The sequence below is a fragment of the Rattus norvegicus genome, chromosome 10 (assembly GCF_021556685.1).
Source record: "Rattus norvegicus strain SHRSP/BbbUtx chromosome 10, alternate assembly SHRSP_T2T, whole genome shotgun sequence".
NCBI lineage: Eukaryota > Metazoa > Chordata > Mammalia > Rodentia > Muridae > Rattus > Rattus norvegicus.
The window spans coordinates 56172125-57185000 of record NC_141543.1 but is presented as its reverse complement, the minus strand read 5'-3'; the positions used below and the strand labels follow the sequence as shown (position 1 = coordinate 57185000).

General features: G+C 42.5%; 4 protein-coding genes, 3 long non-coding RNA genes and 4 pseudogenes across 23 annotated transcripts; 4 read left to right on the top strand and 7 right to left on the bottom strand.

Annotated features, from left to right (window-relative positions):
• Positions 1-22719: 22719 nt before the first annotated feature.
• Positions 22720-23387, bottom strand: Rps2-ps29 (ribosomal protein S2, pseudogene 29; annotated as a pseudogene).
• Positions 23388-51545: 28158 nt separating this feature from the next.
• Positions 51546-52406, bottom strand: LOC148002919 (glyceraldehyde-3-phosphate dehydrogenase pseudogene; annotated as a pseudogene).
• An 8188-nt stretch (positions 52407-60594) lies between these two features.
• On the bottom strand, positions 60595-94536 carry LOC134480810 (uncharacterized). The gene is made up of 2 exons (XR_015631732.1): positions 94334-94536; positions 60595-60848 (listed from the first exon to the last, which is right to left on the bottom strand). It is a non-coding gene; the product is annotated as an uncharacterized LOC134480810 (long non-coding RNA).
• Positions 93295-388723, top strand: Shisa6 (shisa family member 6). Of its 3 annotated transcripts, NM_001415765.1 has the most exon segments (6): positions 93317-94698; positions 116639-116799; positions 229556-229651; positions 375917-375973; positions 380206-380358; positions 382387-388723. In NM_001415765.1, coding segments are annotated over 6 exon segments (1662 nt in total). In that variant the 5' UTR covers positions 93317-94054; the 3' UTR covers positions 382938-388723.
• Positions 277037-422056, bottom strand: LOC120095122 (uncharacterized). Of its 2 annotated transcripts, XR_015631731.1 has the most exons (4): positions 421466-422056; positions 343271-343364; positions 286778-286913; positions 277037-280380 (listed from the first exon to the last, which is right to left on the bottom strand). It is a non-coding gene; the product is annotated as an uncharacterized LOC120095122 (long non-coding RNA). The 2 variants fall into 2 exon arrangements; XR_015631730.1 differs by lacking the exon at positions 343271-343364 and having other exon boundaries at positions 421466-422000.
• Positions 398862-398927, bottom strand: LOC148002918 (U7 small nuclear RNA; annotated as a pseudogene).
• On the top strand, positions 421535-774554 carry Dnah9 (dynein, axonemal, heavy chain 9). The gene is given in 69 exon segments (NM_001427097.1): positions 421535-421992; positions 431134-431330; positions 434370-434528; positions 435834-435964; positions 444865-445076; positions 446827-447060; positions 458971-459138; positions 462034-462150; positions 465894-466044; positions 467340-467454; positions 470919-470987; positions 473087-473213; positions 473817-474072; positions 475132-475373; positions 480053-480188; positions 497171-497367; positions 497458-497882; positions 508376-508598; positions 509633-509799; positions 530953-531823; positions 535216-535346; positions 535999-536125; positions 539195-539347; positions 540493-540618; positions 542701-542940; positions 543552-543712; positions 555635-555791; positions 563335-563439; positions 572532-572689; positions 576777-576915; positions 580446-580733; positions 584158-584368; positions 588883-589010; positions 591257-591365; positions 592697-592844; positions 600434-600608; positions 605961-606134; positions 606579-606786; positions 619111-619276; positions 621728-621830; positions 622283-622522; positions 631214-631375; positions 637027-637223; positions 646086-646248; positions 650164-650287; positions 659839-659981; positions 660380-660541; positions 660698-660931; positions 672541-672801; positions 692261-692686; positions 701752-701871; positions 705556-705744; positions 708967-709202; positions 712664-712786; positions 714258-714462; positions 717010-717174; positions 725661-725801; positions 730136-730306; positions 731623-731745; positions 738060-738253; positions 741293-741441; positions 750887-751014; positions 755097-755324; positions 758880-759071; positions 759978-760169; positions 761816-761986; positions 766156-766338; positions 771318-771707; positions 774100-774554. Coding segments are annotated over 69 exon segments (13455 nt in total). The 5' UTR covers positions 421535-421581; the 3' UTR covers positions 774328-774554.
• A 1999-nt stretch (positions 774555-776553) lies between these two features.
• Zfp18 (zinc finger protein 18) lies at positions 776554-798844 on the bottom strand. Of its 6 annotated transcripts, none has more exons than XM_087571834.1 (7): positions 798801-798844; positions 791181-791668; positions 789940-790147; positions 789476-789567; positions 783774-783858; positions 782879-782992; positions 776554-777806 (listed from the first exon to the last, which is right to left on the bottom strand). In XM_087571834.1, the coding sequence occupies exons 2-7, from the start codon at positions 791565-791567 to the stop codon at positions 777022-777024; spliced, it is 1671 nt and encodes a 556-aa protein (XP_087427960.1). In that variant the 5' UTR covers positions 791568-791668; positions 798801-798844; the 3' UTR covers positions 776554-777021.
• Positions 798845-802898: 4054 nt separating this feature from the next.
• Positions 802899-808861, top strand: LOC148002917 (uncharacterized). The gene is made up of 3 exons (XR_015631243.1): positions 802899-803557; positions 804728-804912; positions 807853-808861. It is a non-coding gene; the product is annotated as an uncharacterized LOC148002917 (long non-coding RNA).
• A 15485-nt stretch (positions 808862-824346) lies between these two features.
• Positions 824347-928644, top strand: Map2k4 (mitogen activated protein kinase kinase 4). 9 transcript variants are annotated; one of them, XM_087570395.1, is made up of 13 exons: positions 824390-824508; positions 835126-835158; positions 855201-855303; positions 870092-870235; positions 878137-878311; positions 894200-894319; positions 901772-901891; positions 903909-903960; positions 906314-906441; positions 920746-920823; positions 923440-923588; positions 925191-925236; positions 926168-928644. In XM_087570395.1, exons 5-13 carry the CDS (start codon positions 878273-878275, stop codon positions 926279-926281), a joined length of 846 nt encoding a protein of 281 aa, XP_087426521.1. In that variant the 5' UTR covers positions 824390-824508; positions 835126-835158; positions 855201-855303; positions 870092-870235; positions 878137-878272; the 3' UTR covers positions 926282-928644. The 9 variants fall into 9 exon arrangements, with proteins under 9 accessions (NP_001025194.1, XP_087426521.1, XP_087426520.1 ...); XM_087570394.1 differs by lacking the exon at positions 835126-835158; XM_087570392.1 differs by lacking the exon at positions 870092-870235.
• Positions 860300-861516, bottom strand: LOC134480643 (THAP domain-containing protein 5-like; annotated as a pseudogene).
• Positions 928645-1012876: the final 84232 nt, after the last annotated feature.

The following is a 1012876-nucleotide window of genomic DNA, read 5'->3' as shown; positions in this document are numbered from 1 at the left end:
CAGCCACAGCACCTTACTATCAGGTTCTGAAGAGCAACCAACATATCCTTGGCATTGTTCTGTGTTGAGGAAACAGACTTTCGGCTCATATGATGTTTTTAACTTTAGATTTATGCATTGCACCCTCTTAATATAATCTCCATATTTTATAGTTTTCTTCTGATCACTTCTGCTGCATCTTTGCCTCTACTTTTCTCTTAATCTCCTTAGATATTTTTGTGTCGTGACATAGATTTTAGAATAGGACACACACATTTGTTTACAGTTTGACCTAATCTGAAATTCTGTCTTTTCCTAAGGAAGCAGGGTGTGTTTGCTTTACTAACAGGAACATTACATCTGATCTTTTTTCTGTTATCTTTTTGTACTTTTCTATCTTTTATAGTTTATTTGCTTTTGGACGTTTGATAAAAGCATTTAGCATATTGAGCATTTAGCATCTTTTTAGTCTTACTGATTTTTATCACTAATTTTCTTTTAAAATGCCTTTTAGAAACAATTTCTTGAAATATATGTCCTTAATTATGAGAACCAGAACCGAAACACAAATCCAATTTACACATTTAAAACAAAGTACAGCTTGTGCTGTCTGCCTCCTTTCTGTGTCTTTCTCTTCTGTTAGGGTCTACATGCACTTTCTTTTCACAACTTATGTTTTATATATTTTTACTAATTCTTTGAGACTTTTGTACATTGTAATTAGATCATAGTCACCTTTTCTCCAGTTCATCTCAGATCCTCCAATTTCATACCCAACCAACTTTGTGTCCTGATTTTATTTTTTGAATGTTATTTAATCTTTTTTTCAAAGTCCAGATTTTATCTCCCTTCCAGTCCACCCTCTGACTGTTCCTCATCCCACACCTCTCCCCGCCCTGTTTCCACAAGGATATCTCCACCCCACACCCCCACCTCCCATCCTACCAAACCTCCCCACTCCCTAGGGCCTCCAGTCTCTTGAGGGTTAGGTACATTTTTGTGGTTTGCCCTGGAGTTATCTGTATTTTGATCCTAACTCCGCTGCCTCAAGGACTGCTACCTACTTAGGACTCAGGTGACTTCACTAGAACCTCTCCCCATTGAATTTGTAAAATACAGGTGAGGGGCAGGTACAGGATAGAAGAAGACCTGTCATTGGATGAGAGGAAGGATCGGTGGGAGAGAAGTTTGAAGGAAGAGGAAGAGATTGGAACAGAAAGGAGAAGAGAGGAGGGAGAGGGAGAGAAGCCATGGTAGGTGATGTTAAGATTCCGCTCTGTGTATTTACAGGTTGTTATTAATGTTCTTAAGGGATGGACTTTGTATGTTTAGGTCGGCAATTATATCTTATCAATTGGATCTAAGGTTATTGTGTTGTATGTTCTTTCAAGACAAGATTTAAGTGTAATGGAGTGTGGAGCAGCTGGTCTGGGCCGCCATGAAATTGGAATGTGTGCTTCTGGCAAGATATCCAGCAGATATCTTGGGGCACTGCGGTGCCAGACCAAGTGGGGATAAAAGACAACCATACTTTTTTTTATTTTTTATATTTTTACAACAACAGTACATCTTCTCTGACTGAGTCCAGTCCTGGCAGTATATGTGTTGAGGGGCTTATATCAAAACTCCATTCAGTCTAGCTCGTACTATGTATATACTTAGGTGTGTGGCCATCAGTGCAATTTATTAGACCTGTCAGAGTTCACACTCTTAAATAGAACCAACCCTTCTGATGGTTATCAATTACCAACAGTTCCTTAGCTAGGGGGTGGGCCTTCATGACCACACCGTGCTCCATGCTGGGGAGTCCTGTTTGTTTTGAGCTTGTATGTGTCTTATGTCTTTAATGCAAATCTCTATGTATCTCACAACGTACTTTTTGAGATTTTCCACCTTATCAACTTATTTATTCACTCCTATATTTGTTTTCAGTGGGGATTGTCACCTGGATCTTCCCACAAATACCAAAATATAAAATACTGTAATATTCTCACAAACCTACGTATATACTCCTGCATGCTTAAAATTCTGTCTAGATTACTCATGGCCCATAACAAAGTAGAGTTGCTATATACAAGATTCAGGTGGTATTTAGAGAATCATGACAAAAAACAAAAGGTCTGTCCACATTCAATGCAAACACGATTTTTCTTCAAGTATTTTTATCATGCAGTTGATTGATTTTACAGATACTGAATCTGTGGCTATGAGGCCAGTGACTGTACTTCTGTCCACATAACCAAGCCTGCTCCATGTCTGTCCTAGATGGCAGGATGGTATTGCTCAGTGAATTCTAGAGAGAACCACTGTCCTGCTTTCTGGGCATCTGAAGCCAGTCAGAGGAAGCTCTGTGGTCCCAGAAGGACACGGGCAGGAAAATGAATGCCCAGGGGATGTGCAATGGGTAAAGTACAGGAGACACAACAACCTGTATTTAATTTCTAAGGAAGATGCCCTAGTGGTGGTGATTGGTAAGGATTGTGTTGACTGTTCTCTCCAAAACTGGGACACCATCATAGAGAAGAATGTATAAAGTCAGAGTAAGAAGAAATACAAACAAATCAGTGTTACAGGAGCTTGGCTCCTGGTATGAAAACAAGAGAGGCAGAAGAGTGAGGTGGGCCATTCCATGAGGTTCAGAATGACCCTGAAAGTCACACTGAAGAAAGCTCCTGCTGGTGATTCATAAGAAGGATGTGAATGGCAGAGGGTGAGGGTCAAGGCTGAGGATGGAAATGCAGCAAGCTCTGAATACTACTTAGGACATTTACAATAAAAATGATGATTGAAGTGAAGAACCACCAAGAAGGAAAGAAGCAGAGGGTGCCTCTGGATTGTTTCTTTGGCTAGACAGGGGAGCCTCTTCATGATCCACTCCAAACCCGTCCACTGTGTTTCTTGCTTAAAATCAAATTCCACTAGAGACGATACCTCAAAGAAATAGCTCTGAGGTCACTGGCCACAGATTGGATTTGGTTTGGGGATACAGTCCACTGTCAGAGAACATGAGATAGTAGAGGTAATTTCAAACCCTTGTAAGTGATGTCTATCAGGTAACCCCCATTTTTCCCACCTCAGAGTCTCACCTGACCCCTATAAAGTCTTTCATTTTTTTAAGTGGAAATCATTTGTAACAGGTGCTATGTCCACTGTGAGTATGGACTGAGTGGTCAGCAGGCAGGTAGAACCGATCTTCTTAATGAGGTTTAGTTGTCTCACTGAACCCATGCACCATTCTTATCATCATCCCATGGAGCTTGGCGATTCTATTTCTCTTCATTCTTTATTTCTCATTGCATTTAACTTGCGGAAGTTTTCAGTAACATTTCTTCAAGTTCATTCATTCGTTTCTCCTCTTCTAAGTTCCTAATGACTGTTATTATGCTATTCTGGTTTTACTTTAGATTTTCCTGGAGTTTTCATCTCTTTGAAGACCCATCTGTTCTTTCATGCTGTCTGCTTATTCATTGGAGCCCTTAGCATGTTAATCACAGTGGTTTTAAATCCCCAGTCTAAGTTCAGTGTGTCTGCCATATTTGATTCTGAGGCTTGCCCTTTTTCTTGAAATGCTGTTTTTGTTTTTCAGTAAGTCTTGAATTTTCTTTTTCCAACTGAAGTACTAGGAATTAAACTCAGGACCTCATACAGACTAGGCAAGCGTCCTACCCCGAGCTATGTCTCTAGGCCCTTAATCTTGTCATTTTTATTGTAAGCCAGGCAGGGTGTACTGTGTGAGAATCAGGACGTACTGATTCTCACTGCTTTGCCCCAGTAAAGACTGCTCACTGCATCTCCCTATTTGTCTCTTCACCTGTGAGACAACAACTTTCTGATGATCTGAGAAGAGTTGTTGGTTTTTAGTTTGGTCAGCTGTTCCTCCTGATGTGGGTGGGAGAGATGACTTCAAAGCTCCTTCCACACTGCACTAAAAAGCTAAATAAGACCTTCATTTGTGGTTTCATTCCCAGGAGTTTATACACTTTCTTTGGGTTTTTTAGAACTTTAGAATGAAAGCTTTTAACCAAGCTTTTCTATTGCTTACAATCACAAGTAAGAACTTGACTCTTGCTCTGAAGGTGTTCAATGAGAACCACATCTGTTCTTACAGACCTGTAGAAGTTATAGGAGCCTCCCTCCTGTTTTAAAAATAAAGATGCCTAAATTCAGGAAGGTAAAGTCACTTTCTCATCATCACAGACCCAGAGTCCAAGTGCAAGACTCCTGAGTCAGTTCAGTATTTCCCCCAAGGTCTTTGGGTGTCCCTGGTCTATGCTCCCCAGGACAATGAGGTTATCCGACCTTCATTTATAGATCCAATGGTCTCCACAGCAAATACTTTGGAAGAAGAATGGACAGAGCCTCCTAGGGAGCCGTGATGCTGGGAGGAAATGCTAGTGTGATTTGGAGCCGGGAAGAAGCATTCTGGCAGCAGTAGGATATATTGCCTCAGAAAAGCAGGAGTTAGAGGCTACAGGAATATGGGTCACCTTTCTTACTCCCTGGAGTTAATTCAGCACCCTGTCTGATTCACTATTGTCTGCATACTGATGCCCTCTAGTGGTATGAAGAAAGTTTTCCCCCACTCCAACCCCCACTTCTACAAGAAACTTCCAAGATGGAGTTCCCAGGAAGGAAGTGGGAAAATTGTCCACCCCCTCCATCCTACCCTCTGGCTCAGAGTCTTCTCTGGCCTGGTCTTTTTTTTTCCTGCAGACACACCCTTTAACTTCTTTTTATTCAGTAATCCAAAGACATTTCAAACAACAAGTGCAGCAAAGCTTTGCCCATATGGAGAAACATATGCACCTAGGCCTGAGCACGGGAAGAGAGCACCGTGCAACTATTCCGCACACTGAGATGTGCACACACAATTACATACGTTTCTGAGGGAAGAAGGTTTTAGAGACCCCAAGGGGTGTGTTAATAAAATTTGAAACCCACTTTTGATAACTACTATACAAAAGTACAAATATAAAAGGTGGTACAGAGCCTTGGAAGGGCTTTCCCGACAGCTTCAACGTGAATAATCTTCCCACATAGCCATCTGCTTGTGCGCACACAGGGAAGAGACGTTGAAGCTGGAGATGACTTTAATTCTTAATATTCCTCCTGGAATTCTGTACCCAATGGGAATGAAGTCACCTTGGAAAGTCACACACTTAACTCCTATAATGTTCTTGCTGCTCAGAATATGTGGGCTTGATTCTTGGAATTGGCTTCAGGTCCTATAGAATTTTCCTTGAAATACCATTCGTAGTAGCAACTTTCATCTTTTATCAGGTAGGTGCAGAGTTCTTTTTTTTTTTTTTTTTTTTTAAGAACCAGTGAATGCTGATAAGTTCTGCAATACGTGGTCAGGCTGTTCTGTGCTATTTTTTGGTCCAGAATAAAGAATCATTTTTAAAGCCACCAAACTTTCTTATACTTTCTTTTGTAGCTTCTCTATTGTTCTGTGAAGAAGTTTCCTTGAAAAGAAACACCAAAAGATTTTTATCAATGAAAAAGATCATTTGCATTTAATACGTGTGCAGGGCCATAGACAGGGCTTTTCCAGCGGCCCTCAACCTGCAGGTTAACGTCCCTTTGGGGTTTAATATCAGAAATTCTCCATACCAAATGTTTATATTACTATTCATAGTAGTGGCAAAAATACAGTTATGAAGTAGCAATGACATTATAATTTTATGGTTGGAATCACCACAACACGAGGAAATGTGTTAAAGGGTTGCAGCATTATGAAGGTTGAGAATCACTGTACTTTATAGTCCTCCAAGAAGAACAATGGTTGGTGTTCCATTGCTGAGCTCTAAGATCTGAGCATATGGAGGCCAGGCTGACTACTCAAGAGTATATACACTCAAATATACCAGAGACATCAGGAAGAATTCCTTCCTAGCAAAGCTACCTTAGGTGACCAGCCTTTCCTCAGACACCCCAAGATTTCCAAAACAATTAAAGATTACAAGAAAGTCTGAGACGTTTCCACCAAACCTTCTCCTCCTCTCTCCTCTATTCAAGGTCAAACCTATTTCATGGTCCGATGTTTCTCCTAGCTTGTCTGGCTCCTTCATTGTTGTTGTTGCTATTGTTATTTTTCCCAGGTATTTCTCCCAAAAGTTCCTATGCCTTTAGTCCCATCTTGGTTTTCACCTCTTGAAGAATCTGGTTCAGCTTTCCATCATGGACACTTTCACAAATGTTATAGTTTTTGCTTGTTCCGCTAATCATGTAAGTGTACTAGAGTCAGACTCTGTTTCTCTACTTCTCCTTGTTGATATTTCTAGGCCTCAGTCCTTGTGCTTCATTTCTGTGGAACAGAAAAATACTGGGTGCTTCTTCCTTGAAAACACTAGGAACTATCTCTCTACCAACATTGAAAACTGAGCCCAGTTTGCAGACACCGGAGCCATTTTGAACCTGATTTGAGTTCGTCAGGCATTTAAGTGAGGCCCTTTCCATATTCAATGAGAGCAGAAGAGAACAGTCAGAATCTGAGTCAAAGTCTGAGAAGCCTGAGAAGCAATCTGACTACCTTTGGAAGGTGGACACTGTGGTAATTAAATATTGCTAATCATTAAAGACCAGAACTAGAACTAGTAATGATCCACCTCACTCTCAACCACTTTAGCAAAAAGCATCATGCTGCCTGGCTCCCACAGCAGATGCTCAGGTTTCTGAAATCACAGTGCCTGCCAATGGCAAACTCGGTTCTTAATGAAAACCTTCTTTGTCTCCTGTCTTATGGATTTCTCCCCGCAACTCTGTGGCATGAGAAGTAAGAGATGGGGGAAGAAGACCATGTTGTGGCTTCTCTCATTCTTACAAGGACACAAATGCATCATAGGTGCCCCACCCCCATTGGCTCATCTAACTCTAATTCTCTCCCAAGAGGTGTCACCTCCTCATAACATCTTGCTGGGAGTTTGGCCACACAGATGGACTTGTAGGGATCCTCTGTCAGTGATTGCTACTTATATCCACAGTGAAGGAGAAAAGTCCTCACTCTATACTGTGACAAAATATCTCAAAGAAACAAGAAAGCAGGGCACCAGTTGATACAATAGGGAGCATGACAGAACAGAACAGCTCAGTGAGCAGCCAGAGAGGAGATAGCACAAGGCATGGCGTCCTGGATGATGACATCAGTGTTCTATTTGCTCCAAATAGGCTAGAAGTCCCAGGGCCTCTTAATGATCTATTTAGATTCTCAATTCATCAATTGATGATGATGATGATGATGGTGGTGGTGGTGGTGGTGGTGGTGGTGGTGGTGGTGGTGGTAGTGGCTGCAAAACCTGGTTTCCTTTCTTCCCCACTCTTGGGAGGACAACTTTGAGACTAATTGTTTGTTACTAAATGTCTAGGCCATAGGCTTTGGCTCATTCCTTGACTAGTTGGTAACTTGTTTAACTCACTAAAACTATTCTATGTCTACTACTTGGTTAGTTACCTCTCCTTCAGTACTGGCCTGCTTCTTCCCTCAAGTCATCCTCAGCATCTCCTTCAGGGTCTTGGTCAAATTTCTCCCTGCATCTCCTTTTATTCTCTCATTATTTCCCAGAATCCTCTCTCTTCCTTCCAATGTCCCACCTCCTATTTCCTGCCTCAGTTCATTGGCTATAGGGTTTTTTTTTTGTTTTGTTTTGTTTGTTTGGTTGGTTTTTTTTTTTTTTCATTAACAGGTATTGCTTATGAGAGATCCTCTCTACAAAGGTTAAACCAACCATTGGGTCAAAGCCCTCACTGTCTCCTCACAGGTCAACTAGTGGTGTATGCTAGGAACTGACAATGGAGACTAAACATTGCAAACACCCGCCTTCTCGCTTGAGGGAATCACTGGCTTCGGTGTCATTTCCCTTCCTTCAGCGTATGATCAGGATGACACTCAGCAAAGCTAGCACTACCTACCTACTCCCCACACACTGCTATAACATAAAAGAGAGAGAGGAGGTGGCATTTTAGAGGAATGTCATGTTCACAAAAAGCACATCTCTTTTCTCCTCAGTGTGAAGGGAGGGAGCCATTAAGAGATTTAACTCTAGCATGAACAGTGTCTGATTATCAGGAAACTACATCAGTTCATTGGGCCTCTCCCTGTCAACAGGATCCCAAGGCAAGATGGGATGGACAGATAGCCTTCACGGGTCCTAAAGTACTGTATCATGAATCCAGAGTAATTTACAGTGGGGTCACCCCTGTTAAAAACACTAGTAAATATCCACTGTTAAATAACTGGCATACTAGCCAGCCATAGTAGTGCATGCCTTTAATCCCAGAACTTGAAAGGCAGAGGCAGGTGAAGCCCTCTGAGTTTGAGGCTTGCCTGGTCTACATAGTGTGTTCCAGGACAGCCAGAGCTACATAGAGAGGACCTGTCTCAAAGAGAGAGAGAGAGAGAGAGAGAGAGAGAGAGAGAGAGAGAGAGAGAACACAGTCTGGAAACATAATACACAGAAAGAATCATACCTTTTAGCTACTCAGTATTATAGGAGAGATGAAAACGGACAGAAATTAATGAGACACATGCTGTTTCCCTCCCTCCATTGAGCCCCAATATAAGCATGGTATTCACCACCTCTGTATTCCAAACTAGTAGCCCCAAACCTGTCCTTCATATTAGGATAGAGAGAGCTTCCATAAAAGAAGAGGAACTTTACACTTGATCTTAGTCAAAAGGCCGAGAAGTGCTAGAAGAGAAAGTTAGGCATCTAAAATAAACAACGGAGGCCAAGAAGAGACAGGTGGTAGAGCTCATTCTTAGGTTCAGGTAGACCGCAAGGCTGGGGAAGAAAGACCATAGTTGTAGGAACTGTGTGAGTTGGCTAGACACCTGCCTCTTCCTGAGATTCCAGACAATGACTTTGGATTTGAATCTCCTGTGGTTCACACAGAACTTAGAGGAGTGTCTGTCTAGTGAGTGTATGTGCTGGATGAAGCTCTAGTCTACTGGTAGAAGGGATGGCAGAAGGCCCTTTTAAAGTCCTGGGTCACATTAAGCTTCTGGAGCATTCCTGAACTGTTTGTGGAGAACATTGCTAACACTATCCATTTCTGTCATCAACAAGGGAAAAGAAAGACGCTCCCAAGAAGATATCTAGGTAATCCAATAAACGCTATGATAAATTCACTTTTCTGGAGGCACTTGTGACTCTGGCTGGTTTTCTGATCCTGCACTGCATACTTAAGCTCATCCCTCAGCAGGCCTCTGCTCTGAAGAGTCAACTCTGGGTACACACATATCTCTCTGTTTTACTTGAGGCACAGTCTCACCTGAATGCTTTACTCCATAAGATTGTTCACTCCTTGAGTCTGTCTTCCATTCCAGGCATAGCTGTTGGACATAGTTGGTACTGCTTCAGGCAGAGATGAAGAAGCCATTTGACAGTGCTGGCTTTATGATCAAGGGAGATCAGAATAAAGGTCAACTTCATTTGAGCATGTCATATAACCCAATGTTTGTTCTTGTTCTGAAATTGGGAAACAACTGTGGCCAGGACCAAGCCTTCCTGGTCTTTCCCATCAGCCTTTGGAAGTCAATCTTTTCATTATTTCTGTTCTGTGGATCCACAGTTTCTAGAATACCACTTTTCCTTAGGAGTTCAAATCAGAATGGTCCTAGACAGAAAACTGGCTATAAAAGTCAGTCAAGTTGGTTTTTCCAAAACATTCTTTTGAAGTATAGTTCATATATCATATATAACTCAAAATGTGCAGTTTGATGGTTTTTGTATACTCAGAAATAGGTGTGAGTATTAAAATAGTGCATCTTTAAAGATTTTCATCGGAATGGACTCAGTGAGTCTTTTGTATATGGCTACTAAAATTGAAATAATATTTTTTAAATTTTATTGACATCATGGTATGCATCGTATGCACCTCTTTTGAATTATGCCAAAATATAACACGGTTGAAAATTTAGCATAGGACTGTATCTAAGGGAAAGAGGCTAAGACAGATCAAAAAAGTAAGAATGAGCGTAGAGTCCTGGAGTTCACCTAGCGATCATGAAGAAACTATAGGTAGCTGTGGGTAGCTGACAAAGTAATAGCAGAAACTCGAAAAACAAGATGGCTTTGTGTTTCTGTTCTAGTGACTTTTGTCTTTTAAATCACCTATGCATAGTTTTTTTTATGCAAAACCATTCCAAAGGAACCGATTATGCCTCTCCTTTCATTTGATTCCCCACCCCCACCCCCATATGCCGTTACTCACTCTCCCACTTTTAGACGAGATTTGTTAAGACTGCGTCCATGATCTCCACCCTCACATTATTCTCTCCACCTCGAGTGTTGATCCTCCCTCTGTGGCTCCAGCCTCTCAATTTAAAATCTTACATTACTAGGAAAACAAAACTATCCTTTCCCTTCTGACTCCAGGGAAGAGAACAGCCCTTGGCTAAGAATTTAATCTAGCGCTTTCAAGAAGTAATTACAAAGCCTCTGTTAGGCCTTTGTGTAGTCCTGAGAGCAGTTCTTAAGAGGCATAAAGCTGGAAAATGGGCCCATTTCTTATTTCCAACAGACCCTAGGGGTCTTCCTCAGAAAGGGTGAGGGCTCTTGAACTGTTCAAAGATACATTATATGAAGTGTTAATTACACACAGATGGGAGGCACTGAAAACTATGGGCACATTAAGGAAATACTCCTCTTCTATTTTTATGGGTGTAGAATGTAATATCTCTGATAATTAATATTAGTCCTTGGGAGGGGTGTGTGTGTGTTCATAACGAATCTCCTGGCTCTCCAGCAAGTAATCAATACACTACTAGGATTGTATACAACACCTTGCAGAGTGGAGACTTGCAAGGGAGGTGATGAAGAGCATCCTCCTAAACCCCAGAGGCTTAGTGAGACATGAGAGCTAACCTTACCACTGCCCTCCGTGGGATATTCTCATAAATAACAGGGTGGAGGGGTTGCAGGAAGGGAGGTGCTGATTGCACTGAGATCAGTCTCTGTAGGAAAGACAGCAAGGCCTTCTTTAATGAGTTGAAGGGTATAGGAGGGAGGGTATAAGGAATGGCTTTTTGATAAGGAATGAATTTGAAGTCAGGAGAGGACTGGGGACTATCCTAGAGCCTGGAGGGCATTTCCCATAAGCTCTATGTTGTATATGCTTTCCCTGGGGCTGCAGCAAAGGCATTTCAGTTACAGAGTTTTAAGTGTCTGCTCTTTTAGTACAGTGGCTGACTACAGTCTCACAGAAGCATTAAGCTGAAAACACAGAAAAACAGATGAAGGGATAACTAAGAAGATGGCTGACTGGATGATAGGGAAGTGTGGTGGTTTTAGATCGAAAATGTCTCCCACAGTCTTTAGAGATCAAATGCTTGGTTCCCAGTTAGTGGTGCTGTTTGGGAGATGCTGGGAGGAATGGTCTGTTTGGAGGAAGTGTGTCAACTTTCAGTTTAAATACCCAACCATTCACCATTCCCAATTCACATGCTGTTTCCTGCTTGTTGTTCAAGCTGTGAGCTCTCAGCCTACTGCTCCAGCCACCATGCTTGCTGCCGTGCTTCCCATCGTGCCAGACTGCTCTGTTAAGAATGCTATCTCTGGAACGATAATGTGAAATAAACTCTTTTTCTCTAAGTTGCTTTGGTCATGGTGTTTTATCACAGGAACAGAAAAGTAGCCAATACAGGAGACAAGCAGAAGGCAGGCAGTGCTAAAATAGATGTAGAGTTAGGTAAATGACAGACAGATAGACAGGCAGATGACAAAGAGACAGGTGGATAGAAACAGAGGTAGCCAGGAAGACCAAAAGGACTGACAAGAATATGTATAATGAAGAAACTTGGTTCTGCCCAATTTGCCTTTCTGTGGGTGTCCATGCAGAAGAAGAAAAGCATCCCGAATAGAAATTTCCTCTCAGGAGAATGGTCAGAGGCCAGAGCTGGAGCTGTGGGAAGGAGAGTGGTGGTGGTAGAGTCCTGGGAGGTGTGTGAACTACACCTTCCTCGTCCTGCACATGTGAGAATAAAGTGACCTTTTTAAAGGGAAAGAGGCTGGTGTGTGGGTTACTCTGCTCAATCCCTGAGGCCATTTTCTCAAATGTCACATGCTTTACTAAGTTTTACAGGAGCTTGTTCACACTAGAAAGAACCTCCACCCCCATACCTCGGAAAGTCCAGAGCCCTTAATTTAGGGCTCCCTTAGGAAACTTAGCAACTTTTGTTTAAGATGAGTTATTTTGCACAGATACTGTTGATGCCTCTACTTCCCTCCACCCCATCCCTGTCCACTTCCACTCCCCCTCATCCTGCCTTCTTCCAAGAGGATGCTGAGCAGCGAGCATAGTCCCAGCAGACTCCAGACCCCTGGGCTTCAGCTGGTTTTGGCCCACAAAACAGTTTTACAGAGGAAAGAAATAGGTTAGGTTGCTCAATCCTTTAGTTTCCTCCAAGAGGTAACAAAAGGTCACAGAATTCGGGTCACTGACACTGAGCTCTTATCTCCTTCTCAATCCCAGAATCCACCTTGTGCCTTAATCCTGCAGGTTCTGCTGCTAACCCAGAGCAGCACAGTAACCCTTGAGCTTCTCCTACCTTGGTTCCTAGGCATGTTTTGCTTCTCATACACAAAATGTTCCCTGTCGAGGCTTGGTCTGGCACTCCCTTACAATACTGTAAGTAAACACAATCTAGAAACACACAGATGCTTGGTTTAGGCTTGCTTCTGACCCAGGACTAAATTAGATGCTTACATATGACAGCTTTACAAGCTTCGTTCAAGCAACAGTGTGCCAATCTTCCTGCACCCAAAGAGATTTTCAACCTTGACACTGTTGGCACTTGGGGACCTTTGCACAACGGCCATCCTTGCAGCTTGTTTAACAGCATACCTGACTTCTGTTTTTCAAGTACCCACTAGCAGTTCAAGTCTGATGTGATAACTGACAGTGTTTGAAAACATATCCACAGATATACCCTGGGGAGCAAAACATAAACTGGTTGAGAACCACTGCCCTAGGCACCCACTTTCTGGCCATTTTAGCAGTCACATCACTTGAAACATTATTATTATTTCATAGTAACAGTCTACAGTCTACATCTATGCCTACATCTATGCCTACATACAGGCAAACAGTGGAAAGCACATAAAACAATCCATCAACATGGCAGACTAGAAGTTGCACAGCCTAATATTTACTAATGCATGTTTACATATAAAAATATCTGAAGAAGGCTTTTATGGCTAAGGAATCAAGGACATCATCTCTTATTTTCTTGCATAAAATATTTGCTATCAAGTTAAAAAGCTCATTTGAAAATTGGAAATATCATTAAATACGATTTCTGTGACCTTTACTGTTTTTCCTGTGCTCAGATCTTTAAAAGAGTGTGGGTGCAAATGAGTTACTAGTGCTAAACACAGCATAGGGTAGAAGGTGACCAGAAGACAGGAGTCTTTTCACACTACCATGATGGGAACACAGTGTTCAGAGAAAAGTCCTTAGATACCTAGGCATTCTTCACAGGCACACAGGAGTACACCAAGGCATTTCTTATTTTGCTGCCCTCCAAGAGACCTATGAATGCTAAAAACCTTGAAAGTCTCTCTGTTTGCTTTCTTCTTCTCTCTTCTGTATCCATTTGTTCCTCCCCCACTTGTTCTCTCTGCCACCAGAGACACAGATTAACACTGCTGAGGAACTCCAAACCCAAAAGCCACGAGTCCCAGCACATGGCAGCACCCTGGCTGGAGCTCAACCTTTTATTAACCAACATGACAATGCCACCTTTTTCAAGTTTTCCTGAGCATGTGTCTTCTTTTCTTCATTCCTTGATTGTCCCCTAGAAGTCAATCTCTGAAGCTGTACAAGTCCTGGCAGTTCATGAGTGTTAGGGAAATTACAGGATTTCCACTGAATGTTCTCTAAATGCCCATAGGGTCTCTGAGAGGTGAAGGTCACCAATGCTGTGATATTGTGAAGTGGTAGCTCCTTTTGGATGCAAGGTTTAGTGGAAGGTCATCAGGCCATTCATTGTCCTTAAAGGGAATTTCAGGTCTGTGGTTCTTCTTGCCCAGCCCCACCCCCTTTTGTAACATGGACTGAGGGCTTTTCCTCAGCTTCACACTCCTCCCACGATGTCATTGCCTTGTTGTTGGTCTTGAAGTGAAGGGCCCAATTGACCATGGACTGAAGGCTTTGAAACTGATAGTCAAAATAAATTTTTTCTATAAGTTACTTTATCTCGGTCACTGTTTTTTATGGTGACAACAAGCTGACTGCCACAATTTTGGTGCATAGAATTTTGCTCAACCACTGTCGATTCCATCTCAAAGTTTCAATTGGCAGTTTAAAGGAAGAGTGTCAACGAGAACAGGCTTGGAATACTAAGAAAACTCAATATATAATACCAGAAAAGAAGAGATTTGTAAAAGAAGGATATGATAATAAGAGGATGAACCTTGAGACAATTCTTGATCCTGGGGTACTCCAAGGGGTTAAGTGCAAGAATTATGGTGAGTTTTTACATTGTTCCCAGAGTCTATGACAGAAGATGTATTGCTTTTAAAAGGACAATGACATAAAGTCAATCACAACAATAACAAGCAATTGAAATAGAATTGCCATCAATCAGACAAATACATCTGTGACTTTGGTCTAAACTGAATTAAGAGACTGATTGTTCAATGGATTACAGTTGAATTACAACGGAGTTCTCCCTATACCATGAAGCAAAATATGGTGAGACAAGTGGTACCTTGCTAGTTGGAGAAGGTTGTGGCTAACTGAAGTCTGCATTTTGCCATCCACTTCTAGTTAATATCCTACAGTTCAGACAAGACAGGCAAGGATGCTGCTTTATAGCCTTCTTTGCACATCCTGTGATGTGAACTTCATCTTTCCTCTTTACACTGACCACCTGGGTACCTTTTGCTAGTGTCTTCCCTCCATTTAAGCTGTCCTGAAGCTCTGTGATGGTCAGGGATGGTCTCTGCTCTTTGAATCTTTGCCTTCTCCTTAGACTTTATTGTTTTGTTATTTAAATTTTAAGTTATTTTATGTGTATGCATGTTTTGACTGCATATATGTATGCACATGAATGTATTCATGTATAACATAAGTATGTCTGGTGCCCTAGAATGTCAGAGAGGGTATCTTGGCTTCTAGAATTAAAGTTAAGGATGGTTGTGAATCACTAGCTGGATGCTGGGAACTGAATGCAGGTCCCTGCAAGAGTGACAAGTGCTCTTAACTACTAAGTCATCACTCCAGTAAGTTCTGTAATTTTATTTTATTTGAGACAGAATTTCACCTTATAGCCTCAGTTGACTACAAAGTTACTGTGAAGCCCAGGCTGAGCTGTAACTGACTGTGATCCTTCTGCTTCCTGAATTCTATGATTATATGCAAGGAGGTTTTGACCTCCTTGGAACCTTAAACTCATACAGTATAGAGCTGTTTCAACAGAACATAATTGTACTAAAATTATTTGACAGTTCATAGTGAATGGGGAAAACCCCATCCTGGTGCTCTGGTATCTGAAGCCTTACTATTCCTAGAACGAGTTTCTTCACAGGTCTGGGCAAGCCCTAAAGATAGTAGATGGGGCATCTTCAAACTGACTTCCACAAATAACATACTTATACTCCAAGCACCTACGCTTTCAAGTGCTTGCCCACCTAGCTACTATCCAACTTCTCTATTTATTCAAATGTCATATCATATATGGAATATTAGACAAGGGACAGCTTCTATGTCCTAGAGTCTACAAAACTAATTGTTTTGTTCAAGTTAATCAGTTATATGCTTCTTACCTGATGTTGCCATTCCCCTCCATGCAAACCACAATGCAAGCACCTACTCTTAAACTATTCTCCTGACATCCTCTCAAAGCATGGCCCCGTGTGATGAACCCTGCCTCCTATTTCTATGGACTATACATAAAAAACCTGTTTTTCTTTCAAAGCAGTTATTTCAATGTCTACATATCTCCCCATACTTGATTGGAACAAATTTTGGGTATGCGTTTAACCACATCTAATCAGAGACCCTCTCTAGTTGATGGTGTGTTTCATTTGTAGTTCTATGAAGCTCTGGAAGTGAACTCAGAATTCCATTGGTCTCAGACAAATATGAGTTGAGAGCTGATGGTGATCAAAACTAGGGATGCTCTGCTTTGTGGTACCAGCAAAGAAGTACCATGAAGAGAAGAGAAGAGAATGTTAGCGTGGTTTACTTGACAGTGATTGTGATACAGTATTTCCCAGCTTCTACCCTTGGGGAAAAGTCTCTGAATTCAAGAAACCTGAGGCCATAAAGAGGAGAAGCATGCATGAGGTAAGCATGAGTCTTGCAGAGAGTCAAGCATCCTGACTGTGGTACTGTGCTGGTTAATTCTTTTGTCAGCTTGACATATGTAGAGTGTTCTGGGGAGAAGAAACCGGAATTGAGAAAAGCACCTTCATTAGATTGGCCTGCAGGCAATTCTGTGTTACATTTTCTAATCAATGAGTAATGTGGGAGGGCTTAGTCCACCCCAGAACAGGTGGTCCTAGAGTGTATTGAAAAGCAAAGTAAGCAAGCCATGGTAAGAAAGCCAGTAAGCAATGCTCCTCCATTGCTTCAGTTCCTGCCTTGTCCTTCCTCTGTGATGGAGTTGAGAGTTCAGAGACGAAACAAACCTTTCCTCCCCAAGTTGGTCTTATCACAGCAACAAAGGAAGCAAAAGCAGTCTAAGGCAGGTACTTGAGTGTGTCTTAGCATAAATTGCTTGAAATCATCTTGTCTTGTTCCACATTCTGCTGCTGATATCACAATGCTCTCAACTGAGTAAGCCACAAAGCAAAGAGGTTCATTGGGATTCTTGGTTCTGGCCGAGGCCAAGGCTGCCTTTGGTGATGGCCCCGCTGGTAGAGAGATGAGAGGCAAGGAGTCTGCATGTGTGTCTGATGGTCTCTCTCCTCTTCGAGTAAAGCCACCAGATTCATCTGTGGGAATCACAGCTTGCTAATTGTATGAACCACTGTTGGATTGAAGATCCCATCCAACTAATGCTTCACAGTGGAGATCAAATTCCAACATCAATCATAGAGAAATCAAACCAGATTCAAATGACAGAGTGGTCCAGGAGATAGAACAACCTTCTTGAAAGGCAATATGACAGAAGGCAAGCTGTTCACCACATTGGAAATAAAAAAGGACTGAATGTACAAACAGGAGTAATTTGGGATAACTATCAAGGTGTTTTGAAGCTCAAATAGAAACAGTTAGGGATGTAAACACATGCTCCTGTGCTCTGTGTCCAAGCAGAGGTCTGAGAGGCCATCCTTGCAAACAGGCTGAGAATCAATGCAGGGGGCCAGTGAAAGAATGAGGCTGCTGCTTTGGTGCCCTGCAGCTGGAGCTGAGCTAGGAAATAGCCTTCAGGGCAAAGTAGCAGGGTTCTGCAAGAAAATCCATCCCAGCATCTTCAGCTGTAGTGGGCAAGGGCCAAACTGCCACACTGCCACAGACACACATGAGAAGCTCAGGGAAGAAGAACTTAAGAGGGGCTATCCATAAACACTCTGGGGAGCCCAGCATGAAGAGTGAGACTGGGGGAAATTACAGAAACCAGGAGAAAGTCAAAGCCAGCCACATGGGGTATCCAGTTCACCTTAATGCACCTTCATTTTAAACCACAGATTGATTTATTGAGAAAGTCTGGATGATATTCCATTCAAGCTTGGCTCAGATACCTTACCCAGGGAAGCTCTGACAACCTAAATGCTGATCTCTTGAATTTCCATACCCTTCTGCCCCTCCACACACCTTTCCAAGGTTGTTTTCTAGAAGAAAAATGAGAGTGTCTTGCAACCCACTGGGGCCAATAATTCATTTGGAAACAAGTGGCTTATCTCTTTGATCTGGATGGCAGCTAGGTTCTTCTGTATGAACTGCTCCCACACTGGGGACCCTGCTGGGTACCATTGACTTGCTGCTAGTCAGGAACCAAGGGATGTTAAGAGAGGGAGGGAGGCACTCCATACCTGTGCTGGCAGAGGTTTAAGCCTGTTAAAGGAGATATGAATACATTTTAGTTAGCAGCTGGGAATGCAGTCTCTCATGAGTAGGTGGCTTTGGGAAAAGTGTCATGGAGTACACATGCTGGACAAGAGGTGTGGCTACTGCCACTGAAACCTGAGAAGGGGGGGTGATAATCCTCCAGTGCCCCCACACCCTTCCTACTCTGAGTCTAAAAGCCCCTTTTCTGTCACCTTAGATAGAACAGACTTGAAAGGCTGCTGGTATTTTGCCTAAACCAAGAGCTGGGTATCTTGCTTTAACTATGCCTGTCTGGCACATTCAGTCAAAACAGCCCTGATTTCTGAGTTAATAACTCTGTCTGAGCAGCTATTCAACGACTCAAGAACAGAAACCAGCCCACAAATAAGCCACACCCACACTGTGGGAGGTACTCTTCTACCTCCTGACTTTTGGTGCTTTAAAAAGTTATCACTGGGCCACTTAGTGGTATAAACCATTTTTCCATTTTCATAGTTTTTCCTATTATGACTTTAGGGAATGTGCAGTATTCTGTGAGTTCATTTTCTGTATACCTACAGAATGTGCCTTAAAGAAAACAATGTGTTCTTCAAAGTACATCTTTAGTTCTGTATTTTTAACAAACTTAATGAGAGTGTTCTAGGACTCAGAAAAATTTCCCTCCCTGAACATGGGAGCATCCTGCTTCCACTGGCCTAATTCTTGGCATGGGCTCCCTTGGGTTTCCTAACACTTCTATGTATGGAGTCCTACATGTCTTTCTAAACACTGATCTCCTGCAAAGCAAAACTAAGTAGTTTAAACTCTGCATTTCTTACACTCCAGAGAATACCTGACATGTATGGTTCTCGTTTAAAAAAATGTAAGATTTTACAACTATGAAAAGGATGCTAGTAGCTTCAGAGGTCTTCATTATAAGTGTTTGGGGTTTTAAAAATATGACACACTAAAATATAACACTTCTTCAAAGTTGGATGTTTCAAACAAAAGGACATTCTCCTGCACCCACCTCCAATCTGACTCTCTCCCCTTTTCCTCCCTTCTAAGGCAGGAAAGGGAGCTTCCTTTGAAGTTCCCCAGCCTCCCTGAAGTTCCTGCTCTCTGGAGGACTGACTTGTAGGAAGAACAACTAAGAGTTCATGGCATACGAAGAGAAGAGGTAAATATCCAAAGACCCAAAGACAGGGCATCAACTTGGAAAAGCCATTATTTTTGAGCATGGAGTACTAGGTATGCAGGTCTCTGAGTTTCAGGCCAGCCGAGTCTATGTAGCAAGGCCAGACAGACCTGCGTAGTGAGAACTTGTCTAAACAATCAACAAACGAACAAAACATAAGACAGAAAGAAAGAAAGAAAGAAAGAAAGAAAGAGAGAGAGAGAGAGAGAGAGAAAGAAAGAAAGAAAGAAAGAAAGAAAGAACAAAAGAAGAAAAGAATCATAATTCTTCCAAAGTTGCTTACATTCCCACTTCACTTCTTCCAATGAAAAGGGAACTCGTACTTTCATGCTCTGACCTTTCCTTGCATCTTTTGTACATAACTTTCATGTGTTTGCATATTCATAGAATTATGCACTTTTTTTCTGATATCCAACTGCCAGGTGCTTCATAGATGCAAATGGTCAGACCATCGGCAAGATGCAAAGAGAAGGTTCTTCCTGCCTTACCTACAAGCTGTGACAGTACCATGTCAGGTAGGTTCGGCAGAGATGCTTATTAAGATGAAGTTCCTGAGAAATAAACAATCTGCATCTTAGAGGGAAGACCCCACTGAATGAACCATCACAATTGTACGTCTCTATCCTGCTCCTGGTCCTCAGCGCTCGGGTGTCTAAAGTGTGGTGTGCAAATACCATGAGGCAGAGCTGGTTGTGGCAGCTAGTAGCCAGCAGTTTCCTCAGAGCTCTGTCAACCCCACTGGAGTCTGTCCTTTTTAACCTTGGTTGGGGCAGAGCAGAGTGAAGCATGAACTGAGGCACTGAGATAGCCACCAGGAGATACCTGGAGCATTAGCTGTTGTTCTCACAACTGTGACAAGACAACTTAACGAATACAACTCAAGAAAGAAGAGTTTATTTTGGTTTCATTGTGGTGGGAAGGCATAGCCACCGGAACATGAGGCCTGCAGTCAGGAAGCAGAGAGCAAACAGGTAGTGAGGTCCAATTATTAAAATACCTCAAGGCCCACCCTTCAGGATGCCCTTCCTGCAGAGTCCACTTCTAAATGGCATAACAACTTTCCCAAACAGCACTGTCAACTGAGGAGCAAGATTTCAAATACACTAGCCTCTGGGGCGTGTATATCCAAACCATGTCACCTGGGTTGTGAGGGAAAAGAAGAGAGGGGACATGACTTCTGTCTTGAATGTATTAATCTCCATCAGGCCCATGTCAGCCATCAGTCATCAGTAAATGCCACTGCTTGCCTGTACTGAGCCTGGCAGCCAGAAGCATGTGGGCAAATGGGTTTCTGGAGCACGTTCGGGAGTGGGAAATGAATGGGTCTCATTGCTTGAATTGAAATCACCTGAATGAGCAAAAGCTGGGTTAGAGATGTTGCCTAAGGCCGCACATCATCTTTTCTTGTAGCAGGAAATGGATAGAAATGGAGGTTGAATAATGCCTTCTTTCTTCATGTTTTATATATGAACCCATCATTTCTCTTAATGGAAAGACTTTGAAACCGCAGAGCCTGTAGACTTGGAGAGACGGCAATATTACCTAACAAATCTGAAACTCAGTTGCCTTGCAATGAGCTAGCCAAGACAGGGATGTCACCCTCTCCACAAGGGGGGAGTTTGCAAATGATCTCAACTAGCCCCAGAGTCTCCTGGTGCCAGCTCGCTGGCTTTTCCTATTACCTCCTTGCATGTTTGGCCCAGCTAAGGTTAGATTACATTTCCAGATTCATATTGTTTATTTGCTACTTGCAAAAATCACTCAATGTTTGCTCTGTAAAACAGGAATAAGGAAGAGGTGAGGCCCTTACCTGGTGCACAGCCCCATGGCTGGCCCTTAGGCTTTGCATGGGTCTCAGTGCTGAGCTGTGAGGTGATAGGAGAACAGGTAATGTGGGAAGCTGTGCTGAACTTTGCCCTTGAATGCTCACGCATCACAAGCAATGTTTGCTGGAGCTCACCTAAACCCAGGACAGACAATTCTCCCATCTGACCCCAACATAGAAATCTCTCAAGCACAGGAAAAAATGAGATGGTGGGCAATCAAGGTAAATGTCAGTACTTTAAATTCCCAACAATTAAAAGGCTCCAGGGAGGGTCCTTCAGACAATCCTGTGTACATGTTCTTCACTTAGATTTGATTAAAATGGTTCATACATGAAATGGGACTTAAGTGGGAAAGAGTTTAAGTTTCACCACTATTCCCACCCTCAGTTTTCTCATTCATAGAACCTTAGATATCATCAACTTCATCCAGATATGATGTACCCTAAACAAAATAACTGAATTGCTTGGCACAAGGTCTAAATTATCAGTAATTAGAAACTGGCATTAAACTAATGTTAACATGTAGAAAGAAAAATAATATATGCAAACCTGTAGTTCTAAAGAATAGCCTCAACTCTGCACAGTCTTTTCAACTAGCTTCCTTACCAAGAATGGCATAGCATCCCAGAGCTGTGATCCATGTATACATGTAGACCCTGTCTATTTCCACCAAGATACGAACAGAGGCTGGAGGGATGGCTCAGCAGTTAAGAGCACTTGCTGTTCTTTCGGAAGACTCAAGTTTAGTTGCCAGTGCCCATGTTGAGAAGCTTACAAATGCCTGTAACTCGTGTTTATCTTCTGGACTCCTTCAGCACTAGGATGCATGTATACATGTGCTACACAGACAGACAGACATACACATAAATACATGGTAAAAGAAATACTTTAAAATTATGGATAATATCATAGACAGAAAAGAATTAGGGTTAGAAAGACAAAGCTCCATTGATTAAATACTTGATTTTAGTATCAAAGTCTTATGCTCACTAATATTTATAATAATAATAATAATAATAATAATAATAATAATAATAATAATAACAGCAACAATAAAAAAACAAATCTTACTGATTCAAGGCCATTCATTTACTGCTGTTTGAAACTTATTTTCTTTTTCTTTTTTTTTTTTTTTTGGTTCTTTTTTTTTTGGAGCTGGGGACCGAACCCAGGGCCTTGCGCTTCCTAGGCAAGCGCTCTACCACTGAGCTAAATCCACAGCCCAACTTATTTTCATTTAGATGAATTCTCCATTCATTTTAGAGAGTCTCCTCATCCTTTGCCATCCTTCTAGGTAGGAAAAAAATCACAAGTTTATGAGATAAACATGGGCGGAGGCACTGTGCTGGGTAGGTTTTGGTCAACTGGACACAAACTGGGATCATCTGGGAAGAGGAAACCTCAGTTGAGAAGATCCCTCCCTCAGGGTGGTCTGTAGACAAGCTTGTAGGACATTTCTTAAAATTAATGATTAATGTTGGAGTGTCAACTGTTGTGGGTGGGGCCACCCATGGGCAGGTGGTCCTAGGTTCTATAAGAAAGCAAACTGAGCGAGCCATGTGGGAAAAGTCAGAAAGCAGCATTCCTTCATGGCTTCCGCATCAGTTCCTGCCTCCAATTCCTGCTCCGACTTCCCTTCATGGTGGATTGTAAGCTGTAAAATGAAACAAACCCTTTTCTCTTCAAATCACTTTTTTAAAAAACAGGCTTAATTAATTTATTTTTCTTGTATAAAAACCCTCATGTGGTAGCCAGAGCTGGAGCCTGGGTCCTCTGAACAGAGACTCTGGTGTGGGTTTTCACAAGATGGTCAGTGAATTCCTGATAAGGTGACTTGGTAAACACAGTCTCTTTCCAGAGGTCAGGGGTCAGGTAGCTGTAGGTCTTGGAGATGGCATCAAAGGTGGCCTTGGCAAAGTTGCCCAGGGTGCCCTGGCTGAAGTGTAGCAGTCATCTATACCGGCCATCATTAGTAGCTTCTTGGGTACTGGAGCAGAAACAATGCCAGTGCCTCCGGGGGCAGAGATGAGAAATACCAGCACAGAGCCACAGTGGCCAGTCACCTTGCATGGCACAGTGTGGTGCTTGCCAATCTTGTTCCCGCAGTAGCCTCTCTGCATGGGGACGATGGAAAGCTTGGCCAGGATGATGGCCCCTAGGATGGCAGTGGCAACCTTCTTGGAACACTTAACACCAAGACAAACGTGGCTATTATAGTCCCCAATAGCAACAAAAGCCATAAACCTGATCCACTGGCCAGCCCGAGTCTGCTTCTGCTCTGGCATGATTTTCAGAACCTCATCCTTTAGAGATGCAACCAGGAAAAAGTCAGTAATCTCAGACTCCTTAATAGGCAGGGAGAACAGGTAGATCTCCAAGCACTTGATCTTCATGTCCTTAACCAGGCGGCCCAGCTTGGTGACAGGGTTCCACTCCTTGTCTTCAGCTTTACCTTCACAAGCCCCGAGGCCTCAACCATGACCATGGCCTGGTCCATAACTGTGGCCCCTAAGACTGTTGCGGAATCCTCCACAGAAGCCGCTGTGGCCTCCCTCCTGGTCCTCTGGACCCTCCCGCTATACTGGAGTCATCCGCCTTTTGGTGTTTTCCTGAAGAAGGAGGCAGGGACAAGGAGGAGGGGAATGGGAAAGGGAGAGGGGAAGGAGGAGGGGGAGGAAAAGATGTTCAAGTCACTTTTGATCTAGGGGATTAATTCAACAATAGAAAGTGGATCTGTGTGGGTGTGTCCCTACCTACCTGTCATGAGCAGAGACAGCTGTTGGGGTGACTGATGTAAGGTGTGGCTGGTGTCCTCAAGCCTGGACATCTGCTCCTGATGTGTATGATTTCCAAGGTCACGCCCATGACTTGTCATCACCCACCTCTCTCCCAATACTTCCAACGCATACATGCAGTTCCACGGTTTGAAAGCTTTGACAATGTATCTCTCCAAACATAATGCTCTCCCCTTTCTACAGAACAAGATTTAGCCCTTCTTCAACATTCCTCTATGTAATCTCCTGTCTGCAAAATAAAATTCAACCTCTTCCTTCTTGATATTCTAAACAAGCTTCCTGAAGCTCAAAATATTTATTTTACCTTTGTCCTTCTGCATGCCTGTTTGTTAAGAATCAAGGTTATGGTCTCTGCTACGGAGTTAGCACAAAGAGATTAAATCCAAACCTTAAGTCTTTTTACCTCAGCTCCTTTTTCACTTTATGCTCTCGTAGTCTACAGGTGGTGGGTATGAATATTCTTCCTTAATATAAGGAGAAAGATAGACTCTTAAACCAGATTCAGTGACATCTAACTTGCTCCTTCACACATTTTCTGCCAGCAGCCCAGAGACACTTTAGGTAATTGTCCCCTAGTCCCCATGTGTACTATGGTTCTCTTCCTCAACAAGCCAGATTCAAGGCAAGATCTACAATGTCCACAAAAGGAGAGAGGGATGTCAGCTCTCCTTGTTTCTAAACTTCAGAGAGTGGAGTGGGCATAGTAATGGGAGCATAATGCCCCCTCTCCCCAAATCTCCCCAAATGGAAAGGCCTTTCTGCTATACTTGCCTAATAACATTATTTCTGGATTTCTGGTGAGGGCTGGGGACAGACTCAGCCAGAGGGGTGGCTCAGGACCACGATTGTGTTCTCATGAACACATTTCTTTATCCAACTTCCCTTGGTTTATTTTTTAAGATTTGATTTTTACTATCTTTAATCATGTGTAGGTGTGTTGTCTGTATGTGGGTGTGTGCACAGGAGTGAATGCAGGTACCAAAGGAGGCCAGAGGCATTGGATCACCTGGAGCTGGAGTCTGACCTTGGATCTGGGAATTGAGCCAGGGTCCTTTGAAAAAGCATCAAGTGCTCTTAACTACTGAGCCATATTTCTAGTTCCTCAACTTCTCTTGTTGAATGCAAAAGTCCGTTGAAGACATGGGGCCATATTAGTCAACTCTATTATCCTCCTGCAATTCCAAATGACTCCTAAGATTAGACAAACACATTTTCCCAAGTCCCTGAGGCAGCCACAGACGAGTCCTTGTGCCATCTTGTACCTTCCATCTCTTGACTTTGCCTTCCCCAGGGCCTGACAAGAAGCTCACCCTCAAAAACTGGAAAAGCAAAATAGCTCTTTCTTTGGGTCTTAGGAATTATTTTTGAAACACAGGTTCAAAAGGGGGGAAAGTAGGAGTTTCTAGGAGACTTTGCAGATTAAAAGGGATGGGGAAGTGTTGTAGAGGGTGGCAAGTATGGATAAATAAAATAGAAAGTTACATAAAGCAAAAGTCTGATAACCTTCCATTGTACATTGTAAGCATGGGGCATGGTGGAATTGTCAGGATTCCCAGTCCTATAATTCCAGATGCCAGCTGTTCTATGGGTGGAAGTGACCAAGCTTTAGGCAGCAGCTAGAAGTGTGCAGAAGTCTTTCCCACTTGCTAGCCTCCTGATTCTTTAGATATATATCCCAATGTTTTTTCCCGTGTAACATTTCTATCATGTTCACTAGGCTAGAGAGCTCTCCACTGAGAACCCCTAACCTTTTGCCATCTATCTTCAGTAATAGCATCTTCTGGAAGCTGGGACACAGAGTCATCAAATTCAGTTTGGAGAATCTAAGGAGGAGTACATTGCAAGTCTATGGTAGAGTCGCACATTGAAGAAAGGGATCCCAAGTTCGGATTCAGTGTTCTTTTCAGCAGGTCAGCTATAGCCAACAGATCACAGCCAGCTCCTCAGTGTCCCAGGGCTAACAACAATAAAGACAAAAGCCATCTGCTAGACCCTCCCCTGGAGGCTCCTGCTGCAGTTGCCTTTACAGACTTACAGCAAGGCATCCATGGTTGTGCTGGGAGAAATTACCAGAGTTTGGAAACATCAGCTCAGATAAAATTAGATTTGACCTGAGAGATTGTTCCAAACACCAACTCATCCGCCTTTAATGTTCTGAATCCTATCAAATAAAGCATTGTTGTCTCTTCTCAGCTTTAAAGCCAGTGTCTTCATCAGAGAAATAGACCCGTTTTTTTTGTTAAGTTCCTTAAAGCTCTCTCCCCGACAGGTGTTGTAATGGGCTGGCAGATGTGGCTTGTGTTGATTTGATCAAATGCCACAGCACGTGACTAGTGGGGAAGGGAGTTATCATTTGTAGAGTTACTGCCCAGAGCCATAGAATATTGGCCAGGGAAGTATCTACCCTTTTTGTCCATGAAGAAACTGAGGGCCAAAACTGAGGGCACCTGTCCACAGGCATGAGGATCAAACTCCAGTCTTCTTTCACAATGGCTTCTGATGTTTGAGGAAAAGAGAGATGGTTAAGTGAAATAGACAGAATATGACCCCTAAAACTTTGGCTTCAGGATCTAATGATTTATGCCAAGGAAGGGAGACAGAGTCAGAGGACAGGGAAGCAAAAGCAAATGGGAAAATGAAGTCCTTGAGGGGAAATAGGACACAATCATATTCTTCACTACTTCATCTACAGCATCAGCTCTGTCTTTGATGCCCAGTGGATGCTTAGTCACTACGTGAAGAAGAGGAATCGAAGGTGGAGAGAGGAACAGAATAAGTGGGCTGAAGACAATCTCATTCTGGAGTCTATGTGTTTTGTACTTACAATCTTGGGTTCAAGTTAGGAAGTTTTCCCTCCAGTGAATGATTTGTTTCTTCCTTTGTTTTGGAATTTGGAATTTGTTCTTTTTGTTTTCTGAGGGCTGCTGTTTCTCTGGGTTGTTTTGTTTCATGCAATTTAGAGATTGAGGTTGCTGAAAGTCAAACATCTGGATAAGTAAAACACTGTGAATTTTCTTTTTGAGTAATCTTCCCAAGTTCATATAAGAATAGCTACAGCCAAAACAAAGAAAAAAAAAAGTCCTAAGTCTATCAAAACACAAAGTTCTGTTCCACTTGTTTGTCTTGGTGCCCTCCCATTTTCCCGGGTACTTTCTGGCTTACATTTTGCTTCAAGTGCAATCTAGTTTCTCTATGTATTATTCTTGTTTGCTGTTCTTTTGACTTGTAGATCTGACTACCGGTCTGAGACTGATAATGGTCACCCATCCATCCACCCATCTATCTATCCATCCATCTACCATTCAAAGGATAGGTGCCTCTTCTGTGGAACACACTTTGCATTATCTGCAGTGAGCGAAGCTCACCCCCTGGCTTTACACTCACAGGTAATATGAAGAGGTATTAGAAATATGATCAAGATTTCCAGAGGTGACAGATCAGGAGTCAGGCTTTACATCTAGGAGGTTAAGGCCTAATCAGAAGGAATAAATCCTGGATTCTCAGCATAGCTTCACATGGGGTTACCAAAAAGGCAAAAAAAAAAAACCCCAAAAAACCCACAGATATTTACAGTCTCACTCATAATAACAACAAAGTTATGGTTAGGGAATAGCAACAAAATAACTTTATGGTTGGGGTCACCACAACCTGAGGAATTGTATTAAAGGTATTAGGAAGGTTGAGAACCTTAAACCAGTGGTGGTTTAAGGTCACCACGATCTAAGTCCTCTCTGTTCACTCCACTCTCTTCTTATCATCTTTACCCCTTCCTCCCATTAGCGTCAACTATGAACTTGACACAGAGTTATCTGAAGCAGTCTCAACTGGGAGATTGTCAGGGTCAGATTAGCCTGTGAGCGTGTTTGTGGGGTGGGCATTTTCTTGATTTCTGATTGATATGGGAAGGCCCAGTCATCTACTACAAATGATGCTGTCTAGGCAGGTGGGCCTGCGTTGTATAAGAAAGGTACTGAACATGACCCTGGAAGCGAGACAACAAGCAGCTGTCCTCTCTGGTGTCTGCTTCAAGTCCCTGCCTTATACTCCTGCTAAGGCTTCCTTAGATGGTGGACTGTAACCGCTAGGCTGAAAAACCCTTTTCCTGCCCAGGTTGCTTTTGGTCAGAGTGGTTCATCACAACCAAAGAAAGCAAACTAGCACACCCCTGGTATGCAAGTGAAGGGCATTCCCCTACACAGAATCCTTTAGATCATTTCTGTTGTAAGACACTTGTCCTTACTTTTTCCTCTGAGTAAAACGTTCCCTTTCTAGCTCTTCAGCTGAGTCCCATAATCTAAGACTAGTCTCCTACTCTGCTGTAGAAAAATTTAATTGCCACCTAGGGTTCCGCCCTGCCTTTGACCATTTAGCTCCAGGATAACACACACACACACACACACACACACACACACACACACACACACACACACACACACACAGCTTTTACAATTGCAATAAACCTTAATCAGCACAAGAGTTAGGCAGACATCCATCCTCTATGCTATTATGTCTATTTCCCAGTCAATAATCTCCTGGTATAATTTGCCATGTTTCATCTGGGCTGCTCTTAACTCCTATTAACCAACCCACATGGCCATTATTTTATGACTCACCTAACCCATGGTGGATTCCTCCTCCATTCACCTTCTTCTCCTCCCCATTGTGCTCTCCTCCAACCCCAAGCCCGGGAACCCTAAACTCTGCCTATGTCTCTTCTGCCCAACTATTGGCTGTTGGCATCTTTATTTACCAATCAGAAATAACTTGGGAGCAAGGTCACATAGTGTCATTTGTTTCTACATGTGGACTGTCTCTTGTATGGGGCAACCAGGTATTTGGGTGCCTGGACCTAGCATTATAATACATAGCAACAGACCAAGCCATGCTCTTGGAATCCTCATTTTGAAAACCAGGACACAGTCTATGGCCATTCAATGACTTGCCCAAGGCCATACAACCAGCAAGAGAAGGGTGCTAAGACTTGAGCTAAGGCAGTTTGTGCCAACAGATCTGGCTCATATCCCCACCCTACAGTGCCAATCTCATGGTCAGAACCAATGTTACAAGGTTTCCATGTTACAAACTTTATATCAGAGTATGTGCTTTCTCTATGCCTCTTCTGCTCACAACTATATCCTCAACACTGAACAGAGCCTGGCATACAGTGGGCACCTGGAAAATACTTCCAAATGAATGAATGGGGGGAATGTTGGAAGAGAGAAAGTATATGTGAAGAAAGGTTAGAGGTAGTTACTTCCAGATCAAAAAAAAATGTATCACAGCTTACCTTAGGGTGACCTCTGAGAGCAAAGCTACCTATATTCTTTTGCATAAGTGGTGACAGAATCATTAGAAATACCAGACAAATAGGAGCAGATACAGTGGTCAGTGGTGAAGTATTAGAAAAAACAAGGCTTTGGGGGATGGAGAGTCAGAACAGGCCTTAAATTACAATGCAGAAATGAGTGTAGTTCCTATCCTGACATGTAATTGGCACACTTAGAGGTCCTTTCCAAAGAGTATCCATGGTGCAACAGGAGGAAAATAACTCCCTGAAAGGTCCCCCTGGTGCCAATAACCTAGGAGTCCTCTCCAGCTGACCAAGTCTAGATGACATAGCAGATGGTGTTAATGAATCTGAAATGACTCAAGCTATTTCTTTAGCCTGCAGATTGCCAATTCCTCCCTGTTGGTAACAGGTCACTGATCTCTACAACATCAAGTTACAGGGTGTGTGGTGGCCTATAAGCACATCATTTCGTTGAATTCCCAAGATGGTGGTGCTTTGAAGGCAATGATTTTCACTGATGGCTGGGACTTGCTGAGATGGCCCAGGCATGCTGTGTTCTTCAAAAGGAAGCTGGAACTCAACATTGAGATTCTGACCCATGGTGCAGTCTTCTCACTGCTCACCCTCTGGCTTTCTAGTCTCTGAGAAGAAGCCCCGTAACATAAGAATTGAACGTTGTAATTTTCTATCCAAACATGTCCTCAGAACTTTGGTTGAATTAGTGATGATAATTCAGGTGTAGAAAGTTATAATGTGACTTAACTCCTCCAAATGGTGGCTAAATTTACTAACTACTTTCTCTGTGCTAGAGACTTTTCTAAGGGTTTGTTGGTGTTCTAGCTTGCTTTCTATTGCTTTGATAAAGGCTGACCAGAAGCCTCTTGATAAAAGAAGGATTTATTTAACCTACATCCTGATCACAGTCTATCATTTTGGGACACCAAGGCAGGAACTCAAACAGGGGAGAAACCTTGGAAGCAGAAACTGAAGCAAAGGCTATGGAGGAACACTGGTTAACTGGTTTACTCTCTATGACTTGTTCTTTGATTTTCTTATACAACATAGAACCATCTCCCTCGGGATGACACTGCCCACAGTGGGCTGGGCCTTTCTATATCTATCAGTAACCAACCAACCAACCAAAAACCCAAAATAAATAAAAACAAACCAATAAACAAAGTTTTTAATAAGCAAAGAGCAAACAAAATACTCCACAGACTTGCCTACAACAATCTGATGGACACATTTTGCCAACTGATCTTCTTCTTCCCTTTGATGCTAGCTTATGTTGAATTGAATAAAAAGCAAACCAAGATAGCAGATATCATCTCACTGAATTTTAGAACAACTCTGAGCAGTGGAAACTTTAAGAGTGTTGCACAAATGAGAGACAGAGACATAAGGAAGGTGACAGCTTATTGGAAGTCCTTCAAGCAGTGAGTTGTATCATCTACATTTGTCCGAAGGTTTTCCTAGTAACTGCATGATTTGACTGTATTAAAATGTACATGACTTCCAGCTTATCAGCACACCATAATCTAGGAAATAAAAGGTACCATAGTGACTAGACTATGGAGAATTCCTAAAGTTTGGGTTTTTCCCTTAGAGAATTGCCTACGTTTTCCCTTCCCAATGCCTATGTTTGGCTTTCAAGACCAAAACCAAAGATATGGACACAGCTGTTCTTTATCCCTTCATAGAGTCGACTTAGGAACTCAGTGTCTGATACAGGATCCATACTGAGGACCAACCCAGTGACCGCATTGGCAAGCATTGCTGAATTTCAGATGAACTCCTTTAAGTTCAGCCGATATGGACCATAATGAAGGCATCTATACAGATGACTGATATGAAAAATGTATAGCAAAGTTTGGAGCAACTTTCTTTCTCATCTAACTATGGGCGAAACAAGCTGGCCCAATTTAGTCTTACTTAAACTATGACATAGGGCATTGCTTCTATATCACAAGTATTTCTATATTAGTCTATAGGACAAATATCAACTATTTACTTCTTATAGAGCTTCCTAGAGCCCTGGATATTCCAGGAGGCAATCGAGGAGGGCTGTGCACAGTGCAAAATACAATTGGATATGGCTCTTAGTCAACAGGTAGGATTCTGGAACCTGCCTGTGGGAGTTCTTTGGGGATGGCAAAGAGTCAGAATTTTGTCTGTTCCCTTGGTTAGAAGAAAAATGTTTTCAGGTCACACAACTGGGATCCATTGGGGCACAGGGCTCTTGAGGTAAAGTAGGCTTCTATCCATGTGGGTTCTTGCCCAGTATCTTTACTAGGTTTGTGAATAAATAAAACTATTTTTATACTCTTCTAAGATTATTGTTCATTGTTCCTAGATTTATAAGTCCCTAAATTTAGAGAATTTGTCTCTGTGGTTTAGTTTCTTCATTAATGATACCGTTTCAAGATATAGGATCCACATGGGTGATTGGTTAGGGTGCAAAGACCTTCTTAGGGTGTTTCCCCTCCTGATTAAATCACATAGCCACAGGTTGCTGACCACAGGAATGAAGACTGTCTCATAGGGTGAAGTGTGGACACGGAGAGCACATGTGCTGCTGGTCCTCAGGTTGGGTCTTGATGCAGAAGAGAGAAGAGCTTAAGTTAAGCAAGTTTCATTTCTTTTTCCGAGCATGTGTGTTAGCAGGCATTCCTCCTCTTTCTCCAGATGGAGAACTGGGAACATGGACAGCTGCAGGCATCCCTCTACATTCTTCATCTAATATGATAGAGTGGGAATTCACTCCTCCCTGGAAACATAACAAGTGGGCAATTTGTGTCACCAGAATGGTAATGGGCATGTCATGGAGACTATGACTCCAGAAAGTAGTGATTCATGTCAGTAGAATGTGTGAAGAGGGCGGAATGGGGGGATTACTCACAAAGTACCCATGCTTCCCACTCTTCAAAATTCTCCTATCCAAAATAAAAGAAAACTTTACAAACACACACACACACACACACACACACACACACACACACCACACACACACACACACACCACATACACACACACACATACACACACACCATACCACACACACACACACACACCCACACACCACACACACACCATACCACACACACACACACACACACACCACATACACACACCACACCACACACACCATACCACACACACACACACACACACACACACACCACATACACACACCACACCACACACCATACCACACACACACACACCACACCACACACACACACACACACACCACACCACACACCACACACCACACACACACCACACACCACAGACACACACCACATACACACACCACACCACACACACCATACCACACACACATATACACACACACACCACACCACACACACACACCACACCACACACCACACACCACACACACACCACACACCACACACACACACCACAGCACACACACACACACCACATACACACACCACACCACACACACCATACCACACACACACACACACCACATACACACACCACACCACACACACCATACCACACACACACACACACACACACACCACACACACACACACGAAGCTTAACTAGACAGTAACATATTCTGTGTCTCTTTTCATAACTTTAAAGACTTCTCTGGAATCTACCACTAAAAAAAAATGTAGATGTGCTCCCTCTGTGAATTTTAATGGCCTGAGGTCTCCTGACCAATTAATTAATCAATGATTTATGGAAATAATCAGAATACACCTATCCATCCAATAGTTTTCACTGTCATTATAAACTCAATGTAATATTATGCCCAGGTCTTTGTCTGTGCTAGAGCCCAGATAAAAGCCATTTGGGAACAAAGACTAGGATTTGAAGAACAAGGAATTAAAAGCAGAAAAGATGTGCTCATCGTTCTAACATGGAAACCTTAATGACCAAAATCAAAGATACAGACATATCTTCTACTTTATCCCTGAGTAGATAAATGTGACCCCACCCCTGATGCGACATTCTATTAAATTGACTAGATTTATTGAATGCCTACCATGAACCACATATTAAATCCAATGCATTATCTAATCCAATTAGAGAGGAGTCAGTCCTTTGAATGAAGCTGCAGAGGTTATTAATGTCTTCAAGGTTAAGATGCAGGTAAGTTGAGCCACCAAAGTCAAGTCTATTTCATTCTTAGAGTCAAGTTTACTGCCATTTGTTTGTACTCTAAAAGCACAATGCTCCCTCTTCACAGAACAAAGTTTCACACTCATTGGCCATGGAGGCTAGTCTTTCACCCTTGAAGACTTCGAATCCAGTACAATGACTCCCACCATCTTCCCCCAACCCCCGATGCCCAATCATTTTTTTACTAGACAACAATATATTCTCCAACTTTACTTTTAATCACCTCATAGACTAGATTTAAACAACACAGGTTTTGTTTCCTCAAGAGGAAGTTTCACAGAAGCAGTCACATACACCCGTGAGGCACTGTTATCGGATACTGCTATGGTTTGGATGTTTTACCTTGAAACTCACACTGAAATCTGACTGACATTATGTAGTGTAGAAGGTGGGGTCTTGAGAAGGTGATTCAGTCATGAAGAGAAAGTTGTTCTGGGGGTGCTGTATCACCTCTCTCACAGCTGCCGCCCTCAGTTACAGCAAGCACAGGCTGTTGTGATGGAAAGCTGCCTCTTTCTTGCATGGTACTGAACCCTTCTAAATTGCACCACACCTTGAACAGGACAAAGTCCCCATTAGCAGCACGACACAGGACTAAACATTCACTAGCACATGAGCTAAACAAGTACCTGCTCTGTGGTATTTTGTTATATTGACAGCAACTGGAATAAGAAGATCACTGAAAAAACTCACTCCTGGTCCAGACATAGCAGTTGGGCCTCTGATTTATTATTATTTTTTAAATGGTATTAGATGCATTAAAGCTGATTAATACTATGCTGGGGTGTTCTCAGAGTCTCCAGAAAACTCTTGATATATACAAAAGGCCTCTAGGTTATTGTATCTTCTGTTTGTTTCTGTTTTTACTTTTGTTTTTGGAAGGTGTTCACTTTAAATCATACTCATTAGCTAATGCTGATATTAATCAGCTTGGCTAAATGCAGAGTCAGACAATAACATCCTGAAAGGTGTTCTGTTGAAATGTATCTGCCCCTTAGTCTGTCAGGGCTTGTAGGCAGAACACAAATTTGACTTGAAAAGAAAAGATGTGGAGACCATGCGATGAAACAGAAAGAAAAGAATAAGAAGGTAAAGGAAAGATTTATGGGTGACCCTGATACTCCAAGAATTTCGTACAAGAATCACAAGGTCTCTGCTAGTAGAGACCAGACCGTAAATATAAAATATTTCCAGTTAATAATTTATTGACGAACATAACATAGTGCTTACCATGTGCCAGGTGATCTCCTGAAATTTATTATATATATTGATTCAGTAAACCAACCTGACAATCACATGAATTAGGAACTATGATTATTCCATTAAAAAAGAAAAGAAAAGGAAGAAAAAGGAAAGCAAAAGGAAGGAAAGGGGGGAGAGAGGAAGAAAGGAAAGGGGGAGGGGAAGGGCTGAACAGAAAATGAAAGCAAGTTTAGACAAGTAATCTAAGACCATTGGTACTCTATGGCATAGCTGGGATTTGAACCCAATCAGCAAGGCCAGAAATGATGTAACTCCTAACAGTTTGCTCTTAAAGCCATTTTCTAATTCTTCTGAGATGTCATTGCTCTCCAGGGATGATTAAATCGGTGCCTGGGTCCTGTGTCTATCTTAACACATGCTGCAGCCATGGAATTGGTCAGCCCATGCTAATGGTAGTAATACATCCACTTACTTTCTTGTTTTAACTGTCATCCAATGCTCTGGATCCATCGCAAATCCTGGAAGTCACAGTTGGTGCTTCATTGTGACACTGACCATGACTATTGATGTGACAGAGTAGACAGGTGAGTGAAGGCTGAAAGATCTTGGTGCACCTACCAAAGATAAAGTTCTGGAAGGGTGTCTTAATTTCTTTTCTTGGTTTCTGTGATAAAATACTCTGACCACAGCAACTTAATGGAGAGAGCATTTATTTTACCTCATCATGCTTCACTGGGGAATTCAAAGCCCTGGGAACTTGAAGCAGCTAGCCATATTGTACCTGTGGTAAAGAATTGTAAACAATGGAGGATCCGTCTTCAGTTTACCTTCTCTGCTATTATAAAACCTAGGATCCCATGTCCAGGGAATGGTTCAACCACAGTGGGCAGGTATTCGCAACTCAATTAAACGCCAATCAAGATAATCCCCAGCTCCCCAAGCAGGGCCAGAGGCCCATCCCCCCAGTGATGTTAGATTCTGTCAAGTTGGCCATCGGCATTGGTCATGTTCACTTTCCCATCTAAAAAAAACGGATGTCTTCACCTCCTTCTCTGTGGTTCCAAGGTTGTGAGGTTCATTTGGAGAACAAACATGAACTCTTTATCAACGGGAAACTGATGGGTAGGAGAGCGTCTGGACAAAACTCAACTTCTAGAGCAAAATTGTTGAGCCAATATTTTATAAACTTGAAAGGTAGTGGCAAAAATCTGTTCAAATTCCTGCTTATCTGTTTCTACGGTCACTGCTCACATGAAATGGATGAAAACAAACAGCTACAGAGTATCTGGGGCCCTCATAGACGTGTCATGGCATGAGACAGTGGTGTCACCTTGAAACACGATATGGCTTTACTATGGGTGAATAGGTGTGTATGTTATAACACAGGTATTCTACTTGTGAGTGTGTGTCTGCATACCAAAAATATGTAGTAGACTGCTCATTGTAGGCCATAAACTGAAAATTTCCCAAACATTCAGCAGTCATGAATGGGTAAATAAATATGGTATAATCATATCTGACATACTATACAGCAGTATACACACTGTGACTGAACACCACAATCAAGATGACTCTCACAAGACGAATGTTGAGTTGAAGAAGTCATACCACATACATATAATACTCGATATACAGGTTTACCTTTATAAAGATTCTGAAAAAGCAAAATTTATTGTGCCAGCTAGTTTTATGTCAACACAAGCTATAGTCACCAGAGAGAGGGGGGCCCTCGTTTGAGAAAATGCCTCCATAAAATCAAACAAATCTGTAGGGTATTTTCTTAATAGTGATTAATGGGAGGGGGTGCAGCCCATTATGGGTGGGGCCATCCATGGGTAGGCGATCCTGGGTTCCATAAGAAAGCAGTCTGAGCAAGCCATGAGGAGAAAACCCGGTAAGTGGCACCTCTCCATTGCCTCTGCCTCATATCTTGCCTCCAGGTTCCAGCCCTGCTTGGCTTCCTACCTGCCCTGATTTCCTTCAGTGATGAACTATGGTGTGGAAGTATAAGGCAAATACACCTTTTCCTCCCCTGCTTTTCTTCATGGTATTTTAACACAGAAATCCTAACCCTAAATATGTCAAAAATTGGTGCTGGCATAGTAGGGTAATGCTATCACAGACCTGACCATGTTTTGGGGAGGATTATAGAATGACTTTTGGCACTTGGTGTTAGAAAAGCCACCAAATATTGAGAGCTCAGTGGGCTATTCTCTAAGGGCTTGGAAAATAAAAATGTTAAGAGATAACGGAAGCCTGGCTTGTGAAGTTTCAGAGAAAAGTAAACATTCTTCCAGGTGTTTTGTGTGAAAATATGTGGTATGGTCACCTGGAGTTGAAGAATTGGCTGTGATAAACAAGATACTAGAACCACTAAAGTTAAGCCTTTGCTTTGATGGGATAATTGATGCTGGGTAGCTGGAGCTGAGAAATTTGCGGTGATTAAGAAGAGACCGGCATCACGGAGGTGAAATCTTCTGGCAAGTGTTTCCTCAGAGTCAGCACAAAGAAGCTATGTTCCAGAGGCAGCTAAGGTTGTATCTTATGGGAACCCTAACTTGGTAATGTGTAAGAGTCACCCTGGTGCTACTGTTCTGTTTTTGTTTTTTGTTTGCTGGCTTGTTTTGTTGTTTTTGTATTTTTTGTTTTTAAAGGCACGAAGGGGTCATGGAAAAGAGCTGAGGCTTGACACTGTGAGAAGTCAGGAGAGACCATTGGTGAAGGTGCAACTGGAGTACCAGTGGAAGTCCCGATGAAAGGTTCATCGAGAAAGATGAGGCTCTGCACTGTGTAAAGATCCCAGAAGACACTATTGGTAAATGTGTAGTCGAGTTGCAGCAGAAGACCCCAGCACTTTGGGTGTGGCAGCACCACGAGACAGCTGCCAAGAACAGCGCCTTCATGGAATGGAGCTGCCCTGAGTCTAGAAAGTAAACTACTTGTGTTCTAGGGGAAGCAAGAGATGCATCCTAAGCAAATCGTTTGGAGGAGGCCAGGAGATCATGAGTGAATCTCAGACTTTATTGAGTTATTCATATGGCTGAAGCTTGGTTTTGCTTTGACCTGATTGTGACTGTGCTCTGGTTCTGCTCTCTTGAAGAGAAAGTTTTTAATTTATTTTTGATTCTATAGGAGTCCACAGTTGAGATACTGAATTTAAAAAAAAAATAAGGTTTTAAAAGAGACTTTGGATTTTTAAATGACTGAGTTTAAAAGTGTCTGAGTTTGTAAAGACTGTGAGACTTTTAAAGTTTATAAATTGTTTTATATTGTGATATTTATACTGATGTGGTCTTAGGGATGAATAACAAAGTAAAGGTTGTGGCTTAACAGTGATGTGCTTGTGTGTCAAATTGACAAGGGGTCAGTTGTGCTGGCTAGTTTTATGTCAACTTGACACAAGCTATAGTCATCAGAGAGGAGGGAACCTTAACTGAGAAAATGCTTCCACAAGATGTGGCTTATGAAAGTCTGTAGGACATTTTTTTTAGTGATTGGTGTGGGAGAGTCTACCCTACTGATGTAGGTAGTAGGGTTGGTGGTCTTGGGTTCTATAAAAAAGGAGGATGGGCAAGACATGAGGGAAAAGCCATGTGAACTCCTCTGTGAACTTTGCATCAGCTCCTGCCTCCAGGTTCCTGCCCTGCTTGAGTTCCTCTGCTGACTGCCTTCAGTTATGGACTAAGATGTAGAAGTGTGAGCCCAATAAACCCTTTTCTTCCCAACTTTTGGTTATGATGTTTCATCATAGCATAGGATCCCCAACTAGGACAATTATTCCATAATGTCATAAATCTCATGAAAGTTGATAAAAATATAGGCATCTGGGGTCAGGTAATATTCTGATTCTTAAGCTGAGAGCTGTTGACAGGACCATATGCAGTTTGCCAAAATTGTTAGGGGATGTGCAGCTTCCTGAATCTGTTTCATGCCGTAATTAAGTCTGCGCACTTGCATGCACACAGAGACACATATACACGCTTCAGCCTTTGCCTCTCAAAGAAATAATTAGGCTCCCTTTAGTAGCTCCCGAGAAATCCAAGTTCCCCACAGGAATGCCTATTAAAATTGCAAGATTTTAAAAAGATGCAAACGTACAGCACTCCAAGTTCAGCAGTCAAATCCGGTGTCTAGCACTGGAGGGAACTTTATGTGCCTCTCAAGACTGCTGCTCCAGGATTGCAAAAAATCTAAGCAGACTGCCTGTGCAATGCTACAGGCAAGTTTGCCTTTTAAAATATGTGAAAGGTTCCTCATCTTTTCCCAGAACAATGGGACAAAACTAGAGATCAGACTCAAGTCTTTGCACATGCTAAGATCATGGTTGACCACTGAGGCATTCAACAGCACCCCCATGCCCTTTGCACAGTTTTTACAATTAAAGTTATGCCAACTAGGATGATATTGCTCTACTGAAAAGGATTTTAAAAAAGTATGACCCCATTGCTTAAGACATCACATATTTGGCATAAAGGGTTGGTAAGAATCTGTTTGGATCCAAGCTGGAAACCTGAGGACCAGCTCTCATAGTTTCAGAAGGAGCCATACAAACTGCTCATGGAGAAAAGCAATTAATAATGTCATTCATCCACGATGACAACAAGCCACAATGACAAGATATTCTGGAAGCTGCAATGGTGGTACTTACATCCTGGGGTAGCCAACAGGCACCTAACAGTATTTTTGGCCCAATTAATAGAAGGGAATTCGTGCTTGGCACCCTAAATTTTACCAAGTACCTATGGCTGGGGAGGCCCTGGACTCTAAAGGAGAAACTTCTCTAGCAAATCTCCTAAACCAGTAAAATCTGTAACTGAATTTTAAACATTATATTCACAGGTAATTTAAGCTCAACTCCCTCACCAAAGAAGCTTCTGTTTGAGCAGACAGATCAATACAGAAATCCAAAATCTGTCAAACTGCAGAGATCAAATGACCACGGGGTGCCCATTCCCAATTAATACATTTACAACACAAACCCTTAAGGCTCAGGGAACATCAAAAAGGAGATGGTGAAAAGATTGTATGAACCAGAGGACCAGGATGCCTGCTATGATATAATGTCTTCTAAAAATAGCATTGAGGGAGGGAGTAGTCAGTCTGGGAGGAGTGGGGGTATATATGTCTAAGATATGTTCTAAAAAATTCTCGAAGAATTAACAATATTGTATATATAAATAGATGTAGGAACCTCAAAGTCTGCCCTGAAGTGGGAATGGAGGGTCTGTGGTTACACAGGGGCAGACTGGCAGGGACCTCTCCCCTTCTCCCACCCTTGATCTCTCCCCAACAATGAAAGCATTTCAGTTAGTGTTGGTGCTAAATTAAGAATCCATTTTTTATGTAGGTTCAGGAGGATATTTTAGCCACAGCAGCAGTCAGTCTAGCTCTGTGGGTCTTTTTCTATGACGTTTTGTTCATTCTTAGAAATATATTTCCTTGGCTGGAGAGATGGCTCAGCTGTTAAGAGCACTGGTTGCTCTTCCAGAGATTCTGAGTTCAATTCCCAGCAGCCACATGGTGGCTCACAACCATCTGTAATGGGATCTGATGCCCTCCTCTGGTGTGTCTGAAGACAGCAACAGGATACTCACATACATAAATAAAAATCTTAAAACATATATGTATTTCCACAGTGTATGTTTCCTCACATTATGTTATCCACCTCACAGTTCTTGTCAAGCTTGTTGATCATTGCAAATGCTATCTGGTATTACTGTCTGTGCCATTTTTTAGGAACGGTTCAAATTATTTATGTGTTTGGCATGCAACCACAGGAGAATTTCTAATCAAATGTCTATGTTTTTGTTTTAAGAAAAATTTCCAAAAGCAATATGCGATGATTTTCATTGTCAAAGGTCTTGAGTGAAAATGTTCTGTTTACTTAAAACGTATACTAAAGTTTTACACAGTGTGAAGTGCCCTATAAGAAAGAAAATTTTAAAAAATGAAAAAAAGCAAGGTATAGCCTTCCTACAAAAAGGAGAGAATTGTAACAAGGATAAATAGGATAACTGAAAATGGTGATAAATGTACAAAGGATTGGACAGCTTTATCGTTTGTGAAATAAATGCAAATTAAAATAAGATTCTTAGGCTGATATTTTAATATAATGTTTTATTAATTTTTAAGAATTTCATACACACGGTGTATTTTAATCATATTTACTTCCATCCATTTTTTGATCCGAAATCTTCTACTTTATTTACCCCAAAGAATCCAAACCAGGATCTCGAGGTCATAGCTGCACCCCTCTCTGATTACTGCTGTGCTGTTTACAATGTCCAAGATGTGGAAACAATATGAACGTCTGCCCAAAGATGCATGGGCAAAGAAAACATCTAATATACATATAGATGGATGGATGGATTATCCAACATTTTACAGGAGGGAGGAAACAATTGAGTTTGTGGTAACATAGATGGCCCTTGAAGAAATTAAGCTGAATAAAATGAGTCACACAAAGGAAACTATGGACCTGATACTCTGATATAAGGTAGCTAAAGCAGACTAACCCGGAAGTAGTTCAATGGACTACCGCTTATTTGGTATATGCAAATCTCTGTGTTCAGCCTCTAGCACTGCACCCGCACATCCGTGCATATGTGTGAGTGTATGTGTGTAGATAGATAGATAGATAGATAGATAGATAGATAGATAGATAGACAGATAGACAGATAGACAGATGACAGAAAGATGGGCAGAGATAGAGACAGAGATGTAAATAGATAGATAGATAGACAGATAGATGACAGAAAGATGGGCAGAGATAGAGACAGAGATGTAGATAGATAGATAGATAGATAGATAGATAGATAGATAGATAGATAGATAGATAGAGTTTTCATACTTACAGTAGCTGATAATAGAAGTGTGGCTGCCAGTGAATAGAAGTGGATGCTGTAACTTAATGAGTTAATATTATACAAAATTAAAAGTTCAGAGATCTGCTTCACATTATCGTTTCTGTTATTAAAATGCAAATATTGTGCACTTCTCACAATAAATACTCTTGCTGGCCCAAAGGGGAAAAAAATCAAAGGGTCACAGGAAACTTTTCAAAGCGATACATATGCTTATTATGTTTGTTGCGGTGATGGTCTCATAGTTCTACACATGTATCAGAGCTCATCAAATTCCAGGCCTTACACATACGTGATTATCTGCACACAGAGTACACATGTCTAAATAAAGCTACAAAACTCTTGAGAAATGAACAGATGGAAGAGAGACATCTGGAGTATAATCTCTCAGAAGTCAGGAGAAATGTTTCCATGTAGGATATATTTATGAATATATTTAATCTCAATGAATATATTTAATCTCAAGAATATTAAAGACATGGATATTACCCAAACAGTCACTCTCATACATTGTTGGTGAGAACAGGGCCAGAACGTCCCATTTAGTCAGCGACAAATTTTTCATCTTTTTTTTTTTTTTTTCGGAGCTGGGGACCGAACCCAGGGCCTTGCGCTTGCTAGAATTTTTCATCTTTAAAATGTCCATTTTTCTCTACACGTTCATTTATAAGCTTCCGATGCTGTAGCCCCTACGGAGTGTGAAAGTGTGAGAAGACACAGATAAGAGGATATTCCTTGCAGGTTTGCTCATACGGAAAAATGGAAAAGAATGTAAACATGAGTCAACTGGAAATTTAAGAATAAATAATAGTACTGCCACATCAACTCGTTCAACGTGAAAATAAGGTAGGGAAAGAAAATGCGTAGTGTAATCTAATTCTGCAAGACAAACAAACATTTGTCTAGGCTTAAACAGTGAAACAATCGTACAGGAAACCCTTATTTGGGGACAGTGTGGTGACAGAGAATGCCACTTTCTGCTTTACGTATTTTTGCCCAGTCTGAATTTTTACAATATGTTTCGAAAGCTGTTGGACCAGAGAAAGACAATAAAGGGTTTTTAAATAATTTAGACTATGCTCCAAATGCTAGCGATGTTATGCCTGATGGCTGGGAATTTAAATGATTTTAAATATTTTTTTTGTGCCTTTTGTACTTTAAAAGTTATCTACCACGAATATCGTCTCCTTTTCAAGTCGAAAAGTAGGTGAATTTTTAAATAATTATATGTAATTTAAAATGTAACATATGGTCAAAATCATGTGAAAAAAAATAAAACGTGCACAGCATAAAGTCTCAAAAGACTTACAAGTAAAAGCTAATGGTAATTAAATGGGTGGCGGGATTAGAGGAGAGTTTTCCTTCCTCTCCTCATTTGCAATCAACAGCTGAGTGATTTGAAGATCAATGGTTGGAATGACAGTAGATTCGTCATTATTATAATTGATGTGCTCATTAGCACCTAAGCTCTCTCCCCTGGTTTCTTTCATACTTGCTATTTCCATGCAACAATGTTAATTATGGTGATAAAGTACTGGAGTGAATGGCTAGAAGCAGAGCCAAGGGTACCATGGAGACAGCCTGACAGAACAGCCTTGGGTCCATTGTGTCCTACCTCCTACCTTAACACAAGTAGGTTTCTGAGCCATATGCAATTATTGGTGCCTTTGCTGAAGATGACCCAGGAAACATGTAACAGCTTCCTATGAATAAGTTGGCCCACAATTCAACAAGTAGCCAGATAGGTGGCATTTCTCTTTCCTTTTGTAAACAAAAATGGGCAAATATTGTGAGCCAGTACTTTCTAAAACAAAACCCTAGTGTCAAAGGTTATATTCGGAAGGAAGTGGATGAAGTAAACAGTGAGGAGAGCTAGCAGCCTAAAGTCCCCATACCATGAAGCACCTTGTCTTTCTGAATCTCTCACCTGAAAGGTCATTGCCACCGCGCTGGTGCCAACCACCGACTTTCATAAGTGGTCCAAGCATAAATAAAAACATTTATATTTCCTCACAGAACAGGGTGTTTTTTTAAATTCTCCATTTTAAGCTATATCATGATCACAAAAACAAGATCAAACTCCGAAAAGATGCAACCAAAAGGTAAGTGTGCTTAAATCCAAAATGCTGTCTTGCACGTTTGTAGTTAATTTTTTTTTTTTTTAGATCCTTCAAAAGAAGAGATACAAATTTGGGGCATGCAGTTGATATTTCCTGTATATGTGGAAACCCTTCTTTGTCTGAGGAGCGTTTTCTTCTAAGGGATGTTGGAGTGTCGCTTTTTAGTTAAGATGTTCTGTCATCTACTGTAAGCATAATTGTATGCTGATTTCCCATCCTCTGCTTCCATCATCTGCTATTTCTCTAACTAGAATTACCTCCCTTTTTCTTCTGTCCTTTTAAAAACAGCTCCAATTTGTCCATATGTCACTTGTATGTTTTTCTTTTCCTTTTAGGGTCAGATCTCATCTTCAACTGTCTCTAAAATGTTAGTTTTTCATCATCCTTCTGTCTGCACTTACGACACACCCCCGTCTTTTCATTTAGAACTTTCTCCTCATATGTATATATTTTATTACACAGCAGAAAGTAATGCCTTCCATGCTCTAATGAGAAGTCCAAAATAACTTCCTAATGCTTTGTCCTTGAGATTGAAGTACAGTGCCCGTTTATATACAAGTTCTTGTTTGTTTTGAGGAAAAGAGCTGGGTACAGAAAGTGATATCGGGACATTTTAAAGCATAGGTTACTTTCTTTGCAAATAATTTCTGGCTGCTTCCCATCCTACAGGATCTCAGTATTTCCCATAAAGGTGTGATAGAGGAATATTTTATGAATTATGAATAAGAATAGTGAGGGGAAAATAGGCATCTATGGCCCAATCTATTTCAGAAACGGGGGTCACAGAACTTTGAAAAAGTCTGTTTACTGTGTCAATACTCAGACGCTCAGGTACTCTGAGTTCGCTGTGGGTTTCTAAGAACTGGTTGGGCCTATCAGGCAGTCATCCCCAGACTTCACTGTCAGCGCTAAACACTTTCCTGGACTCGCTTGTCAAATATTTCCTGGAAGACACTGTGAGAAACAGTGTTCTAATTTTCATACAGATCTCTTTCTTACTCACCCTCTCTCTGCCCATACACGTAAGTGAGAGGCTTAGCGTGGCAAACCAGTCACAGCACATTAACTCCATAGGACTATGCAGAAAACCGTGGAGTGTATGTAACAGGGATGCACGTAAGCCAGGAGTATCAGTGGTGCCTCTATCATCCACAGCAAAGAGAGGGAAAGATACATTCGGTAGCAGAAAGATGTTCAGACTGTTTCAGAAACTCTCCACATCCTTCATTCCGTGTACATACAGTCTAGAAAAAAATGAGTTTTAATATCTGAGCAAGTTCTATCATGTCAGAGCAGCCTTGGTCTGACATAGTCCCTAGTTTCTTGCAAACTTCAGAGAGTGAGACAAGGAGGGACGAAGAGGCTCACTGATTCCAGCACATGTAGAAGCAGGGAAGTTAAGCCTCGGTGATAAAGCAGCTGCAGACGGAGTACCCAGGGAGGCTGCACTAAATCTGGAACCCGGATCTCCCATGCTCTCCATGCTAGACCAGGATACCTAGCAAATGATTATAAAAATATCTAGATTAAAGGATGTCTCAGCCTAGGCCTGGAGAGATGGCTCAGTGGTTAAGATCACTGGCTGCTCTTCCAAAGGACCTGGATTACATTCCCAGCACCCACATGGCAGCTCTCAGCTGTCTCTCACTCCAGATCCATGGACTGCACTGCTCTCTTCTGGCCTCTAGTAGCAGGGACATACAGGCAGGCAAAGCGTCTATAGACATAAAATGAAGATAAACAAATCAGTTTTAAAAGACTGTCTCAGTCTGTTCTCTGTGGCCCACAAGTTAAAGCCAGACACTAGGCAAGTTGTACGAGAGAACAACTTGTTTGTTCTGGCGCAAGTTTTTTACGTAAGTTAAAGCCTACCTGTGGCATAATCCTACAGCAGCATCAGCAGCAGGTCAGGGCATTGCAGTGCAAAAGACAGAGGGAGTACCCTTGTGTAAGAGACAAACTCTTGAGAAGATCTATGACCCCATTGATCTTAAAGAGATTTACCCATTTCTGTGGGCTGAGTCTTAATCACCTTTTAAAGATCCTTCCCCTTAAAACCTCAGGATGGGATATTAATTGTCAAAATGCTTTTTGCAGAGAACAAAGCAAAGCCTCAAGCAAGAATACTTTATTATACATATTTTATCATTCTAAAAGAATTGCAAAAAAAAAAAAAAAGCTTTCTAGCCTCCCCATTTGGTCAGGTAAAAAGCAAAGTGCTAATTTATTCATTCTTTCATTTACCGAGCATCTGCTAAGTAACAGTCACTCTATGGGGGCAGGAAGTTTAGTGGAAAAATTGGTATTATCCTTATGCTATCAAAATAATCACATAAATAAATATTACTGGGTTGATTTTAGCAAAGTGTATAAGTATTAGACCCATATAGACACACAAAAAAAAAAAAAAGCTGACACAGAGCAACTAAACAGAACAAATAGTGATCTACGATCCAAAGAATTAAAAGACCTTAAGAAAAAAAAACAAGATTATTTTTGTGAGTATCCCCATTTGTTTTCTGTTGTTGTGATAAAATACTGACCAAAAACAACTCAAGGAAAAAAATATTTATTGGCTTATGGGTTAGAGGCCGTTATCAAGGGGAGCCAAAGCAGGAAGTCAGGGTAGGAATTGAAGCAGAGGCTATGGAAGAATGCTGCCTGCTGACTTGCTCCCCATTGGTTGTTCAGCCTGCCTTCTTATAAACCCAGGACCACCTGCCCGGGATGGTACAGCCCTCAATGGATTGACCTCTCCCACATCAATTAAATAAGAAAATGCCCCACAGACAGGCCAATCTGGTGGCAGTAACTCCTCAATAGAGATTCCTCTTCCCAGGTATTTCTAGGTTTGCGTCAGGTTGACAAAGATTAAGACAGTCACCAAGGAATGCCACTTGTCAGAGAAGTGATAATAGAAACGATACTATCAACACTTGTCATGTCTTGAAAGGGGCTGTAGGGTGTACGCAGCTCTACAGTATATAAGATTGGTTTTGAAATAATTCCTTACATGGAAAACCCAAATGAAGCTCTTACCAGCTTAGTCATGCAGTTATTACTGTAGAAACAAAGAAGCATATAGAGAAACCTGAGTTGAATTTTACCTCTCAGATAGTAGGCAGGCATGTGGGAGACCTCTTTTCCCCGTGGTTTGTTTGATGTTTATAGGAGACATTTTAGATCCTGGAAGATAACTCAGAACTAGAGAAGCCATTGCTGAGCAGGGCACAAAGTGAAGCCCATAATGTTAATCCCAAAGACTCAAGGAGGAAGACTGTCAACTCCAGCCATCATGGCTACGTGAACTAAAGCAAGCAATTCATTAACGCAGCTTTTTTATTCATGCACATGGGCTGCCTCCCCCTAAAGCAGGGTTCAAGAGGTCAGCTTTGGACCTGAGGAAGACGATTTTTATAGCTCTTGGGTAGGGGATTTTCAAGTAGGTGGGCAAAATAAGTAAGGTTACAGGAGAAGAACATAAGTATAACAGGTTAGTCCTAAGGATTTCGTGAAACAAAGACATGACTGCAAGATGGTCATAAGGTAGTCATAACAATAGGTACTCATAACAACAGGCACTCATAACAATAGGTAGTAATAATACCCCTTTGAAATAAAAGTAGGAATACAAGGTGGTTATAACTCTTTGAAACAAAGACATGCTGTTTCTGGGACAGGCAGTACAGAACCATTTGTCGTTAAGGTTACACGTGGGGCGTGTTTTAGAAACAGAAGTTTAATCATAAACAGGAATGAACCTAGTTTGTCTTTACTATAAGATTACTTTTAAGCCTGAGATGGGGCAGGCTGGTTCGCCAGTGCCAAGTTGAGTGAAGGTCTTATATCCTCTGCCATTTCTGTGCACCTTTCAGAAAGGCCAGTGTGTACTTCCCAGATTCTACCAAAGAGTGAAATAAAGAGTTAAGCACATGGTTCTGGCACCATCACCCACCTTGCTCTCAGAGCCAGGCTGTGTGGACCATTAACATTGGTATTCTTCATCCTGTGTGGTCTGAGAAGAGTAGCGGCTACTTCTCTTGAAGCTGGAGTGTGGCTTTGGAAAGAGACCAGAAAGCATTTTCCACACCATGTGGAGTCTTAGTTCTCTTTCGTTTAAATCCCGCCCTCTTGAAAATTAAAAGAGATCACAAGTTTTGTGTCTGACATATCAGTAAGAGCACGAGAAACACCATCCCCTTCCCATCTTCTGCTTTTTCAAGCTGTCTTTTCTCTAACTCACGTCGCATCATAATTCACCTGGGTCTGAGTTACATCATGGACCAGGCAAGGCATAGGGTAGGAGGTGATGACTTGAAGTTCAATTTAGCTCAAGCTTCTCAGGAGTCCCTCATCAAGCCTCTCAGGAGTCCATCATCATAATAGATGCCCCACTGGGAGAGGAAGCAGCAGAAGCTGGAACTTCAGTCACTGTGGTCTGTAGGGGTGAATTCCAGAAGGTTCCCCAGCAACAACCTATGCAAAACAAGGCGGGGGGAGGGGTTAGAAAAGGGCTGGCATTGCAAGTGTACATGCCTGCCAACAATTCCACACAGTTGCGGTTGGTGGGGAGCATGCGGAGTGGGGGGTGGGGGGGTGGCGACTCTGCTGGAAACTAGCATTTCATTTGCAGCTTCATTTGCAGTAGAAAAGTTGCCATGTGTAATAATGTCAGCCACTGACAGTTGGGAATCAGTGGTTCCTGCAGCGAGCCACCACCACACAAGTAATTTTCACTTTGCAAGTCAGAATGACCCTGGGAGCTAGGTGCTAGAGGGGGAGGGAGTGTGAGTGTCTGTTGGGGCAGGTTTGGGCAGAGTGTCCACGGGGCTTCTGATGGCTGTTTCTAGCCCATAGTTTTTGCCACTTGCACAGCTCTTCACACCATAAACACATTGCCTTTGTGGTTTGAGGAGCTCTCAGGAGCCTCTCCATCTCCCCTGGAGGCAGAAAGAGGAGGGAGAATGGCAGAGGGATTGAAAAATAGCAAGCAGAAGAAACAGCTGTAGAAAGCAACAAATAGAACCTCAGGTGACCCCAGGAGTGGTGGTATTGGTATTCTCCGGAAGCCGGATAGCAACCACAGCTGTCACTGCTCTCTGGATGCAGACTGTGCAAGTGGATGAAGGAAGACTTCCTTTTGCTTCTCTAACTCTCTAGGCTTAGTTGCTCTAACCCTGGAAAATGTGAGAGGAAATGGGATAGGAGAAGGTGGGCAGTGGGTGTGTGTGGGCATTTGAACCAGTGGATGGGGCAAAAAGAATGGAGAGGGAAGGGTTCTCCAACAACAAAGAAAACAACCACACAGCTCTGTGGAGGAATCGCAGAGAGCTAAGTTCTCTAAAGTAATCATGATTACCGTCATTATCATAAACAAGCGAAATGGTAATTAACTTTGTAAAGGGCAGCATCCTGTGGATGGCTCAGAGATGCCCCACCCACTTTTTGCTCCGGAACCCACGATGACATCCCCACCCCAGCCCCGTGAGTGAGTGCACAGCTTCTTAACTCCAGAGACCCTTGCTTTCAGCGCTGGGGAAGAAAGGGGAAGTGCTCAAGTAAAGGGGCCTAAGAACCCAGAAAGTTGGACTCAGTATGGAACAATTCAGGGGATCTGAGGCTCCACTTCAGGGTAGGTTCTAAGCAATCACTCACCCTACTCTGAGGTATCTACTCTCATCACTTTGCTCAGTTTGAGGTTTCCAGTGACTTCCTTAAGCTGGAAGGCTATGAATGGACTTAAAGTTTCCCTGTTTATGGAAGGCTTTTCCTGCTTCCCCACTCTATTAGATCACCCACCAGGGATGCTGCTGAATTTGCCATTAGCTCACCTGATTCCTTGGGACCCTTGAGTTTTTGACACATTGCTACTCTCAGCATCAACCTGGCCTCTTTCCCTCCCAGTTCTGCTCTGCCAGGATTGCTGGGTCTGAATTTCTAATTTAGAGAATTTAGCACTCTGTGAGGAACATCTTCCGCAGACCCAACAATCTCTTAACCGTTTCCCATGGAGTTCACAGGAGGCCCAGAACACACTGCACAGGAAATGCCAGGCCATCCTCGCCTAAAGACCCGTCTGCTTTATTTAGAGTATGTTACAGATTCTGGAACGTTGGTGCTGGGGTTGTGTAACCCACTGAAGGACAATTGCTGCAAAGAAGACAGATTTCAACCTTTGCAAAGAATTGACAAGCTTAAAAAAATAATTCAAGCCGTGTGATTTTTTTTTTAAACCGAGGCCTGCAAGTCATACGGGTTGCTTGTAAAAACAAAAATTGATAAAAATATTGTAAGAAAATCCAAATTCAGAATAAGCTAATCGTAGTGATTTAGATGAACAGAATCATATCAGCATGTGGCATCAAGATGTTGACTAAGAGCAAGGTTGATGCAAATCAGAGAACAATGAAAAAGAAAAACCAGCAACAACTCAGAAGCCCAGAGGAGAAACTAGGTTGTTCCCTCTTGCAAGAACTATCAACTCTGGGGAATTTTAAAGCAGTTCTCTGGTTATAGGTAGGATGCCAATCCCTCGCCCCCCCCAAGAAAGTCTATAAACTCAGAAGAGACAGTAAATTTATTAGTTAGCACTCAGAGAATGCTATCAATTTCCTTAGGTAGAAACTGAAAACAATTACATTTATAGAGGACCTAAATTTTGGTGGCTGGGTTTTTATTTTGTTTTCATTCTGTATAATTGTCTCATCATATTTTAAAATATAAATATAGCAATTTTATCACCATACACTGTCATGCCTTGGCATTTGTTCTCTACATTTTCCTTTCTTTTAAAAATTTTTAAAAAGATATATTTACAATGAATGGGTTTTGCTTGCATACAGGTGTGTGAGTTTGTTGCCCACAGAAGTCAGAAGAGTACCTTGGATCTCGAATCCCCTGGAACTGGAGTTACAGAGGGTTCTGGGCTAACATGTGGGTGCTGGGACCTGAACCTGGGTCCTCTGCAAGAATAGCCAGTGCTCTTAACTGCTGAGCCATCTCTCCACCCACCCACTCATATCCCCAGCCTTCCTTTCTTACAAAGAACACAGTAACACATTGCCTTGTTCAGAATTGATCCCTGGCTGCAAGATGTTAAGCAGGCACTGAATTGGTTCTCATACAAGGGGGTCATGCACATCAGCATTGGAAGCATCCAGAATGTTTGCCGAAAGCATTGACTCCCAGGAACCCAGGAAAGGTCTCCTTTTCTTAGATGGAATTCCCAGGAACCAGAGCTAAGATCAGATTTGGAACAGAACTCAGTGGTAACTATTTTCTAAAGCTATATGAAAAATTTCCCACTCCAAACCATCTTCTGTTGGTGATCTTTGTGGTTGTGCTGTTGGGAACTAGACTGTAATCCCAACTTCTCCAATCTGCCTACAGACATGGCTGTTTGCATCAACAGAGCATTACAGACGTGGCATCATGTGGCTTCTGAAGCTCAGAAGAGCAATGCTTTCCACTTTGTTCTCAATAGTCCTGAGCCTCCATAAGTTTACCCATGATAAAACCAATGACCCACTGAGCAGTGTCTGAGATTTTTTTTAGTCTTGGCCAAAGGAATAGGAAAAGCAGGAGATTCGCAAACACTAACAGTAAAATATATATTCAAAATAAATAGGAAGAAATAATGGGCTCATAAAAGAGAAAATGCTCACCTTTTTACTGAGAATGGGCAAAGAATTCTGCCCTAATCCTGAACTTTTTTCATGGTTCTTTCAAACCATGGGAACCAACAACAGGCACAGTGATTGGAGGGTATGTCATTTAGAATGAACGTAAAACTATAAAGAAGTTAAAGGTTGTCTGGTGGTCACTGTAGCAGACATCTTAGATACAACCAGCTCCAGTACACCCTTCGAGAAATATCTGGCCTCAGGCAGCCTGTCCTCCAAGTTGAATGAGGTATGGTAGGAATCCAGCTAGACCACATAGGTAGTATATAGGTAAGATAATAGAAGAGCTCTCTAGCATTCTAGTGGATACTTCCAACCTTCCAGTCATTCCAGATACTTAAGTAAGGTGGTCCCAGATGATTCTACCCAAAAAGACAGGCCCTCCCAAACATTGCAAAGATTAAAAAAATTGACATTTAGGTTGAAATGGCATTGTGGTTAGCCTTAATCATTTACTTGATTAACATGCAGGAGACCACTTGGTCCTCAATGTAGCCCAAAATGTCCATTAGTGAGTCCTCAGATGCCTGGTTCACCACTTTCTTGATATCATCATACTTGGCAGCTTTCTCTAGGTGGCATGTCAGATCCATGACCAACACGTTGGGAATAAGAACATTGAAGGCCATGCCAGTGAGCATCCCATTCACCTCTGGGGTGACCTTGCCCACAGCCTTGGCAGCACCAGTGGATGAAGGGATGGGGCAACCCCATGGCCGTCACACCACAGCTTTCCAAAAGGTGCCATCCATAGTCTTCTGAGTGGAAGTGATGGGATGGCCTGAGGTTGGAAGTCCTACCATGATGGCAAAGTTGTCATGGATGAGCTTGGTCAGAGGGACTAAATAGTTGGTGGTGCAGGAAACAATGCTGACAATCTTGAGTGAGTTGTCATACTTCTTGTGGTTCACACATGGTTCATACATAGGGGGGCACTGGCAGAAGGGGCAGAGGTGCTAACATTTTTTGGCCCTACCCTTCAAGTAGGCCCCAATCTTCCCCATGGTGGTAAAGATAGCACTAAGCTCCACAACATACTCCACACCAGCATCATCACCCCATCTGATGTTAGCAGGATCTCGCTCCTGGAAGATGGTGATGGGCATCCCATCGATGACAAACTTCCCATTCTCAGCCTTGACTGTGTCATTAAACTTACCATGAGTAGAGTCATGCTGGAACATGTAGACTACGTAGTTCAGGTCAGTAAAGGGGTCATTAATGATAATAATCTCCATTTTATTAGATGAGGCAGCAGCCATGGTAACCAGACACTCAATACAGCCAAATCTGTTCACTCTGACCTTCACCATCAAGTGTAAGGGAAAAGGCTGGCATTGTATGAGAAGATGCGGCTGCCTGTGCAACACGGGAGCACAGAGACTAAAGCAGTGTTTTCAACAGTCCTAATGTTGTGACCCTTTAATATAGTTCCTCATGCTGTGATGGCCCTTGTCCATGAAAATTACTTTTGTTGCTATTTCATAACTGAGATTTTTACTACTGTTAAGAATCATAACATAAACATCTGATATGCAAAATATCTGATATGAATTGGTACCCTTGTGAAAGGGTCATTCGACTCCCAACGGGGTCTCCAGCCAAAGGTTGAGAACCACTGCTCCAAGTATTTAAAGATATGGCAAATACCAAGAAGCATCTCAGTGTCCTAGAATATATATTCTAAGGGTGGCAGGGCAAGCCGTGTCTGGGGTGAGAGGTGGGGGTATATCAAATATTATATTACGTTACATTAATAGTGAACATAGGGTAGCACTAAACACTGTGAAGACAAGAGAACAAAGTCTTGCAACAAGGAGGCTCTGCTGTAGGTTAGGTGGTCAGTGAAAGCCTCTTATGGGAAGTGCTTGAGTGCAGCTCAGTGTTTGCTTTGCTGTGGCTTCCTTAACAGGGGGCAGGCAGCAATGTGTTAACTCATAATCCTGGGGACTTGCTGGCTACCAGTCTAGGTTGGAGGCAGGAGCCTGGGGGAGGTGTCTTCCTGACCTTTGCCTTCCTCACTTGGAACTCTTCCTATACGAGGACCTAGATCTTCAATTCTCCTTTTCATATAGGACATTTCCTTGAATACTTCAATTATGATCCTATATTGGGGCAAACCTACATTCTAGGTTGTGGGGTTAAGACTCCTGCATGTGGATTTTGATGAGAAAGGACACAAATTTAATTCTTAATTAGCTCTAGAAGATAAATGTCCAGTGATATAACAATGGCAGACTATAAACATAGCAGAGGTAGGCATTAAGTGCATTAGGCAGCCAAGAAGAGATCAGTGGTCCATGATTGTCAGATTGGAGTATTAGCTTCGTAACCACCGTGAACATTACATCAGCTTTACTCTGGGGCAGGAGTTGGAGGAGTCCAGCTGTCACACGCAATCAGTACTGAACCCTGTCAGTCCTGACTCCATCTCGCTCCCAGACTCATTCTCCTCTGCATCCACCCTGGCACAACTCTAGCCAGGCATTTATATCGCTGTACATTATTACAGTTGTTTTATTGATTTTTATGCTTTTTGACTCTCTGGTCTTCTTTATACATTCATCCTCTGATCCCATGGACTTGTTTTCCAAGCTTAAAATCTGATCTGGTCCAGCCCATCCTAAAAGTTCTCCATTATCTTGCCAATGTCGTAACGTGTAAAATAGAATCCTTCATGACCTGTAGGTTTATCAACCCAGTGGAACTACAGACAGTTTTTTCGGACTCTCGCCCATCATTCTCCAGACTCACTGGGGCCTGTTTTTGTTTATGATTTCATACCATCTTTTTCTCTTTATAGATACTCTGTCATTCAAAGAGGCAACTCAAATAGGAACACATTTCACTAAACAAACAAAATTGCCATCCTTCCCCACTGTCTGCAGAATACCTCCTCCTGTGCCTGGGCAAAATAAACTATCTCCTGTCACTGTTCCCTTAGCACTTTGTTCAACATTTATTACCCTAGATAACATTTATTTGTTTGCTTATCAGTCATTTGTCTCCCTCGATCAACCATGAGGTCTCCAAGGCTCTTGTATAGCAGGCATTCAATAGATGTCTATCAGACCCAATTGACTGGATACAGTAATACAAATAAAGGCTTGAATCATGGTCCTTAGGTCACCCTCCATACAATCACTACCCTCTGGTCACAGACACCACTGGAATAGCATGAGCATTCATGGAAAGCCCCAGTGAGTCTCTTTATTACCATCAATATGCCTAGGCACAAATTCAAGTCTCAATACTGTCACAAATTAGGATGCTTGTGTTCAGATCATCTTAGTCTTTCTATGCCTTTCCTTTTCATGTATAAAATGAAATATTTGATCTGGGTAGACTTTAATTTTTTTAACTTGGCATTAGACTCATCTTTTGCAGTGAAGTCACAATTTATATAAGAGCATGTGTGTCTCTTCTTGTTATACAGTCTTAAGGGGTATAGGTTTAGGGATGCTGTTAAGATCCTCTTCTTTCTCTTCCCCCATTCCTGAATTATAACCCTAGACACTGCTATTACCTTCAGATTTTAGACCTGAGCATCAGAAGGAAGCGTGTAAGTGTGAAGACTAGAACTGTCTCCTATTTCACTCATGAGCTCTTGGCTTGTGGTAAATTGAAGCTGCTTCTCTGAAGATCCCCCACTTAGGAAGCATTGCTGAACTTCTCTCCTAGCCTCCTGGACTCTCTTCCATTAATTTCCTTCAGTCCTCATTAGCATGTTTCTCCTGCAGACTTGGAAGCCTGGAGCAGTTCTTGCAGCTAATTTAACACCTGCAGGTTTTGAGAGTTGGTGGAGAAAATGCATCAATAAAATACACTCTTGCTTGCTTTCTCGGAGATTTTAAATGCAAACTCTTTAAAGGTTAGACTTTTGTTGTGATTTCTAGTTGTGTTTTCACATCAAGTCAGATGGTAATTAATGCTCTTGTCTTTTCAGATGTGGAGAGATGAAAAGCAAGTCAGAATGAAATCGGTTTTGCTATATGAATGGCCATCTTCAAGAAGTAACCTCATGTTTCAGATGCAGGCTTGGGTTTTTCTTTTCCACAGAGTGACAGACTGCCTTAGAAGTCACCTGCAAAGCCAAGGGACAAATGTAAGTAGGGCCCAGTGTATGGGTGGAACTAAGTCCTTCGATTTGGGCATTGGGAGCATAGATGGAAGCTGGCAAACTGTCTGCTTCAGTGAAGGGCACAGGTGTAGAATGACACCAAGAAAGCACGGACCAGAAAATCACAAGAGGCTTAAAGAACAGGTTCTGCTCGGTGTGCATTGGGATATGTCCAGATAAGCTGGTCCTACGCTGAAGAGATCTTAAATATCCTAAGTAGAAAACTCAGTGCGTACATCTTCCCTTCCAAGCATCCCAGCCTGACAGTATGAGCACATGACTGCTTTGAAGTTGTGGTTGCTGCCGCCTCAGTCCAATATTATAAGGGGTTTATTCTCCAATAAAACAAACTATTAGCAAAACCCAAGAGAGGGTTTGCTTCCAAGAATGTCTGAGAGAGAGATTTTGAGTTCCTGCTGGAAGGACAGATGGGTGTGCCACTCTGAGGCTGTTTACTTGGGAGACCAAAGGCTACTCTAGTGGTACCGTTAGAGCAAGGTACCATGGGATAATTCTCAGAAACATTCTGACCCAGTTGTTGGGGGGGGGGTGTGCATTTGACAGGCAGCCCTTCCTTGGAGACTTCTAAAGGCACAGCCCTTAGCCCTTGATCAGTGAAAGGTGTCAGGCAGAGACTAGGGGAGCATCAGTCTAGCCCCACCCCAGAGTAAGAAGAATTTAGTGATACTCAGACTACTTTGTGGAGGATTATGGGAGATAGAAAAATAACAAAAGTAGAGATGTGCTCGTACCTCAGCCAGGTGCATACACTAATAACCAGGAGCAGTTGGGGGACACAGAGACAGTTGGTCCCAAGGCAGACAAGGTAAGATTTCAGGGGAGCTGTTACAAGCACTTTAGGAAGAAAGCCTAGTTAGGCAAGGGTACTTATCCCAGGTAAATGATTCAGGAGGTACATTGTAGTGAAAAACTGAGAAAGGAGATTTAATCAATGTGGCCACCCTTGGAAGTACATATAAAAGGGCTCAGGAAACCCCAAGTTTATCTTCAGTGGGAACCTGGATTTAAAAGAACTAGCCAGGGGTAGAGGTATGTATAGTTAATCAGTTTTGATCAAGGTGTCATCTGGTTGGTCAGTCCCGTGGTACTTATTCTGCAAGGTGGTTTGAAGAAATCTATATACCTTGAGGGGGCAGGGAGTATAGGGAAGAGCAGTGGAGGAGGGGAACAAATGAGGACAAAATAAAATGAGGTCATGACCTCATTCAACCCTGTAAGAGAAGACAAAAAAGCAGACTCTTCCAGTAGAAAGCCATGAACCCTCAAAGCTGACTAGGGTAGATAGAGAATTTAAAATTGGATGTCTGATTAAAACCTGGATGCTGCCTTCATTTTTGAACCAAGAGCAAAGAGAAAGTCAAACAATTTATCTTTCCAGGTTGTAACTATAAGAATGTGAAGATAGGACAGAATATGGCTGAAGTGGTGAGAGTTCTGAGCACTTCTTTCAGGAAGTCATGATATCACCAGGATGTAAGGAACACATGTGACTGTCAGTAAACATACACAGAAGGCACACTCAAGCTTATTAACAATTCTCTGTAGCCTAACTTTGATTTCTCAGCAGCATATATGAAGCACATATTAAGCCAGACCCTGGTAGTACATACCTTTAATCTTTCTCAGGAGGCAGGGGCAGGCAGGTCTCTGAGCTTGAGACCAGCCTGGTCTACAGAGTGAGTTTCAGGGCACCAAGAACTACACAGGGAAACCCTGTTGCAAAAGATGAGGAAAAAAATCAGACTGAATTTCTAAGGGAGAAACACAGGGAATGTCATTGTTTATCTGATTCCTTTTACATATTTCTTTTGCAGCTTGCCCATTTGTGATACTTTTTGTGATAGTTATTCCTCTTTCCATTTCTAGTTTGAAAACTGTCTTATAAAAACACTTCATGTTCTATATAGTCTTTGTCATACATGATACAAGTACATGATACAAGTTGTTTTTTTTTTTTAAATCTGGTTTGCTACTTTACTTCTCAGCCTTATTTTTGTGACTATAAGTTTCTAAAAGTTTGGGTCCTCTCACTTGTCAATCTTTTCTCTATAATTCCTAAGCTCATTATTTTTTAAAGCCTTCTGTGTCGCGTCTACTTCTAATCCTCATCTGTCCTGACCGTGTACTGCCCTTGCCAACCTTCCTCCCTTTTTCAACCTTTCTTGTTCTTTGTTTTATTTGAGGACTTTGGTAAACAGGCTCTTCTTATATAAGAAATAAAAAGACATACCTGTTGGATTCTTGTTTGTCCATGAAGTTCTTTGCTGTTCTTGGCCTTAATCTTTGTTGATAGCTTGGCTGGGTATAGAATCCATACTAATTCCTTCTTGGAAGTCTGAGCATATTATTACTTTTCTACCTGGAACCCAGAGATCCTGACCAGAAATGGCTGTCTGCTTGTCTTTCCATGAGTTATTTCCTCTTTGCACCTCCAGAAGCTTTGAGGACATTCATTTTATCCTGTAGTTTTTCTACTTTATTCTCAGTATCACTCTTTCTTAGGCATCTACTCTGAGCTCCAGGGATTTGTTGTTATGCTTTATTTCTCCAGCCATTTACATTTTTTTGATTCATCTGCTTCTTCCAGAAAGTCTTCTAAGATTATTCTTTGGTCTCAGAGATTTGCCACAAGTCTCCTCATGTTTCCCTTGTACATTTCACTTTCCCTTTTGCTCCAAGTTCTGAGAGTCTTGAGTTCTCTAGTTTGCTTCTCAGTCTTATAAAAATCCTTATTCCGTAGAGACTTAACTTCAAAATTCCTTCTTACTAAACTTTTTGTCAGGTTTAAAATAGTCTATGATTTATGCCTTTTCAAAAGGCATTAATCCTAATTTGTTGTTACAATATTTTTTGAGCCAATCAGCAGAAATATTTTAAAGTAGTTCTAACCTTCTTCCTACAGATTATATCTTTTCTTCTGAGATTTTGAGTTTCCACTGATCATTCAATTTTTTCTTTCTGATACTTTACATTTTTTATACTTTCAATTTTGGTTAGCAAGTGCTTCTTTTAATTTAATGACATAGATAGATAGCTGATGTTAATTTTCTCAGCTGTTGTCCATGCTTCTCTTAAAAAGAAATACTAAAAAGAGATCACAGTCAGCAGACATGATAATGATAGTCTGCCTTGGAATATTTGAGGACCAGGAACAAAGAAAAGGTTAAGGATTCCCATAATTTCTGGTGCCAAGATTGTTTGGGGGAGAAGAGCTCCCGTGAACATCACCTTTATTATTTATCTTGCTTTCCTCAATTTCTTTAGAAATGTTCTCAGTATAGATCAGTTTATCATAACCATTTGTTGGCTTTTCTCACTGAAGAGCAGCATTTGTTGCCTCTTTCCTGAGTCAGGGAGGTTCTGTAAGCACTCTGGCTCAGAATACAATTGAAGTAATTCTATCAGTTCTGGCCTGACTCTCCCTGTCTCTTTACTATATGGGGAATCTCTTTGGCATGTAAGACATCCAAGTATCTGGAGACCATCATGCTATAAAGAAGCCCAGGAAGCCACAGGGTGCTGTGCAGAGCTGAAAGATGATCAGACTACATATTTCCTACATATGTGAATGACTTGCTCCCAGGACCATGGATGAGGAAGCCTTCGACTAACCCCATCGGCTTCATCTCATCTCTCTGCATGTATCTGATAGAGAAAATCATTAAGCTGAGCTCAGTCAGTCCACAGAAAGGTAAGAGTTGATAATAAACCATTGTCATAGGCATAACCTTTTAGAGTGATAATTTTCAAAGCAATAATTACTCATTACATATTTTCCATTGCATTAGAAAGACAATTTTCATCATGAAGTCTTTTCACGCTACCTTGTCCAGGATAAAATAGCATCATCAACTCTCTTGACCTTTGGTAGGGATAAAACACAGTCCTATAAAAGGCTTAAAGATGAATGCTAAGTCTGTTCTTCCATTTAAAAGTCTTAATTTGACCTTCCTTTCATCTTTTAAAGGCCTAGAGTCTTGGCTCTGGTACTCTGACTGTTACACATTCTACTTCATCTTTGACCATTAGATAAAATCAGACATCCTCCATGAAATTCTCAAAATTTAAGAGTACCTATCCACCTCTTATGAGCTTGTGCATGTACCTATGACTATGTGAGTATGTACATACATTTATGTGTTGTGTGTGTGTGTGTGTGTATATGTGTGTGTGTGTGTGTGTGTGTGAGAGAGAGAGAGAGAGAGAGAGAGAGAGAGAGAGAGAGAGAGAGAGAGAGAGAGAAAGAGAGATATTTCCAGGTAATCCTGGGGAAAAATTGAAGAGAAAGTGTATACTCAGCTCAGACTGCCATTTAGAATCCGAAGCCTATTAAATTCTAAAGCAAAACACAGTGGTAAAATTGTGCATTTTATTTTATTTTTATCTTCATTTTACATAATGTTAGGAGCACTGAGCATGCAAAGATGGTCTCTCATCTACTAATATTTTATAAAAATAATTACTTAGAGTAATTCATTAAAAAAAGTACTGCAATGAAAATCTCTAAAAGACAGTGCTACATTTTCTAATAGAGTTAAATCTGGCCCTGTTTCTCACAGACTTGAGTAGCAGAGGAGACAATGTCAGTTAGTGGGAGGGAATTATGACATATAGTTTTGCCATTAACATGAAAAGTTCTACAGCTAAGTCTTCCATGCTCTATGAACCTGAAGAGTTTTTGTTACACACTGTAGGCCCTTTGAGTGAAAGAAGAAAATACCAGTATATTAGCTGTCTTTTTGCTTGAATATATTGAAGACAAGAGATATGCCTTTGGAATGTGAAAGGAACTGGGCAAGGACCCCTACCAGGCTCTAGACTCAGTTCAAAGGCCCCAGCTAGGAGAAAGAGGTGTCAGCAAATGACCTGATGTGACTTCTGGGAGCCATGAGACTTTCATTAGCTCTGGCTGCTTGTCACGCTTGTCAGAGTTCCCTCACAGATGCAAATAACTCTGATTTAGAGTGTAGGGGCTTAATTGGTTCTCTTTCTATTTTTAATGCACCAATGCTCTGGTCTCTAAAGTTCTGGCTAATGTTTAAGGGAAGGGCATTCAGACCAAGTAGAAAAAATAATCAAGACTGACAATGTAAAAGCAAGAGGTCAGACGGTTTTGACAGGACCAGACATATTTCAGTTCCTGAGAGGGTCAAAATGTTGGTCTCTCTTAAAACTGATGTGTATTAGTTGATCTAATAATTCCGAAGAATACTTGGCCATACTGATAGTTAGGCAGTCAAGGAAGGCCAGGCCATAGGCACTGGTGACCCAGTGCTCACTTTAGGATAATTGAATTTTGGCCTGAGCCTTAGACATTCCATGCAGAAAAGACAAAGTCACATAATTCACGCACACACATCTAGTTTTTTAATGGCCCTGGATCTTTATTGTTGTTTTTGCTAATATTTAGATGAGCTTCTTTGATGTTTTCTTCTCCAGCAGGTCAATGAGTTATTCCTTCCAACTCACATACATTCCTTCCTGGGTTCCTGGTAAGTACTCCATTCTCTGGACTTGTATTTTCAGTGACATCTCAGTGGCCATGTTGGGCTGGCACTGGCATAAACATTCTTTGGGCCTGCCTCTTACTCTTTCCATGTACTCTCCTGACATTCTGAAGAAAAGAACGGCAAAACAGGAGTCAGAGATGACTTAAGAAGGAACAGATACAGCCACATCCCCACTTCCCCCAAAATCAATAGAGCTAGGGAGAACACTGTTGTTAAAACCTTTTAAGACTCCTGTTTAGATAGACTCACCATGATTTCCCTCCAACCTTTCTTTTAGAGCAGATATTTTCAAACTTGAATAGATTCATGAAATCACCTTGGGAAATCAATTAAAAAAATCAGATGAGAAGTTCTGATTCATGGTTCCAGAGAAAGGGCTGGAAATGGCATTTCTAATAAGGACACCCCACCCACCCACACACTAGCAAATGTTGATGTAGGTGGAATACTGACTCCATGCTGAGAAATGATAGGAACACATTAAATAGAGTAAGCCTTGCACAGCATGGAAAACTGGATGCATTTATTTAATATGAGGAAGGTCTTCCAAAGGAAATGCTGTGCACCTATTCTTTTATAGAGGTCAGGAGCAAGGACCTTCCCATCAAAGGGGAATGAAGGTGGATACTGAGAAGTTCAAATGTACTCATCATTGACAGTTCCAGGTAGACTCCACATGAGGAGAGTCTAGAGAATAGATGGGTATGCTCAAGAATAATTCTTGAGAGGCTGACGGGATGGGTAAAGGTACCTGCCACCCAACCTGATGACTGAGTATAATTCCAGGGACCCTCATGTTTAAAGAGAACAGATTACTGCAAATTATCCTCAGATATTCACCTACATACCATTGCCCTGAACACATGCATCCATGTACACACACACATGTGCATGTACACACACAAGAACACACAATAAATAAATGTAATCAGACATGTAAAGGAAACACCTTTTAGTCCTTGGGACAAACAATCCAATAAAAGACACCCAAGGGTCAGGAAGAAAGACAATTACCTCAAAAGAAAAGTTTATAGAGGACACTTAGTTCAGCCATCAAATGTATTCTTAGGAGAAACATTCCAGGAAATGAACATGAGAAAGAATCAGTCGAGATGTGTTATGTCAAGATGGTTTTATCTTAACTTCTAAGTCTGATCAATGGGTACTGCTCCCGGGGGGGCAATTTGTTAAGAAAGACTGTCAAGTCATTTCCAAGCTTAGTAGAAGATTAAGCAAATGTTGATTGATTAGCTTTCATTGCTCTGGACGAGCAGAAGGACAATCAGGTACGACCTTCCTTACAATCTCTGTTTATAATATCCCCCAAATTTCATCATAGCAGGAAGAATCAATCCTCTCTCCCTCTCCCTCTCCCCCCTCTCTATCTCTCTCTCTCTCTCTCTCCCTCTCTCTCTCTCTCTCTTTCTCCATTCCTCTGACTTTTTTTTTTCAATTCTGCACAAGGGAGTTGGCATGTGAACAATTATAAACCCATTGAGATTGTGTTTTCATTGTTAAAGATGCCAGCCGTGCTAAGAAACTTTCAAGTGCTTATCTGGTAGACATCTAGACCCTCTGTCCTCATCCACTGTCCATCACCACACTCTTCCAGCCTGGCCTTCCATCCTCCTTCATTCTTTCAGTTCTATGAAGAAAGACATGTAAGCTGGTCACTTTGAGTGACCTTTCAAGTCCTAAATTACTAGGTATTGCCCCCTCTTACCCCCAGTAATTTCCTGGTTTCAAAACATAAAAATGAGCTGTATTTCATGAGTGGGTGGTTGAGTATGCTTTCCTTCAAAGAGTACTCCTTTAAGGTACCTATTTGGAAGAAAATAAAGTACGTATAATTGAGAGGCTAATTGCCAATCAATCAAATCTCTTCATTTGAGGGAGTATCTGTCAGCACTTTACAGACCTAATTTGAGTTAAGGCACATATGTGAAAGAAATATAAATATGATATACAATATTTAAAAAGAAATATAGACTCAATGTCTTCAATAATTCGATTTTTTCCTTCTCTTCGGTTCTGAGTCACCTTCTTCAACTGCAGTCAATATATGTTTTAGTTAGCGAGCGTTACTATTGCTTTGAGGAAACAACATGACCAAAGCAAAGCCACTTGAAGGAGGAAAGAGTTTATTCAGCTTTTGTTTCCACATCACAGTTCAAGATGGGAGGAAGTCAGGACTGAACTCAAGCAGGGAGCTGATGCAGAGCCCTTGAAAGAGTGCGGATTACTCCTCATGGCTTGCTCAGCCTGTTTATAGAATCCAGGACCACCCACCCAGGGACAGCGCCACCTATAATGGTTGGGGTCCTGTGATGTCAATCACTAATTAAGAAAATGTCCTACACATTTGCATACAACCTGGTTTTTTATTTTTTATTTATTTTTATTTTTTTTTAACTTGAGTATTTCTTATTTACATTTCGAGTGTTATTCCCTTTCCCGGTTTACGGGCCAACATCCCCCAATCCCTCCCCCTCCCCTTCCTTATGGGTGTTCCCCTCCCCATCCTCCCTCCATTGCCGCCCTCCCCACAACAATCACGTTCAGTCTTAGCAGGACCCAGGTCTTCCCCTTACACTGATGATCTTACTAGGATATTCAATGCTACCTATGAGGTCAGAGTCCAGGGACAGTCCATGTATAGTCTTTAGGTAGTGGCTTAGTCCCTGGAAGCTCTGGTTGCTTGGCATTATTGTTCATATGGGGTCTCGAGCCCCTTCAAGCTCTTCCAGTTCTTTCTCTGATTCCTTCAACGGGGGTCCTGTTCTCAGTTCAGTGGTTTGCTGCTGGCATTCGCCTCTGTATTTGTTGTATTCTTGTTGTGTCTCTCAGGAGAGATCTACATCCGGCTCCTGTCTGCCTGCACTTCTTTGCTTCATCCGTCTTGTCTAATTGGGTGGCTGTATATGTATGGGCCACATGTGGGGCAGGCTCTGAATGGGTGTTCCTTCTGTGTCTGTTTTAATCTTTGCCTCTCTATTCCCTGCCAAGGGTATTCTTGTTCCCCTTTTAAAGAAGGAGTGAAGCATTCACATTTTGATCATCCGTCTTGAGTTTCGTTTGTTCTAGGCATCTAGGGTAATTCAAGCATTTGGGCTAATAGCCACTTATCAATGAGTGCATACCATATGTGTTTCTCTGTGATTGGGTTACCTCACTCAGGATGATATTTTCCAGTTCCTACGAATTTCTACGAATTGCCTACGAATTTCATAAAGTCAATGTTTTTGATAGCTGAGTAATATTCCATTGTGTAGATGTACCACATTTTCTGTATCCATTCCTCTGTTGAAGGGCATCTGGGTTCTTTCCAGCTTCTGGCTATTATAAATAAGGCTGCTATGAACATAGTGGAGCACGTGTCTTTTTTATATGTTGGGGCATCTTTTGGGTATATGCCCAAGAGAGGTATAGCTGGATCCTCAGGCAGTTCAATGTCCAATTTTCTGAGGAACCTCCAGACTGATTTCCAGAATGGTTGTACCAGTCTGCAATCCCACCAACAATGGAGGAGTGTTCCTCTTTCTCCACATCCTCGCCAGCATTTGCTGTCACCTGAGTTTTTGATCTTAGCCATTCTCACTGGTGTGAGGTGAAATCTCAGGGTTGTTTTGATTTGCATTTCCCTTATGACTAAAGCTGTTGAACATTTCTTTAGGGGTTTCTCAGCCATTCGGCATTCCTCAGCTGTGAATTCTTTGTTTAGCTCTGAACCCCATTTTTAATAGGGTTATTTGTCTCCCTGCGATCTAACTTCTTGAGTTCTTTGTATATTTTGGATATAAGCCCTCTATCTGTTGTAGGATTGGTAAAGATCTTTTCCCAATCTGTTGGTTGCCGTTGGGGATTTAGCTCAGCGGTAGAGCACTTGCCTAGCAAGCGCAAGCCCCTGGGTTCGGTCCCCAGCTCCGGAAAAAAAGAGAGAGAGAGAGAGAGAGAGAGAGAGAGAGAGAGAGAGAGAGAGAGAGAGAGAGAAAAGAGTATTAGCTGCTCTCCCAGAGGACCTGAGCTCAATTCCCAGCAACCTCCTGGTGGTTCTGCCCATCTATAATAAACTCTGATGACCGCTGCTGGACATACAACCTGGTCTTATTGAGGCACTTTCTCATTTGAGGTTCCCTCGTCTCTGATGACATTGGCTTGTGTCAAGTTGATATAAAAGTAGCCAGTACTACATCTGATTGCTTTCTTGTTCCCACCCCCATCCCCTTCCCAGAATATTTTTTCTTTTCCTAACAATTCCTAGTCTTTCAGGCTGTCCTGGAAATGCCGACTCCAACCGTTTTAACAAGTTGTGCATTTCTGCTGCTTGGCTCCTTCAGCCTTATTCAGTCCAGTAATATTGACACTTTGAACTTTTGCTGGGAACAAATATGGCCTGTGTCTGTTCCTTGCTAGAACCATCTAAGCCCTTGAAACTTCTGCAAGGCATACTGGAATGAAGACGCAGACATAGGAAAGACAACTATTTTTGATGAACTGCTTAATAGAGAAAAAAGAAAAGAAATCCACAGCCAAGACCACTTGAGGAGTTTTCAGGCAAGTGAGTACATTTCTCTATTGTTAAATCCAGTCTAAATCACTTTCTTCTTCCTCTGGGCCATATAAGCTGATGCACCTAGTCTAATCTAATCTGAGTGGGGAGGACCCACTGCATTAGCACTGCATTGTTTTGCATGGGTCAACTTCTCCTTGCCCAGTTTTCTCTCTTTCTTTTTTTAAAGATTTATTTTATAATATTTATGTGAGTACACTGTCACTGTCTTCAGTCACATCAGAAGAGGGCATCGGATCCTATTACAGATGGTTGTGAGCCACCATGTGGTTGCTGGGAATTGAACTCAGGACCTCTGGAAGAGCAGTCAGTGCTCTTAACCGCTAAGCCATCTCTCCAGCCCCTCTGTTTTCTCTTAAGTGAGACTTGAGAAAGCAGGGGAGTAGACACCTGAGAATGACTGCTGGCAATCTTCATCTTGATCCTGAAGAATCACCTGCATCTTCTGAATCAATATCATTTATATAATGCGAACAGGAAAGGAATGTGTGGGTATGTGTGTGTGTGTGTGTGTATGAGAGAGAGAGAGAGATAGAGAGACAGAGACAGAGACAGACAGACAGACAGACATGTGGTTGTAGATGGAGATGCTTCTGTACTGTTGGGAGGAATTAATCATGCAAAACAGTGAGATATGCGGAGACAAGCATTAATTTGTCATCCTGGAAGCTGAGCTTCCTAAACCTTAGTTTGCAGTAAATCGAATCATTGTCAAATATATTAAGCAAATAAGCTAAAACTCTAGTATGATTTGCATATTCAATCCTGCTGCCAGTGCACATGCTTTCCGTAGAACTTCCCCGCCACGGTTTGAATCCATGTTAGCATAGCTGCTCGAAGAAGAGCAGGATAAAATGGTGCCACTGAGTTTTACACATGGGAAGGGGTTGCAGAGAGGAGTCCACCCATTACAGATGGTTTATTTCTGAGAGTGAAAATAGATGCGGTAACCTTCCATGTAATATAACCTTAGGAACTCCATTTGCAGTCAGAGGAGAAAACATAGCAGGCTCTACAATGACTGTGCAGGAAGGAGGCCCTTCAAAGGGCAAGAGGCTTCAGGGTCTTGGAGCAAATAAAATCTTCTGTGAGAGGATGGATGGGGTAGGCAGCAGTAAGAACTAGTTGGCAATCTCCCTTGCTCACCTTAGTGATGTCATTACTTAGACGTCGTGCTCAAGGCTCAGATGCAGGGCAGAGGTTTGGCTGTATCTTGGCAGCATCTGATGCAGCCAGAGGAACTACAAAGTCACCAGCTGAGCTAGGCTTGCCTTACAGAGAGGATGAAGCAACCCTTGAGATTTAGAAGCACTTTTTCTTGGAATTGTCCCAAGCTGCTTGAACACTCTATTGGTAAGTTAAAAAACAAAACAAACAAACAAAAAATAAAAACAAAAAAACAAGAGGTGTCTCATAAATGCATTTAGTGAAATCATGTCATATAGGAGTAACTTCGGAATTAAAAATGAAATATAAGCCAGGGCATAAACATGTCCTTTGGGTTTTCTTATCAACATAGTTCTGAGGGCAGGTGCCACCACCAGACACTGGGGGACTGAGTCACTTTCTACTTGTCCCCATGCACTTCCCTAATGATCACCTCATCCCCACAGCCTGTCAATGCAGTGGCAATGGCTCAAGTTGCTTTCAATCTTGAGGATACAGAGTGGGTTTCTCTTAAAGTTGAGTGTTTCTCCTTTTAAAAATGTCACTTTTTAATTTACTTTTTATTTGGTGATGTTGAAGATCAGAGCCAGGGCCTTGTGCACCCTGACACTGAACTTACACCCTCAGCCTAGTCACTTGACTCTTAGTGTACCATTAAGATGCAGAGCTTACCATCTGAATATCAGGATATCATGCATGGAGAGAAAAATGATCTCCCTGGCACCTTCGACTCTCATCACAAAAGTTCTTTCCAAAATCACCCAAGTGATTTTTTTATATTTCGTAAAAATTGAATTAATATTTGTGTGGTGTGTGTGTGTGTGTGAGTGTGTGTGTGTGTGTGTGTGTGTGAGTTTGCACACACCAAGGTGTAAGATCAGAGGCAAGTTTGAGAAATCAGTTTTCTCCTTTCAACTTCATGAGTCTTTTATAACTATCAGGCCTGCACTGTCAGACAATAATTGCCTTTACCTCCTGAGCCATTTCTTTAAAATATATTTACTATTGTTGTGTGTGTGTGTGTGTGTGTGTGTGTGTGTGTGTGTGTGTGTTTTCTCTCCTTCCACCTTGACATGGGTTTCAGGGAATTGAACTCAGGTCACTAGGTTTGTCAAGCAAGTGCCTATACCGGTTGAGCCATCTCAGTGGCCCCGTTTTCCCTGCATTTTAAGCACTATAGGCAGGGGAAAGGATATGTATGTCTCCATCATCCTCCACATAATGGCAGATGGTGCATGCTATACTAACCTTGGCCCTTTACATCCCTATCCATGCAGATAAGTTCATATCCACTTCTAAAAAGCTTTCTTATGCTTTCACTGTATTGTTCCTTCAATGATTCTTCAAAGGATCTGCATACACATGGTTGGTCTTCCTGCTCCATCCAGTGCCTCCATAAATAACCTCATCCATGCGCCACCTTGCATGCGTATGACTTTACATGAAGGCTACATTGGCAGGAATGGAGCTGCTGAGTCGATGGGAAGTGTATGCTTGCGATTCTGAGAGATGTCTGGCTGTTCTCCACATGAAGTTAAGCCCTTTGAATTCTATCCATCAGTCTAGGAGACTCCCTCTCCCCCTGCACAGCCACTAGGGTGGGGCTGCCAAAGCTCTTTTGAGTATTGCCAGTTTGAGTGCTTACAGAAATGTTATGGTCATAGGGGAGATATCTTAGTGTCAGAAAACTTGCCCAGCATGCAAATGGGCCTGAGTTCTATCCCCAGCACTGAATAGAGGAAAAAAAGGGGAAGGGAAGGGGACGATGGGGGTAGGAAGGGAACGGGAAGAAAGGGATAAAGTTTATGATGGTCTGATTTTAGTTTCCACTTAAAACTGAAATCTATATCTGAACATGTGGGGTTTAAGTCATCTTGTCATTTTCAATGAACGGCCTTTCATCTGTCTGTCCTGAATGTGAGGCAGGAGCTCCCCAGGTATCAGAAAAGATAACACATCATCTGAGAGAGAACCACAGTTATTTTGTCGACTTGCTGCTTGTCTTTGACCTTACTCTGTGGGCCATCCATCCCTCCCATTCAGAACTTGTATTGCTAATTTTCTTTACCCAAATCCTCACTTTCTTCTAGGAAATTTGGTTCTCGTACTTATGGAAATGTAATTCTGAATCCTTTCTACTCCACTTTTCTCAAATGCTAACAACAGCGCCACTAACAGAAAATTCACATTGATGTCCTCTGTCAACACCTGTCAGATTCCATTAGCTTTGAGCAAGCACTTGCTATGTATCCTGAGTTCTGGGTATGGTGAGGTGTGGGTCTGTGTATGTTGAATCACCACCAGGGTCCGTTTTACTGTCCTCTAACAACAACAGGCACTTTCTCCCTACATTCCTTTCAGCCCCCAAACCCTGGCAACCATGAGTCTCTTCTCTATCCCTATCCCTTTGGTATCTCAAGAACCATCATGTAAATAGAAAATAGTGCTATGGGTTGGGAGAGTGAACCTCAAAGGTCCACTTGTAAAACTGGTCCGCAGGGTAGACGCATTAGGAGGTAATCTGGGCCTTTAAGAATTGTACCTAGTTGGAGTTCCTTATGTTTTGGGGGGTATGCCTTCAAAGGGAACCACTTGACTCACCCCCCTCCCTATTCCTTTTCTCCATCTATCTCCCTGTCTCCTTTTTTTTCTCCGCTTCTCTTTCTTCCTTCTAGCGTCTAGTGTGATCCCTCACTCCACGGGGAGCTCCCCCTTTAGGTTGCCCAAACTTGTAAGGGTGCTCATTTGCCCAAACTTGTAGTCAAAGCTTCCAACAGTAAGTTCAAGAAACCTTTCTTCTGTAGGTGAATGGTCTCAGGTACTTTGTTGTAATAAGGTGAGGCTGACAGATACATGAAGCATGTAATGTTTGGGGTTTGGCTTTCTTTCTCACTGTTATGTGACGCAGATATGTTGCCTTTTAGCTGTCCATTATTGAAAGACTTTTTCTTTTCCTAATTTTGGGTTTTTTAGCAAGTGAAGCATGCTCACGTTCGAATGCATAGTCCTGCCCTTATTTCTCGGGGATGCAAGTCTAAGAGTGCAGGTGCTGACTCATGAGGTCACCGCATCTACTTTTCTAAGAAACTGACACATGGCTGTACCTTTTACATCCCCCATTGACAGCACAGGAGTGACTCCAGGTCTGTGTCCTCTCAATGGCACTCAGGGATGTCACTGTTTTTCATTTCAGCAGTTCTGATAGGAGTCGGCCAATTTCTCATTGCCATTTCAGGTCTCCCTTCCCTTATGACTAATGCTCACCGCTCCACGCATCTTCATAAGCCCATGTTTCATCTCTGTAGTTCCTTTAGCGAGATAGGCTTTTGTTCATAGTGTTCGTCCTGCTCCTGCCTCTCCTTTGCCTTCTTTGTGTTTGTTTGTTTTAAATATTCACTCTAGACTTTTCTTTATATATTCAAATAATAGCCTTTGGTTAGACCTGTAGTTTTGAAATATAATCTTCTAGCCTGTAGCTTTTTGTTCTAGTTTCTTAACAGCTGTTTGTAGAGGACAGAAGTTAAGTTTTATGAGGTCCAACTGATCTATCTAAGCTTTACTTGGTTCGGGGAAGGGGGGACAAGGGACATAGTATACATACTGTTTAAGTGTGTCAGTGGCAAACACGTTTTCTGAATGATCCATGGAAAAAGTGGCTATACAAATAGAACACTGGACTGTAATATTTTTAATCACCTCACAGACTAAAGACAGTTAAAACTTGTACTAGAAGGGTGATTTAGTTAAACACAGTGAAGTATTCATCTGATAGGGGTTTGGTTCATAGATCTTTCTGTTCCCCCCAGAGTGAACATATTTCTTTGTGTGCATTTAGGCAATGGGACGTAATCTGGAATCAGATAGGTCATGGAACTCTTTTATTGCTTAAGTGACAAGTAGAAGATTTCCCTAGCTCCCACCCTTTTTAAAACAATTTCCTTTGAACCCACATACCACTTTGAACATCTTTTTATGTAGTACTCAAAATCATGCATTATAAATTATTTATATTTACGGGTAAAGTGTGTGTGTGTGTGTGTGTGTGTGTATGTGTGTGTGTGTGTGTGTGTGTGTGTGTGTGTGTGTGAAATATGTGCATACTTGTGTATGCCAAAGGAGACCAAAGAGGGCATCAGGTCCCCTGGAACTGGAATTATTGGCGGTGGTTTCGAGCTACCTGATGTGGGTCTTCTGTGAGAAGAGCACGTACCCTTAGACCTCTTACCCATGGAGCTATCTACCCAGCCACACATTAAAGGTCTTATGATGTGTTGTGGCAAACATGGACTTTTGGAACTTTAACTTTTTCAAAACCTACTTTTAATGATGGCTCTTGAATGCTTTAACCTCCCCTTAAGCCCACCACCCACCAGAGGTAGTAGAAAAGAAAGGACAGGGAAGTGTACCTATTTAGAAAGGTTCTTTAGAGTAACTCCCAACTGTGTTGTCTAGAAATTGGCAGTTCAGTTCACAGGTCAATAGCAGCAGCTTGATCCACTTGCGAACACTTCAGGAACACACGGGCAGTCCAGCTCACTAGAGTCAGGATAGCAAACAGGAATCAGCAGTGACGGCATTACCCATCAGAGACAGCCAAGCCTCAGCCTCAGCCTCAGCCTCAGCCTCAGCCTCAGCCTCAGCCTCAGCCTCAGCCTCAGCCTCAGCCTCAGCCTCAGCCTCAGCCTCAGCCTCAGCATGAGTCAGGAGGGACCAGGAGAAATTCTCAGCTGTGCCTTTCTCAGAGAAGCAAAGATCAGTGAAGACAGGAGACTCACAAGCATTGCACAGCTAGCTCTGTAAGCAAGCCTAGCTCACAGCTTAGCCTCCATCTCTGACCATTGTGTCCTATGCATACCCTTCAAGCATCAGGTGTCCTCCACGGGTCTTGTGTCAGCTGACAACACTCCGTGAATCAGCCTGAGTTCACAGAAGCAGCAAGAAACTACACTAGCCCACCAGAAGTTTTATGGTGCATTTTCCTCTATGGAGTCCTCACAAATGCAGCTCAACTAGGCAATGTAAGGTGGACTAATATATGTATATTCTTAGCAAAGAATCCATTACGTGTCTTTTCACATGCTTGCTTTAGCAGAACATCCTTTCACCTGTGTCTGCTTCCGCTAAACGCTTCTTCATAAGTCTGCCTTAGTCTTTCACCTGTGTCCACTTGAAGACCACACTCCTTTGCCTGTTTGCCCCAGCAAAACTCCCTCCAATGCAACTAACTTTCCAAAGAACCCTTAAGTGTCCACTACAGACCTTCAGGGCAGTTTGGTGCGTGCCTCAACTCAGCAGGCTAGAAAAGAGCTGTATTTTGAGATCCATGCATGTTTTTGTCACTTGTAATTTTAAAAGTCAGTTGGTGAAAAAAGCAGCATGTGGACCCTGGATGGTCTTGCACCCTTCATGCTGTCTAGAGACCTCAGTGGAGCCCTGAACCTGCCTGCTTGTCTCCTGAGCCAGGGCTCAGTGTTTAAGGTCCAACACTGATCCTTTTGTTTCTAGACTAATCTGAGCTGGCTCTTGCCTTGGGGGAGAAGTCCTTGCTTCTCCATGCCTGGGATCTGAGAAGATTGTACAGGAGGCAGCTTCTCAGAACACACTACTCCCCTCTCACTCCAGTGGTTATTAAGTTTGCTCTTGCTGAAACGTTTGGCAAATCCTGGAAGACAGGCAGGCAGACGGTGGCCTTTGCAAACCATCTCAAACTCCTTTCCTGGCTACCACCAGTGATAGCTCTATAGGAATCTTGTCAGGAAACACACAGGATTCTTATTCTTTCCTGCACCCAGAATGACAAAGGAAGAGTAGATTCGAGGGCCTGGTATTTTACAGAGCTACTCTGCACAGTTGGAAAATCCAGTACACAGAAAAGCAGTTGTCAAAAAGCCAGCCAGGAGAAGGCCCAGGGAGTGTGGTGCTCTTAGAGAAAGGGCCAAGAATGTCAGTAGCTCTTCTAGAAGGAGGGTATGAGAGGAAGTATAACTTCCACTATTTCAACATGGTGGCATCAGATGGAAATCCATGGGTTCTTTGGCCCTATTTCTGTGATAAAACGGAAAAATCCAAGCAGGAGTTGAGTTGTCTGATGAGATACTAATTCATTCTCTCTCTCTCTCTCTCTCTCTCTCTCTCTCTCTCTCTCTCTCTCTCTCTCCTTTCCTTTCCTTTCCTTCCTCCCTCTCCCCCTTCCTTTCCCTTTTCTCTCCAAGGGAATCAGACATACTCTTATTTTTAAGCCAAAACTGAGATACTCACAGGACCAGTATGATGACATGATTAACCGAATCACATGGCAACTGACGTTTTACCACAGAGTCTTCATTGTCTAGAGCCACTCCATCATTTCTTCAGAGCAAAATTAGAGGTAGCTGAGGGAAAGGTAGAACGGTGGCTTTGCCCAAGGAAATTTAAAATCTAGTCCACCTTTCCATGGTTTCTGTAACTTTTAGTCTCTCAGAGATAGCTGCCTTGTTTTGCAAGTTTCTCCCCTTGTCTTGAATTAGTAGAGGCTCAGGGTGCCCAAGACCAAGTTCTTAGCACCATGGGGATTTATTTGCCTGAGAGAGACAAAGGGCAAGGAATAAGAGACAAATTCAGGAGAGAGAGGAAGAGGGAGAAGGGGAAGAAAACAAGGGAGAGGGGGGAAAGGGTATTTGTCCTGAGGCGATTTAAAAAATATTGCCTGTGGATAAAGCAGAAACAGATGTAGCCCACAGGCAAATGGAGGCTTGTAAAGGTAAATTGGGAAATCCCATGTTAATTGGATGAGCCAAAAAGGGATTCAATGCTTTGAGTACTTTGCTGGACTTCAATGCTTTGATAGCTGGACCTTGGTAGTCAGTCTCAGGAGGAGGACGTGGCTAAATAAGGGAATGGACTTTGATGTAGTCTAATGCTTTATATTTGTTTTATTTTGGTTTAAGCAAGGGAGAGGGAATGAAAGAGAAGGCCTGTCAGAGCCCAACCTGCCACTTGGGCTGGTTAGAGTACCTTCAGTGGGTATCTATGTAGCTTGAGGTACTGTCCTGTCACTGGATTCATGACTAGTGTTTGATGCCGATTCCTGTGGTTACAACTCTGTCCCTCTCCTCCTTGGTTCAGGACTTAGAGTCGATCTCTACCAGCTCAGCTTCCTCTCTGTCTTGGTTAGTGCTGCTCCCATGCTCAACCCTTCCACCTCCCTGTGTCTGCTATGTGGTCACTGAATCTTCCTCACAGTAGGTCTCAGGAGACTAAATCATTTTCATACAACAAAGATCCAAGAGCAGCTCAGAGGAGCAAGCCAGACTTGGACCCAGCCAAAGCCTCTGGTGCTTAACTGCATGGATGCCTCCTGCTGTAAGTTGTTGTGACCTGTATATTATAAAGTATAGATATAGAAAGTAGATATAAATATAAATATATTAGTAGATATAGATATAAATATATCTACTTTCTATTATCTATTTATCATTTGCTTATCTATCATCTATTTATTGATCTATCATCTATCTGTACCTATCATTTATCATCTATTTATCTGTTTGTATCTATTGCTATCATTTATATATCATCTATCATCCCTCTATCTCCCTATCTCTCTATCTCTCTATCTATCTATCTATCTATCATTGTGTATAATACTTGTAGTTAGATACTACAAAAGTACTTTAAAATGGGTACCAGGCCCAAAGACCATCCCAGCATACAAACCCAGTGAAGCCTCAGAATTGACTTGAATTGCTTGTTTTGTCAGCAAGTAAAACTCAACTTTTCCTTAAATGTGAGCATAGAAGAAAATACAACCCAAGTGCATCCAATGAAAAGTAGCTAATCACCTGGTTCACAACTAAAAAACTTCTACTTGCCTTTCCTTTATTTCTATTCTCAGAAAGCATTTGTTTGAAGCTTTGTCATGATGTCCTCTAATTTATAATTGCTTCCCTCCCTCCCTTCCTTCCTTCCTTCCTTCCTTCCTTCCTTCCTTCCTTCCTTCTTTCATTTTACATCCTAATCACAGCCCCCCTCCTGCTAGTCACCCCCTTACATGGCTATTTCATTCCTTCCCCTCCCCTTCACTTCTGAGAAGGGGGAGATTGCTTCTGGGTACCAACCCACCTTGGCACCCAAAGTCACTGTAGGGCTGGGCACATTCTTTCCCTCTGAGGCTGGAGAAGGCCGCACAGTTAGGGAAACAGAATCCACAGGAAAGCAACAGATTCAGGGTAAGCCCCAGCTCCAGTTGGGGACCTACATGAAGACCAAGCGTCACATCTGAGATATATATATATATATATATATATATATATATATATATATATATATATATATATATGGATAGGTCCAGCCCTTGTATGTTTTTTGGTTGATGGTTCAGTCTCAGGGAGGTCCTAAGGGTCCAGGTTAGTTGACTCTGTTGGTCTTCTTCTGGAGTCCCTATCTCCTCTGGGTTCCTCAATCCTTCCCCAAATCTTTCATATGACTGCAGGTAATGGTGGCACACACTGGTGGGATTTGCTGAAGGAGGCAAAGGCAGGAGAATCATGAGTTCGGAGGCCAGCTGGCATACACAATCGCTTCTTATTTGGATGTCCTAAAGTTTTATTACATGTCTGTCAACCTTTTAAAGAACAAGGGCAAATAGGGCCGGCTGTACGTCTAATTGTCTTTCCTCCTCTTCTCCATACCCCTTTGCTCTGCCTTCAACCCTGGTATATTCTGTTGGAAAAAAAAAAAAGGAGACCAACTTTAACTTCTGCCTTTTCCATCCAGACTTTTGTACTGGGAGCTCTCAGTGCTTGTCTGTTGCTGGGGATGTATGAACGGGGAACTGGAGAATGAGACAATAGCTGCTTCCCCATAGTGCCTGGCTCTATGCTGTGTTGTACACAGGGTGCTGGATTTTGAAGGTCAGAAGTTCCTCTTCACTTCCTTTCCAAAGCAGACTTTATGCATCTGCTCCTTATCAAAGCAGCCGCTTCTCTTCCCCAGGGACTAATGCTGAGGGAGGGGAAGGGCATGCACATAGAACAAACAAGAAAAACACGCGAAAGCTTTTCAAAAAATATCTTGCTTCTGTTTTCCACAAGAGGAAGAACTCCCTCTGGCAAACACATAAACACGACCTCTCCCCAACCTACCCTGTCCTTCAGGAATCTTTGGGACCAACAGAGAAAACCTTGAAGAGGGTTGCCCAGAAAAAGCTTTCTGCCTTTTAGAAGGGACAACAGTAGCTTTTGGGTTGTGGTGTCACAAAAGGTGCAACAGGCTATCCATGGTAGCAAGCGCTGTCCGGAAGGAAATGCCCCTCCAGGGGAAAGGCATCTTTGACCCTTGATCTGTTCAGCTGCCAGTCAGTCCGTGTGTTTGGTTTGCTCTGGGGAATCTCTCCTGGGTTGAGAACTAGACTATTTGCTACCCACTGCCTGGATCTTTCTCCTCAATTTTGCATCTTATCCTAACAGCATCCTTGGGTGATCTTTGTATCCTTGCTCATTTCTAGGTCTGGGTTCCTTGACCAGGTCCAGACTGGATTAATTAGCAAGGACTTTTGTACACCTTGCCCACCTCAGGATTTCTCTAGAGCTTTGATGATTTCATTTTTAACACAAGCCATCTCCTCTCATCCACATTCTGAACACTGTCTGGAATGTTATCACAAACTCTGGCTACGTGACAGAAGCATGTGAGAGGGAGAAGGATGAAGCGAGGCAGTGACTGTCAGCTGTACTCTTTTGAATTAGTGCTGAAGTCAAGCATCTATTTTTTTAATGTACCTTTTCCCCCCCAGGGAAGATATACACAAAACTCTAAACAGTATTCGCCTCAGGGTTTGGGAAGAAAAGTGGCCTAGATGCATTGTGGGAGAAAGTAGGGGTACAGTGAGCCTGTTAAAGGGAACTTTGGCCTCATCTATGGTATTTTATTATTAAAATATAAGAATGTATTTATATATTGCTTATGGAATTAGGAGGTGGTAAATAAGTACACAGGTCTAGAACAAAAGGTAGAGTTTGTTGGTGTTGTTTTTGTCTTGTCATGACAAGATCTTTCTATATAGCCTAGGCTGGTCATGAACATCGTTTTGAAATCACTAGCTAGCTTACATTTGCCTTGGATTTGCTAGCTTTGAACTCGTAATCTCCCTGCTTCTGTCCCCCAGTTGCTGAGAATACAGGCATGCACTATTACACCTGGCTCTAAAAGATAATTTTTTTAAAAGTCCATAAATCCAGAGTCTACATATATAGAATATAAGGTAACACAGAACTGCCAATCTGCAGTACACCAATAATGCATGTCTTTCTGTTTCTGGAATGTTCTGTCCCTTGATGCATTGGCCATGTTAACCCTGGGTGCTGACAAATATTTGGTGAATGGCTGACTTTCTTAGAGAGAGCAGAGAATCAATTCTCCAAACAGAGAGGAGGTGTAGCCAAAAATACTGAGCTGAGATACCAACAAGGGAGGGGGCATGTCCTTTCATGTCTGTCTGTCTGGAAACGAGCACCAGGGTCTTGGGCACGGAGCACTCATCAGCTTACTGTCATCTCCGTGCTCCCTGTAATCTGGCACTGTGTGTAGTTTCAGGGAACCCATCAGCAGAGCATCTTCTTCAAAGGCTCCCAGAATGATAGAAAATAAGAATCAGTGCCTGTCACACAGGAAACGTGTTCTCACAGCAGTTGGAACTCCAACTAGACTTCCACGCTGCGCTCTGACATTCTGCATGCGTATTGTGAACTGCCCCAGAGTGTACCCAGATTGGGAGTGGAGGCGATCACCCCCTCCCCTTAAACTGCTGTTCTCTCCATTTGTTTCCTCAGATGCCAACATGGTTCTTGTTGCATTAATGTGTCTGGGAAAGCGAGAAAATGGGAGCGGCATTAATTAAAAAAATATGTCACTTGAGATAGTTTGAGCTAACTTCTCCTAATAGTCACTCTACGGTTATTTTTAAAAATTTACTCTTGGCAGTTGTTGGTGCAGAGAGGGGAAAATATCAATGTTAGTGGAAGCAGAGAAATAAGAGATGTGAAAAGAAGGAGGTCCCAGTGCAATGAAGTTTGCCCATCATCCACACATCTGTGAGGCCATCTTTAAAGGTACTCCAAGGATTACTAAAAAGGCAGGAGAAAATAACTGTGATCCTAACATGACATGGAAGGACAGGGAGGTTGTGGTAAACTCAATTAAGAGAAATAATGGTGTTCTCCAACCAAGAGAATTAGGAGGGCTTTGAGAAAGGCCAAGTCCAGGGCTAGTATGAGAAACACACAGAGAGCCTGGAGGGCTCTGTGGATCTAGGGAGGAAGGAAGTGCTCAGAAAGCAATCAAGACAGGAATTTGAAAACCTAGACGCATGTGTCCAATTGATACACAAGCCACCTAATGAAGTATTCAATGGACAAAGCTGCAAGAATTTGAGGAAGAAAACAAATCATGAACATTAACATAAAGTGTAAATAAATATAAATGGCTAACCACGATGGAGAAAACTGTCAAAAAATAATGTCTGGCTAGCACTGGTGAAGATCAGCACCATCATTAATAGCATGTGTCTGTAGGATATCACATTCGTAGTCTTCTTCTCTGAAATTCTTAGTTATGAGAAAAACTCTCAGACAAATCCAAATTCCAGGATCTTTTATAAAAATACCCTACTGGTGGTCTTCAAACTTTGAAGATTTCTCTTCATGCTAGGCACTAGAGCAGTGGTTCTCCATCAAATGACCCTTCCGCCGAGATCACATATCAGATATCCTGCTTATCAGATGTCTATAATTCATGACTGTAGCAAAATTATAATTACAAAGTAGCAATGAAATAATTTTATGGTTGGGGTCACCACCAAATGGGTTACAGCATTCGGAAGGTGGAAAATCACTGCTCTAGAGGAACCTAAGCTACAAGAGCTAAACGAAGCGCAGAAATCTGGGTGTGATTTTGAAGTGGAAAAGGGACACTGGAGAGCATCTGAGACTCCAGGATGAAGTAGTGGATGTGCTGGTGTTGGTTCGTGCGTCTCTGAACAACTACCACAGAGCGGAACTGGAACGAGGTTACAAAGAAGAAGACTGTCCATGATGGTCATCAGAGCCACCCCCACAGCCAACCTTTTCAGGATGACGGTCACAGCATTTAAAATGCCATGCTTCCTAACACTTGTAGTTTCAGATGGTCTCCTTTAGAAGTAAGAGCAGTATTTTCAGCTATCTTATTCATTTGTACAGCCTTAGCAACAGAGTAGGGAAACTGAGCAAAGGAAGCAAATTTGGGGATGGATCCACGAAGTTGATGTTTGCATTATACAAACTTAAATTCCCAAAACAACAATAACAACAACCAAAAAGCCCACCTTTTATATGCACCCAGAGAAAAGAAAAAGGGTTTTGCCTTTCCTTGACTTTCTATAAGAATGAAGTTTCCCTTGTAACTGATAAAGTTATATTTTCACTCAGTCACACATACCTTTAAGAGGATGTCCTAATAAATTCAGTTCTTAGCAGCTGGAAGCCGCCTTCGTTTCACTTGCTGTTGCTCCCTTATTCCTCTGTTGACCCCCTTGCTTCCTAATCAAAATCACAGTTTCAAAATTAAGTAAAGAAGGGGTTTTGTTTTCTTAAACCGACCTAATGGGCGAGCGGATGGATCCAAAGCCTGCTTCCCAGAGCTGCCACCTCTCTATTTGTTGTGTTAACCAATTAAAAGGTGTTACTCTCTTGGTAATAAAGTGTGGCCTGTTCCCTGAGTTTATTGTTTCGCTTGCTAGCTGGGATCATTTGGGTCTTAATTTCTGGCATCCTTTTGGGGGTTTGGGAGAGTGGATTCTGTTTGGGTCACAACCATTATCAGTTGAAGTGAAGCTGTTGAACTATTCATTTCTTTACTTAGGAGTCTGCTGTTAGTAGGGCTGGTAATAAAGTCAACAACATACAAGGATAATTGTGGGAACCTCATAGAACAGTTGTTCTCCATAGGGGCAACTGTTTCCACAAGGAATGAGTCCTTGGTGATGTTGACGTGCCAGATGAGAGTTGGGTGTTCAGAAAGGAACAGAGTAGCAAGGCTTTATAATTGCATTTGTCTAAATATCTGGATAATTAATTTAATAAAGTGAGTAAATGCCATGTTGCTTCCATTCCCCTCTCTACTTGAACACAAAGCTAATGAGAAATTGGGCAAGATTTTAATGTCATGGAGGATGTGTACTGTGTTTCTAAAACTGCTTGTCCCTTGCTGCCAGAACTGGTTCGGTTTGACTTTTGACCCTGCCCTTCTGCTTTGATGGGACTGAGAGATTTGACAGAATGAAAAAAAGCTAAGACTGTTACTGGCCTTTTGATTTTCCAAAATGATTTCACATTTAGGTTACCATTCGAATGCACAAATCAGGGCTTGCCACACAAGTCGGTATCCCTCTCTATTGGTTAAGATTTGTTTTACCACAAAGTTTTAGGCTATCTTAGTAGGGAAAGCTTGATGGATTGAGTGCTGTGGGACATGTGGCAGACAAAAAAGCAGAGAGTTTAGGCTGCAAAAAGTGATTATCAGGGTTGGGGATTTAGCTCAGTGGTAGAGCGCTTGCCTAGCAAGCGCAAGGCCCTGGGTTCAGTCCCCAGCTCCAAAAAAAATAGAAAAAAAAAAAAAAGAAGTGATTATCACCTTCAAGGCCCATCCCTAATGATGTACTTCTAGTAGGCCACTCCCTGTACACTCTGCAACCTTTTAAAGCAACATCACCACTTGGCAACCAAGTCTTCAAACACATGAGCCTGTGGGTAACAATTCATATTCAAACTATAGCAATCTCTCTATTTACAGCAAAGAAAACTGAGCTACAGGTTATCACAGAGCAGTCACAAAGCTAGTAAACAGTAGCTTTGAAGAATGCAAATCTGATTCTATCTTTTAAGAGCTTGCCCTGTGTGTGTGTGTGTGTGTGTGTGTGTGTGTGTGTGTGTGTGTATAAATATATGTCAGCAGGAATCAGCTGGACAGATCCACACTCAGCTAGCGCCCATGGACAGGAAGTAGAGTGTTGAATGCCTGCTGCTTACCATAGTGAATGGATCTTCTCATCTCAACTAAGGCAATCCACATAACCCCTATGGATATGTCAAAAGGCCCCACTCCCAGATGATTCTAGATTGCCAGTTTGACAACACTAGCCACCATAGTATATTATATGTGCACATATATTTTTGATAAGGTTTTGAATTCATTTGTTGGGTTGATGAAAGAGCTCCTAAACACAGACACTTGTACAATGAAGTCTTGCTGCTTTATCACCAGCCCTAGGTTAAGAAGTGCTGTCCGAGATTCTGAAATGGGACACTGAAACCATAGAGATAAGAATTAAGACCAAGTTCTTTATTCCTTTGCCAAATTTTCTTTCTTGGAAGTTGGATCTATTTTGTATATTCTGAAACTAATTGTCTTAAAAATATTCAGGTGGGATATATGCGAAAATGGAAATACATAAATAGGAAAAAAAACCTTTGAGAAGCTATCAAGAAATTGGGATGAAGCAGATAAAGACAAAAAACAACAGTCAACTAGGTGCTTTTAATCACGGAGCTATGCAAGCACCATATCATGTCTACTTATGGTATTCACTCGGGGTGGGTGGGAGACCTTCAGACAGGTTTGGGGTAGAAATGATTTAGAACAGTGGCTCTTAACCTATGGGTATTGACCCCTTTGGCAAACCTCCATCTCCAAAAAATTCATGCCATGATTCATAACAGCAGAAAAATTATAGTTATGAAGTAGCAATGAAAATAATTTTATGGTTAGGAATCACCACAACATGAGGGACTATATTAAAGGGTCACAGAATTAGGAAGGTTGAGGACCACTGGTTGAGGACCAGGTTCTATTGACACTTAGATTGCTCCAGCACCATGGCTATACATCCAGGTTCTGCCAGAAGCAGAGAATCTATGGCTTGCAATTAGTATCTTCTGTGCCGCGAGTTTGCAAGGCATTTCATAGCCAGGTTCATCGTCGCTGTAACTTGACCCAGTGACAATGTCTTGCCCTGCCTTGTCAGTTTTTGTGGATGTCCTTATTCCCAGCTGCTAGATGGACATTGAATCATTTTTCCTGCTCTGAGTTCTTCCTGTCTGCAGAGTTTAATTCACTGCCCTGCCTTGACCTCTTTCTTTGGTGTAAACTGTCTGGGCTGACTGCCTGGTTCCAAATGAGTCTTCTGTTTCTTTTTCCACATGTGCTTTCACTGACGTCTGCCCACTTTAAGTGGCTCTAGCACAGGTCTGGTGTTACATGTCTCAGGATAATCCCAGGCTCAGTTTCTCATTTCAATCTATGAGTCTCCACAACCCTGTAGCTGTCTCAGTCACCACACCAATAGGTTTACAACCTTCTTCTTCCCTTGGTATTTTAGTGAGTAGGGGAGTCCTCCTGGTAGACTTATGGTAGGTAGAGGATTTATAGGAAGTTCATCTACTGTTCCCAAGACTTGTCTGCGGGTGCTAGAGCTGTAACAGGGACTGGAGAATGAGCTGGAATGAGAAATGGGCTTGTTCTTGTAAAAATAAGTTAGGCGTCTAGATTCTCAAAAGTTTGTTTTTAAAGGTCCCAGGTCATCTATTAATTCCCTTACCGAGAATCTTTGAGCTATCCCTCTTTTAATTGATACCTGGCTCTAACAAAACCTGCCTCAACACAGTTATGCTGTTCTGCCGTATCTTGATCGGGGTCTCCAATGTCAGACAAGACATCTGTCCTCTGAAATAATTCCAGGATCCAATTAGCAATTTTGAAATCCGATGCTAGGTAACAATCACAAAATTGGCCCTTTTCAGCTGAGTGACCTCAGTGCTTTTAATGATGGTACTTGCCTATTGAGTAATTCACCCTTTCCTGGCACTGACCCAGCAGATGGTCTGGCGAGCTGGTGTCTACTTCCTGACAGAGAATCGGGAACTGCTGCTTATTCATTTGACTATATTAATGGCAAGTTTGTACCTAGTCAATAGGATTAGATCAGTGGGTGAGATGTAATTTTTTTAAGCTTATTTTTTTTCTATTTAAAGGACATTAAAGAACTTTTAAAAATAGATCGTATGCACTTTTTCTACTAAAAATAATACTTTGTGTGGCATGTTTCACAGTTGTCAGAAATGGAGCTCAAGGTGAGCTGGATGACATAAAATGAACATTCTAGAATGGGACATGATTGATAGGAATCTTGGGCCAAGAAAATACCTCATCTATGTATAATGCACTTGTAAGAGGACTCTTCTTATTTTATGAGGAAATATATTTTGAATTATTAATTCATTGTGGTTTTGAATAAAGTGTCAGTAAATTCCAACCAAAGGGCAAGTGTGACAGTGAGGTCCAGAATCTATGCAGGCATATATGGGGGTGGTGACATGGACTCTTTTTCTATCTTCATTTGGCATATTCTTTGTTATCACCCTTCTCTGGGAGAGCTAATCCCAGTGTGTATCTCCTGAGCTGAACAGCAGTGTTTGGTACACGTTGTTGGTGTCCCTTGCAGGATTACCCCTTCATTTCATAAATGTTTCCATTTCTGACAATAAGGCTGCATAGTTAGAAGAGACTTCTGAAATCATGTCAACATAAAATAATAAAGCCATGCTTGAACTATTCTGACTGCCATCTCTCACTGAGCTGTTAGGCAAATAGGATTAACTCTGTGTGCTAATTCCAACTAGAGTTAATGCCTGCTGGCTATTTGGAGCTCTGTATGTTGTCAGGTTTTCTGAGACTATAACTGGTCTCAGCAGGAAGGGTTTCTATAATTGATTAGTGATGTCTGCTGTGGGCGCAGGAGGGGGAAGTTATAGTATGGAACGGGGATGAACTGAAATATTAAGTAGAAAAATCATACTCCACAGACCCAGATAAATGTGTGTTGCAAACAGTTCTTTACAAACTCACCCAGAAAATACATAACTCACATGGCCTGTCTTATGACCCAAAACATATGTGCAGATAAAAGACTCATTTATATTTATATGTATGTGTGTGCATGTTAAAAGAAAACATAAAACTTGTATTTGTTGGATGCTATAATCACATCTTACTCTCAAGATCTATATCAACTCTAACCAGCAGGACTTTGAGTACTTTAGTACCCATTGCACTAAACATAAAGAATATGACACTGGATGCTTCTGGATTGTACCAACAAAAATGCAGCCCCTTAGGGGGACCATCCTTCTGCAAGCTGCTAGAATATTGAGAGAATCAGTGACCCATGTATTAGATCACTCAGTTATGTGTCTAGGGCATCCAATGAGGTGGTTTGAATCTTCAAAGGCATCTTTCTCATTCTGTAGTTGCTGACCTAATGGAGAGAGTCCTGTTCTTTAGAGCTACTGGGCATTCATTTAGGAGGAAAAGACATTCCTAATCTGCTCTCAGAGAAGCTCGATCTTCTTCCTCCAAGCCTCTGGCATATAATAGAATGAAGGAGGCAGCTTTCATGAAAGTGTGTACCAGATTGCAGATCAAAAAGTATAAAATATTTTGTGTATTTTTCAGGGTCTACACAGTGCATAGCAGTGAGTGGTCAGATGGTTACCTAATGGCTGAATAAACGATAAAATGAATGAATAATGAACCCAAAGATTTGTTAATCCTTGCCAGACTAACCATAAGGGTAATTTGAGATCATCCTTGCTTTTCCATTGTCTAGTTTAGACCAAAAGTAAACCAGAAGTGAAATTCCTAAGAGTGCTTATCTTATTCTACAATATCACAGCTTTATTTATAAGCATGTATCCTGACCAATTCCTGTTGCTGCATTTGTTAGGTGAATAAATCAGGGTCTACTTATTCAGAATCTCCCACCTGAGTGGGTGTGTGTGTGTGTCTTGAACAGGTCATGAAAAGGGTAACCATTCTTAAATTAACCTAAGTTGGTATCTGGGTTTCATTGAAAGAAAGAAAGAAAGAAAGAGAGAGAGAGACGGAGGGAGGGAGGGAGGGAGGGAGGGAAGGAGGAAGGAAGGAAGGAAGGAAAGAAGGAAGGAAGGAAGAAAGAAAGAAAGAAAGGAAGGAAGGAAGGAAGGAAGAAAGAGAGAGAAAGAAAGAAGAAAAAGAAGGGATTTTGAGACAGGTATGCAAGTGGAAAGAACATCATATGAACGAGAAGCCAGCCAGCAACAGGCTTGGCCAAGGACAAAGGCCGGGATGAAGCTTACCCTCTTTGTTCTCAGAAGCTGCCAACCTCTTGAACCATGAACACATTCTAGTTATTTAAATCTCTCAATTTGTGGTACTCTGTAATTCAGCCTAGGAAAACATTGAAGTATCTGACAAAAATCTGTTGGGACATAAATTACCTCTAAGCCATATCTGTTTTTAACCTGAACTCTTGGATTTAACTTAGCTGGCAATTGTGACATGACAGCACACCATAACACTGAATGGCTTAAGACACCTGGCATTCCTGGGATCTATCACTTTCGTTTGGGGCTCAGCTGGTTGGTTGTTCTGGTTTCACATTGGCTCAGTGCAGGGGTATATTCCTTTGGGATCTTGGTTGGTAATTAAATGTTCAAGCTGTTTTCTGGAATTCCAGGATATCTTTTTCATGGGATCTCTTGTCATTTGGTACTCTAGGTAACTGAATTTCTTACAGAATAGCTAGATTCCAAAATTGCAGAAGTAAATATCACCAGGCCTCTCCAGGGGGAGATGCAGAGCCAGCACAATGTCTCTTCTACCATATTCTCTTAGGCAAAGCAAATCATGACATCAGCTCCAGATTCAAAAGAAAATATATAGACTTTCTTCTTCTTCTTCTTCTTCTTCTTCTTCTTCTTCTTCTTCTTCTTCTTCTTCTTCTTCTTCTTCTTCTTCTTCTTCTTCTTCTTCTCCTCCTCCTCCTCCTCCTCCTCCTCCTCCTCCTCCTCCTCCTCCTTCTCCTCCTCCTCCTCCTTCTCCTCCTCCTCCTCCTCCTTCCTCTTCCTCCTCCTTCTCCTTCTCCTCCTCCTCCTCCTTCCTCTTCCTCCTCCTTCTCCTTCTCCTCCTCCTCCTCCTCCTCCTTCCTCTTCCTCCTCCTTCTCCTTCTCCTCCTCCTCCTCCTTCCTCTTCCTCCTCCTTCTCCTTCTCCTTCCTCATCCTCCTCCTTCCTCTTCCTCCTCCTCCTCTTCCTCTTCTTCTTCCTCTCCTCCTCCTCCTTTTCTTTTTTCTTCCTCCTCCTCCTCCTTCTTCCTCCTCCTCTTCTTCCACTTCCTTCTACTTTTCTTTGGAGAAATGGGATGGAATGTGTTTTCTTCTCTCTCACCTTCTCAAAGCTGCTTTCCTTATACCCATCAATGACTCCATCTGTAGCACAGAAAACATAACAGCTGCTTAGGCTGCCCCATTCAAAGTCTGTAGTATACATAAGACTTAGGGTGGCTTCTGGCTTCTCCAGTGCTCTCAGCTACACAATGAAACAAATGTCCACATTGAGGTTCTCAATGTTCTTCCCCTATATTGACTCAGTTAGATACACATTTGGTTATTTGTTGCTGGATTTCAGTTGTCTGTGAGCATAGTGTTGATGCCAATATGCCACCAGCATACCTCAGTCTGTGCTTTGTCATGCTTGGTAGAAGAGGACAGCTGATGGTCCCTAACCACTGTGCCGTGCTGGTAATTATCTGGATCTCCAAATCTTGTGTCTCTAGAGTGTTCTATTAGAATGAATACTATGCTCCTGATACTTTTCAAAACTACAGTTGAGACTGATGTGTTCCTTGGACACTGTGTCTAGTCAACTCAAATTATTCTCCAGAACAGTTAACATGCCCAGACTTTGTTATATATGTCACAGTTAGGGTTTTATTGCTGTGAAGATACACTATGATCATGGTAACTCTTATGAAGGAAAACATTTAACTGTGGATGACTTAACGCTTCCGAGGTTTGATCCGTTATCACTTTTAGGAAGCATGGTAGTGTGCAGGCAGTCATGGTGCAGGAGAAGGAGCTGAGAATTCTACATCCAGATCAGCAGGCATCAGGAAGTAAATGTAACACTAGACCTGGCTTGAACACTTGAGACCTTAAGCCCTCCCCATTGTGGTGCACTTCTTCCAACAAAGCCATACCTACTCCAACAAGACCATACCTCCAAATAGTGCCATTCCCTATGAGCCTAAGGGGGCCATTTTTATTCAAATGGCCAGAAAATGCTCATGCTGACTTTCCCACCAATACTAAACTTACCTGTAAACTTCCCCTAGTTGCTCCTAGTGAACTACAGTTCCTCAACCGAAATCTACCTGTATCTCCTCACGACATCAGGTATGAAAGGACCCTCACTATGCCTAGCACCCACATATTGACACCACCTGCTCCTTTCTTTCTCAGCTATAGTGCTCACTTGCTGTAAACAGAGCAGAGGGTATGTCTACACACTCAGAGGACAGCTATGCTCTACCTTCCAGCTTGAACTCAGACTGATGAACTGTGAGATTGATTGTATTATCTCAGACCCTTTGGGTTAAAAAAAAAAATCTCAGGGAATAAAACTGGAATGCATTTTCTAAGATAACATAAAAGTACAAGGTGATCAAGCTGGTTAGATAGGTAATTGTAGTGGCACTTGCCACCAAGCCTGATGACCTGAGTGTGATTTCCCTGACTCACATGGTGAAAACCCAACTCCCCAAAGCTGTCCGTTGGCCTCCACGGATAAGTGCATGCACGCACGGGCAAATGGGCATGCGCACTACCCCCCACAGACACACACCTAAATAAATGCAAATTTAAAAGTATATCTGTAGACAGACTTCAGATGATGCTATACTCAAGACTCAAATAGTGCTAACGGGACCATGTTTCTCTGTATCTCTTGGCTCAGTCTAGTTCCAGGCCAGCACCATTTTGGACTTCCTGTGAGGACCTCAGTAGCCACAGACCATTTCAGGGGGAAAGAGTGAGCCTTGTCACTTATCTCACTGGGTGAGGTTTTGTCACCACCTCACTCTGAATATCCAGGCTGATTAATGTGTGCTTTGCTTCTGTGTGGGACATACAGGCCCCTATGCAGATCCCTTGGAAGGATAGTCAAGGGAAGCAAACCTTTACAGTAAAGACGGGGGACAATACTACCCTGAAACATTACGCTGCACAAGAAGTTCCTCAAATGCACACAATTCTGGAGTAATGGGCTTGAATTTTTCAAGTGAGCTAAAGTGTATAGGCTGCATTTCACATGAATGCAAAAATGTCATCTTCATATGAGGACCACTCTAAACTACATGCTTGCTGTGAGCCAATAGATTGATTTGCCCACCAGCAACAGTAACACAAGACAATGTACTCTAATTTTCTGATTTATATTTAAAATCAGAACTAGTGGCCTTAGGATGTAGTTTCTAACTTGTCACTCTAAAGGACAGAGCAAAAGCCATGAGACTGCTAACAAGAATGGTGCTGGGAGAAATGGGGGACTCAGACACATTCATTCAATGTGTATTTCTGAATGCCTGTGGGACGAGATCAGAACTTTCTGAAGTTGATGTTTGGCATGCAGGCTTTTCTAAAAGAGCAACACCAATGAGAACAAAGAAGGAAGCAGGACTGTGAGATAGACCCCAATAAAACCTTGGTTCCAGGTTGCTCTGGGACTTTATACAAAATGAACTTACCATAGTTTTTGTTTGAGACTGAAATGCCTTTGCCTCAGTATCTCCACTGTGATTAGCCACTACATGTGACCTTCTTGGGGGAAGCTTGTGTGCTCCCAGAGGAGTTGACTTCTGAAACTGAGGAAGAACCCAGAGGATCTGACAGCTAGCTGAAAGGAAGTCTTTCAGTGTCTTTCATAGATGACTGGCTGTCAGTCATGGTTGTAGGCGTCTAGAATACAGTAATCTACAAAGCTGAATCCAAAGCCAGTATTATAGCTGAAAGGAGAGAGCAGAGTTGTCTGAAGTCTATCAGTGATAAATGCTGTGATGGAAAACATCCCACAAGGATGTGCAAACCCAAGACAGTGAAAGAGGTTCTGGGTATGGGCACTGCACCCTTTCTATTTGTCATACTTAAACAGAGCCTTCAGGGTGGAAGAAAGAATCCCAGGCTTGCCTTCAAGAAGGGAATCTGGGCAAAGAGCACATCTAGTACAAAGGCTCTTAGGGAGAAGAAGAGTGCCAGTGTGGTTGGAAGGAAGACGTCAAGAAACACGAGAAGGAAAAGGGTTTAGGACAGTTAAGGACCAGGTCATACTAGGCTTAAGAGCAAAGTTCATGTGTAGAGGCCATGGTTTATAATGGGTATAGTGAGTATAGTCAGAAAAGACAATAGATAAATCTTCTTGGACATAATCCCTAGGCTATGCTCAGCTCCTCTTTATAAAGGTAAAACAGAAGCCAACAGAACTGATAGGTCAGTACAAAGTTTCATAGCTAATCCAAAACCCTAGAGAAATCAGAATAAAAGAACTGTTAGGAACTATATTGGATACACTTAATAGAAAATCCACATTCAAAAAGGTTTAGTGAGAGAGAGAGACAGAGAGAGACAGAGAGACAGAGACAGAAACACACACACAGAGGGGGGGAGAGAGAGAGAGAGAGAGAGAGAGAGAGAGAGAGAGAGAGAGATGAGAGAGAGAGAGAATGAGAGAGAGAGAGAGAGAGAGAGAGAGAGAGAGAGAGAGAGAGAGAGAAAACATGGAGCAGAAGTGAAAGGACTCTGGATAAGTCCAAGAGTAGCTACACCACTCCGTCCATCATCCTTGGAACACCAGTCAGGATGAATTAAGATATACAAAGTTAACAGACTTTAGTTCTAGAGGCTTTTTAAAAAACAGAAATGCGTGGGCATGCCTTTAATCCCAGCACTTGGGAGGCAGAGACAGTGGATCTCCATAAGTTCAAGGCCAGCCTGGTCTACAGAGTAGACAGCCAGGGCTACACAGAGAAACCTTGTCTTGGGAGTTAGGGGGAAGAAAAATGAAAAAAAAAAAAAAAACAAAAACCTAAAGTACCTATTTTATCTTTCAGTTATCTTTGCTTAGATCAGCTAAGAACCTTAGGTATCCAAACCACTGTCATAACAGAAGATTGCTGATCTCTTTGCGTCAGAAGGAAACAAGAACTGTGCAATGTGGTGCTACTGTAATTAGATGCTCTGCTTTAGAGACACCACACATAATTTCTAGTCACAACTCACCGAACGAACACTACTTGTCTATTTATCTTCCTGTCTTAGGGTCTCTATTGCTAAGAAAAAAAAGTCACTGTATCTAGAAGCAACTTGGCACAGGAAGGGTTTATTTTATCTTACACACCAGAGTCCATCATCAAAGGAAGTCAGGGCAGAAACTGATGCAGAGTCTATAGAGAAGTGCTGTTCACTGTTTCGCTCCCCACATCTTGCTTAGTCTGCTTTGTCATATACCAGGACTATTCTGCTCAAGGGTGGCACCACCCAGAATGGGCTGGTCCTTCCGCATCAATCACTAAATTAAGAAAATGTTCCACAGGCTTGCCTGTAGGCCCATCTTATCAAAGCATTTTGCTCCCTTGTGGTTCTCTCTAGATGTGGCTTGTGTTAACATAAAAAAACAAAGCAAGACACCAGCCTTTTACAGGAGGACCACCGTTGCAATCCCACTGTATGCTTGAAGGGCAGAGTAGAGACATCTGGTTAGCAGTACCAGTGACTATCAAGCTAAAACATCACCCCCACCTCATACCCTGCCGTCCAGAGCAAGTATGCTCAGAACAGGTGAATTATCACTACTTTTACCAGCAAGAAAATCCACCCAAACAACCCCCACCAGAATACCTTTGTTTACACAAGCTAGAACTAAATCATAGAACCATTCCTAACCAATCCTTGTTAGAAGGAACGGGTTAGTAAAGCTGGCTCAGACCAATTGGAACACACCTTCTAGAAATAAGGATTGGGACACTTTCCCCATAGCCTTAGGGCTCAGGAAAGTTGGTATGGGTTTGGGGAAAGATTCTTCTTCTCTGGAGCATTTAAATGGGTCAGATCCACAAATAAAGGACATTTCGGTACTGTCAAAGATCTGATGTTGAAATAAAAAGGAAAAATGGGATGGGGTTAGGGGGAAAGCACAGTGGAGGGTAAGTCACATGATCAACCCTAAAGAAGGAACAGGCAGCATATCAATAAAATCAATAAAAATCGAGTGCATTACAAAAGGATTGGAATAAATAACTTTGAACATGTCAGCCAACCTAAACACTATTTTTGTAAGATTTTTAAAATATTTTTTTTGTTTTTTATTGGATACTTTTTATTTACATTTCAAATGTTATTCCCTTTCCCTGTTTCCCATCCATAAGCACCCTATTCCATACCCCTCCTCTTCTTCTATAAGGGTGTTCCCCCTTCCTAACAACCCCCAATTTCCTCCTCCCAGCCCTGACATTCCCCTACACCGGGGGGTCCAGCCTTGTCAGGACCAAGGACTTCTCCTCGCATTTGTGCCCATCAAGGCCATCCTCTGCTACATATGCAGCTGAAGCCATGGGTCAGTCCATGTGTAGTCTCTACCGAAACACTATTTCTGTGACTCTGATGTCACTGTCAGTGAGCCCAGGGATTCACTGCATACTTGTCCCTGTGAAACCTAGTCAGTTTTCCTTTACCTGTGCCATTGATGAAATCTCCCTACAGTCCTGCATGAGAACGACTTACTCTTCTACCTCGGAGAGTGGCCAGATGCACAAATGGGGTCTCTGCATTAATGAAGGAGATGGAAAACACTAGAGGCCAGGAAGAGACTGGCTCAGAAACCACACACAGTACTCACATTCAAAGGTGGGGCATTGTTTTCTTCAAATATACTTTCCTGAGTACCAAGTATGTGGGACTATTTTTTTCCCCTGAGTCTTCTGTTCTTGCCCTGGGAAGTTGGGCAGACCTCTCAAAGGCACTACTGTCTGACCACTGTGAACTGTCCCGAGCCTGCTCTGGATGACGTAAGAATATCATCGTCGCTGTAGGCATCACCTCTCACATGTCTGGGCCACAGCTTCATTACTGTGCACCTGGGTTACAGCTTCCAAACTGCTTCCCCCATGTCCAGTTCAGTCAGTGTTCCGTCTTCCAATAGACTTGAAGGGGCCACGAACCTATAAATCTGAGGGCATCTTCTATTAGAACCAACCAATATTTTCCCAGCAGTTGTCAAATACATACAAATTCTTTGGCAGGACCTACAGTGCCTCCTGGCTGCCCTTATTCAGAAGCCCCTCTAAGGCTTTCACCATTGTGTTTGCTTAGCCCATCCGCTCTGTTTCTCCCAGTTTCCTGGTCTCTGCTGGAAACAATCTTACATCTTGCTTGCTTTTTCTAACTCCTAACCATTCCTCATCAGGCATTTCACTAGCACCCTGAGAACTGTATTAGACCCTCACTGCTCCCCTCCTGGGCTATGCTAGAAGCCTGTATCCTGCTCTCAGAATAGGCTGTGCCCATCTCTGTCATGGACACGAACATGCCGTGCAGAAATCATTTGACCGTCTCCTCTGTAAACGATCTCCTGAGAGAAGGGCTGTTTGTTATTCTTTATATACTTTATCTTAGCACTTCCCAGTGTGCTTGGCAGTACCTGCACTAAAATGATCGTTAACAGAGCCACTAAGAGACGGCACTGAGGAAATAGGAAGTGCCAAGGAAGAGGAAGAAGGAAGAAGGGGTTGAGAATGAGTAGCACGTAGAGAGTTTCTAGACCAGTCTGCCAGTCTTCTCATGTCAGGTAAAAATGTCCCTCCGTGCCTTGGACTCTGGGTTTCAGCTCCAATTCAGTCCATCCATTTAACACCAGTTTTCCTGAATGCTGAGCGTTTGTTCGAGTCACACCCTGAGCGGGACTGAGTGGACGACCTCAGGGAAATTTCTCTGTTGCTATCATTCCAACAGCCTGCCTCTGTCTCCCACCAAAGTTCTCAGGACTCCTGGCTGTCGGTTGCTGTCTTCTCAGTTCTCCCACCTTCTCCAAGAACACTCACCAAACGAAGACTCTGACTCCCTCTTGGGGTGGACACATAGCTTAGGAAGTCAGACTCTTGGGTTTCCTTTCAGCCAACCTGGTCTCAGGGAATGCTTACTTCACTCTGGTCACAAGGGAACGCCTCTCCTGTCTCCCCTTAGCGGTAACGACAGAAGTATAGGGTTTCCCCAAAAGGAATCTTTAAAATCTAGGTAGTTTTGTTTTTATTTATTTATTTTTAAACTCTAGTCTTAACGCTAGAAAAAAAAAGTTGGAGAAAGAGGCAATTCGCCAGGGCTGGAGTTATGTCATTCCTTCACCAGTGACGGAGGAGAAAGGAGTCTTAAGTTCATAGCACTAGGTGGCTCAATAGCCACTTGACCTCTGGCCTCAGTGTAGGAACCTGTAGCAATGGGCTTGACCTCTTATCTTGGCTGTGAACATCACCACTAGGGAGAGGCAGAGGCTTGCAGAAACCCCAACTTGCTTTCTGGCAGTGCAAAGACCAGACTGAACTAAAAGCGGGAGGTAAGGTGGAGGGGGCTGGGTAAGGGAGGGTTGGAAATACTTGACTGAAGGGCTGGAAGGACAATGCCAGACGACGTTTGACCCTGCCGCTAGCCAGCTCCAGAGGGCTCACTCTGGCCTTGCTCCGGGGTGTGGATAGCGGGGGTGAGCTCCCTCTTTGCCATCTTAGTCGCTTAACTGGTGTCCCGGCTTTGGTGACGCGAAGCTTCGAGGGGGAGTTGGGGGTGGGGGAGGCAAAGAGGAGTCCTGCCGTTCCCCAACCGGGCGCCCAGGCGTGGAAACGTGGGCGGCGGCGAGCGGCTGGCCTCCCTCCCCGCCCTCCCCGCGCGGCGCTCCCGCGTGTGCGGCTGTGTGAGTGCGTGTGTCTCCCTCTCCCTATCGCACACGCTCCGGCACTAGTGCAGGCGGTTCCCGGCTCTGCTCACTCGCTCCGGCCGCTGCGCTCCCGCCTAGCCGCTGCCGCCGCCGCTGCAGTCGCAGCCCGGCATGGTGAGTGACTGAGGTGCAGCCGCGGAGCACCCGGGCTGCCCTTCCGACCCCAGCCTCAGCCGGCAGCACCGCCCCCGGGCCAGGCGGCGGGGTGGCTTCCCCAGGGGCTCTACGTGCGCCCTCGGGCCACCGTCCCAGCCGGGACTCACTCCTCGAGGGCTGAGCGCTCCTTCTCCGCTCGGCTGCCGGCTGCTCCCCGTACCCCGTGACCGCTGCCCCGTCTCGTCCCGCAGGACCTGCCCGGACGGGACCACACCGCCGCCGCCGCCGCCTCCGCCTCCCGGAGCCGCGCTTCGGGGCCGGCCTGAGCCGAGTCGCGCGGGGCCGCCGCTGCCGCGGGCGGGGGATGGGGCTGCCCGCCTGGCGCGCGGAGCCCGCAGGGGGAGCGCGGAGCCGGCGCGCAGCCTGAAAGCCCCGCGCAGCCCGCGCCCGGCCGCTCTGTGCGCTCCCACTGCCGCCTGCGCCTCGATGGCGCCATCTCCCCGCCGCTGACTGGTCCGCCTCGCCCTCCCAGCCCGCGCGGCGGCCCTCGGAGCCCGGCCAGCCTCCCGGGCAGCGGCCTGCAGCCCGCGTCCGCCCGCGCCCTCCCGCCCGGCCCCGCCATGGCGCTGCGCCGCCTCCTGCTGTCGCCTCTGCTGCTGTCGCTGCTGCTGTCGCTCGCGTCCCTGCACCTGCCGCCCGGCGCAGACGCCGCCCGTGGCCGCTCCGCTAACCGGACCCTGAGCGCGGGAGCCGTCGGAGGTCGGCGAGCGGGGAGCGCCCTGGCCCGAGGCGACCGCGAGCTCAACAGCACCGCCCGTGGGTCCGGCGTCTCGGAGGCGGGCAGCCGGCGGGGACAGTCCGCAGCGGCGGCGGCGGCGGCCAGCGCGACTGTTACTTACGAGACGTGCTGGGGCTACTACGACGTGAGCGGCCAGTACGACAAGGAGTTCGAGTGCAACAACAGCGAGAGCGGCTACCTGTACTGCTGCGGCACCTGCTACTATCGCTTCTGCTGCAAGAAGCGCCACGAGAAGCTGGACCAGCGCCAGTGCACCAACTACCAAAGCCCGGTATGGGTGCAGACGCCCAGCACCAAGGTAGTGTCGCCGGGGCCCGAGAACAAGTACGACCCAGAGAAGGACAAGACCAACTTTACCGTCTACATCACTTGCGGGGTGATAGCCTTCGTCATCGTGGCGGGTGTCTTCGCCAAGGTCTCCTATGACAAGGCCCACCGCCCTCCGCGAGAGATGAACATCCACAGGTGAGGGGCGCTACTGGGTGCCTGCCTCGGGTCCTCAGGCCTCGCCCATCTCTTAACATAGCCCCTGGCCCTGTCCTCTCTTGCATACTTCTCCCCCTTCTAAGTCACTTCTACCGTTGCTTCCTTTAGGAGCAATAGGCTCTCCCGCATTCCCTGGGAAGCAGCTAGGTAGCTTTCGTGGTTAGAGGGATTTGCAACACAAAGTACCCATCAACGGAGTTTCAGATCTTCAAGGATAGGAATTTCACAAATTTCCCAATCCCTAGGCTCTGCTTTCCGTGGTGCTCAGACACTTTACTATGGGCTGTACGGTCCTTATTTTGTTGTTGCTGTTGTTTTTGTATTTTTTTTTAAACTGGAGTGTCGCTTTAATATACAGAACAGAGCAGTGTGAGCACCTCACCGAAAAGAAGAGCAAGCGTGTGAGGGGGGATGATCCCAGGTGTTAAGTGCAGGAGGCTATGGAAAGGGTGGTCACCTCTGCTGGGGAGAAGGTTCCCCATTGCGTGTTGACAGAGCACAGAGGGTAAGTCTTCCAGTGGGGTGTTTGTCTTTCCTGATGAGGCTGGAGGACTTCTCCCAGGACAGACCTCATCTAGGCTATCTTTTACTGCACGCATGGTAAAGACAGTGAGGACTGTCCCCTTCCAAAATGTGTAACAGGAGCTGAAAACCTGACAGTCCATCGCTCCACTCTGATTTCCTTCCACCCATGTCTCTGGCTCCCAGGGAGATCATTGGAAAGTCAAAGCCAAAGGGATAACAGGAGCCCAGCCTCTCCTTTAGGAACTGCACAGGCAGAGGATGCGGAGTCAGCTGTGCTTCCAGCGTCCCCGTGAAGATGAATGGTTGGATGTGGCTCCAATGAAAGCCCTGCCCCAGGAAACACTTCCATTTCTGGGACAGAGTGGGCACTGCCCTAGTTCCCAGGCACAGCCCCCAGTCCACTGCTTGTGAGGTGACCCACCAAGCCCGGCCTGATCCGTCCACTTTTACCTCGTGTCTGCACAGTGCTCATTATTCCCATGGCTTGAAAACCTCCCGTCACTGCTCTGAACATTAATCACCCCTACCTTGCTAAAAAGAGGAAGGAAGGCAGAAATTTCTAGGCATGCTGAAAGAGCTGAATCTGCCTGCCCCTCCCCCTGATCTAGTAGGTGTTGGGAGAAGATGTCAAGGACTAGACTTGGGTGCACTCTGGAGGGAGCATCCCTTCTTAACCCCTCATTACCTGACCTTGTTGTCATAGTCCTCCTTTAGATACTCCCGGCATGGGCTTACTCAACATCCCTTTGGCCTGGAACTAGGCTTGCGACATTGCTATGTAGAAGATGGGCACGGCGAACAAAATACCACCGTGGCAAGACACTACTTCCTATGAGTTTGTTTGGTCTGGCAATGAATTCTCTCTTGGCTTAGCTGGCAAAGCAAAGCCTGGCTCAGGGGTAGGTGCCTTTCTGAAGCAGATGTGTGCCACTGTTCCTCATCTGTCACCTCTGACTCAGGACTCAGGGACTCATCTCTTCCCTCCTGTCTTGTTTCAGCAAACCCATGCTGACTCTTACCACTTTCTAGTTGATCCTCACAAGCATCTCGGGGTTTCTCTCTGCCTTCTCCACTCCCCCCCCCTTGCACTCTCCCTCCTCCGCCCTGCCTCATTCAGTTTGTTCATCTCCGCTTCTGTTGGTAAAGTTGTGGCCTCAGAGATTAAAGTCAGATTACAGCCCCATGAAAACTGATATCGCCATGTGGTTCTGGAGAAGTCACTTGTTCTTAATGTTCCTTTCTTCTTCTCCACCTATTCCTTCTGTCCCACATTGGGGGAGGGGGCAGTTACTGGGGATGGGAGAAGGAGAGAGTGAACCTTGGGAAAAGAGCTGACTGAATTTCATGCCTCGGACCATTATGTAAATATGCAATGTTTCTCCCTCAAATTCACCTCCTGATTTCATTCAGTTCACAGCACCTCTCCAGCAGCTGCAGCCTCGCCTGATGGGTGCTTCCGAGACCATCATTCTGGTACTGGGTGGATAGGGGACAATGCTTATCAGTGTTTGTCAGCAGGTGGGGATTGGGGGTAGGAGGTCAGTGGTCATTAAGGACACTCAGGAGTGACCTTGAGCAGGTTAGGGGACTTCTTTTTCAGTTCTGGCAAGATAGCATATGTCCTGGACCTCTTCCTTCCAAGTGTGTCAGGGTGAGTGTCCACATTGCTCTCCCATGCTTCTCTGGACAGGAGTGGGAGGGGCTCATCTTCCTCTGCTTATACCTCAGAAGCCATTGCTTGCCACACCTGGGTGGGGATGAGCAGTTGTGTCGTCTGTGTTGTTAGAGAGGCAAGGTAGGGGGAAGGGACGGTGCTGTAGGAGATATGGATTCCCAGTAATGAGTTTTCCTTGGGAAAGTGGCGGGGGTGGGGCAAGAATGTTCACAGTTAGAGGTCAAGTAGGGAGATAGGAAGTGCTTCAATTCCCTGCCTTTTGAAGTAGTGCAGCCTCGATGTGCCCTTACAGAAAGGGAGAGCAGAGCTGTTGTGTGTGAGCTTCCCTGAAGATAGGCAGACTTGCCCTTCCTGCTCTGGGGCAAGTGGACCTGAGTGTGAGGGAGTTTCAGTGAGGAAGGCCTCACTGCAAAGGGATACTGTGGGAGTTTGAGAAAAGATGGAAGAGGGATAGGCCATCTGCTCTGCCGTAGTGCTCAAGGCTGGGTAGCCCTCTGCTTGCCATACGCATTTGCATTCCTCGTGGGTCTTGCACCTCTCCCTCCCTTGCAGGGAAGAGCAGAGTTTGCTTTTTCTAGAAGTGATTAGCCCTCACTAGCATGATTCCGAGTGGGAGGTCAGTGTCCAGAGGGGAGATAGCCAGCTCTCTGGAGATTCTGACAGGCAGGCCTGTGGGAATGATGTGGACACACCCATATCCAGCTGCTGGGGCTCTGGGGAGGAGAAAGCGATGTTAGATCTGGATCAGGGTGTCTCACTTTCCAGGCTGGAACCCCAGGGCTATTAGAAGCTATATCCTTTTCTCATCCCTGCTTTAGAACTTCCTGGGTTAAGGCTGGAATCACAGGCATCTCCTGATAGTCATGTTTCCTGAATGCCCCGAAGGTTGTTACCTGGGACTATTTGCCCGGAGAATCATGGCTTTGTCCTCCAGGAGTATGGGCCTCTGCCCAGCATCCAGCCTAGGAGGCTGGCCCCTTTTGACATTCTATTCTGCCCTTCAGTTGTCTCACATCCAACACATCCCAACCTATTCTTCCTCCTCACCATGAGCTGATTCATTAATGTCTTGGAGATGGGAAATCACTCTAAGGAGGAACCATGTGACTCCTTTTTAAAGTGGCTAATTAACAGATGGGTTAGGATGGTGTTAAGATGCTGTAGACACAGTTGGTGAAGTCAGAGGTGCGTGTACAGGGCTGGGGATATGATGGGAGGTGGGCAGGGAAGATGGGAGGCTGTCAGAGAAGCAGAGCCTGGGTATATGCCATCAGGAGAAGAGGAGGGTATTCGGAGTTAACTCATCTGAAGCGTCCGTCTCCGAATTAACGTTCTGATTTCTACAGTAGGTCAGGGGAGACTTTGCTTTGCCTTGTCTCTGTCTGGAAGTCAATTACCAGCCAGGAGAGCTCCACTTTCCCTTGCACACCATCACTGCTGTAACAGGACCACTCCAGAGCTGAGCAAGTGAAGAACCTTTCTGAATACCAGGAGACAAACTGTCAAACCCTCTCCAATCCTCCAGTTTTTGAAGTGAGCTTTCCATAATGAATTGATCTGAACACAGCCAGCTTTTTTTTTTTTTTTTTTAAACTCCAAATACAGAAGGTTGGAGGGAAAGGGGAAAAAAAAATCTTGCTTTGGGCTGAAGTCCTTTACCCTTTTCACGTCTCTTTTTCCCTGTGAGTTAAAAAAAAAAAAAAAAAAAAAAAAGAGTGCACAGTGCTTACAGAAGTTTTATGAAGGAAGGTTAGGGCCAGGACCCTAGGAAGGCAGAAAGAGGATAACAAAACTAAGAAAGAGAGAAAGAGATTGGACAAAAGGTTGATGGTTATCTCGGAAGGGACAGAGCCGCACTACGGACCCTCCCACAGGCGTGGTTTCGTTATGGTTCTTGGATATATGTGGATACACTGCAAATGAGTCTGCTCACCTTCAAGAGGGCAAGAAATGGTTCGAAGTTCAAAGCACACGCCCTTGACACTCAGGCTAACAGACTTTATTCTTGCTTTTAGCAGCAGGACCATGCAAATGCTCCTCGACTCTCCCGAGACCTTGAGGACACTCTAGGGTCAGGTCACTCGCAGTCTTCGAGTTTCTTTTCTACCCTGTCCACAGGCTCAGGAGACTTGCACGTCTGCCCCACCCTGTCCTGTCTTGGAGTACATTCATTTCAAGGAATCTGCTGCTAAGAGACTGAGGGCTTTCCCTTAGTTCTAGTCTCCTAAAGCACCTGTAGAAGACAAAATGTAATTCATTGTTTTCAGCTGACTTGAAGGAGCAATTGCATTGACTGGGGTGTTGGTTTAGATCAGTTGTGCAGAAAGCCACAGTTAAGACATCTGAAATGTGCAGTGATTAAATGAGGTCAGCTATCACAGACAGACAGACATTCCTACATATCTGGAATAAAAAAGGTAGTGATACCTAAAAGAACTTCCCCTATCTAGTTCCACTGGCTGATTTTTCAAAGGCCTGGAAGGATATGCTTTAGGTCTTAATTTTTATAGCCTGGGAGAGCCTCTACCTACTGCATGTAGGAGTTAGCTTTCTGCTCCTGGCCGTCACAGTCGCCAGCTTCCTTCTTCCCTAGGTCCATCACGTCACCTCAGCTTTCTAAATAGCCTGCGTCTGAGATCGTCAGACTCAAGTGCACTTTGCCTTACAGACTTATCATGTTCTTTGGCAACATATGCTTTGTGAAATCACAAAGTCATGGTTTGCCGTTATGGCTGCGTAAGATGTCTCCGGCGGAGAGGGACTCACGATGGGATACACAGAGACCTAGGCTACCTTCATCGCAAACACACCTTCGGTGGTGATTCTCTTCCTCTTTAGTTTAAAAGACTCAAGTTCATGATTTTTCCCTGAGTTACATTCATGACTTCCTATTTGTACTGATCTCACTGGCAGACATTTAGAGGGGGAAGAAGGCTGGGTGTGGAGAGTTTACCAGCAAATCCTAACAGAATTCAAGGCCCGTGACCACGAGCCTCTAGTAGGCTTATTGTAAAAGCAATCAAGGCAGATTGTTAACTCTATTTTTTATGTTCTTTTTTTTTTCCTACAAGTGAAAGCAAAGTCTTAGGAAAAGGCAGACTAACATTCTATTATTTTTCCATCAGGTTCAGAATCATGAGCTTATTCCTACAAGCAATCTCACTCTGTAATTTTATAAGTGAGCTACTTGAAATCAACAGAGCATAGGTCACAGTGACACGTGTCCCAGCTGCTAGTTGAGTTAACCTTCGCTCAAAGCCCTGGTGTCTAGACCCTAGGCCCAGGCTTGGCCTCCTCCTCTTCATCAAGCATTGTTTTATGCCTGGTTCTTAGTCATCAGCAAATAACTTTAGATAGCTGGAGATGTGAGTGAGTGACAGTTTTTTTTTTCCCACTTCCCTGTCCTGGCTCTTGAGTCTTGCAGGCCTCTGTGTTTCCATCCACCAACCGGATTTCTTTCGATTGTCCCTGGTCGGTCTTTTTATATAGTTTCTCCGCGTTCTTTTCTAAAGGGCAATAACCTGATTTAAGCATAATCCTTTAATAAGAGGTGAGTAATGCAGACTGTTGAAGAAGGAAAATACAGCATAGGCCAAAGGAGGGTGGACGAGGGCAGGGAAACACTGAATAACAGTGTGGGTAGAAGTCTGAAATTAAAAATGTGGCTCTGGGTGTTTCTGCTCTCATCTGGAGGTGGGGAAAGTTGTTGAGACTTATCATGTCAGTGACTTATCATGTCAGTGAAGATCTTCGGGGCGCGCACGTGTGTATGTGTGTGTGTGTGTGTGTGTGTGTGTGTGTGTGTGTCTGTCTGTCTGTCTGTCTGTCTGTCTGTCTGTCTCTTTGCCGGCCTGCCTGCTTGTCTGTCCAGAATTGGCCTCCAGGTATATGTAAGATCACCCTTTGAGACACAAGATCACAGTTCTCTGTTCTGGATCAAGAAACCATCAGCCGGGGGTTCGGGGGTGGGGTAGGGTGGGGTGGTGGAGAAACCATCAGCCAATGGAGCTGGAAGTTTGGGCCCATCATTATATGAGATGAATCTCTATGACATGATGCCTGAGGGCTTTACATTAGAAAAGTCAGATCCTCCCTTTGGAAGAACTGGTGTGTCTGTGTATATTGAATTCTCTTTCTAAGTGGTCTCCTTGAGAGGCCATGTGCTGATTCTTCTTCTGCAAATGGTTCCCTAGCACTTCTCTTGGAAATACTTTGAGACTCTACGTCCGGTCACATTGGCTTTCTGTAACCACAACTTATTTTCACCCTCCCAGGGAGATCTGGTTTATTTAAGCAGTAACAAGTCATGGATCAGGTTGGTGAATGGACAAGATGATGGGAAACTACAGTGCCTTCACTAACGAGAGCCGCTAGGAGTAGCATTTCTACTATCTTAAAAGGTAGGAAGGACCAGAGGAGGACAGAGCCCCTTACCTGCCATGACCGTGCAGACAGGGCTGCTTCTCAGGGAACAAGATTAGTACCTCTTAGGCTAGACCAGTTTCAAGTGACAGCAGTGTACTTGCTGGGCAAGCTGTGGGATAGTTGGGAAGGAAGACAAAGGAAAGGAGTTGAATATGCATCAAACATTTCAGATAACTGCTCAAAAAGAGTGGAAAAAAAGAATGTCCCACATTTCTGCATAAAATAGTAGACAGATCGCTCAATTTAGCTTCCTGCTTTGATACTGAGGGTAAAGGGACCCAGTTTCTTTGGGATGCATGCAGGGAGGAAACCTGGGATCAGAGCCCTGTTCACTGCCCTGTGCTCTCTGTCACAGGGCCACCGCCTCTGCAATTCTGTATTCAGATGGGGTTACCACTTGGGTCGGACTGCATAGAAATTTGCAGATCCATGGAGATGAGACTGCCGCAGCATTTCTAGAAGATTCATAACAACCATTCTTCATGGCTGCCTTCTTCCCATGCCCCCCAAATAGATATTTATGGGATAGGGTTGTTGGGGCCAGAGAGTGGGCTGACTGAACCAAGAGCAAGTGGCAGGGAGACACCCACTGCGGTCTATGAAGTTGGGGACAGTCATGACTGTGCTGTCGCAGATAAGTACTTTCCCCCACTCTCCGTCACCCACTCTCCGTCAGTGGTTGGGGGAGTGGGGGCCTAGGCATATAGATCAGTCCCATGGCTCCTCCAATATGCGGCAGCCTCTTTTAAACACCTTTGAGGGAGTCCGTTCGACTATAAACTTGGGTAGTGGGTGTCAAAAGGTAGGAGTTTTTCCTGCAAGCAATTTCCACTCTTATCATCTGTGAAACTCAGGAAAGCTGTGAGGCCCTGAGGTTTCAGTTGGATGAGGTCTCAAGCGATAGTGCCTGAAAACTTACTATGCACCAGGAGTCCTGATCTGGATCTGCCAAGCCAAGTCTTACTGTAACCCTGCCCTCAACCCCCAGAGTATAGAGCCCTATTTTACAGATGAGGAAGCCTACTCAGAGAAGCATGACTTGCCCAAGGCCAGGCTACCAGTATGTCACTTATCTCTGTCTTCCTTTAGGGTCCAGAAAAATCAGTCTTCCCCCTTCCTAAGAGAATGAGAGATAGCCCCAAATGCATAAGAAAGCCCCTCCACCTGCCTCTGGGCCGACATGTCACCATAAAGGACAATAGGGCCAGTGACCTCTTATCCAGGGCTAGTAACACCCCTGCTTAGACTGCATGTGAGGTACAAAGGTGCCCAGTACGGTGAGAGGGTCTTGTTTCAAGGGTGGATACTGTTGGCTTAGATCGTGAAAACATACAAAGATGTGTAAGAATCGAGAAGAAACCTTGAAGTTCATTGAGGGAAAAACAAAAGGAACCCAACCCCTTGTGTAGTTCAGAAAGAAGCCCTGGGCAATTGTGCATGAATCATAGGCTCGGAGAGAGATGAGAGGAGCTAGGAAGTGGAGGAAAGATTCGGTCTAGGGAGAGGATGAACCTCAGGGCACCCCCAGTTTTAATTACGGAGGACTGCAGCTTGCTAACCGGTCCATTTATCATAGTCCCTCTCCACCCCACTTCCCCATTTATAACACCCGATGCTGCACATACAAAAGAGCTGCAGCCAATTCTCTCACGCCCATTCGAGTTATATCCTCTCTCACTTCTGTCCCACTAACTGTGCAAACTCCAGACTTGCTGCTTCTACAGGACCAGGTCATAGGCCCTGAGAAGGCACAGGAAGAGGGAGGAATCCTGACACATCCTAACGGCCACAGTGGGGTGTGGCCTTCATTCAGCTCTTATGTCTAAGTGTCAGCGTGGGGCCTACATCCTTGGTCTGCAGTACCTCAGCAGGGATACGGGAGCCAAGTCTCTAAACATGGAAGTTGTTACAGTAGCCTCCGGAAACCTAGCTCTGCACAGCTCTGGTTTGGTCCTCTTGCTTCCTTCCAGCCTTTTGCCTTCCCAGGATCCTCCTTGCCTAAAGTCACTGTTGCTGTCTCCAGTGCCGAAGCACTAGCAAGGCTTTGGGTGGCTAGAACCTTGGCCCTGTTCCCTAAAGGTGGTAGAAGAGTCTTTGCCTCCTGTCGGCCTTCTCAAGCATGCTTGCTATCCCTTGGGCTTCTGGCATTTGGTTTCATGTCCTGTTCCTATTAGCTTCTGCATCAAAGTCTCATTAATCAGGACACCTGTCTTCTGGACATGTTTATTGTTCTCCAAGCCATATGTCCTCTTCTGGGAAATGTGGGTTCCACCCTTTTCCCTCTTCCTGCACTCCAGGGAACTTGAACCCTGGGATGGGCTATTAATTAGGTACAATCTGAGAAAGCCTTATATAACTCTTCCGTTCCCTCCTTCCCTACATTCCGAGGCTTAAGCCCTCTGCTGGGTTCAGTAGATGGGTTCCGGGGAGAGAGAAGCAACAGTTGTTGGGAAGTGTGTGTTTGTTTTTCCAGTTCTGGAGTCAGGGTCAGATTTCAGCAGGAGAGTTGCGAGCTCACACTGACTGCTCTTTTGGAGGGTGAATGAGGTTCACATCAAGCCGCCTCCATGGAGTGATTGGCAGGAGACTAGTCTAAATGTGGATGCTGTTTCAGAACAGGAGGAAGACTACGGAGCATTGTCCTCCTGTTCTGGTCCTAGTTGGCTGTCTCTGACTTATTACCATGTCAAGAAAGCTGCCTGGAGTGCCCTGGGAGGAACAGCCCACAGGTTTCAGGAGCCAGTAGAGGTCATTTCTGGTTAGATGACCCACAGCCAGGACACATGCAGTGAGTATCTCTTCTCTGGAACCTGGAGCATTTGCAAAGAGGACTATCAGGTCTTTAAGCCAAGAATCTGCTGCGTTTCTGTCTTCTTTTTGAAGTCACAACAGTAAAATGTATCTTCTTGTGACTTTCCATGTCTCTTCTGCTATCATCACTTTTTCATTTCTCCCTCTCTAGACTCCTGGTCACTTCTGTCTTGTCTTTCTAACCCCTACTTTCTCCAGCTCTTCTTCCTAAATCCATCCAGCTGTGGCTTCATTAAATAGCATCGATTCAGATGCCACTAATTCAAAATTTATCCAAATTGGACTAGGACAAAGTTGTTTTTACCTCTCTCGTCTGATAGAAAGCCTCGATGAGCAGATTAATAGCTCAGATAAGATTGCAAAGTCTGTGCGGGGCACGTGCACTACAGAGAAGGACAGATTGTCTGAGCCAGCCAGGTAGACAGTTGGCATGTTAAGGACCAATTGTTCATAGCTATTCAATAAAGTAACTTCTAATGATCGATTTTATTTTATTGTTTTTAAATTTTATTTAAAATACCACAATGGCTCAAGGAACAGTAAGAATGTTATTTCCTGGCTTAGGCCCATTTTCAGCTATTCTGGAAGCAGAAGCAGGATGACCACAAGTTCAAGGGCTACCTGGGCTGTAGAGTGAGTTTGAGCAATTTAGTGAGACCCTATCTCAAACTAAAAAGTCGAGGACAGCAGCTGGGAATAAAGTACTTGCCTGGGATGCATTGTCCCAGGTGAAATCCTAGTATTGTGCCCAGGTGTATGCATGCACATACAGTTTTATCCTGAATGTGTTTGGTAATTTCATTCCTGTATCACCTCCCCAAATTGCTACCGAATGAGTGTTGCTCGACTCCCTTCAAAACACCATTTGAACTCCCTCCAGGGACTCACTCAGATTCTCTCTCTAGTTTCTTTTATCATTTCATTTTCTCCTGTTCTTAGAGTCCACAGCATTTTCAGCTTTGAGAAATAGTGTTTGTTTACGCTGTCGTAGCTGTAGGACCCTGTGAGGAAAAACGTACCAGCAGCCAACTTCAGACAGTGGACCCTACTTATGGGAGACAGAGGCTCTTTGTTCCCTTTGAGGGTCTTGCTCAGTGGCCTGGGGTGTGTAAATCATTGTCCTAACACCACTGTTTGGAGGAGGCAGCTTCACACCTCCTGTAGGAAATGACCTGAAAGCATTCAGCAGGTTTCCTTGCCTCTTCTGGATAAGGCACTTTGACATCCTTCCCTTCATCTGCATATATATACATATTCTCCAGGGACAGATAACAGAGCTCTTTCTCTTACTTTGGGGGTTGTCATTCATTCTTTCCTGCCTTGGAACATTTTCTGAATGTCAAGATAGGGAGCTGCTTCCACCACTCCATCTCTCTGATCTTGGTGAGTCCTTTCGTCCCTCTGGTCTATTAACAGGATGTAGGATAAGGGAGAATACACTGTAATGGTATGGACTTCTAGGGCTCATTCTGACCCCAGAACACCTGGGAACGTCAGGCTGACAGGTGACATCTCAGTTAAAAGAGCAGCATCCCTGGGGATGGAGGAGAATGTACTTTTCCTTATACATCCCTGTATTCTTATCCTGTAGTCCTTGTTGAAGGACAAAAATATCCTTTGCAAAAGGCCTCATAATAATGCTTGGTTTTAGCATGTTTATCTTGCAGATACTCTTGTCAGAAAGGGACTCAGAATGCCTTTTAGGTCTCTTCTCTCTGGACATTACCTCCTCTCCTCTTGGGGTGTAAGTGTTCGTTTATTCACTGATTCTGCAGACAGTCTGGTCTACTCTTAGAATGCATTTTTAGTTGACGTTCATGGGGAACCCAAACTGAATCTTCCCCTTCACAAGACTGCAAAGCATCTCATAGGCAGCAGTCACCCCATCATCTCCTCAGTATCCATCATTTGAATCAATATCCATATCTGTGAGTCTTCCCATGGGACCTGGTTTTAAGTCCCTCTAGTTCTGCAGAGACCATTTATCTACCACAACAACCGCACATCTTCCAAACTCAGCTTAAAGATCCAAAGGGTTCTTTAGGGAAGAAAAAAGAAGCTCAAGGAAGTAACTCTTCTTGGTTGCAAGTTCCATTAATAGGGCTGGTCGAGAAGTGTCAGCTTCATTTGGTTAAACTGGAAGAGTGCCCAGCATAATGTAAGCTACTGAGTGACCAACTGAGTAACATTCACATGAATATTATTTACTGGAGCGTGAAAATGATAATGTGTATACTTTTTTTAAAGAAGGAAAAGATGGATAGATAAATACAAAAAGGAAGAAAAAAGAGAGAAGCAAGAGAAACTGAATACTTTATAGAAAATACTTGCTTAGTCAAGTTGATAGGTTTGTCTTCTGAAGAAATCCAAGGATTTGCGCCTGTGGTGGGTCCTCTGGCTCTCTATGGGCCTTTATCCTGATGCTTCCTTGTATGACAGACAGTACACGATCTGATCCGTAATGGCCTAGTGCAGAAGAACGCACACTGTCTTTGCACCTACCTCTCCAGGTCCAAGTACAGGGTTCAGAAACACCTGCTGTGCGAGCATGTAGGCTTCTTGTCATTAGGCCGGGGTGGGATATGTGGTCTGTGGGTGATCCCTTCCAAGATGACCGTGCCACAGCAAGACCACGTGATTGGAGAGTGTTCTAGTCAGCTTTGTTGGATCATTCTCCATGCCTTCTCTCTTCCACCTGGGCTATGCTTGTGTTTCTCTAGGCTGAGCCCACTTAAGATTTAGTCAAATATTTATTTAGCTTCCTTGGCACCAGACTCCATTGTAAGTCTTTCACTAATATTAACTAATTTAATAATCTTCATGATAATCTTAAGAGGTAGATGATACTAATTTTTGCCCTATTACTTGGACTTAATTTTTAAATGAGGAAACAGACCCATGGGAGTATAAGTAGCTGTCTGATGATCATTAGTGTATGAACTGGCCACTATTCCAAAGTAGGCTCCCTGTTTAGAATCCCAGTATTTAGCCACCAGGCTCTGTTGTCTGTGTTTTGCTCACCTAGAGACCGAGGTCTTTTAGCAGAAGCAATAAGGAAAACAAAACAAAACAGAACAGAACCTCAAAACCAATAGAAAAACTGAATGTACAATAAGTTCGTACGCCACATGCAGATGCTTTTATAAACTCACCTGTCATGTGATGGGTTTGTGGTTATACCAACACATCTTTGTAACAGTTCTCCCCCTATCCCCAGGCCCCAGACCTCCACTTTCAGGTAGCCAGTAACAACACTTGACACACTCAAATCTGATTCATTCTCAGATCATCCAAAGATTGCTGGAAAGTCTGTTCGGTCTTGATGCTTCTGTATTTCTTAGACATAGATAAATTTGCATTATGGTTTCTGAGTTCCGGAAGAAATACATGGAGATGATGCTGGGAATGGGTTTGCAGACACTGCAGACCCCTGGCTGGTCACCTGTTAAGAGCCTTACATCGGGCAGCAGTAACTGGCCCTACTTACTTGAAAAACATAACAAGCAGGCCGCCCTTTCCTTGCAGAGATGTTTACTGGCCGTGATGAATTCCAATTGTGCCGGGGACAACTCAGACCTGCAGAACAGCTCAAGGCAGATGCATAGACATTGTTAACCAACAAATGAGATCCCGCATCCATTCTATGCCTCTGTGTGAGAAGAGCGGTCTTGTGCACACACAAAGCCAGCAGCTGTGTTTTCAAGTGGACTGTGCGAGAACTGGGAATAGGGAGAAATAAATTAAGCCATTCTCCTTGGTCCGAGGTTATTAAAAATATGTTCATTTCAGTTGTCCTGACTGTAGATTTTGGAGGATAAAAAAACTCTGACTGCCCAGAAGAGAATGTCAAAGGAGAGGTCAAAGAGGACACCAGCTTGTCCTTAAGTTTAGTGCCAGGAAGAGCTCAGTTATCTGGAACTCAAATAACTGGAATCCTTTACCTGGATTAGAGCATCTATCTATACATTACTTCTAGGAAAATGGAAAAGAAGCTATGAGAGATTTTCAGAAAAAATGAAAGTCAAATTCCATACTCTGTCTTGCAGTTTTGTCAATGAGTTCCCTTTCCTGAACGATACACTTTGCTTTCTCTGTGAGAAGGACCAACATGATGAGTGATGGCCCCTCTCATCAAGAACCCTAATTCGTCATAACAACAGAAGAGAATTAATTGTATTCTTTTACAGGGGCAAGGATGTCTTGAGAAAATACTTCAGAAATCAGGAGCATTCTGAGTTGTCCTCAGGACTGAGAACATTAGCTTCAGTAGTTTCTTTGCTGACTAGTCTACTTCAGCCTTTTACAAACCTCCACTGCAATCTCAGTTTCTTCCCGTTCTCTCCCCAAAGGAGAAGGGCACGGCTGGGATCTGCCTGTCCATCTAGCCTTGCTCTTGGTGTGGAACAATTTACTAGACTGCAGCTGAGCATATTTTCTTCTTTATGGGGCTTAAGCATTTATGTGACTCACCCAGAAATGTAGCTGCTACTAAATGCCATGTGTATTATTTCCAGGGACCCCACAATGGGGTGTTAATAGAAAAAAAGACTTATAAGATGAGATAGGGGGTCCCAGGTTTCCACGTCATCAAAAATCTAAAGTTTCATTTTGTGTTCTGTTGGCACAGTTGTTTTTAAACTTGGAAATTCATGAAAGCCAGGGGACCAGAACTTGGCAAAGCAGTACTTAGCTTCCCATTCTGGCATCCAGCAGAGCAGCGATCTAATGAGGTATAGTGGCACCTGGATAGGATTTCATTTGACCGAAAGGTTAGCTGCTAAAATCTGTGATGTTTCATCGTGGACGGTGTTAATGACTCACAGTGACAAGTAGACCCGAGCAGATAAGAGGTCCACTAAGGATTGAATACTCTGAAAAGCTTTATTGTTCATAGACCATGGAAGGGTCAGAAGCGGCTAAAACTGTGTTCGGGAGACTGGAAGGAAGGATGGATAGATCAGTGAGTGAACAGGATTAATGAATGTGTGGGTGAGTGAGTGAATGAATGAACAGGTGGGGAGATAGGTGGATGAATGCCCTGGGTGGTTAGGTAGATGGGTGGAGCATAGATGAATAGCTGGGCACATAGAAGAATGGTTGGGTGCATGAATGAGAGGATGGACCAATGGTTAGACAGGTAGGTAGAATGGATGAATGGGTTGGAAAGTGAATGGATGGATATAGATGAATGAATAAGTGAGGTAGGTAAAAATTGAAGCTAGTGAGTATCTGGTCTTGACCCAGTCATTAGTAATTGCATCCACATGCTTACCTATCACCTGCCATTTGCTAACTAGAAGGCCATAGCGTAAAAGTAATTTTATTCACCTGATGTGAATTGTCACCTCAGAGGCTTACTGCCTCAGTCAAGTAACCTAGGCCTAGTCCTGGAGACTTCTAGCCTCTATACCATCTAATCTAGGCCTAGAATGTTTTCAGCCTATGAGATTTACAGCTGAATAAGCTCACCCTTTCTTGTTCCTTCTGATCTCTGGCTGGCTGGTTCAACTCAGCTGTTCTGGCACAAACTCCTCTCCAAGCTGATTGATTCAATCTGGCCTCTCTCTCAGCCTCTGACTGAATTACTCTGCTTGGCCTCAAATGAACTCTGGCAATCTGGTCTAATCTTCTGGCTCCTTCTCATTCCCTGTCTCATTCGGTCTTGACCTGTGTCTAGCTTGTTCTCTCTTTAACCTCTCTCTGTAAAACTCTCCTGGTAAAACTGCCTCCTCCTTCTCTCTGCCCCTGCTCTTTATAAATGTCTGGGTAAAATTGTCTCCTCCCTTCTTTCTGCATTGCCCTTCAAGTGGCTTCCCCTTCCTCTCTCTTCTCATGAGAGTTGGGTGTATCCTATTCTGTCCAATCTTTCTCTGATTTGTCACTTTGTCTGCCACTCAATTAGATAGCACTTTCAACCCCTGGTGCTTCTTTCTACAAACTAGCTTAACCTTCATTGTTCAGGATTAAAGGTGTGTACTAAGGATGTGTCTGTATCACAGTCAGAGGGATTAAAGGTGTGTGACAAGGTATGAGCCACATTACAACTAGAAACAGGATTTTTTTCTCCAGTAAACAACACAGTCTCAGGGTTTACAGTGTGATGTAAAATCCTGCAACGTAACGGTGGCTCCTGATTATCAATTTAAAAGGCCTAGAGTCATCTGGAATGGGGAACCTTAGTTGAAAAAAAAATGTCTTCATCTGATTGACTTGTAGGCAAGCTTGTGGGAGCACTTTCTTGTCTCATGGTTGATGGAGAGAGCCCAGACCACTCTGGATAGTGTTACCTATGGGCAGGTGGGTCCTAGGTTGTATAAGACAAGCTGAGCAAGTTATAGGGAGCAAGCCAGTAAGCAGCATCCTTCCGTGGACTCTGCTTCTATTCCTGTCTCCAAATTCTTGCCTTTATTTCCCTCAATGATGGACTGTGATTGGAAAACATAAGCTAATAAACCCTTTTCTTCCCAAGTTGCTTTTGAGCCTTAGCATTTATCACAGAAAACAAAAACAATAACAGCATAAAAACAAAACAAACAACAACAACCACACACACACACACACACACACACATACACACACACACACACACACACACAAACTTGGACCCAGGCCCATCTGGCGAGAGCAGAAAAAAATCATTAAAGAGGAGAGTGAGAATACATGTAAGAGGTTGTCTCTGGGTAACAGAAGATGCCCAGGCTCAACTCAGAAGCACACATTGAATTTTTGTTCCATTTATTAGAGTACTGAGCTAAGTCTTAGTCTTAAATCAATAGTAAAATTTAGAGTACTATAGATGTAAATATCACAGTGCTAGAAGCAAAGGCAGGAGGGTACACTCAGGTCTAAGTGCTGTTCAAAGGTAAGGTGGCATTTCCACCCTCCTGATGACTAAAGCAATGCCTTGGACTGAAGAGAGCCCATGTTTCCTGGCCTGAGTAATCAGAATTGGATTGTTTCCAATTAATTGACCCTCTCCCATGAAGCATGCACAGTAGGAAACTGTAGGAGAGGAGGGAACAGTGAAATCAGCAAGAAAATGTATTTTTAAGGAAAGAGTTCCTGGCCTTGATATGTTAGTGCAGTCAGCATGACGGACAGGGAAAGAGGGTCGGGGTGAAGGTGTTCTGCAAGTTTCCAGATGAAGTACATTTGTCCTCACCTGTGATGGGCACCAGGTTCCTGGTGGGGTGGAGCCCTGCCCTTGCTCTCTCACATGGTCAGCTGTCTGTCTTTCCCTCTGGGTTTCCTTCTTTCTAAGCTCCAGTCTCTGAATATATTTTTTGGAATAGCTTTCTATCCACATTTCCTTGAGACTATTGACAACATTACTCAAGATTTTAAGCAAATAAATAAACCGGTCTTGACCCAAATCACTCATTTGCTAATTGTTTCTGCATGCCCAGATATCACCTGGCATTTGCCAAATTAGCAGGCCCAGCTGGAGAGAACAGGAAGCTCTGAATTGCTCTCTCTCTCTCTCTCTCTCTCTCTCTCTCTCTCTCTCTCTCTCTCTCTCTCGTGTGTGTGTGTGTGTGTGTGTGTGTGTGTGTGTGTGTGTGTGTCTGTCTGTCTGTCTGTCTGTCTGTCTCCTCCTGCCCTGGCTTCTGGTCTGAATCTCTCCTTCTTCCCTCCCCTCCCCTCTCCTCTCTTCCCCTCCTGTTCCCTCTCATATCCCACTTTCCTCCTGTTCTAACTCCTAACTCTAACTCTTTCCCCAACTGGTTACTTTTTCCTTGCTTTGCCGCGCCTTGCTCCCCCAGACCCTGACAGTTGCTGCCCATTCTTTCAAAGCTTCTTCAATTATTCCTGAGGGACAAAGTTTCTTTCCTGTGGTTAGAAAGTAGCTCAGTCCTTAACCCATTTCCTCTGGCAAATCCAAATTAATTAGGTGAGACCAGGATCACACATTTCAGAATTAGAATAATATTTATCAAACGCCCTGGAGAGTTGAGCGATTGAAGGTGGAGAGGAAGCAGAGCAAAGAGGTCACTGAACTGAGGGAATGGGCACGAAGAAGAGCTGGCAGATGTACCCTCAGACCTCTTGAATGTGGTAGTGGATGGGGAGCTCTGTGGGAAAGGCTGGATTCTGGAGAATGTTAAAGACCTGGTAGAGACTGGAAGCCTATGGCTGGTTACCATTCCATCATGGAAATAGCATACATTCAGGAGGTCATATGCTATTATATGGGAGGTTTGAGAAACACATATTCCAGACAACCCACCTTTCCCACTTGGCTGGGATCCTAGCTCAATCCAGTCCATTGGGCCACAGAAGATCACTCTGAACCAGTTTCCTGTAATCACATGGCCTAGGCACTGGAGGCCACAGCTCAGCAATATCCCAGTTATAACTCATTGTCAAGTTTTAGCCAGATTTCACTTACTCAGATTCCCTGGGCCTGCTGCTTTTTAAGAAGGTGGACATTTAAGCAAGTCTTCTTGGGGGATGAGTTCCTGGAGCTGCCGGTCCTGGGAGATAGACAATGAGGTCAAAACACTTAGGAAATCCCACTTACACTGTCTCTATAGACAAAAGTATGACACCAGACAGAGTTTTTTTATTCCTTTTTCTGTTACATCCAGGCAAGTACCACGTCTTGAGGGACCACGGAGACTCCAATAGAGAGAACACTCACTTTAAGGTCCCTTAGACACTCTGTGTCCCCAGAACCTGCTGGAATTGTCTTGATTAGATGTTTGTGGAGTTAGCACCTAGTTTACACAGTGCAGAGCAGATTTCCCAGGGGTTCCTCACCTCACCACTGTTGATACTTGATAACTCTGTTATGATGGGTGGCCTGTCCTGCCTACTGTAGGATGTTGGGCCCTATCCCTGAGTTCCACACACCAGATGCCAATAGAAACTCTCTCCTTACTTGTCATGACAACTAAAATGTCTCCAAATATGGCCAGTTGTCCCAAGTTAGAAAGGAGGGGACAAAACCGCCTCCACTTAGGAGTAGAGTAAGTCCTCCTGATCAAAGGGTTTAGCCATGTGAATCCATTCTTCATGGACATCAGAGAAGTAGGGTGGAGTCTTGATGTTTTCCCCAGTATTAGCTTTAAGGAGATGACATTTCCCTAGTGAATTGTTCATCTTCATATTTCTATAAGTACAAGTTTGTAGTTTTTTATTCTGTCTTGTGCAGCTGTCCGAATTATTTAAACGTTGTGTTTTATTATCATCCCCTAAGAGAAAGTCTACACCTATATTGGCTCTCTTTCCCCATGGGTTTACTCAACCTGGTGCTTTATATAGACCTAGGCTTTGTGGATGTCTCCTTTCACTCTGGGTGGTGTGTCTCAAGGCTCTCCCATGCTGTGGTGTCTATCACTACCCCTTTCCTTTTTATGACCAATTAATACTCTACTGTGTGGGTGCAAAACATTTTGTTTATCCATTCATTAACCAATGAGCATTTGGCTTACTCCTACCCCTTGGCCAGTTTTTCATGGCGCCTTTAACCTTCTTCACACACAAGTTCTAAGCTGATCTATCTTCATTTCTCCTAAAAGTAGGCTGGGCCACGTATTTGCTGTGTTCTTAGCATTTTGAGGAACTGTTAAACTGTTTACCAAAGGAGCTGCCCTATTTTACATCCCCAATAGCTAAGTGTGGAGAAGCCACATTTGTATCCTTGTTGGCCCTTGGCATGAACTTCCTGCTTGGTTTTGACTTCTGCAGACATATGCAAGGGTACCACAATGTGATTTTGATGGGCAGTTTCCTCAAGGGATTAATAGTGCTGACACTTTGAAGACATTGCCTGTTTGAATCTTGTATTCATTTTAAACTAAAGGTGTTTTATTGAAAGTTTGGATTCTTTCTGTAGTTTTTTTTAAAGACCTATTTTGTGTGTGTAAGTGTTTTGCTCAAATGTAGGTGTGGGAACCTTGTGTGTGCCTGGTGTCAGCAGAGGTCAGAAGGACATCCGTTGGATCCCTGAAACCGGGGCTATGGGTGATCATAAGTCACCACCTGCATGCTAGGAACTGAACTTGAGTTCTGTACAAGAGCTACAAGTGCTCCTAACTCCTGAGCCATCCCTCCAGCCGCCTCTCTGATGTTTTTACAAGCATTTTCTCCCAATGTGTGGATTGTATCAGCTACTGTGAAGGCTTCCTCTGGGCTAGTGATGGTTTTAATATCTCCACTTGTTCGTACGTCGCTATGTCTCTTAGACTTTTGAGTGTCATGTGTAAGAAATCATCTCCAGATTAAGAAGCCACAATGACTTACATTTACATTTTAGGACTTTATAGTGCTTGGATTAATGTTTATGTGTAGAATCCCTTTGAACTGATTTGTATGTATAGTGTGAGATTAAGATCTAGCAGGGAAAACTAGTAACTCCTAGCCATTTTTAAAAAAATGTTCTTTCTCTACTAATATTTGAAAAAATTTAAAAAGTTTAAAGATTGTATTTTTAATTTGTATGTATGCATGTGTGTGTGCGCATGTGTGTATGTGTGTGTGTGTGTGTGACTGCATGAATTTATATGCACCATATATGTGCTCAAGGAGACCAGAAGAGGGTGTTGGAATCGCTTGGAATTGGAGTTTCAGACAGCCGTGAGCCACCCAACCTGGTTTCTGGGAACCGACCCTGGGTCTGGAAGAGCAGTGTGCTCTCTCCTAACCGCCGAGTCTTCTTTTCAGCACTAATGTGTGGCTTTCCTCTTTCTTTCTTTTTAAGTTTTTAGACTATAAATGTAGAAGTTTGTGCTTGCGTTTTCAACTATATTCCTTTGGTCCATATGTCTATCATAATTTGCAATTCAGTCTTTTAAAGCATGAAAAGATGATAGGAAGATGTCTCTAATAATCATAAGGGTGAAGATATAAAGATACCAAACTGGATGTGGGATTGAAAAGGATGCATGAAAGAATTCAGTTTTAGAATCAGGAAAGATCTTAAAGCTTGTCTGGTGCTCCACTGACAGGGAAAATTATTAAATTTCTGTGTCAAAGATTAAGATCTGTTGAAAGTCTGTGGCTGGTCATTGGCAGATCTGAGAGACCATCTTTTTTTTTTTTTTTTTTTTTTAACATTTTCTTCCTTCTTCTCAGGCCCTGAATGATGGCTCTCCAGACTGGCCCTGAACCCTAGGCTAGCTGAGTTTCCTTCACGGGATACTTGGCTTCTGTTTGGCCCTCACTGCCAGTTCAGCAGAGCGAGTGTGCTGGGTGGCAAGTGTCTGTTCTTTCTTTGACAGGCTGAGAGCACAGAAGGCCAGCTAGGGAAAGCACTTGAACATGTGAAGTTGCTGTGTATGTGCCACTAAATGATAAGATTGCCAACCTGAAGCTCTTCAAGATGGGTTCACTGTGTCACAGGCAGCACAGCAGGAGGGAGCCATTCGCTTAGATACATCAAAGGGGCTGTGGTTGTCACTTCTGAGGGGGATGGAGCTCTGGAAATGGGGATAAGGAAAGCCTTGGGAAGGGCTGAGATAGCTCAGATTGAAGGTTAGTGCCTTAGGGAGACTCTGAGAAGACAGAAGGGTTTTTGCCCCCTTCATGCAAAACTTGAGGCATAGAGCTTTAGCAGGAACAGGCATGACAGTGACAAGGAGTGCTCTCTGCAGTGGCTTGCCATGGTCTTCTGCTGCTCCCTTTGATCATTCCCCAATGTCCCTCTTTCCCAGGGCCAGTGGGTATCTCACGTCACATATAATGAGGGATTCCTGTCTAAGACCTGGTGGCAGAGAGACTTGCTTTAATTTGTGAGTCCCCAGAGGACAGAAGCAGGCACCTTTCCACTTGTCCCTGGAGCGACTGATGCCTGCATCAAGTAGTCCGCACTACATGCATGTTTGGAAGTGGAAGCTTGGTGTGAGTTAATCAAGCCAGAGCTCTTGTCCCCGAGTCTCCGTTCTTGCAGTTTCACAGTGTCCCTTCCCATTTGTACATGCCTCATCCTCTAAAGTGTGTTTACCCTCATTGTCTGCCCCCATCCCTGCATCCTGTTCCTTATCTTTTAAAAGTCTGTCCTGCCTGTCTTGGCACTTAAGACAAGACGGGCTGTAGGCTGCATGCTGCCCTTCTGCAAGTCAATAACTTCTAACACATGCTCCATGACATATATTTTGGGGTACAGAGGTTGGGCCACTTGATTAATAGTAACCTTTTGATAAGTGTCAGCTTTTTCCTGTAGGGCCATTGAGACTCTGAGGGTGCTGTTGTGGCATATATGGGTATCAGGAAAACTAGTATTTTGAAAGAGCTTATTGTTTACAGGTATGGAATGAATTACAGAATAAGATGCTATGCTCACACCCTTTCAGGGTCAAGCCAACTTCTCCCGCTATGCTCACCTCCCAGGCCAGCAAAAGGTGAAACTGTCTTTCGAGTGCTCATGATTGTACCTCTGACTCCTTCCATACGGTTTCCAAACTGAGTGCCTATGACTGTCAGCTTGTCACATTGTGGTTGTGTGCACCTCAGTGAGGCTCACTGTGTCCTTTCCTTGTCTAGGGCTCTGGCTGACATCCTAAGACAACAGGGACCAATCCCCATAGCACACTGTGAAAGAGAAACCATCTCGGCCATCGATACCTCTCCCAAAGAGAACACGCCGGTCCGATCAACCTCCAAAAACCACTACACCCCTGTGCGCACAGCCAAGCAGACTCCAGGTAAGTGAGAGTTGCTCATCTCTAAGTTGTATCGATGCCGAGGAGAGGTTGTAGTGGTGCTGCTGAGAGATTCTAGTGACGTTTCTGCTGTGTCTGGGCAGGTTGTGGAGCGTGCTGCAGTGGCGGACAGACAGGGCAGGTTTGTGTAAGTGTTTGGGGACTATCTTTCTGGGAAGGTTTGGTATGAGAGAGACTAGCTCTGGGACAGACAAGGACTGATGGCCCATCTCTGATTTTTATAGTGGCTGGGGTAATTCTCTAATGTGAAATAGAGCTTGCAGCTGCCATGGCTTACACATGTGACAGGAAGGTCTGGCCCTGTCCAGGATGCCAGATGTGTAAGAATAAGGGCTGCATTTGGATACAGAAGCTGTTCAGCTGTTGGAACCCAGAAAGACAGGAATGGTACCTTCATTTTAGGATGACCATTTCCTGTGAGATATAGAGTCCTTGGATTTAGGATGAAGTATCCTATGTAAGTAGGGAACTGGAGGATATAAAAGTCTATAGACCCTCAAACCCCTTATATAATTATATATGGATGGAATGGTGGTGATCCTCCTGTTTAAGCGGTTTCCAGATTCCTAATACAATATCCACACTATGAAACTTGCTTGCTCTGCCAAAGGCTTTAGCAAATAATGAGGAGAAAAAGTGTGTAGTTGTTCAGTAACTACAATTTGGGCTAATAGCTTTGATTCACGGTGGGTTGAATCCCATTGGGTTGATTGGTGTGGCTGGTGGGACCCTGCAATTGCATGTGTATCTGCAGATGATACACAGGGGCGCTGAGCTGCCTTTTGCTAATTTGTTTCCCCATCATGATAACCCTGTAAAGGCAACTGGGTGGGCTTTACTTTACTTTTCTGATGAATTAGTTTAGGAAACTCAGTAACTTGGACAAGATGAATAAGGCATACTAATAAGAAAGGAAAACCTGTAAATGCTAGTTATATATCAGGATATTGATCTAAATATTATTCAGAGGTTTTATAGGTATATTATTATTTATTCTTTGTAGCAATCTTGAAAATATTTATCTCCTACTTTATATGAGGTATGTAAAGGTTAACGTTTCCTAAGGTCACATGGTGAGTAAGAAAGCATCAGGATTCAAACTAAGACAAACTGATTGCAAACATCAGGATAAAAAGAAGAAAAAAATTCTATCCTTCCCCAGTTAGGTTCAGCACTGTAAACTGTCTGAATGGACAGCCCACTTACCAATATGCTTGGAAGGTTATATAACCCTGTGAGAATTATCAGCTAGCTTAGTCCTGATCTCACTCCCAGACACACAATTTCTGCTTTGGATCTGGACTCTTCACATCTGTTACCCTAACATCTGCCACTTTATCCAGGTCTGAACTAAGCCTGCAATAAGGGTGTAAAGTCACCAGGTGGCAGTAGCTGTGCCTGAGTCCTAATTGTAGCTGAGATCAAATCTATCCCATTTATGCTTTAATTCTCCTGAATCTATCAAGTTGTTCTTGCCTTTAATATAATAGTCTTAAATCTTTTGAGCGTCTGATAAAAGCTAAAGGTATTCTCTGAATACGTATGCCTATGAATACAGACACATATACACCTAGCCAATAGTTTGTAGAGGATCAAAGGGTTCCACAGGCCCCTCCAAAGTTAGGTGTCCCTGCTACACATGTAAAGATGAGTGAATTTTCTGGACAGAAGACTCCTCCAGGGCATTTTTCAATGGAGTACACTAGATCCTTAACATGGGAGCAGTAGAGGGAATCTTGGTAGAAGCATCTGGAACAGCGGCCACCTACCGGGTTATGTACACATTAGAATCACCTAGAAACATGTTAAAAGTGCTGGTGTCCAAGAGCCATAGAGTAGGCAGGATCTCTACAGATGAGGCAGTCATTAGTGTTTCAGAATCCTCCACAAGGTGGTTCTGACATGTAACTAGAGCGAAGAGTCACTCGGCCAGTTGGAGCCTGTCCCTGTTAGGAGCAAAGACACTAAATGCCCAAATGGCCCAACTTGGCTACATGTTGGAATCCTGTAGGAAGCCATAAAAATTAAGGACAGCTAAGCCCCATTCTCAGATATCACGACTTAATTGATTGTGGATGGAGGATGTGCTGTGAACATAGGGAAGTGTTCCCTAATGCAAAGTTTGAAAACAGTTGGCTCCAGGGATTGTCTATTGAAAACTGTTCCTAACTTTAATGTTCTTGCTAGCTATGAGTATTTTTATTTATCTGAAGATTTATCATTTGAAGCCGGTCTTCTCCAAGAATTGTGCTTGTGACTGGAATTTCTGGCCACCCAGGCATCAAAGTGCCCCCGAGTGCTAGTTCTCACCTTTCCGTTCAATTTTCACTGTCTTCATTTACAGACGGATTCAATGAACGGTGTTGATTTGTCCTCAAATACCCTCTACTGTTTTTTATATACTTTCTTCTGGTGAGTTGAGAGGGAAAGGCACTGCTTACATGACTCAGTTATGTTTCAAGAATCCCTCCTCGTATTTCTCAAATTACAACTCTCCACTTAGCGTTTTGGGACGAGAATGCCTGGGAAGTATTCTCAGTAGCGGAGCTGAAATGTACAAGCGATTTCACAAGCTTCATCTTCTATAGCTTGTATCTAACAGGATGCTCTTCCAAATAGCGGCTGTCCTTTGCCACACAATGTTGCAATTTGCACAGCCGTTTAAACAGAACTTTTGGGCACACGTTCAAAGTGGAAATTTACTGTGATGTTCCCGCTCGTTAGATCAACCACCCACCAATTGTAGTAGAGTAGCTGAGGTCCTAGGGGGATATTAAGGAGGCAGGCATCAGAGAATGGAGTGGTTCTATCATTCAACATGCTGTCCTGGAACCAGTTGCCTGGCATCAGCTAGGAATTCATGAAACCTGTGGGGCCTTCAGTACCCCAGAATCTTACCTGCAGAACAAGGCTCTGTATGTTGGTGAAAAAGCTTAGCAATTTGAGTTTGAGAAGCAAGGAGAAGCGTGGGTATGCTTGGAGTACCTTTGAGTACTGTTTGTGATCCACACCCTTCTGACTTTCTTGTAAGCGACTGTGGCTACTAGCTTCTACTGCTAAGTGGTTCCTGCAGTTCAAGGTTGAGGATTCAGACAGACTCTGACTACAGAAAACACTCAGTATCAGCCATGAACACAGTACAGAAGCATATGCATAGTTCCTGGGAGGCAGATCGAATGGATGAGGGAATGAGGTGTTCTGAGGACAGGTGGAGTCTGGCATGATCAGGGTTTGGAAAGTTGAACAGTCATGCTCCTTTGGTATGAGGACTGGAGTGGTGGTCCTTCAGTGATAATAGAACATGATAATCCATGCAGCATAAGTACTGTGCATTGAGCACTTGTTATGTACTGGGTACTCTGCTCAGTACTTTGTGTGCAACAGAATGGATCCTGTAATGTTCTTGCGCTATTGAAACCTCTAATCTCTGAGTCTTTCACTTCTACTTTTCTAAGAAACATCTTCCCAACCTCAGAGGGAGCCATACTTGAGCCTTGAAGATCAGGGAAGCCTATTTTGTCCCCCCTACTCCTCAAGTCTAACTGCTTGTGAACCCTTATTGTTCAACTGGTGGGCCACGGACAAGCAGCAACTCTCTAATGAGAGCTGGTTTGAATTCCTAGTTGTAGCTATACCATGGATCCATAAGGGTTCTTGAAAATATAACGCTTGGTTCCCATCATGAAGATTCTTATTTATTTCCTCTGAAGCAGAACCCAAGTATTAATATAATAATTTTCAAAATTTTCTACACCATTCATATGGTCAAAATTGAGAACCAAGTTCCAGAGGGAGACATCCAAATAGGGAGAATATCCTTTTCTCCCTATTTGGTGTGGAGTTCAAGGTCAAGACAAAGCCCCAGGGTAGGAGCTGGCTGGTCAGTTAGTGGGCTGGTTGAAAAGTTCTCTACTGGTGGCTGTGGCTGGGGGATATAGAGGATTCAGACCCTTGGAAGAGAGAGGGCAGGTTACTGTGCATCTGAGAGGAGGATTGTGGAGAGAAAGAGGCACAAACAAAACCACCAGAATTAACAGAAAGACCCAGACAGGACTGTACCACACTTGGTGTTCCAGATCTCCAGAGGTCAGGGCCTAGAGGCTTGATATTCATAGAAGGAACCCGGGAAGACCGAATGTGTTCACTTGGCTTGGGCTTCTCATAAAGAGCTTATATCTGGGGATAAGTGTGAGGTGTCCTCTCTGGCAATAGACTACCTGTGAAATTCCAGAATTTTGCTCTCCACCTTTGAGGATCCAGTGAGGCATCAGCTCGAGGCAGTAAATATTCCCGCTGTCTCCTCTGCTGTACACTGTGAAGGAGCACTTAGTCACCTGCTTACTGTTATAACCACAGCCTTCAAAGGCCAACTAAAGTCAACAACAGGATATGATGGTTGGTGTCTAAGGGACTGAGATTAAAGACTCAGTAGTGACAGGGGAGTGATTTGCCAAAGTTTGTCCCACCATCCTTGGGGGCCTGATATGAGTTCCGTCTGCCTTCTGCTTCTCTCTATGGCTTCTACTTATGCTAACTTCCTTGACAGCTTTCTTGTTTTGTTTGTTTGTTTGTGTGTGTGTGTGTGTGTGTGTGTGTGTGTGTGTGTGTGTGTGTGTGAGAGAGAGAGAGAGAGAGAGAGAGACAGAGAGAGAGACAGAGAGAGACAGAGACAGAGAGAGACACAGAGACACTGAAAGACACAGAGAGAGACAGAGAGAAAGTGACAGAAAGAGGCAGAGAGAGGGAATATATATATATAATATAATATATATATATAGAGAGAGAGACAGAGAGAGACAGAGAGAGACACACAGAGAGAGACAGAAAGAGGCAGAGAGAAGGAATATATATATATATATGTATATATATATATATATATAGAGAGAGAGAGAGACAGAGACAGAGACAGGGAGACAGAGACAGGGAGACAGAGAGACAGAGACAGAGAAAGACAGAGAGAGATGAGAAATTTTGGTTAGATTTTTGTTGTTTGCTTAAGTTTGTTTTATTGAGATCATCTCTCAGTATCTTGGAGCTTACCGGGTAGGTTAGGCTGTCTATCCAGCAAGCCCCATGGATCTGGCTATTCACCTCCATGCCCAGTGTTGTTTGTTTGTTTGCTCGTTTGTTTGATTTTGTTTTCCATGAGTGCTGAGATGGAACTTAGGTCCTCACACTTGCACTGACTTCCCTATCCCCACAGCTCTTGTTCTATATATTCTGACCTCAAGGTATTGCCCCTCTCTGTGACATGACTCTGAATGTCCTAGCAGCAGACATTTGGGAGGTGACATCAGTGTTCACACGGGCCTGAGTGGACCCCTCACCTGTTCACATTACCTGATCTGCTGTCTCCTGAGAACCTGCCCCAGCTAAGATCACTTATGTGCCCATTTGTTTCCATTCTCCATTAGAATGTAAGTTACACTCTGTATAGGCAAAGACTTTATCTCTTTATCACTGCTCTGGGCTCCTCAAACTAGGCAAGCGCTCACAGTCCTCTCCTCCTCTCTGGGCTGATACAGCTATAGGCTGGGAGCTTTGCACCTTTGGCTTGGCTCAGAGAACCTGTAACCCAGGCCGCCCACCTACTCTGCTCACCATCTCCCCCCCCGGGAGGTGTCCCAAAGTCTCTTGTCTGGGACAAGCTTGGGACTGACTATGAAGTTAGAAAGATGTGCTCTGCCCTTGAACTCAGGGGAACATCTGGGTACGCTCTACCTCTTATCTGGGTGAGAGGTAGGCTCTTCTTTTTATATCAGTCATCTGAAGGAGCAAGAATGTTTTGTTCTGAGTTGGCAGCCTCAGACATGTTGGGGTGGCTGAGGTTGGTTATCCTAACCTGGTCCTGGCCAGAGAGAAAATGGAAGCCCACAGGGGTCACCTGGGTGGGAGGCAACACCAGTATCAATGTGAATACCAATGTCCAGGATATTAGGATAGCTTTTGGTGTGAAGGGAATGCTACCTTAAGTGTGCTGGCCAGGGTGTTGGTCCCAGCAGACATAGCTGGTGAGCATTACATATTGACGTTGATTTTTTTAAACCTCTTTTTATTTTTCAATTATTAAAGTGTTTGAAGGCAAGTGTAGCTTAGTGATTCACATTTCATTCCATTAAAAAGATCTGATACAAAGGTCCTCAGTACCTAGCCTCCACCTGAGTTCAAGTATTGGCAGTGTATAGATTTATAACTAGTGCCGTTTGTAGATTAGTGGAGTCCTGTGTCCACTCCACCACAGGGCGTGGGCTATTCCAGGAGGCTGGACGTGGAAAATTTGTGCTTACCCCATCTCCCTGCCACTGGGCAGATGTTGGGCTGTGGGAAGCCACTGGGCACTGCTCCAGGGCTGTGTCTGAGAGCAGGACACAGCCAAAGCTGGCTTGGGGATCCCTAGGCCTGCAAGGAAGCCGGGGCCATCGGGTTCTCAGGCTCTTGGGCATCCAGGTGCCACTGGGATGCCATGGAAGAGCTCCTGGCTTTCTTTTACAGACATCTCTGTGTCTCAGTTTCCTGGTCTGTAAAGTAAGACAGTAGAATACACTCTCTACATGTGTCCTGAGGCTTGAGTGCTTTACTGACTTCTAGCACATCCCTTAATCACCAGGCCTGCCCCAGAGCCCAGCATCCATGAGCTGTGTACTGACTGTTCAGGAACTAAGTAGGAGACCAAAACCTCTACTTTCTGTCTGAAAATCTACTAGGTCCCCAGGCACAGGGTCAGGTAAACTGGGAGTCCCAGGATGGTGTTGAAGAACAGGCACATCAGTGCCTATGGAAACCTGATGTGTTCCTCTTCTCCTGGCCATGAGTTGCAAGGTACTGCTGTAAACATTCACAATCCTGCCTGGCTCGGAAAGCTTGAGGACTTTTTAAAGCACCCCCGCTGGCTGACTTATTTTAATCTTGAAAGGACTCTATGAGCCAAACACTACCATGCCAACTTCATAGGGGAAGAAACGGAGGCTTGGGATAGTAGAATCTTTTACTTGTCTGTGATCACGTAGACAAGAGGGGCTGTACTGTCCTATATAAACCGAGACACACTGGCCCTAGAATACAAGCTCTAATGAGTTAGAGGGGCACTGGGGCCCATTCCAGTAGTGGGAAACTTGTCTTGTGGCTGAGAATCTTTACTGATTCTGGTGGCCCCATGCATGGGCCTGAGGCTGCGTGGAGGACATCCAAGGGGGCTACTGTTTGCTCAGCATAGAGTGATGTTCTCAGTGATCCCTAAAGCAACTCCGTGAAGGCCTTGAGCAGGTAGAGTAGCAGCCTAGGCAGTTGGTGACCCTGGAGCCCTATCTGTGTGCAGGTGCTATGCTGACACATTTATGTGAATGCTATCTTCCTGGGAGATGAACCTCAGGAGCATAAAGGGATAGGACTTCCCATCCACAGGGTCCAGGATCTAGGTAGGACATAACTCCTGTCTGAACAGTAATGTCTGGAACTCACTCTCCCCATTCACACTTCCTTATGATCCTGGCAGCTCAGACAGAACTAAAATCCCCATCATAGTCCTTCGTGCTGAGTGGCAAGTAGATTCATTCCTACTTTGTAATTCCATGTTGCCCAAAAGCTGTCTTTGTATGGCAATACCAGGGAGGGAACATTGTTCTAGTTTATTTCTCTGCTGTGATAAGCACCATGACCAAAAGCAACTTGCGAAGAAAAAGCTTTACTTGGCTTATAGATTATAGTCTGTCAGGGCAGAAACTCAAGCAAGAAACATGGAGGCAGGAACTGAAGCAGAGGCCATGGAAAAGTGCTGCTTACTGGCTTGATTCTCCTTGCTTGCACACTGTTCTTATACGATGCAGGCCACCCTGCCCAGAGGTGACAAAACCACAGTAGGCAGGATCTTTGTGCTTTGATCAGTAAACAAGAAAATGTCTCACAGACATGCGCACAAGCCAATTTGATGGAGGCGATTCCTCTATTTAGATTCCTGTCTCCCAAGTGTATTAAGTTGACAGCTAAGATTAGTTACCACAAATAGCCTTACTCAGTACAAAGTGGCTTTGGAACATTGATGCCCAGGAGCTATCCAGACCAGCCATGCCCATTTCGTCTTCTTTTCCAGGAATGTCACCCTGTTTGGCTGCTGCACAGAGTTGGCTACTTGGATAGGAGTTACCTGAATGCTAGACCCCTGATCTTTCCACCAAAGAGTATGCTGAGTGGAGGCAGGCAAAATATGGTCTCATTCTGTGTCCCTGAGAAAGAAGATGCTCCCTGAGATGTCCAGCAATGACTCTTGAAGCAGGGGGATTTAAATATGCTCCAGATGTCCCCCAAATGAAGTGTGGGTCAAAGGGCATGCCTAAGCACCAAGGACAGGGTTAGAATTCTAGGTCCCTCCATGAGTTGGCTAAATGAAGGAACCAACAGAATGTGATGTAGTGGTGAGAGTTTGGAACTCAGGTAAGGAAGTGAGGTGTAGAGGGCACAGGAAGGATGGTAACTACTGGGGCTCTGAGGCTCTCAGTCTGTGTATATTGCTATAACAGAATACCAGAGACTGAATAACTTACCACGAAAAGAAGCTCCGTTAGCTCCATGTTCTGGAGATTGGGAGGTTCAAGAGAGCAGTGTAAACATCTTTATAGTCTGGTAAGTTCTTGTTGCCTCCTCAACTCATGGCAGAAAACCAAGGATGAGTGGATGTGTGTGGAAAAGAGGAAAGAACTGCCGTGAGATCTAGCCCAGTCCCACAAATAAGTCATTCAGACATTTAGACCTAGACACCTCCCACTGGACTTCCCCTTCCAAATAGCCACCCCAAGGAGGTAGAGGTCTAAGATCTAAACTTGGGATGCATGCTTACAACTTCACAGTGGTCAGTGTTCTTGAGCAGGGAGAGCCCAGCCTCTAGCCTGGTGGCCTTTAGAAGTCTTTCTCTGCGAGGCCTATCACATGCAGAGTAAGGATATTTGGAGGTGATGGAGTTAGCCACCTGTATCCAGGCAGGAGCCATTCATGGTGTGTGGAACGCACATTAACTGTCATGAGCATGAGAAGATATGAATCACATTTTAGCTCATAAACTTACATTTAAGACCTTATCTAAACCACATATGTCATCAGCCGTACTGGTACCCCATCAGAATCACAAGCCATTAGCTCCAAGCACTCTGAGGAAGGATAGGCATCATCACCACCAGCAATACCATCATCAGCTCCATTAGGAGCAAAAGCAGCAGAAGGATTGAATGGGCAGGAAGATGCAGGAGGAATCACTGGGTGATGCTGAGCTAAGGACAAATCCTAGAAGGGAGGGATGCTTATGGGTCTAAAGTCCTGGCAAAGAAGCAGTTGTCATTTTCTGTCAACAGACAGTGTTTGAAGAATTAGGACAAAGGCCAGGAAGGAACTGGAACTTTGTGTACTTTTGGAGAAAGCTGCACCGGTCATGGTTTGTCGTGACACACGACAGTGGGAGCAAGGGAGGTTGTACCCTCCAAAGAGACTAAGGGGAACCTTATGATGACCTATGGTGACAGGCTTCTAGAGGAAGTGACCTAAGGACTGCATCTTCATTAGCTGTATATTGACAGAGAAAGGAGAGGGAGGACCTTGAGGGACATTAATACCTTTGTTCATTCTGAGGCAACTTGGGTGCCTTTCTGGGTGTTGGGTGGGCATGAACAAAAGTCCCAAGTCCCTGGCATTTACCCTAAACTAAACTCACAAACATGTAGCCTAAAGCAAAATCATGACAAGTATTTTGAAGAGTAATTGGGTTGGAGGCAGTAGAGAGTGATGGGAAAGGCAGAAAGAGCCTTGTCTGTGGGAGAGAAGCTAAAGAATGAACCCAAATGAAGGAAACACCTGTGACTGTTGCAGAAAGTAGGCGGAGACACAACGTTGCCAGTAAAGATCAGGGATGGAGGTCAGAGAGGTAGGGCTTGTGCATCACAACAGAATCTTGGGACTCCCTCTGGATACAATGGGATTCCATTGTAGGGTCCCCAGAAGAGGAGTGCTGGCATCTTGACAATGGATCCTAGAGGGTCAGAAGTGGCAAAAAGGGGATGGATTGGCTGGAAAGGTGTGTCATCTGGGTGATGGGAGAGAAGTGGAGAGTTGGACTAGGCTGTTCATAGAGGAAGGAATGATAAGAACAGTCTCCTGGCTTACTTGCTTTTTTTTAAAACTTACTATTCTGAACAATTTCCAACCAATGGGGAATTTGTCAGAATGATACAATGGCTAGCAATATCATCTTAGCAGTTCTGAATACTCTGTTTCTCTTCTCAGTCTTCTACTCTATCATAGTTTTTATTGCCGTCATCTTCACCACCACCAGCAGCAACTGTTTCTGTCATCATCACCAACAGCATCTCTAGCAACATCATTGTTGCCATGGTTGCCATTATCATTACAGCCATTGGTTCCTATCACCACCCTTATCACTGAACCATGTGAGCATCAGTGACCTGGATCATGGCTCTTCCTTCCTAAACTGCCTTACCATGCAACGATCTCAGTTCAAGATGGTTCTCTTGTGTAACCATAATAGGATGGCCAGATTTATAAAACTGGCCACTGCTCTCAATGGCCAATACTGATAAAAAGTTTGAGTTTGATTTTATGCTAGAAATGACAGTATTGGCTAAAGGTTACATGAGGGCCACTGGGAAAGATAGGGGATAAAGATGGCTGAACTCTTTTGGACCAAATCAAGTAGTTAATTGGATTAGTCAGATCTGTGGAAGGACTTTAAGTGAATAGCTGAGAGGTCTTTCCCTAAAGAGCCATACGTGAGCGGGTGAGCAAAGTTAGTCCTCTAATTCTCTAAAAGCCATTGCTGGAACTACCAGAAAGTCTTCTATATTTCTTCTGTATTTACTATGTGTAAATACAGAATGTCCTCCTTCTGGGATCTAGACCTGACTGCATCCACCTGCATCTCTTTTACTCGTCCTACAAAACAGACCCAGAATCACTCATTCAATTCTAAGTGCTTTGTGCATAGGACCAGGCCTAAGTTGCTCACTCTATTTCCAGGGTGCAATACAGTCTGCACAGGTCTTGGCACTCAGTAGGCCTTAGCTAACTATTTATTGATTTAATAAAGGGCAGAGTAAATTGCCCATATTTAGTACATTAGTTTGCTGCACCAATGATTACAATGTGTCCTTGGCAATGATGGAACACCTAAAATAATAGTTGATCATACAACAAAGAAGCTCGCCTCTCTCTGCTTTAGAGGGAATCAATCTAGGGATGGAATTTTTTTTACAATGTAGAGGATCAGTCTCATTCTATCTGGTCACTCTGGTGTCCTAAGCATGTGGTTTTGTGGCATGGCCCAAGACGGCTGTCCAAACTCGTGTCATTATGTGTGTCTTCCAGGCATCAGGTAGAAATGAAAAACAATATGGCGCCCCTTCCTTCTCCGTTATCTTGACAGTTCTAGATGAGTACTCTAGCCTTACTCATTGTTCCCGTTCCTTTTCTTATTTGTTTTTAAATTCTGAAACAGACTCCCAAAAAAGTTGACCAAGTTAGTCTTTTAAAAAATAATTCATATAATATTATGTGCATTGGTATTTTTGTCTGCATTCATGTCTGTGTGAGGGTGTCAGATCTCAGACAGTCCTAAGGTGCCTTGTGGGTACAGGGAATCGAACCCTGATTTTCCAGGAGAGCAGCTAGTGCTCTCAACCACTGAACTATCTCTGCAGCCCCAACCAAATTAGTTTTAAACTCACCCTGTAGCCCAGGATTTACAGGTCAGGATTTGTATCTTCCTGCATCAGCCTATCATGTAGCTGGGCTAACAGGTTTACATCATCAGGCTTGCTTAGTGCTTTATTTATTCTTTGCATTTAAAGAAAATCAATATTTTTTTAATTAAAATAGTCACATCACTTCCCTTCCTTCCCTATAGACCCACCAAGCTCCCCTCTTCCAGCTTTTCCCATGTTCTATTTCCTTATGGATCAGACCAGATCCTTGCTTAAAGCTGTCCACCACTCCTTTTGTCACTTTAATCAATGGTCTTTAAATGATGCATAGAAGTTAAAGAGGGGGCACCTTGTATAGGGAAAAATATCTCTTGGGAGCCAATTAATAGTCTGTGTCACAGGTGTTCAGGAGGGGACCACATGGCCTTTCATACCAGAAAGTATGGTGTAAAAAGTCACCAGGTAGGATGAACATTTGTGGCTACCTCTGTTACCTACGGTCCTCTCAGATGACTATATCCTTGAAAGGACTTTGATGCTAGGCCTGGCCAGGCCCAGCCACTGGTCACTGCTAAGGTAAACACAACAGCTAGATATCTTGCTCTTTAATTGTACATGGTGACATGGACCCCACTGAGAGGTGCTCTCCAGGGATGCCAGAATTCCAGAGGATACTTGTCAGGAGAGTCCCTACCCTCATATCCCTCCAATCAGAGGCTGCTATTTTCATCCTCGAGTCTGTTAGGAGGTCTGGGGTCTCCAGCCATAGTTGCAGAGCTCTCAGCCCCTTGGTGCTGAATGGTGAGAAGGCAGCCCAGTTAGACTCAGAAGGAGGGAAGGCAGCCCAGTTAGACTCAGAAGCATTCAGGAAGCCACATATTCTGCATAAAATATGTGGAGGTTTGAGCAGAACTATCTAGAGCAATGTTCTTTCTCAGCCTGTGGGTCAAGACCCCTTAGTGGGGAGTTGAATGACTCTTTCGCAGGGATGACCTAAGACCATGGGAAACACAGATATTTACATTATGATTCATAACCATAATAAAATTACAGTTATGATGTAACAATAAAAAGGTTACATTTTAATTTAATGGTTGGGTATGGGTGGGTCACCACAATATGAGGAATTAATTGTATTAAAGGATTGCTGCTTTAGGAAAGTTTAGAACCACAGTTCTAGAAGGTATGTGGGTGTGGGCCTTTGCCTCAGCTTTACTCCCTACAGAGGGGAGGGGGAGGAGCCCACGCTGGGGGGGGGAACCCACACCTGCAGGCTGAGACCCCATTCCAGCCCCTTATCTCTTCCATCTGCTCAGGACTCCAAGCTTTGCCTTCCTCTTTGTGTGCACGGAGCTCAGGGACTTATCCCAGCAGCTTAGATCCAGGATGAACTAGATAAGCCTGCGCTTTAATAAACGTGCTATTTCTTTCCCTTAAGAATTAGATAAAAGGAAATGGGGCCTTAGCGGAGGCTGGCAGGGTGGTAAGACCAAACTCGTGGCTGAGGTAGGCAGGAGATGCCACCTGCCAATGGCTTGGGGAGGGGACCCTTTGTAGAGGTACAGCATGACTCTTTTCTGGCAATGAAGCACTCTCCTATTTTCTACAGAGAGAAACCCAAACCAGCAGATCTTGCTACTCGGTGGATTCCCCTGGCCTAAGAGAGCCATTTGAATTCTTGCCTTGAATGTTGTCCCTTCACCTTGAGCCCTTGCCTACAATCATGTGGGAAGGTCCCAAGGAGAACGCCAAGGTATAGTCTCATAGGGCCTGTGGCTGTCAAAGGAGAAGACTTTGGCACTAGGCAGAGAGGGTTTTGAGGATCCGGCCCCATTGGTTTCTCTCTGCGTGAGAACCCCAGCATTGACTTGCTGGAAACTGGTGGATGTGGCCCATAAACACTGACTGACTCTGCCTTTGCCTCATCATTATGGAGTCTAGATGGGTAATGAACTGTACATGGAGGGAGGCTCTCCCTCTATGAGTGTGGGGCAGGAAGCTGGGGAACATTCTAGGGTGATGGTTCTGGGAAGTCAGTAATGGTGTTACCTCTGTTTCCAGCCAAGGGCAAAATGTAGAAAGGTTAGTTTCTTTTCAAGGTCAAGGTCAAACCATTTGTCTTGGCAGTGTCTTCAGCTTGTCAGACAGGTTCCCTTCACTCCCCTGGCTGGGCCCTGCTTTCAAACTCCCTGTTATTATTTTTATTATTATTTTTTCACAGATCTAAGGTCAGTGTGACCAAGAACTGCAAAGAGGATAGGAGGAAGGGATTGTAGAGAGGGTGGTGACCTGCATTCTCATTTGCTCTCTTTAGCAGACTCTGGCTCTCTGGGTAAATACCCTGGCTTCCTTGCTTTTCCTATGAGTTTCGGCGGTTGGAGGAGTAGCAAGGGTTGGCTAGCCTCCCCTTACCTGTGGGTCTGAGTGAGCCAGAGAGACTGGGTGGGCCTTCTCTAAGCAGGAGAGAGAATTTCTTTTGCATGTACACCCTTACAGAGGACCCCAAGAATGTATAAGCCTCCATGGCATTTCTGCTTCTGCCATTATCATGAAAAGATTTGCTGAAGCACTTTTTAATTTATTCTCAGTGGCCTCTGGGTATTGGATTTGCTAAGAGTAAAATTTACTCCATGTAGATTAAGATTTATGGATCCAAGATCAACTATTATATTTATTGGTTGTTCTGCAGATTCTAAAAAAATATACAGTGTAAATGAATGGGACAGATGACAGGCTTCTTGGTCAGAAAGAATTTACAGTCTCAGTCGAGCCACGTTTGTGCTGATGCTGTAGGTGACTGTGCCTGTAGATGTGTCCCATTTCTACCATTAAACACTCACGTTTTTGGAGGATGAGGCTGCAGAAGCTTCCTGAGACCGAGTGCATAATGTGGGAGGTGGGCACAAACAAGAGTCATGCATCCCACAGATCAGAGTTCTAACATGTGAATCCATTTGAACAGCGAGCATGCTGTGAGTTCATTTATTCTCCAAGGCTTTGTGGAGGGCCTTCTGCATAGCAGGCACTGGGCCAAGGGCCTGGAATGGTCCAAATTGGCAGCCGAAGAGGTGTTGGATATTGACAGTGACCTTGAAGGGTAGATAAGACTTAGATGTCATAGAGCTTTGGAGACATTGGCCAAGATGGGACTGGAGTGAATCGAGAAAAACCACCAGGATAGAAACATAAGGCTTCATATGGGAGTGCATAAATCTGCCCTTCAGTATCGTTGTGCTTAGTGGGGTGGGAGGAGAGAAAGATGACAGAGGAGAGAATTGGAAACAGGCTATCGAGGCCTTTGAATGCCAGGGCTCAGAGGGAGTATCAGAATGGATACAGTTTTTCATCCACGTTTACACTCCCCTTCTACAAACAACTGGCCATTCACATTTCTAGCCGTTGCTAGTACATAAACCATGATTAATAACCTCATAACCCGCAAACTTGCAAACTCCCCTTACTCATTCTATATTCCGTTAGCATTTCATAGAGTCCTTGGGATTCCATTCACAGAAATCATGTCGACTGTAACCAGGCCTTTCATACCCAGGAGCAAGGAGCCTCTCATTGCTTTTTCCTGCCTTATTGCACTGGCGAGGGCTGAGTGTACGATGTTGGACCAAAGTGGTGACAGTTTTGTTTCCGGTCCTACCAGGGAACCCAACATTCATTTAGCGATTGTTGCTTAGTTCTGTGTTTTTATCACGATGAGGAAGTTTCCTTTTATTGCTAGTTTGGGCAGGGATTTGGACAGTAATTGATGTTGGGTTCAGTCAAAGTTCTTTTTCTTTCTCCCAGTATGCACAGAGATAGCACATGACCTTCCCTTACAGTCACGTAGCAGAGTGAATATGTTGACGAGTTTTAAATATAAAACTGTTCTTGGATTCCTGGGGCAGACTTTTCTTGGTCATAATGTTTCGTTGGATGTGTTACTAGATTGGCTTTGTTAAAATGTTGAGTGCTGTTTACAACTGTGCTCTTCAGCATCCTGGCATTCGTTTTTCTTGTCATCCTTTATGTTTTTGGAGTAACGCTGACCTTCTGCTATGTGTGCAGTGTTCCCTCCCCTTTTCTGTATTGCACACTCCTTGTAGAACTGGACAGTGAATCCACATAAGCCTGGAGATATTTAAATAGAACGATTTTTACCTGCACATTAATTTCTTTGATAGGCATACAGCTATTTAGGTTTGCAGAACAAATTTAAATGAGTAAGCATGACTCAAAGAAAAACACTTGAACCCTCTGGCCCTGAGCACCCTCAGAGCGTCCTTCATTCGGAGTTGGCTGCCTGGCTTCAGCTTGCTGAACTGGTGCATGTACAGTCAAACCATCAAACTAATCTTCAGAATTTTCACTTAGTAACTGAAGAGAGATTTTGTTTCTCAGAGTTACTGACAAGGGACCCCACAAAAGGCAGACTGATACTTGCTGTCCTTTTAGACAATGTATGCTGTAGAATTTAGTATGCGTGTAGCACATACATATTTCCATGTAGCATTTAGCACAAATGATCGTGCAAGTCTATGTTCCCCAGATCCATCTATGGAGGAAGAAGATACGGTTTATGTTTAATCGCTCACCCTGATTTCAGAACTCTACATGATTTTCTGGCCATCATGCAGCCAGCAGATAATAAACCCAAGACTTGAACCTGAATCTTCGGACTCAGGATTCATTTCTCTCATTCCTTGTCTGTCTAGTTCCAGTCATAGCTCAGCCACTGAGCTGTCTGCTGCAGAACTTACCAGTGAATCTGTAGCCTCATGCTGGATGAAAGACTGTCCATGTTAATCCTTCCATTCTGAATTAGGTAAACAGAGCTAGTCACACTGAAGTGGTGTCGGCTCTAGTACAATGTGTGAAGCTCTAGCACTGGACTCCGTGAACCCAGGTATGGCTTCAGAATGCATAGATGCTGGAAGAGTACAGTTTCTGAGCCCTGGAAGACCAGCCAAGGTGGGCATAATCAAAATAAGAAATTAGCCACATTTCAGTAACACCAGAACCCCAGGGGCTGCCAATCCTAAGTGTGTCTCTTCTTTCTCCTCTGATGTCTGATGTCATTATGGAAGCATAGTGGAAAACAGTCCACAACAGAGCTGGGGTTCGGTGTATGCTGTTTGGTACATTCATTTCTTTGATAGCCATACAGCTATTTGAGTCATAACACATTACAAAGAAGAATGCTTGCCTACAAAGCCCTTGAACACGTTGCTAAACCCTTTGACCCAGAGCACCGAGAGTGTAGATCACACAGAGTCAAGGTGCCTGGATGCTTCTGTGTGATTTCAAGTCCCTTTTAAATTCTCCTACATTTTACTTGCTCAATCACTAATATATTTTTGTGTTTTGCAGAAAAGCACTAGATTGAAGCCATGGCACCCTACACTTGCAGAGCCCCTCCCCTGTGCACATTCCCACTGGCCTGTAAACACCGAGTGAAAGAATTTATATTACTTGGGGTCATGTTCAACTTGAAGTAACAGACGACTGACCAGTTAGTGGTTAGCAAATGAAGACTGCTTTGTTTGCGAACCAGTTCTAAAGGTCAGGCCATTTCTGGAATGGATCCGCTGCTCAGAAGTGGCTGCTGAGAACTATACTTCTCCCTCTCCTCTTCCATCATCCTTACTGATGGGCCTCCCTCCTTATGCTTGCTACTTTATGACCTCAAGATAGCTGCCCTACCTCCTGGCTTTCTAGCTACTTTCCAGGGAACCAGTGAAAGGCAGCGCGTCTGACCCTTATTTAGCAGGACATATTGCTACCCCCAAATAATTGTTACTTGTTTAAAAGGAACAAGATAAATTGACCCATGTCTGGACAATGAACAGTGCTTGCCAAAGCTTTGGGGTGTCATTTTGTCTCTGCCCTGAGTTTATATCAGACTTTCTCTATGAAAAGGAGCTTCTGGTTATATGATCACATTAACACAACTCCCTATAATAAAATAATCAGGAGGCCTTTTGGACAATTCACTGTTTACCTTGACTCTGGTAGTGACTTAGGTCCCCCAAGCACTTATGCTTGCATTGGCACGATCCTATTTAAACTCAATCCAGTCTCTGGATCAGGTGGCAAGACTTCCATCCTGCAAGGGAGAAATTTGGTGATGGCTTCAGCACAGGTCCTCTGCATGGAAGGTCTGCCACACTCTCTATCTCTTCTTTCCATGGCTCATGGGTTCTTGGTTATTGTCTGGACAATGTACACAGTGTTGGTCCTGAGACAAATGCATGGTCAAGGAGACCTAAGTGTTTTGGTCTCTTAACTAAGCCTCTCCTATAGGTTGGCTGCTGTCCAGCTCACTTTCCATACCATTCATCTTGGTACCTACTACTTTGTTAGCACAGGATATGCCTTTCACTCATGGGAAGTCAACATGGGACTATTCATGGAATCTCATCTTCAACTGATCCACTAGCTCAAATATACAATCTACCTGCAGAGACTCCCAAGTTCTGCAGTCTCTGCTGGCTTTGGTTTGATCTGAAGAACTTCAGATGCATTGTTAGAAGTCTGAGCTGGAATTAGACTCTCATATCCCATTTGGTGTGTCTGACAGACAGGGACCGATTCTTCATCTTCAGTCTTAGAGGTGTTGTTGCGTTGCATTCTCTTCCTTCCCTTCATCCAGTTGCAAATAACACATCTGGGGCATAGATTCCCACCCCCTCCATTCTCTGCAGGGAGCAATCCCTTCTGTGCTGCTGGGAAAGCTTGCTTCTTAAAGAGGTTGGTGAAGGATGTCATTTATAGGTTTGGAATAATGACACTCTTGTAAAGAATACATCCTACTGATTCTCAGAGGCAAAGTGATCCAGTTTAATACAATAGATGCTAATGAGAGCTTCATTTGTATAAGGTGCTGATGGGATGGGTCTTTCTCTCTCACTGTTCCCTGATGAGTATGTGTGGCACCTGTGCAGAATACAGGGTCCCATGGGGTTTGTGTTCTGTGTTAAAAAACCAAAACAAAGAAAACAAACAAAAAATGGCCCAAGTACTGCTCAGGGGACTACAAGTGACCCTGTGACACTTTATAGAAATGAGTGGCTGTACAATGAGTGTCTTGGGAAAAAAGGCCATCCTTAAGTGTAAGTGTATAGTTCACACAGACAGATGGAGGTGAGGCCCCACCTAGAAGATGTTTTAACTGGGACACTTGCCACTAAAACAGGAATAAGGGTAGCCTGTGAGAAATATTTGGGGGTCCTGTGGCCACCCACACCCAAATGTTTCAGTTCCCATCCATCCTGTATCATATCTACCAGACACTATCTTGTTGGGGTGAATGTTGGTGAATACATACAGGTCCACTGGGAGAAGGGCACACAGTCCTGCACACAGTTTCCTTAGCTCTGCTCCTAGTCTTTGGTTTTGATGTTCTCTGCTCTAGTAATTGCCTCATCCCATTGCTACCTGTGAAGTCCCTGTCATAACCCAAGTCTGAAAGGGTCTCTTCCTCAGCGCACACCACCCACTCCTGCCTTCTACAGCTTTGCCTGGTGCCTCTAGGCTGGCTCCCATTCCTCCTGCCCTTTAGTGAAGTTGAGCATCTGGATGCTGTTGAAACACAGCCAAGGAATATCATGGCTTGTCACTGGGAGGGAAGAGTGCTAGAAGGAAGGGGAGGCTTTACTCTTTTGGCTTACGATTTAGTTCAGCTTCCCTGCCAGACAACCACAGCCTGGTCACAAGTCCTCTATGGACCATGCATTTTGACATCTACTCATTGGACCAGAGAGTTGATAAGAAACTCAAAATCCATATACTACTTTTGCTCACTAACATGCTCGGGAAGCTCACAGATGCAGGCCTCTGAATGCAGCCCGGGAAGAAGAGCACAGGAGGGAGATTCTTAGTGCTGTGGGGATAATAGAAGAGGGGAGCGAGTGTCCTGTGTGCCTACCACAGGGGTTCAGGCTTAGGCTGAAGAAGGAGGGGTGTGTCCCTCCTTCTCTGCTCCTGTTGGAAATGACTCTATGGGAACCTCTTTCCTCTACAGAAAACAGTGAAAATACAGCGAAGGCTTCCTCCCCCAAACCCCCACTGATAATTGCACTCAAAATTGCCGGCTGACATTTGGCCTTTATTTGCACACATATCTGAAATTTAGAATGGAATTGAGCTTTCAATGGTCTTTCCAAACTTGCCGTCTTTTGTTTAATGGATCGGAGCTATCTCTACACCTCAGGGAACGCCAGGAAAGCACTTTGATTGGCAACTCCCTTCCTTGATAGACAATTTCAGCCATCACTAAAAATGATGGAGTATGTGTGCCTAATGAACAAACTCCTGGGTTCCATCACTCAGGGGCTACAGGTTGTCAGCTCGAGCTCATCCTGCCACCCAGTCATCATGCACTACAGTCTGTGGCCACGTACACACAACACTGGGACTCAGTGTTCGCAAGCAAGCACTGTGTGGCTGGCTCATCACTGACTTCTCAGGGCCCTGTCTCTACAAGAGACTCTGAAAAAAGCCCATTCATGATGCTGTAATCTCAGTGGCAAGCTACCAGCATCCCCCTAATCTGACCTTATACCCATCTCTGACTGCCAGTCATAAGACTGGCCCAGGACTCAATGTATATCCAAGTCTGGCTTTGACCTCATGACAATCCTCCGGACTCAGCCTCTTGAGAACTGGAATTGCAGTCGGGGGCCTCCACACCTAGCTGAGATCTCCTCTGTTGCTTCTTGTCTTTCTCTCCCTGTTGGAGCATGATTTATTCACTAGTTCCTTGACAGAAACTCATACTCTGTTAACCACTATTACAAACAGTTCTACAGTAAATGATGTCTACAAAAATTTGTGAATAGCTGTCTAATTATGATCTCAGAATAAGCTCAAAGAGTGTCAAGGCTGACTCAGAGCCATGCCAGTGTTCAAAGACTCTTAATCTAACCCCCGAGTCTCTCTTCCCCTGGTTACACTCCTGCAGTTTGCAAATGCTAGGCCGATGCCCAATTATTCTTGCCACTTTATTTTTATTCTTCTCTGTAAGCTTTAGAATCCGTTTGTCAAAATAAATTTGCAACAGGGATAGATTTTATTTGTTAGTGTGTGTTTGTGTGATAGGTTAATTTTAACGGCATTTTATATTATAAAACCAAGAATTGCTATCTACACAGAGATATTTTAACGTATCAGTAAATATGTTTTACTCAAACTTTCCTTTTTTTCTGGTAAAATGCTGGATCTTTTGTATAGTTTTCTATGATGGTGAAAGATGTTATTGTCCCCTCTTTCTTTAGTCTCTGCCACAACTAGCTCTTCAGTGCCGATATTAAATGATTAGCTTTGGGTTGGTGACATGGCTCAGTGGGTAAAGGCATTTGTCTCAAATCTAGACAATCTGAATTCCCCAGGATCCATGCAGTTGGGGGTGGTGAAGAAAAGCAACTCCTGCCAGTTGTCCTCTGACCCCCCACATCAACACCGTGAGACACTTTTCTTAGTGTTTCCAGTGCTGTAATGAAGTGCCATGACAGAAAGGAAGTGGGGAAGGAAGGAGTTATCACTCTTTCATATCGCTGTTCAGCATGGGAGGAAGTCAGGACAGGAGCTCAAACAGGGCAGAAACCTGGAGTCAGGAGCTGATGCAGAGGCCATAGAGGGGTGCTGCTTACTGGCTTGTTCAGCCTGCTTCTCCTCTCTCTCTCTCTCTCTCTCTCTCTCTCCCTCTCTCTCTCTCTCTCTCTCTCTCTCCCACTTCCCCCCTCTCTCGCTTTTATTACTTGTTTGTTTTTTCATCCTGCTTTCTTATAGAACCCATGACCCACAGCCCAGAGGTGACATTACCCACAATGGGCTGGGCCCTTCCACATTAATCACTAATGAAGAAAATGTCCTACAGGCTTTTCTACAGCTTGATCTTATGAAGGCATTTTTTAAAATTGAGGTTCCCTTCCCTCTGATGAATCTCACTGTGTCAAGTTGGCATAAAACTAGCTAACACAACATGTGTAGGCAAACACACAAATAAATGATTAGATAGATAGATAGATAGATAGATAGATAGATAGATAGATAGATAGAGAAACTTTTCTAAGATTAGTTTTCAGGGCTGAGGGACAGTGCAGTGGTAGTGACCTCAGCAGGAGCAGCACCAAAAAGCAACATTTTTCCTGTATGATTCTGTCATTGTCAAACTTTTTGAAAGACGTGAAATGTGGTGTGTTCTCCTATTAATTTTTTTTGATTTTTAAAGTCTATAATCTATATTCCTGTTGGTTGGTACCAATGCTAACATAATGCTTTTGAGTGTCTTTACTGTTATTCATTTTTTTTTTTTGGTTCAGTTTCAGCAGCTAGTTCTCCTAGAGAAAGCAAAGTGATGGTGAGGGCATCTGTCAGCACTTGTGTGGAAACTGGTTTATTTTTCCTTCAAAGACACTGTTGGTTTGTGCCTCATCTTAGTCTTTAGCAAATGGTATCAAATGGTTAGCCTAGGGTCTTCCACAGGGTAAACATGCCAACTATATGTTTGCTATCTTTTCATCATGATATAAACTCACCATCAGATATATTTATGAATTAAAAATGAATGTTAAATTTGGCTACTGACTTTCATAGGAGGGTCCATTTAGTGACCTCTTAGTATTATAAATTAATACTAACAAATGCTTCATTCTTGGGATATATTTTTACTTATGCGTATGTATGTATGTGTGTATGTGTATTTATGCCTTTGTGTCCCATATGTGTGAGTGCCCTCTGAGGCCAGAAGAAGGTGTTGGGATCCCTGGAGCTGGAGTTACAGGCAGTTCTAAGCCACCCAACCTGGCTACTAGGAACAAAACTCAGGTCTCTGGAAAGAGCAGCAAGCACTCCTAATTGCTGAACCATCTCCCTAACCCTCTTGTCTTGGAATGGAAAGCGAGTTTGCCCAAAGTTTGTCATTTTAAAATAATGCCGGCTGCCATTTTGTAGTGTTTAGTAGAGTCGGGGCATCTGTCTTCATGAATTTAGCTGGCGTCTGTCAGTGTCTCCTTAGACTGCAGATTTGGTTATGCCAATTGGCAGAGTGAGTTAAAACTGCCACCATTAGCTCTCTCCTTACCTCTCTTCCTCCCCACCTCCATCAATTCTTTCCTATGTTACCCGCTCCTTCTTACCTCATTTCTGTCTTGCAACCCAATACTCTTCTTCTGGAAAACATTTACTTTTAAAAGATTTATTTATTTTCTTTACGTATGAGTGTTTTGCCTCCATATACATCTGATCACCACATGCACTCCTACGGCCTGCAGAGATCAGAGGAGGCCATCTGATTCCTTGAATTGGAGTTATAGAGGGCTGTGAGGTACCATATAGGTGCTGGGAACTGAATCTGGATCTATAAAAAAACAAGAATGATTCTTTTTTTTTTTTTTTTTTTTTTTTTTTTTTACTGCTGAGCCATCTCTCCTGCCACGGTCTGGAAAAATTTAAAGGCTTAATTACTCCTATGATATTCCATTAAGTAAGAATCCTATTAAATTTGAACTCACAGATAAATGTGTATTCATAGACATTTCTTGACAGGGTTTTAATGTCTTCCGTGGTCATTGTAACTTTTAGACTTTTTTTTCTTAATTTGAATTAATTCTGGCAATTTATACTTTCAAAGAAAATCACCCTGATCCACTCAGCGTCCTGGCCTCGAGATGCAGGCAGCTTCCTACCATTTAAAACAGCTCTCTGGCTCATCAGGGACCAGTTCCTCTTTTGTATCACTGAACACTATGCTCCCGAACCCTTCTGACTGCAGTTGCCAGAGATTTAATTAGTCGTTTCATAGAATGTATTAGAATTGGATTCTAATTCTTTTAATTTTATCGTTGCTGGTTGCTGCCTAATTATAAGAGAGGTTAACACTGCGAATTAGTTGAGAAAAGCAGCTATAATTGAATATAAAGGTTTTTATATACACTATTTCTGTTACCAGAGTGTCCCCAGTATCTGTGGTTGCTGTTCTGAGTTATACTCTTACCCAAAGATCTGGAGAAATGGCTTTAGTGAGGAGTGGTGCTTTCCTGAAACCTGAGGACCTGAACTCAGTGCCTTGAATCCATATGGTAAAAGGCAAATGACTTCCACAAATTGTCCTTTGACTTTGCCATGGCATATACACCACACAGACATCACACCCCCACCTCCACCCACCCACACCCACACATATGCACTCACTTACTCATGTACATAAATGTGTGGGCACACAGATACACATGCTCAGGTGCATGCACAGTAACTAAAATGCCTGAATGTTTTTTCCTTAAATGGTGGGGGATTTGTTCATATTTTGTTATTAATGTATAATTTCAGTGCATTTTAGATATAGCATTCCTAGCATGTTATGCCCAACTATGGGCAATTTCAAGTTTTGTGTGTATATATGGAATAGGATATGGTCTACTTTATATGGAAATTTAAAAGAACATTACACATGACTAATGTAAACCAAATAAATGCAAATAATTAATTATGTTATTAACTATTCTGTCCTTTTTTGGTTCATTTGATCAAAGTTGAAAGAGGGGCCAATGTTTTCATTGTAATTATGTTTTTCTTTTTCTGGTATGCACATAACTAATTATTGCAGCATGCATCATTAAATATTGTAAATTCTGTGTATGTTAACATGTGCTAGGATAAGTTCCTTGGGCTGACTTCAAATTCTCTGTGTAGCCCAGGCTGTCTCCTAACTTGTAGTCCTTCTATCTCAGGCTTCCAAGTACTGGGATTATATAATCCTGGCTCAATTTATAAAATTATGGGAGTTCATATCACAATGGCTGTTCAAAACCTTCCCTCTCATTCCCTCTCTGTGTATGTGTGTGATGCGTGTGTGTACACAGGTATTATAAACACTTACAGACACACGTGAGTATTGTTACCCTGACCTTGCTTGTCTTCAGATTCCTCATGCACTTTCACTCATTCCTCTTGCTTCGTCTTCCCATACCCTGCAGTTTTAGGTCCATCTCTTGGCTGCAATGTAGAGAAACATTCCTTTTTGTGTCCCTAGGGAGACACACTTAAGGCTCTGACATATTCTCATGTATATTTATTTGATAGCTGTTGTACTTAGTTCACATATTTTATTTTTTCACTTTTGATTAAGGAAAAAATCTCTCCCTACTGTTTTCCTTCAACTCTTTTGCTATTTTTGCCTCTTTTATTCTCCAGTGGTTTGGAAGATAGCCAGTTTATTTTTATTCTGTTGGTAACTCCCCCTCTCCTTTTCCCATGTCTTGTCTTTTTTCAGCTTTATTTAGAATAACCTGGGGGGAGGGGCATTGTTTATTCCTCTATCTAGAAGCTGTTTGTCAAGGGACTCCCCCCAGTCCTATATTACAGGTGCAAAGAGATGGACAGTCAACAAGCAAGGTAGCAGTCAGAATTCCGCAGGAGAATGTGCTAGAAAGTCATGGTGCACGGGAATGTCTTTATTGAGTCTATTTAAGATGCTATGACAAAATGCCCAGTCTAGGGGCTTAAGACACAGAAATTGATTTCCTTTTTCCTCCGAGGCCTTTCCTTAGCTCTCAGTTTGCTAATGGTCAGTCTGTCTGTCTTGTGTGTGTGTGTGTGTGTGTGTGTGTGTGTGTGTGTGTATCTGTTTGTCTCTCTTTTTCTCTCTGACTCCCACATATTCTAGTAGTATTGTTTCAGTAATATGTGTTAAAGTTGTTCTTACTTAAAACAGTGATTCATTAAAATATATTAATTGTAACTTTTAATTTTAATTAAACTTTTTTGTCTTGGTTTTTCAGGGCAAAATTTCTCTGTGTAACAGCCCTGGCTGTCCTGGAACTCATTCTGTAGACCAGCCTGTCCTTAAACTCACAGAGATCTGCCTGCCTCTCTCTCCCAAGTGTGCCACCAAAATTAAAAAAAAATTAAAAATTTAAATATTTTTAAACTCTTGTTTTGAAGTTTGCAGCACGATGTTATAGATATATAGGGATGGTAAGTGATTAGTTATGATGTTATAGATGTATAGGGATGGTAAGTGATTATTTACGATGTTATAGATGTGTAGGGATGGTAAGTGCTTACTTATGATATAGATGTACAGGGATGTTAAGTGGTTACCTATAATGTTAGAGATGTACAGGGATGGTAAACAATTACAAACTGAAACAGATGAGCATATCAGTCATCTCACTTGTGAAGAATGACTGAAATCTTATTTAACAAAGTCTTGGGTTTCCTCTCTGTCACTGTCTGTATGAGCCACCTTCTCTATGTGTCCCCACATGTCCTCTCTGTCACTATCTGCATGAGCCACCTTCTCTGTGTGTCCCCACATGACCCTCTCCATCACAGCCTTTGTGATCCATTTCTCCATGTATCCCTCCATGCTCTTCTCCCTGTGGCTGTACATGTGTGTACTAACCCTTTCTTTATATAGGACATCAGTCAAATTGGTGTAGGGACAACCAAAAATACACGGTTTAAATAAAATAATAATTGCAAATCCCAAGCGCTAACAATATAATGTTTTGAGGCATCTAACATTGAGGAATGGCTGAAGCAAGCTACTTGATATAAGCATTGCTTTACATACTTCTTTTTGTAGCGAGGGGACTTAAAATCTACTCTTGGCAACATTCAAGTACACAGTGCATGATTAATAGCTACAGTGACCAAGTTGCACAATAGATCTCTTGACTTTATTCTTCCTGTCAAATTAAGTCTGTATCCTGGAACTAATGTCCCACAACCCTCCATCACTCTAGTGACCTCATCTGAACTGAGTCACTTCTTTAGAATCTTAGCTGCAGTTATGGTTGCATTCTAGGGCACAGAATTCCACATACTAATTTTGGGGAGACACACTGCAGCCTGCAGCAGCTTCAAGAAGCAACTTTATGCTGAGGTGTGGGTAAGGTAGCCATGAGGAAACAGAGGAAAAAGACTATAGAGAGGGATTAGGCAGAGAACCATCCCTAGCATGGGAAGGGACAGGGTGAGTCTAAGGAGCTGTAACTTAGCCACTTGGGTTTGGGGGCACAGAGAGTGAGAGAGAGGTTTGTTTAGTTTGGCTTGGTGTTTTAGTCGGTCAGAAGCTGTGATCAATGACTAGGCTGAGTTCGGAAAGGAAGGACTACTTCATCTACCACCTGGGCCTTTGGGTAAAGCTGCAGCCCTGGATCAGGGGAATACACAAAGGTTCTTCCTCTGCCTGTGCTCCTTGTTGCCAACCTGACATCTTGAACAAACGCATGCCTGGAAGTCTGAAAGACCACTGTTGGTTTCTTTCACATCATTCCCAAGGAGGATGATATATCTAGTTCACAGCTGGATTTTCTTACCATTGACAGCCAACAAAAGAAATTCACACGTTTTTCTCAACCACAGCCGTGGGGTCTAAATGAATGTGTAGTCATTCTTTCTACTAATGTATATTGAGTGTCTATAAAGTCTTAGGCACACCCAGATTTAGCAATGCAGCTGAGGACAAGATTCTAAGGCTAGTGTTAGAGAGAGTCAGGTAGTAAATAGCAAATATGCTTCCATTCCGGTGTAGAATTCAAACACAAGATTCATTGTAAGCCTTTTTCTTTTCATTTTGTTTCTTTTCTTACTTTTCTTTCTTTTTTTTTTTGAAACAGGTTCTCACTTTGTAGCTCTGGCTTCTTTGGAACTTACTATATAGATAGATCTGTCTGGCCTCAATCTCACAGAGACCTACCCACCTTTGCCTCCTGAGTACTAGGATTAAAGGTGTGTGTCAACATGAGTAGCTTAAAGACAAAAAAATGGTATCAATGATGAGAAATTGATATAAATGAATAAGTGGCATAACACATGATTTGAGGCAATTCTGGCAAACCACCTCAAAGGGGAGAAGAGGAGATATGTTAGTCAGGATTCTCTAGAGTCACAGAACTTCTGACACAGATCTCTCTCTCTCTCTCTCTCTCTCTCTCTCTCTCTCTCTCTCTCTCTCTCTCTCTCTCTCTCCCCTCGTCCCTTACCCGCCAACACACACACACACACACACACACACACACACACACACACACACACACACACACACGAGTGACTAACAGGCTGCAGTCCAGCTAATCTAACAGTGGCTGGCTGTGAACAAAAATTCCAAGAATCTCATAGTTCGACAGTCCCAAAAGGCTGGATGTCTCAGCTGTTCTTCTGTACATGCTGGAATCCTGAAGAGGTAAGCTCGGTGCCAGCAAAGGAATGGATGTTCTAGCAAGGTGAGGGCAAACAGGCAAAGAGCAAAAGTTTCCTTCTTCTATGTCCTTACATAGACTTCTGGCAGAAGGTATGGCCCATATAAATGTGTTTCTTATTGCCTCCAGATCCAAATTGAAGGCCTGTATCTTCTAGCCTTCAGATCCAGATCAAAGGCAACTGCCTCAGATCTAGATCAAAAGTGTATGTCTTCCTATCTCAAAAGTTAGAACTAGAAGCAGATTTATGCCACTTTAAACCAAGCAGAAAACTTCTAATAGGTATGCTCTCCATTTCTGGATATTAGTTCATTCCAGTTATAGTCAAATTGACAACCAAGAACAGCCATCACAGGAGGTTAAGTAGTTCATGAAGAACAGAGAGAATAGTGGTTTAGTCCATGCTGTAGACAGAGATATACAGAGAATGGTTGGTGTATTCAATGATTTTGAGGTGAAATAAAGGAATGACCACTCTCATCACCACTGGGCTTAGTTTGTTTATGCACTCCGTGTGGAAATAGAGAAAAAAAAGTAATAGTGACAGATCACAGTATGAGACCATTAAAACAACTTAATGAACCCAAAGATTAGTTAGCAGCCAACAGCACAAAACTGGAGGCTAGAAATTAACATTTTGCCCAGGCTATGTTGGAAGTATCCACAAGCACCTGGGATTAATATCTCAAGTGCTGAGGAACAGCCGGGCTGATGGATAAAGATGGGGGCTATCTGCCGCTAACAATGGAAGTGAAAGAGTTGTATCTCCTGGGAAGGGAATGTTGAATCAGCAAGAAGTGAACCCAAAACTTGCCTACTGATAACTTGCAGTTTGAGACTGGTTAAAAGAGAAGGAAGTTGACCAGGAGGAAAGAATAAGAAAACACAGGGGTTGCATTGCTCCAGAAGCCAGGAAGAAAGTATATTTGGAGGAGGGGGAATAACTTGTCCTATCCACGGCTGTGGAGATGCTATGCCAGCTTAGAACAGAAAGACACCCCCAAGGACTGTAACATGAGAGTCTCCCAAAACCTTGGAAAAGAAGTCTCTATGGTGCTTTGCCAATTTTGGTGGGATAAAGAGGTGGAGCTGGGGAAGCAGAAATGTCACTGAATATACAGGTGACATTTGGGAATTCTTGCTTGGAAAGGAAATGAAGAAAGGTGCTGGAGGGGACATGCAGTTAAGAATGCATCCTCTTTCAGTGAGATCTCAGATATGTGTCTGCCGTTGAGTTCTATCCAAAAGATAGTATGACACCAACTACAGAGAAAGAACACATAGAGGAGTTGCATCCAAGAAAAGTTGAGCCAATTACTGTGTATATGAGTTTGCAGTTGCTTAAGGGAGACCTTCATCGGTGGTAGCTCAGATAACACAGAAAATTAGTTATTTCCTTTCTAAAAATGGGTAAATGGTTTCTAGAGTTGGGATGCTGCTCTTCCTCTTTTCCTCCTCCCCTTCTTCCTCCTCCTCCTTTATAAGGCTGTTCACAGACTCGCTCCTCCATACAGCTTGTTTCCATCAGCTCCACAATCCTTGTACTGAGGCTCAGATTAAGCTATCACTGGATCCACATTCCAGGGTTCATGGTGAAAGCAGGGCACTAAAGGACCCAGCTGTGTTCTTTAAGCTGTGACCTGGAGGTCTCAGGTGTCACTTCTCTTCAGGTCTAGGGAGTCAGAACTTGCTCGCCTGGTCATGCCTAGCTGCAGAATGGAGCAGGATTTGTAGTACTTCACCCCTACTGTTCTTGTGACTGGCTGAACATTAGGTTTCTCTCAGTGTAGAAGAGTAGTCATTGGTCTTCAATCCTGATCAAAGTTGAGCCCTCTTCAGCAGCTTCTGACAGCCAGAAAGAATGAATCCCCAGGTAGGGTAGGGAGAGATTGGCCTTCAGCAAAAGAACAATTTAATCCTTTGTGCTACCAAGAAGAAAGTAGATGTTGATGCTGGAGGGTTTCTGGGTCTGGCGGTGAGAAGACAAGAATATTCCCAGCCCATGGGTGGCTTCTGTTTTCTATTGTATTGAAGGTGAGGTCATCAGATAGGAGCTCAGATACCTGAAAATTCTAAGTGAACTGAGCAGAGTAACTGCTTGCACTCACGAGTGTTTATTCTGCACCAATCTTGACTGCAAAATCTTTGTGCCCACTCATTTACACGGCCATTCAAAGAAGAAAAGAGAGTGCTGAAACTCAGAGAGATCTGAGTATTTGATTTTTACTCCATAAATGCTGAACCCCAACTGAGGCTTGAGCTTGACTGGCTCCATCCCAGGACCCTTTCCCTTACTCTGTGTATCAACTGCTACTATTCTGAGACCAGAGAAATGAGGCTGTTCGAGCAGCATGTTTCCCACTTGACATGGCTAGAAATTATGGTGACACGAATGAGTTCAACTGTTGGGGATTTAGCTCAGTGGTAGAGCGCTTGCCTATGAAGCGCAAGGCCCTGGGTTCGGTCCCCAGCTCCAAAAAAAAGAACCAAAAAAAAAAAAAACAAACAAACAAAAAAACCAAAACGAATGAGTTCAATTGCCTAGTTGTTCCCATCAAAGTTCAAGTTCAGCTGCTGAGTGTAGGAGCAGAGAAAGAGGCATATAGGTTTAATCAGTGTGATCTACATCCATGTGGCAAATGCATATTTAGGTAGGAGCTGGAGACTCTGGGAAATACCAACATTAGCATGACAGATTTCAGAACCCAAGAAGGATGTGGTACTGGGTAGGAGGACAAGAAAGAGCCTAGGAATATCACAGTAAGCAAACAAAGATGTGAACCTGCTAGGCAGTGATACCGTGGTGACATTCAAAGGGAGAGTTTGGAGAATTTTATAGATTCTGGTAATCCAAGACCCAAGATGGGAGTCTGGAGTTGGATGTATGGGAGAAGGCCCAGGAAGACCCAAGGACTCTGATAAATGGCTCCCACAGGCAAACCATGTGCCAGGTCTATTTGCAGCATCTGATCAACCAGACAAAGCTCATTTCTGGGTTGAGGGGATGCGTGTGGTAGAACTTCGATTCTGCACCTATGTTCTTGGATATGTTGACTTGTCCAGGAGTAGTAAAAAATTGATGTCAACCAAAAAAGGTTTACTTGGCTTCTGAATTCCTCTTTTTTTCTGTGACTTGTGGCAGCTAAATTTTCTGAAACTCCCATGGATTCTTCCTTAAATAAGATGGCTACATCAGTGGTAGCAAATGAGGAGTGACCAAAGTTCCTCCTGGTGTCACTGTGCCCTCTAACACATTATAGTCTCTGTCTGGACTTTAATGTTCTCCCCTATAAAATAAAGTGATTGGATTGGTATAATCATAGCTAATATTTATTGAGAATCACTCTGTGCCAGATGGTGTTCTAGGTGATTTACATATATTATATTACATTTAATTGTCCCGACAGCTCCATCTGAGGTAGATATCATTATTTCTGTTTTTCTCGATGAAAGAACATAGACACAGAGAATAAGCAGCATGCCACATTCATTTCCTATTGCTGCTGTGACAAATTACTACAGACTTAAACAGCACAAATTTATTCCCAGTGATTAAAACGACACAGATTCATTCTCTTATAACTCCGAAGTCCAAAATAAGTTTCACAGGGCTAGCATCAGGAGCTTGTCATAGCTGGTCCTTTCTAGAATCTGTAGGTGAGAGAATCCTTTTCAATTAGTGTCTGGAGGTTGCCTGTCCTCCTTGGCTTATGGCCTCTTCCTCCATCTTCAGAGAGCCTCCATCAGGCCTCTGTTGCTACCCTTCACTTATCACCTTCTCTGTATTTTACAACTGGCTTACTACCCTCCACTGGCAAGGATTCTAAGATCCATCAGGCCATGCACATCACCTCAAAAGTTTTTACTTGGTTTTATCTACAGAATTCCTCTTTCTGTAACAGGACATAGTCACAGGCTTAGAAATTAGAATATAAATATGTTTAGGATGCATTATTTTGTCTCTTACACATATCAGAAGCACATGCTTTTAAACAGTACAGACCTAAGCCCTGGGTATTCCCAAACTGCATTGACTCAGGAAGGAGATATATGTGGAATGAAAACTTCCTCTCTTTCTGCTGCTGTCAATGGAGCATCAGCAACTGGCCAAGTAGAGCCCTTGTGTCTCTTGGAGTACAAATGAAGCTTTTGAATCCTTGGCAATATCTTTATCGGTTCAATCAGTTGATCTGAATGAGCACACACAACCTCCCTTCCTGTTCCATTTTGACTCCTAAGATTTCACTTGGATATGACACTCAAGACTTACACCAAGAGGTTCCAGTGACCTCTTATTGGCCTTAATGGGTTCTGTTTAGGGGAAATGATGATGTTCTTTGTAATGTGGTAACTAGAAGTCCATCATGCATCTGATCCTGAGTTCCTGTGAGGTTTGTGGATCTTTTCAGAGTTTAGGCAGTAGGAAAAGGATGTGGGACAACCAACAGCTGGAGGACAAAGCTCTGCCTTCCCTCCCCCTCTGCTCTGGTCTCAAGAACATACTGTGATTACTGAGTCCTGTGTATAGTGGGGGAGAGAGAAAACTCACAGCATGTTCATACAGAATGAACACAAGCAGCCTTCAACAGCAGACAAGGAAACACTTCTAATGGGGTCCTTGGAAGTCTCAAAGCCAAAGGAAGTCTTCAGTAGGGCCACCTGGCATTCCATCCCTTGTTTCATCTTGGCCTTACCCTATCGGAGTGTCAGAAACTCCCTGGAATCCTTCATCAGACCCTTCCACTCATCCACGACCCTCACTGGCACTCATTCCTGCAGTGGAATGCTATTGCTGGGTAAGGAGAGGTGGATTTTCAGCTGACAGACAGGCTGTTGGTCCCTTGGGCTTCACTGCATTCTCTAGGTCCCCTAGCCACACATTCTCCAGGGCATGCCAGGAGGGTCAAAATTCCATTGCAGCCAGAGGGCATGGAATGTTGACCTTTACTAGTGTCTGATTTTTCTATTTCCTTGCCCCCCTCCCCATCCCCACGCTCAACTAAGGCCTAATGAGCAGATCTAAATGATGACAGAAGTTTGGGTCAATATGCCCCTTAAAGAACCTCTTTGCAGAGGTGCTGAACAAAGAGCTGTGTGGGACTTAAGGAACACAGGATCCATGACAGCAGGCACGAAAGACTTTTGTCCTTCAGTTGTTCTCATTGCCACTGTCTTCCCTGCCTTGTATAGCCAGAGGCAGTGTCAGGGCACCATTCCACACTTGGTGCATTTCCACGGAGCTTCCTCCAAGCAGGATGAGTCCTTGAGGAAACATGAGTGAATGTCACACAGGTAGAAAAAAAAGGTATTATAAGTATGGCAGTCACAAGGGAAGATTCCCCTGTGAGGGTTTATGACAAGCTATAAGGTTCTTGTTTGCATATAGTTTTAGGCTTGTGGCTGGAATTTTCTGAAAGAATGAAAATGTTTTACAGGTTTTCTTTTCTGACAGCAAAACTGGAGGTGTGTGTGTGTGTGTGTGTGTGTGTGTGTGTGTGTGTGTGTGTAGAGAGAGAGAGAGAGAGAGAGAGAGAGAGAGAGAAGCCCATAGAATGCTATGCTAGAAGGAATCCCCCACATTTATCAAGTACAAAGTCCTCATTGTACAGATGAGGAATTTGCCCAACATTCAGCTGTCTGGAAGTAGGAGACCAATGGGAAGAGTCTAATCCTGTGCATGCAGATATTTTTTCTGATCATTCTCTCCGTGACCACCTATGTGTCTGGTTCTCTGTATTAAAGTTTCTAAAATCCACAATTCCTGGCAAGGCATATTGGGGAGGAGGGAGAGAGGACAGAGAAAAGCAGGGAGAATGACTGGGAGGAGAACCAGGAAACTGTATGGGGGGAAGTAGCTGGAGAGCTTTAGCTAGCAGCCCCTAGAACATCTGGACTGGTCCAAGCAAGCTGTTGCTTCCAGCACGAATAGCTCCACTTCTGGAGAGAAGACAGCTCCTAACTTGGCAGTTCTACACATAGGGTCATCGCTCTCAATAGCACCAATAGCAGCAGCAGCGGCAGCAATACCCAGGGACTGTGGGTTGCTATAGAGACGATGTGGGCCTGGCGAGTGATACGGAGATTGATCCAGGTAGAGTGGGGAGGGGTGTGTGAAGTTTGAGGCTTCTTGATGGAAACCTAGGGAAGTTCTCCTAGGTCGTGTGGGATAGTGACGGTCACCTCTCATGTGCACGTGAGAGTGGTTCCTTGTGTGTCTGAGGGCCTCCTGAGAAAGAAGATGAAGTGACTGGGGTGGGGGATAATTTCCCACTTTCATGCATTACTGGGATCTCTGTGCCTGTGGGAGCATGTGTGTTTGTGTGTATGTGTGTGTGCGTGTGTGTGAGTATGTGTGTGTATGTGTGTGTGTGTGCGTGTGTGTGAGTATGTGTGTGTATGTGTATGTGTGTGTATATGTGTGTATGTGTGTGTATGTGTGAGTATGTGTGTGTGTGTGTGTATGTGTATGTGTGTGTCAGTGTAGGAACTGAGTATAAGACTGTGGCTGTGTGTGTAATTCACAATGTAGTGGGAATTGAGATTCTTTGTGATTACTTGGCTGTAAATGTATGTGAGTGCATATGCACAATTGTGTGGCTTTTCTGAGTGATTTTGAGCTTGGTTGTGTGTGAGGTTTTTTTTTTTTTTGGTAATTATGGATGTGACTATGTGTGTTTGGTCTGTTTATATATGTGGCGTGTGTGTGTGTGTGTGTGTGTGTGTGTGTGTGTGTGTGTGTGTGTGTGTGTGTGTGATTTTGGGTATGTAACAGTCTGAGTGTGTGTGTAGTTGTGTATGGATGCCCATGAGAATGTGATTTGTGTGGTGTTTGAACTCATCTTACTCCATCAAAAGGTAATCAGAAACCTCCTCTCGCTGAGAGTACACAGGAGAGAGCTACCCTGAGCCTGAGCCAGAGAACCTTCCAAGATACAGAGAGCTGTCAGATCTAGTTTTCTCCAGCAGTATTTATTTTGTGAGCCCTTTCACCTGAGGAAGTTTTAATGCAACCCTGTTATATAGGTATACTAACTAGCTGTATAAACCAAACATTTACTGACAATAAACCATCAACTTATTTTAAAACAATTCTTTGAAATACACATAGTTTTATTTATGCAAGATGATAGCAAATTTGCATACTAATGAGATGTATGTGCTTGTTTGGTCTAGCACAATATAATCATAAGATGCACTAATTTGATACATGTTGAGGAACGAGAGAGAAAAATATTAAAAGTTGTTGTTTTCTATAATTAAACCATTATGTTTCTCTAAGAGCAAAAACTTTGTATGCACAGTTAAAACCCTGCAACTCATAGCAGATAATAGTCTTGAGTCTAAGCTGCTGCGAGTGGTGCTCGTTGACATTGTGCGGTGTGAGAGTACAGGAGGTGCGAAGTGTACATTTAATGTCTTGAGAACCAAAGTCGCTGCTATGTCATGTGCTCTGTCAGGGGCAGGCATGGCTGTACACAATTCCTACAGGTTCGTTATGCACTGTGCTTTGAGTTAATTTTAATCGTTGCACATTCAGAAGCCTTTAACTATTTCCAAATGTTTTTGTGACTCCCTACACTTGGTTTTGAGACCACAGATTGTATTATGACCAATGTTTAAGAATCTCTGGTCTGGGAAAGGTTGGAGGGAAGAGAGGGTAGGAGGAAAATGTAATTTTACTATAATCTCTCTCTCATATATATTCATTATGTAGATATAGTCATAGGCATTATATACATCATATGCACATATGTATACATCATATACATATGCATGTGCACATGCACACACACATACATATACACATACATATACATGTTCTTCTCTAGAGCCCCAGCTGTCCCCATGCTTCTTTCTCCTTAAATATCTACAGCACTGATGAAAGTGGAAACAAAGCTACATGACAATCTCCTCATTTTATGAACTGGAGTAGGATTGTGTAGGGTTGGGCACTTAATACTAGTATGGGAGTGGGGCCAGGGATAGGCTGTTCTTCTTGGCCCATATTGTGCAGTTGTATCCTTGTACACTGAAGTGGCTTAAGGAGTATGGTGGTTTGAATGGAATGCCCTTGTCTCAATAGACTCATGTTGGGATACGTGGTCTCCAGTTGATGGAACAGTTTGAAAAGTATTAGGAGGTGTGGTCTTGCTGCCACTGAGACAAGCTTTGGCTTTTCAAAAGACTCAAGTCATTCCCTATGCTCTGTTAGCCTCCCACTTGCTGATCAAGATGTAGGCCCCCAACTGTTCTTCTACCATATCTTTGCTTCACTCCCATGGGATACTCTCTAACCATAAGCCCAATTGAACATTTTATTTTTGACTTGTCTTGGTTGTGGTGTTTTATCACAGCAATAGAAAAGTAGGTAAGACAGGAACACTGGGCAGAATGTCCATGGACGGCCATCTTTCAGTTGCACTACAGATAGGCTCCCAGAAGGGCAGGGAGATGTTAAATATGAAGAAGCAAATCAATTAATACCTTAGACTCTGTACTTGTGGAGAGAAGAATGGAAATAAGACGGTGGTATCATAGGTCCCCTGCAGATAGGAACACTTTCCTTGAGGCCCCTGGCAAGTTTGCATTTTTCCTGGGTCCCTGATTGAGTAACGGAAATGAACAGAGTAGTAGAGCCCAAGGGTGCAAGGAACTAACCAAGAACTCCAGAAAGATGAGTGGCACCATGAAGCGATGGAACAAGGCAGAGGCTTGATGAAGAGAAAGATTGAGCTGGTAATCAAAAATCTCATGGTAAGTGATGTCCTGGGTTGAAGACCCACCTTTTCCTGGGAACCTGGATTCCAGCACCTACAATCAAGAGAAGGGCTGTTGTTGTCCTTAGCTTGAGCTTGAGTTTGCAGATCCCGTGTGGCAGAAAGGAATAGTTTAATTGCTAAGATCCTATAGAGGATCCCCAGAAAGAAGCAGAGGGCACGGGGTGCGGAGGAAGTGGGAAGAACAGTGTTCAGCAGCATTTTGAGCTCCTCAGGAAAGAAGTGGTTGGTGGCAAGCTGTTGTCAGGAGAGGAGATGATGGAGGGTCAATGCTGAAAGGTAAGACCATCAGGGCAGCTACTGAGGAAAGAGTAAGGAGACAAAAATCCAAAGTAATTCTTGAGATCTATTCCTTGTCCTGATAAAACTGACCATGTAGGGGTGGTTCTGAGAACATGGTACAATCAAGTCCCATACCCCTTGGCTGTAGCCAAGTGAAACTTCTCCCTACGAAACTTCTGTGTGAGTGGTTGGAGAAAGAAGACCCAAGGCAGCTAATAAGGATGGTCTGCTAGTGGGCTTCCTCTGACCTCTGCCTCTACAGACAGTTGTGTTCAGATTTTCTTTGCTTCAGAGTCATTTATCAGTGATCGGCTTTAAGGTCACTTTGACCTGTGGTGTTGGGGATTTGGAGCATATCCATATATAGCCCATCTCACCCCTGGCTGAGCAAAGCATAGCCTGTAGCATATCTTCTCATGAGTTGTTTAACGTCCTTTGTGCCTCAGTATCCTCATTTGGAAAGCAGGGCTTCCAAGATCAACCTCATTGGGAGTATATTGTTTGTATTGAATAAGCAAGAGCCTTTATAAAGCACTTAGAATATTGCTTGTGTTTGGTAAAATTAGCTATCTCTGGACCTTTGTGCAATTCTACTGATTATGAATTGATAATCATATTTTACAGAAATCAAGATTCAGTGAGTTTAAATACATTTTGAAGAGCCATTAACAACACATGAGGAGGAGGAGGAGAAGGAAGAGGAGGAGGAAAAAGAGGAGAAGGAGGAAAAAGAGGAGGAGGAGGAAAAAGAGGAGGAGGAACAATGTTAATAGACATTAAATATGGCTTCTGCTTGAGAGCCCTGAGATGAGGAGGAAAACACAAGGCCATGCTGCAAAGTTTAGGTCCTTTCCAATTAACAGTTGTCTGGGTCCTCAAGGCCCCTTGAATGACTCATTGAAGTGTTCTAAGGGAGAGATCCAACATGAAATCCAGGAATTGAAGGGAACAGCCTTACATTCCCTCCCTCCTTCACTCCCTCCCTCATTCCCTCCCTCCCTCCTTCCCTCCTTCCCTTCCTTCTTTCCTCCCTTCATCTCTGCAATTCCCCAAGCCTGTAGCTTTATCAGGAGAGTCAGAGCTAAGCTACAACCACCTATGAATCCCCATGGAATGAAAGAGCTTAGTGGAGGCTTCCAATCTCACAGCCTTTGCCCTGAGCATGCATGGTTGCTCTTATTTCTCTCATTTTCAAATGGACAAATTTCAAGGACAACTAGGAAATGATGAAAGTGTGTTTAACCATGATAGAATAAAGAAAGCATCGTTAGTGGACACCTAGCAGTGGTTACCCTCCAATTGCCTCTTCCCTATCTAATCCTATACATCCTATAACATGCAACAATGAAAGAGAAAGAAAATCCACAAGAATGGTTACAGAAAAGTAGAGTGGTAAGCACTTGCCCACTCGCTCTGCTGGATGAGAATCTTGATTCAACAACAAAAGAGACCTTGCTCCTGGTTCCCAGGGAGGGTCATTGTCTATCACCACTATGTTACATGACCCTTTTTGTCTCCTGTACCACCCTTGTCCCCTTTGACTATGCTTGGATAGACATTGGTGGGCGCACCACCATGGAGGGAAAACTTCCTTCTGCTTTCTTCTTGTACACAATCAAACCACTATTCTTAACATGGCTGTTTGAAGCATTAAATAGTCGCAGACATTTCCAGAACTGACTCAGTCTTTCTTAGGCATCCTGATGTACAGTTTTGGCTCTGTTTGATTTCCTGCTATTATGGGGCTATGGTGGTCATACTCATGATTTCCTTGATGTACTTCTCAAACTTAGTTTTACCTTTTGCTTCTTTAGCTCTGTACCTGTCCCCTTTGTCTTAGTGGTGGCTATCTTTAAGACTATTTAAAACCTTAGTGTATAAAGCCTTCAGTTAATCTTGGACACAAAGATGTATGGTTTTATTTCACTGAAACCACTGGCAAGATTTGAGGAAATATTTGAAGAAAACATTTCTACTCTTTGCTGCTCAAGACACAGCAGCTGACAGCCATTCCAACTCTGTGCTTAAAGTGTAAAATTTTATTCTCATTTTGTATCTGTTTACAGAGTTCCATGGGAGTAACACTCTTCTTTGGTATCACACAGGGGATAATCTGCACTAATACAGAGGTGGTCAATGTAGAGACCCCAGCAAGACAACTGCTGCCAACAGAACTAGTGTCAAATAGACCAGTGACCTTATGCAGTGCTATATGTTGAAGACCATGTTCTTTCCCAGTTGTTTCTTTGCCTTTATTAAGTAGTTGCTGTTATCTGCATGGTCCAGATCTATTCTGGCACCAGCTTTCCACATAAAATAAAAAGGAATGTGAGAGAGAGGAGGCAGTCAACCATCAGGTTCAACCTAGAAGTGGCACTGGGGGCTCTCACATTCTGTTAGTGAGGTAACGAACACATGATCACATGTAAGAGAAAGGGAGATGTGTATGGCTCTTGGGCATCAGAAAGTGGTTCTATCGCCTTGGACATGCGTCAGCCATCTCCATCATCCATGCCATGGGCTGTAAGTCCGTAGAGTCATGAAGTCTATCCTAACTCAAGAACACAAAGGATTCAGATTTGCCATATAACTTCACATAATGGCACATGCTGTGTAGAAAAAGTGTTAAGGGCTTTTCAATAACCCTAATTATTGTTTAAATAAGTTTAGAGAATTCCTAGAAAACCGTTTGCTTCACAGATAAGAATGCTTAAGCAATGTTTAGTGTCAATAAGCAAATGAAGGCATTGAGAAGAGGCTGATTTTTCTGGTGCCTTCAAGTAATATAGTGGAGCTTGATGTCTCAGCTGCCATTCTGATTAGTGTGACTTGGAGTAGGGTAACGAAATGGGTACCAGAGACTAGAGGCCCACATCACGAAGGTAATTGTGATCAAACAGGCATAGAAGGACCCTATAAACTCCTCATCCAGCCTCTACTTTTATACATGGAAAATCTGAGGTCCTAAGTTTCCACCAGGCGTCTTGCCTCTACATGCTTTCTACCTGGGTGATGGCTCTGTTATAGGAGGCAGATGCTTGTGTAAAAGCGCAGTGAGAGATATCTACAAAACTTCTTCACAGATCCCTGAACATTCAATGACCTGCCTATGGCTGGACATCCCTTCCACCCTCAAGAGTATGAATGAATGGAGCAGATCTGTCTGTTCCTGGTACAAGTGCTGTGTTATGCCTTCTGCATCCAAGAGGACCTGGAGTATTTTCTTAATCTCTTCTACTGAGAGCCAGATATCTGAGGCTTCCCTGGGTAGTGTCCAGAACGTACTGACCACCCCCAGATACTGAACTCCACCGCACTCACTAAGCCTCTCATTGCATCACCTGATCCAAAAGGCAATCAGGTTTGTCCAGTGTGATTTGTTCTTTAATAAAGAAACTCAGTGATCTCATAGCTGATCTTTGCCCAGGGCTCAGGCTGCAGCCAGTACTGGAGTTCTGTTTGATAAGTATCCACAAGGGACTCTCTCCTGCCTTGGTGGCAATGAAGCAGGCAACAGCTGTAAAGATAATACTTTGTTATGTGAACTAGAGACCAGACAGCCTTTCGGAGTGAACCTGCAGACACAGAGCAAGTGCATCTGTAAGCATGTAGGGCACCCATTGTTTAGTTTTCTGAGAATCAGCATGGCTGCTGGAACTTGGGTACATCTCCCAGACATTCTGGAAATGGATGTGTGTGTGCTGCTTGCGGTTTGGCAGAACTTGCTTTCATCCTGTGGGAAGAATAAGATGCTTCCCAGGTCTAATCACAATTGCTTTCTGCAGTAACTGCATTGATTAGACTGTGTGTGTGTGTGTGTGTGTGTGTGTGTGTGTTGGGACTGTATCCATCCTACCAGGGACTCTTCTCATAAGCGATCTGACTGCTGAGTTTTTCCTTTAGGACCCAAGCAAATGCCTGAGCAGTGATGGGACTAAGTGAGCAATCCTTGGTTGGTCTCCCTTTCTGTGTGTTTGTGTCTGTGTCTGTGTCTGTGTCTGTGTCTGTGTCTGTGTCTGTGTCTGTGTCTGTGTCTGTGTCTGTGTCTGTGTCTGTGTCTGTGTCTGTGTCTGTGTCTGTGTCGTCTGTGTCGTCTGTGTCGTCTGTGTCGTCTGTGTCGTCTGTGTCGTCTGTGTCGTCTGTGTCGTCTGTGTCTGTGTCTGTGTCTGTGTCTGTGTCTGTGTGTGTTTGTCTCTCTCTCTCTCTCTCTCTCTGTTGTTTTTGTTTGGGCTTTGAGTTTCTGATATTTTCATTTTGTTTTAAACTTTTGATATTACATTTTCCCCCTCTTGTGAGTGATAACTGCATTGTGTTAAGTGGCCATACTCTAACGCATCATCAATAATTTACAGAGTGGTTTGTCAATAACTTCGGCTCTTTATTAAATCAAGTGTGTTGATATTCCCCACACAGGCATGGCTTTGCCCCAGCATCCTGTGAAATCTCACTTAGCACATTGTACAAATAGTGCCTCTCTTAGAGTTCTTCCTGCTTAGAGTTTCTCAGGAATAATCTTTTCGGTTTGTTTCCCTTTGGTTTTTATTCCCCAAATCTGGGGTAGAAATAGAGGATTCATTTATTCACACATTCATTTATTCGTTCTATTTTTAGCCTTCTTTTTCTCCATTAATTAATTAATTAGTTAACTTTACATCCAGACCAGAGCCCTCCCTCATCCTGCCCCTCCCCTCACACAGTCTGTTCCCTTGTTCCTCTTCCCTTTTCCTCTGAAAGGGTGGACACCGCTCTGGTTATCCCCCTACTCTGGCATATCAAGTCTCTGCAGGGTTCGGTGTATCCTCTCCCTCTGGGGATAGACAAAGCTGCCTAGTTAGGGGAATGGGATCCACAGGCAGATTTAGGAACAGACCCTGCTCCAGTTGTTGGGGGATCTGGACGAAGACCAAGCTGCATATGTGCTACATATGTGTGGTGCAGGGGCAGTCTAGGTCCAGCCTATGTATGCTCTTTGGTTGGTGGTTCAGTCTCTGAGAGTCCCTGAGGGTCCATGTTAGTTGTCTTTGTTGGTCTTCCTGTGGAGTTCCTATCCTCTTCTAATTCCTTCTCCCAACTCTTCCATAAGAGTTCCTGCGCTCTGTCCAGTGTTTGGTTGTGGGTCTCTGCATCTATTTCAGTCAGCTGCTGGGCGTCTCAGAGAGGACAGTTATGCTAGTCTCACGTAAAGGGGGTAAAACAAGTCACAGGAGGCAGATAGAGGGAAAGGGAGATGGGAGAGTTCAGATTCAGATGTGGGGGAAGGGATAAAAGAGAGGGCCAGAGGGCCCGGAGAATGAATGGGTGGGTGTGGGTGGGGAGCATCAAAGACCTGGGATCCTGGAGGCTCTGAGAAGTCTATAGGGGTGACTTTGGCTGAGACTCCTAGCAGTGAGGATATCGAACCTGAAGTGGCCACTTCCTATAGCCAGGCAGAATCCCCAGTGGAAGCCAACATAGCCACAAAACTTTAGACTCAAAATTTGTCTTGTCTGTAAGAAATACAGGGACAAAGATGGAGCACAGTCTGAGGGAATGGCCAGCCACTGACTTGAGACCCATCCCATGAGCAAGCACCAATCCCTGACACCATTAATAATACTCTGTTGTGCTTACAGACAGAAGCCTAGCTTTGTTCATTCTGCTAAGCATTCTAAACCATTTCTCTAGTCTACACGTTCTAGAATCTCTCTTACAGTTTACAGGAAGAAGGACATAGGTTGGGGGCATAAGTTCCCTGTCTTTCAGTCTAACCAGAGAGTGACACACAGGACTCTGATTTTCTGTAGGCAAGGTCATATGCTAAAGTCATATGGTGAGGTCAAATATAAGGGTAAGAAAAGTGAGGGTGTGTAGGGTGTGTGGTTCAAGAATCAGGTTGTAGCTGTGCCATGGAAAATGGAGAGGCTGCAACAGGCAGTGCACATGACATATGCCATGGTCGCCAAGTTTGTATGAAGCCTACTAAATAAGGCAAATGTCCAGATTCGCAATACAACTTCAATCATCACACTGTGTCAGGCACCGTTTTAGAATGGAGACCCCAAGAACCCATGTCCTACTTGTGGTACTGCTGTCATCTCAAGGAAATTGACAGCAAATAACCTGATCCAAAGTCTCAGAGGCGGGCAAAGGGATATGGGATAACCACACTTGCCCCTTAAAGGAAGTGGTGCAGAACATCAAAGATAGAGAAGACAAGGCCCTAAGACTGGGCTGAAATCGGGTTGTTTGGGGGACATCGGGAGCCTTAAATAGCTGGGATAGAACATGGGTCAAGAGAAGAAAGGAAGTGCTGGGACCTTGGCAGGGAGAAGGGTGTTACACATAGGCCAGCTCTGTGCTTCACCTAGTGATTGTGGGAAGTATGAGGAGCAGAAGAGACAAGTCCTGTTTCTGCTGGGGAAAGATCTCGCCTGGATGCTGTGTAGAGAGGAATCCTTGAAGTGTTTCCCTAAGAAAATTGCTCTTTTATCCTTGATTTCCTTGACTTTTACTTGCTAAAATTCTGAGTTATGAGCGTTGTTAATATATTACCATGTATTTTTTTAATGATGAAATTGTGTAAAGCTATGAATTTTCTCTTTATTACAGCTTTTGCCACTTGTTCCTGCCTTTGCTTTATATTATGCTCATTGTTGTGATTCTCAATTCTCAAATAGTCTGTAATTACAATTTGATTATCTCCTCAATCCCAAAGTTATTTCAGATCACACTCTTTTGGAAACACCATCTGCTGTTGTTTTGGAAATGCACACCATTTATTTATAGATCAATTAAAAAGCAAAGTCTACCCACCTCCTTTGCATCTCTGTGTCAGTCCTTGGGATAATGGGTCCAAATAGACCTCATGCAAACACATATGAAACATTATAAAAGCAGTTGTTTCTGCTAATACAATGTTATAGACACTTTTCTGATTCCTTTACTTACTCAGCAGTAAGCTACGGCTGATTCACCAGACCTGTCTCTTTCTTAAATGGGTCCTTCCTTACATGGGATACATTTACTAAATTATTTCCCTAGTAATGAGCATCTAGATTGCCTGCAGTTTTTTTAATTTATATTTTTTTTCTTGGGCAATACATTTTGCAGGCTATCAGACCAAAATTACACACATTTTGCTTTTGTAGACACAGATATGATTTAAACTGGGTGTCTAACCAGTACCGTCAGCCATCTATCTATCCTGTGTCTGTTTCCATGGTGCAAATATTGCCTCCATGGGGGGATTTCAGGCTACCAACTGCTCTAAAAAAGTCTTCAATAATTAACTACATACCCTTGTAAACTGGTACCAATCAATTTAAACTGATTCCATTGCACCCCTGGGAAAAACCATATTGCTTTCAAATGATTGAATTGATACATACCCTCCGTGTAAGTCAGGGCGAATCTTTCTATTGCTCCAGTAGTCCTGAATATTAAGATTCTGTTTTCCCATATGGAATATTAAAGTTGTATTTCAGTCTTATTTAGTTTCATTTTTTCATGTGTTTACTGTCACTTATACTTCTGTGAACAGCCTAATATTACCCCTACTCCTTATTTCTTTAAACATTTTATTTTAGCACTTTCTACATATCAGACATTCCTTTAGCTGCTAAGGCTGCCAAAATGAACCACACAGGTCCTAGTCCCAGCCCTTGAAAGCATATATTCTGAGGAATAAAATGACCAGAAGCAAGTAGCCAGGAAGTTACAGTTATTAAAAATTTGAAACAAGCTATCTGAGAACTAATCTAAGAAATCTAAGGGGCCCTCCTTTGCATAGTCTCTCTGGGACTTGCAGACGGTGGAGGAAAGGGGTATGCGTGCAGAGGCTGGATGGAGGATTGCTACATCCTCTCAGGCTTTCCAAACAGCAGCATGCAAAGGTTCTGAGAGTTCTAGGAGATCCAGAAAGACCAGCAAGGCACAGCGTAGTTCTTATAAAGGAGTGCTGGGCGAGAGAAGGGAGAGAGAATTAGGTCTGGCAAGACCCTGTGAGGCTGAACTTCTAATCTACACATCTTGTCGTGTATTAATGTTAAGTGGAGAATTGAATCCTGTTAGAAATAAAATCAGAAACATCCCTCCTTCTGTTTGGGGGAAGACAAATGATGGAGAGTTGAGAGGAGGGAGGGAGGGAGAGAGGAGGGAGAGGGGGAATTGAGATAGATAGAGAGTGTGTGTGTGTGTGTGTGTGTGTGTGTGTGTGTGAGAGAGAGAGAGAGAGAGAGAGAGAGAGAGAGATCGTGGGCAGTGTAGTCTGTGTTGCTGTAGTCCTAGGGAACAATCCCAGAGCCCTGTTAGAGCTGGGTGGTGGCATCTGGGGACTGAAAAAGCAACTATTTTTCTTTTTGTGTGTGTAAATGACTTGGCAGGTAGGTATGTAGACTTACTGCTAGTTACTATGCTGTTATGTATGTTTCAAGTATTTCCCACCAGTGATTATACCAGATCTCATTATTCAAGTACTAAAATTTTAAATTCTCTTAGGCCAGTGATATGGCTCAGCTAGTAAAGGCACTTGCTGACAGACTTGACAGCTTGAGTTCAATACTGAAATTGTCATCCTCACGTTGTTCTCTGACTTTCATTGTACACTGTGGTAAGACTGTACAGTGGGTGTACACACACGCACATGCACACACACACACACTCATATACGTAAAAAAATTAAGCAAAGCTAGATCTTTTTCCCTTACTGGTACTGCCTTTCCACATTGTAATTAGGAAGATCTCTCTCTTTTGTAAATTTATATACAAATGTGATTTTATTATTTCTTTCCTCCAATATTTAGATGAGTGGATAATTAAATTTTAAAACGAATCTTAAAATTACTTTGGTCTATAAATAAGGGAGACTAAATTTATATATGTAATTTACTATGTACCTTTATATTTTAACATGGTATTTTTAGACTGGAGCTCTAAATACATTTTTGGGTCTGGAAATGTAAATCTTTCATGCTCCTCTTTTATACAAATATGCATTCTTGTGAATATTCATGTGTATTCACTTTGCTATATGACTTATAGAGTCGGCTTGTCAGAAAACCCTCCCTCCCACTTCCACAGTGGTTGTGTGAAACCTTCGTCTTTGCTCGGGGAGAGCTGACGTGTCAGATGTCTCGGGTTTCCCCATCCACCGCTTGGGCAAAGTTCCCATAGTTTTATCTAATACTTCTCACAAGTTTATCATCACTTTTCTTATTAAACAACTGGAGTTACTTTTCATTGGATTTTGCCAGTGTGTGAAAAAAAAAAGGTATCGATCCTTGTATGTTTTACTTCTATCTGTTCTCCTTATTGAATTTTACTCGTAGTTTTAATCATGTTGACGGCCTTGAATTTTATGACTGTCCTATCGTCCGCAATGATGACAGATTTATGGCATCTATTTCGATATTGCTTAATCTTGCTTTTTAAAAACTCAATATATTTATTGCAAGCTCCATAAGAAAATGGTGGGTAACAGGTGCTTATAGAAATATCTTTTAGGATTTATCAGTAAGATAACAATTTCAAATTATCCAAAGGTGGGATTTTATGGGATTTTTTTGAAGGTTACTAAAAATTACCTCTTAAATGTCTTTTACAATGATTTTTTTTAATACTTACTGTTACAATGACATTTATCTTCTTTTTAAACAATGAGTATTATGTAACCTGTTTTGATTTTCTTCTGTTGAACCTCACCTCCACCCTAGAACAAATTCACCTTTGCCTTGATGCTTCATTCTCATATTGCACTGGGAATTTGTTTGCTTGGATTTCATTTAAATCTTTGCATGAAGATTTATAAATAAGATCGCTTTGGACCTTCCCTTTCTCCTAACAACCCTCCTGTGTTTGGTCATGAGAAGCTGAACAGAGAAATCTGATACTTCTCTTTTATTTGTTGAAAGGCATTTGATCATTCAAACTCAAAGAATGTCAGAACTCCACCCCCAACACTTCCTTTAATGCTGTGGAGAGGTTTCTGTATCAAAGAAGTCCCACATTTTCTTAAAATTTGACCAAATTCAGGCCTGAAATGATCTGAGCTTCGCTGACTGTAAGAGAAATAGTTCTGTGTCTGTTCTTAAACTTGGTTGTTACATATACTGGAATTTTTATTATATCTTGTGCCAGCTTAAGCAAAAATTAATGTTTCAAACTTGGTGGCATAATGATGAACATGGTATTTTAGAAACACCACCAGGGCGATTTTACCATCCCTCCTGCTATTGCTTCATTGTTGCTCTTGGTGCTGTCAAGAGTTTTCCTCATTTAGCTAAGATCATCCTTCTGGCCTCTTGTCTGTTGGACTTTTCAGTAATAATGGGCTTGACCTCACAACCTGCTCTGTCTTGTCATATTTGGTAGATTTCTTCTATGTGCATTAGTTAATTCCATCCATCTGTTTATTTAGAATTATTTGGTTTTATTCATTTTTACTTACTTAAAAATGAATTTAAGGGTATCATTTCTCCTCTAAGCAAGGTTGGTCATGCCTTCCTAATTTCAAAATATAGTATCTTCCAAACAACGTGTAATTTCAGCATGAGTATCTGTTTTACACTTGATGATTCAAGAGTTCTTATGTTAACAACTGAAAATCTTCCAGATGGCCATTATTTTGGCCATTGTTCCTTTACAAATATTTACTTTTGATGTGAGGTTGATGTCTTTTAAAGATTTTTCACCTTGAGAGATTTACTGAGCTCTTTGTGTGGCTAAGTGATTAATCCATCTAAATGTTTTATGAATGCTTAAAAATGCTTTTTATGCTGGTATTTGTAGGCTTTGTTGTGTAAACCATATACATCCTATGTAAGCTTGTGCTTAATGTCTTAAACAGCCCAGGGAATCAGTGTTGTTACATTATAATTGTAGTATTGTCTAGCTTGCTTCTATTTCTTCAAATGGTTCTGTTTCCCCATTGTATTTTGTTACTGTTTAAAAATAATCAAGGTTACTATTACTTTTCTCCAGTGGTTCTAACAAAATAATATTATCTTTTTATCCCCTTTCATAGTTGTGTTGCTTTGCCTAATTCCCTAACATTGCCAGTATTGACTTCTTATTGATAATAAAAAAATAGTTTTGTTTAATATTTTCTGTTTACAGAGTATATTATAATAGACAATATTTATTGTGTATGTCTAAAGATACACATATAGTCTAATATGGAATATTGGTATTTAGGACCAATAATACCCTTGATTGTGGTTTCATGAGATTATGTCACTTAGTGACATCATAGCTGTTTTATTTTGTATAAGAGTACACTCTGGTGTTTGCATAGCACAAAATCACCTGAAGAAACATTTCTCAGAATATATGCCTATCATTAAGTGGTGGTAGTTATGGGTGACATGTGTATATATGGTTAGCTGTTATTGTTTTTACTTCTTAAGAAGACTGGATGGTGGGTAAAGAGATCTGGGACCCAACTTTACTTTCCAGCAACCACTCTGGGTGGCTCAAAGCCACCTGTGCTTTTGGCTCCTGGAACTCCAACATCTCTAGTCTCTGCGGGACCTGAACTCACCTGTATATACCCACACAGAGGCAAATACACACAGACTTTAAAAATAACAAAAAGCAAATCTTTTAAAAAAGGATTTATTTATGTATTTTATGTATGTGAATACACTATCATTATCTTCAGACACACCACAAGAGGGCATCAGATCCCATAACAGATGGTTGTGAGCCACCATGTGGTTGCTGGGAATTGAACTCAGGTCCTCTGGAAGAGCAGCCGGTGCTCTTAACCACTGAACCATCTCTCTAGCCCACAAAAAGCAAATCTATAAAGAGAATAGTTGCAAAAGAATCAGATATGTTTCACAGCTATGGTGAGCTTTTTTACTTTATTTCCCACTGATATCTTTGCCACTATTCCCTTCAGTCATCCCTCCTTCTCTGTCTTTCTTTCTTCCTCTCTTCTCTCTTCTCTCTCTCTCTCTCTCTCTCTCTCTCTCTCTCTCTCTCTCTCTGTGTGTGTGTGTGTGTGTGTGTGTGTGTGTGTGTGTGTGTGTGTGTGTTTGGGGGGATTAAGACATCCTTCTTGAACATAACAATATAATTATCAAACTAAAAATATTTCTCTTATATTAAAATTAGATTCAGATTACATTACCATCACACTGAACTTCAATATTTTGAAGTCATTTTCTCTGACACCCATTTGTGTATTTAAGTATAATACCCATTTCTTTTCATAAATGAATTTATTGTTTTGATCTGTGAAAACTAAAAGAATTTGATTTGATTTGATTTTTTTTTTGCCAAAATCTTTCTTTATTGTCTCTGAAGCTCAGGCTGGCTTTGAACTCCTACTTTTCTTAACCAGTTCTTCCTAATTAGCCAGTATTCCAGGCCTGTGCCACCAAAACTGGCCTATCCTCTTGAAATTCTTTCTTTCTTCAGTATTTCTTGTTTTAGTTATTTTAAATTTAAATTCATTTTTTAAGAATTTTATACATGTGTACTGTGTTTGCACCATTTCTACCCTCCCCCTCCCTTTGTAACTTCTCCCAAGTTCACTAACTCCTTCCCAAATTTATGATCTCTTCTTTATTATTATTGTTTAACATGTTTAGCACACGCATACACACACACACATACATGCACTTAGACACACATCAGTACACATATACATACCTGCATGTACCCACACAGAGGCACACACACATGCAGACACACACACACACACACACACACACTCACTTAGTCACACATAAGCACACATATACATACCTGCATGTACCCACACAGAGGCACACACACATGCAGACACACATACACACATACATGCACTTAGATACACATAAACACACATATACATACCTGCATGTACCCACACAGAGGCACACACACATGCAGACACACATACATGCACTTAGACACACATAAACACACATATACATACCTGCATGTACCCACACAGAGGCACACACACATGTAGACACACACACACTCACTTAGACACACATAAGCACACATATACATACCTGCATGTACCCACACAGAGGCACACACACACACACACACACACACACACACACAACCCATTGAACCTATTTAGTGTTGCTCATGTAGAACTGGCCGTTTGGGATTGGATAACCGTTATGGGTGTCCATCCTCAGAAAAGATTGATTCTTCCTCTCTGAGCAGCCATTAGTGACCTGCTCATCTAGGAGTGGGCCCTGTTGACGTTGTGCAGGTCTTGTTCAGAATACCACACTGTTAAGATCTCACAGGCGATGCTTCCTGCAATGTAGAAGACACTGTCTCCAGCAGATATCCTGGTCCTCTGGGCCTTATAATCTTACCACACCCCCTTCGATGATGTTCTCTGAGCCTTAGAGGTAGGCATGGCGTATTAGATTAATCCATTAGGTTTGAATGTCCCATGGTCAGTCAATCTTTGCGTTTTGACCAGTTGTGGATTACTAAAATTGTCTCAGTCTGTCCCCAAAAGAGACCGCTTTGATGGAAAGTAAGAGCTATCCTTATCTGTATTTAAAAATCTTAAATCTGTATTTTAAGTTATTCCTAAAAGAAGAATTTAAAGTGAATCTAGAACTTATGCCATTTAGAACAGCAGCTGACATAGGTTATCCTCTAGAGTCCATGACCTCACCAAGCCCAGGTGGGTTGCCTATGCTTGCAGGGCCAGGCATGATTTCCTTCCTACTGAGAAGGCCCTAAGTACAACTAGATGGCTGTTGGTCAGCATCAAGGTGTAAGTGCTTTTGTTGCAGGATGGGGGATATCTTGCCATGTTGGCTGTTCTTGTGATTCCTAGGTTTTACAGCTGGCTAGGACTATTGCTTGCTTTTCTCCATTAGCAGCTGGCATAGCACCTTCTGGATCTGGAACTATGAGACCTAGTTCTAAAGGAAGAGGCTTCCAGGGCAGTTCCTAGGTTCATGGTGGGTGGCTTCAGCAATAGGGGTTCACCCGTTGCTGGGCGACATCTAAAGGAAAGGGCAATTGCCTCTATTTCTTAGATAATTTTCTCTCAAGCTGCCTTCAATGCTCTTTACATCGCTACCATGATTCTAACCTGTCATTCTGCTTAAAGATTGCTAACCTGTGCTCAGCCTTGTCTCCTATGCTCTTTGGCACTTCACGGGGTTTGTGTTTTCATGATGTGTTATTTCCTAAGAACCATGTTTCTTTTTAGTGAGAAGATAGTCTTATTTTCCAGGTATAACATTCTCAGATACCGCTGAAGGAACTAATTTTATTTTGAAGCTGTTTTCTGCTTCTTGAGTTAATTCTCTTTTGGGGTTCTTCAGTTGATTCTGTCTGGTACTTCTTTTCCATGGCGCTGGGTTTCCTCGAAGAGTTGAAAATTAGGGATTACCTCCTTCTGGAGTGAATGCTCTCATCATCTGAATAAGGCACTACGGGCCTACCCCCTTTTTACACACTGGAGGGAAATGAATGGCATGATGGCTTTATGATTATTCAAATTATTCTGTTTCTCTATGCATGAGATGTAAGGATTATTCAAAATATGTTCACTGATTCATCAAACGGTTTAGCTGACATTCACTGAGATTATACTAGAATTGTTAGGCATTGGAGACTAAAATAGGAGTGGTCTGGGTTGTCTCATGTCAATCCTATTAAATGGATTGTGGGGATGGAAGTGAGGAGGTAGGTTACAAGCTGTACAGCCATCATGCTAATTAAATACTGAAAATGTAGAGAGCAAAGTTTTGAGTCCCTGGAGGTATTGCCAAGTGGTAGTGTGCTCACAGGTACCCATGAGATCCTGGCTTTTATCTCTGGCACTGAATGAAAGCACAGTAGTATGAGAGAGAGAGAGAGAGAGAGAGAGAGAGAGAGAGAGAGAGAGAGAGAGAGAGAGACAGAGAGAGAGAGAGACAGAGAGGAGAGAGAGACAGAGAGAGACAGAGAGGAGAGAGAGACAGAGAGAGAGAAAAGAGAGAGAGACAGAGAGAGACAGAGAGAGAGACGGAGAGAGAGACAGAGAGGGAGAGACAGAGAGAGAAGAGGGAGAGACAGAGAGAGACAGAGAGGGAGAGACAGAGAGAGACAGAGAGAGAAGAGAGAGAGACAGAGAGAGACAGTGAGAGAGACAGAGAGGGAGAGAGAGAGAGGGAGAGACAGAGAGACAGAGAGGAGAGAGAAGAGAGAGACAGAGAGAGAGACAGAGAGGGAGAGACAGAGAGAGACAGAGAGAGAGAAGAGAGAGACAGAGAGGAGAGAGACAAAGGGGAGAGAGAGACAAAGAGAAGAGAGAGACAGAGAGAGAGAAGAGAGAGACAGAGAGGAGAGAGAGACAGAGAGAGAGGAGAGAGAAAGAGAGAGAGAAGAGAGAGGAGAGAGAGACAGAGAGAGAAGAGAGAGACAGAGAGGAGAGAGAGACAGAGAGAGAGGAGAGAGAAAGAGAGAGAGAAGAGAGAGGAGAGAGAGACAGAGAGAGAAGAGAGAGAGACAGAGAGGGAAAGACAGAGAGAGAGACAGAGAGAGAAGAGAGAGGAGAGAGAGACAGAGATAGATAGAGAGAGGAGAGAGAGACAGAGAGAGACACAGAGAGAGAAGAGAGAGAGACAGAGAAGAGAGAGACAGAGAGAGAGAAGAGAGAGAGAAGAGAGAGAGACAGAGAAAGAGAAGAGAGAGACAGAGAGAGAAGAGAGAGAGGAGAGAGAGACACACAGAGAGAGACAGAGAGAGAAGAGAGAGACAGAGAGGAGAGGGAGAAAGAGAGGAGAGAGAGACAGAGAGAGAAGAGAGAGAGATAGAGAGAGAGAAAAGAAGGGAGGGAGGGAGAGAGAGAGGAAGGAGAGAGAGGAGGGAGAGAGACAGAGAGAGAAAAGAGAGAGACAGAGAGAGACAGAGAGAGACAGAGAGAGACAGAGAGAGACAGAGAGAGACAGAGAGAGAGACAGAGAGAGAGACAGAGAGAGAGACGGTGGGAGAGAGAGAGAGAGAGAGAGAGAGAGAGAGAGAGAGAGAGAGAGAGAGAGAGAGATTGATTTCCTCTCGTGTTCTGGGATAAAGGTTGTACTTGCTTCCTTTCTACACTCATGAACTTGCATCCTGACAGAGAAAGAATTAACATGGGCTGGATTTATGTCGCTCATCTAGACACGTTGAAGAAAGCAGTCCCAACTGGTAGCTGTGTTTTAACTCTCTTTGGGATGCTTCACAGATACCCTTGATGCTTAACAATTAAGTGACAGGCATTCTGCTTTCAGGAAAATAATGGGCCTTAGTCTTCTAGTCCTTGATTCTCTAGTGATTCTGTGTGAGGGCGGGGTGGTGTAGGGCAGAGACGAGACAGATCTCCCGTTGATACTGCAGGAGCAAATTGAGATATATTTTCTCCTCAAAACGTGAGCCCTGGAGTGATATATTAGCTGACATTTCTGTCATTTTTTGTCATCTTTTCTCCCATGTCACAAGGTGGCTGCCATAGAGCCACGTGTCTCATTTATATTCGAAGCAGGACAGTGAAGATAAGGGATGATTTTGAATTTCTGTTTAAGTCTTTATTTATTAAGAAAGCTAAGCAGTCTAAGACCATTTCTATTTATGTGTTATTTCCTGGGTTTAGATAATGTGGCCACCTCTATGAAGGAGGGTAGGGAAAGGAATAGCTGGCATTTCCAGCTTCTTTAGAGAACTCAGGCAAATGAGAGAAAATAAGTTTTATATTTGTAATTAGTTTCAGTCAAGGATTTGAGGTTTGGCATGGTGGCTCCATTTGTCCCTTTTCATCTCAGCCTTTTACATTGCATTTAAAGAACATCTATTACAAATGTGAGAGTACGTCTTGCTTTAATAGATAGCATGGCAAGTTCTGGCTTGTAATCGCAGTGTTTACACAACATATTTAATGTGATTACGCCTGACCCTCGATATCTCTGGGTCTCACATTTGAGGGCTCAGGAAACCACTAATTAAATATATTATTTTTAAATTGCACTCCCCCAGAAAATGTACATATGGGTTCTTTGGCCCTAAGTAATACAGAATTATGACTTAAAGAAAACTATTCTATCCGTACTTGGTATTATAAGTAATTATAAGATGTAGAGATACATATAGAGTATGTGCAAACAATGGTGTTCTACGTCACAGAAGAGATTTGAGTACCTGTAGACTTTGGGATCAGTGAGTCATCCAAACCAGATTCCACTGGATACTGCAAGGTGAATGCACATGGAGAGCTGACTGCAAATTTCCTGCTTGGGGCTGGAGACATGCCCTGCTATTTAGTATGCTCTGAAGACTGTTCCTGTAGAGGACCTAAGTTGAGTTCCCAGCACAGAAGTCAAGTGACAAAAACTGTAATTCCCCCACCAGGGGACCCAGTGCCAAGAGGCCTCCATGGACACTGCATTCAGATGCTCGTGTACGTGCAAATGCGTACACACACTTTGTGTTCGGTCTGCTTCCTCTGTCTTCTCCCTTTGTCCGTCCACATTATCCAATGATGATTTTGTTATTGTTCTGTTCTTTCCCTGGATTTTCTTTCCTGTGGTGTATTTTTAGATATGCCCTTTTCCCCCAGTAATTTTGTGACCACTCTAGGAATTATTGTGTCTTTAACTTCCCAGGAGCCCTCATCACCACACATTCATATCCTATGCTTTGCGTACAATGTGAGTTTTACCCCATCTGAATCACTCTATTTTTTGCTTATTGCTAATGCACATTTTATATTCATGGGTATTCCACGCACCACATTCTTATATGTTTTTCCTCCAGAGTGCATTGAAGAATATTTACTTTATCCTTTCTTCCTGTTTAACCTGCTTGAGAGTTTTGATCTTTTTATATATGTGGTTAATGTTTAAAAAACATCGTTTGGGGAAATTTAGCCAGTAATTTGTTCAGATAGAATTATTTTTGGCATTATTCCCTCTTCTTCTCCTCCATTCCAGTGATACATATCTTACAGGCCCCGGGACATTTAAAAATAGATGTTTTTTCTGTTTTCTTTTTTTCTTTTTAGATTGGATAATTGTTCCCAAGCTCACCAACCCCTTCAGACATCTTTGAATTTCCTTCATTTTCAGTATTGTTCTTTTTTACCTATAGGATCCCATTCAACTCTGGTTTTAGGACACCCCCTTTTTTTCTGTTCGCATTTCCTATCTTTCACTTATTAATAACATTTTTTCCATATGACGCTTGAAGATATTTGAAAGCATTGTTCCAAGATCCTTGTTTATAATTCTATTAGCTACATGGTATTTCTCCTTGGCTGTGAGTCACCTGTCCCTGCTGCTGCTTCTGTTTATTAGCTGGTTGATTTGTTTGAGCCCGGGACCTTACTCTATAGCATCAAGCTGGCCTCAAACTCTGTGCGGCCTGAGCAGCTTTCAAATACTCTATCCCTCGTGCCTCACCCTTCTGAATTTCTGCTGCTTCTGGTGTCCAGTTATTTTTCACTCGTGTGCTAGACAATATGGGTGACATGTAGTTGAAGGGTTGGGTGTGTAATGTTCTTTGGATGCCGTCCACATTTGTATGGCAAACAGTTTTATAACTAGCAGGGTAGCAGGGTAGCCGATTCGTGGATGATTGGGTGATTATTTAGTCTTTGTAAGTAGAGTTTCAGCTTGTAGATGGTGCCTTAGGGATAGAGCACCTCACTCTTTCACTGTGAACTCCTTAGCTCTGATTGTCCAACCAGGGCTGTAGCTACCAGTTGATGAGAGGGTTTTGAACTCTGTTAAGCACACCGCCTCCAAGCACCTCTGCTCTGCTCGGCTTCACACCTGTACTCTGCTCACATACATCGCTGTGTATTTTACCAAGCTGTAGAGCCACCCCCTGTCAGCCATAAGGACCCTTTATACCGCTTTCTCTATTTTATGAAACTGCTTCAATAACTATGGTGCTGGCTGGGTTCCATTCGGGTGATTATGAACCATGTCTTGTGCTTTTTTCCTCCATAACTCAAACCTGAAAGCTCTTCTATTCTGTCTGGTTTCACGCGTGTTCATAGCTGAAAGGACACTCTACTAGTAGCTCTTCTGTGATGGCTCTCATGTTTGCATTCTGAGGCCTTATTCTGGGTTTTAAATTTATGTCTATCTATCTGCCTGTCTTTCTTTTAAAAGGATGGATGGGTGTTTGGCCTGCATGTGTGAATGTGTACCATGTGTGTTCCTGTTATGCAGAAGGCTAGAAGAGGTTATTAGATTCCTTAGAACTAGATGGTTCTGAAAGAGCACATGACTATTGGGACTTGACCTCAGGTCCTCAGGAAAAACAGCATACACTTTTAACCAGTGAGCTATCTCTCCAGTTCTGTTTTAAAATGTCAATTATCTGTGTATATGTATATGTGTATGTGTATGTGTATGTGTATGTGTATGTGTATGTGTATGTGTATGTGTATGTGTATGTGTATATGTATGCCTTTACATGACACTTAAACTTGTGGTTCTTTTCCTGAAGCTTCCTTATGTCTTCTGAAATTTCTCATGTCTTTACCTATTCTGCACAACCTATCCTGAAGTTTCTTCAACATATTTTAAAGTTCCCTATATGTGAGTCCAAAATCCAAGTCACATCTGCATTTGCTTCTTTTCAATATGTGCCATGTTTTCCATTTCTTTACGTTTGTGGTCATCATTTACTGTGTAGAGATTATGGGTCATGTGTTTACATTTGGAAGCACTCCATGCCTTTTGTTAGCATTTGCTTAGATGACTGATGGGTTATGACCTCTTAAGTGCTTGGTTTCGCTCCCTTTGGATGGACATGTCTCTTTGCAGTTTGGCCTTAACTATCAGGGATATTTAAATAGTCCTTGGTTCTGCGATGTGGTCTGCTTCTAAGGCGTGGTGTTCTGGAGCTATGGTTAGTATTTAAGCTGCACATTAAGTTTACCTAACCTGGGGCTCGAGGTTGTAGCAGCTGACGTCTCTTCTGGGCTCTTTCACTTTGTAGCTCTGGCTTTTCCTTCCCGCTCTCTGAAGTCAATGGATAATTGGCAGGGGTGTAAGTATAGATTTTGAGGCTTTCACCTCACATGATCCCCTCATTTCTGGAAATTTCTTTTCTTTTTCAACCCTTCTAAAAGCAGCAGTCTCCGTCATCTGATTCAAGAATGATACTTTGGCACCTAGCTTGAATTCTAAATGTTCCCGTCCATGTGCATGGTGCGACTCGTCGGAACGTGTTGTAGGATTTGTCCGTTGAGCTACATCATATAAATTCACATCTAATCAGACATGGATCTCTTCACTCAAGGGCTGGACCCTTCCAGTTTCTGCCTGCTTTTGATTTTTCCTTATACTGTTTTCAAGTAACTCGGCTTATATTTTACTATTCTTGCCCAGAAGTTATAATTACTTCCAGGTAGTTAGCTCAGTGGAAATCCTTATCGGGACTAAAGACACAGACATGTCATTCTTCTATAAAAACACTAGAATTGAAAACTTAGTTTTATTAATTAAAATTCAATATATTCTTTTCCGAAGAATACCCGATGTGTTTGGTTCACTATAAATGCATTTGCCTTATTTATAAATGCAGTGATTCAAGTGCAGAATTGCAGGTTTCTTTTTGAGTTTGTTCATCAAGTAACTTACAGAAAGACGCATGGAGTCTGCTGGAGTCACTATTAGAGTCCTAGTGCAGCTCTCAAAATGCATGCATTGGAAAAGTAATTCCCAGTGTAAGAGTGTTGAGAGGCAGGAGATGTTATAGGGGTGGGGGCTCCACCTTTGAAAGTAGCTTTAGCTGAACCGTTGTCATTGGGGCCTGTAGGAATAGGCTTGTTTTCTTCTGCTAAGAACTGAGTTTCTCTCTTGGCCTGTGCTTTCTACCATATGCAAACTATGGAGGCTATACCAGATGCCAGGTCTGTGGACTTGAATTTCTCAGCCTCTATAACTGGGGCAGAATAAGTTTTTTTTCCTCCCATATGAATTTCACATACTCAAGTCTTCTACACAAAGAATGCTAAGACAGGAACTTAGCAAAAATGTTGAGTTATGTCTATTCTTACAGAGTAAATCTGGCTTACATGTCTATGGGATTCTTGTTTTAGAAGTTAGTTTTGAAGTTTTTTTTTTTTTTTGGAGGGGGAGAGACATTTTTTAAAACATCATTTATTTGAAAAAAAATCCATGCAATATACGTTAATCACATTCTTTTCCCTCCCCTAACTTTTCCCAAATCCTCCCACTTCCCTACTTTGTGTTCTTTTTCTCAAAAACGAAGAAAAACAATAACAATGAAAATGGTCACACTAAAAAGGAAAATCATTAAGACAGTAAATATTAAAACAGAACTCATGCAAACACACAAAAAACCATGGAGTCCATATTGCGTTGGCCAACTACTCTGGGCAAAGGGCCTATCCTGATGTATAGTTAATATTCCCAGTTATACTCCACTGGAGAAAAATGATTTTCTTTTTTCATTAAATATCCATTATAAATAGCTTCTTTAGCTGTGGGACTTTATATCCAATTTTTCTTCTGTAAGTTGGGGATTTTGTCTGGCTTGAACCTGTCTAGGTCACATCTGATCGTTCTATCTCCTTTTCTGAATAGTTTCCTAAGTCTTGGGAGGAGAGGTTTAATAAATACATCTCACTTAGAACAGAGTGCTCCAATGTGTCTTACTCTCTGCACATTGTCTGATTGCGGACCTCCATTCTAATAACCAGGCACCGCAAGAAGATGCTTCGCGGATGAGGGTTAGTGATGAGCTCATCTATGGGTATAGCAATACGTCATTAGGGTTTATTATATTGCCAGGTTCCTTTAGCAGAATAATAGCAAGTTCTCCCTTACTTACTGGAGTAGGGGTCCATAACCTATCTAGTATCAGATCCTTACCACTTTAGCAGTGTCACGCATAGGTGCCATCTCGTAGAGTGGACCTTAAACCCATCTTAAAGGTGGTTGTTTACTCTCATAGCACCTTTGCTGCTATCACATCAACATAACCTGTGGGTAGATTTTTGTCCTAGGCCATAGAGTTTGTAGCTGGGTGATATTGGTTACCTTTCTCCTCCAATGGTGTAATAGTACCTTCTAGAACTTTGGACACTAATCGTTGGGGATGAAGCCTCTAGTTTAGACACCAGCTTTATTTCTCCAAGTTGGATGACATAAGTAAGTTGTGTCTTCAATAATATGGTCTTACCTTCATGTCATGAAGAGTAACCAGTAGTCTTAGCAAAAGCCTACGATATTTTGGGTAGGGAGTCTATGTGATCTCTGTGGCCAGTGACTCAGAGTGTCGTAACCTAGTCCTAGTGCTGAAGGTTTTATTTGGTGGCATAAGATGTCTAGATGGGATATTGTCTCCCCTGGTATTCGGCGACTCTATTTACATTTCTCTTATGTATGTATACAATGTGGGAAGCTCCTTCTGTAGTAGGTTGCCATATGGTTTTTTAAAGGTCCTTTAGTGTTAGTTGTCTGCCCCTCCCATATCCCCTCCCTTATCCTGCCTTCCCATTCTCTTCCCTCATTTAATCCTTCTACTCTACTTTTCCTCTTTATTTTTCTGTAACACTGTACTCTATTTCCCTTCCTTAAAATGTCCCTCCCTCTCCACTGGTTCCTTAGCAGTTACCTAATCTGTGTGGCTATTTGTATCAAAACTGAGATGTCTAAAGCTTAAAAGCTAGTATTCACATAAAAGAAAAAAAATGAAATATTTGTCTTTCGGGGCCTAGGTTACCTCACTCTGGATGACTAATTTAACTCTATCCACTAACCTACAAATTTCATTTTTCTTGACAACTGAGTAATACTCTACTGAATAAATCCACAATAGTTTCATTATTTAACCATCATTTGGTGGGTATCTAGACTGTTTGTGATTTCTGGCCGTTATGAACAAAGCAGCAGTAAACAGGGAGGAACAAACATTTCTGAAGTAGGAGTCAGAGTCTTTTGAGTGTATGCATGGGATTGGCAGCGCCGGATCCTGTATTAGATCAGTTTTCATCCTTTTTAGGAACCTCCACCCTGATTTCCATAGGGACTGCCGTGGTTTGCACTCCCACCAGTAATGAATACGTGTTGCCCTTCCCTACAGCCCTGCTCACACGTGCTGTCATTTATTTTATCACTCTGACTGGGCTAAGATGAAATCTCAAAGTAGTTTTAATTTGCATTTCCCTGATGACTAAGGGTGTTGCACATTTTTTAAAAAAGAGTCCCTCAGCCACTGTGCTCCATCTTTTGAGAACTCTCTGTTTAGTTCTCTGCCCCATTTTTAAAAATGGGTTGTTTCCTTGATGTTCAAGGTGTTTTGTTGTTGTTTCATGGGTTTGCATTTTTTGCTTATTTGTTTTATTTTTTAGTTCTTTAGATAGTCCGGATACTAACCCTCTGTGAAGTTATTGGCAGAGATTTTCCCCCCAGTCTGTAGCTGCTACTTTACTCTGTAACTGATCCTGTCCTTTGGTGAAAACAGAAGTTTTCAATTTCTTCTACATGTAGCCATCCAGTGTGACCAGCACCAGCTATCTTTACTTCAGTGTGTATTTTGGGCTTCTTTGAAAAAAAAAAAGAAGAAATAAACAAACAAATAAACTAACATGTGTTCATTGGTGTGTGCATTTGTGTCTGGGTCTATCTAGTCTGTTGATCAATATGTCTGTTCTTATGCCAATACCATACTGTTTTCATTACTATGTCTCTGTAGTATGACTTGAAATCTGGGATGGTGATACCTCCAACAGTTCTTTTAATATTTAGGATTGTTTTAGCTATTCTGGAATTTTTTTTTGTTTCCATACAAAATTCAAAATCGAACCTCTCAATTTCCCTGGAGAATTGTTGAGATTTTGATGGGATGGTGATGAATCTGAAGATTGATTTTGGTATGATGGCCATTTTCACAATATTGGTCCTACTGATCCATACACGTGGGAGATCTTTCCATCTTCCGGTGTCTTCTTTAATTTTCATAAAGTTTTCATTACATAAATCTTATACTTATTTGGTTAGAGTTACTCCAATATATTTTATTGTGTGAGTTTTTGTTTTCCCTTTGAGATACTGTGGAAAGTATTGTTTCTCTGATTTCTTTTTCAGTCGTTTGGTCATCTGTATATAGGAATGCTGCTAATTTTTGTGTGTTGATTTTGTATCTTGCTACTTGGCTGAAGGTGTCTATCAGCTTCACACCTTTCCCAATGTAGTATTTTACGTAGAAACTCACATCATTTGCAAGTACACGTATGTTAACCACTTTCTATTTGTATCCCCTTGATGTCTGTAGTTGTTTTATTGCTCTAGCCAAGACTCAAGTGCTGCGTTGAATAAACATGGAGAAAGCGGACAAGTTGTCTTACTGCTGATTTTAGTGGGAATGCTTTGAGTTCTCCTTTGGATGGTGTTGTCTGTGGGTTCCTGTGTATTGCCTTTATTATGTTGACCTATGCCCCTGTGTGTGGGACATTCTTAAGGTTTGAGGAAAGGGAGAGAGAGTTGGGTCAAGGGTTGACAGCAGCAAGTCACCCATATCATGAGCTGTGGAAAGTGTTTTCAGATCAGGTGCATTAGCTTTCCTTACCTGATGCCTACAGGTACAAGCATTTTATAAATCATTATTCAAAGACGCAACAGAACATGGAATTCCTTGATCTGTCAATGAGAACAGGGTGAATTCTTCAAAACTCACACCGTTCTAGTTCTAATTTTGCCCAAATTTGAGTCGCGTATCTTAAAATAATTCCCAAACCACAAAATAATGAGAGACGGCTCTCATCAGGCCCAGCTACCTTTGTGTTAGAAAAGGGAGCCTGAGACAGAGAGAAAGTATTACGAAGGAACATAGTGCCGGGCCAGGCTAAGGGGACGTTCTGAACTTGGAAGATTTGTGTTCCTATTCCAGGTCTCTTGAGGCTGAGCTTACCAAGCATTCCTTCCTGTGTGTTCTTCTTCTTTTTTAAAAGACATTTTTTTTGCCCCAGTGAGAACCTAATTCCTGATCTACTATCCCAACTGTCACTGAGCTTCATTAAAAAAAAGAAAAACAACAACTCAACTGTTGTTTAGTTTACATATCTGACAAAGAATCCACTTTTTGCTTATATTTTCTTTCACTTTTATCTCTCCCTTCCTCCTTTCTTTTCTTCCCTCCCTCCCTCCCTCTCTCTTTCTTTCCTTCCTTCCTTCCTTCCTCCCTCCCTCCCTCTCTCTCTCTCCCTTTCTTTCTTTCTTTCTTTCTTTCTTTCTTTCTCTCTCTCTCTCTCTCTCTCTCTCTCTTTCTTTCTTTCTTTCTTTCTTTCTTTCTTTCTTTCTTTCTTTCTTTCTTTCTTTCTTTCTTACAGAGCCCTATTCTATAGCCCAGGATGGCTGCAAACTTACAGTATTTCTCGTGCTTAAGTTTTCAGAATATAGGGCTTACATGAGTGAGTACCACCAAACCTGAACTTTCCTATACATTTGCTTCACCCTTAAGTCTGCATCCCAGTTCACACAAACTGTCAAGTTTGAGAAGGAGGGCTATTCCAAATAAGATGACGGAGGGAGTCCTGACACCTGTCTTCCCACTGGTACAAGCACCTCTATTTCTAGGCAGTAACAACGCAAGAACACCCACAGTTCTAAATTTCTGGCCCAAACTCTCTTGGGAATCTTTCCCACCCATCTGCAGCTCTTCTCAGCTTTGGTGTGGGTTTTCGTCCTATCTGAGATTCATGTAAGTGTGTCAGACTGGCACCTGTAGGCTGTCAGAGATGATGCCCATACACAAGGGAAGACTTGTTTCCTGTCGGCGACACCTTTCTTTTCCCCTGTAACATAATACCCTTAGGGAGAATTATCTGTGAATTTGGCATGAAAGGAAAAATAAGAAACTCATTTTTTTTGTCCACCTGGCAGATCATTCTTGAATTTCTCCTGGTTGCTGTGCCAAGCAAGACAAGTTGTTGGTCAGGGGCTCTGCCCTAGAGCTCGCAGTGAATGAAATGGCCAAGCTTCCTGATGATGAGATTGTCTTGTCTTAGAAATCTGTCGTGTTCTTGGTTGATTGGTGAGGAGTGTGTGTTGGGGGACACACCTGTGCACTTGCCTAGGGACTAGAGCATAGTGCTTGTGTCAGCTTATACTTTACTCTTCCGTACCATCGTCTCGCATTGTACCTGGGATTTTTTTCTGTGAACACCTGAGAGACCAAGTTGGAGAACCCAGAACTAAATTCTAGAGATCAGCAATGTATGCACTCTAGGCTGACTTCAGAAGCTCAAATGATTATGTCAAGTCACTGCCAACCTCCATTATGGTTGTACATCAACAGCTCAGATGAAAGGATAAGGAAATCTCAAGGGAGGCGATGGAAGCCGCCCTAATGGATATGACCGGTTTGTAGCACAGCTGTCTGCAGTCTCTAGTACCTTCTCCACAATGGTAACTTTCCTCAGCGTCTTTATCCTGCCCTCTTGGTCCTCACAGTCAAGCAAACTGACTGGACCCCGAATTCCTAGTATAATGTGTGTCTCTAACTTTTTATGCAAAGGCCAAACGTCCCTAGAAATAGAAACATGTCCTCATTCTCACATACCGTCCCGGCATGCCAGCCTACCCTTGATCCAGGCTAGGAACCCCCCAAAGGGAAATGAGAGACTTGGGGGGCAAACCAAGGCCTAAATGTGGAGCAGCATAGCTGGGCTCAGTGCTTTCGTTCCTTGGGCTGAAGGGGCAGCAGGGGACTGGCAGGTGGAACTGCAGGCCAAGCTGCAGAAACAGAACAGTGCCAATACTTTTCTAGGACTGTATCTCATAAACTGGGACATCCACAATATTTCCTAAGCAAACTAGGTTACCCTCCCCGCTGCTGCAGCTACCCGAGGGCATTGGGCAGCTGGGTGACCCAGAAATGGTCATCTTCTTGTCCGGCTCCATCTGGAATTCCAGCCCCCAATTCCCTGGTACTGACAGCTCTAGGTGGAAGGGAGCTTGACAACATCAAATGGAATCAAGTCCATTCTTATTTCAGGAAGCTTATCCCAAACAATAAAGAGGGAGAGGCATAGGCTGTCCTTTACAAAAAAAGGCAGAATTAGGAAGCAAAATAGCAATAAATCTTCCCCCATCTACTTTGTTTTATAGTCCAAAGAAACATAGTGATTGTAGAAAAGTGTGCCATGTTGAAAAAAAAAAAGCCTTGAAATCAAGAGACATCGATTTGGGTCACTAAACTTGGAGAAATTACTTCCTCTCTGGGCCTCATTCTCAGTGGGACAATGAATGGATTGGCTTAGATGGTTTCTGAGTCTCTTTTGTGCTCTGAATGCCTAGCTTTATACATGATGTCTAGTTAACATTGCTAAAAACAGTAAGAAGCACAGCCACTTATCTTAGGATGCTCTTTCTCAGTCCTATACCTGAGTGCCTGCCTGGCAACCTTGTGTTTTCAAGATCCTACCAAGTAGTATTGAGCGTCTCAGACAAGGACAGAAAAGGCAGCTGAGTTCCCCTTTCCCTCTTAGAGCCATGTCCTCTCATGAGGTCATTCCTACTTCTGTATATTTGAGTCCTAGTAGTAGGACTCATTTGTGTGAAGGGTAATGTTGTGCTTTCTAAACTCCTAGTGAATTAGACAAGAAGGCAGGGTCTGCAGTCACCGAATATTATGGTTAATCACCACCAGAACTATTTTGACGTTGTTGTTGGTGGGACTAAGCTTACTTACTTGAGACTGATCGGGTGATTCCTCTAGTTTGTCTATGGCTACAGTGTGGTTCAGTAGAGAAAGGTGCCCAGAGTACATTTCAGCTAGTGCCTATCGGGCATGAGGAACTCCGGGCATTCAAATTTCTGTGTGAAGTCATTGAGCAGCACCCTGCCCACCTTGGAGGCTTGCCCTGATTACTTTCTTCAAGGGCCACCCTTTCATCTCCTAGCATTCCATAAGGAGCTTGAAGAAGAGGCAAACTGTCTTTGTCATATCTGTAGCCCTTATGTCTCCAGCAAGGCAAGACCCTGAGGAAATAATCTAGGGCAATGGTGTGCCTGTGCGCATGTGCATGTCTTGTTTCAAAACAAGGTCTCGTTATGTAGCTCAGGCTGACCTGGAACTTTTGATTCCCAAGTCTCGACCTCCTGAATGCTGGGATTACAAATATGAACTACCATAGTTTGGCTGGCAATGAGATTCTGAAATAGCAAATCAGAGGTACAAAAGACATCTTGCCGTAAGAGCTTCTACTTTATTTCTTATCCCCAAATGTTAAACTTATTAGAGTCAGTTCCCAATTGTGTCCTGGCCACAGAACTCTGTGGACATTTTAGCTTTCTGGATGGAAATAAGAGGTGGACTGGTGTTGAAATGCACTTAAAACCTCTATGGAGGCCATGTGACAGGGAACTATGTCCCCGTATATGGTTTTGGAGGCAGATTTGTTAGCCTTTCCACTATTGGGATGGTATACCAGATATTAGTAATTAAATTATTTAGGCTTATTTATTTTATGTGTATGAGTATCTTACCTGTATGAATGTCTGTACACTGTGTGTATGTCTAGGGCCCACAGAAGTCAAAAGAGCACTTAAGTTCTCCTGGAGTTACAGACAGGTGTGAGCAGTCATGTGGACACTAGGAATTGAACCAGAGTCCTCGGCAAGGGCAGCCATTATTCTTACCCATCAAGCTTTGTCTCTATTTCTGACACAAACAGTTCAAAAGGAGATGTTTTAACTCACAGTTTCAAAGGTTTTAGCCATGGGAAGCAGAACATCATGGCAGGTGTATAGATAGCAAAAGCTACCTGTTTCCTTGTGGTCAGAACGTAAAGACAAAAAGAGGACCTGGGACCATCTTCTAGAGAAGCCCCCTCACCCTGTGACCTACTTCCAGCTAGGTCTCACCTCTCAAACTTTCTTATACCTTCCCAAGTCCCACCATCATTTGACTGGTATAAAACTTTTCAACACATAAGACTGTGGTGAACAGTTTACATTGACCTATAGACTAGATGAATCTAACAGCTGAATGATTGAAACATAGACTATAAGGCAAAGACCAGAATAAGACCTGCCTTTCTTTTACATCCATCCATGACAAGGGGAATTAGTCCCACGGCATGTGCCGGGAACACACACTGACCTGAAACAGATGGACTGTATCATGAATTAGTGCAGTGTGAAGAGTAGTTCTCTCAGGGATGAGTTTCTGCTCAACACTGACCAGTGGTTCACCTTAAGAGATGGTTGGTTTTTCCATCAGAAGAATGAATGTGGGACCACAAATACAGTTCATGCTCTAACTAGATTCTTTTCTTTCATCTTTTGGAGAGAAGGCATCACTTTGTAGCCCAGGATGGTATCAACCTCACAGTCCTTCTGCCTCTGCCTCCCGAATACCTACCTACATGCAGCAATTTGTCTAGATATGGCTCTTGAAAAGAGTGCGAATGTTTCAGTTTACTGTTTTAGTGAAATCTTTGTCAGTTTGGGGCACTGATTAATCCAATATTGGTCTAGTGACAGGGAAAAAGTGGTATAACCTGGGACAAATATGTCTTTAAGAGGAAGAGGAGCATTAAGAGAGGGAGAAGAGAGGGAGAGAAGGTAGTTGAGATTGAGTATGATCAAAATTTCTTTTTTATTCTATAAGCACCACATGTACATGAAATTTTAATAGGTTTGAAAAATCTATATAGACCCTATTAAGAATAAACTCACTCTTTTGTTGGTGTGACATAACTTATTCCTCTGTCAATTGCTAATTACACAACCTCAGGCTGGTCTTCTAGCCCCTTCTGATTTAGTTTCTTGTTTCCAAGTGAAGCTAATGAACTGTGGTAAGGGCTAATGACCAACAAAGGATGGGAAGCATGTTGGTGGGGCATGGTGTCCTGCACCTGCGCCACATTCATGCAGGCTCTCCCACATCTGTGATCTCGCAGAACCATGCTAAGGAACCATTTCTCCTGTGAGGAAGTGGGAAACTCATAGCTCTGAGGCTGCCCTCGAAAGGATCATCCAGAACCCAGATAGCAGCATGGTCCCAGTCTTGACCAATACACAGATATGTCTTGAGAAGTTAGAAAGGTACTATATCAGAAGTCCTTAGGAGGCACCTGGAATTTATTAAGCACTAGGGAGAGAGAGAGAGAGAGAGAGAGAGAGAGAGAGAGAGAGAGAGAGAGAGAATGAATATCATGAAACAGGTGATAAGAATCCTTTGATAAAAACTTCAATAAAAATCATTAATGGTAAAACGACCGAGTTTCTCTCAGAGTTTGTTTTTGAAGAAGAAACAATGTGCAGATGAAAAATCAGCATGGGGAGAAGAGGGAGAGAAATATGTGGTGGACAAGGAGAAATGTCCAGAAGCGGTGAGCAGGAAGGAGAGGGAGACTGACTCTCCATAGAGCCCTCATGGAAGAGGGGAGAGTTTTCCACTGTCCTGTCCAGTGTTCCCGGCAAAGTGAATGCAACGGCTTCCTTCTTGCTCGGTTGTGTTTCTGCTAAGAATAGTGATTATAATGAGAATTTAGAACAATGCTTAATAAAGAGCCAGAAAGTTAGCTGTACAGAGGATAGCTGTTGTAGGACAGAGAAAACCAACCCAAGTCATTTGGAAGACAACAACGTATTTACCTATTGTAGAGAACGTGTCCAGACACTGTTGGATCAGGGTGCTCAATGATCAAGGCTCAAAGCTTTGCAACCATCTACACCCTGCATAAACCATGTGGTATCTGAGGCTTCCAGGATGTTTCTCTCTGGCTCTAGCTCTGTCTCTCTGGTCCTTTCCCTTCAACTACATCTCTGGTCTAGCCACCAGAGGTATGTGGCTCCATCCGGTACCGCCCATCTTAGATTTTCTTGCTCAGTAGGTCCAAGGAAAAGTAACCCTTTTGTTGTATTACCAACAAGTATTCTGGGATAGTGGCTGATCTGGCCAAGAACTACACCATCTTCAGGAGATGGAGTAGTCTTATTGGTCAGACTGCAGTCCTCCAGTTGTCACTCAAGAACTCCAGAGTAGAGGAAACACCCCTTCTGAACCATGTACAATAAGCAGTATTGCTGTGAATTGGGTCTGACATGATCCCCTAAAATTAAGACTCAGGGTTGGGGATGGGGAAGCTTCATCCCTTCACCTGGGCTATATTAGATGCCAGTGGAGATGGGCAGGGCTGGCATCTACTAATGTGCAGGCAGTAGCCAAGGTAGCTCATTGGGACTATCTTTTGCCTTTCTAAGAGTGATGCTTTCGAGGTAAGGGGGAAGACTTGAGGTGGGAAAGATAAGGAAAGAGATAAAATTAGAGGTGCTCTTAAAGAAAGCCTATATAGCAGTCTTAGAGGATTCGTGATCAAAATCACCAGGCACAGATCACCTTTCCTGCTTCTCTTAATGAAGGAAGCGCTTCATTATATGCAGAAACACAGAGAGGAGAACCCCACATCCTTAAGCGGACACGCTGGCATAAACTTGTCATCCTGGAAGTGTGTAAAGGGATGTAGAGACCAGAGGATTGCTGTGAATTCAAGGCCAGCCTGGACCATAGGAATAAGACCTGGTCTCAAAAGAACTGGAGAAAAAGGTCCCAGGTGTGTAACTTGGAAGAAGTGTCAGCATAAACACACGAAGATAAACCCCAGAAAGTAGCCTGTCATTGAAGATAACTGACAGTTGTTACATATTGAGTATCGATGTTAGGCTGTGTGATGGGGCCGGGATGTGGTCTGCACTTTTGACGACTCTCAGGTCGGAGCACAAAACCTCCATGCAGATGACAGGATTGCCATCCCAAGGTAAGTCTAGTTTTGGAAGACAGCACATGGAATTCCTATGCAGCCCAGAGATGTGTGAAATTGGGAAGGGAGGAGATGTTTTGCTAACAGACCTAACTGGCAGTCTCTGAGGTGTGTGGCAAAAGCCCCACCATCAAATCCCCTGTGATCACCACCCCTCAGTCAGCTGCACTGACCACTCCATGACCGTGGAATGACTGTCTGTCCCATAGCATCTGCAGGAAGCCTAGCAGGCTGAGACTGTCTAGTTCCTTATTATCCATCATTATCAGGCTGACTCTAATTGAACATAAGCTATTCCCTTGCATAGCTTCTTCTCTTGAAAACCGCAGGCCAAAAGAGGACAGAACCAGTCACATCTCCCCCTTTGCACTGCCTGCTGTCGACTGGGCCTTGCAAAATGCTGCATGTAAGTTATCTCAGGTGAATTTCACCACGGAATTTGCAAGACCAATTAAGTAGGATTTACAATGACATTTAAAGTAAGAAAGGCAGAGCCTGCTTTCTTTGTTCTTGAAAAGTGGGTCTATGGGTGATTTCCTCTTCGCAGCTTTCTATCTATTCCTACCTTTAATGACTATGCACTTTATTACTTTTTTAAATAAAAAGAAACAATGCACAGTTAAAATAGAAAAGATGGCAGGCATTAAGCTGTACACGGATCACAGCGCTCACATTCACTCAGTACTTGCCCCTTCTCCTCTGCTCAGTGTTACACAATTCATAGGCACACACTCCATTTGCTCTGGGGTTCTCTTTCCATCTCTCTGTCTCTGTCTCAATCCCCCACCCCTACCCACAGCTCGCTTCCTTTTTTCTATCTCTCCCCACTCAGCTGTGTCTCTCACACAAACACCCAGGCATGCTGTCGTCCCTCAGCCCCTTCCTGACCTAGCTCCATACCTAAATGCACGTCTCAGTGGTGGCCACTTCCCTGACTCTGGATCTTTCATTCACAGACACACTCACTTGTCAGTCAGACCTCAGTCTCTTCCTTTCTTCTCCCAGTCTCTGGATTCCCATCCATCTTCTTAGCTTCCCTCCTGCCCACCCCTTCCGCCTCCTCCTGCTTTTCCCTTGCAAAGCACACACTCCCGCTGATGAGTTGTGCACACTTACAACCACAGGAGTTATGGATTCAATTATCTAAACTCTGCTGCCCTCCCCCCAGGTTGCTTGAAAAGTGAGGACAAGTGAGCCTCCTAATTAAAACGTTACCCGTCTCATTGGAGCAAACAGACAGAAGCATGAGGCTGGGAAACAAAATGGAAAGACAAGAACTCATCTACCTTCCCTTAGCTGGATGAGTCATCCTTGGGCTCTCTCTGCTTTTACACCAGCTCTCTGCCACTCTGGGCATAGCATAGACTGGGGACAATTTGCTTTTTGTCTATCCCTCCGGGTAAAATGATAAATTCTTTGTCTGGACACTTTGGAATAAGCATGGACTGAATCAGGGCTTGGCAGCAATCCATGGACTCCCAAAACTTTTGAAAAAGCTCTTTGTTAGTTGTCAGCTGTAAAATAAACACATCCCTGGCACCTCCTACCTCCCATGATGCAGAGTGGATGTGAGCCATATTTGATTTGCCGCCCTCACTTTTGGTTGAGTTTGCTTGCTTTGTTTGCTGAGACAGATGCAGCTCCCTGAGAACTGGCTGGCAGTAAGCTCCTCCCAGTTGATAAGGCTAAGCAGGAGTGGGTAGGCTAGACACACACAGAGCTATAAAATACCCCCACATTACCAGATCAGTTACCAGCTCACTCCTAATGCTTTGGAAAAACAATGAATAAGTTACTGGACGGACTCGAGGGAGCTGCCTACCACATGCTATGCCATGGGTAGCCTTTTCAACCTCTGGCTCCAAACTCATAGGAAGTGTCAGTGCTATTGTCCTTGATTTGTAGAAGCCTCACACCAGTGGAGCTGTACATGCCCAGAAGAACTAATAGGAACAGAGAATCCTCACTGGTCAGTAGGATCAGTCTGTAGACATCTTTGGCTTACTTCCTGGTGTACCACATTTTTGCTATGTGATGAATACATATCAGAAAGTCTCCCTTGCAGGGTGTTCGAGGACAGGGACTGGTTTTGCAATATAAGGGATGTTTATGTTTCAGTCTTTGATGCTCAGGATGTGAGGATGAATGGGTTCTTCTAGACCCTGTAGAGAGCAGACCCATGAAAGCCAAGGGGTTGGAGAGTAAGGCACAATAAAAAGTACATATTTGGTCTTTGTTCTTGGTTCAAGACATAGAGATCCTAAAACTTTTCATTTCGTGACTGACAGGAATGAAGAATGTTCTACTATTGAGTCTCTGTCCTTGCTTCCTGATCCAGAATTAACTCCTTCAGAATTTCCTGGTGGTGAGGGTATTCTTCTTCTGGTGAAGTAACGGTTAGTGAGCTGTTAGACAACTCTAGCAGGAGGATAGACCTCAGGAAGGTCAAGCCTGAGTTGAACCTTAGAACTTTCAGTTACCCCCCCCTCCAGAAATAGAATGAGAACTGAGTCGATAAGACAATCTGTCCTCACACATGACAATACTTCTTTAAACCCTTGTACTGTGGGGCTTAGAGAGCTTCTGGTTGGGAACACACAGAAGTGTTGGGGAGAGGGACCCACAGCCCAGCCCTCACCTTGTCCAGCATATCTCTCCATCTAGTTGTTCCTGAGGACTGTCCTTTATAACAAACTGGCACATTTAGTAAAAAGCATTCCTGAATTCAGTAAGCCATTCTAGAAAATCACTGAGGCTGCACAGGGGCCCTTTGGGAGCACCCCATTTATAGTAAAGTCAAAATTAGAGGAACCTGAAACTTGAAACTGGAGTCTCAAAAAGGGAGCTATCCTATGGGATTGGGGTTTTAAGCTGTGAGGTTTGCCCTAACTACAGTCCATTAATATTAGAACTGAATTGGATTGTTAAAAATCCACTTGGTGCCTGGAGAGTCGAAAAATCGTTAATATTCTCTCTCTCTCTCTCTCTCTCTCTCTCTCTCACACACACACACACACACACACATACACACACACACACACACACACCACAGAGAAAGTGAGAGACTGTGGGATTGAGAATAGATAGACAAGCTTCTGTTCTGGGCAGGAAAGGGTGTCCCTGCAGGTCTAGGAGAGGAGCATGTGTGCGTGCTTGTGCCATAGGGATACAGGGATCCCTTCCTAGAAGTCCAACCCTCAGATTTTACAGCATCATTTCTGTCCCAGTGCTCAGAGCAGATGATGATGAAATACTGGCCTTTCCATGGCGGTCTACTGGATCCTTAAACACTCTATGCACGTTGACAGGTGGCACTTTAATATCTCCTCTTAGGCTGCAGGGGAGAGCTTTCCTTCAGCAACTCAGAAACAATGATGGTTTTATAACTCAGAGACATAAGTATAAATGTATGGCTTTCTTCCCTATTGCAAAAACCTATGTACCTTTGACCTTGGAGGTTGGCTTTGGTTCTGGGATCCAACAGTTTGGCCCAACTCTCTGCTTGAACACGTGCTGTATTGCACATCTTTATTCAGATATTCAGTGCTCCCTCTGAGGACCAGCTATATAATGTCTCTGACCAATGGATGCTGGTGAATAAGCAAGCTAGAGAGGAACTGAATGGATAGGGTCCTCCCTGTGATTGCATAGAGCACTTAGAGCAGGGGAGCCTGGAGCCTGAATGCTGTTGTGATCCCTGGGGCTGCCAGGACTTTGAGGTAGAAAGAGAGGGACAAAGTACTAATGTTTAATACACTGTACGAAGTACAATAGATATTTTGATTCTCTTGTCATGGGATCTTGTGGCAAGGACTTTGATTCTCAATGAACTACCTTCTAAGGCAGTGGTTGTCAACCTATGGGTCACGAGCATTCATGGATCTCAGAACTCCTGCATGTTAGATATTTACATTATAATTCATAACAGTAGGAAAATTACAGCTATGAAATAGGAAAGGAATATTTATGGTTGGGTTTCACCACAACATGAGGAACTGTATTAAATGGTTGCAGCATTAGGAAGGTTGAGAATCATTGTTCTAAAGAAAGAGCATGGAATATTTCCTGCAAGTTATCAGGTGCCCAGAATTTCAACAAGCAGAAAAGAGAATGGAACAGGGTTGGCCCTTTCTCTGATGACACCACACATTGCTGAGGAACTTGTGTATGTCATACTAACTCTAAATTCACCCTTCCTGATTTGTACGATAAAGGAGGGGTTACAATATGTTGGCTTGGAAGTTCAAGTGGACACCTACAAAACTGTGAAGGGTCAGCTAATCCCACAGATATTTTATGGCTCTAACCTTACAAATGCTTGTTTTTCTAAACAATCTTTCTGTGAATGTGGGATAGAGAGGGAAGCTGAGAGCAAAACCAGGAACAGAAAGGGCCATTCTAGAAGGAGAGGGTGAAGAGAGGACAGGAGCCATCAAATTTAATGCTAATGTCCCAGCACAGCCTTGAATGGACCCTTCCCCAGAAACTTCTTTATTAGACTCATAGAACATGTCCTTTACTTCCCCATTTGATGCCCAGGGTAGTCCACATTCATTCTGAACCCAAGATGTAGTTCTTCAACCTCATCTGCCTGGCACTTGCAAAGGCTGACAAAGAAGATTTGGGGTGAATGGAGGGAGAAGCCACAATCCCCCCTCCTCCCCTCCAGCCACAAACACAGCCGTCCCCTGACCATCTCCAAGGAACATCATGCAATTAAAGGGCTGACAGTTGCCATCTGTCCTGTCCTTTCCCGGTCGCCCAGGGCACAAGGATTCAGAGCTGGCACATTGTGATACTCAACATTGCTCATGTCACCTCCGATTTTTTCCAGAAAGTCATTAAGCAGACCTGTGTGTGAGCTGCTTCAGTGTCTTTAAAGCCCTCCAGGGCAGGCAGCACAGAGGTGGTGAGAACACACACCAGGATTCCTCAAGTTCAAGGTAGTTGCAGGCAGTACTAATGGAGACGAGAGACCATAAAGTCATACAAGGATGAACAGAAGAGGACTTAAGCCTCAAACAGACTTGTTTTCTTTCCCTTTTTGTTCCTTTGATTTAAGATGGACCCTCACATTCTCGCTAGGACCTCACAACTACAAAGATGTTGGACATGCCTTAGTTTAGATTTTCTCAAATAGTGGGGCTGGGGCAAGAGCTTGGTTATAGGTAGTTTATTTTGGAATGCATCTGAGGAGCAGAAGTGAAGGAGTAAAATGTTTGACAGAATAGCAGGAAAAGCCCATCAAAGGCTATGTGTTTGGACTGTGAATTGCATCAAGAATCCAGCCATTCTTGGGACTCTTGGCAGCATACTGTAGTACGAGCCTTGGGATTATGCCACAGCAGCTGCAAATAGCTACCTGTCCCCACCGTTCTGGAGGATCAATTGCCTCTACTTCTGGCTTGTACCTTGGTTGAGCACTGGCATGTGACACACTGGGTATGGGAGACTTGCAACTTGCATAGAGCTGTGCATTGCAACTTTGGTGAGATCAGACTCAGGGCAGTTGTGCTGGGATGGGCCTTTTCCATCGGGTAGCACTAGCCAGGGTTTGATCTAGGCCCAAAGAAGCAGGGGTCTCTTTCCTTTGAGAATCACTTATAAATTATCTCGGGATAGTTCTGGAATCTCTATAGATCATTAGGTCTTTAGTGCTGAGGTAAAAGCCAAATGAAACAGGATGGAACTACAATTCCAGCACTGAGCCAGGGCTTGCTGAGCAAGCAGGCAGGCTAACCAAAACTTCAAGGTCCGGGTTCAGTAAGTGTCTTAGGCACTGTTCTATTGCTGTGAAGATACACCATGAGTAAGGCAACTCTTAGAAAAGAAAGCTTTAATTGGGGTCCTTGCTTACATTTTCAGTCTAATACCATCAAAGCAGAGAACATGTTTGCATGCTGGCATAGTGCTGAAGAAGTAGCTGAGAACTATATGAGCTGTATCTGGGTATGCAAGGAGAGGGGGGGGTGCACTGACTGATACTAAGCCTGAAATGGGGTTTTGAAACCTCAAAGCCCAAGTCCAGTGACACACTTTCTCCAATAAGGCCATACCTACTCCAACAAAGCCACATCTATATGATCCTATGGGCTACACTCTTATTCAAACCATCACACTAAGAGATCTTGTCTCAAAAAATAATGTGAGGGTTGGGGATTTAGCTCAGTGGTAGAGCGCTTGCCTAGGAAGCGCAAGGCCCTGGGTTCGGTCCCCAGCTCCGAAAAAAAGAACCAAAAAAAAAAATAATGTGGAGAGTGATAAATGAAGATACCAGATGTGAACATCTGGTCATCACATATATGTACACAAAGATGCACATATACTCTTGCACATGTATGTATGTACACAAAGATGCACATATACTCTCGCACATGTACACACGCACACACACACACACACACACACACACACACACACACACACACACACACACACACACACACTATGGAATCCAGGAATGTATGTGAATAGTTTGCAATGTTGCTTACAATATTGAAAAAACTAGTGATAATTTAAATATATAGTGATAGAGGATTATTAAACTCTAAGGCCACCTAATTGCCCCTAGCTTATTAAAGATGCTGTCACTGATGTGTATCTGTTGGCCTGAAGATATGTTTATAATATGCTAAGTGAATAAATAAATTAAAAATCAGTGAGAATTTTATGGTTGAGATTTTTTACTGGAATTATTTTGATATGAGTGAAAAGCTCAAGAACAATAAATCTCCAAATGTTTAAGTGGGAAGATTGAGTGTTTGACCCACCAACACTGCTTTTTTTCAGCTTGTGATGTCTGGTGTTTTATACCACGGCCATGTTCCCTTTGTGTGCGCATAGAAGTGATTAGTCCTTTCCTTCTCCTTCTCCTATCTCTCACAGCAGAATAGCATTGCAAACGATGAGTGTACAAGGAGAAGTGAGGAGAGCCAAAGAGCTCTGCCACTAGCACATGAGGAAACGTGAAAATATTTTCATTTTGGATATTTGGTAACCAGAGACAGACAGACAGACAGACAGGCAGGCAGGCAGGCAGGCAGGCATGCAGACAAGTAGATTGAGATGGAGAGATAGTTATTTGAAATAGAAATAGAAAGATAAAGATAGAAATAAAAAGATAAAGAGGAATAGGAGAGAGGGGGAGAGGGAGAGAAGGAGGAAGGGAGTGAGGGAGGGCACAACCTGAGCATGTGGATATAGGATCCAGACTGACATGCTTTTGAGGGTCCAGGAAGTAGAAAAGAACACCTAACCTGCAGCTGAGACAGAAGCAAGACAAGCTAGGAAAGTCAGAGGCATTCAGAGGTTAATACTAAAGAAGGGCCCTGGATAACCCAGGAGAAAAACAGAGGGACAAACAGTTAAAGGCTAATTGCTGTTCTAATTGTGGCAACCTAATTAAGGTGTGATGACCTTGGGTACCTGAGCTTCGCCTTCCTATAAGTGTTTCCTCAACCATTTTAAAAGCAGAGAGCTCATGGATTTTCTAGGTTCAGCAGCACACAGCCTAGATAGGATCTTGGAAGCCAGGAGGTATTGAAAATCTGCTCATGGCTAGCATCACCTCTCTGTCTCCCCAGTTATAGGGCAGTTTAAGCCTCTAGCTCTAAAGACATTGGCCAAGGAGCAACTGCTAGTAGAAAACTCAGCCTAGAGCCTATAGTTAACAGCAGTGTGAGCATGACACTGTGAACCTGGGTACAATGTGGGTGTTATTTGCAGAACCAAGAGTCTATTGGTTTTATTGCTGCATAACAGACTATCCCAAGAGTCAGTGAATTAAATAACACCTTATGATGTCCTGTAGTCCTAGGGATGACTAGATTTCTTTTGGCATTGCACAGCCAGTTCCTGTGGCTGATTTAGCTGGACCAACTGGGACCTGAAGTCATCTATATCCCAGAGGGCTAGGTTTCTCTCTCTTGCACTTTCTGACTGTCAGTTGTCTAGGCTCTGATTCTTATGTGTTCCAAGAGGTCCATAGGCAGATACCTGTGCCAGCCTAGCCCCAGATATGGGCCTACTTTCCTTCTGTTTTCTAATGCTTAGCAAAAACAAGTTGCAGGGCCAGAACCAAGGGGACAGAAAGACAGCTTGACCTTCTGAAGGAGTGGCTACATGTACACTGAGTAATATGAGGGTTATTGGGAATCACCTGCAGACTTCTTAGTCCAGGAGCCTACTAGGTTGGTGTCTCCAGGATAATTTCTCTGCTAAAGAAATGATACTCTGTTGTATAAAATGCCTCCTAATGAGGCTATGATTGTGGGTGGTGTTCTTGGGGCTATGAACTATAATCATGGGCACCATAGAGTGGCTCTGGAAGGTGAGCCTAAGCAGCATTATGTCCCAGCCAGTCCCTATAAGGGTGAGAGCTATCAAACAGGGCAGGTTAAGTCTACGAAGGGCAGGACTGTACTGATCTCTCCTTCAGAGCTCTGCGACTCAGCTCCATTTGCAGAGGCAATGCTCAGCAGCCAAGGAGCTGTCTGGAGACCTCTTTGAAGGCCCTTCATGGATTAGCAATTGGTGGATCATGACAGCTATCCTACTGTGCCCTCCAAGGAAAACTTCATGAGGCAGCTTTCTGGCTAAGGCACACATCTTCCTAGTATTAGCAACAAGGGTGGGGCACTTCCAGTGAGCTCAGTGATAGTTGTAGCTTAGGCCCAGGATCCCTCCACTACTCACCATAGTGATCCTGCAGTAGTAGCAGTAGCAATGATAGTAACAGTGGCAGCCTTTCCTCACTGATTTGCTCTTCTAGGCAGTCCTTCAAAGTCACTGTTGTCACTGCAAAGTCATTATACACATGAGGGCTATGGAGGCATGTTAATTCAAAAATGTCTTCAGGGAGACGCAAAGCAGAGTATTTATCCTTAAGTACTTACCCATGTTCCTTTGATCAAAGGTGGCTAAAGCTCGTTGCCCCAGATTTTCTTGCATTGTAGAATGGTAGAGCCAATTTCAACAACACAGCAGAGTAACCCCAAGGGGCAGAAAGCATAGAGAAAAGAGCTACTGAGGCCAACTGCTAGATGCCCGCCAGTTGTCACTGTAACAACTGCCAAGGCAAAAAGGAAGGGCAGAGAATGTGAAATGGGCATCAGCCATGAACGACTGGTATGCGGGAATGACACTATCTTTTTTATTCCCTTTGCCTTTCTGTCTAGGGCCTCATCCAAGTAACTGGGAGATTCTGGTGTATTAGACTAGAGCTCAAACTTGAACTTGTTTCAGAACTCCCTTGATGGTCTATCAATACCTAAATTAGGAAGCATCATTCCATACTTTCAGATTCTTTAAGTCTTAGTGGACCTGAGAAGTCCCCAGATAATGTTCCCAGACTGAGTCTGGAGATATCAGATAGAATCAGTGAGTGTTGCCATGTACCTCAAACTCAGCAGTGTTTTGAGGTGAGGTCTTCCTTTTATCTTCATATAATGGGGTTCATCTGGGTAATAACCAAGCCAGACCTAGATGCCACTGATTGGTGGTGTGATGGTTTGAATGAAAATGCCCCCCATAGGTTCATACATTTGAATATTTGGTCTTCAGTTGGTGGAACGAACTGATGGGCTTTGAGCTTTCAAAAGCTTGTACCATTCCCTGTTAGTTCTCTCTCTCTCTCTCTCTCTCTCTCTCTCTCTCTCTCTCTCTCTCTCTCCTCTCTCTCTCTCTCTGCCTCATGCTTATGAATCAGATGTAAGCTCTCAGTTACTGCTCAGCACTATGCCTGCCTGCCTGCCTGCTGCCATGCTTCCTGATATGTCATAGACTCAGCCTCTTAAACTATAAGCCTCATATAAGGTCTTTCTTCTATAAGTTTCCTTGGTCATGGGGTTTACAAAGCAATACAAAAATAACCAAGTCATAGTTAGTACCAGGGCGTGGGCTATTGTTGTGGCAGGCCATGGTATTCTTTGGAGGAATGTGGGAGACTTTGGAACACTCCATTGGGAAAGTGGTTAGACAAGTGGAGCTAAATGGGCTGTTCTAGTAGAAGCTTGGAAAACAGTAGTGACAAGAATTATGTGGACTGTGAAGACCCAGCTTAGGAGGTTTCAAAGGTGGACAAATTTAGCAACTGGGCTAGAGACCATTCTTGTGATATTTTGGCAAAGAATGTGTCTTCTTTTTCCCTTTGTCCTAAGAACCTAAGAATCTGAAGTTAAATTGAAAAGTGTTGGACTAATTTTGTTGTCAGAAATTTCAAGACAGCCTAGTATTGACTCTGTCAGTTAGTTACTAGTAAACACTCTTATGCAGATCTACGTTCAGTAAGAGTGAGTGAGGCAAAAGAGAAGAACTCAATGTACAATTACATTTGAAGAGTAAAAGATCACCAAGAAATTTAATGTTGGTGCCAAGGTTTGTAGTGAAAGAGATAAGGAAAGGCTTGATGTGAAAGGAAATACAGGAATTGGTGATTGGGGGTTGGGGCAGCAGGGCACACAGAAGTAATCCTGCAACTCCAGAAAGGAAAGGAATTTTCTGGTCCTAAAAAGCAACAACAAATCAAATCTTATGCAAATGTAACTCAAGGAAGGGGCCAAGCTCCATCCCAAGTAGGCAGCTGAACTTGACACTATTTGACACTTGATTCTGGCTTTAGTTTCAGAGACTACAATGTAAAGGGGCTATGGAATCTTCTTCTGCAGGTAAGAAAGCTACAGAGGCCAGGTGTGTGACAGGGCAGTCTGTGATTGGATGCCCTGAAAGGCCATTATATGAAGTTGTAAAAGTGAAGCCTAGATTAGAGACCCCAGGATATTAGAGGTGCCAGAGCCATGAGATGCTGACAGGGATTGCTGTAAACAGTGAGTGGAAATAGCAAGAGAGAGAGAGAGAGAGAGAGAGAGAGAGAGAGAGAGAGAGAGAGAGAGAGAGAGGAGAGGGAGAGAAAGGAGAGAGGAGAGAGAGAGAGCGAGAGAGAGAGAGAGAGAGAGAGGGAGAGAAAGGAGAGAGGAGAGAGAGAGAGCGAGAGAGAGAGAGAGAGAGAGAGAGAGAGAGAGAGAGAGAGAGAGACTGTAGTCAGCAAGAAGGAAGGAAGGATAGAACCATTTTACACCTTAAAACCTCAGACATGGAGCTACAGGATGTGAAGTTTGCCCTACTGGGCTTCCACCTTACTTTGGTCCAGGACTGCTGCTGTATATCCCATTCCTCCATTTTGGAATGGTCATGTGTATTCTGTGCTACTGTATGTTGGAAGTATGTAATGAATTTATTGATTTTGAATTTACAGGGAGTAATAGTTAAGAAATTCCAATGAATCTCAGAAGAGATTTTGAACTTTTAAATAGTTAAGAGACTGAAAGACTATGGGAACATTTAAAGTTGGAATAAATGCATTGTGCATTATGATATGGCTTCAAGCCTGTGGGGGGCAAGAAATAGAATGTGATCAATTGAATGAGAATGGCCTCCATAATGTCATATATTTGGATGATTGCCTCCCAGTTGGTGGAGCTATTTGGAAAGGAAGTGCTGCCCTCCTTGGAGCCGGTGGGCCACTAATGGGCGTTTTGGCGTTTTTTTTTTTTTTTTTTTTCGGAGCTGAGGACCGAACCCAGGGCCTTGCACTTGCTAGGCAAGCACTCTACCACTGAGCTAAATCCCCAACCCCCGTTTTGGCGTTTTAAAAACTCATGTTCTCTCTCTCTCTCTCTCTCTCTCTCTCTCTCTCTCTTTCCTCTCCCCCATCCATGTTTGTAGATCAGATATAAGCTTTCAGCTACTGTTGAAGAACTCTAATATCCTAAAACCGTTACTCCAGAATCATTTCTTTCTTCTATAAGTTGCCTTGGTCATGGTGTCTTATCACGGCAATAGAAAAGTAACTATGGCAAGCGAGGATATCACTAGGGTGTACTAGATTAAAATAATAATGAGCGGTGGCTGCATAGATGAATTCTACTCCAACATGATACCCTTTAAAGCTGAAACTGGTTCCACCCTGCTTCTGGTTCTGTAGCAATGGTCAGACTCCCCAGATGTTTTAAGGGCTAGGTAGACAAGTATGGGATCTGAAACAGAATACTAGTTAGTAGGAAAGGATTGTTTGCTTGGTGACAAAATCTTTTTGTATAATTCACTGGTCATTTGCATACGTTTGGATTATTTTTCCTTTTAGATCCCCTTGGGTAATGCAGAGTGAGTGTTTATGAGCCCACCGCATGACAGGAATGTGTCTTGTTCTCCACAAACCAGTGGACACAGGGAGGGTGGACAGTGGAAACTCATCTGAAGACAGAGGTTGGAGCTAGAACTAGAATTAGTCTTGTCTTATGAGGGAAAAAATGAAGACCTATAGAAAAGAGATTTCAACATTAGCAGGGAGGAAGGATTAAAAACCAAACCTGAGTGATAAGACAGGGGCAGGCCGGAGGTGACAGTGAGAAGGACCAAGGAAACAGAGAAAGTGTGGGGACGTCAGTAGGTGAGCAACTGAGATGTATGTCTCCCTGGCTTGGAACAGTCTTCCTTCAGGTTTTCATGTGGTAAAGCTATTTGGTGACTTTATAGAGAGCACTCTGCAGTATACTTTACATATCATATTTATCAGAGAATCAAATGTGTACCAGAACCTAGGATATGTAGTTCACGCTCCTTGTCTTACCTTAGGAAGTAGCTCTCTGTTTCCATCCCACACGTGAGAAATCACAAGCATAGCAATGGCAATTAACTTGGCCAAGATCAAACCAAATTTCATCTGCAAAGTTGGGATGCAAGCCCAGTCTAACCCTAAAGAGAAAGAAGTAGGTGAACAGCTGATGAAGGCAAGGCATCCTGAGACAGGAACATGAAGAGTCTAGAACATTCCAGAACACAGAAATTGGCATTAGAAGAGAAAGTTAAGCCCAAGAATAAGACTGGTTACTCTTCCCGTAGGAACCCTGACTCGATGCCATTGGAGAATACCAGTGCTCCCTTTGCCCTGAGGCTCTTGGGATTGCCCCTCCATTGTCTCCTCCACTCCTCTTCCATGGACCAACTTGACCTAGAAATAAAGATCCACGAGAACACAGAAGCCAAAACTCAGAGCTGGGCTGACAGTAAACAGGTTTTTTTGTTTTGTTTTGTTTTGTTTTCAGAATGACAGAGCTAATTGGTGATCCATAACAGAATGTGAAAGTCTCCTTTGTTTACAGAATATAGTAGCTCGGTGAGGCATAATGGCACCATCAGAAATGTGTCCTCCTGAATTAATGAGGCCCCTCTCCTCCACATGTTGATAGCGCATATGGAGACACAGCATTTAATTGGGCCCTGTTGCTTTGAAATTTGTGACGGTCTGGTCAGGAGCTAGGCAGAAGCAGATCATTGCTTTTATTTGTAGGACTGAAAAAGAATTTGTACACTATTTGCTTATGTAAACAAAGATAAGTGGTTCTGTCGCCTCAAAAACATAATGTCTCAAGAGAACATATGGCCACATACCTGTGAACACGAGCATCCTCACTACAAATAATATTTCGATTCTTTATTTGAATCTCATGTGGCCCCAGTTGACCTTACACTCTTGATCCTTCAGCTTCTAGGGCTGATATTACATGCATGTGGCTTCTATGCCTGGCCCATGTTTTGACTCTTACTAAAGCAGGATTCAGTGACTTGGTGGACAGTTGTTGGTAAGTTAAAATGGTATTCAGTACTCTCTGTGTTTCAAGTAATTACTTAACACAGAAATTTAAGTGGTATATAATCATAACTTCTTTAAAAATAACCCATGATCTCCGATGAGTCTCTTCATTCTCGATCTGAACTGATGAATCAAGTTTTCTTCTTTTTATTCAGCGGGTCCTCGTCTGTGTCTGACTTCTTTCTTTTTTCCTTTTCTTTCTTTTTCAAGAGAAAAACAACTTCTATTGAGCCTGTATTTAGCAGTCTACTCAATTTGTATATTTTAATGTGCAAGATCCTAAGTAGTAAAATGGAATATATATTTCATGTTTGTATCAAGATTGCTCATTTCCAATCCACATAATTATCCGATGAACAACTTATTCTTCACACTGAGGCAGAGTTGAACAAATAGAAGCAAATATCAGCACTGGAACTGGGGAACTTAGCTTTCGTTTTTCTCTTCCCACGCACACAGCTCTGATTTCACTAATGCAAAAGAGCATAGGTGTAACTCCTACAGCACGGAGGTTTCATAACGAAGAGGCCTCTGACCAGGGTATAATACACGCTAATGGCTCTGTGTGGCACAAAAACCCCAGGCTTAGGTTTATGTCACACAATCAGATAGATACATCCATCTCTGTCTTACAAAGAGGTATAAAACCTTGGCCAGCAGTAACATTTAAGTAGAGCTGCTGGCCTGTCGGTTTGCCACTCCACCTCTCTATCATATATCATCAATGGAAGAGTGCACGACTTGATCACCTGTTGGCATCATATTATTGTGTTCATATCGCAGCTTTCCCTCTGGGTCAGAAGGGAGCTGTCTGTCAGCTGGTGACTCATGCCCAGAGCTTTTTAGGTTAACACCTCTTGACTCTGTGATTTCTGTTTGTTTTGAAGTAAATGCACCAACGTGGGACTCTTGGTGTGTGTGTGTGTGTGTGTGTGTGTGTGTGTGTGTGTGTGTGTGTGTGTGTGGTATGTGTATGTGTGTTCCTGCATGGTTGGTTTAAATAAAGTCCTTTGAGTAAGATTTGGTTGCTCCCAGCACCCACAGTAGGAGTAACAGTAGCAGTTATTTCTTATGTGGATTTTATGGCTGAACATTTGGAAGGAAAATTATAAATGCCAGTGACTCAGCCTCTAGCCAGGCAGCCTAGGACGACGCTTAAGTCTTGTTCTAAGGGCAAGGGCTTTGTTTACAAAGATCCAGTGCTTTCCAAATGTCTGCAGTATCCTCCCTGTCAGTCAGCATCAACTGTCTCCTTAGTCTGATAACTGACAGGAAGGAAGGTTAATCGGAGAGTGGCTTGGGACGTAACTCAGTGGTGGAGTGTTCAGCCAGACAAGTAAGAGGCCTTGCATTCAGATTTGAAAACTCAAATCAATGGATTTGAGTCGGGCAGAAGTTCAGTATACAGAGAGTCCGTCAATATGAGCCTGCATTTAAGATCCCTGCACCAGGCCCTATGTTAACAGATACTAATGGACAGTTGTACAAACCTGAGACAGAGAAGGGTATAAAGATGCCTTGCCCTTATCTAACCATTGCCTTTACCATCCCTTCTGCTTTCCAATATGATGGATACCTTACCAGTTTTTCTTTCTTTTCATTTTTCAATGCCAAATGGAAATCTCCATAGATCTCTGGTTATCACATGTCCAGAAAGAAGTGCTAGGGTTGTGAATGCTATTCAGTGGCAGGATGCTTGCCTATCATGCACAGGGCGCTGGGTTTAATCCCCAGCCCCTCTGGTCCTATCTGTCTTTCTGTCTCTGTCTTTCTCCTTCTCTCTCATGCAGCGAATAACATGATACAACTCATGTCACTCATAAGGGAACAGGAAAAAGGGGTGGGATGCAGAATGGCAACAGAAACATGGAGCTGGTGCCTTTTCTTTGACAGCAGTGGGTGAGACAAGATCAGGAGTTGAACAGTGTGGTTCATGTGAATAAGACCATCTATTTCTGCAAATGCCAGTGTGTATGGAAATACAAAAACAGAATTTACCACCCTTCAGAGAGTTGGTAGTAGTTTGGAGAGGAGAGATGATGACAATTGCTGGGCATATAGCTCAGTGGTTTCCTGTGTTCTCAGCATGTGTGTGTTGCCCTATTCAAGTCCTAGTATCACAGGAAGGAAAAGAATTGCATGGGAGGAGAAAATAGCTATGGGTGGCACAGTTCTGACACACCCCAGCGCACCCTGATCTTTCCCACCCTGATCTTTCCGGCACTAGGAGCACCAACTCTTTCAGGAAGCTCAGTCCCCTTGAACAGACTTCTTTTGTCATTAGTGATCTGGTGCCTTATCTACTCATTCTTCACAGCTCAGGGACTCTCACCCAGCAGCTGCATGCACTCTTGATGTCCACTGCAAAAAGGCTCTCTCCAATGCCAGAAGCTCAGATTGTAACAGTCAACCAGGGAACAAAATGTCCACGCCCCATTCCTCAGCTTTTGAGCACCAATGACCACATAGTTAACAAACTGTTTTTTTTTCTGATGTATTTGTCGTCTCATATTTGATGTTGTTGACCTTGTTCCTCCTGTTGACATTCTCCTTGATCCCCCAGCAGGAACGCCCTGAGCATCCTGTCTATTTTATCCTGATCTCCTAGCAGATCCCAGCTTCCCGGGGTTCTTTTTCATTGTCCGACTTCTGAAATCTTATTTTTCTTGAGGTTTTTTTTTTTTTTCTTCAGCATTTACCCTCTCCCTCTTCCTTCCCCTTTTTTCCCACCTATAGCTTTCTCTCCTGACTTCACACCTCTCACTTTTGACCTCTAAGGAAATCTTTTGTAAATCTACTTCCTTAGCTAGAAAGATGATTCAGTGGTTCAGAAAACTGTTTTCCCTTTCAGGGGACCAGAATCGGGGATATGGAGGCTGGGAGTTGGGGTTTTTCAATTCCCAGTAACCACATAACAACCATTTGTACATGAAGTTCCAGGGAGATGTGACACCCTTTTCTGACTTCAACAGACACAGCGCCAATTCAAAGATATACACATAGGCCAAACAGCCATGCATGTTAAATGAAAATTAAATAATCTTAAAAAATTCTGCTTTCCCACTTCTGATTTTCTACTTCCCTTTACTCCCTCCAGTCTGACTGTTTGATGGACAGAATGCACCTAGACCAATAACCTACCTAGGACTTTAGTGTATCTGCCACCTCAAACACAGAACTCTGACTTACCTCTTCCGTCTTCTCCCACTTAATACCCTAATTAGAGGTTCAAAATACCATGAACTATCACGAATCCCTTGTTCTACACAGTTCATCAATAGAACCTTGTTGTGTGACCATAAGGCAAGCCTGTTTGTTTCCCTTCTTCCACTTGACATTATTGTTTTCATTCTGTGAATGTACATTGCGCAACTGCTATGCATTTGGATCTCTGCCAGGGTGCAGAGGCACAGCAAAGAAAAGTCACGTTTCTTGTCCTTATGAATCACAGAGTCTAAAAGAAAGAGAGACTCGTAGACAACTGTAATGGACTTTGATCAGAGTTGTAATGGAGATGCTTAAGAAATGACAGAAACAGCAGAATTCCATTTGTGGGAAGACTGGGGAGAAGGTTAAGGCTGGAGATGAAGCTTGAATGACAAGAAGGGTTTTACTGAATAAGCACTTGGGCGACTGGGTCTACCAGGAAAACGTATATAGCGATACGCAGAGACGTCCAAGAAAGATGATTTCGGAGAACATGACATAATTTGATATTTAGAATCCAAAGTCAGATATGTCAGGAGAAAAAGGCAGGGCATTTAATGTTATGTTAAGGAGTTCACCATCTACCCTTCAGTCAGCAAGAAACCATTAAGGGATTTGGAGTTAGAGAGTGACATGACCTCATTTATGTACCAGAAAGATTGCTTTGATCGTCTACAGTTATTGAGTGGAGAGAATAATAGAACAAAAGCTGAAAAATAGCAAGCAGGGGATTTGAATCGTCCTGTAAAAGAAGATTGACAATGGACTTAGGAAGGGATGGGGCTAAGCTATGAGATGGGCGAATCAGCAAGACTTAGTGAGATAAAACTATAGTTTATCAACAGATGAATGGATAGAGGAAACAGATGCGGTATGTATATAGACTGGAATACTATTTATCTCTACAAAACAGATGTATACCTTTCACTGGTGACCACATGGATGAACGAATAGCATTATTTGTGGTGCAATAAGCCAATAATTCAATGACAATACCATGTGATCTGTCTGGTTTGTGGAGTCTAACAAGTTGATCTCTAAGAAGCATAGAGTAGGTTTGTGATTATCAAAGGGAGGGAAGCATGGATGATGGAAAGGTTAGACAACTGGTACAAAATTTTATAGTTCAGAGAAACACTTTCTGGCATTCTGTCGCATAGAAGTGTGACTGTAGTATTAAACTGTACACTTCAAGACAGCTAGATGAGAAGAAGGCAGTCTCCTTCCAGCTCTGGGAAGACTGACAGGTCTGACTATGGTCCCAGGGAATGTTGCCACCCCATGGTGGACACCGAGGGCACCTTGGTAAATGGGACAAAATGAGGGATGCTTTGAGGAATAGAAAAAACATAATTTTCCTGTTTGTAATTTAGATTTTAATGTTGTTCTGAAATGGAACCCATCATCCCTGCCTTCTGGGATTACATACTGGAAGAAGACATCTGTTTACAGAGTTGTTCTGGGCATGCTGTAGAAACTCATGTTTAAATAATTTTGTTTGAACTATGAGGAAGAGAAGCATGGAGATGGAGCCCAGTAAACTCTTCGCTTTCTTTCTATCGGGTCCCTCTGCCTCAGTATTCCTGGAGTTTTGAACGGAATAATCTTTTGTTTTGTAGAGGGCTGACTGATCAGCCAGATGTTGGTCAATCACTCTAACTTCTATTTTAGGACATAATACACCTCCACCCTCCCCAGTTGCAATGAGACAAAATGCTTCCAGATGTTGACAGATGTCCCTTGTGAGTGCAAAATCACTACTAGTATAGAATCACCACCTTCTACTAATGCTTCTCAAATCCTAGTGAACAGAAAAATCACCAGAGACCCTTACCCTCATGCAGATTCTGGGACAAAGGTGTGTTTCCAACAAAGACCTATAATCTTCAGGCCGTTGGAGCCCACTTGGAAGAACACTGAAACATCCTGGACTAGTGTTGGAGTGATAGGAGAGGTTACCAGGGCCTCTTCTCTTGTTAACAAGAATGCCCACCAAGCAGAGACCCACCCACCTCCTGTCCCTTTCTCCACACTGTCAATTGGGGGGTTTTGTAGAGCAGATGGGAATAAATTAATGAGGCACATTTGAGCTGTGCTGGCATTGCCTTCGAGGTCACATGGAAAGCCTCAGGCATCAAGAGACTGGAGAGGCCTGGAGGAGCTCACACATCAGCTCAGGCAGCTGTGTCTGTGTCCACTGGGTGTAGTTCAGAGGGTACAACCGCTAATGGGACCAGATGGTCTGAGCCTTGTTTGCGAGCATGGGTCTACACCCCCCACCATACTCACACAGTGATTTCCCCATGTGTTCTCTCTCCGGAAACAGAATGGGCATTTTTAAATGAAACGGGACTGGAAGCTTGCTTCCTCTGTTTGCATGCCACGGAGCTCTCATGATGTGAATATGTTCAATCATCTAACTGGCTTCAAAAGTCTTATTAGCCAGCTTTCCAAGAAGCAAGCAATGTCATGATGTGGACCAGAATGGAAAAGAGAAGATGCCTCTCTGCTCCCACTTACTAAAGTGGGATGGTGGGTAGCTATCATTCCTAAGGATAAACCAATTCTTCCTGATGATTTCTTGACTTCAAACTTTGCTCTGCGCACAGTAGGTGAAACTTATTATGAAACCTCCCTTCAAGAAAGCCAACTGAGTATCATATTCCAGACCTGCACTCAGGCCCTAAGAGAAAGCAGACTCCATGGCCTCTGCCAACTCTGCCTACCCTCAGCCCCTGGGTAGCACAGAAGTATTCTAGCTCACCACCCTGAGAACTGTCTTCACCAAGTTGGAACTCCAAGCTATGAAGCCAGGGCCTGATTTCCTTTTACTACTTTTATTTGGGCATGTTGAAAATGAAGCCTATTGTGTCCCCCACACCATGCACTCCCCAAGTTGGGGGTGGTGAGGAACTCTAAACTGTGGGCCCTAGATATCCCTGTATCTCTTTAGGACTAGTGATGAAGGCTTCGTGGCAGCCTTTTCACCAGCTCAGCCTTTCAGTTCTGTAGGTACCTGAGGCACTGAAATTACAGTGGCAATAGGTAACAGTTCTTGCCACACCTTGAAGACTGTTCCTGCCTGTGTTGCTGACTGCTGTCAGTGGTGAGCATATGTCCAAGCTTCTTCCTTGCAGCCTGCTTTATGACTTCCTTACGGGTTCTCCCTGTAGTGCATGTGTAATACTCCACTGTTCTATCACACCTAATCTGTTCTTTATCTAGAAGAATCACTTCAGGATAAAGGGCAGGGAGGGCAAAATAATAGAATACATGAAACTTGGGGCTCAATTCTAAGTTACACAGTGTGTGTGTGTGTGTGTGTGTGTGTGTGTGTGGTGTGTGCGTGTGTGTGTGTGTTCATGCACACTGGCGCACACACATGCCAACACATGCACACACACACACACCGCACACACACACACACACACCCCACACAGCACACATACACATACACACACACACAACACAGACACACACACAACACAGACACACACACAACACAGACACACACAGGACAGGTATTACTCTAATACCTTGTGGTTAGAAACTATTACTATTTCCCAATGCTTTATGAAGCAAGGTATTGCATTACTAGAGTGCAATTGGAACTAGCCTCATGGAGAGATATAACTGCCCCCCCCCAAAAAAAACAAAACAAAAAAACCCCAAAAGTACAAACTTTTTTTTCTTTCATCATCCCACTAACTCTTGCTAGCATTGACATTTGGCTGAAAATGGAGGCCAAGACCTATGATCCCGAGACAGCTCCCTAGGGCCCAGAGCAGAGACAGGAAGCTGATAGGAGGTCTTTGGGACTGGTCAGTCAGAGACATAGGCGCAGGGATCAGCATATGTCCTTTTTCATCTTCAAGATGATCTGCATGTGACTGGCAAATGCTCCATGGCTCTTGCACTCAGTGTAAGAGAGATATGCTGACTATACCATGTTGCCCAAGGAGGAACATGGCAGCAGAGAGCAGCGGAGTAAGCACCACACCAGCTGTTATTAACAGACAGACAAGATAGGAACATCGATGACATGTGTGTACATTAACTGGCGTGAAGATTATCTGTATATGGAGAAATTTTTCTATAGACCTAAGACCCCCAGATGAACCATACGATATGCTGTTCCCATGTGCTGTAGGGTTGGACTAATGAGCAGACTCACAGCAATCTCCTATCTTCCTTGTTGATATACAACCCTTCCCACCCCAGTTGGGTACTTAGAGCCTCAAACACCAGTCTAGACAGTCTGAATTACAGATAGCATGCAAACTACCCATGCAGACTGCCTTCAGCTAGTCTCCTTGGGACTCTCCGAGATGGTCGGTCTCACTTGCATGAAGCCAGCTCCCAGAGCTGCCATTCAGCAGATGCAAACATCCTACACAATTACTCTCTTCCCAGTTGCAGCAAAGCAGCTTCCCCTAGCCACATCACTGGAACATCTTATTTAAAGTTCACACCGAGTAGATGAGAGTGTTAATGGCTTAGTCTCTCCTAAATGAACAAGAGAACCGGGAGGCCTTTTTTCGATGGCTGATTGCTGCAGACTTGGTGTCTATCTGGCTTCCGAGGGTCCTGGCGCTGAATCTCGGTGGATAATCCTTAATGAACTGTCAACAGTACAACATTACTTGTCCATTCAGGACACCAGCTCCCACTCCCAGAACCCAGGTCCCGTGGTGCCCCTTTCACATTATTCAATGAAGTCCCCGCTAGGTGAGTTGGAGTCTGATGCTATCTAAATGCAATAAGAGGACCTCTGTGGTAGCAAAAGAATGGTTTTCTTGGCTTTCCCAGACAAAGGGAACTGGGACAGAGAGCAAGTCCCCAAGCCTCATACACACATCATTATGCTTTCTGTGCCAAGAGATGACTGCAGAAAGCCAGCAGGGAGGCAAGACACATTAGCTATCCTACGGTGGTAAGAGGAGGCCTTGCTCTGGGTGGCTCTTATACAAGCCACAGCTTCATTTTGCTCAGTGGTTGATTACCCTTTCCCATCAAAATGCACCCTCTTTCCAAAATGGAGTGATTTTTCAATGTAGAAGAAATATCTGTCTGTTGAGAAACACCTGGAAATTGTATTCCATGTAGCAAATCTCTTGAGAGTGACTGTTATACCTTCCTCCCGGTCTATGTGCATATCTCCCTGTATTTTCAAAGATGTAATCACATTATATATTCACTGTAAACATTTTGTTTACCTAATGGTACTTCCTGAGGCTTTCTCCTAGCATTAAAATATTCTAGAAACTCTCCCAGCAAATGACTGTGTGGCATCCACCCTTTGAATATAGCTTAATTTATTCAGCCATCCTCTTGTTGATCAAATTGAAGTTGGTGTACTTTTTCCATTATTATAAATAAGGCTGTGATGACAATCACTGCACACAAATCGCTGTTAGGTCTGTAATTATTTCCCTTGGATAGAAGGGAATTCCCTTGCTAGAGTGGAATTACTGAGTCAAAGGGCGTGCACGTTTTAACACTGTTAACACTCTAATAGCTCATCGGTCTATCGCCTTAGAGAGATACTGTTCGACTTATCTTCCTTCCTGTCCACATAGCAAATGTTCCCCAAGGACACTCAGCTCTTATTTGTAGGAACTTTTAAATATATTAAACACATTTGCTTTTAAATGTACAAGTTTGAGGAAGTGCTTGTAGCATAAAATTTACCATCTCGACCATCATTAGATAAACATTGTTCAGTAATATCTATTCTAATTGTTATAGGACAGATCTCCAGGATATTTTTTAATCTTGAAAAACTATAACCTTGTACCCATTAAACAATGACATTCTCCCCTCCCCCCATTTTCCCCAGTCCCTGGCTACCACTATTAGACTTTATAACTCTACACATTACACTTCTCTGAATAGCTATGTGGAATCAATATAGTTTCTGTTGATTTGTTTGTTTGTTTTTTAGCTTATTTCACTTACCATAATGTCCTCAACTTTCATCTGTGTTGTATGTGAGGAGATTTTTGTCCTTTATAATATTTTACTGTACATGCCTACCACATCTTACTTATTCACTCATCCATGAATGGATACCTTGGCTAGTCCACTCTTTGGCCGTTACAATGTGAACAATGCTATGAACATGGGCTCATGTTTGTGGTGACTTTTTACATAATCTTCTAAAATGATTTCTATAAAATGCAACCTATTATATTTTTTAATTTCTTCCTCATTTGATCTCAGAGTAGGCATCTCTTACCAAAGATTAGGGAGATATTCAAATATTTTCTACTGTTTCTCTTCTATCTCTCTTTTCATACTAAAGTCTGGACGGTACAGAACTAATGGATGGTTTAACTAATATCATATATTGTACTCTTGTACACTGGTAAAAAAGACATATCAATTCAAAATTCCTCAGATAAAGGAAGCGTATTCAGTAACATGAGGCTGAGGCACCAGCAGGAACCCCCACACCACCACCACGTTCCTCTCTGGTCCAAGGCCTTTGGCCTTCACACGATCTGGTGAGTTTCATATGGCTTTGAAGTATCTTAAGAGAGACCCTGGAGTTATATGTCATTTTACATGCACAATACTTAATCTCTTAGTTTCAAATCTTGAGGGAAAAATAAGATGAGGTTTAACATAATTCAAGGCTTGTTTGCCCTTGTGTCTGTTTGATTTTTATGGCCCCATCAGTCAGCTGTAATCCATTATCTTTCTTTATCTTTGGCTTCAGTGTTATCTTTCCTCTGTCTTCATTCCTTCAGCTTATTAACATCTTTTTCCTGGCTTTTCTGTTTTGTTCCATTTATGTATTCTTACATCCATGCCATTCTGCTTTTAATAATATAGGCTCCTTGGTGCAATACGTTCCCTTTTGAATGACTTACTTCCTTTGGACATTCAGGTTTTTGTTGTTTTGTTTTGCTTTTTTATATCAACTTAAACGACTATCATTTTCTGTGTGAGAGTAGTCGATGAGAATGTTTGTCCACAACGGGTGTCACATCCCTTGGGACTGGAATTCCAGGTAGTTGTGAGCCTCCATTTGGGTGCTGCTATTGCACACTGGTTCTCCGGCTGAACAGTCTCCAGCTTCTTTCAACATCAACTTTTGATGGAGTCTTTTTTTTGTAATCCTACATATGTTATTTTTAAAAGAATTGTTTTGAAACTAGTGAATCATTAGTTTGAAGGGAAATTACAACATATAAGATTTCTTTCTACTTATTTTTTGCATAAAAAGTCAATTAAAAGTTTTCTATTTTAAAATTATTTTATATGTTTGAATGTTTTGCCTGCATGTCTGTCTGTATGCATGCATGTATGTATGTCCACTACATGCATGCCTGATACATGAGGAGGAGAGAAGAGGGCATCTGAGTCCCTGAAGATTTGAAGTTAGGGATGGTTGTGAGCCACACTGATGGTGCCAGGAATCAAACTTGACAACAAGTGAGGTAAACTTCTGAGCTGTCTCTCCAACGCCTGATATTTTCTTTATAAAAATTAGCATGGGCTCTGAACACTTGATTCTCTATGTCATTGAACAAAGGATGTACAAAATTAATCTTCACTCAGCATTTTTGCTGAGCAAGTGAATTAAGGAATGTTTGATTTAGTTTGTACCTCTGAATCCAGGCTCTACAGTGCTGGGGCCTCGAACCCATAGCCCCATGCATGAGAAGCACACGCTTCACCACTGAACTCTACCCCTAGCATAATGGCCGTGCAACCCAAAGGGGCGTAGAGAACTGAGATAATTATGTGGGTGGCTTAGGGGGAGGCATTTGCCTGCTGCAGATAAAGCAACAGTGCCATGACTCAGCCTCAGATAGACCGTGAACAAGCAAACTGAAATTGTTAATTAATTAACTCAGTGCACAGCTGATGATTGCCCTGTGCAGGGTCTTAGGCTACATGCAGGGTGGCTGAAAGGGTGAGATGCATTCCTTCTTGTACATCCAGAGGGTGAGACCCAAAGAACCAGGAAGCAGGGTCCCAGCATTGCCAGGAAGAAGACTACGTGTGCGCTGCAGGTATTCACAGAGACGATCTCTCGCAGTCTTTAGATTTGGGGATGTTTCTCTCTCTCCCCTCTAACAGGAACAGACTGTTGGCCATATGCCTTAGCTCCCTGGGGGTTGCCAGCAGTTGCTCCAGCCCAGGCTTTGGTGTACTTTCACATTCTGTAATCTTCCTGCTTTGCACTGTTGAGCTTAAGTCTTGGGCTCACATTCTTCTTCCTGGGCCCATTTTTTTTTTTTTTTTGGAACCTGACCTCTGTCTGCTTCCCGCCTTGTGACTTCACTAATCCCACTTTCCTGCAATATAGTACATCTTTATTTCTCCTGACAGTCTGAAAAGCCACAGGCTTTGGAGTAAAGTAAGCTTTGCTCAAATCCCCAAGACTTACCTTGCTCACTATGTGGTTTTTGACAAATGATCTAAACCAAGAAGGACTTTACTTCCTTCTGTGCCACATGGGGGTAATTAATGCATGCGATTTGAGGTGGTTTCAGCATTTCAATTAAGTGAGATTTTATATGATGCTCATAGTCAAGTGCTACAGACAGAGTGATTACCATTTCTTAATAAGAGGTCCTTCCCTGTGGATCAGAGGTCTCCTAAACCCAGAGACTTATTACATATCATCTGGTTTCAGCCCGACTTTATCCTTCACTGAGAACACTTTTTACTTAAGTATTTGAAGGAGTTCTGAGCCTTAAATTCTTGTCACCCGTTGCACTGAGTTTCTTGGGAGAATAAATGTCTTCAAGCCAGCTGCTGAGATGAATACTCTCTGTTTCCTGGCTTGTATGGTCCACACTTTCTTGGAGTTTCTCTCTCATGTCTCACCCGCGTGTCATCACAGCTACTATGGCTTTATTAGAGACAAAGCTGGCGCTTTGGCTCAGGGCCCCATTATTCTGACATTTTTCCTGCATGGAGTCTCTTCTGCTTCTGCCTCTGCCTCTCTGCCTCTCTGCCTCTCTGCCTCTCTGCCTCTCTGCCTCTCTGCCTCTCTGCCTCTCTGCCTCTCTGCCTCTCTGCCTCTCTGCCTCTCTGCCTCTCTGCCTCTCTGCCTCTCTGCCTCTCTGCCTCTCTGCCTCTCTGCCTCTCTGCCTCTCTGCCTCTCTGCCTCTCTGCCTCTCTGCCTCTCTGCCTCTCTCTCTGCCTCTCTCTCTGCCTCTCTCTCTGCCTCTCTGCCTCTCTCTCTGCCTCTCTCTCTGCCTCTCTGCCTCTCTCTCTGCCTCTCTCTCTGCCTCTCTGCCTCTCTCTCTGCCTCTCTCTCTGCCTCTCTCTCTGCCTCTCTCTCTGCCTCTCTCTCTGCCTCTCTCTCTGCCTCTCTCTCTGCCTCTCTCTGCCTCTTTCTCTGCCTCTCTCTCTCTCTCTCTCTCTCTCTCTCTCTCTCTCTGCCTCTCTCTCTCTGCCTCTCTCTCTCTCTGCCTCTCTGCATCTCTGCCTCTGGCTGGCATCACTGTGAGTTTTCTTTCTTAAGAAGGAGGCTTCCTGAGCTGTTCATTATCAGGGAATCAGCTCTCAATGGTCACACCCTAAATCCCTGAGCCGAATGGCGAATGTGGACCCTCTGAGCAAGATAAAGGCAGCAGGCTGATCTATCCTCACCTACTTTCCTCTGAACATTATGTTTTATAATTCACTCTTTTCTGTCCTGACCCCGCCCCCTTCTAATTAGGAGGTAAAATAGGTTGGTTCTTAGAGCCTTTGTAGTTTTGATGGCCTGTGGTTTATAAACCTAACTAAATATAGACATTTAGGGAGCTAGAATACCAAAAATATTATAGTTCTCTTCACTTAAATCAAGTTTAAGAAGCTACAGAAATATAGAAACATATTTTAACGTAAAGTATTAAACCTAAGTATTGAATATAATATTTACCTATACCTGTCACATCTCTGTCTGTCCATGCATCTTCCTCTTACTGAGCCACTAGAAAAAAATTACAGGACGTTTCTATCACAAGATTCCTTCATAGCCATTTATATTCTACATGTAAGATAAGCACTATTCTGACTTCTGTCATCATCAAATAGCCTTGTCTTTCTTTTGGGCTTGTTTCAAAAGAGCTTGCTTTAGCCACTACATGAATGGGATCTTAGAATATGTATTCTTTCACATTTGGATTTTCAGCTTCAAAGTCATTTATGTTATGGTGTCTGCTAATAGTGTGTCCTGTGCAGAACTGTATCTTGCAGACATGCTAGAATGTATTCATTCAATCTGTATTTGTTGAGAACTCTAATATTTCCGTTTTCACTGTTTTAAATAAAGCTGTAATAAATAATCTTGTACTTGACTGAACATATACTCATGTTTCTTGGGTAAATACCTTGGTGTGGAATTGTTGGGATCTAGAGCAGGCATATTTTATCTACAACACTTTGCAAAAGGTTTATCATTTCATATTCACACTAGCAGTGTGCTAAGACCCCCCATTTGCTCTATATCTCAACAATCATTGGTATTCTCTATGGGTCATAGTATTTCACTGTGGTTAAGAGCATTGCAGAAGAGGGGACAGGAAAAGGGTAAAAGCCAGAGGCAGTGGAAGACTATATGGAAACATCTCTGGTCATAGGAGAGCTGCTGCATGTATGAACCTGTTACAGCATTCACAAGACCTGTGTAAACCCAAGGCAGACCAAATCCTAGCCAGGAGAGGGAGTTGGGTACAAAGTCCTATCTCAAGCCTGAATAGATTTGTAATAGCTTCTGGGAAATGGAGGGTCAGTTTTCTCTAATGGTAAGACAGATACTCTCCAGTGAAAGGTTATACATCCAAGAATATTTGGTGCAACACACATTGATCCTAGAGAGTTTAAAAGGGGGCATCACAACCTTGGCTAGATAAGGAAATAACTCAGTAAGAACTAGCGATGATGGATATGTTTGAAGTAATTTGGGAGAGAGGGTGTATGTTAGCTTCAGGTAGAGGGAATTGCAGATGCAAAAGACTGTGAGACGGATCTGAGCAAGGCATGCTGGGAGAGCAGATCTTCTGATACTCCTGCACTGAGGAATGAAGAAGTTGGCCTAAGTCAGGGAAGCCAGTAGGGCAGTAGCATAGAGCGAATAGTATTTTACTGTTATGAATATGCAGCCCTGGAAGATTTTAAGAGGCATAGCATGATCTGCCGCCCTTATTTAGGTGACTTTGCATGTGTGACATCGTGAACAGATGCCAGTGAGTTCAGCTGAAGTAACAGGCTTGGTTCAACTTCTGCAGGTCAGATGATCATTGCTTGTGTCGTTAGCTGGTAGCTGGCTGATGAGATAGAAGAGAATGCCTCTGAGATGAATTTACAGGCAGCTGTGGAAGTATTTGCTAACTTCAGGGGACGGGGATCAGAGATAGAGATGACAAGGATCTTGATTGGGGTGATCCTTATGAGGCAGGCTTTGGGAGAAGCTCTTTGGAGACTGTTGAAATGATGAAGCTTTCTTTCCACGACCATGGATTGTTTTGTGTTCCTGTATCAAAATGCCTGCAGTTGGATAATTTATAAAGAACTTTTCTCTTTGTGGTTCTTGAGGTTGGGAATCTGGGACTCAAGATCGCAGAGCTGTGTCTAGTAAGAGCCTTTGTAGTGTGTCATCATGACTGAGGGCTCCCAATGGGGAGAGAAGGACCGTCATCTTACCCTTGTTATCTGCTGAAGGTCCCGCTCTGTATATCAATGTATGGATTTACAGATTAAATTTCCAATGCTTGAACCTTTGGGGACATATTCGAGACTCAGCAGCTCTGAGAAGAGTATGCTGAAATCCCAGCCCCCATGCCTGTGAGTCTGATCTTACTTGTAAACAGGACTTCCGTTGATGTAATTACAGAGGTTCTTAATCCAGTCCCACAAAGGCTTATGCTAACAAGTGGAGAGGTGAAAGGAGGGATTTATAAGCACAAAGAGAACTTCAGGGTAGATAAAGTTACTATCAGGATGGCTTTGGTCAAATTTCACTGTGAAGGCTGGCAAAGAAATGAAGCACTGGCTGGGGAGGGGGCCATGGGAGTTGCATTTAAGGTGGTGAGCTGAGGGATGAGTTCCACTGTGGATGAGTTTATTGAGGAGAGAAATCGATGCTTTGAGGATGAGGGGATGAGCTGAAGATGAAAGGAAGTGGATGCAACAGAGACAGGGATAGTGCACTTACCAAAATGCAGGAAAGACAGAGAGGAGATGATAAATGTAAGTACCCTGTAAATGAGAGCCCCTTCCTTGCACCTCAGCCTTCTCTAAGGAGGAGAAGGCAAGGTCAGAGGCTGAAGGATACAGAAAGCAGAAAATGTTGGAGATCTCAGGTGTTACTGTTGCTGTGAGGAAACAGCCTGCCCAAAGAGAACTTGGGGAGGAGAGGGTTTATTTGGCTTACACTTCCACATTCCTGTTTACCATCTATGGAAGTCAGGACAGGTACTCAAACTGGACCTGAACCTGGAGGCAGGACCTGATGCAGAGGCCACGGGGTGTGGGGCAGGGCAGGGCAGGATTGCTGCTTCCGAGCTTGTTCTACATGACTTACTCATCCTGCTTTCTTGTAGAACCCAGGGCTTTCCACCCAGAGCCTCCCACCCAGGGTTGACTTTACCAACAGTGATCCTTATGACATCTTTCACTAATTAAGAAAATGCTCCACAGCCTTCCTTACAGCCCAATCTTACAGAGCAATTTTTTTTCTAAATTTTCTCAAGTCAAAGAGGGGTCTCCCTCCTCTCCAGTGACTCTAGCTTGTGTCAAGTTGACATAAAAGTAGTCAGCACACCATGTTATACTCCATAAAAACTCTGGGAACTGTACTATGTTGTGGTGGTGGGCCTGGACTTGTGGTCCTTACCTCTAGAAAATGCCAAAAAGACACAGAGTTGATTGAAAAATACAGGCCTTCATAGATCTAGGCACACCCTTTATATATACATGCTTTTTTGTGTATCTATTCATTAAATTCTTTCAGTCATCTAATGAGGAAGACTCTACTATTTTTCTCTTTGTTTTAAATGTATGACTGATGAATGAACTAGAAATTTTAAGTAATCTGTCTCAAAATAGACAGCTAATAAGAAATGGAGCTGAAATTTTAATCCAGATGGTCAATGTAACCTTCCAATCCCCACCCCTACTCCCACACCTGAGATAGGACCATGCTACTGACAGTCCCTAGCACTAGGTATCATTTCTCCCTGACAGACTCATTCACTTAGATTTGAATGGCAATGACAATCACTTATTGAGTTAACATGTCTAGTTAGGGTTTTAAACACTTTATATGAGTTAATTAATTTAGTTACCACAAAGTATGATTAAAGGTATGATTAAGTTGTATAACTCATATCCTTTTACAGATCATAACCATAACTGGCCCAAAGTCCCATGGCTCCTCAGTGCAGCTGATAGGGCTCTGTTGCTGGTGTTTCTGCTGGGCAATTGTGATGGGATGATGTAGGAAGGGGTGGCTATCAGCATAACCACTGCCATTCCAATGGACAGGGAAAGAAAGGTACTGGGAATCTAATGGTCCATAAGTTAAATTAGTTTCTCCCAGGAGAGTCAAGAAAAGCTGTAGTTTGTAAGTTGTTCTCTCTGATTTCTGCTCAGACATCAGAATAGTCTCTGCTAAATATTTCAGAAGAGGTAGAGTACTTCAAATAGAAGTGGATCAGAGAGGGGCCTCTTGAATTGAACTCCAAGCCTCTCATATGGCCCACGTTTCCAAGAACTAGAACCAGTAGATGATGCCAAGTTAAATGTCCCACACTTATGCCATGCAAATCAAGCAATGTCAAACTCTGGTTGCTTCTGAGCAATGCTCCATCCCCAGAATGGTGGTTGAATCCACACAGCATCTCATGACCAAGGTGAAGAACTCAAGACCACATGGCCCCAGGGCAGATAGGTGTGAGACACGACATTTCCTTTTAGATGAGATATGAACCAGAATTCAGCATTTTCCTAGTCTCTTTTTTTTCCCCAAATAATCTCCACATGCATTTTAGTGAGTTCCTTAAACCAGGGAGGGACAAAGACATTACCAGTATAAGCTAGAAGCGGGAGTTCCCTGGATCATTGCAGAAGCTTGAATCCAAAGGATCTTCTTGTGTTTCTCCTGAAGCATTTCGAAATGTTGTCAACATCTTCTTGTGGTAGTAGGGACAATAATTATCTTTACTGAGTAAGTGTTCTGTGTATTATGTGCGTGTGTTAATACTTACCTTATGAGGCAGGCACACTCCCATTCACCAAGGAGAATAGCTGAGGCTTGAGAAGCATTAGTGCTTTGCCCAGAGCCACTGATCTGGTGTCAAAGCCATACTGATTTATTGGAAGCCTGTGTTCTTATCCTCTCTGGAGTTAGTTGGCACCTCAAGCTTAGCTTCCCTGGGACCATGGTAAATGGCAATAGCCCTCAGTCTAAAGAGTCAGGGCATGGATACGAGCCTCTGTCCTAAATCATTGTATAGCCATTCTGACTTCGATGATTAACTTCTCCAAGACTATTTCTTCATCTTCAAAATGGGAAAAACCAATAAGATTTTTCCTGTAGATAATCAGAGGTGCTGTCTGCCTTAGCACCGTGACGCATGGTCTGAATTGAACAAAGTGGTAGCAGTTTCTCAGGATTCCCCTCACTAAGCCCATTAATTTGGTAGCACTTGCAGGAAGCACAGTAGTTTTGTAGAAACAGATGAAAACGGGTCTTAGTCTGCCAGAGACTAAGAAAGTACACACCAGCAAGTGATAACAAGAGGGGCCTCTTCAATTCACTCAGGTCTTAGGGCTCAGAGGTCTACCCTAACCTCCATGACCTTGCAAGACATTTGGAGCAGTGAGAGAACGAACTGTTGTCCCTGCAGAGAGCTCCTGCATCTTCCACATCCTCTGCTGGTCCTCTTCAGGACTGCTCTTGGCCAGAGTCCCGCTTAAGACAATGAGGCAGCTCTGAGATTCTGATTGGAGTCAAAGACGGGGATTTGGTTTGGCTGGGCTATCTTCCAAGGGGATTGCAGCCAACATAACTGAAGAGAAAATAAATGGTGCACTGGGGTCCTCTGGAGTAGAAATAAGCTTTAGTGTCATTTCCTCCTTCGTCAGGCAGGCTGTATGCACTTAGAGACTTTGGGAAGAGCGGTGGCCTGGGAAGGCAGAGGCCAGCAGTCATATCTCCATGACTTTGGGCTGCTGACCCCCTCCCAACTTCATTTTCTTCATCTATCAATACAGAACCTAAAAAGGGTGACCTCAGACACACCTCTAGTTATAGTTCAGCTTCCTCTGATTCTGCCTTCAAGGCAGGAACTAGATAAAGGGTTTACACCACATCCAGTTTCTGAAGGTTGATATTACCATTTCCAAAGGGCACTCTCACCCTTCTCCTTGGCAAATAGTTAGGAAACACATGAGGTATGACTTGGAAAGTTTTATCTTCATAGCAAATAATCTTCTATTTTTTTATTTTCTTTTCTCCCCACTCCCTGGTGCTAAAGATTGAACACAGGGCCTTGCATATACTGGAGGACTCTATGTCTCCAATGACACAGTGTTAGCAAATTGTCTGTGCTGACCTCGAACTTGCTTCCTCTTGCCCTAACAAGTTGAATAATTGAGATTGTGCTACTACACTTAGCTAAACTGTGTAATACATTAACTCACCCCCAAACACACAATTATCCCCCAAGAATATATAATATTTAAGATATGCTGGTAACATCTCTTGTTACAGTGAATAAAGTTGACTTAGAATTTTCCCTCAACCATGCTCTTTCTTTTTCTTTTGCCACAGCTTTGAGGTGTGGATAGAAAAAAATATGTCTGTTTTTGTTTATTTGGATTTTGTTTCCAAAATCAAACACCTAAACCAATAAAACTGAATAAAACATTTATTTGAACTAAAAGTGTGTGTGTTCCATTCTGGAGGATGCTTCCTTGTTGGGTGGTTATCAAGCAGGGTTTTAGTATCTCGGTCTCTACCCCCACCTTATTTGATCTCTTCATTCTTCTATATCTAATGGCATCCTCCCAAGACTGCACTGTAGAAAGAAGAGTTTCATTCTGATGTGGTTGGATCCAAGGCTTTCTGTGACCTTGAGAATGCTCCCTGCTTACTGCTCTTGGCTTACATACTTCTTCTGTCCATGAACAAGTCCTGCAGTCTAGGGTTGTTCATTCAGAGTCCTCACAGCTGTGGCTACTCGCCTTCATGGAGGTGTGGCAACTAATTTCTGGTCCTGGTCCTTCTTGTCTTCCAAGGTTACATACAGCCTAGGCAGAAGGAAGACCTCAGGAGGTTGTTCACAGTAGAGAGGTCTCATCATGAGCCCTGGAGTACAAGGTCACCATAGGCTTGTGTGAGCAAGTACCTGAGTCCTCAGATGAAATAAATAGGGCATTTCTAGTAGCTACTTGTTACAGTTTTAAGGTGAATAGAGCAGTCATCCTTCAATTTCCTTTGTTAGAATCGGCATGGAAAATCACCTAGTTTGTTTGGCAGGAAGAACCTAGGGATGCTTTGCCTCCTAGTTCTCAGCTCTTCCCTTATAGAGCTAGGCTGAGGTTCATGGGAAATGGAAGGAACTCCAGGGGGTCCACTAGGGGAATGAGGCCTCAGTCTGGATGCAAAAGCTGGGGCTCTCCATCACTTTCTGACTGGGCCTCTTTCTGGTCCAAGTTCAGTTTAAAATTCATGCAGAGTGAGAATCCCTCAGGAGTTCCCTGCATGGGAAAGAGGGAAGAGTGGGCTTAACACAAGAGCATAAGGAAGGATTATTATTAGCCTGGAGCACCCTAGGAAGCCCTTGAAATACCTTTCTGCATTAAATCCTCACCACCTTTCTGTGAGGTGGCTGTCAGGTTGTCATTTACACAAGGAAAAGTGACTGGCTTCCCTGGCCACCTTCTGTTTATAAAATGCCCTGTATTGGGTTTATTTATTTATTTATTCTTATTGTTACAGAAGAGAGGAAAACACTGAGCCTAACCCCTCTTCCCAGTTCTCAGATGCTCTATAAATATTTTGAAAAGTAAGGAGATCACATGGTTAAAATTTCAAACAGTAAGTTAGTACAAAATCAAAGTTAAACATCGCCCAAGCCCTCTCCCGAGGGAATGAACGTTGTAAGCAAGTTTATTACTAGAAATACATGTTGCTTGCATAAAACATCATACTTGCAATGGGCCTGCAAGATATCCTTTTTGTATAACTTCTAATCATTCTTTCTATAAAAGCGATCATACTGAGACATTGTTTTGTGCCTCACTGTATAGTCTTCCTCTATCTCTTTTTCCTCCTCCCTTTTTCCTTTCTTCTCCTCCTCTTCCTCATTTTCCCAGGCCTTGGAAATTATCACATTCAGCATACACTGCTCTGCCTCAATCTTTTGCATGGTTGCTCCTTGCTGGTTAAAGAAAAAAATTGCAATCAAAACTGCACTGTCTACTCTGGTTCATATCTTGTGGAAAAATTGGAAAGCACGTAGGGGAAATTTCCCAGTAGTCAAATGGCAAGCCACTTAGGTACTGTTCCACAAAGTAATGGGGGTATTGCCACCATGTTATTGGGTATCATGGAATTCTTAGAGTTTTGTGAAATTGATTCGTTTTTTTAAAGACATACTGTAAGGGGCACGCACATCTTTTATCCCAGGACTGGGGAGGCAGAAGCAGGCAGATCTCTGTGTGTTTGAGAGCAGATTGGTCTACATAATCAGTTCCAGGACAGCCAGGACTATGTAGAGAGAACTGGAATAAAAACAAAACAACAAAATCAAAACCAACCAACCAACCAACCAAAAAATGCATATCATATTTTCATTTACATTTTCTTAATTAAGAGTTAAGTTTAGTTATAATTTTATGTATCCACTGGCTTTCTCAGGTAGAGTGGAGCCAGCTGCAAGTGGGAGCAATTGTCTGTTTCCAGTTGATGTACACTTTTTTGCAGTTGGTGTGTCAGTGACATGATTCAACTGTGTGTTAGCCAGGGGGCAGCCCTTTATCCTGTGCAATGAAGTCTCCCACTGGAATTTTATATGTCCTCCCTCTGTTGTCTGGGACATAGTTTTGCACAGAGGAGTTTCAAGTTGTGTGTGTGTGTGTGTGTGTGTGTGTGTGTGTGTGTGTGTGTGTCTGGCCCTCAGTGTCCTTCGAGCTGTCTCTCAGCTGCTCAGAGCCCCCACTCCATGTGAGCTCTAAGCGCATGCTCTGCATTGCAAGCAGGCTCCAAAGCTGGAGAGCTCTAGCTCTGTCCCTGTGGCGGCTCTCTGGTTTATTCCACCCTCACTTTTCTCACTGTTCGCAAACCACCTTCACTATGGCAGCTCCAGGAGCCTTTAGCCCCACTGCTGAACATAAGGATAATTCTGCAACTGTTTAAAACTGTGCAGTCTGCTTTACCAACCTTTCCTTGGGGAATGTTAGGGTTCCGAGGCTGATTGAAGATTATAAACACATGCAGCCAGGATTTCAGAAATCCTGTGGCTTGCCTCTTCTTGGCACATTAGTCCCAGCAGGTGCTTATGGGTAATTTTAAAACTAGAGACTCTTTGTTGTCTTTGTTCTTGAAAACATTGATGATGTTTGAAATTCCTGAGGAAGAAGAGTTCAGTCAACCCAAACAAATCTATTAATCATCAAACTACCTATTCATAGCAATACCTGTCTCTCCATGTCCCCTTTATCTATTATATATCTAACCATTCATCTATCTAGTACTTTAATTTTATTACATCTATCAGCAAATAAATAAATTATTTAGAGGTTGTCAGGTCTAAAAGAAACTACTTAGGACAAATGGCTATCCATGGTGCCTATTAGTATACCACAGCGCATCTGACTTCCAGGCTCTCATGGCATAGCACGTACCTATTACACAGTCCTTCTGACTTTTCTCAGCTCTTCTCACCCCATTCCCTACCCTAAACTTCTCTAGCTCATGGGCTTTCCTCTCCCAGCTTCTCATTTCCATATAACCCTAGCATTTTGTTATGTACTCTCTTTTATCTTTCGTTCTTGGTCCCCCCCCCCATCTCTTGTCCCGCTCTCTTTATCCCCCGCCCCCCGCCATTTTTCTATGACCCAGTCTGCTGGCCATATTTAGTGTACTACTTTCGCTCTCTGCTCTGGACTCTTCCTGATGTCTCTGGCTGTACTCTTCCTCATATCTACAATAAAACCCTTCTCCACAAGCATATGTCTGAGCTCTTATGTCCTCTGCTTATATATTGATGAGAGGTAAGTCAGCAGTAGAGCACTTAGCATGTACAAGGTCTTACGTTCCATTGCCAGCACTGAAACTAAAGAAACAAACTAAATCAACCAACAACAACAGCAACACACACACACACACACACACACACACACACACACACACACACCAGAACTCTAGCTGCACATCGTAGTATAACCTTCAATTATGGCACTGGGGAGGTTGAGGCAAAAAGATCATGACTTTAAGCCATCCTGGAATACATAGCGAGACTGAATTTTAAACAAATGAACAAATAAATAGACAAAACAGAATTATTTGTTAGTCTAACACACCTCCAGCTTTCCAGTATAAGAAACAGAGCACAGGATCAGTTCCCAATAGCTTTTCTCAATTATGTTTATGTCCTCACTACAGAAGTAACTGTTACCTTGAAACATGTATTTAAATTTTTGCTGAATGTCTTTATATTTGTGTAACATTATGCATGGCAGTGTCCTCAAACACTATCAAATATTATATTGCATATTTCAAACCTCCTTCTCTATCATGCCACCCCATTTTGCTCCAGTTTGCTTTGTGTACTCAGCATTAGGGCTCAGACCCTTCATGTTGATATTTGGAGTGTCAGTGTGCTTCCTCTCCTTACATTTCATTTTGTGCTGCTGCAGAATTATATTCGATGACTGCACCATGGTTCCTCACCTCTTTTCCAGAAAAGATTGCAGAAGATTGTAGAGCCCCTGTCCCTCTTGATTACAAATGGTGCTGCATTGAACTTGCTTATGCATTAGCTCCTCATGAACTCTCAAGGATTGGATTGCGGTGGATAGCTACAAAGTCACTGGGTCTGACTTCTATGGTAGCTATACTCAAAGCTGTCAGCCACTCACTGCCATGGGGCTTTTCAAGGCAGCTTTAGCAATTGCCCTTCCACCAGGATTCTAGTCAGAAGTCTTGGGCATTTACAAGTGTGCCAGTCTACTGGCTGTGAAATTCTGCTTCATTACGGTTTTAATTTGACTTTCCCTGATTGCTTCTGAGACTGAGCACCATTTTATGTGTATTGGCCCATTGGGTTTTCTCCTCTATAAGTTGCCTATTTGTTTTTTGTTTTGTTTTAACTCTTTGGCTTGCTTTTCCTTTTGATTGCTTTGAAGATACTGATGGTCTCTTGATATTATTATCTATGTGTTTTCTAGCCTGCAATATATAGTTTTAGGATAGTTTTTGATGTATCATGATTAAAAGCTTTTCAATAGTTTCTTCTCTGGTCTAAAATTCTATATTCATTGTCCTATATTCTCTTTTAACAATTTTTAGGGTTGATGTGATATATTTAGGTTCTTAGTGCTCTTTGAATTGATTTTTCTGTTTCTTTATGTATGCATTTAACTATGGCGGTATATTTTCCCCACTGTCCTATTTAACAAAACCCCTGGATGTTTTTAACTAATTTTACTATTCTCTTTTCCTTTCATTATTTCCAGTGAATTTTGAAGTAGGCAAAAGGAAGTAAAACATTTTTATTCTAAAGTATTAATGAATTCTTTAAAAGGCCTAACACTAACATTCTGGGGGTTGCGTAATATAGATTTTGTGTATTAACATATTTAACCTTCTCAAAGGGAATGGGTAACATTATTATGTCTGTATGGCTTGGCTGGGTTTGAAATGGCGTGTCAATTGAATTCTAGGTTTAAGTGTGCCTCTGCCAGGATGTTTGTTTGTCCCAAGAACAAAGGAGTGGGTCCTGACACTTTTTAAAAACAAAACCTTTATGTCTGAGTTTCTGTGTGCATGTGATTACATGGAGGGCAGAGGATAGTATTGGATGCCCTAGAGATGAATGTGCAGGTGATTATGAGTGCTGGGACCCAAAACACTGGTCCTCTGTGGATGTCCTTAAACCACTGAGCCATCTTTTCAGCCTCCCCAACATTATTAAGAGCGTGGTTTCAGTTCCTATAGATTTCCTGTTTTATGTGTTTAGATTGATCTTTTTTTCTTTAATTTTAAGTAGGATTTGTCTTCGTTAGGGTTCCCATTGCTGTGAAGAGACACCATGAGCAAGGCATCTCTTGTAAAGGCAAACATTTCATTATGGCTGGCTTACAGGTTCAGAACTTCAGTCCATTATGATCATGGCAAGAAGCAGGTCAAAATGCAGTCAGCCATGGTGCTGGAAGAGCTGAGAGTTCTACATCTTCACTGAAAGGAAGCCAGGAGCAAATTGTTTCCAGGCCGCTAGGAGGAGGGTCCCAAGGCCCACCCCCACAGTGACACAGTTCCTCTAACAAAGGCCACACCTACTCCAACAAGGTTACACCTCCCAATAGTACCACGCCCTGGGCCAATCATTTTCAAACCCATAGCACCTTCTATCTGGCTATATTTAGATGTTGATCCCTTCTAACAAATTGTTTGAAGACTTGATTCTTTCTCTGGATCTAAAGACTGACATCTTCTATCTGCTCAGGAAAACAACAATTAACTTTTATTTATTGCTTCTGAACTGTCCCTTCTGTCCCTCCTCAGGGAGTCTTACTTGAAATGGCTTTCGACTCCTAGAGTGTCTGCCTGTCCTACAACTGTTATCTCTTTGTCTTTCTCCCGTCATGTGCAGCATGCATCTCTCCTTGAACACAACATCACCAGTTTTCCTCCCCATGCAGTCTGTTGTCCAGGAATGTAGCAGGCCCCCATTCTTGCTTGGTTTGTTTCTGTCTCATGGCTCCTGAAGTAACTTCACAGATTCTGTTGCGTACTATAGAAATCGCCATTTGGATACAATCTCATTTCCCCATCCTTTTTCTTGCAGCAACTCTCCTTTATAGGAAGAGGTCTTTCTAACCTTTTCTTTTCAGAACCAGGAGCACACAGCCCAATTTCAGGAGCCCAGTCTTGACCTCTCTGCTTTAGAAACTTCCTATCTGGGAACAGTTTCCCCTTTGTACTATCTCAGACTTGTGGCTCTCAAAGAGATTTGGGAAGGGCATGGGATTCTGACAGGCAGTCAAGACAGCCTGGTTAGAAACCAAGACAAAACCAAACTTTAGCGTTTTGTAAAAAGCTGTCAGTAGTTCCAATGAGGGCATGATGGTAGCACCTGGGGAATAGATGTCATCTCAATGGTCTTCCACCCAGGCGTATTCAGCAGGTTGTGACATGCATGCTCTAAAGCCTGAAGCCACCGTACTCCTGCTTATAGAGGGTATGTTTCTCTGTCCTGTGGCTTGTAGACTCTTGAGCTTCTTTGTCAACATATTTCACACAACCCTTGTTTACTTCTACCTACAGCCCTGGTACATTCATGGTTGCTTTTCTGTAATTCCAGTTTCCATAAAGAGAACCTGTTCTCCCTTGTCCTCTGGCTCTGGTGGCTGACAGACAGGGAGATTGATGGCAGTTTCTACTGGATGGAGAATAGAATGGTTCTTTGAGTGACATACTGTGGAATTGGAGGTACCTGCTCATGTCCTTCACATCAGTCCATCAACTCAGTGCATCATCATCAGGAAACAGAAGAGATACTGACTCCTTTCTTCTGATTGACCACTGGCACGGGACTTCTCTTTTTATCAGTCCATCTTCCCTTGTTTGTACAGAGGTTTTTTATATCACTCTGGACTTGTTTCTGGGTACAGCTGAAGACTGATCCTTTACTAGTTCCAACAAAACGTGGCCTTTGAGGCTTGCATCTCATCTGTTTCCCCTGGTGTTTGGATGTTGTTGCTGTTGCTGTGACCAGACGCCTGCCGGAAACAACTTCAAAGGCAAAGTGTTTGATCTAGCTAAGAGTCTAGAGGACTCAGTCCATGGTGGGTAAGGCATGACAGAGTGGATCTGTGTCAGGAAGGAGAGGGCACTGAAGCTCTGCCTGCTTTCTCTATGTCTCGTATTTCCAAATGCTCAGCCTATGGTATGGTCAGGGTGAGGCTTTCCTATAAGTCAGTTCTCTGTGGATGCATCCTCATGCTCCTCTCAAGCATGCCTCATTAATCTTTAGGGTTAGTCTACATACGGTCTGGTTGATAGTGAGGATTAATTATAACAGTCAAGAACTTATTAGAAATACAATTTTCAGGACTAACTACCCACCTAGAAGATTCTGGAGGTCAGTGACCTTTGTGTCATCCTGGGTAGTTGGGTGCTCACTCAAGTTTGAGTACCACTGAGCAAACCAAAGTTGAGGTGGTCACTGTGCTTTCCATATCAACCACATAAGCTAATTCCAGAAAAACACCTTTAGAGATACCTTTGAAGATCACATAGGAGTTGGGGTGGTGTATACCTTTATTTCCAACACTTGGTAGGTCAATATGTGAGTCTAGGGACTTTGAGGTCAAACTAGACTCCACCGTGTGACCCTGTTTTAAGACAAAGAAGGAATCTGTAGGATTGGTTTCCACATAGCTTTTCAATTTAATTAACTTAAAATTATGCAAACTGATTGACCCCAGAATTTTTCCAACCTCTACTATGCTCCTGGTCCTGCTTCATTAGCTATCAACACCATTTATTCTTTTTTTTTCTTATGCAGAGTCAATTTCCATGAGTTTGGATGTTGCCACCCAGAATTTTCCTCCTAGGGTTTCTACTATTTACCTTGGGCTCAGTCTTGGAGAAGAGTAAGAGCTGCTCTTCTCAGCTGAGGGTTGCATAGACATTTTGGACTTGGAAGGCTGCAGACCTGGGTGGGATTGAAGAGGCACTGTTGCCCAGTTCTAGTTTTTATGAGGTGTTGAAATAGCCATGTACCAGTCAGATGGCTAATACAAATACAGACATAGGTGTCTCCCAGTTTTGACCTCTTAGTCTCAGTCTTTTCACCAATAAAATTGGAGGTGATATTAAAACAATAAACATAATAAATGATTTGCAAGCAGTATTGATTAAAAGGTAAAGAAAGTAATATATCCAAAAAATGTGCATAAACTATAAAATACTAAAAAGTATCATCTATTGTTATGTCAAAAGTCATGCTTGCAGAGAGTCTCCATCCCTCTGCCTGTCCTTCAGTAGAGTGATCCAGAATCTTCAGTTCTCTTTCAGACAGGCAGAGCCCCAGAGCACTAGAGTAATGCTTAGTCCTGAGGGACCTTGTTCTTCTGACAGGTAAGAATGATTTGTAAACAGTACAGGCTCTGTTTTATGTTCCATCTTCCTTAGTATTGATTTGTTTATCAAAATTTTTATTTATAAGGGCACAAAATAAAGCAGCCCAAATTCTGCAGGATGCATCACAGGTTCTGAATTAATGAGGTCCAAATTTATGAGGGCTCTGGATTGTTTCCTCCTTTCTATGATGGAGTAAGGGAACAATTGTGCTTGTTATGGAAGAGAGGGTCCTGGTGTGCCTTTGGTTGGTAGCATGTACCTTTTACATGCCTCCCCTCTCCTCTTGGGAAGGATGATTTGTCCAGCTGCCAGCAGCTGTCACATAGCTTGAGATTTGAGCAGAAGCCTTCAGTTCAGCGCTGACAGAGCCATAAAGGTATGAATCCTTACTACACTTCTCCAACAAGAAAGTCTCCTATAAAAAGCTGAAGAGTGGATGATCTACTGCTTTTCAGAGTCATGGGACCAGTGGCAGGGTTCTCATGACATTGTTATCCTGGAACCAGGGACCCTGATAGAATTGCAAGCTCTTGATTTTTGTCTCGTGTCTGCTAAATCCATCTATTTAAAATGTTTCCAGTATTCTGATCTATGCTCAGGATTGGGAACTGGGCTAAGAAGGAAGGAACAGGAAACAGGCTTCACTTTCCAGAGGAAGATTTCTAGAGCCTGAATATAAATAGCACCTGCAGGGGCCCCAGAAAATGGTCAGTGACCTTCCCTGTTCACATAAGTCATTGAGTTTGGGTTGTTTCTCTACTTGTCCTCGGGCAGGCAATGGGCGTTAGCACTAGCTATTCACTAGAAACCAAGGAGCTTCTTTAAAATATGTCTGATTCACCGGCCTCAGAGTCAGAATGTCTGAAGTTTGTCTGGGCTTCTGAACTTTTCAGAGTTCCAAGTTACCATGTGTTGAAGCCTCCAGTACATGTTTGCTAAGAGAAAACAATTTTGTTTTGTTGGCATGAGATATAATTTTTCTAGATATTTATTTTGTATTTATATTAGAAATTTTTGCATTAACTATAGAAATAAGTTACAAAATAATAGCTAAAAAGAGAAATAATTAGCTCTTAGATGACAAGGTACTTGTGTATTTTCCTTCAATCACTTTTCTCTGTGTCTTTTTTTTAATGCACCGGCTGCATATGGTTCTTATTATATTTAATATCTCATTTTCAAAAACTTTTTTACTGTATATATTACAAGTTCAGTTTGTAAAGCACAGTGTGGTGATCTGAATGCTTAGAGACTTTCCTTCACATCTGTATGTGTACTGAGGGTGTTTCTTGATGGAGTTAATTCTTCACAGTATTTACAAGCCCGTGTTTCAAGCACACCTATTTGAATGTCACAAGTATAATATTAGCTTTTTTCTCTCTAAATTTCTTCTTTCATGGTCCTTAACCTGCCCTTGTCTTTTTCTTACCTCAGTGCACATGAAGAGGTCCGTACCTTGCCAGTTAGAGGATAGAGTTTTATTGCATGAAGTCAGGAAAGGAAAACAGAAAGATGTTGCCAGTGTTTTATAGCCACCATTCCACCTGCCAGCTCAGCTGTTGCTGTGTTTCTTTTAACTTGCTGGTCTGTGGTCCCATGAGTTGTGTATGATTAATGGATACACACGTGCACACACACACACACACACACACACACACACACACACAGAGAGAGGGGGAGGGAAAGGGAGAGAAAGAGGGAGGAGGGAGGAGGGAGGGGCTACCATTAGGCCCATTCCTTCTTGCTTTAGAAGAGAAGAAAAACAAAGGTGAAAAGCAAAAAAGAAAACCATCTAGTAACCGTAGACAAGAATTCGGGCAATACAGAAAAGTAACACTCATGCGCCAGTCTCTCCAAAGTAGCTGTGTATCCTCTGTTTTTAAAACGCTTTTTGAAGACTTTATTTACTATTTTTGTGTGTCTAGGTATTTTGCTTACATGTTTTGTCAGTACACCAGATACATGCAGAGGGCACAGAAGCCAGGAGAGGGTGTTGGACCCTCAGAATTACAGATGTTTGTGAGGTCTGTGGATGTAGATGGGTGGCCTTAATCACAGAACCATCTTTCCAGTCTACATCTGTGCATCCTATCTCAACCTTTTCATGTCTTTTTATAATGTAGTTACCTGAAATTTTATAGCTCTGTTATTGTATTTAATATATCACGTCCTCGACACTTGTCAACTTTAGGAAAGGATGGTGGGACAAGGTTAGGGGCCCTCACTTCGCTTGGTTCTCTGTCTGACTTGTTCTTCAGGATGGCAAAACTGCAGTATGCAAGTAGTTATGATTTTACATCTGGGATTTCAATCTCTTCTTGGACTTCAAAGACATGGTGTGGTCATTGCTGGTGATGCGGGTTGGTGTCCGTGAGCAATGATAACAACCCCAGAGCACAGGTCAAACAGCTCACACTCTATTGTGCCCTGTTGCCAAATTCCAATGTTCAGCAATCATTTTCAACTTTAGATGCTTCAAGTTGATCAGCATGTGACTCTAGTATAAATTGAGGAACATTGTAGTGTACTTAGTGGTCATTCTGAAATGCCGCAGTCAAACTATGTGTTGTCCTTTCTTCTACTTTTAATGAAACATTAGTCTCTGTCACATAGTTATATACATATATATATAATATATTGTATATAATATATATAAGCTGTGTATAACATATGTGTATATATGTCTCTGTATATGTAGCAATATATTCTCAGTAATATATGTGTATATATTATATTTATTATAATATATGTAATATTTTCCTTGAGCTTGTGGCTTACTGCTGGTTTGAACATAATCACACCATCATTGTTGGGCAAGATGGAGCTGTGATTGTCTTCTGTGTTGCTGTCATGAATGTGTCAGGTAATTCTGACCATCTTCTTGCAGGGCATTATGGGAAGGATGCTTACCGAAGTGGAGGACCAGATCTCCATAACTTCATCTCATCTGGATTTGTCACATTAGGAAGAGGACACACGAAGGGTACAGTGGAAACCATTTTTTACTAAAATACAGAGGTTGCCTAGGGAACCCAAATCTGAAATGTGAAGATGGTGTAGAGTCCTGAGGCTTACCCAGGAATAAGTGGGGTAGCTCCATGGCAGCATGCCCTGGGCACAGAGATGACCAGGTGGTCACATTTATGACTTTAGAGGGCAAAAGACCTCTAAGACACATCCATCCTGCTCTGTACATGATGGGGACACAAATGTTGGTGGCTCCCTGTGGGAAGGGACCACAGGCAGCATGGTGGGAAATGCGACCACTGGATGCAGTACTTGTAAAGTGTGTGTTTGCCTCTGGGCTGTTATTCCCTTCCCTTTCAAAAGTCCTATCTTATACTCAATGTCAATGTTCTGTATTGTGAGTTTCTAAGCCAGCGTGCTATGTGGACAGTTTTGGCTTCCTCGGTGTGTCTCTGTAAAACTCTGTGATGTGGGCACGAAGGGAGAGGTTATTCAGACCTTCAAGCTGCAAGATGAAAGCTAAGCTAGTGTTTCTGCCAAGCTGCTTTACGACCTAGCTGACAGCTTGCAGAGCATCTGCGCAGGGGTATGGAATCCTCCACGATTCTGTCTTTTGTTTAAATAGTCCTACTAGTGTTGTGAGCATTCTGTCACTGGATCCCCGACTCCTTTGATTACCTTCCCAACACCTGTGTGCTGTTATAGACCAAATGTGAACCCTGTTGTTGGGATGTTCCATTTCTGTCTTCCTCTGAAATATTTGTCTGTTTCAAGTGTGAGTGAACAAGGACTTCACATTTTCTTACCTTCTGTGCCCCTACTTTTTAAATTCCCTGTGACGTGTGTTTATCCTATAGAGAAAATGATAACTGTATCTGTGTATGTATTTTCTGTTGTCTATTTGTGTCTAAATAAAGTTTATTGAGGATACAGGTGGCACTTGTGGCTATTAAGAGTTGTAGCTGTTGCAGAACGGGGGGATGGGCTACACAGTTAAACACAATCAAACTACCCCAGAGACACTTGTACCAACTCAAACCTGGAGTTACCAGCCCCTACATCTCCACTTAGTGGTAATTACTGATTGCCATGAAACAGAGGCTTTAAAACTCAACATTTTAAAGCAAAACAAACACTTAATATCTCCCCTGGTTTTCGTGGGTTGAGGATTTGGAAGCTACTGAATTTGGAGGATCTCTTGTGAGTTTTAAGTCACCATGTTATGCAAGGCAGGATCATCTAAAGTATTGACTGGTGTTGGCAGATATAATTCCAACATGTCATACTTCCATGGTACTATATTGACAGGAGGCCTCCGTCCCTCCCCATAACACTCTCTCTGTGAGCTTCTTGAGTGATTTCATGTGTTGACTGAACATCCCTGGAGTGGTTGATTCACAGAAGAAAAAGACATAAGCCACAGTGTCTTTTATGACCAGATGTATTGATTATACACAGCATGATTTTCACAATATCTTGTAAATGTGAGTTCTTTTCAGAATAGGAGATGGCTATCCAGAGACAAGAATTATCTGGGAGGTCAGGACATGGGGCACCATTTGGGAAGCTGACTTTTTATTACATATACCTCATGGAGTGGAGTTACTAATTTGTTTTTCAAACAGAATCTAACACCTTGCCAAGACTTCTCAACTGTATAGGTTCCCACTCTTATCCCAGCCCCTTGAAGGTGGTTCAAACCATAACACCAAGCAGTGAACTCTTTGTATTGAACAGAAAGCAAATAGGAGGTAAAATACAAGGTGTCCTTGTGTTGCTCCGTTTGCACCGTGGAAACAAAGTCAGGTCTTGACAACATGTAAGAGAATGGCATCAGAGGAGGGTCCAGAGATATCTGTGGGAGTAAGGGAGTTACTCTCACCAGGGATGAGTAATGAACAGAGAACCACACCCTCGGCAGGGAAAAGCTTGCAGTAGAAGTGCTCTTGTGTAGTAGAAATAGGAAGGAAGTGTTTATGGTCCTATGTAGCAGCAGAGCTACAAGGCAGTGGAAGGTGCTGGGATTGTTCCAAGCTTACCTGGGGGATGGAAACATGATGAGAATATCAGAGCTTCTGCTCAGTAAACATCTTCCTAGACCCCCATGAGGGGTCCCTGAATCAAGAATTTTCTCTAAATGATACTTGCCAGAGAAGACTCTGGATGTGATCAACCTTGACGTCTAGTAAAAGACATCATGAGGTCTGAGGCAGGAAACATAAGAAGGGAGCAAGTTTTGAGGACAGTGCTGAGGTTTTCAAGCTGTAAAGCCCACAGCCCTTATGCTAAGTTAATAATCTCAACAACAAAGGAAGTTGCAATGTGTCTCTCCAGCACTTGCAGCCCCAGAGATGAGAAAGATCTGTGGTAGGACTGTGGATATTCTAAAGATTGCACAAATAACACCCGATTTATCTCTGACACCCTGAGAAGGGAAGAAGCCAGGATTTGGTCTTAAAATTAATAAAATGCATAGATTTTAGCCAACAGTGATTCTGGGCAAATGGCCTAAAAATAATAAGAGTACAGAAGAAAACATTGTCAATGAGACAAGAAAAAGACATTATACTACAGGAGGGACATTTGGGGCAGCAGCATGGTGGGAAACACTGGCCCTGGAACCAGCATCTGCATTTGTTCTAGGAGGGGAGAAAACAGAAGTATGAAGTTTTCTACCTGTATCTATCCATGGCTTTGGGTGATAACCAGGGCCAAGGGACTAATGTGCTATTCAAAGGCTGGAAGAAGGAGAGATGCTAAGTCTGCTTTCAGAGACCCACTTCCACACTTCAGTACTACATCAACCGAGAACACTCCGCTAAGCACAGTCTTCTTTGTCTGGGCTCAATGCTGTCTTCCTGTAGACCTTCACCAGGCTTTGACACATCACTCTAGACAATGCTGACATCTCCCACCTGTACATTGGTCAAATGCTGTAGTAGTTCTGTTTTCTGTAAAGATTGAAATCAGGTATTTTCATCTAGAAATAAGAGGTGTGCATGCATGGGCCTCTATGGAATCATAGGCATGTGCCATGTACACATTGGAATCTAGGCATGAGCCCTCACATCATCAATAGATTGTAGCAGGAGACTCTGTAGCTCTTTGACTGAAAGAATCCAGCTTAGATACTTTCACAGTTTCAGGAGCCAGGGGAGTGAGTGGGTTGAACTGTACTAAGGTATTTGCAGGCTGGACTCCAGATAAAGCACAGAGCTCAGAAGGCGTCCCAGTCACCATGGCAACAGTGAAGCAGGATGAACAGCAAGAAAGAAAGAAGGTTCAACCAGCTTGCCTGAAAATGGCCTGTATGCAGCTGATACTACATAGGATCATTCTGTAATGTAGTTTTCTGTGAGGGAGGAGTGTATGGGCACATGGATACAGAGTAGGAAAACTCTTGGGCTCAAAACCAAAGGCATCATGACCCTCTATCACCACTTGCTTTCTGATCTGTAACATGGGACAACTTTCATGTATGGCCCATGCCTTTTCACTGTTAAGTAATGACTGAATTCTAAGAATCAGCCATTGGCTGGGAGTGTTCAGAGTTTTTCAAGGGTATTTCACATAATCCTAGACAACAAACAGGGTATTCCCTGAATCCAGTGTTTAGGAAAATACATGCCAACCACATGGTGCTGTTATAATTGAGTCAATTTCACATAATATCTGGCTGTTAAAATTGATGTGTTTCAGTCAAAAGTGCACCTGAACTCATGGAGAATGCTGCCTTCACGTAGTGAATACATCTCTTGACATAACTGCTTTTCAGATAAAACCAAAAGATAACAGACAAATAAAACCCACCACAAGACCTTTGAGAGTATTGGTTGGATTCTTCCTTTGTAAGCTTGCCCATTTTGCTCAACAGTGGCTAATCTACAAAGCTCTCCATAGGCCTGTTAACAAGAACACCTCCTACCCTTTAGAAAACTGAAAGGATGCTGCCAGTCATCTGGCCCTGAACTCTGTATTTAGAGTGGTGCCAGCTGTAATTCAACCATGGAGGCGATGTGAGGATCATAGTTTCCTATATACATTTCCCGAGTCACTCAAAGTCCATGTGTGGATTAACACAACCCTGTTGACCTTCATGGCATCTACTTGAGGAAAACAGGCTACTTTGCATTGAAGACATCAGATTCATGCTGGCCAAGAAAATAGCTATCATCTCTCCTTGGCTCAAGTCATTCTGAGAACTGATTGGGTTGAAACGACACACTGACTGATATCTTAGTGCGGCATCTGAACTGAACTCTATCACTCACTGTCTTGATTAATGGTGTCCTTGAAACTTAAACTACATTCTGAGTCTTGGGACACACATGCCCCTGGGTAATATTTACATGTAGATTTCCCATTATTGGCCAGGCTTGTAAAATAGTCTCTCAGAAATAAGGGGTAGTGGAGGGAATCAGGATGTACTGCAAAGGCTCTCTGCTTTAGGAAATGTCACTTCTTCCCTCTAAATATGAATACTTGTTTTAAAAGCAGAAGAACTTGGATACTATTAGATCTCTCATGATCTCCAGTAGTGAGACATGAGTGAAGGCTGTGGTAACTTTGGAGTGATGAGATCATTCCTTATTCTACAATATCTATCTTTCCAACTTTTCCCGTGACAGGAAGGAGTCTTGCACAAAGCCTGTTATACCTTAGAATACAGGGCTGTCCTCAAGGTCTCTTTGGGAGAGATGAGAGCACCAGGTTCTTCAAATTTTTTTCTGGAGGCTCGCTCTTCCAACCAGCCAGGATTTCTTGCTACTACTATGTTTGTGCTCTCTCGGCTTCTAGAATAGCTTTGTGGCTACTAGTCTATCTGCCTAGCACTGACGTTGGCGCTGACTGGTCATCCAAGTTGGGAATCTCCCTTGCCATGAGCCAGTCTTGGCATCTGCCTCCCTTGTCCTCTGCCATGTCACAACAGCCAAGCAATCAGACTACATCCAAGTCACTGTGGTCTGTGGCCAGGAGAGAATTTCCTTTCTATGAAGAGTTGTCTGAATTTCATGGGTGGCCTAGAAGTGGGACACATGCTCCCAGAGCCCCACTATATGAACCATAGCCATGTTAACCTAGAGTTTGTCCTCTACAAACACTAATAGCTTTGAGAAATAAATAGTCTCCAGGCCTCTAGGCTATGTCATATTTCCCTCTAAATACTGATATAAACTTCATTAGATGATCAGTATTTTTTAAAAAATGGCAGAAAGAAGAGTGTCACTAGAGGAACACATGCTTAAAGCTTGTCTCCACACCTCCTGTGTAGCCTGGACTTCTGTAACATCTATAGGTAAGATAACATCACAATGCCACCCACTTTTCAAGGCTGATAGGAAGACTGAAGGAGAAACACATGCACCAGCATACTAAGGACTCAAGTAAGGCCAGCACTTCCTATGCTCCCCCGCCTCGGGGTGCTATAGAGTAACACAAGGGCATGTACCAGGGCATCTCTGGAGCTAGTAAGACGGGCAGATTCACAGACTCCAGCACAAACTGACAGGGAAACATCATTTTAAGAAGATTGCAGATCATTCACACACACATGAAGATTTAAGGAACATCAGCACAAAGCAATTTCCCTTTTAAAATCTTGAGTAAATTCTCCTGCGGGATCTGAAGGTCACATCCATTTCTGAGATTTGTCGGTCATACCAATCACATCAGAAGCCAGATTTCCTAGCTGGGAAGGAAGACAATTGAAAAATGAGGAGTACTTGAGCTGGGAGGGGGAATACAGAATTATTTCTTAGTATTATAACACCTTATCCTAGATAGGGAGTGAAATATGGCAACCGAGGCACGGGCAGTTGCCTATTGTATTTATATTCATCTGTACGTTGAGTAAGATGAGCAGAAACACTGTCAGCACTTGAGAAATTGGATCATATAATTTCTAGCAAGTAAGGAGAAAGTTCCGTTCAGTAGATCCCAAAGAGAACAGAGGAGGTTAAAGAAAGGAAACATGACGTCTGCCTAAAATGTCCTAAGTGGTCTTCTGTAGGACACTGGAGCTGAGATGGTCTCTGTAAGGCAGGATAGAAGGGGAAGCTAATAGTTGGATGGAACATATATTTCCGGTATATGAGCTACCGATGTGGAAATGGCAGTAAGGTGAGAGTTTAGACATTGTTAGGGGCATCACAGGAAAGTGGCCAGAGCATAGGGCACCTGAGGAGACACCTCCAGGGAAGACCTAAGAATGGGAGGTAGAAAGGTAGGCTGGAGGCAATGTCTCAAATCATCCCAGGCACAACTTAACAGGTTGAGTTAAAAAATTCTACTGGGAGTTGGAAAGAAGAGAGATGGGGTGACATGGGAGGATGATGGGTGGACAGTAAGGAACTTTTGAATAGGATTCTTGTATGCTGTTGTATGGCAAAGTGACTCTGAGTAACAGTATTGTGCTGCCCCCTTTATTGGACTGAAGGAAGGGAATTTGAATATTTGATGGTACAAATATGATAACCACACTGTGACCATTGTACCTCATTAACATGTGTCACTGTGTGTGTGTATACACATATATACATAACCTATTTAGTTTAAAATATTCTAGATACCTATTGATACCTAGATTCCTATTAATCCTTCTTCCTTTTTATTCTTAAACAAAATAATGAAACAATGCAATCACTCAATTAAAGGGGCCTCTTTGTCAGGTGACTCCTCCCTGGGCAAATATGAACATAACAGTGACACGCCAGTCCCTTGGCCTCTGCTCTTTCCTAGAGAGTGTTCTCATTTGCATAAATTTATCCTGCAGCAGCCTGGGCTGCAGAGAGCTAGAGGGAGCTGAAGAAGCTCATGGACCAGTGGTCTATAGAGACTAGCTACAGCCTCTGTTAAAAATGTTTCATTATGCCGGGCCTCAGTTTCCTCTAACTAACTAGAGATGCATGAGACCCTTGTCCTTTGATATTTTAAAATCATTTTGATTGGGCACCCACTGAGCATAACGATGCAGCATCCAGTGAAACAGGCAGCTTTACCTCAGAGGTGACCTAGGTGACAGAACACAGAGTACTCAGAGTGATCTGTTTGCCAGCTCTGAAAAGCAGTGACGAGAAGCCCTTATCTCTGGAAGCACAATGGCAGGTAAGGGTGGTGCCCCTCGGGGTTAACAGCGGAAGTTCATACCTCAACCCCGAAGGTCCTTCTGCCAACTGTTCTTAAACGTGCAGTCTGGCTTCATAGGGCCCTGAGCTTATGAAGTATTCAGCCCTGGATCGGATGAATGTTAGCACTTGTGTTCTCCATTGCTGCCCAGTGAATCATTTGTTCTCTTGCCCTGGGGGAGTAATTCTGGGGAAGCATAATGCTTTTCTGCTTTTTTCACTAAGAGCAATTGAACACAGATGCCTGGAATTCATTCAATGTTAACTTGCAGGGCCGAGGCACAGGAGCCAGCTATACACAGACTGGGGGAGGAGGGCAGATCCTACAGAGGCTTATGAGCCTGCTGATGAAGAGAAGTGTCCCAGTGTGAGCAAAGATTGGGAAGCGGAACATGTGAGCTACTGGTCCAGAATTAAGTGGAGCTTTAGACTGTCCGGCTCTAAGGAGCAAGGCCCAAGTGGTTAGAGCTAAGGGTCTTTGGCAGCCTTGAGTAGGACCAGATGATGGCAGCTGGTCAAAGGGGCAGACCCTGCTGTTCACTTTGTGAGTTGACTAACCCTGGGGGGGGCGGCTGCAGTTTTTACTCCTCAGCCCAGTTTCTGTTGTTTGCTTCATCCCCATCTTCAGGAGACCGCATTTAAGAGATCATCACATTTGTCAAGGGACTGGGAAAGCCAAAGGCTGTAACTATTCAATGCTTTTTTGGAATTCTGGTGTCCCCGTCCCACTAGCAACTTGATCATTCAAGCAAAGCCCTGGATACTGCTCATGATACTTGTCACCTCTGTCTCCTTGATGGCCAGTTCGGAGTCCGTCCCTATTCTTTCCCTTCTCTTGTTCCTACACATGTTGTCCCCTCTTAGCCAGAATTATAGTCAGCACTTCTCTTGCTTCCTGTCCTGACAACTTGCAAAATCTCTTTTAAAGCATTTTAAAGCACTCTTCCATATTCTATGCTGTTCTATGGAACCAGAATGATCTTACTTTACCCCAATTTAATGTGACTTTACCTACCTCATCTACTTAGCCTGAAGCTCACATCTGTTGTGAATGTTGATTTTATAGACTCTCAATGGCTCTTTATTGGAAACTTGGAACTGGATTCATTCATCATAAAAGTACTGACTGAGTTAAAATTCCTTAATTATCAATATATACACCCTCTTCCTCTCTTTTCATTTTTATTGGTTGACATGACCCCAAAACAAAACCTCAAGGCCACGCACTGCCTAATTTGCTGTTTAAGGTTCCTTATTGGTAAATCAGGCAAACATTGACTTCCTTTATAGGCATCCTTCCCCAGGGACGTAATAGTCTTACTGGACTAGGAGATCACTACTCAGAATTCTACTTGAAGTTTCTTTTCTTAACCTTTTTTCCTAATTCATTCTGCACTGCTAGGTAATTTATCAATAATAAATGTTTATTTTGCTCACATTCTTGAGGGTAGGAAGTCTGAAATTGAGAGAGACCATCAGCAAGTAAATTCTTGCACTAAAGACACCACCATCATAATGACATTAATCCTCCCTTGAGGATAGAACCTTGATATCTGCACTTGTAAATTTAATTCACAATATTTCTATCCTCAGTGGCTGCAATAATCCATCTCGGGTGGAGTCAGAAGGTTGGTTCAGTGGCTAAAAGCATTTGCTACTCTTCTACTGGCATTGGGTGTGGTTCCCACAAGCACATGGTGGCTTACAGTTTTCCTTAACTTCAGTTCCAAAGGCTCTAACACCCTCGTCTGGCCTCTGTGGGCACCAGACATACACACTGTGTACATACAGTACATTCATGCAGACATTCACATGTACTAAAAAAATTAACAAGAACAACAACAACGAAACCAAACCAAAACACCCCGCCATTGTTTATATAGCCAGTAGCAGGTTTATTTTTAATGTTGCTATTTAGATAGTTTCCAACACACAAGAAAATAACAAAAAATAGCTCAAGCAATTTAATACTCTCATTCAATTTTCCAAAGTTTAACATTTGATCCCATTTGCTTCATTTTTCTTTTGCCTTTTCTATCTCTGCGTCCTTATGTGCAAGAGCACCCATGAAAACATAGAGAGATGCATCACATATGTTTTCCTAAGTATATGCAAAATTTTCCTGCATTATCAAAAATGAATTGCAGGTATAATGGCCACTTAGTCCCAAATACTCAAGTGAATATCCCATAAAACTAACTCTTCCTTTCATAACCACAGTGTAATTATCAAAGTCAGAAAATTGACAGAGAGAGGAAGCCTAGCTAGCTTTTATACAAATATGTCACAATAAGCAACTGTTTTTCCTAAACCAAACCTGCAAGTTATTAGGTTTATTTCAAAATATCTGACTGCATTTGTTGCTATTTGCAAATTGGGCTCTTGCACTATTTGTCCTCTGTAGCCCAGTTACATTTGTGTGGATGAAGACAATTGATTCCGTTCGCTGTACATTCTGTCTCTCTGGTGATTTCTCTTATTGTGAGAGTTACGTTTATCATTGACATTCTCGGTAGTGTATCATATCATATGCAGACCGAAGCAACTTCTGTACCTTATCTCTAATTAATCTCACTTGTCTGCTAGCATAAGCTTAATGCCTCCAACAGAGTGTCGGGTGATAGCAGTTCAGAGGGGCACTCCTGCTCTAGGTCTAGTCAGTGGGAATGCCCCTAGACTATTCCTAAATCACTCTCCTTAGCAATGAGATAGATAGGTAGAATAGGGCATAGCTAGAGAGGACAGACAGTTAGGTAAGCAAATATATAGTTGTAGAGAGACTCACATTAATTTTCATTAAAGAAGTGTTCGTTCACTCCTATGAGACTTGTAAACATATTTATCCAAGGTGAGCATTGAATTCACTTCTTCAAAGATTTATTTTTCCATTTTATGTATATGAGGGCACTGTCACTGTTTTCAGACACACCAGAAGAGGGCATAGTATGCCATTACAGATGGTTCTGAGCCACCACATGGTTGCTGGGAAGTGAACTCAGGATCTCTGAAAGAGCAGTCAGTGCTCTTAACTGCAGAGCTCTCTCTCCAGCCCTGAACATTGAATTCTTGTGAAAGATTTATATCTACACTTTCTTCCTTTCTATTAACATTGTACATACAGCAGTTGGTTTACTAACACTGGATCCATTCATGATTATATACATATATATGAGTATATGGTTTTACACACACACACACACACACACACACACACACACACACACAAATTCTGTGATATTACTTTTCCTCTATAGTCTTAAACTCATGCTTTATAGACTTGGCATGTGAAGGAAAGTTCATCCAGTAGTAAGATTCTAGGATCATACTTCTGATTTTTGGAAGCATTGCTCCTTGCCATTGAATTGCTTTGTATATATATATTTGAAAGTCTGATAGCAGCTTAAGTCTTTTTCTTTAAGCCTTGACATTTTCTGTTCTGCTTCGGTTCTTGTGGTTTGGGTTATTGTTTTGTTTTAAGCCTGTTAGTTTTACTTGCATATCATCCTTCCTAGGCCAGACATCCAAAGTCCCACTCTCTGAGCCCTGACCCCTTTAGGAGATTCCCATGAAGCCTTTTAGCAGTGAATTATCATTAGGCATAGAAAGAGAGAATGCTACCTGCATTTTCTGACTCACCTCAAAAGGGACTCATACTCCTTCCCTCAGAGCATAGCTATATTAAGTGAAAGTTCATTGACAGTCCCCTCTAGCTTCTCCGGATGAAATCATGATATCATTTTGCACGATTCTGTTGGTGTGCATTTCTTACGTCATCCTTGTTGCATGTATTCCCCTCCAAAGTATCCTTGAGCTCCTTCACGTTGGTCTAGTCCCTCCACAGAAGCATGCAGAACATATTTCTAATTTAATTGAATAGCTGCCTGCCTGACAGTCCTACCAGCCATCACTTTGCTCTCCACTTCCCCACAGCCCATTGCAAATGAATCTTCCTTTATTGCCGTCTTTTTGTATGTGTGACTTCTGCTTCGAATCCTAGCAGAGCTCCCAGTTCACTACCTAGGATTATCAGTTTCTCCAACTTCCCAGTAGTTCTGACTGTCCTTTTTATCGGCTCAAGCCTTCCATGGGTGCCTTGCCACTCACTGAGCACAAAAATTCCTTCTGCATCCATAAAATCAGACATGGTTTTTCCCTATATTTTCAATGATTTTTAATCCTCCATGTGTTTTACTGTTCAACACAAATCTCAGCTTTATTTTTTACCCCATGCATTTCAGCCTCTAAAGGGTTTCCCACATCTGCAGCCTGGAGCAGTTGTTACACTGGCATACCAGTCTTTAAAGCATTTGTTGACGTATAATGTTATTTAACTGTCTGTGTGTATTCATATGTCATGTGTTTTTGGTGGGACTCTGATCCCTTTGATTAAACCAGACTTAGGGCAATAGTATAGAGCAAAGAAACCAGGTCTTACCTGGGGGCCTCTTTATCTAATACATATTTCTAAGGCTGACTCTGGCCTTGTCTCAGTTGGATAAATGTTTTAACTCTGTTAATAGCTTTCAGCACATTTAATGGAAAGTTCAGAGTAAGTCACCTTGCACCCAAAATTACGTGATGGAGCTCTATAGTTATCAAGCAGCCTGTGGTGAGATACAGCAGTAGAAAGAATTAGCAAAGCCTAGCAAAGGTCTTCCTCCCCCTCCCCAACACACACAACGTTTACATTTGGGTAATCCTTTGAAGCCATTTTGTTTCATGTGGTGCCTCAGAAATGTAGACCATTGGGGGCTGCAGCATCATGTAGCTGCCTGGAGCAAGCATCCTCTTTGTTGAACAGTAGAGGAAGAAGAAACCTGCATACTGCTTCTTGAAAACATCTACCCTGAACTGTCATCTCAGATCAGCTTTCATCAGTAGCCATAGGTCAGACATTGTGCAGAGCACTGAGCAGGAGGTAGAATGCAGCCTGTCAAGAAACTGCAATGTTGTCACTCTTCCAGGAGGAGAGGACCATAATCTCCAATGGTGATGCCTGGAATTTGAATGTTCAGATTGCTCTCTCTTGTACACAAAATATACTCTCTCCCACCAAACACTCAATGCCAATGTCATGGTATAGAGTTTAGAATCTCTGATCACAGAGTGATACATGGCAGTCTCTATATCTGGTCTACAAGGTCTCCTCTTCGTGCCCCTACAACTCTATAAATATGAGAAACAAAAGGCATGCTCACTCTGAATGCACATACTACTGCACACAAATTACAGAAGAAATGGGAAAAAACCAAATGCTTACTGATCACTGGTCATTAGAAATTTTGAAATCGCTATGATCAGAAATTGTTAGTATCTGGCAATCTGGATGGAGTAGTTTCCTTGATTGAGTCTTTCTCAGGGATAGGGCTTCCTTGCCTATTGGGTGCCATGGTGCCTGTCTCTACAAGTGTTCTCTGGAAAGGCTTTTTGTTTTCCCTACTTCACTCAGTTAGATGTGAAATGGCTAAAACCCCATGGCTTCCTCAGCTTCCCCTAGAGAATTATAGGTCCTAGCTTGCTTGGTATCCTTAAGAGTCTGAGAGCCTCTGTTCCTTTGTTCCACCAACTGTTCAGTTACAAAGTTTCTCTCCTTTTTGATTCCAGCATATTTCACATGCTAGAAAATATGCACATATCTAGTCCTCAGAACTCCTACAACTTCATTTCCCACTTCCTGGGAAGTGTCCTAAGCCTGTTGACCTTAAGCCCTTTGTACTAAGTCGCTTTACCCAATGAAAATGCCAATCATGTTAGTTGGTGTAGCTATGGAAGAGCGGCATAGGAAAGGATTCTTCAGTGTTTCCATTTTTCATGATGTCCATCTCAATGCTATTGACTATACCAAGTCATATGGGTCTGACACACATCAAGCAAGCAAAGTAAAGTATGCACATGCTCATTGGGATGGAAAGAAGACACAGAAACAGCATGGTCACTGAATACTACAGGGCAATTCAGTTTCAAGAGGACACTTGAACTTCCAATTGTGAGGAACAATCCAAAAGGTTGCAGCAAAACAGCAAGCAATGGTGTTGACTAGAAGGTTAATAGGAGGTGTGGCTTCTCCCTTCAGGCCAAGGATAGATAAACAGCCAGTCATTGCACACTCTAGAAAGATCCTGGTCCTCTTCAACCTCCCTGATTTTGATACCTTGAAACAACTCCCAAATAAGGAATATTGAGTGAGAATTAATTCCTGTGAGTTTTGGTCATCCACACTGGATAGTCCTTGCAAAAACACTTCTTGTAATGTCTGTGTTGATGTAGTAAGAGGGGTCTCTAAGGCCACAGGAAACAGTAGTGTTGAATGTCACACATTCATTAGTGAGACCCACTCTTGTGAGCACAGTTCATTAAAAATAATTCAATGAGCTGGGCAGAACTTGTTTCCAAGGTGACCTAAGGCTTGATGGTTGGAAGTGCAAAAGCCATCAGGGAGCATGCTGGAGTCTGAGCAGGACTTTGGACTCCATGACTTCACAAGAATGCAATCAGTGAGAGGCAAAGCACTCAGATTGTGACTGGAATCTCACTGTTACATTGGTTCCTTTCTTTCTGGGTTTTGAAATGGTCACATCTAGAGCATGAGTAAAACGCTTGGCCTTGTTGTTGATAAGATTCGTCTGTGAGACAAAAGTCCAAGGCTCTGTAACCTACCCACAAAGGGCCTGGAAACCCTCCAGATGAGTGGGGCTGGCCCGATTGTAAAGCCTGCTGCATGAGTGGGAGTGGATATGGGTGGGGTGGGCATGAGTGCGAGTGGGCATTGGGTGACTGAGACAGGTGCTCATGCTCAGCCTGTCTCTTCTTCCTTTTGATTAATTGGTTTCTCCTTTGTTTTATGGAACTTGACAGTGGTGGTTGTGGATTTTCGTGGTTGACTACCCCCGGAGTACCTAATTACAGAGGAGATTTTTTAAAAGCAACAATGAAAACGTTTTCTAAATATGTTCTCAGTCCTCTCCCTCCCTCAGTAATTGGAGGCAGACAAAAAGAAGAGTTGGATGGTATTCCCAGGGACCTCCTGTCAATCAACCCTAGAGTCCCAGGCAGGTCCCTCTGGGGCCACTCTGGAACACAGAGGCTGGAAGACACAGGGAATGGAAAGTAGGGGAGGGTAGGACCTCAACCTCCCAGGCCATACTCCAGGTACAGAGAGCTCTCCACACTGCTTTTTCACTTCTGAACACAGGGCCTAAGGTATTAGCCAAGAACCACATAGAAAATTATATACCTTGATTAAAGAGGTAGTTTTTCTGTAAAAAGAAAAAACCTGAAAATATCACGTATCTTCTAGGGCGTTGAAAGCTGGTCTCTGTAGTAGCTCTGGAACTAGGTGAGGCCGAGACCTGCACTGTTGCCCCTTTGAATGAAAGGATCCATTGCAATGGCAGTCACATGCTTTTCCTTATCCATTCATCTGTTGCATACATTTGACCCTGCGAGAGGCTTGCAAGGTCTGTTAGTGAGAATCTTTGGGATGGAGAAAGACATTATGGATGAGGGTGACCCAAGGAGGAAGCCAGTGCTGGGATTGCCATCTGTGTATCCCAGCACCAAGGTGCCCCAGCAATTTAAAGGAAGACCACACACTTTCTGGCTGTGGCTAACTGCCATGGCTATTCGTCTTTGGCTGTCTTCCCCATTTGCCCTCTCACTCTTCACAAAGCCCTGGAACCTTCCACCAATTGTGGGCCAGATGGGAAGGTCAGTGGGATGGATGAATCATGGAGATCCTTCAGCTGGCTAGACATTTTTGTAAGCATGGAGAGATGCCAAACACACACCCTCTCCCTCCCTCCTCCCCATACATGAAACACAAAGACATTTAAACTGTTTGACTGTTGCATTTTGTTTTCTCGGACTAGAAGACCACATTGGCATTGTGAGTCATTTTACAGGTATGACTCATGTCCCAGTGAAATTTCTATTACTGTACCAAATGCGTGAGACCAGTTAACTTATTAAGCAAAGAGGTCTATCCTAGCCCACAGTTCCAAAGGCTAGGAAATCCATGTGGTGCTAGTGTCTGCTGGCATTTAGTAAGGCCCCTTTTGCTAGAACCTGATGTCACGATGGTTATCACAAGGTGAAATAGAGAAAATAAGCCCGAAAGAGGAGATGGGGAGAGAAAGAGAGAGGTTACATTTAGAACCATTTTCTGGCATGACTCAATAATCCTGTGGTGATCTATGAGCGCAAAACCCACATGGCACAGTCACCTCCCCAAAGTCCCAACTTTTAAATGCCAGCCTAAGACTTTGAGGTTATGACTCCAACAAGGTGGTATTGGGGGGAGAGGGTGATGTTCAGACCTTTCATGACCTGCACCTTGGCCTCTCCTCTTCTTCCAGGGCATGCATAGATTTGCAATAAAAGTTCTTCTCTATGTAGAGTTTTCTTGACATGAGGGGGACCCTCTGCCTTTTCCCAGCCACACTTACTTTGCAATAGAAAAGACAGCAGCAGTTAGTTAGCCCAGAGGATCATGGGACTCTCAAGTGCTGGGATTACAAGCATGCACCACCACAGTAGCTAGGAGAATGGAATATGATTACAAATGTATATCAGACTCATTAGCACTTTGGAGGATATGTACGTTAAAGGCCCTGCCCAATATTGCCTGGATCATAATCTGCAGTGCCAACTGGGAATCCATCTTTAATAAGCTCCCTCTGCGATTCTGATGCAGAACTGTGCTCTTGTCAAATGGTTGCGTGCATCTGAATCAGCTGAAGATGTTAAAATACAGATTCTGGTGGCTAAAGTGCTTACTGAGCAAGTGTGAGTATCCAAGTTTGGGTCCCCAGCACACAAATAAATCAGTCCCAATGGCATGTGCACGTGTAAGCCCAGCACTGGAGCGTGGTGACAGTTAGGTCTAGAAGCTTGCTTTCCAGCCAGCCTAGATGAAGTAGTGAGTTCTAGGTTCAGTGAGAGACTCCAGTTTCAAAAGAACAGTGAGAAGCAATTGAGGCAGACATTCAGTACTGACCTCTGACCTCTCTCTGTGCATGCCAGCTAGGGTAAAGACTCCTACACAGCATACACACACACACACACACACACACACACACACACACACACACACACACACACACACACACACACACCAGGCAGATTCTGAACCAAAAGGAGAGACATGGCATTTCTACTCAGCTTCTGGTCCACAAACAAATAATTGGTAGCAAAGGTATAGTTTAGATCATCTGAGGAGGTTTGAAAATTCTCTGCTCTGGGGTTGCAACCCCAATCAACTACACCACAGTTCTGGAGGTGCAGCTCAGACGTGAGTCCGATGGAAAGCTCCCCAGATGATACCATTGTTCAGCCCACGGAAAGAGCCATTGATCTAGGAGCTATTTTTCACCAGGCTGAGTCTGGGACCATTGCTCAGCTCCCATCCCCTCCATAGCCCTCCCACCTACTCTCCAAAGCCTGGCTTCCAGGAAGCTGGGCACAGCATACATTTTCCAGGCAGGTAGGCAGTGCACATTATTGTTCCAGAAGAGCTCGTTGAAACCTGTTTCCGTAGATAACCAATAGCGGTATCAGCAGTCTGTACTTCCACTCCGCTCCCTTTGCACAGAAAATTAATTCTCAATTGTTGGTTTCTTGGCTTCTCTTCTCTCCTGGGGCAATCTACATAGTATATTTGTACCATCGCATAGTCAGGAATACATAGCCACACTGCACGCATGAAGTGAGCCTTCCACTTGCACAGGCCCTTCATCTTTCCTATCGTTTTATACTTCTCAGTCTTTCAAGAACCCCGAGGAAGGGATTTTTTTTTTTTGCCTCACTGCAGCTTCCAATTTCCTCAGTGCTATCCAATGTCTCTGAACTTATTATACACAGCGTAATTTGGAATGCCCTCATGTATGTTGTGGCCAGACTGGCTCTTACTTGCCTTTTGGCTTATCCTCTCTCAACTCTCTTCTCAGGCCAAGAGAGAAAATACAATTATAGGCCACGCCTGTGCATTCTAAGGGAATGTCTTCACTGGTCCTTAATGCACTGTGCAGTGCTGATTGATTTTCTATTCTGCCTTTCCCACTTTCCTGTGAGCTCCTCTCCCATAGGAGTGAATGCCTCATCCACTTCTCAGTCTGCATCCTGATGCTTCAGTCTGAGCTCAGCCTAGACGCTCAAAAAACACTCACTGAAGCCATTAACTGTCCTTCTCCTTATATTCCCCTTCTCTGTGACTTCTGTTAGGTAGTATACATGCATACAGAAAACGACCTGTTTTGAGCACAGTTCATTTAGTGCAGACTGGCACATTCGCTTAAACTAGTCCATACCTACAAAGGGATGATTGGGATTCCCAGTCCCTCCAAAAGCCTGCCAATCACTTTGTGTGTAAATAGGCACTGGTGACTGGTTCTAATCAAAGTCATTAGCATGGTTATAGAATGATCATGCTGCCATATGTAGATCATTGTGGCAGAAGTCTCAATGTTGGACATTAGCCAATTTAAATAACATTAGCATAAGGGATTTGCGTAGAACTAGAGAAAAAGTACAGCACAGTATTTGGTCATAAGTAGTAATGGCAGTCACCTAGCATGTGCAGCAATCAGTCTCTAAGTCCTTTACATATATCAACTCATCTACTCGACAGTACAGTCCATAGAGGTAAGAACTGTTAGTATCTGATTCTCATAGGTGAGGAAGTCAAGGCACAGAGCTGGAACTTACTTAAGATAACAGCTAGTCAGTAATGATGTCACTACTGAGACCAAGGAACCAGCCCTTCAGGTTTATGGTCTATACCTAACTGCTATACTATACTGGAAACTAGGTTTCGCCAAAGAAACATTAACCACATTTCTCAATAGGACTTTTCATATTCCTTGCAGCCAATGTATTAATAAAATAGTTCACGTGTTAACAGATAACAGACCAAACTTGATCCTTGGATATAGGATGGCATTTCAGCATTCTCCTTCTTGTTGTAACAGCAAACATCAAATGCCAAGTATGTCCACATCCATTTCCTTTTTTTTTTTATTAACTTGAGTATTTCTTATATACATTTCGAGTGTTATTCCCTTTCCCGGTTTCCGGGCAAACATCCCCCTCCCCCCTCCCCTTCCTATGGGGGTTCCCCTCCCAACCCTCCCCCCATTGCCGCCCTCCCCCCAACAGTCTAGTTCACTGGGGGTTCAGTCTTAGCAGGACCCAAGGCTTCCCCTTCCACTGGTGCTCTTACTAGGATATTCATTGCTACCTATGAGGTCAGAGTCCAGGGTCAGTCCATGTATAGTCTTTGGGTAGTGGCTTAGTCCCTGGAAGCTCTGGTTGCTTGGCATTGTTGTACATATGGGGTCTCGAGCCCCTTCAAGCTCTTCCAGTTCTTTCTCTGATTCCTTCAACGGGGGTCCTATTCTCAGTTCAGTGGTTTGCTGCTGGCATTCGCCTCTGTATTTGCTGTATTCTGGCTGTGTCTCTCAGGAGCGATCTACATCCGGCTCCTGTCGGTCTGCACTTCTTTGCTTCATCCATCTTGTCTAATTGGGTGGCTGTATATGTATGGGCCACATGTGGGGCAGGCTCTGAATGGGTGTTCCTTCAGTCTCTGCTTTAATCTTTGCCTCTCTCTTCCCTGCCAAGGGTATTCTTGTTCCCCTTTTAAAGAAGGAGTGAAGCATTCACATTTTGATCATCCGTCTTGAGTTTCATTTGTTCTAGGCATCTAGGGTAATTCAAGCATTTGGGCTAATAGCCACTTATCAATGAGTGCATACCATGTATGTCTTTCTGTGATTGGGTTAGCTCACTCAGGATGATATTTTCCAGTTCCAACCATTTGCCTACGAATTTCATAAAGTCATTGTTTTTGATAGCTGAGTAATATTCCATTGTGTAGATGTACCACATTTTCTGTATCCATTCCTCTGTTGAAGGGCATCTGGGTTCTTTCCAGCTTCTGGCTATTATAAATAAGGCTGCGATGAACATAGTGGAGCACATGTCTTTTTTATATGTTGGGGCATCTTTTGGGTATATGCCCAAGAGAGGTATAGCTGGATCCTCAGGCAGTTCAATGTCCAATTTTCTGAGGAACCTCCAGACTGATTTCCAGAATGGTTGTACCAGTCTGCAATCCCACCAACAATGGAGGAGTGTTCCTCTTTCTCCGCATCCTCGCCAGCATTTGCCGTCACCTGAGTTTTTGATCTTAGCCATTCTCACTGGTGTGAGGTGAAATCTCAGGGTTGTTTTGATTTGCATTTCCCTTATGACTAAAGATGTTGAACATTTCTTTAGGTGTTTCTCAGCCATTCGGCATTCCTCAGCTGTGAATTGTTTGTTTAGCTCTGAACCCCATTTTTTAATAGGGTTATTTGTCTCCCTGCGGTCTAACTTCTTCCTTTTTCAGTCCCTATGTTACATGGGAAACCACTAAAACTTAGTTTAAAAAATAATGTTGGAGCTGGAGAGATGGCTCAGTGGGTAAGGACACCTACTCTGTGGCCATTAGGGCATGGATTCAAATCCTCAGCACCCACATAAAAAATGGGTCTGACTGCACACGCCTGCAGCCCCAGCATTGATGATGGCGGGTGGGGAGATAGAGGAAGGCCAAAAGCTTTATCTTATTTGTTTATTTATTTATTTATTTATTTAATAGCTAGATTAGCTTCCATTTCACTAAGGGACCCTGACCTTAAGGCAATACGGCAAAGAGCAACACCCACCAGTCCTGTTCTGTCCTCTATATGCATGCAGCAGGTATGTACATATGTACACTTACATATCATGCACAGAATTTTGGTCCCAGCACCCCTGTAGCAAGCATGGTACAGTACCACACATTCCCCCAACTCAGTGCTGTGGAGGCCAGAGACGGGACTGCTGACCCTTCCTAGTCTAGCCTAGTTCAAAAAAAATAAAAGAAACATGAGCCTCAGTTTCAGGGAGTGATGTTGCCTTACAGGACCGAAGCGAGAAGGATAAAGGAAAAAAGCCAGTGCCCACCTCTGACCTCAGTGCACAAAAGTATGGCTCTCTGCATGGGCACATATACAACTACCACATGCACACACACAACCCCCCTGGTACACAGGCTCTCATAAATACATATACACATACACACATTTAAAATTTTAAAAGAAATGTAGCCAGTACTTTTTTGTTCAACGTTCTTTCTTTTTTTTCTTGAAAACATACTCTTTTCTCAAACATTATATCCTTATTGTAGTTTCCCTTCTCTCTACTTCCCCTAAGCTCCTCCCTCCTTCCTCCCAAGCTCAAGTTCCTCCCTACTTCCCCCAAGTTCCTCCCTGTTTTCCCTTGCCTCTGGATCTACTCCCTTTTCTGTCTCAAATTAGAAAAGAACAGGCTTCTAAGAGATAACGATGAAGCACGACAAAATAAAATATGGTATGATAAAGCAAAAATCAAGATAAAGTTGGACATGACAACCTAACTGGAGGAAAAGAGTCCCCAGGACATGCACGAGAATCAAAGATCCACTGGTACTCACACTGAGAAGTCCCATTAAAAAACACTAAGACAAAGCTACAATACAGTGGCAGAGGCCCTATGCTTGCTGCTTCAGTCTCTGTGTGACCTCATATGCTCCTAGCTTAGATGACTTAGAGGACCCCTCTCGCTCTTATATTCTTCTGCCTCTCCCCCTTCTGAAGGGTTCCCTGAACTCTGAAGGGAGGGGTTTGATAGAGACATCACATTAGACTCACATTCTGTGACGTTTGTCTGACTGTGCATATTTGTATTTGCTCCCATCTGCTGCCAGAGGAAGCTTCTCTGATGACTGGACAAGGCACTGACCTATGAGTATAGCGGAATATCAATGGGAGTCATTTTATTGTAAAAAACAAATATTTTCCAGATCAGTAGTTTCTGGCTTTACCCTAAGTCTTTGGGCTATTTAGTCTCTGGTCCTTTGTTATCCTAACAGTGTGAGGTTTGGATTCTGTCTCATAGAGTGAGCTTTAAGTCAAATCAGATATTAGTTGACAAGACTTGTCCGTCCATTACCCTAGCATATTTTGTAATCAGGAAACATTGTGGGCCCAAGGTTTTGTGGATGGATGGTACTTAGGTTCCTCTTTTGGTAGGCTCCAGAGTACCTTCCTGCACCAAAGACACTGGAGCACAGGGGTGTGACCTCTATGAGGGGACGAGCCTGACTTCTCCATGGTCAGTGAGTTGTGTGGCTATCGTGCTTGGCACTCGGTCAACACTATCAGTGTGCAGCCCATTGTCTCAGCAACAGCCTGAATTGTTTAGGGATTTCCATGTGACCCCCTTGGCCAACAATTCAATTGAATGTAATGAAGACTGGCTATTGCAAGCCTCATTTGATGAGGAGAGATGGACAGTTGAGACTCCATATCTTCCATTACTAGGAGGCCTCAGTAAGATCATCTTCATATAATTTAGAAAGTTTCCACTGTACTAGGGTTCCATACTATCACTAAAATGCCTCTCAGTTCTAGTGCTTTCCCCACATTCTCTCTCTCTACCCCATCTTTCTTTCCCCTACCCACCTTGATCTTGTGATCACCTTGGTCTTGTCTCTAGCTGCCCCCCAAACTATTTCTCCTGCCCCCCAAACTATTATTCCTTCCCAGGAATACCTATTTATCCTTCCATCAACCCTTCTTCTATATTTAACCTCTCTGGGCTTGTGGATTGTAACTTATTTATCATTTACTTAACAGCTAATATCCACCTATAAGTAAATATATACATATTTCTCTTTCTGGGTCTAGGTTACCTCACTCAGGATGGTTTTTTTTTTCTAGTTTTTTTTCATTCACTCTTTTTAAACAGCTGAGTAATAATCCATTGTTTGGTGGTACCACAGTTTCTTTATCTATTCTTTTGTTGAGGGACCTTTAAGTTCTTTCCAGTTTCTGGCTATTATGAACACACCCACAATGAACAGAATTAAGCAAGTGACTTTGTGGTAAGATAGAGCATCCTTTGGGTGTATGCCCAAGAGTGGTATAGATGAATCTTGAAGTAGATATATTCCAAACTTTCTGAGGAACTGCCATATTGATTTCCAGCATGGGCATGTAAGTTTGCACTCCCACCAGGAATGGAGGAGTGTTCCCCTTCTTCCCCATTCTTGTCAGCATGACCTGCCATTTGTGTTCCTGATCTTGGCCATTCTGACAGATGTAAGATAGAATCTTGAGGTAGTTTTGATCTCAATTTCACTGATAGCGAAGGGTGTTGAACACTTGTTTAAATATTTTTCAGCCATCTGAGTTTCCTCTATTGAGAAATCTGTTTAATCTGTACCTCATTTTAAATTGATTACTTGATTTTTGGTATCTATTTTCTTGAATTCTTTACATACGTTGGATATTAGTCCTCTGTTGGATGTGAAGTTGGTAAAAATCTTTTCTCATTCTGTAGGCCACCACTTTGTCTGAATGATGGTACCTTTGCCTTAAAGAAGCTTTTCAGTTTCATGAGGTCCCATTTATTAATTGTTGATCTTAGCGCCTGAGCCATCAGTGTTCTGTTCAAAATTATTCTCTTGTGCCAATCAGTTCAAGGATATCCCTACTGACTCTTTTATCTGGTTCAGTGTATCTGATTTTATGTTGAGAACTTGAACTTGAATTTTGTGTCGGGTAATAAGTATGGATACATTTGCATTCTTCTATATGCAGACATCCAGCTTTATTAGCACTCTTTGTTGAAGATGCTGTCTTGTTTTTTCCAATGTGTATTCTGGCTTTTTTTTTTAATCAAAAATCATATGTCCCTATAAGTGTGGATTAATGTCTGGGTCTTCAATTTGATTCTATGAATCAAACATGTTTTTATGCCCAAAAAGGCTGTTTTTATTATTGTAGCTCTATAGTACAACTAGAAATCAGGAATGGTAAGAATTCCAGCAGTTCTCTTATTGTTCAGGATTTTTTTTAAGTATCCTGTGTTTTTTTATTTTTCATATGAAGTTGAGAATTTTCCTTTCAAGGTCTTGAAAGAATTATGTTTGAATTTTGGTGGCAATTGCATTAAATCTGTAGATTGCTTTTGGTAGGATGGTCATTTTTCCCATGCTAATTTTACAGACCCATGAACATGGGGGAATCTTTTGACTTTCTAATGTCTTCTTGCATTTTAAATTCAAAGACAAAGTGTTTAATCATGTAACTCTTTCACTTGCTTGGTTAGAATTATACCTAGATATTTTATGTTATATTAGGCTACTCTTGAAGGTGCTGTTTTTGTATTTCTTTCTTAATCCATTGTCATTTGTATATAGAAGGGCTACTGATTTTTGTGAGTTAATTTTGTATCCAGCAACTTCGTTGAAAGTGTCTATCGGCTATAGGAGTTCCCCAGTGAAAATTTTAGGGTCATTTATGTATATTATCATATCATCTCCAAACATCGATACTTTTTCTTCCTTTCCAATTTGTACTCCCTTTGATTTCCTTTAGTTGTCTAATTGCTCTAGCTAAGACTTCAAGTACTATATTGGATAGATATTGAGAGAGTGGACAACCCTGTCATGTTCCTGATTTTAGTGGAATTGCTTTGAGTTTCTCTCCATTTAACTTGATGTTGTAGTCAGCACTTGTAAGATGGTATTTCTGTAAGTGTGTCCCACACCAGCAGCACAGAATATCTTAGAAACTTGTGGGAAGTGCAAATTCTCAGGCTGGATTTACTGACTCAGAAACTCTGGGGTGGGGGGGAGGTGGAGGTCAGCCACACAATTTCTAATTCATCACCTAAGAATCTGATGCATGCTGAAATTTGAGATGCCAAGACTTAAAGAATTAAGATATTTGGTCAAAGCCTGGTAATAATGCTTGCCATATAACTGGAGTCACATGGGAGGAGTTGACAGTGCAAGCATAGGGACACAGAGGGTTTGCTGTTAGAGTGTGGTGTCTTCAAATTGTATGTTAGCTTTGCTACCTAGAAATGTAATCCTATACCAAGCATAAAGTTTCAGCTAAATGGCAAGTATCTAAATGGAAACTGTTGAGAAATGGAAGCCTTTGGCTCATTACTGACCCAAAAAGTTAATTCTGTGGTATTCAAAGTGTTATATGCCCATTGATGAAGGTAGGGGTAGTTGATGTGGCTAGAGTTGGATTATCATTTCAGGGGTTTCCTACTTGGGACAGCTCAGCTGTCTTCCTTGCTCACAGCTGCCTTACTGAAGTGCTGTTGTTAAACCTGGGAGAACCCTGAAAGCTAATTCATCCAACTAAGTGTAATCAGTCAGGATGAGAAGACACCCTGGGAGGCTGTGAAGACTGGGGCTCTGGTCAAATGTGAATTTTATTGGCTCTGACTGGGGCAACTGAAGAGACCTAGAGAGCCTGTGGAACCCACACAGTGGGATATTGAAAATTGGCTACGGAGATCAAAATACAGGAAAACTGAAGTGAATCTTTTGTTCCGAGCATGAAAGTGTATCCGTTCAGAAATAATTAATTTGATAAAATTACTCATTAGATCCATGCACCGTTGTGTCATTGCAGTTCCCGTGTCTGAAATAACTTGGCTCCTCTCTTTGATGGAGCCTGTGCGCAGTTTAGAAGTTCCATACCTAACTAGGTCAGACGGTACCTCACTTCACTTGCCTTTCTGATATTTTTTCTGGGGAGAACAGCGGTTGTAATTATCCTCTCAAAGGAGAAGTTAGATGTGGGTTCACATGAGTAAGAATAAAATAGAAGGTCACTAAATGTTGGGGGATGCTGAGTGCCAGGGTATCTGGGGGCCTCTGCGTGGTTCTTTCTGTAAGATGATAGGTTGAATTTGGTGGAGGAACTGTTTTGCAGATCCCTGTCCAATCACATACACATAAAAATACAGAGGTTCAGAATTCTAGAAACACCCCTCAGCTTGTGTATCACTGTTAACTTCACCCAGATGGACATCAGCATAATTTAGCAAGCGGATACCCACTCTCTTTAGCTAGTTTCTTCTCCTTGATCCAAGGGTACTGAGACGAAAGGTCTCTAGGGAGCTGGAAGCAAAGGAACGAATAGCCAGACTCATTGTTTCACTGAGCCCTTCTTATAAAAGTAGGGCACAGTAATAAACTGACCTCTAATAACCATGCCAAGTGATGATTTGGAATTATGGTCCGTGAACACTCACCAGTTGTTTCATTAGGTAGGTCCAGGATTTTCCAACTATCCATTCTTCCAGGATAGATCTGTGAATAGTTTAGGAGTTCATGGGGGGTCAAAGGATGGCTCCTGGACCTTGCCACAAAGTGTCAATTATGAACAGATTAGAAATTCTCAGATAAACTAAATGACAAAAAGATAGGGATTGGTTTACCTAATCTGTGCTGTTACAAGTAATCTGGGTTGATTTTGATATATGAGCCTGATCTTAGAATTATCCATCTAAGACATGGTAAAGATCCTAAAACAATGACAGGTACCAGATTCACCCCAACAAGTCTCTCCTACTCTCTTTTTCTACAATTCCCTGCCTTCCATATCTTTTAAAACACTGATGGACTTTGCTGCTTTTGTTTCTTGAGTTTTCAAAATCACCTTTACTTTACTGATGATAACAGAGGCTCCCCACGCCTGGCAGAAGAGCCCTATCATCTTGCAATGACATCACCTGCATCGTCACTATAATCTTGCCAAGTATCAAGGATTGCCTCAGAGTTCTATTCACTGTACATATACCCTACAGGTGAGTTCAAATGGTCTCTAAGATCCCCAGAATTCGGTGACTTAAGAAAAGGCAAGCTCCAAGACAGTGTCTGGCCCTTCCATTTTCTCTAATTAATGAATGCCTACCAAGCCTACCAAGCTATGCTTAGCTTTCGGCAAGGGAACATTATTTTGCTTCAGCTTCCTTTTCCCTTAAGGATATTTGAAGAAGATAAGAAAAAGAGTGTGTGTCTGCGGCTGCTGCTTATTAACAGCAAGTCGTTGTGTAAGAAATGAGCTTTGAAGATCTTCAGAGCTGAGCTTAAGTATCATTTCCACTTCATCAGTTCTGAGGCCCTGGGAAAAATGATTTTAAGTCTCCAAACTTTAATTTTTCCATCTTTAATAAGGAACAAATAATAAGACATAGGGCTGTAATGAAAGTTATATGACCTGTGAGAGCGAAGTGTCTAGTTCAATGATTAACATGTAGGTGTTAAAGTAACAGCTGAATTCTTGTTGCAGCGAATAGGCTGGTCTGGGCTCCTTGAGAATCGATGTAGAGAAGCCACAAGATCAAGGTGGAATTTGTCCTTCAAAGACCACAGTTATTTCACAGTACGAGATACAAAATATGATTTCCTCATTAAAATGAACCAAGGTTTGGTTTAATCTTTCTGGTAGTTTTTAGTTTTTGAGATAAGGCATGATTGATTTTAAAGAAAGCTGAGACTTCTAATTCTGCTAATTTGTTTTTTGCCTTGATCTCTATATATTTCTTCCATAATCATCATTCTGGGCCGTAGGTATTGTTTGTGTTCCCTTTGGCACACTTCAGAAGCAGTCCTGAAACACTAGACAGCAGGATTGTGGCCAGTGTGTCAGTTCAGTAAGTAGGCAGATGACAGCTTAGGGAAAGTCACTTCCCAGCAAGTAGAGAAAGGATTACATTGTAGAGAGGAGCCACCTACTAGAAGTATCATAAATGGGACAATGGCAAACAAATAGAGGTCAATTAGTCCTTATCTTCTTTCCAATGATGGGACAAACCGTAGTGTATGATTCATAGCCACCTGGTTCTCCACATGCAAAAGCCCGAAGATAGGCACTTGGTGCATTTTTAAACAGCCAAATAAAAGAAACAATAAGAATGGAGGAGAAATGAGAAAACTGGGAGGGTAATTCAGAAAGGGGAGATAAATACAGAAGGTAGGGGAGAGTAAAATAATAATAAGGATGCCTGAAAAAGTCATAATCAGATTATTAACTACCTCCCTAAAATAACTATAATATGTATAAGCCTATATATTTTTTTAAATGAAAATTTCCTCCCTAGGTTGACAGTGTTTCCCCAAGAGCAATAGACTATCTAACAAAACCCCCAACACCAGGCATTGAGTGGCTATCTTTTGCATTCTTTGTCAGGGTTGTACAAGATACTCTCAAAATATTATAGGCTATTGCTATTGCCTTTGTTTGCTCCTATCCCCAGAAGTGGAAGGTAATATATATATATTGCCTATTAGTGAGTACAAGCATGCACTTCAGACACAGGGCCCAGAGGTCCTTGAGCTGGAATTTACCTGAATGCCTCCTTCCTAAAGCCTAGCTTTCCTGGTGTCAGAGGCTCCATGAAAGATTCCAGAGGAAGGAAGCAACAAACTGCTTAGTTATAATTCTTACAAATTACATCAGCCACCAGCAAGGCACCATAACCCTAGGGTGAAGTAGTGGTACGCATACCTTGGAAGTAAGCAATAACTTTCTAATTGGACCTCGTCCTCATTCAACACAAAGGAAATTATGCCTCGTACTGGAAACATATCCAACTACCCAGGGCTAGTGAGGTCATGGAGCTTAGAGGTGAACTGGATACCACCGTTTCACTAAAAACAGCACAATCCCTAATAGCAATCTATATACATTTATCATTATCCTCACAGACAAGCATAGTCCTCAACCCTCAACAAGAAAATGTCTCTTCACAATAGGTGAAGAACATGACAGAAAACTAAAACTGGATCCAATGTAGAGTCCCAGCTGATATCTACAACACAACTCCTGCTCCTAAGGCTGGGCAAGCATTATGAAAGTGAGGAGAGTAGCATTGTAAGTCTCAAAGAAATGGGAATTTTGTTGTCAGAATTTGTCTTTTAGAATGTCAGAGAAACTCCACTTATGAAATCTTATTAATATGGATGTCCAAAACAAGACCAGGACAAAGACAACACCAATAAAACATGCTAATGTGGAGTGGGGTAAAGGGGAACTCTCATGAGGCCTCCATTCTAGACAAAGAGTTACAGGCAACTAAGGAATGCTGACAGCATGAAAAATAGTCTTCCTTAGAATGAGCACACCAATTGGTTGTCCAATACCAAATAGCCCAGAAAACATTTGTATTGATATATTTAAGAATATGTATGTACACATGTTAAGTACACACACATACGCATATGTATATATATTCATGCATACAGTCTATGTCACAATTAAAGAAAAAGAATTTGAATGAGAGTAAGGAGGCATACATATATATTACACATATATAGAGATAGATTATATATAATTACATTATAATCTCAAAATTAAAAGAATTATTTTTAAGAGGACATAATGAATGAATACAGTCATTCTGATCCCCATTCAGACCATCATCTCCTTCCAGTGTTTTATTCTGTACCAGCCATTGCCAGTCATGGCAGTCCAGTGACTTGTCCAGCAATTCCCCTGAGCTATAAGTCACAGACAATCTCCACACAGCTACCAAGATTTTAATTGGCTCATAAACCAAAAAAGCCAGTGCTGGTCTTTTAGAGTTGCTTGATGGCCAGAAAGCTTTGGGTCTGACATGGTTCAACCTTCAGTGCTAAGATCTAGTTACCGAGACAGGAAGGGCAAGAACAGAGCAGGCAATGCCAGCAGATACCTACATCAATGGGTGTGTTGCATCTCTACTTGTACTTAACAGACAATCCCAAACTTGGCATGATGTAACTGCTATTGACTTTACTGACATGGAGGTGACCAGACAACATGCCATGACTGTGTGTCTATACTTGGTGGTTCCAAGTCAGCAGGGTGGGGCAGGTCCTATGAATGGGAACTTGAGCCACAGGCTTCCCTGGACCCCACCTCAGAAGCATTTCCAGGGGATAGTAGAATCGCCAAAACTCTTTGGCCTCAGAATCTTGTGGTATCACTTAATCCCATTTTTGTTGACCTAACCAAGCCACGAAGTTAGTTCAGCTTCCAAAAGTCTCTGCTCTGAGACAGGAGTTGCTGAAAGTCATACCTCATAGAGAGAGATGTACACACAGAGAGAGCTGGAGAAGGGCCATCAATCTACAACACTGGAAAGAGAAACTTCTTTCCATGTCCATACATCCTCCCTCCCTTCTTCCCTCCTTTCTGTCTGTCTTTCCTTCCACGCTGTCTTATCTTTTTTTTTTTTTTGGTTCTTTTTTTCGGAGCTGGGGACCGAACCCAGGGCCTTGTGCTTCCAAGGCAAGCGCTCTACCGCTGAGCTAAATCCCCAACCCGGTGTCTTATCTTTTCCTTCCTCTTTTTCTACATCTCCTTCCCTCTCTCCTCTACTTTCTCTTTCCCTTTATTATCCTCTTTTCCTTTCTTCCTGTAAGTTCCATGAAACCCTAAAATAAAGAATAATTTGAGAAGGCAGCGGGGCAGGCCTTTGGGGTGAAATGCATTGCAATATCTACCATAATCCTCATCCCTCACTGGTAACTTGGCTAAGAAAGTTCTTAGACCAGCCTCCCTATTCTGTAAGTCTGCTGCTTGTGAACTGTAAGTTAGAACCACAGTCCAGACTGCTTCCCTTCATAGGTCAATCACTGAAAGCCACTCTTTGTGACTCAGGCAGCCCTCAGAAAGGCACTGGGTTCCTGTTGAGGCATTGAAGGTGTTTAAGTGATACAGAAAATATGCTTCTTTTCTACCTTTGCCCCTCCCTTTCATTGAAATGTCAGTCACCGGGAACTCTTACAAAGCACTCCTGAGCACAGAATGGCTGCTTGGCTTCCCTGGCATTAGCACAGCTCTCCTCAGAAGCACATCTATGACAAGGTACAGAAAGAGGCCTTTAGACATCGGTGTGTAATAATAGCCCTCCACAAGGAAAAGCATAAATGGCGCATAGGTAAATACCAGTCTGTGTGCAGAAATGTGCTGGCTATCTTGGCATTCTGGTGGCTGTATATATTTAAGGATAAAGAAGGTACTTATTCACAGAAGGATAAAAATGATAAACTGCTGATCTGAAATTTATAAAACTAATAGCATTTCTTAGGTACTTTCAAGCCCAGCAATGTGATGAGTATTTTCATATGACCTCATTTCACAGAATCTAATAAAGAAAGAGTATTCCCATTTTGGATACGAGGGAAACTGAGTCACAGATAGGAAGGTATTGACACCTGGAATGTCAGGATTCAAGTCATCTCTGGGTTTTCCAACCCTGACTCCACCAGAATTCACCACATCCTTTTAAGTTGTAATCCATGTGCAAAATTAATTGTGAATAAACAGAAAATAATTAATGTGTCATAGACATCAGCAGACGATCTTAACTGGGCTGCTGTCCCTGTTTGAGAGCCAAGACAATTGGAACACAGATTAATCTGCAGTTATTCACAGACTCCAATAGCCATGGCTTTCCTTAATGAAGTTGAATGTATTACTCAAGCCAGATGATTACTGATAGTTTTAAAAAGTTGTAAACATGATCTTTATTAATGATGTTGTTCATTAGCTCTGTCATTTATGTATTACTATATTAAATTCCATTAACTAGCCTGGAATTCGTTGTGAGCTTTGCTATTTCTGATCATTGTTTACTCTTTTTGGTTTTGGGCCACAAGTTTTGGTGTCACCTGGAAGATTAGAATTTCTCAAGATTCTCCTTAGGAGAGCTGATGATTAGTTTCCATTGTCAATTTGATTGAGTTTGAGTTGCTGAAGTGATTGGTTCAGATAGCTTCTGGGTGTGTCTTTGAGGTTGTTTCCAGGGAGAATTGGAAGATTTGGGCATGATAAATTATTTACTCCAAGGATGGATTCAAACTGGAGATGGATGACTGGGGAATGTGTGTTGCAACTGTGCAAAGTAGGGCCTGGTGGGGCATCCCTGGACTCTTGCCTTGCTCCCACACCTCATTAATGTCCCACCATGCTCCTTATTGGCCATGACATAAACTGCTCCCTGTGCCTTCCCCACCACGATGATCTGAAACCAAGAGAAAATGAGTTGTTTCTCCCTTAAGTCGTTTCTGTCAGATATTTGGACAGGGACTTGGAAACTGACTACCACAGGAGACTGGCAACCTCTGTTAAATGGGGATTGCAGTCATCTTGAACATCTGTAACAAAATACTGTGGATTATGAGGCTTAGACAGAAGACAGCATATCTAATAGTTCTGGAAGCTGGAAGTCCAAGACACTGTGCCAGCAGATCCAATATCTAGTGAAGTCAGCTTTCTGGTTTATAGATAGATGCTCTTTCTTAACTTATTTGCATTATCTGTAAATGGGAGAAAAGAAGGGTAAGAGGAGGGGAGGGGAGGCAGGGAAGGGGGAGAAAAGAACAAAAGAAAATAAAAAAGGGGAGAGGAGAGAAAAGAGAGAAGGGTGAAGGAGGGAGGAGAAAAGGGGCAGAGGAAAGAAGAGAGGGAGGAGAGATGCAGAGAGCAGAGCCTCTCTCTCAGATTTCTTGTTAAAATCCAATCACATTCATATGAACTTTACACTTGTGAGTTAATTACCTCCACAAAAATTCATCTCCAAATGCCATCATGCTGTTGACCTTGTCTTTAACTTGTTAATTTGAGAGGTGAGGATGTGAAAATTCTATAACTTTATATATACTCACACACACACACACACACACACACACACATACACACATGCATGAACACACACAGGAACACACACACACACACACATACACACACACACTCACACACACTTCCAAGGTTCTGACCAGCCTTGCTCTAAACAAAAAACAATGAATACAATTGGGACCTACATGTTATGTATATAGGGATATGCATAGTATGTATATATAATGTATATATGCTTATATACATATACATACATGTATATAGGGATATACATTGTGTGTGTGTGTGTGTGTGTGTGTGTGTGTGTGTGTGTGTGTGGAACACAATGGTTCTCATGGTCAAAAAACTCATAGTATATAGGCCCCAACTGTAGCCATTGTGTTTGTTTAGGCAAGGATGGTCAGAGCCTTGGAAGCATACAGTTTGTGCTGTGTATTTCCTGAATGTGGTAGTTCGCATTGTTGGCTACACTCACTCACTAGTGAGATGGACCACACTGTTCAGTTGCTGCTCAGTTTGGTGTCACTGTTGTTCTTTGGGCTTCATAAATGTCCACAGAAATGTATGGGCTGCTAATTTCCCTCATGAATGCAATCATGTTTAATGTCGAGCAAAATTATCTTCTTCACAGCATGTTCCATTTTGAATGAAAATTGTTTACATTTTAGTGATTTTTTTTTACTTCCTGTTTTGGCTTAGCTAAAAATTAATAAAAACAGGACTTACATGTTGGCTTTCCAATGTGAAAGATTATTCACCATCTTCTTTGTGTAGATTACAAAAACATAATGTATACCCAGATATATTGGAGCATTACTCTGTATTTCTGGTACCAGATTGAGCATGTAATAAAACCGAGCTGGAGGGAATCACATATGGAGTGTTTCCATGTGGAAGCCATGTCTATGTCTGACTTAAGTCTTTTATGACCCTTTAAAGAAAATGTTTGTGTTTCCAATTTAAATATAAAACCAAATATAAAACCCATATACTAGAAAAAGCAAACTATTTAAGTCTACACAAGTAATAAATCAGCGGAAATGGGATTTGAACTCCAAATAGTTTGACTCTAGAATCCATGCTCTACCTACTGTGAATAAATCAACCAAAGGATGCTGAGAGCGAAGCTGTGGGAAACTTGCCGTTTGAAAACAAATTTGATTGATTAACTACTGCTAACAGCAGCATGGCGTCTATGGCTGTCTGTGACTTAGAGGTGATTCACTTGCCAAGCATGTACAAGGTCCTGGCTTCCATTCTCAAATGAGTAAACAACAATGATGTTTATAATTATAATAACCATTTTATTACTTTCTTGAGACAGAAAATTCTAAAATGGGGTTCAGCCCATTTCTGCTAAACCAGAGATGGTGATTAAGAAACCAAGCAGGAGTGAGGAATGTGGCTCAGTTAGCTGGGTGCTTGTCGAGCATTCACAAAACCTTGAGTTCAATCCCCAGCTCTGAAAAAAACATAACAAAACAAAAACAAACAAACAAACAAACAAACAAAAAACAGACAAAGAGATGGCACATGCCTCCGATCCCAGTATTCAGAAGGTGGAGACAAGAGAATCATGAATTCAAGGTCATTTTTAGCAATGTGGTAAGATTGAGGCCAGCCCAGGCTGCAGGAGACTCTGGGAAAGGGAAGCAGGAGAAAAACTCCCTGGTATTTGAGAAGGCAGGATACCTCTGAGGAGGTGGAGTCTCACCCTCTGGGCATGTTCTGCTCTTTCCCCCAAGCTTTAAGAATCCAGCATAATTCAAGTATGGAAAGGTTAAGATCAATGACTAATCTCTGTGTTCATCTGAGAAGGGGGACAGACACAAGATACAGGCACAGATGTCAGTTTTTCATACAGTTCCTCATAGTGTGTGCCCACGAGAGAGGACAGTGCTCCCCAGCAAAGCAGCCTCTGTGTTTGTAGCAGTGCTGGACTGGAGCCTGGGGGCATGTTCATGGTAGCCTAGCTCTTGACATGTGTTGGAGCCCTATTTGAATCTGTTCTTCCTGGGTCATGTAAGAAAACTTGCTTGTTCATAATAAATATATGCCTTGGTGCTGCTGGGTGACCAGCTGAACATTCTAAACTGAATTAAATGGGAATTGCAGAACCATCCTGGGGTGGTGTCAAGTTACAGTTGAAATGCTGGCACAGATGTAGACTGCATGACACTTGGGAGACAGAGCCTTTTGATGGCTTTGCAAGTCAGTCTTCTGAATTAAGTCACTGTGGATATTGTTGTCAGGGAGGGAAGGCAGCTTCTGAGGGCCTGGGCCTCAGGGAAGCAAAGCAACTAGCATTTAATTCAGAATGTAAGACTCCATCCAAATAAATCCAGCCTACATTATTGTGAGAGAAGAAATCGGAGACTATGCTTTGTCTAGTTGAGGGGAGAGGTGACAAGAATGGAGAAAATCACATTCAGTGTCTTGTGAGCTGGCACATATTGAGAGTGTGCCATTGTGCCCCTTTCTAAACATCAAGCTTCTCAACAGGCAAAAGCCTTCCACACTGGGGAAACAAGAAAAGCATGTCTAGAGTCTTATGATAAAGGGTGACACCTAAGTCACAGTTCTTGACCCTGTTCATTGAGTTCTGAAGTCTGTGACCAGCTTGACTGAGTAAGTGATGCACCTCTCCCTGGCTGGAACTCTGCCTTGGTAAAGGATCATATGTAGACAAGGTTTTATCATGGTGATCCTTTCACTAGATTTGAAGGTTTTCCTCTATAACATCTCGCCCTTTTTCTTTGCCCCTATCCTTTCTTTTCTAGCCTGCCTTCCTTCTGTATCACATTAGCTTTATTTCTGGTGCTACTAATTAATGGCTGTGAGAAGCACCTCAGAATAAGAAGATATGTACCTGAGACTCAGAGTAGGGAAAGTGAGGCAAAATTTCAGTTTGGCAGGAGCTAGACATCTGCTTGGACAAGGAACAAAATCTACAGGGTGCCGATTTCTCACAAAACAGCGTCTGTTATGTTCCTGGTCAGTTTTCTCAGACTCTTTTGTTTCTCTTTGGCTAAATGAAGAATTCAAGTGTCTAGTATTATCCTCTCCCCAAATTCTTCATCCTATTGGTCAGAGGAGTATATATCCTGGAACTAAAGATTCTCTCTCTCCCTCTCCCTCTCCCTCTCCCTCTCCCTCTTCCTCTCCCTCTCCCTCTCCTCCTCCCCCTCTCCCTTACCCTCTCCTCCTCCTCCCCTCCCCCTCTCCTCTTTGTATCTATTTATCTTCCTTTATTTATTTATTCATACATACATACATACATACAAACATGCATACATACATACCTGGGATCAGTCACATAGCAGACTAACTTCAACCCTAGGATGAACTGAGAACTTCTAAGCAAGCAGGCACTATCTGGCAGCTAAGGAAGACAGGTGTGGTAGGTCCTGCTCTGCTGCTGTGCTCCAAAGACACCACATATTAAAATGGAGCATAATGATTTATTTTCCTCCACCACCATATTGATAGTGATGAGACGTTTGGCCCATATATAAGAGGAAGTGATTGACTGCTCTAGCTGCCTCACTTCACAAACTGTAGAGTGCTATCTAAATATAAGTTTGTGTACCTTTCTAAACCTGAATCCTCACGTCGGTATTGACATGAACATGCCCCTGATTGAAGCTATTAATCATTTTGCTTAATGAAAGGGATGATAGGAAATGAAATACCTCCTGATGACCCCATCCATCTATCCCCGCTATCACACTCTGGAATACATAATGGATTTCTTCTTCTCACCCTTGGCTGCTTGTATAGTCCACGGAGATCTGTTCTTTCTTACTGCATTTTACCTGCTCAGCAGTTGCTACTAATTCCTCTCTGCTGTTTCCCCATTCCCCTGCATGCCTGCCTTTCTTCCGTACCAAGAGTTGAGAGGCTGCCAAGAATGTTAAAGGATATGATTACATCACAGGGCTCAACAAGGGCAGAGGGCAGGCGAGATGGGAACTGAAGAAAGAGCATTGAGAGGGTGTGGAGGGTGTTGAGATAATCAGAGAGTCTCCAGTACCACCATTAGTTCACATACTATGTGATGTTTAAATCATGGCTACTGTTTCAGTAGGTGCTATAACTTGAATAGATCATTAGAGTTTAAAGGCAGGACTGAAGACTTTTGTGTATGTGTGTGTGTGGCTCTCAAAAACCCTGAGCAAAGATTTCTTGAATTCTTTTAATATGGCTCATAAATGTTTTATGTCTATACTTCTATGCTACATGTAGAAATAAGCATCAAACCAAGCAGCATATAGATTTAATTAAAGAAATCTTTTGGAAGAAGAGGGTATAGAAAATGGAATGACACTGGTCTAGACTTAAGATCGCTTCTACCTGCTTACCCAGTGACCTGGAATCGTAATTCCAGCACTTAGTTCTCTTCAATTCAAAGTCATGATCTCAATTTGAACCCAGACATTGTAGTAATTGGTGACAGAGAAAACACAAGCTCTGGCCCCAATCCAGTCTGAATGTGCCACTCTGAGATGGTTGTGCATTACTGTCTACTCATTTGTTCTCATCTGGGAAGCATATTTAATAAGGTATTCCCATCTTGGGAGTGTATATTCAGAGGACAGTGAGACTATGTGTATGAAATGTCCTTGCACACAGCAATTTATGGGGTTTTAATGGAAATTGTAGACCTTTTGCTAGTGGGATTTGATGTTAAAAACTATAGAAACCAACTCTGAAGCAGAAAAATACCAATACCAGAGGTCTCAGAGAAAGGCTGAATATTCGAGATATGGCTACCATAGAATCCACCCGACCCACTCTTAGGTATATATTCAAAGAAATGCTAGCAATATATCAAAAGGATAGCTGCATACTCATATTTACTGCCTCACTAGTCACAGTGGTTGGCATATAAAACCACAGATGCCTAAAACAGATGAGTAAAGGAAATGTGATTTGTGTACACAATGAAATATTACTCAGCCATAAAGAAGGATAGAAACAGGGAGACGAGAAACTGTATTTTATCAGTACTTGCTGACATATCACACTGAATCTAATGAATACATTGTAATAAAAGCTATGCAGGAAGCGATATACCACACACTACTCGAGTTTGTAGTTGGGCATTGCTATTGCCATCACTTCCGGTCACATCACCAATCCTCAAAGTAGGTTGACCAAACAATTTCTAAGTAGCCATGCCATGTAACATCATCTGCTTTATGTTGAAGTCCTGGGTGAGATCAGTCAGTTCGCTAAGATTAGATCATCTGACTAAATTCAGGTTGCCAGGACAACCAGGTTGTATCATATCTGATCCTCCCAGTAGGAGGCAAAAGTCTTCAACCTTTCTTAGGATTCCTTCCCACCTAGGAAGGGCAGGTAGAGAACCTCTCCAGGACTATGTGGGTTAATTGAGTTTCTTGGGGCTCCAATTTATTACTATCAAGTCTGAGTCCCATTTCAATCCAAGTCTCTAGGCCCTTATCATCCCTTTGTGTGTCTTCATCTGAGGGTGCTCAGTCTTTTAAATGCTGCCTCTACTCCATCCATCAGCGTGGGCACATTCTTATGGCTCTCCTGGTCTGAGGCTTTAAGAGGCTGTGTATCCATGTAACATTTTTTCTGGTGATAAAGCACCATGTGGAGAACATTGTTTTCACAATGAAATTTTAGAGAGCTTTAAATTTAAAATGAAGATTACTATCAGGCACATCCTGCAGATTCAGCAGAGAGGCATTGCTGGGAAAGGTAATTTGTTCAGCAGAAAGGAAAGCGGAAATAACAGCACGGAGGTGGGGAGGGTGGGTTCTGGGCCCCAGCAATGGCCTCTGTTAAAGTTTATTATGCAGGCCGAACAGTAGGTCATATGGTTCAAGGACTTTAAGACTATAACAGGAATGTGGGCGCTGGCTAGCTCTTGTGCTGTGTGCCATTTCCATTTACCATTGCCACTTTGCTTGCACTTGGCACCAAGACACAATGTGACCACAAGGAAGAAACATAGAGGGTTGGGGGTCTTTTCTGGGCTATTAGCAGTGTTGCATGATTTGATAATAGAGGACTGGGGAGATGTGTTTGTGTTGAAACCTGAGAACATGAGTTCAGATCTCCAGAACCCATGTTTTGGGAAGCAGAGACAGGTGGATTCCCTGGAGGAGAGTAGTTTCTGGCTATAGTATAGCCCAAATGCTGGACAACAGGTTTTAGACCTAAAGACCAGGGAGTCTGCTGACAATAACTTACAGAGTTTTAAGTTTCTCCCCTCCCCTCCCTTCCCTTGTTCCTTCCCACTTTCCTCCCACTTCCCTCTCCTTCCCCAGCTTCCTCTTCATCATTAAAAATAAAAGTAGTTGACATTTATTTCTTTTGCTAAGTTAGCACTACAAATCATTTTTTTTAATTCTGAGAATTTTAAATCCTCTTAACCTTGGATAAAAGCACCATATTAGTTGCAGAACACCTTGTCTTTCAGACTTGAGTCTTCTGGTCTGTGCTCACTGTACCATCCCAGGCCCACACTGCCTACAGCACCCACCTTCTCAGCGCTGTGTGAGGAAAATGTCTCCAGAACAGTTTCAAGTTTTTCTCAGTTCCAAGCAAAAGGGCATGAGACTCTAGCAAACAGCACTGAGGATCAAAATGTGTCTCTTTCCTTGGAGCACCTGTGCAAAACATGTATTCCTGTTCCAGAGATGTCACTCATACATAAGCCACACTCTAGCACCTGGAGTTACAAGAATAAAACAAAAGATTTCTTGCTAGTGAAATGAATTGTGAGGAACAGTATCATAATATAGTTCTAGCCTCTGATACTGACACACAGCCTGGTATAGCACCTGTTATTACAGGACATACAGTTTAAGGAGCAAACATATCCTGAGGGTTTGTAGTCTAATTTTATATTTCTAGAGAGGTATAGGGAACCATGAAATGAAAATATATAATAAAATCCATCATAAAATTGATTCTCCAACAGTTACACTCCTAGGATGCACAGCAGACGTAAATCAGACAAAATGTATTAAAAGGAGAAGCCACAGGGTTCCTACCTTCAGTGAGAACATCTGTCAAAGGTGGGCCAAGCACATCTCAGTGGCAGCTAGACCTCTGTAAGTTGAAGAGTGTGAAGAAAGAATGTAGACAGTATATTGAGAATTATTGAAAAATACAACTAGAGGCATTTAAGCCAATAGAGAGATTAGAAACTTATTAAGCACAGAAAAGACAACCATGGGGGAGGCACAGAAAACAGCTTCCCAACATGGAAAAAGTAGCAAACAAAAACTTAGTGAGCAGACAAATTAATAGTTTAAACATCCCTGAAACAAGAATTCGTGAGTTGGAAAGCATGTAGAGGACAGGAGAGAGCAGAGGGGATGTCACATAAAGCTAAAAGCAGTAACCTAAAAAGTGTGCACTTTGTAGGCTACTGGTGTCCGACAGCATCCCCAGGAAGAAATGGTATAAGAACAGGGAGAAACAGTGCTGCATAGGTCATGCTATCCTCAGCACTGATGAATCTACAGATTCAAGAAATGTGATAACTCCTGAGGTGGGTATGAATTACGCAGATATCCAAATACTCCAAACAATCAAAAACCTTCAGAATAAAATAAACAAACAAACAAAAAACCAAAACAAGACAAAAGAAAAACCTACACACTTTTATTTTAAAGCAGATAGAAACCAATGACAAGGGCCTTGCTGGGAAAGAATTTGAACTCGAAGTTGGTTTCTCAACACGCACAGTACGGCTGGATGACGCCATGCTGAGTCAGTAAGAAAGCCATCATTGAAGGAATCAGAGAAAGAACTGGAAGAGCTTGAAGGGGCTCGAGACCCCAAAAGTACAACAATGTCAAGCAACCAGAGCTTCCAGGGACTAAGCCACTACCTAAAGACTATACATGGACTGACCCTGGACTCTGACCCCATAGGTAGCAATGAATATCCTAGTAAGAGCACCAGTGGAAGGGGAAGCCCTGGGTCCTGCTAAGACTGAACCCCCAGTGAACTAGACTATGGGGGGAGGGCGGCAATGGGGGGAGGGTTGGGAGGGGAACACCCATAAGGAAAGGGAGGGGGAGGGGGATGTTTGCCCGGAAACCGGGAAAGGGAATAACACTTGAAATGTATATAAGAAATACTCAAGTTAATAAAAAAAGAAAGAAAGCCATCATACTAGCATCTGTAGCTAGCTAAACTATCACCCAGTCTCAACGAATCCCAAGACACCACGCTGAGTGAGAAAAGCAAGCTCCAAACAGGCTATGCCCAGTGCTAATGATGGAAAACCGTGAAGTTCAACACTAAAGCACATACTATTCAAGTACTCACTGTACAGGCACTAGGAAGAAAGGCACAACCACACTGAAAGATGTATTTAACAATGTGCTTCTGTTTAGAATGTGAATCAGGTGAAAAGTGAGAGAAAGGCTGTTAGTCAGGATACAGGTGCGACCTCTAGGACTGCCTTTTGCTTTTTAATTGAAAAGAAAGATCCAGGGGAAATGTCAAAAATATTTGCATTTTTTAACATAAATGAAGGTATACAGCATCCTTGATTTTTATGCATCCTTCGAATACTTTAAAAGAAAACTATCAAAGAAGTTAATCTACACTAAATAGAAAGAATGAAAGAAAGAATATGGATGGAGGTTGCTCAGCATGGTGGGTACTCAAGAGTGATTGGAAAAAAGACTGAAGGACTCTCACCTTCTTGGAAAAGGAGAGTCTATTCCAGCCTGGATGATATGAGCAGACAAAAGATGTCCAGTGTAGACTATGTCTGTACCTTTGACCCTAGCAACTATGTGAACACGTGTACCAGCTGCCTACCTAGACTCTCAGCTCCTCATTTTTTAGTTAGTGGGACCAGAGCCAATCAGAAAGAATCTCCTTTGCACTGTTCTTCAGTTCCCTTGAGTTTTTAGATGCCTACATATCTGGCCATAAAAGAATCTTCCCACAAACGTTGTAGATTACTTTGCTTCAGGTGTCAGAAAAATTCCTTCAGACCATCTTAATTGAGGTGATATCCTTCTCCCTTTTGCAATATAAAATCTCCTGAACTGAGTCCAGCTTTAAGCTTCATGGGCTTTAGGGTTCTGAAACACTATTCTGCACTCCAGGTACCTTCATTCTTGATCCCTGTGCTGTGCGTCCAGGCATGCTGGCTTTCTTCTTGATCATGTGATAAGCCTGGTGGTGTTGGCGCTCCAGTCCTTAAATCCTCTCAAGTTTTCTACAGCAATAAGAAAAGCAAAATCCCTTTCAATCAAGTCTCAGCAAAACACTTACTGTCTCTCATTAAGGTGAGAAAGTACTCAGGCCACCATTGAGCCACTCACTCTAGATAGGGCCAGGTAAGGCACTGATCAGCATGTATTTTGGCCATGCTCCCAGTGAGCATGCATCAGTCAGCATTCTGTCACCACAACTTAAAAATGGAAGGGTTTATTTTGGTTCATAATTTTGGAAGTTTTAATCCAAGATTGGCTAGTTCTAATCTTTAGGCATCATGACAGGTTGGATGCTAGAGGTAAACCGTTAACATCACAGGCTACAGAGTTAAAGAAAATGAGTACTGGATGCATAGTCCTCTTTAGGGATCACACCCATGATCTAAGGACCTCCCTTCCACATGCTACACTTCCCAGCAACACCACCCCAGAGCCCAGGCTTTTGATACATGGGCCTTTGGGTATTAGAGCAGAGCACAGCTTTGTCTCAGCCATGTCTACAATGAGTAGAAAAGCATTTTCCACCCAGAGGAAAACTGGGATGTAGATGTCAGTGAGGGGATGAGTTGATGGTAGATAACAAATACCCACCACTCTACAAAACTATAGGAATGAAGGCCCAGCAGGGACAGCCTATGAATTTTATTTTCATTTTTACAGAATGAAAGAAGTATTCAAGGTGATGGAAAGACCTTAGTAGTGAGATGCATTCTAAGCACAGAAAGGACGCAAGCAACAGTGCACATACGTTAGCTTAAGTTCTAGCACTACAACCAGGCAGAGAGCTGTTTATCTTGAACGATGCTGTTGAAACATCAGTCAAGTTCAGTTCTAGTGGGAATAAAAGATGCAATCATGGGAAGGAAGTGTGGGCCGTATTGTTCTTTCCAAAGACTGAAAACAGAGTATTGTATTTAAGGTAGGGTTACAGAGATTTGCGGATTGTGAAGCACAAGTCTTGCTGGCACAGAGGAGACCTAGAGAGACGGTGCTGCATAAGGCAAGCCTCAACTCCGCCGACGGCACCTCAGCCAGAAATAGAACATGAGATTCTGTAAGTCATTTATCTTCACAGAACTGCAAGAGAAAATTACATTTATTTCTGAACCATTCTCAAAACACAATAAATCTAAATAAATGTTGTAATACATTTAAAATAACATAGATGTTTACATAATAGTGAGCAGTAAATATTTGCCAGATAGGATTCCCAGAGAGGTAGATAATTATGCAATTGGGGAGCAGCACTCTAAGGGGGACAAGAAGCATTAGGAAACCATTTTCCTACCTCTTACACTAATCCAGCCCCGATAGATCTTCTACCTCACCTTATTTGCTCCAGCTTCCCTCATCAACCCTTCTGTCCCCCAAAGAAAAAAAGTTACATGCTACTTCCTCTCAACCATTGCACAGGCTGAAAAGATATAGCCCGAACAACCTAGCGTTACCCATTAATGTAAATTGTGAATGCACTGGAGTCCTGCAGATAATGCAAAAGTTTCTTAAAGTTATTATCTGGCTGCCTTTTAATTAGAGACACCCAGCAGACCCTCTTTCTCATGTCTTTCCCTTCCCATTTCTGTTTCCTTCAGCCTACAACATTATTGCACCGGCTCTCATTGTAAGTCCTTCCCCTAGCCCCCAGGGCTGCTTTAATAAGTCCTGTTCTACCACAGACCCTAGTTGTTCATGGATAAAAGTCTCCAGTTAATAATCTCATCAATGCTCTTAAGATACTTGCTGTGTGGCTTTGCTTTTTATGGGTTGTGTACATGTCATAAGGTTTTGGTGCTAATTACCTACATTTAAAGAATTAGGAATTAGTTCTTCCCACCAGAACTGAGTAGCATATAAGAGCCAGTGGGAGATGAAAATGACAGAAACCCCAAATCTATTCATAAATGAAGAAAATAAGACCTTCCTACAGCAAGGGTTTATAGATGAAGGCAAGAGCTGAATTTATGACCATCTATGGTTCTGGCTATCCATGGTTTATTAATTCATATTGAGTTCCTTTGATGAGACCAGAACAGCATCAAGATGTATGGATGTTTGCAATACACTGCCTGTTGGGTGAGGCTTGAGTCTTTAATTAACAATGCCCCATTATCAGCCAAAGGCTATGCTGTAGGCTGCAAAGGCAAGCAAAGGCTTGCACCTGGTGGGCTCATTTAGCCTTTCCGCAGCCCAAGTTATTCCATAATAACACAGAAGAAAGTGTCAGTCTAGATAACGTCCCCCTGAAATCCCTTTATGAATGGAACTACATCAACCTCCAGAATCTATGATTTTTTTTTATAACCATACCAAACTGTCTTTCAATAAAAGAACTTCAGTAAGGATTGGAAAAAAAGATGTACTCAGTCTCTTAACAAAGCAGAGGCAGAGGAAATCAGCGGTCAAGAAAGGCACATGTGTGTTCTCAGATGGCTCACTCTAGCATGTTGAGACAGGAGTTGTCTTATCATAAAAGAAGGACTTAGTGGGTACTGTGTGGTGACATCATAATTGATTCTGGAAGAAAAGTAGTAAGCTCCTTCCATCTTGACTTCTATACCTGGGACGAGGCTTGGGACCTAGCTGTTTCCATCAGCTATCTATTGCTGCTTAACAAGGTAACCCAAGATTGGTGGTATGAAACTGTTAATTTGGATTCTGTGAGTTGGAAATTAGGCATAGAGTTGTGTGGGTTTGGCTCATGGTTTCCCGTCATCTGAAGACTGGAGGAAGGGTCTATTACCATAGTCTCTGTGATGGTATTTTACATTTCAATGCAGGCTTTAGAGAAGGGGCTCTCAGTTCCTCTGAAGCTACTCTCTTGTTATTTTTGGTTGTGAGCCTAGCCTTTAACGGCTGAGCCATCTCTCCAGCCCGAAGCTACTCTCTATATGCTGACTTCAGCTTCTTACAACATGGGCCTCTGCAACATGTCAGCATGTCTACAGAGTAGTCTAGAGGCAAGGCAAGAAAGGGTCATTAGCAAAAAGATGGAAATCCCAATGGTTTACAAAATAAATTGGAAGTGAAACTCCATCACTAGCTGTAGCCAACAGTCAAAAGGTGGAAAGCCCCCAACCATATTAATATTAGGGAGTAGAAATCCTGGTAACTATTTGTGGGGCTTCATTCTAAAATATCCAAAGCCTGTCTGTTCAATTGAACTTTGCCCATCAAACTACAAATATCCCTTGTGGGATTTGGAAAATAAAGCCCGGTGAACTCATTATCTGCATTTAACCTTCAGGTTGAAACTAACTAGCATAATAATTAACCTGCAAACCATGTGCTTACACATTCCTGTAATCGTAGTACTTGAGAGCCAGAGGCAGAAAATTTAATGTGAATTACAGCCAGTCCCAGTATATATTGAGTTCCAGGTCAACTTCAGCTACACTGAGAGAACCTGACTCAAAATATAAATCAACATATTTACCTGCAGTAAGATATTTAGTAGGAAAAAGGAGAACTAAATTTTGGGAACTCTGTTTTATGCACCTAATTCTATGGATGTCCTAGGAAGCTGTGAGGTTCTTATTTCCCAAATGAAAAACTTAAAGGTCATAGACTCAAATACTTTGCTCATAATAACATGCATATCTAAGGAGGAGAGAGTCCTCAAACAAAAGCTTAGAGTTTTCTGCCTCTAAAACCCCATTTTCTCTACTTGTCTTGGTCATTAGTGCTATTTGTTACATTTCCCCAGTCCTTTCTGCTAGACCATGGGAAGATTGCCTGTCCTGGTCTTCATGTGATGGGTGGAACCTTCAGAATAACTGCAATCCTTTTATTATGAACATAAATAGCCTCACACCCGAACCTAAGCATTACGTTGAAAGACCATTCTAAAGCTCTTGGCATGGCAGTGACAGAAGTTAAATATCTGAGTGACGATGGAGAGCTGACCCACCCACGTGCAGCAGGCATGTAGAGTGAACAGGAAACTACCATTGGGGGTCACTAGGGTTTTTGAGCTGCCAGATGTTTGCTACTTCAGCATAGTCCAAGTCATTCTCCTTGGTGTATCACTGAACAGTAATTGAAGAAGCTTGGATCAAGGAGATGTGTTGGCCACATTAATCAATTTCATATATATTATGGCAGACTGGGAGAAGAACATCTAAGTGTGTGCAGACTGATCAACTCTTATTTCTACACACACCTGCAAGAATAATAAAAACATAGAGACTACCAGCATCAGTTAGAGGTCACGCTACTTCACTCTCAATTCCCCTTGCCCTAGAATAGCAAAGAACAGGGAGAGCAGACATGATATTCCTTCTTGGACCTCTCAGACACACACAGTGCAGCATGGGTTTCTGAGCTGGGTTAAGTGGAAAAGCATGTTTCATCTGCTCTTCTCAGCTGTTACTAAGGAAACTCTGTGCCTAGTAGAGCATTTGCTAAGCTGGTCTTCCTATGGATCTGGAGCCTGGATCATATAAGGCTTGGGTGTTAGGACTGGGCAATATGGAGAGGAACTAGAATGTGGCTTGCTGTGCAAGTTAGAGGTAGCTTCTCCCACCTCCTTCCCTTGACAAGCTGGATTCCAGTATCCTTTCTCATCAGTTCAATGGTTGGTTCCCACTAGTATCTCTTCTACACCGTTAAAGACTCTCGTTGTTCCCGATGGAGACAATTCCCTTGATAGACAAGGGCACCTTCCACACAGGGAGTAGTAGAGGGACTGTGAGTCAGTGTTCGCGCCTCTCCTTCATGCCTCTTTCCCGCATTGTACAGTGCTGTGGTTGAATCAGAATTAACACAATGATTGCAATGCATCAACCAGGAATCCACATTTTCCTCTGCATATTCAGGTCTTCCCTTGTTCCAAAGACAACATCCCCTTCCAGAGGGGATGACATCATGGATACTTCAACTCCTAATGGTGCTTCTTTGGTCTCGATTCCAAGTCTATCTTCTGATCCATTATTTCTTCAAACTATCACACATAAATTTATTTAACCTTAAAGAAAATCCTACAAGAGAGGATGATTTCACTCCAGAGTTATTTGGACCCTGTTCCTCTTCATGTGACAGAACCTTCCTGGACCCTAAATTGCTCAGTTTACAGACACTAGAGAATGCTATAACACCACATCCCAAAGTATGCTAGATATTCTAAGTCTAAAATGAAGAGGGCAACTTTTCCTCACTTAGCCTCACCTGTGTTTTGGGCTTCCACCTACAAGAACCTTTGAAGAGCTGGTTCTGTTGCTAAGTAAAGTTGAAGTCTCATTGACTTGTCCAAACACTCCCATTTTGCAGATGTAACAAACTGAAGTCACATGTCTTGCCTGTTGCAGAATGACTTTCAGGTACAATAGAAGCCTATACAGATAATGGACTGGTAAGAGGGAATAAAAAGATCCAAACTTACACTGAATGCTTATAGAGCACGATGCTGTTAACTTACAAGGTTGTTGAAGTGAGGCCATAAAAGCTTGAAGGTATCAATGGACAAATGATTATTTAGAAGGAGCTAAAAGGATAACAATGAATGGAATTCTGGCTCAGCATTTATACTTAGGATTCTGATGTTCACCAGGAGGAATATTGCCTTTGGAGTACATAGGAGTCCTCTGAGATGGTAATAACAGAGCAGTAGGCTCTCAAGACATTCTTCTAGTCCTAAATTCTGAACTATTGAACCAATGATTATGCTAAACCAGAAACCCTGAAAGTCACAAGAATAAAGAATAAGGCTGAATGAGGCTCAGGGTTGGACTCTGAATCCTAGAATCAGTGAATCTGACATACACATCACGTATGGACAGTTGTGGAGAAAAATTGATCTTTTATAGAATTTTCCCTTCTACATAATGGAAACATAGCCTGCCTAATGGAAGTAAAGAGGAATTTACTGCAAAGGCATTCAGCAACTTGTGTAAATAAGAAAATTCAGCCCAAATTCGTATGTACCCATGAATGGATGGAAAAGAAAACACATTTTCTCCATAGAATACAACACCATCCAGCCAAAAAAAGGAAGGCAGCCTTGTCCCACAGGTTACCATGAGTAGAACTGGAACAGACACATGGTGTGAAACCAAAGGGGTTACAGTGTCCAGAAGAGGCACAGTGAGAGAGCCCAAGAAAGACTAGTTGTTGAGGGATATAGAGCCACAGAAGTGGAGAAGCAATTGATATTTGGTGTGGTGCCGTTTTGAGGGGCTTCAAATGTTCTGAATTAATTATAGTGCCAAGTATATGGCTCTGTGAATCTACTGAAAACCATTTATACTTCAAATTTGGCAATGGTATGATATGTGATTACATGTGGGTGTACACACACACACACACACACACACACACACACACACACTACTATAATCAGAAAGAGAATGGAAAAGAAAATAAAACCTCGAAGTACTGGCACTGAGAACTCTTTGCCTTAGAGAGCCCTTCTCAAAGTGTTTCCTTCATGGATTAAGTGACCTTCAGCTTCTTTTGTCTATATTTTCAGACTCCAAGTTGCCAAGCCGGGGATGGCCATACTGTGACGTTTCTTGAGCACGTTGCTCATGGGAGAGTATACCAAATAATAAAGAATTTGTTGATCATAAGGAAATCAAGATGTTATTACCAAAGAGGAGAAGCTGGTGTTATGGGCCAAAGTCAGCGCTTAGCCCCCATCTTCCATACATTCTTCCATAAATACAAACAGTTCCTTGGGGGGGATTATTTTTCTCTAATAACTTGAGTCCAGACATCCACAGACTCAGCATTGCCTTCCTAGTCCCCTCACAAGCCAACACGCCTTTACCATAGCAATGATGTCTAACACCAGTGTAAGTGGGCTAGCCTGAACTCACTAACCCTTTGACCTTGCCCCAAATTCTCTTTACAAGTCTCTTCTTAGGTTGACATCCCCTTGCCTCGGAACATAAGCACGAGAACTAGCTAGTCTTAAACTCATTTTCAGCTTTTTTCAGCTGTTCCTCATGTCACCACTAGGTTTTCTTCCGTGTACCATAGAAACTAAAATAAATTGGTCATTTTTGTACTGTTAGCTCTGTAGCATTTTCTCTCATGTTTTAAATCTCTTCAAATCCAATAAAACAATCCAGTCTCTGCTTATGTAGTAAATTTGAATCTGAAAGACAAAGAAAGTGCTCAAGGAAAAGGAGAAAGGCTACTCTTTCTATTCTGATATTTTCCACAGATTTTAGAAATAGACACACAATTAAAGTTCGTTGAAAGAGGCAACTGTTATGGACAGTGTGTCCCCAAATCCATATGTTGAAGCCCACACTTACAGAGTGATCATACATGGAAAAGAGCCATGATGGCAAGGCCTGCATGATGGCATTAATGCCTGATAAGAGATGTCCAGTATTCTCCATCTCCTCTCCTCCCTTTTCTTCCTCCTGCACTCCTTCTTTTCCCCCTCCCTTTACATACATATATACAGAAGAAGTTATACGAGTACATGACAAGACTATAGTGACAACACAGTCCATGAGATGCCTCAAAATGAAACCTACCTTGAGATATTTTTGTCATGAACCTTGGTAATGATTAGAAATAAATTTCTTGTATTCAAACAGCCCAATCTATAGTATTTTGTTTTAATAACCCAAGCAGATGAATATAGCCACTAACCAGAAACTTTACCCCTGTATCCACATGGTTTTCTATAAACTGCCTGAGTGTCCTACATTCTCATATAATTCATGGATAATTATTTGTCAATCCCTGCACAGCAATCTCCACCATCAGGTATCATTCACTTTTAGCAGTATATGGATGCATACATGGCTCTACTTAACAACTTAATGTCTGATTATACTGCCAGACTCTCAGCTCTGTGATGATAGGGGCTCTGTCCATCCTGAGTTCATCTGACTCTTGGGAATTCATCACAGCAGATGCTGAGAAATAGCTGTTGAATGTATTGGTGTGTGAATGTATCCCAAAGAGAAATAAGTGACGAGTGATTTCTTTGTTTGACTATTTAGCAAATCTTCTGTTTTGAACTTCAGAAGAGCAAAAATGAATGATTATTTATATTATTGTCAACTCCTAACTAGAACCAAAAGATCAGGCTGGTGGATCATTCACCTCTTGTGTATGACCCAGGGGTTTCTCAATAGTATCCGTTTTTGTTCCACCGAGAGCTGAATGTATTGGAGGGACCTGATTCTTGGTGCAGTGACAGTATACAAAGAAACTTATGATGGAGGACAGGAAGATGAGAGGGAGAAAGAGGAAAATGATTGGAGAGAGCTACACTGTCAAGGTCATTGCCTGAGGCTTGATTAAGCTTCAGTGTCTGTGAAGTACACAGAACTGTGTGCTCAAAGGGTAGAAAGCTGAACATGGGCTATGAGTTCCAGCTACTACTGGACAAAGACTTCTCTTTCCACTTCAAAGAGGAAAGAAACACTATTTATTGCTGGAAGGGGTCACAACTCAAAGAATTATTCTTATGACTGCATACAAGGAGATGGGATGCCACCATGGTGAACATCACCTGAGAAATTGTACTCTATTTTCAGCCTTTTCACCTTGGGTGCAGATGATTAGATAATGTTTCTGTACTTTGTGGGGAACCCTACACATGAAGGGATGGAATTCTGCATGAGTTACTTAGCAATCAGAGAGGAAAACTTCTCCACGTACAGCTAGAATATAACTCACATTTAGAGACGCGGGGCATAGGTGATATGGTGGGGGCATTGAAAGGTTGAGCCTTTCCAAGGGAGTGGGTATGTGCAACTGAACAGCCTCACATCTCTAGAACACAGAGCTAGGAAGAGAGCAGGGGAAGATGAAAGAAGGAAGCAGGCAAACTTCTGAGAGCTGATCTCACCTGCAGAGGGGACACTGAGTTCTATGCCTTCCTACCCCTTCCCCCAAATCACTCAAAGAGAAGCAAGTATGTCCATTGTATACAAAATCACCCTTGCCATAGGTGCCAAGACCATGTGGGGGACCAAGGGGATCCAGGTGAATTACTGACACTGTCTGACTTCACGTGAGTGTACACTTGAGAATGGACAGCAACTATCTGTGAAGCACTCAGCTACACCCTGACCCAGCCATGCTACCCAGACTGAAACTAAGGCAGTGTTTGCTAGTCATCTCTTTCCAAACACAGAAGGGAAGGCACTAGTATTTATTGGTGGAGAGTCATACCTGTTATTAGTAGAAACTTAAAACAAATGACTCCTTTAAAAATTGAGTAGACTTAGAGCCAAGTTGATTTCTTGATCTACAACTTACTAAATTGTGATACTGTCATTCAGTAAGTCCAGCTAATCCTAAATATTATCTTCTGCCTCATTACCTATGTCTTGTATTCCTAGCTATGAGTTAGGTTCCAGCTCATATTGCTTGACACGAGTCATTTATAGCATGCTTAAAATTTCATTTTACTATTTAATAACCTTTAATTATGCAGGTAGGAAATTACCATTCACTTAGTATAACTTAAGGAAAATCAGCTTTTCTCTCCACCTCCATTTTCTGTTCCTCTTCCATAATCTAACACAGCTCCTGGAAACATTTGGATGCAAATCTATCTCTGATGGCTTCTTATTGGTCAAAAGTTTGTACATATTTTGGGGTGAAGAACTTTAATGTTCTTGGTGACAGTATTTTCTTCTATACCATTTATTGAAAAAAAAAAACAGGAGTCATACTCTATTATAATCTGCAACGTAATGGAGTAGTGATAGTCTCCAGTTGGACTTTGGTCAAGGCAAGGGCAAAGTATCCCAGTTGAGAGCATCTCAATTAAACAGGAGGCAGCCAAGGTCTTCAGTATGCTGGTATGATGAATTCATTCCATTTTCATGTAGAAACTGCTAGGTGCTGATCACTGATGCCCTGGGTTCCCAGACACAAAGATTGATCACAGTGGCAACTTCTTTACAGAAGATCTCACTCCTCCAGTGGCTGTGAGAAAGCACAAAGCAATGCGTGAATAGAATCGGTGAGAGTCAGATGCAAATGTTTGTGACTGGTTTGCAGTAAACTCCACTCAACAACTATTGACCCATTGGCTCCTGTGGTTTTATTGGAGAGGAGAGATAATACGAAAAGTTCCAATTTGAACAAGGAAACATGCCAGTTCTCCATTGATCACTGCCTACACTCTTCTCCTCACTTGCCTGTGTTTATCTTTCAACCCTAGACTTACTTCAGATGAATGAAGAAGCCAACTTAGGTGACAGAGGATGTGGATTGTTCGTTAGGTTCTAAATACCTATAGCACTAAATCTTGTTATATCGCTTGACTGTGAATTTGGACAAGCTGTAATTTCTCTAAGCATCCTGATGCTCATTTACATTGATTGTAAGATTGTGGACGTCGTAGGGCAAATTTCTGCAATATAGTACAAGTTACCAAAAGGATAGAGGGTATTTTTTTCTTCTGTCATTTCTAGAGCTGCCACTGGTGCCATCGCTGGCCTACTTCCATTATCTGAGATAGCTCACCACTGCTGCTCCAAAGAATCCCAATCATGTTCTTCCTACAGCTCTCTTGGGAGACATGAGAGGAGGCATGGCGATATGGGGAAATGGGACGTTAAATAGGAGAAAGGAATGGAGGGGAAGCTTGTTGAAGTGGAGGGGACAGCTGTGGAATAGGAAAAGAGGCAAACTGAAGAAGGAAAACAAAAGCTGAGTCCCTTGTTGCCATTGGCCCCATAAAGCAACATCCTTGATGAGCGAAGGAGCATCTCTTCTCCAAAAGTCCACTTCTAAGTCCATCTCAGTCCCTGTGCTAGAAGGAAGCCTGGCTATAGGCAGTGATTTGGACAAAGTTGCCTTCCCAAGAATGACGAAGCTCACATACAAAGTGCAGGAGGGAAAACAAGTTTTCAAACTACTCTGAAAGAGAAGGGTTGAAAAGGTTGTAGGGGTAGAAGAATGAGAATGCTCCTATTTAAGGAACCAGATGTTCTAGGAATTGTGGTCCTGGTGAATCATTAAGTATATGGCATAGTTAGACTCTTTGGTATTGGGAAGGTGTGAAGTGGCTTGCGATGGCACAGTCAAAGCCAGTGGCTTCCACCAGCAGTGCGTGGCTGAAATTGTCATTATCCTGCATCCTGGAGCAGAAAGTCAGGGAAGCTCCCAGGCTGGTTTGTCAGAGATGCTGCTTCAAGTTTTCAGTCATTCTTGGTTTAAGCATCCATAATCAATAGAAGGAAGACCCAAATTACCCAACATTTTGCTGGTCTATTGAGAATCCCCAAGTGTTGTAAGTCTTCGCTGTGCACACAGTGAGTAATGGAAAAGGCTAGTCATAAATCTGAGATTCAAACTCCAAATGGACTGAGATTCGCCATGCCTCTCATGGTATTAGGTACTTTCAGCCACATTCGCTTGCAGTAAATCTTACACTCTGCCACTTTCACACTTACTTCCTGTGCATGGTCCATGCACTGTGATGAATAGCTCTGACCTGCCACTAAGGAGTCAGTGAGTGCAAACTTCCAGGGGAATCTTCTGCTGGCAGAGCTCAACACGGAGACATCCTAGCCTTTAATACTGAGGGAATGCTGTAGACCTTATATGCCTATCTAGTACAGTGCCCTGAACAACTCCTTAAAGGCAAGTCATAGACAGAGGCAGGAATTAGGAAACAGAATACAGTTCCTTCTTTCTCCTATCACCTCCTCCCCCTTTCTAGCTATGTAGAACCTTCTCCATCACTGTTGTCTTCATAGACCTGGTATCATACTCCTGAGATAGATGGCCAACCTTTTGACATGTAATACATTGTATCTTCTTACTATAATACCCATGTTGTAGCTACTGGACAGCCTCAAACTCAAGGCCACATGAATGCTAAGTGAAAACAGCAAATCATCTTGGGACCAGCATGAACACGATCCATTTGGTTCTGCACACTAATAGAGCCTCCCCAATTATTGACCCATTTTTTGCATGTTTTCAAAATCAATCAGTCAATCAAATCAATCAATCAACCCTACTTGCCCTTCTTGTCACTCTATCAGAGTCCTGATTTTGAGAACAAGCAGAGGAAACATTTTGTTCTGAAAATTAGACCTTTGCTTCCAGTTCCAGCTTGGCCCTCACTAGCTTTGTGACATTGAGTACTCTTCCATAACTATACAAAAGCCACTTCACATCAGGTATGTAATCCAAATAGAGAGATTCCTCATGACTGTATAAAACATGGGATCAACAGTCATTGGCTTCCTCACCTGAAAATGACATTAATGGTGGTCCCTGGCTTAGAGGGCAGCCACAGGGATTAACCAAAGTCGCATGTTTGAAACACTTAATGCAGTGGCAAAGGCTCATTATGGTTGCCTTGCACAATCTATACAAATACATTCAGTGATAACAGTTTTCTTGGGATAGCATCCTTCTGCCACTACCCTTGAGAATGATGGGAAGGAACCTGAGAACATGAGGCTGCACTATGCACAGTGTGGTTCAGGTTTGTCATTGAGCCTTTTAGTCTAATGGTATCTCACCCATCTTTATAATGGAGCTACTGTTGATTAACACGTTCTTAGAACCAAGAAGAGGCATGAGGCGAATTTCTGTCCATCTTGGTACTTTTTACAACAAAAAGTCAGCCAAGAACTCCACATCATTTAAGACTAAGTAGAAGGGCCATTGATAGAGAGGTTGCTCCCCTCTCTCCCACACAGTCTGGAGTATTTGAATGGAAGCTGCATTTGACAGTTTTGACACGTGCATTTGACCTAGCCTAAGAAGCCTTGGCTCCTGGATTCTTGAAAGACATCCTTGGGATTTGAGGAATTTCTTTTCTCTTGCTGCTGCCAAGACTTCAAAAATAAGCTGACCATCTTGGTCTAGAGCATATGGCTCAGAATCATATGCCTAGACTCTGTCTTCATTGCCGTCACCTTTTCCTATGCTTGTCTCTTGTCCCCACCTCTAAAGCAGGCAGCCTGATGTTCCTCCAAAACACAGCAGTGATGCCATGATTTTCAGTATTCCTATTAGTTAGCTGTGTCTACTGAATAACTTAAAGTTCTAAATATTTGCAGAATAAATGCCAAGTGCCCGAATGTACACAAATATGCTATTCACTTCCCAGTCAGAGCTGAGCATAGAGTCACTTTTCCTTTATACAAAGGACTTGACATATCCTATCTTCAATGACAAGCATGAAATAAAGTCAAAGAAAATCGAAAATCAAGATTAAGAAAGGGAGAAGAAAATTAAAGTTTTTGTCTGTGTGCCACATGATTTATGCAGACAGCTTCAAGGTGGCTTTGCCTGAATTATGGAAAAACTCTTGATGAGAGGGGAGGTTTCCAGAGCAAGTCAGAGTAAGGACAACAACAGCTCATTCACTGGGGCTCAGGAGGATACATTGTATTGATTTGGGTGCTCTGATCCACACAGTACAAAAGAAATCACAATGTAAAAAATCTAAACTTCATTCCTATATTGCCACAGGAGAGGCTTCTATCTAAAGTCACAGATCTAGATGGACCTGGTTCTCAAACAGCCATGCCCATTCACTTATACCACAGAGAGAATGATTGACTTTTTAAAAAATGATGTGCTAACTTACTCTACTCTTTTAAAATCAACTTTATTGCTTCCTGCCTATAACACACACACACACACACACACACACACACACACACACACACACACACACACACACTTACTTGCTATGTAGCTGTGTAGATCAGGCTGACCTCAAACTTGATGTAATTCTCCTGTCTCAGCCTTTGAGTGTTGGGATTAGTGTGCACCACCACATTTAACTTATATGCAAAATGTAAAGAGTGTTGTATAATTCTCCCAGGAAATAGGAGGTTAGAAAGTAATTAGCAGATTACCTAAGAATCAGTAGAGGGAGGAGAGACATAACGTTGTGCTTCCTAGGAACCATGGTATGATAGTAAGTTACAGACAGCTCTTTACTAGAAAGAGAAAAGCTCATCAGTTCCATAAGGAGGCCATGTTTTTCTCAATGTTAAATTCTAAAAGAAGCCCATTTGATAATGTGGAACCGTAATGTAGAAGGTAGTAATGAACTTATACAATGTGTAGGTTCAGAGAGGGGTCTTTAATATGACCTTTTAAGGATGTACTTGGGAACGAAGTCAGATATGGCACTAATGCACAACTCAGTAATATTTAAGAAAGGATATATGCACAGACCTTAGTCCATTTGGATTTCTATAAAAATGGATACTTCAAAACACTGCGGTTATATCATCCATGGTTCTTGAGACTAAAAGCCCATGATGATGGTGCTAGTATGGTGGTATACTGGAGAGAGCTCTATAACATTTTGTAGAGTGCCAACTTTTCCTTGTATCTTCCCATGACCGAATGAGTCTTGAGTTTCAGTCCTATCTGTGGGGTCTAGGAATCATAATAACCTAATAACCCTGAAAGGCTACGTTTTTCCAATACTATAACCCTGGGATGAGGATTTCAACATATGGAGCCTGGTGATGAGGAAACAAATATTCTCTCGATAGCCACATAGCACTGTCATTCCTAAAAGAGGAGATCTGACCACAGTGTGTACACTCCATACATATATCCTTGCAAACTAACTCACCGTAATTAAATATTAATATGCTTTCACATAAAAACTCTGCTTGAGCTAATCAAATATATCAAATGCTGATTATGCAATAGTTTTTGTGCATGGTTTTCCCTAGGCAGTGAGACATTTACCCTTTATAAACTCAGATCATATTTGGCGAACAATGACTGACCCCTACTTTGTTCCAGGCCCTATTGCTAAGTACCAGTGATATAAAGATGTAAGAAACTCTGTCCTTGGCCATAAAACTAGGGATAGTGAAGACAGTAAATAAGCAAAGAGTTCCCAATAGCTAACCTTGTTCCTGAGGGGCTACACAAGTAGATATGCAATCTAGACCATTTGTGTTGGGAAAACAGTATATTAAATAAATCTTGAAATGTAAATAGTTGTTCAAAACCAGGAAAACCAAGTAAGAAAGAATACTGTATCTAGAAAGAGCATGAGTCCAATCAGTACTTGCATAAGTATGTCTCTTGACAGCCATGGTGATCATCACATGAATCTACATGTGAACAAAATGCAGAAATCTCAACACACATTATACATATGTGTCTACACACTGGACAAAACAACATGGCTTCAGGGAACTATGGTCATAGGTCACATGATTGATTATTCACTTAACTATGGACCACATACAAAAGAATAGCCTGACCATGCTACAAGGAAGCTGAAGACTTTCTGTGACCTAGTGACATTGTAGTTGCCCTGACACATTGTCACACCTTGCTGGCATATATGTGGCAATCCGGTTAAGTAACATTTCTGTACCGCTGGTCTTATGAAAGTACAGCACATACAACTATGCGCAGGGCATAATATATGATGACCATACATGGCCATGCTACTGTGTCTACCATACTTGCTGTCCCTGCCTATAAAAAATAGCTTAATATGAGAGAGCATGCAGCGCCCCACAATTGTCTATATCTGCTGTTTATTGTCCACTTGACTGCATCAGGAGGCCATTTTGAGTGACTGACATACACTGCCTAGGTATGTGCAAATCCACTCTGTAGTTGCTGATGGTCATACCTCTCTCATTCTTTTACCATCGTGTAGATCTTAGGAAATACTGTCTACATTGCCTTTTGTCTTGTGAACTTGTTGTACAAGTCATGAGCCATGAACTGTTCTCCTGCCAATGGAGATACCCCCACCTACACTCTATTGCCATTTCTCAGAACTCAAGTGGCACATGACTTTACAACACACAGTGCCAGCTGTCTGTCCTTGCTACCTGTGGCCATCTTTGTTAATGTCTTTGTGTTACTTACTTTCACTTGTGTGTCTGCATGATGTCTTTGGCCTTTAGAACCCAGCATCCCTAACCCACTTCCCCAGGTCTCCTGCCCAGAAAGGCTGATGTCTTTCCAAACTCCCTTGAAAAGGAACAGCTACAGACAGTTTAGAAGGAAACCTACATGTCCACAGAGGTGTGGAGTGCGGTAGTTTGCTGATGTGCTAGCCTGGGTCTTCAATTGTTGTTTTCATCTCCCACGTCTGCGCTCAGCCTCCAGCTTTTCCTCATCCATTTAGCATCACATAGATCCCAGGAAATGTGTTTTCTCTTGCCTTTGGTTTCATGAACTTGTACAAGTTATGAGCCACAAATTGTCTTTTCTGAAAAGGAAAATTCTATGCTTGCATTCCTCTTACACTAATGGGGAAGAAACCAGTAAAATAGAACTTTTAGAATCTCTTGTTTCTTTCAGTCCATTACCCCCAAAGACTGTGCAGTCATACGCCTCAACTTTGGCTTACCTGAATGTCCTCCCTCTGTGGTCAGCTCCTTTGTTATTTCCCAGTTCCTTCGGAATCTCTCTTCATGTTAATCAAAAGTCATCTCATTTCTTCTGAAGGAAATAGGCTTTGCCTCTCCTTGGTTATGATGAGCTATCTGTGGATGTAAATAAAGCCATAGGCATGTGTGACATAACTAATACACATTTGGGCATAGAGAATGCTACTGAAGTGGCATTTAGAACCAGAGTAGCCTGTTCCCATCTGCATTCTGAGTCCGCAAGCAAGAAGAAGAGGTGGGTCTGAATTAGAGACAGCATCGTAAGAAATCTAGGACTGGACTAATGCACCCAATGTGGGCCTATTGTCTGCTTCCCAAAATACCCTGGGGAAAGTGGTGCAATCTGTGGGGATAATGAGCAGTTGAATATTTTAACTTAACTGCTGCTGACCTCTGAGAAGATACCCCACAGCTTCCCGGAACGGGCTGAATCAAATCTGGGAACGCAGCCACCTCCCTCGGGTTAACACAAATCTCTTAATGCCAGATTCATTAACAGCTCACCCCACTCCAGCCTCTGCAGGCTTTCTTTTCTCTCCAGCTAAACCTTTTCATGGAATAGGTAGGCATTTCATATTTCTCTGTATATAATGTCCTAGTCAATGATGGTGCTGTAGAATAGGAAGGCCACCTAGTTAGTCATACAGCAAGCTCTCCCAAGTTTTACCATCCCCTCAATGAGTGTTTGCATTCTGAACACAGACCTTAGTGACAGACCTGTTGCTGCCAATGGAAATATCTCCACATGTGTGTGGAACTGCATGATGGGAAGATGGAGGGCTGGCCAGAGGAAGGCCAACTATGCTACCTCGATAGTATGTAGAGCAGAGGTATAGGATGAAGGAATAGCCCCGCCATGATGTTCCTTCTCATTAACTTCATTAGCTTTCTAATCCAGCCTTGAGCTCTCAGTTGAGGCATGATGTTAGAACCCGGAATGGGACTACCATAGCCTTCTCTATGATAGGAACAGAGGAGGAGAGGTAGAAATAACCTATGAGAGAGTCATCAGGGAGCCCTGGACCTCATGGACTTTACTCATTTCTCATGGTGCTCTGAGGTCTGCCTAATGGTTCTGTGGACCAAATAGAGGATACCAAAGACTTACATTATTTCAAGCCAGCCTAGGGCATGCAGAGCTGCTCGAGGTTTACTCAGCATTGATAGTGCCTCTTGCTTTCTGATGAGATCCTTTTCTCTGGCTGTACTGTCTATGTCCCAGGTGATTTGATGATTTGGGAGAGTGGTATGTAAATTTTTCTTTAAAATCTGTCTCTCCCCCCCCTCTCTCTCCCCCTTTCCATGTTCCCCCCACCTCCCATGTGCACTCATCGCATCCTTGGAAAGAGAAAGAAGTTACAGGAAAATAATAGAATTCAAGGTTTACTGTCTGCTTTTTGACTGACATTTTTAGGATTTGTTTAGTTAGTATAACTCCTTACAATAGGCATTAGCATTTTCAAGTACGGAGAGGGAAACACCAGAAAAAACGTAAATAAAATTTCTAAACTTTGTTTAGCTAATAAGTGGTCATATTGAATTGAAATTCCCATTAGACAGCAGCATCTTCAAGATGGATGTGATGTTTAGCTTGAATTGTCAACTTCACACAACTTAGAGTCACCTGAGAAGAGTCTCTAGGAGGGATTGTCTAGATCAGGTTGGCCTGTGGGTATGTCTGCTGGGGACTGTCCTGATTTCATCGGTTGACATGGGAAGATCCAGCCCTCTGTGGAGAGGATCAGTCCTGAGTTTGGGTGCTAGACTATGTAATAGTGGCAGATGCAAGCTGAGCACTGGAAACCATACACACTCCTTTTCTCTCTGATCTGACGCTAGAGGGATTTAGCTGCTTCAGTTCCTTGCTGTCTTCACTTCCGAAACAGGGCGACTGTAACCTGGACCTATGAATTGAAACGGACCCTTTCTCCTGTAAGCTACTTTTATTGGGGGTATTTTGCAACAGCAACAGGAAGCAACACTAGGGCACAGGAGAATAAAGTTAACAAAGTTCACCAAAGTCCTCCCTGACCATGGTCTGTGATGATCAGCAAGGCAGAAAGTTAGGCTAACACTTCTTGGAGGGTCAGCTTAAAACTTCTTTAGAGATTAGGCTGGAGAGGGTAGGAGGGAGGGAACAGGCTCTCAAAGCAGCATGAGTAACCACAGCAACCACCTTCAGTATCCCATTGCTACAAAGGCTCACAAGACACAAAGAACCTCTTAGAGGAACAGCTTCATTGTGGAATAAAGACACGTGGGGCAAGAGCAAGAGAATGATAGGTGCTGAAAGTGCCTGTGCACCCAGGAGATGGAGGAACTGGTGAGCTTTTTTCTCCAATGTTCATTCTTCTTGTAGAGCCACCTGAACTCATATATTCTCTTCTGCAAACTGGCCTTAAGTCCTGCCATTATGTGTGGTTCTGCATGAGGAACCATTGCCATCTCTGTAGGGGAGTATTCCCCACGCCTCTGGCCCTGCCTGCCTAGTCAAAAGCATTGATAATTCACTGGCAGGACACCCTTGATGAGAAACCATGGTGCATGTACCATTTCTGTATCTTGAAATGTCTCCAGTTTATGTCCAAAGTGCTTCAATCCAGAAAGGCCCAGGTCTTCCAGATGAGGAGGTCATAAGATCTGGTATCTTCCAGCTACTTCAATGGCCTTAAGTGTTGAAGCTATCTCTGTATCCCTAGCCCCCATTGAAACCAGCTGTAGCCCAGGAGTATAATTATTATTGCCCAACCATGTCAGAATCCTGCTCCACAAAGCAAACCTCTGCTGTGTGGTTAGCCAACTACGCTAAAGATGAGACCTTGTCATGTGAGATGTTTATGGCCATGGGAATATGAGGAGCGGTGAGAAGATATACCATTTCAGAGCTACAGTAAAGACAGTATGAGACTAGCCTGTGGGGACTGCTTACTCCTAGAGTGACTACTTGCTTTTAAACTAGAATGGGCACCTTAAAAGCTTAGCTTCCTAGAAGTTATCAGAGGCAAGGATGAGTTAATGGGTGACTATTATAACCCAGGTGATATGGCCTTGGGTTAATAAACAAATGTGGAAGTGGAGAAGTCCAACTACTGAGAGGATCCTAAAGAGGATCAGAATTTCAAGGCTTCTGTGTGAGTTCAAGGTCATTCTAGGCAATTTAGGGACTTTCTCTCAAAATAAAAGTAATCAGAGGCTGGAGATAAAACTCCAGAGTGATTTGCCTAGGATGTGAAAGGCCCTAGGTTCTGTCCTCAATATGGCAAAATAAATTTTAAAAGGAAAAATCTGTGAGGCCACTGTCACTGTGGGAGACACTCTCTCTGGTGCTGTGAGCTCTGCTGCAGAGATGATCAGACCAAGGTTCAGGAAAGACCATCAGTGAAGAAGACTGCCAAAAATCTGTTCCAGATCCTTTAAATTCTAAGAAACTATGACTTCTTATCAAGGATGTCCTGCAAATAGAGTACCAATGCTTTTGTCCAGGGAGGCAGGACCACAGGAGTCAGAATTACCCTACTTGCAGAGATAGCCAATGACTTCTCGTGCACAATCATGCATGGAGGGAAGAGCTAAGTTCAGTTTAAGGAGTGAAGATGGTTAGCCAAGATGGCTCCACAAGAGGAATGAGTCCAGAGACAGCAGCTTCCCCTCTTCTGCATCTTTTAGGTGTCCAGTTTTCTTTGTAGGATTCCTGTTTGTTCTTCTTACACCTTCACAAGCATATCCTCATAGCTGTATTCCATGTATCTTAACAAATGCCCTCCCCACCACACACAGGCATGTACTGCATCTGTAAGACCAGATCCTTTCCCGGTCCTGATGGTGGTGATGGTTTGTACAGAGGAGAATCCAGCTTGTGACTCAAGCCCAAGCTTTGTCACCAAGTAAAAGAAGTAAGAGTGACCCAGTAGATCATTATGTTCTGTACCATAGATATAGGTGGGATAGAAAACCCAACCAGCAACTCAGATCCATGCTCATGAGCCAGAGAATCTGGCATGGAGTCATAGCTTTGTGGCATTTCATTCAGAAAATATTTGGAACTAGCCACATGTCATGTCTTGAGCTAGACAGATGCTGCCCCATAATGAAGTCACACACAGATTTTTTTTTAAATGGGAGAGAAGGGCTCACAATGTTGCCTTGCCTGACAAGGTCTAACTGGACTTCAGCCTACAGCCTTCCAGCCTCATGTACTAAATGATTACATTACAATGGTTACGACCATGTCCTGCTCTCACATGCAGCTTTTGAGCCCTTCAGATGTTGCTATTTCATACGGATTTGTGCTGTAACAGTAAAATATAAAGAAGATTTTGAAGACTTTAGTATAAAACAAATGGGGGGAAGTATCAATTGGGAAAACATTAATTGCACATCTGTGTGGATCACAGACTGAGATCTTAGTACTTTGGCTATATGCAATTAATATTATTAAATCAAACTTTACCTGGTTTATAGATTCCTATGAGAATGTTTAGCATTGTGCATGTGACTTGTGCTGTATTTTTGTTTGGGAACTGAGTGAGACACTTGATTTTCTTTTTCCTTTTTACAGAGCAAATTCTTATTGAATAACTACTAACCTGCAGTGGACATGCCTTACCTCCTAGAGTTTACATGAGATCATTCCTATTATCTCACAGATAACTTCATCCTACAAATTACAAAATAACAAGGGGAAGAGGCAGGATGTCATGATGCGGGAGACATTCTGAGAAGTCAGACCAGAGACAAAAACCTCCAATGGCTGAATGATTGCTTCTGCTCTGTCTCTGGGACAATCCATTGGGTGATGGCCTCTGCAGCTTTCTTTACATTGATAGGTTTTTAATCCCATGCGGGATTAACCAATGAAAACAGAAATCACTACTTATAATTTAGCATCTTCCTTTCCAACCTCTTGCTTCATGCATACATGGTCCATGAGTACGTAGCCTTTCCTGTGAGTCAGAGGAGGGTTAAGTTTGTGCCTGGTGTTTGCCTGTGGTACTACCTTTCAGGAAGCTACAGTTAAGCCAACAGAGGCCTGAGACGCTCACCAGAAAGAGGTGATTCAGACAAAGCTGTGGAACCAGCATCTTCCTCTCCCTCCTCTCCTTCCCTCCTCCCCTCCTCCCCTCCTCCCCTCCTCCCCTCCTCTCACCTTCCATCTACCTACCCTTTCTCCCCCTTTCTCACTTTATTTCCCCTTCTCTTTCTCCCATTTTATTCCTCCTCTCCTTTCATTTTTCTTCCTTATCCATTTTCTTCTACACCTCCATCTGGTTCCAGGTCCCCGGCAACAGCTTGCAGCTTTCCCCTGAACTAAGAGCATGCATGTTGAGACACCTACATTCACTTCCTGTGAGTCCTTCCTCTCCTCTTGAAATGACTCAGCCATCTATCCTAACAATTTTGGACAAAGCCCAGGGATACAAAAAGTAGTCCCCAAACCTGGTGATACTCTCCTAAAGATACCAGTCATGACCAGTATCCAGACAACAGAGATAGATGACAAAGGTCATTTTGCTGGGCTGACTCCAATTTAATAATGTTTTATATTTCTACATTCAAATTTGCATATACTGAAATTGGCTTCTTTTGTGGAAATGTCACTGGAAAATTACCCAAGGAGTGAGAGGGAATGGGCTCCCATAGCATGACAGAATATGAAAACCACAAGGGCAGCGTACCGAGGGAAGGAAGCCAGTCCCAATGGGCTACATTCTTACAATGCTCATTTTCAAAAAAGGTCAGACTGTAGGAACCAGAGCAGATCAATGGCTACTAATGATGAAGGGTTAGAGAGTACCATAACATGCATATTGATTTACCCACTAGGGGACATTTGTGCTACACGCTTTTCTGGGCACATAAGCTTACCTCTCTCCTGTATGAGTGCAGAGTGGGATTTCTGGATCATACAGTGTTTGCATTTAATTTTATAAGTTAAGTCAGTAATTTACATGGGCTGATATAAACTTAATAAGCCTGACTAGTTTTCAGAATGTTTGCTATTCCATATTTAAGGTCAAATTTAGACCACATCTACCACCTTCAATAGATCTAAAATTCCTTCGTGAGCCAACTTCCAAACAATAGCTGAAGCAGCCAATCTCCTCTAGTGTCATAGCCTCTATCTTCTAGAAGTGAATCATAGCATCTCTTACTTGGGTTCCCACCAAAGCTTCATCTCCCCCAGAGAGCTGCTGCTTACCCCCTACAACCACAACCATTCTCTCCAAGTCAGCTGCACGGGCTCCTTCCAGACACTCACCCAATGGTTTGACTCCTCATTGCAATTGACCTTCAGAACACTTAACAGGCTGGCCCATGCTACATCCCCATTTTTCTCACATTTTGCCCATGTCCTTTCTCTTCTGTAAGTTCTCAAAATGTTTCCAAGGCCCCAATTTGCAGCTATCCAAATTGGTTGTTGCTATAGTCATCTGCCCACTCATTTGTCATTTATCTCTTCACAACTAAAAGAGGAGACCACTTGGAATCAGGGATTCATCTTGCCAACCCCAAGTACCTGAAAGAGAGACCTCAAGCATCAGAGTCTTGATTCTAAAATATTGAGTGGATAAATGGATTGGTATGAAAGAACTGTTACTACCCATTCAAAGCTAAAGGGAGTTCATGGAAATTCTACTGGGAGAATGACACCTACCTCACAGGTGAAGGTCAAATGAGTTAAGATATGTCAGACACTTATCCCAAGGTCTGGTACCCAGTAATGATATGAGGTGGACTTTAAACACATAATAACATAAGCCAGGCATTATGACTGCTCTCTGTGGTCCCATTTATTTGAGAGACTGATGCAGCAGAATCAATTGGTCCCATGGTTAAGGAACAAACAAGGAATTAGAGCAAGACCCTATCCTGATGATGATGATGACGATGATGATGATGGTGATGGTGATGATGATGATGGTGGTGGTGGTGGTGGTGGTGGTGGTGCTGCTGCTGCTGCTGCTGCTGCTGCTGGTGGTGGTTGTGGTAATGGTGGTAGTAGTACTGGTAGTGGTGGTGGTGGTGCTGGTGGTGCTGGTGATGGTGGTGGTGGTGCTGGTGCTGGTGATGGTGGTGGTGGTTGTGGTGATGGTGGTGGTGGTAGTGATATTAGATTCATGAGAAAAGAGATTTCAATCTTCTTAGGAAAATGCACCCCCTTTGGTCCTCTAAAAATATTTGCGCCTTTGTATGGACTAAGACACCAACCCAAATGCAAGCACCACAACCAAACAACATTCTCCTGGGGAGAGGCTCTTCACAGTCTTTTCCAGGCTACCAAAGGTGTGCTGGCTCTCACTGCACCAAAGCTTCTCTCTCCTCGGCATCCCTGTAGTTTGCATTCTGCTTTAGAAGGGTACCCCACAGCACAGTGCACTGTGAGCCTGCACGGACTGCACTGCTTCCAGATCCTTCTAGGCACCAAGCATCTCAAGGTAAGGACCACCATATCCTCTCACTCTCCCCAAGCCACATCGCTGTTAGAAGTCAGCCATTTTCTTCCAGTGAGCCTTTAAAAGGACTGAGGTTTGACAATGGAGTCGAATACACAGAAAATCCACATTGTCCCAAAGCGACTTCTTGTCACTCATCTCCCTCTAAGTGCCTCTGCCTCTCTTAATCTCTTACTCTTGAAGATGTAATTTGACATGATCAGAAAATCCCTTTGTGAATCAAAACCTACATTTTTCCTTTTATACATACATATGAGGGTACCACTGTACATGAAGCACTTATTAAATGAAAGCATTAAAAAAATAGCTAAGAGAGACAGAGACAGAGACAGAGACAGAGGGGTTCTCAGGAAGGCAGGAAGATGCACCAACAATACTATAGATCCCCACTATACATTTCTCATTTTTCTTCCCATTGACCAGATCTTAGGCTGACCCACGTAACCAGATAAGGGGTCCCTTTTTGACCGTAGGGCTTCAGCCACCCAAGAGTCTCCCTCTTCCTAATTCCTCCAAAGGCACCGAATGAGCTCTCAGCTCTGATTTCATGAACAGTTTTCTTCACAGACAGAACATCAGTAAGAGCTATGCTTCCGGGCTGCTAAACTGAGCAGAGTTACTGAATTCCAACCAGGATTCTGTCACTGGAATACACAGGCCTTGTCCCTTCTCCAGCTCCGTGCATGCACATCCATAAAACAATGACTTTGGACAGGACAGTTTGTTTTCCTCACATTTTATTTTGTAGTTGTAAGGCCTTGTCCTCAACTGAAACTGTCCTCCGAAGCTAGTGAGTGCAGCAAACGACCTTGAAGCTGTGCTATAAGATGCGGGACTTTGAATGCTCAGCCTTCTCATGTACTTTTGCACACAGTGAGGAGCAGCCAAAGTCCTTGACTGTCCTTAGCCTCCTGTCTAGCACTTTGTACCCATGATTTCATAAGAACTAGCCACACAGGGACATATCCCCTAGAGACTGGAAAGTTGTGCAAAAACACAATTTTAAGACCCTCTGCCCTACTGTGTGCTTGGATGCTTCTCACATTTTTGTAAGGGTGTGGGGGAGCTCTTTGCCTTTGTTGGCTGTCACTCACTCTGTTCCCTTTATTTAAACTCCTAGGTCTCTCCCTCCACCTACAATCCCATCCACATCTCCACAGTGGCATATGTTCCCTTGATACTGGGAGATTCTGAAAAGAAGTCAGACCCTTTTGTCAGTTTCAGCTCTCTCAAAAGCCTATCTGCAAATCTGCGCCTCATTGAATATTCATGTTGACCAGCTGAATATTCATGTTGTCCAAAAAGCTCCATAGGGCCCTGTCTGCTTTCCTCTCTACAGGCAGTCTTTCTAATGCATACAGCCTTTGCTCCCTTGGTAGGGATGTGGCTCCTGTCCCTGCTCTTGCTACACACCCCGCCCCCATCCTAGTCATTCACTCTCTGCTTTTCACTTTCATTCCTTTCATGTTTCTCCCAGTCTTCCAGTCCTCAGTCCCTCCTGCCTTAGAATTCCACCTCTGCTGCTAGCCCCCATAGACTACAGGCTCAAGGCAGGTGGAAGTCTTCCTTTCATAATAGAAGCTTCCATGAACTTCCTGAGGTTAGTGTCTACCTACAGCAATGGTACTGGACTTCCTGACAGTAGATGAAATAGTAACACATGACAAATATAATGTTATTGATGAGTTTTGTACACCGTAAGAATTGTAGTAAATATTATATGTCTTGACTTTCTTTTTTCTTTTATGTTTTTCTCCATTAATTTGTTTATTTACCCACTTGACATTTGCATGGAAGCCACTCCTCTCCTCCCAGCTGTGACTCTTACGTCCCCTCTTCTCTGAGAAGGCAGAGACACCCCCACCCTGGTTCCAACCCACCCTAGCACATCAACTCACTGCAAGACTGGGTGATTCCTCTCCCACTGAGGCCAGACACAATCCACAGGCTGGCAAGAGATTCAGGAACAGCTCCCACTCCAGTTGTTGGGGAGACCAAGCTGTACATCTGCTACATATTTGTGTGGGTGGGTGGGGCTAGGTCTAAGTTCTTAGTCATCAGGAAAATGCAAATCAAAATGATAGAGATTCCACCCTACACCCATCAGAATGGCTAAGATAAGAAAAAACTCAACTGACAGCACTTGCTGGTGAGGATGTAGAGCAAGGGGAACACTCCTCCATTGCTGGTGGGAATGCAAACTGGTACAACCACTCTGGAAATCAATCTGATGGTCTCTCAGAAAATTGGGAATGGTTCCACCTGAAGACCCAGCAATACTATTCCTGGGCATATACCTAAAAGATGCTTCACCATACCACAAGGACATGTGCTCCACTATGTTCATAGCAGCGTTATTCATAATAGTCAGAAACTAGAAAACAACCCAGATGTTCCCTCAACAGAAGAATGGGAAAAGAAAACATGGTTCATTTACACAATAGAATACTACTCAACTATTAAAGGATATCATGAAATTTGCAGGCAGATGGATGGATCTAGAAAGTATCATCCTGAGTGAGGTAACCCAGACCCAAAAGGACATGCATGGTATGTACTCACTTATAAGTGTGTATTAGACACAAAATACAGGATACACACACTACGACCTACAGACTTAAAGAAGCCAAATAATGGGGTCAAAGCTAAGATGCTTTAAGTTCCCATAAAAGGGGAAATGAAAGTTATCAGAGGTGGGTGGGTGGAGGGAACTGGGCGCCTTATCTTTCTTAAGCTAAGTAAGTCTCTGTCTCCTAAGTCACAGCCGCATTTCCTCTGCCTCTGTTCTCTTATTGCCTGCTCCCTTTAGTCAGTTGTTTTGGTGCATGAAGGTAGACATGTCTTTAAAGATAGCAGTGATTCACTTTTGCCTTTGTCCCACTCTCTCATCCTCTGGATTTACAGCCACGGAATAGGAAGTTAAATGTGCCAAGGAGTGAGCACTGATGGAGCCCAAGGTAACCAAAGAACAGTGATTTCTATGGTTACCCCGTGGTGTATACCTGAGCATGTATAGTGTATGATGTACAGTGTATAATGAGGATGGGATGTGTTCCCATCAGCAACACAGATCTCTATGAGGAACGACAAGGCCGGGCAGCAGAAAGAATCAATTCTCTCAGAGGACACAGAGCCCTGCTACAGACAGCCCTGAAGGCCAGGATAAAGGCTTCCCTCCAACTCACAAGTTCAACCACCTAAACCTCACACCTCCCTTTGTAATACACAAAACCACTTGTGTGTCCTGGTCCTCACTCAGAGAACTGGCCAAGGTTACAGTGTCTCCCAGGAACAAAATGGTACCACACTGATATCGGGTGTATGCGGGCTCTATGTGGCTCTGCCACTGACTCTTCGTGAGCCTGGTGTCCAAAGAAGCATAACTCTCTTTGTCCCTGTCATTATATAGTTGTGAAAATGCTAAGGAATCATTGTTTTTCTAAGTGCTGTGAATACAGATTCATTTCGATTGTCTCAATCCTCCACGATGCTTCTCCTCAGTTTCCTACTCGGAATTGATCCTCCATCCTTCCTACCTAGACTGTCTTCTGAGTAATCTCATGTACCCCTGCTAGAGTATTGATGGAGTCTTCACTGCATAGTAATTAGTTAATCCAAGCATCGTTGCTTACTTGTCTGACTCCATCTCTGGGCCAGGTAGGCACAGTGCTCGGCACCACACAGGTACCACTAAGAGCTTAATAAATGAATCAATCCCTTCTTCTTGCTGTCAAGACTCAGGCTGCAGGCCTATTTTACAAGCTGATCCATATCTACAGATGGACCAGAGATGTTGTTAAGTTCTACACTCCTAGGAGACAGTGCCCAGTTCTGCTGGCTGGTAACATAAGTGGGAAACAAGAAAAATTATTGAGAGTTTGTATGTGAAACAAAACCGAGCTCCTTCCCTCCATCATCTCCAACATGCAGGCACAAGAGCGTATCCCAACAATGGGATGGAGTCTTGGAAACAATTGCTTCTTGTCTCTGAAATTGCTTCTCTGTCTTCTGGGCAAGCCCCTGAAATGGCTGCAGAGTCCCAGCTGTTTAATAACTTGCCCACTGATAGGAGCGATTGCTCATCAAACTCCAGGACCAGAATGCATTCAAGAGGGACCGTCAACAGCCTCGGCTGCAGAGAGGTCTCAGACAAATGGTTGCCGAGTGGATTGGCCAACGTTAAGCAACAAACATGATTAAAGGCCAGAAAATGGGACCTGTGAGGAAAAGATGAAGCCATCTGTTTGATTTATCGTGGAAGCAAACAAATGGCAGTGTGGAAGGCTGTGGAAATTTCCTACAAGAAAGATAGCAGTGCCTGGCTCAAAGAGCCAGGATGAGAGGAGAAGGGCATGAACTGCCACACCAGGGACCTGGGATAGATGTAGGAAGGAAGAACTTTGCACTGTCTGGCAACAGCTCAGCCAAGCACCAGCTCAGTCTCCCAGAATCAGCTTTGTGAAAATGACAGACTTGAGACTGGAGAAACCCAACAATCTTTGTACCTAGAAGCTGAGAAAGAAGGAAAACCATGAGCTTGTGCACATCTCTGTTCAGAGTAGATCCAGAGCTCCCAATAGTGTGCTAGATGGTGAGGAAAGAGGACAGGGCAATGAGACCCCCAGAGGCTTGGTTTGGCAAAAACAGCTTTTTTTCTTTAGCAGAAAACCATAAATAACTAGCTGTAACAATGGTAACAAGTATGCATATAATAGAGTGAGATGTCTTAGGATAGAATTTATTGTTTAATTTATACGTATTACCTGGTAGTCTAAATTATTAGTGGCTGCCTACCAGTTTCTGTTTTCATCCAATCAAGATTATAAGTCTACTTAAAATAACTGACTTTGTTAAAATTTACCCTATTTATAATAAATATAAATGTCGTTCAAATAGCAAACACTTGTTTTTAAATGTCCCTTGAGATTTGTTATAATCAGCTATCTTAAGACAGATATATAGACAACTGGGGTGTTTTAGTTAGGGTTTCATTGCTGTAAATAGACACCATGACCAAGGCCATTCTTATAAAGAAAAACATTTACCTGGGGCTGTCTTACAGTTTAGTCCATTATCATCATGGCAGGAAACAGGGTAGCATACAGGCAGACATGGGGCAAGAGGAGCCCATAATTCTACATTTTGATCTGCAGGCAGCAGGAGATGGTGTGTCACAATGGGCATAGCTTGAACATAGGAGAACTCAAAACCCATCCACAATGTCATACTGCCTCCAATAAGACCACATCTACTCCAAGAAGGCCATGCTTCCTAATAGTGCCACTCCCCATGGGCCAAGAATTAAAACACATGAGTCTATGGGGGCCATGCCTATTTAAACCACCACATGGAGCGAAGGAAGAAGTTTGTGTGCTCCTAAGTTCCTAGAAGGCGGCCACATGCCATACAAGGCCACATTGGAGAAAACCAGGGAGAGGCAAGTAGCAAAAGGAGGAAAAATGACCAGATCCTTGTGGTTGTTTCCATGAGAAAGGTAAAGAAAGCACACAAGTTTAGGGTGGGCCAGAACAGATCATTTCAAAGGGGCTCTGGAGCATAGGGGTTTTCTTGAGCATTATGTACCTGGTCTTGGGGAGATTAAGGCAGAAAAAGTGTGGTCTGAAGTCTTAGAGTCCAATAGAAGAGGAGAGTGGGAAATGAGAAAATGCAGTGGTGGGTGCTGAATGGTCGATAATTGGCGAATGCATAACCAGACAAAGCCATACACATGGTCAGTGAAAGAACAGCTGGCCAAGTTGAAAGAAAGCTACTTTAAAAAACGGATGAAGTGACAGGAGAGATGGGAGGTCACCCCTGCCTCACTCCATTTTATCTTTTTTGCCCTCTGGGGCTAAGCAGGAGTCTAAGTTTGCATCCATGGAATATGCAGTAAGTTGTATGTATGTGACTATTTTGTGTGTACCAAAGTAACCACTTCTCCCAAGGATGGTCAGGAAGCTTCAGTGTATCCTAAGACCACAGATTCTTTTTTTTTTTTATTAACTTGAGTATTTCTTATTTACATTTCGAGTGTTATTCCCTTTCCCGGTTTCCGGGCCAACATCCCCTTAACCCCTCCCCCTCCCCCTCTTTATGGGTGTTCCCCTCCCCATCCTCCCCCCATTGCCACACTTCCCCCAACAATCACGTTCACTGGGGGTTCAGTCTTAGCAGGACCCAGGGCTTCCCCTTCCACTGGTGATCTTACTAGGATATTCACTGCTACCTATGAGGTCAGAGTCCAGGGTCAGTCCATGTATATAGTCTTTAGGTAGTGGCTTAGTCCCTGGAAGCTCTGGTTGCTTGGCATTGTTGTTCATATAAGACCACAGATTCTTATCTCTACCTTACTGCTTTCCGAGTATGTAGTCTCTGGGAATGGGACAGAGCACTCTCCACTGGCTACAGGATATAGTTTTATGTGGCTTGCCTGTGGTGATGCCACCAGCCAATTCTACTTCATGCCCATTGCTCACATAAGGCCATCCTAAATGATAAGTTTGCTTCTCTGGCTGACAGCGTCTGTCAACTACAACACCATGGATAATTTTAAGAGGCAGCTCATTCAGGTTTGTGGAACACCTGCTAGGCATGGTGCTAAATGCTACGGATATAACAAAGAGCATGAGAAAGATGGGTCGTGCCCTTGTTTAGTAATGGGAGATGGAAAGTGCATAAATAAAATAATGAGATTAGTTGATTACACATTGTGCTAAGTGCAGTGATAGCAATAAACAAGGATGTGTGGAGGAGAATAATAAGGGGCATTATTGAGAAAGATCAAGTCTAGCTTCTCTAAAGAGAAGAAAACAGAGATCCAGAAGCCGAGAGGAAGCCAGCTTGTGACAAGGCACATACAGAAGAAGAATGAAGGCTCCAAGGAGAGAAGAGCATGGCTTCTTCTAGGAACTGAACTCCGAGAAATGTCAAGGAATTTGCATCTATTCCAGGGGTAGTGGGAGGCTTTAATACAGGGGCATGACCTGATTCACTTAAGGGTTTTAAGAGATCGTTTTGGCAGTTCTACAGAGATTGAGTCTCAGGGAGGCAAGAAGAGAGGAGTTGCCTAGGATGCTGCTGCAGTGGAATAATCCAGAGAAACTGTGTGTCTTGTGCAGCACATCCATTCAAGGTGTACTTTGGGAGTGATGAAGCTGTGACTTGAGAAAGATCATGAAGGAAGAGGAGGGTGGGGAGTGGGGGAAGGGCAAAGCTAACCTCTAGGCTTCTGGCTTTGGATAGTGGTCAGTTGGTGCCATTTTTGAAATGAAGAATAGGCATGTGTGAGAGTAAATTAATATTTTGCTATTGTCAGTATAATCACCATAATTATTATTGTATTAGTTGTTCTTCTTGATGAAACAGCTGACAGACAGAAGGGAGGAAATATTTGGCCAATGATTTGAGGCGCAGCCATCGAAGCAGGGAAGGCAGGGCTGAGCAGCTTTCTGGTGGTGGGAGGCCATGGTGGAATATGTCACACATCCGTCAGACCAGGAAGAAGGGAGCGATAGACACAAAGCAGAGGCGATATAATCTTCAAGACTAATGGTAGTGACAGACTTCCTACAGTTATGTACCATGTTCTACAGGTTCCGTGGCATCCCCAAATAGTCCACCAGGGCTTTAAATATGGGCCTGTGGGAGACATTTCATATAAACCATAAGACTGCCACACATGGGGATCCATCCCACATGCAGTCACCAAACCCGGTCACTGTTGGGGATGCCAAGAGGTACATGCTGACAGAAGCCTGTCTCCTGAGAGGCTCTGCCAGAATCTGACAAATACAGAGGTGAATGTTCCCAGCTGACCACTGGACTGAGAACCGGGTCCCCAATGGAGGAGGTAGAGAAAGGACTGAGGTAGCTGAGGGGGTTTGCAACCCCATAGGAAGAACAACAATATCAACCAATTAGACATCCCAGAGCTCCCAGGGACTAAACCACCAACCAAAGAATACAGATGGAGTGACCCATGATTCCAGCTGCATATGTAGCAGAGGATGGGCCTTGTCAGGCATCAGTGGGAGGAGAGGCCCTTGGTCCTGTGAAGGCTTGATGCTTCAGTGTAGGGGAATGCCAGGGCAGGGAGGCAGGATGGAGTGGTCGGGTGGGTAGGGGAGCACCCTCATGGAGGCAGAGGGTAGAGGGATTGGATGGGGGAGTTCAGGAGGGAAAAATGGGAAACGGGATAACATTTGAAACGTAAGTCAAGAAAATATCCAATAAAAGAAAAGAAAAAAGAAAACAAGTAAACAATAAGACTAAATATCATTTTAATTTTACTTGCATTTCTCTGACGGTTTGTGAGGGTCAGCATTTCTTTCATGTTTATTGAGCTTTTCATTTCACCTTTTGAGAACTATCTGTTCATTTCATTGACCCATTTACTTATTGGATTGTTTGATTTCTTGTTATTTCCTAATTTTTTTAGTTATCTGTATATTCTGTCTACACACACACACATAAACACAAACACACTCCCTCCATTAGATGTATAATTAGTAACGATTTCTTCTCTTCTGTAGACTTTTTTTTTTGCCATTTTTATTGGATACTTTTTATTTACATTTCAAATGTCATCCCCTTTCCCCAACCTAACCACCCACCGCCTCCTTCCTCCCCACTCTGACATTCCCCTACACTGGAGGTCCAGGCTTGGCAGGACCAAGGGTTTCTACTCCCTGCTCCCATCGGGGCCCACCAACATCATCCCCTGCTGCATGTGCAGCTGGAGACAGGGGTCTGTCCATGTGTACTCTTTGGATGGTTGTTTAGTCCCTGGGAGCTCTGGTTGGTTGGTATTGTTGTTCTTATGGGGTTGCAAACCCCTTCAGCTCCTTCAATCCTTTCTCGAACTCCTCCAATGGGGACCCTGTTCTCAATTCAATGATTGGCTTCTAGCATTCACCTCTGTATTTGTCATGCTCTGGCAGAGCCTCTCAGGAGACAGCTAATTTTACTCAGTAAACTTTTTGAACTCACTGTAATTGTGAACACTATAAAATTTACTGTATGTCTACTCCTCACCCAAAGAATAACATACTTCACGAGTTCTGGATGCTGAAAGAAGAATCCATTTTTTTCATCTTCCTGGCGATTCTAGAGTCTGGTCACCATAGAAAGGTAAAGGTGGTGGGTGACCTGCACCTCCATCTGCTGCTAGATTTCCTTTCCCTGCAGGCACTCCTTGCTCACTTCTGTGCTCTGCTTTTTGAAGAAAGGGGACAGGAAGAAGGCTCGGAGTCCACAGTGGAGATAGAACCTACTACACCAAGCAAATACAATAAAATTAAAAAAATAAAATGCCCAGAGAGTTATTGACAAAGGGAACCCCCCTTTCTAAACCCAGACCCATGCTATTGATTGAAATAATTGAAAATAGTTAAAAATAATTACAATTTTTTTATCTTTGGAATTTCCTCTTTTGTTTTTAGTTGCTCTATATTACCCACCAAAAAGTTAAACCAACACCTTAACATCTGACTATCTGAGCCTCGTGTGTCCCCGATTCTGCTCCAGCATCCTGGTCCTCTTGCCCTCAACATGCTACATTCCTTCTGGCTTCCCAGTTTGCTCTGTCTTCTCCGCCTTCATGTCCCCAGTCATACAATGCATTCAGAGCTTAGCGTAAAAGCCACCACTCCAGGAAGCTATAACGATAGTGCCTCTCTCTTACATTCTTTCAGCATTCATTATGCATCTCATATTCAGCGTGCATTGTTACTGTTCTAATATAGATGGCTTCTGCCCTTCATTAGATTATCAAGTCCTAGAGGACAAGGGCCAGACCACATAAGGCATTTTTAACAATCCAGTGTACTCTGCACATAATAAGCACTTAATTAATGAATGTTTTATAAAACCACTGCAATAACTTAGGAACATGACTTGTGGCTCCACGGTTCACCTAGAGTTTATTCCATAAGCATCTGGTTGTTGGGTTGTCTTCACTGAGTAGTAGAGCAGTGAGGAGGTGAGCCTCATGAAATGCATCGCTCAGTCCGTAGAGCCTCCAGTAAGGCTGACACAGCCCAAATTAAGGGAAGTAATAACTATGGTCCTCCGTTAAAGGGACAGAAGCAGCCTCTGCGGGGGGTGGGTCAGGAAGTTGGTATGTTAGAGGAAATTGTATATATTAGCTCTGGAAGGAGAAGGCAGGAGATGAGGTCCTTCTTCTTGAAGCTGGAGTCATGCTTTGCTCTCATCCTTCTACCTGATTTCTCTTTTCCTGTCCTCTTTCACTGACTGCTCCTGCTTCAGTTTTCACTGTCTGGTCACTGCAGAGCCTTCTCTGCAGAGATTTTGTGCTAGGTGACAGATAAAGGCCCTCTCTCAAGCGTATTTCACGCTGGACCTCATGGTAAGTCAGTCCGACGAGCACAATATTCTGCTCAGTTGAATCTGTCTCCAGATCTGTTCCCAGTGTGGTTGCCTGGGCTATCTGACAAGTTCTAGAAGAGCTCTGCTAGAATAGTGTTTGTGAATGGCCACGCTCATTTCGTTGCTCTAAATACAACTCTGTTGATGGCAGAAACATTCCTGCCACCTCCAATCTGAAGCCAGTCCTTAAGAATTCAAGATGGTTGAGCAGAGCCTCCTCCAGTGTAGTCGTAGGCAGGGGACCATAGGGAAATGTGCAGTAATATCCTATTCTGCTTTTGCAAAGCCTTTGTTTACAAGGTTTTTAGGGGGCATCTAGTTGTCAACACATAAAGCTCCTGGTAGTGTGTTCACAATAGTGTTGTCATGTGTGCACGTGTGTGTGTGCACACGTGCATGCACACACACACACACACACACACACACAAATAATGAATACAAGCACCATGAAGACACAATAGGGCATTGGGAGGTAAAATTGAGCATTGTGATGACATAGTGGAGCATTGTGATGTTACAGTACAATGTGAGGTCACGAGAGAACACTTTGATGTCATGGTAAAATAGTAATACCACAATGCAGAACTGTGAAGGTAAAATTGGGCATTCTGATGTCACAGCAGAGGAGAATGGTGCTCAGCATTTTGATGTCACAATGTAGCTGTGATGGCACATTATAATAGCACTATTTGATACTGTTGCATAAAATGTGATGATGCAATGAAGCATTGTGGTAGCAAAATTGAGCATTGCGGTGTCACAATAGAGCATTTCATGTCACAATGGAGTTATGATGTCACAACCGAGGTGCGTTGGCAGATTGAAGATTATTGTGCAAAACAGAGCTGTGTGCATGTACTTTGGAGCACTGTGATGAGACCACAATGCTCTACTATGACATCACAATGCCTCGGTCCTTTTAATGGGTCTCCATTATACAGACTAAGGTAAAGGAAAAGAAGTCACATTGAACTACCTACTTTCATAAGTCAAGTGTCTGTATCTACAACAAAACACCCAAGGGAAACAATCTGACAGGAAGGGAGGTTTATTTTGGGCATGGCTGAGAGTTTTCAGTCCACAGTAGGCTGGCTCTAGTGTGGGGTAAGGGGACAGCACTGTAGCTAACAATGGAGAATGTGCAGTAGAAGATGCTGCTTATATGACTACTGAAAAGACAGAGAGAAAAAGGGAGAAGGAGTAAAGGGAACAGGAGTGAAGAGACGGAGACAGAAAGGCAGACAAAGACAGACAGAGGCAGAGGGTGCCCACTTTTATAATTAAGCCCCTCCTCCAAAGCCACTATGTTTTCAGTCCATTCCTTGATAAGGTAAGATCCAGCAGTCAGTTCCTGACAACATGCACAGGGGCAGCTGGTGAGAGCTGAGCATCCTAGCAGGTTTTAGATCTAAATGTTAACACTATTGCTAGTCATTCCTGAACCCAGGTATGGTGGTAGTGAGAACCACCGCATACCTCTACTGACAAACCTATAAGCTTTGCCATTGCCCTTCCTTCTCTAACCACCTGAGGTTCGCAAGGTTCTCTGTAAAAGATGTATCAATTTCCTAGTGAGACACTAACAAAAAGTGTACACTTGGAAATGTAGATCATAAATTAGCTATGCCATAGCACTAGAGTCAGAAGACTCTCAAGACATGTCTCATGGGTCTCTAAGGGTGGCAGAAGGGCTATGTGCTCCTTGAACAAACTTGTTCCCTATTTTCTGGAGGGAGGTTTATTGCATTGTTTGACTTATGACCACATCACTCTACTGTCTGCTTCTGTCTGTCTCATAAAGACCTAATGTTTATGTCAGCCCACCCAGATGGCCCAGGGTGATTTTTCCTGTCTGACGGTTCTTAACCACAACCTCACATCCCCATTGCCTAAGCTGGCAAATGAATGCACTTCAAAGGCATCCTTAGGGGGAGAGGTATCATCAGTTTTCTGCCCCTCTTGACCCATTCCCAGGTCACAGCAAAGCTAGCTGCTCCATGTGACTTCCTGTCACTGATTTTTGTACTTTGGTCAGGTGATCTCTCTCTCTCTCTCTCTCTCTCTCTCTCTCTCTCTCTCTCTCTCTCTCTCTCTTCCAGCCCAGATGCCATCTACCCTTCTTCCTGCCTAACCTCCAAAGATATACTTACATATGATGTCATAAGCATTTACTCTGAAACGTTGGGATTAAAAGACTAGAATGAAAGCAGATAGTCAGAAAACGTTCCAAAAATTCTTTCAGCCACTGTGTGCTCTAGAAGTGAATTGGCCATTGCCTCTGTAAAGGCTGTTTCTCTCTGTGCCCCCGGCAGGGGCTGGCACTTGCTTCTTTCTGCTTACCGTGACCTTTCATGCAGATTAGATCGTATATCCACTACCATGGATTAAAGAGTAATTTCCATGTCCTGAATGTCATTTAGTAATGCCATCTCTCTGGGGCTCCATCTCAGATTCCATAAAGGAATATAAGAAGCCATGAAAATGGAACTGTGCCCTCACTGTTTATAGCCAATGGTTTAGGGGAATGCTAGAAACATTTATTTATTCGTAATCTGTACAGAGTTGGCTCATATGAGTTTGAGGATTTATTTTTATCCTGAATATTCATTAATTCAATTAATATATAATTAGCATCTACTATGTCTGTGTACTGCCCTTAGCCTCAGGGTTTTATAATGGTGCATTATTTGGTTTTCAGTTACCACAACAAACACATCATATAGTCAACATACAGGCAGTAAGGGTGCTTGGGTCCGCGGAGGTCTGAGTTCATGGTTGGTGGTTCCCCTTGCTTTGGGCCTGTAGTGGAGGATCTTGGCAGGAGTTTGCACAGAACACAGTTACTTCCTTCATGACTAGGAGGCAGATGACAAGAAGAGAGCAGCACCCTCACACTCTCTCGCCTCCAAAGGCACATCTCAAGTGATCCAAATACCTCCCCCCAAGACAGACCTCTTAAAGATTCTGCCTTCCTCCCATGACACCAAGTCGGACTCAGCCTTTATCTAACACATGAGCCTTTGGGAGAATTTCATATTTAAACTATAATAAAGGGTGAACACACGTGGATGCTCACATGTTTAGAATGTTCATGTTTAATATTAAGGATAAATCACCTTCATTTTATACATTCTAAGACCACTTGTAATTTGTTATCTTGTCTATGGGAAGGCAACGTCTGTGGACACATCAGTATGACATATTAGAACTTGCAGACTTACCATTTCCTCCAGTTATTCCTTACAAGGAAAAGGAAGCCATATAGGGTAAGTTAGCGCCTGCATACAAGAAGGGTGGCTAGAAGATGGTGAGACAAATGATCCCCTTACTCCCACCCACTGTGATATCCAAATAAGATGCATTTCTGCACCTCTGAGCTTCCTGACCCGATCTCATCAAGAGTTCAAAGAGAGGCTTCCCAGTCCCTCAGAACTGCTTTGCCCCTCCCCAAGTGAGGATATGTAGTGGATTAAGGACTCTCTTCATGTGATATAAGGGGAAAGCCATCTTCCTGCTGCTGGGCTTAGTGCTGTCGAGCGTATCTAACATAAGTGTCTGGATGCAGGTTTGCTCAGGCTAAGCCTCCACTCAGACTGCGGAGAATCAAGTGTTCGCTTTTCCCTGTGGGCCTTCAGGGATATGCAGCAAACATCCTTGTTCCTGTTAGATACAGCTCCTAAAACCTTTTAAAGCCGTCAAAATCTCCTTGATATTAGTGGTTGGTTTATTCTTTTCCCCTGGAAGCTTATAAAAGCATAAAAATGTTAATGCTAGAAGGGACCTCCGAGAACAGATGCAGTATTTAATTTATATTCTTAATTTTCCTAATTCAACAACTTCAGGGAGATGAGTTTATTCGCTCTGCTTCCCTCTGCTCCCTGATTGGTTCTATCCATTGCCCCTTTGCCTTGCCTTCTTCCTGTCCCCTCTTCCTGCCATCTTACTCCTGGGCTAGCTTCCCACTGGATTTCACTATGTATCCTGTAGCCTTTGCGCCAATAGATTCACTGACCTGACCTTAAGCTAGGGTACAGTCAGAGCTTCTGCCTGCTTGAGGTTTCTTAGCTGGGTCACAGGAGACAGGCTGTGCATGACAAGGCCCAGATTTTTAAGTTAGGACAGAATTTGCTGAGGGCAACCTCCAAGCACCAGCCCACATGCTAGGGCTTGTGTAAAAGTGGGTTACTGTGCCTGATCCTATTGGACAGAGAGAATGGAGGAAGCCTAGAGGCTGCTTTCTATCTTGATATTGATCTTAGGAGAAAGGGAGCCTTGCTTCTTTGGGGTTATTTCTGGGTTTTCACAGGACAGGGCCTGGATCAAGCAGGCTGTACTAAGCCTGATGCTCATGAGAGAGAAGCCAGAAGTGCATTGTTATTTTGAAGAAAGGATAACGTGATTCTACCAGCTAATCGCCGATTCTCACCATGAAACTGCTATCCAGACACATGCCAAAGATTGGATGTGGCATACCTGGTGCCAACCATGAAAGACCTAACTTTCCTAATCTTCCTGAAGTCAGAACCCATGTGATTAGGCAGCCATGCTACCTAGCACCGAGCCATTTTGGATTTTCAAACACAGAGTGCATTTGATGTGGGGAGTCAAACATTCTCCCAATCAGGTGCTGAGGCTGGAACTGCTCATCTACCCCAACTTGTTTCTGTCTGTCTAGCTTTTCAGTCATATTTGAGCAGGGGAGACTTATGAAAGAATCCTCACTAACTACTTCACCCTGATCTGGGAGCTACAGTTTCTACCATTTCTTTGGGACCCAGTACCTTTCTAAGCAGGGGAGGTAGCCTATGGAGTAAGCAGAATTAGCTCATGGTAATAGCAAAAGAATGGCATCAGAAGTTGCCCACATCCTATTTCCCAAACTTACTAACACGGTCCTTCACATGCCAAAGGAAACAACACTGGAAGATGATCATGGGTCACTTGTCCAAATTTACATCCATTGGGGAGTGAGCATGAGTTAGGGAGAGGAGATGGGAATGCTGTACTGCTGACTACGGTAAACAAGGAAGGGGCCAAGAGCCAAGAATGCAGAAAGGCTCTAGTAAGGGGGGATTGCCCCTGGAGCTTCCATGGAGAACCCAACCTGAAATACCTTGATTTCTCCTATGGGCTTCTGCCTTCCGGTATTACCAGGTAAAAGCTTATGGTGTATTAAGACATTGTATTTATGCTAATTTGCCATAGCAGCAGCAGAAAACAGGTTTCTGCACCCTTCACCAAATGGATGAAGGCAGATAAAGAGCTGAGATCCCTGTCATTACCTGGCTTATGTGGATGGCACAGAGGGCAACTTCACAGTTTCCTTTGTGGCCCCATCTTCTAAGCACAGATCTTCTCTTGCTTCCTCCTTCTCTCCTTCTCCAACATGCTTCGATCTTAGACTATAGAGATAGGAGGCAGCAAAATTCTCTTATTCTGTCTCCTACTTGGCCTCAGCCACTGCCTTTCAACTCTACATTTCTTCATCATTAGGCATGGAATTTGTCATCTCCCAGCAAACTTTGTGCACTGAACCATTTCCCTTCCTCATGTCAAATTTAAAAACAAAGCTGCTAAGAAGGTAACTGGGGTTAAATACGGCCATTGTGATGGGGTCCTCAGTCTGGAGTGCTAGGGAACTTATAAGGACTGAAGGAACCACAGGGGTCTATATGAGCACACAGTCCATCACGACAGAACAGGTACTGCCTGCAAGCCACAGAGGAAGATCTCTGAGAAACCAAGCCTAATGGTGCCTGGATCCTGGACCTCAAGCATGTAGAATGGGAAGATATGTATTCCTCGCCATTGTTGAGGACACTCTGTCTGTGATAGTCTGTCTGTTCAGACAGTGAGACTGGGCAAGCAAACGCACTCATCCTGGTTCCGACTCAGAGTGAAACCTCCACTGCCCTTGGCTCTGGTCACACAGTTGGGCCAATTTGGAGCACTGCTGCCATTTTCCACTCTGAGCCTCCCTATTTCAAATGACCGATTATGCACACACAGTGAGAAGGAGGTCAGGAGCTTCTCCAGGGAACATTCCTTATAGTACCAGTCCCCGGAGACACATTTGCAAGACTGCTGATGCTCTTCAGCTTGTTCTGGCTGGGGATGAGCATCCCTCTGAAGGGGACGCCAAGGTCATGCAGGGCCTATCAGTCTTAATTCTCTCCCCTATAAGGATGGTGACACACTCCTGAGAAGCAGCCAGGAGCCAGGCTTCCAGACAGTGGGCATCACATCCCCAAGTTCCTCCAGCAGCAGGAATAAAAGGACAAGGACAGGAAGATGTACAGGAGACAGTAATTTAGTGCACAAAGCACTGGGGTCATCGTAACTCAGGGCAGAGAGAGCATCCCACTTCTAAACAAGTGCGTGAGGTTCTATCTCATTACTCCCTTGTGGCAGGAAGCAATGGCGTTTGAGAAAAGAGTGAGCCTCATTTCAGGGACTTTACAAAGGATGTGCAATTCCTAAGAGCCAACGGTGGTGTTAAGTTGTTGTAGGCACTGGGAGAGGTAAGGGGCAGGCGGTATTGGAACCCAGGCAAAGTGAGAAGGGAGCATACAAGAGTGAGTGTGCCTATGGATATCGGCTGGAGGTACATAGCCCAGTCGACTTCTATCCAACCTTCAGACTCCTACTGGTTGTCTCCAGTGAGCCAGCTCACTTGCTGATGAAATGTCAAGGAGCTTGGTAGAGTGGAGATGGTGGGTACCAGTCTGGAGAGCTGGTGGAAGGTAAACACACTGGCCTCCCTTTTCATTTTCTGATGCCCCAGGCTCCTTCCTGTCCATCACCTGCTGAGAGGAAATCAAATGCCACCCACTGAGAGGAAGCCTTTTCTGTACTCTCCAAAGTAATGGTACTTGCCCTTTCGGGTGTCTTTTGAAGGATACAGAAGAGTCTGTAATCTATAACGCAAAGATGGTCCTTGAGAGCTACTGGAGGGGAAGGCAGAATACAGAGATGTGGTGTAACTAGCACTGTGCCTGACCCACACTCTGTCTGTACAATAGGAATGTAGACAGATTGCCCATTAACTTCTTCCAGCCTCACCCACTCCCTCTATCAGCATCTCCTACAAAACGGTGCATTTATTACAGATGCTACAATGCCATTGATATGCCATTACCATTGACTATGCAGTTTGCATTAGGGTTCAGTCTTGACAATCTACATTCATTCTGTGGTTTTGACATAGTCTAAAAACAGAATATTTTCATTGGGCTAAAACCCGTATTTCTCCCGTTCATCTGTCTACCTCAAGCCTTCAGTGATCACTGATGTTTTCTACTGACTCCATGATCTTGTAACTTCTGGAGAGCTGAACTGGAAATTGTGTATCACCAGCCTCTTCAGAGGTTACTTCACTTAGCACTATATAATATTCCCATGCATCTTTTCCTGGTTAACAGTTCACTTCTTTTTAGTCCTGGGTATTGTTTTACTGTCTGGATGATCTTAGTTCATGTAAACATTCACCAAATGAAGCGCTTCAAACTTTGGGTAATTATGAGTATTTGTCAGATTGAGTTTTTAGCCTCTTTGGGAAATATGAAAATTTGTAATTGTCGGATCATATAGTAAGTGTGTCTTCGGTTTGGAAAGAAGTCAGCAGGCTGTCCTTCAAAGTGAGTGTACCGTGTTATGTGCACACCAGTGATGTGAAAGGTCCTTTGTTTCATGTTTTCCTCAGTAGCCAAGCTGTCAGTGCTTTAGATTGTGACCATTCTACAACCTGTATCATGGCATCTCATGGTTTGAGTTTGTATTTCCCTGAGCATATCTGTCTGTGAGCTAATTTCCAACTGCATCTCTGTGATGAAGTGTTAATATCTTTTTCCCATTTAAAATATTTATTTTTTAATCTTTTAATTTTATTTATTTTCTATGAATAGAATGTATGCTTGTCCCCATGTGTGTTTGTGTGTGTGGGGGGGGGGGGCGGTCAGTGTGTATGTACTGTATGTTTGGTGTCCAGAGAGCCATAAGTTGTCAGGACCCATTGAACTGGAGTTCAGAAAGATTGTAAGCCACCATGTAAGTTCTGAGAATGGAACCCAGTTCCTCTGTAAGAGCAGCCACCATCTTAGCTACCATGGCATCTCCTGGCCTCCTTGCTCATTTTCACAATCAGCTCCTTTGTGCAGGTTTGAGTCTTTTTTTTTTTATTTTTGTTTGTTTGTTTGTTTTGTCCTAACTGTTGAGTGTTAAGACCTATGTGTATATTCTGACTAACAGTCCTTCATACAATGTTTTCTGAGTACATGCTCCTACATCTATATCTTATCATTATGGGTATATGAAAATATCTTTTGCACAGAATTTTTGATATTAATGAGGGCTATCCTACCAATTTGTTTTGTTTTGTTTTGATTGATCACACCAAAAGGTGCTATACCTAAAGTGTCTTTGTCATCCGTGGTCATCTAGATTTTCTTCTATATTATCCAGTAGAAGTTGGATAGTTGTGAGTTTTTTCAGTTAGATCCATTAATTTATTCTGAGTTAAGTTTGTGAAGAGTGAAAGTCTATCTAGACTCATGTGGTAATCCGTGTGGATGTTTATAGTGGGACTTTCTGTGAACTCGTTAGCATTGTAGTGTGGCAGAGGCTTCTAGTATAGTTTAAAGTTTAGGCCTTTTGCTGAGATAGCCTTCTGCTACCTTATCTAACTTAGTCTGACCATCTTGCCTACAACTCACCACGTGGCTAGCTCCATACCTTTCCCTGCTCTGCTGTTCAATCCATATCTCTTCCCCTCCACTCCAGAATTCTCTCTGAATCCCTCCTGCTTTCCTCCCCTGTATCATTCTCTCTGCTAAGTCCAGCCCCCTCCTTCCTGCCCAGATATCAGCTGTCAGCTCTTTGGTACAACCAGTCAGTAGTGAGACAATCTCTGATACAATTCGAGATTGCCTTAGGCAGGTGAAGAAGGATGAATATTTAGAAAATAGAAAACCAGGTAAAGGGCTATAAAAGTGACAATAGCAAAATCCTGCTAACATTTAACTCTCTGCAGGTACAGAATTAACAATTGAAAATACAGAGACACGCCTTCACAGAGTGTGAAAAAGGTTATCCTAAGACTTTCCAGCTGCACCTGCTGAAGTCTGCCAGGACTCCTTTGTGCTGCTCAGCTACTCTGTCAAAGTTCAGTTAACTCTGTCTGTGTAGACTGCCTTCCATGATCCCTGTTTTCTCCCATGGGACTGCTAATCTGTTCTTTCACCAATGCTGCAGTGCCTTGATTGCTACAGCTTCATGTTTAGTCCGGAAGTGGGGGCAGTATCAGCTCTATCTTTTATCTTCTGCAGTAATGTGTTCACTCTTCTGGGTTTTCGGCTTCTCAATAAACTTCGTAATAAACTCAAGAAACATAAACTTCAGACTCAGTTGATCAATTTCTGTAGTATAATGTGATGTGAGATTGGATTGCACTTGTAGATCAAGTTGGTAAAAAGCTAACATTGTTCACAATATTGAATCTTTCTGCCAATGAAATCAGAATATTCTACCACTTGGTTCTTTTTACTTCTTTCATAAGATTGACAGATTTTCTCATATAAATGCTGTTTGAATTATTCTATTTAAAATTTGGAGTCCTGATTCAAGTTATCTCATACTTTTATTTATTTACTTTTTAGTTTGAACTTTGTGTGTTTATTGCCATTGAATGGAAAAGTCATAATCATTTTATGCATGTGCATAAATATATGTGCATGTGGAGGACTGCATGTGTGTGCAGGTATGTTGTCCAAACATTACATTGTGTATTCCATGTATTTCTGTTTTTTTTTTTTCTAAATTATTTATTGAGGCAGAACCCAGAGCTCACCAATTCTGGCCAGCATAGTGAGCCAGCTTACCCTCGAATTCTCCATCTCTTGCTCGCAAAGTTTGGAGTTATGAGCAAGCTATCATTTCAGTCCTGCATTTACGTGGATGCTGGAGCTCTAAACCCTGGTCCTCATGCCTGCCTGGCTCACATTCACTAGGCCATCTCCCCAGATCATGATAGCCTTACATATATCAATCCTGCATCTTATGACCTTGTTTTAACCACTTAGTACTTCCAAGAGTGTTTTTGATGATTCTTGTTGATTCTGTATAAAAATAATCATGCCATTTGCAGACAACGAAGTTTTTATTTCTTCCTTCACAAGCAATATGCTCTCTGCCTCTTTTCCTTGTCTTATTGTATCAGTTCATCCTTTCAATGTTGAAAAGCAGCAATGAGTCAGGATACGTTTGTCTTGATCCTGACCTTAGTGGGAAAGCTTCAAGCTTCAGTTATTAATAATTTTTAAGGTGTGGGGGTTTTATGTAAATATTGTTTATTGAGTCAAAGAAGTTCTCATTTGGTTTGCTGAGAGGATACTTTAAAATCATGAATCCTGGGGGTTGAATTTTTCTCAAATACTTTTTCTGCATCTATTGTTTTAGTCCTCTGACTTTTTTTGGTCCCCCAATGAAACGATGGCTACTTGAATGGATTCTTGAATGCTGAAAAGTCCTGAATACCTGGAACAAACCCCACCTGGTCATAGAATATAATAAGGTCTTGTGTGTTACTGGATTTGATTCAATATTTTGAGGAGTTTTGTGTATAAATAATGTTAAGCAAGATATTTGTAGATTTCTTTTCCTTAAAACTGTTTTTTATCAGCACACAAAAAGATTAGGCTGTATAATGACATTTCAAGCAGAATTTGCTTTGTTGTTTCTTCTTCCCAGGGCTTCTCTCCAAAGCCCTTCAGCCATGGGTCCTCCCATCCATGAAGCTTCCTTTCTGCTTTCACATTACACATGCCATGGTACTATAGGTGCAGATCTGAGTTTAGACGCACTCACTACAATTAACAGGTTCTTACGTTTCCAAACAATAAATTATACACAGACCCATGGACAGTTGCATAAAGGGGAGAGTGCCTTAAGAAAGAAAGACAAGTGTAGGAGTGGACCAGTGAGTTGGAAGACGCACCCATCCTAAAGTGCTGGACCACAAGTCCTTATAGGTCATGTACACAGCACCTTCCTCAATACAGCACCTGCCTTCTCACCTGCTTGCATGTTGAGGTTTTTCTCACATAAACTGCGTTACATACAAGTAAACCAGGTGGTAAAGGTTTTCTAATCAATCATGTGGGCTTCTTTCATATGTTAATCTTGATACTGGTCTCTCTGTAACCCTACTCTCTTGCTACACTTTCACCCACCCACCTATTTCCCATCACCTCTTTTTTTTCTTTTATTGGATATTTTCTTTATTTACATTTCAAATGTTATCTCCTTTCCTGGTTTTCCCTCCAGCAACCCCCTATCCTCCCCCCCACCCCACGCTTCTATGAGGGTGCTCCCCCACCCACTCACCCACTCCCTCCCTCCCTGCCTTGATATTCCCCTACACTGGAGCATCCATCCAGCCTTCACAAGACCAAGGGCCTCTCCTCCCATCGATGCCTTCCTGTCACCTCTTATTCCCCTCTCATAATCTTGTACTTACTTTCAAAACTCCTGCCCACTCTCTCACCTCTTAGTTTGCATATGTGCAAATATTAAAAGACAGAATCCACACACAAGAGAAAACATGGAATTGTTGTATTTCATTTTCCTGTAAATTTCATATGATACAGCTGAGTAAAATTTCATTGTATATTTATGCCACGTTTTCATTATCCATTCGTCTGTTGATGGACACCTAGGCTGGTTCCATTTCCTGGCTATTGTGAGTAGAGTGGCAGTAAACATGAGTGTGCATGTGTCTCTGTGGTAGGAAAGAGTCTTTTGGACGTGTCCAGGAGTTACCACTCCTTCTATCATTGGGTCATTTGATAATTCTATTTTAAATATCTGAAGAATTTCCATATTAATTTCTGTAATGACTGGACCAATTTACACTCCTACCAGCAGCAAAGGAAATAGATTCTTCATACACAGATTGAACAGCATTTGCTGTCCTATCTGACTGTTTATTTTCCTTCATCATAGCTTTTCTGGCTAAAGTGATAAAGAATCACAAAGTAAGTTTAATTTGCATTTTCCTGATTGCTAAAAATCATGAACATTAAGATATATTATTGGCCTTTTGTGTTTCTCTTTAAATTTGTGTGTGTGTGTGTGTGTGTGTGTTTGTGTGTGTGTTTAATCTTAGCAGTTCTTTACCTTTTATACATAGTAATCCCCTGTAGGCTGGCTGCTCATTCTTCTGATAATTTCCCTTGATGTACAGAAGTTATTTTATTTCACGTAGTTCTATTTATTGATTCTTGGGTTGATGTCCTGTGCTACTGGGAGATATTGGTAGTTTTCTTACAATATTTTCTTCTGGGTTTAAAGTATTTGTTTAACATTGAGCTAGGAAATCTTCCTTCTGCTTCTACCCTCTGAAAGAAAATTGAGAGAATTGTTACCATTTTTTCCATAAATGCTGGCTATAATTCACCCAGAGATCCATCTGGGCCTGGTGGTCTGTTTTGGAATTGTATTCACTATTTTTTTAATTGATTGAAAATTTCACACATGTGTATAATGTGTTTGGATCACATCCATGCACCCATTCTTTCAATTTCTCTCCTACCTTTGCTACCACTAGTCCCTCCCTCCTAATTTTATATTTTCTCTCTCCTTCTCTCCTTTGCTCCCTCCCTCTCTCACCCTCTCCTTTCCCTTCCCTTCCCTCCCCTCCTCCTCCTTCTCTGTCCCCCTCCCAATAGGTTTTATTACTGCTAGTAGTATGTCCATGGGTATAGGGTCATCTGTTGGAGCATAGGTGCCCCCTCAGTACTGCATTCCAGAAAAAAAAATACAGGGAGAGGATCCCAACAGCTATCAAATTCGAATAGCACTGAAGCTAGGGGTGAGATTGTCCAACCATTTCCTCTCTATGCTGGGATTTTACCCAGCTTAATCTTGTGCAGGTCTTGTGTATGCTGTCACAACCACCGTAAGTTCATGTGTATAACTGCTCGGTTGTGTCTAGACACACTGTTTCTCTGTATCCATCCACTCTCCCTGTCCTTCAGCCCTTTCTGCAGTGATCTCTGAACCTTAAGAGTGAGTGTGATAGAGATGGTGTCGTTAGGGATGAGCACTCCTGAGTCTCTGCACACTGACCACTTGTGTGTGTCTTTGTTACTCACCATCTACTGCAAAGGGAGCATCTGTGAATGAGGGTTGAGATTTGTACTCACCTGAGGGAATGATGACAAGACTTAGGAGTTGGTTTAAAGGCTTATCTATCTAGCAGAATAATAGCAGTAGCTTTTCCTTCAGGGCCTGTGATTTACCTAACCTTCAGATTTTTGGCCCTGGGGTTAATTAATGGTGCTAGGTATGAGTTATGTCTTGTGGAAGGAGCCTTAAAGACAATCAAAAAGTGATTGGTTACTTTCATAATTTGTGCCATTCTTGCACCAGTGGGCATATTGCACAACCAGGTCAGTGGTTACGCAGCTCAGGATTCACATCTACAGAAGAATAATGACTACTTCTAAGTTATTTAATATAGACAAAATTATTGAGACTGGCTGTTTCTTCTTGTGTAAATTTTGGCAGATGGTTTTCCTAGGAGTTGATCCATTTCATCTAGAGTATCAAATATGAGGGTGTAGAATTATATACAGTAATGTTTTTTTGATACTTATTCATGATTTGTGTTCTCTGTCTGTTTTCTTCTCATGTGCCTGGCTAGAGATCAACTCTATTTATCTTCGCAAAGAATAATCTTTTGATTTTGTGGATTTCCTGCCCTCATTTGCGGTGACTTCCATCCGAATTTTAAAATCTTTCTTCCAACTTCTGTCTGGTTCTTGAGGTAAAAGTTAATGGTGACTAATTTTGGTCCTTTTTCATCCACAATCTCAACATTCAATGGTATAAAATTCTCTCTAAGAATTGCTTTTGTTTAATAACACAAATTTTAATAAGTCGTGTTTTCACTTTCAATTACTTCAAAACATCTTCTGGTTTCTTTTGAAATTAATTGTTTGGCTCAGTACTATTGAGAAATGAGTTGTTTAGTGGCTGTGTGTTTGTGGATAACCTAGTTGTCTTTTTGCTGTTGGTTTTGGACTTGATTCTACTGTTGTCTGAGTGCAGGCACTGTTATTTTCATATTGAAAATATTACAATGGTGCATTTCATGGCCCAGAAGTTCTCTGTCTTGGCAAGTGTTTCTCATGAGTTTTATGAGTGAGTGTACTCTGCTGTTGCTGGATGAAATGGTCAATAGATGCCCATTGCAACCAGTTAATGTTTACATGTCATTTCATTCAAATGTGCCTTTGTTCACTTCTTCTGCTTTTTCATTTTTCTGTTTCTAATAGTGGATTATTAGATGATTCACCTATTTCTTTTCACAGTTCTGTCTTGATTTTTTCTTTATACTTTAGTGCCCTGTTTTTGGGCACATAGAACCTATGGACTGTCATGTCTTCTTTGAAAATTAGCTCCGTTATAATTCATTTTGATAACCCAGCCCCTTCTTCTTTTTGTGTAAATTTGAGCTCATATTTATGTCACATTTCTTCCCTCTGAAGAACTTCCTGTAATAGTCCATGTAAGTTTAGCTTTGTTGTAAAATACCGTGTTTTTTTCTATTTATGACGATTAAAAATTTGCTGCACACAGTAGTCTAAGCTGGAATCTGTGGTCTCTTAGCGTCTGCAGATTATCTGACCAGACCCTTCTGGCTTTCAGATTCTCCATTGAGAAGTTGTGTGTAATTCTGATAGGTCTACCCTTATATGTTACTTGCTTTTTTCCCTTGAAGCTTTTAGTACTCTTTCATTGTTCTGAATATGTAATGTTTTGATTATTATGTGGCAAGGGGACTTCCTTTTTTGGTCCCATCTATTTGGTGTCCTGTAAGCTTCTCGTACTTTTATGGGCATCTCCTTTAGGTTTGGACTTTTTCTTCTATGATTTTGTTGAAAATATCTTCTGGATCTTTGAGCTGCAAATCTTCTCCTTCTTTTCCTATTATTCTTAGGTTTGGTCTATAGAAGGGGAGGAAGGGTTGTAGGAACCAGAGGGGTCATGGACACCACAAAAAGACCTATAGAATCAACAAACTTAGACCCGTAGGGGCTCATTGAGACTGAACTAGCAATCAGGAAGCCTTCATGGGTCTGATCTAGGCTTCCTGCATATATATTATAGTTGTGCAGCTTTGTGTTTCTGTGGGACTCCTAACAGAGGGAGCAGGGTCTGTATCTGACACCTTTGCCTGCTTTGGGAACCCTTTCTACCCCTGGGTTGTTTCATCCAGCCTTAATATGAGAATTGCCTGGTCTTATGGCAACTTGATATGCCATGTTTAGTTGATATCTCTGGGAGATCTGTCCTTTCCTATCGAGGAGGTAGAAATGGAGATGAGGATAGGGGATGGGGCTGGGATGGGGATGGGGATGTGGAGAGGGACTGAAAGGAGAGGAACAGGGGGAAACTGTGGTTGGATGTTATATATGAAAGAATAATAAAAAAAATAAAATGTCCATGTACTGCCACATAATGCAAATCTCAATTTTTGTTTGGGTAAGGAAGTCTTCATTTGTCCACTACTTTTGAGGCACAGTTTTGCAGGATGCAGAATTTTTGGATGGCTTTATTATTTTAATAGCTTAAATATTTCACTCTACTCTTTTTCTGTTAGCTATTTCTTTAAAATGGATATAATTGTTACCTTTGTTCTTCTAGAGGTAATAATACTTTCACTTCTTTCAAGATTTATTTTTTAACATTTGATATTCTGCAGGCTGAAACTATCTAGTTTTTCCTCCTTTTATTTATCCTATTTCATGGTCTTTGAACCTCCTGGATATGTAGTTTGATATCTGGCATTAATTTGAGGAACGTGTTGAATGAATCAAAAAAAGAGTAAATGAATGGATGAATGGATCAATGAATAAATGAAACAGAAATCCAAAGAATGAATAGGAGTCAGCTAAATGACATCCACAACACTTGGTATCCACCAAGAAATTGATCCTCAGATATCAGGCCTCTCCATGCATCTGGTTCTCAACCCCAACTATGGAGGGTGTTTTGCAGCCAGTATAAGACTGTACTCCGCATTGTCAGTACATCTCACAAAATGCTTAGCCTGGGTAAAAAGATATATCTCGGTAATCATGGTCCTATCCTGGAACCATGCACATGTTTTTCTGGCTCCATAAGGACATGTAGTTATGCTTAAATTTACATTAAGTCATTATCCAAGTGGGAAACCCCCTGGAGAGTGGAGGAAGGGGGCCCTTGGGAGAATCTATTAGTACTTACTGCTTTGGGGCTGGTTCAGATGGAGAGAGCCATTGTATTTTAAGGTAAATCACTTAAGGATAAAGAAAGTGAACTATATTACAAGTGCAAATTATACAAAATGATAATAGGTGTTAAAGAATGTGAAAAGATCTCCAGGAAGAAGTCTCTGTAGACTTCTGGTCAGAACTGCAGAATGGTGGAGAGATTGGATGCTGCAGGTCCAGAGGCTACTTATCTTACCATGGGCTAGTTCTAGCTCTTTCAGAACAGACATCCTTTGCCTCCAGAGGTATCAGAACTGACATCTTGTAACTAATAGATAGAAAACTTTTAGAATCTATTATCCTAGCAGACCAATAGCTTTGACCCACCCAAAGGCTCAGCTAGCATCTTGGGCCTATAGAAAAGCTCCTCCCATCTCTCTGTGCCTGCCTCTCCATTATATTTTAAATTTGCTTTAATATTTGAATTTCTTCACACTGAAAACTATAAAACTTCAAGAAATTGCTTCCATGTTGAAATGTGAAATTTGTGATAACCTAAATCTGAGTTCTTGGGCCATGATCAGCTCAAAAGTCTCCAGAATAAATGATGTCTTATTCCCTTTAAGATGAGATGTGGTTTCTATATCAACAGAAACTAGGATGAAATGATTGAAAATATTTATAGCTACGTATTAAATATATTAGTTTGCATTTACTTAATTGAAATGGAGAAAATCATACTTTTAATAAAATGTTAGGTGAAACAGAATGACAAGAGAATAAACTGAAGCTTCCTTAAGCACATGAAGAAGTCTGAAAAGGATCCGAGAGGACAGAGAACGCCACTGGAAATGGCTAGGAACAGCAAAGAGCTTAAGCAGTCTTAACTAAAACCAACAGGGAGTGAAGTTCAGCCCACTGATGTTCCAGATGCTTAAAGGAAGCCAGAGGAAAGACCTGGAACTTTCAGGGTGAAAGTGATATCTAGGCCAAGACTTTGAATACGAACAATTTGACCAGCATAAAGGGCAACCAATGTAGGACAGAGCAGAAGAAAACTGTTCTGAACTTGAATAGGTAGGTGGGACAGGCTCCTCAGGCACAAGCCATTAACTAACTCATTACATTATATAATTTATATTCTATATAGATTTGATAAAGGTTTTCTTATTCTTTATGTGAATAAAAATATTTCAACAAATGTCTAGGCAAACAATTAACAAAGGAAAAAGGCACCAACAGAGAAACACAAGTGGAATTTGCAACACCGAGTCCCACAGTATAAAGTCATGTAAATTCCAGAAGGTGGCAATACCCAGTGGGGATGGCTTTGATCTGGAAACACATGTGCCAGGCAAGAAGCCATTTACTTTTCAAGACAAAACAAAGACTTTCTCAGATGTGCATAAATCGCGAGAAGGTAAACATCCATCCCCTGATACTAAGGTAGTTTATGAGGGGCTGGGCTGTGGATCAGAGATAGAATGCTTGACTAACAGAAGGGGATCTACGTTCCACTTGCAGCCCTACAGCAAGTAAAACTGTGATAGCTACACTGTGAGTCAGAGTAACGAGAATCAACTCTCACCTAAAAAAATAAAATAAAATAATAAAGAAGTCTAATTGTTATCAGTGCTAGTAAGAAATAGAATCTGGATTTGCTCTCCATACCCTCCCTCCACAAAGGTGATGCAAATATGGTGATTCTTAGAACCTACAAAGTAATCAATAGCCACAATGCAGAGATAACTACTCTGTTTGACAGGACTAAATGGGTCATTTTGTGGGAAAGGAACAAAAAGATGTGAAGGTATGTAGTCTGCGTTCCCTGTCCCCATGTGTCCTTAGTTACTGCTTCACACACACTTTTATAGTTATCAAAAGTAGGTACACTGATATTTGTACAATTTAAATAACTATTTGTAGGGATATATACCATGTAATAGGAAAACAATATCAAATAAATAAACACTTATTAACCAAAAATGATCTTATAAAAGTAACATATTGATGTGATTCAAAGAGCTAGAAAATGTAAAAGTGGGGAAAAAGACAAAAGGTGATATGGCCTCTCCATTTAATAACAGAATCCTAAATGGATCAGGAAATAAGGTTTGTCTTTAAGTCATCTGTGGGAGTTATAGCCAGAGCAAGGCTACTCCCAGAATGTAAAAGCTGGTTGTTAAACAATGGTTAGCACCAATGAAATTACAAGGTAAATTATGTCAAAGACTGCATAGGAACATGCATGATGATGGGTAACTAAGGGAGAAGCCATTGTGACACCTGATAGGAAGCCCTAACAGACTAACCCCTTCACTAGACAATGAGGTCACATACAAATACTTCAGGCAAGAGTAGTTACAATTGAAGAAAACATTCACAAAAATACTCAAGGGAGAAATGTTTCTTGAGCAATCCAGAATCCAAAATAGATGGATGGATGGATAGATGGGTGGATGATAGATAGATAGACAGACAGACAGACAGACAGACAGATAGATGCATATGTATGTATGCATGTATGTATTATAGATGGAGGGATGGAGGAATGGGTGAATAGATAGGTAGATAGAAAGATTGGACTTACTTGAGTATTCAATGAGCAAATATTTATGCCACTAACGTGAAGAGACGTGAAATCATTTTGTCTCTTAGGGGCCAGAAGACATTTACAAAGTCTGACCTTGAGTTAGACTGTAAAGAAAATGTCATGAATTGAGGGAAAAATCAAAGAAGCGAATGAAAACAAATAAATTTCCCCATCATGGAAGGATATGGAAGCACAGCTACATAAATCCTGGGAAACTGGAAGTGCATAATTGATAAAGATAAAAGCAGAAATTAATAAATTACAGAGCAGAATTGATTAGCCAGTTCCAGAATTGTGGATTAAACAAAGTACAAATAAAATAGGCAAAGCATGCATCTGCATTAATGAGAAAGAACCAGAAAAGGAGCTGAATGTTCAAAATAGGATGAAAGGCACAAACAGAAATTCAGGACCTTTCGCACCCAGAGGATGAACAATTATCTGTGGGACTGTCAGAGCTGGACCTTAGCAAACTGACTTTTTAAAAAGTTTAAAAGCTTGAATAGGGAACACCCAAAGGAGAGACTGAAAAAAATCTGTCAATATATTGCCTCCAGAATAAGCACTAAACACAGATGAGCTTTGCAGGTACCCCAGAAATGAGGGGGATCTTACCAAAGTCAAGCGTTCCATAAGGATGTGAGGGGCCCGAGAGAGGGAAAAAAGAGGTCATTTCAGACTTGAGGGATCCACATAGCAGTCAGCATGCATATAGTTTCTCCAGTGCGGGCTATCAGTCATGTATACTCTGGGTTTTTGTAAAGGACAAGCCTTTCTCCCTTACAGCCTTCTGTAAGAGGAACCAGTATACCAACGCCACCTGTCATTCTCCTCATCGTTGAAAGGGAGATAGCTGCATCTGAAGAAAGGGATCAGTGGTTAACTGTGCATTGATCTGGACCACAGTTGGATTTCTAGCACCCGGGGGACCAGAACCCCATGACTACACACACACACACACACACACACACACACACACACACACACACACACACGGAAGTAGAATTTTTGTTATTGTAAAAGAAGGAAAATACTCTCTTTTCCCAAGGAAGCAAAAGAAGTTAAAAGACAGAGCAGACAGGGAGGCCAGCCCCACCACCCATTTGTGGGGTATTTAGCATGCCCTTGGCATAACACTGGGAAGGAAGCAATGGCTGAGACAAGATGATGCATACTGAAGTGGGTGGGTGTGCAGCTGCGCGGGGCACCTTGGCATGCATTCGTCTGTTGGACCAGTTCTCTCACACTAACCATGGTTGATCTGACCACAGTCCAGGTGCAGAGTTCCTGCAGACACTTGAAGTCCCAGTGATACTCTGGAACAGTTGTTCAACACTACCCCCGGCTCTGGCCCAGGCAGGCAGGCAGCTTATGTGAGGGTGAATCCTTTCCCCTACAAAATGAGTTTCCATATGATTATTACAATAATGACCTCTGAGAACAGGAGGATTCAAATTGGCCCCGTTTCTAGGGGCAGACCTAGAAGGCAGGAAGTGGGTTGAGGGGGCGAGAAGAGAGAGGAGAGATGCTTGGCCAGCACTTTTCTTATTTTTGACACCCTCCTTGTAAATGAGTCTGGATTTGTGTTTTTTCATTCAGGCTGGGTATGCTGAAGCATTTTCATTTTGCTCTTTCCCTCCCACCCTACCTTCCAAGCAGACTCCATTGCTGCTGTGCAGCCCTGTTGATTTCTGTCTTGCGACCATTATGGAAATCTGGCTTCATTTCTCCTCCTAATTTATGATCTTGTTAACATGCCCGCATGCCAGATGGTCCTGTTCTTCAGGTTGGGAGATAATGAGATAAACAAAAACTGCTGTAAGAAGCAAAGAGGGGGAGGCTTTTTCCTTGAATGGGCCCCTCTTCATTTATACAAACATGTTTAGGAGGCCCAGGGCCAGGGCTCAACAGGATTCTGAGCAGGTGAAAGGTAGCCAAAGGTTCTCTGGGGTTGGCCTTGAAGTGAGTGATCCCTTTCTTTAAGTATTGTGCTCTATCTGTCCTTTCTCCACCTTTGAAGACATGTTGGATCCACTTGTCAATCTATGGAACTGTTTGCTCGGGGAATGTCACCAAGGTTACCAAATGTACTGTAATTGTTTTTCTTTCTGTTAACTATACTATGAACTCCCTGGATCCTAGAATAGGGGCTTTTGTTCCCTCCTAGCCACAATACCTAGCCCAGAGCCTAGCACAGAATAGGCAGATATTCAACCCATAATCATGAAACTCCTCTACTATAAGCATCCTAAATACTGCACCAGAGAAAAAGCAAGGAGTTGAATGCATAAATCAGCATTACTCTCTATCCATGGAGGATTCCAAAACTCTTAGCAGATTCCAAGCTCTGTGGATGTTAAGTGCCCTGTATAAAACAAGATGGGAATCTAGGCACACCTTCCCATAGAGTTAATCACCATTTACTCTTTCTGTGTATTGGAAACATTCACACTCTGTCAGCTGCTGGATGTGGTGTTATATAACTTTAATCCCAGCTACCTGGGAAACTGAGACTGAGGATCATGAGTTTAATGATCCTCGGAGACTTGGATCCTTGGAAAACACAGAAAGCCCTGTCTCAAAAATAAAATATTCTCTCTAGTAGCCATTTTGATGATCTGTTAGACATGCTCATAGTCAACCCCACTATATATCAGCAGATATTACCTCTTCTATACAACTGAACCCTAGTTTTAGGGAAGCAGCTTGTCTCCAGTCTCCTACTCGTATGTCCTACCTAGGACCTGGCAACCACTACTCTACTCTGCTTCTCTGCTATCAACCTCAGTTCTTATGTATACGTTTGATCATGTGATAAATGTGATATTTGCTTTCTGTGCATGACCTTACCTTGAATAATGTTTTCCATTTCTACCCATGTTTCTGTAAATTACATTCTAAGATTTATGGCCATGTAGACATAGATAGAGAGAAAGATATGCATGTATATGAACACACTGTTTTTTCTTAGTCCATCAATAGATCTCCTGTCCATCCCTACCTTACCTGAGATTATGTTTCAATAATTTTGTTCAAATTTGGATGTTTCCTTGAAGTCCTAATTTACTCCAGTACATTAAATCATCTCTAGATTATTATGCAAATTCTGTTAACCATGGTTGAACTGTGTTGTCTATAGAATAAAGAAACTCCACCCAAGGTGTGATCACAGATGGGTATGCTGAGGCAGAGTTTCCTTTACAATTCTCCCACTTCAAAACCTGATGTCAGGGCTCCAGAGGAAATCTCAAGGGGCTATATATTATCTGCTTCATCAGCAGCTGCTATCACTCATCCAGAAGGGAAGAAATAAAGCACTGACCAAAGAAGGGGAGAGAGAAAATAGACCATCATGGCATGTCTATACTGGTACACCATACCACTCATAAGCCTGGAATTCAGACAATAGCGTGACCGCCTTGTAGATCTGTCTGCTCTGCACACAACTCTTAGTGAGATACAATCACACCAGTGTGTTTATGCACTGTGTATGGCTACATGGAGCCACAATGGCAAAGGTGAGCAGCAGTGACGCAGAACCTACCCAGACTAAAATCTGGAGTGTTTGGCTCTTTACATTGAGTTTGCTGACCTGGGACTTGTGGGCTACAAAACTTGCCACTCCTGTCTGTACACATGCATTGGCTTGTTTTTGCCTAGGTGGACCATCACGACCCATCAGCAGCCCTAGAGAGAATAAACAAAACAATACCCTATGGCAGTCTCGCCTCCTCCCCTGTCAACCAAGGTGGGGGTGCGGAGAGCTTCCATGAAATGCACTATCCAAAGCTGGGAAGCCAAGGTCAGAGGTTGTCTCCCATTACTGATCTCCATCATTCACGGAGAAACTTTCCGTGTTCATTGGCTTGCCACCACTCTAACAAAATACTTGAGATAATTATGTCATAGGAGAAGAGGCTTGCTTTGGTTCAGCTTTGGGGGCTCAGCCTATGATTGGGTACCCTCATCGGATGGAGGCTTGTGTGATGCAACAACATATCGAGGTGGGTGCCTTTGGAAGACCAGAGCCATTCATTTCATCAGCCAGGAAGAGAAAGAAGGTCCTACATGCTCTTTAGAGGACTCACCTCCTGTGACATAAGGACCTTTCCAGAAGGCACCAGCTCTCTTAGAGTTCCCATCACTTTCCAGTAGCTGTTCATACATGGATCTCTTGAACATGTACCCCTACACCTGCACTTTGTCATTGGCTTATCACTAGCCATAAGCAGCCTTCTCAGGAAGAGTGTGGGATGTGTTTGGAAGGAAGATAGGGAAGGACTGGCTGTGCACTGTCTTTACATGGCTACCCAGGAAATCTTGCTAAGGCACTGGGGACAGGAATGGAAAGAGACCCCCTACCATAATCAAGAGGCTCCTCATGAGGCTCTAGTCAGAACACACTGACAAAGCTTTGGACAGTAGGATTAGCCTCAGGCACAGCACACGGATGCCCTGTGCTTTGTCTCCCATTGGAAGCCATTGAGTTCAGTAGTTTGCTAACACGAGGACCCTCTTGACAACGCTCTTTCTGGACTGCCATTCACCTTTCAGTTCCAGCTTGTAATAAAATTAGCTTGGACCGACCCCTCTAGAAAGCCTGGAGTCTGGCCATAGAGCTAGGGTGGGAGCTCTCTGGATTCCTGTTTTCTATGCCAGCTTCCCGGCAGGCTACAAAGAACCTGTCAGATTGGTTTGGGTAGTGGTGGGGAGGCATGGAAGGAGGCCTTTGGGATGAAGAGCTTGAAGGACTGTAACAATGGAGCATTTGCCCAGGGCCAGCCCACACAGAGTAGTAACACACTTCCTCTTCTTGGATCTGGGGACCTCTTGATGCCTAGTACTTATAAGCCTGGATGATTGGCTGTAAGAGCAATGCCTCGCCTTCTTTACTACTGGGAAAGGTTTTTACCATGGACTTGTTCAATATGTTCTTATAGAAAGAACAAGCTGAAGGATGGAGAAGTGTCCTAGCCTCTGCTACCAAGGTTGGCTCCTGATTGCTTTGCCAGCCAACTGGCTGCTTTCCTACACAGACCCCTTACATCACCGAAGAAGACCAACTCAAGTGAGACTAAGCACAAATTTATGACAGAACCTATTATTTCATTTTAACCCCCAAATACATAGATATGCATTATGGGAAGGTGGATATTAGACTTCGGGCATGGCTACATCCTAATAAACAGATATTATCATCACTAATACATCTCTGTTCTCAGAAAAGGTCCCAAACATGCTTCTGGGTTAACAGCATCAGCAGGAACATGTGTATCTTAATATCCTGTGACTTAGGGGGAGCACCAGTGCTGGAGCACATCAGCTGTGGGCTAGGTGCTCAATCCTAAATCAATTTTTCACAACCCAGAGAAAATGAAGAAACAGATACTCCCCAAAGGAAAACCAGGGCACCATTTCCAGAGGACAGAGCAGGAGAATGTGAGCAGCCAAGAGAGCAGGTGTCTGCAGGTGCTTCTCTAAAGCTCTCCCAGTTTTCACCTGGGAGGTTTCCACACCTAGGCGAGCTCTGCCTTCCTGGCATTCCCTCTTGAACTGGCCAAGATGTCTCCAATATTCTGGTCTCCCCCAGTTTCCCATCTCACCACATTTGCCTTTCAAACCAAGACAGAACCCTTCCCCCATGAATCAAAGCATTCCCCCTACTTCAGGAAAGAGCTCCAAATCAGACCTCATTCTCCTGGCCCCAGTGCAGTTCCAGGGCTCCAGTGCCTTCCTAAGTCTCCTCCTACTTTTGCTCCTTACTCTCATCCAGTCCAACTGTTCAGTGCCTCTCCCCTTTAGACACTTTGGCATAAACCTCCCAATCCAATCTACTGGATTCCCATTCTGCCTTCTTTCCTCATCACTTAAAATTAACTCTCCCTTGAGTATCTAGCCAGAGTCTTATTTGCATATAATAACAGAGTAGTGATTAAACATATTTCATGTAGTATTATGTGGTACTTTATAGTTTGTATCTCATTTGTTCTTCTCATTAATCCTGGGAAGTAGGCAATGACCCCATTTGCAAAATGGGAAGGAAAAAAAAAGAAACACTCAGAGAGTTAAGTGCAGCAGACAGAGCCAAAGGGCAGGCATAGCAAGCATCCTAGTGTAACACTCAGGCACATAGCCTCTTAGATGCCTAACAGAGAAGCCAGGCTTCCACAATGGTTCTCAGATGGGAGCATTGTTGCTGGCTGAGGAAAATACGGTAATGTTTGAGGGCCATTTTTGACTAGTTCAGGTTGGACTGGTATCAGTTTCCTGGCATATAATAGGTTAAAGTCAGAGATACTGCTGAACAGCCTACAGTTGGAAGAACACCATGCCTCACCATGCAAGAAATTAGCTAGCCTCAGATGTCAACCTGTCTATGGTGAACTCAGGTTCCCATGCTGTCCTCACAGCCTTCCTCTACCATCAAAGCAGACAGGACAGTACCGTGGTTTCTTCATAGTCACAGAAGGCCTGATTCATAGCTTAATAGAACAGATACCTCTCCTACAAACATGTTTGGCTCACACATGCCACAGATGCCCACTCTTTGGCCTGCGTTTCAAGTTCCTCAGTGGAGACCTGGAGCCAAATTCTCCCACTGGTTTGTTGGTATTCAAAGGGTTGAGGTCAAAGGATGAGAGGGGAAGGAATAGTGAATGAGGGTGAACCCCATTATACTGTACAGGAAGTTCAAATACAGACAGTAGGGGTCAGAGAAGTGGAGGGACAAGGAGAAGGGAAAGTGAGGGGATGATGGGAACAAATGGGAGCAGACTTACAATGGACCTGGATGGAGGAGGGCATCCTAGGTTAACTGGGCAGATACGTTAGATCTCCCCCTACCACTGTGACTTCCAGAGAGTGGGATGTTAGTGTGCATCTAATTAAACCAGAAGCATTATTTACATATTCCTACAGTCACTAGGAGCCCACATATGGGCTCAGCATTATCTGCAGAGGTTCAGCCCTGCCTCCCATCCTCTCAATGAGAGCAGAGCATCGGCCATGATTAATTCTGATGGGTTGGGAGTGGATGGTCAATGGGGGTGGATTCCTGAGGGGATAGGAAGTTCAAGAAAAAGCATGCACCCAAAGAGATGTCCAGCATTGTAGGCCTCTTCCATACCCTGGAGATGCAAGACAGAGAAGGGGGCTTTCCAACAGCCTGGAGGTATAAAGTGAGGGAGTGGACCTCTAGCCTAAGCTCTTCTGGAGTCCTTCACCAGTTGGCCTCTTCTCTGAGAATATATTCTCTAAGAGGCCAAAATACTCAAGATGGGGAAATGGGAGCTGGGGAGCAAGCCCAGCGCTACAGCCTTCTCAGTAGTCAAGAAAACACATCTGCTATCTACACAATGGGCCAGTTCAGAGAAAGAATGATGAGTGGATTTGGACATCAGGGGGTATAACTGGAAAGGAAAGACTTGAGATAAAGATTACCACTTGGAAAATAGCCCAGCAGGCTTCTATTTAACTAAGGCCAGGAACATGGTTGAAAGAAAAGGCTCAAAGAGTCCTGGGGACCTTATTTGCAGGGACCTGGTACATGCTTGAAAATTAGTGTCAAGGTGTATAAACCACAGGGAACCTATGGAAGATGTTGGAGATGAAGTCTGATGCCGGATGAGGGGAGTGGTGTGTCTTCCTCGATTTTCCCTATTTTTCTTGTAATTATCTGAGTATGTCCAGTCCAAGAAGGATGAGATATGCGAGATACCAAGTGTCCACTGGTGCTAAAAACACAGTCTTCAAAGCAGTCAGCCTCCTGTACCTCAGTCTAGGGTCCATGCACCCTTAGCTGTAACTATGTCCACTCAGGGAAGTTATGATTCACACTCCTTCAACTTTAACTCATCCATCCATCCATCCATCCATCCATCCATCCATCCTTCCATTCATTCATTCATTCAGGTATTTAGCATTAGGGCACTTGCATACCATGACACATGCACACAGAGGCTGCAGAACCACTCTTTGGAGCCTACTCTCACCTGTCACTTTGTGAGATCTTGGGATCAAAGCCAGGCCTGAAGGTAAGTACCTACAGCTGATGAGCTACTTCTGGGACCCAGTAATGATTCCTTGACCAGAGAACTAACTGTTCTGTGTGGATGGCTAATGGTCAGCAACATCCCTTAACTAATTGTGAGTGTGTACAGTGGACAAACTAACCCTCAGACTACCTTAAGGTTCTGAATTTTGTTCATCAAATGAGGGTCTGATGGATATGTCCTAATGTTGTTGTGGAGAGTGAGTGATGCATGAACCTCTACATGGTAAGCCTCAGTAAACACTGCCTTCTCTCTACCTCATCCCTACTCTGTACCAAGAATTGCTGACCCCTGACCCTTGTCTAGGTGTCAGGTGAAGACCCCAGAACAGATCGAGGTAAGGGCGTCCCCCTCTGAGGCTGGGTGACCAGAAGCATACCTCTGATACCAGATCCTGGTTCAGTCTCTCTTCAAGTTCAGTCTGCATTAGGGCTCCCGAACCCTTCCCCAACCCTCCCCTCCCTTTGTTTCTTTGTTGGTCCCCACTACAGGATCTTCATAAGCTTACATTTGTGTCTCTGTCCTTCATCCTGCAGTTTCTCTCAGTCATTTAACCTATGTCAGAAAACCCCCGTATCAGCAGGGAGGAAACATGGAAGCTGTCTTCTTTCTCATTGGCTGCCTTTTGTCCTTGCCTTTCCCAGCACTGAAACTCATTTAAGTTTTCCCCCATGTAAAAATTGTTCCAGAACCTTTAGCCAGTGACTACCATGCACACAGAAGAGTATCCTCATTTATGTAGCAAGGCCATCTCTTGAGCATTGTGGCCACTTGGCTAGCTAGCCAAGCTAAAAATCCTGCTGCCAGCTTTACACACACACACACACACACACACACACACACACACACACCACCTACCAAATCTCAAGAATCAAAAGAAGTCTTTTATTTTTCTTCTGTGGATACTGCAGCAGGATATTCTATGGAGCACTAAGTGGAAAGCATCAATGAAGGGGATCCAGTTAGAGATGGGGGCTGCAGCCTTAATACCTTGACAGCCAGCTATGGATTTCTCCCCTAGTTGGAGAGAGCTGACAGGAGTCTGCCCAGAGACCTCAGACCTTTCCTGCTTATAAGATGGCTTGAAGAGCAAAGGGAGTAAAATGCCAGTACACAGAGTCACTTTAACACTTGTCCCTCACTGAATTCTGCTCTTTTTTTCCCCCAGACTTGCTCTTTTATAATACTAATTTCTCATTTGAGTTAAAAATTATCTCACTGGAGAGGTGGTGATTAAATCTGATAATTAGAAGAAATACCAATTAAGTCAGGTTCTCCGTGCAGTAGGCAGGCCTCAGTCACATGGTGTTTGAGGTGAGGGCTGAGCCAGGAGTGCCTGCTCTTCCCTGCTATTCATCCTCTTAGTGCTGAGCCAGAGTCCTGTTCCTCCCTGTGTCCCCCTCATTCTTTAGTATGATGCCTTTGTCCAGACCCTTTCCCTCATGGGTCTGGCTCCCATCACCCAATCCTTAAATTTCTGTTCTCTTTAGGGTGTGACAATACACACTGGTAACCCCACCATAGGGAAGAGAGGCAGAGAAGTGTCCTGAGTTTGAGATCACCCTGGACTAGGCAGCAACAACCTATCTTAAAAACAAACAAAAATGAAGCAAAATCAAACAAGCAACAACTGGCATATTCATGCCTGTAACTCTAAATTTGGGATTTAGGAACAGGAGGGTGGCTGAATTTTAGAGGGTCAGCCTAGACTACATAGTGAACTTCAGGCTACCTAGGCCTCAAGTGAGGGCCTTTCGAAACTCCCCCATACCAAACCAAAACAGAACTCTCCTGTCCTACAAATCAAAGCTCTGCTGTTCCCTGGTTTACGGGTTCCCTGGTTTACTATTTTACCTAACACTCCACTCCTACCCTCCACTTCCACAAGTCCACATGTGCACGGAACTTTCAGTGAATAGTACATTAGTGAGAGGATGGGGACAACATGGACAGGTACTACGTAAGCTGGAAATAATGTCAGTCCCCTCATCTGAAGTCACAGCTCAGAAGCACCTGGCCTGCCTGTGTGTCAGAATCACTTGGGAAACCTGATCTCAAGGCAGTTTGGAAGCCACCGAGTCAAAGTGCCTGCAGTCAGAAGCCAGTCATTACAGTCATCAAAATGTTCATTTTTAAATGAACTATTACTGGCTAAGGACCTCAACTGTCTGGTGAAGGTGACCTGCTATTCTGAGCCCCATAGTCTAAGGTTCACCGAGAGATTAGCCTCCTAAGCCAAAACAAACAAAAGTCACAAACAGGTAAGGAACTGGCAAGGTGCTGACTGGCCTCCAGCAGACTTTTCATAGCTCTAATTGAGAAATGCAAACTCCAGAACAAGCCCTTTCTGTCAGCTGTCTTATATGTGCATTGAGTGAAGAGTCTTGGATTCAGGGAGGCCCCAGCTCTGTGACTTTCGGGCAGTCTGCTTTTCCACACAGCATTTCTCTTTACTCTCCCCTTCCTCTCCTCTGTCCATGGAGCCAGTAGACTGAGCTATGTCACTGGCCATATTTTCTGGCCTGAAGGCCAAATGAAATATATTCTTCAGGGTCTGGGAGAATTACAGACACTTTCCATGTCACAGAGCAGGGAAGGAGGAGAGAGAGAGGCTGGCCCATGCCTCAGGTCCTGGCTGGCTATGGTAGGTACCATCTTCTCTTCTTCCCCCTTCCTGTATCAGTTGCCAGAATTTTGCAAAGAAGAGCCCCATGCCCATGATACTCTCTCAGAGCCCCTCTTGTGACAGCTGCACCTTGTGTCCTAGGCATGCTATGGTCTGATTAAGTGACATGCAGACAGATGCTGAACATGTTTCTGACATGACCCAGCCACCACGTCATCCCTGAGAACTAGGTAGGCGTGTTAGCTCATATGTTCAGGGATCACACTCTCTCCGTCCCCTTCATTTTTAAAGCATCAGGGGACGGATTTATCTGTGGAATGTGTAACAGTTGTGTTGTTTTGGCTGCAGGCCAAACTTTTAAATCACACAGTTAGAAGCTGTGGGAAAGAAGTGTCAATTATTAAGGCCATCTGTGTATGGAGGATTCCCAAAGAGAACTCTCAGAGTTCCTTCTTTATATATGGCCCATACCCCTACTCATCCATTGCTCATGCAGCCATCCATAGTTCAGCCACTGATATAAAAACTAAACTTTTTACATTGTGGGAGCTCTTTGCTTCCTTTGAATCTGAGTTCTAATCACCAAAGATTTTCTTAATGATCTGTGGGGTAATGGGTCTTCACTGTTTAGTTTCGTGCCAGGCCTAGTGTCCTCTTACTCAGTAAGTGTGCCTGTTACTTTTTTGTCATTGTGATCAGTCACAAAAAAGGCAGTTAGGTACAGAGGAGGAGAAAATGCTACCAGATGCTTTCAGTCAGCAGAGCAGCCCAGGAACCTCTAGACATTGAGGAGCTGGAAACAGTTGAGGTCACACCTCTCCTTTAGCAGCAACACATAGAGGCTTCCTCAAGATATGGAGTTAACACCCAGCCAAGAAGCTTCTCTTAAAAGAGGGCAAGGAATGCTTCAATGCCAGGGTCTACCTTGGGGCAGCACATATTTAAAATTTGAAGCATCATTGAGTTGAGAATGAGCAGCGGGCTTAGAGAGGCTCACAAGGCTATCACAACTGCCCACACACATATTAACCATTCCACTGTTGGGCAAGCATCAGGCATAGGGGTATCCCTAGAAGTGTGATAGTATTCCCTCTTACAGACTTTCCAAGTCCATCTGGAGGACTTCTGTGTGTATTACATCAACACATAGACACAAACGTTAGCTGTGCTTCACTCTCAAACATGTGCTCCCTAGGTCTCTCATCACAAGGTAGCTGGTGGGCTCAAAAAATCTCTCCCTTAACTGAACAGCTCTTGGCTACTCAGCTGTCTAGAATAGGCTACAGATAGAAGCACTGAGACTCATACACACTCAGAGCATTGACAGGGAGCAATAGCTTTCGCTCAGCCCATGGAGTGTGAAGTCTCAGCAGACAGTTGAGGCTACTCCAGGAAGTGTTTGCCACATGCACGCTCTCCGCATTTCTTCCATCTGTCCTATACCATCAAAAACTGCATTCTGGAGTCACAAGGAAATTCTTCCCAACATACAGCAGCTATCAGCGGAGGCTGCTTGGAAAGGCAGCTTTGTTGAGCTCCAGAATGGTTAGAAAGACTATGCAGCTCTAAAACTCCAGGGAGCCTCACACTGCAGTCTCTATCTACAGAACTAGTTACCTGCAGTAACTCTGCATCCAGCCTGTGTGCTTACATACAACAGCCCCCAGAGGAAGGGATCTTGGAACATTAGCCAACAATATTGGGAATGAGAAATCTAAGGCACAGAAGTGAAGTAACCTGCTCCTTGTTCCATAATAATGTCGATTGTCCATTCCTAGCCCAGAACACATTTCATAACACATTTTGGGGTGTGTTCATAAGGCCAGGCCTCCTCTTGTGTGTAGCAGAGAAGAGAGATTGTCAGAGAGAAAGTGCTCTGCATATTTCAATATAGAAATCATTGATCATAGACAACTCCTTAAGTTAATTCAAATGAAATCAAATTAAAAATTCATTTCCTGAGTTATCCCAGCCATGTTTGGGGTGATTGATTATATTGTGAATGTACTGGAGTTTTCATCACCTCAGAAGGTTTATGGAATATGTTTAGGTATACAGAGAAACCAGGATGCCAAATTGGAAATACTTTCAGGGGAGCTGTGTGCCAGGAATTGTGTGTGGGTCCTGTCATGCACTAGTGCCTTCAGTCTTCACTGGGGTTGGCCTGAGAGCGTTTCCCTGAATCCTGCCTTAGAAAGGAAGCTGTAGGGTTAAGTAACCAACTATGATTACACAGCTTGTAAGTGGACTTGGATTTGAGTCTGTTTGACTTCAGAGATCAGGACTTAAGGATTAAAGAACATAGGCTACAGCACTGCTATTGAGCCAAGAAAACAGATGCCATCCTCAAGATGGGAAAGACAATTAAAGGGCTTGGAGCTAATTACAGGAATTAACGAGGCTTGCTGCATACTTGAAGAGAAAAGCCCAGGGGTGATGTAATCCCATCTCTAGGAATGGGAGGCTGCTGAGCTGGCAGCCTCCTCCATAGGTGCTATAGGCCAACAGAGAGAAAAGGGCATGAAACAAAGCCAGCTCTGGTTGTTCACAAGGCCATGCTTCTGAGTTGTAGAGAAAAGAAGATGAGGTGGGCCACCACACCTTGAGATAATCAGAGAAAAGGAACCTTCCATCACATACCCTAGAAGGCTCCAATGGTGTCAGGGAAAGGGGAATTTTGTTCTTTCACTTGATGGTGGAGTCAGAGGGGAAAAGGTAAGGAACAATGGATAGACATGGTAAGGGATCAGTTGTCCCCTCACAAGGGCTTTATTAGGAAGTAGATAATTTCTTGATACCAAATCACCTTTTTCCCACTTGGTTCTTCAGAGGCCCTTCTCCTGGAGCCGCAAGAACACAAAAGGAGACCTCAGTGCTTGGAGAGCATCTCTAGTTCAGTCCATTCACTCTGACATGTGAAGGTGCAGATGGTCCAAAGTAAAAGCAGTCTCTGTCTACCAGGTTCTGGGTTGGGGTCCTGGGGTCACATCTAACTGGGAAGCTCTGGTGGACACATAACCTCCTGAAGCCTTCCTTCAACAGGACAAGAGATAGCATTTTGAGGTTGGTTTGGGCACAGAACCATGCCTCTAGGAACTCACTGTGGGTAAGTGTGGGTGTGGGGAGAAGGGTTGAGAGGCTGAATCCAGCCGTTGATCAACCATTTCAGGTTTTATTTTATTTCTCCTTCAGAAAGTGGTGCTATTAAAACTCAATTTAATTTCTCTGTGTAAGATTTTGAAGAGGCTTGGAGGTCATCTCCTAGCTAGGACTGTCATCTTGCAGATAAAGAAACAGGATCATAGAGGTAAGATGATTTGCCTATGATGGTTCAGCTGGTCAGTGACCAAGTTAGAGCTGGAACCCTGAGACTGACAACATGGACGTTTTTAATTGGAAGTTCTCAACATCAGGAGGATGTCTTTTGCCTATTATCCAGTGCTGGGAACCTAGTCAGATAACAAAATAAGAGCAGGGTTCCTCTTTGGTCATTGACAAATCAAATTAAAGCCCTGAATTTGTTAAAGGAGGTTGGAAGACAGAGATGAAGTCTGGACTAGTGGTCTGGATGGAGCTCAGTTGAGCCACAGAGACAAAGTTTTGATCTTCTTGCTGTCATCAAGACTCTGGAGGACATGGTGGCTTTGAGTATCCAACTCCCCCTGGTCCCCACCTAGCTTCATGGATTTTCTCCAGCTGCTTTCCTTGTGCTGTTAGCTGGTTTTTCTCTTGCTCTCCCAGACCAACCTGACATGGCCCTCGACAAGCTCTCTGTGGATTCCTAAACCTTCTTAACCCCAGAGATGTAATGATGCTTTGTGTGCTGTTTTTGAATGTATACTGAAAATGGATGTTGATTATGTTAAATTATGATGTTTGCCAACCTTCATCTTCTCTCTGTACCCGATGCTGCTTCATGTAGAATGCAGTAGGATGAAACCACATCCTGTCCCTGTCGTCTGTATTGTATGTGGAACTGTATGCTCTGTCAGTGTCTCTGTACCCTTTTGTATGTACAATATGTTGATGTGTATGCTCCTTGCAGCCTTCTGATGTCTGTCTCTGTGTCTTTTTAACCTTGTACTGATGTTCACAATGCAATAAAACAACCAAAATAACACAGCGCCTTCTGGCGATTTTTAACCTCCTTGGGAGATTCTCCTTTATCTGGGATGGATGCATGTGTTATTAGTAAAAGAGAGTGGGTTGGATAAATGGCTCTTTGGTGACCTGGAAAGAGTCTGTAGGCTCCTTGACCCTCTAGTGGATGTAGGCAGATGAGAACGTGCTCATATATGTGAAAGAAGAGTGATGGCTGCCTCCACAAGCTTGTCAGGTGAATCACTACCATCTAGAGTTTGCATGAGATCCTAGAGTGCACAGCAGAAACCAGGCAGCTAATTACCAGATTGTGCTCACTGGTGTATGTAGAAGGTCCATAGAACCCACTCTTTAATATTAAAACACTTAAGCTACTGTGCAAACTTTTGCCCTAGAAACACCCTGTCATCACGGAAGCACCATACTTCCTACCCCGCTTTTTCTGCTGTGTCACTGAAGCTCATTTTACTGACCCATTTAGAGGATGCTTCAGATTTTGAGACAGTCCTGTCCAAAAAAAAAAAAAAGGAAGAAAGAAAGAAAAAAATGAAAAACAACAAACAAACAAAACTCAACATTCCTGGACTTGGCCAGAGATGTGAAGATCAGAGGAGGGGGATAGCTTGCCTCTGGTCACATGGGTAAGCCTAGGTAGAGTAGTGGGGGATTGCAAACAGAAGAATGTGTGGTTATAACTTAACTCAGGGGTCTCCCAGCTTCTAGGGATGTAAAAACCTGGGTAAAAGTCTCAGACATATCATGACTAAAAATGATGGTAAAAAGGGCGGAAGAACACACCCACCCTCACATTCTTCATGGAAAAGAGAAAGAGCCAAGGTCTTAGGGACACTGGAATTTAAAAAGTGCTGCTTAATCCAGACATGTTATGCTGTTGGCCCTTCCCAGGGGCCAGAAAATGTGTACGAGGGAAGCTAACACAGCATTATTTACCCAGGTTCTCATGAGGGTGTTCCATAAACATGTTTCTAATGCTGCCTTGAAGCTGGTAGGTGCCTCCTCTGGGATTCCTACAACTAGATTTCCAGAGGCTTACATATCCATCTAGTGTGTTCTCAAAACAAAGCCTTTTGTTTAGTACCTAGAAAGACGTAGCTGGAATCTTAACTATTTGAGCTGTTGGGAGAAATTTTCTGAAATTCCAAACAATTGGTTCACTACTTTTTCCACGAGTGTACAGTCATCTTCCCTCCAGAGAGTAGGAAGAAGTGTGTTTTATTCCCTACAATTCCAAATTCACACTCAGATTTAATTAGAAAAGTTCTTGCCAGGAATATATTTCTTGGGCATGCTTGGGTTCATGAGTAGGTTACAGAAGCAGACACCTTCCTGTCTGCTACCCTTGCAGTGCACAGGATAGAACTCCACAGACTTTAGCCCTTTGTGTTATTTAGGAGAATATTATAATGCTTGTCTAGAATCTTCCCTATTCTAAGTCCTCCTTGTCTATTCACCATACTCATAGTCTACAGCACTTTGTAAATGGACCTTGAATCAGACAAGGTTTCAAGGCTCTTTCATGGCAATGCCAATAAATTGGATCCTTCATAAGTTTTAAAGATATTCTTTGCACTTAAGCATTATGATGTGCCTGATTTGTAAACCAACATGATTTGTGTTCCAAGAAACAGGATCCCCAAAGAGAGGATAGACCCCTGCCTTCCAAAAGTCATGCGAAACTCAAATGAAGAAGAAAGCCTCAGGCCTGTTCTTTCATCTCACAAAATGACTTATAAGTGTTGGAACAGCAATATAATCTAAGAATCATGGAGAACTGGGAGGAAGCTGTTTCTCACAGATATGGTGACATGGGAAAGCTTCCTGAAGGGAGTTGAATGGGAGTGAGACTTAGAAAGTAGGCAGGTACACTCTAGGATTTCACAACTAAGTACTTCTTAAACAATGGCATTAGCAAAGACATGTAGCATGATGAGAAGTGAGAGGAGATTGGATATTCATAAGCTTTGGATATGGTAGAGCTGGAAAGGGATCTTTTATTCCTAACCTGTTGTTGTAACATGACAATTTGTAAATCTTAATGAAGTTCCCACAGAAATAAGATATAGTGTGTATTTGTGTGTTTGTATGCTTGTGTGTGTGTGTGTGTGTGTGTGTGTGTGTGTGTGTGTGAAAGAGAGGGGGGGAGAAGGGGAGGGAGAGGCAGAAACAGAGGCTTTTTTAAGGACTGATATTTGTGAAGTTGATGAAAATTAATTTCATATGTGATACTTAGAGGAAGCTACCCTCATTTGCTTTTCTTGTCTGACCTTTCTGTATAATCTTCCTTTGTCTGTTCCAAGCTTTCTTCATTTCCTTTCATTTCTCCTTCTCTTTCCTTGACTCCCATCTGTAATCATTTTGGAAAGACGCTATAAATCGACAGAATAGTCTTTAACACTGGCTCAAAGACTCCAGGCACCACACAGAAGTTAGTTAGGGTTAGACAAATTCTTGGCACATTCCTTTTCTTCTTTGGAAGAAAAGGTGTTGATTTTGCTTGTTCTAATACCATAAGTGTGTCTTTAGTTACAATCATATGAGGACTTAGATAGGATTCGGCCCCAAAAAGTCACACCAAGCAATAGCTGATGGTGGGACATGAGGTCGGTGTTGAATTTAGTTGCTCTCTGCAATCACTATCAACAAGAGGAACACTGACCCGGAGAAACTTGAATGGCTAGACAAACAGTGATCTTGCACCATGCAGTAATGGAACTGAGATAATAGAATCGCTTTATAAATGAACTTTAAACTAAAACCAGTCAGGCAGAGAGCATCTTTCTTTTATGCCCACTAACAGTTCATGGCTTACAGACCAAGGTTCAGCACCTAGGACAGCCACAGCTCCCAGCCTGACCTGCTGTCTAGCAGATAGAATGGCAGGCTGACTAAAGGCAGAGCTTGAGGAGAGCAAAGAGATGCTCATAGTACACCAGGTCCAGAGTGAGGAGTTCTAGTCTTAGCTGTCCATGAATGGACAGGAAATTGAGTTTATAGGGTTGGGAGAAAATGCTTGAGGTGCCTCAACTTCTGGGTAATGTTAACTTGAAGCAAGCATGTCCCACTAACCCAATAGAGCTGGTGACTCCGCATCTCTACACCTGCTACTACTGTAACCCTTGGCAGGTTCCTTCACTGAACACTCAGCTTCCCAATCTCTCTGAGCAGTCTCCCTAAGAGGGATCAGAAGGAAAAGATTATTGCACACAACAGCAAGAACACAAGGGAGGTTAGGCTTGGCCTGGAGGGAGCAGAAGGAGCTGCTGGGCAGTGTCCCACTGAGGAGGATAAGGAAAGCTGAGACCATGGCAAGGGTGAGGAGGGATACTTGACTTCCTGTTGTTCTGTGGTACTACAGGCACTTGGATACCTTGCCCTGGGTAGAGGGACATTGGTGGTCTCACTGACCATTCATGCTACAAAGAAGAGCATCTTGAAAGTGGGATTTATAAATGAGTGACAGGAACAGCAGATCTGGGGTGGATGACAAGAGAGGAGACACAGAGACCAATGGCACTTAGGGGAGGCAGAGCAGAAAGGCACACATAACCTACTGCTCTGCACCTCAGGTTGTCACAATGAGTTCATAGTTTCCCTGTCCCCTGATGGTTCCTCAGCCATGTCCCTCTGGTCCCTCCCCAGACTCTCTTTGCCAGCTGTTTCTCAATATTACAGATGGAATGCTACAGCTGGGGAACCCTGAGGTGGGCAAAGGGCTAGAGCCTCTGCTCTTGCTGCATGGGGTGGGTGGGGGTGCTCCTGAGCTGGACAGGGATTCTGGTGGCTACATGATGTAGTAGCCTCACACATAAATGGGGTAGTCAGTGATTAGAGAAAAAAACTTCCTATACCCACTTCTGCCCACACTACAAGTTCTGAGGCCCACTGAGGGGTAAGTGAAGTCTTTGTTCTGCCCAATTCCTGTGTAGAGACTCATCAGGTGCCCCACTGTATCTTTTCCTCTGCATTTGACCTGCTAGACAGAATGCAGGCATTGATGAATGTGGGTCTCCACCTGAGCTTCCTAAGACACTGGATAAGACTTGAATAACTAATGCCATTCTGAATTACACGCAAGTCATGGGAGGTCAGTGTCGACTGATCTTAGTGCCTAGCTCAACACATCTCAGCCAATGGCAGGCACAGTAACTCATGCCACCACTGCAGAAGGTGCTGAGCAATTAGGAACTGAAGGTCTAGATTCCAAATAGGTGTGTATTCTGAAACTGGGAACTTCCACCTCCTGCATATGACAAGGCATTTTTTTCTACAAATACCACATTGCCCTCATCCATTAATTGGGCCCAAGGAGAGCTCCCACCTGATAGAATTGTGATTATGAAACCAGAGAGTGTATAAACAAGGCTGAGGCTCATACCTGGTGTTTGGTAAGTGTTTAGCCAGTACCAATTTGCTTACTTAAGTTTCAAAGCTGTGTAAATTAAGCAAAGTTATCCTAATACTCATATCTGTGCATAGTCTTCTCATTGAATGCAGTCAGTGAACCCATTCCACATGACTCGTCCTTCCCAAGCACACATAGATGGGGTGGGAGATAACATGCCCATGTTAGTGGAAACTATAATCCGAGGATACATCCACACACATTGACAGACAAGTCAGAGACAAAGAATAGAGACCAGCAAATATCAAGATACTCTGGCCCTGACTCCGCACTTTCACTTTACTGAGTTAATTATCTCGCCCCACCGACCCTTGACTTTTTATGAGGAAGTATGACTCCAAGGTCCTTCCCATCAATGTTCAACATTTAATGATAATGAAGTATGGTTTCATTCCCCTTACTGTTGTTTTCAACAGTTTCTTGATTTTTAAGAACTTTTGGAGAGATTTCTATTCAAAACTTAGTTCTTTGAATGAGCCTTTGATGATCTCCCTGAGAAATAACTGTATGATCCTTAACACATTAACAAAGGCACATCTTGCCATCTTTGTGTCTGGAAGGCTCACCTCTTGGGGGAGAATCCATTATCCTTCTCCTTAAGGCAAGTGAAGACAGCATCATCTACTGTTGTTCCCCTTTCGCCTTTGCTACCAGCATACTCTGGAAGTTTAGAACAGAGTTATATCCATCAGGTCATCATACACACACAGCCAGGGTCACTTCCACTTTTCAGTCCCTAGAGCAGGTCTGACTTTTATCTAATATCTATAATTTTATAGCTTTCTGTTTAGCCAAATAAAGTCTATTTGGGAACTGTCCAAATGTAATAACTTTAATTTTTTTAATCATAACCTTTTTATAATTGCATCTATGTAAATGGTAGACAAATGAGAATACATGAGTCAGCCGAAAAACATGGAAAAGTGCCAGTAAGGGGACCTACCATTCAGAGCTAACCATTTCTTATGTTTCTTTGATCACTTAATGCAAATAATTTGTATAATTACAAATCATATTCTAGCCTGTTTTCCTGTTGCTTCCCAGATCTGTCTTACATAAATGTGTTGCTTACCCACAAAGGAAGGCCAATGACAGCTTGGCCTTAAGTATTTTATTCAGCTTATGGACTGTGACTGGACACTTCTAAATGCCTACAATGACTGATGGTTCTAAGCAGAACTTTCTGAAATAATCCCTTCCTTCCTTCCTTCCTTCCTTCCTTCCTTCCTTCCTTCCTCCCTCCCTCCCTCCCTCCCTCCCTCCCTTCCTTCCTTCCTTCCTCCCTCCCTCCCTCCATCCCTTCCTTCCAATCCTCACCATTAGTCAAATATTCTGGGGAAATAGTCTGTACATTTTTAAGATTTGGGGAAGTGTACTCCTGCTTTTAATGCTGTACAATTTGAAGTGAGTGTGAATACACAGTTTGTTCCTTGGGCAGCATGTGCCATTGCTGTACACTAAATGCCTATCTCAAATCCCATAAGCTTTGAGTCTGAGGAGGAGATGGGGTCTTGCTGTTTGGGTCATTTCTTTGGACACTTAGGTGCATTTATTCTTCATAAGCTTATTGAGCAAGTGCGTGCCATTGATCCAACAGATATGTATTACCTGTCATGTGCCAAACACTCCTATGGTATATCTTCCTTTCTGAGTCTGTATTGACTAGACAAGGATGTGTCTTCTTTGAGAACTGATGCTTGAGCCCCCTCATCATTAGCCTGTGCCTCATCTCTGGTGCACAGAGACTGTTATAAATTCTTTCCCCCCACTCCATGGAGATTGTCACACCTGGGTATTTATTACCAATCTATCTGAGCCTTTTCTTCTCTAACCTCTTCACTAAAGGAGTACAGGAATTTGGAGACCAGCCCGCTGGGAAAAGGCAAGAGGGCTGACCACAGGAACCCTGCAGGGTGAGATCTGAGTGAACGGCCACACCTCTAAGTCAAGCCTAGGCTTGACACGCCTGGAAACTTGATCTCAGTGTTCCAGATGCACTTCTACCAAGGCTGATCCACACTGACTAAACTCACTGGAGGCTCAAGTGTGCATTACAAAGAGACTCATTTGTGATGAGAAGAATAAAAAATAAGAAGAAACTGACAGGCCATCAGACAATTGTTGAGCCCTTCAGTACAATTTACTCCCCAGGCAAGTTGCAAGATCAGCCAGACATCTTAAGAGGGCTTCTGCATAGGAGAGCAGAGCAAGGGCCAGGTTATGGATTTGTAAGTTTAGTAATATGTTCTGACATCCAATGCACTGTTCATATCCTCTCCCGGGACAGTGCTTGGGTAGGGACAGCCAGTTGGGCACTGAGCTTTGCAGCTGACACACTAACACCCTCACCTTTACCTGGACAGCATTGTTATGGCTTAGGTGAGATCCCAACAATGGGTGGAATAACTTCTGGCTTCAATTTGCTGTTCTTCATTATGTTGTTTCAAGATGCTTTGGCCCACACATCCACAGCACTGGCTTAGCTGCACGAGTCATGAGGTTTAGATTTTCTGTGTCCAATGTATGCATATTGAGAACTTTCAGGTAATCACATGCTGTGGGACAAAAAGGTATGGGCTTCTGGTGCTCGCTGACATCGAAAGGCATGATGGTCAGTCTTAATGTTGGTTAATCAAATCTGAGGTAACAGTTCTAATCAAGTCCCCCTTGGGGAAATTGCTCTTCTTTCACAGTTACTACAGATCTGTACTACAGCAAGGCAGACATCTCCACACCGGCATCTCAAGCCTTTGGCAAATCTGTGATCAAGCTTAATTTCAGGGGACAGTTTTGAGTAACCTTAGGCTCCTTCACATGGATGGCACCCCATCTTAAGTTCATGTTTGTGCTTTGAACTCAAGAGCAATTCTCAATGTAGCAGAAACCTAGAAAGTCCAGTGCCAGTGAAGTAATAAAGTGGGAGACTCTCAGCCTCTGTGGGATGGAAGCCAGCTTCTAAGTACTCAGTCTCCTACCACAAGGCACCTGTGATTTCCTTAGGAGGCCCTGCACATGCCACATGCTGCACTAATTACCAATACATACTAGAATTTCATTCTTCCCACATCTTGACATCAGAGGTCAATCTACACAACACAACACACACACACACACACACACACACACACACACACACACACACACACACACACTAACTGCTTTGAGTGCTGTAGAGGCCAGGAAGGTCTTGCTGTGGGCACAGGGAGTTGAGATGGCATCAGACAGAGCCCTGTGAGCCTCCTTCAGAGACTACAGTGGGTGATGGAATTACCTCAGGCAGCATGAGTGTTTTTCACCACAGGACACTAAATCCTCTAAATCTTCCTACCACTTATCACCATGTTACCAGGAGAACCCTTAGTAGATGTTCCCAATGATCACCAAGACTCCATTTAACCCTTGAAGTCCCAGCTAGATGAATTTCCTATTTTAAACTGGGCCTTTTAAGAGTCTGAGCCTCTGAGGTGAAACTCTGGCAAGTGAGTGATGGATTCTCCCCAAACAACAGATTGGAGGAAGAATTTTTTTTTCTTTTTTGTAAGTGCTATGACATCATCCTAGTCATTAACACGGAATTGCTCATAAACACCATCACTTTTGCAGTGTTCCACAATGATCACTGGGAGCCATTCTATACACTGAAGGTTAGCATTTCCTCAAGCACTAGGTTGTCTCAAAGGTGAAGCCTCTGCTCTCCTGGAAGCCTGTGGTCATGGGACATCTCTTCTGTTGAAGCATTGGTAGCAGATGTCAAAATGACTCCTTATAACAATTCATCAGAGTCCAATTCCAGGGTGCAGAACTTTGGTGGTAAACACTAGATTTCAATCCCCGTTCTGCTGAGCACCCATCAAGGACTCCTTGACAACTCACCTCCTTCACTCAGCCTCCTTCATCCCTGCTGAGCGCATTGCCAGGGACAGAACAGAGATTAGATTTCAAATGAACATAGCAGTCCCTGATTGCAACAAGGCACAGAATCAGTAATGCGCTAAATCCAGCATGATGATGTCTCTTGCTACTTTCAAAGAGAGACAAATGAATTAGAAAGGGGGCTGAGGAAGGCTACTGTCCCCGGCCATGGATGGTCTCAGCAATACCATCTAACAGACTATCGGTGTCATGTTCCTCCAAACCTTCAGACATGTTGGTAGATTCCGTGTGTTAACACTTGTTACAGCCAGGGGTCACATAGCTTCAGTACTCTCTGGAATAGGAATCATGTCAAAATGTATCATGTGACTTGAAGTCTTTGGGGTTAGGAAAGCAGGTACCAGAGGTAGGAGTCTAGAAGCCAGAAAGAGGACTGACTGGGAGTGAGTGGAAGCAATTCTCTGTTTCATGAGTCTGTGGATCACAGGATTGCTCATGTCCAGGGGACTGTCCAGGAAAGCAGAAGGCTGCCCCTGAAGCCACAGTCAAGTCCAATAACTTGTCTGTACTTTCCACTCTGTAGCACTGGCCTACACTCTGCCATGGCCACCTTTCCTGCAGACAGTTTACTGCCTCGGTGGCTTTAGCATAGAGCTGTATGGATACTCAGGATTCCATGGGGAAGGTGCAGAGTTCCAAATTGGCCTTTGGCTTACCTTTGAAGCCTTCTCCTATAGTATGTAGAGAGAAGTTAGCTTGGCCTTGGCTTGTATTTCTTGCTCAGCCACTGCACTGTCAGCTTTAACTAGGTCCACCCTTTACCTTTCATTACACCCGTGTGTCCAGGAAGGTCTTGTACATGTTTTTCTGTTTGGTTGCTTTCTGTATTCATCTATCTATCTATTTGTCCATCTATCTATCTATCTATCTATCTATCTATCTATCTATCTATCTATCTATTTATCTATCTATCTATCTTGACATAGAATCTCTCTTTGCCACTCAGGCTAATCTCAGTCTGCTACCCAGGCTAGCCTGGACCTTCTGATGCTACCGAGTGCTGGGATTACAGCTATGCACATCAGGCTTGGTGCCAACAGTTTATCAAGGCATTTCTCCCAGGACTTTGAGGGGCCCTTACTAGGTGAATTCTTGTTTATTCTCCTGTCTTATTTGTGTATCAAGAAGCTCAGGACTGGAGGTCCCTCTTTTGTTCACACATCTGGGTGTGGTGGTGGCTGTGGTGGAGTTGGTGATGGAGAAGGTGGTAGTGGTGGAGGTGGTGGTGGTGGTGATCGTAGTGGTGGTATGAGCACAAATTTTAGTTCCAGATTTCCTAGTCTCAAGTGCCATGCTATGGTTCATTAATTACGTGTGTCAGCATGTGCCTGAGTTTCTCACTTTTTCTATGCAGAGCAGATACACGGACTGCTTGAGAACTGTTAGGCACAGTGTCTAGAAGCATGCTGGGCATATAGTGACATTAACTGTTACCGTTATAGATGGTGACACTGGAGAGAAAAAGACGGGCTCTTAATTGAGTCAGTTGAAAAAGAAAAAAAATCTAATGCAGAGTCTTGCCAAACTTGTTACATGTGGGACAGGAAACACACACACACACACACACACACACACAGACACACACACACACACACACACACACACACACACACACACACACACACACCCTGATGCTTTGGGAATCCTGCAGCTTTCTTCTGACCAGTTGGCTTTCCTGCTCTGAGACAGTTCCACCGTGCGGCAAGGTAGGCTCACCTGGGGAGCTGCCCTCTGTTTGTTTTATATTGGAAAATGATAGTTGTGGGTGTTTTGTGGAGTACAAAGTGATGCTGAGTTCTTTCTTAATATGACTGGAAATGATTAAATCAAGCTAATTAACATATCCATCACCCCAAATGCTTGATTGTTTTGGGATGAGACTGTTTGAGATTTCCTCTCCTGGCGATAGTGGGATATGCAGCGCTCAGTTGTTCGCTCTATCCACCACGCTATGTAATCACATTTTTAAAAGAAGCAGCGTTATTGCTCCTGTCTAAGGATTTGCATGCTTTAACTCCCGCTCCGGGTCTGAGTTACCCCCCTCTATTCCTTACACTGTGTGTTCAACATTTTTCAGATGTCACACAGAGTGAACGCGGTGTTCATCTTCCCCTCATTCTCAGCCCATGTAACACACGCAGTCAAATAGGAGAGTTTCACAATTACAGTGCCCAGGCCTCACCCAACGCCAATTATATCACGATTAAATTGTGGAAGAGGCAGCAGCTGTCAGACCACTACAAACATTCTGCTTTGAGGGGTAAGGAACAGCCAAATCAGAAACCACCCTGTAGCACACTACCCCATCCCTTCTTTCCACACCTCTTCTCCCCTCTTTTCCCTTCTCTTCTTCTCCTTTCCTCCAGTAACCCCAGCAGAGGAACTTGCATTACACTTCTGAGAAAACTGAAGTCATTAGATGGACTCTTCCTTTTGCCCCTGCCAAAGCTGTCAAGGGACCCCTTTCTCCAGCCACACCATCCTCCTCTCTTCTCAGAACCAGTACTTGTCCCCTCCCTAGTGATGCCTCCCCTATGTCATTGCTGCTTCCTCTAGTTGTTCCTCTCTGCTCAGTGGCTGTCTTTTTCTCTTGCAGTCATTACTAAGAACATACAGCTTTAGGACCAACAAACAAACCAAAACTATACAATTCCTCCAGCTCTTGCCATGAAGAGCCGCTGGCCTGGGCACCAAAAATCACTACAGAACTTTTCCTAGTAGTCAAGACGTGGAAACAAATTTTGTCCATGGGAGTACCAATGGAGAGAAAAGGCAAATGTGATACAGTCTTGTAAGAAGGTGTAGGGCTAGGCACCTCAAAATCTATGAATGCTCAAGTGTCTTTTTAAAAAGGCTCTATGTTTTCACAGCACACGTGAAATCCTCTCTTTGGCGTTAAATTACCCTTAGATCACAGGCTATGCCTACAGCATTTGTGCTATGACAATAGTGCCGTGTTCCTGGGAGAACGATAACAAGAGAGTTCATGTTCAGTATAGATGTGACCATTTTCTGAATACCTTGATCTATGATTTGTTGAGTTGTGGATATAAGAACTATGGGTGCATAGGGCTATCTGTATTATTTAGTCTTCAAGATAAATGAGATTGTGACATATTCTTCAAGAGGAATGAATCTTTGGGGGCTTTTATTAAGATAGGCCAGCCACTAAACAAATATGTGATTCTATTTATATGATCTACATTTAAAAAATTAGTAATAGTACAACCTATAGTTAGAAGTCAAAGGCTCAGGATGGAGAGGGTGTGCTCAGTCAGCCTTTATTAGGATGGACTCCTAGAGTGAAACCACTCTGGAGCTGGATGGTGGAGTGTCTGGAAAGGATCAGAAATACCCATGCTGCTATGGAGTGTCCAGCCAGGAGCAGGAACAAGCTCATGTTATATCCTGTATTTTACCATAATTAAAAAGTTTAAAATAATAGAAAACATTGTAAACACTAGCTTCCCTGCTTGAACCTCACCTTCATTTCTCAGCCCACCAGCTATCTGGCTTCTGCGTCTCCATTCTAGCAGACTTCCAGCCGCAGTCACCTTGACACATGCTTAAAACCCAGCAAACTGCTTCTTTCTCTCCTCCCATAATCCCCACACTGATACCTGCTGGCGACTCTTCCAGTACTCTCGCCTCCATCCTCCAGTTTCCATTGCTCCACACACTCCTATCTCTAACTCTCTCCACCCCACTGTATCTGGTCCACGGGTTAGATATTGGTTCTTTGAACATCTAGGTCCTTTCAATTCTCTCACCCAGCACCACAACATCCCCACTCAGAGGAACTCATCAGATCTCACAGTTTTAATGCAATCCACACACTTATGACTCATAGAGCTGCATCTCCAGGCCTGGCCTTTTTCTCTGAAATTCTTCTGCCTGCTTGACCTCACCATTCAGGTGTTTCAAAAGCATCTCACATTTACTGTGTTCCAAATACAACCTCTGACTTTACATTCCAGCCCCAAACCCTGCATCCAGCATTCTCCCTGGTCTCAGCAAAAATGAAATTGTTCAACTGCTCAGCCAGCATGCCTTCTGTCTCTCGTTTTCTTATAACACCCATGTTTACAGTTTCATGTCCTCCCTTTTCACATATACGGTATGCATACACATTGCGTTCAGCTTTGAATGATGCCTTCAAGATGCCTCGAATCTGCCTCATGCTCTTTCAACCTTCTTGGTCCATCAGCATCTTTCTTCTCCTGTTGCCATGCTCTCCTTACTGGCCCAGCATGCTTCATTTTTTTTTCTTTTTGGAGCTGGGTACCGAACCCAGGGCCTTGTGCTTGCTAGGCAAGTGCTCTACCACTGAGCTAAATCCCCAACCCCTGGCCCAGCATCCTAAGTGTTTCCTTTTCCTTCTCTCCCTTGCCTTTAGCCACATAAGAACTCTACCTCCACAGGCCATTCAATGTTACTTCTGTACTCAGCTCAAGCTTAGCTTTGCTCTATCCCCAAACTCTGCATATACAGGACACACACACACACACACACACACACACACACACACACACACACACACTTCCATTTCTTTATTCTTCAGCCTATGTCCATTTTGCTTAGCTGGGTCATCATTTTCAAGACCTTTTTATGGTGTCACTTGTCCGAGAATCCATTCTTGATCACTGGATGATCACTACATTCTACTATCATCCATTCCTCATGTCTGACATTGGCTTGGCCTTTACTACGAAAGCAATTCTTCACCTATTTGTTTCACACTTATCATTACCTGTGTCTTCCTATAAACTTTGGATGCAGTACATACCTGAGCCGCATCTGCTTGGCTCAGTAATGTATTTCTAGAGACTCTCTGACAGCGCCTGCCTGGAACCCGGCATGTTAATGAATCCTTGTTTGACAGATTGAGGTAATGTCACCATGAAATGCAATGTCTTTGACTTAGTTTGTGTTTCTATTGAGATTAAAAATGGCCATATTTTAGCAATTTATAATCCCTGATTTCCCACATTTTGTTAACAAGTAAAAATTAATTAAAGTAAATAATATCCAGATTCATTAATGCATAGATTTTATTTGTTTTCTAAAAGGGTTTGAGGGTAATATTTAATGTTTATTTTGTACTTAAAGCAAGAAGATTTTATAAGAATGAGTAACAATTTGGCGCCATTTAAAATAATTCATATTATCAATTTATCTTCATTTTTAGCATCTTTTGGACTTGGGGCTTTCAATCAACTTGGCTTCAATCATGCTTCTAGGATCGCTTCCAGTTGCTGGTTAAATGTTTTAGATACTCTTTCTTGCAGTTGCTGCCTATCTTACTTAGCTATGACTGTAATGAAACATGATTACAAAAGGCAAGCTAGAGGGGAAAGGGTTTATTTGGCTTTCACTTCTACATCATAGTCTATCATTGAAGAGAGTCAGGACAGGAACTCAAACAGGGCAGGAACCTGGAGGCAGGAGCTGATGCAGGGACTATAGAAGGGTGATGCTTACTGTCTTGCTTCCCCCGGCTTGCTCAGCCTGCTTTCTGTGTGAAACTCAGGAGCACCAGTCCACGGATGGTCTCACCCACAATAGGCTTGCCTTACCAGATAATCTGCTAATTAAGAATGTATCCTACAGGCTTGACTCCAACCCCACTTTATGAAAGAATTTCTTAATCAAGGTTCCCTCCTCTCTGATGACTTTAACTTTCATCAAGTTGACATAAAACTATCCAGCACACACTGCCTTTCAATTAGCAACTATGCGGTGACTAACTGGACCTCAGCTCTGCTCTCTCAATTTATTCTTAATGAGACAGCCCATGTTGCAACTATATGGAAGTTTTACATTGGGAGTTAAAAAAAAAAACAACTTCTCACTGGTATCTCTAATTATGACGTTATATTTTCAGATTACATTCCTCTTATGGGCTATTGTTCCCTGGTCCAGTAATGCATTTCCAAGCATGATTTCTTTATACTGGGTTGGGTGCCTTAATACTTACATGGAGGCTTCCAGAAAATCCTCTACCTTGTAGAGTTTCCAGATAAGTCTTGAGCTTACAGGCAGCCTCGGGCTTGCTGCCTTCAGAGCTTTCCTCCCGAAGCAACTTGTATGCTTTGCTTGAACATAATTTTTTAAAGATAAAGAAAAAAATCGCTCGAGCCCAATTTCCTGGCAGGCATCTCATCTGCAGACTTAGCTGAACATTCCGCGAGCCCTAAAAAGACCCATCGCTGTGTTTTCTAGGAACCACCGGCGAAGCCCGTCAGCAATCAAATAAGGTGCATGTGACAGGCATATTCTCAGGGTTGAGCAAGGAAGTTGCTCAAGTCTCCAACTCCAAAGAAACAAAAGAGAGAAAAGCCCACTCTGCCTGCTGGGTTCTCTGCTGCTGCTCAAGGTTGCAGCGTCTCTTGTTTGTATTCTGAGCGATTTATTCTTCCTGGTGTCTGTGGGTGGAGTAGACTCTGCAAAGGAAATCTGCCAAAACACTGGAAGCGTGCTTGAATGAAAGTGCTGAAATATCACTGTGGGTGCAGGCAGGTGCCTCTCTCAAGAGCCAGAGAGAAGAGAATGCTTGATAGAGAAGAGGCTCACATTGGCCCAAACGCTGGGAGAGAGGTTGTAGCTTGTATCATCAGGGGGAGTTTGGCATCAAGCTTGGGCGACTCTGGCTATGGTTGTTTATGTATGTGTGCCTGTGTGGGTGCATATGTGCCTGCCTTGAAAACAGCTCCATTGGTGCTTGGGTTTACCTCCTTTACGGTGGGTTCTTTACTGGGTAGTGATGTAAGGAGCTATGACTTGAAGGTGTTGGAAATAGTATGTGTTTGAATCCTATGACAAGGTCCCACTAATGCCATGTGAATTGAAATAGGCCCCAAAAGTTCTAAGAAAAGCACCGGCTCTTGCTTTGAGACTGGGGAAACAGCAGGTTAAACACTACGAGAGATTGTCTTGGGGCCAAGTTGGGCAAAAATAGTATTGGGAGGAGACAAGCAGCTCCTTTTCTCCTGTAGATTGGCACGGTCCAGAGTTGCTCCAGAGTTCCAGAGACGGCGGGTTAAACCCATGAATAACACATTATCTGACATGCTTTAAGACGTAAGATATTTCTCTTGATAATGGACCTAGGCATGGTTTTCACTTTACTGCACTTCACAATTTTTCTATAATTTCTGAATGCCTTGTAACATCAATTACTTCTATAATGTGAGATTTCAAAGTCAGTAATAAAGGGCTTCAGGACATGGCTCAGTGGTAGAGCACTTGTCTGGCACTGACAAGACCCTAGTTCAATTCCCAGCACAGTTAAATAAGGAAACAGATAAAATTAATCACCCTCAAAAGAAATAAATTAGAGACTAATTTTAGAATCTGATTCCCTTACCTGCTGAAACCCTAGGACAATGGATCCAGGATACTCTCAAGTCTAGTTAGCGGAGGACCAGCAGGTCTTGGCGGTTGCTATTTTGAATTTGATTTGGATATTGTTCATTTATCTTTCACCTTCTTCCAGAAAGACATGAAATCATCTTTATAAAAGAACGACTTACTTAGAAGGGAAAGAAAAACTGAGGTAGAGTAGACAAAGAAAAAGGAAGAATTATGCTAAACTCCATGGCTTTGCCATCCATTCTCCCATGGGTTTGAGTAGGCCATTCCAACATCCAGTCACAGAATGGTGTCATCTTGGTGAAATGATATATGCCACCCTAGGGGGAAAGCAGTCACTCATGTGGTGGTCTCTAACACCTGGGATAAGGGTCAGGCTTCCTTTTCCCAGGGCTTTCTTCCAGAGTATGTTGTATTATAACAAACAAGGCTATTAGAGGTGATTTGCATCAAAGGCCTATTTCACATCACAGTCTTCAAGGGAAGGACATATCGATGTCAGTAAATGTAAATGGTGGTGGTATGACACGATCCCGGGAGCTCCTTGTCTCTGTTGATTCGATTTGGACAATGTGGCTCTAAACGTCAGCCTGAGCAAATGGCCTATATTTACTTTCTCCACATCTCCCTTGGTATCATTTCCCTCAAGCACGCTACTGACACATACACAGGGGGGAGATGTAGAGATCATATTCCTGGCAGTGCAAGAGAGCCTGTGGGTGGCAGGGAGTGCTTCTGGAAGGAATTCACATCTGCTCGAGAACCTGAAGAACCTGGCAAGAATGTTACCCCATCTTGATGGCAGACCTGCATCCAGCGTGCACCTGCAGAATGTCCACCCATACTGTTCTTTCCCGCCTGTTCCCCGCATGTGCTGGAGAAGAGCCGACACGTCACGCTCGTGCTCCACAAAGCAGGGGCAAAGCCATCTTAGCCCACAAGGCTTTGGAGCATGTTTTTTAATCACATGCCTCCATCTCGGCAACTTTGTAGTTTGTGTTGTGGACCCATCACAGCATCCATAAGAATGAACAGTTCACAGAACGGACAGGGAACTTGCATGGGATTTTATACACGATTGAAGAAACTATCATGGCAACTCCCATCAAATCTCTCACTTTCTTGAGAGTGCTTCACAAGACCGAAGACATTTCAGTTGTCCTTATAGAACAACAGGGACTGACTTCTGCCATTTTGCATAGGAATGCAAAATAAAATTGACCTGAGAACCTAACCTCTTGCTTGATAAGCAGGATGGTGGTTTATTCATTGGGAGAAATGTCTAGGAAAGGAATAGCTCCACCACTGGGAATGGGTAAGGGGTTGGGGTTGTCTGTTTCGAAAGCAAGGCCTGTTTTCCTTCTGGATTAGGCAGGCGAGAATTAACTTGAAGTGCTTGGTAAGGTTTGTACAAAGCCACCAAACAGAATGACCTGTACACAGCTATAAGGTCAAGCCACTTCCTTAAGGGCTGCACCCTGTCCTGTTCTCCTCTGGTTTGTTGGGATTTGGCTGCATATATATATATATATATGAAACCATTGCTGAGTTCTAAGGACCCCAAGATAAGACAACATCACAGGAATTATATAGGACTTCTTCTGTGTGTTTGCTGGGGATTGAACCTGGGTCTCTGAGTGGGCTAAATACACTCTCAGCACTGAACTGCATATTCAATTCATGATCGCTTTCTATACTTAGAGACAAATACTTCTTGGTATCATTCAAGCCAATGGACCCAGACAGACATTTTCATCAGCTCCCAGAATAATCATGCATTGAAATTTCCTGTTTCCATCTATATCAGGCTTCTATCTGAAACCACTATAACCAGGGTGTGGGCCTCCATGAGAACCATATACCCTGAAATGAGTGGACCATTTTGTCAGGTACCACAGCAAAGTTTACCAATCAGCCTCTGTTGCTTGCAACTACATATTTGCCTCATTGTTACTTTTTCTTTTAGTATTGTATGAGCTCAGAGAGTTACTTCCAATTTTTGCACAGATTGAACTTCCACAAATCACCTTTAGTGACTTTTATAGTATCCAACTAGGCACTTATATCAGTTGTAACAAGGTTATGATATGATGATGTCATATAAACCCTATTATTAAAATATTATGCTTAAGATCAGGTGGGGTGTGGTTCTGTGGGGCAGCACTTGCATAGAATGCCTGAGACTTTGCATTTTATCCCTAGCACCACAAAGATAAGGATTAATAGAAAACTAAAAGATTTAACTAAATGAAGGAAGATATCATGTGTTTGAATGGAGACTTTTCAGCTATTTCCAAACTAATTAACAAATACAGTTTCAAACAAAAATTCTGAATTGGTTCATATGACTAAAATGATATCTGAAATTACACACACATCCACAAGAATGAATGGCCAAGGCACACATCTAAAACGGCAGGCAGATGTTTGTGCTTCTACACATTCAGATAGTCAAAGGCTGTGTACGTTTTTATGAGTACAATGTTGAAAGTGGAAGCACACACAGATACCAGGCGGCATGCAGTTGAAGAAGGAATTTTAATCCTCAGGGAAAGCATCCCAGCATCGACACTGGGTGGAAAGAAATGTTCACTTAATAATAAAGAACTGGCTTGTCCTTTTTGTGTGCGCAGTGTGGGCACCCAGAGGATGGCCAGGAGGGGATTCAGAAGTGTATCAGCTGGTGTTCAAAACCCACAGAGATGCCTTTGGGCAGCAAGCCCTGATAACAGACAGCAGCTGAATGAGGCAGGCTTCAGCAGACCTCACTCGGAGCTCTTTTGTGTTCAACTGTGGCTTACTTCACTAGCTGGTCCTGGTCACCATGCACCCTTCCTCCAGCTGCTCTTCTGCAACTGACATGGTCTCCCCCTGGTCTTGGTAAGCAGAACTGTGATCCCAGTGCCCCCAGCAGAGGCTGAGACAGGAGGATCTTAATTCAAGGTCAAAGTCAGCCTGCACTACACAGTGAGTCTCTGTGTGAAATAATAATAACCTCAAAATTGATGCGTGGCTTTGGATGCAGTTAACTGAGAATTCTCCCTATGCACCCCTCTGCCTGGACAGTCTTCCCTACATGCTCTTCTGGATACTGCGCTGCCAAATTATGAAATCTTTCACAATGGCTCATGATTCGGTGTGGAATTAAGACAGATTCATCCAAAATAAAGAAAAGACTGAATCCCGAGCAGTATTAAGCCATTCCATAATAAATTCCTATCTCAGGACACAAAACAAATAGATTCCACAAAAAGCATAGAAAAGCACTGTGTGTCTTCATGTGAATGGGACGATCTCACTAAGCAGACCCTACCTGAGGTCCAGACACGGTGCTCAAAACCTGTCCTTTGTGCTGAGGCATGGCTCGCTGGTGCAGTGCTCACTCTGCCCATACAAGACCCCAAGTTTTATCCCAGCACTACCAAAAATTAACAACTTTACACATTGTAAATTAATAAATGACCAAAGAGAAAGAGTAACTGTTGGAGAGCGAGAGCCAGTATCCCTTACATATCGAACTCTTTAAAATGTTAAAAAATAATTTCCCCAATAGGTGTGTGTGTGCTAAAGAGAATACTGAGTATATTAAACATATTCAAACACAGATAAAGCCTTCCCTACCAAACACAGGTGAGATGGAAAGATATGGAAAGATGAGTGTTCATCTTAGTGATTGGTGATACACAGTAAGAACTGGCTATTCACAAACGTCCTTCAAGTTGATGAAAACAACCCCTCAAAGAAAGGCCCAATGTTGCTCAGGGTGGAGGGAACCGTCATCAAATTTCCATTCCGAATAGGAAGAGTTATCCATCCGCACAGCAATTCTGTCAAGAATGTTATCTGAAACCGTTATAACTTAGAGATGCAGAATCTAGAGATTTTTCTCTAGGGAAAACAACAGTGGTCCTCCTGCAGAGTACTGCTTTATAACACACAGCAATGGAAACGAGGTAATGTTTAACACAAGGGACTGCTTTAAAGAACATACTGTGGCAAGGATTATGCTGTGCTCCCATAGCTGAAGGCTAAGCTGCCATTTACACTCACGGGTGTATGGCTTACCTTCAAAATAGTCACGCTATTTTGTTATCAAGAAATAATTGGCTCAAAGTTATTCCATTTTTATGGACAAAATGCACAATCACCCTTTATTTGTTTGCTTGCTTGCTTAGCTTTGCTTCCTAGAGTTTCAACAATCGCATGTGTTAATTATGTAGCTTTTAAGCTTAAAGTCTGTAGCCACTAGAGTTGCTTTTCAGAGACCAGTGATCCTCAGCTGTCCCTGGAAGCCAGACAGTGGAGCACAGATGCGGAAGGTTCCCACCACTTTCCCACTGCTTTGTCACAATAGAAGGAAGGTCTCAGGGTCCCCTGCTAGACCATTCTACCAGGGTCATTGATGTTTCTGTTGTCAAGGATGACCATTTATTTAAGATGCTCTTCTTTGTGTCCATAGCAGGGGGCGAGAACCAGAAAGCAGGTTATGAATTTTTCACCAATGCCAGGATATTTCACGGTGGAGGCGCAGAGCTCTGTGATGCTGGTAGTCAGTTCTCAGTCTGACAAGTGAAGGTGGAATTGGACAGCAAGCAGGGAACTGAGTAATTGCTCTTTCTTCTCACTGACAATATCAACTGATGTTTGGTGTTTTATTACAGTATTCATATGGGCAAGGTTCCCAGGAGACCAATAAAATCTTTCCAGTTGTCTTCAAATCTGATTTGAATAGAATGTGACCATGACAAGATCAAGTGCTGCGCTGAGAAACAGAAACACTGCTTATGTGGTTAGTGTCGGTGACTTGGGTATGTCTGCAGTGGGACTGTGTGCAGCATCAGCCAAGCCTTGCGACCTGAGCAAGTGGCTATGTCGGGTCCAGGTCATTTTCTCTGTGCCATGAGGATGATATTAGTTTCTGTCTTCTGGAGTTTTTGTAATGGTTCAAGTAATGTCTATAAAAAGTTAGACCCCATAATTTACCATGTTATTCAGTCTTTTTACACTGATTACATTAACACACATAAGTGATTTTGTGTACAAAATCAATGCTGTAGATGAGTAATATTTGAGGATTTATTACCCAGAATGAGGACTATAATTAATAACGATTCCAGTCCATTCATGCTTCAAAAGTAACGGTGTGCACTGCCACCACCCATTTTTTCTAAGAGGATAGAATCCTCCTTTTTTATTTGTTTGTTTTATTTTGAGTTTTAGAGACAAGGTTTCTCTGTGTGGCCTTGGCTGTCCTGGAACTCACTGTGTATAGGTAGACCAGACTGTCTTGAACTCAGAGATCCACCTGCCTCTTCTTCCCAAGTACTGGGATTAAAGTTGTGTGTCACCACCACTTGGCATGTTTCAAAATTAATAATGAGATTCTTAATATTCCAACTAGAGAAAACTGGTAAGTATGTAAAAATAATGGCTTTTAAATTAGCCCTATTTATTCACCTCTTGATATAAATACATATCAAAACATCGCACTGAACTGAAAAAAATCACTTACGGTCATTATTTATAATAACTAAAGTGTAACTTAAAACAAACTATACTTGGTAAAAATTCAATCAGAAGAAATATGAATGAGTTAGAAAATAGGAGAAATAAGAAGAGATTCCCATAAGAAGGTGGATGGCAAGGCAGTGAGATAGAAGAGGGAATTTGATCTGCTACTGAGGATGTGGAAGGGAATAGAGTTTGCAGTGATGTACATTAGGACTTGACCAGCATCAGTTGGAAGCTGGAAACTGGGATAAAAGTAGAGCAAGCTCTAGAGGAGACTTGAAGTTGAAGATCCCCCAGCAGCAGAGCCAGTCATACACAAACACACTCACACACTCAAACACACATAAACACACACATACACGCACTCACGCACTCACATACATTCACATACATACACATACATACATATACTTTCACACACATACACACACTCACATACATTCATATACATACACATACTTTCATACACAGACACACATACAGACACACACACTCACACATGCACTGACACACATTCACATACTCTCACATACTCACACACATACACACACAATTATATACACAACTCTTTCATATTGCCTCAGTTAATGAATTAATTAATGCTTTCCTTGATCATTCTCACTGTATCAAAAATCTTCAATCCATTTTGTATACTCTATAATTACACACACACATATTATATATATATATATATATATATATCCACTTAAATATTTATTGACAATGTGGGTTGTGTCTTATGCACCCTCACACTGCCCAGTTGTCCTATTTAAGCCAGATTTATCCATTCTATAGATGCTCAGGAGGTAAAAACATTATGTCAGAATTAAGAAACCCAGGTTGATTCTTCAATCACTTGTCATGATTAAGAGACAAGGTCTGCATGCACACAATTATAACATGGTGTGGAAAGTGGTATCCAGCCCTGGGAATCCATGGAGTATAGGTGAATTCACATTAAGGAATACTCCTCTACGGGTGAAGGGACTGAAGAAAGCTATAGAGGAAGAGGTGGTGTTTTGGCTAGCCTTGAAAAATGAACAAAAAGAATTGAGTGAATAGTAAGTGGGGCGAAAGACATCGTAGGAAGAAAAAGGCATGGCTGAGATTTGAAGGAGCTCTGAAAAGACCAGTAGGGAGGTGGGTGCTTATTGTAAGAAAAAAGAAGGAAGGAAGGAAGGAAAAAAAGAAGGAAGGGAGGGAGGGACGGAGGGAGGGAGGAAGGTAAAAGGAGAGAGGGACGTAAAGGGAGGGAGGGAGGAAGGAAGGAAGAATGAAGGAAAGAAAGAAGGAAGTCAGGCAGGCAGATAAGGGTAGGAGCAGAGCCCCCACCCCCCATATGCTCACCCACTATCTAGTGGACATAACTCATTGGAAGAAGTGCTTTGTATGTGGTCCCTAGGAAAGAAGGACTCTGTGCTTAACTCCTGGTCTTAAATACCTGTATCGGCAGAGTTCTCTAGAGTTACAGAACTTATGGAATGAATCCATATATAAAAGGGGAAATTATTGGAATTATTTATAGGCTGCAGTCCAACTAACCCAACAATGGCCAACTGTGAATGGAACATTCAACAATTAGTGGTTTCTCAGTCCTCCAAGGCTAGGTGGTTCAGCTGTTCTTCTATAGGTGCCAATAGATGTGCTGGCAAGTAAGTGCAAGCAGGTGAAGAGAAACGAAACTTTCCTTCTTCTACTGTCCTTATTTAGGCCTCCAGCAGAAGGTATGGCCCAGATTAAAGCTGTATCTCAAGATCCAGATTAAAGGTGTGTGTCGTCCCACCTCAAGCTCTGGATCAAAAGCTGTGTCTTGCAGCTGCAAATTCCCGATCGAAAAGTGTGTTGTCTTCTTGCCTCATGATCTGAGTCGCAGGTGTGCCCTCCATTTCTGGATTGTAGTTCATTCCAGATATAGTCAAGCTGACAACTGAGAATAGACATCATAATGCCTAATCACACTCACTGTATACATGGTCAATTCCATCAGTTTGCATGGTCCAAATGAAGAAACAGAGAGTGCCAGAGAGCTACAAGTTCCCATGTAAAGGATTACTGCACTGCTCTCAGCTGAGTCCGGCAATCTGTGTGCAGGTATTTGTGGTGTACAGAGGAACAATACACATTTCTTAAAGTATCAGCCATATTTGCGAATTGGCAAATCTAAATCTCTAAGAAGCTCCATCCAGATCAACAGGAAAGTCTACGTGTGTGTGTGTGTGTGTGTGTGTGTGTGTGTGTGTGTGTGTGTGTTTTCTAGAAAATTATTGATATAATATGGAGTGCAAGATTATCACATGGAGACTTGAGAAGGAAGTAATCTTGTATCTTGCTTCAGCTTCTTCTTTTCTGTCCTTAAGCAATTTCGTACCATCTCCAAAATGAGAATGACTTCAGAGTTTGTTGTAAAGTTTCAATAATATAACTTTTGTAGATTATGACGTGTCTGGCATAGCAAGTAGTAGTTGACACAAAGAGAAGACTAAGAGACTAGAGAGAGCCTTCATAGCTAAGAGTACTGTTTGCTCTTCCAAGGAGCTGGGGATTAATTACTAGCACCCAGACAAACAATGGTCTGTAACTCCAGTTTTAGGTGATCCAGTGCCCTCTTCTGGCTTCTACAGGCACTGCACACGTGTGAACTACAGACATACATGCAGGCAAAGCACTCATTCATACATGAAATTCTTCAAACAGTTTTCAAAGAGAGTATGATGGATGATGGTGAATAAAATAAATAGATGTGTCCTCTGAGAGGTTCCACCCAGCAGCTGGCTGAAACAGATGCAGAGACCCACAGACAAACATTGGACAGAGCCCGGGTAGTCTTATGAAGAGTTGAGGGATTCACGGTCCTAGAGAGGCTAGGTCCTAGGATGGTCAACAGATGGATGGATCTTAGGTTCTCCCAGAGACTGAACCTCCAACCAAAGAGCATACATGGACTGGGCTTAGCCACCCCCACCCCTACACATAGTCAGCAGATGTGCAGCCTGATCTTCATGAGGGTACCAACAACTGAAGCAGGAGTTGTACCTAAATCTCTTACCTGCATTGCGGATCCCACTCCCCTAACTGAGCTGCCTTGTCTGACCTCAGTGGGAAAGGATGTGGCTATTCCTGTGGAGACTTTGGAGGGTTGGGGGATACAAGGGAAGGCTCAAAAGAAGAGGAAGTGGGATGGGGGAGGGACTATGTGAAGAGCAGACCAAGAGGAAGGGGGCAGCCATGAAAATTATATAATTTGGTATATAAAGTAAATAAATTAATTAATGAAAAAAGACAAATAGATGATAGATAGATAGATAGATAGATAGATAGATAGATAGATAGATAGACAGACAGACAGACAGATAGATAGATAGGCAGGCAGGCAGATAGGTGATCTTTGTTAAATCACAACAAAACTACTGATCATGGAATAGTAATGTATGTAGTTTCTTGAGCCAGCCACCAGACTTAGACTTTCTCCCCTTAATATAATGTGTGTAATAAGCATGAAAATCAAGCATAGCTGTAAATACCAGGTATTTTACTTCCTAGAGGGAAATATCATTGCGTGTCAGATACACTCCTAATATTACAGGGTATATGCAGGTCCTGGGGTGGCCTGCTTTGTGCCAGGATATTTCTGAGGCTTCCAGAGTGTTGCACATCCTTGAAATGTCAGATGACATTGTCTGTCCCAGTTATTTTTCTTTGAGTTATACTTTGAAAAACTGAGTGACTTTGTGTTACCCAGTAAAAGAGTGAAGAGGCCTAGACTAGAGATTTGGAGGGTGCAGTGCCCAGGTGAGGGTAAATGGAATCTGAAATCTGCAAATGAATTCCACCATAAGCCCACTCCTGGGAGAGTGGCATAGACCCTACACTTCCATGGGGAGTCCATTAAATTGCTAGCTTGGCACAGATACAGAGGTCAAGCCTCATGTACCCTCTCACAAATCCACCTAAGGCCTCCTGAGGCTCCCACCTGATCCCACTTCCAGGAAATTCCCAGACTTTTTGTCTTTCATGAGCAAGATTTAAACAATTCAAGGGGACATACTTGGGCCTGCCTCCATGCCAGGAGGAGGATTAGCTCCCTGGAGCTGAGCAGAGGATGCTAAATGATCCTTTTGTAGTGATTACAATAGCCAGGAGCTAAACAAACCATCCTCAGCCTCTCTGGACACAGGGGAGACTTGCTACCATAAGGAAATGGACCACAGCCGTTGGCATGCAACCCTTCCAAGGAGACCTAAAATTTGCCTTTTAAAATGAATCTGATAGGAAAAAAAAAGAAATAAAGCATTGCTTCCCCATGTGGGCATAGCAACCCATGCAATATCATCTTTTTCAGGCAGAATTAAAAATGAAAAGTCCTCGCCAGAATAGGGAACCCTAACAAGGCTACACAGGAGAGGCTCATTGGCTCGATCCTGAGGGGTGAGATTCCAGAAACTCTGTATGAGAACCTATGTAGTAAGGAGTGATGAGGGTTGGATGAGAGCATCAGAATCAATGAACGCATGATGTCACTGGCAGCCCACCCGTCCTTGGAGGACTACCACATTATGATGCCAACCCTTACAGTTTGCCTCCCATGATATCTCATAATACAAGATGAGAAATGCTTGTGCTGGACTGTGTTAAAATAGCAACCAATCCTCAATCATTGCCAATGTGCGTTATACGTAAGGTGGGGAGAGAGTGTTGCCTGACTCCTCCATACACATTCATACCCTGATATACATAAAGCATTATAACCTATAAAAAACTGGTTCACACCAGTTTCCACTTTGGTGCTTAAGAGAGAGAGCAGGTGGCAAACGGGGGAATTCACCATGTTTTTCTGCCTCAAGAGTCGATTTGTTTACTCATTACATCATTCAAAAATCTGCACAAGGACCTTAAAGAGCCTAGGAGGGCTAAGATACAATGTTACAGATGCAGTTCATCTCATTCCCCTAAGTGTTCAGTGTAGTAATTGTTGGAGAGATGAGGCTGAACGGAGAAGTATTTGATCAACTTAGGAAAAGTGAGAGTAACCAACCACTCTGCACCGTGGTGACTTAGGCTCCCCTTCCAGAGGACTGAGGAGCACCACTGCCCTGGAGGATCTACGCATGGCTGTAAGAGCAGAAAGTGAAGATCTGGTCGCAAACATGACAAGGGTTGAAAGAAAAAGGCCCATGCAGGTGAAAGGCATTTCAGAGGGAACAGGAGTAGGCAGAGAGGGAGGCCCAGCCACTGTGAGTTCCTGGACTGTTGGGTGAGAGGACATGACCAAGGACCATGGGTGCTAGCTAATGCCTTAGTGGATCAGAACAGTTTTCCCCCCCTAACGATTCTTCCTTACACCAGAGATTAAACCTCTGGCTTTAAGCAACTAAACTGACCTCTTGGGAGTTTGGTGCATTCAAAGATTCAAGACCAGATTGGCAGTCTGAGAAATGATGCCATATCTGAGAAATGCTGTTCTAGCAGCCACGCAAGCAAACCCTAAAGGGGCTGGGCCTGGAAGAGAAGAGAGGTCATAAAGTTGTTTTGGCAATTCTCGAGTGTGGTGTTAGGACACAGTCACAATGCATGCTGGATTTGCCCTGTATTCTTGGATCTCATTGATAAAGCCATGATTTATAATTTGCATAGAATCTGTACACTTACCAGATTTCTGTGACTCACTGAGGAGGGATTCCATGTGTTATACTTATGCCTGAGTTACCATTAAGGGTATCTGACCCCCCACCCCCAAACACCAAAGCACCCTTCCTCTTTCAAGTATGGGAATTGCATGCATGACCCACCATGTACTCAGCTTCAACTTCTGTCCTCATCTACCATTTCCCACTCCAAACATACACACAAGCAAAAAATAAAAAATGCTTAGCCAGATACATGTACACGTGTGTCTCACAGAGAAAACTGACCATTTCTCTTAGTATGGTATATAAATCAGTACCAGTGATGGAACATTCGTGGCAAGCCCAATCAGCACTGACTGCCTAGGTGAGGATGGGAATTCTGTTTCTTGGTGGTCTATTCCCATTTCCAGAGATCCATCTGCTGTTGGTGGGCAGAAGGTTCTTTGCTCGGCTCCCTACTTCCTTCACAGAGCCTTGGCGCTCAAGTGGAGGTTGTTTTTCCACTTTATGGCCCCATCAATGTATCAATCAATGAGGCCTGGCCACTAATTAATTGTTATGCTATCCTGTCCCATGCATCAGGAAGACTGGTGGCCCCGACTGGGCACTGTGCCAAGACTCAGGAACTGACTAAAGCAAGGAAAGGAGGGGAAATGGGTGAGTGAAGGAACACAGATGAGATCAGTTGATACACCAAGGGACAGAATGCTAAAGTTAACAGACCATCTACATATCCCCAATAAGAACTCCTGGCAAACTCTTGGATCTACCATCTTGCCTGTGCTACATAATGCCAAGAATTCTGCTTTTCTATAGTCTGGACAAGAGCCTACTTCCCACATACCTCAAACCATCACCATAGACCCTACCAGAAGTTCTTGCGGTACACTAAAGTAGAATTTGTCTATGTGAAAATGTCAGGCGTAGTATGGAAAGTTTTCTGACTGACTCTCTATTCTTGATCAGTGGCTGTCCTACCTACCCACTGGCTCCAGATGGATTATTGGATGGGCTGTCTTGTACCATGGCTTTCGGGTGAGCTTAATGAATAGACACTCTCTGAAAAGTATGGAAGAGTGACAGAGAGTGAAATTGGAATACTTAAACCCCACAGCACTTCCCTGTACATTTATGGGCATGCAGCGGTGTCCCTCAAAGGTCAAAGGGCACTAAGCAAGCTCCTCCTACATTGCACTCCATGGTGGATAAAACTCCCTACGAGTTCCAGAGTACTGACCCATCCTTCTGGATTTCCTGCTCACATCCTTGAATGTTGCTCATACATTGAAGTTGTCCCAACATACCCAAATGGATACATATGTATTTCCTTCATGCACCCTGCTCCATGGACAAATATTAAAAACAGGGTATTTGTGGTTGAGTTTCTCAAGTTTTCAACGAGTATTTATCCAAGAAAAGGATCTAGAGTCAGCATGCTTCACCTACAGTCACTGCATGTCTCAGCTACAGTCACTGCATGCCTCACCTACAGTCACTGCATGCCTCACCTACAGTCACTGCATGCCTCACCTACAGTCACTGCATGTCTCAGCTACAGTCACAGCATGCCTCACCTACAGTCACTGCATGTCTCAGCTACAGTCACTGCATGCCTCACCTACAGTCACTGCATGCCTCACCTACAGTCACTGCATGCCTCACCTACAGTCACTGCATGCCTCACCTACAGTCATTGCATGCCTCACCTACAGTCACTGCATGTCTCACCTACAGTCACAGCATGCCTCACCTACAGTCACAGCATGCCTCACCTACAGTCACTGCATACTCACCTACAGTCACTGCATGCCTCACCTACAGTCACTGCATGCCTCACCTACAGTCACTGCATGCCTCACCTACAGTCACTGCATGCCTCACCTACAGTCACTGCAGGTCTCACCTACAGTCACTGCAGGTCTCACCTACAGTCACTGCAGGTCTCACCTACAGTCACTGCATGCCTCACCTACAGTCACTGCATGCCTCACCTACAGTCACTGCATGCCTCAGCTACAGTCACTGCATGCCTCACCTACAGTCACTGCATGCCTCAGCTACAGTCACTGCATGCCTCACCTACAGTCACTGCATGCCTCACCTACAGTCACTGCATGCCTCACCTACAGTCACTGCATGCCTCACCTACAGTCACTGCATGCCTCACCTACAGTCACTGCATGCCTCACCTACAGTCACTGCATGCCTCACCTACAGTCACTGCAGGTCTCACCTACAGTCACTGCATGCCTCACCTACAGTCACTGCATGCCTCACCTACAGTCACTGCATGCCTCAGCTACAGTCACTGCATGTCTCACCTATAGTCACTGCATGCCTCAGCTACAGTCACTGCATGTCTCACCTACAGTCACTGCAGGTCTCACCTACAGTCACTGCATGCCTCAGCTACAGTCACTGCATGTCTCACCTACAGTCACTGCAGGTCTCACCTACAGTCACTGCATGCCTCACCTACAGTCACTGCATGCCTCACCTACAGTCACTGCAGGTCTCACCTACAGTCACTGCATGCCTCACCTACAGTCACTGCATGCCTCAGCTACAGTCACTGCATGCCTCACCTACAGTCACTGCAGGTCTCACCTACAGTCACTGCATGTCTCACCTACAGTCACTGCATGCCTCACCTACAGTCACTGCATGTCTCACCTACAGTCACTGCATGCCTCACCTACAGTCACTGCATGCCTCACCTACAGTCACTGCATGCCTCACCTACAGTCACTGCATGCCTCACCTACAGTCACTGCATGCCTCACCTACAGTCACTGCATGCCTCACCTACAGTCACTGCATGCCTCACCTACAGTCACTGCAGGTCTCACCTACAGTCACTGCAGGTCTCACCTACAGTCACTGCAGGTCTCACCTACAGTCACTGCATGCCTCACCTACAGTCACTGCATGCCTCACCTACAGTCACTGCATGCCTCACCTACAGTCACTGCATGCCTCACCTACAGTCACTGCATGTCTCACCTACAGTCACTGCATGCCTCAGCTACAGTCACTGCATGTCTCACCTACAGTCACTGCAGGTCTCACCTACAGTCACTGCATGCCTCAGCTACAGTCACTGCATGCCTCACCTACAGTCACTGCATGCCTCAGCTACAGTCACTGCAGGTCTCACCTACAGTCACTGCATGCCTCACCTACAGTCACTGCATGCCTCAGCTACAGTCACTGCATGCCTCACCTACAGTCACTGCAGGTCTCACCTACAGTCACTTCATGTCTCAGCTACAGTCACTGCAGGTCTCACCTACAGTCACTGCATGCCTCACCTACAGTCACTGCATGCCTCACCTACAGTCACTGCATGCCTCACCTACAGTCACTGCATGCCTTACTTATAGGCACTTCATGTCGCTGAACCTCTTTTCTTACCTACAAAATAAATAGCTTTAAACCCACTTCTTGGCAGTTGAAATTTTTCTTCCAATGAACTCAGATAAAATAACAACTCAGAAGATTAATGGAAACAAAGGAGCACTGAGTGAAAAGTGGGGTTGGGAAGGACAATGAGGACACAGAATCCTGAAGACATGACCCTTTGAATCCTTTTAAGAAACCTACATAGCTTACTAGAGGCATGTTGGAATACATAGTTCTCAAGGTGCCACCCAGAGACTATGAGACTTGAGCACAGAGTAGGTCTGCATCACAGGGTCACCAGTGTTGCCTCTTGTAACCGGTCCGGGGAGTCACTGGCCTTTCACTTAGGGCATGGCAGGTAAGGGCCAGGGATGGTATATCAGATTTAGTGAACCAATAATGTCCTTATTGTCAGAGTAAAGGCACTGAAACCTATTGTGCCATCCTGTAACATACCTTCCAAACTGGTGGACTCTACAATATTCCAACTATTCAAACAGGTAGATGTTCTGAGATGTAAACCTAGAACATAGTCTACCTGCAGACATGCTCAGTGATTTTGCTAATATCAAACGTTTTGAAAATATCTTTAAGTTGCTCAGGGGAGAAGCACACAGCCACAACTGGTCCACCTCCATCAGATATCTCTTTGATGGAACACCAAAGCCTCTGGGCTACTAGGGAGCCAGAGGATAGTAGAGATTTTCTACAATATAGGTACATCTGTCCATGATTTAATGAGAAGACTGGCAAATCTTTTCTCAAAATTCAGTAAGAAACGAGTGCACAAAATTGTGACAGCCATTCTATTGCTCCAGACTTTAACTGATGGGTAAGTCTAGTTGTGATCTCCAGGATTTGGACATTCCTGGAGAACTAGTAAAGCATTGATTAGAATGTGTGCGTTGATGCTGTCAGCAAGGATCAGCACGTGGGAGTGGGTGAACTAAGTGGAACAGATTTCATGTTGGCTGTCCCTATCCTAAAGGCTGGAGAGAACAGATGTAGAAAGCAAACTTCTCTCTTCTCCAAGAAGGGGCTCTTGTTTCTCTTCTGTCTTGGACATTAAATCTGCTGGATCTCTGGGCTCTGGACTCCAGAAAGAACAGCAGCAACTCCCCCATCAGCTTTACCACCCCAGGTTCTCAGACTCTTGACCTTGAACTATACCAATGGTACCATGGTCCTGGGTCAGTCATCTGGGAATGAAGTCTTGCTTCCAGCATTCCATGGCCTCCTGCCTGGTGACAGCTTATCTTGTGACCTCTCAGATACCATGGTTATGAGAGTCAATACTCTCTTATATAAGTTACATATAAGAATCTATTGGTCTTGTTTCCCTGGAGATCTTTCAATAAAACACACTGGCTTTAAAAAAACCAGTAATTTGAGAAACATATCTTTTGAAAACAGCTCAAATTTGGGCGAGAGCACTGAGCACATAGTAGCCATAGTCAGTCTTGTCTTGGACTCATTTTTCTCTCCTCAGTCAGCACAGAAATACAATCAGTGTTAGATGGAATGCTGACCTTTGTGCTACTGTAGTCTAAAGATGCTCACCAGCTCCTGTTTGTTCCTCTCAGCAGAGAAGAGCAGCTATACCAGTACAGGATAACTTCTCTTCCTAAAGCAATGATGGTGGTCAGGGTCCACTGGGAAGATGTATTCTTCTAGATGCCAAAAAGAACTCCAGATGTAGTTAAAAAGTAGAGCATAGGCTACTATACAGAGGACTCAAAGTTCAATCCTTGGCATTGAAAGCCAACAAAAAAACAAAATCAAAACAATTGAGAACACATGCCTGGCCAAAGCAGCTAAGATCCCTGGAGTTTGGATGGCAGAGATTAAGTACAGAACCATGTTAGAAAATTATAGCCGTCAAAGACAGAATGCTTGATCAAAGAGAGGCCACTGTTAATTATTTGGGCAGGCTACAAGGCAGCAAGGTGTGTGAGTGTGGGTGTGGTGTGGGTGTGCATGCATTTGAATGCCCAAGAGACAAGCTTAAGACAACACGATACAGAAAGGTTAGATCTAACAGATTAGGCAATGTTTGTCAGGCTAATGCAAAGAAGAAGGAAGTGGGACTGGCAATATAAAAATCAAATCGAGTGAGCTTATGGGGCAAAGGAGGCACTGAACAGAGTGCTATTGAATGGGGATAAAGGAGAGGCATCATAATACAGACCTACCATCCTGAGCTTTTCTTACTCCACAGTGTAGTCCTGCCATATAGAAAGACAACTCTGTTAAGAATCCATACAGGAAATGACAGGGATGCAGGAGTAGTGGGAGACCTTACCACACCTCCCTCAGTCTTTGACAGATTAAGTAAGTGAAGAATGAATTAGGGTGTAGAGGGACTGGATAATATGTTTCCTGTGTCTGATGTACTAGATAGATGCCAAATTTTTACTGTAAGAGATGAAAATTCACCTTGTGTCTAACTGCCAGTAAAGCATTCGTGAGAACCGATTTTACAGTAGCTCACAAAAGAAGTCACAGTAAGTTCCAAAAAGTACAATTTGGACAGGCTCTGTTCTCTGATCACGTTAAAATGAAACAATACTAATGGCCAAAGTTCAAACCAGCAACCCCAAACACTTTGAAATTTAACAGTACTCTACTAAATAACTCTTGGGTCGATGAGAAACTAAGGCTGCAATTATAGAGCCCTTAGGTCCCAGCCACAGGAAGAACACCGCATGCTGACACATACAGGACAGTGCCAGAGATAAGGTCAGTGCTGAAGACCTGAGATGATTAACAAAAGAGACATAAGATAAGTGGACTAAAGAGTCAAGTCCAGAAATAAGAAAACAAGAATAAACCAAACCAAAGAAAACAAAGAAGCAGGAATAGCAAATTCCACAGTATAAAATAATTTTGGAGGTTGAAAAAAAATGCTGTCAGTGAGATGGGTCTTTCTAAGTGAATAATAATATGGATGAATTGCTAAACTAAAAATATCATGCTAGCACCCCAAAAGTGAGGAAAGGGGTACGCCTTCATCAACAGGAGCTTTTGGGGGCGGTTCTATAGTTTTAGGCTAACAGACTTTAAAATGTTCAATAGATCCTTTATTTTATTATTTTTTTGTTATGTGTATAAATGTTTTGCCTGCATGTTATCTATGCTATGTGAACTCTGTGTGTGTGTGTGTACACACACACACCCCTCCACAGGCCAAAAGAGGACACTGAATTCCCTAGAGCTAATTAGGCAGTTTTGAACCACCATGTGGGTTCTCAATCCTCTGCAAGAGACTCTAGTGTTCCTAACTGCTGAGCTACCTCAGCGTTGATATTTTAAGGAAAGCTATGACTTATAATTCAAGGAACAAAGAACAAAAATCTCACATCTTTTCAGTACTTAATTTAGACTAAGAAAGCTAGAATGGATGAATGGATGGATGGATGGATGGATGGATGGATGGGTGAGTGTGTGAATGGATGAGGACTCTACTGCCAAGTATGAGAAGGTAGCACACACACTGGTCAGGATTTAGGGGCTAGTGCCAGTGCCAGACTCAGTGGCTGGCTATAGACCCTTAAATAATCTTTTCCAACTTCAATTGCCTTATTTCTAAATTGCGAATGACAGTGGTATGGAGCTTCTGAAGTTGTCAATGAAATAACAAACCCAAACCTCTAGCAGTTTGCTAAAGAAAGACTCCATATCCAGTATTCATGGAGACACAAAAGACACATGTAGTGATATATATATACCAAGTCACACAAGATAGAAACACACACACACACACACACACACACACACACACACACTAGACATTTATACTATTGTACTCCTCCAGACCCTCTAAGTAACCAATATGTCAAATACAAAGTAAATAACTTTGAAGCATAGAGACAGAACCAGCCCAGAGATAAAGATTGCACCACTTTGCTTTGCAAAATCATAATTTTAATACAAACCTTAGCAGTGTTAGCACAGAAAATCCAAATTCTTTACGAGCATATGTGTATACATATATAAGTTAAATATGAGCAAATGAAATCCAGAGTTGCAATAAAATAAAACACCAGAATCAAATAAGGCATGTCCTGGGAGGAGAGGAATGTTTCAGCATTGGAAAATCTACCATCTACGTTGGCACATTGGGAGGCAATTGACAATGTGTTGACCCAGAAATGTAGTTATTAGCCTAAGGAAATAACACTCAGCCAAAGACTGTGCTCAAGGTTATCTGAGGTAACGTTATTAAATTCTTAAGAAATCCAAATACCCAAACTGGAGGAATTCTCAAATATACTTAGGTTACACTGTGCTTAAACAAACAGACTATGCTTTGTGACATATAGAAATAAAAGATAGACTCTCCTACGAGAAGGACTTTGGTGAAATCATTAAAAGAATGTTTCAATGAGTATTTCAAAATGTAAAAATATATTCATGATGTTCAATAAACATAGAAAAAAATAAAATAATATACGGTGAACAGAGGCTATACGTTTTAATGTCTGTGTTTATGTGTATGTATATGTACTATATACATAAGAATCACATAGATACACAAACATGTAAATATAAATATTGAGCTAACTCCTTGCTTTTGCTGATGCAGAAATGATGCAATGTGTAGTTGTCTACAGTTATCATTTTATGAAAATGTGAAGATGAAATCACCATCATGTTTTGATTCTTTTTAGGCAGATTAGTCTGCATGAAAATGCTCACACACATGCCATTATTCATTATAATGTTTAAGTGTGAGAGAGAAGAGTGTGCACAGCCCTTTGTGAAGCAAGGGAAATCAGACGGAATGGAATGAAGTGTCACAGTGGTTATTATAGGGCAGTTTTAATTTTCATTTCTGTACTTCATTTGAAATACTATTCCTTAATGCCAGCACATAAAATAATGCCAAATGTTAGAAAAATTACCTTCAATGAGTCTCAAAGAAGGAGCAAAATTCCACACATATTTTATGTCAAGTTACTTACCTGGTTATGACCTCATCTTTTCAAGATGCAATTTAAAGATTGCAGTTCAGGGACCTGGGGAATTTCATATGGTGTCTGGCTGTGACAAACTAATGGTATATATTCGTTAAACTCCACTCCCTAGTCAAGACATTTTTAGGATTAGTCAAGAAATAAAAGATGCATGTAAGAACAAATAAATCTAGACATTATGTTAAGTGAAATATGTCAGCAGAGAAAGATTGCAGCACATTCTCCTTGTGTATGGATGCCAAAATAGTTGATCTCGGTATTGAATATGATTTCTAGAAGCTGGAAAGTATGAGGGGGGGGTGAGACAAGAGAGAAACTGGTTAAGTTCTAGAGCTTACACCATGGGCTTGGGGGTAGCAAAAGCTGTCTGCAATGCCTAGTCTGTGTTCTACGACTGGCAAGACGCTTTCAAACATGAAACAATGACAGAGGCATGTTAATTCCCTGGTTTACCAACTCACACTGTACATGTGTCTTTAAATAGCATGTTACACACTCAACGAAATGCAATAATTAAAATCACAGAAAGAGTCTAAAACGACAAAGGTACCCTTTTTTAGCATGGGTCATGGAATGTAACTGGCTATCAGAAATAATTCCCTAGATTCCAGGGATCTAGCACTCTTTCCTGCTGTCACTAGAACTGTAAGGTGAAAGATTCAAAATATCACCAGAATGGTAGTTACCATTCCAGCCATTCAGCATGGACTCTATTTTCCTTTAAATCTTGCCACTTTGTTTTAAAATGGGAAAACAAACCAAATAAGCAAAAAAGGAACAAAAGTTGACCATGACTCCTGTCCTCTCCCCTTGCGACAAGAGGTTTCATTAGGAGGCCTAGGGTGGCCTCAAACCTCCTCCCTACCTCACCCTCCTCAATTCTGAGACCACAGAACTTCCCCACGACACAGTTTCTCTTTTCCCTTTCTTTCCTCTATGACTCAACTCTTCTCCCCCTCTCATAGTCACCTCTCTCCTCTCTTTTTATTCCCCCTTTCTCTACAATATGGAGTGGAATTTTCTCTTGCTGCTTAAAACCAGGTCTAAGGCAGAATGGATTTAATAATGGAGTCAACCCTCCTCCTTGACTGGATGTTTTGCTGACCTATTTAAAAGATTCAGTTTTAATAGACGAAACAAGACATCATTCACCCATTCTGGAATTATGTGTTTGAAAGAAAGAGAATAATTTGTCATAGAAATGGTGAAAGAGAAATCTTAATTTAAAAAAAATGACTTGTGACTGGATTGGGGAGATTATTATGGAAGAAAACTTTATGTTTCATTGGCTATGAGGGTTGAAAGCAGAGAGTTGCCAAAATGACTAATGTTTGGAATTCTAAGCTCATGGGGCATCAGTGTCATAGGCCAGAGCTCAGAGCTTAAGCATTGAAGACTAAAATGGCAAAGACATTTTGTAAAGGGCAGGGATTTCAAGGGGATGAAAGGGGTCCATATGTGTTTTAAGATTTAACATTCAAGCTACATGTGATTTGAAAGTGATCCTTTTAGGCAAGAAGCTATGAGCCAGAGTCCAACTCTTCATGAAGCCCAAAAATTCTGGGCCCAACAAAGGCAAAAGGGGGACTAGAGTTTGAGACCATGGGTTGGAAGGTCACTTTCAATAAGATGCACAGAGACGGAGATAATATCCCAGTCCTGCAATGATGGAAGACCTATGACTTATAATTCAGGGAACAAAGATCTCATGTCTTTTCTTCCCCTTATTTTGGCTAAAATCATATACATGTACCAATGAAAAGCAAGAATATAATACTGTGTTAAAGTAATAACATAGTGTTGGGGTATACTTTAGAGGCAAGCCAAATCTTCATTCAAACCACTTTAGAAATCTTTGGAATGGCATGAACTCTGAGCATTGGCAGTCTGGCTCTATTGATTTTATTGTTCATTCGATCTAAGTGGGCTTCTGTGTTATGAATAGAGAGAATGCTTTTGAACTATCGGGCTGTGTCAGTTAGCCAAGGACCCAAGACTCCTGATCTCAGACAGTGAACAGTACCTGATCTGCATCTCAGGTGTTGTCAGAGCTGTATGTATGAAAAGAAGAATCTCCTTCCCCTTTATACTACGTTCTTCCTTCCTGACCCACATGTACCCTAACATAGCCTCTATGGCCAGTCAGCCAGATCTAAGGATGTGTGTGGAGGGGGTTTGTCACACAGTGACCAAAGAAGGTTGATGTCGTTGGAAAGAGACAGAGACAGCAGGAAGAGTTTGTTTTTGAGCCTAGTATATTATTGTATGCCTTTCCGGGAAAGGCTTCCTTTGAGTCAGATCAAAACTGTAGAGATGAGTAAAGAGAAGTGCTGTTGGGTTGGAAAGCCAACAGAATGCCTGACTTCCTCTAAAATGTCTTTTCTGTGACTTTCAGGTGATCGTCAGTATAATCATCCTATATTAAGCAGCGCTACCCAGACCCCTACACATGGTGAGAGTTGATTGAGAGCACCCTGCATCGTGTCCGCATGCCACGTGGCTCGATTCCAAGGATGGGGGAAGAAGGTGGAGCCATTGTGCCTGCCTTCCTCCAGACCACACAGCTTCACTTTCCTTCGAGAACGTTGTCCCCTGGATGTTTGTGTCTGACAGAAGAATATTTTTTCTGCCATAAAAGAGAAGGGAGACCCTTCCTCAACTCATTCATATTTGTAATCTCCATTGATTCTTGTGGTCACAAATTCTATACATCCATAGCAAGATTAATGTGCTCTTTTGCGTAAAGCCTTTAGGTATTATTGGCAAGCAAAACAAGACTTAGTTGAACCATCTTGATCTTCCTCAAATTAATTAATATTTGATCAAACTTGAGACTGACTTGAGTTTTACCCTCTTGGCAGAGAAGAGGCTGATGGTTGCCCAGCAGAAAGCTGTTCGCAAAAGGACAATGGGTGATAAGCCCACCTTTCCCTGTCAGATCCTATCATCCTCCCAGAAGCCCAGAACTTAACATTTGGATCCCCAGATAAAAACTATTTGGAGTCTTTCTCAAAACTCAATAGAATATATGACAGCCCTGTAAACTGTGATCTCTTAGTCATGCTTGTTTCTTCCCTATGAAAACCTAAGTAATTAAATAGTAATGATCAATAGGTGTTTCTTGAGAGACACACTCAAAACAAAGATCAATCCGAAGCCAGGTCTGACGGTGCAGGCTTACAATCTTACACAATAAGAAACATGAGGCAGGAGGATTGCCAGTTTCAAGGCATATTTAAGCCAGAGAATCAGTTCAAGGGCAAACTGGGAAACTTAGTGAGCTACTGTCTCAAAACAAAAACGAAAGCTAGATCCGTGGTAGCACTCTTGCCTCCCATGCACAAGGTCCAGAGTTTATCCCCCATACAGCAAGAGAAAAATAAGATAAACTAGTCAGCACATAGCAGAGGGATTACCATTCTCAAGTCATATTATATAGCACCTTAGGACGGAGGCTAAGACACATCTAAATTAGGAAGAAGAATAGGGTATTGTGGCATGCTTTTCCAGTGCTACAGGTTAGAGGACACCTATTATGAGAGGATAGGAACATAATTAGAAGCTCTGGTTGTAGGATATAAAAAAAATAGAACTGAGATCACTTCAAAGAGATTGATGCCAGTTGTAATGTTGATTGTTGGAACAGTAAGGAAGACTGAGAGCAGGAACATCTTAAGGTAAGAATTGAGATGGTTTTGTCACTCAAAATTTGTATCTCAATGAGAACCAATGAAGACTGAAATGAAGAACCAAGAGTATTTGGAAGAATGGAGGCTTGGCTATGGATACCATCTAAAGAAAAACAACCAGTGTGCAGGAATTGGTGAAGGTGAATTTAATTCTGAATTATAGAATATGCTATGACTGTAGAAGATACAAGAAAAAAATGTTCCCTAGGTAGTTTGAGGTTGGAGTCAGAGATGATTTCATTAGTCTTTGAAGGGAGTAACAGAAGGCTTGAAAGTGGGAACTATCTGTGCAAGAATTCTTCAGAGGGGAAATAGAAGGCAGAGGCAGAGAGTCTGGGAGATGCTGTGGGGATTAGTGAGTAGGAAGAAGAGTCAGAAAAGGCAGACCAGGAACGCTTGCACTTGTTCAGTAACATTCAGGAAAGAACAACTACTGAGCTGAGCCTCCTCAGGAAGAGCCACTACAGGCATCGAGCACAAACAGAAGGGCTGTTCCCTACTCCACCTCTTCCTGTCTCCTCACTTCCAGCTGGTACAAGGAGATGGGGATAGATGGAGCCCCAATGTCAGTTCTCAAGCAGCTTGCAGAATATTTGAAGCAGAGCTCATTCCTTTCTTGTCTAATGCGCTTTCCCCCAACACCAGAGAATAATTAGAACTACTGGGAAGTCCAGAAAGACCCACAGCTACTTGGTCAACCCAAAAAACATTAACTAGAGCCTTAGTTTGTGCCATTATTATTGGAGAGAAACCAGAAATATTAGAAAGCTTGTCTACTGATGCCAAGATCTTTGAAGTCATTTGGGATGACCAAAATCAAGTCATATCAAATCATTAGAAATTAGTAAGAGACTGAGTGTCACTGAGTAAATTGGGGGGTGGGGGGCTTAGGTAGAAGAGCCGATATCACTGAGGACTGACAAAATGTAACAAGGTCACAGTCAAAGCCTTTAGTTAAGGAAGAATGTGGTCAAGGAAGGAAAAAATAAAGCACGGCATCCCAAACAAAAACAATCTTGATCGAGGGGTTCTTAGGCAGCCACAGTCAGGACAAAAGGCAGAATGTTCTTGGCTCAGTGGTAATTTCAGAATAAGTGGTAGATGACAGCATATAAACCTACTGCGTTTGGAAGAGGGAGAACGGAGCAATGACCTCAGTGGCAGAAAGATGCCAAGACTCAGAAGGAACCCTGTTCTTCCCCAGCGTGGTGAGAACTGAAGAAACAAGAAGTAGTGGATCCGTGGCTAAGCAAGTCTAGGGAGCAGCACTCGCAGCGCCAGGCCCACTCCACTTCCTGGCATCTGTCCTAGTCCATGCCAGGGAGGCTTGCTCTGTACAGCATGTTCTGATCTCTTGGGATACAGAGCATCCCTCACCCCCTCACATATGTACGAAGCTGGCACAAACACCAGCTTATTGGCTGAAATCCCCTGGCTCAATCCCCAGATCTGGGGGTGACAATGCAGGCAGGGGAGGGGAGAGAAGCCAGGAGTTCCCATGCCTGGGGCAAGCCTTGGATACAGCCTAGGAAGGTGACTCTTTCTCCCAGGGACAACAGAATTCTTGCAGTCTGTAATGCAGCAGTCTCTGCCAAGAGGTATAGGAAACTACAATTCACCTACACATTGATCCCAGCTTGGGGCTGCCCCTTCTCAGAGAAACTATGGCTTTGAGGGGTTCCAGACAAAGAGGATGGATAGATGGTACAGCCAGACTGCTGTTTCCCTACTCATTTGTGGAAATGGTATCACTATCTCCCCGGAAACCAACTGTTGACTTCCTTTTTATGGTTCCTCCTTCTCAAGTCAATCAAGTATTGGGGCATTTTGTTTCCTTTCCCTGAACCTCCATTTCCTTCAGATCCTGATGCTCACCATTCCCTTACCCATCCTTTACTCCTGTCTTGTGTTTATCTTTAATCTTTCCTCCAGATACCACTCACCCTGAGTATGCCATCATCATTTATCCACTCTGGTGACCACTCACACAAATCTCTATTCCTTTCTTGACTCTTCCCCTGGACCTAACAATGAACCATACTCTGTTGTGTGTCTGGAATCTTGGGGTCTATCTTAGGGAAAGTGGGAGAAAAGAAAAAAGTATGATAGGCAGATTTTGCTCAAGTTTCTCCTTCTGGGAGCTTAGAAATTCCTAAGGCAGTCTCTGAGAAAGGACTGAAAGTAAGCAAACAGTGGTAGCTGTGTAGCTCACAGAGACTTGCCAAACATGGAGACTAGAAAGACCTAAGGGAACTCCCCTGGAGATGCATGGCACCATGGATTGAATGTGGATTGCTGTTAGTACTGTGCAGGCTCAATACCCCAGCATAGGGGAGTGCTAGGGCAGTGAGGCAGGAGTGAGTAGGTGGGGTGCTCCCTCATAGAAGCAGGGGAAAGGGGGAGAGGATAGGGGAAGGAAGTCAGGAGAGGAAATAGAGGAAGAACCTGGAGCAAGAATTGAAACAGAAGCCATAGAGGAGTACTGCTTACTGGCTTCTCCTTCATGGCTTGCTCAGCCTGCTTTCCTAAACCATGTAGGGTGATGGTCCCAAGGGGGCACTGTTCCTAGTGAGACAGGCCTTCCTACATAAATCATTAATCAAGAAAATGCCCACACAGACTTACCTACAGGCAAGCTGATGGGGGCATCTTCGCAACTGCAGTTCCTCTTCCCATGGGACTCTAGCCTGTGTCAAGTGGCCAAAAGGCTAGCTAGGACAATGCTCTTTCAGTGCACGTGGTTCAGTTTCATCAGACAGACCAGCGATGCACTGGAAGAGGACATCGCTGCTGAGTGTTACAATTGAGTCCTCAGGGACTAATCAATATTCACAGGAGCCTGAGGCACCTAAGACAACACCTTGAGAACTGTCCCCACTGGATCCTAGCATAGGAAAGCAGGATGGGGACTCTAGTCAGGGGTGGAGCAGAAAGATGAGAGAAAACTTGGCCACACTGCCTTTCTGTTCACTGATGCCATGCCCTTGCTTTTCAGAGAAGCCACGGATGAATAACATCCTGACATCAGCCACAGAGCCCTATGACCTCTCCTTCTCGCGCTCTTACCAGAACTTAGCCCATTTGCCTCCATCATATGAATCTGCAGTGAAGACAAATCCGAGCAAGTACTCATCTCTGAAGAGGCTAAGTAAGTCAAGGCTGGCTGGAGTGTCGGGCTGTTTCAAGGGTCTCCAGGTTATTCTCTTCCATGGCACTCTCTTTTGGAGTATCCAAGGGACTAATTATGGAATCCCAAGAGCGAAGGAGTGAGTTGTACAGAGGATAAAGAGAATAGACAGAAACTTTTCTTTTGTTCTATTGGTCCTAAGCCCACCCTTTTCCCAGTGAAGAATGATGCTATAGGGCCCTGAGGCCACCTTATCTATCTTTACAAGCTGTACTTACCATTCATATGTCAGCTCAAAGGGGGGCTTCTTCAAACCATGAGCCTAACTGTGTCATTTCCTGTAATTGAGGCAGCAAGGGCCAAAAGAACCATTCTATCCCAGCCAAGACCATCTCAAGGGCCTGAAGCCTGCTTTATCCAGGCATCCACCTCTGCTATTTGAGTCTGAAATGGGTGTTCACATTGGTGGGTTTAACACACTAAAATGTCAGAAAGTATATTTAGGGACATTTTTCTTCACTGACCTGATCTGTGTAGCCTGCTCTTATTTCCCTACAAATGAGTCAACACCTCTACCTGTGTATTTCTCTCTCTCTCTCTCTCTCTCTCTCTCTCTCTCTCTCTCTCTCTCTCTCTCTCTCCCTCTCTCTCTCTCTCTCCCTCTCCCTCTCCCCCTCTCCCTCTCCCTCTCCCCCCCCTCTCTCTCTCTCTCTCTCTCTCTCGTGTGTGTCTGTGTGTGTGTGTGTGTCTGTGTGTGTGTGTGTGTCTGTGTGTCTTAGAGATGTTTCAGAGCCCTGTGTATGCTAGGCAAGCATCTGATTCCTGAGCTGTACCCCCAGCTCCACAGGTCTCTTTTGATGGCTACCCAACTTCAGTGGGTGCTCCACCACTGAGCATGCCCTTGAAATTCCAGGTGAGCCACTCTGTACAGCCCAAGTGCATAGCAGTCATATTCAGAGAGATGTTGAGTTCTCATGGCAACAAATAAACAACTCTAACCATCTGAGAGGTGGCCAGAAATGAAAAAAAATGGGTCTCAGTAGGCAAGATAGACCCTACCCCTAACCCTGAGCCCACAGAAGAGAAAGCAGTTTTCCCACAGGAGCCAGAGAGTACCAAAAAACTGTTTGTAGGAGGCCTCCTTGCTGAATTCTGAGACAATGCAGCCTTGTGTGTGCCCTGGCAAAGGTCAAGGATCCATAGGGCTATTCTGGGAGAACCTACTGGGACAGGAGCCCAAAGCTTCTGAGCAAGATGCACACACAGTATTGCTACAGCCTGCTGCCTGGTGGGCACAAGGAGTACATGGAGGCTGATGATATGGCTGTGTGGGGGCTGGATACCCATGTGTTGGTTCCCTGTACATTGGTTGTTACTCCAGAGAAGGTGTTACTAGGTTCCTAGGTTACCAGAGAAGCTATTCACAGACAGCTCCTAGATGAGCATCCTACTTAATTCTAACAGAAGCTGGTTCTGTGCCCAGTTTCCATAAACAAGGGCTCTCTCTATCCATCATCGGAAAGCTGTCAACTCTACCTGTTTTTTTTCCCCCTGCAAGACTAGGAGCCAGTCTACTTCAGAACCACATGCAGCAGACACAGCACGCAAACCAAAGGAATGAATACTCTGAGCTTGCCTTCAGCTCCACTGTGAGCTGGGTGGGAAACCATTTAACTGACTCCCAAGGTGATCCCTGGAGGAGAAACAGCATCTGGGGACCCACTGGAGATAGAACTCTGGGACAAAGGCAGTTAGTACCCCCTGAATCAGAGCCCATTTTTCACAAGCCTTCAAGAACTGGTCTGTGTATACAGTAGAGGAGGAAGTTAAGGTCACCTGTCTGCACACACACACACACACACACACACACACACACACACACACACACCCTCACCTACTCTACTAACTAAAGGAGTATGATTTCATTATCCCTGCAGATTTTCAGATCTGTGTTGTTCGCCGGCACATGCACACAGGCACGCTCACCACATCTTACTCCCTGGGTCGTGGCTGCCCCTTCACCTCACTGCTTTCTCTGTCTCCTTGCAGCGGACAAGGAAGCTGATGAGTATTACATGAGAAGGAGGCACCTGCCAGATCTTGCAGCCCGTGGTACTCTCCCCCTCAACGTCATCCAGATGTCTCAACAGAAGCCTCTTCCTCGAGAACGGCCACGCAGGCCCATTAGGGCCATGTCCCAGGACAGGGTCTTGTCTCCACGTCGGGGATTGCCAGATGAATTCGGCATGCCCTATGACCGCATCTTGTCTGATGAACAGCTGCTCTCCACAGAGCGCCTGCACTCCCAGGACCCGTTGCTGTCCCCAGAGAGGACAGCTTTCCCGGAGCAGTCGCTGTCGCGGGCCATCTCGCACACGGACGTCTTTGTGTCCACACCAGTGCTGGACCGTTACCGCATGACCAAGATGCACTCCCATCCCAGTGCCTCCAATAACTCCTATGCCACCCTGGGCCAGAGCCAGACGGCAGCCAAGCGCCATGCCTTTGCCTCTCGCAGACATAACACGGTGGAACAGCTGCACTATATCCCGGGCCATCACACCTGCTACACAGCCAGCAAGACCGAAGTGACAGTGTGACCCGCAGTGTGGCCAGGGCTGCTTGGCAGAGTCAGGGCAGGACAGAGCAGAGTAGGGCAGGGGTGAGGAGCAGAGTATCCAGTCAGGCTCTCCTCCCCTCCCTGGTTCCCCCCATTGAAGTTGGAGGTGGGCTGCCTCTGTCCAGAAAGCCATACCCCCAGGGAGATGGCGCCAAATGCCTGGTACAACAAGCACAGACCCAGGCTCTTTAAAGCTCTTTCTCTCCCAGTAGACTCCCCCTGCAGATGAGAAGTGTGGTGAGGCCCAAATCTCTCCCTCAGTCCCTGCCCCGCCCCTTCCTGGGGACTCAGCTGCAGGTTCTGCCAGCCAGTGGACCCTCTCCTGAAGGTGATGTGAAGCTGCCTGAGTTTGATCAGCCAGCTGGCTAGAGGGTGCAGCGAGTGGGCTAACCAAATAGGCTACTCGGTCTTCTTCCTTTATCTACAACTGCACCGCAGATATCTCTTAGTGCCTAAAAACTGCCTGCTCGCTCTCAGCCAGAGAGCTGCTGTGTCCATAAGCACAATATGATTCTCTTCCGCCTGCTGGAACTCTGGTCTATACCGAGTGGCCCTCCCCTCACTGAGCCCTGCAGCCCGACGACAGGGAGGATCCCCTTCCTTCAGCTGCTTGGTTGTCTCTGCCTCTGTGCTGTGAGGGCTGTGCTCTCGCAGCCTTCACTGTTTCTCCTCAAAGCTCTCTGGGGCTTTAGCTTTTGCCCACAGGAGGGGGCATTAGCCCTTGTCCTCCAGAGAGGAGTAGCGACAGGTTGCCAGGACTTAAAGGTGCCTGGGCAACCGCCTGATTGTCTCCCCTACTTCCTCCAGGCCTCGGGTCTTAACTAGGACCTCCTCTCAGGCCTGCCTTCTGCACCTGAGCTCTGCTCCCAGGAGGCACCTGCGGTGGGCAGAGAGCTAGGGTGTGGAGGACCACTGTGATGCCCAGGGTCTCAGGGGCTCACCATTCTCATTTTCTAGGGCTCTGCCTGTCCTCCATTCATGAGCCTCAGGCAGAAGTTTCCAGACACAGACAGAAGAAGCTTAGCCCTCAAAAGAGCAGGAGCTCTCTGAGGTGGTCATGCTGGACCCTGCCCAGTCTTTTCCATCATCTTTGCCCACCACCCCACCACCCCGTTTCTGTTTAGAACCCTTTATCTCTCCCTCTGTTCTCTCCCAGGCCTATCTTTCCACCTTGCTGCCTGCAGCCCCATTAGTTTCCTCAGACCAGTGGATCCAAGGGACCAAGATCCATTGGTAGATGCAAATAAATAATGGTGTCCCACGATGCTCTGGGGACCGTTTCAAGCTTTCTTCCTTGCAGGAGTGCTTGGGCATGTGGCAGAGGCACCATGAGCTCTGCCAAAGGCTCCATTGTCAATCCATCTCAGCCCCATCTTTGCCTCCAATCTGATGGTGGACAAGATGTAACCAGCTACTGGGAATGAGAGCAATCCTGCTCCCCCAAGATCAGAAGGAGGACGACAACAAGACCCCACACATCACACACACACACACACACACACACACACACACACACACACACACACACACACACACCCTTCTTAGGGCCAGAGCATCTCTCTGAGACTGGGGAGAATCAGCCCCAGAATGTCTTGTGAAATGACATAAGAGTTAAAACCACCACTTACCAGACTCCAGCAGCAATGCCCTTACATCAGGTTTTATACCCCCACCCCCAGTTCTGCATGGATAGCCTTTAAAAAAGTGAGGTGATGAGAAGCTTGCATCTGTCCTGGTCATTTTTAGTCCAGCCAAGGGAAGTCAGAGGATTGCTTCCCCTTTCTGCTTTCAAGAGCTGTAGGCTCTCCTGGCCCCTCTCCAGAATCCCTACTCTGAGAAGCTATGTTCTGCATAACCCAGAAGGATGAAAGTTGAGACTTCCAAAGGTAGTCTTTAGCCTCCCCAGTGAGGGGTTGTCCCTGGCAACATGGGGCCGGGAAGCCTCGGACCATTCTGATTTGCTCCCTGCAAACATATAAAGCTTCTTAAGGGCTGGTCCCCATGGGTCTTTGAGCACTTGTTGCAGAAGGTAAGGATCACAGGAAGAAAGGAACTCAATCCAAATAGAGAACAGCTCACTTCTAGAAGCAAAGGAATGTCTCACAGCTGGACCCCAGCCTAGCACCCTGTAAACTCTCTTTAACCCTAAGCTGGTCCCTTGTGCTGGTGATGTGCTGGTGGGAAGGGGAAAGGACAAGACTGTGGTGGGCGAGAAACCCCTCCCATTTGTTTGTACATCCCATGGAGACTCTTCCAGATACCAAGTTTTCCAGCCTTTGGGGAACAAGACTTTATCCCAGGCTCTTCCCCCAACCTTGGCTCTGACAAGGTGTCTGTCATCTGTCTATCTTCTTTCTGTCTGTCTGTCTGTCTGTCTGTCTGTCTGTCTCAGGGGTTGTTTGATAAGTTGTTTTCCAAACTATTTGTCATCCCTGCCTTACCACCATTTGGTATAAAGTACCTGGCATCAGTTACATCAGACAATTCTAATGGAATGCTTGCTTCTCCTGAAGGCTTTTCTTCAGCTTCATCATTGGAAGGAAAGAAATAATAACAGAGACATAACTCTACAAACTACACTAACCTAGTTCCCTGCTCCAAACTCCGGAAAACTGTGTCTTAACTGGGACATGGAAATACAGTAATCAACCCCCATCTTCAGTTCTGCATGACTCCATTTCAATTACCTGTAGACAACCATGATCCAGAAATATTTATATTTGTCTTAACTCTTTTGAGAGAGTCCACAATTACATAGCTTTTATTACACTATATTCTTATAACTTGCCCTACTTTATTATTGTCAATCTCTTTCTGTGCCTAATTTACAAATTAAACTTTATTGTATGTGTATGTAGATGAAGAAAAATTCAATACCTATATAGAGGGTGTGGTACTCTGTGTGGTTTCAGGCACCCAATGGGATTGTTGGAGCTTATCCCTCAGTGATAAGGGAAAACCACTAGATCGCATCAACTCATCCATCACTCCAGAACCAGCTAGCTCTGTTGCTATATGAAGTCACTTGAGAGTGTCTGGGGCTGGAACCCCAGTCACCGCTTCTAACCCGAGCAGGCTGTGTCCTTTGTCACATAGAAGGGCCATGGCCCCTTCATGATAAACACTCATATCCCAAGCAAACCCAAGATTTCCCTCTGCATGTCTCCACTGCCCTGGACTTGGGTATGTACAGATCTCACTTACCCCAAGTGTTCTTCCTGAAGACCTCTTACCACCCACATTCTTTACCACATCTTTCTTACTTCCTCCAGTGAACTCTTGGCTCCATATATTCATGAACCACACAAGCTTGCCAATAATTCCTTAACCTCCTAAGTGGACTTTGACCATCAGAATTCCCCAGTGTCTTAGGCAATGTGTTTCCCTTGAGAAGGTCCAGTCCTTCCCCCACTGAAATCTCTCCCCTTCTTTACATTCTTATTCCTGTCTTAACCTCCTATGCCAGTTTTCTCTTGCCTTCCTCTCATTTCTCTCTTCACTCATCCAGATTCCTCCAGCCCTGATTTCTTTTACCTGGGCCCACTGAAATCTCTAGTTTTAAGAATTAGAGCTCTTGGTGTAAACTGTGAAGACTCTGGCATTCTGCGTTCAAGTTCTTTGTTGGCCTCGTTGGTTTGTTATACTTCCTCATGTGGGAAATGATGCCCCAAGGTGTAAGGTCATTGGGCTCCCTACATCCCTATGATCTCTAAAAGGGAAGGGAGAGAGCTGGCTGATTAGAGGTGCCATGGCCAAAAGATCAGCTTTGGTTCCTGTGGCTACCGGACTCAAGAAGCTCTTGACTAAGACTGCTACTAGCCCAGAGTCTTCTGCTCTGGCCAAAGATTCATCCCCTTTGATGCTTGTAGCTCTTGCTTCTACTCCAACACTCTTCTTCTTGTAGACATCACAGCTTTTCCTTCATCCCAAAGACATGAGGACCTTGTATGTCTTCAACTATGAGTAGTCATCCCAATATCTCTGCCACCAAACTCAACCCATTGCCTTTGGAAAGTTCTTGACTGCCACCTGCTTCATCCTTCATTCCTTCCACAGATGTCTGTGGACTGAACCCAAGGTTTGAAAGGGCTGCCTATCACTTGAACCCTAGAAGGTACCTGCTCTGAGAGGAGCAGGCACATCGGCCACACATTCCTCTGCCATCCTCTCTGAATCTGGGGAACTTCTGAATAGCTTCAAGGGGCTTGCTCTGCTTTAATGAAGTATTATCAGGGCTTAAGTGTTATTTTTATAAGCAGTGCATTTTAATGGTAGGTTAAATATGAAAGATAAGTCCTTCTAGTCCCTCTCTTTGTTTTTAGAAGATGGTATATCAAAGAGAAAAAAAAACAGCACTGAAGCTCTAGACACATGGCTTCCAATTTTGACGTTTGTCTCCACCTTGCTATGTGAATATGGGCAAGTCACATTCCAGTGCCTCAGTTTCCTCACTTATAAAATGAGGGGCTTTGGCTAGATGAGCCCCCTAAGTTTCATTCAGCTCTTATGCTATAGGGTTTTCAGTCTCCACTCTCCCCTCTCTACATTCATCCCCATTTCAACTGAGCTGTGCCCATCATACTCTGCCTGCCCTATGGCAACATCACCAGACTCCTCGACAGATTTTTGGATGGAACCAATGGGTTTGGCATTGTACCTGAAAGTTAAGGCCTGACTACTCAACAGGTCACCAACTGTGTCTCAGAAGCCTCTCATATAAACATACATCTGGGTGTCTGTCGCTGTGAAATTCTGAGTTTGGAGTTTTCATTTTTGATGTTGTCCTTATAGCTGGAGGGAGGTAACTCTGCTTTTAGAGAGGGGACAGACTGAAAGATGGTCCAGAAGTCTGACCATGACATTTGGGCATGGAATTTTTATTGAAGGTCAGATGGGAATTTTGTTCTGTGTCTCAAAGGAGCATGCGTGGCAGAGGTTCTGTGTGGCAAGGGATGCCATTGTATCCCAGGTCACAGCATGCATCCCAAAGACCACATCTGGAAGCAGAAGCTTCATCCTGGCTGGAGAGAACAAGGTACTACCACCAGGGCTGCTGGGAGGTGTGTCTTCACCCCATCCCAGTATGTTTGTGGCCCCTCTTCATGCTATTATCACCCTCCCCATGAAGGCTTGCGAAGCACCAATGGAAATTCCAAGTCTCTGTCATCAAGACCATCTTGTAAATCGCAAACACATTAACCCTTCCATCATTCAGGAAAAAAAATGATGCTGTGTGTTTGCTTAACAACCTCCCTCAGGTAGGGGAGGAGAAGACCCTGCTCAACACTGCTGCCAACCCTTCAATGACCCTCCAATGCCTCTCCACAGGAGGACTCATTCATTTGCTTCATAGTGGCAAATACGTCTCTATCCTGTAAACTCAACTAGATATTTTGTAGTAAAGAATTCTTGAAATTCTGTAATAAAAGGCAATTCTTACTGTAACATTTTTAGTTTGGGGACACAATTTCCTAAGGGGGGGTTAAGGAACATTTTTACTCATTAGCTGGATTTATGGATTCTATGTTTATTATATGGTAGTATTATGAAAAGTACCTTTCTATCCATACCGCTGCAGTTTCGCCATCACTCACATGCCCCCATTACTGCTTCTGTATAAATTCATCATTCTCCTACCCTGTCAAAGCACACCCTATATGTACTGTAAACAGAGACTGCTTTAGTAAGATTTAGTCTTAAGGATTTTCCACTTTTGTCAGTAACATATATTTATGGATCAAAAAAAATAAAGCTGTTTCAACATAACCTCATGTGTCTTAAAGTAGCTACATACAGAACCAAAACCAAGGTGACACAAAAGCAAGAAAGGGTATGGGAGATAACTGCAGTTGGGAGAGGAAGCAGGGATTGGCTATAAACAGTTGCTAGGGAACTTTAGGTGTGATGAGAAGTTCTAAATCCTGATATGGTACCAAGTTCTGTGGAACATAACTGTAATCCCAGAACTCAGGAGAATCATACAAAAGGATTATGAGTTGAGTTTGAGGCCAACCTGGGCTACATACCAAAATGTTATTTCAATAAAACAACAAATAAAATCTATGTTGCAGTAATGACTGCAGCACTGCATAGATTATGAAAATCACAAAAGTGTATGTTTATGGCCGCAGTATGCTATGGCATACTAATCAAACGTTATAAAGTGAGAGCAGAGGAAAGCAGAAAGTTAGACCCAGGACACTGCGTCACCTGAGAGCAGATGAATTTTCCAGAGCTGTATATGCAGATGTACTCCAGCACCATCATTGGTAGATATCGGGTCTCAGTTTTATTTTAGTATTAGCTACCATGGCTGATCAGATTAAGGGTGACCAAAACCCATGATATTTAATCTGGAACATAAAAAACTTGCCCCATGAAAATTGATTCAAATTCACAGTTTTGTTCAAGACTCTGTCTCTGCATGTGGCTTTGATATTATTTTCTTTGGCTCATGCTCGATTTGCTGCTAAGGTTACTTGTTGATCAGTAGAGCCTAGAAGCAGGCTGAGCAAACAAAACGCTGCCAGGGAGGGCATTTCTCCTACCCTACAAGGCAGCATTTTTGTAGTTTCTAGAATCCAGGGTTCAATATCCTCTCTTTCCAATCGTCCAACTCTCCTATAACCAAATCCTCTTCATAGGAGGCACTGGGCTATTTTTAAATCCTAAGTCAGACCTACTAGTATAGATCTGCAAATCTCAACTACTCAGGAGGCTTGGGTAAGAGAATCAGAAGTGAGTTCAAGGTCAACTTGAGCTAGAGCTGTCTCAATAGTGATTGATTGACTGATAAATGGGCTAAGGACCTATCTCAGTGGTAGGACATCTAGTTACCAAGCAATGTTCAATTCTGCAAAGAAATCCTTTTATTTTTCTATTCCCAAAGGTTTTCACTCTCCTGAAATCAGCACAGCATTGGTTTTTTGTCTGCACATGTGCCAGAACATGTTCCTTCAGCATGACATTCACCATCTCTTCTTCTCTAAGTCAATCTCTCTAACACAGGACAACTCATAGCAAGTGCACGCATGCACTGATACCTTACACAGGCCTTGTAGCCTATATTCATCAGTGAGAGGGAACCTCAGGGAAAACAAATACATTGTTAGGAGGATCTTTAAAGCAGTAAGATTTAATCATAATGCTTACAAATACATATAATGACTAAATTACATTAATAATCCCCCAAAATCTCTAGAAAATTCCCTTGTTGAATATACAAAATAATAAGACTTAAATTAAAAAGCATGTTCAAAGACTGACCTTCCTTCCTTGTTGCCTCCCTCCCTTTGTCCATACTGCCTTCCTTTCTTCTTTTCTTCCTTCAGCCTTCCTCCCTTTCTTCCTTCTTCCCTTTCTTCCTTCCTTCCTTTTTTCCTTCTCTTCCTCTTTCCCTTCTTCTCCCTCCATTCTTTCCTCCCATCCTTTCTTTCTTCTTTCCTTTGCTTCTTTCTTCCTTCCTTCTTCCTCCCTCTTTTCCTCCCTCCCTCCTTTCCTTCCTTCATCCCTTCCCTCTTACCTTTCTTCCTTCCTTTTATTGCAGTGTTATGCTGTGGCCCCCGGCCAAACTGGCTTGGCACTCATTAGGAGTCCACTGATTGAACTTGGAATCTTCCTGCCTGGGCTTCCTGAGTGCTAAGATTACATTCCTGAACCTCTTCAAAGCTCAATTTTCTTATTTAAAACAAAATAGGGCAATCTGTGAAGCAAGCAATCCCTCTGAAATATATCTTCACCACATTCATCAATTATTCTATAGTGTCGCTAAAACTTCAGAGAACAGTAATTAGGAGAACTAGGAGAAAAGAGGAGAGTGAAAGAGTAGACTGGGATAGGGAGGAGGGGGGTGCCACTTATGAGACAGAATCTTCACACATGTCAGCCTTATCTACCCTTGTATCAAAAGATGGACGCTGAGGACAGTGATTTTGATTAAGATTTTGAGGAAAATCTCTTTTGTTTAACTTAATTGCTTTGTCGTGGTCATTGGTGGTTCTGGAAGTTGAACTGAGATATACTTTCTCATGCCAAGAAACTAGTGTACCAACATGCCACATTCCCCCATACCCTTTTCATGTTTACTTTGAGAAAGGGTCTCAGGAAGTTGCCTAGCTTATCCTTGAACTCACTCTATCACCAACTTATAAGTCTCCTGCCTCAACCTCCGGAAGTAGCTAGAATCGCAGGTGTATGCTACTATATCCAGCTGACTTAACTTGTTATGATTTTCTCAAAACCTACAACTTGAATCTCACAGAAATTCCAAAGACTGAATTTTTCCGGGCAGTTGGGTTCACTACCCTGATCTTGAGAAAGCAAGCTTAGCTGTATTTAGAAACACAGAGAGGAAAGAAATTGTTGTTTTTGTCATTTAATCCCTAGCCTTAATCTCAATGTCAAATCCAGGATACACCAATGGATAGCATCTGTGGCATCTGTACTGAGTGTCTTTTAAAAATTCTCCTATGAACTATAGAGCAAGCTATTCCCATGAGTCCATCATAGCCATCATAAAAAAAGACCTCCGTTTCTGTATATAGGACACTGGTCCACATACTGAACTCCATTTTAGACTTTTAGAAAACAAAAGATCGAAGTGAGGTTCATCAGTACCTCTAGGCCCTCAGAATATGTACAACCAGAGCACATCCCAGACTTTTTCAGTTGAAATTCTTGGTGGTGGGCCCTAAGATTTGCTTAAAAGCAGATCTCCACATGACTCTATATATGTTAAATATTGAGAAGCACACCATTTTTTAAATTTTTCCCTTAAGTTTTGAAAGTATTTGACTATAAGAAAAGAACAGTTTTTAGTTCTGGTAGTCAGCATGGCCTTGGTTTCTGTAACACAATGAGTTTAGGTAACTGGCTTTTGTGAACATATGAAAACAACAAGGAGCTTATAAGAGACTAGTATATAGGAAATGAAGAGAGAACTGAGGCTTGATATACAAATTACCCATAAAAATTTATTATAAGAGAAACTATATGGACTCTTCAAGGCAGTCTCAAGAGGCTAGACAGGAAGCTTTGGGATCATTCACATAGAACAAGTGTGGCAGATGCAGAAAGAAAGGGGGCTAAGAATACAGATGTGGATGCATATCTAGGCTGAGTTCTGGGCATGGTCAGACCTGTTCCCCTTCTGTTTCCTGGGAAGTAAAGGGACAGCTATTTTAAAGGAAGGAGAAATGACAGTACAGGGGTGGATTCCTGGAGAATCCCAGTCACAGCACATGAAGGGGAGCCCGCCAAGAATGTGGGAATGGCTGACTGTGATGAGGTGGTACTCTTAAACTTCCTTCAAACACCATAGGATTATTTTTACCCCATTGTTGTGGGACTTATGTGGTGACTTCTCATCAATCAGAATCCCCAAAAATAGATGTGACAGCCATGATCAGCAGTGTTTTCTGTCACAGGGGGAAAAAAAACCCCAAAAAAACAAAAACAGAAACAAAAACAAAAAACAAACAAAAAAACCTAGAGGGACTAACAAAGAGTATTGAGTAGTGTGTAGAGTGATACATATCCTTTCCACTCATGTCTTCTTGGCTGAATCTACTAGACTGTCCTACCACACCATACCAGAGTCAAGAAGTATGATTCTACTATTTCCAGAAAGACAGGGAATGGAAAATATGGAAGGAATACCATTGATGACTGCCCTGGGTGGCATGCTGTGTTTAGAGAAAAAAGCCAGGGATTTACAGAGAAAATGATGCCTTCAGTTGCCATAACGAAAACACTCTGAGTGTTTCAATGGTAAAGCTTTGTACAGCTGATTTCCTACATCTGGAGCTTCGTCCACTTTTATTCCAACTTGGTTATTGGATGTCTTTTTCAGTAGTCATATGATGGTTAGAAATAAAAAAAAATTGACTCAAATTAGTTGAGGCAAACAATGAGAATTTCATCATTATCTATTATTAGCATAAGATGTAAAAAGTGCTCATAAGACATAAGGCCTCACAAAAGTTAAGAACTTTCCTCCATTCAACTCATGACAATATCCTTCCTCCCACTCACATGCCAAGCACTCTCTTTTCTCTAACTCTGCAAACTTCCTCTCCCCCCCCATTATATATAACTTTTCCAAATGGTTAAGCTAAACTGAAATAATATCTTCAGTAATTAAGCCTCAACAACCTTCCCTGCCCAGTTCTTATGGCCAACTGCCTCAAGATCTGTCTCCAAGTTCCAGAATTGCTGGGAGAAAGCACAAAAGCGTCTGTGGCTCACTCTGCGTACCCATTTGCCATTATTTCACGCCCAAACATTTTGTTCTCATATTGAGAATTGAACATAGGCTTCGTGCTAGACAAGAACGTCACCTCTGAGCTACATTCCCAGCCATAAATGCTCTAAAATTAATAAGCAGATGTTTATTAGTTGTTATCATGATTATAGAAAAACAACTAGGTTCCATAAGATAGTTCTGAACTGGGTCCCTTACAGCTGCACTCAGATGGTGAGGAACTGGAAGAATTGTAAAGCCTTCCTCATTCATGTCTGCCTATTAAGGCTAGCTGTCAGACGTCAATGGAGACATGCTGTTTAGTATGTAGCAAGGGTCCCCTCCACAAAGGCTTCCTCAGAGCATTGTAGCAGGGTTCTGGAAGCAAGTGTACAGAGAAAATAAGAGAGCAGGTAGATGAGATAAACATATTAAGAGAACAAACCTGGCTGTACATCTGCTCCTTTCTTTATATGGTGCACTCTCAGAGGTCATACATGTAATATGCTCCCCGAGTCACACATTGGTGAATATCTCCATAGGTCACAGAATACAGGGTACAGTGTGAAAGAAGCATAGCAGGGTTATTCTGGAAGGAACATATGTTGATGGAAGCTATTGATATGGTTGTCTTTGAAAATAAATCTACTACATTTTGTGCCAAGTGACTATCTTTGATACTGCAGCTCTAGTAAAGGAAATTTGTATCACTTACTTAAAAAAATAGCTGCAAACATATATTCCTGAAGAGGTTTCAGAAAAATAAGATGTGTGGGTGAGAACCCATGATGAACAGATCCTTTGTAGAGGACCTTCCTTAACTTGTTAAGAATATATCCCAGAAGAGAGCACCTGCCCTCTAGTTCTATCCCAGGACCCCAGATGTCATGTGACCATGACATGTACATAGCAGATTTTGTAGGACATCTTAAAGTATTTCCTACCACAGGGTGATGATTCTAAACTACAGTACTGCCTTTTCCCCCCATTTTCCATCTCCTTCCAAACCAGGACAAAACCAGCAGAAACCACCCTTCAGTCTGCCCTCAGAAAAAAAGGCAAACTGAGACCACAGAAAGAAGTCTTTGTGAATTTGACTTTCAAAATAGACCATTTCAAGCCCAAAGTGCAGACTGCTGTGCACTTTCAAGAGGCACAGTGAAGAAAGGAAAGAGAAAGACGTGTCCTTAGTCTTTAAAGGCTGACTGTTGAGTACCATTGAGTCAAACTCGAGGAGTTTGAGGTTTTACAGTAAGTCACAGAGTAGGAGCACATAAAATGTGAAAGGAACATATATATATATACATATATACATATATACATATACATATATACATATATACATATATACATATATACATATATACATATACATATATACATATATACTTATATACTTATATACATATATATACATATATACATATATACTTATATACACATATACATATATACTTATATACATATATACATATATATGCAGGTATGGAAGAAAAAGAGAAAACTCTGTTATGCTTGGAGTGGGGGGCCTGGCAAGAATCATTGAAAATATAGAGGGAAGAATCTTTTAGGGACGTCCCACCATGGTCATCCATCACAGATTGAGCTGTAAATGATGAGAGTAGGAAGAAGTAGATAAAAAAAAAACTTTCCAAACAGATTTGAAGACCTCAAGGCAGAATGGACCTCTAGGAAGCAAATTCCTGATGATGCCCAATGTTCAAATAGGGCAGAGATAGGAGCATGTAAATTGTTGTATGCTAGGACTATACAAAGTCCTCAACTCTGCCTCTAAGCCCTCAGTTCCCTGTCTGGGACTTTGAAACATGTCTCCAGAGGCATCTCAGAGCTTACAACAGCAAGCACTACCACACAGGGAAATTAGAACATGCATACCCATGCAATTGCATTAATCGACAGCTGCTCCACACATATCGTAAGGCTCAAAGTCCTTTAACGCTAGTTGTCATGTTGCTTCATTTCAAGACCTGTTACACTCTTAAAACGTATGGAAGATCACAACGGGCTTTTGCTTCTTTAGCACGTACTGTATACAATTATTAATATTCAAGATTAAAATGCAGAACATTTAAATTTTATTTATAAAAATCACAGCCAGATGGAAGGAACAAGTCTGGTGTTCTATTACACAGAAGTGTGATTATAGTTAACAATATTGTAATGCATAATTCAAAATACCTTCAAGAGGCAGTTTTAAATGTCTTCATCACAAAGAAACAGATAATGCTCATGATGATGGAGAACTGAAGCATCCTTTTGTCAACATACAATATATAAATAAATAAATGTATTGCGGCACTCACATTACACTGCAAACCCCATAAAGATGTATGATTTTGACCTATCGATAAAGATAAGCAAAAAGGAAACATATTTATTAGTTCATTTTACAATAACAAGGCAACAGTGATGTGTTAACATAAATAACATATTCTTGTGAAAATGACTACAATTTCAAAAAAGCAAATTAGCCAGAAGTTTGAAATTGTTTTGCATTCTTAAAAGCTGTTGAAAGTCTGGCTTTCTAGAAAACTAACAGATTCTGATGTTTGCTTCTGTGGTAAATCAGATGCAGCATCACAGACAGTACATCTCTCAGGAGCAGCCTGCTGAACATGGAGACAGGAGAGAGTATTCTGACAGAGGAGGCAGAGAGATGAGCATGACTATTTTCCCACTATGGCCTAAGATAAGCCTGAGTTAAGGTATGGCAGAAACTTGGGCTTTATACTGATTTGGAAGCGAATGATCATGGACTGCCTTTAGTCATTAGGTAGAGAAATTATCACGGGGCTTCTCATTCTACAGAAATCCTCAAAAACAAAAAACGGGAAGAAGAAATAAAGTTGCTCATTGATGGTATACTATGTTTTTCTTGCTTGCGGTACAATTATGTATACAAACCTACCTGGCTTGGGAACTGTGTGGGAAGAAGAATTTTGTGCTGAAGACTCACTGGAAGAGCACACTGCTGCCAGAATAAGAAACTGTTTCACGTGGTTGATAGAGGGTAAGAAGATAAGACTTTCCCAAATTAGGGTCAAATCTTCAAAAGATAGCAGGATAGGATGGGAAAAGAAAAGACATGGGGCATAGACATCTGGTTCTTTGTCATATAGTATCCTGGCCACCACCTTGTGTCCCAGTATTAAGGCCAAAGTAAAATATTAAGACCTAAATAGAGTGTTAAGGCCTAGGTAAAATATTAAGACCTAGATAACAGGTACCTAGCTAGCCTGCCATGGTGAGGAAACTTTTACATACGTTTCTGCTGCTACTAGGAAACTTTCTAATGCCAAGATTGATTACATATTCGGTTATGTTCTCTGCCCTTGGAAACCAATCATGATAAAAGTCAGTAGAACTGCTTTGTATAGTTACCACGATAAGCTTGCTCCTGAATCAACCACCTGTGTATAAGCTTTTATGGGACTAGTTGCCTTTGGAATGGACCCCAACATAAGAGAAACACCTGCGCCAACGTAATAAACTATTTGGACTTCCAAATAAGTCTTCCATTTTGTGTAGTAGTCTAGTAAAGTTTAAATTCCCAAGACCTTCCTAGGAAATAAGATTCTACTTGGCAGAAAAAGACGTGTATGTGGGTCACTGACATCCGGATTGTCAGGTTAAGACATGAATGTTAGACAAGTCCTATCCTGGTAGACAAGTTAGGACATGAATATTAGACAAGGCAAGTCCCCTGCCATAGTTGGATACCCCAACCAATGGGAGCAGGATAAGTCTAGAACAAAGACATGTTCCTAAGGAAATCCCATATTCCTAAATCCTGATCGGTGAAGTAACTTGGCACAGATGTTTGTGGATTTGGAACTTAAAAACCCTGTAAGATCTTAACTCAGGGTCATGGTTCAGTTCTCAAATCTGGACTATGGCCTTGTGACCTTCCTGGGACATATGTGCAATAAACTATCCCTATCTGACAGAGATCAGTATTTGTGTGGTTTGTGAGGCAATTCCTAGACTCCAACATCCAGCATCTCCTTGTCACACACTGATTTTAGCCCACTGGAGAAGCAAGACTCAGATTAGACCAAACTGAAACAAAGAGAAAATAGCTTCATTTTCAGGGGCTGAAACTTTAATTATATAAACCCAGCGGTACTCAAAGATGCATTTCACAAAATATGGAGATGTTGCCCAGCTAATTAAGGTTAAAAAAAAAAGTCTACCATTACCCAGATAGTCTTCTGGGAGTGAGGGTTTGGTGGGAAGGCTCTTCACAAAATGGCAAACTCCCTTTACTAACAGGGCTTCTCCATTTCTGACCTTGTCTGGGGAATTCAAACCCCCCCCCACACCTCTACTTTCAGAATATTACATAGCCTTGGTTAAGATGACAGGTTCAGCTTCCTTTTGCCCCCATAAGAACCAGTTCAGCTACCACCTGAGATTCCTGGAATGCCTCCCCATGCTAATGAGGCATCTCAGTACCTTAGCTTTTATCCAATGAACTTCGCCCACCCTACATAGTCCTACCTCCTTAACCCAAGACCATATAACCATTGAATTACCCCAAGTAAAGTTGATCTGTCTCCTGGAAGCTAGTCCTGGTGTGCCATACATACTCACAGGGCTTCCAAACACACACACACACACACACACACACACACACACACTCCATTTGTCCTTGTGGATAATATCAGCCAATGATCCCCAGGGGCAGGGAGGGTCACATGGAGAAAGAGTACAGGCAACAGAGGGTATAATAATGGTTCATGTGGATTTGATACTTGCTATACTTTGGCACTACTCCAAAGCCTTTTCATACATTATTCAGGGAATCCTACACCACTTCACATGGGCAGCACTTACCACATGCCCCAATACTAAAGACCATTACCTCATCCTAAGGACAAAGAAAAGTCATTGAGGGACCATGGAACACACAGAGGCAGGCTATGCTGCCTCAGAGGAACAACCAGAGCTCTAAACAGTGTGAAAATTGAAAGACCAATGCTAAAGTTCAGGCACACTAGAGAGAAGCATGATGGAGGTATATGGAGGCACCACCAAATCCTAGCCACCCTAGTTAGGATTCTGTTACTGAGATAAAACCATAAACAAAGGCAACTTGAAGAGGAAATATTTGCCTTTAGCTTACAGATTACAGTATAAGTCTATACTTACTGAGATAAGCCAAATCAAGAACTCAAGGCAGGCAGAGACTGAAGCAGAGACTATGGAGAAACATGGTTTACTGGCCTGCATCTCTTACTTGTGCTTAGCAAGCTTGCTTATATAACTAGGGATTGCTAGCCTAGGGATAGCACTGCCCACAGTGGACTGAGCCCTCTATACCAGTTTATCAGTTAAGACAATATAGCACAGGCCAATCTGATGGGGAGGGAAATTCTTCAATTTAGGTTTTTCCTTGGGGGTATGTCAATTTCACAATCAAGATTATACAAGGCTTTTTGCCAAGGACCAGCCTCAGCTTGGAGAAAGGTTCTAAGGAAGGGGTATTTGGAAGTGGCAGAAAAAAAACAACTTGAAGTCAATGGTGGGGTGCAAGCTGACAGCTCTGTATTATGCTCAAGATGGCTTTCTCGATTGCTCTCTGGTTCAGACAGCTCTCTTTTTGAGATAGCTCTGTGCTCAAGACAGATTTCTAGATAGCTCTTGGGTTTTCTGACCAAAACCAGAAACCCCTGCTAAAAAAACTGTTTTAAAAGAGCTGTAATAGAACTCTAAATAGCTTTTGGGTTTTCCAACCAAAGTCAGAAAACTGACTAGGAAAAAAAATCTAAAAGAGCTGTGTTAGCTCTCTAAGTAGATTTTTGAGGACTGACCTCGAATGCAAGAAATCCACTTGCCTTTGTAACCACAAACAATAAGCTTGACTGTGTAGGATCCTCCCTGAGATCACCACAATCTCACTTCCTGATGTCTTTTTATTACTTAAACCATGAGCCTTGTTTTGTTTTGTTTTTGTTTTTGTTTTTTTTTAATATTCTTTTCCCTTCACTGACTCATTAGTACAACTGCCTCTGTTCTCCTAGGTCTGTGAAGCCCCTCATACAATTCATATTGCATACTTTATATTTTGCATAGCTGAGAAATCCTATAAAGGAAAGCTCTTACAATGGTTTATGTATTCTTGAAGTCAGATTTTCAGAGTTCTTTTCCACAGCATTAAAGGGCTGTCCTGAAAGTCTCAACATCACAAAGACACCTTCTTGCTTCCTGGAATTGTGCTGTTTCTAATTATTATAGAGACATTAACATTGACAGAGAGGACATTTCCCTAAAGGAGAAACATAAAGTAAAATATATACATTATTATATAAATAAGCCTTATGCCTACAACATCCATCAACACTTGTGGAGGCCCATGCCCTGCTGGTCCTGATCCTGGGATAGGAACTGTGTCACTCTGTCCCTTCCCACATACAGGACTTAGCAGCTTTTCTTTTCCTTTAAATTTTCAGAGAAATCCCAGAAGAAAGGGAACGTTGACAGGGGTATTGTTCTAAGATACAGAACGCATAGACTATAGAGTGTACCCTTTCTCAAATTCATACAGAAATATATTACATATGTTGTGTATTAGTCAAAGTTCTCTAGAGGGACCAAACTGATAGGACCTAGTACACAAAATATATATCCCATAAAATATAAATATTTATATAAGTATATTATACAAATAATAGTGTAAAATATTATAATATATAATATACTGAATACATATTTATATTTTATATTATATATGTATTATATTTAAATTATTTTAGTATAAACATAAAACATGTTATAAATATACATATATGGTATTATAAATATGTCATAAATATATGTCAGATATAAAAATTAAATATTTGTATATAACATAATTATATATTTATATTATATATTTTAAGCCATTGTTAGAATGGCTTACAAGCTATGGTCCATTTCGTCCAACACTGAATGTCTACCAACAAGCATTTCAAGAATACAATAGTTGTTTAGTCCACAAGGTTGAATGTCTCAGCTGGTCTTCAGTATATGTAAGAACGTCAAAGAAGTAGGCTTAATGCCAGTGAAGGAGTGGATTTGCTATTGAGAGTGAGAGCAATCAGGGAGAGAGAGAGCTTCCTCTTCCATGTTCTCTGTATAGGCTGCCATAGAAGGTGTGGTCCAGATTAAAAATCGATCTTCCCATCTCAAAAGATATGGATCAAAAGGGAGTCTTCCCAACTCAAGTGGTTTAATTAAGGAAAAAACTCCCTCACAGGTGTGCTCAGCCATTTGGGTATTACTGAATTCCAGATGTGGTCAAGCTGACAAGCAAAAATAGCCGTCACACCCTGCATCCCTGCTTTCTTTCAAATGTAGACTGATAAAATGATTAGCAGTAGGTGGTATATACCACAAATCCCCTTTCCATATCTGATCATGATTATTATGGTATGTGCTATGCTTGAAAATCTAGACAGTGTTTTTGTGTAAAATGTAAAAAAAGAAAGACTAGCAAACCAATTATCATATCCACTAGGTAATGAGAATCCATCCAATTTGTATGACTTTATTTTAAAAAGTCTATAATTTCTGATTTTCTAAAACATACATTATTTTTTCATGTAATAACTGGTACATGTAATATTGATAATAGATATGAATATACATATGTGTACACCACAAAATGACTGGGTAGAATATTCCCCAATTACTGAATACGATAGTGAGTGTAAGTAGTTTTTGAAATAGTTTTACTTTTATGTATTTTCCAATGTTTTATAATGAACATATACTACATTTTAATGGAAGCAAAGATATTTATTCTTTTAATTTTTGAATGGAGTGTGACTAAGAGACTCTCTTTTAGCTACAACACCACATATCCCTTGCAAAAGAGCAGCAAATGTTCCTAGCCATTCTCGGCTGAGGCTCCTTCTACAAAGAAAGATCTGTCTTGGATAACTGCTGTTGAGAAGCAAAGTCCACCATTATCTGCTTTACCACTGGGTCTTGTCCTTTTCCAGGGCAGTGCCGCTATGACTGTCTAATAGGCTTCTTCTTTTCCTATAGTAGTCTTCTCTGTGGGTGAGGAAATGTTGAGTTAGGGACCAGAGGAGACTGGTGGCCAGTGACCTTTCTGGAGAAAGAGCCATGTAGTTCCCTAAACTCCCTGCCATAGCCTTCATAAACCAATTACTATTGCCTTTAGAAAAACATACTTCCTAGACTCTTTTAAAAACATTACCCTCAGCACAGTGCTTGATTCCACTTTGCACTAAATTATAGAAGATGGCATATGTCCAGAAAGACAGACAACACACACTTGTTTCTGGGGACAGGAAGCAAAAGTGAGGTGTTGAGATATGCACTATTTTTATTATATGTGTGGTTTTATGGACATACACTCTAGAATCCATCAAATTGTATACTTTTAGATGTGGGTAGTATGTTGTATTAAATAAAATCCAGAATGCATTTGTCATCTAATCCTCTTTGTTCTCCCACAGTTTCACCCCTTCTCCCAGGCTCTTCAGTCCTGTGCTGTACTTACTTTTAGCACTGACAAGACAGTGTTTCCTACAGAGACTAATGAATCTGCCTGCTGTGTGAGAAGTCTTCCTTGCATCCATATTTTTCCCAAATGCAGACACATACAACCCTGTAGACACTAACGTGTCTACAGCACCAAATGACAGCTCAATATTACAAGCAATAGCTTAACCTCGGGATAGTTTGTCATCTATAAATTGGGTATATTTATAATACTCCTCTTACAAGGTTGTTCCCAATAAAAAAGTTTTCCTAGTCTGAGAACCCCCCAAAAACCAAACTAAAACAAAACCTCATGTAATTACTCATTAAAACCAACCAAGCAATACTATATAAACTTTATGTTGATTGATTTCTCATAGGATAGATAAATAGGCTTATTATTTCTGTAAAATTCATTTTTATTTTTACTTAAGCATTTTGTGTATGAAAGAGTATATATCATGTGTGTGAGTAGCTATGAAGACCAGAAGAGGGCATCAGACACTCTGGAGCTGAGGTTATAGGTAGTTGGAAGTGACTGATGTGAGTACTAGGAACCACATTGGGTCCTCTCCAAGGGCAGTAAATGTCTTTAACCACTGAACCATCTCTCTCCAGCCCAGTGTTTTTGTTCTTTACCAAATGTTGTTTTAAGGGTTGTCCACAAAAACACTGACATTTCAGCAAAGCTCTCAACCCTGCTTACTTGCCAAAGACAGGAATTGTACAGAGGAAATTCTCAAGTCCTGTACTCACTCCACCCCCACACCCCAAGTATACCTTTGGCAGGTTTCCCAACTCTCAAAGCTGACTCTCTAGAATTCCCACTGACAACTTCTCCAACCCTGCAGCTCAATAAATAGTGCTAGAGTTTCCTCTACTAGTACTCCCAGCTCTCTTCTTAATCCCCCCACAGATTTCTGCCTCTGCCTGCTTCATCACGTGGGTTGTGGGAGGGAATGGGCAAGACGGAATTCCCCCTATTTATCTTCCTATATCAGTCAGAGTTCTCCAGAGAACCGAATCCCACCATCTGCCATCTGAAGACCTAAGAAAGTCAGTGTCACAGTTAGAAGGCCCACGAGTCGAGAACAACTGAGATAGATTCTGGCAACATCTGAGGCCTGGACACCAGGCGGGCTGAGGCTGGATGACCAATGTCTTAGCTCATGTGGTTAGGCAGCGTTAATTCAGCCTTCATCTACCTTTTGTTCTCTTCAGGCCCTCAACAGATTGGATGATGCACACCCACATGGGGAGGACCATCTGCTTCAGAAAATCATCCCACCAATTTAAATGCTAATTTCTTCTGGAAACTCCCAGAAATAATGTCTTACTAGCTATTTATGCAACCGTCCTATAACCCAGTCATGTTGACATGTACAAAATGAACCATCACAATCAATAGCTGAGTTTCCCTAATTTTTCTCTGACTCCTAATTTCAAAACAAGGCAGGGAAAGTCAATTCTGCTCACTGCTAGGCAGCCTAACTCTAGCTTCTTCAAACCTACACCCTTTTGATCAGGACACAGCACAGTAAGTGGTTCCCTCTTAGGTCTGCCTTGGAGTATCTCCCAAATACAAGCTATGAAGCTGACTCCCTGAGGAAGGAGGTCCAGCTCTGACTGCATAGCCTTTGCTGGTTTTCATGCAGGTTGTCCTTTTTAGTTAAACACAAGTCACGTGACTTGGTGGGCGTGGTGGTGTGGGAAGGTTGTCTTGCAGCAGGCGGTGTTATTTATGTAGCTCGCTTTTGGCCTCCACTAAGTTGTGAGCTCATAAGCTTAAAGAACTTGCTTTACTAAGGAAGGACCAAGGAGTCCTTCTCCATGGAGCCTGGCTAACAAATGTCATCAGCATGCTCCCAAATGGGGAGCTTCCTTCTCAGTGGGGCTGAGTTTGGAACCAAATAATCTGCATTTCTATAAAGTTTTTGGGTGCCCCTGCAGCCTTATGGCTGCTGAGACTACCCTAGGAACAAGGACCCTACTCCTTGCTCAAAGCAGAGATAATCATTCTGTCCCAAGGCTCTTTAAGGCTCTGCTTAGCTCTCTAATTCAAAGCTTTCATCGAAAGTTATCACTTCACACATAACCTCTGGACCTAAGGGACCTCCCTCCTCTTATGGGAATTGAACCCAAGGCTTTCATGATTATAGGCTACCACTGTATCATTGAGTCATATATCGAGTCATATATTCCTCCTCCTCCTTCTTTTTTGAGATAAAGTCTTAGTTGCCTGTGCAGGCCTTAATCTCAGGATTTTCCTTTCTCAGCCTCCAGAGAAGCTGAGATTACAAATCGGTGCCAACAAGCCCAGCAAAGGTATTTTGTGGTTTGGTGCCTGGATTCGCTAGATATGCTCTACACCCCAGACCCTAGGATCTGAAAAGATCTCAAAGAAATAGGGATGGTGCTTAGCGGCTTAGCTTTCTCTTAGGGTGTATGTTACCTCTGTGGGCTCATATCAATAAGGATAGTTGATGAAACAGAGAAAGTGGTAGGTAGCAGCTCACTGATACAGTGATTGTCTACTCTGTGTGTGTGTGTGTGTGTGTGTGTGTGTGTGTGTGTGTGTGTGTGTGTGTTCCTCCTGAGTTTTGGTATATAGCCACTGCCTTGTTAGAAGGCAAACATCTATTATCATTAATGAATGGATACAGAGTGTGCTCCCAATGAAGTTTATACTATCACTTGCCTCTTGTTTTTATCTTTTCTTTGAGTTTTTCCTATTTTATCCCCAAATAAAAATTATGTGTGTGCTTAATTGGTGTCCCTGCAGTGCCTGCAGATTCCAGAAGAGGGCATAGGATCCTCTGGTACTGGAGATACAGACAGTTACGAGCTGCGGTGTGGGTGCTGGGAATCAAACCTAGGTCCTTTGGAAGAACAGCCAGTGCCCTTATTAATGGAGTCATCTCTCCAGCCCCTGTATATGTGGTTGAAAAAGGAAAACATAAACATAGGATCTAACTGCTTCCACTTCCTCCTAGAGAAGAAAAATCTTTTCAATCTTCAAGGTTCTCTGCCTTGGCATGCAATGGAGTCATCTACAGATTTTCCAAAAGATGCCCAAGTTGGGCCCTAATAGTGGCTCAGCTATTCTGGAACGGGGCAGGGTGAGCATTTTCCAGGCATAGGGTCTTGTGAATAAGCATATGCTGTGCAACCTTTGCCAGCCCCAGCCTCTGGTCATACATCAAAATATTCCCAGGTGAGTTTAAGCTGCAGCTGCATTGAGAAGCCAGACCGAGAAAACACACACCAATGGAACGTACTTGTAACTGTGTGGAAACCTTCTCTCCCAGGGACACTCTCCCACTTTGACCCACTCTGACCAGCTCAAAGCTAAACATAATTTCTCAAATTGCATTCACAAATGAATATGTGTCACATAACTTTATACGCTCTGTTCCACCAGAAAAACGGGCCCCATAGAGCTACAAGAAGTCTAATTTCCTCTAAAACCATGGGGTTTATATCTAAGAACTAAAGTTCACCCCAAGCCAAAGAATTCCCACAATTGCTGAAAGAAAGAGCCAAGAAAGGGTGTTTGCTCTGTGGCATTCCTGATTCTTCCCACCCATACCCTGCGGTGTAAAATGCAAGTTATACTCTATAGATGATTATAATTAAGTAGTATGTGGAACTCGGTTTTAAAAATAGCTTCATCAACTCTTCATCGCATATTTCAGCAAGACAAGTGTACGGGAAAGTAAGTAGGACTATTATTGTTTAGCAGGTTTAATTAAGTAAGTATTTCTTTCACCCTTTTGGGAATTAAACATAGAGCAGAGAGTTAATGCAAGAAAATCTGCCCATATTAATTTCTGGCTTACTGCTTTCATTCAAAAGCAGGTTGAAAACGGAGGGTCCTGTCTATGATCTGCAGCTTTTATGTGTTAACTGAAAGGATTAAAGCCCCCCTCCCACTACAGAAGTAACCCAGGAAGTGGCCTCTTTATGTTCTAGCTCAACAGTTTCCTTGAAGGCTTACCAATAAACATCTGTAACTTTGTTTCTTTGTGCATTAGTTGCTACTCTTGTTTAATGAGGAATGGACAGAACTGAAGTTTGTCTACTGAGGTGGAACATGCTCATACAAAAGAAGTGTGTGTGTGTGTGTGTGTGTGTGTGTGTGTGTGTGTGTGTGTGAGAGAGATAGTTCTCGATCCCAAACCCTATCTTTAGCACTCACTTCCTCTTCTCCATCTCAGCTCCTTTCCATTGTCTGAGCTCCACTTCCAACTGGCTCTTAACCTCAAGGAGCCTAGGTGGCTGCGAAGCCTTATTCTCTGTACTCCTAAGTTCAAAACCAGTTGAAAATAGAAATCCCTCATTTACTTCAACATTCAAACCAAACATCTGTCTGGCTCTACTGACCCAATGGGATTAAATGAGCATCAAACACTGCTGATTGGGAACAAGACATACAAAATGAACCAAGACACCTGTTTCAGGCAGAGCTGGGAGCCGAGTTTTGTGGAGATGTGTGGGTTAGGGCTAGTGCACTAAGGGACCTAGGGGATGAGAGTTTCTTAAATAAAAACTATCCAACAGTAACTAGCAGAGCATACGGTCTATGGCTAGCTGTGATGGCTCACATCTGTGACGTGAGAGGTTGAGTCAGGAGCATTAGGGCCAATCTAGGATACATAGTGAAATTTTATCTCAAAACAAAAGGGCTAGCCAGGCATGATGGCTCATTCCTGAAATCCCAGGACCTGTGAGGCTGAGTCAGGAAGACCACCATGAGTTCCCAGGCCAGTATGGTCTACATAGCAATTTCCAAGCCAGCCAAGGCTTCACAGTGAGACCTTGTCATGAAAAGCCAACAAACCAAGAAAAAAATTCAACAGCCATATTTTTGTTTTAAATATACCCCCACTTTCATGTATGCTTTATGGAATACTTGAGACATTACTAAAATTTTTATTCATTGCTCACCTGAAATTCATCTTATGCCCTTTTTGCTCATGTTCCCCGGGGACAGATTGACCACTTCCAGGAACTCTCCTTCTTGTTTCTGGTAGACATGCTTTTGAATATCTCTCTGATTGGGAGCTGGTGTTCTGACACAAGGTGCTCTGGCTTCCCACGGTCCTCCACAGATTTAGGCTATTCCACGCATAACAGGACAGTGTGCTGCTGTTCTGATCAGGTCCCATTCCAGCCTTTCCCTTGTAGCCTTCTGTACTCCTGTAAATTCTAGTTTCTATGCCAAACTCTCTGTCACATGCAGAATAACACCTCTCCTTCCCAGTGGCTCCAGGGAACAGTTTGTCAGGACCACAGATCCAATTAACTAGTCACTGTGTGTGTGTGTGTGTGTGTGTGTGTGTGTGTGTGTGTGTGTGTGTGTGTGTGTTCCTAGATCCTGGCAGCTTATACATGATCAAGCTATAAGGTGAGGGGTCACTTGGTATACACCTGTCCTTTGTCTTGCTGAAAAGACATTTTATATAGATTTAATTATTTGTTGGTTTAGAGGCAGTATCTTTCTATGTAGCCCAGACTAACCTAGAACGTACAATTCTCCTGCCTCATCCTCCCATGCCCTGGGATCACAGGCATGTGCAATAGTATCCAGCCTTACGTAGGCTTTATAACCAGGTGTTCTCAGTTAGGAACACTTCTAAGCAACACAGCTACTTATGCTGTCTCCAAACTGAGCCTCTAAGTGGTTTTAGCTCTCTTCCTCCTAGCTACAAAGATTGTAAAAGCTTTCCTGTCACTGTTGCGTGATTGCACATGGCCTCATCAAGATGTTTCTAATCCCCCTCCTTAGTCTTTCCCTTGCTGCCTCATACCAAAGCTTGGGCTGCATGAAGACCTGAAGCTTTCCCTGACTTTCTGGGGAAACAATGCCCAGGTGTCACATTTCTCTGGACATGTGGGTATTTCCACCATCACTGACATCCCTTCCTTTCTCCTGGACCTACCTGAGAAAATGCCACAGCTTTGCCCAAGGTGTTTCATTGTTGTTGTTCCTTTACTTGTTGCCATGCTGTCAATCAAACCGGAGATCTGGGCATTCCAGACAAGCATCCCACCACTGAGCAATATTCCAAGTGACTTTTAAATTATGTTTTCTTTTGTGACTGGTTCTCATTGAGTTGCTGGGGATGACATTAAACTCTGTCTATATCCCACACAGACCTCGAACTTGTCACCTTGCCCTAGCTTCCATGCCACTGAGATTACAAGCCTCCTTTTTGTTTCCCCAAATTCTTTGTGTATCTTAGAAAAGGCTCTTCTATCTTCTTTGTGAGGAAATATGTTTATTGTAGTTCATGTCTATGGTGTAGACGGATAACCTCTTAGTCTCTCTACTGTGCCCTGTATATTCAAACCAAGTTTTAGAATTAAAACACACATGCATAACAATGCAAAGCTTTTTCTCCCTCTGTGTGCTTGGTTATTACAATATAAGAAAATTAATGGTGTGGCTATCATAGCTATTGTCTCAGATTTGTGTTAAAAGTGACTCAGAGTCAAAGGAATGTTTGAGGATGAATCTATAGTCCCCAGAGAGTGTTGCTAACTCACTCGGTAGAGAGCCATCAGACAGCATGAAGATCCATGAAAACCCCCAATTACTACCTCAGGATATATTCCCCACTCATAACTGCCAGCACATTTTATCAATTTGTATTACCAGAAAATCAAAGCAGGGTGTCAAACGTGAAACACAAAACACCCTGTAGAATAACCCATCCAGCTTAGGAGAAACACTGTCAGATAAGAACTGAATACGCTCTTAAATTTGGGGTCAAAATCCATCAAACAGGCTTTATTTCTGACTTCAAATATTGTAAATATCTTTATCTATCTATCTATCTATCTATCTATCTATCTATCATCTATCTATCTATCTATCTATCATCTATCTATCTCTGTCTCACACACACTTAAATATTAAGGTAATTTCAGCACGTTACTTACAAAGAAGCAAACATCAAGCTAGCTTTCAACTTCTCTTGTAAACTCAGTTCAGCATCTCCGTAGAGGTTTCTTCAGTAGTAGAGATTTAAGCTGGAAGTATAGAAGCAGCCTGGGAAATTCTCCTCAGGTTCATGTGAGATGGTGACTTACATCACAGAAAAGAATTTGGGGCCATTTGGTATGATGCATACTTGGAATTTATTAGGGAAAAGGGTGTACTATAGGTTGAAGTATTGAGATATGTGAGGGGACTCTACCCCTCTTCCCCCAGCACACCTCTGTATGGGCAATAATGGGGACACACATGTTAACTACACTTCCAAAAGCTGTACCCCTAACTGTCTTTTTCTTTTATTTGAAGAGGAGTCTTAAGTTGCAAGCTGACTTTTAGCTTACCCAATAGATCAGGCTAGGCTTGAATTCATGATCCTCCCTCCTCCTGAGCTTCATAAATAGCTGGAAGAGTTGAGGCAGGCATATTGAAGAGACAGTTTATTACCCTAAGACTCTATTTAATCTTAATTATGTACAGAAACAACACCTTTTCAGAAACCTATCTCTTTACCTGTATGTACTACACACATGCACTACTCCAAAACAATGCATCCAGCTATCTCAAATCCCCCCATACCCAATTCTATATTCGGTTTCATAAACACCAGTCCATCAAGAGTATATATTTCTCTGTCTCTAACAAGTCAACTTAGACAGATTCTATTTGTATCTATCCTTATTGTATCTAGGTATAAAAACAAGAAAGGCTGAGCCAGTCAACATTTTTAGAGAGATCATTTACCATCTCATGCCTACATATAATTGAGCATACATATGATTAAAACCAGATGCATTATGGGAAGGAACCTAACCTATTGTCTTAGTCAGGGTTTGTATTCTTTCACAAAAGAAGCAAGTTGGAGAGGAAAGGATTTATTCGACTTATACTTCTACATTGTTGTTCATCAAAGGAAGTCAGGAAAGGAGCTCACACAGGGCAGGAACTTGGAGGCAGGAGCTGATGCAGAGGCCACGGAGGGATGCTGCTTACTGGATTGCTTCCCCTGGATTGCTCAGTTTACTTTCTGATAAAACCCAGGACTGCCAGCCCAGGGATGGCACTACGCATAAAGGGCTGGGCCCTCCCACCTTGATCACTAATTGAGAAAAATGCCTTACAACTGGATCTCATGGATGCATTTCCTCAAAGGAGTCTCCTTTCACTGTGATAACTCTGGCTTGTGTCAAGTTGACACATAAAACCAGCCAGTTCACCTATAAATCAAAACAGAGAACACCCAAACTACACAGCCAGTAACCAATTCTATCTTCCTCTATACTCTAGACTGTGACCTAGAGTCTTTGAGTATCTCATTCATGTGTTTCCTGTCAGAATCTTCTTGTTTTTCCTTAAAATTAACCCCCTTTGCTATTTCTACAAAATGTTGGCTTCTATTTCAATTCCTTAAATAAGAAACCTAGAACTGGGAACCACCTTGGCCAGATCCCAACCACCAGTAACACAGGCACACTTGTGAACAAGGCAATTGTCCATGAAGCAGGATAGAAAACTAAAGGGACCTGAGACATGAGGACAGAGCCCTCACCATGGAGTTTGATCATCTTTACTGCTGACTGCAATTGAATACACTTTTACACAACTGATAAAACTCAACTGCCTACAGAGATAATGTGTGTTTTCCTAAAGACATGTTAGACTATGATGTTAAAACATATCCTGCCTCCTTAGGATTGGAATGCATCTTACTTTGAGTGTTACTATCTTAGCATCCTTCTCTCAGCCCTAAATCTAAACACTGACTTCATAAAGCTACTTTAATTTCATTTCTGGAAGAAAATTGTCTTTCATCATTTTCTTAGTTGAGAATTTTATACAATGCATTTTAACTATATTCACTCTCTTCCTCAACTTCTAGATCTAAGCCCTCTTCCACCCCCCCTTCTTACCTCATCTCCCTTCCTAATTTATCCAGTTTAGTTTGTGTTACTCACATTACTTTTGGATGTACTGCTGTCACTGAAGGTTGGTCAACCTGCTGGAACCGCACTCTTAAATAAAATTGACTCTCCCTCTTTCAAAACTATCACTACTATAACTCCTTAGCCACTGGGAGTAGGATGGGGTTTTATTCACTTGTAACCACCCCCCATGCTGGAATTTGTCTGGCCTGAGCCTACACAAGTCTTGTACATGCTGTCACAACTACTGTGAGTTCATATGTATCTTGTCGTGTCCAGAGAACACTGTTTCTTGTAGTCGTCCACTATCTGCGAATTTTACATCCTTTCTGGCCCTCTTCCATCATGATCTATTGGAGGAGCAGATATTATATAGATGCTACAGTTAGTGCTGAGCATTCTGTAGCTCTTATTCCCCCTGTTCAGTTATGGTTCTCTGCATTTAACTAAATGGGCATAGTATTACACTGACTCCTAATAACTTATCATTATGCCCATAGATTAGTACATTGGGTTATCCAGCATAAGAAGAGGTTTTTTTTGCAGTAAATAGTGATTAACCTAGAGACCCCAAGGAACATTCTTTAAGAAAAAACAATTAGTAAGAGGACTCGAGATGAGATAGTAGACAACAACACTCAAGCATGCTCAGTGATACTCTCCAGGGAACAATCTGGGGAAGTCTGAAAACCAATGATCAGACAGCAACAGATACGCTAGGCTCCTCCCCATTTGCTATGGAAACCAACAGATCAGACACGAAGTGCAATTTCAAAAAGATTCATTCTGCAGTGGCATAATCAGAGCCCAACATGCATATGCACGTACACACACACACACACACACACACACACACACACACACACACACACAGAGGTAGGGACTTAAACATAAATTGAAATAAATGTATAAAAAGAAAAGGAAGTTGAATCCATTTGGTTGCTGCTTCTAAGAAACACACCTCACCATCAAAGAAAATAATAATTTAATTATCTTTTGGGGATATTTGTATTCCAGGTACAGAAAACTAAGTAGCAAACATATGTTGCTATTCTAGTATCTGATAAATATAGCCTTCAAAACAAAAAGTAGTTAGGAGAGACCAAGAAGGGCACTCTGCACTGATTAAATATACAATCCATCGAGAGGACATAACAGTTCTCCACAGTGAGCACAGGTGAAGAATCAGGGGGAATTATACCATTCCAATAGTTCAAAAAAGTAAATAAAACACCTGGGACTAAGCTTCACCAAGGAAGTGAAGATCCCTAGAAAAGCCAACTTTCAAATGTTAAAGAAAACTGAAGAGGATGTTAGAGATGGCAATGCCACTATTGTTCATGGATTACAAGTAATTTTGTGAAAAATGTTATCCTACAATCCTCCACCAAATTACAACATAATTCTTTACAGAAATAGAAAAAAGTTTTAAATTCATATGGAAGCACAAAGACCCTGAATACACAAAGCACTGGTGAGTGGCAATAATGTTAGAGGTGTCACCTATGGTTTTCAAGTTATATTACAGAGCCATGGTCATAAAAGCAGCATGTAACTGGCACACAAACAGACATGTAATTCAGTAGGATAGAACAGAGGACTTGTATAAATTTACAAAGCTATATCCAGATCATTTACAAAGATCATTTACAAAGAATCTAAAAATACACATTGGCGAACAGACAGCCTCTCAGCAGATGGTGAAATTGGATATCTGGATGTAGAAAAATGAAGGTAGATACTTATCTCTCACTCTGTACAAAACTCAATTCCAAGTATATGGAAGACTTTAGTGTAAGACCTGTAACAAACTAATAGAAGGGAAACACTTCAAAAGACAAACATGGGTAAGGCTCTTCCGGATACAACTCTGGATGCTCAGGAAATCAGACCAACATCTGACAGAATCGAACCTCAGGAAATTGCAGAGTGTCTGTATAACAAATTACAGAGTGTCTGTATAGAAAAGGAAACCATCCATCAACTGAAAAAGCAGCCGACAGAATGGGAGAAAATCTTTGCTAGTTATATAAAGGAGGATTAATACCTAGACTATACAAAGAAATCCAAAAATAATAAACATTAATAAAATATCCTAATCCTAGATGGGCAATAAAAATGAATGGAGTTTACAAAAGAAGAAATACAAATAGCTAACAAATATTTTAAAATTATTCAACATCACTAGCTATCATAGAAATGCAACTTGAAATTATTTTTGGATTCTATCTCACCCCAGGTATAATGGCCCTCGTCAGAAATAACAAATGGTGGTGAGGACATAGAGAAAGGAGAACATGTGTTTGATGATATACTGTAAAATAGTTCAGCCACTGTGTTACGCTGTGTTAGGTTTCTCAAAAAGAAAGAATGAGCATTTGACCCAGCTACATCAGTATTGAGCATATACCCAAATGTTTCTGTATCCTCCTATAGAAATACTTGCATATCTCTGTTCACTGCTGCTCCATAGTGAGGTAAATACTTCAGAACTCGGAGGTACATTAGCACGATGTAATTCTAGTTAGCTATGGTGGAAGTGAAATGAAATTTGCAGGAAAATGAATGGAACTGGAAAAGAATATACTGACAATATTCATAGTGAATTAAGCCAAGCCCAGAAAGACAAATACTGCACATTAGCTCATATGTGGATCCTAGCTTCAAATATTTATATTTGCATGTTTACGTTGTTGTACAGGTAGAAGTGGTCGTTAGATGAAGGAATAAAAATAAACGGCCCTTAATTGAGAGAACATCAAACACCAATGATTCAAAAGTAGAGGTGGGGTTGGAAAGGTTTAAACAGGGATAAGGGTGGTCAATGGGGACCTAAGTGAGTTAAAAGAATTAACTGAAACTACAGATATGAAAAAAGATTGTACAAAACTTAGTATTTTAAATCCAATTAAAATAGAACTTTTAAATAATTTGAATGTGGGTATACTGCATTGGTATATATTACTGTCCCCAGAACTCATATGTTTGCAAATAAAATTCCAGTTCCAGGTGTAGAATGCTTCCCTGAGTTGCTGGTTAGGGATGTTCCAGAGGCCCCTAAAGGAAAGCAGGTTATTGTCATTCCTCTTAGCTGCCCATTACTAGGTAAATACACCATATGCTATAATTGTATGTTGTAGAGAAATGAAGTGGGGACTGAGCTTCCTCCCTGCTACTTATCTTTCATAATGTTCCACACTGCTGCAGAGAAAAGTCATCAACAGTCTTATTCATCAGTGATACAATGTCAACCTACTAGGAATGACATACCCACTAGTACAATGGTAGAATGACTCTTAAGGGGGTAACCAATCACTTTTTTTTTTAAGATTCGAGGCCTGCTCCACTTAAGGCACTAAACATATAATCAACGGTCCATGGCTGTGAGGTTATAGGCCTTAATGAAGAACCTAGTAATTGTGTTTTCCTAAGAGGACATATGTCAAATTGCCTTCTAACTGTTTATAGTCAGCTTAGTGCCGATCTCAGCATTTGTCACAGAGGCTTCCATCTGCAGTAGATAATGGTTGAAGCACTAACTCCATATTGATCAAAATGTTGAGACTACATGACTGTTGGCTGCTCCGCCCAAAACAGCACACCTGTGGCACCCCTCTCCCAGAACACAAGAGATACTGAAAAGGAGGAAGCAAAAAGAATGTATAAAGAGGACTGAAGGGGAGTGTTGACACCGGAACAGCATATGACCACCGAACTCATAGATTCATTGCAGTTGTGCTTACCTACATGACACATGCGCAATATGGTCCCTGTCCACATTCCATCATGGACATTAATGGCTGTGGGAGTAGAGGAGTTATTTTTCTTCACTTTACAAGTTATTGACCACTTGTAAGTCACCTGTGTGCCATTAAAAAATTCCACACCCATGCTCATGCAAACAAAATGCAAAAGACATGATGGTAGGAGGACTTCTTGTGAAGGAGGAGGACTTGTGAAGGAGGACATCTTGTGAAGAAGAGTACTCAGCAGGAGTTGAAGGGTATGAGAGGAGGCAAACATTTACTTTGATTTCTGTTGCTATGACAGAAAATAACCTAAGGTCACATATGTTTAACTTTTAGCCTTTACTGAAATGTTTTGTTTATTACATCTTTAGAGGGGATATTGCAGCTTCTAATTCTGGGTTATAGTTCATCACTGGAACTCACAGTGGGGATTTTTGCTAGTCACATCACATCTACAGTTAGGAGGAGAGGAAAATGAATGCACATGTACTCCCTTGATTATTTGTGCTTTGCTTGATTTTTCCACTCTTAGACAGTTTGGCAAACCTTGCCTACACAGTAGTCTGGATCTTAGTGACCTTAACTGAGAAAATTCTCCATAGACATGCCCTTAGGTCCCCTCAATATAAACAGCCTTCATTGAGGCTTTCTTCCCATTCTCGGTTGTGTTAAGCTAACCTTTACAGCAATGGTTGGTGAAATAACCAAAATTCATTAAATATATTTATGAAATGATCAAAAAGTTAAAAACAATAATTAAACCAACTCATATGTTTTAAACTTCTAATCTTCTTTTAAATACTTGGTCTTTAGATATTGCTATAAATCATATCTTTTGAGAACTGTAACTTTAGAATCTCCAAGACTGTACATGTAACCATCATAATTCTACATAAACATGACTCTCTCTCATGAAGTTTACATCCACATCTTGGGGTCATATACTATTCCTTTTCTACATAACTCTTGGTCTAAATATATACTAAATTTTCCTCACTCTTGTTTGTCCCAAACATACTTTTCTGTGACCTAATCAGAGTCAACTTTATTTCAATAGAGGTCTCAAAAGAGACAAGTAACTCTGCCTCAGCCTTTTGGTGGTACTGCTAGGCTGTCTTCCTGCCACCAGAGCTGGTACATACCCAATTACAGGCACAAGCATCTGAGGAAAATCATCTTTCATAGTCTAACAATAGCTATATGTACAACTTTGAAATGACATTGTCCAGGGCTTTAAAAGATTAAGTAGAAATATTTGATTTGCTTATTGTCTTTGTTACTGTTATATTGCTAAGAGACACCATGACAAAGGCAATTCTTATAGAAGAAAGTATTTAATTAGAGGCTTGCTTACAGTTTTAGAAGATTAGTCCATTATCATGACAGGACACATGGCAGCAAAAAGGCAATCTCGAGACTCAAAGATTACATCCTGATCCACTGGCAAACAGGCAAAGGGAGACCAGGCTTCATTTAGGTTTTTGAAACTTCAAAGCCTACTCCAAGTAGGCTTTCCACCATTGCCACCATTAAGGGCACACCTACTCCAACAAGGCCATGCCTCCTAATCCTTCTCAAAAAGTTCCACTAACCACCTACTAAATGTTCAAACATATAAGCTTATAGGGACGATTCTCATTCAAACCACACGGCTCACTTCCTGACCCCTGATAGGCTTGTAACCATATCATAATTCAAAATTTATTTAGTCCAATTCCAAAGTTCCCAAAACTCTTCCACCATCTCAAAACTGCTCAAAGATCTCTTCGGAGACTCAAGGCGATCTCTTAACTGTAACCCCATGTAAAGACCAAACCAAAAAATGCAAATCACATATTTCCAACGTACAATGGTACTGAATATACATTATTATTCCAAAGCGGAGGAAAGGAACACTCGACCATAGCAAGAACAAAACCCAACATGACAAACTTGAAATCCTGTATCTCTATGTATGACGGCAAAGGGCTTAGATGGTTCTTCTCTCCTAGTTTTTCTGAATACAACTCTATCTTATGGTTGTTCCACACCCAGTATAGACCTCTTTACGCCAGGTATCCCTCAGCTCTGGGATCTCCCATATCTCAAGGGCTCCAATATAAACCAGGCTTCACCCTTACAGCTAAACACAAAGGCCTTCCTTTCTGGGTCTCCATGAAGGGACTTTCCTGCCACAATATTGGCCTCAGTGGCTTTCTCTAACCAAGGAGGATGGTTTCACACTGCATTTCCTAGATTCTTCTTGATTGACTCTAAGCTGAAACCACATGGTGGAAACTACCAAGTCCTGCCTGCCATGGCTGGAATATGGTCCCCTCCTTGAATTGCATTCGCAAAGCTTTCTGTTGTTGATTCTTTCATTTACTCACTTTTCATAAACAAAGCTTAGCATGGTTGGGACTTGCCTTGAGGGTGCTCCCTTTATTTCATTTTGAATCAAGCTTTTCTTCAAACATTTTATCTACCTGAGTACGAGAGTTGGCTCCAACTTTACATTTCCTGATTCTCCTTTTTTCTTCAAGCTGCACATTAGGTCTACATAAGAGTCAGTACTAATGACAAGGTGACACAGCAATACTAGGTTGTCTTGAATTTTCCTTTTCCAATGTCATTAACCCAAAAACTCTTCAATTTAGCCTCAGGCAGATTTTTAGGACAAGGGCAGAAAGCAGCCACATTCTTTGCCAAAATATAAGAATTGTCTCTAGGCCAGTTGCTAATATTCTTCCACACTGAAGCCTCTGAGTTGGTTCTTCACAGACCACATTGCTTTCCAACACTACTATCTTTTATGTTCCTACTAGGATGGCTTATTTAGTCCTGTTTACAACATTCCACTGCTCTCTAACTCAAGTCCCAAAGTCTTCCATATTCCTCCAAATAATATGGTCAGATCTGTTACATCAATACCAGTCCCTGGTTTCAACTTCTGTCTTAGTTACTGTTCTATTGCTGTGAAGAAACACCATGACCTAGGTAACTCTCATAAAATAAATCATTTAATTGGGAGTGGCTTGTTTATAGTTTTAGAAGTTAGACTATTTATCATCATGGCAGGAAGTGTGGCAGCAAGAGGGCAGTCTTGGGTCTCAGAACTTACATCCTAATCCACAGGCAGGCAGGCAGGCAGGGGGACAGAGGGGAAGGGGACTGGGCTTGGCATGAGCTTTTGAAACCTCAAACCCCACCCCTAGTGACACATTTTCTGCGAGAAGACCACACTTACTCCAACAAGCCCATGCTTCCTAATCTTTCCCAAACAGTTCTACCAACTGGGGACCAAGCATTAAAACACATGAGCCTATGAGGGCCATTAACATTCAAACGACCAGACTTATTTTCACCTAAGCAACTTTAATAAATAATATTATGAGGTGGCATATGGAACTCATAGCAATTGTGCAGGCTAATAAGATAAAAATAGGTCAAAAAATTAAAAGCATTTGAGACATATATTTTGACTGTAAATATGGTTTAATATATTATTTGTGGTTTTTGTTTCAGAAAAGAGATTATAGTCCTTTGCTTAATGGTTTAGAGAGACTTAAACCAGATCTCTGAAATAAAGAGCTCATTTTCTCTTCTTATATCCAGTTAAATTTCCCTTTCTACCCTGCCTCAGTTTGAGGGGATAAGATGTATTAATCCAAAATACAATACCTTACCCAAATATAGACTGGACATATGGGTGTGTGTGTGTGTGTGTGTGTGTGTGTGTGTGTGTGTGTGTGTGTTCACACACATGCCATTTGATTAAAGGGAAGAATTGTTGCTTTGGATGAACAAGTTCATGCAAGGATATGGTGGATATTGACAAGAGAGATGAGGCAGAGGACTGAAATACTAATGTTGAAGGAACAAACACAGGAGAGAGAGTCAAGGAGACTGACAAGTGGTCACATGGGAAGTGGCTACATGGGAAGGAGAAAAAGGAAGAGTGCTTGTTATAAAATCGAACGATGGAATGCTTCCCATCCAATCAAGAATCAACTGGGTTGAACAAAGTCAATAAACACATTAAGAGACAAGGCCTACTAGACTGGATAACAAAGACGCCACTAGTAACACACTTGACTATGAGGTTTGATTTCTAGGATATTTGATTATAATTTTATAACTAAAACCATGAGCATTTCCATGAAATAGAATGAACCTTCCCATCTTTTGATATAGATTCTCATACAGCACAATGTAGCTGAAACTCTCTATGGAGTCAAGGACTTACTGGTCCTCTGGCCTCCACCTTTAAGTGCTGAGATTACAGGCACACATCCCATACTTGGTGTGCATATTTACTTATATTTTTTGAGACAGGACCTAACTATGTAGCTCAGTTAGTCTTGACCTTCGCTGTGGTCACTCTACTTAGTCTTTCATATGCAGGACTAGAGGCATGAGTAACTGTTTTAGATATATTTATTTATTTGTATTGTACATTATATAACTATATACAAAGTATAAACTTGTCTAAAGTTAAAGCAAGATGGTAAAAATAAGACCCAGGCCTGAACAAGGATGACGCCAATACGCATGGTAATGTCAAAAGCTCACAAGGCCTCAATCCTAGACAAAGAACTACAGGCAAACAAGAGGAGAGCAGGAGAATCCGTCTTACCCAGGGAAGCAAACCAACTTATCCAATACCAAATGGTCAGCCCTGAAATATGTATACAGGCAAGTAATGTACAGGCTGAGCATGTTGTATTTATGTACCTAGGAACACACACACACACACACACACACACACACACACACACACACACACACACACACACACTTAAAGCCAAATAGGCCATGGATTTAAAAGGGGGGGGGCTCCTGCCAGCATTCAACCTGCCACTTTGGAGCCAGTCTGGAGCGTATGCCAGCTTGCAGGTCACACTCCGAGCCTGCTCAAGCCTTCAAATGACTGATGGAGCTCCTAATGGGAGCCATTTTACCTTCAACATCACTAAAGATCCTAATCCACAACCATCAAGACAAGCTGTTCTCAAAATCCTCACCCACTGCAAAATGTCTGGGTATTTACCAGTATTTTAAACTGCTGGGCTTGTGGGTAGTTTCTCATTACACCTATTCAATCTGTATGAAACAACTCATTGGTTTTTAATAAAAACCCATCAAGAAATTTTTACAAAATCAGCATCTAAAACGAACAGGTGTGTTACAGAGAAACCAAAGCAGATGGCGGTGTTCACTTTAGGCAGATATGTTCAGGAACTCATGCAGTCTTTCTGTGTACATACACATGGGTGCACATACATGCTTATATGTGCTTATACATGCCCCATGCCAGTTTAATTTTAATTCGCAATTAAATAGGTATACGTGGCTAGTAGTCACTTCAGATGTCTCCTCTTCAAACGTTTATATAAATTATTGTAAAAATATTCTTCAGTACCTAGCTCTGCCTGCGTCTTCTTTTGCCAAAAGGGCACCTGTGATGAGCTGGGCAATGTGATTCCATGGGAGTGACCCGAGGCTAACTCTTAAATGTACTGAAGCCCTTGTAAATATGCAGCATGGTCTTCTCTGCTGACCTGAAAAATTATCACTCCTCATAGATTCAATCCTTCTCAATGATCAGCATCAACCGTCTGAGTCTTTGCATGCATGTGTGAATGAAGGTGAAGGTGTGTGTGTGTGTGTGTGTGTGTGTGTGTGTGTAACAAGGAAATGGACACTCAGCAAGAGTGTCAGCAAGAATCTCCTGTCTGCCCCTGCACTCTGATTGTCTTACCTCCCAGGGACTGCGGGGCTTTCTTAGTAAAGTGAAAGCTTACAACAGGCTTCAAAGAATATCAACAGAGTGGCACTTATCGAAGGCAGCTTGGCTTAACAAGAGCCCCCCTCAGGACAACACCAGTGCTTGGAAGCTGAAATGATTGATTTCTCAATAACTGGGAGCCAGGGTGCTGTGATGAAAATGTTTGCATTAGAAAATGGATCTTTATGTCTGTCTATAAAGAGTGTTTTATCATTGGGGCGTTAAACAACAAGTGGAGCAATTATGACAAAAGGGGCAAAATGAATCTGATAATTGATATTTCCAAAAAGACATTGGGGAAAGTAGAAATGTTGGAGGATTCTTACATATCTTAATCCCTTCCTTCCCTCCTTCCTTCCTTGCTTGCCTCCTTCCACCCTCCTTCCCTCTCCTCTTCCCATCTTTCCATAAGCAGTGGTCATGCCATTTTTGGGTGGCAGATCTCCAATGTGTCAATCTGCTTATGTTTTATATAGAGAGTGAACTCATTTACTTCCTATGAGCCCTTCAAATAAAATTTGTGCCCCTTTCACCCTGGCTTTGTTTCCCCTCCCTTTTTTCCCCTCATCCCTCAACATATATAAAACTGGGTGAATGATGGGACAGAACGATGTGTTTGTGGATAGGAAAACTTACTTTGCAAGCACAAGGGTCAGAGTTCAACCTCCCTAGGGCCTATACTAAAGCTTTGCATAGCTGTGCATACCTGTAATCCTTACCTTGGCGTCCAGGGACAGGTGGATCCTAAGAGCTCACTGGTTAATTAGCCAGCAGTGAACTTCTGATCCACTGAGAGAAAGGGCAGAGACCCATAGAGAAAGATTCCCTACATCATGCTTTGACTGGTATGGGGCTTATGTGCGCGTATAAGCATATATGTGCACACACGTGCACGTACACAGAAAGAATGAGAGTTTCTGAAGATATCTGCCTTAAGTGAACACCGCCATCTGTTTTTGTTTCTCTATAACACACCTATTCATTTTAGATGTTGATGAACTTCTATCCAACAGCATTCTCCGAGTGTTTGAGTTGTCATCTTGGAAAAAGAAAGTTCTATTGCATTCAATTTTGTTTTTTACATTCGTGGTATTATGTTTGGCATTGTGATTAATTTTTTAAATTATATATTTAGGACAGTTTGTTTATGGAGGCGTCTGAAGACTTTAATCTGGCCTTAGACAAAAGAATCCCACGCAAGCCTTTGCCGTGCAGTCTTCTGTGCCTGTCTAGTGTACCAGACCAGCCTGGTTGTGGGAACCTCCACCAGTTTCCCAGCAACAACGACGCGACCCCGCCCCTTCTCAGCCCCTGCCTACCTTATTAACTTAGTGGGGCGGAGCTACCGTCCAGTGCCCAATATAAGGAGAGCAGAGGCGGGAGGGCCTGGCATCTCCGTCGCTAGGGAAACGGACGCTGCAGCTGGCAGCGCGCGATGCCGGGCGCGGAGGAGCAGGCAGTGCTGGCGGAGTCTGGGGACGAGGAACCTGGAGACCCGAGGCTGCGGCTCCTGGGGACTTTTGTGGCTCGGAGCCTGCGTCTGGCCGCGGGCACCTGGGAGCGTTGCGCAGGCACAGCCGAGGCAGGGCGGCTGCTGCAGGCCTTCCTGGATCATAATGCCGCCGCGGGTCCGTGCCCGCTGCTGGTGGTTCAGACCGGGCCCGGGGGCCTGGTAGTGAGACCCGGTCTGGATGCAGGACCGGAGCCCAACCAGGCTCGCGCCAAGGGGCTTTTTTTCTTGCGCACCAGGTCCGAGCCTCCGGGAAATCACAGCCTTCGCGGCACGGTGCTCTGCGGGGACCTGCCCGCGGTGCCGCTGGAGCACCTGGCTCCGCTGCTTTCTGAGGTGAGGGTGGGTGGATGGCCCCTGGCTAGCAGAGTCTGAAGCTTAAGGGGGGAGAGGGGCGTGTGCATGAGGGGAGGAGTCAAAACCAAAGAGGTGGGGCGACGCAGCAGAGGGAGGGTACGTGGGCGGGGTCACAGGCGGAGGGCCTTGGCCAGGGGTGGAGTCTGGAAGAAAGAGGGCTGAGGTTGGAGCATAGGCTGGAAGGGAGTGGAAGGGCGGAGCTGCCAGAAAACCAAAACTAGTGATCTGCTAGGGACGAGTCTGGGTGAATGCCAGGCCACAGTAAGAACCAGTCTTGGGTCAGGGGTTTGGTTCAAGAGGAAGCCATAGTGTGAAGAATGCCTGAGTCCTGGCAGCTTTGTAAGTCAGCAAGCAAGGGTCGAGGACAAGAAAGTGGTGAATTTTGAGTTAAAGTGGGTCTGATGGATGGAAAGGAGCTGCACTGCTTTATATATCTACCTTTGCAAAGAAGTTCAGAAGAAAGCTGTTTGGTTTTGATTTTTATGTCATTCATTTACCGTGCAAACATTTATGAAACTGACTTGTGCCGGCAGCGGTGGAGTATCTTATTGGAAATGACCAGCAGGCATTGGGAAGATTCTGTCCCTCCTCTTGGAAAAGGGACAGGGATGAAGCCTCTGGGCCTTCAGTGCTCAGAGGATTTTCACAAGGGTAGCTAGATGAGATTCTTGAACCCCTTAAACCTTCCCAAAGGAAGAAAACTTTCCTGCTAGTTGAGCACATGTGCTTCTGGGAGCTGGCCCTCTCTAGGCCTAGCCAGTTGTGAAATTAGTGTGTGCAGATACTAGCTGTGTGATGTTTTGGGGGCTTAGTACCCTGGAAGCGGCACAAGAATAAAAAGTAAGTTCCCATCCACGAAATGCTTCCTAAATACATGCATCAGATCATGCATTCAAAATACTTGAAACGGAAGACCGTGAAGGTAAACACTTGCCTAAAACTGTGACCCTAGTGGTAAAGCCGGGACATGGCTGTTCCTTGGTACATCTTATGTTAGCTCCATAATTGTGGAAGGGGGAATTCCAAGGATGAATATGGTGGATAAGCAAGCTCTCAGGGTCTAGGGACGCTAGGCTAGCATTGAATTCTTTAATAGTCTTATTACTGTGTTATGTTTGAATACCATCTGTACAGAAGTCCATCTGTAGGTTATTGCCCCTGGCCAAGGATGATAGAAAAGTGTCCTTGGCTTCTGAGGGACGACAGATCCATGTAGCCTCAAATGCTGCCTTGATTTTAGTGGCACACTGACTTCTGATCAGGGAGAGGCAGTTGAGGGCACATACTGCTCTTGCAAAAGACCCATATCAGGAAGTTCACGACCACCTGTAACTCCAGCTTGGGGAGATTTGATGCCCTCTTCTAAACTCTATGGAGATCTGAAGTCATATGTACATAGACATTTATATAGACACACACAGATATGTAGCCTTAAAAATAAAACTATTTTTAAAGGCTTGGAGATAGACACAAACTAGAATATGTAAAGGGCTTAGCACAATTCAGGACTGCACAATCAGTAAGGAAATCCAGTCCAGAAATCAAGAGTGACTTTAGGAACTAGAGGGATGACTTAGAGCTTATAAAAGTTCACTTCCAGAGGAGCAGAGTTTGTTTCACAATACATAAGTCACAAGTCAGAAACCTCACAGCCGCCTGAAATCATAGATCTGACAGCTTCTGTGTTCCATAGGAACTTACACACATGTGGCATACATGCACATAGACCATCTATATATAATATAATATATATATATGACAGTTTAAGAGATTTTATCTCTTCTTTTCTTTTTCTTTTATTGAGACAGTCTCGTGTAGCCCAGGCCAGGCTCTACCTTGCTATGTAGCTAAGGATGACCTTTTAACTCCTGATCCTCCCACTTCTACCTCCCAAGGGATGAGCGAACAGGTATGTAGCGCAAAAAACATAGGTTTTTTAAAAATTTAGATTGCAGACAAAAAGTATTCGGTTAAGGAGTAAATGGATGAATTATGGGGCATTTAAACAGTGAAATACTGATGCAGAATATTCTTTAAAATATTATTTTATTAAAAAAACAACATAAACCCCAGAAGGTCCTAACCATACAATACAATGTTGTCAAGCACAAACACCCACATCTTAGGCCTCCCCTACCTAACGTGATTGAACACTCACCAAACAACACCCATGTCCCTGTCCTCACACTCGCCAAATAGTATCCCCAGTTTGTCTTCCTGAATGCAGCTGCTCTAGTCTACATGTACCTACGTAAATGGAGTCACCTACCATCTGTCCTTTTGTTGAGTTTCAGTGTTTCTCCTGACAACAATTGTTTCCACAACCAAAAGGTCCTCCAATCACATGGGGTTTCCTGGGTCTTTCTCCTCCTGTCCCCACCACTTTGTGATCTAGTGCACCTCTCTCTCTCTGACCAGTGCTTCCGCTTTTGCAACTTCCTGCACCCCCTATCCCCACACTCCATATCCTGACTACCTCACTCTCTGCACATGACTGGTACCTCGATCCAGTGTCTTTGCAATGTTCCTCAGCCACAACAGTACATTTGTTCCTTGCCCATCTTGAGAGGCAGCACCACCATTATCATTAACATTTCACTGGGTCATTTCACTTATCCAATGAAGATTCACTAGGTCATTTTACTTAGCCAAGGCCTTCATGGTTCTTCTTGTTGTCACACACAACAGGTCATTTGTTTGTGTGTATATTCTATTAAAGCCAAATATATTATACTGTATAACACATTTTTCCAATTCTCTCCATCATATTGGCTTGTGGGTGTGTCTATGGGGCATTTTCTTGATTGATGGTTGATATGGGAGGGTCCAGTTCACTGTGGGTGAAGCCACTCCTGGGCAAGTTGTCCTGGATTATATTTTAAAAGGCTATGCAAGCCATAAAGAGCAAGCCAGTAGGCAGCACTTCTCCCTAGTCTGGTCTTTGCTTTAATTTCTGCCCCTAGGTTATTCCATGAGTTACTGAGTCCCTCAATGAAGGACTGTGACTAGGAAATATAAGGTAAAATGAACCTTTTCCTTCCCCGAGTTGCTTTGGATCATGCTATGTACTACAGCAATGGAAAGCAAACTAAGGCAAATGCTGATTCTAGTTCTTTCTTATTGTAAATAATGTGGTAATATGTTCTTTTAAAGTGTATCATTTATAGATAGTATGTAATCATTTGTGTTAGAGAGGTGAGGGGCTGCAGAAATAGCTCCAGGGTTAAGAGCACTGGCTGTTCTTCAAGAGGACCTGGATTGGAGTCTCAGTATACATATGACTGCTCACAACCAGCTCTAACTCTAGTTCCAAGGGATCCTCCACCAACTTCTGGCCTCTATGGGCATTACATACACATGGTGCACAGACATATGCAGACAACATAATAGTACACATAAAATAAAAAATAAAAAATAAACAACAACAAATGTAAAGAGAATGGAAAATCTGGAAATTGCTGCTCAGTACTTGAAATCCAAGTACTTGAAAGACTGAGGCAAGAGGATTATTATGAGTTTGAGAACAGCCAGAGCTATAGAGTGAGTCCCAGGACATCTTGAGCTACATAAAAGATTCTGTATAGAGAAAGGTATGAAGGGAAAAATAGAGGAGAAAGAGAGCAAGGGGAAACGGGAAAACTAATCTATATTTGGAGAACTGAATGACTGAGGTAAAGGGATGGGTAGCATAATGAATACAGAGGCAAATGCTAGCAGCAAACCATTGAACTGAGAACAGGACCCCCATTGGAGAAGTTAGAGAGGGGACTGAAGGAGCTGAAGGGGCTTACAACCCCATAAGAACAACTATACCAACCAATCAGAGCTCCCGGGGACTAAACCACTACTTAAAGAGTACACATGGACTGACTCATGGCTCCAGCAGCATTTGTAGTAGAGGATGGCCTTGTTGAGCACCAATGGGAAAAGAAGCCTTTGGTTCTGCCAAGGCTGGACCCCTCCAGTGTAGGGGAATGTCAGGGTGGGGAGGTGGGAAGAGGTGTGTGGTTGGGGAGGGGAAACACTCATAGAAGAAGGGGAGGGAGATGGGATAGGGATTTACGAACAGGAAACCGGGAAAGGGTGAAATTTTAAATGTAAATTTAAAAAATCAAATAAGAAAAGGGGGTGGATAGATGATTCATGAAACTTGTACTATATAAATGTTTATTTATTTAAATCTTAAATGAATAATTTTAAAACACCTCAGGAATCCTTAAGAACTCCCATCTACTTCTGTCCTGAACCCCAGAGCTGATCCCACATCCCTGTGAAATCTGGCCTCTTGGCCTGTGTTCTTCTACCTTCTTATTTAGCTTCTGACCCCCTCCCCTGTTCTCCCCACCTCACTGCACACCATTTAAGCCAGAAAATGTCTTCTACTCTGCATGTAGATGCATGTGCTTCTAGTAACCCTGCTGTAACCCACACTGGTTTCTGCCTGGCACTTACCTATATTTCACCCTTAGCCCTCCTACCTGTGAGCCTGTGTACCTGAACAGGGAAGGGGGCATTGGTGAGAGGAAAAGTTATAATTGTAGCTTCTTCTCTGTCCCACTGTACCAGATCAGGGTGAAATATGGGAGACAGGTTTGGAGGGGCATTTCCAGAATTCCCTCCCCCTACCCCCTATTCCCTTTCCCCTCTCCCCTCTCTCCTCTCTGCTCTCCCCTCACTGCTTCCAGTAGCTGGCTGTTTATTTGTGCTCTGGACAGCGGGATTTAGAGTAACACATTCCTTGGGTTCAATCCCAGTTTCTGTCCTATCAGCAGGGTAAGGTCAGCATCTTGCACCCTCTCTGTTATGCTCATATGCTCTGATAGGGTCGCTATGAAATCTTATCCTTTTTATTATTTTTGTTTTAAGGACAGCGTTACAAAGCTGCAGGCCAGGCTGACCTCAAACTTTCTACAATCCAGTTCCCTCTGCTTTGCATGCGCTGAGATTAAAGGCATGTGCCACAAGGCCTAGCATCTGAAATGTTATCCTAACTAACAAACTAGGATGCGTAAAACCATGTCCCTTTATAGGTGTTCCACACACAGTGGCAGTCCTGCGCCTGACAACCCATCTTTACCTCCCCAACTGGCTCTTCTCACCTTTCTGTAGCCAATGCTGGTTCAAGTCTAGGCAGGACCTCCCATAGCCTTCCTACTTCTGAGCCTGCTTGGGGGCAGGTGACTTTGTCACTTTGTGGGGCTACTCCACACATGGCCATGAACCTGCAGCTTGAGCGTTTTCTCATCCTATGACATTACTCTCTATGGTTCTAAGGTATCCTGGCTGGTTTACTGTGACTCCCCGACATTGCTTCTACTTTAACAGTGATTTCAACAGAAAATTAAAGGTCCTCCAATCGCATGGAGAGCCTATCTCCTGTGTTGGGAGTCAAACATGTTAGTGTCTCCACCACTCTCTCCTCACCAATCCCTCCATTATCATCAGGGTGAATAGGAGGTGACAGATATGACAAAAAGAGAGAAGACCAAAAGAAAAGAAATCTGTGTAGGTGGAGGTGACCAGGGGTGCAGGAGTAGACATTTTAAAAGAACAGCTAAGTTGAGAATCTTAACTCTATATTTAGGGCGAAAATAGGCTGGTTGAGGCTACCCAACACAGTTTTTTTCTTCAGGAACCCTTCCCACTTTGAGAGATGGATGCAGAATTCACCTGAGACAGTGGGAGTGAGGCCCAGTCTTTGTCCCAGCTTTTCATGGAAGAGAAAAGCATCTCTTTCACACTGGTCTGTAGCTTTAGGGGGTACCTAAGGTATAATCTTTGGAGTATAAGATATACTCACCTTAGATCCAGAGGGAGCTTTGGAACAAAATAATTTAGAGAAGAGAGAATTTACAAGGGGGAAAAGGACTTGGTGACCATTTTAGCTTCTGAATCAGGCTGCTCTTGAAGATTCAGGGCTGTTTAAAACCAAGTTCTATCACTGGCAGCTTGTAAAGAAGAGCTAATGAGGAGACACTTCCTATTACAATACAACAACTAATATAATAGTGGAAACACCAGACAGACAGGGGTGTGTCCATCAGGTAATAGGTCCAGGAAACCATGGAAAAATGTATTCAGAACTGATAAATAAGTCCCAGTGGCTGCAGAATGGATAGTTCTGGCCTGGTCTTTCTGGAAACACATAGTGAGCAGAGACAATTACTAAATAGAGAGCTAAAAAAAACCTTCAAAAAAAGATCACACACTAGATTCAGTCACATTTATGTTGGAATCTGGGTAGAAGGCTGAATAAGAAAAGGATTTGTCTAGGACCTCAAAGGCAGAGACTGAATCTCAATTGATGCTTAAGTACTCACATTCTTCCCTAGGGTCCGTCTGGCATCTTGGCACATCCCTTAGAAGTTGGCAAGTGTATACTAACAGAGAAAAAGGTGGTGGGAGGTTTGGGTGGAATTATGTAAGGATTTGAGGTGCTGTGGTATATCTTAATTGGGGGGTTTCTACCCCACCTTAGATCAAATAGTTCCCAAATAAAAGACACAAAACGTTTGTATTTATAAAAAGCCTTCAAGCAGTAGAACTGGACATATATCAACCCTCTTTGCTATATTGTCTACTTCCCTGTCAATAAACTCAAGATATCATTTGCTATGTTCCACTGCTCCTACTCCAACGGGCTGGCCCTCATGGCCATGTTCTCACAATCTACCTACTCCCACTGCATTGTTCTCCTCTTCTCCTCTCCTCTCCTCTCCTCTCCTCTCCTCTCCTCTCCTCTCCTCTCCTCTCCTCTCCTCTCCTCTCCTCTCCTCTCCTCTCCTCATGGTTTCTGCCTCAGACTCCAAGTCCAGGAACCGAAGCTTCTCCTACCTCTCTTCTGCCCAGCTACAGGCTGTAAGCACCTTTATTCAACCAATAGTTTTAAATTAAGGAGCAAGGTTACTTAGCATCACTTGGTGTACAGTGAGGATCTCCTTATCTCTGGGGGCAACCAGACCTTGGGGGCCAGTATTTAGCATAACAATACATAGTAACAGACCAAACCTCAACACTGAGGTATAGAAAACAACGATGACAGTTTTGAAGAAAAGAAAATTTTTACTCTTTGTCTTTTGTGATGATTGTGGTTCACTCATATTCACCCAGATGATGAGGAAGGGATTGGTGTGGGAGAAGTGGGGGAGAGAGCAACATATGACTTCCAACATAGCAGATGACATGGACAGCACTTATTTGTCATGTTTCCCAGTGAGAGGTGCAGGTCAGTCTACCACACAGGACCACACTGAGGGACTGTGGGAGGCATACTTCATAGCATTAAATGGAGTGGTGAGTCTGTGGTTGACTTGAGTCATCCCTGGGGTTAGCAGGGAATTGAAGCCTTCCATTAAAGGCTAAGCTGCCTGGTCCCTCCTAGTGAGAACTGTTGGTCTGGGGGACATTTTCCAAGGAGCAGATGAGAAGAAAATGGTAGGAAGGTTACTGGGGGCTTCCCTGATGTCTCCAGAGGTCAAGGCAACATGTAAGGTTGGAACCTACCTTTGTAGTAGAGTGGCATGAAGAACAGTGTTTAAGAAAATGCTTCTTCACCCTCTCTCCTTCCTCCCTTTCTTCCTTCTCTAGTTATATATCCTTTCTCACTCGTTTTTTTTTTTTGTTGTTTTCCATTTTCCTTTAGCTTTTCATTATGGATAGTTTTAAATTTACACAACCTGTTATTAGCATGTTCCATTACCTTCTCTTGTTCGTCTTTTACTCCTACTGATTCCTTCCTAACCAGTCCCTTTCTCATGTGTGTGTGTGTGTGTGTGTGTGTGTGTGTGTGTGTGTACCTATCTTGTTCAAGTGGTCACAGCTCCTGTGTGTTCATGATTGTCTGATGCATTCCACTCCCAGAAGATAGCATTTTATAGCTCTTTGCCCCATCCTATGGTGATCACAGTCCTATTTTCCTGTCATCTGCACTGTCCCCTGGCCCTTGGATTGAGTGACAGAGCTGTTCCACATAGACTTGAGTATTCAGCAGTCCTTTATCCTGAGTACTTTGACAGGTTATGATTTTCTAATTTAACTGTCCATTGCCAAGAGGCTTTTCTGACTTGGGCTAATAGCTACGCTAGCCTGCAGGTGTTTAGAAGGTGTCTTAGTTACTTTTCTACTCCAGTTAAAAGACTATAAACAAGGCAACAATAGGTGTGAGAGCCTGTGGGGGCTTACTGCTCCAGACAGTTAGTCCAGGACTATCCTGGTGGAGAGTCCAGCAGCAGGTAGGCAAGGCGCTGGAGCAGGAGCCAAGAGCTTATATCATCTGCAAGTAGGGGGAAGAAATAGCACACTGGAAATGGCACAAGTCATTGAAACATAAGGGCTCACCTCCAATGACACACCTCCTCCAACAAGGCCCCACCTTCCAATCCTTCCCAAACAGTCCCACCAGTGAGGATCAAAGTATTCAAACATGAGCCTATGGGGGACATTCTCCTTCAGACCCCGCTATACAAGGCAACTTAACAACATTCCTGCTTATCAGAACAGTAGTGGTAGATTCTCCCATAGGGCTGATAACCTCAGCAGCCGTGGGCATTTCACCAGGTTTACAAATCTACACACATATTCCCACCTATGGAGGGGGCCTCAGCTTCAATGAAGAAGCAGTTGACTATACCCACAACAGTCATGTCACTTTTCCATCAGTGGTTGTATTTTGTCTGGCAAGTCAGTATTGTAATATACAATATCTACATCTGGGTTAATTTATTGATACCTTTTCTTCCACAACAGTTTGCCTGATATCTTACAATACTGTCTAGTTCAATTCCCATTTGATTTCTCCATGTCCTGTATCCGATGGGCATATTGTCCTCAGTAACAGGATCTTACTGTCTAGTTCTGGTGAGCAGTCCAAAGCAGTGACAATAGGCTCTATTGTTTTGAGAGCCTTTGAAGGCTCTTTCCCCAGCAGTTCATAGGGAGGTGTCCCATGTACTAAGATTTGGGGGTTAAATAATCCATGACTTCTCGAAGCTGCATTATCTACCCATGCAGGGTAATTCCATTCGGGTTTTTCTTCTTCCTATTGAGACAGGGTCTCACTATGTAACACAGGCTGGCTTGAATTTGCAAACCTCTTGCTTTCTTGGTGTCTCTCTTTTCCAGGTCATTATTCCTGTCCTGGACAATGAAAAGAACCATCTAGACTGGCCCCACATGGTATGTCAAGACATTAGGCATCATGCCCACTCCCTGCAGTCTGATCTCCTGGTAATTCTTGAACACATGAAGGGGAGAACCTTGCTACCTCTTCCAGTTGGCTCAGAAAAAGTGGAGTTTGTGGATGGCCAGAGTGAGCCGGTGTAAGTACCAGCAGCCCACAGACTTTGGTGATGACACAGAAACAGGTTCATTTGTAGTATATTCCCCAGGGCTTTTCCTGTTCCTGACTGTGCGTATCTTAGTCCCCACACAAGCCCACTGTTGACCTCTGCCAACATCCTTGGACAGTGTTTTCGTACTGATTATGCCCCCTTGCCCAGTCTTAACTGTTTGAGGTCTCCTAAGGTTCTCTTGGCAATGTGACTTTTTTTTTTAACCCAAATCATTTCAGGGCTCAGTTCAACCATGGGATCTTCAGTGTACTCGAGATTGGCCTATGCCCAGCTGATAGCCAATCCAGTGGCTATATAGCTCTTACCTGCATTCCCCAGTGTGCAGTGCCATAGTTCTAGCTTTCCTGTATCCCCAGTGTGCAGTGCTGTAGTTCTAGCTTTCCTGCATCCCCAGTGCGCAGTGCTGTAGTTCTAGCTTTCGGGAGCTTGCTGACATTCCAGTCTCCATTCCCCGACAGTTTCAGACTTTTAGCACCCTAGAGATCTTTGGTTTTGTTTTCTAACCTCAAGTCCAGACAAATCTGGCTCTATTGGGGAGTCGGTGCCCACTGCCCCTGAGTGGACATTAAAACTGCAGCCTCCATTGCCTATGTTGGTTTTGCTTATTTATTTGAGACTGGCTTTCCGTCTGTGTCTTAAGCCATCCTCAGATTTTCTACATAACACAAGCTGGTCTTGGACTCAAGATTCTCCTTCCTCAACCTCCCCAAGGGTAGGATAACAGTCCTGTGCCAACACACCAGATCTTCTGCATTACAACATTATGTTTTTCATCTCTAGTTCCTCTCAACTCATCCAGGCTTGAGTTTTCTTTGTCTTTATACCCAGGAGTATTTTCCCTTCCAATTCAGGCTATGTAAATATTTGTTCCTTATATTTTTACCCAGTATTTCTATGCATTTGTGGCAGTAGGTCATCTCCCTGCATAAGTGTGGTCTGGTTGTCATTGTGTTGATTCAGGAGCCTGAAGGATAAATAAAGCATGCAATTGCAGCTTATTTCTCAGTAGTTTTATGTGAGAAATGATTATATATCTGTATATAATTTGAAGTAGCATCCTAGTTAACTAGAAAACTAACTGTAGTTTAATAAAAATGTCTAATTTTCAAAATAAATACAATTAATCTTTTCCATTTCCCAGCTCCTCTATACCATACCTTAATAACATTCAGCTCATATATACAGATCCTTGCTCAGTCTGTCTTCTTCTGTTCATCTTAGATAATTTCCACACAGGCTGCATCATTTGGGGGAGAAGAGCATTTTCTTTTAATGTCTTTCATAATCACTTGTGCTGTATCATTTCTGAGCAAATATGAATTTCCCATTAAGTCAAGGTAGTTCCCAGTGTAAAAATATCATCTATACAACTATATATTTCCTTTCCTCATTATTGTGTCCTTATTACCTGGCATATACAGTTTCCTGTTAAGACCCTGAAGAGGAGCCAGTCCAAGTTTTATTTTAATTTATTTAAAATGAAAATGCAGTTACTATTATTGTGGTATCTGGAAATGTGTATTGGAGTATGTGTGTGTGTGTATGTATGTATGTATGGTATGTATGTATGTATGTATGTATGTATGTATGTATATGTGTGTATTGTGTTTGTGTATATGCGTGCTTGTGTATATGGAGTGTATGTTAGTGTATATGTGTGTGTGTAATATATGTATATGTGTTTATATGTGTTTGTGTGGTTGAAAAGGGATACTTGGGAATTCCATTTTTTGTTGGAAATCTGAAGACAGAATGGAATCACCCTGGTAAGTCCTAGGGAGGTAGATGTAGCAAACTGTTTCCTGGAAGAGCTAGTTAGCCAAGGAATCAGGTTCTGTGCTATGCAGGGAGCTTGTCCTCTGGTGAGATTCACAGCAGAAATGGACGTTTGGGGTGGTTTTTCAATGTTTCAGCCATTGACAAGATTTTGTGCCATTTAAAGTTCTTAAATTAGCCTTCAGAATATTGGTGGAGGCTTGACTGTATGGACAATGTTGAATATATACACGAGTAAGCCTGTTTCCCTAGAAAAGGATTTACACAGTTTGTTGATGTGCTTTAAAAGAGTCTATTACAGGGAAGAGGGGTAGAATTCTTAGGGTAAAGGCCCTGGAGAGGGTTCTGTTGGTAAAATTCCGGGCACACAAGCATGGGAACCTGAGTTCAGATCCCTAGTACCACAAACACTGAACATGAAATTGTGTACCTGTAACCCCCTTGCACTGGGGGATCAGTAAGTTGGAGACAAGTAAACCCCTAGAGCTCCTCAACCAGCCAGCCTAGCCACACCAGTGAACTCCAAGCTCAAAGAAGAGTTCCTGTAACAAAACATTAGGCAGAAAGATTCCAGAGACATTACATAGCAACCTCTGGACTCCATATCCATGTGCACAGGCAAGGCACCAACATATACACATCCATATGAACTTGTACATAGGCAGACACACCAGCACACAGACACACTTTTTAAAAACAAAAGGATTCATAGGTTAGGTGGAATTTTCCACCTGTTTTGAAAGACTGAAAGCTTTCTTTTAGAGAACACCCAGGAATATTTCTTGAATTAGCTTAAGTTTGTTCCCCCGAAGTTTTGCACATTGGCAAACTTTTTCAGTGTTGCTCTATGGAGAGATGGTGGGATCCTTAAGACTTGGAGCTTAGTGCCGTGCCATTAGGTCATTGGGAGCACTACCCTCAGAGAGGACTAATGTAAATCCTGGAGGGCCTCAGCTCCCTCCAGATTATAAAAGGGTAAAGCTAGCCCCTGCCTACCTTTTGGCTTCCCTCATTGCTGTGTGAATCTTCATGCACTTGTTACTACCTCAGTGCCACCCACAATATATCCTGCACTTTGTCATGAACTGCTGACCTTCCAAAGCACTAGCTAAATGAACTTTCTTGCAAGTTTCCTAGCCTGGGGAATGTTGTTACAGCCACAGAGGATGAGTGAATACACCAGACTTAAATTCTTTTTAAACACACTGGAGAATTACTTGTCTTTTGCAGCTTGGATTCCATAGACAAGTCAACTGTCTATGCCATGGAGTCTGCAGTGATCAAATGGAGCCACCAAGTCCAGGTGGTACTCAAGAGGGAGTCTTCTCAGCCACTCATACAAGGAGAAAAACCCACCCCCAAGGTGGAGCTGGAGTTCTGGAAGAGCAGGTAGGCAGGGAGCACATGTTTATATGCTGGGAGAGAACTGGTTACAGAAGAAAAAGCCAGGGCTGGCCTTGGGGAGCCACCATTGACTCTGGTCCCACCTCCAGGTGTTTCTCATCCTCTCTAGGGGTGACAACTAGGTGTCTTTGGTTCAGTACAGTTTCTTTCTGTAAACTGGGAACACATTCTTCCCCTGAGGCTCAGTAGACATCCTTCCCTTCTGGGACACTCATTGTCAGCTCATTGGAGAATCTTTTAACAATGTGTATATAATCAAATGGAGACTTAAAACATTGTTTTTGCTCCTTTTTGGATTGTTAAAATTTTTCCTGTGAATGAATATTTTACCTGCATGTATATATGTAGATCACACTTGTTCAGTCCCCTGAAACTGGAGAGAAAGATAGTTGTGGGTCACAGTGTGCATTCTGGAAACAAAGTCTGTGTACTCTAAAAGACACTCAGTACTCCTGACCACTGAGCTGTCTCTCCATCCCGCACTCAGTTTATTATACTTTTTATATTATTTATTATATTTATTTTGCATTTATTACATTTAGGATAATTTCTGTTCCCCTTTTCTTGGACATCCAAGGTTAAATGTATATACCTCTTTAAGGATCTGGGGGGAAAGGAGAAGGAATTTTGGACATTGGCCACAGAACTGCCTGTCCTAGTTCACAGTTCATCATTACCATCCATGGTGTTTCCCACCCAAAGAGAATTTCCTATCTATTGCTCCTGACCACTTCCCTTCCTACCCTCCATGCTTTGCTACTGTTTATCATTGTGCTGGTAAGTCTTTTCTGGAGGAGACAGGCAGATGCTGGAGGCAGATGTCCCTGGCCCTACATAGAACATAGTGTCTGTGTCATATCCGTAGGACCAACTGTCCTGTAGGGCTCCAGTGCTCTTTGCACTGCCATGCTGAGAAGCCCATGGACGTCCACTCTTTGACCATTTCCTGACCTACGATGAGGCCCTTCTCTAGATGTCCCACTTCAACAATGCTTCTGTTTCCCTGCCCCAACCCTGCTGTAAGAACTGATGACCTCCAGCTGCCAGGCTTTTGGGTCACCAGCTGGTCTGATCATAGCAGTGTTTCCTGGAGCTTTGAGCCTTTGTTTCTGACTCAGGCTTTACCCCCACTGTTCTGAAACAGATGTATGAGTTGGATTCTTGGGAATGGAGCTCAGTCTTTGTGCAGGCACCTGAGGCAGGACTCTCCTCTGCCTGCAGAAGGGCAGGGCATCGCAGTGTGACAGCGTTTCCTTGTGCTCACTTGCATCCCCCTCCTGGGCATTGCAGGTGCGAGGACCTGGAACACATTTATAACCAACTAATGACAATCAAGGTAAGGGGCATGGCTGGACTCCTGGACAAACTTCAGAGCAGCTACTTGCCAGCTTTCAAAGCCATGTTCCAAGACGTTGAAGCAGGTGAGGACCAGCAAGTGACTCCACAAATCTATTTGGCTCAAAGTTTTCTTTAGCACCCCATCTTCTTCTCACTTTGTCATAACAGCATCTTTACATCCTTGCTACCTTCTTATGTGGCATGAGACAGCATGGTGGCAGGAACAGCAAATCTGGAAGCAGCCAGGTTTGTAGGTCAGCTGCCCTGTGGCTTTAGATAAACTGCAACCTCTCTGTGGTTGGAACCTCAGCTCTGGTGTGTCTGCTTCCTTGCCTCCCTTAGAGCTTGTCAGATAATCTAGATGGGAGAATGTTATTAACTGTAGCACACTATGAATATATGCAGTGACAGAGATGACATCTCACCTCTGGAGGTCAGGTCCTTCTGTGCTGTCCTTGGCATCTTGAGAAATCTCCTGTCTCTAGCACCATTCTAGCTTTTGTGTTCAGATGGGACTGCAATTTCCTGTCCCTCTGAGTGCCAGACAAGATCAGCCTTTGTCAAAATTGCATAGCTGGCAAGGGCTATGACAAGATGTAGGTGCATTTTCCCAGGGTTTCCACTTCCCTTTCTGGTGTGTTTGCTCCTCAACCCCAACCCCGACCCCCATTTTTATACTAAACCCTTCCTTGTTCTTAGTTCTGTAGGTCAAAATGTGCTTTTAAAGATATTTTCTATTCTGTATGGATTAAACTTAATCTAAACTGTGATTTTCAAGTATTCTCTTTTCCCATAACTTTCTTGAAATATGCTGCCATATGTAGGTCCAAAATATAAACCTAATCAAGGTCTACCTGTTCTATAAACAAATCCAGAGCTCACTAGCTGATCAGTCTGTCATCTTTCTCTGTCCGTCTGCCCTTTGGAATAAAAGATTCAGTGACAGGGTATCTTTTTCTCTCTTCCTTTCCTTGTATGTATCTTTATTGTTTTTAAGATAGCATCTTTCTGGTTAGCTAAGGGTGCCTTGAACTTAGTATGTAGTCTAGGCTGGCCTTGAACTCCTGCTACAGAATCCTAAGTGTTAGAATTATAGGCATGAGTGAACATACCCAGTTTCAATGCTGGGGTTTTGAAATGATTGATGTAACAGAAAAGAGCTGTCATAGAATCCTGAGGTCTACCTGGCCCCACAAGCCCTTACAGTGGCTCCTGAGTTAGCAGATATAGCTGCCTTGAACATGTTGAAGCTTCAATTCCCTCTTCTCCAGAGGGACTATAACAGGAATATTAGGTATGTTTCTAATTTAAGCTTCAGTTGACACACATAGGTATCTCTAGAATTTGTTATGGTATACTGTTGTGTATTTGAGAAATGACTGGACAAGTGTTTTATAAAATGACTTTTAAAATGCCCTGTTTCCACAAATTATTCCAGTTTTCTACTTGGGACTGAAATAAGTTTTCATTTTATATACAAGCACATTTTATATACCCTCCACATCTGTGGGTTGGTTTTCATGGACTCGATTGACCATGCTTTTAATTTTGCTCCTTACTGAAAACATATTGATTTATTTCCTGTTGTTATTTCCTAAACCCACAGTGCACAGGTTTCTCTGCAGGATTTATATTCTACTAGTTAGTATGAGCAAATTTCAGGAATGCAGGATGGCCAGGCATAGAGGTGTACATCTATAAATCCCAGTGCCTAGAAGGCTGGAGATCTCAAATTTGAGGCCGAAGAGATGCTTGTCTCAAAAAAACAATACAAATATACTTCATTGTGGGTCTAGGTTATACACAAACAGCACACCATTTTATACAAAGTGATTGAGCATTTATGGCTCTGGTTATTGGCAGGGGGACCTGAAACAGACCCCCCTCCTCCATGGATTCTGTCTTAGGGTTTTACTGCTGTGAACAGACACCATGACCAAGGCAAGTCTTAAAAAGGACAACACTTAATTGGGGCTGGCTTATAGCTTCAGAGGTTCAGTCCATTATTATCAAGGTGGAAACATGGCAGCCTCCAGGCAGACATGGTGCAGGCAGACCTGAGAGTTCTACATTTTCATCTGAAGGCTGCTAGCAGAATACTGGCTTCCAGGCAGCAAGGATAGGGTATTAAAGGCCACCCCCACAGTGACACACCTACTCCAACAAGGCCACACCTACTCCAACAAGGCCACACCTACTCCAACAAGGCCATGCCTCCCAATAGTGTCATTCCCTGGGCAAGCATATACAAACCATCACAGACACCGAGGAACCATTATAACTTTATGTATTTTATGTGGGAGTTTTCACTGGGGAAGCAGTGCTACAGTATGCACAGCACATACATGTCACATGTTTAGAGCTCAGCTAACAGAGCATAAAGGAAGAGTGTGCTCTGAACTGGTTTTTCCACGCTCCCATGTATCTCTCACACTAGCATACTAGGAAACTCACTGGCCACACACATTAATGGTTGAAAAGGATTTGTTTCTCTAGACCAACTTAAAAAAAATCTTTCTTTCCAATCAACTGTTTGCTGAGAGTGATATTTGAAAAACAAACCATACTATGATAGTGTCAAACATACAGTACAGCAACAGCAGAAGTCCTTTAAATATGTGTGATTCAATTCTCATGATGGGAGAAAAAGAAAATTAGATTAGAGGTGTTAGGGAGAGCCTTGGTTGGGAATTTGGCAGAGCCCACAAGACTAAAGAGATGTTAAAGGCTATTGACTGGCTTTCATCATGTCTAATCTAATTTCAGAACATCTGGCTCTCTTTATCCTGAATAGATACAGTGGGTGGGTTATTCTGATTAGTCATGGTTGGCCAGTTCATTGGCTTTTGTCCAGACTAAAGAGGGATGGAGGAGGTGGAGTATCCAGATGTGAGCACAGGTCAGAGAACTAAGGATGAACTGTGGGAGCAAATATGATTGGAAAGTGAATTGCTTGGAAATTGAAGATGCTTGGAAAACAAGTAGAGTTGACTGTCCCCTTGGGAGCAAAAAATATCTAGTGAGGGAGTTCTCTTACTGGTCATTAGGAATGGTAGACACAGAACAACCTGTTTTCAAATTACCTTGGTGTATCTATACTGCCCTAACAGCTACCACAGACTGGGTCATTTAGTTGTCACTGTTTTGGACTCTGAGAAGGTCAAGACTATGACCAAAGAGTTCAGTTGTCTGGTAAGGGTTACTGTCCTCCTGCAGGATAGCTCTTGGTTGCTGCATCACGTTGGAGGAGAAGTGCTGTGTCTTCACATATGGAAGTGGAAAGCAAGCTAACAGAATGGTACAGGAAGCCTTTAATCCTAGTCACAAGGGAGGAGCCATCATTGCCTAATCAGCTTCTCTAGTTAGTTCCTCCCATTGACCATTAATTTTCAACACCTGACTTTTGGGGAAGTGGTTTGGTGGGGGAATACAATGAAATCACAGCTCCAAGCAGAGATGTTGGAAGGTAGAGTACCTGGGAAGAAGGCAAAGCCTTGGGCTGCACTGGAGCCAGAGGGCTGGCCCACTCCTCTGCACATCTCGCTTATTTTCCTACCCCTACTCTCCAAGACGTACTCAGATAAGCCAGTAGCTTAAAACCAGACATAGTGTGCATACTGTGAATATTTGTACAAGAAATTAGCAAATGGACACATTAAAGCATTTCCCTTATAATTTGTTATTGAAAGTTTACCAGAAAACGACTGTATATGCCTATCAAGGTTTAAATAAATAAATATAGTACAACAACATAAAACTTTACAAAATCTAACATGGGCAGGTGGAAAGATGGCTTAGTAGAATCACTTTCTCTGCAAGCATGAGTTCAAACCCTGGCACCCACATAAATATTGGCTGTAGATATGAGTACCTGTAAACCCAGCATTGCAGCACTGCAGGGCAGAGAACGCACAGCCCAAGAGTTTCTGGTCAGCCATCCTAGTTGAAAGGAAAACTTTTAATCAAGTAAGAGATCTTGTCTCAAGGGGAAATGGTGGAGATTCCTAACAGCAATACGTTTGACTTCCATCTCTGGTCTCTTGCTTGTACCTGTTCCTGTGACACACACACACACACACACACACACACACACACACACACACACACACACACACCAGTATGGCATATCAGATTTCAAGCTATAATAATAAACATAGCACAGGACTTGTGTAAAAACATATACTTGTGTAAAAACAGCACAGAACAGAGAACACAGGCATAAGTACTCATAGCCATCTCATATTGACAAAGGAGCCCCAAATATACACTGGAGAAAAGAAAGCATTGTTAACAAATGTTGCTGTGAAAACCGGATGTCCATGGTAGGATGAAAGGAGGCCCATATCTATTCCTCTGCACAAACATCAACTGTGATGGACAGAGGCCTCAGTGTGAATCCTGAAACACTGATGCCATTTTCTGTAAGCCATACCCTCCAGGATGTAGGCAAAGGAAAGAACTTTCTGAGTGGGACTCCGTTCACTCAGGAATTAAAGTAACCAGTTAAGGAATAGGGCCTCATTACACTGAAAAGCTTCTGTGCAGAAAATAAAACCACAAAAACACAAACGAACAAAAAAGAACCAATTAAGTAGAAAGAAAGCCCACAGGGTGGGAGAGAATCTTCATCAATTAGACATCTACTAGAGGATGATTTCCAGAATATGATGAGAACTTTAAAAAAAAAGAATCTAAAAATACAAATAACCCTAAGAAAAATAGACTCTATATCTGAAGAGAAACTTCTCAAAGACTTTAAATGTGTTCAACATCCTTAATCATTACGGAAATGCAAAATAAAATGGCTTTGAAATTCCATCTCACCCTAGTCAGAGTGGGAAGATCAATAAAAGAACAAATGCAGAAGACACTGTAGGGAGAAGAGGACCCTACTGCAAACTGGTGAAGCCACTTTAGAAATCAGTGCAGGGAACTCTTTAAAAAGCTAAAAATAGTCACACACTGAAAACGGTGGTACACACCTTTAATTCCAGCACCCAGGAGGCAGAGGCAGGTGGGTCTCTGTGAGTTTGAGGCCAGCCAGGCCTACAGAGTGAATCTAGGATCCAAAAAGACAAACTCAGCATGTTCTCCCTTATTCTAGCTCCTAGTACTGAGTCTTAAGATGTGAGTGTATGACCCCAATGCAAGTGCAGAAGCAAAGAAAGGGTAATACAGAGGGGGAAAGGAGAGAAAAATAATCTTGGACATTTGAAAAGCCACAGATAAACATTATTTTATGATATATATATACACACAATATACTCCTGGGTGCTGGAATTAAAGGTGTGTACCATATATAAAACATTATATATATATTACCACATAGGGTGATAATTCTCCCCAAAGGAGCTATAACTAACAGGCATCTTTGAGTTGTTGGTTAGGTTCAAGAGAATAGAGACTATTACCATTACCTTTGGTTGCCTCCCCAAACTTGAAGGTAAGAACCTATTGTTGAAGGCAAGACACAATTTGAACAGAGGATTTGGAAGAAACCAGCTAGAATTCACCCTGAGGACTAGCAATATCTTAAGGTGCTATACAAGCTGCTAAGTGAAAAGAGCGATCTGCTAATAGTTCTATCCACCTGTAAAGCCTACTGGTCACAGCAATGACTGGCCCCACAAGATATCCCCAATGGTGTGATAATGGTACTTTAGTTTTGGGGGTAAAGGGTAGCTGTGTGACTGAATGTAAGGCCTGTTCAGTGTGCAGGAGTTCATAACCAACACTGCAAATCTAGCCAAAGGCTGGTGACCTCATAGACCCTAGAGGTGAGGCTGCTACTATTTCCCTAAACTAATATGATTTCTAGCTCTGGTCTAAATACTTGTCCTTCTTCACACACATAAGTGTAGCTCTCATCCTCATCAAAGAATTCTCCTTTTGCAACAAAGGGAGACTATTATAGAAATTCTCAGCTGGCCAAAATTCAGAGGCTAAGTGACCATCAGATGTTCAGTCTCCACTGGTACCTGTAACAACACAGCCCCCAAGACAGGGAAGGGAACCTGTAAAGCTTTAAAACCCAAAGGCCCAGGATGCTGAGGCTACCTAGTATCTTCAATATATGACAACCAGTCATGACAGCTCAACAATATGGTTACATAAAGCAAGCCTTTATAATGACACCAAGTGACATACCAACATAGATGGGGAAAATTTACAAGTTCCTACCCCCGGTTGAAGAGATACAGGCAATTAGTGGCTGCTGAGAGAATTACCTTTCTCTAGGTATAAGTTCCATGGTAGGTTATCTAATGCCAAGTGGCCCATACTAAACACAGATACATAGGAATAACACCAGATTGACTCAGTAGGCCATGTATATATGCACATGTGTTATATTCACACACACACATGTGTATATATACAGTCATTGTGTGTATACATATATGAATATATAACATATGTGCATATATATATATAACCTAATACACGTGTGTGTGTGTGTGTGTGTGTGTGTGTGTGTGTGTGTGTATGTGTGTACCTATAGTGAAGGAGAAAAAGTCACAAATTTGAGAGGGGGTGAGGAGGCATGGAAAAAATTTGAGGGTCAAGAGGGAAGGATGGAGGTAATATAAATATGTGGTGCTTATGTATGAAATTCTCAAAATATTAAATTCAGAACGTACTCAATGGGCTAAGTAAAGCTCAGCGACAGTGTGAATGCTTGACATTCGTGGGACCTTAGGTTCTACCCCCAGCACACAATAGAACATGGGTTTGAACAACGGCTCAGCACGATCACTGTGTTGGATATTGTAAGTGACAGAGAGATCTCACGTACACAGCGGACTGTGTAGCTTATACGCCAGGACTGTAGTATTTTACACAAGAGACTTGAGAATTATTGCCTTTGGGGATCCAGGTGGAGCTAGCGACCAGTATCCTTCAGACATTGAGAGAAAGGTATCTTTGAAAACAAAACCAAACAACACCAAAACCAAGCATAATCCTAGCTCTGTCACCATTTTTTTTTCCACTCATAGTGATCACTCCTTGCTTGAGCAAGGGAGAAACCCTTTCTTTCCCAAATGTTATGGTCTTAAAACAGTCAAGTGGATGTTCAGATGTCCAGTGGTGTGAGGAAAGTGAGTTTTAAAGTCCACCCACACAGGTTGACCCTGTGTCTACGCCTCAGCCTCTTCCACCCTGTGCACGCATCTCGACCTTGGCTCTCAACAACATGTAAAGCCAGGGCCCGTGCTCTTTAGAATGAATGTGAAAGTCCTCTGCCCCAACTCAATGGTTCCAGTACTGTCAGCCTCCCACACAGAATTACTGCTCTTATCCGAGTGCCATGTCATTTGACTGACTCATACCACTGAGATATAAAGTACCATCGTCCATCCCCACATATCATGTGTCCCTTGGGTCTCATGGCAACTGAACCAGAGGTTCAGAAGAATTAACAGGGGTACCACTCCTCTTGTTCAGGGAAACGGGGCTGGTGGAGTCACACAGTGAATCTAGAGAATTATTTAAGTCTTATAGGATGCCGCATGTCTACGGGTAGAAAAATTACTGAATGATTGTAGGTTGCAGCTAAATCAGGGAAGTTTTGAGTTTCCTTTAGGGTGGACATGGAACCTCATCCATATACTATGGCCTAAGTCTACCTGCTCTCATAGACACCACCTGCCCAGGAGGGAAACAACTGCAGCTATTCCCTTCAGTATGGCTTCCATTTCCTCTGGGTTGCTAGGCACATGCCAATGCTACCAGTGTTCCCACATTTCCTGGTGGCAGCATCTTGCCACCTCAGGCCACACCACTCCTCCATCCCGCATGACTTCTCTTTCACAAACACTCACTCAGAAGAGTTTCTATTAAACTCTCACCGGAGACACTGTCATTGATTAACTGAATGGTACAGTCCTGGCACTGTGTGGCTCTCCAGGAAGATACCATTTACCCTGTTTCCTGTTTACATGAGGACTTGTGAAATTACCTCCCAGAGCAGGCTACTTTGGGGTTGATATTAAATGTGTCCTAAGTCATAGAATTGAGAGGTGCCTGGTCAGCCTTTGAAGGCACACTCCGCTGGCTTTTATACATGTCCCGTCAACTGGCTACATGTCATCTTTGTGATATCAGCATCAATTAATTAGCAAGCATTAATCAAAGTAGAGGATCTGCCAAAGTGGAGCTGCAGACTGGGGCTGTGTGCTAGCTAGTTTTATGGTAACTTGACCCAAGCTAGTCATCAGAGAAAAAGGAACCTTAATGGAGAAATTGCCTCTATAAGGTTGTACTGTAGACAAGCCTATAGGGCATTTTCTTACTTAGTGATTGATTGGGGAGTGCCCAGCCCATTGTGGGTGGAGCCATCCTTGGACTGGTGGTCCTGAGTTCTATAAGAAAGCAGAATGAGCAAGGAATATGGAAGAAGCCAGTAAGCAGCCCTCAGTCATCCAAGGCTTCTGCCTGAGCTCCTGTCTCCAGGTTCCTGCCCTGCTTGAGTTCTGTCCTGACTTCCTCCCATCATGAACTGTAATATAGAAGCATAAACTGAATAAACCCTTTCCTCCTCAAATTGCTTTGGCTGTGGCGTTTCTTCACATTAAGAGGAACCATAGCCAAGATAGGTTGGGAAAGTCAGGAAGAAATCCTGATGCAAGAGTGTTGTCAGAGAGCTTCTTAGTCCATCATTCTAGATTTTTCTGAGTGCTCTAGGCTTCAGACTTTCTATCCAGGAGGTATTCTGTGTAATAATTATAAACTTTTTTTCTTTTCTTTTTTTTTCGGAGCTGGCGACCGAACCCAGGGCCTTGCGCTTACTAGGCAAGCACTCTACCACTGAGCTAAATCCCCAAACCCCCCAGGAAGCATTCTGAACCCATCTCCTAGCTGTCTTCTCAGGTCAGGAAGAAACTGAAGCTTCGGCATAGCCAACTCTTCACTCTCCAGGCGCAGGGGCTCCATGAGGTAGGTGGTGCCCCAGCAGGGATAGCTGACCATCTTTGATTCCTTCCAGCCCTGACAGAGGCCCAGGACATCCGTGTGCACCTGTTACCGCTCCAACAACACCTGGACATCCTGGAGAACATGGAGTTTCCCGAGGTGAAGGGCAGGCTGCGGCCTCTGCTCCATGTGGTCTGTCTGATTTGGGCTAACTGCAAGTGGTACCGCTCCCCAGGGAGGCTCACGGTGCTGCTCCAGGAAATCTGTAACCTCCTCATCCAGCAGGTGAGCTGATCTGCGCATCCCAGGAACTTCTCCTCAGGGGCTGGTTGTCACAAAGGCATATGGGAGAATAAAATATGTGTTTCCCTAGGCACAGAAGTAATTAAGGCCCAAAGAATTCTCACACTTGAATTTTATATTTTCACAAGCCAGAAGTTCATAAAGAGGTTTTCCTTACTGCTAACATGGTGGTGGCCCAGTCTCTCCTACTTTCCACCTAAGCCCTGGGGCAGGGCTGTTAAATTGCAACCTCTTTCGTGATCTGTATGAGGGATTGGTATTGTGTCACCAGTGGAGCCTGGTAAATGAGACAGAAGCCTGAGAAGTCAAGGGATTCTATTTCTGACTTACTACGTGTGAGCCCTGTGTTCTAACACAAGCCACTTACCTGCTCTGTGCCTCATTGTCCTGTACATAATGGTGCTCCGAGGAGGAACTGTTTCACAGGGGTCAGTGAGGGCTTCAATGTAAAGACGCCAATGAGATCTGTGTCCTGGGCACGCTCAAAGCTGTTTAGCTCTGTACCTTCAAGATGCTGTTGTTTGGATTGCACAGATTCTTCCTCTGCATTTTGTTGCTGATGGTGTTTTGTTTTGTTTTTGTTTTTGTTTGAAGGTTGAACCCAAGGTCCATATTTTTAAATTTTATTTTGAGACATGACATTATATTTCCCAGCCTAGCTTTAAACTTAAACTTGCAATCCTCCTGTCTCACCTTCCCAAACCTATGGGAATTCAGCTGTGTACCACCATGCTGGCTTTCCTGGTCCCCTTTAGGGGTTCCTGTAGAATTGAGAACAGTATAAATCTTAAAGCGTGCATCTGTAAGTAGAACTAGAAACCTTGGTGTAGGTGACCTTCCTTTCCTCCATATTGACTTCTTTTGGCATCTAAGAACAGTCAGCTCTTAGAAAGCAATGAGCGAGCTCTCAGAATGGTTCGTAGTAACTGTCATCCTCTGGGCATGAGGCTACAAGATGGTGTTACACTTACAATCCTAGTCAGTCATCAGCTGAAGGAGCAAGAAGGGTCTCAGAGTTTATCACTGAAGGGTGTCGGTCAAGCTTTAGGACTTGGCTCACCCAAAGCTGCACTCATATCTGGAGTGTTTGTCTCACCCTCCGTGCGTCACCATCACTACTGATGTGGACTTTTAGTTGAAAGTATAAGGAGACAAAATGGAGCACCAATAGAGAACACTATTAGCTCCCATGCTTTGAAAATCCCAGGGAAGGCTGACTCACACTGTGGTTTCAGATGATACCATCTAGACCCAGTTCTCTCTGCTGCTCCCTGGGTTGATGACAGGGACTATCCAGTCACCTAGCTTCCCAGCTCCCAGGTTCAAGTCTCTTAAAGAGAGAGAAATAGGTATGACCCAACTAATTCTTGCATTCAAAGTATTTTTCTGTCAAAGCCATTAAGTCACAGAAGAGCTTGTTGGGTTCAATATCTGCCTGGGTCCATCTGACCCAGTCAAGTCCCATGGTGCCTCCTGGTATCTAACCGGTCACTTGTCGAAACACAGTGTGGTTCAAAAACACATTGTGATTGAAGGAACATGTAGATTGTTGGATTTAGACACTGGCCCAAGGTCATCTGTGGAACTGGAGGCTTGGGCAGAAGTTTTCTGTGTTGTACTTGTGAGAAATACTACAAGGGCAATTATTTGGTTCTAAGACAGTGTTGACATAGTTATGGGCTATCCTGTAGCAGCCACCATACCTACGGATGCTAATTTATTTACCTCCCAGGCCTCTAATTACCTCAGCCCGGAAGACCTCCTGAGAAGTGAGGTGGAAGAGAGTCAGAGAAAACTGCAAATAGTCTCAGATACCTTAAGCTTCTTCAAACAGGCATTTCAGGACAGAAGGGAACATCTCCATACTTACTTCAAGGAGGACTCTGAAGTCAGGGCATGGGATTTCCAAGCATCTCTGGTCTTTGTACGACTGGATGGCTTTCTGGGCCGACTACGCATGGTGGAGGTGAGTATATTCACTTACTCTGGGCTCCAACGCAGTAGTAAGCACAAAGCCTCAAATGCTTCCTCGTGGCCAGAAAGTTTTATTTTGGTTCACAGTTCCAGAGAGTTTTAGCCTGTCATGGAGGCAAAAGTCAGGGAAAAATCAAGCTTCATCTGTGGCAACAGGGACACCTGGCAGGTGTTGTTCACATAGTGATGAAACTGGCAGCAGAGAGCAAGACTCGAACCGGGGCTAAGCCTTACAGTTATACTCCAGAGGCCTGAACTGCTTCTATCAGTCAGGCTCTGTCCCCTAAACATTCCAACCCTCCCAGCACAGATCCACCACCTGGGGATCAAACATCTAAACATGAGAGTCCTCGGGTGACATTTTAGATTCAAACACAACAGTCACCCGCGGTTGACTGAAGGAATCATAGAAAGTTTCAGTATATGGTATATAGTTGTCATTTGGATTGACCCTTAAGCAAGGCTGGTTCTGTCAGGAGTCAGAGAGTTTTATCATAGGCACTCGGGAAGAGCGCTCTAGAAGTCAGTCTGTGAACTCCGCTTGTTTTCAAATACACTCAGGCTGCAAAGTCCACTGTTCAAATCTGAAAGAGAACAGGTCTACATGCAGCTGCCCATTCTCACAGAGCAGCTGCTTTGAACTTCACCCCTAGACTGACCAGTGGCTAACATTGGTGAATCCCTGGGACAAAGAAACATATCTGATTGCTAATCATCTTTGCCCCCAAATATTTAAACATTACTATAAATTTTAGTTTAAGTTCTAAGGGGAAAAGACGTGAGACATTTTGTTTAGTGTCTTACAGCTCTGGGCTTACTTATTGCATTTTAATTTTTTAAAAATACTTTATCGTTGGGGATTTAGCTCAGTGGTAGAGCGCTTGCCTAGGAAGCGCAACGCCCTGGGTTCGGTCCCCAGCTCCAGAAAAAAAAATACTTTATCATGATCTCTTTCCTCCTTCCTTTCACTCTCAGTTACCTTTTCTGGAACTCCTTCCTTGTACCCCCAACTCTCAAGTTAAAAGCATATTTTTGCTATTATTGTTACACATGTGTGCACAAATATGTACGTAAACGCAACCTGCTGAGTCTGTTTTTGTCATTTGCCTCTACAATGTCTGCTTTGCATTTGACAACTAACCAGGGAGCTTATTCGTGGGAATAAGCTAATTCTTTTCTCAGAAGCCATTAGTGACCTATAATTCTTCATCTAGTTGTGGACCCAATAAGATTCCCATGCTTCCACATGAACATATCCACTGATATCACACTTGTTCTGGGCTTTCTAATGCAACCATTTCTAGGAGAGACATTTCACAGCTTACCTCCTGGCTCTTGCAATCTTTGCAGCCCTTCTTTCCACATCTTCCCCTAGCGGGAGATATGATGTAGACATATTGTGGGGACAGGCTCCCACAACGTATTGATCTCTGTATTATGTCTAGTTAGGGTTTTTTGTGATGGTCTCCTTTTTTTGTGCAAAGAAGGGCTTCTTTGTAGTTCATGTAACCGGATTGAAGTTTTTTGGGAAGGTCAGAATAAGAAATACATAGCTAGGGATAACTTGAGGACGTCAGCATCAAGTTCAATGTTAAACCAATAGCTGAGGGAACAGAGAAGACTGTTGAACTTATGCTCCTACTTATTAGTAGCGCAGATTTGGGATCAAGAGAGATGTGTTGCAGAAATTCTGTAATGAGCCCAACAAAACCATTAGATGACAAAGATAAAACAATAACAGACTAAATATGTTCATGTCAAAATTTTTTAAATGCAGATTTAAATTTCCTAGGCACCGAGCCAAGAGCTGGCACCCAAAGATCAATAGAATATAGTTTTACCTAAAGAACTGTCATGAACATGTAGTCATAGAATGGGAGAAGAGAGATAAATTAGCACAGAACATTCAAGGTAGAAAGACATAGAATCAGTAAACTTTGCCAGGGTGAATTGAATGTCATAATAAAAGTACATGTAGATAACTGGGAGCAAAAGAGAGAGGGGGGATCCTAACCCAGGAGAACTTTGAAAAATAGCAAAAAAACACAAGAGGAAGTCAATTTTGAACTGGAAAAAGAATTCACTGGGGAAAGGCATGAAGGCAGAAAATAAATGAGAGAAAGCCAGAAGCTAGATTTTATGAAAGGCATACCTTAAACCGTTCATCAGAATCAGGGGGTATTAATAATTCATATGTGGCATCATCTTAAATGCCTCATTTTCTCACGGCTATTTCCAGCACAGTTCTTGCTGCTCAACCCCTGTTCCTTTCTCCTCCATTCATTATTCTCTCATCTCCACTCAACTCCTTGCCGCTGTGTAGCCAAAGTGATGGACACCCTGGCCTCTGGGCTGACCAGGGAGGAATAATTACCTCTGTAGCATTGTAGCAGTCATGTTTGCAGGATCTCCAGCCTCAAAACAAGCTTGCACTGACTAGGAGGGGCTTCAGCCCTGTACACACATGCTAACCATATGACATAAGGGCATCTAATGTGCATAGGGTATCAGTAAACATCAGCATAGTTAGCCATAGCCCTCTGACCATCGTTATCTCATAGTATTCCCTTCTCGGCTTCTTTCCGGAATCAATGGCTCAGATGCATACAAAGGAGTTGCCCTGGTTTGACTGGAGAGAGCTTGATGCCCTCTGCTCTCCGTCCTTCCTAAGTTGTCTGTCTTGTACGCTGGGTTACTTACTCTTTTGCTCCTGGGCACACCGCCTCCGTTTCTTTCTTTCTTTCTTTTTTTAATCTCTCCAATGTCGGCTCAGATTCATCCCCCTTGCCCTTTTCCATCTTCTCTCCGCCCCCGTCCCCATCTCTTCTCTCCCCCCTCAGTGCAGCAGGACGGGGGAATATTGATTGTCTTCTGGCATATTTCATGTAGCCCTTTAGTTAACATTCTGAGTATGCAGTGATCAATGTCTGTTTCAAATGAGATTAATCTGCTTCTCTCCAGCAAGAATTAGCATTGACTTAAGCTTCTTCATCTTCTATTCTAATGCGATATATGACCACCATGCTGTTGGCACCTGCAATTAATAAATAGAAGTGAACTGAATAGTTTGACATCGGTACCCTCAGCTCTCCTCTGCTCCTGCTGAGGGCCAGGTTGCAAGAGGCTGGCTTTTAATCTCCACACTGCTCCAAGCCTCCCGTCCTCTCATCTGTGACGTTCTTTGCCCTTTTGCTTATTTTGCACAAGAGAATTTTGTTGCACAGGTCCACGCTTCCCTTCTGGGTGCTTGCTGAAAGAAGGTGGGTGGGTGGGTGGGTGCTGGCAAATGGTGTGCAGTCTGGGTGGAGCAGCAGCTTCCCAGGACAGCAGGATGCTCTTCTCATGCTCTCCTCTACATCACAAGATCCTTGCTGTGGAAACTGAAGACTACAAACAGAGAAAAGTGAGATACGCAGGTACTTTCCTCATGTGTCACTTAGAGCATGTGTCACTGCAGTTCTCAGGAAAGCTAATCATCAATTCCCATCTTTAATAAACAGTTCAACAGGATACATCAGTTAATTTATGCAAAGTCACCCAGTGCAGAATGCTGAGCTGGGATTTGTTTGCAGGAGTATGTAATCTTCTCACTAAACTTCTACATGCTTCAGGGCGCCATAAATGTCTCCTTCCCTCACTCCCTTTCTTTTTCCTTTCCTCCCTCTCTCCATCCTTCTTTCCCTCCTTGCCTTTGCATTTGGCTGAAATTGGCTTTGTGGTGTTATTTCTGCCCTTACATGCTTTTTTTTCTATTTGTGTACCCTGCTTTTAACCATATAGTTTTTAGGTCTTTTTAATTAAGTAGCTCACATAAAGTTCTAGTCCCCTTTCCAAGGAAGGGCTTTATTTGACTTTATGGCTTCACATAAGACTGTGGTTAGCCTTCTTTTTTAAATTTTTTTATTAGATATATTTCTTTATTTACATTTCAAATGTTATTCCCTTTCCCAGTTTCCTGTTCGTAAGTCTCTATCTCCTCCCAGTCCCCCATATGGGTGTAACCCCCATCCACTCCCCTTATCGCCCCCCCACATTCCTCTGCACTGGGGGTCCAACCTTGGCAGGACCAAGGGCTTCCCCTTCCACTGGTGCCCCAACAAGGCTATTCCCTGCTACATATGCAGTTGGAGCCCTGGGTGAGACCATGTATAGTCTTTTGGTAGTGGTTTAGTCCTTGGAAACTCTGGTTGGTTGACATTGTTGTTCTTATGGGGTTACAAGTCCCTTCAGATCTTTCAGTCCTTCCTCTAATTCCCCAAAGGGGGTCCTTTTCTCAGTTCAGTGGTTTGCTGCTAGCATTGACCTCTGTATTGGACATGCTGTGGATGTGTCTCTCAGGAGAGAGCTATACCCTGTCCCTTTCAGCATGCATTTTTTTTTTAGCTCCATCCATCTTATCTAGTTTTGGTGGCTCTGTGTATATGGGCCACATGTGGGGCAGACTCTGAATGGCTGTTTCTTCAGTCGCTGCTCTAAACTTTGCCTCCATATCCCCTCCTATATATATTTTCCCCCTTTTAAGAAGGAGTGGGAACATTCACATTTTGGTCATCCTTCTTGAGCTTCCTGTGGTCTATGGATTGCATCTTGGGTAATTCGAATTTTTGGGCTAATATCCACTTATCAATGAGTGCATACCAAGAGTGTTTTTCTGTGATTGGGTTACCTCACTAAAGATGATATTTTCTAGTTCAATCCATTTGCCTATGAATTTCATGAAGTCATTGTTTTTGATAGCTGAGTAGTATTCCATTGTGTAGATGTACCTCATTTTTTTAATCCATTCCTCTGTTGAAGGGCATCTGGGTTCTTTCCAACTTCTGGCTATTATAAATGAGGCTGCTATGAACATAGTGGAGCATGTGTCTTTGTTGTATGTTGGAGCATCTTTTGGGTATATGCCCAGGAGAGGTAGAGCTTCTTAATACCATGACCCTTTAATACAGTTCCTCATGTTGTTGTGACCCCAAACCATTACATTATTTTCATTTCTACTTTAAAACTTCCATTTTGCTGCTCATTGTGAATCATAATATAAATATCTGTGTTTTTGGATGGTCTTAGGCCACCCCTATGAAAGGCTCATCTGACTCCCAAAGGGGTTGCAACCACAAGTTAAGAACCATTGACCTAAGAGTACATCCAAAGTACACAAAAACTTTGCAGTTTGAATAGTCAAGGAACTGAAGAAAGGCCATTTCTTCATGCCTCTGGGTTTCTTGACTCCCCCTTCCCCTGAGCACTGTACTCCAGCACAAGCACACATGCATGCTTGCAGTCCCCCCCACTTTTTGCCACAATATTGTAGAATCTGAATATGTTTATGTTTCTGCCTGCAGCGTCTTCTGTGCGAATGACATGGGGAGCCGCTTAGAGAGAGCCCTCATTTCTTTCATTATAAAATTGCTGTGATTCACTAGGAGACAAAATGATTTCCTGCTGGGGCTTTATGCAGAGTGATTAGCAGGGAGAGAGGTAATAAGCTGACCTGATACACACCACATTTCCTTGTGGTCCCTCTGCCATCTCTAGCCAGTCTGCCCAGCCTCTCTTCATTCCTGGCCTAATTGGGCTGGCTTCCTTTTCAGCCCAGCTTGAACACATGGTCACGTGTGAGACCATTAGCCGCATAAGGTCGGTGGCAGTCGAAAGGTAAAGAAAACCGTCTTTCTTCAAATGACCTTTAGAGATTTTCATCTGTGAGTATCTGCTTTGTGCTCTCCCTTAATGAATTCCGAAGACATTTCTTTTAAGACTGGCGGCGTGACCTCTCCTTCGGGAGTTAAAGTAGCCGTTGGTGAAGCTTGCCATTACCTCTGGTTTTGATTCTCCATCTCATGGGCCAGAGCACAAATTGAGCCCCATCTCTCCACCTGCCACCACCATTAAATGTTGCTTCATTTTTCATAAAAAAAATAGGGTCCAGTCAGCCCAGTAAGAATTCTGGGACCCCGGGCACTTTGTGATACCTGCCTACAAAGGAGTAGCAGCCTCTCTTGGAGAAGGTTTTACTCATCCAGTATCTAATGATGTGAGGGTGGCGTTGGGATGGTCACAATTAATTATAGTGCTGACTCTGACATCCTACATTGGCCCCTTCTGCAGAACCACATGATATGTTAAATATCACTGTCCCCAATCCCATTGTATGTTAAATATCACTGTTCCCATCTACAGATTAGGCAAATGAACCTTAGAATCTCAGTGTCTTGCTCCAAGCTACAGAGCCAGCAAACAGCAGGACCAGGGTTGTATGAACATGAGTGTCACAGTTCTTCTAGCTCCAAGGCTCCTATGCACATCCTGTACACAGCACAATGCATTTCATGGTTCTCCTACTAGGATTAATAACCATTGACATTTAAAACATATCTAAGCCTATTGGCTTAAGCTTGCCTTTTATCTGTCACTGAGAACTTTTAAATGGGCTGTGAAAAGAGCCTATGTGTAAATTAAGAAACCTTGATGGGTTGTGATTAGGGTACTAAGTCTGTGTCTGCAGCTACAGACATAATTTCTACAGCACTGTTCACTGTGGATTTCATCAGAATCTTCACAGGGATAAAGAACTCACTGGCTGTCTCAGTAGTCCAGTTTGGACTGTCTGGAAACTACATGCTCTATTTGTTGGCTTCCCAGGAACTGCTCCCTTTTTAAAGATGAAGATGATTACACATCAGCAGTTAACTAACTTCAACCTATATGGTCTATTCCTATGCTCTTTCAGTCATTTGCCTCTTGCCTCAAAGTACAGCCACCAAAGTATCTACTTTGCACTTGTCAAGGATCCTTCTAACACCGAGCTGTCCTGCCTTTGACTTCTCTGCCTACCTTTCTTCATTCCCGCTAACTGCTCAGCAGTCCGGCTTGCTAGGTTTTCTGTCGCTTTGTTGCTTTCTGTTGGATGTGCGGCAGCTAAATCAAAACAGAAAGAACATGACTTCATTCACCAAATATTGATTCAGCATTGAGCCTTCTCTCAGGCACAGTGGAATCTGGGAGACCTTTGGAATATTTGTAAACTCCTGGGAACGATGGGTAGAAAATAACACAATATAAAGTTAAATATTATCATGCCTGAGTACAGTAAGATCTCAGGGATAAAAGCTCAAATTAAAAAAAAAGAGAGAGGGGCATGCTGAGGGATGGAAAGAGGGAGCCCTTTTGACAGAAATTGAAGGAAAGCCTCCCAAACCTTCCCATGAGCCCCAAATACAAGTTTAAGTTAGATAAAACATTGTGTCTATGATTTCCTAATAACAAGATACCCCAATAAGAGGTTACATCTGGCTTTAGGGAACCAGTGTTCTATTTTATGTCTGGGGACCTCTCTCTGTGGCAATGAGGGCAGCAGAGACTGACAGGATAGCCTGTTGTAATGTTTCTAGTTCCCGCAGTAAAAGTATGGTTCATTAAAAAAAAATTATTTGCTTACATTTCAAATTATATCCCCCTTCCTGGTTACTCCTTCACAAAGCCTCCATCCCATCCCCCCTCTACCCCTCCCTTTCGCCTCTATGAAAGTACTCCTCTACCCACTCTCCCACTCCTGCCTCACCACTGTAGTGTCCCCCTATGCTGGGGCATTAAGCCTTCGCAGGGTCAAGAGTCTCCCCTCCCATTGATGTCAGATAAGGCCATCCCCTGCTACATATGTGTCTGGAGCCATGGCTCCCTCCACATATACTTTTTGGTTGGTGGTTTAGTCCCTGGGAGCTCTGGGAGGTCCGGTTAGTTGATATTGTTCTTCTTATGGGGTTGCAATACCCGTCAGCTCCTTCAGTCCTTCCCCTAGCTCTTCTGTTGAAGTCCCCAGGCTCAGTCTGATGGTTGGCTGTGAGTATCCACATGTGTATTGGTCAGGTGCTGGTAGAACCTCTCAGGGAACAGCCATACTAGGTTCCTGTCAGCAAGTGCTTCAGCAATAGTGTGGGGGATTGGTGTTTTAAGACAGAGAAAGAACTTTGAAGAAAGTCACTAACTAGACTTTCCCTGAAAATACAGTAATTAACTACCACTCTGATCCCCACGATCTCCTGCTTATACTACCAATAGAGTGCCTCCCACTGACAACCTAAGAATGTGCATCAGGGCTTCTTGAGAAATAAAAAAGTAAAATGAAATTATCATCTCATTTTCTGCTATAACCAAATGTATCAAGATGCATCTGTCTTTTAAAAATGGCTAGAGAGGATTTCCCAACAAATTGAAATCGACATCCACACAATTGTGAAGAATGACTTCAGGGGAAGTATTCCAAGGCACAAATATTTTTCTCCTGTAAAACAAAGCAGCTAGTAAGAGATATGAATTGCCATCGGAGTCATTTTCATTTTAATAGGATCCATTTGCTTTCTTCTAAGCATATAAAGTTGAACAGTGTTGCTTCTTTGAGTCAAAGTCTCTCTTAGTAGCCCAGGCTGGCCTATAAATCATGGTTCTCCTATCTCAGCCTCTATAGCAGTAGGGTTACATATGTGTTAGGATTCCCAGCCACTATCTTATGATTATTTGAATTGTGCAAGCTTATGAGATATAGCTGTGACAATGTGTCATGTGTGTATAGTGTAATGGTCAAATGAGAGTAGTTAACATGACCATAAACATGTAAGCACTGAAAATGTTATGGAATGCACTGTGATATTTCAATGCATTGTGCAATACGTGTTATCAGCTCAGAGTGATCAGCATTTTCACATTCCCATTACTCTGTGGAGCTTTTGATTCCTTCTTTCTGTTCTTTATCAGATGTGTTATGATGAACTGCCAGTCTCCACCATTATGTGGGAGTACTAGACCTCACTTCTGTCTGATTGTGTGTGTCCCCATTATCAAGCCTTCACCCCCTCCTTGCTGTGACCTTCTGTCTCTAGGAGTTGCCATGCACTGTTGGATTGCATCATTTTAAGCATCTACATGTGACAGAACATGACTTATTTGTCCTTCTGCATGGGACTTTTTTGACCTCATATATGTTCTCCAGTTCTATAGACTTTGGTACATATAACAGAGTGTCATTATTTATAATGAATTTCACCTATTACCAGCTGATGGCTGTGAAGGTCATTCTGTATTTCATCCGTTCTGAATAGCAACAAATGTGGGCATGCTGGTGTCTCTTTAATACACTGAAACCATTTCTTTCAGACACTTACGTGGAAGGGAATGGACGGTCGTGTGGTAGATCTAGCTTCAGTTGTTTGTTGACCCTCTGTACTTTTCTCCCTTGTTGGCCTATTAAATTCATCACCAGCATTTGCTAGCTTGTGTCCTTTGGATTCTAGACATCTTAACTGTGGCTGTCTACTTCATTGTGATCTTAAGTTTCCTTAACAACTGGTAAAGTTAAATATTTTTTCATGAATTTGAAAGCCCTGTGATTTTCTTTTTTAAGAACAAAGTGTAAATATAAACTTTTAATGAGTAATGATCACACAAACTACCCCAGCTCCACAATCACCACAGGCCAAGAATGAAACATAGTCAACAGATGCCTGTCTGTGTTATTCCATGATTCAAACTCTCTCCCCCCCCTTCAGGTAAAAGCATTAGGCTGGCTTTGTGGATTTGGATTGTATATGCTACCTCCACTCCTTTAGTGACTATGCAAAAAAAATCAGTGCATGAGCATTCACTTATCAAAAGCTCACATAGTTTTATATCTTCCTCATGTGCTCTGGGCTGAGGTGTATTCTTTCAGCACACAGAAGATATTATTTTTTTAAATTCTATGTCATTATGTGTAGCCTCTATAGCCAACACTGAGACATCACTGTCAGTCTAACCCTTGCTTAATTTTTCATACAGTTTCTTTTAACAGGAAGTGTCTAATTTGTGCCCTCTATCCAATGTATACTTGGTCTATTTGGCTTTTGGTTATAGGGCTCCTTGTATACTCTTGGTATTTATTTTCCATCGGAGGAATCACTTGTAAATACTTTGTAGATTCACAGATGTCTCCTTGCTCTGCCTCCTAGCTCTGTAGATTGCTTCCTTTGCTGTGCAGAAGCCCTGCAATCTCTTCATTGCTACTGATGTGCTCTCACTTCTGTGTCTTCTGTCTTGGAGTTTTTATTCAAAAAGCCTTGGCCTATACTGGTGTCTTGAAGTGGTTCCATATTTTCTTCTAGTATTTTCTTTCCCTCCTTCTTCTCAGCCTTTATCCATTTTCTAATACTGAAGATTGAACTGGAGGCTTCACTCTGCGAAAGAAGAGAAGTGTGCTTTCTCTAACATAATTCCTAATATTTTAGGGTAGTGATTCCCTAACACACACACACACACACACAGAGAGAGAGAGAGAGAGAGAGAGAGAGAGAGAGAGAGAGAGAGAGAGGAGCGTGCACACGTGCACAGAGGCAAGGGTTCTGATCCTGATGATCCTATCTCCTCCTTGCTGCTGTCTCTTTCCTCCCTTCCTTTTCTGATGATCCTGCCTCAGCATGGCCGAATGAACAGACTTCTGAGTCATTGCCAGAGGCTGTGTGGGAGACTTCCTGACAGTCTGAGGAGTTGGTGGCTTCTCCTCACTGCTGTTCCTCTGTCACCCTTTTTGAACTTGGTGTCAGTAGCAGCAGTGATCACTCACCATGGGAAGTTCTGGAGTAGAGGCAGGGCCTGATGTCTCACAGCTCAGGTATGCTGCTATAACTTGCTTTTGCCATTCCAACATGTCAGAGGGTCTTCTCAGGGCCCCTCACAGACTGTTTACAGAATGACAGTTATATGTCTCTCCCTCTCCCTCTCCCTCTCCCTCTCCCTCTCCCTCTCCCTCTCCCTCTCCCTCTCCCTCTCCCTCTCCCTCTTCTTCCCCCCTCCTCCTCCCTCCTCCTCCTCCTTCTTCTCTCTCTCTCTCTCTCTCTCTCTCTCTCTCTCTCTCTCTTTCTCTCTCTCTCTGTAACAATAACTGAGAGTACAGTGAGAGTACACACTGAGAGTTCTGACAGCAAATACGTCTTGGATCTTGGAAGTTTTGTGCTTTTAGGCAGGTCTTCACAAGGGATGAATTTAATCTTCCCTATTCTTCATGCTCAGAAGTCATCCCTACTATTAGACATGATATGGCTTCCATAGGCTTGGGAGCCACTCTGCCCCAAGGCTTTGGGGCTGTGTCATCCATCTGCCATTTAATTCTGAGCACAGCTGGGATGTGGTGTGTCAATGATGATAGCAGTTTACACAGTGTCCTGGAAGCCACTTCAGTCCTATGCCTACACCAACTCAAGCTAGTTCCCACCACAGTGTTGTGGAGTGTTACCACTACCCTGCAGCAGATGGAGAAACCCAGGAAAGAGATGGTAAGTAACTGCCTTCTGTCAGTGAGATGGCAATGTGATTTTGTGTGCCAAGAAAACTTATTTGTGTGTTGGGATGGGGATCTTATTTGGTAAAGGGAGTTGCAAGAAGGCCAGAGACACCTTCTGAACTGGTCATCTGGGCTGTTCCAGGGTTACATTTTACCTCTCTCCTCTTGAACATGAGGCCTTGAATTCACTTACAAACAGCCTAGCCTTGATCCTCCTTCTTCTGTCTCCTCAGTGCCTGGAGAACAGGCATGCATCACCATGCCTGACTTGACATTGACACTTGGAATAAAAATCCACACAAAACACACAAGTTATGATGGTCTTTTGTAGTCTGTAGTAGAACACAGAAAGGCTGACACATACGTCTCATGATTTCTTTCTTTATTCTGGCTCGTGTGAATCCACTTTATCTGCATTGTTCCTTCAGGTTGTTATGGACTTTAACCAACCCATTCTAATAATAAGGCTGAAAAACCTAACCAGACATTGCCTTTTCCTAAGCAGCCACCACACCTGTGATTTTTGTCTCCTCCATCTGGTGGGGAGGGTGAGGGTGAGGATGATTCCTTCAACAGTTCTGTGAAATATCCCGATAGGATCTTCTGAAGACAGCCTTGGATTTCAACAAGCTGGAAAAGCTTGAATTCAGTGGCCTCAGAGGAAACTCACTGAGTCAGAAAGTTCAGCAAATGCATGAGGAATTTGAAGAGATGTACAAGGTCTTCCTGGACTGTTCCTATGACTGTTTGGACCCCGAGAGCATGGTAGGACTCGGGGGAGAGGGGCTAAATCACAAACCTTGATCTTTCTTCTGCTGCCTCTAGCTCAGCCCCCAAGCATTTATGAGTTTTACTTTTTCCCTTAAGAATTCCATATGGCTCTGTGGTCCTATTGGTTTCGTTATTTATTTATTGTTGTTGTCAGGAGAAATTGTCATTCCTGTGTCATTAGAAAGACCCTAATTATTCTATGTGCAAGTAAGTCAGAAAGGACCCAGCCATTGAGTACTCTAAACCAATGCTATCTAGGGTTATTGATGGGGAAGATAGCGGGAGTAGTGGCTACTTTAAAGCTTCAAAGGTTTAAGCTGAGCAAAGTAGACCAGTTGCAAAGGTACAAATACTTTATGACCTCACTTTAACCTGGGATCCAAGATGGTCAAATTGTCAGGTCTATGGAGCTGACAAGAATGGATCTTGCCACTGGGCTGAGAGCGGAAAACAGTAGGAGCTGGTCAATGACTACAAAGTGTCCTTGATGCAGGGTGAGTGACTTCTAAGGTGTAATGTACAATGTGGTGATCACAGTTAATAACACTGTATTGTGCATCTGAATTCTGCTGGTGGGTTAGTTTTAAGGACATACACACACACACACACACACACACACACACACACACACCTGTTAGATATATGAGGTGATGAATTACCATAGATTTTAAATAAAAACTCATGCTAAGTCTATCATTCATGGTAGGTCCATTCCCTCTGTTGTGTTGATCATCTCACAGTGTTGTACAGGTATCAAAACATCACTCTACAGCTTTTACACACTGCTTTACCAACTATACTCAAAAAGGCTGCAAATAAACTCTAAGCTTCAAGAATAGACTGCCAAGCAAAGATGAGATATATTGGTAGAAGTTTCCTTATGATTCAGGGTTGGATAGAAAAAGACCACTCAAGATAAACAAAGGCAAGGCAGAACTTTCTAAAGATGGGGCACAGAGTCCAGATTTCACCCATGGTCCCCTCAATGTCAAGCACCAGAGGAAAAGAAAGAACTTTATATGATGGGGAAAGGAAATAGGATTCTCCCTAAAGAAGGGCAGGATTACAGAAGAAGAAATTACAGTCTGGCAGGAAAAGTAAAAATTAGGGCAGGAATCTGTTTTGAGCACATTCAGCTTCAAGGGATCCTTGTTGGTCAGATCCAGCAAGACAGGGCTTGATCAAAAATACCATTAGTTGGAGGTATTAAAGAAAAAAAGAAGATAGATTACAAAAGAGAATGTATATGCACATTTATAAATAATATACATATATACATATGATGGATTTGTAACTATAAAAATATCATATATCCTATGTATGTATATTTATATATTATATATACCTATATAACACACATGCACACATATATAAATAATACATATATAAAAGCACACCATAATACCACAATGCCAATATAGCTGAAATGTATAAATGTACTATATTTTCCTACTTTTCTTTGTTTTTTTGCCTTGTTTATTCTTTTTTTTTTAACAAAAATGGGAGCTGAAGTGATGCTCAGTACTTCCAAGCCGGAGTCCAGGCCCAGTGCCCACACTGGGCAGTTCACAACCACTTGTAGTTCACAACCACTTGTAACTTCCATCCCAACATCCGACACCTTCTTCCAGCCTTTGCAGGCACCTGTACTCACATGCATACCACAAAGATGGACTCTTATATGTAAATAAAAATAAATAAATATTAAAAATATAGAATAAGAACATGTATGACTTCCATAAAGACATATTAATAAATAGTATTTGTACAAATTAGAGAGTTGAGCCATCTAAGTTTTCCTGAAAATTGCTACATCCTAAGAAGTGAGGCATGCTTGCACGCTTAGGGTTGTCAGATAAAGAACAATAATTAAGAGACACTTATACTTTTTAAAAATAATTGTTTGTCTGTGACTCAGATTTAACTGTGTACCCTGTGTTTTGATTTACTAAATTAAGAAACTTAAGAACAATGGCTAATTGCTGTCTTCGCCAATTAAGGTATATTTGGAAGGAATAGTGTGTATTCATTTAATTAGTTTACTTTCCTTCTAAAGACTATATTAATTTGGAGGCTCTGAAAAAGAGCTGCATTTTGAATTGGGGAAGACGAGAAGATCGTGACCCTGGGGCTGTTGCTGCTTCAATAATCTTTAGGGTAATCAGAGCTGACACTGAGGGCAGACTAGAAAAGGGCTTGGAAGTGGAAGAGAGAGGGGGCACAGTAAGGAAGGCGAGTGAATGCCAACTTTGTTTCATTCAACTGTACCATTTTGGCCAGAGCATCATAATCCCAGGGTGTCATTGTTAGGTTTTGGCAACTGGACACACCTAGACATTTGTAGGAAGAAGAAAACTCAGTTGGAGAACTGACTCCATGACATTGGCCTCTGGCCAGGTCTCCGGGGGCATTTTCTTGATTGTTTGGTCCAGGAGGGCCCAGCCCACTGTGGGCATAACCAGCCCTAAGCAAGTAGCTCTTGTCTGTATAATACAGATAAGCCAGCAGAAATCCAAGTCAGCACAGTTTTCCTTTATGACTTCTGCCTCAGTTCCCACCTCCAGGTTTCTGCTTGAAGTTCCTGCTCCAATTTCCTTTAGTGATGGACTGTGATATGTATTTGTAAATCAAATAAACCTTCTCCTCCCCAAGTTGGTTTTGTTCAGTGTTTTATCACAGCAACAAAGGAGCTAACTAGGCCATGTGGTGAGGTTTAGAGAATTAAAATGAATCTTTGGTACGACTGATTTTAGTACAAAGGTTAGCAGCCAAGGCTCTGCTGAGATTGGGTTGCAGGAAAACATCGTTTCCTTTTCTTTTTTTAAAATACTTTTTAGATTTCGTTTCTCTTGGATAGTGTATGTATGTACATTTCAAATGTCTCCTCAGGAATTTGAAAATGATGTTTGTGGATTTAACAAGAGAGTGGAAGATCTTGACCGAAGACTCGGGACTATCTTAATTCAAGCTTTTGATGATGTACCTGAGGTAGAGCACGCCTTTAAGGTTGGTGCCAGTGGAGCAGAAGTTTCACCTGTGTGTCCTCCTCAGGTCTCATCAGAGGATAACAAGTGTAACCTTCTAATTTCTTCCTGCAAACATCCCCTCCTGAGGGGAGGGGGCAATGAGCATATATAATTGGGTTTCTTGGGCAGATCATTCATGCTTTCTTTAAAGTTTTAAAATGCCTTGAAAATGTCAATGCTCTTTTTAGATTCCGTGCATCTATCAGGAGGGTCACCATTAACAGGAAAAAGGTCCAATATGGTGACTGTCTTGAAACCAGGGCTCAGAAGTATTAAGGCTGCTTCCTACAGAGAGGTTGACTTAGCCTTGAGCACAGCATTTATGAAGAATGGGCTTACAGAATCCAGGCCTGGTAGCTGGAATAACTGTTGTCCTGTCCCTATTTGTCCCATACCAGGCAGTAAGAAGAATAGAGAGATGGTTTATGGTGGTGAGAGCATAAGTGGCTACACTTTCAGGATGCTGATGTAAGACAAAGGATTCGGTAGGATGTGAGAGGTCTCTGGTGAACTGTGCAGAGGCCTGATGCCTCAAGGACTTGGTTTAGGAGACAGTCCTAGGGAGAGGGGGCATTTTGGTTCAGGAGGGAAGAGAGATTTTCATCAGTGTTGTACAAGAACTTTCTTGATAAGTTTCTAGTCATTGAAAATGTCCAAATAGACTAAATAATTTATAGGACAATTGTCAAAGAAGCATAAACCTTGGGTAAGCAAATCTATGCTATTCTAGAATATTAAATAACCAAAATATAGCATACTCCATTTATTCACACACACACACACACACACACACAGAGAGAGAGAGAGAGAGAGAGAGAGAGAGAGAGAGAGATTTAATAAATGTTTATTATTTAGTGACTCACCCTCCAAGACTCCAGTAATCCTTCAGACATCGCAAATGGTTTATGAGTAACCATAGAATGACCCTATATACCATGAGCTGACATGACTAACTGAGACTCAGCACCAGATACGATGGGATGCTATAACTCTACTCATGTGTAGAAACTACTCTCTTCAACCCTCAGAATTTCTCGGCACCTGCCATTCCGAGGCTTCTCATGTGACACTCTGTGGCCACCCCATTACTCTGCCTAGGATACTGTTGCATATTACTGTTTTGTGTCTAGAGGTAGCTTCAGAAGTTCTTCTACCAGGAAGGTGTTTGGGGTCTTTCTAATGGTCTTTGGATGTTCCTGTTGTGAAAACATCTACATTTATCCAAGGATCATACCTCTTATCTACAGGTTTCAGAATGTTCAGTTCTTGAAAACATACAGAATGTTTTAGACAAAAGAGCAATGAACCCTTTATAGCCTTGGCCCTGGTCCCAAAACATCTCTGTTTGCGGCCAGACTCTCAAAGTGTTTTCATAAAAGCGCATTTCTTATCTAACCCTAACTCTTCTTAACAGCTTTTGGAAACTGCAAGGGAAACCACAGCCAGCCAGTCCCTCCTACCCAATCAATTTCTCTTTTGGTCATCTCACAAATAGAAAAATTAAAACCTTCTCTCCTTCTTCACCCAGTGCAAATGTTCCAGCAGATATAAATTAAGATAAATAAGTAGCCGTTAAGTTTGGGGGAGTTCGCCAGAGAGATCACTTAACTCCTGTTACCACTACACAATCATCTAACATTCCATGAAGCTTGGCAGTCAGGACCAAGGGGCATGCAATTTAAAGTCCCAAGTCAGTGCTACAAGATGGCCACAGGGGTTTATCAGCCACTTTGTCTGCATATTCTTAACAGGAGGCTTGAGTCCATAACACAGCAAAAGATGCACAGAACACAGTTGCTCTCTTATGCCGTCATCAAAGGGGAGCTGCTTTCTCAGGTCGAAGATAGCTCAGTTAGTAAAGTGTTTATTTTGCAAGCACAAGGACCTGAGTTCAATTCCCAGAGTTCTAAGCCAGTGAGAGATCTTGTTTAAAATAATAATGCTAGATGGTACTTGGGGGAATGATACTTGAGTTGGTCATCTTGCCTGTGTACACACACACACACACACACACACACACACACACACACACACACACACAAAAGATGGATTCCTTCACATTCTGTATCTGCTTATAGAGAAGAAGATGCTCCTACTGACTTCCTTGGAAAATGTCCAGCACCTTTATATAGGCTCAGTGTGCCCCTGGAATCATTGAGGAAACACTTGAAGCCATCTGTCCTGGGAGACAGCTGATGCAGGGTTGCCCTTCGCATTGCATCTTCTCTGTGCTCGGCTATTATCCACAGCATGGCCTGGAAAGCCAAGACTTTCTAGACCAACCTGAGATTCTGAACCAAGCTAACTAGATCCTCTCTCTCTCTCTCTCTCTCTCTCTCTCTCTCTCTCTCTCTCTCTCTCTCTCTCTCTCTCTCGTTCAGCCAGTTTTGAAGGTTAGTGATAAAAAGTGGTGAGGGAATGGCTTCTTGGGAAATGAGCTGGTTACAGCAGGTGTTCAGATTAGGGGTCTATTCAGCTCCAGAGTTAGAATTTGTGGGTAGGAACTTAACATTGTATCTCTTATTCTCATTTTCATTGACTTAAAGGAAGACAGTGCCTCCCTCAAAGACTCAAAGAATAACTATTTTAAACTGTGAGCATATATTTTCATAGTTATCTCCCTCTGTCTCTCTTTGTGTCTTTGTTTATTTCTGTTTCTTTGTTGGTTGGTTGGTTGGTTGGTTGGTTGGTTGGTTGGTTGGTTGGTTTCAAAAGCTCATTTGAAAAGTGTCCCATGAAGCAAGGCCATGGACCAAGTTTGGTTGTCAGCTGCTGTCTTTGTGAACCTCTGACATAAAGTATGAAGTAGAGATGAGAGCATATAATTCAATGGTTCCCAAACCCCTTGGCAAACCTCTATCTCCAAAAACCACTTACGTTGCAACAAATAACAGCGGGAGATTATAGCTGTGAAGTAGCAATACAAATGATTTTGTGGTTGGGAGTCTCCACAACATAAGAAACTGTATTAAGTGGTAGCAGGATTAGGAAGGTTGGGAACCATCGTTTTTTATTGGATTCGGGTTTAGAATCCAACACAGCTGAATCCCTAGGTGTCTTAGCTCCAGGTAGCATCGCAGTTTAAAAAGAAATCACAAACCAGGTGTCATCAAACCATTTCTATCTTCTGTTGACTTAGAAGGCACCTAGGTCTGGTTTTAATAGACAGAAAATCACCTCAAATTGCCATGCCTGTGATTGCTATGGCAGCTGATTCCTGAAACTTCCTTCTTCTGTCTTTTTCTATCTCCACTGCTCTCCCGTGTCATATCTTCTGTGTGTAGTTCAATTTACCTTGCTGGTGTCTTTGGTTTTCCTTCAGTTTAGATCCTTACAACAGAGGAACACATGGGAGATACCCAGGAGGACAAAAGAAAGGCTAGGTGTAGTAAACAGAGAAGTAACAATCCTAGAACTGAAGATGCTGAGGCAGGAGGATCATGAGTTTCAGGACACTCTTGAGCCACACAGTAAGAACTTCTCTCACAAAACCAATAACCTACCCTTCGCCCACACAACTAAGAAGCCAAGAAAGGAGAGGGGGAAGGTTCCAGATATCCACATGCTTGTGGCACAGCTGCAGTTCCACCATAACATATGTGTATCCCTCCTGTATTCGGACATAGAAGGAAGAAGAAGAAGAAGAAAATCAAATGGGAAGCAGAATTTTTGCTGTCTTAGAAAATTAAAGTGCATATTCTTATCATTTTCCCCTCTCTACAGCTCCTAGATATCACAGGGACCCTTGTCGAAAGACCCCTGGTAGCACAGGATGTGTCACACAAATACCTGGCCCTCATCCGAATGTTCAACACAGAACTGGATGCCGTGAGGATCATCTACAGTCAGCACATCCGGGAAGAGGTGGAGCATGGTAGGGTGGTTCCCAGGGGATGGGCGGGGCATGTTTTGTGACTGGGATGAGTAGAATACACTTATCTTGTATTTAACTGTCCACACATGGACGGACATCCTCTGAGAGTCATGAGTCTAGTCCATTTGGTGAAAATTCTAGGTCGTCTTGGGAGATTATAGAGTTCAGTGAATTGTACATTTACTGTGTGGGAGGCTGAGATTGCCAGGGTGGCTCAGACCTGTGAAATCTTGACCACCAGTGGTCAGCTGTGGCTTTGGCATAATGGATGAGTTGATGGGTCTGTGTGGCCACACTGGTTAATTGTCATCATAACTCAGTGTACGTTTTATGAGCCTGAAAAAGAAGGTCCCTGTCCTTGCACTGCCATAGCCGCTCTGCCTCTGGAGGGAGAAACTAGTGGGAACCTGAGAAGGGGCAGTCACTATGCAGATGTGTGGCTCAGCACCAGTTCCTCTATCCACCCACCCTTGGAGCTGTTGGCCACAGTCCTTTGGTGACCGTTCTTTTCATCTACAGTGGACACCGGCTCTCATGCTGAAACCACCCAGACCCCATGTACATACCATGCATATAGTGAGGACTCAAGAAATATGCCTGGAATAAACCCATGTTCCACTTTTGAATGTGTAAGATAGAGTATGCAGCTAGTAAAACCTGTAGCTGTCACACCTCTGCAATGGAACTCATGGTGGGGTAAAGGGACTGTCCCCTCTCAGCTACAACTGAGCATTAGAAATGCCGGTAGACAGTGGTTTTAATTTTACCAGAGAAGCTAAATGGTTTTAATTATAGGTGAAATCTCACCTTTGCTAAATTGTGATCACTGTTTATACAGAAGTAAAGTCAATGTCCGGACTAAGATCGTAATCCACAGGCTGCTGACGTAATTCATTATCCACATGGCTTGTCCATTCGTAGCCTGACAGAATTCTCAAAGAAACCTCTGGCTGCTATTAAGCAAGGGAGATGCCACCCTCACTTTTAAAATAAGAAGAGTGAGTCCCAGAGAGATGAAATTATCTGTTTAAGACCACTGCCTCAACCCTCAGTGTTCAAGTAAAACTCTCTTGAGATGTTCTAAAAATAATTCTGACCAGCTGCTAGACCAATTCAATCACGATCACTGGGCAGAGGACCCACGTTCTCTGAGCTGTTGTGTTCTCCCAAAGTTTAGCAGGACATTTGACTTCAGTTTGGAAATAGATGTGGGGTTAACTGGAGAAGGCTCTCCTGGGGTAGAGGGAGCTGGGGGTTGCACCCCCTTTCTTCAGGATAGTCGTTCTTGTCTCCAGGATTCTCTCCCGTGCACAAAAATATGCCCACTATGGCTGGGGGCATCCGCTGGGCACAGGAACTGAGGCAGCGCATCAAGGGTCCCTTCAGCAACTTCAAAAATATACCACACTGGTGAGTATCTGATTCTTGAGATGCATCTAAGACACACACACACACACACACACACACACACACACACACACACACACACACAACGTTGTTCTATGTTCAGACCCTATGTAGGTTCTATCACCCCAATCAAACCTGTGGGCTGAGATATGGGTCCTTCAGGGTTAACTTAAGCTTAGCCCCATAGGTGATTTCCAGAGGAAAATCAATCAGGGGCTTCATACTCTATGGAGGCCCTCAACATTACTTCTTGGGGAAAGCATTCTCTGTGCCCCTGAGGCAGCTGGGAAATAATGAGTTCTTCCCAAATGTGCTGTGAAGATTGTGTTAGAAATTCAGCCTCTTGGCCTCACCAGTCAAGTCCGAATCCAGGCTGGGACTCTGTGTCTCTGGCTTGGTGACTGATGGTAGCCAGGTTAGGGAAGCATGAGCCTGCTTCACGCCTGCACCTAGAAGCTGAGTGTCTTAGAAGACTCCCCGCTGCTGGTAGTGCATGACAGGGAACATTGGATTTAGGATGCTCCCCGCCTGGGGACAGGCGGTCTTCCTCTGATCCCTCTTTGTAGAAGACTCTATCTTGTTCAAAGCACTTGACATTGGCAAGTACAACAAAGGCAAAGGGTCTGGAAGTTGACTGTTGGCGTTACAGCTTTTCTTAGAGTCAGGAATGTCCGCAGAGACCCTGGGCTCAGGTAGCGAGATTAAATGTCTTTCAAGATGTGAGACAGAGACGACTGCAGGGTTCAGTCACTACCTCACTTCTGGTCACTAGTCAGACACGAAGTCTCAACATGAGCAGTTGAGATGGAGCTGATCTCTGCTCTGCTTTGTGTAAGCTTTGCATGCTGCATGTGGAGAAACCAGAGAAAGAAGGGAGGTGACTCCCCTCCTGACCCAGAGTCAAACAAGAAATAACTGAGGCTTCTTCCCCTCCAGCTTCTAGGCCACACTTTCTTGCAGTACTTTTCAGCCATCGAGAATTTGACCAGAAGTAGGGCTGAGGACCCAGGCCTCATAGGCAAGTCCCTTAGAGCAGTGGTTCTCAACCTGTCTGTCTCTACCCCTTGGCGGGAAGTGGGAGGGTAGGACAACACTTTTATGGGAATTGCATAACAGACACCCTACATAGCAGAAATCCTGCATCTCAGATATTTACATTATGATTCATAACAACAACAAAATTACAATTATGAAGTAGGAAATGTGAAAATGTTTTTATGGTTTGGGTTGTGTGTGTGTGTTGGGGGGCTTCACCACAACACGAGGAACTATAATAAAGGCTCACAGCATTAGGAAGGTTGAAAACCACTGCCTTAAAGCCAAATAAAGAAGACATGCATGAGGGAGTCAAGGCTGCTTCCAGGCATAGGAACTGCATTGCTGTCTTAGGTCTGGTTCTTAGGAAGCAGAGTCTGCAAAGGATGCTCTCAGGAGCTAAAGGAGAGAGGGAAGAGAGCTGGCTCAGAGTGGGTAGGGATGAGCTGCTGGTTGGCAGTAGCACGGGCATCAGTGGATCCTGCAAAGGACACAGCATCTAATAAGAACCCAGGCTTGGAGTCTCCACCTCAGCTAGTTCTTAGACACGGAGTTTCACCGTAAAGAGCATGACTATGTGCTACATGACTCTCAGTCCAAGAAAGCCCAAAGCCCTAGTCTGGCTCCATTGATACCAGACCATAGGCATGTATGCATGCGAAACACTCATGCACATATTATTAAAACAATAATGAAAAGAGAATGCGGTAGGTTTCTAGCAAAAAGTGAAACGGAAACATCATTGCATTCCCTCTGGGGGCCCCTCAAGCCCACTAGGCAGCAAAGCCAGACAGACACTTTGTGAAGTCAACCATGTGCGCCTCTGCCTTAACCTCTCCAGATCCAAGTCTGAGACTTGTGAGGTCATGGTGAGGCCTGGAGAAATCATGCAGCATGTGAGGGCATTAGGGAATAAGAGGTGCAAGTCACCCGCCTGGTGTGGAGCACTCTGAGATACGGCTGCTTATCCAGCACAAAAGAGAACAAAGCAAGCTGTGCTTTCTCTGCAGGAGTGAGGGTTCCCTGAAGGGCTCCAGAGATCCTGGGAAGAGACCTGTGCCGGCAAAAGGAAAAAGTGGATGTTAAAGATTTAGCAATAAGCTGCCTAGTTTCACAAGCAGGACAAACAAAAGCAGACTCCATGCAGTTAGTGTAAAGATATTTGGAAATTAAAGAGACTTAGTTTTTCCCAGGAGCTGGACACTTATTTACTGTTATGGTCAGTGTCAAAGGCAGTGGGAAAAGCTGTGGGTAAGAGTATTTGCAGGGTAAACTCTGTTCTCTTCTGTGGTCCTCAGTATCCTGGCAGAAGCCTCTGCCGTGTGTGTGAGAAAACGGTGTTTGTGGATGCATTTCTGTGTGTAGGTGTGTGTGTGTGTGTGTGTGTGTGTGTGTGTGTGTGTGTGTTGCATTGCATGTGCACACATTTTCTGAGGAGAGAGGTGGGTGGGGCCTCATACAGACATGTCAAGGAATAGCAGTGTTTCTGAACAAGTGTCCTTGATGGATTTCAGAAATCCTTTGTCTCGGGCTGGAGAGATGGCTCAGTGGTTAAGAGCACTGACTGCTCTACCAGAGGTCCTGAGTTCAAATCCCAGCGACCACATGGTGGCTCACAACCATCTGTAATGAGATCTGATGTCCTCTTCTGGTGTGTCTGAAGACAGTGACAGTGTACTCACATATATAAATAAATAAATCTTTAAAAAAAAAAAAAGAAATCCTTTGTCTCTACCTATCTAGGGAAAGTGAGTCTCTGTCTGTCTCCTATCTATCTATCTATCTATCTATCTATCTATCTATCTATCTATCATCTATCTATCATCTATCAATCTATCGATCATCATTTATCTATTACCTATATATTATTATATGAAGCATTGTTGTAATCACATATACATACATGTAACATTATATGGATTTTTCTTTATACACAGAAAACAGTATCACCTAGAATTTTTCTTTACTCTCCCAATTTTCTTTTTATTCATGTTTTGTTAAAATTCCTCTACTTGGTATATATACGACCAGATTAGCCAGGACAGCAGTTGGTGGAAACACAGCAATAGACTTCACACTGTCCCTGCCATCTGGGGTACTGCCGGGAATTTTAGGAAGTGCGGATGCTCCCTAGTGGCCTGTTGAGAATGTTCAGGGAGGAGAACGCAATCTCTTCCAAGGCCCTTTGAAAACTAGCCCAAAAGCTGTTCCATGTCCAGTTTGGTTTTTGTTTTGTTATTTTATTTCTTGAGATTCCTGCATTTGTCCCAGGCAGGCCTGGAATACATGATCCAATTGCCTCAGTCCCCCAATTATCATTTAACGAATAAACTGCAGGCTACAGAGAAGGTATTGGTTGTTTTTTTGTTTTTTTGTTTTTTGTTTTTTTCTAATTGTATGACTTTTTCTTCTCCTTTCTTGTGAATTGATAGGTGCTTGCAATCTGCTGAAGGAAAGAGAATGATACAAAAATATGAAGATTTGCTCACCCTGCTAGAAGAGTAAGCAGCCTCGGGATTATATCTTCCTTAGGATTACCCAACCCCAAACCCCCTCTCCCCACACCCCATACCTTCTCACCCCTATACCCTCACAGCCATGCACTTTGTCATTCACAGGGCAGATTCTATATCAGCTATGAAATATCATTGTGTAGTTTATGGTATAGCACAGGTATTTGTGAGCACAGCATTACTGGGCCTTGAGAACAAGTCTCTGGGAGAATGTGGCTGTATTCTGGACACAAATATGTTCCTAGTGTCACTTTCCTGGGTCTCTGAACCTTGTGGAATGGAGTGATGCTCTGAGAAGCCTGAACTTTCAGTTGCTACTCAGTGAAAAGAAAGCAATCGTTTATACTGCAAGGAGTGAACTAAGTTCCAAAACATGTTCTCCATCCTTTTAGAGAGACAACATAAGAATGGAATTTGCACGTGGGACCATACTTGTCCCTGCTCTGGAGCCCAGTGAATCTTTCACAAGTTCAAGGTTGACAGGCACCTCTTCCAATATGGCCCTACCTTCTGCTTTTGCCATTGCTCCTTCTCCTGGCTCTGGAGAGCAGGGTAATAGGCATAAAGGCATCTGATACTGCTTGCCATTGGGTTAGACAAATGGACTCATAGCTCTCTTCTACCTGCCAGGAACCCACATGTCTACCCTTTACCCTGTAAATGTCTTAAGTGTATTTTCCCTTTCCTGTCTCCAGGACTGGAATCTTCTCAAAAAGACCCACATCTGCTCCAGACTGACCTACTGTAGCAGCTTCCCGACAGCCCTCCTTATTTGTGTTCCTTGATGCACACACTAGCCAAATCCAATGCTTTCACTGTAGCCCCACCCCTCAGGGGTTCCCATTGTTCCCCAGTCTTTGCTTCCCTCCAGCCTCCTATGTACTATTCACCCTTTAATCCCAGTTAAGTCAGGCTGTTTCTCCCCTCGCCATGGCTTCTGATGGGATTCATCCCACCACCTCTGCTCAGCCATGAGACAAGTCAAGCATTGCTCCATCATCTCTCCCATGAGGTTTTCTTCGACCTCCTTATTCCTGCCATCCGGTGCCCGACACCCATGGCAACTCTCTAAGGCTGATTTTGCTGTACTGTGTTATTCTGATCTTCCAGTAGTCCCCACCATTAGCTGTGTCTCTCAGTTATTAATTCATGAATTTATTCTCCAAGCCCAGCACATGGCACGTACCCAGTCAATGTGCAATGACTGAATAATGAATTCCGCGAGCTACTCAAAGGTTAGTGTGAGAGCAGTTGTTACCAATATCTTCTTTTATATGTCCCTGGAGCTAACCAGAACCTTCCATTCTCACCTCCCCCCTCCAAGGATCATTGAAATCTTTCTGATTCTTTGCAGATCGCAGTGGTGTCATCTGTAAAAGAATGTATATTATTAGAAATGTGTGCAGTGAGTTAATATAGTGGCTGTTTTTCTTTATCCTGGCTGGTTCCCCTACAACAACACAGAGAGATCAAGATTTATTTGCAAATTAAAAGCATAATAACCTAGCATTATTCTATCCCAATCCTCTAATCTAATCTGGCTACGTATCAGCCCAAATCACTGAGACACTTGCATGTTTGTATTGGTCTGGCTCTGTAGGCTTCAGGTGTGTTCCCATGATGTCTCTCTGGACCTCTTCCTTGTGGTGAATTCTCTCTTCCTCCCTTTCCCTCCCTCCTCCTCTGGCTGGCAGAAGGAGAATAGAGAACAATTTTCTCTATTACCTAATTATTGGCTTTTCCAGCCTTTATTTACAAGGTATAGAATAAATGGTGAGCATTGTTTACACAAATTTGAGACAGGAGATTCTTAACATAAGCATTACAATGCCATGTCCAGATTGAAACCAGATAGCGGGATAGAGAAACTAGCCTTTGTATAATATAAATGGATAAATTTTACACAGTGCACAATAACATTATGCCTACAACCACCTTCAAGGATCAGTGGGCCCCTGAAAGAGCTGGCTCATCCTGGCTGGGTCAGAGACTAGTTGTTTCTCCAGGTTGTTTTACTACAGAGCTGAGCCAAGAGCTGGGGGTTCACAGCCTGTTTCTGAGGTTGCTCTCATCTCTGGTTGTTACAGGTATGAGAGAAGACTTTATGAGGACTGGTGTCAGACAGTGTCTGAGAAGTCACAGCGCAATCTCTCCCTACCACTTTTGCATCGTGACCCCATCACAAAGCAGCTCTCTGTCAACTTTAACTCACAGGTCAGCTGGGTGGCAGTAACTTCCACTGGTGTCCCAGAAATATCCACTGAACTTCACTGATTTCAAGGGTCAAGAAATTTTTTTTCATATACTACTTGAAACAGTTTATACTTTTCACTCTCTTGTGGGGGGATGAAACTCAGGTCGGACTACTTTCTTATGGTATTCATGTCCATGATTTCTCTAGGCTTGATCAATGGGTTTGATTTTGTACGATAGGGAATCAAACACGAGTTGCACAATGTCAGGAACACTTCCTCAAAATACATTGCTAAATGACTTTGCCATGGTACAAGCATCAGAAGGTGTTGATGAAACAACCACGGTGTTACTACAAAATTTGAACTTATGGGGCAGGAGCTCCTTTCTCAGTTTCCATTCTGCTTGCGCTTCCATTTATGCTTCTGGCCATCTGGCTTCCCTCCACTTACCTTCTTTCTCCTGAACCTTCCTCCCTGATGCTGCATGTAAGGAACTGATGGGAATAGAAGTTAACAAGAGGCCCAAGGTCTTTAGGCCCTCAAGATGGTTGGGTCCTTCATGGACACAGCTACATTTTACTGATCCCCAGTAAATGCTACTCGTGTTTGCCTCTTTCCTCAGCTGATTTCAGTGTTGAAAGAAATGAACTATCTTCAGCCCACTGAGGTGAAACCGATCCCCGAGACCGCAGCAGCCATGTTCTCCTCCAGGGAATTCTATCGCCAGCTTGTGGCCAACTTGGAGTTGATGGCAAATTGGTACAACAAGGTTATAACAACTCTGCTGGAGGTGGAATTTCCACTAGTGGAGGAAGAACTGCAAAATATTGATCTCCGTCTGAGAGCTGCAGAGGAGACTCTGAGCTGGAAAACAGAAGGTAAGAAAGAACAACTTGCAGTCAGAGAGGAATGTGGGAATGGAAAGACCCAGTGAAGTTAAAAGACACCCTCATTATCCCACTGGACCCTGATCCAAGTTGCAAACACAAAACTAGCCTCCTCTCAGATATATGCCCAAGCCTGGAAACACAGAGAATCCGTCTTCCTCCTTCTTCTCTCTAATTGTAGGTTGTCAATTTAGAAACCTCTATAACCCATACTGCAAGGGCCTCGTAGGTTGTATATGGTACCCCCATTTCTCCTGCTATGCTAGGCTCTTTGTCAATGAGAACTCAGATGCTCTCATTCCTTGTAGGTTGTTAAACTAGGATGTGGGCACAGAAAAGAAGAAAACAACGGATTTACTGCTCTAGCGTCTTATAGTTAAATCCAGTAAATCTTTAGTTACTGCTGATTGAGAGCTTGTGAGGGACTCTAGGGACAAGATGGGACATGTGATATATTACCATCAAAGAATTTGCATTTGTGGGAGGGCAGGGGGCATATGTATAACCCAAATCATGTAAGACTGGCCATTTTTTTTAAACCCATCATAAAGTTTAAAATGAAGTGTAAAGAATGATGGAATAGGGAAAACAATTAACACTAATGTTATTAGAAAATTAAGAGTTAAAAAGAAGACCATAATTAACTCATGAAAGTGATAGAATATTTCATTAAATATGTTAGAACTTTACCCAATATATGTAAGAGGATAACATTTTTAATATACAATGCATTGCAAGTTACTAGAAACAAAACATGATTAATCAAAAATCATCAAATTGATCTGATATTCCTTAGCAGTTATGAAAATTCCTATGTGCTTGGTACGTGAGTATTTCCTTGTTTGTCTTCCTGTTTAATCGGAATTAAGGGAGGGGCTGGCTTTTTAATACAACCAGGGAGGAGGAGACTTTGCTGATAGCAAAGTAACCTGTACAGAACAGTCTCCTACAGCCTGATGGCTTAAATTCCTGTCATTCATAGCACATGGTCCTTCAGTTCTGCCACCACCCTATGCCATTTTAGTTAATTCTATTTCTTTTGGGGAGCAGGCATTTGGGATTATGCCATGCAAATAACCAATAGCATTCATGACCTGGAACGAAGAATTCAGAAGACAAAAGACAACGTGGAAGAGATTCAAACCATCATGAAAACATGGGTGTCTCCAATATTTAAGAGAAAGGATGGGAAAAAAGAATGCCCCCTTTCTCTGGATGATCAGCAGGATCTCCTGGAAAAATACTACAGTCTCATCAGGGAATCAGGCCTTAAGATTCATGCTCTTGTTCAGGTAACAACTGACCACGTAAGCACTGTACCAAGAAGGGTCTTTGAATGTTAAAATGGAATCTGTATATTAGAATGATCGATAGATGCTGAATCTTCTGTGGGCAAGAACAAGCTCTAAACTAATAAAATAACTAAAGCTAATAGATAATAGGGCCCCCAAATCAAGAAGCCAGTATTAATACTGTCAAAATTAACTCATCTCACCTAACTCCTCAAACTAGAAAGCAAACCAGAATCCTAAATCACCAGCTGCAGTAACCACCCACCCCGGCCCATACAGCCTGGTGTGGCTGTACTGCATTATCCTATGACCTACCTCTAAAGAGCCCAGAGAGATGAGAGAGTGCCATGGCATCCCTGGCTTTGATCGGAAGAAGAAAGAATTCATAGTGTCACAGTTGGCACAGCAAGGATTATTGTCCTGTACTATGATCAGGGCAGCCTCCCATCCCATGATCAACAACTGAAGGTTCACTGTGAACAGTGGGAAGGATATAAATGACCCCATCCCCAACACTACTGAAAAAGTCATGGATTCATGCCAGAACTCAGGAATAAATCACCATTCAATACAAGTGTGGTTTGAAGGGCAATTAAGAGTCCTCGTTATAAATATTAATGATAACCGATTACATGAAGGAGAATTTCCTAAATTTTGCCTTTGAAAGATGAAGAACTCTTACTTGATTTTTTTAAAAAAAATCATCTAGTCCTAGATTTAGTAATTTTAGGATGTATTGCTCATCTATTTTTTTTCAAGACTCTCAGGATAGAAGCTGAGTGTCTTGGCATTAGGCCCTTCCTTCTTCCTTTGATGATGCCCCCTTGGCATATTTTGCCTTCATGCCACAGTCTTAGCCTGACTCATGTCATCATTGCCTTCAAATGTTTCCCTGTATCACTTCATTAATTCAACGGTCATTTAGGAATGTGTTTTCTAATTTCCTTACATTTGGGGCTTCTCTGCATATTGTAATGGAATGGATGTCTAATTTAACTCTATGTTCAGAGAGATACTTTGAATTTCCTGAGACTTGTTCTACATCCCAGACCACAGCCTATGTTGGTGAGGATTTCATGGACATTGACAATGTCTATGCTTCCGTTTTTGTTTGGAATCCCCTGAATAAGGCGTGATGGTTCTGTTAGGATCTTTCGGATGCTTTCTGGTCTTGTATATCTGTTTTTTTCTATCAACTTGTACAGATAGAATATTAAAATCTCAGTGATTTTAGAGTTATCTGTTTAATCCTTTGGTTTTGTCAGATTTTTTCATGTGAGCTCTGTTGGCATAACAGTCATCATAAAGCCCTGATGACCTGAATGTACCATCATTGTTAAAGTCCCTCCTGATTTCCAATGATGCTCCTCCATCTTGAAGTCTGCCGTTTTCTCATAATAATGTAACCTTCCCTCCTGATTCATTATTCTTATTCTTATTTGCATTGCCCATCTCCCCAAACTCATACCTTCAACCTCCTTACTCTCTACAGTCAAAAAATGTCCCTTTGTACCCAGTATATATTAAAAGCAGTGAAAATTTCTTAAATATTAATAATTCCATTGTTTATGTGTATATCCACATGTAGATGTGTACACCAGTGCTCATAAAGTCTACACTTGATCTAAGCCAAAAGGCCGAGAAGCGATTGCTCATAAAGTCTAAAGATGACACTGGATCCCCAGTGGCTGGAGTTACATATGGTTCTGAGCCACTTGAAGTGTATGCTGACAACCAAATTCTGGTTCTCTATGACCACAGTATGTGCTCTTAATTGTTGTGCCATCTCTCTAGGGGCCCAAGAAATGTGTTCTTAGCTCTAACAAGTCTACCTTTTACTTGGAGGGTTTGAACTGATTATGTGTGGAAATAATTGAATTAAATTCCGTTATGTTCCCACATGTTTTGTTTCTTCCTTCCCCTCTGATTTTCTGCGTCCGTGTCCTTGTAGGTTTACACATAATTTTCAGCATCTTATTGACAGCTCAGTTGCTGTTCCAGCTCCTTCATTGTTGCCTCTCCATTTCTAGGAGCAGATCTAGGTTTTGACTCGGTTTTATCCGGAGGTGAAGAGACCATGGACAGGGCAGGTCCACTTAACCCCTCTCCCTCGTGATAGTTAACTTGGATGGTCCACTCGATTCAGTGTTCATTCACCTAGGTAGGGAGTTTCAAAGAGCAGTGATCTCAATTAGACTGACCTTTGAGCAAGCCTGTGAGGGTTTGTGGGGTTATTTGAGGTAAGAAGGCCTTCCCTAAGTGTGGGTGGCTCGAGTTCTGCAGGCTGGGCTCACAGAGAGTGAGCTGAGCACTGGCATGCAGCACGGATTCATTGCTTTGTGCTCTTGACTGTGAATGTATTGTTCTGCTTCAGGTATCTGCTGCCTTGGCTTCCACACAATGATGGACTGGAGGTTGTATGTGTGTGTGAGTGTGTGTGAATGGATGTGTGTTTTGTATTGTTTTGGGGGGTTCAGTTTTTTTGTTGGTGGTGGTAGTTTTTCGGGGTGGGTATTTTGTATTTTGGGGGAAGGAAAGGATATTTTATCACAGCAAAAGAAAACAAAACTAAGACACCCTCATTACATGACATCTATATTACATCAGTATATTAAACGTAATAAAATAGTATGTCTAGTCATCAATATATTAAATCCTGCTAGACTTTTCATTAAAATTTTAAGGAAGAAAGAGATAAAAGTAGGAGAAAGTCTTCTTGAAGAGAAGGTGTCAAAAGGAGGGGGAGAGAGATGAGGAAGAGCAATGAGAAGTGGGTGTATTAAAATACATTATGTGCATTTGTGAAGTAGTCTTAAAGAAAATAATAGGGAAATGCATTCTTGACTACATTATAAGTGATTCATCTATCTTCTTTATAAAAATATCTTAGAAATGTTGATAGTGTTGCCTTTTTACCCCCATTCATGGCATCATGTTTTTCTTCTGTGCTGTAGCTCTGTGCTTCTAGCCAGACCCTCTTAGACCTAAGGAATCTTCTTTAGTCTCCTGGAGTTCAGGCCCAATGTTGATACATTGCTCAGCTTTGGGTCAAATGTGTCCTGGCTTCACCTGGCTTTGTAATGGCAGCTTTAGTGGATATAGAATCCTGCGCAGTCTTGTTTTAGTTCATCCACTGTTGCTTGTTCTTCACCCCCCATAGTATGTTCCATAAGAAGCAAGCCGCAATTGTGTCTTTGTTTCTCTGTGATGTATTGCCTCTTCTCAAGTTGCTATAATAGATGCTTAATCTTTTCTCAGTTTTCAATTTGGCTATGATGTGCCTAAGTGGAGTTTCACTGCAATCACCCCACTTGGAGTTTGCAAGCTCTTTGGATTTTCCTTTTTACCAAATTTGAGAGGATATTTTAGTTTCATTCGTTATTTTCTTTGTTGTTGTTTTGTTTTAGAGATGAGGGTCTCCCTGTTTAACCTGGACTGGTTTTGAAGTCATGATCCTCCTGCCTCAGCCTACTGAGATTCAGGATTGAAGGTGTGTGCAATCCATGTTTGGCTGACTTGTTGGTTGCTTGTTTTACAACTACAATGATCTTGACTAATAACTCCCGAATCTGCTCTGTTTTCTACATTTGATTTTTTCTTTAGTGAAACAGAAGTTTGTCACGTAAAATAAGCCTACCAGTTACTTAGTGTAAAACATACATCCTAGCACCTGCAAGCCACCGCACATCATCATGTAGTATAATTTGCATAATGATGGGTTTAAAGTCATTAAGAAAACCTTAAATCTACTTAGGATGTAAAGGCATTGGTAATGCATCTTAAAATTTTTAGAACCGTGTCATTTAAAAGCAGGATCGTGAAATCATTATGCTCCAGTGGGATCTGTGACATGGCAGTGTTTCCTCAAGGAGTAAGTATGAGTTGCTTTAGAGTGTCACCTCTCTGGTTACCTACTGCCTTCTCTGAAAACATCAGCTCCCTGGAAAGAAGCTGTAAAGTCCTAATAATTATGAAAATGAGGAAACACAGATGACTATCTGTGCTGAGAATCACTGAGTACTTAGGCTCCCTCTCCTTGATGTCCAAACCTTGTTACCATGGTGATACTTGGTACCATAGGTCAAGAAGAGAGATAGAGGGAAAGGGAGAGGAGAAAGAGGGAGAAGTGGGGCCAAGATTGGAGAGGAAGAGAGAAGGAGAGGGAGAGGGAGAGGGAGAGGGAGAGGGAGAGAGAGATATTTCTTGTATGGTTTGTTTCCTAAATCACTCAATGTAATGAAAGGCCTTTACTTATTATTAGATGCCAACCGCAGATCCCAGCCCATTTCAAAGGATTATTATCCAGGAAATACTGTGCAATCCTCAATCCTAGTCATCCTTCCACCTACTCTACTTCCTGCCCTGATGTGCCTCCCACAGTAATATAAGCGGCGAGAGCTGGCAAAGCACTCCACGTGTTACATTCCTCAGCATCCTCTCTGAGAAGACAGCCAGACTCTGTCCTTCAGAGACAGATATGACCCCCACATCTTCTTCTTGGAATGGGCTTATGTTCTTGTCATACAATGGCTATCCTCCTTTGACAGAACAGACTGTAAGGACATGTAACAGCAAAGTCTTTACAGAGAGCTTTGGTTATACATTCCTATTGGTGGTGATTTTGCCAGTTTGCCTGTGCTGTTTAACATGGCTTACACCCTGTCTTCTTTTTTCTGTAGGAAAACCTGGTTCTATTTGCAGCAGACCCAGCATCCAGTACCTGGAAGTCTTACGTGGGCCACATTGACTCGATGTTGTTGGATGGATTCTTTCTTGCCATTGAGTGTTCTCTCAAGTATCTACTAGAAAACACTGGTACCTATTGATTGATGGCTACAGGCTATGACAGGGCAGATAGCAGCAGCAGTCTGTGCTGTATTAGAGTAAAATATAGTTGATGTTGGCCAAAGTGCTGGGGTTTTTTATGAGTGAGGGAGAGTAAACTACAAAGGGTAGTCTGAATAAAAAAGATGCTTGACTCTAAACATCACATGACACAGCAGGCTGCAAGATAATAAGGCCCATGTCCAAAGCAAAACGAGGACTCCACCAAAATAAAGGTCCAGGAGAGGAGTAGCTGGAACTGGAGCAGAGGGAAGTGGTTACTAAGGATGCCTTCCTCCACATTTGACTCATGGGCACATAGTGCGGATGTTCTGTGCCTTGAAGCTCTGCATGCTCTATCTCTGTGGCCTTTGAAGAACACAGAAGGTTTGAAGTTGCCAGGTACAGTGGGGAGAAAACAGAATTATGTGTGAAAAGGAGACAAGAAGCAAGGGAGATGACAGCTCTCAATGGAAAAAGAAATGTTAAGAAGGTAATGAGCTGTCTCTGAAGCTACTAGAAATAGGTAAGGGCTTTGAATTAGGATGGACAAACTATGGTAAAGTGTACAAAGTCAAAACTCTATAGCAGCCCAACTTATAGCATCTAATAAATGGTGAGACAGAAAGGGCTGAAAAGTTCAAGACTAAAAGTTAAATTAGACCTTCACATTCTGGTAGATTCTTGGCTGTCTAGTAAGAGTCATGTTGAAGAATCTGGCAAACTATAACAGCAAAGGAATATTTTGAAGGCAGAGGATCAATGTGAGATGGGCATTTAATGTCAGGTCTAATCAAGTACAGAAATTGACACCATTAGCAGGCCATCATGAATCCCAGTACTCAGCCTGTGAAAGAAGGTGCCTATGTTGAAGATGCAGACAGGATCGGTGCTCAGCTCAGTATGTCTGCAATAAATAACACCATGGCATTTGTAGTTGGAAATGCTACCTATAGGGATCAGGGCTGCTCCAAATGAAAGAAGGATGGCAGTACACTCTGGGATGTTAGTTTCTAGAGCCTGGGGCATGAACCACAGATGCTGAAACCCAAGGAGTAGCTCTTAGCTACAAACATGGCAACTCTCTCTTTACTGAACTGGACAGATTTCTCTAATGTTGGAAGTTTGGACACTTCCATCAGTCCTCCACTAGATCTATGATAAAGACATAGCCACTTTATAGGCAGTATCTGCAGATGGCATCTCAGGTTAGTGACTTCACCCTTGACTAGTGGCTGTCTGACTTTGATAGGGAATAGCCTTATGTACTACCTTCCCTCTGTTGGAAGATGAGATTGTAAACAAAAGGATGGAGAGGAACTGGCAGTGTTTCTCCAAGATTACCAACATCATGTTCCCTCCATGGTGACTAGAAGACAGAAGAATATCTTTTCTTTAAAATATAGCCCTTCCACATTATTGGAGTAGTAAATATTTTGTAGCAGCACACAGAATTTATAACTGCCTGAACTGAAGTATTCTAGCTAAAATTTAAGCCCAGGTGTGGAGGTATATATTTATTTTTTTCAACTTTTTCCCCCAATCTTTATTAAATTGGGTATTTATTATTTACATTTTTTTTATTAACTTGAGTATTTTTTATATACATTTCGAGTGTTATTCCCTTTCCCAGTTTCCGGGCAAACATCCCCCTCCCCCCTCCCCTTCCTTATGGGTGTTCCCCACCCTACCCTCCCCCCATTGCCGCCCTCCCCCCAACAGTCTAGTTCACTGGGGGTTCAGTCTTAGCAGGACCCAGGGCTTCCCCTTCCACTGGTGCTCTTACTAGGATATTCATTGCTACCTATGAGGTCAGAGTCCAGGGTCAGTCCATGTATAGTCTTTAGGTAGTGGCTTAGTCCCTGGAAGCTCTGGTTGCTTTGCATTGTTGTACATATGGGGTCTCGAGCCCCTTCAAGCTCTTCCAGTTCTTTCTCTGATTCCTTCAACGGGGGTCCTATTCTCAGTTCAGTGGTTTGCTGCTGGCATTCGCCTCTGTATTTGCTGTATTCTGGCTGTGTCTCTCAGGAGCGATCTACATCCGGCTCCTGTCGGTCTGCACTTCTTTGCTTCATCCATCTTGTCTAATTGGGTGGCTGTATATGTATGGGCCACATGTGGGGCAGGCTCTGAATGGGTGTTCCTTCAGTCTCTGTTTTAATCTTTGCCTCTCTCTTCCCTGCCAAGGGTATTCTTGTTCCCCTTTTAAAGAAGGAGCGAAGCATTCACATTTTGATCATCCGTCTCGAGTTTCATTTGTTCTAGGCATCTAGGGTAATTCAAGCATTTGGGCTAATAGCCACTTATCAATGAGTGCATACCATGTATGTCTTTCTGTGATTGGGTTAGCTCACTCAGGATGATATTTTCCAGTTCCAACCATTTGCCTACGAATTTCATAAAGTCATTGTTTTTGATAGCTGAGTAATATTCCATTGTGTAGATGTACCACATTTTCTGTATCCATTTCTCTGTTGAAGGGCATCTGGGTTCTTTCCAGCTTCTGGCTATTATAAATAAAGCTGGATGAACATAGTGGAGCACGTGTCTTTTTTATATGTTGGGGCATCATTTGGGTATATGCCCAAGAGAGGTATAGCTGGATCCTCAGACAGTTCAATGTCCAATTTTCTGAGGAACCTCCAGACTGATTTCCAGAATGGTTGTACCAGTCTGCAATCCCACCAACAATGGAGGAGTGTTCCTCTTTCTCCGCATCCTCGCCAGCATTTGCTGTCACCTGAGTTTTTGATCTTAGCCATTCTCACTGGTGTGAGGTGAAATCTCAGGGTTGTTTTGATTTGCATTTCCCTTATGACTAAAGATGTTGAACATTTCTTTAGGAGTTTCTCAGCCATTCGGCATTCCTCAGCTGTGAATTCTTTGTTTAGCTCTGAACCCCATTTTTAATAGGGTTATTTGTCTCCTGCGGTCTAACTTCTTGAGCTCTTTGTATATTTTGGATATAAGGCCTCTATCTGTTGTAGGATTGGTAAAGATCTTTTCCCAATCTGTTGGTTGCCATTTTGTCCTAACCACAGTGTCCTTTGCCTTACAGAAGCTTTGCAGTTTTATGAGATCCCATTTGTCGATTCTTGATCTTAGAGCATAAGCCATTGGTGTTTTGTTCAGGAAATTTTTTCCAGTGCCCATGTGTTCCAGATGCTTCCCTAGTTTTTCTTCTATTAGTTTGAGTGTGTCTGGTTTGATGTGGAGGTCCTTGATCCACTTGGACTTAAGCTTTGTACAGGGTGATAAGCATGGATCGATCTGAATTCTTCTACACGTTGACCTCCAGTTGAACCAGCACCATTTGCTGAAAATGCTATCTTTTTTCCATTGGAGGGTTTTGGCTCCTTTGTCAAAAATCAAGTGACCATAGGTGTGTGGGTTCATTTCTGGGTCTTCAATTCTATTCCATTGGTCTATCTGTCTGTCTCTGTACCAATACCATGCAGTTTTTATCACTATTGCTCTGTAATACTGCTTGAGTTCAGGGATAGTGATTCCCCCTGAAGTCCTTTTATTGTTGAGGATAGTTTTAGCTATCCTGGGTTTTTTGTTATTCCAGATGAATTTGCAAATTGTTCTGTCTAACTCTTTGAAGAATTGGATTGGTATTTTGATGGGGATTGCATTGAATCTATAGATCGCTTTTGGTAAAATGGCCATTTTTACTATATTAATCCTGCCAATCCATGAGCATGGGAGATCTTTCCATCTTCTGAGGTCTTCTTCAATTTCTTTCTTCAGTGTCTTGAAGTTCTTATTGTACAAATCTTTTACTTGCTTGGTTAAAGTCACCCCAAAGTATTTTATATTATTTGTGACTATTATGAAGGGTGTCGTTTCCCTAATTTCTTTCTCGGCTTGTTTCTCTTTTGTGTAGAGGAAGGCTACTGATTTATTTGAGTGAATTTTATATCCAGCCACTTTGCTGAAGTTGTTTATCAGCTTTAGTAGTTCTCTGGTGGAACTTTTGGGATCACTTAAATATACTATCATATCATCTGCAAATAGTGATATTTTGACTTCTTCTTTTCCGATCTGTATCCCCTTGACCTCCTTTTGTTGTCTGATTGCTCTGGCTAGAACTTCAAGAACTATATTGAATAAGTAGGGAGAGAGTGGGCAGCCTTGTCTAGTCCCTGATTTTAGTGGGATTGCTTCAAGTTTCTCTCCATTTAGTTTAATGTTAGCAACTGGTTTGCTGTATATGGCTTTTACTATGTTTAGGTATGGGCCTTGAATTCCTATTCATTCCAAGACTTTTATCATGAAGGGGTGTTGAATTTTGTCAAATGCTTTCTGAGCATCTAATGAAATGATCATGTGGTTTTGTTCTTTCAGTTTGTTTATATAATGGATCATGTTGATGGTTTTCCGTATATTAAACCATCCCTGCATGCCTGGGATGAAGCCTACTTGATCATGGTGGATGATTGTTTTGATGTGCTCTTGGATTCGGTTTGCCAGAATTTTATTGAGTATTTTTGCATCGATATTCATAAGGGAAATTGGTCCGAAGTTCTCTTTCTTTGATGGGTCTTTGTGTGGTTTAGGTATAAGAGTAATTGTGGCTTCATAGAAGGAATTCGGTAGTGCTCCATCTGTTTCAATTTTGTGGAATAGTTTGGATAATATTGGTATGAGGTCTTCTATGAAGGTCTGATAGAATTCTGCACTAAACCCGTCTGGACCCGGGCTCTTTTTGGTTGGGAGACATTTAATGACTGCTTCTATTTCCTTAGGAGTTATGGGGTTGTTTAACTGGTTTATCTGTTCCTGATTTAACTTCGGTACCTGGTATCTGTCTAGGAAATTGTCCATTTCCTGCAGATTTTCAAGTTATGTTGAGTATAGGCTTTTGTAGTAAGATCTGATGATTTTTTTAATTTCCTCTGAATCTGTAGTTATGTCTCCCTTTTCATTTCTGATTTTGTTAATTTGGACACACTCTCTGTGTCCTCTCGTTAGTCTGGCTAAGGGTTTATCTATCTTGTTGATTTTCTCAAAGAACCAACTTTTGGTTCTGTTGATTCTTTCTATGGTCCTTTTTGTTTCTACGTGGTTGATTTCAGCTCTGAGTTTGATTATTTCCTGCCTTCTACTCCTCCTGGGTATATTTGCTTCTTTTTGTTCTAGAAATTTTAGGTGTGCTGTCAAGCTGCTGACATATGCTCTTTCCTGTTTCTTTCTGCAGGCACTCAGCGCTATGAGTTTTCCTCTTAGCACAGCTTTCATTGTGTCCCATAAGTTTGGGTATGTTGTATCTTCATTTTCATTAAATTCTAAAAAGTTTTTAATTTCTTTCTTTATTTCTTCCTTGACCAGGTTATCATTGAGTAGAGCATTGTTCAATTTCCACGTATATGTGGGCATTCTTCCCTTATTGTTATTGAAGACCAGTTTTAGGCCGTGGTGGTCTGATAGCACGCATGGGATTATTTGTATCTTTCTGTACCTGTTGAGGCCCGTTTTTTGATCAATTATATGGTCAGTTTTGGAGAAAGTGCCATGAGGAGCTGAGAACAAGGTATATCCTTTTGCTTTAGGATAGAATGTTCTATAAATATCTGTTAAGTCCATTTGGCTCATGACTTCTCTTAGTCTGTCTAAGTCTCTGTTCAATTTCTGTTTCCATGATCTCTCCATTGATGAGAGTTGGCTGTTGAAATCTCCTACTATTATTGTGTGAGGTGCAATGTGTGTTTTGAGCTTTAGTAAGGTTTCTTTTACATATGTAGGTGCCCTTGTATTTGGGGCATATATATTTAGGATTGAGAGTTCATCTTGGTGGATTTTTCCTTTGATGAATATGAAGTGCCCTTCCTTATCTTTTTTGATGACTTTTAGTTGGAAATTGATTTTATTTGATATTAGAATGGCTACTCCAGCTTGCTTCTTCTGACCATTTGCTTGGAAAGTTGTTTTCCAGCCTTTCACTCTGAGGTAGTGTCTGTCTTTGTCTCTGAGGTGTGTTTCCTGTAGGCAGCAGAATGCAGGGTCCTCGTTGCGTATCCAGTTTGTTAATCTATGTCTTTTTATTGGGGAGTTGAGGCCATTGATGTTGAGAGATATTAAGGAATAGTTATTATTGCTTCCTGTTATATTCATATTTGGATGTGAGGTTATGTTTGTGTGCTTTTCTTCTCTTTGTTTTGTTGCCAAGACGATTAGTTTCTTGCTTCTTCTAGGGTACAGCTTGCCTCCTTATGTTGGGCTTTACCATTTATTATCCTTTGTAGTGCTGGATTTGTAGAATGATATTGTGTAAATTTGGTTTTGTCATGGAATATCTTGGTTTCTCCATCCATGTTAATTGAGAGTTTTGCAGGATACAGTAACCTGGGCTGGCATTTGTGTTCTCTTAGGGTCTGTATGACATCAGTCCAGGATCTTCTGGCCTTCGTAGTTTCTGTCGAAAAGTCTGGTGTGATTCTGATAGGTCTGCCTTTATATGTTACTTGACCTTTTTCCCTTACTGCTTTTAATATTCTTTCTTTATTTTGTGCGTTTGGTGTTTTGACTATTATGTGACAGGAGGTGTTTCTTTTCTGGTCCAATCTATTTGGAGTTCTGTAGGCTTCTTTTATGCCTATGGGTATCTCTTTTTTTACATTAGGGAAGTTTTCTTCTATGATTTTGTTGAAGGTATTTACTGGTCCTTTGAGCTGGGAGTCTTCACTCTCTTCTATACCTATTATCCTTAGGTTTGATCTTCTCATTGAGTCCTGGATTTCCTGTATGTTTTGGACCAGTAGCTTTTTCCGCTTTACATTATCTTTGACAGTTGAGTCAATGATTTCTATGGAATCTTCTGCTCCTGAGATTCTCTCTTCCATCTCTTGTATTTTGTTGGTGAAGCTTGTATCTACAGCTCCTTGTCTCTTCTTTTCGTTTTCTATATCCAGGGTTGTTTCCATGTGTTCTTTCTTGATTGCTTCTATTTCCATTTTTAATTCCTTCAACTGTTTGATTGTGTTTTCCTGGAATTCTTTCAGGCATTTTTGCGATTCCTCTCTGTAGGCTTCTACTTGTTTATTAATGTTTTCCTGTGTTTCTCTAAGGGAATTCTTCACGTCTTTCTTGAAGTCCTCCAGCATCATGATCAAATATGATTTTGAAACTAGATCTTGCTTTTCTGGTGTGTTTGGATATTCCATGTTTGTTTTGATGGGAGAATTGGGCTCCGATGGTGCCATATAGTCTTGGTTTCTGTTGCTTGGGTTCCTGCGCTTGCCTCTCGCCATCAGATTATCTCTAGTGTTACTTTGTTCTGCTATTTCTGACAGTGGCTAGACTGTCCTATAAGCCTGTGTGTCAGGAGTGCTGTAGACCTGTTTTCCTGTTTTCTTTCAGCCTGTTATGGGGACAGAGTGTTCTGCTTTCGGGCGTGTAGTTTTTCCTCTCTACAGGTCTTCAGCTGTTCCTGTGGGCCTGTGTCTTGAGTTCACCAGGCAGGTCACTTGCAGCAGAAAAGTTGGTCTTACCTGTGGTCCCAAGGCTCAAGCTTGCTCGTGGGGTGCTGCCTATGAGCTCTGAGCGGCGGCAGCAACCAGGAAGATCTGCACCACCCTTTCCAGGAGCCTCCGTGCACCAGGGTTCCAGATGGCGTTTGGTGTTTTCCTCTGGCGTCAGAGATGTGTGCAGAGTGCAGTCTCTTCTGGTTTCCCAGGCGTGTCTGCCTCTCTGTAGGTTTAGCTCTCCCTCCCACGGGATTTGGGTGCAGAGAACTGTTCATCCGGTCTGTCCCTTCAGGTTCCGGTGGTGTCTCAGGTGCAGGGGTCCTGCCGCTCCTGGGCCCTCCCCCACAGGAACCCAGAGGCCGTATACAGTTTCCTCTTGGTCCAGGGATGTGGGCAGGGGTGGGCAGTGTTGGTGGTCTCTTCCGCTCTGCAGCCTCAGGAGTGCCCACCTGACCAGGCGGTGAGGTCTCTCTCCCACGGGGTCTGGGAGCAGAGAGCTGCTGCGGGCCGGGATCCACGGGAGTGGGACTCCTGGTAAACACAGGAAGTGCTCGGTCCAAGAGGAATTCTGCCTCTGTGTGTCCCGAGTTCACCAGGCAGGTCTCTTGCAGCAGAAAAGTTGGTCTTACCTGTGGTCCCGAGGCTCAAGTTTGCTCGCGGGGTGCTGCCCATGAGCTCTCTGTGGCGGCAGCAACCAGGAAGATCTGCGCCGCCGTTTCCGGGAGATTCAGTGCACCAGGGTTCCAGATGGCATTTGGTGTTTTCCTCTGGAATCAGTAATGATTGCAGAGTGCAGTCTCTTCTGGTTTCCCAGGCGTGTCGGGCATGATCTACTCTTAAGTGCTAAGAGTCCCAGGTTGGGAAAGATCCTCTTGCTTGGTTTCAGTTCAGATGAATAGAGATGCCTAACAGGTCCAGCACCAGACTGACTTCTGGAAATGGTATCTATTATTTACATTTCAAATGTTATTCCCTTTCCCAGTTTCCAGGCCAACATCCCCCTAACCTCTCCCACTCCCCTTCTATATGGGTGTTCCCTTCCCCATCGTCCCCCCATTACTTCCCTCCCCCCAACAATCCCATTAACTAGGGATTCAGTCTTGGCAGGACCAAGGGCTTCCCCTTCCACTGGTGCCCTTACTAGGCTATTCATTGCTACCTATGCAGATGGAGCCCAGAGTCAGTCCATGTATAGTCTTTGGGTAGTGGCTTAGTCCCTGGAAGCTCTGGTTGGCTGGCATTGTTGTTCATATGGGGTCTCAAGCCCCTTCAAGCTCTTTCAGTCCTTTCTCTGATTCCTTCAACGGGGGTCCCATTCTCAGTTCAGTGGTTTGTTGCTGGCATCCGCCTATGTGTTTCCCATATTCTGGCTGTGTCTCTCAGGAGAGACTGCATCCAGTTCCTGTCAGCCTGCACTTCTTTGCTTCATCCATCTTATCTAGTTTGGTGGCTATATATGTATGGGCCACATTGATTGCAGGCTCTGAATGGGCATTCCTTCAGTGTCTGTTCTCAACTTTGCCTCCCTATCCCCTCCTGTGGGTATTCTTGGTCCCCTTTTAAAGAAGGAGTGAGGCATCTGCATTTTTGTCATCCTTCTTGAGTTTCATGTGTTCTGTGGATCTGGGGTAATTTGAGCATTTGTGCTAATATCCAATTCTCAATGAGTGCATACCATGTGTGTTTTTCTGTGATTGGGTTACCTCACTTGGGATGATATTTTTCAGTTCCATCCATTTGCCTATGAATTTCATGAAGTCATTGTTTTTGATAGCTGAGTAGTATTCCATTGTGTAGATGTGCCACATTTTCTGTATCCATTCTTCTGTTGAAGGGCATCTGGGTTCTTTCTAGCTAATGACTATCATAAATAAGGCTGCTATGAACATCGTGGAGCACGTGTCTTTGTTATATGTTGGAGCATCTTTTAGGTATATGCACAAGAGAGGTATAGCTGGGTCCTCAGGTAGTTCAATGTTCAATTTTCTGAGGAACCTCCAGACTGATTTCCAGAATGGTTGGACCAGTCTCCAATCCCACCAACAATGGAGGAGTATTCCTCTTTCTCTACATCCTTGCCAGCATCTGCTGTCACTGGAGTTTTTGATCTTAGCCATTCTGACTGTATGAGGTGGAATCTCAGTGTTGTTTTGATTTGCATTTCCCTTATAACTAAAGATGTTGAACATTTCTTTAGGTGCTTCTCAGCCATTTGGCATTCCTCAGCTGCAAATTCTTTGTTTAGCTCTGAACATTTTTTTAATAGGGTTATTTGTCTTCCTGCAGTCTAACTTCATGAGTTCTTTGTATATTTTGGATATAAGCACTCTATCAGTTGAAGGATTGGTAAAGATCTTTCCCCATCTGTTGGTTGCCATTTTGTCCTAACAACAGTGTCCTTTGCCTTACAGAAGCTTTGTAGTTTTATGAGATCCCATTTGTCGATTCTTGATCTTAGAGCATGAGCCAATGCTGTTTTGTTCAGGAAGTTTTCTCCAGTGCCCATGTGTTTGAGATTCTTCCCCACTTTTTCTTCTATTAGTTTGAGTGTATCTGGTTTGAGGTGGAGGTCCTTGATCCACTTGGACTTCAGCTTTGTACAGGGTGATAAGCATGGATCAATTTGCATTCTTCTACATGCTGACCTCCAGTTGAACCAGCACCATTTGCTGAAAATGCTATCTTTTTTCCATTGGATGGTTTTGGATCCTTTGTCAAAATTCAAGTGACCATAGGTGTGTGGGTTCATTTCTGGGTCCTCAATTCTATTCCATTGGTCCATATGCCTGTCTCTTTACCAATACCATACAGCTTTTAATCACTATTTCTCTGTAATACTGCTTGAGTTCAGGAATAGTGATTCCCCCGGAAGTCCTTTTATTGTTGAGGATAGTTTTAGCTCTCCTTGTTTTTTTGTTATTCCAGATGAATTTGCAAATTGTTCTCTCTAACTCTTTGAAGAATTGGATTGGTATTTTGATGGGAATTGCATTGAATCTATAGATCACTTTTGGTAAAATCACCATTTTTACTATATTAATCCTGCCAATCCAAGAGCATGGGAGATCTTTCCATCTTCTGAGGTCTTCTTCAATTTCTTTCTTCAGAGGCTTGAAGTTCTTATACAGATTTTTCACTTGCTTGGTTAAAGTCACCCCAAAGTATTTTATATTATTTGTGACTATTATGAAGGGTGTCGTTTCCCTAATTTCTTTCTCGGCTTGTTTCTCTTATGTGTAGAGGAAGGCTACTGATTTATCTGAGTTAATTTTATACCCAGTCACTTTGCTGAAGGTTTTTTTTAATCAGGTTTACTAGTTCTCTGGTGGAACTTTTGGGATCACTTAAATATACTATCATATCATCTGCAAATAGTGATATTTTGACTTCTTCCTTTCCAAACTTTATCCCTTTGATCTCCTATTGTTGTCTGATTGATCTGGCTAGGACTTCGAGAACTATATTGAATAAGTAGGGAGAGAGTGCGCAGCCTTGTCTAGCCCCTGATTTTAGTGGGATTGCTTCAAGTTTCTCTCCATTTAGTTTAATGTTAGCTACTGGTTTGCTGTATATGGTTTGCTGTATATGGTTTGCTGTATATGGCTTTTACGATGTTTAGGTATGGGTCTTGAATTCCTGTTCTTTCCAGGACTTTTATCATGAAGGAGTGTTAAATTTTGTCAAATGTTTTCTCAGCATCTAATGAAATGAGCATGTGGTTTTTATCTTTCAGTTTGTTTATGTAGTAGATTACTTTGATGATTTTCCATATATTAAACCATCCCTGCATGCCTGGAATGAAGCCTACTTGATCATGGTGGATGATTGTTTTGATGTGTTCTTGGATTCGGTTTGCAAGTATTTTACTGAGTATTTTTGTGGCGATATTCATAGGGGAAATTGATCTGAAGTTCTCTTTCTTTGTTGGGTCTTTGTGTGGTTTAGGTATAAGAGTAAATTGTGGCTTCATAGACGGAATTCGGTAGTGCTCCATCTGTTTCAATTTTGTGGAATTGTTTGGATAGTATTGGTATGAGGTCTTCTATGAAGGTCTGATAGAATTCTACACTGAACCCATCTGGACCTGGTCTCTTTTTGGTTGGGAGACTTTTAATGACTGCTTCTATTTCTTTAGGAGTTTTGGGGTTGTTTAAATGGTTTTTCTGTTCCTGATTCAACTTTGGTACCTGGTATCTATCTAAGAAATTGTCCATTTCCTCCAGATTTTCAAGTTTTGTTGAATATGGGCTTTTGTAGTGATCTGATGATTTTTTTAACTTCCTCTGATTCTGTTGTTATATCTCCCTTTTCATTTCTGATTTTGTTAATTTGGACACACTCTCTGTGTCGTCTGGTTAGTCCAGCTAAGGGTTTATCTATCTTGTTGATTTTCTCAAAGAACTAGCTTTGGGTTCTATTGATTCTTGTATAGTCCCTTTTGTTTCTACTTGGTTGATTTCAGCTCTGAGTTTATTTCCTCTCTTCTACTCCTGCTGGGTGTATTTGCTTCTTTTTTGTTCTAGAACTTTGAGGTATGTGGTCAAGCTGCTGATATATGCTCTCACTGCTTTATTTCTGCAGGCACTCAGAGCTATGAGTTTTCCTCTTAGCACAGCTTTCATTGTGTCCCATATGTTTGGGTATGTTGTACCTTTATTTTCATTAAATTCTAAGAAGTCTTTAATTTCTTTCTTTATTTCTTCCTTGACCAGGTTATCATTGAGTAGAGCATTGTTCAACTTCCATATATATATATATATATATATATATATATATATATATATATATATATATATATATGTATATATATATATGCATTCTTTCCTTATTGTTATTGAAGACCAGCTTTAGCCCATGGTGATCTGATAGGATGCATGGGATTATTTCTCTTTCCGTATCTGTTGAGGCCTGTTTTGTGTCTGATTATATGGTCAATTTTGGAGAAAGTACCATGAGGTGGTGAGAAGAAGGTATTTCCTTTTGTTTTAGGGTAGAATGTTCTATAACTATCTGTTAAGTCCATTTGGTTTAGGACTTCTGTTACTCTGTCTATGTGTCTGTTTAATTTCTATTTCCATGATCTGTCCATTGATGAGAGTGGGGTGTTGAAGTCTCCTACTATTATTGTGTGAGGTGCAATGTGTGTTTTGAGCTTTAGTAAGGTTTCTTTTACATATGTAGGTGCCCTTGTATTTGGAGCATAGATATTTAAGATTGAGAGTTCATCTTGGTGGATTTTTCCTTCGATGAATATGAAATGTCCTTCCTTATCATTTTTGATGACTTTTGGTTGAAAATCAATTTTATTCAATATTAGAATGGCTACTCCAGCTTGCTTCTTTGGACCATTTGCTTGAAAAGTTGTTTTCCAGCCTTTTACTCTGAGGTAGTGTCTTTCTTTGTCTCTGAGGTGTGTTTTGTGTAGGCAGCAAAATGCTGAGTCCTCGTTATGTATCCAGTTTGTTAATCTGTGTTTTTTTGTTGGAGATTTGAGTCCATTGATATTGACAGATATTAAGGAATAGTGATTGTTGTTTCCTGTTATCTTTGTATTTGGAGGTGAGATTATGTTTCTGTGCTTGTCTTCTCTTTGTTTTATCATTGCAAAATGATTAGTTTCTTGCTTTTTCTAGGGTGTAGCTTGCCTCCTTATGTTGGGCTTTACCATTTATTATCCTTTGTAGGGCTGGATTTGTAGAAAGATATTGTGTAAATTTGGTTTTGTCATGGAATATCTTGGTTTCTCCATCTATGTCAATTGAGAGTTTTGTTGGATACAGTAACCTGGGCTGGCATTTGTGTTCTCTTAGGGTCTGTATGACATCTGTCTAGGATCTTCTGGCTTTCATAGTCTCTGGTGAGAAGTCTGGTGTAATTCTGATAGGTCTGCCTTTATATGTTACTTGACCTTTTTCCTCACTGTTTTTAATATTCTTTCTTTGTTTTGTGCATTTGGTGTTTTGACTATTATGTGACAGGAGGAGTTTCTTTTCTGGTCCAATCTATTTGGAGTTCTGTAAGCTTCTTGTATGTTCATGGGCATCTCTTTCTTTATGTTAGGGAAGTTTTCTTCTATGATTTTGTTGAAGGTATTTACTGGTCATTTGAGCTGGGAGTCTTCACTCTCTTCTATACCTATTATCCTTAGGTTTGATCTTCTCTTTGTTTCCTGGATTTCCTGTATGTTTTGGGCCAGTAGCTTTTTCCATTTTACATTATCTTTGGCAGTTGTGTCGATGATTTCTATGGAATCTTCTGCTCCTGAGATTCTCTCTCCTATCTCTTGTATTCTGTTGGTGATGTTTGTATCTATGGCTCCTTGTCTCTTCCTTTGGTTTTCTATATCCAGGGTTGTCTCCCTTTGTGCTTTCTTTATTGTTTCTATTTCCATTTTCAACTCCTTCACCTGTTTGTGTTTTCCTGTAATTCTTTCAGGGATTTTTGTGTTTCCTCTCTAAGGACTTCTACTTGTTTACTTGTGTTTTCCTGCGTTTCTCTAAGGGAGTTCTTTATGTCTTTCTTAAAGTCCTCCATCATCATGATCAAATGTGATTTTAAATGTAGATCTTGCTTTTCTGGTGTGTTTGGATATTCAGTGTTTGCTGTGGTGGGAGAATTGGGCTCCGATGGTGACATATAGTCTTGGTTTCTGTTGCTTGGATTCCTGCGCTTGCCTCTTACCATCACGTTGTCTCTGGTGATACCTTGTTCTACTATTTCTGGCAGTGGCTTGACTATCCTATAGGCCTATGTGTCAGGAGTGCTGTAGACCTGTTTTCCTGTTTTCTTTCAGCCAGTTATGGGAACAGAGTATTCTTCTTTCAGGCATGTTCCTGTCTACTGTCTTTCAGCTGTTCTTGTGGGCCTGTGTCCTGAGTCCAACAGGCAGGTCACTTAGAGAAAAGTTGGTCTTACCTTTGGTCTCAGGCCTGAAGTCACTCCTCAGGGGTGGGTTTCAGCTCTCCGTGAGGGCAGCAACCAGAAGGGCCTGCCCCTACTTCTGGGTTCCTGTGTGCAGGAGGCCCTGATGGTGCTAGGTGTTTTTCTCTAGAGTCAGAAATGTGGGCAGAGAGTAGTCCCCTCTGGTTTCCCAGGTGTGTCTGCCTCTCTGAAGGTCTAGCTCTCCCTCCTACAGGATTTGGGTGGAGGGGCTCAGTCTGGACCGCAGGGCTCCTGCAGTCTGAGTGCCCCTATTTTCCTGTTCCCAAGGCCCTATAAAGTTTCCTCTTGGGCCAGGGATGTGGGCAAAGGTGGGCATGAGTGGTGGTCTCTCCTGCCCTGAAGTCTCAGGATTGCCCACATGTCTGGACGATGAGCTCTCTCTCCCACTGGGTTTGAGGTATATATTTATAATCTTAGCCACTAGGAGGCCTGAGGCAGGAGAAATGTATGTCTGGGGCCAGCTGGATTACATAACAGGACCATGTCTACAAACACACACACACACACACACACACACACACACACACACACACATACACACCATGTTTTACAGATACTGACTGGCTGAGGGGCAGTGAAGTGATCCATTTTATCATTTTTGCCTCCCTAAGTATGAGCAAGTCTGTCTTTGGCTGGCCTTCTTGTCAAATCTGCTCAAATCTTGCGTAAAGAGCATGTCACATGCTACCTACCCCACCAAGAAACAACTCTGCAGCTTTCCTCCTAAAGGACTGGCTTGTACCTCCATTGGGAAGCGAGGCCGTTTTCCTCCTATAATAATAATGATGATGTCTGCATTTTATCTGATGTAAAGATTTAATTCTCAGGCTAGCACATGTGACAAAAGTCCCATAGCCCGCCAATATTTTTTCAAATCTTATAAGTGCTGTAAAGCACATGCAGACTTATCTCGTAACTGTGATGTGCAACACACTGTGACTGCACACTCAGCACCCCTGACCAGAGATCTGGGGTCAGAAATGCTCTGAGATACTAACCAAGCCTGAAACATTTTGGATTTCAGACCATTTGCGATGTTGGATTAGGAATGCTTCACAGGCAGTCTGCGCTGCCTGATGCTCTTGTCCCAAGCATTTCAGACAAGTGATGCCCAACCTATTCAGGATGAATTCCACAGAATTTTTTTGCTGTTTGTATTGTTTTATTTTTTCCCACTCTCCCCAGAGATCAAACCTGAAAGGCTATTGGTAAACCTGTCTCCCTTAGGTTAAAATATGCTTGTTGAAACTCTCCCAAGTCCCGTAATACAAACTCATTATTTGATCCCCTTGGTTTTTTAACTTTTTCTTTCTTTTTTTTTTTTTCCCAGAGCTGGGGACCGAACCCGGGGCATTGAAGCTTGCTAGGCAAGCGCTCTACCACTGAACTAAATCCCCAACCCCGATCCTCTTGATTTTGAAAATAAGATCTTAGTCTTAAATGGGGTCTTTGGGGACCCTGTAGTTTGATCACCAAAGCTCTATCTAAAATGTGGCTTAAGGGATAGTGAAGCCCACCCAGCCCAAGCGATAGTCCATGAGAATTGCCATTCTCTAGCAAGTTGCTCTGATTCTGTAGCTCTGCCATTCTCTAGGGCCTTGGCCTCACTCTATGGTTGAGAAGTCACATCACATCTAACCTGTAGTCTATGAAAAGGGAAGAAGGAACTATAGCAAAGGCTCACCTACCCCTCGAGGGTCCCCTCCCACTTTACCCTAGTGGGAATCACATTACTACACATAATACTGGGTAGAGCTGGGGAATTTGCTTACACACCAAGTTTTAGCTCTTTTTCTAGGCAACAAGAGGGCCAAGGTTCAGTTAGGAGATTCCTTTGCCCACACTGTCCAACCCACAACCCTCTCCTACTTGTTTCTACTGTCAAAAAAAAGCATGATACTTGGTTACTGATTAAGACATTAAGTATTTGTCTTATACATAGAACACTGTGCTCCATGTTATATTTTGACTTAAATCTAGCAAGGCAACTTTGTCTAGCAAGTAATCAGGAATCTGTGAATTATTTATACTGTTTTTAAAATTTTTATCACTGCAGGACTATACAGAATTAAAGTAAGTCCCATGTTTATAGCAAAGGAACAGAAATATTAGGATTGTAGCTTTTGGTTGTTCATTCCTGTGTGGATGTGGGTGGGCAGACCCCCAGTCATGAAATGGATGCTGGTGGGATTGTGTGGTTAGTAAGTCAGCCTCTTCTTGAAGAAAAGCAGCATCACTCCAAGTTAGGGTGTTGAGAATGTAGAAGGGGACTTTCTGCTCTATGGCTTGGGTTGATCGGTCACTGGAATGTGCTCTTCAAGGACAAGACAAGAAAAGTAAATGTCCTGTAACACCCGGGAGAGCCCCACACAAGAACAGGTTCATTCAGAATGTCAGCAGTTCCCTGAGGTAAAACATTACAGGGCTGGCCCCTCCCCTCTATAGGCAAAATCTATTTTTGTATTTTTCTGCACTCTAAAGAAATGTTTGAGTCTTGGTTTTAGGAGATAGTGCTGTGGCCACTTGTCCTGCTCATCATCATTCTGCTGATTTGTTTTCCAGAGTGTAAGCCTGGACTCACTCCAATATTTGAAGCACAGCTCAACCTTGTCACCCCAGAATTAGTTTTCTACCCCTCCCTGGACTCAGGGGTAAAGGGAGGCTTATATGACATTGTCCAGAGTCTTGTCACCAGCATCTTTGCTGTGCCATCCCTGGTGCCCCGGCTTTCCCCACACAGTGGCTCTCCTCACTATCAGGTACTAGAAGGACAACCATCTGCCCCTCCACATCTGGGTGAGCCCACTAAACACCAGTGTAACCTTCTCACCATTGTCTCACTCCCCCAGGGTGACCTAGAGGAAATGGCTGACTTAGCCAGCCTTCAGAGCTTGCTCCTGGAGAGGGTGCAGACTATGATGACCCTCTGCTGTAGCTATCGGAATACCCTCAGCCAGTATTCTTATCTGTATGTGGAGGATAGGAAGGAGGCCCTTGGCCAGTTTCTGCTCTATGGGCATGTCCTCACACCTGAGGAGATAGAAGCCCATGTCGAAGATGGCATCCCAGAGAGTCCGCCCCTCCTCCATCACTTCAAAGACCAGATAGACTCCTATGAAAAGCTATATGAAGATGTGGTCAGCCTGGAACCCAGCAAGGTGTTTGACGGCTGGATGCGAGTGGATGTGAGACCCTTCAAGGCATCTCTGCTGAACACAATAAAGAAGTGGAGCCTCATGTTCAAGCAACATCTTGTTGACTTTGTCACTAACAGGTAACACCATTGTCCTGGCTACCTCCTAGCATTCCAGGCTACAGGAATGCAGTGCTTGGAAACCTCTTTGTATCTTTTCCTGCTGATTCATTGATTAAATTAAAACAGCTGGGTGGCATCTCTAGTCTTCCAGATATTGTGATAATTTCAGCCCTGTCGCTTCCTTTGTTCACCAGACAATGGTCTGTGTAGTTTTTCACGTGGTGCTCAGTGGATGAGAGGCACCTAGCAAGTGGTAAATAACATTAGAGACCATAGTCACAGATCTAACTCCCTTCACAACTCTGATGGTGAAATCTAAGCCTTGGAGGCAGAGGGAGACTAAGCTCATTTTAGATTCTATTTCCTAACACTTCACCCTTGCTCTAGATGCTCCAGTTGTGCAATATGGAAGTCATTAAAGCTGCAGGCTCCTGTGTTCTTCCCTGTGCCATGCTAGTCACATCACACATAGAATCTGAATGGCCACCTCTTCAGACTATATTCTCTAATCTGGAGCACTGTTCTCTGCATTAAAGATCTACCTGCTTGAGTCCCCTGGTCACACCATCTTAGTCATTGTCCCTAGAATCTCGCCATCAGTCTCCATTCTAAAACTTGAGGAATGCCCATGTACAGAGAAGGTACAGCCCCTCTGTCTAATGATTGCCTTTGGTGTGCCAGATGACTTTGCAAGGAAGCCAGCCTGGCCCCACTCCTGGATTCTGAGCTGACTCTGTATAGTACTGAAGTCTCTCTAATCCATGGTCTAGAACACTGAGTGGAAAGGAGAGAGCAAGACTGAGGTATCGCCTACCAAAAAGAAATCCAAGAGACTGCTAGGGTGGTACTCCAGCACTGTACAGAGACTCTGCAAAGTATCATGGAGGTGATTTCCACAGGTCACCAGGGTTCCTTAGGAAGCAGCAGCATGTTTCTTTACATTCAGAAAAGCTTTTCCTAACCAAGGAGCTGGAGGCAAAGGGAAGAGTTGCTGGTGGGTGGTTTGGTGCAGACAGATGCCTGTAGAAAAAGCTCCACACAGGGAAGATTTTATGGTCCTCCATTGGTAGGTCTGGTAACCCATAAACACTGGGCACATTTTTCATGTATAGTTTGTCTTGTTTTGTTTTAATTAGGGTAAGAACAGCATATTACAAACTGTGTTCATTGTAGTTTCCAAGCAGAAAGACACCTACCTTTGCTACACAAGTCCATGCAGGGAGCATTTATGTTGGGCAAGAAGAGGGGAAATAATGGGTAAGAGCCCCTGTCATGGTTTTTGGAGGGAAGGAAAGGGTGAGGCACAAAACTCACTTAGGATTGGTGAATTTGAGCAGTTTTAGTGGGCTCTGGAGCCGAAGACCATCCCGGGGATGATAGGGACAGAGGAACATGGCCAGAATATAGGAGCTTGGTATAAGAGATAGACTCTGGGGTTTGTTTGTGTATGGAAGGCGAGCTTGTCATTCAGGAAGGCTCTCTTAAGATGGGCTCCTCCTGCACAGAGTGATCCCCTCAAGGGCTGCAAGATTATATATGTGACAGAATAAAATCACTGGTTGTTAAGTATGGTTATCAAGCTAACATGGACAGCCACCACATAGACTCAGGGAGCCTTAAAATTGGTTTAACAAGATAAACCCACAGCAGAACAGTTCGAAGATCTGAGCTCTTGCCTTTAACCCTACTTCCTTAATGTTGAAAATAGACAGTACAAGGTGGTTTCAGCTTAAACACTAACTCGGAGATGCTGCCTACTTTGCAAGCCTTAAAGAGAGTATTTCATTGTGTCACTGACAACCAGATAAAAATAGAAATAATAAGAAAAGAATAAGAGCCATTTATTACTGAATGTCTGTTTTGCCCTAGAAAATAGGTGATATTTGCCTTTTGTAAGTAACCTGGATGGACCACAACTTGCCTTACATGTTATGAATGTCACTTGCTGTCCAAAGTCTAGCCCTCTATTGTCACTTAAACTCTCACCCCACTTAGCTGGGGTGACTTTAATCTGACTCAGTCCTGGAGAGGTCCACTCTACCCCTCCTTGTACCTTTCAATAGACTTAGGTTTTCAGCAAACAAAGCAAAGGCCCCTGTTCTCCTGCCTCCTTTCCACCCCTAACTGAAACCTAGTTGTCCCATTAGTAGACTAATGCCATGACAGCCCTCCTAAATGGAGGCTGACTCTTCTGTATCTTTCTGAGCACTGGGCCTAGGATAGCGCTTACTGCTGTTATCTGATATTGGTAAGCCACTTCCCCTCCATTTCTTCCCAACATCACTCTTGCCACTGAAGTGACTATCAGACAGTACCAACTGCACCCATCCTTGCTGAAGCCACCTACTAAGCTCTAACTCAGCATCAGGCTTAGAACCTTTTCCATTACCCTAGTGACCTCACATATCCTGGGAGCCTCCCAAACCACCTAATATGTTGTTCTGTTGACTCTTACATGCCCCATCTCTCTGCCAGGCAGCTATGCCTATTTGTATGCCTTGCTCCCAGCATGGGAGGGAAAGATGGGGAAGTAATTATTCTCTACTCAAAAACTCAGGGGTAAGCATTCCATTTTCTGACCACACCTGGTATGTTTCTGCCTCACTTATTTGGCAACCCCACAGTGCAGAATTCTTCAGACCAATCAGAATTTCCAACCCAATGATTCCACCAGCTTCTCAGTATCTGTCAGTTCACCATAGCTTCCCACTCCCACCCTGAAAAATCCTGACTCTATTTAAATCTCCACATCTGCACCTAAGCCATTTCTTCTAGCTGAAGCCAAAACGAACTGTTCTTCTGACCAGCCCCACATTCAGAAACGTAAAGTACCTGGTTGTAGAAATGCCTCCACGTCCCTACATATGTTCTCCCAGACTTCCTTATCTTTATTCTCAACAAAGTTTGTTGAGAATATCTGAAGGGTTTTGTCAATATTAGCAATGATGCTCTAAGCAGTGTTGCATGCATATCAATATATGTATGGGCAGGCATTCCTTTAAAATATCTACATATGGGCAGAGTTCTCTGGGTCAAAGGCAGCTCAGCTCTGGTAAGCCTACTCCAAGGTAGATAATAGCCTTGTGTGAGATTCTCTTTGTCCCAGCATCCTCAGCTCCTCTTCTGGACTCTCCTGTGGGAGTATCATAGTATTTCATGGAGCCTAGCACTTTAGATTCTTTGGTCAGGAATAGATGGCTCATCTTTTCATGCTTTTGGTGACTGTTTCTGTGCTCTTTGAATCCTATCTCCCCTTTTCTGTTGGGTTTTACTTTGCATTTGTTGCTATTTACTTATTACATGTTGTTACTTACATATTTGAGCTAGAGGTCTGGCCCAATTTTTAAGAGCACTTGCTGCTCTTGTAGAGGACCAGGGTTTGGTTTCCAGAATGCACATGGTGGCTTGGCTCACAATTACCTAATTCCAGTTCCAGGAAATCTAATGCCTTCTTCTGGTCTCTACCGGATATTGCATGGGTGGTACATGTTTGTGTATATATACATGGCACCCATGACTCATAGCAAACCTCATAACACTCATGTACACATGAATTAAAAATAAAGTCTTTTTAAAAGTTACTTATATATTCTATGTGTGATATTTTGCTAACTTATATAGAACATGAACATACAACTACCCAATACAGCCTGTAGTCTTGTAGCCTATCTGTCCCCTCCATTTACAGGCAGCCATCTGTATTGATATGGTCTACATTGTTGACCCAAACCACCTCACAGCAAAATTATATTTGAAAAACTGCATTTGAACTGAACATGTGCAGTCTTTGTCATTGTGTGATAAACAAAACAGCAACAACCATGTACACAGAGTTGACACTGTACGAGGTAATCATAAATAACCTGGGGGGGTTATTTGAAGTACAGGTTAAGATTTGCACAGGAAAGTGGTAACTCCCACCATATTTTACAGAAGGGATTTGGATGTCTAGAAATTTGGTTGGTTGTAGCGTGTACTTCCTACTAGCCCACCTTAAGCTCTGAGTGGACCATGCTACCAGTCCTGCCCCAGGTTCCCTTGAATCTGCAGATGAAACATACACACAATTGTGCCTGTGACAATTGTAGCCTTTTCTCTGCCTTTTCATACTCTTTTTGTCTAATTTTGGATTTGCTATTTTGCCAGCTTTGTGAAACAAGTTAGGGCTCAGTTCTCCTTACTTATTCCCTGGGAGAACTGTGTGATGTTGGGATCCTTTGGTCCTTTGGAGTTTGATTTAAATCGTTTATAAAAGCATTGGCGCTTGTAATTTTCTGTGTGAAGAGTTTTAACCACAGCTTATGGTTATAAAGATACAAAGATTTTCTCGGCATTACGAAGTCATACTCTTTATAAATGTATCCATCACACATTAGTCATCATATTATTGTCATGAAATGTACAGCTTCATCTTAATTCATCTATTCCAGCCCTTTTTATTTCAATTGATTTCTTATTGCTCTCTTCGGCTCCTCTCCTGATTAGTTTTACAAAGAGCTACCTCATACGTTCATCGATTTCATTGTTATAGCTTGACATTTATTTCAACGATCTATTATTTCATGTAAGTATTGCTTTCTTTGGGCTTATTTTCCATTTCTTTGCTGACTTAAGATGAATGCTTCATTTGTTTTAAGCACCTGGCCCTTTCTGAATGCTTTAGATTAAATTTTAAATCATAAGTTCCCTTTTCTGTGGAGGTTTACCTACGTGCCTGCCTCTACTATGCAGTAATTTCCTAATGATCTACTTTTAAACTGTTAGCATTCGTCTTAATGTGTCTGTTCCAATTGCTCTGTCCTTTACTTCTGACTTGCATTGTGATATGTATAATGACAAGTGTCAGGAACATGCTAATGTCTATCCTAGAAGCCACAGCCATTTTTGTTGTTGTTGTTGTTGTTGATGATGTTGTTGTTTGTTGTTGTTGTTGTGTATGCTCAGATGAAGAGACTATGTCCTGTCATGGACGTGATGCTCTGTGCCCCTGCTACTTGCTCAAGCTTCTTGACTATTTTAGTGAAATGTTCTGATCCTTGGCTGCCTTCTTATTTATTCTGCCTGGTATATCAATTGCTGAGCTCAGTCTGCTCGTGTCTTCTGTTTGGAGGCTATCTAGGCCATCTGCACTGTCCTTGAGATTCTGTCCCATTGTTCCATATTGTATGATTTTACAGCACTTGGCTTCTTATTTATCATCTTGTAAACTAAACCTGTAAGAGGACATCAGAGCCTTCTTCGCCCTGGCTCCGTCTTTGTAGTTAAAGTCTGCTATGCTGGCTGGGCATGAACATAACTAAGGCAGCTTGCCTCTGATTGCTACTTTCCCAGAGTATCTCATTATCCTTTGGCTTCCAACCTCCCCATGAAGTTACATTAGGAGAAAGTTTTGTGATTGGCTTAGCTGAATGTTTAAAGTGCTTTTAGCATGTTCACCTTTCATAGTGAGTTTTGTTCCCTGAACTCACTGGGCTGTATTTTAGTTTAATTCTAGCACTTTATTGGATTTGTTTTATTTTTGCAATCCTTTCTGCTTTTCTTTTGAGTTGAACATATATTCCGTTCTTCCCTCTGCTAGCTTACCTGTTATACTATCCTGCAGTTTTAACCAGTACTGCTAAATGGGTAAATGCATTGGTATTGTCACTCTTCCCAAAACCAATGCAGAAGGTTGGAAATGGATCTCGGGGCTAGAGTACTTCCTTAGCATATGCAAGTCCCTAAGATCCATGCCCTAACATCACACACACACACACACACACACACACACACACACACACACACACACACACACACCATGAACACAAACACGAACACAAACATTGTAAGAATGTCATTCTATTATTTTCCCACCAGAATATATCTATCCATTCCCCATCACTTAAATCACTTTCTAACATTTCTTTAACCCTCTCAAATTGAATCTTATTTGAAGTATTACATAGTTTGTTATACAGTGCTGGGGATCAGACCAGGCAGGTACATGCCAGTAAGCGCTACACTACTGAGCCACAGCCCTAGACGTCCCTGTTCTTTTTTATTTAGATCCACTCATACCGCAGGCCCCGGGTATATTCACTGGCATCTCTTTAGAAGCAGTTCCTTTAGAAGGATCTACTGACGGGACCTGTTCTTCATCTGAGCATACTCATCTTGCTCTCATTACTTAAAAAATGTGAAAAGAATTTCTTTAGAAAGTCAATTTTTTTTTTAGATTTTTGAACTATTATTCCATGGTGTCCTGACTTCTATTGTGGTTTTGCTACTCGTTGCTATTAGTTTAAGTATCTCCTCTCCCCCTCCCTTCTGCCTCTTCTCCCTCTTCTGATAACCTGACTTTTCACACTGAAACATCTGTGGGGATTTCTTTATATGTCTTCTAACTGTGTTTGTTTGTTTGTTTGGTTGGTTGGTTGTTTGGTTGGTTGGTTGGTTGGCTTTGCTTTTGGTTTGGTCTTTCTTGATCTTGTCTATTGATTTTCAGGAATTCAGAAAAATTTTAGCCAAGCTAGCCTCAGATATTATTTTTTGTTCACTTTCTCAGTTCTTCCTTCTCGAGCTTTCATCATGCTTAGAGAAAAGCCTCACATTCTGCCATAGCTTTGAACATCACCCGTGCTTTCCTTGCTGTGCCACAGCTGAAATGAGCAGCTCTTACAGCTACCACAGATGAATGACTCCTTCGGTTTAGTTTACAGTTTAATCAGTTATTGAGGAAGGATATGTATATTATATATATATTATACATATGTATAATAATCTCACTCTGACTATGTATATATACATATATATATATATATATATATATATATATATATATATATATATATATAATTCTGCAGTGCACACACTAGCCTAAACTCATTCTGAAACCCAAGTCAGCCTGCTGGAACTCATTCCATAGCCTAGGTGAGCCTGAACTCACTCTGCATCCCAGGCTGAGCTTAAATCAGCAAGGATCCTCCCACCTCAGCCTCTCAAATACTGAAATTGCAGGCTTGAAGTGTCATGCCTGACTTCACTGCTAATCAATTTGAAGTATCTCCTTAAATATTTTAGTTTTCCATCAGAAAAATAGTTATATCATCCTGTGGACTGCACAAGAAATAAAAGCCCACGATACTTTGACTTGTTCTCTCTCCTGGCATTACTGTGCATGTCACTGAGATCATTTTTGTCAAGGCCATGAGAAGTCCTTAGATGGTCAGTCCTGGAAACATTCCCATTCTTGTCTCTCTTCTGCTTATCAGCATTGAATCCTCTTCTTCTCACTCCTCTGAAGTCCTCAGGTGGCCTTCATGTTTGCTTTCTTAATCAGTCTTCTATTACTTTGAGGAAACACCAGGACTAGAGCAACTCTTGTAAAGAAAACATTTAATTGGTGGCTGCCTTAGTTCAGAGATTAGTCCCTTGTCATCATGGTGGAGAGGATAATAGCATGCAGGCAGACATGGTACTGGCAAGCTAGGTAAGAGTTCTATATCTGGATTGGCAGGCAACAAGAAAACAGAGTGAGCCACTGGGTCTGGTTTAAGTACCTGAGACCTCAAAACCCACCCCCAGTGACATACTTCCTCCAACAAAGTCACACCTATTCTAACAAGGCCACACCTCCTAATAGTGCCACTTCCTATGAGCCTATGGGAGCCATTTTCGTTCAAACTTCCATAGTTGCTTTGTCTTCTGGTTGCTTTATCACCCCACTAGCTATGTCTTCCTGGTCTCCTTTGCTAAGTTTTGCACATCTCTGAGGTCTGTAACCACTGGAATTCCTGCAACCTCTATCCTAGACTTTCTTTTGTTTTGCTACTACCACTGTTTTAGGCATTTCCAATGCTTTAAAAAATGTCTATAGAATTGGTGGTGTAGCTCAAGTGTAGAACCCTTGCCTAGCCTGGTGAGTCCCTGGGTTTCATTCTTTCACCAACTTAATTAATTGATTGATTGCTTTAAAATATCTACGCGCCAGACATAGTATCACATGCCTGTTATCTCCATATTTGAAGCAGGCGAATCATAAACTCCAAGGCCAAAGAGGCTAACATGTTGAAACCTTGTACCAAAACAACACAAAGAAACAAAGTGCTGCTAACCACTGGGTTTACAATTTAAGCCTCATCTCTCAGAAACTGGCGGGGCATATGTAACTGCCCGTATGAGTTATTTTTGTGTCCAAGAACTCCACAAGAAGCTATCTAAGGCAGTGGCTCTCAACCTTCCTCATACTATGACTCTTTAATACAGTTCCTCATGTTGTAATGACCCCCAACCATAAAATTACTTTTGCTGCTACTTTATAACTTTACTTTTGCTACTGTTAGGAATTGTAATGTAAATATCTGATATTTCCAGTGGTCACGGGTAACCCCTCTGAGAGAGTTGTTCTACTCTCAAGGGGTCATGCCCCACAATTTGAGAAATGTTGACTTAGGGGTTATTTTTTTGGTTTACATTTTGAGAAGGTGTCCAGCACATCATTGTGGAGAAGGTGTGATGGTTGTGAGGCAGCGAGAAGGTAGAATAGCTCAGGTGAATGCTGGTTCTTAGCTAGGCCTCACCTTTATACTCAGTCCAGGACCCCAGTGTGCACAATGGTGCTGCCTACTTTTTTTTTTTTTTGGTTCTTTTTTCCGGAGCTGGGGACTGAGCTAAATCCCCAACCCCTGGTGCTGCCTACTTTTAAGGTGGGCCTTCATAGTGCAATCTAGAAACTTTCTCACGGACATGCCCAGAGGCTCGTCTTTCTAATTACACTAGATCATATCAAACTGGCAATCAATATTAACCATCACACCTGGCTGGTACCTACCTTAAGTGTCTGGGGTCTGCTAAACCTTCACAACATTTTCCTTTCCCACTCCTCACAATACAGCCCAGTCTTACCTAGTTTGCCCTCATATCTGCAAATGGTGTTATCATTTGGATCACTGCTAGAAGCTCCTTGGGATTTTTCTCATTCCCTTTATGTCTCATCCAACCCACTGACTCGTCCTGTACTGCTTTTTTGTACCATCCAGGCCAAGAGCAGCACCGTCTATCTGATGGACAGTACTAGCCTCCCTTAGATACGTCCCTTAGCTTCCATTCTTGTCTCCCTATCACCAAGGCCACCGTGCCCAGCTGCAGACCTCTAGTCAAAGTCAATTGTCCAACTGCAGAGCTGTCTACAGGCATGACTGAAACCATGTATTGTCATCAGAATTCTTTGACTTAGAATAGGATCTGAGCTTATTAAGGCCCACAAGGGCTCTGTTAGGCACACTTTCACTCTTCCATGGTTCTTTTCCTTCTTGTGCCTCTGCCATCTTGACTTTGCCTTCCTCAAGCACACAAAATTTAATCATCCTCCACTGCACTTTCTTCCTGCCACTAAGGTTCTCACCTCCCTGCCTTTCTCTGGCTCCCTCCATTACTCATTCATTTCTCTGCTCAACATGCCCTTCATAGAAAGGCCTTTGCTGACCCCACCCCCATCACATTAAATCTTGGCTTCAGTTTTCATCCCTTCATCCTGATTCCGTTCAGTTCCATTCATCTCTGTGTGAAGTTGTACAGTGCATGTTATTCATTTGCCTCCTACTTCCTTGTCTTGTTGCTATGTGAGCTTCAGAAGTGCAGAAACTTTGCTCATCTTCTCTGTTATTCTATGCTCAACCCCTGGAAGCTTGGTAGGACTCCTAATGGATGCTCACTAAACACTTGCCGAGTTACAGGATGTGCCTCACTTAACTCTCATAACAGTGAGTGAGACAGAATGGGTCTTCCAGTGTTTTTTAGGTAAGGAAACCAAGGGCCTGAGAGGTTAAGTGTCTTGGCCATAGTGACATGTCTAATAACTGTCACTCTGTGTGTGTGAAAAAGACAGACAGAGAAGAGACAATTTGAAGGCAAGAACTTTTTTGTGTTTTGCTTTCTTTTGAGACATGTTATCTCTGTCCTGGGTCTCCCTATATAGACCAGTTTGGTTTTGAACACAGAGACCTATCTGCCTCAGATTCTCAAACACTAGCATTAAAGGTGTACACGACTATGTTCAGCCCTAGTGTTTTCCTTTTAAAAATGATTTAAAATTATTTCAGACTTAACAAAATTTAGAAAAAAAAAAACATGGAGAATTTCTGTTTATGCTTAATTTCCCAAATGAAGCCATCTTGTCTAGCCACAGCATGTGATCAAAAATCATGATTTATCATTGATAAAGAAGTAGTAACTAATTCATAGAGTTATCGAGACAACATAAGTTGCCCCACTCACATACATTTTTCTGTTTCAAGATCCTACCTAGGAGCATGCATTCCATTCATTTGTCACATATCCTGAGGGGCCAGGGCTGCCCTTCATCATTCATAATCTGCACACTGGTGAAGAAAGCCACATTAATCACAGGGCTAGCCCCACCAAGTGCCAGGCCCAGGGTGGGATTTCTGTGACAATAGCTCCTGTTAGAGATGCCAGTAGCTTTCCTCTAGAGGAGCACAAGGAGATCAGCCCTGTGCTTTGTGTTCTTCCAGCCTGGCTGACCTTGACTCATTCATAAAGAGCACTGAGTGTGGTTTGCTCAAGAGGGTGGAAAAAGGAGATTTCCAGGGATTGGTTGAGATCATGGGACACCTTGTCACCCTTAAAGAACGGCAGAGCAGCACCGATGACATGTTTGAGCCCCTGAAGCAAACGATTGAACTGCTGAAGTCCTACGAACAAGAGCTGCCTGAAACTGTGTTTAAGCAACTGGAGGTCAGTGCATTTGACCATCTTTTACAAGACAGAAGGAGAGTCTTAGGATTTCAGAGGGCCTATAAGTGGAGTCAAAGTAAATGAAGAATGGATCTGTGATGACTCCAGACACAAGGTCCATGCCTTATGGTGCTAAGGTATAATGTGTAGCATTTTGGGGAAATCATCAATTACTGAAAATTGTAGTAGCAGAACACATGTGGATACCCATTTTACCCCAGATTTAAAGATAACTCAACTCTTCTTGTTTAGAAACTGGATTTTTATAGTTATCCCAGACTAGGGTTTATTTCCTCTGACAACTCTCAGGTCACACTGCATCACTGAAGGAATCCAGGGCAGGAACTCAAGGCAGGAACCTGAAGTAGGAGCTGAAATAGATAGCTTAGAAGAGAGATGCTTATTGGTTGTTCACTGGCTACCCAGCCTGCTTTTCTTGTACCGTACTGTATCATTTGCACAACACAGAGGGCCTATCTCATATCAATAATTAATTAAGAAATACCTCACAGACTTGCCTAGATGCCAATCCGATGGGGGCGTTTTACAGTTCAGGTTCCCTCTTCACATGTGATGCTGGCTTGTATCAAGTTGACAAAAAACATCTAACTAGGATTGGCATCCTTGCTCTGCCCCGTTCTCTGACAAAAGGTTGAGACAAACATTTGATCTGGGAGAAAAAATCAAATGTTAGTGATGTTAAGAAGGTCTGAATTTAAAAAAAAAACTCAAGAAAATAACCAAACACCCTTAAGGACTATAGGAAAGGGCAGAGGTTACTAGGTCAGAGGTTGAAGAGGATAGGGGTAGTTCTGCATCCAAAGCAGATGGGTGTGGAGAGAGAAGACTGCTGAAGAGGTAAGTGAGGGAAGAGTAGGGGGACAACACAGAGTTAAACATGGCACCAGTAAATTCCAGTAAACCCTACTAAACCCTACAGTGGGGTGAAAGCAAGCTGGTGGTGGTGTGACATCTCAGGTGGTAGGGGAGGGGAGAGCAGTATGGGTGTGAGCACTCCCAGGTGTTCTTCACAGGAACTTCCGGAGAAGTGGAAGAATGTGAAGAAGATGGCCATCACTGTGAGGCAGCAGGTGGCCCCTCTACAGGCAAATGAAGTGGCCCTCCTCCGCCAGCGGTGCTCAGCCTTTGATGATGAACAGCAGCAATTCCAGGAGAGGTTCCACAAAGAAGCTCCCTTCAGGTATGGGCTTGGCTCACAATCTTCCCCTTGAGCTTATGCTTTGGCTCTTATGGCAGAGAACGGCTTGTTAACGTCCGCCCTTCTCTGTGTAGACCCTTTAGTTACAGTGTGGTACTGAAGTGGGTGGAGTCTCAGTCCCACTGTGTGAAGGACTGGACGACTATCTTCCCTTTAGTTTTAGAAGACTTAGAAGCTTCTTATGCCCCCTGGTTAATGAAGGAATTGTAGGGGCTCCTCAGGGAATTATGATAAAATGGTTAGGATTTCCTAAATTAGAGTTCTGAATTCTCAGACTTTGGTTCTTTCACTGGGCTTAAAAGGTGGTTACTAGAAAACACACGGGCACATATCATGTATGTCTGTGTGTGTGTGTGTGTGTGTGTGTGTGTGTGTGTGTGTGTGTCTCCACACACACTTTTAAAACCTGATGCTAGAATGCTTAAATAACGTTAGAAGGCATTTTAGTAGTTTGAGATTTTGGCAAAGGTTAACATCTGAGGACCTTTCTCTGCACTTGGTAATCCTATGGTACCTCTCTGTTGGCAATCACAGGTCTTGTATAAACACATGAGCTCTGGGAGAGACAGTACCATTCACCTGTACCCCTGAGGCATACTCCTGGAATGAGATCTATGGGACATCATCTTCCCATGCACTGCTTAACCTCCAGGTCTTACCTCAAAGGTGAAACCACATCTCAAATGACCCTACACCTTAACAGTTACTTTAGAAGGTCATACCTTTATCCCAAAGAAATGTTTGTGCTTCTTAAAGTCCTCTATCATCGTCATGAGATGTAATCTTAAATCCAAATCTTGCTTTTACAGTGTGTTGGAGTATCCAGGACTTCCTGAGGTGGGAGAATGGGGATCTGATGATGCCAAGTAGCCTTGGTATCTGTTGTTTAGGTTCTTGTGCTTGCATCTCGGCATCTGGTTACCTCTGGTGTTAGTTGGTCTTCTGTCTTTGACTGGAGCTTGTCCCTCTTGTGGGCCTGTGACCCTGCAATCTTAGGAGTGAAAGCACTCCTGGGAGGCCAGCTCTCTCCAGGCAGGATTTGGGTACTGAGGGCTGTGGAACAGCCTTAGCTCCCTTAAAGAAATACAGGAGAACACAGGTAAACAAGTAGAAGCTGTTAAAGAGGAAACACAAAAATCCCTTAAAGAATTACAAAAAAACACAAACAAACAGGTGAAGGAATTGAACAAAATCATCCAAGATCTAAAAATGGAAATAGAAACAAAAAAGAAATCACAAAGAGAGCCAACCATGGAGATAGAAAACCTAGAAAAGAGATCAGGAGTCATGCAAGCATCACCAACAGAATACAAGAGATAGAAGACAGAGTCTCAGGAGCAGATAATACCATAGAAAACATGGACACAGTAGTCAAAGAAAAGACAAAATACAAGAAGCTCCTAACCCAAAACATCCGGGAAATCCAGGACACAATGAGAAGAGCAAACCTAAGGATAATAGGTATAAAAGAGAGTGAAAATTTGAAACTTAAAGGGCCAGTGAATACTCTCAAAAAATTATAGAAGAAAACTTCCCTAACCTAAAGAAAGAGAAACCCATGAACATACAAAAAGCCTACAGAACTCCAAATAGATTGGACCAGAAAAGAAATTCCTCCTCTCATATAATAGTCAAAACACCAAATGCACAAAACAAAGAAAGAATATTAAAGGCAGTAAGGGAAAGAATAAGTAACATAAAAAGGCTGGCTAAGAATTACACCAAACTTCTCAACAGAGACTATGAATTCTAGAAGGTCCTGGGCAGATGTCATATAGATCCTAAGAGAACACAAATGCCAGCCAAGGCTACTGTATCCAGCAAAACTCTCAATTACCATAGATGGAGAAACCAAGATATTCTATCACAAAACCAAATTTACACATTATTGTTGCACAAATCCATCTCTACAAATGATAATAGGTGGAAAACTCCAACACAAGGAAGGAAACTACATCCTACAAAAAGTAAGAAAGTAATCTAATTTCAACTAACCCAAAAGAAGATAGCCACAACAACATAATTCCAATTCTAACAGCAAAAATAACAGGAAGCAACAATCACTATTCCTTCATATCTCTTAATATCAATGGACTCAATTCCCATATTAAAAAATACATAGACTAACAGACTGGATATGTAAACAGAACCCAGAATTTTGCTGCACACAGGAAGCGTACCTCAGCAACAAAGACAGATACTACCTCAAAGTAAAAGGCTGGAAAAAATTTTCCAAGCAAATGGTCCCAAGAGACAAGCTGGAGTAGCCACTCGTATATCGAATAAAATCAACTTGCAACCAAAAGTTATCAAAAAACAAAAAGAAAAAAAGTAACACTTCATACTCATCAAGGAAAAATCCACCCAGATGAACTTTCAATTCTGAATATCTATGCTCCAAATGCAAGGGCACTCACATTCATAAAAGAACCTTTATTAAAGCTCAAAGCGTACACTGGCCACACACAATAACAGTGGGAGACTTCAGCACCCCACTCTCATCAATGGACAGATCATGGAAATAGAAATTAAACAGAGATGCAGTGAAACTGACAAAAGTGATGACACAAATGGATTTAACAGATATCTATAGAACATTTCATCTTAAAAGAATATACCTTCTTCTCAGCACCTCATGGCACCTTCTCCAAAATTGACCATATATTTGGTCACAAAACAGGTCTCAATACATACAAGAAGATTGACATAATCCCATGCATCCTATCAGATCACCACAGATGAAGACTGGTCTTCAATAACAACAAAAACGACAGAAAGTCCATATATGGAAGCTGAACAATGCTCTACTCAATGATAACTTGGTTGAGGAAGAAATAAAGAAAGAAATTAAAGACCTTTTAGAATTTAATGAAAATGAAGGCACAACATACCCAAACTTATGGGACATAATGAAAGCATGGCTAAGAGGAAAGCTCATAGTTCTGAGCCTCCAGAAATAGACAATTTTCTAGACGGATACCAGGTACCAAAGTTAAATTGGGATCAGATAAACCATCTAAAGAGTCCCATAACCGCTAAAGAAATAGAAACAGTCATTTAAATCTCCCAATCAACAGAAGCTCAGGACCAGATAAGTTAAGTGCAGAATTCTATCAGACCTTCATAGAAGACCTAATACCAATACACTCCAAACTATTCCACAAAATAGAAACAGAAGGAACACTACCTAATTCATTCTATGAAGCCACAATTACACTTATATATAAACCACACAAAGACCCAACAAAGAAAAAGAACTTCAGACCAATTTTCCTTATGAATATCAATGCAAAAATACTCAATAAAATTCTTGCAAACTGAATTAAAGAACACATCAAAATGATCATCCATCATGATCAAGTAGGCTTCATCCCAGGGATGCAGGGATCATTCAATATATAGAAATCCATCAATGTAATCCACTATGTAAACAAAATCAAAGATAAAAACCACATGATCATCTCATTAGATGCTGAGAAAGCATTTGACAAAATTCAACAGCCCTTCATAGTAAACGTCTTGGAAAGATCAGGAATTCAAGGCCCATGCCTAAACACAGAAAAAGCCATATACAGCAAACCAGTAACCAACGTCAAAATAAATGGAGAGAAACTTGAAGAAATCCCAATAAAACCAGGGACTAGATAAGGCTGCCCACTCTCTCCCTACCTATTCAATATAGTACTTGAAGGCTTAGTCAGAGCAATTCGACAATAAAAGGAAGTCAAAGGGATACAAATTGGAAAGAAAAAATTCAAAATATCACTATTTGCAGATGATATGATAGTATACTTAAGTGACCCCAAAATTTCCACCAGAGAACTCCTCCAACTAATAAACAACTTCATCAAAGTGGCTAGATGTAAAATTAACTCAAACATATCAGTAGCCTTCCTCTATTCTAAAGATAAACAGCCTGAGAAGCAAATTAGGGAAACGACACCCTTCAGAATAGTCACAAATAATATAAAATATCTTGGTGTAACTCTAATCAAGCAAGGGAAAGATCTGTATGACAAGAACTTCAAGTTTCTGAAGAAAAAAATAGAAGATCTCAGAAGATGGAAAGATCCCCCATGCTCATGGATTGGCAGGATTAATATAGTAAAAATGGCAATTTTGCCAAAAGCAATCTACAGATTCAATGCAATCCCCATCAAAAATCCAACTCAATTCTTCATAGAGTTAGAAAGAGCAATTTGCAAATTCATTTAGAAAAACAAAAAACGCAGGATAACTAAAACTGTTCTCAACAATAAAAGAACTTTTGGGGGAATCACCATCCCTGACTTCAAACTGTATTACAGAGCAATCATGATATAATCTTCATGGTATTGGTACAGAAACAGGCCGATAGATCAATGGGATAGAATTGAAGACCCAGAAATGAACCCACATACCTATGGTCACTTGGTCTTTGACAAATGAGCTAAATCCATCCAGTGTAAAAAAAAGACAGCATTTTCAACAAATGGTGCTGGTTCAGCTGGCATGGAGAATGTAGAAGAATGCAAATTGGTCCATTCTTTTCTTTTCCTTATTTTCTATTTGTCCTTTACAGGAAGGCATGTAGTAGAAGTCTTGAGGAGGCAAGATTTTTGCATTTATGAATTTATACTATAATATTAGGACAAGTAACTAATAGGGAATGATTTGGCAAATTCATGTGTGCTTCTAATTTTTTTTTATTAACTTGAGTATTTCTTATATACATTTCGAGTGTTATTCCCTTTCCCGGTTTCCGAGCAAACATACCCCTCCCCCCTCCCCTTCTTTATGGGCGTTCCCCTCCCCATCCTCCCCCCCTTGCTTCCCTCCCCCCAACAATCTAGTTCACTGGGGGTTCAGTCTTAGCAGGACCTAGGGCTTCCCCTTCCACTGGTGCTCTTACTAGGATATTTATTGCTACCTATGAGGTCAGAGTCCAGGGTCAGTCCATGTATAGTCTTTAGGTAGTGGCTTAGTCCCTGGAAGCTCTGGTTGCTTGGCATTGTTGTACATATGGGGTCTCGAGCCCCTTCAAGCTCTTCCAGTTCTTTCTCTGATTCCTTTAACGGGGGTCCTATTCTCAGTTCAGTGGTTTGCTGCTGGCATACGCCTCTGTGTTTGCTGTATTCTGGCTCTGTCTCTCAGGAGCGATCTACATCCGGCTCCTGTCGGCCTGCGCTTCTTTGCTTCATCCATCTTGTCTAATTGGATGACTGTATATGCATGGGCCACATGTGGGGCAGGCTCTGAATGGGTGTTCCTTCTGTGTCTATTTTAATCTTTGCCTCTCTCTTCCCTGCCAAGGGTATTCTTGTTCCCCTTTTAAAGAAGGAGTGAAGCATTCACATTTTGATCATCTGTCTTGAGTTTCATTTGTTCTAGGGATCTAGGGTAATTCAAGCATTTGGGCTAATAGCCACTTATCAATGAGTGCATACCATGTGTGTTTTTCTGTGATTGGGTTACCTCACTCAGGATGATATTTTCCAATTCCAACCATTTGCCTACGAATTTCATAAAGTCATTGTTTTTGATAGCTGAGTAATATTCCATTGTGTAGATGTACCATATTTTTTGTATCCATTCCTCTGTTGAAGGGCATCTGGGTTCTTTCCAGCTTCTGGCTATTATAAATAAGGCTGGATGAACATAGTGGAGCACATTTCTTTTTTATATGTTGGGGCATCTTTTGGGTATATGCCCAAGAGAGGTATAGCGGGTCCTCAGGTGGTTCAATGTCCAATTTTCTGAGGAACCTCCAGACTGATTTCCAGAATGCTTGTACCAGTCTGCAATCCCACCAACAATGGAGGAGTGTTCCTCTTTCTCCACATCCTCACCAGCATCTGCTTTCACCTGAGTTTTTGATCTTAGCCATTCTCACTGGTGTGAGGTGAAATCTCAGGATTGTTTTGATTTGCATTTCCCATATGACTAAAGATGTTGAACATTTCTTTAGGTGTTTCTCAGCCATTTGGCATTCCTCAGCTGTGAATTCTTTGTTTAGCTCTGAACCCCATTTTTAATAGGGTTATTTGTCTCCCTGTTATTTGAGTTCTTTGTATATTTTGGATATAAGGCCTCTAACTGTTGTACGATTGGTAAAGATCTTTTCCCAATCTGTTGGTTGCCGTTTTGTCCTAACCACAGTGTCCTTTGCCTTACAGAAGCTTTGCAGTTTTATGAGATTCCATTTGTCGATTCTTGATCTTAGAGCATAAGCCATTGGTGTTTTGTTCAGGAAATTTTTTCCAGTGCCCATGTGTTCCAGATGCTTCCCTAGTTTTTCTTCTGTTAGTTTGAGTGTATCTGGTTTGATGTGGAGGTCCTTGATCCACTTGGACTTAAGCTTTGTACAGCGTGATAAGCATGGATCGATCTGCATTCTTCTACATGTTGACCTCCAGTTGAACCAGCACCATTTGCTGAAAATGCTATCTTTTTTCCATTGGATGGTTTTGGCTCCTTTGTCAAAAATCAAGTGACCATAGATGTGTGGGTTCATTTCTGGGTCTTCAATTCTGTTCCATTGGTCTATCTATCTGTCTCTGTACCAATACCATGCAGTTTTTATCACTATTGCTCTGTAATACTGCTTGAGTTCAGGAATAGTGATTCCCCCTGAAGTCCTTTTATTGTTGAGGATAGTTTTTAGCTATCCTGGCTTTCTTGTTATTCCAGATGAATTTGCAAATTGTTCTGTCTAACTCTTTGAGGAAATGGATTGGTATTTTGATGGGGATTGCATTGAATCGGTAGATCACTTTTGGTAAAATGGCCATTTTTACTATATTAATCCTGCCAATCCATGAGCATGGGAGATCTTTCCATCTTCTGAGGACTTCTTCAATTTCTTTCTTCAGAGTCTTGAAGTTCTTATTGTACAAATCTTTTACTTGCTTGGTTAAAGTCACACCGAGGTACTTTATATTATTTGGGTCTATTATGAAGGGTGTCATTTCCCTAATTTCGTTCTTGGCTTGTTTCTCTTTTGTGTAGAGGAAGGCTACTGATTTATTTGAGTTAATTTTATACCCAGCCACTTTGCTGAAGTTGTTTATCAGCTTTAGTAGTTCTCTGGTGGAACTTTTGGGATCACTTAAATATACTATCATATCATCTGCAAATAGTGATATTTTGACTTCTTCTTTTCCGATCTGTATCCCCTTGACCTCCTTTTGTTGTCTGATTGCTCTGGCTAGAACTTCAAGAACTATATTGAATAAGTAGGGAGAGAGTGGGCAGCCTTGTCTAGTCCCTGATTTTAGTGGGATTGCTTCAAGTTTCTCTCCATTTAGTTTAATGTTAGCAACTGGTTTGCTGTATATGGCTTTTACTATGTTTAGGTATGGGCCTTGAATTCCTATTCTTTCCAGGACTTTTATCATGAAGGGGTGTTGAATTTTGTCAAATGCTTTCTCAGAAAGCATCTAATGAAATGATCATGTGGTTTTGTTCTTTCAGTTTGTTTATATAATGGATCACGTTGATGGTTTTCCGTATATTAAACCATCCCTGCATGCCTGGGATGAAGCCTACTTGATCATGGTGGATGATTGTTTTGATGTGCTCTTGGATTCGGTTTGCCAGAATTTTATTGAGTATTTTTGCGTCGATATTCATAATGGAAATTGGTCTGAAGTTCTCTTTCTTTGTTGGGTCTTTGTGTGGTTTAGGTATAAGAGTAATTGTGGCTTCATAGAAGGAATTCGGTAGTGCTCCATCTGTTTCAATTTTGTGGAATAGTTTGGATAATATTGGTACGAGGTCTTCTATGAAGGTCTGATAGAATTCTGCACTAAACCCGTCTGGACCTGGGCTCTTTTTGGTTGGGAGACCTTTAATGACTGCTTCTATTTCCTTAGGAGTTATGGGGTTGTTTAACTAGTTTATCTGTTCCTGATTTAACTTCGGTACCTGGTATCTGTCTAGGAAATTGTCCATTTCCTGCAGATTTTCAAGTTTTGTTGAATATAGGCTTTTGTAGTAAGATCTGAGGACTTTTTGAATTTCCTCTGAATCTGTTGTTATGTCTCCCTTTTCATTTCTGATTTTGTTAATTTGGATACACTCTCTGTGTCCTCTCGTTAGTCTGGCTAAGGGTTTATCTATCTTGTTGATTTTCTCAAAGAACCAACTTTTGGTTCTGTTGATTCTTTCTATGGTCCTTTTTGTTTCTACTTGGTTGATTTCAGCTCTGAGTTTGATTATTTCTTGCCTTCTACTCCTCCTGGGTGTGTTTGCTTCTTTTTGTTCTAGAGCTTTTAGGTGTGCTGTCAAGCTGCTGACATATGCTCTTTCCTGTTTCTTTCTGCAGGCACTCAGCGCTATGAGTTTTCCTCTTAGCACAGCTTTCATTGTGTCCCATAAGTTTGGGTATGTTGTACCTTCATTTTCATTAAACTCTAAAAAGTCTTTAATTTCTTTCTTTATTTCTTCCTTGACCAGGTTATCATTGAGTAGAGCATTGTTCAATTTCCACGTATATGTGGGCATTCTTCCCTTATTGTTATTGAAGACCAGTTTTAGGCCGTGGTGGTCTGATAGCATGCATGGGATTAGTTCTATCTTTCTGTACCTGTTGAGGCCCGTTTTTTGACCAATTATATGGTCAATTTTGGAGAAAGTACCATGAGGAGCTGAGAAGAAGGTATATCCTTTTGCTTTAGGGTAGAATGTTCTATAAATATCTGTTAAGTCCATTTGGCTCATGACTTCTCTTAGTCTGTCTATGTCTCTGTTTAATTTCTGTTTCCATGATCTGTCCATTGATGAGAGTGGGTGTTAAGGTCTCCTACTATTATTGTGTGAGGTGCAATGTGTGTTTTGAGCTTTAGTAAGGTTTCTTTTACGTATGTAGGTGCCCTTGTATTTGGGGCATAGATATTTAGGATTGAGAGTTCATCTTGGTGGATTTTTCCTTTGATGAATATGAAGTGTCCTTCCTTATCTTTTTTGATGAATTTTAGTTGAAAATTGATTTTATTTGATATTAGAATGGCTACTCCAGCTTGCTTCTTCTGACCATTTGCTTGGAAATTTGTTTTCCAGCCTTTCACTCTGAGGTAGTGTCTGTCTTTGTCTCTGAGGTGTGTTTGCTGTAGGCAGCAGAATGCAGGGTTCTCATTCCGTATCTAGTTTTTTAATCTATGTCTTTTTATTGGGGAGTTGAGGCCATTGATGTTGAGAGATATTAAGGAATAGTGATTATTGCTTCCTGTTATATTCATATTTGGATGTGAGGTTATGTTTGTGTGCTTTTCTTCTCTTTGTTTTGTTGCCCAGACGATTAGTTTCTTGCTTCTTCTAGGGTTAGCTTGCCTCCTTATGTTGGGCTTTACCATTTATTATCCTTTGTAGTGCTGGATTTGTAGAAAGATATTGTGTAAATTTGGTTTTGTCATGGAATATCTTGGTTTCTCCATCTATGTTAATTGAGAGTTTTGCAGGATACAGTAACCTGGGCTGGCATTTGTGTTCTCTTAGGGTCTGTATGACATCTGTCCAGGATCTTCTGGCTTTCATAGTTTCTGGCGAAAAGTCTGGTGTGATTCTGATAGGTCTGCCTTTATATGTTACTTGACCTTTTTCCCTTAATGCTTTTAATATTCTTTCTTTATTTTGTGCGTTTGGTGTTTTGACTATTATGTGACGGGAGGAGTTTCTTTTCTGGTCCAATCTATTTGGAGTTCTGTAGGCTTCTTGTATGCCTATAGGTATCTCTTTCTTTAGGTTAGGGAAGTTTTCTTCTATGATTTTGTTGAAGATATTTACTGGTCCTTTGAGCTGGGAGTCTTCACTCTCTTCAATACCTATTATCCTTAGGTTTGATCTTCTCATTGAGTCCTGGATTTCCTGTATGTTTTGGACCAGTAGCTTTTTCCGCTTTACATTATCTTTGACAGTTGAGTCAATGATTTCTCTGGAATCTTCTGCTCCTGAGATTCTCTCTTCCATCTCTTGTATTCTGTTGGTGAAGCTCATATCTACAGCTCCTTGTCTCTTCCTTTGGTTTTCTATATCCAGGGTTGTTTCCATGTGTTCTTTCTTGTTTGCTTCTATTTCCATTTTTAATTCCTTCAACTGTTTGATTGTGTTTTCCAGGAATTCTTTCAGGGATTTTTGTGATTCCTCTCTATGGGCTTCTACTTGTTTATTTATGATTTCCTGGAATTCTTTCAGGGATTTTTGTGACTCCTCTCTATGGGCTTCTACTTGTTTATTTATGATTTCCTGGAATTCTTTCAGGGATTTTTGCGATTCCTCTCTGTAGGCTTCTACTTGTTCTCTAAGGGAGTTCTTCACGTCTTTCTTGAAGTCCTCCAGCATCATGATCAAATATGATTTTGAAACTAGATCTCGCTTTTCTGGTGTGTTTGGCTATTCTGTGTTTGCTTTGGTGGGAGAATTGGGCTCCGATGATGCCATGTAGTCTTGGTTTCTGTTGCTTGGGTTCCTGCGCTTGCCTCTCGCCATCAGATTATCTCTAGTGTTACTTTGTTCTGCTATTTCTGACAGTGGCTAGACTGTCCTATAAGCCTGTGTGTCAGGAGTGCTGTAGACCTGTTTTCCTGTTTTCTTTCAGCCAGTTATGGGGACAGAGTGTTTTGCTTTCGGGCGTGTAGTTTTTCCTATCTACAGGCCTTCAGCTGTTCCTGTGGGCCTGTGTCTGGTGTTCACCAGGCAGGTCACTTGCAGCAGAAAAGTTGGTCTTACCTGTGATCCTGAGGCTCAAGCTTGCTCGTGGGGTGCTGCCTATGAGCTCTGAGCGGCGGCAGCAACCAGGAAGATCTGCACCACCCTTTCCAGGAGCCTCCGTGCACCAGGGTTCCAGATGGCGTTTGGTGTTTTCCTCTGGCGTCAGAGATGTGTGCAGAGTGCAGTCTCTTCTGGTTTCCCAGGCGTGTCTGCCTCTCTGTAGGTTTAGCTCTCCCTCCCACGGGATTTGGGTGCAGAGAACTGTTCATCCGGTCTGTCCCTTCAGGTTCCGGTGGTGTCTCAGGTGCAGGGGTCCTGCCGCTCCTGGGCCCTCCCCCACAGGAACCCAGAGGCCGTATACAGTTTCCTCTTGCGCCAGGGATGTGGGCAGGGGTGGGCAGTGTTGGTTGTCTCTTCCGCTCTGCAGCCTCAGGAGTGCCCACCTGACCAGGCGTTGAGGTCTCTCTCCCACGGGGTTTTGGAGCAGAGAGCTGCTGTGGGCTGGGATCCACGGGTTTGGGCCTCCCGGTCAATTGGTCCATTCTTATCTCCTTGTACAAAGCTCTAGTCCAAGTAGATCAAGGACCTCTACATCAAACCAGATACACTCAAACTAATAGAACAGAAATTGGGGTAGAGCCTCAACCACATGGACACAGGGGAAATTTCCTGAACAGAATGCCAATAGCTTATGCTCTAAGATCAAAAATTGACAAATGGGACCTCGTAAAATTGCAAAGCTTCTGTAAGGCAAAGGACACTGTCAATTCAACAAAATGGCAACCAACAAATTGGGAAAATGTCTTTACCAATCCTACATCCCATAGAAGGCTACTATCCAATGTATACAAAGAACTGCAGAAGTTAGACTTCAGAGAACCAAATAATCCTATTTAAAAATTGGGCACAGAGCTAAACAGAAAGATTATCAACTGAGAAATATCGAATGTCCAAGAAGCACCTAAAAAAATGTTCAACATCCTCGGTCATCAGGGAAATGCAAATCAAAACAACCCTGAGATTCTACCTCACACCAGTCAGAAGGGCTAAGATCAAAAACTCCGGCGACAGCAGATGCTGGTGAGGTTGTGGAGAAAGAGGAACACTCCTCCATTGCTGGTAGGATTGCAATCTCATACAATGACTCTTGAAATCAGTCTAATGGTTCCCCAGAAAATTAGACACAGTGCTACTTGAGGACCCAGCTATACCACTTCTGGGCATACACCCAAAAGATGCTCCAACATATAACAAGGACACATGCTCCACTATGTTCATAGAAGCCTTATGTAATAGCCAGAAGCTAGAAAAAACCCAGATGTCCTTCATCAGTGGAATGGATATAAAAAATGTGGTACATTTATACAATGGAGTACTACTCTGCTATTAAAGCAATGACTTCATCAAATTCTTAGGCAAATGGATGGAACTAGAAACCCAAGTAACCCAGTCACAAAAGAACACACATGATATGCATTCACTGATAAGTGGATATTAGCCCCAAAGCTCGGAATACCCAAGATACAATTCACAAAACATATGAAGCTCAAGAAGTACAACCAAAGTGCGGATATGTCAGTTCTTCTTAGAAGGGGGAACCAAAGGCTCATGGGAGGAAATACAGGGACAAAGATAGGAGCAGAGACTGAAGGAAAGGCCATTCACAGACTGCCTCCTCTTGTGATCCTTCCCATAGGAAGCCACCAAACCAAATCACTGTTGTGAATACCAAGAAGTACTTGCTGACAGGAGCCTGATATCAATGTCCTCTGAGAGAGCTCTGCTCTCAGATCCTTACTGATGCAGATGAGGATGCTTGCAGCTAACCATCAGACTCTGCATGGGAGCTCCAGTGGAGGAGTTAGAAAGGACTGAAGGAGCTGAAGGGGTTTGCAACCCCATGGGAATAGCAACAATATCAGCCACCCAGAACTCCCATGCACTAAACCACCAACCAAAGAGTACACATGGAGGGACCCATTGCCTCAGCAGCATATGTAGCAGAGGCATCAAGAGGAGGAGAAGCCATTGGTCCTGTGAAGGCTCGTTTCCCCAGTGTAGATGAATGCTAGGGTGTTGAGTTGAAAGTAGGGAGTAGGAGGGAGAGCATCCTCATAGAAGTATGGGGAGGGAAAATGGGAGAATAGGAGCTGGGAAAGGGGATAACATTTGAGATGTAAACACATAAACTATTTAATAAAAAAGAAAAATGATTGCAATGAGAAAAAAAGAGAAAGGTTTGTTGCTAAGAGTGTTTGTGGAACACATCAGGTGACCATTCTTTCACAGTGCAAGGCATATCTTTTGGGCCTTCCTTTGTGTATACATTAAAAGTTCTAAATTGAACTCAGATGCAAGCCGGCAACACAAATGGGTGGGGTGGGGGGAGATTTGCAAGAGGTCAGTGTTCATCACTATCCTGTCAATGGAAGCCATATACAAGCCTTTGTGTCAACTGTCTACTTAAAAATCCTTCAAATTAATCCATAGATGCTTACAGAAATATCTCTTCACAGTCAGTGACTGGTTGACAGGAACCAATTATGGTGTCCTTTTGTGGGTTCATCAGAATGGTGGTAGTCATCGCTCATGCGTAGGTAGCATGTGTGTATTGTTCAGCTGCTGGGCTATTTTATTTTCTTTCTGTCTGTGATTTTCCTCCTTTTCAGCACTCCTTCCTGTTGCCTGCCATGATGGTGTTATCTTAGCTGGCTTTCTAAATTCACATCTGTTAATTTCACATGCAGATGAATCTTTGGAAGAGAATGCTTTCCAAAAGAACTCTCGCAATAGTTGGAGAAACCAAATGCTGCTGAAATTTTGATGTATTTCTCTTCCAGAATCTTGGGGCTCTTGCCAAAGGGAAGCTTAGCAGGCATCAACTCCTGTGATGTTTTGTTTTGTTTCTTCCTTTGGTGCGTGTGAGTGTGTAAAATGCGTAGCCAACTGTGCTCTTGTCCCTATACATCTTGATTCTTTGTAGATCTCCAGAGCCTGCTGCATTCTCTGACAATACATGTTTCTGTCCCTGTAGTGGGCTATGCTCAGATTCTAATGTTCTTGTCTTTGAGAAGAAGAAGAAAATGAGTGTCTCATTAGGCCCTTGCCATCTGACAGGTGCTGCACAAAGTTGGGCTTCTGAAATTTAGATTCCCTCTTCGTGCCCAAGTCAAATGTTTCTTCTTCCTTTAGTTCTTCTAAGACAGCTCAGCATTTCCTAGCTGAGTTTCCACTCTTTACAATAATTGACTAAACTGTCATATTTAAATTCAAGGACCCTTCACTGCCTTTTCAATCTATGACAAATTGCACTGAAATCAATGTTCCCTGCTTCTGTCAGTCTTTGCCCTTCAGTACATGTTTCCTGACTGTAAAGAATGGTGCCACCATGGTAAGTACTCTCCCTACCTTTTCAAGGCCAAGGTAACACAAGGTCTTTTCATAGCCTAGAAGTCTATCCTATGAGTAACAACTCACAGAGAGACTGGTAGAGCTTTCAACTGGCCTCCAGGTTCTGTGAAGAGCTGGCAAATCTGACCCGAGGATGCCCTCCATTAGAAGCTGTGCACAGCAGCAACAAGACAGAATAAAGTGTCCTAATGGCCTGACACAGGAGCATTAGGGAAGAAGAGGCCATGGATTCTGCTTGCAAAATACCTATTGTCATTTCCAGCACTAGAGAAAAGAGCCATATTGGTTGTTAAATTAGTACCAGAGACATAGCAAAATGCTAACACAAAGATACATTATTGGTTTAGCTTGCCTGACTTACCAGTTAACCTGACTTGCTTGTGTGATTTAGGCTTCCATAGAGCACATGAGAGTTGGCCTCAACAGTGGAGTTAGCTAAGAGTAAAAGCACTAGAATTTTTCAGAAACATACGTCCCCTGACATCAACAAATTATAGCCTTAGGGATAATTTCAAAAACAAGAAATGAGACATGTTCTTGCTACCATCCTTAACTGAAACTGCTCACACATCCTGGGTGTTTATTGATTCAACGGCAAGTAAATTCCACTTGGGATTAATAATCAAGATGGATAGCGTTGATGTTCTATAGAAAGAATACATGGACAAGAAGGCACAATGGCTGAAAGTATAAGGCTCAGACTGAGCACATCTGAAATGCAGGAGTTGGGACATGAGGGTAGACAGAGAGGTCCAGATGACCCAGTCTGAAGAGTCAGCATGTGGAAGCACAGCCTTTTAGCTGCACAGTGGGCTTTGTTGTGACGATATTCGACATACCTGACCTACCAAACACCACAGCTAAGAGCATAGTACGGCCAAAAGGTCAGTTCTGCCCTTCACGATTACATGTCTGGTTTTCTGGTACCTGCTCTCTAGCATCGTGACAGAGGATTGAACTTCAAGCCTATTTCTAGCCTTAAAGGAAAATAAAATGCACATTCAAAATTCTAGTGCTACTCCATGAGTACTGCCTTTTTGCCACTGTAGAATAAAAGACATACATTAAAGCATAAGATACTAGAAATTTTTCTGTAATATAACTCCCACTTTCACACAGAGCAGGACAAACTGAAGACCAGGTCTCAGGTGAGACATTATAACAGCCATGAGTCAAAGTGCTAAGGCCTGAACTGAAGCAGTGTCCAAACTGGACTTGAGAAACTGGGTAATCAACAGGAACAGGGGGGAAATATGGGATACTTCATCTTTTAGATTGGACAAATGGGTAGATATTGGTCCTGAGATGGGCCAGCGCAGAGTGTGCAGGACTGGAGATCACAGTTCAAGGTGGACACACCCAGTTTGTGTGCTGGTAGAGTATTATGCAGTATACACCATTCTTCATCCTGCATAAAGACGCCATGCTCTCTGTAGTCAGCATTTTTCGGCTGTGGCTAGCTTCCCAAGAGTCAGAACAGACCCTCCTCTTTATGGACTCATATTTGAGCAACATATTTCCAATACATGATTGTACTTTTATTTATGCAGAAGTTTCTCCATCAGTTTAAGATACTCGTTACATCTTTACTTCAGTTTCAAAGACCCACTCTGCCCTTCCTCTCTCTGAGTTTATTGTCCTTAAATTCATTTCTTTCTCTAGATTGAAAAATGCTTCATTGTTGGCACATGGGTAAGGTTTATGGCTATCTTAAGTTGTTATAAAGGAATGTTTTTTGAGATAGAGTCTCATTATATAGTACAGTGTGGACCTTGCCATCTTCCTGCCTCAGCCTCCTGAGTGGTGGGATTATAGGCATGTGCTACCATGCCTAATTTATTCTAAATGTTTGATATTACTACTGGTTCTTATATGCAGAGATTCCTTCTAAGCTTACTCAAAAGTGATGTACTTGTATGAGCAAATATAGGAAAAGATCTTCCACAAATTTTGTTTAAACAACAAACAAAATCATGCCAAAAACACAGTTAAATAACCATTGTTGGTTTCTGGCTGTTTCTGTGATGTGGGAAGAGAGTAGCACATTATGACCTTCTGTGTCCTGCAAATGCCCCCAACTCACATCTTGTCTAGTAACTTCTTCCTCTATTGTGCACCATAATAAATTAATTGGGGTTTATGTTCTTTCATTTAATAAATCTTATTCTCACACCAAATAGTCAAATTCACACTCTAAGTTTACTGTAGACTCCTGAGAAAGTAGAGTTGACATATATCAACAGTCCATTTCTGAAAGAAAGAAAAGCAGAACTCTTTGTGTCTTGGTGATTGTTCTTGCTGAAACACTTGTCACAAAGACAATTCTATGTTTTTCCATTTAGTCCCTTATCTACTGCTTGTTGTAGAGAAGTCAGGGAAAACTAAGAAAGAATACTGTTTCCACCTCTGAAAACTACCCCCAAAGTTCTATGCAAAAGGTTGGCCCTGATCTGTGCATAGCATTCAGCCACACCTCATGGTAGCCATAGCCCACAAGCCAAAACTGATTCAGAAGGAGCAGATGGGCAGCAGGCAGAATGTGTGTCCTGGCTAAGCTGGCACTAATGTAATGGTAAGTGTGTGTGTGTGTGTGTGTGTGTGTGTGTGTGTGTGTGTGTGTGTGTGTGTTTTATTACTGTACTCCTCACTACTGTAGTGAGTAAGCAGTAGTTCAGGTCAACGGCTTTAATTAGGCTGCCTTTCCAACTGGCAAATATTTCTGGATAACTGGAAGAAGGAACAGTTCATGAAATAGAGTCCCCATGTCAACCTATTCCCCATTTCACCCTTCCATATCCTGTCAGTAAACACTCATATGCAGTAATAGCAGGAAACAGCCAGTTCTCTATTCTCTTGTATCCATTAATCATTTCCCTGAGTAGCCTCTATGGCCCTGTCCAGAGTGTGGAAGAAGGTATTCATTCTCTATTAAGTCATGGACCCCAAATATCTACCTAAACACACAGAACAGAGCCTAAGCTTGGGAGTGGAGAAGAAAGATAACAGGAGATGAGAAAAGGAAACGCTGAGGCCCTTTGAAACTCAGGTCCTCCATGCTCCGGACTGCATGTCTGCTCTGTGAGCTCCTCTACACAGGAAGCTTTTCTGTTGAGGAAGGGTTATGCCCTGAAGCATGCCTTGCGGGGCAGAAGTGCAAAGGGTTGACACTCAAGGATCAGGAGCCATTTCCAACTGAGTATGTGCTTTCAGCAATCAGCAGAAAGGGACAAAAGTGAAGTAAGGAAATAAAGCTAGGTATTACGCTTAAGGAAGTCAAGTGCAGAATTAGAGGCTGCCAGGAGGTACCAGGCCAGAGAATGGGGGAGATTGGGGTAGCTAAGGAGAAGGGCTTGGGAAAACCTGAAGCTGAGATTGAGGCAGTGAAAAAAAAGGACAAATTATTTAGGGCTTTAAACTCAGTTTTATTGTTAATGACAGTGGTTCCTATTAAAGTCAAATACCACTGCTGATGCTGGTGAGATCTAACATAGATGCTGGTGCTGATGCTGGTGCCGATACGAGCTATAGGTAGGAGCTTTTCTGTGGACGTGAACATTGCCTTAGCACACCAGAGTCACTGCAGCAAGATTGAACACTGCTATGTCCTGGACCCTGTGATGAGTCTGACCGTACTAGATTTATATCAACTTGGCAAAGGTATAGTCATCTAAGAGGAGGAAATCTCAATTGAGAAAATGTCTCCGTAAGATCTGGTTGTAGGCAAATCTGTAGAGCATTTTCTTAATTAGTGATTGATAGGGGAGGGCTCAGCCCATTGTGAGTGGTACTGTCTGTGGGCTATTGCTTCTGGGTTATATAAGAAAGCAAGCTGAGCAAGCCATGGTGAGCAAAGCAGTAAGCAGCACTCCCCCATGGCCTCTGCATCATTTCTGCCTCCAGGTTCAAACCTTGCTTGAGGTTTTGTCTGGCTTACTTCAGTGGTGGATGACAATGTGGAAGCATAGCCAAAGGAACCCGTTCCTCCACAGCTTGTGATTGGCCATGGTGTTTCATCAAAGCAATAGCAACCCTAAGACTGAAATCAGCACCAGAAGAGTGGAGTGTTGCTGCAACAGGCCTGACCATGGTATTTTTAAGGGGATTTTGGACAGACTTTAGAACTTTGGGTCAGAAAAGCCATTGAGTATTGGCTGCTCTGTAGGAGCTAGAAGATAAGAATGTTGAGAGCAGTGCAGACAACAGAGGCCTGGCTTGTGAAGTTCCAAAGGCAAGTGATCACTCTCCTGGGCCTTTTGGGTGAGGAACTGTGGTATCTGGTCAGCTGGAGCTGAAGGATGAGCTGTGGTTGACAAGAGACCAGAACCACTAAAGTGAAACCTTTATTTTGCTGGAACAATGGATGCTGGTCCACTGGGACTGAAGAATCATATATGATTGACAAGAGACTGTCATCACTGAGGTGAAATCTTCTGGGAAGTGTTTCCTCTGGATTAGGACACAGAAGCTGTGTTCCAGAGGCAGCCAAGGTCACACCTCATGCTGGCAGCTGAACTTGGTAAAATTCACTCAGGTGGTGCTGGTGTTGAAGGTGTGAAGGTTGGATTGAGAACATGCTGGGGTTATTCCCTCTTGAAGTAAGAAAGTAGTTCATTAATTTTCAGTCTTACAGGAGCCCACAGTTAAGAGACCTTGAACTTCAAAAAAAAGGGGGTTTAGAGTTTTACAGAGACTGCATTTTAAAGAAGACTAAATACTTTAAAAGAGGCAACTGTTTGTTGCTCTTTTCAGACGCTATTTCCTGTCCCCTTCTTCTCTGAGAGGGTAGATTCCCCCCCACCCAGATATCTCCCCACCCTAGAACATCAAGTCTTTGCCATATTAGTCTCATCCTCTCCTACTGAGGCCAGACAGGGCAGCCATGGAGACCGAGCAGCACATCTGCTAACTAAGTGCCGGTGGCCTTGGTCCAGCCCATGTATGCTCTCTGGTTGGTGGCTCATAGTTTCTGAGAGCTCCCAGGAGTTCAGGTTAGTTGACTCTGTTGGTCTTCCTGTGGGGTTCTCATCCCCTTCAGGACACTCAATCCTTCTCCCAACTCTTTCATAAGAGTCCCCAACCTCAGTCCAGTATTTGGCTGTGGGTATCTGCATTTGTTTCAGGCTGCTGCTGGGTAGAGCCTCTCAGAGGACAGTTATGCTAGGCTCCTGCCTGCAAGGATAACAGAGTATTATTAATAATGTCAGGAACTGGGGCTTATCCGTGGGATAGGCTTCAAAGTGGGCCAGTTACTGGATGGCCATTCCTTCAGTCACTGCTCCTTCTTTGCCCCTGCATTTCCTTTAGACAGGACAAATTTGGGGTGAAAGATTTTGTGAGTGGGTTTGTTTCTTATCCTCCCACTGGAGCCCTGCCTGGCTACAGGAAATGGCCTCTTCAAGTTCCATGTTCCCACTGTTTGATATCTTGGCTTAAGTCACATGCACTGACTCCTGGGAGTCTTCCCTATCCCAGGTCTCTGGGACTTCCTTGAGAATAGGAAGTCCAGTGGAATATTATTCAGCTATTTAAAACAAGGACATCATAAAAGTGTGCAGACAAATGGATAGAACTAGAAAATACTATTCTGAGTGAGGTAACCCAGACCCAAAAGGATATGCATGATATGTACTCAATGATAAGTGGATATTAACCATAAAGTATAGAATACCTATGCTAAACCCCACTGACCCAAAGAAGTTAAACAAGAAGGAAGGTCCAAGTGAGGGTGCTTGAATCACACTTAGAACATGAAACAAAATAGCCATAGGAGGCAGAGGGAGGGGAGTAACTTGAAGGGGAGGTGGAGGGAGGGACATGGCAGGCAGGATCTGGTGTGGAGAGAGACAAGAAAGAGACCCAGAGGGCCAGGAGAATGAATGGAAATCTGCAGTTGCTGGGGGTAGGGGGTTAGGAGGCAACTTTTAAAGTTGGAATTTTTAACAATGTGGGACATTTTAATTTTGTAAGATGTTTTATATTGTGATGTCTTTTGTATGGTCTTGGGGATAAACATCAAAGGAAAGGTTGTGGCTTAACAGAGATGTGTTTGTGTTTCAAGTTGATAAGGGTTCAGTTGTGCTGTGATTTATGTCAATTTAACACAAGCTATCATCATCAGAGAGGAGGGGACCTCAGTTGAGAAAAATGGCCCTGTAAGATGAGCTGTAGGCAAGCAAGCCTGTAGAGCATTTTCTTAATTAGTGGTTGATGGAGGAGGGATCAGCCCATTGTGAGTGATGTTACCGCTGGGATTTTTGCTCCTGGGTTTTATAAAAATGCAGGCTGAGCAAACCAGGAGGAGCAATTCAATAAGCAGCGCCCTACTATAGCCTCTGTATCAGCTCCTGCTTCCTAGTTCCAGTCTTACTTCATTTCCTGTCCTGACTTCCTTCCGTGATGGACTGTGATCTGACAGTATAATCTAATATAACTCTCCTTCTCAACTTGCTTTGGTCATGGTGTTTCATTAGAACAATAGTAACCCTAGTAAGGACACTGCTTTAAGTGATCTGGGAGATGTTTGTGCACAGGAAACTTGCAGCTTCTAGAAAGTCCTAACAAACAGGCACGACTGAGAGCACTGACCCTGTAGCAGACAAAAGCAGACCAGTCTAATGAGGGCCTGGATAGGGACCCTGAGGTTAAGTTTGAAGAAGTACAAGATGACAGGTCTATTTTTATCTTCTTGGATTTGGTAAAAGATCTAAGCAGGTCATTGCTCTTTTATAATTGTGTTTGGCTTTTGAGAGGTTTTCACTATAAAGCCCACACTGATCCCAAGCTCAAGATCTTCCTGCCTCACTCTTCGAAAGGTAAGAACTAGAGACATGTGCTACCCTACCCTGCATTTTCTCTGATGTTCTTGAATAGTTCTTCCTTTAGTGATTACCCAACTCCATTCAGTCTGGGATGAGAATTCATGTAAGGAGCCTTTGCTCTGCTGTGGGTACTAAACATTTCAGCAGATGCTACCTTAGTGATTCTAGGAGTTAAGCCCCGTGTGCTATGTTTACCAAGGGAATGTGTTGTGCTTTCTAGGTTTGATAGTATCAATCCACATCAAATGCTAGATGTCTGGCACATGGAGATCCAGCACATGGAATCGACCATGGCAACCATCTCCAAGTCAGCTGATTTGTTTGAAGTCAATGTTCCTGACTACAAGCAGCTGAGGCAGTGCAGAAAGGAGGCCTGTCAGCTAAAGGAACTCTGGGACACCATTGGAATGGTGACTTCCAGTATCCAAGCCTGGGAGGCCACCAGCTGGAGGAATATCAGTGTGGAAGCCATGGACTCAGAGTGCAAGCAGTTCGCCCGGCAAATCCGCAACCTAGATAAGGAGTTCAGAACCTGGGATGCATTCACAGGCCTGGAAAGCACAGTACTGAACACTCTGACCTCCCTGAGGGCCGTGGCTGAGCTGCAGAATCCTGCCATCCGGGAACGGCACTGGAGGCAACTGATGCAGGCCACAGGGGTGAATTTCACCATGGATCGGGACACCACCCTAGCTCACCTCCTGCAGCTTCAGCTCCACCACTTTGAGGATGAGGTCCGGGACATTGTGGACAGAGCAGTCAAAGAGATGAGTATGGAGAAGACCTTAAAGGAATTGCAGACTACCTGGGCCAGCATGGAGTTCCAGTATGAGACCCATGCGCGAACCCACATACCCTTGCTGCAGTCAGATGAGGACCTCATTGAGGTCCTGGAGGACAATCAGGTGCAACTTCAGAACCTGATGATGTCCAAGTATGTTGCTTTCTTCCTGGAAGAAGTGTCAAGCTGGCAGAAGAAGCTGTCCACGGCTGACTCGGTCATCTCTATCTGGTTTGAGGTGCAGCGTACCTGGTCTCACCTGGAGAGCATATTCATTGGCTCGGAAGACATCCGTGCTCAGCTACCCCAGGTAATAATCAGGGAATCCTATGCTACCTAGTCTCTGGTCCATGTCAATGGAAGGCCATCCCAATAATGTCAGGGTTCCTTTCTCTGCACTTCATGGTACCTCCTACAAACACTAATCTGGCCCACCAGCAAAAAAAGAAAAATGGTAATATGTTAGCAACAAGTTGCCTTTACATGAGGAAGAGAAAGGAGTGATTTAGTTTGTGTTCGTTCTCTCTCTCTCTCTCTCTCTCTCTCTCTCTCTCTCTCTCTGTCTCTCTCTCTCAAGTACTCATAAGAAATGAGATAGAAGACTAGCAGCTGTGGCTTGGGAATGACTCTTTATGGGTCAATGCATATAGGGCTTATAAGACAAGTAGTCAAAGAAATTGAATCTTGTTCTCAGGAAGTTCAAGATCATCCTCCCCAGCCAATGAACCATGCTGCAAACCTTTAATTGGCACAACCATGCCAGATACCAGCTCTCTGCTCAAGACTAACAACAGATTTCCCTAAAATATATGCGGCCATCATTACCTTCCCCTTCTCATTAGCCCTAATTAATGTGTCATTATCCACCTCTATCTCAGAGAACTCTAATTCCTCCCTTTTTGCCCTAGACTTCTGTATCCATTCAGTACAGCTAGTTCTTTGCTGACAAATTAGTTTGATTCTAAAATGTCACCAGTTGTCCCGGCCTTATTAAGAACTTAAAGCACATGATGCCACCCAACACTGCCATTCTCCATCACATCTATTGACACAGACTAGTGCAATAAGGTGGCTTAAAGGGTGACATTCACAATGGAAACTAACAGGGAACAATTCTGTAGGGTGCTTGTAATGAAGCCAATTCCAGACTTTATTTATCCTAAACACCAGCACCTGACGAAGAATAGGCTTAATTAGAAAGGGCAAGGACATAGGCACAGACTTTGTGAGAGAGTTTAAGAGGATTGTGAGAACCCTTTATGAAAAACATTAAAGAACTGGGTCTCTGGATAGTGCCACAGGTTTGTGCACACAGCCTGTAAATGCCTGCATTTCCCTCCTATTAAAAACATAAAGAAAGGAATTAGTCGCATTACACCCTAACTAGTAAGTATTTTCATCCATTATGTCTATTTCCCAACATTTCTGCATGTACACACATAGTTTTTACATAATTGCTTCAGGAATAATTAGAGTTTTCTGACTGGCTCTTTTCATTTGAACATTTACGCCAGGTATTTTCCATACCCCCTGTCACCTTGATACCTTTTTATTCTCAGTCAAAGCAAAACACGTCATGGAGAGGGGACTATAATGTACTTTACCCATGTCCCTTGTCTCTTGATCTCCTTGGGCAATGGCTGTGGCTTACAGGTAAGACAGTAGACCTAGACTTCAGCATTAACTCTCCCACATTGTGGAAGTTACTGAATGTCTTCATGCCTTGGTTTCTCATGTGTAAATTGGACAGATAATGGTACCTCTTTCAAAAAGTCTATTAAAACAATGCACACAGCATATACCATTATGTTTGCTGTTTGCAATAATGCCATCTATTCTTACTAGGTGCCACATTTAGGCCAAAATGCTTTATATATATTATATAATTAATATTTATACATAATATATTTACATATTACCTTCTAATATATGATAAATATAAAATTTTATAATATATAATATATTTATATTAACTTCTTCATAGTTTTAGCACCATGGAACTGATAACAGTAAATAATTTTGACAGCATAGTGATACCATTGAGAAAAAAACTTTGGTCATGCAAAGATTTCTATAGATCTAGAAAAACCATCCAATCTGCTGCCCACTTGACTTAGGAAGAGCTTATTGGACAGTTAGAATAAGAGTGGAGAGTCCCTGAGACTTTGTTAGGGGTCTACAAGGTACACACTACCTTAGTGATCCTGTGTGCTATTTGACGTTTTGACCTCTGCTCTTCCATAAGCACACATGAGCTATAATGTTCCACAGCCTGTCAGAGCAAAAATCAAAGGCAGAAACCCACGTGGGAACACTGATGAGGTCCATTAAGTTAAGCAGTCCTGCAATTTGGAGGTTGAAAGGAAAGCAAAAGGATGCTATTTGGGTTTTCAATGTAGCAGTTTGGGTTTTATTTTTAATACACTTTAGATTAAAAACATGGTGTTAGGCTAATGTGATAGATTTATTATTGTCACATCTTAATTTTATTTTGAAACCTCAAAGCAAACTCCCTGTTCTCTGGCTTTTTTCACCCTCCTCTGTCACAATAATTGCGGGGCTTTCGACTCAGGCATTGTGAGGAAGACATATCCGCTGGACTTGGGCTCCGCAGGCTGCCTTTGATCAGTTGTGGTTTTTCTATAATTGTCTGCAAAGAGAAGTTCCCTTGATTGTGGGTGAGAACTACACTTATCAGCAGTATAATGATAAGTATTTAGGATGTAGTGGTGGATTATATCGTTTTAGTAATGTGGCGGGCAGTTGTAGGCTCTCCTCTGTGATCCATGACTTTACTAGCCCTGAGTAGTTCTTTGGCTAGGTTCCTAGTACCAGGCATGATTTCCTTCTTATTGAATGGGTCTTAAGTCCAATTAAGGAGCTTCTGGTTACTGCCTAGGTATAAGCGTCACTGCCGTACCCTTAGGATTGCGGTGCCATGCTGCTTGATGTTGTGTCTCATGGGTGTCATAGCTTGAGAGGACTGTTGGTTTCTTTCCTCCCTTGGGAACTTGAGTGCCACCTTCTGGTATCGTGAAGGCTAGTCCTCAGGGAGGTGGCTTTCAGGTCATTTTAGGGCCCTGTATCTGAAGTTCATGATATCTCTAGCAATAGGGACTTACCTTCTACCTCTGACAGGGGAAGGGGGAAATCTGGGGCATCAGCAAGGACTGTAATATTTTGGGAGTCTCTTGGACAATCCTGACCAATGCAAAAGAGGGCTTCTCATGGCTGGTATTGAGAATTTGTCAGATAGTCTATAACTCCTGAGGAGAGCAGTGTCAGCCCATATGGGAAATTTTCATTTAAACTCTATATGTATATTTATATACAGACTTAAATGTGTTATTGATATTTAAGAGTAGAGAGTTAAAGTATGATTCCTATGACTCTTTAAGATATCCCTAAATACTCTTATTTTACCTTCCTCTTTGTGTATACCCTTCTTCCTCCACCCTAACATCACCCGTACTCTTGAAAGGAATTAAATAATTTAAAAGTTTCTTTTAAAATACTTTAGCTTCTAGTACACACTAGCAGATCACCTGAATAAACAAAAGAAAGGGTTCCAAGATGACCATGTCCAAATGCTGCTTTCCTCACCCGGGTCTCTTCTTGGGATTGGACTGGTTTCTGCCTCCAGATGACTGCAAGGGTCAATGTGAGACAAGTATTATTATTTTCTGTGTGTTTCATTTGTAGGACGCTAAGAGATTTGAAAGCATTGACTCTGACTTCAGAGAGCTGGTGTATGATGCTCAGAAAACCCCAAATGTGGTCGAAGCCACAAATAAGTCAGGTCTCTATGAAAAACTGGAAGATATTCAGAGCAGGTGGGTCCGCTCACTGCCCCTGCTGTGAGGAGGAAACAAACTTTCCTTTTCTGTCTCTGACCTTTATTATCTGCCTGCCAATGACAGCATGCTTGGCCCTTGCTTTGCCTACAGGTTTGGGCAACACAGGGCGTGGTATCCTTACGGGAGTTGATATATGTGTCAACAGATGTGTGCATTTGCGAATATCCCTAGGTATTCTTTATTCTTCTGTTTGTTTATATCTTACATATCGCAAACATAGTTGTCCTTCAGTTTCCACTCAGCATTGCTTCCAAGACAGCCTGCAGATATTCAGAAGTCTGGGCAAGTTCCTTATGCAAAATATAATTGTATATAACCTGTATAGCCCTCCCATGGGTTGTACCGCCCTCTGGTCTATTTATAATACCTAGCGCAATATAAATGCTTTGTAATGGCTATGTTGTATTGTTTAGGGATTAAGAACTAAAAATGTTTGGATGCATTAAAAAGAAAAAAAACACGTGAAGAGATTTTCTGAGCATTTTCAATTTTCAACCTGAAGGTGGTTGGACCCTCAGAAGAGGAATTTCCAGACGCTAAGGGCTGACTTTATTTGCATTTAGGTAATGCACGTGCAGCCTGGGAATAAGCATACTAAACTGTAAGAACCTGTGCTCTGTGCTCTCAGGTTGTGCCTGTGTGAGAAAGCCCTTGCAGAGTACCTAGACACCAAGAGACTCGCCTTCCCTCGCTTTTACTTCCTGTCCTCCTCTGACCTGCTAGACATCCTTTCCAATGGCACAGCCCCACAACAGGTAAGTTGGGTAGCAACTTCAAGATCATCCAAATGGCTGGGACACCCCAGCAGGGGGCTCCTCTTCCATGTTACTTTGGGCATCTCTGCTCCCTTCAGCTTTCCACACACACACACACACACACACACACACACACACACCCCACTCCTCACAGGCCACCCACCTCCCTAGCAGCTGAAACAGACGTGGAGTTGCAAAGGAATATGAAATTAAGCCTCCATCAGGAATGCCTTTGATCTGGCTCCGAGGTGACATCTAGTCAATTGTGGTCAACAGTGACAGCTATATAAAGAAGAATGATCTTCTGTCACTGGCAGGATGGCATGCATGGAGCTGGAGGAGGATGTGAAATGAGATAAGTCAGTCACTGGAAGACAGATGCCACATGTGGAGGCTCAAGTTGATCTCACAGAAGCAGGGGCAATGACAGTGGTTACCAGAGGAATGGGGGATGGCTAGTGAGTGAAAGGTACTGGGTGTGCCATGACTCAATAACTTTTAAAATTTGATAGCATAATAAGATAACTGTAGTATACCACAGTTTACATATTTCAAAAAAGCTAATAGAAGTTCAGTAATTCCAATATAAGAAAGAACCAGTGTTTGATATAACAGTCATACCAACCTCCCTGACCTGACCATATTTGTTATATAGATCTGTTGAAGTGTCATATCAGACCCCATAAGTCAGTACAATTATTGTGTACATATTTGTAAATTACAAATAAGAAGAATGATGCCTAGAGTTTCCAAAAGGCCTATAAGTTGAGTGATTTTATTGGTTAAGTCATAGGGTGGTTCAGTCAAAAAAAGCCTGTGAGGAATCCCAGGTTTGGGGCTCTCCCCTTTAATTCTAGTCATTTGTTGGCAGATAGGCTATTATTGTTTTAAATGGTTTTGCCTGTAAAAGTGAGGTTTGCTGAATAACATGGTTTTCGAGTGTCCGAATAACTAGATGAAGCTCCCTTGGTGTTTGTATCAACAGACAGTGGACCTCCAACTTGAATAAGACCCTGTGGAGGGTCTGTTATGAGCACACCCTCTCAGCCTCTCCCAGAACTTCTGATTTCCTGGATACAGGTGTGGCTGTAGGCTTTGTTTTTTTAGGTTTTCCCACATGAGCCCATACCTTTAGAGCCAATGCCATTGGCCTTGCAGGCTGTGTCTCCTGCTAAATGACAGGTGCTGCCTCTGTTCACACCTGAGATGAGTTCATAGATCTTTCATTTTTCCTCAGACTGAAGATGTATAGACCAAACATTCAACTGAGAAGTTGTTTGGCTGAATTCCTTCCCTTCCTTCTGGGTGATTTTTTTATTCATTTGAAGTACAAAGGGGTTTCTCTCTCCTTTTTTTTTCTCACACAGAAGGTAGCATACTGCATATTCCTGTTTGTACTTTGTCTTCATGGGGGAAGGGCAGAGTGTCACTCTGTGGTCCAAGGCAACCATAAACTTGTGATGCTTGTGCTCCTGCCTACTGAGAATTCAGGCATGTGGTATTAGTTTTGTACTTTGTACTTTGTATTTTGTAATTTTTTACTTAGTTATATGTCTTTCATCTCTGTCTCTGTCTCTCTGTCTCTCTCTGTCTCTCTGTCTCTCTCTCTTTCCCCACCCCAGCCCTCCATTCCAACATTTGCATGATACTCTATTCTGGTGTATCATAGTCACACCACTACATCACTATTATTTTCTTATCTCAAATGAAGTGGCATTGGTGCCACCTTGTGTTTTGGATACCCATCTTTTAGACCTAGAGATATTCCTAGAGAGTGCTGGCTGAAAGTAAATACACAACATCCTTGTTTGCACACACAACAATGCTTCCCTACATGGGAACTGTCCCCTTGGCATCACTGCCAACCATGCCTGAGAACTTCTCCAACAGAGCCAAAAATCAGATCCAGCAGGTCTTCGGTTTACTTGTTAATAAGAAGCAAATACTAAAGGGCATCGTCCTTGCATTTGTGGTCCTTCTGATTTTAGCCTGCAGATTGAGTTTCCCCAGTGGCCCAGGCACAGTGAAGTTGAACTATATGTCATATCAGTATTCTGCTTAGAGTTGTACTAACCCCATGTGTAGAAAGGGTCAGACTGTCCTCATCCTGTCTATAGCTTTAGTACCTAAGGTACTCATTCATAAGTATTCACTTCTCATTTAGTTGTAATAAATAATCCATTCCTCCCATATCCTAGTGAATGAAGCACAGTAAAGGTATTTCCTGACCCCTCTTCTGTGTGAGCAACTTAATGAATTGACTTAGAAGTCATAGTGACAGTAATTTCTTTTTTATCTAGATGTCTATAGAAATCAAAATGTATATTAATATGCAAAATATGTTTTTATTTATGTGTTTGCTTTATTTTGTTAGTTTACTGACACTTGAGATTTACCACTACCTGGAAACCATGGATTCTGTTGTCTTGACAGTTTTCTTCCACAATGTTTTAGAACATTTCTATTATACTAATCTGCCCCTGTCCCTTTAGGTTTTCCACACATCTGTAAACTGAGGTCTGTTACCTTTGACTGCAGAAACCGTCTTCTCTTTGAGTGTAGACTTAGCTCTTGGTCCACTTCCTTGGCATTCTTCAGAACTTCTTCATTTAGTTTTTGTGTCAGTTGAACCTCGAGTGCTGTTAATGCTGCTGTAAATTGATTTTGAATTTGCTTCCTTCGTTTCTTACCAGCCCATCTTTCATCTTGCGATTTACAGTGCCTACATTTCTTTTATTTAAATGAGAGCAAAACCAAATGATAGTTATTTCCCTTTAGGTTACACATTCATTCCTGTTTGCACTCCTCTGATCTCAGGAGAGGGCACTGACTCCCATGATGGAATCACAATGGTGCAATGTTCCCACCAGTTTTATATTCTTTTGGTCATGTCTGTCCAGCTCACATGGTCCCTATCTTCATACCTGCATAATTGCTGTAATCTTCCTTCAACACTCTTGACATTCACCCTTCTATGTTATGCTAGAGTTGTCCCTGGCATACCCTAGACAACCATGATCAGCTTCCTGTGCATCCTCTCAAACCCTTTGCCATGACTTCCTTTCTCAGGTTCAACGTCACCTTTCCAAGCTCTTTGACAACATGGCTAAGATGCAGTTCCAGTTAGATGCCAGTCAGAACCCAACCAAGACAAGCCTGGGCATGTACAGCAAAGAGGAGGAATATGTGGCCTTCAGTGAGCCCTGTGACTGCAGTGGACAGGTCAGCTACAGCCTCTTCCTCTCCTCGTACTTTGCCCACCCCTTACTACTCAAACCAAATTCATGAACATCAGTTTCTTCAAGCCAGAGCTTGTGACCTGGAAAAGAAACTTTTCTTGACTAGGGTCCACACTGAAGCTGCCTCTGATGCCTTACTCTCTCCAACATAAACATATGTCAACATTTTTGTTCCTTCACTCAGCAGAGACCAGTGCTCAGAGAAAAAAAATGCATACAGTCACTGCAGTCAGCTATGAGATTTTCTGATAATTGACAGTATAGAATACGTTAACACAGCCACCTCTGAAGTACCCCATGGGGGAATCTGGAGCTCAAATGCCTTCCTCAAATGTCCTTTTCTTAGATGTCTCCTCTCTGCAAATATAACCCAGAATCACTTCATCCCATAGTTCTTTTCCTCAGAGAGCCCACTACACACCCTTTCTCAAAGAAGTCCCACTACACCTCCAGGCCTCTCACATCCAACTGCAGGCACATGAATCATAGGACAAGTCCTTCCTTACACCCCACCCTGTCCTTCAGCACCGCTGAAGTAAAGTTCCATCCTGTTCATTATTTATAGTGATAGAGCCAAGCATTGTCCCTGGGGAAATGGGACTCACTTCCCATGAAGATACGGCCTGAACAAGAAGGTCTTTCAGAAGTTTCTACAGAAAGAAATTCTCCTATCAGAAAATAGTCCAAACTTCTCAGCTAGATGCAGGTGTCTGGCAACCTTGAGTTATAATTTAGAATATGCACTTTTGATACACTGGGACCAGAAGGCATACAACTGAGAAATGCCAGCTCAGCTAACATCTTTATGATGTATAGACAAGTCCATGAGAATCAACTAAATCTGCTTTAATCTGGGTCTGGGGTTCTTTGTATGAGCTCTAATTAGCATTGCACCACCCTGTCACCTGTTGCCATCTTCTTCTGTGTTCTGTGTTAGCACATTAGCCTAGCTCTCACTCATTACATCCAAGATTATAATCACAGAATCCCTTTGCCTTCCGGCATTTGATTTGTATACAATACTGGAACTCTGTTGTCTTCACTCCCTCAGGCTGGCTGAAAGAAAACAGATAGTATCGATCAACCCTTCTCAGGCTTGTGAAGTCTAACACAGAGCTCTTCTTCCAGGTTGAAATATGGTTAAACCGTGTGCTTCGTCACATGAAAGCCACTGTGAGGCATGAGATGACAGAGGCAGTCACTGCCTATGAGGAAAAGCCCAGGGATCAGTGGCTGTTTGATTACCCAGCTCAGGTATTTTCCTAGGTGAACCTTCCTAGACTTCTGTCCTTGTCTGTTTTTCTCCTCCAACAGCCTCTGTGGACCTTCTGAGGGAGAAGGGCCTCAAGCTAACTACCCAGTGCTGCACAATAGGAAAGGCTTGAATCCTAGACTATTGTGAGGACCAGAAGACAGAGCAGAGGCATTGACAGCCATGACTGAGTTCAACCATTGCTTTGGAAAATTTGGGTTAAGTTATCTGTATCATTGCTTATAGGAAAAAGAGGTGAGCAATTAAAGTCTGAATCCCCTTATGTATGGATGTGCCAGATTTTTGCTGACTATGAGGGGAAGCTCAGCAGGAGACAAGATGAGGCAGCCTTCCCCGCTGGTATTCACAGGCTGCTGAGGAACCTAGGCACTTGTAAATCACAGGGTAGGCTCAGAACTCCCTGGCATCTATAACTGGCTAGTAAGGTCTGAGGTTATCTTCCTGTGGATATACTTAAGACAAGCAAAAGAGCAGAGAGGAATAGAGAAGACCTGGGCATGACTGAAGCTGGATGGGCGAGAACAGGAAGCAGCTGATGGAGTCTATCTTGGAAACTGGAAGCCAGTTCTTATAAACCATGTTACAAGACTGTCTTGATCACAAATTTCAACTGAATTCTGCCCATGTTTCTCAGGAAGGTCCCGACTTAAAAAACAAGTGAAGGTTTAAATGACTCTGGCTGCAGTATACCCACTCTTCTTGCATCCTAATATGGGGTAGTACTGGTGTGGGTTGTGTTGATTTATCTAGGTGTTGAGAACAAGGAGAAATAATGGAAACCATAGAATTCAATTAGAGTGATGGTGGGTATTTGGTGGAATGAGAAGGAATAGCACCAATCTTTGAACATTACCAAGCGCCTGAGCAGGTAGGAGAGGCCAATCAAGAAAAGGAGCAAAGAATCTTAAAAGGAAAGTCTGGGACACAGTCACCACGAAATTTAAAAAGAGCTGTGGGTAGCAGACGAACAAATTTCCAGTTACTTCTATCAGGTCAGGCAAAGCAAAGACAAAGTCTCTCCCTGGGTGACTTAATGACGTCATTTCAGCAGAGGACAATGGAACAGGTCACATGGAAGTGGGCGGAAGGCTCTGAAGAGAGCAGAAAGGATGGAGTGTATGTGGAGAGCATGGAGACATAGGGCTGTAGAGAGAAATGCATCCCATCAGGCCATCTGATACAGCACCACTGCAGAGGACACGATCTCATAAGAAAGCACAAGTAACCTAATGGATGGGACTGCTTACAACAACTATTCCTGTTTCATGAAGGGAATAACTCCCATGAGGTTTCCTCATAGCATCAGCCCTGTATTAGAATTTTGAGCCAAAAAATATATCGTGCCTCCTGCTCATAAAAATGTAGTATCTAGAACAATGTCTCCAAAATCAAATGAAACTACTGATGAACTATGCAACTAAATCCTCCACTATAAATACTCAAAAGGATGTATTTGCCATGTACAAGTTCACAGTCAACAGGAGAAATGTTGGTTTAAATCCCCCTTTCTGTGTTTATTTATAATCTCTGACAAATACAAGCATAAAGACCACATTGTTTCTTTTATTCGTCTGACCTTCAAAAGTACTTATTTTCTGATTGTATATTTTGGGAAATTAAAGATATGGTAAAAAGATTAAGAGCAAGCAAATGTATACTCCTGCATTAGAATACTTGGACCATGAACAGATCAAAGGCTAAGCATCATCGAGATGCTCAGTGTGCTATACTCCTACATGGGGTAGAGGTACCGTCTTTGAGAAATAAGAGGTTATTCCTGTAGCTATTCCTAGAAACCTCACCATCAGCCAGAACAAGCCTTTGACTGTTCTCAACCATAATCCAGCTTTCAAGAGCAGAATGTGCTCTTCTCGTTTGTGCTGTAATTAGTTCACATCTCTGAGGACTTGGAGCATATGGTCGCCTTAGTCAATGATCAGGAAAGAGGGAGGGAAGGGGCCTTTCACCCACACAGTCACATCCTGAACTCTTGCTGCGTTGTGAGTGGGTTGCTTGGAAACAGCCCTGGTAACGGCCTTACTAAGCAGCTGTTGGTCCCACAGGTGGCTCTGACCTGCACTCAGATCTGGTGGACGACAGAGGTGGGCATTGCATTTGCCAGGCTGGAAGAAGGCTATGAGAATGCCATGAAGGACTACTATAAGAAGCAAGTGGCCCAACTCAAAACCCTTATCACCATGCTAATCGGGCAGCTCTCCAAGGGGGACAGGCAGAAGATCATGACCATATGCACTATTGATGTGCATGCCCGGGATGTGGTAGCCAAGATGATTGCTCAAAAGGTAGGTGCTGTATCACCAGATATGTTTCTCATTCCCTCTGGACAGCTCCAAGATAGCCCCTGGATCTACACATCATCAGAATGAGAAGCATGGTAGTTCCTGCTTCCTTTCAAACCTTCCAGCACAACAGTATAGGGGTAGTCCTTGATAGATGATAGCTCAGTGTATGATGTTTTGACTTAATGGAGGTAGGAAAACAATATGTATGTATTAGAGACTATACTTTTATTGTAGTGTGTAATTAAGAATATGAGCTACTCAACACAATCCTGTATTGGACATTATATAAAATGGTTTTATCCAACTATAGAGTAATGAAAATACTTTCACTGTGTAAGGTGGTTATGGTGTTTAGTAGGATAAGTGGATCAAATTCTTTTTCCACTTAAAACATTTCAATCTATCATGAGCTTATTATCGGGATGTAACCCCCGCATAATCTGGGAAACATCTGTAATCAGAACTGCCTATGCTTTTCTGTTCTATGGGCCAGAGTATCCTGCACTCTGAATTATCAGACAACATCTAAGCTGCCTAGAGGCTTCTATGTCCTATGAACAGAGGGCTACCTATCTATAAGGCACCCATCTGATCTGCCACTCCTCCTTTAGGTTGACAATGCCCAGGCTTTCCTCTGGCTGTCACAGCTACGCCATCGTTGGGATGATGAGGCCAAGCACTGCTTTGCTAACATCTGCGATGCCCAGTTTCTATATTCCTATGAGTACCTGGGAAATACCCCTCGCCTGGTGATCACGCCTTTGACTGATAGGTATGTGCTGTGGCCAGCTACTGATTGGTCTCTGTTTCTGGACAGGCTAACCAGTAGTCATCCACAATCAAGGTCATCATAATTTGCTGTCTGTTTACATAACTTCAGGAGAGAGAATCTTGTTTTCAGTATTCAAGAGAGCATATTCTCTACCCATCACCCTAGCTCATAAATGAATGAACTCAGGCTGCACATGGCAGCCACAAAACAAAACTATAAAGAATGCAAAGTGGTCTTCTCAGAACAAGCATCAGAGCCAGTCTATGAACTGTAGCTTTCTTGAGGAATTGTTGAGGCCATGAGGTACCCAACAATAGATCCAATACATGCTAGCTGCTTACCCACACCAAAAGTGACCTCACATTTGATCTTCCTAACTTATATCAAGAGGAGGTAGTAATGCACATGATCCCCCCACCACAACTCCTGAGGATAAGACAGTAATTCTATAGAGAAGTTATGAGGCCGGGGAATATCTCAGGTGGTAAAGTGCTCACCGTGCAAACATGAGGCCCTGAGTTCGTCCCCAGTTCTCATGTTTAAAAGTACATATGCATTCTCAACTGGGACATGTATTCACCTCTCATCCTCAGAATAAAAACCTGTAAGGAACATACTAGCAACCATTAAGGTATTTTCAATGTTTCAAGAGAGCATATTCTCTACCCTTCACCTTAGTTTCATAAATGAATGAAATCAGGCCTCACACTGAGCTGCTCACTGACATTTCCAGATGACTAAAATATTCTCTACCCTTAAATACCAATCCTAGTGAGAAGAAGGTAAACACATGCAGATAAAAATTTAACTAGAACAAGGGGCAGGGAGAAAGTGCTAGGCCTTAGACTCGACTAAGGCTCAAAGCCATTGGCTGTGAATTTCCAGGGATGGGACACAGAGTGTACCCTCTGAGCACAGAGGATCCCATCAAAGCAGGAAGAAAATGCCTAGAAGTTTTTGAGCAACAATAAAAATCAAGTGCCTGGATCTTCAGGGCCTGCTGGACCCGGGGGGAGACTGTCAGGGTGGTCATCCTGCAAAATCTGTGTCTGTACCACTCTTGCTGGCAAAAGGGACTCTAACATCTGTTTTGTTTCTCTGGATGTTTTAAGACAGCATCTCCCTGGAATGCACCATACAGTTCAGGTTGGCCCTGAATGTGTGATAATCTTTCCTCAAGCCCACACCACCACACAGCACATTTGTCAGTTGTCGCAGTAGATGTCCCCTCTCAACCCCGAGCCCCCGCCCAAGGGAAAGAACTATAGGTAATCATTACAGGAATGTCCCAAGCAAAGTCATGGAAATGAGAGACCTTGGAATGGATGTAGACTCCTGACTTTGGGAAAGGCTAGTCACTGCAGTCAGTCTAGGAATGTAAAAGATGTGTTCTTTATCCAATAAGTAATGATGAAAGTCATACTTACAAAATTTTATTCAGCAGTTAGAGTGGGCATGAAGAGAAGAGGGCATGGGGAAAATGTCATGAGATACAGTATTTTAGTTCTTCCCAAGTGCTCTCTCTCTCTCTCTCTCTCTCTCTCTCTCTCTCTCTCTCTCTCTCTCTCTCTCTCTCTGTGTGTGTGTGTGTGTGTGTGTGTGTGTGTGTGTGTGTGTGTGTGTGTGTGTATGCGCACGTGCAGAAGACATCCTTAAATATTATTCTTTAGGCATTTTCTACCTTTTTCCATTGTTTTGTTTTTGGATAGGGTCTCTCTCTGGCCTGGGAACTTGCCCAGTAGGCTAATCTAGCTGAGCAGCTCCAGGAATCCACCTACTTTGGTCTCCCTGGTCCTAGAGTTACAAGTACATACCTAGTTTTTTTTCTTTTTTCATGTGGAGTCTGAGGATTGAACTCAAGATGTTTAAAAATGCATGCAAGATAAGTACTTGTCTTAGCGTTTTATTGCTATAAAGAGACACCATGACTAAGGCAGCTCTTATAAAGGAAAACATTTCATTGGAGCTGGCTTACAGTTTCAGAGGTTTGGTCCATTATCATCATGCCAGGAAGCATGACAGACTGCAGGCAGACATGGTGCTGGATGAGCTGAGAGTTCTACATCTTGACCCAAAGACAACCAGGAGGAGGCTACAATGTTTTACACTGGGCAGTGCTTGAGCTTATATATTTCCTCAAAACCTTACCTCCACAGTAAAACACTTCCCCCAATAAGAATATACCTCCCCTAATAAGGCCACACCTCCTAATAGTGCCACTTCCCATAGGCCAAGCATATTTAAACCACCACAGTACTTTACCAACTGAGCCATCCCACCAGCCAGATAGCTGGTATCATCTGTCTTACAGTCAAATCCTCACACACATTTCCAAATATCGGATGAACATTTTCAAGTGACTTAAAGAAACCACTATTTATTGAACTGGGAAAGTATAGATACCCAGCATCCTCTATGAATGAAGACATCTTGGCTTGTTTGCCTCCAGGTTTTCTACATCATTCATTCATTTTCAAACCCCGTTTGAAAAGTCCCTTACACCCAGACTCCCACTCGTCATTCCCTTTTTATTCCCATGACTCCTTTTCTGTGTGATCCTCATGAGACCGCATCCCTGATTTCATTAGCTCCCCACTGCACTCCAACTAAAGTCTAAAGTCCTTGCAGGACATGGTAATCCCTGCTGATGCCCCCTTCTCCTCCATCCCTGGTACTGTCTTCAAAACCTCCTTTCTACTCATCACCAGAGCTTCATTCCAATTTGGAATTTTGTGCTTGGGGTTTCTTCCTCCAGGCTGTCTATTCCATCATGGCTCCTAATCCTTCCCTGACTACCATGTCTAAGGAGCAGCCTCTTCCTGGTGATGTACACCAGTCTTTCTCCTAACTTGCCCTGCCTTCTGAAATGATCTATTTGTCTGTTTGCTTTCTCTCTGCGATCAGTGACTTGTGTCTGCCTTGGGTATAAGATCACCAGCACCTAGGAGCACTGAATGAGTGAATGAAGGCCAAAAGTGGAAGTTGCAATCCTAAGGACAGGCGGCATCAAGGACAGGCGGCATCAAGGAGAGGCTGACTTGGGCTTTTACTTGCACTGGGTTACCTCTGGGGCCCGTCCATTGTAAGATGAAGGGAATTTTTCACCAATTCAAGGTACATTAAGACTGGATTCTCCCAATCCTCTTTTCCAGTTGTGCTTCTCAGTCAGACATCCATCATTAGAAAGAAACCTGGCAGCACATTTCCTTTTACTGTGAGTTTTCTGGCTTGCCATGGAATATGAGCTAATAGTTAGGGAAATTATATCACTTGAAACAGTATAATGAAGCTATTACATGTTTGAGCAGTTTGGTTAATGTCTGTCTCCCACTCTAGAGGGCATGTCCTGTGATAGCCTTGACTTTGGTTTGCCCTGTTCTGTTCTCAGAACTTAACACTGTGTTCAGCCATAACAAGCACTCAGGAAGGACTCCCCAAATTCATGCAGGGAAATGAGGCCTGAGGCATGGATGCCATTTTCCCATAGCATCCAGAGTTTTGCTTTCTTTTCTTTCTGCTGACCCATCAGATATTTCAAGTCATAGGAACTATAGACTCCTATGTCTCTAGATCTTGGTACTTGTCTGAAAGCTGAAGAAAATAATTAGTACGTTGGGATTTAGATGACACTGGTGCCCTAAGCCAAATGCCTGTGAGAGAGTGAGGAGAGTAGTTTGGCAATGAATTGTTTCTAAAACAGGCACTTATCCCCTCTTCTATGGAATATTGCAAATAACAACTCGAAAGAAGAATTTGCTGCAGATATTGGTAAGTGTGATACAAACCTTGAACTCATTTTGAACATTAAATGACTTTCTGACAGAGTATATGTAATTGAATATTTAAATAAGTTCCCCTTTCTCATTGATTTCCATTATTATCTCAAAAAATATTTTACTCAGTAAAAAAAGAAGAGAAGGAAGAGGAGGAAGAAGAGGAGGAGGAGGAGGAAAAAGGGGAGGAGGAAGAAGAGGAGGAGGAGAAATAAAATTGGTCTTCATATAGGAAATCACATTTTAGAAAGCATTCAGACTTTACTTATGTGTGGCATCAGGACATTTAATTCGCTCCTGCCAGAAGAATTAATCAAACGAACAATTGATCCATACAACCTTTGCACATTCATTAAAAGCAACCCATGTACAGTACATCCGACTGATTGTTCCCATGCCCGTGTCTTTGGAATTTCCCACTGCCAGGATGGGACTTGAATATGTAAGTAGGCTCTGTCGATGCTGTCACGGGACTTAGGTACAGCTCTAAATTGAGGAACCAAAAGGAAATGTTTTCTCAGGCTGAACAAAAGCAATTCTTCTAGGCTGTCCCTTAGCCTTGGGTGAGCACTTTCTATTTCCCCTCCCATTTTCTTCCCTCCCCTTCACACACAAATGCCCCTTTCTGCTCTGTACTATATTAGGTAGTTTTAATCAGCTGCTTATCAATTTTGAGCACCTCTTAATTTCTCTGGAAAAACTGTACTTAGGTGAGATATAATTGATGCAAAAGTCTTTGAAGGTGATTTACTGGAAAAGGACAGAGCCAGCAACTCTCTGGAAGTTTTTCTTCAATATGTCTGTTAAAGGAAATCTAAAAACATTAGTAGTTAGAGAAGAGAAGCCAAATCACCCAGAGGTGACCTGTCACTGTTTGCCAACTTCTTTCTATGTGTGGGTTCTAAAAAGAGAAATTGAGATCATACTGTGAGCTGTTATGAGACATAGAGGATTTCTCATTTTACTTAACACAGTGTTGTAAAAACCTCTTCTCTGAACATGGCAGCCATTACCATCGTTCTCAGGGCAGCTTAATCACTTCTTGCAAGACACTCTGAGGCTCTGGTCTGGTGGCTTTGCCTTCTTGCTCCACCTCTGATCTAGATATTTGTAGTTCTTCCCCAACTGCCTATGACCCGTAAGGTGATGACACGTTTAGATTGTGAAAGGTTAACTTAAGGGGAGAGATTCTATCTATGTCACTCATAGAAGATGTTATCCATGCTGAGTTGAGACTCTCAAGTGGCCAGGCTACTTTACTCCTGTAAGTAATGTCTCACCCATGCCCTCTAAGTAAACTCAATACGTACATTGGTAGTACATAAGTACATAAGTAGTTTATGTAATGTAACCATGTGGTGGGACATTTTGGTTATAACAATAAAGCTTCATGAACCCCTCTGAATGTTCCTCCAAGGTTCTTATCATTTCCTGAGATGATAACGTTAAAAATAACCAAATGGTACAAACTTATACTTCATCATCTGTGTACGTGTGTGCACACAAACATGTATGGGTAGGTGCACCTAGAGTCCTGAAGAGAGACTCAGGTCCCCTACAGCTGGAGTTACAAGTAGCTGTAAGTCACATGACTTGACAAGGGTGCTTCTATCCTAATTCCTGTCTCCTGAAAGAGCATCAGGTTATTCTAGCCACTAAGCCATGTCTCCAGTACCCCGTTGGTTTTGTTTGTTGAAAATTAATGTCCCTACTCTCCCTGATTTCTGAAAGTGTTCAGTGCAGGGCACATTAAATAGCTTTATATATTGCTTTAATGTCCCGATTCATTTTTCTGGTCACATATATCTCCTTTGGGTTTGGGCCTTAATTACTCCCAGGCTTCAGAGTCATGTGTTTATTGGCGATTGGATTTCCTTCCACTGAGGGTTACACTGTCACCACTCTGGTTCTTCACAAATTACTCTTAGGTTTAGAAAAGTTTCCATGGAAAGAGAAAGGTATTTACTTATACCTTTTGCTAGATTGTTTTAGTTTACTTTTTTTTAACCTCTTTGAGTCCTCCAGTAAATGTTTTGACTGTTGAAAATGGTGAGTCAAAATATTTTTTCATCGAACCATTTTTAATTACAAGTAATAGCAGCCCAAATTAAATCAACTTTGAATAAAAGAGGAAGTATTACACAAACCTGGGAACTGTGTCCATCTGGCAGGAACATGGTTAGCACTCAGCCCTAAACAAAAAAGACCCTAACCCTAACCCTAACCCTAACCCTAACCCTAACCCTAACCTCATGGACAGACAATGTTCTGTGCACTTAGATGGTAGCAGACACTTGGACTGTTTCCAGCTGTGGACATTATCACAATACTAATATGAACATTTTCATGCAAGTCTGGCTTGTGAATGTGGGTTTTGCTTGGATGGGGACCTATTAGGTCTTATGCTCTCTCATGCTTGACTTTGAGAAACTTCCTAATTGTTTTCCAAAATGGGCGTACTATTTTAGACTCTCACCAGCACTGAATCCTTGATGGTGGTGGTCATTGTTGACGTACTGTTGCAGCCATGGTGGTCAGTGTAGAGGGTTCTCTCATCCAGACTGTACTTTGCGTTTTCCATGTCAAGCAACTTTTAGCATGTACATTGCACTGTTCAAATTTCTTCTTCAGTACAATAACATCTGTTTGTGTTCTTTTGGAACTGTGGAGAGTCTTTGTATGCTCTGCTAGATTACATATATGCTTCCAGAGATGTTATCCTAGTTGGTGGTGTATCTTTTCATTTTCTTTATAGTATCTTTTGAAGTTCAAAGGTCTTGAATTTTGATGCAGTCTAATATTTAATGCTTGAGTGTTACTGTCTTTGTTTCTTTGCTTGCTTGATTTAAATTATCTTAATTTATTTTCTTTTGTGAGTATGGAAACTTTTACCAATTATCTTTTATTTTTCCCATTTAATGCCCAGATTTAGAAATTCCAAGCATTTTACTTACAAGTATTTTGGGTTTTCTGTCATTTCTAGCATTTCTTTTCATACATGAGACTCAGAAGCCATGTGATTGTGTTGTTACCACTCAAAACTAGTTATAGGCACCCTACTCGTTATGCTAGAGAGATTGCCTCAGGGATACTTGGGCTGTTTGTGCCATTTCTTTGCATCATATATTGAGAGGATACTTCCTAGATAGTATAAGCAAAGAGAAAATGCACCCTAAACAGAAAGGACCTCATAACCTAAACAGACACAGAAGCATAGCCAGGTATGGTAAATATGAGACAATAAAATGTAAATGTTGGGCTGGGAATTTAGCTCAGTGGTAGAGCGCTTGCCTAGCAAGCACAAGGCCCTGGGTTCAGTCCTCAGCTCCAAAAAAAAAATGTAAATGTTATAATGGAAAAGGAAAATTTGTTCTAGATTGAAGTAGATGCCATTTTTCTTCCCTTAACACTGCCTTTTATGTTGTGGTTGGGACCTGTTAAAGTCTCTGACCCTTTTACATGGGCCTCCCTCTAACTACATTTCCCCAAGTTCTCTGTGTGTACAAGGGTTAGAGGACAACTTTGCATTTGTCTTTTTGAAGACAAACTTCTTCATATCTGGTGCATCATTTTTAATATTTCATTAATATTCCATACAATATTTTTTATCATATTCACCCTGAATCCTCCCTTTAGCTTCCTCCAGAGCCACTCCTTACCTCCCTAACCCACTCCCAACTTTGTGGGTTTTTTTAGAGCATCATTTTTAATTACTAAAAATGTTCAGAAATTTAGTCCTGGTTAAAACCAGTGGGTCACAAAGCAAAATGATGTGACTATGAGAAGAGAGCCTAGAGGAAAAAGGGACAGAGATGTGTGTGTTTGTGTGTGTGCGTGTGTGTGTGTGTGAGAGAGAGAGGGGGGTGGGGGAGGGGAGAGAAAGGAGAAGAGAAGATAGGATGGGAAAAAATAGAATGCAGTATGCATGTGTATGAAACTGTCAAAGAACAAGTGAAACCAATGAAAAAGTTTTGTCTATCTTCTACATGATGAACCAATTCTTAATTCAAATTACCAATAGTGATATTATTGAATGTTGGGACAGCTGAGTTCTGGGCATATTGCTTGAGACCTCGCTCCAGGTAAAGACTGCTGTACCAGTTTGATCCCTCAGTTCTCACCATTGTAAAAGTCCCTGTTCTTTGAGTTGAGTGGAAATGATGACTATGCCGAGGTCATGTCTACAGTCGTGTGTCACTCTGTGGTAGGTTAGTGAGCTTTCCGTCACTGTGACAACAACCAAATTGGAAGAAGAAATATTTGTTTGGGCTTCTAGATTCAGGGGTTTTATTCTTCATCACCTGGACATGATGCTTTGGTCCTGTGACAGCACAGGGCATTGTGGTAGAAGAGCATGTTGGAGAGTGCCTCGTCGACTCATGGCAGAGCATCTCCCACAAGGAAGCAAGAGCAGATGGAAGTTGCTTGTGTGTTTAAAAAGATGGCTTAAGGAGGCCACAGGGCCTTCTAGAGTAGGTATCTGTCTGAAGGATGGGTACATGTGACTGGCTAGGTGGTTTGAGCATCTTGGCAGTGTCTGCTACAGCAGATGGCCTCTGCTTGCTTTGGGCTCTTCTTGTTGCCCATTCTAAAGTCCCTATTGATGGTGTTTTAGTTATTAGATCCAATCAGATGGCCCAGTTCCCCAACTGCTAAGCCCCAGCCTACCTTTTGTTAGAGATGTTAGATTTATTGACTTTGGAAACTTCTTTGGGTTCTGAGTTCTATTACTATGGATGGAAATAACAACATTTTGATATTCCCCAAGTGCCCAGAAACTCAGCATATCCTCAAAATAAGAGTGTCACCTAGTTCCAAATATTTCACTCAAATGAGTTCTTTGTTTCCAATGGGAATTCTGCTTTGTGAAACATTGCCTTTATAAACTTCCAAATTCTATGTGGATACTGCAACTCCAGAGCAAAGAGGCCAAGCCTGACTCGTCAGCTTTAGGAAGAGAGATATGAGACAGAAGGCGGTGGTGTGTATCTTAGTTAGGCTTCTGATAATTCAGGCTGATGCCTTTCCTCCTGTGTATGGAGTTTCGAACTTCAGTGACTGGGAGAGGTGGCAGCTATGGATCAGTATGGAACCAGAAACCAAGAGCTGAAGAAGCTAGATGTAGGGCTCTGTGAAGGGCTGGCTAGAGTAGCCAAATGGCAACAGGGGCCAAGAAAGATGATAAGAGGACCATTCAGCTTTTTACCTCAACCCTCATTTACTTCATCTTACTTCACAGTCCATCCAATGCTCAATGTCTGTCATCTTGCCCCATGGCCTGTATCATGTTCAATGTCCCAATTTGTCCATGGAAAGTAAGGTAAGCCAAGGAGCCTGCATGGCTAAAGGTTAAGGCTGAATGTAGCCCAAATCCCTGTGATCAGCTAAGTCAGTGCCCCGCATTTCACAAACAGATGAAATGATTCCAACCCACTTCTCTCTGCCCAAGGAGACTGGCCTCCTAGGTTTTACTCTGAGACTGAAACATAAATGGGAAATTGATTAGTGGAGAATACAGAAATATAAATGTTAGCCCCTTCAACACTATGTTGGTGCTGAACTCCATTCAACCAAGAAAGGCCTCTCACCATCTGGCAGGAAAGGAACTGACTCAGTTGCTGGTCACCCTGAAGCATCAGATACTAAACCAGGCAGATAATACTGGACACTGATTCTATCAGACAGACATCATGAGTAGAGTCTGTATTCATTTGCTAGGCATGAAAAAAAAGTTAGACCATTGATGCAATTTAACAGATTTATTGAGGTATACTTTTAGCGTTTTAAAGGGTATATAAACGTATCTTTTATGGCATTGTGGTAAATCCCTACTCCCACCCCAGGCCTTGGCAGCCATTGATCTAATGGCTGTCTCTATCGTTCATTTCTAGATGTTTCATACAATCGTTTTATCTGTCTTCTTCCACTTGTAGAACATGGCGATGATTCATCTGTTCTGTACTATGTTCACACCTCCGTTTCCTTCCTATTGTCCCAGGACTGGTCTGTTGCTTGGATACTGCATTTCATCTATCTATTGGCCATAGATAGGCATTTGAGTTTCACTTAGTTTTATTGATATGACTATCATGACCATGATTGAGTTCTATGAATGAGTGAACTTATTTTTCTTGGGGAAACTCCAAGGAAGGGAATTTCTGAATTATATGAAAAGCCCTTCTTTGAAGAAATGTTTAGCTGGTCTTTCAAAGTAAATGTATCATGTAACATTCCCACCAGCAACATTTAAGCTTTCTCTTGAATCCTTGCCATTATTTCTTATTGCTATATTCTGTATTGTAGACATCCTGGGTAATGTATCTTTTGTGGACTTTTTATCTAATGAGCACAACTAAATGAAACTATGAAAACTACGAATACTTTGAATACCTTAAATAATTGTGTGCTTGATGTGTGTATAGGAGGGGTGTAATATGTGTATGTAGTAGTATGTATGCATACATCTATAGTATGTGAAGTGGAAATGTGTGTAAGTGCAGCATGTTGGGTATGTGTATTTTGTGTGTGTGTGTATGTGTACGTATGTGAGTGTGTATATGTGTGTGTTGCATGTATACATGGGTTCACATGCCATTGGGTAACAATGTTCCTTTATTTTAATGACAATGTCTCTCTTACTGAATGAACCTGGAGCACACCATTTCAGCCATACTGGCTGTCCAGGGAGTATGAAGGATCCTATGTCTCCATCTCCATAACCAATTCACACGTGTGCATGCATATACTACACAGTGCTTGGATTACAGGAATGTATCACCAATACCCAGATTTCACATGGGAACTGAGTATCTGCAGTTGGGTCCTCATACTTGAGCAGCATAAGCACTTTACCACTGAACCATCTCCTCAGCTCCAACAATATTAATCTTAAAGCTGATGTTATGCTATTGTCATTAGTGAAGATAGTAATAAGAATACTAAATTAAATGATTACTTTTGGAATAAACCATTCATGTGCTTCTTAAAGAATCTCTGAGGGCTCATATGTGCCTAGAGCTCTGCTGGGTCCTGAAGGTAAAGCAATGAACAAGAAAGTTGTGCATCCTAACTCCTATAAATGCGGATATGAGAAATCTGTGTGACATACATGGTGGGCATTAAGGTGGACAGAGTAGAACAGGGGCTCAGCTAAGCAGCTTCTTCTTACTCATCCCAGTCCTGCCGGGATTGGGGATACTTCATGCATAGACTAATGTCAACTCCTACCCAGAAGTTACTAGCTATTGCCTAGACAGATGGGAAATGAATATCACCTAGGTAGGCTCAAAGGGGTTGTTAGAGTGGGGAGGAGAAAGGGCCAACACAGTCTCAGAGCACTTGGAAAGCAAGGGTTGCTCTTCATAGCTTGTTGTTGGTGTGCTTTCGGAGAGAGCTTCAATGCAGCTAGAGTAGAACATGCAATCAAGGTTAAGATGGGCCAGTGAGGAGCCACAATGCCCTACGGGGAGGTTGTAATGGTAATTTTAAAAGGTATGTAGTTTTTCTACCCCCTGCTAGGTCCCAAATGAATAAGACTGAGGCTGATTTATTTAATTAAGCTTTACTGCATAATACCTGGGCAGTCATTGATCTATTTTAATCCTCTAAGATAATCTGACTACCCCTGCCCCCCAGCCAAAATCCCCAAGATTTTTACATTTTAGTATTGGTCTGGCTCTCTGGGCTTTAGTTGAATTTTCTTGTCCTCATAGTAGCTGGATCCCCCTTACTCTTTTCTCTCTTTTTCTCCCCTGGGTGGCAGAAGTCCCACCCAATTCTCTCTTCTGCCCAGTCATTGACTGATCAGCTTTTATTGGAAAGGCAGAGAATAAACGGTATACATTGTTTACACAAACTTGAAACAGGAGATATTTGGAATAAGCATTACAGTGCCTTGTCTGGATTGCAACAAGATAATCTTTACACAGTGCACAAAACCATTATGCATACAGGAGGCAGTCATGATCAGATTGGGTTGTTCTTTGGGAAGTTCAGGCTCTGTGGGGAACAGACAGGGGAGATGTTCTGGGTTTTCTTTCCTTGGTAGATGGTAAGTCAGGCCTATCTCTCCTTGAGCTTCCAACTCCCTGACACCCAGCAGAGCCATCAATGGCACAGGTAATAGAATTCTCCCTCCTGTGTTTTGCAGGTGCTACATCACTCTCACTCAGTCTCTACACTTGACCATGAGTGGGGCTCCAGCCGGACCTGCAGGCACAGGCAAGACAGAGACCACCAAGGACCTGGGCCGAGCACTGGGCATCATGGTCTATGTGTTTAACTGTTCCGAGCAGATGGACTACAAGGTAAGCACTTGCTTGTCTTCTGGAGAGACTGACATTTGGGTGGCAGATCAGATCAGGTGCTTGGTTTATCTGTATTTTTATTTCCCTTCTATCCCAGGAGATACAGAATCCAGACAGGAGGTTTCTTCTTCCTCTTTCACAGTAGACTTAAGGTCACTTTAACCCTTATTGGCCTCCTGTCAACCTCTTAGGTAATCAAGAGGCACAGCCTGTTACATCCTGACTCCACTGATGAACTTTGTAAACAAATAGATTATTTGACAAAGTGGCCTTTCTCTTGTCACCTATAAAATGACGATACTAAACAACTCCCCCCTCCCGCCAAAGTCCTAAATTTACTGTCGGGTGAAAGGGCAGAGAGACTCACGAGTAGCTAAGATGAAAACACTGGCTCCAGGTCATGGTTTTATGTGCTCTCTTCTGTAAAAAGGGGCATTCTCCTAGGATATTATGCAAAGGCAGATGAGAATCCTGTAACCAGAAGAGATCAGCCACTACTCTCTGCAGGAGAGGCCTGCCAACAGGCAGTGCAAAGACAGTGTACTTCATCCCCAAACCCAGCACTTTTCAAACAATGAATGTGTTCCAGGTTGTATCCTGGAGAAAAGCCAGAGAAACAAAAGGCCCACAAGGTCACTTTCAAATAGAGACATTCTACTCGCAAACGAATAAAAACTCATTTTAAAGATACGTAATGACAGCTTGCCCTGCTGCCTCTAGATAGGGTTTTCTCATACTGTATGTTTTTAATAAGATACCTTATGATTCTCTTGTAACAGATAATGTGAAAGTTTCAGAGTAGAAAAAAATGATGTGAATTAGATCAAATAAAATTTCATGTTTGAAAATACACTTAGTGTAGAAATAATTTTAGAGACTGCAGTTACTAAACCATGACCCTTTAGACAACACTCATTTTTCAGAACGGGGATAGTTAACTTTAGTACATACCCCTTCTGTGTACAGAGTCCTGGGAAGCCACGTTTTCTCATAGCAAATAAACAGAAGGGGCATCCAGACCTGCATCCAATCCTTCCCTGAGCCATCGCCTCTAAATTTGAGCGCAGCTGTTTTTATTGATGAATACATTAAGATAATGTTTCTTTTCAAGGCTGCAAGAAGATTTTCTTTTCCTCTTTAAAGAAATAAGCTCAGCTTTAAGGATTATTTTGAGCTTTTAGATTCTTCTGTAGTTAATTATTGGCAGGATTGCTGATATAAGTAAATCTCCCAAGGGGAACATTGTGGAAGACACACTCATTTGAACGTAGAAGGCGTGTGTTTTCATGGCAGAAAATCAGCAGATTTCTTCAAAGTCAAATCAAGCACAGCAAACAGAAAGAGTTGACTCCACAGCCAGGGATCATAAAGGCCATTTATCACAATTCTTTCAAACTTAATCGATTGTCCCTAACCCCACTGATTGCTCTGAAAGTACAGGGTAGAAGAGCATTTGTCCTTGGCTCACTTGGGCTGTCAGTTAAGTTTCAATCTTTTGAGTCCAGGCCAGACATGGACTAGGGCAATATCAATAGGAGACTAATGGTAGCCCAAAATGAAGGTTTTCATTTCCTATGCACCAAGCATCATTGTAATCAGATAGCTTCACTAAACTGCTTCTGCAAGCCTTTCCTCTTTATTGTCCAGCTGTCTGGGAACTATATTTTATCACAGAATACTCCAGAAACAAAGTGGGTTGGTTTACTGGTTACTTCCATTGCTGAGAACTCAGGGAACATTTGCGAAGAGACCAAAACAGATGAGGTTTCATCTTGCAGAACAAAAGTAGCCACAAGGGAGGTCCTACCAGGGAGTGTCCTTGGGGATAGGAAGACAGAACTGGGAAAGATTCTGAAAGACAAAAGGCTAGGGTGTCACTTAGTGGGAGAATGCTTACTTAGCATGCAGAAATCAATAGGCCTCTGGGTTTAATCTCTAGCAGCAGAGGAGGTCAGGTGATCAGTGAAAGGCAGGAGAGGAAGGAGGACAGAAAGACTAGATACTAGGGGATCTATTCAAAACACTTAGTAGAGGAATGAGTAGAGCACTGGAACTTACCTCTGAAGATGAACTGTGACAGGCCAGAATATTGTCTAGGAATCTCCTCAGCCACAAGTCAGTACATGTGGCTCATAGGATATTTAAGAAATTTTCTTTATGACCAGGGCCAGTTTCTTTAGGTTTGAGAAACAACCCAAAAGTCTTTACTCTGGTGTCTAAGAATACTCAAGACCCCTGTTTAAACTCAAGCCTGCTGGAAAAACTTGCAGCCAGCTGAGTCAGGAGTGGACAAAGAACTGTGATTTTCAGTGAGGACACAGAAGAAACATGGGAGAGCCCTGGGAGGACCCTGTGGATGATATAGATGAGTAGACAGATGGAGCAGGTAAATCAATAATTGAAAGATGATGTATATGCATCGGTTGAATATAGTCCAGCCTATCTGGAGAGACAAAACATTTATGGACTAATTGATAGGACTAATTTTTGCTGAAATGCCACAATCCAGGGCATGAATGAGTAACCTATAAACTCTAGGCCTTGGAATATCCCATAACATGGGTGCAGACACAGTGGTTGCTGGTGAGGAAACACATTAAAGAGCTCATAAGACCCAAAGCCATTTGAGTCCTGAGATGTAACACTTTAACATAGCATGGTCTAAAGCCTGGCTTTAAAGCCAGGATCTAGTTCTAAGCAGCCAGCATTCCTACCCAAGCCCTCATCAGCTTCACTCCTGAGTTTTTCTCCTAGAGCCTGTCTGGGATAAGGAGAGAAAGGAATGAGAGCCAGGCATAGCTCTCATGCATTTTGATGTGTCTGTTATGACACTAACAATAATAGATTCTGCTTACATTTCTCCAGGATAGAGACTAGAACTGAGCATGGTGTAGTGGCCAGGCAGTCTTAGGGAGCATTGGAGGATGTCAGGAGGGTCATGGGGATAGAGTATGGATGTCAAGGACCATAAGCCCTTCAAATGATGGGCTACAAAAAGACCTATGGGCTTTAAAATAACAGGAAATCGTAAGCATGCCAGGAGGTCATTGTAGGGATCCACATGAGCAGAGGCAGCTGGAGAGGAGATGAGAAAAAGTTACAGTCCTTCAGACAGAAAGAGAGAGGGCCCGAACATCAAGACAGTAAAGGGGGAAAGAAATAACGAGAGGCTTAAAGGAAGCAAAGCCAATTAATGATCTAGGAAACATGACAAAGAGTTGACAAAGCACACAGGCACTAGAGAGGGGGGCTAGGGATGTAGGTGGTGACCTCCTGAACTTCTGTCCCAGGAATTCCAACAGGATACCAGCCCACTCAACTCCACAAACATAGGTGGAGGGCCTGGGTGTTCCTAGAACAGCACAGAAATGTAGACAGAGGGAAAATAGAAAACTTAACAAAGCTAGCCAGAGTCCCTAGACACAGCCAATTAACTCTGAGAAGACCTATTGGTCTTCTCAGAGATGGAATTTGACAAGTTGATGACATATGAGCCATAAATGAATTCACCCACATCAGAATAACGCTGCAAAGCTTATTAGAACACTGCAGCAGAGCTGAAATGGGTAAAACAGCCAAGAGAAACTTTACACAGAGCCATTTAAAGGTTGCTTTTATGTGCAAGGTTTGCACATGGACTGTCAGGCAGTGTTTCAGTGACACAGTGTCCTGGAATAATTGTAGTCAGAATTTATCGTGGTTAGCAACAGCCTGGTCCCGAGGCAATGATGGTCTCGCCCTGAGTCAGATATGGCACAGCACAACCGCCTGGCCTACACTGGCACCCACATTCTGCAGCTACAACTTATAACAGGAGTTCTTTCTGATGAGATAATGGTCCTGTTTGTAGGCAGAAGTGACCTAGCACAGCCATTCATTGTGGAATGCCATCTACAACTCATATTACAGCAGTAATAATTTCCCTCTGACCTTAATACAGAGGCTGCTACAGAAACATCCAATGGCTTTGAAGCTGATAACACTTGGAATGATTTCTGAACCATGGTGGGGAGGGGCTAGCCTACTGTAAGAGTCATGCCTATGTCTCAAGACTTCTGACGCCCTCGGCTTCTCCAATGTCATTTTCCCACCTCTCCTCTCTTGATCTCTCTATCCCATATGCTGTTCTTTTGTGGAGTTTCCATTTCAACTTCTGGTGCCTCCACATCTGTCCCCATCTTCACCAATATTCTAGTCCTGGCTCTAGTTAGGCACAGGGTTTCTGGTACAGATGGTCTCTCCCACCTTGGGGGGAGCTTGCCACTCTTCCCTGTCATATTTCTCAACCCATCACTATGTTGGAAACGTCAGTCATCCTGCCTGTGTGAACACTTAGTTCCCTAGTGCAACTCAGTCATCACCATGGATTCCCCTCACCATCCTCCACTTTCATCCTTTTGCTGTGACCTGCCCTTATTCCAGGCTAAGAGCTCTGCCTAGGTGATGCTCCCACTTACCAATGATACCAAGAGATGTGTACAGCAAGCAAGTGGGGTGACATGAGTTCTACTGCTGGTTCTCAGGGAATAATGAATTTAAGACCTGTACTTATGGAAGGTTTTATGTTAGGCTTACGATTTGGTTCCTGAATTTCTAATTTAGGGTCCATTGTACTTATCAGGTTGATATATACATTTATACACCTACATGAACATACATACATACATACATACATACATACATACATACATACAAAGGGTGGGTGTGTGGATGCATACATACATTTATACATACATACATAGATACATACATACAAAGAGTGGGTGTGTGAATAGATAGATATATACATACATAGATACATAGATTCGCACATAAATACATAGATAGATGACAGATAATAGTCTCAACCTATAGGGAGAATAAAACACAATGCCTGGCACTCCCTCATTCTCCTGGAGACATCCCTAATTACTAGCCCTAAGGCAGCTGTGTCATCTTCTCTTTTCTCACAAGAATGTCACCCACAGAAAGACCTTTCTTTTCTATCCTGTGTACTGTTGATTCCTCATGTCCCAAACATTCTCCAGCAGACAGTACCTACTCAATTAATATTTGTTAGGTGAATAGATAAGCAGGATAGCATGGTTTTGCTTTAATTTACTAGTAGTCTTCTTTTGTAGAGCATTTTCAAATTTGGAGAAAAACTGGTACACAGCACCCTCATTTCTCTCCCTTCCTCATACATAGTCCCCATCCAATAAATCATATTACATTAAATGATAGGTGATCTAGGTAGTTTTATGTCAACTTGACACAGCTAGAATCACTGCAGTGGATGAAGATTCAATTGAGACTCTGCCTCCATAAGATCAAATTGTAGGCAAGTCCACAGGGCATGTGGAAGGGCCCAGTCTATGGTGATGGTGGTCCTGGGTTCTGTAAAAAATCAGGGTGAGTAAGCCAATAGACAGCACTTCTCCCTGGCCTCCACATCAGCTCCTGCCTCCAGGATCCTGCTCTGTTTGAGTTCCTATTCTGACTTTCTTCAATGATGAACAAGGCTGTGGAAGTGTACGTTAAATAAACCCTTTCTTCTCCAGCTTGCTTTTTGGTCAGTGTTTTATCACAGCTACAGTACTAACTAAGACAACATGTTAGTGTAGCATAGACAGTGCCAAAACACTGCTCTAAACTAAATCTAAGACTATGTCGGGATCCACTGTTTTGAAGAACAGTTGAAAATATAGCTCCATGGGCTTAAGGAAGTATATAATATCATCTACCCAATGTGACAGTACCATGTGCAGTCCTCTCTCTGCCTCTTCTCTACCTGGGTCTCATTCTCTTCTCCCCTATTCCTTCCCTCAAAACTCTTGGGCAATTGATGATCCTTTCGGTTCTCTTATGTTTGCCTTTCCCTCCTGAGTTTGAGTTGTAGGGTTTAACGTGGCTTGGGATGCATTTTCCCTAGCTCTTTAAACTCTGCCCTACATCTAACCTTGCCTAGGTAGCTTCCTGACTGATTCTGACAAACCATTGCCTTAATCATCTCTGCTCATGCAAACCTCTAAAGACTCCTTGTAATAAATTCAAGGCTTTGTATTACTAAGACTTTCCTTAGTAATCAATTTTCCATCCCAAATGGCACCTTTACTTTTCTCTGGGCACATCATTATTTTGCTCATTTTTCTTCAATAATCTTTCATCCTCCTGGATGGCCTTCCCCTCTCCCCACCACACAGACAGGAACATGCACTACAGAGTGCTTTCTGAAGCACCTTCTTCTGGGAACTAGGTATTCAGGCTTATGTCTGCCTCCTTTTGTTTTCTCAGTAGCCCCATTTTATTGGAGTGTATTCTGAGATGATCAGAGGAAAAAGAAATTGCAGCCATATAACAAATTCATCTTATTTCATAAATTTATAGTGTATATATGCATATGAGCATATATGTATGTGTATGCATTTTTGTGTAGAAGGAAAAAGAAGGAAAGAGAGAGGGAAAGAGACAAATATGTGTGTATGTATGTATGTATATATATGTATATATATATATTCTTTTTAGATTAGACAAATACATGCTCTCCTACTGATCTACCCTCATAGCCCATTGGTATATATTTAGAACTTGGCAAAGGTGGATTATGGGATGTACTGTTTCCCCTGCTTTCATGATAGCAAAATCCTTTTCTCAAGGAACTTCTGGTTTTCCACAAAACCTATCTTGGAATGTGCTATTGTTCTGCCATGTTGTCTTCACCTATCACACTGGACTATTCTTATCCATTCCTCTCTGGGCTCTGTAACTCTGTGACACTGTGGTCTGCAGTATTCACCAAAACCAATACTTCTGTAGCAATTCCCTCTGATTTGTATCTTATTGCCAACACCTTCCCAAAAGTCCCTGAAGGAACCATATCCAGCAGTGGGTCCTATACACACAAGCAGTCATTTCATAAATGACATCACAATAGATGTCAGGGCTCCTATGACTGCAAATCACTGGCATTTTAGAGGCATCCTGTAGCCTCCTGTACCTGCCCCTCACCACTCTCACATTGCTCAGTAGTTCCTCCTTAATGCCAAATTTTTTATATTTTAGGACAGAAATATATTCTTCCATTTGAAATTCGTTTTCTGCTTTCATTTGACAAGATTTGCCCTTAGTTGCCTCTATAACTGTTGTCAGTTCCTGACATCCCCAGCCCCACTTTACCTGGGAAGTCTGAGCGGCAGGGCATGGATTGAAAATGTGGGCATTGGGTTCCCATTAGGGTGTGCCAAAGCCTGAACAGAAGCTTATTTGTCTATGTGGTATAAGAGAAGCTATCTTTTATTCATTTCCTGGGACTTTGAACATTCCAGAATGCTCAGGAAGAAACCCCGATGGCATCTTAAAGGGGTTTCTCCCTACAGCATTGTGGAAAGCTTGTTTGATACCATGACTTGTGTTGTGACCTGTTGCCTTCAAAAGCATAATTGTTCTTGAAATTACAATGCTAGTTTCAGGAGACTGATGTGTCTACAATAACAAGGCTGGAAAATGACTGTGGGCACCACTCTAAGGTGTTGTCATCATTTAATCTTTATATGTTTCCTTGCAGTCCTGTGGCAACATCTACAAAGGCCTGGCTCAGACTGGTGCCTGGGGCTGTTTTGATGAATTTAACCGAATCTCTGTGGAGGTCTTGTCAGTGGTGGCTGTGCAGGTATGAACAAAGAGGGGGTGGGAGCCTTGCAGTCTTCATAGCTGGCCCTGTGGAAGTCTATAGCCTGGTGTTTTCACTCTTCCTCAACATTTTCTCCTACCACTTGCCATTCCATTCCCCTTTCTCCATCCTCACGATAAGTCTCCCTCCATGACCCATCAAAGCACATCCATTTCTAACTAGGAGAGTCTCCTCTGTGTATAAAGCAAGGACAGAAATTATCTGCCCTACCTGCTTCAAAGGGGGGATCCCAGCCGCTTGAGAGCATGCACATTGGCTGTAAAATCAGGGCTCCAGTGTCTTTTCATTGTTATAAAAGCCTGTAAGCAAGTTGCCACACATCTCTCAGCCCAAATCACACACATTTATGTATAAGACTACAGTGTCATGGAGCTTGAGTGTGTGGCGGTACCCAGTTCCAAACTTCAAATGTGTTTTTGAGACAGGTGTGAGCATTTCAGTATTCTAGTAGGGGTCTGAACACTCATACTATAGAGTAAGACTCTGCAACATTCTATCTTAAAGCCAATCCCTAAAGGATAACTGGAGAGGATTTGAACTGGGGTCAGCAACCCATGGACAAAGAGGGGGAAACAGGAGAGAAGCAGAGGGTAAATTCCTTTGCTAAGATTCTTATACCAACACACTTCACATATCACCCCTTATCCTCCAGAGGCTATTCTGGTATAACTACTGCTTTAAATGGAGAAAACATATCAGGAAAGAAAAGGAACTTGCCCAAGGCACACTTTTGCAAAGGGACAAGGGAATTTTGTCAGGATTTGGGCCTACTTCCTTCATCCACACCATCAATGTACACATCTCAGTGGCCAGAGAAGGAAGTTCAAATCAAGAGATGGATATAAATGCAAGTGGCAAGGAACCCTGAGGATTCCATAGGAAAGTTAGCCTATATTTGATGGTGTTTTAGAGCTGGGCACAGGAAAGATCCTTGCCTGAGATCAAAGCAAGGGACATTCCCACACATCTTCCTTGAGCAGCAAAGTCTCTGGTAACCTTGTATCTTCCCATCTCCTTTGCCAGACCCCTTCCTCCACTCCTGTTACTATAAGCTGAGGCAACCTCATTTTCCACCAAGGTGTGGATGGTTGCAAGGATCCTTTCTCACCCTCTTTCGTGGAAGCTCAGCCTCTATGAAGCACTATATGCAATGAGGTGCATGGGACAATGGTGTGCCTTCTGCGCCAAGTTTGCATCCACATACCAACCAGTCAACACAGTTGAAATTTCCTCCCTTTTGGCTTATTTTTAGAGTATTACACAGGTAGCATTATTTCTTAAAAAGAAATAAGGAAGGAGGAGGAGGAGAAGGAAGATGATGAGGGGGCGAGGAGGAGGGGGAAGAAGAGGAAGAGTAGGAGGAGGGAGAGTAGGAGGAGGAAGAAAAAGAAGATGAAGAAGAAGAGGAGGGGAGGAGGAGGAGAAAAAGGAGGAGGAGAAGGAGGAGAAGAAGAAACAAGAAGAAGAAGAAGAAGAAGAAGAAGAAGAAGAAGAAGAAGAAGAAGAAGAAGAAGAAGAAGAAACAGAAGAAAAAAGGGAAAGGGAGGGGGAGGGGAGGGGAAAGGAGATGAACAGGAAGAAATAAGGAAATAGGAAAAAAAGGAAGTAGGGGAGAGAGTGAAAGGGAGGAGAGTGAAGGGGGAGGGGAAGGAGTCTAAAGCTATGAGAAAGTTTCTGATCTGGTCCCTGTAGATCTGTATGATTATAAATGCCCTACTCAACTGGGCTGAGCTTTTCTTTTTTTCTTTTTTGGCAAGAACATGGAGTGGAAGAAGGTTGGCAGAATGAGGGTAGGGATGGAACATCAGGCAGAGCAACCACATGGGAGAAACTGGCCAAGGCAGCATTATCCCCTTCAGTGGAGTATGTGCCCTGGCAGGAGCCTGCCTCCTCTACATAACCTCCAGCTGACACCCCTCTCATCCAGCATGCTGTCCCTGTCACCAGAGGCTAAATGTGGAGCTTTGAGCAACTGCAGGGCTGGAGAGTGGTCAACCCTATGCCAGCTGCTATTTCACAGCACTATACCCCTGGGCTTCAGCTGCCACTGGGAGCCAGAAGCCACCACGGGACTCTCAGAGGCCTTTCACTTGCCTGTTTTGTAGTGGTCAGTCCTTTGGGCTCTCTTGTCTGACAAAGGCTACTCCACAAACACTGACTCTTGCCCCAGCTGTCCCTTAGTGAAGCTTCCCAAAGCAAGGTGAACTTTCACCTTCCTTAGATTTACTCTTTTCAGTAGGAGTCAGTGAAGGTCTAGGTACAAGGCCCAAGTTGTGACCTAAAAGCTCTTTTGCATCAACATTGTTCTGCCTTGGCTTGGTGGGTCGATTATACAAATTTCTGTGGTCTCACATTATCATGATTTGACGGAGCCTAGGAAGGAAGTATTTCTACCAAGAAACTGGAGCTAAGGATGTGAATGAATGGGAGAGTACTTGCCTAACAGGCACAGGATCCCAGGTTTAATCATTGTAACTGTTTCTTCCAAAATCTTCAGCTCATGTCACTGATCTATTCAATATATAAAGGCCTTGATTCTCTGGACAGTTAAATATTTATCAACACACCTCTGCCTTGTATAGATGGGAGCCTGCTATTACCTAAACTGAAACCAATATTCATATTTTTACAAGAAAGTATGTTAAACTTGTTCTGTGATTATAATGAAAAACCTGAAATTAGACAACATATAAAGAAAATGGGTTTACTTGTCTCACATTCCTGGACTTTCAAGTACACATATCTGACAATGATTTTTTGCTTTTAAAACTACAAGATTCAATCATGAGTCCTAACCCAAATAACCTTATCTAACTATAACCACCTCCCAAAAGTTGGGTCTCTAGGCACCATAGCTGGATCAAGTTCCTCTCAGTATCTTATAACGAAGATTTAATTCCAATATATTAACTCCTGGAGACAAATTGACATTATATCCATATCATACCATACCATACCATACCATACCATACCATACCATAAATTACACATTTTCTGACTGTCTCCACCCCTGGGAGGTCGTATCACAACTTGGAACCAGAAATAGTGCTGTAGAATCTCTCTGTGGACTGTGGGGACTAACCCCTTCCTGTGTAGCTTATGAGTGGCTCTGAAAACCTGGGGAGATACTGTCTTTTCCTTGTAGCAGCCACTGGACATGACTCTGTTTCCTTCTGTTGTCCCATGTACTTGGAGCTTCTCTTCTCACTTCTCCCACCATAGACATCCACTTTGCCCTTTGCGCACTGTTCTATTACCTCCATTCATCTGTATGAATCCCTCTCATCTCTGCATTCATGATTGCTGTGCCCTCTCCTCTGGCTGCTTGCCACATTGTTTAAAGGACATCACTTGCTCTCACCAGCCAGATATTGCGGTCTCTGACTTCACATAAGGCTAGAGCACTCATGCTGTCTAATTCCATTGATGGGTGTCTCAGGGTGATGCTTAGTGCTAGCAGCTTGCCACAGGCTGTCTTCATGTGTGTTCCAAGGCATTCTTCTCAACATTCCCCCCCAGAGAGCTCACCAAGCCAATCGCAGTTCTTTCAATGTAATAATTTTTCAATGATTTGATGTCTAAAATACTTAACTCAAAGATCTCTAGATCATAGGGGCTCAAGTTTTAGGGCAATAATCCTAGTAGTAGTCATGTTAGCTATGGTGATGATGGTGTAACTGATGATAATGGCAATGGTCGTGTTAGTGATGGTGATAGTGGTGGTGTTTGTGGTAGTAGTAATGAAGGTAATGATGGATCTGGTAGTGATTTTGGAGATTGTGTTAGTGGTGATGCTGATGGTAATGAAAGCATTGTTGTTGTTGTTGTGGATGATGACGATGATGATGATGATGATGATGATGACAGTATTGATGATAGCGATGATGATGAAGGTGATGATAGTGGGATCCATGATGAGGATGAGCACACTAGTGATGATAATGACAGTGATGGGGATTAGAACGAGGGTGATGGTGTTTATGGTGGTAGTGCTAGCAATGATGAAGAGGAAATGAATGGTGGTGGTGGTAGTAATGGCAGTGAAGGTGGTGGAGTATATGGTGGTGGTGATAGTAATGAGGAGGAGAGTGGAGGTTTGGGTGGTTGTTATAACAGCAATGGTGTTAATGATGTTGAAGGTAGTGGTGGTGGTGATGATGAAGAAGATGATGATAATGATAGTCCCCAGATGATCTAACCAACTCTAGCCATTCACTAGTTTTTCTTCCTGAAGGCATCGTCCAGGACTCCATGTGGTCCATTTCTCAGGAGCCAGAAAACAGAATGGCCTTATGTTGAAAGGTCAGCGTAGGGCTTTTCCTCTTTTGTTCCTAGAATTAGTAAAATATGTTCTACTTGGGACTCTCCGATGCTGCCATATTCTGGTCTAGGGACATACCCTTAAAAGACAGACAGGAGGAAGTGGTCTGATGACAGCTAAGGCAGAATTGGAGCTGGTAACATTTAAAATCATATAAGCATCCAAGGAGAAAATTGTGCTTAATTATTTACACACTCATCTTGGCTGGCATATTGGTTTGGAAGCTGTGCCAACTGCTGACATCCCTGCTGTCCCCACTCCCCCACCCCTCCGTGCTCTCAGCCCAGTTACTTCTGAAGAAGTGATTAAGCTCCAGTGTTTACGTTGCCGGATATTTTCATGTCTCTGTCAGGTTGGTCAAGCAGAATTGCATATCCATTTGGGAAAATCCTCACTGTGGCAATTTCGAGAGAAATTACTCGCTATTTTTAAAAAGCATTATACTGCTTAATTCTCCTCAGAATCTCCTCATTGCTGGCCCAGCCAGCTCTCTAAACCTTGGCTTATCTGAGCCTTGGGAAACAGTCCACCAAGGGTACAACTTATTACCTTGAACCTGCAGCCCCTTAACTTCCCCCATATTCTCTGGTGTCCCTACTACTTGTGGGTACAGGCACTGACTGGAGGCTGAGTTGCGGCATGAAGCACCTGAGCAGTTGATAGAACCAAGTCAGGCCTGGCAGCCAATCCCAGTTAAGACTGTGAGTTCAAGCGTAGCCTGTGAGGCCTTGTCCTCCCCCAAATAAATAAAAGCCAGAAGATCTATTAGCAAGGGATTTACAGCATAGTTCCAAGGACGCCAGGCCTAGAAGAAATGCTCCAGCCTCAAAGCCCTAAGAATGTCCCAAGTTGCACCCTTTTAAGAGAAGCTTACTGTAAAGGAACACAGAACTCTGACAAAATGTACAACATGGTGACTGATTTGTTCTTCCTGAAGGCATCCTTCAGGACTCCATCCTACCATCACTGTGGAATCCAAGCAGGATTTTAATAATAGATGGAATTGGGACAAAGGCTTCATAAAAGAATAACCAGAGAATGAGCTGCAGCCCTAGACTGGAAGGAGTATGGTAAAGGAGTGGGCAGAAAAACTGAGAACATTCACACAGGTTGGGTTAGCCTGTGACCTCCCTAAATTGTACCATACGCACAAGGATAAGACAATTTGCATGTGTCATACACTATGAGAGATTCGAGGCCTGCATGGGAGAACACAGGACAGACTTCTGAGAATGCCAGCTTTCAGGATAGATCTGTTGCAAAGTCTGTCCTGGGTCTGTCCTGGGTAGTGTAGAATATCTACCCACTCAGATGTGTGGAGCATTCTTCCTTCCATGTTGTAAGAATGTCTCCAGATTCACCCATGGAGATTGGGTGAAAATGATCCCCAGTTGAGACTCAGCACCCTTACAGATTTACATTTCTGTGTCTTTAATGCATGATATGAATGTCTTTTACTGTTCATAGGAAATGTTTGTAATATATAATAAACATTATTTTCAGGGTAAAACAAATGATGTGTTCATAATAAATGCAAATAAACTTGCAGAAATAATCTGTCACCTAGGTGACACCACAGTTTCCTAGTAGGTACTCTCTGTGGTAGTCATAACAACCAGACTGTCTATTAAAATACATAGGGACCTATCACCAGTTACCTGATGTCAGCCTGAGTCTGATGAGGTCGTGCTTGACTTCTGCCACGCCCCTTCTGGATGAAGTGGCTAAACATACATCCTGTTTTCAGTTTGTTTGGTTTTAGGACGTGGCCTACCCCACTTGCAACTGTTCATTTTTTACCTGGTAACTTTTTATTTTCAGTCAATTTTAGATGCAAAAAAGTTTCAAAGATAGTAGCTTCTATTCACCCCCACACATACACACAATGTTAACTTAAAACCTTTTGCCTTATTTCCACCCCCACAAAATTAGAGTCTAAAACCATCCATTTCAATCTCTAGAGACATGACTGGGAAGCTTTCTGTACATGCTTCATAAAGGATAGTGCTGGTCTGGTCCAGTGCTTCAAAATAACATTTATTATTATTGTTATTATTATTACTAATAATTACTAATAATAATTATTACTACTAATAATAATAATACTCCCAGTGGCTTTAAAATCCCCAGAAGTGATGCAAGTTTAGAGATGTGTGTGCAGAGTTGGCCTGGTAGCCTCCACCCAACAGGGTTTGCATTAAATCCTCACCTTCTCTGTGCACCTGTGTCCCCCTGTGGCACCCCCAATCCTCTGGTCTTTATCTGGCCCCTCGGATCCCGATTACCATCACATCCCTGAGGCTTGTCCCAGTAGTCTCAGTTGCTGCAGAGGCAGTGAGGAAAGTCATAGCCATGGTCTTGTGCCTGGCACGGAGCAGGCTAAGAGAAACACCTGTCAACACAGAGACTCCAGCGTCCCCCACACCCACCAGCCTGCTCAGTCATTTCCCTCAAGAGCCCCCAACAGAATTTTACACAAAAGCACAGATGCCTCCAATCCAAAGGCCGTCATGAATTCCTGCTGAGTGCGGGCTTTCTGGGCTTCAGTGTTTGGGTAGAGATTGCAGAGTCAGAGCCAACAGCAGGAGGGTCCTACGCTCTAGCCTTGGCCTTCACCCAAAGGCAGCACAACAGCTTGTAAACACTAATTAAACTTGCCTCCCTGTCCCTAGCCAAGAAAGTGCTCTGTATAGTTTATAGATTTAACGACTAGGAAAGAAGGAAGGACACCAGCTCTTACTGGCCATCTAACGTTCAGACATCGAGGATGGCAAGGAGCTCTAAGACAGAGCAGGACTGGGCTGTGAGCCCAGAGTGAACCAGCAGACTTCAGCCTGGGTGGTCAGTGCACAGGGTGCTGAAGGCTGGCTCTGCCTGAGTGACATTGGTATTCTGCACATAGAGAAGTCTCTGGTTCCCACTAATTGCTGTGAGCTCAAATACATTCAGTCATTAGAACTTCACTGCAGAAGAAGAGCTGCATCCCAATTGCCAAACTGTCACTGTCACATATCCTGGCAATGGTGCCTCCTTCCCTTTCTCTCCCACCTTCACACACACACACACACACACACACACACACACACACACACACACACACACACACACACTCCATAGCCCTCTGCAGAACCGGGCAACCCTTGGCTTTTCTATCAGCCATCCTTGACAAATGTGCTGGAAGTTCATTTCAAACTCTGCCCTGGTCTTAGCTTCAAGTTATGCTTCTAAGACCCACAAGAGGCTAGAAATTCGCAGCAAAACTGTGTGGGCCAGCTGAGCAAAGTCAGCCTGCAGGTATGTGCTTCTTGTCTTCCTCCTAGAGCTGATCATTTTTGCCTGTATTTCTAAGAAGAGTGAAAAGCATACCTGGTTGAGTTTCCTCTGTTGCTCTTCTCACTGTAAGACCTACCCAGAACAGACAGCTCTGACCAGATCACACTTGTTAGATTGGGACTGGTGGAGGTAATAATAGAAAAAGGAGACAGATGTCTAAAGAAGCAGGGTAACTCGTAATCAGAACAATGAGGGGCAGTAGTCTAAGTGTGTGTGGAAGCATGGGCGTAGGAGACGGGGGCTGGAGGGCTTGGAAGTTTTATAGGGGAAAAGGGGAGAACTTTTGGGAGTGGAAGATTCCACCTAAAGACTAGTTCGCATGTGGCCTCAGGAATGTTCCTCATCCTAACATCCTACAAAAGCTATGAGGCTGTTATCAATGTGTCAATCTTCCTGTCCAGAATTTCTCAGCTCTCCTGAAGATTTGGTATAACTAGCCCTTTAATGCCTCAGCTAACATAATCGTCTGGCTTCGTCAGAGGCAATTAGGAAGTGGAATCCCCTTGAATAGGTTCCTTTTCAAGTCTTAGCTTACCTGTGTCATTCTGACTCATGACAACCCTCCCCATAGTCCAGACTTTCCAATCTGTGAAGACAATATCATTCAGACTCCATGAATGCATAATGTCACCCTAGACATGCAATGTGGGGAGAGATGGCTTAAGCTGAGACAATAAGCACAGCTGCAGGGGCAAAGTTCACATTCAAATGTTCCACACATGCCGCTATTTTCTTCCAAGTAGATTTTATCACCATTAGAACCAGCCTGGGGCGGGGGGGGGGGGGGGGAGGTACCTGCATTCTCACCATGGGTCCGGGGCCAAGAACACATCCTCAAGAATCCCCTGGCATGGATTCAAACCCTGCTGCCCCACAGAAGGGCTCTGTGACTGTGGGGACACCACTCCACCTCCCTGTGCTTCTACTTTGTGACAGTGGAGTGGAGGTGATGGGTTGAAGTGTTCCCTCCAAGTATCTTGATGAGGTTTAAATGTCTTTCTGTGCAGAAAAAGTACTCAGGGCTAGGAATGAAGTCAGGAGGCATGACACAGGCATGCGCATGTGCAAGGCCCTGAGTTTGACCTCCAGCACCCCTGTCCCTCAGGCCTCTCTCTCTCTCTCTCTCTCTCTCTCTCTCTCTCTCTCTCTCTCTCTCTCTCTCTCTCTCACACACACACACACACACACACACACACACACACACACACACACACACACTCCCATTCTAGTAGATACCCAGACTCTTTCAGTCTCATGCTTACTGCCATCGGCAAAGGCTCCAGGCGCCCCCACCATGCCTGTCCTTCAGTGCAGGGGTCACAGAACAATTGCCTGTGCTGTGTATCTGGATTTCCAGCTTTAGTGACCAGCCACCACTGAAATTTCAGGAGTCATCTTTCCTCTGATCCTCCGCCAGGTGAAAAGCATCCAGGACGCAATCAGAGACAAGAAGCAGAGGTTCAGCTTCCTTGGGGAGGAGATTAGCCTTGACCCTTCTGTGGGCATCTTCATCACTATGAACCCGGGCTATGCTGGCCGCACAGAACTGCCAGAAAACCTCAAGGCCCTCTTCAGGTATGTATGTCTCTACACAGGGCCTCCCCAAAGAGGAGTTTGTTGAATTTTCCTACTGAAAATTTAGTTTATTCGTTAAAGAAAATTTGGAACGTTTAGAGAGCAGACTTTCTTCCCACTGTTGACATTCCGTTGATCTTCTGTTTGCCCTCAGATATCAGTAGCAGATAGCTTCATGGTTTGGGGTGGGACCCTGGGGCTGTTGCCCTCTCTCCATGCTATGACCCAGTCTGGCTTGGAGCTTTGCAGGTCCTGTGTGTTGTGCCACTGTCTCTGTGAAGTCATATGTACATAAGTCCTATTGTGTTGGAGAAGGGAAAACATGGTCAATATATTTTATGAAAAAACTGAATAAAAAAACAAAAGTAGATTTTAAATATCTACTTTTACTATAATGACGCCACCAGTAAAATCATTCTTTGCTTAATTGTAGCTCACACATATAGCATATGTATATATTAATTTCTTTTATATACTTGCGATATACATTTGCTACTTGTGTACAGTTTCATTCTTTATTTTTATCCCCTACCCTATCATAAATATTTTCTCCCATTGGGTATTTTTAATAAATCTCATTCCATGGCTACATATTTTTCTATCAAGTATGTGGTTCATGGTATAATTAATTGGCCTCTCATGGCTGCATATTAAGTGTTTCTAGCATTTAAAATAAATTCATACATAATTCTGTAATGTACATTTTTTGTACATAAATCTTTTTCTGTATGCATGATTATTTTGTTTGGCTAGCTTCCCAGAGTGGAATTACAGAGTTAACGAGCAGGAACATTTTTAAGGCTTTTGATACACATTGCCAAATTACTTTCTAAAAAGCTCAGTGTCAAATTACATCCTGGTAAAGACACATGGAAACACCTCTTTTATTTCACCCTTGTTGCGTGTGCATATGGCAGTGGTTTTAAATCTTTTTTTAATTTTATTTTGATAAGAAAACATCAAGATCCTACCTAGCAGGAGCTAGAGTTTGTGTTCTTTCTTCAGGCAAGTGAACTTGGTCAGACAAAGAGAGAAGTGGAGAGGATGTTCCTGCTTTTGGAGCGTCTGTTCATTAAACTTTGTCCTAGGAGAAAGATAGTGGGAAGTGCGATAGTACTGCTGTCTCATTGGACAGCTGGGGGACAGTGACCTCTCCAAGGAAGGTGGAGTCAACCTCATGGTCCCCAGTCAGGCTGCCAGACATCTCACTAGTTGCCCTACTCTCTCCCAGATTTGGTCTTTTGCTTGCTTGCTTGCTTGTTTGTTTGAAAACATGGTCCTACTGTGTAGCCCAGGCTGGCCTAGGACCTGTGATTCTGTTTGCCTCAGCCTCTTGAGGGCTGGGATCTTAACTGTGCATCACCACACATCTGGCTGAGCCTTATACTCCTGTTGAAGCAATTCTCTGAGTCACACCAGCGTGGGAGTGGCCTCACTCAAGCGATTCCTACATTAAACAAAAACCATTGAAATATTAGCAGGCTATACTCACCGTCCAAGAACACTGCACTGTTGGCTGTTTATTTACATATCTATTAAGTAAGGTAGATATGGCAAACAATACAGGCTCCTCATGTTTTCTCTTTCAATTTAAAGTCATCTTAGTCTAGGCCATCTACAGTAGCAAACTGCTGTAGACCAGCTGACCTAAACAGTAGATACTTTTCAGAGTGCTTGAAGCCAGAAGTCCAAAGTCTCAGAGGCTCAAATGGTCAAGTTCTAGAATGGATCACTTCCAAGTTGCAAGAGATGGTGACCTCAGGTATTCCTCTGTGGCAAAGACCAGCAAACTTGATCTCTGACCTCATCCTATTCCTATGGCCTCAGTCTGTATGACCTGTACCTCCCAATCCCATCACACTGGGGGGTTTCCATAACAATTTTAGAGAGACACAATTATTCAGACTCTGGCAGTCTTAAATATATTCATAGAAGAAAGATGGGAAAAATAAGAACAATAGTTTTAAGTTATTTATTTTTATCTGAGGTGTATAAATATCTTGCCTGCACGTGCACTACATACATGTTGTACTGGCTGGTTTTGTGTCCACTTGTCCCAAGCTAGAGTCATCAGAGAGGAAGGAGCCTCAGTTCAGGTAATGCCACCATGAGTTATAGCTAGAAGGCATTTTCCCAATCAGTGATCAATGGGGGAGGGCCCAGCCCATGGTGAGTAGAGCCATCCCTGAGCTGATGGTCCTGGGTTCAATAAGAAGGAAGGCCAAGCAAACCATGAGGAGCAAGCCAGTAACAGCATGTTTTCATGGCCTCTGCATCAGCTCTTGCCTCGAGGTCCCTGTCCCATTTGAGTTCCTGTCCTGACTTTTTTTTGGTGATGAACAGCAATGTAGAAGTGTAAGTTGAATAAACCCTTTCCTCTCCAACTTTTTGGTCATGGTGGTTTTGTTGCAGCCATAAAAGCTCTAAGACAAAGCCTGATACCCATGGAGGCCAGAGAAGGACATGGTGTCTTCTAGGACTAGAGTCACAGATGATTGTTATTGACCATGTGGGAGCTTGGAATGAAGCACAGGTCCTCTTTCAGAACAGCAAATCATCTTAAGCACAAACCTGCCTCTCTAGCCCAGAGAAAGAGATCTTTTAAAATATTAAGATGAACATCTATTTTACATTAATTCTCACAAAGGTCCTATAACATCGATACTATTAGTATCCCCCTGTACTGCGACAAAATTGATGGATTCTCTAGTAATTAACAGCAGAATGGGAGTTTGAAACTGGAGCTTTGACTCCTCCCAGCTCAGTCCTGTTACCTAGGGGCAATCCTGTAACTTCTTGTCATTTTTCATCCCATACCATGTCAGCATTTATTTTTCATAGCTGGGAGCTGGCAACATTGTTTAATTAATATAATTAATTAATATTTTCCCATGTTACTTGCTAATCTTCTTTCTGCAGCATAATTTTCCACAGCCCCATTAAATTCCATTGATGTCCTCATGTTCAGACTGCCAAATGATTTTGAAAACCTAAATATTTGGTGGCTTCTTCGATTCTGACTGCAGTGTAAAACATTTCAAAGGACAATATGTACTTCAATAATTTTGAAAAATAAATGTTAACCATGCAGGAAAATACAATTAAAGAGATTTGACAGGGAGATATCTCAGCCAGTGAAGTGCTTGTGGTACAAACATGAGAAGAACTTAAGTTCAATCTACTTTTAAAAAGCTGGTTATGGTGCCAGGTTGGAGAACAAAAGTATCTATCTCCCTGGAGTTTGCTGGCCAGCCAGCATATCTGAATCCATGAGCTGCAAGTCAATGAGACACATTGTCTAAACAAGGTGGGTGGCTTCTGAGGAATAGTATTGAAGCTTGACTTCTGTCCTCCATATCCATGCTCAAAACCATGCACATCAATTAAATAATTGTAAGTATACACAACACCAAATAAATTAATAGTTTTGACAAGTCACTTAAAATTAAAAATATATATATCACTAATGCCAGAGAAAAGAAAAACATAATAAATTATCTTATAATCTTATATAAGATAGAATTTCATTTTATATAGAGATGAAAACCTCAGCTCTTCTGTGTTCTTGTATATGCTATCTTATGTCAAGATGGTGCTAATCTTGACCTTGGTCCTTAGCTTTAGAAACTTAAAAACATTTATATAAATAAATGCAAAATGCACCATGACTACCTGGAGGACATCCCCACCTTGAGGAGATGGAGCTGAGAAATGCTCTAATTCCAGCAGACACCCAGGGAGAGGCTCCATTCTTCGATCTTAGCTCCTTGCCTATTTTAGACAGCTTGCTGTGTTAATCCTTGCCTTTGTGTGAGGCACATTGACCTCAAGACACAAGACCTGAGCTGTAGCCCTGACTCTTCCCCATGCCTGCCTATATTATCCACCACTTTGGGGTAAGAGGGTCACTCCCTTTATCCTTACTTAACTCCTCTCAGATTTTGAAGTGTGAGATGGAGTGATTACAAAGGTCTTTCCATGAATTTTTGCCCTTGAAGACAGCTCTTTGTGTGATCACAGCAAGCATCTCTTATCCTGCCGTCTCCCCTTCAACTCAGTTTCTCAGCCTCTGTCTCCCTGCATCCAGGCCCTGTGCAATGGTAGTTCCAGACTTTGAGCTGATCTGTGAGATTATGCTGGTAGCAGAAGGATTCATTGAAGCCCGATTGCTGGCCAGGAAGTTCATTACCCTTTACCGGCTGTGTAAAGAACTTCTCTCCAAACAGGTAGGATCTCTGTGGAAGCTACTGACCAAGCACCACTCGGGGGTCTGGCTCTAAACCAATGCAGTATCTGTCACAAAGTGTCTGGTCTGACATGCAATAATAGAAGATCTTGGGACTTCTGCAATAAAAGTTTGTGTTCAGTTTTCAACTCGGTACTTGTTGAGAGTCTTGGAGCACCAGATTATTTTTTAATGGTGTTCTTCATGGCCTTTCTCAGACAAGTGCCCCATTGGAAACATAGCAGTGATGAGTGACAGTTCCTAGAAGAAATGGGATTGGGTGTGTGCTGGGAGTGGTTTAGAATAAGAGCTTTATGCTTTTCCTTAGAAGCGTGATTTTAAAATGCCTTCTACTGAAGGCAGACCCAGGAATTAACATCTTAATAAAATTGAACCCAATATCTGCAAGGACCATCCATACTCTGCCTGGAGAATTTCTTGGTGTTGAGGATAACCACAAAAGCATCCCAGGAAGTTTCATGCTCCCTTCGGGGTCACCTTGCTTTGATTACCTTCACTGCTGTGGACTCTATCAGTCCCATCACATATTTACAAGACAGATGCATCCTGTGTCCTCCATAGCTGCACATCACATCCTCTCTCTAGGTTCTCCATCACCAATGACTTTCAAAGCCGGTGAGTTCCGTACCCAATCCTGCCACAAGCCTTTCCCGTGTCTAAACATATATTGTCAATGGTGTATCCCCACCATTCTCCATACATCTAGAGAGCAGCTCCATCCAGCACACTCAAAGCTGCTCTTCCCTGTCAACCCCAGCAACCCTTCTTTCCCTGCTGTCTTTGACACAGTTTGTGAAGCCACCATGTACTTCTTGCTAAGGCAGAGTATGGGGGTGGGGGCAAGGATTCATCCAGGATACTTTCTTCTCCTTCTTGAACCTAATCATTAACAAAGTGATGTTGATTCTGCTTTCTAGAGTCTCCTTGTGACAGGTCATCTTGTTAGTCAACTTGGCACTCTTGAGAAGAGAGAGCCTCAATGGAGGAACAGCCTCCATCATTCTGACCTGTGGGCATGTCTGTGGTGGGGAATTTTTTTGGTTGATAGTTGATGTAGGAGGGCCCAGATCACTGTGAGCAACGCCATCTCTAGGCAAGTAGGCCTGAGCTGTATAAGAAAGAGAGCACAATGTAAGCCTGAAAACAAACAAGTATGTGGCTCTCAGTGGTTTCTACTTCAAGATCCTTCCTTGGGTTACTCTCCTGGCTTCTCTCAATGATGAATTATAATCTGTGAGATAAAATAGACCTTTCTCCTCAAATTTATTTTGGCCAGGATACTTATTGCCTCAGCAGAACACTGACTAGCACTAACCAGAATCAGCCATGCTTTTCCATGCTCACTGGACCCACTCTAGTTGCAAGTACTCATGTATCCCTGTTAAGCTCTTGCACCTGACTATAGAATAAGTTTGCTGCTGGCAATTCAACTTCCTCAACCACTTCTCAAGATAATAGCTAAGCTAAAGTAATTATTTTGAAATGTCCCTCACTGGTCTTAGAATTGAGGCAAACTTGTGATCCCTCTGCTGGAGGCTGTAGTGCTCTGTCCTCTGCCTTCCTCAATGGCTCTCACTCATGTTCCTCATTCAGTGTTCTACCTGCCTAAGTCCTCTTGGACTTCCCTGAGATAAGCCATCATCGCATCTTGAGCTGGTGAAAACCCTGTTTTCCTGACTGCACTGCTCCTATCTGTGCCTAACTGACTTCCAGTGTTCCATAATGCCTTTCCTTCATCTCTGGTCTCCAGTCCCCCGGGTAAAGCCACTGCATCTTTTGTCTTCACTGCACATGGGAACCTTTTCCTTTGTGCCATTTATTACAGCTCTAATTATATTGTGATATGGTGGGAGGCAAAGTAGGGTCTTGAACCTAGATTCATGAGAGCAAACTCTGTATTCTGTACCACCTCCTTCCCTCGCCATGTTGTGGAACTCTGGGGCCAGTTTTACAATCCATTTGCCCCAGAATCTGCCATCAGCACTGGTGGTACTGTGGAAATCTTACAATTCTTTTTGTAGTGTTGGGAATCAAACCTAGGAGCTTGCGTATGCTAGGTAAGATTTCTGCCATTAACTATGCCCCTAGCCTCAGGAAGTATACCTTTTTTTCCTTTTATTTTTTTACTTATATTTCAAATGTTATTCCCTTTCCTGGTTTCCCGGACATAAGCCCCCTATCCCATCTCCATCCCCTTCTTCTATAAAGGTGTTCCCCTCCCCTCCACTGACATTCTGCTACACTGCGGAGAACCAACCTTTGCAGGACCAAAGGCTTCTCATTCCATTGGTGCCCAACAAAAACATCCTGTGCTACATATGTAGCTGGAGCCATGGGTCAGTGATTTAGTAGTGGTTTAGTCCCTGGGAGCTCTGGTTGTTTGGCATTGTTGTTCTTATGGGGTTGCAAGCCCCTTCAGCTCTTTCAATCCTTTCTCTAATTCCTCCAATGAGGATCCTGTTCTCATTTCAATGGTTTGCTGCTAGTATTCACCTCTGTATTTGACATGCTCTGGCTGTGCCTCTCAGGAGACATCTATATCCGGTTCCTTGCACTACCTAAGGACCCAGGTATGCCACTCTCCTGGGCATATACCCAAAAGATGCTCCAACATACAGCAAAGACACGTGCTCCACTATGTTCATAGCAGCCTCATTTATAATAGCCAGAAGCTGGGAAGAACCCATATGCCCTTCAACAGAGGAATGGATACAGAAAATGTGGTACATCTACACAATGGAATATTACTCTGCTATCAAAAACAATGACTTCATGAAATTCATAGGCAAATAGATGGGACTAGAAAATATAATCCTGAGTGAGGTAACCCAATCACAGAAAAACACACATGGTATGCACTCACTGATAGTGGATATTAGCCCAAAAGCTCGAATTACCCAAGATACAATCTACAGACCACATGAAGCTCAAGAAAAAGGATGACCAAAGTGTGGATGCTTCACTCCTTCTTAAAAGGGGGAACAAAAATATTCATAGGAAGGTATATGGAGGCAAAGTTTGGAACAGAGACTGAAGAAAAGGACATTCAGAGCCTGCTGCCACATGTGGACCCATATATATACAGTCACCAAAACTAGATAAGATTGATGAAGCTAGGAAATATACTTTTAAAAACTATTCTTGATGAATTTGGCAGCCTCTAAGGAAAATCTCAAGCTCAAGCTGTACCTTTTCTAACAGCTAAGATGCTCTCTTCTTGATAGCCCTTTCAGTCTCTGAATATATGAGGAACAACAAGATCAATTTGAAAATGGGTCTTGTTCATCCTCCAGGGCCCCATTCCCTTGAATGTTCTGTCTGTTGTATTATCCTAGATGAACAAATATAAGAAATGCCAGATTGAGAGCATAGTGTTCAGAGACCTATTCACCTCCCCTCCACCTGAGCTTCAGTAGTGACCTTGCTGTAATTTTGTGTGAGTTATGTAGCCCATGCATATGATACTCTACATCTAAGCAACCCTGGCCTTCCTATGCTATCTTCCCACAGGATCACTATGACTGGGGACTTCGGGCCATCAAGTCTGTCCTTGTGGTAGCAGGATCACTGAAACGGGGAGACCCTGACCGACCAGAGGACCAAGTCCTGATGCGCTCCTTGAGAGACTTCAACATCCCCAAGATTGTGACGGATGACATGCCAGTGTTCATGGGTCTGATCGGCGACCTCTTTCCTGCTCTTGACGTCCCCCGGAAGAGAGATTTGGACTTTGAAGCTGTGGTTCGGAAAGCAATTGTGGACCTTAAGCTCCAGGCTGAGGACAACTTTGTGCTCAAGGTGTGTGGGGCTTTCCCTGACAAGCCTCTCTGGCTCTGAATTCTTTACTTGGACCACACATTAGCCTTCATGCTCCATTCCAATGGAATTTTAGATGTACAGACATACACCTAATTAGAAACAACTCAATATCCGTAGTAGTTCTTTAGTGGGGGACCACAATGTGGAATAATGATGGGGAAGACAAGACAAAGAGGGATCCCCCTGCCATTAACATCAATAGAAAATGAACTGTTTGGTGCTATGGACCTTAAGAGGAAAAGCTGAATCTTCACTATATCTTGCTGGCGTCTTTAAGACCAATTTAGGGCGCTCATGCGCTGCTGCAGAAGCTGCAAGAGCACACAGAGACCCTGGGAAACTGTCTCCCTCACATTCAAACAGTGGCTTAATGAGGAAGGTTCCATCTGGGTCTGATCTTTAATTGATATTAAAATAGTCTCCAACAGAACAGGACCTGCCTCGCTAATGAGGGAGCTGAGTGCTTAAACTGGTTTAAGCCTGCAACATGCATACTGACATTGAGGCAAAGTAAAAATGAATTGTGTGCCCATGGCGTTAGGGACAGGGGTCACTGCTGACGATTTAGGGCTTGGAGCACAGTTTTCTGTATGTCTCCCTGCCCACACTAATCCTGGTTTTCCACGAGTCTGTCATTTTCACGTGTGATTGTGCCAAATGTGATGGCTTCACAGTATATATGAAATGGAAATGCTAGAAATGACTGCTTGTCCTGGAAACAGGTTTAGCTGACTGAAGAAGACAGTTGCCGGAAAGAACAGTCAAGGTGTCCAAGTACAAAGACATAGATGTGAGAAACACATGTGCATCACTTTCGAGTTCCCACGTGGGTTTTATAATCTGTCACACATTTGATCTCCCCAACAACCTGAGGCAGATGATACAGAGGCATTTCACAAGTGGAAAAATGAACCTCTAGAAGACAGTGAAGGAAGAACTTTTATGAGGGAGAAAGTGCCCCACCCCCAAAGGGAAGTAAGACAAAGATCTTCCAGGAGGAATTTCCACCACATGGTATGTTCATTGGTAGAGAGAGAATAAGCCCCAGTTAGGAAAGGACAAACTTTAGAGTGAATTGGCACACACCCTTCCCAGTGCAATGAGGTATGTGCTTTCATTGCTGGAATTTCATTTTACAGAAGCAAGGAAAGCATGATCTGCCCTTTGCACCCAGTTGATCCATCCCCACTCACTATCTCCTGCCTTCCAAGTTCAGTGGACAGATGGACCTTTGGAGGTAAAGAAAGGCAAGATTGCCTTCTATTCAGGGTAGTTCCTTCTATTCAAAGGAATGTGTGCAGGAAACACAGGTTATGCAGACAACAGCAGAGAACCCAGTAATGACAAAGGAAAAGGTATTGTGGTGATGGGAACTTGGGTAGAAGGTTGCAGTTAAGACTGGAGGGATAGCATGGGGCTGTGAAGGAGAGGCCTCTGAATGTCAGACTGAGGGTGTTCCCTTAAAGTGGCTAATCCTGGGATGCACCCTCTCCAAAGAGGTGAGGTAAACCCAGTGAGCTTCATACAATAGTTGTAACTTAAGATGCTGTCTTAAAATCAGGGCAAGTCATGTCTTCCCTGACTTTCTGGAGTCTGGTCATGACATTTAGCACACAAATGCCTCCATGATTTTCTTCTAGTATCCTGTCTTTCCCTTTGTAGGTTGTCTGGCGCTCTGCTTTCTTCTTTTCTCCCTTCCTTTCCTATAGCTGCTTCTGATAAGATGGAGGCACTCTGCTAAAAACTCTTAAAGTAGAAGACGACATTCCCTACTCACTTCACGTTTGCATCACCACTTCAACTTCTACAAAATAATCCCCCAAAACTGTCTCATTGAGCACTTGTGCAATCCTGTGATCCCTTAAATTCCTATTAGAATTCCTTAAAGGCAAAGAAAATAGGTCATAGAACTATAGAAACTGAGAAATGGACATCATGGCAAGTCTCTGAAAACATGGCAGAAGTCTCAGCCCTGATAGAATGTGAGATGGGATACCCTCAGACAGAGAGCTTTAGGAAAAAAGGATCTTCCACATGAGAAGTCCAGACTAAAAGGACTTAGCACAGAGCAGAGGGCATGTTGTAGTGTCACTCAAAGACACATTCTCATGGAGATTCAAGGGGCAAGAGCAACAAAAATTAAGTTTTCTAGCTGGGTGGTAGAAGTGCAGGTGAGTCAGAAACCTTTAAGTTCTAGGGCATAGCACCTACTTTGACTCAGCACTGGTGAGAGCCAACAAGACAGGCAGCAGTGGCAGTACTATGCCCTCAAGCAAGCAATCCATCTAGGAAGGAAACTTAAAAGGGCTTGAAAGAGCTGGGGCCAAGTTTAGGAGTCTTTTATATCCACCTTCTCATGAGAATAAACCAGGTCTCACCGGATATCACAAGATATCCTTGTGTCCCTTGTGATAGCATATATCTAAGTTGCCTAAGCACTGCCCACTAGGCCCCACCCCTTGAAGTCCTAGCTCCTTTGGTGAGCTGGCTATCAATCAGTGAACCAGAAAAGTAGCCACCATGATGTTGTCAAGTGCTGGGATACAGGAAGGGTACCTGTAAGCACAAGGCAGAGACATGGAAATCAGCATAGGAGAGCAGTATGTATGTCTATGTGGGGGAAAATGTGCATAGTGGGAGATAAGAGATGAGAATGGAGTCTGGTTTGAGCTAGATTGCCGAAGTATTTAGGACTTTATCTCCAGTGCTATAGGTAGCCACTGAAGGAGCAGACAGACGGCAGGAGCTTGACTACCTACAGGTCTGCTTGTTCTTTTGAGCTTTAATTTAATGCACAGTGGTTTGATGCATACTTTCTGCATGGTGTTTTCTGTTCGCATCCTCCAATCCACCCTATCATTCACATCACATTCTATATCATACTGCAAACCATTGTCATCCTCCTGTCCCTAGGTCTTCCAGTATACCCTTTCTGTGCATCCTCTGGACAAACTCTTATTTGCCTGTAGAACCCTGGTTTAAGTGCCCTGTTCTCTGGAAACTTTTCCTTATTCTTGTTGTCTTCAAGATCAGTAATTCCCACACACTTGGTAAAGGTTTATGTTACTTTCACATGCACACACACGCACACACACACACACACACACACACACACACACACACACACACACACATATCTGTACTATGATTTTCCAACATGACTTTCTTCCCCATCAGAGTATGACAGCAATCAGAATGTTCCTCATCTGGCAGCTCCTTAGAACTTAGTCAGCTGCTGATACTCACATGGGCAAATGTGGGAACTGTGATGCTCTTGCAGATTAATCTCCACTATGCTGGTGATAAGCACTCCCATTGTTCCATGGCTTACGTCCAGCCTCACTTCACACACCAGCCTTGCTCATAGCAGAGTGGCCATGATAACCTGTCCTTCTCCTCCCAGGTAGTCCAGCTGGAGGAGCTGCTAGCCGTGAGGCACTCTGTGTTCATCGTGGGTGGTGCTGGTACTGGGAAGTCACAGGTACTGAAGTCTTTACACAAGACCTATCAGATCATGAGACGTCGCCCTGTGTGGACTGACCTTAACCCCAAAGCTGTCACAAATGACGAACTCTTTGGCATCATCAATCCAGCCACTCGAGAATGGAAGGACGGTAAGAACGAGATGCTCAAGACAAAGTCTTTATCCATAGAGTTCTGGGCTGGCTCAAAAGTTGAGATGAGCTTCAGGGAAGAGGATGATGAGCTGGTTGTGGGGACCACCAAAGAAGATTAGAGCAGCATCAGAAAGGAAGGAGCCACTCAGCTGGGAGGAAAACCCTAGCTTTCCAAATGTCCCTCCCCGAAGAAATCTTCTAGCCCCTCTTGTAAAGGTCCTTAAAGTATCCCAGAGTGGCTGCATTGCCTCATATGGACTCAAGGGATATACAAGAAAGGGAAGTTTGTAGTTCATTCTCATAGAAGTAGCATCTGCCAGCAGCCCAGAGAAGGATCCTCCCTGCTATGGGCACTGCCCTGGCAGTGATAGAAAGTTGCCTGCTATGTAACAGTGTCTGGATCTAGTGCCTAGTGACACATGGGATAACCTCTCTATCCTAGCTTGTAGGCTAATTTTGTCCTCCATAGAAATGCAGAGGACTCCAAACACACAAACCCTGTGGTCTGGGTGAGGAGATATCAGCCTCTCCTAATGGTTCAATGTCTGACTTCATCAGAGCCAAACTGTCTGAATTTCTTTAATTTAGAAGTTTCAGCCAGAGGCCCAGAACAAGGAAAATTAATGAACTGATTCTCTGGGTTTTATTTCCCTGTTAGTGATGCTCTTCTTCTTGTTGCTATTACTGCTGTGCCTCTTGTGTTTTGCTTCCCTTTGCTACTCTGTATCAGTGTATAAGAGTTCATATATTCATATGTATACACATAACAGAAGCCCTAAAGACAACTCTGTTTATGATACATTATGTGTGTTGCTAATGCTGTCTCCTGTGATGTTTCTTTAGAATTTCATGCTGTAATTTATCGTGCATTTTTTTAAAGGAAATTATGTGTGTTTGACTCTTTTAGCAGCTGGGATTCCTGTTCATTTATAACTCTGTCTAATTTTCAGCTGCACATATAAGATCATAAATTTGGTCAGTAAGGATTCTTTTACATTCATGTTTTTTTAACCCATCTGGAATTTATTTGGGGGCTTAGTAAGAGGCAATGTAGAAAAATCAGCTTTGCTTCCTTCCAGATGGGCAATTGATTCTGCCAGTACCATTTATTAAATAGACCATTCTTTCTATCCGAGCCTAAATGCCAGCTTGGTGTGTATTAAATCCCATGCACACTGAGCTCCTACTCCAGACTTCCCAGTCTGTCCACTCTCATCTTTTCCTGTTCCTAAACTAGTTTTATTCTGTGTCAGATGCAGTCATTTTGAGGCATATCTTACAGTCTGATGAGGCACATTGGCTCTCGTAATTCTTTTATAATTTTTGGGAATACTCTCAGACACTTGTTTTGTTCATATTAAATTTGAGCTTGATATGATAATTCAATGCTTTAAACTTTGCTGTAATTCTAATTAAAACTATATTTAATTTATATATTATGTTTGGAAAACTTGCAGAAACAATATAGTAATCAAGGTTCTATATTCAGTAAATAGCACAATTTTGAAGCAAATGGTATATAGATTTTTAGAGATTTTTTTAGAATTTGCTAAAATTGTAGGGTACTATTTTTCTATATCCCCCTTCCAAAATCATATGGTTCCAATAGAGAGAAAAGGAAGTGCACGCACAGAAGAATCTCAATATATCACTGTATCAAAATGATACACAGTTATTCAATTTTGTATTCCATAAATAGAAAACATTTCTTTCTTGCTATGTTCATGGAATAGTTGTAAAAAGTTTAGAATTCAGCTAATTTCACAGAAACGTATATTGAATTCCAAAGTTTCATGTTATAGGTTACATTCTCTAATAATGCAGCTGAATTATAATTGGCTAGCAAGAAAATAACTCCCAAACAATCTTCTACTTGAAAAATCAAGAAATGTTCTCTGTACCTGAATCACAACGATGATCAAGGTAAAACCCATCAAAGAACCAGTGAGTAGGATAATTCACACAGAATCCAGAGAATCTTTCCATCCTGCAGCTCTGAAGCCTATTAAACTCTATCAAGAAAATAAACTGGAAACAAAAGTTGTTATCGTCATGGAACAATTAAACTAAACCTGAGGGAAATGAAACTAATAAAGACAAAGTCTGAAATTAGTCAGAAGGAGACAAACCAACAAATAAAAACAAACATAGATAAAATTACCCTGAATGTTTTGTGCATGCGTGTGTGTGTGTGTGTGTGTGTGTGTGTGTGTATTTTGTAAAGATTAGTAAGTTTCTTGTGAGCCTTCTTGGCGGGAAAACAGTATATATTGTGTGTACATGTGTGTGTATGCATGTGTGAGGGTGCGTGTGTGTGTGTGTGTGTGTGTGTGTGTGTGTGTGTGTGTGTACAAAGAGGCGGGGGACAGGCCTGGAGAAATAGCTTGGTTGTTAAAGTGCTTGACTTGTGAGCACCAAGACCAGAGCTCATAACCCATAAAGCCTTGCGGTGGCACATGCTTGTAACCCTAGTACTGCAGAAGGGGAGATTGCTCTGGGCTGCACTCGTCAGCTCCCCTAGCTTACTCAATAAGCTCCAGGCCTGTGAGGGACCTTGTCTCAAGGAAAATTAAATGAATAGCACCTGGGATGCACACCTGAAGCTATCCTGTGTTCTCCACACACATCTGCACATACATAACATTCTCAAAATTTATTTAGAAATTATTATAGAGCAGTAGAAATAAGATTTAAGAAGAGTGTTTAAGCGGATGACCTAATATCTGAAGTAGATAACCTTGAGCAAAATGTAAATTAGCAACAATGAGTCCATAACAAGTAAGGAGCTTGAGTAAATTAATGAAAATCAAAATGTACAGATAATAGAGAGGCAAAAACAAATAATTTTGAACCATAAAATGGTGGCTCAGCCATCATTTTGTGGACCCAGGATAATTTTGATACTGGCATTTAGGTAAAAATCGTGATCTTTTTGCTTCCCAGGCAAAAATTCTAAATCAAGTAACCATAAATAGAATCCAACAGTCTGAAAAGAGTTCTCGGAGTACAGGCCAGACAATTGTTTTTATAAAACAGTGACAAAATGCATTGACAAACTAAAAGAAATTAATTGGATTGATAAATAAATACCAAAAGTTCAGTAGCCACTTCTAGCAGGAAGTTCCAAGTGAAATGGGATCTGACAGGCTCCTCCCCCAATATGATATGCACTGTACTTAAAGCCCTCAGGAAAATCAGCCCTTCCTGATGTTTACATATAAGTCCTCTTCCCTAGGAAGGGCAGCATGTCAGGGAAGCCTCTCGTCATCATTATTGTTTAGACCTGCTCTGGTGGCTCAGAGACTGCAATGAGGCAGGGGAAAGAAGCCTATGATGTACAATGGAGAAAAAGAGAAAAAAAGTTTGAGTTCTTTAATTCTGCGACTTTACAGTAAGAAAAACCCGGGAGACATTATTAAAAAATGACTGATGTAGCTCAGGGGGGTTTGCAGCCCCATAGGAAGAACAACAATATCAACCAACCAGACACCCAGGGATTAAACCACCAACCAATGAGTACACATGGAGGGACCTGTGGCTCCAGCCGCATATGTAGCAGAGGATGACCTTTTCCGGCATCACTGGGAGGAGAGGCCCTCGGTCCTGTGAAGGCTTGATGCCCCAGTATAGGGAAATGCCAGGGCAGGGAGGCAGGTGGGAGTGGGTAGGTGGGTGGGGGAGCATTCTCATAAAGGCAGGCTGGGGGCATGCGATCGGAGGATTCCTGAGGGAAAACCGCGAAGAGGGATAATATTTCAAGTGTAGATAAAGAAAATATCTAGTAAAAAATGAAAAATATTGGAACTAATAAGACAATTTACTAAATATAATTGAACATAAAATATATAAGATTCGGTAGCTTTTCTCTCTACTAGTAATAGCTAGCTAGCAAAAAGTGAAAACCCCAAAGGAGAAAATCTCATTCGAATTAATGGCAAACATATGATATCTTTAGGAATATCTTGGCCATTGAAATAGGTGTTTAAACTGTATAATTTTAGTATTGGCATAATTTTTTAGAAAGAGACCCTATTATTTAGTAGGAGAATTTAACATACAAATCAATCCTACCCAAATCAATGTATAGATCCCCAGGTACTGATAGTGAGAATGGCAGGACTTGGCTCCAAAAGTCCATCCTAAACCAGATTGGCTAAGGTCATGATTACAAAGCTCAGAAACTTCACTTCAGAAACCGTGGTGTGATTCTCAGGTGATGCAGTCACTTGCTGAAATGATTTGCTGGGTCCTTTGAAACCTAAAAATCTCAACTATCCAGAACGGCAGCTGCTGTTCTGTCCTCACTTCTGTTCTGGTATCAGTCTGGTACACAGAACATATGCCTCGGGAGTGTGTGTCAGGTACCAGGGAGAGCAAGATGCAAAGCCGGGTCTGTCCTGTCTTGTCTGTTTGCACCTCAAAGAGTGTTGTAGCCAACGTGGGGAAGCCATGTTAAGAGAAAGAGGGTCAGTGCTGGAATGGAAAAGAAGCCGTCTGTGATTACTTTTCAGGACTGTTCTCTTCCATCATGAGAGAGCTTGCCAACATCTCCCATGATGGCCCCAAGTGGATCTTACTGGATGGTGATATAGACCCGATGTGGATCGAGTCTCTGAACACCGTCATGGATGATAACAAGGTATCCTGCTAGGGGTGGTGTGTTTGCCTATGGTAATATGTGGGGGTCGGGGGAGCCCCATGCAATGTTCATCTAAGAAGATAAATTTCCAGTGCAACAGCACACCTGGAAATCTTGATTCCACATCATGGTCAGCCTAGCATAAGCAGCCTCCCTGGTGTCTTCAGTAAGACACCCAGGACTTACCTGTCCCCACTCAGACCTGCTTAAGAGGCCCTGCCACTGCCCACCCTGTCTTTGGTATGGTTTTCATGACTTTCAGAATCTCCTGTCTGTGGATTCGTTTAATATTTAGAGCTGAGAAGAATGTTAGTCATCCATTCAAATCCTTTTTATAATTCGTTTCCTCTTAATAAATAAGGAACTAAATATCGGAAACATCCTGAGTCTGTCAAACACCCTATGGGATGATAAATGTCTATCCTCAAAGAGTAAACATTTTTTTCTTACAATGGAAACTAACTGCATCTCAGTAAAATGGCTGTTATGCTGGGAGCTGCATCTAAACTTGTTTAAAAACCATGTCCAGATTGGAAATGTTCAAACGACTCCAGATTCACAGAATCATTAGAATAAATGCATAGTTTCCCAGTGGGGCTGCTTAGAAAGAAGAGCAGAAGTATAACACACGAGTCCCTTTCTTTTTATAGTTTTATTGTTCCAATATGGTCTGGTTCATTCAAATTATCAGCATCAATTTGAAGTGTTTAAATAACTTTTTTTCAGACTCACTGAGGTTCAAGGGTGAGGGGAGAAAGGATGCAAAGAAATAGAGACAGGATTATTAGAGAAAACACTTGGGCCTGAGAACACAGAAAACACACAGTTGTGAGGACACACACTTCTAACCCCACCACACAAGAAGTAGAAGCAGAAAGATCTTGAATTCAATAGCACCTTGGTCTACATAGTGAGTTTGAGGCCAAACTAGGGTACACAGTAAGACCTGAGGTAGGGAAAGGGTAGTGAGAACCAGTCCTGTCCATGTTTTGTGCTCTGTGTCAGAATACTGGAGACTGAAAAAGACATTATTTGGCTCACAATTCTAGAGACTGGAAGTGTAAGATCGAGGGGCCATACCTTTTAGCTGGGTAATCCTGTGTAATCCCAAGAAGGAAGAATGTGGGCCGGGGTGCCATGGAACAGTGGGGAGCAGACCTGGAGCAAAAGTGGGGTCAAGCTGCATCTAAAACCTGGGAATCTCACCCTGAGATGGGCAGGCGTAGGATCATTCCTCCTCTGCCCTGGGGCCTGCATGACCCGAGGAATGTAGCTCTGTTCCCCACCTTTGCCCACAGGAGGAGGTCATGTATCCTAGTAGCCAGGCTCAACTTCCTCTCCTCTCCAAAGGTCACTCCCAGCAGCACCAGGAATTCTTACTTGTGCTAATGAGGCATCCACAGCACCCTAGCCATGCCTAGCCATGCCCAATGTTATATACTCATCCTGAAGAAAACCCCTCCACACTCCCCAAAGGTTTAGCTAGTGGTAGCTCATACCCCCCATTAAATGAGCTGTCTCACTGATGCTGCCTCCCAAGAGCCTGCTCTCAACAAGCTCGCTGATGCTTGAGGTCACTTAACTCCCAACCACATGCCTTACTTTCCCTCCCAGGATCTTCCAGTCAAGATCTCAGGCTGATCACAGAGCTACAGGTGGGGAGTGGAGCCTGAATGGCAGGGGAAGGACAAGAGAAAGCAAAGGGGAGAATTCAGACTTGAGTCTTTGGGTTCATCATTAATCCATGTACCCAGATAGAGCCTCAAGATCTTACCACTTCTACTTCTTATGGTGTTTGGAGTACATACTCAAAATGTAGCATATCCACATCCCCAGCTGACAAGAGCCTACCAAACCCCACTGGCTACCAATACATTGGTATTAGCTACTTCTTTTTCTCTGTAGCTAAACACCTGACAGAAGGAGCTGAATGGAGAAACAACTGACTTCCATCAGTTTCATCATGGTGGGAAGACACAGCAAGAGCAAACACATGGGGATGGGGCTTCACATCTTGGTGGATGGGATGCAGAACACAGGACTGGAATAGCACCCTACTGTAACCCTCACAGGTCTACCATCAACGATCCACCTCCACTAGGTGGACCTGAAGTCCCAAGGGTTCCATAACCTCCCAACAGCACTGCAAGCTGACGTGTCCCTATGAGCCTATTGGCCATTTCACCTTCAAACCATGACAACATCATGGCTCTGTCCTAAGTGATTATCCTTTCTGTGGATTCCAGGTACTGACCCTAGCAAGCAACGAGAGAATCCCCCTTAACCCCACAATGCGTCTCCTTTTTGAGATCAGTCACCTGCGCACAGCCACACCAGCAACCGTCTCCAGAGCAGGTATGGCTGACCTGTCAAGTCAAATGGCTCACTTGAGGGATATGTTTTGGGTGCACATCTGCTTTCTCATGTGTTGAAGAAAGCTCCAGACAGGAACTATATAAACCTGACCCTTCAAAACTCAAACCAAGTTCTCAGCCCGTAAACCATGCCCACAAGAGCAAACAGGTACCATGAGACAGGCTACCCACATGACTTTGTACCTTCTGGGAAAATATTGTATCTAAAGAAGAAGAAATAGCCCCTGATCTGTACAACTGTGCACTTATGGGAATGTCTTGAGTTGGACAAGATTCAGATCAAGTCTGGCCTCCTTGTCAGTAGAGACAGGCATTGCCCCTTCTCATTAACTCCTTGTGGCAAGTGGCAGTGTGATCCTAACTCTCCCCTGTGTGCACCCACTCAATTTATTGGCAGAGACTAGAGGACAAAAGGGGGTCTTGTCAATGAGATGGTCAAAGCGAAGGTAGGATGCTATCTATGGTTGCTAGAATCTTACTGAAAAACAGAACAGAGCATGAGAGCCATAGAGATCCTTCAGTGTGATGGGCATATTGATGGCTGCCATCATGGTGATAGGTTACACTTGGGTTCACAAATCCAAAACTAACAATAAGTCTATGTTAAATGTGTGATGATTTACACATCATGGATATCTCACTAAAACTACTCAAAGCTTTTTATAAAATAGCATAAAATTAATAAATAATGAAGAAATAAAACTTTATGATCTGAGACATCATAGCAAATGTTCTCTAAATGGCTACACTGGAGTTGGTGAACTCTGTCTCTCTCTCTCTCTCTGTCTTTCTGTCTCTCCCCCTCCCCTTTTCCCTCTCCCCTCTCCTCCCCCTTTCTCCCTCCTTCCCTCCCTTGTAGTGACACTGACAAATGTCCCATCTAAATAATCTGTGACAATATCCTCTTAAGATCTTCAGTTCAGCTACATCCAGAAACTACCTTTGGTAAAAAAAAAAAATGCCAGATTGAGAGTGAGCAGCAATGAAGACATGGGCATATCCTTAGAGGACCTCCATTCCCTTGCTGTGCTGACATTCCCATTCCCACATGCTGACAACCATTGTTGACCAATCCCAGCGTTCTTTCCTCCTATCTAGACGTGTCCCCAGGTTCTTGTCTGTCACCATTCTCTCTTCTTTCTTGACTTGGCTTCGGTCTTCAGCAGCAAATCCGTGTGCCTCTTTGACCTAAGTGAGGACCCAGTCCTAGGTCCAGTCTTCTGCACATTTTTATACCGAGAAGCTGACTTTCTTGTGTGAAGAATCTACTGGCATGTATGGAATACTCAACCACATTCCTTGTTCACTCAGGGATCCTGTACATAAACCCTGCAGACCTGGGATGGAACCCTCCAGTAAACAGCTGGATAGACCAAAGAGAGGTCCAAACTGAGAGAGCCAACCTGACCATCTTGTTTGACAAATACCTTCCTACCTGCTTGGACACCCTCAGAACCAGGTAGACCAAGAAACAGGAGCAAAGCACATCAATAAAGTCATTAAGAACTTGATGGCTTGCAGTGGAAACCCTGCTGATGTTCTCTCCTGTTCTCAAAACCAGAGCCTTCTAGACACAGCAGTTGGCAGAGGGAAACACACATTAGGATGACCATGAAATGCCTGTTGTCACCCAGACAGAAGCGAAGGAGAGGAAAGAAGGAAGGATGGTTTAAAGTGCTCTTCCTAAGAGCCACATGGTTCTGTCTACAGGGGACAATTGTTTTTAATGGCTGACAGTTGTCCTGGGCCCATAGCTTTGGCTTACAGAGCAGTCAGCTGGCCCTCCAACTAGACCAGGTATAAAGGATACACTCTTCAAGGACAGACACCTATATCCTGTTCCTGACTCTGTGTAATAATGTAGGATCTAATGTGACAGGTCACTTGACCAGTCCTGCCAAAGCTAGATTCTGCGAACTTACTTTTACTCTGACCACCTGCATTACTCAGGTTTCTATCCCTGCAAAAGAGAAATACCCTAGATAATTAGTTCATGAAGAAGGATTTGCTTTGGCTCTAGATCTTCAACTTTAGTCCATAATCAGTTGACCCTGTTTTGAGGGTGTCTGTAGAGACATATGGGCAGTATGTGTGGCAGAGTCAAACCATTCATCTCACATCTGGGAAGTAAAAGAAAGAAGGAACAAATCAGAGTGCTATATCTTTGCAAAATCACATCTGCAGTAATCAAAAGACCCCACTAATCCCCTCTTCTTAAAGGCTCCACTCCCTCCCAACTGCACTAAATTGGAACCCAAGCTACTAATAGGTTGGTGCTAGGAGACACTCAAGATCCAAACTATAGCACCACCTGTCACTTAAATAAAAGACTAATTATGCTTGACTAAGCAAAGAACTATTAAAGCAAGAATAATGCATAGGTCAACAGAGAGGCTCCCAAGTTTAAAGCCTACTTCTCTCTCATTCACTTATAATTTATTGGCTGATATATGTATTTATGCTCCATTTGATGCATTATTCTGTAACCTGGGACCTGTCACCATAATCTGGCCAAGAATGGCCATATTGATAAAGCCCCCCACTTAATATCTATTTCTTTCATCAGCGGCCTGCTTCCAAGTGCTCACAAGGACAGAGGCAGTGGGGAGGGAGGTTTTAACCAGAGGCAAAGTCACAGTGGACACAGACACTCTTACTCTATATACCCTGTCCCATCCCTACTCTAAAAAGCAGATCTACCCACATTACCAATGTATTCTTTACAACCAGAAATGGAGCTGTGGTTTATTAATTGAAGTAGTGGTATATTTTAGATATTTAGGCAAACACTGATTTTGATGTACTTTCTGTTGGGGGTGTTATTCACAATTATTTTTCACTTCTGAAGCATTTGAGAAGCCTTCAGCCCCTGGGGGGTCTGGGCCCTGCATCCTTTATATCTGATGTGTCTCTGGGAATGAGCAGACCCAGGTGTGAAAGCAGTGTCTCAAGCAAGCAAGAACCGTATGCAGCTGTAGTAATGAAGAAGGGTGGGGTATTAGCAAGATGTATGACACAAGTTTTCTTGGGGAAACACAATACACATGCCCCAGGAGGGGAGGCCATAACAGACCGAAGCATGGATACCACCAAACCAATGAGTTTTATTGGGGTTACCTGTAGGTTACCTGAGTAAGAGATTACTTATAGAAGAGGAAGTGATTCAAAGACATCACTAAAGCCCATCCCAGCATGGGCAACAGCTCATAAAAGCTGAGAACCTTGAACACACTGCTCAGCCTGCAGGCCGGTCAATAGATTGGACAGTGTCTCTTCCAAGTGACTCGGTTGGTCTAAACCTTTTCCAGCTATACTCATTTCTGCTTCTTCCAAGCAGCTTATGAGGTCTCAGAGTCTTCGTTGCAGTTTGGCTTGTCTGAAAGTGACCATCAGCGCTCTTTCCTGTTTATATACCATTGGGGATGGAGGTACCTATTGAATGTGGTCAATTTAGGGGCTTCGTGAGTTGTTTATTTTCTAAGTTAAAGAATTCCCTGCAGGATAGAATGTTTCAGTCTCCAAGAAAACTGCTGTACAATAGCTGGTCTCTCTTCTTTGAGTTTCTGCATGGACAATGGGTGATACCAACACATATAAAAAGATCTTGTTTTCTTTTGTTCCATATATTCATTATACATGATACTGAGTCACAAAAAGGGATTGTCGTGCAATTATATATGTTGTACCCTCAGTGGTTATTCTCCATACCCATCAGTCCTCCTTGTTCTCCTGAGTGTTTCATTTGTTTTTTGATCATGAATGCATTCATGTTCTTACAGGTTTATATAAAAATCTAGAGCTTGCAAATGAAAAAATCATAATGTCTGTGACCAACTTCACTTTCTTAATACAATCATCTCTAATTCCATTCATTTACCTACAAATGGCACAACTCCATTACTTTGCATGACAGGAGAAAACATATATCAAGTTTTCTATCCATTCCTCTCTTGAGAGACAACAGGTTGAGTTTATAATTCAGTAATTCAGCCTTGGGGCCTTCCAGTAAGTACGCAGGCATAACATCATTGGGTCATATGGTAGGTGGTTGTTAGTATTTTTTAGAAGTTCACATAGTGATATTTCCATAGTAACCTGACTGATTTACATTCTAGTAGAATATAGTGTTCCCTCTTACCCACAGCCCTCACTAGCAGTTGTTGTTCTTTGTTTCCTCAATGACTGCCATTCTGACTGGAATAAGAGTTGTTTTCATCTGCATTTCTCTGGTGGCTGATGAAGATGAGTGTTTTTTTCACGTGTGTGCTGACCATTGTACTTCATCTTCTTAGAACTCTCTGTGCATTTCATTAGTGCTTTTCTTCCACTGAGTTGTTTGTCTTTTTGTTTAGTTATTTTTAGTTCACATATATTATAGAGTAGCAATCCTCTATCAGATATATAAATAGAGAATATTTTCCTTGACTTTCTTTTTACTGGGTTATTTCCTGTTCTTCATAGAAGCTTTATAATGTCATGAACTTCTACTTATCCATCATTGATGTTATTTTCTGAACAACTACAGTCCTATGCAGAAGTTCCTTGCTTATGCCTATATCCTGAAATATTTCCCTACTTTTTTTCTCTAACAGTTTCAAAGCTTCAAGTCTTACATTAAGATCATCAATCATTTGAAATTAATTGTTTTGCAAGTTGACAAATGCAAATCTAGGTTCATTATTCCACACAGAGAGCTTCCATTTTCTCAGTACTGTTTGTTGAAAGAGCTGTATTTCCTCCAATGTGTACTTTAGGTAGTTCTGTCAAAAATTAGCCGTCCTTAGCTGTTATGGGTTCATCTAAGGGGTCTTTGTTATACCTGTTACTCTATATCCCTGCTTTTTTATCCATACCTGGTTGTCTTTGCCACTATGGCTTTGTAGCATGATTTAACATCAGGTGATGTGATGTCTCCAGTAGGTTATATCTCCTTAAGATTGGTTTATATCCATGGCATTGTGTGTTTCAATACAAACTTATTTTTTTCTTAATTCTGAGGCAAATGTCATTGGAAAATTTATAGGTATTGCACTGAATATCTAGATTACTTCTATAACATACTCAGAATGCTAATTCTTGTCATCCATGAGCACCAGAAGCCTTTACAGCTTCTAGTGTCTTGTTTTGATTCTTTCCTAGATATTTGACATTTTCATTAGGAGGTCTTTTGCTTCCTTAGTTTGGTTAGGTCAAGGTTTATTTTTGAAGCAATCATGAAGGCAAGTGTTTCCCATATTTCTTTCTTGGATGCTGCTTATGGGTATTTGGAAATGATTCTGATTTTGATAATATTTTATACTTATTTAAGAATTTCATATAACATTTTCCAATCATATCTACTTCTTCCTCCTCAAACTCCCCCCAGACCCATGTCTCTAACCTGCCATGAGTTGCATGTTTGACAAAGGCTGATGTTCCCTCTCCCAGCAGCGATCAAATACCAATAGCTCCTCACCCAGGGTAGGGCTTTTCTTTCACCTCCTTTCTTCCATGCTGTGGTTTTGTCTGGCCTGAGTTCATGTTAGTCTTGTGCATGTGGTCACGGTTATTTTAAATTCATGCATTCAACTGCTCTGTGTATCAAACAAGAACAACAACAACACAATAACAACAACAACTAAGGCCTATGACCTAGCTAGCAACAGATCCTTTGTCCCAATATGATGATTTTACATAAAAATTTTTATGAAAGTATTAGTCATACCTAAGAGTTTTCTTAGGGAGTTGGTATATCATCTACAAATGAGAACACTCTGACTTCTTTTCCCAATCATATTTCTTTCGTTTACTCTAGCTAAGTCTTCAAGCACTATCTTGAGCAAGAGCGAACACAACACCCTGTCTTAGCCCTGACTTAAGAGGAAATGCTTTGTGGTTTACCCACTTACTATGATGTTGGCTATAGGCTTTTTAATATGTAGAGGTTATGATTTGGAGAGATGTTTCTTCTCTTCCCAGTGTTTTCAAAGCTTTTATTATCAAGGCATTTGTATTTTGTCAAAAGCTGATTCCTCATCTTCTGGCATGGTCATGTACAAAGTTGGCATTAGGCTTAAAGCAAAGGAGGATCCATGTGGAGGAGAGAGCTCAGTGGGGATAGAGCATGATTGTAGTCTGTCATACTCTGCAGGTTCCAAATCTCAAGTCCTTCAGTATTCCTTGCCAGGCTCCCAAACACTGGCCATACCTCTGGGAGGGTTTCAAGAATCTGGTAGTCACACCAGCCCTTCCCCACGTGGTCCTTCCTGGCCACAACCACTTGTACAGACTCTGGCTCTGATCATGTTTCCACCTCACTGACTACCATCCACGGCTCTGACTCAAGGTTTCTTCCCAGTAGTCTAAAACAATTCTAGACCGGGTGTCAGTATACAGTCCTGTGACACATGTTCTGAGTCTCTCAAGAGCTAGTTTGCAGATGGCCTTGTGCCACCCAACCACCAGCTCAGCATGGGTCTTTATAAGATGGCTTTTCACAGCTGCTCCCCTACAGTGCTAAGAAGAGAGGATTCTCCCAGTATGGCTCCTCTTTCTGCCATCACAGCACACTCCGCTCTGCTCACTGAAACATCTGTTTCTAAAAGTATGGTACAGACATTCTGAGGCTCATTACCTTAAGCTGTGGCTACTGCTGCCTGCTGTTGGCACCCTCTCTTACTAGGGAATGGAAAACTCCCTAATATGCCAAGATCCCGAGGAGAGAACACTGAACTTTCTCCCCTGCTTTGTAAAGTTCCCTAGTTGATTTGCTGTTAAAGCTATAGATATTGGAAGGAAGCCAATCTCTTCTGAGCTGTTATCCAACTTCTCCCCGTTTATTTCCTGATGATTCTGCCAGCTTGTGTGTCACTGATCATCTTAGAGCTCATGTAGTTTTTGTATAATTCATTTAATAAAGTTTAACTATAAAGCAACTTTAGGGTCCCTTCAAAACTGTTTTTGTAGAGTTCCTTTCCTGCCCCTGGGTAAGATGTAGGTGTAAGATATGCATGATGCCACATCTGTGTAATCGGGGCACTAGGGAAGGTATGGTGAGATTAAGTTAAAAGACTAGTACAAAATTGAGTTATATGCCATCTTGATCAAACAAACACTTACAAAAGACTGGAGTCAATGTTTACAAAGTTACCAGTCATTCTTTGGTAATAAAAATCCATATACTCACTTCTAGTCACACACACACACACACACACACACACACACACACACACAGAGAGAGAGAGAGAGAGAGAGAGAGAGAGAGAGAGAGAGAGAGAGAGAGAGAGAGAAGCATGCAGCAGTGTACTGAAAACTTAAAGAAACAGACCTAATGGGAACTTCTGATTCAGAAGCTCTATTCCATGGTGAGGAATGGGAGTGTTCATCATCGCTTCTTTTCTATACGTAAAAGCATCCCTCAGAGCTGAAAGAAGACAGTACAAAGAGAAGGAGGGGGTTGGGGTTTCACTTGGCAGGAGCTGTGTATCCATGACTACTATAACTATAGATCTCAAAATCTAACCCCTTCCTTTGGGACATGTGGGAGTTCCTTGTGACTCTCCTCATTACTAGCATCGCCCATTTTTACTTCTTGAAAGATATGTGTCCAACTCCTTTATGTGCTACTGGCCATGCAAAATTCTGCAAGGTGAGCCTATAGCCTGCCAAAAGTCCTAGTGGATTCCCAAAAACCTTTTTCTCTCCCTTGCTTTGACAAACTAGAGCTCAGGATGCCTCACCAAGGAGCTTCTCTACAAATTCTCTCAGATCCAAGAGCCCCTTGTGTTCCTCAGACACCAGAATTTCCAGCTGAGAGCAATCCAACTGAGGCCTGTTCCCTGATTTTCCCTTGGGGCAAACCCTCACCTTCACAGACATAGAGATAGAGTGTCTGCTGAAAACCAAAATTCTCATCACAATCATTTTGATCCTCACTAAGAAGTCCAGAGGTCAGACTTGCAAGTTGGTCCCACCTGGGATGTCTGGAATCTCATTTTATAGTAGAGAGGCAACTGGTATATTTTATTCTGGTGCCTTATTCATTATAGAGCCAGAGATGATGGCATTTTGTTACTCTGTCACAAGTATGTATTGAACAAATGATGGATGGATCATTAGGGTTTGGCTTCTTCGTTGCTCATGGACGTTATGTCCACCATTAGACCACACACTCATGCTGTTGTAAGAACTGCAGACAGATTAGAAACAGCTGCAAACAAAAAAGTTAGAAAAACTGAATGTCAGTCAATTTACAGGCCCAAGGGCTCTAAATGATTTTTAAGATGGTTGTTGGAAGTGCTGTTCATCTGATAATACTGGATTACAGTGAACCTGCCTCCAACAGTCTAATAGGACAGTACCCCATAGCAAAATGTAATATGAGCTGGCTATATGTTTACATGATGTATACTGTCCACATAGTTTGAAGGATAGAAGTGTGTGTGTGTGTGTGTGTGTGTGTGTGTGTGTGTGTGTGTGTGTGTGTGAGAGAGAGAGAGAGAGAGAGAGAGAGAAAGAGAGAGAGAGAATGTGTGGTGTTAAGAGTATGTGACTAAATGACTGTATATGGGGGCCCATGCATGTGTGTATATGTACATTCACAGGTGGTGCTGGAGATTGACCCAGAACCTTGTGTATACCAGGCAAGTTCTCTACCACTAAGCTATATCCCCAGAACTTAGCTGTTCTTTGGGCATTAAAAAAATTGCTAGATGGGTAAAAACATGAACATTGGTTCATTTTTTTTCTCACACCTGCACTCCCCAAATACTGTGAATGAAATTTCAATGCAAACAAGGGAGAAAATAGGAAAAGAGAGTATCAGAGGACAGATGCAAAAGAAACCTTATTTCAAAAGACTCTGTTGGGCTCAGTTCTTTAGAGGAAACTGACCCCAGAGTATCTGTAGATACAGAAGGCCTATACATGATCCTTTGTGCTCCTAAAGAACATTAAAAAAATAAGCACTCTGAAACCAATGTGCTTCCGTGTTGTCTTGTTGAATTTCAAGAGCATAATACTCATGGAGTCTTTGATGTATTCTCTTTCTCTCCCCGCCCCCCTCTGCAGATTTAAGAAGATAATCCCAGTCCCAGAGCAGAGCATGATCCAGATGCTGTGCTACCTCCTTGAGTGCCTCCTGACAAAGGAGGCTGTCCCTGCAGACTGCCCCAAGGAAATCTATGAACTCTATTTTGTGTTTGCTGCCATCTGGGCATTTGGCAGTTCCATGGTCCAAGATCAGGTAAGATGGCATGTTGAGACCAATGGCATGTTATAGTATACAGCAACAAAAGCCGATGCAGGAGGATAGGCTACTAAACTCTGCAGTCATTTGAAATCATCAGAGTAGTTTCTTGCACACTGTGCCATTAAAGGCATGGATCCCTGGCAAAGCTTCCTAGGCTGAGACAGAGTATGGTATGTTTGGAGCTGTGGCTTTCTGGGATGAGGAACACATCTCTGCTTTTGTGGAAAGCTGTGCAGTGCCGAGACTTAGACAACTGCAGGGATTGGTATATGATACTCTGCCAGATGACTTTCATTTTCTAGAGAGGAGTTAGAGGATGTTGTACTATAGAAATCTAAAGGAAAGGAATATCTTCAGCCTTCTAGAGAGCCTTCTGTAGCTAGCCAGAGTCCTCCAGGGGGTCTCTACATCTCTTAAGCATAGAGAAGGCCAGGTCAAATGATAAGTGTAAGTAAGAAACCAAGTCATATTTAACATCAGGTATTGACCACTGTGGCTTCATGTTGTTGAGGAATGGAGACATTGACTCAGACAATGACCCCAGCACTCGATTCCTTAACCCTTCCTATGTTCAAAGCCCCTTTCTTTACTTTAGTATGTTTTATCTAGACATAACATATTCAGAATTATGCAAGCTGGTGTTTTATTACTGGATCTATGCAATGTTATAAAGATGTCAAAAACATGGACTATGTTAGCAAATTTTAAAACCTACGTTAAAGTGTTGTTAACCATGGGTACAATCCTATACAGATTTATCCATCATAAGCTTATCCCCCTGCTATGAATGAAACATTTGGCCAAGACTTACTACTTTCTGTTCCCTGAAGTCTCTGGCAATTATTATTTCTCTCTACTTCTAGGCATGTGAATATTTTTATATTCATTGTATATAGAGGGTCAGTCCTTCCATGTTGGGTTTATTTCACTTAATATCTCCCTGTTAAGATCACCTTGTCATAAAGAGATTGTGTGTTTGGTATGCTTATCCCAAAACACAACAACCATAATAGAAATCAGAGGAGTGGAAGGCAACAGGGAGGCATTGCATAAGCTCATGCATTGTCTATGGTGATGACTTCACCAGTATGTGCTTAGCTCCAAACCCTAATTGTATCCAATGAATGTGTACAGCTTCACTTATCAATAAAGGGGTTCAATGATAAACCACTGACAAGAGAAAGACAAGGAGAAGAAAATACAAGGAAGGGATGCAGAAAAGGAAAAAAACATTTACAAGATTTGAATTGTATCTGTCAATATTACCTGGGAGACTGTGAGTGAGACGTTCAACCTGCCTCTTCCTTACTCTCCCCATGTGTCCAAAGGATGATGTCAGCTCCTGGGTGGTTGATGAGGGTATTGTTCTAATTGCCCGGTGTGGATACTTGGAAGGTATTGAGAATAATGCTGGTGTGCATACATGTTTGCTAGCAATATTCTCCTGACTCAAATAATCAGTTCTACGGAAGTACTTGGTACTGTCTCACAACAGGAGGCCAGACAAGCTATTATTGCCATTAAGTTATGATTTATTTCTTCTGATTCAGGATGATTGTGGAGCTAGCTCTCTCTCTCTCTCTCTCTCTCTCTCTCTCTCTCTCTCTCTCTCTCTCTGTGTGTGTGTGTGTGTGTGTGTGTGTACACATGTGTGTCTACATGCACATGTGTGCACATACAAATAGAGGTCAGAAATCAATGTAACATATCTCCCTCAACTGCTCTACAACTTATTTTTAGAGACAGTTTCTTACTGTGATCTGAGGCTCATCAACTAACCTAGCAGACTGGGTGACCAGTATGTCCTAGAGACCCCCAGCACTGGGATTATTGGCATGCACTGCTGTGCTTAACTTTTGTATGGGTGTGGGAGCTTGAACATGGAGCCTCATGTTTGTGTGGCAAGCACTTGACCAACTAACCCATCTTCCAAGCCCTCTAGAGCTCTTTTTTCTAAGAAACCTAAAAAGGTTCAGCCTTGCCAGACAAAGTCATATCTGAAGACTCTGAGAAGTCAAGGACTAAGACCACAGGAATAAGCTCTGCTCTGTCATGGGAAAGCTCTTGCTCTAGCATCAATCCATTACTGCATGTTGCTCAGACATCAGGGGGCAACTCTCACAGGTTCCCTAGGAGCCTTTTCCTGATCCCATCCCAGAGTCAGAGGCTTTGAGGGTAGGAAGGGAGGAGATGTGTAGATGTGTTGACATCTGGAAAGTCCTATGCCTGCTCTATAGTCCTTGGGGGGATGCTCTTTGGACTTCGTTGAGGTTCCATTCTTAAGGTTTCTGTTACTGCCATGAAACACTATGACCAAAAAGCAAGTTATGGAGGAAAAAGTTTATTTGACTTACACTTCATTGGAAGAAGTCAGGACAGGAATTCAAGCAGGGCAGGAACCTAGAGACAGGAGTAGATGTCTGTGGAGGAGTGCCACTTACTGGCTTGCTTCCCCGGACTTGCTCAGTCTGTCTTCTTATAGAACTTGGGACTGTCAACCCAGGGATGGCACCACCCACAAAGGGATGGGCCCTCCACCCTTGATTGCTAATGGAGAAAATGCTATATCTTGTGGAGGCATTTTCTCAACTGAGGATCCTTCCTCTCTGATGACTCTGATTTTTGTCAAGTTGACTCACAAAACCAGCCAGTACACCCTCAGAGGCATATTGTGCAGGGTGGATAAAACTTGGAAATTTTTCAAAATGCAGAGACCTATGCTTTCTATCAAATTCAGTCTCTAGCTTTCTAGCTGCCGAGATGTCAGATAGCAACTCCTGGGGTTCTCATCTACATTGACAGTGGGGTAGCAGGATAAAGACACCTGATCAATTTTCCAATCTATGTAGAGGTATGTAAATCCACTCCATTCTTTCTAAAAGCCTGGAAGAAAGCACCCTCCCAGGTGTCTTAAACTCTTGGAACTAGGAACAGCTATGCTGACCCATGGGGAAGACACAGTAGAAAGCTTTTAGCAGCAGGAAGTACCCAGAATCCCACACAACCTACATTAAAGCCAAACACCAAAAAGTGATGAAAATTAGAGAATAGAAATTTGGCCAGATATTTGCATCAGCACTACCAATGGTGTCTCAATTAACTAGCTGTCAGTAAGATCACACACCAAACAAAAATGGAGCCTATGCCTGTGTAGAAGGTCTGATTTTAAAAAAAAGGCAATGCAGTACTGGTAAATACTTTGCAACAATCACAGGAGGTGATCTCCCACAGGGACATTGTAGAGAAAGCCCAAGACTGGGGGTGAGAGCTGGGGGATCGTTCTAACCAGCCAGGATCATTCAGAGCATTGTGATAATTGAATATGGTGAAATCAGACCCCAAACTCTATAAATGGGATGCCAGTAGCATGTGTTACCATCATGTAGTTTAAAAGGCGTGGCTGTACCAGAACATGAAGCACATGGGAGACTGGATTTTATCAAAATGCATTGCTACAAAGAGCCCCCAACAGAGCTGAGTACAAAGGAGAACAATGGCTCAGTCAGCTGGTGTCACCTTGTCTCTAGATTGGAATCTTAGCTTAAGTGCCAGATTATGGGGTTGGTAGGAAGACAAATTAGAGTTCTTGGCCCAAGTCTGGCCAAGGACTAACCAGATAGATCAAGGATGAATTGAGGTGAGATGCAGAAAGGACGAACAGCTGCAGTCTTCCTAGGTGCAGCTCATCTAGGGGTCTCCCTAGAAACCAAAAGGGTCTCCAAAGACTTCATCCATGAGTTCAAATGGCGATTTCTCTGGGATTATGGTTAGCAAATGGCAACATCCCCTTAATCTGAATTGAAATCAGAATCAGAACTACACATAAGCCTGTCCATATCATTGGCCTCTTTCCATTCTCATTTCTTATTCTTGGTTCAGTTTTTCTATTTTGGTTTGCTGTTGGGTTCTTCTTGTTTTGAGACAGGGTCCTCCTCCCTAGTTGAGGCTGGCCCTAAACTCTTGATCTATCTGCCTCCACTTCTGGACTGCTGGGATCACATGTGTGCCACAAGATCAGCCTCCATCCTCGCTTTGAAACAAAAGAAGTCTATCTATAACTTAGAAGACAATAAATGAGAAGTGCCCATCTCCATCAAGATCCAGATTAATTCCTCCACACCAGCCCCATCACTCATCTAGTCTTAGAATGCTCTCTCAGCCCTGCCCTTCCTGGATGTCTCCAACAATGGTCAGTCCATCTTTTCGATGGTATTTCCTATGTCTGAGTGTTTGCAGCATGATTTTGCTGTGCTGGATGGTTGCTAAGTTTCAACTTGGAAACAATGGAGTACATGCATGTTCAGCTCTATCTCTATGGGGTTTGTGTTTTATATTAAGGCATGGGAATTGTAACATACAACCTATTATTTCTGCCAGAAAGACCAATAGGCTTTATCTCTTCTGCTGTTTCTGGATGTCCTATTGGGTCTTGAAGGAAGCTCTCCTAAGGCTCTTTTCTAAAGCCTTCATCTTTACAGGACAAAAGTGAGACCCAGAAGGATGTGACTAGCCTCTGTGGCTCTTCCTGCTCAACTGGTCTGTGTTTTTGCTGTCAGCCATTATTTAGGTCATGAAATTGCACAGTCTCAGATGTCTGGGAAGGTTGGAAAAGGTTTCTCTCTTCAGGAGGTCATGGCCCACACTTCCTCTTCCAATGCCAAGGACCCCTACCTCCTCTGTGTTCTTAAACTTTCCTACTTTCAACCTTCTCTACTTTTGGGGGGCTGTGCTGAATCCTAGTGCCGATGTTGCCAACACATTGTCAAGCAAAGCTTCTTATGTGTGGTTGTCTTACTCCATTTCCTTTGTACCACATGCTAGGTTATTTATAAAGAATAGAAATTTGTTTTGCTCTTAGTTCTGTAGTCCAGACTTCTGGAGCATGGCACTGTACCTGCTTTTTGATGTATCATAACAGAGCAGAGGGCATTCCATGGACGACAGAGCAAAAGTGCTAGCTTAAGTCTCTCTTCTTTGAAAGCTACCATGGAGGCCCTGCCACGTGGCCTCATCTCACCCCAATTCTCCTTTCCATGAAAGCCCTACCCCCATGTACTTTTACACATGACTAAAGACATTAACTCTCCAGCATATAAATGCTAGGACACATTCAAACCATAGCAACTGCCAGAAGGCAACACCTGTCTTAGGGCATCACCTGCCTTCTGGTCCTGGACAGGGTTGATGCTCCAGGAGCTCTGTCATTCCAGTACTGCTCCATCCTAGAGACATATGTAGGCAGGAACTCTTTGTGCCCCTATCTCAACCTCTGTTGGTGCCAGTGCTACCTGCGTGGGTCCCTTGGGCTCTGGAAGATCTATACCCTGACCAGCTTTGTCTTTGCAGCTTGTAGACTACCGGGCAGAGTTCAGCAAATGGTGGCTGACTGAGTTCAAAACGGTCAAATTTCCTTCCCAAGGAACTGTCTTTGACTACTACATAGACCAAGAGACCAAGAAATTTGAGCCTTGGGGCAAGCTCATCCCCCAGTTTGAATTTGACCCTGAGATGCCTTTGCAAGTAAGTGGGACTGACCACCCAATGACATGGTACCCATGAGAGTGATCAGCAGCAACCCCTATTTGTATTGAGTGCTTGACTTTGTATAAACCAGTTGGTCCCCAGCTGTATTCATTTTCAAATCATAGGTGTAATGAAGCCATAAGTCCCCTACAGGAAAGGAAGCAAATAGAGAAGTCAGTCAGCATCATTGGGGACAAAGGACAGGAGATGGCAAAGCCAGATGATACTGTAGTCCCTTTGGAGATGCCTTAGAGAGACAGAGGACAGTCTCTACTGAACTCCAGGGTACAATAACAATGGGTTTACAAGATGGACAAAAGTAGAAGTTAAGAAAGATACTCCTACCTCCCCTTACTAGGCAAACTTTCTTATGACAGTCCCCTGTTCTGGAATGTCCTGGAACATAGTGTTGTGTGACATGCCTATTACATTCTGTTCCAGGCTTGTTTGGTACACACAAGTGAGACCATCCGTGTGTGCTACTTCATGGAGCGGCTCATGGAACGGCGGCGGCCGGTTATGCTGGTCGGCTCTGCAGGCTCAGGCAAGTCTGTGCTGGTGGGAGCAAAGCTGTCCAGCCTTAACCCTGAGGAATACATGGTGAAAAATGTGCCCTTCAACTACTATACTACATCAGCAATGCTGCAAGGTAAGCAGCCCCAGGGCCTGGGGTGTTAGCTACTAAAAGGCTAGCAGAGCTTCTGGGCTGGACCTCAATCACCCACAGCACTGCTTCCTCCCTCAACCCATACTTCTGTCCCTTGTCCCCAGCACCCCTTAACACTGCCTCCTTTTATCATTCTTCCTGTGACCTATGTATGGCCTGTTAAATTCCATCCGAATAGTCCCGTGGCTTCAAAGCTAGCCCAACATCATAGGGAGTTCTGTATAGCCTTGTAGGCTCAGGTGCTAGGAGCATCTACAGATATTATTTCATCCGTCCCTCGAATCTGGTAGACTGGATCAGAAGCTCAGGTTGGGAAGCTGGGTGCATAAGGTCATACCAAGAAAAGCCTCATTATGCATCCCATCTTCTGAATTTTCCTGGGGTCAAGGCTAACCAGGAGTGTTCATTCATTGGCTCTGAGTGGAGGTAGGCTCAATGCTGATCGTCTCCCTGTGCTAGTCACTTCTCATTGGTCCTCAGTTTATGAAGAAATCCTTCACACATTAAAGAATAACATTTCTAAGATTTTAATGGTAGCACAGGTTTGTAATCTTCAGACCTGGAGGCAGAGGCAAGAGGGGTCATTCCAAGTCCCACCAGTGTAGACTACAAAATGAGTTCCAGAGTAGTCTGAGCTACTGAGGGAGTCCCTCTCTTGAAAAACAAAGCAAACCAAACATGCTTTCTTTTAAAGATCCATCCATGATAATGCTTCAGCAAAATAATGGAAGAAGTGGGGTTGGGGGAGTAGCTTCTTCCTTGTCCTGCCAGTTGTAGCTGTTTGAATTATAGAAAGCTTATACATGCGCATACGCGCGTGCGCACACACAAACACAGACACAGACATGAAAAACCACAGTGTAGGTACTTAGAACATGCTTGTGTACCTGATATTCTAACCAAAGTCATCATCATTTTGCTTGAGACTTGTTTAACTTTTTGTGTAATAATCTTCTGTCTGTGGTGGAAATACTCCCACCACAACCCATTGCAGGATACTAATTCAATGTCGGAGAACATGGAGTTACTGGGAAAGAGATGCCCCATCATGGCCACTTCCCCATACCTTCCCAGATCTAAACAAAGGAAAGAACCTCCAGGGCATAGATTATGGTAAAATGACAGCAAATTCATTAAGATGTTAGTTTTAAAGTTTTATCCCATTCTTCTTAGTATAGTTACATATAAGCTTATTCTTTTTAAATAATGGTTTTATTGGCCATGCAGCCAAGTGCTGAGAGAAGTGGTCCAATTGTTGAATTGGAAAGGGGAAAGCTAGACACCCGGTGTCAAAGGGGAAATGAAGCATTGAATGACACCTATGAACTCCAGAGACAGCCACCTGGACTCACTCAACAAAGAGGCAAACTAGTGCACTCACTGTGCAAACCCCCTAGTCTGAAGGTCAGCATTTCCACTGTAGCTAGCATGAAGGCACTGCAGATTAGGGAGACTAAAGCACATACATGGCTGAGCTACACAAGACAAGCAGCATAGTGCACAAACAACAGGTCTCTACAATGGACTTCCAATGGTGAGAGAGGAGATGGACGTAGCCTAATTACTCACATGGTGGAGTGATTTGCAGAATTACAGACAGAAAGTTTCACGAAGGTAAGGTTGGAATTATTTCCATAGCATTGTCAAGAGACAAAAAGGGAGATACAGGCCAGTGTGTGTGGTGCTATCTACATGATGGTTTAAAAGACATATGTGTAATATTTCTTTTATATTATATTACCATACATTATATTATATAATATACACACACATACATATATATGTATGTATGTATGTATGTATGTATGTATGTATGTATGTATATGTGACTGGAGAGAGGAGACTTAGCAGTTAAAAGCCTGTGCTACTCTTGCAGAGGACCCAAGTTCATTCTCCAACGCCCACATTAGGTGGCTCACAACACGTGTACTGCAGCTCCAGGAACTCTGGCTCCCTTGTGTAGCCTCCATAGGAACCTGCACTCATGTGTACATATATACACACATTCACATGGGAACTCTGGCTCCCTTGTGTAGCCTCCATAGGAACCTGCACTCATGTGTACATATATACACACATACACATGGGGGGAGGTAAAAGTTTTTAAATCATTTTTAAAGAAATAGAAAACTATATTACAGAATGCTCTTAACTTACAGAGGCTTATTATACAATGGCTACACATCATGGCACATAAAAAAGTATCTCCAGAAGGAAATATAAGAAACTGATAACAGCAGCTCTCCCTGCTATGGGGGAACCAAACACTGAGAGCAAGATGGATAATTAAATGTTTCTTAAAGTATTAAATATTTCAATAGTGCAGAAAAGCAAAGACTAAGACATAACAGATGTCCATTTGCCACCACCCAGATTCAACAGATGGTAACATACCTGCCCCCAAACCATCCTCCTCCCCACTCCTTATTAATGTGAATTCTAAAGCCAGTATGTATCAGTTAAACCCTCTACCCACCTGCAGTCATAAAACATGTAGTGCTCTTGTATACATTTAAACTTCATATCATACTGTTTCTCTTTGGCAACTTACTTTATTTTAATCAATGTTTTGATACATCCAGATCTATTTCAACTCCTGCACAGAATTCTATTGTGGGGATAAATCCAAGCTCTTTATCTAAGATTCTACTGAAAAACATTGTACATTTCTTTTTAAATTTTTATTAGTTCTTTGAGAATCATGTACAGTGTGTTCTTGTCATAGTCACACCCTCCACAACTCCTCTCAGATATATCCCCTTTCCTGAATACCCAACTTTGTGTCTTCCTTTCATTTTTTTAACCCAAATCTTATTTGTGCTGTCCATATATTAGATGTATGGTCTTCCATTGGAACATGGCCAGCTTATCAGGGACCACAATCTTAAAGAAAACAGACTCCGCCTCTCCCAGTAACTGTCCTCAGCCATGGGTGAGGCTTTGTGCCTACCTCCCCCAGCCATCTTGTGATTTGGTCTAGCTCAAGCTTTCACAAGACTTGCCTATGCTGTCACAACTTCTGTGAATTTATGTGTCTGACTGTGGAAGACACTATATCCTTGTAGTCATCCACTGTCTCAGCCTCTTACATTGTTCTCATACCATCTTCCTCCATGATCTCTGAGCCTTGGAGAAGAGGGTGTGATACTGATGTCCCATTTGTGGCCAAACATCCCACATTCTCTTATTCTCTGCACCTGGACCAGCTGTGCGTCTTTGTGTTTATTGAAACTTTTATAAGAACAAACTTCTCTGATGACAACTGAGAGATATATTAGCCTATAATAATAAGTCATTGGGAGTAAGTGAAATACTGTATCTGTTTAGAAGAATAGTAGTAGTAAATTCTGCCCCCAAGGTCTATGACCTATACAGCCATAGGTTCCTGGCCCGAAAATACTGCCAGGTATGTGTTTCATCTTGTGGAGAAGAATGTATTCCAATCAATTAGGGATTAGTTACTCCTATGATATCCACACTACTCATGCAAGAGTAAGCGTGTCTTATGGGGCCAGTTATTACTGTAGCTCTTAGGGTTCACAACTGGGTAAAATTGGTAATTACCTTTCTTCTCCACTGTTGCCTGTGGAACCTTCCAGAACTATGAAAGTTAGAGTAGGGATAAAGCCTCCATATCAATACCAGCTTGATCTCTTCATGCTCTCTGGCTCAAGTGTGTGGTGTTGTTACCAGTAGGATCTTACAACCAAGTCTCAGAGCTCAGTTAAGAGCATTAGCAACTGCTTGTAATGTTTGGGCATCTATGGACATCACTGGTCAACAACTCCAAAGAGACAGCCCATTTCTGGCACTAAGATTGTTGTTGGATAGCCTGTGGTGTCAACTATGGGCACTGTGGCCCCTTAGGGTGGCCCCAATTTAACTATTTATATCTATTATATTAAGTATATGCTCATATTTATATCTATTATATATAACTATATTTCGATATACTAGAAAATGATAACTGTAGTAGGTTTCCATATATTTTTTGGAGAGGTCTTTAGTGTTATTTATCACTCTATAGTCCCTTTTCTACCCTGCCCTTTCATCTCCCATCTCAAATTCCTGTTTAATTATTACCCCTTAACTCTTAATATAACTAACTGTCCCCCCGACACACACACACACACACACACACACACACACTGACCTCTCACTAATTTTCTGGCATCTTTGAATATTTTAAACGAAACACACATATCTGAAGGTTCAAAGTTATCAACAAGAGAAAAAAATAAATGTGCAATGTTTGTCTTCCTGGATTGAGTTACTTCACTCAGAATGAGCATTTCCAGCTCCACCCATTTACCTGAGAAATTCATAATTTTGTTATCCTTAAAAACTGAATAATATTCCATTGTGTAAATGTATCCAATTTTCCCGTCCCATTCCTCAGTTGATGGACATGTAGGTTCTTCCTGTGAACACCTATTGTGAGCACAGCAGCAGTGAACACAGTGGGCAAGTATCGCTCTCTGTCTTAGGGTGTATGTGCAACGATGCATATACTCCTTTAAATATATGTGTAAAGATAGTATGGCGGACCATGTAGATCTGCTTCTAGGTTTTTGTGGAACCTTCACTCTGATTTCCCTGGTGTTTGTGCTGCCCTGTACTCAGCAATGACTAAATATTCCCATTCCCTTCACCCTTACCAGCATTTATCATTATTTGTAGATTGATTTCTGTTACTCTTTATTTGTTTTGATGTCATTTTTCCCTTATCCATTCTGACTGGGATAAGATGAAATTCCAAAGTAATTTTAATCTGGATTTCTATGATGACTAAAGATGTTGGACATTTAAAAGAACGTTTCTCAACCATTTGCATTTCACCTTTGAGAACCATGTTCAGCTTCATGCTCCATTCTTTAAATTGGCTTTTTTTTTTCTTGGTGTTTCATTTTTTGAGTTCTTTGTGTATTCTGGATACTAACCTTCTGTCAGATGTATAGCTGGCAAAGAATTTTTCCCATTTTATAGGCTTCATCTTAGGAAAAGTTTCTATTGAGTTATAACAAATATAATAAATTACATATTAAAAGTATAATCTTTGCTAGGGTTTGAAATATCTGCACACTGATAAAACCATTGTCATTACTGAAATACTGAGCACAGCCACCCAGGATCCTTCGTGTTCTTTGATAATCCCTTCTTGTTTCTCTTTCCACGCTGCCCTATGCCAGATATCCACTGATCTTCCTTCACAGTCGATGAGTTTGTATCTTGTATTATTTTATACACTGAAATAGCGTATGTGCTCTGTTCTTCCTGTTTCCTCACTCAGCTGCATTTTAGAATAACCCATGTTCTTCAATGTCAACACTTCATTTTTTCACTCCTGAATAGTAAGATAAAATTTGTAAAATACCCCGGATGATTCCTAACACACAACTGCTTAGTAGAGGGAATCTATTATTACAGTAATATTAACAAAAGTATCTCTCAAAGTTAAGAGTCTATATAATACCATCCTTCCTAAGCCACAGCTGCCAGAATCAAAAGAGCATAAACAAAGTTTTCTTAGTTAACAAAGAAGCCAAGCAAAAATTATTCTTTAAAAAAAGCTAATATTTTTTTGAAAAAGATGTTCTTGCTTTGAAATAAGGAATAACCCCCCCACTTCACAGGCCAATTCTGAGGGATATCAGGAACATTTTGCAGCTCACACATTGTTCTTGCCCAGTAGATGCTTTTGTTCCCTCCACACCAGAAGCTCTTATATAGAGAAGGCAGCTGCTGACTGTACCTGCCTCTCTTCTCTCTCAAGGCATTCAGTTCTGGGGTCTCCATTGAGTCCTCTTCAAAGTGACTGAAATGCAAATGATGAATGTCCTTCAGGCTTTCCCATGTCTTGCATAACTGTATAGACAGCACAAATTCAAAGTTAATGTAGTCACCCTTATGCTACACGCTCCATCCCCAGCCCCTTTAGTTTACTCGATCCCCCAGCCCATCCAGTAATTTATTACTTCATTGGTAATGTTTTTGGTTGTAAGTAGCAAAAAAACTAATAATGATAGCAAAGAAAACACACACACACACACACACACACACACACACACACACACCAGGAAGTACAAAGGTAAACATTTACAAACTCTAGATCCATTGTTTAATGATACCAGTATTAAATATTGTTATTCCCCTGGCTTATCATTCAAGATGACTGAATGGCTTTTGCTTCATCCATTGTATTTTCATACCAAAGAGGGAAATACATGGCTGCAGCAATGGAATCGAAGCAGCCTGAGCTATATGGGGTAACCTAATATAGATGGATAGATATGGATGGATACATGGATGCATGGATACATGGGTAAATGGGCAGAACACTCAAGAACCTCGAAGGTTTATACATATGTCTCCTTCTTCACACTATGGTCATCCCAGCAGGAAAGCATCAAAAGGAAATGAAGTCGAGAGCCATGGTCGTCACAGCTCTGAGGGAATCTTTCTCATAAGACAAGCACACAAGACTTAAGGTTTTAAATGTGTCTCTTGTCAGAGTTAATAGCACAGTTGCCTGACTTTATCAAACTTTACAACACTTCTATTTGATACCCTGTAAGGCATGCATCTTTACCTTCACAGTAGAATGCCTGCAGTGTGCTCATAGTTTTTTCTTTGACTGTGACTACAGCAGGACCTCCCTTCACCCTTTAACAAGCTACTCCCCTTTCCAGGCACAGCCAGGCTGGCAAGGCTATGGCTGAGGTCTCTGGTCTCCACCCCAACAGACTCTCCACAAAGCAGCTGTATAGTTCTGCCTTCCTTTGCTAAACAAGTTGTTTATCCTGGGTTCTGTTTCAGGCTACTATGATGAAAGCTCATTTTAGCCTTATTTTAATATCTTCTGTGTTGAAAATCATTGAATATCTTTATGTCTCCTAATAGGTCATAGTGAATAACTATGACCTAAACCTTCAAGAATTTGTCACCTGAAATGAGTTTTCATTTAGAAGAAGTGGGATTGTACTGCTAATCTAAGAAGTTGTGGTTACCGGAATTAAGCATAGATTTAGCTCTGAGCTTTCAAAAAGGTGATTCATAAAGCCAAATGGGAGATAAGTTTTATGGGTTATGATAACTGTGTCATCTTAGATTACTGTTACAAATGTCTCTTTCCAAATTGTTTCGTAGTCCCCTTAGGTATTTGTTTTACTAGATCTGTTTCTGTGTCTCCTCCATTTGCTCTCTTCTCATTCTTTTTTGAAAATATGAATAAGTTTTTAATTTTTTTAGTTCTAACCATACTAATAATCACTTTGTCAATGCTCTAAATATGTCAGTTAAAAGAAGATTGTCAAAATTAATTTAAAAAACTAAGATCCTATTATATGTTATTTACACACAAACACTCTCAACTGGCCATGGTAACAGTTGTTAACCATAACTAAAATGAAACTAGAGGAGTCATTTTCACTTCATATGAGACCTGAATACGTTTTTTAAATGATGATGATGATGACAATGATGATGATGATGATGATGATGATGATGATGATGATGATGATGATAAATTTTCCAAAGAGCCACAGTCTGATCAAGACAGAAAAGGGAAGTAAAGAACTTGGTCAAGGTCAATGGAGTTAGAAGGAACTGGCTGAACCTAATGCTCATGGTTACCCTATATTCTCTTATTTTCTAACTGAGATTAGAATTATTAGTTCAACAAATACTTTAGAGCTTAATTATACAAATTAAAGAGGAACTCAGATGTCTGAAAGTGGAAGACAAGTCTCTGTAACCTGCCCATTAAAGCTTAAGGTTACTCATTACCTTCAAAGCTCTACTCAAATCCCTGCCTCCAGGGAGTGCTGGGCTTACACTGCTTAAGTAGATAGCTCTCTTTTACTCAACATCTTCCCAAAAGAAAATGACACAAACTAGTGCTAGGTCATCTGCAATCCGTCATCTAGTGAGCAAGAATTCTGCTTGGAATTGTAAGTGATTCAAAGCACAATGAAACTGTGAACCGTGAACAACAGAGAAGTCATCCCATTGACTATGAAGCATAGCACAGCCATTAAAATCCTCTTTCAAAGGCATCTTTATTATCAGATGGAGAAATTTGCCATAGAGTCGGACATGGTGGCTCACATTCGCAATCCCAGCCTTCCAGTGGTTGAGGCAGGAAGTTTTTTAGTTTACGGAAAGCCTGTACTTTATACTGAGATTCTGTTGCCAAAAAATTATAAGAATTATATAGTATATTAAATGAGAACTGAAATATATAAGCAATATGTTTGAAACAATTATGGTTTGTATATATTCAAAAATCTAATAAAAACAAGTATATCAAAGTACAGGACACAAAAATGTTGAAGGAATTGCTAACTGCTAGGTGAAAAAAATTTGGCCAATTGTCACTTTCATCACTGTGAATTTTTATGCATTCTAATCTTCCCAGAATGAATATGTATGATTTTATAGTAATGCAAAGCAAGCTATTTCTTGAAAGAATACATCAAAAGGCCTTACAGATACAACCAAAAAGTTTTAACATATGAAAAACTTAAATAATCTGAAAGGAAAATAGTTCAAACACAAGTACACAAATCATGCGATTGCAAGGAAAGTCATGATTAATTATTGATGCTATCTATAAAAAAATACGGAGCAGGCAATGAGCTGAGAATTCTAAAGGCAAAAAGCAGATTAGAGGCCTGTGCAGACTTGGTTGCCAGCTGTGGCTTCCCGAGAGTCTGCAACCAGGCAGACGTGAGGTAAAGCCTCTGCTTTGTCTCTTTGTAGTCATTTGATATTCGTAAAAACCTCTTGATTTATCTGAAGCCCAGTCTTCTCTCCGAAAATAATTTTTGAGAGGTAAAGACAGTTCATCAGAGGGCTCTAAGAGGAATTAGTAATGTGGGGTGTGTGTGTGTGGGTATGTGGGGGGGTTATGTGTCTGGGTGTGTGTGAGTCAGTGCTCACTACAATAGGTCTCTGGCATACCATATGGATGTATGAATGCACTACTCTTGAATCTAGATTCTGTAGAACCAGAATGATCAGAAACAACCCAGAGAGGCTGAGGATGAAGGCACAAGAGTTCACTCATCCAGTGTGATAGCTAATATTTATTGTGAAATTGACAGAATATAGAATTACCAAAAACACAAACATCTAGACATATCTATAAGGAATTTTCTAGAATGAGTTAACTGAGGTAGGACAACCCACTCTCAACATGAAAGCCAGTATTCCAAGGGCTTGGGTCTTGACCTGGATAAAAATGAAAAGCAAATTCACCTCTCTCAGCTTCCTGAAAATGCTTGCAATGGACCAACCGCATTCTGCCTCCTTTGTCTCAAACTTTGCTTTCAACAAGTAGTTTGTTATAGAAACTGGAAAAGTCACTCCTGTGTCCAGTGAGGGAAAAAATAGGATCAATAACCAAAGATCTAAATTCTGGTTTCAACAAGGAGCTTAACCTACCTTCCTTAACTTCTGTGCCTTTAGCTCCAATACGGAGATAAGAATTGTATTTGCTGTTTCTCAGGGCCTGTTATATTCACTTATCCTCAATGGGATTAACAATTCCTAAGCACTCTTCAGTGTGCTAAAGAATATGCTAGAAAAAAAGCAAAATAATCCCTGTCCTCTTGTTTGATATCTCACCTGCTCTTTCTGTAGAAGAATCTATGCTCTTGAGGACAGGAATTATTAAATAGTGATGAGTGTTATAAAAAAAATTAACAAGAGTTAGGAAAAAGATGAGGTCTTAGTTAGGGTTTTACTGCTGTGAAAAGACACCATGACCAAGGCAACTCTTATAAGGACAACATTTAACTGGGGCTGGATTACAGGTTCAGAGATTCAGTCCACTATCAAGGCGAGAACACGGTGGCATCCAGGAAGGTATGGTACAAGAAAAGTTGAGAATTCTACATCTTCTGCTGAAGGCTGCTAGCAGAATACTGGCTTCCAGGCAGCAAGGACTAGGATATTAAAGCCCATTCCCACAGTGACACACCTACTCCAACAAAGCCACACCCACAAATAGTCACTTCCTGGGGGAAGCATATACAAACTGTCACAGATGTGGTCTCTAAATTAGAGTACCATGAAAGCCTTACTGGACAGGGGCATTTCTGAGTGAGTAAATGAGGAAACAAAGCAGGCCAGCATTTGGAAGACACAGATATGAGGCATAGGAAACAGTCAGAGCATAGGCTCTGGAGCAACGAATCCTGATTAGATCTGAAACAGGTGACTGAGGCAGAGAGCAAAGAGGTTGCTCAGCCTGAAGAGAGGAGCTGTACTTAAGCAGAGCACTGACATGACCTGGGTTGCTCTTCACAGGGCTTCCCCAGTTGTTTTGAGAGCATAGTGAAAAGATTGGAAGAGGACATTAGGGTGACCAACTAGGGTACTGTAATTGTCATGTGACAGCCAGAGCACAAAGATGGCAGTCACAGTAATACTGAAATGGTCTTCACAGACAAGATAGCGCTGCTCCCAAAGCCAAAAACTGAACTGTGGTATTCTATGCATGCCTTGAGAAGTTCAACAGTGCATAAATAAGGTGGGCATGACTCAGACCTGTGTGTGACAAGTTAGAACTCAACCAGAAACGCTCAGAGAGGCTTGCTCCCTTTATCACTCCTGTTTGTCTTGCAATATCAGTATATGACAGCTTCTCTCAAACTTAATCCACACCCACTCCTCAGTCCCACCAGGGTACAGAGCCACTCAATCCCACTCCCTCTTAGATGTGAGCAGAAGCAAAGTGAGGTTTGAAAGGCTGAGGACCATTGCTTGCTCCCCCTGTCTTTCTCAGGAGAACTTCACATATTCCATTTGAGACAACCAGCACCCTCCAAGGCCACTTCTTGCTAACGGGGGTGGGGGGTGGGTTGGGGGAGTGCTTTATTCCTCCACCATCTTGTAGATGGCTAAAAAGCTTAATCAACCCAAATTACCAGGTCTGCTTAATTCAAAGGGCTGATTTGAATACCATTGCCTTGGGAGGTTGGAGAAACAAGTATTCCTAAGATCTTTCCTATTAACAGGACTGTTCTCAAAGCATGTCCTTGGCAGCCCATTAATTATATTTCATTTTGACAGATTTCATATATAGTTGTTATATCTTTGGGGGGGAGGAGAAGGTGTTGGGTGATTAATTGGTTGATAGTGTATGTTAATTGCATGCTAATTAAATTTAAATTTAATTCCTATTTGAAACACTTAATTTAACTTCAGCCCAGGAAATTAGAATATTCAAGCATCTTGAAGGAACTTGTCTTTCTATCTGTCACCTTCCTTGTCTGTTGACACTTTCTCCCTGTTTACAAACTTGTTCTTCAGGAGAAGAAATCAGATGGTTCTTAGGGCTCCCAGCTGTAATAAGAAAGTGTTGGTTCTTGCAATCCATAAATATTTAATTGCTTTACTAGAAAAAAAGTAAAGCCTAACTTTCCACCCTATTACTTAAGTGTGTTCTCAACAAGCCCCATCAGGCTGGAAGCTGTGTGCCTGATTCCTTCCCTCTGGCTTGATAATGGAAGAGATGGCTTGAGGAGAGTGCCTGTACTTAGTTCTTTGAAAGTCACTGTTCTACAGCAATAGGGGGCCATAGGACTGAAGGCAGGCAAGGGCACTGATGGATACTCTCAGACATTCTCTGAGGCTGTTTTTCTGCTCTCCCTCACTGTGAACCCCAGGAGATGAAAATTCTGCAAAGACTTTTGGCAAAATGTCTAGTGATTCCTCCTACAGCTCTGAGGGTCAAAAGGGACCCCCAATTGAGCTCTGGATAGGAGCCATGGCCATTAGCCCCCTTTGTGTCTTGGGCACAGTGCAAAGGTCTGTGGGGGCTCCAGTTCTGTGTAGATTTCCTTGGGGTTAAAGACCTGGCCTGGTGACTGTGAATGCGACTCCAGTTTCTAACCTATAAACAACTAAAACTTGGGAAGCACAAGTATGGCAAGGACATAGGTTTTGGGGCTTAACTCCTCTGTTCTGCTTCCCCTTAGTAATTCTGTTCAGTACTTCTGTGCCTTCGTACTCCTAGCTCTGAAGCGAAATATAATTTGTTTCATTATCCTATGTTGTAAGAATTGGATGAATAAACAACACACACTATAAGATGCTTGGTTGCCAGCAGGTAGTGCTACCATTTCTGCTTGACTACTCCGGATTCCTCTCCTGGTCCTACAGAATGACCAACCTACCAGTAAAATATCTGCAATTTGTGCATAAGCGAGATGTCACCTCATCTTGTCCTGACTTGTACTGCCTCAGTATTCATCTCTGAAGTTCTGCCTTTCTTCCCTAACTAACTGGATCTCTCCTCAGCTGTCCTGGAGAAACCTCTAGAAAAGAAAGCTGGAAGGAATTATGGCCCTCCAGGTAACAGGAAACTCATCTACTTCATCGATGACATGAACATGCCCGAGGTGGACGCCTATGGGACAGTACAGCCCCACACTGTCATCAGGCAGCACCTAGACTATGGCCACTGGTAAGTGTCCCCACAGAAGGGTTTCAGGACACTCAGCTCAGTAGGTACTGCAATGACAAACTTCTGTTGGCCCTAATACCACAAAGGGAGTCCAAAGTAAAGAAGATCATTCCTCGGAGGCTTCTGTGCTTCTTGGTGTGCTCTCTTAGACAGAGCCTCCAGGTCAGAGGGGTACGGAGCTCTTACCCCAAAGGGAAACTACAGTTTTCTTCAGGACACATTTTCATGAGCTATGGAGATTGGGAAAGATGGGTATGTTGGAAGAGTGGACAGAAGCTAGGAAGGGAATTTTAAATTTTATTGGCTATATACTATATACATATATGGAAACACACCAAATTTAAAGCTGATGACCCACAGTTTTAAAATAAAACTATCTCAAATTTACACCCTGTGAGACTTCCTCTAACCACAGAGCTAAACTCCCCACTCACCTCCACTGTGGCCTCCTACAGAGATGCTCTGATAATAAGAGGTACACTCCCAGATAACTTGCATGGTATGATGGTTTGTATATGATTGGCCCAGGGGTGGCACTATTAGGAGGTGTGGCCTTGTTGGAGTAGGTGTGTCACTGTGGGCGTGGGATTAAGACCCTCATCCTAGCTGCCTGCAAGTCAGTATTCTGCTAGCAGCCCTCAAATGAAGATGTAGAGCTCTCAGCTCCTCCTGTACCATGCCTGTCTAGATGCTGCCATGCCCCTACCTTGATGATAATGTACTGAACCTCTGAATCTATAAGACAGCCCCAATTAAATCCTGTCCTTTATAAGACTTACCTTAATCATGGTGTCTATTCACAGCAGTAAAACCCAAACTAAGACACATGGGTTTGATGTCTCCAGAGAAATTATGAGTCTTAGTTTCTCTTGAAACAACCTAGTTTTTAGTAGCAGACACTGAACATAGTCTACAGGACAAAATCGGTGATCTAAAACATGCCTGGCTCCCCTTCTTCCTTCTGTAAAGATGGGGTGGGGGTTCCAAGAGAGAAATGAGAGAAGGATCATAGTAAAGATACCAATTCGAGTTGCTTCTCAATCCTTCCTAAAACCTCTGTCAAACACCATTAGCACCTTGACTGCAGTCTCCACACTAGGATTTAAGCTACTAATTGCTATAAGAAAGGTAGAATGATGGCAAGGTGTTTAAATGGGAAGTAGAAACTTGACAGAAATCCTGCCCTGTTGCTTTCTCTGTATGAATGTACTTTCTCTGAAATACCGATCTCCACCCTCTTCTCTCTCCTCAAATTCCCAACGTACCAAAACAGATGACTTGGCTTTCACTGAGGAAACTAATGCCAAGTCGATCCTTGCTTCTATACAACTTGCTCACTGCCTTGCAAACCCTGTATCCTGGCCTCCCATGACATCTCTCCTAAAGCATGTCTCCCATACAATGGTTCTACTGACTCCTGCTTCTATAACTCTGTACTAGCTAGACCCCATCATCTCCTTGTTGGCTCTTTCGTGTCACTGAGACTTTAGTTGTTTTTTAAAAGTCATTTATTTCCCTATGGCCAGTCTCTTCTGTGTATAACTAAATTTCCCTCTCTGTCCTTGCTTCCTGCCTAACTTCTAACTCACTCAATACATTGTTCTTTGATTACCTCCCCCCAATTTCTGAACTATTCCTGCAAACCTATTAACTATTATTCCTGTAGAATTCAAGAGACCCTATTGAAAAGAGGTATTTCTTCTCTCTGCAGTTCTAATGGGAGTACTGGATTCCATTGCTTTCTGGGCAGCCACATCTTTCTGAGTTTCTTCTTTTCTGTCAGTCCTCTTCTGTGTGCTCTCCTCCTGGACTACTTCTGTGGATACTGGGATTTTCATAATTTCATCTTGGGCTATTATTTCTTCTTATTCTCTCAGTAAATTTAGAATTCTACTTTTTTATTTAATTGCCTATAGTGGATTGAATGAGAATGAACCCCAGAGGTCGATATGTTTGAATGTGTGGTCCCCAGTTGATTGAACTGTTTTGGGGAAGGATTAGGAGGTGTGGTCTCATGATGAAGATGTGTACTGGGGTTGGGCTTTGCAGTTTCAAAAGACACATGCCATTCTCCATGCACTCTCACTGCTTCAGGTTGTAGAGTAAGATGTGAACTCTCCTCTATCCCTTCTGTCTGATATCATGAACTCTAACCAATCTGTACCAAATAGAACAATTTCTTTTATAAATGTCCTTGGTCATAAATGTATTATGACAGAAATATAAAAGTAAGACACAACCAAACATGTGAATGATGAAAATTGTCCTACGTCACCTTGAGGAAGTGCTACCTCAGCATGCAACTCTCATTATAAGTTTGCTTAGTTTTGTTTAGAGACAATTCCACTATGTAGCCCAGGCTGCTCTCTTACTCACAGTTTCCTGCCTTCTGAGTATCTGGGTTATGGACATACACCACCACATGTGGCTCACTGGAGGTATCTATTTCAGGTATGATCGGAACAAACTGTCTCTGAAAGAGATCATGAATGTACAGTACATTTCCTGTATGAACCCCACTGCAGGCAGCTTTACCATCAACCCAAGACTCCAGGTACAGAAGGAGGCGGCGGGTAGGGGTGTTACCTCTGAGTCCTAATGCTATCTATCTGGGCTGATGACCTTTGATTACTGGTCTTTCCTCTGCCCAGCTTACTAAAGTAGCAAACCAACTTGCATATCTCAAATAAGAAAGGAGCCTCGATGGAATAAGGATCTAGAGTTAGAGGGGTTCACAGAGTTCACACAACTCAACTCCCTCATTCTTAATATAAGAGATTTCTGATTGATAGAATTATCTTCCTAAGGGTGCACAGACGCACTGTGTCAACTCAGATTTGAACTCAGATTTTTTTCCTCATCTTTGATTAAAGCTTCAATGCCATCATCCTCCTAGTCATTTCATGTTCAACCTAAACTTTGATACAGAATCTTTGATTACTGTCACTAGTCTAGAGCAGTGATCTTCACTTACTTCTCTCCCATGTGTCTTGTTTTCTTCTACAGCGCCACTTCAGTGTGTTTGCCCTCTGCTTCCCAGGAGCTGATGCTCTCTCTTCCATCTATAGCACCATCCTGACCCATCACCTGAAGCTTGGAAACTTCCCCACCACCCTGCAAAAATCCATCCCTTCTCTAATCAACCTGGCTGTCACCTTCCACCAGAAAATTGCCACCACATTTCTGCCCACAGCAATCAAATTTCACTACATCTTCAACCTCAGAGATTTTGCCAATATTTTCCAAGTAAGTTCATAAGATACTATGAAATCTTGGAGATGATTTATATGGTCCTATTCCTAATTTTTAAAAAAATGATAAATGGCAAACTTCTTTGAACAAAGACAAGAAGTGTATGGAGTTGGGATCATGAATAGGTAAAGAATGTCATGATCTCTGTGGGAAATACTTTAACAAAGCAATGTTTTATTTTAGAAGTATACTATTTCTCAGTAAGAGAACATATTCCTCAGTTGGTTTCTTTGTTCTAAGGCTTACCATTGGGGAGACAGTGGTACATTATTTAGTGGACTCCTAATACACTCGTGTATGGGGAAGAAAAAGGAAGAAGATGGACAAGAAAGAGAAAAGTATGAAAAGAAGTCATAAGAGAAGGAGGAAAGGGGAAAGAAGAGAAAAATTTAAAAAAATAAGAGGGAGGAGAAGAGTAATGATTTAGGAATCCTCCATCACTTGTGATACTCATTGTTTTCATGATAAAAAAGAATGTCTCCAAAGACAGACAAGTTAGAAAATGTGTTTATAATACCCCTAAATGTCATTCTCCGTCTTCTGATACAGCGTCAGACCTACGAATTCGAGGTTCAATTCCAGATCAAAACTGTTTCAGATATAGTCTAGGCTGGTATCCAACTTGAGGTCCACCTGCCACAGCTAGTTGGGAACAAGACTAGACTATACAACTAGATCTTACCTCAAAAATATCAAAAGCAAAACCCCACTACTCTGGAAAGTCTGTGGTGCTAGGGTTCCCACACCAAGGGAAAGTATGTGTTTACTCACAATTAGCTCTTACATTTTGAACATTAGTTGAGAGAGACATTACTTATAAAACAACCTCATGCTTAAACTCACTGCAGTGTGATGGAGTCTAGATATTACTATCTACATTTCCTAAATATAAAGCAAGAGGTAAATTGGTCAAGTTCACATTACTCTTCAGTGGCAGCACTAAAGGAGAACTGGTCAACCACCCCTGATCAGAAGCAGACTTGTTTAGGGTCTTGTCTGGACATTCGCCTTCTCATCTAGAAATCCTGAAACCCATGACTCACCTGAATACTTTGGAATAGTTTTATCAAGTCTGACACAAACCTAGATATATATGGGAAGAGATCATTGATTAATTGAGAAAATGCCTCCATAGAATTGACCTGTGGTTAAATCTGAGAGACATGTTCTTGATTAATAATTGATATGGGAGGTTCAGCCCACTGTAAGCAGTGCATCCATTGGTTATAGAAGAAAGTAAGCTGAACAAGCCATGGGGAGCAAGCCTACAAGAAACATTCCTCCATAGCCTCCTTATTAGTTCCTGCTTCTAAGTTTCTGCCTTGAGTTCCTGTCCTAATTCCCCCAGGCAAGCAACGAGGAAAAATAAAACCATGTCTCCCTGGGTTGCTTTTGATTGTGGAGTTTTATCACAACAGTAGTAGAAACCCTACCCAAGACAGACATTATTACCTCCATTCAGTAGAGACTTGAAGTTACTGGCTAGGAAATAAGGATGTGGATGCAGGAACTGGGAGACAGAAAGCTCAAGGTGGTATTAGCACAATGGTTAGAAATGGGTGAGAAGAGCAGTGGTGGGTAGTGAGGAAGCAAAGGATGAGACTACAAGACAATTTGAGACCTGAAGAGAGGCCCTTGTAAAAGGTTTTGCTTTAGTATATAATATTTACCAAGCACAGCACTGAGCCTTTTTATCAACTCTTTCAATCCTCTCAACACCCATAGAAAGTAAAACATGGACTACAGTCAACTGTCTTTAATCTTGCATTCCACAGAGTTGGATTCAACCTACTATGAATGGAAATTACTCTGAAAACTTGGATCTTTACACAACAGATTATTTTCTTTCTGATCAGTGTTCCACTAATCGTACAATATATAGCAACTATTGACCTTATCAACTTCATTAGCTGTTATGCATAATTTAGTCATGGTTGAAGGCATGCAGAAGGATTTGCATTCACTATATGTTTATACTGCTGTATTTCATATGAATACATGAGTGTACATGGTTTATGATACTCAAGAGCATCCTGGAGCCAGGGCCCATGGGTCCACAGGGATGGCTCTATTTCCATTAAAAAAAAAAATGATACAATTATCAGGTTCCATAGGTAATTTAGAGCCACAAAGTGCCTTCCAGAAAGTGGATATTCTATTCTAAGCTTGTTTTGTGTGATGAATCAGTGTCATGGAAGAATCAGAAAGGGGAGAGATGCCAAACAGAGGCTGAGTCTCTTGTTATCCTTGCCTGTCTTTACATAACTCATGCAGTCTGAGAGGCAACACCTTGGGCTCTATATCTCAGCCTGGCCTCTTGGCAGCCTATCAGATGTCAGCCAGCTGTCATAGCATTGGGAAGGACATTTCCCATTGGAGTACTACCTCCTTTGACTCCAGCTGCACAGCTCTGCCCATGTCCCCCCAGAGGACAGCTTCAAGTTCAGAACTTGACCTCTGCCTCCTGTTTTCTTCTTGGCAGCTTGTCTGAAGGCCTGGTAAGATATTAGGTGGTTAATTGAACAGCCAATAGGAGAAATATCCTTCCTACAGAACCCAGCTCATTTCAAGCCTTTGTATATTCTCCACTCATTGTAATCACAGTAGAATTTGGTGGGCTGTGGTCACAGAAATCATGAACCAATTTTCCCTGCTCAGGGGCAGCATATAACAAATTAAGACAGTGCACAATTTGTACTTGACCAGTTCACAGCTGTTGAGCACTTCATTGCTAGTCAGTGTGACTATGATTGCAACAAGAACTATAAAAGTCAAGAAATAATGCCCCTCACTGTCAATTGTCAAACCTCAGAAGCCAGGACTCCCAAGTGGCACTTGATCTCACACTCCACATTTTATGTATGTGGGATACCTCAGAGAGTTAATGAGAAGAAAGAGGCCAAAGTATATATCTGGCTAGGACCACAGGAACTTCCTCTTCTTTCTTTATTTTCTTTAAATTTTTCTTTTTTATACTCTATTGAGTATTGAGCATGCAGGCAGAAAAGCACTCAGGTCCCAAGAATCTGACTTGGTTAATTACCACAAGTGACCACATCCTGTAATCACACCTTATCAAGAACAGCACCCCACACTCAGATTTTTATTCACTCTTCCCTCTGCCTTCTAGCCATCAATATTATCCAGACTTCTAACATCACATATTATTCTGGCCTAAGTGTTAAACTTTTTAACAATAAAATTCAAGTGAATGTTTCCAATTCATTCAATGTTTCTTTCCTTGTTCATTGCTTTAGTTGTATTGTTGGATTTAAAGGAAACATTCAAGGAAGGGTGGGATAGTACAGACCATCAAGTCTAGCACTGTAGACAAAGAAGTCAAAGGCTGCCTTGAGCCTGAGACAGATAGCCTACATAGCAAGTTAAACTATACAGTGAGACTCTGTCTCAAACAAACAAACAAAAAAACAAAAACAAAAAAGTTACATTTATATTTCTTTCCAACCCTTAATTTTTATTTTTCTCTTATGTGTGGATTGTTTTTTTGTTTGTTTATTTGTTTGTTTTTGTTTTTTTGCCCCAACTTCCACTAGAGTTTTTAAGAGGAGTGCTGAGAACAGAATCTTTCACACTCCTAGTTTCTCAGAGATAAATGCTTTAACAGCTCATCAATACAGTATTTTCCATAGGTTTCTTGAAGGCACTCTTTGCTGTCATAAGATGATTGTTTTATAATTTATTAAGAGTTTTATTTAGAACTAAGTATAGTAACTAAATTCATTTTCTGATTGAAATAATTAAATCTTTTTTCTTCCCTAGTCTGATACTATGCTAAATTATGTTACTTACTTTTGAATCATAATAACTTTGTATTCCTGGAGTAACTTGGTTACTACCTGTACACTTTCCTTAGATTCAGCTTTCTAACTTACATAATTTCTACATCTGAATTGCTAAATCTCCATTCTTGCCAACCTAAAGTTCTAAAATCTAAATAAAATGCCTTGGAATTTTTTTCCATTTTTTTCCATTTTTGAAAGATTTTGTGAAACATTGCATTGTACACTCCTCACGGGGTTGACAGCCACCTAGAGTTTTCTTTGCAGAAGTTTGAAATTATGAACTTGGTTTTTGATACACATAATACTACTACATTTTGTATCATATATTTACCACTATATCATTTAACAATAGGTAAAAATTCTGTTGTCCTTATATTGCCTTTGAAGACTTTCTGCAGGCAGAGTTCTGGCTCTCTTCAGGAACTGCTTTTCTTCCCAAAACCTTCAGCTGGCTGGTGGTAGCCCACCTATGCAGCGGCTTCACAGCCACAGACACAGTTATCTGTGGCATTCATTTTTCTCCTGTGTCACTTCTGCAAAGGAATCAGCCACTGTTAGTCCTTGTTTTTGTTTTTTAATGAAAATTGAAAGAACCCAATATTTGACTTTATTAAATGTTTTGGTTTGATACTTGTTTTTTAAAATATATATTACGAATATTTACTCTTTCATTTGTTCCCTTACTATTTAACTTGGACATGGATTCCTTTAGCTTAGTTTTCATATCTTGATATGGTTTCTTATCTTAGTAACTGTCCTCCCGACTTTTCTGTAGTGTTCACTTTAGGGTTTTCAATTTTCCTTGGGCTCTTGTTCCTTCTTGCTCTCTTGTTTTGCCTTTCCTTCCCCCTCTCTTCCCATTCATCCCCCCCCCCCTCTCCATGTGCTCATGGCCTCTCTCTCTCTCTCTCTCTCTCTCTCTCTCTCTCTCTCTCTTTCTCTGCCTCTCTGCCTTTCTCTTTCTCTGACTCTACTACCCTTTTGACTCCCTTCCCATGCCTGAATAAACCCTATTCTATACTAAAAATGAAAAATTCCCTCTGCATTTGCAACATGCAGGTTTGCCGTGTTGCATAGTTTATAACCTTCAGTGTAGCATTCATTTTCAAACATTTAGAAGTTTTGGCTGTTGTTGTTGTTGTTGTTGTTGTTGTTGTTGTTGTTGTTGATGATGATGATGGTGATGATGATGATGATGATGGTGATGATGATGATGGTGATGATGATGATGATAACTACCTAATTTCAGCAAATTCCATGTGATTTCATTCAGTTGAAATTCATTAAGATTCACCATGTTTCCCCTGACACAATTAACATGCACTTTTGAGAAATATGTTCTCAGACTTTAGGAATAGTTTAATCAATACATTAATTAGTACATGTTTTTAAATCATGTAACTTAAGGTTAATATATTTTTACTGATACTGATTTTTTAAAAAAAAATCTATATGTTCTGCAAGTCTTTGAGAAAGATTTGTGAAAATCTCCCAAGTAGTATGAACATATGGACATATCTTCTTTTTCTATTCATTTTTTACTCTTTGAAGTAATATTGACAGAAGATAGAAAGTTAAACCACTCTATTTCCTCACATATATGGATATAGTTAGAACTAGCCCACCTTCTTGAACTGTTGCTTGCATATTAAATGTAATTCTTTACCTTCAGAAAAGCCCTTGCTTTAAAGTTGACTTTGTCTGATGATAGCACAACTAATCCACATTCCTTTAGTCTGTAATTTCACTTGCCCATTGGTGTCCACAGGACACCGGACCACGACCCCTCATAGATATGAACATCTCCAGATGCTCAGGTCCTTTATGTGAAATATCAGAGTAGTTTTGTTGTTGTTTCTATCTTTTTGCCAATGCTGGAAATTGAGCCAAAGCCTCAGGCATAATAAACTAATCTTCTAACTTCTGTCCTTTCCATGGAAATTGATGTAACCTGCACACATCTCCCCTGATACTTCAGATAATTGTCAGGTTACACAAAACACCTAACACAATGCACATGTCACTTAGGTAGTTGTGATTGTTTATTGTTTAGAGACTAATGGCAAAAAATGTACACAAGTGCTGCAGACATAATCCTCTCTGAATATGTGTTATCTAAGACTGGCTGAACCATGGATTGGAGAGCCCACGGTTAGGAAAAGCTTCTTTTCTGTCTTATGCTCAGATTTCCTATATTCTTATGCTTGAGAATAAACGTTAGTGTTATCTATACATTTGGCTTTTAGAAAGCAAGCCTGGCAGTTGTGACTTTCCTGAATACTGTTCATCCGCTCATGTTGTTATACCTAGGCATGCATTTGAGGTTCCGGCTTCCTGTACTACTTTCGTGTGTTTCCCGCCATTCTGTTTCCTTTCTCTCCCTTCTTGTATTCTATGGAACTTCTGGACATTTCTGCTATTTTATTTTCTCCTTCTTTCAAGATATATATTTTGTTTGCTATTCCTCTAGTGAATGCTGTATCAATCAGAGTTTCATGAAAGTTAGTATTTGTTCAGTCCAATGCCTAGACCTAGATCCTCTATGAATTGGGTCTCTCTCTCTCTCTCTCTCTCTCTCTCTCTCTCTCTCTCTCTCTCTCTCTCTTTTCTATCAATCATCATTATCATGACCATCACCACCACCACCACCACCACCACCACCACCACCACCACCACCACCACCATTATCATCTGACTTTTGTGAGACAGGGATGCCCTGGCTGTCCTGGAATTACCTCTGTAGAACAGGTTAGCCTTGAACTCAGAAATCTGCCTGCCCCTGTCTCCTGAATGCTGGGATTAAAGGCATTTGCCACTACCACCCAGCTCCTCCTTTTTCTTTTCCTCTTGGTTTCAGTCATTCAATCTTATCTGGTTCTGACATTCCTCATAATTTTTGTTTGATATGCAGTTCTGATTGGCTTTACCATGAGCAGATAATTTGAGGGCTGAACAATGATGGTTTTCTTTGAAGGTCACACACTTCTGCTTGTCTGTGCGTCTCTGTAGCCCACAGTGATTGCACCTTGGCTTCCATCTCTGTAAGAGCTGACTACAACCCTTTGGGTTCCCTATGGGTTTTAAGTATGGTTCTCCTTATTGTAAACCTAGTTTTGAAAACCTAGTTTTCATCCTCCCCTTCCCACTCCATGAGACAAGACAAGATCATGCAACATCTTAACCTCCTCCTTGTCTCCATCTTTTCCTTGTCCTAACTTGTATCCATAGTTGGTGAACTGAGAAAAGTCTCAAGACGAAAAGTGATATTGGTTATCTGACTCATTTATCTGGCATTTTATCCTCTTAAGTCTTCACTATCTTGGTTATTCTCTAGGCAGTGACTGAAAATAGGAAGCTTGAAAACACATTTTCTGTCTTTTCTTATTAACCTTAGAGGGTTTATGCATGATCAGCTAGTAAGCCATCACTAAAACAAATCTTGAAAGATTTCTTGCTATGCCATATAACGATATGTAGAAGATTTAATACTAGGCCACTCTTTGTTTCAATAAAAATTCATTTCAAGGGGCTAGAGAGTAGTTAAAAGCATGTATTGCTCCTGAGTTCAGGTCCCAGCACCCATATAACTTATATGGGTTTATAACTTTCCATAATCTCTGATCCAGAGGATTTGGCAACTCTGGACCCTAGATACCTGAACTTATATCCATATATCCACACTCAGATACACATACATATGAGCAATTTTTAAATAAATCTTTCAAAAGGCGGATCCATTGTAAATATCTGTCTGGCAGCATGCTAGGCACTGGATATACAATGACAGGAATCAACTGCAGTCACTGAAATTCATTTGCTTCCCTTTGAGAGAGTTATCATGGTCTGTAGTAAATGAACTTGAAGAAATAAATAATCAGAAGAGCTAATAATTCTTATATTTTGGAGGTTTATACAGAAAAGGCCATATGGGACATATCAGAGGTTATGGGTGCTATTGAACAGGGAGGGAGAACTTATAAGTCTTCCACAAAGGCATTGGAATGAAATCATGACAGATGAGCAGAGGAAGCAAAAAAGGAAGCAAAAGTATGCATGGTCAGAAAAACAAAACTGAAAGCGTAAACTAGGTGTTTAGGGAAGCAATGATGAGGATGTTTATAAAGAAGTAGACCATAGCAATGTTAGGACCAGATGTTTGGTTTGTGTACTTAAAGTCTAAGTATGAACAATAAGGAACCATTAAGTGGTCCCCATCTTCTCCAGGACAAGAAGGCAATGAGAGTAAACCAGATGATTGTTTTGAAGCTAGATAGAGGACCCCTGAGGTTGTTAAGTCTGCCTCCATTTGCCTTTTCATGAAAAGCAGATGTTCATGTGTTGGATAATAACAGGAAAGAGAGGTGACAGATTGACATCTCTATAATACATAAGAGAACTCAATAAAGATGAGCATTTTGGCTGCTGGCCTGCCAAGGCAAACTATTTTTCTCCTATTATCTGTCATTGTTCTGATGTTAATGCATTCAATCATTACCACCATCAATTTGTAAAACAAACCTTTTAGGAATGAAATATGATGTGTCTTCCCCCCAAAACGCCTTGTCAACATTCCAAGTTTCCCTTCCTCTATAACAAACTCCTTAGTGAGATAATCCTGAGGTACCATCCCAGGTTGGACATAATGCTCTAGAACAGTTTGGCAAACCTTTATCTCTAAAAATACTTACATTATGATTCATAACAATAGCAAAATTACAGCTATGAAGTAGCAATGGAAATAATTTTATGGTTTGGGGCTCACCCCAACATGAAGAACTGAATTAAAGGGTAACAGCATTAGGAAAATTGACATCCACTTCTCTAGAAAGTGTTGTACTTCTGAAATGTCGTTAACATTATATGTTGTCTGTTCTCCTGGAAGGGCATTCTTTTCTCCTCCACTGAATGTGTGAAGTCCACACAGGACCTCGTAAAACTCTATCTGCATGAGTCAGACCGGGTTTATCGGGATAAGATGGTGGAGGAAAAGGATTTCAATCTTTTTGACAAACTCCAAACAGAATTCCTCAAGAAAAATTTTGACGTAAGTATTGTCTATGCTGTTTCTATATTTGAAACATAATGAGGACCATGCAGGTGATCACCAAAACCACTCTAGTCCATGAAGTCATGGAAAGCCAGAGATTGGGTTATAAAAAGAAATTATAGCATGACTTTCCCCAGTCCAAAAGAAATGGGCATGACACAGTTTATTCACAGATTTCACATCTACAGATCCCTAAAAGCATCTGATCCAAAGGCTTACATGATACTGAGGCTCTTTCTAACTGCCCGGGTGACATCGTAAATGGTGTCAGCATCCTGAGACTGTGAGCCCCCATCTCTCCCTTGATAGCCATCTTGAAGGTGTTCATAACTGAAAATGTGAAACAATTCTGAAACTCACATTTAGAATGATTCTGGACACTAGGTGTTTATATTAATGACGTAAATGCATTTTCCTGTCCAGAAATCAGAGAGAAAAATTACTGGTGATTGTTCCCTCATTGGCTCCTCCTCCTCTTCCTTCTCTTCTCCCCATCCTTATTCCCCTCACTCTTCCTTTTCAATGAGACAGGATTTTGCTATACAAGTAACCTATTCTTGAATTCACTCTGTATCAGAATCCCTATGCAGCCCAGGCTAGGCTTGAACCCTTGGCTTTCCTATCTCTACTTCCCAACACATGAGATCACAAGCATATGCCACCATGTGATCCCCTTTTCTGATACACCATGGTTCTGTGACTGTGATCCTTGACACATGCTCTTCTAAATAGTTGAAAAGAAGTCTTGACAGGAACAGTGGAGAGGGGCTTCATAGTACACCTCTGCCTTGGAAACTCACAGTGCATCTAATGCTTAAACCCAGAATCTGGAATCATCCTAATTTACACATTGCACCCTGAAACTCATTCACCTTTGTCAAGAGCTCCTAACTTCTAGAGAGAATGTCATATGGACTGTGGCTTGAGATATGTTGACCCTGGAACACTACCATTCCCAGTGACAAAATTACCCAGCAACTAGCATAAAAAGTTCTGCAGAGTCACCATGTTTTCTGTTTTCTCTTGAACTGGAATCATACCCTGTTTGTAATTACATTCTCTCTACATATGCTCAATGAATTAGCCTGTTCTTGATCATTTTAACAAAATGCCTTAAGCTTGGCAGTTTAGACATGGTTGTATTTGGAGCACAACACTACAAGCTGACAGTCTAAGATGGGGTAGCCCCGTTGGTTTGGTCTCTGTGAGCAGACTGACAGTGATGACTAATACAGAGTTAGATGGGACAGCACGCTCAAAGGAGATGAAATCAAGAACTTAGGTTTATTTTTAATGTACCATCAGAAGAGCTGACAGCTCTTTGCCCAAGATTAGAATCATTAGCTTCTTTTGTGACTGGGTTACCTCACTCAGGATGATATTTTCTAGTTTCATCCATTTGCCTAAGAATTTCACGTAGTCATTGTTTTTAATAGCTGAGTAGTACTCCATTGTGTAGATGTACCACATTTTCTCTATCCATTCCTCTGTTGAAGGACATCTGGGTTCTTTCCAGCTTCTGGATATTATAAATAAGGCTGCTATGAACATAGTGGAGCATGTGCCCTTGTTGTACATTGGAGAATCTTTTGGGTGTATACCCAGGAGTGGTATGCACTCACTGATAAGTGGATATTAGCCCAAATGCTTGGAATCCCTAAGAAAAAAATTCACAGATAATATAAACCCAAGAAGGAAGACCAAGATGTGGATGTTTCATTCCTTCATAGAAGGGAGAACAAAATACTCCTTGGAGGAAATACAGGGACAAAGAGTGGAGCAGGGACTGAAGACAAGGTCACCCAGAGACTGCCCCATCTGGAGATCTATCCCATATGCAGCCACCAAACAGTCGCTATTGCTGATGCCAAGAAGTGCTTGCTGACAGGAGCCAGATGGTTATCTCCTGAGAGGCTCTGCCAGAGCCCTACTGATACTGATGAGGATGCTTGCAGCTAACCATTGGACTAAACAAGGGGATCCCAATGGAGGAGTTACAGAAAAGACTGAAGGAGCTAAAGGGGTTTGCAACACCCTAGGAAGAACAACAATATCAACCAACCAGACACCACCAGAGTTCCCAGGGACTAAACCACCAACCAATGCGTACACATGAAGGGACACATGACTCTAGCCACATATGTAGCAGAGGATGGCATTGTCCAGCATCAATAGGAGAGAAAGCCCTTGGTCTTGTGAAGGCTTGTTTCCCTAATGTAATGTAATTCCAGGTCACTGAGGTTGGAGTGGGTGGGTGGAAGTGGGAACATTCTCATAGAAACAGGGAGGGGGGAGGGAGGAGGGGAGAGGTCTGAAAGGGGATAACATTTGAAATATAAATACATAAAATATCCAAGAAAAAAGAAAAGAAAAGAAAGGATCATTAGCTTCATAGAGCTGTGTCCCCAGTGATACAACTACCTCTGTCTGGCCCCACCTTTTAAAGAGCCCACTGCCTATTACATGGCCAACTGGGGATCTAGCTGCCACAGGTGAACCTTTGGGGAATGACCCACACCCATACTGCAGTACCTTCTTTGGATCAGCGCCATATTTTCTCCTGATATGTGTGTCCCTGAAAATGGTACACATAATGTCCTCAACCAGTTATTCTAAACCTGTTCATCACTAACACTTTGGCGCCTCTAACTCTAAAAATATTTACATTACGATTCATAACAGTAGCACAATTACAGTCATGAAGAGGCAATGAAAATAATGTTGTGGTTGGGGGTCACCACAACATGAGGAACTTTATTAAAGGGTCACAGCATTAAGAATGTTGGGAACCCTGCTTCAGAAAGTGCTTTTAACTGTCATACTTCTGACACCATCCTAATTTACATATAACCCATCCCAGTCTAAATGGCAAACTTTCTGGTGCTGAGCAGAACTTTCGAGTAGCTTCTTTTTGGCCGGCTGTTTTCAAGGTAAACACCTTCATTTCTATTTCCCTCGTTATTTTTATGGAGCCTGGCGTTCAGATCTCTCACATCTGAGATGGTCCCCTGTGAGCACTGCAGCGTTAGCCATTTGTGTACTTAGAGTTAACTTTGCAAGTAATCCTTGTCTTTATGAGCTGGTCTGTGCTGAAACTTTAAAGTCACAACACTTGGTTTTTGAAGTACAGATCCTTATGAGGGTTTGATGAAAAAGCTCACATCATTTGATCAGAGACCAAAATATAGTTCACACAGCCATTATTCTAACTAACAACACTTATGAAGACAGCTGAGGCCCCTTACCTGCACATATCCTAACACTGGTATCAGCACAAAATTGCCTGATTCCTCCCAAAGGAATTCAGCCCCCTTTTTACTGCTTGTAGCTTGTAGTGAAACACAGTATAACTGTTAAGGATGCTTTGATTCATTGTATCAGGTGGCTTCCTTTCTCCCTTCTGCACAACATGGCTCTGATCATTAAACTGGAGACTTGTTTTGTTCATCAAAGAATCTTTGTATCTCAGGCTTCTCAAAACTGTACTTTGTTTTCTCTCCTGATAGATCCTTAGTGAAAACTGACACCCATCAGGATCAACCCAGTAGGTTAGCTTGTTCTTAAGATGGGCAACTGGATTTCTGCATTCCTTTCCTGTCCTTACTTATTTGCTTTATGTATGTCTATTTTGTGTGTATATGTGTTTGCCTACATGTGTTTCTATTACCATGTGGCATGCCTGGTGCCCTGGGAGGCTGGAAGAGGGCATTAGATCCCCTGAAACTGGAGTTAGAGGTGATTTAAGCCATCAAGTGGGCAGTGGGAATCAAACCTGGGTCCTCTAAAAGGGCATCCATGGCTCCTGACCATTGAGCCATCTCTCCAGACCTTTCCTATTTAAAATAACTTTTACTATGATACAACACCATGACCAAAACCAATGAGTCAAAAGCATTTATTTCACTTACAGTTTCATGTTTCCTAAAGAACCCAAAGCCTCCAATCCAGGAAGTAACCCCACCCACAATAGGCTGGGCTCTCTTACATAAATCAGTAATTAAGAAAATTCCCTATAAGCTTCCATTTAGTCTGATCTTATATAAGCACTTTCTCTTTCTTTTTTTTTTTTTAGAGTTATTCATTTATTTTACGCACAAGTACCCTGTAGCTGTCTTCAGACACACCAGAAGAGGGCATCAGATCTCATTACAGATAGTTGTGAGTCACAATGTGGTTGCTGGGATTTGAACTCAGGACCTCTGGAAGAGCAGTCAGTGCTCTTAACCGCTGAGCCACCTCTCCAGCCCCTATATAAGCACTTTCTCAACTGAAGCTCTCTCTTTTCTGATGACTCTAGGTTGAGACACATTAGACAAAAAACTAACCCAGACAGGACCCCTACTACGTCTTCTTAAACTAGACAAAGTAGTTCTTTTGCATTGCAATCGACCTACCCAGATGTCTAAGATAGGGTTTTGTCTTTCTTTCTTTCTTTCTTTCCTTCTTTCTTTCTTCCTTCCTTCCTTCCTTCCTTCCTTCCTTCCTTTCTTTCTCTTTTTACTTAATCACATTACATCCTGTTCACTGCCCCATCCCAGTTACTACCCCTTCCCACAATCCTTCCCCCTTTCCCCTCTCAGATAGGGTTTTCCATGACTCTTAAAAGACCCTCAAGAGTCAGGGCACATCTGATACTCAATCTTCTATCCCTCTGTTCTTTTTCTCAGTCAGCAGGCCTAGTTTCCCTCTTTTGTGTTTGGGGGAATCTTGTCCAAGGAATTTATAAGACTAACAGGGTTATGACTTAGCCCTGGCAATGGCCCCTTCTGGTTACCTGTTCCCGGCATGAATTTCCTAATCTGAATTTCAGAAAGCTTCCTGGGATACATTACTTCTGTAATATTTTTTCCTACATGAAATCTTAATTATTTGACAAGCAAATAATTTACTACTTGTTCTCTAATGCAAACTAACAATAGAAGTTTCCAAAATGCTTAGAGAATAAATTGTTAACAAAGAAATGAAAAGTTGTCTCTGTTTAATTAATGGAAATTTACTAGTCATTATGCAATGTGCTAATATTTGTCCTGGAGTAAGATTTGACAAACAGGAAGGAAGAATTCTTACGAAAGTGTTATAAACAGTGCATTATACTCTAAATGTTTTAATATTGGAAGGAACCTTATATATAAACCAGAAAATTAAGGATGGGGAGCTACTAGTGATTATTCAGAACCAACCAAGCCTTCTCTATGGGTGGACCAACTTCACAAAAGATATGCTGTATGAGCATTCTGAAGGTTAGGGAATAAGAACCATTGAAATGGCTGTTGGGTAACTGAGGCCCCTGGATAGTGATACACTACATCCAGCATTACCAAAGGAGGCCCTGCCTAGAGAAATCTAGCCTTGTCCTCATCTACTCTCCTGAACACAAAAAGATTCATATAGTGCTTTGAAGGCAGATGCCTCCCACTTTCCACTTCCCACCATTAATTCATAAGGAGTAACAAATATTTATGAATCCCTGGAGCTGGTAAACCCATGGTAAACGTCTACTTCCCGGGAAAGTGTCAAAGAGAAAATTCCCAAGAGGACCTGATGCTTAATTTTCACTAAGTATGTGGAGAGAAAAAGCAGTCAGTTTGATATCTCCCCCATATTGGGTACCAATACAGAAGATCCTCTTCCCTGTGTCTTCTCTCCAGGATAGCAAAGGGATGCTGGAGCAGACCCAAAACCTGAACATGTATTGTCACTTTGCAAATGGCATTGGTGAGCCCAAGTACATGCCTGTGCAATCATGGGACCTTCTGAGCCAGACTCTGGTGGAAGCCCTGGAGAGCCACAACGAAGTGAATGCTGTGATGGACCTGGTTCTCTTTGAGGATGCCATACATCATATGTGAGTGTGCATCTCTTCCTTGCCTCCCCTCAGTGGCTTCTCCTTCCTAGGGTCAGAGGTCTCATTTGGTTATTTCAAGTCACTTTTTTCTAAAGTTTGTAAGTGAAGGTCAAGATGACTGGTAGCAGTGCTACAACTGCAGTTTCACTAATAGCCATAGGGGGCAGTAGAACACAGAGTTCAGCTCCAGCGAGCACCAGGACCCTCATCTACACACACACACACACACACACACACACACACACAGAGAGAGAGAGAGAGAGAGAGAGAGAGAGAGAGAGAGAGAGAGAGGCACACTTACACTCTCACACACTTGTGCATCTTTTTCGAGTACTCATGTATTTCAAAACTTAAATATTATTATGCATGCTCTATTTAATGTATCACTTATCACTGGCAATAGTCACCAGCTCTCCCTGATAACTTACACTCACACAATGTGGCTCAGATCCAACTGTTTATGTTGACCAGTCTGAGATCTACTTGATACTCTTGGTGCCTTACAGTGTCCTCCCACTCTAACCAACTTCCCCAGGGTGTTCACTAACAAATGCTCACTGACACACAGCTGGCCCTGACTTGAAGGGAGCTGTTTCCTCTTTCCCACCCATCCCAAGAACCTCAGAGCTCAGAGAAGGACAAGGCTCCTATCCTCACCTTCACCACTATGGCACGATTTAAGTCATTTCTCCCTTTAAAAAGGTTTATTTGTTTCTATGTGTTAGGTGTGTAAGTGTGTTGCCTGAATGTATATATGGTACCAAGTACATGCCCAGTGCCTATAGAGGCCAGCAGAGGGCATCAGATCCCTTGGAACTGTGGTTACAGGTGATTGTAAGCCATGGCTAGGTGCTAGAAATCAAATCCAGGTCCTCTGCAAGAATAGAAAGTTTTCTTAACCACTAAGCCATCTCTCTAACCTACTCTGTCCCACACATTTCTCTTTCTAACCTTCAGAAGGCCCAGTCATTGTGAAGCACAGGGCTCTACTTTTATGCCCCCGGCCTCTCCGTGTCACTGTCTACTGAAGCCCAGCCATCTCCTAAGCACCTGAGCAATCTCCTTACCTCTGACTCCACTCATTCCCAACATCCAGCCCTGAACACTCTATTCCCTGGCCAATATGTCTCCTGTGACCTTAGCTACATGCTCCCACCCCTCCAACACATATTCTTCCCCAGCATGTCTACTCTCAGCACTGAGCTCTCTTCTAGAGTCTAAATTACAGGCATCTCTATGACTCGCACATCCATCTTTCTCTTCTACTCCCTCCAAGCTCCAGCTGTTCCCCAACTCCATCAAGGCTTCCATTTATGGGCCAGATGCTTTAATCATACTCTTGTACCCATTTCCCTGTCATGTCTTCTTAGTTAACAGATGGTTATCCTAGTCCAAACTTCTCTCACTCTCCTGTCAGAGTGTCTATGGGACCAAACACAATTCTCGTTAAACCACACTGCCGTCTATTTCATCCCTCTCCCAGTTGTTGAAGAAAATCCCTCAACCACGGTGGTTAGTGTTGCTTCTTCTTTGTGTCCACACACATCAGGTAGACCCTAATCATGGCCTGAAACCCTCCCCATCTACCCTGAGAACTTCATTCCCTTCAGCTTCCTGAAATAACTGCACAGATCTGATTGTGCTTTCTCCTCAGTCTCTGACAGCCCTGCCCTGCCTTCAGTTACTGCTACAGAATGCATCTTTTTTTCCTCATGTAAAATCTTTTAATTGACCACTTATAAGCAGCTATTTTAAAATGATTTATTACATTTAATGCCCTATTTATCTAAGACTAGAAAGATTGTAGCTGTGCCCCTGAATTTCACACATCATTTAAAAAATACTTGCCACATTGAAATCACACAAGCTTAGGACATGCAAAGTGACCATGACCATTACATTTTATACCTGAACTGTCAACATATAAAATATGCAAATAGAAATTTTAGCATTTTTTGTGTTTTTAATAGTCATTTTCTTTTTCTGTTTCCTTTTTATAATTTACTTTTTATTTTTATTTTTTAATTGGATATTTTATTTATTTACATTTCAAAGGTTATCCCCTTTCATGGTTTCCCTTCTGCAAACCCTTATCCCATCCCCACTTACCCTGCTTCTATGATGGTGCTTCCCCACTGACCCTCTCCATTATTCCTCTAATTGAGGCATCAAGCCTTCACAGAACCAAGTGCCTCCCCTCCCATTGATGCCAGATAAGGTCTCTTCAGCTCCTTCAGTCCTTCCCCTAACTCCTCCATTGGAGTCCCTGTGATCAGTCCAAAGGTTGTCTTTGAACATCTACATCTGTATTGGTCAGGATCTGGCAGAGCATCTTAGGAGGCAGCAGTATCAGCCTCCTGTCAGCAAGCACTTCTTGGCATCAGCAATGGTGTCTAGGTTTTATGTCTGCATGTGAGATGGATCCCCAGATGGGGCAGTCTCTGGATGACCGTTCCTTCACTCTGCTCTACTCTTTGTCCCTGTATTTCCTTTAGACAGGGACAATTCTGGGTTAAAATTTTGGAGATGGGTAGATGGCCCTATCCCTCAACCAGGGGTCATGCCTAACCTCTAGATACAGTCTTGACAGGTTCTCCCTCCCCTTTGTGGGAGTATTTCACCTAATGCCATGCCCATGGGGTCCTGGAAGGTTCTTGCTTTCCTGGCATCCAAGACTTCCTGTTTGCTACCCCCAGTCCCTCCTTCCCTATTGCTACATACTTCTGTTCAATTTCCTGACCCTCTGTACATCTCCTCCCATATCTGATTCTGCCCTTTTTACTGAAATAACAAAATGACTAGAAGAAAATGCTCATGCTCACCCCAATGTACACATCACCGACCTGAAAGCCCCCTGCCTCACTGCCTCATGCATTCTATGCACAAAGTCCTATCAGCCTTCCTGTTTCCATTCGAGTCACCTTGTTCTTTCTGAAGGCCAATCACTCTACCTGTCATGAGGTCCCATCCCTTCCCCTTCCTGGTAACTTTATTTCTTCCCATAGATATTTCCCCTCCCCTTCCTCCTTTCCCTTTCACCCCATCACTGATTTCTGGGTCACATGTGTCAGCATATGCAAACATTTTCACTTGTCAGAAATATAATAAGCTATTCCTTAGTCCAATCTCCCTTTTCATCTACTAATCCCCCATTTCTCTGTGCCTCTTCACAACAAAACCCATCACAAAGGCAGTCTATACCTGTCAACCTTTCTTGCCTCTAATTCTCTCTTCAACAGGCTCTTTTTGCTGCACGAACAAAGGAACTGTCACTGTAAACAATCCAGACCTACCGTTCACTAAGGTCAAATGCTATGACCAGGTCCACACCTCATGCTCCTTGACCAGGTGCTGCATTTCTTATGATTCTCCGCTTGGTTTAACATCCACCCATCTCCCCATCCAACATAGGTTTGTAGACTACACAATATCTACGCAGTTCCCCTACTCAGCTTCCAGGAAGCAGTCTGGCCTCACTCTGTACCTTCTTCTCTCTCTGGGAGTAGACCGTCCCTCCAATGACTCCCTTCACCAGCAGATCCTGCTGTTTTTGCTATAAACTTTTTTTTCCTTTTCTTTTATTGGATTTTTTTTTATTTACATTTCCAATGTTATTCCCTTTCCTGGTTTCCTGAACATAAACCCTGTATCCCATCCTGCTCCCCTTCATCTATAAGGGTGTTCCCCCACCCCCTTCCTTCCCCCTCCCCCGACATTCCCCTACATTGGGGGGTCTAGCCTTGGCAGGACCAAGGGTTTCCCCTTCCATTGGTGCCCAGCAAGGCCATCCTCTGCTACATACACAGCTGGAGCCATGGGTCAGTCCATGTATAGTCTTTGGGTAGTGGTTTATTCCCTGGGAGCTCTGGTTGGTTAGTATTGTTGTTCTTATGGGGTTACAAGCCCCTTCAGCTCTTTCAATCCTTTCTCTAATTCCTCCAACAGGGATCCTGTTCTCAGTTCAATGGTTTGCTGCTAGCATTCGCCTCTGTATTTGACATGCTCTGGCTGTGCCTCTCAGGAGACATCTATATCCTGTCAGGATGCACTTTTTAGCTTCATCCATCTTATCTAGTTTTGGTGGCTGTATATATATATATACACACACACACACACACACACACACACATATATATATATATATATATATACACATATGTATATGGTGGCTGTATATATATATATATATATACACACACATATATATATATACATATATATACATATGGGCTGTATATATGTATGGGCTCTGAATGGCTGTTCCTTCAGTCATTGCTCCAAACCTTGCCTCCACATCCCCTCCTATGAATATTTTTGTTCCTTCTTTTAAGAAAGAGTGAAGCATTTGCACTTTGGTCATCCTTCTTCTTTAGTTTCATGTGGTCTGTGGATTGTATCTTGGGTAATTCGAGTTTTTGGGCTAATATCCACTTATCAGTGAGTGCATACCATATGTGTTTTTCTGTGGTTGGGTTATCTCACTCAGGATGATATTTTCTAGTTCCATCCATCTGCCTATGAATTTCATGAAATCATTGTTTTTGATAGCTGAGTAATATTCCATTGTGTAGATGTGCCACATTTTCTGTACCCATTCCTCTGCTGAAGGGCATCTGGGTTCTTTCCAGCTTCTGGCTATTATAAATAAGGCTGCTATGAACATAGTGGAGCATGTGTCTTTGTTGTATGTTGGAGCATCTCCTGGGTGTATGCTCAGTAGAGGCATAGCTGGGTCCTCAGGTAGTGCAATGTCCAACTTTCTGAGGAACCTCCAGAGTGATTTCCAGAGTGGTTGTACCAGTTTGCAATCCCACCAACAATGGAGGAGTGTTCCTCTTTCTCCACATCCTTGCTAGCATCGGTTGTCACCTGAGTTTTTGATCTAAGCTATTCTGACTGGTGTTAGGTGGAATCTCACGGTTGTTTTGATTTGCATTTCCCTGATGACTAAGGATGTTGAGTATTTCTTTAGGTACTTCTCAGCCATTTGGCATTCCTCAGCTGAGAATTCTTTGTTTAGCTCTGAACCTCATTTTTTTTGCTGCAGTCTTTATACTAGTTCTTTCACTTCACTTTGGCATAGTCCTCAACTTTCTCTTTTCCTCTTTGATTTTTTTCTCTTCCTGGATATTTTAGTATGGTGTTTTCTTCTCTTAGAATCACAATACTTATTTAATCATACAACCCTTTGGAAATACTGCTTTTGTGCTCCAAATGCCTTATTAGTCAGAGAAAGAGAGAGAGAGAGAGAGAGAGAGAGAGAGAGAGAGAGAGTATCTTCAAAGACTCAGCTTCCTCCAGCTATGCTATGGAGCATCTTTAGCTTTTGTTTTTAATCTCTCAGAAATTCAGTGATGGGCTTAACACAGACAGTCTTGGTTCTCTGGCCCAGGAGTCCTCTAGAATATTGATCTTCTTTTTAAATTTTGTAATTTAAATTCAGAGTCCCTTGCCCTTGTCAGAGGTTGTTAATGAAGCCCCAGCTGGAGTCTAATGCTGACGGCTGCTAACTTAGCCATACTAACTCTGAAACTTCACCACTCCGGATGCATTTTTTTCATCTAAATATTGAATGATGCAGCCCATTCTATACTGACTCTGGGCCTTCAAGAATAGAACTGTGAACCAGGCGACACAATGACCCAGTTGTACTCCAATTCCTCCTCCATGCCTGCATCCAGGAGTCCAGTCTGCTCTCCATCTTTCCTGAATGGGAAGATAGAGCTTGGATATTTGGCACCAGTGTCTCCTTCCATCAGGCATCAATTCAGACACAGAAAAAAACACAAGCTCCTGCACAGAGCATAATGAAGAATTACAAACAGTGCCTTAAATGTGAGGTTGAGTATAAGTCACTGGGTTTTGTTTCAATGTAATAAAACTATATTGGATAGCTTCGATGTGTTTGCTCTGGAATGAACACAAAATAAACATGCATACTCTTTAGGCATGTGGAAATGAGTTTAATAGGAGGGCAAGAGAAGGGTAAATCTAGCTGATAATGACAGAGCATACGTTTTACAATTAAATAAGTGAAAAGGAGAACTAATAAAATAGGTAAATATAGGCCAATAAATAACTCCTGGATACTTAAGCAGACAAGCCTGAGCCACACAGAATTCAGTGATGTATGGTTTTAAGACCTAAACACTTTGCTAGGTCTAAAGCAGAAAACAAAAGGGTGGAAGTAAAAAATTGAAGGGAATTAGAATGCACATGAAAGGGCCTTACAAACATAGATGTCATCCTTGGGAAAAAAATAGAAAAGGCATAAATGAAAAACATTATGACTCATATGCATGAAAAGTATTCTACTCCCTAAAAAAAATCAAGTTAAAACTGTAATATGTAGCTTTTAAAGTTGTCAAGTGTGTGTGTGTGTGTGTGTGTTTGTGTGTGTGTGTGTGTGTGTGTGTGTGTGTGTGTGTATGATAACTACATACATGAATGAGGTCCATGCCCAGTGCATGTTGCTTATGAGTTGTTGATACACAAACACCTATGCAAGGGTTTCCATCCCAACAGCAAATATGATCCCCAGGAGAGATGAGGCAATGAGGATCCCCAGTTTCTTATGCTGGTTATGATTGAGTCAGACATCTTCCAAAACTACTCCCAAGCACCAGCTCCATGCTAAGTTTAGTCAGATCCTAATTGTTCACCACTTTGAATATGAGGTATCTACTGTAGCATCTTTAATATAGGGCAGGGATGCAGAGGCACAAGATCCAATGTCAAATGGATCCTCTGATTCTTAGCCAAAAGTGTCATACCCAACACACTGTAGTGACAATTTTGGAATTTTGGTTTCTTCAAAAAACACAGAAGTATAAGAATGTGTTATTATTCGAATCCCAGAAGTGGGATATGGGGCTGCTTCAGAATGTCCACAGCAGCTGACTATGATTTGCCTTGTGCTCTAGCAGTGGAGTGATTTTGCCAGTTGCAGACAGTTTCTGTAATTTTTCTAACATTTGGAGTTCGGGGAACTTTTTAGAGGATATATAAATGCTAGATCCCCACTAAGTGGGGTTGGTGGTTGGTGGTTGTTTAGGGAGGTTGGTTGTAGATTGCTAGTAATCCTGATCAAAGAAGACACAAAAGGAAAGAAATTAGGTTCAGGGATTTTCATAGTTCCTCTCTCCTCTATCCTTGTTTCTCTATTATCTGGTGTTTGAGGACAAAACCAGGGAGATAAAGGGTGGGGAAAAGAAGAATCCACAAAAGTAGAAAGACCAGTTATATTGCACTCTTTCTGTCCAGGATCACCAACATTAGAATTCACTGACTTACACTATAAGTCAGTGAATACAACCCAGTGTGTTCTCACCCTCCAGCATTATGGAGAAGTTTTACTTGAAAAGAGCACAGATGGGCACCACCATTCTGAGCAGCTTTTTCCCCATTAAATTTCCTGAGCCATTTAAAAATTGCCTTGCTGTTTGGCTCAGCAACTTTACATCTAGGAAACTCACCCCAAGGAAATGAATAGAGATATAAACAAAATGTTATAACACATTATATGAGACTGGAGATATTGGAAACAGCCTAAGTATCCAATAGTAGGATAGTTCAGACAAACAAGTTATTGTATTTTTATTATCAATACAATATTGAAATTCTATATGGTGGTGTTACACCATCAAAGGCATAGTCGAGCAGATTGCTTAATGGCTTAGAGAAGTCATCACAATCTACTGCTAAGTGAAAAACTGGTCTCAGGACACTGTACCCAATGTTTAGGAGTTGGTTTGGTGGTAGAGCGCCACGCATCATTGTGAGGACTTGAGTTTAATCATCAGGACTTGGAACAAATAAACAAAACATTACGCTCAGTATGTAAGCTGCCCTTGAATTTTAAAAGCTACAGGATAGAAATGCATTGACATTTCAGATGTAATAACCAAATATATATTCACAGACATCTACACACACTAGTCTGCAAGCCCATAAAATTAATGTCAGTAGGATTTATTGCTAGACCATAGAATAGTGTGTTTTCCCTGTATTTTATATATTTTGTATAATGAGAAGCCATTAGGAGCCTTATATAAGATCCACGGCTAGTGGAGATTAATGGAAGGTTGAAATGAGAGTCTGGAGGAGGTTGCAGGTGTATCATTTGAAGAAGACTGCTTGGGTGGGTAGTGGTTTCCTTCAGAGGTGATGATCTAAGCCCAGAGGAGACCTGAAGTATTTTCCCAGGGCTGGAGTAGAGAAAGAGATACTTGGGGTGCTAAGATGTTAGAGGGGGGAATCCAGAAGCTAAGGAAGTGACATCTACAAATATCCATTGCTTGAACATCAGCATCCAGGAAGGGTTAGAAGACTGAGGCTCAGGTCTGAACTCACTGCTTTCTTCCTATTCTTTAACTGTGTTCTTATTCTTCATGAGACAAACACTTCTAGCCTTGTCTTCAAGGCTTCAGCCTTCTCTGATTATTTTCCTAATAGCAGGGTTTTAACTTTTCTTCTTTTTCATGGTTCCACTTTTACTCAAAGTCACACAAGGATGAGAAGGAGGACACTGAGGGAAAGGCAGATTCAGTGAGGGAGAAAAAAAATTCATCCAAGTCCCTCTCCAGTACCACAGCTCATGCCACCAGGCCTGCCAGCCTTCCCTGGCCATTTCTCCCACTCTCAATCAGTTCAATGGGGCCTCTGGCTTTATGTAAGCCATAACAATTTCAGTACACTTGAACAAGAAGATGATACCATGTTTGAGGGCAAACTGTGAAAGTTACCCAGAGTTCAATTATGCCTCCAGGAGAGGCTTTCATTTTCTCTCCAACCATCTCACCCTCTGTGCTTCTCACTGTGGACAGTGGACTTTGTGATACACCTCTGCTTACTCCTCTCCAGCTGTCACATCAACCGAATCCTGGAGTCCCCTCGAGGAAATGCCCTGCTAGTTGGTGTAGGTGGAAGTGGTAAGCAGAGTCTGACCAGGCTGGCAGCTTTTATCAGTTCCATGGATGTGTTTCAGATCACTCTTCGAAAAGGCTATCAAATCCCTGACTTCAAGGTGAGTTTGAACAGTGTAGAAGAAGACCCTTTGTCTTCCTTAGAGTTTTTATTGCTGTGAAGAGGTATTATGACCACGGCAACTCTTATAAAGGAAATCATTTAATTGGGCTCATAATTCAAAGGTTTAGTGTATTATCATGGTGGGAGGCATAGTGACACCCAGGCAGACATGGTACAGGAGGGATAGTTGAGAGTTCTACATCTAGATCAGTAGACACAAGGAACAGATAATCATACTAGGCCTGGCTTATGCATTTGAGAATTCAAAGTTCACCCCCAGTGACACACCTCTTCCAAAAAGGCCACACCTACTCCAAAAAGACCACACCTCCTTATAGTGCCACTCTGTATGACCGAACATTTAAACACATGAGTCTATTGGGATAGAGGTTGCACATTCCTATTTAAGCCACCAAATTTCACTTTCTGGTCCCCATAGGCTTATAGGCATAATATAATGCAAAAAAAAATGCATTCAGTCCAAATTCAAAAGTCCCCATAGCCTTTAACAGTCTTAAACTTGTTTAAAAGTATGAAGTACACAGTCTCTTTTGAGATTCATGCAATTTCCTAACCATGGTGTCCAAAAAAATCAAAATAAAAAAGCAGACCACATACTTCCAACTTATAGTGGCACAAGATATACTTAATCATTCCAAAGGGGAACATAGTGAGGAAATACTGGACCGAAACAATACCAAAACCCAGCTGGACAAATCCAAACTCTGCATCTCCATAGTGACTGAGACCAAAGTTGCTCTTCAAATCTCCAACTCCTTTCAGTTTTGTTGACTGCAACACACTTTTTTCTCTTGGGCTGGTTCCACTCCCTACTTGCAGTTTTCCTTGGCAGGTATCCTAAAGCTCCGAGATCTCCAACATTTGGGCTCTTCAACACAATTCATAATTCACCTTCACATCTTCCCACAATTGCCTCTCTATTCCTCCATGCAGGGACACACCTGATACATCCCTGGCCTCAGCGGTTTTCCTTAGTCAAAAGAGGACCCTTTCTTTTATCCTTGACTCTAAAACTAGAACCATGTGACAGAAGATGTCAAATGCTATTGCTTGCTGGAGCTAGAGCATAGTCCCCTCATTCAATTATATATTCACTGGCTTTCTCTTTTTGACAGTTTCCTTTGCTGGAACCACCTGACTGATTTATAGACCAGACTTGTTTCAAACTCAGAGATCCACCTGCTTCTTCTACTGGAGTGTTGGGATTAAAGGGCTGTGCCATCACATCCAGCCCTAAACTATTCTTTAATTCCTTTTCACAAGTTGTAAGCTTAGCTGGGTGGGGTCTTGCCTGAAGTCACCATTCTCTTTATTCCATTTAACGTAAGGCTTTTCTTTAACCTGTTTATCTCCTTGAACACAGAATTTAGCTTTATTCCATTTTCTTTATCCTCCTTTATCCTTGATATGTACATTTTGTACTTTTCTTTCTCAGCTGGCTCCTTTTCATTATAGATCTCCATAAGAGTAAACACTAATAACTATAAGACAAAGTCAATACTAGGCTGTTTTGAAATTTCCTCTTCCAATGCAATTTATCCAAAATTCTTTAATTCAGCCTCAGGAAGTTTCTTCAGACAAGGGCAAATCTTCACTAAAGTGTCACAAGAACAGTCTCTAGGCCACATAGTAATGGTCTTCTCTTGAGCTGGGCCTCCATAGTTCAGATTACCCTCAGGACCACTGTCTTCCATGTTTCTACTAGAATCACCCATTAAGTATGCTTAAAGCATTCCGCTGTTTTCCTACCTCAAATTTCCAAAGTCCACATTCCTCCAAACAAAAGTATGGTCAGGCCTGTCACAACAATACCCCACTCCTGGTATCCACTTCTCTCTTAGGATTTTTATTGCTGTGAAGAGACACCATAACAAACGAAACTCTTATGAAGGAAAACGTTTCATTGAGGCTGGCTTACAGTTCAGAGGTTTAGTCCATTATTGTCATGGTGGAAAGCACGAAGGAATATAGGCAAACATGGTACTGGAGAACTAGCTGAGAGTTCTACATCTCAATCAGCAGGCAGCAAGAAGAAACAGTTATACTACGCCTGCCTTGAGCATTTGAGCTGTCCCCCAGTGACATACTTTCTACAACAAGACCATACCTACTCCAACAAGGCCATACCTCTCCCATGACAAAGCATCCAAACACAACAGTCCATCGTGGGGTCATTTCTATTTAAACCACCAACACTCTGATTCTCTCCACATATAGTAGTCGCCAGCCACCTACAATCCTTTTCATTTTCCTTGGTTCTCCACATCTTCTACCCAGAACTTCCCATCAGTCATCCATGTTCCCTTTAGTTACTATGCTGGTAATATATGTGGTTCTTTTCTCACTTGACTCAGCATAAGGACAGGGTCTTTTCAAGAGTCAACATCTATGGGACCTCATCTTTTACATCAGTGTGACTTGGCTCTTATCTAGTCTGTTTCAAATTTAGGACATAGATTGTTAGCAGCTCTTGTAGACTTGGGAAGGATTCAGAGAGTCTGTCCAAGTTTTATAAGAAATTCATATTGTAAAAGACAGGAATAACTACTGCCTCTGGGACCTTCCATATTTCCTGGTTTCAGGGTGTAGGCACATAGAAATCATAGTCTATGCTCTGGACAGTGAAGAAAGGTAGGATACACAACTTTTAAAGGTCACGTATCCAGCAGTCTCTTGAATCTACAGCCACAGTCATGTCACTATAGAAAGTTATGGTGTAAATCCCATCAGGAACTGCCTTTAGTATTCTTGAGAGAACTCCAGCCAGCCCTGATCCAGACCCTACCCACCTGACCTCATCATCTCTCAAGCAGTGATAAGAGCAGATGTTCTCTTCTGTTTTGAAGTCACAGCCCTTTGTCAACACTGGCTGCATACAAGGTCATAATCAGGCTCAAGTTTGGTCTTTCTTTGTATTTCTAAAGACCAAGCCAGTAGGTGGGAAACAGGCATTTGCAGAACAGTGTAATGCTAAATCTTGGCTATAGATCAGAATCCCTGGGAATTTTCCAATAATGCTGATGCCTGCCTCCCTTCCAGAGCTGTTCAGATTTAACTCACATGGGGAAACCACCTTGGTACTGGGACTGCTCAAAGCATCCTCTGGGTGATCCTAATGAAAATTGAGAAATGTGTCTTAGATCAGTCTGCAAAAGTGGGGGATAAGAACCATTAATTCAAAAAGAAGTCAGTTGCCTTTGACATGTTACTTGTAAACTATAGTAAATGCTATAATAAAAAAATGTTTGAGGCTTATCACTTTGTAAGAGTTATAGAAAAGGAGCCAAGACTGGATACACTGGCCAAATTCACGACTTAGCGTCCCAGCTTCAGATTTCGTCTATCTCCAGTGTTGACTGGGCTTCCTGTGGGTAGTTTCATGTCTACACCTATGACTATGTTGTCCAGCACATTTTTTTTCAATCAACATCTGTCTCTGGAGCCAGTCATAAGAGTACAAAGCATTGCTGATATGGGATGTATTCATTCCCATACAGGTAGCCCCTATACATAACTTTTCTGATAGCTTACCCTCTGGAACAAGTCATTTCCTCCCTTGATACCATTAGTCAAACAGATGAGTAAGACCCTCATCTGGCCATTGGGAGGGATCACCTCGGTTAACTTTCTATAGGCGCTCAGCAGCAGTGTATGAGCATCTGTAGTTGTACGAATTAAGAACCCCACTATGTGATCCTTACTCACCTCCATCGAACCAATGCCTAGAAACATGGCCTATTTCCCTTCCTCTTGCTGAAAAGTAGTGCTCCTCCTGGCCTCACACGGTCATCTTACTTTATTTCCAACTGAAGTAACTAAGAAAATGGTTCCTTTCCTAAAGAATGAGTTGTCCATCTCTTCTGAGGGATCTCTGACCCTGATGATCTTGCAGGTGGACCTGGCCAGCCTCTGTTTGAAAGCTGGGGTAAAAAATCTCAGTACCGTGTTCCTGATGACTGATGCCCATGTGGCTGATGAGAGGTTCCTGGTGCTCATCAATGATCTCCTGGCATCTGGTAAGGAAGTCTTTACCCTTGAATACCTCTAACGAAGTGAGAGTCGTCGAAAGGTAGAGGAGTGGTCTGACATCAGGAAAGTCAGGCCATAGCTAAAGAACATTAACACAGTGAAGGCTGATTTGCTGAAGTCTTTGCCAAGGCCGCTGCAGCTTACAGTCATGCTGGTTCTTTTCCTTTTTTTTTTTTTTTTTTTTTTCGGAGCTGGGGACCGAACCCAGGGCCTTGCGCTTGCTAGGCAAGCGCTCTACCACTGAGCTAAATCCCCACCCCCTATCATGCTGGTTCTTAAAGTCTCTTTTCATTGTAGACTGAGCAGTAATTTTGAGAATCTTTGTTGGACTGGATCTGATCAGTGGAAGAAGGGTGTGTAAGAGTCTGAGAATTTGCTAAATTCAGAGAACAGATGATATTTCCTCAGAATCCCCATGAGAAAGAGAAAGGGGAGCGCATATAGGTCTTGAGCTTGGTTGGGTACTAAGAGAAGACAGAGGGAGAGAAGATGTGCTGATACCCCAGGGTAAGATCAAGTCACCAGCCAAGGGTCCAGCAAGGATTCGGAATCTTGATGAAAAAAAAGAGAGAAGCAGCAGCAGCAGATGTAGAATTTCTCTATGTAACTGTTCTCAGACTCCACTGAAGTCCACATGCATTGCCAAGTACACCACAAAGGAGGAAGCAAAAAACGCAGTTCTTGCTGCTTTGTAGTTCTTACTTATGCATGAATTCACAAGTAGCATAAGTTCTTCTAAAAATGTATGTTTAAAGCCGTGTACACAGTCATGTGAAAAAATAAAGCACACAAACAACCCAAATGTAATTAATAACTTCTGCATATGATAATAGGTTATGCATTTACATGAATATGTCAATCAAAGATAATATGCTTTCCTGGATCTTACACCAAGCATATGTGTAAAATACCCTTTCTCTGGGTCAGTATACAGATGTACGTAAGCAAAATCCCCATGTCACTTCCCTGTACTTCAGAAGCCCATTCCTCCAGACCACCCCTGCTCTGTTTCATATTCTGTAGTCTAAGGAGTATGATCGCAGGATTTCTCTCCACCATCTCTCCTATATCACAAGGGTTATATTTCAGGACGATGTCACTGTTTCAGAGTCGTTGGCATTTAGCGTTGCCCCTCATGGCATTTGACCGTCATTCCATGAAGAGCCCCTGACTCCTGGCCCAGAACATGCACGAACAGGTTCTGTGATGGCTTGTTTCTAGGGAGCACCTCTGCCCTGGATTCCTCCCTGTGCTGCCTCCTAGAACAACCCTGAGCCTACACTTAACCCTGAGCCTACACTTACATCTTTCCCATTTGATTTTGTCTAAACTAACTTTATATCCAAGAGTTTTCCTGGAAACTCTTACACTTGTTCTCCTCCAATAACAAATGTTTCCATTCTTACTTGCCATCTTTAACATTTTATCAATGTATTTAATCTACACTATCACCACACCTTTGTGTGATTTTATTATATGAGACAGGGATCCAGTTCTCCTCCCACACTAAAACTATCTTATATTTTGGTTGTGAGCCTAGCCTTTAAAGGCTGAGCCATCTCCCCAGCCCACACTAAAGCGATCTTAAAGCCTAATTCTGAAACAACTGAAAGAGTAAAACAAAGCTTTCAAAATGTACAGCTTTGGAGATGTCAGACATGGTGCCTGCCCCAGCCTGGATTTCACTTGTAACCACTAGAGCCAGGTCACCTTCTCCAACATTGATTTTAGCCCATTGAAGTTTCATTCCTCAGTGATGTATCTTTAATTTATTTCATTTAAAAGACAGTTCTGTTGAAGTGCAGACCAATTTCTGAAGTCTCACCCAATAAAATGTAAGCCTGCTGGTGCGGCTTTCCGTTCAGGGTGCAGATTTTCCCAAAGTCATGATTCACACATGCGTGTTTAAGTAGGGCAGCAGGTTAGATAATGCTCTCCCTTTTAAATTAGCAACCTTAGTAGAGAGGATTAGGGCATATCTTCTACTTTTCACTTTCGAGTAAATAATTTCAGACTGGGAAGCCACTGGATAAAAGTCCAACCAAGAACATGGGGGTCCTAAAATATCTCTCAGAAATGCTTCAGTTCTGTGGGGTTGTCTGATCACTTGGTTGTTGGAACTCACAGTGAAAGGAGGAAACTATACCTTGTGGTCTAAAGTCAGAAAGGCTGGGTTCTAGAAAAAAAGGGAGAATTCTACCACAGTGGAAGGCTGGGTTGTGAATGCCCTTCCTGGACCTGATGCCTTGGGCACTCCTGCTAATGACTCAGTGCGCAGTAGTTATCTACAAGTCAGATGGGCTATAAATGTATGTGTGTACCACTGATGCTACCCTCCCCCAAAAGTGTGCCCCATAGAGCCAGTGACCTCATGCTGTAGGCTACAGTGTTTCCTCCTGTGCACTTTCATTTGTTAGTATTACAACATCGCTGTCAAATCAAGCCACGATGACAATACCGACCCCCCCCCAAAAAGAACAAAAGAAAAACGCCTAAATGATCAGCCTCTGGTTCTCCTCTGTGTTCTAGACTCTATGTCAGTGATTCCCTCCCAGTGTTGGCCCTTCCTTTAAAATCTCTATCCACAAATGCTGTTTTCTCTCCGCCCATCTCTGAATCCATATCTTTCCTATCCAGACCACCCAATTGGTTAATGTTTGCTATGACAAATTATGACACTTCTTAACTATGTCCTTCTATCCCAGGCAGCCCCCTGGTATTATAGTTGAGGCATGGCCTGTCTAAACCGTGATCCTGTATGAATCCCTGACTGGGTACAGTATGCAACCTGAAGCCCCTAGGTACAGGGAAACAGTCTTTCTGCTGCCCCTTCTCCCATTGCTACCATCACTGCTGAATTATGGGTTTCCAAGCTTTCTCCAGACATCCTGGTCTTCACTGTTCCTTCTGAAGTATATACTCTCCACCCAATATCTGAAGACTCAAGTGACTTATTGGTAATATGCCTTTCCTTTACCATTCTATGTTCAGGACTATGAGTGGCCTTGTCCACTTGAAAGATCAGTGGCTACACCATTCCCACTGTATTAACACAAGATTGTAATTTTAAGGACACGAAAACTATGCTAGCAGTTGTTTGTTAATTTTACAGTGTGAAATAATCCAGGGACACAAAAACATAATGATTAAATACCTACTATCCAGTTTAGGAAGGAAAGCTAACAAAACTAGAGCCACTGCAAAATTTTATTTCAGTTTTCTTCTTAGTCCTTAATGCCTCTTAGGTCTTAAACAGCATTCTGGGAGGTCTCTTTAAACTGAGGTATACAATACTCTGTGGGTAATACCATGAGGATGGTGTGTCATATGAGATAGTAGATATTACCATAGGGTAGTATGTTTTGGTAAGTCTTCATGCCAAAGATAGTGAGAAACATGGGTACCAAAATAGCCATCACAATCCCCAGATTTTTCTTCTGGGGACAAAGGAAGCAGTTTTGGTTTTGTTTATTTGTTTGTTTTTATTATTGTTGTTGTTGTTTAACCATAGGATCTAGGTGGGGTCATAGCTGAGAATCGAGTGTTATACTGAATAAAGCACTTCCCTTTCATCCCAAGCTCCAAATGACTGAACCATACCAAGGTATCAGAGTGCTACCAAAACATGCCAATTGCATTTTGCTAATGTGGTTTACAAGATACTATAGCATTTAGCCTGTAAATGCCTGCAGGTAGACATGGAGATGTCAAACTTTAGGCCCTACTAGCACAGTTTTGAGATGTTTAAAGAGCTTCTGCCTTTATACAGATCACAAAATTCCCTAAGGCAGCTCTTATCAAATCACACACTGATACATATCACAGGCTAAATGACACGAATGTTCTCAGAAAAACTAGAGGGATGCATCTGAAAATGGGAACATTGCTCACATTTCAGATGCCACTAGATATTCCATCCAGTGATCTTATAGGTTCCCAGGATCTTGAGAAAACCATGGTGAACGGATGAACCTGGATGAGTTTCAAAGTGCCCCCAGAGCTCTAGGCATCTTGCCGCTAAGGATATTCCATAAGTTCAGAGGAGCAAACATTGTCTACAGGGCAGAAAGAAAATACTGCAGGCTTTTCGGGTCACCTGGTCTCTGTCGTAGCCACTCAAGTCTGTCACTTAAGTATAAAAATAAGCATAAACAATATGTAACTATAAGAATATGGCTGAACATAATGATTCATGAACAATAAAATTCTGAACTTCCCATAACTTTTGTGTGCCACTAAATATTGCTTTATTTCCAACATAAAGGATTATCTAAAAACGTTCATTTCTCAGCTTGTAGGGCACACCAAAAAGAGGCAGCGAACAAATTTAGCCTGCAGGCCATTGTTCTTCTTCTCAGTATGCAGCATTTTTTAGAGAAACATCAAAAGTACATCAACTCTGCATCTTTCAAATGAAGGAAAGGTGAAAAGGATGTGAACTAGTCAATTACAAATGTCTTAGATCAAGGGGAAGCTATACCCTACCTGGAGGGCTGTGCCATACTCACACACAAGGAGGTGCAGGGGAGCACACAGTGTGGCACAAGCCAGCTCCATCTGTCTAACAAAACAACACAAGCTGCGCCCTGAACCCCAACACTCCCAGCACACTAAATACCCTTTTCTTTTCCTAGCAGTTTTCTCTGCTCCTCTTTTTTATCAAGAGAGCTGAAATATATTACTTCATTTGGAAGTCCGTAATTTTGACAAAAGATAGCACAAGGTATTTATCAGTATAACTACTTTTTTAGATTTATTTTTTACTTTGGTTTTTATGTATTTTTTTATTTTTTATGTTTGTTTCACCTGCACATGTGATTGTGCACCACATGTGTGCCTGCTGCCTGTGGAGACCAAAAGAGATTGCTAGATGCCTTGAAACTGGAGTTAGGTAGTACGAGCTACCATAGCTGCTGGGGGGTCAAACCCTGATCCTCTCTGAAAGAGCAGCCAATGGTCTTAACTAGTGAGCCATCTCTTCAGTCCTGGTTCGATCTTTTACATAATTTACGCTGTCATAAAAGTCCTATCTGGGTTAGTGACATTAGCCAAGTTTCCTCCAGGTGTGGTAGAAGTTCAAGGACGTGCTCTAGCTCAGATCATAATTCTAGGCATGCTAGTATTGGAGACCATTGGCTAAACTACCCACTTGGAGACCTCAAGTCCTCATAATTGGAAATGGACAGGGTGACCCTAAGAATTCCTTTCATCTCTGCCACTTCTGCAGCATTAGAGTTGACATGCTGGTTTCGGAGAAGAAACAAAAGCTCATAAGAGCTAAGGACCTAAGGGAATCTTGTGGACAGTTCTGGGTACAGATAGCACTGTGCAGACCTTATGGTTTGATCCAGCAATGCGCCCGTGATATTCCCTAAGCCCTCGCATGAGGAGGCTCTTTTAACTCTTCTCAGGTCGTCTTCTGCTTCCCTCATTCTTCCATCTCTCACACTCATTTCGCTAAGACTGAGCTACGTCATTGAGCAAGAAACTCAAGTCTCCCCAGGGGCCTCACAGAGTCTGAGTTTCTCTGCAGTGTGCCCCTGGCCTTCATCGTTTCTCTTCTACCCCTCCAAGGTCAGCCCTTCCCTTAAGCAGGATCCAACCCAAGTCAGAATTTTTCTCTGTCCCGTATCTTCTTTCAATTTTGGCCTCACTTGCTTCCTGGCTTTTAAACGGGTCTAAACCTGCCCCTTCTTATCTAAATATATACATTTTCCCCTCTCTGACGTGAAATTCAAACATGTCTTAGATCCTTCTCCCAGACTGAATTATCCAAAGAATAAAATTCACAGTATTCACAGTATCAGCCTCACGTTGACTGTTTTCTTTACAAAATATTTTGAACATTCAAAAACATGGGGTAAAAAACAATCTTGGGATTGGAAATGATATTGAAAGATTAAAACTTTCCCCTGTGTGTATGAGTGCTGGCTGATTATATGCACTTCAACTTTACCAAATAAGAGTAGTTATGCTAATTGGCAGTCCAGCTGTGGGGGCTCTATGATATTCCCTACATCTATTCCTCCCACCTTTAACGACTCTCCATTTATCTGACACTAGGTTGTCAGTGAACAAACAAAATCTCGTTTTCCTTTCCCATTGTGCAAAGGACTTTGAACCATACACAACTCAAGGTATTTATTTAAGAGATTAAATAAAGAGGGTAAAAGCACTTGCGGCCAAACCTAATGACCCATCTCATTATGTGGAACCCACACAGTGAGAGGGAGTTCATTCCTTTAAGTTACCCTCTGACCTCCACCTGCTCTAAATATTTATTGGACCCTCCACCTCTGCAGGACGTGTTATATGCTTAGTTTCCTGTTGGCCCTTAGACTGATGTTTCTTATGGGTTTGTAGATGTTCTTTCTATACTTTGGATACTAACCTCTCCTTATTGTACGGGTGGTAAATGCCATTTCAAAGTCCTGTATTCATCATACCAACTTAGCTGGAACATCATAAAATTAAACTGTATTTTTAATGTCTTAGCTTTCTCATTCTCTGTTTCAGAGGTTCTGTCCTACCCCAATACCTATATTTTAATGTCTAAATTGCTCCTGTCTTGCCTTTTTGTATTTATGTTTTTAATCTACCTGGAATTTATTTTCACATTGTAATCTAACTGCTCTGCTGTGATGATACTGAATTATCCAAGCATCTTTATTTATTAGTCTCTCTCATTGCATGTCAATCTTCAATATTAGATTCTGTTGCTGTTTCTTTTATCTGAGTTGCCTCATAAATACATCGCTTTTATTACGTTAATTTACCCCAGGACCAATTTCACATTGCTTTAACAGTCTTGGCTTTACAGGGAGATTTGGCTTCTTACAGGGTGACAACCTCCTTCTAGTTCTTCTCTCCTCTTTAGAGTCTTTCTTCGGATATCTCATTTAGGATCAATTTTTGCATAGGTTTTTGTCTCTGTGTCAGGTGTGGGACTTACTGTATCACACCCGTGAGCATATGTCTCTCTTTTTCTACTAGGATTTCACTTCATTTCTTCCACAACACCTTGTCTCAGGCTTAAGACCTTGCACTTTTCACATATTCACTACTTAGCTGCCTGCAGTTGTGTTGCTATTCCAAATGATAACTTTTAAATTATCTTTCTCTTTTGCTGGATAACAAAAACCACAATTTATTTTATCACGTTGTCTTTGTATACAGTAAGGCTGGCTGGCGTTAAACACTCTTGTAAGTTTTAATTATTGGTGCAAACATTTTCTTAGATTTTCTCTGTATAAAACTGGATTTCAAGTGATAATATTTACATTGCTTTAATTATCTTTATACGTGCCTCTGGTTTTATTGGTTTTTTTAATTTTTGCACAGTCTGAAACAGCCTGTGTGATGTTAAATGGAAACATGTCAGCAGCTATGCGTGTATTCTTTATTTAAAAGTAAACATACAGTGTTTCATTATTAGTATGTTCAGGATTGATATCTGTCATTGGATTGAGAAATCTTACTTCTTCCTGTCTGCAAACAATACTTTAGAAACTCTGCCTCTATTCCAATGATTTTGTTGTTTAAATCTTCCTAAAAACATTTTATTACATTTCCTTATTTATTGTGAAGCATAAAAGGTACATGTGCCACAGTGCATGTGTGGGTTAGAGGGTAACATGAAGGACTGAACTCTTTCCTTTTAAGACCATGTGGGTTCCGGGGATCAAACACTGATCATCAGGATGGGCACTAAGTGCTTTTACCTGCTGAGCCATCTCACTGGCCCATTTTGCTTCTTAAATCTTTTATTGTAGCAAATTATTCATCAAATTTTCTGATGTGTAAACATCTTGGCATTTCCATTAAGATCCCTATTATATATACCGATTGATGTATTTGATAGATTTTTTTTAACTTTATTTATTTCTGGGATTGAACATACAATGTCTCATATACTGCCTCATTAATGTGTTTTATCTCATCTTAAGATCTTGCCAATGTGGTCAAAGGTCAACAATTTGGCATACTTTCAACATACATCTCTGTTAGTTATTATGAGTGAGTGTAGACTCTTTTCATAGCTGCAGACCTCAGGTATATTAAAAAAGTGAGCAGTTTCTCTTGGTAGATGAACTTGAGCAGAGATGTAAAGAAAGGAGAGATGGACTGATACAGAAGAGGATGCTTGCAGCTAACCATCAGACAGAGCATGGTGATCCCTATGGAGGAGTTAGAGGAAAAACTGAAGGAACTGAAGCAACTCCATAGGAAGAACAACAGTATCAACCAACCAGACCCCCTAGAGCTGCTGGGGACTAAACCATCGCCCAAAGAGACAGACTTATGGCTCCATCTGCATATGTAGCAGAGGATGGCCTTGTCAGGCATCAATAGGAGGAGAAGTCCTTGGTCCTGTGAAGGCTCGATGCCCCAGTGGGGAATGCCAGGGTGTTGAGGTGGATGGGTGGGAGTGGGAGCATCTTCATAGAAGCAAGGGGAGGGGAGGAGGGAGGATGGGAGAGGGGGAAACGAGCTAACATTTGAAATGTAAACACACAAAATATCCAATAAATAAAAACAAGAAAGAAGAAAAAAAAAGTGAGCAGTTTCAGTCAACATTTCTGTTCTTACAATGAGGGTGGGCACCCTATCCATGTGTCTAAAATACCTTTTATTTCCGTTATTGAGGATTCTCCTTTCCTAGTCTCATTTGTGAAGAATGTCTTTATGCAGTAAGTAAATCTTCTGAGCTGCTGTCTCTCCTTTGCAGTTCCTGGGTCGTGCCACTGTTTTGTCATTTTTTAAGATGCCAAATGTCTCCATTTGGGGACATCAAATTAATTTTTTAAGTTAATTGAGTTGTATCAGAAAATTCTTTTTCAGTCAAAGCTCTTAAGAATTTTTTCTCCACCATTTTCTGATCCTTTTATCAGCTTTTAATAGTTAAACAATTGATCTATTTAAAATTTATCATAGAGTACAAATTAAGATGAGAAACCAATACTGATTTTGTGAGTCTTAGTTCTGCAAACACAGTCTGCTGAATTCTGAGGTAACTCCCCCCCACCCCCCCACCCCCGCTGCCCATTGACTTAAAGCACTGTGTTTTCACATTAAACTGCAGGGTCCCATCCTGGTTTCACTTACCCTGTAGTAAGTGACTTTGCTCAATCTCCTTAATCATATGTTCATAGTTGTATGTTACTTTTAGCCTTTTTTTTACTGTAAGTCTTTCAAATAAGCATGGTTTATATTTCCTTCTAAGTAGTAAACTCCTTAAGGGTACAGTTTCCATAAAGGTCAATAATATAGTAGTTGGTAAATAAATGCCTTGAACCAAAGAAGAAATGACTAGTTGGGATGTCAACACAAGATAACAAAAAGATACCGTGTACCCCTTCCTCTCATTAATGCATCTGTTCCCTGTCTTGGTATGATATGTCCAGTTTCACCAGTACATAAGGTTGAACACAGTGGAAAACAAAGCAACCTATATTTTAATGGGAAATAACTCCCTTTTTGTGATTGTGTCAACTAACATGCTGTCAAAGCCATCTGTCTGTCCCCCTTTTATCCCCAGGTGAGATCCCAGATCTCTACTCTGAGGAGGAGGAGGAGAACATCATAAACAATGTCAGGAATGAGGTCAAAAGCCAGGGACTCATTGACAGCAGAGAGAACTGCTGGAAGTTCTTCATAGAGAGAGTCCGGAGACAACTTAAGGTATGGAAAGACTAACTGTGGGGCATGGGCACCACCAGAGGTGGCTACCGGATGTGATAAATTAGACACTGCCCCTCTGGACTGTGTCAGGAGGACATAGTAAAGATACAATGATCTTTTGGCTGACCAGTACTGCCAGTCCACTGTTTTCCTCTACTTTATGAACAGGACCATCTTGTGCACAATGTGGCCCCAGCATTATTGAGCCCTTTGCTAGAAAGATAGGTTGACAGGGGAAGATTGTGACCCTCTTCCTGTTCGGCGTGCTTTTCAATTTTCTAGGAGATTAATAACCCAAACTTCTGCCTGTTTCTCTGTGGGCTTCTCTGATACTTCCTTGGTCCTCCCTCCTCTTCTGATGTCGCCTTTCTGTCCTCCCTCTCCTTCCGATGTCTCAGGTGACTCTCTGTTTCTCCCCTGTGGGGAACAAGCTGAGAATTCGAAGCAGGAAGTTCCCAGCCATTGTGAACTGTACTGCTATCAACTGGTTCCACGAGTGGCCTCAGGAGGCACTGGAGTCTGTGAGCCTCCGTTTCTTGCAGAATACAAAGAACATTGAGGTAAGAGGGAAAAGGGCTCCCCTGAGGGTCCACCTCACCTTAGGCATCCCGGGGTCAAGGTTAAAGTTGGAGATTGGATAGAACCATTGAGCATAACTTTCTATGGCGTCAAGGGTTGGATAATCATAGTCAAACTCATTACTTCTGGTGTGTTAGCCTGCAGTGAAGCAATCGATTAGCAAGTTCATGGCCTTTGTCCACATAAGTGTCAACAAGATATCCCAGTCATACCTGATCAATGAGCAGCGCTACAACTACACCACTCCCAAGTCCTTTCTGGAGTTCATCAGACTATACCAGAGCTTGCTGGAGAGGAATGGAAAAGAGCTCCAGTCCAAGGTGGAAAGGCTGGAGAATGGGCTGTTAAAGCTGCACAGCACCTCAGCCCAGGTAAGCAGTGTCTCTCTTTTCTACCCAGTGAAGAGCAACCCTAAGCCATTGCATTGAAAGTTAAGATTTGAAAACCCTATGTGGTCATCTAGAACCACCACAGCATCAGAACTAGGATCAAAAGTCAAGAGCAGAAGCACACATCTTCAGCTAAAGTCTTGTCTGCCCCAGCTCACTGAAGCTGGAATCCTCTAAGGAACTTTCCCTATTTCCTCAAGGCCATCTTTTCTTTCTCCTCCATTTTTCTTTCCTTTTCAGTCACTGCCATTCTGTTATAGTCTATTTGAGTTGCTATAACAAAATATCTGTGGTGGAATACTTTATAAAGAACAGAATGATCTTTTTATTCACCGATCTGGAAGTACCAAAGCAGAGCAGCTCTCTATGCTAAGCTCTGGTGAAGGATGTATGGCAGTGGTAGAACCACACATAGATATATGCGGTGTGTATAGAAGGAATTGGAAAATTCCGGGCTTGCTTTATATAACAACCCATTGTCATGTAAAATGACCCTGTCCCATAAGATAAGATCAGCATTAATCCATTTGTATCAATGGACATCTTAGGATCTAGTTGCCTTCCACTACACTGAGGACCAAAATTCCAGCACATGATCACATGAACATTTGGGGAACATATCACACCCAAATCATTCATCTTCCATACTCAGAACCAAAGTAAAAAAGTGATGAGGAGAATTGGTTCAGGGTTATAACTGTGTGTGTGTGTGTGTGTGTGTGTGTGTGTGTGTGTGTGTGTGTGTGTGTGTGTGTTTGTACAGCAATATCTCTTAAAAGCTCTTATTTAAATGAATATTATCTTATTTCATTCATTCTTACACTATTTATAAGTAGTTGGTTATGATAAGAAGACCAGTTTCATCCTGTCCTTTCTGGATCCTTCTATTTACTCTTTCAAATGGAACTGGCTCATTTTTTCCAACTTTCTATTCTTCCTTTAAGGACTAGAAGAGCTTCAGTACCTACTTTGCTTCCACCCATGTTTGTCAAATAACACCTTTCCCTCAAGGGCCAATTTCTATCCTCTGTCTATCAGTTACCAAGTCTGCTGCTAAGGTGGTATGGCATTTCATGAATTTGCAAATTTCAGGGACCATTGTACTCACCATAATGAATGTCACACATTCCAGTGGATAGCCGGCCTCTTGGTAAACATCACATATGTCTGTAGATAGAGGACCTATTGATAAACATCACATGTCCTTATAGGTACATGGAGCTCTTGAAGCACATACGTTCCTGTAGATACATGGGCCTCTTGGTTAACAACCCATGTAAACAGAAGACAGCTGTCCTTGCCTACAAATTTTGCCTTCAGAATTATGCTTTTGAACTTTTCTCTCTGGGCTTTCTCTCTTCTCCCAATTTTAGTTTCTTGATTCAGAATACAATGTATCTAAAGGACCTATGTTCACTCAGGGGATGAAGTGAGCTCTCACAATCTGAAAAGGTAACTCCTCTTGTACTCTTCTTCTACACTAACTCAATAGCTGTTGCATTCTCTGTTCATCTGGCCTGGGCTGGCCTCTAGGAGTCATGAACAGCTAGCTGCACCTGTTCCTGGGCCTGAATTGATCATGTTCTCACTGTGGCCATCATTCTGCTGGCCATTTTCTCTGCATTACAGGAGAGGCTTTCAGGTTAATTTCAACAATACTAGCTTTATGGCATATAATATTGCTTCTGCTTCATATGCTTCCGATAGGAATTTTAATGACACCATTGCATTTTAATGGCATAGCAGCATTTCCTTCTGTCCTCTTTATCAGAACACTCAATCGCTTTTACTTCGTCTGGTTTTTGGCAAATGGTTTCGTAGAATTCTTTGAACCTGTGAATCCAACAGCTTTGGGACGTTTTCTCTAGTCTGCTGATGGTTACATTCTCTATCTCCCAGAATATACCATTTCCTTGTCTGTTCTACGGGTTTGGTTTCCTTCTTTTTCTTAGTTTGCCTTTAGGCCAATTGATATTACTTCAGTATCTGTCATCAAGTTGCTGTGTGATGACCAGCAGCCTGTCTCAGAGTTCCAGTTCACAGAAAAGTGGAGCACACAGATTCTAGGCAATGCAGGAACACTTTAACACACGTGCCTCTGTGCTGTAGAAAGTGTGTGTGTGTGTGTGTTTTATCATTTCTCTTCTGATTTTTTGATCTCTGAATTCACAGAGAAAAGCAGAGATAACTCCCAGTACAGTATCAGATTTTCTGATGCCTTCTAATTATCCTCCCTTTCTTTCTCCACTCATCACCACAAGACCCTCAGAACACTCTCCATACCTCCTCTAACACATGTGCCATCTCCCCCCTTCCTCCTCTGTGGGAACCACTGATTTATTTGTGCAGAGAGTGGTATGCAGGGAGTGAGGGATGTGAAAGGTGTCCTGACCCCATGTGGCAGACACTAATATCTCTTTTGTTCAGATGCCTTAGAATAGACAATGAAGAAGGCACAAATATTCATGTTCATAGTGGAGGTAATTTCTCTAATGAGCAAATGCCAAGTTATCCCATTGGCTAAATCTAGCTCTCTGTGTGCCTACTGGAGAATCTTGACCTCAGGTTCAATATCTGCCACCAAGAATCAGCTTTCTCCTTCTGTGTCCTCTACATCTGTGATTACCACTTCTAGCTACGGATATTACTTACACTGGAAGCTTCCCACATCCAAGATTCCACAAGTTCTGGGTGTTTCCTATGTATCTCAAAATCTGTCCACTGGGCTGCTTCGCCAAGTCATTATCTCTTTTAAAAAAATGGCTTCCTGCCTGATCGTTTTGACAGAGTGAATTCTTAGTCTCTTATCCTCCACTCTGTATTATCCTCCACTCTTATTATCCCACATCATCCATCTCAGCTCAAATCCCTGGAGGCATCCTCAACTCTGCTTACTCCTTTTTCCTTCCATATTCACTCCCAAGCCATCGAAGTGCATTGTTAGTTCAGGCTTCACAATATATTAGCACTCCCTAGTCACTCCCTGCACTGCTTCCAGCTCAGTCTGAGCTCCTGACATCTTGACCTAGATAGTCATGACACCCTCAGAATGCACATATCTACTTCTGGTTTTGTCCCTCTTCAGTCTGCCACCAAATGAGCAGGCAGGTTTCAAACACAAATCAGACCATATCTTTTCTGCTCAAGATCTTATGATCCCTCCCCCTCCTCCTCCTCTTCCTTCTCCTCCTTCTCTTCCTTCTCCTCCTCTTCTTCCTTCTCTTCTTCCTCCTCTTCCTTCTCCTCCTCCTCTTCCTCCTCCTCTTCCTCTTCATCTTCCTCCCCCTCTTCCTCTTCCTCCTCCTCCTCTTCCTCCTCCTCCTCCTCAGTGGCTTCCACAGATCCTTTCTAGCTCTGCCCTTCAGCTCCCAGACTTCATCTCCTGCTAACCCATCTCTGAAGCAACAGCCAGCTGCCTCTGAATCCCCTTCTCAGATACATTGGGACTTGGTGACACTGTTTCCTTTGCCTGGGCATCTCTCCAGAATCTCCATGATACACTTCTTTTTCCCATATCACCTTCAGAAGAGATCACCACTCCTCTCTACGCTTGCCCCTCATTATTCCACCCCAATGGTTCTCTGTAGTGTGTGTCCTTATCTGACATATCTTATAAGTTACTTATCTGTTATATAGTCAGTTATGACTGTTGCTATCAGTTGGCTATAAGCCCTGGAAGGACAGGAGTTCTTATCTGTTTGAACACTATACCCTAAGAGCCTCAAGAATGGCTAAACAGAATGACACTAATTTAATAGCTGTTGCATGAATTAATCAGTGACTGCACAGTGTTTGACGCTGTGTTCCTGGCTATGTTCTGCACCCTTGAATAGTGTTCTACTTATGCTTTTCTCCCTCCATTCTGTCCAGCAGAACCCCAGAGCTGAGTCCTGTCTGTGTGTTCTCACCAGCGCCTGCACTGACAGCTGATCCTGGGTGGTTTTGCTAGCCCTCCCAAAACACTATCTAAGCTTAAGGAGTAATTCATGTCATTGTCTTCAGTACCTTCTGGGAAGGAACCTCTCTCTTTGGCAGTATGTGTTTGGGCCTTAAAGACCCAAGGTTTGCCCTTCTTCAGGCATTTCCCTGAGAATAGAGCATGGTTCTCATTCATGGAGGCAGCCCTACTGTGGGAAAGAGCCTTTTCTGGGTTCCTGAGGTTGCCTTAATGTTCTGTTCTCGTGGAATTAAGTAAGGAGAAATACAAAATGTAGCTTAGATGTTTGTTAGAGAACAAAAAAGCCTTAACCTAGCCTTCCCTGATCTGTTGCTCTGTTGAAGAATCCTAAATTGAACCTGATCTCCTTGTTACTGGAGAGTGGCCTCTTTCTGACTGGCAGGACCCTGCTGTCACTCTACACCTCAGCTTAAGAGCTATTAAATTCCTATTCGTGGTGAAGGTAATTATTTACCTTAAGGTCACAGCCATATCTGCAATCAGCAAAACAAAGCAATCACACAGAAAAAAAAGAGGGAAAAACAAACAAAACGCACTTCGATTTTTTCAAATCTCCCAAGATTTAAAAGGAAACAAAAAGTTACTGGTATATGTGCTGGGTTGATTTCCTGCCTGTATTATTATCAGTTCTTGGTAGAAAAGAGCAAGATTCATTTATCCTTTATCTCAAAGACCAATACATGGTATTCTATGAAATATGTAACTAAGTGGACATGTGAGTATATAGTGGGTTAAGAGACAAATCATTATCCCCAGGTTCACATTAGGGGTGCAGGCCAACTTTAGGCAATGGGAGATGTGTGGTAGGCACTCTCTAAACACTTATGGCTACTGGCATTATTCCTATAGTAAATGTGGCATATTAGTTTTTAACTCTGGTGTACTCACTTCATCTGTTCTTGAATTGGTTGATTTTTGGTGGGGTAGGCAGAAAACTTCTAAATTATGCCCTCATATCATGGTATAAGGCAATAACTTGAATCATAGTAACAGAATCCTACCACTTGAGTATGACAGTTTTCGGTGATCCTGATCAGTGTGCGAATGCTAAAAGAATGTTACAGATCTGGCTCAGACACGATGTAAATTCATTTATTAATATTGTTATGTGAGAATGGCTCATGATTATGGTAATAATGGAAACATGAAAATTGTGAGGAGTGACTGGAGAGGTGGCTCCAGAGTTAAGAGTAGATATTGCTCTTATAGAGGACTCGGTTTAGTTTCTAACACCTGCATCCCTCACAACTGCCTGTAAGTCCAGATCCAGGGGATCCAAAACCCCCTCCTGTCCTCCGCAGGCACCTGCACCCAAAAGTGCACACACCCACTCACACATGGACACACATATTCATGTAATTGAAAATTAATAAATCCTTTAGAAAACTGTACAATAATCCAACATTGGTCAGCTTCAGGTGTATGATTTTGTACTGAGATCTGGTTTGGTAAGTAGCTTTTTGACTGTGGGGCTAAACTTCCTTCTGATTCATCCTTTCCAATTAAGACTCAAGTGCTATTGATTTCAAATCTTAGCATGATTTACCTCCTCTAGATGCTAGAGCTTGGATATCTAGGGGATGTCACTCAAGAGCTTGTCTGCGGGAGCCCAGTACTAGTTCTGATGGTGTTAAGGAACACTGAAGAGGTGAAACAAACCATGAGGTGACTGTATCTTGGGATGCCAACCATGGAGGGATTAATAATTTCAGAACTAAACAATAGTTCTTGATAGTGTGGGATGGTTGGTTTTGTTTAATTGTTTGTCAGTTGATTTGGTTGAGACTCTCATTATTTTGAGACAGATTCTTACTCTGTATTCTAGCCCAGGCTGACCTCAAAGTTATGGTGATTCTCCTGCCTCACCATTCCAAAGTACTGGGGTTATGAGCCATAACTGAAATGGCTTAGATAGATAGATAGATAGATAGATAGATAGATAGATAGATAGATAGATAGATAGATCGCCTTCTATGTACAACAAGTGTACTTCCACTTCTCCACCAAATTATAATGCAGCCTGGAAATATCTACCAGAATATTGGTTGCCATGACATTTGGATCCTCCACCCAACAGAATCATAAGAAAGTCATAAACCTCTTTACTCTGTACTTGAGATTCCAGTCTCACGTGTTTTCTTACAGCCACAGAATAAGCTGGAGAAATGTCTCAGCAGTTAAAGAACATACTGCTCTTCCCAACGACCCAAATTCAACTCTTTGCACCCACACCAAGCAGCTTACAACCACCTGTAACTCAGGATCTAGAGGATTTGATAGCCTCTGCTGACCTCCGGGAGACCCACACACATGGCATACACTCATACAAACACATGTGCACACATACACATAAATAAAAATAAATTTTTGGAGCCTATTATTTGGAAGGCATCTACTTCAGAGTCCAAAGTCCATCTCATGGATATATTCCTCAGACAGGTGTTTATGTCCTCTCTTGCTATGGTAGCATGTCGTTCCAGGAGATAACTGATAAACATGATGTGGTCTTACAGTTCTTGGTAGCTCTGATGAAGTTCTTTGGGTAGCATCTTTTTCTAATTTTGCATCAGCTTCAATGAAGTCTTGGTATGAAGTGTATTCTCCTCTCCCTCTTGGTATAGGCAGAGTCTACAGCCTGACTGAAGAGGGGGCTGTTGGACTCAAGAAATAAGCACTAGAGACTCAGTTCTCTGTATACATTATTTAATCTGCAAACAAGAGCTGAAAAGTTTTTTTCCTTTAATTATTTTGCTTTTTGGTGATTTTTATATTTAAAAGTACAGTGTAATATTGTGATTCATGTATATTAAATTCAGTTTATGTTGGTACTGTCAAATAGTGTCAGAAATCAAAGGTACCAAAAGATGGTGGGCTTAGTGACATTCATCCTTTGCTTTGAAAAGTGGAAAATCTAACTCAAAATCATTCTGAAAAGTAAGAATACAAAAATGGAAGGAGGGAAAAGAAGAAGAGAAAGAAGGGGGAAGGGAGAATGAGAAGGGGAGGGAGCATAGGATAAGAAAAAACACATGGAGATCTCAACCACAGGATGGACACACTGAGCCACTTACCACGTGTGGCTACCAAATATTCAAACTATGACTAAGTAACTGTGGATGTCAGTGTTAGAACATTTATCTAGCTGGCAGATGGCTCTGGATTTGATGCTTAGCAGCATGAGAGAGAGAAAGAGAGAGGGAGGGGAAGAGGAAGGGGGAGAGGAAGAGGAAGGGGGAGAGGGAGAGGAAGGGGGAGAGGGAGAGGAAGGGGGAGAGACTGGCCTGCACTCCACAAAGAGGCCCTGTCTCAAAACACCAGCAACAAAATTGTGGCTAAGTCAAATTTCAGTGTTAGAAGTATTATGTAGACACGAACTTAGACAGGAGAGTAAGTTTGCTGAAAGGGGTGTAATCTTAGTGGTTTTTCTATAATTATGTGTGAAAGTAACATGTTGCCTGTGCTGGTTAAATACAGTACAGTGTTGTAACTTTTACATCATGGCTTCCCCCATTTTTTGGCTGTCTTTTCTGTCACTCATGTTCAGCCAGGTGACTTCATGTCCCATGACTTGTATGATACAAACTCAGGTTTGTATGTTGTCTGCTTGACAACCAAGCCAGTGTCTTTCCCAAGGATTTTTCAGCCATGTTCCCTGGTAAAAAACCATTGGCTCTAAGGAGTTGTGACCTGGATCCTCATTGGTCAATCCAGGGTCAAAAAGCAACTGAAACAACACAACCCTAATTACAAGGACTTGAGGAAGACTTGGTGAAGGGGTGTTCTTCAATGGAAACACTCAACTCTGCTCCCTAAATAGATAGAGATAAACCTCTCTCTCTCTCCCTCTCTCTCTCTCTCTCCCTCTCCCTCTCTCTCTCCCTCTCCCTCTCCCTCTCCCTCTCCCCTCTCTCTATCTCCCCTCCTCCTCTGCTTCCTGTTTGTGGTTCAGGAGGTAAGCCCTGGCTCTCAGCTTCTAGCTCCAGTTATGTCTGTCTACTGCCATGTTTCCCATGATGGTGATGGACCTTATCCCTCTGGAACCATGAACCCCAAATAATAGTCCTTTTTCTATTAGTTTTATTGGTCATGATATTCTATCATAGCAACACAAAAGTAACTAATACTAAATGCAAAGAGTTGGCTGACTGAGGTAGAGAGAGGCCCTGGACCCCAACCTCTTGCTGGAGTGTTTGCTCCTACCAGTTACCCTAACCTCCATTTTCTAGCAGCTAATGCCGTCACAGCCCTCTCTAAGAACCATGTGCTACAGGAAGTCAGTGTTACACCCTGCACACTCATGGGCAACTCTGGAAAGATGCATGACTTTTGTCCAGGAAATCTGCCTCTTCTCCAATCCCCCAATTCTCAGCATCTTCAGGCATTTCCCTGAGAAAAGAGCCTAGCTCTCATTCAAGGAGGCAGCCCTACTATGGGAAAGAGCCTTTTCTGGGTTCCTGAGGTTGCCTTAATGTTCTGTTCTCGTGGAATTAAGTAAGGAGAAAATGTGGCTTGGATGTTTGCAAGAGAACAAAAAAGCTTTAACCTAGCCTTCCCTGATCTGTGGCTCTGTTAAAGAATCCTAAATTGAACCTGAGCTCCTTGTTACTGGAGAGTGGCCTCTTTCTGACTGGCAGGACCCTGCTGTCACTCCACATCACAGTTTAAGACCTATTAAATTTCTATTCATGGTGAAGGGGATTATTTACCTTGGGCTTGAGGTCACAGCCATATCAGCAATCAGCAAAAAGAACCACAACCACACAGAAAAAAAGAAAAAAGAAAAAAAAACACACTTCAATTTTCTCAAATCTCCCAAGATTTAAAAAGAAACAAAAAGTTACTGGTGTGTTTGCTGGGTTGATTATGCAGCTCAATCATTTTGATTTACAATTGCATCTTTGTCCTTGCAGAAGTAACTCTGCAGCTGAACAACAGACATGGAGGCAGATTAACCTTCCAACGCGTGAATATAAGACTTGTTCCAAGGAGCAGCCTCGATTTGAGGTTAAAACGGGCTCTGGCTCCCATGAATACACAAAATTACAGAACATTCTTTTTTTGCCCCCTTTCCTTTTCTTCCTTTTGATCTGCCATGAAAGGGGAATTATCAGCCGCGTCTAAGCCTCAGTTTTATTTTTTGATTTATGCATTTTGCATCATAAAGCTCTTGAATCTGTTTGCCGTGTTCCAGGAGCTCCAAAGTAATCTGTGGTTGTTGCATGCAATACACTGCAAGAAAATGAGAGGCAAGAGGTCAGCCTGCAATGGAAGGTTTATGGGCCACACTGCAAATACAAACAGCGTCTTTGCTTTTCAGAATAAATAGGCCTGTCTTCCTTTTGCACTTGAAAAGGCCATTATGCTAGACCAGCCTGGCTCAAACCTAGGCTAGCAGAATCAAGAGGGCCCTCAAGGCCTCACCTTAGAGTTTCTGACTCAGTGGGACTGGAGTATGATCTAGTGTTTGCATAGTCAACTTGTTCTTGTAGGACACTTCTGCTGCTGCTGCTTCTGCTAGTGGTGCTGGCGGTGGTGGTGGTGGTGGTGGTGGTGGCGGTGGCGGTGGTGGTGATGTTGATGACAATAATGGTTCTGGTGCTGGTCCTAGTGTTGATGCTAATGCTGATGTTGATGCTACTGATGCTGGTGCTGCTGCTGTTGATGCTAGTGTTGGTGCTTATGCTGATGCTTACAGTGATGCCAATGCTGAATCCAATGTTGGTGCTGATGCTGGTGTTGATGCTGGCCCAGGGAACACATTGTCAAACCTTAACTCTGCTGATCTGGAGAGACACAGAAAAACTAGACCCTCTCTAATCTATTTACAAGGCTTCATTATGCCTCCCCATGATATTTGACATCAGAGGCATTGTGGGGAATCCGGCTGGCTATAACCATTGGTACTCTACTTGTCTAATCTTTACATGGTCACCTATTTGTAGTTAAGGATTGTGGAAATTAGTAAAAAACTACTCAAGTGAAAGTTACTCAGAGCTACCAAATCAGAGCCTATTAACAGCACAGGAGTCCAGCAGCACAACTGTGCCTGTCTTTAGCCAAGGCAGGGAAAACATAGGGAGGCTTTTTAGTCTAGAAAGAGAAGGCCCTTCACCTGGGGAAGTGAAGACAGGCTCCCCTGGGAGTGAACATTTTGTGGGATAGGTTAGGGATTTCTTTGGTCCTCCATTGGAAGTGACAAAAATAATGACACTGTTAGTTGTCTATTGTTAATTAGGTCCTGGCCATTGAGGGCAACTGCTACACTGACATACAAGTTACTAAATCTTTCTGGATTGTGGCAATAATCCAGAAATATCAGTCAGACAGCCTAAATCTCTGACTCGAAGCAAGGCGGCTTTCTGAAGGAGTCATTAGACAGTTTTACGCAGGTGCCCTTTAAGTTTGTTCTAGGGTTGGAGGGAGGGTACATGGTTACATCTGTTTCCTCATTTCTCTTGAAGGCAAGGGTTTGGCTACCTGGTGAGTTGTTGGAGGCCTAGGTCAGACTTGTACTTGTTTGTATACAAGGTCTGGACACACACACACTATGACTCTCAGACCTCACAGTAGATATTCCTACTTGTGAATCTTTAGCACTTTTGACAACCAACAATTTTAATTAAATAGCTACTGTTCAGGTAAAGTATAATGTTAAGCACATAAAGGGTTTTTTTTAATTATTAATAATAGTCTTTTTAGTATTTGGACGGAAAACAGTTGAGTTTCATCATGGTTGCCCCATGATGATATTATGCATTTTCCTCATGCATTACCCTCCCCCACTGCCACTACGCTGAGTACTTTTTGTTAACTTAACACACACTAGAGTCACCTGGAAAGACGGAGCCTCAGCTGAGAAATTGCAGACACGTCTGTGGAGCGTTTTCTTAATTGCTAATTGATGAAGGAGGGTCCAGCCCACTGTGGGTGGTGCTAACCCTAGGCAGGTGGTCCTGAGTTGTATAAGAAAAGCAGCTGAACAGGAGCCATGAAGAGCAAGCCAGCGAGCAATGTCCTCTGTGGTCTCTGCTTCAGTTCCTATCTCAAGCTTCTGCCCTGGTTTCCTTCTGAAAGACAACAACCTGTAAGCTTGAAAAAACTCTTCCCTCCCCACATTGCTGTTAGTCAATATTTTCTCACAGAAACAGAGAAACCAACTCAGACACTGCCCCTTAATCCATCCCCACCTCCAGATAATCCACTTCCTCCCCCAGTTTTTTGCTCTTGTATTCATTTTATTTTCCACTTCCCTTAAGGTCTCTTCCTCCTCTCTCACAAGTCTTCAGTTGATAGGTGCCTAGGCTGGTTTCATTTCCTGGTTACTGTAACTAGTAAAAGCAGCAAATATGGATGCTGCCCTGTGGTGTTTTAACAAACATAAGCACTAATTAAGTGAAAGGCATCTAGGAGAAGGTTCTAGGCATGTGGATGTCAGAATAGTCCAGCACACCTAAAGGTATCCTGTGTGCCTTTCTATTTGTCCCCAGTGCAAGGAGTTCCACTTGGGAATGCAACTTTCCATCTCTGCATTCTTGAGTGAGCTCTTGGATCTCTTCTAGAGAATTAGGCCCAGGGAGCCATGAGCACCATTTCTCTGCTCTGCTCCTCATGAGTCTGGTGTTCTCTGATGCAGGTGGATGATCTGAAAGCCAAGCTTGCCACCCAGGAAGTGGAGCTGAGACAGAAGAATGAAGATACAGACAAGCTGATTCAGGTGGTGGGTGTGGAGACCAGCAAAGTGAGCAGAGAGAAAGCCATTGCAGACGAAGAGGAGCAGAAGGTGGCACTGATCATGCTGGAGGTGCAGCAGAAACAGAAAGACTGTGAGGAGGACCTGGCTAAAGCTGAACCAGCCCTTACCGCAGCCCAGGCAGCCCTCAACACACTCAACAAGGTAGGAAGGTCAGGCAGGCTTGCCTTCCTTCCACCCACCTCTCCCTTCTCCCCCTATCTTCCCATTCCCAATCCCCCCCTCCCCTCTCTCCATTCCTTCCTAATTTCTAGATTACCAAAAAAGAAATATTTTATTTGTATACCAATAACTTGTTCACTGATTATTTCTTACTAAGAAAATTAACATCTTCCTTGAGATCTATTGACGCAGGAGTTACATTTCCTAAGATGTTCTGAAGCAAATATAGGAACGTTTACTGTGTTACTCCGGGAGTCTCTGCCTCCTCATTTGCTAAGAGGAAGCAATGATGATATAAACAGCCCCATTGTTATAATAACTAGGCGAGATAATGTATGAAAACTAGATAATCAATAGCAGTCACTATGAAAAACTTCTTTTCTGTCAATATTGTTAAAGCCAGGATAATCACCTTGACTCTCATAAAACCAGAATGAAAACCTGCAAACTCTCTGGTTGGTTGTTTAGTTGATAGATTGGTAGATAAAAAAAAATACAGAGTATGAATCAATAACTCAAGGAGTGATAAAATCAAATACAGAAGTCATACTGGATCCCTCTGCCACAAAAGAGGTGAAATGTGTGTTTACTCACTGCCTACCGCAGACGCATAAGTCACTTCCTCTCCCTACCTGTGTGGGATGGCACAGTTCTTCCATTTCATTTCCCTATGACATAGAAAGGGGGAGACGGGGATTAGTGGGTTCTTCACTATACCTAAATAGATCTAGAAATAGAAACAAATAGAAAATTTGATCAATGCTATTTTTAAAATGTATCCAGGATCCAAATGCTTTAATAATCTCTCCTGTATCTGCTTGATGAGAGCACTCTCATGTTCTGATGCTGTGCCCGCTCACAGCAATCTGAGATCTTCTCTCCCCTTTATTACGCACTGACAAATTATAAAGGTAGTTTTGATGTATATGTCTCCGTGGAATGATTGAATTAAGCTAGTTATCTTATCAATCATCTCAATATTTAGCAACTTTGTGCTGATAAGACTTGAAATTTATTCTCTTAATACTATATAATCAATCATATAGCCTTTAACTCTTAACTTTATTTACTGCAGTGATAGATCTCCCAAAGCCGATGCTTTGGCATTAAGCCCTCCGTCCCTACTATCCCAACCCATCCGGTTTCTGGTAGTCACTGCTACAGTCTTTCCTTATATGTTTATGTGCCGTTTTACATTCTGCACATAAATAACGCCATGTGATGTTTGTCTCTGTTTGGTTTATTTCATATAACATAGTGTTTTCCAATTCCATCTGTCTCCTCACAAATGACAGATTTTCATATTATCCACTTCATCTACTGAAGCCTTGAGTTTTCCCTACTGTGGCTATTGTGAATGGCAGTGAACATGGAGGTGCAGACATTTCTTTGATATATTGATTTTAGAGCATCCAGATAAATGCCCACAGACAGGATCACTGAATCCAGTACATAATTCGGTTGGGTTTCCTGAGATATCTCAGTATTGTTTTCCATAATGTCTGTATTAGTCTTTATTCCCATCGGGAGTATACAAGGGTTCCCCTTTATCTGTGTCCTTGTTAGAGGACTCATCATCAACTCTTATGATAATCACCCCTCTGCAAGGCCTGCATGGTGTGTGTATTAACTCGAGTTTTTCTAAGGAGCGCTGAGCCTCTTGACGCCAAGAGTCTTTCAGGGTATTTCACATAAAACTACCTATTTATATCTCTTACCCTTTTCTTGAATGAACTGCTTCTTGTCTATGGAGTTGTTTAAGGTTGTGTATTTTAGATATCAGCTCTAAATCGAGTATATGGTTATAGATATGTTGTACCAGTTCTGTACATTTTTTTCTTTATTCTTTCTTTCTCATGAAGAATTAAGGTTATTTCTATATCCATTTTTGATTCTTTTCTTGTGTTTTAGGGATCAGATCTAAAGATCATTGTCCAAAACAATGTTGTATTGCTTTCCCCAAGTTTACTCTCTAATGGTTTTACAATTCCAGGTTTTAGATTTGAATCTGTAATTCATCATGAGTTGATTTTTACATGTGATACGAGTATTTTTCATCCTTTGCATTTGAAGACACAGTATTCTCACACTGTTTACTGAATGAGATCTATATTCTTAGCATCTTCATCAAGAATCAACTGACCATAGACTAGATGCTCAATTCTAGGTGTTCATTTCCATTGATCACTTAGGCCAGTATCACTTTTTAGTAGACTTCAAACTCAGTCAGTATGATGCTTCCAGTTTTATTCTTTGGGATTTGGGAATTTTGTTATGTTTGTGAATGCATATGTACCTTAGGTTCAGATTTTCTCTATAAAAATGGCATTTAAATTTTCAAAGAGATTACTCTAAATCAGTAGATCATTTTGAGTATTATGGGCATTTAAACAATAGTACACTTTTCTAATCTATGATCACATACATAATCTCTTTTCCCTTATCTGTGCCTTTACTACCTGTGACTGTTTTATATTTTGCAGTGTTCTGCTATCTTATCTTCTTGCTTAAATTTATTCCTAAGTGTTTTGTGAGCCTACAATAAATGGGATTTGGGGTAGTTTGACTGAGAATGGGGCTAGGAGCATATGCTTGAATGTTTAGTCCCCAGTTAGTGGAATTATTTGGGAAGGATGAGAAGGCGTGGCCTTGTTGGAAGAGGTATGTCACAGGAGGTGGGCTTTGAGGTTTCAAAAGCTCATGCCAGGCCTGTGAATGTGAATGTGTGTGTGTGTGTGTGTGTGTGTATGCTTGTGTGTATGTATGTGTATATGTGTGTGCACATCTGTACCTGCTGCCTGTAGATCAGAATGTAGCTCTCAGCTAATTATCCAGCCTTGTGCCTGCATGCTGCCATTCTCTCCACCATGATGATAATGGACTAACCCTCTGAAACTTTAGGCAAGCCCCAATCAAATGCTTTCTTCTATAACTTGCTTTGGTTAGAGTGTCTCTTCACAGCAATAGAATAGTAACAAAGACAGGATTATTCTCTTGGCTTCCTTCTTGAAACCAACATTGCCAATGTGGAGAAATGCTTCTGGTTTTTGTGCACAATATTTTTTTTGCCTCCTACAACCTTACTGGACTAATTTTTAGTCTCAACAGTTTGTTGGTAGGTTAAGTTCTATATATGGTATTGTGTTGTCAGTTTACTGTATCCTTTTTCCTACTTGCATGCCTTTTATTTGTGTGTGTGTGTGTGTGTGTGTATGTGAGAGAGAGTGTGTGTGTGTGTGTGTTTATATGTGCATTTGTATGTATGTGTTACTTCTACAATGACTTGAACTCCACTGTTGAGTAAGGTGGCAAGGTTGGGCATCATTTTCATCTTCTAGACCTTAGAGGAAAGAATTCAGTTTCCTATCACATTAGTTGTGTTTGTGAAATGTATCGCTTATTCTTATTGAGTTGTACTGACATGCATCCCTTCTATACCTAACTTGTCAAGTATCTCTGTCATAAAACACTTAAATATTGTTAAAATATTGTTAACACTTTCTTACATCTAAGAAAATGACTTTTTGTCTTTTAATCTATTTTTATTATTGAACTATCCTTGCATCCTAGGGGTAAATGTCATTTGATATTGGTGAATGGTCCTACTAAAATTGTTGTGACATGAAACTTGTTGAGGACTTTTTTATCTTTGTTCTTCAAAGATCTTAGGCTGTTCTTTGGTTTTCCTTGAGGTCCTTTGTGTCTTTGGTGTCAGAGAAATGCTGGCTTCATAAAAGAACTTGAAAATATTTCTTCCTCTATGTTTCTGAGATTGTTGTTTTTGTTGTTGTTGTTGCTGTTGCTGCTGCTGCTGCTGTTGTTGTTGTTGTTATTATTGTTGTTGTTAGAAGAATTTATGGTGCATTCTTGTTAAGTCATCTTTAAAGGTTTAATGAAATTCTTCAGTGAACTCACCAGATCTTGGGCTTGGGTATCTGATAGAGGATTTTTATACCTGTTTCAATCTCCTCACTCATTATCAATCTACACAGAATCTCCATTTATTCATGGCCCATTCCTTTTACTGGTCAACTTCTCCTACCTTTTCCAACATAAGGTTATGACTGTTCAGGGAAGTCTCCCAGGATCCTTTATATAAGTAATTTTAAACCAGGAGTTTGATCCTCCATTGATTTTCCTTATGTCCAGACTACAGTCCAAAGTGGTCATCATGACTACAAGACACCATAAATTTTCTCCTGTGATGCCTTTTCTACCACCCCAATTGTTATGTCTCCATTGCTACTCTTCTCTGCCCATGCTGACTTCTCTCTGTAGCCCCATAAACCCAGCCACAGGCAAAAGCTCTGAATGAACCCACGCAGAATGTTCAATCCCTGGTCCTCTGCTCTTCAGTCAGGTGTTTTCTCAAATTACATTAGCAAATAAAAATAATCAATTTCAGAAAATTAAGGTATACATGAAAACATATAATCCAAAGCAATGTTAATAATTATATACACATAAATGTTAGCCAGAAATTTTATGTAACCATTTAGGGAGGGGATCATTAAAGGTAAATCATCATAGTCTCTGCTCAAAATCACTTAATGTTTGAAAAGAAAAAAATAGAAATGTGAACATGCTCTTTGATGATAAGGCAAGTATGGGACTGACAGTGAAGGAAAGTGTGTGTGGTGGCCTCTGAGGACCACAGTCACTGTACATGGGCTTGCATGTACCCTTAGCCTTATACTTCTATTATGGCTTATAAGCTATACACATATCATAACAACAGAAACAAACCCTTTTTAATGACTTGAGAGCTTGGTAGAGGGCAAAGGTAACTGCCTGACCAGGTAGGGAACAGAAAAGACAAATTATTAAGCAAATATTATTAGGATGGAGTCAGTGGTAGGAAGGGATATCCCACTTAGGAAAGACATTTGCGAAAGTGTGGAAGCATGAGGGGCTTGGTGTGAGTGAGCTGCGGGTATAGAAGTAGACAGGTGACAAGACAGGTGAGTTGTAAAGGTGAGTCAAGCAACTCTAAGGTTTACCTGTATGGAGTGTTTACCCTCTGCAGGTGGCAAGGGTCAAGTGGCTGTTTGTTTGTTTGTTTGTTTGTTTTGATCATTTTGATGGAGTAGGATGGATCAAGGAGCTTGCCTAGTTCGAGCATACATTACTTTGTGAACTGGAGGGCTCCTGGGCATTATTCTTAAACCCTTTGCTATTCTCAGGACTCTGGCACTTAAGAACCATTTCCCTGTTTACCCATTATTCTAGAAGTTAGGAATAAATCTTTAGTTGATGCGGAGACAATACCTGTAAATCAGAGCTCAGTAGGATCTCTGCATATTCTGCCTCCATCATGGCAGTTTTATTTTACTTTTATTACTGAGATGAAATAAATCCAGTGTAACTTTGCTGCCTTAGTTTAGGAGTATTTTATCTTTTAATGTCATGGCCTTTTCCCCTCCACAGAGTTACCTGTAATTTTCTATTACCCATGCATTTTACAGTGAATTTATTTTTATTATACACAAAATATGCAGTAGCACTTTGATCACTAAATAATTCAAATGGCATAGAACCCGCAGAGTCAAATATAAAAGCCTTCCTATTTCCCCTCCAGCCACAGTTTTCCCCCAAGAAACTGTAACAATCCAGGGGTCTCCACACCAGCAATTCTTTATGTATTCACATTTCTAGAAACATGCATATAGATATATTATATTTTGGCTAGGTGTGGTACTTACCAATAATTCCATAACTTGGGGGTGGGGGAAGAAGCTGGAAGACTGATGAAAACTTAAAAACAGGTCTACATAGAAAATCTCAGCCCAGCCACAGTTATAAAACACATACACAAATATAAATGCATTTTGATATGACTGACTTAATTTCTCTTTTGGTTGTATGTATTTGAGGTATGAAACATGATGTTTTAATATCCATAGTAAAATAATTATTCAACAAAACTTACAAAACCATCACTTCACATACTTGTATGGTATATATCTTAACTTCTTATCCTATTGCTGTGATGCAAAACCCTGACAAAAGCAACTTGAAGGCTTCTTTTAACTCACAGTCCCAGGTTACAGACCATCTCAGCAGAAGTCACAGTGGCAGGAGCTTGAAATGGCCAGCCACAATGCATCTATAATCAAGATAGCAGCAAGCAAGGAATGCTATGTGCTACTTAGCTTGTTTTCTTGTTTAATACAGTCCTGATCCCCTGCTTGGGGAATAGTCCTATGTACAAGTGTGATAGGTCTTCCCATACGTATTAATATAATCAAGATAATCCTCCACAGGCATGCCCAGAGGCCTACTACCCAAGTAATTCTAGATTCTGTACTCTATGTAGTTAGAGTTTCTATTGCTGTGATAAATATCATGACTAAAAGCAACTTGTCAGGGCTGGAGAACAGGGTAGATACTGCACTTTGTTAACTCCAGGATCACACCTCATCACTGAGAGGAGTAACGGCAGGAATGAATTCCATTCTCATGTCGTCCTGAGTTGTCTTCCTCATTTCCATCCTCCTTATGTTTGTGTTTTCCTGAGCATCATTCCGATGTTTAGTCTCCTCAGGCTCCTTTTTTCTTGATTTTTGCTGAACTGTTTTTAAATATCTTCTTTAAACTCCTTGAGTTCTTTGATAACGTTTTTGATTGTTCTTTTAAATTCTGTGTCCTGGAGTTCATCTAAGTAATTCTTGTTGACAAATATTTTGACAGGACTGAAAAGTTTTGGAGAGAAGATATTGACTTGATCTTTCATATTGTTGCTATTTTTTGTGATGAAACATGGGCATGTGGACTCTGCTCGAAATTTGTGATGGATAGGGTAGGTTGGGAAAGAAGAGAAAACGTGGCGGTAAATTGTGTCTAGAGTTTAGAAATGGCTTGGGCAGATTCAAGTCAGGCAAGGAGGACTGGGCTGGTGTATGGGATGTGTATCCTGTTCAGAGCATGGAGTATGGTAGAACTCCTTCTCAGTGAACTCAGGGAAGACCAAGGTAGGCCAGTGAACTGGTTGTAGTAGCCTGGCTAAATCTGCTGAGTTGTAGGAAAAACATGGAAGAGGAGTTGTTCATAGATGTAATCCTGGAAGAAGATATGTAGAAGCAGGCTGGAAAGGACCTAATGGTAGTTGCAGTTATGGGAGGTCCTGATGGAATCCAAGAGCTTAGCTTGGCTGTGGCATATGTGGTCCATCTTCACTTAAAATAACTTTTCTTCTTGCTACTAATTTACACTTATTGTTCTTAAATTGTTTCTGTTAATTCTTGGTATGTACATTGTGATACTCTTTTCCAGTCTATCATTTGGCTTTTTATTTTATTAATAAGCAATATTAAAAACACATTTTATATTCAAATAACTTTTGGAATTCCAGCTTAACAGTATTAGGCATTCTTCTTTCCTATTGGATTTCTCAGGACTCTTATTATGGGATAACATTAATCCTAAAAGTGACAACATTATGTAAGAAAAATAAAACCTCTGAATAATTTATGAGCAGTCACATGAAACCTGTGTGAAGTGCTAATCACATGAATCTAATCAAATACCAATATGCAAACAAGTGGTACAATAAATAAAGCATTTATGCAACCATGCCTATCATATATTTGAGAAAAAAGGCTGCAAGTCCCTTTGAGAAATGGCAAAATGACTGTATTTGCTACTTCACTGTTGCTGTGACAATATGCCTGACAGAAACAGCTAAAGGGAGGCAAGTAACTCATTTCCCAGGAAAACCAAGTCCCTTGGCCCCTGGGAAACAGATATATCCGCAGAAGCATGAGGTAAAGGAGAGTTATTTGTTTTATGATCAACCAGAAGTGGAGAATAAGACAAGAAAGGAACAGGGATAATTTAACCCCAAGGACCCACAAACAGCAGACTGATATTTCTCTCTTGACCTCACCTCCTAAGATTCTACAGCTTTGACAAACACCACTATCTAGGGTCTAAGCCTTCAAATCATGAGCCTTTGTGGGGGTGGATGGGAGGATGAGAACATGACATTATATAGTCAAACTGTAACAATGGTGTTTAATACAATTTAATAACCATTACTTAGCAAAGCAGGAATGGCAGGGAATTTGGATCTATTGCTAACAGCAGGCAACTAACCTAACCGAATGACAAAGAACCCTACCAAAAGGGCATAAGATACATTCCCATTAACATAGAAAAAGCACAAAAACAACTCCCTTTGCTACTATTGCTTTAAAAAATTGTCCTAGATTCTTATCTAATACAATAATAAATCAAAAATATTAACTGTATACATACTCTGTAATAGCAGATGAATGTGTTATTTTTCATAAAACTTATAGAAATATAGTAAAGCAAATAAAAGGGAAGGGATGGGGTCTTATTGCAAAATAAATTATAAGATTTAATAGCTTTTCTAATATCAGCAGTAGCCAGTTGGAAAACAATTTCAAAATAACAACCAAAACATAACATACAAATAAGTGTAAGGAAATTTGCCGAAACTGTGAAGAAAGCTGTGCCTTGGGTTTGAAGGATTCAGAAATGATACAGAAAAACACATAGATCAAGCTTAGGAATGGGATGACTACTCTCTCTCTCTCTCTCTCTCTCTCTCTCTCTTCTCTCTCTCTGCAGTCATTCCTCCAGTTTATTCATAAGTTACATATAAATCTAATTTAAGTCCAATTTGGTTTTTAGCTTGTCTCTAATGTCATTAGAAGATTATATTTTTTAATCAATTTTATAATCTGAATGTTCAACAACCTGAAACTAGCTAAATTATGACATTCAAGTGAGAGAAACAGTACATTGCTCATTTCAAATCATGATTTATAAAATAGTGGCATAAGAAATTTGATGTTTTCAGTAAAAAGGGGTTTAAAATAGAATGATTAACATGTATGTATTCTTATAAATATATTATGTGCACATGTATGTAAAGTCACAGAAAGCGAGGGAGTACAAGACTAACAGAAAGACAGATCCAAAAAACAAACAAACAAACAAACAAACCAATTAACCAAACAAACAAACAAAAACCCTACTAGATAGAATACACCAGGGCATAAATATCTTTTATTACTGAGTGCTGTTCACTTTAATTTTTTCTTTGTGGAATTTTATACAGTGTATTCTCCTTTAATGAAAGAACAAGACACCGCTGCCTTATAAAATACTGATGCATAGGAAAGAAATGAAAGTTTAAAAGAAGCACACTTTGCATAAGTTTTCAACTCAATTGTTAGGCTCATGAAAGCTTTCTTTGAATAGAAACAAAGTACAATGTGATTGGAATATTACAAAATCACACAACACAAAAACTTTAAACTGTTGGAGAGTACAAGATACCATAAAATTCCACGAGAGGCTTGCAGCACATAAAAGAAAAGGTAGGTAGCCCTTCTATGAGAAAAGCTTTAGAATTCTGTCAGGAAGCATCCATGGACATCTCTCCCCTCATATTCATCCCATCAGATCTCCTATTCTATTGTTCCCATGACTCAGAAGACTGGTTCTTATCAATGGTGCGTTTGTCCTCCGGCTTCCTTTGACCTTTGCCCCCATGAGTCCAGGAAGTCACAGGAAGAAGAACAGCCATGGAGATGCAGTGTAGGCCTGGATTCCTTAGTCCCAGCTCACCCACAGCTGGAGGTGACATCTCCCTCCTGATTCCTGACTCACATTCATCTACTCAGCCAAAACCCTAGAACAGCCCACCCTCGTTTCCCTAGACAACTTTAGATTCCTAATTTCCATATCCATCACGCCTGCTAGAAATTTTTTAACCCCATATCAAGCTTTCAAAACAAAAATTTGATCATTTCATCTTAACCTTCCAACGGCTTCCCATATAACCGAGAATAAAGAAAAACTATACTTGTATTAGTAGCTGGTACCTATAATTGGCTCAACCTCAATTGCTATGATTGGCTGAGAACCAGTTGCTTTTATAAAAATATTCCTTAATTCTTCAAGAATTTCATCTGTTGTATTGAACATTTTCATCCCCTCTGTCATCTCCAAGATCTACCCTCTACTTCATAGCCACTAAACTTTGTTTTCATCTTTTTTTCTAAAGTCAAAGAATCCCTTAGTGAAGCTTATAAACTCTTAGTGTGTAGCCATCAACCTGAATGTATTTGACCTACCAGAGCCACACCTTAAAGAATAATCAATATCAACATACCTCCCCCCCCTCTCTCTCTCCCTCCCTCCCTCCCTCCCTCCCCCCGAAGCTGTTGATTACCAGTAGTTCTTAAGGTAGGAGTGATACTTTGTGATTGCTCTCCTCTCTCTCCATAATGGGATTTTCTGCCTATTGAGTTAGTAGACATATTGTGCATGCCATCATAATCATTGTGAGTTCTTATGTGCAACTAGCCTTTTGTGTCTGACAAACACACTTTGTATAGTCATCACCACCTCTGGCTCTTATAATCTTTCTACCACTTCTCCCAAAATGATCCTTGAGCATGGGGAGACAGCTGTTACACAGATGTTCCATTTAGGACTGAGCATAGTCAATCATTCTCAATACCGTAAGCAGTGTAAAGAATAGATTATCTCTATTGGAGTTTCTGGATAGTGAGATCCCATAGACCCCCCCTCCCCAAAATATTACAAGTTATTGCCATTGCTCTTGGTTGCCTTCCAGAACTTAATGGTATGAACCTTTTGATAAAGGTATCACATACTTGAGCCACAGGACATGGAGGTCAAGTTGGTATTGACCTAGAAGCTTCAACTCTTCTAGCTAGCTTTCATGATGCTAGAAAGTACTGTGTGCTATCAGAGACAAAATTAAGCATCAGCTTACTCTCTGTGAATGCTGTGAGACAAAGTGATGATCAGATGGCAATATATGGCTATTGATGCAATCATGCCACCAATGGCATGGGAATAACCAACCACTTTCTGGTTAACTGTAAAGCCCGCTCCACAAGATGGAACCCACACCTGACAATTGGGGCCAAGAGCATATGTGTAGACCGGCCATGGTCCCTAGAGGAGAACCTACTACTAATAATCTGTTAATGGGGCTTAGTATTAGATCAACTCCTATGGATTTCTTATTACATTCATAGATTTAGAGCTTCTCTCAGTTCTCATCATAGAAGGCATTTTTTTAGTAGACAGCATTTAACACAAAGACTCCATTGCTTCTTACAAGAGTAGGCTGTGGCCTGTTTATACAACTCTAGGTACAAACACAAATTGTCCATTTGGTAAGCAAACCATTCTGAACCTTTGGTTCCAGACAGACCATCAAGGGAATCTAGAAACCACAAATAAAAGCCAATTAAGACCTTAAAAAATAGATCTACACTTTCTTGATTGATTCCTCTAGTTAACTTTCCTCATAAGAGCTAGTATGTTGTCTCGTGTTTTTGCCTGCAGGGACCCTGACTAATATTGTAATTATTAAAAAAAAATATGGTGACCTTTAGAAAATAGGCAAATAACAAACAGCAAAAATAAAAGTTCAAATAGCTTGCACAAATCAGTAAAATGCTTAGGAGATCTGGAAAGTAGGATCAGTAGGTAAAAGCATATACTGTTCTTGAAGAACTGAGTTTAACTCCCATCACGCGTGGTAGATTATAAGTAATCCCTGTAATTCAAGGGATTAATGCCTCTGACATCCAGAGCTACCTGCACTCATGTGTACATACCCATACACAGAGACACACAATTAAAAATAAAATATTTTTAAAGGAGGAAAATGTTTAGAATCACTGGTGAATATGCACATCCACATACAAATATATAAAGGAATTAAACCAATGTTTAATACCATTCTTAACTTATCAAATGAAAATTAAATCATACTATTCAGTGTTGGAAGGATGTGGGTGTACATAAGCTCCTTCAAATACTAATGACTGGGACTAAAATTTCTGCTAATAATTTTGAAGTATGGTACTGGGGAAGAAGCTCCGTCTATAAGGTGCTAGTCTCGCAAACACAAAGACCTAAGTTCACAAAGACCAAGTTTTTAAAAAGCTAGTCATGATGGCAGACATTTGTTATTTAAGGGCTTGAAGAGGCCAAGATAGGAACATACCCGAAGGTCAGGCAGCCTAAACCCAGTCTGCCAAGTTCTAGGCCAGTAAGAGAACCTGTCTCAAAAGACAGAAAGCACACAATAGCTGGATGATCTGTACATATGCACACACATATATGGAAACCAGGAAAGGGGGTGTACGGAACAAACAATACGGATCTCTAAGAAGTCTTGTTGGAGAAGAATACAATAGGGCATACCCATCACGCATTAAAGCCATCGGTAACTTAAGCATACACTATCTCTAAATAATGCTCCATTTCCCACAATCCAAATTGTAGAAAGATGGAGCCAAGTAGGCTACAGCCTTTCACTTAGAAACTTGGCTGTTGGCAGTTCCCTATCCTGTTATGCCAGATCTGGTTGAATTCTGTTCTTATTTGAGGAAGAGACTTTTAACTACTACTTCTGTTTCACTATGGTCTGAGTGAGGATGACCCCCATGGGCTCATATATTTAAATGTTTGGTCCCCATTTAGTGGAACTGTTGAGAATAGGGGTGTGGCTTTGTTGGAGTGGGTATGGCTTTGTTGGAGTGGGTGTGGCTTTGTTGGAGTGGGTGTGGCTTTGTTGGCGTGGGTATGGCTTTGTTGGAGTGGGTGTGGCCTTGTTGTAGGAAGTTTGACATTGAGATTTTAAAAGCCCACACTAGACCCAGTCTCAGTCTCTCTCTTTCTCTCTCTCTCTCTCTCTCTCTCTCTCTCTCTCTCTCTCTCTCTCTTCCCCCACCCCCGTCCCATGCAACTTGTGAACCCTAAAAACTCTAAGATACAAATCCAGAGCCATACCTGCCATTTTGATGGTCATGGGCTAACACTCTGAAACTGTATGCAAGCTTCCAATTAAATGCTTTCTGTTATAAGTTGCTTTGGTCAAGGTTGGAGAAATTTTCTTCTATGATTTACTTGAAAATATTTTCTATGCCTTTGATTTATTTTCCCCTTCTCTATTCTTATTATTTGTAGATTCTTTTTTTTTCATTTCATAGTGCCCCAGATTACTGGATGTTTTGTGCCTCCTCACAGAATATAACCATAACCAAGACAAGGTCTTTTTTAAGTTTCTTTTCCTGATCTTGATTTAAGTTTGGTAAGCCATATATATATAAAATAATTCACCCATTTCTTTTTGGTTTTCCAGTCTAGTGGAGTACATATTTCTAAAGTATTTATTCATTATTGTCTATATTTTCATGGCATCTGTTATGATGCCTCCCTTTACATCACTAATTTTATTAATTTGGATCTTCTCTCTGGACTTTTAGATAATTTGACTAAAGGTTATAAATCTTATTAATTTTCTCAGAGAACCATTTTCTCTCCATTCTATTATTCTTTGTTTTGATTTTTGACTTTTGTATTTTACTAATTTTGGCCCTGAGTATGATTATTTCTTGTGTTTTATTCTTTAGGGGTATTTTTTCTTTTTGTTCTAAAGCTTTTGACTATACCATTAAGTTGCTAACATCTCTCCATTTCTTTTATGTTGGTACTCAGTGCTATAAACTTATCTCTTAAACCTCTCTTCATTGTGTCCCATAGGTTGGGTGCATGCTCTCTTTCCATTTTCATTCAATTCTAAAAGTTTTTCATTTCCTTTTTGATTTATGTCCTGACCCATTTTTCATTCAGTAGTAAGTTGTTCATTTCCCATGAGTTTGTGTACTTTCTGTTGTTGATATCCACTTTTGGTCAGATAGGAAGCACGAAGTTATTTCAATGTTCTTATATCTGTTGAGACTTACTTTATGTGAAAATAAATAGTCAATTTTAGAGAAAGCTCCATGAGTTGCTGAAAAGATATATTCCTTTGTGTTTGGGTGACATGTTGACAATTTGGTTTCTTGTACCTTGATAAGTACTTCCTTCTTTAGTTTGGAAGTACTTAGAATTTTCTTCTATGGTTTTGTTGAAAACATGTTCTGTGCCTTTGACCTGGGATTCTTCTCCTTCTCTATCCCTAATATTCATATAGTTGGTCTTTTCATAGTGTCCTAGATTTCCTGTTTTGTTACATAGATATTTTTTAAGATTTAACATTTTCTACAACGGGGGTATCCATTTTCTCTATCTTGTCTTCAATGCATGAGATGTTCTCTTCCATGTCTTATATTCTGTTAGTGTGATTTACCTCTGAGGTTTTGGTTAGGCTTCGAAAATGTTTTATTTCAGTTTGGGTTTTCTTTAATTCTATTTTTATTTAATATCTTACACTGTTTTCATTATTGTATTCTACTAATTTTTGTGTTTTCACAGACTTTATTAAGTGATTTGTTTGATTCTTCTTTAAAGTCCTTGACATTATTTATAATTGTTATTTTGAAATCCTGGTCTTATGCTTCATCTATACTACATTCCTCGGGATCAATTGTTGTAAGTTTCTGGTGGAAACGTATTGTCTTTGTGATTTTGTACTGGTGTCTAACCATCTGGAGTTGAGATGACTGAAGTGATTCTGAGTGTTGGTATCTGGTCTCTGTTTGGTGGGTGTTGGGATTCTTTGGTTTATGTTATTCTCCTTGGATATTAGGAAAGTGTGGTAGCTGTGTATTTCCTGGAAAGGGATATTTTTGAGGATCACTTTGTGGCAGAAAGGAATAGCAATGGGCTAGGAGAAAGACTGAGAAGGAACTATAGGAAAGAGATATGGGAATCCTTTCCACACCAAAAGTTGAGATACCCAAGGTGTTACAGGTCGGTGGGAGAAGAGCCTCCTACAAGTGGATTGCAGTGGGACAAAGGATATGTCTTGAGGGACAGGGATGACAGGGCTCGGGGACTCTGGGTTGTTACCAAGAGTTGGACCTCTAGCGAATAGAGTTGAGATGGAAAGAGAAGCACCTGCAAACAGGCTGCTGCAGAGCTGAGATTGGGACTGGAGATGTCATAATGAAGGACAGGAAGGTCAGTAAAAACCACTTCCCAGAGTCCTTTCCAAGTGTAGCCAATGGGGGTCTCTGGTAGAAAGTGTTTCTGTATACCGATGGCTAACACAAGGAATGAGGATGGTCAAGGAGGGAGGAACAGGAGGGTTAGCACAGTGGAACTAAGCTGGGTGCATACCAAGTGCTGGCAGGATCCCTGGGGAATACAGGTAGGATGAAGGAGAGGCATCTGCAGGCAGGCTGCTATTGGGCTGGGAATGAGACAGGAAAGATTATAGTGGAGGTCAAGAGGGAGAGTGAAGATTGCCTGTCTGAGCCCCAGCCACTGTAGCTCCTGGGTCATATGTGTTCTTGCCATAGCCTCCCAATCTGCTGATTCATCAACCTAAACTGTCTCCTAAAGATCTCTGCAAACCTGTTCCTTCCCACAATTTTTATCTTGGCTAGACTGTTGATCCTCAAAGAGACCTTCCTAGATCTACCTCCTTAGTTACAGTGGGATCCTCCTGTCACAAGTGGTAACCATCTTGGCAGCATTAGCATGTATAACTTTTCTCTCACTACAAAAGAGCCAGCAAGATGACTCAGTAGGTAAAGTCACTTGCTACCAAGACCAGCTACCCAAGTTTGATCCCTGGGACCCAAATGGTGGAAGGACAGAGCTCACTCTCACACGTTATCCATGTGTGCACCATTACACATGGACCTGTACCCATATGCAAAAAAGTAAATATACAAGAATGGTTTACAATATAATAATCGAATGTATCTCTTCATTATTCTACTCACTTGAATGAGTGACAGGACTTTGGTTTTCTTGTTTAACTTCCTTCCCTATCTTTTAATACTCAAAACCATGCCGGACACATCCAAAATAAGTATTTATTTAAGCCAAGACTAGTCATGAACATTTATTTATGCGCTTATTTATTTATCTATCTACTCGTTTAGCAAAGACTTGGTTGCTCTCTGTGTGCTAGGCCGACATGAAGTAACCCTAGGAAGCTTAGATTCTAGCAGAAGCAAGAGACAACGAGCCAAATATCACTACTGTGTCTGTGTGGAACAGAGAAGCAGGTTACTGGGGCAGGCAACCAGGGAGTGAAGGTGAAGGGGACAGATGGTTTCTGTGGTCTAGAAGGTGGCATAGCTTACTTAATCAGAAAGTGGGCGTAGGGCTAGAGAGATGGCTCAGTGGTTAAGAGCACTGACTGCTCTTCCAGAGGTCCTGAGTTCAAATCCCAGCAACCACATGGTGGCTCACAACCATCCGTAATGGGATCTGATGTCCCCTTCTGGTGTGTCTGAAGACAGCTACAGTGTACTTATATACAAAATAAATAAATAAATCTTTAAAAAGAAAAAAAGAAAAGAAAAAAGAAAGGGGGCGTAGCAAGCAGGTTCACGTAAGTCACAACAGTCATTTCTGCAAATGAAGGGCCCTGCTTCTTATGCCATAGTGGTAAGGATTGCAGCAATACGTTTTTCCCCCAAAAGATTCAAAAGGCAAGAAAATCAAGGTCTAAGCACTCATCCAAGTTTTATTGAAAACACACACACACACACACACACACACACACACACACACACACCCCAAATAAAAAGAGGGTGATTACAATAAAGATCTATCACTAGCATTAACGTTAAACATTGGCATCATTAACATTAACAATGCTTTTAGCAGTATTTATAGTACTCTAATGATATTTGACTCCTGCCCCGGTGCCCCAGAGAGAGATGGATTCCTCTCATCTGTCGTATGAGACAAGGGTGGAGTGACGCCAAGTGCTCCTAATGTGTGTTCACTGAAAATAGTGTCTACTTCCTTCTGAGAAATGTTCCTTCCAACCTTGTGTTCCTCCTAGTTACGGGGGAACTGTCTGCCCTGTGGTGGCTGGCTTGCAGCCCATGCGTAACAAAACAAGATGTTTTCCTAGCCATTTTTTAAAGTATTGGCCTCTGTTGGAGGAAAGGGCGTTTCCCTTCTGCTTTGCAAAGCTAAGGATGTGTGCTGAGCTGCCGTCACACATTCACCCCATTCAACCATCCGAAGTCCAGTTTGAAAAGTGTCTGCTAGCCAGCACTAAACAGAAATCAGATTCTTAAAAGACAAACATGGGTCCCCGTTCTCATGAGGAAGAAAAATATAGTAAGTCAATAAAAAGGTAGTGATAATTGTTTGGGATTGCAGTAAGTTTTCTGAAGAAAATCACCATAGTATTAAGATAGGGAAAGACTAAGAAACAGAGGTTGGTGTGGAGAGTTGCTCTGAGTAGAAAATGCTTGAATTAAGGTCTTGAGGGATGGGGCGGTATCAACCATGCAAATAAATGCCTCGGGAACAAACATTTTTATAGAGATCCTGAGATAGAAATGAGCTTCATAAACCAAAAGCCACCAAAAGGAAATATGCTAGTATTGAAGCACTATAATAAATATCCACACTGGCTACTGATGGTAAGTCCAGCTTTATTTGGGCTTATGGCTCTCATGGCTCAAGACCAAAATTGGGCCTCTGTCAAGAACAGTGCATCAGTGTAGGGGCTACTGTTTACGCCTCCAGCCAGGAAGAATAGGAAAACCTGAGTCTGGCAAGCCTCTTCAGGGCCATTCCCCTCGTTACACCAAGTGCTTCCCACTAGGCTCCCGAAATAGCCGAACCACCTTGTAATAAACAATGTCGCCTTTGGAACAAAGCTCTGTACTTTTGGGAGCGTCTTTCAGATCCCACCAGGAAGCACATGTGATTTGAAAGGAAGTAGAGAAAAAAGGAAAGAGTCCCAGGGCAGAGAGTCAGCCATGTGCCTTGCAACACGAGGAAACCAGTGTGCAAAACTGAACCCCCACAGTGAGACCCAGAAGCAAGAGAAGGGCCAGAGTTCCCTGTGGACACTCATGTGGTCCTGTTTTTCTCTACTCCATGACCCACCCTTCCTAGACAAAAGAGCCGTTAAAGAAAGCCTATCTCCACTCCAGCGGGGTTTCTGTCTCTTAGACCAATACAGTCACCACTGGTTTCTGGATGTCTATGGATATGGAAAGGGTTGAAAAAATTCCATTAAATTATAACAGCACTAGGTCTGGATTATAGTTCTCCCCTGTCTTTACACGTGTTTTCTAGTCATCATCCATTCACTGTGCCTGACTTCCTAGTTGAGATGGTGAAGACTCTTGCTCCACTGCATTTTGGTTTCCTTCCTGTACCCTCACCCGTCTCCTCTTCCCCTCCTGTGCTAGTGCCCACTTACATCCATACCGTTCTTCACCCCTGCCCCTGACAGAGCACGGAGATCTAATGTGAGGAGAGTAAATGCAGCCTGCTGAGGACAGTATTGGTGTTGGTGTTTGTATACGTACAGTTCCGAGACTGACTACTCTGAACACGGGGGCTCTAGGCATGTTCTGTCTATATATCTTTATGTACACACACACACACACACACACACACACACACACACACACACACACACCAAATATAATCAATGAAAAAGAGTCTATCAACTTCAGGGGAAGTGATGGCTGGGGTTAAGGGAAGGTAACTGAAAGAGACTAGAAAGAGGAAAGGGAAGGCAGAAGTGATGTAATTCTCTTTCAATTTAAAACAATTTTTAAAAGCTGAAAAAAAATGCAAATGGAGCATCTCCTTCACACCACCTGTTCCTTTGCCTGGTGTTAGAACTGACCCCCTCAATGTGAATTTCTAGGCTCTAGAGCAATTTGAGTTCATTTGTAGAAGGTCTTAAACTTTGAAACAAGATCCTTCCCACCCCACTTTAAAAATCACCAATGCAAAAACAGGCTTTCTGGTCTTTCTCTGTGACTGTCACAGCTTTCCTTTGAATCAGCTTCCCGCTCATCTACAGCCACAATTGCATGTCCAGATTAGCAATGCCCTGGTTCCAGGTTATAGATGAGGACACCAAGGACCGGGAAGCTTAAATATCAAGGTCGACATCTTTCTGCTGCAAAGGACACAGCAGAGACCAGTCAGGAGCAGCTGACTCTCAAGCCACTCCTGGCTTTCAGTCTGAATTACTTCTTGGCAAAAACTGCCACTATGCGTTCAGGACAGTCGAGTGTATTTAGAATGAGCTCAGGGAAGAAAGCAGTTTAATTAAAAGAAAAAAAAAATTAGTTGAGTTTCAGTGCTATTCTCTTCAATCCAAGATGGAAATTAATTTATAATAACCTTATCTTTTATTCATGCCATGCTGCATGTTTCAGAGTATATTGGCATCCTTTTATTTCTCAGCTAGATGTGAAATAATGGTATGTTTCTAATGGGCTGTAAGTCACTTAGTGCTCAGAGAACATAGCTGTGTCTCGGGTAACTATTCAGGGAAGTCTGCAGTCACAGGGGAGTCACTCTGCTTTCCTTTTGATGAGTCATGATATTTAAAATTCAGAGGGCTGCTGCTGGCTTCAAAGCAGCCCTTTCAGATTGATCACTCCACAGCCTAACTCCATTAGCAGCCCAGGACAAAGAGAACTCATCTATTTTCTTCCAACCTCCTCCTCTCTTCTCTTCTCAGACCAACCTGACAGAGCTGAAGTCATTTGGTTCGCCACCTCTGGCTGTCAGCAATGTCAGTGCAGCAGTGATGGTCCTCATGGCCCCAGGGGGGAAGGTGCCCAAGGACCGCAGCTGGAAGGCTGCCAAGATCACCATGACCAAGGTGGACAGCTTCCTGGATTCCCTAATCCACTTCGACAAGGAGAACATTCATGAGAATTGCCTCAAAGCCATCAGGCCATACCTGCAAGATCCTGCTTTCAACCCAGAGTTTGTGGCCACCAAGTCCTACGCAGCCGCAGGCCTCTGCTCTTGGGTCATAAACATTGTGAGGTTCTACGAGGTCTTCTGTGATGTGGAACCAAAGCGCCAAGCTTTGAACAAAGCCACCTCAGACCTCACAGCTGCCCAGGAGAAGCTGGCAGCCATCAAAGCCAAGATCACCGTAAGTGAACCTAGAACCCTCCTGCCCAACACTGCCAAATGACAAAATGCATGGCACCTTCTGGTGACCTCCAGAACCTGACAATATAATGCCTAAGGGGAAAGCAAATGTTCATGCAAAAGCCCGTCCCTTTTCAATGGGGACAACTTTCTACATTTCCTTCTCCAACACATATGGGCCAAATAAGAAAAACCAACTGGGCAGTTGGTTCATTGATCTGGGCCAAAAGAAAGGAAAGGGGCGGGGGTGATATTGTCCTCCTATAAAGAAAGGAGAGCCCTGGAAATACATAGCAGACCTAGCAGACAGAGAAAAAAATGCAGTCTCAGCTGTTCCCTCATCAGCCAAATTGAAACTAAATGTTGTCAAACCTTTAATAGTGAGGAACAAAAGGTTAAGGTTTTGAGATGTTTTCCTCCTTGAAAGGTACATTGGAACTATCTTAACTTCACCTTTTCTACACATTATTTCCAGTTCTGGCCATTTGTGAAGCTGCCTCGTTTTCTACAGTGTGGCCATAGTGTGTGCGATCTTCACTGTTTTAGCCTATAAGGCCAGCACTTAGCAAGATTAAGTTAAGTAAATGAATAGTATGGTGTGCAATACAGCGGTGCTCACTCCATCCAGAGCTCACTAGCATTTATAAGCACCACACGTTAACTCTCTTTCACTCAAGTTTGAGGGCTTGATGTGACCTTGGGCTCACACTTACTAGAGAGAGGAGTACGCTTGAATTTCACTTTTATTATTGTAACAGATGAGACTAGGCTGGGTAGACCACAGGTAGCTCTTATGTGCACACATGATGCCCTGGGCTGGAATCGCAGCCAAAAAGAAGATTAAAAGTTAGTGAAGTGAGAGGTAGCAATCAGAAGACTTAAGACTGCGTAATTAAAAAAAAAAAAAATCTGTCTCTACCAAGTCCCACCCCTCACCAAGAAGCTATTTGTAATGAATACCTCTGGGAAAGGGGAAATCGGTTTTCCCTACTTGGTGTAACAACCGCAATTCAGGGCAGGTAGGAAGGCCAGGAGTAGCTGGTGGCCAGAAAATTATCTCCAAGTTTTGTGTTGAGGTTTTTGTTCACGTTTTTATTCCATTTTGCCACTTTTATCCTACTGACTTTTTGTTTTGTCTTGTCTTGTTTGTTTTCGTTTTTCCTATTTTGCTTCCCCCCCCAAAAAGAATGTAAGAGAGAAAAAGAACAGGAAGTTAGTGTTGGTAGGGAGGTAAGGATAACCTAGAAAGAATTTAGCAGAGAGGAAAGAATATGGTCAAAATATACTACATGAAAAAATTAAATAAGTAACCCATCCATCTCAACAGACCTTCAGGCTCAGCTGTAACATTTACTTCTTTGTGTCGTCGGAGTGCTGAGGCTTCAGCTCCCAGAAAGAAACAGAATAATAGTACCTGCCTTGTGGGATTGTCCTGAGGACAGCCGGCAACCAGGTGTGGAGCATGAGCCAGAGGCTGCCTGTGACAAAACAGCAAGGGCCTTAGGGACCAGGGCCATCACTCACTATTCTGCCCCTCCCCCCAAGACTGCTTCTTGTGCTGTTGCCCACAGGCACATCCAGTCATGTGCATAAATTCAGTTACTGCCACAATCAAGTACAAACCAAACAATATTCAGGATCTCCTGGTCCTCCACATGCTTTCCAACCAAGTAAGGTTCCTGCTGCAAGTGTGCAGTGATGACGGGTGGCAGGGTTTCAGACTGAGAATTTGGACTGGCAATGGGCTGATGAGTTCATTGATGGTCTGCTGAAAATCCCAACATGGAGGACCATTGCAACCAGTCTCGATGTGTAATACAAATCCTTGAGACTGGGATATCGCTCAACCATGTATTTTAGGCTGAGCGCTCACTCCATAGCATCTTAATAACAATAGTAACTGGGTAAAGAAATTAATCTCCTATCTACTTTAGAAACCCAGAAGTTCATGGACCATTTTCTTAAAACAGGTTGAAATGTTCAACCCCAGGCCTCTCCAAGTATAAAAACCTTATTAACATCCCCATTGCACCTTTTTTTTTTTTTTTTGCCGGGGGTGGGGGAAGACTTCCTAATAATTTTCATATTATTCAGTCTCTCCCAGAAAAGTGTAAAGAACTGAATTGTTAAAGACTTGTTACTCAAGTTATCTTAATTAAAGGAACATTTGGTACAGAGGGGATGTTTTAAAAATGTTTATACCTTTCCAGTAGCCAAATTCACATGATGGGCCCACCCCACCTGGGAATGCGAGAAGACTCTAAAAGAACACTTGGCGACCATAGCAAGTGTCCCTTCTCTGCTAAGGCATTTTCTGCTTTTAACCACCTCCTCTCCTTCCCATGCTTATACATACGTCTATTAGCATCCCAAGATCATGATTGACCTCTTGCTACTGCAGCACAACCAAAGAACCAGCACCCATCCTACATATGGTGGTCCCATGGGCCAAGAAGATGCCTTTCCAGGTCCTTTCCATAACCTTCTCCACTCATACATCCCTGCCGTGCATTTACACTTAGACACACATACACACACATAGACATACACACATACACACACACATACAAACACACACACACACGGGGTTGGGGATTTAGCTCAGTGGTAGAGCGCTTGCCTAGGAAGCGCAAGGCCCTGGGTTCGGTCCCCAGCTCCAAAAAAGAAAAGAAGAAAAAAAAAGAATTAAAAAAAAACATACACACACATACACACACACATACACACATACACACACACACATATACACACACACACACACACACACACACACACACACACACAAATACATACACATGCTTTGTTAACAGCATTGGCCTGAGTGATAGATTTGGGTGGTTTTTGTTTGACCATCTTTATTTTTATTTTCTACACCAGTTGAGGCCATCTCAGAGCCTGCTACATAGTAACTGAACTACCTCCTTGGGTCTGTATCTCATACCTGTAGATGACTGAGGAACTTGCTGTCTTAGTTACCATTCTATTGCTGTGAAAAGACACAATGAGCAAGACAACTCTTATAAAAGCAAGCCTCCTAGTTAAATGCTTTCTTTTATGAGTTGCCTTGGTTATGGTATCTCTTCTCATCAGTAAAACAGTGACTAAGACAGTTGCTGATATTGAAAACATCAGATAATTTACATAGAAGTATGACTTCTGGCCACTATACAAACAATCAGAAGCTCCCCATATATCATTCACTGCCCTGCAGTTAGTATCTTCCTGTGGGAGCAAATAGCCGGCCATGTTACACTATGCCATCAGCCCAATCAGTGCCTGTTGCCTGATACTAGACTGGTATCTGGCCAGTGCCCGTTATTATCTCATTCCTTTGAACATTTGACTTCTGTCCATATGTTAAGCTGATATTTCTACTCCCTGGTGTACCTTATTCAGGCAACTGACGGGTCTAAGTTGTTTATTTTGACATCTTCTGAGAAAACTTGAGGCAACCAGTTTTAGATGGCACCTTCTTGTTTCTTGCTTTGTTGCATGAAGTTGGCTTCCTGGGAGCCTCCTCTTTCCTGATGAAGCTGTCACTTATCCCAAACTTCTGTTCTTCTCTTGTCCTCCTACCTCCCGACTTCTGACATCACAACATTATTTCTGATTTGTGATCCTTGTGGCCAAAACTATCCTTATTGGCATCTGTAGCCAAATCTAAGTGTCTCTGTCCATAGACTGATTTGTAAAATTTTAAAAAATCAATAACTTCCATTTATATTATGTGGATGTCTCGATGGTTCACTGAAGATCTAAGTGATAGATTATAATTGTATTTCTTTTATTTATTTATTTATTCACTTTACATCCTAATTACTATCCTCTTCCAGTCTCCCCTTCCACATCCCCTCCCCCATCTCCCAACTCCTTTCTCCTCTGATAGAGCCTCCTGTGAGTATCCTCTTACCCTGGCACAGTAGGTCTCTGAAGGGCTAGGTGCATCCTCTCCCATTGAGGCCAGACAAGACAGCCATGTTAAGGGAATGGATTCTACAGATAAGCAACAGTTTCAGGGATAGCCCCCCTGAAGTTCTTTAGGACCCACATGAAGACCAAATGGTACATATGCTAAATATGTGCAGAGGCCTAAGTCCAGCCCATGGACACCCTTTGGTTGGTGGCTCAGTCTCCGAAAGGCCCAAAATGTCCAGGTTAGGTGATCGTCGAACTTCCTATTGAGTCCCTCTCCCTTCAGGACCCTCAGTCTTTCCCCCAACTGTTCCATAAGAGTCCTCAAGCTGCATCCCATGTTTGGCATATTTTCTTTCTAAAAAATATTTTTATTTTATGTATTATGTGTGCTTGCCTACATGTGTATATGTGCTCTATGCATGTATCCATGTCCTTGGGGACCAGAAAAGGGTGTCAAATCCCCTATAACTGGAGCTACAGCTGACTATGAGCCACCATGTAGAAAACGAAACCTGGGTCCCCTACATTAGCAACAATTGCTCTTAACCACTGAGACCTTTCTCTAGGTCATAACTTAACATTTTTTTCTTACAGCCTCTTTCCCTCCATTGAGTTTCTATCTTTCTTTATTGGTTTCATCCATTATTTCCTTTTATGTAGCCCTCATTATTTATCCATTCTCCAACCACATCCTAATCAAGTCATTATCCTTAATATCTTTCTCCCTTGTCCCTAGTTCAGAGCTCCAGTCAGTGTTGAGGATAAACAAGGACCACTGATTCATTTCTTGGGATGGATTCAATGGTGTCTGAACCCCAGACTACCTCCTTTCTTGGCTTCTCATTTTATTTTTGCTGTAGCCCATCCTCCAGTCACTTTCTCAGGAAAGTGGTATGTTAAGTGAGAAGTAAATTTTTAGAACCGTTACAGTCTGGAAATGTCTCTATTTGCTAACAAACTGAAATAAGGACTTAGTAGAATATCAGAGTCTGAATTGCTCAGTTTTCTTCCTTGAAATGCAGAAGTTAGAAAAAAGACTGAAGGAGCTGAAGGGGTTTCCAACCCCATAGGAAGAGCAACAATGTCAATCAACCAGAGCCCACCAGAGCTCCCAGGGACTAAACCACCAACCAATGTGTACACATGGAGTGACCCATAACTCCAGTCACATATGTAGTAGAGGATGGCATTGTCAGCATCAATAGGAGGAGAGCCCTTGGTCCTGTGAAAGCTTATTTCCCCAATGTAGGGGAATGGCAGGGGGTTGAGGTTGGAGTGGGTGGGTGGGAATGGGAGCATTCTCACAGAAGCAGTGGAGGGAGGGGGAAGGGGTATAGAAGAGGGGGGAAAGGGGATAACATTTGAAGTGTAAATACATAATATGCAAGAAAAATAAAATTAAAAAAATGTTAAAAAGAGGAGAAACGCTGAACAATTTCAGCTCTAGTCTGCTGAGCTGCCAGCATCCTGCTCCCCTTTCCAGAATCCCTTTGACTTTATTATTCACAGTACCCGATGCTCCACACTGATGTATTTAGCTTTCATTCTTTATTATGTATTGACAATTTCATATATGTGTTATGAATTTTGGTCATTTACACACATGCTTATTTACAACTCTGAACTTTCCCTCTCCCACTGAAACTCCTACTCCCTGCTCCTGCTTCTGTGTGTGCATGCTTTGTGTGTGTGTGTGTGTGTGTGTGTGTGTGTGTGTGTGTGTGTATCATTGAGTTTAACTAGGGTTGATTGCATGAATATAGATAGGGTTATTTACTTATCCACAGTGGCTACTGTGTTGAAGAAAATGACACCCCTCCCCCAGGAACTATTAACTGTCAATAGATCCTCAGAGAAGGGTGGACCTTCATTAGTCCCTCTCTTATCCATCATGAAATGATAACAGGCTCAGTCTTGGACAGGTCTTATACATTAACCACAACTGCTATGAGTTTGAATTGAACAACCATATGATATCCAGAAGACACTATTTCATAGCACAATTGCCCTTCTTCTAGCTTTTATGTTCTCCTACATCACCACACACACACACACACACACACACACACACACACACACACACACACACACATACACACCCCACTTCTGCAATGCTCCCTGAGTCCCAGAGGAAGTCTTATCAATGTCTTTTTTAGGACTAGATAGTCAACAATCAGTTAACTTTCGGTGCTTTGAGCAGTTAAGAATCTCTATGCTGACCACCACACACCACCAGAAGAAGCTTCTCTGACCAAGGTTGACAGCAGCATAATCCATAGGTATAAATATTTAGAAGATAGTTCAACAACATGTCCAGTTAACAAAATAGCAGAGCTTCAGGTCATGGAATTTTGGCCAGGTTTACAGTATGAGTTCCCTCCTGTGGAGTAAGCTCCAATCTAATCAGAAGGCAACTGGTTACACACACACACACACACACACACACACACACACACACACACACACACACACACACACCAGTAGCAGTCATGCCATTATTGAACCAGTGGTTACATTTTGTTTGGCAGGTTGCATTTTGAAGGGTTCACAGCTGGGTAAAAATATTAATGACTTTTCCCTCCCAGTGCAGCCAGCTTGATACCTTCCAGGACTATGAAAGCTAGCCGGCAGGGAAGTTTCCAGGTCAGCCCTAGCTTGATGCTCTTTATCCTACAGCCAAAGTTTATGGTATCTTCAGCAATAGGGTATTACCATCTGGCTCTGGTGTACAAAGGAGAGGAATGGCAGTAGCCTACATTATTTTGGATGAGTTCTGGGGCCTCCCTGACCAATGGCTTTTAGTGCCATGCCTTGGCACTTAGACTTTCACTTTTAGACAATGGTTTCCAAGAGGAGTATTATCTACCCAATGCAAGATATCTTCTTTCAAAGCCTTAATTATATATTTAGTAAGCTTGCATTGCAACATAGTAGATTTCTGTACTGCTTTTTTGTACCTCCTTAGTTTGAGATAAGCCCTACCCCACCTTCTTGTCTTTCCTGTCTACTTCCCAACTTCTATCTTCACTTAAACACTTCCTCCTCAAATACAGCTCCATCTTTTTCATGTCAACTGTTTCTAATATCCCATTCTTTTATATTATTCATGCTGACATAGGAGACCTACAATCTTCACCTCTAACATATTGTTTTCTTCTTAGGCAATCTCCCTTCCATTTTTTTTAATCTTATCTTCTGTAATACAGGTAGATTGGATGTCCTAACTTTGTTCTCTATTTTCCCTCATCTTTTGTCACTTCCTTTTCCCAGGCTTTCTGGGAGATTTCTGAATCTTCGTGTAGTTTCTTAGATCATCTTTATTACCCACACTCGAATCACTACTGTTTGTTTACTTTGTAGTACTGTTTCTTTATTGTTTGTATTATTGTTTGTTTACTTTTGTATTACTATTCATTTGTTGTTTCTTTACTGTTTGTTTACATTAAGAGTAAAATGATAGAGATTCCCAGTAGCAGTTTTGCTCTCTGCCCATTTAATAAAATTCTGTTCTCATGTCGTAGCTGAAGCACCTTGGACCTGGCTGAGAACTGATCGTGAGGTCTTCAGTGCTGTTCTTGTTGCTATTTGAAGTTCTGTCTTTTCCTCCCACCATTGTTTACTTTAATCTAGGCATTCGCTAACATCTTCTGTCTGTTGTGCCTTGGACAAAACTAAGATACCACAGCCACTGCAGTAATGAGCACGGCAGCTGTGATCATCTGTGGAAAACCTACAAAGATGTGAAAGCTGGAGGGGGGTTGGGAGGGAAGAGGGGCTAGAAGGAATAGGAAGATGGGGGAGGATAATGGGGCAGAAATAATATGTTCATAGTACACTGTACCTAAGTCAGAAAAATGCCGACAATTCAAAGAAAAGCTTTTTAAAAGCTGGTATTAACTCTGCAGATAAAGACAGCTCTAACTGATAGGATTCCTTCCTAAGATCAGATGAGGTGTGCCGGATGCACCCTAACTACCTGAAGCTCTCTTTCATGGCGATGCTGAATTCTACACTTGGGCAGAGATACTCGTTGGGATACTAATAGGCTCCTGTTTGCTCCCCACCCTGTCACACTTCCAAAATCTCCACTTGCTGGAAGGCTGTACAGTTAGATGCCAGCTCTGGTGACCTGTGGGAGCCACAGTCTCCTCGCCTACAGTCTCTAGCCATCCTACAGTCCACTGGTACAGTCTTCCATCATCTTACTGGACGCTCCCACTCCTGAATAACGCCCACTGATTCACAGCGCATAGAGCTTATGCCTGTGTAATTGCTTCCTAGTCACGTCAGCAACAGTTTGGGAAGAAGAGGAGATGATGGGTGTGCTCAGTTTATTACTGTTAACCCCATGCCTTGCCCACTTCTTTTTTAATGTGTTCTGTTGTATAAGTTCAGAAACCATCTACGTATCTTACACCATAGCAAGAGCCCAAAAGGCAACCTAGATTTCAGTTACTGCACAGACAGGTGCTGAGGTATCTGCTGTGCATCCCTGTGTGGCCACCTATGTGAATGTGCACTCTAAAGGTGACATTAAGGTGACTTAATTCTTGCTAAATTTGGGGGAAAAAATGAGGCTATAACTTTCCTAAAACCATCCTGCCCTTTCTGATGATGAGGTAGAATTTATGAGGGATAAGTAATAATTTCAGCAGAAGGCAGCCAGCCCAGCCTCATCCCAGTCGGCACATATGGTCAGTGGTACTCCCAAGTCCACTCTGTGCCTGCAGCCATATTCTAGTTTCTCCAGGTCTGATGTGTGTTTGCCTCCAACAGCAAAAGCTGTGCTTTGTAAACTCACTGAAATCCCCCTCCTCCCAGCACAAGGAGAGGTGGGACTCACATCATTCCTCTGCTGCGTTCCCATCTCACCTCATTGCCTATACACGTCAGAGCTCTTAGCTTTGACTACACTTCTCTAGGCTTCTATCTCGTGCTCCCCACTGCAGGAAAAAGCTGAGGTTGTCTCTGGGCACTCCTGGGATCACCCTTCACTGGGCTTCCTTTCCTCCTGCTTCCTCGATGTCCTTAGTCACTTAGCCTTCCCCTGCCCAGGATTTCCTTCTAAATTCTCTTCCCACAAAGCTTTATCTCAGAAGCACTAGAGGTAGCTTGTAATTACTGGCCGACTCTGTGTCCCTTCCTCAACAGCACCTTAATGAAAACCTGGCAAAGCTCACCACCAAGTTTGAGAAAGCAACAGCAGAGAAACTCAAGTGTCAGCAAGAAGCAGAAGTGACTGCGGGCACCATTTCCCTTGCAAACCGTCTGGTGAGTGTGAACTCTAATTACATTAGTGGTGCTTGTCAAGTGCCTCAGAGGTGTGAATAGATGAGCTCAGCGCAGTGCAGCTTTGGCTCGCCTGTGAGAGGGAGAGAATATTAAAATGTGCAGAGATGCTGGGACTGTGACCTGAGAAGTGTGGGTACTCAGTCTTCTCTGTTCAAAGCCAATTTCATAAGGAGGTAGTTAAACCAGGGAGTACACTGGATCTACCAGATAGCTGGCACAGGCATGGCCATGCTTCTCCGATATACATGGGCCAGAGGAGCTGTCATATTGTGGGTCAATCCTAGAGTTCTTGTCCATGTGTGAGATTAGCGACTAAGAAGCAGAAAGGAAAGACTGATCCTAACATATCTGAACATGACCTTATTCATGCACACCTGTGTATACACAAAGGGAAATATGGGAGAGAGGAGCAGGCTCTAATCCTCCTGAGAAAGCAAGTCTAAATGTTAGAACAAAGGTGTTGCTTTTAGGACATCTGTAGCTATATAACAAATTAACACACACACACACACACAAATTATCCAAGGGGCAATTTATATATATATATATATATATATATATATGTATATATAATGTATATGTATATATGTATATATGTATATGTATACACACACACACACACACACACACATATATATATATATATATATATATATATATATAATGCTGTCATTGGTTGGGATAGGAGAGAGTTGATACCGGTGGGGGTAGGACCAGGGGAAGGTACAAAATGAGTTAAGTGGTGTTGCATGTCTCCTGAACTTTTTGCCCAGTGTTTTAGAGGGTTACAGTACATATTGTTTATAAGACCAAGACTTCCCTTCTTGTTTCATAGGAACTGTTTTGGAAAATAAAATAGTTCAGTAACAATTCTACAATATTTCAGAATTTTGTGGGGGCAGGGATTTGGGTAGAATTTAGCTTTCTGTGTTGTCTCCATGCCTGAGGAATTCAGTGTTACTCAGCCCTGGGGCTGGGCTAGATTGGAGAATGACTTCCTTCTCCTGGTAGGTACCTTAACAGGTAAGGCTATTAGGGTGGACTCAGAAGGGTCTCTCTCTGTGTCTACATGAAATCTCTCTAGTAGAGTCATTGGCTAGGACGGAACATCTCTGGTGACTCTAGTAAAGTATATGCTATCCCAGGACTCTATAAGCCAGCATTTCAAGAGATGGATGTCACTTCTATAAAGCCTGGAACCAAAATCCAGCACAGTGCCAATCACTTCAACCTTAGTCCATCAAAATAGTTACAAATTGAAAGGTCTATAAATAGACCACTATTACTTTTGAAATAGACAACTGCTAGCCTACTATGTGCTCAGCCTATTAATTCTAACCTGCTTTTATAAGGGCAATGGAACCAACCTTACCATGCTTTGCCCTTCTTTCTTTCTTTTTTCTTTTTTTTTTTTCCAGAGCTGAGGACGGAACCCAGGGCCTTGCGCTTTCTAGGCAAGCGCTCTACCACTGAGCTAAATCCCCAACCCCTGCTTTGCCCTTCTTATGTAATCAGCTTTTATAACCTAAGCTAATACAGAGCTTTAATATTAAACTGTGTGTTCCCATGCCCACAACCCATAATCAGCTATGTGCAAATAGACAACCATTACTTCTGTCTTCTGTCTGTTTTGTTTTGTTTTGAGATGGGCTCTTACCCTGTAGTCTAGACAATCCTCCTGCCTTGGCTTCCTAAAGTCTTGAGATTACAGATGAGAGCTGCCATGCCTAACTTTTGATGACTGGTCAAAGAATCTGTGGCCTTTTAACGTTTCTCATGGCTTGCCTTTCTAGCCTCCCCAGCATGGAATACTGGAGATGAGCTTCTGCTGAGAGCGAATGCTCTTAGGCCTTGAGCCTTTGCAGCACTAGCTTCACCAAAGTAGAGAAATATATCCAATTTCTATCCCAGCCTATTTCAGCTACAGCCATATTCCCTTTAATCAGTAGTAGCCCCCACTGGACTGAGCCATGGTTTAGTGACGATGTTAGACCTCATGTTTTTCAGTTGCTGGGTGTGCTGATGTTGCATTAAGACAAAGAAAATAGAAATAAAAGAGAGGAAGGTTCCTCTTGGAGTAGTTTAGACCAAGAATGAAATGAGTAGGATTTCTCACCTCTCTCCCTATGTCTTCCGTGTCTCGAATTTCTGCTCTGTGGCCTGTCTGTTGCATTTATCTGATCTGTACATTTTGTCTGTCCCTAACAAAGGACTTTGCTTCTTGTTTATTGAACAGAACAGAAATCAATGGTATGGGAAATGAATGGGGGATATTTTTCAACAGAAATCTTTAACAGAATTTTATCAGAAAGAGGTTATGTCACTGACCATGACTGACCCAGAATAGCTCTCAGAACCTCGCAGATGTATTATCCAATATCCATATGTTGTTCCCAATATTTATTGGATATTTATTTTAAGGTTTTTAATCTGTTGGCTGCTTTCAGCAAATAATTACCACAACATTCACACAAACCTATACTTCATTATGAGTCAGGGGCATGGGAGTACAAATTTAAGATTAAAGCTTTATGTTAGCTTGGGTAAGCAGGGCAAAACACGGTAAGGTTGGTTATATTGTTCTCATAAAGGCAGGTTAGAGTTAAACAGGCTGAGCACATAGTAGGATAGCAGGTCATCTACCTAGACCTAAACAGTCTCAAAGCATATTATCAGTTTAGATGCAAGGACAGGCAAAAAAAAAATGTGTCTCCTCAATTGCAGGCGGGACAAGCTCCTTATGCAGCCATTAGATGATCAGTTTTATAAAAAATAACTTGATTTGGAGAAGGCACTTCTCAGACATGCAAGAAATCAAGCGAGATCTGGCTGGTCTGCCTCCCATCTAGCTCTTTACCTGGCTCCCAAAACTCAGCACAGCCTTCTCCCTCGCTGGGGCCTCCTCCGTATATATTTCCATGGAAGGTTGTGGGGCTGGGCATATGGATGTATGGACACGAAAACAACTTCTGGCTCTACCAACAGAGATTCTGTAGAGAAACTTGGACTTCACTGTTCTAGTCTAATGTGACAGGGCTTTGTTGGGTTGGCAAGTCCCTTCTGCCTCTGTCAGCTCTAACAATATATGATATTCTCCCAAGAAGAAAGATGTCTTCCAAATGAGCCAAGCCAGTTGAGATGTGTTCTGTGGTCCCTGTTATTTTGTATGCACTCATATGTATACACCTTCTATCACTCCCTTGATTCACCCCCATTTCTCCATCCACTGGGGAATTATTTAAGGCACATGAACCTGATTTTATTTTCCTATATCAAGCACTTAGGGAGGAGAAAGAAGAAAAAGCTAATTTTTGAACATGCCTTACAGACAAGGCACTATGCTGAGTGGAAACATACAGGAATGTGTTTCACAACATTCCTGGAGTTGGTCTAGCTGTCTCCACATGTAGAACAGGCAGAATGCTGCAGCCTGCATTCAGAACCGTTACCATTCCACAGCCTATGTGATACACAGCGCAGAGTAGGGGCTGTGTGCTGGAGTGTCACCTGCCACCAGAACATGGCTTATTGGAAGGGCTGCAGGACGCACAATGACTTACTGAGACTTCTGTGGGCACATGGCATGTAACCTCCTTGATAGAATACATGGCTCTGTGGGCTCCATCTGATGCTTCTGTCTCCTTTCTGCCTTTTAAATGGTAGGTTGGAGGACTTGCTTCTGAAAACGTACGGTGGGCAGAGGCCGTGCAGAACTTCAGACAGCAGGAAAGGACATTATGTGGTGACATTCTGCTTACTACAGCCTTCATTTCCTACTTGGGCTTCTTTACCAAAAAGTACCGAAAGAGCCTCATGGATGGGACCTGGAAACCCTATCTGAGCCAACTGAAAGTACGTATGGCCTGAATTTGTCCTGTGTGTGCCATTGCGATCCTATGACCATAATAACTCAAACCTTCATGTACTCAAAGCTTCATGTATGCACTGCCACTCCAATCTGAGCATCAGGCATGGGACATACATGCAACATTCCCTTAGTATATTCTTACCCTGTAGTCTCATCAGTTCCCAAGCACTACCCAAAAGTTTAAAGTGTCCTACATGCCACGTCAGGGGAATGCAAATGCCATCATCCCAGGCCAGAATGGCTTCAGTATGTCACAGGACGATAGTTAGGTCCACTGGATCTTTAGCAAGAAGAGTGAGCACAACTCACATTGTACCCTTAGGTGTATCCCAAAGTCCATTCACAATTATAGCCCTAGAATGGAAACTGTATTTCCATATACTGATGGGTGAGTTTTCCCAGATCAGCTCATAAAATTCTGAGCACTTGATAATTTTGACGGACTGGTTTAAAATGGTTACAATCCTGGGAATAGCACAGAGACTAGTTCATCAGTAACTAGTGGCACTAGTTGTGTTAACTCTTTCGACTGACAGCACTAGTTGAACTGTGATATCATTCATCATGAACTCATGGAGGAAGAAGTGCCAATCAGAGAAGATGAATGGCTCTTAGCAGCATAGAGGGGTTGGGCTTGTTGGAGACTCATAAGTGTTTTGTGCCGCACACTCCTTTGGCGGTGTCTTAGCCTGTTTTGGGTGCTATAACAGAGTGCTGGAGAGCAGGTGATCAATAAAGAACTGATATTTACTGGTTCGTGATGCAGCAGTCTGGTAAGTCTGCTGCAGACCTCGGTATGTTGACATCCCATTACAGAAGGCAAGAGAGTAAGAGCCAAGGACATAGATGAAACCAAATTCACATCTGTGACCCATGATCACAGGACCTAATTCACTCCCATGGTATCAATGGGAACCATTGATAGGGTAGAGCCCGCAATGAGCTGCTCACTGGGGATTAAGTTTTTAGCACCTAGGTTTTGGGGAACACATTCAAACCACATAAAACAAAGACTGGCAAAGTCTATGAATCCCAGAACAATGTTTTATTCATAAGATTACAGTGAAAAATATGGCAAAGCACATTTCTGGTTTTGTTTTATTTAGTTTTCTCCACAAAGCTCAGGCCTATCTCAAACTAACAATCCCCCTGTCTCTGCCTGGCTACATAAAGCTTCTCCAAGGAAATAAGCCATGTGGTATTCTTATCCTGAGATCAGAAATGTGTTTTAAGCTTGGTAGAGTATCATTTATATGTAACATCTGTGTAATTACAGCAGTTAGGGAGGCTGAGATGAGGAGTGTGAGTTCAAGGCTGGCATGAGCAACATAGTAAAGATGTTGGAGGGAAGGAAGATTAAAAAAGAGTGTGTCTTAGTTAGGGTTTCATTGCTTGTAAGAGACTCCGAGAACACAGCAACTCTTATAAGGACAGCATTTAATTGGGACTGGCTTACAGATTCAGAGGTTTAGTTCATTATCATCAAGGCAGGAGCATGGTAGCACCCAGGCAAACATGGTGCAGGAGGAGGCAAGAGTTTTAGATCTTCATCTGAAGGCTGCTAGAAGACTGGCTTCCAGACCGCTAAGACGAAGGTTCTAAAGCCCATGCCCACAGTGACATACCTACACCTACTCCAACAAGGCCATACCTCCTAATGCCCTGGGTCAGGCATATTCAAACCGCGGGGTGGGGTGGCGGAGGAAAGGAGAGAGAGAGAGAGAGAGAGAGAGAGAGAGAGAGAGAGAGAGAGAGAGAGAGAGAGAGAGCTTGATACTATTTTATGGGTCATCTGTTTCCTTCTTTTAACCTTGTTTAACCTTTGACATTGTGACATGATATTCTCACCTATAAATTTCACACTCTAGATTCATGTGATTGAGCTGAAAAAAAAAAAGAAACTCACAAAAATGTCACCATGTTTTAAGTAAGTTGATGACTTTTGGAAGACCACATTCAAAGCTGTCCTGGGCTGCCACTTGAACATACCTAAAGGAAAAAGAAATGGTGTAAATGGTTTTCCTGAGGTAGCTAGGCAAAACTGCAAAAGACAGTTGAATCAAAGAGTTTAAGTGGTGTTAAGTCTAAACCTTAAAACCATTATTCTAAATTAAAGTGGCCAAACACAAAAGGTCACATCTTGTATGATTCCATTTTTATTAAATATCCAAAGTAAGAAAATCTATAGAGACAGAAAACATATTAGTAATTGCCAGGAGCTTACAGTAGAGAGACACAGGGAGGGATTGTTTAATGAGTCCGAATCATCCTTCGGGGCCATGAAAATACCCAAGAGTAAATGGACCAAGCCGAAGGCTCCATAACCCTGTGACTGTGCTATCCGCCCCCCACCCACACACTGAACTATATACCTTCCAATGGTTCATTTTACATTGTGTGAATTTTACCTCGTTTTAAAAGTGCATAAGCCAATGGAAAAGATTGTTTGTAGGAGAATTAGGTGAATTAGGTGTCAAAACAGAAAAACAGAAAGGATTCTTCAGTCCTGAGAGTACATAGAGTGATTGTGGGTGGAGTTCTCAAGGCTGAGGCTGTGCTCCAGGTATGCTTGCTTGGGGGATGGGAGAGAATATGAACAGCCTTGAAGAGAGAAGATTGGGTTAGGGGAAAGGAAGCTTCCCTGGCCCTTTACAAAAATAAATGAGAGGAGAACGTAGTGTGTGAGCTGGTACTGCCACCAGAAAACTGCCTTGAGAAACAGAGAAATATGACAAAGAAGTAAAGATTCACATGGTTGTAGACATGATTAAGATCAGGCTGGCAAGATAGCTCAGTCTCCAAGCCTAACTACCTAAGACAGATCATGGAGACCCACATAGTACAGGGAGAGAGCCAATTCTCCCAAATTATACTGTGACAACATTGACATGCATGCCATGTCATGTGCTCACCCACCCACATACATACAGATGCATGTACATGCAATAAATAATTCTTTTAAAGGCATAAAAAGCATATAAAGGAATGGAACTTAGATGGATATACTAAAGAATAAAGAATTGGTCACAGGATAAATTTCTATTGTTCATCCTTCAAGGTGGTTTCAGCAATAATCACATAACAAGGAAAGCCCACATCAGGAGGATGTTGGTCTTACTTTTATAGGGGTTATGTTATGTAGTTATACTATGGATTCTCCCCCACAGAGGTAGAGTTTTCCATTCAGAGTGTCACCTCTCCATCAGGTTCCCATTCCAACCACCCCAACCCTGGACCCCCTGAAGATGCTAACTGATGATGCTGATGTGGCTACCTGGCAGAATGAGGGTCTCCCTGCTGACCGCATGTCCATGGAGAATGCCACCATCCTCATCAACTGTGAGCGCTGGCCACTCATGGTCGACCCTCAACTGCAAGGCATCAAATGGATCAAGAACAAATATGGGGAAGAACTCCGTGTCACACAGATCGGCCAAAAAGGGTAAGTGGGTGGCCACACAAGTTGCCACTGTTGTCTTTTGTATAAGAAGAAAACATTGCGTGGAGTAAACATAAGCCCTGGTGGCTTATTTTTCCTCTTCTGACCTCCCCAACAGGTAACTCCTGATTTTTGCAAGTTTTCTCAGTTTAAGAAATATTGAAGCAAGATACTTGGGTACCAGCTCTGTGCTACTGACTCTTTCTCATTAGAAACCATGTGCTGTCAGTAGGATAACTGTAGCTCATAATTTATTTTACATTTCATAGGAAGAGAAGAATTCAAAGGTCCAACACAGAGAAATGGTAAATATTTAAGAAAGCAGAAACACTGCTACCCCGACCATTGTGTAAAGTATACATGTATCAAATTATCACTCTATACCTCACTAGGACATACAGCTCTTGTAGGCCAGTTAAAAGGATGCTGTACCTTCTCGTCTCATCTAGGCATTGTCACTATCTTTGGTGGTCATCTCTTTGACAATTATTGTTTATCAAATATACAATTTCAGAGTCACCTAGGAGTTAAGTTTCTGGGATGCCTGTTGGGAATCATCTTGTCCAGGTTAGCTTCCAGCCCTTGATTGAGTTAACTGAAGTGAGAAAACCACCTTAACAATGGATGGCACTAGTCCCTAGGCTTGGCTTCCAGACTATATAAAAAGGAGAAAGGTTCTGTGGTAGTTGGAATGAAAATGTTCCCCATGCTCATAGGGAGTGGCACTATTAGGAGGTGTGGCTTTGTGGGGGTGGCCTTGTTGAAGGAAGGGTGTCACTGAGGGTAGACTTTGAGGTTTTAGAAGCCCAAACCAGGCCCCGAGTCATTCATTCTTCCTGCTGCCTGCCTATCCAGATGTAGAACTTTCAGCTACCACTCCAGTACCAGGTCTGTCTGCATACTGTCATGCTTCCTGTCTTAGATTGTATTTTCATTGCTGTGAAGACACACCATGACTAAGGCAACTCTTATAAAGAACAACATTTCACTGGGACTGGTGTACAGTTCAGAGGTTTAGTCCATTATCATGAAGGCTGGAGCATGGCAGAGTACAGGCAGGCATGGCATGTGAGGAACTGAGAGTTCTACATCTTGATTGGAAGGCAAATAGGTGAAGACTGACTTCCAGGGAGCTAGGAGGAGGATCTCAAAGCCCACACCCCCAATGACACACTTCTTCCAACAAAGCCACACCTACTCTAACAATGCCACTCTTCCTAATAGTACTATTCTTATGGGCCAAGTATATTAAAACCACCTACCATACTTCCCATGATGATAATAATGAACTAAACCTCTGAACTATAAGCCAGCCACGATTAAATCTTTTCTTTATAAAAGTTGCTGTGGTCATAGTGTTCTTCATAGCAATAGCATTGACTAAGACACTAACTGAGCATGAACATTCTATTCCTTCTTGTTTGGGGCTATGAATGCCACTTAACCAGCTGCCTCAAGCTCCTCCCTCCAGACTTCCCCTGATGGACTGTACCCATGTGCCAAAATAGACATTTTTCCCCTTAAACCAGATCAAGCCTGAAGGCACATTGAATGTAGACCAGCAGGAGTCAGGGACTGCTCTAGAGGGAGGAAGGCAACCTGGTCACTGGATTAAGTTTACTTTATTCATCCTGGCTCGTGGGCTCTTGGGTTTTGCTGCCAGTTTGTCCTCCCTCTACAACATGACTCTTCTCATGATGTTAGACATGCACCAGCAGGCTCAAACTGACATCAGTGGAGCCATCTGACTGACACCTGTCACTCCACGTTCACTGCATCAGAGAACACAAAGCATGAGGACTGTGAATGGACAAAATAAAGGAGTCCCTAGGGACCTGCCTGGCAAAAACAATAGTCAGGAGGAAGTGACTAGACCAGACTATCATGTGGCATTGAAAATGAAAAATGGCCAGAGCAAGGCTGGCCTCTTGCCCCAGAGTGGCTGCAAAATGCTCCCATACCCTTACGAATTGATGGGAGGGATTAGCCTAGAAGAGTGTCCATAAAGGAAGAGGGACAGGAGCCCCTGACCATGACAGCTCAGGAACCATCAGATCCAGTACCAGGGGATCAGGTCCCTCTTCTTGTGGCCTTCATTTACATGAAAGCATTCACAGCAAACAAGTAATAAAAATAAAATTTTTAAAAAATAGTATATGTTTCCTAGGACTCCCAAAGTGAGACTTAAACACAGCTATTTGTGGGTTAACTGGTGGTGGTGTGCCAGCTTTGCACTGTGAGCTAAAGGGATACGCCATGTGCCAGTGTAGAGTTTTCATAAAGTAGATAAAATCTGTTCTTAAGTATAATAAATGTCTTATTTTACATGTGTAAAAACCTACTCTGGAAGAATATTCAATGCCTTGGGGAAATGTTTACATTTTATATATAAAAACTAGGTTATAAAGCAAAAGTGTCATATGAATTCAATGATAAAAAAAACTAAAATTGAAAATGTAATGTGGTCAGCTCTTTATACCTACAGGCTGCACAGAGACACAGGCTGCCAACCCTGTGTCTGAAATAATCAGGAACAATTGTGTGTGTAACATATGCAGGCACCCCCACCCCCATTGTTGATAATCCTATGCAACCATCATTACCCAGCATTTTCTGGAATTAAGTATTCTAAATAAGTGTATGGAAGGATGACTGCAGAGTGTATGCACACATGACATCATTTCATGTAAGGGTGTAGTTGAAACATTTAATGCTATCCCCATCTAGCTTATAAATGAATGAGACTTAGACTATGCTTATTTTATTTGTCTTTGACAATTACTGAGGGAAACCCCTAATCTACTGGCCTGCCTGCTTCCCCAGTGGTGTACCCCAAATACTTGCTTTTTCTCCTGGCCATAGTTCATCTTTGATGGTAGCCTCATCCTTCCCTTCCCCCTCCTCGTCTTCCTTCTCCTTCTCCTCCTCCTCTTCTTCCTCCTCCTCTTCCTCCTCCTCCTCCTTCTCCTCCTCCTTCCTCTCTCTCTCTTTCTCTCTCTCTCTCCCCCCACTCTCTGCAACCCCAACTATATTAACTCCAAAACTACCTACCTCTAATCCCTACAGAAATTGTCTATAGTCATTTTTATTTAACCAATAGTTTTAAATTGAGCACTTGTTGATTTTGTTTCCCATGGGGCCCCAAACCAACCCCCCACCACCCAGTATCAAAGAGCCACCCAAATAAGCAGATGTCTACAGTAAATACTGAACTTTAAATAACAGACAGAGGGTTTGTGGTTAATTTTCATATTTCTTTTTATTTTGTCATATCTACTAAAAAATGTTTTTAAGAATCCCATAAATGTCATTTTAAGTAGAGATAAACATAGCAGCTGAAGACATTTCTGGAAGCTATGCCTCCCTGTCCAGCACTGTATTTCCCTCAGAGGCACAGTGGATGTGTTAAATTGCCTCAGATGCATGCATTGGTATGGACTCACACTACCTAACTTGTTCCTCAGCTGCCTTCAGACCATAGAGCGTGCTCTGGAAGCTGGAGATGTGGTGCTAATTGAGAACCTTGAGGAGTCCATTGATCCTGTCCTGGGACCTTTGCTTGGGAGAGAAGTCGTTAAGAAAGGACGGTGAGACTTGGCTGCACAGCTGCCGTGCTCAGAACGGGTCCACTGCTCTGGTTAAAGCTATTGAGAGGTCACTTCTAGAACTTTTACCCCTGGGCTTAGGTCAGGAAGCTGGGTGCAGTTAGCCCGCCTTCCTCTCACTTAGCATCAGGGCATTTCATTGCCCTTGGATTCTAGAAGTCTACAACTCCCTGCCCTGTTTCTACAGTGCACAATTTAATGGGGGCCCTAAGGGAAAGGGGTCAGAGTCAACAGACTTCTAAGACATACATTTGATTCAAGCCGAATGTGTGAGGCTCAGAACTCAGGTCCCAGTCAGTTTGATGACCCTTAGTGACTTTGAAGGCATAGCAGGTATAGGGTAGAGAGAGGAAGTTTAGAGGAATGAGAAAATGAAGGAAGTAGAAGGGCTTCCCTCTCATATGATAGACATGCTAATTAACATGAGAGTGTGTTAACTCTGGGGCCATCCTTACCTATTTCCTGTTGTTGTAACAAAAGACTCAAGGTTAAGTAGTTTATTAAGAAAATTCATTTGTGTGGTTCACAATTTTAGAAACAGATAGTCCAAGGTTAACCAACTACATCCAATAAGAGTTTTTTCTGTTGGTTTGGCTTTGGGTTTTTTTGTTTTTGTTTTTGTTTTTGTTTTTTGTGATATCATAACATGATAGATAGCATTGTGGCAGGAGTCCATGACAGGGGCGGGGGGGGGGGTGTTATCATGATGAGACAGAAAGCAAGAGATTGTAGAGGGTCCAAGCTTACTCTTTCAGAGTCTAATCCACTCCTGCTAGACCCAGGCCCTTCCTAAGAGACAGCATTAACATTTACAATTACCTTCCACCAGACCCCACCTCTCCGATGGACAGACAGACAGACAGACACACACACACACACACACACACACACACACACACACACACACACATGCACGCACCCAACCATACTATAAATATACAAGGTCTGGTTTCTAGTACATGCATCTTTGGATACCAACCATGTCTAAGCCTTAGCAGAAACCTTACTGGTTGCAGAGTTCCCAATTTACCCTTTTGTGTTTCAGGTTAGACCTGCCTCTGTGTTTAGTTATTTTCACCCATTGAAGTCATTCCTTTGCTAGCCTAGAAAAAGGAAGCCCTCTAGCTGCCTAGGACGATCTTCCTGCCAACTGCAAGCAGATGCCCCTTCTGGCAAGTTCCGTGCTGCCATCTGCTGGGACATTCTCATAGTATCCGAATCTATACTGACAGTGGGAATGACTCTGTCTAAAGTTTTATAGTATAAAATGAAGCATGAGATAAAACTTAATCTTTCCAGCCTGTTCCCAACATTAAGGAAAAGAAAGGTCATAGGTAGTTGTTGGATATAATTAGGAAAAATTTATGAGACTATGATAATACTATTGACTGTGCTCCTATTAAAAAAATAAATCTAAAATTATACCTGAAGGCCCCCATCCTCTGTGTTCCAGGTTCATTAAGATTGGAGACAAGGAATGTGAATTCAATCCCAAGTTCCGGCTCATCCTTCACACCAAGCTGGCCAACCCTCACTACCAGCCTGAGCTGCAGGCTCAGGCCACCCTGATCAACTTCACAGTGACCAGGGATGGCCTGGAAGACCAGCTGCTAGCTGCTGTAGTCAGCATGGAGAGACCAGACCTGGAGCATCTGAAGGTGTGTCAGAGATTCACTGAGGAAGGAAGGAATGGGTGCCTTCCGCTGGGTCCTGCAGTGTAGCCACTGTAGGAACAGGAGTGGACAAGTTTCTCCTAACATCCAGCAAAGTAGGTTCATCAAGATATTGGATGAGTCCCAACCCTACTTAGTCACCTGGGAATACCCAGTTGGGAAAGGAAGAATGTGGTTGGCTGAAAACAGAAGCAGAAAGCTAGAAGAGGTAACATTCCTGTCCCCAAGAGTAGGGCCTGGCTCAGTGCTCTGATATGAGAGCATCTGATCTCACTACTCACATACAGCCATCCAAAGCCAAGTAGGATTAAATTATGCATGGGTAACAGAAACAGGGTCATTCTGACTGGGTTGTGTCTTAGCCAGTTTAAGGTACATGTCAAGTGGCATAAAGAGCAAGTGCCTGAGTCCTATCACTTCTGCAGGTGGGGAGCTAGAGACCATGTTGCTGGTATAGCTATTCCTTGTGAGGCTTCTTTTCTTGGCTTGCTGGCAGTGCCTGCTCACATAACCTCTTATACATGTGTAGAGCTAGGAGCCCCCTCTTACGTTTCTTCTAGGAATATTAATCCCATCTAGCAAGAGCTCCCCTCTATGACACCTAAGTACATTCCTACATAGTCCGTTGGAGGATTAGTCTTAGCATACAAATTTGAGGGAGCATAGTCCATGCCATGAGCATGCTTTCCCTTCTCTCTTTAGATGTGATTAGATTAGATAATATAGGCCAAGAAGGGAAACCAACCTTTCACAGCATATGTGAGATTGAGTCCAAACCTCCCTAGAACTCACCCCAGATCATCATATACTGTTAAAGACACACTCTAAAGCCCAAGTCTACAAGCAAGGTTATTGTGTGGAAGACCCAAAAGGGCCCAAGGAAGATCATGTAGCCATCTACAGAGTTTACAGACAAGCAGAGGGGAACACAGGAAGTAGAAATGCAAGCTGAGAAATAACATCATTTTAGCTACTAAGAAGAATTTTTGGAAAATTAAACTAGGTAATATAGAAAGCTACAGGGCCAAGTTGGCCTCAAATGCATCATTATCATGTCTCTGCCTCCCATTTGCCAGAATCGTGTGTGTGTGTGTGTGTGTGTGTGTGTGTGTGTGTGTGTGTGTGTGTGTGTGTGTGCATTCATCCAAAAGGTACAGTTTAAAGGAGTTAATTTAAGTAGTAGTCATCAGAAAGCTTCTATGAGGTGTTGGCCTTTGAGCTATTTCCTAAGCAATTTGAAAGCCTCTAGGTACAGTGTTCCCAAAAGGAATACCCAGTCCTACCCTCAGGCTTAACTAATGTTTTTAAGAGACTAAACAGGGGTTAGAGCAATGGATCAATAGTTAATAATACTTCTTCTCTTGTAGAGGATCCAAGTTCTGTCCCCAGCACCCATGTGAGACAGCTCATAACAGTCTGTCACTCCAGCCCCAGGAGATCTGACACTTTCTAGCCTCTTTGGGTACCTGTATATATGTCCGCATACAGGCACATGTATACATAAGTCATACATGTAATTAATAAATAAGTTAAAGAGGGGGAAGAGAGAGAGAGAGAGAGAGAGAGAGAGAGAGAGAGAGGAGAGAGAAGAGAGGCATGGCTAAAAGCCCTAATATGTAAGTTGTTCTTAACTGAGATCAAAAGATTTCACAACTCAAAGATGCTAGGGCTATCTGGAGTTAACTCTCATCTGCCAGTGTACAAATAAAGAGTGCTCAGTGCTTTAGGCTGCCCAGTCAAATGATCACAGAGCAAAGACGACCTGAGAGTTGCTGGGATTCCAGTACTACCCTGGCCACAGGTGAGGACCTTGTTAGAACTGCATGAGCCGGATGAGTTTGTCCTTTAAGTACTTTACTGTTCATCTGATGCCAGCAAAGCAGGAGACAGAAAACTCTCTGGAGAACTAAACTGTTTATGTTACTCTACTCTCTGCTCATGAGTTCTGTGTAGTGATCGCATAGCACAGAACTATTAAGTATAAGGACTGGGAGTCACAGATTACTCACATGCAAAGAGCACAAGCCAGCCCATGTTCTCCATTCTAAATCAGTGGGGAGTTGTGTCCTGGAGTCCCTCAGATACTAAACTGCTGATGGTCTAGTTTCTTATGTAAGTGATCTATTTGCATAGAACGTGCCCACCTCCTCTCACATACTTCCAATCATCTCTGGATTACTTCTAACACCCACTATGTTGCAAATGTACACTGATCACTCATAGGCTGCTGTTCAGGGAACAATGACATGAATAGGTCTGGTCATGTTTGATTCAGCTGAAACTTTAACCACAGTTTCAGGCTAAACCACTTGCATTTTCACTCCCAGAATCACGGCAGTCAACTGTACAGACACAGCTGGGACCCCACTCACCTGCTCACTTCTGCTCAGAGTCAAAAGCATCCTGCCGCTCTACCCTTGGTACCCTCTCTCTGCAGGGAGAGACTCTGGCCCTTCCAACGTTTATTTATTCAAGCCTGTCCTAGAGTAAGATGCTATGGGGTCCCTGATTCCTCTTGCTTGATGTTTACAGTCAGATCTCACTAAGCAGCAGAACGGTTTCAAAATCACCCTCAAAACCTTAGAGGACAACCTGCTGTCTCGCCTCTCTTCAGCCTCAGGGAACTTCCTGGGAGAAACAGCCTTGGTGGAGAACCTGGAGGTCACCAAGCAGACAGCTGCAGAGGTGCAGGAAAAGGTACGCCCACTCTGGAACGCCTGGAGGCCCAGACCACATGTTCCTTTGGCTCCCACTTCCTCCGATCTCAGAACCTGAATCTGGCTTCTGTTTCCATCTTCCCAGGTTCCTTCTAAAAAGTCCACACACATAAAGGCAGTGCTACTTGGATGTTACAGGTTGTCAGAAAGACATAAAGTCGGGAGGTAGACATGTTGAGAGTGATACAGGGAAAATTAGCGGAGAAAAATGGGGGTAGATATGATCAGCTTTATTATATACAAGTATAAAATTCTCAAGAATAAAGAAAAATATAAATTTTAAAAGGTGTTTTAAAAATCCAGGCACAATTCTAGAATGACCTCTGCCCATCCTGGATTTCTAGAAGCTACTGCCTTCTAGAAAAAGCTTTTGATATTTCCATTTCACAAACCACTTAAGTCTGAGTGGGGTTCTGCTTTTTCTTCAGGGAATGGTGCCCACAGAGAATGCCAATGTTTGTAGAGTCACCTCATAACTGTCTAAATTGAATAATTCAGATGTGATTGTGTCCTAAGACAATCTCCTGGCTGACATAAGGATCTCAAAGTCTGATTTTAATGAGAAAACATTAGTACAATCCCAAGAAACTCAGCTCTTAACAATATCATCCTGGGAAACAGTTACAGTACACAGCTTTCCTCCCACATCGCATGTTGGGAAAGCTGTTTCCCTGTGGAGACTAGAAAATGACTTGATGAGAAAGAGGACTCAACTCTTCACCCTTCCCACCAAACCCCCACCCATGGGCACACCCTTCTGTATTTCCTCCCTGCCCAGATCAGACCAGTTCTGAGACTGTCCCCAATGAGGACTTCTCACATCTACAATGGGGACCCAGAACCAACAAGTCTCTGAAGGAGTGTGCTAACTGCCTGCTTCCTAAGATTCCTCCAAACAGGAAAGGCTTTGTTCAATGTCGGGTCAAAATAAGAAAAGAAAGGAAGGCCTTGTATGTGCAAGACCCTGTGTTCAGTCCTCTATACCACCAAAATGTTAAAAAACAGAACAAGTAATAAGTCACAAGCAGCCAGGTCTGAACTAAGCAATAATGGTGATTACATTGAAAAGTCCCAACCTAACTGAATGGCTGCTCTCCGAGGAAGGTTTACTGTCCATCATCTTGGAAGCTGTATCTCCAGGGAAGTAGGGAGCCATGCAAGCCTGAAAATATAGAAAGTCCACAGCTCTGATCCCGAGAGACCAGATCAGAGGGCGGGCCAGCCTTGCTGATCTCTTCTCACACCATCCTTCCTTGCTTCGTTTTTTTAAAGTCAACGAACCACTGCTTGCCACATGCCAGACAGAGCTTTCTCATCTCTATTGTCCTCCCTTTTAGAGGCTCTTTCCCCCTTCCTCATCCATCTACTAGGTATTTAATTGAAAGGTGCCAGATTTCTAATTCCATGGCAGCATTTGGGGCTACAAGCAGCATGAGTGGATTATAAGGAATGGTGGGCCTCTGAGGCAAGGCCCTGAATTCACAGCAATGAGAGGAGATGTTTAGTGCAATGGGTCTGGTGAGATCATATAAGTCATGGTAGATGAGAAGTTTGTCTATAGAAAAATGGAGAATCAGTTGCCAATGTCATAAGGCGTAAGGGGCAGACATGAGGCTACTATTGGTCCATGGGTGGATGAGTACAAGTGGGAGAAAGATGCAGATAATTAGAACAGGCAGAAATGAAGGTAACTCATCTCTGACTGACTCTATAAAGCCAAGGGGGCTTAACAGCAGGGACATGTGGTGAGAAATCTATCACTTGGAGGACATCAGAGAGCAGTTGTGCAGACAGTGGCGGTTAGGACTGTAGGACGCACGGAACTGCATTCTGTCCTGTGATGGTAGTTTAGGGACTTCAGGAGTCAGTCTTACCTGCTCCAAGTGAGGGAGTGGTGTTGAGATATGATGTTGGGAGAGAGGTGAAAATTTGTAATATTTATGAAAAATTAGAACAAGTTGACTAGAGGCACAGAGATTAATGAGCAATGCTAAGCAGTTGGGGGCATTAAAAACTAAATCTGTAATGACAGTGACTGAAAATTATGTGATTTTAATGCTCTTCTGAGGTTCAGCTACTGAACTTAACCAATTTATATTTATTAGCATCATTGACATATGGTAGTTGGATTTTTTCTTAGAGTTCTTATTAGCATTTTCATCTCAAGCATTACAAATTCTTGTAGACTCTCGGCCATAGGATAGCAGATCTATTTGTGTAGGGGTGTCTCTTATTTAACCTCTGTGGTGTTACTCGCCCCACTGAGTCCTGCTTCTAGCGATCACTGGTCCAATCTCTGCTTCTGTGTCATCCATTTTCCAAGCTAATAAAAACACAAAATGCTTGGGCTGCTATGCCTGGCCTATTTCACTCAACATAGTTCCTTCCAGTTTCATCCCCTTTATTAGTATCAGAACTACAGCCCTCCTTTTAGCTGAATAATAATCCATTATGGATATCTACCACATTTTCCTTCATCTATTCATGTGTCAATGAGCATCTTGGTTGGTTCTATGACTTGGCTATCATGAACTAAGAATGCTGTTATAGTAAACTACCTTTGGACACATGCAGTTGATCCTTTAGATATGTGCCAAATGGTAGATCAGAGATGAATTGTGCTGTTTGTTTTGCTTTTAGTTTTGGTTTTTACTGTTTTCCATGTTGGTTATAGTACTCTTAAAAATATTTGTCTATTATTTTATGTGTATGAATGTTTACATGTATGTATGTGCACTATTTACGTTCCTAGTGCCTGTAGAACCCAGAAAACAGTATAAGATCTTCTGGAACTAGAATTATAAATACTTGTAAACTACCACATAGATGCTAGAAATTAAGCCAGCATCCCCTGAAAGAGTTTAAGTAGTTATAATACTTATGTTCTCATCAACTGTCCATAAAAGTTCTCCTCCTGCATCCCTACAAAATGTTCTTTTATTAACTTTATAAATTGACATTAAAAACAAACCGTTTTCTTAAATACTTTTGTTTTTTGTTTATAAGAAGTTCATACACACACACACACACACACACACACACACACACACACAATAAAATATGATCATTACTGGTAGTTTGAATAAGAATAGCTCCTATAGGCTCGTTTATTTGAATGCCTAGTCACCAAGCAGTGGTATTATTTGAAAGGGTTATAAAGATTATGAGGTGTGGCTTTTTGAAAAAAAGTATGTCACTGGGTAGCATTGAGGTTTCAAAGACCCACACCAGCTGCCTACTCCCTCTTGATCAGATTGCAGCTCTCGGCTACTGTTCCAGTAACTGCCTGCATGCCACCATACTCCAGACCATGGTGATAGTGGTCTAAACCTCTGACACCATAAGGAAGCAGCCCAGTTAAATTCTTTCTTTCATAAGCATTGCCTTGGTCATGGTGTCTCTTTACAACAATATGACAGTGACTAAGGCACACATTCACCCCATTCATTCCCCTGACACTTCTCCCAAACCTTCCCTATCCCAGAAAACCCTTTCCAGCTTCGTTTCTTTTCATGTTTTGGTAACCAGCAAGTCCTGATAGAGCTGCGCATATGCTTGTAAGCACGGCTCTAACCTCTGCAACACAGGAAACCTAGCAATGGCTACATCCTCAGTACAAAGTGATTCCCCCCGCCCCCGCCCCAAGCAACCATCAGTGCCAATAGCTCCTCAGAAAGGGGTGGAGCCTGGAGACCATCTGCTCCGTCTATGCCAAGGTCGGGATGGTTTGATACTCTGCAGCTCTTAGAAAGGTAACGAGAGCTACTGTGAATTAATTATTCTGATAGCTATGTCATGTCCAGAAGACAGTGATTTACTGTACTCCCTCCTATCCTCTGACACATTCTCTCTGTTTCTGCTTTCCCTTCTGCGATGCTCCCTGAACCTTGAGTGGGTTAGGAAACATAGATGTCTTGTTTAGAACTGAGCACTCCATATCCTCTGCAGTTTGGTTGAGGGCAGTCCAAATGTGTGGGCATAAACATAAATATTTACAAGATATTTCGATATTACGGCCATTCAGCAAAAGAACAACAGCAGGTTTTACCCTTTAGCCTCCCTGGACATGGGTTTTGACTAGGATTAAAGTAAAAAGTCTGAGAGCACTTCCTCAAATCCAGTGAGAAAGTCCTTAGTTACCCCTTAACAGCCATGCCACTACTGCGTGAGTGGGACTATGTCACCTGGCAGGCCAACGACGCAGTGAGCACTGAGACACTGAGGAAGATCATGAAATCACTCCCAAACAACTGTGTAGTGCTTGGCAGTTCTGTAAAAGCTAGCCAGCAGGGACAACTTTCCTGTTGCTGTGAGATTGCTACTTTTGTGTCCTCACAGCCAGTGTGTGCTGACGTCAGCAATGGGATTCGCCATGGAGTTGTGATGAAGGACAAGAGCAATGGCGAAAGCCTGTGTTGTCTGAAAAATCTCAGGGGGCTCTTGGAACCAAATAACTTGCAGGGTGGTAACTTATGCCTCATCCTGGGGTTTCCATCTGTTAACTCATGTCTTCTGGGGTCAACACTGTCCACCTGTGGAGAGTACTTCTGTCCCGACTCTCTCTCTTTTTTCAAGGTGTATTTTGAAGCTAGTATACTAAATGCTGTGTTTACATGCAGCTCTTTCATGCATCCTCAGTTTGAGCTAATGGCAGTTCTAACTACAGTTGGATCATTCTTCTCTTCACTGATTTTTTTTCTTTACACTTCTTCTCTTAGCCTTCGATGATTTGAAAGATGCCGCTATATTTTATCTTAACCCTTTTTGGTTATATAGCATATGTATTTCATTTTAAATGTGACTTCAATATATATGTTTCAATGAGGTATGAAATTAAGCAATATCTCTAGCATCTTCCAAACCAATTTTAGAGTACCTTAATCTTAATCATTCCCTTGTAGCTTTCATTATTGTTTCATAATGTATCCTATGGCTTGTTATTGCTGTTAAGAGTCTGCTTTCCATCTAATTACTACTCTTTTATTGGTACTTTATACTTTCTGATAGCTTTTAATATTCCAATGTCATCATTGATGTTCTAAAGTTTCACTGTATGATAAAGATGAACCCTTATTTATCATATTAAGAGGGATATGCTCCTTTCAAATAAAAGCTGTGGTATTTTGTTAATTGCAAGTAATTATTAGCTTTAGACATTACCCCTCCTTCATTTTCTCTATTCTCTACAGTGTTTCTGCTAAGCTTATTTAGATTCTCTCATCCTGATGCCATTCTTGTAAATGCTCACAACTTTCCATCCTGTGTCTTCCTGAGCTCATTTTAACTATTCTCCAGGTCTTCCAGTTTTCTTATTCTGTTCTCAATTCTATTTATTTCATTCACTATTACATCTAAATAACTGGGTTATTTTCAGGCATTCTTGTCAGTTCCTTTTCGAGTAAGCCAGCTCCCTTTTTGAATGCCTTTGTCGGAGGCTTCCTGATATATCTACTGCTCTGAGTATACTCATTTAATGGTTATTTTGGGGTTGCTTACCTGCCTTCCATTCTTAATATACTAACCTTCATGAAGTATGTTGTTTAAGGGAAGAGGTTGTTTTAGGAGAAAAAAGGTCTTTGTTTTTGAGACAGGGTCTAACTCTGTAACCCAGGCTGGTCTAGACCTTGTGATTTTCCTGCCTCAGCCTTCCAAGTGTAGATGGAAGAAGTCTTCTAATTGTCTCCTTTAGTAATGATTCTATCTGAGGTACTTTCTGTGCTATGACGAAGCACCATGGCCAAGGTAACATATGAAGGGAGCGCATTTAATTTGGGGTTCATGATTCCAGAGAGTTTGAGCCCATGACAATCATGGCAGGCAGCGTAGCAGTGGGCAGGCAGCAGGCAGGCCTGATGACACTGGCTGGAGCAGTAGCTGAGAGCTGATACCTCAATCCACAAGCACAAAGCAGAGTTGCATGAACTTTCGAAAGCTCAAAACCACCTCCAGTGTGACACACCTCCTCCCACAAGACTGTACCTCCTGTTCCCAAAGTCCCGCCAAGTAGGAACCAAGAATTCCAACATATGAGCCTATAGAGGCCATTCTCATTCAAACCACCACATTTCCCTTCCCAGCCCCCAAAGCTTATGGCCATGCCATAATGTAAAATGCATTTGATCTGATTTCAAAAGTCCCTGGAGTCATTCAGTTTAAAAGTCCAAAGTTCAAAGTGGAAGACAGTGGGAATCCAAAATCTCGATTTCTTCTGAGATTCACAGCAATCTCTCACAGTAATCCCCTGTAAAATCCAAAAGCAAATTACGTATTTCCATTATACAATGGCACAGGATATATATTAACATTCCAAAAGAGGGGAAAGAGGGCATATTGAGGAAATATTCTATCAAAGAAAGACTAAAACCCAGTAGGGCAAACTCAGAATTCTATGTCTAATGTCAATGACTTTTATGCCTCTTCTTGCGGCTTTGCTGACTAGAACAAGCTTCTCTCTTTCATGGTTCCACTTCTGCCTGCAGCTGTCCTTGGCAGGTATCCCACAACTCTGGCATCTCCAACGTCCTGACATCCCATAATACACTTCCCTTTCACAGCTTCACACTATGGGCACTGTAGGTCTCCATACAGGGACTTCTTCCCTACCACTCACTTGGCCTCTGCAGTTTCCTTTAGCCACGCGAGAGGATTCTAAAATGCCTTTACTCCTCCTGTATTGTTCATGACACTAAAGCCAGAAGTACATGACTGATAATGCCAAGTTCTACCGCTTGCTTGGGATGGAACCTGGCCCCTCCCTCCATTTGCATTTGCATACTCTTTGATGTGTTTATGCACATGCTTTCCGTTTTTTTGCAAATTGCAAGATGAGTTGGGTCTTGCAATGAAAGCACCACTCCCTTTATACCATTTCACATTGGGCCTCTTCTCATCTTTACAGAACAAGCGTTGGCCCTAACATTAAATTTTCTAATGCTCTCTTTCTTTTTAAAATTATCATTTTGTACTTTTTTCCATTCTTGCTCTTGTTCATTGTAAATCTTCATGAGTGGTTACTAATATCCAAGTAACAGAATCAATATTAGGCTGCCTCAAAATCTCTGCCAATTAAATTTTTCCCATATTCTTTGACTTAGCCTTAGGCAGATTCTCAGTACAGGGTGAAAAGGAGCTATATTATTTGCCAAAATATCACAAGGATAGTCTCTAGCCTGTTACTAGTATTGTTTCCCTCTGAAATCTCTTGAGCTTGGCCTTCATAGTGGACACTGCCCTCTGCACGGCTGTCTTCCATACTCCTGTTAAAATGGCCTGTTTACAGTGTTCACTCACTTTCCTAGTCTGAAGGCCCATTGTCTTCCACAGTCCTCCAAAACTCAGCACGCTCAGGCCTGTCACAGCAATAGCCCACTTCCTGGTACCAATTTCTGTCTTAGTTGCTTTTCTTCTGCTATGATAAAATGCCATGGCCAAGGTAACTTATAGAATAAAGCATTTAACTTGGCACCCACAGTTCCAGAGAGTTAGAGTCCATCGTGGTGGGGACTCAGTGGCAGGCAACTAGGTATGGTGCTGAAGCAGTAGGCCAGAGCTTAGATCTTATTCCATAAGCACAAGGAAGAGTAAGCTAACTAAGACAAGCATGGGCTTTGTAACCTCAAAGCCCAGGCCTAAGGACACACCTGCTACAAGACCACACCTCCTAATCCTTCCCAACAGGCCCACAAACTGTGGACCACATATCCAAACATGCAGTATGGCGGCCATTCTCATTCCACAACTTCCAACTGTAAATTGTAATCATTTGTTCTGAGAACATGCTTTTTCCTGATGGACTCTCCAGTTCCCAATATTTTAATTCTATTTTGGAATCTAAGGACAAGAAAGAGTTGAAGCCCATGTATAAAGACACAGTCTTACAGAAATATACAGTCTGGACACTTAACTCTCTTAACCCTCTTATTACCTATGACTTGAATACTTCTAAAAACAAAATATTCCACCGAAAGAATTTCCTTAGGACTTAATATATAGCTCTTCAATTTAAATTAAGAAAGGAGTTAAGTTTGTAGCTCAATGATGAGATACTTTCTGGCATGTACAGGACTCTGGAATCAACCCTCATCATCGCATACGTGCACACGCATGCACACACACATACACATACACTCACAAGAATGAAAATTATGTTGTGCCCCCTTCTCTGACTTCTACTAGTTCTTACTTTCGAGTGATATATATCTCTTGATTTTCCAAGAACTCATCCCGTTAAACATGGTGCTTAGAGTTTTCCATACTTCCCAACTAGAGGAGCTGACACGCTGTCAGGGACAACCAGGACTATATAATCTTCTTGAGCTCTATTAAGGAATATCACAGTGATTTTTTTTGAGCTTCTGTGCATCCCAATTCACTGCACTCCATATGCAGACGGGTATCTACTCAATGGAAGGTGGAGGTTGCTTCCCTCAAGTCCTGATTGGTTTAAGCAATGATCTATGTTTCCAGGTCCAGGAAGCCAAATTGACGGAAGTAAAAATCAATGAGGCCCGAGAGCACTATAGGCCAGCAGCTGCCCGGGCATCTCTGCTCTACTTCATCATGAATGACCTCAGCAAGATCCATCCGATGTATCAGTTCTCCCTCAAGGTAACTGTCACCTAGACTTTTCCCCATAATCATAATATAGCAAAATAGCACTATCGACCTAGGGTCCATGAGAACTTACCCATCTTCTTTAGTGATGGCAGATCTTCAAGATTTAAGCCAGGGAAGCAGCTGCACATTAGACTTATGTGACAGTCCCCACTTCTTTGATTTCATCTTATGTAACTTACCATAGCGAAAGAGGTTTCTGCTGTGAATATCGTCCTCATTTGTTTAGTAAGCACATCGAATATCCATTAATGCTGGATGATGCATAGCAAAGGATACCAAGGAACAAAAGAAGTGTAAGGAGTTTTTCTTTCCCCAAAGAGCTTAAAACATAATGGAGAAGATCCAAAATATATATTGTTTTTATTGATGGAAGACCAACTCCAGCAATTAAGAGAGACCAGCACTAAATTACTTTTCTTATTATCCTAATATTCCCAAAGCTACTACTTAGGGCTGTTGAAATACCCATAAAACTAAAGTTCTTAGCACATTTTAAGTGCTGACTAAACTTATCGTACTCATAAAAAAATAAAGACCTATAAATTTTTGGGACTCGATGAAAGTACATCTTATCCCCTACTGCATTCATCAAAGGACCATAATTAAAGAGGCATTAAGATGCTGTGAGTGGGGGAGTTCTGAACAACATGATTGGTTTAAACCAATAAGCAGAAAGGTTGTATACACACACATACACAGAGGGGGGGGAGTGGGAGAGGGCGGGGCGGGGGGCATTTCTCTCATAGTGGAACTTGAATGCACACACAAAGCACACCTCAGTTCCATGAAATATTTCCAATTTAATCAACAGTGGAAGTCAAGGTCAGCATGTAGGGTTGGTGATGAGTGACTTAGAAACCTTCAGGCTTTCAATCTCTACGGCTCATTTAATCGGAGATGGCCTGTCACTGTTTCCCAATGTCTTTCTTACAGCCTCGATACTCTGCAGCATGTATGGACTATGTTTATGATATTTTGTGGTTTTAAAAATAATCATAGGCTGATATTCATATCTTACAAACATGCAAAAGAATTACAAGATAGTAGAAAGCCAGCATAGAAATGAGCATAAGTGAACTACAGGATGATGCCCTGAGTTCAAGAGCAGTAGAAATGCACCATCAGTACCAGGACCCTGGCACAGTGATGCTTTCTGAAAATGAGATCATGTGAAACTTGTGAATATGTGTTCAAAAGGTTGTTTGTAAATTGTTTTATGGTGATAGAAGTCTGATGCAGATGGTTTTGAAGCATGACTTCCAAAAAAAGAAAGAAGTCACCTGGCATAGTGGCACACCTGTAATGCCAATCTTGAGGTGTGGTGCTGAAGTACAAGGATCGTGAGTTCGAGACCAGTTTAGTACTACTGAACTGGCTTAAAAAGGAAGCAAGGAAGGAAGGAAGGAAAATATATTTTGAATCCTGATATTGTTGTTAAGAATGCTAAGGACAGTTGTTCACAGACCTATGTGATCTTTGAAAATAGATTTAAATGTGTAATGATTAAGTAACTGTGACAAGATCTTAAAAAATATAAAACAGCAGAGAGGCGACAAGGAGGGAGGGCTCCATGGGCACAGTATGTAAGTGTGCTGTATAGATACACACGCAGGCAGAACAACTATACATGCAAAAATTTAAATAAATAAGTCTTTTGAAATAATTACAATTATAATAAACAGACTTGAACCTGTGATCTTAGTCCTAGCACAGGGTCCATGTATACCAGACTCCATAGAGCACTTATAAACAAGTGTAGGTGACTTTTAGCCCCTGGTCTTCAGCATCCTTTAAGTTTTTTCTAACATTTTTTTCAGGCATTAGTGGGACACAGTCATCCACGCTGTGCTTTCTAATGCCTACAGTAAGACAAGGGTAGGAGTCTAGAAAACATGAGCACCAGAGCCAGCCCTACTCTCAGAATGCACTTATTATTTTCTCATAAGTAGAAGGAATTTTTCAAAATACTAATGTGTTAGAAAATTGATTTGGCCCCTAAAAGTTTCAGAACAGCTGTTAAGAATCTTCAACGGTAGTTAAAGTCAGTGAAAAAAGAAAACCTCTGTGGGGGAGAGACCTTCTAGGGAAGCTGTGAAGGTAGGGGTCAGGCCCAGCCCCAGAGGCGTTCACACACCAAAAGGGGATATACTAGCAGCCAAAGTAAGTTCGGTGTAAAGTAAATGCTAAACATAGACAGGATTTCTATTTTCTCTGGGGGCTTTTCTGGATTATAAATCACCTTACTCAAATTTAGTGCCGTGAGGTTCTTTACTGACACTGCCTTTGCAGGGGATTTTGGAGGAAGCGGACAGTAATAGCAAGGAGAAGGCGAGCTACTCTGACCCATTCTCCCCATCTGCTCTGCCAGTAGAAGCTTCCCGAATTGCTCCCTGTGGCCCTAGGGGGCATTATCAGCCTCTAATGAGCTATCATTTTACTTTAAAATCTATCAAGGGAAGGTAAATACAATGGGTTGGGTTAAGGACTGGCAGAAGACTTGCTGAGATCATCAGCAACCGAAGAAAGCTCCTAGGACTTTGTTAACAAGAAAGTCCTTGGCGCTGGGAGAAAGAAATGTACGTCCTCACTGTTCTTAAATGAAGAACACCAAGACTCAAACCTTGTGTGGCTTCCACTGAGGTTCAAATAATCGATGTAGAGACTAAAACTTCTTAGAACCACAAAAGGAAAATGGGGAAATGAATAGAAAACTGTAGAACTAAAGATAAAATCAACTTATATATTGGTTTTTATTTCCTTTCATTATTTGTTCTATCTCACACTTAAAATGTAGTATCCCAAATATTTGTTTTTATAAGAAATCAGTAAGTTTCAAATAATAGAATATTAGTCAACATGTAGGCTTAAACTTTTCAAAAACATCTTTAATAAGGGTTTTCAAACCCTTTAACCCTACTTCTTCTAGCCCACCCTCCAAGGGTAGGAGAGAAAAGATCATAAATAGGACAAAGGGATGTGGACCTGTTCAGAAGTAGCTCTTTGGGGTCAATCCCAATCTCTGTTGTCAGGATATAGGCAGTCAGATCAGTAGGATCAGGATACTGACAGACCAATTCAAAAGTGTCACCAAGCATGAATCAGCAGCAGTGCCCGAATCAGCACAAGTCAGCAGGAGTGACCAGAATCAGAACGAGAGGAGAAGTTCTCTGCCATGCCTCTCTCAATGAAGTGAAGATCAGCAAAGACGTGAGACCAGTGAAGCATTGCACAGCTAGCAGTGCAAGTGCTCCAACACTGTTAGGTCCTGCTTATACTCTCTCCAAACATCATGTGTCTTCTCAGGGGTTTGCTTCAGCAACACATCAGATGAGTCTACATCACATGACACCAGAAATTTCTACTTCAGTCACATCATTTTTATTTCATACCATGTCCTGATTGTAGTTCAAAGGAGCTGAAGGGAGGTATGCTCCTTCCATTGCAGGAAAAGGCAGTGAGATTGAAAAATACTTACGAAGACTTGGGAGAATGAATGCAAAACTAATAGAAACAAACATATGGCATTTGAGATTCTTGATGAGAGGAAAAGTCATAAACTAAAGTAGATCTCACTACCTACTATGTGCCAGAATCATTTTTAGAAAGGAAAGTTGTTCAGAACACTGTCTCTGCACCACAAGAATTTTGTCATCTATTAAATAACATCACTAACACAAAGAATCATTCTTGGCTGTCTCATTTTTGTGTTTAGGGAGTTATCTGATAAAAACGTACTAGATCGAGCCCTTTGGCCACAGTATATTTGTTTTTCATTGATTTCACTAATCAGCACTCAATATATACATTTATTAAACCATTTTGTGTGGCTAATAACCTTCGAGCCATCTCTCCAGTCCCTAATAGCACTGAGTAAGTTATAAAGATAAGCTTATTTTGGCTCATAGTTCTTGGTCCAAGATCCAGAGGCTGTAATAGTGGCAGTCTGTTCATTGGCGAAGTCCATAAGTTGCATAGGACATCACTCGGTCTGAATATCGTAGTCAAACTAGAGTTTTGGGAAGGACAAACGAGGAGCTAATAAAATGTCTGGTGCCCTCAGAGAAGTATCAAATCTCCTGAGACCGGAGTTACAGTTGTGAATAACCATGTGGGTACTGGGAATCAAACCTGGGTCCCCTGGAAAGAGCAGTCACTGCTCTTAACCTCTGAGCTACCTCTTCAGTCCCTGATAGCACATCTTCTTCCTAGTGTCTTGTCTTAGCAGGAAGTGATGGGAAAAGCTTTCAGTGAGTAACTAGAATTGTAATATTCCTCAAAGCGAAGAGGCTTCTGTAAATCACCTCTGATTCCTCTTCTCTCCACAGGCCTTCAGCATTGTCTTCCAGAAAGCTGTGGAGAAGGCAGCTCCCAGTGAAGATGTCAAAGAGCGAGTCACTAATCTAATAGACAGTATAACTTTCTCAGTGTACCAGTACACCACGCGTGGCCTCTTCGAATGTGATAAGCTGACCTACCTAGCCCAGCTCACCTTTCAGGTAAAATCAAATCAAAACTGTTTCCACGAATAGTATTTACCATCGAGTCAGCTTGTCTAAGAAATGATAGCGATTTCCCAAAGGAGCTCAACCTGGTCCTCACATGCACTGACCCACCATAGTTCAACTCATAACTCGTGAGTAACCATTGTCTTCCTCAGAGCAGACATCCTTAACCATTGTACTTTCTTCCTGCTGACAATGGATATTCTGAGATCCTCAAAATGTCCCTCCAGAAGCCACCACCAGCCAATCAAACTGGCACTGATCATGCAACCAATAGATTGGTGCACAATCCATATCTCAGACTTCCTATTGCTGTCACCACAGCACACTAAGGGATCTTTGATTCTTGGGAACTTGAGCACTTAAGACTTCCCACGTCACTGTAACATAGGAAAAGACCTTGATTAGTCTTTTAACCCTGACATCAAAGAGCCTTAAAACTTCACTTCTTTGCTTGTACCTTCCTCACCATTTAGAATTGGGATTTTTTTCCATGTAGAAGTGCATAAAAAATGTGCATAGCACAGGCTACATGAGCCCAAAGACCCTTTCCAGTGCTAAAAGTCCAGTGTCCTGTCATCCATTTGTGCTGCGTGTATGTTTCGGTGTCTGAATTCAGACATTCATGTTAGCCCAGCTGTATGACCCAGATGACAGAGTAACCGTCAAAGAAACCCAGATCCCACCTCTCATGTGACTCATATCCACAGCCAAACAAAATCCATCCCATGCACACATCTCTCCACACACCTCTCCAAGCCTCTAGACCTTCGATTCCCTTTCCTTGGAAAGTTTCCCCTTCCTGTTTTAATAACCCTGTCTCTTATCTTCCCCAAGACCCCAGGACAGAAATTGTACTTAGATTAATCCATTCCTTCTCCTGCCTGCTAGTCACTTCTCTACTTCAGAACTCCTTATTGATTTATATATGCACTTCTATTTTGCATATATTCATATGTTGCTTTGACACTTCCTTCTAATCATGCCGTTTGTATGTGTCATCTGCTCAATTAAATTGCAGGCACATACTCCATGGCACTTATGATTGATATATAATACTTGCTAACCAAGATATATAGTCCTCCTCTCTGTGCATTTAAGTCGCTCTGGCGTTTTGGCTGAAAACAGATGCACATAGCAGAAATTTGCATGAATATACACTTCTAATCCACCCTCTTTAAATAGCCAAAATTGATGGGCAAGCTCTAGAGCTAAAGGCAGCAGTAATTACACTAAGTGACAAGCCCTAAGATCTCCAGCCCGCCGTGACCACAGCTGAAGAATCTCCGTGTTGTTTTTCTACATTGCAGATTCTCCTCGTGAACCAGGAAGTCAATGCAGCAGAGTTGGACTTCTTGCTTCGGGCTCCAGTACAGGCAGGAACTCCCAGCCCAATGGAGTTCCTGTCCCACCAGGCCTGGGGAAGCATCAAGGTAAGTATCAGTCTCTAGAAAAAGTCCTGTTCTCTCAAAGGTTTGACTTAAATACCTGTCCTCACGACATCAGTGTGTCTCTCTCAGAGTTGAAACATGGAGCCATTTTGAACACAGGCACGTTCCCTTTCTTGCACCACCACAACCATCACATTCTTTCCAAGCCTGCCAAGAAGCAATCAGTAAGTGCCCCGGTGAGAGCTCCCCCTTTAGGATGGAAGGGAATCAGAAGTCCTGGTGTTTTGTGTTTCTTGTTTTGTTTTGTTTTGGTTTGGTTTGGTTTGGTTTGGTTTGGTTTGTTTACCAGCTCTGCTTCTTTTCCTCCGCCAAGGCTTAGGGCTGGAATCTAGGTAGCTCAGATGAGCCCGGCGACTTGTGAAAGTACTCTATACCATTTCCAGAAGTCAGGCTGGTGCTGGACCTGTTAGGCATCTCTATTCATCTGAACTGAAACCAAGCAAGAGGATCTTTCCCAACCTGGGACTCTTAGCACTTAAGAGTAGATCATGCCTATTGGGTTTGTTGGGTTACACTAGTTCATCCTCTTGTCCAACTGGGAAATGGGTTTTGTTTGTTCCCAGTTAAAATAGGAATATAAAACATAGGTCCCACCATTTAAAAATAGCAAACCCAGGACACAAGTCCGTGTTAGGCAGATTAGTCTAGTTAAGATTTTATGAATGTTGAAAAGATCACAAGCTAGAAAGTCCTTTCAGTAGGGACTGAATCCACATTCGGAACCAGACCTGATGTCTATCAGGAAGTGAGGAATGATTGACCCCAGATCCAGAGAGTCCATGCCTGCACTCTATGGAGGCAACTCTCTAGGACATAACCAATGAAGCAGCACATGTGTAAGATGAATCCTGTTTATGTTTGTTCTCACAGCAAACGATAGTGGCTACCTTGCTGGACTTGGAAATCCTGACGAGAGTGTCTGATACCTTTAGGGAACGTCTGTCCTGAAAGCAGTTCTGAATGAACCCATGTGCAGAACAGGAGCAACAATGGAAATAAGTTAGTTAACACCAGCCCTAGATTCAGTTTACCTGGGTGTGTGTGTGTGTGTGTGTGTGTGTGTGTGTGTGTGTGTGTGTGCGAATGCAAGTATGTGTATGCTTGTTTGTGTGTGTGTGTGTGTGTGTGTGTGTGTGTGTGTGTGTGTGTGTGTGTGTGTGTGTGTTGGGGGCAGGGGAAGTACTCTGGCATGTTACCAAACTCTTTGGATCCTTTGTTTCCTTTTCTGTAAAATGGACATCATAATATCTTCCACAAAGTAAACACTCAGGAGTTAGAATCTGCCGATAGTTGTGGTGTTTGCCTCACAGGCTGCTGTTGTCAAGCTATAAGTCAAGTTTCCTAAAACAACAGAAATGTACAGTTGTGGAGCCTGGAAATCTGAAGTGATGATAGAGGCAGAACCAGGCTGCCTCCAAATCCTCTTGGCAGGACTTGTCTTGGCGTCTTCCAGTTTCTGGGAGCCTGCGACATCCCTCAGTCAGGGTCCTATAGGCTCACTCTCAGTTTCCAACTGCTCAGTCTGCCCAAAGCTGTCCTCCCTCTGTGTCCCTCTCATTCTTGTAAAGGCACCACTCACTTTACACTCTAGTAAAGGCATTCGAGTAGAACTAGGTCCTACCCTAATAAAACCTTTTAAATTGAATATACCTACAAAGACCCTATTAATTTTTAATTTTAAATTTATTGAAAGACAATGCTAGAGGATAACTCTCTGGTATATCTTTTGATAAACATAATTCATAATAATCCTGATTTCGATTTCCCCAATATAGGGGACAGGCATGCTATGGCTGATAGGGGTGTGCCTACTAGAATCTGTCCCTTGGGGTGAGGGAATGTTCAGTCAGTGTGAACTGCCAGCCCGAGCCAGGTCTAGTTGGCTTTCTCTGTATCCTTCCCCACTATGCCCTCTGTGACATAAGGGAAGAAGAAACAATTCACGGGCTCCCATCTTACACAACTCTACTCAAGCTGGGGCTGGGGTACAGGTAAACTGAATCTAGGGCTGGTGTTAACTAACTTATTTCCATTGTTGCTCCTGTTCTGCACATGGGTTCATTCAGAACTGCTTTCCTTCCTTCCCTCCTTTCACAGAGTGCATTGCTGGCGTGACTTGGCTTCACTCTGGTTTTTTGTTTTGTGGAATGAGCTCATCTAGCTGTTTAAAATATTTTGCAAGTGAGCAAAAAATCTCTCTATCTCTCTCTCTCTCCCTCCCTCCCTCCCTCCCTCTGTCTGTCTGTCTGTCTGTCTGTATGTCTGTCTGAGTTTGTTGTATGGAAGAGCCGCTCCAGATCTCCAGATCCATCAGACGGGAGCGCAGCCTGGGATGTGCACAGGTGAGGCACAGAGCAATATGAGCTGTGCATCATGGAAGCCTTTGATGAGTGCTTTTAAAGTGTGTGCTTGGATGGTAGCCTAAAGATACAAACTGAGTATAATTGAATAGGAGATGATAAAAAAAATATTTTAAAGGATTCTATCTAATGAGGAGGTTGATTGCCTTGCTTCCTTCCCTAGAACTAATAAGTAGGAAATGAATGACATTTCTGTGATAAAATCCTGCTTTCATTGTTACCCTTTGTAAGGATGTTTTCAGTTCCCTCAAAGGCTGAACTTTCAGGTAATGGGCATGTTCTGTTCTTCATTAGAAAATCTCATCTGTGCTGAATGTCTTTGTTTGCCTTTGAAAAGGCCCCTCACTGCCACTCTGGTTGCCAATTTAGCACTGTTGTATTTTGCTGCACAGTCCAAAGTAATTAGGTTAATTAGTCATTTCCATTTAGCTTATTAGAAGGCTAGAAATCCCTTTCCCTCATTTGGGAGATTAAATGTTGCAATTGTGCTCACCAAAGAGCTTCAAGGATGTGGTTTCAGACCCAGGCCTGGCATCTGGGAGCTCTGGTCATGGTATAAATTGCTCTGTTTTCTGGATAAGATAAGGGCAATTGGAGAGCAAAGGGTTAATGATGCTGCAAGTTGTTGGGGGGTGCAGGGAGCCTTGAAAGTAGATGAGAGTCAGCTCCTCAGCACAGAAAGAAATAAGGATAGCAGATGCAGCTTTGCCCAGCCCAGCCCAGCTGAGCCCTCCCCTCATGCTGGTCCTACAGACATCCCACTTCCTTAATTAAACACTTCCCAAAAGCTGCCTATGCCTAAGGAAGTTCTTGCCCACAGAGAGGTCACAATCTTATGGGAATTAGAGACAAGTGATATAGCAATTGAAATCTAATAGCTGTCAAGGCTCCACGGAAGGAACTTTTGTAGTCTTCAAAGCTTTGTGTCTATACTAGAATATAAGCTATGCTACATGATCACCCAGCCTCATTTTTTTTTTGCATGAACAAACCCAAGCCCAAGTAAACTTCAGGAGTAAACTCCAGTAAGCTGTTCATGGTGGGACTGAACTGTCTCCCCACCCCTCATCTACTTTTCCTCATAGCACCCTCCATCACTTGTCATGGAAGGTGTTTCTTATGCTATATGGTTGGGGCAGAATTAGTAATCCACTGAGCCCAAGGGAGAGGATGTGTCCTCACAGAAGAGCACAAGTACAGTCAGCCCTTCTGCAGCCCTCCCTCATCCTAATTCCCAGTAAAGATTCTCTGCTTCTGTCTTAGGGTTTTACTGCTGTGAACAGACACCATGACCAAGGCAAGTCTTATAAAGGACAACATTTAATTGAGGCTGACTTAGAGGTTCAGAGGTTCAGTCCATTATCATCAAGGCAGGAGCAGGGCAGCATCCAGGCAGGCATGATACAGGAAGAACTGAGAGTTCTACATCTTCATCTGAAGGCTGCTAGCAGAATACTGACTTCCAGACAGCTAGGAAGAGGATCTTATAGCCCACACCCACAGTGACACACCTACTCCAACAGGGATATACCTCCTAATCATGAAACTCCCTGGGCCAAGCATATGTAAACCATCACAGCTACCCTTGTGCTTCTCATGGTCCCATCTCACCCTCAAGGTTTGGGCTCACTTTTATCCCTCCCATAAGATCCTTCCTCATTCCCTCTGCCTTTGTGCCAGCCTAACAGAATCCTCCATGCCTTCCATGACTTTCTTCATCTCCTTTTTCCTTAAAATTTTAAGCTACTAGAAGGCACATACCTATTTTTTCACTTATATTCTGATGTTCTTGGAATATAGTAGGAACTTAAATGTTGAAAGAATAATTAATGAATAAATGAATGCACGAATTAATAATTAACTGATTATTGACTGATAAGTGGATTCAAATAATAATTTTGAGTTTTTTAACATTCATTGCATAAATGGGTGTTTTAGACCATCTACTATTGGAGAAGAAAAATATAAAGTCAGAGTGGAAGCAGTGCAAGCCACTACATGTCATAAGGGGATTCTCTGGTGTCAAATCTCCACTGAATTCACTTACTTTTTGTCACTACAATGAAATATCTAACAGCACAACTTAAGGTGTCAATAATAATTTTGGTTCATAATGGAATAGGACTCAGTTCATCAGAGTGGGGGAGGGGTGAGGGACAGCTCAATTTACACTGTGGTAGGCCAGAAGGCCGAGAGCAAGACAAAAGGTAGCCAGGGATAATATAACCACAAATATCCCCTCTCGGTGACCTGCTTCCAGATAGCTCTTCCCTTGAGTTTCCAAAATAATGCTACAAGCTGGGGACTAAATATTAAAACCCAAAGCTATATTTAAACCATAACACCCACCTAATATTTTAATATCAAGACCGATGATACCATAGACACATTAAAATGGTATGGTATGATTTACTACTCTTTGCTCATCCTGAAATATACTCTCTATAGCATATCCCTTACCTCAATGGTCAAGGATTTTAACAGAAAGGACAGAAAGATCTTAAGGGCCAAGGGAGATGGTGAATAACATCAGATAGTGTTTTCTGGACACAGCATGTCAGCTATGCACTCACAGTGACTGTGGCAGCATGTACAAGACCTATGTCGCCTCAGCCAGACAAAACCCCAGCACAGACAGGAGGAGGTAGGAGTTAGTTCCCTAACTAAGGATTTATTGGCTTTTGATAGCTGCTAGGAGAAGATGCAATTTTCTTTATGGATGTGACTTTTGGTATGTAACCCACACTCTAGGGCAATTACTATACCCAAGAGTATATGGAAAATATGACCTCAATTTGGGGTAGAGGAAGAGAAGGCACTAAAACAAAATTGGCTGGGTAGAAAGGTGGAAATGGATCTGGTAGATGTGGAGGAAAAGGGTTAAATATGGTCAAAGTAATTTATAGTACTCTGAGAATGAGGTTTTCTGGATAGAAAGGGGTAGCTTCCAAGTAGTGAAAAACTGGCTCAAAATCGAGGAATGAAGACTGCCCTGGGAGTCCCATTCATGGGAACTATGACTGGGCCAAGGAAAGGGCCCCTGTGCATAAGCAGAGGCTACATGATACAGGTTCCCTCCAGCTTCAGGGGAAAGAGTGCCCTGGCTTACATTCTATCTTTCCCAAATAGGAGGAGAAAGAAGAGATAAGACACAAGCTATCAGAAATCAAACATCTAGAAATTGACTGTTTATTGGAAACTTAAGCTCCATGAATGGCTATAAGTGCTCTGCAGAAAGATGCAGGAACATTACACTCTAGATTACAGAGGATGTGCTGTGTTTGCTGATTTCAAACTGGACTTAGTGGAGCCTTAACAAATAATAAGCATGACCAGCACAAGAAAAGGAAAGAGTCTAAGTTAGTGGCAAAGAGAATAGAACTTTAGCTGACTCGGTAGAGTGAGAAACATACCCAAGGATGAACAAGGAACGGTCAACTGGGATGGGATGGAGCAAGATACCTTGGAGAGTGAAGAAGTGTGGTTCCCACATTCTGATCCTCACAGACTAGGCGGTCCATGGAAACGCATCCTAGGGGCATGCGAGAGAGATAGGCAGAGTGTGGTGGTACACTGAATGTAAAAAAGTACCTCTGACTTGGGTGTTGGGGCTCTGCAACCAGAAAACTACAGCACCTACTTTAACTCCCTTTCATATGTAGCAGTGTGCTGCTGGCTGTAACCCAATCACAAACATTTTATTTACAGCTTCTGTGTGGTACTGGTGAACAGTGTATTAGGGATGCTCTTGAGTATATTCTGCCACTTTCTTGACTCTTTCTAGAGGAAAATCCAAGACTCTAGAGCAGACTGTAAATGAGACTGCTTTGTGTATAAAATGCCACTTGCCCTTTGGCCCTCTACCGCCAATGCAGTGCAAACAACAACTTTCTAGAGAAACTACACTTTAGAACAACATTCTCTGGCATTCTCTAGGCACTCTCATCCATGGAGGAATTCTGCAATCTGGATCGAGACATTGAAGGCTCTGCCAAGAGCTGGAAGAAGTTTGTGGAGTCAGAGTGTCCCGAGAAGGAGAAGTTTCCCCAGGATTGGAAGAACAAGACAGGCCTTCAGCGCCTCTGCATGATGAGAGCCATGAGACCTGACCGGATGACCTATGCCATGAGGTAGGGATCAGGGTACAGGCTCTAGGAAAACATATATACAGGAAATCTTAGGAAGAGTAGTCTGGCAGAACTGTTCTTCAAGGCCATGTTCATATAGTAATGGGCACCTTTGTATTAAGACTAAATCCCCTGAGGTCAGTTACCTTGGATGTGGCATCTGTTGTATTGATGTCTTAATAGAAATTGTGGGAGGAAATACTCATCAATACCAACATTGAAAATGATGCCAGTCATCTATAATATGAAGAAAAATGAAGGACTCCAGAAGGCATATAGAATTCCCACATCTGACATCACAGAAACAAAGAAAGTGAGCTGGTTATAATTCTAGGTTGATAGTTGAAAGACAGAATTAGTAAAGCTATTTGAACTTCTATTTTGACTTCTAACTTCTCTGCCAAGTTGGATAATCATCTGTTGAGTTTGTGTGAGAGGAGATGGCAGAGTGAATATCTCTGAAAGAAACTGGAGAAGGTTTGAAAGGGATCCTGTAGTTTAAAAGATGGTAAAGTTTACCATGCAAGTGAGAGGACCAGACCTAGATCTTCAGAACCCACATCAAAGCTGAGTGAGTCTGACAGCCTTCCTGTAACCCCAGTGAATGGGCAGAGAGGGAATTCCTAGAGCAGCAGTTCTCAACATGTCAGTCCTCACCCCTTTGTAGGGGGTGGGGGTCAAATTACCCTCTCAATAGTGGTCATGTATCAAATATCCTGCATTTCAGATATTTACATTATGATTAATAACAGTTATAAAGTAGCAGTGAAAATAATTTTTTTGGTTGGAGTCAATACAGCATGAGGAACTGTATTAAAGAGTAGCATTGGGAAGGTTGAGAGCTCTGCCCTAGGGCAAGCCAAAGTCAGCTAGTCAGAATCACCAAGGTCTGGACACCAGTGGGAGACCCTGTGTTGATATTTAAGGTGGGAAGCAATTGAACAAGATGTTTAGTATCAATTTTGGCCCTCCAGAAACACATGCATGCATACTTATACATATATGTTTGCCTACATGTATGTCCACATGCATACATGCACACTTATTCTACATATGCAAAAAGAAAGAACAGGGATCTGTAAAACATGAGAGAAATGGGGGAATAGAGATACAGCCCAGTTGGCACAGTGCTTGCCTAGTATGCATGTAGCCCACGGTTCTATCCCCAGCACCCTATAAACTGGGCACTCAGGAGATTGAGGCAGGAGGATCATCAGAAATTCAAGGCTATCCTCTGCCTCATAGCAAGTTTGAGGCCAGCCAGGGATACATGAGACCCTATCTGAAAAGAGAAGAAGGACAGGAGAGGAGGAGAAAGTAGATGACAGAAGGATGAAGGGAAGGCAAGAAAAACAGGAGAGAAGTATGGGCAAGAAAATTCATAAAATCCGAAGGCTATACTTATAATGGCACCAGCCATCACCATTGGATGATTTTTTTCCTCAGATATAGAGTAAGAGGTACCTGGTTCCTAGACTAAAGTTCCGGTACTTTCAAAGTGGTGAAAACAGAGTTGGGAAAAGCAGGTGAGGATATAATTAGAAGTCAAAGGCCAGGGAGTCTACAGAAGCAGAGACTAGCTTAACAGTCACTTGTGAAACCCTGGAATGTGAAAGACCTCACTGGTGTCCTGAAAATATTCTACCACTGGGCTGTCAAGGAGATTGCACAACTTGGTAGATTTATTTTTTTTTTTAATCAGTGAGTTATACACTTACATAAGTGAGTCATATGGGGTGTTTGTTACACCTCAAAACATTACTTTTTAAGTAAAGGAATTATAAGACACAAAATCTACACCAGATAGGAAAGTGAGAAGAATGGGCTGATGGGAAATCATCAGGAGACCCAGAAACTGAAATTCCTGCACTTTTCCTGATACTCATTTAGATAAAGCCTTGTTTGAGATAAAGGTATGGTAACAATAGTTGCAAGGATTTGAAGATTTTGGTCTAAAAATGGGATTCGTTTTCAGACATATAAAAGCAAAAGCCCAAGTAATGACATGGATTGAGGGATGGCCATGATTTGAGTCAAGAAAGGGGTAAGGAATGAAAATCAATTGGTGTAGGGGCTAGAGAGATGCCTCAGTGATTAAGAGCACTGATTGTCCTAAGTTCAATTCCCAACAACCACATGGCAGCCATGACCGCCTGTAATGGGATCTGATGCGCTCTTGTAGTGTGGCTGGAGACCTCTATAATTCAATGTAAATCAATTAGTGTGAGGTCTGTCCACACAGATGTTGATGTCACCCAGGCTTGAGGAAGTTGCCTGAGCCAAGAGCACAAGTGTTGCGTGAGTGTTTAAAGTGACCAAATAGGATGAGGAATGGCACTGGTGTGCACTATTAGTGCTGACTCAGTCAGGGAGTGAGCCTCAGGAAAACCACACAAGTGGGAAGGTGCTGACTTGAAGACACCATTAGACAACGAGTAAGATGTGGCCACTGCCCAACGCTGATGTCAGTCTGGTACAGGAGACTAAGCCCAGCTGAGAATTACACAGGAGGAGCTATGTATTGGGGTTAGTGGAAGGGTCAGTGAGAGTCTGGAGTCAGACATCTAGAAAGCAGGAAGTGTTTGTTTGACACAAAATGGGACAAGTTGGAAAAGACCACTAAAGGCAGGAGTGGAGGAGAACTCAGTTAAGAATAGAAGAGAGCTATGTGGGACTTTAAATACTAGGCATTGTGGCATATCAGAGGGATATGGCATGGGTTAGATTTGGCTGCCTATAACCATTCAAAGAAGTTGGTCCTTATTCTCCAGAAGTATGAGGTGATAGAGCACCAGGTCTACAGAGGCAGGTAGCAATAGTCTGGGTAGAGAGTGGTCAAGAGCCCGGATCTAAAATGCATGGCTTGCAACTAGCAGTACAAACATTAATTGTGGCAAGGTGCAAATCTGGAGCTACTCCTAACTCTTTAACTGTCACCCCATTGAGCTTGAACATGCTTTTTCATTTCTAGAAGCTTCCATTTTGCAAATGTTATGATTTGGGCTGGGAGAGACTAATACATATGCTTCTCTCCTCCTGCAGAGATTTTGTTGAGGAGAAGTTAGGAAGCAAATACGTGATGGGAAGACCACTGGATTTTGTAAGCTCATTTGAAGAGTCAGGACCAGCCACTCCCATGTTTTTCATCCTGTCTCCAGGGGTGGACCCACTGAAGGATGTGGAAAATCAAGGTGAGAAGAGCTTGGTTTGAAGATGAGGTTGCAGTAGTCCTGTGCCCTTTCACTCTTTGGTCTATTGTTTTGTTTTTTTTTTTTTTCTTATCTGCATTCAAGGTTCGTTGTGCAAAACTATCTTTGCAGGCCAGACAGAAACCAGGATGACTGATAAAGCAAAGCCAGCGAATCATGTACCAAAGAGAAGATTGAGTTTCTCTTTAGCCATTCTATTTAGTCCCGTGATTCATGTTGAATTGATATTTGTATATAATATGAATAAGGCATCCAATTTTGACCTCTGTTGAGTAGCTACACTGTCTCAGGACCAGCTGTTGGAAAGGTTGGATTGTCTTGGAATTCTTGACAAAGTTAAGATCATCCAGGGAAGAAAAAAAACAGCATCCACAACAGATGGCTTACAGGCACCACACTCGGGATATGCCCACACAGATATATATACATAAATAGAAATAACAAGAAACATTTTATTTTTTTACATTAAATTGACCATAAGTATAAGAGCTTGTTTGAGGACTATTAATGGTATTCTGTGGATCTATGTGTTTATGTATGCTGACAGCAATATTGACTTTGGAGCCTTATGGTAAAATTTTAAGTGAGGAAATGAGTCCTCCAACAACTTTCTTTAAGACTCTTTCAGCTTCTTGGAGTCTCTCATGTTTCCACAGAACTTTAAAACTAGGTGGTCAAGTTCTACAGAAACTAAAGAAAAGTGCATTCAGATTTCAGTGGGAACGGCTGTGGTACTCCTGTAGGCCAACCAAGGACATGTGGCCACCTTACCAGTATGAAGTGCTTTAACACATGAACATAGATCACCGTTCCATTTAATTTTTTAATTTTAGTTTATTTTGTCAGTGTTGCATAGTTTGTAGTGCACATACTTTGCATTTGTCTTGATTCCATTGTATATAAAATTATTTTGCTAACTTTAGTTTTACTGGTAGTGAAATTTTATATATGAACCTTCTATTAAAAGTTGCTAAACTTATCTGTTGGTTCTAGTGTTGTTATGACTGAGATGACTAAGGCTTTCTAGATACTGGGTTCTGTATGCAGATACACATATGTCCACATACATACACATATGCACATACACACATGTACATACACACACATGCACATACACACACATGCACATACACACACATGCATGTACACACACAATTTTCTAGATATAAGACTATCCCCTCCACAAGTAGAGATAATATCTTTTATAATCTTAATGTTCTTTGTTTCTTTTTTCCTCCCTCATTGTCCTGATGAGACTTTTAGTGTGATGTTAAATAAAGGTGGCAAATTTCGGTACCTTTATTTTCTTCCTAATCTTAGGATAAAGCAGCCATTGAACTTGGTCTTTTCTAAACAGGAAGGTCTAAAATTAAACGTTGAATCTCCTTGCCATTTTATGCCTACTCCATGTTTCTATTTCTCACTGAGTATGTTTCAGTACTTGGTTTCTTTCTAGGCCTTTGTTCTCTTCATCATAGTCATATATATGATATATGAATTAAAATGTTTAATTCTTCTAACTAAACATTCTTAACTAGTGTAAAACTTAGATGTGAGTGTGTATGTGTACACTCGGGCATGGGTGCATGTGTGTGCATGCAGGTATGTGTCCATGCAAATGCATATGTGTGCAAGTCAGAGGTCAGCCTCAGGTGTCATTTCTCAGGAGTCATTCGTCTTGATTTTTAAGGCAAGGTCTTTGTGTTGGATGAAAATAGCCCCTACGTACTCATGTGTTTGAATACTTGGTCCGCAGTTGGTAGGACTATTTGAGAAGGATTAGGAGATATGGCCTAGTTGGAGGAAGTGTGTCACTGGGGGTGGGTATTGAAGGTTCAAAACATTTGTGCCATTCCCAGTGTGTTCTCTGCCATTCCTAGTGTGTTCTTTACCCTCTATTATGAACCAAGATATGAGCTCTCAGCTGCTGTCCTGCCTTCACTCCAGTACCACAGACTCTGAGCCTCTGGAATTGTCACTCAATTGAACTCATTCTTTTATAGATTGTCTGGGTCAGGGTGTCTTATCAAGCAATAGAAAAGAAACTAATACAGCTTGTTGATGGCCTGAAGCTCACTGACTAGAGACTAGGGTAGCTGGCTAGTGAGTCACAGAGATCCTCTGCCTTCCCAGCAGTAGGATTACAAGTGTGTGCCAACACACTTGTCTCCATTATGTGAATTCTAGGAATAGAACTCGGGTCCTCACGCTTACATGGCAAACACTTAATCACCTAAACCATCTCCCCAGCCCCAAACCAATACTTTACAAATTTTAGATAATTCTTTTCGACTTCCCCTCTATATAAACTACAGCTTCTATGTTTCAGCTGTAAACTGATTTTATTTTTACATAACCAAGGTCAAGTACATGATCATTTTCCTCTGTTAATATCATTAATTCTATACATGCCTGATCTAATATATTCACATTTAAGCTTGAAAATCATAAATATCCCTAACCTAGTCAATAGAAAAATCCCCCCTCTGAGACAAAGCACGTGAGCATGATGTTGGGGAGTAGACACATGGACCACTGGTGTGTGTAGAAGTCAGAGGACAACTCATGGAGTGGGTGGAGTCTTTACCCACTTAGCCCTCTCCCTGATCTACATACTAAGGGTTTCTATTCCTATGTTGGAACACCATCACCAAAAACAAGTTTGGGGGGAAAGGTCTGTTTGGCTTGTTCCTCCGTATCGCAGTTGATCATCAACGGCAGTAAGAGCAAGATCATGGAGGCAGGAGCTGTGGAATTGCTGTTTACTGGCTTGTTCTTCATGCCACGCTGCTCCACACGGCTTTCCTAAACTATTTAGGACCACCTGCCCAGGGATGACATCACCTCCCATGGGACGGGCAGACCCACACAGAGTAACTCTAGCTTGTGTCAAGTTAACAGAAACAAGCCAGCACACCCACTTTCTCTACTTTCTGTCTCAATGTCATGATTTCTAGCTATCCTCAGAAGAAGCGTTTCACTAAGAGCTTAAATCATGCAAAGTTCTACTTAGTTTCATATGTAAATGAAGATTTTCTTGAAGAGTGTCCAGTTTTTTTCTGGAGAATTCTCAAATTCCCTTGAGAAAATAAATAAATAGTATTTGTACTTGTCACTAGCTTCTTACTCGTTCTGTGTATTGAAAGGTGTTTTCTTTTTAGTCTAGAAAGGCATTCTTACTAGAATCATTAGCATCCCATTACAATATGAATGAATGGTATTTTCCCTTTATAGTAAGCTGATATTCCTGGGCTTATTTTCTTCTACTTTAATCATATGAATATACATATTTATATAAATTGTATAGGATCATGGATACTGTAATAGGATGGCACTAACTCTAGTAACAATGCCTTCTAGAATTAAAAAAGAGAATGCCTTTCAATATATAGAATAAATAAGAAGCTACATAGATATAGATAGGAATAGATATGTATACATAGATATGTATATATACACATATACATATATGCATATATAGAGAAAGATGCCACTTATTTCCTGTCTTTAATCTTCATTTCGCTAGTTCACATAATCAGAAAAGAATCCTAAGAAAGAAAATTTCTGGATTCTTGTCTGACTCCAAACCCGTTGATGAGTTTTCTGGGTACAAAATGATTCTACTTAGGATTCTGCTATATGGCTCTGTTGTGCTCTTGAGGCCAGTTTTGCTTGTTGTGTGAGCATAGGTCATGTTTCTTTGTCGGTGACCCATTTCTATCCCCCAGGAACACTGAGCTCACCTGCTTTGCGTTCCGCTATTTCATGAGCTGTGTTTCCCTGGGGTCCTTTCTGCTCACCTGCTCAGCTCTCATCATGTCTGTTCAAGGAAGGAAACCTTCCTTTAGCTTTACTCTATTGCTTTTGGTAAATGCCACCATTAGTTACCAAAAAGGAGTCATTTTAAACAGCCTTTCCCCTGCCCTATCAAATTACCTATCAAATTGTCTCGATTTTTGTTTGGATTCTGCTGAATAGCCACAATCTCTCACTAGGATTATCAAGATTACTTCCTGACCCCTATCCGCCCTCCTCCTCCTCCTGAAATCCTTTGCTACTTTGGAACTTTGTGACCAGAGTTCCCTTGCTAAATCTCAAATCCTGTAATGTCACTTTGCTCCCTGAAGCTTTCTTGTGGTCTCTCATCATATTAAAGGTTAAGTCAAACATCCTTCACATGATTGATGCAGCCTACAGGGCCTGGCCTCTCTGCCCAGCCTTGGATCTTACCTGCCCCAGACTCACTCTTTTAGATTCCCGGCCATATTTTGGACATTTCAGCAAATGGCTCCTTTCATCTGAAATATTCTCAACAGCCCAGTTCTTACTCATCCTACAAAGATCAGCCTGACCTCATCACTTGGTTCCCCATTATGGATCCTTGTGGCACTCAACACATTGATGGCATAGCATTTAATAGAATCCTAATTTAATCACTCTTTTGTTGCTGAATTTTACATCTGCATGCCTGCCTGTTGCTAAGATCCTTGAGGTCAGAAACCATGCCATCTTGGTCCTTATCTTATCCGAGTCTCACAATGTGGCTAGCACGGAGAATGAACTCAGTAAATATTTGCTAAATAAATCAATGAATGAATAAATCAATGAATGAATATCATAAGGCATTCATCATAACTATGGTATTCCTGTCTTTCACGTGTTTATGAGTTCCTTGTATCCACGTTCACACATTCACAGAGTCTGTGTTCCTTCTATCCACTTTCTCCTGTTTAGGGAGCCACTGTTCCTTCCATCCAAGTTCATAATTTATGGAGCCTTTGTTACTTCTGTCCACCTGGGGCTTTGTTGCTCTCCAATGAATACATTCCGTTTCCTCATTTTCACTCACCATTCTCCCTTTGAAAGTTTTCATATTCTCCATTCATGAGCAATCTTGCTCTTAGCCAGTTGACCTCCAATTATTCCACCATGTTATTTGAAGCTTCCTGTCATCTCAGGCACACTGGCCCCGCCCCGATCTACATTGTCTCGGACCTGCCTCAGCCTTGCCCTTGGCTTCATTTGAATGCATGCCTCTAGAAGCATATTGCTGTTCATCGGCAGGAGACCACTTCTGCACCTGTGCCCGCTCTCTTCTTCCCTCCCTTCCTGACTTCTTGGTGGTTTGATTTATTTTCTAATTTGTCCATTTAGACGTAGGTTCTGGGAGAATATATATTTCCCATTTCTTGACTCTAACCCGTTTGCCTGATGAGCCCCAGTTCTCATTTGGAATCCCCAAAGCTGACGCAAGCGGTTTCCCCTATCACCCTTAGTCCTTGCACATTAAGTACTGTCTCCGTGCTTCGATTTGCAGTATGGGTAGCAGGTAGTTCATATCCCTCTGTTTAGACTCTTAGAATATTAGGATCCCCTCTCAGCCTCAGGCAGCTGAGCTTAACTTGTTCACTGCATTTCTCCTTTGTTTTGCAGTGGTAGCTGTTATCTGAGCAGTTTTTTTTAAAACCTCAAAAGTGAGACAAAAGATTTGTTTTCTTGTTTTCATCCACTCCTCAGCTGAAACGCATTTGCCTTCATCCTAACGAAGAGATGGGTCTGCTTAGCAGACACAATCCTTAACTTACCTCCGATACTTGGCTACGATACTTCTCTGGTACTTTGCTCTGCTCAGATTTCTCCAGAATATCTCATCCTGAACACTGTGGGGCAGGAGAGAAAGAGAAGAGGAGAAATGAGGAGGGAGGGGAGAAGAAGGAGGAGGAGGGGAGGGGAGGAGAATGGAGGAATAAGGGAATAGCAGGGTGGGAGCAGGACTAGGAGGAGGAGAGAACTAGATTCACACTGCCTGGTCTCTGTTTGAGCATGAACTCTCCCACCCCCACTGTGTACATCTTTCCTTGAGTACTGGGATTAATCCCTTAACAGCACTTTGATTTTGCTGGTCCTTCTTTCTTTCCTTGCCACTTTGTTTGCACATTTATTTTTTCTCTTTTCCCCTGTTTTCTATCTCCCGACATGCCTTCGCAGCCCCAGAGATAAAATGAAATCTCTGATGTGAAAAGACTTTGAAAAGTTAAAAGCAAAGCAGAGTGTACAGCACAACAGTGCTGAAGACGCAGCTTCTGTTCTCCAAGGCGGTGCACTCCTCACTTTAACTCCTGTCACGTCCTTCAAAGCCAGCTTCATCTTCAACCTCACACAGGCCTCATCTCTGGTCTCTCTCCCACACGTCTGAGGCATGATCTTGCTTGGTCCCCTTTCTCCTTTGTCCGAGTACTTGGCTTTGAGAAAATGAGGTCAGCTCCTTCTATTCCATGATCAGAAAGTAGCTGTTTATCTCACCTTTGGCTTCTTCTGTGTCTATGTGTGTTCAGAATGGCAAGTTCACATAAATTAAGATAAACTGCCACAAGGTAAGTTCAAAGATGAAGGATTCACCCTTTGCAGCCAGATTATCAATATGTCGCTTAGGTCTCTTGTCCCATGTTCCTATCCCCGTTCTTTCTGTTGGAGGCAGTGAAGTGTGGGCTAGACTGGTCTCTAGGAAGCAGTGTGAGGACTGATGGAACATGCTTTTTGTGATGGCAAGAAAACTCTTGATGAGTCCATGTACCAGAGAGCAGGAGGGTGAAGAGAGAAAAGCTGGAGATACAAAAAGACAGTGTGTAAAGAACAGACTTATAGGCAGAAGGAGGGGAGAATGTACTAAGGGGAGATATAATGGCAACCAACTGAAGGGGTTTTCTCCACAGGGGTATAGAAGAAAGTGGAGCATTTGGTTAACAACAGGAAGGAGGCTTAAAACCAGAGAAAGGGCTGACACAGTTAACATCAGAATACACAGAAAGCTTTCCCAATAGCTTTGAGGCTGAGGGCCATGAGCTTGTGTTACCAACAATTCACTGAAGGCATTATTTGATTTTCTCTTTTACTAGTGTTTGGGTTCACACAACATTAAGGTGTCTAAAGGTCTTAGGTCTAGGTCTAAGGAAGACATAGAAGGAAGCAGTGGAGATGAAGATTTCATAAGATCACAATTCAAATTCAGCATCATTGAGTCTATATTAAACTAAGTCAAAATGGTAAAGGTGAGGATTAGAAAAAAAATGGTGGACCCAGTGACCTGGACATTTGATTGAAGTAGAGTGGAAAGAGTCAGAGTGAACCTGGGCGTCAGCTGTGATAGTCTTAAGACAACATAGGCATAGTGACCCCATGCCTTTAATCCCAGCAGAGGCAGGAAGATTTCTGTGAGTTGAGGTCAGCCTGGGCAACAGAGTAAGTTCCAGGACAGCCACCTAGGGCTACACAGAGAAAACCTGTCTCAGGGCAGGACCCAGGGGTATGGAATAATAGCTGAACCATGCAACAGTTCTCAGTGATGGGAAAGTCCTGGGTGCAGCCCTTGGGAGGGGCAGCAGCAATGGTGGTAAGGTAAGTTCTCTAAGGTTGAAGGAAACAAGGAGGCATGTAGGCAAATGTCAGCCAACTCGTCCATAATGGCATTGATGATAACAATGAAACAGGGACCAGGTCAAGCCCCTCACAAAAGTCAGTCTCACCAGGGAGCTGGGAGGAAGCACAGAACACAAAAAGCAATAGCCAAAAAGCAAGAGAATTGTAGAAATGCATTCATTCCCCTGTCTCAGAATGCCATCAGCACATGGCATGTAAGAGTGGACTGCTGGCCTTGTGGGATCCTCACAGAGACAGGAGGGGATGACACACCCTAGGAGAAGCTCAATGAGTATTTGAGGTGGCACAGCCATCTAGAGAGGCGCATAAGTCAGAAATAGGAAAGCGGGTCACACACAGTAAGGCAAGAGCATGAAAGCCATACCACAAAGTAGTGTGAACGTGAACCCCAAAAGCACTTTGATACCTTGGGGAACTTGCTAAGGCCCTCCACAGTATCTATGAGCCTCACCGCTGCAAATGAAAGGACTCCGTAAGTTCACCTCACACACACCGCAAGGCTCGTGTCTCACAGAGTCAGAATCAACTGAGTACTGAGTAAACAGAGCCCCATCAATTGTCCCCTTTCCTACCATTTACAAGATCCATCTTTCTTGTCAGCCTGGATTAACGCAGATTGATCCAAGCTGACTCTGCAGGGCCAGGCTTTGCTTCACCACGACCCCTCCAGTCTGTAGTTTTCCAACTAATCTTTATTAAGCGCCTCTTTCCCTATATCCTTCTCCTGCAAATAAAGGAAATAAATAGGCTCCTTTGTGAGCAAAACATCATGGAAGCCATCTAATAATCCCCACACCTGTTACCCTGGTGTTTGCTCTGTAGTTAGTTGCTTATCTCCCCAGCTCTAAAGCTGACATCAAATGCTTGCCAGCTAGGATTTATCGAGTTTAATAAAGGCATTTCTTGGGTTCATCTCAGTCTAATCTATAATAACTATTCCTCAATATAAAAAGTCATCATCCTACTTGTATAAGGTTGAAGAAGGGTACACAGACATTTTAGTATTTAAAGGAAATATCCAATATTAACTGTTTTCTTTTCAAAACTTTCTCACATGAGTTATCAAGTTATATCTGTAATTTTAGTTCTTCTGAAAGTAAATTTTTTATACAGACTCATATTACTTTTCTCTTTTTAAAATGTACCTTCTCTCTCATCTATTTTGCCTTCCCAGAAAAAATTGTTCAATGATTCCTTCACGATATTACACAGTTTTATGATCCTTTTATCTAAAGAATGACATACACCTTTCCCAAACTTTATTGGGTTTTGCTAACAGCTAATGCATAAAGAGAATTGGTCCCCTATATTAAGGTCATTTTTTTTAGGTTCTGTTTTCTTTGGGCTTGAAAAGCAGCTCCATGGCATTGGCCTTGCCTCTGTGGTGTATCTATGATATTTTGTTGTTGTTCTTATTGTTTTATCTTGTTTCTTACACTAATAGCACAATATAACATTTACAAACCCTGTTTTGTTCTGTGTCTTCCTTCTCTCCACTTCTTATATGAAAGAATGGCACAAAGATTCCCATAGGTTATGAATAGTAAAGGAGGAGACTGATAGAGGAGGAGTCAGGACTGACTAAACACTGCTCACACCTTCCTGGGTTGTCCCGAAGAAGACTGGATATACTCAGAAGACAAAGAGACCATGCCCACATGACTATCCTTTACCTTTTTATATCAGCACTCTGTAGGCAGTGGGTCAATGCTCAGACATCAAGTAGGGACCTTGTAAGAGAGCACCAACAATCCCGCACCATTCTTAAGGGTTAGATAAAGAAGCAGGGATGGAGGATTTGGATGTGGATAAATGTTTCCTTTTCTCTGGGATTGCACATCTGAAAGATTTAGTCTCCTCTGATGGGGGGAAATATGATTCTTGAGTATGGTTCCAAGTATACCTAGATTTGAGGGATGACAAACAGGGCAGTTGTTAGGAAGAGATGATTAGACTCAGGAAATGATACTAAATCCCATGCTTATCTTAGGAAAGAAACTCGGATATACATTCAACAATCGGAACTTCCACAACGTGTCTCTAGGGCAAGGTCAAGAAGTAGTTGCTGAGGCTGCACTGGACCTGGCTGCTAAGAAAGGTCACTGGGTGATTCTGCAGGTACCGTCCCTCTGCCCAGATCTGGATCAGTCATGCCTTCCTGCCCATTCAGGCTGCACCTCATAGACTCTGGGCTTCCTAAGCCCTCTGACTATTACCTACCTGTTCCTCCGTGCCTTGACTTCCTACTCTGCTCTAACCCTCCTCAGTCTCACATCTTCTTCCCAAAACCTCCTCCAATAACTCTTCCCCACACCCACTTGACCATTGTCTCCAAACAGTTCTAAGTTCCACGCAAAAAAGGAAATAGATTTCGCTCCGATTACGCACTCAAGAAATTAGCATTTGATCAAGGTCCATAGCAGCTGGACACTTTCAACGGCTGAGCTCTCCCATGAATGCCATGGTGCTCTACTCCCATTTACGTTCCTGCTGTGTTGTACGTTCTGAGTCACGTACCCATAAGACTAAAACTTAGCCTCTCCACTGGGAGCTTGTGTCGTCTGGAAACGAGGGACCCTACTGCCGTGATTCCATGGAACAAGAGTAGGCGGGGGTAGAGGGGGATCTGCCATTCACTCTTCTATCAAAGCCTGTCCCCCGTGCAGCTTATTTAGAGACTGTAGCTGAGTCAGAGCAGCGGGCTCATTATTCTTTTCTCTTAAAGCACTCCGCAGTCAGTCCCATCGGGACTGGTTTGTCAGGACATGTTCTCGCCAAATTTCCTTAGAGAAAATGATGTTTCTGATTTACCTTTACCATCACGATCACAGCCTTCAACTGTTCAACAAAAGCTCTGGGGTAGGGGGTAGAGAGATGATTAAGTGGTTAAGAGAGCTTGCTGTTCATTCAGTGGACCACAGCTCCATTTTCAGTACCTTTATGAATATGAAAGCATATTCTTTCTCCAACACACACACACACACACACACACACACACACACACACACACACAAATAAAGTCATTTTTGAAAGCCTATTGGGTGTGGGAGAGTAGCCAGAGAGTAACGGGGACGGTGCATATGTATAGCACATGTATTTTTACATGTCGGGTGACAGAATTAATGAGGAAACTAAAGAAAGACTATCTGCAAAAGCCAGTCATTCACCCATCCTGACTTCATTACCAAGAACTTCATCAATCCCATGATTACTCACTCCTCCACATCTTGCTACTGACTTCTCCTTAATTATACTTTTATTTATGGGGAGCCCGGCAGTGGAAAGATCTGCCATTCCCTGAAACTACTTTTTCGGGAGTAGTAGGAATCCCAGGAGAAACAGCAACAACAGCTGGAACCCCTGCTTGTCCATGCGCTGGGAGGTAAAGTCACCAAGTCTGTAGATTCATCTACCAGGAGACCTGCTCCTGGCCACTAGAGAATAAAGGAACTGAGCCTCCTGGTATGGTGATCAGAGTCCATTTCTGAAACTGTGGTTCTGCCTCCAACAAGGTTCCTCAGACAAGGAACTGAGTTTCCTTCCTTTGTACCTACTGGGTACACAGTATGCCCACATCACATGTTGATGTGGATTCCAAGCTCTGAGTTCAAAACCCCCTCTTTAATCCTTGGTGACAGAGCATCCCCAAGGGAAACAGTTTCTCTGGATAAGACCTAGTTACCTGAGAGCTCTGTTTTTCCTCTCAAGTGAAGCATTGTGGGTATTGACTACAAATCACTTGTCTGAACTGCAGAGTCAGGGTGGAAGAGAAGGGCCTCTCAAAAGTTATATCTTCCTGAGACTCCTAGACATTCTGGTTTTAATATTTACCTGGTGTTGCTGAGCATAATGGCACTCACATGCAACCCCAGTAGGCAGGAAGATCTTGAGTTTGAGGCCAACGTGGGCTACCTATCAGGTTTCAGGCAAACATGGGCTATAAAGTGAGAGCCTGTCTCAATGACCCACCCCAAAATAGTTCCTGGAAAAGGGAAAAACCACAGTGAAATTATTCTCCTTTCAAAATGTATACACGGAACAGTATCAACCCTTTCAAGAAGAGTTCGGCCTCAATGATCGAGTGCTTCTAAGAGCTTGAGACACTGAGCTCTTGTTCCAGTCACTTCTCCTCCACTGGATCTAACAACTATTCCATCTCATGTCATCCCAGGGAAGGCTATTTAAGGTTGCAACCAAAAACAGTCAGTAATTTGTCAAGAGTACTCGTTTCCTAGGACCTGAGGACCCAGGCAAGGCTCAGGAGATCTCAACTCTTCCTGGCTAATCGCTGTGGGTTGAGTTTCCCCAGTTCTGGAAGCCCCATGGATCCTTGAATACCCGCAGTGTTCCTTCCACAGAAAACAGGTTTTCCTCTCAGCCCTACCCTGCTCTGTCCTGCTCTAAGGGACTTGAGCTCTGTGGTGCCTATGGAATTGCTCACTGCTAGCTTGCTTGTATTACCACCCAACAGGAACCTGGGCTCTCCAGAAAGCCCACTGAACTCTGATTCAGTCATGTGATTCTAAATGATCTCCTTCACAATGTTTCATGTCACCATCTGCTATAATCCGCACATAGCAGTTTCTAGTATAAAGAGCCCTTTCAAATTCATTGCCCACAGGTCTTTGCAGCAGCCATGAAGTATGGCAAGCATGAATTGTTAACTTCTTTTCTATAGAACCAAAAGCAGCAGAGGCCAGATTACTGTGGTCCTTGTACTCTGCTCAGTGTTGATTTGTGTATTTAAAGCTCTGCAAGTCTACTTGCTCAAATATTGACTGAGGAGCCTTTATCTATTCATCATAATGAAATATATTGCCACGAAACCACAGGATCTACTTAGGAAAAGAAAGGTGCTGTTTCCAAATGACTGTGAAGAACTAAGTCTTGGTAAAGAAAAATAGACAGGAATCAGATTTAGGATCAAAAGACAGGCTCAAAAGCTAGACAGAGAAGCCCATGACGAGAGTAGGGACCTTTGTGGGCCATTGACAGCAGTGTCTCCCTGTGTCTTAGGGAGATAATTTTAGTGGCAATTAGAAGAATGGTTTGGTGAGCAGAAAGCTGTGTAGAGAGAGTTTGAATCTTTACCTTTCAAACATGAATACATATGCACTGTACTAGCAGGTCCCATTAAAATGTGCTAACTCAGTAAGTCTGAATGGGGCCTGAGATTCTGCTCCCAAGTACCGCAGCTGTATTCATACCTTCTAGTTCTGAGGGGTTCAGATTACCCAGGCAGTTAGAGAATTAGACTTAAAATGTGATTGCATTTTAGACTCAAAAGTATAGTTCCTGGACCCACAGTAAGGTACCATCTAGGAGGTTCTTAGAAATACAAATAGCCAGTCTCTACTCACCATTGAAGCGGAAGCTGCAAGGAGGATCCAGTAATCTGTGCTTGAAGCCATCCTCCAGGGGATTCATACGCAGTCAAGTCTGAGACCACAAATGCTAGATTTATGATTATCAAAGGACAGAGTTGAATTGTATGTTGCTGTGGGGGGTGGGTCACCATTACTGGGTAACTCTATGCTACTCAAGGCTATGAATGACCTGGCAGTCCAGGAATAAACAACTCTACTGAATACTTTAATATGTGTGTTATAGGTCGAGGGCACAGCTCAGTAATAAAGTGCTTTCTTGGCATGCGTGAGACCTATGTCCAATCCCTAGCACCACCAAAAACAATAACTGTACAGGCGAAGGTGGTTAAGTACTACACTGTATCTATTTTATTGCAATTTTTAAAAAAATTACTGAAAATTAAATCCAAACAAAAACAAAACAAAACAAAACAAAAACCTATAGGTAACTGAGCACTGCTGAGAGAGAAACAGTCTTCTCCACGGACAAGTCTCCAGTAGCAAGTGGTCAGCCTTGAAATCATTTACACACAGAGAACACTAAACAGACTCAGTGGGCTGTCTTTATATATTTATGCATTTGTATATGTTTATGTGTACATAAGAACAATAATCACAGGGAAAGGCCGTGAATTTGAGAGGGAGTATGGGAGGGATTGAGAGGAGGGAAGGGAATGGGAAATGGTGTAGATGATATATATAATTTTTAAATTATCTAAAAATGATAATGAAAAGCTTGGTGTCCCCTCTAGCTGCCCACCTGATAACTGTTTACTGCTAATAGATATAAGCATGTGTCTACTGGGGGGGGGGGGGGTCTTTCCTTCCCGACAGAACATCCACCTGGTGGCCAAATGGCTCAGTACCCTGGAGAAGAAACTGGAGGAGCTCAGCGAGGAAAGTCACCCAGACTTCAGGGTCTTCATCAGCGCCGAGCCTGCACCCTCCCCTGAGGGCCACATCATTCCCCAGGGCATTCTGGAAAACTCCATTAAGATCACCAACGAGCCCCCCACAGGCATGCATGCCAACTTACACAAAGCCCTGGACAATTTCACTCAGGTACTGCCTGGTAGGGAAAGGGTGAGTGAGGAGCACCGTACCCCACAAAGGGTCAATTCAAATCCAGTGGGAGAAACGTGAGCCTGGGCATTGACTGATATGGGCCAATGGGCACCCTCTGGCATTGACTGCTACCCAGTGCCCGCTCAGTATTGCCCAGCTCCCAACTTCTAGCTGTATCTCAAGGAGATGAGGGTAGTAGGGCCTTTCTTTAGCAAGAAGGGGAGATTTCATGCAAGTCTGTTAGCTAATATTTCAAAATGAAAACGGGAAAGTTGTTACACTTCTAAGTGCTCTGAAAACACGCACTTATTGGCTAAGCGTCCTCTCTTCAAGTAGGAGGAGGCTATGCTCATTCAGCTACTCTCACTGGCTGCACCAAAAGAATCAAACGGTCTAGATGTTGGGTAGTAGGAAGCTGGGTTTGGGCTGCATGCAAATGTTCCAGTAACAAAGTATGACCTTTGGATGGTAAGCAATGCCTATGGACTTGATGAAAATGCAAATCCTGGGGCCCTGCTCTAGAAAATAAGGCTCATACTGAGAGTACTATGTTCTGGAGAGAATCAGAATATCAAGGCTCAGGGACATTTCCACAATTCCCATTACTTTTAATCTAAGACTCAAGCTGTGGAGGATTTATTTAAACCCTAGTTCAGGAGGACTAATAATAATAACCATAATAAATTAATAATGATATATGTCATATATACATATTTATGACAAAAGTAGGAGAAAGACTGACAGAAAGTGAGGACAGTGGTGAAAGGGAAAGAAATGGGGGAGAACAAGAAAAGAGAGGATAAGAAAAGACTAGAGAATAAAGTAATGCAGGTTTTCTCTCATATTCGATATGTATGTTCTCAGGAAGCTATCATTTCTCAGCTTTTCTCCATGGGAAAGGGAAATACAGGAAGGTAGGACCTACGGCCCATCTTGAAACCCCAGTGAGCTTTATTCGTACTTATGGAGAAGCTTCTAGGAGCTGTCAGAAGGGTCTTCCTCTCTGCTGTCAACCGTAAGTCTCTGTTCTCCAGTCATGCTAACATGCATGTCAAATCCAGGTCCTTTAAGTAGGCCATGGCACACAGCAAGTCCCCAGCCAGCCTATACTAACCACTAGTGGTCCTAGCCCTTTGGGCCTGGTTTAATTTACAATATGGTAAAAGCAATAGCAAAGTCTCAAAAGATTTTACATACACATGTTACACGAAGTCACACGATCTGAGGGAGAAATTTCCACAAAGGTCTGAGAAGCAAAACTTGCCTATTCTGCTTTTTCACGCCCTCTCCTGCCTAGTTCCCAATACCTAATACCATCTGACAGCAAGGGACACTACAGCAGATGTTGAATTATTTTAGCTTAAAATTCCCTGCCCACCACAAACAGGACAGAAGATAGGGTATTCCCCTAGCCAGGGTCTCTCTCTCTCTTTACCTTCTCCCAGGTAATTAAACTTAATTAAATTCCTGGTCAAGTACAGAGACAAACCTCTAAATGCCTATCTTTAATATTCTTCTTATAGGGAACCTACCTGCTCAAGTCCACACCCCAATAAAGAAGTCTTGCAGTAATGTTGGGTGGACAACAGCATCACGTTTTGTCTGTTTTTCTTTAACATAGAAGTTGCAAGATATGAAAGTACCCAGTGGTAGGGTACTTGCCTCTCTTGAGAAAGGTTCTGACTTCAATCCCCAGTGCTAGGAAGGGCAGGGATGGGGGTTGGGAGAGAAGGAATGAAATGGTGGTAGGGACTGGGAGAGGCAGAAAGCATAGAATGTACTTAGCTGGCTCTAGACCGCAGGCCCCACCCGTGAACCATTCTCAGCTGTCCTGCCTTGAGGGTCTCGGACAGTTGGAGGTGGTGGATCCTCACCTGCCGTTCCCCCTTGTATGATCAGCTGTAACCACACCAGGCTTCCCCTTTACAGCCAGTGAAGGCCATTGTCCCTGGGCTTCTCTCCCTGCACTCCTGACGACCAGTCTTAGATGGTGCACAAGTAAAATAAAGCTGAAGTGACAGTATCTCTTCCTGCTTATGCCATCCCTGGCTCGAAGGGCTCACTCACTGTTTATAGCCACAGAGAGAGACTCATTCTGAGGGCAGATTTATGAGGTTGTCCATTGCTTCCAGCAGAGGGCTGTGTAAATTCATCCTGCTCCCCGAGAAACCCATTTTAACCCTGTGAGGGATACATTTCTTGGCTCCCTGCTTCCCCAATAGTTACTTTATTTGGAGGTGGTGGTTTTATTTTGACTTTGATGGGAATGTTTCACTGTCGGCCCATCTTGGCATTAAAGGTATTCGTGCTAAAAGGCAATTTCCCACAGAATCTTTCTTTTCCAAATGTGTAAGGAGTAACGAGGCATCCTGTAGTTGATGGAGAGTTGTCCTATCCACAGAGCAGTTGTGGAAGTCTCACAAGGCCACAGCTTATCCCTCCATACCACTTCTGCCCCAGTGAGAGCAGCAACCAAAGAGGTGTCGTGTGTTCAGGAGGAGTGTCCCTGTGGGAATGTCAGCAGTACCAGAAGCTCCCACAGTCTGCTTTCCTCTGTGGTCCCTGCCCTGTGCGAACACAGCCTAAGGTGGTTTCTAGAACAAGCATCAAGACTGAACATATGCAGTGGGGAGACTTCCAAGCACCTTCTTGGACTCTAGCTGCCACATCTTGCTCCAAAATGAAAAAGAATCTCATTCAGAGAAACTTTGTATTTTTGTTTCTTTTTTTTTTTACTTCAGGGGATCCAGAGAGTGCTCCCCCATCCCTTTAAAATGTAGGCTTACCCTTATTGTCTGTCACCAACACCCTCCTGAAGGTCCACCAAGCAGGACCTCGCTGACTTCCTCTGGACCAGCACCTGCTTCCTTCTTTCCTTGTACCAGTTCATTCCTCCCTTTGTCCTGAGCCCCTTACCTGCCCTCCACATGCTCTGCAGTCAGACCCCCTCCATACTGTTTGCTCAGCCTCATGTTGGATATTCCTTCCCAGAATGCGGGGAGCAGGGAAGCGCATGGATGGTACAGCATCTCCCATTGCTGTGAGTCTGGATCCCATCCTCTCTCTCCTTTCAGAAGCTTTGCAGTTCAGAAGCCAAGGGTTCCTTGTCACATAGACAGAAAAACACATTCGTATTCCGTGAGGGGCAGGAAAGGACAGTTTGTAAGGGTCCCCACGTACATGGGACACAGTGACATTGATAGAATAAATGAGACATTCATAACCACAGACCCTCTGCTGCTCTCATTAGCTATGCCCAGGTACCTAAATAGTTCACCTGTGTGCACAAGGTTATAGACAAAACATACTGTTGCCTGAATATAAACTTTAACTCAAATGCTGAACTGAACCCCATCTTTCTGCACGTCTGCCTCCAGCTGGGACCCTCACCTTGCCTCACCTCAGAACGATAACTAGTCCCTTCACTGTGCATTACACCATAGACATGACTGACCATAACCTTACCCGGTGTGAATCCCGATCTTCACCACACCCTTGCCTACCCAGGTAAGGGGAACTATGTCAGTACTGTTAATGATGCTTCTCTTCCAGGACACTCTGGAGATGTGCTCCCGGGAGACAGAGTTCAAGACCATCCTCTTTGCTTTGTGTTACTTTCATGCCGTGGTTGCCGAAAGACGCAAGTTTGGGCCGCAGGGATGGAATCGTTCCTACCCCTTTAACACTGGGGACCTCACCATCTCTGTGAATGTGCTGTACAATTTCCTGGAGGCTAACACAAAGGTGAAACACAGGGGTATGGCTACAGTTCATTACAGCATGGGCTTCCCACACACAAGGGTTCTGTGGTGTGAGGAAGGTCTAAGACCCCACGAAGAGGAGATAAGGAAGTTCCAAGCCAAGGACCAGCCCCAGGCTAAGTTCTACTGTGATGTCAGAGCCAGGAAGTAAAGGAATCCAAATTGTCAGCCCCATGAGAATTCATGCAGAGATCCATCAGACTGATTGTATGTGCTTACACCACAGCAGGGATTTGTGGGTTGACAGGAAGAGACCCTATACTCGCCCAATATAAGTTCCCAACCCAACTTGATTAGACAAAGGAGTGGAGCTTTCATTGGTACACGCAGCTCCTCCTACAGATATGGTTCCGCCTCAGGTGGAGAAAAGACCATATTCATACCGTAGCCAGCCTCCTCTTTGTCAGACCCATTTCAGAGAAACCGCAAAGGACTGTTTGTACCATCAAAGCTCTTTCCTCAGAAGCCTCAGCAAGGGCACCATAGGGTCAGATGCCACAAGAAGTCCTGCCCATGGCCCTGAGTCCAAGGGAGCCCAGCCCCACAGCTTCACCCCCTCCCTCTGTTGGTTGGCTTGTCTCACATGGCTTCCCTCCCTAACTCTTACTCCAGCAGTTTTCTATCCTGTAATGTATTTACTCTGAACTTTCAGAGGGGACAACTGATCCTGTTATTAATGGCAAAAAATTGAAAAGGGGTCACATCCTCCACTGACATTCACTGCTTATGTGAAGGGTTCAGGAAAGAAAACCTGATATAACCCAAACATTACTACTGCCAGCGGGGACACACAGTTTAAAAGGGCATCCCTTTTAATCTCAAGATGGCATCCAGCAGCAAAGCCTGTGGGGAAATCATTCTTTCTTACGCTCTCTCACTTCTGACTCAGGTACCCTATGATGACTTGCGTTACCTGTTTGGTGAGATCATGTACGGTGGCCATATCACAGATGACTGGGACAGGAGACTCTGCAGAACCTATTTAGAGGAATTCATTAGGCCAGAAATGCTGGAAGGAGAGCTGTCCCTGGCCCCAGGGTTCCCACTCCCAGGCAACATGGACTACAGTGGCTATCATCAGGTAAGAAACTGCTGTGTTTGCAGCAATGTGACAGTCATGGAGGCACCAAGAATTCCTCCTGACTGATGTGCACAACTCAGCATGCACATGCGCACTCTGGGAGCCAGGGAAGAGGCCCTCAGAGAGCTAAGTCTGAGTATATTTCAACCTCACTCTCTGCCCCAAGATTACAGTGCTCAACCCAAGAGACTCAGGATTTCCAGCCTCAAATTAAAGATGAAATTGAGCTTGGAGATCTTTGTAACCTTGATGTTTGATTTCATAGTTCTACTTGTCAATCTTCCCTACAAATAACATCTGGGGCAGTTATCTACTTGTTTTGATTCAAGATGTTGACAAAAAACAATCTTAATGGGGGAAATTCTCAGGTAGCAATTTAGAGACGTCTGCATAAACTTTATCATTATCATCATTGAAAGTGATCTTGTAGCCAGGTCACTTACTCCTCCTATTTCCTGTTGACAGCTATTGACAGAGGCATGAACCCACATCAGGGAAAGTCATTCTCCTTAAGATTTCTAACTAGCATTTCCGGTTTTCCTGTGCTATTAGCGCAGTTATTTTTAAAGCATCCCGTTCTCTTTTTAACCTGCCATGAGAAATCTACTGAGAGACTGTTTTTTGTGGGGGAGGAAAAAAGATTTTTAGATTTTTCAGCATTCTCAAAAGAACTAAAACTTACCAACATTTATAGCAAATTTGAGAGGAAACAGTTGTCATAGAAACTTAAGCTTTTAATTCATAAAACTTAAAGAGTCGTAACCATAGACGTCATTTGATCCAGAAGAGTCATACCTGTGAGAAGAAATTCAAAAGGGGGAGACTCATGAGAAATGAGCAAGTTTCACACCTTGAGAGGCTTTGCCCAGGCTCCCAGTCCAGAGCATCCCCTGGTGCCTGCAGACCCCCCTGCCAGGGCAGCATCTGTGAGGAGGCTTGGTTGGGTCTTGGGTCTCACAGTAATCTGACTTCCACATATCCAACTGGCTGAGACGGAAGCCCTTCCTGGTGCTTCCCTGAAGTCTGCCAAATCAGAGGTGGTTCTCGGGCACCTGCCAAGGGCCCAGGGATGGGCTGGAGGAAGTGTAAAGCTAAAAACTCAGCTTGGAAGAATGAGCAGCATTTAAACTAGTCACAACACCAAGAAGCCTCAAAGGCCCCTACGGGAGCTTAACTTGGAAGATAGCTTCTTGGGGTTATAAAACAAACTGTGAATGGGTATGAATAGCAATCAGTGAGGAAAGTGGCCTCCATAAGCTGGGTAAGACTCTTAGGCTGACTAACCATGGCTACCAGAATTAACGAGAGATGCATTTAGGCAGCACGTGTTTTAAAATGCTTCAACTCCAATTTCAGAATTTTTTTGTTTTGCTTTGTTTGTTTGTTTGTTTTTGGAGTGTAAGCCCTTCAGTTTGCAAGTAAACTGTCTGCTTCCTCCAGCCCTGTCTCATGCTCATTTTGTACAGGAGTTGTGGGGAACTGGTCCCGTGTGAGGAGAAAATGGTGCTGAGTGGAAACCGTGCCTGGTGTGTGAAGTAGACGGCGATCCACCAGCAGGATGGTGTGTGGTTCTATGTCCCACAGAGGATCTGGCCCAGGGTGTGAGACAAGTTGGTTACTCTGGCCGATCTTGCCTTTGGTTTCAGTATATTGATGCTGAGCTGCCCCCTGAGTCTCCCTACCTCTACGGCCTCCACCCAAACGCAGAGATCGGCTTCCTGACCCAGACATCGGAAAAGCTCTTCCGAACCGTGCTGGAGATGCAACCTCGGGACAGCCAGGCCGGAGATGGAGCTGGCAGCACAAGGGAAGAAAAGGTGAGTGTGGCTTGCAATAGTTTAGGGAACCCAAGGCTTGCAAGTAGATGCCTTTCTGCTAATATCATCCGTAGTGGTAGTGTGACTAATATACACAAACCAGCTTAGATGCTCGCCTGCCCCAACAATCCCTCTCTCCCTACTTCAGCCCATCCCTGAGCCTCCAATTAAATCAGAGGAAGTCCTTGCCTTTGTGTTCTGCCAGTTCAAAGTCAGATTTTTGGTTTTTGTGCAGAAATAAGGGAAGGTCAGGGCTAAGCAGGAAGGGCTTGGGAGCTTTGATAGCAACTTCCAGATTCTTTGGCAAAGTAAATAATGATGCTGCAGAGTTGGCTGTAAAACCCCTCTCCACTCAGTTACTAACCAATAAGAAAAGCGATACTATCTCAGTGACATCTAAGGCAAGCAAAATGTCATTTTCCACAACGCTAAGGGTTTTCAAATGTGATGGGCCACAGTTGTGAGACCTAAAACAGAAGGCCTAGTTATCTCTGTTGGTAAAGGTCGAGTTGGTAGAACAATTTGACAAGAGCTGCCAAAGTTCAAAGTGTTCCTATTTTCCACTCATGATTCTATTTCGTAGAAACCACCCAGCGAAAGCACCAGAGTACACAGATTTTATGATGTTTTTACATTTATTTATTGCAGAATTTTTATCCTGAGGAAATGGTGAATAAAACAATTACAAGTAGAAGAATAAATTGGGTACATTGAAAGGGTGAAATAATACACTTTAAATGAAGAAAGCAATTTCATATGTAGCAACAGAAGGCTTTACTCCACATTTATAGGGAAGCCAGTCGCAATAGCACACACCTTTAATCCCAGAACTGGGGAGGCAGAAGCAGGCAGATCTCAGTAAGTTCAAAGCCAACCTAGCATACATCGCAAATTCAGGTACAAAGTAGGACCCTGTATCAATAAGTAAATCAATAATAAAAGATTTATAGGGATAGGCCTGGATTCAATCCCCAGTACTGAGGAGAAGAAAAGATTAGTGTGTGTGTGTGTGTGTGTGTGTGTGTGTGTGTGTGTGTGTGTGTGGTAGACAGAGGGAGAGAAACTGATAGGCAATGGTAGTGGTTGGATAGGTGACGAATGCATAAATAATAATGGTTGAGTGAATGTGGCTGGCTGGATGATGACTAAGAAGAGAAACTGTTCTGTACATTGAAGAAAATGTGCAAACATTGGCAACTTTACAGTATTTTCTGTCTTAAGAAGAAAAGATTCTAGAAGGCCTTTTCCCCCTGATATTTCTGGTAAATGTGTATTACTTTCTCAAAAAGAAGGAAAAGCAGAGGTGTTGCTTATGGCAATGAAGTTGACCTCACTCCTTGGAAGGCACCCCTTCTCTTTGAAGGACTCCAAGGCCCCCTGAGAAAAGGAGAGTCCTCTCTGTCTCTGCCCAGCTTCTCCCCATCCCCAGCTCCTTCCCAGGCCTTCACATCCTCCTGACTTGACAAGAGACAGGAGAGAACTCAGTGTCCCCATCCTTGTGTATTTTGGAGTAATGCCTCTAGACCATCTCGTCATCTCATTGTGAGTCACAGCCAAATGGCCGCTCACTGATACAGGACTGTACATGCTGAGGACTGAGAGAAATATAATATAAATTTAGCCATTTGTCTTCGGCTCTGGCAGCAGCTTTCAGGTACCATTAAAATTCCATTCTACTTTTTGCTATGATAGCAACCAGAGACCCATTGGCGTAGGATGATGGGCTCTTTTTTTTTTCCCTCCTACCATCAGCTCTTTTTCTGGGGAATGGATTGTGTGTTCGCAGTTCAAGGCAAGGTGTATATTAATCATCCTTTACATTAATATAGTCCTTTAAAGCTTTCAGATGCCACAACATCCATCAGCTCATTTGATTTGATCTTCAAGTCAACCCTTGGAGTTGGGGGAAGGGAGCCAACCAAGAAAGGCTCTAGTGGATGTGCTTACAGATGAAAACCTGAAGCCTAACTCACTTGCTTGCATCCCATGAAAACAGGGTTAACTCAGTCAGGGCTTCTTGGTTGTTAGCAATAGGTACAGATCTAGCTAAACTAAGCAAAACCTAGTTTCCTGTCAGATGAACCAATCAAAGGAAAGGCAAAGACAAGTGGCTCCAGGGTCTCAGTGGAAGAAGCCTGCAGGGTCCTTCAGGATCCCTCCCTCCTCCCACTGGCTTTAAACTTTCATGCTCCTGAGAATATAATCTGATCCTTACTTGAGTAAGGAGAAGCTTGCACCAGCAACTCTCCAGAAAGATGGAGAAGACATTTCCCAAAGAAAGAGGTCTGCTCTGGAGGGAGGGATGGAGATGTCGAAATGAACGAAGTACGGATAGGCACAGGCCTCTAGAGCTCAGCTCTTACATCGTGGAAAGGCTAGTGTGTGCTCACCTGCTCACACCTTCTGGCTCCCTCCACTCTACTCTGCTGGCCATATGGCCATGACGTGTGCATAGCTTCACTTGTCTTTCTCTGCTAACAAACCTCCCAGGCTCACTCATTTCCTCCAAAAGAGCAGGCTCAGCCTCCAAGTGCTTGCCTCCAAATAACCCACAGTCTTTGTACCTCCGTTTCAATTTCCCAGGGTTACTCTAGCTCCTCGGGCCTAATGAGCTGGTAGTTTGTAAAGGAACAGGAATTGTGGGAAGGTGTTTAAGTGACAGATGACCATACCACTTTCAGAATTCACAAATTAAAAAAAAAAAACTAACAGTATCACTGCATGGAAATACAGAACAGAAGGAAGTGAAGGGAATCCCCCAATATCCATGCCCCTCCCTGTAAATGCCAAAGTCCCAAATGCCTTATGTCAATGGCTTAGTATCAGCATGTAAGCTCTGCACATCCTCTGGTATACCATTACACAGTGCTGGGCCTTATGCATTGCTAGGAAAGTGCTTTACTAAGGTATAGTTTATGCCTTATGTCACCACTAGATTAGTTATAATGCCTAAAGTTGTGCAAATAGTTATACTGTGTTGTTTAAGGAATAATGACAAGATATGTTTGGATTTTGATCCCTGGTCGGCTGGATCTGAGGATGTCAGAACCACTGACTTGGAGAGCTGTCGATATGTGCTTGTGTGCTTTAGCCCCACATGGCCCACAAGGGGCATCTGAGGCCAAAGATCCACTTTAGTTCCTATAGCTAATCAGGTCAGCTTGTGAGTTTTTCAATGTTAATTTTTAGAATTCTTTTCAGGCTGGTCACACAAGTCACAGGGATTGGCCAGCCTCTGGAAAGAAGTGTCCTGAGGTCATTCCTCAATCCTGGCTTAGCTGACCCAAGCAAGCAAGCCACTGTGTGATGAGAGGAAAGGCAGCAGGTGGTAGGTGACCATCATGTAGTGTCCATTATAGGGGGATAAAATCCCTTGAATGTTTTTTTAAGTATTATATTAATTCTTAGAGATTTTCATACAATGTATTTTGATCATATTTACCCCCTACTACTTTCTGGAACTCAACCCAGATTTGGAACTCCATCTCCGTATACCCTAAGCATCATGGGTTTTGTTGCTTCTGTCATGGTTGGTTTTTAATAATCACCTCATGTAGGGCTGGGAGTGGACTGGCTTCATCATTTGCAGGTCTTTTGCAAGCAACCACAGCTGCTACAAATTTAAAAATACAACAGTCCTGCCATGTCCTGACACTGTTTTGCTTAGGTCCTCGCCAGCTTCCAGCTATTACAATCTTTACCCCCTTTCCTGTCATGCTCCTGATCCCTGCGGTGGAGTGATATAGATGCCCCACGTGTGACTGAGCGCATCACAGTCACTGACTGGTCTTGAATTTCTACATTAACCCTCATCCGCTGCACAAAGCAGCTTCTCTGAGGAGGTTGAAGAGCTTCACTCACCCGTGGGCAGAGAGACGTGAATTTAGAAGGTAGTTTGATAGTACAGCCATGTTAAATTAATTAATAAAAATAGGGGCCTACTACCCCTGGGGCTTTTGAGCTCCCCACCCAAAAGAATCTGATTCATATAACCTGAGTAAAGAGAAGCATACACCCAGAAAGATGGGTAAGACATTTCCCAAAGAAGAAAGAGGTCTGCTCTGGAGGGAGGGATGGAGATCTCAAAGTTAGCAAAGCCGGATTTACCATACGAGGCCAGTGTTTCCATGGAGTCCCTTCTTAGCTCTGTGTTTTCTGTCATGGAACAGGTCAAAGCCTTTCTGGAAGAAATACTGGATCGGGTGACAGATGAATTTAACATCCCAGAGCTAATGGCTAAGGTGGAGGAACGCACCCCCTACATTGTAGTTGCCCTCCAGGAGTGTGAACGCATGAACATCCTGACCAGAGAGATCCAGCGCTCGCTAAGAGAGCTGCATCTTGGTTTACAGGTGAGTGAGAGGGACATAGCTGGAGGACATGGCTGGATCCGACAGGGACAGAGTGACAGACAACAAAGGGCTGGGGCACTGAAGGGCAACTGCTCCAAAGCCACAGAAATACCTGAACGGTGTCACTCCACAGAAGCCAGACTAGCTATGCAGATGTCTGAAAGAAGGACCATTGTATTCGTCCCTGTTCAATAGTCTTCTATGTATGTGAATGATGACATGCATGCGTCTACACTGACATCATTAGTAAAAGAGTTATAATCTCTGGTGGGAGGAGCAGCTCAGTGGTAGAGCTTGTCCAGCATGCACAAGGCCCTGGGTTTGATCCCCAGTATCTCAGAATGTGCCTATAATCCAGAAACTTGTAGCTTACATCGAAAGCTTAGTCAAGCCCTCAAAGTCCACTCTAGTCCAATGTCTAGTTTTGGAAGTTATACAATGATGGCACTGTGTGTGTGTGTGTGTGTGTGTGTGTGTGTGTGTGTGTGTGTGTGTGTAAACAAACTACCAAGCAGTAAAAAAATCTAGAGTTAGACGAAATGGGTAAGCCTGGGCTGTTGAGGGCAGGCAGCATTTGATGGCTTCCAAATTCCATGCCAGCATATAATCAGATACGCTGATGGATGTGAAGCAGCCCCTTGCCTCTCGTACTTTGCACCTCATCTATACAGTAGCAATTCTCTTGAGTAGGTTTGCTGCCGTCATAGCCTACTGAAGCCTGCGATTTGGCACAGGCTGTACCCGTTTGACTTCTAATATGTTCATTCATTTTTCTTCTAAGAACCTTCACTGTGCCTCTGTGTAGTCAGTCATGAAGAATGCCTGGGCAGAGATAGGGAAGCAGTGTGGAGTTTCCCTCAGTTTAGCTCCCACAGTGTTGATCTGTGGGCAGATCTCAACACTCTGTGGGGAAGGACACAAAGATGCTGACGTGGATGCTTGCCTTCCCTGCAAGACAGCCTGATAGAAGGTTCATGAGCAGATGCTAGAGGAGGAAGCAGAAAGAGGCCCATGAGATAGGAGAGGAAGGCACAGAGAGGCCTTTGAGGAAGGGTGAACAGGTATACTGAAGGACAAAATAACAGAGCTGCTAGAGACCACAGCAGAGGACCTAAGAGCCTGTTCTAAAAGTCCATCTGCTGTGCCAGAAGCAAACATTTCACATGTTTGATAAACTTCTAGAATGTGATGGAACAACAACCTAGAAGTGAGGAACCTGTATGACCTGGAGGGTATTTTCCAGTCAGTCCTCTTGGGAAACAGTTTCATGTGGATGGTTCCCAGAGTGGCCTGGTCAAAAGACTCATGTAACACATTCTCCTATCTCCATCTGCATCTACCAGTCTGGTTGTCCTCCCTGATGACCTCAAGGTGAGGCCTTGTTAACAGCACCAGATGACCCTGGGAGTGAGTACAGCTTCCATGGAGGAGGGAAGGCAGAAGGAAGCCAAAGCAGGGAAAGCATTTAGGCTTAGAGAAGAGAGGAGCAGCAGAGGAAGGAAACCCCAAGAGGAAAGCTGCAACAGGAGGGCCTCCCATAAGGATGTACACCAGAACCTGCTAGATGGACCAGTGGGGAACTCTGCTTCAAGCTAAGCAGGGGCTTAGGTGACCTGACAACCTAGCAGGGACAAGAAGAGCTAATGCTGCTAACATTTCCCCTTTGTCCCTTACCCCTTCTCCACAGTCACTTCATGACTTGAGGCTACTGCTGGCTCAGTGTAGGAAAAAGTGGGTGTCTCCAGCCTCCCGGCACTTAAGTCAAGCCAACTGTTATCCCAAACTAGGCAGCACAGTCACAAAATGCCTGACCCTTTGAGTTATTCACCAAACACCCTCAGCCGTATGATAAAAACGTTTCTGTTCCCAGTAAATCAGGACTGGCTGTAAGACCACCTATACCAAAAGTCCTAGCTGAGCTATGAGATACAGCCCTGCAGGTCTGTAACAGCTCAAAGCACAAAACATGCAGACGGGGGGGGGAAGGGGGCGAAGGAAGAAATCTGGGGGAAAGCCAGCTGGCCACAGACGTGTCCCACAGAGAGAATTTCTCTTGAGAATTCACCAACATGAGACACCTGGCTCTCGGTCTTTCTAGGTGTTCTGATTCCCATTAGCCAGATGCACTAAAGCCTGATCTACAAAATTCCTAAACGCTGATTTTTTTGGGGGGGAGGGGAAGCATTATAATTAGTTGTAATTTTCCAAGGAGCATACACTGATATAAAGAAGACTAGAAAATTCTCTTCCTACAGAGGTACACATGAGAATCCAAGTTTTTAGACCTGTCCAATACAGTAGATACTAAAGTAAAGGGCACATCAGATTTCAAAGATAAAAGACCAAAAGCTGTAAAATGTGTCATTAAAAATTTGATTGTGGGGCTGGAGAGATGGCTCAACAGTTAAGACCACTGGCTGTTCTTCCAGAGATCATGAGTTCAATTCCCAGCAACCACATGGTGGCTCACAACCATCTGTAATGGGATCTGATGCCCACTTCTGGTGTGTCTGAAGTCAGTGACAGTGTACCCACATATATGAAATAAATAAATAAATCTTTAAAAAATTTTTTGATTGTATATCCAAATGTTTTCTATTTTAGGTATATGGCATTAAAAAGGAGGCATTAGGAAAATTAGACTCACCTCTTCCATGGTTTGAAACACAGCTGCCGGAAAATCTTGGAATCCCAATGGGCCTCGTCTCCCTTGGCAAACCTGGCATCAGGCATGCCTGGAACCTCTCATTGTTCAAATAATTGATGACCTTAGTTGTTTCTCCCTGTGCTTTATTTTTTTTCTAAGTCTGCCCCCTTGTTCAAATGCAAAGGCTGCCTGGCCGATGTTGGGTCTTGACTCCTGCACACTGTTGACTTCAGATCAATTCCTGAGGAACATCTTGCTCTGACTCTTTGACCATCCTAGGCCTGATGCCTTTGGCTATCTCCTTCTCTACCAGAGATTCAGACGAGCTGGCCACTGCCCACCTCAGTCTGGAAGCCACCGTGGAAGATGTGGGACCCTTACCATTCTATTTCCTTCCCATCTCCTGCTTTCCTGGTGATGTGTGTGAATGAAAGCCAGGGCCAGGGAGGATGATGTGTGTACTTGTCTACAATCCCAGCACTGGAGAGGCAAGATTACAAATTCAAGGCCAGTTTGAACTATGGAGTGAAACTCTATTTCTAAACACTAAGGATAGGAGAGATAGCTCAGTGATGCAGGGCTTTACCTACAATGTGTGAAAGCACAGGCTCAAGCCCCAGGATTGGCTGGGGTGGGGTGGGGTGAGGTACAGCTGGCTACAAAGACCATTTTCCTGAGAATGGAGAGAGAGCGGACCTTGAGCCCTCAGATGGATGGAGCATGAAGCCCTGAAGGGACGTGTCCTCTCCAGCCTGTCCTCTTTGGACTCAATGTCTCTGCTGCCTTGTGAGCACAGCCTGGCTGCCAATGACCTTCCAGATGGAGGTTTCTAGGCTTGCCTACCTCCTCCCTTACCTTTGGTCTGACTTCAGCCTATGAATCTAGCTTCTAACACACTGTGACTCAAAGGAACGAGAGTCTATAGGGAGAAATAAGGTTTTCACTCTATTGTGTCAAAGAAAGATTATGAAAGCATTTATTTATAGGGATGAATAAAATAGATAAGGTCACAGACATGCTGCCTTCACCATACCTGGAAAAGGTGCCACATGGACTGCAGTGTTCTCCCAGTTTCCCATGCGTGTGGAAACCAAGGAAGTGTGTCACAGGTCTGGGAGTATTTTAAAGTTTTTTGGTTTTTTTTTTGTTTGTTTGTTTTGTTTTTTTGTTTTTTTGCCCATGTGAGCAGGTATGTTTAGAAAGTAATCAGTGCTGCTCAAACCCAGGCTAGGGAAAGTTAGGAGACCATTTCTTTACTGTATCACAGTTTTTAAGAAGAGCCCTAGTAGGGGCTGCTGACAGCCCATCCATTAAGAGCACATGTTGTTCTTGTAGAGGGCCCAAGTTTGGCTCTCAGAACCTATGGTGGGCTATAACTTCAGCTCCAGGCAGCAAACGCCCCCCTTTTGACCCCTGCAGAGACTGCATGCAGACATGCAAACATTCACATAGACACATTGCGCATACACATGATTTAAAAAATGAAAACGGGCCCTGGTGATCAGAGTTTGGCCCTAGTCTCTTCCTATCCACCTACAGCAGCTGTAACATAACATTCTACAGTCTCCATCAATGGAAAATTTGCCTTTTCACTCAGAGTAGGAACAGTCTGAGAACCCAATTTCATACCCAGGCTTACCCTCTACATCTCTGCTGTACAGAACAGACCAGGACATCAGCTCTACCCCATTCTCCTACCTTTCCTCAGCCCCTTTATGTATTACATATTCACAAATGCTCTGGGTATCCAGGAGACCCAGCTGAAATTTTACCCCTCCTGACAAATGAGAAGACCAGCATCCTTCTCTTCCCTGTTATGCCATGTGACTTCCTTACCCTCACTTGGACTAGGATGTAAGTCGAAGCAAAAGAACTATGCATGTTGAAGCTTCTCTGATGCTCGGAACATCCATGTCTGACTGACCACATATGGCTAATGGGTACATGCAATGCTGCCAATAGGACTTGGAAAGTGTTAGCCCATGAAAGGGTTGTTGACTTTGCCAGAGCTACCATGGGAGCTTTCAGTATCCAGGCCCAGTAACTGCACTGGAATTCGGCTGCATCTGTGCTGCCACTGCTTTGTGGAGCAGCAATGCATTGCAGCAGCAGCAGCTTTCTCATTATTACTGCCCTTGTGCAGCTGTGGGTACTAGGTAGGTTCTAAAGCACCAGCCTTCATTAGACAAATTCTGCAAAGCAAATACAAGACAGAACCACACTAGCAGCCTGCACCGCTGGAGTCAGCTCCCGTCTGAGTCAGAAGACACAAAGGGCAGTGCTCCCTGAGACTTCTGCCTCCTTAACTCCTTTTCTTCCCTTTGGTCTTTAGGGGGAGCTGACCATGACCAGCGAGATGGAGAACTTACAGAATGCCCTATACCTAGATGTGGTCCCAGAGCCCTGGGCCAGGAGAGCCTACCCTTCCACAGCAGGCCTTGCAGCCTGGTTTCTGGACCTGCTTAACAGAATCAAAGAGCTAGAGACCTGGACAGGGGACTTCGTGATGCCCTCAACTGTGTGGCTGACGGGCTTCTTCAACCCCCAGTCCTTCCTGACTGCCATTATGCAGTCCATGGCTCGCAAGAATGAATGGCCACTAGACCAGATGGCCCTGCAATGTGATGTGACAAAGAAGAACAGAGAGGAGTTCCGGAGCCCTCCTCGGGAAGGGGCCTACATCTATGGGCTCTTCATGGAAGGCGCCTGCTGGGACACACAGGTATAGTCTGCAGACAAGCCAGATGACACCTTGGGGTGGGCTTGATGACATGCACATTGACTGTCCGGTGCAGTGCTCTGGAATCTTTTTACCTAGGTGCCCTTTCTCTCCTTGAGAGCTTTTTTTAAACCTACCCAAGAGCAAAGGCTCAGAAGAGGGAGAAGAGTGTGCTGAAAATGAGACCCATGCCACCATGCTAGCTGGATCTGACCTTTGCACCTCCATTTATTAATCATGTGGCTATGGTCTAGTGTTTCCTCTCAAGAACCCCATTGACCAAACTGCAAAATGGGAGAACGGCCACTTGTGAAATCAAATGGGTTTCCATGTAAGAGAACTGGACTGCATCTGGTCCGCAGACAGCTGACATAGATTCCATGGTACTGATTGTTGGCCTTTTTGCTCGGATGGGAAGATATTCTGGGACTCAGAAGCCCAGGAACCACACACATCTGAGGGGAGAAGCTGGCCCAATGGAAAGGTATCCCAAGACACTGGGGTGCAGGAACTACACAGCTCTGAGGTGGGACAATGTCCCAGTGGAAAGGCATCCTGAGACAGGTGAGCCCAGGGACCAAATGGCTCTGAGGAAGCCTCAGCAGAGGCAGTCCAGATCCTGGGGGAAGGGAAACCCCGGCTGAGGAGCTCAGGAGACTCAGTCCTGCTGCTGCTTCCCCTCTCTTCAGTGCTGATCTTCCTCCAATGAGACTCACAGCAGGCAGCAAATCTCAAAAGATCAGAGGCTCCAGAGGATGGAGGGGTGGATGCAGGAGGGTTGCCTATGCTCCAGGAGCGGGCAACAGGGAATTGGACAAAGTGCAGTGATTATTATATAGGGGTTCTTGGAGGGTGGAGCTTTCTAAGAGCTTTCCAGGATGAGCACTGGTAGGATTTCAAGTCCTGAGCTTGGGGGAACTCAGGGATTGGTGCGTTTTGTTCAGACGTTTTGCCTGAAATTAGCATACTCTTGGGAGGGTCCTGTTAAGGGGCTAGAGATGACCTTTATGACAGTTAGGTCTGGGGAATGGCCTGCTGCTGCAGCTCTTCAGGCAGGGCCCTGGCCACTTTCCTGCCTTGAGGGTTTATAAAGTTTACAAAGGGAGTCCACCTCTGCGAAAGCCTTTCCCGAAGCGTAGGTGGTGTGAATATCTAACATTGGTGGCAACTGGTAATGGGCACCTCTTTCTGGAGGAATGAATATAATCCGAAACTAATATTATTAATCCTTAAGAACACTGACCCATTAACTTTTAAAGGGCTGGCTTTATGGTACGTTAAAAACAGCCTAAGTTTGGCCTGCTCATCCTCAGCTTGAACGTTCTGTCCTGTGGACAAACGGCAGTCCCTCTGTTCACTAGTTTCTATTCTCCACCATGACTCTGAAAGAACTAGAAAAGCAAATCATTTTAATACATTTCATGAAAATAAACCAAATTATTCTGTTCATTAAAAAGGGCAGGTCAGAGGCACATGGTAAAGGGATCAGCAGACCCAAAAGGTCCAAGGGGCGCTTCATGAAGCACTCAGCACCACCTGTGGTAAGGAAGAGTCCTGTGGTTGGAGAGAGTTTGGGACAGCAGCAGGTTAAGTGTCTTCCGAAAATTCGAGAAAGTCACACCTTCATTGTGCTTGCTGCAAGTCCAAGTTTATCTGGCTAACAACTCTTTTGTTCTGAGAACATCTTAGAATCGGTAGTCTTTATAGCCAATTAGATAGTGGTCTTTGATAAGTCTACTGAGCCCTCCCAGAAAACCATAAGACAACCCAATCTGAAAAGTTACGAAATAGCAAAGACCCACCTTGTCCCCAGTTACTGGAGTGGAAAAAAGTACCTCCTTACAAAAAGGTGAAATGCCCCAGAGGTAACAAAATATCAAAGAGGTAGCAACTGTGTGTAGCTATAACCTCAAATCTAAAAAGCATGTGCTGGCAGAAATTGCATTCCCTCCCCTGTCTAGAGCTCTAACATGGCATCCACCACATACTTGCCCTTCATATTCTGATAAAATGGATATATGAAAGAGGGAGAATCCATCTGAAAATAGATTAATCTGTACAGGATAGATAACCTTTAGAGCTCAACATCAGCAATTGACTTTAAAGCTAGTTGTAATATCACATGCTTATAATCCTAGCACTCAGGAAGCTGGCAGAAGAATGAGTTTAAGTACAGCCTCAGTTACACAGCAAGACTTCCCTTTCAAATAAGTGAAGAAACAAAAGAGATGATTTATGTTAAGCACAAAGACATGTATTTTTAAAGTAGGAGAGAGTTTCCATTGTAGGTTATTGGGAGAACCCTGAAGAGTGGGAGGGTTTGGCCAGAACCTGGGGAATGCTGGCTGCCTGGACTCTGGGACTAAAGTGGCTCTCTTCACATTCTTGTTCTTAGGCTGGGATCATTGCGGAGGCGAAACTGAAGGACCTGACACCCCCCATGCCTGTGATGTTCCTCAAGGCCATTCCGGCAGAGAAGCAAGATTGCCGAAGCATCTATGCTTGTCCTGTGTACAAGACTTGTCAACGGGGACCCACGTACGTGTGGACTTTTAATCTGAAGACTAAAGAAAACCCTTCCAAGTGGGTTCTGGCTGGTGTTGCCTTGCTTCTCCAGATTTAGCATCTTTAAGAGACCCTGGGAGAAGAAAGGAGGGTCACTCACAGCTCCCTGACAGGCAAGCGGGTGATTTCTTAGAAGAAGTCATAGGCATTAAACCTCTGTAGAATTTCTCTAGAGGACTGGGAGCGCCTCAAGTGAGGCTGAGTTCTTAGAGTCAGCCCAGAAATAGTGGGGGAAACTTTGAGTAGTAAATTTCTCAAATAAAGTGGTTTACCCAACTATTCTAAGATCTGCTGTCTTAAATAATGGTAAAGAGAACAAGACGAGCTGGTAATGACCACAGACCTTGTTACACAGCGCAGTCCTGGACCTTTGTGCTCCAGCTCCCAGACACCTCCCACGGACAGGCAGTTCCCATCGATTGTAATCTGCATGACATCACTGCTTGGGAAACACTGCCCGGTTTAGAAGTCTTAGTGTTACAACACTAGCATTTCTCTGTAAACAGTCAGAGTAAGTACCCAAGGCTTCACAAGCCACATTCTTGGCTAGAAACCCTGTATATGGCTGCAGCCTAGACATGTAACCAAGTGGGTGTGGCTGCATTCCAGTAAGACTCTAACAAGATCACCTCTGTGGTAGCGGCTGTCATATGGCACCTGTCACAGTGGCCTGTGATTAAGTCATGCATCTATCAAATAACCTTCCTACTCAGTTTGCTGAGGATACATCTGTAAGCATGCAAGCAGATCCCATTAGCTTTGCTATTCTGAACACTCCTCATGAGACCCCAAGGAGAGGCTTAGACCATGAAGCTACTCACCTGAAACTTTCCAGATTTCCCACTGTGCACACCTCCACTGGATACTAAATGGCTGTGCAGTTTTGATGGGTTTGACACACTCTGTCAAGTGACTCTGGTAAAGAAGGTCAGGAGGAGCGGGGATCATCCTTCCTCTTTCTTCATACCCTTGCAGCAGTATTTAATTTCTATTAGACAGTGCCTCATGAGATACAAGAGGACTTGTCAGAGCAAAGCTGGAATCCTACTTTATATAGTTTCTGACTCAACTTGGTAAGGTTTAAAAAAAAAATGGGAAAGGGGAATTCTTTAGGGAAGAAGAAGGTGGTAATCCAGAAGATGGAGGGAAGTAGATAAAACAACAATAAGGATGGCTGAAAAAGCCACAAAGAATCATACTATTATTAAAAAACTATAATACACATAATTCCGTGTATAAATATGGGCACAGTTTTAGTGAACTTTTCTCATCTAAACTGACCCCCAACAGCATGCATGAGAAGCTGTCTTTTGCGTTTGTTGGTCAGGGCTATCCCAGTATTTAGCCTATTATGTCACTGTTCTTACTTATCACCAGGTGGAGGTTCCTCTTGCTGAAATACGACGCACGTCAGAAATAGGGCACAGACCCCTGTGTTACAACTGACCTGATCCGAGAACTAACTTTCTTAGTACCAGAAGGCTCAGTGCAAGTTTCCAGAGATGATAGGCAACCAACAGTCCTAGCTAGCTCTAACGCCTGCCAGCACAGCACTTACAAACCACTCCAACAGCCAGCATGGCACAGCAACCCTGAGGGTGTGGTAGTGGCACACACAACCCTGGCAGTCACCAACAGCTCTCAAACCACTCAACAAGGAGGAGGCCTAGCTAACTACTCAGCACTAACAGTGGTCATTAGGGGCGATTCTAACATCAGGACAGAGATACACACATGCACACATTCACATGGTGAAAGCAGAGGCCATGAACTTGAATGGGAGCAGGGAGGGGTACATGGGAAGAGGGACATGGGGGTGTTGATAGAAGTTTCACTGTACCGAAGCAGGAAACTTTGAGATATACAACTTGTGATTACAAGGACAAATGGGCAGGTCAGACATATATATGCTAATAAAGTCCTAGGCAGTATTAAAAACGAGATCCATACTATTGATTTCTTCCTAACACCCTACGGGCAAACAGAGGTAATAAAGAACATTTTAAAACATAAAACAGTCTGGCAATAATAATCGTTCAAGAAGGAAGCTAGGAGAAAGGAGGATACTTGAGGCATGCGATCACGTGGCAGGCAGACTTACCTAAGGCAAAGGTTGCCCAGCATGGCCCGGGCTTTTGCTTTCTAGTTCCTTTCTGCCACATTACCAACCTGCTAGGTTTCTATGGGCTGGTCCTGGAGCTCAGTGCCCACATAGGCTCTTCTATGAAAACAGTTTATTCAGAGGTGAGTCAAGACACAGTGAACACAGCAGATACAAGGAAGATAGAGACCAAGTGAGCTCAGTTTATTTCAAATAAGGGACAGTTAAACAGGAACTCTGCACCTGTCTGACAAAGACGGCGTGCACTCGCAGGCCGAACTGCCTCCCCTTCTGTGACAGCCTGCTCTAGAAGCCCAGTTCTAAAGCTCATCTGAGTTTCCCATTGCCAGCTGCAACTGTGGCTACGCCAGTCAGGTTCTCATCCAAGAGAGCTACTAAAGCCATTACCTCCATGGCATGCCTTTCCCAAGGGGTCCGAAATAGGAGGCCAGCTGAAACAAACAAAAACTGTTTCCTTTTCCTGGTGCAAAAGGAAAAACTAAGCACACTTAACTGAGAACAACATCTCCTCCACATCAAAGTGTCCAGCTCCTCTCCCTGCAACACAAAGAAGAGGAGGTCTTTCTGGCCGAAGTTCCTCTAGGAGGATCTGAGCAGGGTTGCAATGGACCGCAGTGTCTGGGGGTGTGGCTATGGGCAGGGCTTCTTCCCCAAGTGTGATCTCTGATGCTTGTCAAGGCTGGAGCTCCAGCTGAACCGCTTGCCACAGTGTGTACATTTATAAGGTTTCTCACCTGTATGAACCCTTTGATGTCTATTGAAGTTTGACCTCTGAATAAAGCTTTTCTCACAGATGGGGCATTTATAGGGTTTCTCTCCCGTGTGGATTTTCTCATGGTGGCGCAAGCCTGAGAAGTCACTAAAGCCTTTACCACAGTAATCACATTTACAGGGCTTCTCTCCTGTGTGAGTTCTCTGATGTTTCACAAAGTCTGAGCTTCGTAGAAAGGCTTTTTTGCAAATGCGGCAATGAAAGTATGTCTCTCCGGTATGAGTCCTTTGGTGAAAAACAAGCTGTGAATTCCTATAGAAGGTTTTCCCACACTCTCTGCAGGTGGGCAGTTTCTGGGCCATGGGGGCTCTGGCCTGGCCCTTCTGAGAGGCCTCTCTCTTCTCCTCTAGCCACAAGGCAGACAGCTCTCCTGAAGAAGAGCTCTGTATGTGCTGACCTAGCTGTTTCCCAGAGCCCCTTTCATGAGGAAAGAGATGCGCCCCAGTTCCCTCACCCTGAAGGTTTTCCAGAGCCTCTGGGACACTCTCTCCTCCAAAATGATGTGGCTCACTCTCACCGAAGAAATCACTCAAGGCAGTCTGTGGTGGAGCCTCTCCTGGTGCTTGATCGAAAACATCCAGACATCCCTGGTCCCTGTGATTTTCCAAGTTTAGGTTCTCTTTGTCATTTTCTTGTCTGTCTTCTGAAAGGACAAAGAAGGTTTAAATGGCAGTAAGTGCTATGCCCTGTCACCTGACTGATGCAAGGATGGTGTTAGGCAAGCATCATGTCTCTTTCTACTCAGAGGGATCAATGAATGTGGAAGAAACTGTCACCCAGGTGCCTGAGCACTCCAGGCTCACTCTACCTGTGCTGAGTTCAAGGCTAAATCACTTGGCTCTGGAGCTGAGCCACTCACCCTGAAGAGCACAGGCTTTTCTGGGCTTTTCTGATCCCTCCACAAGCAAACGGTATGCACTTCTTAAGGGCCAAAAACCCAAACGTTACATACAATCAGTGCTTGTTAAGATGGTTGGTTTTCCGTTAAAGGTTTATTTTTACTATCTGTAATTGTGTGTCTGTAAGCATGTTTGTGTATATACAGACATGAGTGCAGGTAACCTGAGAGGAGCTGGAGTCACGGACCTCTGTGAGCCCCCTGACACGGGTGCTGGGAACCAAACTCAGGCCTTCTGCAAGAGCGGCACACGTGCTCTCAACTGCTGAACCAGCCTCCCGCCCCAAGATTTTATTTGATTATATATAAAAAATGAACACAGTAAGAATTTAGGAAGAGAAAATAAACACATGTGAGAAACCCCAATCAACCCCAACAGCACTATCAAACATGATGACATACATGAGACTGGGCTCACTATGTGGCCCTGGCTAACCTGGGACTTTCATTGGCCAGGCCGGCCTCAGACTCCAAGAGATCTGCCTACTTCTGCCCCGAGTGCTGGATTAAAGGGGTGTGTGTGCCAACGCCATGTCTGGACTTCCAGTCTAATTTCACTTGCAGGCACATATGCATAACCTACTTTTAGATATAACTGATGTCATATTGAACACAGTTCTATATCTGGCTAGATAGCATTTATATAGTAAATAATGACCCTGGTCTATTTAATATTTAACATGAATTCTCATATAAGAAACCTAAATTTTTTGGGGGGAGGGGCAGGTATTGAGATAAGGTTTCTCTGTTGTCCTGTCTGTCTGAGAAGTAGGTCTGTAGGCCATACTGGCCTTGAACTCACAGAGATCTAAATGCCTCTGTCTCCTAAGTGCTGAGATTTAAGGCGTGCACCACCACTGCCTGACTGAGAAACCTAAAATTTAGTTAATAAACTTCGTTAACGTTTTATTGCATTCATAATTGTATTGCAGGTTCAATACAATTAGGCTACATTGTGCCAAACTAGCTATCTAGAGCAGTTCTATGTGCCTTGCTATGTGTATATATGTTTTATGTACAAATTTTTGGTTTTGCTATGTTGCCCAGGCTATCCTCAAACTCTTCAGCTCGTGGTACTCCTGCTCAGCCTTCTGGGTTCCTAGGAATTCAAATACTAGACACCACACCTAGCTATAAATGCTTTATTAACTTCTGTAAGCAATTATGCTTTTTCTCCTTTCTGATTATTATTTATAAAGCATCTGGTAAAGACTTTATGTTTTTATTTTGGTTCAAAGGTTTATTTAAACTTTTTAAAATTACTTTATCCTTATAAATCCAAGATTCTATTCAGTGCCAGGCATAGTATCATACACCTACAATCCCTGAGCGGGGAGGTGAAAGGCAGAAAGATCACAAGTTCAAGGGCAGCCCAGGCAACACAGCAAGACCCACCTTTTAAAAAGAATCATCCTGAGCTGCAGAGAAAGTTCAGGGCCAGCAGCTCTACATAAGACTGTCTCGATAATTTAAACCAAACTAAACAAAAATAAACTAAAGAAACAAGAGGATGTTTTCTTCTCTCTTTTTATTCTTACCTTACCAGTGGCCTGCCAGGTCTACACACCTAGCAGAGAGCTAGGCCTGAACACGTTTGTTCAAGACATAGTCCCATCTATTGTCTTTAAAGAAGAGCCAAGTAATAGCCACCATGAAAATTATAATTAATATATTGTGAATTTAGGAATTCCCCACTGTGGAAACGTAGGCCCTTAATCATGTATTTATAAATATCACTGTAATGAGCAATTCACTTCAGAAGTGTTTGCCTATTTTCTGATCAATGCCTTAAAGGAATTCCTCAGAGTACAACTGGGATACCTAATGGCTTGAACATTACGGTTTTGTTTTGTTTTTTAAATTGTTCATAGATTTATTAATTTTATTTGTACGTGCCCACATGTGTGCACCACACATACACAGGAGCCTATGGAGGTGAGAAGAGGATGTCGGAATGCCAGAGACTGGCATTACAGATAGTTGTGAGCTGCTGTGCAGATCCTGGGAGCCAAACCCAGCTCCTCAACATGAGCAGTAAGACTCCTAAACCACTGAGCCATCCCTCCAGCCCCACAGTTATTAATACTTGCTGGCAGCCTAACTTTCAGAAGGGCTCTCCCATCCTCTAGTATGCTGTTAAGCAGGAGAAATGGGGAGGGTGTGAATACTTGAGTACTGAATGCTTTTTCTACGTACGCTATTTAGATCAGTGGAAAATAGATTTTTGTTATTTTAAATGTTAATTCCTCCGTGATAAAGGATAAATCTTTTCTCTTCCGCATCTGGGAGCTACTTTTTATACTCCAGAACTGCTGTCCACATTTTACTGAAAAGGGTAATTTGTTTTCATCAACTTGCTTTAACTTCTGCTTTTTTAAGAAAAATAAAACAGACCATCATTTATCTATCAAGTTCACGAAAATGTTTTATACCAATTTAGCTGCAGTAATTTTGTTTGGAATTATTTTTATATAGAATTTTTTTTTACTTTATAAGCAAATTATTATATGTCTGTTATCTTTTCCTCAAAGATTTCTTTTATCGCCTCTATGCTTAAAAAATGTTTCCAATCCAAACAGGATGCAAATAAAATACCCACTCATGTCTTTTTCTTTGTATCTACTGTGCAAATCATCTTTAAAAAACTGATTTCTAGGGGCTGGGGATTTAGCTCAGTGGTAGAGCGCTTACCTAGGAAGCGCAAGGCCCTGGGTTCGGTCCCCAGCTCCGAAAAAAAAAGAACCAAAAAAAAAAAAAAAAAAAAAAAAAACAAAAAAAAAAAACTGATTTCTAACTTATTTTGTTAAGCAACGTAGGCAAAGCTCTCAGTAGCTGCCTTACAGCTCTGCACAGAGAAGCCATTCCTGCCCACGGTTCCCTGCTACCTCCTTCATCAGAAGTGAACCTGACAGCCTCGCACCTGTTACGATTTCTACCTAGGAATCACATAACAGGTTTGGGGGTTTTGTTTTGTTTTATTTTTTGCTGTTGTTTTATTCCCTGGGTACTGCAGACGCAGTACACAACTTTTTGAGGCTGATCCTGCTGATCTGCTTTCACTCTGAACTGTCCTTCCATGTGGTCAAAGAAAGAGCACTTCTCCGTCATGACTTCTGCACTTGCCGTTATTACACATCTGGTCGTCTGCCCAACGGTTGAGTTTTCCAACTGGTCCTTTTCTATCTTGTCACTATAGCTTCCACCCCAATTCAGTGTCTCTTCCTATAAACCTGGACCCCTACTTAGACCCTGCACAGACTTCTCTCTCCAAGTGTTCTCTTCCCATCTGTCCCCATCACCACCAAATTAATCTTCCCACAATTACGTTTAATACCCTTTCTCTCAATTCTATCTCTAGCTATAAAGATGGGCTATGCAAGGCAGAATCTAATGGGGTCAAGTCAGCAAGAAGGATGGAAGGAAAAAAAACAAAACCCCACACAAAACAGAAACAGCTGGGTATAGTGAGCTGAATGTCACAAATGTCACAAACAAAACCCTACTGCTGCAAGGTACAGGCAAGCTCTGTCCTTCATTCATTTTTACTGGGAATGTAAATATGCCAAAAGCAGCAGCAGCAGCAGCAGCAGCAGCAGCAGCAGCATCATCATCATCATCATCATCATCATCATCATCATCATAGGCATCATCATCATCATCATCATCATCATCATCATAGGTGAGGCAGATAGCCCGGCCCATCCCAGGCTCCTTTCCCAGGTAACACTCATGAAGCGTCTCCTTCCAACTTTGCTCACCACTCTTCCCTGATGACATGACATAATATAAAATCGACTGCTCCAAAGGAGCTCTTGTGAAATAGTAAATATACTGCTTCAAATTGCAATCATAACTGGGTGTAAAGCTTGCTTTGCATATATAAAATGTGACTTGACTCCCAGCACAAAAAGTGATAATAAGCCCTACCTATCAACTCTTATTCTCTGTGATACATTAGCAGAGGAAAATGATTAGACTCCATCAGGGAAAGGATAATTTGAGTCCGTTTCCATCTCCAAGATTCTAGAATTCAATACATGTGTACATGGGCATGTGTGTGCACATGTGAGTGAGCTGTTATGTGTTCTACGGATGACATGTTTTAGAAGGAACACCCAAGGCGAAGGGATGCACAGCACAGAAAGCTCAGATTTATATCAAGTGCTAAGCATCGCTTGCTGTCGCTATTTCATGAAGCCCAGGCACGCAGGGCTATATAGAACACTCTTCTGTTTGTTTATTTTGCTGAAATAGCTGGTTAGTTCTGATTACGATCAGGTTAAGAAAAGTTAAATTCTTAGCCAGCAAGATGGCTCAGTGGGTAACAGTGCTTTCCACACAAGCTCTTGACCTGAATTTGATCTCCAGGACCCACGTAACACTGGAAGAAGGATGCATAAAGCTGTCCTCTGGCCTCTATAGACAGGCGATGGCACAGCATGCCCCTACACACAGACTAATAAAATAAAAATATTTTTTTCCAAATCCAGAGAAGTATTTTCCCTGAATTTCTTTGCTGATGTTATGGCTATTACATGGAGTCTTGATGAGAAAATTTTAACTACCTATCTTGGCCTCATGTCTGAATATTATTAGCTCTCTGAGAAAGAAAACTATCAACATAGACAAGACTGACAGTAGATCAACATGTGCTCTTTCTTTCATGGTTAAATAAATATACCGACAGTCCTGTAGGTAACGACTGTTGGTATTCAAGTCAGATCACAGTTAGCTATGACCAATGCAATAACTCCTTTACCCACCACCCATGGTTTGATCCGAGGTCAGAAATGGCTAGAGGCCAAGACCCCACTGACCTTTGCAGGGGGCTCTTGCCATCTTCTCAGCGCTGTGAAGGTGCAGCCCCACCAGCTCTTCCCCATATTCTGCCATGTTGGTCAGGTCAGGTTTGGAGTTGGAAATGCCTGCTACTGAGAGAGAAAAACTTTGTGGGCTTAGACAAACAGTGATGTCTGGAAGCTCAAAAAAGAACTCCAGTCACTTACATACACTCACCAGAAAACTAGATGGTAAGTACATATGGTGAAAGCCGTGAAAACAAGAATCTAGACAGGTGGCAAGAACCCAGGGACCACTGGCAGGCTGGTGCAAACATCAGGACGAGGTCTCTTAGCTTTTATTAAGACAGTTCAGTTTAGTAGAAAAAGAATACGGACCCAAAGCCAGTAGCAATTGCATCCACATAACTCAGCCCCTGAGAGCTGTGGAAGACTGAGCAAGCCCTTGATCTGATGCTCCCCTGGAGCATCTGTAAAAGTAGAATGCCAGGGGTATGTGTGGTGGCACATGCCTTTAATCCCAGCACTCGGGAAGCAAAGGAAGATGGATCTCTGTGAGATCAAGAGCAGCCTGATCTATATAAGTCGATCGGGGTTACCTAGAGAGATCCTGTGTCAGGAAGGGAAAAATAAGGGGTGGAGGGTGAGGAATAGCGTCACCATGCCCATTTAATTTGTCTCATAAATTTAAAGGTATTACTATAGTTAACACAATCATACAGTTTCTGAAGAACAGAGCGCTTTCAATATTGGGACTTACATGCCTGCTATTTCTACTCATCAACTTCCTATAATAGCATCGATGACGCCCTTTACACACACCTTCGACAAGTATCTCTAGGAATGTACAGAAAATACCTAGCCGTTTTCCAGTCTTTTCATCTCCTCCCATCAAATGGGCCCATACCCTCACCTCCTGAGACCATTTTCCCATAGGTTTCCAGCATGAGATCCCAGTACTGCTCCTTCTGAGTAGAATCCAAGTGTCTCCACTGTTCCTGGGGGGAAAACACAAAAGTATCATTCCAATGAAGGCACTTGAACCTGCCTCCCCAACCACAGAAAGCCGAGAGGAAGGAATGGCTGTGGACACTGGTCAGTAAGAGACCCAAGAACTCACTGGAACAACGGAGTCCTTTGTCAAGGACAAAGGGGGCATAAGAGGATGGCAGGCTTCCGATGCCCATTGCTTGCCCGGTTTATAAAACATTAGGGCGTACTTCTGGGTAGGGCGGGGTTGGGTTCCATGATACATATTAGGAGTGGAGAACACCACACTCCCTGACCCTTGCTCTCATCTCTTTCAAGAGTTGCAGTGAAGCTCTTTTGACACTGGATGCCTGCCATCCCCGCTATTGGAAACCTAGAAATCCAAGAGAAAGGAAAGACTTTAAAGGGGAATTAGTGAGAAAAGCAATTGTAAATGAGTGAAAAGGTAGGAAGAGTTAACAGCCGTAAACCCTGATTCTGAAACAAGAGCATCAGGCGTCACAACTGCATACATCTAGAGTCCCTCAGCGGTTCACAGGCATCCTACCACGAAGCTGGTTTTACTCTCAGTGTTCCTGAGCAAGGTGCTCCCTGTTAGACAAAGCTGCCTTTCTCCTCTTCAGCAGCAGGCTGAAGATGCGACAGGAAAGGCCACCCACCTCAAACCCATCTACTTTTCCAAATGAAATTTCAGCCTCCCCACAAGAAGCTGACAATAGCAACCCATAGTAATTGACAGCACACTCTGGAGTTGTACAGGCTAGACCCCAAGTCCCAGATTGGCCACTTTCTACTCTGCCATCTTGGGCACATTATTTAACCTTTTGGAGTCTTGGTCCCCACCTGCTGGCTGTTCGCACTAAACTTGTTGGGAAGTTTGAAAGAATACAAGCACCACTGTTAGAACAGGCACCATGCACTTCTCACCCTGAGTTCTAAAGCAAGTCTGCCACCTAGTGTCAGGAATGTCTCCAGGAGAGACAAAGTCTAGAATTAGCAGACACTGAGCATGGGGGAGAGAGGGAAAGGGGAAGAAAATTTTTGGTATGAAAAACATCAGAATACTCAAAAGTTCTCTCAATAGTCTTGATTATATTGTAAATATAAAATTAAATTTAAACTTATTATTCTGTTACTGTTACATGAATCAAACTCCTGAAAAAGCCAGTCTGAGTGAATGTTGCTAGATACAGGAGTCCTTAGTTGGAACCCAGAAGACCTTCATTTGAGAGCTGTCAGGGAAAAGGACGCTATACAAGAGCCAACAGAATGGCAGCTTTACTGGACATGGGACATTCTCCATGGCACCTGAACAGCTGCTACTAAGTGAAGTGACAAGCAAGAGAGCACAAGCACTGGAAGCTCCAACATCACCAACTGACAGCCCAGAGTCACTGAAGACTGCACACATGGCTGAAAGCTACACTCCAAAACTGCCAAGAAGCTGAGGACTGAATGTAACCCTTAATATAGATCAGGGTACCTGTCCCTTTAAAAGTCCCAAAGGCCATTGTGTGAGCTGATGGAAAATCATGTTCCCATGTGGAAAGAGCACCATCTTGTGGGCTTATAAACTCCCACGTGGAAAGAGCACCATCTTGTGGGCTTATAAACTATACCACCTTCAACTCAAATAGAGTAGGGGTACTCTACCCAGTCAGTTTCTGATGACATGCTATATACTGGTAATCATAGCCCCTCTGCGTTCTGACATGATTATAAAACTTCTAATTTACAGACAAGACTGGAAATAGGGGTTATACTTAAATTTCCCTTCACTTTCAAATGATTCCATTAAATATGAAGGTTTTGCTAAGGCTGAAAACAGGTGGGGTTGGTGGTTACTGGGATATGTAAGGAGAACTTGTTCACTCTAATGGTTGGTAGGCAGTTGTCAACTAATACAGCATGTGTATATAGTCACCAGTCAACTAATACAGGCACTGTGTATGTGTATCATTGCCAATCAGCTAATAAGGGCACTGTGTGTGTGTGTGTGTGTGTGTGTGTGCGTGTGTGTGTGTGTACAGAGTCGGCATTCAACTATTACAGGCACTGTGTGTGTGTGTGTGTGTGTGTGTGTGTATGTGTGTGTGTGTGTATAGCGTTAGCATTCAGCTATTACAGGCACTGTGTGTGTGTGTGTAGAGTCAGCATTCAGCTATTACACCCACTGTGTGTGTGTATGGTGTGTGTGTGTGTGTGTGTGTGTGTGTGTGTGTGTGTGTGTGTGTGTAGAGTCAGCATTCAGCTATTACACCCACTGTGTGTGGGTCGGTGGGTAGTCACCAACCAGGTAATACAGGCACTATTCATATTCATAGTTGCCAATTGGCTAACGCAGGCACTGTCTGTGTGTAGTCACCAGGTGGCTAATACAGATATTTTGTGTGTGGAGTCACCGATTACCTAAGACAGGCACTATGTATGTGCATGTAATCTCCAATAATGAACAGTGATCTGAGGATTTTGAATATTTGTTCTTTTATTTTGTGACTGGCCTGAAATTCTAATACTGCTGCCCCAGCCTTCTGAGTGTTAGAATTACAGGCACGTGCCACCATGCTCAGCCTTGGTCTTTTAAGTTATCCAGAACAGATAATGGTTGGTGTCTGTACTGTTTCAAATATATTAACCAGTTCTCTGGCCTGTCCCTGCACACTCCAGAAGCAATAGTCTTTTGATAAAGTAAGAGATAGCTTGGTTCTACAACAATATGAGCACCAATGGCATAGTATACTGGACCTAAAAATAAGTTGACACAGCTATGTACACTTAATTTTTACCACAGAGGCCAAGTATTACACTAGAAAAAAGACAGCCATTCAATAAACACTACTGGTAAAACCAGTTATCTACCTGAAGGGTGAACTTGAATTCTTAACTTTCCCCTTGTACAAAAATCAACTAAAACCTGAACCAAAGACCCTAATTTAAAACCCTAAGTGCTGAAACTTCTGGAAGAAATGATAAGGAATGCTATTCAAGACACTGGAGCAGGCAAGAACTTTCTGAATAGAACACTACCAGCACAGGAACTGTCAGAAACAAACAAGGACCAAGTGTCAACAGACGGACCACATAAAAATCAAAACCATCTGCACAGCGCTGGAAACAAGCAGCAGCGGAACATGCAGCCCTGGGATAGGAGAAAAATCTTTATAGGCCTCACCGTAGACAGGGAATAGCACCCAGAACTGACAAAGAACTGTAGAAAGTGAGTACCATAGGATGAGACTGCCATAAGGAAAAAAGGAATCAGTGGACAGTTTTCAAAGGAATCTTGGCCCTGGGCAGCAGGCTCCTCTGGTGCTCAACCACAAGCCTGCCCACCTCTATTTTCATGTCTCTGGTTTCAGTTACCCACTATCAACTGCAGACTGAGAGTATGAGATGGATGTCTCATAAGTAATTCCTAGGCTGTAAATTGTACACTATTCTTTCATTTATTATCTGTCTGCTTGTTTTTCTGAGACAGCGTCTTCAGTACAGTTCACTGTGGCCCGAAACTCACTTTGTAGTCTAAGGTGGCCTCGAATCTACAACACATACCACTTCATTGTAAGTGCTAGAAATACAGGTGTGCCACCACACCCAGCAACTCTACATCATTCTAAGTGGGTGACATCAGCATGTGAGTCATCACTTAGCCAGGACATCCACCCTGCATACATTGCCCACCAGAACACCCGCCCTGCACACACTGCCCACCAGGACACCCACCCTGCACACACTGCCCACCAGGACACCCACTGCACACACTGCCCACCAGGACACCCACCCTGCACACACTGCCCACCAGCACACCCACCCTGCATACACTGCCCACCAGGACACCCACCCTGCACACACTGCCCACCAGGACACCCACCCTGCACACACTGCCCACCAGCACACCCGCTCTGCACACACTGCCCACCAGGACACCCACCCTGCACACACTGCCCACCAGCACACCCACCCTGCACACACTGCCCACCAGCACACCCACCCTGCATACACTGCCCACCAGGACACCCACTGCACACCCACCTGCACACTTGTTATTTAGCAGCTGTTTGCTGTCAGACGCACTGTTGCAGGATCAGTGCTTCTGTTCAACTGGCCCTTATTTTACTTAAGAGAAGCCCCGAAGTACAAGAGATGGTGGCCATGCCTGAGAGAAGCCATGAAGCACTAACTGAGTGGAAAATGAAAATATTCTCACTAAGGAAAAATCCATACACAGAAGTTGCCGAGTTCTGCAGTAAGAACAAGTTTTCTACCCATAAAATGGTGAAAAAGGCAAAGCATTAGTACTAGTTTTGCTGTCATGCCACGAACTGCAGAAGTTATAGCCACGGTGGCTGAGAGTTTTATTACCCACCTCACTCCTTCTCATCATGCAGGCCTGTGCCATCTGACATCAGCACTCAAAGCATGAGCACAGTGTTACACAGCAAGACACTGACAAGATTCATACTCATGTAACTCTAATTACAGAGCTGCTAGAAGTAGTCCATTATTAGTGTCAGTGTTAACCGCTCGCCTTTCATAACTTACAAATTAATCCTTATCAGAGGAATGACTGGAAAGCCCCACTCTATATAGAGAGTGAACAGTGTTATGCATAGTCTCAGACATCTTGTAATGACACACACAGCTGAACAGTGTGGGCAAAATAGAGCAAACTTTGTCCAAATAACTGCACCCCAAGAATATTTATAAAAACAAAGATAACCCAGCAAGTTCTTGAGATGTAAGTAGATGGACAACACATTCCCAGCAAGAAGACATTTTAAAAACAGAGGAAATAATACATTATATGTAGAGAAAACGAAGAAGAGTTATTTCATAAAATTCTATTTTATATAAAGGTCTAGAAAATGTGCTTGTGTGTTAACAGAAGGTAGTTAATAGGTGTCAGGGGTCTCAGAATGGCTGGGATACTGCAGAGACAGGAGACAAGGACAGCTCAGCAGCTAAGAGCACTGGATGCTCTTCCACAGGACCTGGGTTCAATCCCTAGTATGCACATGATAATTCACAACCATGAACACCAGTTCCTGTAACACCAGTTCCTGGGGATCTCCCTCTTCTGGCCTCCATGGGACATACCAGACAAAACAACTCATAAATATAAAAAAAATTTTTTAAAAACTTTTAAAGAAAAATGTAAAATGTGATGTTTTAAGAAAAACGTAAAACTTGAACGTGATGGAGATATTTATTCTCGATTATGCTTGTGTTTTAGGGCTGCATACATACACCAGAACTTACTAAACTGCAGGTTTTGAGTATGTACAGTCTATCAACATTACGGTATGATGTCAGAGAAAAAAATTCACCTGTCGCACATGAGAAATAACCATTCCACGTTTCTAACAGACTCCTGTGTTAGTAGCTCATACCAGGAAATGAAATAGCCCTTTCTTAGCATGGGCTCAACGTGATGAAGAAAATTCAGAACCTACCATATTTGGGCAAAGCAACTTGCACCTCTTCCCAGAGGCCAGACTCCATTATTCATCTGTCAAGATGACTGGCTAGAGAAGCAGAGATTCAACTCTTACAGGGAAGCAGCCATGTTCCTCCACCTCTGCTCCTCTTCTGAGTGTGTCCCACAGGCAGAGAACCCCCACTCACCTCCTGTAGTGATGGGAGAAGTGCTGTTCCCACCTCTTGGTCTCTAGTAGGCCTTTCCTCAGGTCTGGCAGGAAGCTGGGAAGCAGCCAGAGCTGTGGCAAAGAACAGGAGGCTTTCAAATCCCCAGGTCTCCCTTAACCACGCCCCAGGGGACACCAGGAAATCCTCACGAATTAGAACAGTTTGCAGTGTCAATCAAACTCAAAGACTTGTGATTCCCTACTAACACCCACACCCCCCACTCCGAACATCCAGTCGCACCCATGTTTCTCCCAGCTTCCTCCAAAGAACCAAAACCCAAATGGTATGCTATGGCCCAATCATGCATGGTTTAAAATACAGTCTGGTCTTTCCACACTTTCCAGGGCACTATACTGTTTCGACACACACTTAGCCATATTCGCCACAATCCCCAAATTTCTCCCAGACACTACCACATAGCACAACAGATAACTTCCCCTCACCTAATTCTGGCTCCAAATCTGATTCCTCTTTCACACCATGGCTCAGTAGCTCCCCAGGTGCCGAGGATGTATTCTGAAGGGGCAGGTCCTGAGGCACCACCTCCACAGTGGGTTCCGCCTCCAGTGCAGGCTCCACCTTGTCCCCACGGCAGCGTGCTGAATTCTCCTTCTCAAATGGGATCTCTTGTCCTAGAACCTGAATGCTGATCTGGACACCAAACAGCACTAGTTACGGAAGGATGCAGAGTCAAGATTACTCGAAAGCTAATGGAACTGGCCTTCTACAACAGACCATGATATAGACAATCTTACGGCTATTGGGCAGAGAAAAAGAAAAGCCCCTTTTAATCCAGAAAAACAGATCAGAAACTGAGGCCCGAACCAGGTCTGAGACCTTCCAGTCATACCGCTAATATTATGTTCTCCTAGACAGTCTCCAACAATGAGATTCAATGTAAGCAGACATGCTGTTCAGTTCTGGGGAGAGCTCCCTGAACCTGTGATTCACACAGGGATCTTCCATCATGCACAACGCAGGCTGTTCACCCACCTCCAAGGCCTTGCTGAACTGCAAACTCTCGGTGCCCCTTAAGTAGCTTCAGGAAGGGGCCTGTTGCCAGAATAAGTAATCACGGGATTCCAGGCTTAAAACTCGCAGCTGGCCCCACCCCTATCTCTAGGGAAGGGAGAAGGATATGCAAGCACTGATGGGAAGTGAGTTAAGCAACTGTGCCAGCCAGAATGGTAAGACTTCCCCCAGAGAAAATATATAAACAATTGGGTGTCTAGAGCTGCCCGTTGGTGAACTCCCTGAGGTTCTAAGAAAGCAGCACACTGGGACAGGACTGGGAAGCGCCCTGTCTGTCTCTCCCTTCCATTTATTTACTTGTGAGTTTTGCTCTATATAATAAACTGGTAAAGTAATAAAAGCGTATACCGGGTCCTGTGGATCATCGATCATCAAACTGGACAGACAGTTTGTGAAGACACTTGGTCCTGACATTAGTAAGTGGCATCTGAAGTGCCAGACAGCATTATAGGGCTGGGCTGTGCAGACAGCTATCACCATAACTGCACTGACCTACTGATACTTGGATTGTATAGAGAGTCAAAGGACTGGTCATTGGCTTGGGAAACCTATATATTTGGGGTCATAAGAACTGTCAAGAAAGAAAAGACAATGAACCAGAGAAGCCCCAGAGGAACCTGAGCATTACTCACAGACAAGATAGTGTGCTTACCCACTGCCACAGTTTCTGGGGATCTCCCTTCAGGCTTTCCACAAGGGTCACTGCCTCTTCTCCGCTGCCCGGGCACTGCTTCCTCACCCACATCTGAATCTCCCCAGGGAGGATGGTCAGAAACTGCTCCAGCATGAGAATCTCTAGGATCTGCTCTTTGGTGTGAACCTCTGGCCGCAGCCACTGGAAACAGAGCTTCCGGAGTTGTCTCAGCGTCTCCTGGGGCCCAGACATCACCTGGTAACGAAACTGCCTGAAAAGCTGGCGAGCAGTCTCAGGGTTGGCAAGCTCTCTTTGCTGGATAACATCTGACCCAGAGAATGTGGCATCCTCAGCCTTGGCCAGAAAAGGAAGTAGGCCCAGGGCCTGCCCCAAGTTAACAGGCATTGTCTGTCTTCACAGGGCCTTTTAGATGAGGGGATTCCAGGATGGAGCAGGTTCTGGAGAGAACTGTGTCTTCTAGGGATGTTGAAGAATGAGAGCCAATGCTGTACATGAACAACACAACAGCACATGGTCAGAAACAACACACACGTGTGCTCTCCCTGGAAGGCCTGCAGGCCTGCAACTAACTGTTCAGTGTGTATACAATTCTATTTTGAGAGGTTGTAGAACTTGAAGGTACAAAGTCAACTACAGCTTTATTCTGCCCGTATTTATATTCTCCATTGGTATTCAAATGTCCAGAGACTCTATAGAAAAATGGAGTGTACCGCACAGGTAGGTATGGTGGCACACATTACAATCTCAGCACTTAGAAGATGGTGAGTATGGGGCCAACCTGGGCTATATAACAAGTTCAAGGGATGTCTCTGCTAGGTAGGAAGACCCTACTTCAAACCAGTAAAATAAGAGATTGGCATGATACCTCAACAGATAAAAGCTTTTGCTATTTAAGCCTAACCACTTGGGTTTCATCTGAGACCATGGAAGGAAAGAACCACTCCCAAAAGTTGTTCTCTGACCTCCATATGTGCACTGTAGTATGCACATGAGTATCTACACACACTAAATAATAAAACTTTACATTTTTAAAAAGAAAAACATGAGAGAAATGCACACGTGAAATAATTTCACTATGAGTGTCCAAGTAAACACATACGTCTGTATCTCTGTACCTGTAAGACAATACATAACACTATTCAGGATTGGGGATGTAGATCCACGAGTACAGTGCCTACCACACACAAGCAAAATCCTAGGTTCAATCCCTAGCATCTATTAACTGGCACAGTGACTCATGATTTCAATACTAGCACTTAGGAAGTAGAAACAAGAAGATCAATAGTTCAAGGCCATCCTCAGTTACACTGTGAGTTCAAGACCAACCTGGGATACATGAGACCCTTTCTCAAAATAAGACTAGACAGATAGACAGACAGAAAGATATGGACAAGAGCCCTAGGAACACAGGCTAATACTGAAAGGGTGATATGTTTCCATATCAGCATATCATGTTATCTCAAGGATAAAGCAATAGGGCCAAAAAAAAAAAAAACCAAGACCAAAGCTGCCTATATACTTCCAACTACAAGCCAAAATAAACCTCTCCTTAAAACTTGTTTATTTCAGGTATCTGTACAATGATCAAAGCTAGCAAACATAGAATCAGGATCAGAAGAGGCAAATAAGGCAGTGAAAAGGAAAGCAGTAGGTGCCAAAGTTATTGAAGTGTTCTCAAAGGATCATGTATTCTGTAAGTAGCTGAATTTATTACAGGTGCTCATAATAGTGGGTCATTAGACTGACCCTTCAAACATCATAAAGGGACAGACTAACAATCACCATTTCTCTATAACACTAATGGCACATGCATGGACACACGGACACACACACACACACACACACACACACATATACAATAATAATAAATTAAATTAAAAGGACAAGAGGGAGGAGGACAGAAATGAAGGGGAGGGCAAAAAGATAAAGAGGAGGAAGAAAAGAAAGGTAAGGGTAACATTCAAAAACCAACCAGAGCAATTTTCTTTCAAGGTTGCAAAAAAGGAGAGGTAAGAACAGCTAAATGCCATGTGTTTTGCATAAGGAACTCTTAAATTTATGTGTTTTGTTTTTTGGGTCTTGTTGTTGTTTTAAAGAGCCTACACACCTCATTCACATACTCAGGTAGTACTCAGTGGTACAAAGGTAACATTACTAAAGTAAAAAATATTACATATTTGGGAAATTGTATTTCTGGCCCTGGCAAAATAAGTGACAATACAAACTAGTTGGTCAGCTACAACCAATTCCCAAACTGCAGAAAGCATGTAAGACAGCCTGTTTTAAGCACTCCATGGAGCAAGTGAGAATGCAGTTCTGAGAGAAATTGGTGAGGTAAGCCCACAGCCATAGTGGCTGGCTATGTGAGGATATCTTTGCTGCCGCAGTGCAGGAAGCCGAGTTCAGGTGGAGCACAATGGTTTCAACAAGCTGAGGCAACATGAGCACAGCTGAAGGCTGCTGGAGTGACTCTATTCTGAAGAACATAGCAGGGAGGAACTTTGCAAAGAGGAACAGATGTCAAAAAGGGCTGTCCCCTAAGTCCTGGTACAGGCTTGAGGCTGCTTATCAGGAGGGAAAAAAGCACCAAGGTTTAACAAAGATCAGAACACACCCAAAAGGCCAATCAGAAATGAGGCACTGGAATTTTTAAAATCACTCCAGGAAATCCAGGGCTGAACAGAGAAGCCCTGTATCAAAAAACCAAAGAGTTTTTCCAGTAAGACCCACTCTCACCTGCCCTAACAAAACCTAAAACCAAGTTGCTACCAGACCCACCGATAGCAGTTTGATTTCATCAACTGGAATGCTATGGGGAAGCACCCTGCTCCTTCCAAAGACTTGTTCAACCACGCGTAAGATAAAGTCTAGTTGCCTGCTCCAACAAACATGGAACCTAACTGGCCTTCGGCATCACGAATGCAACCACTGTGAGAGTCAGAATGCACTACAAGATTACTAGATACACAAATAAATAGGGAGATATGAGTCCGAGGCAAGTAAAAGAAGCAGTCAACAAAAACCAACTTCAACTCGGTCGAGGGCCTAACGAAAAGCAACTCCAAGTTCAGCATAAACATCCTTTAACAATTGGAATTAAAATACACAGTTTACACGAGTGAGGCAGAATGCAAGCCTAGCATGCATGAGGCTCTGGGCTAGGACCTCAGAACCTTAAAACATGCATGCACACACACACACACTAAACCACACACCACACACAGCACACACTACACATATACCACACACACAGAGACACACATGCACACACACACACACCATGTACACATATACAGACATAAACAGACACACCATAAAACACACAACACATACACACACCACACAAACACACACAGACCCACACACACTGCGCATACTGCATGCCCTGCACATGCACACACACACACAGCCATGAACAAATATTTCAAGAACCCAGAAAATTTGTCACCAGTGAATATTTACTACAAGAATAAAGGACATGCATTCCTCCAACTGCTAGGAAACTCCTATCCTGAGAAAAGAATAAAAGGATGCAAAAACGTTCAATGTCCGGTGAGTATAAATACTATATATTTTTTTATTCTGATAGCTATCATAAAGGGCAGATGAGGGCTGGTGAGATGGCTCAGCAGGTCAAGTCACTTGCTGCTAAGCCTGACAACCTGAGTTCCATCTGTGGGACCTACACAGTAGGAGGAGAGAACTGAATTCCACAAGTTGTGCTTGAACCACCACACATGCACTGTGTACATATACATACAGACATATACAAATAAAAAATATCAGGGCTGGAGAGATGGCTCAGCGGTTAAGAGCACTGACTGCTCTTCCAGAGGTCCTGAGTTCAGTTCCCAGCAACCACATGGTGGTTCACAACCATCTGTGATGGGATCCGATGCCCTCCTCTGGTATGTCTGAAAAGAGCAAAAGTGTACTCATATATAAAACAAAAAATGATGTCATTTAAGGTTTTCAAGAAATAGTAGTATAAGAGAGATTAAGATCACATGGGGGAGGACACATTTAATGAATCTGTTTTGTTAATATATTTGTGACTTGCCAAATCAGAAAAAGAAAATCAGAAGCAATTGGTGGGAGTTTGGGGAGGGTACCAGGTAGGAAATGGGAAGGGTCAAGTTAAAGAGTCGAGAACTGGCAGATCTGAATTGGGATATATAAACTGGCACAATGACAGACTTCGACAGTTTAAACTCTACTTCGTAAGGACGCATAATGTTAGCATTGACTCATCTTCTGGATAACCCAGGACCCAGGTTCCATACCCAGCACCCACAAAGTGACCCACAGACATTTGTAACTCCAGTTTGAAGGGATCCAACATCCTCTCTAGTCTCCTATGCTGGCACCAGCTACACACAAAGGTGCACAAACATTCATGCCAGCATAAAAATCATACACACATAAAAAATAACTTATTAAAAAAACAGAAATGTCACAGGAAAAGAGAAATAATCAGAAAAAATACAAAGGAAAACAAGACAATGCAGTAGAATAAAACCCAACCATACCAAAAACTACATTAAATATAAATGGAATAAACACTCAAACTACAAGACATATACCATAGCCAAGTGGTGCTTTAACCACTAGCCTGTGTAAAAGCCTGGGTTCCATGCCCAGCACCACAACTTGTTAGGTAGAAAAAATAGTTTAAAAATAAAAGTTAAAGAAATGAGTATGTTTCTACATGAATATATTTCTATTTAAATTGCACTGAGGTTGGAGTTTCCAGTTCTATAAAAACTTGTGCCTAGGGTTTTTTCAATAGTGTTTCTTAGGTGCTTGAACTGAATATATCACAGATGTTGAGCCAAATTTTGATTGCTACTCCTAGGAGCTGGCATATTATATGAAAATAGTATATGGCATAAGCATATGAAAACTGATATGACTACATTAACATATTTGGGCAAGCCGACTGGACAACCTGTTAAGAGTTTCTACTGCTGTGAGGAAACACTGTGAACAAAAAGCAACTTGTGGGAAAGGGTTTCATATACACTTTTAATCTAACAGTTAATTATCCAAAGTAGTTAGGACAAGAACCCAAACAAGGAAAGAACCTGGAGGCAGGAAGAGACCATGGAATACAGTTTACTGGCTTGCTCGGCCTGCTTTCTTACAGAATCCAGTACCACCTAGGGGTTGTGCTACTCACAATGGGCTGGGCCCTCCTTCACTACTAATTAAGAAAATGCCCTACAGGTTTGCCTACAGCTCTATCTTAATGGAAGTGATTTCTCAACTGAGGTCCCCTCAAGTGACTATAGCTTGTGCCAACTTGACATAAAACTAGTCAACACAAAGACAAAAAGGTAAATGGGGGTATCATTTCATTTTGAGAAATGTGTTGGCTCATCAATAATAAATAGTGCGGCTACAATAGTACTGACAAAGAAAAAAAAAAGATGGCAATGTCATTAAAGCAGATGGGTCCAATCATCTAGAAACAGAAGTGTACACACAACTAGTATCAATTTTGTGTTGATTATTTGGTGTGTGTTTGTGGGTGTGAGTGTTTGAGGCTGCTGTTGTTTTGAGATAGGGTCTGTCTCGGTAGCCAAGGCTAGCCTGGATCTCAAGGTAATTTGCATTGCATGCACCAGCCTCCCCAGTGCTGATGTTAGAGGAGTAAGGTACTGTCCTGACTTCTAGTATCGACAGAAGCTAAACCCCACAGTAAGGTAGGAAAAAGTAGTTTAAAAATAAAAGTTAAAGAAATGAATATATTTCTATTTAAATTACACCGTAGTTGGGAGAATAGATACTTGAAGTTTCCAGTTCTATAAAAACCTGTGCTTAATAAAGTCCATAAGAGATACTTTTCATAAGATTGGAAACTTCATGTCCTATTCTGTAATCACAGTATCCTAATTAGGGTTACTATTACTATTATTATGATTAAACACCACAACCAAAAGCAAGTTGGGAGGAAAGGGTTTATTCAGGTTGTACTTCTACATCACAGTCCATCACTGAAGGAAGTCAGGACAGGAACTCAAGCAGAGCAGGATCCTGGAGGCAGGAGCTGATGCACAGGCCCTGGAGGGGTGCTGCTTACTGGCTTACTCCTCCCAGCTTACTCAGCCTGCTTTCTTAGAGAACTCTCAAGACCATTAGCCATGGATGGTATCACCCACAATGCCATGGGCCCTACCACATCAATCACTAATTAAGAAAATACCCTACAGCCAGATCTTCAGGAGGCATTTTCTCAACCAAGGTTCTCTCCATTCAGATGACTCAATCTGACATAAAACTAGCTAGGACATAATGTAACTAAATGAGAAATCAATACCAATAAGGGATCTTGAAATCTCAACTTGAGAAATTAGTAATCAGTAGTCAAAAGACATCACAATGGAAAGTAAAATATATTTTCACACAAAATGATCACGAAATCACAGTTTACCAAATGTTGCGAACTTAGAACAGCAGCTCGAAACCTATGGGTTGAGACCCTCTCATGGGGGTCACCTAGGACCACGGGAAAACACAGATATTCACATTACAATTCATAACAGTAGCAAAATTACAGTTATGAAGTAGCTACAAAATTTACTCTATGGCTGGGAGTCATCACCATGAAAGGAACTGCATTAAAGGGTCTCAGCATTAGGGAGGTTGAGAACTACTGCACTAGGAGGAAAACTTTCAAAGAAGCCTCTGTTTTAGGATATGAAATATACGATACTCCTCCACTATCTAAATGAACTATTTCCTGAGTTTTACAAAAATAACAGAATTTCAGTCGGCAAAATTTCTGCCTGTAAGATTGGTCAGAATTAGTTCCCAACACTAATTTGGAGAGTATTCAAGAAACGCTATTCTGGGAACACTGAACCTTACATATTTAAATCTTACGATATTAATACGACTTGTTCCATCCAGTAAAGGCCAACAGCTGGCTACCACCCAGGCATTTGTGACAAGGTGTCCATTTACTCAAAATTAGAGAGACTTATGGATTTGTGCCTTGATGAGAATTTACTTCTCACTCCTCACAGAGGAAACTCATGATCCTCAGTTATATTTATATTACTGACGCTTTAAGAAATTGAACTGAAATGCACATCTAGGTCAGCATTTTTCTATACACACGGAGGTTACACCCAGGGTTGAACATGGAGGTAGCCCTTTGTTTATCAGGCCACCGTAGGCTTTGCTCCTGCTATTGCTGACCTTCCTAACAGCCCTGGAAAGTACTAAAAGTTTACAGATCTGGTTCCTCCAAGGCTCCCAAGCCGCAACGCTTCAAGCCCAGGAAGAGCTAGGGCAGACTTCTGAGAGTTTGCAAGGAGCAGCTGGGGTTGTCACTAAGAGCCAATAACTAGCGGTTGGCTTCCAGGCAGTGTGCAACCGGGGCCTCACCGTTCGGAATCTCTCTCCCAGGGCGAGCAACCCGGAAGAGCCCACTTTCCGATCCGCCCCGCGTCCCCTCCCCCGCACACGCCTGTCGTCCGCGAGTGCGACAGGCACGGGGTCGAGACCGCTGCCCTGCCGCAGCTCACTCACGACAGGGCGCGAGCTAGAGCGATTCCAGGTTTGACCCCAGGAGCCCGCAACCCCTCCTGTCCGCCCAACCTCCGCGCTTACCTCTGCCCTGGCCGCCCGCTCCAACCCACTTCCGGAAGCTGGACGGCTGCGCGCTTCCGCGGCCCAAGCGACGCGCGGCGACGGGGCGGAGCCAGGGACCGGGCGGAGCGAAGGCGGGACTACCTGAGACCCGGCTCTCCCATTGGCTCCCCAAGAAGTGCCCAGTTCGGGACTGGCGTTCCCCGCCTCCCTCTCAGGTCCCTGGGAGCTCCTGGTTCCCACCATCACTCATCCCGCCTGATCCTGTTTTTTAGCCCAGGCTGCACCTACAGCCTTTTCGCCCATTTTCAGACCGCCCTGCGCCGGGCCACAGCTGTCACCTCGTGTCACTAAACCCAGTTGACAGAAGCCTGCTGTCCATATCCAGATACTCAGTCTTGAGTAACTGACAGACAGCACAGCTTTGGAATAGAGATGTGTCCTCTCCCTGCCCTGTGGTTAGAAGGGTTGACATCTCCGAAGAAACGGCGGGGTCGTGGGTATGATATGTGCACACGCCTGTAAAACTGATCAGTAGGAAAGGAACTTGGCGTGTACTCAAAGTCCTTGGCGCCGAAAAGACCGAAGTTCGTGAGAAAGTCTTTCACAATCCCGGTTAAAGCAATCCTTGACTCAGAAGTCAAGAGACATATGTAGTTCACAGGTTAGTAGTCTGGCAGAGGCGGAAGTGTCTATCACAGGAAAGCTTGGCGGACTGATCATTCTAGGGACCCGTCTCGCGGGTTATTTTCAATTTTGAGAAACTTCACTTCCAAGATCAAGTGGTTTGGTTGGGACCTTGATAAGGTTCCTATTAAACGCGTTGGGCTTTAGTTGAACAACATTCAAGGAAGATCAGAGTAACTCAAACCCTGGAGTTACGCAATACACCTATGAGAATCTGACTGAAGCTGAGGCTTTCCCACGGGAAATGTGGAGACATATCTACACACACATTTCGTTCTGCAATTCAGGGAGCGAATAGAGGCAACCTTGGAATCCACAAAATTCAAGTTGACAGTTCTAAGGAATGTCCCTTTGGGGATATGTATGTATGTATGTATGTATGTATATGGCGATTGAGAGGAGTAATGACACTTTTTGAGCAGACTGAACAAACAAAACACGTTCTAAAAATAGGAAGACATTTAACTTAGCTGAGGAAATAATAGAAAAGTCCCATCTATTTTCATTTGCTTCATAAATATTTTCCAGCCGCCTTGTCGGATCCGGATACTATTCCATATTCGCTAGGGATAGAGCAGTGAACTATGCATGCAACACTCTGGCACTTAAAATGCTATTCATGAGGAAAGCTGATGAGAAATAAATGCACAGGTAATAAGTAGGCTGGGTAATGATCAGTAGAAAAACTTGAATCGGGTAAGACGGGAGGTATTAGAGTCGTATTGCAGTTCATGTAAAATGATTAGGGGAGGACGAACGGATAACCTCGAATTGAGACCAGAAGTTAAGGAGCACACCTGTGTACAGGGCACGTTTTCCAGGCGGAGGAAATAACAAATATCTAACCCCTGAGACAATAAGAAAATATAAAGAGAGCTCTGAGCCCTGGACCACAGCAACAAATGGTTCCCACAAAAGAGCATTTACCAAGGGAGAGAGGAGTACATTTAGGTTATGGAGTGCATCTCTCTCATGCAAGAAATCTGGCTTCCAGGGACCAAATAGAACGGAATGAGTTGGTTCCTGTATTGAGCAGACTTGGGAGTCTGTCACGAGGGAAGGGGAGATTCTTCTTGTGGAACAGGTTAGTTCAAGACCAGTCTGGGCTACATGGGACCCTGTCTCAAAAAACAAACAAACAAACAATATTTTTGCTTGTTCGAAACCTATTGAGAAAGGCAAGTTGGCATGTATTGAGTTCAGTAGGTTTGTGAATTGTATTACCAGATTTTAACTAAACCCTAACAAAATGCACATGTAAAAAGTCCCCTGCATAGCAATGTCAGCTTAAAGATATGAGTTGAAACTACATGTAAAGAACATGGGAGAACTACATTTCAAATTTGTTGTTGTCACCCAGGCTAGCCTTGAACTCAATTCTGACCCTCCTGCCTCGACTTCCAAGTGCTAAGATTACTAGTACTTGTAATACTAGGATTACGAGCACATGTACAACCACACCCAGATTTATGCAGTACTGAGGGCGGAAGGCAGAATACATATGTGTGTGTGTACCTATTTATTTATTATGTGTACCTGTGCCAAGGCCTTTGTGTATGAAGGTGAGAAGGCAATGTTAGAAGTCAACTCCCACCATGTAGGTTCCAGGATTAAACTCAAGCTTTGTTACCCACTGAGTCATCTTACCAGCTTGGAGCCTAGGATTTAGTACATGTTAGTCAAGCACTCTACCAATGGAGCTCTATTCCCGGACCCCAGAGTACATTCATAATCAAATTCTTAATCATAATCCATAATCAAATACTATATGTGTAATGTAGTAGAATCAAGAGCAGTGCTAAGTCAATCAGATATGACCAAGAGGCCAGCAAAATGTGTATGTGATACATATGTATATATATGTAAATTATATGTACAGATTATACATACAGATAATCTATGTAAAGTATATGTGAAGATTACATATGCATATTATGGTGCTTGTGTGTAGTGTTAGAGCATGACAAAAACTTTTTTGTAGTTTGCAGTCATACAAATTATAAAGTACTTTATGAAATGCTATTAAACCTATGGAAAAATGATTGGCAACCTCTTTTTGAGTCCTAACAGGCAAGAATCAACACAAAAGGTTCCATAAGAAACATTTTAGTGCTTTCATTGTGAGACTATTAATTAAAATTATTAAAAATGAAATCTAGCGGTTGGGGATTTAGCTCAGTGGTAGAGCGCTTGCCTAGCAAGCGGAAGGCCCTGGGTTTGGTCCCCAGCTCCGAAAAAAAGGAAAAAAAATGAAATCTACATAATTAGTTTGCAAGAACTACTGACTTACATGAGGGACTATGGAAATGACTAGTAACAAATGATATTAAAAAATAAATATGTAACCAATAATGTAATTTATCCATTTGCATCTTTGTGAAGTGTGTTTCGGTGTTTTGTTATGGCAATGGATAAAGCCATCAAAAATAAACTCAACTTAGGAGACCTGAAAAGTCTCCATATCCCAGAATAGTAAAACAGCATTTGCTCAAATTACATTTTAGCAAGAACTTTATTTACTAAAGAATATGTGTGTTTTTCATTCATATTTCATAGTATGTATAAGCCCAGAGGCAGGCTAATCACTACTTTAGTTTTAAAATACTTAGCTGATTGAAAATATTTGAACAAAAGTATAGAAAAATGTACAGAACTTTGTTCTAATTACATTCTGGCCATGCAGCATAGAGTGGGAGCGAGCAGGTTAAATAAAGCCATATCATTTATGCCTCTCCTCTGAGTTTCTCAAAGGCAATGCCTGCAACTGGATCATTTAAACAACCATTTTAATGCAGTTCTGGGGTCACTAATCTGGGGAGCAAAACCACAATTCCTGATTTTAAAGCCTCCTCCATGGGAGCTAGAAGGATGGTGCAGTGGTCAAGAACACATACCGCTCTTGCAGAGTACCAGAGGTTGTATCCTCTTACCAACCAATCTTGAATGACTCACTAGGGGATCTGATGCTCTGTACTCTGAGGGCACCCTTAAAGGCATGCGGTAACACACATGCATACACATGTACACACACCTACACATTAAAAAAACACATCATCTTGATATTCAAAAGATATAGGCATGATTATCTGCAATGTTAGTGAGTTTTCAGGTAATGTAATAAATACCCAAGAAATCGTTGGTTTACAGTTTGGGTTGGTTTTGGTCCATCACCGTTTGGCCTTGTAGCTTTAGATCCTGAGGCAAGTTAGCACTTCATGGCAAAAGTGTGTGGATAATAAACCCACCTCTTATGGCAGAGAACAAAAGAGAGGTGGTGTCTACTCTTCTATTCAAAGCCATATCCTGTTGTGGGGCTGGAGAGATGGTTGGCTCAATGGTTAAGAGAACTCTCTGCTCCTCCTGGCCCCAGATAAATCCCCAGCAACCACATGGTGGCTCACAAAGGAGTTCCTGACCCCTAAGAGTGAAAGACCCCAGCTTAGCAGCAGTAACGCCATTTTACAAGGCTGTACTTAAGATGACTGGTTCAGGGAAAGGTTAGAACACTGAGTACACAGCGGCTGCCAAGCAGGATGTGTTTGGTTGAAGGCCTGGCAACAGGACGACTTCGGTTGAGCACCTGACAATGAAAAAAAAGCCCCGGGAGAGGTCCCACACCCTGGTGGGGGGCCGAGTCAGTCGTTATGTTCCAAGAAGGTAGCTAAGAAACTTGCCCCCGGGCTGAACCCTTGGGGGGCCGAGTCAGCCGTTATGTTTCAGGAAGGTAGCTAGGAAACTTGCCCCCGGGCTAAACCCTTGCCATATTAGAATCCACCAATTATATCCCTGTAACCATGCATCTGCTTCTGTATGCTTGCTTCTGCTCCCCAAAATCCTATAAAAGCCCATCCTTGGTTCCGTGGGGCGCGCCAGTCCCCCGAGTGACTGAAGCGCCCGCAGGTGCCTGTGCCTGTGTATCCCGACAATAAACCAAATCCTCTTGCTGATTGCATCCTGTGGTGTCTCGGTCTGGTCTTTGGAGTTGGAGGGTCTCCATCCCGAGGGAAAGTTCTCCCTGAGAGCTTTTCATTTGGTGCGTTGGCCGGGAAAGGAGATCCTCCACCCAGGGACCACCGACCACCCACTGGGAGGTAAGCCGGCCGGCGTCTGTCTGTCTGTCTGATTTTGTCTCGTTCTGCCTTATTCTGTCTGTTCTGTGAGCGCTCAGCCGGGTCTGTTCTGTGAGCGCTCAGCCAGGTCTGTTCTGTGAGTGCTCAGCCAGGTTGTTTGGAATTTGGGCGGGACGAAGAAGGAGCTGACGAGCTCGGACTTCTCGCCCCGCAGCCCTGGAAGGGTGTTAGGGGCCCGACTTTTCGGGGCCCAATCTGGGAGAGGAGAAAGATCCGGACTAACGGCACCTCTGTCTGTATTTTTGGCTTTCAGAGGGCCCCGGACCTTTGCCACCTCCATCTGACTTTTTGCTTTCAGTTTGGTACCAAAGCCGTGCAGCACGCCTGTCTGTTGTTTGTTTGACTGTTGGTGTTGTTTGTTTTCTCTGTGTTCTAATCTTCCTTAGAACTAACATGGGACAGTTCCTAACAACGCCCCTAAGTCTCACTCTTGATCATTAGAAAGACGTCCACGACCGGACACACAACCAGTCCGTCGAGGTTAAAAAAAGGAAAATGGCAGACTCTCTGCACATCCGAGTGGCCCACTTTCGGAGCGGGATGGCCAGTGAATGGCACATTTAATAAGATCATTATTTTACAGGTTAAAGATCGGGTCGTCCACAGACATCCTGACCAGGTTTCTTATATTATCACTTGAGAGAGTCTCGCCTTAAAACCCTCCCCCTGGGCGGAACCCTTCGTGGACCCGAATTGGCCTCCCCTCAACCCCCAGCCTGTCCCCTCGGCCCCGCCCGGTCCGCCGGCCACGTCTTCCTCTCTCTACCTTTGTGAAATCAGAGCCTTCTAAGAAACCTGTCCTCCCGGTAGACCCAAACTCCCCTCTCATAGATCTTCTCTCTGACAGGCCCAGCTAAAACGGAGGAGGCAGAGCCGCCGGCCAGATCAGTTGCCGGGCCACAGTCTGATAAAGGTTTCTCCCCTGTCGCAGGGAGATTGTGCAATAAGCGCGAGGTGATGCCAGATTCAACCTCCCAGGCTTTCCCACTTAGACAGGGAACCGGTGGCCAGACCCAATACTGGCCGTTTTCAGCAGCTGACATTTACAATTGGAAACAACACAACCCTTCTTTCTCCAAAGATCCGGTGGCACTCACCGACCTAATAGAATCTGTTTTACTTACCCACCAGCCTACTTGGGATGACTGCCAACAGCTCTTACAGGCCCTCTTAACCTCAGAAAAAAAAACAAAGAGTGTTCCTAGAGGCCAGAAAGCATGTTCTGGGAGATGATGGGCGTCCCACCCAGCTGCCTGAAAAAATTGATGCTGCATTCCCACTTAAGAGACCAAACTGGGATTTTAATACAGCTGAAGGTAAGGGGCACCTACGCCTTTATCGCCAGTTGCTTCTAGCGGGTCTCCGAGGGGCTATACGACGCCCTACTAATTTGGCTCAGGTAAAACAGGTATTACAGGAAGCAGGGGAAACTCCCTCCGCCTTTCTAGAGAGACTTAAGGAGGCCTACCGTATGTACACTCCCTATGACCCAGATGACCCAGGACAAATGACGAGTGTCTCTATGTCCTTCATCTGGCAGGCTGCTCCAGATATCAGGACTAAGTTACAGAGGTTAGAAAATTTGCAGGGCTATACATTACAGGATTTACTTAAAGAAGCTGAAAGGATTTTTAATAAGAAAGAGATAAAAAAAGAAACAAAGAATTGAGTCGAATCTTGGCCACCGTAGTTCAGGGCCAAAAAAGGAAGGGAGATAGGGGGGAGCTCGAAAGGGGCTGAAGCTGGATAAAGATCAATGTGCCTATTACAAAGAGAAAGGGCACTGGGCCAGAGAGTGCCCCAAGAAGCCTGGCGGACCCCGAAAGCCTCGACCACGAACCTCCCTCTTGGCTCTAGATAAAGATTAGGGAGGTCAGGGCCAGGAGCCCCCCCCCCTGAGCCCAGGGTAACGCTTAAAGTTGGGGGGCAGCCGGTTACTTTCCTGGTAGACACAGGAGCCCAGCATTCAGTCCTCACCCAAGCTTCAGGACAACTCAGCGACCGGACGGCCTGGGTACAAAGAGCTACTGGTGAGAAACAATACCGATGGACTACGGACCGCCGGGTTCAGCTGGCTACTGGTAAGGTGACCCATTCCTTCTTACATGTTCCGGACTGCCCGTACCCTCTGCTGGGCCGTGACCTGCTCACCAAACTAAAAGCACAAATTCATTTTGAGGAAGGAGGGGCCCAAATAACTGGCCCCCACGGAACTCCCCTTCAAGTTCTAACCCTATGAACCGGGACAGGACACTGGCTTGGGCAGAGACTGGTGGGATGGGGTTGGCGCTCCAACAGCCCCCCTTAATTACAACTCCAGTCTCCATAAAACAATACCCCCTGTCACATGAAGATCAAGGCATCCTAGTCCCCTGCCGGTCGCCTTAGAATACGCCTCTTCTGCCTGTTAAGAAACCCGGCACTGGAGATTATAGGCCAGTACAAGACTTGAGAAAGGTCAACAAGAGGATAGAAGATATTCATCCGACTGTTCCAAACCCTTACAATTTGCTCAGTAACTGTTCATCGATGAGAAACAGGGGTATGCTAAAGAGGTCCTAACACAAAGGTTGGGACCCTGGAAACGCCCTGTGGCCTACCTGTCTAAGAAATTGGACCCTGTGGCCTCCGGCTGGCCACCGTGCCTAAGGATGGTGGCTGCTATTGTTGTCCTGATCAAGGATGCTGGAAAATTGACTTTGGGACAGCCACTCACCATCCTAGCACCCCATGCAGTGGAGGCCTTGGTAAAGCAGCCCCCAGACCGCTGGCTCTCTAATTCTCACATCAAGCCTTGTTACTGGATGCAGAACGGGTTCAGTTTGGGCCCGTAGTCGCCCTCAATCCTGCCACCTTGCTTCCTCTACCAGAGGAGACAGAACAGCATGACTACCTACAAATCCTCGCAGAAGTACATGGAACCAGGCCGGACCTATCGGACCAGCCTCTTCAGAATGCTGACCACACATGGTACACGGATGACAACAGCTTCTTGGCAGAGGGAGAGCGAAAGGCTGGAGCTGCGGTCACTACGGAGGACAAAGTGATTTGGGCGAAAGCCCTGCCTGCTGGTACCTCCACACAACGGGCTGAACTCATCGCCTTGACAGGCGCTCAAGATGACAAAAGGTAAGAGGCTAAATATATATACAGACAGCCGTTATGCCTTTGCCACGGCACACATCCACAGGGAGATCTACCGGAGGCGGGGGCTGCTCACATCTGAGGGTAAAGATATGGCTAAAATTCTGGCCCTCTTAGAAGCCCTATTCTTGCCCAAAAGACTGAGTATTATACATTGTCCAGGACCCCAAAAAGGGCACAACCCAGAGGCACGAAGAAACCGGCTGGCCGATGCCACGGCGCGAGAAGCGGCCATGAACAAACAAATCTTGCCCTTAAATAGCCCAGACCAACCCACGCCCCCACCAGTGGGACAAACCAGTTGGATTTATGCCCATGAGGACATAGAGCTCCTAAAAAAATGGGGGCCATCTACCACCCTCAACTAAAACAGTGGGTCTACAAAGGACTTTTGAATTGATCTCCTTTTTACATAAATTAACCCATTTGGGGTTTAAAAAGATAAAAACCTTACTAGATCGAGAAGAGATAAATCTGTGTTTTTTTTTAAATTGGGACAAAGCGATACAAAAGGTGACTGAGAGTTACAAAGTGTGCGCTCAGGTTAACCCGGGAAGGACCAGGATTGGACAAGGAGTTCGTCCTAGGGGACACCGTCCTGACATCCATTGGGAAATTGATTTTACTAAAATTAAACCAGGTATATATGGATACAAGTATCTCCTAGTGTTTATAGACACCTTCTCAGGATGGGTCGAAGCCTTCCCCACAAAGCACGAGACTACAAAAATGGTCACCAAGAAGCTCCTCGAGGAAATCTTTCCCAGGTATGACATGCCTCAAGCGTTGGGGTCGGACAACGGGCCCGCTTTCGTCTCCCAAGTAAGTCAGTTGGTGGCCAAATTGCTGGGGATTGATTGGAAATTACATTGTGCCTATAGACCCCAGAGTTCAGGTCAGGTAGAACGCATGAATAGAACAATTAAGGAGACTTTATCCAAACTTACGCTTGCAACTGGCTCAAAGGATTGGGTGGCCCTCCTTCCCCTAGTTCTATATCGGGCCCGGAATACCCCGGGCCCCCATGGTCTAACTCCTTTTAAAATAATATATGGAACACCACCCCCATTTGTCCATTTCTTTGATTCAAACATTGCTGATTTTGCTGACAGCCCTTCTCTGAGGGCCCATTTACAGGCCCTACAGATTGTGCAGAGAGACGTCTGGAGACCTTTGGCCGCTGCTTACCAGAACAAGCTTGAGCATCCGGTGGTGCCACACCCGTTCCAGATTGGAGACACTGTGTGGGTGCACAGACACCAGACCAAGAATCTCGAGCCACGGTGAAAAGGACCCTACACCGTCCTCCTGACTACCCCGACCGCCCTAAAGGTAGACGGAGTCTCAGCTTAGATCCACACACCACACGTCAAGGCAGTCCGGTCTGAGGAATTGACTAATCACAACACTACACCCCAGACATGGAGAGTTCAGCGCACTCCAAACCCCTTAAAGTTAAAACTCCTACGTGGCTCCTCCTAGCCCTTTTGTGGCCTAGAGTCAGTGGGGGAATAAGCCCCCACCAGACAGAAATTTCTTGACCAAGTCGAGTGAAAGATTTCACTCAAAGTTAACAAAAAAAAAAATGGGGGAATGAAAGACCCCAGCTTAGCAGCAGTAACGCCATTTTACAAGGCTGTACTTAAGATGACTGGTTCAGGGAAAGGTTAGAACACTGAGTACACAGCGGCTGCCAAGCAGGATGTGTTTGGTTGAAGGCCTGGCAACAGGACGACTTCGGTTGAGCACCTGACAATGAAAAAAAAGCCCCGGGAGAGGTCCCACACCCTGGTGGGGGGCCGAGTCAGTCGTTATGTTCCAAGAAGGTAGCTAAGAAACTTGCCCCCGGGCTGAACCCTTGGGGGGCCGAGTCAGCCGTTATGTTTCAGGAAGGTAGCTAGGAAACTTGCCCCCGGGCTAAACCCTTGCCATATTAGAATCCACCAATTATATCCCTGTAACCATGCATCTGCTTCTGTATGCTTGCTTCTGCTCCCCAAAATCCTATAAAAGCCCATCCTTGGTTCCGTGGGGCGCGCCAGTCCCCCGAGTGACTGAAGCGCCCGCAGGTGCCTGTGCCTGTGTATCCCGACAATAAACCAAATCCTCTTGCTGATTGCATCCTGTGGTGTCTCGGTCTGGTCTTTGGAGTTGGAGGGTCTCCATCCCGAGGGAAAGTTCTCCCTGAGAGCTTTTCAAGAGTATCAGATATGTATATGGTGCATAAACATATATGCAGGCAGAACACTCATGCACATACACTAAACATTTTTTTAGCCAAAATCATGTCCCCGATAATTCAAAGACCCTCTACTAGTGATGCCACCACTTCTTTGTTTCCTTGTTTGTCTTATAAAATAGAATTTCACTCATAGCCATCCTCCTGCCTCAGCCTTTTGAGCAAGCCCTACCAATAGAATGTGTTGTGATGGTTGGTTTGGAGGGGTATCTGTAGTTAAAATCCTAAGCCCTTTCTTAGTGGGGAGACCAGGACTTAAGGATTTTTAAGAACTTCCAGCATTCTGAATGTTGAGACTGCAAGAGGACTCGGAGCCCTTCAGGCCAGCCAGACTGTGGGGCACAAGCATCTTCCAACAAACACACAAAGATGAGCCAAAGCCCCAAAAGCCTCTGAAAATCCCCACAAGCTGTAAGAACAGAATAGCAATCTCAGATGCAGCAGGATGCTAAAAAGACAGAAATAACACAACGGAAGTAAAGAAAGAGCTTATCATGGAGGTTCATTAGCCAACAGCTGGTACCTCAGTGAAGCGACAGTCACATTTCTGGTGAGCTTCAATCTGGAGGTGTTGGTCTAGAAGAACAGGACATATTGCAATGTGCATAACCCAACTCCTTTGGAGACTTTTATGGCATTTATGCTCATTATGAATCTCACTTTTGGGGTGTCCCGTTAAAATGCCGTGGCAAGAACTTTGGTAAAATAATTCGCTCAGTGTGTGTGGTGTGTGTGTGTGTGTGTGAGTGTGTGTGTGTGTGTGAGTGTGTGTGTATGTGTGTGTGAGTGTGTGTGTGAGTGTGTGTGTATGTGTGTGTGAGTGTGTGTGTATGTGTGTGTATGTGTGTGTGAGTGTGTGTGTATGTGTGTGAGTGTGTGTATGTGTGTGAGTGTGTGTGTGAGTGTGTGTATGTGTGTGTGAGTGTGTGTATGTGTGTGAGAGTGTGTGTGTATGTGTGTGTGAGTGTGTGTATGTGTGTGTGAGTGTGTGTGTATGTGTGTGAGTGTGTGTGTGTGAGTGTGTGTGTGAGTGTGTGTGTATATGTGTGTGTGAGTGTGTGTGTATGTGTGTGTGTATATGTGTGTGAGTGTGAGTGTGTGTGTGTGTATATGTGTGTGTGTGTGTGATTATGTACGTATTTGATTTTTTGAGACAGGATTTCTCTGTATAGCCTTGGATGTCCTGGAACTCTCTCTATAGACCAGGCTGTCCTTGAACTAAAGGGATCCACCTGCTTCTGCCTTCCGAGGGTTGGGATTAAAGGCGTGTGCGACCACTAGCCCACCAGTTCCAGTTCTCACTGTCATTATCTGCAGGAATCGCTCTTCCTAAAACAGACACCATACTCGAGTTCTATGAATCACCACCAGGTTTTATGGTGCACCAGGTATGGTTTGTTCTCAGAATTTTACATCCATTTCTTCATTTCATTCTTGCAGTCATCCTGAGAGGATGATGAAGACTTAGCTCTCATGTTACTGAAGAGAACAGTGAACTACATCAAGATACCCAAATGCCCTTGAGGCTTTACCTTTGACATCTCAGTAGACACCGAACACTTCTTAACCTCAGTTCTACTTACGAAAAAAGAATAGCCTTCACTCAGACTGACAAAACTACCATGAGGTCTGTTGGTCGTTCCTATTTGTGTCCTCTTTTGTTTCGTTTTGCTGTCTGTGGATGGAAGCAGAGCCTCCCGCTCAGCCTGGGCCAGTGCTGTACTCTTAGCTTCACCCAAGTCCCATGTGTGATTATTTAATCTCATTAACTAACCTAGGATCTGTAGGATCTGCACCTAAGTGTCTTTAACATGATTCCCTGGCTTTAAGGTACCAAACTGATCTGCCAACCAAGAATAGCCAGACTTCGCCCTGCTATGACATCAACCTCACCTTGATAACTAGGACTCTGAAAATTCTTAGCGGTGAGCAGTGGGCGATCCCATCTGTCCCTGCTGCCTGTACTGGGGATGGTTGGATGCCTGCCCAGGCTGAAATTCTGTCTGGATTTGGGTTTTTTTGACTGAACTTACTTACCTCCTTCCAACAGAACCCTCCGTGAGCATGTGGTGGTTCCCGAAGGTGCCCTGGATCAGTGGAGAAGCAAGATTATTCTTTCCCTGGAATGATGACAAGACTGAGTTATCTGTCACAGCTAATTAGCAGGCAGGTCTGAATCCTGGGGAACATACTGAGAGAAAAACTGGGATTAACCAGACTCCAGGGCAATTCTATTTAAACTCCTATTTCTCAGAATGTAATGTTTCGGGAGAACAGAAAGAGATGAAAAGTTAGCCAAGGAAAGGGGTCTGCCCTTAGGAACTCTTAAAAACGGATGGGGTTGGGGATTTGGCTCAGTGATAGATGCTACAGAGAGTTCTGCATCGTCCGTGACGATACATGTGTAATCAAAAGCACAGAATGTAAGTTCAACGTTGGAGGACACTGGTTACCCACAAGCAAGCAAGAAGTGAATGCTTTAAAGCTTACATAATTTTGGGCTAGTGAGATAGGTCAGCAATTCTTGCTGCTCTTGTAGAAAACACAGACAGGTTCAGTTCCCAACACCCACATTGAGCAGCCTACAAACTCTTGCGACTCACAGGTCCAGCGAATTCAATGGCCTCTTTTGGCCTCCGGGGTCCTGCATGCACATGACACACATCCAGAGAAGCAGACACAGACACATAAATACAAATGAATAGTTTTCAAAGATGTATCCTTATATGATATGTATGGGTGTTTGCCTGCATGTATGTCTGTGCGACACATGTGTGCAGTACCAAGGAGACAAAAAGCAAGCATCAGATCACCTGGAGCTGGAGTTACACACTGTACTGGGAACAAAACCTGGATCCCCTGGAAGAGCAGCAAGTGCTCTTAACCACTGAGCCATCTGGCCTCCTCCCCATCAGCTAGCTCTGCCTAAGAATGCCTCTTGCCCACATCCTCATCAACACATTGTGTTAATAAAGTATGCTTATAAAGCATCATAGTTCACTGTTTTCTAATTTAAAATTCATTTTATTATGACTAAGACTCTCCCCCCACCCCCAAACCTTCCATTGCTGGTAGGAGTGCAAACTTGTACAACCACTATTGAAATCCGTGTGGCCATTCATCACAAAGATGAGACTCGATCCAGCTACATCACTCCTGAACATAGCCTAAAGAATGCTTCATCCTACTACAGAAATTTAGCTCAACCATGCTCATCGTTGCTCTCTATATAATAGCCAGGAGTTGGAAACAACCTAGACTGTCAATGACTCAATGGATAAAGAAAATGTGGTACATTTACACAATGAAATATCACTCAACCATTAAAAATAAAATCATGAGATTAGCCATTAAAAATGAAATCATGGTGGGCTGGAGAGTTGACTCAGTGGTAAAGAGCACTGACTGTTCTTCCAGAGGTCCTGAGTTCAAATCCCAGCAGTCACATGGTGGCTCACAACCATCTGTAATGAGATGGGATGTTCTCTTCTGGTGTCTCTGAAGACAGAGACAGTGTACATATATATAAAATAAATAAATCTTAAGAAAAATAAAGTCATGACAGTAAGGTCCTATGACTGAAGACAAATCTACACAACCAATTGAACAGAAAGAAGTTGAGCTGGTGCCTATCAAGAGCCTTCATTCCTATGGACTGCATTCATGATACTGGAAGGTATTGTGTGTGCTACCAAAGGAGAAAGGTAAACACCAAACCAGCTACAAACTTTTTTATACTGGTGTAATAATGACACAAAGTTTGTGGGACCAACCAATACCTGCTTTGAGTTAAGGTCTAGTCCATGAGATGGAACCCATACCCAATGTTTTTTTTTTTTCTTTTCTTTTTTCTTTTTTTTGTGGCTAAGAATCTGAGATTAGATAGGCCACAGACTAAGAGAAAAACCAAATAGTACTGTTCTTCTAAAGGAACATAAAAATAAAATGACTCCTACTGACACTCACTATACTCATAGACCCATGCCTGGCTAAGCTATCATCAGAGAAGCTTCCTCCCAGAACAGATGGGAACAAACACCGAGACCCACAACCAGACAATATACAGAGAGAAAGAGACATTTGAACACTCAACCATAAGGGAGTGATATCTATCAAACCCCTCTCTTCAGAGCTCAGGGGACGGTGTAGTAGAGAAAAAGTGCAAGACCCAGAAGGGGTGGAGGACGCCACGAAATCAAGGCCTTCTAGTCACAACGAGGCCTGGGATCCACATGAACTCACAGAAACTGTGACAACATGCACAGGGTCCACACAGGTCTGCGCCACATCAGGTCCTAGAGCTGAAATGAGACACAAACACACACTTAGCTCTAACCGAGAAGCTATCACCAACGGATAGCCACTTCCAAATGAACAGCTAGTTTTCTCCAAGTGACTGTCACTGGGGATAGTTCTCTGAGGGCAGGCCCCATGCTCAGCAGTAGATGCTAACACAGAAAAGAATTCGAAGGCGTCTTTGGAGGGTTTGTGTCATTACGTCAGGGCATTGTTTATTACTATTTTCACCTTACAGGTTCTTTGCGTATCCATTACAGTGTCTGCTTTTGAATCCTTCCATAGTTTCTCCGTGTGTGAACGTTTGTGACTCTGTGTCTATTCACACTCCTGGGCTTTGTCTTTGGCTTCTTTTACTGATAGGTTCTTTGTTATCTTCTGATTTGTTTGCTTTGACTTATCATGTTTCATTTTCTGATTATTCCTTAGATGCCTGTGTGTTTTCTAAGGAGAGAGAGAAAGGGTGTGGATCTGGATGGGATGGGAGGTGGGGAGAAACTGGGAAGAGTAAGGGGAAGGGAAACCAAAATCAGGATATATTGGATGTCAGAACTCTGTTTTAAATAAAAGAAAAAAGTTTTCCTCCATGTTTCTTTCTTTATTTCTTCCTTATACTTTCTCCCTTTGTATCGTTTTTGGTGTGTGTGTGTGTGTGTGTGTGTGTGTGTGTGTGTGTGTGTGTGTGTGTGTGTTTGTACATGGGGGCAGGTGTGAATGATGGGGCTCTAACTCAGAATCTTGCTCATGTTAAGCATGTACTCCCCTGCATTTTACTAGTCCTGTAGGACATTTTAATAGTGAGACTAGCTCTTCTATTTGATCTAAATAGAAGTGTACTTTCCCTGTCCATTCTTTCGTCTTTGTTTGTTTACCATATCTTTGCCAAAAAGCACCATTTTTGTTCTCCCCTATCACGTTTGTGCTATCTTCTATTGCATCGAGTTCCTGGGTTTTCTTCTTTTCTTTGTCTGTTTGATCGTTGATTTATCTTTGTGTGTGTGCTAATTTCTTGTATGTTGTTGCTAAAATTTCTCCCCTGGCAGAGAAGTAAACAATCTCCACTCCTCTTCTTAGGGTCTCAATAACAAACCAAGTTATGTTTCCACCAGACTACACCGGGAAACCTGTCTTAATTACTATTCTATTGCTTTGACAAAACACAATCACCAACACAACTTCTAGAAGAATGAGTTTATTGGGTGAGTTTTGAATGAGGTTTGAAACCTCAAAGCCCATCCCCACTAGCAGATCTCCTGCAATGAGACCCGCATCTCCTAATCCTTTTTAAAGAATTCCATCAAATGAGGACAAAGCATTCAGAAGTATGAGTCTACATATACAATTGGCTAGGAGAGGCAGCTAGACACTTAGAGTCTACTGCCTTTCCAAACTGTCTCCTTCTAGGAGGAAAGGAAATGGTCAATAGGCAAAGCTCTGATTATCTTTCGTGACCAGGTCCAGAAGAACTCTTGAAATGATGGCAGTTTGGCTCCGAGGATATCCCTGCATTACAGATTGATCCATTGCACCTTATTCTGATTTAATGTTTGAAATACAAATCAAAGTTCAACTGTTTGCAGTTGTCTGCTTGTGATTTGAGAGCCCATCTTTAATTAAACTATATTGTTGCAAGTATTGGGATTTATTTATGGTTTTGCTAATTAATTATGTTACGCTGTCTACTTATGTGCTGTATTTGGTGAGTGAATGTTTATCAGTCCTACTTTAATCCAAGAGAATGAAATTGGTTATGTTGCCATTTCTATAATCTGGATGAAATTACTTTTCATATTTTATATGAATTACAATTTCTTCTCCTTTATTAATTTTATGTGCATGTGTGCCTGTGTGTACCTGTGTGTGTATGTGCCTGTGTGTGTGTGCCTCTGTGTGTGTGTGTGTGTGTGTGTGTGTGTGTGTGTGTGCATGCGTGCACATGTAGGTACTCACATGTCCTAACACTGTGTGGACATCAGGGCACAGCTTTCAGGAGCCAGGTCTCTCCTTCCACATGAGTTCTGTGAATCAAACTCACACCATCAGTTCTCACTGCCATCATTTTTTAACTCACAGAAGCACCTTGGGGACCTACAAGTCCCCCTTTCTATAGGTTAGCTGTGTTTTATAGGAGAAAAAAAAGATTCTCTTTTATTCAGTCTGAAAAAAAAAACAAAACGTGGGCTGATCGTGACGTTCACAGGGAAGGCTAGTCAAAATAGACATCTGAAAGATGAAAATTTTGCAATCTCTACTTGTGCTAGGTATTAAAATATCCCAGGCTGGCCTCAAGCTCACTGTGTTAGGAGGGTACATGAGGACCACAGGCTGGCCCAAAACTCACTATGTGGGAAGGGCATGAGGATGACCTAGAACATCTGATTCTGCGTCTACCTGCCTAGCGCTGAGATTGCATTGTTTGTCATCACACTGGTTTCCGTGGATCAAAGCTAGGGCTTTGTGTATGCTAGGCAAACACCACACCAGCTGAGCTACAGTTTCAGTCCACATTTCAGCTCCTTACAAGCAACTTTACTCTGTGTAATTTGGAGACTGTGTGGTTCTGTGCCGACATTAAGATGTGCTTGTGTTGCATGAGCAGCAGGAAGGGGTCTGATTCTTTTCCCTTTCTTTTCTCCCAGTGCCGAGAATTTGTGAGGCAAGCAGTCCTCACATTTGCTAGACAAGCACTCTTTCTTTGAAGAGTAGATTCAGAACAGTCTCTTCGGCCATTAGATAACAGTTGAACTAGAGTAAGAAATGGAAGAGTTTTGAATGGGAGAGGAGTTTAGTTATACAAACTCTTGGAAGTTCTAGGGCTTGTATCTGAGATATCTCATATGCTATAAAGGCAAAGAGAAATTAGATGTGGCAATGGATACCTGTGATCCCAATATCTGAAAGGCTGAGGCAGAAGAATTTCCAAAAGTTCCAAATCAGTACTGAAAGAAACCACAAAACACCAGAAAGGGATTTGGTGGGTAGTGAACACCTTTAAGCATAGCTATTGGGAGGTGTTGCACGACACTGTTCCTGAGGAGATGTAAACAGATGTACATTCACTACAGAGAGGAAACAGACAACAGACCAAAGCAAAAAAAAAAAAAAAAAATACCGTCAAAGTCCTTTAGCGAACCAATGAATTCATTGGGATTAATTATAGAAATGTAGGTGTGGGGTTACTTAGTGTAACAGAAATTACTCATAGGCAGTTATCCCACCAAAGTTCAAAATGGCATGGATGGCAGCCCACAACTAGAAACCCACTGGAATCCTAGAGTGCACTGAAATCCTGCAAGCGGCTCTGCAGGTTAAAGAGTGCGTCTTTCAGGTTATTCTGATGGTCTAAGATTGTAATCCTCTGGGCTCACATATTCACGGAAAGGCAGGAGCCTAGACATCCGGTCGGTTTCAAGGACTTCCTGAAGCTCTTAAATTGTGTCCTTCTCTATTTCGCTCACTTTTTAGAGCACCTTAAGGCTTAATGAGCTTCCCATCAAAACGGGGAGTTTTATCTTGGAGGAAATTGCTCAACAACAGGAGGCAGAGGCAGGTGAGTCAATGAGAGTTCAAAGCCGGTCTGGTCTATGTAGCAAGTTCCAGGCCAGCCACAGCTATATTGTGAAGCCTTGTCTTTAAAAAAAAAAAAAAAGGTGGTGGTAAGGAGGAGTCAATAAAAAAAGTTATCAAACATTTCTTTGTCTCTTTTTATAAGCAAAACATCACAATAAATCATTGTTTTAATGTGCATTACTGTAATTACACATGAGAGCTATAATCATAGGTTATAAATAATGAAATATAAATAAGTCATTCATGTTTTATTCATTTTTATTGCAGTGTGTTAGCATATCGGCTTGTGTGCTCTTTGGGTATTAAAATAATTAAAAGTTTTTCTATGAATTATTTATCCTAAACAAACAACAATATAAAATGTTCCTGGTAGCTGGGCCTAGTGATATCCACTTGTACTCTTGGCAGTCGGGGAGTGGAGGATAGGAAAACTGGAAGACTGAGGTCATCCTGACCTTCACTGAATACTGAGACGCCATTTGAAAAACAATAAGCCAATCAAATATAATAATTGTTCAAAGCCAATTCAGTTTCTTCCTCTTGTGACATCTCTCCTGCTCAGTCCCATCATTGTGCAGTGTATGGCTTTTAGTTTTCTTGTTAATCCCAAAAGTTGGGGAATTCCACTCTTTCACATTCCAAAAATAGCCCAGCAATAATTGTTGCTAATCTGTGCTGATGAGAAAGTCATTTTTTCCAGTTACTGGCAGATTTTAATTACTGGTATCTCATTAGTATACAAGCCCAACTTCCAGCATGTGACTCTCGAAAAACGGAAGGCTTTTCTGAGCTCTGACTGCTTGAATCTGTTATGATGTGATTCAGTCCAAAGGGACTGCTAATGACCTCAGAGTTCATGGTAGACTGTCTTGAAACATAGATGTTTCCTTTGTGGTTTTTATATAGTCCTTATATAGTTTTATATATAAACATGCAATACCTGTAAATGCTCAGTTTATTGGATATTGTAGGCAAAACGTCCCCCCAAAATAACGAGGCTAGATAGTGAAGCTACACCAAGAGCAACAGATAACTATCTGTATGGAGGTGGTGAAATCAAAACCCTCGGGTATTCTGGGAATACAAATGACTCAGCAACTTTGGGAAGGAGTCTGATAGTCTTTAAGTGGCTTTTTGCACACAGAGTTTCCCTAAGAGCCTTCCGCTTCACTCCTAGGTACATTCTCAGAGATCAGAAAATTGACCCACACAGGAAACGTCATATACAAACCTTCACTGCAACATTGTTGAGAATAACCAAAGAGTAAAAACACCCCGAAATGCCCATCAAGGGACAATGGATACACACAATCTGTCACATTGATACAATGTACCCTTATCAAGTCCTCCAAAAGAACAATGGCCAAAAAGCCAGGCAAATCTGTGGAAACAGGAAGTAGATTAGTGCTGTCCTAGATCTGGGTAGGGTGTGTGAGTTGGGGTTTCTACCTGTGTGATAAACATGACAGAAAGCAACTGGAGAAGGAAAGGGTTTGGTTTATCTTAGAGCTTACAATTCCTCATGAAGAAAAATCAGTGCAAGAGCTCAAGACAGGAATCTGAAGCAGAGACCAAGGGTGGGGAAAGGGGGAGGGAAGGAGTTGGGGGTGGGGACTGCTGCTCCTTCCTCACCAATCATCAATCAAGAAAATACCTCCCAGGCTTGCCCACAGGCCAATCTGATGGAGGCCTTTTCTCAATTAAGAATTCCTTTTCCCAGCCGATTCTAGCTTGTACCAACACAGAGGATGTGGCTGGTAGTCACAGAGGCCAGTGACTGTAAAAGGGATAGGTTTCTTCTTCTTTTTTTTTTTTTAAAAAAAAAGATGTATCCATTTACTATATATAAGTACACTGTAGCTGTCTTCAGACACACCAGAAGAAGGCATCAGATCTCATTACAGATGGTTGTGAGCCACCAGTGGTTGCTGGGATTTTGAACTCAGGGCCTTTGGAAGAGCAGTTAGTGCTCTTAACCACTGAGCCATCTCTCCAGCCCAGGATAGGCTTCTTTTGTAAAACATTGTAAACTTACTTCGTGTGATGGCTGCATATTTCAGCGACTATACTAAAAATCACGGAAGTGTCATGTCAAGTGTATAATCTGCATGGTATATGGAGGATACATCACTGAATCTCTTGCCAGAAAGACAGAATGAGCCAGGTACATCCACACTTCTCTTCTTGCTATGACCAAAAACCCGACTTAAAGGAGAAAGGGTTTATTTGGCTCATAGTATGAGGGTACAGTCAGTCTGTCGTGATGGAAAAGGCACGGTGGCAGGCATGTGAGACTGCTGGACACGCTGCATCTGCAGTCAGTAGTGCAGAGAGATGGGCTCATTCTCCCCACTTTTTAAATAAAAATCTACATTGGTCTTCTGCCTTCATGTGTCAGAGGGTGTCAGATCCCCTGGAACTCGAATCACAGACAGCTGCAAACTGTCATGTGGGTGCAGGATTTGAACTTGGGTCATTTAGAAAAACACCCAGCGCTCTTAATTGCTGAGCCATCTCTCCAGTAGCCTCACAGGCAACCTCCCTTTTGTAATCAAACTCACAACCCCAGCCTGTGAGACAGTGCCACCCACATTTTAGATTTCTCACCCGGATTAGCCTAACCTGGAAATTCTCTTACAGGTTCTCTCTGAGGTGTGTCTCCTAGGAGATTCTAGATTCTGTCCAGTGGACAATCAATGTTGGCCTTCACAGCACACAAGAGGGCACATGCCTATAATCCTAGTGTGTGGTGTGAGAGACTGGGACTCTAAGACCAACCTGTGCTGTTCTGGAAAGGCTGCCTTAAAGCAAAAGATACAATGAGATAAAGAAATGTTACTAAATTTGAACCATAAACCTGTTATATATTTAAAAACAGTAACAAACAAAAAACAAAACAGCCAACCAGAAAGGGACAAAAACATTCCACACACTACCTCAAGCAATTGCTAACCTCTATTAACAAGATCTAGCTGGTAGGACGAATTTTACATTGCTTCTTTTGCAATTTTATTGACAGCATAACGTACGTGTTTAGCTTTAGAATGCTTTTTAGTGGTCTTGTGCTTTCGGCTTTTGTAATATTATGAAAATTTCACTCCTAAAATTGAAAACACTCTAGTTTGAATCAGTGTACCGCTCCTCTAGACTTTGCCAGTTTAAAAGCTTTAGAACACTCTGGAAGGCTTCTTTTAGCATCCCTTTGCTCACCTTTCCACCGTGTGTTCTTCAACTCAACCACTTTTCAAAAACTATCGCACATTATCAGGCAGCACATGGGCTCCTTAAATATTCCAATACATAATCGGCTGGAGTTTCATATTCATTAGGGTTGTTTTAGATGTAAAATATACATACAAAAGTATACAAATCTTTAGTATCCATTTATAGGGCTTTTCCCCCCATTTTTTTCTCAAGAACTTCCTTTCAAGAGCTAGAGTATCACTACCATCCCTGGAGAGTCTCTCTCTCTCGTTTCATCTCCAAGTTCCCTGCTCCCAAAGCAGCACATACTGTTCCCTTTCCTCCCTCCTCTTCTGTCCTCTACATAGCCTCACTTCCTTCCTTTTTCTACAGTGTCTCACTATGTAGCCCAGGCTGGCCTTGAATTTGAGATCTCTCTGCTCCAGACTCCCAGTGCTGGGATAACTGCCATGATGGGGTTTCATTTCACTTGACTCTTCTTGTGTCCCTCCTCTTCCTTCCTTCCTTCCTTCCTTCCTTCCTTCCTTCCTTCCTTCCTTCCTCACTTCCTCGCCTCCTTTCCTTCTTCCCCTCCCTTCCTCCTCTTATCCTTTCTCCCCTCTTCTTTTTGATACAGTTCCTCGTCCCCTTCTTTCTGCTTGAGGCAGTTTCCCCCTTCTACCCCAGGCCGGCTGGAATTCACAATCTTCCTGCCTTAACTTCCCTTCCAGAGTTCTGGGATACAGACATCCCTTACAGCACTCAGCATCCCTCTCCTTTTAAAAGTGAAGTCAGAGAAATAGGACACAGATTCTGAGGGCTGGGTGTGGATGTAGTTCTGGTAGAATAAAATCACATCCTTTTGAAGTACATTGGTATCTGGTCACACCATAGCCAGCGCTGCCAATATTACTTTTCTCTTGGTGGTAAGACCTAGAGTTTCAAGACTTTCATTTATATTATTACAAGCAGTGCCATGATAAGCATTTGCCTGCAGTTCTACACAGATGCATGGTTATTGGCAATGTTAGTAATATCATTTGAACGGCCATCTGACTCTGGCTGAAGTGCCAGCTTTTCTGGTGGTAGGATGGGTCAAAGTTTCTCTCATGCACTATGTTTCCAGTTGACAAGCTGCTCAAATGGTACCCAGAAACCACACAGTTCATTGTGCCTGAAGAGGCCACATGGACAATGCAATGGCCTGGTCATAAGCTCTTGATGACTTTGGGAAGAAAGGAGATGGGTTTTTCAGAAAGTAGTTTGTGGGACACTTACAGGAAATGTCTGTTGACTCTGTTAGCCATCCCCCGGGGATGTTTCTAAACCTCTTATTACTTTTCCAGATGTCGAAATGGGGTCCTAAGGTGAAATCCATCCGAAATTACTCTTGTTTTATTTGGAATATAAAGTGAAAATGTGTCCTTTTTTAATCAAGATGTTTAAGACTTATTTTATTTTCTGTGTATGAGTGTTTTGCTTGCACATATGTGTGTGTAGCATGTGCATGCTTGGGGCAAGCCGAGGTCAGAAGAGGGTGTCAGATTCCATTACAGATGGTTATGAGGGACCATGATGGCACTGGGAATCAAACCCAGGTTTTCTGTAAGAAAAACAAATGTTTTTCACTGCTAAGTTGTATCTCCAGCCCCTAAAACTCTCCTCTTAATCTAACCATTGACGTTGAGAGATGAACCAAAAAGAAGCAGCAAACTAGATTTTGCAACCAAGTTTCCTGAATCAGGTGCTAGGCAAACATGACTCTTTCTCTGTAGCTTCTCTTAAGGCACCTTGCTCTCACCATGCATTACTCAAAGCAGTAGACTTAATGCCATTCCAATTCTCTGGTTGCACAGCAGTCTGGACTTCCAGGCCCATGCAGAAATTCCGTACATTGGTTTATAAACAGGATTTTTCTGGGGTTTAATACACATTGCCTAATTGTCCTCCCCCCTCTCCCCAAATTATGATAGCCACTACTATTATTACTCCAAATTCTAAGCTTCCTTTGAGACATTTATTGTTAAAAGCCATATACAATGTTAGTTTTCTATGGCTGCCATAACAAAGTACCACAGGCAGCTAGCTTAAGCAACAGGAATTTGTTTGCTCATAACTGTGAGATCAAGATGTGGCCCAATGTGGTTTCTCTTCTTGGCTTGTTGATCCCCATCTTCTAGTTTCCTCGTGTGGATCCTTCCCCTGTGTGTCCTCCCACCATCTCATGATAAGAACACCAGCCTTCACTACCTCTTCAGTCTTACCAATCTCCTCATGGACCGTATCATCTTCAAACACAGTCCCTGTCACAGCACCAGGGCTTAGGACTTCAACAAATGAATTCTTAGGAATTCAACTCAGTCTAGCATGAACACAACACAGAAGCTTACAAGAAAAGTAGGAACATGAGAACAAGTAAAAGGCATGCACACAGCTTCAAGAGCTTTAAGAAGTCAAAGTCCTGTCTTGTTTCTGCCCACGTGTAGATTTAATCAGAAGTCCTTGTTCTCAGTCCTTATCTGTCAGTTTACAGTACCAACAGTGATGCAAATCCAGGCCAGATTTATCACAAGCCCAACATTACACAAATAGCTTGGCTGGGTTCACACCCCTTCATTTCTCTTACCCTCAAGAACTTGCTGGGTTGAATGTTTTCTTTAGGTTTCTTTGTTACTTGTTTTTCTCATTCATGTTCATTTAACTATAGTGGCTCAGTATTTGCTTAACCTGATTAAAGTCCTTTTGTATGACCTATATACCCTCTAGGGCAATATTGGAAACAATAATATCTTTTAGCATCCATCCAGACTCTGGTAATGTCTTTAAGAGATTGGTACACACACACACACACACACACACACACACATATATATATAAATAATATATAACAAAATAAAATATATAATGTAACATAATAATATATTGTACTATCATATACCATATTGTATAATAAATATCTTATATATTTTGTAATATATTACATATAGCTAACATAACACATATTTTAGAATTTATATTTTATATTATATAGTATATAATGTATATAGTGCATATACTTATAATATGATATATATGTTATTAAAGAACTATAAACTTGTTGGAAGGGGAAGGGATTTACAAAAGCACTTTCCATAGGACTGGAAACATATTTATTATTATATTTATTATTCACACCAAAGACAGGAAGTGGGAAGCTCATGGTGCTACGGAAACAGGGAAATTCAAATTCCTCTAAAATATTTCTTTACATTGCTCCAGCCCCCAAGAAACTGTGGAAATGACACTCACAAACCATAGTGATGCTAGAGCGGGCTGGGATACTTTCCCGGCAAGTCAAATGTCATGATACACTGGGTCTAGAGTAATGACAGGACCTGATACATTGCTAGCAAATTATGGAGCCTGCATGTTAAAGTGTCCAAGCCAAAAGAAATATACAACTATATTGTATTGTTTTTTTCTTTTGTACATCCATGTTTTCTAATATGGCAATTTGTTTGGAAGAAGTATTTTATTTGATTTTTTTCATCCCTAAAAAAAGCTGTAGAGAAGATTCTGGAACTTGTCCATAAACCAGCTTGACCAAAAAACCTCAAAGAGATATGCCTCCTAAGTACTGGGATTAAAGGCATGTGTCGCCTTGGTCCGCTTTATGATTTTTGATTCTTCTCCTGGACCTAAAGTATAACCTTCTTCAAAGAAAGCCACCTTCTGACCTGTGCTTGAAAAAGAGATATGTTTGAAGGCCACCACAGCCTCTCCTTTTGTTGTTTGCTGTTCTCTTCCCACACAGAATAAATTAACAAAATATTTAGTGTGCATTCTGGGCTGGTAACCGACACCGGAACTTTTCCTTTTGGATTGTGATACTTATTTTCCGCGAAGTACTCCTGTCAGCCTCCAGCAGGACAGAGAGCATTGGGCTGAGACCACAGCTATTGCTGCTTCTTCTGTAATGGTGGATCAGAGACTGGACAGGAAGCATGACTTCTGAGATCTCTTAGAGCGCTACTGTTCTGATTTTGGGTTCTGAGGTTCGGAGAAGGGAGTTCTAAAGCTTTGGGGCCATAAGTCTTTCCCTCCCCTCAATGCACATATATTTTTGATTCTGCAAGCCACTGTGGGTCCCTGGGGGGTAGGTAGAGGGCCACCCTGATTCAAGACTGCAGGCCCAGCCCTTAGTTCTGGGTGTTGCAGCTCAACCTGTATTGCAGGCTGCGCGTCAGCGCTGGTGGGGGTGTGCACGGGGGCGTGACGGAGGCGTGTCCGGGGCGTGGCCAAGGCGGCGCACGCCGCGCCCTCAGCGGGGCGAGAGGCCGAGCTTGCTGCATTGCAGCCGCCGCGGCGCCGCTCGGCTCCTCATTTCCAACAATGGCGGCTCCGAGCCCGAGCGGCGGCGGCGGCTCCGGGGGCGGTGGCGGCACCCCGGGGCCCATCGGGCCTCCAGCTTCTGGCCACCCGGCGGTCAGCAGCATGCAGGGTAAGGACAGCGGGCGCGCCGAGACTCTGGGGCCCCTCGCGAGGCGCTTGGCCGAGCCGCGGCCTGTGAGCCGCTGCGTCCCCGGGGCTGTCTGAGGAAGCCGCCCGAGCTCCGCGTCCCGGGCCCGGCCTCGCCCCGGGCTCCTCATCCCCGGCCGGGTTTCGGTGAGCGCTGTGGCGGCTCTGGCCCCGCGGGCTCAGGCCCACCTGGCCGCCCCCGCCCGCAGCTCACCTGGCGCCCGCGGACTCCCGGAACGCTCGCGGCGGGGCCTCTGACTTGCAGGTCGGCCGCGTCCCGGCCCTCGGCCCCGCCGCCCCCGCGCGCCGCAGTGGGGCCGGCTCAGGGCCATCTTGCGCCTCACGGTGCGCCGCTGGAATAGGGCCACCGCGCTGTCCCCCCGTCCCCAAAACTTTGCAGGGTGTCTGCGTGGGAGGGGCGGGGGTTTGCGAGGCTCTGTGCCACCTGTAAGGTGGATAGACAGCCATTGGCCCGGGAGAGGCGTTTCGACCGAGGCCCGAGATGTGTGTTATCCTCTCATACAGAAAAGAAAATCAGATAAAAATAGACGGAGTTCGGCTGAAAGGGAGAGAGATTCAGGAAACCGAATGGCAGAGGTCAAAGTGATCATGTCTGGGCATCTGAGGCAGCTTTCCTGTAATGGCCTTTTCTCCCGGAGAGGCCTTAGGAGCTCTGTGTGGGTTTTGACAGGGGGTGTTGTGAAAATAACAGGCCCGAGTCCATTTCTTAGGTTTACTGGGGCTATTGACACAGGCAAGCCCAGAAATCTCTTGACAACTTTAGCAAACGACTTATGCTGCATTATTAGAGTCGTTTGGATATCCTTGGTATCAGTATGACCATGTTTTCTTTTTGGTTAAACTCTTCATAAAGGGCTCCTTGTGTCTAGTGAAGTTCAACAGATTATATGTTGAATATTTCGTGTTTAATGACAGCATACCATGATTTGGGCAGCAGAAATACGATTTGTATTTATATCCCTTCCCATAAGAAAAATTTGTGGGATAATATATAACCAGATCGTGCACTTCAGTCAGAAGATATATTCTGTGCAGGTCCTAAGCTAATTAATTCAAATGTCGTTAGTGGATGCCTGCTGTGCTCCATAGCACATTGCACAGAATACAAGATGGATTTTCTTGATATCATACCTTTATTATTTGTTAAGATAATTTGAGTTTATCCTCTCTTTTGCCCTGCCCACAATGGGTGTGATTTAAAGTTTAAATATTTTAAGGGTAGTGACAGAGCCTGATTTGAGTTCAATCCTTGGGACTTACATGGCAAAGAGAACTGATTTCCTCAAGTTGTCCTCTGACTTCTACACTTGAATACACAATAAATAACTCAGTAAAACAATGTATACATTTCAAGATTGAGTGTGTGTGTTTGTGTGTGTGTGTGTGTGTGTGTGTGTGTGTGTGTGTGTGTGTTTGGAGAGAAGAGGCTGACAGTTCGAAAAACCTGTATACATTTTTTTTCTTGTTCAGAAAATACTGAGCAACTGCTTAGAGCCAGCATAGAGCTCCGTTTTGAGTGTGTAGAGACAGTGAACCCAGCTGTCTCATCTCTGGTGGGGCATGTCCCTGTGAGGGTGGAGGAGGGAAGACATGGAGGTAAACAGGAGAAATTGCTTAAGAAAAATGAAAGCAACAGCTGGGTTTTGTGATAGAAGATAACTGGGCCGTCTCTTTGATAAGATGACAGAGAAAGACTGTCTGGAAAGAACAGAGATGGGGCCTAGGCAGTGAGAACAGTGAAGAGGGGAGACTGTCTAGGAACTCAGAGTCACATAGTCAGTGATTCTGGTGTTCTTTAATCTCCTTCTCTGCTTTTTGATATCTGGAACCCTTCTTAAAAGGGCCCTAAACTGTCTTGGAATTATTGCTGATTTTTTTAGAGGTGGGGGGGAGAAAGAATGTTTTGCATGTATGTATGTATGTATGTATGTATGTATGTATGTATGTATGTATGACTATTACATGAATGCTTGATGCTGGAAAGGTCAGAAGAGGTCATCAAACCCCTGGGGCTCGCTTTATAGATGGCTCTGAGCTACCAAGTGGGTGCTGGGAATCAAACCTGGCTCTCTTGCAAAAGCAACAAGTGTTCTTAACCACCGAGCCACTTCTCCAGCCCTTGTTTTGTTTTTGTTTTTATCTTTACTGATATGTCTTTACTTGAGGCTAGAGCATGTCAGTTCTATCCTGTGTTTTGAACCTGTTTTGACTGCTCAGAATAAAGAAATGTTTAAGGTGTTGTATAGTGCAATCTGAATCAAGAACCTTGGGCTTAAGCAGCAAATTAATTTTTTTCTAGGTTTGAGCCAAACTACTCATTTTTTTTTAACCAGTGTCTTTCTTTGGTTTTATTTTTATTTATTCTTCTTGAGATGAGGTCCCCCTGTATTTCCCAGGCTGCCTCCCATTTCATAATCTTGCTACTCAAAAGACTGCCTTTCTTGGAGTTGTTCATTGTCGGGTCTCATTGACCAGCAGATTCAGGTTTAAGGACATAGGATTATGGTTCAGCAGTCTTTGAACCATATCCAGGAGGATAGGTACTTTGCTTGACCAAAGGGCTTTGTGGTGTTTCATGGCTTGACATCTGTGACCCAACTGTGATACAAAACTGGAAACATTATTTCCATTATACTGTAATGCTTAATGGCCAGAGCTCTGGAATCCTGAGAGTGGATCCCATCCTCATTCACCTCACCAGGACTTAAGCTTTTTGTGAGTATAGTGTTTAGCCTCTCTGAACCTGTGTTTCTTACTTGGAAAGTAAGAATAATGCCTGTTCCACAGGCACAAGGATAATGCATACAAAGCATGAGACTTGGCATACAGTAAAGAGGCCATGCATGTTGGCCATCAACATTTTCATCTGTTATTTCCCCTGGTCCCTATCTCTTTATCCCATGTGTCTCTAGCCTCCTGTGACCAACTTACACATTTCCTTTTCTAGCTTTTATTGTCTGTGGGTTGGACACTTCTTCTAACCTGCTGATGTTACTATATTTCACTTCTAAGGGACCCTATTTTTAGAATTCCAGAGAAGAGTTTGTTCAACTTCAAACTTTAAATCCTTGTTGGTTTCTGGATCTGAGATTCTCAAATGATGATGTGTTTGAGGTACTCTTGTAGCTGTAAATGGGCTGTGGGCTGTGGGTGGCTGGAGTGGGAATTGTAGCAACCTTGGCTTCTTAACAGTCATCATTTGTTCATTTTGTTACATTTTCACAGAGCAGTTATACTTCTGATTTGGCCATTGTTAAAGCATTCTTCCCACAGAGTCTCAGCTATTAGAGAATAGTATCTGATTTTGCTATTACTCATATGTTCGAGCTTTCATTCATTCTGACTCACTTTGTTTTTGAACTTCCTCATGCCCATATACAGACGTACAAACATTTACAAGCTGAATATGCCTCTCCCCATCCCCACCCCCATTCCTCCTTTGATTATTTGGTGAGTAAAACTATCAAAATGTAGATCTGCTTGCCAGGTTGGGTAAATAGTATTATAAAAATATATTAGACATTAAAATATGCCTTTTTTGAGGAAGAAATATTCAAATGAGCTATTATTAAATTGGCCTTAAATCTTAATATTTACTTAGAAATTGAAAAAAGTATTTCCCAAATAATTGAGAGTTTGAAAAACCATTTCCGTGATAATTTGTCATCACAGACTAATTTAACTGAGGCTTCTTGCATGGTATGGTACTGTGTAATAGTGTAATAATTCAGCCCAAGAAATTTTAGTGAACTTAAAAATGCATAATTGCCTTCTTAATATTCAAGAGACTTTGTAGTGGTATCTTGTAAAAGCCCAGGAATTTAGCCAAGTCAGTGGAAGTATATCAGGTGCTCAATCTCAGGGGAGCTGGGCATAAGTATGGGCCCTAATGTTCCATAAAGTCACCATGGGCATGCTAGAGAGTAACAGATACTCTGGTGAATAAAGCTGTCCAGCTGAGAGTTGAGCATCTTCAACAATGAAAACACAGCAAGATGATTTCTTCTGTGCTAGTGGCTTTACCTCTGCATAGAGCAGTCAGTGTCTTAGAAACAAGACTTCAAAGTTGGAAGGATGCTGTGTTTGGACTAGGAAAAACCAAGGTTTAGAGTGTGCCTTATGCACACTCCGCACCCTTGGGAAATGACTGGATTTTTCTAATTTCCCCTAATTTCTCATCCATTGAAAGAGAAGATACATAGCTTATATAGAGACTATTTTAAGAATCACATTAATGTGTGTGAATATGTCTTACATCATAAAATACTATAAATATGTAACAGTTATTACAAATGGTATTGACCTGTTTTAAGCTGCTAGTCATTTAATATGTAGTGAATTTAAAAGATCTCTTAAAATGTGATAAATTGAATTTATTATAAAGACTTAAGGAGACTGGGGAGATGACTCAGTGTGTAAAGTGCTTGCTGCACAAGGGTGAGGCCCTTCATTTTGTTCCCCAGCACCAGTGCAAAAGGCTGGGCATGGTAATGGGCATCTATAGTGCTAACCCTAGGGAGTCAAGGACAAAAGGATTTCTACGCTTGCTGGTCAGCAGGCTCAGTGAGAAATGCTTCCTCAAAAAATAAGTTGGACAACAATTGAAGAAGATAGTGTATATTGACTTGTGGTGTATATATGTACACATCTGAATGCACAGATGTACATACGTAATAAGTTAAAAAAGAAGGCTGTGAAAAAAAAAACAGAGCCTTAAACTTGAGTAATTGAGAAATGTCTCTTTAAAAGCGCTTTTTCAAAGTGGTTAGCGTAGCTGGAATTATTTATGTATTTATGTAGATAGCCCTGTATGCTGAACTTAAACTTGTGGTTCTCCTAAGGGTTGGGCCTACAGGTGTGCAGCAGCACGCTCAGTTTAGAACCCCATCGACGAGAAGCACTGAATCATCTGTAAAGTACTTTCTGTACAAGCAGCTATAGCATAAATGTATGTTCTTCATGTATTGATCCTAATGTAATGATTTTTCTCCTTAGATCTTAAGTGTAAGTGTATAGTATGTGATTAATGCCCACTCTTGGGTAAGCATTTTTTATATGTCAATTAAAGTAAACGTATGCTTAAAAACATAAACTTTAAAATGTTCTGAAGTATATCTTTTAAGAGAAAGTGGAGATTTGAGATCAGTCTGCTTTTCTCTTCCTAGCAATATTTAAATGTATAAAACAAATATAAAAAAAATCTGGTTTTGATTTAGTATATGGTCTAAAGAACTGACGTTGGGGTTGGGTATTTAGCTGAGTGAGTGCTGCCTAATGTGCAAGGGGCCCTGGGTTCTAGCCTCAGCACCCTGTGACAGAAGGTAATACATGCTGTGATCCAGTTCAAGTAGAGAGTTCAAGGCCATCTGGGATAGAGAAGACTATTTCATATTACACACACCAAACAATTTAAAATTAAAATAGCAACAATAGATCCTGATAGCAGACAATAAAGAGATCCAAATCCTACAGTTGCCTGTTTGTTTCAGAATACTCTTTCTTGTATGTGCAGGTGGTATGTACAGGTATATGTATGAGTGTGTGTGTAAGGATGTAGGCAGGTGGGAAAATCAGCCTGGAGACCTTCAGTTAGTGTAGACTGGTTAGCTAGTGAGCTCCCTGCTCTGGGATTACAGGCACATGCCATTTATACCTGGGCTTTTATATGGATATTAGATATTCAACTTGGATCCTTGTGTTTGCACTGTCATGGCTACTTTTGTGTAGCTGTGATAACATGCCCTGACAAAAGCAACCCAAGGAAGGAAGGCTTTATTCTGGCTTATAGTTCCAGGGTACAGCCCATCATTGCAGGAGTCATGGAGACAGGGATTTGAAGTTGCTGGTCACACTGTGTTGACAGTTGTGAGGAAGAGAGTGATGGTGCTTGCATTCAGCTCACTTTCTCCTTACACATTCTGTCCAGAATCCTAGCCCAGGAACCCTGAGCTCCTCCTCTCTCTCCCCCCACCTCCTGTTCCAGAAGAACTGGGCTCTTTAGCTTAATAAAGATAATCCTCTACCCAGGTAGTTTAGATCATATCAGGTTGACAACTGAAATTAGTCATCACACATGAGATACTTTAACATGCACTTTCCTGCCAGCTCCAAATGCCATTTCTTTTACCGTTATTTAACATGACCTGGTATTAGTACAGCACAGTAAATTAGTTCTCCCCTGAAGCACATGTTGAAATTCTTTTAAAATTTGGGCTTTTAAAAATGAGAGCATATTTAATAAGATTAAGTAAGAAATAATCTTTTAGAATACATATTTTCTCACTTTTTGTCTAAAATACCTTAGATGACATGGTGAAATGAGTCCTAAGGTCAGTTAAACTGTGGTGACACTGCAAAAGGAGCATCAGCTGGTAGTTAGCACTGCCAGGGTGGGCCTTTCGAAGGAGAAAACAGACGTGCAGCTTGATTCTTCAGAACAACATGTTGTTCCCACCGCTAGGGAAGAGGACAGAAGTGGATATTGCATGAACCTTTTGCAGCTCTATTGTACTGTATTGTTTCATCTTACTCAAAATTGCTGAAAATTTTTTTTAAAAGGATCAGAAAAGTGTTGCTACATGTATTTGTGTCTGCACACATTTGGGGGTGGGGTGGGGGTTGCACACACTAATAAATAGCATGTTTATATGTATTGAGTGTGTGACTTTGCCAAGAAATGATATTAAGTGTCTCTTCTGATTGTATTTCATTTTATGTGTGTGGAGGTTTTGCATGCCTGTGTATCATAGGCATGCCTGGTGCCTGAAATGCCAGCAGAGGGCATTGCATCCTCTGTACCTGGAGTTACATATGGTTGTGAGCCACCATGTGGGTGCTAGGAATTGAACCCAGGTCCCCTGGAAGAGCAACCGGTGCTTGTAACCATGGGCCCATCTCTTCAGCTTCTCTTCAGTTCTTTTGGCATTTTCTTTAGGATCTGGGTCAGGTATGTTTAAGGGAATGTCAGAGGACACCAGACTGTGCCAAGCAAGAGCCACAGATGAAATAGGTTTGTTTTTGTCTCTGTTCTTGCACTGTAATGTTAGCACAGAAGACTGATGTGTTGTCAATGGTGTGCAGATTTCTCTTTACTCAAGCCAGTTTTGCTGGGTGACTTCTACTTCAGTTCTGATACTGTTTGTTAGGAGATCAGAACTGATTGATTGCACAGCTTGGTCATCTTTCCCATCTTTACATGCCAATCACAAGCTCAGAAATTGGAGTTCTTGGTCCAGGAAACAAGTTTACTCATTTATGATAAAGAATATTACAAGAGACACAGAGGAAATACCTGTGGCAAGATAAGGAGAGGGAGCCTGGAGCCTTGGCTCACTCTCCAGGTCTGAATATGGAGACTTCATTGTGTAGCCTCTGCTCATAAACTGGATGGGGGAACCCAGCAAGGCTGGCCTGCTTTACAGTTGTGACCTTTCCAAGCAACATTCCTCCCTTCAGGTTGTGGGTCAGAACTCCTCTGGAATGAGGAAGATCTACAGTGTACTGTAGGACAAGGGTAGGTCAGAAAAATCCCCTTTTTTTGGGTGGTAGGGTTTGAACTCAGGCTCTCAAGCATGCTGAGCAGATGATATTTCACTGAGTTGCATGCCCAGCAGCCAGAGAAATTCAGTGCCAAGACTGAGAAGTCTGGGAAGATTAGAGCTGCTAAGACCCTGTTGGGGAAGAGACACTCTTTCTTCCATGGCCTGCCTCAGGGGAGGGAGTTAGTTACCAGCCACATGTTGTAGGTGGAAACCAAAATACATATATCATAATACCAAGGTGGTAGAATGTGGGGTGTGGGGTTCGCCTAAGACCTTCCTTGTTGCCTTGTTGGGTTCCTGGGAATATAAAGGGGGAGGCTTTGTGTAGGTTAAGCTGCTCTGATAAACACCTGCAAAGGTAGGGAAGGCACTGTTAGTGTTGCTCATCCAAGGGAGTGGCTGTGACTACAGTAATAGAAGCCGCTCTTTCTTGGCATTAGACCTTTTATTATTTATTTATTTATTTATTTATTTATTTATTTATTTATTTACACACACTGTCACTGTCTTCAGACACAGCAGAAGAGAGCATCGGATCCCATTATAGATGGTTGTGAGCCACTATGTGGTTGCTGGGAATTGAACTCAGGACCTCTGGAAGAGCAGTCAGTGCTCTTGACCGTAGAGCCATCTCCCCAGCCCTGGCATTAGACATTTTAATTGGCCCAGAACACCTCTGGGTCTTAGGGAGTCTGATAGATGCTAGTCCACACTAAATGTCACACAATTCTAAGTTGTCCTCTGGTAGCCGAGATACATTGAAACAATGTATTCAGTGATGCAGCTAGAAAGCAGAGGGTGGCTGTTAGCCACAAGGAGAAAAAGAGCTGGCACATATGGGCTACAAAATCCCATGTTTGAAAACGTGGGAAGAATTTGATGACTGGTGTCTGAATGATGTAGACAACCTGAAATTACTAATTTAGAGATCCCTTTTGATAATGGCCAAAAATCCAAAGGAAATATAGCAGTCAGGAAAGAAGTCCTGTCAAAGTCTCTCTGAAGTACAAATACAAATGAAAATACAAAGTTCGGGCAAGGTTAGCTAGATTTTAAAGCTATAGTGGGAATACTGTGCATGGCTGTACTGTCAGAGACATGCCAGGATTTTGAGGTGAAAGTGGGAAGGTGGCCAACAATAATAATCTTTATGCTTCTGCTAGAAGGAAGGATTTGTAACCTGGTTGATGCATGAGCCTGTAAGAAATCTCTGATTTCTTTTCGGTTAGGTTGGCTTCATGATGCATTTTTGTAGCTGAATGTACACATTCAGCAGCTTAAAGCCCCTAAGTGCTCAGATGAAAAGTATATGTACTGTGCTCTACTGCCCACCCAAAGGAGGAGGAGCAGAGATAAGTGCAGAAGTTCAGAAGGGCTAATACATAGCCAAAGCTAGATTTAACCACAGCTTTCAACCCCCGAGATTACTGGACATCATCTTCACTAGAGCTTAAGTGAAATGACTTAAGTTCCAAAGAGGGCCTGCAGTGTTGGTGTGATACCTCTTGTTTTGTTACCTCTCTGGGCTACATCCTAGGAGCCTTTCCTCCTGACTTTTCCTCCTGACTTTCCTCCTTTCCTCCTGGACTCTGTTTATTTGACTGCTAGGAGGCTGGCTGGCTTTTAGATGCTCCAGCCTAGAGAAAACATGTTTAGTTTCTTTTTGTATTCTGTTCCTGCTGCATGGCTGACGGTACATCACCCTTCATGTAGAGTTGGGCTCTCGAGTGCTCTGTTGTCCAGGCTTCCCAGGACTTTGTAACCATGAAATTTTCATTTCTGTTTCCTTTTGATTGTCATTTGAGAAGTTAAATGGTCAGCAATGGATTACTTAGTTGTGTGAAAGTAACTAAGTAACTGCATAAGCGGTTTCCAGCCTTTATGTATTGTAAATGTAAAAATGTAACTAAGTTAGAGTCTTAAGGATTTTGGCAACTGGATATGAACAACTAGTTAAATTTTTTCTTTTAGAGGCTCTTTCTTTTCCTTTAAAAAAACATGTTTTGATTGAATTTGTAAGGGAATTAGTTAACTCCCTTCCTGTTTTGTTTCCCAAAGTCATAATATATATATACGTATAGGAAGATTTCTAAGAAAACCACATGATAGAGTCAGTAAAATAGTGGATAAAGAATATTTTACAAAGGCAGGGGACTTCACTTTGATTTTTGAAATAGGTTCTTTCTATGTCACTTCAGCTGCCTTCTGCCTTGTAATCCCCTGCCTTGGCCTGGAGTACTCGGATTGCAGCTGCTTCACTTTTTAAGTCATTGCACTGGGGGCTTTGACAGATAATGGCGCATGGGTGCAGTGCTTCCCTGGGTATAACCAGATCCTGTGAGACCTGGAGACGGGTCATAGAAGACTTCACAGGTTCTCTTTCTGGAACTTCTAAAGCCTTTCTCATAGCATTTCTAGGGACATCTTTTTTTAGGGGAGGGGAATAAGGTCTCACTTGCTATATGGGCCAGGTTGGCCTCAAACTCTTCTGAGTTCTGAAATTACAAAACATACCATTACTCCAGCAAGGACTCCACCCACTGTCCTCCCCCATGCCTACTATACAAGAATTTTGCCCTTTGTGTAGTGATTTTGCTCTTGTCATTTGAAGTTAGCAGATTGTCTAGAAAATTTTGTTTTATGTGTTTAAGTTTTAATAGCCTGTGAATTACTAAAATTTCTTAGTCATGGGTAATAATTAACTTGGGCACTTCTTAATCAGTTTTGGCTAGTAAAATAACTTGTAATATATTCTGGATAAATAGGTTGAGAACATTCAAAAATTGATGAAACAGCTTTAACAATTTTATTAACTGTTGGGGAAAATAACAACTAAGGTGGTATAGATGATTTAAACTTTAGAGCTGAGGTTTTCCAGCCAGCCTCTGCTGTCCTTGTTGGGATGGTGGGAGAACGTGATTTGAACTGTTCTTGCATTAGTTTTTATTCATAGTGTAATATAAAGATGCAATGTCTTGTTCTGATTTGGTTTGTTTGATTTACAGCAAATGAACTGCAACTTATCTCTTTTACTTTAGGCTTTCAGATAAACTTCTGTGAAAAGGCACAAAGTAAGCGACAATTTTGATATTCTGTTCCTTTTTTTTTTTTCATATCCATCTTGGTATTGGGAATGTGTCCACTTTTGTTTCAACTAACAGACCATGGTGATTTTTGCACTGAAAGAGCTTCCATTTTTCATTCTGTTCCTTCCCGTTCTTAGTTATATTCTTGAGTATAAATTGTTCTTGTTTTTACTTGAAACTCAAACAGGAAAAAGGTATGTATAGACATTCAGATGTATATGGGCCTAGAAAAAGAAGAAAGTATTCAGACTTAATTATAATTTAAATCACAAATTGAAAGTTCATGATTAAGACTGTAGTATAGAAAGCCCATACTGCATGCAAAGATGATGCTTTTATTTAAAAGTGTTTAGTGTGTTTACGATTTTTTTTTCCTCTTTAAAACTAATCTTGTTGCAGTCATGTCTCCATCCCACCCCAACCCACTCCTGTCTTCTATTGGAACATTAGTCTTTATAGACCAAGTACATTGGCCTTAAAATATGTAATAGGAACTTTTAATTGCTAAGTGTTAAGCAAGTGTTATGTTAAAATGTAAATGAAAACTAAAACTTACTGAGTGTATTAGGATATGGCTCGGCCATAGCTCTTTGGTCGTGTAAGTACCAGTCTCTGGGATTGAGACCCAGCACCACAATTAATCAATCAATAAATAAGTAAATAAATAAAGTAGATGTATTGATTCATAGAATATAGAGCAGAGTTTTTAAAAATAAAAAGATAGTATTTGTAAAATTAAAACAATACATTTTGAATTTTAAACATTATAAAATACAGGGTTTTTTTGTTTGTTAAGTCTCATCTGAAGGAGACCGCTCTAGTTTACAGGAAGACATTCCAAACTGAGTTTTAATCTTCTGGTTCTTTTGTGTCTGGGGAATAATGATGATCACTTGATGTTTATCATTCTTAATAATTTAGTTTGTAGGGAAAGTTTAAACTATTTCTGTTCTAGCCAAGCATCTTTGTTTGTTTGCGAGGGAGGGTTCAGAAAGCTTAATTTTTATTGACTGGACATTGTGGACATTTTCTTTGTAATGCATTGAGCACAAGTTTCTTTCTTGAATGGGTAACCCAGGATGTGAATATGTGCTACATGTTAGAGATGGGCCAGCAATATACTAGTATAAAAGTTTCTTAGTAGGCACACTACTTAACTGTCTTCCTGTTAGCTTAAGTGCTGAACCCAAAGTGTAAGTGAATCCCTGACTGTAATGAACATACGATTTTAAAAGTATGAACTGGTAGTTTATATCTTATGCTACCCTAATATCCCAGTACACTCAGTAAGTTTTAGTTGTCATTTACATTTTAACATGACATTTACTTAATACTTAGCAATTAAGAGCTCTTATTACATATTCTAAGGCTTAGAATTTATTATTGTGTTCACCATGTTCTCTTTGCCTTTAGTTCTGCTGTGTGCAGCATAAAGCAAGAGGCACATGTTTGTGTCAACTCTAATGTGTGCAGTGCTATAAAGAGCTCTTAGGATTGGTTCGCAGTACTTGGGGTTCTGAGTGGCTCTGCCCTCTCCTGATGCTGCAGCTCTGCATACCTCACTGTTTCTGGCTGACTGAATAAGAGGCTGAGACTCCAAGACCATGGGAGCTTAACTGAGTGTGGGGGCCATATGCAAGCACACTTTTGCATTTATCTTCTCACTCAGCTTATTTAAGCTCCTGCTTTCTCCTGGCTTTCCTCAACTCCCCCTTTATTTTTTCCACTTTTTATTTTCTGCCTTTTGAGATTCAACTTCATTATATTTACTTCTTTATGAGGTTCACATTGGCAGTAAGAACTGTACAGTGAATGAGAGACCTATACAGAAATTAATAAAAAGAGGCACCTACCCTCAGTGGCCTCACAGTGTAGTGGGCAGAGTTAACTCCCTACTAATTATCAGTATCTAACACTGATGCTATGTACAGACTGCTTAGAAACTGAAGCCAGGGAAAGAATGGGTAAAGGAGCTGATGTGTCCATGACACTTTTATTTCTGCTGAGTTCAAGAACAGATAGGCTTAAGGACGCTGTATGTCTCATACTCACTGCTTGCTTGCTTGCTTGTTTTTTTCTTAAGATGGGGCAGAGTCTTACTTCGTTTCAGAGTTGGCTTTGAACTTGGTGCTCAAGTGGTCTTCCTACCTTGTCCTTCTGAACAGTTGGGACTGAAGATACATTCTACTGTGCTCCTTGCTGTTGCTGCTTTCTGTTGAGTGCTGGAGGCTCAGGGATCTTGCTATGGGCCTAATTTATTTCAGAGTTAAACAGAGCTGTCTGTGACTGCCTCTGGAGGATTCTGGAGGAAAAGTGCACATATCAGGGAGAGGAGGGGGAGTTTGTTTTTGTACAAATCATTGCTTATATTTTAGGATAAGGATAAACTTGTATCTTAACACCTTTTCCTGTAATTTTACAAATTAAAAAATTTAAAGTGTACTTCTAATTTTGCAGTAGCCTTCTAGTTTGTTTTAGAATACAAACATTAAATTTGTTAAAGCAGTCACCATGTCTTTAAAAATTAAGAATTTGAAAACATCAATTGTGTAGTTGTTGTGTTGACTCATACTTTTCCAGAAGTGCCAAAGGATGTTTCAGAACTAGGGAAACATATTTAATTTATTAATACTATATACCATACAGTAGGTGCAGGAGAGGACGGAGCAAAGAGCAGAAGGTGCATGGAAAGGTGCAGTGGATGCAGCAATGCCCAGCTCTCCAGCATAGTGAGGACTGTTGTGTTCTAGGATGACCATGACTAATGGAAGCTCTGAGATATTAATGTTCCCATTGTTTGACATGCACAGTTTTTGTTCTTCACTTTCTACATCACAATTCAATCAGTTGATTGTTGCTGCCTGTTCTATGTTAGTGAAAGCTAACTGGAAATATGTATATGTGTATGTACAGGTAGTATGAGATTCCACTTTTAATTGGGGGTCCTGATTTTGGTAGAATTTGAATACTCACTTTGCACCTCATGTTTTTAAACTAAATTACGGTCTCTGCATGTCTGATATTTTTATTTTCTACATATTTAAAATGATATATTTTAGACAATAAAAATAATTTATGATAACTATGTTATATCTCTTCTAATACCGTTGGGTCATTGAATTTTTTCTGAATGTAAAATTACTTCAGGGAGAAATACCTTTACTTTTGTGGGAGTTCTAAATGTATAATTCCTGCATTTCCAAGACTGAACTTCAGTTAGAGCCTACTGGTTAATCATTTTAAGAGACTACCATTGCTCATGTAAATATGCTTTTATAACTAATGACCAAGTTTGAATGCATCTATTGTCTTTAATAGATGAATTTCACAGTGTGATTTGCCTTCTTTATAAAACCAGTCTCTAGGAGTGAAGGCAAACTTTACATAGAAATATGTTTTTGAAAAAAATGTTCTTTTTTATTTACATAAATCAAGTTTGCATGAGGTTTACCAACCAGCTGACTTGGGGTGCGGGGTGGCAGGTAGAGGACAAGAGTGAATGAATGTCTGTTACAAATCCCTGGTCATAGGGTTTCCCTCAAGAAATACCTGAAATCTTGTATACATCAAGAGTATTTAGGAGGTTGTCCCAATAATTTAGTTTTTATTTCAGTGTATTTAACAGCTCAGAGCAGAAGACTTCTTGGTCTCTAAGGAAAATTTGGCAGTATTGTTTCTGTAGCTTTGCCTTTTACACTTTGGTTTGCTTTAAAATTTTCTTGTGTCTCTTAAGAGTGTTTTGCTTGGGAATGTTTGCATAGCAATAGAATATTACCACTCTACTCCTTATGTCTCCACCCATGATCCAGACTGTCTCAGAACTCTTTGTAGTTCAAGCTTGGAGTTTTGTAACCGCCCTTGGCAGCCTCTTGATGCTGGGATTTCAAACATGTTCAATACTCTTATTTACAACCAAACTGTTATGTAGAAACCTATGTGCTACAGAGGTGACTGTTGTCCTGTGGTGTTAAGTGAAACTAGACTACATTGGTAGTTATTTTTGGTGACACTGCATATTGATATATTAGGGAAAGGTTTATGTGTAGGAGAGAAACATTCTAGTAGCTGATTCTAATTAGTGTCGTCGTCGTCGTCGTCGTCGTCCTCCTCCTCCTCCTCCTCCTTCTCCTCCTCCTCCTTCTCCTCCTCCTCCTCCTCCTCCTCCTCCTCCTCCTCTTCTTCTTCATTATTTATTTTGAGTCAGGATCTTGCAATGGATTGTAGGCTGCCTTGAACTCAAAGTTATGATCCTCCTGCCTCAGCTTCTGAGTGCTGGGATTACAAACATGCACCTTATACCTTTAATTCTCTAGTAATTGTCTCTTATTGTTTTTAAGTGGTACTAACAAAAAGGACAATAGTAAAACCGAAGGGAGCATGTTTCCTGAATCTTTTCAGTCTTCATAGTTTTCTGACCTGATTAGAGTATTTGCAAAAGGTGTCGTTTGGCTTTATTGATGGGATATAGAGAACCATGGAAAAGAAGTAATGGAGGGAGGGCCAGTTCTTCATGTTTTAAATAAACTAAAGGTTTAAGGATAACTTGTAACTTGTTTAAAAAAGTATTTATTTTTATTTTATGTATATGTATATATACCTACTTGTCTGTCTGTGTACCATATGCATGCAGGAGCCTGTAGGTCAGAAGAGGGTGTTGGAGCCTCAGAAACTGGAGTTATATATGTGACTGTGAGTTGGATGAGTAGGCACTGGGTGCTAGGAATTGAAGCTTGGTCCTATGTAAGAGCAGGAAGTGCTCTTAACTACCAAGCCCTCTCTCCAGCCTTGGCTGATTACATTACTAAATCTGTAGTTTTTGTAGTAAAAGCCTTGTAGCCACTGACTAAAATTTTATCATTTAGAAATTATTGTCCTCAGCTGAGATTTTCTTAGGAGACAAAATGCACACATGTACAGCTTTTGAGTACTAGTGTAGTTCTTTTATATTGCTGTAGATGGTGAAGTTAGTTGACAAGAGACTTTTGTGTAACTGGCCTGTAAGCCATAGAGCTGATTCCCAGTATATTCATCCTGTTGTCTGGGACCCGTGATAAGATGTCAGTATCAGTCCTCCCGGAACAAAAGCACCTCTGTGGTAAAGCAGCAGTAGAGCATTTGTGATGTGTGAGCAGAGTCAAGGCTTCTTGCTCCTTCTAACATGCTATCACAGAGATGTTGCCTGATTATCTGTGACCTTGGAAGTTGTTAGAACACGAACTCTCCCTAAAAATTATTTTTGTTGCTAGAAGGAAGATTTCTAATGGTCATTACATTTAAGTCAATGCTATTTTTGAAGAAGGGAAGTATTTAAGTGGCATTCTCTCAGAGTTTTCCTTAATATACCAGTTGATATTACTGACAGCAATGAGATGTTTGTCAGAGCTTGTGTGGCCGGATGGATGAAAATAGAAGTGATGTTCTCAAGGCCTGTCTCAGCAGCATTCCTAGTTTGAGCTTTCATGTTTGCTTACAAATGGAGGATGGCATTTTTAAATAAGGTGTGGTAAATGCTAGAATTCTTACTTCATGGTTTTCTGAGTGTTTTCCGAATTCAGGCAAACATTTTCAAGGAGGTAGGCTGTCTCACCAGAAACTGTCATCTTGGTATTGATCTTCTTATCAGGTGGGACTACCAAGCAAACATTAACCAGAAGTGAGGACTAAGTGTAGACAAGTATATCTCCTCTTTAGAGAGCCCTTATATCAATACTCTGCATGATTGAGACCTATCTGTAACTCTGTCTAAGTGCTGGAGACATTAAAACTGAAATAAAACCAGAACTTCCTTTGAAGAATCATGTTTTAGAAAGTGAACGTACATACACAAGGAATGTGCTAGAAAGAGTAGATGATGAAGGAGGAGGAAGAGGAGGAGGGGGAGGAAGATGAGGAGGGGAGGAGGAAGAAGAGGAAGAAGGGGAGGAGGAGGAGGAAGAGAGGAAGAGGAGAAGGAAGAGGATGAGGAGGAGGAGGAGGAGAAGGAGGAGGAGGAGGAGGAGGAGGAAGGTTGAAACAGACTCACCACCCTGGCCTGCTCCTTAATCAGGTGTTCTATCACCTAATTAAAAGCAAAACGAAACAAAACACCCCTTTTAATTCCTCAATCAAATCAAAAGTCACATAAAGTGAAAAGACATTATTGGAACAAGTTGAACAGTACATGTACAAGACTGGTTCTTCTGAACCAAGAGACTAGCTTTTTCATTTTTCTTATTTTATCTTTTTCCCAGTGCCTAGCAGGAGTCATTAACTGTTCAACAGTAATGCTGACTTTGAAGTATAAAGTGTGCCCCCCACAATGTTCTAAAACTGCCTTAATCTTTTGCTTTTCCTTCTTGGGTCTTGAGGGGATATGTGACAAAAAGAACCATGTCAGTCAGAGTCTGCTTGTGTACTGTATGTGCATGAAGTTAAGAGTGTTGTGTGTACTCTTAGAGTACCATTTACTCCTGCTATTTTTTTTTCTTTATTAACTTGAGTATTTCTTATTACATTTCGATTGTTATTCCCTTTCCTGGTTTCCGGACCAACATCCCCCTAGCCCCTCCACCTCCCCTTCTCTATGGGTGTTCCCCTCCTCATCCTCCCCCCCATTACCGCCCTCCCCCCAACAATCATTTTCACTGGGGCTTCAGTCTTAGCAGGACCAAGGGCTTCCCCTTCTACTGGTGCTCTTACTAGGCTATTCATGGCTACCTATGAGGTTGGAGCCCAGGGTCAGTCCACGTATAGTCTTTGGGTAGTGGCTTAGTCCCTGGAAGCTCTGGTTGGTTGGCATTGTTGTTCATATGGGGTCTCGAGCCCCTTCCAGCTCTTTCAGTCCTTTCTCTGATTCCTTCAACGGGGGTCCTGTTCTCAGTTCAGTGGTTTGCTGCTGGCATTCGCCTCTGTATTTGCTGTATTCTGGCTGTGTCTCTCAGGAGCGATCTACATCCGGCTCCTGTCTGCCTGCACTTCTTTGCTTCATCCATCTTGTCTAATTGGGTGGCTGTATATGTATGGGCCATATGTGGGGCAGGCTCTGAATGGGTGTTCCTTCTGCCTCTGTTTTAATCTTTGCCTCCCTATTTCCTGCCAAGGGTATTCTTGTTCCCCTTTTAAAGGAGTGAAGCATTCGCATTTTGATCATCCGTCTTGAGTTTCATGTCTTCTGTGCATCTAGGGCAATTCAAGCATTTGGGCTAATAGCCATTTATCAATGAGTGCATACCATGTGTGTTTTTCTGTGATTGGGTTACCTCACTCAGGATGATATTTTCCAGTTCCCTCCATTTGCCTGTGAATTTCATAAAGTCATTGTTTTTGATAGCTGAGTAATATTCCATTGTGTAGATGTACCACATTTTCTGTATCCATTCCTCTGTTGAAGGGCATCTGGGTTCTTTCCAGCTTCTGGCTATTATAAATAAGGCTGCTATGAACATAGTTACTCCTGCTGTTTTTAATGTAGTCTAACCTTTTCAAAAACACCAATTCATAGAATGCATTTATGGACAACAAATAGTGCTTAATTGTGTCCACTAAGAAATGAAAGTCTTATTTACATCTTGATGCTTTTAAACTTGGAAGATGTAGTGGTTCGAATTAAGAAAGGCCTCTGTAAGCCAATATGTTTGAATGTTTAGTTACCAGTGAGAAAGGACTAAAAACTGTGTTCTTGCTGGAGTAGATGTGGTCTTGCTAGAGGAAATATGTCACTGTGTGTTGGGTTTTAAGGTTTCAAAAGTCTATGCCAGGCCTATTCTGTCTCTGCTTCTGTCTGTCTGTCTGCCTGCCTGCCTGCCTGACTGACTGCCTGCCTGCCTGTCTGTCTGTCTATAGCTATATATCTGATCAAGATGTAACTCTCAGTTACTGCCCCAGTGCTGCCATGCACTTTGTCATATTGATAATAGACTAAACCTCTGAAACTGCCAGCAAGCCCCCCAGTACTTGCTTTCTTTTATTTGCCTTGCCTATGGTATCTCTCCACAGAAATAGAACAGTGTCAGGAGGCATTTAATAAGGCTTAGAAGAAGCTATTTGCATTGTGGAAGGAGCTAGAACAATACTGTGGTAACTGTTTGTACATACACATTACTAAGTTTGTGCAGTTAAACCCACTCCTTTCCCACCTCTCTTTTGCCTTGATAATAACACTGTTAGATTTTAATTTAAATTAGATTGTGCTTTCTTTCCTTGAGCAAATGGTGCTTTAACTGTGAAATTGTCTACATCTTAAAACTTGCTTTATCCTAGTCTGTTTGCTAATGAAGTTCTTGCAGAATTGGGAAGTCCAGAAGAGTTAATTACTTAATGACTGGTGGGAATCCCTGTGGTAATTGGGCAAATAAAGAAAGTGGATCACATTCCTATTTGACAAGAATCTGACTTTCTTATACGGTTAATAATATTGTACTAAGCAAACATCCTAAGCAGGAAAAGTCAGAGCTGGTGGTTTTTGGTGGCTTCTCAGCTTATGTGCTGTTGTCAATACTTTACCTGCTAGCTGTATGCTGGTCTTAGCCTTGTTACCTGGACTCAGTGGAGCTCCAGGCCAGTGTGCTTTAGCTAGGAACATTCTGCCCCCCTTTTTTTATTTCATTGAACAAATATTTTTATCCCATCATCTGTAAAACATACAGTTTTACGATGTTGATTGAAAAAGTACTGATAGAATAGTAAGGAATGTGGTTAGGGCGCTAAGTGTTCACTCTGAAGAGTTATGTGGCTCCCTGTTTTCTATGAGGAGATATGTAGAGTAGAGCTCATTGGCATAGTCTTCTTTTTTCATTATGCACAGCTCTACATTTGATCCCTAGTGCTACAAAACCATTCCTGGGTAGAGTTAGGGCTGGCAGCTAGAGTTGGGTGACACATTTCTGTTACATTAATGCTTACTTATAGTGTAACCAGATCCAACCAGAGACACACTGAAATATGACAAATGGAAGAGCATGAGTATTCAGGTTGTTCTAGCAGTTATATGAAAATGTGTATGTTTTTGTTTTTAAGGGCTTTAAAAGCCCAACTTGTTCTCTAGGCTTCTGTATGATGAGTGTAGAGAACTGACTGTTCTCTTTTAGAGAGATTAGAATAAGTGACAAGGATATTGCAATTTAAAACAGAAACAGTGAGTGGTGCATGTAGAAAAACTGAAACAATTTTTGACATGTATGTGTGTGCATGTTTGTACATGTGTATGTCATTTGTTTACTTGTGCATGTAGAGGCTAGAAGTCAGCTTCAGGTGTTGTTCCCCAGGTCCCATTTACTTCCTTTCTTAAGCCAGAGTTTCTCATTGATCTGGAGCTAACTAAGTAGGTCAAGGTATCTGGCTAGCAAGCATCATCCTCCTTCTGCCTCCCTCTTGCTGGGGAACAAGTGTGTGCCATTTTGCCAGACTGTAACAGGTTCTGAAGATCAAACTCAGGCTCCCGTGCTTCCATGACAAATGCTGTATTGAACAAGCCACCCTCTCAGCCTTCTGAAGCAGAATGTTTAAAAGGGGGGAGAATTTATAATTCTAGCACCTTCAATTGTTGTAACATTTTGGAGATTGGGGTGTGTGTGTGTGCGCACGTGTGCGCACATGCACATCCATACACCAGTGGGTCCCATAGTGAGCATGTGGAGGCTAGAGGAGTCTCTCCTTCCACTATTTGGTTTCTGAGAATTAGATTCATTATACTAGGCCATAGGTTTTGTAAATGGTGTTTCTTTTTTGACAATATGATATTTCAGTTATGGATGTGGCATGGTTTTTATAAGTAATGCAGTGTAACTATAATTGCTTTGAACAACTTGTTTGTATAATTTTTAATATCCTTAGCATAAATTTATAGAAATGGAGTGATAGGTTAGTCAAGAATATTTTGAGATGTTTGAGATGTTGCCTTTTGAACCAGTTTACAGTTATGGTGACAATGTGCTGAAGGTTAATGTGTCTGGCATAGTACCAAGTGCTGAGACAGGTAAGAAAATGAATTTTTGTACTCCTGGCAGATGTTATGCTATGGTGGGAAAGGCCCTCTTTCCTCAGATAATGGCAGATTGGACAAGTTTAAAGAGGATGCCTACTGCTGCATTCTTTGCTACTGTTGATACCAGGTTATTCATGATGGGATTAACGGTTTTGATTTGTTTTACTTTTCTTACTGCTATCGCCAGAGAGAAACGAGTAAAGGGAGGAAAGACTGATTTTTGACTCATGGTTAAGATGGTTCAATCTGTGGTGGCATATGACCCCTTGCATTTGGGCAGGCTGGTGATCATCACAGTGGGAGGATATGGTAGAGGAAAGGCTTCACTTCTTTTCATACAGGCAGCAGAGAGAAGGGATTCAGCATGGATTCATTTAGAAAGTCTCTCAAGCGCACAGCATGCCTAGATACCACATCCCTGTGGGCTGAGATACTTCACTTAGACTCACACTAGTTCAAAGACTTTGACTTGGAAGTAATAATAATTACCCTTCTAGCTTCTGTAAGGCAAAGGACACTGTGGTTAGGACAAAACGGCAACCAACAGATTGGGAAAAGATCTTTACCAATCCTACAACAGATAGATGCCTTATATCCAAAATATACAAAGAACTCAAGAAGTTAGACTGCAGGGAGACAAATAACCCTATTAAAAAATGGGGTTCAGAGCTAAACAAAGAATTCACAGCTGAGGAATGCCGAATGGCTGAGAAACACCTAAAGAAATGTTCAACATCTTTAGTCATAAGGGAAATGCAAATCAAAACAACCCTGAGATCTCACCTCACACCAGTGAGAATGGCTAAGATCAAAAACTCAGGTGACAGCAAATGCTGGCGAGGATGCGGAGAAAGAGGAACACTCCTCCATTGTTGGTGGGATTGCAGACTGGTACAACCATTCTGGAAATCAGTCTGGAGGTTCCTCAGAAAATTAGACATTGAACTGCCTGAGGATCCAGCTATACCTCTCTTGGGCATATACCCAAAAGATGCCCCAACATATAAAAAAGACACGTGCTCCACTATGTTCATCGCAGCCTTATTTATAATAGCCAGAAGCTGGAAAGAACCCAGATGCCCTTCAACAGAGGAATGGATACAGAAAATGTGGTACATCTACGCAATGGAATATTACTCAGCTATCAAAAACAATGACTTTATGAAATTCGTAGGCAAATGGTTGGAACTGGAAAATATCATCCTGAGTGAGGTAACCCAATCACAGAAAAACACACATGGTATGCACTCATTGATAAGTGGCTATTAGCCTAAATTCTTGAATTACCCTAGATGCCTAGAACAAATGAAACTCAAGACGGATGATCAAAATGTGAATGCTTCACTCCTTTTTTAAAAGGGGAATAAGAATACCTGTGGCACGGAATAGAGAGGCAAAGATTAAAACAGACACAGAAGGAACACCCATTCAGAGCCTGCCCCACATGTGGCCCACACATATACAGCCATCTACAAGATGGATGAAGCAAAGAAGTGCAGACCGACAGGAGCCGGATGTAGATCGCTCCTGAGAGACACAGCCAGAATACAGCAAATACAGAGGCGTATGCCAGCAGCAAACCACTGAACTGAGAATAGGACCCCCGTTGAAGGAATCAGAGAATGAACTGGAAGAGCTTGAAGGGGCTCGAGACCCCATATGTACAACAATGCCAAGCAACCAGAGCTTCCAGGGACTAAGCCACTACCTAAAGACTATACATGGACTGACCCTGGACTCTGACCTCATAGGTAGCAATGAATATCCTAGTAAGAGCACCAGTGGAAGGGGAAGCCCTGGATCCTGCTAAGACTGAACCCCCAGTGAACTAGATTGTTGGGGGGAGGGCGGCAATGGGGGGAGGATGGGGAGGGGAACACCCATAAAGAAGGGGAGGGGGAGGGATTAGGGGGATGTTTGCTTGGAAACCGGGAAAGGGAATAACACTCGAAATGTATATAAGAAATACTCAAGTTAATAATAATAATAAAAAAAATTACCCTTCTGCTGTGTTGTCCTGGTTAAAGTTACATGTTCCCCTAAAGGCATTGAAGACCTCAACTTTAACGTAATAGGTATGATTTTAGTCATGACTTTACACTTTTTGAAATGAGTAGTGTTAAAGATATATGAGTTTGCCAATGTTTTATAAATTGTAAATTACCCTTTAGAGATGGAATTTATGTTGTTCAATTCTGATCATATCGATAATAGAGTTTTCTTTCTTATGATGCAGTGAGAAAAATTAAACCTGTTAGGTTGAGTTGGAGGACATTGAGGTACCAGCAAGTAAAATAATATAATTTGAATCCAATAAATGTTTGGTAACTCTTCCTTGTTTTAGGTACTTAACATGTATAGCATATTTGCAGGTTTCAGAGGTAAACCAAGATAGTTAAAAATCAAGAAAGTTGACAATTGAATCATAGAAACAACTTCTTGGGGGTCAGAGCGAGGCAAGGTAGACCAGTGTGAGCATAGTCTCTCTGAAGAAAACTTGATGGTAATGATGTCTGTGCACATCTGTGTAGGATCATGTCCCTTGTGTTCCTTTGCAGAGGATGAAGTTGATGTCAAATGTGCTCCTTTTGCTCTTTACCTCAGTTTTTGAGACAGGATATTTTCCTGAGCCTAGAATTCACTGGCTGGCTAAACCAGTGAGCCCAGAAATCCTGGGGCTACAGGATGGCACCTCTGCACTTTTCATGCAAATTTTGGGGATCTGAACTCTAGTCCTCATACTTGTACAGCAAGCACTTTACCCATTGAGCTAATTTTGATGATTTTGAAACTGTACATAATGCTGATTCTTAATGAATCATGAGAAAAGGTGTTTTCCTTATCTGTAGAAGTTGAGGGAGAGCTGTTTTAAGTTGCCTGGATTTCTATGACTGTGGATTCAGTACACAAGTAGGACACTATCTGCATTGGGGTCTTTGAGGGAGAGCCAAACTGTAAGATAGATGAAGCTAGTTGTGAACATGGTGTTTAATAAAGGCTTGTGTTGCTTGAGCACTTACTTAGTTTAGGGAGAATGCCTAGGGTTCTTTATCCTCTTGCTTAGAGCTAAGTAATGCTGGCTATCGTTTCCCTTCAGTGTTCTCGAGAATTGCTCAGCATTGCAGGGAAGGACATGTCTGTGCCTCTGTGCATCTACTTGGGTTATCAATGAATCTTTTAAAACATATTTTTCAGTTTTGAGAATTTCATATATCTGTATAATACACTTAATGTATTTTAATGATACTCCCTCCCTCTCTTCCTTCCTGATTCCTCCTGGATCTCTGATTTTCAGATTCATGATTCTTCATAACCTTGATGGCTCTACACTCTTCTCTGCCTTTCTTATGGGAACTTTGAGGAGAATATTGTGTATAGGTGAAGTAAAAGCTCATTTTGCATAGCGTGGGGCATCCTCTTGAGACAGGTCGAACAACAAGACTCTTGAGAGTGATGCTAGGAGGGTGACTCACTTTGTTCTGGGGCTGGGGCTGCCAGACTCTAGGCCAGCTGGTAGGCCAGGCATGGTTTTAATTTTTTTTAGTATTAACAAATGTTCTCACATTCTGCGTGTCATGAGGAGAAAGTTAGGCATTGTTTTTTCAGCAGAGGTGGTGCCTAGAATTCTTGGGAGGACAGACACTAGCCTATGTACACACCAGTAAGAACAATGTATGCTCATGTTTCTAGTACAGTTACTTGAGAGCTGAAAAGGAGTTATCTCTGTTGTGTGTCATGTCTGTTCAAGGTCAGTAAGCTTGGGAAACATGTTCATCTCCTGGCACTGATCTCATAGAAAACCCCTGCTGTGTAAATATAATATGGTTCTTGGTTTCTGTTGCTATATTTAAGGGGAAGTTCTCTTTATCTCTATTGGCTTGTTACTACTTGGCCATGATGATACCACCAAAAGGGTATTGTCACAAATATGGTTTTTATCCATTATGTTCAATTCTATTGTATAGTTCTTGATCTCTTTCAAACTAAAATCTCCATAGGCTTTTCAGAAATATAATTTATTTTTATTTTATGTGCATTTGTGTTTAGCTTGCTCCTGAGGGTGTCAGATCCCCTGGACTTGGAGTTATAGATGGTTGTGAGCTGACATGTGGGTGCTGGGAATTGAACCTGGTCCTCTGGAAGAGCAGCCAGTGCTCTTTACTGCTGAGCCATCTCTCCAGCCCTCCATAGGCTTTTATAGCACCAATTCTTTTCTGCAAGTAAAGTATCATTTTAGGTTTGGTGTTTTGTTTTTTGGTGTTTTTAATTAAAAAGTATCTGTGATAGTGTCCTGTTCCCTCCCTCCCTCCCTCCCTCCCTCCCTCCCTCCCTCCCTCCCTCCCTCCCTCCCTTCCTTCCTTTCTGTGTGTGATTTCAAATATCTGAGGGTGTAGCAGCTCTGGGACACTTGAGAAAGGAAGAATCAGTGCAGATGGGGTGCTTTGAGGGAAGGGCTAGTCAGCCTTATGGATGTTTGGAAACAGCATCTTGGATCTGAAAGGCTACCTCCTCATTGCCTTAGACTCACCTGCCTTTGTGGCTTTTTTTCCTCCTCAAGACTAGTTTCACGTCCACCCTCTGTTGATGAGTTTCAGGGTTAAGGTGTCTTTGTGAAAGCTGGCAAGGCAACTGGGTCTTCCCTAGACTCCTTGGAGCTGAGACATTTGTGTTCAGAGTCTGAAAATTTAGAATTCTTTCATATATTTGCTAATGGATGGTTGAAACATATATTTGTTTGTAGATTGAGTAGAGTATGTTCAACTCTAACTTATATAAATTGCATTGTGTTAAACTATGTACATTTATTTATGAAGTCAATTACCTTTAAAACTCCTCTTCCCCAATATTTGTTTAACTGTAGATCTAGTGCTCAAAAAGAATTTCCCTTTTTGTGTGTGTGTGTGCTTTAAGTATTTGTATTGTCAAGGAAATAGCTCAAGTGAGCTTTCATTGTAGCACCGTGCTTCGGTATTCCTTGCAGAGTTTGCCTGTTACTGGCCTCTTGCCCACACCTTGAGGAAAGTTGTTTAGTGTTTTGCTTTCGGATAGCTTTCATAACATTTCTTTGTTTTGTCTTTGACTCATGTTTGGTCTCTCTTTTGTCAGTTTTTCTTCATGTATGGAAATCATACATTATGTGTGTGCTAGATGATTTTAAGTAAACACAGCATGTAACAGACAAATGGTATTTAGCTTTCAACATGGTGACTTGATTGGGTTTGAGCTCATAAGATATGTGCTTGCTAGTCTTCAATCTTCACTGCTACCCTTGCTATATAAGGCAAGATTCATAGGTCAGGGATTAGGAGTTGGTTATCTTTGGGGTGGGTTGGGGCGGTCACCATTCAGTCTGCTACATTATGGAGTTGAATTAGTCGTATATATCTTATGTGAAAAATCACATTTATATTACCTCAACATCTCCGAGTTTTATCACATTACAGCATCAACTCAGACAGTCTTCAGAACAATTCAGTCAGTTAGTGGTGAGCCTTAGTGTATTATCCATCTCTGGCTGGATAACTGTATTTGAACCTAGAAACTGGAAGACAAATGACCTGACTTCACAGGTGAATGCTGAGAGGGTGGTGTGAACACCATTCCTGCTCACAGAAGACACAGTCACAGTAGGCTGCTGTCGAGAAGCCAGCACAGTGACTTCCATTAGGGCTTTTGAGAATCACAGACAGATTTCCAAGAAGAAAGGAGTGCTTCATTAAAAAGGCTTTTTATATTGCTGAATTCTTTTAAAAAGCAGTTTGCTGTTTGTGATTCTTTCACTCAGTCACCCTGATCAACCTATTCTCTAGCCAAGCTTGTACTTAATACAAGTCCTCTAGACTTTAACAAATAAAACATCTTGAATGTTTTTGGTGTCAGCACTTTATGTAGTTCTTCGTCAATTTTGTTTTGCTTTGCTGGGGGGGATGGGGTGGGATAGATTGCACAATGAAACCCTGGCAAGTAGGAATTTTCTTATGTTAACCAGGTTGGCTTCAAACCTGTGCCTCACTTCTTGTGTGCTGGCCTGAGCCACCATACCTATCATGTTTGTCTCTTGTTTGTGTCTAAATGTTAAGGATCGACTTGCTGTGCCACATGCGGTGACACTTGAATTCCCAGTAAGTAAGAGGCAGAAGCAGGAGGAGATCATTGTTGGTTGGTTGGGCAGTGTTAACCCTGTGATTGTCCCCATCCCTATTGCATACCTCCAAAAGAACATTTTAACCACTTTAATACTTCATTGAAAATGTCGCTATTTCATGTAATACTTTCTGATTATAGTTTCCCTTCCCTCTACTAGAAGTTTCTCCCCACCTCCCTTCCCATCCAGACCCACACCCTTTCTGTTTTTTCTTAGAAAACAAACAGGCATCTAAGGAATAGCAATGCAGTACAATACAGCACAATATAATACATCAAAAACAAGCAAATCAGAATGTGACAAAAAATCAAACAAGAAAAAAAAACACAAGAAACACATAGAGATGCAGAGATGCACAGGCACACACTCTTAAAACCCCCAAGCCAGAAAATATACTTTATATACAAAGATCCTATAAGGTCAAAACAAAAATTCAACTGCTTCCTGACTTAGTATTACAAGACGAAGAGCCCCCAAAGATGCCTTCTTTGGAATGAGCCCTTTATGTGTTGGCTGGCCATCTGCTGCTGAGCATTGGGCCTACCTTTTAGAACAGTTTCCCCAGTGAGATTCCTTTGGAGAAAACTAACTTTTCAATTGGAGATAGCTTCTCAGTTAGGGATAAAGTGTGTGCCCACTTCTTATTTCAGCCCTACCGGACCTTATTTGGTACAGACCTGTGTAGACCCTATGCATGTTGTCACAGACTCTGAGTTCATGTGTTTCCCAGCCCTGTTGTGACTAGAAGGCCTTGATTCCTTGATGTCCTTCATGCCCTCTGGGTTTTATACTCGAGTATGCCTCCTTTTCTACAGTTTCCTGTTCCCTGAGGGGAGGGATTTGGAGACCTCCTGTATAGGGCTCTCTCGTATTGTCTGGTTGTAGGTCTCTGTTTGTTCCCATCTGGAAGAGGAAGCTTCTCTGATGATGGCTGAGCTAGGCATGGATTTATGAGTATAGTGAATATCATTAGGAGTAATTTTATTGTTACATCTCATTAGCAGAACAATAGAATCTAGTTTTCTCCTAGGTCCCTGGCCTATCTAGCATTGGGAATGGGTTCCATCTCATGAAGTAGGCCTTAAAACCAAAGCTGGTATTGGTTGGTTCCCACAACTTTGTGGTACTATTGTGCTAACATATCTTGCAGGGTCACTCTTGTATATTCAATTCTTTGTACCTGGTTTGTTGTTTACCTTTCTCCTTTGGGAGCTTGCAGAATACCTTCCAGTATCATAAATGCTAGTCCATAAGGATGAAGGGCTTAGGTAGACAGCAGCTCAACTTGTCTGTTTTCGGTGAGTTGTATAGGTGTTCTCTTCAGCTGTAGAGCCTTTCTGTTGGTTTGTAGAGAGCCACCAATAGCCTTGTCAATAGCCTGGATTGTTTGGTGATTCCCATGGGGACCTCTTTAGCCAAGAACCTGATTAGCTTTAACTCATTCCTGGTATTGGAAGCTCCATTTGGTGATGATAGATGTCCAGTTGGGGCTTTGTCCCTGCTGTATGGCCATTTCACTTGTATTGCCTTCATATATATTATGTATATATAATCTTCTACTATATTACGTTTCTATATGACCTCTCAAATGGCTCTTAGTTTACCTGTCTATCCCTGTATTCCCTCCCTCGGCCCCCTTTTTTATCCCCTTTCCCGTCTAATCTTCTCATTCCAGTCTTCCTTCTTTTTTGTCTGTTCCTAGCTGTCTATTCTATTTATCCTTCCTAGGGAGATCCATTCCTCCCTCTGTCCCTTATTCTCTACCTAGCCTCTGCTTCTATGAATTGTAGCTTGCTTATCAATGACTTTACAGCTAACACCTACATATAAGTGAATACATACCATATTTGTCTTTCTGTATCTGAGTTACCTCATTCAGAATGAATTTTTTTCTAATTCCATCCATTTACCTGCAGATTTCATAATTTTATTTTTTTAATTTTTTTCAGTTGCATCTAATTTTATTTTAAAAAATATTAACTTACAACGTGAGCCCCCATGTTAACCAAACCTTAAAGAGCAGATAAAAATCCTAGAAAGTCTGACAATAAATTAAGAAAACAATAGGAAGACAGAAAACTTATATTTTCTAAGATATTTTAAATTATATTTCTTTTAAATCTGGAGTACAGAGATGGAGATAGGGTGATGTTTCAAATATTAACAACTGGTAAGCTCTTATCATAGCAAATATGAATTTTTTTTAATGGCTGAAGAATATACCGTTGTATAAATGTACCACATTTTCTTTCTTTCTTTATTCATTGACAGGGATCTAGGTTGTTTCTAATTTCTGGCTAGTGTAAATAGAGCAACAATGAGCATGACTGAACAGGTGTCTGTGTGGTAGGATCCTCTGAGTATGTACCTAAGAGTGGTGTGGCTGGAGAGTGAAGTAGACCCAGTCTCATCTTTCTGAAGAACACTGCTTTCTACAGTGACTGGACATCCCCAGTCAGCATGAGCTCCCCCACAATGATCTTAGTCATTCTTATTGAAATCAAAGTAGTTTTGATTTTCATTTCTCTGATGGCCAAGGATGTTGAACGAACATTTTACTAAATGCTTCTCAGCCTTTTACATTTCCTTTTAGAATTCTGTCTAGATTTGTACCCCATTTTTAATGAAGTCATTTGTTTTCTTGATAACCATATTTTTGATATTAGCCCTATCAGATATGTAGTTGGTAAAACAAACAAAAAACAAACAAACCCCTTTTTTCATTCTATACCTTATGCTTTGTCCAAATGATTTTTCCAAATTTTGATTTCAATTTTAAAAGTTTTAAACTGTGGGTTGTAATGCATGTCTGTAAGTCCAGCACTAACACAGGAGGTAGAGACAGGAAAATTAACACATCAAGGTTATTTTTCAGATACATGGTGAATTTGGGACCAGGTGGGCTGTGTGAGACCCAGTATTAAAAACAAATAAGAAAAATGTCTTATTCTTCAACCCTCTAGTAACACATGCCTTTAAAATTAAATCTGATGTTTTTGTACACAGTACCTTTTGCATGTAGTTTGAATGTCCTAGTTGAGTCAGATGATGTAGAAACCCTAAAGAAGTGATTCCATGTGATTTATTGACCCAGAAAGAAATATGACAAACAAGGAAAGCATGTTGAAGTAGTACCATGGCCTGATGAGATTTTGAGATAAAACATATATCTATGTTTAGGGAAAGCTTGCCATAGAAACTAGTAGATTGGTTTTTTTTGGGGGGTAATTAGAGTGATAAATGGATATATATTTTTTGAAAATATTATTACATATATGTTTATCATTTTAAAAACTTGTTTTCTCTGAATTTTCTGATTTTTTTATAATGGACACAGTTTAGTTTTATATTAAAAAGTGTCGATACTTCCCTGCTTTAGCTTGTGTTGCTAACTTGAAGTAGACTGTGCAGTGATGACTTTATTCTTATAGCCACACGAGTTTCAGATCTGTAACTCAGCACTGATACTGCATTTGAAGGAGGGGATTCTCTTAGACTGAAGACATTTTGGCTTCTAGTAGTGTGTAGTGCTTGAGCTTACCTTGGGAAAGGTGATTGATTCTACAGCGACTGGTTCTTTTCCTGCAAAGTGTTAGATTTCTGGACACTGAACTGGAAGCACTGAACGTCAGTCATGTGATGTTCTACAGCACACAGAGAGATTTGTGGGGAGTGGGCATAAGATAACTTTTGCTTACTTTTTTTTAAATTTTAAGATATTTGGCAACTTTTCAAACATTATTCTATATTGAGTAAGATTTATTAAAGGAAGTTTCTGTGTCTTTCACTGAATTTCTCATGTCTTCAAAGTAATACCTGTCTTATAATATCTGAATTCTAAAAAGAGTAATTAAGTTTAATCAACACAGTTTATATGTGTCTGTAGTTAGTATTTGAAACTTTCACTTTGTCGTTTCTCAGGTAAACGCAAAGCCCTGAAGTTGAATTTTGCAAATCCACCTGTCAAATCGACAGCACGGTTTACTCTGAATCCTAATACCACAGGAGTCCAGAACCCACACATGTGAGTACCCAGCAACTAAATGCAGAGCTTTCTGCCTGCCACATTTTATGCAAGGCAAGGGGCTGGTATTTCCGTCTTCTTAAGAGAGTTTAAAATGTTACTCTTTGAATTTAAATAGACAGTTACTGATTCTGTACTCTTAAATTTAAGGAACACAATTTCCTTCTTTAAACTTTTAGTTGGGAAAATAGTTCCAAAGGCCCAGGCTCACTTTTATCTTTTTAAATAACTGTGGGTTTCAGGTAAAGTTCAGGTAGTATCTGGGAATGCACTGTCAGCCTCCACTGTCCACTTAGCAGGAATGTAGATGCTCTTTCCTTGGAAACTCACATGGTAAGTCAAAGTTGTGTTCAAGTTGGTATACACATGCCATGTCATCTGTTATTAGTTAATATTTTAATTAAAAAGGTAGAAATGACAGTGTATCGTACTGAAAAATAGTAGGAACATACTAGTTGATCTTAACCAATAGCTTGAGAATAATAATTTTCTGAAGCCTTCAGTCTGGGTGATGTAATCACTTCAGTAGTAGTCTCTTTTCCCTAACTTTCCTGAGCATGGCAGCCAGCGGCTTCACTTTTATTCATATGCATTTTCATCTAGTTCTAGTATTGAGATGCAAAGAGCAAGCAGTGAATGTTACAGGTACAAAGCTGGGGCAGAGTATTTTATGCTTAAAACTAATTTCTTGATGCCTGGATTGAGGCTTTATTAGACTTCAGATATATCTAGTGTTCTCCAAGAGATGTGGCCATTGGTTCCTCTCTTTTGAACTTAAGTATGCCTTGTATTAGCAAACAGTAACATGTGGGTGTAGTGTCCTTTGACAGGGATGACTGAAATACTGTATTTTTGCAGTAGTAATGTTTTCATGTGAGGAGTGTATGTGTGTATATGTTTAGGTGTTCATAAGTAACTTTAGAATGAAGAATATTTGTCTGGGAAGGCTAGTCACTCATGGTCAAAAGTCTTCCTTAGAGCTCAGTGGAAGAGGATGTGCCCAATCCTGCTGGGAATAGATGCCCCCGGGTGGAGTGGTACCCAAGGGGAGGGGACAATGGGGGAAATGGTGGGATTGGGAAGAGAGGAGGAAGGGGACTGTGAGTCGAGTCTCAGTCTGTTTCCTTTTGAAACATGAAGCAAGGCTTATATTGAGCAAGAAAACCCAGTCCCTAACCAGGCACTACTCTAGCACCAGGCAGTGCTCTTTCCTCATTTCCTAGCATTTTGGTGAAAACTAGTCGAAAGTAAATTCATTAAGAACAGGCCATTTTGTTATCTGGTTACCAGCTTATCACATGCTTGACATGTAAGACCTGCTCCCCTGCTTCCTGATTCCCCTTCCTTTCTTTCCCCTGCCCATTTGAGTCCTTGGAGGATAAAGAAATAACCTCTTGAGGGAATACTAGGCTTTGATTACCATAACTAAAACTATTTATTTATAGTATGTAAAAAATTAGTCATATACTAGAGACCCTTCCACACTTAACAGCTGTTAATGTTTTGGCTTTTGGCTCATAAAATGAAAAGTTAAGTTGTGTAAACCCAAAGAATGTTAAGGAAAGTAGATTAAAAGAAAAACATGTATGACCTCTTTCTATATTTCTGCCAGTTTCATTATACCAGGCACTCTTAAGTCTCTCACACACTCCAGGGGCTATTGTTGAGAATGCAGCAGACTTGTGCTATCACAGATCCTCGTCAGTGTGTAAATTGGAGAAGAAGTAGATACTCTCCATTGTTATGGTCTGTGCTTTTATCATGGTGAGTAATGGTTGACATTTTCAAAACAAAATTGTTTAAAGTGTGCACAGCACAGTCATTGCTACAACACAGTACAGGTATTCAACAAAGAAAAGCAAGTTTAAAAGGTAACTTGGAAATGGGGCAAGAGAGATAGCTCAGTTGTTAAGAGCAGGGATTGCGGGGTTGGGGATTTAGCTCAGTGGTAGAGCACTTGTCTAGCAAAGCGCAAGGCCCTGGGTTCGGTCCCCAGCTCCAAAAAAAAGAATTAAAAAAAAAAAAAAAAAAAAAAAGAGAGAGAGAGAGAGAGCAGGTATTGCTCTTTCAGAGGAATCTGGCTTAATTCCCACCATACATATGAAATTCCATGGAACTTGACACCCTCTTCTGGCCTCTGAGGGTACTGAGTGCACATACATATATGCAGGTGAAATACACACACACACACACACACACACACACACACACACACGCATGCACGCACACCCACATGCGTGCACACACTATATTTTTAAATTAACTTAAATAAATGAGTTGATATGTTTGGGGCTTAAGCACTGGAAGTCACATTTTAAATTCAGAGTCTTTGTCGAAACCAAGGCCTCATTTACCTTTGTTTGAAATGTTGGAAAAATTCCATTTTTAAGTCCTATTTTAATCACCAACATTGCATTTTGTAATGAACTTCCTCAGTAAAACTTCACTGAACAAGGCCATTTAGTCCTGAGAAAATTATAGAAACTTTTATCTTCCACTCTAGTTCAGACTGGCCTCTAACTGACAGCATTGCTCCTGTTTCAGTTTCCTGAGCCCTGAGATTATAGGCATGAGCTGGCATCCCTGGGAAACTTCTGTTTTTAGCCTTTTCTGTAGATAAAAGCAGTAGGTGGAAACTTAAGTGATGGTTTCTGCCCCCTGCTATCATTAACTCTTGCCTGTGAATCACTTGACTGTGGTGTGTAGTCCACTCCTGACTTAGAATACCAGTATTCACTGTTTCATTTGGTGAATTGAGGGAGAGAGTGGGAAAGGTTAAGAGTTTGGTGAGAGGAGGGAGAGAATTAATCTTTTTTTTTTTTGGAAGTATTCCTTTACTTCCTCTTCAAAGTTGACAGTCTGAAAGACCAAGAACTCCTTAGCTGGAGATGGGAGAAGCTCTGTCTGCATTCCTCAAGCAGCCCAAGGACACCTCTGATCTCTCCTAGTCAGTCTCTGTGTCTTCCTCCCCCTTGAATAGACAGAGAGTAGATTCTATTGTGGGAGGAGGGTTTATGCATGAGATTGCTGCACTTTCAGTTCAAACTGGGCAGAAGGTAAGCGTTATCTCTATTACGGACGTTGACTCTGTTTCTCTGAGTGCGAGTGCCTTTGTACAGTTTCTACACAGGAAACAGCCTTAGGTCATTCCTGAAGCAGAGAGGGCTGGTGTTTGCTTGGCATCATCCAAGGCTCTGTGGCTTCTGATGTCTTATGGGTTTACATAGATTTTTGGGATTGACCCCATCCTGAACCTCACTGATGCACCCCTTATTAGATCATCTGTAGTGAAAACCAAGCTCTATGGCTTATAAAATATGGTAGTTAAAGATATGTACATGACTAGGAGGCTCTTGTAATCAAATAGAAAGTGAAGCAGGTCAGAATCTGTAGATAAAACTTTAGAGATCAGTCAGAGGTTAGATCGAGAAGGTCCTCAATTGATTAGGCCCAATCAAGAAAATATCTTTAAGTATTTAAGATATTATTTGTTTAAACTATTAACTTTAAAGAAACACGGTTAGATACTTATATTACTCAAAAAATTATAACTTTAAACAAATAGGAAATTTGAATGATCTTTATTCTTAAATAAGGTTAATTTTTTCCATTTGTATGACTTATTTTAAATTGTTTATTAACAAAATGTAACACAGGAATACTTAATTTCAGGTATTTTCCTTTATAGTTACCTAATAAAAATAATAATGCATTTTTGTTAGCTAACATGATTAAAGAATACCAATTAGCTTTATTATCATAAAGAAGCAAAATGACATGATTGAAATTGATTACTATCTACTTACAAGACAGTTATTTTTTATTTAGGGCAACTAATATTTATTGAATACCTTCTATTTTTTAGGGTCTCAGATATCTTTGTTACATTATAGAACTCTCAGAACCGTTCTTTTATTTTTCATTTAACAACAACAAGAACAAAACAAAAACAAAAAAAAAAAAACAAAAAAACTAAGAATGAGATCAAAAGGATCTCACTTAGTACCACAGGCAGTTGTATACCCAGGTAACATGTTACCCTTCCACACAGGTGTCCTAGAGCCATAGTCTTTAGTTGTAAATTTACTTCTCTTAAATTCAATATGGATGTAAACAGTATTTTTTCTTTTCTTTTCTTTTTTTCAGAGTTGGGCACTGAACCCAGGGCCTTGTGCTTGCTAGGCAAGTGCTCTACCACTGAGCCAAATCCCCAACCCCTTATATATAGTTTTATAAATACAGGGTGTTCAGGAACTTAAATGACTGAATAACAATGGTGAGCAACATATACACAGGTGTGTGTATATTCTCTTCAAGTTAAAAATAACTTTCTGACAGCTTGAGTTCAGATGAAATAGAATATTAGTAGTGGTATTTTCTTTTACGTTGTAGACCTAGAATTAAGGCCAAATGGTTACACAACAAAATGAGAATAATCTGATAGTATAAATTCTGGACTACTTCTACAATAGAAGTAGTTATTGTCTTATAGGAAGTCTGTTCTGAGCAAAGTATCTTCAAAGAAAGAGAAGGAATTACAAAGAAACAGATGAGGAACTGTGTCTACCCTCTTGCCTCTATGACTGGGGACTGATCCCCAAAGCCTTGCACAAGCCAGCAAGTCCTGTATCATCAAGATCCATTCCCAGTCTTCTGAGGGCTGAGCTACTAGCTTGTTCAATTCATATGCCAATGGCAGAAGCAGGATCGTTGCAGTCTGGGCAGTTTTGACTAGTTTTGTTCTGTTATTTTTATAATTTTTACTGTTTTAGCTATAGTTAGGAAAAAACTATCATATAATAAAATTGTTTCTTCGGCAAAAACCTCTTCTAGTTTCCCCTATTATAATGAGCATTATAAGAACAGGATGTTGTTTGTAATATTAGATCATTTTCATAGCTTCATTAAGAACTTTGTCTAGGGCAAAATCATATCATATATGATTTTGATTTACTTGGAAAAAGCTTATAAAAAAACCATAACTTTCAAAACGTATTTATATCATAGAGACTGCAAATGTTTTGAAATGGTTCTCTGTTGTCTTGAGATTCCCTTCACATAGCCAGTCCTCCTACTGAGGTTGGCTCATAAAAGCTTGCAAAGTCTTCAGTCTTGCTAGAGATTGTTGTTCTTATAGCTCAAGAAGAGTGACCTTTGAACGTAGGTTAGAGACTGGCCGAAGATGTTCTTTATCAGTGTCTTGTCTGCACTATGAATGTTCAGTTTGTAAAGTTTCTGCACTGTGGTTTACATCCTTATTTAAGGAGCCTTCAGAGTCCTCTATTTCCATGGCCTACTTTTGGGGCTGGTATGAAGAGTTAGCTTCAGGGTTTGATTATTCTATGGGTATGAAAATGGCATTTATAGATTCGTTATTTGTATTTAATTCTTCAACTGTGCTGAAGAGGAATGAATTCTCCTGACCTGACACAGTTTCTATGTAATCATTTGTAAAGTTTGGGTTATCAAGATGTTTGGTAACAATATCTCTGAATTTAAGTTTGAAAGTGACAGTTTCAGAATTTAGATTCTTAGAAGATGCACAAAACCCAGCAACACCTAAATCTTGATGTTTCCAGAACATCTTGTTTAAGTCAATGTATCACTTTATATAGTATGTCTTAGAGCTGCTGGCTCCATCAGGGAATGGGAGTCATGCAGTTGTGTGTGTTCAGGTGGTACATCGGTGTTACTTGCATTTTCTTTGCTCCATTTGATATAAATTACTCTTTTGACTCAGCTTTTAGGCATACTTAATATCTGTCTGTCCTTATTCTCCCTCCCCTCCCCCATCTCTCTCTGTAGTTTTTCCTTAACAGTCTGTAGGCGATGAAAATATCGTTGGAATTGCAGTTGGAATTGAAGGAATTCTGCTCCTGTTTAGCTTATCTCAGTACTTTTCTTTTTGTGATTGTAGAGAGTTTAAGAACGATCTTGAATGCAGTATATAGCCCAGGCTGGCTTGAAACTCCTGTTTTAGCTACCTAAGTGCATGGATTCTAGCTGTATATCATGAAGCCTAGCACTATATGTTTCTTAGTCAGAACCCCCTCCCCATCTCCAGAAATGGATGTGCTTTAGCAAGTGATACCCCATCGGATGTCAACAATCAGGACTAAAAGGATCTCTGTTTGGGAACTGATATTTATTGGGAGTCCCAGAGTCTTGTTTCATGTTCTCTAGCCACTTTTGAATTCTTTCTTTATCATATGGAGGAAACAAAACAGCTCAGCTCTCAACCTTTACAAGCACCTGATGCCCCAGCCCACAGGCACAGGGAGCTGCTAGTTCTTCTCTAGTTTTCTAGTGCCATCTCCTTTGCTAGTTTCTTTTACATTGTGAGCCTGACTGCCATAAGTGTCTGCTTCACTAGTGTTAGAAGAACAAAGGGAAAATACTGCATGTATTTTAAAGGATTAAAAGGCTTTGAAAACCTTTTGATTGAAGGAATTCTGCTCCTGTTTAGCTTATCTCAGTACTTTTCTTTTTGTGATTGTAGAGAGTTTAAGAACGATCTTGAATGCAGTATGTAGCCCAGGCTGGCTTGAAACTCCTGTTTTAGCTACCTAAGTGCATGGATTCTAGCTGTATATCATGAAGCCTAGCACTATATGTTTCTTAGTCAGAACCCCCTCCCCATCTCCAGAAATGGATGTGAGTTACACTCAATCTGAGAAATTACAGAAGTTCTAAAGAGTTAGAAAATGAATCGTAAGGTTATTATTACTAAGCATCTCCCAGCCTAGGCAAAGGACAAAGTATCTTTAGAAGATTAATGAATAACATTGAAGAGCTAGTAAAGAGTGAATTCAAATATTAGATAAGTAGAAGAAAGGAGATAACAGAAATAGCGCAATTCTAGGCCATATGTAATGGATGAATAGTAGAGAATACTCAGCCCTTTCAAAAGTTGTTCCTGGAAACTAAGAGCTATGATATATGCCTAGGATGGACAGACAAACAGACAGGCAGGCATGCAGGTGGGTGGGCAAAAGAGGGTGGGGGTGGAGGGAGGGAGGGAGGGAAGGGAGGGAGGGAGAGAGAGAGAGAGAGCGAGACCTAGAGAGTGGGCAGGTAGCAGCCGCCCCTGAAATAATCCTGTAGATCTACTACTTGCTACTTGGAAGTACAAGAAAAGAGAATTTAGAATTCCAGGCCAGCCTGAGGTAAATGGAAAGATGTCCCCTCCCAACAAAGAAGGAAATGAAAAAGAACTCCAAACTACCACTATAAGAAGGAGAGAGGGGCTATCACTGCTGATCCCATAGGTACAAGGTACAAAAGCACAGAAGTACAGGGCACGTTGAGTTAGTTTATGGCATAACTAACAAAAGCTTACTCAAGAAGTTCCTCATCTGATAAAAAGATGAATTTGTATTTTAACATTCTCATACAGGAGAATGGGACCTTGGTGGTTTTTCTGTACGTGATAGCAAATATGAGAAGAAAGAGCTGTGGACACAGTGACTACGTAATGTCTGCATCCTACCTAACGTGTGAGACCCTGGGGAGACAGCAGGAACAAAATGCAGACAGAGGAAAGAATACTGAGTTTACAGAACTCCTACTATTACAGAAATAATATTAAGTTTACAGACAACAGAGTAAGGAACATTTCTCAGCTCATTCTTTGACGTCAGCATAGCATTTATAGAAAGCAGGCAAAGACATTAGAACACAAACACAGAACTCCATCCTTAATAAACATACACTTGAAAATCCTCATAAACAGTACTTGGATTAATCGTGGTTGCATATTTGATCCTTATAATTCATTGTATTAATAAACTAAGGGAGAAAAAATATGTGGGCTTACAATAGGTACAGAATAATATTTGACAACATTAATTATCAAACATTCCATTAAACTAAGAGGGGTAGTTCTTGACTCATTGGTGGCATCTAAGGAAACGCTTTTACTGTGTGATGCTCTTAATGATGAAAGACTCGATGTTGTGTCCGTGATTGATGACAAAACAAGAACCCCCCCAGTCTGAACACAAAGACTTAAAGATTGAATTGCAAACCAGCCTTTTTTCAGACAGATGTTTTAATTTCATAAGTAGAAAATCTTGATCTACCAAAATTACTAAAATTATTAAGTGGCTTTAGCAAAGGGTAAGGGTAACCAAATCAATTCTTTCCGTAAAGACCTGTTAGCAAAAATAACCTCTTGGAAAGTAAAATTTCAGAATGATTATAGTAGCCTAAAAAAGTACAAAATATTTATTGATACAGTTAAAGAAAATAAATTAAGACTTCATTAACATTAATTACGGGGGGAAATGAAAGACTTAACTATATGAGTAAGATGTCTTGTTCTGGACAAGTCATATAGCTCAGTGATGGAGTGCTTACGCCGTGTATGCCAAGCTCCTCAAGCCTACAGTCATACACAGACACACACATGCATGTGCAAAAACGATGACTTTCCCTGTATTGGAAAGTACAGTATTATTAAGGTGCCTGTTGTTATCTCTTTCATTTATTAATTCAACTCAGGAATATCTTAGCAACTTAACATACATACTACACACACACACACACACACACACACACACACACACACACACACACACACACAACACCACACACACAATTTATGTGGAAATTAAAAGGATGTAGAATAGTAAAAAAATACTTTTGTAAAAACTAATGAGATGAAGGGTGTAAATTAGGAAGATACAACAACTAAAGTTTTATAGAAGAATGGTGTATAAGATGGGATAGGAAGTTTAGCACATCAGCACACATGTACAGTCTGTTAATTTTTGTCTAAGATTCCTGTACAGTTCTGGGTACATGATAGACCTTTTATGATGGCGAAGCACACTGGGTGAGATCTGTAACAGAGTAAACCCCATTTCCTAATTCACACCATATGCTTGAAATACAGCATTGTCCTAAAGGTTACCTAAGCAGAAATTCCATTCAACTTGTAAAAGAAACTATCCTAATGTATTTATCTGGCATAGGCAAATACTTATTTGATAGTACAGAGGAGCATAGTAGTATAAATTGCCACCAAATATATATTGGAACTCACTGAAGATAATGTTTCTGTTTACCAGAAGTTTCTTAGGAAAGTGTATAGGCCAGTCATGCAGTGAGAAAACACTGCATTTAACTGACAAAGGACTTTCAGATATACAATGAACTATTACAACTCAGAACAAATGATCCTGTTAAATGGGTTTTAAACTTACGTGGACATTTTACAGAGAAACTTAGGAATAGTTGATAAATGCATGGGAGGCATTTTTAACATTAGTAAGCAGAAGAGTGAGATGAAAATGAGAGTGATACTGCTCACCTACCAGAGGGCCCAAACTCACACATAATGGTATCCGAATTCTCATATTGCTGAGGGAACAGAAAAGGACTCAATTACTTTAGAAAGCCCCTTTGTAGTTTCTTTTTCTTTTTTTTTTTCCATCTTTATTAACTTGAGTATTTCTTATTTACATTTCGATTGTTATTCCCTTTCCTGGTTTCCGGACCAACATCCCCCTAGCCCCTCCACCTCCCCTTCTCTATGGGTGTTCCCCTCCTCATCCTCCCCCCCATTACCGCCCTCCCCCCAACAATCATGTTCACTGGGGCTTCAGTCTTAGCAGGACCAAGGGCTTCCCCTTCTACTGGTGCTCTTACTAGGCTATTCATGGCTACCTATGAGGTTGGAGCCCAGGGTCAGTCCACGTATAGTCTTTGGGTAGTGGCTTAGTCCCTGGAAGCTCTGGTTGGTTGGCATTGTTGTTCATATGGGGTCTCGAGCCCCTTCCAGCTCTTTCAGTCCTTTCTCTGATTCCTTCAACGGGGGTCCTGTTCTCAGTTCAGTGGTTTAATGATGGCATTCGCCTCTGTATTTGCTGTATTCTAGGTATGTCTCTCAGGAGAGATCTATATCCGGTTCCTGTCCCCTTAGTAGTTTCTTATGAGTTAAAACATGACCTAGCATTGTATCATTGCCCAGTGTAAAAATGTTTTATTAAAATTTGCATTTGAACAGTCATAGAAACTATTTATCATGGTTCTCCAAAAATACAAATGTCTATTCATGGGTGGATGAATGAGTAAACTGTGTCTTAGTAGAATCTAATAGGAATTACTGACCCACATAAGCACATGTGAATCCAGAAATGCTGAGACACTGCCAGGCACAAAAAGGAGCACACGTTTTTTCTTCATCTGTCTGAGATTGCAGAGCAGGCCAGGCTGAAGTCAGTGGGGGTGGCTGATATGAGAACAGTCTCTTGTCTTGTGGAGGTTGACAAGACTGGTACAAGGAACTACCTGGGCGGGGTGAGGGTCAGGTTTTCTGTCTTGTTAAATTTTGCAAGACCTAAGTGAGTATGAATTTGCCAAAACCTAATGGCTGTGATGTGGATGTTTCACTATATGTAAATAATACCATAATCTGAAGTAATGATTTTTTTGGTCCTTTTTCTCAAACTACACATGCATTTTAGCAGTCATAATATTTGGTGATAATTACATGAACACAGGTGTTGGTTAAATTCACTTCTTATACCAGAAGAGAAGTGTGTTGCAAATGTTACTTTTGCTCATTCAATTTCCTTTGCTAGGATGCTTGAAAGAAACCTAGAATGGCTCATTTAATTAATTTATTTAGCAGTGCTATTGATTTCATCTTTCGATTTTTGGGCAGACCCCAAATATAGAGGGATTTGTCTGTGAAAATTTTATTTAGTTAGTTTATATGCATATATGTAGGAGTGCCTGTGTGAGTTTATGTGCACTGGTGCCTATGAAGTCCAGAAGACGGTGTTGAATCTCCGAAAACTGGAGTTATAGGTGGTAGCTATCTGATGTAGGCTCTCTGCAAGGGCATTAAGCACTCTTAGCCGCTGAACCATCTCTTTAGCCTGAGTAAAATTTAAAGAAATTATCAAGTGTTATTGGTGCTCAGCCTACTTTGAAGTATAGTGTATACCTGAATGGTTGGCTCCTTTAAATAACATTAGAGACTTGTCTTTAGTGTGCTATCAATAGAATATTTTTTAAAGTCAGATATGATGTCATGAGCTTAGTTCCAGCTACCAAGAAAGCCAAAGAAGTAGTTCTCTTGTGCCCAAGAGAAAGGCCAGCCTGGATAGCATAGTGAGACCCCCTCTTAATCAATAAACAAATAAACACTTTGTTTTAATAGAGATCAGTGTAATCTTACCATGTAGGTTGAACATAGTCGTCTTTAAAAAAAATAATTCAAGGGTTGGGGATTCAGCTCAGTGGTAGAGCGCTTGAGCGCAAGGCCCTGTGTTTGGTCCCCAGCTCCAAAAAAAAAAAAAAATAAAATAAATAAATAAATAAATAAATAAATAAATAATACATGCTTCAGGTAAGAGTGTTCAATTTGGCCAGTCATGGTAGCACATGCATTAATCCCAGCACTTGAGAAGCAGAGGCAGGTGGATCTCTGTGAGTTTAAGGCCAGCCTGGTCCAAATAATTAGTTCTAGGATAACCAGAGCTACATAGTGAGATCCTGTCTCAATAAACCAAGGGTGGGGGATGGGAAGAAAAAGAAAAAAGTATTTCATTGATCCAGAAAATTATAGAATAGTAAACTTTGTGCAATTAGTTCTTTTCCAAGACAAGCCTACTAAAACAAGAATATATATACATATTCTTATAGAACAACTTAGTAGATATGGAAATAGATAGCTGACTTTTCACTGTGACAAAATACATGATAGGAGTAACTTTATTTTAGAGGGAGACCTGACTTTGGCCTGTGTCTTCAGAGGGTCTTAATCCAACTGTGCCAAGAGAGTGGTAAGAGTGACTCCGTATGGGCAGGGGTGTGGTGTAACTGGTTACACCGATACATCTGACAAGAAGTCAGTGCTAAATTGGAGATTTAAAAAGTATTGAGTTGTCAGGAGGTAGATGATAAAGTCGCCTAGTAAGAAGCTGGTACTTTATTTTGATGAGAAAAATGTACACAGGGTCAAAATCCAGAGAAATGTAGTAGAGGCTTAAGGAGCAGGCAGAGAATAAGAAAAGGTACTTGGGAGGTGGAATGAATCATCATACTTGTGTGTGATGTCATAGAAGCCCAACATTTACAAGGAAGCAGTTGGAGAAGGATGAATTAGCAATGTGTGATGCCAAGAATCTTTAGTGGAATTCCTTAGATACCATTTTAAGTGCTGTGGTGGTCGGGGTGAAAACATACAGCCTGTTAGCTTAGGGCAGTTCCTTCACCTTCTTCTATATGAAAGCCCAGGAAGGTCAGCTCTTAGCAAATACACTGGCTGTAGCAGCAGTATAAAAACATAAGTGTTTGCCCCATCCTCTTTAACATCATTCTTTTCCTGGTGAGGAAATATTTACTTTTTCATCTTAAATCCGTTTTTGGCCCAAATACTGCATATTTCTCTAATTTGTCCCTCCATCCTCCTTCCCATCCTTCCAAGAGACAAGCTCTGTCTGACTCCTTAGCCCAGACTGGCTGAGGGCTTCTAGCCTCCTACTGCAGCCTCTTAAATCCTAGGGTTATAGGTATGAACTGCACCCAGCTTCTTACTTCTTTCTGATTAAGAACATTAGAATGTGAGTGTTTCTAGTTGGATTGCTTGAGCAAATTTTTTGGTGACCTTTCTTTCTTTTGCTGCTTTTGAGATCTAGGCGAAGAGACTCATTTTGTTAGTAGAGCCAGGAAGCAGGCAGTTTCCATGGTAACCGACAGGCTGAGTTTACTGTGGAAATTTCCGGAATTAACAGAGCTGCATTGCAGAAGGATGCATAGAGCAGCAGTATTCATCTAGAGATCTTCACAGCGTATGCAGAGAGTAGCAGTTATCGGGATATGTGCATGTTTATTTTCTTGTCTAAGGAAGATTGGTGTGTGTGTGTGTGTGTGTGTGTGTGTGTGTGTGTGTGTTCGTGTTCACTTGTGTGCATGTGTGTGCGTGTTGAGAGAGTTAAACAGCTTTGAGGCATTTCATACATCCTGGCTTGGTAACCTGGAGCTTGCTTGAAGACAAAAATGAAAATGTGGTTTGGAAAGGAGGATCTGCTTGGTGGCACTAGGAGAGAATTAGGTAAGTGCATCTCTTGGGGGGGGGGTGGTAAGGAGGCAAGGAAAGTACACCCACTTCAGTAGACAGTCAGCAGTTCTGAGGAAAGGTGGGCCTAGGCAGAAGATGCTTCTTGCTTTTTAAAGGGAAGGTGGTAGAATTCAGCATTTTTGAGAAATCAGATTTTTATTTTGAGCAAGAAGTCCATCAAGGTAATTGCTATAACCTGCTGAAAGACAGTAGCTAGAGGTGCCCAATGCTAATAAGGAGCTATGCTGCACTAAGCACTTGCCTAAATGATAAAAAGCCTCCAGAAAGCTGTTAGATCCTCAATCCTGTTGATCTGGCGAGTAGGATACTTAAGAAAAAAATCCAAGTACATTTTAAAATTAAATTAAATAAGTGTAACATTTGATAATTAGGGTTTCTTATGATATAAAATTATAAACTTAAAAGAGAAAAGAGATCTAGAAAAATATAGTGGTTTAGTTGTTTAAGTGATAACCAGATAACATTCATGCCTTGTTAGCTCCATGACAGGCTCTTCTTGCAAATGAAGTTTGACTGGAGCACAGCCAGTAATCTGGCTGCATGTTTACGATGGAGATTGTTTGCAAAGACCTTACTGTGAAGCCTGAAGTAATTACTATCTGATGTCGTACAGAAAAGTTTGATACTCATAATGTATTCTTATGTCTGTTGTAATTAACAGTTGTGACAGAATTGGTACCTTAAAGCAATAGCAATTTATTTTATCACAGCACTAAAAGCCAGAAATTGAAAGTTAAGGTGTTGGCTAGGCCGTGCTTTTTTCTCCAGGCTCTAGGGAAGCCCGCCTCCCTCTCTGCTCCTCGTGGTGATATTGAGTGTTTCTGGCCTTGTCTCAGTGGCATTATAATTTCTTCCTTTATCTTCGCTTTACCAGCTTTCATTTTTCTCTCCGTGTTTCCGTAAAGGAGAGCCATCATGCTTGAAAAATCATCCGTGTGTATGAGTAGTGAGATTCCTTTTTTTTAAATTCATTTATTTATTTTATGTATATGAGTACACTGTAGCTGTCTTCAGACACATCAGAAGAGGACATCAGATTCCATTACAGATGGTTCTGAGCCACCATGTGGTTGCTGGGATTTGAACTCAGGACCTCTGGAAGAGCATTCAGTGCTCTTAACCGCTGAGCCACCGCTCCAGGGCCCCCCCCCCCTTTTTTTTAATTTTAAGAAAGGGTCTTAGGTTGGCCTAGAACTTGTTATGTAGACCAGGCTGACCCCAAACCTGTAGGTCCCCTTCCTGCCCAGTGCCACCATGCCTAGTGATCCTACTATTTTGGACCTATCTTAATCAAGGTGATCTCTTTCTGAGGTCTGAAATAAGATTGTAAAGATAAGGTTTCATTCTGTGGTTCTGGATAGACATATTTTGGGGTTATAGGAGATTATTCAAAAACTGGGTTTTGTTTTCTTACACCACATTCTGTGTTAAGGCTAGTCATTTGCTGGCCAGCTTCCTTTGGAAACTTGTGAAGAACACATTTTGCAGGAGATTTCGACTATTGGGAAAGATACTGGACTCAGTCTTCAAGTATGGGGCCATGTAAGCCATAGAGCATGGCCATGTGGTGTTGAGGCATTGGGCTGAGCACTAGGACGCTGGAAAGGGAGAGTACCGGAATTCACAGGGGACTTAGGAAGACAGCGCCAGGATCTTCATCTCGTCCTCTTCTCATCTCTTCATGTCTCTCCTCAGCTCTCAGCTTTCAAACTCCAAACAGTAACAAACACATTTGGAGTTTTAATGAAAATGATTGGAACCAAAGCAAGAATCTGAGTTATGAGGGATGAGACTCATGGCTATGCCACTGGAAACAAACTGATTCAGAAGAAGCACCAAGTAAGCAAACAGTAGATGGCGGCGTGGAAGGAACATGGCAGTGCAATTGCCCGAGGCTTGGTTTTGCTGGGATGTTTGTCCTGGAGTGTCTAAAGAGCCAGCTGACGATGGAAGGTCTGCAGTGTTTCATTCGTCATTTATGAGAGCATTTGTGAGCCACAGTCATGGTGTTAATATCTGTCCTTGTAGTACCTAGAAATCTAAGTCATTACCTTTGGGTCCATGTTTGAAAAGGGATGTATGTGTGGTGAAGAATCAAACAGAAAACAAGTGGTTCCAGTGTGGATGCTGTCTTAAAGAGAAACCCAATTTTAATTTGATGGGCTAGTGCCCATAGCATCATCTGATTACTAAAGAATGGAACCCCTGATAGAGTTGTGGAGGTGATCCTCTGTGGAGATGATCATAAAAATTAAGCAAAACAGTAGATCCAAATTAGTATTTACTAAAAGCAAGGAAGTACTAAGCAAGCACACCATACTTTTTGAGAATGTTGCTGGGATTATAGATCATCTGTCTGCTAAGGGCTGTTGTGTTCTGATTCCATTCAGAGATGCAGCGGAGGAACATGAATTCCAGTCCAGGATTTTCAGGGAGAGTTTCCCAGAGAAAAAAAAAGACCAGATGAAGTCTTGTTTCTTTTCTAGTTGAATTCTTTAGTCTATAAATATGTTCATATTGGATGCCAAGTTGAGATGTAGGAGGCCATGGGAATATTTTTTTTTCTACTTTACCAAAACATTTGTGCGTATGGTTGAATTGTATGCATAAGCTTAAGTAGTTTTCTAGAAATACAAAAATTTTCTTGAATGTAATAACAGTTGTATTTTTGGAATCACAAATATGTCAGGCTTATTGTATATGTGGGATTAAGTTAAGATGCTTTATCACTGATCACAGTTATGCTGAACTCTTTACCCTCCCTTTGACAGGTCTTATAGAATGTTCTATACTGGCTTGGAATCTGTGATCCTTCTGCCTCAGCTCCCAGGGTGCTGACTTCCTGGTGTGTATCAACATACCTGGTTCTCATGCTGACTTCTATTGGCAGCTGTGCTAGTTAAGATGCTACCAAAATAAAAATTCTACCCAAGTTTTCTCCTCAGGCAGAGACTGCCTGTGGAAAGGTGGCCTCAGGTTCCCTTTTATCCTGTCCTCCCCACTAAACAAACAAACAAACAACATCAGTTCTTCTCCTTAAGGGAAGAGAGATGGATTGGGGCATACCTTATCTGGGAAATGAGGTCATCATGAATAAAGCATTATGGGTAGAAGTAGAAGATTGTAGTAGCAATAAGACCAGGACTTAGGTTTTAGAGTCCTCTGCTGTCAATTAAAAGTTCAGTAGTGAAGAGCAAGCAGACTGGGGTGAGAGGATTTGCACTGGAGCTGTGGATATTAGCATCACTATACTAGGCTCTGGATGTCTGCCTCATCAGCCTGTGGCATCTCCCACATGCAATGATACAAAATAGAGAGAGGTTTGCATGACTGCTGGATGCTTTTTATGTGTACCCTGCCTTTTTGAGTCCAGTTGCCATGATCTCTCCACACTCCCAATGTCAAGGATGTTGACAAACCTTCCTGGATCCCCTTTCCCCGCAGTAGTCTGAGCCCTCCAGGTAGGAGCTAGGGACAGTAGCATTTTTCTTTTCTCTTGGGGCCTGCTACCATCTATGCCTGATGCCTAGTATCTTAAGATTGTATCTTGTGTCTGTCTTCTCTGCTGTGAAGTCATTCTTCTCTCCATACTCTAGAATGGGAAACTTGGTGCCGCACAGACACAGATAAGGAAATAGGATTTGTAAGAGGAGAAGACATCTTGGCTGATGTTAGGAAGACTATCTCTGAGTAACATTTCTCAGGATTCAGATAGTTTCCTTCACCCATCCCTAGCCAGGACTAATTCTCTTGAAAATGAAAAGAAGTTAATTTATAGGGGTTAGAAAGATGGCTCAGTGATTAACAGCCCTTGTTGCTCTTGCAGAAGACCTGGATTCAGTTTCTAGCACCCCCAAAATAACTCATAATTGTCCATAACTGAAGATTTAGGGGTTTGACACCCTCTTCTGGCCTCTGTGGGCCCCAGACATGCACATGGTGCACATACACACAGCCAAAGTACTAATATAAATAAGTCAAAACAATTTTTAAAATGAAATGTTACTTGTAAGAAAGGGCTGAGAAGCTAAAATGTGAGACTAGGTTTGATTGAATGAGCAGTAGTATTACTGAACATAATGTCACGTGAAGGAGCGTGATTCCTAGGAATCAGGAAACATTGGTAGTGAGAGACCATGTTACATGCAGCATGCACACTCAGACACAGCAGGTACCAGGAACTGGAGGGAAATAATTGATTTAAAAACATAAATAACCGAATTTATTTTTTACATTTTTGAATTCATTGAGAAGGTAAACAAGCCTGTGAAACATTTTTGGTGGATGGGATTTATGGTTCTAGAGAGTTCTCAAGTTTCCTAATGCTGCAGCCCTTTAATACAGTGTTGTGGTGACCCCAACCATGAAATTATTATTATTGCTACTTTATAACTAATTTTGCTACTGTTATGAATGATAATGTAAATATCGGTGGTTTCTAATGGTCCTAGGCCACCTCTGTATGAATCGTTCGACCCGCAAGGGGGTTGCAACCCACAGGTTGAGAACCACTACTCTAGATAAAGAGCTTGTTGGGCAGAGCAGATCAATGACAAAGCAGACTACTTGGACTAGCAGGTCTCATTGGTGATCTTTCAGGCAGTAGAACAAGAAGTGCTTCTTATTACTCAACAGGCACAGATTGTTGAAGTCCAACAGTGACACAATGAAGTATATCTTGAGCCAGCACTGGTCGTGTGTGACTGAAACCCCAGCACCTGTGAGGCAGAGGCAAGAATTTGAGACAAAGTGAGTCTATATAGAACCTGATTCAAAAGAGACAGAAAATGTCACTTAATCTTAGTACCAGTTTAAGTTAGACTCTTGACTGGTGGGTGTTGCTGTTCCTGCCAAGTCAGCGTAAGCATGCTGTTTAGCCCTGACCAAAATGAAACTGTTACTAATGACTGCTGAGTTAGAATGTTTTGGTGGAATTTGTAAAATAGTTTTGTAATTGATGCATATAGTATAGACAAATACAAATAGAAAGTGTGTTTTCTTTCTGAATTGTGAATGAGCTTTTCCTTTTCTTTACTCTTGCAGCCTTGTCAAAGGGTGTTGGCTTAAGGTGTGTGGTTGGATAGGAGTGGCTCAGGAACTTGTTTGCAAAGTAGACACCACTGTATTAACAGTGCAGATGTGGAAGTTTGAGTACTGCTGGAGCCATTTATCACCACCTTGTTTGTGTCACTGTTTTAAACAAAGCAATGGGAAGTCTACCCACCTACACAGGAAACAACATGGAATCTACCTACCCATACGGAAAGCCCCATGCTGCTTTGCCAGACAGGTGGAATAGAAATACAGCTTTCCTCAGGGTTGGGTCTGATTAAGGCTCTGGAAGATAATGTCACAGACAGTTATTTGTTTTTAAAGTCTCTAGGTGTTAGGAAATTGTAGGTTTGTGTGGTCAGTGAGAAGACGACAGCTAACATAGATGCAGTGTTGGTAAATGGAAAATTTGGTCATATCTGCCCAAAAGCTAAATAAGCAGAAGAGACATCAGTTCAGATTTGCCAGTTTGCAGATTTTCATGTGGCAAGGTAAGTCTAAGAGTTGAGATTTTAATCTCTATACATTGATGCTTTTTAATAATAAAGCCTATATTAAATGGATTAAAGCCCTATATCAAATGTCCTATTTAAAATCTTGCATGCCCCATAGGAGGTTACTTTTATAAACATACATTTCTTTTGTATGCACACATAGTTGTGTCAATTTTTCACTATGTGAGTGTATATGTGTTCCTTTTAGGAACCAAGAATTATTAGATTTAGGATTTATATCTTTAAGTAATCAAGAACTATTTTTAAAGCAGAGCTTTTGACTAGAATTGCTGTGGGTTTGAAGATGTTTAGGGTTATTGTTGGCCAGCCACTTTATGCTCACTGAACTTTCCTGCCGACTTGTTTCCTTTTAAGTGCTGTATTCCTATTTGCCACTTCTAACTGCAAGGATTGTTGGTATCTTAGATTAGCCCCTTTTGAGAACTAAAACCAAACCATTGACAGTGTGGCTCAAACAACAGAAACTAATTTCCCACAATTGTGGAGGCTAGAGAGTCCAAGATATAGTTACTAGGAAGATAGGTTCCATTGCGAGCTCTTTTCCCATGGCTTCCTGTTACCAATGTCTCATTGGCTGTTCATAGGACCTCTTTTCTTTGTGCATGTGGTAATGCAGCAAGCTCTCTAATGTCTTCTCTTACAAGAGCACTAGTCTTGGAGTAGGTCCCATCTTTACTAACCTTCCTTTAACCTCAGTTATCTCTAAGGACCTATCTTCAGTACAGTCACATCAGGGATCTTTGGTATGTGACTTTTGAGATGGAATACAATTTAGTTTATAAACAGTCAGGACATACAGCATTGCTGTCTTATGTAGGAAAGATGGAAAGGAGAAAGGGTGTTGGCCAATGTGGTGGTTACCTCAGTCACATACTCTGGCTAATATATAGATTAGATATTATAGATTATTCACTGAAGACATTTCATAGAAAACTGTGACAAGAAATGAAAGCTATTGGGGAGATTTTTGGGGTTTTTTTGGTTTGTTTTGTTTTTTATGGAACAGGTTGTTGCTTCTATTTTTTTCTCAAAAGAAGGGTTATCTTAGGAAGTTTTTTCTTCTTCAAGAGTGCAGTCATAAAATATAAACTTAACACATTTTCTGTGTTATTATATCTTCATTGTTTTATCTTCTACTTATGCCATTTTTTGTTATTGTATGCATATGTGTACATATGTGTGTCTGTGTGTGTGTATACATATACATGCATATCTGCCGCGGCATACTTTTTGAGGTCAGAGCACATAACCTGTGAGGGTCAGTTCTCTCCTTCCTATGTTTAATCTAGGAATTGAACCCAGATGGTTGGACGTGGCAACAAGTCTCTTAACCCACTGAGCCTTAATGCCATCCCCCTGGTCAAGCTTTTCAATAGATGTGACTTCTGTTGTTTGTAGGTTTTGTCTTCTAGGCCCCTGTCTTATACTATTCCATTGCTGTAATGAAACTCCATGACCAAAGCAACTCATAAAGTAAGACATTACCTGGGGGTTGGCTTACAGTCTCAGAGGGTTGGTCCATGACCATTGTGGTGGAAGCAGTGGAGGCAGGGAGGCAGGCATGGTGCTGGAGATGTGTCTAAGAGCTACTCACCTCCTGATTCATAGGCAGGAGGCAGAAAGCCTGGGCCTGGTTTGAGCTTTTGAAACCTCACTCCTAGTGATACAACTCCTCCAATAAGGCCATACTTTATTCCAACAAGGCCATACCTTCTAATTCGTCTTTAAAAGTCCCACCAAATGGGACTCAAACATGCAACTGCTTGTTTGCAGCTCTGGAGGCTGTTTTCATTCAAACTACCCTAGCTCCTAAAGTAGTTTAGATCAGAAATTGATTGCCAGTGAGAGTGCATGTTTGGGTTCAGGAAGGCTGCCTAGCTAGTGCTATACTAATTTATCATCCTTTGGAAGCCATTAAGGTTGGGCTGTTGAAGTGGACGCTCAGAAAGTGGTTCAGTTTTCCTGGAAAGGTTTGAGGCCCAATATGAGTCAATGACATGCTGTGGCGATGTTGTAACCATGACATGTTCTCTGTGACTTTGTAGTATGTTCACAAAGTTGAATATCTGATGCCTTACTCAATTTTGGGCATTTTTATTAGTTCAGTAAGACAGTTTGTATTTCTTAGCTATTTAACTGTTCACTTTCCAAAAGAAAATAAGGGTTACTCTCAAAGCTAGACCACTGACTAAAGTAACCTAAACTATTAATAGTGAGATTCCATAATGCTAAAATTTGCCCTTAACAGTAGAGAGCATCATGTCTGTTGCTATTCCATGCTTTTATATAAAGCTTTCATGTAAGAGTGCTGCATTTATTTCCATTCTCAAGAATGGTAGCGTATGCATGTGACATTATGCAGTCATGAAGTGGTATCCCATTGATCGTTACCATATTGTGTTTTGTCAGAACAAGTCACAGATTCTCCTCTCCAAAAGGAGAAAGATGAAAATAGTATGAGGCCAGGAGGGGAAGAAGGTGGGAACCATGTAGTGGTTATGACCCTCAAATATTTAAAATATTGCTTCTACTTTACAAGTAATTTCAATTAACTTTTTCTAGATACCTTCACTGTTAGGCTAGTGCTATATTTCATTGATGATTAAAATGAGTCATGGGGATGGTATCATTTAGTGATTATAAATGGAATTTCTTTATGTTAGAGTATTTCCAGGCTTACTCTATTTCAGGAGAAAAATTACTGAGAAAAATCTCTTTATTATCACTTGAATCTTTTCTGTCTTCAGAGATCAGTGCTGGCTTCATCAGGACTAAAGTGATCACTTGGGCCTGGTTGCTGGGCTTCTGTCATTGGGAGCTAGATGTGCCAAGGCAGGTGAAAGCGAAAGGCGCTTGTGTAAGTGGAAGCTACTGACTGAGAACTCTCAAGCTTGCAGCATGAGAAACTCCTGTTTGGAGCACAGCTTCCCTAAGTCATGAGATAAAATATATTAAGCTTTTAACTGTACCCTTGAGTCCTGCTTATTATCAACATTAGTCAAGATAGATTTGGGGGAAGAGAAATTCTAGCATTCTAAAGTTTTGAGGCCCTTAGAACTATCGACACAAAACAGTTGTACACATTTCAGGAGACATCCCAGAGTTCTTCAAGAACAAAATAGACAACTGAGTTGTCAACCGTCCTGGCTCTCATCACAAGGCTGGACTTCGAAACAGATTTTTGTAACTTAATATGAAATTGAAAACTAGCTGATATTCCCAGGTCTCTTCATGGGTGTTGCACTTTCTAGTTTGACATAGTTTATTCTCACATATAGGGAGAGGGAGAGAAGAGAGAAAAGTCTGTTTACTCTGCTGGGATTTGGGTGTGATATTTAATGCAAAGTGACCTCTGCATTTTCTGTGAGTAACCAACTCCCTTTTAAGCCCATTCATTACTCCTGCTGTTGAACAGAGGCTGAAGCTTTGAATAAGACAGGGCGGATTCCTCTGTAACTGGCTCTTTAACTGTTGCCCACTTTTTTTTTTTTTTTTTTTTTTTTTTTGGTTCTTTTTTTTCGGAGCTGGGGACCGAACCCAGGGCCTTGCGCTTCCTAGGTAAGCGCTCTACCACTGAGCTAAATCCCCAGCCCCTAACTGTTGCCCACTTTAATATAGTATAAACAATAACAGGACAGTATATTAAAGTACTCATTCCCATGTAAAACTAAAACCACCGAGGATACTAGAAATGTTGCTTTCCAACTTATCCCATATGCTCTGCTTTAATTGCTATAGGCTGCTCCTGGGTTCTGGAGTTTAAACAGTTGGTCAGGCTATTCTCAGGTACAGCAAACTTTGGAAACAGCTTTACCAGCTAGAGGGTGTAATAGGGTAAGCATTTGTAGAGATGAATTCTCAGTTCTGGGACTCTTGAGGGAATAGAGTTTTGGGCTTGAAAAGGGTCTGCTATTGAGTAATCAAAACTGGTAGTTTCATCAGCAAAAGGAGATTGGGTTGTATGAATGTCTTTGAAGCTGTGCCTTCTAATGCATTCTATTAAAATTCACTGTGTATAAAGCAAGATGGCACAAACAGCTCCAGAACGGGGTCAGGCTGCTTGTGTCCTTAGGAGCGGATGAGTGTTCCCACAGCATACTCAGTGCTAGCTAAAAGAAAAAAAGTTAAAACCTATTTAAAATGTGGAAAAATTGCTTCCCAATATTTTAACAGAGAGAGACTGAGAACCCACAGCATTGAGTCATCAGGAAAACTGAAGATCTCCCCTGAACAACACTGGGATTTCACTGCAGAGGACTTGAAAGACCTTGGAGAAATTGGACGAGGAGCTTATGGTTCTGTCAACAAAATGGTCCACAAACCAAGTGGGCAGATAATGGCAGTTAAAGTAGGTGATGCCATGATTACTTTTGGTACTTTAATCCACTAGCTGACATTTTGTGGTGCAGCAACCACTGCTCTGTTCTCACCTTTGTGGTAATGATGGGTGTTAAACATTCTGTCTCTGCTTTCCCCGAGGGTGTTTGTGTAAAGGTTGTCTTACTACTTGTGTGTTTTCTTGCTCTGGAATGTGAGTGTGTGAAGTATGTGTGTTCATTACATTTTTGCCATGATGCATTAACAGGTTTTAAACTTCTGGCCCCTTCACTGCCAAGGTGAGTTCAGGCTGGGCCACTGCACCCCTGGGAGCAGGGCAGTGCTGCTCTGAGCCAGGCGGGAGCTGGAGGAAGAAGCAGCACTGGGCTGGGCAAGGTGCGGGGCTAGGGCTAACAGCAGTCTTACTGAGGGTCTCCTGGAGACCACACACATGCTGTTACCACTAACCTCAACCTTACTCCGTCCTGACCGGCTCGGCTTCTCTTGGTTTACTCCATCTCGACTCAGTACTGCCCTGTTCCCTGGTTTAAGGTTGTATCTAAATGTGTACCTTGTGATAATACTGTCACCTTCTGTCCTAACTGTGTTGTGCCATTTAATTTGTTCATGTATCTTCTTCCCCTAAAGAAGGCCAGAAGTGGAGGTTTTGTCTAAATCATACCTAGCAAGCCTCTGTGTACCTGTGATGAACTGACAGTGTTCATCTTGCTCTTAATGGATTTGCATAACTGTACTTTGTTCAAATGTTTAAAAAGCATTATGTTCGGTTTAAGATACTGAAGGCACATCAGCAATTTGGGGGCAATCTTAAAAGAAACAAAAAAAAGATACAGCCATACTCTCACTAAACTCAAAATACCCATGAGCACAAATAACATCTCGGTTTATAACAGTCGAGAGTGGCTTTGCAGATAGTCTAATTTAATCTTATTACTCTCTATTTTGAATATGTCAAAATGGCTTGCAGGGTGACTCCGAGGAGTGGGTCTGTCTCCTACTATTTTCATGCTATCTGAGGCCACTTGCAGCAGCATCTTGAAGGTGTTTTGTCTCCAGGTTCAGTGTTTTCCTCACTGCTGGGTCATGTCAGGATAATGTTAAATTAGTGTTGAGGAAACATTTTATGTTTCTCTCCAGTTTCTTGGTTTCCACCATATTTTTACAGTATGAAGAGAAACATGCTTTTGGTAGGATATACCTCTAAAAATACAGAGTAGGACCTCTGCTCTAGAGTATCCATTAAAACAAAATGTGCTTCTTAGAATTTGGAATGGTTTATTTATTGTTATCTTTGCTCCTGTACTGTAAGAGGAGAAAGTCATTGGGTTTAGGAGCTTCTGCCGAGTGTTCTGCTATTCTTATGCTCTGTCTCTCTGTGTTGGCATCCAACTTCAGTTGTCAGGGTAGAGGAGAAGCTTCATGGACAGCACATGTTCTAAATCCTCCCACATGTGAGGGAAAAATACTTTAAAGATTACTACGGATTTTTTTCCTTAATGTTGTATGTACTTCATCTGTGGTGATCAGTACTATATGTTATTTACCCATGTGGATGAACTTTAAAATAAGTAAAAGACTTTAAGGAAAAAGAAAGTACTCCATTATGACATTTCTCAGTGACTAATTTGATCATAATTGGGGTTGTATAATAGTTAATCAAGTTTTGAGATTGAAAATATTGTATTGTTGTCCAACACTCACAATATATAAAATAGATACTATTATAATACTAGTGACTCCTTTGAGGGCTACATTTGCAGTGCTAACATGAATGCGCAGCTTGTGTTATGGAACCTACACTTGTAGGTGTTATGTGGTATGGTTATGGAACCTACACTTGTAGCTGTCAAATGCACACCTCCTAGCTGAGCTGTTTGTGCAGTCCTTTAAGTAATTGAGCACACATAGCAGCTTGGAACATGAGAAGATAACAGTAAGGCATAACTTGACAGGTCAGGGAATGTCATTGGACTCCATGACTTCATTAATACTAGAAGAATAAGTCATTTTGGATCAATATACATTGGTACTGGTTGGTGAATGATAGATGTCACCTACTTTGGAGTTTTAACCATGTATTCCTTTAGAGAGACATAGTCTTTTGTCACAAGTCATCATGTAGGCACACAGAGCACCCTGACAAGTATGATTGTATAGAAGGGATGAGTGGGTGAGGACGTGTTAGACTTTGTATGTCATAGTTAAAGAGAGACAGTCACACAGTGAATAACTTTTCATTGTTGTTAACGGAGAGATATTTCCTGAGATAGCCCAGTGCTAGCTAGCATTTGAACATGTATTTTGATACTATGGAGAAGGATTGCTGTATTTAAATCTACCCTACACATTATCTTCAAAATTTACTTGGAATAGCTGTGCAAAAGTGGACTGTGAATTTCTTTTCATGTTTTGATTCAACAAGGAGTGTATAAAATGTGTCTTTACACCATTCCTGATATGTTCATTCAGATGTGAACAGTTTAATCTCTAAGCTTTAATTACACACAGTGGGCAAAGACCTATTTCTTGCTAATGAATGTAAATAATACTATTTGCCTGTCAACCCATGCCAGGGGAAGTCCTTGTTGGCATCGAGGTCTCCTAAAGTATTGTAAATAGAGGGCAGCTGTCATCTCTTAACTGAGTATTCTTTCATTCTTGACTTTGATTAGTATTCTCTACAAATGACATTTATTTAATGTCCCATTAAATTTTTTAAATTAAAAAATTCTAGAAGAGATTCATAAAAACAAACCAGTCATAATGAGGTTCTCTCTCTCTCTCTCTCTCTCTCTCTCTCTCTCTCTCTCTCAGGCGCGTGTGCGCGCGCACACACACACACACACACACACGCACACGCACACACACACTGCAGTGCTTAAGTTCAGTTAAAAATATCAATTACCCATCAATTACCCTAAATTTTTCATTTTTTTATGGTGGATACAAATTTGTTTCTTGAAATATACCGCATATTCTCTATTCAAATATTAATTCTTATGCAACAAAATAACATATGAGAAGTTCTTATTGTTGTAATAACTATTTATTAGCATTTACCCGTAGCTCTCTTTGTCCACCATCCAGTACCCACTACTGTGTTCTTAGCTTCTGAGAGAAGCATGTTTCAGGCTCCACAAATGAAACAGTTTGCCTACACAGCTGGCTGGCTGCCTTGCAGCTCTCACAGAGTCTTCATGGCCAGGGCTCCATTTTGTTGTGTTCCATTGTGTGAACACGCTGGATTCTTTTTAATCTACTTCTTAGAAGTTGGATGTGCAAGTTGTTTTTATCTGTGGATGTTGTGAATAGCACTGCAGTGGATTTTGAGGTTAATGGCCTATTTTTCTTGATAGCAGGGTAGTCACAGATGGAAATAAGCATGAACTCATTGTCCTATAAGAAAAGTTGGTTTCTCTGCATAGCTGTCCACAAGAGTTGGTTGCAGTAGGTAAATCTCAAGGTTTGGACTCAGTCTATTATGATTAAGTTTCTTAGATAACGTTAGAGAAATTGATGTCTGGGAGAAACACCTAACGCCACCAAGATGTAGGTAATCAGAATCAGAAGACAAGGCATACCCTGGGATTTGGGAGGAGATGAAAAAGAGCAAGTTTGGTGTCATACAGTAACTCAGACTGACACTTGTATATGGTAGCCAACACCCCTTGCTACTGTGAGAAGGAAGACAGATATGAATCATCCAGCTTGGCCTTTCCACAGTAAGTACTGCATGCCCAGAGAGTGTGGGGATGATGATGGTGTCTCACCCCGCTGCTTGGGGAGCTTTCTGGGCTAATCAGGAAAACGGGCTATTTGTTTAGGTTGGATGCCTGTACCAGACTGCCAGTGGTGTGACAGTGTATGTTAGGGCCGCAAAGGTTTTCTTTTTGTTGCTGATTTGCCTGATATGTTTTAGTTTTTTCTTATCCTCAACTCTGCTCCTTTGCTTGTTCTGTTTTATTAATTCAATTATTTTTAATTCAGGACTGGCAACTTGATCTTTGATATTTGTATATTGAACCCAGTGTTCTTGAACTAGAACCTAGATGTTTAGTGGGAAGGACAAGGTTCCCTACAGCTCAGCCCTTCCCTACCATCTGCTGGTTAGGTAGATCTGCCCTTGGTGGGGATGGTACAGGTGTGGTATGAATAACTTTTCCAGGGATATATAAACATTTACCCCAAGAAGAGCACTAATGGCAGACGAAAGAAAGGTTCCAATCCAGGGTGAGAGAACTGGTGTGTTTATTGGAATTACTTACAGGGACAAGATGTGAGATTACTCAGAGGGGTAGGAGAACTTGGGCCGTGCACTTAGGAAAGCTGCAGCTCTAGTATTCAGGCAGTTCAGCTTGCTGGAAGAGCAGTTGTTACTGTTTGTATATGCTTCCTACACCCCTACCCCCTCAGGGCTGTGTGAGTCTTCTAAGTTTCAGGAGTTTCCTGGGCCTTTTGCATTTCATTTTTTTTTTTCCTGCATCTTAACCTCCCTCCTTTCTCTGAGTTGGAAATACTTAAGTTTGAAGGAAATCAATACACAGTGCTCTACCTTTTCCTCTGTTTCAATGTTTCTGCTTTCTGTTAACAGTGCCATGTTCTCTGAGATGTGGAAGGGGTAATAGATATATCTGATTATTTTCTTCCATCTACCCACTGAAGATTAGGCTACTGTGCTACAGCAACAGTCATCTACTCTCAGGAGCTTGACTGGCTATGAATCTGCACTAAACACTGCCCATTATAAGAAAGAAGTTTCTCTTCATGAGTCACCTAGGCTGACAACAGCAGTAACCTGTGGTTATAAATATAAATGTTATTAAGGCAGTTTGATAGGCACAGCATATCTATTTAACAAAACAAGTCGTCCCCCCCCCCCCCCATTGGGGCCTATTACCTCTCCAGTCATGTGTTTTTGCCATAGGATATAGTAGCAGATTATGTTCACTCTCGTGCAGAGGGCCTTGAATCCAATCAGAAGACAGGTGTTCTACCCATGATGGTTATAGAATGTAGTCTCACACCAGTCAGCACATCTTACCCAACATGCTGCTGGCTCCATAACTCAGTAACACTGTCAGTGTCAGTTAGCCCCTAGCAACCTATTGTAGTACCTTCCTGTACCACGAAAGTAAGCCAGTGGCGAAAGGACTCCATTCCAGTTCATGTCTTAGGCAAAGGTAGTGGTGTCATCAGCATAGTTCTAGTTCTGCCATGTAACCAATAGCAGTGACAGTAGCTTTTATGGCTTGTGGGGCTCAGGGCCTCCCTGACTAATAACTGACAAAAAGGAAGCCCAACTCCTAATACTGATTTTTTTTAACCAACAACTTTATGGCTCCTGAAAGTGCCATTTGCCACTCAACAAGGAGCTTTCATTTAAACTCCCTAACTGCACTCTTTACTGTTCTTCCAGATGCTTTTAAGGCACTTGAGGGTTAGCATTATATAAATGAACCATTTTACAGAAGGTAGACATCATCCCTAAAAGCCTGCTCTCTATTCTAAGCAAGTACCAGTTTCTTGGATGGCTAGGAATATCTAAAAAAAAGAAATATTATCCCAGGTCCAGAGCACCATGAAAAGATCTCATCACTTGTATCAGTTCTTTTGTTAGGAGAGCCTGTTGGGCAGGTGAGATAGCTTAGCAAGAAAAGCTCCTACTACCAAACTGATGGCCTTCTTAGTTCATTTCCTCTGACTTGTGTACACCCCCAACACATACACACAGAGCAAATACAATATAGAAATATAGAATAAAGAAAATATAAAAGACATAAATAACCTTTGTTGGGTCCAGCAGTGTGGCAGAGAAACACTACCCCATTTGGCATTCTAATTCAGTCCTTGTCCTTGAGCCATCCACTGACCTATCCTTGGTTTCTCTGCTTTACTTCATCCCCGATGGTCTCTGTGGGATCATCTTGCTCCAGTTGACCTGGCTTAATCCCAGGGTGAGCAAGGCACATCTGTGTCTGTGACTGGAGGTGGTGCTTCAGTTCTGACAGGCTTTGGGTGGCCCTTGCTTTTTCATGAGCCACATCTGGCTGCTCAAAGGGGTGCCAAGCCAGGCAAACAGTATTCACTCCCAGAGTTGCATGACTTTTCCTAGGAAGAAGAGAACAATTTATTTACACCAGATAGGACTCCGGTGGCAGACTAGAATAACAGCTCTACCTAAGTGTAGCTCAGTGAACCACTGAGTTCTTTAGTGCTGCTCACAGGGATCATAGCTGAGGGATTCCTTATAGGAGAAGCTTTAGTGACTCCGAGGCATCCATATCACTGAAAGCCCCAGCTCCGAGTGGGTGATGACTCAGGAAAGCTCCATTTCTTGAGTTCCCTGTACAACTTGTGTATGGCAAAGCCAGCAGGAACTCCCATCTGGCTCTGTTTGTTTTACTGTTTGTATAACCCTAGGATGGGAGTGTGTAGGCGGGGATGCTTATACATCTGAGAGCTTCAGGAGCTTCCTGAGTCTAAGTTCATCTCAGGTTCCTGAGTCTTGTGACCCTTCCTCCTTCCTCCACAGGAAAATTTTAAGGTTGGAAGTCAGGGATGGTAAAAGTACACTTTGGCTTGTTCTCCAACACTCTGGCAACTGCCAACACTTCTGTTAGAAGTTCCATCGGTATGGGGGGAGGATGGGGAGGGGAACACCCATAAAGAAGGGGAGGGGGAGGGATTAGGGAGATGTTTGCCCGGAAACCGGGAAAGGGAAGAACACTCAAAATGTATATAAGAAATACTCAAGTTAAAAAAAAAAAAAAAGAAGTTCCATCGGTGAATGGTCTTGGTGGACATTGATGGTCAGTAATCACTGAGGGAGTATGTTTATTTTAGTGTTTATATTTATGCCTTACATATTGCTTTAAAGCCTTTATGGGATAATGACAGAAGTGACTTTGGTGGGAAAGTTCCCTTTTGATATCATATTGTGCTTTATTAAGCAATTAAAAGCCCATAGTGATGACATTTAGTTATTTAAAGCTGGATAGGATGTAGAAGTCATGGCTGTGTTGCTTGATTTGAGAAAGATGTCTATTATCTTGTGATCTCACTTTATTGGTCAGATCATGTGGCTAAATTAAGAAATCCATGGTTACTTAGAGGTATATTTCCCATGGAGAGTACAAAGTGAGACTACCCAAGAGTGGGGATTCCATCAATATGATAGAGCTGCCCCTCGAAAGGCTGGGTTTTGACTTTTATCTGTGCTTTCTTTGTTGTAGTCAGTGGTTTTCAGAGCGTGAGTTCCTTTTTTTGTAAACGTTTTATGTGAAACTCAGTAAATAAAATAGATAACTCAGTAGAGGTTAGAAGAGGCTGAGAATTTACTAAAGTAGTAGAATGTGCTTAAAGCATGCCTGAAGTCCTGGGTTTAGTCTTCAGCATGAAACAAAGAAATAAATAAAACAAAATGAGAGAAGGGGTTGGGACCATGGGGAAAGTGATAGCTCTTATCTACCAGTTTTGGAAACTCTGAGAATGCCAGTTCAAAAGCAATATTGTTAGAGTTGGAGTAAGGTAAATTTTAACCAGTCCATTGTTTGTTTCAGATCCTTCTTGAAAACAGACCATTGTTTCATAGACCTTTCTGAATTGTGATACTGAATTATATCCCAGCATAGCTATTTGGAACGATACTAGGCTTATCATAGCTCTCCCTCCTTGGGCACATCTGAACCAATATTTGGTAATTCCCAACTCTTACTATCTTAAGCCTTTGCCCCTGGTTATCCTGTAGATTTGGATCATTGTCTCTTAACGTCTTAGGCACAGGAATGCGGAAGCCTTTGTCAAGGCTTACTGAGCTTCTTCCAGTACACTGTCCTCTTACTGTGTGCGAGATACGCATGTTCTCCCAAGTTCTCAGTGCACAGCCAGTATGTAAAAAGTGTCAGACCCTCGTGATTTCAGTGAGAAGATGAACCAATATACCATTATTAGATTATTAAAGATAAACCTAGACGTTTATAAATTGATTTCATTTATAAAAAGACTTAGTGAATTTTCAGCTAAAATTCACATTCTTGTGACCTTAGTTACTGCAAATACCCTCACGATAATTTAATATTCAATAGATATCAACTATTATTTTTGGACATGGAAACAAATGTTGTATCTTTATGCTCATCTCTATACCTCACCTCTATTTTGGATGATGTCGCCATCTGTTCTCGTTGATTATGGCATTATGAAATGTATTGGGAATTTAAGTATGTGATCTGTGTAGAGACTTGAGCAGCTAGGGATGAACTTCTTCAGCAGAAATCTGAGTCAATGGAAGATAGAAAATAAAAATTCTTAAGATTTTTCTCAGTGTGTGTGTGTGTGTGTGTGTGTGTGTTCGTGTTCCAGATGATAGTTGTATGGAGTGAGTAATGGGGCTATAACAGGTAGAACAGGGTGCAGGGCATCTGCTTTTCCATTTTCTTCACAGACACTGTGTTTAGCAGCAGATATTAGTAGACGACAGTGTGTGTATGGTACAGTAGTTTTGATGCATGTTAATTAAGAGACTAGACACATTTCCCCCTCTCCCTGTCTTCCTTTCTTCTCGGATCCTTTGAGTTTTTCCATGCCCCTTTCTCCCTTTCTTTCTCTCTATCCTCTCTCACCATTTTTTTTCACTCTCTGTTTTCCTCCCTTTTCCCTCTCTTCCTTCCTTGTTCCCTCGTTCCCTTTGGAGAGTTTCCCTGTGATATATTTGCTTCTGTAACAAATGGTTTTAGTATTTATCAGTGTCAGCACTGGAATTCATGGGAGTAGGGTTTTTTGTTTTGTTTTGTTGTTGGTTTTTTGTTTTGTTTTGTTTTATGGTTTTCACACAAATTTGAATTTGGCAGTTGCTTAAAATATGGAATGCACATATTTTGATAACATGACAATAGGTGCTTTTGTAGAGGAATGAGCCACATAAAGAGAAAATAGCATTTATTGTTCTGCATTTGGTTGGCAATACATTGAAAATGACGTTTTGCTCCTGAGCAGTGGGTTGTTGTTTGAATGCGCCATCAGATTGTTTTGATTGGGCCCTAGGATAAGGTGAACAGTTTATGCCCTGATCTTCAGCAGTTACTGAGCCTGTTCTCCTGCTGAGCTTTCCTGTCTGTACCCCACTTTGATCAGGAAACCTGCTCCTTTCCATTAGAGTACCTCTCAAGTGTGATGTCTAATTGACTTTAATATCTTTCTGTATATGCTGTCGTCTGCACACTCAGCTGAGCCATACATACAGAAACTTAGCAAATATTGGTCACGTGACAACATAGGACTTGTCTGTAGGATGGGGCTGTAACCGTCCCCATTTCTGAGCCCCTTTGTTTTAGCCTCTATTTACATTTTTTCCTTTTCAAAACAAAGTGACAGAACAGACAGCCGTGTTACATGTTTCTTCTTGCTGTTTTCAAGTCTGCTTACTAAAATCGATGTTTGATCTCCTCAGCTCTTGATTCTGGTATGTTTATTGACTCATATCTTTCTTGTGATTTAATTCAAGAATTAACATGTGTCATGCACCCTGTGGAGCTACAATTCCATAATAGCAAACATAGCTTGCCATCTTTGTTTTTGTTTTTTGGTTTTTTTTTTCTTGTTTGTTTGCTTGACTGTTTGTTTTTAACTCTAGGTTATCTTTGGAATGTATGATGACCCAATTTTCCTTTCTCCAGACAGAAACGGAATCAGGGACCCAGAGGCCACTGCACACACATCATCCAAGAGATAGAACCTGTCATTCTGCCCCACCTTTGCTCATAGCTTAATGTAGTAGGAAGAAAAACTGAGTTGATCTTGTGAGACCAAGTAGTTGTCCAGTGGACAGAGGGAGTCCCAGAGTGCCGTTCAGGTAGGCTTTGACCGGCCTCTTGAAGTGCAGAGATTTTGGAGAATCCTGATTTGGCTATAAGGGACAGCTTTAGTCAGAGTTATGGCAAGAACCATCTTGTGTTTATTTAGCATTTAGCAAAATGCTTCCTGGTGACCCTCTGAAAAGACAGGCTTTGTCTTAAGTCACTGTTCTGTTGCTGTGGGGACACAATATGACCATGGCAACTTTTATAAGAGAAGGAAGGCATTTAATTAAGGGCTTCCTTACAGTTTCAGAGGGTCCATTATTTTCAGTGGCAGGAAGCATGGCAGGCGTAGTGCTGGAAAAGTAGTTGAGAGTTAGATCCTGATCTGCAGGTAGAGACCCTGGGCCAGGTGTGGACTTTTAAAACCTCAAAGCCCACCCCCAGTGACACATTTCCTCCAACCAGGAGGCTACACCTCCTTTTCAAAGAGTACCACTCCCCACGACTAGGCATTGAAATCTGTGAGCCTATGGAGGCCATTCTTATTCAAACTACCATGGGCTCATAAGAGGAAAGGAAGTCCATGAGCCTTTCTTACTTTATTTTCCCTACGTATCTATCCGTAACCATAGTCAACCTTCCTTCCTACTTTCTTTGTCACATATAAGTCTTCCTAATCTTAACCCCTAATATGGATTGGTTTGTCATCCTGCTCCTCCTCCTTTGCACTCTGGCTCTTTGTCCTCAGCCCTGGACATAATTGTAGACAGGAAAGAGGAGAGTGGGAGTGGACACATTTATGGCTCTGTCAGGTCATACTGTGCCAATAAGAAGGGGTCATCCTTGTTTCCTCTGGATTGTGTGCTGCTTATCTGTCTTGTTGCCTCTCTGCCTCCAGTCCCCAGTCCCTCCTATGAATGGAGTTTACGAGCTCCTCCAACTCCTTCCCATTATAGCATCCATCTTAATTTACTTGGGAATTTTCATGCTATTTTTTGTTGCTAACCATTCATTTCTCATGAGTGGGAGGTGTGGGTCAGGCTTAGAAAATCATGGTGCATTGTGGAGAGAGCGGCCTCAGAGGTCTGAGTGAAAAATTAGAGGATGGCTGCTATTCTCACCTTTGTATCATTGCTCAATATCAGTGAAAAGGATTGTATTTGTACTTCATTTGCATTTAGGTTGGAGAAGCACAAGGCATTGGGGGCTGCAGATTCGGCTTAATGGTAGAGCAATTGGCCAGCACATCAGGGAGCACCTTCCCTTCCCTTCACAGTCAATCCTCAATCCTAGCCATAAGAAAACGGAAGTGAGAAGATGAAGCAATGCTCACCACAATCAGAAATTGAACCAAGGAATTCATGCATGGTTTCTAAGAAATGTTCTATTTACATCTTAAATTAAACCGAATAAGAGAGGCCAGCCCACTCAAGGCCTGGATTCTTCATCCTTAACCACCACAAACAAAGTCAAGGCATTCTGCATGAGGCCAGTGTGTTAGTGTTAAATTAATTAGTAACTTCTAGCTGATGCACTACATAGAAAGGATAGTAAGCTTCCAACAGCTTCTTAGGAATCGGACCATCTGTCCTCCTGGGAGCCACTCCTGTGAATATAATGAAGTAGGGAAGGCAAGAGGACACTTTCCTTCCTCTGCTCCTCCCAGCTCCTCCCAGTCCCCCTCTCCTCCAGATCCACTCTCCCTCTGTCTCCCATCAGAAAAGAGCAGGCCTTCAAGAGACAACAACCAAACAAGGAAAACAAAATACAATAAATGGCAAAAGCCCTCACACTGAAGCTGGACAAGGTAGCCCAACAGGAGGAAGAGAGTACCAGGGACGAACAAAAGAGTCAGAGGCACACCCTCTCCCACAACTAGGCGTCCCACAACCAAGCTAACAGCCACAGCATGTATGTAGAAGAGCTCCCTGCTTGCCACTTCAGTCTCTCAGCACATTCATACCCTGGTCAGTTAATTCAGTGGGCCATGTTCTGGTGTAAGAGGACACTTGCTGATGAAAGATGGTTAGCTTAACCTCTGGGACTTGTAATTTCTACTAACTGCTGAGCATAAATAGAATTCTCTATACCTGAATTTGTATCTCTAGCCACTGGTGAATTAGTTAACCCACCCTGTGCTCCCGACAGGTCACGTGCATGCACCTGCCCAAGAGCTATCTGGATTTCCAAATGATGTGTGCAGACAGACAGGCAGGCAGGCAGGCAGGCAGGCAGGCAGGCAGGCAGGCAGGCAGGCAGGCAAGCACACACACATTCATATTCATTCATTCATTCATTCATTCATTCATTCATTCCCTCTCTCTCTCTCTCTCTCTCTCTCTCTCTCTCTTTCTCTCTCTCTCTCTCTCTCTCTCTGGCAGTTCTAATCTTCTCGGCTAGCAAACATTCCCCTCTGGTATACTGGAGTTAACGTCATTTAAAAATCTGTATTTCATCTCTGCATCTCTGCTTACATCTCCACTACTCCAGGCTCAATCGCAGAAGTGACCATTAGAGCCACCTACTTGAATTCTTACATGGTTGCTCTGTCCCAAGGCTCTCTCATGCGGATTCCTTCTTCCTATCTCTCTCCCACGCCCAGGAATCCTAAAAGTTCCAACTCTGTCCTTCCCAGCCATTGGCTGCTGGCATCTTTTTTTTACCAATCAGAGCCAACTGGGGGACAGAGGACCAAATTAACATCATAACACAAGAAGAATTAGGCTAAACCTACGTTAGTTTTAGGATAGTGAAGATCTTTGCTTAGATCCATTTGACATTTCTTATAATACCTACAATCTTATTTTATTGACATTTACCTGATTTAAAGCCTTACCAGGTGTTTAAATGACCATAAATATAAATTTGGACAATTAAAATATTTTTACAGCTTCAAGTATATAATTTCTTCACTTAAGAAACTTGTATATGCAAATTATAATTTCCTATTTGATTTTACAGTTTCTTTACTTTTAACACAGTTTAATACAGTTTCTTTAAACTGTATTACATTCAGATAAAGTAAAAATAGAAATAATCCAAATTGGAAAAAATGTATAAATTATTTTTCAAGAATGACAGCTATGTTTTCGCAGGGGCGTCTGTTCACTAAGCTTGGCTAATCAGGTAGTAACATATGAAAAGCTCAGAATGATCATAGTGAAGAAAATTATCATTTTTCTGATTTTTTTCCTGATATTATAAATTAACTTCTTTAAAAATGAGATGACCTTTCAAAGTGTTTCATGGTCTTTTCTAGACATTTTATCTTATTCTTTGACTTAAAAAAAAAGGAGGAGAAAAAGATAAAGACTTGTATTGCCTTATCTAATATCTATCTTATTCAGCTTATATTTAAGATGTAAATAAGTGAACATGTCTTAGAAACCAGTGCATGAGTTCCTTGGTTCAACTTCTGAGCATGTGAGCATTGCTCCATCTTCTTACTTCCCATTTCCTGTGGCTGGGATTAAGAACTGACTGTGAAGGGAAGGGAAGGTCCTTCCTGATGTATTCAGCTTATGGGCATTCTGCTCCCTTGGGAGTAACCTGTTGCAAATGTAGAAGCTTTTCCCATGCTTCTGTTCTGATTTCCAATAAGAAAGAGTCCTCTAGTGACTGTGTTACTACTAGATTTATACACTCATTATCCTTGGATATTCTCTAATGAGGTATTTATCAAGACCTAAGAGTCGTTAGCTTGAATGTGCTGTGAATGTAGGCTTATACTTGTAGTTGATTCTCCTTTGGGAGGACTGGTAGGCCTCTTGATTTGGTTAGTTTGTTAGGTGTTCATTGAGATAAATGTTACAATGCAGCCCCACAGCTTTACTGTAGTTCCTGAGCTGTGCTTTTCAGGTCAAATTGTTAGGTGGAATCGCAGCGGCTGGCTGCTCACCCCTACCCACAGTATTCGAACAAAGTGAGAAGGGAGGGAGGCATGAGTCTGGTACAGTGTCCCAGGCATAGCAGTGCCATGCTGACTTGAAGCCGTCCAGCAGTTGTGTTCCTTTCTGCACTGAGTGAGCTGAGAGCGGTGTTGCAGGTGAGCAGAGTCTCCCGCCAATCTTAGCGTCCAGGAGCCGCCCTTCATTCAGGACAGGAGCAGCTGCCAGAGATTTCAGCTTCGCTCCTGTGCCAGGGAGTGGCAGGTTTTCTTTCTTTAGTGATGGCAGAGTTTGGAAAAAGCTTCCAGATGTCAGACACGGTTGTGAACTGTTTTGGTTTTTTACTGTAATGTCCTTTTTTTAGACTTAGGAAAAGAAAATTTAAAATCTTGGTTTCTAATCATGTGTATTAGTATTTACCAGTATAGACATGTAGATAGAAGAAAGATAGAAAATTAATAATTAAGAAAAAAACTTGAATAGTAAGAATTCTTAAATGACTACATAGAAAGCTTTCTCAACCAAAGAGTAGTTTGAGATTCCTTTTATCATTTTATTTATCAACTCTTTGTTTTAAAATCAGATATGTGAAAATTCTAAAATTCTTTTAAAAAAATCATGTTAACTATTTTTACAACCACCCAACCAATTTGTATTATTAAAATAGAAATAAATGTTATTAATTAAAATTATCTCTACCATATTTTGAACAAATACAAATCACTTCTCTGCTTACTTAGACTTTTAACAAGTATCCTTTTGGAGCAAGATAGTAATTTGATTTAGAAGCAAAGTTGTTTATATCACACTATGAAAATGTGGATACAAGGGCGAAAGAAAGGGCTCTCACCCCTAAGGACTAGCTGTCTCTCCTGTCTCGCATTCTTACGTTTATCTTTATTTCTGTGACTGAGGTATTCAGTGTAACATGTTAAATTAAAGTCAAGACATTTGTTATGAAATACTATAGATAGCAAGGTATGTGCTTTAAATAAATACATTTTTAAAATACATATTTGGAGAATATGGGATTGATGCCTGCTGTAGTGTCAAAACATAAAACTGAGAGAACCCACTTCTGCGCTTTAACTGCTTGTTCTCGTGTCACATGGAATACTCTTTTGTATCTCTGCCTTTGGCTTCTCTTCTGTAAAATGGGCTCAAGAATTTAATTGACTGCCTTCATTCCTTGCAAGAACCTTGAGGACAGATACCTCGAAGTCTTGGAGGACATATGCTACCTTGTGTATTTTTTGATACTAACTTACCTTGTAAGTATGTGCTTTGTGTTGTGTACAGTGACACGGTGTGACATTGTGAACTTTTTTTTATGAGAATAAAAGTTCTTTGCATGCTTTAATGTTAAACTGTATTTCTGTTATTAATGTCTTATATTTTCTGAACTCGATTCTGTTCTATCTTACTAGTGCAGTGGGGAACTTGAAATCTCTGTATTTTATAGTGTTTGAGTTGAGAGGTGGAGTATAGATGTTTTCTGATAGAAATGTGCAGAGTTGTACAGTTTGGTTAGAACCCTGCTGCAAGTCTGTAGTTTGCAGAGGACTGCCTTTCCAGCTTACAAATAGACAAGAGAAGCCCTGTTTCTCCATTTTAGGATTTCCCCCAGGTCATGCTGGCCTGCATGCAGAACCATGAATAGGAAGCTGGGGAAAACTTCCTGTTTTCAACCTAGAGGAAGTTCAATGAAGGAAGAGCCAGTCAGGATTTGAAAGGCTTAGATTCTCATCGGTATGCTCCCCATGCAGGTCCTCACTTTCCCTGTCCTGCACTGTTTCCCTTTGCAGTCTAGTGAATAAAGATGCTAGGTAGTCAAGAAAGCTGTTGTTGCATTGGATGCTAGAGCCTATACAGTTCTGAGATGATGGTAAAAATATATTTCACAGTTGTCCCTGTGAAAACTTCTATACTCTGATTTTCTTTGTATTTGCATGTGGGCATAATTCTGAGAGCCTAAGGGCATTACTGTGTAACCCTCACCACCATCAGTGAGTGTGTGACCCAAATAATTCCTAAATACTTTTTTGTTATATGTTCTTTGACCAAATTTACAATTATAAAGTATAAGAAAATATGATAATTTCCCAGCCTCGTTAATAATGTAAGGTTTGGTAATTTTCAGTACTGCGGTAAAGGTTTTACTCCAGTTTCTAAAACTATTCTGTATGCATGACGTCTGTTATCATTCTTTTCCAGAGAATACGATCAACTGTGGATGAAAAAGAACAAAAACAACTTCTCATGGATTTGGATGTAGTGATGCGGAGTAGTGATTGCCCATACATTGTTCAGTTCTATGGTGCACTCTTCAGAGAGGTACGGGAGACCATTGGGTTTTAGCTGACAAATGCATATCTAATTTCGATGAGGAAGAAGAGGGTAGGGTTCATTCTACTCTCAAGCACACTGCTGCACGTCAACAGTGACGTTGTCCTAGTTACCCTGCAGGCTGTTCTTTCTGCTGAGGATTGTTTTGGAATTCCACTGAAGTTTAGACTCAAAGCTTCTGATATTAAAGGATAACTAGCATCTATCAATATACAATATATGTGTAAATATTTCTGTGTCTTTGTGGTTACCACTTCTTGCCATCGGTTTTTCCCTTCATGTTTTCTTTGAAGGATGTGACACATCTGTGTGTCAGTACCTCAGTGTAGAGTTTTAAGAATTATTACGTTTAATTTTTTTTTGGTTAGTAATGAAATGTGTGTTATGGTGACATCTTTAGCTTTTTAAAAAAAATTCATTTTAACTAAAATAGACTTTTGTCACTTTCCCACTTTCCTTTCCTTCCGCTAGCCTCCTTTATGTGTATATTTCATTACAGTTTGTTCTTTTCACCCCACACCACCTGCCATCCTCGTTTCCTTTCTCCTTGCTGCTCTCCTTCCATTTTCTAATGATCCCCTTTCTGCTCTCGCGATAGTACCTCATCACACCGCCCTGTTCATGTCAGCCCTTCCTTCAGACCTCTTCCCCTCCTCTTAGTTTCTTTTATACTTCGTGTGTGTCTGTCTGTATGTCTGCCTGCCTGCTTGCTTATCTGTCTGTCTATCTATCTTCTGTGTGTGGCAAAAAATATGCAGTATTTGTCTTTCTGAATCTGGCTCGGTTGCTTCTTATGATTATCCGGTTTCGTCCACCTGGCTGCATAGGCTATAATTGTTGAAGAGGTTTCTTTTGTAATTACATTTTTAACACATTTGTGTAAGATTTGATGGCTGTCTTTCTGGATTTATTTCTGGGTCCTGTCTTGTAGATCACTGGTGTGTGTGCAGTACCACTAAACAGTGTTGTTATTGTGACTGTGTGATATCGTTTAGGGTCAGGTATTAGGATACCTTCAGCATTGTCCTGCCTAGTACTGCTTCACATCCATCTGCTTGCTCGCTTTTTGTTTGTTTTGCTTTTCTTACTAGTTTTATGTGAAATTCTACTGAAATTTTTAGATGAAGACTGTCTTAGGGTTACTATTGCAGTGAGACACCATGACCATAAGCAACTTGGGAAGGAATGGGTTTATTTCACTCATAGTTTCATACAACAGTTAGTTACCAAAAGCAGTGAGGGCAGGAGCTCAAGCAGGGCAGGAACCTGGAGGCAAGAGCTAATGGAGGCAGACCCTGGGGATAAGGGTGGAAGGGCTTGCTTCCTATGGTGTTGCTGAGCCTGCTCTTTTATAGAACCCAGGACCACTAGTATGGGGTGGCCCCACCCATAATGGTCTGGGTCTTCCCCCCATAAATCATTTGTTAAGAAAATGTCCTGCAGGCTGGTGAATCAATTGAGGCAAATACAGGCATTTCTCAATTGAGACTTTTCTCTGATGACTCCAGCATGTATCAAGGTGACATAAAGCTAGCCAGAGTAGAGATTGTGCTAAGCCTGTGATTTGCTTTGGGTCATGTATATCTAATTTTCACAATGTTAATTCTGCCAGTCCATGTGCTTGAGAGGTCTTTCTACCTTCTAGTATATTCTTCAGTTTCTTCCAGGCTTTAGCGTTTTTCCTTTTGATTAGAGTTATTCATAGGTATTTTACTATTTACTTTTACAAACTTAATGAATAAGGTTTTGTTTTTTGTTTTGTTTCACCCATTTTTTTTCTGGGCAAATTTATTGCTGGTTTATGGTATATTGGGAGTAGAAACCAAAATGCAGTTTATGTCTTAGTTATTTTTTCATTGATATGAAAAGACCCCATAATCAAGGCAACTGCTAACTTACAGAAGAAGGAGTTTTGGGCACCTTGTAGTCCACAGGGTTAGCATTTATGACCATCATGATAGCATGAACATGATAGCATGCAGGTAGGTTTGCATGAGAATGATGCTGAAGAAGGGAGAGTTTACACCCTTATCAGCATGCAGCAGGTAGTGAGACCTAATTGGGAATGGCATAGGCTTTTCAAACCTCCAAGCCCATCCCCAGCAACACATCTCCAATAAGGTCATACCTCCTAATCCTTCCCACATAATTCCACCACCTGGGAACCAAATAGTCAAATATATGATCATAGAATTCACTCTCATTTGAACAAGGGAATCTACTTTATTGTGTTTATCACATCTAGGGTTTTCTGGCAGAATCTATAGGGTCTTTTAAAAATAGGATCATGTCAGCCAGGTGTGATGGTGCATACCTTTGATCATGTCAGCCAGGTGTGATGGTGCATACCTTTGATCATGTCAGCCAGGTGTGATGGTGCATACCTTTGATCATGTCAGCCAGGTGTGATGGTGCATACCTTTGATCATGTCAGCCAGGTGTGATGGTGCAGACCTTTGATCATGTCAGCCAGGTGTGATGGTTGGTGCATACCTTTGATCATGTGAGCCAGGTGTGATGGTGCATACCTTTGATCATGTGAGCCAGGTGTGATGGTGCATACCTTTGATCATGTGAGCCAGGTGTGATGGTGCATACCTTTGATCATGTGAGCCAGGTGTGATGGTGCAGACCTTTGATCATGTGAGCCAGGTGTGATGGTGCAGACCTTTGATCCCAGAAAGGCAGCACCAGGTTGCTTTTTGTGTGTTTGGGGCAGGACTGAACTACAAATTCAGTTCTAGGACAGTCAGGGCTACAGAGAGAAACTGGAGGGGGTCTGGGGGTGGTGAGGGAATCATGTCATCTGTAAATAAGGATTCTTTTGCTTCTTCTAATTTTTTTTCTTTTCTCAGTGTTCTAGCTAAGACTTTCAGCATTACATCAAAGGAGAGTGGGCGACCTTCTTTCTTTTCTGATGTTAGAGGAAATGTGACCAGTTTCTCTTAATTCACAATAATTTTGGCTATCAGTTTGTCATATAAGCCCTATGTTGTACTCAGCTATGTTGCTTCTGAGCTTAGCTTCTTTTGGGCTTTCATCCTGAAGGAATATTGCTCTTGTTAAAACATTTATATCTATTGAGATGGTCACATGACTCTCTCCTTGAGTCTTATTTATATGCTATATTATTGTATGAGGTGGCCTGAATGGTAAATGCTCCCCATAAGTTCAGGCATTTGATACTTGGTCCCCAGTTCCAGTTGGCAACACTGTTTAGAGAGTTTTAGGAGGTTGGGCCTGTCTGTACAGTGTGTTTGTTAATGGGGACAGGCTTTCTACGTAGAGTTAGTGTTCTGCTTCATGCTTGTACTTAAAGATGTAAGCCCTGGGTTTCCTGCTTCTGCTGTCACTCAACCCTGTGCTGGGCTCTATCTCTCTGGAACTATATATAGTTCAAATAAACTCTTGCTTCTAGGAGCTGCCTTGGTTATGAGGTTTTATAACAGCAACAAGAAAGTAATGAGTATGTATAAATGTATGTATGAGACAATCCTTATATTACTGGACTGAAAAAAATTGGGTATTTATGGATTTTTGAATTCAGTTTGCAAGTATCTTATTGAAAATATTCTGCATCTGTATGGGTTTGGTGTTGTTGGAACGGCAGCTTTAAAGAATGAGTTTGCTGTTATCTTCCTTTCTATTTCATGGAGCGGTCTTATGATGCTGGTGGTTACTCTGTAGAGGCCTGATTGAATTCAACAGTCCGGCTTACCATCCCTGGCTTCTCCTTGTTGGGAGATTTTTATCTTCTTGATTTAATTTTAGTAGGCCATATATGCCTATAAATTTATCCTTTCTAGATTTTCTAGTTTTTTAAGAATATGTTTTCAAAACATTCCCTACTAGTCCTCTATCACTGGCATATGCCCTAGAGATACCTATTAACTTTATCTGTGGTGTTATCTCTATTTGCTTGTGTTGCTATACTGTTTGGCAACATTTTATAGTTGATTGTTGTGTAAGTTTGTTTTTTTTGTTTTCTTGTTCGATCCATTCCTGTGTGACCTACCACTTTGATTTCTGTTGTGAATGATGTCTGTATAAATATTTTATTTTGTAAATGGTTGTTGGTGTGTAAATAAGTTGTTGAATTTATCTAGATTTTAATTCAGAAACCTTACCTTGTTAATTCAGTAATTTTCTTCTTCTCCAACCTTTGTGTCTCGGTCAATGGGCATTAGAGAATTTCTAGTCTTGTGCTTCAGCCACCTCTGGTTTGAACATGACAGGGGTCACTGCCGTGTTTCTTTCAGGCAGCTCAGATGGTTTTTCTCCCATTTTCTCCATCTTCCTTTTCCTTTGTTCAGGTGAAGCTCATGGCTTTTGTCCATTTTTACTTGTGGACAAAAGCAGATGTCAGAGAAATAAGAACTTCATGTTAGTTATATACCTTAGAAAGGGCAAGGCCGTCCCATCTGGGGCTTCTTGCTTTATTTCCTTCTCACCTGCAGTTCCAAGTTCCTTCTTTCCTCTTGTCAGCCTGCGCCCAACCCCATCCACATATTAACCTTAGCTTTTAGCACACGCAAGGCACTTGATGTTTCATATTTGTGAGCTCATGTGACCTTTATTACAGTCCACCAAGGGTGGTGGGACAGCCTCATTTCATAGACAAGAAGGGAGGAAGCTTGGGCTTCCATAAACAGAAAGTGTCTGACCTCACAGGATCTCAGCATGAGGGCTCCTTCTACCATTGAGATTACTTACTTCTGTTGGGGTCTGAGTAATTTGTAGTTTTCTCTAATAGAAAGCTCTAGTCAATCTACTGAGGTGTCATGAGATCAAAATAGAAGTGAGTACATGCTTTGGTGAAGAGTTTTCATTTTTCTGTGTGAGCTATTCCCTGAGAACACTGAAGAAAGGAAATATAAAGAATTTTATTTACATATGCATATGTTCTATGCATATGTTCCCCAGTTGTCTAATGACATAAACGTTCTAGTCTGTCACTCATGTCAGTGTTCTTCAGTGAGCTCTACACACTTGTAAGTTAAATATGTTTGTGCTGTGAGGGCTAAATTAGTGACAGCATAAAAGTTGTTGAAGAAGACTTTCGTCATTATCTTATGGTAGCTTTTCTACTTTTATCCCTGCTTTATGTCCTGTTCAAATGAACACAGCTAGTTCCTTCACATCCGCACACCTTTCCTGCTTACCTCTCTTACCACAATGTCAAGAAATGGAGCCTAGGTACTCGCTTCAATGTTGTATACCATTCTGAGTTTAGAGTTTTCCAGTTTTTGGTTTTTTTCTTTCTGTGTTTATGGAATATTAAAGATATATTCCTGGAAATAGGATGAGTCTATCAAATGTCAATATGGCTACAGTAGGCCCCCCTTATCTGCAGGAAGTGCGTCCTAACATATCCACGAGACCTCTGATATTACTAATCTATATGTGGCTTATTCTTGCACATATACCTGTGAAAAAAATCAACAGAATATTGGCAAAATAAGTGATAATAATATTTTACCAATCATAAGGTGTAACAATTGTAATAACTTAGGAATACTTGAAGTGCAGCACTGTAATACTATGGCAGTTAATCTAATAACTGACGATGGTTACTATAGAAACATGGCTACAAGGGTTGCCTATACCAGGTACTATAGAAAGCACGTTACATAGGATGAAATGATACTCACACTCATGGTGGATGGGGTAGAACATCACTGGGTGTCATCACCTGTGCACAAGTCACTAGAACACTATTTGTATTAGATCATAGTGACTGCAAGAGAGCAGGGACTTCTTTCTTTCTTTGTCTTCATGATAAGATTGCTTTCATACACTGATTTAATTGCATTGATTTATTGGAGACAAACATAAAAATGAGCCGTTATACATTAGCAGACAGTGGTAAGTGTTTACGTTTTCTACTTGAATGGAAGGGTATTCCTGAGACACAGGAGCTCAGGAACCACACAGCTCTGAGGTGGGACAGCGTCTCAAAGGAAAGGTATTCCTGAGACACAACTCAGAAGCCCAGGAACCACACAGCTCTGAGAAAGTCTATTCAGCAGAGGTGTTGCAGCTTCCAGGGGTGGGTGTTTCCAGCTGAACTGATGAGGAGCTTGGGGGCCTCAGCCCTGCTTCTTTGCTTCTTTTCTTCTCAGCTTCTTACAAGAGAGTCACTCCAGGCCATTACTCTCATAAAGGAGATTTACTGAAGGGAAGAATCTAGGAGGAGAAAGAAGAGGAGGGACAAATCCAGGGATGGCTGCCCTCTGCTCCTGGTAGTGGGCAGCAGGGAATTGGACAAAGGGCAATACTAATATAGGGTTTCTGTAGGGGCAGAGATTTTCAGGGTAGAGAATTTGAGATTGTTGGGACTTCCGGTCCTGAGCTTGGGGAGCCCAGGGACTGGTGGTTCTCTTTTCACTCCCCTTTTCCTCTGCATCAGGCCTATGGGTTAGGGTGTGAAGTCCTTTCCAGCTTCAGCCAACATTTGCTGTGGCATCATCTCTTTGGGGATGCTCGAGGAGACTGGAGAGGAGGTGCTGCCACTGTGGACAGCTCCTGTGGGATATTTCATGCTGTGCTGTAGGCTGAGGCAGGAAAGAAGGTGCTGCCACCGAGGACAGCTGCTCATGACTGGAGTAAGGTGAAACAGGAAGGGTGTGGTTACAGCTCCTGTGATGTTGCAGGCCCAGATGTTGCGGTGCTGCTAGGAGCCACCATTTTTGACAGCTCCTGGGGTGGGGTTTAGGGAGCATCTTATGGCAGCTGTAGGCTGGGGCAGGAAGGAGGGACCAGCTGTCGGACTACAGTAAGCACCATAGGGAACAGACAGGGTAAAGGAACTCAGTAAAGTGACTCATCTTACGGAGAAGGCTTCTGCTCTGAAGATTACATTTGCTATTTGTTTTAAGCTTTCTAATGAGCAAGTTTTATTAGCTTCTTAAGGTAAGCTCTTTTGTCAATGAAAAAGGATGCTCTTCTGTTATTTCCTAATTTTATGTTTGGCTATGGCAGAATTCGAACTTTTTATTAAAGCACGAATGCTTTCTCTGTAAACTAAGGCTGGGTAGAATAGGAACTGAAGAGACGGTTCAGTTGTTAAGAGCACTGAGTGCTCTTGTAGAAAGGATCCAGGTTCCATTTCCCAGGGGATTTGTCACCCTCTCCTGGTGTCTGAGGGTACTGCATTCCCTCTCACCCAGGCATACTTTTAAAAAAATGAGTAAAATTAAAAACAAAAACAAAACGGATAAAGTAGCATTTGGCCACATAGTTGTGCTTAAACCCAGATAGGATATCCTTTCCAGGTCCTTAATGATGAAAAAAAATCACAAGTTTGAGGTTCAGCAGAAGTTTTACAAAGATTCTCTGTAAAAGCAAAGATGTTTTCCTTAATTCTGTCTCCTCCCTAAGGGGCGATGCCAGTGTTTAATATCAGGATTTTAGTGGTGACGACTATCTGTTGTTTTACAGGGCGACTGTTGGATCTGTATGGAGCTCATGTCTACCTCGTTCGATAAGTTTTACAAATATGTATATAGTGTGTTAGATGATGTGATCCCGGAAGAGATCTTAGGCAAAATCACTTTAGCAGTAAGTATTTGGCTTCCACAAGGCTGATGTACTCTGTTACTGGTTGCTGGTGTTTGTGAATGCACTTGGTCTTGGATTTTGTTGCCTTTCTGAGAAAATCATTTGTAGTAGGATAAGAGAGTAAGTCACGTCTATGCCATAATTACAATAATAGATCTGAGGAACATTTTTCAAAACAAGGAAGGTCTATGAATGCTATAGTTTTTTTCTTATTCAAATCACAAATAACTATAACAGACTGTTATAGTAAAACTAAGAAGGCTATTTTATATTTGTTTCCTCTTATTTTTTTTTAACTATTTTTGTAAAGTTTATATCCCTAAGCAAATCAGAGTGGCAGAAATCTTGTTTTGAAGCTTTTTGACAAAGTATGTTTTGCTGTGGTTTAAGGATATTGTCTTGTAAGTTTAGCAGCCAACATCATGATTGATCAATTTGTGTTTACTAGAGTACCAGCAGGGGGAATATGTGTTACGAACTCACAGTCACTTACTTTTCTGCTCTAATCTTCTAATTTGTAAGTGTGTACAGCTTTTTTTTTTTTTTTTTTTTTTTTTTTTTTACAAAGGAAAAGGTAACTTATTTTCTGTAAAGCAAAACTAATGAGACATTGAGAGCTCCTGAGACTCCGAGCCAGAGACACTCGTGTAGTCATGGTGTGAACACTGAATCACGGATGGTCGCATATGCCTTATGATTTCTGTGAATCAGCCCTCCCCAGATTTCATTTGTCAGTTGCCAACTTGGTGATTTCTAAAGCTAACAAAACAGATTTAACAATATAAATGATAACTGAACTCTTTCAGTTGTAAGAGATGTGTGTCTAGTAGACTTTTACAATTTTGATTAAATTGTAGTTAGTAAATTATCTAAAAGTTGATAATTTGCTAAAAAAAAATTTCCCCTGCCAAATTATTGGTTAAATTTAACTCTTTTATGGGGTAGCTAACTTTTGAGAAACATGTTCTTCCATATAACGCTATAGAGGGAAAGTGAGTTGAACTAGAAACTATTCAATGTTCAGATGAAGGTGTAAACCTCACAGTAATAGCCACCCCTCCAGTGTACCGAGGCACTGTTCGTAGTGTAACAGAACTATAGTGGGCTAGTACTGCAGTACTTTATAATAACTGAATAATGATGGTAGTTAATGGTGAGTGAATATTATTTGTGTTGAGCTAAAAGTCTATCACATAATCTTTCTGGTGAATGGTCAGTAATACCCCATTGTTACACATGGGAAACCCAAAAGGATTGAAATATTAATTTGCTTTGGTATTTACATGGTTTTAAGTTATCGATGATTAAAACCCCCACAACCTGATCTCATAACCTCACTCTTACTGTAGCATACAAATATAAAATTACTTTATCATGTGTGAATATCATATATATGTATATATACATACTTAGTACATATTTAGTACATATTATATGCTTAGTGTATATACTTAGTGCATCTGTGTTTGTATTTTCAAACATGGTGGTGCTTTCTATATTCCTTATATATATTCCTTATGACAGCAAAGACTTGACCTTTCAAGTCTCTGTTTCCTCCCTTTGTGAAAAAGCCTATGATTTCTAATCATAGTTAATGTGACCCAGGAAGTACAGATTGCTACTGCCTGAGCAGATATGTCAGCTCTGCAGAACTTACTTCAGGGCTAGTGAATGATTGTGAGGAGCTGAGAACTTATAAAAATTGTCACCATCATGGATACTAGAACCAGCTTTTATGATTGTACAGGTTTGAAGTACAAAAACAATACAACATTTTACTGAATTAAAATATGTCATATTTCTGTTTTCTTAGCTGTCAGAGAGGACCATATAAAAGGCAACTTGTCAGATGTAAAATTATAAACCATCATAATTCAGAATACAAAAGGGTAGCATTTCAAACATTAAATGGGGAAAGCATACAGAGGGCAATGGAGGACATTGCTTGTGGTAGGTTGTTGGGCTATTTTATTAAGTAAATAAAGATCTTTATCCCATCTCTTCTTTTTCTCCCTAGACTGTGAAAGCACTAAACCACTTAAAAGAAAACTTGAAAATTATTCACAGAGGTGGGTATGACTGCTTTCTGTGGAGTGGGAAGGAATGTAGCTTGACTTTTGGCTACTTTGCAGGTTATTTTTCTTCCACCCTTCTCCACCCCACTTCTTCTACCCTTTCAGCCCCCTAACACTAGATGAGAGAGAGAAAAGGATAAAGAGGAAAGGGGGCGGTGTTATGCTTAGACTACTTCCTGTTACTTGGGGCAAGTTTGATCTTCGATATCAGGATATCTGATTTCTTCTTTCAGTCTCTTTGCACACAGCTACTTGACAGACTGCCACAAACTGCAGTCTGCAGCATCTAGTCACCAGCCAGCCAGCCAACAGCAGCTTCTCTATGGACTCTGGGATTCATGTACCTTCTGAAGAGTCCCCAGCATTCCCAGTCACATAGCTTCCGACAGCACAAAACCACGGCACTGCTAGAGCACAAGTCAAATCACAGTCAGCTGCTCTGGGTAACCTGAAGCAGCTCCATACCCCACATCTGGGGTCAAAATGAAAACATCCTTATATTTCTGTTCTTATATTCTGTTCTTATATTGACATTCAAAGAAGAATCTGAGGACATAGCATCTTAAGCCATTTTTTTTCCCTATTGCTGGGAATTGAACCCAGGTCCTTGTGCAAGCTGGACAAGTGCTCTCTACCACTTGGCGATGCTCTTAGCCCTTATACTCAAGCATTTTAAAGCCATGATATTTCTCCCATGAAATGTTTTCTCTTTATTTTAGAGCATGTTTTTGTAAAAGAGATTTAACATTCACATTACAAACAGAAACTCCTCTAAACTATGACCTGCTTATAAAAGCATTGTCATGGCTTTAATGACCACATCAGCTCCCAGTATCCAATTCTTCTAGATCCTGTAGTGTCCCGAAGAAAGGACTCTCACTTCCCATGTGGCCCTTTTAGCAGCAGGGACATACTTTTTTACATGTTTGTATTCTATGTCACATTTACTAGAATTGTTTCCTGCTCTAAGAGTAACTACAGCCAAGAAGTATGAGACTTACCTGTCAGGAGCCATGTCTTAGAGATATGGATAAAGGCCTTGACAAGATGCAGATATTTCTTGGTGTCTCAATTATTGTTTTCCGTGATGCTGACAATGAAATAAATGGAAAAATCATGATAGAAATAAAGAATTGGAGAGCATAGGGGGAAAATTTGACAGGCAACTCATTGGCACATTGGTAGTGATTGCCAATGAGGAGGAACTTTGGCTCCCTGTGTGCTGAGCACAGCCATTCTGGAAGTTATAGAAATGAGGCCAAGGGAAAGGTGGTTGGGAGAAACTAGAGAGAGCATTTTAGGTCCCAAGACTCAGGATGAGCATTGGCCCAGCAGTTAAGTGTGTGCTGTTATCCAGAGGACCCAAGTTCAGGTCCCAGTACCCACACTGGGTGGTTCACAAACTCCAACTCCAGGGGATCTGATGTCCTATTCTCACCTGAGTGTCTCCTCACACACTTGGCCTATACTTACACACACACACGCACGCACGCACGCACGCACGCACAGGCACAGGCACAGGCTCACAAATAAAAATAAATCTTTAAAAAAATTCCTTAGAAATAATTGATTACATTTTTGGAAAATAAATAATTTCTTCCTTTAAAATAATCCTTTCATAAGTTAAAGCCATACTTAATGAAATTAAGATTGTACATCCATGGGGGCTGGAGAGATGGCTCAGCGGTTAAGAGCACCCGACTGCTCTTCCAGAGGTCATGAGTTCAATTCCCAGCAACCACATGGTGGCTCACAACCATCTGTAAAGAGATCCGATGCCCTCTTCTGGTGTATCTGAAGACAGCTACAGTGTACTTATATATAATAAATAAACAAATCTAAAAAAAAAAAAAAAAAAAAAAGATTGTACATCCATAATTGGTATACCTTATATTTAGTTGTATAGTCATTGATTTCTTTTGAAAATAAGCTTAGTGTATTATTGGATAAAGTTCATTCCCCATCTGACTACTGAATACCATTATTTTCTTTGTGTTTTATATGTGTGAAAATGTTAAGTGAAATCTTTTGGCTTGTTAAATTGTAATAATGAAAGGAATTTGACAGTTACATTACAGTCTCCTTTTAGCTTTATAGACAGTGTCTTACCCTGTAGGTAAGGCTGGCCTCAAACTCTTATCAATCCTCTTTGCACAGTGTCACAAGTACTGGGATCATAGATGTTAGCCACTGTCTCTGGCCTTAGTTGTTTACATGTGTTTATAACAAGAATAATGATTACAGTGCTAAGTGAAGGTTTATTTCCTGTATTTTTAGTGTTTTTGACTGTGGTACTTTAGTTACTGCACTGCTCAGTTGCATACTGAATGGCATGTGTCTCTTGCAGACATCAAACCTTCCAATATTCTTCTGGACAGGAGTGGAAATATAAAGCTCTGTGACTTCGGCATCAGTGGACAGCTCGTGGACTCTATTGCCAAGACGAGAGATGCTGGCTGTAGGCCGTATATGGCAGTAAGTGTACAGCCAAGTCTCTTGCTTGGCAGCCATTGCATAGGGAGCCTGTGCCCTTTGGTGTTGAGTGTAAGGAGCTGCCTTCAGCTGTGCAGCTTCACTGTGCTAGAATGTTTCTCTCCTAAGCATTTCCCAGCTCAAGTTTTAACTTCTGGAATATTGCTAAGTTATTTCATTGCCCTCCTGTATACATGTTAATTCTCTTGTTTGTTTTTTAGCATTTATGGTCTTTCCTGATTTTTTTTTATTCAGCTTAGCTTATCAACCACATGGTAAATTGTCAATGTCTTTGTCTTTCTTATATCTCTTGTACTTTCTTGGCCAAAATAGATAGAATCTGTAGAGAGGTATATGTCCTAGGCCGCTGAAGGATACTGTTACAAGTTACAGAAGAGTAGGTTGGTACAGGAAGACAGTTCCTGGAAAAATGGACTGTGCCTTATAGAAATCTGATGGTTTGCTCCAGTTGTGATTTCTCTCCTCAGGAATGGATAAAACACAGCAATAAATGCAAAGCCAGAGGCATTAGGCATTTAACTGGAAGCAGCTTTTCCCCAGGGAAATAGATGGACACTGTTCTTTCAGAGCTTCCCTGTTTGCCTTATCCTGGTGTTATTTGCATGGGCTGGCCCACAGCCCAGGTTTTCAATTGCATTTGTTAGTGTTTGGTGTCTGTATTTTAATTTTACCCAGGATCCTAGTTTCTCCTTTCACAATCCATGGTCCTAGAGAGATTAGCATGCTCCTGGAAGTGATGATTGGTTGGCCATTGCTTTGGCCTTTGCTGTCAGCCTGTCCGCTGTTTAAATCACCATCATTATCCTCAACATTGTTGGGCTCATACATGCCATGGGGTCAGTTACTCCCACCACCTTTCTAGGGATTCCGAGAACTCAAATCAGGTTTCCAGTCTTGCTCAGTGTCCTTAGCCACAGAGCGATCTTGCCTTTGTGAACCTTGTTACAGATTATCTAAGAGTTGAATAATTATCTTCCTCCTATGCTTCCTTTGTGATTACTTCTATACGTGTTATAAAAATTTTAAATCAGAATAATCATAAACTAGAAGTACAAGATTTTCTAACATGCTCTGGATGGATGGGCCTGATGCATCTTCAGGTTTCATATTTATTTAAGAATATATTTTATTTCCTACATCACTTGGAACTCAGTTTGCCATCGGTTCTGTTTTATACTTCAGTGTGGGAGCATGCGAAACACAGTACTACCTGTTTTTACCGTGCATTCTCTCGTTGTGTATACTTGGACTTTAGAAAGCATTGCATGGGAAATGTTTCAGTATTGGCAGTATTTTAGAATTGTTTCTGTGTGTGTGTGTGCATGTGCATGTGTGTATAGATAAAAATGCTTTTTTTTTTTTTTTTTTTTTAAAGAATCTGAGTTTGGCGAATGTCTCACTTGGCAGATGCAATTTAGAAAACCCTATTTTCATCATGGTAATTAGGAATAAATGGCATAACAGATTCAAAGGCAAGAAATAAAAGTCAATAGACACACATCTGTTGGTTGCCATAATTGACACACTCAGTGACCATACATCTCAGAGAATAGCTGAGCATGTTACCTGTGTTGAGATGGTTAAGGCTAAGGTTAGCTGGATGTTTTCCCCTGTGACAATATGATTTTATTGCTGTTTGACTGGTAACAGAATGCCTAAGGCTGAGTATTGTAGGGAAAGAATCTTTAGCTTGTAGTTTTAGGAACTGAAGGTTGATAGTTGAGTGGCTCTCCTCTGTTTGCTTCAGATGAGAGCCTTTTGGCTTTACCACAGTTTGGCAGAGAAATGAGAAGGGAATTGTCAGCAAGAGGAAGGGTTGAAGGGCTCTGTTTTGTAACTGTCCACTTCCAGGAGATCTGACTTAAGAGCCCATCATCAGTCCTTTGTGAGTCCTCCCGAAACCAGCTTACCTTTTTAGTGGGCCCACCTTTTAGTGGCCCATTGTCTAAATGATTGACTTGTCATAATACTGACACCTTGCAGACCAAGCCTTTAGCTTAGGAACAAAACATATCCAAACATTAGCACTGTGTGATATTCCTTATGAATTTTGATTCATGCAAGTCTTAAAAATGTAGCTGTGGTCCAGATATGGCAAATTGTTTTGAATTCAGGTAAATTTTAAAGAAAGAAGTAAGCTCTGCATTCTTGTATAGAAATATGATTCTACGCCTACAAAAAGAGAAGTGGTATAAGGACTCACTATTCTTCCTGATTTTATCCTCCTTTGGGACATGTAGGTCAATGATAACGCTGCAGCTCTGATACTGACTAAATCAAATGAAATAGTCCTGTCATTGGTGTACAGAAGCCAACCTGTTAATAAATGGACAGGAGTACAGAATTAACTTTGAAAGCCTCGAGGGGCTTCAGTCTCCTTGGTATAGTATAGCATATCAGAAACAAAGTTTCAGGAAGTCCCGGTGGGCTCCAAGTTTGGGCTCTTCCTGCTTCAGTACCTTACAGTACTGGAATCACCAGAAATACCCTTGTAGTAGGCTTTTACAAGTTTTCCTCAGTCTAGAGAAGCTGGGATTACTCTTTAATTGTTGAACATAAAAGGATTCGAAATATAGAATTTTTACATAATGTTTTTGTATGGAAATTTTAAGTTTACCATCTCTCTTCCCCACATATAAATATATGAATGTATTCATGTGTGCATATGTGTGGTGTATATATATATTCATATGTGTGGTGTATATATATGTGTGGTGTATATATATGTGTGGTGTATATATATATTCATATGTGTAGTATGTATATATGTGTGGTATATATATATGTGTGTGTGTGTGGTGTATATATATGTGTGGTGTATATATATATATTCATATGTGTGTTGTATGCTTGCATGCTTGCTGAATCATTTTATTCTAAATACTTGAGTGTCCCTTCTCCCAAGATGGATATTCTTTAACATGACCATGGTAACAGTAACATGCATTAAATAATTAAGAATTATATAGTATTACATAGATAATACTTATATTTCCTAAATATCCAAGACACAAGTCATCTTAAATTGATGCCTTGTTTTCAGCTTTTGCATTTGTTGTTTTAGTCTGAACTGACCTGGAACCCCTCCTTTCCACTCCCCATCTTGCTAACCCCAAGGGGACTCTTGACTGGACAAGGAAGACAAGGAAGGAGATGGCTTAATGGTTAAGAGGACTTGCTGTTCGCTTCCTAGCATAACTGTAACTCCAGCTCCAGGGGAGCTGGTAACTCTGGCCTCCATGGGCACTTGCATATACCCACTAACATGAAGACATACATACCTATAGAGGATTTAGAATAAAAACCAATAAAGCTAGTACTTCTCGTTGGATAAATGCTGGGAAGGATTTGACATTAACGTATCCTCTGCTCAAAATTGATTTAAACACTTTTTTAAAGATTATTTAATGTATATGAGCACACTGTCCCTGTCTTCAGACACACCAGAAAAGAGCATTGGATTACAGATGGTTGTGAGCCACCCTCTGGTTGCTTTTAATTGAGCTGGTCCTTTGGAAGAGCAGCCAGTGCTCTTAACCGCTGAGCCATCTCTCCAGCCCCTTCTTACGCTCTTCTAATTCTGTTTTATTTTCATGAATACTCTGTAGCTGTCTTCAGACACAGGGCATCAGAAGAGGGCATCAGATCTCTTTACAGATGGTTGTGAGCCACCATGTGGTTGCTGGGAATTGAACTCAGGACCTCTGGAAGAGCAGTCAGTGCTCCTAACCACTGAGCCATCTCTCTAGCCACAGCATTCCTCATTCTTATGTTACCCTCTAACACAGTGACTTCTAAAAAGTTACTTCAGGGGCTGGAGGGATGGCCCAGGTGTTAAGAGCACATGTTCTTCCAAAGGACTCAAGTTTCAGTTTCTAGCGCCCATTTTATAGGTGGCTTACAAATCCCTGTAAGCTTAGGCACTTGGGATTTGAGAGATATTTGCAAAGCCCACACATGGAAAGAAATTCTAGCTCCTTTGTGACAAATACAAAGGTGTTCAGAGTGATCTTAGCACAGTAACTGTGAATGGTAGCTCCTTGTGCTAAATTCACACTTGGAGTGTTGGCAAATAGTCATTCATCACACCAGTGAAGATACAAAACACTTCTTGCTTGACGAAGATCTCTTGTCTTTGTCATTTGTGTTTTCCCAGTCCTGCCTAAGACAGCCAATGCCTGTCTTCTCTGGCATACTTTGAAGATATCTCGGTGCTGTTATGCCGAGAAGCTTGGATTGTATAAATCTTCCACCATTTTTGCTTTTCCATTCTTGTGTTGACACTAAAGGTTTTAGTTCCTGTTATGCCTCCATTCATTTAGATATTTTGCTCTCTTCGCAGTGCCCATAGTTTTTAGCATGGAAGTCATTTTAAATTTATTCCTAAAGAATTCATGAGTTTGATCGGTATAGGTATACATCTTTAATCCCAGCACTCAGGAGGCAGAGTCAGGCAGATCTCTGTGAATTTGAAGCTAGCCTGTTCTTCGGAGTGAGTTCCAGGATAGCTAGAGCTGCATAGTGAGACCCAGTCTCACAAAAACCAAAAAGAACTTATGAGTTTGGATACTGCTTCTGTTTCTGGAATGAGGTCTTGTTTGTTTGTTTGTTTGTTTGTTTGTTTGTTTGTTTTTTACCACCTTTTATTATGTGGAAATACCAATAGTTGCCTTAAGTTGCCATTGTATCTTGGTGACCTTGCTAATTTAGATTCACTGAGTTTTAATAGAGAATTCCTAGGAAGAGGATTGTAGAAATTTCAATGTCTCTGAATAAAAGTAACACCTGTACCTTAAATGTCGCACTAGCTGCAACTTAGTTCTGAAATAGTCAGAGTGACTTAACTAAAAAGGAAGTGTTGTATGTAGAATTAACTCTAGGCTACTTTGTATTTCTTTGATGAAGTTAAGAGCTTTTATCTCTTCATAGCATGCTAAGATTTGTTGCTATTTTTGCCATTATTATTGGGGATTGAATTTTGTCAGAAGCTTTAGATTGTACAGATTTCCCCAATATGTGAATATGTACTTTATTCGTATTACATGCATATGGCATGTATCCCTGAGACGGCACACTGGTTCTACTGCATTAGCTCTTCTGTGGGTTGAATTTATTCCTATTGCTAGTGTTCTGCGTTGTGTACAGGAACATTGTCTTGCACTGTCTGTGTGAGGTGTTCTTAAGAGCTTTTATGGAACAAGTTGAGAAACATCCTGTCATTTCTTTTCTTTTCTCTTTTTCTTTTCTTCCTTCCTTTCTTTTTCTTTTGTCTTTTGAAATAAAATGTGTATGAGATGGCTGATATTTCTCCCTTGCAAGTTTGAAAAGGCTCAGTGAGCTCACTTTACTGTGAGTCTGTTTTGGAGAAGGTGGGATTTGCTTGTTGTTTCTCCATTTTTCTTTTAGACAGAATCTCTCACCATACCTGCTATACAGGAACCTGCTATACAGCCCAAGCTTGACTTGAATTCATGATATTCCTCCTGCCTTATCCTCTCCAGTATTGAAGTTATAGTTGTGAGCCATGACATACAGCTTATGGGATGGTTTTTAATGACAAATTCATTTAAAAAATATACTTCTAAAGTTGTTTGTATTTGTATTTCTATATTGTCTTGATAGGTTTTCATTTTCCTTTTAAAACATATTATTATTTCTTTTAGAACTTCAGAGTGCATTAGATCATAGTCACCTCTTTATCCTCCCCCCCCCCCCCTTGCTGGACCAATTCCCCCACCCTTCTGACTTTAGATGTGTTTTTTCTTTAAATGGCACATCAAGTCCATTTTATACTAACCATATACTCTTAGATATCCAACCATCTATCCACTGGAGTTTGGTTGACCTATCAGGGACCACACCCTTCAAAAAGGCCTGCCCTTCTCTAGAAGCTCAGCTGTCAGTAGCTCCTCAGTTCTGAATGAAGGCTCATATTGTACCTCTCCTAACCCCATTTCACAGTTTTTCATTTGTTTGTTTTCTTCAGATGAATAGGAATTCCCAGCCTTCATTCTTATGCAGTAATGTCCAGGCTGTCTCCTTCTCTTGGTCAAGCCAGGTCTGGCTACAGTGTATGTTCTGGTATTGTCCAGGAAGTGCTGTGGTTTTGTTAACTTCTTCTTCTTCTTTTTTTTTTTTTTTTAAATTAACTTGAGTATTTCTTATATACATTTCGAGTGTTATTCCCTTTCCCGGTTTCCGGGCAAACATCCCCCTCCCCCCTCCCCTTCCTTATGGGTGTTCCCCTTCCAACCCTCCCCCCATTGCCGCCCTCCCCCCATAGTCTAGTTCACTGGGGGTTCAGTCTTAGCAGGACCCAGGGCTTCCCCTTCCACTGGTGCTCTTACTAGGATATTCATTGCTACCTATGAGGTCAGAGTCCAGGGTCAGTCCATGTATAGTCTTTAGGTAGTGGCTTCGTCCCTGGAAGCTCTGGTTGCTTGGCATTGTTGTACATATGGGGTCTCGAGCCCCTTCAAGCTTTTCCAGTTCTTTCTCTGATTCCTTCAACGGGGGTTCTATTCTCAGTTCAGTGGTTTGCTGCTGGCATTCACCTCTGTATTTGCTGTATTCTGGCTGTGTCTCTCAGGAGCGATCTACATCCGGCTCCTGTCGGTCTGCACTTCTTTGCTTCATCCATCTTGTCTAATTGGGTGGCTGTATATGTATGAGCCACATGTGGGGCAGGCTCTGAATGGGTGTTCCTTCAGTCTCTGTTTTAATCTTTGCCTCTCTCTTCCCTGCCAAGAGTATTCTTGTTCCCCTTTTAAAGAAGGAGTGAAGCATTCACATTTTGATCATCCGTCTTGAGTTTCATTTGTTCTAGGCATCTAGGTTAATTCAAGCATTTGGGCTAATAGCCACTTATCAATGAGTGCATACCATGTATGTCTTTCTGTGATTGGGTTAGCTCACTCAGAATGATATTTTCCAGTTCCAACCATTTGCCTACGAATTTCATAAAGTCGTTGTTTTTGATAGCTGAGTAATATTCCATTGCGTAGATGTACCACATTTTCTGTATCCATTCTTCTGTTGAAGGGCATCTGGGTTCTTTCCAGCTTCTGGCTATTATGAATAAGGCTGCGATGAACATAGTGGAGCACGTGTCTTTTTTATATGTTTGGGCATCTTTTGGGTATATGCCCAAGAGAGGTATAGCTGGATCCTCAGGCAGTTCAATGTCCAATTTTCTGAGGAACCTCCAGACTGATTTCCAGAATGGTTGTACCAGTCTGCAATCCCACCAACAATGGAGGAGTGTTCCTCTTTCTCCGCATCCTCGCCAGCAACTGCTGTCACCTGAGTTTTTGATCTTAGCCATTCTCACTGGTGTGAGGTGAAATCTCATGAACCCCATTTTTTAATAGGGTTATTTGTCTCCCTGCGGTCTAACTTCTTGAGTTCTTTATATATTTTGGATATAAGGCCTCTATCTGTTGTAGGATTGGTAAAGATCTTTTCCCAATCTGTTGGTTGCCGTTTTGTCCTAACCACAGTGTCCTTTGCCTTACAGAAGCTTTGCAGTTTTATGAGATCCCATTTGTCGATTCTTGATCTTAGAGCATAAGCCATTGGTGTTTTGTTCAGGAAATTTTTTCCAGTGCCCATGTGTTCCAGATGCTTCCCTAGTTTTTCTTCTATTAGTTTGAGTGTGTCTGGTTTGATGTGGAGGTCCTTGATCCACTTGGACTTAAGCTTTGTACAGGGTGATAAGCATGGATCGATCTGCATTCTTCTACATGCTGACCTCCAGTTGAACCAGCACCATTTGCTGAAAATGATATCTTTTTTCCATTTGATGGTTTTGGCTCCTTTGTCAAAAATCAAGTGACCATAGGTGTGTGGGTTCATTTCTGGGTCTTCAATTCTATTCCATTGGTCTATCCGTCTGTCTCTGTACCAATACCATGCAGTTTTTTATCACTATTGCTCTGTAATACTGCTTGAGTTCAGGGATAGTGATTCTCCCTGAAGTCCTTTTATTGTTGAGGATAGTTTTAGCTATCCTGGGTTTTTTGTTATTCCAGATGAATTTGCAAATTGTTCTGTCTAACTCTTTGAAGAATTGGATTGGTATTTTGATGGGGATTGCATTGAATCTGTAGATCGCTTTTGGTAAAATGGCCATTTTTATTATATTAATCCTGCCAATCCATGAGCATTGGAGATCTTTCCATCTTCTGAGGTCTTCTTCAATTTCTTTCTTCAGTGTCTTGAAGTTCTTATTGTACAGATCTTTTACTTGCTTGGTTAAAGTCACACCGAGGTACTCTATATTATTTGGGTCTATTATGAAGGGTGTCATTTCCCTAATTTATTTCTCGGCTTGTTTCTCTTTTGTGTAGAGGAAGGCTACTGATTTATTTGAGTGAATTTTATACCCAGCCACTTTGCTGAAGTTGTTTATCAGCTTTAGTAGTTCTCTGGTGGAACTTTTGGGATCACTTAAATATACTATCATATCATCTGCAAATAGTGATATTTTGACTTCTTCTTTTCCGATCTGTATCCCCTTGACCTCCTTTTGTTGTCTGATTGCTCTGGCTAGAACTTCAAGAACTATATTGAATAAGTAGGGAGAGAGTGGGCAGCCTTGTCTAGTCCCTGATTTTAGTGGGATTGCTTCAAGTTTCTCTCCATTTAGTTTAATGTTAGCAACTGGTTTGCTGTATATGGCTTTTACTATGTTTAGGTATGGGCCTTGAATTCTTATTCTTTCCAGGACTTTTATCATGAAGGGGTGTTGAATTTTGTCAAATGCTTTCTGAGCATCTAATGAAATGATCATGTGGTTTTGTTCTTTCAGTTTGTTTATATAATGGATCACGGTGATGGTTTTCCGTATATTAAACCATCCCTGCATGCCTGGGATGAAGCCTACTTGATCATGGTGGATGATTGTTTTGATGTGCTCTTGGATTCGGTTTGCCAGAATTTTATTGAGTATTTTTGCGTCGATATTCATAAGGGAAATTGGTCTGAAGTTCTCTTTCTTTGTTGGGTCTTTGTGTGGTTTAGGTATAAGAGTAATTGTGGCTTCATAGAAGGAATTCGGTAGTGCTCCATCTGTTTCAATTTTGTGGAATAGTTTGGATAATATTGGTATGAGGTCTTCTATGAAGGTTTGATAGAATTCTGCACCAAACCCGTCTGGACCTGGGCTCTTTTTGTTTGGGAGACCTTTAATGACTGCTTCTATTTCCTTAGGAGTTATGGGGTTGTTTAACTGGTTTATCTGTTCCTGATTTAACTTCGGTACCTGGTATCTGTCTAGGAAATTGTCCATTTCCTGCAGATTTTCAAGTTTTCTTGAATATAGGCTTTTATAGTAAGATCTGATGATTTTTTTAATTTCCTCTGAATCTGTAGTTATGTCTCCCTTTTCATTTCTGATTTTGTTAATTTGGACACACTCTCTGTGTCCTCTCGTTAGTCTGGCTAAGGGTTTATCTATCTTGTTGATTTTCTCAAAGAACCAACTTTTGGTTCTGTTGATTCTTTCTATGGTCCTTTTTGTTTCTACTTGGTTGATTTCAGCTCTGAGTTTGATTATTTCCTGCCTTCTACTCCTCCTGGGTGTATTTGCTTCTTTTTGTTCTAGAGCTTTTAGGTGTGCTGTCAAGCTGCTGACATATGCTCTTTCCTGTTTCTTTCTGCAGGCACTCAGCGCTATGAGTTTTCCTCTTATCACAGCTTTCATTGTGTCCCATAAGTTTGGGTATGTTGTACCTTCATTTTCATTAAATTCTAAAAAGTCTTTAATTTCTTTCTTTATTTCTTCCTTGACCAGGTTATCATTGAGTAGAGCATTGTTCAATTTCCACGTATATGTGGGCATTCTTCCCTTATTGTTATTGAAGAGCAGTTTTAGGCCGTGGTGGTCCGATAGCACGCATGGTATTATTTCTATCTTTCTGTACCTGTTGAGGCCCGTTTTTTGACCAATTATATGGTCAATTTTGGAGAAAGTACCACGAGGAGCTGAGAAGAAGGTATATCCTTTTGCTTTAGGATAGAATGTTCTATAAATATCCGTTAAGTCAATTTGGCTCATGACTTCTCTTAGTCTGTCTACGTCTCTGTTTAATTTCTGTTTCCATGATCTGTCCATTGATGAGAGTGGGGTGTTGAAATCTCCTATTATTATTGTTTGAGGTGCAATGTGTGTTTGGAGCTTTAGTAAGGTTTCTTTTACGTATGTAGGTGCCCTTGTATTTGGGGCATAGATATTTAGGATTGAGAGTTCATCTTGGTGGATTTTTCCTTTGATGAATATGAAGTGTCCTTCCTTATCTTTTTTGATGACTTTTAGTTGAAAATTGATTTTATCTGATATTAGAATGGCTACTCCAGCTTGCTTCTTCCGACCATTTGCTTTGAAAGTTGTTTTCCAGCCTTTCACTCTGAGGTAGTGTCTGTCTTTGTCTCTGAGGTGTGTTTCCTGTAGGCAGCAGAATGCAGGGTTCTCGTTCCGTATCTAGTGTTTTAATCTATGTCTTTTTATTGGGGAGTTGAGGCCATTGATGTTGAGAGATATTAAGGAATAGTGATTATTGCTTCCTGTTATATTCATATTTGGATGTGAGGTTATGTTTGTGTGCTTTTCTTCTCTTTGTTTTGTTGCCCAGACGATTAGTTTCTTGCTTCTTCTAGGGTATAGCTTGCCTCCTTATGTTGGGCTTTACCATTTATTATCCTTTGTAGTGCTGGATTTGTAGAAAGATATTGTGTAAATTTTGTTTTGTCATGGAATATCTTGGTTTCTCCATCTATGTTAATTGAGAGTTTTGCAGGATACAGTAACCTGGGCTGGCATTTGTGTTCTCTTAGGGTCTGTATGACATCTGTCCAGGATCTTCTGGCTTTCATAGTTTCTGGCGAAAAGTCTGGTGTGATTCTGATAGGTCTGCCTTTATATGTTACTTGACCTTTTTCCCTTAATGCTTTTAATATTCTTTCTTTATTTTGTGTGTTTGGTGTTTTGACTATTATGTGACGGGAGGAGTTTCTTTTCTGGTCCAATCTATTTGGAGTTCTGTAGGCTTCTTGTATGCCTATAGGTATCTCTTTCTTTAGGTTAGGGAAGTTTTCTTCTATGATTTTGTTGAAGATATTTACTGGTCCTTTGAGCTGGGAGTCTTCACTCTCTTCTATACCTATTATCCTTTGGTTTGATCTTCTCATTGAGTCCTGGATTTCCTGTATGTTTTGGACCAGTAGCTTTTTCTGCTTTACATTATCTTTGACAGTTGAGTCAATGATTTCTATGGAATCTTCTGCTCCCGAGATTCTCTCTTCCATCTCTTGTATTCTGTTGGTGAAGCTTGTATCTACAGCTCCTTGTCTCTTCTTTTGGTTTTCTATATCCAGGGTTGTTTCCATTTGTTCTTTCTTGATTGCTTCTATTTCCATTTTTAATTCCTTCAACTGTTTGATTGTGTTTTCCTGGAATTCTTTCAGGGATTTTTGTGTCTCCTCTCTATGGGCTTCTACTTGTTTATTTATGTTTTCCTGGAATTCTTTCAGGCATTTTTGCGATTCCTCTCTGTAGGCTTCTACTTGTTTATTAATGTTTTCCTGTGTTTCCCTAAGGGAGTTCTTCAGGTCTTTCTTGAAGTCCTCCAGCATCATGATCAAATACGATTTTGAAACTAGATCTTGCTTTTCTGGTGTGTTTGGACATTCCATGTTTGGTTTGATGGGGGAATTGGGCTCCAATGGTGCCATGTAGTCTTAGTTTCTGTTGCTTGGGTTCCTGCGCTTGCCTCTCGCCATTAGATTATCTCTAGTGTTACTTTGTTCTGCTATTTCTGACAGTGGCTAGACTGTCCTATAAGCCTGTGTGTCAGGAGTGCTGTAGACCTGTTTTCCTGTTTTCTTTCAGCCTGTTATGGGGACAGAGTGTTCTGCTTTCGGGCGTGTAGTTTTTCCTCTGTACAGGTCTTCAGCTGTTCCTGTGGGCCTGTGTCTTGAGTTCACCAAGCAGGTCTCTTGCAGCAGAAAAGTTGGTCTTACCTGTGGTCCCGAGGCTCAAGTTTGCTCGTGGGGTGCTGCCTATGAGCTCTGAGCAGTGGCAGCAACCAGGAAGATCTGCGCCGCCGTTTCCGGGAGCTTCAGTGCATCAGGGTTCCAGATGGCGTTTGGTGTTTTCCTCTGGCGTCCGAGATGTGTGTGCAGAGTGCAGTCTCTTCTGGTTTCCCAGGCGTGTCTGCCTCTCTGAAGGTTTAGCTCTCGCTCCCTTGTTAACTTCTTTCTATTGTTTCTCTATTACTATTTTATTTAACTTATTGTCTCTGTTACTTCCTGCTGCTCTGTTCCTTGGGTCTCATTTCTTCTTCTGTATTTGTTGTTGCTGTTTGTTTCTTTGAGGTTTGGTTTTATAGTTCCTTAGTGTGTACAGCTGGGTTATTGATCTGAGATGTCTACTCTTTAATTATGTGCATTACGGAGATGGTTTCCCTCCGAATAAGCATCAGCTGTGTCCTGTAAAGTGATTCCTTGGATCCACATGTAAGTATGTTTTTTCTCTCTGCTGTATAGAGATATTAGGGTTTGAAGATTCTCATGATTTCCAGTTCATCTGCAAATGTGTTCTGCATTGTTGCCATTCTGTTTAAGGAGGTATATGTTGTACCTCAGTACACCAGGTCTGTATTAGTGACGTTGGGGCAGTGTTTTCTCCTGTGGTTGAATAGTCAATGTTTTTACATAGTGTGCATCATTTTCAGCAATATAATTATATTTGTAATAAAAATGTAAATAGCTCTCAGTGAATTATTATAGCACAGCACTTGTTTTCAAATTAAAATGAATGTCTCCAAACTAGTGGCATAGTACAACCATTACACTTTTGGGATGTTTCTTTTTAGTAGCAGTTACAATCAGCCATCAAGATCCACCCCATTGTTAACTCTGTGCCACTCGCATATTCTCCTGTGTTCCTCTGCATCTGTGTCATATGTAAAAAAAAAATAGTACCTAATTTCAAGGAAATATAAAAATGTTCCCTTCATGGAAATTGCTAAGATGATTGTTTTCCTGTTCAGAAACAAAGTGATATATTACACATTGTGCTTTAATTTGGCTAAAATGATTCATAGACATGTATCTTTAAAGGTAATACAAGTAATTGAGATATTCAAAGAATATTGAAAAGAATTAAAGGGTGTTGTCATACAGTGATGACAGTTCCTGCCTCTCTTTTTTTCTCATAAGTACCTTGTGATCAGTCTTCACATTGAGCAAAGGCTGGGAAATCAGAATGTTGCTCTTGTCTTTCCGTGATACTTCCTATTTACCAGCATTTGCTGGAGTAAGACCTTGTTAATTATTTGCTTTGTTCCCTATTCCCTCTCTCACCTCTCCAACCATTCTCAGCTTTCGCCTTGCTTGAGTATTTAGGGGGAAACTCCGAAGGTCTATAATGTAGTCCTTGAGTATTTGGGGGGAGAAACTCAGAAGGTCCATAATGTAGTCCTTGGTTATTTGGGGGGAGAAACTCTGAAGGTCTATAATGTAGTCCTTGATTATTTGGGGGGAGAAACTCAGAAGGTCTATAATGTAGTCCTTGGTTATTTGGGGGGAGAAACTCAGAAGGTCTATAATGTAGTCCTTGGTTATTTGGGGGGAGAAACTCAGAAGGTCTATAATGTAGTCCTTGGTTATTTGGGGGGAGAAACTCAGAAGGTCTATAATGTAGTCCTTGGTTATTTGGGGTTGCTGTTGCTATGATGAAACACCATGACCAAAAGAAAGTTGGGGAGGAAAGGGTTTATTCATTTCCACATTGCTGTTTATCATGAAGGAAGGCAGGACAGGAACTCAAACAGTGCAGGACCGATGCACAGGCCATGGGACGCTGCTGCTTACTAGCTTGTCCCCAATGGCTTGCTTAGACTGTTTTCTTATGGAGCCCAGGTCCACCGGCCTGGGATGGCACCACCCACAATGGGCTGGGATCTCCCCCATCAGTCACTAGTTAACAAAATGCCTTACAGATGGATCTTATGGAACATTTTCTCAATCGAAGCTCCCTCTCTCTCATAACTCTGTGTCAAGTTCACATAAAACTAGTTAGCACAGTTCCTCTGACATAGCCCAGAGGTCAGTGAAGTTTCTGTTAGTTGTTCCTAATACATGGTGTCTCTGTGTTGCCCCTAGTTTGACTGTGGGCATGGGTTCTGGGACGATGCTGAGATTTTGTCTTATCCCCAGCTACTCCTCCATTGCCTGCTTCTTTACAGTCTGCATAGCTAACGATGCTGACTTCTCTTTGTATTCCAGCCTGAAAGAATAGACCCAAGTGCATCAAGACAAGGGTATGATGTCCGCTCTGATGTCTGGAGTTTGGGGATCACATTGGTATGTTTCTCTTGGCTAAATGTGGTCATAATAATGTAACAGTAAGAGATTAAGAGGTAAAAAATGGTGAAAGAAAAGGAGAAACTTTGTGATTTGTAACAAACTGAAACTTTTCACCTAAAGATTATGTTGAAATTTTGGTTTCCTTTTAAATGTATCTGTCTTAGTTTGGAGTGCTTTAGCAAAATAGCGTAAGTTGTATATCTTACTTCAAGAAGTTATTTCTTGCAGCTCTGGAGACTTAAGAAGTCCAAGAACAAGGGTTTAACTTATTTTATACAGAATGAGATGTTGTCTTTGTTGTTTTCAAATGGCAAAGAGGGTGAGGGACATGACTATCAGAGGTGTCTTGTAAGTTTACTGACTGTGAGGTACCTAGTCACTTCCCTGAGCTGTTCTTCTGGGGGCCGTAAGAATTGTGAGGGGCACAGTGTAAACAGTGCCTGTTTATGCACTCATGGCTCCTCGCCAAGGTGCACTTGCAAGTCTTACTAAGATTGTTTGTGTCTTGTTTTGAGCAGCGTCCATAGCTTCTTCTGCATTGTCTGAAGTTTCTGTCCCACATGGATTCTTGGATATAGATAGTATAAAATTCCTTTTCTTATATTTCCCCCCCCCCCATTTTCAAGTTGAGCCAGGGTCCCTTTGTTCATATTAAAAGCAGTGAGCCTTTTGTAGCTTACCAATCTCATTATTTAAAGTGGAATTTCTTTCTGTAATGAGAATCACGTGTCTGTTAGTTTTGGTGAAAATAGTTGACAGACTAATGGGTTGATTCTCTTATAGGGAAGCTAACAGTTTGATTCTGCAGGCTGCAGCCATCTCCTCTTTTTCTCATTGTCAACCCAGTTCACAGACTATGTAGGAAGACCTGTTGATCCCACTTAGGTGATTGTTTGCATGTAAAGCCTTCAGAAATCCCTGTCTGCTACTTTCCTGTTGTTATGCTTATACAGCAAAATAAACAAACAAACAAACAACAACAACAACAAAAAAAAACAGGCAGAATGACCTGCATTTGTAATACTAGTGCTGTGAAGGCAGGACTGTGAGTCCTCCTGGTTCCTAACTGCTCAGTCTCCTTGGTGAATTCTTGGTCTTAGAGAGATCCTGTCTCAAAACCAACCAAACAAAGGAAAAGAAAACACAACAAAAACCCAGATGGCAATGCCTGAGGAACAAAATTCTTAGTTGTCCTATAACTTCCACACACCTATGTGTGCATGTACACACAGCATGTCCATGCTCACCTATGTACACACAGACACACTCATGTGTACATGTGTACACACACAGACTTGCAAACAAATGCATGTGCATCTGTATACACACATCCAGAGTAGGTATGCTTTTCCTTACTAAAGAGAACTGTTGTTTAATAAGTTGGGTTTGTTTTGTTTTGTATTAAAGGGAGGAGGGGAGGCAGTTGTACCAAGGCCTTAGGCATAGTAGACAAAAGTTCTATCACCCCATCACACCCCAGACCTGCGAAACGTTTAACATAGAAACGTTTACCCAAGTCCTTTTAAGCTGCGTTAGCCAAGTATTTGAATACTTAGGACTGCTTGGTTGCTGACTTTCATAGGATAATCTTAAAGTAGCTTTTTGCCCTATAATGCAGGCTTTCCTTCTTATTCCAACCTGTCCTCCAGAGTAAGCCTAGTGAGATATTCCTAGTGGGTAAGGGTTACCCTTTCAAGGCATTTTCAGTTTTACTGAAAAGGAACTTAAGACAAAGCTATGCTCCTTTCCTCCCTGTTTGTGTGTGCATGCCTGCATGTGTATGCCTTCATACTTCCCATGTGCACCTGTGTTTAAGTGGAGAGACAGCAGTTCTAAGGAAGAAGTGGAGTTGGTTTTCTAAGGATGTTCACCCATAACGAACCATTTCTCTATACCATTTTGGAACCTCATCTTCATCTGTCAGTGTTCTGTCAAAGTGCACACTCATAACTCCATGTCTCAGGAAAAGTACAAGTTCCTTGGTTTCAGAATAGAGCTAGGGCAATGTTAGACATATTGGTTATTAACAAATATTTTGAGGTCATAATAGCTTTTGAATGTGCACTGTATGCTTTAATGGTACTCTTGTGAGACCTTTATTGGATCTGTAAGCCTAACTTGGTTTCTCAGGTAATTATAAAGCCTGACTGGATTTGAAGTAACTACAGGATTTGCATTCTCTTTCCTTTGAATTCAGACTGGCCTTTCATTTGTTAAATGTTCTTTTTACCTTAGAAAGGAATCTGGCCACTGTTTTGGACTGAGAACTCCCATGCAGGTGACTACAGAGTGTGAAAATGTTTTCTGTGGAAGTTGTAGACTAAACCTTCCAGAACCTTTCATACAAAGGGTTGGACCTGCATTATGGATGTGTAGTTGAACCTAGACCCAGAGCTTTGCTTTCAGTTGTAGTCTAAGGCCTTGGGTTTGTTTGAGGCACATTTCTTTACAATCTGTCTTCCACTTAGCTACATGATCTAAAGACTCCTCCCTAACTTGACAGAGTTTGAGGGATGGCTTTAAAAGAGGTTTGTGGATCTTTGGATTGACATCACTCCTTCAATAGGGAATAATCACGCCTGGTGTCTTCTGCTTCCTTCTTGTTCTCCATAGTACGAGTTGGCCACAGGCCGATTTCCTTATCCAAAGTGGAATAGTGTATTTGATCAGCTAACACAAGTGGTGAAAGGAGACCCTCCCCAGCTGAGTAATTCCGAAGAAAGGGAGTTCTCCCCCAGTTTCATCAACTTTGTCAACTTGTGGTAAGTATTATATTAGCCAAGGTTCAAACACAAATTGGGGGAGTAGTTAAGCAACTTAATCTAATTACATAGATGCTTTACAGAGGGAAGAAGGTCTTTCGTTACATTACCCCTAGCTAGGACTCTGGGTCACGGCTATGTAGAAGTTCTAGCTGCCTAGAGAGGCAGCATCCTCTTCTTCTACTGCAGGTATTGGTGAGAAGCAGCTGTGGGAGATGGGGAAGCAGCTGCCTCCAGATGGCTAGTCCCTGGTACAAGTTACTAGGGTAAATGTCTAGGTTAGACTGCTGTTCTTCTCACAGTGAGGTTGTATCAGGATCACCTGGGTGCTCTTACTACTCAGTACCTCACCAAACCAGACTGTAAGGCCTGGATCTCTGGCCTGATAAAACCTAGAGCATAGTTGGGTATGTGTGGGAATTTCAAGTCCAGGCTTGAATTCATTGGCTAAAGTTAGTAATATTGGCGCTCTCTAATCCTTTTTCCAAAGAAGGCTTGGACTCCATGCCTGTTTTTCTTGTCTGTATCATCAGTTCTTTTTATATGCACATGGCACCTAAGAAGATGTATGCAGGGCTGGGGAGATGGCTCAGTGAGTGAAGAAGCACTTGCTATGCAGACATGAAGCCTGGAACTCTGTCCAGTCCCCAGAAACCATTAAAAGCCAGGTGGCCTGGATGGTCTGCTTGTATTGCCAGCACTTTTGTGACATTTGTTGACTGGAGTTTTCAGGTCTCTTTCGTCTTCTCTGACCAAATCCTGCCTGCTCTGATCTTTAAGAAAGGGAACAGAATGTGTCAAGAACTAGGAAGAAGAAAGCTTATTGGGTTACAATTGGCTGGCTCTCTCTCCTCACTGAAAACAGTCTGTTGTTTACTAATTTGCACATATCAAATGCAGTTGTACGATTCCAAAAACTTGGCCATTCTGTACATTCATTTTAATATTTGCTAAAAAGAATCTAGTGTACATCACAGGCTCTTTATTTTAAAGTGTTTGTTTGTGTGTGTTGTGTGCAACAACACAGGTGCCACAGCACACATGTGGAGTTCTCGCCTCTTCCCTTGTTTTGTGAGACTGGTCCTCTTGTTTTTGTCACTGTGCTGTGTACTCCAGGCTGGCCGATCTGTAAACTTTTGGGTGATTCTCCTGTCTCTGTCTCCCATCTCTTGGGACTGTAGGGATTACTACATGCATGAGTTAATACATCCAGATTTTCCCTGGGTTCTAGGGATGGCGTTTAAGGCAGCTCTGCTGTTTTGATCCCTTGGCCTCCTTTGGTTTTCTTTTATATATATTTGTGTAGTTTTGTGTTATATTTCTCCTGTTTCTCTCTGCGTCACAGCAGGTAGCAGTGGTGAATATAAGGGTCCCATGCTTTTTATTTTTCAGTATATCAAAATTGCTGTCTGAATCATCACCTCTGCAGTTGAAGGACATCTGTACTGTCCTCATAAGAGCTTTGTTTAAAGCCAGGCTAGCCTTGAACTTTCTAGATAGCCACAGATGACCTTGACTGGGTCTGCCATTCATTTGTAAAATAGTAAGATAATTGGGTCATTCTGACTCCATCCTAACACTGTTACTTTCATGTTATTTTAGCCTTACGAAGGACGAGTCCAAAAGGCCAAAGTACAAAGAGCTTCTGGTGAGTAAGTACGGAGCTGACCCAGGAGTTGGTGGTTACTGTCCAGCCTTCGATTGCCTCGCTCATTTCTCATAAGAAGAATTTGGTCTTACCATGTTAGAAAAGTTCCCTAAAACATTTCATTGTGCAGTTCAAGTGTATGTAACTCCTGTAGGTTAAAGTTAGTGAAATTTTATTCAGTATGCTTACTCTCCTTCTGGTAATGCACATCACTATGCCAATTCACTGTTCTTTGAGACGTTCTTATTCAGCTCGTGATATGTGGCTTTCCTTTGAGCAGAGAAGAAAGTGCTGCCTGTGGTCCAATGATGAGGAGACATTAAAGAAAAGAGTGTGTTGCTTGTTACATTTAGGGCTTTCTAAGGCTGTTAAGCCAAACTTGTGATCAGGTACTATAACAAGAGAGTTGTGGGAAGAACTGGTGTTGAAATGAGAGAGAACAGAAAGAGGGCTTGGTGACCCAGATGCTGGAGAGCACTGGGAAGGTCTTTCTTGGCCACCGTTCTCTTTTAGTGGAAATCAGAAGGTTTGAAACTGAAAACCCCTTTGAAAGATCCTTGAGCTACCAATAGGGGGAGCAGAGGCTTATTTTAGTGTCCTAAGAGGCTGGACTGAGATTCCTGTAGTTCTTGGCTCTGAGGTGGTTTGGTAAGGAACAAATAGTTCTGTTTTCTTCCTCTGCAAATACTCCCTGTGCACACACAGTTCTGAGACCTTACTGCCAGGGTAGACCCTCCAGATGGTCGGTAACCCAGTATCTCACATCTAGGGCATCCACATCCATCCATTTTTATGTGATGAATGCCTTCTGATATTTGAAGTTATATGTGATTGAGAACTTGTAGTGCTATGTTGCATAGAAATTGAGAAGGATTGAGTTAGGGCTTTGATACAAAAGTTTCACACTTTTCCCTGTTCAATTTTCTTGCAGAAACATCCCTTTATTTTGATGTATGAAGAACGTACTGTAGAGGTCGCATGCTATGTTTGTAAAATCCTGGATCAGATGCCAGCTACTCCCAGCTCTCCCATGTATGTCGACTGATACTGCTGCTACATCAGACTCTAGAAAAAAGGGCTGAGAGGAAGCAAGACGTAAAGAGTTTTCATCCTGTATCACAGTGTTTTTATTGCTCGCCCAGACACCATGTGCAATAAGATTGGTGTTCGTTTCCATCATGTCTGTATACTTCTGTCACCTCGAATGTGCATCCCTGTAATACCTGACTGATCACAGTGTTAGTGCTGGTCACAGAGACCTCATCCTGCTCTTTGTGATGAACATATTCATGACGTGTGGAAGTCAGTACGATCAAGTTGTTGACTGTGATTAGATCACACCTTAAATTCATTTCTAGACTCAAAACCTGGAGACGCAGCTACTGGAGTGGCGTTTTGTGAGCCTTCCGAAGGCTGGAAAGACACAGTCATGGATGTACTATATCTGAACATAGAGACCTGGGCTTGAGTGAGAAGAGCTTGCACAGCCAGTGAGACACATTGCCTTCTGCAGCTGGGAGACAAAGGAAGGATTTCCTTTTTTCACCAAGTGCAATAGATTTGCTGATCTGATACTCTGTTCCTTTACAGTCACAGTCGATGTTGGGGGATCGATGTGCTCAGCCAAATTCCCTGTTCAAAACATGTTAAATTAGAATTAATCTATCTTTACCAAAACCTATGTTGCTTTCAGAGAGGTGAACATTAAACGCTGAGACAGGACAGAATGTGTTCTTTGTCCTTTTCCAGCCCTGCTCATCACTGGGAAGATACAGGAGTCTACCACTTGTCATAGAAGGGTACTGCCAACTTGATGTTCTACCTGCCACCAACCGCCAGGAATGAACGAAGGAAACAGTACTGAGGGCAAAGTTTACAGATGTTTTTGATTCTGGTATTTTGTCCAGAATAGCTTGTAGCAGCTATAGATTCCTCCTTGGCCCCAAGCCTGGGACTTGAGCCATCCTAACTCACTAACAGGGAGAATTAGCTGGTAGCAATGTGCCTTGATGAAGATTTCCTCCAGGCAGCAAACACCAAATCACAACTCTTTGCTTCTTGCCATTGTGGGCCAGGTCCTCGGTTTCTAACCCTTTCCCTTCCCCACAGTTTGTTGTCACCATGTGGCTTTGGCTCAGTCCAATATTCCACCTTGTTTTTTACATGGGGAACCCTCGCATTACCGGGGATGCTACTTACCACAATCTGTAACCCTGAATCTCTCCTGTGCTCTGATGTTCAGAAAGCTGAGACAGCTGGACCCAGTTGATGTTGTAGGTGAGAAAGAGGCAGTCTGTTGGAGAGGTATATTTGAGCAGAATAAAGATTTGAAATTTCAGCCTTTCAGATAAGCATGTCTGTCACCCGATGGGGCCTCTACCAGTTCACTATCTCCCTTGGAAGTGGAGTTTTACCCACCTCTGCCCCCAAAAGACAAAATGAAAAAGAAGCCACTTCATCTCATGTGCTGCTTGTCTTCAGCCCATTAGTCAGGCCATGAGATCAGGCTCTGCACAGCCATTAAGCAGCACTGGTAGTTGGCCTACCACACAGGTGATGCCTGCCATGCAGGATCTATCCCTGGAGGGCACTGCTGTGTCTCCCAGAGTGGCACTCAAAGTACTGTCAAACAATAAAAGGAGAATGGTGCTGTTTGAAGTTACATCCCTCTCGTTGGAGGATTTAAAAATGATTTATCTCTTCATCCACTTGCCTCATTTCCCCATTTTCCACCCCTGGCCCCCTAACCCTTAGATTCTCTGTATTCCATAAGGGGACATTATGGGATGTCTTCCTGAAGCTGCACCAAGCCACTGTCCTCTGTTGCTCCCAGGACCCAAGAGGCATCTGTTCTGTGCTGTCAGCTTCCTGTCTGTCTCAGTACGGCCTCACTCCGCCATTATGCAAATGGAATCAAAGCAATTCTGACTGTCCAGGAGCTATCTCACTTTCTGCTGTGTGGGTGACCACATAAAAAGGCAATTTTAGTGTATTAATCATAGATTATTATAAACTATAAACTTAAGGGCAAGGAATTTATTACAATGTATCTTTATTAAAACAAAGGGGTGTATAGTGTTCACAAACTGTGAAAATAGTGTAAGAACTGTACATTGTGAGCTCTGGTTATTTTTCTCTTGTACCATATGAAAGTATATAAAAATTATCAAAAAGCTGATGTGCAGGGATATTGCCTTATTTGTCTGTAAAAAATGTAGCTCAGTAACATAACTGCTTCTTGGAGCTTTGGAATATTTTATCCTGTATTCTTGTTTGAGTCCTTCCTCTATTTAAAACATAGCCGTGGAGTCCACATGTTTATTAAAACATAGCTGTGGAGTCCACATGTTTATGGAATAGTCTACCCTTTGCCTGCAGGTCAGTTGTAATAAATCTAGGTTGTGATGATGGTCTTGTAATTTGATTTTCTGCAGTCATGCCCTGAAATCATCTGTGCATTTCATATGGAGGGGAGTTATCTCCTTCCAGAAGTTTCTGGTTCTTTTCTTTATCCTCCACGTTCTCTGCTTGTTCCCTGATCACAGATGCAACACTGTAGCACAGCTTGCTTTTCCTTTAGCAGCTGAGGTGCACAGTCTTTTCCAGCTTGCACTTGGGTGTCTGGATCTACTTGGCTGTAGAATGCTGCAGGAAGCAGGTGCACTCTGCCTGTGTCAGCACTGACAGCACTGACCTGAGGCCGGTTGTTGCCAGCCAGGCTCCTGCTGCTGAGACTCCCAAGTGAGAGGTCAGTTGTGATCTCTACGGCTACCCGAGCAGAGAGCAGGGTAAGGAGGAGAATGTAGTTAAAAAGAGCTATGGGGTCTCCTGGTGAGCTTCGGTGGGTGGGGGCTGTACATTGATGAAGGCGAGCAAAAAAGCCTCAGGAGCCTGGAAATGGCAAGAAGCAGCCTAGTCTGAAATTTTCTGCTGTGTTCCCATGGCCATCAATACCTGCTTTGTCACATAATAGTGGTTTAGCACCATGTTCTGTGTCCTCCTCAGCTAAGTGTTGGTGCCTTGGAGGTTCACATCCCACTTGAGCCCAGGGTGTCATGAGGGACAGGTACACTCCAAGTTCTGTAGGACTCTATCTTGTGTTATTCATCTCATTTGATTCTGAGTGCAGCCACACCCAATCACGTGGTAGGATGCTCTTTCTAGATAGGAGAACAGAAAAAGGTTACGGAAGTAAAATTCTGCTTCTGGTATTAGTAGGGAACAGAAAAGTTGAGAGACTCAAACCCAAAACTATAAAAACATGCTAGTTTAAACCCACTGTCTAAGGCAGGCAAGGTGGCTCAGTAGATAGAACTCAACACTAAGCCTGAAGCCCTGAGTTCAGTTCCCAGGACCCACATAGTAGAAAGGGAGAACCAACTCTCAAAACCTCTGACCCCCACAGGTGTACAGTGGCACAGGTGGCACAGGCACCCCTCCCCAGGACTAAAAATAAAACCTCCATCACCTTTAAAGATAGAAGTGTGTGACTGAGAAATAATTGGATGTCCTGTGTTTGTCACTCTCACCAGGACCTGCTCTGTGATCGTGAGAGTTGAAGGTGGAGGTTCTGGGAACCTAGTGGATTTGGTCGCGCATACCCAGGCAGGTGTGAGGTTGCTTGAGACTCCTGGGTCCTTATGTTAAGTACAGCACTTGGGGCTGCAGGTTCAGAGGTTGCCTGTCACTAGTATGATACACCACCTGCAGAAGAGAAACTTGAAGCTGCCTTTGAGTTTGGATTAGTAACTGTCCAGCTGTGTAGCTGCAGCATGGAGAACAGAGACACTGGCTGTGAGGGCATGTTTGGAAGCCTGGCTCTCCAGTCTTTCTGGAAGTCTTAGTAAGTGGTTTATTTCTAGTTCTTGGCTAGTTACCTTTTTGATGTTTTACATCAGATGAGCCAGCCAATTGTTTAATTTAGTACACTTTAAGCTATGTGTAACTCTGAGGCAGCAATACCATCCTTCCCTGTCTACCTCAGCATTGTGTTGAGGTTATATTTGTTTATAAGGACTGAAAAAGTACAGGTCCTGCCCCACAGTAGTTTATATGTATGTGGTACGTTTATAGGTAGACCAACAGTTTACATTATGATTACTGTGACCATTTCATTAACAATTTAAGATGGCTCAGTCATGGAAATCCTTGCTTACCAAACATGGGGACCTGAGTTTGACTCTGTAGCTCCCACATTTAAAGAAAATTAATAACAACAGCCACCTCGGGGACAGCAGCATACACCTGTACTTGAGATGCTGAAGGGGAGGAGATGGGGTTCTTGGCCCTTGCTGGTCTAGGTAAGTCGGTGATCTGTACATTTAGTATGACCTACAGACAGACAGATAGGCAGACAGACAGACAAGCTGTAGTTTAGGAAGAAACCTATAAACCAAATGAATGTAAAGAGTGATTAAGGAAAATACCCTGTGTCAACCTTGGCAGCCTCCACGTGTGTGCACAGCTACACACAAGATAGCAAATATATTGTAATGTACTTGAAAAAATCTTAGTACTGGGGATGCTGAGGCAGGAGGGTCAGCCTGATGTCTTAAGTAAGACCTGGTCTCCATAGGAGAAAATTAGAGATGAGCCTTTTGAGGAACTTGTTTATGGCTATTATTATAAGAATGCCACATCCTGTTTGCCTATTAATTTTTTGAATATTTATATTCTACCTTTTATAACTGTTCACTTGCATATTTCCCCGTGTGCACATGTTTTAATTTCGGGCCTACTGAAGGTGCAGGGTCCTCTGCTTACTGGCTAGTTGCCAGACTTTTACAAAGCACGGTATCACTGAGTGTTCCCATTTCAAGAGTTTGATCGCTATAGCTTATATCTTCACATCCTGGCCCACTTTCCACTCTTTTTAGATGGTGTGAGTGAAGAGAGCGCTGCATACTTTCATCTGTGACCTCCCACTGTGCCAGCCTCTGCTGAGGTCATTCTTCCCTCATCAAGAACTCTTAGTGCTGATGGCATCCAAGTCACAGGCATCTGGACTGACTTCTGGATCCTCTGCCCAGTCTCTCTTGGCAGCCATTACTTTGCACTAACTTTGACTTTATTTTGCTGTTTTCCTTTTCAGGGTCCTTTGTGTCTCACCTCTACAGATTTAGCATCAACTTTGCTGTTTCTGCAGACGTCTGCTGACGGCTTTACAGGGCGTGTGGGGATCAGTTTACCTTGCAAGGCCTCATCTTCCACAAATTGGAAGGTTTTCCTTCCAGTTTCTTTAAACCTTTCATTCTAAACAGTGTTTGGTACTTTCCCATTTGTTCCATTTACTTCTACATATTTTTTGATCAGGACTTAGTTTTCTTGGCCTGAATTTCTAATGTTGATTTTTAAGTCAATGGATTATAATTCATTTTCTCATGCATCTTGTATCCTGTCACCCTCATGAATTCATTTATTCTAATAGTTTTTAGGTAGATTCTCTCAGGCTATGCACAAATAGTGTTATCTAGAAATACAGTTTTCTTCCCATCTTCCTGATTTACTTCATGCAAATTTATTCTAATGTAGCATTTAAATTTCTATACTGATTTCTCACAATATATATTTAGATGGTTTTCATGTGGCTACTCTGGGGTTTAGTGTGTGCACATTAAGTGTAACCTGTCTCAGGTTTCTACTGTATTCCAGTTACTTGGATATGTCTGTTTCCCTTTCTGCTGGGTGCTACACACAAAATCACAGACAGTCATACGAGGAACACCGTCCTCCCACACAGAGGTTCTTCCTGATACTGGAAAGAATGGATGTTTGCATGTTTCCTGTTAGTGATATGCTGGGTTATTTTCATGAAATTAACTTCCTTTCCGTCTGTATACTCCAGTGTTAGATTTCTTTCTGATTTCTGAAATCTTTACTGTCTCAGTACAGTTAAATTTTTCTATGGAGATATAGCAGAGAGTAAGATTAATATCAGGTACTTCTATTACTGGGCATGTGATTTAATGCAGAGAGGTTGAATTTTGATGTTAATTTTGCCATTATCGCTCTCTCATTTCTTTTACCTCTAATAATAGGCTCACAGTTTTCAGTTTTGTATTTAAGTGGTCAAATCACTACAAATAATACTTAATTTTCTTCTTTGATTATCAATTTAACTTATTCTGCCTTGCTGCTTTGGCTGTGGTTGTCAGTAGCACATTGATTAGAAGCATGATACGGAGCCATGTGAGCAAAAGGCCTCCAGGAGTTGTGCTGTCATCATTGGTTGCTTCTGACAATGGAACAAGGTGCAGGAAGCTGAGATACAGGAGAGGTCTCGAGTTCATCTGTGATGTGATGTCCAGGCTTTTTGTGTCTTGGAGAAAGTTGTGAGAAACACACAGTGAAAATATAGCTTTACTAAAGGTAAGAGTAAAGCATGGAATGTTCTGGAATGTGCTCCACAGGAGGGGAACATGCAGGTGGACAGCACCAGCTCAAGAGCCTGGAATTATGAGTCCAGGTGATGAGCAGAGCCAATCCTGGGATGGAGCGGATCCTGATCCTGATTGTAAATTCTACTTTAGATAGACATCATGTACACATGAGTTGAAATTTTCCTGACAGGTCACTTCAAGGAAAATTGGCCTTTGTGCTTGCCTCTTATGCTGGTCCCAGCTGGCCTTTTCAGTCTCTCCTACCAAGAAATATCTGACCATAAATTACCCACAGGAGAATCTTGTTTTCAGGGTTGATGCCTTTGGTCACTAAGTTGTCCCTACACTTAACTGCCTCAGTTGCAAGCCTGTTCCCTCCACTGAAGTGATTTTTCAAGAGATGGAAAGGACAGGAGACTCCCAATTTCTCTAGAAGAGAACATCCAACCTAATGAAAACCATGCGGAAAAGCCCACACTAAAAGAGCAATGAAGTCACATGTGCCTGTAACCCCAGTACTCCAGGTAGAAGCAGGAGGGCCAGACTTCAGCATCATTCTCAGCAATGTAAAGAGATGGAGATCAGCCTAGGTTACATGCGACCCTGTCTCAAACAAAAGCATAGCCTTATTCTCCAAGAAAAAGGACTAAAAATGCTTCCTCTCAATATGACATGGAATTCACAGACAATAATTAGGGGAGGAAAAGGCAACTATGTTGAAAATAAGTAGTATATCCTTATGGATGATACGATCATATATACAGACCTCCAAAAAAAATTCAATAAAAGCTGTTAAAGCTGATCACGTTTTGTAAAGTTAGCGGAGTACATAAGTTATGAGCCCATGAGATGGGCTGAGAAGTAAAGGCACTTGGCCACCAAGCCTGATGGCCTGTGTTCATTCCTAAGACCCATATAGTGGGATAGAGAACAGAGTGTAGACCATCCTGGCCTCAAACTCACAGAGATCTGCCTGCCTCTGCCTCCCAAGAGCTGGGAATAAAGGTGTGTGCCACTGTGCCCAAATCATCTTCATACTTTTAAAGGAACTATTTAGTTTTACAAAACCTAGACATTCCCATTACAGTTTCTCAATTCTGTTTGAGGGGCACTCTTTTAAATGTTATTTATTATTAATATTATTATTTCCTTTTATTTTCAAAGATGGCATTCCGTCCATAAAGTTAACACTCTCCCAGATAGTACAGATTCAAAGCTATTATCAAAATCTTTTTATTAGTGATTTATTTTTATTTTATGTGCATTTTCTTTTGCCTGCTTGTATATCTGTGCAAGGGTGTCAGATCCCCTGGAAATGGAGTTATAGACAGTTGTGAGCTGCCATGTGGGTGCTGGGAATTGAACCTGGGTCCCATAGAAGAACAAATAGTGCTCTTAACCACTGAACCATCTCTCCAGCCCTTAAAATCTCAATGACATTTGTTTTTATAAATAGAAAATTTCAGTCTACATATAAAGAGGGCTCAACATTTGAGAGCTCTTCTTAACTCTTCCAGAAGACCTGAGTTCAATTCTCAACACTTGTATCAGGCCTACTTACAAATACTACCAGTAGCTCCAGTTGTAGGGATTTGCTGCCTTCTGTCCACTACAGGCATACACACACAGTGTATACTCCCACAGACATGTAAATACAACCTGAAAGAAAAATGCAGCCAAAACTCAATATCTTGAAAGACCCTGAATTGCCAGAACAATTGGTTAGGAAAAAAAATCTTAAGAAAAAAGATGCGGTATGTACTGATCTAAAAAGGATATATACGTAGATGGAATAGCATAGAGAAGCCAGAAACATACGAACATGGATTTTTTTTATGCATTCTAACACCAGTAAGAGGAGCTAGCCTTTCCCATGATGCTGGGAAAGACATATGAATTGTGGGCCCTACACAACAACTCAGAATGGATCTGTGATCTAAAACTACAAAGAACTTAGAAGAAAACATGGGACGAAGATTTACAATACTAGATGTGGCCATAATTTCTTGACTATAATACCAAAGACAGTCAAGATAACGAGACAAGTGGGCAAATTAAAGAAAATCTGTACGTCAAGACCTTGTGATGGCATCCTACATAATGGGAGAAATATGTTCAAATTATGTATATGACAAAGAATATGTAGATGTGGTTGGAGGGGTGGCTCGGTGGTTAAAAGAAATTGCTGCTTCTATAGAAGATCCAAGGTCTGCTCCTAATTCCCACACTAGGAGGTATATAACTACCTCTAACCCCAGCGCAGGCATATACATGCATGTGCGCGCGCACACACACACACACACACACACACACACACTCAGACACACACACACCATTTAAATACTTTTAAAGCTTAAAGAATTAGAATGTAGGATAGTTTTTAAAAATTAAAACTCAACAGCAGTAAGGTAACCAACTTGATTAAAAGGGAAAAGACTTTAGATAAACATTATTCAGAAGATGTGAAACAGTTAGGATAATGACTTACCACAGCAAAAGAGCACCAGGAAGGTGAAGCTAGGTGCAGTGGTAAGGCTGCTGGGGAATGCAGCCTGGTGCACCTTTACAAGTTGAGAATTCACTGATCCAGTGGCAGGGAAGAAGTGGCAGGTTTGCCAGTGGGAACAAGACGTTGGGAGCTCACATCTTCACCTGCAAGCCCAAAGCAGAGGGAGACAACTGGAAGTGTCTCAAGGCTTTTCACCTCAAAGCCCACACCTGGAGACATAGCTCATACAAGGTTATACCACCTAAACCTCCCCCAAGCAGTACCCATAGCTAACAGCCACGTTTTCAATGTCTATGAGGGCCATTGCCCATTCAAACTACAGCTATATGGTGAAGTCAACCTGAACTATAGAATGAACCTGTCTCCAAGATAAAATAGTGTCGTGAAGAGCCACTAATGCAATGTGGACACCAATGTGGATGGCAGTGTGTTCACTTAGAAGCAACCCAAGTGTCCATCAATAGATAGATGGATAAATAAAACACCAGCTACACAGCTACTGAACTATTATTACTGGCCTTACAAAGCAAGGGAAGTCCTGACCCAGGCTCCAATAGAGAAAGTCCCTGAAGATACTAGATGACAGGAAATAGGCATAAAAGACAAGTACTTCCTGGTCCCATGTACACAAAGCACCTTTAGTGGTCAAACTCAGGGAAACAGAAGCAGATGGTGGGTGCTCAGGGCTGGAAATGGGGACATTTCAGATGTGTTTTCTCTCCAAACGATTAGAGTTATGGAGATGAATAGGTATTAGGAGAAATATTTAATATTGTTGAACTATGGGTGTTAGTGTCCAGGCACTTCCACTGACCTGTTCACAGGGACCTAGCAATTGCTTCCTCCCTTACCTGATGCTACCACCAGGTGCTCCAACTGTGCTGGAGATAGAAAAATTCACCAGACACCCGAGCTCTCTGTCTGTTCTCTGTGGTCCCTCTCATGGTTCCCTGCATCAGTCTTTCCTTCTCTCTCCCTCTCTGCCCCATTTCTCTGGCCTCGTGACTCTGTTCCCTCACTGTCTGCCTGTTAACATGTCTACTTGTGTGCCTCCATCCCTTCCCTGGGTCCTCACTCCTCTCCCCTCCCCCAATAAACCTCTTTTACACCAGATTCGTTTCATGGCATAATTTCCCAGGGGTATACCTTGGCGTAGACCCACCAAAGACACCCCCTCGATGCATTATATTTTATAACAATGTGCCTAGAGGATAATTACAATTACAAACCTTGTTCTGTGTAATTTTGCCACAATGTAAGTTTAAGAAACTGAAGGTGACAGAGCAATGTGGGGACAGTCTTGGCAGTTCTCATACAGATGAGGTTTTAAAGTAGACAAACAGCAGCCAGACAAGGATCTCTAGCCCTCCTAGATTACTAAATTGTTGAAATATGGGAAGTCAATCAAGCCATAGGCTAGGCTGTGACGGTGAATGGTCCACACATTTATTCTTTTCTTTGGAAGTGAGAGAGAATGTACGTACTGAGAGAATGTAGTAGGTTGTAGTAGGAATGGAAGTTGAAAAAAATGAGTGGTGGGGGGAGGGTGTGTTGTTGTTGGTGGTGGTGATGTGTGACCTGCAGGGTCACAAGTAAGCCAGAGCCTGAGGGTAGGAAAAGTGGGATGTACAGGTCACATGCCAGCCGGTGTGAGGGAACTCAGGCCAACTGTGAAGAGAACTTATGGGTGGGAATAACCATAGAGAAAGGCAGCTAGACTAGGGAGAGGCTGTGGCTAGCCAGAGGCCTGGACGCTTCCTGTGGAAATCCCTCATCCATATACTCTTTGAGTATAAAGAGCTGCCATGAATCCCAAAAAAGCCACAGCATTTGAGTCTAAGTCCCAGAAATACTTGGTTCCCATTTCTAAGTTTTCTTCTCCCTCGAAGACCTTCAAAGATCAGCAAACTGCCAGCTCCCCAACCAGGATGGCAAACTCTTTTTCCTATATCCATGAGGCACAGCTCCTGTACAAATCAACAGGTCTTTTCAAATCACAAGGACCTTCAGAGCTCTGGGCTGTCAGAATTTATGAACCCAACTGCAGCTTCTCTTCCATGAAGAGCAACTGACAACTCCAGACAACCTAAGAAGCAGCAACCAAGGAGGCAGAAAGGTCAACACTGGCAATGGCTTGGGAAGAGAGGTCAACACTGGAGGACCGTGCCTTGTTACACCCCACAGAAATGCAGAGCACAAAGAGCACATTTAACTGAAATAAAACTAGATAAAAAATAGTCACAGAAGAGGGAAGGGTGTGAGATAGTGCCAGAAGTGGATTCCATCAGTCTCGGTGACTGGCTAGTTCCTTGTTCTGGGTCACTTAACCAAAATCAATACCCTCAGTTCAGTGTAGTACCCATGCCTATAATGCCAACACTCAGGGAGGTGAGGCAGGAGGACCACCAGTCTGACGTCTGTCTGGACTACATAGTGAGTCCCTGTTCTGAAAAGAGACAAATGAACAAAAGACAATTGGAACCCACAAACACTCATCCCTACCACCATGGGCAAACATGGAAAGCAAGCCAGTGTGTGTGTGTGTGTGTGTGTGTGTGTGTGTGTGTGTGTGTGTGTGTGTGTGTGCATGTCTGATTTTAAAAGATATTTTTAAGTTCTAAATTTATTCATTTTAATTGCATGTGCATGGGTGCTTTGTCCGAGCACATATATGTGCAGCAAATGCATGCCTCACACCCATGCAGGTCAGAAGAGGGCATTGGCTTCCCTGAAACTCGAGCTACTGATAGTCGTGAGATACCTTGTAGGTGCTGGGAGCTGAATCTGGGTCCTCTACCAGAACTACTGTTCTTGACCACTAAGCCAACTTTCCAGTCCCTTAAAAAGTTTTGGGAGTTTTCCTTTGTCTGTCTGTCTGTCTGTCTGTCTGTCTGCCTGTCTGTCTAAAGCACATCCATTTTATAAAACAGGGTTTCATTAGGATGGTTTCCTACAAATGTATCGTGAATCTCAGTTAGCTTCATTGTTCTCTAAGATCTCCTGTTCACCTTGACTGATTTGGTGCCTTGGCTATTGTGTGTAGTGCTTCAGGGAACATGGATGACCATGAAGAGATCTCTGAGTTACATATCCCCAGGTGTGGCCAGGTCATACAGAAATTCTGTTGAGTTCCTTATGGAGCCTTTATGCTCATTTGCACAGCCATTGGACTGATTCACATTCCCACCTGCAGAGTTAGAGCATCCCACCTTCAAATCCCAGGCAGCATCCTTGCTGTTTCCTTATTACTAGCTTTCTGACTGGAACGAGGTGGAATCAATCTCACTGTAGTTTTGATTGACCAAGCCAATCTCTGTGCACTTTGGGATTATGCCATCGAAGATGGCTGATCCAAGGAAACTTCCTGAGGTAAATTGTTTCTTCCCATGGAGCTGAGAAGCCTGTCTGCTCCCTCACAGCAGACAGTAACTAGAGAACATGGGCAGAGGTATTGGCTTCTTAAGAGGACCCGACTGGCTTCTGGAATGCTTTCTGGCTAGAGGTAGAGAGAAGGGAGGTCCATGCGCCTGTTTCTTCATCTGTAAGGTGCAGATAAAAGCAGAAACCAGCCGTAGTGTTTGGGTGAGCAAAGTGTACCCAAGTGCTTAGCGATATCTGGCATGTCGGAGGCTGCAGGGTTATTAGTGAGCAGTGAGTAAAACGTGGGGATTCATTCCAGTTCCATTAATCTCCTTGGGCACTTGGGGGAGCTATATGATTGTAAAACAGGCACAAGTCAGGGAAGGGTGCTTCAAGTAAAGATTTTAGTGACTGAAAGTTAAGGAGTGCTAAGGGCCATCTCATTCCATGCCTGCCCTGCACAAGGGAAACGAGCCCAGAAATGGGAGGTTTGCTCATAGTCGTGCAAATAGCAGGTAGTGTGAAAGCTGGATTATTCGTTTGCATTTGTTAGTATCCCAAAGCTTACTAAACACCTATTTCCTGGGTGTGTATGGAATTTAAAACAACACTGACCATATCAAATTCTCTGCTGATTAATTTATATTGTTTTATTTTGTTGTGGTTTGAACTTAGCAAGCAAAACTTCAACAGGTGGTGTTCATTAAATTCATTGCTGTGACGCATACATACACATATACATGCATGCTCAGACACACACACACTCATCTTCACACAGACATGCATACATATACATTCATCCACACACACACACATACACAAATGCATCCTCATACACATACACATGCACCAATGCATCCTCATACACATACACATGCACCCTCACACACATACATATATCCTCACACATATGCATACACACATGTATCCACACACATACATATTCGCATGCATCCTCACATACACACACAAATTCATACATACTTTCATTCTCTCTCTCTCTCTCTCTCTCTGTCTCTGTCTGTCTCTCTCTCTCTGTCTCTGTCTGTCTCTCTGTCTCTGTCTCTCTCTCTCTCTGTTTTCACAAAGCACAGAAGGTATTGCTTTTACAAGTCTTACTTTTATAGAGGAAGAAGGACACTCCCCCATGACTTTTCATGATCAAGTTTAAAGCTTAAGCACCATTTATAAATTGATAACTTAGATTTCTCTGTTCAAACTAGACCAACATCTAGGCAGTAGTTTGGAATGGCCAATTGACACAGGATAGATTAGAGTAAGGTGACTCTGGGACTAGGAGCCACTGAGAAGGTGGTTAAATGTTTTAGGTCCCCAGAGGACAAAGGCTGGAATAACTGTGGGTAGCAGTAAGGCCCAACGTGGAAAACAAACAGATCTGACATAACTTCAGGGGGAAATTGAATCAGAAAATGGTAGGAGAAAGTTGGGGCTGGGGGCTGGGCATTTAGCTCAGAGGCACAGAACTTGACTGACAGGCAAGAGGACCTGAGTTCAACCCTTAGCATCACAACAAAAGGAAGAAGCGTGTGTTTGGTGGGGGTGGGGACAGACAAGAACAACCACTAACACATAACTGGGGAGCAGCAGGGGACACCAGAAAGAGGTGTGTGAAAGCAGGAGGTGGGCGGGAGGTGCCAAGTCCCTACACTGTGGACATCTCGTGGGGGAGGAGACTGGTTTGGTATCCCTTTTTTTGGATGTTTCTAGGCAGAGCATTAAAATTCTAGAATCCTTTGGTAGTCTGAAGGCAAGGGAAGGAAAGAGTCACGGGCCCTGGGTATTCTGTAAGAGAGAAGCTGTCTATCATAAGGAGAGGGTCCTCCCACCACATCTGAGAGGCCAGAGAATGTGTGGGAAGATCCAGGAATCAAGGATTAGGAGATACTGTGAGCTTATTGCTGAGTGAAGCTTCTGGGGAGTAAAGATGCTCAGTTATCTGACTTAGTGAGGTAAGGGCCAGGCATCACCCGGGCTTGCCAGGAAATAGGAGTAACTTGGCATAGGACGATGGCCTCCCACAACCAAGACTTAAAATATGCCTGTATCCCCTGTCACTGTCATTCCGTACCTCCATTTATGAGCTTTCAGTTTTCATGATGTGATATTATGTTTTTATATTTCCCTTTTAAGAATGGAGATGAGGGCGATTTAGTATGTGAATGAGGACATCATTGAAGTGATTGGCCATGTCACTGTCTGGGTACCACAATCACCTTGACTTCGTGATGTTCATACCATCTTTCATTCTCCCTGTCTTCTGTGTGCAGGCTTTCTTCAACGCATACAATCCGTTTATGACCAAACTTTTAAACGTTTTCTTAAACTTCATGATTTTATTATTGTTGTTGCAATTTAATTCTCTGGTCATTCTGTATCCACACTGACTGGAAATTGTTGGATAAACACACACACACATACACACACACACACACACACACACACACACACACACACACACACACACCCTACATGCACCTCTGTTGACCAGTTCCCTTTTAAATCCATGATCATTTACTCCAAATAGGCACTCAGGGAAATACAGGCAGACAATTCATTCCTCTGATCTTCCAGATGTTCTTTGATAACACGTAGCATCTTCTCTCATCTACACATTCAGCTGATAGCCATGCTTGCTGCTTTGCTGACCAGATGGGAGCAGTTGGGCGAGAGCTTCCCTGCTCTGTCTATAGCACGTGTCCTCTCCATTCCTCTGCCTCTGTGACATCTGCCTTCTTGGTGACCTAGGTAAATCTGTTGCTGGCATCTGTGCTGGAGCAACAGACATCCATCCCCCCTCTTGGCTATGCAAGGACATTGCTTCTACAACTGTCCCCAAACCTCGGATTCTTCTGCAGCAATCACCTTACCCCTACCACAATGGACACTTTGCCATCATTCCTCTCATTTGGAAGTCCCACGCATCTTATGTTCCTTTCCATTTTCCATTTCCATTGTACACACTACAGAAAGATTTTTCAGAAGTTATCACGGTGGTTATTAGTGTCAACTTGATGGAATTTAGGGCCACCTAGGAAACAAATATCTGGGCATGTCTGTGAGGAGCTATTGAGAGTAGGTTCGCTGAGGTGGGAAGATTCTCCCTAAATGTGGACAGCACTAGAGTGTGCTAGCATCCTGGTCTGGACACCAAGGAGAAAGTGAGCAGAGCCCAGACACCCCTCTCTGCTTCTGACTGTGGTGCAGTATGGCCAGTGGTCTCAGCTCCTGCTCTCATGATGAACTGTGCTCTCAAACTTTGAGCTTGCTTAAGACTTGCTGTAAGTTGCTTGTCTCTGACACCTTGCCACAATGACATTACATTGTCACAACAATGTACTAGTTGCTGGTCTAAGCAGCCATCTACATGCTACCTCCAAATTCTCAGTTTTCTCCCCTCTTGATTCTACTTCAGTCAGGCTTTTCTCTTCACCACCGTAAGAAATGCTTTTTGTCCACCTTTCAGAACACATGTTTCTTCCTGTTTTTCTGAAACCCCCTTTCTGCATTTCCTTCATTGAATTTTTATGGCATCCCCACCTTGCTATGCTCAGAACAATGGTGGAGTCTTGCCCGTGCACACCTGGGGGTTCTTTCTGCCCTGACACACTGATCTTATCTAGTTGTTTGAGTTTAAATTTTACATATATTCATGGCTCAAACACTTGTACTTTAGAACTTCCCTCTCTGACTGTGAGGAAGTAAGATTTGTACTTCTCCCCCAATTATAACAGATGCAAAACAGGGTGAAATATATGAGACAAATGTCTCTCACGTGGGGCAACAAGACTGTCACCCTCAAAGAAAGAGAAAAAGGTGAATTGAGGCAAGCAAGTATAGGGGATGGCTCAGCAGCCTAAGACTCCGCTTGACTTGAACTTTGTATACCCTCCTCTCTGAATAATGCTTCTAGCAACCTGTTACCAAACTAAGTCCCCCACTTGCATGCAGAGAGCTGTGCATTTATCTGCCTTAAACAATGGGAAGAAATTACACACCGAGGAACTGCCTGTTAATGTTCTGTTTCCAGTCAAATACATCCTGGAATACAATCCAGGAACTATGGGGGACTGATTCCACCTAGATTGATTTATAGATGCGTGTGCTATAAGAAAAACTATGTTCTGGAGAAGAAGTTTTAGGAAGAATTTTCTATTTACTATCTTATGCCTATGCACAATTGGGTGTGCATATGATTAAAATTAGATAGAGACTTTGTGGGTGGGACGTGGGAGGGAGCAAGGGCTTCTGTAATCCAAGTCTCTCAGTCAAAGTAGAGAATCACCAAATTACACCTTCTACCCAGTACCCAAATTCTTTCTTCTCTTAAATTCCATAAAAGGAAGCTTCAAACAACATTCAGGGTCCCTGAGTGTCCTCATCCACATTGTCTATCTACTATCAGTCTTGGTGGTGTGTATCCAGTCGGTTCTATCCCATTGCCTTAAATAAGGCTTTCTGACGACTTCACAGTCTGTGTGGGCTTTTGTTTCATTCTGGAACAGGAGGCCAAGAACATGGCAGTAAGAAAGAGACCCAGACCACGGCCAGCAGTAAGTAACAGGGTGCTCAGCATCCTTTCCAGCTGGAAGCAATTTCCAGAACGCAGAACTGGAGGCGAGGTGAGAGTGGTTGGCTCTCCTCCTTGCCAGGGCAAATCTGCCCACAGAGCAAGAGCTGGAGAAGGAGTTTGGTGGCTGGGAGCATCTGCCCAGAATGGAGCTGCTTTCCCTGAGCTGGGGTTAAGGGCCAGGTAAGGAGTGGGAGGGCCCAATGGACGAATTCTTGGTGTTTTGCCATCATTTAGAACTTTATACAATTTTCATTAAAAATTTCAAAATTGTGTGTGTGCGCGCATGTGTGTGCATGTCGGTGCTGATGCCTGTGGGGGCCAGAAGAAGGTGGATCCCTTGGAGTTACAAGGGACTGTAACTGAACTCAGGTCCTCTGAAAGAGCAGAGCAAACTGCTGATCTTTGCAGCATCTCTCCAGCCAGAGCCTGTATACTTAGTTTATGAGAGTTTTTTCTTTTTTAAAATAAGACTGAATTTACATAAAATTCTTTCCACTATCTACGAAGACAATCCTTTGAGGTTTCATTTGTTTGGGGGGAATTTAAGAGATGCTCTAATATTGGCTTGTCCTCCAACATGTGGCATAATGTCTACTTATTTTGTGACGGACTACTTTAAAATATAATTGGGAACTATTCTGACAGATTCTATGTTTCTTTCAGGGTTTTAACTTGCATTTAGCCATAACCGAAATCGTTTTGTAATTTTTCTTCATTATTTCATCCCTGTTTGGTTTTGTTATAAAAGCTTGTTGGTTTTTGTTGTTTGGTTGTTTTATTTGTTGTTTTTTGTTTGTTTGTTTTATATATTAGAAGGCATTTCTTTTACTATTTCATTTTGGTGCAGTTCTCGATTCACATGATGTAAGAATCCATGGACATTGGACATCAATCCCAATGTAAGGATTGTACTTCAGCTGTGAGGGGCATACAAGAGCCAAACTAGCTTCTGGCTTTTGTGTGAGGCCTGGGGAGAGCGTTTGTCATATGTTCTGCATTTTCTAAGTATTACTTCTTTAAACAAACTATTATTTTGTGCTAATTTGGTTCTGGAGGGTTTATTTTTTTTTAATTTAGAGAATACTTTATTAGTTTTTGTAATCAAACCCACGTATATAAGACCTTACATATTTAATACAGTGTGTTACCCCTGTACAAATGGAAAAAACTTAAGTTCAACATTTCTAGACCAATATGGCTGTTAATTTCTGTACAGTGCCAACTCAACACAGTAAACGGGGATACTTTTTTCCAAAGTTGACAGCACAGGTAAAGTTTCAAAAAATTCAAATTATATATCTGTATATATATATATTTATATTTATATAAAAAGACCAATAATAGCAGTGTGTTATGCATCAACAGCAGCAACAGCTTTTCCAGGTTCTGCAGTCATCTGAACAAAACTGTAGAGACATCCAGCATACTCCATTAAAAAAAAAAAGTAAAAAAACAAAACCCGAGAAAACAGCACAGTTCTGTTACTCTTGTGGTACCTGGCACCATTTTTTTTAAATTAGCTTCTCAATCATCATCTGGAAAGAAAACATTCTGAGCAACATCATTAAAAACAGCTCTGATAAAGCACGGTCACTACTACGTATCATAAAGCAGGTACAAGCTATTTTACATCCACAGAGGTATGATACAGTACTGTCCTACATCTATAATACTAGAGGATACAATTTAAAAGGCATTATTTGAGACTTGATTCTACTTTTCCAGCAGAGGGCCCAAAGGATGGTGTGACACAGCTTTGTAAAGAAACATACTCTAGACAGGATTTCCTTTCACTAGTGGCACAGTTCTAAGGATTCATTCTCTCCATGAATGTCAGTTAAAACCATTATTAAAAAAATGAAATATCCCTAGAACAAAACCGTATAACCACCGGATTCACATGAAGATGACCTAGTGGAGACAAGCTGGACCTCACCTTACCAACAAGCTATCAAATCTGTTATGTTTAAACAGTGAGACCTCCAAGGAAGGAGATGCCAAGTAGTGCTTCAAAGCTTCAGACCACAATCAAACACAGCATCCTTTTCAACAGAAGCAGAAGCTCATCTGAATATGCTCATGGATGCTGACATCAACATTAAATCATCTCCTCACTCATCCAGGAAGAAGGGGAGATCAGTTACTACTGTACTTTATTGTGTTCAACCAAATCACCATGTTACAAAAATAGCAAGCTGCCATAATAAAAAATAAGGCTCCTCTATCCAGCACCAGATAGCATCATTTTACTTTCAAGCCTAGAAATTGCACACTTGTATATAAACCAATCAAAGATGAGGATTGAGAGTTCATCTTGGTGGATTTTTCCTTTGATGAATATGAAGTGTCCTTCCTTATCTTTTTTGATGACTTTTAATTGAAAATTGATTTTATTTGATATTAGAATGGCTACTCCAGCTTGCTTCTTCTGACCATTTGCTTGGAAAGTTGTTTTCCAGCCTTTCACTCTGAGGTAGTGTCTGTCTTTGTCTCTGAGGTGTGTTTCCTGTAGGCAGCAGAATGCAGGGTCCTCATTGCGTATCCAGTTTGTTAATCTATGTCTTTTTATTGGGGAGTTGAGGCCATTGATGTTGAGAGATATTAAGGAATAGTGATTATTGCTTCCTGTTATATTCATATTTGGATGTGAGGTTATGTTTGTGTACTTTCATTCTCTTTGTTTTGTTGCCAAGACGATTAGTTTCTTGCGTCGTCTAGGGTATAGCTTGCCTCCTTATGTTGGGCTTTACCCTTTATTATCCTTTGTAGTGCTGGATTTGTAGAAAGATATTGTGTAAATGTGGTTTTGTCATGGAATATCTTGGTTTCTCCATCTATGTTAATTGAGAGTTTTGCAGGATACAGTAACCTGGGCTGGCATTTGTGTTCTCTTAGGGTCTGTATGACATCTGTCCAGGATCTTCTGGCCTTCATAGTTTCTGGCGAAAAGTCTGGTGTGATTCTGATAGGTCTGCCTTTATATGTTACTTGACCTTTTTCCCTTACTGCTTTTAATATTCTTTCTTTATTTTGTGCGTTTGGTGTTTTGACAATTATGTGACGGGAGGTGTTTCTTTTCTGGTCCAATCTATTTGGAGTTCTGTAGGCTTCTTGTATGCTTATGGGTATCTCTTTTTTTAGGTTAGGGAAGTTTTCTTCTATGATTTTGTTGAAGATATTTACTGGTCCTTTGAGCTGGGAGTCTTCACTCTCTTCTATACCTATTATCCTTAGGTTTGATCTTCTCATTGAGTCCTGGATTTCCTGTATGTTTTGGACCAGTAGCTTTTTCTGCTTTACATTATCTTTGACAGTTGAGTCAATGATTTCTATGGAATCTTCTGCTCCCGAGATTCTCTCTTCCATCTCTTGTATTCTGTTGGTGAAGCTTGTATCTACAGCTCCTTGTCTTTTCTTTTGATTTTCTATGTCCAGGGATGTTTCCATGTGTTCTTTCTTGATTGCTTCTATTTCCATTTTTAATTCCTTCAACTGTTTGATTGTGTTTTCCTGGAATTCTTTCAGGGATTTTTGCGATTCCTCTCTGTAGGCTTCTACTTGTTCTCTAAGGGAGTTCTTTATGTCTTTCTTGAAGTCCTCCAGCATCATGATCAAATATGATTTTGAAACTAGATCTTGCTTTTCTGGTGTGTTTGGATATTCCGTGTTTGCTGTGGTGGGAGAATTGGGCTCCGATGATGCCATGTAGTCTTGGTTTCTGTTGCTTGGGTTCCTGTGCTTGCCTCTCGCCATCAGATTATCTCTAGTGTTACTTTGTTCTGCTATTTCTGACCGTGGCTAGACTGTCCTATAAGCCTGTGTGTCAGGAGTGCTGTAGACCTGTTTTCCTGTTTTCTTTCAGCCAGTTATGGGGACAGAGTGTTCTGCTTTGGGGCGTGTAGTTTTCCTCTCTACAGGTCTTCAGCTGTTCCTGTGGGCCTGTGTCTTGAGTTCACCAGGCAGGTTTCTTGCAGGGGAAAAGTTGGTCCTACCTGTGGTTCCAAGGCTCAAGTTTGCTCGTGGGGTACTGCCTAAGTCCTCTCCACGGCGGCAGCAACCGGGAAGATCTGCGCCGCTCTTTCCGGGAGCCTCCGTGCACCAGGGTTCCAGATGACGTTTGGTGTTTTCCTCTGGCGTCTGGATGTGCACAGAGTGCAGTCTCTTCTGGTTTCCCAGGCGTGTCTGCCTCTCTGAAGGTTTAGCTCTCCCTCCCACGGGATTTGGGTGCAGAGAACTGTTTATTCGGTCTGTTTCCTTCAGGTTCCGGCGGTGTCTCAGGCACAGGGATCCTGCCGCTCCTGGGCCCTCCCCTACGGGAACCCAGAGGCCTTATACAGTTGCCTCTTGGGCCAGGGATGTGGACAGGGGTTGGCAGTGTTGTTGGTCTCCTCCGCTCTGCAGCCTCAGGAGTGCCCACCTGATCAGGCGGTGAGGTCTCTCTCCCACGGGGTTTGGGAGCAGAGAGCTGCTGCGGGCTGGGATCCGCGGGTCTTATTTTTTTATTTTAAAAATAATCCCTCTCATCCTTCTGGGTCTTGATTTCTTGGTGCGGACTTTAACATGGTTCCTCGAAATCATCACTGTTTCATCTCTCCCTTAGAGTTAGCTCCCTTTGTCTCTTCTCTTTATTCGTATCATCTTCTCTGTTTATTTCTCGATCTTTGCTTACAGAGTTCCACCAGCCTTTTCTGTGAACCGACTCTGTTTTATGAATCATCTAAAATCACTTTTTACCTTGTGATTTGTGGACTCCTGTCTTCAGTATTTCTGTGTTTTGTTACTTTGCCTGCTTTAAGCGTTCACCCACGATGCATCATTAGCATCCAGGCAATGAGGTAATTTGTTGTCCATGGTTGTCCTTTGAGGTGTGGTTTCCATTAAGCAGAGACCCAGGAAGTTTGGAAACGTTCCGGTGTAAGAAAGAGCAGAGCAGAGCTCCTGAGTTTCTGTGTTTGTTTTGAAAGCATTTTTCCATGTCTGCTGTGTCTCCACCAGGCTGTAAGTATTCCTCACCCAGGACAGGACATCACCCAAAGTCCCAACATCTTCACTTAGGTCAGGACATCACCCAAAGTCCCAACATAGTTGAGTCCCATAAGAGAGGCTTTTCTGCCCATCCAGGTTTCTTTTTTCCCATGTAAAGTGGAATTCACAGTGAAATCACCTGGAAGCTTGCTAAAAATGCAGGCTATGAACCCTGCCTGGGCTTACTAACTCAGAATTTGTGTAGCAGTTTGAGGAGAATTTGGTCTGACACCTTTATTTTGTTAGGGAAAAATGAAGAACCTAAAAGATGAGGTAATTAATAAAGTCTATTCACAGAAGAAGATGCTTGTGGAAAAACTTGGCAAGAAGGAGGGGAAGAGAGGGGTAGGAATGAAGGAAGGAGGGAGGAAGTGTCTGGGGAAACATTCTTCCCTGAGGAAAGTCCTCTTCTGGGGAAGACTTCTTCCCAGTCATCGGAGGCCAACCCTGGGCATGCATAGTAGCCAGGAGAATTCCATTCTCAATAAGAGAAGTTTGTCTGGATGCCCTTGGTATCAGACTTGAGTGGCTGTTGGAAAATATATTCGGATTCCAGGAAACCTCACATTCTGTGTCCAGCAGCGAGCACAGCAACAACAAAACCTAGGAAGTAGGAACATTTGGTGCATGGCCCGGGAGGTGCTTGCGAGTCACAGCCCTGGGACCAGCTGTCACTCTGCAGTAAGGTTTCCGTAGACCTCCCACTTCTTAGCAGGCCCCTGGACTTCGGCTCACCCGCTGCCTGGAAGACACACCATAAATCTGCAATGGGCCCTCCTGTCCTGCAGAGCTCCCTTCCAGAAACCTTGGGGATTATTTATTTCGACCCCTGGAATCCTTTGTAAGGCTTCATCCCCCGAGGCAGGAGGTGCATGTTCTATTTCTGTTTGACGTCCTTTGTCACACACGAGCCCTGGACAAAGTGTAAGTCATTCAGCATTATATACAGAGGGTGAAGCTATGTGGCTATATATCAACACCTGACCCTGGAAGTCCTTGGAAATCAGGAGAGTATACTTTTAGAATGAACGTAATGAAAATCTTAGAGGTGATCCGTTTTCCTCTTCTACCTCTGAGATGTGCTAAAAATAATTGGGAGTTTGTTTTCCAAGTGTGGGTAGACACACTCTGGAGGAGACAAAGACACTGACAAGGGAGAGCACATCGTGGACTCACCTGCCTTGACCTCTTTCCACTTTCAAGACCCTTATTTACAGTTGCTTCCCAGGCACTTTCCTGGGAATTCCGTGTCCGTAGCTCTCCCTAGTCCCTCTTCCCAAACAGAGGACCTCACTGAGTGCCTTCTGAATCCCTTCTCTGCTTCACCTCTAGGTTATTAGCTCCTGCCAGTTTCTCACTGTGTAGGCTCTAAGAAGCTGCCCATCTGACTCCTCTCATTCTACTTCTTCAATCACAGGTCACTAAATCCTGTCAAATATGGTTCCAAAAGGTTCTCAGATTCTTTCTGTTTCGAATTCAGGCTGCCGTCTTCCATCTGGATTGAACTAATCCCCACAGATCTGCTGGAGCTGCAACTCCAAACCATCAGTGGCTATCCAGAGCCTCTGATGGTAAAGTGTGTGTGTGTGTGTGTGTGTGTGTGTGTGTGTGTGTACATGTGTCTCTGCGTGTGTGTGCATGTGTCTGTATGTGTGTCTGTCTATGTGTGTATATGTATGTGTGTGTGTATACATGTGTCTGTGTGAGTGTGTTTGTCTGTCTGTGTGTGTATATGTATATGTGTGTATGTGTGTACATGTGTGTGTGTGTATTTGTGTGTGTGTGATGCCTATGGAGACCAGAAAGGGCAGGTAATGGAGCCTCTGGAGCTGCCTTACAGGAAGGAACCTGACATTAAGTGCTTGGATCTGAACTTTGGTCCTCTGGAAGAGCAGCAGATGCTCTCAACTGCTGAGCCACCCCTCCAGCCCTTTGTACTCTTTCCTATATACTCTGCAGGATTGCTACACACCAACCTGCCCATCCTTGTTCTATAGGCCAGTGCCTCCTTCGTATAATTGCTCCTGAACTCTAGGGTCATTATTAAGGGAAATAAGAGTTGTTTGAACACAAAACTATGGTGTTTCAGCAATGGATCTGATAACCTCTATGATTGTCTAGTGACTGTGCTACTGTGTGGGTGGAGTACACATGGTGGATACTGTACAGACTGGGATGGTACAGGTAAGACAGGATAGGCAGCAAGAAGTTGTACCACATTACTGAGAATGGCCTGAAATTGAAAATGTTCAATATTTCTGAAAGTTCTGGAGTTTTCTATATGATATTTTCTAACCACAGTTAACTGGCCTAAAGGCTACCAGCTAGTGCTGGTGCCTTCTCTTCCTTCTTTCTCCTTTCCCCCTTCCCATCCTCCTCCCTGCCAGACATCTTTTGCAAGCCAGTAAACAGTATATTTCTCTTTCCTCACTAGAGGTCTCAGGCAGAATTAAGAGCTCTCTCCAGAGTATCTTCCTGTGAGCCCCGTCTATCTTATTCCCACTATGATGTCCCTGTGCCCTTCTGTGCTGCTTCCTCCACACCAGCCTACCTGCCTTCCTTACACACATATCTCTTTGTCCCCCATTATCCTGTTTCCCAGGTTCCCCATCCCCTTCTTCTTATCTACACATCAAGTCCCCACGGTGTGGGCATTCTTAACTTACCCTTCTCAGCTTTCTGGGATTTGAATGAAAACTTGAGTGATAACAAGCTCATTCTTAAGAGCCCACCAGGTAATAAAAGAGCTGACTCCTGACTATATGACTATAATTTCTAAGAGTTGAAAAAAATTCTTCTCCTCATATTTCCTTTCCTCATTTTTAATTACAAACTATTTTCATTTTAGTAAGAAATAGATTTGGTTCAATACAATGTTTTGTTTTGTTCAAAGATTTATAATGTTATCAGAGGTTATTTTTTTCCATCTCCTTTCCCATATCCACTGTAGGTACTACAACAAGGTGTCCTGGACTGTTTTATGTCAACTTGACATAAAGTAGAATAATCTAAGAGGAGGAACCCTCGGATGAGAAAAATACCTCTATAAGATCCAGCTGTAAGGTATTTTCTTAATTAGTGATAAGTGGAGGATGGCCCAGACCATTGTATGTGGTGCTGTTCCTGGACTGGTGGTTCTTGGTACTAAAGAAAGCAGAGAGCAAGCCATGAGGAAAAAGCCAGTAAGCAGCACCCCTTCATCCACACGCACACATGCGTACACGCACTTCCACACGTGTTCTGGGTTGGATGGGGATTTGGGTTTGGGTTCAGGTAGGATGCTTTTCTTCTCTTTCTGACCATCTGCTCTGCTCTTCTCCCAGCTCAGTAACTGAGGTCTCTGACCTTTCAGGTCAGAATGAGGTAGAAGGAGGGGAAACCAGGTGAGGCGTGGGCATGACTGGGCACCACAGAGTGAGAAAACACCTGTTCTACCCAAGCCCATCAGAAGTGGCAGAGGGCAAAGGTTACTCCATTTCTCTGACTGTGTGATAGCTTTGGGGGTCGTCAACTTGGCTGGCTATCGAGAGGACTTATGAAATATCCCTGTGTGCCTGTGTGGACTGTCTAGAGTGAGTGACACACAGGACAGAGACCAGGAAAACACTCACTCTGGACAGGGGTTAGATGCTCAAGGGGCCAAACAGGGGAGTGGAAGGAAGTGCTCATCCTGGCCAGTTTTGCTCTGCTCTATATGAGATCAGACTCCAGCTTCTTCCACTTTTTAACATGGACTATAGGGACTAAGTCCTGGTCACTGGTGTGTGTGTGTGTGTGTGTGTGTGTGTGTGTGTGTGTGTGTGTATGTGTGTGAGTGTGCATGTGTTTTCAATATTCTAGAATAAACTGAATTGGTTGATTCCTTGTAATAACTGAGATGTTGTCTAGTTGTCAGAGTTTGGCTCTGCCCTCTTCTTTCTCTAGAAAAATTGTCAGATCTAGCAGTATTGGGTTCTCATTCCCCAGAGCAGACTCTGCCAGCTAGAGTTATGGGAGCTCCTATTTGTCCCGCCCACTATATCCTTCTCAACCCTCACTCATTTAGGTTACCTGTATGTGCCTGTTGATTTTTAAGTTTTGCCTCTGACCCTGGCTGCTTTTAGAGGGAAAGAAGAACGTTTTAAAAAGTCTGCTGGGGGGTTGGGGATTTAGCTCAATGGTAGAGCGCTTGCCTAGCAAACGCAAGGCCCTGGGTTCGATCCCCAGCTCCGAAAAAAAAAAAAAGGTGTAAAAAGTCTGCTGGAATTCTGACTGTCAGTTCTTTCGTATCCTCAAAAGATTGATTCCCAGGAGCCCCTTCACTCCAGGATGCCGCGCCCTGCATGTGCTCAAGTTCCTGCCTGTGTGCAGTGGCTCAGTATCTGCACATATATAGCCCATGTGATTTTCCCATAGACTTGAAATGCTCCCTAGCTGTCTCATAATCCCCAGCAGTGCACACTGCTGCATACTCTATTGCTATTATCTATGGAACAAAGGTAGGGAAGTAAGCATGCATTTGGTATAGAGACCATATAGTTTTCTTTGTAAATCTTTCGCAGTGAAGAGACTTGAATCCAGGGCTCTGTGGATTCTAGGCAGTTCCCCACACTGAGCTACGCCCTTTTTAATTTTACTTGGAGACAGTGTCTGGGGGAATGTGTGTGATCTATTGCATCAACATCTGGAATTGCAGCTGAGTCCTACAGTGCCTGGCCTTTGGATTTTTAACTTGTGGCTGACCAAGTTCACTTGCTGGATCTTACAGATGCAGCCAGCTAGCAATCTATGAAACAGTCAGAAGCAGAGCTGCTTTCACAGAAGGAAGAGGGGTTAGGTTGATGTTGCAGAACTCCCTTGTCACCAAGAGCATCTGGGCTTCACTTCATCAGGAGCTTGGGGACCCTTGCTCCAGACTCTGGGAAGCTAAACTTGTCCTTGCAACCGTTTGTTCAGTCTGGCCCCTAAATCACTAAGTGTGGGGAACAGGACACTAGACTTTCAGATCACTCCCTTAACGGTTTTATCCTCTCTCCTCTGTTGATTGGGACCCGTGTGCCCGGGGTCTGTGTGGTCTCCAGGCTGACAGGGACCATGCAGCATTCACAGCCTCCCCTAGGCTCCACGCTCACTAGCTGATTCTCTAGCATTTTATGGAAATGCTGCATTTCCTTGTGACCAATCCCCGGCTGACAAAGTTAAATAAATGACTGGCAGTCTGAATCAAGTATGCACATAAAACGGAAACGCTTGAGGTTGGGGGCCTTGGTCCAAGTACAGAATGGTCTCTAGCCTTCCCTCTCCTAAATATTTGCCACTCTCTATCAGAGGCTGGGAGCGTGAGTGAGGAATGTGAACTTGCAAGGGGAGAAAATAATCATCTCTCGCCGGGAAAATGGTTTGGAATGATGCCAACGAGCCAGGGCTCTGGCTGTGGGCATTAAATTCACTCTGTAGCAACTCTCCCTATGTTAGTAACTAGCTGAAGGTTGTCCTTTTGTTTGGTATGAAAACATATATTTCCTCAGATTTTGTGTATTGTACGTCTAGAACTAGCTAGCTCAAGGGTCGCTTATCTCCTTACTTCTTTCTGGTTTGGCTCAGGGTGTGAAACTGTACATTTGTTTGGGAAACAGCTGGCCAGGTCTTTATGTAGTTAAGCACTTGCCCTTCTCCTGAACAGGTATTTTTCATCTAACTGAAGGCCTGGGTTCCAATGCTCAGTTTTCTTGAGGTGGCCCAAGTTTATAGTGAGCTCAAGTTTATCAGCTTGACATCCCATTCATAGCATGGAGTACAGCTAGGCAATGGAGAGTGCAGATGGGTCTCATAGGCCTGGTACTAATGGAAGGAAGTCTCGCATAAAAGAATAAATGTGTGATTCTGTTTTACGTAACATGTTAAGCCAAGTCAGAAGGAAAGCAAAATTGCTGTGACAGATCCTTGGTTGCCTGGCTGTGAGGGTGGGGTTAACTGAAAGAGGGACAAGCCAAAGAGGTTTGGGATAAAGTTACTTAATTTTAGCTTTTACCTTTAGGTCTGTGGTCCGTTATGAGTTAATTTGTATATGGGTATTTGCTTGTTCTAGTAACAATGATTTAAAAAAAAGATTCTCATCTTCCCATCAAATTCTTTTGCAACTTTATAAAAAACCTGTTGGTCATACATATTTATGATGATTGTGATTATTTTTCAAAAGTGTGTTTTGTTTAAATTTGTAATTAAAATTATTATTTCTTGTCTAGCTATACCTGTCTGACCCATAACATAATACTGGTTCCTCCTCTTCCTCCTCCTTCTCCCCCTCCTCTTCTACTTTGACACAATGTTTTGCTATTTATTTGAGACTAACCTTGAACCCATAATCTTACTACCTCTTTCCTCTACCCAGTTTGCATATGTAAAGCACTGTACCTGGTCATCACAGCTTCTATTTTTTATAAAAAAGTATTTATTTTATTTTTGAGGATGTGTGTGGATATGTACACAGCAATGTAGGTCTCTCCCAGAGACCAGAAGAGGAGCATTGGACTCTGGAGTTACAAAAAGTCATGAGCCACCCGGCATGGGTGCTGAGAACACAACACAGGTCTAGAAGAGCAGAACCTGTAACTGCTGAGAAGTTCTTGTCCCTATCGCTGCTTCTAGTAGAAAGTCTTAGCCAGTGTTCTATTGCTGCGAACAGACACCATGAGCATGGCGACTCTTATAAAGGAAGCTATTTATGGGGCTTGTTTACAGTTTCAGAGGTTGAGTCCATTGTCACCATGGCAAGGAGCATGGCAGTGTGCAGGTAGACGTGGTGCTGGAGACGTAGCTAAGGGCTCTACATCCCGACCCACAAACAGCAGGAAGAGAAAGACAACTGGCCTGCCTTGGGCTTTTGTAACCCCAAAGCCCACTGTAGTGACACACTTCCTCCAACAAAGCCACACCCACTCAAAGCCATACCTTCTTTTTTTTTTTTTCATGGCACGGGATACATATATTACTGTTCCAAAACATAGGGAAGGGGGCACAGTGAGGAAATTTGCTTGACCAAAGCAAGACTGAAAACTAACTAGGCGAACTCCAAATTCTCCATTCCCATGTCTGATGCCAAAGCACTCTTCAGATCTCCAACTCCTTTCAGTTTTGTTGATTACAATAGACTTCTGTCTCTTGGGTTGGTTCCATTACCTGTTAACAGCTCTCCTTGATAGGTCTTCCATGACTTTGGCATCTCTAACATCTTGGGGTCTCTAAGGCAATCCAGATTTCACTTCCATGGTTTTATACAATGGCATCTCTAGGCCTCCAAGCAGGGACACTCTTGGCACAGTCCTGCCGTCAGCAGCTTTCCTTAGGCACAGAGGGAAATCCCATCCTTGATTCTAAAGCCAGAATCATGTGGTCAAAGCTGCCGAGTTCTGCTGCTTGCTGAAGCTAGAACATAGCCCCCTGGTTCAATTACATCTTCATTTTCTGTTTTCAATGGTTTCTTTTACTACCTCAGCTTGGCTGTCATGGAACCTGCACTGTAGACCAGGCTAGCCTTGAACTCAGAGATCTACATGCCTCTGTTTTCTTTCTTTCTTTCTTTCTTTCTTTCTTTCTTTCTTTCTTTCTTTCTTTCTTTCTTTCTTTTTTCTGTTTTTTCTTTATTAACTTGAGTATTTCTTATTTACATTTTGAATGTTATTCCCTTTCCCGGTTTCCGGGCCAACATCCCCCTAACCCCATCCCCTCCCCTTCTACATGGGTGTTCCCCTCCCCATCCTCCCCCCATTACCACCCTCCCCCCAACAATCATGTTCACTGGGGGTTCAGTCTTAGCAGGACCCAGGGCTTCCCCTTCCACTGGTGCTCTTACTAGGATATTCATTGCTACCTATGAGGTCAGAGTCCAGGGTCAGTCCATGTATAGTCTTTAGGTAGTGGCTTAGTCCCTGGAAGCTCTGGTTGCTTGGCATTGTTGTACATATGGGGTCTCAAGCCCCTTCAAGCTCTTCCAGTTCTTTCTCTGATTCCTTCAACAGGGGTCCTATTCTCAGTTCAGTGGTTTGCTGCTAAAGCCATACCTTCTAATTTCTCTCAAGTGCTTGTATTCCCTGATAACCAAGAGTTCAAACCCACATTTTCTTCAGTCATTCTTCCACAAGAACCTGATTTTAAAAAAATCCACCTTATTTCTTTTATCCTGATTGCAGATGCTTTTGGTCTCTGGAGTTAATATATTTTGTTATTTTTATTAAGTGCATGGGGAAGTGCCCACGCACGTGTGCATGTGAGCTTGCCATCATGCGGTCAAAGGACAACTTGTGGGAATTGGTTCCTACCTTCCATCGTGTGAGTTCCAGGAATTGAACTCCAGTCTTGTCAGGTTTGGCGGCGTGTGCCTTTGCCTCCTGAGCTGTCTTGCTGGTCCTTGCATGGAAGTAAAGAATGAAATTTCTAAATTATTTTTAGGTAGGACTTTTCAAAGCTATAAATGCATAATTTTTACAGTATTATATTAGTCTTTAGTGTTTGAAAATATCGCACAGTCATTGGTCAGGTCACAAGATTAGTATCTCCTTACAGGGTAGCTTAGTCATTGGCATCAGGCCAAGTAGTCTCCAGATAAAATCAGAATCAAACTGGGGCTGCTAATTATAGATATAGAAATTTGCATTTGTTTGGAACAGTGGTTCTTAAATGTCTCAATGCTGCAGCCCCTTTTATACAAGTTTAATTCATGTTGTGGTGACCCTCCCACCCTAGAATTATTTTTGTTGCTACTTCATAACTGTAATTTTGCTACTGTTATGAATTGTAATATAAATATTTATGGTTTTAGGCATCCCTGTGAAAGGATTGTTTGGCAACCCCAAAGTGGTTGCAACCCACAGGTTGAGAATCACTCAGATTTGGAAGGATTTGTGAACTGGAAGGAGCCCGGAAACCAGCATGGATGTAGAGGCTAAAAATTCAACACTCAGTGGTCTCCCTCATCACCTCACAAATGGCTCTGTCTGCAGGTCCCAGATGCTTAGAAGCACTTTTCATTGGAATGAGAGATAATCTCTGTGCTTGATAGTAGGAGTAGAACAGACTAGGCTAGTGGGCAATTCCTCTTCTAGGGATAATCCTTCTGAGGTTCTCTGGGGCAGATTAGTGTTGATGTCTACATGTTCCTCTTGTCCACGCTGCCCTCAAATGCTGTGTCTTTCCCGGGTATCTCATCAGGATCTGAGGATATATATTCATGAAGTCTCACTCAGGACTAGAGAAGAGTGAACATGGAATGACTGAAAAGATTTTAGAAGTTTCTTTGCATAACCACCTTCTCCCTGTGCACCCCTCTTGGTCAGCATGGGTTGTGAGAAGGTACTTAAACCTCATATCCTCATGTCCAGAGCTTTGGGTAGGAAAAGATTTGAATGAATGGTGGCCAGCTGTGAAAAGTGGGTTGCAAGTCTTAGTCATTCACTGACTGTGTAACCCCTAAAATCACCGAGTAGGTCAGCATGATTGAGACAAAGGACTGTGTGTAACAGTCTAAACTGTCTCAGTGGTTTTCCTGACTCTATCCATGGGCACCCTGACATCTGTTATGACAGTTCTTGTTCATAATGTTTCTGTCACATTAGCCCCCTCCATGGACTCTCAACTATACCAGACTCTTCGCTGTCCAGGTCTGCCCTACCTGGAAAGCGTTTTCCTCTGTGCGCTTAAGGTTTAATTCAGATGACACTTACTCAGGAAAGTCTGTCTGGCGGCCATGTCTGTATGAGTATTTTTATAGCCCAAACCTTGCCTGCTTTATCTTTTTGGTTTTAACATAACACTTAATGTTAAACATGCCATATTGCATATTGCATTGTATATATTTACTTGCTCATGTTCCTCACCCAAATGCACACTCCTAATGGTGCACAGCAGACATCTGGTGAATGAATAAATAAGTGACTGGGTTAGGATTGTGTGTGTGTGTGTGTGTGTGTGTGTGTCTGTGTGTCTGTTCTTCAAGCCTGAACAAGATGTCCCCACAATATGATTTGGTTTGCCTGGAAATTCCATTAGAGATTCACACATGGGTTTCTTTCCATGCACATTTATTCCTCCTGAGGCAGTGTAACCACTCCTCTATGTGCAGAATTATAGACTGAGCCAGGTATCATCATGGAGACCTGCAGTCCCAGTGTTAGAGAGGTGGTGACAAGAGGACCACGAACTAAAGGGCAGCTTAGGCTAGGAGACTCAAATATTTAAATAAATAATAATAAAAATAACTAAGATCTAATGTTCCATAGACCTATGAGCCTAATAGGGACAAACTCTTGAGCTGAGGACTGAGGAGGAGGAAGCAGCTGCACTGGGTGAAGACTATGGCAAGAAGGCCACAGAGGAAGCAGGACATAAGCTATGTGTCTCCATGTCACAAGGTACCCTTTCCCGTTTCTGAATTTGAAGGAGTCTTGGAACCAATGGCAAGTCCCAGCCAATCTGTTACCAAGTGACACTCAAGGCCTATGGTCTTGGCCTGTACTCATGAGAATCCCATGTTCACAGGGATAGGACAAAATGCTTGTCTAAGGTATAGGCATTTTGAACTTCAGAACCTCCATTTGATATTTTATGGTTGGGCCAAGAGATCACCAACATCAAATATTTCAGAATATATGTCTGTTTTGGAGAGAGTCTAGAGGCCATGGTGAGGGCAGGCACTGAAAGATGTTTGTTTGATGCCACTCAAAGAAAGGCCTGGAGTATGAGAGCACATGAGAGTGTGGACAGCAGTGAGTCCAAGTGGAGATGCCAGCCAGACTGCTAGGCTTACGTAGTGAGTTACTGATTGAGAGACACCAGCATTGACTATCCCAGCATATATACTTGCTTTCCTGCAGGTGCCAGGTCCTCTAGCCATTCAGTCCACTGTCTATGGAAACTGGATAGAATCTGTTCTCTAAGAAATATGGGGCAGTAGTTCTGAATGTGTAGAAATTTCCCTGGCTCAGATGCCTTGCTTCATATGTTATATAACACAACTGCATCACAGAATCCATGAAGCCTCAGGTATGATGTGATGCTATAAAATGTACATAAAGATATGAGAAAAGAGAATGGGTTGGGCATCCTTAACCTGAAAACCCCAACCTGAAGCTTTCTGAAGGCAGGCAGGACTCCATGACAGAAAAGTCACAATGGATCTGACTGATGGATCACGGTTTGAACACAGACATGCTGAAAATATGACACAAACAAACCCCTTCTAGGCTGTGTGTATAAAGCATATACATATAATGTGTATATGACATACATTTCATATTTAGATTTAGGTCCCACGCCAACATACTCTGAATAAAGAATTGAGAATATTCTTGTTGCAAGCATTTTGGGTAAAGGACACTAACCCCATCACAGCTCAGATGGGTGATGGAGGTGGTACAGAGCAGTGACTGCAACCTGGTGCACCCTGGGAAGAGATAGAATAGTCTCAGGCTGACTTAACAGCTGGTTGATATTCTGAGCCTCAGTGAACCTTCCTCTTAACAGACTCTGACACTGAGCAAAACCACATGGCACCAAGACACAACACTTACTCTCCAAGTAACTCCAAATAAATAAATGAGTAGAAGAATGTTATAGGCACTCTTGGGATTCAGAGGGGAGAGAAAGGAAGGCAGTGGTCAATCCAGTTTGTGGGCTGGGACATGAGGGGAGAGGTCTGTTTGTCCCTCTAGGTCATTGAAGATTTGCAAGCAGGAAATGATTTGTTTCCTCATGAAAATGTCAGCTGAGAGTTTGAAGTGAGCAGCTTTTCTTACGACCTAAGGGATGGAGGCTTTTTAATGTTGAGCCCTTGGGACAAGAGAGGCTGTTTGTTCTTGCTCCACGTCTGCAGTTTGCTGGAACCTTTCACATTGGCTTACACAGACCAGTATCCAGGTGCAAGGCAGTAGCTGTCAAGCAGTGTAGGAACCAGCAACTTATGAGTCTCCAGGGAGAGGCTTCTGTCCTCGCTTGCTGTTGCTCAGGTGAGGTCCATGCTTTGCAAATGGTTTGCATTGCAAGATACTTTAACAGGATGGGACATAAAAGGGATACAGCTTCGCAATTCTCGTTAATAAATGTCTAGGTTAGTTACCTCACATTACTTAATCTCTCAGTAAAGACAGTTGTTTGTTTGGGCAGAAGAAGAAAATTAAAATAAATGTGTAGCTCTTGTTTGAATTATTTTTTTCTTTCTCCCCCCATCCTTCTCCACCCATCTCCATCTCCTCTCACCTTCCTCCTCCTCTTCCTCTCCTTCTTTCTCTTTTTCTCTCTTCCTCTTCCTCTCCTCACCCTGTCCTCCCCTCCTCTCCTTTTTTGACCCTTTCCCTTCTACCTTCCCTCTCTTTTTGTCCCCTTCCCTTCTCCTCTTTCTTTCTCTTCTTCCTCCTCTTTACTCTCCTCCTCTGCCTCCCCCTCTCTACTGTTCTCCTATTCCTCCTTTTCTTCTTCCTTTCTCCTGTCCTCCTTTTTCCTTCTCTGCCTTCTCCTTCCCCACTTTCTCCTTTTTCCCCTAAATGCTTCTGTTCTAAGAGCAGGACAGAGGATTATTTACTTTTCTGGCAAGGAAAGGCCATATCAATTCCCCAGGTGCAAAGGATGTCAGAAGTTCCAGAACATACTTTGCAGACTGCTCTGAGGACTCTGGAGGGTTTTAATGCCCTCTATGAATGAAACCAAAAGGCAAGCTAGGCAGGGCCTCCATCCGGCTGCCCTCAGACTCATTTACAGAGACTTACTATTAATTTCGCTTCTCTAAAATTAATTTCTGTCCCAGGTTCTAAGTTGAGTCTCAAAACTGCTGTTACAGATTAAGATTCTCATTTGCACTAGAAGAAACTGCAGCCACAAGAAGGAAGGTGTCTGGCCTCAAGCTGCAGAGCTCCTCTGTGGAGTAAGGATAGGGGGGGGACTGTCCCTTCTCACTGTACACTATTGGGTCAGGAGGCTACAAATACTCAGAAAGCGCTGAAGCAAATAACCAGCTCACAAGTTTCAGAAATGCCCTGAAACTTGTCAGATACAAAAGGATCTTCTCTCTCTAGGGTTATAAAAGCAATATGGACTTCCGAGGAGACCCAGGCCATTCCAACTGCCTAGACAGAACATGCTGATCTAGAGAGCTGCCTGCAAGTCATGCAGAGAACTCCAGAGTTTCAGTTCTCATGAACTGTCAGTCATTTGGAGTGGTTTTGGTGATAAAGCTGCCTTTTAGTCATCCATGCTCCCGAAAATAACCCTAAACAACTTATTGGTTCACCAAGCTGGACTTTAGTGGTATTATTACTTTGATCAGCCATCAGTGTGCTATCTGGGGTAAGTAGATACTTGTTCATCTCTTCCCAGGAAAATTGTTACACGACAGATGCATTATCACATGCTGGGTATGTTAAATCAAAGAAAAATAATTGCCTTATTTTACCAGAGGTCAGAAGTCTGAGTTGAAGGTGTTGGTTGATCCATGCTTCCTCAGAAGCCTCTGAAGGAGGAGCTTTCCTTGTCTTTCCAGCTTCTGAAATTCCTGAGAAATTTCTTAGCTTGTGTCTCTGTATCTACAAAGTTATCCTTCCTCTGTGTGTGCATAGGGCTCTCCCCGCTCTTACATGGATATCACTCATACTGGATTAATAGCACTCTCTGCTCCAGGATGACCACATCTTAGCTAACTACATCTGTAGTTGCCTTATTTCTATGCAGAGTCTCTTTCCAAGGTACTTGGATAGCTCTTTTGAAGCAAAGATAGAAAGGCACATCCCCACGACTCAGTTGGTCTAATCCATGTTTCCTTCCTGGTGGGCAGACCCATCCTCTGCTCTTGACAGGATATGGACTATGCTCTTATGCTTTTGGTTCAGCACACAATGTGTCTCACACATCTGGAAGGTTTGCCTTAGCATCTCTTGCCTTGACCTTTTGGTTCTAGCTGTGGGTGTCCAGCTGTAGGCTATGTTCTGGTCACCTACTAGAGGGCTTGTGACTCAGAGCTGGACAGAGTCTTGCATGAGAAAGTTCCCAGGATGGATTTTGAGGCTGTCAGTACTTTTCTTTAGTATGACAATCACACACATTCAGCAAAGAACAGAGATCAGGTAGTGTAGTGGAGATGGCTGTTGAAGGTAACCCTGAATATCTACAAACCACCCTGCAGATGTATGTATAGTTAAACTGTGGCCCAAAGTTCAAAGGTCTCCAATTAATCTTATTTTTGTTTCTCTAAACTTGCTGGGAAAATGCAAGGAAACAGTATTTTAGGGCTTGAGTGGAAACTGATGCAGGAGGTCTGACTAGATTCCTGAAGATTCCCCTGAGGATCTCTCTCCCAGAAAAGGAGGGGCACATAGATCCTGGTGCACATGGATGCTGTGCACATGGATGTGGAGCACATAGATGCTGGTGCACATAGATGCTGGTGCACATAGATGCAGTGCACATAAAAGTTGCTGGTGAGAATTTGTAACTGAGCCTTAGTGGACTGAAGCAAGTGACGTCACCTTTCTGCAGCTCAGCTTTCTGGTCTGCAGAATAAAGAAACGAAAGGGCTGCAAACTCCTTTTGATGCTAACATTCCACTGATTAAAAATGATAAAGGGAACTGAAGAGATGTCTCAGAAGTTAAGAACACTGTATGCTCTTCCAGGGGACCCCCCAGGTCCCATTCCCAGCATCCACATGGTGGCTCACACGCACAAAAAGCTTCCACGAATCTGGAATATTTAAAACCTTCAGTTAAACTATATGAAATTCACGTTTTTGTTTTTCCAGTGCATAGGCCAGTCTAAATATTATTTTTCATTGGAACATATTGTCCGGAAATAACTTAAGCTACCCTTCATGAAGGATTGGGGCCAAAATGCCTTTCTCCTTGAAAAGTTATTCTCTAAACCAAGGCCGACTCTTTAATGACTCAGAGTCAAACTGGTATCCACACGTGAGAAACCGCTTCTCATTTACACTAACTGGGCCGTGCTAAAAAGCTGGGGAAACTCAGCAGATAATGCTGGACTCAAGGTCTCTATGAGTAGAACCATTCCAATTAAGGTCTACAAGAACATTATTTTACTCTAATGTATACATCTCTCACAAACATCAGCATTTTCCTTTAAATACTATATTGTTTTAAATATAAAGGAATACACGAACTAGTGATTTGGTCAGAACATGTGCAGCCAACCTAGGACTCAGGTGCAGGATGGTTTGGAGGCAAATGGCAGTTGGCTGGTAGCTGTGGACCGGCATGGCTTGTGCATTTGGAATTCATCTCTCTCCTCCCCTTCCAAAAGGGCAGCCATAAGATCTGCTGGGGAAAGCTCCTACCTGTGTTCTGTGGCTACTAGTTTTTCTTTTCTTTTTTTTATGAAGTTACTGAGTTATTTGTTTACATCCCAATCCATCACAGCTTTGACTCCGTCCTCTCCTCTCAGTTCCTCTGTCTCCCCTCCTTTCCTCGAATAGCTCCTTCCCTTTGTGTTCAGAGAAGGGCAGGTCTCCCATGAATATCAACCAGGCTTAGCATATCAAGTTGCAATAAGACTAGGTGTATCTTCTTCTATTGAGATTAGATGAGGCAGCCCAGTTAGGGGAAAGGAATCTAAAGGCAGACAGTGGAGTCAGACACTCCCTGCTTACACTCTTAGGAATCCCACAGATAGGACCCAGCTGCACAACATGTGCAGTGCTCGGCCCCTCTCAGACAAGCTCTCTCGTTGGTGGCTCAGTCTTTATGAGCACCTGTTGGCCTAGGCTAGTTAATTTTGATTTCTTGTGGTGGCTACCCTAGATTTTGTTTTCAACTTCAGGGTGAGCTCTGCTTAGAATAAACAGATCTAGAAAATTCCATCTCACTTATGTTGGCCAAGTAGTCTGAATGTTTGTGTCCCTCACCTCCCAAGATTCATGTGTTGAAATAGCCTGACCCCCATGGCAGTCATAATGGGAAATAAGACTTCGGAAGATGATCGATCTTAGGCTGAGATAGAAGACTTAGGTCGTGGGGGTAGCATGCCCTGTAATGAAAGCAGTGTTCCTATGGAGGAGCTGAGAGAGACTTCTGCTTTCTAAGTTCCTAAGTGAGAACACAGCAGGAGGAAGTTACTATCCCTGGCTCCTTATCCGACCTGTGACTCTCTGGGGCCATGATGGACTAAGCAGTCTACAGGATTTTGTGAGGGCACTGAACGGGCTGAGACCTAAAGTCCAGCTCCCATGGCTGGTGTAGACTGTCAGGCAGTATGACAGTCACTGCTATTGTGGGAAAGTGACTTTTTGTCCATAGGCAGGGATGAGGAACATTCGCTAAGACAAAAATCCTCATTTCTGCACTAGACACAATGTCCTTATCCCATGGGAAGCAATTCTGATAAGCACAAGGATGAATAACTGTGCCAACTACAGGGAAATCCTGTGGTAACAACCACGGGGCAGAATGGAGGCAGGGAGGGGACCCAAAGTCAACACAGACATAAACACATGAGGTTAGCGGCAAAGGAATGAAATACGTGGGTGCCATGGGCAGGGAGGAGATAGCAGGAACCTGCCTCTGATGCTGGAGCAGGCAAGGCTATGCATGCTACAGCTCTACCGTCAACATTTGGGGGCCAAATAAGAGGGGTTTGCATGAAGGGCTCTTCCTTGTGTTTTTGTAGTACCAAACAGAAATACCTTTTCCTGGCTTCCGGTGCTGAAGAGCCAGTGAAGTGTCTGGCTCACTTTAGTGGACCCCGGTTTGCATTACCTCCCACCCCCAGTTTGTTGCCAAGGGGCACAAGAGTAAAAGAAACCCTTCCTGGATGCTCCCTTTCACCGCATCTGCTGGAAAACAGGGAAGCACTTTCACCTTGAAGCTTCCCTCCCTGCAGGCTTGCCAAGGAATGCTCCGGGAGAAAGAATGTCCACAGCTGTGAGGAGAGTGGTATGGTAACAGCCAGGCCCTAGATGATGCTGTTGGCCCACAGGGAGGACTGGCCTTTTCAGAGAGGTCAAGGAAACCTAGAAAAAATGATGAAAGGAAAGACAGCAAGAATGGACAAATGGACGAGAAGTATGAGAAGAATGGGGACAGTGTCTCCTTGAGGGGAGCTGTCTGCAAGCGGACAGCTTCCATGCACACTTCTTCTCGATGACTCCCTCTCTGGGTCTCAGCTGATCATCCAAAAAATGATCCATATAATTGGTTTCAGCCCTAAATTCTATGATTCTAGCAATAACTTTTGGAGATGCAAGGGAGTCTTCCACATACAAACTCCACTCATTCCACAGAGTCTGTGTTTGAAATAATTGTGTCAGGACAAAAGAAAGACAAATGAAAATGGAGGCAAAATCTTGTGGCCTTGAGAGTTGTTTCCACTCTAAGAGAAAGTGGTAGGGTTCAGGACACCCCGGTTTCTAGGAAATTTTTAGGAAAATAATATATTAGTATTTTTTTCTGGGATGGAATAACTCAAGGAATTCACTCCCTAGCATATAAATTACATGTTGCATGTTTAATATATTAAAATGTAAACATTAGATCTTAAATGCTTCAGAGAAGCCTTGCACTAGCAGGGAGATGTGGGAGACTTGCTTTAGCATGTAATATTCTTAGTCCTGTTAGTTGCTCATGGAAAGGAGAGACCTTCAAAACTAAGCAGGTGACTCCATAATCCCAAAGTTAAAAGAAAGAAAGTTGGGAGCACTAGGTGCCTAATTGCTGTTAAAACAATTCTCCAAGTTTTTGTTTGTTTGTCTGTTTGTTTGTTGATTTATGAGACGAGGTCTTTCTCTGTAGGCCTAGCTGTCCTGGAACTCAAAATGTAGATCATGCTAGTCTTGAACTCAAAGAGATCTGTCTGCCTCTGCCTTCCAAGTGCTGGGACTCATGGCATGTGCCATTCATTACACCTTCTTTAATGCTCTAAGTTTTAGAACCATGGAAAGCAGAAGAAATAGACAAGACCTTCTACAACCCACACAGTTTAAGTTCCAATTCCAGGGACCTGGGGATGTTTTCATGGTTCATGAGCATTTTAATGGTGTAAAACACTGGAAAGAAGATCCTGGGATACCTAGATGAGATTTGAAGGATAGAGCAGAAAGGTCAAGAAAGGTGCGTGGTGGCGGAAACGGGCTGAGAAAGGTGGCCAGTGAAAGAAGCATTAGCCATAGAACCCTGAAGTCCTCTAGAACTCAGAGAGAGCAACAGAACAGATTTCCTATCCCCCATCCGTGCCTGGAAGCCATATTGCCTGGCTAGCTGGCAGTTTGAAGCCTCTGTGCTCACACTTTAGACTCTTGACCTCTACCACCACGAAGCAGTATACACTTGCTGTCTGAACTCACCAATAAAGTTTGTTATGGCAACCATAGCAAACCAAATCACAGAACACTTCAAAAATTGAAGGGGATGAGGTATGGCAGGGGAATCACCAGGGACAAGATTAGAAAGTTGAATTTACACAGTAGATTCTGGGCACAAGGAGTGCTGATCATCTGGAGCCTAAGGAGAGGGACTTCACTGCATTTCAGCCTGCATTCTCTTCAAAGCAGAACCTGGAGTCATCGTGACAGTGACTGTGGTAGATGGAGCCAGGATGGAGAGAGAGAGAGAGAGAGAGAGAGAGAGAGAGAGAGAGAGAGAGAGAGAGAGAGAGCTAGCCTCATATTACTGAGGCGACAACTGCTGCACACATGGCTGGTTTCTGATCGGCCCAGCATATAGCCAGGACAAGGGATCTCTTCTTGTAGCTTCTCTTCAGCTTTGACACGCTTTTCTACTCTTTACACCCATCTCCATCAAATTGTTTCCTGCCTATGCCACTCACATTCGGTAACAACCATGTTCATTTAATCATCCTTGTGTATGACAGCCACTCTGAGTGCTGAGTGATAACTGCAAGACTCACCTGCACGGGTTATTGAGCTGGGAGCAGGGAGCCTCATTTGAGAAATTGTCCCAATCAGATTGGCCTGTGGGCACATCTGGGGGGGGCATTTTCTTGAATACTGATTGATATGAGAGGGTCCTGTCCATTGTGGGTGGTGCTACCCCTGGGCGGGTGGATGCAGGCTGAGGAAGCTCTGAGGAGCAAGCCAATAAGCAACACTCCTCCATGCCTGCCTCCAGGTTCCTGTCTCCAGCTTCTGCCGTGTCTTCCCCAGATATTGGACTGTAAGGTGTAAGTCACATAAACCTTTTCCTGCCCAAGCTGTTTTTGGGCAGTGTTTCATCACAGCTTCTCTGTAAGTGAACAAGGGCAAGCACAAGTTGACTGGAAAGTGGGATGGGAGAATGCAGAGGAAAGACAGATTCACGCAGGAGGGAGATGGTCCTCTAGTGATTACTTTCCCTAAGGACTTTAGTGGCTGATGTCTACTTCTGGACATTGTATCTCTTCGGTTTCTTTGACTGGAACCCTGTCCTCCCCATGACTTCCAGAAGAACCCTTTCTGGATGGTTTAGGAGGCTCAGGAGAATGGAGAAGTCTTAAATGCATAGAGAGTGCTATTGGCTACCTGAAGCTCACTGGTGCTATGGGGAACAGTTTTAACTGTTATTCAAATTCAGTCTCTAGGGAGGCCTTCATTCCTTGGGCCTTGTATATCACTGTGTCATGTTTATAATTTCAAACAAGTACATTCATTTGCTCTCCCTAGCCTCATCCCTTAGAGCCAGCAGTGGATGCTATCTCAACAGAAGGAGAGAGAGCTCAAATCACACACACATTGTGTGTATATAGTGTGTATGTGTATGAATAAAATTTCTTATAAATCTGTTTTAGTAATCTTTTGGTATGTACATATGTATATAATACATATGTAAATAACTATATGTATGTATGCATGTATGTATGAGGTTTTGCACACATATAAGTGCAGGTGCACATATACTGATGCCAAAGAATGATGTCAGCTATCTTGTTCTATCATGCTCTTTCTATTGTCTTGAGACAGGTCCTCCCTGAACCTGGAAGTGGGCAGCAACCAGCAAGCCTCAGGGATCCTCTTACCTCCAGTTTCCATAGCTCTGGGGTTACAGGCAGGCATGTGTTTATGCCCAGCTTTTTGTATGGGTGCTGGGGATTTGACCTCAGATCCTCACCTTTGTGTGTCAAGCACTCCTCCACTGAGCTCCAGCTCTTTTCTTGCTATTTTCAGATGTATTTCCATGAGCATAGCAGAGTCCCCAGATGGGTGTGGACACTCATAGCTCCTCACCACAGACGTTCTTGAGTTAACGAGCATGGGGAGATGGGGAAATGCCATTATCACGGGCACTTCCTAGACCTTACTGGGAGATGGGGGAGGTCAGTCGGATGGGAGTAGATCTCATGTTGTACCCTTGGATAAAAGACTGCAGATGGGTCCTGCGTCAGGTCCAAGCACCAGGTAGGGTCATCTTAGAACATAGCTCCTCCAGTTCCTCCAGGTCCCATGTGGAGCACTGTGTGGTTTCATACCTGACCTTTTCTGGTTGTCCAATTTGTACCTGCTGAAGGGAAGACTGGATTTTCTTTTCCTATTGGGCAAAAATTCACACTTCCAAGGTCTCTCTGCAGTAGAGTTGAGATCACGTGACAGACTCTGGTAAAAGAGACACAAGGCAGGGACAGAGTCTGAAGCAAGGAGGTCTCATGCTTTCTTGTGGTGACCGTGAAGACAATCTATTCTGGGACTGCAGGTCACCTGGTGGCAGAACATCTGTGGGCCCACATTGTTGCAGGACGTGTGGCACAAAGTGTCCTGCCATGCTTTTAGAGGTGAACATAAGGAAGAAATGAGTCTTCACTGGATGAAATCATTGGGAGATGGATATTCATTTGCTACCATAGCATGACCTGACTTATGCGGACTGTACAAAGCAGAGTTCATGTGTTTGTCTTTTAAATTCAAATTTTGGCTTTCCTTTGGTTGTTTAATAAATAGATAAAAAAATGAATGAATACATAAATACATAAACAAGTAAATAAATTCAGTTATTTCCATTCCCATTCCTCTCCCTCATCCCTCCATCTTCTACTGAATCCCTTCCTCCCAACAATTCCCTACCCTACTTTCATGTCTTTTTTTCTTGTGTGAATCCCTAAGTCTAATCAGAGTGGCTTGCATGTGTATGAGTGGATCTTGATAGGCAGTTTCTCAGTGAATCCACCTCTTGAAAAAGTGTCTCCTCCCCTAGAAGACAGGAACTGCCAGTTAGGATGAAGTGGGCCTCATGGGTTCCTCCTATTTATTTTACTTTTAACCACTACTCTATGTTGGTTACAACAATATCCTCTTTTCCAGCTCTTTGAGCTCCATACTTCCTTATTTTTTAACTATATTTACCCTGCTGGACCCTGAAACACCAAATTCATCTCTCCTATCTAAACATAGCATTGTTCCTATGGACAATCTCTCCATTGTTCCCATCTCCCCTTTACTTAACTCTCCCAGACTCTGATAACCACAGTTCTACTTCCAAATGCCGCTGAGATCATCCATGTTAGATCCTACAGAAGAGCTCGGTCATGGAGTGCCTCTCATTCTGTGTCCATCTTACTTCACGGAACATCCTCCAGGCACATCCCTATCATCACATGCGACAGAATGCCATGCTTTTCAATGGCTAACCTGTGTTCTACTGTGGACACATACTACACTTTGTCATTTGTTGCTTTGTTGATGGACATTCAGGCTGATGCCACAAATAGAATCCTGCAGTAGTCTTGAGGTGCTGGCTCCCCCCCACCTCCTTTTCGTTTGCTTTCAGCATGTGTAAATACGTACGTTGTGCCAAGTGTAGTAGTTGGAGTGGAGAGATAATCTCTGAAAGGAAAGCAGACACCATGAGAAGTTGTGTTTTATTGGGCTGTTTCCAGATTTGGCAGCCTGTGGTTGTAAATGACATGCGTAGGGAATGACACAGACTTTGGTCAGATAACGCTGGTGGGAGAGCTGTCTAGGGCAGGAGGCATTTAGGCTGCAAGATGGCATTTCTGGTCACCATGGTCCTTTCCTCTTTTAATAGCCTCTGTGTTGCCATGCTGTACAAACCAACTCTCTCTCACACTTGCCCTGTGCTTTTCAAGCACAGCAATGGGGAGGAGGCGAGCATTGTTTGGTAAATGCGTAGAGTGGTGCAGGCTTGGGTTTTGGCATTCAATTTCGGGAGGCTGAATGAGGGAACTCTATTATCCTGACTGTTTTCTTTCCCTCCCTTCCCTTCCAACCCTCCTCCCTGTTCCTCCTGTCCCCTTCTTGTCTAACATAGGGTCACCCTAGTAACTCAGAATGATCTTAACTTGTGATGTATCCCAGGCTGACCTTGAACTCCTGATCCTCGGTCTCAGCCTCCAGAGTGCTACCACCCCAGCTCCACTCACCTACTTTTTCCTTCTATCCAGCCATGGGGCCACCTTTCCTCTGTCCTTCTTCATGCCTGTGGCTGTTAGGATTCCTCTATCTGCCCTTTCCAATCTCACTTCAAAGGCCTGCCTCTGATAACTTACTTCTTTCACCTGTTAGAGGCTTCATTGCTTCCTAGAACTCAAAACAGGAGCTCACAGGAGACGTTTAACACATAGGAGGCTGCTTCCCTGCACCCAGACTGTGGGACACACAGAATGGTCCTTTGATGTGTGCAGCTTCCCCGTCACATTTACCCAAGTCAAGTTCACCAGCTGCTAAAGTCTCCTTTCTTTCTGTTATTAGACCACTAACTATTTTGGTAAGAATATTTAACATGAAGTCTAGACCCTTGGCAGATAATACATATGCAATGTTTATGCGAACCACAGTCACCATGTTGTGGTACAATAGCCCCAGAGCTCATTTGTCTGGTTAAAGCTGTGTATGCCTTGAGTAATGTCCGCCATCTCTCTGTCCATGCCCTGCCAAACACTGTTCTTTATTCTGAGTGGGGCTGTCTTGGATTCCACATGACAGTGAGTCTCCACAGCATTCCTTCTTATGCCTGGCTTATTGCATTTAGCAGATTATCTTCCATGTTCGATTGTGTTGTCAAAGATAGTGAGCCTTCCATCCATTTTTAGGCTGTTGTTCTCCTGGGGTAGAGACCACCTTTCTACCTGTGTGAGAACAGTTAGGCCACTCTCATATCTGCGCTGTTACGAAGAATGCTGCGATAAATCTTGACAAAAATCTAATTAAGAAGCAGGCAATATAGAACTTAATTACTTTCAAGCCTCAGAAACAGCTGCTGCCCAGACTGAAGGAAAATTGAAAATTCTCTTGTTATCTGACTCCCAGAATAGCCGGCTCCTCTTCACTTGAACCCTCATAGCTAATCTCTGGCCCCAGAGGTGGGTCTCCGGCTTGAGAGCTCTTGCTTGGCGTTATCAGGGTACCGAGTCCTTCCCAGAGGCACTTTGCCTGCAGGAGGGATGGCAAATCTATCTGGAAGACCTGAAGTGGATTGTGCTCTCATATCTTCATATCTGGTTTTTTTTTTTTTTTTTTTAGTAAACAAACACATTTTGCTCTCTGCTTCCTTGGGTTAAATTCTCACCACAGTCTACTTTTCCAGAGATAATTCTCACTTAAACAATTGCATGTTTCCCTCCCTCCGGTTGGCCTATGAGAAGCTGCCATTATTTTTAGAAAGGCAGTTGTTCAGAGAGAGTGTAATTTGAATAGTGTTGTCTTTGCTGGTAGGTTGGTTTTAACAGCTGGTTTTTGCTGCGTCTGAGCATGAAGCGTGCCAAGGCAAGATCGGCTCTGCTTCCACCTGGGTCCTTGTAAAAACCCTTGTTCCCCAGCTCACTGTGGGTTGTGCCCCCTCTGGGCTGGCAATTGTGGGTACTGTATGAAAGCAGGCAGAGCAAACCCATGAGTAGCATTCCTCCATAGCCTCTATGCGAGGCTCCTGCCCTGTTTGAGTTCCTGTCCTGACTTCTCACTGTGATAGACTGTGATGTGGAGCTGAAAACCCTTTCATCTCCAAGTTGCTTTTGGTCATGGTGTTTTATTGCAGTGATAGAAACATTGAGACAATCAAGGACCTAGTATCTATCTATCTATCTATCTATCTATCTATCTATCTATCTATCTATCTATCTATCTATCATAATTTTTTTCTCTTCCCACTCTCTCCATCTTTCTACCTATCTATCTGTCTACCTCCCTCCCTACATCTGCCTGCCTGCCTGCCTGTCTGTCTGTCTGTCTGTCTGTCTGTCTATCTGTCTGTCTCTCTGAGATGATTTATCCTGGGAACTGGATCACATGGTCATACCATAAAGTACACTTCTCTTCCTGGCGTCAGCACCCTCTGCAGGCTAGAGAATCAGAATTGCATCCCAGTCTGGATGAGAAGGTCTGAGAGCCAGGAGGAAGGCAGTGGAGTAGGTTTCAGAGCAGAGTCCAAAGGCTGAGAACCTGGAAGACGGAGGAAAATCTAGGTGTTCTGGCCTAGACAAAAAGACATTGTCCTCTCTCTTTCCTGGCTTCTTGAACCATCAGTGGACCAGGAAGCACATTCCTGTGACCAGTCCATACACTCAAAGCTGATCACTTCCAGATACATCCTCATCCTGCCAGACACACCTGGCAGCATCATTTTGTCTTTTAGTACATTTGATATGTGACATTAACCACACCACTAAATGTTTGCTGTGCTCAGGCCACACCTTGCCAGGGAGGCAGGTTAGCAGCAACCTGGTGTGTTGAGTAGAGCCTGGGTATAGTGTCTGAACCCCTGACTGAGAGCTTGGCCTCCCCACTTTCTATCCATTACACCTTTAAGTGAAAAGAGGCTTCTCCTGCCTCCTAAGGGAGTCAGCCTCATATAACTGCCAAGAAGACTGAAGTCTTGGCTGTCTCCTTAGACCTAGGCACTACTGCGTATTTTCCTAAATTGCAGAGCATGCCCAGTTTGTAGCACATGACAGAGATGATGCTCCTATCAGCTTCTTGCCATTCCAGACAGAGGAGTATGAGGCAATGAGAGGCCTTGGGCTCTCAGCTGCTGCAAGATGGGAGGAGGAGGCTTGCTTGCAATGACAGCCAAGAGATATGGAAAAGCTCTTCATATATTTCCAAGGTGAGAGCACCCTGGGATGTGTCCTGGTTCCATTGCCTGGTTGATCCTCACCATTCATGTTTCCTTCCACTTGGGAAGTGACTGCTTTTCTTTGCTTATTGGCAGGTGGCCTTTTATGTACAAAGGCTTCAGTGGGGCTCAGAATAGGATTTAGAGTATCCTGAAAGATCCACATGTTCACACGTTGTAGCATTGGCCCTGTATGTGACCTGGGGCCCATGGAATCTCGACAGGTGATTCTGAGAGATCCTTAGATTTGGGAGGATTCCTTTTAGAGGACTGTGAGACGTTGGACTCTTCAGTTCCTTTTTTGCTCCCTGGATGTGAGGTTGGTAGTTTACAATGACACATCTTCATTCTGTGTCGTGGTTTGCTTGTGACTGTCCCTCTCTCCTTGGACACTTGGTCCCCAGGTGGTGGTGCAGTTCTGCAGTTTGACAAACCTTTGGGGCTTGGGGACTTGATGGAAGATGTAGGGTACTGAGGGGTGGCTCTTGGGGTTATGTCTGGCTTTGCTTCCAGCTGAGCTCTCTGCTTCCTGATCTGCTAAGATGCATGGAGACCCAGTGATGCTGTAGATTCTGCTGTGCTTCTCTGTCATGATGGACTGCCCCCATGACACTACAAGTCAGAACAGCTCCTTCCTTCTTTAAGTTGCTTCTGGTCAAATATTTGGTTACAGTAGGAAGAAAAAATAATAACATACGCCAATGACCTACCTCACCCAGACCCAATGCAATGGGCCATCTGACCATAAGCTGGAACTTCAAAGTGATGAGTCCCACACTTCATGTAAGTGATCCTCTCAAGTATTTTATTCAAGAGACAAAAGCTGACCAACTCAGAAAGGAACTGATGTCCTCCCTCATTAACTTTATCCTTTCATTTCATAGTGGCCAGGCATTCATACAAATGGGGCATTTACCCATTTTAACCATGGGGATCTGGATTTCTAAGGCCATGGAAAACAGGCAAATGGTAACATTGCTATCAGCTGTGTTGGGTGTTGGTAACAGTTTTGGGTGTTGGTGGCAGTGCTGGGTGCTCGTGACAGTGTCTGGGTACTGGTGACAGTATCTTGGTGCTGGTGACAGTGTCTGGGTGCTGGTGACAGTATCTTGGTGCTGGTGACAGTGTCTGGGTGCTGGTGACAGTATCTTGGTGCTGGTGACAGTGTCTGGGTGCTGGCGATCTTGATGACCTTTCAGGTTGGTCACTGGCTGGGGTGAGGGATCCAAGGCAGTATGTTGTCCTGGCTGGCTCTGTAACTGGGCTGGGACAAGCATGTAATGAGGATGCTAGTGAACACAGTCTGCCCAACACACACAGGTGGTTAGTGAGGGGGCTGTACTGGGCTCACGCTGCTCTCCTTCCTTTCACGCAGCTGGGCACACGCAGAAAGAAGAACTCAATCTGTCTTTATTTCTAGGAAGGAGCACGGTGACATTCACATGACTGGGTGAATGTGTCCTAAAAGATTAGGGCTGTCAGGTACAAGACAGGGTGTTCAGTTCAATCAAGCAGAGGCACACTTACACTGAAAATTTATGTGTGGTTTATCTGGAATTTGGGCTGACTTTTTTTTTTCTTGCTCTAGCTGGTAGTTCTGTGGGAGATAGAGTTCTCTCTGGAGCCACTGAGCAAGCTGAGTCACAGCTATATAGACTTGTCATGGGTCTCTATTGCCAGGCTGAATCTCGGTTCTTTCTGGGAGTTTTCAGGAAGGCTACGGTGCATCCACAGCACTGCCAGATCTCAATCCGAAGCCAGAGCAATTCAATCACCTTTTCACAGTCTCGATGCTTGCACTGGGTAGACAAAATATTGGGCTGCTTGGCAGAATGGCTTGCTTGTCCTTTGGAAGTCTGGCAACTTGCAGTCACGGCCTTGGAGTACCTCCTGTGCTGAGACAGTAACTTGACTTCACTCTCTGACCTATGATGACCCTGTGGACCCTCTACCTTCCTTTTCCAAAGACGCCCAGACCATGCTACCAGAAGTTTCAAGGATTTGTCTGAACTCTGGACAGGCTTTGCATTGCGTTCATTTTTGGCCCGAGACTCACATGTACATACAGTTGTTTTACTTCAGTCTGCTGATAAAGTTCAGACTTCTGCAGACTTCTTTTCCTTAGATTCTGTTCTGCAGGAAGTCCAGCAAGAAAAATCAGACTTCTCCCAAGAGTGCAATGAACTGAAATAAATTCAGTGCTTGTTATAACATTGTGACTCTATTATGAGGATGGATGGGGAGTAAGAGGGGGACTGATTTCGAACAGCAGGAGGAGCCCCTATCAAACCTGAGCTTTTCTGAGAGGTACTTGCATTCAATGATTCATATGTTCATTCATTCATTCATTCATTCATTCATTCATTCAACCAACTTTGCTGATTCGTTGCGGCCTTGGTGAGAGAAGAGCTGCTTTAAATGCATTAGTGAGGACAGACTGCTTGGTCAGTCCTGGGCTGGCTCTGGCTTTTGTCACCTGTTAGTTGTATAATCTTGGCTAGTTTCTTCATGTCTCGGTTTGTTTGTTCATCTGTTAAGAAGGGTTCATAACAGTTCCTACTTCGTAGGGGTGTTGAGAGCATTAAATGAGATTTCATGTAACTGCTTAGGAACAGTGTCTGACATTTAGTGGGTACTTAGAAATGTTAGCTTTTCAGCCGGACACAGACCTGTGGGGAAGCTTTGATCTCAGAGAAGGTAGGATCACACCCTAAAGGTAAATTCAGACTCACAATTTGGCAGAGCTTGTTCTGAGGCCCCACTGAAGAGCTTTATCTGTGTCTCTTTAAGCTAATCATCTCATTTCTCTTGATTAGCTGTTGGTCTAGAAATGGCCCTGATCCCTGGGATAATGACACTAAGAATAGAAACTTTTTGGCTAGGATCTTTGAAAAAAAATTCTTTTTGCTTTCCTGATAAAGAACAGGAAGGAAAAAGAGAAGGAAGAGAAAAAGAAAGAAAGCAACAAAAAATGAGGAGAGGGACAAGAGAGAAGAGAGGGAGAGAGAGGGAGAAGAAAGAGGAGAGGAGGAGAGGAAAAAGAAAGAGAAGAAGGGAAGAGAGGTGGAGAGAGGGCAGGAAGAGAAAGAGGGAGAGGGAGAGGGAGAGGGAGAGGGAGAGGGAGAGGGAGAGGGAGAGAGAGAGAGATCCTATAACAGATGATTCCTGAGTATACAGCAGCCATTTTGTCCTGGGCTCACAGCATAAGAACAAATGATGAAAGAAAAAACGAAAGACACTTAGGTAGCTAAGGAAATGCACGAAGGCTCTCATCCAATGGCCTGTCTTCAGGGTAAGTACATGATGGAAAAGAGATTGATATCTATTTTCTCAAGACACCACTGCTATATTTTCTAGCACCAGTGCTAAAATAGATTTTTAAAATTGATTTAACCAAGTAAAGAAAAGAGGTACTTTGTGTGTGTATGTGTGGCACAATATGCCCCAGATCAGCTAAATGAACTAGTAAATTATGTGAGATGCTTCATACTCAGGGAAAAGGACTGATTTGAAAGCCAGGAAGTATCCTGCCAATTTCAAGAGACCCAGCTTCATCTCTTTAAACCATATTTCTTGTCTGACCCTTCACTCCTGTCTGGTTCTCAGTCAGACCACTCTTCACAGGGTGGAGGAGTCCCCACTTTAGTCCAGAGCTGAGTCCAGTCTCTCTGGTACCCTCACAGTACCAGCTCTCTCCTCTCTGGCACATTAGCTCCTCCCCTCCTGTGGCTGAATCCTGAACCCTGCTTATCCCTCCCTTTGCTGCTTCAGGGGTGAGACAACAGCTGCTCATGGCTTGCACTTTTCTGGGCTGCAGAGGAATCTAAGCATCTTTGAGGTGGGAACACGCAGAGGATGTGCTAGAGGATTGTGTGCAGTGGAGGAGGGATAAGGGTGGAGCTGGGAATGAACTGGAGAGGCAATATAGCAGGCTCTCTCTCACAAGCATTTCAGTCACAGTATGACCAGCAGCTGAGACCAGAGTGCACTGGATGTGGGAGAGTCCTTGTTCTGTTGGGGCAGGCCAGTTTGAAATATTATTGACTGAAAAATCAAGAAACTTAGTCAAAAAAATTTACAGTAATGAAAAAAGAGAAATCTTCCAAGAAGTAATCATAAGCATAATTAAAAACCAAACACACAGACCATGTAAGATGATGATGGTGGTGGTGGTGATGATGATGATGATGATGATGATGATGATGATGATGATTGTTATTATTTTCAGGGCAAAGTCTTGCTGCCACGAATCATCTGGAACTCAGTACCTTTAGTCTTCCCAGTGCTGGGATTATAGTGTATGCCAACATCCATTGTAAGATCTATTCATTCGTTTTAAATTAAAGAGCTAACTCTGTGTCATGCAGGGGCCTAGGAGCATCTCTGATACCAACACATTCAATGATGTTGGTGGGAATCAGGCTGTGTCTGCCTCTGAGTTAGTCCGTGTCATTCGGACAATGGTCCCCAGGCTGGGCTTGCCCTGAATGACTCTATTCTATGGAATAATAGCTCCACGTTGAGGGCAAAGGCTGAGGAAGATGACTCCATAGTTTATTTATGCAAATGAGTAGCCACCCCCTGTCCAGCACAGACGTTGGCATGGAGCCACAGTTCACTCGGTCACATGGGTAGAGTTCTAATGTACTGGTACCTATGAAGGTCAGTTAAACCAGAGACCCATGGGAACAGTGCATATCAAAACCACATCTCAACCCACCCCTATCCCAGGCCTGTACAATTTTCAAAGACCCCAGCTCAATAACTGATGTAACCCCTTGGCCTGGGTCATATAAAAACATGGCACCTCACAATGGCACCCACAGGCTTGTTTTCAGAGCATCCTGTGCACCCATCATGGGATTGGCAGGGGCCCTACAGGTGATGAAATTTGGTCTTTATACTTGGGGGTTTCTGCACAGCATGACACCCTCCCTGATGCAACCCACTTTCTGGACCCAGCTCTGAGTCTCGAACTATCTTTGCAAGCATCAAAGCTCAGCCACTGAAGTCTGTTGCTGTCTTATCTACTTGTAGTGACACCTGCTTCTCCCTCAGGTCCCTTCGAGTCCAGTGGTTTCTTCAATCTCTTCTAAGCCAGGCTGTAGCCTGTGTATGATGAGACATGATGCAGTGTTTAACCCATGTTAATATTAGTATCTAGGTTTGGAATGAAGAACCTGTGCTTGCCAATGGCCACCAGATGGTGAATTCAAAGCAATGATACAGAATTAGCTTGTAAGTTTACTGTAAGTTAATAACCTTGACATTGTGAAAAGGCACACATGTGTCATCTATGTTTCTGGTGTAGTATGCTCATGGCAAGTGTGAGCTCAACTCCATTTTGCAGATGAGGAAGGAGAGGTTTGGGAGATGGTTCACTTTCTTCAGCTATTAAGTGGTAAAGGCAGCATTTGGATTCAGGATACATAGTATGGGGGAAGACTAATGTATACTTCCCATTTGCCTTTTGTGGGATGGAACCCCCAAGCTAGTGCTTTCCCACTAAGCTTCAATCTAGCCTGAAGATCCAGTTTTTAAATGAAACACCAAGAAGTATATTCAGTCCCCAGGGCTACTGAGAACTATGGCTACCAGAGACTGGACTAGAGAGTGAATGGAGCAATAATAGGGAAGATGAGTGGCCTCTTCCCCCTTCTATCTCTAGTCCAGTGCTGAATTTGGATCTAGCCTTTAGGCACAGTCTGAATCCTATTGCCGAGTCAGAAGCTGTCAAAGTCCAGATGGAGAAATGTCCTGTGGCTGAAACAAATACACAGCGGGGACAAATGTTCATCAGAGCAGTGACACAGTAGGAAGGCATTCTAGAATAAAACTGTGTATGAGGGGATGGAATGGAAACCACCTTTAAGAAGGATGTTGGCATTCAGGTGATTGTTGAGGTTGCTAAAGTCTATCAGGGTGTTCTTTGAGGTACATAAGGTGGATTGTATCTGAAGCAGATTGCATGGAGGCAAGATGCTGTGTGACTGCCTCATGGCATAACAATGCTCTCTTTTAGGTCTCTGAGTGCAAGCTGTGGGAACATGGACTATAACAGCCAGCAAACTCAGAGTAAGGGGACATGTTCTATAGAGTCACACTTTAAGGACTCTGCAGCCATTGCCTCCCACCCTCTGAGTTCCTTTGTCACTGACAATAGTCACCAGAGATTGTTATTTTCTTTATAAACTACCCCAGTCCCAGGTATTGCATTACAGTAATAGGAAAATGAATCGTGAGTTCTAGAATTCTCTAATATGGCTTAAACAATTCTCTCTCTCTCTTTTTTTCTTCCTTCTCCCCAGAAACTTGCAGATAATTAACTACTAAAACTATCCAAATGTCATTTATCCAAAGTCTGTAGAAAGTTTAGCTAAAGTCTATTGAAACTCTTGCTGACAAATTTTCATAAATTTTTCCAAAAGGTTTTGAGATGACTTAACCTATTAGGGGCTTCTACATCTGCTAACATCAGAATGTTTAGTATTTAAAACAAAAAAGCATAAAACCATTGATTTCATTGTGACTTCAGAACTGAACAGTGTTGAACCTCGGATTGTCTATTCTTGTATACTTGATGGTTTCCCTCCTTCTTTTGATCTCTAACTCGGCTGAGTGGTTTTTCGTTGTATTCCTTTTGTGAGTAGTCCTGCTATTTCTGTGGCTCACTTCATGGAGAAAGTTCATCAGTCACTCCTGGTTTGTGAAGCACGTCTAAAGCTCAGAAGTGATCTAGAAAGATCTGCTCTGGATAGATCTGCTTGTCATCAGAACAGGTCTAGATGACGGCAGAAGTTTACACTCACGGTTTTATTTCCATTCCCATCTCTTCCAGGCTTGAGCAGAAAAATATTCTAGTTTGATAGTCCAGAGGCAGCAGAGTACTCTGGGAGAGACAGCGTACGGCTCTCTGCCTACATCTCTCTGCCAGATTTGGTCTCTGCTCACAGTCAGTATGGGGGCTACATCTATTTTACACTGTTTTATTAACGAGAGTAGCTGTGTTAGAAACTTGTAGCTAGAAAAGTATATAGGATGTCAAGAATGTGTGGAACCTCATGTCAAGGCTCTCCCCATCTCTACATGTAAGGAATGGGAAAATCGAGGTCAGGTACTCTGAATGCAAACTTCTGAGGCCATGTTGAGAGTCAGACTGGACTCTGATTTTTTTACTCCTGGTACAGCTCTCCTTTCAGCTGCTGTGCTACCCTCACGTTTGACCTAATAGATCCAGAAGCCACACAGATGGCCAGAGAAAGGGTAACCCATGATCGGCCCTCCAGAGCAGGGAACCCATGCCTCTTGCTGTGTGTCTGTGGCCACAGAAGTAGCCAGGTCCAGTGTCTCATCAAGGAACTAACATCTCAAGCCTCCATCAGCCACACTTTCCGAATCCCCACAGAGAGCAGAGGACCTTGGAGGGCTTGCTTTATCTCCTCCATCTACTTGTGAAGTAATCCTGAACTTTCGGAGTATAACCAAGGGCTGGGATCCCTGCCAGTCCGTATACACACTGTCCATCTGTAAGGGATAGACCAGGATTCAGGCTAAATGGAGATTCCCGCTTTTGGCTGCTGTGCATTGTCTCCGACTGTGTATCTTAAAGTGGGATCCACATTCTTGGCAGGTCAGCTGTGAAACATGTTTGACGTTGGTGGAAAAGGGCAGTTCTTGGATGCAGGACGTCTGCTGCTGTGTTTGCCCTCACTTCTGAGGAACCCAGTGGCAGAAGCCAAGTTTCTGAGAGTCTGTTTGGCTCGGTCTTTGACACTGACAGAGCAGGGGAGGGTGACTACAGGCTTTGTAAGGTCCTGTCTCTTTATGTTGTGTAGGCCCCTTCTAACCTGACTATATGTAAAGAGTGTGTTTACTGGGGACATTATTGTTCTGTTACAGGAAAGTGGCACAGGAAATGAAAGGCAAGCTATGCTTACCCTAGGGTTCCGTTATAGGACAGCTGCAATTTAATGAAGGGATGGCTGTTTACTTTCTTCTTGACTCTAAGGACCTGGCTTATTGATTTCCCCTACACATTTTATGTGGGGGAACCAAATCAGATGCTAGACTCATATCCTATGCTCCGGGCATTGAGTTCAAGCTACATCTAGATAGTCCCTCTACCTTGGCTGCTTTTATGATTTCTTTCCTAAAAGGATTTATTTTTAATTATGCGTATATGAATAAGTCTGTATGTGAGCACATGGAAGCTAGACTTCAGATTTCTAGAAAGTCGGAGTAATAAGGGGTAGTGAGCCACCTGTGTGGGTGCTGTGGACTGAACTCTGGACCTCTGGAAGAGCCATCTCTCCAGTCCTGTAATGTTGTGATTTCTGATGGTCCTTTGGAAGTTGTCTTTAAGGTCTATTCATAAGGTAAGTAGCTCTCTTGGAGTAGAAGTCTCCAGAAAGCCCAGACCAATCCAGGGAAAGCAGATAGAGCAGTCCTCTGTCATTGTCCATGTTGAGTAAGTTCTGTTCCTAGTCATTCCTGGGACCTTCTTAAATTATGTCTTCCTCCAGCCTTGGATAGACGGGTTGACTGCTGAGAGAACCACTACTGTGTTGAGAAACACCAAAGACAGGCAGAGGCTGAAAAGCCAACTTGCTAGGTGTGGGCAAACATGCCTGTAATCCCAGCAATTGGAGAGGCTAAAGGAGGGGGATGGTGAGTGGGAAGCAAGCCCAAGATGCATTAAAGATCTAACACACCTTCCCCAACCTAAACAAACCAAACAAAACCAAAGAAAGGGCAACTCATTTAGCAAAGTTTATGTAAAGTCAAGCGGGGGAAGAGAGAGGTGGTGACTAAGATGTTTCTCATGACAGACATTTAATGTAGTCCTGACTAGTGATACGCACTTGGAAGCTTTAACTCTATCCTCCTCCCGGGTCTAGGAGGTGTGTGTGTGTGTGTGTGTGTGTGTGTGTGTGTGTGTGTGTGTGTGTGTGTACTCTGATGTTTTAGCTTCTAGAAGAGAAGGAAGGAAGGAAGGAAGGAAGGAAGGAAAGAAGGAAGGAAGGGAGGAAGGAAGGTTCACTGCTAAAGGAGGACATTGGAAAATCAGAGTGCAGCTTTAGTTCTGTGGATGCCGTCATCTGCTTTAAGAATAGGATGATGGGGGAGCCATGCAGGTGACAGCTTATGTAACAGCATACTTATTCAACCAGTGTTTTAAAATCTTATAAGGGATGCTTTGTAAGCTTTCAAGGGAGAAAACATCGGGCAAGAGAAGGTGGAACAATTTTAAGAGCCAGGGGACAGTGAAGCTTCAACCAGCCTCTCTCAACAGCATGCTAACATGAACAAGAGCCAAAGAACAATAACACCAGTGCACATGCCAACATGGGTGGGGGAAATCTCACAGGGCTCTACCCTTACATGAAGGGCTACAGGAAATTAATGACTCCAGAGAGAAGGAGAATCAGTCTTTCCCAGGGATGAGCCCTTCAATTGGTTGTCCAACCTCAAGTGGTCAGCCCTAAGCACATAAACACACACACACACACACACACACACACACACACACACACACACACTCACACAAACATCACACATACACACACACACACACACACACAGAGAGAGAGAGAGAGAGAGAGAGAAAAGAAAAAAGAAAAAACCCTTTAAAGTTAATATTCTCTTATATCTAGCCATATTTTCACACTTTCTATAGTTACTTATTCAAATCAAATGACTGAAAATTGGTATATTCTTATGCTTTAAAGTACAATGACTTAAGATGTGTGTTTCATCTTGTAGAACAGTTTTCCTATCACTGACTTCTTGACCTAACATAGCAGAGATCTTGGCTTTTCTTTCCATGTCTTGGAAGAAAGCCACTTCTCTGTACAAATTCTGTAAATTTGTCTTTTTTCTCATTTGAAAAATGAGACCCTGTCCCTGTCATGCTGAGAGGATTCAGGTGAGTAGTATTGGTACCCAGCACATATCTGGCACATCACAGATACTTAGTAAGTCTCCTTAGGTCTTTAGACATGGATGGCTACAAGGGAAGTGAAGGGTGTCAGCCCCAGTCTAAATGGCCTTTACTGTTGCTGGCCTCCATATTCTTTAGTGTTCTCTTTCAGTGACTGTAGCATCAGAATGGGTTGGCTTTAGAAAATGCTTTATTAATATCTTTAATAAATAAAGTTATCAGTAAAGATGCAGGCCCATAAATTTTATACTTCTAACCTCATCAAATACTTACTTGGAAAAACAATATATCCTACTTTTCTGTGGTTTCTTGGCATGTCAGTTCCTGGGGTTAGTGAGAAGGGACTTGTTATCATTTTGCAAACTCTCCCTTTGTTTTGAATTTGAGAGAAATTCAAATTTCTAGGGAAAAACAGGAAGAATGAACATGGCAAAGAAGTATGTTGTGGAGGGCTCCTCTCAGACACAGTAGGCATTCTTGAGTGTTATCAGAATGTGCACAATATTAACATGATCTTCAATATTTGTTGACATTCTCTACAACTCAGAAAGAACCTATAGATTCCACTTGCGTCCCTCTTGTGTGTTCCCATTCACTAGTCCCTAGAGGTCCATCAGCCCACTGTTGTCACCTCTACTACCTTTACCCCTACCTCCATCACCATCACTTCTGACACAACCATAGCTGTCTCTATCATCACTATCCCCGCACCACCGTTTCCATGACTACACACCACCGTTTCCATGACTACTGCCTTTACACTATCATCTCCATGACAACTACCCCCACACCACCATCTCCATGACTACTGCCTTTAACTATCATCTCCATGACAACTACCCCCACACCACCATCTCTATGACCACTACCCCCACACCACCATCTCTATGACTACTACCTTTACACCATCATCTCCATGACAACTATCTCCACACCACCATTTCCAATACCACTACTTGCACATCACCTCTATCACAACCACCTTCACATCTCCACACATCTCTGTCTCTACCTCCAACTCCACTACCATGTCCACCACCATCTATTTCCTTTCACCACCACTTCCATCCCCATCACAACCTCTATCACCAACACCAACCACCTCCACTTACTCTCTATACCTGCTTCCACTTCTCTGGCCTTGACTTTCAAGCCAGTTTTGAGCTCTGTGTCACCTGTCATGTGATCGGTGTCAAAACACTGCCTGTCTTGGAGGTGCTGACTAGCTCTTTGGAAAACCCTGTGTGGTCTCCTCATGGCTCAGTTCCCTGGCTCTTTATGAACACCTATTCTCCATTGGTTCTGTTAGGAAGTTCTTGCTGTTAGTAGACAGCCCTCTTTATTGGGTCCTGGAAAAATGGCTCAAGGCCAGTTACATTCCACAGTGTCTACTTGACCCTGTGGGAAACGCTTGTATCCTGGTCATGCCACATAGTGGGCTGAGGCTACTCCATAAGCCCATCTGAGCTTCTGTCTCCTTCTGGTTCTTCCTCCTTTTGTCAGCAGGCCTGTGGGGACAAAGGCCTACCACTAAAGAACAGAATCCTGGGCCCTCACTGCAGAGTCCCCATCATTATAGCAAGATTTTCATGGGTACCTGAATAAGTCACTTTTTGTTGTTGTGATAAAATACCATGACCTTACATGGACAGGAAAGGATTGATTTTAGCTTATGGATGGAGTATAGCGAAGAGAAGTTCATGACAAGAAATCAAGGCCGGAGCTTGAAGAAGTAACCACAGAAGAGAGCTGCTTAGTGGCTTACTTGCCCATGGCTGTGGGCATCAAGCTGTCCCTCATCTGGTGCCTGGCACAGGGGGATTAGAATGGCAAGCTAGTGGCCAGAGTGTGACAGCCAGAGGGAAGAGGCAGTTTGGGATATGAACCCTTCTTGGTTGTACAGATTTGAAAGAAGACAAGTCCTTTGCTGTATCTACGAATTACCTGACCCTGGAAGGGGCAATTCGAGGTCAGTACAGTCCCAGATCCCAAAGCATCTGAAGCCAGACAATTGAAAGCATGCTAGGAAAGCCACTTTCCTCATCCCATAGTTAAGTGCCAAAGGAGGTCTCTGGTCGATTATGTTTAGAAGAAAGGCCATTTCTTGCCTCTTTTTCACAACTTTACATGCTGGCTGTCAGTTCTGCATAGATCTCAGCCAAAAGGCTGATGAAGAAATGATCTGGCTGTCAACTCTGAAACAACAGGAAATGTCCCATTCAACAGCCTGCTAGTGGTTAGAAATCAAAGTAACAGATGCTGGAATAGACTGGATTCTGTGCTTGTTCTCTCTCTTTCTCTCTCTTTCTCTCTGTCTGTCTCTGTCTCTGTCTCTGTCTCTGTCTCTGTCTCTCTCTCTCTCTCTCTCTCTGTGTGTGTGTGTGTGTGTGTGTGTGTGTGTGTGTTCTGGAACAACAGGAAATATCCCATTCAACAGCATGTGTGTGTGTGTGTGTGTGTGTGTGTGTGTGTGTGTGTGTGTGTGTTCTGGAACAATAGGAAATATCCCATTCAACAGCATGTTAGTGGTTAGAAATCAAAGTAAAGATGCTGAAATGAACTACATTTTGTGTGTGTGTGTGTGTGTGTGTGTGTGTGTGTGTGTGTGTGTATGCTTATGAAGGTCTATTTCAATTGTCTTCCTATGTTACTCTTTTTTTTTCAATTCAGACACAGTGTCTCTGTATAGCCCCAGCTTTTCTGGAATTCTATCTGTAGACCAGGCTAGCCTTGAACTCCCAAAGATCTGTCTGCCTTTGCCACCTGAGTGCTGGGAGTAAAGGTTTATACCACCACAGCCCTCTATCACTCTTACTTTTTGAGAGTCTGTTTACTGAGCTTGTTGACTGAGCTACACTGGCTGACCAGCAAGTTGCAGGGGTCCTCCTGTTGCTACCTCTCCAGTGCTTGGGTAATGGGCCTGCACCTTTATGTCTGGGCTTTTCACAGATTCTGAGGCTCAGAAGTGAGATTGTTATGCCTATGCAGCAGTAAACACTTTACCCCCATTGCCCCAGCGCTGGAAGTGTACTTTTCCCTGGGGCTTCTGTGCTGACTCTTTGGTGTAAGCAGTAGAATCTAGCTGGATGATCTGAGCAAACCCAGAATCTGTTGAGTGGAGTCAGAGAGGACGGCTCCTGCTGCCATCCATCTCTCCCAGCATCCTTATTTTCTTTTGTCATTTCTCTTTGAAGACAGGGTCTTGTTATATAACCTAGGCTGGTTTTGAACTTGTGATCTTGCTCCCCCAGGCTCCTGAGTGCTTACAGGATTACAAGTCTGCACTATCACATCTGGCTTTCCCCAGAAACTTGAGAGTCAGAGTCTAAGAAGGAAAACCTTCACATGGAAGCTTGAGAAAGGGGATTTTGCCTGGCATCCTCATCAAGGGTGTTTCCAAAGAGGGGCCAGAGTTATGGCTTAGTCCATAAGGAAAGTTTCTGCCAAGTCTGATGATCTGAGTTCCATCCTTTCACCCACATGGTGGAAAGAGAGAAGCCACTCCTCCAAGTCGCCCTCTTATCTCTGACCATGTTAACCATGTGCCATGGCATGTGTTCTCCCCACAGAATCAATTAACCAGTCAACCACTGATGTAATAAAGTAAAGAGCTTTTCAAATGAAAAGGGTACAACAAGTGCTTGTGCCAAAGGAAGAAATACAAAATGTGTGCAGGGCAAAAGTAACATATGTTCGCTCCAGGGAGATGAATGACCAGGAATATTCACTTCTAACTTCACCAAAAGTCCTATTTGAGTGCCATCTCTGCTATTTATTGTTTGGGACATGGTGGCCACATGTTCTTTTCATCTCACCTATAACACACAGGGAAGTGATACCCACCTTATCATGTTGTGGGGACCACTAACACAAAAGGGCTGGAAGAATGGCATCTCACTGCTACTTATGCATATTGGTGCAAAGGGCAGTGTTCCTTCTGTTTCAGAGTCCCTGCCGTCTCTTAGATAGCATGTGGCTTGCTGCATCCTTTCGAACATTTGTGCTGACTCATTAGAAAAACATGGAAACTTTAGGGATCCCGTAAAAATGCAGTGTCCTCTAGCTTAAAACATGTCAGCTTCTACAGCCCTAAATGGAGCGGATCAGACACCGTCGCCAGTATTTGTATCATTGACTATAAAGTACTGCAAAAAAAATCCCCTTTATTTACCTATAGCCTCTATTTATCTTGAAACAGACTGTCACGGAGTCAAGAGGACTTCATGCTTCTCAGCATGCTAAATGCCAAACAGATCTTATCTGACCCATTGTTGCCCCTGTGCACAGTCCTGAGCCGCTCCAGAATCTGTGTTGACAATATCGAGACGTGTTCAGCTGATGTGCCAAAACCTTTTGAAAATCCCAGGCCTGGACTGTGCTAACAGCACCTTTTCAAGTTCTTGGAATTCAGGCACATCCTAAGAGGAGAGAGGCAGGCCTCCACTGTGTCTCCTTCTTTTGCAAGAAAGATGGACATTGGACATTGCTAGGTATGGCCTTTATTAAGAGGTGGAAGATCATTGCTTGTTCTTGCACTTGGTTCCCTAATGGGATATGGGCCTAGGGAGTCTAGGGACCTCGAAGTGAGCAAACAGATTGTGAGTATCAGGGTCGAACACATTCTTTGTTGCCTTTAAAAGACCTCCAAGGACAGTATGACTCTTTGTATTTATTTCATAGCCCAATTTCTCTCCAGGTAAGTAGATGAAGGGTGCCACGCCTCTCTAATGGACTGTGGGCATAAAATGCACATTAGGAACATGAAGTCTTTAGAAAGTCGGGGAGCAGATCGACAGAACATTGGTGCTACAGCTGAACAGCAGTACTGTGGGGAGAAGTGGCTTTGGTTCTAATTGCTGTTTTAGTCACAGGAGATATTTTCCAAGACCTCTCCTCCAGTGCCTGTGATTTTTTTGGAAACTGCACACAATTATCAGCTATTCAAATAACCTTTCCTGCTCACATATACACCTGCAGTACAATTTAGTATATAGATTGAACATAGCAAGAGACTGAAAATAGTAACAACTATAAAATAGAGCAATGATATAACAACATACTTAAATTACTTTAAATTTTATTTTAGATCCCTTTCTTTCTAGAATTCAGTATTATTAGATGGCAGTTGACTGTGGATAACTGAAATTGCTGAAAGTGGAAATCATGGGTTTAGGGGTGTTGTTCATGTTGCGGGTGACACCATTTTATCAGTTCTTCAGGATTTGTGGGTTGAGAGATTAGGGAGACTTTGTTTGGGAGATTCTTTGACATCAAATGACATCTATTGGGTCATTCCATAGTATCCAGTTGATATCTTCTGCTCAAGATGGCTTCAGAGCCATGGCCTGTTGCAGACAAAGCTGGAAGCCTTGGTCCCCGGGGATTCTCCATGTAGGCTCTCCAGCAGGAAGTCAGCTTTCAACATGGCCACTCAGTGCTTCTAGAGTCCAAGACAAGAGCTATTGGATGGTGTGAAGGAGTAAAAAAGTTCTCCTCTTGGCAAAAGCAGTGCTACCCACGGTGATGCAAGGGTAGAGGATAGAGACCTACCTTGGTTGGAACATGTATCTACCTCCAGTCTGCCAGAGGTGTCTCCTTCACCAGCAGACAACTTGGGGGCAGCTCCTGCTCCATGATGCTTAGGAAAGCACTGGCCTTGGGGCAAGCAGGGCCTGGCTATGCAATGGAGGCAGGGCCCTAACCCAGCAGTTTTCTTATGGGACCTAGGGTCAAGATGATACCATCACTCATCTGCTCCGTGAAGGAGCAGGAGGCAACAAATGGTTGAAGCAGTGTCTGTTGGTTGGGAAGATCATGCGGATGATATAAGAACTCTGCTGGCCTGCAAAAGCTCTCCACACTACTTGCATGGATTCTTTCCTTTTCCATTTTGTATCAGCATACATTCATACAAAGCTACAGGTTTCATAAAGAAAGTCTCCCTCACATATACCATGCCTACATAGATATTGATGCTTAAAGGGAGGTGTGGGCAGTAGAATCTGAGATATTAACTATTGTTCCATCGATAGACATAAACCAAGGGCAGGTTATGTTTGTGAAGAATTGATTATGTGTGCCAAGATCTCATCCTTCAGCCTGATCTTCTCTTCAGAGCTCAGCCCTCAAAGTCAGCACCCCTCTGCGGCCTGGGGGTGCCATGTCCTAGTCCTACCTCCACATGATGTCCTCTGGGATTCAATGATACCTTATGGACACCAGGCCTCTCTATGGAGGCCTCCCCAGAGCCCACTCTGCACTTCTTTGCCTGGTCTCACGACTCTGTTAACCTGCAATATTGAGCCTCTGCCAAAGCAGAGTGAGTTTGGTATATGATTTACCGTCTTAGTTCCCTTTGGCACTCATACTAGTGGATCAATACCCTTCCTCTTTTGCCTTCTCTTTCCATCTCCCTGCTCACCTCGCAATATAAGAAAAATAAACCAGTAGATGGTTTTGGGTCCAGGACCTTGCTTTCCCTATTCAGCTCAAATTTCCAGGGATGTCCCCACACCAGGGCAAACCAGGCTAATCATCTTCTCCCTAGGTACTGTTGAACTCTGGGTCTTGGCAGTAGAACACAATGCTTTTCCCTGACAACTTTAGTTTTTAAAAGTGTATAAACTTTTCAAAGCTATGCATAGGTTTTTGTCTTCTAGGGGCATCTAGTTTTGAATCTTTGTCTGTATAAGCCTCTCCTTTCTGGGGCCTCATAGCTGCACTTTCTTATAGGCCTTCTTTTATTCTATGGGGCACAGCGGGCCTGCCTTTGGAAGTGTGGGTTGAGTAGGAACTGCCTTTTCTGTGAAGGTATAGTCAATTGAAGTTTCATAGAGTGGTTGGTCATTCTTTTTTTTTTTTTTTTTTGGTTCTTTTTTTTTCCGGAGCTGGGGATTGAACCCAGGGCCTTGCGCTTCCTAGGCAAGCGCTCTACCACTGAGCTAAATCCCCAACCCCTGGTCATTCTTACTGTCCTTAAGAACTTCCTAAAATCAGTGCCTGACAATTTTGCAGCATTGGAAGACTCCCCAATCCCCGAGCCCCCTGCATTCTCCACCCTAGATCTACTAAAGGCAATGGGAAATGACTGTATGTATGTAAAGGCAGTCTTCAATTATTGTTGGAAAGCTGTGTTTTGCTATTCAGAAGCAGGAGCTCCTTGTTTTGTGTTTGCTGAGCTTATCTGGAGCAGACCGGGTTTGTTTAATGTGACCAGGTCATTTACCACTTGGTGGCAGTGTCCCCCCAATGACAAGACTCCTAAGTGAATGCTACACTCAGATAAATGCTCCAACTGCAAACCAGAAGCTATTAAGTGTCAATGCCACCCCACATCTAGATTACTTTTGTTGTGGAGATTCTTGTATGTATACCAATATGCCCTAATCTATATACCTAATATAATAATATACCCAATATACCCTAATATCAAATTAATCACTTGGGGTGCGCCACTGCAATGGTGACATGTCTTGGTTAGCCTTTTCTTGTGAGCTAAAGAATAGAAATGTAAGAGCCCGTAAACAAAAGGCAGCAAGTGTTAGGAGTGAGAAGAGCTACTCACATGTGACTAAGTAGATTTTCTTTCCCAATATGATCCATGACATCTGTGTGGGAGGAAGAGTTGTGAGATCAGGTACATTCAGTGTGGTAAGGTTGCAGACAGAAGGAAGAGTTAGTTCCTTGTTAAACGTTCTGTTCCTCCCAGAAGGCAATGCAAACATAATTCAGTTCTGGAAAATCCTAAGCCCATGAATCTAGGCTAATGAATCTAAACATTGTGTTTACCTATCACATGCTCCTTATCCATCCCCTGATTTGGACACCTCAGTTGGCCCCATAATGTAGCTTTTGTAACGGTGCTTCAGTTAGCACTGATATGCTGGTTTCTCTATGGTATGTGCACTTGGAGTCCTTTCGGCAAATACCAAGGAGTGGCCAGGCTGGGTCATAGACTCATAGACTTTCTGCTTGTTTGTTTGTTAGTTTGTTTGAGAAACCACTATACTGGCCAGCTGAGTTCCCACTCCCACCAGCAGTGGCTAAGGGTCCCCCGCTGTCCGCAGCCCACATTGTTTGCTACTGCTCGTTTTTAATGGCCACCCCTCTGCCTGGAGAAGGTGGAATCTTAAGTTAGTTTTAACTTGCATTTCTCAGATTACTAGTGAGGCTGAGTATTTTTTCTTGACTAAGGACCATTCACATTTTCTCTTTTGAGAACTGTCCATTCATTTCATTAGCCCACTCATTGGCTGGAATGTTTGGTTCCTTGTTGCTTAATATTTTTAGTTCTTCGTGTAGTCTAGATTAATTCTCTGCTGAGAGGTGAGGCTAGCAAGAATTTTCTCCCATCCTGTAGGCTGACTCCTCCTGTGATTAACTGTTTCCTTTGCTGTACAGAAATGTTCTGATTTCATGTGGTCTCAGTTGTCAATTGCCAGCATTTTTCCCCGAGCGACTGGACTCCTGTATCCTTTCTTTCTGGCATTTCAGATCCTGTAAGGTCTCTTGTTCTTCTGAAGTAGGTTTGGGTGCAGAGTACAATATAGGGTTTAGTTTTTCCTCAACATTTGAATGTGTTGTTTTCCCAGCACCATTTCTTGAAGAGGACATATTTTTTTTTTTGCTCTATGTTTATTTTTTATTCTAGGAAAACTCAGGACCAGAGTACACTATAAACATTCATCCCTGCTTGGGCATGGTGGCAAATGCTTACATACAATCTCAGCACCCTGGAGACTAAGGATCACTAATCCAGTCTTGGCTACATAATGAATTCTATATACCATTGTAAATTGCAATGTTCTTATACAACTTGGGTCCTGAAACCTTGACTAGGGGCAATAAGGGAATGAAGAAAGGACACACACACACACACACACACACACACAGACACACACACACACGGAGAGAGAGAGAGATGGAGACAGAGACAGAGAAGTTGGGGTCAGGTGGTCTGGGCTCTTAGACCTCCTGGATCTGGGCATTAGGTCCTAAATCCCAATCCCCTGCAAACGATTGAGCCATTGATAATGTTGTAAATGACAGTCTGTTCTCAGCTGAGGCTGGACTCTGATAGGATAAAACAGGAAAGGTACTGAAATGTGAGCTCCTATGTTCTACTTGTGCAACTTCACTGATCTGCATGATTATGTTTTGAATTTAAAGAAAAGCTGAATTATAGCAGAGTACACACATTGTAAACTGATGTAAACTGTATAATATAAAATTATGTATTATTAATTATATATTAACCATTATATTAATATATAACAACACATTATATAATGATATACTACTAATTTATTAATATATATTTATATTAATTATATACAATTATTAATATATTATATATAATGTAACCATAGACCTCCTTTTTGGTGCTATTTGTTTTGATTTCACTTTTAATTAGAACATATTAATTTTACATAGTGATTTTTTATGACATTTTCAAACATGCATACAATGATTTTTCATCATATTTACTCCCATTACTCTGTGCCTTAGGGTTACTATTTCTGTGATGAAATACCATGATCAAAAAGGCAAGATAGGGAGGAAAAGGTTCATTTGGCTTATACCTCCATATCACTGTTCAGCATCAAAGGAAATTAGGACAGGTCAAACAGGGCAGGAACCTGGAGGCAGGAGCTGATGCAAAAGTCATGAAGAGGTGCTGCTTACTGACTTGCTCCCTATGGCTTGCTTATCCTACTTTCTTATAGTATTCAGGACTACCAGTCTATGTATGTTACCATTCACAATGTGCTGGGGCCTACTTTATTAATCACTAATTAAGAAGGGCTGAAGCCCTGAGGGCCAACAGAAAGAATGGAATCAGGCGACATCAGGAGGTAGGAGGTTGGGAGGACCCTCCAGAATGTACCAGAGACCTGGGAGGTGAGAGACTCTCAGGCCTCAAGGTGGGGGAGGGTTGATGAGACGCTCTACAGTGGGGAGAGGGAACTTGTAGAGCTCACCTCCTGCAGAAAGATAGGGCATCAAGTGAGGGATGGGGTTGTTGTCCCACAGTTGAAACTCTAATCCATAATTGTTCCTGTCTGAAAGAAATACAGGGATGAAAACGAGAAGAGCCTGAGGAAAAGAAGGTCCAGTGACAGACCCAAAGTGGGATACAGCTCAAGGGGAATTGCCAAGGTCTGACACCATTACTGAGGATACAGAGTACTCACTAAAAGGGGCCTAACATGACTGCCCTCCAAAAGACCCAACAAGCAGCTCCAAGAGTTAGGTACAGATATGTGCAACCAACCAATGAACAGAAGCTGCTGACCCTTGTGGTTGAATTATGGAAAAGCTGGTGGAAGCTGAGGAGGAGGGCAATGCTTCTCCTCCAATAAATAAACAATAGTGCAATAAAGATAATAAAAATAAACACTGGAATGTCTCTTCCTCCTCTAGCATGTATTAGCTCTGTCTAAATTGCCTGGGAGCTGTAGGATCCCATGAGCCCCACCCAGTCTGCGATAGGATTTGGCAGAACCTATTTGGTTGGGTCACTCAGTTGCTATGAATGACTAGTGCTACATCGTGCTCATCCCTGGAGTTGGAGTTGGTGTTCCACATAATTTTCCTGTTCTCCTTCCTTCTTCCTGCTCCTATAATCTTTCCACCCTTTCTTCTAACATGTTCTCTGCGCCTTGGTGGTATGGATATACATGATCCGTGGTTGATAATCTCAATGACACTTGTTCTCAGTGCTGTTGTGACAGGGCGAGAGAGCGCACAGTTTCTTCCACCCTGCATTCTTTTCAAGGTCATCTCAAGCTTAGCTAGAATTTGATTTCCTTGGCGGAGAATCCCAGGGAAAGTCTATGCTAAGACACAGGCTAAATAAGCTAGTTTATTTTAGCTTCTGTTAAACTGCTTGCCTGTGCAAACCTCTCCCTGGAGCTGCCAAGTGAGATAATAGGATGTAGGTTTTACCTTTAAAAACCCTTGGTCTAAGCTTTAAGCCCAGCACTTGGGAAGCAGAAGCAGGCAGGTCTCTGAATTCAAGGTCAGCCTGGTCTACAGAATGAGCTTCGGGATAGCCAGGGTTACACAGAGAAACCCTGTCTCAAAAAAAAAAAAATCCAAATAAAACAACAATAACACAACAAAAACAAAGGCTGTTGGTGTAAATATTCCAGACTATACTTAGGTCAGAATATCTGAGTGTGGTCCCAGCCAGTTAGAATAACAACTTTCTATTGGGTATATATTAGGTCCGAGTGGCCATCTCTGAAGGGCTCCCCATAACACTATCAGCCATTGCAATTACTTCTGCCCACAAAGCTTCTCTGACTGAAGCTGACATAGCAATGATCTACATGTGTAAACAGGCACATCGTGTCCATTTAAAAAAGGAAGCAGCGTCTTCCACGACTAGGGCCTGTGACTTCCCCATAGGGAAGGTTTACAGTACAGACCACAAATTCAACTCAAGGGCACTGGTTACCCCAGTAACAGCCCTGATATTATTGTACCAGTTGATGCAACTTGCCTGGTGTGTTGATAGTGCTGCATAAAAGGCCAACAGCTGAATAAAACAGTTGATGACAGTTCTCTCTCACTAGTCTGCAGATGACCATCTAGCAATATGAGACTAGACACCATTGAGGAAGTTTTCAGCCCCACTCGGTTTGACTTATCAAAGTTCTGTGACCAGAGTATGTATAGTCTTCCGCAACATGGTCTTCTTGTTCTGGTGGGCAACCAACTGCAGGCTAATCACCTGATTAGTTTGGGGCATCGAGTGAGGGGTAGAGAGGGAGTCCACTCTGGCACTGGGGTTTTTTATCTACTAGCTTCTGGCTCTGGGAAGGGTTTGTTACATCCATGCAGGGTAGCTATATTCGAACTACTAAAATTTTTCAATATTCATTTTTATTATTTTTATCATATCTCTCTGTGTGTGTGTGTGTGTGTGTGTGTGTGTGTGTGTGTGTGTGAGTGCACACAAGTAAGTATGTGTGCAGGTGAGTGCAGGCTTCCTTAGTGCTCAGAGATGGATCGGATTTCCCTGAGCTGGCATTACAGTGTAACTGTAGTTGTGAACAATACAGATATGGGTTCTGAGAACCAAACTCAGGTCCCCTGAAAAACCAGTAAGTGCTCCTAATTTCTAAGCTATATCTTCCCCACTTTTACTTTTAAAAATAGCTTACCAACTATTGGATTTCCTTAAATTTTGGTTGATCCTCTTTCCCTACTCTTTTCTTGCCTGTCCCCATGTCTACCCACTCTCCTGAACTTTTCTCTCCTCATATTTCTTCTTCCACTCTCATAGTTCCTGTTTTTTCTTGCTCCTCAACCATTGGTCCCTAAACACACACACACACACACACACACACACACACACACACACACACACACACACACATTCCCGCATAAATACTACATTTTGGTTTTGGTTTTTCTGAAATGTGGCCTCATACTATAGATTAGGTGGACGGAGAACTTCCTATGTAGCCTAGACTGGTATTGAACTCATGGTAATTCTTTTGCCTCATAGCCTCCTTTCTGAGTACTGAGATAATAGGCATTAGCCATCATGTCAAAACATTTGCAAATATTTTTCTCAGTCTAAAATGCAAGTCTGAACCCTAAACACAGTCCCCATTTCCTTCTTCTCCTAGTCCCAAGCAGAGAGCCTCATTCTCCATTCTGCTTCTGTGTATTTAAGCACCACAGACTCTTCATTCTAGACAGGATCCTTCAATATGTGTACTGTGACTGGCTTATTTCACTTAGCATAATATCATCACGGTTCATCTATATCATAACATTTGTCAAGACTGCCTTCTCTAATAAGGCCAAATAATATTTCAATATTTAATTTCCTATACTATTGTTTACTAAATTGTTGATTTACACTTACACTGGTTATACCTTTTAGGCCATATGCAGAATGACATTGCCATATTCCACTGTCTTCCAATTGTTTGGTATGTATGTGTTCTCTCTATGGAAATATTACATAGGCAGGAAAAGAGAATTGCAGTCTCCTCGTGAACACGAAAGGAAATCTCTTCTCAAGGGCTGGGGACTGGTCATTTTCTGCTGGAGTTCCTCTCACTGCTTCACCTGGAAAGTCTAGAAACCTCAGAGGATCCTCAGTGCTTCGTTCAATGACTCTTGCTTCAGGGAAGGGAGACTCAGCCATGATGCTCTGTTTTGGGGTCTGCATCTGCTTGTTGCAGTCTTTGGGAGAATGAGGACTCTGTGACAATTGGAGGACAAGAGGCCACTTTGAAGAATCTCATGGACTTGGTGGCAGTGAGACCGACCCTCTATGACAAAATGGATCAAATGCAGCAGACCCGGCGAAACGAGCGTGCAGTAAGGAAGCAGCCAGAAGACTCCCAGTCAACAACCTAGCAGATGGATGTGGTGATCTCCCCCAGCTCCCAACTCTTTTTAGTTTGAAACAGAATTTTACTATGTAGCCTAGACAGGCTTTAAACCTGTGATCTTCCTTTTACTTATCTTGTGCTTACCTACCAAACCTTTTCCGAGAGTCTCTTGGACGCTCAGCAAAAGACTTTTTAAAAGATGACTCCATCTTTTGTGACTTTTTCTCAAAGACTTTGATGATTTCTTAGTCAGGAAAAAGAAAAAATATCCCACTCTAAAACACTAACTCACTGTGGCTGCCACAGGATTAGAGAGTTGACTTTAGAACCAAGACTCTTGGATTCATTTGCATTTAAGGGTCTGTCTTCCCAGCTGATTACAGTGTGTAGGTGTTAGCCAAGAACATCCTTGGAGAAACCTCACCGAATTGGCTTTTCTTCATTAGATTTGTACATCAAAGAACTTTCCTTGCACCTGGTTCTCATCTTTGAACAATAATTTATTAATCTTGAGGTAATTTGAGAAACACAGGAGTGCTGCTCTAGCAACGATGCCCCCGGGAAGCTTGGGCAATGGCTAACATAGCAGGGATCTGAGGACGGAGACAGACACACAGTGGGTGAAAGGCACAGTAGCTTCCTTGGAGGATGCACAATTAAACACCCAACAGAGATGAAAAGGAAGAAATCGTGATTAGCTTATTTGCATGACGCCTGATGGGAAAATTTAAATTAAAAAAATAAGAATGTGGAGTTGAGGTTGTGGCTCAGTGGTAGTGGAACTTGCCTAGTGTATGTACAGCTCTGGGCTAATCCCTGTAACTCTACAAGGAAAAAATGAAAGAAACGGAGGGAGAAAGGGGTGGGGGGAAGAAAGAGATACTATATCCCAGAGCATTATGGCTTAAAAGTGAATGTTCCCCACAGGCTCCTGTGCTTGGCTTGGGCTTCTGCTGGTCATGATGCTTTCAAAGGCTGTGGAACCTTTAGGAGATGGAGCCATGCTGGAGGAAGGGAGTCATTGAAGTCAGACCTTGAAGCTAGATATCCTGGCTCTATTTCCTGTCCCTTCTCTGATGCCTGACAGCAAACAGGATGGTGATCAGTCACCATTTTGTTTCTGTGGCCATGGCTCTCCTGTTCTAATAACCTCTATGCCCTGGAACTGCAAGCCACAATAAACCCTTCTTCCCCTAAGTTGCTTCTTAGGGTGCTAGGGTGGCCAAATGGTCTGAGGTGCCCGATCCAAGTTCAGCTTGTTCACAGCAAAAAAGAAAAGTAATTGGTGCACAGGGCTGGGAAGGTCTCATGTTCAAGACGAATTGGACAAAGATGGATGAAATGGAATAAAAATGACCCCCATAGAAATGAGCAATCTCTCGGGTCACATTTGTGTTTCTTGAAACTAAGAAAGTCCTTTATAAAATCATGCAGAAGAACAGGAGCAATTGAGGCCTGTCCTGCTTAGGGAGGCTCTTAAGTCAACTGTTAAGAGGTTTATGGAAATCCTCAGGCTTGAGTTGATCGTGAAGTGAGGGAGGGGATGAGTATTTGTCTCTAAGTACACATTTGTCTTTACCATAGTCTCCCAGTGCTCAGCTCCATGCATGCATGCATCCATGCATGCATGCATGCATGCATGCATCCATCCATCCATTCCACCCATTCCTCAGTGGCAAGCAGGCAGGCAGGCGGTCTTCCAGGCTCTGGGGATGTAGATGGTAGTGTACAGAACCTCTGCAGTAGCACAGTTGATGATAGGAAACCTCTACTCACTTGTGGTTGAGCACAGAAGTATAGGTATGCACTGTTGTATCACACAGGGAAGAATTTATTGCCCCAAGGCCCTGCCTCCTTTCTCTTTCTCTCTTCATTTCCTTTCCTAGGAGAGCACAAGACCCTCCTCTAACAAGAGAGACCTTCTCATATAGAGAACATGCTATTTCCTGTCTTTATGAGGAAAAATTCTTGGTGAAAAGTATCAGCAAAAATATAAAATAATAATAATAATAATAATAATAATAATAATAATAGTAGTAGTAGTAGTAGTAGTAGTAGTAATAGTAGTATCATCAAATGTTGTATGGTATAGAAGGAGGGGGAAATAATTTTATTTCCTGGTGTAACTGAGGAGAACTTCATGTCTTACTTAAACAATAAGCATACACTGTCATTAAGTCATGAAGTTTGTAAGTCCAAAGTCAAGGTGTCAGCAAGAACTTGATCCCTCTGAAATTACCAGAGAGAGACATATCATAAGCATCTGTCCCAGCTCCTTTTGGCTCTTGGGCTTGCGGTAAGATAACCTCAGAGTTCCAGTGGCAACCTCCCCACAGCTTCATGTCCTAATATCCTCCTTGTATAAGGATACTAGGTATCTTGGATGAGATTCCACTCAAAGGGCCACAGCTTAACCTGATCTTCTGAAAACCTTATTACCAAATAAGGTAGTATTTGCCGGCATTGAGAGTTAGATCTGCAACAGCTTTAACTCAAGTCATGCCAAAAGTAAAGTGGTAGGTGGGCTAATGTCTTATGGGGCAGTCAAAGGACAAAGGAGGCCCAATGAAATGCCAGTGAACCACAGATCTGAAGAAGTAAAACACTGGGTCACAGTGGGATATGGGAGAGAGTTTTCCACGAAGAGTGGGGATGTCTTGTGAACTTTCCAGGAGCAAGAGTGATGCCATAGTTTGGGGCTAGAATTCCACAGTGAGCAGAAATGGAGATGAGAAAATCTCCATGGATCCATGGGGTGGATCCATGAAATTGAGGAAGGAGAGGCAAGAGTTCATGCCCCAGTGCCCCAGCAGTTAGAGCTTGGGAAGATGAAGCAGAACAAACAGGAGACTAAAACTCTGTTGCCTCTAGAGGAAGAGGAGAATCATCATACCATGTTTCAAGAAGGTCACAGCAAAGGGATTTTGGAGATGGGCAGGGGAATCCATGTTAAGGAAGACAGAGATGAAAATGGCAGTGACATGGAGCAAAGTGAATATTGTGGTGACTTTGATAGGAGCACTTTGAAGGAATAAATGGCAGGGGAAACAGGGTGTTGAGTAGGTGGAAAATGCCTGCCTGGAGAAAAGATCGCCCAGCATCTCCACCCCCTTCAGAATGACTTGATCTAAATGTCAAGGGAGGGATGAGGTTTATTGTTTTGCAAATGGATGAGAATAAGAGTTTCATAGTTGATAGAGATGGTGGAGAATAGAGGGAAGGCTAACAACAGGAGAGTCAGTGGAATTGTTACAGCATTAGCTGGGAAGTTATGGGTCAAATATCTAATGGGAGGATTAGCTGAGGGGCACAGTGGATCCATGAAAATGGAGAAGGAGAGGCAAGAAGGGTATCTAAAGTTCCCCTATAGAAAGCCCTGCTGATGTGTTAATAAGAGGATCTGGAAAGGTTCTCATTATTTCTACTTATTTCAGAAAAATATATAAAGCAAAGTTCCTAGTAGATATTAAAAGGAGTGTTTGATTTTGAGGTAAAATCCATTAGGCATACGGAAAAATAACTGGAGTAGGGTCTCAATGTAGGATGACTAAGAAGCCCCAGGCATCAGTTTAGAATTGATGGTCATGAGTTTTGAGTGACTATTGATGGGGTGGTTTTTGCAGCCATCTTGGGTTGCACAGGTTCAAGGTCAGAGAGGACAAAGAGTGTGATCATTAAGAGAGGGGAAGGAAGGGAATTGAGGAATATATACTTAACTAACTGAAAAGTGGGCTATGGAGTCTGAGCTTTGTGAGAGAAGAGAGAGGGCAGGGAAAGGCTGGAGAAGAGAGAGAAAGAGCTGATTGGCTGAGCATCTGTGACTCTGATGGAGAATATGCCAAGAAGTTAAGACACAGTCATGGTAGCCATTGAACACAGGCATCTGGGATTGTGGAGTAGTGTATGATGGTGGTTATTGATCAAGTGTAGGGCATGGCCATGCAGTGAGTGGCAGAAGGAAGACAGAAGACAATATAAAGACCATGTAATTCCAGGCAAAGAAGTTAGGACCTGGGCTTTTGGAAGATCACTGACTATTAGAGTAAATAGAAAAAGTGCATTTTCAGAGAGAATTCAGAACCAAGCCCTTCAAAGACTAAGGGGGAAGCTGAGGTCTGTGGGTGACTGCAGGGAGACACTTGTGAAGACAGAAGAGTAAACTTTGTGGTTGAGGTGCTTGGGCAGAGATGGTGGTGGTTAGAATAGTGTAGGGGCCTAAGGAGTTAGGGGAAGAAAGCGTTCAATGTTCCAGAAAGAGCAACTGAGTTCTCAGCAGTGAGCCAGGTTTGAGTAGGACATGGTGATGGACTGAAGGCTCTGGATAGAGTCTCCTGCAGAGAGAGCTATGAAACACAAGGTGGCAGGGAGACGGGATGTGGTAGACAGTCTGGCTTCATCAGGGATGCAGGCCTCCATGGCCTCCATTGCAGACTAGGACTGTGAGGCTGCTGCATGCTCTGAACCATAAGACATGGGCTTCCGGAGGAGCAGATGGGTTTAACTTTTTGTTACCACTCTGCCTCTGTGTTTAGCATCCTGGAGGAGCTGGACTGCTGGGTTTCTAAGAGTCTCCTTTATGTCCTCTCCTGGCTGAGTTAGGCATGGCCAACTTCTTGCAGATATGACATGGAATAGTTTCAAGAAGGAAGAATGCCTTCATTTTTGGTTTAAAATACTGTGGTTCATCGAGAAGAGACAAATGGGTAGATCAGGAGGTGCGCTCCCAGACACCTCATCTCAGCCTGGTGTTTAGTTATGAGCCATTGTAACCTGACTTAAGCATGAAGTTCAGTTATCTCAATATATTCTAATTATCCAAACAAATTCCTGATTTTGCTTCTTTGTGGAAAGATAAAAGACCGTTTTCCCACAATGATAAACAAAAAGATTGTTTTCTTAGCTGACCGAAAAGTTAAACTGCTGTTCACAATGTTTTGTCTGAAGCCGACGACAGAAGCAGCTTTAGTTCTTACCATTTATAGCTATGGAAGAAAGGTAGGGCTTGGGGAAAGCATCTTTTGCAAAAGGTCTTCTTGACAGTTGTGACTTGAGGAGAACCGAGAGAAACAGGGCCCGTTCCGTAGAAGGGTTGAATGCCTTTCCAGGGTTTTTGTTGCTGCTCTTGTTTAACTTTTAATGACTTCAGAGAAAGGAGGTGCAGCTTAATGCCAGGACAGCAAGAGAAGGGGGCAGTTCAGAAGGTGACTTTTGAACTGTATCTTGTGGTGTGAGAGTCACGTAGGTATTTGAAGAGCCAGAAAGAAGAAAATGTTTCACAAACTCTTAAAATAAATCATAGGAACTGGGGAGATGGTTCAGTGGTTAAGAGCATTGACTGCTCTTCCCAGAGCACCTGGGGTTGATTCTCAGCGCATGGTGCATGGTGGTTAACAGCTATTTTTAACGCCAGGGTCCAACACTCTTCTGCCCTCTATTAGCACTTCATACATGTGATGTACAGACAAATATGGAGGCAAAACATCCATACATGTACTAATTGTGGTGGTTGAATATGTTTGGCCTAGGGAATGGCACTATTAGGAGGTATGGCCTTGTTGGAGTAGGTGTGTGCTTGTTGGAGGATGCGTCTCACTGTGAGGGTGATCTTTGAGACCCTCCTCTAGCTGCCTGGAAGACTGTCCTCTCTCGGCTCTCCTGGCTGCCTTTGTGCCAAGATACAGAACTCTGAGCTTCTGTCCAGTACCATGTCTGCTGCCATGTTTCCTGCTATGATAATAATGAACTAAACCCAAGAACCTGTAACCAGGGCCCAATTAAATATTTGCCTATAAAGAGTTGCCTTGGTTATGGTGTCTCTTCAAAGCAATGGAAACCCTAAGGCAAAAATAACAGTTAAAAAATCCTAGACGTATCTATGTATTTGTTAGTGGGGTGTTGGGGGGGGGGGAGGAAAGGGGATGGATGGGGAGGGAAACACCCTTATAGAAGATGGGGAGGGGGATAGGATAGGGGGCTTATGTCCTGGAAACTGGGAAAGGGAATAATATTTGAAATGTAAATAAAAACGCAATAAAAATGCAGAAAAAAGGACAAAACAACAACAGCAGCAGCAGCAACAGCAACAACAACACCAACAAAGAAAAGCAAAGCATCATGGGTATGACTTTCCAATACAATTGACTTGGGCAAGATGTGCATTTCCAGAGAGGGAGGAGCCATGTGGTATGTGGGGAGCAGTAAGCAAGAGAGAATAGTGGGAGGGAAAGATAGACCAATATTTCAATTTTCACCCATAGGCAGAATCTAGACTTAGCAATATGTCCACATGATCTCCATCTACTTCTGCTTACATCTAGAAGAGGCATGAAGGTAGAGGAGGGACTATTTGATGGAGGGGAGGCCAAGGGAGATCAATGGGGGTAAGTTTGAGCAAAGTGCAATATTTCTTTATAAAACTGTCTAGATCATATCAATCAACAGGGAGAATTATCTATTGGTATATACTCCCCCTCATGGCATCTATTTTTCTTTTACACAAACATGAAAACCTGCTGGATAAATGATTGCCAATGCTGTTTCATAATCCTTGCTCGAGTTTAAAAAAATGTAGTCACAAAGTGAGAGGAAATAAGGTGATTCTAAGTCAGAATGGGCAATGGAAGTTGATGCTACTGGCCCTTTGAGGCTCTGGGGTGGAGGATGCAGATTGAGCGCTCTAGGTAGAGAGGGGAGTGGGGCTTACACCTTCCTGGAGTGAAATCTAGGCCTCCAGGGGCTGCTCTGGGGAAGTGCCATAGAACCAGGCTTTAGGGCAGGAGAAATGGAAAGTCACCTGGAGACACTCAACCCCAGGCTGCTGCTACTCATTGATGCCGTGTGCTTGGCGTGAAAAAAATAAGTAGGTATGGATACAGGCAGGCAAGCTCTGAATCTGTAGTGTAGACCAGCCTGTGAACCCACACCCAATGAAGCTGGATTCATAACTGAGAGCACATGGAGTATAAATGAATCTGCCTGTGAGAAGAGTCATACAATCACCAGGTAAAAATGTTCTCAGTGGCCATTTGAAAGAAAAATTCGTTTTTAACTATTATTACTTATTGTTAATTATTGTATGTGTTTGTACATTCTCTATGACACATATGTGCTAAGGCATATGCACTCATCTATGCACGTGTGTGTACATATATGCATATATGTGTTTTGTTCTCTTCTTCTGCCATGGGTTCAAGGAATCAACCTTTGATCACCAGACTTTTGAGGAAAGTGATTTTATCCACAGGTCATTTTGCTGGCCTAACATATACCACTTTTAAAGATTTTGGTCACCTCTACATGACATCTTCTAGTGTTATTTAAACATCCCTTCATGGTGCTGAGTTTCACATTTATACTCAGATCTGGGCCTCTCCTCTGCATCCCACAGGCTTCTCAGCTCCAGAATACCTTCAAAATGTCTTCACCAAGGAGTCTAATGCCCCTCTAAGCAAGTTGACAGTAATCTGTTCCTACGGTGATACCTAGGGACTTCAGACTCTTGCAGTTCAATCCCTGTTCAATACCTCCTCACTGAATGAGGGTGGTCTGTGTGGTTGAAGATCATGGAAGGAACATTTGAAAAGACTGTAGAAATTCTAGTTTGATGACAAAGACTTAAACTATAAAATGAATAATGGATAGAATTATCAAATAAATTAACCCAGGCAGAGGCAACCTGTCTCTAACAGACACTAATAAATCAAGAAGACAAATTTATAACATAGCCAGGAAACATATGTAGCCTTTGACCATAGGCATTAAGATTAAAAATCATTTTAGGAAGTAAAAAATCATTTCTGTGATTTGAATATGAAAGTTCCCTGTGAGCTCACGAATGAGACCTTTGGCCCTTTGCTGGTGACACTGGTTTTGGTGGAGTCTGGCTGGATGAAATGGTTTACTGGGGTACATGGCTCAGAAGTATACAGCTGGCGTCCAGCACCGTCCTATCTGTTACCTGCATGCCGTCATGTCATCACACAAGTGACCATTTGCTTCTCATGTTCCTGCTGTCCCAGTGTTCTGTCTAAGGTACATGATGCAAAGTGACCATGCATGGAAATCTCTGAAACCATGAGCCAACCTTTAGCTTGTCTGTGTCAGACAGTCTGTCACAGATCAGCCACCAGAAAGCTGATCAACACCATCTATATCTTGTAAATGACACACAGGGTTGAAGAAGAAATCATATTGGAACTCATGGACCATTGAGCAGCATGTAAGGATCACAGCAGTACACGGGAGAAGAAAACCAGCAGAGCAGAAAAGAGCATGGGATGCTGAAAACCGAGGCATCATCGGTCATGTGACTAATATAGGATCTTGGCTCCTGGTATTTTATATTTTGTGTGACTTCTCCACATTGGGTGAGAGTGCTCTGTATAGTTGCTGAGCTTGGAAGAAGTCTTCAAAAAGTACTAGTGCGGGGTTGGGGATTTAGCTCAGCGGTAGAGCACTTGTCTAGCAAGCGCAAGGCCCTGGGTTCGGTCCCCAGCTCCGAGAAAAAAAAAAGAAGAAAAAAGAAAAAAAAAGTACTAGTGCTCTGTGCTCATCTCTCACCACACACCCTCCTGTTCTGTAGGGATGGATCCGGTGCTAAGGGTGTTAAAGCCAGATCGAGATGGAGGGCAGGAATGTGTCTTCTCACGCACAGAGTCTGCATTATGGAGGCAGAGAACAGGGAGAAAAGACCGACTTGCGAGAGATGCAGATGTGGTGTGTCAGGAGCCATCTAGGCAGTCGAAAGCAGGCAAAGGTTGTCAGAGAAGAGACCGGTGACCTAAGGGAGCCTGTGGAGCACAATGAAGAAGACCCAGGGAAAGACTGGTGGGGGAGAGAGAACAAGGCAGGAGGCCAGCTGACTGAGGGACTGAAATCATTGACAAGTCAGAACCACCGCTCTAAAATTTTCTTCTGTGAGTTTTCTGATGCGGAGGGAGGGAAAGGCCATAGCCAGAGCCCAGGATAACATCTTGAGATGGATCATCAAGAGACTGTCACTCATAGGGAGGTGAGCAATAACATGGTTAGCCCTGGTGGTCTGTTAGAGAAGTGTAAGTTATCAGTTTAAACTATGTGCTGGGAGCTTGAGCACAGTAGCGAAGGAGCCAGCCCTCTCTGCTGAAGCTCAACGGTCTTGTTGAGGAGGAACAAGTGATTTCTGCCCTCTGAATACTGTTGTCTTATGTTGTCTCACTCTGGTCTACTGAGAGCATTTCTCTCTGTCTCTCTCTGTCTCTCTGTCTCTCTCTGTCTCTCTGTCTCTGTCTCTGTCTCTCTCTGTCTCTCTCTCTCTCTTAGTACAATGATGAGCTCCTGCTGTTCCCCACCTCCCTTATCTGCAGGAAACCACACTTCATTACTTGTAGGAGATGCCTGAAGGACTGTAGTATTAAACTCTCATTAGCAGTACTCTGACACTGAAGCCCTGGAGCTGATAGTCAAGGGGGTAGCTATGTGACTAGCAGGTGGGTAACACACACAAGGAAGACACTTTGGACAAAGGGATGTTGCACATTCTTGGAGGGATTGTCCGGTCAGAAGAGAATGGTAGGAGATTTCAACATGCTGATTCATTGAAAGCTTATGAACTGTTTATATGTGGAATTTTCCTTTGGTGTCTTGGGCCACAGCTGACTGTGAGGGAGTGAAATCATTGACAAGTCAGAACCACCACTCTTAAATTTTCTTCTGTGAGTTTTCCGGATGGAGAGGGAGGGAAAGGTCAAAGCCAGAGCTCAGTATAACACCTAGAGCTGGCAACGTAATGTCTGCTTTGTCCTTTCCCCTACACTACTGGATCTTCCTTCTGCTCAGGTACTTCAAAAAGCAGTTTTTACATTTACAGATGAAAGCTGCACAGAATGGACCACAGAACAGGGGAAAATCTGAGGAAAAAAGTCCAATAAATAGAATAGAATTAAATTACAGTTGTTTTCCCATCAATAATGTCTGCCATGCCTTCCCATCTCTTCAGTGGACTCTGACACCAACAGGAGATAGTCATTTCTCTCCAGGCCTGGACATGTTCTCTGTGGCCCTAGAGGAAGTCCTGTCCCCATCCTCAGACACCACCTTTGATCAAAGTTCATTTCTGTAACTCAGATGACATGCCTGTGCAGTTTTACAGGTACGAGTTTCCCCATGGGCTTCCAAACCGTTTGTCTCACAAGTGCGTTTGTTCCTTGAAGACTTTTGGCTGCCCTATAAGCCTTGGGCCGAGAATGAACAGTTCATTCTGGTTATCAAAGCTTTGTCTAAATAAACTGGGACCTCACTAGATCCCACTTGGCTATGGAGCTAGGTGTATGGACAGTCCATCTTGGAGGCAATCCAGAGTGGAGATGGTTATTGAAACATACAGAAAACAGACATCCTTATTAGGAAGCTTCACGTAGGAGGAGGCCCCCCAGCACAGGCTTTGTAAAAAGCGTGACAGAGCTGCTCTGGAGTATTGGAGCCAAAGAGGAGTCTCTCTGTCCTCAACCAAAGACCCAGCCTGGTTTTTATAGGCCAGACATAAATCTGAGAAAGTGTTTATAAAATAGACCGGGCCTATCTGGAAGGCTTAAGAAACAACTTTTATAGGTTAATTCCTAGGAAATCAATTTGAAGCTATTTAGAGACATTGCTTTCGTGGAGAATGGGATTCTTCTCACCCTGTCCAGCTGGGACATGTGGTTCATTCAACAAGACAGCATCCTTACATGTAGGTTCTTCGTATTCATTTGGAGGGGTGTATTCTGAGTCCACTATGGAAGGCTTGGAGGATACCTTAAATATAAGTGTCTGTGGACCACAGACCTTTATATCTTGGGACAGCATTTTTGAGTTTGTGCTCTGACAAGTGATTCCACTTGTCAGTGGGAACACTGGAGGTGTTGGCGGACCTAACCCACAGAGGCTTTGTCTGGCAAACACTGAAGCAGATTCTACCCAGCCTGTCAATCTTACATGAGACAAGGATTGTGCCCTGAGCAGTGCACTTTCTTCCTTCAGCCAATATCACCATGTGCAAGAACCATGTTTGATCCCTTGAGATATAAAACTCATATGGGTCAATAGTTTCATCCTGTAGAGGACTCCTTTATAAGGGAAGGAAAGAGGCATTGTAGGAGTCATCATACAGGACACAAGGGGCGATTATAGTGAGAGAAACAATGAAATGCCTTCTGCCAGGGTCTAGATATTTAGAAAGAAAGTAGTGTATTTAGGAGGAGGTAGTGCGACAAGAGGGAATAACCCAATGGCAATTATCATGACACTGTTTGTACTTAAAAGTAATTTTTGTGACAAGTAAAAATTTTGTGAGTAGGACTAAAGAGTCACTATATTGTAATGGGAATTCCCCTGACATGAAAGGATACACTAAGCCAGAGAATAAATTACAGTAAAGAAAGAAAAATCACTATCACCGGAGAGATGGATTGAGGCAAAATTCTTTGACCTTAAAGGAGGCTCGGAATGAACAATGTTTGATAGGCAGTGCTGGACATAAGTGATGGATATTAAGCACCTGACTGAGAGAAGGTGGCTAGTCAGGGCAATAATAACAAAGAAACAGGGCAGAGGTTTATAAAAAAAGAGAATAGCAATTAATGTGCCAAGTGCTTCTAAGAGAAAGAAGAATCGGTGAGAATCCTTGGTCATGTATGTGGAGACCGATATGGGTGTTTTGACGGATAGTCTGAGGGTAGAGAATAAAGATAGGGAGGATGTGTCTGGGTAAAACAGGTCTGTAAGATTGATTAGAACTAGAAGAGAAACCCATAATAGCAACAGAAGTCACGGATTTGTTTTTGAGAATTGGAAACAATGTGGTGATGTGAATGAGAATGGCCTTTATAGCCTCCATATAGTTAGTGAACTGTTTGGGAAGGATTAGGGGGTGTGGCCTTGTTGAAGGAGGTGTGTCACTAGTGATGAATTTTGAGGTTTTAAAAGCCCATACTAGATCCAGTCTCGCTTCCTCTCTTCCTGCTGCCCATGGATCAGGGTGTAAAGCTCTTAGCTACTTTTGTAGCATCATGTCTGTTTCCTTCCCTTATGATGATCATGAACTAACACTCTAAAACTCTAGCAAGCTGGTAGTGAAATGTTTTCTGTTATAAGAACCACCTTGCTCATGGTGTTGCTCCACAGCAATAGAACTGTAACTAAGACAGAAACCTTGAGGGAAGATGAAGCTCCTGACATGTTGCTGCTTTGAGCATTTTGTAGAACCCCAGACCTTCCAGGTAATGTTAATCTTCTGCCTCCATCAGGAATGTAGCATCTAGAAATAAATCTTCATGGAATGTAGCGAGACATGGGAACTTTTGGAGACTGACAGATTAAAAAGGCAGCCAGTGGGTACTCTCACAGCTTTGAGCTCTTACAGCCTCTAAGGACTCTGAAGTTGGCAGCTGTGACATCAGACATATTTTATACGCACATGTGGGTAGGGCAGAGAGACCATTGAGTTATCTCAGATATACATGTCAGAGCCAAGAAGAATAAATAGAAGTGTTGCCTCCCCGTTTTCAAATATTTGATAAGTGGACCATGTCTACCTGGAATGCTTAAAAATTCTTAACATGAGTTTCAGTTTTGTAGAATTAAAACTACCCCCATCCTTTACCTAATTGTTTTTGTCTAAATTTTCAAAAAGCTGGGGCCTTGTGGGAAATTTAATACACATGTTTACAATGCCTTTGGACTCTACTCCTCTCAAATTTGTGTTTGGAGCAACGCATGTTGCTTTGCTGCTGGAGAAGCCTTTTAAGGTTCAGGACTTTGAGAACCAGACAGTTATTTTGCCAGATATGTCAAAAAACACATAGCAAAAATTTTCAAGAAATTCAAGCTTAAGAGTCTGGTTAGTCATTGAATGTAGTGAACTCTGGGCCCTTGGTGGGTGTTTTCAGCAGTGGCCATGTGAGCTGGCAGCATAAGTGCAGAGCATGGCTTTCTGAAGAATAAAGAGGAATTCGTGTCTCCAGAACTGCCACCCTAGTGCTCCAGGTGTCCAGAGACAGAATGTCTAGAAACTTCAGCCCATGCTCATACTCATGCTCCACCCATGCTCACACTTCCTGGCGGGTAAGCCCTAGTGATTTTTAGAGCTTCTGATGACCAGGTCATTGGCACCATACAGAACCTGCTAGATCAACCCTAGCTAGTTCAACCAATTTATTATATAGATGGAACTCAAAATCATCAAATGCCTTGCTCATATGCTTTGTCTTTAAGTGGATACTACATCTTATTATTTTAAAGTATTTTCAATAATTCTTTGAGGAGTTCATGCAATGTTCTTTGATCATCTCTCAGTTCTGTTAAGATTCACCAGTTCTCTGCTTGTCGCTCCATGTCCTTTTCCCTTGACCCCAAGAAGCCAACACATGTCTACCACTCCTCAGTTGGGGGTGGGCACTTGAGGACTCTACTTCCTTCATGCTAAAATGTTTGACTGGCTTGATCTTGTGCAAGTCTTATGCAGGTAACCACAACTGCTGTGAGTTACTGAGTACAACAGTCTTGGGTCCTGTCATCCCCTAAAGATACCATTTTAGTCTTACTGTCCTCCTTTTCTTGAAAGTTCTTGATCTCTCTCTCTCTCTCTCTCTCTCTCTCTCTCTCTCTCTCTCTCTCTCTCTCCGTAAGCGCACACTTGAGTATGCCTGATATAGATTTTCCTTGTGTGTGAGCACTCCAGTGACACTCTCTGGACTTGGACTAGTTGTGAGTTTCCATATTATTCAACACCCACTGCACAAAAAGACTTCTTTGATGTGATCTGGGATGTAGAAGTTTAGAAGTTTTAGACTATGTCCATGTAGCAGAATAATCATAATTGTAGTAGGTTCACCCTTGAGATATGTGAGTTTCTCAAGCTAAGGGTTCTTAGATATGTGTATAGTACCAGGTATATGTTTGATACTGTGGATTGGGACTGAAATCCAATCCTACCATATCTTTATAGCAATGAGAAGAATCAACGATGGGATGATGGGATCCAAGTTCATTACACTGGGACCAGGGGCCAGACATGGGTAATGGGGTGGCACTAGACTCTGGTGAGTTGCAAGAGAAGGATCACATTTTCCCCACTTGAAATGTCCCCTTCGAGGGCCTCTATTTTATAGATTAGCTGTCTCTTTAGTCTATACGGAGGAAGGATTTTCTGAAGAAATTCTTAAGCTTTGACCCCAAAAGCACTGTTCCTGTGGAAGGGTGGGACCCTCTAATGTGAAGGACTCTTCCTACATTAGAAATCAATGCAGATCCTGGGGCTAAGCTGGTGGCTGTCTGAGCAGATGCCTTTTCTGCTTTTGGGACACACATTTTCCTTTCCAGAGCACTAATTGCTTGCTGTTCCGTGAGTCAATGAACGATCATTCTAAGTATGTTGGATTGGCTCCCTCACTGCAGGGGGACTCTATTGACCTTGGATGCAAACTTTGGCCCAGAACAACTACACTTCATTATTTAGTTTAGTTGTTTTAAAAAAGAGAGAGAGAAAAGGAAAAAAAAGAAAAAACGTGGGAAAGAGATACATATCAGCAAAGGTCTTGACCTTGGTGCTTCGGGGAAAGCAGTGGTGAAATTTATGAAGGTTTTGTTTTTTTGTTTTTTTGTTTTTTTTTTTTAAATCAGGCTAAGGTCAATAGAACATATTCACACACATGTCATTTAAAATTGGGTATGTTTGTTTTACAAGTGATTATAAACCAGTTACTATACGTTCATTATGGAAAACTCGAAAAATGGCAAAATTATAAAGGATAAAAATAAATCATTTATAACCCACTATTTTAGGAAAGATCTCTTACTATTAATGTTTGAGAGTTTACAGTCCCTTTCAATGTAGGTAGATGCACTTTAAAAGATTAAAAAACGTACGTTTTCATAGGTTACAAATGGATTTGTTCTTTTCTTTGTAAACATTGAAAGAGAAAAGGATGTTTCTTGTTTATCTAAGGCCAATGCTGCGTGTCTTGGTCTATTTTGGTTATGGTTATGAAATACACGAGACAGGCTAACTTATTTTAAAAAGATGTTTATATAGCTCGCCGTTCTCAAGATTAAAGAGAATCCTGGGCATGAGGCCTGACCTGAGGTGTGGTTGATATCCCAGTGAGACTTCATTGGAGAAAACAAATCCTACATTTGCCAATAGGCATTAACGGCAGATGCTTCTTCTTCGTCAGAGGCGAGAGTCTATCGGCTCCTTCCTCTCAGTATTGGGTCACATTCTGTCTGTGCATCATACCTCCTTCTTAGTGGTCAGTGCCTGGTATGAGATCCCAAGTATCCGTGGAAACAAAGGCAGCTGTGCTCTGCCGTTTCTCCTACTTCCTCCTTCAGTCCTTCTGCCTGTCTGTCCTCATACTAACGTAGCCCTGTATTTCTTTACCTTATGCTTATGTTTTTGGCCTGCTGTGAAGCTCACACTTTGTCACTCCCTGGTGACCTCTTTCTACATACCACTATGTGGCATTTTCCCAGTTCAAACTATTTAGGGAGAGAATCTGATTTATTCCATCCATAAATCTTATTTTTATTTGAGCACATCTTTGCACAAGGACTTTACCATATAATGCGAGCCAGTTGGCTTGCTTCCTTCTCCAGCCAATTTGGGTGGGATCAGACGAGGAAATTCAGGTAGCATTTAGAGAATAATGTGGAAGCCATGAAACACCACTCCGGATCCCGCAGCTCTTGAACAGATTTATCAGTAGCTTCATGAACTTTTGGGTCATTTAAATAAGAACCTGCAGTATATACCTGAAAGAGAGCACACACACACATACGTGTGTGAGTACATGCCTTACAAACTGATTCCACTTTTCACTGTTGTAGTTTGAGTGTCTAGTTTTTCTAGAATCTGTTTGGTGCTGGTGGACCGCAGTCTGTTTTATGGTCTTGCCAATGTTTCATCTCAGAAAGCAGCTATTATTGGGCATCTTTTGGTGTCTGCAGTGGGAAGAGTCTATAGCCAGTAAGAGTCATAGCGTGGCAGTATTGTCCAATGATCGAGGCTGTACATTCGTAAACCAGTTAAAATGTTGCAAAGACTATTATAGGATTATTTAGTCTTATAGTAAAGGACACTTATTATTATCTTTTTAAATCTATGTCTTTAGACCATATGGATGTGTTTGTTTGTTTGTTTGTTATTTTTGAAATGAGGTCACATTCTCCGCCCTGCCTGACCTGGAACTCACTATGTGTTCAGGCTGGGTTCAAACTCATGGCCTTCCTTCTACTTCAGCCTCCAAGAGCTGGGATGCTAGGTGTGCACCAACCATCATTTGGCTGAAATTTATTTGCTGTAGAGTATGAGGAAGAACTCTGCCCTTCAGCTTTTAAAATGTAACCTGTTGCTCAAGAACTGTTTATTTGTTAATCTGTTTCCCCCTTTACTGCTTGCAACTTGGGATCTCTTTTCTCCATTCTCAGAAGCAGTTGACTGTGGG

Excerpts from the sequence above, each read along its gene's own strand:
- Shisa6 (XM_087573629.1), top strand. The coding sequence starts at position 94,055 with ATGGCGCTGCGCCGCCTCCTGCTGTCGCCTCTGCTGCTGTCGCTGCTG. Across the intron at positions 94,699-116,638 it reads CGAGAGATGAACATCCACAG|GGCTCTGGCTGACATCCTAA; the intron begins GTGAGGGGCGCT and ends TTCCTTGTCTAG. Across the intron at positions 116,800-229,555 it reads CACAGCCAAGCAGACTCCAG|GGCATTATGGGAAGGATGCT; the intron begins GTAAGTGAGAGT and ends ATCTTCTTGCAG.
- Zfp18 (XM_087571834.1), bottom strand. The coding sequence starts at position 791,567 with ATGCCTGTTAACTTGGGGCAGGCCCTGGGCCTACTTCCTTTTCTGGCC. Across the intron at positions 789,568-789,939 it reads AGATTTGGAGCCAGAATTAG|CTCTGGCTGCTTCCCAGCTT; the intron begins GTGAGGGGAAGT and ends TCTTTGCCACAG. Across the intron at positions 777,807-782,878 it reads GGCAAGAGCCCCCTGCAAAG|AAGACAGACAAGAAAATGAC; the intron begins GTCAGTGGGGTC and ends TTGTCCTTTCAG.
- Map2k4 (XM_087570392.1), top strand. The coding sequence starts at position 824,400 with ATGGCGGCTCCGAGCCCGAGCGGCGGCGGCGGCTCCGGGGGCGGTGGC. Across the intron at positions 835,159-855,200 it reads CTTCTGTGAAAAGGCACAAA|GTAAACGCAAAGCCCTGAAG; the intron begins GTAAGCGACAAT and ends GTCGTTTCTCAG. Across the intron at positions 906,442-920,745 it reads GCTGTAGGCCGTATATGGCA|CCTGAAAGAATAGACCCAAG; the intron begins GTAAGTGTACAG and ends TTTGTATTCCAG.